This window comes from Felis catus, chromosome A1, assembly GCF_018350175.1.
Source record: "Felis catus isolate Fca126 chromosome A1, F.catus_Fca126_mat1.0, whole genome shotgun sequence".
Lineage (NCBI taxonomy): Eukaryota > Metazoa > Chordata > Mammalia > Carnivora > Felidae > Felis > Felis catus.
The window spans coordinates 41,698,552-42,846,868 of record NC_058368.1 but is presented as its reverse complement, the minus strand read 5'-3'; the positions used below and the strand labels follow the sequence as shown (position 1 = coordinate 42,846,868).

The window sequence follows — 1,148,317 nt, the reverse complement described above, 5'->3', positions numbered from 1 at the left end:
AGGTTTGATATTTGTTTTTAGTCTGGTACTTTTCTAATGACCATATTGCATTAAACTGCTACATTTAATTTATTACCTAGTCCTAGATCTAAACAGAGTAGTAGAATATTAGATTTGGGGAAGACCATGTAGATGATCTAGGACTATTTCCAATGCAAGTAAGATATTATTATAATGGATAATGTGACATGACATGATATGATATGATATGATACACTATGATAATATTCCTGAAGAAGATCTACCCTCTACTTGGGAAATCCAAGTCATAAATGTAAGTATTTGAAAGAGTAGACAATGACTTTCTGAAAGTTATAATTATTTGAGAGTGATTTTACCTATTGAACTTATAACATTTCTTTATGGCATTCCAGCCTTGGTTCTCTAATCTCTCTAGAAGTGATTTTTTAACTATTTCAATACAGGGTTCACTCATATACCTTCACACTCTGTACATTTTCCTCTGTTTCTGGGATTCTCTTGAGCCCCTATTTGATAAAGTCCTTCAACTCATTCTTCAAATTCCAGTGGGTTCAAATATGTAGTCTTCTGCCCAGAACCCCTTCCCCACTCCTGCTAGGAGGAATTAATCCCACGGTCTACTGTGCCTCCATGGTAATTTTCTCCAAGGTTCCTATAATTTCTGTGTCATCCGTTTATCCTTTCTGATTCAGAAGTAACAATAAAACAATGGTAATCTGTAACTGCTAAAATGGATCACAATCTAAGCTAATATTTTGTATTTTGTGGGAACATTTATTTCCTGATTCTTTCCAGGTTCTTTCAGGAGGTAGGGGTATTAGCAAATGGTCTCATAGATAGGTGTTTATTGCAAAGTTAATCAAAAGTTTTAGGAGAATAGAAAGCCATCTCTACCTTTTCTCTGGTAGTTAGGCTTCATGGATATCAAGGGATACCTTAAGGAAATTCAGAAATTTTAAGAATTTATGGCATTTTATCATACCTTCAGAAGTAGGCATTCTTTGCTTCCTTCTCAAATTCCTCATACTATTCATTTCTATTTATTTTCTTCCTGTTTTCTATTCCTTCCTAACTCTCTGTATCTGTTGTTTTTTAAAAAAAAGAATATGATTGGTTTAGTTAATTACTATTGATCTATTCAATATACAATTAATTCACTGTCAGGCAGAGTTCTCATATCAGGCTACTGAAGAAACCATAGCTACCAATTTCCAGAATATATATGGCAGCTTTTGGAAGGATCCTAATTCCTGTTTGGGCAACTAGAAGTGAATCATGTGACACAAAGCATGAAAATATGTGTGCAAAGATGTTGGCCTCTTTCTTCTGGAGAGTGATGCAGGGGTGGCATGGAACACCAGGTTTCATGTGCTAACAAAACATATTTATAGCTTTTCTAGTTCACATCTGTTATAGACTAAATTAAATAATTATTCACCAATTTAAAATTTCCCAGCCATCATAGTGGTTCACCTTAATTAAACCTTTTAAAAGTGGCCATAATTAGTGTAATGGGAGTTTAATATTTAAAACAAAACACAAATAGCTACAATTGCTCAACTCCCCAATTCTCCAACCCACATTCAGAATAAAAGGCTCCTTGGTTTTAGTATGCCTACCTTGGATAGATTTGACTATTTAAGACACAATAGCAATGTTTTGTTGTTGTTGTTGTTGTTATTGTTTTGTTTTTTGATATTTGGTTCATCATAAGGTTGTCCATTCTTCCCCATTGTTACTAGGCTGGGGAGAAGGAGAGTAGAGTTGCATCTCCGAACTTCAATATGATGGTATGGATTTCATGTCAAACACAGTAGCACCAGTCAGTCTATGTATAAGGTTCAGACCATCTAAGTGCTTTCTCGTTTTTTTTTTTCTGTAAGAGCATAGCAATATTAATACCCACTTCTCTTCCTCAAGGACCAGAAATCGAGTTCCTATATGTATTGGCTTCCCCCCCACCCCCACCCCTCATAGTACTAACAACAGAACAGGGGATTAACTAATGTCAGTCGAACAAATTTATCTTACTTGGGGACACAATTTTTAAAAAGTGAAAACTTCATTCCATATAGGTACTGCTGCTGAAGTAATCTGATCTTTTGATGTATGATTGTGAGACCAAACTATGTAAGGGGAGAAAAAACATCAATAGTGAAAACTTGGCTGCACTTCCTTCATTTTTTCATTTCAGATGTCAAAATTATTAATCTCACATGGAATTGTAAGGGATATATACAACACTCCATTCCTTGATTATGTGCTTTCTCTTGTTAATATTGACATGAGGAAGATAGATTTTTATAGTGGGTATTGATTTAGTCCTAGGTACCTCTCGATCATGGCTAGTAGGCCTTCCAGTTGGCCATGTAAATCTGTAGTTAATCTCTTCTTTAATTATTTTGCAATTTTTTTTGATTCTAGCTTTTTTTTTATTTTGCTCTTAATGTTTAATTTATAAAAGAAAGCAAAAGGACAAAATGATGGACATAAACACAGTGTATAATGCAAGCAGGTGAAGTTTACTTTCTGAAGAAACCCTGTTTACACTTAGCTATATCCTCTATTACTTCTTGCTGGAAATGTAATCTTTTAGTAGGAGGAGAATGACAGACAACTCAAATTCCAATTCCTCACTCAGGTAATGTGGGAGAATCAAGTACAAATTACTACTACGGAAATGTATAATATATCAAAATGACTCACAGAGAATGGCTGGAACAATGTAGGTTATTTCTTGATTGCCAGGGAAATATTATTAAATCGTGAGGAATAAAAATTGACTAAAAGGTATTACTCATCACCATCATCTTCATCGTCATTATCATCATGATAATAAAATTTCCTCCCTCTCCCAGGACAGTTTACACAGTAATAAATTATATCCAACTGATATTGTGTAATCACCATGGTTGGTAAATGGTAAAGGGGGGGAAATGGCACTAGACAATCGAACAATTAAAGAGAATTTAGAAAATTGATGGGAGGGGGGTATCAAGAAAAGGTAGTTCTCTGATAATCTCTGCCTAATACCTAGACTTTATGCTAAAGAATTAAGTTTGAAAGTCATCAACATTTATTTTGTATATAAAATGCCAAAACTTGTTTGACTGACTTTGTTGACTTGTTTGTTGTTTGTTTGGCTTAACTGACAGATTGTGCCATATTTTTTTTTCTGTCAGTTTAATACATTTGTAAAATGGCTCTAAATTGGAGAGTGCTTGCCTTGTTGAATTTTTGCTCACTCCTACAAAATGACACAATAGTGACAGTCTGGCCATAAATATACTGTTGAATAAATCTAAGAATATGCATGTTCAATATGAACTCAACTTTAAATAATAGACTGTGAGCACTTAAACTCCAACCAGTCCTTATATTAACATTCCTATCAGAGCCCTTTGACTAAATAAAATCTAAAATTTACTTCCACACAATCCCTGAAAGTTATTGGTTGATATGCCACAGTCTCTTTACAATAGGCCATGATCTGAATATGAAAATTATTTACTAAAATAAATGAAAACCTCAAAGTACTGTAACTTATTAGGCATTCCTCAAAGGTTATTTGCAATTACTCTCTAATAGCCCTAAGTGTATGGCAGAAAATATCTGAGAACCAGCAAATAGAATCATAAGCAGGAGCTGACACTGTAGTTAAAATTTTAGAAAAGTATTTATTAAACTAAAACTTGCTGTCATGGTACTTGCTTCTGTAATATGTAAAGACAAGTGATATACACTCATGCACATACAATGCAAAAAAAATCCTCTGATTTAATACCCAGGAACTTTGCTCAGTCAGGTTTTAATTACTATGTACTATTTTATAAATTAAAGTGATTACTTCAAAAAATGTTGGACAAAAGTTCCTTTGACTTTGAAAAATTGTATCTTTAACAATACACATGAATGTAATGGTTGTAGTTTTAAATACAGAGATCCTAAGTCTAAGGATAAAATTAATTTAGTTTGTTATAAAGTGAAAATGTAAAATTCAAGTCTCCAAAGAATTTTCTTCAGGTTCTCTCAAACCACCCACAGATGTTAGAGAGCTCTGTGCATACAAAATCATGTTAATACATCTTATTTTTAAAGGGTTAAATACCTTCCTGGAGTAATAAGTTTTCTCTAAATAAACAGACATTCATTCAAGGCATGTGGTGATCTCTTGAAAGGGGAAGAAATGCTCTCTGGACCATAAGACACTAAAGTTGGTGTCACACACTGCCCTGATGACTCAAAAAGAGAGTGTGTTTCAGTTTAAAGACTTTTTGGGACTGTGTGTGGACAGATGTCTCGAGTTCTGGTTGCATCTCCTTCTCCCTAGAACTCAGGTCTAAGCCCACAAAAGCTGAGCCTTTTTTCAGTTTCTCCAACAATCTTGTCACTGTCACCCCAAAATACACCGCACCCCCAATAACTGTCAGTGGGGTCCCTCACCAAATGCTTGTCTTTTTTTTTTCAGTTGCTCATTATATGCCCTGAGTTTCCTAATCAGCTAATCTGTGTATATTTTGCATTTTTCTAGACTTCAATACTGTTGTTTGTACCTATGCATTCTAAGTTTTTCCTATCTTTAGAAAACATGTCTGAAGAAGATATTGGATAATTATTTGTTTATTCATTGAAGCAAGTGATAGTCTAGCTTTGTGTTTTGTTTGGGTGCTGATATAAAAAGGGTAAAAGCACATATAGTCTTTTACTATAACACCTTGAGCAACTCCACAACCTCTCATTCTTTCTTATGTAGTTTCTGCTGCTGTTATAGTTTCTGCTTTGTTAATGAATTCCATGGTTCCCTTGTCTTATGCCTTTCTGTTATTTACTCTTATATATAAATTGCAATAAATTCTTCAATATTTTCTTGTAGCATTTATCCTTTATCTTTAAGAATACACATACATTAGATCCTAAGCTTAATGATAAAATTGATTTTATCATCTTATTTTATTATATTTATCATATTTGTTTATAAATAAAACTACATTTTATATCATTAAACTGAGATTAGTGCTCAATGATCTATGTTTATGGGATTGGTTGCCAAAATTCTGTTTAAATCAATATTCATACTTACTATCAAGAATTTAATGGTGTACATAAAAGTGGAAGCTAAATTTTTCAGTTATGTGTGTGAGAACACAGGTGTTTCCATTTAAAATTTTGAGAAATTTTAATTTACTTGTCTTACTTGAAATAAGACTATCTGATTATTTGTAAATCCACAATATTCCATTGTGCAGTTAATTGATTTCAGCATGGGAGGAATACACTTTAATATTACTTTTTAATATAGTCACTTTTTATTGCATCTTTGAATGTCAAGAGTATGTGTATGTGAGAGGTGAATCGGTGCCCGATATGTATGTTAAATTTAAGAGACAGAAACCAGACAGGTAGTTTTAATTAACATATAGGCTCTTTGGTGGTGGGCTATAAATGTAATAATAAATGTAATAACTCTGGAAATGTTTGCACATGAAACTCCAGAAGGACCTTTAGAAGCAAACCTCAGATAATCTCAGAACCTCTGGATTTGAGCAGCTCTGGACTCAGGAGACGCAATCATAGAGCCATGCACTCCCCTGCCAAGTGAACTGTGTTGGGGAGGAGAATGCAGAATCAGTCATATTGTTGGAAAACAACAAGACTTGAGAAATTTTAAACAACAGTTGACCTGAATGATAATCTTCATGATTTTTTAAATCTCACAACAGCAACTCCTAAGTTTATTTTTCTTTCTTCTTTTTTTAAACATTCTCCTCTATGGAATAGATTGACTTTGACAACTGAAATATTTTCAGCTGTATAAACATAAGCACTTTATATAAACTGTCTTCTGGTGAATAGTATGCCTAGATCTCTAGCAAGGTGAGGAGAGAAAAATGTATCTGAAAATTGCTATCCTCCTTTATCTCTTGAAACCATATTCTTTATCTGACATAGTATGAAGTCTAAGTCAGATATGACAGCAAAACCCAATAAATTGAAGAGAATAAGGAGAGTTGGGATAACTTGTTATAGTATTAGCTCTGGCAGTGTTACCATTGCCTTCCAATTTTAACATCTGCACAAAGAGGAAAATCAGAAAATCATAAAAAATGATGGTGAGACTATTGCGTCCGAAGATCGTACAGTATCTATGCCAATCCTATAAACAAGAATTGTTTCAGTGGAGTGTCATAACCTACAAAATACACTTTTTTTGTTAATAAATAATCCAATTTCCTATGAAGAAATAAGAGACAGTTATTGCCATAGATCTGAGCTTGTAATCATCACAATAACTACATGTTAGTGAGTTCATTCGAATCTGATAAAAAGCAAGGACACTTGGAAATTTAATTGTTATGTGCAGCTTTATCACAGCACAAGAAAAAAATCCAATTGACATTTTCCATACTGAATTTTACTTGACAGTCTTCCATTTGTACTTTTCCCATCTACATTGAGGATGGAGGCCAGAAATTAGGAATTTGGAAACCACCTTCACAGGTAATTACCATTACACATAGGGTTTATTTTTAAGAAATCACTTTTATTCCTTTTTCACAACCAAGTAATCAAGCTAGAAAAAAAATATTTAAATCATTTTAATGATCAAAACTATTTTATCACCATACACTAATATATTTTAATGGGGTGATAAGGGTAACATTTTTGACTTCCAGTGTCAAATTTTGGCCAAAGATAAAATATGTAATTTGCATATCTCTGGAGGTAATTTTAAAAATATAAATAGAATATTAGTGCATCTTTATGCATTCTAAAATTAAATTTATATTTGATGCATGCCTATCCTAAGTCAAGATTTTTTTTGCTCTACTATAACATTTTAATTTTCATGTTGTGCTAAATATGTGAAAAAGTCTATTCTTTGGAAATACAAAGTCTCTAAATATTTCCTTAAATACAAACTATAAAATATAGGGTGCATTTTTTCAATTTTAAATGCTGTTCCTGTCTTATTTATTGTGGAAACCTATATTTCAGCTTATGTTACAGAAATTGCACATATATAATTTCATAAATACTTATTGCTGATCCTCTAAAACATGTTGTAGGTAAAATAGTTAACTTGTGATAACTACCAGTTAATTTCATAATGGTACCCACACCTAAGTCATTTGTATGACCTAAGTCATTTGTAATTTAATGGTTTATATCACTGAATCATTCCTATCTTACCTAAAATTAAAATATAACTATTTACATATTAATATCACATTTCTAGCATCAGAACAGAGTTAATATTATCATTTTACTAACTTTGAAAACATTTACAAAGATATGAGATACCAATATTTTTATTTTTTCATTAATTTGTGAAATATTTACCAAAAATTAATTAAGCACTACTATAATGAAGTAGCATGGATTTAAAGATTGGTAATGACAAGCAGATTGCAGTGCAAAGGATTCATGAATAAGTATGTAAAAAGAGTGGACACTACTCATTTATGTCTCCTTCATTTCTGCTCGAAGCCTGCCAAGACATCCTTCTTTAATAAATCTCATGGAGAGTGAGGTATCCACAGGGCACGGTGGCCAGAAAACTACGGATTCTCTTCCTTTTATACCAGGTGTCAGCAAACTATAGTCCACAGGTGAAATCTAGCCCTCTACCTGTTTTTGTAAATAAAGTTTTATTGGAACACAGCCATGCCTGCTCATTTACATATTGTCAGCGGCTGCTTTCACTTTACAATGGCACAGTCTAGTAGTTGCACTAGAAAATATTATGGTCCATAAAGCTAAAGTATTTATTATCTAGTTATCTAAATAAAAAGATTGATGACACCTATTTTATATTATTAAATTGAGGAAAGGACTATATTAATGCTAAATGGTCTACATAATACCATCCAAGGCAAGCACTTACTGTGTTAGAGTTGCATTATTCTATTTCTATTTCATTCCCTGTGGTCAGATCCAGAGCATGTTGGGTAATGGCCCACTAAACTCCATTCCTTTGGTTGGGACATGGGTATCCATCCCTTATTCCTCACCAGTTTCTAACTCTCACTGATACATACAGATGTCACCTTTTTAACATAGCAACAGCATATCCCCCTCCAAAAAAAAAACAACTACAAAATGAAAACAGGAAATATTAATTATTATGGCAACATTGTTTAGAAAAACCAACAAGCCCAACTGAGTTTTGCAGCTCTAGAAGGAGTTGAAGGGCTTAATTGCTCACTACTTAATTTTAAGGCTAGAACTATGCCTGACATAGTGCCTGTGCCTGACAGGCATTTCTCTCACTTTTAATTAAAAATTTCTTTTTTTAAATGAAACAACATTAAGGATGATTTGTCTGGGTATTCACCCATTGAAAAGGGGATAGTGAGTATCAAGACAATGATAGTCTATGTATGATAAAGAACATCATCCTCAGGAAGCAGGCTCAGTGCCAGATTGACCAGAAGAATATATTTACAACTTTGATTTCCACCTGGCTATTTGTGATAGCCCTGTGCCCAGCTTCACTAGGAAACAGACAAGAGTAGCAAGCAGAGCTCGACAACAAGATATGATAAACAGGGGCTCAGCTATCTCAGTATTGAGGGTCTGGGCTATTCCACCAGATAAGTCATATGGACCAGCAAATGTGCTCATGACTGGTGAGAGGAATATAGAATGGTGGTACAGGAGAGGGGTGGTGCGTATCACCTGTGCCCTTGAGATCAATTGCACATCAGGGCTGTGTCTTTCTAAACCTTTCCTTGTAAGTTTCCCAAGATACAATACAAGACCAACAAGATTCCTGGAAAATCTGTTTCTAGATGGGACAAATTTATGTTAAGAAGCTGGTAAGTTTTAGCTACATTTACTGTATTAGATAATATGGTCCTGGCTCATATCCTCTCTTTAGGGACAATTAACCCAACCCTTATTTGCTGAGGGTAACAGTAGCTGGTTGCTCACAGCTTTACCCTTCATTTGGAAAGTGCCCTTGATTGCAAGGCACTACATCATACTTCATGGTTATGCCCTCCTGAGGGATACAGTCGGGGACAATAGAAGAGGTACATGCCAACTCCAAAGTGTCCCATAGATTTGATTAAGGTGTGATTTGCAATATTATAGCATTTCCCTCTACCAAATTGTGCCTCCATCACTTCCTTGTAGCTGTATATCCCATGAACACATCCCAGTATTCTTCCTGCATATAATTCTGCATCTCTGAGTTGGTTTACAGGGAGCTACTCTAGTAGTTCTTGATAAATTTATTCTTGATAAATCATAAGACCATTATTTCTAACCCTGCTACATCCCCACAGACTTTAAAGGTCTTTCCCAAGAATGATGACTTAAATTTGGCTGAAGTTCATTTTTTAAGTTATTGTTGTTTGTTTTTTAATGTAAGAATACAAGTAAGTGCATGGCTCTCTGATGTTTCCTGGATATCCTATGGAAACTTACCTTAAAAAACATGAAAATTTTGTAATTCATACAGGAACACCATGAAGCCAGGAAGATTTTTTTTTTAATTTATTCTAAACCAGAGGCACCTAGGTGGCTCAGTAGGCTAAGCATCTGACTCTTGATTTCATGATCTCACATTTTGTGGGATCCAGCTGTACTGTCAGTGCAGAGCCTACTAGGGATTCTCTCTCTCCCTTGCTCTCTGTCCCTCCCCAGCTTGTGCACTTATTCTACCTCCCACCCCACTCTCTCAAAATAAATAAATAAACTTAAAAAAATTCATTCTAAATCAATGTGTTAACATTTTGAGTGGTAAGAATGAATCCAGGAAGACATAGTCTAGGTAGGTGGTAGTAGTTTAAACAAACAAACAAACAAACAAAAAAAACAGTAGTGTTAGTTAATAGAAGTGAATGGACTCAAAGTATATTTAAAGGTAAAAAAGAAAGTAATTGGTGATCTATTAGGTGGAGAAGATGTAGCATGTTTCCATGATGACTCCTTTGGTCCTGGCACATACTACCAAATAAATGGTCCTATTCACTATAATAAAGTATATGGAAGAGTATACATGTTAGAACTGTTGATTTTGATTAAACTAAAAAAATTTTTTTAGTTTAATTGAGACAGAGCAAGCATGAGCGGGGAGGTGCAGAAAGAGAGGGAGAGAGAGAATCCCAAGCAGGCTCCACACTGACAGTGCAAAGCCTGATGCAGGGCTCAAACACACAAACCATGAGATCCTGACCTGAGCCAAAAACCAAGAGTTGGATGCTTACCTGACTGAGCCACCCAGGCACCATATAAATATCATTTTCAAGCAATTAGTTGCATAAACTGATCTATAACTCAGAGGCAACATATGGCTAGAGATATGCATGTGGGGCTCAGAAGTATTTAACTGGTAAATAAATACATTTGTGAATGAGATTACCTATGGAGATAAGATGGAGTGAGAAGAGAATATGTCTGGGATTCAATTTTATGGCATTGTATCATTTAATGAGCAATAAAGCAGAATGTGTCTGTATGGGTATGATAGAGACCAGAGAAGGAGTTGGGAGGCAAGGATGCTATTATTATGATTAATCAATTTAAAATATAGAAAGTGTGTAAAACAGCATCTAGCACCTAATAAGCCCTACATACATGTAAGCTATGATTGTTATTGGATGGAGGAGAGGATGGTATAAACAATTCATGAGCTTCATGGAAGTGATTCTTTTTACAAGAGGTTAGGGAAATGACAGTCTTAAAGCAGCAAAGGTGAGTAAGAAGAATACTAACCCATTTTCCTACAATGAGATATATGATGTTTGAGAAAATCAACATTTCCCACTTTAAAGGCCCTGGGTGAGGAAATGTGTTCTGGGGGGAGTCTCTGAGAAGGTGATGTGACTATAGAGGTGTCTGATGATAAAGAAGAAAGGCTAGTCGAATGTTGGAAAGGAGAGGGAGTGGAGAACTGGGAAGTATAGACTATCATCAAGATGGTCATGTGGATATGAATTAGGAGCCTGGAGACATATACTTTGGAAATGGAATTGGAAGTAAGATTAAAAATAGGCATGATGGGTTTAATCCAAACTGCTTTTCTGAGGAGAGATGCCATGGACCTCACGGAGTAGAGCTCTTTGACATGCACATGTGTCTGAGGAGTAGTAGCACCTCACCTTTGGCTCATTAGGACCAGGATGAGGTGACGTGGCAAGTGGTTGCTATGTCTGCTTCCTGATGGCTTCTGGGATTGTCGGCTCCAGTGACTATAGACTCTGTACTAAAGGGGAAAATATGTATCTAGCATTTAATGTATTCATTCCCAGTCATTCAAACAGGGCATAAAACTTAGGTTAAGGACAAGGAAAAGGTCTTTTGAGACAATGAGAATGTGGATTTTATCTGCCTGTTGTAGGTCTCTTTTGCTTCTTTTATTTTAATCTTTTTTTTTTTAAGTTTAACTGTTTATTTTGAGATAGAGAGCATGAGAAGGGGAGGGGCAGAGAAAGACAGAGAGAGAGAGAAAATCCCAACCAAGCTCTGTACTGTCAGTGCAGAGTCAGATGTGGGGCTCAATCTCATGAATGTGAGATCATGACCAGAGCCAGAATCAAGAGTTGACCATTTAACTGACTGAGCCACTGACTGTGCCCCTCTTTTACTTCTTTTGTCTCCACAATCTTTGTCTCCTAGGATTACATAACCTTTTCTCTCAATGTAAGCAGAGTAAGAAGAAAGATTTCCCTAACTAAATGGCAAATGAGAAGGTAGACACTCATCTTCTTTTACATTTCCTAATTTATCAAACTCATAAAATAACAGTACTTTAAAAACTGTGTACCAGTGGTTTTGCAGAAATGATCTATTCACTTTTAATTGTTATATCACCATGAGTGATAATGATTAGATCTTTTAAATTTTTTAATACACAAGAAAACTGAGACTAAAACACACAGTACAACATGTCTTGGATAACAATGGTTGTTTTTTTTTTTCTCCATTTGGTTTCCCCTCTTATAAGTCCTACGTGACACATCAGTAATGTTCTCTCGAAAGCCCCATCAATATTATCACTTGAGTCCCCTTAACCATTGCTATACTATTACCTAGCACTAGTATCTGGATTGTCCTGCTACTATATATCCCACTGCCCATTTTTATCCTTCAAAAATTCAAAACCTATTTGATCCAGCCTCTAATAGTCATCTTATTATATCTGAGTGCTTTGTGATGATAAACGGCAATTCTTTGGACATATCCATTGTCATGTTTCACTTCCAACAGCCTCATAGGCATAAATCCATTTGACTCTTAATAAATCACATCTTCCAAATCTGATTTTATCTAATGTTTAAATACAAATGGGATGACAATTCCTGCTTTTCCATTTCATTTCCAGTCCGATAATAATTGACTCCTTTACTAGCCTGAAGTCTATTGTCAACCAATTTATTCTTGGTCCACATGGCATTTAGGAATATAACTTCTAAATCCAAATGATCTATACTTGAATTCAAAATTATGTAGCAACTTTGTTCCTGAGTTCTCTTATCTAAAAGTGGAGAGAGCTACTGCATAAACTGTGTTAAATGTAAATGGAGATGAGTGTCAAGCATCTTAGACAGCCCAGTACATATGAGTCCCCTTCAAGTCCCAAGGACTAAATGAGATAATTCTTACGAAGTATTTAATCAGTACCACACAGTCAGCATTCAACAAATGCTATATTCTAAAATCAAGAACACTAATAATAGTAATAATAATCTGTCTATGAACCCAATAACATTTACCTTACAAGATGTTCTCAAGGTTGGTGATAAGTTCTATGAAACAGCCACCACAGTGCTTGGTTCATGGTGGATGTCCAATAATTAGCAACCATTATTAGCACCCTAGTCTCTCTTGCCTCTATTTTTTTCATCAATATTGTCCCTTTATGAAAAAAAAAAACCAAGAAACAAAAAACCCACAAACCCCCAAACCAAAAACATAAACATAACAAAACAAAACACATCTTAAGTTTTATTTGGAAATTATAAAAGTGAAAAAAAAAATGAAACCCACTGCAAAATCATGTTGTCATAACTTTAATTGGGACTTTATCTTTGTTTTAGAATTATTTTATTAAGCCCTGAGACTGATTCTTTATAATGTTTTTTTTCAGTATTTTTACCAGAAATTGTTGCAATATTTTTTGATTTTTATTATTTTTTTAGCATTTCTTTTATTTTTTTATTATTTTTATAATTTATTTTTTAAATTTATATTCAAGTTAGTTAGCATATAGTGCAACGATGATTTCAGGAGTAGATTCCTTAATGTCCCTTCCCTTGTAGCCCATCCCCACTCCTACAATCCCTCCAGCAACTCTCTGTTCTCTATATGTAAGAGTCTTATATTTTGTCCCGCTTCCTGATTTTACATTATTTTTGCTTCACTTCCCTTATGTTCATCTATTTTGTATCTTAAAGTCCTCATATGAGTAAAGTCATATGATTTTTGTCTTTCTCTGACTGACTAATTTTGCTTAGCATAATACCCTCTAGTTCCATCCATGTAGTTGCAAATGGCAAGATTACATTCTTTCTGATTACCGAGTACTTCTCCATTGCATATATATACCACATCTTCTTTATCCATTCATCCATCGACGGACATTTGGGCTCTTTCCATACTTTGGCTATTGTTGATAGTGCTGCTATAAACATTGGGGTGCATGGGCCCCTTCAAAACAGCACACTTGTATCCCTTGGATAAATCCCTAGTAGTGCAACTATTGGGTCATAGGTAGGTAGTTCTATTTTTAATTTCTTGAGGAACCTCCATACTGTTTTCTGGAGTGACTGCACCAGTTTGCATTCCCACCAGCAGTGCAAAAGAGATCTTTCTCTGCAATCCTCACTAATATCTCCTGTTGCCTGAGTTGTTAATGTTAGCCATTCTGATAGGTGTGAGTAGTATCTCGTTGTGGTTTTGATTTGCATTTCCTTGATGATGAGTGATGTTGAGCATTTTTTCATGTGTTGGGTGGCCATCTGGATGTCTTCCTTGGAGAAATGTCTATTCATGCCTTTTGCCCATGTCTACACTGGATTATTTGTTCTTTGGGTGTTGAGTTTGATAAGTTCTTTATAGATTTTGGGTGCTAACCCTTTATCTGATATGTCATTTGCAAATATCTTCTCCCATTGCATCAGTTGCCATTTTGCTGATTGTTTCCTTCACTGTGCAGAAGCTTTTTATTTTGATGATGTCCCAATAGTTCATTTTTGCTTTTGTTTCCCTTGCCTCCAGAGACATGTCGAGTAAGAAGTTGCTGTGGCCAAGGTCAAAGAAGTTTTAGCCTGCTTTCTCCTCGAGGATTTTGATGGCTTCCTGTCTTACATTTAGGCCTTTCATCCATTTTGAGTTTATTTTTGTGTATGGTGTAAGAAAGTGGCCAGGTTCATTTTCCTGTATGTCGCTGTCCAGTTTTCCCAACACCATTTGCTCAAGAGACTGTCTTTACTCCATTTGATATTCTTTCCTGCTTTACTACAGATTAGTTGGCCTTACATTTGTGGATCCATTTCTGGGTTCTGTAGTCTGTTCCATTGATCTGAGTGTGTTTTTGTGCCAGTACCATACTGTCTTGATGATTACAGCTTTGTAACGCAGCTTGAAGTCTGGGATTGTGATGCCTCCAGTGCTGGTTTTCTTTTTCAAGATTGCTTTGGCTCTTCGGGGTCTTTTCTGGTTCCATACAAATTTTAGGGTTATTTGTTCTAGCTCTGTGAAGAATGTTGGTGTTATTTTGATAGGGATTGCTGATTCCTTATAATGTTGATGATAGGTGCTCAAAAAGTTTTTTTCCATGCTTTAATTCATCCCATTAATTTTAAGGAGATGACATTTTTTAATAGACTAATTTTAGAGCAGTTTTAGGTTCACAGCAAAAATGAGAGGAAGGTACAAAGAATTTTTATATACTCATGCCTTGTATATACATAACGTTTTTTTTACATTGCTAAAATATCAAGTTTAACTGGCATGACTTCACCAATATACATCTGCATCATCCAAAATACTTCGGTCTTTACAACAGTCTTTTTTCGTTTTTTTTATGTTCTCAGAGGCATTGATATACCACTGTCTGTTAAGTTTCTTTAATTCTATTTTCTTCTTCATCCTCTGGGGACCTGCTCCTTCAATTATCCCTGAACAGTGTAAAATATCTAATCCGTACTCAACTGGTCTCTAAACTTTCACTCTCCAATGTCTAAATCTTTGAAATATCTTCATATGATACTTTGGTTTCCTTCTTCCCTTTTCAATCTCACTTCCAATTTTTTTAAACAATTGGTGTGTACTGACTGTCTTTATTTTGTAAACTTTTTTTAATGTTTATTTATTTTTGAGAGAGAGAGAGAGAAAGAGTGAGCAGGGCAGGGGCAGAGAGAGAGGGAGACAGAATCTGAAGTAGGCTCCAGGCTCTGAGCTGTCAACACAGAGCCCTACATGGGGCTTGAACCCACCAACCATGAGATCATGACCTGAGCCAAAGTCAGATGTAACTGACTGAGCCACTCAGGTGCACCTTGACTGCGCTTATTTAATCACCAACTCTCAACTTCTTAAGAAACATTTAACATATTTTGGCTTCTAAGGAACCTCCTCTTTCAAAAGTTACTCATTACCTCTTCATTCCAAAACTCGGTGTTCTCTCAACCTTTCCTCTCCCTAGAACTCTCTTTAGCATTTGACCACTTAAAACACTCAGAAAAATGGCATAAGGAAAGGCATAAAAACAGGGAAGCATGCATGTGCTCTAGGAACATACCCAAATTTTGTCCCTAAATTTATAAGAACCAGGAACAGGAGAAATCAGTTAGAGTTAGAAAAAAAAAAAGCTTCTACCATGAGATGTCACTGTCTAAACACTTATTGTGTACAAGGCTAGGGATCAAGCTTGCATTTAACCTGGTTGTGTGTGTATATGTGAAATTGGCATAATTAGCTCAAATCAACAAAAAGTCGACAGTCATTACTGAGCTGGCTGGTTTTCCTTTCTGTGACTTCAATATTATTGATTAAAATAACAAATTAAAATGAATGTGAAGAGACCTGTGAAAGACACTCAGCACAGCTGGAAATATGACAGCAGTGAGTCATCAGAAGGACAAAACTTTTAAACACTGTTCTTGGAAATATGACTGCATCAAATTATCCTTGGCAGTAATTGATTACTAGCAACTGACAATTGTTCATACCATATAAAATCATCTACCTTAGTGCTCGATATGGAAAGTCTGTGTCACATTTATATAGAACTAGAATAGTAGATGTAAGGGTGGATTTCAGTAAAATAAGCAGAAATTTCTGAGCAAAAATAAGCTCCTTACATCAAAAATCAATCTTCATGTGCTAAACACAAATGCCGTCTTATCCTGAGACAGGAGAACATGGAAAAAATGTGCTCCATAAGTTCATACAGAGCAACAGCTATACGAAAGTCTTTTGTAAACACAGGATGTTGAGTCTGTGTAATGTAAGCTAAATGAAGGTATTTTATACCGTTTGAGAGATAACACTTCAGAAAAATAAGCATTAGTTGTATCACAGTGTACTTCTTTTCCTTTTGACTGGAAATTTATTCCAAGCAGCATTTAAAGGACACAAAATAGTTTAATATCTAGGAATATTAAGCCATTGGTAAAAGGATTTTGTGCACTTGAATCAATGACTATAATGAATGATGATTTGTACTGTTTAAGAAAAGAGTGAAATTTGAAATGAAATTTAAAAAAATAACACAGTGATTTGGAAACTGACTAATGGAATTGTTAATAATTGAATGATTGTTTTTGCATCATCTTAAAATTTTTGTTTAATTTCTTCTAACTAAAGTTTACTAATACCACCTGAGATTTGTAGAATACACCTGGAATGCATTTCCACCTATTTTAAGATAAAGCTAAAATTCACATGAAGTTATGGTTTTGATATATACTTGTACTTTTCCTAATATATATTGAAGAAACATATAACTGTGAGTTTTTAAAAGTACATGCCACCTAAAATCATCTTGTATAGAAACTAGTTGTGAGGGGAGAGGGAAATAATTCTTTAGAAACTGACTGTCGTAGTCAGGTTGGGCTGCTATAACAAAATAACCATAGATTGGGTGGTTGAACAACAGACATCTATTTCTCATAATTCTGGAGGCTAGAAAGTCCCAGATCAAGTTGCTGGCACGATTCGGTTTTTGGTAAGAACCCTCTTTCTGGCTTGTAGATGTCTAACTTCTCACCGTGTGCTCATATGGTTGAAAGACACAGTGCTGGTCTCTCTTCCTCTTTTTAGAAGAACACTAATCCCAGCATATGCTCACCCTCATGACCTCATCTGCATCTAATTATCTTCCAAACCTTCACATACAAATACCATCACATTAGGGGTTAGAGCTTTAACATATGAATTCTGTGGGGGACACAAACATTGAGTCCATAACTCTGCTTTCCATATATTTGAAGAAATACTCAGTTAACTGTTTAATTGCAATGCAAACAAGAATTTTTCTCATTATAGCATCAAAGATGATATTATAACTTTAAAATTTATGTCCAATTCTACCCTATTATTTTTGTGCCAAGTGGAGTTTGATGTATTATGCAATTTTCGTATTATTTGTGCACCACATTTGTTCATTTTTCTTAAGTAGTCTTCATGCCCAGTGAGGACCCCAAGAGGGTGCTTGAATTCACAACCCTGAGTTTAAGACCTGAGCTGAGATCAAGAGTCAGCTGCTTAACTGACTAAGCCACCCCAGCACCCTGCATCACCTTTCCTTTTAAACTAGGTTTAACATTCTAATCTCTGTCATCATTCCACAACATAATACTATCGAACTTAACAAATGAGTCTTAATATCTAGTAACAGAGTAAAGTCCAAACGTTCTCCCAGTTTTATTTGATTATCCCAGTAATGTTATCAACTGAAAAGTGGCTCAACTTGTCAATAACGAGTGGTGGTGGAGGGAATGAATCTGGAAAAGTGAGTAATATTATACCATGGAAGTGACTGAGGACAAATGATGAACATGAAACTGTTAAAACACAACCACAAGTTTTTCATAATATGAGATTTTATTTTTAAGTCACCTTATTGTGATGTAATTTGCATATAGTAAAATTGTCCCATTTTAAGTGGAAGTTTGATAAGTTTGGACAAATGTATACACCAATGTAACTGCAACTCCAATCAAGAAGTATAACTTTTCACATCCCAAAATTGTTCCTTCAAGCCTTTTACTCACACTATAAATAATTTTTACCAATCTGAGAATTTCATATGAATGGAATGATATAGTACATTTTTCTGTCTATTTCTTATTTTCAGCATAATGTTTTTGGACTTCATCCACAGTGCTTTTATATCAGTTGTTCATTTCTTAATTGATAATTAGTATTCCCTTTTATAAACACAGCACAATTTGTTTAAGAATGAACTTTTTGATAGACATTTTGGACTGTTCCAATTCTGAGTTATTATGAATAAATCTATTCTGAAGCATCATCCTCAAGTTTTGGTGAGAAGGTAAGTTTTGCTTTGCTTGGGTAAATACCCAGAGTGGGATTGCTGGATCATATGATGGTTATGTTAAATTTGTAAGAAACTGTCTAACCCTTTTCCAAAGTGTTTGTGCCATCATGTGCATCAACAACGGATCATACAAGGGTCCAGTTATATCACAACCTCACTAAACTTGAATTCTTGGTCTTTTTAAAATTTTAAGCTATTGCAGTAATCATGTGGTAGTATCTCACTGGAGTATTAATTTACATGTCTTTGATGCCTAATAGTGTTAAACAGCTTTTGAAGAGTTTCTTTCATGATGTTTCTTTAATGTCCTTTGCATATTTTTTTATTATCTTCTTATTGGATTCTAAGAGTTTTTATATATTCTGGATGCAAGTCTTTTTTCAAAGATATGAATGCAGATATTTTCTGCCTATCTGTGTTTTGCATTGTCATTTTGTTAATGAAGTGTCAAATTTTGAAGAGCAAAATATTTTTTTTTATTTTGACAAAGTTTACTTAGCAATCATTTCTTTCAAATTTGGTGCTTTTTGTGTACTATTTAAGCCACTTTTGCCTACCCAAAACATTTTCTTCTATGTTTTCTTTTAGAAGTTTTATCATTGTTGCTTTGACATCTGGGGTTACCACTCATTTTGAGTTAAATTTTACATATTGCACTATGTAGAGATTGAGATATATATGTACTACTAAAACCATACCACATTGTTTCAAAGTTATTCTTGAAATAACTATTTCCCTATTTAATCACCTTGACATCTTTCTGAAAATCACTTCATCATGTATGTGTGGCTGTATTTCTCTAATCTCTACGTTTATGCCCATCCTATTGGCAACACCATAATTTCTTGTTTAATTTGACTTCATGGTAAGTTTTAAAATTGAGATATTTAACTTCTCTAACATTGCCCTTTGCATTTACAATTCTGTTTGCTGTAATATTTCATTTTCAAATACTTATAGATTCTAGAAGAAGCTTATAAATTTCTACCAAAAAGAAAAAAAAGCCTGCAGGGATTTCTCTTGGGATTGTACTGAATCTATAGATCAATTTGGGAATAATGATCACGTTTACAATACTGAGTTTCTCAATTTATGAACATGGTATATGTCTTACTGTGATGGTTAGATATATGTGTCAACTTGGCTGGGCTACAATACCCAGTTGTGTAGTTAAACTTCAATCTGAACGTGACGATATTTTCAAAATGTTATTCGGTTGTAATCAGTAGACTTCTGAGTAAAGCAAATTATGAGTGTACCTCATCCAATTGAAAGCTTTAAGAAAAGCACCATAGGTTCCCCAAAGAGGGAGCATTCAAGACTGCCTTCAGATTCAAGACTGCAATATTAACTCTGGCCAGAATTTCCAGCATGTTGGCCTGTCCTGCAAATTTTGGATCCACCAGCCCCAACAAATGAGTGAGCCAATTCCTTAAAATAAATGTCTTTCTTTATTTACATACATCCTATTGGTTCTGTTTTTCCCGAGGACCCTGTCTGATAAATTCTTTTTTCTTCCCTTTTTTTAGGATTTAATTTCCTTCAGAAAATATTTTTAAATATTCACCGTAAAAAATGTTACACACAGTATTTAAAATTTATCCCAAAGCATTATATGTTTTGATGCTATTGCTAACTATATTTTTAATTTTATTTGTTTGTTGCTAGTATAAAGAAATTCAACTGATTTGTGTTATTTTCAAGTTGCATTATTCAACTTTTCTAAATCCACTTGTTTGTTTAGTTATTGTTATTAGATGCTCTAGGATTATTTCTGTGTATGAATATTCTTTTCTACAAAAGAAGACAATTTACTTTTTTATTCTGAATTGTATACGTTTTATTGCTTTTTCTCGTTAATCCAGAAAGGCTTCTAATCCAAGCCTTAGAAAAAAATTATCAGTTCTTTATTGTGCTATGAGAAATGATTCATAGGAATGAAAATAAGATTGATACTGAGAAGAGAAAGGAAAATATTAAAGAAAAATTTATGGCCATATTTGATTCTACAAACAACTCAGACTTTTTCATATATCTTTACATACCTAAAATAAAATAGACAAATTCAATACAATATTTCTACAATAATTTTAAACCACTTGATTATATTTTTGCATCTCTTTAAAGATGTATTTTTGTCCATATCAGAAATCAAATATTTACCAAATATAGACAAGCATTCAAAAAGAATGCATGCTCTTTTAACTTCTGAGAATTTTCTAAAAATAATGTAGCAGTGTGATAAAAGGCAGAAAGAAAGCAAATTTTTCAGGTGTGATTTATTTTCAAAGTTGATCAGTAATCATCATCATGCAAAAAAAGGCAGAATACTGTGACACAAGTGGGTCAAGATAAAAAAAAGAAAGAAATAGCAACTGTTTGTACAGCATAGTCTCTTTTGATCCAGGCCGTGGGTGTCAGCAATGGGCACTATAGCCTAAGAGTTACAATCACGAACCAGGAGTCACATCACCTGGTTCACACTCTGTCTCTCTTACTCCTTGATCACTCTTGATTCCTGTGCTTCAGGTTTCTTCATATGTAAAATTCAGATAATTATTGTGTCAACCTCATAGGGTTATTATGAGAATTAAATGTGTTGTTATTTGTAAATGACTTAGCAGAGTGCCAGAGACATATTGAACTCTGTGTGCATGTTTGTTTTAAATATAATTTTAACTGCATTCCACTTTGTGGAGAAGGTATATTATTATATGCCTTAAGGCAAAAGGATAAAAGTTGTCTCAAGAATTGTTTCCATGAGTAGTTCAAGAAGTGATATATTTAATTATAGAAAAATTACAGATTTTACTATACAGAAAAACTTTTTAGTCCATTTTACAGGGTAGTATCACAAAAGAAAAACATGTTACTAATATTTTTCATCATTAGGAAAGAGCTAAGGGGCACCTGGGTGGCTCAGTAGGTTAAGTGTCCAACTTCAGCTCAAGTCATGGTCTCATGGTCGGTGAGTTTGAGCCCCGCATCAGGCTCTGTGCTGACAGCTCAGAGCCTGGAGCCTGCTTAGGATTCTGTATCTCCCTCTCTCTCTTCCCCTCCCCTGCTTGTGCTCTCTCTCTCTCTCTTTCTCTCTGTCTCAGAAATAAACATTAAAAGAAAATTAGAAAAAAAAAAGAAACAGCTAAGATTCTCCATCAGCACTCTGTGTTCTTTCTTCCTCTCACCATTCATTACAACACAATCTCCTGGTCCTCAAATGACAGCTTAAATGTGTTTTTCTCAAGGAAGTCTCTGATACATGTTTTGTGAAGTCTACACTCTTGCCTTTATCGCCTTCATCACAACTGTAGTGAAATAATTGCTCCTGTAGTTATTCCTTTTACGTCTTTTTCACAACAAAATTGTAAACTGCTCAAATACAGGAATCGTTCTTGTTTGCAACTACGTCTCCTGTTTCATCCGTGTCTGACATGAAGGATCTGTAAGTTCCCTGAGAGAATTGATCTAGCCTAATCTTTTTATCTCTAGCTGTTGAACATATTAGAGGATGCAATAAATATTTGTTGTATGAATGAATAAAAAACTTAACATATAACAAAAATGATAAATTATTATTTTTTGATAAATCAAAGATATTCTGAAAAGTTACAATATAGATTTTTGGTGCTGCACTTTGAAAACATTGCCTTAAGTCACTGTCCAGCAATATAGTCCTAGTCAAGTTCTCTGGCATTTACTTGATGTCGTGAAAATGTGTTTGTATTAAGGACTAAGTGAAAGGCAGAATTTTGTGATAGTCCTCAATAGTTTGGCCTCTACCAAACCTCAATAGTTTGGCCTGTACCAAAAGTACATATATGTCCTTCTAGTAATTCAATAAAACACTAATGTTAAGTGCTGCTATGAAGATACTCTGCAGATGGAATTAAGATTCCAGATCAGCTGACCTTACAACAGGAAGATTATATTTTGGAAGGGTTTGTAACCCTTCAAATCTAGAGGTTGGATTCTGGAGGTTGGGGAAGTGATCAGAGATGTTTGAAGTATAAGGAATTCCATGCAGGAAAGATCCTGTGTTGCTGGCTTTGAAGATAAGAGACCAGTGGAAAGGAATGTAGCAGCCTCTAGTAGCTTAGAGTGAACTTCAACCAACAGCCAGCAAGGAAACAGGAACCTCAGTCCTTTAGGTGCAAGGAACTGAATAAGCTTGGAAAAAATTTCTTTGCCAGATGCAAAGAATATAGGTTAACCAACATCTTGAATTTTAGCCATTGAGATCCTAAGAAGAAAACCCAACCACATTGTCCCCACGCTTCTCACCCACAGATTTGTGAGCTAATAAGTGGGTGCTCTCCTGGGACACCTGGGTGGTTCAGTTGGTTAAACGTCCAACTTTGGATCAGGTCATGATCTCATGGTTCCTCAGTTCAAGCCCCATATTGGGCAATCTGCTGTCAGCGCAGATTCTCTGTCCCTTCTCTCTTAACCTCTCTCTCTCTCAAAAATAAAAAAAAAACATTAGGGTGCCTGGGTCACTTAGTTAAGTGTCTGACTTCGGCTCAGGTCATGATCTCATGGTTGGTGAGTTTGAGCCCTGCGTGGGGCTCTGACTGACAGATCAGAACCTGGAGTCTGCTTCAGATTCTGTGTCTCCTTCTCTTTCTCTGCCTCTCCCCTGCTCGCCTCTGTATCTCTCTGTCTCTCAAAAATAAATAAACATTAAAATTTTTTTTAATATTTTTTAACGTTTATTTATTTTTGAGAAGAGAGAGACAGAGCATGAGCGGGGGAGGAGAGACGAAGAGGGAAACACAGAATCTGAAACAGGCTCCAGGCTCTGAGCTGTCAGCACAGAGCCTGATGAGGGGCTCGAACTCACTGACCGCGAGACCATGACCTGAGCTGAAGTTGGACGCTTAACCGACTGAGCCATCCAGGCACCCCACATTAAAAAATTTTTTTTAATAAATAAATAAATAAAACATTAAAACATTTTTAAAAAAATTTTAAAAAATAAATGGGTGCTCTACTAAGTCATTAAGTTTATAGTACTGTACTTTATTATGCATCAGTAGAAAAAGTTTATATCTCTATAGAAACAAGTAGATTTGGTACAAATGCAAAGAAAAGTTGTACAGGACTCAGATGAATTAAATTTGCCTGACCATAATTTTCTAAGACTCAATTTTAACTGTATAATAAAAAAAATTATTTTAATAAATGAATAAAATTAAACAGTTACAGTTGAGTCTCAAAAAATGAAAAAGAGCAGTTTATTAAATTACTTTGTTATAAACATCCTATAAATTGGCTAACTGTGACAATGTTAATGGAAACGAAGGTTTTGAAACAATATTTTTAAAAGAAACATTAAATATTTGGCAGGTGTTTTGCTATTTATGCATTGGTACAAAGCACATGCTGATTTCTTTTATATGCCAGAGAGATAATCCAGATTTACAGATCTCGAAAGTTTGTTTCCTTCAACATCCCTTGACCTTCCTCTCTTCTGTTTCTTGAGCTTGTTTGAACCCAGCCATTCCATGTGGAAATCACAAAGGAGAGAGAACAATTACAACCCCCGTTGTGTTTAAAGATCAGATCGGCGACATTTTTCTGTGTCCTCTTACAGAAAAGGTGAATCTGCAACCTCTACACCATGATGACAATAATTCCTCTGTGTCACTGAAACAATCTGTATATTCTGAGTCAGGGAAACTGCAGGTGGAAGAATCAAGAAGAAGGGCGAGGTGAAGAGGGACTTGGATTTTCTTCAGCCGTGCGACAGCTGCTACACTAAGTACAATTCCCAGCACTTCTTACTTCTTCTTCATAATGTTTTTGGAGCAATACTGAGCATGTCTTGTACACCCGAGTCCTTAGCATTGTCTCATGTTGCTTTATTACCATAATAAGCTTGTGAATCACAGTAACTAACTCAGTAGGGCTCCTATGGCGAATTCATTTTCATAACCTGTTTTGTTGTCACAAATGTGATCCAAAAGGGTGCCAAGTCAGCAGTTCCTTGCTGCTTATTAATATAGCACATTGCAGAGATTCATTTAAAACTTCAACAGATGTAATATAATGAAACACTTTACTTATAATTACAATTATGCTAACACTTAATAATAATTGGGCCTCTGTGCCTATATTTCATTTTGCTCCAAAGACAATTGGATCTTTTCAAAAGTAGCTAACCCCTCAGCAGGTGTTCTGTTTAAAAAGCTGGCATAATTAAGTGAGAAAGAGAAAGTGGATATGGCATAAGCAACAAGTGCGCAACAGAAAGGTAGAAATTAAAGCAATTGGGGATCTAAGTTGTTCTTAAAGAGAGAAAGCGAGGTTGCAAAATGAAAATCAGGAGGCTTAATGACAGTATATAAACACATGGAAGTATGAAGTAGCAAAAATGTGTCTTCTGATTAGCACAGATTGTTACCATTAAATTAATAATTCGGGTTATATGTCAAATGTAAACAAGCTCTACATAAACAGCTCATCCTAACTCTGTTCTTGAAGGCTTAGTAATGGCAGAGATTCTAAGTAGCCATTCTACTGGTTAACATAATACCTATTTTTCTTTAGTTTTTTTTGTAACTTTTTTTTTTTTTGAGAGAGAGACAGAACGTGAGCAGGGCAGGGGCAGAGAGGTTGGGAAACAGAATCTGAAGCAGGCTCCAGGCTCTAAGCTGCCAGCACAGAGCTGAATGTGGGGTTTGAACTCATGAACCGTGAGATCTTGACCTGAGCTGAAGTCAGAACTTTAACTGGAGACACCCAGGAGCCTCAACCTATTTTTCAATCAGACCACATTTACCTCTGTTATAACATCTATATCCTGTCACAAATATAGCTGCAATATAAATTTATACATCCAATATGCATAAAATTGCATACAAATAATTCAACTTTCTTCTCCAAATGTAAAATATATATTTCATATTTTTAATAACTCAACAATTCTTTATAATGTGATCTCACTGTGGGCTCACAATTAAACATGTAGTTTTATTTTTTTTAAATATTTATTTATTTATTTATTTATTTTGAGAGACAGAGAGAGCGAGAACAATCAGGAGAGGGGCAGAAAGAGAGGGAGAGAGAGAATCCCAAGTAGCTTCCTTCCTAACAGCATAGATCTCACAAACCGTGAGATCAAGGGTCAGATGTTTAACTAACTGAGCCACCCAGGCTCCTGAAACATGTAGTTTTAAATGGAATTCACTAAATGATGCTATCAATTCCACATGCTTAATTTTAATTTTAAGTAAATAATTGAGTAAGTATCACAGAGTTTTAAATTGGTGGTGAAACACAGTGAAAAATAATAAGTAGATTTATATATATATATGTATGTGTATATATATGCATATATATATGCATATATATATACATACATATATATATATATGTTTTAGGAAAATATATTTGTAAGTACCCACAATTATTCTTTAATGATCTAAGCTAAGTGATGGTCTACTAGCTGCTGGATATCAGACAGCCTTCCTTCCTTTGGGGGAATTTATCCTCTAGAAAAAAGCATATGATAAATATATAATGATTAATTGTGACAACTGCTGTGATTACAATAAAAATAATATTATGTAAGAGAATAGCCCCAGGGATCGAGTTTAGAACAGATGATCTGGAATGGGAGTTTTCACAACGAGCCACTGTAACTGAGCTGAGGTTCTTAGAGGATATTTGGGGATGAAATGAATGGGAGGAGATAATTCCAGGCTGAAAATATGCATCTAAAAGTTCTAAGAAGCAGATCAAGGTAGACATAGCAGAGTGTGCACAATCTAGGATAAACTTGGAAATATCGGGTGAGTTCAAGTGATCAAGAATCTCTTAGGGCAGGTTAAGGAATTTGGGATTTTATTTGAACTACATTGCAAGGTCACGAAAATATTTTAAGTATATGGAAGATGGCAACTATGTAATCTTTTGCAGCATCATTTTGGATGCTCTGTGGAGAGGGTACTATGAGATCAATTCAAAAGCTACTGCAATAATCTGGGTGAGTAATGCTGGCTTAGATTAAACATTAGACATTAGGTCTTTGGGAACTTTAACAGACATGAGCCTTTAAAGTTTGACAAGACACAGGAAAAATTATTCTGTTAGTGATACAAGATTATTTATTTCTGTACTTACAAGTTTTTATGCCTTGTCTTGTTGTATAAGGTTCTAATGTGTAGTTGTATTAAAGATACTGTTGACTAAAAATAAAAGCAAAATCATGGTGAACACTGCGCAAAAAGACAAAAGGTAGGGGCTTTTGTCTGGCTCAGTCAGTTAAACATCTGACGTCTGAGTTTTGATTTTGGCTCAGGTCATCATCTCATGGTTTGTGAGTTCGAGCCCTAGGTCAGGCTTTGTGCTGACAGTGCTGAGCCTGCTTGGGATTCTCTCTCTCCCTCTCTCTGCCCCTCCCCAGCTAGCACACGCTCTCTCTTTCTCTTTCTCTCTAGCTCAAGATAAATAAATAAACATTAAAAAAAAAACTAAAGGTAAAGACCAAAAATGAGAAAAATTCATTAGGTTGTAAGCTATACTATTTTGTATATTAACTCAAAGGGAGACACGATTTGTTTACAAAATTTCTAGAAATTAATAAAATACAGAAACATGATTCTGTTTACAAAGTAAACCATTTTGAAAATCCTAAAAGAAATTAAAGAGTTTCTCTGTTGAAAAAAAGAATTCCTGACACTGATATTCAGTGTGAAATCCCTCATATGAAATTCTCAAATAAAAATCCTACATCCAGAAAAAAAATGACCACCACAATACCATGGTACTTGCATCGAGTGTACTATGACCAGGCTTATTATTTCTTCTCCAGAATTAATTTTGGGCTTGTCTTAGCTGCTATTTCAAATAAATGGTCTCTAAATCTCAGCACAGACTTAAGTCTGGCTCTGCACAGACCATTACAAATTCAAGTGAATGGGCCAATACTGAGGAAAGGCCAGAAAAAGCAAAAACAGAATCCTTATTCCTCATAGGGTCCTCCACATTGTGCTGAAGAATGTAACTATTATCTGTAAGGGAAACACTCGGTCCAAACCCGGACCTAAATATTGGTCAAGAAGAACACAGTGGCGATGGCAGCTGGACATGGTAGAGAGAGCAAGAATTGTGCTCTCAGAGGGCCTGGCTTTGCATACTGGGTTTACATTCAGCAGTGTTTTAAGCTCTCTGAGCTTCACTTACCTGGTTTTAAAATGCTGATAAGACTGGCTGAACATAGCCGTCATGAGGATTAGAAATGACGCATGCAGACTATCATTAGAGTGTCTGATGCATGATAAGCACTTAACACATCATGACTATTTTTCTTTACTTACTTTAAACAGAAAATAAAGCTTATTTAATGTTGCTTCCAAAAGCTTAATGCTTGCAAAAATAATGCCAGTAAAATTGCTGATCTAATGAAGTTGGCAAGTCACAGCACATTTTGTTTTACTGTAAGATACCAGGGACTAGGAAGGTATTTTATGCAGTAAATTATCCTAGTATATAAATACACACTGATCATCCCACCAATTTCTGAAAAGTCACTCTCGGGACAGGAACAATCACCAGATGTTGTTACCACTAAGGGAAAATTAAGCAGAGTTATGGGGGGGGGAGGGGGGGGTGGGGTGGGTGGGGAGGACTAATGCAGTAAGGAAGTGGTAAGGAGGGAACACACATATAAAATATAATAGCAATACATTACCTGCTTTACTATAAAGCACACCATTCATTTCAGATCAAATTATGTGCTGATCTTTGAGTCTGAGAACAAGGAGTATATTACAAATTCATGTTTTGCCTTTTTTAATTTCTCTGTGATATTTTAACATTGGTTTATTAATTTTAGAAATCAAGAAATTCATATATGTATGGAATTATATATTAACCATATAAAATAAATGTACAAGAAAATAAACGTATATACCATAGTATCTTTTGTGCACAGTTTCAATGATCTTGGATCACATATATTTAGCTCTGAATTTAGCAGACTCAACTGTTTCTGTCCCAGGCGCTGAACATCAACTGTGTCTGTGTGTCTACCAAAATCTAGAATACCTGACTGCAGATTCTGCAAGTTGGTTTCACTCTTCAGCTACTCTTCAGGCTTTGTTTACAAATATAAAAACATTAAGGATAATGTAGTATGGAATTCTTAAACTTCCTTTCAACATGCTTTCCTGAAATAACACTAATTTGGAAAATACATAAGCTGGTAGGTGTAGGTGCATTTGGGTGCAATGCTCTGCCACTTTTTATCATTCTCTTATTCATTATGAATACTTAAATATACGTTGTATAACGTTCAGAGGTAAATGTAGGTTCAGTTCTTTGGAGTTATTTTTCCAATCACAGTGCATCAGCAAGATATCAAAGATAACAATAGAAGACTAGAAAAGTATAAATTGTAATGTTTGGGTTTATGTTAATCTTGTAAGAGAAGAGTAGGAGCGAGTTTCTCTAAGTAGATACTTTGATAATAAATAGAGTCTTGCTAGCAATTATTGCTGCAATATTTTTCAATTTTCTACTAACTACTCACGGAAAGCCAAAAATAAGAAATAGTTTGAGTGCAGAACAGTAGAGCTGACAGTCGACAGGTTTTCACGATCTGGGACAAATTTTCAGAAAATATAAGACCTATGGACCTGGATTAAATAATGCAATTAGGGTAAATTGTTCAGATAATATTTTGCCCCTCCTCTTCACCTATTCCCTGGTTAAGAAGTACAAAGTAAAAACTAGCCAAGAAATTAGGCATTTGACCACAGGGCTGCGCTTTGAGGCAACCATGATGCTATTGTGAGCTCAAATCCCACTCCAAAATTGCCATTGTCATATACAATCGGCCAGGACACTTTGGAGGCAAGGAAATGAGAGAGGTACCTTGAATTTGAGAGTTTTCTTTGTCAAAAGTAATTTGTTTTTGGCAGTCAGAGTAAGAGCCTTGCTCAATCTATACTGGGATCAAAGGGGCAAGGAAAATTGACAGATGGAAAGAATCACCATTTATCAGAGTATTATGGAAAAAGCTCTCAGATGAAAATTAAGCCATATGCTGATGCACATTGACCTACAGTCCAAGTCTGGTTCAGAGAAAAGGCTTCAAGAGACTGAGATGTGAGCCAACTGAACACCAAACATCCATTTGGTAAGAAGCAGATTCTGACAGGTGACTCTCCACTCAAGGATCAGTAAATCAAGGATAATTTAGGATTGAAAAACGACTCCCCTTCTTTGTCTGCGGCGTTTCAAGGTATCCTGCTGAAAGTAGTCAATATCTTTGCTCTATTGTCACATTCTCACAGTGCCCTCTACTGCCTTTTTGGCAGGCTTGGGGACAACAGTTGGTTGACAGCTAAAGGATGTGCTTTCAGATATGACAGACCAATAAAAGTAATGAGTAGATTTCCTTTTAAATTGTTCTTGATTACTAGAATATATTTTAAAGCCACCCTAGTGCTTGTAAGCAGTATTTCTCTTTCAGTCCTAGGGCAAAGATCCTTCATGAATACCTCTCAGAATATTCTATCCAAGTAAATTTAAAAAGAAAAATTACCCTTCCATTGGATGACTATTTATTTAAAAAAGTACCTTTTAACAAGTTAAAATAGTCTTTTAATTGATGAGTTAATTGATAGGTAAATATCTTATAGTTAACCTTATATAACTCAATTCATAGGTTAATCTTAGCTACTTAAAAATAAAATGTGCATACTGCAGATTATGAACCCAAAAAAAGCAGTATTCCCTTCCACTAATTGTTGGAAATTATCATTTTGCAAATCAATAAGTGATGCTAGAATGCTTTCACTGAGAAAGTCTAATTTGATGTAAGAAGAATTATCTTTTTAAAATACAAATGTTTAGAAAGAGAAGAAATTGAGTAAAATAAAATTTTCAGAAAATTGCAAACACAAATGAAACAGACGAGAAAGGATTTAAAACAAATCTCATGAGGTGGTGGCAGAACTTTTTTCTTATTACCACAGTTACATCTTTAAAACTCAACTGTTGGGTCTCAGGGGAATCTGTAGTGACTTAGCAAAAACCGTACAAAATAAAGAAGTTATTCTGCACAAATTAAAAGTGTATGCTTTTAAGTGCATTTCCTTTAAAGAAATCCTGTAGTAAGTTAACATGAAATGGAGTTTAAAAGATACCATAGAATTGCGTATATATAAGATTGTATCCACAATCACATTCAGTATCACAAGCCAGTTTCATAACACACAAACACAACAGCAGATAGTTTTACTCTAAAGTTTGTTTCTTGTCAAATCACATCTTGGTATTTCTTTTTATACAGAGTAAATGCAAGAACACATGTCAAAGTGAAAAATAATGTATTTTATACCTGGTTTGGGTTAAAAGTACAAACTTATCAATGAATATTGAAACTAAAAGTAGAAAAAACACTACAATTTGTTCTTTTTCCAAAGCAGAGACAGTAAATCACACAAACACATAATTTGTTCTGTTATATATTGTAAAGGTTATGTTTATACTACGAACTGTGAATGAGATTAATGAGTTTTCTCAGCACAGTAAACCTCCTCCACAGAAACAGAAGCTAAATTGTAATAAATCATGGGTTTATGTTCACGTATTTATGGGATGGGAAAGATTTAGAGTTCCTCTGTACAGAAAGCCATCCCAAAGTAAAAGAGAAAATTATGGCGTCTGTAACATAAAGGTAGACAAACTGGGGCAAGCTGAACGTTGTGCATTCATGCACTTTAATAATGTCAGTAATTTATTAAAAGTAATTATAATGGCACAGTTTCATGGTTATACTTCACCAGAAGTGACAAAATGCTAGTTCAATATGTTAGTTACCTTCACATGATTATGTATCAACACAAATTAAATTAGAGCTGTCATTTTACTACATTTCCCTTCAAACTAAATACTAGTTTTTTTTTCCAAGAATGTGTCAGCAGTATTACAGGTGACATGGTGTAATTCATCCACTATAAAATATCTCATTATTATTTATGCCAGTAACTGAGTCTCATATCCCTCTCTAATGATAAGGTTTTGTTCTTTGGTTACAAACAAAGGAAAAAACTGTAGTTGTATTTGACTATCTGGTAAGAATGCACTCAATGAAATTTATTTATAAATAAAGAGGTTTAGGGGATGAATTTTGTGGACAAACATCTTGAAGAAAATCTAGTACCATTTTGAAGTGAGTAGTATATCTGCAATTTATGAGATCGTCCTGGAAAAATTAACTGAAGCCAAATGCTGAAATACAATTATAGCAGTACTAACCTAGATGCCAAGATCTTTGTAAATTTTACTTTTTTCATACCTCTAAAAGATTCAGTATTGGAAACAATAGAGTGACCTTTCTACTCAATATTTTGAAAAGAAACAAAAACAATAGAATCTGATATATTCTGCTTCTGGGAATGTCATTCAATCTGGTTCTAATATGATGTAATGCTAAGAAAAGAGGAAATCATGTTTCAAAATACATCAAGATCATTTCAAGTGAAGGATTGATAAATAAAACAACTCTTATGAGAAGATCAAGAAAATAACTTCAGTCCTGACAATTAATGATGTGGTAATCAAGTTCAATAAAATATCATAAGGCCTGGAATGTCATATTTTAGACATTTCAAATGGGCTGCTTTTCTCATCTGTCTTCAGAAAGAGATCAGACAAAGCACAGAACTAAAATTACAACCTTCTGTTTTCACAAGTGAGTAAGCAGTCTTTGTTAAAATATACAGCCTTAATTAACTAATCATGGAGTAGGGACTTTCTGATGAAGCTGGAAGTTACTCAGATTGAAGGCAATATAATTCTTCTAATATAGATCATATTAGGTCTTTTGAGAAATTTGTGTCCATTAATGGATGAATAGACACTCATATTACTAAAATATTTTAGTTTTATTTAGTATATAATATTTATTAAATATTAATATTATTTTAATATTAATTAATATTAATTAATTTAATATTAATTAATATTAATATTAATATTAAATATTTAGTTTTATTTAGTATATAATATTTATTAAATATTACTAAAATATTTAATCCATCAAGTTTAAATATTTCCAAATAATATATTGAATGAGCACTACCTCAGAGAGAGCCAAAGTACAAAAATTAATAATGCACAATGCTGTCTCTAAAGTAGTGAAAAGTCCAAAAGTGAAGATAAGATTAATCTAATATGAAAGATTTTGATATCTGCTGAAATGAAAACATTTGTCTTTAAATAATATGCAATCTCAAAAAAAGAAACCATACTCTATATTGATTTCTAAGCTACAATAAATAAGCAATTGACAAAAGGTAAACTATTCTGATTTGGCACCCTTTCTGACACCATATTATTGACAAACATCTCAGCCTATATAGTATATAAAGTGTTATATGTCACATTTTCACATACTTCCTACTTTTACGTATTTTTTTATTCTCCCAGTGCTGGCAGACTATTTCCTACCAATAATTGATAAGTAAGTAAGTGATCATTTTTATTTTATTACAGAAACCTTCAAAAGTATCCACCTTATTTCCAGTGAAATTGTTCCCTTTCTACCTGAACACAGAAAAACAATGAAATTAGTGTTAGTTGCATACTTCAGTAGTTTGTTCACACTTGCTCAGCATTTTTATATTGGTTTGTTAGGAATCATATTATTAGGAAATTATAAAATACCAGACTCAAAAAAGTAAGCCAATCAGTCCACTTACTCTTGCCTTATAAAGTCATACTATATGAGATGAGGTCAGAAGTAAGAGTATTTTGGCTTTAGCTTTCTTAAAACTTAACTCATTTACTGTCAGTTGTATTTAGAAACAGTCTACATCTCATTTCTAAGAACATTATCGTGTTAGATAAAAGAAACATAAATTTATTTAATAAATTTAATAAACAAAATTTTATTAAAAAAAAGAATAATGCTATGACCACAGCAAAAGAACATCAAATCATTTCCCCATTTACAGATGACATAGTTATGCTTTATTAGGAATTAATTCCAAAACACAAAAGCTAAGGAAAATTAAAATGTTGTTAATGAAGATTTGGAGTTTAGTAAAAGAGTGTTTCACAGTTTCAAGGTGAGTTCAAATCTGTACAACATTCAAGGTAAGTAGCCGGAACAAGCTTAGAATAAAATAAACAGATAGGCCAAACAGATAATGCCAATTCGATGGCAGAGGCATTTATTTTCATTCATTTCAAATGAATTCAAATCTTCACACAACAAAAACTTTAAGCACAAATAACTTTACTAATGAAATCTACAAAGAAGAAATAAAACAAAATTTATTCAAATCCTTTTAGAATATAGAGAAAGTGGGAATATGTCCTAACTCATTTTCTGATGCCTTAATACCTTAATACTACAACCTTAACACCAAAACATAATAAAAGATTATCAAAAAGTATATATATAACCATCATAAATATAGATGAGAAAATCCTTGAAAATGTCAGAAAATAAAATTCACCAATACGGTAAAATGTAATACAACATGCCCAAGTTATGTTTACCCCAAAAAGGCAGAAATGGTTAACTCATAAAAAGTAATCAATCGTTACATTAACAGAAAAATGAGCACAATTACATGGTCATCTCAGAAGATTTTTAAAAATTGCATGACAAAATTGAAAACTTTTAGGCTTTTCAAAAACCCAGCAAATTAGAAATGAATAAAAAGCATCTTTAGGGGCGCCTGGGTGGCGCAGTCGGTTAAGCGTCCGACTTTAGCCAGGTCACGATCTCGCGGTCCGTGAGTTCGAGCCCCGCGTCAGGCTCTGGGCTGATGGCTCAGAGCCTGGAGCCCGTTTCCGATTCTGTGTCTCCCTCTCTCTCTGCCCCTCCCCCGTTCATGCTCTGTCTCTCTCTGTCCCAAAAATAAATAAACGTTGAAAAAGATTTTTTTTTTTTAAAAAAAAGCATCTTTAAAAAATCTCTAACATAGTTAATCCTAAAGGATTTAGTGCTTTTCTCACAAATACCTTCAATGAGGCAAGGAATTATTTTCTCCACACTTCTGTTTACAATTTTACAAGTAATGGGGCACCTGAGTGGCTCAGTCGGTTAATAGTTCAACTCTTGATTTCGGCTCAGGTCATGATCTCATGGTTCGTGGGTCAAGCCCCACATTGGGCTCTGTGCTGACAGTGAGAAGCCTGGCTGGGATTCTCTCTCACCCTCTCCCTCTGCCCCTCCCCTGCTTCTGCACACTCACTCTCTCTGTCTCTCTCAAAAACAGATAAACATTAAAATTTTACAAGTGACCACAACAAAAAGCAAGAAAAAAATATTTTTTAATAGAGTAAAGATAAAAGTGAAAGAAATATAACTGCCCCTATTCACAGATAGGATTATTTATATAGAACCCTAATGCATAAAATCCTCAGGGATCTACAAAACAACTAAACTATAAACAAATCCTGAAAGTTCATGGGATACAAATTCAATATGTAAGAATCAATTTAACTTCTATAATTTAGAGCAAAGTAGAAGAATACAGCTTAAAATAGTTTTAAAAGTGTTAAAATATAAACATGTTAGAAAAATTAGGCTGTAGATGGACAAGTTGTCTGTATAAAAGTCTACAAAATGTTGTTAAGAGGAATTTAAAGAGACCTTAAAACATGGAGAGATATATCAGATTCATGGATTACAGGACTCGAAATGTTTAAAAAAATATCAGTAAGATTTGATGAATCCTAAAATTCATATGAAAACATTGAGGTGAGTACCTAGTATACATAGAGAAATCCTGAAGAACAAATTTGGAGAACTTGAAATTAAGATTCAATACAAAACTAAAATAAAACCAAATAAGGAGAACCAAATAAATAAAAGAAAGAAACAGAACATAGGGCCCAAACAGAAATAGTCTCAACATTGTCTTTCCACTATGGCACTCAAGAAATCCAGTAAGTAAAGACAAATATTTTTTAACAAATGGTACTAGAAAAACTGAATGTACATATGGGGAAAAAAATTCAGACTCCTATATCATTCTACACACAAAATTATTTTAATAACATTGCAACCTTGGGTTAAGCAAAGTATTCATAGACTAGACATAGAAAAAATAAGAAAAGAATAAAATTAATCAAACTTCACTGAAATTAAATACTTCTCTACAAAATACGTTTAGGAAAATAGACACACTATAAACTGTGAGTAACACGGAAAGATGGGAAAAGTCTTAGCAGTTTGTTACAAAAGTATGTATAGGCAGTTTGAGAACAGGTAAAACAAATATATTGTGGAAAAAATAATGATTATTGACACTGGAAGGTAGAGGGACATGGTTTATTGGGAAAAGCTTCTGGAGTGAGGGACTTGTTTTTTATCTTGACATGGACATAAAATACAACACTCTATGCATAGCCTGGACCTAATCATCGGGAAATATCTATTATCCCAACTGAGGTACACTTTACAAAATCACAGGCAGGCCCATAGTCCAAAAATGTCAACATCAAGAAAGGCAAATAAAGATAGCATGTGTTCCAGATTTAAAGAGCTTAAGAAAACAAGGCAACGAAATGCATCATCTTGGATTGGTTTTTGGAGCAGGATAAATAGTTATAAAATATCATTAGAGCAACTGATAAAATTTGAGTATGAACCAGGATATTGTAATAATGACAACTTTCCAGATTTTGATAATGAACTGTGGTTATGTCAGAGAATTTCTGAGGAAGTATATATTGAAATATTTAATTGAAATATTTAAGAGTTCATAACTTTTAAATAGACAAGAAAAATGTATGTGTATATAAGAGAATAATAAAGGAAGTGGATATTTTCTGAATTGTGTAAAAGATAGACTGTAATTTCTTGTACTATTTTCACCAATTTTCTCTAAATTTAATGTATCAGAATAAAAATCACATACACACCAATCTAGGAGCAATAGGAAATAGGGAACAAAAAGGAGTGCATTGGGGTGATAGAAGGCTGAGAGGTAATACAGCAGAAGCTTACAGTCTTCAGCGCTGAGAACACAAGATTCCTTTTGTTTTAAAAGATGCAATTGTTATCCAGATGAAGATAGTGGAGGAAAGCCTTGGAGAATATAGTGAGGAAAAAAATAACTCGCCATCTGGAGGATGACTGTACTTAGAAGAAGGTGCATTTGCTTTTGAATTTTATTTAACAGAATGATGTCTACTACAAAAACAAAAAGTACAGAGAATCTCTAAGTTTCAACTAGAAAGGATTTTCTTTAATGCTATATGACTAGCTCAATATACACTGACCAAGATAGGTCAGTCTTAGTCCAGATCTGCTACTTAGTACTTGATATATATCTAAATTTTATGTGTATGAATTTTCTTATTTATAAGTAAAGCAAGAAGGATATCGGATTCCTGGAATTTTTATGAAAATGTAATGACAATTCATATAAAACATTTTAAACATTAAACACATTAATTACTCAAATCATTAATGATTAACTAATCAACAACTAAGTATTATATGAGATGTCATCATGCACCTTTATAAATATAAAAATTATAGCATCTCCTGATATTGATAGATACAGATAGATAATATATATCATTAGATTCCATGTTACATGGCATAAACACTTGCAAAAAGTAAACACAAATTGCTAAAGCAAATTTTTATTTAAAGCTTTTGACATAAGGTGAGATCTTTAAACATAACATATAATCATGAAGACATACTATCTTAATTTTCTTAAATTTCCTTCTGTCTATTGTGTTTTGAATATTTTGTTCTGTGTTCCATTGGCAAACAATTTTGCAAAATGCAGGCAGCTTTGCAGATGTTTTTCAGGTAGAGAATATATTTGAGCTGCTGTCTTGGGAACTAGGCCATTTTTATACAATGAGTTGCTGCATATACTTTAAACGTCAAGACATGCTCTCAAAACTGTATAGGTTTTTCATGAAGTCTAACTTAAAACATTGTCACATTTTTAATTCTACACACACTGATTTATGAACAATAACAGTAGATTTTCTTGACACTATTTTCTGACTTTTAAAACTTGATCTAACATTTCTGGTTAAGTACATTTTCTATTGTCTTCCATGGGATGTCAATAGTTCTAAAACTTTATTTTAAAAACCTCAGCCATTATATATATTTGCAAAATCATATAATGTAAAAATATTAAAATTCAGTCCTGACATTGAATATGATAAGCACATCTGTGTATGTATATATCTACGTGCATATATAATGAAATCCACAAATGTCATAAAATTTCAGCGGGTTAAGAAACTCACACTGAATGCTTCATAAATCAGTGATAATAATATATATAGTTAGTTACAGTATGAAAAGAATCTTTGGAATAAATCAAATACATATGTAAACTATGAAAATACCTTTTAAAATAAATGTAATATTCTTTATAATTGTGAAAAATAGTGAGCTACAATTTCTGGTTTTAAGTAACATTTTATAAATTAAGGATTTAGGATTTGATCCTGTATCAGTCTTTTATAATGTATACCACTATCTTTCATTGTTTTCTGCTTAGAGCCACAGTGTTTATTTATTTTGGTAGTGAAGATGACTATATAACACAAAAATCTATTAAGGTTTATTGAAATTTAAGTGACACATGGAACATAAATTGATATAATGCCTAGGAATTTGTACATCTATCTAATTTTAATGATTAATTAGGTTATTAATCATCCAACAATGACTTTCTCTTCCACTTATTCAAATTAAAGAAACCCAAACAGAGGATTAAAATCTGATTCCAAAGCTGTACACTGTATATTATATAGCTATGCATGATACATTGTAAAATGTTTGGATATAAGTGAGAAAGGTAAGACAAAGAGAAAAGAAGGAACTTAAGAATCAGTGATACATACATTGCACATAATGGGCTGCATGGGATTCCTTACACTTTTACTTGGGGTCCAGGAAGCAACACAGTTATCAGTAACGTGATGTATAATCATCCATCAAATAAATGCAAACTAATTACTTGGCAGATATTTGACTTTTCTTAGGATTTAAACCAGATAAATTGATTTTTTTCTGAAGACATTGTAAAAAGAACGTTGTGATTCCCAAAAGAGGTCAAACTGCTAGTCTGTGAAAGCCCTTCAAAAAGGGACTGTTTGCTCTCTTGCTCCTGGACTATTCTCTTCCTACCTCTTGAGAGAGCTTTTAAAATGTAAATCAAAGGGGCGCCTGGGTGGCGCAGTCGGTTAAGCGTCCGACTTCAGCCAGGTCACGATCTCGCGGTCCGTGAGTTCGAGCCCCGTGTCGGGCTCTGGGCTGATGGCTCGGAGCCTGGAGCCTGTTTCCGATTCTGTGTCTCCCTCTCTCTCTGCCCCTCGCCCGTTCATGCTCTGTCTCTCTCTGTCCCAAAAATAAATAAACGTTGAAAAAAATTTAAAAAAAATAAAATGTAAATCAAATCCTTTCTTTCCCAAATCCTCCAATGATATCTTATTGCATGTGGAATAAAGTTTGACCTCCTGACTTCTACAAGGTCCTATATGAACTGGTCCTTGCCTGAGTCTTACATACCATCTTTGAGCTGGCGTCTTTTCTGCTTCTCCCACTCAGCCTCCGAAATGCTCTCCTTCTTTCTGATCTTCTAATAATTCCAACTCAATAGAGAGTAGTGTTGTTCATTTGCGCTACTCTTTTCACAGAAGGCTTTCCACCCAGATCTTCACATGCATGACTAATTCACTTAATTCTGGCCACTGTCCAAACGTTACCTCCCCTGAGAGAACTTCCTCACTGACCCTGTCTGACGTGATCCCTTTCTGCAACCCATACTCTTTGGTATAACACCCTGTTTTTATCACCTTCGCAGAATTTACAATGTGATAATGAATATGTGTGACAATGATTAGTACACTTATTTTTTACTTTTTACTTATTTGTGATTTATCTCCTCTCCTCTCAAATATAGTAAAGCATGGCCCAAGAAGCTGTTATGTCATTGCTATTCCCCCACACTAAGGACAATGTCTGGTTCAGAGCAGGCATTTAATAATGATTTTTGAGTGATTCAAAGAATGGGAAACTAGGGGCACCTGGGTGGTTCAGTGAGTGAAATGTCTGACTTTGGCTCAAGTCATGATCTCACTGTTCATGAGTTAGAGCCCCATGTCAGGCTCTGTGCTGACAGCTCAGAGCCTTGAGCCTGCTTCATATTCTGTGTCTCCCTTTCTCTCTGTCCCAACCTCACTCATGTTCTGTTCTGTCTCTCTCTCTCTCTCTCAAAAATAAATAAACATTTAAAAAAATAATAAAAAAACAAAGTTGATAAAAAGAATGGGAAACTAATACAATATGAGTTGAGTACACAGTTCTCTGACTTCCTTGATAATATAAGAATAGAAATAAAATTATCCAAAGGAGTAGTTTTCGATCCTCAAAATCAGAGGATTCTGCATTATGGACTAAAAGAGTTGATGAATAACTGTGTGGTTATGATGGTCCTTACATCCTTCAAACTGAGTAAATTCTTTGAAGTCTCTTTCATCTCTTGGTTTTCTCTGTAAGATTTCCTTGGAGAATAATGCCTTTGCCTCTTGAAACAACAAAAATGACAACACCACAGCAGTGTTTAAAAACCAATGATCTGGGGCGCCTGGGTGGTGCAGTCGGTTAAGCGTCCGACTTCAGCCAGGTCACGATCTCGTGGTCCGTGAGTTCGAGCCCCGCGTCAGGCTCTGGGCTGATGGCTCAGAGCCTGGAGCCTGTTTCCGATTCTGTGTCTCCCTCTCTCTCTGCCCCTCCCCCGTTCATGCTCTGTCTCTCTCTGTCCCAAAAATAAATAAACGTTGAAAAAAGAAAAATTTTAAAAAAAATAAAAATAAAAACCAATGATCTCTACTAGTGGGTGCAGCGTACATAACCTTATGGCAAGCCTCCCTCAATGTTTTTTCTTTTCAACTAAAATATAATAACTGTTGAGCAATATTGAGCTAAAGATTGCCTCCCTGACAAATCCTTTTAAGGAAACTATTCTATGTAACTGTTCAAGTATAGAGAACAAACTACTAACTTTTTTATAAAAATTGTAGATCCATACTAGAACACTTGACTGAATATAAGATCATCACATGTTTGTTGGAAAGAGAGCCAAGGAAGTCCACGCTAGTAGAGGTAGTTTCTGCTTACATAGATAAATTAAAATTGAAGGCCCATTTCTCCAACACAAGATGATATTAGTTAATAGTTTTGTTTTCAGGCCATCAAGCAATGGATAAGCTTTGAGAAATGTCATTTCATTTAGTCCTCACAACAATCCTCTGGAGATAGTATTATTATTTCCATTTTACAAAAAATTCATGTAATTTGAATCCAGAGACATTGCTTCTGACCACACTGCTATCATGTAATGTAAATTTCTTTCTTTTTTTTTTAACAGACTTTATTTTAATTATTTTTTATTTAACTCCAACATAGTTAACATATAGTGTAATAATGGTTTCAGGAGTAGAACCCAGTGATTCATCACTTCCATATAGCACCCAGTGCTCATTCCAACAAGTGCCCTCCTTAATATCCATCACACATTTAGCCCATCCCCCCCCACCACCCCTCCAGCAACCCTCACTTTGTTTTCTGTATTTAAGAATCTCTGATGACTTGCCTCCCTCTCTTTTTCTTATTTTATTTTTCCTTCCCTTCCTCTATGTTCATCTGTTTTGTTTCTTAAATTCCACATATAAGTGAAACTGTATGATATTTGTCTTCCACTGCCTGACTTATTTCACTTAGCATAATACACTTATTGTTGCAAATGGCAGGATTTCATCTTTTTTGACTGCCAAATAATATTCCATTGCATATTCCATATATATATATACCACCTGTTCTTTATCCATTCATCAGTCAATAGACATAGACATTTGGGCTCTTTCCATAATTTACTGTTGTCAATAGTGCTGTTGTAAACTTTGGGGGTGCATGTGTCCTTTCAAATCAGCATTTTTGTATCCTTTGGATATAGTCTAAATTTCTTAAAAACAATTTTAAGCAAGAAAAATGGAGGAAAATTGATTAGTAATTATTAAATACAAACCTATTAAAAGTTGGGAGAGTAGTTTCTCCAAAAAGTATCTTTGACTCACATAGATAACTTAGATCTTATACATGATATTTATTAATAAGAATATTCACTTAATCCAACTTCTATAATTAAAGGGGTTATAATATTTATACACGTACACAGGCAAACACGTACACACACACACACACACACACACTATACTGTTTTTCAGGAAGGCCTGTATAAACATGTTTCTCAGGCAGTCTATTATTTCAAATCACCAAGAAACACATTAAAAAGGATCATCAGACTCATAAGTATTTATGGAAAAATTCATCAAGAAAGAACCCTAAAGAACCTCCTTCTCATGGCAGCAAAGGAGGACATGATTCCAAAAAGAATCATTAACTGGAGATCTGTATTGCATGTATAGCTATTGAGAAGTGTTTTTATGAATATGTTTGTGAAAGCATGCTGAATAAAGGTCAATCTAAAACGTACTCATGACCATCCCTCCTGTTAAATACTAGTGTAAGTAAATTAGGCTTTCCTTAAGACCCTAAAGACATTTTGGTTAAGATTATAATAAACTAACAGATGCATAATTTTGAATGAGTAATATACATTAATACCAGGACTCCTCCAAATTCTACTTACTCCAGGATGCTTCCTTACCAGGGTCAAAGTGGTAGATAAGTGGGAGTCCCAGCCAGATGCCAGAAGGGTTTTCTATGACAGCAAGAGCTAAAGTGAGGCCAAGAAAGACTGGATCATAAATTATAGCTACTGAAGTTTTCAGTTGCAATTGCCAACAGATAGTTGTAGCAAGTAAGTACCCAACAGATAGTCCTGCAGAGTAAGGGAACTGGACTGCTCCCACCTCGCCAAGTATCGCTTTCTCCTCCCACCATAGAGTTCATAAGGCAAAGTTTTTCTCCAAAATACTCAGATATTATAGTGGACTATAACTATGGAGGAAGGGTAAATGAGTAAGAAATCTGAGAGATGATGATTTTTATTGTCTTATCATAGAAAATTATTTAAATGATCAATTTGCTACATTTTAAAAAGATGGGACCAAAACTTAAACCCTTTTTTTTCTTGTAATAGATATCTGCCAGCTTAAAAAAAAAGACAGGATTGGTTCAAGACAAAAACAAAGAAGTCAGTTTACTTTTGTAAATAAATTTTGCAATCTATCTCAATATTTTTATATTAAAATTTTTATAAATCCTCATTTTGCATAGTTTTATCCTGTGAGTTCAACCTCAAACAAGCTTAATTCTAAAATTAATTCTAAAATATCCACTTTGAGTTTGACCTTTTGTCAAACATTAATGGAATTTCCAATTCATTGCTGGGCCAGGGCCACAATAATAAAAACCCCAAGTTAGCCTATACAGAGAGCTTTCCAATGAGTTCACGTTTTTTCATAATAGGTATTTGATAAGATCTTCAAGACATCTTTCTAATCTGATGGCTTTTATTTATCCTCCAATTTCCAACACAAAATTTACCTGATATAACATTCATGCCATTTTTAATATAACCAACATTTACTAACTTTATATTATGTATAAAACACTCTGCAGATAGGAAATACAAAGATAAATATAATACAGTACTATATATCTATTACATATATCAAAGTGGCATATGTTACTGAATGTATGGCCACAAAAATATGCAAGAATAATGTTGGCGCACCTGTGTAACTCAGTCAATTTTCATCGACTTTTGATTTTGGCCCAGGTCACGATCTCATGGTCTGTGGGACTTAGCCCCGCATCAGACTGTGTGTTGACAGCATGGAGCCTGCTTGAGTTCTCTCTCCCTCTCTCTCTATCCTTCCTCAACTTGCATGCATGGTCTATCTCTCTCTCTCAAAATAAATCAATATAAAATAATAATAATATAATACATAAGGGCTGTTATAAAGTTTAAAATACTTTGGGAGCAGAGTGGGATGAGCAACAATATTGCTTTGGATGCTCAAAGGTACTTCAAAATGTAGGTGACTCTGAGCTGTATCTTAGACATAGATTAGATTTTAATAGTCAAGTAATGGGAGAAATGTTTTTTCAGACAATAAGAATAGCTTGTGCAAAGTCACAGTACCATGAAGAAAATGTGTATTTATAGAATACCAAAAATTTCACTATGACCAATGCATAGGAAACATGACAGTGAGTGACATTAGATACAATTGGAAAAAACCTGTGGATAAGACACATCCAATCATCAAATGATATTAGATGAAGGACTGCAAATTATTTTAAGACTAAACAAGCAAGTAACATTCCCCTATTGATCGAGCTGCCTGCATTCTGACCTTTCTCCCAAGCACCTTTAGTCTTTCACCCATGTGAGCTTCCTAAAATATAAAGCTATTAATAATAGGCACATTTACTTTGTAAAAGATGTAAACAATCCTAAAAACTCCCCATCACCTAAGAGACTACTAGTTAAGGCACCTTTAAGTACCACTGACATTTCACAAACTGGCTAAATCAACTTCTCCCACTAAACTGTCACTTTTCTCTTTGCCACTCTAGCCTGAGGGCGCTTTGCCATTCTTGTACATGTTTCAATTCAGTCTAATTATCACTTCCTCTTTCCAACTCTTCCCTGGTGCCTTTTGGTGGTCAGTCATACCTCTCTGTCTGCTCCCATGAAAGAAGGTCGTTGGCTGCTAGTCAAACATCTTATGGAGCTTATTACAGTACTGAGACAGATGCTTGATTAAATAACCACAAAGGTCATTTCCAACTTTTTATCACTTTTCTACAAGCTATTATGTATGCATAAACATTAGCCACATCAATCAACAAACCCAAATACAACTATGTTTCACTTAATTTCACTTTTATCTTAGAACTTTTTGTGTCTTTCAGAATGGTGGCACTATGTTTTATATTAGAGAGGTAGGTGTGTATTACTATAGATATATTAGTATATTAGGTATGTCATCTATATCATGTAGTATAGTGTATTAGTTTGCTAAAGCCATTGTAACAAAGTACCTCAAGTGGGGTGGCTAAAACAACAGAAATATATTTTTTTCACAGTTCTGGAGGCTCACAGTCCAAGATCAAAATGTCAGCAGGGTTGGTTTCCTCCCAGGGCTGTGAGAGAAAACTTGTTCAGTGCTTCTTGTGGTTTGTTGAAACTCTTTGCAATTACTTGGCTTGCAGAAGCATCACCAATCTCTGTCTTCATATCCACGGGCATTCTTCTTGTGTGCATATTTGAACGTTAATTTCCTTTTTTCCTAAAGGCACCAGTCATGTTAGATTATCCTACTTCAGTATACCTCCTCTTAACTGATTACATCTGCAATGACCCTATTTCCATATGAGGTCACATCTAAGATTTAGAATTTCAACATGATGAATTTTAGGGGGGCACAATTCAACCCATAACCCATAATTAAATATATTATTAACAATACAATACTATCTAGACCATTAGCCAAATATGTTATTAACAGTACAATGTTATCTAGACTAATTGGTATATTACTAATTCTATATTAGATAATAGCACCTACACTATTATGAGATATATATATATATATATATATATGTCACATAATATGTGTCTATACTACTAGCATATTAGAAAATATACTAGCAAATTTTATAGTACATAAATAGATGATAGATAGATGCTAGGTAGATGATCGATGAGAAGTATATTTAATCAGCCTATTGGCCTACTCTGGACAAAATCTATAAGCTGGCTTATTTGTGGGGGTACCCTGAAAAACCTATCCAAAACAATTTTTCCTGCAACTCTCTTAATATACTAACTCTTTACAGGAGAAAACACAAAATATTAAGAATTGTAAAATATTAATAGCATCTTACTCAATGTGTTTCAACATTAATATAAAAGTTTTTCTTGGTAAAATTTCAATTGTATATGTGTTTTAAAGCTACAACTTTCAAAGTTGCAATTCTATGACTAACACTGAAGAAATGGTAGAGAACCTCCATTCTTTCCTCTTGTCCTATTTCTCTTGTCCTATTCTTTCCTTAAAGTCATGCACAAATTAGGGCCTGGGAGGCTCAGTCAGTTGAGCATCTGACTCTTAGTTTGAGCTCAGGTCATGATCTCAGAGTTCCTGAGTTCAAGCCCTGCATCGGCTCCACGCTGTCAGCTGTTTGGGATTCTCTCTCCCTCTCTTTCTGCCTCTCTCTCCACCCCTCCTCTGCTCACTGCTCTCTCTCTCTCAAATAAATAAATAAATAAATATTTTTAAAAAAAGACACGTACAAATTGGAAATATTTGCCAATACATATTTAGACTCTGTTCTCTCCTTTTATACTGGTGAAGTGATTAATCTTATAATGGTAGTTTAGAATACAGGCAACATGAAGTATGAGGTCCTGTACATAAATGTGTGTGTGTGTGTGTGTGTGTGTGTGTGTTCGCCGTTTGCTAAAACCTATTTTAATTAGAAGTCCAAAAATATTTAGTGAAGTAAATAGCATTATATAAATCCAATCAAGTGTTGCACAGTGACAGTGTTTCTGTGAAAACATTCTGTTGCTTTCTTTTTTTCATTCATAGCCTGGCCCCTCTCCCCTACTACCAATCTAAATTGTCCCTGGGATCCCGTCAGAGTTTACAGAAGTATTTAAGTGTAGAATCTATGTTGTTTTTAGAATTACTGCTTTCATACAGAAACAAAGCTTTAGGTAGGGGTGTTTATTAGAGGCATCAATAAGTAGGCATGAATAGGTCAGTAGCCATTGGTGACTAATACAACCTCCATGGTAGTGGGGGCAGGACTGAACTTTCCAATACGTTAGTCACATGACCAATTGCCCTGGCAATCATCCCCTACCATCTTTAGGGGCTTTCCAAAAGTCACATCGTTAACATAAACTCAGGGGTGGTTGAAAGATGCTTTTTATAAATGACAAAAGATCATCCTTTTATCACTCCAGAGCTGTTTTGAGAACTAAGGACAAAAACCAAATATTATAACAAAACAAATACTATGGCTCTTAATAAGAAACTACAAGGGTTTTAGCGGTCAGGCCAGGACCAGAGAAAAAAGACTAAAATAGATATTTATTATTATATCACAAAATCACGCACACATATGCATATGCATATAATGTATATGTGTATGTATGCATGTATGTATGTATGTATGTGATCATATACTCCTGGTAAGGTGGCTCTAATTGCAAAAAACCTGCAGTCACTTCTACATTCCAATGTAGGTTCTAGTGGGGAGCCCTACTATATCTGATTGAATTGTTTCTATTCCTGCTTCTGTTTATTAACCTTCCTATGCCTATTATAATAGGGATAATAATATGATTGTATGTATTAAATAATAGCTATAAAGTGGGAAAATAATCTTTGGTGTAGTAAGAACTCAATAAGTCAGTTATCGTCATCATCATCATCACCATTATCACCATTTTTTTAAATAATACAAACCAAAATATTTGTAAGGCTTATCTTTATACATTAGAATTAAAACTTATTATTTTATATATTTTTAAATCTTCTCTTTTCCAGGTCTTTACAAGGATTATTAATTATATTAGCAGTACATAAAATAGTGTTTTGAAGTGAAATGAAAAGAATCCAACAGTACTAATCCAAAATATTAATAAGCTATAAAATATGTATTAAACAAAATAATATAACATTAACTCTATTTCAAACCAAACTGTATAAAGTAATTATTGAATCCATTGAATATATTTATTGACAACTGACAAATTTGAAAGTGACACAAACATTACTTTTCACTCATTGTCTTCCATTTGTTGATAGTGGCTCTAAGAGCCATATAATGGTTTCCAATTGGTATTTTTCTATGGCTTTTATTTTTGAACAATTTACTCTTCTTGAGAAAATACTTAGAAAGGACTCTCTTCCCCCCTTTTAACACTATTTACTTTGCCTTCTCATTTATCTGAGGTTAACTTTGCTGCACCAGGATTTACGGGATAGCACTTACTTGTGTATATCTTTATAACCCTTTTATAGTCAACTTTTCTGTGTCTTCTGATTTAGGATTTCTCTAAAAGGAGCATATATCTGAATTTCAGCTTTTACCCAATGAAAGACTTTTTTATCATCTAATATGGAGTTAAGCCTTTTTACATTTGTTGCAAATGCTGACAATTTGGACTGTTTTGCACCATTGTCTTCTGACAATTTGCTTCACTTTGCTTTTACTGTCTTTTGACTATTGTTAGATTAGTTAGTTTTGTACTTCCCTTAATTTTCATCTTCAGAGTTGCATATTGTATATTTCTTCCTAGTTTTTCCTTCAGTTGTTAACATTTAGTTTTACTTTTTTTTAAGTCTATTTATTTATTTTGAGGAGAGAGGAAGAGAATATGTGCATGAGTTGAGGAGGGGCAGAGAGAGAGGGAAAGAGAGAGAATCCCAAGCAGGCTCCATACTGTCAGCCCAGGAGACTGATGCAGGGCTTGAACTGAGGAACTGTGAGATCATGATCTAAGACAAAACCAAGAGTCAGTTGGGCACTTAACCAACTGAGTCACCCAGGAAACCCTGTTAACATTCATATTTAAATCTACATTTTTTCCCTAATAAATGCTAATATTAATCAATGCCTTGCTCTTGATCCAGAACAAGGAAGGTTGAATGGCCTATACTTTAGTTTCTTATGAAATTGTCCTCTGCAGAATCTCATGCATCTTTTGCACATTTAATTCTAATTTTTATTACCCATAAAACTATATTAAACTTATTCTATTTTCTTTGTATTTTACTTCTTATTTTTTATTGTTAGTACTTAGTAAGTATATTACTACATTTTGCCAATATGTGTTCTCATTGACTTTTTGTCTTTTTTTTTTTTTCTTCAGCATTCACTTTTTCTTCATTTGCAGAAATGCATCTTACAGAGTTCTTTTACCAACAGTCTCTGGGATTAACCTTTCTAAGTAATCACATAATTTTCTTTTCTCAGCGATTGTATCTGAAGAACAGTTTGCTGTCCTGATACCTTTCTTCTGTAGAGAATCTGAAATTGTCCTCTCTGGTGGACTCCAGGATTTTCAGTCTGTCCTGATGTTCTGTGAATTTACTATAATGTGTTTATTCCATACATGGGCTTCTCAACCTAATCGTTCATACATTTGTTCACTCTGGAATAATTGAAGATTTTATTGTTTCTAATATTTCTTCTCTACCATTCACTTTATTTTTCCTGCTTATTCTTCTTTTAGAAGTATGTTACAGAATGTCATAATAATCTCCTTCTCTCCTTATTCCTGTTTCCTGTCTGCCATCTTTTTATCCCTCCATACAGGTTTTTGGGACATTCTCTTGCTCTGTCTTTAAATTCACTAAGTATCTGTACAAAGATTTCAAGCTCAATGTTTCCCAGCTTCCATCTCATCATGGAACTTATAGAAAATACTAATACTTGTAGGGCACACTTGAGTAAAAGACAAGCCTGCTCATTCTACTAATTTGCTTTAAATATTGAACATAGCAACTGAGGTCTTTCAATAATGTCTCCAAGATGTATAGCTAGTATTATTTAACCAGCCACAGTGACTAATATCTTTAGGTACTCAAAATTGTAGTAATAAGGTTTTTTGACTTAATAATAAGATTTTGTGGTTTATCTATACCAACTGACATGTGATGACATGTATTCATCGTGTTTTTTAGAAACCAGACCTTTATATTTCTCTTGTTGTAGTAATACCAAATGTTGACAATTGCCATGCAGGCTAATTAAGAGAATTGTTCTGCAATGTGTGTGCTATTTGGACTTCAGCTATTAACTGCAAGACATTACAACTAGTGCTCAAATGAATACTCTTGTGATGTCCTCATAAAAGAAGTTTAAAAAGTTTAAATCTCTGTCTATAAAGGATAGTTTTGTGATCATTTGCTAGTATAATTATATAAGGCTTGGCACTATTGCTGGTATAACTACATCATTGCTTTATTTGATAAATTTCTGATAAACTGTTTAGCTTGAAAATTAATTGTTGAGTCACACTAAGATACCTTTGTGTAGCTTAATTTTTGTTACTTCTTACCTCCTTCCTTCTTTCTTCTCTCTTTTTCTGCCTCTTCCTATTCCCCCCACTCCTTCCCTTCTCTTTCTCATTTCTTTGTGTCTTTTCCTTGATTACTACATTTATTTGTGACTTTGATTATTGAAATCAAAATGTTCATTATGCTTAGACTATAAAAATATGCACAAATTAAATTATTTTATATATAAAAAACTTAAGTAGAAACATTTCTGGCTTCAGAAATCAGTTTTTTAAAAGATAATGTTTTAAAAAATTGTAATGAAGATATTGAAAAATCTAGCATGGTTTAACAAAATTAAAAAATATTGAAGTAGTAATTTTGTTTAATTCAATAAATAATTTTATAAAACCACAAAAAAGTAATGGTATATTTGTATATGATAAGGGACTTAAGAAGCTCATTTTATCAACATAGCTAGTTTTTAGAAATAAACAATGTTTCCATTCTAAAAAATAGTTTATTATGAAATTCTGCCAAATATCAAACTGTGGCTAATTTTTAGTTTCAAAAATTAGTAATGATAAAAGAGAGAAGGATCAATAGAAAAACTGGGAAATGAATGTACTCAAGCATGTTCTATTTCAGAAGGCTTAAGTTCAGATGTTGAGAATAATAATTGCTAGAACAATTCAACAAAAATTCTAAATTACAAAAAAAAAAGTGCAGGATTAAAGAATAAAGTATATAAAATATAATACAAAACAAGGAATGTCTGTAACAACAAAAAGTACAAGTAATTATCAAACTAAGTGATATATTTAAGGGAAAGATGGGAAATGGGGCCATGCAGCACAGCCAACATAGAACATTCTATAGTGTCAGGGACTAGGCACAGAGTCACATGGACAGAAATATAAATTATGCATTCAGGAATTTTATAGAGGAAGACATGAACATGTTCTAACATAATTTCAATGGTTGTGAAAGTATTTTAAAATTAAAATTTATGATCATTTATATCTCATAGTAAATTATGATTTACTAAAAGAACCACAGTGGTGGGAAACTCTGAGCTTATTTATTCTTTAACTATATATTGATTTTTTCTAACTAAAATAATTTTATTTTTTTAATAACTGTATTTCTCATTTCCAGATTTTTACAATGTTTTATGCATGTTTTGTGGGAGCTATCTCATCCCAAAACTCTCTGAATATTACAAATCACTGCCACTACCATCAACTTAAAAGCTTAGATTCACCCAAAACCTCTGAGCATAGGGCCTGTGCATCTCTTACTCTCAAACATTCTGCCCAAGATTAGGGTTGAAAACCACAATTCCTAATATAGACTTTTCAGGCCCTTTAATCTTGTTCTGCTTTCTTTAAACTCTGCTGCAAATTTTCCTAGGTTAAGTCTGTGGACTTTTCATACAGTAGTACTTCACATATATTCTATAGTTTTTGTTTGTGAGCTCATCTTCAGCAGTAATCATCTTTCACTGTGTCTTTGTAGGATGTTTCTACTATTACTTTTTTCCTTGTAAGTTCCATAGCACTGCTGACAATTGTTGATTTACTAGAGGTTTAAATATCATTATGAGTTCAGTTGCTACCAATTTTAAATTTTATTTCTATTTTGTTCTTTGTAAAACTGACAGCAAGTGAGAGTTATGTTTTTACTCCTTAGTGGTTGATTCCCCCATATTTCAGCCTAGATTGAGATTTGTCTTCAGGTGAGGCCCTAAGATAGAAGATAGACATTGTTCTAGTCCTTAATTATAGGGAGTGTAGCACCATTCTGGCTTCTGGATTTATTCAAACCAGTTTTAACTGTGGGCCCCACGTGTGTTTTAAATCTTATGCTTAATATCCATATTTACTTCTTGTCCCTCTGTGGGCTATGTGAATTTAACTCTTATTCGCATTCTGGATACCCATTTTCTTTCTAGTCATCTGGGGATTTTCTTTTCTTATTTTTGAACATGGCTATCTAGTAAAATTAAATGAAAGAATATTCTAACATGTCATGAATCAATTATCTTGGCTGGAAATCTTGAACACTGACTTTTTAAATATAATGACACACTATGATCTAAAACAATTTTCTCAGATTAGAAAAAAGAACTTTGCTTGTTTTATTCTTGAAAGTCATGGTTTCTCTGAACATATAAACTAAAGACCCAATGTTATCCTAAAATTGACAGACAAAATTTTTAAAGAACTTGGAAATAAATTATTTTAACACATTAGGCTATTTATGTACTCAGAAGTATGTGTAAATATATTGCTGGAAAATTTAAAACACTACAATATCTTCCAGAAATGTGATCTGATTTTTACCTAAAATCCAAAATATGAAGTCGGGTACCATTCACATTTTAAGTGCAACTTTTTAGTGGTTTAATAAAGCAATCAAGAATTTATTAAGCTCTCAGGAGGCTTCTATGTTTAAATATTGAGGTTTATTTTTATAGTACAAACCAGATCCTGAGGTTGCTATAGTAATGGTCAAACAACAACTATAGATAATGATATTTTTGAGGTAGGATAACAAAAGAGACTTAATTTGCTCATGATGATTATATTTTCCTCTCTGTCCTGGTTAGAAATAAAATCCTAATTACCTTATTTTTTAGTAAAATATTAGAATATCCTTCATAATTCTAATTTATGTATTACTTAAAGTTTGCAAAAAACTTTTCTGTTGGAAATTTTGTATCAATCTGAAATTTAATTCCCATCTTCTTATGTGAAATAATTCTATGTGGTTTAAACATTTGAATTTTTTTAAATGTAGAACAGTTTAATAATGAATCTGTTATGTGACTGCTTGTGTTTTATATGCATTCCCGAAAAAGGTTTTTATAATAGCCTTTCACTCAGAAAGAACTATTCTTGGCTAATATGATTGTCTTTAATTCACAAATCTTTTTTCACATTGCCTGGCCTGGCTTCTTTGCCTTCTATATGTGAATTCCTTACAAATTTAATATTTTTCTCTTAACACTACACTCCACTTCTGCCTTCAGTACTTCTGATTCCCAATTATGGAAAGCAGACTTTGTCAGCAACAAAGCACTAAGAATTTTTAAAAGCAAGGGTAATGTTTCAATAGCCAAGTCTTAGCTTGAGGAGTTAAAATTTGGAAGGCATGCTTTATAAATTCTGATATTCTATCAAATTTTAATAGTTTTAATTGCCTAATTATCTGCTCCAGTGCAATAATAAAGGCTTTTAATATTTCATTTTCTAGTACAGGAAAAGGTATTCCAATCTGTGCAAGAGAACCTTCTAACCCTCTGTTGAACGTTAAGTTGAAGTTCTTTCATATAATCTTGCACTTTTGTAAGCTGGCTCCATCTGTCATCTTACTTTTTTGTCCCCTCCATTTCCCTCCTTACCCAAATGTTACTTGTTTATTCAAGGAACACCCTCGTTTTCTTTCCTTTATCTTTTTGTCATTGGCAGCTCTGCTTTTTATATCCATTTTTATACTCTTCAATAAATTCCTCTCTCTATCTGTGTGTGTGTGTGTGTGTGTGTGTTCTTTAATGCAGGCAATAACTTCGTTTCTAAATCGTATATGCCTCCTCATGCCTCTGAAAATTTTGTTCTCTACTCCTGATCTTGCCATAGCAAGATCCTTAATCTGCCTGTCTGTGCTGTACTGAATAGTTAGGAGAGAATCAATGCTTTTTTTCTGGCACTGACAGCAAGAACTGCCTTGGGCACACTCAGCAGAACAAGGGACCATGAGGTCAACAACAATAAGAGGATTTAAAGACAACTTCTAGGCTCAGAATTTCTATTTAGGAAATTCTGTGATCCATTTTGGGTCTTCTGTATTGAATTGATCGATCTATGAGAAGTATAAAATAATAGGAAAAATTATCTTATTTATTTACAACTTCAGGAATTTATTCTTCAAACCACGAGTGCACAAGAAATTCCAGGGTTTCATGCACAGAAGTACTGTCATGAATGTTCAAAATATTACTATTTTTGTACCCAAGATCAGTACTCTCAGTTTGTTTCCCACACTAGGATCAGCCCATCAAGTTTATTCAGCCTCATTCTTTATTTAGGTCCGATCTGCTAACTCTAAAATTTTTGACACTTCACAAATGAAAATGAAAATGTTTACTTTCAGTTTCATTATAAGGTAGCAAAAGAACTAATCAACAGTAATTAAGGCTTTAAATATTCTTTAGTGATGATGTTCCCATTATACTCAGCTTGGGAAACTATGTAAAATCATTTCTTCCTGCGAAAAAGGTAATAATGTTCAATCGAGAAAATTTGTGAGAAACCAAAGAAGCCACATTTTTGAAAATCATTTATCTGTACCATAATATTTTTCTGTAGAAAAAATTAATGTGTTTCAATTCACAGGAAAATATTAAAACTGAGTGACAGAATTTCACGAGTAATACTACTATCGTTAATGCATTTCAATAACACATCTCAATAATTATTAACTACATTACTATCTCAATCAAAATTATTTTATGACTTAAGGCTAATGAAAATGACAGGGTAAGACTTACAACTTAAATCCACAACTGGTCTCAAAATTTGATTTAGTTTTATTTATACTAGGAATAAAAAAAATAGAGGCTATATGTCTCTTGAAATAATACATTTTACAAATAAGCATCTAAAGAAGAAAGTTTCATAAGAAAGAATCTTTATATGTTAAAAATATGCTACACCAAGCTTAAGTGTTTTTGCACCATACCCGGATCATTATTTACATGTATGTTGAAAACAGAGAAAAATAGGTTTCATTTGTTTTTGAAAAAACCTTTAGTGGTAAAGTTTTGTGACAGGCACAAGTTGAAAATTATAGCATAAATGATCTAGAATAAAACACCAATCAAAGGAATTTGAAGTAGAGCATCTGACAGGAAATGATGTCTATTATGGTTTTAATGATCACAACTCTTGTTAGTAATACAGATGGAACTCGTGCTCTGACAAAACGAAGCATTCACACTATAAAAGAAAATATATTTTAGGAGATGACAACTTATAAAATATTTTATATTTTCTTTGAAAATGTTTTAAGTTGGTAACATTACCATAAACTAAATGTATATCCTTTATTCATTTTCAAGCCATCTCTCTTCAAAAAAAACTCTAAAATATGCATTTACTTAACATGTGCATCAATTTGTTCAAAAATCATCTTATATGTGTCACCTTTCTTAAGCTGAACTCCTTTAAATCAGTGAAGATGAATTAAAAAAAAAAGTAAACAAGCGATCACTTCTAGAATTAGGCATAGTTGGCTACATTAGAAATAAAATTTATAAGAAAGAAAATAGAGCTGATATCTTAAAGGAGCTTAGTCTTACCAAAGAAGTGATTTTTGCAGTTTTGTTATTTTATGACATGTATTTGTATATTTGCTTGTATTCCTGTAAGTGTTGCAATAGTTAACTTTACACCTAACCCACAGTGTGAGCTGCAGGGTGTAGTGGTCGCTAAGCAACCCAACCAGAAGAACATTAAGTACCAGACTCTCCTCATTTAAATCTGTGTGAAAGCTAGAGAAGTGAGAGATTTTTATGGGCAGAACTTTTCAAGTTGATTTGGCTAAACTAAGCAGCCTGCAATTTGTATGCCTGATATCTTGTCAGGTTGGCAAAAGCCAAAACAGAAATTGCTTTAGAAGATACTATTACTTCTGTGAGGAAAGGTTTTCTTTAAGGGGTAGACTAAATTTTATTCCTAAGTAAAAAGATACATTTTTCAAATACTATAGAAAGTTCATATTTGGTATATGAATAAAAATTCCTGTATCACTTGACATTCTGAAAATAATCATTTTTAAGGCCATTTATTATGCAGTTAATATTAACCCAATCTTATATGTAAGTAGAAAATCTTTACTCTTCTTTATAGACTTCCATACAGAAAATTTCTATTCCTACTAAGTTCCCGAAATTAATAACTCAAGTTAAAGAAGTGGATATAGTTTTAGTTAAAAAACTTACAAAATATTTTTATTTTTTCATCCCTATTGTGACTTTTAAAAAACAATTACTTCCTTGTTTGAATGTATGATTTCATTAACTATGTTATGCATCTTTCCTAGTTTATAATTGCCTGTTTTAGATTTTATATGAATATAATCGCATTACGTATTCTTTTATCAATTAATAACTTTTCCTTAAATAATAAGTTTGTGAAAAATATTTGGATTTTTACATGAACTGTAATTTACAAATTTTATTACTATGTATGACCTCATTATACAAATGCAACTCTGATATAATTATTTGGGTCACATTAATAGATAACATGGATAAAAATATTAATAATTTGTCTATCTTGGAATGCAAATTTAAGGTGTTTCCAATGTGATGGTATTAAAAACAAAACTGCTATGATTCTTGTATATATCTTCTCTCATACCTGTGAACGTGTCCTTCCAGGTATGTTTCAAAGAGTAGAAGACTAGGTCATAAGTGTGCAAAAACTTTAATTTTACTAGACTTTAACTTTACTAGGTAATGACAACTCTCTTTCCAAAGTGTTTCTACAAATATATACTCCCACTGCAGTAGTTGAGCACCTATTAGTTGTTCCAAGGTTACCCTCAGATTAAAAAAAAAAAATGCCAACCTGGCAAATCAATGTATCTCATTGTGGTTTTAATTAACATCTTCATGATTGATCATGGGAATGAGTGTCATTTAATATATTTCTCATCTGTGACCTGCCCTTTGGGAGACTATATGAACATTTAAATCTTCTCCATTCTTTTTTTTTTTATTTTTTTAAAATTTTTTTTATTTTTTTTATTTTTGGGACAGAGAGAGACAGAGCATGAACGGGGGAGGGGCAGAGAGAGAGGGAGACACAGAATCGGAAACAGGCTCCAGGCTCCGAGCCATCAGCCCAGAGCCTGATGCGGGGCTCGAACTCACGGACCGCAAGATCGTGACCTGGCTGAAGTCGGACGCTTAACCGACTGCGCCACCCAGGCGCCCCAAAATCTTCTCCATTCTTACCTAGCTGCACCTCCTAGGGCTGTTCCTCCCAGTATCAGGATTATACTCTGTCCTACTGAATGAAGGGTGGACACAGTGTGGGTGTAAACTGTGTGTCATTTCTTTGCACAGTATTTTAAAGCCCACTTGTGATTTTCATAATTCTATCTATCCTCTGTCCTGAGACCAGTATTTCAGATGGGTGCTCCAATAGCCAGGGTTCCTAAGTAAGACCATAGAGTAGGGTTAAAGCCCACCTGCGGTAGACATGCAGTGTGAGAAATTAAGGTTTGCTGTTTTAATCCACTAACGACTCTTAGGAGCTTAAAAAAAATATTCTGGACACTAGTCCTTGTTGAATTAAACCTTTGAAAATATTATATCTCATGTTATTTGTTTTTCATTCTTTTTGTGGTGTCTTTTGATGGAAAAAAAAATTCTTAAGTAGAAATTGAACGAATTTGTCAATCTTTGCCCTTCTGAATAGTCCAGTTTAAAAATCCTTCCTTTTCCTGAGATCATTATATTCTAAAAGCATTGATGTTTGCCTTTCACATTTCAGTAGAAATTCACTGTAAATATATCAAGCCTAGCAATTTGTCTGCTTGTTTGGTTTTGTTTTGAGAAATGTTTGACTACTACTTTTTAAGTGACTATAAAATTGTTATAATTTCTCTTTTTCCTTAAGTTTTAATGTTATTTTCTAGGAATTTATTAACTTCATATACACATTTAAATTTATTTTTTTTAATTTTTTTAATGTTTATTTATTTTGAGAGAGAGACAGTGTGAACAGGGAAAGGACAGAGAGAAAGACACAGAATCTGAAGCAGGCTCCAGCTCCAAGCTGTCAGCACAGAGCCTGACGAGGGGCTCGAACTCACAAACCACAAGATCATGACTTGAGCCGGTCACATGCTTAACTGACTGAGCCACCCAGGCGCCCTTACACCTTTAAATTTATAAGCATAAAGTTTTTCATAGTATCATTCAATATTTACATAAAATACCTATAATATAATGTATTTTTGCCTTCTTTATTTTATATGAATTTAAGTATAAGCTTATCATCTTATTAGACTTTTGTATAACCAACTGTGCCTTGGTTAATCTTTTCTTTTGAATGCTTGCTTACTTTTTAATGAATTTCTGTATTTATATTATTATGTCCTCAACTTTAAATTTTGTTTCAATTGGTATTTTTTCTAATAGCTTGAAATGGATGCTAACATCAATTTTTCATTTTTATTCTTTATTTCAGTAATTAGGTCTCAATCACAAGTTTTATGTATAACATTTCATTATCATTAAGTTCAAAATAAGTTTTATTTTCAATTTTCACTTCTTTGTTTAATTCCTGGGCTATTTAGAGGTGGGGTTTAATTTCTAGCATTTTTTCTTTTAGATATTATTTTCTAACTTAACTACATTTGGTCACAAAATTTTAGTTCTTTGAAATGTGTCAAGACATTTGCATGGACAAGTATATGATCAAATTTCATAAACATTCAAGGTATGCTTAAGTAAATATTTATTTCACATTTGTGTGCAGGGATAATGTAGAAGGGTAAGTAGATAGATATATTTTTATTAGGAAAATTTTTGTGAATTTTAATATTTAAATTACATCTATACTTTCTAATATTTTTACATGTTTTATCAATTTATCAATTACTGATAGTGGAACCATAGTGGTATATTAAAATTTCTAACTATGATTTATTATTTCTTCTTATATTTCTCTCAATTTTACTTTCATTTATTTCAAAGCTGTATTATTGGTTGCATAGAATGATAAAATATTTTATCTTATTAGTTACTTGAACTATCTCTCACTTAATGTTCTGCCTTAAATAAAATTTTGTCAAATATTACAGTCCTAATGACTTATAAAAGAATGAAAAGGAACGTAGCACCAGACTTCCCAACAATAATGAAATAACATTTCCAAAGTACAAAAGAGTAAAACTATCAGGCTAGAATTAAAAGAAATGGCAAAACTCTTAAGAGTGAATGTCAACCCAAAGCTATGAAAATTTACCATCAAGAGACGTTCACTAAAGGAAGTACTACAGTTTTAATTCAACAGTCAGGAAAATAGTCTGACAAATTAGATATTGGGTGAAAAAATTGAGCAGATAAAACTACATAGCAAATGCATAGGCAAACTTTAAATTCATCTTGGGGCACCTGGGTGGCTCAGTAGGTTAAGCATCTGACTTCAGCTCAGGTCATGATCTCACTGTCTGTGAGTTCGAGCCCCATGTCGGGTTCTGTGCTGTCATCTCAGAGCCTGGAGCCTGCTTCAGATTCTGTCTCCCTCTCTCTGCCCCTCGCCCACTCATGCTGTGTCTCTCTCCCTCTCTCAAAAATGAATAAACATTAAAAAATTGTTTTAATCTCTAATTCATAATGTTAAATCACAATATTTTTAAGTTTATTTATTTATTTTGAGAGAGATAGAGGGGGGAGGGGAAGAGAGAGAGGGAGAGAGAGAATCCCAAGTAGGCTCCCTGCAGTCTGCATGGATCCTGAGCTGCTTGAACTCAGGAACGGTGAGATCATGACCTGAGCCACAATTGAATAAGATGTTTAACTGATTCACCCAGGCGCCCCCTAACCACAATAGTTTTTGTTTAAGTTCCAATTGTTATACATATTCTGTTATCTTTATATCTCCTACTAACTCACATATAGTAGGAGATCAAAGACTATTGCCTAAATTTATTCAGTAAGCAGGCAGCAATGTCATTTTTTTTCAGTACAAATTTGCTTATAATATAATACTTGGTAAATCTTGTGAGCTCTTGAGAAAAATACATGTTTATTTTTACTTTTTGCATTCACTATGGCTAGACTTTGCCTAGCACAGAGCATTTTCAATGGCTGCTATTTGAATAACTGAGTGGTTTAATAAATGAATTTTATAATCCCATTAATCTTTCAACATCGGACTATAAACTATTGGATTTTGTTCTGCTTTCTAATGGTATTACTCATGAAGAGCTACTGTGTGCATTTTTGGCCTCAAATTTGTAGTACATTCTCTCCAAAATGCCCTTGTTTATAATACGTTTGGTATAATAACCACTCAGGCAGCATGAAACAAGGCTAGGACAGAGTAGTGAGGCTGACAACCAGGGAATTCAGATCATTCAAGCAGAGAGAAGCTGAAGGCATAGGATTACACAAATAGTGAGTGAGGTGATGTCTTATAATAACTAATGGGATCCTTTGGTGAATGACATCAAAGCCACTTGGCAAAAATTTTTATTTTTGATAAAAATCCCATAGTTAAGGTGATCTTTGGATAAAAACAGAAGCAGAGTATGAAAATAGTCCTAAACAGTAGGGCATAACCATTCCAATACAGAATCACCTTGAGCAAAATAACAGAAAAGTAACAGAAAATCAGTGGTAGTGTTTGGAAAACTCAAGAGGAAGAAAAACCAAACCTAGCCAGAGAAGAACATTCTAAAATTCTAACATTCTGGTATAAAATTTTCCCAGTTTCTAATGAAATGTTATAAGAAACTCATATCAAAAACCTGTATTATTTAGAGGTAGTTCCTTAAATTAACTCTGGAGAAGAGTTTTTACTTACCCATTTATTTATGCATTGGTAAAACTATATTTTCTGAACACTTACTAAATGCTAGGCAGTAAGAGCATGACAAGTTTCTTCTAAATCTTTCACTGTGTGAGCTTTATCACCTGTTAAATAGGGTTAGTATGCTCTCCTCACTGACTTGCCTTAAGGATTAAATGAGTTGCTCCATCTCAGTTGCTTAGGACAGGTCTTCGTACATAGTAAGCACCCAGTAAATGCCAGCCAACACTAAAGATACATTCTGCCAAATAAGTGAAGGAATAGCACTGAACAATTTTCTGTGTGAAGCTCTTTTTTGTCTTTCCAAGTCAAAGGAAAGTTGAGAAATGAAAAACAATGATAATTATTATAATAATAATTATGAACAAAAAGACTAGGTAAAAAAAAGAAGTATTTCAGAATGTTCTTTAATTCCACCTATTCAAATGTTTTTCATTCTCCCTCCTTGAGACAGAGTCTCAGTGACTGAAGAGAACGTTTTAGTCTTCTGTGAAGATATCAGCTAAGAACCTCTCTGTACTCAAAATATTTTCTGTGGAAATTGTGCCCCAGCTCCCTATGTTTAATTTCATTGAGCATGGAGAATGACAGAAGAGGCTTGAAGAAGATCAGAAATAAGAATTCCAAGAGGACAAGTAAATGCTTCACAACTGAGAGGCACTAAGTATGGGATCCCGGTCAGCAGGTATTATGTACACCCCCACGACGGGCTTCAAAACATAAGAAGAACAAAAATCATGAACTTTATGAATGGTCATAGCTTCGAACTCCCGTCTTTCACAGTTTTGAATTGTGTTTTGTTTTGTTTTATTTTTATCAGATAGTAAGTGCCTGGGAAGGAAAAAAGAAAGCTGAAACAACATGGGTTTTCTTTTACCAGGTGAAAGTTATTGATAATAATAGCATTAGAATCAAATGTCCCCACTCCCAGAAAAAAAAAAAAAAAGATCCATAACCAGAAAATACTGAGATAGATGGTAATAGTATTTGTGAGTAATTTGTGTAATTATTGTCAAGATTAGTGATAAATTGAGTTGCAGTAAAGGGATTTTCAGCACCGAAGATCTCATTATTATGATATTTTTACAGGAATCTATGTTAGATTATTGTTTAGAACATATATTTTTCTAAAGCCTATAAAGAGAGTTAGAAGGCCATGTCTATTCTATTCTGTTTGTTCTATTCTGTTTGTTCTGGGATGTATCCTCCACTTATCAATTAAAGGATTTTTTTTTTTGCCTAGGTGCAACAAGTGTTTGATCTTGTCCCAGAGAAAATAAACAACTTCAATCTTCTTGGCTGACAGTTGTTTTAACTGACCTTTCAGATCCTAGCCTGGAACAAGGTCACATTGTTGCATTTAGTTCCAACATATGTTTATAAAAAGTGAAGAAAATCTATAATCTTTCCTGAGTAAATACATCCATAAGCAGGAATTTACTAGTTACATCCACTTGCACTGTCACCTGAATCTATAATTGTTTAAGAGTCACCTTGTCATGATGCTGGCCAGGAAGAACTCGTTATCTGCCAGACTTAAAGTTACCCAACAAATGAAGAGTCAAGGCCAACCTGTAGATGTACACCATACAAAGAGCATAGTGCCCAACCTTCAAGGTACAATGTGAAATAACTAAGAATTGGAAGGAGGCTGAGACTAGAGTTTGGGGAAAGAAACCAGTTACAAAGCAAGAGGTAATAAAATCCTGAATGTAATTAGTGGTGGCTCTTGCCGTGAAGATAAGGAAAGGGGTTAGATCCCGCAGAATCTGAGGATTTCAAAAATTGATCTAAGAAGAGTGGAGAGAAAAATGCAAAGATATCCACATTTCAAGTCTAAAGTTCTAAGAAGGAAGAAAACAGAGCATGAAGAAAAAAAATAGTAGGAAGACCGTTAGCTGAAACTGGGGATGAACATTCTTATTGTTGGCAAAAATTTATATTGTATGGACTTGGTATTTTAAAAAGGTCAAAATCCCTTCAATTGAATATGAATATGGAAAGGAATGAAACTGGAATAAAACCCCTTTTGGTTACAAAAAAATGTGTGGCTATCTGGTAATAAAAAGTAGTCTTTTATTAAAAAAAGTATTTATTTTAATTCCAGTTAGTTAACATACAGTGTTATATTAGTTTCAGGTGTACATATAGTGATTCAACAATTCCATACATTAGTCAGTGCTCATCATGACCCCCATCACCTATTTAACCCATCCCTCTACCCCCTCCCCTCTGGTAACCATCAGTTGTTCTCTATAATTAAGAGTCTGTTTCTTGATTTGTCTTTCTCTCTCTTTTTTTTCCCTTTGCTTATTTGTTTTGTAACTTAAATTCTACATGTGAGTGAAATCATATGGTATTTGTCTTACTCTAATTTCGCTTAGCACTATACTCTCTAGCTCTATCCATGTCATTGCAAATGGCAAGATTTTATTCTTTTTAATGGCTGAATACTATTCCATTATATATATGTACATATACATGTATATCACATATATATATCATATACATATACATATATGATATATATATTACTTCTTCTTTATCCATTCATCTATCAATGGACACTTGGGCCACTTCCATAATTTGCCTATTGTAAATAATGCTGCTATAAACATAAGAGTGCACATATGCCTTCGAATTACTGTTTTTGTATTCTTTGGGTAAATACCCAGTTGTGTGATTGCTGGTTCATAGAGTAATTCTATTTTAAATTTCTTTCCACACAGTTTTCCAGAGTGGCTGCACCAGTTTGCATTCCCACCAACAGTGCACAAGTGTTCATTTTCTCCACATCCTTGCCAACATCTGTTGTTTCTTGTGTTGTTGATTTTAGCCATTCTGACAGGTATGTGGTATTATCTTATTGTAGTTTGATTTGTATTTCCCTGATGGTAAATGGTGATAAAAAATTTTTCCATGCGTCTGTTGATAAAAGTGGTCATTTTGTAAAACTTTCACAATAACTTAGAATATTAATAAGAATTATTCCATAAAAGTTTTAAACATTGATAATGTTACTGAAGTGAAAACCTTCCAAAATTACTACTTTGAAGAATTATCATTTGGATACAGAAGTTCTAGTGTATACATTTAGAAAAATAAATTCTTTGATTTTTTTTTTGCCAGTCTTCATGTTCTATACATGTGTGTATATTTTTAAAAAATGGATATTCTAAGAGCATTGTCAAACTTTGATGGTTATTTTTTTTTAACCACAGCAGATACTACTAAAAATAATGGCACTATACTAATAAAATTCATAGGAACTCAGTGAAGAGGGAGTAACAGGTAAAGAAATACACTTAGTTAAATATACTCAATGCTCAAAATTCTCTTCTCAGACACTACTCCTACCAGTATACAAATTCCTAGTAAATCTGGGTGTAAAAAGTTGCATTTGGAAAAATATATGAAGAAAACAATAGTGTTTACATCTGGAGAGCAAACAATGTAATCTAGAAGAAAAGAGAGTTAGAAGAAAGGCATGACTTATCAATGGGTTGTGAAAAGAGGGTTAACCAAACTAGATAAATAAATAAAAGTAACATCAGCTTCAAATTCTAAAATAATATTCATCATGAGACAGAAACAGTACACAGCATGGAAAGACCTCCTAGGTTGATGGATACAGTGAAAACATAAAAGTTTTTCAAAAACAATTACAGTAATTTCATGCTCACAAAGTGGATGAGGGGAAAAAACAAAACTTAAGCTCCGCACGATGGCTGCATGGGGAAGAGCCCGTTACCCTGCCACCCATGCTTGCGGGGTTTACTCTATTACTGCCTGATGTATTCGAGCATACCAAATAGGTATAAAATGATGGTAGATGACCTCCTGTGGGATTCTGTGCACAGAAATTGGAGGATGAATCAGCCTGAATTGAATTGTGTTTCTGTCTCCCACAGATAAATATTGCATACTAAATCAGTTTCAGTGTACTCACATTGCCTTCCATTTAGCTTAATACATGCAGTGTCAAGTTATTTCAAACAGTACGGTTTGACTCTATGTACATAGTTTGTCTAAGGTAAAAAAAAATGAAACCTTTAAAACAAACTATAATGACATTGTTTTCCCAGTCCCATCGTTTTTCAGGGAATAGTGAGAAAAACCTGAGAGCTGGAGCACCAACTTAATTGGTACTTCTAATATCACTTAGAGGCATGAGAAGCCCAAATCCTTCAAATTCTAAGAGAACCTACTAAATCATTTCATTCAAAGAATTCTGCGAACTAAGATACTCTTTGGTTACTGTCTCAGTCAATTGGAATAAATCAAGTTAGGTCATATTTTCCAACAAGAAGTTTCACTAGGCTATTATAGTCCTGAAAACGTTGTCACCTATACATCTCACATCAGAGACACATGTTTTTTATGTGTGTGCAGAACTGTTTCCCTATCTCTGAAGACGTATAGTAATAAAACAGTGTATGTACACGTGTATATATGTGTGTGCATGTAATAGATGCACAGTGTAGTTTATCAGCAGGGTAACGAATGCTGGATATAAAGATCTTGAATAAACTTATAGTAAACATGTAATACTACCTGCTCTGCTCTCTTTCGTCCTTCAGATGTTTTAGTGAACACCTAGAGAAAAGGTGAGGGACAGGTAGAAGGGAAACTGGTGATAACTGATGCAAGAACTACAGTGAATTCAACTCACTTACATTGGTCAGGGAATTGGTTACACTGCACTAACAGAGACGTAGAATAACAGGGGTTCAAGAAAATTGGAGTTTCTTTCTTTTCAATGTAGATTCAGGTTGATATGGAGACTGTGACACATGAATTTATCTATGGTTGAGGTGCTTTCTCTTTTCTTATATAACATCCCTCTCTGGGTGACCTGACTTTACAATTTAAAATGACTCAACACCAAGTGTGCAATCTACATATTGGGATAGGGGAAAGGAAAAGGTCATGTATGATGTGGCCAAACTTTAAGGGCAAAACCCTGCAGAAAAAAAAAATTTACTTATATAACATTGGCCAGAAATTAGTCACATGCCACATCTGGGTTTGAGGATTCTGGGAAAGATAGTCTTCATTCCAGGCAACCTTGTACCAGGCTAAAAATTGAGTGTTCTATAACTATAAGGTACATTGAATGCTAAGACTCATAGTAATCAATCCTATTATTCTAATAAAAAATTCTTATGTAATAATTTCTTATTGTCCTCATTCTACTAAGATTTATAGATCTTATGAGAAGTGGTATGATACAACTTTTTAGAAAATCAATCAACGTGATACATCACATTAAAAAAAAAAAGAGAAGAACCATATGATCCTGTCAATCGATGCAGAAAAGGCCTTTGACAAAATCCAGCACCCTTTCTTAATAAAAACCCTTGAGAAAGTCGGGATAGAAGGAACATACTTAAAGATCATAAAAGCCATTTATGAAAAGCCCACAGCTAACATCATCCTCAACAGGGAAAAACTGAGAGCTTTTTCCCTGAGATCAGGAACACGACAGGGATGCCCACTCTCACCGCTGCTGTTTAACATAGTGCTGGAAGTTCTAGCATCAGCAATCAGACAACAAAAGGAAATCAAAGGCATCAAAATTGGCAAAGATGAAGTCAAACTTTCGCTTTTTGCAGATGACATGATATTATACATGGAAAATCAGATAGACTCCACCAAAAGTCTGCTAGAACTGATACAGGAATTCAGCAAAGTTGCAGGATACAAAATCAATGTACAGAAATCAGTTGCATTCTTATACACTAACAATGAAGCAACAGAAAGACAAATAAAGAAACTGATCCCATTCACAATTGCACCAAGAAGCATAAAATACCTAGGAATAAATCTAACCAAAGATGTAAAGGATCTGTATGCTGAAAACTATAGAAAGCTTATGAAGGTAATTGAAGAAGATTTAAAGAAATGGAAAAACATTCCCTGCTCATGGATTGGAAGAATAAATATTGTCAAAATGTCAATACTACCCAAAGCTATCTACACATTCAATGCAATCCCAATCAAAATTGCACCAGCATTCTTCTCGAAACTAGAACAAGCAATCCTAAAATTCATATGGAACCACAAAAGGCCCCGAATAGCCAAAGTAATTTTGAAGAAGAAGACCAAAGCAGGAGGCATCACAATCCCAGACTTTAGCCTCTACTACAAAGCTGTCATCATCAAGACAGCATGGTATTGGCACAAAAACAGACACATAGACCAATGGAATAGAATAGAAACTCCAGAACTAGACCCACAAACGTATGGCCAACTCATCTTTGACAAAGCAGGAAAGAACATCCAATGGAAAAAAGACAGCCTCTTTAACAAATGGTGCTGGGAGAACTGGACAGCAACATGCAGAAAGTTGAAACTAGACCACTTTCTCACACCATTCACAAAAATAAACTCAAAATGGATAAAGGACCTAAATGTGAGACAGGAAACCATCAAAACCTTAGAGGAGAAAGCAGGAAAAGACCTCTCTGACCTCAGCCGTAGCAATCTCTTACTCGACACATCCCCAAAGGCAAGGGAATTAAAAGCAAAAGTGAATTACTGGGACCTTATGAAGATAAAAAGCTTCTGCACAGCAAAGGAAACAACCAACAAAACTAAAAGGCAACCAACGGAATGGGAAAAGATATTCGCAAATGACATATTGGACAAAGGGCTAGTATCCAAAATCTATAAAGAGCTCACCAAACTCCACACCCGAAAAACAAATAACCCAGTGAAGAAATGGGCAGAAAACATGAATAGGCACTTCTCTAAAGAAAACATCCGGATGGCCAACAGGCACATGAAAAGATGTTCAGCGTCGCTCCTTATCAGGGAAATACAAATCAGAACCACACTCAGGTATCACCTCATGCCAGTCAGAGTGGCCAAAATGAACAAATCAGGAGACTATAGATGCTGGAGAGGATGTGGAGAAACGGGAACCCTCTTGCACTGTTGGTGGGAATGCAAATTGGTGCAGCCGCTCTGGAAAGCAGTGTGGAGGATCCTCAGAAAATTAAAAATAGACCTACCCTATGACCCAGCAATAGCATTGCTAGGAATTTATCCAAGGGATACAGGAGTACTGATGCATAGGGGCACTTGTACCCCAATGTTCATAGCAGCACTCTCAACAATAGCCAAATTGTGGAAAGAGCCTAAATGTCCATCAACTGATGAATGGATAAAGAAATTGTGGTTTATATACACAATGGAATACTACGTGGCAATGAGAAAAAATGAAATATGGCCATTTGTAGCAACGTGGATGGAACTGGAGAGTGTGATGCTAAGTGAAATAAGCCATACAGAGAAAGACAGATACCATATGGTTTCACTCTTATGTGGATCCTGAGAAACTTAACAGGAACCCATGGGGGAGGGGAAGGAAAAAAAAAAAGAGGTTAGAGTGGGAGATATCCAAAGCATAAGAGACTCTTAAAAACTAAGAACAAACTGAGGGTTGATGGGGGGTGGGAGGGAGGGGAGGGTGGGTGATGGGTACTGAGGAGGGCACCTTTTGGGTTGAGCACTGGGTGTTGTATGGAAACCAATTTGTCAATAAATTTCATATTAAAAAAAAAAAAGAAAATCATCTCTGAATACATGTACACATCTGTTGATTGAATCCTGGTTCTGCTACTTTCTTGCTGAATCATTTCTTTGTACCTTAATTTCCTCATTGGTAAAAAAAAAATGGAAATAAATTTCATTAAGTTCCTATAAATATTAAATATGTTTTTCGATTCAGACACTTGGGAAGCTCAGTCGGTTAAGTGTAGGACTCTTGATTTCAACTCAGGTCATGATCTCACGGTTTGTGAGGCTAAGCCCCATGTCATGCTCTGTGCTGACAACATGGAGTCTGCTTGGGATTCTCTCTCTCCCTCTCTCTCAAAGCACCTCCCTGCTTGTTCACTCTCTCTGTCTCCTGTCTTTCTCAAAATAAATAAATATTTCCTTTAAAAAACTTTAAATATGTTTCTAGATGTTCATGCTTAATACTGGACACATAAGAATGCAATAAATTTAGCATGTAGAATTATGTATCTGCTTTTCTCTAGAATCTTTTTTGAAAATAAAATCCTTCTTGGTCTTTTATAATTTTTCATTTTTAATGCCTGTTTATAGATTTCTATTTTACTTTCTTAAACCTCATACTGTTTAATAATGCCAAATATACAATTAAATCAAGACCGTATAATTTTTTTTCTTAAATTGAAGTTTATATTAACAATTTCTAACAAAGGTGTTTTTTAAAACTTTTACATCCAAATCCATAAATGATGTCTTCATTAACTGGCTAAATAGGTTTATCAAGTAGCTTATTCTTATTTTTAAATGTTAACTTTAAAAAACTCTGATTATGTTTAAAAAACAAAAACAGACTGCTTTAGACAACAAGAAACTAATAACTCTTTAATCTTTCATTCCAAACATATGGCAATAATAAAGATTTGTGAGTATTTACCAGAGCACAACACAGCTTGAGGAATACAGCTCAGAATGCTGAAGCCATCCTGCTGAAAGAGAGTCAGATAAAATTTAAGAAATTATGTGGAGTATAAATTATAAGCAAGCATTAAACACCACAAACCCGTGGCAAGTAGCTGATGTTCTGCAAAAGCACAGGGCTAGGCAGTAGTAATAGAGTGTGCAGTTCGTGCTTGAGCATGTGGATGTATTAATATCAAAGGGAAAAAGCATTATTGCCCCACGATGGATCAACAGTGAATGGATTTTATGTCCCAAGACAGAAGAATCAGAGAAAAGACACACACTGGGAGAGCAAAGAGAAGGAAAAGAAAGGCAAAGAGTAAAATAGTATAGGTGACGAATCAAGTTTGATATAAAAATTTTGGAGATGAAAGGGGAAAACAGAAATAGAGATAGGAAATGAGAGAGAGAGAGAGAGAGAGAGAGAGAGAGAGAGATGGGAGAGGACAGACACACGGAGAGAGAGACAGAGAGACAGAGAAGCAGGGGAAAGATGTCACAAGAAAAAGCAAAATGGGAGATCTCTTTCTGAAAATGCAGGCCTGAAAACAGAAACTAAAACGCGAGACAGATCTCACTCACAAAAGACTTACTCTCCCGGGCTCCTGCCTCTACCGACATTCTAATAGTGAATAGGCCTTTTTGAAGTTTCTTCTCATCTGTCTCTCACAATGTGAGTCCTATGCCATCCCTCAGTCTTGACGTCTTTCCTCCCTGTTCATATACACATCAGTACTTGGATGACCGCTGCTGCTGGGGAAATCATAGCACCTTGGACACATATGTCTGTCCATGGCAGGCAGATCTAAATTGAAGCAATGGATACAAGTACTTCAAAAACATTGACATCTATAGTCTAGAACTGCACTGTCATTTACAATCTAGAGCTGTGCTGTCGACATGTCAACCTCTGGTCACATTTGTCTAGAAGCACTAGTCCAAATTGAGATGTGTTGTAAGTACAAAACACATACTAGATTTTGAAGACTTAGTACCAAAAATATGTAAAGTATTTCATTAATGTTTTATATCTATTGCATGTTAAATAATATATTTTGTTAATACTTAGATCAAAATATATTATTACAATTCATTTGTTTCTTCTTTTTTATAAGTATCGATACTAGAAAATGTTAAATTACATATGTAGTTAAAATTATTATATTTCTATTGGATTGTACTGGTCTAGAACTTTACCCACCACAAGGCAAAGTTATTTGCCTTTCTATAAATTAAAAAAGAGGGGCTTTGTCCTAAATAGTCGTAAAATCCTTACAAGTGCCTAGACTAGCACATGGTCCAAAGTGCAATGGTACATGGTTGCACTGGCCAATTAGCACCCAAGCCTCCCCTTTATCTAAGGAATTAGGATGTATGCAGCCCAATTTTGCTAAGCCAATTATATCAATCACTACTTCTTATACTCTTCAGTCACATTTTATATATTCTTCCTTACCCATAATAAATAACATAACAGGAAAAATGAAAATTATAATTTATGCTATATATAATAGCATATATGATATATACCATATAATATATATTATATATAACATATATGAAATGAAAATTATAAATATATATATATACTATATAGATAGTATATATAGTTATGCTATATATACTCAGAGACAGAGTAAAGAAATTTTTTAAATATTCATTGAAAAATTTAGGTAGTTGACATGAATTGAAATGAGGCATAGAAACTCATGTATCCTAGTCAACATGAAATATCTGGGAAGGCAGTATTTGATGGCCATGTCAGTCAGTAGCAGGAAAGTCCTATGGTAGATAAAGTATTGCATTTCATTCATTATAACTTACTTTTTTTCATACTTTAACACGTTTGAAATCAAGATGCATCTTATGATTGATGGCATTCTATAATTTTTGTCAGGCAGACGGCGTTCACAACAAACTCATCACTATCCGTGCATGCACACACATCATTGTTACTTGCGGCATGATAATACAACTGAAATGTCGACATTTTCATCTCAAACTATTTAAGAACCATCTGGGGAAGGAATATGAGTTCTGTTTATATTTTGAAAACCTTCCACAGACACATTCTAGTATGATAAAGCAGCAGCAACAAGTCTTGTAGAATTGGCATCCATATCATAGAAGAAAATTCTGGAGACAATGCAGAGCAGCCTGAAAAAATTATCTATCATCAACTATCTTAATGGTCCAGGAGACAAATATTATGGGAGACAAAAATAGGGACATTAATAAAACAGATGAACAGTAGTTCTGACTCCTCATGTAAAGAACTTTAAAAAATACCTTATCCAATTTATTTCACTTCTATTTCCCATTCATTTATTCACCAAGGTGATTTGAGATAAAAAAAACTCTATGTAAGTCTGACAGACCTCTTTTAAAAAGTATAAAATTATGGTTTCAAATTATAGTAATTTACTGAATGATAGTTTAATTTACAACTTTTTTCTTAAGGTTTTAAACTAATGATACTTTCGATTGGTATCATTAAAACTTTAATGAAGTAGAATGCTTAAATTGTAAGATTGAAAGGAGGCCATTCATTGTCAGTGATAAAATACCTAGAGTCTCTTTGAGATCGCCAACTTTAATTACTATGCTTTGGGATCATTTTGTGGTTCTCAAGAAAATATCAAAATATAATGTTTGTACCTCATCTTATTTCATTGCCTTAGACAGGGTTTATTGGTTCCCCAACACAAGGAAGGAAAATATTAGAGAATTTGTTTATCTTTTAAAAATTTTCTTTGCTATCGCCTCCCAATTTTTGTTACTGTTCATTAGTACCCTTTACCTGGGTACACATTCATAAAACCAATTCTTACTCTATTAATTATAGATAGGATTTATTGAAATTTGATATCTGACTCATCTCTCCTACTGTCTCCTCTCAATTACTGTTCATTGTGTTGTTTTTTACACTATGTATGTTTACAATATTTACATTCCCAAACTACAAGTCAGTCTGCTGCCTTTTTTCTATATGTTGATTAAACAAATTAAAAAGCCATATACAAAATCATAATAGCATGCTTAAGTAACTGCTTTCTTCTTCAGGATCAAGTACTATGACTGAACCCATTAACAAAAACAACAACATAAAAGTATATCAGTTAAATTTCTGTCAATTGCTTTAAAATCATACTGCATTTTTTGGCATAGATAGATAAGGCTTTTTTAAAATAGATTTTTCTTTTTGTTAGAATTATAGATTAACTTTCATCCTGCTTATAGGGGGAAAATGTCCTCACAAAATTTTAACTTTCCTTGAATTGCAGTGTAACACCTTTTTGGAGATGTTTTATAGATTTCTCTTGTTTCTTGCTACCTCTTTAAAATTCAGCACTTGAAAAAAATTTTACTCCTGGGTTTAGTGCACTGTTTCTTTAATTTAATGGCTTCCTGCTTTGTGTGTGCACGCCCGCACACACACACACACACACATACATATTTAAACTTTCATTAGTATATGTGTTTATCATCAAGTAATTTTTTTCAACAAGAAGAGTCTATGAAGGGTAGATTTTATGAGTTTCTTTGTGCTAAACATTTTTAATTTCCTGTCCTTAAACCTAATTTGTTTGGTGTTCCAGAGAGTGTAATTGGCTTACTTAACACCCTTTCCCAGCTCCAGGCTCCCTTGTTGGCTCCTAATATAAGGCCTGAGAGAATAAAAATCAGCACTCAATTCTCAGCTTCCTGGCAGCTATGGATGGCCAAAAAATGCAGTTACATTTGGTGGACCTAAGTGAAATCTGGCTAGCAGAGGGACGTATCTAAAAAAACCTTTGTTCTCTAACGAAATACAAATAAAAAGATCCAGCTGGTATGGCATCTCTACCCTTTCCTTCCCACTTGCTTGCACATTATTAGCAAGAATGGTCAAGAAGATTGGCCAGCAACTAATCTTTGACAAAGCAGGAAAGACTATCCAATGGAATAAAGACAGTCTCTTCAGCAAGTGGTGCTGGGAAAACTAGACAGCAACATGCAGAAAAATGAACCTGGACCACTTTCTTACACCATACACAAAAATAAACTCAAAATGGATGAAAGACCGAAACGTAAGACAGGAAGTCATCAAAATCCTCGAGGAGAAAGGAGGCAAAAATCTCTTTGATCTTGGCCGCAGCAACTTCTTATTCAATACGTCTCCAGAGGCAAGAGAAACAAAAGCAAAAATGTACTATTGGGACCTCATCAAAATAAAAAGCTTCTGCTCAGCAAAGGAAACAATCAGCAAAATTAAAAAGCAACCAACAGAATGGGGGAAGATATTTGCAAATGACATATCAGATAAAGGGTTAGTATCCAAAATATATAAAGAACTTAACAAGCTCAACACCCAAAAACCAAATAATCCAGTGAAGAAATGGACAAAAGACATGAATAGACGCTTCTCCAAAGAAGACATCCAGATGGCCAACTGACACATGAAAAAATGCTCAACATCACTCGTCATCAGGGAAATACAAATCAAAACCACAATGAGATACCACCTCACACCTGTCAGAATGACTAACATTAACAACTCAGGCAACAACAGATGTTGGTGAGGATGCAGAGGAAGAGGATCTCTTTTGCACTGCTGGTGGGACTGAACACTGGTGCAGCCACTCTGGAAAATAGTATGGAGGTTCTTCAAAAAATTAAAATAGAACTACCCTACGACCCAGCAATTGCACTACTAGGTATTTATCCAAGGGATACAGATGTGCTATTTCAAAGGGGCACATGCACCCCCATGTTTCTAGCAGCACTATCAACAATAGCCAAAATATGGAAAGATCCCAAATGTCCATTGATGGATGAACAGATAAAGAAGATATATATATATATATATATATATATATATATATATATATTCAATGGAGTATTGCTCAGCAAAAAAAAATGAATGAAATCGTGCCATTTGCAACTACATGGATGGAACTAGAGGGTGTTATGCTAAGCGAAATTAGTCAGAGAAAGACAAATATCATATGACTTCACTCATATGAGGACTTTAAGATACAAAACAGATGAACATAAGGGAAGGGAAGCAAAAATAATATAAAAACAGAGAGGGGAACAAAACATAAGTGACTCTTAAATATGGAGAACAAACAGAGGATTGCTGGAGGCATTGTCGGAGGAGGGACAGGCTAAATGGGTAAGGGGCACTAAGGAATCCACTCCTGAAATCATTGTAGCACTATATGCTAACTAACTTGGATGTAAATAAATAAATAAATAAATAAATAAAAGGTGGCCAACATCTAACCAAATACCCATCGTTGATCTGAAATTGCAATGGAAGTAGATGCTCTGTTCATTGCTTTGTTTGCTAAATCTGGCAACTCAAGGGCATCCTAAGATTAAATACAAACTCACACACATTTGGAAGAGATCTAGAGAGAAAAAGAGTACCCATTGTATGCCCTCTGGCATTGGCAGCCAAAATTTTTAAGTAGTATAAAATTAGATGGAATGGACTAAGTATTCTGAATGTTCATTTCTAAGGTGAGTCAGCTCCCAGAAACTTTTAAATGCTTGAACTTTAGGAGAAGCTGAAGGAGACAGGAGTTTGAGTGAAGAAGAATGGAGAGGACAAACTTATCCATTTTTCAGTCTTCTAGTTCAGCAGTGGGTGGTTCAGAAAAAAGGTGTACATTCTCCTAAGTAGAAGGTTCTTGTATGAGAAATATATAATATATCTGAAAGAATATACTCCCTGTTCCTACATATTTTTTTCAGTGCCCTCAATATAAAGGGGAAGACATTAAAGTGGTTTTGATGTATATTTTATAAAATAAGGAACATAGGGAATAGTAGAAATCAGTGATGTTGCACACAATGAATGAGAAGGGGTTCCTGGGTGGCTTAGTCAGTTAAGCACCTGAATCATGATCTCAGCTCAGGTCTTGATCTCAAAGTGGTGAGTTCAAGCCCTGTGTTGGGCTCTGTGCTGTAAGTAAAAGAAAACATTTGTTTTTCAGAAAAGTAAAACAAGAACATTAACCCACACAATATTTCTTGGACATGGAGAGAGGCAACATCGGTTTCATAAGTGGCCAATCCATTTTTACTGAGTTTATAGGGTTCAATGTGAGAAAACAGAACCCTGTTAAAATAGCCTTTCACTACAACCAAGTTTAGTGTTTTGTGTATGTGTGTATGAGTGTGTGTGTGTGTGTGTGAGTATGCATTTACTCAAGCACATGGATGTTTCAGATGGGATGAACATTAATTCTATATGGAACTGTAAACTATATCTGTATATATCCACTGCATATGGCCAAACTGTAGATACTTTGTGTTAGGGTTTTTAAAGAAAGAAAATTTCATATAAAAGTATATTAAGCTACAGAATCTTTTCTGCTTCTAAACAACATTTAAAAACCAGGATATATGAAACATCTTCAGAGGAATGACCCTTTGTTTTGCAGTGAAAGAAAATCTTCTGGGTTATCACCCTTGCTGCAAAATATCACAGAGTCTGTGAAATAAGAAAGTCAATATGTATTAGACAAAGAGAAGAAACAAGTGTATAGAGAGTGAACAGGAAACCAGCGATGAGGAAAACAGCAGGGGGTTGCTTGTTGAGCCCAGTGACCTTTTTCTATTCTTAATACATTGAAGATTGTGTTGATCAAAAAAAAAAAGATTTCTTTAATTCTTTAGTTTTAGGTATGCAGATAAGGATTTTTCTCTCCTCTATTTTCTATTTAACTTCAGTAATTTTCCCCATTGAGGTTATTATGCTTGTAAATTCAACTCAGTGTAAGCTAAATAGGAGAAAATAATAAGTATCTTGAAGTTTTACCCACTACTATTTATAAAACTCTCCAAGAACTGAAAGTATTCTTCCCCTAACAAGTAATACTATATTCACCAAGGGAAATGAAACAAAGCTTAGAGTGAGTCTTTCAGCCTATTAAACATTTAATAAGTAATAAGAACCTATCAAAGTGTGGACTATTTTTTGCATTATGACTGCAGACAGTCACTTCCCAATTTGATCTGCAGAAGCAAGGAAGAAAGCTATTGTGACAGAAGAATCAAATATAAAGTGACCAAGAATAGCTGATTTATTGTGTTTGACATTTGTTAATATGAACTTTCAAGGACTGGTCGTGAATGCAGACAGTTTTGTACCATTGTCTATATATGTGTCTCTAGCTCAATATCTCAAAATACTGAGTTTCTATTTCATTTCCAATGTCTTAATAACCACTTTGATACATTCATTAATCAGATCTCTGGATTGAAATTTGTCTTGTCTTGGGATATCAGAGACTAAGACCGATACAGGAGACATAAAACATAATTTGATAATTCAGAATGCCTCTCATATTCTGCTTGTCAAGACTGGCTAAATTCACAGAATCAAACTAGAACATTTCAGTGATAGCAAGCTTATAGTCCACTTCTACCAGGGGCCTATCACTTGCTTCTTCATTCCACCTTCCAAATCTAGCCTATCTTTATAACCTTCTGAGAGTAAGGCACATTTGTTAGCATCCTGTACTGTTCAAATCAAATTATCCTCACATGTGATAGGTAGGCATAATTCAAAGTTGACCCCTAGATTCCTGCTCCCAGCTGTCATGTCTTGTATAATTCCTTCTCCTTGAGTGTGGGTGGGACCTACGAATATGATGAACTATCACTGACATAATTATGTGATATTTATGTGAGATTTCATGATGAGATAAAAGGACTTGGTCTAGGTAGGTCTGTCCTAATGAAAGATGTAGTCTAGACTTTAAATGTAGTTTAGACTTCTCCACATCTCAAGCATTCTCTTCATGGCTCTGAAGAAGTAAGCTGCCGTGTTGTGAGTGGGCTTCATCTTCAGGCATTGAGGTGGCCTCTGGTTCCAGAAAGGGATCCTCAGCTGACAGCCAGCAAGCACAGAGGGAACTCAGAAATACAACCACAAAAACCAAATTCTGCCAACAACCTGAATGAGCTGGGAAATGGATTCTTCCCTGGTCAAGCTTTCAGATGAGAACACAGCCTGCCACATCTTCGTTTCAGCCTTGTTAGCAGAGGACCCAGGGAAGCCATGCCCCAACTTCTGACCTACAGAAGCTATGAATTAATAAAAGGGTATTGTTTTAAACTGCTAAGTCTGCATTTGTTATGCAGCAATAGCAGACTAATATAGTACATGGCTTTTAAGCTAGGGGCATCATAATATAAACTCTGGTTGGCTGATACTGTTTTAAGGGCTCTGAAAGACTTTGAATGCTGGATGAGGTTAATATAAGGTCCTAATGTAGGGCTGAACATGTAGTACATGCTGAATAAAAGTTGTATATGTGATTAATTAAGTGCTTAACTTATAATAAATACTTTACACTGCAGATTAGAAAGCACTTTGAGATACATTGATTTTCAAATGATAAAATATTGATAGGAGTGTTACTATTAAACACACATTTTAGAAGTGAGAAAAGTAGTTCACAAGAGGTAAGTGACTTGACTAAAATTACAGCATTGGTAAGTGACAAAATTTTCCACCATAATCTCTTTACCTCTACTAAACAGAGGTATTGAGAAAATTAGGTGATGGAAAGACATTTGAAAATAAATAGGATTCTGATTAATTCACGAAAGCAAGTAGAAATAACATCAAGAAAATCATTATTGGGGCATGTTATCTAAGATCTTTGAGTTTCAATTCCTTCATCTATAAAATGAATTAAAATAGTATCAAACTCATAGAGGGAAGAGCATTCCCATAATTGTATCTCTTGTAGACTGATAAAAAGAAAATGAAAAATATAGGGTTTTGACACTTTACAGGTTTTCTAACCTTGAAACATGCCGTCTGTATAGATATCTTCAAAAAAAATAAAAAAAAATAATAAAGAAAACTAAATCTCTTGTGAATGTAACTTTTAAAATAAATTTTACACACTTAAAAGAAAGCAGTGTTAGAAGCCATGGGTTAAAGTTTTCTTTTGTTTTTAAAACACTTTACTTGAATGTTCAGTAGGGGGTTGTGTTGTTTACAAAAGTGTTTATTAGCTCTAAACTTTTCTATCTATTGCCCCCAAAATAACATAAAGTGTGGGGTTTATTTAAAATGACAATAAAAACATAACATAGTTCTGATTTAACTATCATCTTTAAAATTTCTAAAGCAATCAAAATCACTCTATAATATAGGAAAGGACTGGGTGATTTCTCAAAAGATCTTTAATTTTCTGAAAGGAGGTCAGGATGTATCTCTTCATTAAATATTGGAAATAAAGCCATTTAGCAAATAGCTTCTTTAGACACTCTCACTGAAATAAGTTTCTCCTTAAGAATGCAAGACAGAACATCCCCATATTTGTACCACTTAAAGAAAAATATTAAAATACCTTCACAAAAATTTTTCTACCTTTAAATGGCTTGAGAACTGACAATATATTTCCAAAATTTACTTTCTATTTTCCAAGTTGCATATACATTTTTAAAGCCTAGTAATTACTTTTGATAATTCCAAAACAATTCACTTCAGTTGTTTGCCCAGAATAACTCCCTTGGACCTTGAATAGGACTTCCTGACAGATACACTTAGATATGAAACATCTTGCAACATGATTGACAGATTCTCATATATACACTAGAGCTACAAAAAGTAGATGTCATTTTCTGGGGCTGCAAAAAAATGGAGTTTAAAATATCTAGTATTAAATTTAACTAGCTATATTCTTTACTGTCACATAAAATTAATACATTGATATGTTGATTCATACATGACAACTAACATTACATTCTATTCAGAGGAAAAAATAAAATTAAACTATTGATGTATGTTTATTTTTTCATCACCATGTGCTGGGAGTATTTATGAAAAATTCTCACTTTTTAAAGCATTTGGGTTTGTCTCTTTTCAGTAACTATGTTCAAAAGATAAAATATTTGGAGAGAACCCAAAAAATTAAATTTTTGTTCATTTACTGTAGTTTTATGATTTATGCTCTTATATGAGAATGTAAAAAAATGAGTTATCCACCATCACAGATACTAAACTCACACAAGATGCCTTTACATAAGTTTTCACACAAAGCCATAGTTGTTCTTCCTATGATGATGGTATCTTTAAACACAAGAAAACTCTTATCTCCATCTACCTTCACCAAATAACAAAGAAATTGTGATTTTTATCTGTCTACATTTTTCTATTTAGTAACATAAGCATAAAATTAATTATACCAACTATCTGAGGGAGGGAAATAAAGGCATGTATGCAAGGAGGAAAGCTTTAATTTTCAGAGATTTGGAAGGAGACTGAAAATGATTAAGAAGAAGATACAGGCCTTCTGTGCCTCCAGGCAAAAAGCAAAGCTACGTGTATTCAGAGTGCCTTGAACTTAGTGTATGTTGACTGTGTGTCTTGACTGATAGCATAGAATTGCAACATTGTCATAAATTACATGAGCAAGTGTAAGTGATCAATTGTGCTTATATATACACACACATACATCAATAATTAGGCAGACAGCAATAAAACAACACCTTTAGTATTTTGTTGGGTGGTTTTTAAATGTTCCAATAACTGCAACACACGGATGAAGATTTCTCATAAATAAAGTTCTAGAAACTAAAAAGAATACATTTTCATTCTCACACATATATCCTAAAAAATCTATGATAGGTATCGTTGAGAAGGTTAAGCACCAGGAAGAAACCGAGACTTCTATATAACACTAAGATCTATTATTTTAAAAACTGAGCAATTTCCTACAACAATTAGCAGATCATTTTACTGACAAATTGTTACTTTTAAAAAATCTCTTTATCTCCAGGAGAAATTCAATTAGGTGCTTTCAAGTCCCCATTGCCTGAACAGCAGTCTCATACACCTTGTCCCTGTCACAGTGCTTGATATTATCTAGAGGTGAGTGACAGAAAGTCCAGGACTAACAAAGGCTCTCTCTGTTCCTGTCAGCAAGCTCTGGTATATCTTTCTTATTGGAAGTACCCAGGAGCTTTCTCTGCACAAGTAGAGTCCTAGAATAGGTAATAGCTGTCTCTGTTTTTAACCATTTGTATTCCTGGATGGAAGCACATCTCTCCCGTTATCATGGAAATGCCTGCCCCCTTTTGGCGAAAAACCAGCAATTTAATTTACATTGAGAAAACAAAACCATAACATCCTGTCTTCCCTCTACATGCTTCTGTCTTAAATAATAGCATGAGCAGTTCTCAAAATGAAGAAAAAACAAATTATTATGATGCAGAATTTGAGTTCCAAGTAGACTCCTAACTTCTGCTGTTCTGCCGAAGTAGGAGTTTGGAAGGACCACATGATTTTAGTTTCAGTTTCTGGATGAAAGAGAAAAAAAGGCCTGCATTCAAAGAAGCTCAAGTTTAAATCTGCATGTCTACAAGCATATATTTAATACTTTTCCCTGGACTCAGATAATTATAAGAATAACAGGAATAGTTGGAAACACAGGTGTAAGAGGTTTATAAATTAAATGTCCAACCTAAAAATGTGTGCTCATTTAAAAACTAATTTTATGTATTCCATAACTCTTAAAGGCATCATAAATTAATACTGCCTAAAATAAAAAGAAAAATAGTAAGTCTGTATCAGTTGTTAATTGATTGCTTGATTCAAATACTGTGTTCAAGGAATACTGTTTCATGAAAAATATAGACTAGAATGTGAAGAACAAGAAATACCCAAGCACAAAAATAGCTGATTCAGTCATGAATGTGAATAATCAAGGAAGTAAAAAGAGCTGATGTTTTGGGAGAAAAATAGAACAATTTAAAGTGAGTGTCAGGTTGGTCAAACGCTAACCTTTGATTCTGTGATTAACAATGAGAATTAGGTTGCAGTTCCTATTATACAGAGAGAAAAAAAGAACAACTAACACTTCTTGCTTTTGTACTGAAAAGGTGATTGTTTAATCAAGAATGACTTTGGATTTACTTGCCTCTTTGTGGTATACTCAGTACCTATGTTGAGATTGGATGGCATAGCATTTCTTTTAGAGACAAACTGAAAAAGAAATGGTAGGTTTTTTTATTTTAAAAAGCTTGTTGGAAAAACCTCTGCCTCTTGACAAAGCCAAGATACTTTATCTGTTTAATCTAATCTAGTAAATATACAACAATACTTTCTGAAATCTTTCTGGATCTCAAGAACTTATCATTTCAATAACTCCTTGTTTTAATTTGCTATTTTTTATTAACATTCAGAATCGTATTTATGTGGTAGTAATATCCATTATCCCGAATCTCTCTCTCTCTTTTTTTGTCTCTCTTTCTGTCTCTGTCTCTGTCTCTGTCTCTCTCTCTCTCTCTCTCACACACACACACACACACACACACACACACACACATCATTATACTCAGAAATAGTCTATTTTGTAGGAACATAAACCTGATTCTGTCTCCCACATTTTACCTTGAAGGAGTAATGCTGTTATAAGCTAATCAAGATAAAAGATGGCCTTCAGGTTTTCCTCAGTTTGACTAGTCTTAAGACAGGCTTATTCTTGACTCTAGGCCCTAGCTCCCTTTTCTTAGAACATCTGTTCTAAGAACATGTTCTTAGAACATGTTCTTAGAACCTTAGAAAACTTGTAATTGTAAATTCTTTATCTTCTTCTTTGAGATATAAATCTTTTTTAAAGCCTCTTGCAAATTTTACAACCCAGGAATATTTTTCTCGAGGACCATACTTTTCAAATATACTCATCAAGGAAGATGGCACCCCAATCTCTGTTTCTGTAGGCGAGGAGGAGCCTAACTTCAGCAGGTAGCCTTGTTCCAGATTGTAAACCTACTTCTTGGCATGAAGGTAAGAAAGCTTAGTTTTCCTTTTGATAAGGCCAGTTAACAAATATGGGTGGCCTAGGATTCCCCCTCAGCTCTTAAGACTTCAGCTCTTAAACACTTTCCTAACCTTCCTTTCCGTGGAGTTTTCTATCTGTTTGCTCTATTACAATGGTCAGAATAAAGTCTTCCTCACTTGTTTAACTTCTACCATTTCAATGTTTGCTTTGACAAAGCCAAAATCATGGTGTTAGGAAACAATGTCTCTTAGTGTGATGTGGGATGATACTGTAATCTTTGTTCAAATTCTCTGTTGACAACCTCTTTCTGAAACCTTCTTTCCATTTGTACCTAGAGATTTTTCTTAATCCTTATCCCTCTGGGGATTTATTCTCTCATGTGTCTCACATTCTAAGATACAGCTGGAATGCCTCTTATTTTGAAGGTGTGTAAATTTTCAGAGACTCTTAGGTATAGGTTGCTAAGACCCAAGAAGTAATTAGATAACATACTTCTTTTCACTTGTTAATCTTTTCTTAGAGTGATCTTTCCTAGTCTTTGATCCTTGGTAACAGCAGGGCCATGAGGACCAAGATTAGAATATATGGATAGGGTATTGAAACTTCTTTGTCTCATAAACCTTTTTGACAGTTTGGTGAAGCCTATGAACCTCTTAGAATATTCCCATTTAAATCCATTAAAATAAAATACTTACAAATTAAAATTAAAGCCAATTATTTTAAAGTACAGTTACCAAAATGTTTAAAAAAATTGTTGTATACTAAAAAATTGTTGTATACTAATACATTTGCCTTTTTAACACTGTAAATAATAAAATATAATATAAAACAAAATATATATAAAATATAATAAAATATAATTAAGCATAACCTCAAAGTGGTGACAAGTGATATTTCAAGATAACCACAGCAACTAGGCAACCAGAAAAAGAGATTTAACTTCATTGGTATATATCACTGGTATATATCAACAGTTTAGCTGATTCTACAGTGTTTGTTGCTGTTGTTGTTATTGTTGTGTATTCATAATTGAAGGAAGTGTTAAATTCCAGTTGGTGGTTAGTGGGGAAAAGAAAGATGTTTTATGTTTTGTTTTTGTTTTTGTTTTTTTCCTATTCAACTATATGGATAGCCTGGCCTAGAGTACATGGACCAGAAGGATGTTCTGATTCTAAATCAGGACTTCAAATGAAAACTTACAGCCATACAAGCCCATTGTGGCTTTTCCCCATTAGTGACTATATGTAGGAGTTTGTGACTGAATCCCTATAGAACTAAACAACAAATCCCTTCCATAGCTTCCTTATAACACAGAAGCAGTGCTAGAAAGAAAATTCAAAAGTTCGGAATTCCAGCACAATTTAATCACATCTTATTTTTATTAATCTCTGACTGCGTGCGCATAAAATGTCCTCACTCATCAGACTATGCTAAATTCCAATGCCTTAGGGACAAGCTATTCACTTTCAGTGGATATTTTTTTTAGTGGGAGATAGGAAAAGGCCCCCTGAGAAGGATTTTTTGCGTAATGGCAGAGATAGGGATCATTTACTTAAAGTGTTCTCTAACCTTTTAAACACATCGAGTTTTAGAAAAACTTCCATAACAGCTGTATAAAAGTGAGTTTGTTTATATATTGGAATGGCATTATGCATTTCTCCTAAATGCTGGTTTCTTTGCAGTTCCCATATTGAATAGATTTTTGCAATCATAATTTTGAATAGACTTTGAAAAAAAAGATAAACAGAAATACAGCAAATGAACCCTGTAAGAAAGAAGTATTATATACTTTTAACCTTTGCTATTATCAACTTATGTTTCATTCTGATACCAAGAACTATCAACCTTATTAAAAGCAAGAGGACTAGGAATTTTTTTAAGGGAAGAATTCTCAAACCAATACAGGGTAGAAATAGTAATTCTTGAATAGAGGCTTCAACAATACCAAAGGTAGGGGGGAAGTGGTAATTAAAAGTAAACCTAATGCATTTAATCTTATGTGACATAAACTCTGCCAAAATTTACTATCATGAGCCTGAATTATATTTTTCTCTGCAGTGTTTAATGCTTCCGTGCTAATTCTTTTGTGTTTTATAAAATGCCAAAGTTTTAACATTTTTCCCTTTGAAAATTACTAAGGAGATGTATAGAAACAGAAATAACTCAATCAGCAATTGTGTTTATCAGAGAAATCAGGAAAACCCACACCACTCATTCCCATCAGATAATACCTAGATTGTTTCTTGAAAATAGAGTCATCTGAAAAACAGACTCTCAAGTTCGGACATAGGATTATTTCTCTGCGTCAGGCGAACCAACAATAAAAGGATTTGGCCAGCAGACTACCAGTTTACCACCTCTTGTTGATTTGCATAAAGCACACCAGAGTTAGAAAGAAAGGAAAATTGAGGGGGCATTTTTGGTCCTGCAGCCAGCTCATTGACATAGAACACTTCAGTCTCTGATGCGGAGAGAGAAAGGACCACTGTGTGCATTTTGATTTGAGAGCCTCTCAGATTATCCCTTGACCTAACTCCACTCAATCAAATGCCAGGAATCGAGGGAAACGGAGGTTATTATAAAGAACAAGGCAAATCAAAGCTGCATCACTGTGCTTTCTGTAGACATGAGGCAGTTCCACCTTGTGACTTTAGTACAACAATAAGAGCTTAATAAAAGGGAAATATTTGAGAAGTGACAACAAGACAGATGCACTTTGCAGTATTTTTTTGGTGGAATCATTCACCTGGGTGCAGCGCTGGTCAGATGCTGTCAGCTTCTAATACACCTGGAGACATCAATCAGAAGCAAATATATTGGCAATATACGAGCCAGGAAGCCATGTAAAAATGGGAACAAAGATGGAATTGTGAAACCTCCCAGGATTTATCCAATTGTGCAAGTGAAAAAAAAAAAAAAAGTAAGCGTATGCCATTACAGCAATCTAGCTCCTGAGTAGAATCACTGGTGGTAGCCCACAAATTCCTGGTTTATTTTTATTTTTATTTTTTTTTTGATGTTGTTTGTCCCTTGATCTATTATTACCCTCAGTCCACTGGCTTAGGTGAGACCAATTACAACTATGATAAGAGGTGTCTAAACACTTCTAGTTAAGTGTTCAGACTCAACAATTTACTTTGACCTAAATAATATATCTTCTGCATGTACAATTGTTTATTCAGATGCCAGAATTCATTTTTTGCTTAAGATATCAGTGTGGCTCATCAGTGCATCGACGAAGCAATTTTTGAGTTAATGGTCTATGCAGTATCCACAAGTAGAATTATGAATTTTTGAAATGTAGTAAAAGAGTATCTTCCTTCTGAGACATTTAACTTCTGGATATCATAATTATAACTCCAATGATTTAGAGAGAAAATTAAAACTAAATATCTATACTCTTGATCTGAGAGTCCACGACTTAGTAACAAATAAAGGAAATCAAAGGAAATAAATAAACCTACCATTCAGGGTTAGAAATCTCCTTATTCATGTTACCCTCAGAAGAAGATGCATGCTTTTCTGCCTATCAGCCTCTTACACAGTTCCTGGCCCACAATTTGTCATCATTAATACAATAACAAACGGGAAAAGTCAATTCATAACAGATTTTTTTATCAGAGATAGAAGAAGCAAACTATAACAAGCATATATGGGATACGTAAATATCACCAAGGAAATTAACTTCATACCCCATAATAGTTTCCTAAATGAAATGTTTACAAACCTTCCTTAATGTAAGCTAACAGTTCCTATATGGATCTATTAAAATTTTGCATCAGACATTGTACCATTTTTCACTCTGAGAAGGAGTTTACTTATCTTTGGCCTGTTTTTGTGGTAATGACATTTGTTCAATTCATTGAATCCTACTTAGTTAAGAAGTGTACTCTAATGTAAAATAAGTAGACTTTTGCATACTAAGAAACAAGGCAAATGTGATTGAAATTATTTGCTGTTAACAAACAGAAAAAAAAGGAAAAAAAAGAGAAGTAAAAAAAGCTTTTCATCCAAGTGTATTTGTTTAGTTCAATGAGACTATTAAAACATTAAAATTCTTGGGGCGCCTGGGTGGCGCAGTCGGTTAAGCGTCCGACTTCAGCCAGGTCACGATCTCGCTGTCTGTGAGTTCGAGCCCCGCGTCAGGCTCTGGGCTGATGGCTCAGAGCCTGGAGCCTGTTTCCGATTCTGTGTCTCCCTCTCTCTCTGCCCCTCCCCCATTCGTGCTCTGTCTCTCTCTGTCCCAAAAATAAATAAACGTTGAAAAAAAAATTAAAAAAAACATAAAATTCTTTAGTATCATTTTTTAGTTATTCTCTGTGTTAATTGTTTGCACTTATATACCAACATAATATTGTTTTCATATTCTTGCACCTTTTTTTTCTAAATAAAGCATATGTCACACAAAGAGGCAAATATATTTTATTTTAAATACAGCATCCTTCTTACACATGGTATCTAGTTAATAATTATCAGTTTAAATGTGTGCCAAGTCTTTTATGCCATTGCCTGAAATATCTGTCTCCTCCAATCCCAATCCAACTGGAAACCCATCTGGATACACTTCTTTTATGTTTCAGTGTTAAATTTGTATAAAAACACCATAAAGATACCCTTTTTTCGTCCACTGCAATCCAAAGACTCTTCTTTTCTTTTGAAAATTTTTTTAGATCTGAACCTATCTTAGTGCCTGGTGGAAGTTGAGACTTTCTAGAGAGTCTGCAACTCCCATATCACCAGAAGTGGGGCTTTTTCCAAGAGATGTTTAGGGCCTTGGGAACTCACTAATTCTTTAGTTCCCTAGTCAAGTTTCGATTTCATTATCTACTGCTGCTTTTTCAAACATTAGTAATCTCTTGAACATGGCCACACACCTTCCATTTCACAGACAAAATAAAGAGAAGATATCAAAGAGAACTCTCACCAACCTCAGCCTTTCTTTTTGCAAGTCTTCCCATGGATCTGCCAGGTCACATCTTTCAAAGACCTTTCTCAATGTATCTTCAGTTTCTTTCCAACCCCCAGGACATTGAAGATCCTTTTATTTGTTACTAAGTCATGGACTAACCCTCAGTACCTACCTTCTTCCAACGTTTGACAATGATTCTATATTTAATGCTCTCTTCCTTTTGCTGTCTTTTTTCTCCCATGTCTGATTGTTCCCTTTCAGTTTCTTTCTATTCCTTCTATTTCATAAATATTGGTTTTCTTCAATCAAAAGAAAAATGATGAGCTGTAAAAATATGTGCAACATATTTTTCTTCTAATTAGTAATAATGCTTATAACCGATGACAAGTTCCCAAAAATGTTGAATTCTGAAATTCTGTACTTTATTTCATATGTACTCCCAAAGTTCTCCATCACCATCATTATCAGAATTATTAGCCCAAACTGTCATTATCTTACTTGGAATATTAAGAACTTCCTTCCTGTTTTCCCTATAAATGCTGTGGGCACCTGTGATCTATTTTATACACAGAACCCGGGTTAATATTGGTAAAATACAACCCCAAACATGCCCTCCACACACACACACACACACACACACACACACACACCCCATCACTTCAAACTCTTTTTTTCTAAGAAGAAAGCCCACCGTTCTTAACCTGACCTGCAAAGTGCTATATGGTTTCTTTTGCTTTCTGCAACTGCCTCACTTCACACAAGTTCCCTGTGCTCTCCGGACTCTTGTTGTAACTAGTCTGCTTTCATTTCCTGTAACATGCCCTAGTTCTTTACAGTCACTGCAAGATTTGGCAATTAATGTTCTACTTCTATCTAAGTGTCCTCCTCCCCTTTGACCTACTTAACTCATTTGCATTCCAATTTTGCTGACGCATCACTTCTTCAAGGCAGCTCTCCTACCCTGACTTCTGACCAAGTTAGATTCCTTTACTTACATTGTTTTAGCACCGTCTATCTTTCCTTTGTTGCATCGTTGTAGTTTGTAACCATGGATTAATTTTATGGCATCATTTATGTATTTACTCAAGCCAGAAATTAAACATCCAACAAGCTATTCCTATCTCTTCTGCTCCCTTAATTTCTCTCAAATCTTGCCAACTCTTTCCATGCTTACCATGAAATTTTACCCCGATTACCTCTACAAATTAGCAAATATTTCCCCTGTTTCCAGTCATGGATTATTTAATCTAATCTCTGTTCCTTAATCAAAAATAACCCTTCAAAAACAAATCTGATCTCGTTCTTCTCTTGTTTAAATCAGTGCAAAGAAGCACCATCGTCCCCAGAAATAAAGTGCAAATGTTTTAATTTGGTTTACAAAACTCACTGTAGGAGAAGTTCTTCTCATCTGTATTTATTCCCCACCTATCACTTGATATCAAATGTCAAGGGCTCCCATGCTTCCCTGCCACTGATTCCATTCATTCTGTTTCCTTACCTGCCTATCATTTAGGCATCTCTGTGGGGTTGTCCTCCTTGTTTGCAGTAGTTTAGCTGCTCTTTCTCACGTCAGATTTTTCAAGGTAGCTGCGTTTTGTTGCTTTTAGTCTGATTCCATAGAATACCTGGATTTTTTATAGCTTATCTATCTATCTATCTATCTCGGTATCTATCAATAATATATCTAAACACACATATATGTATATATATATGTATACATATATGCGTATATATGTGCATATGCATGCATGTGTATGTATGCATGTATACTTTAAAAAATTAATTTATATAGTTCTCCTTTGTCCTACAAGGCAGTAAACTCCTAGGGGGCAGGGTATACTTTATTCACTTTTGTTTCCCCAAGGCATAGAATATGTACTTCTTAGACATTCATTAATATCTAAGTTTTTTTTAAGATAATAAAATTTTTTTAATAAAACAAATCGAAGGGGTCTGAACACCCAATTCCAACATTTGGGGGGAAGTTTCCCCTACACCACGAAGCAATTTTCAGATACCAGATAGATAACCTATAGTACAATTCAGTTCCTACACTATCTCCCCAGACATAGCCATAGCGTTGCATCCCACAGGTTAAGGGCTCAGTGCTCACTTCTTCAAGACTGCCTGCCCTCTGCTTTAGATGCCAAGCACAAGTCCAGGTTGTACTTCTGTATGACTCGCTACGGAATGGAGGTTCCCTCAAACTCTTCTTTGGGTTTGGTTAATTTGCTAGAATGGCTCACAGAAATCAGAGAAACATTTTGCTTACTAGGTCACCAGTTTATTATAAAAAGATATAACTGAGGAAGAGCTAGAATGAAATGATAGATGGAGAAGGTATGGGGAAGGGGTTCAGTGCTCCCACACCTTCTCTGAGTGTGCTACTCTTCTGAGTGTGCATGTCTTCAGCAGCCTGGAAGCTCTCCAAACCCTATCCTTTTGGATTTTTTAGAGGCTTCAATACATAGACATAACTGATGAAATCACTGGCCATCAGAGATTGATTTAACCTCTAACCTCTCTCCCTTCTCCTGCGATCAGGGGTTAGGACTTCAAGTTCTGCCTGTGTCGTCACATGGTTGGTTCTCCTGGCAGCCGGCCCCCAAGTTTAGGTGTGGTCCAAAAGTTGGATCATTAACATAACAAGAGACAGCTTTATCTTTCTCAAAGTTTAGGAAATTCCAAAAGTTTTAGAGGCTCTTTGTTGGGGGGCACCTGGGTGGCTCAGTCAGTTAAGCATCCTACTTTTGATTTTGGCTCAGGTCATGATCTCAGGGTTTATGGAATGGAGCCCCGTGTTGGGCTCTGTGCTGACAGTATGCAGAGCCGGCTTGGGAATCTCTCTCCTCTTTCTCTGCCCCTCCCCTGTGCATGCTCTGTCTCTCTCTCTCAAAATAAATAAAAAAAAACATAAAGAAAAAAAGAAGCCCTGTGCTACAAAAGGAGATGAAGAACAAATACATATTTCTTATTTTAAATCACAATATCACAAAATCCATGCCCTATCAATGAACTTTTATTGTGATAATGTATATACTCATCTAATGCATTATGAACTTTTTGAAAACTATAATATTAATATTTGTAAAACGTTATCAAATGCAAGATAACTTCACTTGCAGTATCTCATTTGATTTTCAGAACAAATAAGATTGATGAAGCAGTCATATTCATAGCAAACCAATATTGCTATCCTCATTTTTAGAAATGTATAACTGAGACTCAAAGCGGTAAAATAATTTTTTCAAGTCCATATTCTATTACATATTAAATTCAAAACCCATTTTTTGAGTTTCAAATTACATACTTGTTACTCTATTTGACTCACATGTTCCAACTATTTTGCAAATTTAAAAGCACTTGGCTGGGTGAATTGCATACAATTTTTTGAATTAATTAATTAATTATCTAAATGAAAACATCACTTTTGTGTTAATATTTTATGATTATTAGAGGAAAATAAAATATGGTGGACTTAGTTTTCTGGGAGCTGGAACTGTACAAGGAAAAGTTTAAAGTATTGTAAAATGAATGACATATAAAATGGTATTTAACTTTTTTTTTGGAAAAGATCAAGAATATGAAGAAAATAGGAAGTGTAATGCAGGATGCAGAACTTTGTTTCGTGTTAGAAATTTAAAAATTGTTTTAAAAGGTTATATATCAGATTTAACTTTCCTTAATACAGTTTTCCAAAACAAGTCACAATTAATCTTTCAGACAGATCTATTTCCATTGTAAAGTGAGTTTATATTTAAAATCATAGTGGGGCACCTGGATGGCTCAGTCGATGAAGGGTCTGACTTCAGGTCAGGTCATGATCTTGAAGTTCATGAGTTCGAGCCCTGCATTGGGCTCTGCGCTGACAGCTTAGAGCCTAGAGCCTGTTTCAGATTCTGTCTCCCTCACTCTGCCCCTCCCAACTCACGCTCTGTCTCTCTGTCTCTGTCTCTGTCTCTCTCAAAAATAAATACACGTTAAAAAAATTTTTTAATAAAACAAAATCACTGTGATTTTATGGGATACCTGGGTAGCTCATTCAGTTAAGTGTCCTACTCTTGATTTTGGCTCAGGCTATGATCTCATGGCTCATGAGTTCGAGCCTTGCATCAGGTTCTGTGCTCATGAGACAGAGCCTGCTTGGGATTCTCTCTCTCCCTCTCTCTTTCTGCTCTCTTCCCTTGCTCTCTCTCTCTCTCTCTCTCTCTCTCTCTCTCTCTGTGTGTGTGTGTGTCTCAAAATAAATTAACTAATTTAAATAAAATATATATATATACACATATATACACATATATACACATATATATGTGTGTGTATATATGTGTGTATATATATATATATATTTAAAAGCTTAGTCATTTTGTACCCTGAAAACTATAGAATGCTTATGAAAGAAATTGAAGAGGACACAAAGAAATGGAAGAACATTCCATGCTCATGGATTAGAAGAAAAAATATTGTTAAAATGTCTATGCTACCCAAAGCAATCTACACATTTAATGCAATCCTTATCAAAATGACACCAGCATTATTCACAGAGCTAAAACAAACAATTCTAAAATTTGTACGGAACCAGAAAAGATGCTGAATAGCCAAAGCAGTCTTGAAAAAGAAAATCAAAGCTGGAGGCATCACAATCCCAGACTTCAAGCTGTATTACACATCTGCACTCATCAAGACAGTATGGTACTGGCACAAGAACAGACACATGGATCAATGGAACAGACTAGAGAACCCAGAAATGGACCCACAAATGTATGTCCAACTAATCTTTGACAAACAGGAAAGAATTTCCAATGGAAAAAAGACAATCTCCTCAGCAAATGGTGTTGGGAAAACTGGGCACCAACATGCAAAGTGAACATGTATCACCCTCTTACACCATAACACAAAGTTAAACTCAAAATCGATGAAAGACCTAAATGTAAGACAGGAAACCATCAAAATCCTAGAGGAGAACACAAGTGGCAACCTCTAATCTCAGCCTCAGCAGCTTCTTACTAGACATGTCTCTGGAGGCAAGGTACACAAAAGTAAAACTGAACTACTGGGACCTCATCAAAATAAAAAACTTCTGCCCAGCAAAAGAAACAATCAATAAAACTAGAAGGTAACTGACAGAATGGGAGGTGATATTAATAAATGACATATTGGATAAAGGGTTAGTATCCAATATCTATAAAGAATTTATCAAATTCAACACCCAAAAACAAATAATCCAGTGAAGAAATGGGCAGAAGACATGAATAGACACTTTTCCAAGAAAGACATCAAGATGGCCAATAGACACATGTAAAGATGCTTAACATCACCCGTCATCAGGGAAATATAAATCAAAACACCATGAGATGCCACCTCACACCTGTCAGAAAGGCTAGGATTAACAACTCAGGAAACAACAGAGGTTGGCAAGGATGTGGTGAAAGAGGAATCCTTTTGCACTGTTGGTGGGAATGCAAACTGGTGCAGCCATTCTGGAAAACAGTATGGAGTTTCCTCAAGAAATTAAAAATAGAACTACCCTACGACCCAGCAATTTCACTACTATATATTTATCCAAAAGATACAGGAGTGCAATTTTGAAGTGGCACATGCACCCCAATGTTTATAACAGTGCCATCAACAATAGCCAAGTTATGGAAAGAGCCTAATTGGTCATCAACTGAAGAATGGATAAAGAGGTGAGATATATGTATGTATATATATTAATATTACTCAGTGATCAAAAAATAATGAAATCTTGCCGTTTGCAACAACATTTATGGAACTAGAGTGTGTTATGCTAAGCAAAATAAGCAGTTAGAGAAAGACAAGTATCATGATTTCACTCATATGTGGAATTTAAGAAACACTACAGATGAACATAGGGGAAGGGAAGGAAAAAATAAAATAGGATAAAAACAGAGAAGGAGGCAAACCATAAGAGACTCTTAAATATAGAGAGCAAACTGGGGGTTGATGGAGGGAGGTAGGTGAGGGGATGGGCTAAATGGGTGATGGGCATTAAGGAGGGCACTTGTTGGGATGAGCACTGGGTGTTATATGTAAGTGATGAATCACTAAATTCTACTCATGAAACCAATACTACACTATATGTTAACTAACTTGAATCTAAATTTTAAAAAATCATAGTGATATAAGACTTCATAAGCCTGTAAAGCAGTATGAGCTGCACCTGCATTTATGTATCTCTGTTCATGTAAGTATAAATGCAAATTGTAAGAATAAGAAAATTATACTTAACCTTGAACAGTGCGAGGGTTAGGGACACTGACCCTCTCGTGTAGCTGAAAGTCTGTGGATGACTTTTGACTCCCAGAAAACTTAACTACTAATAGATTACTGTTGACCAGAAGTCTTACCCATAACATAAACAGTGGAATATACATATTCTGTATTTGTATTATATACTCTATTCTTAAGCTAGAGAAGAGAAAGTGTTATAAGAAAATCATAAGGGAGAGAGAAAATACATTTAGAGTACAATACTGTATTTATCAAAAATTCCACGTATAAGCACAGTTCAAACTCAGGTTGTTCAAGGTTCAGCTGGGTATGCAATTCACATTTGTTGTAGCCTTGTTTTTGTAACAGTGGGAGATGACCATAATCTCTCATCCTGGTGAACACACAGAGCATCATAAAGGGCCACTCCCACAAAGAGTTTTCTTCAAACATAATGAGAGAATAAAATGGACAATACGATCAACTTTAAATTACCTTCAAAAACATGGCAAGAATTGTTCACTTTAAAAATGAAACCACCGTCATTAACTCTTATAAGTGTCTGCATAACCCTCATTATTGCTGGAATAAAAAGAAGTGGAAGAAGAAGAAGGAGAAGGCGAAAGAGAAGAAGGGAAAGGAGGAGGAGGAGAGAAGGGAAAATTGAAGTCTTTCTTGTCTTTAAATTATACCCGAAGGTAGACTAACTGTAGTCACATTTTTAAAAAAGTAAATGTTTTTGACTCAAAAGAAAGGAAGGAAGAATAAAAGCAACAAAAAGAACATGAATTGCTATGTATCATTAGTTTACAAATATGTCTTAATCTTTTATTTTAAGATTTAATGGGACGGGACAATGTTACTTTAAATATTTTACCCAACAGGCTACATACCTTGGAAAAGCAAAATACTTCTGATTGTCAGGCATAAAAGTTCTTTTTTCTGCTCTATTATACAAATGCCTTACAGGATTTATAATAATTACTTAATATTATATTATTTAATATATTTGAGTCTACTTCTCAAGAAGCAAGTATGCATTTTATTAAACTGTGTACAACTGTGTTCACACAAGCAGTTTGAGAACAAATATATAGGATTAAATGGTTATACATACATAAGCATTTCAAAAGATAGTAACTCTTTTAAAAAGTTAGCAATAGCCCTTAAATATACTCTGGGGGCACCCGAGTGGCTCAGTTGGTTAAGCATCTGACTTCAGCTCAGGTTATGATCGCACGGTTCGTGAGTTCAAGCCCCGCATCAGGTTCTGCACTGACAACTCAGAGCCTGTAGCCTGCTTCAGATTCTATGCCTCCTTCTCTCTCTGCCCCTCCCCCACTCACAGTCTGTCTCAAAAATAAATAAACATTAAAAAAATAAAAAATATATATACTCTGAAGACTTGCATTTCATTGCAAAAACTGTAAATGAAAAGCTTTTGATTCTAAGGCTTAATGTCCATATCATGCAGAAAAGTTGCAACTTAGATACACAGTTGTAATGTGGTCAAATATACAGTTAGCGAGTTTATGAACAGTCAAAGGACTCTGGAAACAGCATACACATGCTGCTAAATAATGCAATTTCTATTTCTTGCTTAGATCACCCAAGAGGTCACTGAACAGAATTTTTCTTTGTTGCCTATTTTCTGTAGTAAACAAGACCACACTGAGGAAGAATGTAAACATTCCCCAAAGTTCTCAATTAATATGTTTGGCATATTATTCCATTATTTCATATTAATAATGGGTAACCTCATATGCTATTCTAATTTACAACTTCAGGAAGACTACTTCTGCAACAGATCTAACAGGGATCCACCCACTCCCAGTGCTTAACTGGATCAATTTTATGCAGAGTTAAATTCTTTCTATTGACACCTGTCCCATATTATGTAATGCCTATGTGCTTGTGATTCTTTCTTTAACACCAAGCACAATTGGAAAAAAAAAAAGTCGATGATTTGAAAGTTTGCTATCCATAGGCTCCAGTTCTAAATCCATCCTGTAGGACTCAGGGCTTCTGCACACTCACCCTCCAACCTACATGAATCAATTCAGTCCCATTTTTAATCATTTCCTAGCACAACTCCAAGTTTACTATTTCTGCTTATACTTGCTTAAACCATACCTAGGATTCCAATTCATAATATTTACACATACAATATCTTTTTTCAGTCCTGCAAAGCCTGAATTGTTTGGGCAAGAATATAGTTAAGAATTAGCAGGCAGTAGCTATAGCTGAATAGCTAAAAAATCCTAGGAAGCAATACATATTCTAAGTCATGTGGACTTTGCTAGAGTAAATCCCAGTAGAACAAAAATAACTACTATTGACCCATAATTCCACTTGACCTATAGTGATTCATGAATACCACTCTGCGTCTTAGATGTGTAGTTATTCCCAAGTTTGCTCATTATTATCCAACTCACCCTGAATCGTCTCTCCCTTGACTTTCTTCACTACTTGCAAAACTATATGCAACTTTTGGTCAACAATTCAATCTTATTCTCTCCAATTTGTTTCTGGTTTGAAACTCCTGATGGACAAAAGTCATAAAACTCTGATGAATGGGTCACATATAATCTTTGCTATCAAACTATAACTGGTCCTTTATTTTTCCTCATTAAATGTTTTCATTATTTTGGGGCTCATTTGAGGCTTCTTTATAGCAGTTCTTTTCATGTTTTCAGAATTCCTCCTGTTTTCAGTATTATTCCTGCTTGACTCACTAAGTAGATAATTTTGCCTATTCTCTGGTAAGACTAAAATCATTGGAAATAATTTTCACAATGTCATTTTTATAGACAAACTCAACACCTATCAGCACATACTTATCTGTACCTTTATATATTACTCTTCTTAGGCCAGAGGTAACCCTTGACCCCAGACCTTCTTCCTATCTGTCTTAGCAAATAGACTGTCTCCATTCCTCTTTGTTCAACAATAAAAGTATTCTATGATCCCACATAGGAATTAAAATGCTACATCAAAGAGAGAGGTACAAAGAACTTACCAAGATCACTCTCTCTACTTTGTAACACCTAGTCTAGGATTTTTTCATCATTAAGAGGTCTACATAGGGGCGCCTGGGTGGCGCAGTCGGTTAAGCGTCCGACTTCAGCCAGGTCACGATCTCGCGGTCCGTGAGTTCGAGCCCCGCGTCAGGCTCTGGGCTGATGGCTCGGAGCCTGGAGCCTGTTTCCGATTCTGTGTCTCCCTCTCTCTCTGCCCCTCCCCCGTTCATGCTCTGTCTCTCTCTGTCCCAAAAATAAATAAACGTTGAAAAAAAAATTAAAAAAAAAAGAGGTCTACATATACTACCGAAAGTCCATTCTGGCATTTCCAAGGAGCTGCCAAACAAGAATACCTAGGAAAGTCTGTTACTGAGAATACAGGAACTAGAAAAAAATACTTCTTACAATTCAAATTTGGTTTCAAAGGCAACATGTTTGAAGTTCAATTTGCTACAAAATGTCTAATTAAAATATGAATCTTAATAAATGATGCTTAAGGAGTATTTATTATGCACTTTTAACTTTGGTAATGCTATCTCATTTAGAAAAGCAGTTATAAATACATTATTATCACTTGAAATTTCCAAGATTTCACATTGTGATCGGATGAAAAATTCAGATTTTTTTCCCCTCTCAGTATACACCAGCGTATAACATGGATATTACTCCCATGTTAACTCATAATGTCCTTTATTCTTTATCCCTATTCTGATATTAGTTCTTTCCTTCTCCCCAGCCACTATCACAAATTTCCAACATAATTCTAAAATAATTTTCTATTTTACACAACCCAATCCATAACATGTTCAAACCAACAGATATCACCCTCTGGGAATCTTTCATGCACATTTACTAATGGCCAGACCTGAGTAAATCTGTTATCTCCTTTATTTAATTCTAGCCTTGCTAGGAAAAGTATGGTAATTGTATTAATCGGTCTCTGTACATTTTCAATTTCACTTAATTCAACAAATACTTATTCATTGCCTCTATCACTCAGTTCTCATCACATGGTTGAGCACAGGGAAATAAAGGAAAAATGAGATAATTCTTCTTTTTGAGAAACATTCCTTGTGCTAGGTGTTAGAGACATGAGCGAAAATAGAAATCAATAACGTTGGACACATGCTAAGAAAGGAAGAAAAAACCTGTGCATGGCCTTATAGGCATGCAGATGAGGAACATCAGCCAGCCTGGGCTGAAGCTTGGGGAGTGTCATGAGAATAAAAGGGTTCCATTTAGAAAGATGAGTGCAACCAAGGGAAATAGTCCAGTGTGTTTAAGGAATTCTAAATCCCTTCAACCTAGGTAAGAGTTGAGGCTATGCAAGTAGAAAAAGATTGGTTCTAGAAGTATTTTTCCATATCAGTTTAAGAAAAGGAATAAAGTGTCAGCATTCTTGATCAAGAAAAGAGAAGAGACTGGATCTTGGACATGAGGACTTTGATTAGAAACTTCCAAAGTAAGGTGCACATCATGCAATAAAATACACAGTTTTAAAACATAGGATAGATATTTGGGTAGAAAACACATATCTGAGAAAATCTTTGTGTAAGTAATAAATGAATACGTGATTGTAAATGAGATCACTCATCTGAAAGAGGTGAAATAAGGATAGTTCAAAGATAGAACCCCAAGGAATTTCAGCAGAACGTTTAGGAACAGAATGAGGAGGAGAAATCTTGAAACAGCTTAGAAAAGCACTTGAGAATAAGAATAAAATCCAAAACTGATTATGCCGCAGAAGGCAAGAATGAGATTTCAAGAAGGCTGTGTAGAAGAGAACTTCATTAAAAAACATAGAACAAATGACACTGAATATCCATATTATCTCTATTTAGAAAGATGTTTTCTAAACATAAAAGAAAGTATGTAAATTTCAAAGAAAAAAATATAAATGTAACTACAAAGAGTAAAAAGAAACATGTACCTCAAAAGAATAAATACATTGAAGATACTTATCAAATCAGGAAAAACACTAAGAACAAATATAACATGTGGTTAAAATTATATTACTGTATAAAAATTCAACATAAGTGAGTAAGGGGGAAAATCTTTCCAATAGAAAAATAGGCAAAAAGCTCAAAGAGAAATTTAATAGAAGATCAAATACTAAAACTAAAAGTATATTAAAATGCTTCAAATTACCAGTAACCAAATAAATTCAATCTGAAGCAGGAATAAGGTAACATTTTGCTTATCAAATTAATTAGACTACTTCATTACTGGCTAGTGTGTGGTAAGATAAGACATCTCAAACATTGATAATTAAGACCAAACTGATTCAAAAACTTTTTAAAAAGCCATCTGGAAAAATCTATCAAGAGCCTTAAAAATGTTCATTTCCCCTTACTTAAATCCATATGTAGGGTCATATGCTTCTAAATGGTAATAAATACTTTGGAAAAAATACATTTATTTCTGGTTTGATAACCAAAATAAAAATTATAAATAATAGGAAATATAAATTAAATGAACCGAATGTCAGCATAAATTATGACACATTTAGATAAAAGAATTATTGTAAACATAAAAATTGTTTATGTCAAACTTTTGGTGATTGTGCACATAAATTTTAATTGGCTGTTCATTGAAACAGTACGAGAAATGTAGAGCATATTTTTAAACGGATATGGATTTTTTTCTGTGGTGGGGTGAGGAATGTTTGCAGCAGGAAGTCCCAGTTGAGCTCTCTCTCTTTATGGAGTGCAGATATATCTGGGAACTTGGAGACATTTGTAAGGTGGACCTATCAGAAGTCTGCTCAAAAATATTCCATTCTAAAACAAAAGGAATATTGGATACTGAAAACTTCTTTTTTTGAAAATGGTTTTCCAAATTCTGCTTCTAGAATGATGTTTGTCACTTAAATTTTTTAATTCCATGAAGTCACAAGTGTGCCCTAAAGTAATGCTATTATTCTAAATGAGTAGTGTAAGGCCTAAATAACAACAATTTGGGAAAAATCTAAATAAGTGTTATGCTTGAGAGCAAATAACATTCTCTCTAGGTCTGAGTGTAGCTTTGAGGACCTACAAGATGGTATCTAATAAATTAAGAAGATATTTAACAAGGGAGACACATTAGTGGACACCAGAAAGAGAGCAGCATATATAGCAGTAAAGGAAGATGGCAGAAGCACTTAGTCCCAAGGATTTGACCATAGTTTGTATGGACACGTTCAACTGATTCCCAGAAAAGACTGGAAGAAATGTTTTCAAAATCAAAATTTCTACAACTACCTAAGAAATATATTATACTAGTTTCTTACTGCTGTTATAACTATTCAGCATAAACTTAGTGGATTGAAACAACACATGTTTATTATCTTACAATTCTGGAGATCAAAATGGTTCTCACTGAGTGAGCTAACAGAAAGCTGTTGACAGGGCTGCTCTCCTTTGGGAAGCTCCAGGGGAGAATCTGCTTCCTTGCCTTTGTCAGCTTCTAGATGCTTCCTAATTGAGTGATATTAACTCAGGGTCCCATTCCATCATCAAAGCCAATAATCATCTGTCTAGTCTTTCTCATGATAACATCTCTCTGTTTCTGACTCTCCTGCCTACCTCTCTATCATGTAAAAACCTTTGTGATTACATGGAGCCTACCTGGGAAACCCAGGATTATCGGATTATTATTGCTATTTAGCAACTTTAATTCCTTTTTTGCCAAAACAGGTTCTGAGGATTAGGATTTTGACATCCCTGGGGGACAAGTATTCTACTTACCCCCACACAGTTTACATACTGTTTGACCTAAACTGTGTGTACTACAGTAAAATGAAAGTCTTCAGGGTTATTATGAAGAAGCAATTGTTGGTTGGACTTTGGCTAATAACAAGGTTTTCCTTTTTCTCAGTGATACCTAAATAGCTTTGTCTTGCTAAATGGCATAAGATTCTGGACAGTTTTAAAAAGGAAGTATTTGAGAGGCAAGTTGAATCCATGTCAATGGAGATGTTGAGCAGAAGATTTTGATTGTAAGATATGTGTATATCAGCTATTAGGGTGGAGAATTTGGTGAAAGTGCAAGATGTTAAAGAGATTGTTGAGTTATATATAATGTGATCCAAATTTTCATCTATGCAAAAACTTTAGCTGAATATCTTCAATACTCTGGGAGTCATATTTGTTTTCCATTGCACATGATCAAATGTTAACGTTTTATAATGGGAGAAAGAATGATGCCCAATGAAACCCCCATATATTTGGGTTGCAAATATAAATATTGCTTTCAGGCTTTTGATCCCAAGTGCTCCCCAAAATGTGGTTCACAACCAACTTTTTCTCTGTTTCCGGTTGTTCCGGTGTGTAGCACATGACTTATGTCTGCAGCCCCTGAGAACACTTTTCGGTGATAATCCTATTGACAACCATACAGAAATTTCTACATAGCCTATTATGTGTAAAAATCCAATAGCTTATCCTCTTTGTGTTTATTATGCATTGACTAGTTCTCTAAGATTTTTGTTGTCTTTCAGAAATAACTATTTTAGAAACTCTCTAAAATTTTTAACTTTTAGAAACATCAATCTTTTAATACCTCTCAGGATATTGTTATTTATGACTATTCCTGACGAATCTCCACTAAAAGAGTTAAAAGTTTGATCCCTGGTGTGCAGGCTAGTAGTACTTGCTAAATAAAAGTACCATAACAATACTTATGTATATCAGGATATGATACATTTTCATTATGTGTATCTCTATGCCTTGAGCACATGCTCAGATACGTAGTGTTTCTAAAAACGTATAGATTAAAATATTAGCAGACCACAGTAATACATTTTTATTTAACCCAGCAGCTGATTCGAGTTAATGAAAAATATAAATATTTCCCTGGATTAATATAATATCTCTCCTCATCCAGATGGAAGCCATATTATGAAGTACCTCCTTGAAGAGACTTATACACATTAGGACTACAAACTTGTCTATAATACAGATATGTAATAGAATTATGATTAGTCTTATTTTCAGTATTGTAATAGATAGATGGAGTAGTATACTATATTTGATTATAATTTCATATTTGATTTATCTAATTATTTCAATTGAATAATGTTAATGGGTTAGTAAGTCTTTTAAAAAATCCTATCTGTAGTCAGAAATATTTTTATCAAAATCCTAAAAATACAAATAATAGAGCACAAGATGTAATTATTTAACAATATCTTCACACACACCATTTGAATATGCCTTTTTTCCTTATGTTCCAAAGAAGCTCAAGTGAGATTTTCATCTATTTGCATCATGGATAAGAGATACAGCTTAAACAGAAAAAAATGTGTAAACTGTTTGGAAAAGGAAGATGCTTGTGGCAGAAAGGGTAGCATGCATGCTGGGCAGGTGAATAGGTTTGCATATTTAAATATTTATACAGTTATTAAAGCCCGTAGAGTTATAAAAATAAGTTCTACTTAATTGGCTATGTATCTCTAAAAGAAATACTCAAGCATGTTATAATGCCTTCTGCTTTATATAAAAAGTTAATCAATATCTTTAGAGAGAATTGGTTAAATTACTCCCCTGCCAGAAGACCTTTGTATTTTATCTAACATAGCACTTAAATTAACAATTGTAAAATCAACAGGAGAATGCACCAAGATTATTGCGCTGTACCGTCATGTGCTAGGGTACTTTGTGTGATATTTCACTGCGAAATCAGCAAATCAACTCAATGCTATTCAGTAAAAATGAATGGATGAAGATCAAAAGGATCTCTTCAATCCAGTGTTCTGGAAATGCGTGATTTTTGCATTTGCAACAACGCATTGTGATGTTAATTCCTTAAAAGAAAAGGACAAATAAAAGCACTGCATCATTTTAATTCTTATAAAATTCTCCTCTTCAAGTTCCTGGTTGTTTCATTGTTATTTATTTATTCATTTATAACACTCAAATACTCAAATTAACACAAATCCTTGCCAAGATTAACTTAATTATTTATATCCCAATTTCTTTGATGGGAAAATATGGATGATCATTATTCACATCCAGAAATATTAGAGCTAAGGAGTCGTAATTATAAAATCACGGTGTGTATCACTTATGCCACTGGCTTATCCGCTCAGTACCCCTTTCTCACACCTTCCAACTAAGGTTTGCATTTTAATAATTGATTTTAGAACAGCAGAAGTTGAAAGGAATGAAGTTAACCAAAAATCCAATGGCAGAAAGCAGTAGAATAATACGATTCTTGTGTTTTTTAGCATTCAGTGTGTCTGCAAGATTCCCCTTCCTCTGTGTGTAAAACGGGTTTTCTACAATACAAGCTCTATGTATCCTTTCTGAATAGACTCTGAAAAGGAGGTTCAGATAAACATTGAACAGTGCCACAGTCAAGACGCAAGTGTCGTGCATTAACATTGGTGTTATTTCATCCTAGTTACATAATTATGCCAAGAGAAATTGCAACTGTTTTTCATTTGGCAATTATAGTTACCTAGGATTTTTTAGAACCAAGTGATAAAGGGAGATAGAGAAGGAAGAATAAATCATTGTGAATCCAATCAGCACAGAAAAATTGTAAATTAGAATTAAATTTGGACCACATGCCTGAAAAGATGGTTTTCCACCTAATGTAAAAGTGCTATTTGGCTATCTATTTTCCATGGAAGTCCACAGTAGCAGAATTGTTAAAGATTCACACAGTGGTCTACTACGTGGTGCTAGGCATGTACCCAATGGCGGTTCAATAAATAGTAATTATTGCTGCTATTTCAGTACGCTAAAGCAGCCTCAGAACATTGCATAATCAATGGAAAGAGAGTACAAATTACATTAGTGGATTTTAAAATTATTATCTAGGGGCAAGAATGGCAAGGAGTAAATAGAGCAGATACCTACCGACGCAGCATTGCTAAGGGGTACTTTCAGGACAGCATGAACAAAATGTCTACCGTAAGTTCTAGATATTGCAATCCTTCCCTGCCCACCTTTGTTGGAAATAATATTGACCTCTCTGCGGAGGGCATAGGCAAATTCGAGCTCTTATTTTATTCTCTGTGATAATAGAATAATTAAAAATAAAACAAAAATAAAAGAAAGAAATATGGAATGTTAATTTAAGAGAAAGGAATAGATAGGTGGATTAAAAGAAAGAAGAGGAAGAAACTGGGGAAAGAGAAAAAATGGTAGAAATATCCTTTGGAATCCCAGTGTCTTTTGGAGAGAGGTACTCTACTGGCTGTGGGTGAGAGGCAATGACTCTTCCTCGTGGAGAGATAGTTCACATCCTTTGATCCCCATGTAAAAGATAGTGACACCTTCAATCACTATGAAAAACAAAACTATATATAAACATTTCCAAATATAACCAGGTTATATTGGGGGGGCTTAGGAACCCCCCCGGCCTAGGAACCCCCCGGTTTAGGAACCCCCCCCCCGGGCTTAGGAACCACTGCAGAACTTTGTAACTCATGAAGCTCCTGTTAAAGTAAAAATACACCAGAGACCCATGGCACATGACACCACTGGTTCCCAACCTTGGTTGCACAGTAGAATCATTCAGAGAGTTTTTCAAATTCACAAAGCCAAGGCCACAATCCTGGTCAATTATATCAGAGTCGGTGGAGGAAGAACCCATATATCAATATTTTTTAAACATTCTCTTCTCCAGGCCAGTAATTTCAATGTTTTAAACCACTTCAGTGACCCACCCTTCTGCCTAAAACTTTAAAATTGATGAGTTGGCTTATAACCAAGTCAAAACCGTAGTACCCCTTCCACCTGTAAGTCTGGGACTAATATTTTAATGAGTGTAACAAAAGACATTAACCATTTATTGATAGCCCATTATGTATCAGAATCCTGCTAACTTATATAAAATATACATATATGTACATATGTGTGTGTATTATATATATATATACATATATATGTGTGCATATATATGTATATATATACACACACACATATATATGTGTGAATATATATATATATATATATATATATATATGTCAGTTCTCAAAACCAATCTGCAAAGCACAAATTACCATTCTGTTTGTTTTTTTTTTTTTAATGAGGAAACAAGTTGTAATAATTGACTCATCGAATATGTGAGTAAAAGATTCCAGTTACAAACCAGTTACAAAAGAAACCAGTTACAAAAGATTCCAGTTACAGAAGGCTATTCACTTCTTTCTGTTTCAGAACATGAAGTAACGCTAGGAGAGAGCAATTCCATGGGAGAGATGCCAGCAGGGGCCACAACCAGAATGTGGGGAGACGGTGCCCCTGAAAAAAGAGGAGGAGGAGAGGAAGTGGCAGGCTATGCTGGCTTCTGTCGTTGGATCAACAGCTCCTATAATTAAACTTGGTTTACATAGTCAGGTTTCAGCAGTCAAGACCTAACAGGAGGTGAAACATAAAAATAGTGAAGCATGAACATGAATTCTATAGAGTTCATGAAAGGCAGAGATTGGGAGTAGGGGTGGAGGAAAGACAGTATGATCAAAGAGGTGCATTTTTAATTTTTAGCACTTTCTGTTTAGAGTCAGGGTTTATAATATACAAAACATAACTCAAACCTGTAGAGAATTTTCCTAAATAAATAAAGAATCCTAAGATTTCTAATTTTCTTATCCCAAAATGAAAGAGACACTAATAGTATGTAAATGTAATGGGTACAAGGGTCAAAAAGAAGATGAGTTGTTAAGGAAATAACATCACCACAGAAATAAAGTCCCTGGGGAGAGTAATTCTAAATACTATAAATATGTTTCATTTTCAACCATTTTATTGAAGCAAAAGAGGAAATGGTATACAGAGAGGAGAAATAAAGGCTTATAACATTCACCTGCATTAAAAGAAAGGAAAAATCTGCAGAAAACATTTCATTATGACGCCTCACAAAAGGTAACATGTTCTGCTTCTTTTCATTATAATAGAAAATTAATGCCATATTTTGTTTTTAAATTATATGTGTTCTGGATTTAAAGGTTGTTTTATTTTTTCCAAACTATATATAATAATTATGGTATACCCCCACAAGTGCCGCATATTCATACCAATCTGTTTTGAATTCATACATTTTAAGAATATGATTAAAAATTAAAGTTATTCATATTTTCTAAAGCATAAATCAGAAAAATTATATTTCACCATTTAGCTCCTTTACTCCTTGTTTTGGTTTCTTTCCTAAAAACTATTTTAGAATGTTATAAAGTATAAAGAGGAATTATGGGTTTTAAGTTTATTTTTGTAAATAGCATTTGTTTAGTGTTTTCTTTTTATTGTATTATGTTAAGTGATTAGGAGTTTAAATTTTTAGTTACAAGCATATTTTGCTTAAATTAAAATATTTTCAAACATTTTGAGCAATATATTATAAGTATCTACAAAAAAAGGATTTGGGAAAATAAATGACCCACAAGAATCAGCTACAGGCTTGGTAATCAAATCCGTAATATCGTGCCTTGAAAAGGAATCATGGGCTGCATACTAAATATCTGACATTATTTTTCCTACTCCCAAAGAGAATATGACTTTCCCCTGCAAAACATTCAAATTGTAGTTTGTATCCAATGCTCTCAGACTCTCAAATTGTTTAAGACTTTAAAATTTAATCAAGGGATTCCTTAATGGAAGCTAGGAAGAGCAACATCAGAAATACATTTGACAAAAGGGTAACAAATTTCTACTTAATTATTTACAATGGCCATATACGGCTACAGAGAGACAGAAAAGTAGTCAGACTCTTGTGCATCAAACTCAGCTGTCTGAGAGAACAAGGGCATCAATTCGTCCTCACACCATGCAAACAGTTTTCAAGATTGCATCTTGTTGATCTTGATGAAATTACAGGACTAGGATCTGAAGCTTCATGCTGGTAATTTATGGCCACAGGTCACTCAGAATTGAATGTTTTCAGGGTACAGAGAGCTAGCTTGTCATTTGCATGCATCTCATTTTACCACCTAAAACATGTTTTTCATCATTGCTACAAGCCACTACTTTTTCATTTTTTTCCTTCTCTTTAGTTCTCTCCCTTTTTCTCTTTCTGCCCGTCTCTATCTCTTGCTCTCTCTATCTTTCTAGAATAAACTAGATAGGTTTTCCACTGAGTCCAACATTATAATGAACATCCACAAGAAATGATAGATTAAAGCAATTTAACTTACTTAGTTTAAGCCAGAGATTTTCTTTTGTTGCCATAGACTGAACTAGAATTATGGTATGAATCAAATATTTCAGTTGTTTTATTGACAGGGAAACATCTTAGCTTGCATACTTTGGATTATGCATTCATTAACTTTCTCTTACAAGTAATTGCCCAGGTTTTCTGTTACTAAGACACAGAGGTGCATTTTCAGACCGATGTTTCCTATCTTTGAAATTTTAGTATATAATGCATTTGTTAGCCTTAATATTATTAACTTTGAGTTATAATATATATGAGATTTTTTAAAACCTAAATAAAAAAAAATGAGGTCAGAGGTTTCTTCAAGAAATGTCATTATAAAAAAATCCATAGGCCTCTGAAAAACTGTTTCTTGAAGAGAAGGAATCAACTTAGTTTTTACAATTAAAGGACACAAAGATTGGGTAAATATATATGCATTTCTGGGTTGTAGGCTTTATTTGCATGAGTTAAGCTTTCTGAACACACGAGTGTTGAGGAATTTTTATAAACCCAAATGTATATAATACCTGAAATGTCCCAGTATACCTTAAAACTTGCTTTCTTTTTAGCTTATGTAAGGGATGAAACTGGAGACCCTTGTGGCACATTAAATACAAGATGATTCCATGAGTAGGATTAATGTAGTGATGTGTAAACTATAAACTTGCAATTAGATTGTTAGGAAAAATATATAATTAGAAATACTTGTGGGGATTTTTAAAATTCCTAAAAGTTGTGAAATCATTGAGTCTTAGAGTTGCATGTGCCATCTATGGGAAATCCCTTTCACAACATCCTGCATGAGCATGCAGTCACGTTGAGAAACTAAATAGAAAATATAATTCACATCCATAATTAAACCTCTTTTATTGTACATTATGTAGCTTGGATTATTTATAATATTTAAGAACTTTTTATGTGCCTCTTACCAAAGCAAAAGTAAAAAGCAAAAAGGTTTCCTTGGAATCTCCTTATTTCTTGTTTAAGGTACACAGGAATATGAACTAGAAATCTCGCATTTCCCGCAGTTAAACTCGATACATTTTAGGATTTATGTTTGCCCGCTTAAAATTTTTATAGTAGATTCAACATCCTGTGTACAAGATGTTAACAGTAACTTTCTTGGTTTCAGTTAATGCTAAGTGGTCAGAGCCAGGTTGCAATTCTCTTCACCATGGCAGCCATCTCAGAAAATTCTACTCTTTGGTTTTGAAGATTCACTACCACAGCAAATTTGAAAGAAACTGGTATAAGATAACTGAGAAACATTCACACTTGGGATAACTTTTTCTCTAGTTCTGCAAGAATTCTAAGCCATTCTGTCATTGGGGGAAACATTAGGAAGTTCAGTTAGAATGAGCAGTAGTGGTAGCTACAAAAGTGTGCAAGAAATGATAGTGAAAGAAGCATTTTTTTATATATTTCAAGGACTGTGCAAAGTCTGAGGTATTACCCTTTTTGCAAACTAACATAGTATTAGTCTATCACACTTTCATAGATGCTGTCAGAAGATGTGAGACTCCTGCGTCTGAAACAAAGGACATTATTATTTTATTCCACACTACACAGGAGACAGTGTATCAGTTCCCCTCGCCCCAGCTCCCTCCCCCATCCCCCACCCTAGATTCCACCGAGTTGAATTGAAGCAGAGTTGGGTTTAGGTGGATGTTATATCATTTTTTTAGTGTCACAGCTAAAGAACTCTGAGCTTAGGAACCCCCAGTCTTTTAAAAGGAGCCACTAGCAAACTTGTCCACACTTTTCCTGAAGGGAGACATTCTCTTTTAAACTGGTCTTCAAAAAAACCTGTCTACAACATTGAAGGGAAACACTATTTGAATTTTCCAAGGTTGTTTGCTATACAAAACATCCTTTGAGTTGAGTTCGGGACAAAAGCTGATACATGTGCAGAAATGTCATGGAGAATTGTCTTCCAACATTGATATGTGAGTCTCTCTAAAACACACTGAATATCACTTCATTTTGATTGTGGGATTTTGAAACTAGTACAAGCAGCTAAAATTGACAAAGCTGTTACCATAATCCAGAGAAACCTAAATATTTCATATGTATTTGTCACCAAGGGTTGTGAAACCCTTCCGTTGAATTTATCTGAATTTTGTAATTATAATTTGCAATCATTTTTCCTGCTCTAATACTCTCGGGACAATAACAGGACCAGCATAACTGATAGATAAATATTCTAATTGAAACATTCATCCATTTTGCATGAAATATAGCCTTGTTATAATTAAATTTTCCTGACAGTTCTAGAAATCGGTAGATAGTTTTAGTCTTGAAATGTCTCCTTTTTCTCTTTCTCATACTCTTTTTGACTGTAATAATTTATACAATATTAATATAATATAGTGTAATATACTCTAAATAATTCAAGTTTTCCCCCTTCTGCTGCATATCAGGAATCGATATTTTAAACTGAAGTTTAGATCTTTGTGTCCATCCCCATAATCTATGGTGCTCAAGTGACCAGCACAAAGTGAGGACAATGTCTTTCATATTCACTCCAGTTAAATTGTTCAATAATCTGACTTGTGCTGCTTTGAACTGTCAAAGTCCTCAGGAATTTTAAGAACAAGAATTTTCATTTAGTCATTGTGGTCTCTGTCATCATGGTTTATTATATACTGGTTTTTTTGCATTTTATTTTATTTACTTTTCTAAGTAGGCTCTCTACCCAATGTGGGGCTTGAACTCATGACCACAAGATCAAGAGTTTCATGCTCTACCAACTGAGCCAGTCAGGCACCCCTTTTGGGACTTATTTTAAAAGTAAGTGTGGGGCATCTGGGTGGCTCAGTCAGTTAAGTGTTGGACTTTGGCTCAGGTCATGATCTCAGGGCATGAGTTTTAGCCCCGCGTCCCACTCTGTGTTGACAGTTCACAGTATGGAGCCTGCTTCAGATTCTGTGTCTCCCTCTTTCTCTGCCCTACCCCACTCAAGCTCTGTCTCTCTTTCTCTCTCAAAAATAAATAAACATTAAAAAGTTAAAAAAAAAAAGTAAGGTGGGCACCATGATAATAACCCACGCATTGGGAGAATATATTTGCTTCATATCTAATCAACAAGAATGAGTTGACAGGAAAAAGATACCAAAAACTAATAAGAAAAATACAACCTAATGGAGAAATGGGTAAGAGTTATAAACAAATATATCATAACACAAACGGTCAATAAATATGTAAAAATATGCTCAGCCTTAGATAACACAAAATTCATAATTGACACTACAATGAAAGAATATTCTGTACCATTAATTTAGCAAGAATTCAAATCTGTAAGAATATGAAATGCTTGCACACTTCTGCTCACTCTCATACACTGCTTGTGAGTCAAAACCATTATAATCGGTCGAGAAAATACTTTAATGACCTCATGTAAACAAGTAAACCTTGTACCTTTGTCCCAAGAAACATGAAAAAGAACACCATGGAAGTGTAGTTTTTAATGTCATACAACTGGAAACATTGTATTATACCAATGGACATCAAAATTGTAAAAATAAAAATGTATATATGAAAACATACTGTAAGGCAAAGCAAAAACTGCAAATGTTTTAAAATATGGTATATACATAAATAATAAATATATTACAAAAACAAAGAGCATGATAAAACAAACTAATTTGGAAATTTGTGTGTGTGTTTTCTCTTTTTCTGAAATAAAAGCAAAAAGATAGAATGGTAAAAACCTACAAAAATATTGGAAATGTTCCCCTTCTTTAAATGGAGAGTGAGTTCATAGATCTTTAATTATTTATTTTTTTAATTTTTTTAACGTTTATTTATTTTTGAGACAGAGAGAGACAGAGCATGAACGGGGGAGGGTCAGAGAGAGAGGGAGACACAGAATCCAAATCAGACTCCAGACTCTGAGCTGTCAGCACAGAGCCCGATGTGGGGCTCGAGCTCACGGACCATGAGATCATGACCTGAGCCGAAGTCGGACGCTCAACCGACTGAGCCACCCAGGCGCCCCTAATTATTTATTTTTTTACTTTATAATTTACACATTTATCTAACACTTTTTATTTACAACTATTTCATAATAAAAAATGGGGTAAAAGTCAACCTGAACATGTAAAAGTGGTAAAGGAATGGTAGATAACTGATGTCCCCTCCCCCACCATACACACACATGAGACACAGAGGCAGAGACAGGGACAGATGGGGTAGGGAGGGGGGGGGGAAAGGAAAGAGATTTGATTTGGTTTGGTTTGGCTAATAAAGCAGGTACATTCCCTCTGCCAGTGTCATAAAATGTTTTGGCACATCTTCCATATTTAACCTAATCTTTATTGCAAAAACTTATGAGGTTTTTTAGACTGTCCTTGACTTTTGAGCCTTAATTCTCTCCAGATGCATTTCCTTCTTCATCCTTATGAAATTAAAAATTAAGAGGAGTGTTGAGTAAGAAGTTGCTGAGGGCAAGATCAAAGAGGTTTTTGCCTGCTTTCTCCTCGAGGATTTGGATGGGTTCCTGTCTTACATTTAGGTCTTTCATCCATTTTGAGTTTATTTTTGTGTATGGTGTAAGAAAGTGGTCCAGGTTCATTTTTCTGCATGTTGCTGTCCAGTTTTCCCAGCAACATTTGCTGAAGAGACTGTCTTTTTTCCAGTGGGTATTCTTTCCTGCTTTGTCAAAGATTAGTTGGACATACACTGATGGGTCCATTTCTGGGTTCTCTAGTCTGTTCCATTGATCTGAGTGTCTGTTTTTGTGCCAGTACCATACTGTTTTGATGATTACAGCTTTGTAATACATCTTGAAGTCCGGAGTTGTGATGCCTCCAACTTTAGTTTTCTTTTTCAAGACTGCTTTGGCTATTTGGCATCTTTTCTGGTTCCATACAAATTTTAAGATTGTTTGTTCTAGCTCTGTGAAGAATGCTGGTGTTATTTTGATAGGTATTGCATTATATGTGTAGATTGCTTTGGGTAGTATTGACATTTTAACAATATTTGTTCTTCCTATCCAGGAGCATGGAATACTTTTCCTTTTTTTGTGTCATCTTCAATCTCTTTCATAATTTTTCTATAGTTTTCAGTGTATACATTTTTTACCTCTTCGGTTAGATTTATTCCTAGGTATTTTATGGTTTTTGGTGCAATTGTAAATGGGATTGATTCCTTGATTTCTCTTTCTGTTGCTTCATTATTGGTGTATAGGAATGCAACCAATTTCTGTGCATTGATTTTATATCCTGTGACTTTGCTGAATTCATGGATCAGTCCTAGCAGTTTTGTGGTGGAAACTTTCGGGTTTTCCATATAGAGTATCATGTCATCTGCGAAGAGTGAGCAAAATCTATAGAGAATTTACCAAACTCAACACCCAAAAAAACAAATAATCCAGGGAAGAAATGGACAAGACAGTAATAGACACTTCTCCAAAGAAGACATTCAGATAGACACATGAAAAAATGTTTGTCACTCATCATCCAGGAAATACAAATCAAAACCACATTGAGATACCACCTCACACCTGTCAGAATGGCTAATATTAACAACTCAGGCAACAGATATTGGTGAAGATGCAGAGAAAGAGGATCTCTTTTGCACAACTGGTGGGAATGCAAATTGGTTCAGCCACTCTGGAAAATAGTATAGAGCCTCCTCAAAAAAATTAAAAATGGAAATATCATAAGACTCAGCAATTGCACTACTAGGTATTTATCCAAGGGAGACAGGTATGCCATTTCTAAGGGACTCATGCACCCCAATGTTTCTAGCAACACTATCAACAATAGCCAAAGTATGGAAAGAGTCCAATTGCACATTGATGGATGAATGGATAAAGGAGGTGTGGTATATATATACAATGGAGGATTACTCAGCAATCAAAAAGAAAGAAATCTTGCCATTTGCAACTACATGGTTGGAACTAGAGGGTATTATGCTAAGTGAAATTAGTCAGACAAAGACAAATATCATATGACTTCATTCATATGAGGACTTAACGATACAAAACAGATGAACATAAGGGAAGGGAGGGGACAAATATGAATCATATTTCATAATATGAAAACAGGGAGGGGACAAAACATAAGAGACTCTTAAATATAGAGAACAAACAGAGGGTTGCTGGAGGGGCTGTGGAAGGGAGGATGGGCTAAATGGGTAAGGGGCTTAAGGAATCTACTCCTGAAATCATTGTTGTACCATGTGCTAACTAACTTGGATGTAAATTATAAAAAATAAATAAATTATAGAAAAAAAAACAAAGAAAAAAATTAAAATTAAAAAATTTAAATTAAAAAATTAAAAAAAATTAAGGGGCGCCTGGGTGGCTCAGAGCATCCAACTCTTGATTTCTGCTCAGGTCATGATCCCATGGTTTTCGGAACGAGCCCCGCGTTGGGCTTCATGCTGAGTGTGGAGCTTGATTGGGATTCTCTCTCTCTCCTTCTACCCCTCTCCTGTGCTCTCGCTCTCTCTCTCTAAAAAAAGAAAAAAAATTAATACTATTAATGCTTTTAGGTTTGTCTGAATTCTAGGGAGGAAAAAAACATAAAATTAATGTTAGCTGTGGATTTGAAGATAACTTTTTGGATATTGATTAGAGTGACCATAGAACTACCTTTGAAGCAACTGGCAAGCTAGAAAGTTTGCTGATTCCCTTTCTCATGTATTTTATTTGCCTCGTTGTATGTTTACTAGTTAAAAATGATTTATTGTTTAGAGTTTATCACATATTTTCTTTAAATTTGGAGTATATTCTTGTAATATTGATTTTTCTCTAAAATGTCTCGATGCTGCTTTAGGTTTTACTAAGGAACAGGAGAATGAGTAGAGAGCACTTAGGTTTCAGAATGCTGTGGATAAAAAAAGGAGTACTTTAATTGTTCTTCCCTTTTTATTAAAAAAAGTGGGAAGTTAGGTCAAATTTAATTTTTCAAGTAAATTTGATATAGTGTTGATGTTGTACAATACATCTGTTTTATAGACTAATCAATTATTAATCACTGAATTTTAAAATGACTTGCAAAACTACATTAATATTTCATAAAACTGCTGAATTTTGTGGTATCTAAATACATATGTTAGACTTTCTGTGGGTTCCATTGATGACTGTTTTTTAAAAGAACTCCATATGCCAATGTTTATATGTATATTAATATTGGATATCACTACATTAGATAATTTGGGGCTCAAGCCTTCATGTTACTGACAATTTTCTAACTTGTAGAATTCAATACACCATTATTACAGACTTTCTTAAAACCACAGAAAATATGTAAATCTTCATGTCTGTGAAAATGACATTCTCAACATCATCATAAATAATATAAACTACATAGAATTTTCATTCTGATCTACTCTTTTATCTCCAGATTTTAAAATAGAGAGGAAAACTAGATTGGTTTTGGTGAGAATAGATTTTACATTTAACACTATTTTATTTTTTATTTTTTATTAAAAAAAATTTTTTTTAATGTTTATTTTTGAGACAGAGAGAGCATGAACGGGGGAGGGTCAGAGAGAGACGGAGACACAGAATCTGAAACAGGCTCCAGGCTCTGAGCTGTCAGCACAGAGCCCGATGCGGGGCTCGAACTCACAGACTGTGAGATCATGACCTGAGCCAAAGTCGGTCGCCCAACTGACTGAGCCACCCAGGCGCCCCAATTTAACACTATTTTATACCAGTTATTTGTGACTATACCTTTAATTTTAAGTCAAAATTATACTTTAAATGCCATTGTACAGGGTAAATATGCATGTATTTGCCAAAATTATATTTAAAGAACATTATAATGAAAATATAACCATTTTTCTGATAATAAAATGTGTAACACTTATAGCTGCCAGGTAAAATACATACATGTGTGTTTAACTACTTATTAAGTAGTAAAATTGTATTTATTCTTTTTTGCTTTTTTTCCAGAATTAGAAGAAAACAAGGGGTAGATTTGAATATATATATATATATATATATATATATATATATATATATTTATACATATATATGTAGAGTTGTTTGAATATATGTATATATACATATACATATGTATATATGTAGTTGTTTATTTGATTTGCTTTTGCCCAACACACTAGATAGTACTTGTGGTACAAAGAAAATATGAACTATGGATTTTACACTCAATATGTGTATGTAAATATCTGCATATTTCATATGTATAGACATATATAAATGTATGCATATATACCTATATGTGTATATGTTTACGTATGTGAATAGATAGTAGCATGTATGTCAATGTTTGCATATGATGAACATAATCTAAAGCAGAGATTCCTGAAATAAATTATTGTTGCATAAAACATGAACATTCTTATAATGAGTTAAGCTCAAATCACTTATTTTTTAATCTCTGCAAGAATTCTGTAAAAACTACTATCAATGTGAAAATGAACTGTCTTCCCATAATCCTTTGAAGAGACAAATACAGAAAAGAAAATGTAAAAATTCTGGCTTTACTGTTATGTTTTTTGTAAGGTCAAACACTATTACCAACTCAAACTTCACTCTTTTTCAGTTATAGGAAATCCTTTTTAATGTATATGAATCGCTATTTGTATCCCTGCCACAGGACAGAACCCCTCAATATTAGGCTCAAAGCTTTTCAGTGAACATACTATGGTCCCTAGTCACGAATCCTGTGGTCCACAAGTACAACTAGCTCTCCTTTGGTTTGGACAAGATGATTCTAAGCTTTACTATAGCTGTACATTTCTATGGGCTTCTGGTATAGTCAAATCAGTGTGCTTTCTATCAAGTTCTTATATTACCTATATCTTTCATGCATGATAACTTATTTTCATTCTGAAGACCTATGTGTTTTTTCAAATTCATTGGGGCTGCTTTTATATAACAACTAAGTTCATTGTATTATAGAATTGTAAAATCGTGAAAAGATTTCTCTTTTCACCCCCATGATTACTGCAATCCTTCAATCCCCCACTTTTTGTTTTCTGAAGTATTAAATGGTCTCTGCCTCCAATTTCATCATACTGTCACTTAATTGATTTTTTTTCTAAAACACAAGTCTGATCATATTAGTCTTCTTAAAATCCTGCAATGGCTCCATTGCCTACAAGCTAATATCCACATATTTCAACATGATTTAAAGGTACTTCATTGATCAGGTACAAACCTCCCTGCACCTTCCTTTCCAATTATTTCCCAATTACACTTTCCACTTCTGAAGTACATTATGCCTCTCTACATTTGTTCATGCTGTTCCCTCTGAATAGAACACCTAACCCAATTTGTTCCTCTTATTTTTCTTTCAAGCTTCAGCTCAAGCATTACTTCTAGAAAATAGCTCTTTTATCCATCTGAGAGGTGGAAGAGACATAGCCCTTCTTGTTTTTCTCTAAAACCTCAAATTTACAATATTCATTCAGCTACCACTATGCTATGTTTATTTTTCCATTTGCCAAACTTCAATATCAGTATTTGTTAAATTATGTGCCTTTTTTATTAGATTCAAAATACCTTTAGGGAAAAGTCTTCATCTTTGTATTACCAGTCTTAGAACAGGGATGAAACATAGTAGGCTCTCAATTGATGCCTATTGAAAACACAGAATGAAGCGTCCACACTAGAATATAAGCAACATAAGATGCATAAAAATATGTATTATACAAATGATTTTATGCGTTTATATTAATTTGCCTATTATACATTTATATGAAAACCAGAGACAGTATAGTTAATAACTTTATAATTTTCTAAAGTTCTTATTATAAATACAGATTTCTGAGTCCTAAGAACCAAAATTTGTATTTCTTAGGTCTGTGGAACACAGAAATCTGTATTTTGGCTAACTCCCAAGTTAAAATAAATCCTTATAAAATACTGCAAGAAAAAGTGGGTAATTTTTTTTAATAGGCTGGTTGACATGAAGCAAAGTCTCATCTTTGTTTTCATAATGAGCCGAGTTGAATTATGGAATTCTAAATCCCTGACTCTTGGTTTCCTCACATGCCAACTTAGCTGTCTCCCAATATTTTAAGATGGCACGTGTAATACTTTTTCTTCTAAAAACAGAGTTGCTTAATACTTTTAGCAGTCATAGTTGCTTGATGATCTAAGCATTAAATATGCTCAAATGAAATGCCCCTTCTTGAATTAAATCTGTTAGCAGAATTTGCTGAAGGACAATCAAAAGTTTGCATAATACATGAATTTCTCTATCATATATGCTATATACTTAATTTTATTAATAGGTTTCAGTAATCAGAAGATAAGTTATGGAGCTAAAGTCTCTATGAAACTGATAATATATGAAATATATGGCATATTTCTTCAGACATATTTACTAAAATATTTATATCTGATCCGTCTTCCTAAATCCAGTTATCATACAATTAGTGGAGTGAGATAATATAAGCAAGAATTGTATACATATATATATATACATTGTATAATTGTATACATATATATACATTGTACAATTGTATACATGTATATATAAAAAGATGTGTGTGTATATACATATATACACACACATCTTTTTTTTTTTTTTACTATGTAGCCTTCTCTTCTCAGGGGCATATATGACTTGCAAAGAAGTTTGTATTTCTGTATGGACACTCACACACACACACAAATAGTCACATACAACTTCTTGTCTTAAGTGCCATATGGTCTCTTTTTAAATCTTTTGTCTCCCAGATTGTATAGACTTTTACTATTGATTTGGCTTATCTAACTCATTTTCAGAAATGAAATGAGTTTTCTGATTAACTTGACTCATTCTTAAATGTATAGATTAAATGCCCCTTAATGTGTCTGCTCACATCTGGTATTCCAGATGTTTGCTATAATAATCATATAAAAATCGACACAGCATTTCCAGGGCCATGAAAAACACTGAAGAATGAATAAAGGCAGAATTGTATCTCTTCCGGCATATGATTCCCTAGAAATTGGGTATTCTGTACTGCACACCCAAATCAATTCAAAACCCCAAAACCTAAACAGTTCTAACCCAGACTTCAACAAACTAGAGTCCTAAATAGCATGAGGTAAATTTCCCATTCAAAGATTCTTATCAGTACAGAAATCTTAACATAATAATACCCTTAAAGGAAGCATCTTTAAATATTTTCTTTATAATGATGATTTTTTAAAAATCCAGAACTGGTGCTTGACAGGGTATGGTGTCATCTGGGCCAGACAGACATGACCAGGAGGTTAGACATCCACATAGAACTGGATTTTAAGAGAAGATTCAAGTTACATGTATTAAGAGAGAGGGTGATGACACATAGGTGTCACCTCAGCAGTGGTTGCTCTCCGACAATAGATTGCTACACTGATGCATTGGGCAACACGAATGTTTCTGGGTAAGTAGCAGTTAGATGTTTTAGGATGTGAAAGTGGCACAAGGATTTATAGTGCATCCTTGTATTTCAGGAAATTTCTGAGGCACAGAAATTTATCTTCAACTTACCTGAATTAAGAACTGAGATTCCCAACATGAATGCTAGCAAGAATTTCTGAGTTCATGGCTCTACACTGTGCAACTTCAATAAGAGCTACTAGGTATTTTTATATATTTACTCTTCATTCAGTAATGGTCCTTTGTACAAAGCCAAACTAAAGAGTATACAGGTAAGTTGAAAATTTTTAATATAAGTACACTCTGACATACTGAAATGATGGGTATAAATAATCAAGACAAAATTAATAATAATGCAGATTTCAATTGTAATTAAAACAAATTCGGGGGAAGTACAGAATGGTAAGGCAAAATCTAACAAAAAATATCTGGAAATATTTTCATGTCTATATGAGCATAATATCATTTGATGTCTCAAATTCTAATACAATGAATAATAACCAATTAAAAGAACTATGGCTTTTAGATCAAGTGAAGCAATATTCCACTATGTTTTACATACCTAGTGTTTAATTCTGGACATCTTTGTTACAAAGAACATTGGCAATTATTATATGTTGAAGAGAGCAATCAGTTTAATTCAGTTTATCACACATCAGCATGTTGATAATTTGCAAAACACTTTGCTAGATGTTATAGAGGGTCTAGAAAGCATTATAGGAAATTCAACCTGTAAAAGTGCGACTATACTTACCCAGAAAAAAGAAGATTTTGTATGAAGTGGAGTCAGGTTTGAAGGAATATATTACATTTCCTTTGAATGTATAAAGGACCTAGTGCCCAGGGCAATGACACTCATTAAAAGTAACTTCATAAAAAAGAAACTGAATGGAGTATCTTATGAGGTAGTAATTTTCCTATTAATCTACATGTTCAAATAGAAGACTGGTGATAATATTTAGGTACCTTAAAGCAAAGATGGGCTGCATGTTATGTTTGGTGGAAAACTGAAATTCAAAATTTTGTTTCTTCCCAGCTCTTATGGCATGTGCAGAAACAGAACCTAGGTATTCTGTCTTTTATTCTTTCAATATACTCTGACTTATCTGGGTGATACTTACCAGCCTGCCTCATCTACTTCAGCAAGTAGATAATGCATGAGAGCCACTTCATATCAAAAAAAAAAAATGTATATAGGCTGTGAAATGTTGCTCTAAGTATAATGTTTCTTGGAGAATAGCAATACAATGGTTTACCTTTTCCAGAAGGATGGAAAATGATATATCTAATGTGAAGGACCATAAGGAATTTGGAAAAGAGGATGTTATTTGAAACCTAACTAAAACAAACATTATTTTATTTACCATTGTGAAAACAATGGTTATGGCGATACTGTTTCTGATGTCTTTAGACATCATAATTAGATTGTACCTATATTTTCTTCTTTTACTTATATTGTACTATAAACATTATTTCTTTTTTTGTTCCTACTGTGCTGGGAGGACAATTTGGGATGAGAATTTAATAAAATGTGTCCTATTTGCTTCTCTATCGGCTTTGAGAACAATGTAGGATATAAAAACATGAGCAACTTATGATATACTTGTTTCATTTTGAATAATATGAAGGCTTAATAGGTGCTTGATAAGATTCTGAATATATCATATAAATTTTCTCATTTAAGGAAGTTTCAATTACATAATAGGATAGCACTTTAATCAATATTGAAAGAAAAGCTCATTTTCACCTAATGAACATACCAAGCTCATTGGCCATCATTTACACTCCTAGCAATGTGCAAGGTAATATAGTGTCTCAAAATAAATTTAAGAATGTTCTTGACACAAGTAATTTAATATTTTCCCAAGAGATGGAGGTTATATCCACAAAAATCATGTTAGCCTTAAGGTATCCTTGAAAGTGACCAAGGTAAAGCAATCTTTCACTAACTTTCATATAATTACAAAAGACAGGTTTTTTAAAACAAATATCTGGATGATAAAAATCATTTTGAATGTGAAGCATTTCAACTGTGCTTGACCACTGCATATTCCTCATATACTAGTTTCTCTACATTAGTAGATGTTTTATATGACAGTTTAGCTGACCTATGATGTCTTTGCCAAGGAAAGATGCCCTGGTAACTATTTTGTTATAGTACAGAGATGTCAAAATGGCTGCAAAAGAATTCCAAGCAGTTCAGACCTAAGGATATTGGTAACAAAACACTGAAAACATGCTCATGTAGCAGAAGCAGTTTGAAAGTTCTTTGTCCTTGCCCATTATCCAGCACTTAGAGTATAATCAGTTTTATAAATGGAAATGATGTACTATAGGTGGCATACTGCTATTTGAGAGAGTTCTCAAGGAGTTTTTCTTTACTTCTAAACTAATTCCACATAAGTCAAGGGCTTGAGTCACTGATTATAAAGTGGAAAACTATAGAAATCCTAGCTTAAAGAAAATAAAGATGATCAATTTGCAGTTACTGTAAGTCTTTGTATATGTAATATTTAAAATCATCCTCAAAAAGTATTTTAGAAAATGAAGACTAAAGTTGGCTAATCTATTTTGCTCTAGAATTCATTCTAAAATGGGTAAAAAACATGAAAAAAGAAATAAACTGTTGGGAATCAGCTAAATTGTATCTCAGTGAAGACAGTTTTCATTAGCAATTTTGAATGCTGACCACATATGTATTTTGGGAAATAATTCACACTGAGTAAACATATGTCCTCAAGTCGCATTGTGTATTTTTTCATTCTTTCTATGAGTGGTTAGTTACACATAAAAAATTGACATACACAAACATTATTAGTAAGATAATTATAGCATTTTGTCCAACAACATGACTTAAGTGAAGCAGGTCAGAAAAGAAAACAGAAATCTACTAATGATTTACATGTAGTAGAAAGAATGCTCAATCTTGGTCAAATTTTTAACTATTCAAGTAGGTTAAATATTTTGGATATTATTACCTTTGTCTGTAAAGTATAGAAAATAATATGTGCACTACATAACTCAATGTCATTGCATGTTAAAAAAATGATTATAAAATGAAGTTGTTAGAAACTGTAGGAAATATAACTAAGTGATTAATCAATGAACAGAGAGAGGTTGAAAAGGTTAGTCTACTTGAAGTTTGTAAATGTGCAGGTATCTTAGTTCTATTTGAAGAGTATGTGCTTCTTACAGGAGTCAGGTTCTAAAGGTGCAAGATCCCACTCTCAGCAGCCTTGGATAGTGAAGGGTGAGCAAGCGATCTCAGTTTATTGACTCATAATCTCTTTCTTGAGACTTTGAATCTAGAACAAGAGGCCCCTGGAAAAGTATAGATTGCAATTTGTTTTCCCAGCCTCTGTGTCTGGCAGTGGTGGTGGAAACATTGAATGTTGCAGGAAAAGAGGCAGGGATGGGAGAGTGAGGGCAGATACGTCAGAGATGCAGGTTCTCTGTGATGTTCTTGGGGTGTGGGCCTATCTCTGGTTCCCACAACCTGGTGTCCCCTGGCTTTAGCTCATCTTCTGATCAAGTTCTCCAATCTCCTGGTGGTTTCCAAGACCTAACATTCTTCCAAAATGCATTATTTACTGCATGAGAGAGTCAGAGATGATTTTTGCTGCTTGCAATAAAAAACCCGATTACCATGCAGTGAATTCATCAAAAGTGTGTGTTGATACATAGCATGGCTGTAGTAATTTGATTGGTGCTCTCTTTTGAGGATTTAAAATACGATTATTGATTTCATGAGTTCTTCTTCATTCCTAGAAAATACTCCTTTCTTTTTTTTGAAGTTTTTATTTAAATTCCAATTAGCTAAAATAATAATAATAAATTCCAGTGAGTTAACATACAGTGTAATCTTAGTTTCAGGTATACAATATAGTGATTTGACACTTCCATACAATACCCTGTGCTCATCACAAGTGCACTTCTTAATCCCCATCATCTATTTACCCCACCCCCACTTCTCCCCCCCCCATCAATTTGGTCTCTATAGTTGAGTCTGTTTCTTGGTTTGTTTGTTTTATTTCTTAAATTCCACATATGGAAAATACTCTTTTCTTTCTAGCTCTCTGATCTTATATTTATTTATTTTTAAAGTTTATTTATTTTTTTAAATGTTTATCTATGTTTGAGAGAGAGGACAAGCAGGGGAGGGGCAGAGAAAGACGGGGAAAGAGGATCTGAAGTGGGTTGTGTGCCGACAGCAAGACAGCTGGGTGTGGGTCTCGAACTCACAAACCTTGAGATCATGACTTGAGCCGAAGTCAGATGCTCAACCACTGACCCACCCAGGCACTCCTAAAGTTTATTTATTTACTTTGAGAGAGGGAGTATATTCACGAGTGGGACAGAGGCAGAAAGAGAGGAATAGAGAGAATCCCAAGCAGGCTCCACTCAGTGTGGAGCCCAACACGAGGCTCGACCTCACAACAGTGAGATCGTGACCTCAGCCGATATCAAGTGTTGGATGCTTAACTGACTGAGCCACCAGGCATCCCACTCTGATCTTTTAGATATCCTAATATGATAATACTGTACTGTGGTGGTCTGAGATCTCTTCTATGATGTCTTACCTAAAATTGCCATATTCAAGACATTCCATATTTCCTTTTATAGCCCAAATCACTATCAGAATTTATATTATGGTAATTACTATCCTAAAAAGAGCTAGCTAGAAGTGGTATACACCAAAATAAGAGGGTTGATGTATTAGTAGTAATGTGTATTTTAGTGTCTACAGTTGTTCTACTTTTCACTGCAATACAGTGCTTCTACCCTTCACTTGTGTAATGGAATTGATGGTATATTTCTGAGGACTGATTTATTTGGCCCAGTTTATATGAATTGATTCATTTTGGAACATTTTACAGAATGGTTGGTATCAAAATAATGCTGTATACAGAGCACATAAACACATTATTGAATGAAGAATGAACTGAAAGATCATAAGTTCTCAAAGATGATGCTCACAGCAAGAGGATTAAATTGCATAAAAATCAAGTCACTACTCTGAAATACATGGTGTAATAAAAGCTTGAAAGAAAAATGTGAGATGAACTCAATTTCTCAGCCATTGCCATGAGTGTAGATGCGCATCCTGCTGTTATGTGAACAATTACAATGCCTGGAGGGAACTGAATGAATGCTGGCACCTATTGGTAGACAGAATAAAAACCCAAGCTTGTTCTCCTATCACGAGGCTCAAATGCCATATGCTACAAGCTAATACATTAAGTTGGCATAATGAGGAAGATAACATTTTGCCATTGCTTGCTTACACTGCTAAAACTGGAACACCATTACATAAGTTGCCTGTAATTCACTGCATTTCCTTTGTCATGCAATTCTTAGAAATTTGGAGGAACACAAGTCATGTAGAAAATATACCAGTCGATTCACTTGGTTAAGAATGTAAGGTACTGGGGGGCCTGGGTGGCGCAGTCGGTTAAGCGTCCGACTTCAGCCAGGTCACGATCTCGCAGTCCGTGAGTTCGAGCCCCGCGTCGGGCTCTGGGCTGATGGCTCGGACCCTGGAGCCTGTTTCCGATTCTGTGTCTCCCTCTGTCTCCCCCTCCCCCGTTCATGCTCTGTCTCTCTCTGCCCCAAAAATAAATAAACGTTGAAAAAAAAATTAAAAAAAAAAAGAATGTAAGGTAATTTGAACTTTGGCCTACATATTATTCTTGCCATTTTCTTGGAATCTTCCAAGCTACATGCTGTACATTGACCACTGATATATATATTGATATATATATTCCCTATGTATCTTTTTTTATATAAAGCAGAAGAATGCATAGAAAATGTGCAGAAATGATACGGAGAATCTTATTTTCACTTAGTGGATTATTCTTATAAATATAAGTTAATCATATAATTTCAACATCAATGTTAACTTTATGGCTATATTCTCAGTATAAGGGTGTAAAATGTCTGGGGGTAGTTTAAGTTTTGAAGCAAGGGGTCAGTGAATGCTTGACTACTGACTGACAATTGATATATAAAATGCTTGAAACTTAGAAGTTTGTGTAACCAAATATCATTATTTCTGACAAATCAAAATGAGGATATATGGAGGGAAAATGAACATTTACCTCAAATAAAGAGGAAACAAATTTAGTCCTTCTTTCCAATTATTTCTGACAGAAACTACATGGATATCTCTGAACAAATAAACAAAAAGGGTAGGGTGGGATGAAGCTACCAAGAGTGAAAAAGAATAATGTGCATGTGATTATTATATCCCTAGAGCTCTCATCAAATAAGCCAGTCAACAAAGTGTTTTGCGTTTGACCATGCACTGTGGGATATTCAAGAAAGTATAAGACACATTTTTTTCTTCGTAAGAAGTTTAAATTTCAAATAGGGTGCCAACACATACAGAGTTAAAATAGTAAAAATAAAACCTTAATAGAGAAAAATGATATGTAACATAAACGGAATACACCAAACTAGTGTGAAATTTCCAAAAAGTTGGAAGGCTTAGTGCCGAAGATTGGAGTTTATTGTCTCATGAAGGGTGTGGAGGATATGGATAGGTAAGAAAAGGTGTTAGAGAATGCCATGGAAAGGCAGGCCAGAATGAGCAAACCCATTCCAGTATCAAGGAGCATGCTTTGTCTTCAAGAGAAAGGAGTTGTACTGCTCAATGAAATGTCACAGGATAATTTGATATATATTTGGTTAGGAAGGAGCAGATAGCTCATGGAAAATAATGAAAAAGAGCAGATATTTGGACTTGATCTGCTGGATAATAAGGAAATACTGAAGAAAACACAATTTCATTCAAAACCAATACATATTAATGTAATTCCCAGCTACTCCCCGGCCAATGTTCAGGATGTTATCTAGCTAAAATAATTTCCCCTGCATAAAGCAGTTTCAGAGGAAGGAGAGGACTCCAGGAGTTCTATCATCTAGGATAGCCTAACTATTATTAATGTTGTTTAATGGTTAGGTATTCTAGGTGCATCAGCTAGTATCAGTGTGTGGTTTCTTCATCTTTAAAATGTTTTCTGCCTTGCTTAAAAGGTTATTTTTAGACATCAAAAAAGTGAAAAATAAAATATGGTATTTCTGGGTAAGATGAAGCTGTACATTGACACTTTTAAACTTTGATTTCTTTGATACCCTACCTCCTACACCAAAATGTGTAGCAACAGTAGAAAAATCCATGAAGAGAGACTTTTAAAAGCCCAACAAAATAAGCTTTCCCAAGTATCAGATACAGAATATAAATGTAAAGCAATGAGTAGAAGTAAAGTCACATACTTCTTGGGTTTGGGATATCAGTGTAAGCTGGGAAAGCCTAAATTTCAGTCTAAGTAATAAAAATGGAAACTGCACCATATAAGATGGGGCGAAGGGAGGTGCAGAGATAGGCTCACCTCTTAAAACCAGAGCTGAGGAGGATGTCTACTGATAGTGAAAGGAGCTAAAATAAGTTAATGCCAAATAGGGCCTACAATTTTGCTTTATCAGAAATGATGAATCTCACAAGTAGATGGACAAAAACCCAACTTAAGACCAGAAACTAAAACAGTCCACCTCTGGAATGGCATTTGAATTTACTATATCCCCAGGGTCATTATAGGATAGGAGCTCCAAGCTGACATTTTAAGAATGGGCTCAGTGACAGCTCAGAGCCTGGAGCATGCTTCAGATTCTGTCTCCCTCTCTCTCTGTCCCTCCCCTGCTCGCATTCTGTCTCTCTCTCTCTCAAAAATAAAATTAAAACACTTTAAAAATTTTTTCAAATTAAGAATGGGCTCAGGATTATGGGCCTTATAGGTTAATTGGAGGCATTTAAATACAGTATTCAAGATGGCTTATTCTAAAGAGATAAAGATAGGGAAAGAATTACTGCTGTAATCACTGTCACATACATACCACACAAGATGAACCTGAAAAATCAAAATGTTAACAAACACGAAAAATGAAAAGCTAGCAAATTAAATGAATTTACACTACATTAAATAAAAATAATACGATAATATGTAAAAACTTTTACATTCTCATATTTAGTATCATTCAAGAGCTAAATGAGAGAATAAGATTCAATAATTTATTTCTGCAAAAACAGTGCAGAAATGAGATAATATCAGACAACTGTAAAAAAGCCCATTGGGAATATTTGAAAAAAATATGAATATTGTAAACAAAAACTCAGGATAAATTCCAGAATGCCTAGAGTTGTGGTCCACTATGCTAATTGGACCTGAAGGTTGAGACAAGTATTTTGAATGCTTTGGAAGGATGCAGATATGCCAAGAGATGAGAGATTAAGCCTTCAAAAATGTGGAGGTTGCCATATCAGTGAAGGGTTTCAGTAATCATTGGTCTGCCAGTGATATCCTTGCAAGGATATCCTTGTAAGTCAGTGGTTCATAAACTTGATTGTTCATTAATATCATCCTCAAAATTTCTGATTAGTTGGTCTGAGTTGGAGCTCAAGAATTTATATTTCCAAAGACATCCCTGGTAATGCAAAGTCATGTCATCTGCAGCCGGAAGCAAAACACTATTTAAGAAGCAGACTTTGTAATCTATTGGGCACCAGCTGAGGTTAGGTGCCTGACCATGTGACATCAATGAATGTTTATTATCACACACAGAGACTCATAATGTCAGGTGCGTACAGAAGCAATTCATCACTTGGTGGAAATGATATACTTAGGATAGAGTCCTTGAAGTTCCAGAGGACATAAGTAAGGCACATAAATAGGAAGCCCAAACTCTCATGTTCTCTACCTCTGTCTCGCTGCTACCTCTCCTTCAATTTTACACCTATAGTCTCCTAGAGGGATCCCTAAGGGTCACTGACAAAGGTGGATACTAATTCAGCTGTAATTTACAGATAAGAGGAAAATTGACTACTTCCAAGCCACAGTCCCATTTCAGGGCTGGCCCTGAAGATAGTGAGCAGGAAGAAATATTCTCCCAGTGGGAAGAACGGTACACTGTGCACACTGGACATTTTGGGGGGAAATGGCCTTCAGTACCAATGTACGCTAACTCCCAGGCAGGCATGGATGGCCTACCGTTTTGCTCAAGATAATTGAAGGACAAAGTTGGGAAAATTAGAGTCAAGGGAAAGTGACAATGAGTTGGACAGGATATTTCTAATCTCTGTCTACCAGTCTCTCTCTTCATAACCTCCTATGCTTGCACAGTGGGTCTAAGAAGAGATTGCACATGGTAGCAGGGTTATAAACTATATACGGGTTCAAGGACATATGTTCATTATCACCACCTATAAACCTGCCAGCAGAAGAAAACAACTCTGAGCCCTTTATCTTAGCACCATTCCTCAAAGAGACTTCTGGTGCCAGGTTGAATATATTGGACTCTTTCTACCCTGGAATGTGCAGCAATTCATTCTTACTGGAATTGACACCTACCTCAGATAGAAGTTTGTCTTCCTTGTCTGCTGCAGGGCCTCTGAGAACATTATCATCTTAGGACTAAGAGAAACTCTGACTTATTGGCATGGGATCCTGCACTGCATTGCCTTATACCAAGATGTCAATTTCATGGCACAAGAGGTTGAACAATGAGCTCCTAGTCATAGAACCCACTGCTTCCACAACATGTTATGTCACAAAGACATAACTTGACTAATAGAATAATGGAATGGACATTAAAGTCACCACTATGAAATAGCTCACATTAATATATCTTATGAATCTGAGTTGCAATTTCCCGGTATTTTCTTTGAACCACCAGCTTACATATGGTGATAGGTCCTCAGAAGCTTGAATGCTTGGGTCTAGGAACAATGAGTGGGAGTAGGATTGGCCCCTCTAAACATTACTCCAAAAGAACTACTTGAGAAACAAAAGGGCAAGAATAATGAAGATTTTTGAAGATTTTGAAGAACAAATTTGGGAAGACTCACTCTACCACGTATCAAGGCAGTGTATCATCAGTATAGATTGACAAAATAGAATGGCATTTTGGCAACATGGGAAATGACAGATTTGACTTTACAAAGCAGTAAAGAATAAACTTTCTACATAGTAGAACTAGGATGATTGGTCGTTCACATGGAATATATAAATTTGGATTCTTCCCTCCTATCATATGACAAAAATCCCCACTCCAAGCAGACTGAAATTTAAGTCAGAAAAGCAAAATGTTCAAATTTTAAAAGAAAATATAACTTTTTTCAGATTTCATACACAAGCAATATAATACAGTATTAGTCTTTCTCTGTCTGACTTACTTCATTAGAAATTAACTTATTCGGGGGTGCCTGGGTGGCGCAGTCGGTTAAGCGTCCGACTTCAGCCACGTCACGATCTCGCGGTCCGTGAGTTCGAGCCCCGCGTCAGGCTCTGGGCTGATGGCTCAGAGCCTGGAGCCTGTTTCCGATTCTGTGTCTCCCTCTCTCTCTGCCCCTCGCCCGTTCATGCTCTGTCTCTCTCTGTCCCAAAAATAAATAAACGTTGAAAAAAATTTTTTTTAAATGAAAAAAAGAAATTAACTTATTCATTCATAAGTTTTTAAAGAGAAGATATGACCACAGGATAGGGAAAGGTATCTTAAAGAAGAAACAAAAAGCACAAAATGCACAGGAAAATAATTATAAATGTGACCACAATTAATTTACTCTTCGTCTAGATAGAGATATCAAAAACAAAGTGACAAGAAAAGCTGTAATCTGAAAGAAATACTTATAAGCATATATAAAAAAATTGCTTGTTGTTAGGAACAATTCACACAGAAGGAAATCTGAATGAGCAGTGAACACAAACAAATCTAACACCACTAGTGTCCACAGAAATGAAAATTAAAACACAATTAGATGTCATCCTCACTATTATTATATGGGAAAGAACTTCCAAATACTTGACAATGCCAAGAAATATCAAACATGTGGAAAAATAAAATTAGGCATTGTCTCATACTCCTAATGGAAGTGTAAAATAGCAGCATTTGAAAGTAATTTGGCAATATCTAGAAAAGCTTAAGAGGCACTGTATCATTTAGCATGATGTTCACATATAAGTAACTGTAAACCAGATTACAGTGGTTTGATCAAGCAAAAGGTTTGTCTCAGACATTAAAATAAAAATTATCTGGACAGACATCCAGGGCTGGAGCAGAGGCTAACAATGCCCTCAAGGAACCAGACCTATTTTGTCACTCTGCTTTCCTTAATGTGTGGCTGCTGCAGCTCCAGAATCGCCACAGTCCCAGGCAAGAGAAAGGTTAGAGATGACTCAATTGAGTCATCACTGCTAATTTATGCTTATATTGCAATGGCCAGAACTATCTCATAACTTAGCTACCTCTAGCTGCAAAAGACAGGGGATCCAGAATACTTTGTTTTTCAAACTCTAAAGTAAATTTTTCAAACTCTAAAGTAAAGGTAGCCAAATGTAATACACACACACACACACACACACACACACACACAATGTAGGATACAGGAGATATACATTTAGAGAGAGGATATCCTAGTGTGTTGCTACTCAATGTGTTCTGTTCTGTTCTCCATGAACAAGCAGCAGAGACATCACTTAGGCATTTGTTAGAAACTTATCATCTCAGGCCCCATCCCAGATCTATTGAATCAGTATGTGCATTTTAACAGGAGTCCCAGGTGGATCCACATGCAAATTAACACTTGAGAAGCACCACTCTAGAGAAAGCCCTGGACGTGTAACTGTATACTGCGTCTTCCAGGGGAAAGTGGAAATAAGTTAAATGGACATCCATAACAGAACATTGGACATATTAGGAATTCAGAAGATTGCAACAAATATCGAACATAAATGTATTTATTCAATAGATCATTTACAGGGCAGTTGAAATGAATAACTAGATGGACTGGTATTAATCCGGACAAATACCAAAAGTATAATATTGACTTTAAAAGACAGGATACAAAACTAAATCAATGGCATGATACAATTTGTGTATCTTTTTAAAGTGCAAAACAATATTTCATATGGATGCATACATACTTATTGAAAATATTTTAAAATGCATGGATGAAATTTGCTTTGCAACTTCACTTCTTACACTTTGCAAGAAAATGTGATTGAAAAAGGGTACAAAGTGGGTTCAATTGAGTCTGTTGTATTTTATTTCTTAAAAAACCTGAAGCAACTCTGGCAAAAATGTTAAGAAACGTATGTATATGTTTGCACTGGTGTCTGCAGAATTATTCTCTAAACTTTTTTATATATTTAAAATATTTCATAAAGTGTTTTTAAGGATAAAATGAATCCAGATAATTTTTTGAAAGGATAGTAATGGTGTAACTCTTTTCACACTGGCAATTTGTTCTGAAATGATTTAGCAATAGCTGGGTAAAATGAATACATTATTTATGAAGATTAAGTAAGTAAGCATTAGACCAACATTTGTAACTGATTTTTATGATAGTGAGTCCAGAATATTTCAATGAATTTGCAGCTCTCTCCCGGTAATAACACAGTTAGGGAACTCAAGAATATATCTAAATACATGCACACATATTTATAACAAGCATGCTTCGAAACTGCTAAAGATGAATAGAAAAAAATGTAGTGAAGCTGAATATTATGCCTGTTTTTGAAAGGAATCTGAATACTCTTAGAACCTATATGCCATTCTTCCAGCCTCTTGTAGTCTCCTCTCCACCCAGTGCTTTGACTTTGACAGTGATGTTTATTATATGCTTGCTCCTGTTCAAAACAGTATGTCTGTTTTGTATATTGAAAAATTTACATCCTGGTTCTTGTCATTAGGTTTCCTTCATTTTTAGTACACAACTTTCTCTGTGTTTTTAGTGTTTAACGTTAACACTAGAAATAGCATATTGTTCCACACTGTAGAAAACAATTGCTTAGCATATAACACTCCCAGATAGAAATAAGCCTTGTTAGTAAAAGGATTGTTCACCTAGTTTCTGCCATATACACCACTTTCACGTTTGTTAGCCATAAGACAAGTAAAATAACAGGAACAACATTTAGTGACATGCCATGAAGACATGAAGACACATGATTGAAAGTGGCACAAGCAGAGTTTGAAGTAATCCCATGCGATTTCCACGCTCTTCTCTTTGAACCTTTCTCTATCTGCACAATATACTGAAATTAAAGCTCAGAGACTTGTAGCTTCCTATTAAAATATGAGATTTTCAGTTTACTCTCACATTGGCCTCATGTACTTACCATTCCTTGTCTTCTCCCCATAATAGATGTCAAGATAGTTTATCAGAAGAAGCTGATCCGTGGCTCCTTGGTCATCTTCACCTGCATACACAAGTGCCTGAAGCTGGAGCATCCAGAGAGTAATTAGACAGAGAAATCTGGCAAACTTTTACACTGGTGAACCAAGAAGGAAAAAGCTAAATTGTCATTAGTTGCACATAATATATTTCTGTTCCTGGTAAATGCAAAAGGACCACTTAAAAACTAATAAGCCTAATGAGTATTCAGTAAAATAGTCAGATACAAGGAAACATACCAAAATAATATCTTTCTCAAATGCCAGCAATAATCAGTTAGGAACTCAAGCGCTCACACACACACACACACACACACCACATACACACAATTTAAAGGAGAAAAAAACTCCTACTGGGTACTTAGGAATGAACTTCAGAAATTAGAGAAAGGTGCAACTGAACAAAATAACAAATAGTAAAGAAGTATTAATTTTAAAGTCTTAATAAAAGGTACCGTATTCCTGGAATAGAAGAATCAATAATACAAATATATCAGTTATCCCAAAATAAACATGATATTTCAATGTAATCTCCTTCCAAACTGTAATAAGAAGTATATATACGCGTGCTGACATGGAAATACACTCCATGCATATTATTAGTTGAGAAAAAGCAAGATGTAGAATAATATCTGATCCTGCATCAGTCAACTGAAGTTGTATATACATAGAATACATAGAATCTGCATGCATTTTTCTTCCTTTCTCTGTGTGTGCATTTACACAGGAATGGAATAATCCACACCAAACTCTTAATATTGGTGATTGCTGAGAAACAGGAGTCAGAAAACTTTTTATATATTATGTTCTTCTGTTTTTCGTGAAATTTGTATGATGATCACACTATATTTGAAAAAAGAGAATAAATCAACAAAGAAGCCCAAAGAAAATAAGTCATATTGGGGGGCACAAAATAATCATTTCTAGGAACCTCTGGTTACTTACAAATCTGTTTCAAGAAAGGCAGTAAGGTATGCTGAAATGACTCCCTCAATGATGTCATCATCTGGGTCCCTGAAACCTGTGAATAGATTACCTGATATAGTAAAAGGGACATGCAAGTGTGATTAATTTTAGGATTTGGAGACGGGGGGGGGGGGTATTCTTAATTATCCAGATGGGCCCAGTGTAATCACAAGGGTCCATACAAGAAGGAGGCAGAGGAAGATTTGGCTACAGAGAGAAGGGGACGTGGAGACAGAAGCAGACATTAGGTGAGGCAGCCACGAGCCAGAGAATGTCAGCAACCTCTAAAAACTGGCAGAACCAAGGACGGGATTTCTCCTTAAGGCGCCAGCAGGAATAAGCACTGTCAATATCTTGATTTTAGCCCTATGAGAATGATTTTGAACTTCTAGCCTCAAGAACTGAAAGGGAATATATTTGTATTGTTTTAAGCCACTAAGCATGTGGTAATTTGCTACAGCAGCGATAAGAAAAGGATGGGAGAGAAAAAATGCACAGTCAAATCTGGTCCATAGTTATAGTAACCAGGTAAACTGCATAGCCAAAAACCTATAAGTTGATGAAACTATAAGTTGATGAAACTGATGAAACTTGCTTGCAGTGCCAAGCAAGAAAGAAAAGAGAATGAGAGTGAGAATCACCATGGTATGGGTAGAGCCAGTGTTTAAATCACAAGTAGAAAATTTAAATAAAAGTCTAGGATAAGACTGAGTCAAAAGTGAAAGACCAAGATGGTTATCAGGTCAGTCAGTCAGTGGATTAACAAACAGGTATTGAGTGTGTCTTATGCAAAGCTTCAGATGGAAATGTAGTGAGAAATGTACTGTGTCTTTCAGAGTTTGCAGTTAGGGAAAGACAAACCACTGACTGATTTTAGACTGTTGTGTGATCTGATCACTCGCTTTGTAGTATGATTACTCTCGCACCATTGAGGGAGATGGGATTGAAAAGACAACAGTAACCGCAGAAGAACAGAAGCTTATGCCCCATGTGGAAGCTACAAGAAAAGCCTAGATCAGAAGTGGGAAAAGTTAGTGTCAGAGCAGCCATAGGAGTTAAAGGTCAAAGGAACGAGCTGTACCCTCACAGCGTCTCGGGACCTCAGAGGCCTCTCTCGATATGACTTGAGGTTTGTGCTGGAAGAGGGGGCCTGGAGTTGCAGGTGTCCCCAAAAGAATGACACTTCTTTTCTGCTAAATAGAGCATTATACCGTATGAGAAAGAAAAACAAAACCAAAATATCACATTGAACACATCAATGTCAAACTAAAATTCTCTGCCAAGCTAATGCCAGTTTGCTGCTGATCATTCCTGTAACAGTGTCATTGATCAACTATGACCCTCAAAATGGAAGCATGAAGAAAAATGTACACACACGTGCACACACAAATATGCATGTTTGTTTTGTGCACTATTAGGTATTCTATTAAGGTTTTATAAAAAATAATCTACTTATTCAATGTCCACATTTGTTTTCATCCCGTAGTATTGGTTTTAACATATAAACTTTTGTGATGAGGGTGCTGTGGTCTTGTTAATCTGTTCCAAAGCCATTTTCAGTGTCAGGCACACATTATACACTAATTGGATTCCTGATGCATCTTTAAAAACTAATTTCAAAACACTAAGTAATCAGAGGCTTTGTCTTCAATACAAGACATTGCATCAGCAAAAAGTGTTTATTACTCAGCCACCTGTGTTCCTCACAAAGCAATTTAAGCAGACACAGTCCCTGCCCTGAGGAACTGTTTAATGCCAATGCCATTTTAACATTCAAAGACATCAGACAACTACGAGATACAAACGTTATTAAAATATAAAAGAACCCACTTCATAATGTTATTTGAATCAAAGAATGAGCTAGTATTTTATTTGGGGGAAATGACATGAGAACTTGCTAAATACTCAATAAATATTTGTTGAATTAAATAGTGCATACAACAATCTTATTTAGAGTCAAGTGATGGAAAAAAATTAAAATGCAAATATGGTTTCTTGAAGAGACTATGTTATAAATGGCACACTCCATATGAAGTGGTCTTTAGATAGTTTATTTATCTGAAAACCAGGTTCTTATATACCTTTATACAAATTCCATTAGTTGAAGACCAGATTAAGACAAAACTTGAAGACAAGATCAAGAAATATTACCGTCTAGGGGCACCTGGGTGGCTCAGTAGGTTAAGCATCTGACTTTGGCTCAGGTCATGATCCTATGGTCTGTCAGTTTGAGCCCTGCGTCAGGCTCTGTGCTGACAGCTCAGAGCCTGGAGCCTGCTTCAGATTTTGTGTCTCCTTCTCTCTCTGCCCCTCCCCCGCTCATGCTCAGTCTCTCTCTCTCTCTCAAAAATAAATAAATAAACATTTAAAAAAAAGAAAACAGAAATACTACCATCTGTGTATCAGTTTTCACCATAGAATCTGGCATATAATATAAACTTTACAGAAATGTTAAGGATTACTAAATGAAGAACATACAATAATATTGAAACCAGTTTTCTACAAGCGGAAAAGTTCCTGTTTATTCCTTCTTACTAGGCCTGCTATCTGATATTTGTGGAGGATTATTAATATCCTTCAATAGAAAGAATTGTTAGATCACTCTGGCTTTCCTAATAACACTTTTCCATAATACGGATTATCCCTCTTGACTTCATATATGCCACTACAAGTGTTTCTTCAGTAGCAAAAAAAGGGATTAAATGAATTTCCAGCTGAGTCCATTTTATGAGACTCATAAAATGGTACATCATATATGGATGTACCACACAACTCTAGGGGAGCACCATTTACATAGAGAAAGGAATATAATTGTAAATTATACCCCTGGAGTTGTGTATTGTGGTAGCCCTGAGTGAGCTAAAGTGTATACATGATTTTCAGTATAAACAATGACTTTTCTCACAAACTGATGTGTGGAGCCATCATACCCTGTCAAAGCAATCTATACACTGGAACTCTCAGTCTATCTTCCACCATCCAAGTGTTCTTTCAAAATACAACTATTTCTCAGGGAGCTTGGGTGGCTCAGTCAGTTAACTGTCCAACTTCCACTCAGGTCATGATCTCACAGTTTGTAAGTTTGAGCCCTGCATCAGGCTCTGTGCTGACAGCTCAGAGCCTGGAGCCTGCTTCGGATTCTGTGCCTCCCTCTCTCTCTGCCCCTCCTCTGCTCACACTCTGTCTCTCTTTCCCTCTTTCAAAAAAAAAATTTTTTTTTAATTCTAAACACAACTTTTTCCTCCTTCCCAGTGGAGAAACAGATTAACAAATAAACAACAACATTAAAATATTATGGCATCCGGGCGCCTGGGTGGCTCAGTCGGTTAAGCGTCGGACTTCAGCTCAGGTCATGATCTCACGGTCCGTGAGTTCGAACCCTGCGTCAGCTGTGCTGACGGCTCAGAGGCTGGAGCCTGCTTCAGATTCTGTGTCTCCCTCTCTCTCTGACTCTCCCCTGTTCATGCTCTGTCTCTCTCTGTCTCAAAAATAAGTAAAACATTAAAAAAATTTTTTTAAGTATTATGGCATCCTCATACGTCTGTTCTAGGGAAAAATAATTACTTCCATCAAGCCATGGGATCAGTTTATTCAATAAAGTTCTGAAATCAGAACTCATTGAATTAAATTCACTTGTTCTAATCAATTTTAAAATATTGATGATCTATAATCAGATTTGTTCTGTGATATGTACGAGGTTTAGAAAAATATCCTAAACATAGTTTCTGCCTTTAAAGAGATTTCTGGGAAAATAAGAATTAGCAAAGTACATAGAATGAGTTTCATTGCCAGATCTTTCACTATCAAGACACTTGGGGAAACTCTCGTAGGACATACAAGAGAGAATTTTATATAATCAAATATATTATCTTAAATTTATATCATATGTTTTTCAAAGTATATTAGAAATATATGACAGATGATAGATACATGCATAGATAGATAGATGACTGACACCAACACCTGGCAGAATGAGAAGGAAACAGAATCAACACAAATAACTACAAACAAGGGTGCCTGTGTGGCTCAGTCAGTTAAAAGTCCAACTTCAGTTCAGGTCATGAGCTTGTGGTCCATGAATTACAGCCCCACATCAGGCTCTGTGCTGACAGCTCAGAGCCTGGAGCCTGCTCTGGATTCTGTGTCTCCCTCTCTCTCTGTCCCTCCCCCCACTCTCTCCCTCTCTCCCTTTCTGTATCTCCAAAATAAATAAACATTTAAAAATTAAAAAAAAAAATAACTACAAATAAATAAATCAGATTCGATTAAAGTTTCATTTCACAGCTACCATGGTAGGCTGAATAATGGTCCCCAAATTTATAAAGTCATAATCCTTGGAACCTGTAAATGTTACCTTATTTGGAAAAAGCATCCTTGCAGATGTGATTAAATTAAGGAACTTGAAGTAGGGAGATTATCCTGGATTATTAGGATGGGATCTAAATGTAATCACATGCATTCTCATAAGAAAGAGGCAGAGGGAGAGAGGAATGAGAGGAAAATGAGATGTGAAGACAAAACAGATGCTGGAAGATGCTATGTTGTTTAACTGAAAGATGGTGAAAGATGCATGAGTCAAGGAATACAGTCCTAGAAGCTGGAAAATGCAAGAAAATATTTTCTCCCCTAAAATCTCTAGAGGATGAACAGCCCTGGTGAGACCTAGGTTTCTACACTGTGAAACATACTTCGGACTTCTGACCAAAAAGACAGGAGATAACAAGTGTTGGCTAGGATGTAGAACACAGGGAACCCTAGGGTATTGTTGGTGAGAATAGGCAGCCACTATTGAAAATAATATGAAAATTCCTGAAAAAATTAAAACTAGAACTACTGTATGATCCAGCAACCTCACTTCTGGGTATATATCCAAAGTAAAGGGAACCAGGATCATCTAATAGATGTCATTGCAGCATTATTCACAATAGCCAAGCAAAGGAAACAAACTAAGTGGCCGTCAGTGGATGAATGGATAAAAAGATGTGGTATATATGGTGTGTGTGTGTGTGTGTGTGTGTGTGTGTGTGTGTGTGTGTATGCGATGTATGTGGTGTATATATATAATATGTATATACACACATGTATACATATATAATATACATATACATACATGCATATGTTACATGTTATACACATAATATGGATTCATATATATATATATATATATATATATATACATATATACATATATATCATGGAATATTGTTTAGCAATCGGAAAGGAGATCCTTCCATTTATGACATGGGATGGATCTTAAGGACATCATGTAAAGTGAAATAAGCCAGGCAGAGAAAGTCAGATACCATATGATTTCACTTATATATGGAATCTAAAAGAGCTGAATTCATAGAAACAGAGAGTAGAATGGTGGTTGCCAGGGACTGTGGGATTGGGAAATAGGGAGACATGGGTCAAAGGGTATAAACTTCTAGTTAAAAGATGAATGAATAAATTCTGGGGATCTAATGTGCAGCATGATGATTATAGTTAACAATAATATATTATATACTTGAAAGTTGCCAAGACAGTAGATCTTAAATGTGCCTAACAGACACAAAAAATGTTTATTAAATGAAGTAATGGAGATATTAACCAACTCTACTGTGGTAATTATTTCACAATATATAACTGTATCATATCATTACATCGTACTCCTTAAACTCTCACAACATTATATGTCGAGTACATCTCCATAAGGCTGGAAAAAACAAAAAAGATTCTAGACAGGTTTGGGTGTACTTTCAGGTGGGAAGATAAAGATGGTCCCAGTCTCATGAAGACAAAGCTGAAGCAATGAAGAGAAGTAGTATGTTTTAAGATAAAGGTGAGTTAACTTAAAACTTGTGGGCCATTAATGGCAGTTCTACCTGGACTTTTAGAGGCCTCCCTGCTGCTCAGACTTACTCACTATAACACCCCTCAAAACCTCCAGCCACACACAAAAAGTTTCGTATCTTGGACATGCAAATGAATCTTCAAGATCAGTACCTCTTCCAAAATAGATTGGCCCTTTAAACAATTCCTATATTGATTTTCTTGAATTGCCAGTGAAGTTATATTACCTGGTAGCACAACACTATCTACATTAATTTTCTCTCCTTGCATCCAAACATCGCTATTGAAACCATTGCCACCACCCCCCTACATTCTAAACTACAATTTGTGGCATTTGTATGTGACTTATAATTGAGAAATGAGCAGGATGATAGATCCAGAGGTTGAGATTTACCACAGTTTAATGATCTGCCCAGGTGCAAACCTAGCAATAGATTTTATCTGTTCATTTTTTTTTATCAACTTAGTTGTTTGTTTGTCTGTACAACTCAGCAGAGGTTTGACTTTTAACTTAAATTTAGATCCCTAAACATCCCTGAAAATGTCTTTAAAATGATAGCACTACAATCGGGCATTGAAAAAAAAAATCATACACAGAAAATTGCCTGTCACACACCAAGCAATGTAATCAAAGTTGGTAGAAATTGTCAAATTTCTCAGTATGGGATAAACCTTTTCAAAATCTGGATTTTGTGCAGAACAGATTCATACATGATGAAGAACTATGACACAAATACCAACAACTATCAAAAAAGAAAGTATTTTGGCAGATTGAGACAAGAGCTATTTAATTTTCAATAATATTTAAATTAATTGTAGTTAAAAAAAAGAATTTAGCCAAATAGGAACTACAGACAGAATCATGCTATTGTTCAATAGTATTGGGAATCATATATTGAGGATTAAGGATACTTACATAATGACGCTTACAGATATTACATAGTAGAAGTGTATCATATTGCTATAATGATTGCAAATTGTCTGAAGTGATTCACAAAAATCTTTGTACCCTGAAAGTGAACTAGGTATAAGATCAAATTCTAATTGTGACATTTAAGAGGAAAAATAGTTAGGAATTGAAAAGGTAGTATTATTTATTCTTGATTCATTAGAAGTTTGGTCTTTAACAGAGTACATTATTCAAAAATGGATTGTGCATCCTATAACTAGGTGACATATTGGCTTCAAGAAAACATATATGACAGTAAAATCATGATTAAATGCTCTAGCTAGATTTCACCAGTGTTTCAAGAATTTAGAAGCCACAACTCATTGGGGTCAGTCTAGTGTTGTTAGGAAAATTAGTGAAAGTTTGTCAAGAGATTAAGGGTCTCATGAAAAGGGTCAGGAGTATGAGGTTCAACCATCACTCTTCCCATTGGCAATTTTTAGGAATTAAGTTTTAATTTAGTAAAGAATAATAAATTCCCATTAGAGTTATCAATTGATAAGTGGTCTTATGATTTTGAATGCTACCCTCATATCTTGTAGAATACTGAATTTGAGAATTCCTAGTTTAACTCTTTCAATACCATACTTGAAGATACTCTGTTGGAAAATGGAGTACTTCTGCTAGAAGATGCCTATTCTGGGTAGTTTTCAGGAAAAGGTACACTAACATGGTTTTTCCCACTCTAGGCATTGGTAAATTAAGCATTGTCCTTAGACTGTATCCATTCTATTTGGTTATTCATGGATCTGAAAAGGAGTACTTTTAAACTTTGGACCTTATAAACATATAAAATACTTAGTTGTGAAAGAAAGAATCCACATTTTGGAATGATATTTTGGACCCATAGAAAACAACTTCAAATAATCAGCGATAGAGATATTATATTAGTGACCATTAACTCTTAAAAAATTGTTATAAATTCTAGGCAAGTGTGACTAAGAAAAAAATGGTTCCGTTGGTCTTTCATCATCAAAAAACTGCATCACCCTTTGTTTGGCTCCTTTGTGTCCCAAGCTGTTTTATAAGATTGTTTCTTTGCAAGTGAGTAAAACCTTGGTTTGCGGGCATAATTCATTCTGGAAACATGCTTGCAATCCAAAGTACTTGCATATCAAAGAGAATTTCCCTAGAAGAAATAATGGAAACTCAGATGACTCATGCCACATCCCCCAAATATTCATATAAAAGCAATTACAATACAGTAATATAATACAAAATAATAAAAAATATATAAAATATAAAGAAAGTAAATTAATCTGCACTTATATTTGAAAACCTTTGTGGCTGGTGTAAGGGAGACAAGAGAGAGGAAGGTTATTGTGTAAGATGATTTTCACTATCATTAGCAGATGCTAATTACAGTACAGTATTAATAAACTCCTGTCGCATACTGTATTTAATGTAACTGGCAATAAGACAGCAGAGGAAAGGGTCTATATCTGCAGGCAGCCTGACCTAGAATGAAGCAAAGCATTCCTAAACTTATTATGGTATGGAAAAGCAAAGGACTGTCCATAGGTGCTTTGACGTGACAAAAAAACACACTAGTGCCAGTTGTGGGCACTATCCAACCTTCTGAAAAATCACTGATTTCTGCTAAACACCACAGCCTGAGACCGAGCATCTAAGCATGGGAGACAATCACCCACAATCTGGCAGTAAGAGAAAGAGAAAAACTATTGGCTCAGTTGTGATCATGTGACATTTGCTGTCACATACTACTTATATTGCAAGACATTGCTCGTTTAAGTTAAAATGCATTAGAAATCTTTGCTCATCTTGTGAAAAACTCACAGAACAAGTTACTCGCAATCCAAGGTTTTACTGTACTTACTACTATTGTTGCCCAATTTCCCATTGTCACCAAAAACCCAGGCATGAGGCAACTGAGATAAGTCTCAGCATTCACAATATACATTCCCAGTCTGTAACCCAAAGTTCAAGTGAAGCAAAGTATATGGACAGGTCCACCAGCCATTCTTTGCTATGTTGCACTAACACTGATCAGATGTCTAGTGTTCTAGTCCAAGTTAATATTTCTTCTCCATGAGAACCTTGTCATCTCTGCTGGCTCCTCCTCCCCACACTTTCTCTAATAATTTCCATAATCTGTATTTTCCTAAATAGCTTGAAAAATATAATCTTCAGTAATCTTATAATCCTGTTTTTATACACTAAGAAGCTGTGGAAGCCTCTCGCTTTTTTAATACTTTATTTATTTTTGAGAGAGAGAGAGAGAGAGAGAGACAGAGTACAAGTGGAGGAGGGACAGAAAGAGGGAGACACAGAATCTGAAGCAATCTCCAGGCTCCAAGCTATGAGCAAAGAGCCTGATTCAGAGCTCGAACTCAGGAGCAGTGAGATCATGACCTGAGCCGAAGTTGGATGCTTAACTGACTGAGTCACCCAGGCACCCCAGGAAGCCTCTTGCTTTCCCTGGCAGATTGAATCTTCTAAAAAAGATCACCCTGCACAGCCCTTGTCTTTTCTTCTTTTTTTCCTTTCCCTGTTAAAATGTTTTCTTTTTAACAGAGTAGTAAATATCCATAGACTTAATAACAGAGATCTAGAAAACTGGTTATAAAAAATAGATCTGTGGTTCACATTCCTTATATATCATGCCTCTTCCTCAGAAGTAGCATATTTCATATTTATCTTTTGTTCTATATTTTATCCACATTTCTTCTTTTTTTTTAGTCTTAGAAACTATTTTCCTAATTTCTTGATTTAAAAAAAATTTAAATATGATTATCTATTAAATTCCATCTACAGGTGGTTGGAGGTTTCTCTCTCTTAAATCTAAACATCCACCATAAATCTCATCCCCTGAATGTAACCATGACAAAAATTTTGGTTATATTGTTTTCTATGATGGCCACTAGCATTATCCTTTAATTGTTGACTATTATTTACAGCTGAGCTATGTCATTTATTAGTATCATATTTCCTTTCTTATATAATTTCTTTTGTTTTACTCATAATTAATAGTATAGTTATTTTTCATTGGTGAGGATTTTTTATGCTTTTCCATAATTCATCCCCAAACTCTCCCACAGAAATAAATATCTCCTTTAATACAGTCAAACACATCAAAGTTTCTATTCATTTCTTTTCTTTTTTTCTTGGACAAGGTTTCACAGGAATCCTCTGGTTCCAATGAGTCATTTCCTTTATATATCTGCTGCATGACTGTCATTCTGGGTGTTTCATTTGTGCTGGTCTCCATTTCTCAAATTAACAGTTCTCCACAAATATTTCACATTCCTTGGCTCTCAGTTCCTGTTTAAGAATGAAGCACAAATAATCCCATGCATTGGGGTTCATTAACAGGTAGGTGATCATTATCCTATAACGATCAGCAGGGATCCAACAGCCTAGTTGGGTATGTGTAGAGCTTTCCTCCTGAGTATCTAGGTTTTCATTTCTCAGAGAGAAATTTTCCAGTCTCACACTGACTGCCCCCAATATGGAAGCAAGTTCAAGAAAGACGCTAGGAGTACCCTGTTAGGTATGTAGACTTTCACTTAGTCCTGTTGTTCCTGTATGTAGTCCTCTGTTTCAACATCTCCGGAGACAAAATTCACAGAGTTCTTTCTTACTTTGCAGGATGGATGAGAGAATCTTTGATAACACCAATAAGACAGCGTTTCAAACAATCTTCTGGATTTTGGCCACAGCTGAGCACCTTTGTTATAATCGCCCCCCCCCCCCCCATACCTGAGCTTTTTCATGTTGAGCCACATCTTGACTATCTTCTTGAAAGCTTAGGTGGCAGTTTTCTTGGTTCTGCTGAACTTTTTCCACATTCCAAGTTCAAAACGTTTATTGATAGATACCTTCTATTATCTTTTACTATCTTCTTAACTCTCTTTTTTTTTTTTGGTCCATATGTGTGCATGACTTTTAAAAGTCTCTAATTGTTATATTGCTGGAGTTTCCAGAGAACATGGAGATAAAAGCATGTGCTCAACCCACCTGTTTAACTGGCTCTCTGCTGCTTTTGAAATCAATTTCTCATTAGTGAAAATTTCCCTCTAACTGTTGTCCTCAGTACACTGCAGTGCTCTTCATTTCTTGCTTATTATAAAGCCGTGAAGGTTTCATCTCCTAGGAGATGGGCAGTACCTGGATGCAGTTTTGCCATCTTCAGTACCAATCACCTACCTGACTTTAAGGTAATCTGAGATTAACAGTGTTTCTGCCTCCAGCCATCAAAACAGGAACTTTTAAGTAATGCAGAAATCATCCTTATATGTGCACCAACTGAAAAGAATTCTTTCTCTGAGTCTGTAATGGCTTAAAGTTGAGTCTTTAAATGTACAGAATTCATAGATGACTTTTTATGGAACTTTTGCTTTCCTAAAACATGTTCTGCTGAGTCTCTTTTGGCACTTATTTTCTTTCAATAGGCACAAATTTGCGCCTCTCTTTTCCTCTCTGAGAATCTCAAGTGTTGATGCTTTTAGGAATAAGAAGATACTCATAATACTGTAAAGAGCTACACAAATGTATTAACTGAAAACAGGGCGTCAGAATCCCTCCTAGAAAAGTAATGATCATTGCTGAGCAAATTACACTGCTGAATCTATATGGAGAAGTAGGAATTTCAAGCTTGGGTTGTGGGGAAAAAACAACAGTATTAGCTAAACTGCTCTGCGTTAGTCAAAAAGAGGAATTTCTTTTGCACCTGACTAATGAAGGAATTGGAATGATAGGAGATGGGAAGAACTTGGGAAAAGAGCCAACAACGTTGTGGTTATCTTGTATTCATTTGAACATAAACAAGGTCATAACCTCTATCCCTGCATTCTTAGGAAGGGAAAGAAAAATGGAATCAGGGAAAGGTAAAAACAGGACACAAATTCTATCTTTAGTGTTTTACTTCTTTAAAAAAATCTGAATTAAATATGGCAAAATGGTAGGCCATATTAGATTACATGATAGGCATATAAGTAATCATGAGTGTCTTTCTGTGACTTTATGTATGCTTTAAATACCTCAAATTTAAGAAAAGGCAACATTGAAAGAATATGGCTAGGCCTTCTAAATTGGAAAATCATATCCATTTCACAATTAAGGAACCAGGCCTATGATTGAAAGTTTATAAACATCAGCCTGATCAGAATGTTCACAGATCATGAGACCTAGGTCTAGGACTTATTCCAACATCTGTCCAAAGTTGGCCTTCTTCCTCAGAGTCAAATGAAGGGAAAAACAGAAATTAAGAAAGTAGAAAAGAAGTATCAATTATATTCCATTACAAAAAGGAAAAAAAAGTAGAATTATCAAAGGTGAAATAGTAGAGAATTTCCAAAAAATGAGATATTCTTTCCTTTGTACCATGTTACTCTATGCAGGCAGATTCCCAGACTCTGCTACATTTGCCCCATCCCCTACCTGTGCATCTACTTTTTGTTATTTTGTTTTCTATGTCATGTCTTATTTCCTCATCTATTTATTCACATGTCTTATTTCCTCACTAAGACTCTTAATTATCATTTATTATCATTTCTGTTTTGTCTTTGTTAACACAGAATTTTCTAAACTTAATTGGGGATTCAAGGATTTATTATTATTATTTTTTTAAACCTGGGATCCTTCTCATTATCCCACAGTTCTAGTATCTCATGGAATACACCTTAAAGATGATGGATTAGATAATTCCCTAAGGCACATTCAAGGGCTAATATTAGATGATTCCATCATTTCCTTGAAATATTGCCCCTTCCTGTGCTGGTGGTGGATATTCTGCTGTAGCTTATTAAACAGCAGATGCTTAGGTATCCTGCTGTCATCCAGGGAGCAGGTTTATTTTGTAGCAAGTGACACTTCCAGATGGTGAACTGGATGCAATCTAGCAAGCTGTTGATGAAAAGGCTCAGGAAGTAGTGTAAGGCATTTGTGGGTAGTCCAAATTTCATTCAAAATTAGATATTAACATCATGTTTTACACATTCAAATGGTTTGGAGCTTAATGCCAGGGTCCAGCTTTGTCCGTTAAGTTCATAAAGGTCACGCTTCATCATTAAACTCAATACATTTCCTCCAGTAACATGTTATCTTAGTAGCGGATTTTGTAAATAACTGTCATTTCTGTCTTACAAATTAAAAAAATGCCATACTCCGATATTAATAGACATATGACCTTCTCTTTTAGCTTATCAACATGCAGCATTTTATCTACTCTGCAAAGCAAGTTGGATTTTTTTTGTATTTCTTTATTTTTACTTTTGTATATTTTCAAATAAAATAAATTATTAACCTTTTTCTCAGCTGATTTTTCCTTCTAAAATGATCATTCGAAAATGATAATATATGAAGGGTATATCAAATTATATAGTTTAAGTGTCAGTGTTGTTGTCAGCCTAGAACAATAGAGAGCAGAAAGCATAAAAACTAAATTGAAGGAAACATTAAGTAAACAAGATCATTACATCATAAATGAAAGCACCAAGGACCCGTTTTAGAAACTGAGTTATTCTGAAACAAATTCTATGGCATTAGCATAGTTTTTGTTCTTGTTTTTGTTTTTGTTTTTCTACTTTTCTCCTTTTTGCTTCACAGAAATAGTACTCTCAGGGAGCCTAGTGACTCAAACATGCAACATCCACTCAGGTCATGATCTTGCGGATTCATGAGTTCAAGCTCTGTGTAGGGCTGTCTGCTGTCAGCAGGGAGCGTGCTTAGGATCCTCTATCCCCTTCTCTCTCTCTGCCCCTTACCTGCTTGCGTATGCTCTCTCTCTCTCTCTAAAATATAAATAAAAATTAAAAAAAAAAGAAAGAGTTTCTAGTTGTCTCATAGCAATCCCTTTTCTAAATAATTTATATTGGGTTATGCCCAACTATATTGTTCTAGTTTTCATAAATCCAACAGGGTTCAGATTAAAGAAAGTAGCTCATTAGATCTGAAGATGTGGCTTAAGAATTTACCTTTGTAAATGTCATGATCCAGGTATATAGTATCATCCACATGCAAAGTCGTTTATTTCCAGATAAATAAACCATGAAAAAAATGCGCTCTGGGTCTACACAGAAGAGAAAACATATAAAACTTACTAGAACATCGTGTAACAATTTACTTCAAATATAGCAATTTAAAGCAGCAAATATTTTGTTATCTCACAATTTCCGCTCATCAAGATTCTGGCCATGGTCTAGCGTGATCTTCTGACTTAGAGTCTTACTAGGTTAAAGCCAAAGCGTTAGGATGGCTGCAGCCTCCTCTTAAGGCTCACGTGGTTGTTGTCAGAGCTTGTTTTCTCTTCCAGTTGCCTCGAAACAAGACGGTTGGCTTCTCCTAGTGTTAGTGATCCAAGAGAGAGCAAGAAAGAGTACCCAATAGAAAAGCCAGAGGCTTTTTACAACCTCATCTTGGAAGTGACCTCTCATCATGTCAGCCATGTTCTGTTCCTTGGAAGAGTCTTTAAGTCCTGATCACACTCAAGAAGAATGGATTACATATGAGCATGGATAGCAAAAAGCCATGGTCATTGAGGGTCACCTTACTGGGTAACTACAATAATATGTTTTGTATCTTAAATGACTGAAATAAATACTATTTTGAGTGACCTTAAGTATTTTTAATACATAAGATCATTAGGAAGTAATTGAGGCATACAGGTTTTAAGAAAAGGAATTAATATCCAAGAAAGTGTAAAAAACCAATAGTCTCTTGAGGTAATTTTCCATTCTTTATGTAAACAGACCTAACTGTAATACTAATAGAGATTTGGCTTCATATAATTCTACACTGGGAAAAGTAAATTTTTCCATCTGTGAGATTTACCTGACTCCAAAGGGAAACATTTATGCATGCAGACATTATATATGGACATATATCTTACGGTAAGTTGTAAAAATTCTATTTGATAAAGTACCTTTGTAATTATCCACTACTTTTAATGCACAGAGCCAAAACAATCTTACTTATTATAACAGTGTAAGAGGTTAAAGGCTTTTTGAACAGATGTTTTATATTTCATTATGAAATGTGTTGTTCCTAACAATTTAAAGATTTATGTCGGTATTGTCTTATTATATTTAATAATTTTATTTATGGTAGAAGAAAACATATTTGTTCCTTTGAACAAGGAGAAATGATAAGAGATTTTAAACTATCTCTGATACATAAAATATCAACAATGAGCTGACAGCTAGAAAGATGCCTCTCTTTTTCTCCCTTCGATCATATTTTCTCTATTAGGTTTAAGAGTTCCCCTGAAACTATAATTTACATTTTATACCATTGAAAGGGATTAATATAAAGCTATTTACATGCAAGAGAAATTTCAGGTCATTTATTAATTATTATATTTTCAGTTAATAAAATCTATGCTATGAAAGAATTCAAAATATGAACTCATAAGAAATGTGTAGAAAATAAAAGTTGCTTTACAAAGTCATTTTCCAAAATCAATACAGCCTCCCACATTACAGATTGACGCTCATCCTTTTTCAAATAATCCTAATTACCATCTCATATCTAAACATTGAAAAAGTAACCTATTTCAGATCAATACTTCATGATAGATACTTTTAATGATAGCTATCCATACCACACAGCTTTTGTTTGTTAAGCTGACACAGAAAATTAGCTCTGCTTTTTCTTGCTTATGATTTGCACTTGCACATGAACCAGATGGCAGTAAGAATCAGATAAAAGAATAATAAACTTAAGCTAGAGAAATTGAGATGGTTAGAAACAACATATCATTTCAAAGATATAAAAACCCTGATGGTTAAATCCTCTTCCTTTTGCTCCTTGCACGAGCTGTCTAATGCATTTATTTCCATCTACCTTTATTGGAGAATCTGTCCATTAAATTAAACCACGGAAATGCAGGGCAGATGAGTCTTCGTTCGGGGAACTAATAAGCCCACTAAGTCATGAACAGGACATCAGATGAGCTGTAGTTTTTCACCTTTCTTACACACCTGGGAGGCATTATACAATTTTTCCTGTGAAGGGGACTTTTTTCCTTGTCCAGAGGAAGTACTTTTCTTACACAGGCTCTAAATAATGAGCCACTTTAAGGTAACTCTGCGTGGAGGGACTTACGTAGCAGAAGTACATCACAGGATGTGTGCTGTATGAAACCCAAGCTTATTACTTTGATGTACCAAATGATGCCACAACTCAAAAAGTCCTAAAGCTCTATCTGTTTGGCATGCAATGAGGTAAGTGACAAATAAGTTCTAATATAGTCTTGCTGTCTCCACGTCAAGGCCTGCATGAAGCAGAAACCTCCTTCTCATAAAAACATCTTGTGAGACACTGGCATGAGTGTGGATCCTTGTGAGATTATAAATATGTCCTCACTGCATGAGAGGTTAGCTTTAATAGCACCTTAAATATAGTTAATAAGAAAGCTGTTCTGCCAATGGATAAAAAGAACCTAAGAGGTTGAACTAGTGAATAAAGAAGAGCAAGAGAAGAAAATTTAAGATGTCAGTTATTCTAAATTCAGTAAGTAGAGATACTGAAATATGTGTGATATAACCTATATATTTGAATTAATCAAATACTGATACAATAAAAATGAAAGAATTATATGGAAATATTCTATTTTTTTATTGTTTCCAAATTGTTCAAATGTACATTTTGATAAATTAGCTATATTTCAAATTTAAAAAAGCCATCCCACATTTCTGGCAGTCTGAGGAAATGTGTGTGTGTGTGTTAAAAAAAAAACACAAACCATTTTCAGGTAAGAACTAAGAAATTAGAATTACTAAGATGCCATTTTCTAATAAAACCTGATTTTTGTGATATATTTAAACTGCTTCACGTAATTACTGGCTCCACATAATTATGTGAAACAATTCTAATCTGTTTCATTAAATTGAAATAAATAAATAAAGTAAGTTGAAATAACTAACGGGGTGTGATAAATTATGCACGAGTATTTCATTAGCTATTGTTAGTGTTTTTTGTGTAAATTGTAGGTTAAGTTCCGACAAGCTGGAGAAAGAACGCCAATAGGAAGTCAAACACATGCACCTTCTGTCTGTATATTTTCAACTTCAGATAACATTTCTTATATAATAATTGACTTCTACTTCTACTTTTAATAATAATCATTTTAAAGCACCTATACAAAGGTAATAATGATGAACATCATCCTGAGCTGAGAGAAAAGGATTGAACTGAGTCAACATACACTTCACAGAATTAAAGATCTATATTTTTCCAAAAGTAACTGGCTTAAAACCAAATTGCAAAATTCTGTCAATAAAAATAGATTAAAAATTGAAATTTGTTCAACAAAAACAGATTGAATTCAATAGTCCTTAGCATCTTGAATTTAGTGAGAAATAAGTAAAAATATAAACCTCTGTTAAGGGCACCTGGGTGGCTCAGTTGGTTAAGTGGCCAACTTTAGCTCAGGTTATAATCTCAAGGTTTATGGGTTTGAACCCCACGTCAGGCTCTGTGCTGACAGCTCAGAGCCTGGAGCCTGCTTCAGATTCTGTCTGCCTCTGTCTCTGCCCCTCCCCCACTTGCACTTTCTCTCTCTCTCTCTCTCTCAAAAATAAATAAATGTTAAAAAATAACCTCTGTTATTCATTTTTAATATTTTAAAGACACAACTTTAATAATGAAAATCTTGAATGTGTCATTATACCTACCAGTTTATAAAACAAAATTGAACACTGTTTGGATTATGTTAATAGTTGGTCCAGTCTCACATAATACTCCATTCACCTCCTGCACGTTCTAAATTTTGGTCAATGTAACATATAGGTGCAATGCCCTTGAGAAAAATAGCACCGGAATGGGGAAAAAGGAATTACCTGAATAGCAGCCCAGGTCTTCCAGTAAATTACCACATGTAGAGAAATAGACTGTAGTATGGAAGTTATCACTGGCTGCTGGAAAAGTGAGTAATATGTTTACTTATTCACCAGTGCCACTCGCAAAGAACATTTGGAGTATGTTTTGGTGAGTGTATCACCTGTCATTGTGCTTCAGAGAATAGATAAACTGGTGGAGAGTTTTTCAATTGAAAGCACAACAGAGAACCAATCTGATGTTCTCTTTTCTTTTGATAATGTTTGCATATGTTAACTATGTCTAACATATTTCATTGAAAATTGTAATATGACTTTGCATTTTTTTGCCACATTGAAAGAAAACAAATCTCTGAACAAATCTCTCTTGTTATTTTGTAATAATAAAAATCAAGACAAATTATGCCCAATATAAAGCCTCATAATATCTTAAAAAATGAAAGGTAAATAATAACATTTGTATAAAAATTAAACTGCTAACATATTAATTACAGTATAGGCTCAGCTATTGTAAAAAATTAAATGGCAAAATTCAAAATATAGTGATATAAAGGAAGAGAGTATATATATTTTCTCTCTCATCACACTCCAGAGATCAGTGGCAGGTTCAGATGATTCTACTCCAGGAAGTAAACAGGGTTCCAGTTTCATTTCACATTAAAAAAAAAAAAAATTTATTGTTTTATTTATTCTTTTTTTTTTCAATTTTTTTTAACGTTTTTATTTATTTTTGGGACAGAGAGAGACAGAGCATGAACGGGGGAGGGGCAGAGAGAGAGGGACACACAGAATCCGAAACAGCCTCCAGGCTCTGAGCCATCAGCCCAGAGCCTGATGCGGGGCTCAAACTCACGGACTGCGAGATCGTGACCTGGCTGAAGTCGGACGCTCAACCGACTGCGCCACCCAGGCGCCCCTATTTATTCTTGATTGAGAGAGAGGCACAGAGCACAAGCAGGGGAGGGGCAGAGAGAGAGAAGGAGACACAGAATCCGAAGCAGCCTCCAGGCTCTGAGCTGTCAGCACAGAGCCCGACGCGGGGCTGGAACTCACCAACCGTGAGATCATGACCTGAGATGAAGTCGGACGCTTAACCGACTGAGCCACCCAGGCACCCCTCATTTCACATTTTTGCTTTGCCATTGCCAACGTGCTATTCTCTTCTGCATTGTCGAATGTGACTCAGTGCTTTTCCACACTATAGCCTGTGGAGAGAGAAAAGGCAATACAAATAAATTTCATTTAACAAGTGAGCTGGATGTTCATTCATTCCCATATTATACTGAAGGAAAAATGTCATAACTAACTGCAAGGGAGGTTGAAAAATGTCTCGACAGTCATGTGCCCAGCAAAAATCTACTGTAATGGAAGAATGGGTTTGGACCAGCAGTGAATAAATAGACCCAAATACATGGGTCCTTCCTTATTCCCACATGCAGATTCATTCCACAATTAATTGCATCTGGCTCAGTTTAGGATCTCTTAGTGAAGTCTGGTTGTCTCCCTCAAGCCTATAAATGACTCTTTGCAACCTGATAATGTATAAACTAACAGACAATTTATATGACTACCTCTCACCCAAAATGTAATAGCATGATACATCAGTCCACCATATGCAAATAACTGGCTTTGGTAATCAGAACATTTGGTCTGGTTTCATTAGCAGTAAATTTCTCTCAGAAAACGCGAGATTTTCATCTTATTTTATTCCAGTCTTTTTTGTTGTTGTTGTTCAAGTATCCATTCCCAAAGATTTCTTCTAGATATATACCTCAAGTCTATCAATTCTTCTACTTCCTGGTTCTGGCCTAGACTCATCCACTCTCCAATGATGTGAAGGTATCTAAATGAAATATATCTTGAAACAATACAGTTGGATGATAAGGCAACACCTTCATCAGAGCTTTACCACAGACTAGCTCCCTTTTCTGTCTAAAAAGTTTAATTTGGAGGCTGTGGAGATAGGTTGCAAGTGACAATCTCATCTTCTGCTATTTAGGATAAAAAGGCAGTTGGTATTTTAATACTTTTAGGGCCCAGAATAATGCTTGCTCAGTCAATATGATTGCTGATTGTAGGCAGAGATTAGCAGTGCTATATTTTCTTCTATATAGAATTGCAGAACTTTTCATTTCTTGCCTGATCTCAGCTCTCTTTACCAGTAATTTTGCTAAAACAACGAACAGCAGCCAAACACATCATTCGTCTGAATTTTTTAAACAAATTCCAGTAAAGCTACAGACGTGTAAGCATATGGTCTGTCACTGAGATTATCACAGGTGATAGCTTTACAAGTGTCCCACTTGTAAGTTAGCTGTGTCCCAATGTAAGTTATCATCTTTCCAGTCAGGACACTCATGCACCCCTTTGCACTTTCTTATAGCAATGCCTTGCCACATGATTTGGTTTTTGTTTAGTAGCATCTCACTTCCAGTTATGCTTTATTGTACTTTTAAGGACAAAGTTGACTACAAATAAACCACAAAATACACTAGTTTAAAAAGGAGTTATTTCTCTCACACATGCAGTTTGGGAGTGGTTCAGACTGAAAAGCATCATGCCTCTGTGACGTCCCTTCTATGAGGAAACCCAGGTTCTTTCCATTCATTGTCCTTTCTTCCCCTACGTAATTGATTTAATCTTTATGTTATTTGCAAAAGAAGTTATTTGCAAGACATGCCTTAGCCTATGGAAATAAAAACATCTCATTGAGGCAAGCAACCTCCTTTTGAGCAAGACAATCAAATGTTACACAAATTACATCTACTATCCATACTCCATTAGAGAGAACTTGGTCCCGTGGCCACACTTACCTGCAGAGAACCCTCCAGACAGATTCCTCTTCACTGAGGGACTTGGAAAGGGGAATTTCTGGAGTGTTGTCAGCAGATGTATTCCAGCTGTCATGTTTTTGTTTATTTTTTTCAAATATTGCCTCTGTTGCAAAGAGTTATTTTGTCTAAGACAAGCCCCATCCAGGACAACCTGTATGCAATGACTAGTACATGTAGGGATATAGCGTCTGGCTCCCTCACAAAAACTGAGGACCACTCTGAAAGCCCATTCAATTTTCAAAGCCACAATGGGCTCAGGCAAAGCTGGGTTGAAGCATGGCTTCTCTGACTGCTCTTATTTCCTTCTCTGCTTCCACAGGCATTGATCCCAAGGACCTTCCTCAACAAACATCCTGCACACTAAACTCCAACTCAAAGCCAGCTTCCTGAGGAACCCAATAATCAACAATGATAAAGTATTTCATTTAATTAATGCATATATAAATTTATCTTTCTATAATTTAGCTAGCCACATCAAAGCAAATATAATAGATATCCCTAGACATGCCTTCCACCTCATTCAAACTTTCCATCAATATAGAAATTTTTCCCAAATAAGGAAGTTATCCCCTATCCTTGTCTTTGTGACTATAGTATCAAATTGAATAAAGAGAAGGAGGAAACTACATAGCTTTAAATATTTTAGTGTATATTCTCATGGGTCCTTAACAACCTATTTATTATGTCTGTATTCAAAAGCTACTACCTGATAGGAGTAACCAGCCTGCCTCTCATCACTTCATTCCAAATTCGTGTCAATTTAGTAGGCAATGGTAATACTCTGACCCTCTCTGCTTCTATTTGTAAGTACTAGTTTTCGTTTAAATGGTTCATGCCAAAGCCAATACATCACGTATCACTAGAGAATAAGGAAGTCTTTCGTCAGCCTCGTAAGCGATGCTTGTAAAAGAAAGAAATGCGCACAGAGGAAAGAACATGAGGTCTATGAGGGCTCACAAGACAAGGAGGATTTAGCTTGCTCCTTCCCATTGTTGAGGACAAATGAATAGGGGAGAATGAGAGAGGTTGCTAGTGGGCACAGGGGTGACTTTCCTTCTGGCCAGGGGAAAGATGTTCCCAGAACAGGGGGAAAAACAAAAGTGAATTCACTCCTGCTAGTTGGAAGATAAGACTTCATTCTGAATAGCCTGTGTCATATTTATCCTCCCATTACATTTTTTGAGGCAAATGAAGGCCAAAAATTTAATACATTCTACATTACATAAATTACCGCAGTGTGTTTTGCTGTTTTGACCTTTTCAACATTCCTTCTATAATTTGATTGGGCAGCTATCATACTTGCTTTCTGTTTACAACATTTAACCTGAAAGGAAGAGAGATATTGAGCCAAACAAGGAAAATACTAAAATAACACAGAGACTTAATTAGAGGTATAATGTGCTGCAAGTCAGGGGACCAAAATGCCAGCAAGTCTGGAACTGCCTTGTGAATTTCTTGACTGACAGAAGCAGCAAGAGAAGTGAAAGTGATAAGTAAAATGAGGACAACCAAAACCAATTATTGGTATTATTTAAAGGTCATTTACATTAGAAGTTTCTCTAGTATATTAGATGCAATAATAAAAGTGTTTCAAAAATAAATTCACAACTGAGGAATGTAAAATGTACTGAATTTGCAATAAAATAGCTTTAAATAAGATTTGGCAGAATGGATCCAATCCATCAGGTGGCATTTCTTGAGCATCTAGAATGTATAACATGTTGGGCTGGGAACTGAGCACAAATAAATATATTACATATTTCAAACAGCTTACAATCTCCAGCTGAAGTTGCAGACAATGAATGTGTACTGACACAAATCCATACAAGTGAGTGATTTTCCCCACGGGCTTTCAGCAACCTGAATGAAGAAGTAGCAGCAATAGACAGTTGGATTGATTGAGGGTTGAACTTTGCCAGTCCGTGTAACAGAAAGATTAAGGAAAAAGGAAGTTGGGGTTGCTTGTAAGATGGTGGTTTTAGTGAGTTCTAGGAGTATGATGAATGGAATATACTATGTGAGGTAGGGGAGGAAAGACACAGTGGACAGTTAAGAGAATATACGGTGTTGTAAAGGAGGAAGCAGAGATTAATTTGGAAACAAGTGTGGTAGAAATGCCGTGAAACTAGTGCCTACATTTCTGATGTTGAACAAGAAAGACAGGAATTTGAGGCACCATAGCAGTAGCTGATTTTACCTTTGTGAATTCTCTCTCAGAGAAAGAATTATGAGAAAGGTAACTACATCAGAGTATGTGAATCTTAATTTTTGAAAGATAATTTAAACATAAACTAATAAGAAAACTGTCTTTAACCCATCCAAAAGCCCTAATTACATTCTATGTTTTAATTAGATAGCTTATATCTTTAATTTATTATAATCCACTAGATGTGCAATGCCTGCTGTTGTGAAATAGGACTCTAAAAAGTATAAAAATGAGTATAAAATTAGTTCTGCCCAATATACCAACACCCTGACATTCAAATTAGTACTACTTTTCAAAGTACCCTAAGTCTAGAACCCAAAATGGTACATAGTTGAATGATTTTAAATTTCCTTGGTTGATGATATTTCTAAATCATTGATTTATGATTCTTATGTAAACCAAAACAGGTGCATGCTTTAAAAAATAAGACATACATTAAAAAAAAGAATCAATATTTTCTAGATTTGCCGGCCAGGAATTTCAATGTTCCAAACTTCTGAAAATAATACAAATTATATTCTAGTATTTTATAATATTGCATGGTAGTAGTGTAAGTACTCTGAAGGTCTTTCTACCAACAAAAAAAAACCCACCCACCCCCCCAAAAAAAAACAAAAAAAAACAAAAAAACACAAACCCCAAATTCCTAGTTAAAACTGACAATATTGTGTGCTAGCAGGCTTTCAAGAGGTAAAGGCAATCTCTATAAATCCTATTCTCAAAAGATGGGAGTTAAGATTCCTTTTCTCAGAAGATGGAGTAGATATACTTTCCCTTATTTTACCCTCTAATTATATCTAAAGTCTTGGACATTACAGATAACAAAAACATAAGGATTATCTGAAAATGTAGAGAGAAAAAACTAGCTAGAGACCAGGGGACCCAAGGAACAACAGGTGGTATGTTCCTAGGGTTTCCTTTTTGCCTCATATATCCATGATTTCGAGGTGAAGAAGTCAACAACCCAGAATACCAATTGGTGCAGATAAATTTAAGAAAGCCTGTTCTAGCTAAAAGAGCAAGAAAAGTGCAAGATGGCAAGACAGTACTGTTAAACATTAACTGCTCTACACCAACAAAATACCACAGGAAGCAAAGAAAAACTGTGGTCCCATCTGTAAGAGTGAAGGCTTAGTCAGGACCTTGACTTTCACTCTTGCCAGGAACTGACAAGACAGAAACTTCTTGCCAGTGTGGTGTCAGAGAAAACTAAGTAGTAAGCTAGAACTTTGTCCCTGCTAGTGCTAACATTCACCCCCCACCCCCACCACCCCACTTCACCCCCACCGCCTAGCAATAGCAAGGTCCTACTCCTCTTCACTGCTAGGAAGAATCAAATGGGAATTTTAGAGCTAAAATATACAACATGCAAGATAAAAAAAACTCAGTGGATGGACTCAACAGCAGAGTGGAGAGTATAGAGGAAAAATCAGTGAATTTGAAGATAGTACAGTAGAAATTATCCAATCTGAGAAAACAGAGAAAATAAGGGGGAAAAAAAGAAGAGAGTATCAGTGACCTGTGTGACTATAAAAATTTAATATTTATGTCATCAGAATTCCAAAAAGTGAGGAGGAAGAGGCTGAAAAGAAACCTGAAGAAATAATGTCTGAAAACTTCTCAAATTTGACAAAAGACCTAGACTTACAGATACAAGAAACTGAGGGAAACACACACACATACACACATGCACATACACACCAAGACACATGATGATCCAACTCTGAAAATTCATGATAAAGAAAAGTCTTGAAAACAGCAAGAGTGAAATAACACCTTACCTACAGATGTAAAGCAACTAGAATATCAGGTTTTTCATTGGAAATCACGTAGGTCAAGAGGCGGTGGGATGACATTTTTCAAGTGCTGATAGAAGGGAAATGTTGGGCATCTGGGTGTCTCAGTCAGCTAAGTGTCCAACTTCAGCTCAGGTCATGATCTTGCAGTTCATGAGTTCGAGTCGCCCCATGTTGGGCCCTGTGCTGACAGCTCAGAGCCTGGAGCCTGCTTCTAATTCTGTGTCTCCCTCTCTCTCTGCCCCACCCCCGCTCACAGTCTGTCTCTCTCAAAAATAAATAAACGTTAAAAAAATACAAAGAAAAAAAAAGAAAGGAAATGTCAACACAGAATTCTATATCCAGAGAAAATTTTCTTTAAGAATGAAGGGGGTATTGGGGCGCCTGGGTGGCTCAGTTTGTTAGGCTTCTGACTTCAGCTCAGGTCATGATCTCGCAGTTTGTGGGTTTGAGCCCTGCGTCGGGCTCTGTGCTGACAGCTCGGAGCCTGGAGCCTGCTTCGGATTCTGTGTCTCCTTCTCTCTCTGCTCCTCCACTACTCATGCTTTCTCTCTCTGTCTCTCAAAAATAAAATAAAAAACATTAAAAAATAAATTAAAAAAAGAATGAAGGGGGTATTAAGACATTTTCATATGAAGAAAATTCAGGAGAATTTATCACCACCCCAAAGATTGGCTAAAGGAGGTTGTCTTTTTTTTTTTTAACTTTATTTGTTTATCGAGAGAGAGAGAGAGAAAGAGAGAGAGAGAGAAAGTGCAAGCAGGAGAGGGACAGCAAGAGAAAGGGGAGAGAGTGAGAATCCCTAGCAGGCTCCACACTGATAACACAGAGCCTGACACGGGGCTGAATTCCAATAACCCTGAGATCATGACCTGACTACAGTCAGACACTCAACTGACTGAGCCACCCAGGTACCCCTAAAGGAGGTTGTCTTAAGAGAAAAGAAGTGATACAAGAACTCTTAGAACATTTGGAAGAAAGAAATAGCAGAAAGAATAAAATAGAGGCAAACACGATACTTTTTTCTTCTCTTCAGGGTTACAAATTTTGTTTGATGGTTGAAGCAAAAATTTAACACTGTTTTGGTTATAAGTGTACATAGGAAAGAATTTTAAGGCAATTGTATTATGAACAAGTGGGGCAAAAGAGCAGAATGATAGGTTTCTACATTTCACTCTAGCTGGCAAAATGTCAGAATGAATCTACAGTGATAGGCTCTGTACGTGTTATGGAATACTATAAAGATACACTCAAAACAATCTCACCAACAATATATGAGAATTCTAGTTGTTCCACATTCTTTTTGTCTATTAGCATATGCCAATCTCTTTAATTTTAGCCAGTCTAGTGGGTGTGAAATTGTTCTCTTGATTTCAATTTATATTTTTCTAGTAACTAATAAGTTTATGCCTTGTCTTTTGTTTTCTATACCATATATCACGATAAGCAGTGATATTTAATTTGGATGAAACACAATTTATCATTTTACCATTTTATGCCATCTTGCCTTCTGAGTTCTCATAAGAAATCATTGCCTAATCCAAGATAATGAAGGTATTTTCCTATGTTTTATTCTACAAACTTTGTAGTTTCAAGTTTTTACATCTATATCTAGAATCATACTCGAATTAGTTGTTATGTGTTGTATGAAGTAGAGAGCAAGATTCATTTTTAATAGATTTTTCAAATTCTTCCAGTAACATTTGTTAAAAAGTCTTCTCTAGTCTCCATTGAATTGCTTTTGGTTCCTCTGTTCAACCCCAATTAAGTCTATTAATCAACTTTCTATTCTGTTCCATTTAACTATTTTCTTTCCTGTAACAATACTCAATGGTTCTGAACACTTAATTTTTACAGTAAATATTGAAATAAGGTAGCATGAGTCTCTCAGCTTTCTTTTCAGTCAACATTGTTTACTTTTCTAGGCCCTTTACATTTTCTTAAATATTTCAACAACTGTTTGTCAATTTTTCCCAACAACTCTGTTGGGGTTTTGATTGAAAATGTGTTCATTTAGGGGCACCTGGGTGGCTCAGTTGGTTAAGTGTCTGACTTCAGCTCAGGTCATGATCTAATGGTTCATGAGTTTGAGCCTCGCATCCAGTTCTGTGTTGACAGCTCAGGGCCTGGAGCCTGCTTCAGATTCTGTGTCTCCCTCCCTTCCCTGCTCATGTTTTTTCTCTCTCTCTCTTTCTTTCAAAAATAAAAAATAAACACTAAAAAAAAGAAAAAAATTTGTTTGTTTGGTTGGTTGGGCATCTGATTTGGCAGGTCATGTTCTCACAGTTAGTGGTTTGAGCCTCACATCAGGCTCTGTGCTGACAGCTCAGAGCCTGGAGCCTGCTTCAGATTCTGTGTCTCCCTCTTTCTCTGCCCATCTGCTGTTAGCACTCTGTCTTTCTCTCAAAAATAAATAAACATTTAGATATCCTTAATTTCTCAGCATTTTTTGTTTAGCGATTTTGTTTTTTAGTTTTTGTTATGGTGGTCCTCACATTTTTTGTTAATTTTTCCTAATATTTTAAGGTTTATGATGCTATTGTGTCTTAATCAATTATTAAAATAATAACAACATCAACTCAAGAGCAACAGCAATAATAAAATACTAACAGACCTTGAGTTAGGCATTTGCTATAGAAAAATTTTTTAAGCTTATTTATTGATTTTGAAAGAGAGAGAGAGAGAGTGAGTACAAGCAGAGGAGGGACAGAGAGGGGGAGAGAGAGAGAGAGAGACAGAGAGAATCCCAAATAAGCTCCTCACTGCCAGCACAGAGCCAGAGGTGGGGCTTGAACTCACAAACCCTGAGATCATGACCTGAGCCAAAATACAGAGTTGGAAGCTTAACCAACTGAGCCACCCAGGTGCCCCTAGAAATTTTTTTGATAATGGGTTATCTTATTTCTTTACCCTCCTTGAGGATGGACTATATGAAAAAAAATGAGAATAAAACATTTCATTTGCAAATAATGCAATTGAATAAACCAAGACAGTTATTTCTAGAAGAAAGTTGCTTTAGGAAAGCAAAAAAATAAAAAAATAAAATTTATAGCAACAGACAAAATTGTATTATGAAAAGGCACTGGTTTATTTAATGGTCAAAAGACTAGTATTCTGGCCTATGCTGTTGCACTAATTAGCTATATGACCTTGGGCAAATTATGTAATCTCTTTTGTCTCTTGACTTCAATTTTCCACATCTGAAAAATAAAAAGGATAAGTTAAATGATCCTTTGGTTCCTCGCAGTTTTAAAGGCACTCTATTTTCAAAGATCACTAAACCACAAAGTGAATATTGCTATTTAGAAGTTCAGGGAAATTATTGTATATTTTCCTTCTGTAGAGGTGGAGTGGCATCGTGGAAATATTTATGCTTTGAAGACCTGGTTTATGGCTTGAATTGTGCTCACCCATAAAAGATATACTGACGTCCTAGCTCCCAGTACCTTAGAATATGACCTTATTTGGAAATAGATTCACTGTAGGTGCAATTAGTTTGGTGAAGATGAAGTAATACTGGTGTAGGGTGGGCCCCTGATCCAATATGACTGGTATCCTTATAAGAAGACAGTCATGTACCTACAGAGACCCACAAGGAGAATGTCAAGTGAACAGAGAGGCAGAGATTGGAATTATGTAGTTGCAAGCGAAGGAACACGAAGATTATCAGCAAACCACCAAAATCTAGGAAGAGGCAAGGAAGAATTCCACTACAGATCTCAAAGGAAGCATAGCCCAACTGACACACTAATTTTCTACTTCCAGCCTCCAGAACTCTTAGTTTTCAGAACTCTTGAGAAAATCAAGCTAACCAGTTTGTGTTAGTTACAGCAGCCCTAGCAAACTAATCTTTATGGAATACAGATTTTTATATTAATTCTGTGGTTTCCAATATATATGACTGTGGTACTTAACCTGTATGAGTTTTAGTCTCTTCCGATGCAAATTTTGGAGAGTGAAATCTACTTCATAGTTTTGTCTTGTGAATCAAATTAGAGAATCTATAAAAGTGACTCAAATACTCTCACACCATAGCAAGCATTCAACAATTTCATTCCTTATAATTTATATCACTGCTGTTTGAACTGTGGGAGAAATGTCGTTAAATGTGGATCCCTGAGCCCCACCCCAATTTTACCAGCTAAAATTTCTGGGAGTATGTTTTATGAATTTTTATTTTTAACTTGTTCCTAAGGTGATCTTTGTCTACTTCAGCCAGTCTACTTCTAGTTCTATTTTGGGGTGCCACTTATTTCAATAAGAATGGTTTCATTATTGATCTAAAAACTCCTTATATCTGTAATATGGAGTTATTGCTTTCAAATTTAAAGCACTCTTAACAACTAAAATTGTTTTCTTGACTTTATTATCCCTTTTAAAGAAAATCTATCTTCCCCCTGGACAGTAGTTTGTGTACATTATTTCGTAAACTGGGGTTTTCAACCAAAATTCTGAAGTTTGCATATCAAATAAAAATCTTAAAAAACAGTGTTTCAAAGTTTCTAATGGTCCATCAAAAGAACCAAGAACAGTTTGTTTAAAAAGACTATGTGGGGCGCCTGGGTGGCTCAGTCAGTTGAGCGTCCGACTTCGGCTCAGGTCATGATCTCACAGTCCGTGAGTTTGAGCCCCACATCGGGCTCTGTGCTGACAGCTCAGAGCCTGGAGCCTGCTTCAGATTCTGTGTCTCCCTCTCTCTCTGATCCTCCCCTGTTCATGCTCTGTCTCTCTCTGTCTCAAAAATAAATAAAACATTAAAAAATTTTAAAAAAATAAAAAAATTTAAAAAAATAAAAAGACTATGAAGTGGGTGCCTGGATGGCTCAGTCGGTTAAGCCTCTGACTCTTGGTTTCAGCTCACGTCAGGATCTCAAGGTTCCTGAGTTTAAATCCTGCGTGGCCACATCTCACGTTCTGCACTGGCAATATGAAACCTTTTTGGGATCCTCTCTCTCCCTCTCTCTCTGCCCCTCCCCTGCTCTCTCTCTCTCTCTCTCTCTCTCTCTCTCTCAATATAAATAAATAAACTTAAAGAAAAAAAAGAAGACTATGAGGGGCACATGGGTGGCTCCATTGGTTGAATGTCCAACTCTTGATTTCAGCACAGGTCATTATCTTTCAGTTTGTGAGACTGAGCTCCTGGGTCATCGACTCTGCACTGACAGTACAGAGCCTGCTTGGTGTTCTCTCTCTCCCTCCCTCTTTGCTGGTCCCTCACTCCCTCTCTCTTTCTCAGAATAAATAAATAAAATTTTTAAAAATAAATAAAAGTCAAAGAGACTATGAAATAAATTTGGTTACATGCATTTTCCAGATTTGAATTTGTAGCTTCATTGATATTTTCTTGGAAATTTTTGTACTGTCACAATAATCTTTATATTCTTAAAGGTTTTTATTAAAGTTTCTAAATTTTGTGGGTGTGTGTCTTATTTAACTTTACCAGCTTAATAACTGATTCTATCTGAGGTGATGATGGGGGGTCAGTTCATTGTGCCTGTTATAAATTATATTTTTAGAATTTGTATTTTTATTGAATTATGGAAAAGCATATAAATGGAATAGACCCAAAAGCAATTTTTGAAAAGATGAAAGTTAGTGATAAAAACAGTCATATAAATATTACAGTCAAGACTTGTCATAAATAAGTAGTGAGATAGATGCCAATACTGATGTAGATTATGTGTCTGTGTGAGCTGGAGAAAATAAAACTGAATATGATAATTTTATACAAATAGACTAAAATGATTGAAAAGTCATAGGATTGGAAAGTGGATTATATTACACTAGAAATTCATTAACTCAACTTTCAATATGTTATAATTTATGAAAATTTATAATTTTCAAAGCAATTTTAATTTTGGTAGACTAATCACATTTTTTTCTAGAACAAATACTCAATATTAATTCCACTGTATTTTGACAAATTTATCATGGTTTAGGTACCAAAATTAAGGACATATCAAAATGCCCATAACAAACAAACAAAATATAAAGAGGAACTCATAAAATATTAGAAAAACACACAATCATATTAGAACACACTATTTCAATGCATTTATAATAAACATTACCCTTGGAGAGAACACAGAATGGAGAACTAGCAAAATTCCTTTATCAATGAAAATGTAAATGGTAGCAGATACCACATTTTACATTTTAATTAGACCACTGATGTGCGGAATATGAATCAGCTCTTGGCATATATGATTATTAGGTAGAAGCGTTCAACGATTTATAGTCAATTCTCATTATTCCCAGATTCTATATTTGTGAATTAATCTACTTCTTAAAAGTTATTTGTGACCTCAAAATTAATACTTTTGGTTCTTTCTCGGTCATTTGTGAACATGCTCACAGCAGCAAAAAAGTTGGGTCACCTGGCATCCACATTCTCAGCTGAGCTGATAGGAGTAGCAGCCCCACCTTCTTGTTTCTGCTGTCACACAGAGATGGCTGGGAAATGGTAACAGTAGCTGGTAGTGAAGGAAAGTGCAAGAGGCTCCCACTCAGGGATGAGGACTGAATTCTAACGTTGGCACCTGTTCGTGGAGAGGTCTTAAGTCACTTAACATTCCCGAACCCCATTTTCTCTTTTACACGAGAAAAAAACGAGGGAGAGAATCAACCAGGAGGAGTTGTTTTTAGGATTTAAGATTATGATCTATGTGAGTTATGTATATATCTATATGTTACATACTTCCCCTGGGACAATGGTCTCGTGTTTGTGAATTCAGTGTTTGGCAACTTTCTAGAAGATAACTACTGTGCATAACAAGAATTAACTGTACACATCTCCCAGTGAAAAGCTGTAAGAAGGGAGAAAACACTTACACATACACTATTTTGTGATCAACTATATAGATTGCAAAGATGTGTTGTATGGAGCAAGTATCTTCCAATTTAATATGGAAGGTTTGGACACATGAGTTTTTAACTTGTTCCCCAAACCCACTAAAATAATAGTTAAGAGATAAAAATGTAGATACACGGAAGGAGGAGAGAATAGACAAGATAGGTGCATAAATTTTGGGCGATTGAAGGTATATGATTTAAAGTAATGGATTAGAGAAAAGAAGGCTGAAAGTATCAGAGCAATAAAGGCAAATCATCTTCCTTTCAGTAAGAGGTCCCCTCTCTAATCAACAAGATAGAAGGAACCTGAGTCCCTGGACAGTCTCTAGGAGTAAAGCTACTATTCATGTTGGACAGTCTTCTAGTCTGCTGGCTGTCTATGGAGAGGGGAAGAGCTGGCTGAAAGGGATAGTACCTCCAGGTCCCTTTCCCCATTCCAGCAGGAGACGGGAAGTTGATTCTCTTGAGAGACTGAATCAAAAATACTCTGAATAAGAGGAATTAGGACTTAGCTGAGGGCAGGGGTAAAGCACCACACTCAAATAGCAGATATTGACTAAAACTTTTAAACTTAAAACTGTACAATTCTAGTCTTTCTCTAGGTCTATATATCAGGCTTCTCATATAAAAAATTAGAAGACTCCTCTCTGAGGAAATGATAAACCAAAGAGTAAAATCGACAAAGGTTGATAGGTAGGTGTCTCTTAAGAAAATGGTAAAGTCTACGATTTGATAAGAACCCTGTGAACACTAAGCTTTTAGTTAACTTTTTAACATTTACTTCTAAATTTAATGTGGCAGCCAAGGAAAAAAAATACCACAAACAGAGGATAACAAAGCAAACAAACAAAATAGAAAGAGGAACTCATAAAATATTAGAAAAACACACAAAAAAGCAATGTTTTTGATCTGAAATTAATATTACCCATATTAGTTATCTAGTGATGATTGGTAGATTATCTTAAAGTTTAGTGGCTTAAAACAACAATAAGCCACCACACTAATAACAACAATGATAAATGGGTGATGGGAGTCAAGAGGTACAAACTTCTAGCTATAAAAATAAGCAGATCATTGGGATATAATGTACATCATGGCAGCTATAATTAATAATACTGTATTGCATGTTTGAAAGTAAGAGAGTAAGTCTTTAAAGTTTTTACAAGAAAAAAAATTCCATAATTACATATGGTGATAATGTTAACTAAACTTATTGTGATGATCATTTCCCAATATATATAATTTGAATCATCATGTTGTACACCTGAAACTAATATAATAGCGTGTGTCACTTATATCTCAATTAAAAAATGAATGAAGCTTCCAGCTGATTTCTAGTTCAAAATGGCAAAGAGGTCGCACACCTGTCTCCTCCTTTTCTCCATAAATTCTAATGAAATAACACTCAAAAACTCAAAGAGTGCAGTGCTGAGAGTAGTAAGAGGGAATTCTTCGGTATAACAGAGAATCTGGAAAAAAATAAACATTGGCTATCTTCCACAGTTTCTTTGGGTTAGGAGTTTGGGAACAGTTTAGCAATGTGGTTCTGGTGCAGGATTTCTCATGGTGTAACAGTTAAGATGTCTGAAACTTCAATCTTCTAAAAGCTTGAATGAGGCTACAAGACTGCTTCACTTGGTTGGCAGGTTGGTGTTAACTTTTGACAAGAAGCCTCAGTTTCCCCCCCTGTAGTTTCTCTCCCTAGGGCTCCTTGAATGTCCTTATGACACTGGTGGCTGGTGTCCCCCAGAGCAAGTAGTCCAAGAGAAGCCAACACAGAAATTACAAGGTCTTTTAAGGCATAGCCTCAAAAGTCATAAAGTCACTTCCTCACAGTATTGTATTTGTCATACTGGCTAATCATTATTCATTGTAGAGAGGTCTACATAAGGGTATGGATACCAGAAGACAAGGATCATCAGAGTCCATTTTGGAGAATGTCTACTGTATCATCTGTAAGAGAAAAAAGTAAATATCAAGTTAAAGAAAAAAGAACAGCATACTCCAAAAAGGAACTCTCTAAAAATAAATTATTAGAAATTAAAATTTAATGCAAATACTAAGGGTCCAATGGAAATTTTAAAATAAATTTCAGGAATTAAAATTTTAAAACATTTCCCGATGTTAGAACTAAAAGGAAAATAATTGGAAAGTTTGAAATACATGAGTATTGCGACAAATCGTCTAGAAAGCTGCCTAACAAGAATTCCTCCCATCTCTGTATATTCGTGAAACTCCTTTTGTCATGTTATGGAGTCCACTTCCACTCACTTTGAATATAGGCTGGCTCTGAGATTTGCTTTGATCAACAGAATTTGGGAGCAGGAAGATCAAGAATAGGAAGGTGGGGGAAAAATCGATTTCCAAGCTGGCTATTGATTTTCAATTAATAAAACATTCAGTTGCTTGTTTATGTAAGACATTCTGAAGAGGGTATGAAACTACCCATATGCCCACAGGCATATGAAAATGTCACATGATGTGCAATATTAGGAGAAGTAAGAGCAAGTATTTATCTGCTATCTCCTCCTCACATACTATCTTTTAGGGCTTGAAGTTCACCTCATGAAGTATGAACTTTCCTACAATCCTAGGTTGTTATTGATGCCACTGGACAGTAGTTACTAGGGAAGTCAGAGCCCACCACCAGCCCTGCTACCCAGCAAGGAGGTTCTTTATTTGACCCTGGAAATAGTGAGCTATGAGAATATCTAGGCATTCAATAGGGCAAGACTCGACTGCTGCAGATGATTTGCTGTCTCCACAGCAGGTGCAGTGGAGGCCAGGCTATCACTTCTAGGACCCCTGAGACAGCTAGTGGTGTTAGGAGATTAGGGGGACAATAGTGGCAGCTAAGTATCTCCATTTTGTAAGATCTCAGTTCGAGAGGCAAATGGGACTTAGCAAATTTGTTGGGAGTTCACATAAATTAGGTTTCATCCCTTGTACCACTCAGATTTGCTCACATTCTCCATTAACAATATGAAAGTAAGATTGCCATGCTACTTCACCAAGAATGGAGATACAAATCCAGTCACTCAGCTGGTTGATTCTAAAAAGTATGTCAGAGGGTTAGCAAACTATGCTATAGTTGCTATTGCTGCAGCTGCTCCCAAGCTTTCATTGATATTCCTCTTCCAAATTCTAGATTCATCACCCCATTCTGTTTTGACCAGTATTTCACCTTGCCTAGTGAAGTAATGAAGTGACTGAGATGTTCATATGTGAAGGTTCTGAGTGTGGCTTTCTTGCTTGTGTCTGGCTGAATTTGCTGCATATACACAACAAGTAATGTCACTTTGAAATTCATCCATTCCATACATCTTCCTTCCTGCACCTATTGTGCAGAAGTACCTCCAGCTTCTCTTGGTACTCAGGGTTAACAATACTAGGCAATCGAGTAATTCTTTCTTTGCCTGTTAATCCCTTGGAATAAGAAACCCTCTTATAGTTTCCTCTGGTGGAAATCACTCCCATACTAAACAGAACCTCTGTTTCAGCAACTATATATGTATTTTAGAGAAAGCCTGTACAAATTCTATAAGTTGATTACTGGAAGCTATGACAAGGGAATCAATTCTATTTCTTATTCTTGTTGCCCAAAACTTTCAAGGATACAGCTCCACATATCAGCTCATGTACCATCTCCAAGAGGACAGTGCATTCAAATTCATATTTTCCAAAATGGCCACAATACTATCTTCCCTTCACCAATGTTCTTCTAAAATGTAACCTTGCCAGTCCCACCTCAGAAGGTGGGGTGCCCACCTCCTTCAATTTTATGGAGTGTTGAAGTTCCCACATGTGTCTTTTAGAACACCTGGTGTGAGAATGCTCCCTTCTCAAACCTAGACACCAAGCCCAAGCTATGAACCTCAGCTGAGCTCCTGACATCAGCAGTTAGTCATGTGAGTGAGCTATCAGTCCCATCAAGCCTTCTATACCCCAACTACAAGTCAGCCCCAATATGTGACTTAAGCTCTCTACAAACCTCCAATGAGGACATTCCAGGTGAGCTTAGTCAACCAATAGAAGAGGAATAATTTATTTAAAACACTTAGTTTAAGGGCAGTTATAGCAACAGCTGGCCAGAATAGTGCCCCAAACTCTTCAAGGTGGTAACACCAAGTTGATAACTGAGTTGAGACTTCAATAGGCCATTTCATCATTCTATGGGAACAATCATTTTGAATAACAGAAAACATTGCAAGATAAAAAAATCTCATGGTAATACACCCATTGTCATAAGTCATTCCCATTATATACGCCCCCTTAGAGACATTGCTGGGTAGAATATTATGTTATTGGATCAGGGATTCTAAAGGTCATGGCCATCAAATGGTGAAGTTGGCAGTAGTAGGGAAGGCAAACCTCTATCCACAATGTGTATCAATTTCAGTGGACGGAATCTCTGTTCCCTCCAACATAGAAGGTACACAATATAATCTACCCAAACTAGCTGATTTCCCTGATAACAATGCCATATTGAAAAGCTAGCACTGTTCTTTACTTTAGGGGTTGGATATTCTGCCGTAGCTAATTTAACCTCAGTAACAGGCAACCTACAATTTTTGACAAATACATAGCTTCCAGCCGTGCCACCACCATAGCTACTCTATTCATAGGGCCATTTTGTGGGTGTTGGGGTGGCTGAGGAAAGCTAACATGCACAGTATAGGTCATATGTTACCTAGTTTTTGAAAGCCTGTTCTTCAGTAAAAACACACTGGTAGGCATGTATCAGACAAAAATCCTCATGCTTTATGCTCTCTCCCATAAGTCCATCCCATATAACTCTTCTCTAGACATCCTTCTCCTGAGTCTTCCATTCTTATTCCCTTCCAGTCATTATCCACTACACAGCATTTTATGTATAGCCATATATTAGATGACACTTCCATATGAAATGGATGACTGAGTACTTTGCTCACAACTTTGTCCCCTGGCATGATTAATTTTACTAGTATCTTTCAGGGCCACCTATAAATGGGGGTATAACATGGCAGCAGCTTTTCTCCTGATAATTCCAACACAGTGTGGTGGTGTTTCAGTGAGCCAGGCCTAAATCTTTTCTTCCTTCATCAATTGGTCAAAAGTTACCCTCCATAAGGACATAGTTGTGAGTAGAAGGATAAACATCAGATAAACAAAAGTAAGTGACAAGGGAGTCTGGGCCATCTGTTCATTTAATTTACTTGTGCTTTCTGAAATCTGCTTCAGCCTACTCTTAAATGTGTCACTTCTATTAAATATTTGATTGCTATAGCACCTGCCTAACCTTAGGACTAGCTGAATTCAAAATAAGTTACTTCATGGTGGAAAGTTCTGGTTATATAATCTCTTGGTGTTCTTTGGTCACGTCTGCAGACAAAAGCAATTGCTTAGATAAAAGCAGTTTTTGGCATGTGCAGACAAACTATACTTTTCAAACAGAGGATAATTCTGTCATGGCGTGTGTGGCTTTGCTCCAGGACCCTTTGTGATTATTCCATATCCAGAGATCCAACACAGCATTCATATCACAGATTCCTCTAGCATACATCGGTCAATGGATGAAATGGCTACAACAGCAGGGCAGTCTGCACTGAAGACCGGATCTTTGAACTTCATTCAATACTGACAGCATTCAGAAACTTCTGATCAATGGTTTGGAGCTATATTCTCAAATGCTGTGTGTGTTGTATCAATAATGCAAAGAGATTTATCAAGTACGATGGCTCTTTGTTAGTGACATATAGTTCTGTGAGCAGCAACAACTTTTCTTTAATTTAATGCAGGATATCCTGAATGCCCCAGATCTCTAAACCCCTAAAAATGCCCCTAACAGGTCTCTGGTTCATATGGGTTTATTATTTCACTGTCATTATTTCACTGTCATGACTCTCACTTGGCTATACGACACCTGTTGAGGCTATAAAAACAAAACCAAAAAACAAATAGAGCTCCAAAAACTTTCTGGCAATTCTACCAATCCTATAATCAGATCTTTGGTCTGATTTTCAATAGAATCTGCCTAGTGACTGCAGAGGATAAAAGTCTTTTTCAAATCTACCACAGAAGCTCTTTGGCTTTGACAGGCTACCTTAAGTTGACAATTTACTTTTAACAAAGTCTGCAAGGCATTAAAAAGGTCATATTACATGATTAAATGTTCAGCATTGGCCTTGTACTGATCAACTGCACTTGCCATACACTTGCACCTTATGTGAAATGTGACTGATGTCATTGAGTGCAAAGCGTTATCAATAACCCACTTATCACAAGAAGCACGGTCCTATTTTATTCAAATAGTGTTAAGTCTACAGCCTCAAGAACCATCCTGCAGATTGACTTTTTTGGGGCCAGAGACAGTCAATTGTTTCAGCCCAAGTTCCTCTGAAATTGTAGCTTTAACTGAGGCTTGCATATCAATGCATTGTTGGTGGGTGAAACCCCAGCTGGTGAGAGTGAGGTGAAAATGAATGTGGAACAAGGTTGGAGAGAAAGCAAACGCAATGTTTGTCATGAACCTGGTCTAGTCTCACAAGGTATCATATGCGGGTGGACTTGGACTTTGGAGCTACTGCAACTCTTACTGCAGTGGAATAATGGAGACCGCCTCGTCCTGAACCCAGGACAGAGAGATGGGGCAGTGAGCAATGGTAGAGATTTAGTGATAAGACAACATCCTGGATTGGCTAAACCACAGAGAAGGCACTATGGGAAACTAGTGAATTGGTCCCAATGACATAAATTATAAAGCATAAATTCTGAACACTGCTCTTGAAATTATATTTTGTTTTTTAGATTATTCACGCTCATTAATGTTAGTAATTAGTATCATTTTCTTCAGGTATTCTGTATACCAGACATTTGCAAGAATTTTCTTTAATCTTTACTGTAAGTATCATATAAAATCTCCACTTTAGAGATGCCATAACTGAAAGTAAGAGACATGAAATAATGCCCCATTATCAGATAATTAGAGTTTGTGATTCCAACCTAGTTCTGAGTCTGAATCCCATGTTTGCTTTTACTATACTGTGACAACTCGGTAAAATCAAATTGCTGTTTGTCCATTGCTTTACAGTATAAAAAGTCATGAATTTTGTCCCCTTTAAAACTTACAGAATGATATAGATCATTACTCTTATTATACAATCAAGAAATCTGAAGCTCAGAGAAGGTAAACATTGTACCTAAGTTCACATTCCTGGAGGGCATAAAGTTAAGGAAATATTTGCATCATCAATATGAAAATTCAGTGAACCATCACAAGAACTCCAAGAAACACAGAAATACTTTAAAAATGTGGCTCAACTTTACATTATGTATCACATTTGTCAATGTTCACTCCACTGCACATCTGCCTGCTAATTTGATTACTTTTCCCCCTTGAAAAAGGAAGACAAAATTCTATGAAGAAGGGCCATAATGTGGACTCCACTTAGAAAACATTTCTACTAATGGAAAAACAGAAAAATACAGTAACTCATAATGTTTAAGAATTTCTGTAAATCTTTTCCAGTAATTGATCAGTTTGCTTTTCCTGAATTGATAGAACATTCTAGCAGTCCTAGGATAGTCTGTGCCATTATACAGGTGCTTTTAGGGTTCATAGTGAGGCTCTCAAGTATGAATATGTGCAGCAGAGGAAGACAGACCTGGGATCTAAAACTTCATACAGGCTTTTATAACTGTGAGACCTAGGTGAAGTCAGGGAATCTTTCCCACATCAGTTTTCTAATATGCAAAATGGAGATTTCTAACTGATGTGTAAAATACATGATTTTCAGTGAGCTCAGTAGATGCCTAGTTCCAGATTCCTTAATATCTGGCAGTCCTATGGCTTAATTTCAATACCTTAAATTCCTATTTTATTATGTATATATTTCAGGAAAGGTAGGGTATTTATTCATTTTACTATCCCTCTTGTATAGTCCTATAAAGTTGGACACTAATAAGGTTAATTTTCAGTTGCTAATTAATCTGAAAATGCTAAATACCCACGTGAATTAAATCCTTGTTTTCATCATGAGTCACTCACTAAAAATGAAGAGCTATTTAAGGTGGTGTAAAACACTGATTAATTATCTATCAAAAATAAGAGTTCAGGCATATTCAAATTCTTTGCATTGCAAAAGCAGACGGTGTTTAACTTCTATCACTAAGTCATTTTAGGATTGAGGATGCGGAAAAATGAGCTCCTAACTGTGAGAAAGGGGTAACGTGACACAAGAGAATGACCCTCTCCCCCATTTTTGTGACAGCATGCAAAGTGTGTTGCTGTGAAGTGAACAAACAAAATCACATATGGGGAGAGGCAACAGCTGTCTCCATAAAGTCTTTGGCCTCCCGCTGCCCTCCATCCTAGAGGCAGACGAGGTGGTTGATGCCTGCCCACCATGCTATACTTTATTGCTTCATTGACTGTGTTGCAAATGCTGACGACAGTTTACCAGCCGCAAAGAAATTATTTGATTTACTCAAGTTCTTTTGCTACCATTCCAGAGTCTTGCATGTCCTTGGTTAAATGGTGCCCTTGTAAAATTGCAAGGCAAAAAATAAACTGTTTTCCCCTTAACCAAATAGATATAGTGCTGTGATGTGAAATTACTGAAAAAAAAATGTGATTTGGGGAAATTACAGTTCCTTGTTTAGTATGTATTTTGCATGCCCTACAGCCTTCCCTAACCAGTAGCTCCCAATTTCATTTAAATTGTAATGATTTCCTTTAAGGACAATTAAGTTGCCTAAGAGCAGTGCATGCATACTAATGCGGCAGAGGCAAGACTCAGTGTAGAAGAGAGTAATAACTGTTTATTAATATGATAATTAAGTGTTAATGCTTAGCAACCTAATGATATCTGTTAAATAACTTACATTTTGGAACCAAATCCTGGCAAATGGAATTCTATTAAAAAATAACAAAATGCAGTGAATATAAAAATAAATGATGCTAATCTGCCATTAAATCACATATATTTTCTGATTTGCATCTCATATGAGAGAAGTCCTCTATTCTCTCTTTTCTACCAAATGTGTGAAACCAACGTAATTATCCATGCCCATTTTAGAGTTTTTTTGGCTTGTGGATGTTTAGATATATTCAAAAGGAAGAAGTAATAAAAAGTGGAGATGAAGATAAATACCATTTTAGAATATTCTTTTCAAACCTATCCTTTCAAAAGTATACATTTCTTAGGTTTTTACCAGATTCTAAAATAAGAAAATAAAACACCCAAAATGTGACATTCAAAATTTTAATACTTTCTATGGGTCCTCATTCTCTAGTTTCAAATCATCTTTCATTTTTGCATAGACTATTCCATAAATAATGAATATTTCCAATATCCCCGGTATTATCTGAATTATTTTCTCTTTTTAAACCTTACTTTAAAATTGTTAAACACATATCTTTAATTCTTCATTATCAGTACACTTTTAGTGACATACACACTTGAGAGTGTAGCCATCCATTCTTAAATTAACAGTTTTAATCAATGTTAAATACTGGGAAAACAAGTAGAAATTGTCATTGTTCTTGCAAAATGGGTAACAAGGAAAATTTGTTCTACAACTGTAGGTCACTCTTCTATATAAATAAAATGAACAAACCTCTTAGGAGTTGCTTCCTTTTGGAGTTGTCAAACTACTTCTTAGGTAATAATGAGACACACCATTAACTTATCTATCTATCTATTTATTTATTTTCTTTTCAAATTTTTATTTATATTCTAGTTAGTTAACATACAGTGCAATATTGGTTTCAGGAGTAGGATTCAATGATTCATCATTTACATGCCACACCCAGAAACAACACTATCTTATCCATTGAGTGTTTTTTGGTCTTTGATCTAAAATCTGAACCCAAGAATCAAAGAAAGAAAATATCCCATCCAAAGCCAGAGTCCTGAAATTCCATTCTTTCTTGCTCTCTCTCAGATTGCACTCTCTGCTTTCACTGCTGGTCAGTGGTAAAGCGTATACAAACTAACTGTAAAATCCTTTGAAAGAGGATAAAAGCCAGGTGAACTTTCCTGAGAGTGACATGTATGGATGTTGACAGAAGTAAGGAGAAGTCAAATGCTTTTAGCTGATCAAATAAAAATGAGAACTAGGAACACTCATTGGATTTAATCACAAAAAACTCCTTGATGGCCTTTAAAGGGCAATATTTCTAAAGTATTAGGAGCTAGGTCAAGACTACAATGGTTTGGGGCTTCTTGGTGGCTCAGTCGGTTAAGCATCCATCTCTTGACTCTTCATTTCAACTCAGGTCATGATCTCAAGGTTCATGGGATCAAGCCTCACATTGGGCTCTGCACTGACAATGCGAAACCTGCTTGGGATTCTCTCTCTCCCCCTCTCTCTCTGCCCCTGTCCTGCTCTCTCTCTCAACATAAATAAATAAATATATATTTTTAAAAAGCTCACAATGGTCTGAAGTGTGAACTGCATTAAAGTACCATAAAATCAAAACAAAAAATAATTTTCAGATGGCACTTACAGATGGCAGCTACACTTGCTGAGAGTAGCATAATGTATAGAATTGTCAAATCACCATGTTGTATACCTGAAACTAATGTGACATTGCGTGTCAACTATACTTCAATTAAAAAAGTATAATTTTCACAAAGCTTGGCTATAAAGGGAGGAAGAGATAGAATGTGTTAGTTAAAGAAAGAATATAAAATTCAGGACTGTTTTAAATGTATAGTATATGTTTACTTAAATATGTTTAGATGTTAAAGAAATAGAGATTGCAAATTAACAGGAAAGGAGTAAAAAATAACTTCACAAGTTCTCTGAAAAAGTTAGAGGAGATGATACTGAGAGCACACCTATAGATATTGGCCTTGAATCCTAACCAAGAGTACTTATGAAGTGGTTGTATTTATATTTTGTGAAGGCAGGAATCTCTTACCAAATCACCTGTAATTTCTCAGTGAAATAAATTAAAATAAAAAGCACTGCTATTTAATCTTTTCTTTACTACAAGTAGTTTTATAGTTGGTGTATTTCTCTTCACAACATTAGATAGTGGAGTTTTCAAAATATAGCCTTTCATGGCACACGTGTTATTATTCTCCTTTAGTGTGCAGACCTCTCAACCTCGAAGGTTGTAGCTGATCTAGTTAGTCTTTCCTGTCTCCAACTTCTGGCTCAAGTTATTGTCTTGTGTCTCTCTTTGAATCTCTAGGGTAGTGAGGAATTCTTTCCTATTTGGCCCCAGTTTCATCCCTTTGGCTTCTGGTCAAAATTAGACTGGTATACTGCCCGAACTTGGCTGATATCCATAACAGTAAGAGGAGAAGGCCTCTGTCTCTTGGCTAACTCTCCTATTCAGACAGTGGCATAGGTTCTGCTCTTTCCATTAAAGTATGCTAGATACTCTGTTTTTCTACTTTTTCTGCCTGACTTTTGCTATTCCTGTGTCTTATCTTTTGTAAAGTGTAATCAAGAAAAAAATGCAGACAGAATAAGAAGATCTTTTTTGTTGCAAGTGCTAGTAGCTCTTTATGTTGAAGAGTTTGGACTTTCATTAACATTCCAAGATCTTGGAAGGTTCTTGTTACCTAATACAAGTCTCCTGAGCAACAAGTAAGGGAATAGGATCCACAGCTCTAGAAGAAGAGATTAATAGTTTGTTTAATTTGGAGTCAAAATGATCTCTTATTTGATTTTATGACTGAATAGAGTAGAATTTGTATATAAGGGCTAGTCATGTGATAGTAGTAAAAATAACACATTCCAAACATGTTTCTAAGCAAAGTTCTGCAGGGCGTCAAACTCAAGTCAGGAAAAGCTAGAACATTTAGAGGTCTGAATGGAAATACAGCACATTACCAAATTTTCCTTGTTAACCTAATGAACAAACACGTGTCATGGTTGGGGGTTGGGTAAATTGGTATCCAACAGTGAGTTTACTAAGAGATTCTAAGTGTGCACAAGAAATTTCTTCCTCAATGCCAGATGTTTATATTTATTGTATTTTGCTTAACCAGATTTCCTAATATAACTGCATCAGAGTGCTTATAAGAGCACTTACATTTTGAAAATTATTTGGCAGTAGAATCTTGCCTAAAATTCAGGCTTAAAATGCCACTATCACCCTTAAATGAAAGAAAATTTCTAAAATGCTCAATAATATGTAAATTTAAAAAAAATCTAAATTTTAGATGAGAGAAGCTGGGCACTAGAGGGAGTAGATTAGGCAAAATCCTGAGGCAAAATGATAGAAATGAAATAAAGAAATAGTGGATGTTGAAGAAATTTGCCCACACCAAGCTGACGGTGGCTCAGCTGTGAGCTATTAGTTAGGCCAAGCAGGCAGGTGCTCCTTGTAAGTTTCCCCACACAGGATAGTGTTTGGTAAATCCCACCTCAGGGCCTCCATCCCAGGTGAAGTGAATGGAATCTAGGGGCGGGGCACTCCTTACAACTAGGCTCCAATCAGGAACTGAGAAAGGGAAAGGAAGCGGAAGTGGGTGGGTGGGATTGCAGGCACTGGAGAGCTATATCTTGACTTTGAAAAGGGAGACTTCAGTCTTTGGAATGCTTGAATCCCAGATCTTCAGGACCCTCTGTTATTGTTGCTTCCTTCATAAGGTGAGTAGGCTTTGTTTTTGCCTTCTGTCTTTTGCCTCCTTTTATAGTATTTCTCTAATTTTGAAAGCAAACTCTCTGCAAGGAAAGCACTGATTAGTGTGATGGCAGAGGGCTTGCCATGTTTTTCTCTAACCCTTAGTATTACTTGAAAAGGAGACGCTAATTCCCAAGACACAGTGCTGTGGTTAATATTTACTAAAATAGCAATATAGACATAGCTGGCATAGTGCACTATGCATAATGGAAACTCACTAAAGGAGAACTATTAATGCTTGTGAATTTGTAGCTGCTAATGACATATTTTAGTCATTTTCATGACTTTTCTCTATGAATATGAATTGCATTGTCTTTTCCCTGAAAATATTTAAGAATGTGATTATCATAGCTGCTACAGCTGTTTTTCCGACTATTACAATTTTTCAGTCAGTTGTCAATGTGACTAAATTTTATAGAACGAAATGCTTAAGATGGTGCACAACCATAATTAAGAAATCTTTCTTTGATCAATAGGGAAAACTGTAAGGTATGGTTGACAAAACCTAGAATGTCCAAAAAGCACCTGGAAAATTTGGTAAAGAACACCAGTCCCTCTCTGAGTTTCTGATTTGGGCCTTGGAGTAATTTGCACAGAACCCACAGTTCCCCAATTCTATACTTGGGAAATCAATCCTTGCCCATGAATTGTCGAGAAATTAAAATATCTTCGTCTGTCTGAGTCAGCTATTTCTGGTTGAGCCATTTATTACATCTTAAACTATTAATAGAGTTTAATATCCCCATCTTTACTCTTATTTTAATTCAAAAGGAAGAGAGTTCTGCTGTAGGGAAGTCAATTAAACTACTCATTACTATAAATATGATGAAGGTAGAAAAATTTTATATTACCATAATCCTGTAAGGTACTTGCAGGCAGATTTAAGAGAAAGCTTAGCAGACTATTTATGGTGTGTTCAACTTCACAGGTGTAAACTGTGAGTAAATCTGTGGTAGGGTGTATTTGATTAGTGCTTCTGCTCTGGCTGTGATGGCTCAATACACAAATATGGGCTGGAATAAATTGAGGTGAGAAAAGGGTTGAAGGCAGTCAAATGGCCATTTCAGGTTCTTGTTTGGGGCTCTCTAAAAGCAAAGTTACTTACTTTAACTTTCAGTTGGTGGTTTTCCTATCCAGAAACCATTAGTTCATTTACTTATTCAATAAATAACTACTATAAGTGCCTACCACATACCAAGGAATATGAAATTAGTTTCTTATTCTTACAGGTCTTTAATGAATATTTACAGAGCTCAATATTATCCAGACCTGAAAGAATAACATTGTTATCAAAAGGCAAAACTCAGTACAGACTACTTCCTTTTGAAACCTATTTCAAATTCTCTTTGCAACTCTCTCCCCAGGGGAAGCAGGTGAGTGAAACTGGTTCTAGAACTTTGCATTTATGAACCTCAGCCAGTTACATTTAAATCACCTATGCAGCAGCACATAGAGCCACACAGATGATTTCATTCAAATCTATAGTTTGATTTGCTTATGAAATGCCACCCCATTTTAAAGCCTGAGTATTTTTTTTAGTTCTCCACAGGTCATTTTTTGGAGGGCTCCATGATGAAATAAGTCTCCTCAAACATGTCCATTATTATCACTTGCCAAAAGAAAAAAGCATTTCAGAACATTTTGACCTAAGAAATATTTATTTCCTCTTTATTTTTCCAAAATATGTCTGGAATTACGAAGACAAGATTTAACATTGGTAAAAATATGATAAGTCAATAATAAGTAATACATTAAGTAAAATTACATATGATTGGTAAGCTTATTCCACTAACACCTTTAAAAAGATTTAGTATTCTGATCTTTAAAAAGTATTCATACTGGATTAAATATAAAATATATGGGCATCTTCTTAAAAGAATTCAAAGTTATGCCTCTGTCAGAAATATTTTCCCATTATTTGTGTAGGAAAATCAGGTTTGATTTATATCATTTTTACTTAAACTACCTTTTATGGGTCCATAACACACCTTATGTGTCAAGATTCTTCTTGCCTGTTCTTTTTTTTCTTACCTCTTTTGGTACAGAAAACTCAGGTTGACTTTTTTTCAAGAATATCAACATTACAAGAACTGTATCTACAGAAAACAAAGGAAACTTGAAAATGACCTCAAAATATTACAATAGCTGTCTGAATGCAGTGAAGTAGAAGTAATAAACCTGGTGGAAGGAAATAAAACTGATGGGATATATAGATAGTAATCTGTTAATGAAAAAATAAGCTCAAGGAAGATCTAGGAGAGATAATGGGAAATAGAGCGAATAAGTCTTTCTAGACAGAAAACCATTTTGATGACAAGTTGATTCTAGTAATTAGAAATTTTGATACTGAAAAAAGCAATCAGATATAAGCAAGAAATGATGGTGGCTTGAGGGTTAGGACTTGTGGAGTAAATACTGTGGCCCCTAAAAGATCATCTTCTTGATTATAGAATAACTACTCTATTTCAGTGAATGTAGGATTAAAAACATGAGTATGCTTATGAAAAGAATATAAAGAAAATAGAAATTTTATAGATAACCAAATGAGTAAGAACTATTCCAAGAAAAATTCTCTAAACCAAAATAGATAATGGAAGTGTGAAGGGTATAATGAAAATCCTGTAGTATGAGTAGCAACTTAGAAAGTTATATGTACATTATTCAGTCTTTTCCATATGATCCCCACTGCCACCAAACGAGAGATGAAGATAATAATCTCAAATGAAAAGACTTCCACTCAGGCTAAATTTTCTAGGATGTCTTCTGTATTTTTCTCTGATGTACCCATAACTTCTAGCATCTCTCGTTCCTATGATTTTGTTTTCGTTTTTTGCTAGAAAACAATAAGTGTTATGATCTTATCCTCTGGGATTCTTCTGCCTTTTTTTCAGCAGAGGAAAACTGAATGGTATTATCAAGTTTTCTGTTTTCTACTGATACACGCTGGTGCAGAGGGCTAAACCAGAGTTATGTGCCATGTCTTTGTCTCTGAGCTGCTTGCTATCTGTACTCGAGTCCCTTCTGGATTTTGAGGTGAAGATTTTTTTCCCCCATTTACATATCTGTTGGCAGTTAAGACTGTTAATAAATTACTCCCTCTCCTTCCTACTTCTTAACTAATGGAGAGACTGGAAATGGTGTTGTTCAAAGTGAACAAGTTGTCATGAATGAAAGTTCTGGAGAAAGCAGTTGAGGGTGAGCCTAAATCACCTGAACTACGGTCTTGACACAGCCCTCTTGATAGAGTTGGTAGAGCAGAAATGTTAATATAATCCACTGTCTGTCTTGAACCCTTGATGCAGAAAGAAGGAAAGCAGACCTTTCTACTTTGGAATTTTTAGAAAGCCAGACTCCTAGAGACAGACGAGCATGGTGATTATCAGGGATAGGGGAAAGGGGACGATAGTGGGCAAAAAAGGACAAACTTCCAGTAGAAGATGAATAAGTCCTGGGAATCTAATGTACAACAAGTTGATTATAGTTAATACTATATCTTATATACTTGTAAGGTGCTAAAAGAATAGATTTTTAAATATTCACACACCAAAAAATGGTAATGATGTGGATATTATTGTGGTAAAAAATCGAGGTACTGTTTTTTTTTCCTTCCCCTACTGCCTAGTCAAAGAATTTAGATTTCTGTTCCTGTCTCTTTTCCCTGGATTCCAGGAGTGGGAAGGTGACTCAGAACGGGTAAGTTGGGGAGGAGTTCCATTTCTCCTAGTTGTAGGGATGGCCATGGAACACAAAATCAATAGAATCCATTCAGAACTATTTAGAAAGCAGTTACATGTCAGGGCCACAACCAAATCCTACTGGACCTACAGTCAGGACAACCTTGAGGCTGAGACTTTTTTGTTAAACAAATTACCTTTTTTTCTTTTTGATAAAGCCAGTTTGAGTTGATTTTTTTTTTTTTTTTAAATAACTTGTTCCTTAAAGTCTAGACAGTGTGGAGGTCAGACTGTTGGAGTCTTATTTCTTTTACTGTAATTGAGCACAAGCATTTGATATGAATGTGTTTGCAATCTTAGGGTGGCTGTAATGATTCTGGTCTCTTAGTAGTCAGTCTGGTATAATCCCCTCCTTTAAGTGTGGGCTTACCCAGCAATAATCTTGTAATGACCAGAAGGCAAAGGGATGGATTATCCCTTCCAAGATGAACTTTTGAGGAGTTGTGGCTTTTGTCTTGTGTGCCCTTCCATCGTCTCTACCTCCGGTCACTTGCTCTGAGACAAACCAGTGACACTGTTTGAGCTGCTCAGTGGGGAGGTCCTAGTGGGGAAAAACCTGATGTCTCCAACCAATAGGCACGAAGGACCTGAAATGACAATCATATGAAAGAGCTTGGAAAGGGTTCCTTCTTGAGTTCAACCTCTAGAGGATTGTAGCCCCAGCTTGTACCTTGATCTCAGACTTGAGACACAGTGAGCCCAGGGACCCAGATAAACAGCCCTGAGCTTCTAAACCTATGGAACTGTCAAGGAACTATGATAAAACAATTTTTTTAAGCTGCTAAATTTGGGGATAATATGTCATGTAGCAGTAGCTAATTAATGGGAGTTAACCCCCAAATGGATTAACACCATATTTGTCCTTTTTAAAAAAACCTGCTTAATTGGAATGATGTAATACATCATTCCAATAGTGTTGACAACACTAATTTATTAGTGAAATTTAAATTATTAAATCTATGTATCTTTTCTGGTATAATATAAATACCTGGAACAAATTTTTTAAAAAAGGAGACTGGATAGTGGAGATAACCAGCAATTTCTACTACCTTAACCAGCAACTTCTTGCACACTAGCACACTGCTGGTGTTGTAAAGTAACATTCACCTATTCATACCATTTCTTTCTCTGGCTAATAAATTTCCAACTATCTTAGGAGTTTTTACCCCTATTTTGATTAATGCTGTTGTATTTTTTTTTTTTTTTTGCTGCTTTTCTTTCTTGTCCCTTTACTTGTTTGTTTTATTAGGTATGGAGGATGGGAATGTTATGACCCTGTTTATTCTGCCATTTTTTCTGTCAGCTTTATTTGATACATGCTATTGGGTTTACTCAGGATACTTTCTAAACTTTGAGGCATGTGATTTCTTCTTTCACCCTATAATTTTTTTTTAAGTTTATTTTGAGAGAGTAGGGCAGAGAAAGAAGGAGAGAGAGAATCCCTAGCAGGCCCTGTGTGGTCAGAGTGGAGCCCAATGTGGGGCTTGAACCCACAAATCATGAGATCATGACCTGAGCTGAAATCAAGGGTCAGATACTCAATCAACTGAGCCATCTGGGTGCCTGTCTCACCCTATAATTTTAAGGAAAGGACACATGTAATAGATCTATGTAAATAATATATGCACATATATACATATGTGTATACATATATACATACATATATAATTCCAGCTATGGTAGAAATTATGAAAAAATATCTAGGTTATGATCAGTGGATTGTCCATTAACTTTTAAAATTCGTGTATCTTTTCTCTTACTGGATTAAAAGCTTCTTGGGGGCAGAGAACCCTCAAATGTACACAGTTATATAAAGGCAAGAAATCAAGATGAATTCAAGAAGAGATGGGAAAGTGGGTTCAGGTGAAAAGGAAGGGGAAGGAAATATGGGTGAATAATTTATGCTAAACTTTATGAAATAGAAATATTTGGTATATACCAACAGGCTTGACTACCATGGGAATTAATTGAAGAAAAATGGACACTCAATTTTTTTTTAATTTTTTTCTTTAACATTTATTTATTATTGAGAGAGAGACAGAGCGTGAGCAGTATAGAGGTAGAGAGGGAGACACAGTATCCAAAGTAGGCTCCAGGCTCTGAGCTGTCTGCACAGAGCCCGACACGGGGCTCGAACTCACAAACTGTGAGACCATGACGTGAGCTGAAGTCGGTCACTTAGCCAAATGAGCCACCCAGGTGCCCTGACACTCAATTTAAAGTATCTATCTACATTACACATCAATTCAACATTCAAATATATAAACATGACTAAACATGTAAATTATGGTCAAAAGAGACAGGAAAACAAGTAACACATTTTATTAACTTTCAGTGATGCATAAGATAATTGAATAATCGCCCTTGTAGGTAATTTTTTTTCTTTAAATAACTCAACTCTCATCCTTTCATGAAAAGAACAAACCAAATGCTAATGAAAATATTATACCTTAATACCTACAGCCAAACTTCTGGCCAGTGTTATTAGTTGATACCCATTATTTGTGACCAGTGCAGTTTAACTACCTGAGCCTCTGAAGCTCAATGATCAATGTTGTGTGGTTTATTTTACCAAACTGAACATACCTCAAATGACAAACATAGATTAATCAAAACATATTTTATTAATGCTGTCATGACTTTCTTGAGACTGCTTTTTCTGCATAAAACTAAAGATACTATGTTAAAAAAAAAAAAAAGTGTCCTTGTCCTTTAATGGTGGGTAAGCCAGGCAAGGTTTCAGGAAGGTAAAAAACTTGTCCTTGCACCTAACTGAATTATTCAGTAGGGTCCTAGTCGACTTATGAAATAAGATAGAGAATGTTAAATAATAATTCTTGTGGAAAGGGATATCAGGCAAATGAGTTTTACTCGAACTGCTTTGTCCATGCTCTTATTCTAAACTAATGAATTTCTACTTTCTCTTCACATGAATATAATTCCCCATATGTGCTAGGTACCTATATTACTAGCATGTTTAAGTGCTCCTTGAGAAAGGATAACTTAGATGCCATCCTTGTTCTCTATGGTCTTTGCTACTAGAAAGGAATACTGTAGTCTATAAGGGCATAGTAAACTTATCACTGTTAAACCTTACAAAGTTAATATATATGCAAGTGTGTGCATATACACATACAAATACACTCTGTACACCAAATAGAAGGCTATATAGTGTTGCACTTATACTCATTTTTCAATACCCCTTACCATACCTAGCATGGAGTTTCCAGAGTCCATGAAGTAGGCTGCAGTATCTGGGTACATTTTTAATTCTACTTAGGTAAGGTTAGACTTCTTTGTGCTCAAGATTAGGGGAGCTTTCTCAGAATTAGAGTGCTAGGGAAGATGCAGGCGGTGTGATTGTCAGACTAGTAGAAGATGCATGGTATAGTCCTTGGCATCTTATTAGAAGTTCAGGCTTATGGCTCAATTATCCACTTGGAGGCAAAACTTTGTATAAAACCTATTATCTGGTCATAAGATACATTGAGAACTGCTATCTGTAAAGACTGGTTCCAGAGGTGTATCAAGGCAGACTGGAAACAGGCCAAATAATTTGGCAAGACCCATGTGATCTCAGACAATTGTAAGTAGGCATACCTGTCATAGGCAAGTACCCACAGTTCAGATAGATTTGTAGGATTGAGGGGTAGGGAGGAGATTCAACCAGGCAACACACTTCATAACTGATTGTATCTTGGAATGAAACTAGAATTCTAAGACTCGAGGCACCTGGGTGGCTCAGTCATCAAACATCTGACTTCGATCAGGTCATGATCTCACAGTTCATGGGTTTGGTCCCCATGTCAGGCTCCATGCGAAGAGTGGGCTCTGTGCTGACAGCTCCAGCTCGAGCCTGGAGCCTGCTTCAGATTCTGTGTCTCCCTCTCTATCTACCCCTCCCTGGTTTGCTGTATCTCAAAGATTGATGTAAAAAAAACACAACAAAACAAAACAAAACAAAAAACTCTCTAAGACACAATCCAGTTACATTTAAAAAGCCATCACCACAAAGGAAGTAAAAAAACAAAACAAAACAAAACAAAAAAAACTGACTTGGGAGCTAATGGACTCCAAACTCTTCACCCATAGGGTTCTAACCTAGCTCTATGGTTAGCCAAGAAGACTAAAGGATGGGAGAGTTATGCTGCCAGTCAAGAGTGCAGAGGCAGAGTATCAGTCCCAGATGAGGGAGTTTTAGGAAGCTGTGGCCAGATGAAGTAAGGTTAAAAAGCTGAAAAGTGGGAGATGGATTAATACTCATCATTTACTTCTGCATAGAATAAGGGTAGGCAACATAAAGAGCTGAAAACAAAAGAAATGGAAGTGGTTTCCAGATTTAATAAAAATGTTAAAGGAAAATCTGTAGAACAACTATTTTAAACAACTTTTAAATCAATTCTATGAAATGTCATATATTTAAACCAAGTATAAATTTAAAATGGCATAGGTAAAAATCATGCTGTACTTTGTAGTTATTACAGACTTGGAGAGAATATGCAAATTGTGACTTAGGGGCAGGAGCTTGTGAGGTACCAGAGGAGATCCTGTGACCTGGCAACGTCAGCAAATTTAGGGCTGTCTCCAACATTTAAGTTGCAGTTAGAAGAAAGACTGCTGTAGATTTAATATAGAGACCGAGGATTTTTTTAAGCAGTAGCTGGCCTAGGACTATTTAGCAACTGTAGGTTTTATTTTAATTTTCATTACAAATTAGCCATCTACGTATCTTTTTTTCTACCCCAATAAGAAGGCTAATCTTCAGTATTTGTCACTAACACCAGCCTTGCTCATCTTCAGCTATATTCACTTTCTTAAGGAAATCTCAGCTTTGTAGTCATTAGTGATCATTATCCTTAAATGAAAATGTACTGGAAATAACTTTTATATCATTCTTATTGGGTAATTTAAGGGAGAAAATGGGAATATTAATGTTGAAAATGTACAGTATTATAGCTAAAAAGCCTGTTGAAGAGAATAACAAGGATTACCAAGAAAGAAGCATCCTTGTCTGGGTGCTTCACATAAAGTCTCCATTATTTCATTCCCATTACCAGAAAAAACTCCTCCTTGCCTTCCACATCAAAGAGAAAGAATGCCAGCCAATACAACCTAACACCAAACTGGTGCTCTGAGCTCTTACTACTTGAAGTACCAGCTTTCTTTTATTGCCAGAATTATTCACTAAAACCCGAATTCATGCTTGAATTCTCCATCTTAAAAGATCTGATAATATAACTTTTACTCTCAATCTGGACCAAGCATTCATAAGCATGAAGCCTTACTTGCCAGATGCTGCCTTTACTCTTCAGTGAAAACAAAGTACCCAAAGGTACTCTCACTCTGTAGTAACCTGTGCTCAACAGCAGATGGGACACCGCAAGTCTAGGCTCAAACAATAGTGGAAAAACACTGACCAGCCCTGCAGACAGGAAGCAGGACAAGGCACTCAGTGCTCTTTTCCACTTAGATTTGGGTTACACAGAACCTGTTGAGATTGTACCAAATGCTAGTCGAAGCTACGCCCAGCTGGGCTCACCAGCAACCTGCCTGTAGTAGACACTGACGTTTCCCCTCCCCCCCCCCCCCCATATCTTTCTGTTGCTGCAGTTCCTGAGGCTATCTTACCCTTGGACTTACCCGTTTTTCTCATCCGCTTTTTCATATTCCGCTTTCCACTCTTGTTGCAAAATCCAACTTCACTGCATTTCAAAAGTTCTCTGTAATTAGTCTCTTTATAAGTCTTCCATTTGCTTCCCATCTTAACCTGAAACCTGGATTTCCACTAGAAACTTCTGCTCTTTCTGCAGCCTCCATGCATGGAAATTGGTCCATTTATCTCCCCTCATGTTATTGACCATGAAGCCAGGAGGCAAAGTCCCCATTCTTCTAACCATGCTTTTCAAAGCATTCTTATTCTTTCACCCTCTCTCCATAGAATACCATCCTTCAAATTCCTACCCTCTTGCCCTCCTTTTCATTAATCTACTTTGAGGAGTCCCTTGTTTACATTCATTCATGGCTTAAACTGAACTAAAGGCACTTTCCTTTTCTCCAATTGCCCCAAGAGTGAGAAGTACACGTGTCTATTTGGATATTCATCAGACAACCAAATCTGTTTATTTTCTTCATTCAGTGACCTCTGTTACCCGTCCCTTTCTGCAGCTGACTCCCAAGAGTACACTTTAAACTTCTGAAACCTTGGTTCTTACTCTAATTTTTCACTACAACTTTCTATTCCTTTTATAACATCATTTCTTAAGAATAGAATACATGATATGTAGGTCACTTAAAATATTTGATTTTGCAATGGGGGAAAGATGAGAAACATCTTAAACTTTGAGGAAGATATCAATGTCAGTGATTTTTTTAAAGTTGTAGAGAACAAAAACAATTTAAAAAAATTTAAAGATTCAATAGAGAAAAAAGAAATGCCAAAAATTATTTGTAAAGTTGAATAAAGTAGAAATAACATGAGTTTAAAGAAAAACACAGAAGGCACAATTAAAAGATCGAATCCTTAAACTTTTTTTAAATAAAGGAGAATGTCCTAAATACCAATAAATCAGAGTCTTAGATAAATGACCAATTTATTGAAGAGTTTATAGAAATGGATTCAGGAAGTCAAGAATTTGAAAAGCCTATAACGATGGAAATTGAATTTATAGCTGGCTTTATGTCATGCACACAAATACACTAGGCCCAGATACTTATGTTCTGCTTTACCCTATTGCTGATTTTCAAACTTTTAAACAATATTTTCTGAAAAAAAAAAAAGGATATATTTCCCCTGAATACACTTTTATTTTTCAATGAAATATGCTTCTGGAAAGGTGAAATCCCCACATTTCACAAATGAAGAAACTGAAAACTAGGAAGATGAGCTTTACGTGGTTAAGGGGTTGTATTCCCCATAATTGTTCCAGTTACAACAACTGCAGAAACAAACAACAACCAAAACAAAACAAAACAAACCCTGCTAGTCCATAACTTGTGACATTTTTTTTTTTTTTAAACAACCTTAATTTGGTCTGTGAATCTGCTACCTGGGGGGAAATGTCAAAGAATTTGCAGACCTGTTTTAAAGCCCTCCCACTAACCCAAAAAGCAGTGTTTTTTTGTTTTTTTTTTTAATTTTTTTTTTCAACGTTTATTTTTTTTTTTTTTTTTTATTTTTGGGACAGAGAGAGACAGAGCATGAACGGGGGAGGGGCAGAGAGAGAGGGAGACACAGAATCAGAAACAGGCTCCAGGCTCTGAGCCATCAGCCCAGAGCCTGACGCGGGGCTCGAACTCACGGACCGTGAGATCGTGACCTGGCTGAAGTCGGACGTTTAACCGACTGCGCCACCCAGGCGCCCCAAAAGCAGTGTTTTTAAAGATGTGAATGAAAGAAGTAAGATAGACACTTAGAACTGAGACTGTCTGGACAATGATCCAAAGAGACTCAGAACATAGGATTTTCACCCTCAATGAAACAGTGCATTCATATGATAGGAAAAAGCGGATAAATAGGCAGAGGGAAAGATTTGGACCTGAGGTCCCTGGGGCGGAGGACACACATTTTGGAACAGTTGTGGACCACAGCAAATCCTCTCAGGTATAAAGTTCCTCTTAAGACTGTAGCATAGTAACATCATAGCCCAGCTGCTCCCCCTCATTTTGTGTCCACCTCTTCATTCTTTTTTTTTTAATTAAAAAAATTTTTTTGAACGTTTATTCATTTTTGAGAGACAGAGTGGGGGAGGGGCAGAGAGCAAGGGAGACACAGAATCCAAGCAGGCTCCAGGCTCTGAGCTGTCAGCCCAGAGCCTGATGAGGGGTTCGAACTCACAGAGAGACAATGACCTGAGCCTAAGTCGGACACTCAACCGACTGAGCTACTCAGGGTGCCCCACCTGTTCATTCTTCAAAGCGTGAGACAAGGAATCTTGGGTATTGAGGTAAAAAAAAAAAAAAAAAAAATCCTGCAGCCTTAGGAAAGACCAAACCACTAGCAGGACAAAAACATGTCTGTCTTAGCCAGGATTCTAGAGCAAGAAAGTCACATTTCCCCCTCCCCCCCCCCCTTCAGGATTCTTATTACTGATGCAGGCCTTGGTTCTTGATGAACCATAATGCATCTCATTATGAGATCATAATGCAACATTGCTAACATACATTGAAAAATATCTTAAATATCTTGAAAGCAAGAATTGCCCCCAAATTTTCAAGAGAATGGTAGAAACAATATACCCACCTCATTTATGAGCTTAATATTTTCAAAAAAATGTTTTATTTATTTTTGAGAGAAAGAGAGAATAAAGTACGAGCAGGGGAGGGGCAGAGAGAGAGGGAGACAGAATCCTCAAAGCAGGCTTCAGGCTCTGAGCTGTCAGCACAGAGCGCGACATGGGGCTCCAACTCACCAGCAGTGAGATCTTGACCTGAGCCAAGGTCTGAAGCTTAACCAACTGAGCCACCAGGTGCCCCATGAGCTTACTATTGAAATGATAAAGTGACAGCTTTCTGTCCCCCTTCCTATTGTCAAAAACTGACGTCTGTGCTTCTGAGCAAAATACGCATAGACAGAGTTTGGGATAAAGAGGAAGGATAACTTTGTTGCTTTGCCTGGCAAAGGAAAGCTACAGCAGGTTATGGCCTTCAAAATACTGCACACTTGACCCAAGGAAGGGGCGGGGGGGGGGGGCGATTACAGTGAAATACAACATCTTGCTTGTTTTGACAGGAATTGTGTATTTGCTGCCAACCTCCTTTATCAGGTCTTTAGGGTGGTGCTGAGTTCCTGAACAAAAAGCTAAGAAGGGAGGAGGGGAGGTTTGCAGAAGAAAAAAAAGTTACTTTAAACTTATCCAGCCTCACTGAGGCCACTTGGGTTTTTCTATTACTGGTAGAAACTCCATTACTGGAGTGGCACTGTACCAAGGTAAAGCTGTCTATTCCCCAGGCTCCTTGTTAGAAGAGGGGTAGACCTGTGACTATTTTGGTCCAAGTACAGGTTACTGAATCAAGATTCTGAGAAGACCATTTTTTTTTAATTTTTTTTTTTTAACTTTCATTCAGTTTTGAGAGAGAGTGTGTGTGTGCAGGAGAGGGGCAGAGAGAGAGAGGGAAACACAGAATCTGAAACAGGCTCCAGGCTCTAATGAGCTGTCAACACAGAGTCCAACCTGGGGCTCAACCCACAAACCCAGGAACCATGAGATCATGACCTGAGCTAAAGTCGGATACTTAAACTGACTGAGCCACCCAGGCACCCCTAGAAGACCTTTTAAAAGAGGCGTGACTCAACTTCACATGCCCTTTTATTCTTTTTTTGTCTCTTACCTGAACTGCGTGTGTCTTGACTCTTGAAGTCATTTCTTGAGCATGATGATAAGGTTCACAATTACTGCCTGGTTTAAAATCTTTTGTGTCCTCTTTTCAAACCACATGAATTTATTGCCCTCCCCAACTCCCTTCTCTGTGTTTAAAAGTATATAGGAAACATTGCAAAAGTGATTTATTTTCCTCCTCTAACAAGAATCCATAACTAGGGCAATGGCCCTACAATGTCATCAATGCTTTGGGCACCATCTACCTATGGGGCCTGCAGGTTTGAAAAGTGACTTTTATCCTCGGTTGCAACAGGGCTTCTGCACTCCCATGCATCACAAAGACATTCCAGAAGATAAAAGGAGAGGTGGAAACTAAAAGTAAAATGGGAATGACAGCTAAATCTGTTTCATTTAATCCAAGAATAAAGCACCCTCCTGGGGTTCTGCCCAGTATTATTCCATTTACATTTTACTGGCCAGAAGCATATCACTTGGGCCACACCTAGGTGGGCAGCAGCCTGGAAAATCATGTACTTAGCTGGAAACATTATTAAACCAAATAGAATTGGGTTTCTGTTCCTTTAAAAAAAAAAAAAAAGGGCAGAGGAGGGGATGGAGTGGACAGTCAGTACTGTCTAGTTATGACCTCTTTTGCTTCAACATCTGATCTTGTTTGATTATATGTAGCAAACCAAAGTCATTTGGATATTTAATATTTAGTCCAAATTAGACATATGGGCATTTTTCAAGATAGGAAAAAAGTCCTAGAATTTCAGTAATGATTTTAACTATTAATGCATACAGACCATTTGTCCAGTCTTCTAAAGAGATTGCATTAGTGTATGTGATACATTCAGATTATTATATTTATATTGGCAGTTAGCCCCGATTTATTAAAAAATCTAGGATAACTTTGTCTAACTTCCCAGTGAAAGGTTTTGGATATTATATTCTTAACCCAAATGTCCTTATTATATTTTCCTCAGGCGTTTAGCCATTTTGTTACATCTTACAGCGGCAATAATTCTCTATTCCATAAAAAATGGAATTTTACAAGCAGGACAAACGGTTCCATAAATTAGGAGGAATACCTGCCTGTGCTGGAGAAACGCATTTCTTTCTTATTCACACTTTTGTGATGTATTTGTCTTGGAATCACACTCTCATTTTTCTTAAATTTACAACTCCTTTTTATGGGTTGAAAATCCGGTGAAAAATTGGTTGACACCTAGAATATCAAGAAGCAAGGAATTTATAAGTAAAATGCATATTTCCTATATGAATGTTTTCTCAAAACCTAGCTCTTCCTAAAATGTTCCTCAGTGTATTTAGTAAGGTTTTCCCCCAGCCCACTTTCAGTAGTTGAGGTGTGTGTAAATACATAGGTACATGGATGTAGTTACCCGTGTCATTGAGAATTTTTTGTTTTTCTGAGACAAAATCTCATTGGTATTTTTTTCTTGAAGATGTACTAGTTTTGATGCAAATCTATAGATGACAATTGCTAAAGGAAAATAATCCTGTAAAAACAATAGTAGAACAACAAGAATTCACATTTTGCATTTCAATTAATATTGCATCTGATCATTTTCTCACATGTTACCAGTGTGGCAACTTTATCAGAATGGGTAAGCACTTTTCATATTTTCACATTTGAATCGTGTAGTTATAGGTCAAGTCAGGACTCTAGAACCCAAGCGTTTTGTGCAAGACAGACAAACCCATGCAAACACTGAAAATAACATTTGTAGAAGTATGAATTCTAACACTGTTGCCAAGTATTTTAAAATGTCCATTGGAATCTATGCTAGGTGTTTAAAGCTAATGCAGATGCGAGAATGAACAAGACACATGCTGTGACCCTCCAACACTTAAAATCCTGCCCAGTATATATTAAGTACCTACTAAATTCTAAGAAAAAAGTGTAAAAATTAAAAAATTACTAAATTTTTTTTCAAAATGTACGTGGCTTAAGAATTTCAACTTAAATATTCGGAAATATTTTTCTTCTGATATTCTTAGGACAACTCTTCATAAGAGTCAATACTAATTTATTTTTTTTATAAATGTACAATATCTCTGAACTTTTATAGATTTTCTGCAAATGGATCAGACTTCACTCATAAATATGTATTAAGCAACTACTGTATCCCAAGTCCCATGCTTTGGAAAGTTTGTTGATCCATAAACTTTAGTTAAAGAAAAAGTTCAGGTTTGCAGGGGCAAAAAGTTAAAGCTAAATTTAATTATGCATTCATACTTCATATGACTTTTTAAAAATAAAATTCTTAATGTTTTATTTCTATGCCAGTTTCAGATTAAATAGATCGAGGATTAACTTTTAGCAAGCCATTTCTGCATTGGTGAATCATGACTCCTCTCCAAATATTTTAAAATGTCCACTGGAGTCTATGCTAGGTGTTTAAAGCTAATGCAGATATGAGAATGAACAAGACACATGCAGTGACCCTCCAACACTTAAAATCTAGCAGACAAAAAAAGAAATACTAGTACAAGGCAAAATGAAATGTGGAATGTTTGTTACAGGTGTTTGGGAGAGAAAAAGAAAGTGAGAGGGAATGAACGTTCTCTTTGTGACTTCAGAAAAGTGCTTTATGTATTATCCTGAAAGGTAGGCATTCCCATTTTATTGATGAGAAACTGTAAAAAGACAATTGTACTGCAGGGTCTGTATCAATCTATCTCTGAGAGACTTGGTAGAACAAAGCACTCCCTCCGCCCACCTACCCCACCCTGCCACACAAACATTGTCATTGTTAGCAAGAAATAAACTTTTCTTGGGTTGTATTCCTTAGCTTTGGTTGTATTCCGGACCCTCAGTCAGAGGCATTCTGGGTAGAGGAAACAGTAAATATAAATGTTTCAAAGAGTACATCAAGAGTATGAAATAGCAACAAATGTTTTATGGCAAGAGTAAGTCACCTGTATAAGGTAATAATGTGGGAGGAAATTATAAAGACCAGTTAGGTCTGTGGTTTGGAAGTCCTTAACTGCTGGAAGGAAAGCAACAGTCCTCAATTCAGTAGGTGTAATTCAGTGCTTAGGCAGCAGGCTCAATATATCCCATGAAGATTGCATTAACATGCAATGCATAGGCTAAAAGTGCTTTCTAAACTAATGAATCTATTATTCTAGATTTTGAATCTGTTCTCTGTATTAAGTAGATATAAACAATCCTCCTCTCAGATGGTTTTTGTAAAATCTATAAGCTGGAAATAGTTTTGGAATGATGTTATTTAAAATAAACATGTTTGCTGTATTAGACAACTAAGGATGATAATATTAGGAATATAAATATACTAATGATGAGGATTTGGGGTGATGGGTGGGTGCAGAACCAACAGCCAAGAAAGAATTCTTGAAGATGTTTTTGGTGCAAAGAGGTGATTTTATTAAAGCTTGGAACAGGACCCATGGGCAGAAAGAGCTGCACTGGGGTTGTGAAGAATGACTGGTTTTATACTACAAGTTGGGGAGGTAAAGTCCAAACTGGGAGGCCTCCAGAAGGACTTTGATATGCTAAAGAGGATTCCTAAGATATCGGAGGCCTTGCTATTGTCATGCTAAAGTTGTTTTTCCCTCTAGTGAGGCATTGACATTAGGAAGGTAGGAGGTTCCTGGAGGTTTCTGAGGCAAGAAATACTCGCCTCAAGTATTTGTCAAAGGGCTGCAGGTTATAAGGAAATTTAATTTTACCTGCCATTTCCTTCTTGTCTTTGTTCCCCACATCACTATGGAAGGAAGGGTGATATTAGAGGCTCCGGAAAAGTCTATTGGTTTCTGGAGATGAGGCTATTGATAAGATTGCCCTTTTGTAATTCCCTGAGACATTTGTAAACTGATGGAGACTCATGTCCTGTATGACTGTGATCTCTATCAACTAACCATTTGTCCTCTTTCCTTTGTTCTCTTGCAGCCAGGAGTGCTTGAGGAATATCACATGTATCCCACCTGGGGGCCGGGGTGTGCCAGCTTTTGCTGCTTGCCCTATGGTCCCTCATCACTAAGATATAATAACTGTTCAAGTAACTGGTAACTTGAAGAAATACCAAAAGCTATTTTGGTAAAGATTTGGTTGTCTGCCCTTAAATCATTGCTAGGATTGTTGATATACAAAAAGGGCCTTCCCATAGCTTGGATTCAACAGCAATGGCTGGTTACCATCTATAGTGTAATATATATTAAATATTGGTCTTCTTTCCAACTGGAGCCACACGTGGGGTAGATACTGGGCTAGGAGAAACTTCCATTACTGCAAATCACAACTGAAGGTCTAGAGCCTGAAAGTAAAAGCAAAGATGGTACTCAGTGGACTGGAGCAAAGATCTGGGCAGATAAGCAAATATTGAAACAACAGTAGCAAATAGGTAGTAGGGCATTTTGAAACTCATGTAGGGTCTTAGAGCACACCCAGGAAGAAAGGTAGCAATCCCTGCCACCACTCTAGCTCCTCCCCTTTGCAGATGAGCTATGCAGTCCCTCTGCAGATTTAAAGTTCTAGATATGCTGTGGCACCTGGATGGCTCAGTCAGTTAAGGGTCTGACTTTGGCTCAGGTCATGATCTCACTGTTCATGAGTTCCAGCCCCAAGTCATGTTTTGTGCTGACAGCTCAGAGCCTGGAGCCTGCTTTGGATTCTGTGTCTCCCTCCCTCTCTCTCTCTCTCTGCCCCTCCCCAGCTCATGCACTCTCTTATGTGCTCGCGTGTGCTCTCTCTCTCAAAAATAAACATTAAAAAAAATAAAGTTCTAGATATGCTATAGAGTATTCCAAGACCTCTGTAATAAAGAAGCATCACTGAAACAGTCTAAATGATAAGAGATGCATATTTTTAGTATGTTTGATTTTGTTAGAAATTAGGAAGATAAAGCTGATTTTTAGCTGATTTTTTTTAAATTTTTTTTCAACGTTTTTATTTTTTTTGGGACAGAGACAGAGCATGAAAGGAGGAGGGGCAGAGAGAGAGGGAGACACAGAATCGGAAACAGGCTCCAGGCTCTGAGCCATCAGCCCAGAGCCTGATGCGGGTCTCGAACTCATGGACCGCGAGATCGTGACCTGGCTGAAGTCGGACGCTTAACCGACTGCGCCACCCAGGCGCCCCTAGCTGATTTTTAAAAAGTGTACTAATTTGCACATTTTTCAAAATTCAGTCTTAAAAAATCTTCAGCTCAAAAGATATTAATTTTCTAAGAACAGATCTTTGTTCAAATGCTCTTTAGAATTACTATAGAATTAACTTTTCTCCAAATTAAGATGTCAGAGTTCCCAAGATGTCCCATACTGAAGAAACCTCTTTTAACTTTGAGTTAAAGAAGCCTATTTCCACAGAAGTTTTTTGTTTGTTTCTATGAAAACAAACCTAGTAATACCCTTTTAGTCCTAGACTAGAATGCTTAAACCACGGTTTCTCAACCTTGGCACTACTAAGATGTTAAACCTCTATTTGTTTTCTATTGGTGTAACATAATAAAGAACAAATTAGTCAACTCAAAGACCACACCCATTTATTAATATCCAATTCTGTAGGTCAGAAACCCAATACAGACTAGATGGGTTGTTTCTCTACTCCGGCTTGGGCTGAATTCTCATCTACAGGCTTCATATCCTTTTCCAAGCTCATTCCTATTATGGGAAGAATTCAATTCCTTGTGGTTTCGAGATCAAATACCCTGTTCTTTTGCTGGAAGAATTTCTCTCGGTTCTGAGAGGCTGCTCACAGATCCTTGAACACAGGCCCCTGAATCTTAGCAACAGAGAACTTCCCTTATATGTTTTCTTCTTCTGTGACCATCAGGAGAAAACGCTCTGCTTTTAAAGGGCTCATATGATACCTACTTGATTATCTTTCTATCTTAAAGTTGGCCAGAGCATATAACTGAATTACAGGCATGAAATCTCATCTATTCACAGTTCCATTGTGAACTGGATGGGATGGGATGTTCTGTCTTAAGGGACATCTTAGAACTTTGCCTACCACAGGGCAGAGTAAGTCTTGGTTGTGGGTTCTCTTCTATGCAATGGGGAATGTTTAGCAGGATCTGTGGCCTCTATCCACTAGATAACAGTTACATGCTCTACCCAGTTGTCATAATCAAAAATGTCTCCAGACCTTGACAAATATATGCTAGGAGGCAAAATTGCCCCTGCTTACAAACCACTGGTGAAAAAACCCTACTATGTAGCTCCACACAAAAATATGCAGTTATATTTTTTTATAGTCCTGTAAAATACAGATTTTATTAATATAATTTATTAACTTGGTGCTGATCTTTAAGTGTGTTTCCTAGCCACCATCTGTATAATAAGCATCTGCCTCATGGAACCACAGCCTTTGTTTAACTTTGGTAGCTAACCACTGTGATAACCCAGTCTTTAAAACTTAGGCAGATAGAAGGCGGAGTAGTGGAAACCTCAAATATTGAGGGAATTCATTAGTACAAGTCAGAGCTTGGAGTGTATTGACTTTCAAGTTCTAGTTTCCCTTCAGTCTGGTATGAATGTGCTACCTATGGAAATTTTTCTACCCTCTTCAGGTTTATTTATATCTTTAACATGCAGCATTTTCAGGGTTTTAAGTTTCACAGTTTTACAACTAACTCTGTAAAATGGAAGTATCTTTTATTACTTCTAAAAAGTATCTTTTGTGAGTTTCTGGGGACAGCCTCTTCAAATGTTCTCAGATTGCTAAAAACTTTCATGTCCATTCTCTCATAATATTTTTGAATTTATGGATTTTATAATATTCCTTCTTGACTTTTATTTCTCCAGGTTGAAGGATTCCAATTTTTAAAACTCTTTACTTATATAGTAGCATTTTTTGGTTCCATAATTCATGAGGCCTCAAGCTTCTGTGAGGAGAGGATAGGTTGCCTTTTTTTTTTTTTTTTTTTTTTTTTTTTTGTGAAGCCTTGATATCAGCGGTATGGAGAGAAGGGCTATGGACTGACACTACCAAAGCAGATTACTAACTGGTTATGTGACTTTAGACTACTTAAATTTCAGTCCTTACTGTCCATATACTAATCTAGGTATTATTTATCTCTAAGATTGTTTAAAAAAAAAAAAAGCTGTAGGGGCACCTGGGTGGCTCAGTTGGTTAAGTGTCCCACTTCGGCTCAGCTCATGATCTCACAGTTGGTGGGTTCAAGTCCCACATCGGGCTCTGTGCTGACAGCTCAGAGCCTGGAGCTTGCTTCAGATTCTGTGTCTCCCTCTGTCTCTGTCCCTCCCCTGCTCATGCTCTGTCAAAATAAACATTAAAAAAATTTTTTTTTAAAAAGCTGTAATTTATGCAAAGGCCTAATAGTGCTACTTAGTACTTAGCTTATAGAAGTCTCTAGTAAATGTATTCATTTGTTTAAGAAATAATGTGTTGGAAACTTGTTTATGGTAATGCTGAAGAGAAGTTGATAATACGTGCGTGCACACACACACAGTAGGCTGACCCTGGTCTTCATTGGTTTAGTAATTTTTACACACACTCATATGAAGATAAGGGAAAGGAAGACAAAGACTTTAATTGATGTCCCTGCCCCACTGGTACGAAAACTGAAATTTTGGAAGCCATCACACAGGACTAGACACAAATGATAATTTCCAATTCTATCTTTTCAAAATTTAACAAGAACTAGTAAACAATTGATGAGTAGTTTATATCCTATAATCATCTTCTGTGGGAGACTTTACAAAATACAGGTATCTAGGCCACACCGGCAAGATAATCTGATTCATTAAGTTTCTAGTGGGGACTACTACCTGAATGTTCAGAAAGGGCCGCAGATGAGTTTGAGGCATAATTCAAGTCCAGAAGGTGTGGCTATGTATCACATCATTCATTGACCAACTGGGGATCACTGCCCTAAATTTTTTACATTGTATGGGCTTTTCTCAATGTGTTAATTTCTTGCCTGAGGTGGTTTCCAGAAATGCATGTAATATTTCATGTCTGGATGTATCATTTTACAGAAGAGTAGAATATTATTCTATTTTGTGTTTAACATTGCTTAAGGATTCTCAACTTCCCAGCATATTGTGATATCTTCAAGGCAAAGCTCACAGTAATTAATCCTGGAATATGGCTGATTACTAGAGAAGTTAAAAATGAAGTAATTTTTTTATATCTAATATAGTTATATACTCTGTACTGTGAAATTCTTGTGTTTCATGTGTTTCTCCTCCATCCATGTATTTAACTTCTGATTACCTTTAGATTTTATTACTCAAGTGCCATTTCATTCTGCACAAACTTAGTGACATCTATAAATGTAGCAGGTTTACTAATCACTTTAGATATCCTATTAAACTAGTAAATTATTATGGTCTCAAGCAATTTTTAGAAACCCTTCCATTCACAGCTTTCCATCTATTTTTAATCTACGTTCATTGGCTTTATGGACAAATAACAGAAAAATGATTTCTTCCTTTTGCCTAATCCTTTAACTTTTCAACACTTTGTTTAACGTTTTCAAAAAATTTTGACTGTTATTGGTCTTTTCCAATTGTAAAAATAAGCCAAAATATCCTTCAATTAACCAAAATGATCTTTTCTTATAGATCATTTTGCTATCTCTTTCTTAATACATGCAATTCAATAAACATCTCTTAATCCTACCTTTTATTGCATCCTAATTGGAAGTAAGTATGTAAATGAGACTAATTGGGCTATAATTCATAGTTATCCCAGGAACCCCTCTCAGGAATGAAGTCAACTGGTATTCTTGAAGGAACTACTTAATTACATGGTACCATACTTTCATAATTTTACCCTGACATTTTTTTTCTCCAAATTCTTGGTAATTGCTTATTTAGTAGTTCATCTCTGTTTCCTTAAAATGCTGGGTTTTAAGCATTTACCACAGCTGTAAGATCACTGTCTGTGAGATATGTTTTCCATGGTGACCAAAGAATATCCAGCACAATTGTTGATGACCAGAGGCATCTTCCCAGCCCAGCCTACGTACTTCCCTCCAATTTTCTTGGATAATAGTAGCCCCAGATTGAGTAGAGAGGCATGTATGTCATTGAGTTTTATGCTGACCTTTGCAATGGACATCCAGAACTTGATGGACAACCAGGATTTGATTTGCTTATAAAAGTGGATAAATGTCACAGCTCTTCCCTTTCCAAAGTCCCAGGGCCCTTAATACCCATTGCAAATGCAATCCTTATTGTTTCTTTGCGGCCGTGTAGTCTTGTTTCATACAGGTTCTGAAATTCACCATTTTCTCTGGAGACTAGAGATCAAGCTCTATAAGTGAATAGAAACTGGTTGCGATTTGAGCTTTTGTAGTCGTCTTCTAGAAGAGATGTATGTGATGCCCTCATTATAATGATGGACAGAGTCCTAGAAAGTTAAGAATTCTCAGGTTGGTAAACTTTGCATTTTTTTAAGAAGAGAAGTAAGGCTGTTTGCCTGTGACTATTTGCCAAAGGCACTAAAAATCATTTATTTTTACAAAGGTTTTCAAGGCAAGAATAGTTTAGAACTTTCTCTTTTAAATATACAAAGTATCTGCTGTATTTTTAGGATGATGATGAGTTGTTTCTGAAAATATATACATTTGAACTGAAATGTATCCCACTTGAAAAAAGCCTAAAGGCAAATAAAGTTTAGATATTTGAAATTACCAAGTTTTGTGTACTAACATATCATCAGCTGATATATATGTTATGTTAAAAATGTAAATATTAGTAAAATATTCTTACTTTCTCACACAGGGATTCTTTCAACTTCTAGGAATATTATATTTACTTTGACAGTTAAAATCAGGACTCCTAAAATTAAGTTGACTAGCACAGCAGATAAGACTGATAAAATTAATTTGTAGAGATGAGAGTCACAGAAATAAGGTGGAAATGTCACTGTCCAAATATTAAATATTTGAATTCTGTCATTAAGCAAAATATAGGAAAGACTTCAATGCCCTTTTAATCTACTTATGCTATTTCATCACAGGATACCATATTTGAATAGCAGATAGGATGAAAATGCATTGAGAAAGAACAAAGGGGTCATTAAAATACATGTAAAAATGGGAAGTAGGCTACAAAAATTAATTTAAATATTTGGATTCAGAACTGGGAGCTTCTTTTTTATGTAGCTGTTTTTGGACCAACTTTTTCAGTTCACAAATGTGCATATCTTAGGTATAGTGCGGATAGTTGTTTTTTTTTTTTTTTTTAAATGGGATACTATAGGAAATAAAAAATTTAGTGAATGAACTTGTAAACAAATATAATATATTGAGGTGATTGCTATGGGTTTGGAAGGAAGTCTGTCTTAAAAGAAATAGCCTGAGCTTTTCAGTGAGAATGAAATAATTTCGAATCCCTGTTCTGCCACCAACTGCTGGTATGAACTTGTCATGGCACTTAACAGTGTTTTGAGAGGTTTATCTGCAAAATGAAGATAAAAGTTCCCAGAAGGGCGCTTACACAGGAGATGGCATTTGTAAAGTACTTAGTGGAATACCTGGCACATAGTAGGCATTCAACAAATGATTGCTGTGTTCACTAGCAAAATGATTTTTCTCAACATGAATGTGTGGGAAGGAATGTTAGACTTATCATTATAATCATTATGATGATAATGTTATATAATAACATACTGTTGGAACTTAACCTCAGAGGATGGATTTTATATGCTGTCTGTCATCAATAACATTAATTTGCTCTAAAGTTGTATTTGTCCCTGGCCCTATAACAAAAAAGCATACAGCATAAAGAAAATGTGCCATCATGTTCATTTAAAAATGTTAGACTAAGCATTGAAGGATGAGAAAATGGATGAATAAGCAGGAAGATATGGACCAAGACTTCCAGCTAGAAGAGCAGTAAACACAGTATGTTTGGGGGCCAGTAAAGAGTCAAGATGACTATACTTGTCTATACACATTCTTTCTTGAGGCAGCTGAAGAATGGAGTGGCTGGTGGGTAGATGGGAGAGAGAACTTCCTATCACATAATCTTTTGTACCTTTTGAATTCTGACCCTTATGACTATTATTACACATTAAAAATACACATTTTTAAAAAGGAAAAAAAAATTAGGTAATGGACATCACAATAGAGTAACAAGAGCAGCTTATTCAAAAGACAAAGAGTGACATTGAATTAACTACTTTTTAACATATCTGAGTCCTATCAACCTTGAACCACAAATACTTTAAAATAAACCAATACCGGCTTGATAAATTTCTAGAGGTCAGGACAGCTTCAACTATGCTTTAACAGCTTTCCTGAAATTATCCCTTGATATATCCAATAAGTTGCCAGGAAGTAATTAACAGAGGTTGAAGATAGAAAAATATAGTTAATTTCCAGGTTGAAAATAGGGCAATTAAGTGACTTCAGCCCTGCCACTTTGCATACCTCCAGTCCTATCAACCCTCTTTTCTGCTGGGACCTGGTTTCATCTATTTCCATAGAGGCATAGAGAGAAACATTTGGAATAAAGGCTGTGGTTAGCATTGCGGTTTTTGAGTAAAGTTTAGAAATGGGTGAAACTGTGAAGGGCTGAGGTCACAAACGTAAGGGTCGTTCTTGACCCTTAGTTCCACTTTCTAATGTAGGTTTGCTGTGAGAGTCATTTGTCAAATACATGATTACTAAGTGTCTATTGAGATTCCCAAGAGTAAGACAGGAGACACAGAGCATCCAGAAAAATGCAGAATGCTCTCTTCACCTTTGGTCAGTTAGTGTACTGGGCCAAAGGAAATGTATATTGGTAAGTAGGAATAGAGGGCATTCAGGGAGCTAGAAGACCTAGAATGAGAAGAGCACATAACTAAGACACTGGTGGGGGTGCTTGTTGTACAAGGGGAAAAGGGCTGTTACTCTGGGAAGGCTGAAGTCTTTCTGGAAGAGGAGCTACCTTAGTTCCCTTGCCAGGTGGAAGAGAGAGAGCTCTGATAGAGAGTTGAACTTTGAACTAAGTAAATATTTAAAATGTACATTCGTAAATAAGAAAAGACAGATATTCAATTAGCAAACTATCTGTCACTATTCAGTATAGAACAATGGGTGTTAGAAGACAAAGTTTGGGTGAAACATAATTTATTCAACTGAAAGTACTAAGCAAATTTGTGCCAGAGACACATCAAATGCAAATGTCGGACTCCTTTACCTTTCCGACCCCTCTGTCCCTCCAGGTAGACAGAGTGGTTTTTGAATGTTCTACATTTTGAAATGGGAAGGTTGTCCACCTGGCATAGTTTAGACGAGCTGAGCAAAGATTTCAGACTCAGAGGCATCAGCTCCACTGAACTTTCAGGCGGAGATAGGCTAATACCAAAGAAAAGTCCCTGCAGGACAGAAATGAGAAGTACAAGTAGTTTCTTGGCCACGTGGTTGTGGGGAGAATTCATTCACACAGTGAAGACTGGTAATTCATTGGGCTTCCGTGCAGCTGTCTGGCACTGACCAGCGAAGGTGCTTGATCTTCTGAAGCTGGCACAGACTGTTAAATCACTGCACGGGAATTCGTATCTAAGATGCCATGGACTTGGGGGGCTTAGCCCTCAAATCCAAGCTTTTGGAACTCATTATTTTTCTCTCAAATTCATGCCTTTGAGATGAATATTAAGTGTATTTTGAAATTCAACAGATAGGCATTGTGTTTCTAGTCTGAACTTTTCCCTTCCCAGAGGCAGGCAAGGTGAAAAACCAGAACTTCCCAGACTAGAAGATTATCAGGTTAAGGTATGTGCATATATAAACAAACACATTTTATTTAAGCATCTAGACACAAATAGCAAATACGTTTAGTTTATGTATCATAGATACATTTTGTCTATTGTTTCCTGACACACCATTTGCAATTGCTCCTTTGTAAGTAAGTGTTCAAACAGTTTAGAAACACATTGTTTCTTTTAGTAAGTGATAACATTCCATATGGTAATATATTTTATGTAGAGCCCTAAAATATGTTTAAGTAGAACATTCCAAAAATATTTGACCATAGGACCCATTTCTCTTTAGATCTGTTTTATTTTCTCATGAATGCTGAGGAACACCTTATAGGAAATGTTGTTGGATGGCATAGAAATCAGCTTTTTAAGTGAGCTTTTTCTTCTTGCGTTTTCTACCTCCACCTGTTCTCTGAGAGGGCAGAACCACTATTATTTATCCTGTATTCTCGACATTTGACATGTTATAAATTATAGTTGGGCTTAAACCTTTTTCGTTCAAAATTTCCTCATAAACTGGGTGTTTTTCCTGTTAAATGCATCAATATTCATTCCTTGCTAAACTATTGTACAAGTTTGAAATTTGGCTTTTATTGTTATTGCCATGTTAGTACAGTGTTAAAGATGGAGGGTAATAAGTAAAACATGTTTTAAAGTCTGTAACTGCTTAATTTAGTGACTTTTTTTATGATCTTGGGATGGGTTAGATTCTTGTAGCTATGATGTGAAACTCAAAACTGGAAAGGGACACATAACAGATTTGATGACATTTAGTCTTAAATTTTCTATTAAAAGATCATAAAGTTGAAAAGCAAACAAGATAAAAATAATTTGAGAATATTTTCAAAATGAATGGGCTTCTGTATTTCAATAAGAAATAGATAATTTGTTAGAAAACAAAATGGCATGAACAGGCAACTACTAAAAGAAATACAGGGGCGCCTGGGTGGCGCAGTCGGTTAAGCGTCCGACTTCAGCCAGGTCACGATCTCGCGTTCCGTGAGTTCGAGCCCCGCGTCAGACTCTGGGCTGATGGCTCGGAGCCTGGAGCCTGTTTCTGATTCTGTGTCTCCCTCTCTCTCTGCCCCTCCCCCGTTCACGCTCTGTCTCTCTCTGTCCCCAAAAATAAATAAACGTTGAAAAAAATTATAAAAGAAATAAAGTGTGTGTGTATATATATACCTATATATATACATATATATATACACACATATATATACACATATATATATATATACACATACATACACACACATGTAATTTTAAAATATCAAGTTAATGATCAAATAAATGAAAAGTTAAATCGTTTTTGCCTGTTGGATAATGATCGATTTTGTTCATTTTTATCAATGTTAGAAAGGATTGAAAATATACTATTGGTACATCTTTAAGTTGATTTCTGTCCGGAAAGCAATTTGGAAATATTTAACATATGCATTTCCTCCTACCCAGCAATCTCAGTTCTAGATATTTATAGGAGGACAAAAGAAACAAGGATATATGTGTTGTGATGACCAACATAGAAATGAGTTTTAGAGAAAAAGTATATGGAAATGGTTAAATATCAAGAATGTTCTCCCCAGTACTGATAAAGTTGATCTGTGTATTTCCATACAAAAACTAAATAACGAATTCATATTTGTGTGCATGAGTATGGTGTGGGGGTGAGGGAAGAGCCAGGCAGTCTAGAGTTATTGCACGCTAATCTGTTGGTAATGCAGAACAGACAATGTGAGAGGAGACATTCACACTCCATATTACACTATTCTTAAAAAATTTCCCTTTCTCTAACGAGTTTGTATAGCTTTGTAACTCAAGGAGCTATTTCAACTGAAACATTTTTATATATAAATGCCACATTTTGGTGGAAGGAGAATATTAAAAGTAAGATTAAATTAAACATGGAATTTAATCACTAATGTGAATAGGTAACCATTCTTTCTGTATCATACTAAATTAAGTAATCCTGTTACTAACCTGAACTTGTTAAAATGTTTATAACACTTGCTTCAGTTATATGTATATATACACTATTTCTCAGCTGTTATGAAAGCATTGTGTGAGAGATTCGAAGATTAATTGTATAAATTTAAGATACTAAGTGACAAAGACAGTGCAGTTAACACTATCAGAATTACAAACAGCAAGTATAATTCATACTGACATTTAGGGGTGTCTGGGTGGCTCCGTCGTTTAAGCGTCAGACTTCAGCCCAGGTCATGATCTCATGGTTCGTGGGTTCGAGCCCTGCGTCTGGGCTGACAGCTCAGAGCCTAGAGCCTGCTTCAGATTCCATGTCTCCCTCTCTCTCTGCCCCTCCCCTGCTCACGCTCTGTTTGTCTGTCTCTCTCAAAAACATTTAAAAATAATGATTCAGGGGCGCCTGGGTGGCTCAGTCAGTTAGGCGGCCGACTTCGGCTCAGGTCATGATCTCGCGGTCTGTGAGTTCGAGCCCCGCGTCGGGCTCTGTGCTGACGGCTCAGAGCCTGGAGCCTGTTTCGAATTCTGTGTCTCCCTCTCTCTGACCCTCCCCTGTTCATGCTCTGTCTCTCCTTGTCTCAAAAATAAATAAAACGTTAAAATAAATAAAATAAAATAAAAATGATTCATACTGACATTTAAAATATAAAATACCGCTGAAATAAAATCAATAAAATAGTTAAATTGGAAAACAGCAAAATCCATGCAATTGCTGTATGTATGTGTCTTTTTTAAAAAATAAATGAGAGACTTGACAATATGTCCACAAATCTCAAAGTCTCAGTAATAAAGCCATTTTAAAAAATATTATGTATTTTTTCAATTATATGTAATTTTCTGGATTCTTTTTCAAGTCTTTAAAAAGATATCAGGGCGCCTAGGTGGTTCAGTGGGTTAAGTATGCAACTCTCGATTTCAGCTCCGGTCCTGATCTTGGGTCATGAGAGCGAGTCCCAGAACGGACTCTGAACTGACAGCACAGAGCCTGCTTGGGATTCTCTCTCTCCCCTTCTCCCTCTCTTTCTCAGCTTCCCCCACCCCTCAAAAATAAACTTATGGGGCACCCGGGTGTCTCAGTTGGTCAAGTGTCTGGCTTTGGCTTCAGTCATGATCTCGCAGTTCATGAGTTCAAGCCCCATGTCAGGCTTGCTGCTATCAGTGGAGAGCCCACTTCAGGTACTCTTCCCCACCCCCACCCCTCCCCTACTTGCACTTTCTCTGAAAAATAAACATTTAAAATCATTAAACAAAAAATTTAAAGATATTCGGAGAAAAATAAACCATTTCCACGTTGCATGATTTAGACCTCCTAAATCATGAAAGAGATATGTATGTGGTATATAGACCTGGCTACTGTATGGCAATATCATATATGTCTTAACTTGGAGTTCAACCCTGAAACCTCAGGAAAATAATCAACAGACATCACAGTAGGTGGATACCAGTTCTTGAAATTGTGAGTAAGCACTCTACAATGCACTGTGGTCTTTTATATTTGTTTAGAGTACAGATGATTATCTTTTTTTTTTTTTTTTTGTAAGTAAAGAAGTTACAGAAAAAACAAAAACAAAACCCTTGACTTAGAGTAAACACTTTAAGGAAGTATTCATGCAATAAGTTTAGAAGCCAGGTGGGAATGCCCTCAAATCCATTTGAAAACCACTACCACCCCATTGGAAGACCTTTCAGGATTTGTAAGGGAGAGAAGAGGAACGGGGGAAGAATGGAGGGTGTTTAGGCAAGCAGCTGGGCCAGAAGACAGCAGGGAAGAAGCTGATCCTTTCTTGAGGTTTAATTTGGTTGTTGGAATGCTCCCCGGAAGTGCAGATGGGGGATGAGGGTGGAGAAGGTAAGCATTACAAATGTTAACATCCAAGACAAATTGATCAGTGAGTCTAAAACACAGGACACCTATTCTAGCAGGTCCATATTTGGTGACTGGTCTGTACCACAATGAGGTTCAGAGTCTGGCCAATGACAATATTTGGCTCCTCTGTTGCTCTATGAATTAAGGCCTCCTGCAAACAAAGAGGTATAGCAACACCTGTCAGGAGGAAGGAGTTCAAGATGCCTGCAGGCCAGGACTCTGCACAGGCCTCAAACCCCATAGGGAACTGAGGGGAGAGCCAGGAAGACAGAGCAGGTAGAAGTTAGAAATCTTAGGGAAGGCTGGGGCTCCAGAGAATTCATGCTTTGTCCTGACGCTGTCATTGAGGATTCCTGGTGAATTCTCCAGGAGGACGGTGGATTGGTCTCCCATTCTACTTCAGGTAATGCCATTCTGAGCAGTGTTTATAGCTTTTTCAAGATGGTATGAAAGCCCCAGCAACTAAAATGGCAGAACAGAGATTCTTTAAGTTTCTTCCTCAAATGGTTTAGCAAATGTAGAAACGTACTTAGCCACGAATTCATTTTATTCAATTGCCAGTGATGTTCTTTTAATATCTGCTGAATGGTAAGGCAAGGAAAACCGCCTTATACTTGGATACTGTGACTGAGGACTGTTTTTTCTACCAAGCAGCAAGCTGGATATCCTTCATACTAGGAAAATGGCATCAGTGATTGGTAGGAAGCATGAGTAAGGAGCCATGACAAAGCCATGAGAAGTGACATTTTTAAGTGTTTTCTCATAATTACATTCTATGTGCAAAATGACAAAAAATTAGATGTTGAATTTATCTTCTAAAGGCAGAAATCATCAGATGACTGGAGGCTGGCTTTTCTAAGTGCAACCAGCATAGGTGAAGTTGTACTCACATTAATGTGAATTGACTCATTTCTGAGATTTCTGAATCTAATATGGCATATATTTATTTATATAAAAATATATCTCTAATGTAAATATAAATACATAATTAGTATATAAATATACATAGGGTTTTTTTCTTGATAAGGGAATGATTGCATGTTTAACTCTTCCAAAAAAAAAAAACAAAAACAAAACCTTCACAATGCCAGTAAAGAAATAAGATGAGGCAAATGCCACAAGGTTGAGGAACACACAAAGTTGTAAGCAGATGTTGAAGTTTCAATACATTTATGAAAGATCAAAAAACAAGGAAAGCACATGTTCAAAGCAAAGAAACTTATAGTTTAGGACACAGGAAGTTTAGACCTGAATTTAGAAAGATCCAGGCTTACAAGAAGTTTAGGATTAAGAAAGACTGCCTATGTGATTTTAGGTTATCCTAGGTGAACTGTGAGAGAACCCTGAAATCTTAGTCTTCTATTTCATGTTCATTCCTCCATGGATACTACTGATCAGGGTTTGGGTCTCCAAGGTCTGAGTCCTGGGTCTTCACAATGTTCATTTGGGGCCTCGGACACCTTCACAATGTGCATTCAAAATTAAGCCAAACCCAGGACTATCGACTACACAAAACAATTTGAGGAAAAACTTGCATTCAAGAGGTAAGAACAGGATACTATGAAAAAGGATCTTCTATAGAATGTGAAGAAGCATTGGAATTTGAAAATCTGATTGGGAATTTTTTTTTAAACGATAGTAAAAGAAAATGAGGAAGGACAGCTTTGTGAAAAATGACATCTAGGTGTCAGCTGTGCTGACAGCTCAGAACCTGGAGCCTGCTTCAGATTCTGTGTATCCTCCTCTCTGCCCCTCCTCTTTCTCCTGGCGTTCTCTCTCTCTCTCTCTCTCTCTCTCTCTCTCTCTCTCTCTGTCTCTCTCTCTCCCTCTCTCTCAAATAAATGAACATTAAAAACATTTTTTTAAAAAGACATCTAATAAAAGAAGAAAAGATAACAGCATTAGAAAATCTGTTTTGTAATGTGTAATTACTGATTCAGGTCAAAAATCATCAGGGCATGTCAGGAGCATTTGTTGCCAGTTTGGCTCTCTTTGAATATTTCGTTATTTGACAGTGTGTCATCCTATAGATCATTTACTAATTGAAAAGTGGAAAAATCCCTCTACAGTAGAACAGATTACAGTCCTTTCCTATATAAAATAACTGTACTTGGCATCATGAATAGTGAAACAGTTTGAAATTGAGTTTCCTGGTGTAAGTGAATGTGAAGAACACAGCCTCACCTAAGACTCTGGTTCTAATCCTGTACTACCCAGTATGGTAGCCCCTAGACCTATGTGGCTACTGAAGACATGAATTGTGCTCTTAGAGTATATGCCAGATTTTGTAGATCTGGTACTCCAATAATTAATATATTTAAAAATTATATTGATTAATGCTGAAATGTATTTTTGATATATTGGGTTGAATAAAGCATATTATTAAAAATAATTTTATGGTGCACCTGGGTGCCTCAGTCAGTCAAGCACCTGACTTTGGCTTAGGTCATGATCTCACAGTTCATGGGTTTAAGCTGCGTGTTGGGCTCTGTGCTGATAGCTCAGAGCCTGGAGCCTACTTTGGATTCTGTGTCTCCCTCTCTCTGTTTCTCCTCCACTCACACTCTCTCTCAAAATAAATCAATTTCAAAAAATATTAAAAAAATAATTGTACCTCTTTTTTTCTTAAGAGTGGCTATTAGAATATTTAAAATTATATATGCAGCCCAAATTATATTTTTATTGGACAGCACTGCTTAGATCTCACTCCCAGTTTACAAAAAATTCAGATCACAGAGAATCAGGTTAGTAACCCAATAGGAAGCAATTAAGTAAATCCAGATTATGGAATAGTCTATCCTACAACTGTCTTAAACTGGCCAAAAAAAAAAAAAAAATTGAGAGCGCTTTAAGACTAAAGAACTATAACAAAGGCATTGTGAATGTAGCTTGGATTGGATTGGATTCAGAACGTGGATTGGATTGGATTGGATTGGATTGGATTGGCTATAAACTTCCTGGAAATGAGAAGAAAATTTTGAATATAAAGTAAATATTAGATATTTTGGAATTATTATTACTAAAGCATGATGATATTGTGGTTATGTGGAAGATTGTTGTGAGCTGCATTCTGAATGATTTTGTAGTGACAGGTCTATATCTATGGAATAACTGAGCAAATATATGATGAAGAGATGGAAGATATTGGATAAAATGTTAAAAACTGCTGAATCTAGTGAAAAATTATATTTTTTGTGCATGTAAGTTTTCTTATTAAGAGGCAAGGGTCCACAGTTTTAAGTGGGAAAGAATGGCCCCAAATTTTATGTTTCTATTTCTCTGTGGCATGCTGTTTCCTTCCATGTGTATTTCTTACATTGATAAAAAAAATACAATACATAACTGTGTAATATCAAATAATATGAAAATATTAGCACTCTACTATAAAAATAATTTTCTATGTACATTGATATAGATTTAGTTCCTTCCTTTCTCATCAGTGATCATTTACAATTGAAACACCAGATGCAAAATGGTGATGATTATACCAGTCAGAATTCCACCATATCATTAACCCTGTAATTTTTACTCACGTAAATGTAAAATAATAATTGAATAAAATTGGTCTCTACCATGGATATTCATTGTGATTAAACCATCAAATTATGAAAAGAAAAATTACTTGTATAATAACTTGTCATAGATTTCTCCTTCAGCGAGGCATCTGAACAGCTTTATAGCAACTTTGCAGAACCACATTTTAATGCTATGTATCTGTCTTGTTTGACTTAATTTGAAATTTACACTCTTCCATTGTCTTCCTACTAACAGAATAATCTCTAGCAGTTTAAGTGTGGATCTAACAAGAAGAAGATACTATAATAGAACCCAGCCATCTAAAAAATTACAAATACACATAACATTAGTTATCTTTTTTTAACATTTACTTTTGAGAGAGTGCGCGTGCGCGCGCGCGCGCGCGCGCGCGCGCGCGCGCGCGCGCACACACACACACACACACACACGTGGGGGAGGGGCAGAGAGAGAGGAAGATACAGAATCTGAAGCAGGCTCCAAGCTCCCAGCTCTGAGCTGTCAGCACAGAGCATGATGTGGGGCTTGAACCTAGAAACCATGAGGTCATGACCTGAGCTGAAGTCATACCCTCAACCCTCTGAGCCACATAGGCGCCCCCACATGACATTAGTTATAAGTGATAAAGTAGACTTAACAAATCTCATTAATAATCTGGAATTCAAGGAGCATATAAAAAATTTCAGTAACACTTGTATAATTTTTCACAAAATGCTTACATTTAATAGCCATTTAAATTTAAAATAGATGCCATTGCTATTTGGAAAAAATGTCATAGAAAATACATTTTTTTTGTTTTTACTGTTCACTGATTTTTGATGATGGAAACTTCACAAGTGTTGAGGTGTTGGTATTTCTATTTAAATAGGCAACACAGCAAGGTACCTCTTTTTACACCTTTTTAGGTCCTGAGTATCCTGCAGAGACTCAGCCACCATTGATTAATGGGTAAGGCCTCAAAAAGCAGACCTTAGAAATCAGCACATTGTCAGTTACTGAAACAGCAGTGAAAAATGTTCAAGTTAAAACTAACACAAAAGAGTAAAGAAAGAACTAACAAGAATAGCACACGTAATTTTGTTGTTTTTTCAAAAGAAACATTAGTTTTAAAGTATATACATTCGTTTGTTAAAATCACTGTATTGTGCCTTTTTCTAGCTCTTGATTCTGTTTCTTTCGCAAGAATCTGACTATAATTCTGTTACAATTAGCTTATAATTAAATATCAATTTTACTATGTGACAAATGTGAGTAAACAAAATATCACGGTTAAAATTTCAAAGAACTTCCTTGATACTTGAAATCATAGAAAAAATATTTAATAGTTTAATGTTGCCATTGAGTTAACTTCATAAGCTAGGAATTTTGTTAGATTTGTGAAACTTCTAAAAATTATGGCATGAATCCATACATTTAATCCATTTGGGTATTTTAGTTTTGATATGTATTACCAAAAAAGTCCTCTAGATGGCAGTGTTTACCACAGTTAGGAAATATTTTAACTTAAAATTATTCTCAAATGAGCCAAATTGTATATAGTAAAAACTTCAGTTTTCTAGTACTGTTTCTCCAGAATTTTTATTTTGCCCTGAGTGAATGTTTAACCTAATGCAGCAAGATTTTTCTCATTTATTAAGTCACGATTGCAATTTAATTTGTAAATTTCCAGGAACTGTTAAATTGACCTCAAAACTTTAGAATAAACATATATGTGATTTATATCCTTTGGAAGAATGAAAATAAGTTCTTGAGACTATGATAACCAGGATTAAAGAAATTTTAGCAACTAATTGGATTTCGTTTTTTGGCTTGTATATAGAGTTATAGATGCTTTGAACACAGCTATAGATGCCTTACTGGGAATTATAATCTTATAACAAAGGGAGGTTTTCATCTTCTGTTTGGAATGATTGTAGTTTAAATTTTTGCCCTGATGAACAACCCAAATGTGTCAGATATATAACAAAATCTAGGGCAGTCGTGTTTTGTGAGAGTACTTGTGGGTGGGGTAAATTTTTTAAAACTGTGAAATAATAGAAATAATAAGGGCATATACACTTAACTTACACTAGATAAAATTAACTGACACACTAGCATAAAACTAGTAAAAATACCTCACATATACATGAACCTTTAATTTTCTGAAAACAAGAATGGACAGAAATGGCCAAGTTTAGGCCCAACTGAGTTGGAAGAGATTTCTTCCTATTTCAACTAGTATTTCAGAGATGTAATTTGTAACCTATTTTGTCCATTGTCCTATTGGGTATCAAATGAACTCCAGTGGTATTTTAACATTTGCTCTGGTGACTTAGATATTATAAATAGAAGTCACATCATAATATAAAACATACAAATGCTATTCATCTAAGGTAGTGTTCCTCAACTTTGACACCACTGCCACTTTGGGCCATTTAATTCTTTGGGGTATGTGTGTGGGGGGGAGGGCAGAGGTTAGGGAAGGTGTTCTGTACATTATAGAATATTTAGCCTCATCCCTTGGCCTCCACCTACTAGATACCAGTAGCAAACAGTAGCAGCTCCTCCCATGAACTCTTTCCTCTCCCACAAACCCCTCTTCATGCTCCAGTTGTGGTAATCAAAAGGTCTCCAGGCACACCCCGAGTTAAAAACCACTGATATGTTTGATTTTTATTTTCATGTATTCTCTCTTGCAATTATAAAATGCCAGTCATGTTAGTGTAGTTCATTAGTCCTTCAGTGGGCAAGTTAGGAATGGGGTCAAGTAAAATTACCAAGTTGCTGTGCTGAGCTCTTACATTAGGGCTCACTGTTGCAAGTAATAGCTGTTATAAAGGCTACTATAAAGTGTAGCTCTGACATAGTGGCAGGGATATGATTGGATACTGACAATAAACTGGAGCCAGGTAATTCACTACCATAGGGGTCCTCATCTCTGGTTCTTTCCATGCATCATCTCCTTTCTGCTCTCTCTCAAACTTCCTTTGGTTTTCTGGCCTATGTAATGAAAAACGGATTCTAATTACTCCTGAGTACATAGTTCAGAGTAATTAGATCTTGGTATATCTTTGTTACAGACCTAGGTTCTTTAGTGTGGGGTTTGCTGGTCAATCTTGAATTTAATATCTTCCTAAATGTAATCAAGTGTTGGCAGAGTGGGATGGATCCATCAACTTCTGGCAGGCTGGGAGGAGTCCACACCATGTGAACATGGATGTTTTGCTGCCCATGTGGATGGAACATGGAGAAAAACATTTCCAAAAAAGGAAGTCTTGTGAGCTGTGGAGATGTCCACACAAGGTGTCCACACAAGTATTTTATCATCTCCTTGTTGATACTTTCCATACTCATCAATGGCTTGGTACCTTCACATTGCTCAGAAAGTGTCTGAGCCCTCCTTTTCTGTCTCGAAAGTGTGCTAGGTTCTCCAAATAGGCTTTCTCACTCCCAGTCCATAGTAAAAGCAAAATATAGCTGCAGATACCCAATCTCTGAGGAGGAAAACTAAGTCGAGGTAGTATGTGTAATGTGTAAATTCCTTGAGCCTCTGAGCAGTACTGCCGTTAGAAGAATGCTTGTTAACAGAATTAATCCCTGTGGTAAAATGGTAGGTATAAAAATGATAGGTATAATCCTTTCTCCAGTGTTTTTTTGTCTTTATTATTATTTTTTTCCTGTGTGTCAGGATACTTTTTAAAATTCCTCTTAGGTCTTTGCTACTTAAGGTGTGGTCCACACCTACATCAGGATCCCCTGGGAACTTCAGCTCCCACTACGAAACTAATGTATCAGAACCTGCATTTTAATTTAACAAGATATATGGAGAGTTAGTATTCATATTAAGGTTTGAGAAACACAGAATCAGGTTAATTCTTATTTAAATCACAAAGTCAATTTTACTATAATAACCTTAAAATAATAAACTCAGTAGACCTTCTGGACTAATGTGAAGATTAAAAACAACTAGATTGCTGGCATATTTATGAATATTATCAAAAACTTGCTACTGAGCATTTAAACTATTAAGAATAATGTCACAAGCAAAATTTTTTAAATCTAAAATATGAAGAAGAGATATTGTCATGGGTATTAGCAAAGTAGAAAGGACTCACAGGCTAGTATGCTCACTGTAAAAAAGAAAATAGTAAGAGGCCTCAGCTGAATTATGTTTGAGACATTTGAATATTTCTATGTTGAGCATATAGGAGGTTTTTAAAAGTAGAGTAGATTTTTTTTTTATGTAGTGTGAGTTTTAAATAGATTTTTGAATGAACTCATGAATAGATTAATGACACTAAATTTGTCCCATAGGAGTTTAATAATTTCATGTAATCCTCACTTTATACTCTTAATTGCGATATTTACATGAAGTGTCACTTGGTCATTAGGATCTTCTCTGTTGCAATATACCAAAAAGTCAGCCTAATTCCATGGTGAGAGACAAATATTACTGAAAAATAATCCCATTACACTCCATTATAGCTGTTAAAGACACGTCTATTGGTATAGTTGTTATTCCCAGAAATGAACGAAAAAATTTGCAATTAGGTCATAGATACACTGATGTTGCTCTCAAACATGGTGCTATTTACTCTCCAAAATCAATACATTGCATGAATATTTTTGTGACATAAATTTTTATGATCTTTTTGAAATTATTGTAAGAGGTACTTACTGCTTTTTCTTATATTTTACAAGTGATATTTTTCCCAGGAAAATTTTCATACTTAGGCTTTCTTATGAGCTCCATGTAATGTGTCTCGTAACATACTATTTTTAAAAATAAATCACTTATGTGTCCTGGTTTGCTTTAAAGCAGATCAACCCCATTCTATAAAGCCAAGAAGTTTCTTTGATGCTCTTTTAATCCTTTCTGAAAATTCACCAATCTTATAGCTGGAGCACAGTAAATTCATAGGCATAGGATTGAAAAGATGATGTGCATTTTAGAACCTTTTAAGGAGTGTATTAGTATACACTGCAGAATCAGTTTTTCATTTAAGAAAAAATTAAAGAATTGTATGTATACACACAACTTTTGTCAGCAGAGTGGTATTGACTTAAGTCCCAGTCAAAGCATACCAGTATCTTTTAAAGGCTGAGCAATCCTTATATCCATCACTTGGGTCTTATCAGTGATATGGAGTTAAGCCAGAGCTACAGGAGTCAATGGAATATGCATCGTCTCCCTGACTCATCCTAATTGAATTAGAGGGGACTGTGGGTTGAATTTGGTTCCTGAGAGGAGATTATAAGAGAAAAATGAGGCTTATCCATCCTGCCCTATATTAAGTCTATTTATGTGCACATTATGTAACAAATTGGGCTCCTAGAAGAATATCATGTGAGTTTGTCTTAAAACACACACACACACACAAACAGGAAAGATTTATAAGGAGGAAGTTGTGTGTGTGTCGGGGGCGGGGAGGATATAGAATGAGTTACCAGAATGATGTTTCAAGAAACAGGAAGTTTTGTTTTCAACAACATACTCTTACTGATAAAGTACTGAAATAATAAAAAACTTGTTCTATATTTTAAGTTGAGAAAGTCCTAATATCTAAGAAAATCATTTTCCCAATTATCCTTGGGCAAATACTGTTGTGTTTGAACCAGGTTTTTGTCTCGAACATTTTCCTATCTCTATTTTTCAGTGTAAATACAGGTGCTTCCAAACGTGCATGCTATTTTTGCATCTTTGGACATTTATATAAATATGAATTGTGAATAGATCATACCTGATATTCTAATCTAACAGTTTTTGCCCATAAAAACTGGAAAATAGAAATATACACAGGAAATAAAGTTTTGTATATTTTACTTGAAATTCCATGACTTAAAGTGATCAAATTAAAAAACATGTATTCTCTTTACTAGCTTAAAACCACTTTTTCATGTTTTCCTGAGTGATTACCTGAGCCCCACCTATGAGAGGGGAAAGGCTTTGTTATGAAAGCTATGTCTTGATATGACCTTATGTCTTAAAAAACCAATAACGAAACTTGAAAATTCAATATTTTCTTTATATAGTAGTCATGATAACATAGAGGCACTGGAAAATGTCAGTTAATATTGTAATAACTGTTAGAGCTACAAACCTGACATCTATAATCGTTGTCAGTCATAAAAATATAGCAAATTGGGATAAATTTAGTTCAGTCATTCAAACAGAATGAAGCTTCTTGTCACCTGCTTTCCTTTGTGATTTGATTACCTTGAACTAGGTTTTCGTTAAAGAAAAAAAAAGTATTCAAAGAAAAAGCTAATAGTGAAGCAAAAGAATTATTCAAGAAGCTTACTACACTTAACCAGTTTGCACAGGCTTAAAAGGTGTTAATTTTCTTTTTGTGGTGTTAGAATTCTGCATTGTCATTTTCTAAACAGTGATAATACAAATAACCCTTAGTATTCTTCACACAATTCTCCCCCAGAAGTAGGGTACAATAGTCTAGCATCTTTTGTGAAATGGGGACAATAATACCTGCTGTGAGGTAAGAGCCCCTGTGATTGATTGATTAATGTGTGTCAGACACAATAAGACATCTAGATTAAAGGAACTTTAGAAATATAGGGCATGGAAATATTTTTTAATTTTTAACTTTGATTACAATATAGAACTAGTATATTAGAGTCGAAAATTTTAGTTCTGAAATCCTTGAGTTCATTTGATCATTCCAAGTACCACAGTCTGTTTCTTGTATAAATTGTTTCTTAAAGAAGCCTTTACAATTGAAATGTAATTTTAAAATGCTGAGTGATAACTAGAAAATCAAATGAAAATCCAATTAAACTTCATAATTTAAGTTATTAAGTGCCATTACATGGAAACTATTGTTTAATATATATAAACAGAGCAACATTAAAATTTCAGAATATAATAATTTCAACCTGACATCTTTTTCAACATAAGTCTGTAATAGCATTTTAGTTTTCAGTTAGCTGGCTGAAGGTGACTTAGCTTTGTAAGTGTCCCATGACTTACATAATGCAGAGAGAACACTAAGGCAATTTTAATATAGCCCAGATGACATAATTCCTAAAGTACTAATCAGGTACAACACAGGTGAGAATATCGTGATTCCCGGCTCTACAACACATGCACTAACAAAGATGAATAATGGTTAAAAGAGATCTAATTGGAAGTCTAGAATACATCTTGGAAGATCTGTATTGGAAGTCATAATTGGAAATCTAATATTTTATTCAATTCACTAAGGAAAAACAATTAAAATGCAGTAAAAAAAAACAATATATTCCCCTACGAAAACTAAAATTACTATTTCCCAAGTTCATAATTCTGTTGACACAACTTTCAAAAAGTAGAGGTGAATTGTGAGCAGCTCTCATTATGCACGTTTTACATAGTGTTTTGGTCAGAAGCCTCAAGTTATTTTTTCCCAGGAATATTCATGAGATCTCTAACCGTAGTTCTCATTCTATAGTTTATAAGTTGGAATATAATAGGGTAACAATAAGCTTCAACTGTTCTGGCTTTAAGAGCTAAAACTATTATGGTTAAAGAATCTCAGTGATTTAGATATGCTAAATAAACACAAAATAGAATGCACTGAAGTCAGCTTTATTTCTGTGTTCAATTTCCTTTGCAAAGAATCTAAATGTATTTCTTTTTGGGGGCTTTGACCTGTGGTTTCCATTAATTGAAGTCTCATGGTTGTAAATTTAATCATGTGATAATTTTTTTTTTCTCTTCCTAACCTTCATCTGTGTTCTAAGATTTCGTCTATTGAGTATAAGATAATAATGGGTTCTGACTACAAGTCAAGCTATTCTTTAGCAAACAGAAACAATTACGCTTGGTAATAAGGTTAAATAATTATTGCTAAGCTATGTGTTGCGATTACAACAGAACTTTGAAATGACTACAGTATGATTAGAATAAGAAGGTGAGATAGCACGATGCTTATGAAATGAACTGGAAAGTGCCTGTGCTGCTGTGTTTATTGTAAATGTATCAGGATGATGGTTCATTTATTTTAAACTAGTTCAGAGCATAAAATAGGTGACAGTTGGAACAATGCACTAGCTTTAACTGTAGATTTTGTGAATGGCAAAATAATCATCAGTAGTAAAATAAAAGAATTCCTGTAATTCACATTGTATCAGGTAATTTTTTTTTTTACTTTTGTATACTTAAGCAGACCTTTTCATTCCGTATATTCTAATCCTACAAAATACTATTGTAAGAGTCATTAGGCTATTTAAAAACAATATCCACCTATTGCTTGCAAGAAACTGTTTTTCTATTTTATGTATAAGGGATCAATGTATTTTACAGTGGGCTTTTAGGTACTGCACTTTTATTGTGAATATTCGCCAGAGGAAAAGTTTGAATAAAAAGGAGCTTATATTTTCACAGATGAGGGGAAATTGTAATGCCAAATGAGTTGGTTAAATAATGGAATTATTTATACAATATCTAAGATTGGTAGGCTTAAGATTTCCTTTTTTACTTTTAAGTATCTAAAAATAAGTTGTTCTTATTGGAAAAAAACAACAACAACCAAAACATTGTACTGAAACAAAAGGAACATGCCATCATAGTGCTTAACTGTAGAGTCTTTAGTGCTTCTGCAGCCCAGTACAGAATGAGGAACACGGAGGTTTAAGACAAATACTCTTTATCCTCTAAGTTAGAACAAGTTATTCAATCACGCATTAAGACTTTCTCAGACAACTTTTACAGGTCATTCAAAAACATTTTTTGTGTGTGTTGCTCCAAGTGAACTGTTATTAATGCCTCAAACTTAAGTATCTGGCGTTGTGGGTAGAGTCCCACAGAAATCTTCGTGGTTTGCTAGTTTTAAAAGATCAATCGAAAACAGTGCTTCGGGGGCTAATATTTAGGGAATAAGGCTGATCCTTTCCGGAGTCATTCCGTTTAGCTCTTGTATGAAAAGGAGAAACCTGTGAGGATTTGTTACAGAACTGGAGTCAGAAATGCACAGGGAGAGACAAGTACTACATGTAAAGTTGCAATCAGAAGTGCAAAAGGAAAGGAAATGCTCTACAGCTTGGGGAACAGCTGGACGGGACTCCTTCCAGCCTCTCACAAGCAAAGTTTGCAGTTAGGTGAGCTGGATGCAGGTTTTGCTGCAGCCGCGCGACCTGACGAGCTCGGGTTCCTTGGTTTCTGGACACCGCGGGAGTCGAAGTGCAAGGGCAGCTAAGATAGGTCGCCGTGGCCCACGCTGTTCTCCGAGACGAGACTTTGCACCGCACGCCAGACAGGCCTGGGGCTGATCAAGGGCGTCCCAGAAGCTGCCACTTTCCCTTTCCCCGGGCATCTTCCATCACCCTGCTTCTAGAAAGTGCGCAAATTAATTTTCTTTCCGGTCCTGGTTGAGATTCAAATATCCTGTCCCGACCTTTCGCTATCCGCCCTCTCTGCCCTTCTTGCCAATGTTCCTGCCAGCAAAAGCCTCTAGTTGCAGCACCGGGCATGTTGTCTGTTTAACGCTCTCCGGAGATCCGTTGGCCCGTGCTTCCTCCTGAGGGGTGACAGCGCATATCGTGTCTCATACCCTGGTTTGACTATTCCCTCCCTTCGCATTCTGGCCCCTCCATTTAGTAAAGACAAGTGCGAAATGTGCTCTCGGAGATGAGCCGTCTCTGCACCCCCCACCCCCCACCATCCGCCCAACGCGGTGTGGGAGGCTCCCCGGATCCTTGCCTGCACTGCCCGCCTGCCTCCCGCGCCGCCCCGGCTCGTCCCACCACCGGTGCACCGCGGTTCTCTGCCCCTCGCCGCACAGAGCAAACCAAAGGGCGGCTCACGCTGCGAGAGCTGCCTCCGCGCCGGCCTGGGGAGCAGCGGCACTTCCCTCCGGGCCGAACCCTGCTGGGCATGCTCAGTGCGCCTCCTGGAGCCCGGCTCTCCCGGGGCCAGGATCAGTTCTCCGGGTTTTCGCGGCTGCCGAGGGGGCGCTGAGGAGGGGAGGCTGGGAGACAGTCAGCGCCTTGTTCCTCGCCCCCTCCCTCGTGCCTGGCTGCAGCCGCCCGCACCGCAAGATGCGGGCCAATCAGGGGCCGGAGGCGGGGCTCTGGCAGTCACGCCCTCCCTCTGGGCTTATTGAGAGTTATATCAAGAAATTCAGTTCAGAGAGGAGAGAGGAGAGGGAGAAGGAGAGAGGGGCAGAGGAGAAGGGAGAGAGGGAGAGCATGCAAGACAGGAAGGAGCGCCTTAGAGTCTCTGAAGCACGAAAGAGATAACCGATTAGGAATTTTTCGGGCAACTGTCATCCCGGAGAGCAGCCAGAGAATCACCATCACCCCAACTCTGACGTTTCCTACCAGAAGTTAGACTTAAGCAGTATTGACATCGGAGGGAAATGGTATGCCTGATGCTGTGGAAAATACCCCTGAGCTGAAGAAGTGCAACTGGATGTTGTGTGTGTGTTAAATACCAGAAGAGCCCAGACCCCGTGGTAATAGAGACGAAAATGTGAAGAGAATGACTAACGACAAATCTGTGAATTTGTTCTCTGGAGTTGCTAATTTGCCAGCCCGAAGCAACACAATTCACAAGGAGGAAACGTTTTGCTGCTTCTGATTTCTCCCCAAACTGGTGCTACCAGATGCATGGCTTTCTATGTGTTGGAACAAATCATTCCTAACTGCAGCATACCGGGAAAGGGGAAAGGTTGAGGCAACTAACGTAAGTGTAAAGTTTCGCATGCACAATTGTAAATTTTGTGTTTAGATATGTCCTCAGTGTGGACGAGGGATGTTTGTAATTGGGTAGACGGTTGGGGCAGAGCTCACCTACTAGGCTGTATCTGCATCCCTACCTGCATCACTCTGCTGGAACTAATCGCGGGCATCAGCTACCGTACAGCCTAATGCAGATAAGATTAGAGCCTGGGAACTGACCAGTTCTACTCAAGTAGGTAGCTGCCTGGAGCCTTGAACCCATTTAAATTGCAGTTAGGGGAGCATCTAAACAGAAGCCTTTTTACCTGCGTTACTGGGTTGCAGTATTTATGTGTGGCAGATGTTACTCATATTATAACCAGGGATCAGGGTTAAGAAACTGCATTTTTTCCTCTTTTATGTTCAGTAGAAAATATTGTGCTGTTACATGGAAATGTTAGCTGCGTTTTACTTCCATCTCCACACTCTCTTCCACATCTAGGATGAGGAATCTTGTATTATATACATTTTTAAAAGTTTTAGTGTGTTTCTTAATCCAAATGGGGATAATTTGGCAATATGGAGAAATGAGAGCAAGGTCTGGGTAGGAAATTTGAAGTGTTGGTATCGTGCTTTTAAGCAATGAGGCTATGTAGTGGCCGGTGACTATTGCTTCTGATGCTGCAGCAGCATGTCCGGGTGCTTGTTTCCCAGTAAGATTGTATTAGAAGGCAGTTGAGGAACTGGGAGGAAAGAAGAGATAGTCTTTTTAGAGGAAAGAGGTGACTCAGTGTAGCAGAGAAGAAAACATCACATTTGACATGTGACAAAGCAATTAGCAGGAACCATAGCTAAATACTTGGTGTTTTTCACTTGCACCTAAAAAAACTAAGGGAGGTGGGTTAGAAGCCAGGAGGCGGGTAAGACAGGGGGAGGGGAAGAGGAGAACAAGAATGCATGTTTTGAATTAAACAGTGTCCTGAAAAACAGTGTGGGTGAATTCAGGTAAAAATAGCAGCTGTCCTTAATTCAAAAGTAGATTAATTTCATTTTCTCCTGGCAAATGCAACAAGCAGTGGATATTTAGTGTTTTCATCCACAGAGTTAACTTGCAAACAGTGGCAGAGCAAACTGCCATGTTTACTAATGTGCAGTGGAAAATGTGTTGTGATATTTCATGACTGTGTGTTTTTGTTTACTGAAGAATAATATTGTCTATACGATTGTGTTGACAGTGGCTGTCTCCAAATAAGCGATGAGATGTAATGCATCCTCCAGTCCATGCACGCTTCCTCTTGCAATTCGTGCATCATTCCTCAGTGGAAACCTTTAAACCCTAAAATCCAGGAAAAGAAAATAAATACATTATCATGGACCTGAGGGATTTTTACCTGTTGGCTGCTCTGATTGCCTGTTTAAGGCTGGATTCCGCAATAGCTCAAGAACTTATTTACACTATTAGAGAGGAATTGCCTGAAAATGTGCCCATAGGAAACATACCAAAGGATCTGAACATTTCTCACATCAATGCTGCCACAGGGACCAGTGCCAGCCTTGTCTACAGACTGGTTTCTAAAGCTGGGGATGCCCCTTTGGTGAAAGTATCCAGTAGCACTGGGGAAATTTTCACAACCTCCAATAGAATAGACAGAGAAAAACTCTGTGCTGGAGCCTCTTATGCTGAGGAGAATGAGTGTTTCTTTGAACTTGAGGTAGTGATCCTCCCCAATGATTTTTTCAGGCTGATCAAAATAAAAATAATTGTCAAGGATACCAATGATAATGCCCCCATGTTTCCATCCCCTGTCATCAATATTTCCATTCCAGAAAACACTTTGATCAACAGCCGCTTTCCAATTCCATCAGCAACAGATCCTGACACAGGCTTCAATGGTGTACAGCATTATGAATTGTTAAATGGGCAGAGTGTTTTTGGACTGGATATCGTGGAAACTCCGGAGGGAGAGAAGTGGCCGCAATTGATTGTTCAGCAAAACTTGGACAGAGAACAGAAAGATACCTATGTGATGAAAATCAAAGTAGAGGATGGAGGCACTCCACAGAAATCCAGCACGGCCATACTGCAGGTCACAGTAAGTGATGTAAATGACAACAGGCCAGTGTTTAAAGAGGGTCAAGTGGAGGTGCATATTCCAGAGAATGCTCCTGTGGGCACCTCTGTAATTCAGCTCCATGCCACTGATGCAGATATAGGCAGTAATGCTGAAATCCGGTACATTTTTGGTGCCCAGGTCGCCCCTGCAACCAAAAGGCTCTTTGCTTTAAATAATACTACTGGGCTGATTACAGTTCAGAGGTCCCTAGATCGAGAGGAGACAGCCATTCACAAAGTGACAGTGCTGGCTAGTGATGGCAGCTCCACTCCTGCTCGAGCAACGGTTACCATCAATGTCACTGATGTAAATGATAACCCTCCTAACATAGACCTCAGGTACATTATAAGTCCCATCAATGGCACAGTGTATTTATCTGAGAAAGATCCTGTCAATACAAAGATTGCCCTAATTACAGTTTCAGATAAGGACACAGATGTGAATGGCAAAGTGATCTGTTTTATTGAAAGAGAGGTCCCATTTCATTTGAAGGCAGTATACGATAACCAATATTTGTTAGAGACCTCCTCTTTGTTGGACTATGAGGGCACCAAAGAATTCAGCTTTAAAATTGTTGCCTCTGATTCTGGGAAACCCAGTTTAAATCAGACTGCCCTGGTAAGGGTTAAGCTTGAGGACGAAAATGACAACCCACCAATTTTCAACCAGCCTGTAATTGAGCTGTCAGTTTCTGAAAACAACCGACGTGGGTTATACTTAACAACTATTAGTGCCACAGATGAAGACAGTGGGAAAAATGCGGACATTGTTTATCAGCTTGGACCGAATGCCTCCTTCTTTGATTTGGACCGAAAGACAGGAGTTTTGACAGCCTCCAGAGTCTTTGACAGAGAAGAACAGGAGCGGTTCATTTTTACAGTAACTGCCAGGGACAATGGAACCCCTCCCCTCCAAAGCCAAGCGGCCGTGATAGTTACTGTTCTGGATGAGAATGACAATAGCCCCAAGTTTACTCATAATCATTTTCAATTTTTTGTGTCTGAGAATCTGCCAAAGTATAGTACTGTGGGGGTAATCACAGTGACAGATGCAGATGCTGGAGAGAATAAAGCTGTGACTCTCTCCATTCTAAATGACAATGATAATTTTGTGCTGGATCCCTATTCTGGAGTCATAAAGTCAAATGTCTCATTTGATAGAGAGCAGCAGAGTTCCTACACTTTTGATGTCAAAGCCACTGATGGAGGACAACCACCTCGTTCCTCCACTGCAAAAGTAACTATCAATGTCATGGATGTCAATGACAATAGCCCAGTTGTCATTTCTCCACCTTCCAACACTTCTTTTAAGTTGGTACCCCTCTCAGCCATTCCTGGCTCTGTGGTAGCAGAAGTTTTTGCGGTGGATATCGACACTGGGATGAACGCCGAACTGAAGTATACAATTGTGAGTGGGAACAACAAAGGCTTGTTTCGGATCGATCCAGTAACAGGTAACATCACTCTGGAAGAGAAGCCAGCACCTACTGATGTGGGCTTGCACCGTTTGGTGGTCAATATAAGTGACCTGGGATACCCTAAGTCTTTGCACACACTCGTGCTTGTTTTTCTTTACGTTAATGACACCGCTGGGAATGCCTCCTATATCTATGACTTGATTCGCAGGACTATGGAGACCCCACTGGATAGGAACATAGGGGACAGTAGCCAACCCTATCAAAATGAGGACTATCTCACCATCATGATTGCCATCGTCGCAGGGGCCATGGTGGTCATAGTGGTGATCTTCGTCACCGTCCTGGTGCGATGTCGCCATGCATCGAGGTTCAAAGCAGCTCAGAGGAGCAAGCAAGGTGCTGAGTGGATGTCCCCAAACCAGGAGAACAAACAAAACAAGAAAAAGAAAAGGAAGAAAAGAAAGTCTCCCAAGAGCTCTCTTTTGAACTTTGTTACAATTGAAGAGTCCAAACCTGACGATGCAGTTCACGAACCTATCAATGGGACAATAAGCCTGCCCGCTGAGCTGGAGGAGCAAAGTATAGGAAGATTTGACTGGGGCCCAGCCCCTCCAACAACCTTCAAGCCTAACAGCCCTGACCTGGCCAAGCACTACAAATCTGCTTCTCCACAGCCTGCTTTTCATCTTAAACCAGACACTCCGGTTTCCGTGAAAAAGCATCATGTGATTCAGGAACTCCCTTTGGACAACACCTTTGTCGGGGGTTGTGACACCCTCTCCAAACGCTCTTCCACTAGTTCAGATCACTTCAGTGCCTCAGAGTGCAGTTCCCAAGGAGGCTTCAAGACAAAGGGCCCCTTACACACCAGACAGGTAAACGAGCACTTTTACTGGTCTATAAGTACTGCATACAAGTGCCCAGTCAACCAGTATTAACGTGCCAGTGTGTCTCTTGTTTTGGTCTAACTTTAGCTTAGTTATAAAGAGGGAAAAAAAAACTTGACCCCTTTTTTTATTCCTCTGGGGCTCAGTCAAGAATTTTTAGAACAGCTTTGAAATTTCTGAGTTCTGAGAATTATTTAACTTCCCAGTTTCCTTCAAATGACAAAAGATGAAAAGAGGAAATAATTCCAAAATGTCCCAAGATAATGTTTGCTGAAGAAGAAAACCTGTCCTGTTATGCCAAATTCTGCTCCTGGGGTTTCCAAATTGACTGCTTCAAGATTTTCACGTTACCTTTTGATCTAAAAAGTCACCTTCAAATCCCAAGTTTTAAATGACGTTTGAAGGTGTCGCTATAATTATTTTGGAGCTGTGGTTGCTAAAGGGGTTAATTTTTTTTTAGTCTCTAAACAAGATAGTAGTTTATTAAATGTACATCAGCCGTGAAGCACATGATTGTTGATAGATTGCAACGAAGCCATATAGGAAGCCTTCTCTTTGATTTCAGATGATTTCATTGTAATATAGTACATTGGGTATTGAATAGAAGGTTGGCAAATTGTCCATAATGGCCAAAGTACTCTTTCAAGAAAAAAAAAAAATAGAAGGAATGCTTTCTCCCTGATATAACCAATTTATACAGAAAAGAATGAATCCATTGTAAATATTCTCCCATCTTAGTAATGCATAAGTGATCTGTCATAACTCATTTTAAACTGTGAAATATGCCATATGAAGAGGGATTAAGAGGCTGAGAAACTCATATTTCAACCAAATCCAGAATTAGTTTTTCTTAGGTCTAATAATTCCTTGTTAATAAAGATTTAAATGCAGTGCTGTCTAATTTATTTCACCGGTGCTTGTCTATTGCCATGAAATTTGAGTGTCAGTAATAGCCTGTAGATGGCACTAGGGTATCATGTCGCTTGTGCTGGCCAGGCGCCCATCCCGCAGTAGCAAGGAAAGGGGGGAGGGAAGGATCAAGCTGGTACTACAGCCAAAGATACCTTTTATTTAATGATAGTTGCTCTGGAGCAACTAGCATTTCAATTCATTTGGTTGCTCTTTTGTGATTAGCTCTCACCACACCAACTTTCTAGGATTTCGTAATCTGAGTTCCACCCTTGTTGGTACTGAGTCCCCCTATGGTGATGGCCCATCTGAATTTGTTCAAAATAAGGAACAAATAGATTTCAGAAAATCAAGGAAAGCAAAAATAAATTTGCAGGACAGTATTGACAATTGTTGATCAGTGTTTGAAAACTCAAGAGTTTTTCCTTTTTTTATGTGGGACGTGGGGTGAGAGAGAATGTTTTATTGAAACTCTATTTCCCTCTTACCATCTAGTGTTTGTTGCTCTGGAATGACTTTAAGGTTTTGTGGTAATAAGATATTCATAAAAGTAATTTTGACAGTGAATCGCATAGATATTCCCAGAACAGTAAGCATAATGTCTATCTGTGATTATTCAACTAAAATCTCTACTTCTTAATGTAAAAGATTAGATATCTAGAGCATTTTAAAAGTACATATACTTAAAGCTTGAAGGCACAGAATGAGAGGAATTAAAATAAGTCCGTGTCAGAATTCCAGAGGAGCATATGAAGTTATCTGATAGAAGTTGAAGTTGGAAAGACATATTTTTATGTTAACTTCATCAGCTTTTTAAGAGAGGTTGTTTTAAAATGTAGAAGATTTCTGAGCTTAGTAAAGGTTTGTGAAAGAAAGTTGGTAAATAAGATAGTTAATCATGCTAAGTAATTTTTGAAACTAATGGACTTAATGGATTTAATGGACTTAAATATGAAGGTACTATTAATGAAAAGAAAGAAAACGGCTTTTTTATTTACTTTTTAGGTGAAGGTCACTCACAATATGCTGATATTTTATGATTTGCATACTGTCTTGAAAAAAGCAAACATGATTTGAACTTTTCATACAAAATCTGAAATTTGTTTTCCAAAGAAACATTCTGATATTCTTCCAACATCATCTTTCTTTTCATGTAAATGTGGTGTGGATTAGCATTGACGCACGGGCCCACTTTTTCTGACTTCTCCACAAAACTTGAAACTCTATGTAGTACAGTGACATAAATGTTAAGTGCATTTCAGCAAATTATGGAAAAGATATTTTGTTTAGGCTTAGTCATAAGAACATTTGTATGATGTAATCTTTAAAATAGGATGCTGACTAATTCTCTAACTGGAACTAAAGTGCATTTTAGACATTCCTTGAGACCATGTGTTACTGTGCAGTTCTCATTGTAGTCATTTGGATGTTCAGACATAGCTGTAATTCACTATTATGCTGAAGAGCTATTGAAATGGCTTTGCTTATACCTTTTAGAAATTTTCACGCCGAGAAAGAAAAATTGCAGTGTTGGAGAAAAGGAATATTGGAAGTAAGGAGAAGTGTTGGTGATAGCAATATGTACAATTTTAGTGTAAGAGGCATATTTTCTATGAATGAAGAACATAAATTATATACGATCCTTTTAGGTTTTTTTTTTTTTTAACTGAACTACATGAGTGTTATCTGAAGATGTTCTAGTTAAGCTAAAATAAAAATTCTATTTTTAGCTCCTTCTCTTCAACTAGTTGCTTTTATACAGAATATGCTCCTGAAGCTACACAATTTTGAAAAAAGTAGGGTTTATCACAACAAAAGCTTTCAAAGGAATTTATAAACATATAACGTGTGAAGATTTTTAGTTGAGTGGGCACAGAGTGCTGTGAACAGGAATACCTTTTTCACTTAATGGTGCTAGTTGATGTGTGAGTAAAATGCAAGATTCTTGAGTAAAGGGCTACCAAATTTAAATATCATTCATCTGTGTTGTGGATACAATGAAAACATAATGTCTGACTCTTCTGCCATCAGGGCATTAGTTCCTATTTTGTCTTTCATTCCCCTGCTGTTTTGCCTTGTGTGACCCTGCAAAGAATGTTGGAAACCATATTCCTCATCCACTCGATTTCACTGAGCTTTCATTTTCCTTGAACATAACAAATCTGTCACTGGATTTTCCACAAATTATTTTGCATGAATTTTCAGAAGTACCCTTATCCTTCCCAGATTGGGTGGAATTTCCCGTTTTTAAGAAAAGCAAGAGCATGTCTTGATATTTATTTATAAATAAGCAAAGTTCACTGTTATGGGTTTAAGAGGATGGCAAGATAATCAATTCCAGTAGGGCTTTAAGTGATAAAGCTCATTGGTGTATTTTTCTAAAAGGAAAATATATTCTTAGTGGATGTGATTTTTAAAATGTGATATTACGTTCTCAAACTTTAAGGTGTCTCAGAATGACCCGGAGGGTTTCTTAAAACATGGACCCCACTCCCAGATGTTCTGATTCAGTACCATTGGGGTCAAGCCTGAAAGTTTCCATTGCTGACAAGATCCTAGGCATGTTGATGCTGTTAGTCCAGAGACCATACTTTGAGAACCACTGCCTCAGCATATTGGAATAAGAAACGTCAGGTCTTTTCCCTTTCAGATTATCATTTCCAGAGTACCTGTTTGTACACAGCCCAGCTCTCACTCAGCTCACTTATTGACAGCCTTTTTATTGTAGCTGGAGGGGCTTTACAGTAAGCTGTTTATTGCTATTTCCCAACCTGGTTGACAGCACTTGGGGAATTAATTTTCTTGGCCCCAGTGTGCTTTTTGTGGGGGTATAAATGAAAATGTAAAAAAAAAAAAAAGTGACCTATTTACATTTGACAACTTCTTCCAGTAATAAAACAATCTGTGAGAGTTGCATTACAGTCTGGTTGTGGGTAAACAGTCATGTTTCATTTTCTAAATGAAATGCTTATTTTAGAGTTTAAGTATCCTGACTTCAACTGTTCACAATCGAGAGTATTTGCTCATATGTATATCTGTGTATGTATCGAAGAAATTAAACATTGAAAATGTGTGTGCATGCTATACTCAAGTGTATACATGTACTTTTACTACAGAAAGGGAATTGCTTCTATTCCCAGTCGTTTAGAGATACCATACTACATTTGTGATTATTTTTCATTTTTGAAGAATCCCACTACAACCACTGAAGTGCTGTGTCACGTAAAATGCAGAAGACAGTCATAGAATTGCTATTTAGAACAGTGGGGAAATGCAATTGAAAGAAGTGAAGGCAGCAAATCTGAACTAATGTGAGGCTACTAAAAAAAATGTGACAATACTTGAAACTACTAAATGTTGCAGTATATCGTGACAGTTGAACACAGGTGGTATGTGGAGAAAAATTGCTCCCCAAGATGCAAAGTATATTTAAAATGTTATCCGTTGCGATTTTTATTTCCACTCCTTCCCTTTGGCCAAGTGCCCTATGATCAAGAAGTCAGTTGTGAGGTAAAGGAAACCCAGACCCCTTGGATTGATTTAGGAATTTGAAATGAGGATGGGCCATCTATACAAACTGGCTACCTTTCCTCTTGGATTTGTGATACAAATACTTGATTTTTTTTTCAACTTGATACAGCTAAGCTATAAAATTCAAGGTACATTTTAGTATTCATTGCTAATAACCTTGAGGAGAGTAAAAATAAAAGTTGCCACTGTATTAAGCATAGATGTGTCTTCTGATTACTGAATACGTGTTAACGTAGAGAAAACAATTTCAGTAGTTAAAAGACTATCTCCTAAATTTTACAATTATTTCTATATATAGAAACACTCTGAACTGATGTTCCCTTAGTTTCAAGTGAGTCATCCTTACGGTGTTACAGAAGAGGCTTTAACATCACTAAAATTACCTTGCAAGTATTGTACTGCTAAGAATACGTGATATTCTTTGGGTATATGTATAGTCTTATTAAATATTTCAAGCTATAATGTATCTTCTCATAATAGCTCAAATTAAAATATACATGAAATAGTAAAATACAATTTAGATTTAATGAAAAACCTCAAATCTAAAACCACATTTCCTCATAACCAATTGTGAATTAGTCTGACTCTTGAACTTTCATTTTTTATGTTGACTGACATATGTGAGATGTGCATAAACTATACCCAAAATATTAGAAATGGTCTCTTAATGAATTATTTTTCATATCGCATTATTTTCTGTGACAGTACTGAGGTATGAAAGTGAGACCTGTAAATTATTTTCTCAGAAGCATTGTTTCCACAATTTTATTTTATTGTTCAGATTGTTTTGGTTTCTAATTTTGGGGGGGGTGGTAGGTGGGAATGCAGAAATGGTCCAAATGCTAACTAACCCCCACAGACGCCATTCTGGTCTAGCGGTACCAGACTGAGTGTTTATGGGATCGAGGGCCATGTCAACTTTACTGCTCCTTTTTTTAGCACTTTCTCAGTTTGACTTTGTCAGAGTTGAACTCTTAGCTTGCATATTATTTCAGACAAAAAAGAAAGTGAGTTTAGTGAATTGTTTACCACTTTCACTTAAAATCCCTGCAGTAAGCATTCTCTGAATTTAGTGTGATGTTTTCTTGAAGGAGACCCTTTATTCAAACGAGTCTCTTGCTAATATTAACAAGTTAGTTAATATCTTATATAGTCAAGGTAGTTGGAAACTAAGAATTATTTAAAAATACACGGGTTTTTAAATTTTGGCTTTCTTGACAGCTGATTTTATGTTTAATAGATTTTCCAGAATTCTACATACCAGGGCCCTAAAATTTGTCATTTAAAAAAAAATATGACTCTAATCACAGGTCAGATATTAGTGAGAATTTGGGAATGCAAGGCAGCAGGGGGCTTGCTCTAAAGTTTTCAATATCTGGAAGCATAGGAGTTCAATAACTAATAATGCTAATGTGGTACACCCTTTGTATTAGTTAGGACCCCCTGAATCTGCATCAGATCAGGGAAAAAAATCCAAATGTAGAAATAAGATTTCTCATGTACATTAGGAGATAGGCTGTGCTGTTTAGGATTTCATCAGTTATTTCAGATAGCTGTTAAATCTGTCAAACATTTCATTTGGAAAGGAACACATGCTTTTTACCTTTGTTTGATACAAACCTATTGGGCTGTCAGTCATCAGAAACATAGAACAAGAAAGACATATTGCTATGATTGACATTTTGGTTTTGATTTATATTCTTTTTTCCCTAAGTCAAGATTCATTGAAATGGAAGTTCATTAAGTAAGTTAAACAACTACCCTTCCTTAATGGTAAAGGGTGATGGCAGGAATAAAGTGGGAAAACAATCCATATTTACTCTCTCACTCACATTTTGTCCTCTAGACAGTTTGTATCCTATAGATAAGAATAGTACTGGAATTAGTAGAAATTTCTGAGCCATGATATGATTTTAAGGCATTCAGAACTTGAAGTCATTGATTAGGGATAGGTTTTTCCATACTTCTCTGTTATTTACATTACTTAAATATTTCCCCAATTTTAACAGTCCAATCGATTACTGGTCCATCAGCACATATCACATTTAAAATGATGGACTTGGGACCATTTGTACAGTTGGGGGTGGTGAAGATATAAGCACAATTTGAGGGGCATATTTGATTAATTCTTTCTAGTCATGTTATACTCATTATTCCAGAATTTGTTAACAAGTGAACTTATCTTTTCTTAAAAGGATTCTATTACAGCCTCAGCATTCATTCATTTATATAGATTTTTAATTATGTGGGCTGCAAGGAGGTGGAAATTGGGTTGATTTTACCATGTTTGTATAATATATTTTAACATTCTTCCACAATTTGTCTTTCTATCTGGCCATCTCTGCATTTTAGTATTACCCTGCTTTGTTAATATCCACTCTCTGGCCTTTTTCAGTCTGTTAGCAGTTGATTAAGAAATACTCTAATCCCTTCCAGGATATTGAGAAACTAATGGATTGCAGAGTATTTGGGTCTTTAAGCTTCAATTGTAAATGGTATGAAGAATTGTCATTGAGCTGATATTTGCATATATCTCTCCCAGTGCTAGTTACTTTGCCTCCTTTTTGTCCTCGTAATCTTCAGCTTTCATTCTAAGGATATTTATTTTGGTCGGAAATAAGCACGCCAGTGATAAAAATTTGGGATTCACCTCCAAATGAATGCCATCACAGACAGGGAAATTCTGGCACATTTTGCATAGATCTGTATGAACACAGTGAACCCTTCATAAGCTCTTAGATTGCAGGAAATCGGTACTGAAAATTAAGTGGGGTTTTAAAGATTTGCAAAGTAGAGAGCTTTGTATAATGCTGGTATTGCAGGTGCCTATTAAATATGAAGTAAAGGCTTTGTAATACAACCAGCTAACACATTTCCCTCCGCATTAGAGTGATTTATAGCCTAGAGAATTAGTCTTGCCTATTTTTTCCAAAAGCAGAAACATTGGATGTGTCTGAAAGAATAAAAATCTCAAACACATGCCTTGGAATAGACAGATTTACTTTTTGATGAATCTAGTTATTCCAAGTGGACAGTGCAGGCCTGCTCACACTTACCTTTGGTACCTCCGATGCCCGTGATCTGGCTTTCAACTCTTCCTGAGAAGAAACTCTCAGTTGTGTGTGTCGACTCTCCTCCAAAAGTAAATCAGATGAAAACCCTAGGTATCCATAAAACCATAGCATTACCATAATGAAGAGGGCTGGCTACTAAGTGAGTGCTTTGATCCTCATAGGAATTGATATTGAATCATTTCTCAAGCTGTATTTTTAGAATTCATCCTTGCTCCATTTGTAAATAGTGTGTGTGTGTGTGTGTGTAGCACGGCATCTCATTCCAGACATACGTGTATTTCAATATATTTACCTCATGACAGTGTTCAGTAAAATGCCTCGCAGTTCTTCAATACTTCACATGTTTGGCCCTGTTAGATATAAATCAGTGGAAAGAGCCACGTATATTTTTAAATGATTTTACAAATCCTATATTTTTGCCTACTAGAAAGAGCATATAATCCACATGCAGTACACAGTAGGTATGGTGGAGTTGCTGAGAATCTTCATAGATGATTGATTTTTAAAACAAAACTGTTTTTGTGCAAGACAATAGCAACCACAATTCAGGGAATGAGGTTTTTTAAATTTTTTTCCTCTTTAAACAAACCTCAATATGGAGAAGAATGGAGACACAGAAGGATATATAAAATGAAACCCTTTCTTTTATAGGAAGAAAATGTCTTCTGCTGACAGTAGTTCCATAGTAGATCTTTTCTTTGAGGAAAAAAAAAACAGTGCTTTTTTGGATTCGGAGGATACAACCAATCTGTGCCTCTGTGTGATAGCAGCTGCACGCTGAGGACTTTCAAATACACGGCTACACAGGATTCTGCAGGAAACTTTTTGTAGAAGGTGCAAGTGACAAATGGAGACAAAATGGAGTGAGTTCTGAGTTGTGAGTTGATGCCCTCCTGTGTCATATATTCATGTCATTGAACCAATTTTCACATTGGAAACCTAGAATCACAATAGCCTTACCTCTGTTTGTCAGCTGTAAACACACCTGCACTGGCAACTTTTCTTTCCTTCATTTCTTATCATTCACTAGGTGGATTATATTCATTTATGTTACTTAATATACATCTGCTTTCTTAAATTTCTTGATAGATTTTAAAATACACAGATAAGTTTCTTGATATATATACATATATATATGGATGGATGCATATATATATACATCCATCCATATATATGTATATATATATATACATCCATCCATATATATATATGTATATATATATACACATCCATATATATGTATGTATATACACATATATATATATATATATATATATATATATTGCTCAAGAACATCCCTAAGGTATCACAATACCCACAGTGTGTCCTTTCTTCCTAGAAATAGAAGATATCTATATTTTTTCCTTTGCAATTTTTAAAATTGAGGTTTTCTCACTGATACCATTTTCAAGGTGAAGATATAATGCTAAATTTAACTGTATGGATTAATGTTGCCATTCCTAATCTTCAAATTTTCAACATAAAAAAAGATGTCAAAATTTTATAAAAATAAATTCTTTTTGCTGCAGAATTGAAATGAGTATCAAAATTACATTAAGTTGTAGTAAAAACAGACAGTCGTTAGGATATTTTAGTTTGACATGAGCTCATTCTTGGTCTTGACAGCAAAATCTTCTGCCAAGCAGTGATGGCAAAATATGTTGAATTCATTGATTGATTTTTAAACATGGTAATAATTAAGCAAAATCATTTTGACACCTAAAGTCTCTGTTTTAGACAATTAAATTCTGCTTTAGCTAAGGTTATTGACTTCTGGATGGTACTGAAAGCAACACTCCTCAGGGTTTAAACTATTCCTGTAGGACCATCTGTTATTGGCAAGGCTGTGCATCCTCTCCAGCCAAAGCAGTATCAACCCCAGTCGTATATTCAGGATTGTTCAAAACATGGCCCTGGTTCCTCATGATCCTTCAGTCTCAATTGGTAATTCAGTTAAATCAAATACTGGTATATCATAATTTAAAACTTAATAATTAAGGAAACTGTAAGAAAGTTCTTTAGAGTAAGAGACTGAACCTTTCTTACCTTTGTATTTGCAAGACCAAATCTACAATGCCTAAGAGTGAACTTAGTAGGCATTCAGCAAATATTGACTTAGCCTGAGAGATAAGCTGATAATGGAATCATACTTTATGTATGTATAACAGTTCCATTGATTTCATTCCTATAACCATATAAAGAAGACAATCCATTCTTTATGTAGAAACTGAGATTCAGAAAATGTTGCTTGTTTGTTTGTTTTTTTTCCCAAGTAACATGGCTAAAGCCAATGGCTTTTATTTCCAATCCAGAGCCCTGCCTTTACACTGGTATTTCTTCCTTATGTGTGGCCTACTTTTACTTGTAAAACACTATTTTTAGGCTATATAGGCTATATATTAGTTTGAAACATTTTCTTCAGTAGGGATATAATTTCACTGGAAAGGATTGCAACCCATTTATATATTAAAAAAATAAATATATTACAGGGCAACTCAGTGTACCCAAAATTGTTCTTTACAGGTTACCTCTGAGTAAACCAACTCTAGATTACATTGAAATGTGGTAAGCATATGACACCCAAAGCACATCTGTATCCATTGCGGCTGTGACAGAGGGCAAAGGAATAAAGTATATGTGGAGAGTGAATGTTTGGTTTCAGCTGCTGTCCATATTTTCCTCTGTAACATCTTCGGCCTGATGACGAAAGCTCTAATTAGTTTGAAGAATTTTTTGTGGCTGAGGAGTCCTCGTGCTCTCCAATCTAAGAAATTATGATCTCCCTGACACCCTCCATTCATATTTCTGGAGGTCTAACTTACAGATGAGGAAGTATAGGCCTTGTTAGACTCTGCATTTTACCATTTTGATTTTTTAACAGTGAAGTACAATTAACACCTTTATATCATATATCAGCGTCTTGACTCAATGATTTCAGCATGTAGGACAGAGAGAAGCAGAAAATTAGAAAGCTGCTGATTCTGAGGTACATAAATACTCTTCTGTCACAAACAGATATCTCTGGTTTCCATTTTCTCCCTTATTCCACACCACTATGTTTGCCCATGATAACATTTTTTTTTCTTAAATTGGGATATAATGGGAAAAGAAAGGGTAAACTAAATAAACAGGGTCAGATTCCTTTGCCTCCTTATCAAAAATTTGTACTTATACCTTTCAATACTTAGATTGAGTCATTACCTCTAAACATAATGATCAATAGATTTACTTTGTTATCTGCTTGATAGGGACAGGTGTTTTAGAGGGAAAAAAGTTGTCACGTGAATGTTCCCTTAATAGATTTTTGAGTCATCTAGACATCACCCTAGAATCACGTATGAATTCTATAAAAAGAAGCAAAATAATAATTGAATAGTGACTAGAGCAGTGTCTAGCTACTATATTAATTTTGGAAAGATAAATTTGGTGTCTAAAAGAACTCACAGGATAGTTTCTCAAGACTCAAATGGGCCTTTGAGACTATTTGGCCTATTTAATTCTTTTTCTAGATGAAAAAAACTGAGACCCAAGAAGTAATTTGATATTTGGCGTAGGAAAAATAACTCCATGAAATGCTACTTAGAAACTGTGATATTGGGCACATCATTTAAATGTACCAGTTCTTTCTTTCCTTGTCTGTAAAATGAGTGTAATCATGCCTAATCCATAAGATTATCATGAGATTAAGTGAACGGGTACATGGATCCCTGTCAACGTCTGTTCCATGGTAGGCAGATACTTCAAAAAACCCCAAAAAACAAAACTACCTGCTTTTCTCTCTTTTGTCTTCAAGGATACCAGTTTGCCATTGACAGAGGTGAAGATTGCACTTAATGTGTGTCCTCTTAGTTTTGTTCTTGGTGCTTTTTTGGAATATGAGTTTTATGTCTTTTTAATAAGCATGTCAGCTGTTAATCTGCTTTTGGTTAATTTTTTTTTTTTTTTGGATATTTAGGATTTCTGAAAAGTTGGTCTTGTAACAGCATCTGAATAGTACAGACAGGATCCTATGTTTTCTTTTGAACTTAGTCCCTATTGTGCCACATTTATTAATTGCTTTATCTTTCATTTTGAGTATTTCGCCATTTTCATTCACATGTTGTATTTAAAATTATTCTGCTTTTAGCGTTTGTTATTAATTCACTTCCCTGTTGATTACCCATAGGAACTCCACCCGTCTGGGGATTTTCACCTTATACATCACTTCTATTACAAAACAACATATAAGAGAGAGAATCTGTTTCACAGTCAGTACTTAACACAGCTGGAACCATTTGAAACCTGCTGGGTTTTGCTTCCAATTATTCCATAGACTAGAAAGCATCTCCGTTGAAGTAGTGACATCCATGGTGTAATCAAACTAGTTAAAATGCCTTGGAGTATATGGATCATATTTCTGGGATTCATCAAATGTAAGCCAGAAGCATAATAACCAATAGTTTTTTTTCTTTCTTATTTTAAAATACCATATTCACTTATAAATGAGTTTTTAATGTTTGAATATGCAAGTTTATAACATTTGAGTATATGGGTGACATAATAACATAAATGAGACCCAACAAATAAAAATATAACACAATATGATAGTATCTGAAAAAATACCTTTTCTTAATATACCAGAGGTCAAAATCATTGCCTTATGGTAGCTTAGCTGAAATCATCAAGACAAAGTTATTGATTTGGATTTGGAGCAGAATGTAGTGGGGATTTGTTACTAATTCAATTAACTTGATCAACTAAATAAGTAGATATAGCCAATTTTTAGTAGGCCTCAATGTAACTAGGATTGTAGAAATTAAATTTTTCACTTCTTGACTGACCTTTACTACTTTCTCAGTGTGATAAAGTTATTTTTGTATTGGCCTTTTAGTTTAGTTCTAATTTTATATATAGACAGTGGCTAAGTAAGAAAAAAGGACTTTAGAACAAGAACAATATGAAAACTTATTCCTTGTGCTTGGAAAAATTGAATCAAACAGATATAACATGACACACTAGTGTGATTTCCTTTAGACTACTGCTTGTTTTATACTAAGATGTAATATACTAAGATAGTGAACAGAGCGGGGATATAGTATGAATATTACCTTGAGTATCAAACGTCATGGAGTTGTAAGGATTATAGCATGGCATTACAGATGTTCAGTAAATTTTACTTAATGTCACCATAAGGACAAACATGGAGATAATCAGGTAAAATGAAGGTAAATGGCAAGAATCAGGCTTCAAGGATTTAGATTCATTGCTTTTGTTAAAAAAAAAATTTAGTTTTCTCATGGCATCAAGCACATATAAATGTATACTAAACATGGCTAAATGTAAGTTAAGATGGCCACCATTATGTGTTGTCCATCTCATTGATAAACCTTTATTAACTCTTAGAATAGAGAGGTGATTGTACACCCCTGGAAGTATATATGAGTTTCAGTTCAGATAATGACCAAACACTTATTCTATGAAGAAAATTATATTTCTTGTACTGCAATTCTCACATCTCTCCTTATGTAAACAGGGTCCACTTGATTTTCTTATCTAGCAATGTGAAGGATTTTTTCTGCCTGGAACCCCTACTTGGGTATAAGCCTGACAACCAGACAATATCCAGCCTTATCACTGGACTATTAAACCATATTATATTTTCCTTAAGGGATACTAAAATGTATTCCAGAATTAATATCCTATAGTTTTAAATGTATGCTTTTTTAAGAATATTTTTTATCTTAAAAATACATAACTATGATTTTTCTTGCCAAAGACATCTACTGATATATACAAAAATTAATCTATATTTTTTTGTTAATTCTTTTATTCAACAGACATCTATTGTGTAACTTCAGTGGTCCTGAAACAGTGTTTGACAGTGGGAAGTTTTAAGAAAATAAGATATTTTATTTGCCTTAAAAGATTCCAGTGGGTTTTAAACACAATACTTTTTTTCTTGGAATTCCCTTACTTAAAATATGAGTTCTCTCTGTTTTAAATTGATGTCATCATTTCCCTGAAATATATTTTTTAAAGCCTTTTTTTTTTAAACTAGTGCTGGAGACTTGATCTTTCAGTAGGGTAATAAAATTCTAAGATCTATTACTTCAATTATAAGAATGCCACATTTAAATTTATCCTTTGGTTAATTTAGAGGGAAATACACTTTTTCATCCTTAAAATCACACTTCTTCCACAGGCAAAGGTGTTAATAAAATATAGTCGCAAGAAAACTTCATTTCTGTAACTCTGAGATTAGCATATTTGCCATATTAAAAATCACTTTAAAAACATGGCATACATTGATAATGTTGAGTAATAACCTTAGTTGAAGAAGACAGTGTTCTCTACAGATGGAGATCCACTTACACAGGGATCCATTTAGAAAAGGGTATTTTGAATCATGATATTCTGCAAAGCAGTGTTTCAACCTTCACCCTTTGAAAAGACATAAGCATAAGTGGAACAGAGATGTTAAACTCTGGCCAGAATAAATGTTTGGTTTAATTGGTTTTTACCTCCAGATGGTTATGATTTGGGCAAGTCCATTTTCTTTATGAATATTTATCACAATATTTCAAGGAATCGATGCAATAAAATACTAAAAACTAGAGACCTTTATTATATATATATACATACATACATATATATACATATATACATATATATATGTATATATATACACATATATATGTATATATATACACATATATATACACATATACATATATACATATATATACATATATATATGTATATATATACACATATATATACACATATATATGTATATATATATACACATATATATGTGTATATATATATACATATATATGTGTATATATATATATATATATATTATTTCTTAAATTGAGAAACATTCATATCCTAAAAATTTGGTTTCCTTTAATCACAGAGGAAAATGTCATAATTGAGCTTTACATTTCAGGCAAGACAGACTATGTTATTTTTAACTGTAATCATTTCTCAAACTAATTTGCATATGGATGATGTTTATATGAGCAGGTCATTTTGAAATTTTAACATAGCATTTAAATGCTATGGTGGTTTTTTTTGAAAAATAATGCACTTAATGCCTCACCTGCACTTTTTTGTGCAGACATTTTTTAAGATAAATTTTTACTTCCAGCAAATGTACTATTTTAATTGCAGTTAGGCTTCAGTGATAACCATCAAGCTGGTGCCTAACTCCAGAAAGATCTTTCCAACTGTTCTGTGGATACTTAGGCAACTATCTCTAAGTAATTATGATAATGTAAATGAGCTACAAAATTGAAACCTGGTAAAATATGATATACCTTAGAAATAAAATGTGTAATGGCACTTAAATATACTGATTAAAATATAAGCAATTTGGGGGGAAATAATAAATGTATTGCTATGACCCACCATATAACTAATGTAATCCATTTTCAGTGTGAAAATATGGACAGTTAGGTAAGCTAATTTCAAACCAAGAAACAGGATAGATTAAGCTTAGGATAACAGATACATTTAAACAAAGGTTGGTGTGGAAATCACATGAGTGTTACTCTGTTGGCAGTAAGTAATTTCCATACACAATTAGAAATGTGTCAATCTCATCATTACAGTGATTGTTGACTTGGTGTTTTTACCCAGTTTTAATTTCTTATTATGATTTTTGGAAGTGACTATGCATTGCTTTACCAAAGAAAATGAACCAGTAGGGGTTATTAAAATAAACAGATTTTCCAATTTTCAAAACTTTGGTATTTCTTACTAATTTTTGGCAATAGTCCTATCTATCCAAAACCACTTATACTTGGCTGAAGTTTCACTTAACATCTTAAGAATTAGATTTTCTCATCTGAAAATTAGATCATTGGATTCAGCCTTTTTTTTTCATTTTTATTAAAAATTGAACTATGTCTTTAATTAATAACTTAGTCATCCTTTTTGGCAGACTTACTCATACTACCCAACATCTGTCTGGCCTATTTCTTTTTATCATTTGATACATGTTCAAACAGTGCAAATCAATGTTGACATTGACTCATGAAAAACAATTACAAAATAAACCCTGTGGTTCAGTCTCTCCTGACAATGAACAATTTGCAATATCCCCATTGTATGATCTGTTGTCACTCTCTTGCCTTAGTGTTGATAACAGAGCACTGCCTTTATCTTCTTTGTCTCTGCCTGATTAATTTTTCCCTTCTGAACTAGAAAATTAACTTTTTCCTCCTAAATAAAAAAATCACAAAACAGAAGGACTCTAAAATCTGAAGCAGATTATTGGTGTTTATAATTTGATTAGGAAATTATCCACTTGAAATAGTACGTAGCTACCCTATTTTTGTCAGTAATATTACTCTGTTTTTTTTTTCTGTAGTAAAGCATGAAGATGAATTTAGTACTTTAACTATTGTGAATATTGGAGACACATAGTTTTGGGATAATGTGTAAATATAATTTTTGAAAAGTCAAACTGGTCATTTGGATTGCTGGTGTTTATTATCAGGATGTGTCTTAGAAAAGCTAATTAATGCTTGTTGTTTTCATTGGCAGCCTGTTCATTCAAAGACAAAATAGAGTTAAACTGAAGAAATAATGTAAATAATCAGAACTGTCAATCTGCTGAAGGAAAATCAAGTTTGGGATTAAAAGGACTGAATTGCAAATTAGCTGAAATAGCCCCCAAATATGCCACCTGAATGTCAAACAGCAAGTGCTATTTGCTTACAGGTACATAAATTGGAGCTATGTTTTGCCACAACAGAGCAGCCTACCATATTCTCTCCAGAACAATGCAGAAACAGGGCCTTTCAGGATGGTTCTGAAACCTGGACAGTAGCCCAGGAGTGCTTATTTTTATATCTACTACCTCAGTGATTTCTGAACCATTTGCTTACATTTATCATGACTTACTGCACTGTGCTCTGTCAAATTATGAAAACTTCAGGAAAGAGCAATTCTATCAGGATTTTGGTGGAGGTACTACCAAAAACAAACAAACAATTTTACACTGTAGGTGGATGGGTTTAGGAGTTGACAAAGATGGAGGAAGTACAGTTCTAGGAATGCCACATAGTGGCCACAAGACACGTTTGTTTTTGTTTTTCGTATTAGGCAACCTTATCCCACTGCTCACATCTTGAATGTGCAGCAAGAGAGATGCCTTTCTTAACCATATGGCTATATGGACCTGATATTTTAAAAATATTCCTTCCATGGATATAAGGTCCATGGATATAAGGAAGTTATTTAAAATAAAACCCCCAAACTACTTAATGTTACTAATGCAGGCAGCAACAAATTATGAAGAATCTAAAAGTAATATAAAACAAAACAAAAAACTACATAGATTAGTGTCAAATGAGTACTCTATGATTTTTGCCTAAGAGGCGTCTTAGCTATTTTGAGCAGTAATTGATGGAATGAGATGTAAACAGTCACTGGCAAGGTGAGAAGCTGGACAGGCTAAGTCTTAAAATCCTGTGAGTTTAGGGAGCGTTGTCAGTGTGAGCCATTCTGTGGACAATACAGTGAATCACAGCTATATGATTAATCAGATCAGTCCTCTATTCTAAAGTACAAAGAGAATGGTGTGTTGGCATCTGATTTGGAATTGAATGCTTGTATATTAATGAATTTGTGTAGACTGTGCCCTCCAATGTTTTGCCTGGAAAAGAAATTCATTAGGAATTTGGACAAAAGCAACATGAGATAACCATAATAGAGCTGGAGCAACCTGTATCGAGGAAAAGCTAACATTAAGAAGAAGAATGAACTCCTTAATCCTAATAGTATGTTATTGAGGTTGAAACTAATTATTGAGTACTTTAACATGACTAGTTATTGCTTTATTACTAAAAAAATATAAACATGCTTTAAGCGTATATGAAAGTAACTGGTCAAAATAAACCACAGTAATTTCAGTGAAATAGCAAGCAGTTTCACAGGAGAAATGGGGGGCATTTGGGGCTCTGAAAGAGATCACAATATTCACTTTGGCACCATTATCCCTTTGTTTCTAAAACGTAGTTTACAGTGCTTTGAAACTAGATTTCCAACACCAAACAATGATAATAGCCAACATTTACTTGAGAATTCACTGTGTGCCTGGCATTCTTCTCAACACTTTACATGTATTAACTACTTAAATAGGAACAGTGACCTTGTGAGTCAGGTACTATTATTAATATCTCTTTTATAGCTGAGATGAAGTTAAATGATTTGCTTAAGGTCACAGTTCCTGTAAGTGAAGAGTAGTCCAGGACTTGAACCCTCCCAGTGTTCTACCAGAGGCTTTGCTCGTAGTTGCTAGGCAATACTGCCTCTTGATTGCACTTTAAGTTAAAAAGATGAAATTGTGGTGCATCACCAAGAGTCAGTTGTGCCAAAAATAAATTCTTTGTATGAAGGCAAAAAAGGATAAAGTCTACTGTGTTTTGTTTTTAATTCCTTTCACATACGCATTTTGCCGTTGAGCACATGGCACGGTGATGCAACTGTACCTGGGGCTTGTGCACTTCTTTCCAGGTTGCAGTGAACCTTCACAGGCAGTAGGTAGGAAGAGTAGGAAGAGCATTTGTATCTTTTAGGCAGTAGGATTCTGAATGCTTTTCACAAACAGTGGATTTTAGCAATGAATTTAAAACATTCTGCTAAGCTCAAAATAGAACAAGAGTTTTTTGATTATCCTCTTTTTAAACTACTCATATCTGATAAGAAGGCATGGAGAAGAGGGGGAGGTCAAACCATAATGATAACAAAAAGATCTTTCTTCTCCCCATAGATTAGAATGATGCTTTCTGACTTAAACAAAAAATTTTATTCCAGCCCCTGTTTCTGCATGGGTCAGAAATATCAACCACCGTCCACCTCTGCACAAAGGAGCCAGCTAACATCAGCACGGGCCTTCTCCCAACCTATTTCTAATGTACTGAGGGAACACATCCTCGAGTCTATTTAGAAACATGCATATAAGTTATTGTTTATTCAATTTTAACCATTTTCTTGCTTAGGTTTTTCAGATTTATCACCCACAACCCCCAAAATTATCCATTAATTTTATATAGTTTGATAAATACACCATATTTCATTACTGGCTTAATACCTCCTTGCTTACAACTCTAACAATAGATGGTAAACACTTGTCAACCTCCTATTGGACTTTTAAGATCCCTCTGAAGTCTGAGAACTGGGGAGAATGATTTCAGCCCTATAGTCAAATAGAATTTCTTTATCATTGATTCTTATAAAGGATGCATTATGATAAAACTTCTAAGGAAGTTGCAGTTCTGAGGTACATTTGAAGGTTAAAATGAAATACTGAGGTGTTAGGCATACACAGCTTCCCTTATTCCATTTGGCAAAGGAAATCGATTCTGGGTACAACCTGCTAAACTTTCTGTCCATTGTGTCCAGTGCATGTGGATCATTGAGTAGCTTTCATGAATGCTATTTTTATTTAGAACATAAATACTGTCACATTCCCAAAGAATACAAAAATTAGCTCTTTGAAAAAGTTTGATATGAGACAAGCAGATTGACTTATCCTTTTAAAACCCTATAGTTTTGAAACTTGCATCACTTACATTATGATTTTGTGGCCTCAGTTATTATTTAAGGTTTAGTATGATTTGGGGGCAGCAGGTTTTTCTTGATGACCCTTACTAATAAGCTTTAACTGGCAGAAAATTTTCAATTACTCTAATTAAAGAGCAGAATTGAACATGTTGACCGAAGATTCCATGTTGCTAATTAGAAAACAAGAAGCTGGTAGGGGCATACTTTTAGATCAACCATTGGTGTAAGAAACTTAAGTTTATCTGTTAATATTTCAGTGAACTAGAGTGGCAAGATTTCTTTAAATTATTAAGGTGAGATATTGGAAAAACATAATTCTCAGATGTGAACTCAAAGGCATACAGGCAGGTTACTTTGAACTCAATAACATGTAAGGATAGAAATCAATTTGTGGTAGGGCTGTGAGGAATGATTTTTGTATGTCTGTTTAAAGAGTCACTTTTAGAGAAGTAATCTTTTTTTTTTTAAATTACAGTTTTTTGATGTAACTCATGTTCAATGAGACCAAACATAAAAGCAAACACTTTTAGTCATCTCTATTTATCAGGTTTTGGTAGAAGACTGCCAGACTGTTTTGGTTTTACAATAGGTTACAGTCTTATGATAAAGTTCCAAGATGGGGTTTGGAAACTATAATCCTGGCGTGCAGACATGAATATAGTGGTTTAACATAATGTGTTGCGTTAGCTTTCTAGAAGACTTAAAATATGGCTGGAGTTCTTCTGTATTTAGAAACTAAACAGACAAGGCCTTGTGAGAAACTAAATTAATTTTGCATTGACATTCTCGGTGTTGGTGATAATTTGTAGTAACATTATGCCTATTGGTTATGATTGTGAATCAGAAGCTCCATCCAAATGGACATTACAAGAGCCAAATTTAATAGTCTTACTATCGGAAATTTCTGCCTTAAGGAGAGCAGAGGCTCTCCAGCATGTACTTTGTTTTCTGCCTCCATAATTATGTATTAATATACATCAACTCTTGGAAGTTGAGGAAGGACATGAGAGGAATAATGGAACTGGACAACATTATAGTAGTGGGATAAAAGTTCTGTAGTGGTTTTTCTGCAGGGAGGTAGTAGAAAAGGCACATGGACACCAACTCCTAGCCTTTGCACATTCAGAATTTCAAGAAAACGAATAAAAAGAAAAGTAGAAAACAGTTATGTAACTTAAGCTGATGCGTTTTTGCTCATCAAATAATTTTTCACAAGTATCAAGAATTGATTCAACAAAGAGGCCTGATAGTCTATGTATTGTATGCTTTTGTCCTTTTAATTACAACCACTTTTATCTCTTAAAAATATTCACTGGAAAGGTATGCTTAGCCTGACCGTAATAAGAAAACTAGATACAATGATTATATGCATCTATATACCCATATACATATTGCTGTATAAATTGTCTGAAGTGAAGAGATTTTTCCATACCTTACCAAAAGTTTTAATAAAAATATTTTGACTATAATCTATTGAAGGCTTCCTTCAGCTCTTTTTTCAGCTACAAACTTATCTATGATAGTGGTAGAATTATGGCAATATACTGTTGACCCTTGAACAACATGGGTTTGAACTGGCTCAGATCCACTTACATGTGGATTTTTTTTTTTACCAGATACAGTACAGTAAACTTCTTTCCTCTTATTATTTTCTTAACACTTTCTTTTCTGTAGCCCGTATTGTAATAATATGGTATATAATACATAGACAACATACGTGTTAATCAACTGTTTACATTTTCAGTAGGGCTTCCAGGAAACAGTAGGCTATTAAGATTTGGGGGAGTCAAAAGTTATGCACAGATTTTTGACCGTGTCCCTAACCACCGTGTTGTTCAAGCATTAAATGCCTTCTGCTAAGGCTGTGTGTTTTTTCAAGTTATCTGAGAACTTTTCAGTTGTTTTTATTGCAAATCGATTGTGTGTCTTAATAAAATTACTGTTTTGATTTGGCAAGCTCTTGAATATATTTTTACATAGATTTCTGATGGGAGTGCTAATCTGTAGATTTTTGAGTGTGATTCTTTGGAGAGGATTAATGGAACTGGACAACATTACAGTAGTAGAGTAAAAGTTCTGTAGTGGTTTTTCTTCAGTGATGTGGTAGAAAAAGCAAATGGACACCAATTCCTAATTGGAGATATCTTCTCAGTAGATATCTCTATTGCATGCATTTGATTTTTTTAAACCACAAAATGTATATGAATGCTGTGCATGGATTGACAGAAGTGAACTATAGCAACATGAAAATAACTTATTTGGTACCACTTATAGATCAGGCAATGGACTCTAGCAATTCACAGTATTTTTTTAAAGCTTTTAAAAATTAAGTCTTATAATGATAATTATTAAAGCCAGAAGGATCAGAAATATGCTGAATATAAGATCATTTATAAAAAATAAGTCCCAAATTTGATAATCATATGACATTTGAGGTGATTATGGGTGAGTTTTTGATATACAGGGTGGCATTAAAGTAGAAATATAGTCTATGGACCATAGTAATGGAGTTCCAGATATAGATAAATGAGATGACTGTCTTTAAACTTTCAATAAATTTGTTACCTAATTTAGGGATATTTGGAGCCTATGAGCCCTTATTTATGTTTATTTAACTTCAAAAAATTAAGAAAGAATTAAGGAATTATTTAGTTTCTAACATTCTGAGAGAGTGGCCAAGAGACTGGAAATGTCTTCTCTTAGTGTGAATGTAGTTAAACAAATCATTGCTATGCTACCGTCCAGCTCTTAAAGTGCAAAGTGTTGAGAAGACATAGCAATTTGCTTAATTAACCCCTGTTCTTTTTACAGGGCAAGAAATAAAATTACTCTTTGGCAATCACATGTTACTTGAATTATATTTAATCTTGTGTTAACCTGAAAACATACCAGCACACTCACACACACAACCCCTAATGCAAATATGGACAGAAGGAATCCCCCCATCATAAACCAGTATATTTCTTTCTAACATACAAACAATGTTAATAGCTCTGATGGAAAAAAATAAGGTGCCATAGTTAGTAAGGCAGAGCTCATGTTTTAGAGGTTTATGGCCTAAAAGTAGATAAATCTGCATTTGTGTGTTTCCTCTACCCGGCTCCCTAATATCAACTGACTTCTTGCAGAAAATGTATATGCTTTTCATTCTGACCAATAAAAGGCAACTTGGTGAGTTATAGAGATTGACTGGGTGCTTGACATGTGGTGCTGCTCCAATAAAACAGTAGGCAATTGGTACTGGGGAGGTTTAGAAGAATTTAACTTGTCTTGCTTGTTTTTAGATATGTTGATATCCTAATATTCTAAAAATATAATAATGCAAGTTTAGTTCACATACAATAGGTTTCCTTATATTGCTTTTGTAGTTCAAGTGTAAAAAAAGAAAAAAACTGATAATGTGCTCCTAGTCATTCTATAATTGTGTTCTGATATTACCAGGCAGTTTTTGTAGACATAGTCAGATAAGCACATTGTTCATTATGTAAATGCAAAATGCATCTTTTCAATCATTATTGCCTAAGTAATTTTTAGAGAATGACCATTGAGTTGTCCATCTTCCCACTTCACCACTCTAAGGCAGGTGGATATGTTTGATTCCTTTTCCATTCTTTTATTATTAAAAGAACCTTAGGGAAAATAAAACATTTGTTTCCAATTAAAAAAAACCCTGGTAATTATGTTGTTTTACTTCTGCAAAATAGCCACATTTTTATATACTCCAAATAAATTGTCACGTGTAACTATATGCTACAAATAATGAAATATGGCTGAAAATAATTTCCCTTATTGTACTACAATGTATGAATAATTATAGATGTAAACACTTAAAATGACATTTTCCTATAATACCAATATTCTATAGGTACCATTCACAATACAGTATATTCTATTGCTACTTTGTGAAATGAGTTCTTGAGATTCATAGTAAGGCACTACACAAAGCATTATTATTAAAGAATTATAGGGAAAATTTTCCCAACTGAAAACTGGTAACTGAAGGTATTATTTAAAAGAAATATATTACAGAGTAGATAAGTTCAATGTAGCAATATCTTTCTATTTTGGTTTCAAATTAAGTTTCTATATACACAAAAACAATTTGCCTCAAGTATTAGGTAATATATTTTAGAAGACTTAAAATAACCAAAATAATGTCGCAGTGTGTTACATTAGTAATTTATCAATAAAAATTATTACTATTAATAATTGGTAGAATTTTTTTTCCTCCCTGTGCTAGTGATTTCAGTTGATGGGGCTTTAGTAACATGTATAGGGATGCATCTTAATATCTATATTTGCTGAACAGTGTTAAAACACAAAACTGTCCTCATTAAAATGGACTTTTGTACACTATAATTTGAATTAAGTAATGAATATATAACGTATTTTAAAAAGTTGTATATCAAATGTGTAACATTCCATTTTTGGCTATATTTTGTAAAACATTTTTGGTGTAATCAGTATGACTCTCACATATGTCAAATCAAGTATTTTACTATTTATTTAAACAGATATATACCTAATGTATTTGGAAGCTTATTGCACTCATATAATTGTATATATTGTGACTTCAAAAGTCTGTACTTATCCTTGCTTTAAAAAAGTAGTATGTGCATTTCTTTCCAATTTATTTTAATTAATTATATTAAGGAAAACATACTTTACTAAATGTATCTTAAAATTCACAATAAAGTTTCAGAAATTGTTTTGTACAATGTTGGGATTTTGTGTTGAATTTGTTTGTGAACATTTTTTGAAATTGTTCTCTGGTTTTCTAATAAGGGTTCCCTGAACTTAACCTTATTGACCAAACGATGAGTTACAACATTGGTGTGGTGAATAGTTAGCCCCTGTTTAATCGGGAGGCTGTTCTCCTAAGTGGTGAATTGCTAACACCTGTGGAACCTTGGCTAAAAGACACCAAATGTGCTTCCCCCTCAAATTTCTAGTAACTCGTTACGTCCAGTTTGCAGCATTGGGATGTCAAAGAGTTTGGACTTTGAGTGCTCTAGAATGAGGAGAAGCAGTTACATGGAGGTAATGTGGAGAAAATATATGAGATCTGTTAATCAAACTTGTTAATGCTCTAGTGACAGAAGTTAAGTAGAGATTTGAGAGTGAAAGTTTGGCGAGTTACCTTTGACATCCCACTAAAAAGATAAGGCTAGACTCCCAAGTACAGTAAATGTAAATGTCCATATTTGGTTTGGGTTAGCTCACTGAGGGATAGACTCACTTATTTTGCTAAGAAAATTCAGGTTTCTTATGTGAGTTTGCCACGGTAGTTCAAATCACCCTTGAAGCCTGCTGGGGCACAACCAGTTGGCCATTTCCACATGAAACACATGTACCCCTACACGCTGGATGAGGATAAATGTGTGTTTCATGTTTAGATTTCCTACAATAAGAAGCGGGGAGTTGAGTTAAATTTTCATAACCACTTTCCCAGCTGCATATTGATTATTTTATCCATATACTTGTTAAAGAGAAACAAAAAAACCATGGATGTCCTTTAAAAGTTCCCGGCATTTTTCATGTGAAAGGATTCCATTTGAAATAGCAGAGATGAAAACTTACTAATCATAAATATGGAATGCATATTATAAGATTGCTGTTGCCCTTGAATTTATATGTTAGCCCAGAGAGATTTAGCCCATCTGCCCTATTTGCTGATTTTGTTTTTGCAGATTTTTCCCCTTAAAAAGAGTAAATTGGTCAAATCCAATCATCAAATGTTGTTGAATGAAAATATTTTCGCCTGCGCTGACATTCTGATGCTACACATAAAACAGAAGACTTCTTTACCTTCCATTCATATGACGAAAAATATTTTGAATACTGACGTAGTTAGATGTGAGGACAAATAGGAGCTGGGCAAGCGGCTTGTTGGTATCTTAAATATTACACAGCCAGGGATAACAGGGTGCTTTTTCTATTGGAGAAGTGGAGCGATCCCAAATATGCATTCCCCCGTTGGATTAGTTCTGTTTTTTGCTTTTGTTTTTTGTTTTTGTTTTTTTGAGAGACAGAAAGAGAGAGAGAGCATGTGCATGAGAGCAGATAAGGAACAGATAGAGGGAGAGAGAGAGAATCCCAAACAGGCTCTCCACTGTCAGCACAGAGCCCTATGCAGCTCAAACTCATGAACCGTGAGATCATGACCTGGGCTGAAACATATTAAAACACAAGAATATAGCACATTATCCAAACCACTTTCACCACTTAATTGCACCTGAAACATGCATTCTGACATTAACCTGGAGGGTTAAATAAAAAATATTAGTCATATTTTATAAGATGCAAGTGATTTTTAAACAAGAATCAGTAGTGGAAAAGGATGAATATTATGCCTGACACCAATATGTTCTGATAGACAACACCAGCTAATGTAGTCTATATTTTTAAGTATTTGATGACTAGAAATAAAGTGCTTAATCTTAGAGATGTATATGGGTATATGTTCATATATTTTTATATAGATAATTTGTGTGTATATATATAAGAATATATGTATTTTTAGGTAGATTGAGAATGATTGGGACATTAATTCTTTTATATTGTAAAACCTAATTATTGTTATTTATTAAATGTAATGAGCTACCTATCTACTATACAATCAAATTTTAATACATATTTTAATGCCAGCAATTGCTTTTGATATTCTTTGAAATAACATATCAGCTTTCAGTTTTAAATTTTTGAATAGAACCTTTGAAATTATTATTAATATTTTTATTAGCCTAAGCATCATAGGCTGAGGTCATTATTTTTATATAGTTGCTTTTGATATTTAAATATATTTCCTCTAGTAAAGCTTTAGTAAAGCACCTACTGAATCTTTGAAAGTGTACAAGTAACCATTTACTCGTATGAATATATTAAAAAATTCAGAATTCTCCAGTGTAAATGAATTGTTCTTTTAACTTTCTTTTTTTGGTTACTTTAAAATATATGTCAGAAGAAAAAGGGTGATTCTATAGTTTATCGACTAAATATCTACTGATCGCCTTTATTATGGCGTGTATTTTTGCCAAGCGTCTTCTTTACGCATAATTTGATGTGTTTTGCATGCTGTACTTACAGCCTTCATTTCTAAGGTGACTAGGTTTTTTTTTTGGGGGGGTGGGTGGGTGAAGGGGGTAAAGCAGAGTTTTGTATGCCAAATGGGATTTAATAATATGCTGCAAATTCAAAAGAATTCTGGCAGAATTCCTGGTTTATAGTAGGAACTCAAATACTTTATGGCAAAATGAATTACGGAAGACACCTGATGACAGAGTTGTTGTTTTTATTAATGCATATTAGCAATTATAATTTACATATATTTTTTCAAATAAAATTTCAGTTAATCTTGTTAGATAGCAAGATGTATGCTAAGGTGACTTTATTTTCATTACTTTTTCCTCACTATACTTGGAAGATAGAAAAAGGTATGTTTCCTATACAATGGGGAAAATAACTACTTTTTGTTTTGTTATACACAGAGCATACTTGATATTTAAAATACATATTTTTTTTACAGTCCAGAAAAGTCATCATCCACCTATTTGCCAGTTTGAGTATAAGTCTATATTTAATAAAATGGTATTCTACTTTTAAAGCATTGAAAGCAAATCCTGGTAAACCTTGGTTTTGATAAGCATGTGTTATTTTCTTTGCATCGTTACTTCATGTCTTACATATAAGAGTAAGAATGCTGAAATTAATCCATTTATGAATAGTAACTATTAATTGGCACAGTTAAGGGACTATTCCTAAATATATGGATTAAATGCATGCATGTTATTTTGTGCCTTTTAGCAATTACTTATTTTAGTCATTTCGGAAATGTACAATAGCCTCGAGCATATAAATGGTTATTAATATAACAAATATATTTGTTACTTTAAGTATTTCATTTTATAACCAGTAGTGCTTAAATGTTTTGTGTTCTGACTCCTTTGATTATCACTTAAAAGCTGTAGGCTCACTCTCCAGAAAAAATCATATACCCACATATATTTTTTTTTAATTGCAAATCATTCAAAGTTTCCACAGATCCTGTGAAGCCCATCTATGAAATCTGCCAGGGACCTATGGCCCTGGGTAATAAACCAAATACATATAAATTATTGGTCTCTCTATGCAAATCCTACTAAAAATTCTTTGAAAATAGTTAAAGTATTTCAAATAAAAGAAATTTAATATTCTTAGCACAGTTTTTTAGAAAATGAACTTTTGGGGGGATAATTTCTCTTATGATAATGGAGAGAACCTAGAAATATTTGTCCTTCCTTATCTTGTACATACAATAGGAAAAATAAGATAGCACATTAAAAACATACATTTTGCCATAGGAATGAATACTTTGATCACATTAATAAAATGTTCTTCATCACATATATAATTGATGCTGTGAGCAGACGTGCAAATAAGCAGCTAGACAGCCAGCCGAATGAAATAGGCAGCTTTAAATTTAAACTCTCTTTGATGTATGCAGTCCTCACTATTTGTTAAATTTGATTTCTTTTTTATATTTTGTCCATTATCCTTTTGCTGCTATAAGGTGCACAGACAGTCCCCATGGAGTGACATAACACAGGTGTAATTTCCTGTTCACCCTCACATTTCCAACCTAGATTTTGCCTGACATTTTCTTTCTTCTTACAAAGAAAATAATAACAACAATGTTTTTCTTTATTGCCCGTAGCCACATAAACTTATAAAGTAATTTCACATCAAATAGTGTGTTTGGACCCCACAAAAAGTGTACGAATTTGGTTTCTATCCTCGTTTCTGAGAAAATTAAAGCTCAGTGTCTGAGCCTTTTTCAAGGCCACACAGCTCCTGTGTGACTCAGCTAGGATTTTTTTTTTTTTAAATCTTCCAACACTCATTCCAGGAGTCAGGATTGATTTGAAAAAGAGACAAAAGTATGTTAATGATAATGATATGAAACATTGTATAAGCATACGTCAAAAATGTATTTGCCAAGAATTCATCTTTGAAAATATGTTCAAAACTTTAAGGTGTTTATTATAATATTTTAATAGTATTTGTCATATATATATGCAGAGAGACTTTTCACTGTACATTTTCACTATCTATAGTTTTCTCTAATTCCTGATCAGAGACATTTCAAAGTAGGTGAAATAGTTGTCTGTCTTTCTGTCTGTGTGTCTATTTCTCTGTCCCTTGTCCTTCCTCCCTCCCTCCCTCCCTTTCTTCCTTCTTTTCAAGTGTGTGAGTCTTCTGCCAGAATTGAAAGATAAATGTAGTTTCTCTCATCTTTCAGGGGTAAGATGTCCTGAATGAGAATTCTAACCAACACAAACTTACTTCCACGTCCTGAGTATGATTCTTTACCAGTCCGTTTCTTGAGGATGCATTTCTGTCTTTATTCCCCTCCAGTTAAGATTCCTCTTCAGCTTGGGTGAACTGATGTTCTTACCAGAACTGCTATATGTAGTAATTATTATGCATTAAATGCATTCCACACATTCTTTTATTCATGGATTTTTTTAACCCACAAAACAGCCCTATGAAGTAAATGTTACTCTTATCCTCATTTCACTGATGAGGAAACTTAAGCATCAAAGACACTAAGTAATGTGTGACACCATTTATAGTGAACAATTGCACAACTTTTAGTGAATTTAGCAAGTTGTGCACACTATAACTCACTTTTAGAACATCTTTATCAGTTCAATGAGATCCTGTGTCTATTTACTGTTGATCTCTTCCCCCCAACCTTCAGCCCCAAACCTTGGCCCTAGGCAATCACTAATTTACTACCTATCTTTATAGATTTAGTACTGTGAAAATATAATAACATCTTCCTACATTCCCATGACCATGAATCATCCCCCACCCCCACAGCTTATCGAATTGGCCTCAATCCTTGTTATTAATTTACTGGGTGGGGCTGTACTTACTGCATCTTTATAAGCATTTTTTTGGCAGCGATTTGGATGTGGCTCTGATGACCTCCTGTTAGGAGATTCACACACAGAATTCACCTTCATTTAAACTGGCAACTCTTCCTTGACCTATATCACACCCTTGTAATTACTACTGGCTCTTGGTAGATATTCCCTCCTTTATATCAATCGTGTCTCTTCATTATGTTTTGGAGACATGTTAGTTTTTTTACTCTATTTCTACGTGTATTCTAACGGGCAGAGTGGTTCCAACAGTGCGCTTTTGTCAGAAAAGTTACAGAACCATAAAAAACTATCAGTTCTCCCTCAGGAAGTTACATGAGCAGAAACAAACTACCAACAATTTCCTTGCAATTATTTACAGAGGTAATTAGAACAAAAAACTTCAAGTTTAAAGGATAATCAATCTAATAAAATAATAAATAGGAATATTAATATATTGGAGAAACAATGATAATATGCATTACAAAACAGCAGACTATCCAATTATATCTGTTTTTATCTTAAGGTATCATTCCTGGGTTTTGGTAGTAAATTTAATTCCTCAATTGTAACTTTTGAGCCAATATTTCAATGATTTTATTCTCTGGGCAAATAGTAAGCAGGTGGTAATATGAGGAGATGACCAGACACAGTCCGTAACAGGCCAATAGTTCACTGAAGATGCATCATCCCTATGAAGAATGAAGTACATAAAAATAATGGAGAGGAAAGTGAAGTTACAAAGCTTATTTCCATCTTCCGTGGTCAATATTGAATTTTTTGTCTTTGTCCCCTCTTTTCATTTGGAGCCAGTGAGTTTGCAAGTGTCTCAATGTTTGTGAAACAGAGAAATATTAAATGTATCAACATTTGTATCATGCTTATATGAGTGCAATAATCAAAAAATTAATATGATTTGAAAGGGCTTATAATAGTACATGGGACATGGTGAACATCATAAAGTGATAAATAATATTGCTAAACAAAACAAAGTTTTCCTCTCAGTTTAACAACTTTTTTTTTGTTTTAACAGTATTCTGTCCAGTCAGTTTTTTAAAAAAGATTCATCTTGGCTTGTATGAAAGAAAAAAATCAAAATAATCTAAATGTATAAAATTTGGAAGTCACATTGTTTTTTATTCCTGTATGTGTATGTGTAGCTTAAATATCACTGACACTGTTAATGATAGCCCTGTTTGTAGAATCAGATCTGATGTAACAGAAATATTTAAAACTAACTTCACTTCTATAGAAATATGGACAGAACTAGTAAAAGGATGTTGCCATGGGGATTATAAGAGACTTTCAAATTTAAAAAATTAAAAGAGCCTTTTTTTTGAAACTCCTATAAACATAACTGTAGGCTTTTTTTTTTTCATCATTACTTGTAATTAGAGTTTTTCTTTTCTCACTTATAAGGAAGTGAACTAAGAATATATATCCGAGGTGACCTACAGTAATACAGATTTGCATGAGAGGTTCCTTATTTTTACGACTGATTTCTTTTGAAAACACTCATGTTTTGGACTTTAACAGATAAGTAATATAGTTGGGATTCAGATTCTCTTCTTAAGTCCATTCAACATCGGATCAGATTTGAGATACTGTGCTTTTATGCATTTACTTATATCAGATGTAATGAAACTTAAATAGAGAAAAAATAGATAAATGACTACACAAAAGGAATTGTGTGAATGGAAGGGATAAAGTTATCAGGGAAGTGTGACAGAGGCTTTCTTTTTTCTTTGTGTGTGTGTGTGTGTGTGTGTGTGTGTGTTCAACATCCTGTGGCACACAGCATGATTCCTTATATATAACTGACCAAGAACTAAAGCTTCAAGGAAAAGGAAGATCTGATGACAGTAACCATTCTGGTGTGGGATTAATTTATCACATATCTTTATTTCACCAGGCTGAAGAATTTATCCTAGACATAGCTTGAATTTGGCATGACACTGGATGTATGTTTGATTATAACTAAATGAGAATTTCATTGGGTGTATGTGGGCACGGTAGTAATTTATTGTGCTATAATTAGGTTTCACGTGCAAATTTTCAGTTTATCTCCCCTAGTTTTTACAAAATTAAATTGAGTGTAAATGGACTGAGAAAGGAGCAATAGGAGGAAGAAACCCACAACAGAATTGGGGAGAAAAAAAAAGAATTGGGTAGAAAAGATGGTTCCTACTAAACAGTTTTCCCTTCTAGCTACTTGATGAAAGATACTAGAATTTTGCATACACACTTCTTATAACACATGGAAGTCATATATGCTTCTGGCAGTAACTAGTTCAATGACCAAAGTGTTTAAATTGAATGGTTGCAAATGTTGCAGCTTTGTACACAAAAGTAAGGAAAGGACTATCCCTCACATAGGATATCTATATTATTTTAAATGACATCTCCCAGGGAATCTGCTTTACTCACAATTAATTCTACTTTTCTGAGTTTAGCCACCAATGCTTATTCAGCTGTCCTTCCATTTTGTGAGAAAGTCCAGGACCCCTCTGATACATTTCTAACTCCACCCCTCTAGCTTTTAATTTATTGTCATTAAGTCACACTGGGTATGTGTGGAACCCAAGGATCCTAAAAGCGTTTTATAAAAGCACTTATAAATCTATGGATTTTATATAATAAGATTAGACAATATATATGCAAGCCAAAAGGTTCTGCAACCAACAGGTTCTGTAATTATGAGTGGGATGGTCAGGAAAACTTTACAGAAGAGATTGAAACTTAAGAAAGTGTCTCAAAGCTTAGGCTGGCAATCACATATTTGTTTGGTTTTTAGTCTTTTCATATCACTTTAATATTTATTCTCTCCATTACACACAACAAATGGGTTTGGAAAGTCAGATATTTTTTCCCCACGTCTTACCATTGGTAAAATTAAGATTGAATGATGGACTGCATAGTGGAAGAAAAATATATATTATATTCTTAATAGATAATAAGAACTATATTAATTTCTTTTAAGTCTTCCAACAGTACTTCTAATTATAATTTGGTTTGCCCCAATTTTTACAAGTTAGAAATCCAAGAAGTGACTTTGGGTCACATGGAAACAGATAGTTCAATTCTAGTAAGAAGGCTTTGTTTCTGATTTGATTCAATTTTCTTTCTTTCATAAAGTTTCTTGAAGGACAATTAGTAGAGGAAAAAATAAAAAGGAGAATGCTCTGGGAGATGCCTGAGGCAGGGCCAGTAGAGGAGAAATAATAGCGTGCAGAAGTATATTAACAGTCTAGGTGGGGGTGCTGCTGGTTTGACCAGGCAGAGCCTTGTGTAGACAAGTGGTTAGAGGTGTGCCTGAAGTAGCATCTGGGGTTAAATTACAGGGAGCAACAATAATTCGCCAGGTGTTTCCATTGTTTCCAGTGTTTTCAACCTGAAGGGTGGGGAAATGTTCCTAACATGTAAATTATATGTTGTTTTCTTTTACAATATTGGAAACAGTTCTGGCCAGCAGAACAATCCAAGATTGTGAGCAGGAGAGGACATGAACAAAGTGGTAGGTTGTGGAGATGAACTCTTCAAAGTCATTCAAATACTTATCAAGTATTTATTTAGAACCTGCTATGTGCTAGAATCTGAGACAATAAAATAAGCAAGACATTCTCCCTGTTGTCAAGGAATTTCCATTTTTCAAGGCACATATATTTTCTGAGGAATTTACATTCTAGTCAGAGAAATAATGGTGGTTATATAATGTATGTACTAGGTATATTTAGGTATATATTTGTTTTGCTTCTGGAATTAGGACTTAGCAATAAAGATTAAAACCTCAGAGTGAATTATTTTCCAAAAAAAGGAGTATTTTCATAACATCCACCAAGTATTAGTGGTTGTTAAAACATCAAAAATATATTTCATTGCTTTGAGAGACTCAGTCTTAAGAGATCATACGTGAGTAGAATAGAGGTCAAGGCCTTGAGAACTTCTTGTACAATCATTTCGCAGTATTTTTCAGTAGGATAGAAAATAGAAATTACCAGTGTGACATTGTTACCCCCATTTTCTACTTATCTATAAGAAGGTCAAATGAAAAATTAGCTTTCATTTGACATTTTTATTTTTATTTATTTTACTTTTTTCATTTAACATTTTTAAATATTACCAAGAAGAATCAAGAACTTAAGGGACATGGAACACTAAAAAAGCAATGTGTATTCTAAGAGAAAAATTAAGTTTACTGCTATGTTTAAAATATATCATTCAAAATTACAGAAATTTTCAAATTATAAATAGTAAGACTAATGATATTTAAAAATTTTTGTTGAGGGGTGCCTGGGTGGCTCAGTCAGTTAAGCATCCGACTTCGGCTCAGGTCATGTTCTCTTGGTCTGTGGGTTCAAGCTCCACATTGGGCTCTGTGCTAACAGCTCGGAGCCTGGAGCCTGCTTCGGGTTCTGTGTCTCCCTCTCTGCCCCTACCCCACTGATGCTCTGTCTCTCTCTCTCTCTCAAGAATAAAACATTAAAAAAATTTTAAATTGTTGACAAATCTATATTATTTAATGCATTTGAGCACTTCTCCTATCTATAATTGCTAATTTTGCATGGACAGCTTTTTACTTGATTCTGACCACCCAGTGTGCTGGATTCAGCATTTTCAAAGTAGAAATCCAAAGTTCCATCATGGAAACTACATTATTCAATTTGCTAGTTCATCTTTCTCCAAAGGATACATTAATTACTCAATTTTCTCTAGATACTAAATTAATTATGGACACAACAAAATAAAACATTTCTTCCTAATTTAAGGTATTAAAGTCTTACTGACCTTAACATGAAGAAATCTGGGAGTTTCAAATTTGGGAAAAGTAAAAATTAGTTCTACTACCATTCATCATTAGCTCATTAACTTAACAAACATTGATATTTTGTTCACAAGTAGTGTCTTACTTTCTGTCTTACTTTCTGCTTATCTAATGTTTGCTGTATTAAAAATACCAGGCTTAGCACCATCATGCAGTAAAGCAGAGGACTGGATGTCAAAGGGCCTGGTGAGAGGAATTATGTAATATCTGTATACCTCAAGGTCTTTATCTACTGTACAATCAGAAATTTTGAGTAGAATTTCCAAGATTCTTTGGAAATTAAGATTCAGTGAGGACCTCTCCAAAACATTTTGAAGAGTGTAGGCCTTACAAAGCAATACTGACAAATAAGCTTTTAATTGATAAAGGTAAATATCAAAAATGGCATAAATATTTGACGTGCCTTTGTGGCAGTATTTAAAGTTGTATTAGCTGTGATCATTTTATTTTAGGAGTATTTGTCTCAGTGGATTAGTTTATATCTACTAATTGCATTTATAGAGATAAGTTAAAATATCATGATTTTCTTTTGAAGCTAAGTTACTTTTTCCTTGAAGTATTAGCTTAGTAACCTCTAAGATAAGTTGCTTATCTCCACCTGGAACATTTTCCCCCCAAGATTCTCATGTGGCTTTCTCTCTCACTTGATTCACATCTCTGTTCAATACTCCTCCAGTGCTGTTATTATTATCTTTGGTAATATTGCACATTTATTTTTTATCTGTATGTATTTTTGTGACTAATGAGAAATAAGCTTTATGAGCCTTTTTCATAGCAAAGCTGTATCCCTATTGCTTAGATTTGCTTTGCTAGCCAGTAAAGTAGACCCTAGCTATAGGTGACAATTTAGTTAAAAATGACAACATAAGAAAAGTATTTCCTTAGTCACGGTAGTCACATATCTGCTCTCAATAGTCAGATGTGGCTAGTGGCTACTATATTGGACAGTGCAGACATATTTCCATCATCCCACAAAGTATTGTGGTCAGCACTACAGTGATTGACATACAAAAGATACAAAATAAATGAGTGGTCAAAATGCAAATCCGAAAATCTAATGTTTGGAGATAAAACCTATCATTTTCCGCTTTCTTTAGGCCATGAAAGACATTATAAAAATGAAAAGGTGAAGCCTGTCTCCCAGACCCTTGTTTACCTGAAGAGTCAAAGATTTCCAAGGCAAATCACTAGTTTTTTCTTCTTTTGAAGTGTAATTCCAAGTATTTCATTTAAAGAGAAGATATATTTCTTTATAGATAAATAACTTACTGAGATTAGCAGAAAATTAATTTGTTAGGAAAATAGAATTAGTATTACCGGACATGATCACGTGAGGAATTATACCTCCCTTGTGAATTATAACAGCATTATCCCCAAATAAGTAAAAAATAAAAATCCCCAAACCTTTATCTTTATTTATTTATTTATTTATTTATTTATTTATTTATTTATTTTTTTAGAGATGTTTTCAACGTTTTTTATTTATTTTTGGGACAGAGAGAGACAGAGCATGAACGGGGGAGGGGCAGAGAGAGAGGGAGACACAGAATCGGAAACAGGCTCCAGGCTCTGAGCCATCAGCCCAGAGCCCGACGCGGGGCTCGAACCCACGGACCGCGAGATCGTGACCTGGCTGAAGTCGGACGCTTAACCGACTGCGCCACCCAGGCGCCCCCCAAACCTTTATCTTTAAAAACTACACTTGTTTCACATTAGTAGGTTTAATAAAAATTTAGATAGGAATGGGAGGGTGAGTATTTATGACAGCAAATAATCTCTTTTATAATAATACTAGTATAGGGTTGCTATGTAACAAAGTAATGACTAAAGCCAGTAAATTATTATCAACAAAACTGTTATCACTAAAATAGTAATCTCACATAGATGCATAGAAATTGGTGGGGTAAGAATAATGCAGATTCTTTCCATTTCTGTTTAAAATTCAACTTTATTAGTAAATTATAACATATAAACTGGTTTGTTTTAATACTGAAAATTTCTTATAAAATATTTATGGTTAGATTTTACTCTTGAAATGGACTTGCTCATCTGAAGAACATGGGCTTTGAAATTGCTGTATTGTGGATACAGCTGCATTTTCTCTTAGCCTGTATCAATAAAATAAAAATAGATGTGATTTCTAAATTTTATTACCATTTATAGGCATAGACATGTGACAACATTTATGATTATACCTATTTATATATGACATCATATAAAATCTATAATGTAGCTTCAGAATATGTTTTGATCAGTTGTCCATTATATAAACAGAATTTATAGATATACCACTTAAAGGTGTTATAAGGTCTTCTGCTGGAAATAGAAACTATATCTAAGAAAACCCATTATCTAATCTTCACAGGTTATAGCAGACCATACTGTGTAAATCAAATCCATCTGTGGACACTTTGGTGCACATTTCTATACGCTGCCTTTCCTCTATCCCCAGAGATTCAACAAGACTCAGGGAAAGACAGTTATGATTGTTTTCAGTTACTGAAGAAAGCGGCTTTTATATTTACGGGGAGGATCATAGAGGCATCGTGCAACCTGGAGAGCTCCCTTGGCTCCAGGTTGTAAGTCGTTGGGGTGTGTTTGTTCTTTTGTTTGTCTTTCAGGGCTGCATGGAACAGCATGACCATCATGTTCAGCTTTGATGCCTGTGGGAGAGATAGGTTAGATATAAAACACAGTACAGAGGAAGACAGATGCTTGCTGCATTTGTATTGAAAAGTTTAGAGGAAAACGTTAAAAGCATTTGGGTTCACCTAAGTTGAAAGAAACAAACAAACAAACAAACAAACAAATGAACAAACGAAAATACTTATAAATTGCTGGTCAAATTATCAGTGGTTCCTCTCTTTTAATTATAGCATAGGCCATAAAAAATGGCCTTAGTATTTCAGTTTTTGCTTTGCAATACCATTTTATGTGCAGGCTTATCAGCCCAAGAATTTACCGTGTCCGAATTTGATGTTTTTATTCATTTTGGGGTTATACTGAACCCATATGGTAAGAAACAAACATTACTATATCTAACTATTGCTATGCATCAATTAAAGTTATTCTCCATTTGATCTTTGATCAGATCTTTCACTTTCCCTTTCCTCTCTTCTTCCTAATCTCTTCTCTTTGTGGTAAATCATTACAACTTAACTAATTCTATTTAAGGTCTTGCTACTAAAAATGCAGTCCACCCATGAACCAGAAACATCTGCATTACCTTAGAGCTTGTTTGAAATGCAGAATCCCCATTCCTACTGAACCAGAGTCTGCATTTCAGCAGGATTTCCAAGTGATCTGAATGAATATTAAAGTTTGCAAAGTAATATTTTAGTGTATACATTATATTACAGTGGATATTTCCCAATCCTGTGTAAATTTTTGATGCCTGAAATCAAATTATACTTATCTATTATATAAAACCATCAAGACATGAATTTTTAACTTCACTGTTCCTCGACATACTCAAAGGTTCAGTCCACATAAATTATTTTAACATTATACTTATCCATCAGGATCCATATTGTTGGGTATATGCTCTTAGGATTCAAGCGTGTGAAGTATAATTCATTCCAACAACAGATCATTTCATGTTTATTGGTACCTTATGTGTTTATACACCAGAACAAGTTTTAGCTTTTGAAAACTCTTAAGTGCTTATTAAAAATATTTCCAACTAGTTGAAGAGTATCAGTGGTAGAGTGTCCCCATGATACTAAGGAGTTTTTTTCAGAAGGTTTGAGATCTATGGTCTCAGTGTCAGGTCTTTGAAAGCCTTAATAGCAGATTAAATATGTGAGCAAATTAAATATTTCAAGTGACTGATTTTGCTTTATTAACTGCAGCTTGTTAAGCTCATATGTAAAGATTTCTATGATGAAGTACAGTGTTTTAATGTATACTTATTTCATATATTGCAATTACTTGTACACATGTTACATATTTATATATTAGTATATTTCACACAGACAACTATAATCCTGATTCATCATCACATCTGTCCCCTCATGCCAAACATGTGAACTTTTAACCTGTATTTATCCTCTTCTCTTGGTTCTAATTTTAGCCATCTTATGTAATTTAATTGAGTAATACTTTGTTCTGCCATTTTATCTAATTTTTTTTTTTAGTTTGGTCATCTATACGTTCAACTACTTTTCATCTCTGAAAACAATTTGGGAAAGAATACCATTTTAAATTGTTTATCAAAGGCCTTATCATTAATTATAAAGTATAATGCATTTAATAAACATTTCTTTTTAATTTAACCAGTTTACTTCTTCCTGGGCCATATATCTTCAACTAGAAATCAGAGATACATTGGATTCTCAGAATACAATATACAATTGCACAGACATTTTCAGAATGTCATGAAATTCTTAAAAAATCTATTATATATATTACATAAAGTAATACACAGTTTTATATTTTGAGAAGCTTAATTATAAGTAGCTACTAATTATAACACTAGCTAAATATTAATGTATTTTATTTAATTCTGTGCAAAGTAGACAATTTAACTTTTAAGTTATTTTATGTTACTAATATAGGGTTGGAGATAGATTTTCACTATTCACCACTAAATAAATAGAATACCCAAAATTAGGCAATGAGAATAGAAATATATATTGTAGAAATATTTTTTTAATGTTTATTTTTGAGAGAGAGCACGAGCAGGAGTGGGTCAGAGATACAGGGAGACACAGAATCTGAAGCAAGCTCCAGGCTCTGAACTGTCAGCACAGAGCCTGATGAGGGGCTCAAACTCAGGAGTGGTGAAATCATGACCCGAGCTGAAGTCAGCCGCCCAACTGACTGAGCTACCTAGGCGCCCCAATATTGTACAAATATTGTTAAAGAAAATGCTGCATAAATTGTCCTTGGTGGTGGCAATGTTTCCTTTCCGTGTGTGTGTGTGTGTGTGTGTGTGTGTGTGTAGTTATGGTAAGAACACTTAACATGAGATCTATTTTCTTATTGTGCATTTTTAAGTGCCTGATACTTGTTGCATTCTTTGTAAAAAATGAATTTTAACTGACATTCTTTCTAATGGATCAAGAAATTAGTATAGCATTAACTCACTGCCTTCGAGTACATTGGTAGGTATAAGAGGGAAGATGATTGGGCAAGTAATTATAGTAGAAGGTTGTATATGACAGTGCCATGAGGGAAATCTTGATTATGTCATATGGACATTCTGTGCAAGAGTTATTGCAGTCAACTGAGAAGACCAAAAAGAAATTCATTAGCATGAGGTTTGAAAGGTGAATCACCTTTTGAGGGGTCTGGAAAGGTCACTCTAAATGAATGGAAAATGGTGAAAAACTATTTCTAGAATTCGTGGTTTTATTTGCCAAGATAATAAAATTACTTTCTCTGATAACGCAATACATGAATTATATAGGGAAGAGTTGTCATTTAAAACTTATGATCATCCCTCACCCTCCCCATACCTTAGTTTTAAAATCCTGTACCTCCAGAAATTCAGAGGCATAATGGCGATCAAATTAGATTATCACATGGACAAAAGGCATAATTTGTTTAGAATTAGCATAGAATCCATTGCATGAAAAGGACCTTTTTTCATTATAACTTTCATCTTCATATTTTTTGTTCTTAAAGAAGCTGTGTGACTTTTATTTCCAGCTTGTTCCCTGTGTCATTTAATAGCATGTTCAGACACCAAGCACCTGAAGGAAACTTTATCATGCATTTCTACTGATCAGGTTGTTGTGAAGTACTAACTAAAGAAAGAGACACTGTTGTATTTTTACCTGATCATGAGACATAGAAAATTTAGTGACACATACAAATTACTAGCTATTTTAGGAGAAGACAAATACACCACTGGGGCACTTACTAACACCATGTATTTAAGTAAGAAAATTATCAATACGTCATAGAATGATTTGAAAATATACATGAAAAGATGCTGCAAATCTGTATATTAGATCTTAATTTTAATCACTTAAACAGTGTTGTTATTTTATATCTGTACTCAAATTATTATTTCAAAATGTAATAACCTTTTGTTATAAAGGTTAAAACCAGTCAAACTGCTTAAACCATTTTTCTTTTATCTCAAACATCAGTCAGGATTTTTTTTTCCTTTTTTTCTTTCTGGCTTTTGGAAAATAAAATACATAATGTATGGGACATTTTGTAACTAAAAATGATTGTCTTTATCCTCTGAAGCGCTTTGTTTTAACAATATCCCAAAGACTTAAGAGAAACATAATAAAAATAGAAACTAAGATAATTCGGAGTGATGTTTGGATTCTAAAAAGAAGAAGGAGGAAGAGGAGGAGAAAACAGGCTGTGGATACAGGAACTTGTAAGGAATCTAGTTCATAGCAAGCTTTTTCAAAAATGTATTTACCTACACTGCCCCAAATTCCACCTGACATGCTAACTTTGTATTTTTTTCTTAGTAATTAGGAATCCAGGCTTAAGAGTCAATAGAACTGAACTGAATTTCATTCCTGGCAATTGCTTGCTTTCTGGTTTTAAGCAAAATTTTAGCCCCTCTGATACTTTCTGAAATGCATTGCGGTAAGGTTCAAATGGATTTAATGAGTTAGCACTAAATACATAGTAATTATTATTTTTATTATCAATGATATCGGCTATAGTAGTAGTAACAGTAGTTGTAGTGATCATTCTAATCTGTAGATAAATTCATTAAATCCAATTAACTCATCTCAACATCTAGCTAAGAAAGCTGCACTGAGGAAATAGAGGCATTATTTTTGTTCATTTTCCTTTTTCAAGATATTTAAAAGGAGAGTAATTTTAGAATTTAGATCTTGCCATGGCACCTACCAAACATGCTGCTAATATGACATAGTAACAGATTAAATATAGAGGTTGAAAGAAAAAGATGATTTGTGTCTAACCTCTTGATTCCTTGGTTTTGGGCCTGAATGAAGGATCCTAGGGCTGGAGTAGATTTAGGATGGAAACTAAGAGTCCTGTTTTAGTTAGAAGAAGTTTAAGATGCCTATTTGACATCTAAGTAGAATCATCAGGGAGGTAGTGTAATTAACGAGTCCTGAGAGGGAGGGAGGTTGTATCTGGAGATGTATGTTGAGAATCATCGTTGTATAGTTTGATGCCCTGAAATCTAGGTAGCATGTGGGAGAACGGTCCATTCTGTCTTTTAATGCGTTCATTCACCCTTAGCAGAATTTTACCACTTAATCACCCCCTTTTCAAGACACACTGTCTTTACTTGGTTTCTAGGACACCACTGTCCTCAATTTGCCCCTCATCTTACTCTCTGTTTACTTTGGTGGCTCCCCTCGTCCTGCATGTGAGTATGTCTCAGGGCACTGTCCTTGAACCAAGTAAAGAGAGTGTGTCTGGAAAGGGGGGTGATTAACTGGTAAAATTCTGCTAAGGGTGCATAAATGCAGTAAAAGATAGAATGGACCATTGGAAGAGAGGTGGTGCCCTTGAGATGAATGGTTCCAGAACCTGTCTTGTTGTAGTTTTCTCATGTCCTGTATTTTCATTCACTTCCCTTTGATGACTTTAAAAGCAACAGCTAAACTTCAGTGTCCCTCCATGTCTCCAAGATTAACCCACATTATTCTGATTTTACACCTGGCATACATGGTTATTCCCACCATTTTTAGGATTTTCATATGGAATGTTTATACCACCACAGTTACACTATTACCTATGAAGATTCAAATGCTGTCCCATCTTAACAAATTAAAAAAAATTGTCTTAACCTCCAATGCTTTCCAGTTGTTTTCACATTCATTTTATAAACTGACTTTGAAAAGGGTCTGTATCCTTTTTCTCCCATTTCCTATTCTCTCTCAAACCTCTTGCAATATGAATTTCCTCTACAACTCTCCTGAAATTGCTCTGCTTAATGACACCAGTGGTTTCTTAAACACTGAAACCAGTGGCTTTTTATGATTATTCTCTCTATGCAGCTACTTTAAGTAGGAAGTTGAAAAAAAAATTATTTGTACTATTTGTAAGTTTGATTTACCATGACTTAAATTTCAATAATAAATCCCCAGGAACTCCTCTTTGACTTAAGCTTTTCATAGACCCTAGTTTGAAAGCCACTGATCTAGAAAACAAGCATTATGCTAATGTCTTTTACAGAGGACAACACCTAAGGTAAAGGCCAAGCTGATTGTCTCTGGGTTCCTACACATCTCCCACGGTTAAATTTCACATTAATTTGAAATTGATTTTTAGTAATTAAAATCACAGTTATATTAGCCTCTTGACACAAATTTAAAATGAAGAGCTTTAACTTTATAAACGATAATGCTTATTGCAGTTGATGGTACTAAAAGGTAACAATACAACTCTGTAAACACATTTGGAGTTGCTATCCCTGAACATGAGCCAGCATCATAATCTGCTTATCAGTGAGAAATGTTCAGGGAGTGTGAAATTCAACAAGACAAGCCAAAGAAAATTAATTCAGACTTGCCTTAGAAATGCCAATTGACCTAATCTTCTCAATCTATTAATTCTGAAGGTAGAAGGAGGAATAGATAGAAAAGCCTAGGGGGTGATCATAATGACACAAGACCTCGGAGCAGCTCACTGAGTCGGCCCTGCTCCTGAAGACCAACGAGGGAATTCTGAATAGTTATTTTAAATGTGCATAGGCCATTCAGAGTCTTATAGGTCAAAAGCAAAATCCAAAAATCAATAACAAAAAGTGAATTAGGAAACTTGAAGACATAAATAATGTGATGGGTTGATTTAATACAAGTTACTCTTGGAGTTGAAGGCATCCTGTAATAATAGCAGCAAGCCATGCGGAATCCAACAGTGAGCTCCATAGTGAGCTTCACTGGCAGATTTGGAGGTAATAAAAGCTTTGAATCATAATACTTATAAAATGGCATAACTGTAAAAAAAATTCCTGAAAAGTAGTATACAGATTGTAGTTGTGACTTAAAATTTGGAAGCTTCACACTCCACAGCCTGTCCATTCTTCCATTTTCCATGATGAATAATAAAGCAGAAAGCATCTGTAGGTAAGAGATGAAACTGATCTTCTAGGAAATATTATAGATTGTTAAAAAGCATCTCAATATATCATACTTAAATCAAATATTCATTAGCTATTTCATCTAACCTTCCAAGCAGTCAAGTTTTGTAGAAAGAATTTCAAAGAAATAGTAGCAACTGGTAGTTTGGAAATGTAAAAGAAATTCTATTCTAGGTGTCTAACTGACCATAAACACATGCACCGATACCTACATTTTAGTTTGGAGTTTTCTTGGGGTGACTGAAATATAGACCATGGATTTCTTAGCAAGCCATAGTTTTAAGTCTGTATTGCAATCAATATTTGCTTTCCTGTTCTATTTCTCTTTTCCCTTCCCCTTAACCTTGACTTTGAAATAGGTTTTAAAAAAGATGATAGAAACAGATTCCCAAGAGAAGTAATGAGAGCACATCTAAGAAACCGAGAAGAAATGTAGCTTAGCTTAATTTTTATCATTTTTCTCCAAAATAACAACTCTTGGTTAAAGAAGATCTATGAAATATTTGCTTCATAAATGATGACCTCAAAATGACTTCTGGTATTTTTAGCTTTAATTCTAATAGAGTATGACAAGCATAAAAACTAGATTTAATACCAGTAATTATTATAATTATTATAAATTAAATAAACAGCATTTAACACTAGAAATCTGTTTTTGCTTAACCTGGTTTGTTAGGATGTAGTCCCTGTAGTTTTGATGTGACCTATAGTTATGTTAACAACCCACTTCATGGTTCAGCTGTGTCCTGAACAGGCTTTGTTGGGCGGCCTCTGAATAGATTGCCATGAATCTATCACAGACACTGCATTAAGCCCCAGTGATCCCCTTAAAAGGACTACTAATGAAGATTTTTAAATAAAGAAAAAAAATTTCTACCTGGACTTTTGTGTCTGAAAATCTAGGTGAGTGCTGGCCTTGACAGTTACTATGGGCATAATAAGTAGGTGTTCTCTGAACCTCTGTTTTCTTTTCTGTAGAATAGGGATTTTACTACCTCACTCATAGTAAAGAACGCAAACTCAATACAATACCTGGGATGTAGTAATGCATTCCCTTATGTCTTCAGAGCTCAACAATGTTTATTGTGCATTACTGTATACCACAACTGTGTTTAACTGGGGATATGGGCATAACTGTACAACCTTATATTTAAAGTCTCTGTTCTCATGGACTTCATAGTAGAACTGGAAAGAAAATTAAGTAAGACTTTGCATTGTGCTGTTTGTGGTCAGTATAGAGTACCAAAGCGTTTTATAGCCAGTGTAATCGATTTTTACTCTTTCGGAGCTCAGGAAAGTCTTTCTCCATCATGGGACTATTTTGAGGAATTTAAAAAATGAAATTATTTATATATATCTTTAGTATCTAGCATAAAATAAGCATGCAGCAAATGTTACCTATTATTAACATGTTTAAGATGACATTTTAAAGATCTAACTCTAGTAGGACTTAACTGGCAAAGGCAGAGGGGCGGATGATTCAGAAAAATACAACTGCATGTGAAGAGACCCAGACTGAATGAGACTGGCACTTAGAGGAGCTGGAAAAAAAAGGCGACTGCATACAGTAACAATTTCAGACTGAAAGTTCAGGGTAGAGTATTCAAGGCTAGAGTTATGAAAAGTCCAATTATAAACTAAGTTAGAAAATGTAGATATTAAATTATAGAGGAAACGCATCAAAAGTGTTTAATATGAAGATTGGCATAATCAAATGTAGACAAAACAATGATAAGGAACAGTTACTGAATATTAGAATAAACAGTTATTGTATGCCACGTATATCATTTAATCCTCCCCATATAAGATTTACTGTCCTCATTTTACATCTGAAGAGATTAAGACATAAAGAAAGAAGCCATTTTCCCAAGAGTGTACAAAATCTATCGTAGAAGTTAAAGGCAAGGCTAAAATGGAATCCATTTTAGCCTTGCCTTTAACTTCTACGATAGATTTTGCCCCTATCTGGGTGATCGTAACAAGATCTCCTTCAGTGTACAGAGAGGTAATATGGGAATTGGCAGCAGTAAGAATTGAGGAAATAATATCGCATGGATTAAGAGAGTAGCAGCGAAATAAAAAGAAAAAGAAGGCTTGAGAGATATTTAGAGTTGACAGCATTTGATACCTGATTTATATTGTGTTTGAGAAAGATGATGGGAGGATGAGTTCCAGGCGTGGCTTTGGCATTGGGTGAGTATTGCTTCCATTGAGTGAACTACGGAAAACATGAAGAAGACTGGTTTTAGGAGTGGAGGTTAAATATCATGGGTTCAGTTTTAGACATCTTGGGGTTGAGACATCTGAGACATATCCAAGTTGAGAGGCCTGGTGTAGTAACATATGTTTTCCTGTCTGAGGGCTGAGGTTTGAAGACCATCAGTGGTAAATGGTAACAAACAGTAGTTGAAATCTTGCTCTACAAGAAGTTATAAGAGAGAAGAGGACAAAGGGAGGAAACATCAACATAGGGGATAACACCCAATATTTAAGGTTATACACAGAAACGAGATTGTGGAGTTATATTTTCAAAGTTGGACAGAGGTATGGGGCGGGAGGAGGAAGGGCCCAAGATCAATGAGAGAGGGTCAAGGTGTCAAATGCTGTCAATATACTAAATAAGGTAAAGACTGGGAAATCAACTGGATTTGGTGAAAGGACTGCTGTGAGAAATTTCAGCAAGGTGTAGAATCCAGATGGCAGTCAGGCAATTGAGCAGCAAGTGGTGGTGACAAAACTGGATTGAATGGAGATATTTCTTTCTTTAAAAAGTTAGAGTCTAAGTGGTGGAGAAAATATAGAAGTTCGGAGAGGTGACAGGTGGCAGAAGATTTTATTTAAAGACAGAAAGGCACCTGGGTGGCTCAGTCGGTTAAGAATCTGACTCTTGATATTGGCTCAAGTCGTGATTTCAGGCACAGTTTGTGAGATTGAGCCCAGGTTGTGATTTCATTCATGGTTTGTGAGACTGAGCCCTGCATGGGACTCTGCACTCCCAGCCTGAAGCCTCTTTAGGATTCCCTCTCTCTCTCTCTCCCTCTCTCTGCCCCTCCCCTGATCATGTAAGCCCTCACTCATGCACTCTTTCTGAGAATAAATAAACCTAAAAAAAATAGAAAGTGTTAATTGTTTAGTAACAAAACACAGTAGATACTCAGAATTTTCATTTAAAAAAGCAAGTCTAAATTTTGCAAGTAGTTTCAATACCTGAAACTTTTATGACTTACGAGTGATAAGTCATAACAATTCAAAGCAATCATAAAATAATACATCAATGATAAAGGTACTTAACCGAATGCTTACTATGGACTGGACACAATATTCCATATTAACAATAAGATACTTTAATTCCAATACCGACCTATTATGAATGTTTGACTCTTGCTCCCATTTTTAGAAATGGAGATATTATGGCTGTGAGAAATTACAGTTAGTACCAAAGATAGCTCAATAATTGCACTCTCTTTCCAATAGCAAATTGGTGTAGCATATTTTTCTTTAAATTTTTTTGGTAATAAGATCACAGGAATAAGATCTTACGAGGGTAGAAAAAAAATATTCCTCACACGCTCTTAAAAAAGGGAATGCCTGTCAGTGCAAAAAAAGAGAAGTCCCACAAATGAACCAGGTTTGCAGTGGAATAGACAAAGCCAGATAAAGAGTAAAAATAATCTCTTTTTTCTTAATGTTGTCTTATAGGTATATATTCATTTTTGCTTAGTCTAAAAATATTAGTGGTGCAGGAATAAGTGAAGCCAGGTAGCACTGTCAGTTGAAACATCTCTAAATACGTTTTCAGTCCTAATAGAGACTTCTATTTTTGCGTTTTGTTTTTATTTCTGGGAACCATTCAAGAGACACTTTAACAATTGTGCTTTGATAGTAGAATGATTTTAGTCAAAAACTTTAACGTTGAACGGAAAGTGCCTTTTCATTGAAGAGGAAATAAATGACGAGAGTGGGGCAAGATGTATGTGCAAAGATCTAGGCAGATCATCTGGTTAAACATGGGGGATTGAACCTGAAAAGATTTACGGGACCCTGAGCAATTTGCTGGAGGCTGGTAATAATTGCAACACTGCTTATTCCCTACTTCCCTTATTAACTTTCTCTGCATCGCCGCTCTTTTTGAGTTCATCCATCTTAATGAAATATCCATCTTCTGTCTTTCTTTCCTGCTTTACATTTTAGACCTTATAGGGGAGTGAAAGTAGTTTTCTCAGCTGGACTCACTCACTAGCCAGAGGCCAACTTTGCTTCCAAGCAAGACTTCATGCAATTTCCCCCATTAGGCATTTGTTTCATTGTCTACATGAGAGCAATAAAACTTACCAGCTAACTCAATCAAACACATCAGCTGGAAATGTCTTCTTGCTGTGAATGAACCAATCAGTTTAAAAAATAAAAAAAAAAAAAATGGTTTCCCTGGATTTTGTTGTTAGAACACCATGGATCTGTTGTTTGAATATTAGACATGGTTTCTATGTGTATATATTTGTGCATTTCTAAAATCTAGTGCTGGCATTTTAAAGTAAGTATTATCATATTTCTCTTTATAATTAGTTAAAATGTGGGACTGGAGGAATAACTTTTAAGTCAGTTTTGAGTGTTATAGAAGTAAGTACTTTATTCTATCTGGAATGAATTTGAACAAATAACCCCTCTGCAGCAACAATTAAGTTTCCATTCACTCTTATGATAAGGGAAATTATATTTATGAGATCTTTTTCACATATCTAGGATGCTCCCTGAGCTTTGAATGGGAGGGTCATTGGCATGGGTGGTATCACGAACAAGTGTGAAGTGAAGGCTTAGGGGAAATAGTTGTGGAAACAGGAAGCTGGGCTTCACCAGAAGCAACCATCAGTGTGTGTGTGTGTGTGTGTGTGTGTGTGTGTGTGTGTGTGTAAAAGATATTTAATTTTCTTACAAATACGTATTCTTGCTTTTTTAATTCATGTTTTATCATGCAGATCATATAGTCTATAGGATATCATATGTGGTGTGTGTGTGTGTGTGTTTCATTTTATAGCCTGTTTGTTCCAGGCCCTGCAAAAGGTATTCTCATGGATAGTTAGGATCATTTATATAGTAAAGTTCAGATCAGAGAGCTTACCATATCAAGGTGATTTATTTGTAATGAATCTTGTGTTCTGGTAGGTAGAAACCAACCAAGCCCCCTTTATTTCTGGGGTTGTGAAAATTACTTTTCTATAATAGTAACAATTATTTTTCATCATTAAAAAGCAAGTTTCTTTGAAGCATACCACAAATGTCTCAGGCATAAGCACCATACTGTCCAAGTTCAGAGGATCACTAAAGACATACTAAATCAAATAACAAAGAATGTTTGTTTCTGCCCATATCTGGATATATCATGCAAAAGTGTTTCAAAAGCAAACTTCTCAACGTTTCAGTCATCGGAAATGCCTCTTTATAAAATAGCATTTAGCTTTATTTAGATCAAAATCAATGAATAAGTATTTTTCTGACATGAAAGATGCTTAATTTGTTTTCAAATTGATAGAAACTTACTACACACCAATTTGACATTAACACAAGACAAATTCAAGAACAGTTGAAGATGGAAATAAGAAATCTAGGATGGACACATTAGCCTTGTATTTAATGCTGTGGGATTACAGCATTACACACACAGATCCAGCTCACCTGACCTTCTCTTACCTGAAGAATGTAGCTTTAGCTATTAGTTCAATGAACAAATAAGTTTATTTTGAACAATGTTTATAATCCATAATAAAAGGGACATTCATAGCTGGACTTTCTGTACATAGGGCCACTGTAATAAATAATAAATTTCTTTCCTCCCTCCATACCGTCCATATATGTATGTATGTAGGCACGTATATATGTATCATCTACTATCTGCAATCAGTGTTATTTTAAAATTAATATTTTATATACAAGTACATAAGAACAAGTTGGATGTATATTTGGAGTGTGTGCATGTGTATGTGTGAAAGAGATATTTAATTTTCCCACAAATAAATAATCCTGTTAATCAATGTTTTTCATGTAGACCATATGGTCTATGGGATATTAAAGATGCTTTTAATTTTTTTCTTCCACCATAAAATCTAAAATAATATGAATAAATTAATTATAAAATTTAATATCTATACATTATATGGACTGTTAACCTTTAGTCCCCTTTAATGGATAGTTTCATGTGACAAGGAATACCTGTCATCTAAGTTGTTGAAAAGTTAGCTTTTGGTTCTGTACAAAATGATTTTTTTTAAAGGCACAAATAATTCATGCATGCAACTCTACAGATCGAGCCTCTTTGGAGGAAGTTTATGGTTTGATAAGAGGGTGGTGGGGTTCTGTTTTATTTTTGTCTTATAGCTGGAGGCATAAAACAGCATTTTCTGCCTATAAAGGGTACTTAGAATTCGAAATTCAAAACATACCGAGACATATACTTCCTGCTGCCTTGCTAACCTATTTTCCAGGGTCATTTTCTTTCAAGTGCAGTTAAATTTTTTCTCTGTCGAACTGAAGTATGTACCAGAAGCTCTTGGGATTTGAGTTCACCATTCCAGACTTTTATCCAGAGCAGGTAGCCTAAGTGAATTTTCCATCTTGTGAAACTCCTGCAGCGAAGCCTCAGAGGGGAAAATGGAGCTAAGTACTGACAGATGCACCATGAGTCCCCATATTGTGAATCAGGCTTGCGGCTGGAAAAAATATATATAATTTGCTGATCTTATAGGATGTATGTTTCAAGGGACTAAGATATTCACCCCTACATTTTCCACTTTAATGTTTTTCACTGGAAGGTCTATTCAATGCCTATACTTCTCAGGTGGCATCATTCTCCAGTCTCCACTCCCTCTCCTGGTTGTTTTTATATAGCAAATTGCAAATTCTATTTATTCGAGAACAGTTATATGGGAGGGGTGCAAAAAAAAAAAACTTTAATGTGGGTAACTGTTAGTACTCCCAAACCCTGCTCCAGTTTTTTGGTCTGTTTGTACAAGGTAACCACAGTGATCTAAATTTCTCTCTCTTTGATTTGTCCTTAAAGAGTTATTATTGTTGTTGTTATTGTTATTGTCATTATTTTCAATTTTCTGAGTTGCAAGGGACGTACTTTCAGAGAATTGGGTGACTCTTTGATTTTTAGATTTTAGCAGCTATGGGTACAAAGGCATGAGTTTCTGCCTGAGGTCTAAATGCAGCCCATAGATTTATTTGGTATTGTAAGTGTTTCAAATTTGAATTAGCTGCCAGTATTTAAGAATTAAGAAATGTTAGCTTTCCTTGAATGCTTGGATGAACCAGTAACTCCACTCCACTCTTTTTTAAAGTTTATTTATTTATTTTGGAGAGAGAGTGGAAGTGGGAAAGCGGCAGAGAGAGAGGGAGAAAGAGAATCCCAAGCAAGCTCCACACTGTCAGCACAGAGCCCAACGTGGGGCTTGATCCCAAACACCAGAGATCATGACCTGAGCTGAAATCAAGAGTCAGACACTGAACCACCTTGAGCCATCCAGGTGCCCCAACACCACTCTACTCTCGAATGGCCACAAGACCCCTCTAAAGCTGCCACTTTAGAAAGCACAGCCTCCCTCAGATTTGTTGGTCCTGTACCGCCTATCATTCCCTTCACTTGAGGCCATGTCTCCATTGCCATTTTTCATCTTTCCACCCATTTTAGCTTCACTTATTTACTTAACTGCCGGTTCATTGAAGTCATTTGAGTTTTCTGTTCATTCTGTAGGAAGAACAGAGATGTTACAAATTTTCTAGCAACTCTTATAAGTTAGTATGTGCTGCCTGGAGAGAGGCAATAAGAATAATGCTGGGGTTGTGGCCTAAGCAGCAAAGTAACCCTTTAAGAGTTACAGTATTTGCCAGGGGAAGCAAGCAATCACATCAGACATAGTGGACACGCACTTGAGATGAAGGCAAGTTTGCCTGAAATAGTTCCATTACGGCAATTGGAAGAGAGGCTGGTACTTACTGCACATTTTATTCGGGCGGATTAACACACATTCTGAGATTTGGGCTCCATAATAATCTTGTTAGGTCCAATTTACAGATAAGAAGCTAAAGTCTAAGGTCTCATCTGATGTGATAAAATCAGTAAGTGGTAGTCTTAAGTTTTGAAGGTGCATTTCTGTTTATTATATTGTACTCCCTTAGTGTTATGAAAACTTTAACATTTTTTACAGCACCCAATGAAATCCAGATATCTGTAAGCAGAGAATTAGATGCTAAGAGTAAGGCTTTTCAAAGAAATCAATTCCACTGCTCTCATTTTTTGAGGGCTTATCACGCATTCATCATGCCACTAGGTACTTTATAAAGGTTATCTCATTTACCTTTACAATTTCTCAGTTTGTAGGAAAGTATAATCATTACTCTATAGAAGAGGAAACTTAGGTTCATGGCCCCAGGCAATATATCTAAGATCACAAAACTAATAAGTCACTGAGGCAGGATTTATATCCTGAGGATAATTTCTTCAATGCCTACTTTCTATGCGCTATACCATTAAAGCTCTTTGTTGAAATATATAACAAAATGAGGATATAACCATATGAGCAAAGATATATCACTACCATCACAATTTTGCCTGTGTCTAGTTCTTGAGATTTGGGATGAGATCATAAGTAAGTCAGTGTCTTGGTTCAAGGCTTTTAGTTTCACTTCTGACATATAGGGAAGAAATATGTCAACTTGACACAATATCGAGAATAAATTTAAGAGTTTTAATGATAGATGACAATCTAGTACCACAAAGTTTTCTGCTATTAATGGGAATAGAACCCTGAGATATACCCTGAGCTAGAAAAGTCAACTGTTAACCTCATTTTAACATTTTATCCCAATTTGTAACTATTTATGCTTGCCTTGGCTTAATGTGGATGCCCTATCTTCACCTTTGTCTTTTAAATACTTTTTTGGGTTGGATTGCATACAGTTAATTAAAAAATAATTCCTTGTAGAAAAACTTACTTGGAAAAATTAAACTGACAAAAATCATTCATTAAGCATAAGGAACCAGTTCATGGTAAAGGGACCTGAATATGCTTTATTTAATGTAAGAGAAATAAGTTGCTTGGGCCAGGAGTTGTTAAACTTTATGACATCACTGCTTGATAGTTCCAGGGATATGGTGGCCATATTTCTCCCTTATTTGTGATTATATGGCTTTCAAATTACCTCCCTGGTTCTCGGGTCTTATTTCTGGTTAGGTATATATTGGAATATGCATCCCCATTGTTATTATATTACAACATTCTAATGTTATGTTTAAAAAGTGTGATTCTTAAGGGAGGACCCTATTATAGGGTTTCCTTCGCTATCTTAAGTCAAAATTGTATTTCTCACTTTAGACTTCTTGTTGTCTTGTTAGAAGACAACTCTCCATATCCAGTATAGAAATAATTCTTCTTCCATAGATTTCACTCAGCTTTCAAGTAGATTTAGGGATGTTTTTTGAAACCTTATGTGAAATGCAGTCTTCTGTGTTAGGAAAATAAGTGTGATTTCCCTTCATAAGCAAACAGCTATTGTCTACAGCAATATTGTACGTGTTACCATTTCTTTCCAGTGGATATGGGGATACAGGACTATGTAAGTTTTAAACTTTCTTAATGAAGCATTGAATTCAAATAGGAATGCCAAAAAGAACTTTGCAAAAGAACGTTAAATAAAAGTAACCTGATATTTTATAATGCTAGAGTACCCATACCTCTGAATAACATAAAACAATTCTTGTCCTCAAAGAATGTAGCATCTAGAATGAAAGACCAGCCTGTAAATAGGCTGATACTTATTATGTGATAAATGATACAAAAGAGGAACAGTATGATAACAGGATGCTCTACAAGCACACGGGGGTACACCTAACCTAATCCTGAGATCTGGGGAGTTGGGCGTATTGTCAGCATTACAATTTGACACAGTGAGATACAACAGAACAAGAAACTGAGACCCATGTGAAACTTTCAGAAATGAGCTGGCTGGACAAAAAGATATAGAGAGGAAAATAAATACTAAAAAGATTAATTTTCTTGTTCAAGAGCACTTACATGGTTAAGAGAAGAAGCTTTTACTTCTTTTTTTACTAATCATAAAAAGTGTAATTTTCAATATCTTGTTAGGAAAATACATAGATACTTTGTTGTTGTTGTTGTTGTTGTTGTCTTTGTTGTTTCAACAAAGGGTCCCTGTGATTCTGTAAGTTAACATTAACATGACAGTTTCAACAGCTACACAGGAAGTTTAAAGTATTGTTTAACTTACAAAATAATCTTAGTCCATTTGAGCTCTTTGGTGACAGTAATTAAAAAATGAACACAATCTGCTATAAGATTCTATTTAAAAGAAGTGAAAAGAAGGAAACAGCAATAATGTTATGAGTAAAATCTGTCAGGATTTTCCCTGACAACAACAGAAAAACAAAATGGAAGAACTTTTCTATAGTAGAGCACTGAAACATATCCATGTATAAGTTTTAAATTTTCTTAATGAAGCATTAAATTTATATACAAACCACAATGAACATTGCAAAATATATGTAAATAATTTGAACTGATGAACTTAGAATCGTATACCTTTGATTTCCTTAAAGTGTGAATTTTCAGTAGTTGTATAGTTCTGGCCTCATATTTGCATTCTTAGTTTTTATGTCAAATACAGTAATCTGTGTGAAAAATATAACTGTGGTGTCCATTCATAAACAACCATTGATTTTCTACAATGATTCTGATGACTGTCAGTGCCAACAGTGTAAATAGAATAACATCTCTACACTTGAGTTTGCAGTGTCTTGTGAATGTGTGAGGAATAGAGAAGAATGGATAAAACATGTATTAATAACTACTAGTTCAACAAACATTTATTAAACATTTATTGGAACTATTGCTCATCCTTAGAAATAATAAAGCAATCCGGACTTACTCATGAAAGTTTCCCTAATAGTCATCCTAAAAAGTATTGTGGAGGGGCACCGAGATGGTTCAGTCTGACTCTTGATCTCGGCTCAGGGCATGATTCCACAGTTCATGAGATCGAGCCCTGAGCTGGGCTCTGTGCTGTCCCTGTGGAGCCTGCTTGGGATTCTCCCTCTCCCTCTCTCTCTGCCGCTCCCCTGCTCATGCACTCTCTCTCTCTCTTTCTCAAAATAAATACATAAACTTAAAAAAAAAAAAAGGTTCTCTGGAGACTCAGAGGAAGTTGTGCTCATTCAAGTTAGAGATAACAATAATTTAAAGATTGAGATAGCATTTTACATGAATCTTGAATAAAGTTTGACAATTGGTAGTCTTTTTTTGTATTTTTATTCTATATTATTAATATTCATTTTTATAGTCATTGAAGACCTTTTTAGTATTCTTGGTATAGGTCTGTGTCTCTCCTCATATTTCCTCCTCTTCCCTGTTTATTTCCCCGTGGTTATGAACATTCTGTATCAGCCTTTAGAATCAATGTTCTTGAACTACAGCAATATAAGATGGTGATATGATGCCAAGGCTTAGCAGTGAGATTATATATTGAAATCATTTCCAAATCAGATATTTTACATTAGAGGAAGGCTGCAAGAATAAAGGTTTTGTCACAACTTGTCATAAACGTGAATACGGATTGCCACCTGCTTTGGATAACAAGTGATTTTCCAGAGAAGTTGTCTACAACATGGTTGCCTTTATCAGTATGTTTTCTTCTCTGCTGGCATTGTATTTGTCATTTTTAATATGGGCTTTTGTTATCTATTGCTGTAAAGCAAACAATTTGTTTCTGCATGAAATAGTAAGGATGTGACCTCAAGTTCCCGAAGACAGCTCTGCCTCCTTTTATTTTTCCTTGGGTGTATTAGGGGAAGGTTTATTTTTGACTATTTTATGTAGATCTACATTCCTCTATACATGAATTTTAATACATTTGCTAATCAATTGGATTATGAATATAACTCCAGACAGCTGATCTCTTCTAAGTTTCATCCTAGCACAATAACTACTATTATGGCACAGTCCTAAAGAAAAGGAAGAAAAGAAATGTTCCAATATTTATTTTTTTTCTCTCAAAAATTGTTTTTCAGGTTTATGTATTTTTTGAAGTAATCTCTACACCCAAGATGGGGCTCAAATCAAGACCCGTGGGTCAAGAGTTTCACACTCTTCTGACTGAGTCAGCCAGGCACCCAAAAATGTTCCAATATTTAGATGGAAAACGGGGCTTAAAAATATTTAAAAGGCTTTTGAAAACAAATTGGAAATGGATAGGTGCCAAAGCTGGGCCTGAGTCCGTTATTTAAAGTGAGTGACTCAAAATGTTGATTTTCCTGCCACAGGGGAATGTCAACACTTGTAAAGAAAAGGATATTGACTTAAAGCAAATGAGTTAGAAGGCTACATCAAAAGCTTTTCTATGGTTAAGTGAAAGCTTGATGAAGAGTGGCTTTTCTCCTTATGAAACAGTAAATTTGACTTTATGTACTAGTGAATTATATGATATAGACCTTACCAAAGTCAGGTGCTGCCCTTATTGTTTTTATATTAACATCTTAAATCTTCACAGTCACACTAGGAAGTAAATATAGTTATTATCCTTATCATTTTAAAATATGGGAAATAGAGCCCCAAAGGGTTTAAGCAATTTGCTGAGAGCCATGCAGTTATTAAGTAGTAGAAGCAGATTAAAACTTACATAGTCTGGTCCCAGATTCTCTCTGCTCTTAACCATTTCATTATGCTGTCTCATGATACACATAGGCCCTTTTTAAAGTCAAATAACACAACCTAAATATTTTACACTTACATTGGACAAAGGCTTAAAGAGTCATAATAAATTCTTACAGATTCAGTAAAAGAGAAAAGGGAAGGGTCTTGTTCTAAGGCAAGAAGCTTGAATTAAGTAATTACTAATGACAGTGTTAACAATCCTTATTTTTCAGTGACCATTTGATAAGCTATGTCACTCTCAATGTTATGCAAAGATCTTTTCTAGTTTGTCTACCAAAGAATTTTTTCAGATAATAGAAATAAGTGTAAGTTGTGGTCCTTTGGGCGGAAATGCAGACAGAGATAAGCATGGACTTGGATCACTCACTGTAGGCCATTTTTTCCAACACGAGACTTTTTTCTTATGCTGCTAAAGAACCTTATTTCTCCTATTACCATTATAATAAGATAGCACAGAGTAAAAAAGCACAACAAGACATTCAAAGCAAACTGAAAACCCTCAAAAATTCTTACTGATCATGCTTTATATGTGAGTCTTATAAATAAGTAGACAAGCCCATGTGACAAAAAATATCAATTATGCTGTGTTACCAAACTTTAGTTGGTTTTAACAATGTATTAAGCAAATCATTTATATAAACTTTTTCCACTCAGAGTTTAGGTACATACTTAAATATCTACATTTGGTATAATATAAAATTGAATTTTCAAAGGGGTTAAGGGACTTGTTCAAGGGTATGTAGTCTAGTGGTAAGGATGTGATGAATGCCATGAATCAGTCCATTCTCTCAGACGTTTGCTCTAGGTGGTCATCTTTTGGATGCCTGATCCATAGGTATCAGACGTTGGGGGTATAGCACGAACGCAACTGACACCCCACACTCATGGCATTTATCTGTATCTGATAGAAGAGAAAAACAAATAACTTATTATATGTCAGATGCTCATAAAGATATCAACAGTGAATTAAAGAAGAATACAGAGCCACAGAGTTATGGCAAATGTGAAAATTATTGTATATGGAGTGGCCAGCAGAGGCTCTGCTGATAGGAGAATCCAGAGGAAGCCATTTCTGAGCCCCCAGTCTTAATTTTCAGGTAAACTGACTTCACCCTACAGCATTTTCCACCCAAGAAGAAACAGATTCAGAAAGCCTAATTAATAATAGTAGTTTAAGTGTAGGTAAGCCGTTAGTTGTAATACATATATTAAGTCTGTAAAATGGGTAGAATTATGTAACTAACAGAGCATAATAAACTGTTAAGAAGCAACATAAATCAACAAATCAGGCCTTTAAGTATGATTCATTACACTAATGAAAAAATGCAAACGCCAAAACATCTTGGAAAATTATTTAAATTTACTAAGAAAAAAATTATATTAAAAAGATAATAATGCCTATCCACCTGTCAAAAATAAAAAATGAAGTATCTAAAATTGACTTACATTTCAAAAAACAGACATTCTCTTAAAGAGCTGATGGCAATAAAATTAGAATAACTTTCTTTTTCCTGGAAAGGATAGATAGATGGATAGATAGATGGATGGATGGATAGATAGATAGAATAAAATGTTCCCTTTGTCCAGGTTTCAATCTCAATTCTGCCATTAAATCCTAAGGCAGTTTTGACAATTCATTAAACAGAACAGTATCAGACTTACTGAGAACATAAATGAGGTAATTAACATAAGATTTTTAACCCAGACCATAGTACAATAAGCACCCACAAAATATTAGCTATTACTGTTGTAAAATACATAATGGTATATTCTGTAGCCATAAAATTCAGCTTTAGAATTTAATAGCATGCCGAAATTTTTATTAATGTATTATGTATAAATAAAAACTGTAGGTTACAACACAATATTTATAGTATAATTTTACTTTGTAAAAATAATATTTATTTTATCATGTATAACCACATTTATGTTTCACTGTTTAAGTAGTTCAAACTCTTTTATTCATTATAATAGTTCCCTAATGAAACAAATGAAAGAAGAGAAATAAATAATACCAAAAGAATTAACAGAGTTTATTTCTTTTTTTTAAGTTTATTTATTTATTTTGAAAGAGAGAGACCAAGAGAGGGAGTGGGAGAGGGGCAGAGAGAGAGGTAGAGAATCTCAAGCAGGCCCAGTGCTGTCAGTGCAGAGTCAGATGCTGGGTTCCAGCCAGGGCAGCATGAGATCATGACCTGAACTGAAACCAAGAGTTGGATGCTTAACCGACTGAACCACCTAGGCACCCCTAACAGAGTTTATTTCTGAGTGGTAGGATTGCATGTGATTTTAAATTTTTTTTCATTTACTCCTTCATATATTGTTTTTCAACTCACATTATCAAGTGCCTACATTTTGCTAGGGCCCTGTTTCAGATGCTAGGATGGTCAAGGTCTCTGCCTGATGGGGCTTTCACTGAGGTGTATAGTTGACAGGTAAAGAAATTCATTTATAAGGTAATTTTCACAGTGTTATTGTTATAGGGACTTGAAACAGAGTAAGGAGGTAGAAAGTGACTGGGTAGAGAGAGGGAGGCAGAAGTTGCTACATATATATATATATGTGTGTGTGTGTGTGTATATATATATATATATATATATATATATAGTGGTCAGAGATCTGAGGAGTTAAGAAATGAACTGAGACCAGTATAGGGAGAGGAAGACAGACATGTGAAGAGCAATCTGGTCAAAGGCCTGAAGGGGAAGATTAAGCTCCGCCCATGTGACAATGGGAAAATGACCACCAGAGGGCGCATCTTGGAGGACAGGGGAAAGTTGCCAGCTGGAGTCAAATGTTCCTTCTTCTTCACACTCCTGTTGATTTTAGTGTTTTTCTATATAGACATGTTACATATTTCCAGATATTTTAACTGATAATATGTATAGATCCGTGCTATTCAAAAATACAGAAATAAGTATAAAATGTTTATAGACAAAGTGAGAAAAGCAGAAAATTAACTTGGAGATGTATTATAACTGCATTATGTGCAAATGCACATGCATTTGGGCAATGACTAGAAGATATCACAGCACATAATTATGTTCTAGGATTAATGACTTTTAAAAATCGAAATCCTTTAAACTTCCAGCTAATTAATTTTTTACGGTAAGGTAAGGGAAAAATCATGTCATTTATTCCCTTCATAAACTTCAGGAACAACTTTTATCTTTTACTTCAAACTTCCTGTAGCCTGTCATGCTTCTCTTTATTATAATGGCCTGGTTTCAGATTACTAATAAACAAATCTGGATATATTTCTGGACTGTGTATAGGAAAAAATGAAGAATGTAAGCCACTGATTATTAAAGAATTGTACAGTTTGGCCACCTCAATATAAGTGATGATATATCTTTGCAAAATATTATGCAGTGTTTAAATTCAGTTACTGGACACAGCATGTTTGGGGAAAAATCAACTTTTTTGGGTCTGCTTTAACATATTAATAACTAATATTATAACAGAAATTATAATTACTGCCTGAATATCGTCCTACATGATAAAATGAAATGTTACATGATTTGAAGTTATGGAGTTTAATGTTTTTGATGTGACCTTGTTACAGAAAACCCGCACTGGAATTTTAAATGGTTGGAACATAATGACAGAGAAGCAAATTTAAGATAGAAAAGTTAGAGCACACATAGAGGATAATTGCAATAACTGTTTGACAAAGGAGATTAAAGTACCCGATCTATCTTCTGAAAACACCATTCAAGATCCTATATATTACATATTTTTAAAATATGGATTTTAGATATTTTTACTACATATTATACTTGAGAGTAGCTTGATTCTTATCTGCTGAAGACTGATAAATTTATGAACAATTGTTGTATGGCAGATTTCTACAACTTTGTGTCGATGGATAGCAATACTGTATTGTCCCCTTAAAAAATCTGTCAAGAGAGTAGAAAAATCTGTCAAGAGAGATGTTAAGGGTTCCTGCCACAATACAATTTTTAAAAAGGAATATAGATAGATTTTTATTATATCATGATACTAAAATAAGATAGATTGGTTCAAAAAAATTATGAACAATTAGTGAGATTTTAATTGAGAGCTGTGGTTCTTCCACATTTTTATTTATCAGGGCTAAGATCTGGGTGCACTTCTTTATATTTGATTCCTTTTGATTCTCATTCATGCACATAGAGTTGCTACAGTAACGAAACATTTGAAAGCCCAGGGTTGGTTACTTCCCTGATTTTATATTCAGGAACTTAAAAGTGTTGCTATTTATATATAGTAACTAATTAATTGTCCTGGCTACTGTGCATGATGATCTGAATGTGGAAGAAATGGATAGCAATAAAAGACTGCGAAAATACATACAGGAGCTTGCCCATATTTGCTCGTTAACTTCTACCTTTCACTACTAAATTTAATGGCACGCTTAAGAAAGATTTTCTCTTTTAGCGGCCTCAAACCAAAATGCTGTTTTCTCAGTTTAGAATAGTGCAGGCAGTTGTACATTGGACAGTTATCTTTTTTTCTGTACATTGGACAGCATGCATTATGACTTAAACAGCCATGTCTGGGGGGCGGGGGGGGGGGCTCGATGAGTTTTCCCTTCTCTCTGACATGAAAAAAGATGTGAAAGACTCTGAAGCACCTTATCTTCTCCCCTCACTTGGGAGTTTTAGAAGAGGGCATTGAAGTATGGCCGATTTTATTTTCTGTTGCAGAGTCCTGCAGGCCAGGAACTAGGTCAAAAACTGCTGACCTTCTGTGAACAATTTCTTCTGGTGATCAGATAGGAAAGGCTTTTGATGCTTGTTCTGTGAGTTCGGAGTCCAGCAAGTGGAAGCCAACACTGCTTGTGGTCTTTGGCGTGTGAACTTTAATAAAAATATTTCACACAGAAATTCCCGAGAGAATATATCTAGTCCACTTTAATCAACCCAAAATTTGAAACTAAAGTTATAGAGAGAAGCTTTCAGACAGTCAGATGCTTTCAAAGTTAACATGTGTTTTGAAAATTTTGTATTTGAAGAGAAATTCGAACTATAATTCAATTTGAGAAAGACACTGGCTTATCTTTCTATTTGATCGAAAGTTACCATTTACAAATATTAGTTTTGTGCAAATGTACATTATTTAGGGTAGCTCATAAGTATTAATACATGGAAGGAATGAAGCCAAGGAAAATTTAGCCTGAACATGAAAAATTAATAACACGAAAAGATATTGGCTTTATAATTGTTTCCCAGAAGATGTGGCAATGTCTCTACTCCTGGGGTCACTTGAGGAGGCTGATTTGAACAAAAGGCTTAGACTGTGGGTTGGCCCCGCTGATTAGGTTTCAACCCTCTCCAATTTCCAAACACTGTTGACCGTACATCGAGTATCGCAGTTATGACTTTTGTACGTCCAGGGAAGGGCAAAGCTCTTTATAATCCTTGGAGGAATTGTGGTATTGCTGTTATGACCATGCCTTCTCCAGTCGTGAAACGAATGAAAGAGGCACAAGTTACAGACATTTGGCGAGGGGAATAGTTTCCTTTTCTATCAGTCTCCCTTATTAACTACCAATTCCCTCTCCCTGCTCACATTAACCCTTAGAAATTGACAGTCCTTAGAAATTGACAGTCCTTAGAAACTGAAGTGTTTATTAGGTCCCAGTCTTCTATACACTGTCCGCGGTACTTTCTACAGTCAACAGTTCCCCACCATAAATAACAGCTCTGCGTGTGGGACTGTGACCTGCAGAAAGTGACTTACGCCTCTTGGAGTTCAGTGGCTCTCTTTGGAGCTTACCCTCAGATAAGCTGCGAGAGCCTTGGGCTCCGTGGATAAATTACGTTTAGAACAAGAAGGAAGAAAGGGATGTAGCTATTTGAAGGAGACTGGCGTCAACGAGTGCTAAGCCAGGTGTTTCTGTCATTGAAGAGCTCTAAGCGTGGAAGTGGCAGCAAGACTTCCTGAATAATTCATCACTGCCCGACGCTCTTTCGAGGCTGTACTCTTATTTACGAACATAGATTATACTGTTATTGATTGCAATCCTCATGGAGGCATTTCATTAACTAGGAGGTTTGTCTGTTTGCATATGCTTTGTTTCCCTGAGAGTTTCCTTGTATTTGAACATAAATTTATAGCTGAAGTAAAATTAAAGAGAATCCTCTAACAATTCTGTCTCATTCTGCAATCAGGAAGGGGATTGGAAATGGTTTCCTCTAGATACCCAGGGTGTTAAATCGTTTTATCCCATTAATTGTGCTGTGATCTGAAAGCGTGATGAAAAACACCCCCAAAAAAGTACTCTTCCCCACGATCTCTCTGCCTACATCATTTACTACTGTTATTCCAGGTAGATTAACTGAAATTTCAAATAAATTTTCCCACGGTACTTGGATTTCAGAGATGTTTAAAATATCTAAGTGACTAGGAAAATTGCTTCAATGTTCCACAAACCAGCTCCTAACCACATTACCTCAAGGTTGTGAGCATTCAGTTGTACTCAAAACTGCATGAATGTTCAGAGGGTATCCAGAATCTGACTCAGTAGGACAAATTGTTCTCTTAGATGCCTATGAACAGAAGCATTCTTTCCTAAGAGGGACCCTGAACGACGCTTGTGGCACATGATGCTGTGGTAGCTGATTACAGAGAAATGCTAATTAATATCTCATAAAAGCATGATGGTGTAAAGGGTGCCACAGCCTGCATTTTGTCTTGGATCATGATATTTAAACCAGAAACCCTAAGATAAGAACAGCATTAGACTATGTATGATTGAATCAAAACAGAAATATGAAGACAGTTTTCTATTGCAGGAAAGGAAACTCGTGAAACTTTTGGAGTATTTGTTTTTGCTGCATTTTGTTGCTGTTGTGGGTGATAATTTATTTGTTTGAAACCTATAAAGCTGAAAAGAAATGAATCTCCAAAACTCGGAGGGGTCAGGATTTCACAGATGGCGGTGATGTTCGTAGGAAGAGGCTCTTCAGAATGATTCTGAGCTGCAGTACTTCGACAATGGAAGAAATAAGAAAGACGTTCTTATCTGGATTTAATCCACTTGCACAGTAACAAAGAGACCCATAGAGTTCTAGCAACTCTGCTAAAAACAAACAAAAATAAGCAGGCCAATGCTTCTTGCCTACAGAAAGAAGATACTTTGGTTGCATACTTATTTATTACCATTATTGGGTTTATTTGCACTAAGTGATACTTTTTTTCAATGTGAGGTTTATTTTTTTCCTGAACGAACTTGTTTTCAAGAGTCAATTACTGAACGAATTAATTCTCTAAGAAGATATATTGCCAGTTGTTAGGCAAAAAATTATTCACCACCTGTCCCTTCAGTCATTTCTCCAGTTATCTTAAGGGTTTTAGTTTTTAAAATTTTCATTCAAAAATGTTCATTTATTTATTTTGAGAGAGACAGAGTGGGGACAGGGAGAGAGGGAGAGAGAGAATCCCAAGCAGGCTCCATGTTCTTAGCGCAGAGCCCAACACAGGGCTAGATGTCACGAACTGTGACAAAATCGAGAGTCAGATGCTTAACCAACTGAGCCACCCAGGCGCCCCTGGCTTAAAGGCTTTGAATGCAAATGTGCGAATACATCACAAATCTAAAAATATATATATTTTATTTTCCAAAAACATTTTACCTTCACCTTCTGGGGTGCAGTCTTGTTTCTCTGACCTCCATTATTTTCTACTTGAGGTTCAAGAACTCATCCGATTGCTTTTCTTTTTGTAAATTCCATTTGATTTCAACAAGTGCTATGGAGGGCCAGTGTGCCAATAGTGTGCCAGATGTGACAGACCACACTGGCCTCGAGTCAAGTTGTGTTATTCCTGTGGAAAACTCTTCAGTGGCAAACCTTTTCTTTTAGAATAAATTCTAAACTCCTTGCGGTAGATTTTATGTCTCTGCATAGGTTGCCCTCCTCTCATCCTTTAACCATGCCTGTCCCAGGTTAGCCAAAAATCCCAGGTCTCCATCAGTGAAGACAGTTGATCACTCTACATGGCGACCTAATTCTCTCTAACATCCTCCCATTCAAATCTCTTCCTTCCTTCCTTTCAACAATTTCCAGTTGTATGATCTTGAAGAAATCATCTTATTTTGCTGATCTTCAATTGCTTCATCCATAAGAGAGGAAGTAATAATATTTCCTTTCATGGTTTTTTTGAACATTAAAGATAGTGTCACTGGACTGGTGTCTATCTTATTATCCATAAATAGAGTGATACGTTTTTTCAGCCTGATGTTATTTTGGACTACAGGGAGATGGTTATTTCCTCTTGTTGTTAGGAACTAAACTAGTGTAATTTCAACATGGCAGTTTGTGTATCTTTTGCGTATATCATCCATTCAGTGCTCTTAAGGTTAGATAGGTCTAGTAAAAACCATAGAAGGCAAGTCCCACTTACCATGTCTCATAAGGGTAAAAGCTGTAACAAAAACTTTTTTTTTTTTTTTTTTTTGGTATCCATGCTTTGGGGCCTTTCATCCTTTCATTAAAAAAGAAGTCAGTGCTTCTCATTCCTGTTCTCTGTTTGTTACATAAACACTTGAGCCCAGGATATATGGAAATGAATAGATATTTTGTTTTATTAGCTTATATAGTAGTCGCCTCTTATCCATGGTGGATATGTTGTAAGAACCTGGTGGGTGCCTGAAACCGCAGATATTACCGAACTTTCTCTGTATGTTTTTTTCCTATATGTATCTACTTATGATAAGGTTTAATTTATAAATTAAGCACAGTGAGAGATGAAAGCATAATAATAAAATAGAACAATTGTAGCAACATACTGTGATAAAAGCTGTATGAATGTGGTCTTGTGATGATGTGAGATGATGAGATGAAGGGAGGTGAATAACACAGACATTGTGATGTAGTGTTAGACTACCATTGACCTGAGGATATGTCAGGAAGAGGATCATCTGCTTCTGGACGACAGTTGACTGCAGGTAACAGAAACCTCAGGGAGTGAAACTGCGGGTAAGGGGGCACTGCTGAACTGTGTGAAACAAAATGAAGAAGCAGATGTATTTACTTTCTTGGGGCCTAAAATAAGCACTGAGACCCTTGTCCTTGTAACTCGTCCCATAGAAACATTAAAAGGTCTAGTGATACCAATTACGTCAATTATAGGAGCGTGTATTCGATGTACTACAGAAAGACATGGTAATTATCGTTGTTTCAGAGAAAAGCATAAGATTCTGACATTCAGTTACCTTTGTAAGAAGTTTACTTTTAAAATCGCTTCATCTCATTTGGCATCTAAACTCACCACAGATGCTTTATGATTTTATGTTTTTAATTAATGTCAACCCCCAGGTTGCAGTGAGAGTTGTTTGATTTCTCTGCCAGAGCCCAGACTGAGAGAATTATGCTGGCAATGAAGAAATGATGATGCCCATTAAGGTTTCAAACTCAAGTTTGAAACTTTAACAAAAATCTGTGTTTATGTGCTACTCTTAAGTTGTCTTCTGCTAAGTGCCCTTCTGATCACCAGAGAAATATCTTTAATATGTATTATCACTGAAAAACAGACCACATTCATAATTATACTACTATTTCATTATCTCACATGGTGTGTTTTATTTCCTATCCAATTTCTATTCAATAAAAGAAATTGTTTGGAATTATAAACACTTTTGCATGATCTTGCATGGGCTTGGGGGTCAGTAGAGTTTTCTCACAGTGCAGGCCAGTGCTATAATCATATAGATGCCATCTCAGAGACTTTAGAAAATTGAACATTTTTTAAGCTTCTGGGTAAAGAAGAAATAATCGTTCTTAAACTTGCCGTTAATGTAATTTACATTCATTCGTTTAAAAAATATTACTTGAGGGGCACGTGGGTGGCTCAGTCAGTTAAATGTCGGACTTTGGCTCAGGTCATGATCTCGCGGTTCATGAATTTGAGCCCTGCATCGGGCTCTGTGCTGACAGATCAGAGCCTGGAGCCTGCTTCAGATTGTGTGTCTCCTTCTCTCTCTGCCCCTTCCCTGGCCATGCTCTGTCTGTCTGTCTGTGTCTCTCTCAAAAATGAATAAACATTAAAAAAATTAAAAAAATATATTACTTGAGCACTTTGTGTATCTAGGTCTGTGAAACATGCATATTTCAAAAACAAATAAAAGAAAACCCAGCTGTCAAGAAGTTCATAGTTTAGTAGAGGAGATTTTTAAATTGCATAAATCCAGAGACTGATGTGGTCCAGGTGATATATAAATATAAATATAAATATAAATGTAAATATAAACATGTACACACACACATACATAATACACACACAGTGTCAGGGCAGGAATAAATACAAACAGGTACGGTGCAATTAAGATCTATTAATACCCATAAAGGTGGGTGTTTCCTCGGTCAATTAATATTCTATATATGTCAGGCATTGATGTAGGCACCAAGGGTACAGGGGATAAAATGAAAGATTAGGAACTTCTTTTATAAAGCAAAGAAGGAAATAAATAAAAAGTAATATCAGGTAATGTTAAATAATCTGAGGAAATGTGTTACAGATTGAGAGGAATGATATATTATATGGGCTCGTCTCCTTAATGATATGGTATTTGAGCTGAGGCTTGAAGGATGAAATTGGCCAGCCAGAAGAAAATCAGGGAAGTAGATGCTCTAAGCAGTCAGAACAAGCTGAAAAGCTCTGAAACAGTCATACGTTGCCATTCATATTAGTATTTGACTTGGATTCTTAGTTATTGATAGAATTCAGAAACCTAAAGGCAGATGAGTTTGATCTTGCCTTTTTTTATTCCCACTAAACAGCTTCTTTTGTTGGTTATTTCAGAGTGAGTCCAATGTTTTACTCCTCTTCGTACAGTTCTTAGTATTCTGGATATTACCTTTAGGGTATCTAGCTTCTGTCAACAGTGAGTAATTCCTCAGCAAATACAGAAGGAAAAAGGAGACTGCCTCTGGGAGTTGAGAGAAGATGGCTTAAAAATAAAATCACCTAATGGAAGACATCATGCATCTAGGGTATGCTCCATTGTTATAAAAAATACAAGAATATTTGCTTTCCATACATTTGGTAATTATGACGAAGGTTATAATCCAATTTCCATGTAAATAAAATTTGTTTTCTACACCTCTCTCTTTCCCACTTGGAAATCTTCCCACGCTTAATGTAACGCTCTAGCCTCTGATACAATAATATCCAGCAATCACTTAACCAAAACCTTATAACAGGTTTTAAAAGAATTAGACAAGCCGGAAGCATTGAACTATCTCTGAAAACGTTTTGAGAGATTTAGAAGTGATGCTGGAATTACTTGAGCCTGCTGGCCTATTGCATTCAGTTCCAGACAGTTTTAGTTTGCTTCTGAAAAATAACCGATACAAGTTTTAAGAGGCAAGTTAGTGAGACACTGTGAAATATCTGATACACCGAGATAGGATGCCAAAATACAAAACTGAAAATCATGTGTATGGAAAGTAAAACCCCTTTGACAGAAGACACACATTAAGAGAATGCGATGAAAATTAGGTAAAAAGAAATCATTATGGGATAACATTTCTTAATACAGCATGAGTTACCAAAACAAGGTAGTATCCCTTGCGTATTCTAAACTGGCAGTGGATTATTTTATACATTTACTTTTTACATCTTACAAGAGGAGAACTTTCTGTCATTGTAAGTTTGTTTATTTTTATTCTCTCCTTCCTTACGTTTGTTTCAATTCAATGCACCAGTTCTTTTGAAATTAGTTGCATGAAACAATATATGCCTTGAGCGAGATGCCCAAGTATATGTGTGTGTTTATTGTGTGTCTTTAATTCTAAGGTCACAAGGCCAAATGAGACTGCTATTGCTTTTGTCATTCATACAAAATGATTTCCCTTGGCGATTTAGTTATTTCAGGGTGAACTAAATTTTTCATCAGTGCCTATTATACTGTAAGTGTATTCTTTCAGCAAATGGTAAATCTCCAGTAACTATAGATAAGAAACCAGAGGGAAAGCAAAAGGATAGACATTAAAGTTTTGTTTGTTGTTGTTGTTGTTGTTTTCATCAACATCTGTGGAATACCGTAAATATGTAAGGCATGTCAAAGTATGCAAGGATGAAAATGACAGCTTTCTTAGGTGAGAAGCTCATACAGCGCACAATTTTACAAATAGAGAGTACATTTAAACAAGTTAAGTATGTTGTGAGAAGTGCTGTAAGTTTAAAAAATATATTGTGGGAAGGACAAGTCACTCTGTTAGACAAGATTAGAAAGAGGAGCTTGACCTGGGTCATAGGGCCATGAAGGTACCCCTGGACACACAAGATAAGAGGAGAGGATGGCATGGCCATAAAGCCTAGAGGTGAGAAAGAGGCACAGGGAAGGTCAAGGTGGCACTGATTAGGGTTAGTTGGGGAAGTATCTGGAATGCCACATGGAGATGTGGGGGCCCGGGGCAGTAGCTAACCTCTTCCAATTCAGTAAGAAGAGAAGTAATCATATATGCATTTTGACAGAAGGCGCTGCTTCATTGAGATCTGAGCCTCAGTCCTCCAATTAGCATCCTAGATTTATTCTTTCTAGGTATTTAAAATGTAACACTCTCTCATCTTCCTCATTCTTATTTCTGGAGTATAATTTTGAAGGAGGTTTCCCCAAAGAAAGTGAGTTTTAAAGTAGCATTAATGATATTTCTTTTTCTCATTGATTGATAGAAGGTTTTATTTTTCATCTTGCTTGGGGAAAAAAGAAAAAAAGGTGCTGTTTTTGTTTTAAGAGTAAAAAGACAAGACAACATGCCATTGAACAAAGCCAATATTCCTTCCTTTCCAAAAGGGCATCCATCATTTTGTGGCAGCAGACATTTTCTTGAGATGCTTAAGCCTATCATGTCTAAGGGGACTTAATCAGAGATTTAGAAATATTCTGTTATCATCTACCCAAAGAGATGCTGATTTCAACTGATTTACCGTTGTTGTTGCAAAATTGAAGAAATGCTTAGAGATTTAAGTTAGAAAACATATGTTGTTCATAATTCTTTCTTCATCAATAAGGTAAAACCAGAAGTCTAGAAATGTCATGCTTTTTACTCTGAAAGGTACAGAGAGACCTTAGGCACAAGTGGATTTCCGGAAGCAGTAGATTTCATAAATTTGAACTAAATTGTGTCAGGCATGGAGTGCTGCCAAATTCTAATTCATTAGTTCACGGTTTGGCAGAGTTCTGCCTCCTATCAACAGTAAAGCATACAGGTTTCTTGTGGGGTATGGAATGGTCTCACTTCAAAAGGCAGTTTGTGCTTTTATTTAATGTAAAACATAATTCCTGAAGCAAGTACAACACAGAAAGGTCTTATAAGTTCTTTACTTATGAGAAGGTGAAATTTGAGGGAACTTGTGAAACATTGCAATTTCTCTTCTATAATTTGGATGAGTGTTTTAAGAAGTGAATATATATATATATATTAATATTTATTTTGAGAGAGAGAGAGAGAGAGAGACAGAGACAGATAATGAGTGATGGAGGGGCAGAGAGAGACACACACAGAATCGAAGCAGGCTCCAGGCTCTGAGCTGCCAGCACAGCGCCTCATGCGGGGCTCAAACTCATGAACCGTGAGATCACGACCTGAGCCGAAGTCAGATGCTTAACCGACTGCACCACCCAAGTGCCCCAAGAGGTAAAAAAATATTTTTAAGAATCGTTTAATTCATTTGCATCATCTTGCAACAGAAGAATTAGTTCTTTAGGGGTTCCTGAGTGGCTCAGTTGGTTGAGTGTCTGACTCTTGATTTCAGCTCAAGTCATAATCCCAGGGTGGTGGGATCAGGCCCCACATCAGGCTGTGCACTGAGTGTGGAGTCTGCTTAAGATTCTCTCTCTCCAACCTGTCTCTCTCCTTAACTAGCATGCATTCTCTCTCCCTAAAATTAAATTAATTAATTAATTAATTAATTATCTCTTTAGGCACAATGATGATATGGGAACCCTGGGTGTACCTGAGCCATGATGCCTTAAAAAACAGTGTGGTCCAGAATTGAGTGGAGATATTCCTTCAGCTCTACTGGCTGTTACTTTCTGAGGTCTTTACAAGGCCCTAAATGCCTAAAGTCCCTGAGCTTAATGACATTTTTCTCCTGATTATGATTTGCCTCAGTTCGATCGATTGATAAGGGTTTTTTTCTTCCACTAGTGATCATTTTTTGTTCTTCCTCTAAGTATTGAGCAAAAAGCTTTCCCAGCTTCTAAAAGGGAAGAATTCCCCATTGTTAGTTGCCGTATGAAATGAGGTCCTTGGATCAGATGAGGTCTTCCAGTTCTAACATTATAGGATTTTAGAATGCAGTGCTTTCTCTTAGATTTCCTACTCAAGTCGGAATCGTGCCCATTTCTTTCAAACCAGTCATCAAAGAAGTTACAGCTATTGATTTACCAGGAAAAACTGACCCCATTCCCCATGCATTGCTCAGACACATACACCCACATCCAGCAACCCATAAGGAGAAATGGCAAGGGAGTTAGGAAATACGCTCATGTTCCCTCACTACATTAAATATTAATATCCCTAAAGAAGAAGAAATGTTATTTTTTCTTCAATATTTTTTTGGTCACCTGCTGTATGCACAGTGTTGTATTAAGCTGCAGTGGGGGAATATAAACGTGAAAAAAGATTCTGTCTTACTTACCAGAAGTTTGTCTCTAGTAACAGAACACACAATAATAAATGGACCTATTTCAAGATAGTACAGAGCTAAAACCCACAAATGTGATAGAAACCAGGAGACTTTGATACTCGTGGATGGGATAATTTTGAGTAGAAAGGCCAAAGAGAAGAAGCCTCAAGAAGAGGATGAGCATTTCACTGGATTTTTAAAAAATGGAGAACTTTTCTGGGTTAAAATAGGTAAAAGAAGAAGACAAGGCCGTGTACAGCATAAGTCCTATATGGGGAATGTCGAATTCAGTTTTTTCCATAGATAAAGTTTTATTTATGCAGTGGACAGTGGAGAGTAACTGGAAGGTCTTGGGAAGAGGAGAGTCACAAGTAAAATTGGTGAGATAAGGCTAAGCTAGTGTAGCAGGTAGGTTGGATTAAAAGGGATTAGTTACTAACTCTTGTTGCAAATAGTTGTGCCATGGAAAGATACAGTCTTCCTAGAGTTATTGTCGGGCGTGTGAATGCCTGTGGTTGCAAAGGGCGAGTTCTAGTTTCTCTGATTTTCCAGTGTTTTTTTTTTTTTTTTTGGTAAGTTAACAAGTATGCATTAACTGTAAATGGTTTTCTACTTATTTACAAATCGTTATTCTCACTCCCTGATATAATTACAGGCACTTATTTTGGTGTATTGTGGTTAAGAATCACATGAGTTAAATAAATTATACTTATTGATTTAGCAGAACCAAGGGTGGGGGAGTAACGTGGGGCCATTGAAAGAAATAAGAAACCAGTGATTATATTTCTTGGTAACATTTGTTCAAGTTATCTTCATTACACGTTCATTTTACTTGTCAATGCAGTCAATATATGGCTTAATAAGTGTAACAATCTCTATTAGTTATAATTTTTTGGACTTATTATGGAAAGCAATGATTTAGAATTTTTGTTTTGATTAAAACTAAAATTATGTTTTATCATTAAAATAAGGACTGAAAATATTCCTCCCTACATATGACCCTTATAAGCATTTATTTTCAGAATTTTGTCATTAAAGGTGAATGTCAGATATTCCTACCAGTAAGAAGTTCTGCAACCTTGAGTCTTAGGTTCTTTATCCATAAAATGGGGATAAAAATACATCCCAGTGTTTGTAAGGATTAACTACAATAATTTGTGTGAAATTCTCTAGCTAAAAGCAGAGTTTTTAAAACTCTATACAAATGTAATTTTACTACTGCCATTGTGTAGTTTTAAAGTTAATAATCTTAGATTATTTTCAAGTTAATATTAGAAAATAGACTGTTAATTAGTTAACTATTAAGTAATAAGATTTTAAAGTAGTTTTTGTTCATGGAAATGGAAATTGCAATCCTTGGGGCGCCTGGGTGGCGCAGTCGGTTAAGCGTCCGACTTCAGCCAGGTCACGATCTCGCGGTCTGTGAGTTCGAGCCCCGCGTCGGGCTCTGGGCTGATGGCTCAGAGCCTGGAGCCTGTTTCCGATTCTGTGTCTCCCTCTCTCTGCCCTTCCCCCGTTCATGCTCTGTCTCTCTCTGTCCCAAAAATAAATAAATGTTGAAAAAAAAATTCTTAAAAAAAAAAAAAAAGAAATTGCAATTTCTTTGTGAGTTTAGGTTAATAAGTAATCCCAAAAAATCAAATAAAAACTCATAGCTATTAATATTTATAGTTTGATTTTCCCTGTAATGTTACTTTGTTGTTTATGAAAGTGGATGTTTGTTCAGGTTTGTTCCTTTACTTTCTTGTAAAAGTGATGATGACCACAAGAGCATGGGCACCATGCTTGAAAGATTATCTCATTGAATTATCATCACATCTGTAAAGCTGGCACTATTGTACACCTTTCACAAATAAAACGAAAATGAGACTTAGAAACATTAAAAATAGCATGTTTGATACAACAGAACTAGGGGGAAGAAGCAGAACCCCCGCTGAGGAACAAGCCGTGGGCGCACGTGTCCTTGTTCCACTATGCTTGCTGTCTTCATACCGATAGTATGAAGGTAGCCTTTGAAGGATCACAAGTTCTAGGAGGAAAGATCTCTATCTTAGCACTTTCCCACATAATTACTCCGTTAATATTACTTCTAAAGATCTAGTAACACTCTTGGCACCTGATTGCTTCATAAATAGAGTCACAGGGTTATTGGGGTTGGAGTAGATTAGGGCAGAGACTTGGGTGTTCAGGTTTGAGTACCACCCTGGGAGCGGGGGGTGTGGGGGGAACCATGGCACCTCCCTTGCTTCATCCTAGTTGTAGTCCTGTAGTAGATGCTCAGTAAAAGTTTGTTTCATTGGATGATTCCATGCTTGATTAGAACTGACAAGATCATGGGATAGTTTTCTATCCTAGGAATGAAAAACTTCACATAATACATTTTTGAAGATCAAAGGAACTTGTCTATTTATTACATTCATCCCTGGATAGTTTTCAGTAGCTGTATATTTGCAATTTAACACGTAAACTCAAGCCTTTAAGAACATGAAACCTCCGGGCCTTGATCAATCTTTCTTGGGCTTTTAATGGTAAATAAAAATGTCTTTATGACAAGTAAAGAATGTAGAGAAGGACTTCAAAGGACCTGTAAGAAAAATATGACTGAAGCACAAAATGCCAGGTTTTAAATGCAAATGAATATGTTGATTGATTCAGAAAAGTGGTAATTTTAAAGAGAATGTTGGTTTCTTTTGCCTTAATCTTTTCACTTAAAATTAAAACTCATACAAGCATCCTAACCAAACGCTGGTTATTGCACGTAACAAGGAACGACATAATTACTTTTTCCTTTTTTTTTTTTTCTTTCCTGTGTCTCATTGCACAAGTGCATGCTGCTGTTACCTGGGAGAGGAAGGAGTGTACATCAGCTGTAAAAATCCAAAGAATAGAGGAAACTCCTATAATTGGTCCCTAACTGTCTGGGGAGAGCTGCTTCACACATAGAAATGGTCTTGAACAAATTTTATTCTGTAGTATGTTTCCTTCAAATCACAAAGGGGAAGAAAAAATACAAATTCCAATTAATGTAATTTTGCAGGAGGAAAAAAAAAAAGACATGGAAGGTATTCTTAACATCCTAGATATGCTTATAAATTCTCAAAGCCACTGAGACTTAGTGACTTCTGAGGACTTAAAGTATGTTAAAAAGATAGACCCGCATTTAAATGCTGATCTCAACTTTTCACTGGGGACCACTAAAAAGCCTTTCAGAAGAAAAGACCAGGATCAGCAAAACATGAAATCATTATAGCAGCAGACTTTCTAGGTCTGCTTTATATCATACTTTTGAAAAGGACATTTGTTTAAGGAGATGATAGTTTTATCCTGCATGTACATCATGCCCCTTTACTGGGGAGGATGGAGCCTGTTGGAGAAGAATGGAATACTACGACAGTGAGTTTACAGACCAAAAATGCAAGAGAACTGGCCCAGACCCCAGCTATTTCTTAGCAATTCATCTGTGAAGGCATTTTCTAATACCTAATGGGTGAAAAAAAAATGAACAGTAGTCTTTGCTTGTAAATGTGTCCCTGAAATAGAAGGAAACGATTTGGCTATTTGAAAAGGTTGCTGTTGTGGAGCAGTCCCCAAATGTCCTTGCCTTCTTTGAAAATCACTCCATCTCAGTTGTTATTCCTTTGGGTTAAAAACAACAACAGGGGCGCCTGGGTGGCTCAGTCGGTTAAGTGTCCAGCTCTTGGTTTTGGCTCCAGTCATGATCTCACAGTTCCTGAGTTTGAGCCCTGTATCCGGCTCTGTGCTGACAATGCAAACTGCTTGGGATTCTCTCTCTCTCTCTGCCTCTCCACCACTCATTCTTTCTTTCTCTCTGTCTGAAAATAAATAAACTTACCAACAACAACAACAACAAAAGTGAATATGGTACCCTCTTTAAGCTCATTAACACACCTGTGAACATTAGCCAAAGAGGTCACTTTAAAGTGAGACAGGTATATTCTCCCTCCAGCAACAGTTCAGTGTGTGGTTAGATGTGACCAAACAGCACGTTATTTTGCTTTCCTAGTGAATACACATCGTGGCCTTCTATGTGTGATGCAGACTACTTCTCACTCTTTCCTCCTATCCCACTCCCACCTGTACTGTTAAAAAAAATACCATAAGTAGATTTAAATAATTGCAAAGGTAAAACCACTTTGCCTTTCCAAAAATGATCATTTCTCATTCAAAAGATGAAGGTCTGATGAGAAAGTTTAAGCATCCAATTTTCAGCTGTTGAAAATAAGAAATTGAAAACAAAAAGAATGCTAAGTCTAAAAACAATGGTAAAAGATGTCTTTTCAGATGAACTGTAATACTTGCAGAACAGATAAAATGCTGTAGGCTAGATGAGGGGAGCAGAGAAACGGTCCATTAGAGCATCTTTCCTACATTGCTTATCTACTTTGTATGTATAAAAATGCTTCTACTTGCCTCTGGGCACCTATATAAGAAAATTCAGAACCTTGAAAGAATAACTAAACTTAAAAAAGAAAGCCCAAATCACAGTTGTTCCTCGCCAAACAAAAATCTCACTTCCTAACAGAAAAAAAAAAAAAAAAAGACAGGAGAAGAGAAAAAGCTGCTTCACTATTTACTTTATGAAAATGTTTAGAAAAAAATACTGCTCTTAAGTGGAAGTTTGTTTTGACTGAAGAAGGCTTTTCTGGCAGAGTACTTTTAATAAAAGAGAAAGAAGTTGCCAGTTATCCACAAGCATTGAAAGCATTTCAGAATTGGAACCCTTTCATAAGTCCTTAATGTAACCACTGCCGCTTCTAAATGTGAACAGTCTCAAAGATTCCTGGAAGGATCTATTTTGGAAAGGGTCATTTGCCGGTTTCCGATGTTCCATGCATATTTTTTGTGCACTTTACAAAATTTACTGAGCAGATGATTTTTCAAGATTTCCATTGACATAAATAATGGCAGAAAGCCTGAATCAAGATGTCCATCAGAGCAAACCAAGGACAATCATTCTGGTTAGTTTGTTTGTTTTATCTTGGTTTGGTTTCTTTTTAGGAATCTGGCTTCGAAATTACACTGGAAATTTCATTTGGAGGAAAGAACATATGGCATGTGTGATATCCTCCATTGTATAAATCATCACATGTCCACACATTAATTTATATGCATTTTATGCCTGCTTAGTTTTGCAACATCTTAATGAGTAAAGTAAGTTATCACGAGCACGTGGCTTCATTACATACAATCATAGGAAAGGCTTTGTTAGATACAGGGATTTCTGCTGTTACTCAGTATCAAATATAACAGAGACTGTTTAGCATGAATTTCCTGGAAACATTTGAAGACATTTCAATGTCATTTTATGTTGACTGAAAGGGAACGTGGACTATTTCCTCAATTACCTGCCTAAAACATTCAGCGAAAAGAGACCTATTAAATCTGAAGATTAAAGGCAAGCCAGCTTTATAGCAGACAAAATTAATTCTTAAACTTATTGCCTTGCAAGTTAAGAGCAAAAGACTTTCTGATTATAGATATTAAGATCCTATAATGTCATCCTTCAAAAGCACGTGTTAATCTAAAACCCTTATAAAATATGATTTTGGTGTCATTTTATTGACAGATATATCTTCTCTTCTGAAGTTGAGAAATGTCATTGAAGTGACTTTCTAAACACTTTAGGGAGACTTTTCATTCATTAAAATAGTATAATTTTTTATATCCTATAAAAAATAGTACAGTAACCATCATGTAGTAATTTGACTTTGAACTGGACTACTTTGCATTAATGCTTCTCTTAGTCTTTATCCATAAAAGATTCCTGTTACTTATTTCTGGATTTGAAAAGTTATGACATGCACATCTGAATATATGACTGAAACTTCAAAAGGTTTTCTTTGTGTAGTCTACAATTTTATACCATAAAACCTATGGTATAAACTATACTATAGTGGATGATAATTTAATAGGATAAGGTATCCTTTCCTATCAGGCATGAAGGGTCTCTACTTGTTATTGAGAAATCATTATTTTGTCTTCATTAAGACTGTTGAACTTCTCTGGTACTAAATGAGGTACCTAAAAATCCCTCAATATTCCTATCATGTATGCAAAAGGAAGAACAAAAAAATTTGACAAGGTAAAAATAATTAATTCAGAACACTTGGAAGCAGCCTAAGAATCTTAATAGAGAGATACTTCATTTATAAGTATCTTGTTCAGACCAAACCATGAGTTCTTGAAGAATTCTATTTCTTTGGTGTTTGCTGCTAATATTTAGACAGTCCTCCAAAGAATGCTTTGGGCAGTCATCAATACATGTTGGAGTGGATATTTTTTTTTCAGTATCTTCATTTCATTGTGCAATGGCACATAATAGATTTTCCCTTTAAAGGCAGTTAGGGAGACTAATGAATGTCTGATTTAACAGAACTTTCATTTCTTTGTTGTTTTTATGTCAAACACCAAAGATGCAGAATCTGAAAATCTGTGAACACACCCACCTCACAATTAAATCTATGGACATCCTGGGGTGGCTGGGTGGTTCAGTCAGTAAAGCGTCTGACTCTTGATTTTGGCTCAGTGCTGACAGCATGGAGCCTGCTTGGGATTCTCTTTCTCCCTCTGTCTCTGCCTTTCTCCTGCTTGTGCACCCGTGCCTGCTCTCTCTCTCCAAAGTAAATAAATAAACTTAAGAAAATAAATCTATGGATATACTTGTAAAGTAGTCATTTAGTGTCTAGAGGAACTTTTTTTTTAGGAATTCAAGGGGTCAAGGGATAGGTGGGATTTAAATAATTGACAAACATGAGAGGTTTTAATTTGAAAGAATGTGACCACTGAGATAGTATTTCCTATGTCATCTCATTTTTGTGTAAGGCAAGTACAAAGCGAGTTGCAGAACATTTGCATGTCCTCTGCATGTTTTCTCCCTGATGCATCCCATACTCACCTTCTATCAACAGCTTTAAAATGTAAGTGGAATGAATCACAAGGAACATTGGATCTGATATACAAAGGTATTCTCTGGACACTCTATTAGCATTCTTTTACAGTGAATGATAAAAGTCGTTCACATAGGGATTTGGGATCCTTGACATTTTTACTCCTTCAGTGTCAGTTTGCTACATAGCAAGTGCCTAATGTTTTACACATTTAATATGTGTGCGTGTTCCCAGAACTATAGATATTTCTTAGTATGAATACTTTATAAATTGTATGAATGCTTCACTAATTAACCTAGGTGGTTCAAGATGAAAAGACACTGGTTCATTATCCAGACTGTGTTTTCTTTAGTAACAACAACACCAACAGTAAGATATATATGGCAAGGCCCTTCTTCTCCCATGAACATTGTTAATGAGGATGAAAAACAAAGATCATTGTTCCTAAGAAAGTGTTACAAATTTTACAATGTTGTAGCACTCTGTCTTTCATTTTAAAACATTTTCTTCTTGTTTCCTGACAGAATAAGCTCATTATCTTTAAAGCAAATTAAAACATCTCTTTTGGAAATTGTGTGCTAAAATGAAGATTGAGAAATGTCACTCTAAAGAGTTCTATTTGCATTTCCTCTTTACACATTTTTTGTTGGAAAGCTCCTAAAATGCGCCCTTTTTGCCTTTCTTAGGCCAAAGGGAGTTCTTCCATGATAGTTACTACTGCCTTTTAGGGGGATATAGGACCCGTTTTCTCGGGAGAAGAAATAGGAAGCGTGTTCCCTGACAGGGTTCATTCTCCCAAAATATACACGTACATAATGCTGATGAGGCACTAAACATCAGGGTGCATTTTCTCTTCAGTTCCCCCCGCTCACAGTCTGCCTGAGCATGTAACAGCCATGATAGTTTTAGAGGAGTTTGAATTGAACAGGACTTCAGTTGGAAGCTTGCATCACTGGGGAGGCTACATGTATGTGACGGTATACCTTTCCCCTTGACTCACTCCCCTAGAGTTCGGCCTGCTATTCTGTCTAGCCAGCAGAACTTTTGTGATTTTTCTAAACCTGTAAGGAACAGCTTCTCAGAGACCTCTTCTACTTATTTGGTTCCGATGCTACAGCTGTCTTTTTTTTGTGCTAGAGCATTTATTTATGTTAGTTGTATTTATATTTTATGCTAAGTGTATTTATATTCGATGTATTTATATTTTATAAACATCTGCATTATGAGGTCAGTGTGATGAAAATCACTTTTACAATAACTAGCAGAAAGGAGCATTGTACAAAACCCCAAACCCGGAGCAGAACAAACTTTAAGCATGAGACTTCCTAATTCTAAACCTTAGGGTCCTTAACATTAAATCCTACGTCTACCTCATCGGATGGTTGGTAAAGTTCAACTGAAGATATTTTTGAGAAAATATAAAAGAGTAAAATTGAGTAAAAATGAGTTCTTAACAATTATAATCTAGTCTGTTGCTATATGTGATACTAATGATGTATTTGATGAGATAATTTGTTTTGATATATATATTTATGGAAAATAAGCCTAAATCTTCAATGCCTGTTTTCTCATTTTATTTACTTTCATAAAATCTAAATGTTATTTCTAAATTTTGCAAGGATTTCAATGTCAGAAACCCAATTCAAATATGCTAGTACTCATTGTACTTATTTATTCTCTTAATGTTTTCATTTTCCCTTTCCTTAATATCACTTTGTGCTCTCAAAGCTAATCTTTGTGCGTTCTGTAACATTTTCTTGAGCACATGTTATATGCCAAACACTCTTAATTGCTAGGTAGAAAGTAGTGAACTAGGTTACCATCCTTATTTCCATTTGAAATTAAAACATCAGATATAAATGAAGCCCTTGAAACTGTTGCTGATTTAAAAGCCACAAAATCAAAATGAATTATAAGCCATAATTGTTAAAACAACAGCCTTTTATTAGAATCAATTTGAGCCATTTTTCTAGGGCTTTGATGCGGAGCTATTTTATTTCCATGTTGAATCAATGTAAGATCTTAACTGAGACAATTAATGTTGATAAATGGAACTATATAAAAGTTTATTAAAACTTATATAAGGATACCTTGGAGGTATTGCAGGTTTAGTTCTAGATCATTACAATAAAGCAAATACTTCGGTAAAGTGAGTCAAATAAATTTTTTGGTTTCCCAGTGCATATAAAAGTTGTGCTTACATTATACCGCAGTCTATTAGGTTTAGCATTATATCTGAAAAAATGTACATTCCTGAATTTAAAAATATACTATCACTATCACTAAAAAATGCTGACCATCATTTGAGCTTTTAGCAAATCACAATCTTTTTGTGGTTTAGCAAATCACAATCTTACCTCAGTGTTGATGGCTTCTAACTTGTCAGGGTGGTGGTTGCTGAAGGTTGAGGTGACTGTGTCAATTTCTTCAAGTAAGACAATGAAGTTTGCTGCAGCAATTAACTCTCCCTTTTGTGAACACTTTCTCTGTAGCATGCAATACTGTTTGATAGGGTTTTACTTACAGTAGACCTTCTTTCAAAATTGGAGCAGGGGCACCTGGGTGTCTCAGTCAGTTAAACATCTTGACTTCAGCTCAGGTCATGATCTCACAGTTGGTGGGCTTGGGACCTGGGCTCTGTGCTGACAGCTCAGAGCCTGGAGCTTGCTTTAGATTTTGTGTCTCCTTCTCTCTCTGCCCCTCCCCCACTCAATCTCTCTCTCTCTCTCTCAAAAATAAATATTTAATAAAATTTTTTTAAGTTAAAATTGTAGTCAGGCCTCTCAAATGGTGCCAATGATTTATCAACTAAGTTTTTGTAATATTCTAAATCCTTTCTTGTAATTTCAACAATCTTCACAGCCTCTTCACCAGAAGTAGATTCCATCTCAAGAAGCCATTTCTTTCCTCACCCATAAAAAGCAATTCCTTATGCATTACAATTTTATCATGAGACTGCAGAAATTCAGTCACATCTTCAGGCTCTACTTCTGGTTCTCTTGCTATTTCTACCACATCTGCAGGTACTTCCTCTACTGAAATATTAACACTGTCTAAGTCACCCATGAGGGTTGGAATCAACTTCTGCCAAACTCCTGTTAATGTTGATATGTTGACCTTTTCCCATGAATCACAAATGTTCCTAATGGCATCTAGAATGGTAAATCCTTTCCAGAAGATTTTCAATTTACTCTGCTCAGATTCATCAGAGGAATCACTGTCTATGGCAGCAATAGCCTTATAAGATATATTTCTTAAATAATAAGACTTGGAGATTACTACTTGATTCATGGGCTGCAGAATGCATTGCTGTGTTAGCAGGCATAAAAATATTAATCTCATTGTATATCTCCATCAGAGCTGTCACATGACCAGGTGCATTGTCAATTAGGAGTAATATTTTGAAAAGAATACGTTTTTCTGAAGGGTAGGTTTCAACAGTGGGCTTAAAATATTCAGGAAACCATGCTGTAAACAGATTGGCTACCATCTAGGCTTTATTCCATTTATAGAGCACAGGCAGAGTAGATTTAGCATAATTCTTCAAGACCCTAGGACTTCTGAAATGGTCAATGAGCATTGGCTTCAACTTCAAGTCACCAGCTGCATTTGCCCCCAACGAGAGAGTCAGACTGTCCTTCATTTGAGCTTTTGATGCCAAGCACTGACTTCTCTCTAGTTATGAAAGTCCTATATAGCATCTTTTTCCAATAGAAGGCTGTTTCACCTACACCGAAAATCTGTTGTTTAGCATAGCTACCCTCATTAATTATCTTAGATCTTCTGGATAACTTGCTGCATCTTCTACCTCAACATTTGCTGCTTTTCCTTGCACTTTTGTGTTATGGAGATGGCTTCTTTCCTTATATCTCATGAACCAACCTCCGTTAACTTCAAACTCTCTTCTGCAGCTTCCTCATCTGTCTCAGCCTTCACAGAATTGAAAAGAGTTTGGGTTTTGCTCGGGGTTAGGCTTTGGCTTAAGGGAATGTTGTGGTTGGCTTTATCTTCTGCCCAGACCACTCAAACTTTCTTATCAGCAATAAGGCTTTTTGTTCTCTTATCATTCATGTGTTCACTAGAGTAGCACTTTCGCATTTCCTTCTAGAACTTTTCCTTTGCATTCACAGCTTGGCTAACTGGCACAAGAGGCCTATCTTTCAAGCTGTCTCAGCTTTCAAGGTACCTTCCTCATTATAAGCTTAATCATTTCTAGCTTTTGATTTAAAGTGGAGTCATGTGACTCTCACTTTCACTCGAACACTTGGAGGCCAGTGTAGGGTTATTAACTGGCTTAATTTCAATATTGTTGCATCTCAGGGAATAGGAGAGAAGAGGGAGACAGACAGAAGGACAGCTGGTTGGTGGATTACTCAGAACACACAACATTTCTGATTAAGTTTGTTGTCTTAAATGGGCACAGTTCATCATGGCCCCAAAATAACTATAATATTAACATCAAAGATCACTGATCACTGATAATGAATATGTGATAATTATTTAAAAGTCTAAAATATCGCTAGAATTACCAAAATGTGACAGGGACACAAAGTGAGAAATTGCTGTTGGAAAAATGGTGCCAATAAACTTGCTCAACACAAGGTTGCCACAAATCTTTAATTTGTAAAAAAAAACCCCAATTCCTGCAAAGCACAATAAAACAAAGTAAATTTACCACACCATACAAAAGTCTAATTCTGCTCAGTTTCCTTAAAACATACAATACCAAAACAATGGGATGAAATAGGATTAATTGTCCACGTTCTGGATTCAAATGAACACATTCTAATATTTACATGTATCTTCCCGGACTTTCATATCAGAATTGTTGTTTTACTGATGGTAACATAAAATAGCAGTCACCAATACCACCACAATATTTTCTTACCCAAAGTGTACTTAGGAGGTCATCTAAAATTGTTTGATATAAAAATGTAAGCCCCATATTTATAAATGGTGAGAGGCAAGTCTTTCAGCCACCGAAAGCACTGGCATTTTGCAAATCAAGAATTACTGATGCAGGATGGACTTCATATGACGTTGCCAGAAAAAGAGGAATTCTAGAGTTGGTACAATCATTTGGTGAGACTCAGGATCAGGGTTATTCCATGTAATCAAACACCGGCCATCATTTTGCTTCCCTTCCTCTCTTCCCACCACTCAACTTCCATGCCTTCTGCTTTCCAATTCTTGTTTCTCCTTTTCCCACCCACTCATAGCACTTAGCCCGCTGTTCCTAGTGCATATGTGCTCTTGTTTCTCTTTTTATTTTTGTCCATATTAAAGGGTTTGCAGAATTCCAAGTAATAGATAGAGAACCATTCTAAAGTCTACTTAGGACTCTCACTGCTTTTAAGCACATGTTTGTGTTATATTTTATCCATAGTTAGGGAACTAGTTCCTTACCTTTTGTGATGTCCCAAGTTATTCCTCAAAGGTGGCTTCCAACAAAACACAAAACAGCAAAATAACATTTATTACAAACCAGTGAGGGAAAAAAATGCCAAAGAAAGAAAGTGTAGTGCCTTAAAACTGAATCTGAAGAGAATGTATGTTCTGGAGGACCATACAGTCACCGCACACTTCACACCAAGCATTCCGGTAGCCAAGACAACAAGAGAAATGTATTGCACATGGTCCTCAGTGTCCAGAGCATGCATTTCTCAAAATAAGAATGAACTGTTTCTGATCCTAAGAGAAGAGAAACATTTCTCCTGATGGTGCAAATAGATATTGTTGGGAAGACATATTGGAATTAACTGGGGGCTTTTAAGAAACACCAGTTCTGGGCCCTGCCCCAGATCAATTAAATCAGAAACTTTGTGGGGAGGGGGAATCAATAATTCTTATTTTTAAAAAGCACTGAAGGTAATTATAATGTGCCCTCAGGGTTGACAACACCTAACATAGAGTGGGAGAGGACTGGTTCTTAGACTTGAAGCAGCTACATACCAGATATATGTGCTTGTCAGGATTATTCCCCTAGGTTTTCTGATTTCCAAATCAAAGAGGTTGAATTAGCTACTTTAAAGCGCCTTTCAAGTTTGCAATATTTTTCTCCTTATTCTTTCACCACTGGACTTTTACCCCTAATAGTTCTCATGTTGCACATTTTCCAGAAAAAGCTAAGATATACATGGATGGCCACCTGCGGTCATCATAATTAATGGTCAATTCTGGCAATGTGAGTCAGACACTTTGTATGACTAAGTTCTGGACCCAGGAGGTACATTTAGTCTTTCAGACAATAATTGACCAAAAGTACTCATCATAAATCAGTAACCATTGATGCTAGCAAGCATGTTCCTTTATGATTTAACCCTTTTTTAAACCCCAGGAATATTGTTGTTTTGAAAAATAAGGCAATGGGGAGTGAGTAGAAAAAAGCATTTCCAGTAGCAAAAGAGAAATCAACTGATGGAATGACATTATGAGGAGTGTACTTCTGGTAAAGAAAAACACCCAATCTTGTTACCAAAGTAACCCCCAAACACCAGAAAAGACCACTTGAAAATAATCCAGACGACTTACTTATTAACTGTTTGTCATTTGCGACCAAATATCAGCTGATGGGAATTGTTCTGAAGTTAATGAAAGCATAATTACTCCATTTCAAGGGTTCCTATCCAGAGTCAGATTGTGTACTGTAGAGCAGATGTCGTGCTATGGTGCAACCTGAACCTATTACAACGATTGCCTCTCGACTGGATTGGGTAACCAGATGTACAAGTCATATACTTTGAAAAGCAAAACTGCTGATTGTTGGGATGCTTTTAATTTTCAAGTAATGGTAACATTTTAGATATAGTTAAATCCTTGGTGATACTGGATATTAATAGCCACTGCAAATTTAAGAAATAACAGCTTACAAGTAAGTCTGTATGATAGTTTCATTTTTATTCACAGTGAAGTGGAAGAAAAGGAGATGAAGTTAGAGAATTTTGTATTATCACTCTCTTAGTTTCATTGGTAGCTTCTGTGCTGGAATCAAATGGGGAATTTGCTCTGATTGCAATATCCTACTGTGCTGAATCTCTGAGCGATTAAGACTTGTTAATAGCAGTGAAGAGTCGATAAGACTGCTCATAGGTTCTAATGGCAACGTTGAACAGTCGGAACAAAAACTAAATTATTTTAATAAGCAAACTTGATTTGCGCATAGTGTGACAGCTTATGTCAGAAGAGTCTTCTGTTAATGTTTCAGATGGTTATATTATTACTTGGGTGATTTGACAGGAATCCACCATGGCTTATGCAAAGTAGGACATGGCAGATGTCAGGACAGCAGAAGATACACATGTGATGGCATGGACTAGAGTTTTGTCTCTGAGAACTGGGGGGAGGGGGTGCATCATTTCCTGCCTGATACAGGTATTATCTTAATGCTTTGGATTCTCACAGTAGAAGATCCATTTCCTGGATCACATGGAGACACACACTGTTAATATCCTTTCACATTATTTTCCTTTAAACCAGAACTGTTCCATTTTGTTTCCATGGAGAATTTTTTTTTTGTGATTTGATCAAAGTATTTAGTCACTCTGATTTGTATAGGCTATTTCAATGATACATTAACAGATTACCATGAATTCAATACTTTAGATCAATAGAAGAAACAGACTGTCTGTAAATAAAGCATGAACACACAACCCATTATAATCATATCTTAAACATATCATGAAACTTACATAACTTGCATAAATAATGGACACTACGTATTGGGTACCTATGAGGTGCCAGAAAATGCGCTAAACATTCTGAAGAGTCCAGATCATTAGGTCCTCACAACAACTCAATAAAAAGGGAATGTTATTTTTAACTTTTTTATAGGAAAGGATACTAAGTCTCAATAAGACAGAATACTCTTCTCAGAATCTTTAAAATAAATAGTAAAGATGGGATTTAAAGCTACTTCATATGATAAGTTCATACATTTTCCACTGAGCTACAATGTAAATAATGTTATAACGAACATACAGTATGTATATTTTTTTGAATTAGTGTTTTTTTCTTCTTTGGATAAATACCTAGAAGTGAAATTGCTAGATGGTATGATATTTCAATTCTCAATTTTTTGAGGCGTTTCCGTGTTGTTTTCCATAGTGGCTGCACCAATTTACATTCCCAACAACAGTCCATTGCTAAATGGCTAAAATGGACATCTTCCCAGTCTCCCTCTCTGTCTCTCTCACTCTCTCTCTTGTATAGAAAATCTCCTTTTTCCTTACTGTATAATTTATGCATAGCTACTGAAATTAAGACTGGAATCATAGTGGTTATGAGCATTCCTTTCAGCTTTCAAATTTTTAAGATACTTTTGATGTGGAATTGAACAGATTTTCTCTCCCTTTTGGACATTTTTAAAGTTTTGATTTTTAGTAAAAGCCATGTATAGATTATGGACAAAGAAAAACAAATAAATCTTGTGGTTGATGACATTTTTGGGCCGAGCAGCCTTTCGAATAGCTGGAAGAGACCACCAGTGAAGAAAGAACTCCTTTTTGTTCTTGTATATTAATAGCACATAAGTGGCTTTAGCAGAATCTGTAACAATAGCACTACCTCTCACTATTGCAGACATAGCTGAATAAATGTGGATAGGTTAAATGTTCTAAAATGTATTATAAAATTACATGTCACAGCAGCTGAAAGCCAATTTCCATTACCACATAGCTTCACTGTGCAGAAGTTGAGTCATCTCTATTTTGGTAACTGTTCTTTATCACTAAAGATAATTCATGCTATATTTTCACCCTCAGATGGAGGCAAGAAGATCACCCCAAAGTTTTGACCTATAAAATTGCACTTGATAAAGCAGACTGAGGAAATAGTGATAGATACTCTCATGCTTTCATTGAGCTTATGGTTGTAGATTTCAATAGACAAGATTTGCTTTAAATAGATTATCAGCTAGTCTTCATCCTTACATTATTACCTGAAGATGACTTGGCTTACGTGTATCAGTTTCTGGTCTTGTACAGGCAGTGATAAAATGTTTACTGAGTAAAATGAATGAGTGAGAAGTTCTTCTCAATGGTTTCTTGTGTTGCAACACAATAACATTCCAGTGCACATAAATATAGATAATTTCCATAAGTCATTTGACAGAGCCTTCTACTGACACATTGCATAAAATTTGGGAAAAAAGAAAATGGAGCCACAGATACTTTACTGTTCTTTTCTGTTATTATTACCTACTTTGTAAATTGTCAAATTAAAGTCCAAGTGATTGATTCAGATGGCAACTTTAGTCTCCGTTTCAAGAGATTAGATAGTGCTATTCATCTGAAACTATAGCATTATATAGACAGTTTAGTTACCCCTCATTTCTAGTGAGTGCAATTAAATATAACATATCAAATTCCCAAAGCATATACTTAATATACCTCCCAATCTGCTTTACTTTCGCACTAGATGATGTAGCAAGCTCAGAAGACCAACTATAGCTCTTGGCTGTGATGCCATCTTGAATACAGGTACTCTTAAGAAGACCAGCTGCTGCAGTGAAGGATTGATTCATTCTCTACCTCATCGCTTATAGTTCAGGTTTAAGGATATTCAGCATGGGTGGAGAGGAAGGAATAGCAATTGAGGAGCACTGTAGCAGACACATCAGAGATGCCCTTTCTTGTTTTTTAGGAACAGAAAATCTTATTGTATATGAGAATGGTGTAGTTCACTACAGTCAACACTACCAGATCTCCTATTTTCCCACTGTCCAAGAAGAGAAAAAAATGTATGGTGGGAAAATAGGCCAATACCTCTCCCCACTTTGCAAATGTACTATAATTTCTCCCACTTGTGTTTTCTGCAACTGTTTTTTTTTCCCATTGACTCCTAACAAGTTTACTGCATGCATTTTCAAATCCCCCTTGTCTGCTCTCATTGTACAACCTCCCCTCAGAGCTCTCTTTGTAAACCACTGATTGTTTGTATCTCCTAAGCACTGCCCCCCCCCCCCGTGTTCTTATTGTGATATTGCCTTGGCTAGGGAAGTACTGGTATTTGGTTAGATGTTCTACCTCATAATTTTACAAAACCTTAAGCTTTATGTGAATTAAAGTGAGACAGATTGGAAAAAGGGGGGAGGAAAGAAAGGAAATATTCCTTATAAAATGAGATCTGTGGCAAGGAACATGGAAGGAGACATAGAAACTATAAATTGGATACGCGCAGCTGGAGATTAGATTATTTTTCCCAAGCTGGGCTCTGAAGCCAGATGTCCAGTTTGAGCTACCTGTGATACCTCCACATGCCTCTGCCCTACCCTAACGTATGGCATTGTAAACCTCCAAACAAAATAAAAACGAAGAAATATTAACATTTTAACGATTCACAACAGACATTGTGATATTTCTGAGATTTTGCTGCATCTTGTAATCTTGCTATCATAAAACTAGTTGATAACATTTTTTTTTTAGTTGATAACATTTTTAATGGCAAATGGAATTATAATACATTGTATAATTGTTGGCATCTTAGAGTCAATGAAATGCATTATTATTAGCAATAATAGTTAACAGTGATCTTTCCTACCTAGGAATGATTTTTGTAAACCTATGCATATTACACAGGGGCCTGGAGATTTCTTATTCCTCACATGACATTGCTACCTCATAACTATAGCCTCTCTCCAGTTTCTGCAGCATAATAACCAACAATCACAACATGATTTTTTCCTCTTTTTAAATTTTTTTTAATTTGTTATTTATTTTTAAGAGAGAGAGAGAGAGAGAGCATGAGAGAGGAGGGGCAGAGAGATAGGGAGACACAGAATCCGAAGCAGGCTCCAGGCTCTGAGCTGTCAGCACACAGCCCAACGCGGGGCTTGAACCCACAAACTGCAAGATCACGACCTGAGCCGAAGTCAGATGCTTAACCAACTGAGCCACCCAGGCGCCCCTTTTTTCCTCTTTACATGATCAGTTGTTTGAAGAAGTTTTAAACACAAATTTGAGTGAAGAGTTGAGAAGTTTAAATTGCCGTCTCACCCAGATGCCACTTTCACATTGTTTTAGAAATTCCTGGAGCGTATTTAGAGATGGCTTGTTTATCTCATGCATGTTACTAAGTTTATACACGCTGCTTTCTGGAAGTATTTTCAGATGAACTGTAGTAGCAAACGACCCTGTAGTTTGGCCCTGTATTCCAGAAGAATGCACTTTTGAAAAACAAAACAAAAATAAAGAAAGGGGGGAAAAACAAGCTTTAAATAAAGAAGCACATATACGTTAGAGGCAAATGCAGCAAGAGAGAATTGGCAGTGGGAGCAAAATTCCAGTGACTCTGATTCTCCAGGGTCATCTTACTGCTGCCTAAGCACCAGGGCTAGTGATTCCGGGTCCCCTTGGGGTGGTCACGTATATGAACCATGGTGAATCAGAGTGCTGAAAAGAACGGCTTATTCAGGATTATTAAAACAGCTAATTCTGTGATAAAGGGTGATTTATATCACTTATTATAAGTTTGTGTTTTTATCTAAATGAAATGACCTATATCGAAGAACCTCAGGGAGTGTTTTGAATTTTAAATTCTCCTGAATCCTGATCTTTCTTATTGGAAAATGGGAAAAGAAGAAGATACAACTATTAGGGTTTTTGTTTCTTAGATTGCATATTTTTGTCAACATTGGGTTTCATAGTGACTTTGAAAATACTTGGAAACTGTCTTAGGTTTTATGAAGAAAAATCATTTTTATTAGAAGTTAAATTGCTCAACATGAAAATATAACTATTGGACATAAATATTTTAAAATCATCAAAATGCTATTGATGCAAATTTTTAAGCATGGGAGTCTCCCTGACTTTCTTTAATAAATTTTCATTGCTATTATCTTTTAAGACACCTCTCTGACTGTGACCATTCCCTGGTATCATAAGGTCGAAGTCTTTCTCATACTACCCACACTGTGGACTTTTTAAAAGAGCACGAGATTTCCATGTATTCCTAAACTAATCTATGAAACAGTCACTGTTTCTAGCATTGGTTTTGATTAATTTACTGCATGGAGAATCTAACCTTGACTATTGAGATATTTTCTTAGTGATGTCTTTTTATAACCTTTCATTTGTGGGTGAGCAACACAAGAAGAGGTAATGCAGCCATTTAGATAAAGCTCAAACTGCCTGCCAGGGAACCTGGGTTTGTTCCAGTTTTCCTCTTAGGCAAATCCTTTATCTCCCTTTGATGTAGACAAGGGTTCTATAGAGCACTAAACTAATGAAAAAGGATTGTCTTTTTCTCTAATGTTATGACATAGAGTTTTGATATGATATTATAAAGTTGTGGAATTGAAGAAGACCTTATAGGCATGTAATCTAACTTTCCAAGCAATGTAAGAATTCCAATTCAGAATTCCTTGCAGGTCATTCCTCTATGCAAGTGTATCCAGATATATATAACTTATCATTTTTATAGGTAGCTTATTTCACTATGGGGCTTCAGTTACGTCAAGCTAAAATCCACTTCTCAGCATTATCAACAATAGCCAAATTACAGAAATGGTCCAAATGTCCGCTGACTGATGAGTAGTAAAGAAGATGTGGTACATATATACAATAGAATACTACTTGGTGATCAAAAAGAATGAAATCTTTCCATTTGCAACAACATGGATGGAACTAGAGTGTATTATGTTAAGTGAAATAAGTCAGTAAGAGAAAGACAAATATCATATGATTTCACTCATATGAGGAATTTGAGAAATGAAACAGGTGGAAAGGAAGCAAAAATAAGATAAAAACAGAGAAGGAGGCAAACCATAAGAGACTCTTAAATACAGAGAACAAACTGAGGGTTGCTGAAGGGATGTTGGACAGGGGTATGGGCTAAATGAGTGATGGGCATTAAGGAGGGCACTTGTTGGGATGAGCACTGGGTATTATATTTAAGTGATGAATCACTAAATTCTACTACTGAAACAATTATTACACTATATGTTAACTGACCTGGATTAAAATAAAATAAAATAAAATAAAATAAAATAAAATAAAATAAAATAAAATAGTAAAAATGAAATGAAATGAAATACAATTACATGGAAAGGTGAAGGAATAAAAAAATCATTAAAAATATGGGTTCATCCTGAAAAAAAAATTTAAAAATAAAATAAAATCCACTTCTCTGCTACTTTTATCTGTTGTTCCTCTTTCTATCCACTGAAAAAAATGGGTAGATGAACTTTTCTCCAACTTAAGACCCATCAAAATTTTGAAGCAATTTATCACGGTCCTCTTCTACTGTAGATAGATCATGATGTCACATGCCAAATTAAGTTTATTTTTTAATTTTTGAGATCTTGCATTTCTTGCTTGAAAATCTGATATGCAGATTTTATATGAGCACAGAATTGGCCGTGTATGGTCTGACTGTGGCAGAGTACTTTTGAAGTGTTATTGTTCATTACATAGGTACCCAATCCATGAATGCATCTTTTGAAAAGCATTACTAAAATATCTTACAAGAAGATGGCATCTTAAGCTCTGGTACACCAAATGATTATTGTAGACATTCAGAAAACACATAAAGAACTCAGGATAGATTTCCTGGATATAATTGCATCTGAGTACAGCCTTAAGGAATGCAGAGTTTTAAGTAGAAAAAAAGGATCAGGAGTATTTTCCATCTAACAAAACATTTTGTATTGAATTCTTGAATTTTATTGACCCCGTCTAATACATTAAGAACCTCAGTCTTTCTCACATATACTTTGTCAACCATATCTGTAGTCATATGTTTAAACTCACTTTTTTTAATGCTATGTTCTGCCCTTGGCATGAATTACTACTAAGTTCTCTGTTGTTGATTTTGACCCACTAGTATAGCCTTTAAAAATTATTTTGAATTTTTGCTGTACCTGTCATTGTTGTGATCTATGTGATACTTTCTATTTGACACACATGCCTTCTATATCTTAATTAAGTTATTGATTTAAACATGGTGAAAATGGAAGGTCTTTGAACTAAAGTTTCAGTTTACATAGGTATCAGAAAGTAAGCTCAATCGTGAATCCCTAAGATATTTCTACCTGGAGAAATCAGGAACAATTTCTTTTTTTTTTTTTAAGTTTATTTATTTTGAGAGAGAGAGTGAGTGCACATGGGCGTGAGGGGGGGGGTGGGCAGAGAGAGAGGGAGAGAGGGAGAGTCCCAAGCAGTCTCTGCACTGTCAGCACAGATCCTGATGCAGGGTTTGATCTCACAAACTGTAAGATCATGACCTGAACTGAAGTCAAAAATTGGACACTTAACCCACTGAGCCACCCAGGCTCAGCCATCAGGTGCCCCAGGAACAATTTCTTAAAAGGTATAGCCTTTTAACTGTGGACTAGAAGATGAAAGGAGAGGAGAATGAGGAGTTTGCTCCAAGTAATTCAAATATATTCCTGGAGGTGAGAAGGCACAGTAACATGGTTAAATGGAAGCATCGGTTGCTAATAGGGAAGAAACAAAAACTGAGGCTGAAGTAATATCCATAATTTCGTTTCCCCTGATCAGAAAATCAACTTTAATTTTCTAACTTTCTGATCCCTTATACTATCATATAACTTACCAGTTGAAATGTAAGCAATAGCTATAGGTACATAAAGCAATTTTATGGATAATTAAACTGAACTAGACACTTGTGTTTATAATCCCTGTGAGAAGAGGACACCTCCTTCCCGATAATAGCAGCAGGTATTCCAGGTAGGCATTTGACTGGTTTGGGGTAGATCACAGAATCAAATGTGTGGCCAGGTGAATGGGCAGCAGTGAGTTCTCAATGAAAGGTGGTCTTCCATTATCAGAACAAGGGTGGAGGTCTGCAGGCCATTACAGAGTCTATTTTAAGTGCAATCATGTTTCTCATACCTATGATTCCTGTCTCATAGGAGCTTGCTCTAGCAAGACTGTACTGTGTGGTTGAAGGTGATCACTGAGGTAGAAACCACAAGTTGTGTGAAAATAAGGCATGTACTTTGTTTCATTGGATTTTATTTATCTTCCAAATTGTCTCTGAACTTCCCCAAATTTTTCTGCAACATTACCCCATAATTGTTATTAATGCTTTCTCATAAGCAATATTGGAAAAAAATCACATCACCGAGATCTTGTGAATGTAATATTTTCTATCCTAGTTTAACCTTAGAAGGTGCAAATTGTAGGGTTAGTAACCATGGTGCCAACAAGTTCAGTAATGCACACAAAAAATTAGAAGAATTTGCAATGTTAAATCATACATGTTAACCCTTTTAGTTTAGGAGCAATGTGTGTGAAGTGTGCCTTCTTTTCCTTTCAAATAAATTCCATTTTCCAGGAGCAATAAACCAGTCACAGAGAGGCAAAGTATCTCTGATGATCAGTGGAGATGAATTTATTTAGCATCCATCTCCAAAGAGGTAGGTCTCCTGTGCTATGGACACTTCCTAGACCCTTTCTACAATTCCTGTTTTGGGATATATAATCCATTGGAGACCAGAGGTCTAAATGATAGTTTAAAATATAAGTCGAAACTCCATATTTAATTACAAAATATATCATCTGGCCCAAACTACAAGTAATGTAAGTAAGCCCCAATTTGAATTAAACATTTAAGTGTCTGATCTTTCTTTTCATTGTTCTCAATTGATATTTCTACATTTTAACCTGGCAAAATTTTATTTTTTTAACAAATATGTCAGTTTTCTCACTGCAAAATACATCGTAGAACATGAAAACTGATGTTATATCCTGTAAGCAACCTACCATTTTAGAGTATTGGATCTATGAATTTTAAGATAATTCATACATTAAAAAAAAACTAATGAATTACTTCACTACATTTAAAATTGAGGCTTAATATTATATATGATGGTCGTCTTCTAGTTCTGCTTTTTGTTGTTGTTTTGATTTTAAACATTTATTCATTTTGATGTGTTTTGTTTCTAATAGCAAGATGGTATCAGAGATACACTGAAATAATCCTTTCCTGCAGAGCTAAGTGACTACATCTGTCTCCTGTTTCTTTCTTTGTGTGTGCAGAAAGTGAAAATGCCCATTCATAATAAGAAAATGTAAGTCTGGTAGGCACCAAGGTTTTAATATTTAATTTTCCACATTATAAAGCAGACTCTTCTCTGCCTTCCCATAAATGCAGAAATGGATAAGATTAATTAAACATTAAACCATTATTCTTCATAAAAGAAAAGTCCATTGCTAGTCATGTTTGATATACTTTCTTTCCAAGGTGATCTTTCCCAAGTCTTAGCTCTCATCCTTCTTAAAATTTTTAAAATAATAACAAGGAATGTAGTCATTTTAATGTCATTTTCCTCTTTTTTTTTCTTGCATTATTGTGACAGACTTTCATATGAATTGTGGATTGATTCCGGAATGGAGAATTCCTTTGATGTTATCTGACCTAGACTTATTTTGTGGTAGAATTGTCTGACAGGATAGAAAAACAAATTTCTTTTCTAGATCTTGTAGCTATAGAAAATAAATATATATTATATATTTTCATAATATATATTCATTACATATTACATATATAAGTAAATATATGACATTTATTCTGTTATAGATTTACATATACATATATATATTTGATTCAAGGGAAGAGCAGATATGTGAGCACTTAGCAGCCAATCATGTTGAAGTTTGTGATTATACTATTTTAATCAGGGACTTATTTCTAATAGATTCATAAGGTAAAAAAAAAAACAAAGAAATATCGGACCCAAATGTACAGTTGAAATAAGGCTGGAATATTGGATTGAAAAACACACACACATGCTCATGCCCACATTTCTCATGTGTATAATTTCTTTTTTTTATGCATATAATTTATATCATGCATTGTTACCTTCTACATCTATAAACATAACTCATAATTGCTTGCACTTTTTAAACCATGGGCATAATTACCATGAACATAATTATAGCATTTTCCAGATTCTGTTCGTCATAGAGAGATTTCCTTTCCCTTTCTCCCCTTCTTTTGTTAGGAAAGGTTATTAGCTAATTTCACTGTCAGATGATGATCAACTTTCTGCATTTTACAATGATATTGAAGAGAACCCATGGAAACATTCAGCATAAAATGTGAATATAACAGAACTGCTGATAACCATTATTCATGATTGTTACAACTGTTCTCAGAGGATTGCCTTCTGTCCTGAGGTGGCATCCAGTTGAAAAAACAAAACAAAACAAAACAAAAAATGGTTGCCTATATTCAAGTGGTTACACTAGGCAGGAGAATATAACCGTGATTGGGAAGAGACAAAATGGATAGATAGACCGAGATCAAACTTAACCTCTGCTGTCCCCTCTTTAATGCTTTCTGAGAGTAAGTAGGGTTTCACTAAATCATCAAACTCATCAAACTCAAATTCTCCTAGTGGAGAATTTTTTGAACAGGATTGTTTGCTAGCTGTTCAATCACCCTTTCCTAGGTGGCACCTCATGTGGGAACATACTTGTGGAGGCTTAGTATCTCCTAGGGGAATTCAAGAAATGGAAGGAGGTGTAACAGCAGTGTTTATCCACAGAATCCTCACTAGTAATGACACTACATCCTCTTTTCTAAACAGCAACTGAAGCAAAAGTTTACAACCAACAATACAAACTGAGGGTTAAATGATAGAGGGAGAGCAGAGGGTGATAATAAACCCACTGAGTGTATGAATTCAATTAAATAAATAAATAAACTTAGGAAAGACCTTTGTGGTACCCAACTGCCATCACTTTGATTAACCTCACTGTGTTTCAGCACTGGGTCATGCAAGCCTTTGACACAGTTTCTTTGAGATGTCAGTCACATTTCAATAACTTTTCAGCATGGGCTTGTAAGTCCTGTCTCTTCATTGACTTTGAATGAGGCAGGTTGCTTATGAATGCAGCTTGAAGTGTCACTCAGAGATACTTGCATTGTGTTATCTTTGATTGGCATGTCTGGGAGTTGTGGAAAAATTTCCAGCATATCCAAATGTGCTTCTCTAAATACTGAACATATTTACACAAGTGTTTTCTCCAGGAGAATCAGCTCATACCCTTATGATGATAATCTGTTATTGCAGTGTTCCCTCTTACTATGGATGAGGTATATCCTAAAGGGGTAAATTTATAGGACTTGGGAACTCAGACTGTGTTTGCAATTCTGATCCTACAAGCCTTTGGGGCTACAATTTAACTAATGTATCACATTAACTGCCACATGCACAGCCTATCTAACAACCTAATTACTTTGATGAGAATACCTGTGTAATATCCTTCTACTTGGCAAAAACAAGTGGTGCTAAAAAGATCCCAAAGCATCTACTTCATGTAGAAAAAAATAATAAAAAGCATTCCCTCCATTAACAAAATGCCAGACATATAAACAATTGATTTGCAAATGATCCTTATGGACAAAGAAGTGCTTTAGACCCCAGTACTGACTCCCTTGCAACAAATGACATGAGCTGTTGGTATCCACACTAGTGCAATTAGGGAAACTATAGCTTGGTATGTTATACATACATACATATAACAAAAGCAAAAGACCTTGAAATGCATAGGGGAACTGACCCCTAGACGGCTGAAGCAAGGATATGCTCAAATGCCCTTCCCCACAGCATGAACCATTGTTCTGTTGTAGTGCAAGGAGGGCACACACGCACACACACAGTCTCTCTCTCTCTCTCTCTCTCTCTCTCTCTCTCTCTCTCTCACACACACACACACACACACACACACACACACACACCATGCGTATTGGGTTATCAGGGAAAGGGTCACTACCAAGGTCCCCTCCAAACTCTTATCATCCCACAGAGCAGATGGCCAAGCCTGGGCATGGCTAGACCAATCACAACAGGGAAAATGCTCTAGGAGGGGTAATCCACCCCAACAATGCCTTACATATTAGAGACCAAAGGACAGAAACATCTGGACAACTATGTACAGCTAGAATTCTAGAATTTCCAGGCAACAAAGTGGCCTTGGAAGGTGACACCTTCAGAGAACACCCCATCAGTCATCTCTTTCATTAAACTCATTGGGTCTTCTGGGCAAGCTTTTTATGAAACTACGAAAAACAGGGGGGAAAAATCTGCTTCTAGGGCCATCTGGATTGTCTCTCCTCATTTAGAGACCAAAATGAATTAATTCACTCTTAATGTTGGTAAGGACTATCTTTTTATAATATAAATATTTCTGGGTCCATTATGGGATGATTGTCATTTATATATTATTATTCAGCTAAAGTCTGCACTCCCCACCAACACATTGCAAAGATCAATTGGTTTAATGAAATAAAAATCTTGATTGCCATGGAAATGAAATATGATGGGGTAAAATAGCTTGAGGACACTAGGGATATTTGGGAAGTAGCAAAATTAGATTTCACTTATTTAAAATTTTTGCCTACAGTCAGCCCTACTCCTTTTTTAGGAAGGGAAGAAACTTCTCTCTACTGTTCTTGGTCATACCTCTCTCCTTGCTGCCAGGAAATAGGAACTTTAATGCTTTAATTAATGATTAGTTTATTAATAATAAACAGGGCTTTATAACTATCCGTGATATCTAATCACTATTTGTAATATTGTTTCCCTATGTAAATAACTGATCTCTATATCTTGAAAAAACAATCCATTTATACTAATATCTTAGGTACATTGATCTAATGAGAACTTATTTAATGGAGGAAAATTTCACACTATGAGTATACTAGAGTGTACTAGAGAACAATGTTATTGGTCGATTAAGATGGTGAAATAGCTTCAATATGTTAATTAACCTACTACAGCGTATCAGCTAAAAGCCCGGGCTGAGGAACCACATAGTCTACATTTGAGTCTTGATCACTACCTACTAAATATATTACATATCTAATTTTTTTAACCTTTTTGTACCTCAGTCTTCTGATCTGGAAAATAAGGATATTAATAGACCACCAGGACTATTAAATTAATAGAAGTAATACACTGAAAACATTGACTGGCACATGAGAAGTGCTCAATAAATATCAGCTATATAATATTAAATATTAGTGGATTACTTAGATTATTTTGAAGAATGTTAATCAAAAAGTAAATATCATATATTAATATATTAATAATACTAAATTAATCATGGAAACTAGGTATATAAACATAACACCTATTTTGTAAATTTTTAATATCATATTTCTCAAAACTCAACTCTTTGTATGTTAATACATGAAGGAAAATGTAAAAAGAGATGCTTTGAAATTCCTAAAATACAAGGAATGTTGCAGGAATAGGAGATTAGGATACTTCACATGTTAAATCATGTTCTCATTTTTCTCAACTCAGTTATTTTTTTTTAATGTTTATTTATTTTTGAGAGTGAGCAAGAGAGAGAGAGACAGAGGGCAAGCAGGGAAGGGTCAGAGAGAGACAGACTCAGAATCTGAAGCAGGATCTAGGCTCTAGGCTCTGAGCTGTCAGCACTGAGCCCGATGTGGGGCTCGAACCCATAACCTGTGGGATCATGACCTGAGCCAAAGTCGGACGCTTAACAGACTGAGCCACTCAAGTGCCCCTCAACTCAGTATTATATAAAATTATACATAAAACATATAAACTTTAAGAAGAGACTTTAATTTTTAAATGTTTTGTTTCTTTATTTCTTTATTTTTATTTGTTTGTTTTATTTTTTTTTTCAACATTTATTTATTTTTGGGACAGAGAAAGACAGAGCATGAACGGGGGGAGGGGCAGAGAGAGAGGGAGACACAGAATCGGAAACAGGCTCCAGGCTCTGAGCCATCAGCCCAGAGCCCGACGCGGGGCTCGAACTCACGGACCGTGAGATCGTGACCTGGCTGAAGTCGGATGCTTAACCGACTGCGCCACCCAGGCGCCCCTGTTTGTTTTATTTTTGAGAGAGTGTGTGCATGTGTGCTGCGAGCAGGGGAGGAGCAGAGAGAGAGAGGGAGAGAGAGAATCTCAAGCAGGTTCTACGCCCAGCATGGAGCCGGACACGGGACTCAATCTCATGACTGTGAAATCATGACCTGAGCTGAAATCAGGAGTCCACACTTAACCAACTGAGCCATCCAGGAACCCTAAGAAGAAACTTTCTTTAATTGAAATATATTTGACATATAACATTGTGTAAGTTTAAGGTATATAACATGTTGATTTGCTACATTTATATATTGTAATGATTGACATTATAGCATTAGAAGAATCTTTTTAAATGGACACTATAAATGTCAAAAATGTCAGATCAATCTAAGACAAATCAAGCAAAAATAAGTGATAATTTAAGAGAGACAAGTCCATTGGAATATATGAGTGGTGTTTATAGATCACTTACTCTTCACTTTATTGAGTTTAGAACTAAGAATATATAAATTTCAAATGCATCATAGACTGGATGATGGTGATACTGATAATGAAAGAGGTAAGTGAAACATGGTTTCAAAAATTTCCAGAACTTACTTACTTCTCCTCCTTCATGTATTACCATGTCCATACTCATGCTGTAATTTTTCTGCAGCTTAATATTTCTGCACAGGGGAGAGGAGAGATTCTTCTCCCCCCGCCCCTTCCCCCCCCCCTCCCCGCTCATATTTTTGTTCTCTCCTACCTCTGACCAGGTAAGGTCAAAGAGCTTTTATTTCAAGCCATGGCCTCTACACAACACTTACACAGGTATGGGCAAAGGGAACAAGGATTAAGAATAAAGGATAAGAATTAATTTTTCCCTAACCCAGTTGATTCTTCGTGCATCAGCAACACTAACGCACATGCACTGTGTTTATGCACTAAGGCACAGGCTGCAGAGTCACAGAGGAGCTTCCAGATATGATGACATCATAGGTCTAAATCCATGTCTGTGGGAGGCCCAGTGGCATACCATGGAGAGTACTGATCTAGGAACTAAGAAGAAAAAGGGGTGAACATCTTATGCATGTCTACTCTGTCAGACACAGACACTTTATATCAATTATTCCACTAAATTTTCACACGTTTCTGCAAATTTCCAATTTTGCAGACAGGAAAACTGAGGCTCAAAACTTGCCCCAAATCAGAAGTTTCATGAGATGCAGAACTAGGATTTGCGCTCTGCTCTGATTCCAAGCCCAGGATCCTTTTGCTTCCACATGACCTGATTTCTAGTTTTAGGCCTGCCATTGGCTATGTTGACATAAACAAGTCACTTCCCTAATGTGTTAATTTATGTAGTTGTACCAGGTCCCATCTGGTATAGATCTTGGGAATCTGTAAAAAAGTAAAACCTAAAGGGGTGAAACTGAATACACTCATGCCATTGACAGGAATGCATCACACAGAAGGCACACAGAAATCTCTTCTCAACACCAGTGAAAGGTTTTAGTCCCACAAGAATAAGGCATCCTGAACAATAATATTACTCTGCCAGGTCAGCTGGAATCTAATGTAGACAAGCAATGACCACAGTGGGGAAAGATGAAAAATCAAAGAGAATCCAAAATCTGCCTTCTATTCCCATTTCTTCTAATTCACTGTGTATTTCAAAAGAAGGTTCCTTTTGTTTCCTCCTCCTCCTCCACTTCCTCCTCCAAAAAATTAATCAAAACAAGAGAGAATTACTTCAGGTGAGGTCAGTGATCTACATCAACAAATAATACCGCAAGAAAGGTAGGGGTGATACTCTAGTAGATGTTAGGTTATTAAATTTAATAAAGAATAATGTAGCTTGAAAAGTGCTTTGGGTTTGTCATAAATTAATACTGGGCAGCCAACAATATGTTTATTGTTTTACAGCTAAGAACTGATTACAAAGCCTCATAGGACCTTCTACCTTGTTACAGAATTAATTTTTAACATCCTTTTCTACTTCACACGATTGAAAAATGCTTGAGGAAAGAGAATAGGTTGTTTATATATCCTTATTTTTCATTATACCTATAATATTCCTATATACATGTTGGATATTTAGTAAGTATATATTAAAGTCTTCAAATGAATATATATGCCTACAACATCTGAGACCCTCTCTAATCATTTATCTAGTTGAGTTTAGGGTTTTCATTTACTGTATTTATTTGTCATGAATAACAAAGACCTAAGCATACTTAAAACTCAGTTTGATCTTCCTTGTCTCTAGTGGATAGCAGTATGGCATACTACAAATGCCATTGTTTTAACAATACTTAGCAGTTATGGAATGCATGCATTTTACTCTTTTGAGACTGTGGATTCATTATTATTTAGTATTTGAAAATAAAGAAAACAAAGTTATGATTCATAACAATTGTATAAATTACAATAAAAGTGAAGACATATTCAGTCATGGCTAGGCATGATAGCAAGAATTTTTGTTTTTGTTTTTGTTTAACTCTTTACATGAAGCACATTTTGAGAATTAAGAGTGGGGTGATTCTTTTTTTTTAAGTTTATTTATTTATTTTGAGAGAGAGAGAGAGAGTGCACATGCAAGCGGGGGGGGGGGTAGAGAGAGAGGGAGAGAAACAATCCCAAGCAGGCTCTATACTGTCAGCACAAAACCCAAAGCGGGGCTCAATCCCATGAACCACGTGATCATGACCTGAGCCAAAAGTAAGAGTCAGATGCTCAACTGATTGAGCCACCCAGGTGCCCCTAGGTTATTCCTTAGTACTGATTGTTTAATTAATCTGAACTAATTTTGAGCAATAGTATATAACATACATATAAATAACAGATGTTTTATAATTTACTGTGGTTGTTTTATGAAGGAAAAGTACAGAAACTTGTTTTTTTAAATAACTTTTTGGAAAATTTTAATTTCCTCTTAATATACAGAATAAGTTGGTTCTCTAATACCTTATATTGTCTTTAGATGAAACAAGAATAAGATGACAATATTGAGTTTAAGTGTAAGCACAGACTCTCTCCTAACCATGCTTTCATAATTTAATAATTATAGTAACCAATGATGGGTGTCATAAAACTGCTTTAGAAAGACACATATCTGAGTAAAAGAAAATGAAAGTAGGTCTTCAGCTTATGCTAAAAACAAAAAGGAAACATAAGTAATGACAGTTTTTCTCCTCAACCAAGTGTGTTTATAAAGGATGGAGAGCATTCTTCTTTGCCTTGAACATGTGAATAAAGATGCTATGTTGGAACACAGCCACGTCTTGATTTGCTCGAACTGGAGATCAGCTAGGAGAGGAAAGAGGAGTTCTGGGTGGTTACATCTCTCAGCATTTCTTACAGGAAATATGCTGCCATATGTCCATTTAAAAGTAGCAAACCATGGCAGTCTCGATTTATTTGCTTTTTGCTTCTAGGAACCTATCTTTTGTGAATCAGGTAAGTGTATAAAGATGGGTAGAAGGAGGTCCTTTACGACAACATGTCCATACAAGTGAATAGATTTTTGTCTTTCCAAGTTTAAAGGGCAGAACCAAACTAATTTAAAAGCAGTGATATTAATACCTGATTGAACGAATGAATGAATGAGAAAGCCTACGGCAAAAGTAGGGAATTTGCATACTAATTTTGATTAGCTCTCCTGAGTAACTATTTTCAACATTTGTGTTACTAACAAAATAGCAACAAATAATTTTTCAGAAAGAATAAAATTAATTTCATGGGTTAACTAATCTATACTTTAAAAGCAATATTATTTGCTTCATCTCCTTGGAGGATTTCTGGAATGGGAAAGTTACATTCAGCTGAGTAGAATGCTTGCTTCTTAACTGTTAACTTCACACTGAGCCTCAACTTTTTCATCTATAAATGACAAAAACATATTCTTCATGCGGTTCTTGTTAGGAGTAACCTAGAAAAAAAAAATATATATATAATGTAGTAAAGAGGTAAGACATTTCAGAGATATTGATCCCTCTATGCAGGTATCTGCAGTCTGTGAGAAAATGCTTGGTGGTTACAGTGCCATATTGTATTTATATAGAAATTAATTTCCTTTATTGCAGTTGGAAGTGTCCCATCTGTAATTCAGTTATTCATAAATAAGAACAAAAAAACAACATAAGTACACAATCAGGAATCTAGACCAATTAATGGACATTGGGAGAGGCCTTGTCAATAAATCCAACTTGGTCATCTTAAGATAGATTCAAGTTCTTTTTCTTTTTTTTTTAACGTTTATGTATTTTGTGAGAGAGAGAGTGACAGAGTGCAAGCAGGGGAGGGTCAGAGAGAGAGGGAGACACAGAATCCAAAGCAGGCTCCAGGCTCTGTGCTGCCAGCACACAAACATGAGGCTCAAACTCACAAGCCGTGAGATGATGACCTGAGCCGAAGTTGGACACTCAACCGACTAAGCTGCCCCGGAGCTCCTCAAGTTCTTCTTAAAATAATGTGTTTTGAGTATATTCATTATGATCAATTAGACCATCAAAAAAAAAAAACACAAAAAAACAAAAAGGAACGAAGCAAGCAATCTAGAGCTAGTGAGAACACTGAAGCCCCTGGCAACTACACGAGTTCTTTAAGATTACACACATTTATTTAATGGCAGATCCCAAGTCGTGCCAAATCTCTTGCACTCTCAATTTCAGACAACTTTCCACTATATAACAAAAGATTTTTTTCTTACAGAGAGCAACATCCATATGATCATGCATCTAGAGGATTCTATTCATTGCTATTATACAAGGACTTTTTCTAACTCAAAATTCTGAAAGGGGTATACTCTTAAGTGGCATTCTCTTGAGATTGCTGATAGTATGTAACAAAGATTAGAGCGCACAATACAAAGTAATGTGGAAAAGGGCAGAGAAGAATAACTATTCTGTATGAGGGGGAAAAAAAAGTTTAAGATACCACAACAAAGACATTAAAAGTTAACATTGCTCTAGGCAGCAATATGTTGTAATTCTCTGGAAGAACACAGAGCGGATTTCCTCAGTCCCAATACAGTAACTCATGGGGCCTGCAGGTTCAACACATTTTAAAATAATAACTCATGCTCATTGTTTGCTTGTGAGACAAATAGTTGGAGCTTCTAGGAGAAGGAAGAATAAAAATCTATATGTCTCTGACTACACATAAGGCCAAAATTAATTATATTTCCAAATCTTATAATGTCCATTTATTCTGACATTTTACAATTCCCACATTTTCAAAATAATTATTATTATGCAGGAGTACCCTGAAACATATGAAGGTTATTTTATTATTTTAATATTTATTTATTTATTTATTTATTTATTTATTTATTTATTTATTTTTGAGAGAGAGACAGCACAAGCAGGATGGGGCAGAGAGAGAGGGAGACACAGAATCTGAAGCAGCCTCCAGGCTCTGAGCTGTCAGCACAGAACCTGATGCAGGGCCCGAACCCATGAACTGTGAGATCCTGACCTGAGCCGAAGTTGGATCCTTAACAGACTGAGCCACCCAGGAGCCCCCAGATAAAGATTATTTTATGATAGCTTTGTATATATGTCTGTCTCACTGCTCAATTCTGAGTTGTTTTGAGGTACTGACTTTGTCATTATTTGGTGTCTTCAGAATCTTGCAGAGTATATGGTAGGAAGTCAGTAGTTGTTAAATAGATTAATTAATAAGTAGGTAGAGTTTGTTAACAGTGGAATGTTCCTTCTCAATAGAATAGTGCCTCTAGGCCAATTTCCTCTGCAGTGGTCTGAGTAATTTCCTCAAAACAGATGTTTTTAAGCTACTTAAACATATGCTGACTCCTTATTACAAAATCTATATTCTTCTGTGTTTTAATATATGAGAAAGTAAATTGAAAACTACCAAATGTTACATAAAAAGAAGAAACACCAATTTATTTTAGCAAGGTTTTAAAGAGGGCTTATTATATGACACTGAGGACTCAAATATTAATGAAACCTAATATTTGTCATATTGGGTCAAGTATTCCCGTGACTAAATACTGATACAATGTAATTGAACTATGGTAAAGTACTATGTAAGCAATAATGAAAAAGCAACTTTGTTTGTTGTGCCAGGGAAGAGTTAGAGATAATTAGAGAAATTCATACTTTAAACTGAATCTCCAAGATTGAGTAGTACAAAGATTAAAGGAGAAAAGGGAGAAGCAAAAGGAAAGGGTTCCAGTAGGAAACGCCACATTGTTGAGTGGCAGAGAAAGGAATTCAACACTCATTTCTAACCCCACATTCTAGGTGTTAGCCATGAGTGAGGGCTAGTAAAGATTCGTATTCATAACAGGCAGTATCAGCGTCCACAGAGGTGGCCTGTATACAAAGAAAAAATCTATATTGCACATTTCATCATGTGATTGCATATAGTCCCAGAGTAAGAACAATGACATAAGTATTAATGTGTTTTCTGGAAATGCCATCAGCTTTCTCCAGGGCCTTTATGAAGATACTCTCTCTTAATGCACAGGCATGATATGTAGTACAGTCTAGAAGACTTGTTTTTTAATTTACATGCTACCTACATATACAGGCTTGGGAAAAAATAGAAAGTCTTCTTAAATTCCTCATATATTTAAAAATATTTTCTGTTCTTATGGATGGCATGAGATTATTAAAGAAGCGGCATACGAAGTTATAAAGTTAGAGTAAGATGAATGCATAATCATTGTTGTTTTCTGCATGTAGTTACATAGTTTCTAAAAAAAATTGACAATGAAAGATCTGTATACAACGAAAGCCATTAATGTGCTTAAGACACAATGTTCTAAACCCAACCCACTCATGAATATCTAGCTCAGTATGTTCCTAACTAACTTGCACCATTCTTTGAGGTCGTGAGGTTATTCATCTGGCTCGCTCCTGCATACCCTATCTTAGTGGTTTAAGAGCCATTACAAATCATTGCTTATACATTTCTAAAACGTGTCCGTTTCCACATCTCAAGGCAGATTACATCATTTGGCCAATTAGTGCGTGAGTTTAAGTTCTGCTGCATCTCGAGAGAACAAATGAGTTGGTGTCATTTCCCTATGTAAGTCACCACAATTCCAGATCATATGTTTTGTTTTGTCTACTTGACTGTATTTTGTTCCATGTTCTTTTTTCTCTGCTAGTGTATTGCTGAGTGGTACATTGTGCATTTACCCATCTTATACTAGACAGCATAGGCTAAGAATATGTTTGAAAGATATTTTAATAGTCACTTAATTTTTTAAAAGAAGAAAGATTGATGTGGAAATGAATGAAATCTTTCCTTATTTACTGTTGCAATGGTAGTGTTCAGAAGGAAGTAGTTGGTGTTGTGTTGATCCTGTTATAACAATTAAGCTCTCATAGATGATTACTTTTAGATAATGTAAGGGTGCATTATGTATTTTATTCCAGTTTAAGATCCAAAACCCAGTTGATTAAATGACGAGGATCATAACAACAACAATAACAACAACAAAATCAACAAACCCAAAAAGGAAAAAGAAGCAAACTTGTAAACCTCTTAAGGCTTTAGGCCTACAATGGATTTTCATTTAAGCTTTTGTTTTTCCATTCACTACAGCCTTGCTGAAAGGACATTCTATTTCTTACTTGATATATTCTAAACGTGATCTTAACTGTCTATGCTTTAATTCACTGTTATAAGCCACCTGCTACTGCAAAGATGTTTTAAATCCCAAGCACAACTACATTAATAATCATATGATGCATGCCAGGTCATCCAGCTTTTTTTCTGACCAAATAAACTAATTTAAATAAGTTACTTGTTCTACATTTAGATGCTGACCCTGGTAAATTGTGGTGACATCCAGAAAATTACTTGTTAGGAAAAGGTATTTAGGATAAATGGGTTACAGTGTGAAGGTGCTGCAATGCCATAGATATAAATATTTGGGAGCTTGATTAAATTTTGATCTTTAGTTCAGGCCAATCTCCCATTGAATACTATCATGTTCTATGGCTTCATACTTTTCAGAAAGCTGTGGCCACTTGGAAAGTTAATTTAATGTGTACACATACATTTCACCTGGCTTGGCTTACAAGAAGTCACTTTTATAATAGATCTTTCACAAACAAAGAAGAAATGCTGGGAGCTCACTTTAATGAAGCACAGATAAACAAACAAAATCCATTGTGCCATATGGCAATTATGCCATATGATTGAATTTATTACCGAATAAAACTGTTGGCTTATGCATTTCACAGTTTTTACTATACGTATCCAGTATTTCTTAGAGGTTTTCTGTAGGGTTATTTGCCCAGAATTCAACAACAACAAAAAATAACAATGTGTCTTTGTTGTGGGAAGTCTAGGAAAATGAAATCCCAGCTAGAACAGTGAACAAAATTACAGACTAGTTCCTGCCCAGTTCTATTGCAAGTGCCAAGAGCTATGAAGACATTTAACCTAATGAATATAACATCTTGTTTGGTTATGGAGAGGTGTATCCTTCTATCCAGTATCCACAGCAAAAGCTTCTGCAGCATACAATCTTTGCTCCTAAAGAGAAAGTAGGTATTTCCTTACTGTAAAATTGTTTAACATTGTCCATACAAAGCCTTAACTGCCAGTTAGGCTGCTAAATTGTATTGAGTTCAGACAAACTCAGTGTTGGAAATTTAATGTCATTTCTCATTTATATAGTGATGTTACACTGTTCTTAATATTTCATATATTCTAGTCCTGATCATTGAGTCAACATACCTGAATTCCATAAGGAATACTAGAACGTCCTTTTCTTGGGTAGTAACTGAATAGTTCTTGCATTTTATGTGGGTTATCTTCAAATCCTCAAGTAAGTTATACTTTGAGATCTGACATTTTTATGGCTCAAAATCTTTTTTAATTTACACCCTTAATTAGGTCACATTAAGAAAAGTGCTTTTTTTTTAATCCAATGTATCCATTCATCTGTGAAAGTGGACATTTATATTATTACTTCAGATAAGATTGCTCTCTGTGGTTCAGAGGCTCTGATGCATTTAACAAGTGTAATTTCATAGCATACGTACATAGACGACATTATAAATAGCATTCAGTGTAACTTTTATTCAGGCTATAAATTTATAGTTTATTCTGTTTTCTTTCTCACTCTTCTGTGTTTCTCATTTTTCATTAAGCCACTTTAAAGTAAATTTAAAATGTGATATTCAGTGATGCTTATGTTTAGAACCCATCACACTTCCCTCTCCTAAGAACAAAGCTGGTGGTGAGCCCCCCTTACTTCCACTTGGATATGCAGTTTGACTTTCTCAATGAAGTTGGCAGTGATCCTTAAGGCTGAAAGGGAATCCTTCAAGGAGGACAATAGTGCTTTTCTTTGGCAGTAGGAAAAGAAGCAAGAGAACACAATTAATTCCCTACTCTTGCCTTCAATGGCTCAATTCAGCTGGGCCCGTTCACCGGCATTTTCCGTGATTGGCGTGGAAAGGAATACAGAAAAGTGGAGCTACAGAATTGCTCCTCAACTAAGACAACTCACTTATCTATAACCTATCAAATTTGCCACCAATTAGTGTCAGTATCATAAATTCTTTACAAATATGTCAAGACACTTTCTTTTCCTTTTTCTTTTCTTTTTTTAAAGATGCGTTCTGTTATCATACCTTAAAGTTCATCCTCCTTCATTATATAAATTTCTTCCCTTTTTAAATGGATAATGTCAGATACGATAAAGTTGTGAATAATATTTGGCCCAACTCACGTGGAAATGGAAATTCCCTGAGAGGCAACATTAATAATGGGTTGGCACAATAAGTTTGCTAGAATGAATCTGAGACCTTGATTGCATTTCTGAGGTGTATTTGTTGTTGCTTTGGGGAAAGTATGTATATTGGGTTCAATAGAGCATAGCACTTTAAGTTAACCTCTTATTTTCTCCTCTTGAACATAATGATTTTAGTAGTATTTTCTTGCCTACTTAGATGTGTGGAACAAAGGAGAAATGTGTTTGCTTTTATCAATAGCTCTAGCCTGATTACAGTCAGTTCTGCTTAGAGTGAAAAAATATCAGTGACTGCTCATCCATGTGTTTTGTAGGTCACTTGACTAAGCCTCACTCCCAAGACGATATTTTTTTTATCAGGTTGATTTCAATAGTAGTTTACTCTAGTCAGATGCTAAGAGTGGGAATGATTAGTACTTTATTTTTCAACTGGCCTACCTAATCTTTTCTCCCCACCCCCCACCTCCAACTGGATAAACTTTTGAAGACTCTGGGAAAATCACTAGTTGATTTTTGAAAGTTATCAAACCTTGTCAGGATCTACTTTTGAGGTAAATAACAATTTTTTTAACTGAGAGGGGTAATTAAAAGTAATTTATAAGGACGAATGCAATACTTCCATCTAATTTCCTCTGATTCTGTGTGGCTATGTTTCCAGCATTCTCTGACTGATAAAGTGATCTGCATCCAAATATCTAGGTTTGAGGGTTTCCATCTAGGTTTGGGGGGTTTTCAAATACCAAAAGAAATATGACAATCTTTGAATAAATCTAAGAGAAAGAGGCTGAAAAAAAGAATGTATGTGTTTAACAGATTAGGAAAGAAGAAAACCAACATTTTGTCAGTCACAAAGGAAAAAGAAAAAAGGAAATGATAGCAATTCAAATACCACTACTACTCCCATTTCTACTCCAAGTAGTTTCTAATATTTAGCTCCAGCAGTTTGGCTGTCTACATTCATTGCATGCATTTTCTCATTTACTCAATTTAAAATCCCATGAGAGAGGAGCTGATGGTGTTCCCAATTCATTGATAGGAAACAAAGGCCCATTGATTTTTTTTTAAATATATAAGGAATTTATATTATGCAAACCCTTTGTCTATTGCTGAAATGGATACTTGGAGGATTTAAGTAACTTTGCCAAAATCACAAAGCTGGCAACATTTGGATTCTAACCGAAAAAGTCTAACTAGTGTCTTTGTTCCTAAAACTATGCTGTGCTGCCACTCCTTATTTGAGTTGATAAAAGATAAAATGTAAACAGGATAAAAGTATTACTCTCATCCAGATATAAAATTAAAACATGACAAAGATTTTATTTAATTCATTAATTAATGAGGGAGTCAATAAGTTATTACATTTGATTCAAAGGGGAACCCCAAATTCCACACATTAAAGTCAGATAAAGAATGCTGCAATAAATTTATAAAGGGATGCAAACTGGGATGCCTGGGTGGCTCAGTCGGTTAAGCATCAGACTTCAGCTCAGGTCATGATCTCGCGGTTCCTGAGTTCAAGCCCCATGTTGGGCTCTGTGCTGACAGCTCAGAGCCTGGATACTGCTTCAGATTCTGTGTCTCCCTCTCTCTGCCCCTCCACTGCTTGTGCTCTCTCTCTCTCTCTCTCTCTCTCAAAGAATAAACATTAAAAATAATAATAATAAATAAAGGGATGCAAACTGGCAAAACAGGCCAGTCACCAGAGGGGCCTCATGAATTGCATTCCACTAGACAATTTATACTTTTATGGATGAGAATTATTTGTATTGCTATCTATATTAATTACACATTCAGAATCCCCTTAATTTTCCCACTGCTAAAAGGACCCTCAAGAGTCATTGGTTCTTATGGGACACCTTGATTACAGGCAAAAGATTTAAAACAGCAGCAGCAGGAGTATCTGCAATGAAAAGAGTCCAGAGCTGTTAGGCAAAGGCTCTGTTGTACTCACACTCCTGGGTGGGTTGCACAGGACTTAAACCATCACCAGGGTATATGCAAAGCACCTCTGTGCCAGGTGTCCCAAAGTCTGCTCATTGTGGGAGGCATGCTGTTCACATAGGCCTATCCTAGCTAGATGACCAGCATTAACCTTTAAATCCCCACTCGCCAAAACTAGATGCAAATCATAAATCCAATTACTATTTAACAGTGCTAATAGCTTGATACACCATACTCCAAAACATGTAGATTCATGGTTACTGAATAGCATTCATCATTAGTTAATAGATTTTATAGCATTGGGTCAGTAGCCATGGGGATTAGTGTGTGGTCAATCTAAAGCAGTTGAAATTAAGTCATGCATTTTTTGATAGTTTAAATTCTATCTCTACAGAGCCATTTAAAAAATACACAAAGACAATTAGATAACAATGAAGTAGAGATGTAGCACAGATTAGTGATAGGACAAATTTTAGTCTTTCATAATTTTTTCATATAAAGTATACTCAAAAGTAAGACAATTGCTATATAATACCAGTCTAACCAGATAAAAAGTAAAAAAACCCAGGCAATCTTCTCCTTGTGTTTCTATCTACAACCAAAATTTCTGATACATGGATATATTTATTGCTGACTTTCTCCTTTGTTCCTCTTCCCCTGCATATCCTCACCCTCCCCATTGAGAGTATAGTTTACAAAATTAGAATTCACAAAAAGGGGCTGTTGCATAGTTCTGGAGTTAATTTAAAACTCTTTCTTTGTAAATATAGTTGAAATTGTACATTCAGAAATAACTCATCTCATGAAGTAACTGCAGTATATTGCTTTAAAGATGGTTAAAAAAAGAGTTTCTCTGCTTCTCTTCATTTGTCTCACTTCTTTCATTCAAAATTCTTTCTACAAAAAAAAATCTGAGAGTGGGTTAAACTATGTGACTGGCAAATAAATGCTTCATTGAAATGAAATAAAAATATATTTTCCATAATTTAAAACTTTGGGCTTTGTCTACTCATACCTTCTCAATGGGAGATATGGCTCCCAAAGGGGCTAAAATTGGTTCCTGGAGGGAGGGTGGTGAAAGAAATCTTACTCTTTGTATGTACAAAGCACAGATATACATACATTACAGAAACATTTATACCCTTTATCTGTAGCATTAAAATTTCATCGAGTTAACAATTAAGAAAAAAAAAACTCTAAAAGGCTACCTAGGGGAAAAATGAAAAAAAGGTTGACAGACACAACCTCTGTGTAGTTCATGGAACAGTGAATTACAATATAGTCAAGAGATGATTTTTGTCTACCTTTTTTTTAAACCTTGAACTGATCAATTGTTTTGACTTTAAGTAGATTGAACTCAGACTTTTCTGATAATTTAAAATTATGCTATGTTATGTTCTCTAATTTGATTCAAAAAAGTAAATAAATAAAACTTGGGCTACACTGTATAAAGCATTACTCTCTGTGATGTACCAAATTGAACACCTTGACTTTTAATTAGCTCTATCCAGCAAAACAGGAACATTTTATTGCCTACCTCAGTGATTGCATTTCTCAGTGTGATCCAGGTGTTTGATGGGCAAAGTTTTGGCAGTTACTGTATCAGAAGGAAACGTGACTTGGCAATGCACAATCTAATGTAAAGTGTTCTTTCTGTTACCATATGGAACAAAAGTAATTACTAATGATGGAAGGTAGAGCAATTTTATCACTTGCAGTTTGTTGAGAAATATTCCTCATAGATGACAGTGTTGATGTTGAAGTTATAAGACATGGAACACTGTAAGTCACCTGTGTTAGCAATGTAAAGAATATTTTCCTTTGCCTTTTTCTAGGGACAAAGGCAGAAGAAATATAGTCACAGATATTTTGTGTGGTTTTTGTTTGGATAGAGTTGTATTTATCTAATTAAGATGAAAGGTTGATTTGATCTACTTCATTACATCTGGGTGCTGTACTTTTACTAAGTATTACATTGTGGATTCAAAATTAATTCTAATAAAGTTTTAGCCTGAAGGCAAAGTATTAATAAGGAATAGGGTCTAAGAGTAGGAAGTAAGATCATGCTGAGGTCAGTAATATGATTCTAACTGGAAAATTAAATAGTGAAATTTAATTTGTAGTGAAATTTGGCTAACATCACAAGGCAAAGGAGGCCCAAACAGATACACAACATTATCTTGTGGAGGCCTTACACATTTTTGCATTTTAGTCAAATGACATGAAAATGTTACTCATTTTTGTTAAGTTTTATTTATTTTTAGAGAGAGAAGTGCGTGCTAGCGAGGGAGGGACAGAGAAAGATGCGGAGAAAGAGAGAATCCCAAGCAGGCTCCACACTGCTGAGCATGGAGCCCATATGGGGCTCGAACTCACAAACTGTGGGATTGTGACTTGAGCCAAAACCAAGAGTTGCATGCTTAACCGACTGAGCCACCCAGGTGCCCCCAAAATGTTACTAGCTTTTTAAAAAACTGGAAAATTTGTAGCTTCATTTATTCTTTTAATTGTTTGATAAATACTTGCTTAGTATATATATACTCTATTAGGAACGACAGATCAGGGCAAATGAGAATCCCTTTTCTGGAAGAGTTGTGTTGCTGAGGGCAAGGAAGCAGTATGCATGGAGAGTTAAAGCAGAATGTGTCTTCTGTGGATGTGTTCTGTCTCAGAATGCAGTAACACTGTGAGTCTAAATGTGGACCTTCCACATGTTGCCTATGGGTCCTTGGAGAGATGTGTTACCTCACCTATTGAGTGATAACCATGATGATTGTATCATGAAGCTATTTTGAAGGTAAATACATATAATTTGACAAAACACCCTGCCTAGCACAGTGTGTTGAAAGAAAGTCTAATATTAGGGACAAAGGAAATGACATTAATAATAATTGTATACCCAGTCTTGGAAGGAGCCCTGAGCAGGGGTGCATATGGACGTTGGGGCCAGATGCTCTTCCAAGTTGGTTATGACTTAAATGCAGAAAATAACTCAGAAATAACCTAACTGGCCTTATCCTGAAGTCAAATGGCACTGTTAAAAATATGTATGAAACTAATGTGCTTGCTAATATGGCAAGAGGAATACCAGCATATCTAATGATTGAATTAGACTAAATATGGTTGAATTTCCTGAAATTTAGCTCTAGGTTAAGACAGTAACACAATTAGTTACATAAAATTAATAACTTATTTATAAATGAATGACAATAGCAGAATGAGAGGCTTAATTAGCATAAAGAGGTGAAAGTTACATATAATCGACATTTTGGCAGCTATTATATTTACATAAATTATATATGTTTATATAGAATATATAAAAACATATGTTTATATAGAATATATAAAAACATATGTTTATATATAATATATATTATATATGCTTATATATGTTTATATATATAATATATTAATAGTTATTTTATAGCTATTATATTCTGTTCCATCAATCTTTTCAATGCCACTCAAAATAAGATTTGACGTACTAATTTCCAGTGACTGAACCCATCTCCTTTTAAATAAATAAGAAAATATACCTTTAGAAGAATGAACGGCAAAAAAAAAGTTCCAATGGATAATTAATCAGTAAGGTGACAGTGAATTTCAAATTTCTCCCATCTTCCTTAAGAGGAAAAAAGAAAACTATTTGGTAGCATTGACAGGAATTTGCCATTTTCACAATATTTCACTCCTTGGCTGGTATTTATTACTTATCCCTTGCAATAGGCCATGCGTACATAGCATAATCTAAGACTTGGTCTTTTGGCCTGGTGCTCACCTCTCCTGAAGATGAGTATGTTTGTTTATTTTATGTAAAGCTCTAGCTTATGGGACCATTTGCCTAAAGGGATAATATGGAAATATGGTATACTAATATCTCGGAATGATAATAACTATATCTAAATCCCACATGTTACTAGATTCATTATTTCTCTTGCTATCCCAGGTTTATTTATTTACCTGTTATGCTTACTTTATGAAAAGGAACTTGAAAATATGATTTTAGAGACAGAATTGGAATTTTGACTCACTTTGGTTAAACAAATAAATGTTGCTACAGGAAGCCACCTGAAAGCCACCTGAAAGAATGGCAAACCAGATAATGAAAGGGGGATGAGATTCAGTAAGTTCAAACTGTTTATTTATTTAGACAATGTCAATTAATATGCACTGAATAATCACTATGTTCTAAATGCTAGGAACACAGAAAGTATTGACTTCATGGAAGAAAGAATATAAAGCAGGGTAATAGGTAAAAATGGATTGGGTGGGAGTGCTTTACTGGGGAATAATATAAAAACAAGCACAGGCCTAGAGTCAGAGAGGTAAACAGAGATATATATATATCAGTCAAGGCTCAGCCATTTGCTGAGTATGTATGTTATTCAGGGTCAGTGAACTTCTGTTTCCTTTCAGGATAAGGAGGATCGCACCAACCTTGCAGAATTATGTGAGGTTACAAATATTATGTGTATAATTTTTGGTGCATAGAAGGTCTTCAATAATTGTAATCATTAAAAGCCACATAATAAAAGCCATGAAGATCTCTCAAGTGGTTGTATCTTGTCTATAATGTCTCTTTCTTTTAGAATTGCCTTTTTGTTTGTTTGTTTTTGAATGAGAGAGGGGTGGGGGGAGATAGCAGTGGACAGAAGATCTGAAGGGGGCTCACTGCTGATAGCACAGAGTCTGATGTGGGGCTCAAACTCACGAACCATAAGACCATGACCTGAGCTGAAGTCAGATGCTCAACCAACTGAGCCACCCAGGCACCACTAGAATTGCTTTTTCAAAGGCCTCATAAACTAAATAAATAGATATTTGTATTTAACTTTTAATTCGTATATAAATGGCATAATTCTTCCTTGGTCGGGAGTTTTTACTCCTCTAAAAGGATGAAGAGATGGTGGTGACATGCTCATTTGGTATTTTAGGAAATTATTGATCTCGGTGAAACCGGTCCAAATGCATTACTACCAGTTTGCATTTCTGGGGCCACCTGGCTTATTGTCCAAACAACAACAGGCTGTGTGACTTTAAAATAATCCTTTCTATACTTTAATTTTCTGTAAATGTCCATTTTTGCATAGTAGTTTTCCATATGAGGAGCTTAAACCTAGAGTGCAAGGGCTCTTAAAATGTGCACTTTGCTTAGATGTCGCTTTGTCAGTCTATTTATTATTAAATTCTTTCGTGTGTGTATAAAGCCTCCTCCACTAAATTGTCAAGCCTTTGAGATCAAGGACTCATCTACTTCTTTAAAATATTATGAAAATGTAGTACGCAAAGTAAGTGTTATGTACATAGTAAGGGTCACTTGTTATGGTTAAATGTAATTATGTTATATGATGCATTTCAAAAAGCATGTTGTCATTACACTGGGGATTCATCACAAAAGCTTTGATTTTTCATTTTATAAATAAGAAATCAAAGCTTCAAGATGCAAAATAGCCTGTCCTAAAACTAAATAGAGAAATTTGAAACAGCTTTTTTTCATGATCTCAAAGAACCATTTTGATCTAAAATAAAATATTTCACTATTTCTAGATAGTATGAAAATCAATTTATCCTTACTGGAGGATGAGATTTGAAACAGTTCTTATGTCATTATGATACCAAATATCAGGATTTTCTAGAGACTTTTATTCAAATGGGTGGTATAAATATTGATTGTGGGTTAGAAAGTATCAGGCACAAATTTTAAAGAAACCTTTTAAAAAATCAGTAATGAAGGTTTATGTGTGCTTATGAATAGGGAAGATGTCCAGACTATAAGCATACCAATTAAAGACAGATGCATTTGAAAAATGAAATACGCCAAACGACGTGAGTAGGCTACATTATTGGCTTACTTAGGAAAATGAATTTGATCATTTTCATAACACACAATTACCTAAGTCCCATTGGCAAAATAGAACTTCAAAATAAATCAAGATCATAGCCAGTAAAATGTTAGTTATGAATCTAGGGAGAAGATGAGGAAGTGTAGAGAAAAGAGAAAAAGTGGCAAAATCAGAACACCCTCTTTCAGTACATCAGAGATCACCTTTTATTTTTTCTTTTGAGACATGATTAATCTCCATTATCTCTTTAAAATTTCACATGTGTGAATTTGTAGTGGGTTAGGTATTATTGTAAGAAAATTTTACAAAATGTGTATATTTTTGAATCTGCATAGATGTTTTCTAGACATAGAACTGGGGCCACTTACCTCAATTCCAATAGGTCACATGATTTTGACTAAAATTGACTAAATATGACATGGCAATGATATTGAACCAAACTGCTAAGTTTATGCTAAAAATTTTGGTGGCCTGATTAATAGTTTTGTGTGTCCATACTGCAGTGTTATTCTTTATGAATTATTAAAATAGAAAATGTTGCATATTTCCTCAAATATGCATTCACTGGTGTAAAATTGATATTTATTCAAATCTATTAAAATATTCACTTTGGGGCGCCTGGATGGCTCAGTTGGTTGAGTGTCCAACTCTTGATTTTGGCTCAAGTCATGATCCCAGGGTCATGGGATCAAGCCCTGTGTTGGGCTTCATGCTGAGCGCAGAGCCTGCTTAAGGTTCTCTCTCCTTCAGCCCCTCTGCCTTCCCTCCCAGCTTGCACTCTCTCTCTCTCTAAAGAAACAAACAAAAAAGGTTCACCTTGTTTCTACCTAGCTATTTAATATAATGCCCAGTTTAATTAAAGTTGTGTATTTATTTGACAAAGAAATAGTGATTTTCATGTTTATATTTGTGAGGTTAATCAGTCCCTGCTGTATCCTTATATATTATCTATTCCTGTAATAAATGTTATATCAGGCTATATGCTATATGGTAGAAATGGTACAAATAGGGATGAGCTCTTCCTCTGAAATAGGAATTTTTTGTTGTCCTGAAGAGGGATTTTTTCTATGCTGAAATTGACAAAACAACTTATTTATTGCTTTGTCATGGGTGTCCTTTCTGGCACATCTGCCTCATTCTCACTGTCACAATTTAAAACATTATACATTGCTTATTATGAATAATCTTCAGTTTCGTATAATTATGCTATCAGCTTACTAGTAAGTAATTTAATTATTTTGAAAGATAATATCCTGAATCAGAACTGCATTACCCTTAATTTACCATATTAAAATTAGAATTATAATATGGCCAAGTTAACTTTAATCATAAAATATGAAATAATCACAACTGATGATGAACCTGCTGCTTTTCACTTAAAAATGATATAAACCTTTGTTATGTTAAATACAGAGCAAGTCCAGGAATATAGTTAATGTTTAAGATAACCTTGATGATCTTACATTTATATTTTACATAAAACACTCTTTTAAAGTAAAGCACTTCAAATATCTAGCACACAGTAAGTACTTAACATATATGTGTTGGATGAATGAGTAAATGGATACAAAGCAATTGCATATAAAGCAGGGCCCCAAAAGTTTTAACAAATTGTCCAATTTAATCCTCATAGTGACTTTGACACAAACAAGGGTATTTTATTGACTGTCTTCCACATGTGAGGCTCCTTATAGACTTAATATTCCTTAATTTTAATAGCATTATCTTCAATTTACTCATGAAGAAAGAGATTTGAAAAATTGGGTGATTTGGTCAATGACATCATTATCTTAGTGGTCAAGTGAGTATCGATGAAAGTTCTAGCTGACTCAGAAGTCCACCAAAATTTCTTTCCTTATACCATAAACTACTATATATATTGAGATTGTGTATATGTACACACACACACACACACACACACACACACATATATAAAAAGATATGTATATATACATATACATATATATAAAGATATGTATATATGCATATATATATATATATATATATATAGAGAGAGAGAGAGAGAGAGAGAGAGAGAGAGAGGGAGAGATTGGATAGAATTACATGTTATGTATTTGATGTAATAACTATGCTTATCTTGGGGCTATTAGTATATTTTACATTTAAGCAAATGTCAAAATACAAGCTTTAGAATTTTATAAATATTACTCACTTATGGATGAATTTAATGGCATAAAATAAAATCAATAACTGCTCATTAAAAAAAAGAAAGGAAACAAAAGACGAAAAAATGGATTTGTCCCTTAGTTTTAAAAGATGCTGTATCATTGCTCTTGTCACGCATTTTCTAAGGAGGCTGCTCTTACTCTGTAAAATTAGATCTTTTTTTCTTTTTTTTTAATTTTGAGATAGAGCGTGTGTGAGAGTGGGGGAGGGGCAAAGAAGGAGAGAGAAAGAATTCCAAGCAGGCTCCACACTGTTAGTGCAGAGCCCCATGCAGGGTTCAAACTCATGAACCCTGAGATCATGACCTGAGCCCAAACCAAGAATCAGATGGATACTTAGCCAACTGAGCCACCCAGGTGCCCCAAGTTAGATCATTTCTGAATGCACATCATAAAAATCATAATGTCTTTCAATTTTTAATTAAAAAGTACCCATGTATTTCACAAATACCTAAGTTTTATTATAGTTAATTCGTGTGCTCACTTCATCTCTGGGTACACAGAGAATTTGCAGCTAGAATTATTTATTTTAGGACTTTCCTGTCAATGACCCATTCTTTTCCAGTAATCTAGAATGCAATTCTCAAAACCTGTAGCCAAAGAATATAGTGTTTTATGGTCTAAAATAAAGTGCCCTGTTTCTTGTGTTTTTGTTTTAAAAGTTTAGTGTTCTTTACCCAATAGTATTTTAATTTACAAAATTATTGACAGGTGAAGGAAGACTTGCCTTTTATCTAACTTTTTTTCTTGTAATAAAAAATAGTACAGTCCTCCATATTTTCAGTCTTTTGCCAAAAAAGTGTATGCAATTTCCCATGATCTTCTTTCCAAATCAGTTGGTGATCTAACTATAGAAAAGAGACATAAAATACTGAGTGAATGGAACAGCAACTCAAAGGCCAGGAGGTTTCAATTTTAATAGAGTGTGAGTGGCAAGATAAGTGACTGTAGGGGCGCCTGGGTGGCTCAGTAGGTTAAGCGGCCGACTTCGGCTCAGGTCATGATCTCACGGTCCGTGGGTTCGAGCCCCGCGTCGGGCTCTGTGCTGAGAGCTCAGAGCCTGGAGCCTGTTTCAGATTCTGTGTCTCCCTCTCTCTCTGGCCCTCCCCCCATTCATGCTCTGTCTCTCTCTGTCTCAAAAATAAATAAACATTAAAAAAAATTAAAAAAAAAAGATCTGTGACTGTAGATGTAGCAGTGAGTGATGGGACAGGACTTGAGTTCAAGAGTGAGGTAATTTTGTGAAGCAAAAGTTTCAAAAGAACATTCTAGGGAAGAGGCAATGGTTTTCACTTCAGTGAAGTTGAACTGATTTAAAAAGTGAGATTAAAAATTATGTGATAAATCCAGTCTAAAATTTTTCTTATAGAAAGGAGAGATCCTAAAGGTTAAAACCATTTCACTGTATAAGCAGATATGATTTATACGTTTAGTAATCCAAAGGGATCATTTGTAAAGTGTCTTGCTGAGCAAATTTGCAATCAGTTAAAAATCTATATTGTAACTGGGAAGCATCATGACCCCAAAGGGAGGTGGGGGGAATGTCAAACAGCCCCTATAGTTGACATAACTAATCTGACAATGTTCTAAATATCTAAGTACCCTTTAAATTTTCCCTGTGAGTTTATTATTTTTGCCAGAGAATCCTGAAATATTTGAGTTTCCAGCAGTTCAATGCATAAACAGACTCCTTAGAAGTAATAAAGATATGCATTTCCGTAATCCTCACAGTAAAACCTAACCTAAACTCAACATGATATATTTAAACTCTAGGACCCAGATTTTAGATGAGGGGCTGCCGGTTGCTTCTTTACATGAATCATATGAACTTCACACCATTCTTTTCAAGGGATAATCTATCTAGAGGGAAACACTAAGCTTAAAACGTTCCTGCATTTCATGACGGTTGACAGCAAGGTCTAACTTTGAATATCTCATATAAAAACTATGTATCAGTCAAGTGTATTTGATTATCTTGTAATGTCTCATGCAATAGTCTTAAGATCACTAAACTCTAACCATACCGTCACGACTGTAATTTGATCTCAATTGGCCTCTTTGCAACTAGATTCAAAGTATTTCACTTAGCCCTGCACATAACCATCAAATTGACTGTGTGAATTCCCTGCTCAAAGGACATCAATGGCTCCCCACTGCCTACTCAATGACAGAAATTCCTTAGTCAGGCATTCAAGTCCCTATGCAATCCACCAGTCTCCTGCGTTTTCTATGAGTGCAAGCTAAATTATCTTCTGTGAGTGCAAGCTGAATTATCCTGTTTCTTGTCCATCATGCATCACTTCTGTTTCAACATAATTTAAAATACTTTCCTTGACTGTATAAGTAATACAAGTTTATTGTAGAAGGTTAGGAAATTACAGAAAAGGAAAAAAAAAAACACTTGTTCTGCTGCTTGAAGAAAGTCAATATTAATTGCTAGTACTGTTAGCAAGCTTGAAATTATATTGAATTTAGAGGTTTGTAATGCTTCTCTTAAGTCGTCTCCTTTTCCTAATATTTTACAATATACAGTTTACATGTTTGTGGGCATCTCTAATATACTTGCAAATACGTGAAAGTGGAATTACTGAATTACAAGGTAAAAGAATTTTAAAACCTTTTCAATTTTTATCAACACCTTTGTCCACCAAGAAGTCACAGTGATTCACCTTCCAAAAGGCAAGCGTGCTGTGTTTGTTTCCCCTCCCCTCTTCATGTATGTGTTGGTATTTAATGTTTTAAATTTATGAATATTTTTTCATGGGTTTCATTATTTTCCCAGTATTAGGACTGTGTTTTTATTGATTTTAAAGATCCCAATAAATGTTTTATTTTAAAGATCCCAATAAATGTTACCACTTTGTCACATATCATGACATTTCCCCCAGGTTTTTACTTAAATTTTGCTACATTTTAGAAACATTTAAAAGTATTTGCATAGTGAAGCTTTTTTTTTTTTTTTTCATTTATGGTTGTTTCCTTTGCTATAATGCTTAGAAAATATTTTAGGCAAATCCTTACCTATATTTTTACATATATATTAGTAAGTATTAAACTGTTATTCCCCTACTCTATAGGGACCTTGTTTTGGTATGGGATGAGAGGTAGAAATATAACATTGTCTCTTAAACAAATTTATCAATCGCCCAGGTACTATGTATTTAATAAACCAATGGTTTTCATGTCAATTTAATTATGAACTAAATTCATGTATACACTAATCTGTTTCTCTTATTTTTGTTTTTCACTTTCATCTGGCAATTATCCTTCCAATAATACAGTGGGTTTATAATATGCTTTATATCCTGTAGTTCAAGTCTAATCATTCTTTCTTTGTACTTCTCCCCTCTGGATAGTAAAGAAAAGCTTGAATGTGTTTTTCATTTACTGTGAAAGGTATGAAGGCAAATAAAGATGATAATTTGGACATGAAGTAGTTTTTGTTTTGTTTTTTTAATAGTGTTTCCTTTTTTTGGATCGTTTGACTTTTATTGTTTTATATTTTAGGGCACACTGTTGGCAACACTAATATTTTAAATGCCAGTGATTCGTATTTGTGTATCATTCCATGTTCAGAATATGTTGAGTTGCAGGTGTCCTTTGACTACAGATGACATCACTGAGGCTCAGAAAGATCTCAAGATTACAAAATCTGAAGAAACTCATGAAGGAGTCTTTGTTTTGCCTGTGTGCAAAGTCTATCATTGCTCTGATTTGCAACAGCTAAGAATCATGGGACTTGAAGTTCTAGCAGTTTCACTATGGCACTGTGCAGAGTCCCTCATGTCCTTCACATCTGATGCATTTAAATCAAAGCCCTGGAAGACTTACAGTTGTTTGATCTTTCAATGTAGGAGGATGACTTTTGAAAAGGACCTCTCTGCCCTTTGATGATAGAGAAGCCTTATTAAAATGGACATAAATATTATTGCTACCACAGAAAGAAACTTTCTCAGAAAGAGTCAGTTTTGGGACTGAGAAATTGTTGAGATTTAGAAATTTTTAATTATTTAGCAGCATTGGTATTCCATTGAAGTGTCACCTATTCCATCCCATAACAAGCATTGGTATTCCTTGTAACATCCTAGGTTATCCATTGTTTGCTTTTATTCTTTTCATTACTCTTTTTTCCTTCATTGTCACTCACTGATGTTTACCCTGAAAGAAAATATGTGTCATAGCTGAAAATAGTGTAACATAAACCTAGACTTAAAAATCAATAGGTGATTCTCTCTGGGGTTAAAATGCTCATTGAGTAATACATATAAAAATATTATTTTCAATGTATACGTCAATATAGAAAACAAAGTTCCTTACTATATTTTGGAGTTACATTGTTTTACATGGGTCTACATTTTCAATTTTGTGGATACACTTAGTAGGTATGTGTGTGTGTATACACACACATATATGCATGAATGCACGTATGAATAAACACATGTATTTAGAGGATGCTAAATGGGTGAGGCAAATTTATATGCTAATTTATTGGCAACCTACTTTTTAATTTCTTAAAGAAATCCTATTTTTTTTTCTTTTTTAAAAATGTATTCTCAAGTTAGTTAACATACAGTGTAGTCTTGGCTTCAGGAGTAGAACCCAGTGATTTATCACTTACATATAACACCCAGTGCTCATCCCAACCAGTGTCCTCCTTAATGCCCATCACCCATTTTCCCCACCCCCACCCCGATCAACTCTCAGTTTGTTCTCTGTATTTATGAGTCTCTTATGGTTTGCCTCCTTCTCTGTTTTTATCTTATTTTTAAAGAAATTGCTATTACATTGGATTTTAGAAGAAAAGCTTAAATATGAAATACCTGCATATTTTCTATTAACACATAAAATATACTCGCTCTACTTCTTTTTCCCAGCCATACAGAGCTGATTCAGTGAGTGATGATTAAATGGTAGTATACATCATAATTAGAGTTTTGGGGTAACATGTTCTTGCTTCTAACCACATTGCATTTAAAGGGTTTTCTGAAAGCATGGATGAAAAGGTAGGAGTTAGTGTTTGGTATTGTGTTTACATGACAAATAATCCGTTGGTGGCTGGCAGTGGCATGGGATCAGGGTAAGGAATAGCATCGCTGTGGGGAGCTGACAAGACACTTGGTATCAATGGTTCTGTCTTCTGCAGCTAGGCAGTACTTTTCCAGTCTGATGGACATAGTTAAGCACTTGCTGACACCCTTCAAGGGTAAATCAGAGATTCTGTTCACGAGGCACTTTACACTCTAGAGAAATGTACCTATTTTTTGAGTGATTACATTACTTTTGTGGCGTTTTCTCTCTTAGCTCTCTTTCTGTACTTTTTGTTGTGTTACTTCTTTAGGAGACGTTTTCTATAGATATGCCACAATAAGCCTAAAATATGGATATTCAAGCTCAACTAAAAAGGTTGCGAGGGAATAAATCGTTTAGATCACTTTGTAAGCAAGCAGGCAAAGAAGGAAATTCTCCAAGTATTTCCTGATATTAGAAGACAGTAAGGAAGAGAGTGAGAAAAGACAGTGCCAAGTATCTCTGAGAAAGAAAGGAGCAACTACAAGGTCTTTCTGAAAGAAGTTTTGATAAAGCTATCCTAAGATAGAAACCGCAGTGATTACTTTTTTGGAACTTATTTCTTCAGTTTCTTAGTATTAATTCTTCCATTAAATTAATAGCATTCCTTAAATGCAGTGATGTGATTCAAGATACAAATATTTCCTCCATTTCAGCAGACTTTACTTTGATAAACTCAGTATGATTCAAGACAGAAATATTTCTCTGGGTTGTGCTTTATGTATACATTTAGGGGTAAGTTATTTTGTGCTCTTCAAGTATTTTTGCATTTCAATTAAACTAAATGATGCATATAAAACAGTCCCTGGTACATACCGAGCACTCAGTAAATTACCTCATTATTATTCTTATTATTACTAAGTGTATATTATTTCTTGATTGTATAATGAGGATCAAAAGAAGCCAGTAAGGTTATAATTTAATTAATTAGTATGTTACAGGTTAGCTGACCTAAAATGCATTAATGACTTAAGCAATGTCATGTTCTTTAGGGACTGTGAAGAGGGAGCATTAATGAAGATGTCAGCCACTTCAGAGGCAAGGGCAAAAAGCCACAGACTTAGTGACATATCTACTCTAATGTTTTCTTTTATTTTCTTTTAAATGTAGTTCAATGATTTAAAATCACTAGGAAGAGTGTGTTTGAACTTCTAGAGATGTGTAATAGATGTTATACAGTGCCATGGAGCACAGGGACCCATTATTATATTTCATTGTCTCTTTTATTACCTGAGGGTAAGTGCAGGCAATAGAACAAGGTGTCAAGCTTACTTTTAACCTTTGCTAGAGGAAGAAGTTAGATGAAGGGTTGAAAGGTATTTCTAAGTTATTATCCTTAGAGACACCTCAGTCGCTGTCCCTTTGCAGCTACTGAGCATGAATGTTATCCAGTCTGTAGTGTCAGCCCCTCATATCAAGTTCTACTTAGTCCTGTTGTGTTCTCCACGGGGCCATTCACCTGAGTGCCTCTGCTTTATCTAATGCATTGTAGATGAGTTAGCTTTTCCCACTGTGCAGTCTAGTTGGATGAATTGTGCTTAACAACACAATAAATTCCCTTTCTGAATATTTAGAAAAAGTTATTTCTTTCCATCATTCCATTTAGGACATTCTGGATCAAATGTCAGATTTATTGACTATAGTACATTCCCTTAAGTTAGACATATATATCTCTACATATATGATGAGATAATAAAAAAGTTACTATTGGAAGTCATTGATATTTACCTCAGTTATTTTAAGTTTTACATTAAAATTTTTACATTTAAATTTTTAATTTAATGACAGATACCTAAAAGTCCATTGACTTTTGGGGTGCCTGGGTGGCTCTGTCAGTTAAGCATCCAACTCTTGATTTTGGCTCAGGTCATGATCCCAGGATTATGGGATCGAGCCCCACATCGGTCTCTGATGTGCATGGGGCCTGCTTAAGATTCTTTCTCTCCCTCTGTCCTTCCCCCATGCTCCCCCCCAAAAAAAAAGTCCACTGACTTTTGACTTAAATGGATGGCTTCATGTGGGCCACATTAGTTTTTTGACACGTAGTATACATAAAAGAATGTAGAGAATATGGGCATTAGGATATGTCAAGCCAGACTATTCAGTGAGCTCTTTGATAATCGTTCCTCTGACCCAAAAAAAGGAACACTAGAGCATCAGGCTAAAATTCTAAAAAGTCTGATAAATGGCATCTACTGTATTCACAGCATTTCTAGGTTTATGTAAGTTAATTCTAAACTTTGCTGACCTTGTTGTTGTTTAGTTGACTTCAGGATTAGAGTCAGAGAATAATGACCACATGAATCCACAGATTTTAGTGTAAAATCCTAGATTTCTGAATCTAGCCTAACTTCAGATCATTGTATGCAAAGGATTAACTGACATGACAGTTATTTAGGGCAAATGTTTCATGATTTATTCAGTATATACCACACTTATAAAAATAAGTGAACAACTAGTCTACTCAACATCACATACTTTCTAGTTAGGAATCAGTTCTCCTGTTGTCTCATTGCTATTTTATTTTTGGCATTTTAACTTTATCATTGGTTTTATGGATATAAACCATATTGTTTTTATGGATATATTGGTTTATGGATATTTTAACCAACCTTTCCTATCACCCAGCAATAAAAAATGTAGTTCATCAAGTAAGATCAGGTTGTAGGAATACAAATTTTCTCTATCTCATTGTCACTTTTGTTGGTATTATTCTTTTTAAATTCATTTTTCCTAATACTTTCGGCATAAAGTAGCCACGCAAACTATAAAGTTTGAAGAAAATTTAGTCCAAAGAAATTTAATCAGAAACAGGGTACAGATAAAGAATTTTAAAATAATTGTGCACAATAAAATTCATTATTTATAATCAGAAGATGTAAGAAAAAAAGATATTACATTTAGGAGACTTTGAAAAAGCCCACCTTTAATAAAATAATACCTAGATTTTTTTTATTTCACTTAATAGGCATTTTTACTAAGCATTTAAACATTCTTTAAAATTATATTATTAATTCCTAGATATATAGAATTACAGAGCTGGGCAATGCTTCAAAGATCACTTAGTCTCATTACTTAACAGATGTGAATGCTTACAGAATGTCATGGTCCAGAGATGATATAAATATTTTGACATTCTGCAAGTTAATTTATGTATTGCACATTATTCTATAGCTCTATTTAATTTGTTCTTTTTAAAAGTTATTTCTTCCTCCTATGTCCCTTGTTCTTGTTGCTGTTACTATCCACGTTGTTTTTAATCTTGCCAATAATACTATTTTTACTTTTTCAGTGATATCTTTCATGACCAGAAATTGTTGTGTGAGTGTTTTGTATGTATGTGATTGTGTGTATGTGTGTTGTGTGTGTTTAACCAAATTTGCAAGAGTGGGTTTTGAATTACTTTATCTTCTGCAATAGTTTTTTTTAATAGTTTTTATTCATAAAAGTGGATAACACTTAATTTCACAAGGATGTTGTCTGGAGTAGCTAATTAAAAACTACTTAGCACATTTATAACAAGTCCTCTAAAGTCCTTATCTGATAATGTTTCCTCACAACAGTAAACTGTTTAGCTCTCAATTGGTTGTGTTCCTTGTTTTTATCAGTTCTAGTTGTGTAGTTTTTCTTTATATCAAGAATGCATATAAATGCTTTTTACCCTAGAAATTTGCTTTAGGGAGGGTTCCAGGATGTTAAAATAAAAATAAAAATAAAATTACTTTTTTTCCTTTACTGGAAAGAGTAACTATAGACCAAATGATTATGAGAGCAGAAAGTTCACTTAATGGCAGATTGTAACAACTTTTTACAAAACTCCTGTCCTTAAAAGCCCAGTTACTATTTTAGCTAACATAGTCCCTTTTTTTTCTAATAATAAACAGCATAGCAGTTAAAGTATTTTTTATAAAATAAATATCCTATTGCTATGCTTCATGTTATATTTGATAGACTTATTTTCAAATTGTTTGACTCCTAAGAATATAGATCATTTATTTTTTAATGCAGGTAAAATTCTTAAATGAAAAGAGAAATTAATAAGATAGCTTGTAGTCAAACCTGCAATTATATTTGGAAAGTATTTCAATTAAAATTTTCTTTTTTTAAAATTTTAGAGAGAGAAAGTGTGTGAGCTAAACAGAGGGGCAGAGGGGGAGAGAGAGAGAAATTGAGAGAGCGGATCTCAAGCAAGCTCCATGCTGTCAGCACAGAGCCCAATGCAGGGCTTGATCCCAAGGCCCTGGGATCATGACCTGAGCTGAAATCAAGAGTCAGATGCTCAACTGACTGCCACCCAGGCAGCCCCAACTGAACATTTTTTAAAGTCTTTAAAACTGTGCCAGTCACACATTTGATAATGAAAGCAAGGTACAGGAAAATTATCGTTTTAATTTTACATAGTTTTTGAAAATAGACTTCAATTTTTAGAGCAGTTTTTTAGGTTCACAGCAAAATTGAGCAGAAAGTAGAGTTCCCATATAACCCCCATTTCCACACATGCATTGCCCCGCTATTGCTATCCCACACCAGTTTCACATACTTTTTGCACTTACTATTAACAGAGAAAGATAACAGATGCATAAACAATGTGGCAACACAAAATCCACAGTACTACTATGTCAGATATCATTGTTCTATTATATACTATGGTTGTCCTTAGCCAGTGGTGTAAAAGAGAACCTCTGATGAGAACAGTTAAAGAGATGTGAACAGCATCTAAAAAGTGGTCTTTTAGCCAACCTGATGTAATTAGAATCCTGTTCCTTGAGTTACTGAGGAGTCTTGTGGTGTTGCTGAGAACTATATCCATCTAGGGAAAAACTATCTACAGAAAAATAAATTCAGTTTTTATACCTCTTAGTTGATACAATGGGTATATGTTCTACGGAGACAAGATTTAAATAAAATGAATACTTTTTGAAAATTCTGAAACTCTTCTGAGTCTAGGAAACAGAATGTTTTTCAAATATTTGGTTGAAATTTATGGGTTATGGCTTTGTTGTGTTGCTATATGATAATCTAGTTAAAATAGTGACAGCAGTACTGGAAACTGATAAGGAAAATAGAATATAGGAAACATTTCCCCTACATTTCACACACACACACACACACACACACACACACACACACACACACACACACAATCTATCATTTATTGCTTCCTTTTTAATGGTTCTCCTATGTAGATGTTAAGTAAATGTTTTCCCCAAATAGATTAAAATCTGTTATAGTTTCTTAAGAAAAAAAATTATTATCTGTAAAATATTAACTATGTTTCAGCAAAAAGAAAACATTGACTATTATGTGCTTGCTTATTTTTACCAAGATAAAGTGCATAATTCTAAAACTTAGCATTCTTTTCCTTACTGGCTTGACTACAGCTTCATCTTTGGTGTAAGAGAATCAGCTTTGCCTTTTAGTAAACAGTATTTAGTTTCTATTTAATTGTGGCTTTTTTGTGAGTATAAAGATTCCAACTGCAGTTATTTGGACCAGGTGTTGTTATATAACAAGCCCAGCGGTTCATGATAAATAAGGTATTGTCTGAGACCTTGTTTTAGATTCACTCAGCCAAGGAAAGGAACTAATCATTTCTTTGGTAACAAAGACTTGGTAGGTGACAAGTACTATGTATGATAGGTACTTTTATACATTATTTAATCTTTACAACGAGGAGCCCATTAAAGTGAACTGAAGAGCAGAAAGCTAATAATGCTTCTAAAGTCATGTAACTATGAAATAAGAAAGGTAGAATTTAGTAAAATGTACTGCCCTGATGACTTATCTGATGTTTCATTCTAGTCAAATATGCACCCTCTTCTGTTTTAATAGAGAGGTCACCATGCTGAGCTGTGCTTTCTGACTGGCCTTGAGGAACACAAATATATTACCTTTAAAAACTTTTTTAAATGTTTATTTATTTATGTGAGCGGAGAGGGGCAGAGAGAGAGGGAGACACAGAATCTGAAGCAGGTTCCAGGCTTTGAGCTCTTAGTGCAGAGCCCGATGCGGGGCTTGAACTCACAGACCATGAGATCAAGACCTGAGCCGAAGTCGGATGCCCAACCAACTGAGCCACCCAGGCGCCCCCTAAATATATTACCTTTTTGAAACAGCACATTTAAAATCTTTTCTGAATTTGGTAATAATTTAAAAAAAACATGACTTTGAAGTAATAACCAAGAAACACCTTGGGTCCAATTCAAACTGTAATACTTCATATGCAATTCAAGTGAATTCTATACCATCTTATATAGAGTTTTTAAAGGAACTCTGAAATACTTCTTGGACACAGCTGTATTCCATGCTGCCTGAGTAATTGGAATGCAAGTAACACTCGATTGAATCACACACAAGCCAAAGACTAATGCCTACTTCTGTGCTATTCATGCTTCAGTGAAGGTGGTAAAAAATGAACAAAACAATTTGAGAGAATATTTGTCTTTTGGAAAAAAAAACTCTTAAGATTTTAAATAAAAATATATGTCATAAAGAGGGCCGAATGTTTAGTTTTCCCATCAGCTGAGGGAGACAACTAGATTTTTAACTAAGCGTTGTTTTTTGGTTCTTAAAATATTATTTACTGATTTTAGTCTGAGATTTTAGCCAAATTCTGGGCTGAGAAGACAAATCAGTAAGACACCTGAAGGGAATGGACTACTTTTAGTTGGAAGGCAGCAATGGTAAATGGTTGGATTTCCCCAAGAATGAAATTCAGAAAATTCATAAGATTTGGGAATTGGATAGAAGGGAATCATGAATCAAAATACTGGCTTGGCAGTATTTAAAAAAACACAGAAATTTATGACTGTCTTATTAAGTGTGTTTATACAGACAAAAACGAAGAAGATGTCAGGTCTTTTTTATTAATACTTTTTTCATATTTATTTATCTGGGGGGGTGGTAAGGGAGAGAGATAGAATCCCAAGCAGAACCCAACATGGGGCTTGACCTCACGAATCTTGAGATGATAACCTGAGCCAAAATCAAGAGTCAGAAGCTTAACTGAGCCAAGTGGGTGCACCTGAGTCTTTTTGATAGACAACACAGCAATGCCAGACATGACTTTGTATCTTGGTATTCTTATTGTACCTTGTCACTTTGGGCAAGTTTGCATGAACTTATTTCCATCATCTACAAAGTAAAGAAACTAGGGTTTCTTAGAATAGGAATCAGGGTTAAATGCTACAAAATATCTATAGTATAAAACACATCAAATGCCTTCCATAAATGTCAGTTTCATTCTTTCCCCCCTTGTATTAAACCTTGACCATTAGGCTGAGAGTGGAAATTATGTCACCAACAAGAAGGTTTTGTGATAAAATTTGCTAAGTTACAGGATTGGGAAACTGAAAAATGAGAAGGAGATAGTACAATGATTGAAATACTTTTTCACCAAGAGTTCTTACTAGTCCATGATTTGAAATCATGCCCATCACTGCTATAGATATTACTTAGGAAAGTCCTGTTCTGCTCCTGAATATCCAGAAGTTCTAACTGCTTGAGGGAGTGTATTTCCTATGACTTAAAATCACAGCCAAAGACTAGAGGAGTATAAAGACTTTCAATTATATAAACCAAAGTAATGTTGTAGTCAATAGGACTCCTTGGAGTAGAAGAGTAATAAATTCTTGTTCCATTTTCTCTTTCCTACCAAATCTACACATTCCATATCTGGTACCTTTTCTACCACCTCATCTTCCAACTTCCCTCAGACTAGAAAGTAAATTTACTGAGATAAATTGCATAAATAATGTTGGAAATAGATAGTAATGTCATTGAATGGCCAACAGCCCTATTCAGAAGGTCCCAGTGTCTGTAACTGTGTAGCCATCCTACAGACCAGTATTGATTGCAGGGGCTGGAATCCCTACAAATCTGTTGTATTTAAATAAATGTATTAGTCTCCTAATGAGGAAAGAGAAGCAAGATATCATTTTGTTGAGAGAAGTGATTAGCATAGCTTTATCTGAAGTATTATTCTGAGGTATTTTTGTTTGCTTCAGAGTCCTGAGATTATAGTTGACACTTTTGCTCTTTTAAAGACAAATTAATCACATCTTATTTTTTTATGTATAAACTAAACTTCCCTAATAGCTACTTCTTTTGGGTTTCAGATGGTATCAAGTAACAGTTCTCTTTTGGGGGTCAAAACATCCTTAGCTCAAATCTTATTAGTGTGTTACTGAATTGTGTGATTACTTAATTTTGAAGTTGCTATAGCCCCCCCCCCCCCCCCCCCCCGCTTTACCTATTGGCCTGGTAATCTACATCACTAAATGGCTGGAATTCTAGTCAATAAGTGAATCTAATAGCTGGTTGGGCCTCAGAAATGCTGAAGCCAATATGAGAAACTCATTCACATTGCCCACATTATTATTTTTCTGTAAGAAACTTAATGATGTTATAAAACTGAACATTACAGTTGGAGAGTAAAAGCTCTGGCTCCTAGGATATTTCTCATTGTGCTTTTTATGGGAAATAAAATGAAATAACATAGGGGAGAAATCATGTGGTTTAGTGCTGTGGAGATGACAACTTTAGCAAACAAGGTATGCTAGCATCAAGGAAGGCTGGAGAGGCATTAGGCATTAGAACTGTCTCCTCAGTTGGGGGAATAAACTGTGTGGAAAGAGTTATGGCAGTGGCAGTAGTCCAAATCTCTATGGGCCCTTAAATATAAGGCTTTTGCTTTTCTCCCTTAGGTTTTGCCTGGATTCTAATAGCTATACATACATTCAGGTACATTGTTATTGAGTCATTTTCTTTACTATTCGGTACAGGTTTAATGAAGAGATTAATAATAGGCCAGTTATTGAAGTGTTGACTCTGCTACAGATTGAGTACTATTCATCCATAGAGTCAAAACCAAAATACCTCAAATAAAAATTTTCCAGTGATAAAAGACTGGGATCACTTTCCATGTATGTTTTATAAGTTAGAAATAGAATAGATCCTGGATGTGAATATTAAGAAATTTTTAAATCCCATAAAATCAGAACCACCCAAGTAAGTGGACAAAGTGCTGTTACCTTAAAAGTAAGTTTATTTAAAACTGATAATTTCAGTGTAGACCAGCAAATCCTATTGGTGTAGAAACTCTGGAACTGTTTTTGACCTATGTCCAAAATCTTAAATCTTGTCTCTATATTTTATTTTTTTAATTTTTTTAATGCTTATTTTTAAGAGAGAAACAGAATGTGAGTGGGGGAGGGAGAGAGAGAGAGGGAGACACAGAATCTGAAGCAGGCTCCATGCTCCGAGCTGTCAGCATAGAGACTGTTATGGGACTCAAACTCATGAACCTCAAGATCATGACCTGAGCCAAAGTCAGACGCTTAACCGACTGAGCTACCCAGACACCCCTCTATATTTTAGATATAAGTAAAACATACTCCATTTAAAGGATTACATTGAGCCTCAGAAAATAATTATAAAACAATTTGAAAAAGCATAAGACTCAATATGAAATAAATAATCGATAAAGCCATTTTATTGGGAATGAAAGCACATGATCATTTTTATTTCTCATGAGTCACTAGATAGTTGATTTTCTTTTTTAATTTTTTTTTCTTCGTTTTTCTTTACTTATTTTTGGGACAGAGAGAGACCGAGCATGAACGGGGGAGGGGCAGAGAGAGAGGGAGACACAGAATCAGAAACAGGCTCCAGGCTCCGAGCCATCAGCCCAGAGCCTGACGTGGGGCTCGAACTCACGGACCGCGAGATTGTGACCTGGCTGAAGTCGGACGCTTAACCGACTGCGCCACCCAGGCGCCCCCAGATAGTTGATTTTCTAAATGATATCAGGAAAAAAAAAAGATAAGGTGCCTCTGACATACCTGAGGTAATATTAATGGCAAAGGTCTATCACAATTTGAACCACGCCAACGTTTTAAATAGTCTACTGATTTTCACATATGATTTGGAAGTTTAATGTTTATATGAGTGTTAGTATTTTCATTATGCAAATGAAGCAACCAGCAAAGGGTAGAGCAGGATCAGCTGTGTGTGATGTCAAAGGCAATGATCTCACAGCCCTTGTAGGAGATTCTGAAGTCACAATTGTATTGGTTATAAAAGTAAAGAAAGGATGTTTGAGTGCCTGTTTGTATTTGTTATAAATAGGAGTTTTAATACGTAGAAAAGATAACCATGGTATAATAAATAGCAGTAGGATTTTGATTCACAACCCCTGAATTCAGAGTATTTCCCTTTAGGCTAGTGAGCCTCAGTTTTCTCATCTGTGAAGAGAAGTATTAGTATCACCTCTGGTTTATATGCAATAGTCATATGATATGTGTGTTTTGTCAATTACAGAGCACATACAGCTGTTGGTTTTTTACTATCATAATTATTAACTACCTTAGCAAGGCAAAAGTCAGGAAGCAGTTTTAAATTTTTAAAATTTTTTTTAAGTATTTATTTTTGAGAGAGAAAGAGAGAGCGAGGGGCAGAGAGAGGGGGGGGAGACACAGAATCAGAAACAGGCTCCAGGCTCTGAGCTATCAGCACAGAGCCTGATGTGGGTTCGAACCATGAACCATGAGATCATGACTTAAGCCAAAGTCGATGCCTAACAGAGTGAGCCACCCAGGCACCCCCAGGAGCAGTTTTCCAAAGCACTCCGATCCTGCTGTCTAAACTTGAGCCTATAGTCATTCTATTTATGAAACTGTTTATTAGGATGATTGAAATGGAGGACATTTGTCTCTGATAATTTGATTAATGTTGGAAGATTAAAAATATGACAAACTAAAGTGAATATGAACAAATTCTAAGGTTTTGGCTGCCATCACAGATTCTTGGGCATGTACGCTAAAATCTGTACATAACAGTAAGAGAACAACATTGGCAGCAAATCCTACAAGTCATGGCAATCTTCATATTCAACAAAACGTGATAATATTTGTAGTTGCAATTTTATAAACTTTAGCTTTTGTAATTTTGAACAGTGTAGATTTAAATTTGCAGAGCCTACACCATATTAGCTTCATCTCTTGCATTTTTCATGAGGGTTTTTGTGTAGATAAAACATAGATTTTGTTTTGAATTTCAGTTTTATGTACTTTTATAATATTTAAGTCATTTAAATAAAGAACATATGTGATTTTAAATTTCATTGCACCAAAGGGATGTAGAATTTATTTAAATTAATACTTGAGTTCAAACATGTTATGAATTTACAAATTCATTGGAGGAGGAACAAAGTGAAATATTTTAGGAAGGATTCAAAGGAGAAAGAAGTTAAAACTGAGTCATTTCATAACCACTGCCACATATAACATCAAGAGTTGAGAAAAAGTACAATCAAGTTCTAGAAATGATAACACACTGTTAGATCTACAGTCTCTTTAATGGCCAAGAAAAATAATTTCAGAGAAGATTATAGAATTACTTGATGTGAATACTGGTTCTACCAGTTCCTAGCTGTGTGATCTAAACCAAGTGATATAACCTTCCTGTATTTCCATTTTTCACCTACAAAATAGTACGTTTCTCAGGTTATTCGTAAGAATTAACAAGTACGAGCATCTAAAATGTGATTGTTTCAGGCCTTTTGTAATTGTAAGAGATCCTCAATGTAATAGCATATGTTCTTTTTCTATCAAGCTTGACAATTTTCTTCATTTTCCTTCTTCAGCATTTCAAAACGTCACTGTAATTTTACACAAACTTTGCTTTTATAGCTAATAATGGTTAATGCAGTTACAACTATTTTTTCTCTTTAAGTTGTACAACATTCTTTATTCACCCTCCAGTGGATTTATGAATTCCTAACTTATAAAATGCCTGCCATGTGGTAAGCACATGGTAAATACCAAATAAGAAACAAATGTCATCATTATTTTTAAGTGTAATGCAAGATCATTCATTCTAATGGCTGTTTAATCCAAGTGTTTATGGCTAAGAAGCATGTACTCAATATTGACATTTTACAGTAGCACCCCAAATTCTTCCAATTCAAAGTGTTGATGGAGACCACAATATTAGCATTACCTGAAAGCATGTTTGAAATGCAGACTACCAGCTCCCACCCCAGCAGTAATGAATCACAGTCTGTATTTTCACAAGTTCCCCCAAATAATTCCTTTGAGAAGGACTGCCCTAAATCATTTTGTCTACCTGGAGTCTTCATTAGTCATCATTTAATTCATCCTTTCAGATACTTAGTAAGTGCCTATTTTGGTTTCTTGAAATTTTTCCATTCTAATTGTTTGAGGTTATGGTCAATACTAAGGGGGACAAAGTTGATTTGGAATGACCATGTTAAGACTTCATCAGACTAATTAGCATCTTATCTTGAGCTAGGGGAGAGGTCCCAGAAGCAATTAAGAAAAATAAGGACAATCCTGTGAATTTGGGATGCTAGTAAATTACAGGTGTGACTGACTGTACTTACAGGTATACTAAAAGCTCTAGGAACAAATTGTGTAAAGAAGTGATACCAAATATGATCTTAGTAGTTTTTGCCCTGAGACCTCCAAGAACACTTGAAAAGGGACAGAAAAATAATGTTAAAATGCAGATAAATGTAGGGGAGAATATTTATGTTTTAGGGGATTCATTATTTGACCAAAGAGATTCTTTATAAGAATAGCTTCTCTTGTGTATTTAGAATAATTTTATTTATAACATGTGTCTAATTCTATTTCAGGAGATGGCTATTTGTTACAATATAACTTTTTATAAACAGAAATTACAAAATTTCACAAAACCCTATATTGCATAAAGACAGAATGCAAATTTTCTTATCCTTCGTGTATTCATGGCCTAGTGCATTACATGGATACGCTATATGCTCAGAAAAAATTTTTCAATAAAAATTTATTGAATGGAACTTGATTTGGATTCATTCACAAGAGACATAAAGTTCTTCAGATGAATTACTGCTATCTCATCACTGAGGAAAGGACCACTGAGGTCATATATTTTGGGTTTTGTAAATAAATAGCAAACTTAGAAAAAGCCAAATTAAAATGCAATTTATATAACTAAGCAATTATATTTCTGTACTTGTATACAATTAAAGTGAAAAAGAAGACAAGTGATATTTGAATCTCTAATTATACATCCTCCACACACATTGTTCCTTCTTGTTGTTATAATATTCTGCCTCTGAGAGTGGAATTGGATATTAGGAAATAAAGCACACAGTATTAATGATTTTTACTCTTCCTTCTTTTGGCAATATAGTCTGAAGCAAATTTAAAACTCTTCTAGGTAAAAAAAAAATTGAATGAAGGCAATGAATACACAAAAGAAACATTAAAAAGTCAGAGGGTGTCTATGTATATGCGTTTATAGAGAGTAAATTCTGTCATCTCTCTACTTACATTGTCTAATTTTATAGCTACTATTCTCCCATGCCACAAATTAAATATGATTCTGAGGCATCTGTCTGGCTCAGTTGGTGGAGCATGACTTTGATCTTGGGGTTTAAGTTCAAGCCCCATGTTGGGTTACTTAAAAATTACTTAAAATTAAAATCTTTAAAAAATTTAAAAATGATTCTATTGTTAAGATTAGAAAGACTTGAAATATTAATTCAGGTGTAAGAGACTTACATGACAATCACTGACTTCCTTGTAGTGTTCTTTTCATTGAAATACAGCTAGAATTGTGTCTTTAAGCCATTTAGTAATATTTTTTAAACATATATTTAATAATGCAACCATTCTCACAGAATTCAGAATGCCTAGTTCTCGACTGAAGCACTCTGAAACCTAATACTGTATATACTTCAAATTATAAAACACTTTGTTTTCTGCTGGATGAAGTGAAAATTATACTCTCTACCAAACTCTTCTTTTTTTTTTTTAATTTAAATTCTAATTAGTTAATATGCAGTATAGTCTTGGCTTCAGGAATAGAACCCAGTGATTCATCTCTTACATATGACACCCAGTGCTCATCCCAATACGTGCCCTCCTTAATCTCCATCACCCACTTAGCCCATCCCCTCACCCACCTCCCATCCAGCAACCCTTAGTTTGTTCTCTGTATTTAAGTCTCTTATGGTTTGTCTCCCTGTCTCTTTTTATCTTATTTTTCCTTTCCTTCTCTTATGTTTATCTGTTGAGTTTCTCAAATTCCACATATGAATGAAATCATGTGATGTCTGTCTTTCTCTGACTGATTTATGTCACTTAGCACAATACCTTCTAGTTCCATCCACGTTGTCGCAAATTCTGCCCAAGTCTTAAGACCTCCTAGGAAATAGGGATAAGTGTCCCTTTTTAGAGGAGAACAAGTGGCCAGTCTGTCAAAAGTTTAAACATTATTAGCTGAAAATAAAGACATGAATAAACATTATTAGCTCAGATACTTAGCTCATCATTAGGGTTTCCTTATGACTTTTGCCAAAATTGTACGTTATTTTATATCAGCCTTATAAGGAAAAATCGGGAAGAAGATATAAAAGAAAAAGAAAAAACCTGTTTTGTCACTACTGAATTGTCCATGCAAGTTAAATCACTGGCACATAGTAGATGCTTGATAAAATTTGGTGAATGAATGGATGGCCCACAGGCTAATCTTCGTATAGGATATCATCTCAATGTGTTTGCATACCCACTTCTAAAAGTGAACCGCAGTCTAAAATGATTTGAGATCCAAGAGACATGGGTTAATATAGTACATTAAACAACACTATGACCTCATCTACACTACTAGAGTTAAATGTCACATCAAGCCATTCAAGCAGAAATTCTTATTCTTTTAGGCAGTAACTCTAGGAGGGAAAAAAAAATGATGAAATAGACCAAATCCCCGATCTTTCACATTGCAGAGTAACTGCAATTCCTAATAGTGAGGCTCAGCAGCTTTTGGGCTGATCAGGCTATTTTGGTGCTATATCAAGAGAAAATTTTGACAGTCTTGGCTCACAATTTAACCTCATTCAGAACTGTTACAATCTGGTGGGGGAATATCCACGGAATACTAACCATCTATCTTGTTTTAAAACCAGCCATTCTCTCATAAATAATAGCTGTATTTCATGCATGATCCTCTTTTTGTTCTGTTGCTGCAGAAGCAGCCAACTAAGCAACAGAGGAAGCAAAAGTAAACTAACATATTCCCAGTTCTCTTGGCATCACTGATGAAAATGTCTATGATGCTTACGATGATCCAAAAGACATCAGAAGAAAAACCGTGTTGGCTTGTGTTGTATAAGTAAAGTGTGTGTAACAGGAGGATGGAGCATGGACAGCCGATGTTTGCCAATTGAGAAGAACAAAGCTTGGAGGGAGAATGTGTTACAGTTCCGCAGCATGCTGCAGTTCATGGAGACTAAGAGATGAGCACTGAAAACATTTTTAACGCTTATAACTTGCATTTACCATTTATATTTTAGTAATGGTTGAATTACTTACTATATTAAAATTTATTTCTTAAGGAAGATTAGAAAGTATAAACCTTTCTCTCTGTAGATTAGAATAAAATGGGGTTTTCGACATATTTGTAAAATTGGTACTAAGAAGATTTATTCCTATATCCTTTAATCTTTGCTCTCGTGGAGCATATCAAATACTTTTTTAAGGCCTCCAACTAAGAACCCTAGTGGAGGATTTTAGCATAGGGACTAGTAAAGCCTCTTCGTTGAAATACAGGCAGTCCTGGTGTTACTCACTAGGGAAGGACCTTAAAAATGACTGCTAGCTGAAGTTTCGCAAAGAGATCTTAATAATTGATGGGAAAAATACAACTGTTCTGTCACTTTTTTTCCCCAAACATTGAAAACTCTCTTCCTAATGGCTATACAGGTATAGAGAAGTGAACAAATAGTAAAACCTATATTTATTTAGTACACTATAATTAAAAACGTCAGAAACATTGAGGATTAAGTTGTTTTTTCTATGCCAAAAAAAAAAAAACAAAAAAACTTATCAAGAGGAGTTTAAACAGTGCTTGCCTTTTTCATCTCATATAACTTAGAGTACAGAAAAAGCATCTTTTCTATGTCTTGGTGAAATGTCATATTCCTTTCTAAGTTTGGATCAGCTAGCAACATTTTATCATTTGCAGTTTCAATGTTTTGAATAGCCTCTGAGAGTTCCATTATTTTGCCAAGGTCATTTCTTCTGGGACATCGTCATCCTTTCTATCACAGCCTCTTTGTTCATTTACATCAATAGTTTTGCCTTCACTAAGTTCCTCTAGCTGTAGATCTAGAGTCTTGTGAACAGTACCAGGATCAATATTCCTACACTCAGTTATTTCTTCTAAAACTCATTTATATTCTATCCAAATTTTACTTGTGATATTATCACTTTTTGTTTGTTTCCTGCATTTTCACCTTTGTTGGCCAATTGCCTCTTTCAGTCGCCCATTTATGTACAATGTCATGTGGGTTTATCACTGGGAGACAGAAGGCAACAGAACTATATGCTTCGATCTCTGTGCATTTTGAAAGAAGTGCCAACATTGGTCACTGATAAATACATAGTGATTTGTGGACTGAACAGCTAGCAGCAAATGTTTTGCTGTGTAACTTTACAAACTGCCTATCAGCCACTGTGGGAACTGAAATTTGAGCCATGTTGTCGGGAGACTGGTGTGTTTTAAATTAAGGTAACTAAAATTCATACATATAAAAGATACATAAATGAGCCTGCCTGTATAGATAATTTGTTAACAGGTTACACGATTTAAGATGTTTTATAACCAAAGAATAAATTATTTTATAAAATAAAAACACTGAACAATCTATAGGGAATATGTGGTTTTTCACCCACAGTAATACCTACACAGAATTTGTCTGAGTAGAGTGTTACTATTTCCCATAATTATAAAGATGATTAGAAAGAAAACTGTAGAGGTGCCTGGGTGGCTCAGTTGTTTGAGCATCCGATTCTTTCTTTAAAAATTTTTTTAAGTTTATTTATTTTTTTAGAGAGACAGAGACAGTATGAGAAGGGAGGAACAGAGAGAGAGAGAGAGAGAGAGAGAGAGAGAGAGAGAGAGAGAGAATCCCAAGCAGGCTCTATACCACCAGCACAGAACCCGATGAGGGGCTCAAACTCACGAAACTGTGAGATCATGACCTGAGCTGAAACCAAGAGTCTCATGCTTAACCGACTGAGCCACCCAGGTACCCCTTAAAACCTTTTTAAGTTTTTCAAATTTATTTTGAAAGAGAGAGAGAGACAGCGTGTACACATGCATGCAAGTTGGGGAGGGTCAGATAGAGAGAAGGAGAGAGAATCCCAAGCAGGCTCCACACTGTCAGTTCAGAGCCCATGTGGGGCTTGAAACCATGAGACATGAGATCATGACCTGAGCTGAAATCAAGAGTCTGACACTTAACCTACTGAGCCACCCAGGTGCCCCACACACCTGACTCTTGATTTTGACTTGGGTCTTGGGATTGAGCCCTGCATCCAGTTTCATGCTGAGTGTGGAGCCTGCATAAGATTCTCTCTCTCTCTCTCTCTCTCTGTCTCTCTCTCTGTCTCTTTTTCTCTTGCTAAAATAAGACAGAGAGAGAGAGAGAGTGAGAGACAGAGAGAGAGAGAGAGAGAGAGAGAGAGAGAGAGAGAGAGAGAGAAAGGAAGGGAGGGAGGGAGGAAGGGAGGGAGGGAGGAAGGAAGAAAACTGTAGATTACATCTAGCTTGGTCTCACAGGATTAGCTAGTGGGGTCCTTTGAGGTCAAAGAGGGTTTTGTTTTGTTTTGTTTTAAAACCTTACAGATTGTGAAACTTCACTTTAACAAATGGTCTGTATAAGTGATGAGGTTCTGGGGTATTCATTCTTGTTAACTAGGCTAACAAAATACTAATTTCTATCAGGAGATTTGTCTACCCCCAACAGGTCATTTGCACTTGTCAGTTCCTTTCTACAAGCTCATTCAGTCAAGAGGTGAAATCATTTATTGGAACATTGCTTATTAGCTACAGAAATAAAATATATTATGAGCTAAATCTCAAAGTATTTTTTTCAATCAAATAAGCACCTTCAATATTTCGTCTCTCCCTATTTGAGAAATATTTATCTTTTTAAAAAAATTCTTTTTAATGTTGATTTATTTTTGAGACAGAGACAGAGTGTGAACAGGGGAGGGGCAGAGAGAGAGGGAGACACAGAATCTGAAACAGGCTCCAGGCTCTGAGCTGTCAGCACAGAGCCTGATGCGGGGTTTGAGCCCATGAACCGTGAGATCATGACCTGAGCCGAAGTCGGACGCTTAACCAACTGAGCCACCCAGGTGCCCCTAGAAATATTTATCTTTATATCATGGGTACCTCCTAATAGAATAAGCACTTTACATCCTTGTTAGTGTGAAATGAATACTGACAAACTTTAAGACTCCAACACTTGTTTGTCAATGTTGATTATTAGAGAGCAAAATTAATTCATTTTTAACTCTTCCCTTTATAGTTCATATAGCAATATTCTACATATATTTGAAAATTGCCAGCACATTGTATGTGTATATTGTTTATCTTTTCTTTCTTTAGTTATTTTTATTGTTGTTGATAATCTTTCCTTAAGGACATACAATATTGCTCCTTGTAGAGAATAGAAACCTCCATAGGATTCTCAAGGGCAATATTTATAGAACACTACCTTGATTATTTTTGTATGGGAAATATTCCCATCAGGAAGCCATTTTAAATTGTTGGTGTAAGTCTTCACTCATAGAATGATTTTTTCCTCTGAAAGGAAAACACAGAGAGTAAAATTTTATAATTTTGACCCTCCCCCACAGTGAGGGTATGTGTTAATAAAACTTATAACTTCCAATCAGTAAATATACTCCCAATTATGAGATTGAATGACAACATCTACCAGGAACTATTGGGGCATGAACTTTAAATAGAGGTCCTACATTTAGATGGAGTTTGTATGAGTTAGGAAATTAAAACAGACTAAAATTACCGTTTAAACTAGATTGTCAACCTGTTTCAAAATGAGTGTTCCCAAGGCACGGTAATAAATTGAGTTATGCCACGTTTATATTTGGAATCTCATAAGGGCAGGTTTCAAAAGAGCCTTCTTTGGTGTTGCGTGGATCCAACCCTCAGCGTGTCTTGAACTAACATGATGTATATATACTCTGACATGTTCACTTAGGGAGATCTTTGTGCTCATTTTTCTGCTGACCACTTCCTTGTCAACTTTTTTTCTTATTACTGGATGAACAACACTCTTGATTTAAAAAGACAAAAAAACTATATTGGGCTCATGATGTCTCATAATGATACTTAATAATGAGAAGCCACTGATTACTTTCCTGATATTCTCTGTATATACATTATTTTAAACAGTCACAATTTCCTTTTCCCAGATGTAGGTTGATATTTTAAATTAATATATAGACCCTCTTTTCTTAATAACGCTAGTGACACATTTTTTGTTGCTCTCTCTAATTAGTTATTTAAGGCTGATATAAGAATGCTTCCCACTAGACATCACTAAATGTGCCTAACCCAGTTATGTTTCCAGACTGACTTCTGTTATTGTAACATGATTAAAATACCACATTAATTATGCAAAACTTTATAAAATGGAATTCAACAGAGGTAATACATGCATATTAATAAAACATAAATTATTAATCTGTATATTCTGTTGTATGAGATGCAGAATATATTTTCAATTCATAGAGATTAACTGTACTTTTTATACAGTTATTATCTTTAATCTTATCCAGCTAAAAAAAGAAAACCTTTCTCCTGGTTAACCAGGATTCAAGATCATTGTCATTAATTTTATTTTAGCTTTATAATCTAATTTGAATAATTACTTGGTACATTGGAAAGCTCCAGAGACATTGTAGTATTTTTTTAGACTTGAGTTTTCATTTAACAAAAGAACAAGTAGAAATCAAGTCTGAAAATGTAGAATTTCAGAAGTTTTCTGGGAAATCTTATCTAAACATAGCACTGTAAAATTATTTGGTTTGTATATTTAGGAATTTGCAAATGGGTATAGCTCTGAGAATATATAGTTGTGATTGTTTCGAAGAAGCAACACAGACATGAGAATGATAAAATGTACCATTTGTAAATATGGACTTCTAACTAGATAATTTTTCCCCAAATTCTGAGAAAAAAATGGGAAGTCTAAATTAAGGGATAGTAGAGCCTAAAAAGATGAAATTATTGGTGAAGTTTTATTTAAAAATTAAGCCACAACTCAGAGAAGTGTTAAGCAAAATTAAGCAAAATTCGTGAGTGTACATGACCTAAATTATAGGCCAAACAGGATCACTGATTAAAAGAAAAGTTAAGAGAAATGTGATAAAGTAAAATAGATAAACTTCTAGTTCCAGTCAGCCTCCAGGAAACTATTAAGTAGAGTAGAAATATTACATTTCAGATATGAATAATAACTTTAATACTAAAGGTATGACAGGATTTTGCCATTTTAAAAACAGAAGATTCGCAGTGCAGGGAAGTGAATACAGATTACATTTGTAGAGTTTCAACATACCCCAAAATTAATCATATAAAACAACATCCTGTTCTATGAGACTGTCATTAACCACAGATGGTACTTGCTTAAATGCACAACAAAACAACACAAACAAAAATCATCACATTGCTTAAAGTATTATCACCACAAATAACCATTTATTACACATGATTCATTCTTGAATTACTGATGTTCTCTATATCCTTGTCATTTTGTGTCAGTGCTGCTATTCCCAGCATAATAAACTGAACAAGGTTTAAACTATAGGACAATTAGGTATGGGTATTTTTTTTCCAAAATGAAATCAGAGATTTCTTTTACCATCACTACTACCTTAATATAAGAACACTGCACATTAAGTTAGATTGATTGACAATGTTTTAATGGTTTGCTAATCAAAAAGTTACTGTACTTTTTGCAAACTAATGAAATTTATTCCACTAGATTTTATAATAAGATCACACACAAATAATTTCATGTGTTTATTATGTAGTGATACATGTATCATACCTAATATAAATAAATATTCTCCACAAATGGGCTTTAATTCACAGGTTATGCTTTTGTGGAAACTTCTGTTATCCACTCAGCACTGAGTATAGCCTAATAGGCTGTTAACATTGGGCAGTGGATTTCAAAGCTGTTTGCCTAAATATTAATAATTTGCTTTTATTTTCTAATTCCTTCTGAAATCCTGAATTGTTTTATTGATTTTGATTTGCTAATTCTTCTTAATGCAGAAAGTGGTCACAGTTACATGACAACGGCATGAGACTGAAAACTAACACTTCATAGAAATATAGTTTAATAAATGGCCAGAGTAGTGCACAAATAGGGACCTTTAAACATTGACTACTAGGCAAAAAAAATTGCTAATGTAGCCATATGTCCATTAGAATTGATCTTGAAAGTTTTGATTTCAAATAGCTTTTTTACACACTTTCCACTAAAATCCCAAAGTTGGTGTTCTGAAGTCTATGTGAAATATATGAACAGGAATAAAATATTTATTACAGTTTATTGGGTACTTAGTTAAAATTTTGAGGGCTTTGACAATGATTTAGGAATGATAAAATCATATTTTAAATTAGTGTAATTTTTTTTTACCAAGACAGTGTTTCTTTTCCTATTTAAGATAACACATTTAGAAACTATTTTATGTTTCATACATTTCATCATATTTTAAGTGATAAACAGGATTAGATTTCTGAATATTATCCATTTTTTAGTATTATAATTTTTTACTACACCTTTTATTTCCTACGTGATAAATGTATCTTAATTACTTTGCCTTTTGTACTCTTCCAAAATCCTTAATTCCAGGTCCCCTTACGCTGATCCTTAATGTTTATCTAACATATTTTAGGAGATGGTAATTATACTACTTACACATAGACTTTGTTAACCACTCATGAGCCTTGGACTTTGTCCACTATTGTAAAGTGATATTTTCTTAGTTTCTTATTTGTGGACCATATCCAGATTGGCTACTGCTGAACTGTAATAGAGAATTGCTTTCTGATTTATTGGAATGTTATGAAAGATTTAGATGTAAATGTGAAGAGGGGCTCTAGATCATAAATAGTACTTTATTTTGATATACTAGCCTCTCTCCCTTCTAATAAAGAACCTTCGGCAATCGAATTCATCAAATACATATTGAATTTCTAGAACTTCCAAGGTGCTGTGTTTACATTATATGAAGATAAATAAGACATGGTTCCTGCCATCAAGAGGCTTGAAATTCAATGGGAGGATAAGATATTGTACAGGAAAAGCTTCAATAAAAGATTTTTTTGAAGAAGTTCACAATTGGAAAGATTACAGAGCAGGGGGGGTATATATGAGGCACAGTTATAGCCCTTGAGTTTGCCATCTTATGGACAAGTTAAGATTTAGACCAGTAGAAAGAGAAGGAAGGCATTGTAGGAAGAGCAAAGACTGGCTGAAAAACATTACCATTTTTGATCATCAGTGAATCACATCCTAATTTTCCAAGAGAAGCCGGCAACAGGATCAGAAAAGATCTACAAGAGATTTATTGAAGGATAAAGAAGAGGGGGCTGGAGAAGACAAAACCTATAGACCAATTCATGTTCTCAAATCTGTGAAAGGTGAGTAGGTAAGGGAGGTTGGGTAGGAGAGACTCAGAACTCCGTGCAGGTCTGAGAAAAATGTGGCCGGGCTGATGGGGCAGCTGGGAGCCTCGGCACTGGCACTAGTCCCTCTGCCATGTGAGCCTTTGGTAGGAAGCAGCCCTAGGAACCATGGCTTCCGTGTCAATGGGCAGCTACTAAAGGTTATGCCCAACTGTGGCTCCTATAAAAGTGTGAAGGAGATCTGGGTGCTGATGTCCATTGATATCACAGCCACTTGGAGGAAAGTCAAGTAGTTTTGTTATCAGGAACATAGAGAATATAACAGGTAAGGAGCTACATCATTAGGGGCCTGAAATGTCATGCTTTGGAATGTGTATTTTATCTAATGGAAAGACAGTGGAAAGTTTTAGGCATTTCTATAGAACTATCATTTAGAAAGAATTAGCATTTGGAACTATATCTAAATTAATATACACATAGTGCATTTTTAAAGGTGGGTAGGTTGACTGCACAAACATGTTCAGTATGTATTATAGTAATTCCACTGGGAAAACAATGATGCCCTAAATATTAATATTAAAAGTTAATAGCTGTGAGTGAAATGCAATATCAAAGAAACTTGTTGACAAAAGATTCAAAAACTTAAGGAGAGATAACGAGTAGGAAAAATGGGGGGAAGAAAAGTGATTCTGAATTTAAATCTAAATCTGTCAAAGAATGTCAGTGTCATCCATTTACTCATTCAAAAATATTTACTGAGTATCTACTATGTTCCAAATACTATAATAGACACCAGAGATCTGGCAGAGAACAAACAAAAATCCCTTTACAAATGGTTTATATCCGCGAGGGATGAGACCGAAAATAAAAGTAAGATTTTTATCAAGTGGTCATAAGTGCTAGGAGAAAAATCAAGCAGAGAGTGCTGAAGAATAAGAAGTACCAGAGAGGTGAGATTAGTTGTTCTTTAAAAATAGTGATCAGGGACACCTCATTAAAATGACAGTTGAAAAACAAACACAGAAATAACTGAGGATGCAGGCAAATGGGTATCTGAAGCAAAGGGAGGGGTAGAAGAAAAGTAACAAGGGCAAAGGCCTTGAGGTAAGAGCATTTCTATCACACTGAATAAATAGCAAGGAGCCAGAGAGATTGGAGAAAAGAGAGTGACGGAAAGTAGTAGGAAACAATGGCAGAGACTGATGAGTGATGATGATTATGGGGTGGGAGCAGGTATCTTTTAGGGCATGACATAAAATTAAAGGTTGTTGATATTTTTGAGCAGAGCAGTGACACGATCTCACTTTGGTCTTTATTCTGCTTATTCTTTTGAGAACAGACCACAGGAGAGCGATTTCAGGAATAGGACAATCTCATTGAAGGCTCTTCTATTACTGGGCAAGAAATGTTTAGCAATGAAGGTGGTGGGAAGAATTCAGATTCTGGATATATTAATCAGACATAATCAGTCATTAAACACAGCAACCCTGTCATTTTTGTGCACGTTTACTTCTCAGAGGTTGAAGCAATGGTAATAAACACATCTTATGTTACTTTGAATAGGAAAATTAAACTCTATAATGTACATACATTGAGTGTAGCTGGTGATCGGTCTTGAATAAGATGTAGTATCATTTCTCTTTAGTTTTTGGAAAAGCAGCTTTGTTTCATGAAGTTTTATGATCAGTTCTATTAATAGTTTTCATGGAAACTAAAGAAGACTTTGGAGATGTGGATTCATTTGTCAAGAACACTATTTCCCTCCCTCATAGTTTTGCTCTTGGTTTAAAAAGCACTTCAGCTGAGAAATCTTTCCTGACTGAAAGGGTATACCACCGGTTCCTGTGTTACCACTCTGTGCTCCCACAGCCTCGCTAGTTTGCCTGTTAATGGCATCTATGCTTTGTAGTGCTTGCTGATTTAAACTTCTGTCTTCCCCTTAGCTCACTAGTCCTTCCCATTGAATGAGATTTCTTCTACTACCTCATTACACAGCTCTTTGATTTACCAAAGAAGGATGAGTGTTTCCAGTTATCCACATACCAAAAAGGCATAGCTTCTCACAAGTGTACAGAACATTATCTATTTCCACAAAGCAAATGCTCTACTATGCTAAATCTCCATCTATGGACTCTCTTTCAAATAAGAGATTTGCTTTTATTCTTTTCTATAAGAGATCTGTAGCTAAAATAATGCAGGTAAAGTACTTAGAGCAGTATTTGGCATATAGAATGTGCTCAACATGTTTTTCTTCCCTCATTATAATAACTATACTCATCATTTCTTTTTTGACATGGTTGGAGAATAGATGTTATAAGTGGAATGCATTGGACAATCAACATATTTGCATATCTTAACTATTCTTTTTTCTTTACACTTTTAATTTAGGTTAAAGCTTTTTGTTTGTGAAAATTATATTAATATTACATTCCTATCACTGCTTTGCCAATATTTTTTGTCAATTCCTTCTAAATTCTAAATTCTAAATTTCTCCAATCTGGCCCCAATATAATGGGGCTGGCCAGTATTCCACACAGTAGAGTAGGATTTTCTTACACTTTTGGCATATCATGATGTATTGGCATTTTTATTTATTAATAGTAGTGGTCACAGTATCATCATTCACTTAATCATTATTTTCTTAATAAATAAAAAAATTTGAAAGATTATAAAATATTCAGATGGAGTGTTTTATTTGCTAGTAAGTAAAACAATGTACAGTGTTGAGAAAATTTTAAAATTTAAATCAGAGTTGGGGCACCTGGGTGGCTCACTCGGTTAAGCATCCTCTATCAGCTCAGGTCATGATCTCACAGTTTGTGGGTTCAAGCCCCTCATGGGGCTCTGTACTGACAGCTCAGAGCGTAGAGCCTCGTTCAGATTCTGTGTCTCCCTCTCTCTGCCCCTTCCCTGCTTGTTTTCTGTCTCTCAAAAACAAATAAACGATAAAAAAATTAAAAAAAAATCTAAATCAGAGAGTGTATCAGGTTGTGTGTGAAAATACGGAAGAAAGCACATAAATAAATAAATAGATATGATGAGTTATAGCACAGTAAGGTGTGATGGAATTTTAACCAGAGGGGGAAAAATGGAGAGATTTTAGGAAACTTTCTGAAATGTGCATGTCATAAGTACAAAAGAAAACATTAGTGTTTTCTCAGTCCCTCAAGGAACAATGGATTGTTACAATAGAGAAGCTAGAGCTAGAGATGGCAAAGCAACTTTGAAAAAGCTTCCTAGGTTCTCTGCTCCCCTTCCTTAGGAGAACCAGATTTTTAAAATCACATTTTTCCTTCAAACAATTAATTGAATTAACTCAAATGTTATACTATATAAGAAAGTAGGGATTTAAAAGGAAATGAGGGGCCCCTGGGTGGCTCGATCAGGTGAGCAATTGACTCTTGATTTTGGCTTGGGTCATGATCCCAAGGTTGTGGGATCAAGCCCCATGTCAGGCTCCACACTGAGCAGGGAGCCTGCTTGGGATTCTCTTTCTCTCTCTCTGCCCCTTTCCCCCTCTTGCAGCATGTTCTCTCTCTCTAAAATAAAAAAATAATAATTCTAAAAAATAAAAATAAATAAATGAATAAAAGGAAAATAGTATAGAAGGGAAGGCCCTAGAATCCTTTTGTACCTTACCCAGTCAACATTAATAAAGCTACATCTGTCAGGGTTTTTTTTATCTCCATTTTATGTTTATGGAAAATCAAAACATTCCAGTTCATTTCCTCTTCTTTCATTCTTTCATAACTGAATTCAATAACCTTCCTCTTTGTGCACCCACAAGAACAATAACCTTGTTCCCCCAAGAGAAACAAATGTACTAAATTGAGAAGTTTTGAGCAATACAAACTGCTTCAAAAGGAAAGAACTAAAAATTTGAAAATGATACACATAGGTGGATTATACTCCTTGGTGTCATTTGGCTATCTTTTTCTGAGCACTTAATTTTAAACAAAAAGTTACATTTTTTTTCTTGTCTATCACACTAATAAACTAAGGGAAGGCAAATAGGAGTATACAGGACAACTGATCCATTCCTCATTGGAACAATGCAAGGCACTGAAAAAATGTCTACATTTAGGACAACCAAATTCTGGCTGCAGCTCAGTTTAACAATGTCTGATCAGGTTCTAGGGGATTCTCCTGTTCTCAGATGTTAGAATCAACTAATATATATTAAGAATCATAGTTTCCATAAAAGCATTTCTTTCTTCTTTTTTTCAGTTGAAATAATCTTTTACATATCAATACTAAAATTTTATACTCTTAATTCCTTTTTATTCAGAGATTATAAATCACATATTAAAGACATACTAGGTTGCAATACATCTTTCCAAGTTTTTCTCAATTTTGCTTGACTTTTATATTTTTTACAGTTGAGTAGAATAATTCTATAGTACTTGTCATGAGTTTTCTTCCCCTGGATAACCTTATAAATGAAACTACCTGTAGGTGTTTCAGGATATAAATATCCTCTTGGGTGATTTTCAAGATATAACTCTCTTATATTGAATTTTACTCCATAATATTCACTACTATAGGGAGATAGCTAGTTAGCTAATAGATACATTTTTCTATTATTTACTATTACATAGCAGAACACATGCTTCTTTTTAGAAATTTTGGAATATTTACATAATACCACAACTATTTTTTGGAAGTATATTATGTAAGAAATTCCCTTCCTGCCCCTTGGTTCTAGCCTGCAGAACCCCACCTCCACTGTCAACAATATGGGGTTGATATCATGAGGTCAGCAATGGCTCCTAATCTGCTCAAAGGAACATCTCTCAATTGTCTGAAATAAGCCTTCTGCAAAACTCTATAGCTTTCAGCAGGAACTCAATTACATTACCATATTGTAACTTCCTTCGGTAATTTAACCAAGATAGTGGGTCATTGAATCATATGGTTTTTAAGCATTCTCTTAATATTGAATAGTTTGTTTTAATTTTTCTTGATACACTTCTAATAAGTGTGTTTTATTTTTCTAGGAAAAATTATTAAAAGTAAGGTTGCTGGATAAAACGTTATGATGAATTTAGCTTTGATTGATACTACCATATTAGTCTTGCCATCGATTTTGCCAATACTAGAACTAAGTTTTAATATTTAAAATTTTGTCATTCTAAGAATTGAACATTATATAACACAATAATATCCATTGGCTTTTTATAGTATTTGGTGAGTTTTGCTTTTTATATTTCATCTTTTGTGATTTGGAGGGTGGTGGTCATTCATTTTTTTAAAAGAAAATGACTGCAGTGGTCAAGGCATGAAACAGAAATGGGATCACTAATCTATTAAAACAGATCATGCTATTGTTATTTAATAATTTGGTTCTTTTTGTTTTCTCTATTATGCCCAGGGAATAGAGGGCTGGGCAGGGAAGTTGATTTTCCTTAAAGAGAAAAATCTCTGAAGAGAAAATGCCTTTTGCTTGGGAAATTAACAGGAATGAATATGTAAATTTGACTCTTAAGATTATTGCTTCAATTTGCTAGAATGACATTTCGTCAAATATATGCCAGACTACCTAGAGCTTGACAAAAATGCAGATTACTGCTCCAGACCTTTTGAATTAGAATCTCTGGAAAGTGGGGTTAAGGAATCTGCATTTTAACATTGCCCAAACAATAATTTGAGCGTCAACGCTGTGGCCAGAAGGGGGTGCGGGTGGGGAGGGGTGGTGGGGGAGGAACCAATTTATATGTGATTATTAAATTTTGCATTCAAGAGCTAAAGTGAATACTTAGAAATACCTTCTACAGACCACAATGTTTTTTTCTAAAAAGGAGAGCTATTAAGATGCATAATTTAAAGAGGAAATATACATTAAGACTGAATCTAATGATTCTCCACGTCCTCTGCATAATTTAATCAGTGGCAATTGCAGTGCTTAGGTGAAGTAGGAAAAGCTCAATATAAAACAGTTGTTTTGCTTGTTCTATGTAATCATTAAAAACAAGCACAGCAGGTAGATTCCTGAAACAATTGTGAACCTAAAGAGGAAAAGTTTAAAAATAGTAAAGGCAACTTTCATGCAAACTGTAAAATGCTAATACTTTTCACACTTAACAGTGAAAGGCTGGCCACTTCTGTTTACATTCAATGTTACTGATTTCACAAACCTCATAATATCTGTTGGCAGATTTATTTATTTATTAAATTTTTTAATAATTTTTTTTTATTTTTGAAGGAGAGAGAAAGAGAGAGAGAGAGAGAGAGAGAGAGAGAGAGAGAGAGAGAGAGAGAGAGAGAGGCAAAGCCTGGACAGGGGAGGGGCAGAGAGAGAGGGAGACAGAGAATCTGAAGCAAGCTCCAGGCTCTGAGCTGTTAGCACAGAGCCTGACTTGGGGTTTGAACTCATGAGTCATGAGATCATGACCTAAGCCAAAGTCAGACACTTAACCAACTAAGCCACCCAGGTGCCCCTGTTGGCAGATTTAAATGAACTTTTTTTTTTTTTGAAACTGTGAAGGTAAAATGGACCTCTTTTTTTCTTCACAATAGTTATGCTTGGCATTACCTAATATCAGGTGGAAGTCTTGTTACTGGTGCCTTTAAACATTTTTTTTAATATGCACAGAATCAAGGGGTAAATACTCCTTAATTTGACCCATAATAAAACAAAGTACTAATATGTAGCCATTAAAAACCTCTACATGGAAAGCAATCATATTTTATCTAAAAGATACATTTTTGTATTTACAATGTATTATATCTTGTTTAATCTTTGTATAGTAAGTGGCAGGTTTGATAAAAGTCAAGAATCTGCCAATTACTCAGAATGCTCTTGAAGCATTCTGGATCACAGAATGACAAGAGATGGAAGAAAGCTTAATGGTCTCTGTCAAAAGAGGTTCTTAGTCTTTTACTTGATGTAACATGAACGATGGATGATATTCACATGCCCAACATATTCCTATGAATATACCCTGCTTTTGACAATCCTAGGACTTTTCAGAGAAGCAGAGCAATTAGCACCACCGGCTTTTTTTTTTTTTTAAATCAATTAATCTGCCTAAGTCTGTTCCCATTAGTACTGTTTATTCTTAGCCTCCATAAGGGTAAAAAAAAAAATAGAAGAAGAAGAATTTAATTAGAGGAAATTTCCTCACAGTAAATACATGTAATGATTTCTTTACCATAAAGAAGTTTTGTGGTCTGCAAAAAGCAAATTCGGAAAGAAAGGAGCTTGTCTATTACAGAGTGTGAAAAGCACTAGTCAGAGAGCAAGTTGCTCATTTTCAGTGTGGACTGGGAAGTAAGGGCAAGTTAAGCAGATTTGAAACTGGCTTGATCCTTCTTTTTTTTTTGTTTTTAATTTACATTCAAGTTAGTTATCATGGAGTGCAACAATGATTTCAGGAGTAGATTCTTTAATCCCCTTACCCATTTAGCCCATTCCCCCTCCCACAACCCCTCCTGTAATCCTCTATTTGTTCTCAAAATTTAAGAGTCTCTTATGTTTTGTCCCTCTGCCTGTTTTTGTATTATTTTTGCTTCCCTTCTCTTATGTTCATCTGTTTTGTATCTTAAAGTCCTCATATGAGTGAAGTCATATGATGTTTGTCTTTCTCTAATTTTGCTTAGCGTAATACCCTCTAGTTCTATCCACATAGTTGCAAATGGTAAGATTTCATTCTTTTTGATTGCCAAGTAATACTCCATTGTGTGTGTGTGTGTGTGTGTGTGTGTGTGTGTGTGTGTAGATATAGATAGATATAGATATAGATATAGATATAGATATAGATATAGATACAGATATAGATATAGATAGATATATATCACATCTTCTTTCCCATGCATCCATCGATGGACATTTGGGCTCTTTCCATACTTTGGCTATTGTGCTGCTATAAACTTTGGGGTGCATGTGCCCCTTCGAAATAGCATACCTTGGATAAATACCTAGTAGTGCAATTGCTGGGTCATAGGGTAGTTCTATTTTTAATTTTTTGAGGAACCTCCATACTGTTTTCCAGAGTGGGTGCACCAGTTTTCATTCCCACCAGCAGTGCAAAAGGGTTCCTCTTTCTCTGTATCCTCACCAACATCTGTTGTTGCCTGAGTTGTTAATGTTAGCCATTCTGACAGGTGTGAGGTGGTATCTCGTTGTGTTTTTTTTTTTAACATTTACTTATTTTTGAGAGACAGAGAGAGACAGAGAACGAGCAGGGGAGGGAGAGAGAGAGAGGGAAACACAGAATCTGAAGCAGGCTCCTGGCTCTAAACTGTCAGCACAGAGCCCGACATGGGGCTCAAACCCATGAACTGTGAGATTATGACCTGAGCCAGAGTCAGTTGCTTAACTGACTGAACCAACCAGGCACCCCTCATTGTGGTTTTGATTTGTATTTCCCTGATGATGAATGATGTTGAGCATGTTTGCATGTTATCAGTTCACCATCTGGATGTCTTCTTTGGAAAAGTGTCTATTCATGTATCTTGCCCATGTCTTCACTGGATTATTTGTTTTTTGGGTGTTGAGTTTGATAAGTTCTTTATAGATTTTGGATACTAACCCTTTATCTGATATGTCATTTGCAAATATTTTCTCCCATTCTGTCTGTTGCCTTTTAGTTTTGCTGATTGTTTCCTTTGTTGTGCAGAAGCTTTTTATTTTGCTGAGGTCCCAATAACTCATTTTTGCTTTTGTTTCCCTTGCCTCTGGAGATGTGTTGAGTAAGAAGTTGCTGCAGCCAAGATCAAAGAGGTTTTTGCCTGCTTTCTCCTCGAGGATTTTGATGGCTTCCTGTCTTACATTTCGGTCTTTCATCCATTTTTAGTTTATTTTTGTGTATGGTGTAAGAAAGTGGTCCAGGTTCATTCTTCTGCATGTCGCTGTCCAGTTTTCCCAGCACCGCTTGCTGAAGAGACTGTCTCTATTCTATGGATATTCTTTCCTGCTTTGTCAAAGATTAGTTGGCCATACATTTGTGGGTCCATTTCTGGGTTTTCTATTCCGTTCCATTGATCTGAGTGTCTGTTTTTGTGCCAGTGGCCTGATCTTTCTCAGGCAGGTTGTAATCCTATTAACCTATGATTTTGATTGGATTTTTATAATTTGTAGGTCATTAATTACAAAATATTTGATAATTTTTAAAACAATTGCAAACTGAATAGTGCTTCAAATTTTTTCTTCTGTTAAGTTGTTATTTTCTCCACCACTGAACACCAACGCAGAAAATAAGGGTTACCCTTGCCTCAACTCACTTCTGTTTATTTGCAGTTTTGGAGGAATTAGGGGGATGGAGAAAGATACTACTATCATATATGATGTTCTCTTCATTAATATCTTTTGTGAAAGAAAGGATATTTGCAGTCATTGAAAAAATTCATTAGAATATTACTAATATAACTAATATAGCAATTATAATGAGTAATACTAGTTTTATGAAATTATAAATTAAACGCATTTTATTATATGCCTAAAAAGTGAACATTAAATGTGAATCAAGTGGTTTTATTTAGCTCTAGTTTTTATAAAACATTGCTGTAGTAACATCCCCAACTTTAAAATGTTAAGAAAGTTTAAGAATTTAAGGAAGGAAGCTTTGTGTTGTTAAAAGATAAACTGGGTACATCGTTTCATTTGAACTAGTGGAAAAGGCTGTAAGTCCTACTGATGCAGTTTTGGAATGATAGGGGTGGGTGTCCAGAGGTGACTGCCATGAAAAATTCTTGAGACCTCTTTGGTGCACAAAAAGGTGATTTTTATTAAAACACGGGACAGGACCTGTGGGCAGAAAGAGCTGTGCTGGGGTTGTGACAGGTGACTTAATCAGAGAAGGCCTAAGTCTCCAAGGAATTTTGGAAGCAAGGTTTCCAGAACTTTGGGGGGGGGGGGCGGGTTGCTACTGTTAGGAAAAGGACTTTTATTACTGTCTAGTAAAACCTCAGTCATGAGACCCTTCATATGTATATCAGGGGGCCATAAGCTTGGAGTATGATTTCCAACCTGTATCTTGGCCGGGGCGTGGTGGGGGGGGGGGAGTTATATAGATAAAGGAAGTTTCCAAAGGATTTTTTATATATTAAAGTAGACTTACAGGATCCTGGAGGGTTGGGCTAAGATTGCCTTCTGTCGTTAACAAAGTGTCATCATCAAGGCAGCTAAGTTCCTAGTGGAAGGTCACTCTGCCTATTTCAAGGACATGTCAATGGGCTGTAGACAGTATGAAATTAAATGTTTCATTTGCCTTTGTTTCCCAGATCACTATTAGACTCTGACTATCCGCTGCCAAGTTGGCCAGCTTCTGGTTACTGAAAACCTTTCAAATATCTTGTCAGGTTTCAGCTGGGATAAACAGTAAACATTCCTGGCCATATTGAACAACCTCTTGGAAGCAGGAGGTTGTCTCCAAAAGACAGTGCAAAGGATGTTACTCTCTCAAGATCCACAACCACTCCCAAAGATAACCAAAAGAAAGAAAGCCTTAGACAATTCCCAAGAGTAGGCAATAGTCGGTAGGACCCTAGCTGCAAGTGGACTAAAATTCCCATTTCTGTCCAGCCATACCATGCTGCAAATGGGGTGCAACTCACATTGCTGTTCGGCTATATTTTGGGGGTCCCCAACCTGATTGGGGGGAATTGGTTGCCAATTCAAGTTATTCGGATATAAAAAGGAGCAAGAGGGCAACAGATGTTCCTGGGAATGAAAGGATCAACAAGTCACAATTCAAAGATCTAATTCATACAAATGTCTTTTGCCTGCCAATCTGAATTTGGAAAGGAAGGGACAACATGAAATTTTACCTTTTTTTTCCTTGACCAGGCACCACAGTAGAGATATGGGAGAGCTGACTTTGGTAAGAATTCTCACCTTTTGCTGGCTTCTGCTAGTTTTCCCAGGATCCTGTCTGCAGATTCCAAAGTGACAGGGCTGTCCCAGTGGGTTTCATCCTGGTCACTAGAAACTGTAAAGGGGGAAAAATAATGTTCTTTCTATCCTTAATGGTGAGTATTTGGCTGAGACCCCTTTTTTCTCTAGGGCACCTCAGTAAATGTTTGTTTATTGAAGATGGTTAAAAGTTCTCCCCTGTGGCCACTGTAATTTAGGACTATCTTTGGTAAGGTTAACCTGATTGTTCAACCTTAAAACAAAGTTTTACTTAGGTACCTGCGGCTTCACCCTGGACCTAGTCCAGTTTCAGTAACACGCAGTTCAACCTTGGACCTAGCTTGGTTTCTGTCAGAACCAGTCTGTCCCTGGACCTAGCCTGGTTTCTGAGTTAGACCTAGTCCCACCCTCCCTCCAGCCTAGTTTCTAAGTCGGAACCAGTCTGATTCTGAACCCGTTCAGGTTTCTAAGTTGGACCCTGTCTCACCCTGGACCCAGCCCGGTTTCTAAGTCGGACCTGGTCTGCACCTGGACCCAGTTGACACTGGACCCAGCCCGGTTTCTAAGCCGGGCACAGTCCGACCCCGGAGCCAGCCCGCTTTCTAATCGGAACCAGTGTGACCGCGGAACCAATCTGACCCTGGACCAAGCCCAGTTTCTAAGTCGGACTCAGTTCGACCCCGGACCCAACCCACTTTCTAAGTCCGAGCCTGTCCTGTTCTTAAGTCAGACCCGGTGAGAACAAGAATTGCTCAAGTAAAGCCTGAAAGCTCGAAATGCAAAAGCTGCTGAGCTGGGCTCCAAGCGGGACTTTCCCATCACCTCCAGGCACCGCAAGAAAGCAGCCAGTTCCGGAGCGCAACAGGTACAGCTCAGGGCGCCAGTGTTTGCTCCTTGCTCCTGGGGTCTCGGCGCGGGGGGGGGGGGGAGGGGGGGGCTCCCTGGTTCTCTCTCCTCTGACATCAGAACTGTTAAAAGACGAACTGAGGCATATTAAAACTTTGAAGAGTTTATCTGAGCAAGAACTGATTCTAATCAGGCATATCCATTGTAGCAGCAAGTTGCTAAGGGGAGTTTGCAAAATAAGACTTATAGGCTGGAGGGAGCAGGAACAAGGAAGTTATACTGGGTAAAAGAGTGGGTTGGTTATTGCAAATTTACTTTCCTTTAGGGGATGGCAGGGGTCTGTCAGGCAGATTACCTCACTAGTGCTGATCAGGTGATTGCTGATTGGTTTAAGGTTCCATTACTGGGAGAGCTGAAACTGTAATTAAGTCTTGGTTGGGAGACATGGGACTTAGTGTAAGCAAGCATTTGGGGTCTCTTGTCTTGCTTTTAGCGTTGTGCAACTCAACTTAGTTTAGAGACCTTTCTAAATGGATAGGATGCAAGTTTTAAATTCAAAGAGATGACAAGAAAGTAAGGCATAAACATATTCTGATAGGATTAGTCCTTCATATTCTAACATGTTGAGATGATTTAAAATATATTTGATGTTCTTACATGTATAGCTGTTGATGAATTAAATGCACAAGTTTGGCAAATATTTGGAAGACTGTTTTTCCTTTTTTTTTTTTCTGCTTCAATTTTTTGCCAAATGACTCTAAAGTAAGTAACATACCATTCATAAATGAGTTTGAGGTTTGGGATCAAACATACCTATTCTAATGCAGTCTTTGCCACTTACCTGTAGAAATAGGTACAGGCTGTTTAATATTGCTGAATTTCAGTTTCTTCGTGTGTAAAATGACCACCTTTTAAGGCATTGTAATTAAATTTAATAAATATGTAGCTCCTGGGGTGTCAGGGTGGCTCAGGCAGATGCTTATGTAGCTCCTAATTTTCTAAACACAACAAATATTCTCTTTTCTGTACATTAATAGAGGTCACATATCAGGCATCCTTGTATATAAGGTATAGCCTTAGTATAATGCATATACCATGTGGGATGCAAAGCTAATTTATGTTGATAACTGCTTTTTGAAAAAAAAAACAAACCTTTTAATGAATACACCTTACGTAAAAAATCATATTCTAGAATATCCTCTTATCTAATACTTGAAGTCATTTTTAAAGAAAATTTAAATGAGGTATTATTTATTAAATATATGTTGATTTTATCAATAGTATTGTTTGTGATGAAGCTATGTAAAATTGGAAAATAATTAGCCTTATTTTGTATTTAGTATGCTTGTCTTACATTGCTGTCTTGGGTTATTCTATTGTAAACAAGTATGTCCTGCTTATTGAGGTATTTGCCTAGGAGCTAAGAGCTATCAAAACTGAATGCTGTGTCACCACTACTGGTTCTACCAAAATAGAGTAGTAAAGAACTTTGGGCTCTGAGTGACCTAAGGAGGACAAACCTTTATTGGAAGTAACTGAAAACTTTTCTGCCTGGGTATCATTGCCATTAAATCCTGACAAGACTTAACACATGCGATTCAATCCATGGAGCTAGCTTTCCATCTTTAGTTAGCATAAATTGAGCAAAATCCCACCTTCTCTGTTCTATATAGGCCCAGCCCTCAAACCCTGGACTTCTTTCCCTAAATCAGTGACCTACATGGCCCACTTCTCCATTGCCAGGCATTCCCTAGCCTGAGAAGTTAATACATTTAGATTTTTGTTTTATTGTTTTTTTTTTTAACTCTGGTGGCTTTGTTTTATTCTTTAAAATTCTTCCCCCTTCCCCCTCACCCCCAGAAAAATTAAAAGAGACAAAATCGCATGGCTACAGAGTGGCTGCCGTGGGAAGAGAAATTGTCTTTTACATCAGTAAAGTCTGTGTATCCAATAGGGTACTTATGAACCATATGTGGCAACTGAGTGCTTGAAACGTGGCTAGTTCAAACTGAGATGTGCTGTGAGTGTAAAAATGCACAGTCATTCCAAAGATAGTGCACATACACATGAAAATTGTAGGGATCTCATTAATATTTTAAATGGATTTCATGTTTAACAGATGGTATTTTGTATACATTGGGTAAAATAAAGTGCATTATTAAATTAATTTCACCTATTTCTTTTAACTTTTAAAATATGACTGTTGTAGATACTTAAAATTACGTATGTGATTTACCTCTTCTGGACAGTCCTGGTTTAGAACTTAACTTGAGAATTATGTTTCTCTGCTCGTTAACAGACGTGTCCCACAATTAAATTGAGGGACAATGTAAAGTAGAATTGTTAGATATATGACTGAAAAGATTTTGTCTGGAATTCTTGGCTAAAAAAGGAAAAGGAAAAGAAAGACAGCAAATAACCCTGGAAGGCATGATAGCCCTAAGTGTTTTTTAAGCCTTAGCCATTTATCATTTTGAGAGGCAGAGTTCAACACCACTAATAGGCAACGATGCTACTGAGGATATAGATTCATTTACTTAATATGGATATGCTGTGTCTGTTCTGAGTATAATGGTGATAGGTGTAGGAGAGGAAGTTGTTTTCCTCCACCCACCCTCTTAAGGTCCCTAGGTGGATCTGAAAATTAAACTGGCAAAGACAGAGTAACAGGACAAAAGCACATGTATTTATTTAATATAAGTTTTATGTGACATGGGAGACTTCATAAGAAAATGAAGACCCAGAGAAACAGGCCTGAGTATTTTTCTGCTAGGTCTCATGAAAAGTGGACAGTAGTGGAGAGATATCAAAGAGTATGAGTGGTGAAGAGAGATCAACTAGTGTAAAGTAAGTATAGTAAACCAGGGGAAACTTAGCAAGTCCTATTTGTTCTGATTCTTCCCAGCATTCCTTTGTTCTCAGAGATAAGGATCCTTTGTTCTTCCAGGTATAGAGGGGGAACCTCTCAGGGGAGAGTTTTATGACCTATTTCAGAGAAGGGTGGAGTAAGGTTAGACTGAACTTCCTGTTTTCAGCTGTTTTCTCAAACTTCTTCAGCTTAAAATATTCAATATGCAAAGGTGTCATATTTTGGGGGGTAGCATGTCCTGAACCCCATCAAGGGACATTATAAATGCATATCCTTATTATCTAATTAGGGAAATGCTGTATGACCTCAAACAAATTGCAGAAAAATCAGGCATATTGCAATTGGTCATACGGGTATAACATTACTAGGTCTATATTAATGTGGAAAACTAAGAAGTAGCATCTTTTTATGTTAACCATATCCATTATTCTTTCAGCAAGACACTGATAAAATCCCTAGAATGTCAAAGTATAATAAATGTCAAAACATAATAAGTGTAGAAAATATTTTTCTGCATGAAAAGCTTCACTTAAATTTTTAAAATATTTATTCTACTTATTAAATCACCTTAAAAAATAAGAAAAAGAAGTCTCCTGCATATGTGGTTGGAGTTAAAGCATACTTTCTCTTTGGGTTTGAAAACCAAGTGACCCAAATTTATAATGACTGCTTTCTAATGACTCCTAAATATTCCACTGAATTGATAGGCTAAAAATGTGCACATATATAATTTCTATTTAAGTATGAGAAACAACTCTTAACCCTCACATCATCATAGAGTACACATCTTATTTTTTTAAATAGTTTTTTTAAGGGAGAGGTGCATAGTGAAAAGAAACATATATAACATGATTTTTGTTTTTAAAGTTTATTTATTTTGAGAGAGAGAGAGAGAGAGAGAGAGAGAGAGAGAGAACACAGGAAGGGCAGAGAGAGGGGGAGAGAGAGGGAATCTCAAGCAGGTTCTCCACTGCCAGCACAGAGCCCAGTGTGGGGCTCGAACCTGCAAACTAACCATGAGAGCATGACTTGATCCAAAATCAAGAGTCGGATGCTCAACGGACTGAACCACCCAGGTGACCCTGCAACATGATTTTTAGAGCCATAGTTTGTGTCAGTTTGTACTTTCACATGCAACATAGGTGACTCTTTTTTCTAAGTATGACTTCTCTAAATTTTAACCTTTCAAAATGTATACTGATTTTCATTTCCCAACTTGATGTCTAAGTATTCAAATTAATATATGCTTTATTTTATAGCCTTAATTTTTTTAAGTAATCTCTGTGCCTAACACGGGGCTCAAACTCATGATCAATAAATCAAGAGCACATATTCTTCTGACTGAGCCAGCCAGGCGCCCCTTAATTTTTTTTTAATTATAAAATTAAAGTACAACAAAAGGAGTGACAAGAGCAAAATTCATTTCGTATCAAATGAAAGAATATTGAACTTGTGTGGTAAAACCTGTTCTGTCCCCAACAACCATATGGCTTTATGATTTTCATATCAAATATGAGTTATAGTTTCCTCATTTCCAAAGCAGCAGTGGTGGTAGATAATATTTATGAGTGGAATTTTGAAGTTCAAAACTAAAATTTTGTTTTTAAGTTATATCATCAACCTTACCATTGTGGTGTTTTTAGTAGAATTTTTAGCTCTTAGATTCCTAGCATGTATATGACATGATTAGGAAGCTTCCAAACTCAATTCTGTCTCACTTCTGTTATATTGGAGTTGAAGTTCAGTAATTATCTGAAACCAGAATATAATTTTAAATAACTGAATAGCATCTCTGAAAGAATAATCATATCTTTAAGTGAAATTTTCCTTGTTTTCAGGTATTATTTTAAAATTAGATGAATAAAAACTTTTATTCTTTTTTTCTAATTATTTATTTATGAGAAAGAGTGAGTATGAGAGAGAACCAGGGAGAGGCAGAGAGAGAGAGAGGGAGAGAGAGAATCACCAGCAGGCTCCACATTGTCAGTGTAGAGCCCAACGTGGGGCTTGATCTCACAAACCATGAGATCATGATCTGAGCCAAAATCAAGAGTGAGATGCCTAACCAACTGAGCCACTCAGGCGCCCAAAACTTTTTTCCCCCTAAATGAACACATCTAAACTCCTGTTATTTTAAAAAGCTCAGATGTGAAGGGGTGGGGTGGGTGGAACACTTGCATGTTTTTCTTTTCATTTTATAGTGGACTTGCAACAAAAGAATGATTAAATGCATGATTAACATCATGTAAGCATGGTTCATTCCAGTTTCCTGACAAGATACCAAATCCTCTGAGTTTTATGTGAGAAGTAATCCCAAGATCCATTGTCAGAGTAATTCCCCCAAGACAGCTTAAATATTTATCATTCTTTCTTAAATCAAGTAATCCCTTAGGTTTGTTTGGATTCCATTTCTGCAGATATACATATCAGTATTCATCTATCAAACACCTATCTCTTTACACAGGCACATACACACATATATAGATACACATACATATATTTTTCCCCCTTGGAATGCCCTAAAGGGTTGTTGAATGCCTGCTGTTTGTTTCTGTTCATAGTACTCTAATGAAATACATTTTAAGAAGTGTGCATGGTTGACAAATTATATCTTTTGGGAAAGTCTAAACTGGGAAAAAACATGAGGGGGGAGAGACGTTTATTATGATTACTAGACTGGAATCTCAGTAGGCTAGGATTATTGTAAGTAAAATTGATTTTGTCCATGATTTGATTTTAATCTAGTTTCACAGAATCATATTCTACAAGGAACAGATATTTAATTTAGTACATTATGATGAAAAGGCTTCAATTCAAAGAAGTTTAATGCATTTGATGCAATAAAAGCGCTGATTATTAGGTTTTTAAAAATAGTTAGTCCTTATTATTTTATTACCATTCACGTAATTTTTGTGCTTATAATATTTATATTAAATGTAGAAAATATTTTAGGCTCTTGTGCTGGTACTCAGGCTGATTGCCTCTATAAAATGCAGCACTTTAGGAAGGAATAAATAGGATTTTAAATTTGCTGCACGGTTTGTTTTGTTTTGTTTTGTTTTGTTTGATCTGGAGATTTTCAGAGAAACCACTTGCCATAGAATGAGTTGGAGCTGTCTACTTACCAGCTACAGTTGTAAACAAGACTCTATGGAAACCAATCTCCTGTAATTTTCCAGTCTACTGTTTTCCAATATCAAGGAGTTAGAACACTTGGCAATTTTGAAGTTGCTGCTCAACAGAGGTCTCTAGCCCTTTAACAGTTGGGACCAGATGGGACTATTTTCTGAAGTTAAAACCAAGGCCAAGAGAACTATCCAAGCAAAGGAAAGAGACAAAAGGAGAAATTTAGGGAGTGGCATATCATATTTTTTAATTGAATAATTTGTGCCAAAATGTTCTTGCGCTCTCTTCATTCTCCTATAGGTCTTGATGCATATAAAAATCGTGTCGATTCATCACATTACCTGTAGCTCTGCAACTTATTTGTGGTACCGTAGTCCCCCTTTATCCATGGTTTCACTTTCTGTGGTCAACCGCAGCCTGGAAGTAGACGATCCTCTTTCTGACTTCATGTCAGAAGGTCAGTAGTAGCCTAATGCTACATCACAATGCCTATGTCAGTCACCTCACTTCATCTCATCAGGTGGATATTTTATGATCTCACATCACCACAAGAAGGGTGAATGCAGTACAGTAAGATATTTTAAGAGAGAGACACATTCATATAACTTTTATTATAGTATATTGTTACAATTGTTCTAGTATATTATTAGTTATTGTCATTAATATCTTGCTGTGCATAATTTGTAAATTAAACTTTACCATAGGTAAGTATGTATAGGAACAAAACATAGTATATATAGGGTTTAGTAGTATCCACAGTTTGAGGCATACACTGAGGGTCTTGGAACATATCCAGAGACTGCTATATATTTTTGAGTTGCAATGAATACAAAGAGTATTAACATTTTTAAAGTTGTGTTTTCCTTTTTTTGTAAAAAAATGATTAAAATCATCTTTTAGCTCTATATCATTAACATCCTTTACAAACATTTTGTTATATTAAATCACACAGTCACATCAAAATGGCCATATGCATGCAGCATGCATTTTATTGTTGCTTTTAAGGTGAAGAGTTAAATAATACCTGAGACCTAATGGGAGAAACAGCAGTGTGGTATGGAGAAAGGAGGGTGACCATTGTCAGATAGTAATAGCTTTTTTGCTTTGGAAAGCTTAAGTTCTATAAGCCTCAGTTTCATTTAGTAAGCCAAATGGAACCTTAATAATACCTACCTACAAGAGTTACTGTATGTGTTAAAATTATGCAAAGTAGTTAAAGCACCTCCCCAAACTGAGCGCTTAGTTGGCCCTTAATAAATGGTGGCTGCTTCTTCTGATATTTATGCTTCCTGATTCCCTTGTGGTTAGATGGTCTCTTGTGAATAGTACACAGTGAATTGTGGGCAGAAGTGAGGTTTATTCCTGCTGGGCTGGAGCATGTAATTGCTCATGTAAGATTGTCCAGACTCTCTATTTCTCTCTACCATGGCAACCAGCAATGTTACAGGTAGTAGTTGTTCCATCAACTAAGATCGGAAAGTGAGTAGGACACAAAGCAGAGCCTCTAGCTGATCTGTGATGATCATGTAATATGTGTGAGGAATAAACCTTTTTTATTTGCTTTAAACTACTAACCTTTGTGGGTTATTTACTGCAGCATACCTACCCCATTTTGATTTACATAACCTTTAGATAGATATAGAGTAAAATACCAACATTATTCTAGTTCTTTGAAGCTATTTACCACTAAGCACATTCTGTCCTGGATTAGGAAACTTTAATGCATGTGCTTTAGATTGCTTCTCTTCTTTTTTAAAAGAAAAGTGATGAATATATGCTGTTGTTCTCAAACACATTAGAAAAGACCGAATTTACATCAGTTTAATTAAGCTGACACATGTTTAAGTAATTTCTCCAAAATTGTTTTAGGACACCAATTCACTCCCAATACTTCTGATTTCACAATAATTTTGCAATTCACTAGATTGCTGAATGAAATATATCTGTATACAGTTTTGACAGTTTTAAAAAAATGGAATAGTTTAAGGCCAGTACTCCAGATGTTGTAAGGAACACACAATTGTTCATAGTTCCTGATGATGATCTTTTTCTTCCTTTTCAACATATATCTGCCTCTGCAAATGTGAGCTAACAGTATACAATGTGCAATATGCAGTCATACAGTAAAATGGCAGGAGATGTGCTTGCCTTTTATATTATCTAAGATGGTTAACATTGTGAAAAAAATCTCGCATCCTCTGCAAATTTCTCCCTCACCAGTCTTGGGAACTGCAAAGAAGGCTTTTCTTTTGTCAGATGGCTGTAGCATGTTTGCACCAATTCTGATAAACACTGGAATTTTTCCTGCAATATGTTGAGGAATTGGGGCACAGGTCATAAGCTTGAATGTGTGTTGTGTTTTTCTGTTTTTTTGTTTTTGTGTTTTAATCTATCTATCTAATCTCTCCAATTTCTTGTCTATGTTTCACTATCTGTTTGGGGCAAATAAGATTGATAGTGGTACCTTGGATTCCTGTCACTTGTGGCCTGCTGAAATAGCGCAAGACACATCACCCACGCTGAAGCAGGGGAGCATGCCTTCGGCCTGTCTTATCAGTAATCTTTGACTTCCACCAGCTGGAACTGCTGGAGTGCCTCACTCAGCCTCCTCCTCCCTCCTGGAGATTCAGGAGTGATGAGAATTCCTGCGTTCCTCCCTGCAAGTCCTGCACTGAGATTACATCAGTTCATTTAGCTGGAGCTTTTCAGACACTCGTTGGCAGGAATTGATTTCCTTATTTTGGTCCCTTTGCTTTTGGATTCTGCTCAAAAGACAGATTCAAGGAAGTGGATTCTACCTTTACAAGGTCTGTTTCAGATAATTACCTGAAAATGTTAGAAAATGTAAGCCAGTAGGGAGGTTGTTTTTCTTTATCTGTAAACCCACTAAGAACGTGTGTATAATGCACTTTTCTTCTTAGGAGTTTGTTGAGAGGCAAGAGGTAGGAAGGGAAATGAAAAAGTTAATTGATTTGCCTTTCAAACTATTTCATTAGAAAGTTTCTAAAAGATCAAAGGTTCTGAAATAACAATAAAAAGTAAATTGAAAGAAATATAGCATGTGTTTTTAAACCAATCTTTTCTTCATCAGCCATCATGTCATTTCAAATACATTTCCTGCCAGTTTTCAAACCATATCCCCTTTGCATACGAATATAGCAATTATTTTATACCCATGCTAGGTATATATAAAAATTATCATTAATGCATTGTTCCTGATCTCAACGACCTTGCAGTTCAATGGGTATTAGTTTTCCTGCTCATTTGACTACCCCATAACTGATCTGCAAAGGTCTTTGTGGAAGTAGTCAAAGGAGCAGAAAAACTAGTATCTGTTGCTAACTGTTGTACCTCTGGGCTGCTTAACCTAGGAGAATGGAAACAATGTAGATACTAGGGGGACAAAGTCACTGTTTGAAGGGGAAGCTTTTACCTTTAGTTTCTGTTTTTACTGCTACTAGACAATACTAGGCAATATTTTTTTCGTATTTCACCTGACATAATCCAACTTCACATGAGTACAAAAACTAATTAAATTAAAAAAAATCATTTGACCTCTCAGCTATGCAAGATGTAGCTTTATTTGGTTCTATAATGATGATAATGATGATGATGATAGTAATAATAATAAAATAATAGTATAAGCCAGATCTTATTGCCAAATGGGTTGCTCTTCCTTCCTCCCCAAAGATTTCATACGGGAGCATTCGAGTATAAATGATCATAAATTTTTTTTAATGTTTATTTATTTTTGAGCGAGAGAGAGAACACAAGCGGGGAGGGGCAGAGAGAGAGGGAGACACAGAATCTGAAGCAGGCTCTATCCAGGCTCTGAGCTGGAAGCACAGAGCCCAACTTGGGGCTCCAACTCATGAACCATGAGATCATGACCTGAGCCAAAGTCGGATGCTTAACCAACTAGGCCACCCAGGCACCCCATAGTGTAAATGATCTTAGAGGAAGCCTTTATAGAATAGACACTAGAGAAGGTTCATATACTCTAATCCATGAGGAATCGTGGAAGGAAAATCCAATCCACATCATCCGGGAAATGATTCAAGAATGGACAGAATTGGCTTAAATTATTTTTGATGTTCTACTTGGATTTGAGTCCATGAATGTTGCTCTCAGAGTGATTTAGAGAAAGCAATTTGGGGATAGAGGAGGAAATGGGAAACAAAAAGGCTGATTTGAATATCATCATATTCCCATTATATGGTGATAATTGTCAGGATTGTGGTGCTGGTGGTAAGAATGGAGATGAAGAGATGTATGAAAGAGCCATTTCAAAACAAAACACAAGTAATATCCAGGCCTTAGAGAGTGATTAGATATGACAGGTGAGCAAAAAGAATCTAAAGCATTTATTATTTGTGAAGTGACTTAGCAGACAAAAAACAAATGAAAACCAAAAAACAAAACAGGTATTTGTGGTTGTAAAGATCCTAGGTTTGAAGTTTAGCTTTCCACTTCTGTGAGAGCTTGGAGAAATTACCTAACTTTTCAGGACTTTGATTTCCTCTTGGGGAAACTGGGCTGTTGTAAAAATCACGCGGAATAAAGCGTGGGAAAAATCCACTACCTGTGGTCTCCTTTGTTCCTCTGGAGTGCCAAGCAGTGCTCAGGCATTTTGTGTACATGACCTCTTGAAATCCTTCCAGAAAAAATGCTGAGGAAGTTTGCCTTTCATTATGACTTATTAAGCGTGAGGGTCAAATGATGTGAACAGCCTGCTCTGTCTTAGTTTATTCAGGCTGCTATGATAAAATACCACAGATTGGGTGGTTTACACACAGAAGAAATTTATTGCTCACAGTTCTGGAGGCTGGAAGTCCAAGATCGGGGTGGCAGCATGGTTGGGTGAGTGCCCTCTTCTGATCATAGTTTTCCTTGTATCCTCACATTGGATAAAGGAGGCTAGGGGGTTCTTTTGGGTGTCATCTGTCAGAGCACTAATCCCTTTCATGAGGACTCTGTCCTGTCCTGATCTCCTCCCAAAGGTCACCTAATGCCATTGTCTTTAGAGATTAGGATTTCAACAGATAACATTTGGGGAGGGATACAAACATTCAGGCTGTAGCATCACATGGATAAAGAGTAGCACCATTAGAATTTCTATGTAGGTCTCTCTGAATTCAGCGCCATATTCCTGTTACACAGCAGGCACTCAGTAATGGGATTTGTCCTCTTTGCAAAGTTTTTGTTATACTTTTTAAAAAAAAAGTTTTAAAGAGGTGTATTTATTTTTGAGAAAGAGAGACAGAGCACAAGTGGGGGAGGGGAAGGAAGAGAAGAAGACACAGAATCTGAAGAAGGCTCCAGGCTCTGAGCTGTCAGTACAGAGCCTGACCCGGGGGTGGGGGTGGGGGGCTCAGACCCACAAACCGTGAAATCATGACTTGAGCCGATGTAGGACACTTAACCGACTGAGCCACCCAGGCGCCCATCGTTTGTTATACTTTTTGAACATACAATAAAAGCAGTGGGCCTTCACCCCAGCAGGAAAAATGAACGTACATAAGCAGGAAATGTTGGTGTTATGGATGCTCTTAAAGCACTAGAAACCTCTGAGAAACTGATAGTTTCGAAGTTAATTTATAAAATTGAAAAGTATGTTAGTTAGAAAAGAGGAGCAACGCTAGAAATACATTTCCTCCTTCCAAACGGTTTCTTCTGTTAAGCCTCTGTTTGATTAGGCAAATGTTGAGTAGCTTCGGTATTGTCTTTAAAGGACAGACAGTTAGACCCACAAGTACCTGGATTCTCTTCCCAAGACTACACTCATTCCTCTCATTCAGGCCTCCGCTCAACTGTCAGAGGCCCTCTTTGACCAACTGGATTATCTACTGTCACCCCACAACTTTTTGCCTTTTTTTTCTTTATAACATTTGAAATTACTTGACAGTATGCTCCAGTTTTATTTAAAATTTTTTTTCCCATCTTCCCACTGGAATATAAGATTCGTGAGGTCTCAGACTTTGTTTTGCTCACTCCTTGTCTTCAGCACCTAGGACAATGGTGGCAAATAGGTAATAAATGTCTACTGTGTACGTGAATGGAGGAGTTTCTAGGTAGTAGACAGTTATAGGTGAACAACAGTAAAATTGTGCTTGCTGTTTGCAAATAATAGAGGAGGACAGAATAGGAAGGAGAGGACAGAGTTGTTCTGGAACTTTTGGTTCAGGGTACTTGAGTGACCCTGTGAGAGCTCAGACTCACCCGGGGAATAGCTGTATAAGGAGAGGAAGAAGATAACAGCGTGCTGTTGGGTGCACTTGGAATATCCTCACTTATGTTGTGCTAATCTACTAACATTTCCTTTACACACCTTTTACTCAATACATGTTGAAAGACCCTTTAAAAAATTACACCTAAAAACAAGTAGTATACATGTGTTTACAATTATTAGAAAGCTGTCATATATTTGCAGGTTATCTGTATCCAGTTAGTTTCAGGATGTGGGCTTCCCTGTACCAGATGATGTCTTCATCTCTAGATAAAAGCCTTTCTAAATGTGTGTTAATGTATAGAAAACTATTAATACAATTACTTGTTATTCTTTGAGGGTCAGAGGTGAGCCACTTAGTGTTGCTATTTAACATTGATCATAGGCATGCTGTTATTGCTATTTAAGATTCTCCACGCGCTTCAAAGTATAAAAGTCTGTTTGCTTTCATTTATAGTAATACTTCTGTGGTAGTACGAAAAGTATGTATAGTTATAAGTTCAGTTACAGCTCCTGGTGTATCGGTAGCAGTGTCCTAGACAGGACCATGGCCCTGACGAGGGCAATGCAGTGAAAAATGAGGATCATGCTGAGTACAATGGAAACTTAAAATGAGATTGGGTTTAAATTCACTGCTGGGACTTGCACACTTGGCACAGAAGAACATGGGGTCACTATTGTTAAGATAAGATGCATTCAATCATAGCCTTCAGGGAAGCTAAGATACTGGTTTTATGGCTGTTGTTTAAATGCCTAAAACTTTCTCTTGGATATGTGGATATACATATATATATATATATATATATATATATATATGTACATATATATATATATATATATGTACATATATATATATATACACACACACACATACACACATATATACTTTGACACACAAACACATAGATATATGTGTATTTTGAATATATAAGCTTTATTTGTATAATTGGCATTATTCATTTTCCAATAACATTATTTTCGACAATGTTTGATTAAAAAAGAAAATATCAGATAATGTAAAATGTAAGGATTTAGAAATAATGATTCCTTATGATTTTAAAAGCGATTGTTAAGGCATGTTACTATTTCAAAGTAAGAAAGAGAAACAAAAAAGAACACTGCATTTTATTCATGGACTTATTATGTGCCATGTGTATTGTTTGGCCATTTTTTTCTTTTTTTGATGGCAATACTGTTTAAGCTCAGAGCTAATATAAAAGCTAAGTGTCATCTCTATTTTTAGAGGAAAGGACACAAATGTAAGACATTCAATAATGTGGCTATTATTAAATTGGTAGTCATTGGTAGAGCCATAACAGATTTTTCTGACTTCAAATATATCTTTATTATTGCTGGGCTTATCCAATTTTTTCCCCTCTTTCCACAAAAATATTGTTAACGGGTTTTGTTTTTTATTGTCTGTTTTTCTTAACATGTAATTTAGGAAAAGGCATTATAGAAAAAGCCTAATTCAATTCTGGGAATACATGAAAATCTCTCAAACACAGCAAATACATGGTTAAAAGGTCTGGATTAAATACATTTCTACTTTTGATGGCCAACTATTGTGCTGATGATCTATTACCTTATTGTAAGATGCACACTTGATTATTTCCAAGCGTTCTCATGCTGAGAATTTCATATCCTCTCAGTTATTTCCCTAGATCAGTTGTCAATGGATAAAAAATTGGTTTGAGTCTTAGAAGGAATGGTTAATTAAAAAACTACTGTGCTTACTTTGGATTTCTGTCATTTATTTATTCAACAGATACGTGATGGATAGTTACCTGTGTAGATACTGTGCCAGAACTTGTCCTGATCTTTATAGAGCCTAAGGGCTTCTATAAGAGTTAAGAACACAAAAATCTGACAGATAATATAAAGAAGAGAAGTAGGTGTATGGGGTCCACCTGTAATAACCCAAAAGACACTTGCCCCATGTTAAAGAGTATATAGATGCTACTCAACCCTTGCCAGTTGTTGCCATGTAATGACATAGATCGGCATTGCCTATAGTGTAATTTTTTTTAGGAGAACAACAAATTCCCAGATTTTTGTATGAAACCATTCATTTTTAAATATTGACTGTTTTTGTTGTTTTTGGTGTTGTATAATTATGTTCAGAACAAGTACATTCAGCCTATAGCCAGCACTTTGAAATGTATTATTTATAGAGATTGTAAATCTCTATGAAAGATTTTTTACCAATAGATAGTGAGTTCCTAGAGGACTGAAGTTATCTTTGCATTTGTAGAGTTTAGGAGACAATATAAGTTAATAGTTGCTTTATAAGAAGAGAAATATTAATTTAGGAAGCAATTGGTGATACCTAGTAAGTGGGAATTAAGCCTGTGACCAAGATGGAAAGAAAATATGTATGAATACCTATTATTATAGGTATCTTGAGTTGGTAATGCCATTTAGTGATCCAAATCAATGTTGTTAGAATTATCTATTTTATAAATGAAGAAGATAACATAATTAAATAAGGTGAATGGGGTTTCATCCTGCAAAAATGTATGTTTAAAATGATTGGAATCTTGAGTCAAATATACCTGACTTCAAATTCTGGTGATTTCGAATTACAGTCTTGTAATGCATTGTGTAAGATATTTACTTTTTTTATTTTTATTTAATTATTTAATTATTTAATTTACATCCTAGTTAGCATATAGTGCAATAATGATTTCAGCAACAGATTCCAGTGATTTATTCCCTATATATAACACCCAGTGCTCCTCCCAACAAGTATCTTCCTTAATGCCCTTATCCATTTAGCCCACCCCCCACCCACAACTCCTACAGCAAACCTCAGTTTTTCTCTATATGTAAGAGTCTCTTATGTTTTGCCCCCCTCCCTGTTTTTATATTTGTTTCCTTCCCTTTTGTTCATCTGTTTTGTATCTCAAATTCCACATATGAGTGAAGTCAAATGATATGTGTCTTTTTCTTACTAATTTCACTTAGCATAATACCCTCTAGTTCCATCCACATTGCTGCAAATGACAAGATTTCATTCTTTTTGATTGCCAAGCAATAACTCCATTGCATATATATATATACATATGTATATATATATATATATATACCACATTGTCTTTATCCACTCATCTGTCGATGGACCTTTGGGTTCTTTCTATACTTTGGCTATTGTTGAAAGTGCTGCTATAAACACTTTGGGGTTCATAGGGTGCATTGTGATGCCTGTGCCCCTTTGAAACAGAACATCTGTGTCCTTTGGATAAATACCTAGTAGTGCAAATGCAGGGTTGTAGAGTAGGTCTATTTTTAACTTTTTGAGGAACCTCTATACTGTTTTCCAGAGTGGCTGCCCCAGTTTGCATTCCCAACAGCAATGCAAAAGAGATCCTTTTTCTCTGTAATCCTCACTAAAGCCTGTTGTTGCCTGAGTTGTTAATTTTAATCATTCTGACTGGTGTAAGGTGGTATCTCATTGTGGTTTTGATTTGTATGTCCCTAATGAAGAGTGATGTTGAGCATCTTTTCATGTGTCTATTTGCCATCTGGATGTCTTCTTTGGAGAAGTGTCTATTCATGTCTTTTGCCCATTTCTTCACTGGATTATTTGTTTTTTGGGTGTTGAGTTTAATAATTTCTTCATAGACTTTTGGATACTAGCCCTTTATCTGATATGTCATTTGCAAATATCTTCTCCCAATCTGTTGGTTGCCTTTTGGTTTTGCTGAATGCTTCTTTCACTGTGCAGAAGCTTTTTATTTTGATCAGGTCCCAATAGTTCATTTTTGCTTTTATTTCCCTTGCCTCCAGAGACATGTTGAGTAAGAAGTTTCCGCAACTGAGGTCAAAGGGGTTTTTGTCTGCTTTCTCCTCTAAGATTTTGATGGCTTCATCTTACATTTAGGTCTTTCATACATTTTGAGTTTATTTTTGTGTAAGAAAGTGGTCCACGTTCATTTTTATGCATGTTGCTGTCCAGTTTTCCCAACATCATTTGTTGAAGAGACTGTCTTTATTCCATTTGATATTCTTTCTTGTATTGTCAAAGATTATTGGCCATATGTTTGTGGGTTGGTCCATTTCTGGGTTCTCTATTCTGTTCCATCGATCTAAGTGTCTGTTTTTGTGCTAGTACCATACTGTCTTGATGATTACAACTTGGTAATACATCTTGAAGCCCAGGATTGTGATGTCTCCTGCTTTGGTTTTCTTTTTCAGGATGGCTTTGCTTATTTGGGGTCTTTTCTTGTTCCATACATTTTAAGATTGTTTTGGCTCTGTGGAGAATATTGGTGTTATTTTGATAGGGATTGCATTAAATATGTAGATTGCTTTGGATAGTATTGACATTTTTGTTCTTCCAATCCATGAACATGGAATATTTTTCCATTTTTTTTGTGTCTTCTTCAATTTATTTCATAAACTTTCTATAGTTCTCAGTGTATCGATTTTTCACCTCTTTGGTTAGGTTTATTTCTAGGGATTTTATGGTTTTTGATGCGATTGTAATGGGATTTATTTCTTCATTTCTCTTTCTGTTGCTTCAGAAAGTGTATAGAAATGCAACCAATTTCTGTGCATTGATTTTTTTTATTAACTTGTTTTATTTTTTATTTTTTAAAATTTACATCCAAATTAGTTAGCATATAGTGCAACAATGATTTCAGGAGGAGATACCTTAGTGGCCCTTACCCATTTAGCCCATCCCCCCTACCATAACCCCTCCCATAACCCCCTCAGTTTGTTCTCCATATTTATGAGTCTCTTCTGTTTTGTCCCCCTCCCTGTTTTTATATTATTTTTGTTTCCTTTCCCTTATGTTCATCTGTTTTGTCTCTTAAAGTCCTCATATGAGTGAAGTCATATGATTTTTGTCTTTCTCTGACTAATTTCACTTAGCATAATACCCTCCAGTTCCATCCACATAGTTGCAAATGGCAAGATTTCATTCTTTTTGATTGCTGAGTAATACTCCATTGTGTATGTGTGTGTGTGTGTGTGTGTGTGTGTGTGTGTGTATACACACACACCACATCTTTATCCATTCATCTATCGAGGGACATTTGGGCTCTTTCAATACTTTGGCTATTTTTGATAGTGCTGGTATAAACATGGGGGTGCATGTGTCCCTTCGAAACAGCACACCTGTATCCCGTGGATAAATGCCTAGTAGTGCGATTGCTGGGTTGTAGGGTAGTTCTATTTTTAGTTTTTTGAAAAACCTCCATACTGTTTTCCAGAGTGGGTGCACCAGTTTGCATTCCCACCAACAATGCAAAAGAGATCCTTTTGCTCTGCATCCTCGCCAACATCTCTTATTGCCTGAGTTGTTACTGTTAGCCATTCTGACAAGTGTAAGGTGGTATCTCATTGTGGTTTTGATTTGTATTTCTCTGATGATGAGTGATGTGGAGCATATTTTCATGTGTCAATTGGCCATCTGGATGCCTTCTTTGAAGAAGTTTCTATTCATGTCTTTTGCCCATTTCTTCACTGGATTATTTGTTTTTTGGGTGTTGAGTTTGATAAGTTCTCTATGGATTTTGGATACTAACCCTTTATCTGATATATCATTTGCAAATATCTTCTCCCATTCTCTAAGTAGCCTTTTAGTTTTGCTGATTGTTTCCTTCACTGTGCAGAGCTTTTTATTTTGATGAGGTCTCAGTAGTTTGTTTTTGCTTTTGTTTCCCTTGCCTCCAGAGACATGGTGAGTAAGAAGTTGCTGCGGGCAAGATCAAAGAGGTTTTTGCCTGCTTTCTCTTGAGGATTTTGATGGCTTCCTGTCTTACATTGAGGTCTTTCATCCATTTTGAGTTTATTTTTGTGTATGGTGTAAGAAAGTGGTCTAGGTTTATTCTTCTGCATGTTGCTGTCCAGTTTTCCCAGCACCACTTGCTGAAGAAACTGTCTTTATTCCATTGGATATTCTTTCCTGTTTGTGAAAGATTAGATGGCCATACTTTTGTGGGTCCATTTCTGGGGTCTCTGTTCTGTTCCATTGATCAGAGTGTCTGCTCTTGTGCCAGTACCATACTGCCTTGATTGTTACAGCTTTGTAGTATAGCTTGAAGTCTGGAATTGTGATGCCTCCTGCTTTGGTTTTCTTTTTCAAGATTGCTTTTGCTCTTCGTGGTCTTTTCTGGTTCCATACAAATTTTAGGATTATGTGTTCTAGCTCTGTGAAGAATGCTGGTGTTACTTTGATCGGGATTACATTGAATATGTAGATTGCTTTGGGTGGTATTGACATTTTAACAACATTTGTTCTTCCTATGCAAGAGCATGGAAGCTTTTTCCATTTTTTTGGTGTCTTCTTCAATATCTTTCATGAGCTTTCTATAGTTTTCAGCGTATATAGGTTTTTCACCTCTTTGGTTAGATTTATTCCTAGATATTTTATGTTTTTTTGTGAAACTGTTAATGGGATTGATTCCTTGATTTCTCTTTCTGTCGCTTCATTGTTGGTGTATAGGAATGCAACCAATTTCTGTGCATTGATTTCATATACTGCAACTTTGCTGAATTTGTGAATCAGTTCTAGCAGTTTTTTTGGTGGAATCTTTTGGGTTTTCCATATAGAGTATCATGTCATCTGTGAAGAGTGAAAGTTTGACCTCCTCCTGGCCGATTTGGATGACTTTTATTTCTTTGTGTTGTCTGATTGCTGAGGCTAAGACTTCCAATACTGTGTTGAAAAACAGTGGTGAGAGTGGACATCTCTGTCTTGTTCCTGATCTTAGGGGGAAAGCTCTCAGTTTTTCCCCACTGAGGATGATATTAGTGTTGGGTCGTTCATATATGGCTTTCATGATCTCGAGGTATGCTCCTTCTATCTCTACTTTCTTGAGAGTTTTTATCAAGAAACGTTGCTGTATTTTGTTAGATGCTTTCTCTGCATCTGAGAGAATCATATGGTTCTTGTCCTTTCTTTTATTGTTGTGATGAATCACATTAATTGTTTTGCGGATATTGAACCAGCCCTGCATCCCAGGTATAAATCTCACTTGGTCATGGTGAATAAATTTTTTTTAATGTATTGTTGGATCCGGTTGGCTGATATCTTGTTGAGGATTTTTGCATCCATGTTCATCAGGGAAATTGGTCTATAGTTCTCCTTTTTAGTGGGGTCTCTGTCTGTTTTTGGAATCAAGGTAATGCTGGTTTCATAGAAAGAGTTTGGAAGTTTTCCTTCCATTTCTATTTTTTGGAACAGCTTCAAGACAATAGGTGTTAACTCTTCCTTAAATATTTGGTAGAATTCCCCAGGAAAGCCATCAGGCCCTGGACTCTTGGTTTTTGGCAGATTTTTCATTACTAATTCGATTTCCTTACTGGTTATGGGTCTGTTCAAATTTTCTATTTCTTCCTGTTTCAGTTTTCGTAGTGTATATGTTTCTAGGAATTTTTCCATTTCTTCCAGATTACCCATTTTATTGGCATATAATTGCTCATAATATTCTCTTATTATTGTTTATATTTTTGCAGTGTTGGTTGTGATCTCTCCTCTTTCATTCTTGATTTTATGTATTTGGGTCCTTTCCTTTTTCTTCCTGACCAAACTGGCTAGTGGTTTATCAATTTTGTTAATTCTTTCAAAGAACCAGCTTCTGGTTTCATTGATCTGTTCTACTGTTTTCTTGGTTTCAATAACATTAATTTCTGCTCTAATCTTTATTATTTCCTGTCTTCTGCTGGTTTTGGGTTTTATTTGCTGTTCTTTTCCCTTCTCCTTAAGGTGTAAGGTTAGGTTGTGTAACTGAGATCTTTCTTCCTTCTTTAAGAAGGCCTGGATTGGGGCGCCTGGGTGGCGCAGTCGGTTAAGCGTCCGACTTCAGCCAGGTCACGATCTCGCGGTCCGTGAGTTAGAGCCCCGCGTCAGGCTCTGGGCTGATGGCTCAGAGCCTGGAGCCTGTTTCTGATTCTGTATCTCCCTCTCTCTCTGCCCCTCCCCCGTTCATGCTCTGTCTCTCTCTGTCCCAAAAATAAATAAACGTTGAAAAAAAAATTAAAAAAAAAGAAGGCCTGGATTGCTATATACTTTCCTCTTATGACCGCCTTTGCTGCGTTCCAGAGGTTTTGGGTTGTGGTGTTATCATTTTCATTGACTTCCGTATACTTTTTAATTTCTTCTTCAACTTCTTGGTTAGCCCATTTATTCTTAAATAGCATGACTTTAGTCTTCAAGTATTTATTACCTTTCCAAACTTTTTCTTGTGGTTGATTTCGAATTTCATAGCATTGTGGTCTGAAAATATGCATGGTAAGGTTTTGATATTTTTGTACTTACTTAGGGCTGACTTGTGTCCCAGTATGTGGTCTATTCTGGAGAACGTTCCATGTGCACTGGAGAAGAATGTAGATTCTGCTGCTTTAGGATGAATTGTTCTGAATATATCTGTTGAGTCCATCTGGTCCAATGTGTCATTCAAAGCCATTGTTTCCTTGTTGATTTTTTGATTAGGTGATCTGTCCATTGCTGTAAGTGGGATGTTGAAGTCTCCTACTATTATGGTATTACTATCGATGAGTTTCTTTATGTTTGTGATTAATTGATTTATATATTTGGGTGCTCTCACATTTGGCACATAAATGTTTACAATTGTTAGGTCTTCTTGGTGGATAGACCCCTTGATTATGATATAATGCCCTTCTGCATCTCTTGATACAGTCTTTATTTTAAAGTCTAGATTGTCTGATATAAGTATGGCTACTCTGGCTTTCTTTTGTTGACCATTAGCATGATAGATGGTTCTCCATCACCTTATTTTCAATCTGAAGGTGTCTTTAGGTCTAAAGTGGGTCTCTTGTAAACAGCATATATATGGGTCTTGTTTTCTTATCCATTCTGTTACCCTGTATCTTTTGATTGGAGCATTGAGTCCATTGACGTTTAGAGTGAGTACTGAAAGATATGAGTTTATTGCCATTATGATGCTTGTAGAGTTAGAATTTCTGTTGGCGTTCTCTGGTCCTTTCTAATATTTTGTTGCTTTTGGTGTGTGTGTGTGTGTGTGTGTATATATATATATATATATATCTTCTCCCCTCAGAGAGTCCCCCTTATACTTTCTTGCAGTGCTGGTTTAGTGGTCACAAACTCTTTTAATTTTTGTTTGTCTGGAAAACTTTTTATCTCTCCTTCTATTTTGAATGGCAGCCTTGCTGGATAAAGAATTCTTGGCTGCATATTTTTCTCATTAAGCACATTGAATTTATCTTGCCACTCTTTCTGGTGTGCCAAGTTTCTATGGATAGGTCTGCTGCAGACCTGATCTGTCTTCCCTTGTAGGTTAGGGACTTTTTTCCCTTGCTGCTTTCATGATTCTCTCCTTGCCTGAGAATTTTGTGAATTTGAGTATGATATGCCTTGTTGATGGTCGGTTTTTGTTGAATCTAATGGGGGTCCTCTGTGCTTCCTGGATTTTGATGTCTGTGTCTTTCCCCCAGTTAGGAAAGTTTTCCGCTACGATGTGCTCACATAACCTTTCTACTCCTATTTCTCTCTCTTCCTTTCCTGGGACCCCTATGATTCTGATGTTCCTTTTTAATGAGTCACTGATTTCTCTAATTCTTAAATCATGCTCTTTTGCCTTCATCTCCCTGTTTTTTTCTGCTTCATTATTCTCTATGTTTGTCCTCTATAGCACTGATTCTTTGTTCTGCCTCATCCATCCTTGCTGCTGCTGCATGCATCCATGATTGCAGCTCACTTATAGCATTTTTAATTTCATTCTGACTAGTTTCTACTTCTTTTATCTCTGCAGAAAAGGATTCTAATCTATTTTTGACTCCAGCTAGTATTCTTATTATCGTGATTCTAAATTCTGGTTCAGACATCTTGATTGTATTTGTGTTGATTAAATTCCTGGCTGTCATTTCTTTGTGCTCTTTCTTTTAGGGTGAATTCCTTCATTTTGACATTTTGAAGGGAGAAAAGGAATTAATGATATAGAAAAATTAAAATTAAAAAAATTAAAATTAAAAAAAATATTAAATTAAGAAATTAAAAACACAGACACAAAAATCGAATAAATGATGCTAGATCCTAGGTGTGTTTCAGTCTGGGTGTTGAAAGTGGTTTAACATTAGAGAAAAAAATGGGGGAGGGAAGGAAATCGTTTGAGAATTTGAAAAAAAATGAATACACTGAAGTAGACTAAAATTAGATGATGGGAGTAAAATAGAATTTGAAAAAACTTACACAAAAGTAAAGAATATAGTAGGAAAAAACTAAAGAAAAATATTTTTAATAAAAATTAAAAATAATGAATTTTTTCTCTTTCTGTATTCAAGAAAGAGAAAAGAAACAAAAAGAAAATGAAGAACTCGTTTGAAAATTTTGAAAAGTGAATACACTGCAATAGACTAAAATAAAATGATGGAAGTAAAATATAATTTGAAAAAATTGACATAAAAGCAAAAAAAATTGTAAAAAAATTAAAGAAAAATATTTTTAATAGAAATTGAAAGTAAAAATGAAGTTTTTCACTTCCTGAATTCAAGAAAAGAAAAGAAACATAAAAAAGAAAGAAGAAAAATAAATAAAACAAGGAAATTGTTTGAAAATTTGAAAAGGTGAATACACTGAAGTAGACTAAAATAGAATGATGGAAGTAAGATAGAATTTGAAAAAAATTACACAAAAGTAAAAAATATAGTAAAAAAATTAAAAGTATTTTTAATAAAAATTGAAAATAAAAATGATTTTTTCTCTTTCTATATTCAAGAAAAAGAATAGTATAAAAGAGAAAAATAAGAAAAAAAATTGAATAGATGGACCTGCTAACAGATTGAAATAGGACTGAAATTATTTCGTTTTCCCCTAGAAGTCAGACTATGTAGCGCTTTATAGTCTATAAACTAAGTAGGCGATGAGACTTGTGTTCTTGAAGAGCGAGGTTGGCCCAGTTGGGGGGGGGGGGCTTAGTGTAACGGCTCCATTCTCCACTAGATGGCGCTGCTAGCTTACTGGGGTGGTATGTTGCAGCCCTCGTAGGTGCGTATGCGCCTATGCGGGAGTGGTGAAATTGCCATCACCCAGCTACCCCAGTCTCTAGTATGGGAGCTCTGTTCTCTCTGATCAGTAATCACTGATTATTGACGCACCTGTCCTCTGTCTTCAGCTTTCATCCACTCCCCACTTCTTCACTGTCTGTGACCAAGCCCCAGGCAGTACCTCTCTCCAGAGTTCTGTCTCAGATGAGGCTATTTTCCCCCACCCCTTACTTCTGAAGGACTGTGGCTTTGACTCGTTCTACTCCTCTGTGGGAGGGTCTCACCCAGCAATGGCTGAATGAGCAATGGCTGAATGTCGGCTGCACCCAGGAACGCTTGCTGGACCCTGCTAATGCCGGTGCCCCGAGACTGTAGCCAGGTGCCTGCCTGTCCCAGAAAAAGTTCACGAGATAATGTAGCAGCAGCGTTTCAGGGATTATGGAAAATCACAACACAAATCTGGCACCAGGCTTCACACGACATTCTTCCAACACCAGCAAATGTAGCCATTTTCTGGGGTCTGCTGGGACCAGGTGGCTTCAACAGCCTCTACCAAATGTCCTTCCAGCAGTGGAACCGCTTTTCCCCATGTGCTCCGAAAACCTCCTGGACCCCACTCTATTCCTGGGGAGTCGCCCTTCTCACCAAAGCACCACCAGGTATCGAGCTGCAGAATTCCAGACTTTGTGCTCCACTTGTTTACAGTCTTAATGGAATTTAAACCCTCTCCTTTCTCCTTTCTCCCTTTTTAGTTTAGTCCCTGCGGCTGTTTCCAATTTCCCACTTTCTCTCCAGCTGCTTTTGGGGAGGGGTACTTTTCCCGTATTCTCCCCACCCTCAGTCTCCATCCTTTCTCTACCTGCAAAGCGGCTCCCTGCCTACCGCTGGCTTCTCTCTCCCCAAGTTCACCTCTCCGCCCCACATACCTGCTGAATTCTGTGGTTCAGGTTGTGCATATTGTTGTGTTAATCCTCCAGTCAGTTTTCTAGGTGTGTAGGATGGTTTAGTGTTGGTCTGGCTGTATTTCATGGATGCAAGACACACAAAAAACTTCCATGCTGTTCCGCCATCTTGGTTCCTCCCCTGCCCATTGATTTTATATCTTGCAATTTTGCTGAATTAATGGATCAGTTCTAACAATTTTTTGGTGGAATCTTTTGGGTTTTCCATATAGAGTATCATGTTGTCTGCAAAGAGTGAAACTTTGACTTCCTCCTTGCTGATTTGGATGCCTTTTATTCCTTTGTGTTGTCTGATTGCTGAGGCTAGTACTTCTAATACTATGTTGAATGACAGTGGTGAGAGTGGACATCCCTGTCTTGTTCCCGACCTTAGGGGTAAGCTCTCAGTTTTTCCCCATTGGGGTTGATATTAATGGTGAGTCTTTCAGATATGACTTTTATGATCTTGAGGTATGCTCCTTCTAGCCCTACTTTCTTGAGGGTTTTTATCAAGAAAGGACCCTGTATTTTGTCAAATGCTTTCTCTGCATCTTTTGAGAGGATCACGTGGTTGTTGTCCTTTCTTTTATTGATGTGATGTATCACATTGATTGCTTTGTGGATATTGATCCAGCCCTGCATTCCAGGTATAAATCCTACTTGGTCGTGGTGAATAATTTTTTAATGTTTTGTTGGATCTGGTTGGCTCTTGTTGAGGATTTTTGAGTCCATGTTTATGAGGGAAATTGGTCTATAGTTCTCCTTTTTGTTCTCTTTTAGTTCTCTTCTCTGTCTTGTTTTGGAATCAAGGTAGTGCTGGCCTTATAGAAAGAGTTTGGAAGTTTTCCTTCCATTTCTATTTTTTTGGAAAAGCTTCAAGAGAATAGGTGTTAACTGTTCCGTAAATGTTTGGTAGAATTCCACCAGAAAGCCATCCAGCCCTAGACTCTTGTTTTTTGGCAGATTTTTGATTACTAATTCAATTTCTTTGCTGGTTATGGGTCTGTTCAAATTTTCTATTTCTTCCTGTTTTGGTTTTGATAGTTTATATATTTCTAGGAATTTGTCCATTTTTTCCAAATTGCCCATTTTATTGGCATATAATTGCTCATAATATTCTCTTATTGTTTGTATTTCTGCAGTGTTGGTTGTGATCTCTTTCTTTCTTGATTGTATTTATTTGGGTCCTTTTCCTTTTTTTGATCAAACTGGCTAGGGGTTTATTGGTTTTGTTAATTCTTTCAAAGAATCAGTTCCTGCTTTCATTGATCTGTTCTACTGTTTTGTTTTGTTTTGGTTTTGTTTGTTTGTTTTTCGTTTTGATGGCATTGATTTCTACTCTAATCTTTATTATTTCCCACCTTCTGCTGGTTTTGGGTTTTATTTTCTGTTCTTTTTCCAGCTTTTTAAGTGTAAGGTTAGGTTGTGTATCTGAGACCTTTCTTCCGTCTTTAGGAAGGCCTGGATTGCTATATACTTTCCTTTTGTGACCGCCTTTGCTTCATCCCAGAGGTTTTGGACTGTTGTGTTATCATTTTCGTTGGCTTCCATGTTCTTTTTAATTTCCTCTTTAAATTCTTGGTTAGCACATTCATTCTTTACTAGGATGTTCTTTACTTTCCAAGTATTTGTTGTCTTTCCATTTTTTTTTCTTGCGGTTGATTTCAAGTTTAATAGCATTGTGGTCTGAAAATATGCACAGTATGATCTTGATCTTTTAGTACTTGTTGAGAGCTGATTTGTGTCCCAGTATATAATCTGTTCTGGAGAATGTTTAATGTGCACTTGAGAAGAATGTATATTTTACTGCTTTAAGATGAAATGTTCTGAATACGTGTGTTAAGTCCATTGATCCAGTGTGTCATTCAAAGCCATTGTTTCCTTGTTGATTTTCTGCTTAAATTATCTGTGCATTTCTCTAAGTGGGATGTTGAAGTCCCCTACTATTGTGGAATTGTGAATGAGTTTCTTTATGTTTGTGATTAATGGATTTATGTAATTGTTTGCTCCTCATTGGGGGCATAACTGTTTACAATGATTAGGTCATCTTGGTGGATAGACCCCTTAATTATGATATAATGCCCTTCTTCATCTCTTGTTAGTCTTCATTTTAAAGTCTAGATTGTCTTATATAAGTATGGCTACTCTGGCTTTCTTTTGGTGACCACTATCATGATAAATCGTTTTCCATTACCTCACTTTCAATCTGATGGTGTCTAGAGGTCTAAAATGGGTGTCTTGTAAACAGTATGTAGATGGGTATTTTTTATCCATTCTGTTACCCTATGTCTTTTGACTGGAGCATTTACTCCATTGACATTTAGAGCGAGTACCAAAAGATATGAATTTATTGCCATTGTGTTGCCTGTAGAGTTGAAATTTCTGTTGGTGTTCTCTGCTCCGTCCTAGTCTTTCTTTTGGTCCTTTGTTGTGTTTTGTCTTTTCTCCCTTCAGAGAGTCCCCCTTAAATTTCTTGTGTGGCTGGTTTAGTGTTCATGAACTCCTTTAGTGTTTGTTTGACTTTATCTCTCCTTCTATTTTGAATGATAGTCTTGCTGGATAAAGAATTCTTGGCTGCATATTTTTCCAATTCAGCACATTGAATATATCCTGCCACTCCTTTCTGGCCTGCCATGTTTCTGTGGATAAGTTGGCTGTGAACCTGATCTTGTAGGTTAAGGGCTTATTTTTCCTTGCTGCTTTCATGACTCTTCCCTTGTCTGTGTATTTTGTGAATTTGACTGTGATATGCCTTGTTGATGGCCAGGTTTTGTTGACTCTAATGGGAGTTCTCTTTGCTTCCATTGATTTTAGTGTCTGTCTTTCCTCTTTCCCCAGGTTAGCAAGGTTTTCTGCTATGATTTTCTCACATAATCCTTCAAACTCTTTTTTTGTTTCTTCATTTTCTGGGGCCCCTATGATTCAGATGTTATTCCTTTTTAACGAGTCATTGAATTCTCTAATTCTTATATTGTGCTCTTTTGCCTTAGTTCCCCTCTTTTTTTCCTGCCTCATTATTCTCCATAATTTGTCTTGTATATCTCTGATTTGCTGCTCTGCTTCATTCATCCTTGCCGCGGTGGCATCCATTCGAGATTGCATATCAGTTATAGCATTTTTAATTTTGTCCTGGCTAGATTTTACTTCTTTTATCTCCACAGAAAGGGATTCTATGCTTTTTTCAACCCCTGCTAGTATTCTTATTATCGTGATTCTAAATTCTGGTTCAGCTATATTTCTTGTATGTGTATAGATTAAGCCCCTGACTGTCATTTCTTCCTGTTCTTTCTTGTGGGATGAATTCCTTTGTTTCATCATTTTGGAAGAAAAAAAGAATTAACAAAATAAAAAATTACAATTAAAAAATTTAGGACAACACACAAAAAATCAACTAAAGGGTGCTAGATCCTAGATGTGTTTTGGTCTGGTTGTTGAAATAAGCTTGATAGAATAGAGAAAAAAGGGAAAGAAAAAAAAAAAGGGAAAAAAGTAGGAAAACATCTGAAAATTAAAAAAAAATAATATAATAAAATAGAATAAAATGAACGTACAAAAGTAAAATAGAATTTAAAAATTTAGAAAATAATGTAGTGGAAAATTACAGAAAAATATTTTTTATAAAAACGGAAAATAAAAATAATTTTTTCTCTTTCTGTATTCAAAAATAAAAGAAAAAGAAAAAAACATTTGAATAGATGGTCCATGAACAGAATGAAATATGATTGAAATTACATCCAGTTTCCCCTAGAAGTTAAATATGCAGCACTTTATAGTCTGTAAACTAAGTAGGAGGAGAGACTTGTGGTGTTCCTCTAGAGCGGGGTTGGTATAGTTGGACATTGTGACTACATTCTCCACTAGATAGCAATGCTTAGTTCACTGGGGTGGATCTCTGTGGCCTGTGTACATGTGTATGTGCATGCACAGGAGAGGTGAAAATGGCGTCACCCAGCTACTCAGTCTCTAGCATCAGAACTCTGCTCTTGCAAACTGACAATCAAGCACCCCTCCTTTGTCTCCAGTTTCTGTTCAACACTCCCACTTCTGTGCCATCCACGACCAAGCTGTCAGGCTGCCAGGCAGCACCTTCCTCCCAAATTTTATTTCAGATGGGGTTGTGTTTCCAAACCCCTGACTTCTGAGGGCCCTGTGGTTTGATCCACTCCAACCCTCTGGGGGAGGGTTTCGTCAAACTATGGCCAGGTGCCAGCCTGCACCCAGGAACGTTTGCATGACCATGTTGTTACAGATGCCCAGAGACTGTGGCTGGGTGCCAGCATGCCCCAGAAAAATTTCATATGATCATGTAGCACCAGTGTTTCAGGGATGATGGTAAATCACAACATACATCTGGCACCAGACTTCTCTGCCCGCTAATGTCCTTGTTCTAACACCAGCAAACATGACTGTTTGCCTGTGGGACCTTTGCCTGTGGGGAGGCTCCACAACCTTTACCAAATGTCCTCTCAGCAGGGGAACCACCTCTCCCTGTGTGGCCTGAGGCCCCCTTGGCCCTCACTGTCTGCTCCTAGGGATTCGCCCTTCCCACCAGAGCACCTCCAGGTATAGAGCTGCGGAGTTTCAGACTCTGTGCTCCCTGTTTATAGAGTCCTAGTGGTATTTTAACCCTCTCCTTTCTCCTTTCTTCTTTCTCCTTTCTCTCTCAGTCCCTTATGGGTATTTCCACTCTTTCTCTTTCTCTCTAGCTACTTTCAGCAGGAGTGCTTTCCTTGTACTCTCCCCGTCTCCATCCTCTCTCCACAAGCAAAAACATCTCCATACCCTCTGCAGCTTCTCTCTGCCCCCCTGTTCACCTCTCTGTGCTGTGTACCTGCCGAGTTATGTGGCTCAGGTTATGAAGATTGTTGTGTTAATCCTCAGATCAATTTTCTAGGTGTGCAAGATGGTTTGGTGTTGATCTGGCTGCATTTCAGGGGTGAGAGAAGCAGAAAATTTCCATACTGCTCTGCCATCTTGGGTCTCCAGCACTGTGTAAAATATTTAATGTCACTGATCCTCAATTTTCTGATATATACAGAGAACATAATAAAAACTCTATAAAGCTTCTGTGATATTATTTGAGATAATATATATGATATTCTTTGAAGGGTGTGTGATATCTAGTTGGTTTTTAATGAATGGTAGATAACATTATAGCTGTTGTTTTGTTCTTAAAATCTGTTCTCTGTCTGCTATACTCTGAGGGCAAAGGTTCCCAAACAGTATATCAATGGTATTGACTTTTAGGAAAGCAGAGACAGTGGCTTGTTAACTTTCTACACATTTGGTTATTTCTAAGTCACTATGCCAGTGGTCCCAAAGGCTACCAAGACTATACCCATTCATCTCTGTGGATACAGAATCAACTTTAGGATACAGAATCAACTTTAGCATCTCTCTCAAAAGCTCCAGTCATCCAGATTTAGGCTGGCCAGTTAATATCATTCAGCAACGAAGTAGCCATTCTTCTAAGGAAAATATACACTGAATCATGGATTTCAACCTGGAGAACACGTTCAGATTTCTTGATGTAGCTTTTTCAAGTCCCTGGTATTCCTCCCTGGTATGCCAGGGAGACACATCAAGTAGCTTCACCCTTAATTGAGAGCCACTGGTTTTCAAAGAAGCTGATAATCAACTAGAAATGTTAAAAAGATAAGAATACCCATTTCATGGTGATGATTTATATATTTTTAATTAAATATCTATATTGTCATGAATCTGAGAATATATGATGAATAGTATAGTAATATAGTTACAGAATAAATAGTCGTTCATCTTTGTATCTTACATTCTTTGCATAGTATATATAAAATGGTGCCTACATCATAGTGCTGGCTTAAAAGCTTGGATTGAATCTGCTCTTCCTGTCTTTGTGATAGTGTGGATGATGATGATGATAATGATGATGATGATGACGATAATGATGATAAAGCATCCACTCACACTCATGGAGTACCAGGCCCTATATAAAGTGCTTTACATGTAGTATCCCATATAATCCTGTTATCCATATAATTACTAAGGTGCAATTTTCACCTGCATTTAACAGAGAATTAAATGAATGGAGAGATTAATTGGTCAAGGTTTATACACTATTATAGAGCCATGATGTAAGCCCAGGCATTCTGACTCTAGAACATGGGCTCATGGTTTTATGCTTTGTTGTCCCTCATGGAGAACAAGGAACTGAAAGGGTAGGGGTCTTCCTTAAATAATTCCCCTGAGATACATTTCTACCAAGAAAGCTTGTTTATCATCTGTAATGTTGGACCTCTGTCCCTTCCTTTAGTGAATATAATTATTAGTGAATAACTGACTGTGCATCTTACTGGGAATTCAAACACAGAGATATAAAAATAGACAGACATACTCAGTATCTGGTCACCTCTCTGACTAGAATAGATGTAGCAATCAGATCCAGAAATAATCACATTTTTGTTAATTAGACTCTTAGTGCTGTTTTTTTAAGTGCCATCCATTCTTCTAAACAAATAAGTACTTGTCTCTTAAATAAGTAAATTGCAGCCCTGGCCTCATTTACTACATTAACGCCTATGAGAATTGACAAGACCTCTTTTAAATATCCTAATATCTTGTGGTTCTTCTTTTAAAATAATAGCACTCAGTTTTGTAGATTCCACTTTAGTAAGGCCGTGCATTTTGCATTTCCTAAAATATGCTATTTATGTATTCTGTAACTGCTTGCACTGTTTCTGTGTAGATTTTTTTTTCATAAAATATGACCCCTCTTACCCCCCCCCCCCCCGCCCATGTCTAGAATTCATAATTCCCTTTGAATATGACAAAAATCCTAGGGGAAGTACTGTGCTTTTAAAGACAGTGAATATAGATTGGATGACTACTGATTCTGCCCACACAACCTGTTGAGATATACATGTATTTATTTTAAAATCTCAGCAAATATATCAGAATTTTCAGAAAAATAATTTGATATTTGTAAACTGTTTGGAACTTCTTAGAGTTTATTTTGACCAATGTTTCCTATAGCAACTATTATTCTTATATTTAGTGTTTCAGCAAACGTACTGTAATAACATGAAAAATGTCAAAGCAAATAATATTTCTTAGTAAGTGCAATATTTTCCTAAAATAGAAAAAAATCAGGTAGGATCAATGTAGTTCAATGACTTTTAAGTAGAAACAACAAATTATAATCCACTAAAGGGAAATTGAGTTTCATAACAGGATCAACATAAGGTTGAGAACTTTAAGCAAGAATTTAGCACCTCAGGATACATTTAACATCATACAGTTCTTTGATGGTCTTAACAAATAGAATGTGCTTATCCTATTATTGTCCATGCAAGCACGTTCATGCATTTATCCATGTAGAAATGCATATTTTTTTGAGTATCTACTGAATACAAGTCCCAGTGCCAGATAATATGACAGATGCTGGGAAGTAAACATTCCTGACATTAAGGATTGTGATTTTTCTCAGGGTGAATTTAGTCCTGTTATTTCTACTTTTAACCCTTCAAGCTGTTTTGATTATAACAAGTTTCTTAACATTCAAGCATTGCAGTTTTATTTTTTTATTCTGAAGTGTTGAAAATGTTAACATAATAACTGTCAAAAACTTACATTTACCCATCATATGTGAATTAGTAAAAGATAGCTAGAAAAACTCTGACGTTTTACTACTTCTAATTTATCTAACCTCAAAGGCTGCCACTTAGGTCTTTTACAGATCTTAGATGATTTTTTTTTCAGACAAAATTAGAACATACAACACAATCAACAGTAACTAATCCAACATCTTTTGAACTACTATGTACAAAAGCTCACATATTCCCAGAAAAAATAAGCAAAGATCTTTGCCTGTTTGTGTGTGTGTATGTGTGTGTGTGTGTATGTATGTGTATGTGCATATGCATATATATATATATATATATATATATATATATATGAATATACTTACGCTTTCATTTACAGATTAAAATATATGGAAATAGCAATGATAATCTCAAAATAGAATTTTATTTCCCAGCGTATTACTTTGTTAACTAAGTTATGTATCTTCAATTAAAGTGAACTATTATTGATATTTGAAGAGATTTGAGAAGTGATACTAAATATATGGTCAGAAAGAATAGGAAGAAAACTTTAATGGTTTATCCCTCCACTTCTTTTTTTCCCTTTATTTTTGTCAGTCTATCTGTTGCCCCTGATTTGCTGTTTTTCCCCCAAAGTGGGTAAGTGGGTGAATGAGGGGAATCAACAGTTTGTATCTTCCATTGATGACAATTCAACGATTCTATAATTGTAGAGCATTTTAGGATATTTTCCTCCACTGAAAGGAGTATAATGACCTCTAGCTCACTGGATTTTTATGAGGGTTCAATGAATTAGTAGCTATAAATTGTTTAGAACAATACCTGGAATATTGTTAGTAGTCATTAAATGTTATTCAAGTAATCACAAAACTAGTTTCAAACATGAGTATTGATAAATATTGTAATAATAAACTTCAGTGTGTCATCTGTATCATTAACATACTTAAATGTCAACTTTGCCTAAAAGACAAATCGTGTGTGTGTGTGTGTGTGTGTGTGTGTGTGTGTGTGTGTGTGTGTGTATTTACCAATACATCACAAGGGTATTTTGCATTATTGACTTTGTTTTGATGCACAAATATGGAGAACATGAATTCAGTGTAAATTACTGTTTTGAGATAGCTTATGGACTGGAGACCCTATTTGGAAAGAGGGGATGAGAGCAAGAGAGACCAAGTCCTAATGTTTTTATGTGTGTCTCTGCCCCCCTCCCCCCACCCCTTTTAATATCTTTTATCATGTTTTATGTGGTTAACTGAAATTTCCCACCCCAGAACACCACACTTTGTTCGTTCATTATGAACACTGCTATTTCTTGTCCTGTGTCCTGTTTCTTCTGTGCTATTTGTGGCTTCCATATCCTTCTGCTCCACTCTTTCATTCTGAGGTTCCTGATGATAGTGAGGTTCTGGATATATGTATGGCACTCATCTTTGGACAAAGCTCTGGCACAAATTCCTCTCCCACCCCATTTTTAATAAAATGGATTGGACAATCTAGATGGAAATTGAATTTCCCGTTTTATTTCACTTTCAGAGATAATTATGCCATAATGTAAGTTTTACTCAGATGACCTTTCTTTCCTCTACCTTAGGATCTCTCCTGCTCCCTCTGGCTTCTCTGAAACAAGGCACTCTGTTGTGCTTGACCTCTCTACCCTTTCTCAGACTATGAGCTGCATCTCTAGATGACTGCTTCCTTTCAAACTGATAGAACTGCACTTGTCATGTCCATATGGGCAACACCATACGGATATCTGCTGTGCATCAAACTCACCCTTGTCTACAATGGTTCTATCTATGCTCTGCCTTTGTAGCTTGTTTTAGTGAACAGCATGCCACTTCGTCCAACCAGAAACCTTCAGTACTCCTTTGTTCCCTACCCTCTACCTGCACAAGTAAATCACAAAGTCAGCTCTTTCTGCCTAATACGTATCTCATGAATTTATATATTTATATATGCGTTTATATGCAATTTATATAAATAGCTCACTTCCTCCCATCGCACATTCACCCACCACTTGTACCAGCCTTTCATCTCAGTGGCGGCACCTCCCTCCCACCTGGTCTTCTTTCATCCCCTCTTAAGCCCTCTGTGTGTATGCTTTTTTTTTTTTTAATGTTTTAAGGTGCTAGCAGGATTACAGGTATGATTCTGCAACTAGAGCTTCCCCTGGATTTTTAGTTATCCTTCAAATAACCACCCACATCTTTAACAGGGCTTACAGGGTGATCTGCATACTGACCCTTTAACTTCACATCTTTTAGTTCCTAGAGCCCTTCAGCCTCCTTTCCCTCCTGACCTGAGGATGTGCTTTTCCTCTGCCAGAAATCATCTTCCTTTTCTCCTCTCCTCTGCTCCTTAAAGGGGTAACTTCTACTCTCACTTCAAGTGACATTTCTCAGGGGATCTCCTTGGCCCTCTCCTACTGGCCCCGCTGTTGTATATGTGCCTCATTCTATTTGTTTACACTCATCCTGCTACTGTTTGTTGATATTCCCCAGTATATATTTATTTGGGAAATTGAATTTGGATTCAGAAACATGAGAACCCAATTCCAAGCACATCCTTTGTAGCTGAGTGACTTTGTGTATGCCACTTAATTTCTTTAGGTTTTATTTCCCCCATCTATAAAATATGGACTGTAATATCAGTCTTGCATGGCTGAGTTAAGTTTTAAAAATATCATATAGTACTAACACAGTACCTGGAACACTTAAGACACATCATAAATGGCAGCTATTATCTGGATATTTCCCAATATAAGTTATTCCAATGAGTTTACTTTTGTATAATCTCTTCATCCTGCCTACTAAGATGCGACCTAACAAATACGAAGGCATCTTAACATATATTAGGAGACAGAGAGAAAAGTTGAGAGGTGGATGGTTTTTCTTGCCAAAGTTGTAAAAAATGACCAGTTTCCCTTAAGTCTTTTCCTCTTGGCCCCTCACTATTTGAGAATGGATTTTCATATTGTTTTACCTTTTTCATTGTGCTGCTGGCTTTTTAACCTTCATTAAGAACCATGGATCCTTACTCCAGATTATGCAGACCCATCTCCCAGAAAGATGGAGACAGGAGAGGATGGTTAGCACATCAGTGCTAATTTCAAACTAGCTAATGTTTTCTTCCCCTTTATTAATGTTTTTGCATTTTATAAGCACTTTCGGAGATAAAATGGTTTAACCTAAAGGCTGTAAGAGTAGGTATTTTCATTGCCAAGATCAGTCTGGTAGGTAATTATTTTGGAGCAAGTTCTATTCAAGGAATCTTAAAACATTCTCTACTTTATCTATGCTCTGAGTAGAGTCTGATTCCTAGAGCTACTGCATCTTCATTTATAGCCATTGATACAATTCAAAAACCAAGTGAAGGAATAACATTTCTAATCCCCCAAAGATCTATATATATTGCTTGTTGAGCTTTTAGTTGTATTTTTTATTACTGACTCTGGACATGTTTGCGTATGCTGAAGATTTCAATTAAAATAGACAGCAGGGTGATATGGAATCAATACTTGTTGTTTTGTATCTAGGGAAAAAGAAGCAATATGAAATATGGAAATCTGAGAGAATGTAACTGCTCTAGGATCTGCTATGAGACATAACCTCCTGCTTGTCAGATAGACATGATTTTTAGAGCAGAGAATTTGTTGGCTTAACGACGACAACTTGCCAGTTTCATTAGTTTCATATCTTAGTCTAGACAGAGTCACTGTTCCAGTCATTGAAGTACCAATCCTAAGCTTCCGTTAAGTTTGAGCCAAATGATAGCATATTTTAGAAGTGCTTTGTAACATAACAATATGCAGCTAAATACTGCTTATAGATGAGTAAGCTTGTGATAACTTCACTATAAACTGGGTTCTGCTCTCTTTTTCATTCTTGCTTAGGTTTAATTTTCATGAGCTTGCTAAGAACATCATTATTAGTGCTTCTTATAAATACCCAGTGAATATCACATTGAAAGAGTCATTCTGAGAAAAGTGGAAGAGTTATAAATATAAACTAACTACCAATATGGTAGGAACTGAGTGGGTATATCACCGATTGATTTTCATTATGGTAAAGTTGTGTGTGTGTGTGTGTGTGTGTGTGTGTGTGTGTGTGTGTGTGTGTTTTCCCCTACCTACTCAGGGGTGTGTGGAGAGCTCAAACAGATTAGATCCAAAGAACAGTGAATTTATTAAACATATTTAAGGAACTCTTCAGAATAAATATCAGATCATGGGATATCTCTTACGACCAAAATTTGGAGGGGAAATCCATCTGCAAAGAGCAAATCTCTAGTGAAGAAAATAATATGTTTTCATTTTTAAAACCAAAGTATTTCATTATTGTGTGCCATACTGTGCACCCCACATAGGATCAGCCTGGGATTCAGAAGCACCTGCGGGAAATCTTGTGACAAACATTTAAGGTCAACTAGATAACATCTTCATTCTTTGTGATTCCTTCTGAATTTGCTATTGTTCCATCTGAATTCATTGTTCTCTGAAGGCAAGAAGCAGAACAAACACTAACTGTTGGATATCTTGTCTTGCTGTCTATCTGCAGAATTTTTTGGCTACATGCAGTTCTTCAGAATATGATGGAAAATAGTATTTATGATTATATATTTTGTGTTTTTCCTGAATGTATCATTTTCCTACAGATGCTTTAAACTTCTTAAACTGCTAATGTACTTTCTTAAATTAGAAGTTATTTCATAGACTGGCAAGGTAGATATTTCTTTTGTTTGCAAAGTTAACCCTGAAGAGAAGATGAGGATACTCAGCCAGCTACCAGTAAATATTTGGCACCTTGTTAATAGCACGTGGCTTCTTTATAGTTATCCACAGGCAAAGATTCCTACAAAAGTTGTTAATAAGTTCTTAATATATATACATATGCCTTTTGGGCTTCTCCACCAACAGTGAGGTGAGAACTGTAATAATCTGCCCCTTGAGAAAGCTCTGTGCATTGTAGGGAAGAACAACCTGATTGCTTTTTTCATAATGCTTGGAATGTGTTTCATCCCTATTGTTATAGATGTCCAAGTATAAGACAGTATAGGCAATATAGGAAATTTTCCATGATTTGCAGATATCTACTATTAGTAACATCAACTCTTAATATGTGCCTGTAAAATAGTTCATCAGGACCATATAATAATATGCTCAAGATTCTTTTTAAAGGAATGTGCTAGGTACATGAAATAATTCTATATCACTCAAATATAATTTTTTACATTTATTCATGTTTTAATAAACGCAGCCTAGTATTCAAGAAAGCCAATTTCCATTAAGATTACAAAAATATTGATTAAGGAAAGCTAAAGCTTAAAGAGAGATGATCATTTTAAATTTTAGACTATTAGAAATATCTGATTACAATGCAGTCACATCTAAAAAGTAATTTACCTTTCAAGGGTGACTACAATTTTAGGTCTCCTAAGGCTTTAAGCACATGTCACCACTACAAAGCCTGCAGGTATTTTAGTATTATAGTGTCTTCCAGTGGTTTTGCTTTTAATTCAAACTGTAACAGGCCCCCATGTTTGCCTGTCGGTATAACAGAACTAACCCAGCAGCAGATTCAATTCTACAGACATGATATGAACACCTGCTGTGTATAAAAACTCTGTGAGCCACTGAGCAGGGCATACCTGTGAATAAGGCAGAGGCCCTGCCTATAAACTGCCCACAATCTAGGGGGAGAGGGATAGGCTTTATCGAGCTTTTAATTAAAGCCAAATAGCTTCAGAGTTAGCAGGCCTAGGGAAACTCCATTCAGTACACATTTGTTCTATCCCCCTCCCACCCATTTACTGTTATCTTTGTTTTCCCATGCAGTCTAATTTCTTTCTTTTGGCCTCCTTCCTCTGAGGCTGAGAATATACATCTGTGTGGGAGTAAATGCCCTGAGTCACTGCACAAGCGCATGAAAACAAACAGAAGGGACAGGCAGCATGTTATGCTTTTAGAAGCATGGCCTTATTCCCCCTCACTCCTGACAATGTCACTTCAGGCCCTGAGCATATGGGCAAGGGCTTGTCTTTAGAGCCACTTATGGCACATATATAAAATTTACTGTACCTTTTAGGAAAAATGCAGTGTTTGTGAACCACTTGGGAGAGAGAGAGATTTATACAAGGGGAAAAATACACCCAGTCAAGCTATTAAACACTGGTTTCCATGCCATTTTTAGCCAATAGATATGAATGAAGAGGTCTCATGTTAGACTATAAGATGAGCAAGTATTTGGATCCTTTTTGAAATGAATAACTTGTTGATATCTCTTTTGGGGATCAATTTCACTGTATCTTTGGAATCTTAGGTTTTGAGGTTGATAATCAAGGATTACGGAAAAATTAAGGATAGTTTTTCTATTACAGAAAAAAACAGTGCAGTCTCAGAAACAACCATTTTCTCAAGTAATTAATCCCTCTGAATTGATTTTTCAAAGAAATCTGGTTCATAGAGTGTACCATAGTTTTGCCATACCATAGAGAAAGTGGTCCTATGCTGTACATTGTTTGGGGTGAATAATCTTAAAGTAGTAATCCAGGGGCACCTGGGTGGCTCAGTCGGTTAAGCGTCCAACTTCAGCTCAGGTCACAATCTTGCGGTCCATGAGTTCAAGCCCCGTGTCTGGCTCTGGGCTGATGGCTCAGAGCCTGGAGCCTGCTTCCGATTCTGTGTCTCCCTCTCTCTCTGCCCCTCCCCTGTTCATGCTGTCTCTCTCTGTCTCAAAAATAAACGTTAAAAAAAATTTAAAGTGGTGATCCATGTAAGTCCTTACATCAGCCTTTCAATTTGACATTAGTTTTCCCATCTCACTACACATAATATTTTTAACATCAGGAGAGTTGGCTTTCAGTATAAGTAGGCATATATTAGAACACAAGATTTTTGTGGCGTGCTGTTAAGGACCTGTTTTACTCGGAATTGTACATTGTACATTTTCACTAATATGTTTTGTTTTACTTAAGGTCATTACACTTATTCTTTCCTGCATCTATTTGTGAAGTTGTATGAAGAACTTCTCATGGTGAAATGATCCCAAATCGATAGGCAGCAAGGGTGGGAAAGAAATAGAACACTGGTAGAGAATACCTTCTGGATGTCAATTTCCAATGAACAGAAGGAGGGAGAGTCCCTTGTATATAACTATATGTTTTGCATAACTTAACCTTTGAAATGCTGGGAGACTTATTTATATATATGAAATCAAAAAGAAAATGCCATTCTTTTCTATCGCAGATGTCATTTTGGTTACGGCTATAATTAGAAATACATAACTTGAATATTTAGAAAGTGTTTTGTTTTTTCTCGCGTTGGGGTTGAGGAGGAAAGAATGGCAAGTGTACTTCAGCAGGTGCTGCTTATTATTCAATTGAAGATTTCATCCCAGTAGAGCCTGTGAGCACCATGGCCTTTTGGAAAAGGCATTAGAGTGGGTGTTAAGAAACCTGGATTCTAGCTGGTTTTGCCACTAGTTATATAACCAAGAAAACATCACTAGTCTTGTCTCAGTGCATCTCATTCATTCCTCAATTAGCAATTTATGTTATGTGCATATTATCTATATATGTATATATTATATTATGTGCTTACTATGCAGGCATGATGATAAATCCATTACATGCATTGCTTTACTTGAAATGTCTTATCAGAATATTTACTAGATTATATTGAAGTTATCTTTGCATGTCTCTAATTCCTCTGTGTGACAGAGACTATGATTTATTGACATATTGGATAGTTAGTAAGGTTTGTTAAGATGAACTGATCTTTTATGTCCCTTATTTCTCAATTGTTTGGGCTTTTATTTTGTCAAATAAAAATAAGATCATATTTTCTTCTCATCAGGGTGAGGAGGGTTTTCTTAGTGTTTTCCCTATTGCTGTTAGGTTATGGTTTAGCCTTTTTTGGGGTATACATTTCCTGTGTTATCATAGATCATTGCTGTTTTAATTTTATGTTTATAGCTCAAATGACTCACCCAGACACAGTGAAACATTCCCTCAATAGATTGCTCTGAGTGATAAAATAAGCAAAAACATCATAGATTCTCAGTTTCATGAGACACTAAAAACGTATAGTGAAGCAACAGGGTTTGCAAAATCTTTGATCTTTGTGTTGATCATTGTGAAGGTGACCATAGGTCTTTTAAAAAAGCCATGCCTTTTTGTTTTTGTATTTGTTTTTGTGATCCAACTACTAATATGTTTATTAAGCTGTATCAGTTTTATCAAACAGAAAAAAAGTTTGTTTGATTGACCAAGATTTGTTATTCTGTCCCTGTTAATCTGAAAACATCTTTCAAGTGTTATTTTCCAAAATAGTCTTAGGGTCTATGTCTTAAAGCTGAGTGTAAAATCCATTAGCAGCCCACACTGAGGGCTAATTGCTAGAGTGTAATCTTGGCAACAGTTTTATAACTGCTAGTGAAGCCCACATAGCTAAGTGAGTACATTATCTTATAATAATTATATTCTCGGGGGATTTTGTTCTTAACATATTATAATAGTGTGAATAATAGCATGGGCCACTGGCCAAGGATGGAATTCTGATCTGTTGAGATGAAGATCTCCTACTAATATAAACTATGTTTGAGGTGTTTTGAGTTTATATTTGAGGTGGATGAGAAAAGTTACACTTAGTTAAACATTCTTCCTTTTTCCCTTTCTCTTTGACCATTAAAATATCCCAGTACCATTCAGAAGGAGGAGCGGGAATAAAGAGAAAAATAAGAATTAAAAAAAAGAGAGAGAGAAAATGAAAACAAAAACAAAATGAGTACCAAAAGTAATCAGGAGACAACAGTCACCAAAGTATCATGGAAAGTTTCTTCCCATGCTGTTCTGGACAGCCAAAATGAGGCCAAGTATTTATTCCTTTTGGAAGGGAATACTGAAGCATCTCCTCATACTCAGTTAAATTTTAGTAGGCATGATAAGAACATTAAACACATTCATAGGATTTATGTAAAGAGTGGTAAAGTATAAAATAGAAAAGGGGAGTTTGAGTCATGTTGTAGAACAACTCAAACTCAACTGAGAACATTTACCACATGAGGCACTAAAGTTGTTTATTAGGCACCAAAACGATAAGGATGCTAGACTAAGGGGCTCTGTTTTTAAATATTATTTTATCCAGATCTTTGCTGAGGCTCCCCCTGCCTCTTGGAGATCTGAGTAAACTTGCTCTGCCTCCCTCATTCGTTATATCCTGTGAATGTCTCAGTCTTTCCCCACAATTTGTAAATTCCCAAAGGCTGGCATCTCTGATGTCTGCTTCATTTTTGCCCTCTCTGTGTGTGCACAGTCTCCACTTCACCATGTATCTTCTAGATATCTGATGGGATATCAGATCAGGCATCCTCATTTTTCCATAAAAAAATCCACTTACAGCAAGAATCTCACATTTTTAGTAGTTTTGCTGAAGATTTGAGAGGCCATACCCCTAAGCTGCTTCCTCTTTACCCTCTCCCTTCCATTTCACTGGGAATAATTTCTCCCCCTTCTCTGGAGCCCTGATACAAACTGACATCCATGCCCTTAAGGGGCTCCCCCACCACCTCTATGAATTTGCTCATTTTCTTGAATTATTAATGTTCAGTAAGATTTAGTCACAGCCTTTTCCTATCTCTGAAACCATAGTGTAAAGTCAGCAGCCTTTGTAAGATCCCAGGATATACTTTAACATCTGCCATTTCACTTACGATACTCCACTGAAAGCATTAGACTTGTTTTAAAAGGGATGGCCTGGAGCAAGCTCAGGGCATAACTCTCTTGGGGCTAAAGAAATGAGTGAGTTACTGCACTTTGTATGTATGTGTGCATATATCGTGCACAAACACACACTTTCATACATGAAAATAACACTGTGAATAATTTTGAGAAGTACTAAGAATTCCATGTGGAATTGGCATTTTGGGTATCATTTTGATATCCATACAAAATGTGACCTGAATTGTAATCTTTCCAGCCACTCTAATAATAGAATTTTGTTACAAGATTATATTTCTTACTATTTTTGGATGCAATGGGTAGTTTAAACTTTTCAAAATGATGTTGCTTTTTTCCATTTTTCCCCCTTTGAATGCAGCTTCAGGATAAAGGAGTTTTAGGAATTGGCCCAATTTCTTCCTTGAGCTTTATGGGCATTTTTGGTTGTCTGCCTCGTATCTGTGACTCCACTCCTCATTCCCAATAGACCCCTGATTGTGTTTGGGTTTATTCCTCAGTTCCAACCCTCATTCCAGGGCTGGAACTTTGTTCAAATGAGCTAATTTTATTAATACCATTCTTCTTTCCCTAGGTTAGGGATGGATTAGTCTAAACCAATTTAAAGTAATTTGATGAGAGACTTGCAGTGGCCTGTTTGATTTGCAGTGGCCTCTAGGATAGGGGCACCTGGGTGGTTCAGTTGGTTAAGCATCTGGCTCTTGATCTCAGTTCAGGTCATGATCTCATGGTTCATGGGTTTAAGCCCATATTGGACTCTGCGCTGACTGTGCAGAACCTGTTTGGGATTCTCTCTCCCCCATCTCTCTGCCCCTATCCTGCTCATACTCTCTTTGTCTTGAAATAAATAAACTTAAAACAAAAACAAAAACAGAGTAGAAAGCCCACACAGCTCTCCTACAGGACATCAACAAAATCACACTAACAAAATCATGATTATTGTTCTTGGGGGGGGGGGCATCCCATCGCCATCAGAAATAGCAAACTTGTGATGAAACAACTATAGACCACAGATATATAAAGGAACTAAAAATTGATGGTAGTATTAAACTGCTAGATCAACTAATGTTGATATAGGCTCTAACTTTGGATTCTTATTAGAGGAGCCAATACTTTTCCATCTACTCTGAGGCATTTCTTTCCTCTTATTAAACCAGCCCATTTTCCTATCATTTGAATCTATATTTCCAGTGATTGCATATTTTTATCTCAGTTTTCCATAGGCCCTGCAATTTTATCACATGGTTTCCTTTGTACTATTTCCTATATGTCTTATCCCAATATTTGATATTAGCACTCACTTTGTCACAGAAATCTTAGATTTTTCCTTTCCTCCTCCCTCTCACTTCTCACATCCAACTGATTACCAAGTCCTATTGACTCAAATTTCTGTATATCTCTTAAATTCATACATTTCTCCTGTGCCTGCTTCAACTAGCATGCTTCAATCCTTAATCACTCTTTATATGGATTGCTGCAATAGATGCCAATCACTTCCTTGGCCTTCCATCTCTTACCCCAACAATCCAATCTCCAAAATTACTTCCAGGAAGAGCATTCTAAAATACAAATTTGGCATGTCATTTTCTTGCATAAAATTTGTAAGCAATTTCCTATCCCTTGAGGATAAAGACACAAGTCTTTTTCATGATATTTAAGTCATGCTATTTTTACTTTTCCTTTTTGTACATTATCCTAGTTTATTGCTGTATGAATCCCATGTTCCAACTAAACTGAATTTTCTAAAATTCCCTAAATATGACTTTTTTTTCTCTCACAACTTGATGGTTTTTCAAATCACCTCCTTCCATGTACTCCCTCTAATTTATAATATTTCTGTCTGGCAAACTCTTTTTTAAGCTCAGATTGTCAGGTATTATGTTTATGTAATTGCTACCCTAACACTCCTTATGAAGCATTAGGTCTTTCTCTACAGGGCTCCTGCCATGTCATTGCATACCTCTATTAGAGCATAACAAGGCAAATTCTAATTGTTTATTTTCTTTTCTGTTTCTGTACTAAACCCTGAACTCTTGGAGCTAGGCACCATTTGTCATTGTATTTCTGATATTCTCATTGTGCCTGGCACATAGTAGACAAGCAATGTTTGTTTTCTAATGAATAGTGAGAAAGAGAATTGCTAATGTGAAGACTAAAAGCTGTCTGTATATGATGTCAGCCAAGCTTGTTAAAAAGGAAAATTTCAGAGAGTTAATTGTTTTTTTTTAACTATCCTTGTAATAACACATGACCAGTTTTATATTTGTCTTGGTCATTTATTTTGTTTTTCACTTAGATACCTCAAATTATTTTGTAGTTTTTGTGTTGTTTTTCTGCTCTAGAATGTGTTTAGTAAAAGGAGATGAGGTGGATTTGTCTTATATAAGACTCTAAGTCACTGATCAGGAAAACAAAATGGAAATCATATTTTAAACCAAAAGTATTTGTTAATTACTTGATGTTAAATGAATGTATATTCTGTTCAACTTAAGGGTAGACTGTAGAGCTTACAGTGAACTCAGGAGATAATCTTCTATAGTTTATTGTGAGTGAAGATATTATAACTATCAATATAGGCTAGGTCATGTTGTAGTAAAACTAAACAAAACAACCCACACCCCTCCCCAAACCCCAAGATCTCAGAGGCTCAATGCCACAAAACCTTACTTCTCACTTGTACTACAAGCCTCATGCATGACAAATTACCCCCATTCCACACAGTCACTCAGGGACCCAGGCTGACAAAATATGCCCATCCTGAAGATGCACCCTCAGGAATATGGGGCCTCCCTGAGGAGGGAGTCCAAGAGCAACAGGGAAACCACACCTCACTTGGGGAACAAAACAGACAAGGATTGTGCAAGGGTTTTTGTCTTTTTTGTTTTTTTGGGTTTTTTCCTGCCAAAACTTGGAAGTGACACACTTCATTTTGATCACAACTCTATGCCAAGAACTAGTCATATGGTTTTGTCTAATGCTAGAGGGCTGAAAACATAAGGGAGCAAATGTGACTGTTAACAATTCTTTCTACCACATTCTTATGATACCTCTTTCATACGTGGGGGTATAGTAATGCAGTTTTGGAAAAGTTAGTGAAATTTGTGATAAGGCAGGGAGAGAAAGGAAAGATCTTTTATTTCTTTTTTTCCAGTGAGCAATACTGCTTTTCATTTGAGAGTCCAGTTCTCTCTCTATATATATATATATATGTATTTATTCATTTTTGCATTAAATTGCATGTGGAGCATTAAATAAAATATAAGTAAAGTTTCAAAAGTAATGCATCATCCTTCTGTTTTCATCAGGACTTCTCATTCTAAGGTATTGGACCCAACTGTGTGTGTGGTTTTTTTTTTAAGTTTATTTATATTTATTTTGAGAGAGAGAGAGAGAGAGAGAGAGCGAGAGAGAGTGCGCGCAAGCAGGAGAGGGGCGGAGAGAGAGGGAGACAGAATCCCAAGCAGGCTTAGTGCCATCATAACAGAGCCTGATGCGGGGCTCAAACTCACGAACCGTGAGATCATGATCTGAGCCGAAACCAAGAATCAGATACTTGACTGACTGAGCCACCAAGGTGCCCCCAACTGTGTTTTTAAACATGAAGGGGAACATGTTGGCTGATAGTATTGAAAAGTTCAGGCGTAGCCTGCACTTACTTCAGGCTCAGCTGTGCCCTGTTGCTCTAATGATGTGAGGACCTGCATTCTTTTTTCATTTTCCATCTTTAGATCAACTGTCCTTCATTTGGGACTTATTTCTGGGTAGGCTCTTGTCACTTAGTTTTCGACATCCCCTCACCCTACTTTATCAGTAAATGTGGGATTGTTATTAGGAGGATGACATTAGTTGCTGTAGGTAGTATCTAGAAGAGGGCCTGGTACTTGATAGACTTCCACGTGTGTTAGTTATATATTTGCCCACTGTTCCAGGAAAAGTCCTGCAAGAAGATTTTATTACCCTGACTCATATGAGATGTTCAGATCTTAATTAATTAGTGTGATTAGTAGATCAAATATTGTGACTGGCCAGTGTATTATTTGCACAACTTTGGAACAGGGAGAGATGTGTTGGTCAGCTGAACCTGACCTTCTTGAACTGATTGTTGGGGAGGAGGATTGTTGGAGAAGGAAAGGATCCTGGGAAGGCAAAACAAACAAATAAACAAACAAAATGCCTACTGTGTTTATTATCCAAATAAACATTAGCATGTTCATTTGGAGTTGTCCATATGCATATATGTGGTGTACTGATGAAGTCTCATTTTCTCTGAAAATACAGTATTTATCAATGTTTTCATAAATTACTCAAAATTATCAATTATAATGGAAGGAAATATTTCAGAGTAAATATAGTATATGTAAATTTTTAAGTCCTGGAGAAGTAGAAATTTTCCTTATGAAATAAAAATAAGTATTTTATGACTTTAGGAGTTAATTATTTAGTGTAACTATAACTTGTCTTATTTGTACAGATGAATTTTTATTGTTTCTTCAAAATACTAAGCTTTACCAGCAAAATGTCTTCAGTATTTCTTACCTCCAGCACTGTTCTGTGCCCTTGTTGTGTACTGCAATTTTTAACCTAAATTACAAATTTGAAAAGCTATTGGTTATTGAAAAACATACTTCTTAGTTTTCAATATAATCTTAATATTTATTTTTATTTTTATTTTTATTTTTTTTAATTTTTTTTTTAATTTTTTTTCAACGTTTATTTATTTTTGGGACAGAGAGAGGCAGAGCATGAACAGGGGAGGGGCAGAGAGAGAGGGAGACACAGAATCGGAAACAGGCTCCAGGCTCTGAGCCATCAGCCCAGAGCCCGACGCGGGGCTCGAACTCACAGACCACGAGATCGTGACCTGGCTGAAGTCGGACGCTTAACCGACTGCGCCACCCAGGCGCCCCTTAATATTTATTTTTATAACAAGTTATATTAATGAGATTATTATTGCTTAAGTGCTTTACTTTCATGAAGAGGTATAGATTACTTGACTAGATGTTTTAAGTATTAGATTTATAATTTCTTCAGGAAATTGGATACAAAAGTTTCGTTCAAATCTAATTCAGTTTTGGGGCATGTGTGTGTTTTTTAAGGCAACCTGCTATATTATTTCTTTATCATCAATTACATTAAAAAATTGACACTTTATTTCTTTCTAAAACAATTTTTATTCTTACCAAATTAATATATGTACATAGTTAAAAAATGATGTAAAATTGCCCATAACACTCTCAACTGAATCCAGAAAAATTCAATTGTGTGATATAATATGGGGTTGTAGCATTGTTAACAAAATAATTAGGGTGAGTCTAGTACAGATCATAGGAACCAATCACCAATTCATTCAATCACACTGGAATTCATGTTATTGTGGGCTATGTCAGCAAGGGGTTTTTCCATAGTTCCAAAATTCATAGCTAAAAGCAGCAGTTTTTCCCTAACCCTTTTATACTCCTAGTTCCAGTCCTCAGACATAAACTCCTTCAACATTTTGAGTGGTTCCTGCTAGTTTTGACAAAAAATTAACATTTTAAACATCATACCAGATTGCATTTTCCTAAATTCCTAAACATATACATGTACATTTAAATTACTGTAGTTATTTACAGTGATGATGTATATAATTATATAAACATAATATATATTATATTTATAATGATTGTAAACATCATCACTATATTCTTATTCTCTCAGGTCTGTGGTAGTCTTAAAGTATCTCAGATAAATGTTTGAAATATGTGGCTTTTCTTAATACAATCAATATTATAGTATTTTTACTTTAAAAACAATCATATTAAATTAAAATTTAATTTGTTTTATAATCTAAATCCCCAAACAATTTCTTAAACTGGCAGCCAATATCAAAGCCTATTTCCTTGGATTCTAGGTGAGTTCTTGATTTCAAGTGGAATTTCGTGCTACTTATTTTAAAGTGTTTGTGATTTCTGTTTCTGGTTTAACAGCTGTTTTCATCATTTCCATATGAGCTGTTATTTATATCTTAATGTTAAGCTTCTAGGAATTTCTTTTTACTGGACTGTCTCACGACATATTCTAAAATTTGGTATCTTCTTCTCAGCCCTCTCATTACCACCATCTTTCCATTTCTATTGAAATGATCTTTTCACTATTTTTATTACCAAAAAAAAAATTGTTGTATATGCCAATATTCCAATAGTCTTACTGCTCAGAAAGACATTTCTCCATTGGCCAAGAATTTAGGCTTATGGATTAATTAAACTACTTCATATTATCAAGTTTATCTTCTTTATCAGAAATTTCCATTAATTGCATCTTGCTGAGATTCTAAAGTATAGCAGTAAACTACTTTCATTTATGAATAGAACATTCCTGAACCATGACCCATCTGAGTGTTTCAATCTCTCATTCTTGTGATCTATGACAGTCAGGTTGGTACCAGAGAGGAACTTTCAGAATAATTCTGTTTTCTGAAAGCTACAATATAGTTCTCACAGGAAGAATTCTCCTAGTATTAGATTTATACAACATAACAAGAATAGCATTGTGTACTCAACATAAACCTGAAAATTTCTTTAAGATGATACATGTATAGATCCAGAATCAAGACCTCATAATTTTGTATGTATACTTTGGATCATAAGAGGTCACAAAGATGGCCATAGTCATGTTAACAGCAATAAGAAAATAACCCTTAAAAATAACGCTTTTAGAATTGATGTATAGTGAAATTTTATGTCTGTTCATAGGATCTGTACAGTAAAACTGAAGAAAGTATAAGTATCGCCAGACTCGGGGCTGAGAGTATGTATATAAGTGAAGAAGCTAAGTCTAAAAACCGCTTCTGTGCAAACCAAGCAAGTAACATACATCATGATTTAACATTGTTAAAGTAAACATCCCGCCCCCCCCCCCCACAGTTTCAACACCACTTAATCTGGAATTGGAAAGAAGTTAAACAAAAATCCACAACTTCTCTTGAATTGATTTAGACTTTTCCTCCCTATGAAACAGCAATCAGAAAAAAAGTGTAGGATTTTGTGGAAAGTTGAAGGGGATGTAATCAGGGATTGAGGGGTACTCTAAAGCTGCTTTCAACTAAGTCTGTGGGGTAATCTGAAAACTAGATCCTCTAGCCTAGTGTCGGGCATATGCTAAACCCCAGTTTTAATTTACAACCCACAATACAGTTTCCTTGGCAGTGATTCACAAATCCCCGTTTCAGCCGACCACTGCTGAGCGATAACGTTGCTTTCTCTGGAGCATCTTCTATCTCCACTAAACCTGTTTCTCAGGCCACGAAGGCTTCCGCTTAGCAAACACCACCCAATGGCAGTCTTCACAAATGCATAGCCTTATTGAAAATGTGCTGGTGCCTCATATTGTTATGCCGGTCCGTGGTCATTAAAATTTTATCATATAAACCCTGCTGTCTGCACAGAAGAGGTATTGAAAACGTTGGCAAGAGATGACCACATATTTTATCAGAATCTCCTAAAAGGGAAAACCAACATGTTTAGAGCAGGAAGGAACCAAAAAAAAAATCATCTTTAATTTAAATATAACAAAATGTCAAAAACCCTGAAATTGACATTTATCTACTTCAGTTCATTTTCACATTTTCCTTGAATGTTTCAGTTTCTCAAAGTTGCGTGACCGTTATCCAGTTGTACATGATATGATTTTCATATGTTTCTCCTGGGGAGCTGATATTAATCAAAGGATGCCACTGAGACCCAAAGGCAGCATGCTCTTGATTACAGTGTTGACTTATCAAAGGGCTGAGAGATTAGTGGCTTTAGTGCTTTATGTAGGAAGAGAGATTTCAATGGCTGGAAACCTGATTTGGGGAATGTACTTTAGCTTATGAACGCAGATAAAATATACAACAGTGGGGAAAAAAACAATCTCACAGTATCCACAACATTTTTGTTAAATACCCATGCATTCCCCCCACCCCTGCCCCTTATGCCTCCTTACATTTGTCTGAATACATTTTGTTTAATGTGAGATGTGACATTTTATGTTTCTCATTTTTAGATTTAGAACAGACTGTAACTCAACTAAAATGCTCATGTGCCGTTCCAATTTCCATCAATGGCATGAGTAATCATTATGAAAAGAGAAAATCTATCAGAGCTTTGAAAATATATAGGAGTTATTCTTTCTTGTCATATTTTAACATTTTATTGTTTGTAATAGTTTTTTTTAAGTTTATTTATTTATTTTGAAAGAGAAAGCACAAGCAGGGAAAGGGCAGAAAGAGAAGGAGAGAGAGAGAATCCCAAGCAGGCTTCTCATTGTCAGCCCAGAGCCCAATGCAGGCCTTCATCCCATGAACTGGATGATCATGACCTGAGCAGAAATCAAGAGTCAGAAGCTCAACTGACTGAGCCACCCAGGCACCCATATTGTCTGAATAGTGCGTGTTCAGATAACTGAATAGAGTACGTTCAGATAACTTTTTAGCAGATGAGAAAATCAACCAAGGACAAATATTATATTATATGCTAAACTGTTAAATATTTGTATTATTTTGTGTATTAGAGAAGACAAGAGTTCCTATCATTGGTAAGCAAGGTCTGATAGTGTTCTAGAAGCAATGATAGATTTGCTCTGATTTATGATGTTCTCTTCAACGTTTTTTAAAAAATATAATGTTTTATTTATTATTTTGAGAGAGAGAGAGAGACAGAGAGAGACCAAGCATGAGTGGGGGATGGGCAGAGAGAGACAGAGACACAGAATCCGAGGCAGGCTCCAGGCTCTGAACTGTCAGCACAGAGCCCAATGCAGAGCTGGAGCCCATGAACCATGAGATTGTGACCTGACCTGAAGCTGGATGCTTAACCGACTGAGCCACCCAGCCACCCTCTCTTCAACCTTTTGAGATTGTTGTGGAATTTGGTGGGGAGATTTCTTGATCCCCAGCAAAGTTAATTAATCTATGTTGAAATTTACCTTAGGTGCCTATCATAATTACCACCCATTTTTTTCTCTAGCAAGTCAAAATTTAATAGTTTATTAAATTTTAATAACATAATTTTAAAATATAGTTTAGATTAATATATAATTATGTATTATATATTTATTTATTTGAAGCATTCTTCACTTCTATTGAAGCCCAATTTCTGAGTTTATTTTTAAAAGGTTTAAAAGGTAAGAGAAGATAAAGTTGTGATGAATAATTATGTTTGCTTAAGAAATAGAAAACTGTGTATTAGTTATATGAACATAATTCTGCCATCATGGAAATTCTCAGTAAATACAGTAGAAAAATTGAAGTGGCGATTATATCTATTGTGTATAATGTATTTGCATATATATGTTATGTTTAGCACATTCATATAAGAATAAAGCTTGATAAGACATTTTGGTAAGGGATGCATGCTTTCTATGTGACTTGCATACAATGGATAGTACATATATGTCTGCCTGCTATGGTATCCTGTGATATACTGTCAGTCTGAAACCAATCTGAAATCTTATAGGTACATACGACCAAGAGACCACAAAATTTCATGACCATTATATTCATGATGTAACCATAGAGTTCTTTTCTGTGGGAATGTAATATTATTCTAGGATTGACTAGAATAGTTGAACAAATCGACTAAACTTAGCAATGAGATATTCCTGAACTTATGTTTATTAAATTATACTCCAAACAGTTTAAATGCCTTAAATAGGTTAGAATTTTGAACCGACTAAATTTTAAGAAATGGAAGAATATGCTAACATAAAAATATAGACCTAAACAATTCCATGGTATATTTTGCAAAAGACCACAATTGTTTATCATATTTGTTCCCCCAGTATTGGTTCTGTCGTATAGTTCCTTGTGCCCAGGGTGGCATAGGTAGAACATAAGTCTTTATTTTACAGTATACATTGGTTTATATTTTTGCTTCTTTTTCTTTAACTGAATATGCTAAAATATCATCAGTAAAATCCCACTTCTTTCATAATGAAGACTTTGGTATGAATGTCATAGGCACGATCAATATATTGAAAATGGAAAAATATTGGCTTAGGAGACACCTGGGTGGTTCAGTTGGTTGAGTGTCTGACTCTTGTTTTTTTGGCTGAGGTCATGATCTCGTGGTTCATAAGTTCGAGCCCCATGTCAGGCTCTGTGCTGAAGGTGCAAAGCCTGGGCAGAATTCTGTCTCTCCCTCTCCCTCTGCCCCTCCCCTGCTCTCATACTGTCACTTTCTCAAAATAAACACACAAACATTAAAATTAATAAAAAGAAAAATTGGCTTTAGATCATTATATTCATCTTCTATTTATATTTCAAATAATATATGACATGTTTAAGATTATATCACTGTCCATTTTATTTGTAATAATTAAAACACCACCCTTTTGAAGTTTGTAGGTTTATTTCCTATCAAATGATTTCACAGTCTGAATTTCTTCTAATCCTTAACTGTCCTCAAAGAATAGATGTTTGCTTATCATTACTGAAATGAAATGGGCATTAAGTGTTCAAAGGATATTAAATGCCTTGCTTCATGGGATTGTCTCAGAATGATTTCCAGTATAAGATGAGTATAAGAATACTCAGCCAACTCTTCTTAAGCAACAACAACATGTAATAATATAATAATCTTATAGAAAGTGGAGAGGTTGGCAGTTCTGGAGTTCAGTGGCTCAGTGATATAAGGGTAGCTTTTGTGAAGAGTAGAATTTTGAAAATGCTCTTGGCTTTCCCTCAAGGTCACAAGATGCCTGCCACAGTACTGATTATGATGCCCTCATGCCATTGTTTCAGGGAGAAGAACACTCTAAAGCAACTTATCCTCATTAGCAAAACCTTTATGAACAACTCCAGCATCTACTTTCTCGAAGATTGAATAACAAAGTTTTCTCCTATCAGTCTTTCATTTTTATTTTCCCTTCAGTCTTTTAGTATCACATCTGTGACACATAAGCTCAGCCTCTAACTTTGCAAAAACACTTCCTAATCAGAGGGTTAGTTCTTTTCCCCTATCCCCTGTACTATACCTTTTCCTTGTTTGATGGCATTATTTATATGAACATTGACTTTTCCTTGCAGTCATCCAAAGCTTTAACTATGGAAAATATTTCTTTATCTTGCCTCAACATTTAGTAACAAAGAGATGCACTATTTGATAACACAGGACCACAGTAAGAAAAGAAATCCTAATTCTCACTGGCATGAGGGTGACTATTATAGCCTCCTTACTTGTAAATGTATGTAGAAGGAATGGTGGGAAAGGTAGACAGAAAATCAAGAAAGTGAGTCCAGCTTGTTTTCTTTTTTTTAATATTTAAACATTTTTAATGTTGATTTATTTTTGAGAGAGGGAGGGAGAGACAACAAGCGGGGGAGGGTCAGAGCGAGAGGGATACACAGAATCCAAAGCAGGCTCCAGGCTCTGAGCTGTCAGCACAGAGCCCCACGCAGGGCTCAAATTCACCAACCATGAGATCATGACCCGAGCCAAAGTCGGTCGCTTAACCGACTCAGCCACCCAGGCGCCCCAGTCCAGCTTGTTTTCTAAAGATTTCCTCAGACCTTCTAATTTGTTTACTTTTCACCACTCATCACAGCAGTCAAGAACTAACATTTAGAAGGAAACTTAACAGTGGTGCCCAGGTGGCTCAGTTAGTTAAGTGTCAGACTCCTGGTCTGGCTCAGGTCAAGATCTCACAGTTTCATGAGTTTGAGTCCTGTGTTGGGCTTTGTGCTGGTGGTGCGAAGCCTGCTTGGGATTCTCTCTCCCCCTTGCTCTCTGCCCCTCCCCCACTTGCGCTATCTCTGTCTTTCTCTAAATAAATAAATAAATAAATAAATAAATAAATAAATAAAATAAATTTAAAATAAAATAAAACTTAACAAGCAGACTAAAAACATGGACCAATATTAAAATCAGTGACTCAGATTTTGGAAACTGTGTAAACCATTCTGGTAGATCTACAAATAATAGCTGATTCTAAATGTTTCAACACAAAGCACTTGTGCTTGGGAGGCAAGCTCTTCCAATTGTTACTCAGTAACTTGTATGGAACAGCATCAACCCTGTTACATGTTAAGAACTATCTTTTTTTTAAGTTTATTTTTTATTATTATTTTGAGAGAGAGAGAGAGAGAGAGAGAGAGAGAGAGAGAGAGAGAGAGAGAACGAACCCATGAGTGGGGAAGGGACAGAGAGAGTGAGAGAGGGAGAATCCCAAGCAGGGATCCCAATGAACTGTGAAATCTTGACCTGAGCCGGAATCTAGTGTGACATTTAACCGACTGAGCCATCCAGGCACCCCAGAACTATCTTCCTAAGTTTGGTGCCCTTTATATAATACAGCTAATGATACATAAAGCTTCTCAGCTTTCATTCAAACTAAAAAATAACATGGATATTTGTCTGAATAGTTTTATAATAAGTCTCATTCAAATTGTGCTAATAACATGTAAAAACTTGCTGCTTTTACATTTAATACTTAGGACAAGAGAGAATTTTTTTTAATGATCAGAAGAATTTTTACATAAACACAAGCAATTATTCACTTTTCCAAGTTAGAAATAGTGGCTTCTTAAAACTGAAGGTTTTTTTTTTTTTTTGATTTGTTTGTTTTGTTTTAACTGAAGTTTTAATTCCAAAAGCCATTTAATGATTGCCTTCACACCTACAATCCATGACTGCTGGCTTTTCTAACAACTTCCACTGGAAGCTCAATGGCTAATTGCAAAATTCTTGTTGGTACATGTGTACCTGTTCTCTCTATAGAATTGCCCCTCTTATGAAATCTTCTTAGAACTTTTGTTTTGAAATTATTTTTTCCCTATATTTATCAATGGGAACTTTCTGCAAAAATCATATGAAGCCCAATTAAAAGACCAGAAGGGCTATGTCTCCTTGATAGGCGTTGTTCTCAAAATTGGTTTCTCTTGTGTAGTAAGTCAGAAACAATATAAAACATTTTAAATTCAAAAGGTGTACTAGCAAAGCAAGTGTTTCAGACATAAATAATGGAAAAAGCTATCAAAATACCCAAACAATGAAAAATCCAGTGTTTTAAGAATTATATCTTACACATAGACTATTGGATGTTTTGGAGGTATGCAAACATTATTTGAATTGGATTTTACATGTAGGAAAAAAGAGTTAAGAATTCTGGATGAAATTATTACTATGAATTGTAGAAAATAGAATTAATCCTTAACTTCATCGTATATATACATATTTTAATTTTCTGAAATAACTTTTTTATCTGCTTGCTCATTACAAAAATTATAGATGCTCTCAACTTTAGATTACTCTGTGGTTTCGTTATTGGTTCTTTCCTTAACACATGCTTTCAAAGTACTTTATGGCTGGAAAAAATGAGGCAACATTATAGCTCTCTCAAAGCTTTCCATAAATGGTTCCATTTTTTTTCACTCACTTATGCTTTGAATACGAAGTTAGTTTGAAGCAGTAATTTTTTTCTTTATTTTACTCTCAAAATGTCACTCGTGAAACCATAGTGTATAATTAAAGGGTTAATTATTCTCAGTTTCCAGTATCAGTGTTACTAGGACTTTGAATGGATTATTGTGAATGACTAGTTTAAAATACTAATAAGCAAGCTTACTTTAGGAGTTGTGGATTTTTAGGTCTTCTTATACCTGCTACTTTTTACTTTATTGCCCAAAACTTTAAATTTTGCCTTCTAAGTGGTAAGGTAATACCTTTAATCAACAATGAAAGAAGAGTGAAGGTAAACTTTAATATATGGAGCAACAGACCCTTAGCCTTTGGAATGAAAACTCTAAGGAGGTGTAAGGAACATACTGTTCTTTTCATGAAGAATAGGGTCAGTGGAAAGCACCTGAATTTTGGCAGAAGTATCCTCAACCTCAGGTGAAGGAACGAGTGTTAGGTCTAGAGACTCTTGTGAGCATTCTGAATACTAGAACAATTATCATCTTCCACCTTTGCCCATTTGCACCTATGGAGAATGTTTTCTTGTTGGTCTAAAGCTATAGCTCCAGAGCAGGATATGCCTGGGACATTCTTCTTTTACTCATGCATGATAAAATGTAATCTGTTTCTGATAAGGGGATCACTGACTGTTTCTAAACCTGCAAAGTTGTGGGTGTCCCAAGGCCTCTGCTAATTTTTACCATGCTTTTGACAAGAAGATAAAAGGTTCTGACTTTTTTTCCCAAACATTATTTGTTAAATTGAGGAATTTACCTGGAAAGAATGCAAAGATAATAATAAAAAAAGTAAAATGCTTAGAGTTTGGGAGTTGAAAAATGGAGAGTAATGAGAGGTTGCAAGAGGTTAGTATTATTATTTATGTTTAAATGTTCTTGGCAGAATTTTGATGCATTTTCCTGGTTGGAAGAAATGATGAATAAGCATAGTACCGTAATGCATATTGATCATTCAAAAGCACATTGCAAACTAAAAGGCAAACAACTCAGTCAGGGCTCTTAAAACATGCAGGGAATTATGCCAATAAAGGAAGCTGCTTTCTAGGGAACACAGGGATGTATTAGCTTTCGAATGAAAAGGTTAACCACTAAGGAGCTATTTTAGAAGTGATGGGAAAACAGCAAATATTGAAAAAAGATAGATAATTCTCCATGATTGGGGAGAGACTTCCATGTAAGTCTACGTGGGATATTTTTAAGAACTAGATAATTAGAGGGGAAAGTGGCAAAAGATTACATTAACGTTCTTTTTCAGAAACCATTATATTTTTCTCAAGCTTCCTTGCACAACTTTTTACACATAAATCCCATCTAAGGACAAATTTGAGGATGATATCATCCCCCTTTCTTTCTGCTCTTCCTTTCTGATAAAAAAAGATTCCAACAGCTTTTTAAGTATTTTATCAAAATTATTATTCCATCTGTCTTGCCTTGATATTATGGGTTCCATGACAGCAGATCATTTTTTTTCTGATTCATTTTTTGCATAATCAATGTTTAAGTCAAAATACTTATTGAATAAATTAAGAAATTGATAGGAATATATTAAGATTTATTTAAAATTACAGAGTTCATATAAGCCATTTTTAGAATTTAATTTGATTTTAAGCCAACATGATTTGGCCAGAATTATCTTTCTGATATGATTCAACTCTAGTAGTCTAGCTTAAGTTAAGAAAGAATAAAGTTCTTTGAAGATGCCAAGATATCTCTAGTCCTCATTTAAATTTGTAAGTAATCCATTAAAATTAAGGTGTCATTTATCCTAAGGAGTCACTGTGTATGCAGTGAAGGAGATATTTAAATAACGTATTTTCCATGTAGAGAAGTAACACATATTAATAAAATATTTAGAAGAAAAACATTTGGAATGCAAGTACAGGAGAGGAAGTTTTAAAAATTGCAGTCTCATAAGCCTCCGGTTACCTTTTAATAGTTAAATATCTTTATTTTTTTCTCCAAGTTGCACATTTTAAAAATGAATTTATTCCACATATATAGTGTTTTACTTGCTTAAAAATATAGAATAATTTGCATGTTGGTTACTTTTTGAAAAGAATATATCATAAAATATAGAAAAAGTAGGCACAAAATCAGGTACACAGTGATAACCCTAATACCATATAGTATAATACTATGTATTCTGTAGTGTTATATAGTGTTATATAGTATTAAATTTTATGATATAGGTTATATAGTATATATACATACATATATATGTATATATAATTATACAAGTTATAGTTATATATATACATATAAATTTACATACATTTATATAAATTTATATACATATAAATTGGCAGAATTTATGCCAATAAAAAAGGTAAAAAAATTTATATACATATAAATTTATATATAAATATAAATATATATACATATATAAATATATATTTATATATAAATATATATAAATTTATATACATATAAATATATATATAACTTTATATACATATAAATTTATATGTATACATATAAATATGTATATATATATAAATATGTATATATAAATATGTATACATATAAATATGTATACATATATATTTATATGCATATAGTTATATATATTTTTATATTTGTATATATTTATATAGTTTTATATATAGTTAAAGTATTCTTTCTTTATAAACTTTCAAATGGGTTTATTGAGATAAATTTGCAGGGAATAAAATGTACATATTTAAAATGCAACTTGATAGGTTTTGACATGTGGATATACCTGTGAAATCATCACTGCCATCCAAGTAGCAGACATCTCCAAACACCCCACCCACAAAAGATCCTTCAAGCCTTTGTAAACACCCCCCCCACCTTCTCTTAGTAACTCTTATCTACTGTTTCAGAAATGGAATTGCTTTCAACTTAACGTATAGTGGACATTCAACAAATGGAAATTAGGTAAATCAATATTAAGTTCATGCTTCAAAGCATTTCTTTCAGAGAGAATAATTTAGTTAATTTTGAGACCAATGGCAAAATCATTATTATATATTTCTGCATGTGCCCCTATAGTCTGGGGAGAAAAACGTAAAATAAAGGGGCTTCCCCCAAAGCATAAGAGACTGTTAAAAACTGAGAACAAACTGAGGGTTGATGGGGGGGTGGGAGGGAGGGGAGGGTGGGTGATGGGTATTGAGGAGGGCACCTTTTGGGATGAGCACTGGGTGTTGTATGGAAACCAATTTGACAATAAATTTCATATATTGAAAAAAAAATAAAAATAAATAAATAAATAAATAAATAAATAAATAAATAAATAAAGGGGCTTCCCCTCAATAGCAATGGAGAGTTTTGAATACTTAAGGAAGAATAAGGAAACATTCACTTTAATTTTTTTGGATACTCCATTAATTATATTTGAAATGATTTGATTTTGCTGTTTTATTACATTTGTCTAGTATCAGATAAGGACCTATAACAGATGGCCTAGCTTTTCATAGGAGAGTTAAGATAAAACATACTAAGCCATTTTCTCTCATCCATTTAGAAGAAAAATATTAGAATACAGCACCACAAGCAATAGATTCTTCTTCTCTAGCATGTGTATGCATACATAGTTTCACACTGACACGCATATGTTAATTGTACATTTTACTGATATAAAGAATGTGTAGCTCACAATTTATAAATAATAACATACTCATGATAAATTCCATATAACCAATTGATTCTTACAGAATATTTTCATTAATTGGTGGTAAATGACAAATGAGTATTATTTTGACATGCATGTTGGTTGATATTTTCATTTACATTCATAAATAAAGCAGAAGTAAAACAGAAGTAAGACATATTTCAGAACTTCACCCATTCATCAAAAATGTAAGAACTTATTTGTGTAATCTGATAATAGGTTTTAAACAGTGGAAGAATATTTCATCAGTATTTTTATCTTGTTTTCAATGTGACTGCTATAGTTTATTCTGTATTATTAACATTTTTCCATCACTCTCTTGAGTCTAATCAACAAAGCAATAAATCAAGCCCTCATATGTGGTGTTTGCCAATTTCTATGGTGTAAGTCTTTCCACCACAGTCCATTTCAAGGTACCAACATGATATTACAGAACATAGAGTTGAGTTGAAAAGGATTGCACATAGCACACCATTATAGACTGTTTCCACCATGAAGTTACAATAGAAGGAAAAACCTCAAGAGCATAGTTGATAGTGAAAGTAAAACAGCTATTTATTTATTATAATTTTTTAAATGTTATTTTTGAGAAAAAGAGAGAGAGAGCGAGCACAAGTCGGTGAGGGGCAGAGACAGAGGGAGACACAGAATCCTAAGCAGGCTCCAGGCTCTGAGCTGTCAGCACAGAGCCCAATGTGGGGCTTGAACCCACAAACCACGAGTTCATGACCTAAGCCAAAGTCAGACCTTCAACCGACTGAGCCACTCAGGTGCCCCAAAACAACAATTTGAATATAATTTATTAAATTATAAGTTCATATGCATTAATTTTTACTAATGATTGTTTATTAACTGGCTTAAACAATTCCTGAAAATTTTAACAAGTTTTAACAGCTCCATGCACCATTGCCAATAGAATGCTCTACTCCTGGATACAGAAACTATGACCAATGGCCATTGAGTATTATGGTAGTTTGCACTATTATGATTCAAATTTTTGCTCTTTAGTGATTAATCACTAGTCAATCACTGGTCAATCTTTGCTAAAGTCAACTTAAGTTTGTATGAGATTGTAAAGTTCTATATCTCTTGGTCTAATATGGTCAGTAATTTCTTATCCCTTTACATTAAAATACACCCATTTAAAGGTAAAATAAGAAAAATAAGTTTCTGTTGGTTTTCTAATGACAGAATTTAGCCTAATACATGGGCTAACAGTTGCATGCAGGTCTTGCTTTTCTGAGGTGCCTGGGCATAGAAAATAATTATGGCAGCCAGAGTTACTACCATTCTCTTCCTTTTCATCTTTCTCTTGCTTTTTCTTTTCACCTCCAGATAGAATATCTTATAACATGGGACGTCCTTGAAATACAGTGTGGTTTTGTATAGATATAATTTATTTTCTTGGTTTATATCCTTTCTGACAGACTCTGTATTTGCCTAAAAATTACATTTAAATATGCATTCTTTCCAGTCCAACTTGTTTTTCTTTTAAGTGTTTCCCAACTGCCTTTTTCTTAAATTAGTTTTTTTTTGTTGTTGTTTTTTTTCCTGTTGGTTGCTTGTAGCCTTGACAACAACCTATGGTTAGCCACTGTGAGCTTCTCCATCCAGGAGCTTTGCAAAGGCTGGCCAAATGCCAGGGTTATGTGTTGATTCAGAACTTTGAAAGAGTCCATTTAGTTGTCCACTCCTTGATCCAAATTGAGAGTTCTTTGTTCTGTTTGCTTCCCTTTAGCCAAACTATCTTTCATTTACTTGGTTCAAATTCTTGACTTAGCTATTAGGTGTCACTTCAAGTAACTCTTAAAACAAAAAGATTCACTTCAAATATGTCTTTATTTGCTTTCCTATTTCCTGGAAGTTGATTGTGTTGGAATATAGAAGATGCAGTTTTACTGTAGAATTTCGGGTATGTCTCTGAAGTTTTGAAATTGTGTTACAAAGGATGCTAATGTGATTGCTTTTTTATGGGTGAAGGAAGGCAAATGACAGTTGGTGGGGAAGAGAAAAAGGAGGGTAGGTCTGGGGTACTAATTTGAAACAGATGTTGATCATTTTTGCCTAGATTAAATAGTGTGACTATAAACAAATTGTTTTCTAAAATAAAGGCTAGTAAGGCTTTCCAGGAGAGCTTCGCCAAGCCTCTTCCTGACACAGAAATGTTACTGTAAAACAAGTTTCAAAATGGTTAAGAGTGGTTGGTTGGAAATAAGAGCTGAAAGAGAAAACTGCATCGCAGTGATTGGTTTGATTTGGTGAATAAATTGCTATTTTCAGATTCAATTTGTATCAATAGGTAAAGCTCTGTACACCTGCAGACCCTGTCACAGTCAGTATCAGGGCACTGAAGCAGCCAATCTTAAACAGTCGGCTTCCCTTTCGACGATAATTGCACCCCCATTCTTGAAGCCACAACCTAGGAGAGGAGCCTAGCCTCAACCTAGGAGAGGAGAGGAGCCGATGTCTGATCGGCAAGCAATACTCTTTTCTATTTCTAATGGATAGAACACCAGGGTTTAAAATTTAGAGAATATCTCAGAAAATTCTGCCTCCTTGTTGTTAAAAGAGCTAAGGGCGTTGAACTGCTAGAAAGATTCATCTGTATTAAATGTGACTGAACACTGGAATGTAAGATACTGTTTCGTGAAAGAAAGTAAAGAAATCACATTTTGGGTAGGTACAGTGCTCAGTGTAGCAGATTGAGCTAAACAGGTATTAGTGGAAGCTGTGCATAGTTCCTGGCTGAGAAGAAAAGCAGCAAAGTAATTTCACACACTTTTCACCATTGAGGGGTAGAGATTAGGGTGAATACCTCAGTCTCCCTAGGCTCTGAATCAGGCTCATAATTAAAGACCATCTCCTTGTTATTTTAGCACTTAGAAGATGGAGCATTTTTATGAAAGGAAAAAAATAAACTTTCCAATTTGAGGCCCTAATGCATACAAACTAATTAATTCATAAATACTTTCTTTTCTTTCTACCTGGTGAATATTAACAAAAATTCAACATATATGTATAGAGAAAGAACAAAATATCTTACATTTGAAAATCAGTATAAAATCTGTATAAAGTCCTAATCAGTATAAAAAATGCCACTCTTCATCCCTTGGTATATTCATAGTAACATATAAACTTTTAAACCCAGAGGTGTAAGAGGAAAAATATGCAATTTATTTCAATGATACTTTTCTAGTGTCAAAAACTTTTATAAGGCACTTGAATAAAATAAAGCTATACTACTTGTCATGTGTAAGTATGCACTGAAGTATTTAATGATTCCGTTTTTCCTGTTACATTCATTTATTAAATATTTATTGAGTGTCTGGTACTAAGGCACTATTTTAGGTGAGAGACATTACAGCTGTGAATGGTTCTTGCAGAATTCCACTTAATCTGGGAAAGAGAGCTTTTTATATAGCAAAATAGTCTTGCTTGTCTGCTAGTAGTTGTAAAGTGTAACAATATAACATAAGCATTTGTCACTTTGTTTCTCTAGTTTGAAGCTCGGCTAGGTCTGTATGGGGTAGCATAGCAATGAATTGTACCCTGAATGACAAGAAATATAAAAGGAGACTGAAATTTTGAAAAAGGAGTATGTTTCTTTTACTTCACATAGACAAAGAAAAAATGAGGATAGAAATGCCAAGTTATAATATGTAGATATTTGTATAATGAAGGCATTCACATTTAATATGTGCTTAGTTTCAACTGTCTTAGGTCTTACCTGAGTTTTCTCATGCTTATTTTCACTGGTGTTTTAACAGCTGATAGAAATGTTATATATTCAAATTCAAACATTCATACACCAGATAAATTTTTTCCATAGTCTCCTATGATTTAGATTAATAGATGACAGATACATAATCCATTCAAAACCAAACACATTGTTAGTGGTGTCATTATGATGATTCTATTCCCACAATTCTGCATATGACATAACAGCCTGGATTGATTTATTTGACCTCTTCTCAGATATTTGTTTATTGACTGAAATCTACATAGCATTTTTCCCTGTGGGGATTTGGCTAGTATGTAAGAACAATATGCCAACTACATATTTTACTGTTTTGATTTTTCCAGCTGCTTTCTTGATGGACAGTCTGTTCTTTATTTTTCTTTTTGCTTTGCAAACAGTTTGGGGAGAAGGGAATGTCTGCATTTCATCTCCTCATGTGGGGGTATTTTTTTCAAGGGTTCAACCCTCCTGACCCGTGCTTTGTCTTCTTAGTAATCCAGACAGATATGGACATTGCTTGGGTTGCTATGGATTCAACAAAGCTTTACTTGAACAGTGAGTCCAAAAATAATTTTGTCTGTCAATGTACTTCAGCTTCTATTTAACTGCAGCTTGTCAATGGCTGATGGGGAGAAGCCAGGTGGTTGGATGCATCGGCATTAGTCACACATGATACAGCATAGTCAAACTGGGATAAGTGAATATCACACAAACAAAAGCTTGTTGTTGTTGTTTTTTCTGTTTTTTTTTTTCACAGATTGATGCTACTGGTAAGCAGTACTTGACTTTTATATATATAAAAAAATACACTACACACATAGACTAAAAAGAAAATTATAATTTGATACATGTACACTTTGAAATATAAAATATAAAAGGCTTGTTTGCAGAAAATTTATAAAAAACATTAAGTTGCTCAACTACAGAAGATTTGTTTATAGCTCAAGGACTCTTTGTAAATGACTGAGAGAGTATGTCTAATACAGCAAATTATTAGGTAAAAGTTACCTTATCCACTTTACCGTCCTATCCAGGCACTCTTCTCTCTCAGTTAACTGTCATATGGGCAAAATAGTTTGTTCATTGCCTCTGGAGTGTGTTTAGAATTCCCTTCTCCTACCCCTGAAGTTTTGCTCTGTCCCCTCCAGGCATCTCTTGTAGCTCCCTTTCTGCCTTCCACATCATCCCTATATAATCTCTTTTCTAACGTTTCCCAGTCTGCCCTCACTTGAGGTTATTCTTCTCCTTAAGCATTTACTGAAGACTTTATAGCCAGGGTAATGTTCAGGCCCTGGGAACAGTGAAAGAATACAGTGCCTTCCCTCAAGAGCTTATAGTCTTGTGGGAGACCCGTAAAAGGCAAACATCACAATGGAAATGCATAGATAGTAAAAATAAAAGAGCTACTGCCTGAAGATGTTGGGAAGGCCTCAGAGACAACTATTTGAACTGACATTTTCAAAAGGAGGAGAAAAGTCTCATGTGAACTTTGTGAGGGAAGGCATTTCAAGAAGAGGGAAAAAAAAGTATGAGAAAACAATGATGTGAATAATGGGGCTGTTCGAGGAGCTGTAATTAGCTTAGCGTTACTTAAGGGAAAAGTGAGGAACAAGAAGGGCATGTGATGATGGTTGTTCTGAGACTAGGTATTTATGAAGTCATGAGATCAGGAATGTTCTTATTTGGCCAGATAAATTAAGTTCGTACTTTATAATGATTTTGATTTAGGGGAGGGGGTGACGTTGTCATATTTAAATGTCAGAAAATTTAATTATCAAGGTTCATTATTGAGTTTAACGGCAGAGAGACTAGAATGGGAGCATTGCAATACCTAAGTGACGGATGTGAGAGAATTGAGGTGTTAAGGAGAGACTAGTGCAAGGAGTGGAGAATCAGAAAAACCAAGGGGTCTAGGAGAAGGATGGCAAATACAGCTGTGAGTGCCCTCCCTCCCACTCTTGTACCCATGGGCACAGTACTAACCAATCAGGGTACTCATTGTAGCTAAAAATGAATATGGCTCAAGAACACAGCAGTTCTGAAACCCACCCCCAATCAATCCAAGGGGCCAAGTGAGAGGACATATACTTGCCATTACTGAGATAAGATGACTCTTAGTTTATTGGTTCTTTTTGGGAATCTCATGGAAAAATGTGTTTTATTTAGTAACTCATTATTTGGCCATTCCATTTGCTATTATGTGTCAAATATATTATTTATGTTTCTTTTGAAATGCAAAGTGAATCTATCATTTTTATTTTACCCATTTATGACTCTCTTTCTAACTGAATTGCAAGTTCATTTAGACTCTTGATGATGTTATTTGCCTGACGTAACTTTTCTTATTCCAAACATAATTTGCACATAATTAGTAATTAGTCCATATTTGCTAAGTTAACTTGTGAGCCATAGTCTATCACAGGCAATATCCAAAGAATTGTACACATTCTTGTCTGGACACAGATAAGAACACATTGCATGTTAGTGATAGGTGAATTTGTAAAATAAAAGAATAGATAAATAAGCAGAATAACAGCAAAGAGTTGGATTGTTCCCAAAGAAGAAGAGATATAAATGTATCTATGTCCAAATACTTGTATTTGAGTCCAGCCAAGCCATATATGTGTGGATGTTCAAAGTAGTTCTTTTCCTGCATCTACACCATTACTTCTAGATTAGTATGTACTTTCTGGAGTGTCAATCTGAGATTACTGGATTTGTAATTGTTATCTGTGCACAGCAAAAGCTTTTAACATTTTTTCCCCTACTTATCACTATACACAAATTCATGTGCACTATAGTTTTAATTGCTCATAGCCTGTTCATGGCAATAATTTTAGTAAATTCCTGAAAATTTTGCAATTCTTGTTAAAAACAGTCATTAGTTTACATTTGGGATATACTTAAGTTCTAAAAATACAAAAATAGTAAAAATGTCTTAACTATGATTTATCCTGTTCTCCTTCATAACTGAAACAAAAATGTAAAAATAGAGCTATATCCTCAGTAAACCTGGGATCATGGGCACATACACAGTAACAGGTGGGCACCCCTCCTTTTCCCCTCATGGTGCCCATCTGCTGGTGCCCATCTGCCTTATCTTTGTAAACAGGGATGTTTTAAACTGTAAGGGGTATCAATGTCTGTAAATTGCTTAGAGAGCAAGATTTATTTAGATTCCCAAAACTGACAGTATAATTCACTTAAAGTGAAACTTCATTTATAGTAAAACCGAATGAATGTTCAGGTATCTAAATGTATTGTGTTGTTTAAATTGCATTTTTGGTTTATACAGAGCCACTTTCTTGGAGCAGAGTTTACTTATGAAATCAAATTGAATTCTACTCTATTTCTGTTCAACAGATCATGATTCTGCCCTAAATGAAATAATTCTGTTTTCTAAACAGTGGAAGACAGGACATGGCTAGCTTTGTCTGGCCTGCATACGATTCACATTTGCCCATGAATGCAAGCTTCTTCATACTCTATGGCTAGTTCAAAAGCATTCACATTGTTAAATTCAGAACTATTGGAGGTTGCATTGATTGTATTGCCCTTCTGAGAGTGCTAGAAATGCCCTCGGAGGACAAAAAAAATGTCTTGTAGAAAATATCATTGAGCACTTAACTGCTGCCCTTGGGTCCTATGAAGTAGGTGTTATTATTGAAAAAGACTGCAGTGCAAGAAGTACACTTTTGAAGGCTTATGTGAATTCTTATGTAGAACCCCCACATAAATGTAATAATATGAAAGAGAAAATGCTTTTATATAAAACCAATATTGTTATTTGAGACTATTGCTATAACATTAGCCATGAAACGAGTCAAATGCACTTGTATTCTGATTTTGATGAGTAGTAGCTTTGGTGATGTAATAGGTCAGTGAACTATTTGAGAGAATATGGGAAAAGTACAAATAAAATTTACTGAATTGAGACCAAAACTCATTTTCAAGAAGTTCATTTGCTGAGCTTTATAAAAGACTTGTATGATTGTAAAGCGTGAGGTAAATTGGCAAGATGATTGGGAAAATGACACAGTAACTTCCTCTCTGTAGAGGCTTTGAGCCAATCCACTTATTTGTGAATCCAATTTATCAAATTCATCTCTTAAATTATATAGCCTGCTTTTCCTGAGTAGCTCAAATTGTTTTACAGACATTATCTCATTTGTCCTCATAAAGAGATGGGAAGTTACTATTGAATGAATGCTTCACAGAGTGAATATGTTAATGAATGGAAATTCAAAGTAAGTGTTTTTAATCCCTACTGTATCACCCACTGGCTTTGTGACAATGATAAGTAACTTAACCTCCATTAGTCTTATTTTCTTTATCTATACCATGGAGAAATATTCTTACTCTAATCTTAATATCATGGGGAGATTTGTAGGAAGTCATGCCTATGCTGGAGAAAATTCTTGGAATTCTTCTGAAGATAAGACATGCAATAAATTTTAATAAACTTTAAGCTCTGCTAAATAAAGTATGTTTTGTATTGAATTAACCTCATCTAAAGACCTATAAAATCAGAGTGATTTTAATTACTGAAATTAATTAAAATTTTTTTTAATGTTTATTTACTTTTGAGAGACAGAGAGAGACAGCATGAACAGGGGAGGGTCAGAAAGAGAGGGAGACACAGAATCCAAAGTTGGCTCCAGGCTCTGAGCTGTCAGCACAGAACCCGACACAGGGCTCAAACTCACCAACTGTGAGATCATGATCTGAGCTGAGGTCGGATGCTTAACCGAATGAGCCACCCAGGTGCCCCTGAAATTAATTTTTAAAGCATTTATCGAGCTGGAAATATTTACCAGAAATTGTGCTGGTATAGGTTACAGAGATGAATAATATGGTTGCTACCTTTCAGGAACTTCTAATCTAACTGGAAGGACAAACATGCTAAGAATTTAATAAAACAGAAGCAGTTGAGAGCTGTAACTGCCCCCATGAACGATGAGCCATGGGAGCATAGATTCAATATAGATTCATTCTCCTGGTGTAGAATGAAGAGAACAATTATGTAGGAACAGAGATTAGAAAAGGAGATTGGGGACGAAAGTAAAGGACTTGAATAATATATGTAGATTGAGTCTTGTTAACAGAAACATCACAGGTTTTAAACCTCCTGCATCTTATCAGTGTATTTATTCTATGTGTTTGAAAGGCAATTGTGATGGTAGTGAGAAAAGTAGATTAGAAAGGGGTTGTGGAAAGGAACAGCAACAGAGAAGGATAAATCAAATAGGATTTGCTGACTTCTAAAATGAGTTGACTAGGTGGACAGTGATATCATTAACCAAATATCAGAAGTAAAGGGGAAGCAAATCTAAATGGAGGGAAGGGATAACAAAGTATGATCTTTGTAAATTAAGTTTGATATTCCTCTATATTCCACATTCCAATCTTGACTTAAAAATCAAACTATATTTTTTTAATTTCCACTCAAATATATACACCTTTGATATTTACCTGTGTTTAGATAACAGTAGAGCCATGGAGGCCAATGTGCCCATCCAAGGAAAATAGAGAAAGAATACAAGAGAGTGAGACCAAACCTAATAACATTTAAGAGGTTATTTACAAAGAAAGTGCTCATGTAGGTAGCAGAAAAAAAGTTGTGAGGAGACAAGTGAATAATGCCATGAAAGCTCTAGAAGAAAATCTCAACAAATGAATATCCTATTGTTAAGTGCTTTAGAGATGTCAAGGACACTTCATTGAGACAAAAATTCATCTTGTAAGACCAAGAATTGATCTTTGGAATGAACAATTACAAATTCACTGTGGGGTGGAATGCAATGGTTATAGTAAAAGAAGATAAAACTAGACAATTCATTCAAAAAGTTTGGTAACTAAGGAAAGGAAAGATAAGACTGCCTCTTGAAGAGGAACTAGGCTCAGAAGAGATCTTTGACTATGGAGAATATTTTAACACATCTACAAGCAAGAAAAAAAAGGTAGAGGGAGGCAATGGAAATTCAGGAGGGAGAACATAGCATTCTTAAAGCGGCAAGAAGTAGGGGAAGAATAAGATCAAAACACAGTTCAAAATTAATTGAGCCACTTATTCCCAAGGACTGTAAAGAAGCCAGTAGTGGTGGTGCAGAAATAGGTCACCTGCTGAAGGGTTTGGTGTATGTGTTTGGTGGTGGGAGGGATGAGTATTTTGGATAGGGTAGTTGTAACTCAGAACCTTGTTAAAGGAAATGGGAAAGGAAGCCATGTAGATGTGATTAAGTGTGCCTGGTAGCACTGAGATAAAAGCAGTCATATTATCAAAGGAAATCTGGACTTCAGGTAAACAGAGCAAGAGAGATAAGGTTGTGAGAGAAAAGGTTGAGGGCATGTATTTTCTCTTAGCAAGTGGATAAAAGTTCTAGAGGACACAGCCAACCTAGAAGGGATATTTTGCAAGGCAAGAGACATCGAAGTGTCCCATATGGGCCTGTGCCTGTGCTGCCACGACAGCCCTACTTCTACAAACAGCCAGTAGTTTGTTTACACAAAGGACATCAACGTAAGACAATCTCACTTATTAGTCGGGACCAGAACAGCTGTCTGCGGATAATACTCCGGCAAGATGTGTATGTTATGAGTTATAGAAAGCAATCCTTCTTTTAGTGGGGATGAATGAATTGCCTAGATTTAAGGAAGGCAAAAGTAGTTGTGTGGTCCTGACTGGTTTCAAATTTGAACAGGGGAACATATATTTTAATCTGTGTTTTAATGCCTTAAGTATGCAGAATGTAGAAATGGTTCTGAAGAACCAGTAAGTAGTTCAAAATGGGCTGATGGCCAGAGCAGTGGGGTACATCCTAAGAACGGGAACAAGAACATGGGACTCAGCACTTGTGCTTCGGCAGGTCTCTTGCGGCATCTGTCTTCTACCCTCAAGGCCTTTCCTCTCTTGGCCGCCTTAGCTTTCTTCATAGTTAAAGTCAGTAGTCTTATGCTAAACCTGTTTCTTCAATCCAAAATTGCTTTCATGCTGAACATTTTATTTATCCTATTTAACCTCAGTTTTTTTTTCTTATTCATCAACTTGGGTGGAACTCCTTTGAGGATAACCAGTCAGGGATGAGTGAGTCCAACATCTGAGCAATGACAAGTGACCAGGCCCAGTCTGTGCACAAATCATAGGTTATGTAGTCAACACATGGATTTCAATGATGTATTTTTTAAAAACATTTTGTCATGAAGCATATAAAAATCAAAACCTGATCTACTTCCTGGAGTTTATATCAATGAAAAAAAATCAGACATATGGAGAAAGAATTATGTTTAGAGTTTATCAGAGATAGATAAATGGTTAAATGTATATGGTCTATCCATAGATGGCAATTGTAATGTTTTTGCTTAACATGTAATGATATTGGAAAAAAATACTTCTTATAAAGTTAACTAAAAAAAATAGGATACAAAAGAATGACCCATATTTTAGGAGGGAGGTGTGTGTGTGTGTGTATGTGTGTGTGTGTGTGTGTGTGTATTACAAGCATATGTTTAGAAAAAAAATCCTGGAAAAATACAATATGATTCTTGCATTGGTTGTTCCTGAGTAGTAGTTTCATAGGTGACTTATGCTTTTCTCATACAGTTCCCTAGATAAGCTGATTTTTTTACAGTGACCATGTATCACTTTTCTAATCATAGAAATGTTACTAATAAAAGGAATACTTATGTGATCACAGCTATAATTTTGTTATGCCATGTTTTTTATGGTACACACAAGTACACACACCCATGTACACACTTTGACACAGTGTCTGGATCTTAAATGAATGCAGTGGCTTCACCTAGTAATTGGGCCTAATTATCTCCTGCAGGTCTGGGAAGTGTGTTCTTTTTGCCACGATGTCTAATGCCAGCCAATTTACACTTAGGTCCTTTACAATTGATCTTCTGGGCCTTTCATGATATAATAACACTTTAGAATTTTCTCAACAGCATAACTGTTTAATCTTTTCACATAAAAAAGGAAATATTTGTCTGTTATCAAGTGTCTCAGTGTTAATCATTTGATTTAGTTGGAGGAAAGGGGTGTCAAAACCATCACAGTTACGGGGGTAGGAGCTGGATGAATCAGGCCTTCTCTGCTGTTCATGAGGTGGGAAACAATGTGATTCACTAACCATTAAATGTATTTGTACTCTTCCTGTTCATTAGTGCCTGAATAGTATAAACTGTGTGAAACAATGATTCATAATATTCTTATCAGTGTTCATTCGGCAGGAGAAATCTTGAGGTCCCATGGTTTGTTTTGCTTTCTTTCCTTCCTTCTTGCATCAATGATAAACTACAAAAAAGTAATTAAATACTGTTGGTAATAATTTGCTTGTCGTACCTTGAAAGAGAATGTAACTCATTATAGAAGACCTGCTGGCCAGGTTTATTCTCATTCTTTCTCTCTTTGCTGCATACACATGTGCACACAAAACATGCTACCAGATATTTAAACATTGTTTTGCTGACGCGACTACAGCCTAAATCCCACTAACTCTCATGGTCATCAATAATGCAACTATTATTAAAAATACTGTCAGAGAAGAGCTGTTGAGCTCTGAATATGGGCCAGGTGCTGTTTAACATGCTATGCATGACTCATTCCTCATTGATGGCTTTAATATTCATTTGCTAATATTTAAAGGGTTAAATTTATTTAATTTCTCATAGCTTAACAATTAACAATAGAATCACTATTCTAAAATTTTGCTGAATCAATTGCAAAATGCAAGTCAAATACTTCCACATTTGACTTTACCCACTATTTTCTACCTCCTGCCAAAGGTGACTGATCTGAGCTTGAATTACTTGCCTTTAAATTGGTAAAGTCCAGTGGAAATGTTAATATGCCCTGAGGTGTAGTATCTCTATCACTGGGGCAAGGGACCTCTGCACGAGTTAAGAGTTGTTACAAATTGAGCAATATATACACAAGTAAGGAAAAGAATATTGCAAATAGATCAGGATAATCTATTAAGATGGAATTCTAAGTCTGATAGAACATTCATCAAAATAATAGCAACTACCACAATCTGTTAACAATATTTTATCATTCCGGAAGCTGTATCGTTCCTGATATTCTTCAGTGCTATTCTGGCTTCCACGTGTATCTGTTCTGTTTGGAGTCAGTGTCGTGCTGTTATCCATGGTGCTGTTGTGCTTTTAACTAACTGAAGTTAACATCTCCTGCTTTGCAGGCTTTTGTACGTAATAGAAGAAAAGATGTTTGAAAGAACCTCCCCACATCTACTGCACCTAAATATAATAGGTTACGGTTTCTAGTTCAGGTGATTAAAAGTTAAGGTTTAGGAATTCTATAGTTTGGAGTTTGAATAGGTACTCTATATTAGCTGAGAGACTTTGAGGAAGTTATTTAACCTTTCTATGCCTCAGTTTTATTTTAACAACAGCAATTGTTGCAACAATAATGGTACTTATTTTAGGGAAAATGTGAGGTTAGAATGAAATAACGTGTAAAGTCCTAGCACAGTGCCTGCCACTTAGTAAGTCTTTAATAAATACCAGCTGCTATGTTACAGTTATTTTAATCAACATGATTAACTTATTCTTCACACTTCTCTACCATTAATTTGTTAGCTGATAGATATGTAGCTTGGCAAAGTAACATCCAGAAGGATTTTTACACTTATTCTTTTTAGAAAAAAAACACATAAAGAGCTGGTAGCAACACAAAGCAGTTGACAGTTGATTAAGAAAAAAACTAGATTAGTAAATAAAGAAATGGTTTTGGTAGTAAAAAATGGGTGAAATTTGTTGTGGGAGAAAAGGAAATGCAGAGTGAGTGCTGAAGGACTTACTAAACAAAGGGAACAGATCAGACAGGGTACATAAATGAAAAGAAGTTTAACATGTTCATAAATCAGTGCAAAACTCTAGATGGTTAGCAGCAGAGGGGGACCCCGTCTTTGTGTGACTTAAAGCATATATTTTTAGAGCTCTCTTTAAAGAAAAGAATACACATTAACCATAACACCTTCGAAGAGGCCTGTGCAAATGAAGGACTGATATATTAACTTCACTATAAATCCATATGTATCTAAGAGAAGTATTAAGTGAAATGAAATGTGTAGGGTGGCCTCAGATTGTGGAGAGCTTTGAAATCCCAGAAGAGGAGTTTAGAACTGTGTGTTAGAACAGTGGTTCTCAAAGTATAGTTCCAGGACCAGCAGCAGCAGCCTCATTTACGTACTTGTTAGAAAGGCATATTCCAGGGCCTAATCCCAAGCCTTATGACCCAGAAATTTGGAGGCCAGCAGACTGTTTTAACAAGCTCTCCGGGTAATTATGATGCACACTCAAGTTTGAGAGTCACCGCATTGGATGATGGGCTCTGGGCTGTCTGTAATGAAGATGAGTTAGGGACTAGCATGCTCTGAATGAGACAGGTTTAGGCACATTGCAAGTACTCAGCATTGGCTAGATTAGGTTAGCTATATAAGAAGGTATATAAGAAGAGGGGTATTGAATAGATTTGATTGCTGCCTGTCAAGTATGAAAGAGATTCAGTTCAGGTTGAGTCTGGGTATGCAGGTTGCTTTGGACAGCAACAGTGCAAGGAAGGAGAGGTTGTTTGCTGGAAAGAGAAGATGGGATTGACGGATGATTGAAATAATAGAAAATTCTGTTTTCAGTGTTAGAGACCCAGACTAAGACATGTTAAGTGCACATTATAAATTCTTTTTTTCTTTTTCCGTCCTGGAGGTGTCCCCTGAAATCTCAAGTTGACAACAAAACTCATTCAGGGCTGACATCCTCCCAAATCACTGTCCCAAGGAGGGGAGTGGGGAGGTTTTCAGGGCTTCAGGGCTGCAGCAGGTGATGTGAAGATGTGAGTGAGGCTTTATGGATGCAGGGGCTTAGTGTAGTCTCTTCAGATTCCTTGCATCTTCTCCACCTCAAACTGGAAATGAGTTTATACCAGAATTGGCTATCTGAATAAACTGGGGAGGGGGAGGCAAATCTGAAGATGAGCAAACCGTAGAACCACTCAGAGGCATCAGAAAATGAAGTCTGAGATTCTACAAGAGTACACATTTATTTTTCTTGTTCCCCTTCATCATTTATAAGTAACATATAGAACAAAAGAAGGGGAAGAAGGGTTACACTACCTAGAGTTGCATAGCATCTTCTATTTTTTCCCAACTTTTATTTTGAAAAAATATTTTTTTATTTTATTCTTTCATCAATCCTGTGATGTAAATAAGGCCAATATTAATATCCTTATTTTTATTTTTGAGATGAGCATGGGGAGGCCCAGAAAGAGGAATTGACCTCCTTCAGTTAAAAAAAAAAAAGAGTCTGTTTGAATAAGCAGACTCTGGGATATCAGTGAGTCATATCAACTAAAAAAAGTGTCTAGTACCCAATGGGGTGAAAGGGACTGAAGTTCATTGCAAAGGGACTGGAAGTATAGAGTTAGCGTATTTTCTGAATAGCAATACAATGCAAAACAATATATAATAACATACCCCCCCAACCTCGCAAAAAAATAAACTAACAATTTTATGGATTGTGCACTAGCTGATTTCTCCTTGCTTGAATTGTTTACATAGAAAAGAAATGTGATATAGTTCTTTTCCCAGTGGGTAGCTGTACCTAAAAAAAAAAAAAAAATTCCACTATTGGTTTTAGAGCTTTTTTACTTTCCAGTAACTTTGAATAGGCTCTCGCTATTTTAACTGCTAGGAAGACTGCAAACAGAAACAAAGGGTTTGTTGAGAGCTTTTCATTATTTTGTTCCATATGATTATGGTTTGTTTCATTCTTTTATTCCAAAACGTACATATTACATCCAATGCTGATTGGGAATTATTCTAACTTTAATAAAATCTGCCTGTTTTATTTGTACCTTTGCACTACGTACATAATAAATGTATTTGCATTTCATGATGTATGCTGATATGAATGGTGAAGTAAGCTCTGATTAGACGCCTTCTTTTGTGTACAGTCACACAAGACCAGGAGCATTTTCCAGATACGAGTTGTTTCCAAAGCAGTGATACAACTGCATTTTATGTCTTGAATTGTGTGGAATTGTTATACTCACGACTGTCCCCACCGCTCTCAGATTAGCTGTTGTACATGTTAGGAAAGACACCTGAATAAAAATATTAGCCATAGTCACAAGGACTCAAAGGTTTATAGGTCCTGAGGTTTGGTCACACAAATTGCTGAGCAGCACTAGCCAGAATGAGGAGCATGGAAACAACGGTGGACATCACTCGCAGGCACACATGGAGATTCTTATCTAAACTCCACTGCATGGCCTGAACGTAGTATATGGTTAGTAACTTCTTGCTGAATGAACGAATGGAAGTAATGTATTCCCCCTTCTCTTTACTCTGTGCTCCCAACTGCTCAAGAAAGTTAGGAGAGAACAGTGTTTCCACTTATGCCACAAATGACAATGTGCTGGACAGATTTCTAAGCCAAATTAATACAGCGTTTCTCCCTATACAGGAAATTTTAATTAAAAAATCATTTTATTAACACATTTTCTAAGTTGATAAATATAATTAATATTTTAAAATTTAAATAAATATTTCTGAATCCCTCATAATCCCACTATTTTATCATGATTAATGTTTTAACTCTTCCTTTGTTCTTTGTGCTCTGATGCAAATTTTACAAATATATCTACAGATTTATTATCTTAATGTTTGTTGTTTTTTACTCAAAATTATATCTTAAATATTTTAAATGTCTTTACTATTTTACTATTATTATTTTGATGGCTGCACAATATTTAATGTAATAACATTGGATTGATATTCTAAAATATATTTAGTCATTCACCTCTTGTCATAGATATTACTGCTATAAAAGAGAATAGCTGGAGAATAGATCTTTCTACTTTTATAAACTTAGGAAGATTTTTCCAGAGAAAAAATTCCAGAATAAATTTTCATGCTCTCTGAAATATTTCATTATAACGTCTTCATACATTGGCAGTACTGTTCAAGCTTGAGTGTGTATACACACACGCACACACACACACACACACACACACGCACACACACACATATGGTCTTGACATTGAAGGCCAAATTAGGCTTAGATGGGTTACTTCCTTTAAAAAATATTTATCCTGGGGCACCCAGGTAGCTCATTCCATTAAGCATCTGACTTTGGCTCAGGTCATGATCTCACAGTTCGTGAGTTCAAGTCCCATGTCAGGCTCTGTGTGTACAGCTCAGAGCTTGGAGCCTACTTCAGATTCTGTGTGTGTGTCTCTCTCTGCCCCTACCCTGCATGCACTCTCTCTCTCAAAAATAAATAACATTAAAAAAAATAAAAGGTATTTCTCTCTAGGAAATTTTATCTTTCCTTTGAAATTGAATTATATTTAAAATTTTGAGAAAATATGTGAAATTATTTCCCTTTAAAGTTATAAATATAATTACTTATACCTTATTAAGGCCTAGTTATTATATATAATAAATACAATATTATATATAGAGTAATATATGCTACATAATAGGAGCTAAATAAATGAAAATTACATTCAAATTAATGGTCCCAAAGAGATGCTTTTAGAATAAATGACCTTAATGAAACTTGTAAAGCTAAAAAAAAAAATCTGCTTTTAAATATATCCCTTCACTGATCTTTCCTCTTCTTTTAGGTTATTGGGTTCCAAATGGTGGTCCAAGGACCAGTGTGGAAGGGACTGTATTAAATCACCAGGGATATGGCTGAAAATATTATTTCCAGATCTCATCAACCAAATCTTTAGGGGTTGAGACTTGGGAATCAGTATTTTTAATAAGTTCCCCAGGTAGTTCTGATAATTTCAGGCAGGATTCAGAACCAATGACCTAGATTACCAGAATGCCCACTGCATTTCTATTCCTGTTTTGTATTTCTTACGTCCCTCTCCAGTTCCTTCTTCATGTTTTAAATAGACCCCGTTCTCTAAGGGCTTGGACTTAGGTGTTATATTTTCCCTGTCAGATCCAATTTTAATCCCATTATTTAATGACGCCTGCTACTTTTTTATTTTTATTTATTTTTGTAAAGTTTATTTATTCTGAGGGGTGGGGAGGGGCAGAGAGAGAATTCCAAGCAGGCTCTGCACTGTCAGCACAGAGCCCTACCCAGGCTCAAAGTCAGGAACCGTGAGATCATGACCTGAGCCGAAATCAAGTCAGATACTCAACTGACTGAGCCACCCAGGAGTCACTACTTCTTCTTTAGATTTATCATCTAATCCTTATTTAAAGCCATTCTGTACATAGGGCAGGACAAAATACCTGTGAAATAAGTAGAAATATATTATTTAAAGGACATTGAAATACCTTCTTCATTCTTCACTTTTACTGAGGGAATGCAATCATCACCTAATATATAGCTAAATTCTAGTGTTTGAAAATTAGAGTGTGTATTTTTTTTTAAGTTGGCTCTACACCCAGCATGGAGCTTAGCATGGAGCCCAGCATGGAGCTTGAACTCATGACCTTCAGAATAAGACCTTAGCTGAGATCAAGAGTTGGACACTTAACTAACTGAGCTACCCAAGCACCCTTAGAATGTGTGTATTATCTCTGGAAGACATTTTTAACATCTACATATTGACATTATTATGGTATAAATTAACATGATCGTCACTATAGGAAGCACAAAGGCCTGAAGAGGAGTTTGGTGACAGGGAAACTGAATGACCCACTGGATACGGGGTGCCACCCACAGGGAACACACATGGAATGTTTTGAGGGAAATGGAAGGTGCACTTAGAGTTTTAAAGTGGGATTGTGGAGGAGGGGGTGGAGCAGGAGTTCTGAAGACAAAGGGATTAATAGTACAGACATAGCTCTACAGAAAAGCCCATCTAGCCCTGTTTTTTGCCAAGGTTAACTGACAGCCAAGCACACTTACCCAAACCCTAAAACAAAAACAAAAACAAAACCCAATGACTTAAACTGAGCCCAAATAATAAAAGAAAGTCCCCTTACTTCACCAACCAGTTTCCCCTCCTGACTCTTCTTTCTCTCAAGTTTTTCATAAAGATACAGCTGAGAGGTCTGTGATTCTACTTGCCTTAATTTTCAAATCTCCTCCATCTTCCATGTGACATTTTTAAACAGGAAACACTTGCTGCATAATCTCTTCCTTCTGTGTCCACGTCTTTCCAAAGGAGACCTTCTTTAAGTTAATGTCTGTTAAATTACAGAGAGGAGAAAAAAGATGCCACAAATAATTTGGAAAAAATATTGTTATACGGACCGCGTCAAAGTACACCTTTTACTGATTGATTAATTGATTGATTGGATGTTGACATTCACAGTTAGAGTAACTATGGGTTGAAGGACCCTAATGCTAGTCATCATCATCAACAACAGTAACAATAATTAAACCATTTAATTATCTGGCATTGTTTGTCAGGAAAAACAAGAGCCTTAAGTAAGATAGCTCATTTAATCATTCCTCAAATCCCATGAATCTAATTTTTCCCTCCCCACTTTAAAGAAAATTAAAGCCCAAATAATTCAAGACACATCTCCAAAATCACACATTTACCAAATGGGAGAAGCTGGATTCCAACCTAGACTCCACAGAAGCCTACAGTCTACTGCTTACTGCCCAAAATTTTAAAAACATATTTGTATTTGTTTTAAAATATGTTCTATGTAATGAAATTCTCATAAAAAGTACAAGGTATAAATTCCTTTTTCAATTTAAGAAACTGATATTTTATGTGACTATTTAAAAGAATCTGATTATACTATTGTGAGAAGTTTCTAAATCCATAATGTGGCTTTTAACTGTATGTTTGCACTAAGCAAATAAATATATCAAAGGAAAACAAAAGTTAATATTTTCCTCCGTGACCTAATCCTTTGTATGGAATAAATCGGGACCCTAGTAACACCACACTGCAGAATAGGAGCATTTTTCAAAGGCATTTTTCTCTCCTCAGTTTTTCAAAGAACTTCATCAAAACTAATGGGACTATAGAGAAGATTTATCAGAAGCGCGGTCAGGTCTGTTAGATCTCCCCTGCACGTGGGAACAGGCACATCCATCTGCCTTCCCTAGAGACTAGTAGGGAAGAGAACTCATGACAGATATTATGCCTTTTAAAGAGACTATTTTTTTTAAATAAAAGCTCTTTCTTCTTATGATATTCTCCAATAATAAGTACCAATCATTAAAATAGTTCCTGGAAAATGTTATTTAATTTTGTAGTTATAATGGATAGACTAAAGAGTGAAAAATCTTAAGAGTATATTATGACTGAGTTTACAATTGGGACAAACACTTTGGCAGTGAATGAAGTAATGAAAATTCCTGCTTCATACTATATTGGTTTCATTTTAATCTTTATTTAAATAATTGGAAGTGATGTTTGTAAGTATATTCCAAGTAAGTATATTAGATATATCTAATAATATGTGCATCCAACAGGGTGCTACTTTTGCTGGAGAAAAACATCTTGTGTAGGTATCCTCAGAAAGAATAAAAGATTAAATTGTGAAAGTCAACTTCCGTCATTGTAGTTTCTTAAAGTAATACAGTGATAATATATGTTAATAAACACACTATAGAATGAGGAGACAAATTGGTTGAATCTATTTCTCCCCATTTTTGAAATTTAAACTGTTGTTCAAAGTCCAGTACAAGGGTCTAGAATATGAAAGTGTTTGGAATAAGTAACTTTTTAGAATCAGGTATTATATATATATAAAATAATATAGTATCTTTGTTGCAAGGAAGTTATTTGTAAAGCTGCTTTTAAAATATAACAGGAACACCTGGGTGGCTCAGTTGAGCGTCTGAATCTTGATTTTGGCTCAGATCACGATCTAATGGTTGTGAGACTGAGCCCTGTGTCTGGCTGTGCCCTGGGTGTGGAGCCTGCTTGAGATGCTTGCTCGCTCTTTCTCTCTCTCTCCCTCTCTCTCCCTCTCTCTCCCACTACCCTTCTTCCCTACTCACATTCTCTTTCTCTCTAAAAATAAAAATAATAATAATAATAAAATACAACAGTATTCCAGAAGTATGTTTGCTACATAAAGTGGTTTTCTAAATCATGTGCACTTACCATATATGTATATGTGTGTACACTTATAATTGGGAGAAAGCTCCATAAATGAACCAGGTCAATTCCGTTTGATTGGGAGATCATGGAAAACAAGTCTGGTAAAGCCAAACATGATGTAGTAGGGAGTTTTATAAACTGATGTGTGATTCTTTTAAAAACAACCCTGTCTCTTGGGGCGCCTGGGTGGCACAGTCGGTTAAGTGTCCGACTTCAGCCAGGTCACGATGTCGCGGTCCGTGAGTTCGAGCCCCGCGTCGGGCTCTGGGCTGATGGCTCAGAGCCTGGAGCCTGTTTCCGATTCTGTTTCTCCCTCTCTCTCTCTGCCCCTCCCCCGTTCATGCTCTGTCTCTCTCTGTCCCCAAAATAAATAAACGTTGAAAAAAAAATAAAAAAAAATAAAAACAACCCTGTCTCAGTACAATTGTTATATTTAACATTAAAACAACAATCAAGAAACAAAACCAAACAAATGACAATCCAAAACAGAGTCTGTGTTCATGCAATAACTACACAAAGGCCTGAGGTAGATGGCTGAAAATGTGAGCACTAGATAGACTAATAATTAATGGACTGGTCAATATGTCCTTTAATAACACCATTCATAATGTTTTCCATTAGAGACAAAAATAGCATAATAAACCTGGTAGTAAAAATATAGTCAGATGAAAGACCAAAGTTCATAGAAGATTAAACTCTCTGTTAGAAAAAGCCAACTTTGTTTCAGTGAAAGTTAAGTTGTAGCTAATTAGATTTAGTGCATCATTAATCCTGTTTGGAAAACAGACAGAGATAATCATTGATCTCTAAAAATTGGTAGTTGTCTTCTTAAAAGAGGAAAAAATAAGAAATGAAAAAATTGGATATCTTAGAGTCCTGGTTAATTGTTAAATTCATTTCAAAAACAGAGTAGTGACCTCTGAGACTGGCTCCATAAATTAAAACATTCAGTCTTGAACATATTTATTACCATTCTAACTCAGTATAAAGTATGGTTATGCAACTAGATGGTATGCATTTTGATATAAATTTTGAGAAATTTATTGTATCTTTTTATTTCAGTTAAGTTAGGATTTTGAAGAGTTTATATATTATTATAGGCAACTTAAAAATCCTTAGTAAAGTCTTTTAGCGTGAGTTTATTGACATAGTAAATTAGGTTTTAGTAATAAACATTTTTCTTCATGATTGCTATGTTGTCCATATTTCAGTGATTGATAGATTGATGGTTTTACATAAAACTAAATGTTTTGAATTTTTTACAAATATTAACCCCAAGAAATTCTTTTTTTTAAAATATGAAATGTATTGTCAAATTGGTTTCCATACAATGCCCAGTGCTCATCCCAACAGGTGCCCTCCTCAATGCCCACCACCCTCCCACCCCCCATCAGCGCTCAGTTTGTTGTCAGTTTTTAAGAGTCTCTTCTGGTTTGGCTCCCTCCCTTTCTAACTTTTTTTTTCCCCTTCCCCTCCTCTGTGGTCTTCTGGTAAGTTTCTCAGGATCCACATAAGAGTGAAAACATATGGTATCTGTCTTTCTCTGTATGACTTATTTCACTTAGCATCACACTCTCCAGTTCCATCCATGTTGCTACAAAAGGCCATATTTCATTCTTTCTCATTGCCATGTAGTATTCCATTGTGTATATAAACTACAATTTCTTTATCCATTCGTCAGTTGATGGACATTTAGGCTCTTTCCATAATTTGGCTATTGTTGTAAGTACTGCTATAAACATTGGGGTACAGGTGCCCCTATGCATCAGCACTCCTGTATCCCTTGTACCCCAAGGAATTCTGAAGATAAAGACCTTCTATGGAAAAATTTAACTTGCTCATTTATTGTATTAAAGTAGTTTGGTTGTAACCATTTCTGGGGACTCTGGGAACAATTGCTTAGCATTATTTCAAATAATAAAGATTTATTTTAAAAATGATACAAGAGAAACCTATATTCATTTTGTATGGAAGCTTTGAGGCATAGTAACTAAGCTGAAAAGTCTTCCTGACAATAACAGATTTCTTACAAAATTCCTACCGAGTATTCATCTGTACTGATAGAAACTAAAGCTAAGAGAATAAGAAATAAAAACTAGAAATGCTTAATATATCAAATGCATTCATGTTTTTGGCATGACTATTACTTGTCTCTGGAAGATTCTCTTCTTGAGCAGGGTTTCTGGGATTCAGTATTATTACCATGGGGGACTCTCCTGTCCCCTCTGTCCCACTAGGAGTATACGACTCCGTCTGTTCCTCCTACTTCTTAGATCCCATGTTGCTCTCTCTCTGTCTTTCAGTCACAGCCAAACAACTCCAGTTTTAATTAAACCAAGGGGATTGACATTCTCTCCTAGGTACTTAGAATGCTATACCAAGAGCATTCTCAGACCATGCCAGGCAGGGAACAAGCCACGGCTTTTCCCATTTTGGGATTTCTCTACCCTTGTTTTGTTAGCTGTAAGAAACAAACTAAAACTTGGATTCCCGGCAGCACAGCATAGCTCCTACTCTTGTTCCTTTGTCTCTGGTGAAATAATTTTCAGGGACATAATTCTTAAAGTTTTATGGCATAATTTTTCATTGTTTTACATAGTTTTGAAATTATTTTGTTGTTTAACCAATGTGGTTAATAGAAGTATGATAACTGTACATTTGAATCCCAGTTCACATATCAAATCTCCCACTTTTACTTGAGTATAGTGATTATACGAACTAGCTTAACTCTGTAGTTGGAAAGTAAGCTTCAGTTTAACACAAACTTAGTTGTGTGTTGAATTTATTAGTTATGTGACTTCAGGAAGATATTTTGCCTTTCTAAGTCTTAGTTAATCTTTGTAAAATGTGGGTAATTACAGTAAAAGCTAGTCTTCATCTATAGTTTTGTAAATGGGTAGAGGATGTTAAGTACTTAGAAAATGATAGGGTCGTATAAGTACTCAATAAATGCATATCAGTAATACCAATAAATATACTATTTTATGTAAGTATGTTTATATATTATATATATATATTACATATATATATATATATAGTATATTATATATAAATAAATTTACCACTTTAAAATATCACCAGAAATTAGTATTTTCAGCATTAGGAAAGTTTTGATGTTTGTTTCCTAGCTTACGACTATTTAAATATACTATGAATGCTGTGAATTGGTCACGATTAAGTCTAAAACTCACTTTTTTAGCATGGATAAAAATTAAGAATGTTTGGAGCCTGGGTGGTGCAGTTGGTTAAGCATCCAACTCTTGATTTTGGTTCAGGTCGTGATCTCACGGTTTGTGAGTTTGATCTCATGGTTTGTGGGTTGGACAGTGTGGAGCCTGCTTGGGGTTCTCTCTCTTCCTTTCTCTCTGCCCCTCCCCTGCTTGTGCTCTATTTATCTCTCTCAAAATAAATAAATAGACATTAAAAAAGTTAAGAATGTTATTATTTCCTAATGTACAAAAAGAATCTGATTCTATTCCTTGTGAATTTTATTTTCTCAGAAATGATTGAAGAATGGAAATGATGTTGAGTTACTTTTTCCTTTAGCAGTTAATGTATTTAGTTTAAAAGTCAAAGAATACAGAAGAAACATGTAATGATAGCAAGTCCTTTAGAAATATAAATGGGTTTTTGCTCATCTCCCTTTGCGTCTTTTTTTTTAATGTTTTTCCTTTGCTACTTTCATCCATTATCAACATTCCTACTACTTGCTGCTGACTCTGAAACTTGTATCTCAAACTTGCTTGACATTTTAGGCCAAACTAATTGATTTAGAGATTAAATGACATATGAACTAGGCCTTGAAGGATAAATAGGAGTCTCTCAGGCTGGGTACAAAATGATAAATGCTATATAGCCTGGGCACAGAGGTGGGAACTAACCAGGTTTGTTTGTTTGTTTGGAGAGCACAGTGTTGTAAAGGGTGGTTGGTTGGGGAAATGGTTACAAAGGAAGAAAAGGAGCCTGGTATAGATGGCAAAGGACTCTGAGTCTTTCTGAGGTATTGATGGTTTATCTTAGTTTGTGTTGTAGTCAATAATGATTGATTGAAGTATTCACTTTTTATTTTATATTTGTTTTTGAGTTTTCATAATATGACTTTTTTTTTAAGCTCTCAATGAATAAGTGGGTAAGTTTCTTTTGGATATGGCCCAACATTCAAGTTGCAATATCATAATCCAAGGTGAAGTCTGTGTTACCTCTTTCAAGGAATATTTAAGAGCCTATTAATCACCTCTCTTACCTCCAGTTTGATACCTCCACGTCTAATCTAATTCAGCCATCCCTTTATAGTGCAGCTCTGTGTTACCACTCGTTTCTTCTCTTTTCCTCTCCACCTTGGCTCTAGTTTAAAACTTCACTAGTTTTCAATTCTATATTGAATTCCCTATAAAATCCTTTATCTTTGAATTTAAAACAAAACTCTATCCTAACTTTTTCACTTTTTTAATTTCAAAATTTTATTTAAAGTTTAGTTAACACATATGGTAAAATTGATTTCACGTGTAGAATTCAGTGATTCATCACTTACATACAACACCCAGTGCTCATCCCAGCAAGTGTGCTCCTTTCAGCCCATCACCCATTTAGCCCCGCACCCCCACTTCTCTCCATCAACCCTCAGTTCTCTATAGTTAAGAGTCTCTTAAGGTTTGCTTCTCTGTCTCTGTCTCTTTCTTTTTTTAAAGCTTTTTCTACCATGATTCTGCTACAAATACCACACTTCTCAACTAAATGGGACTATTTAAGTTTGGACAAGTGCACTAGGTGATATTATTAAGGTTGCTCATGCATTTATTCATTCACTATATTTTTGTGTGCCTGTTCTGTGTCAGTTTAGTACTAGGCTCTTAGGATAAACATAAAAATGGATTATAATTTTGATGCTGTTTCCTTCCTTAAAAGTCTTTCCCATAAGCAAATGCTTATTAAAATTCTTCAAAGTTCTTGTTCAAATGTCACTTTCCCAATGAAGCCTATCTCATCCATGCTATTTAAAATTGTAATCACTCATATGCAGCGTAAGCACTCTGAATCCATGACTAACCTCACTTTTCCTTTTTTCTTAGCATTAGTGTTCTAACATGCAATATAACTTACTTTTATTATGCCTATTGTAAATAATTTGCCTCTACTCACTAGAATGTTAGCTTTGCAAGGGCAGGGATCTGTGACGGTTCACCATTGTATCCTAACTGCATGGAACATAGTAACAGTCAATAAAATGTCCAGCTCAAAAGACACTGTTAATGAAATTTCCTCTGAGGACTCAAGCTACAATTTATTTAGTACTTTTCTTGTGCCTTTCTGATAAGACTTAATGTTCTTCCTTGCTGTATCTTCTTATTAAAAAGCTCTGTGAGGCTAGACAGTGTCGTTTACATATTTTTATCTTCCATAGTATTTAGCCCTATTAGCCCAGTGAATGGCAAATAACTGTTTACTGGAAAAAAAAAGACTGAGAATTATAAACTGAAGTAATATACTGTGAACATCTTCTTTATCTTTTTTCAAATATCATAGCTCAATAATACTGGGATGATCTGTTCTCTCTGACCTGGTTGAGTATGTTTGATATAAACTGTTTTCTAATCATTTTATACAATGAGATTGAGCTCTGCCTGGAAGGAGAAGAGTTCAAAATGCTGCAGTATTTGCTACAGGAACACACAATATAACAGCTGTTCTTTTCTTTAGAGTCACAGTAAACCATCTTCACTTTGCAAAATTAAAGGGTAGATCTGACACAGATATTGAACAATTCTCCTGACTTCTTAACCCAACACTAAAACTTAGAGTTGGAAAATTGGTTACAGCTGTTCTTTCTGTTTCTTAGGGTTTCTTTCTTCTCTCCCCCCCCCCCTTTTTTTCCAAACCTTAGTGGTGGACACATTTATGCACCAGCACTAAAGCAGAGCGTGTGCAGGTGCATTTACCATTTGGGGAGTGTGCTGCCCTTGTTTTGTTAACCTCAGCATCTTCAAAAACCTCACTTCGCCTGTGGTGCTTGTGAATATATCACTGTCCACTTCTTTTGCCTTTTGTATTTACCGTTGTCTTACGCTTCAGCGTTTCTGATGCCCTTGAGAAGCCTTAACCATGCTTTACATTTGAAAGAGTGCCAGCTCATTTAATCAGGAGGAGTTTGAGAGGCATGGATGAATTTATTCTATCTAACATTTAATAAAAAATAAATTAAAAATGTGACTTACTCCATGACATGCTTAGCATTACCCTTCTAGGTTTAAATTTGAGAGTTGTCAGCACCCTCCCTGGTCTGGAAACTGACATGTTATCAATCTAGTGCGTGGGTGACAAGGCCACTGATGTCTTCCCAAGGTTCTTGTTTAATAATTAATTTTTCATTGCAGGCATGTTCAATAAATGGATTACAAAACTTAAGCCCATTTAAAAGGTTTTAGAAATTCATTATTAGTTTTAAAAGATGAATGCACAAATTAACTATCCCATGATAGATGGGGCATACCAAATATAGCTAGGTCCTGTGTGGTTTTAGCCTATATTTATATTTGGTATAGAATAAGATATAAAGTCAGTACAGTTTTGTAGACAATGCCACTGAATCATTGAGGAAATGATTATTTTCAGAGGAGACTCAAAAAAGGAGCTCAGATGACAAAATCATACTTTGAACGTTTTCATCTTTTCTCTTGCTCACAGAAGTCTTCAGCCACCTAGCCTGTGGACATGCTCAGTGCTATTTCTGGAGTCAGTACCTTAGTTCAAGTTCTTCCACAGAATGATATTATGATTCAAAATGAAAGGAACCTTATCAGTTGTCACATCTTAATTTCCTTGATTAAATTTCAGTGTTGGTAATAAAGCTGTTATCTTCCAGCTCCAGACCCACCAGCTTTGTGATTTCAGGGCAGGGGCTCTTTGAACTGCCTTTCCCCTTGGTCTTCTGGCTTCCTCTTAGGATCTGCCAACAACAGGGAGCCCTAGAAGGAGGCTGACCGGCCTGGGGGCGGGGGGGGCGGAAGGAGGGGAAGGGGAGCTATGGCTTCTTTCTTTGCTAGTTTGCCTTTCATTGTCCCCCAAAAATAGCATTTCACCTTGGCAGCAGCCCTTTCTTTTATGCAGTGCTTTTTCCCCTCTTTTTCTTCATTCATTCCTAGAGTCTGTCTTATTACACCCCTGTGGCATCACCAGATGTAGCCAGGCATTGCTCCTCTTCAGAACTCTAAGTTCCAATTCTATGGGGCCCACTGACAGGCATCTAGTTTCTAACAACCCCAGGCTCTTCCCTTTATGTCCTGAGCTGTATAAGTGTTTGATCTTCTCCATGGTTATTTATAACTCTGTCACCTCAGCATCTTTTTTCATTCCCTTTCTTTCTTCCTCCTTCCCTCAACTTCCTTTTCTCATTTCTTAATTTGCACCTTTAACCCTCCAACATCTGATTAACAATTCCTTATGTTAAATTCCCTCTGTCAAAACAACTAATACACTTTGTGTTTTCCCAACTGGTCCTTGGCTGGCACAAGTGCCACAGAATATTAAAAAAAAAACCCAAAAAACAAAAAAACAAAAAAAAACAATTTGTCTCTAGCTTCTAAGGGATTCCATGTCATTGGATGATTGGACAGTTTTGATCTCTTTCATTCTTAGACCTCTGAAAATGTCTTGATTGTGTGTATTTATTTATTTACTTATTATAAAATCAGAGTTCTTAGCAAGTTACCTCACAGCTTATTTACCTACTGATTCCTTCCTTCCCACCCTTCCTAGCCTTTCGGTATGTCTTTCTGTATTTCAGGCCAAGGTGTGACGAAGGAGGACAGTATGATATGACATGGCTACAACTCTGAAATCTCTTCCTTATTAACTGTTGGCACTAGTGAGGAGGTCTCCTATTCAGTCTCCCTGCTCCCTGCCCCCTCAGAGTAAATGAGAACCTTCTGATAAAAAGCAGAGAAGCCACCTTCCTTTCCTTAATGTCTTTCATCAGTATATGAACAATGTTGCTTTCCGAAATAGCTTGTCTTGCTTCATAGCCATGCCTCAGATTATACTGAACAAAGGCTCTGTTAGGAATTAGTCTAACTTCAATCTTTCCCCAAATGGAATTAAAGACCCTAGCTGCTAGTGTTTATTTATAGAGAGTTAGAATTATTGATGTTGTCCTATTTTTCCATATTACGTGTACACATAAATATCAGCTAAGTCAGGAAAATAGAGAAAACCATCTCCTTGGTTAATCATTTTTCCATTTATTATATATTCATTCATTCATTTTTTTTCCTAATAGGTAATTCACAAATGGTTCCTAGGTCTTATGCAACATATTGAACACTAAACATTTTTTTTTCAATGTTTATTTATTTTTGGGACAAAGAGAGACAGAGCATGAACAGGGGAGGGGCAGAGAGAGAGGGAGACACAGAATCGGAAACAGGCTCCAGCCTCTGAGCCATCAGCCCAGAGCCTGACGCGGGGCTCGAACTCACTGACCATGAGATCGTGACCTGGTTGAAGTCGGACGCTTAACCGACTGCACCACCCAGGCGCCCCTGAACACTAAACATTTTTAATGGCAACTTCTTTGTGGAATCACTCTTGACTAAGTGATAGCTAGTGTAAGCATTCAGAGAACATTGTTTCATAAAGACTAGAGTCCATTTTATAGAAAATCTAAATTTTAGTGTCTAAACTTTGATGTAAAATATTTTTTCCTCAGGTAATGGCAGACATGTTTTCTCTTTGCTGCTCTTTTACCTTTCAGCTGTAGTCCATTCTGGACTTTGTGTTTTTTGTTGTTGTTGTTTTTGTTTTTGTTTTTGTTATGTTAGTCCAGGCTTTAACTGATCAGAGATTTTTACTATGTAGTTCTGATTTACATCTTCATAAAGATAATTAATAGGGAAAATTAATGATACTCCTTGGTCCTAGGAGATCCTCGATGATGAAATTCATTGGCCTATTTTCTCTGCTGTTCTGTCTTTTGTCTTTTGGAGCATGCATTTTTATCAGTTCCATTTGTTGTGAGTTGTCCAGGGTTTTATGTCTGGATTAAGCTATTAATTAGTCAATGTTTTTGTACTACTTACTGTTTTTAGCTAAGAGTATCTGGGGTTTATGAAGAGAGAACAGATACTGGCTCTAAAATTAAAAGAGCTTATCTCTTAAAAGAAGTGTGTTGATATATATATATATATATATATATATATATATATATATATATATAATATGATATATATTTTGATAAATTTGATATATATCATATGATATATATATATTTAATTTTTTTAACATTTATTCATTTTTGAGAGACAGAGAGAGACAGAGCATGAGTGGGGGAGGAGCAGAGAGAGAGGGAGACATGGAATCCAAAGCAGGCTCCAGGCTCTGAGCTGTCAGTACAGAGCCTAATGTGGGGCTTGAACTCACTGACTGTGAGATCGAACCTGACCTGAAGTCAGCACCCAACTGACTGAACCACCCAGGTGCCCCGAAGTGTGATGATATATTAAAGAATAAATGAATTAATATCACAAAGGAGGTACAAGAATCAAAGAAAGGAGCATTACTTAGATGTAGTTAATCTGGTGCGCTGGTGAGGAAAGCAAGCAGCTCCTCTGATGGCTTGCTGTGCATTTCAATTTGCCTCATTTAACTGGAGGGAATGGTTTCCCCAATATCAAGTTAGATCCCTTGCCTGTTCTTGAGGCAGCAACAGTATCTTTCCTCCACTGTACTTCATCTGCTAGCTTAACATGTAAAACACAGTAGGTGCTCAGAAAGTACTTAATGAGTGAGTGTATCAGTAGATGACTGAAGCCTTTGTTTTCCTGTGGGGACATTAGTCTCCTTTCTTCTCCTGAATCTCAGGTTATAATCTGCTCATTGATAGATCAAGAGACATAGAAGATTTATTGGAAGTCATTGTTCACCATTTTAATATGCTTCTCTAAAAACCAAGAGTTTGTGGCACTGTTTTTTATTGTAACGTTAGGCAAAAACAAATCTTATTCTTGAGACTTAAAACTTCGATCAAATTGGAAGGAAGTAATACTAAATAAAAAATATACTCAAACATGATCATCTATCATTTCCTACCTTCTGAAGGTATGAGACTTCTCCTTATAATTGAGGAGTATGCCCCAATGATTTTTTACATTGCCTCTTTCTCTTATTTCCGTTTATATTTGTGCTAGTGAAACTTATTACTATCCTTCATGAAAACACTATTATTTTTCCCCTGAGGAAAATATTTTATTTCCTTCATGAAAATATGCTTTACTTCTGAAATAAAGACCACATTTGGTTTTGTTAGTTTTTTAGTTTTTTTTTTTGTTTTTTTTTTTTTGCTTGTTTTCAAGTCAACCTCAAAATTATTTCTAGGTTTGAGTTTTGATTTTAGGTGAAAATTTTAATGGAATTGAAAAGCAGTTAGTCAAGTGAAATTACAATGAATAAATTAAATTTGAGTTAAATTAAAATTATAGCAGATGGTAAGTTTATTAAAGAAGAGTAAATCAAAATTATGCTTTAAAAAAAGTGTATAGTTGGAGAAGGTAATTTTATTCTGAAGTCTCCCGTGATTCTTAGAAAAAAATATATTTTTTTCTTCCTAGAGAGTACTCTTTGGTAACATATACAGGAGATAGTTAATTTTAGTAAGACAGCATGAATCATCCTTGTTCACTGCGATGGGAAAAAATGTGCCTCATCTGTTCTTCTCTATTAATAGTTTTTAGATATGAATGAGTTGGTCTTACAAAATTGAGTTTACACCTGCTGATGTCTTGGACCTTCATCTTGATTCTGTGTCATAGACCCAGATAAGTTGTGGACCATGGACAAGTTAAAAGCACTCGCTCACAGAAAAAAAAAAAAAAAAAGAAAAAAAATAAAGAAAATATATTATGAACTCTGGTCTTGGCAAACTACAATCAAGGACATACTAAAAAAATACTAATATTGAAAATCTTTTCAGATGGGTCTTCTGGAAAGGAAAATTATCATTAAACAATGATAAGAAAACCAAACTTTATGAAGAGAGAAATGCCAGAACCTATTTTTTGGGGGTGGGGGGAGAGATTTGCTGTAGTGAACTTTTTCTTTTCTTTCCCATTTTATGATTGTAACTTTTTGTGTTTGGTAAAATACTCAAAACATGAAATTAACCATTTTAACCACTTTAAAGTATACAGTTCAGTGGCATTTAGTACATTTACAGTGTTATGCAACCATCACCCAAATGTAGTTTCTGAACATTTTCGTCACCCCAAAAGGAAACTCCTTGTCCATTAAGAAGTCACTTCCCATTCTCTCCACCTCCTCATCTCTGCCAACCACTAATCTGTTTACTGTCTTTATGAATAAGCTTAATTTGGATATTTCATATAAATGGAATCATAAAACATGTGGCCTTTTTGTGACTTTTGTGGCTTTCTCTTAGCATAATGTTTTCAAGTTTTATGCATGTTGTAGCAGCTATCACCATACATCATTTCTTTTGATGGCTGGGTAATGTTCCTCTACATGGCTATACCACATTTTGTTTATTTTTCAGTTGGTAGACATTTGGGTGGTGTCCACATTTTGGCTGCTGGAATAGTGCCGCTGTAAATATTTGTGTACAGGTTTTGTTTGAACACCTATTTCAGTTCTTTTGAGCATATTCCTAGGAGTGGAATTTCTGGGTCATATAGTAATTCTCTGTTTAAATAATTGAGGAAATGCCATACTGTTTTCCATAGTCACTTTATCATTTAATACTCCCATCAGGGATGTTCCAATATCTTTATAACCTCATCAAAACTTATCTTTCATTCTGTGTTAGCCAAATCTATTGTGTCTGAAATGATACCTCATTGTGGTTTTGATTTGCATTTCTTTCATGACTAATGATGTTGAGCATCTTTTCATGTGTCTATTGGCCATTTGTATACATTTTAAAAGTTTATGTATTGTAACTTATTCCTTAGTTTTAACTTTGATACCTAATTGCTATGAACATCTCTCCAGAAAAATTGTCTGCATATGTAGTTATTTCTGTAGGATAGTTTCCCTAAATCGGGTTTGCAGAGACAAAGCGAATATTTCTAGCATGTTGATATGAATGAACTTATTCTCGATTAGAAAAAGTGCTTCTCTATTAAGAAAAAAATATGGAAACTTTTTTTAATGTTTTTTTCAACGTTTATTTATTTTTGGGACAGAGAGAGACAGAGCATGAACAGGGGAGGGTCAGAGAGAGGGAGACACAGAATCTGAAACTGGCTCCAGGCTCTGAGCCATCAGCCCAGAGCCTGACGCGGGGCTCGAACTCACGGACCGCGAGATCGTGACCTGGCTGAAGTCGGACACTTAACTGACTGCGCCACCCAGGCGCCCCTGGAAACTTTTAATCAAAATTAGGCTGACCACGAGTTGTAAAGTAGAAATTATATAAGTTATCCAATGGATAATGAAATAATAAACATAAATAAGCATAAAGCTTAGTATTTTATTAGAAATCAAATGTGGAAACATCTACCCTCTTCAGAAATGTAAATTCCCTTTGAACGTAAATGAGAAGTTGTTATCAATTTTGTTTGCTACTAAATTTGTTTTTGATATTGATTTGGTTCTGATATTTGCTTAACTGTGTTACAAATGCTCTATACTTCTGAGGAAAAGGAAAAGGATAAGGAGATGATGGACTGCCACCTGAGTCTTCACCAGCCCAGACATTGCTAGTGTTTGGAGTTTATTGCTTATCATTGTTTAAAATAGGCTGGATTTTAAAACTTTATCCTATTTTACTCCTCAAGAGAGAAGGATATACTTGATTATTATTTTAAATCTCATTTAGTTTAGTCTTTAAGTTAATGGCCCCATTCACTGGACTATTACCAAATTTGTCAAGAAATTAGAAAACTGTGAAAAATGACAAAAACTGTAGAAAACGAAGCCAAATGAAAACAAAACACAACCTTTCTTCCATTGAAAAGAATTACTATCTTCTTTTAGATAAAAAAAGTTGCTGATAAGATTTATTAACTGCTATGACCTGAAAACTTATTATTTTTCAATCAGTCTTTGAAATGTGCTATTACAGAGTGCCTTGTTTCTTCTAAGAAAATAGTCTAGGCATCTAGCAAGATGGTAATTTCGAATTGTGCAGGTGAAAATGCTGCCAATCTGAAGAAGTATTCCTCTCCTTGTTCAATTTTTTTATTTCCCCATTGTGCTAATGGCTCACCCTGTTCTTTCATATTCTGTGAGGTTCTTAGGAAGTGGTTGCTATATCAAGTGCATAGCCAATTAGACACACTGTCACATGAAGTGAGAATGTAAATTTTAACAATAATTTAGATATCTAAAATAATTCACAAGTACACAGGATTGTTAGTTCATTATTCATGAATAAAGTGATTTAGAGCTGAAGCTGAGATGAAAGTCTTTCAGGTAAAGAGGTTAAGTAAAAAAAAAAAAAACAACAAAAAACAAAAGACTTAGGAGCAAAGAGTAATTTCATAAAGTGCTATTTCTACAATCACCATGTGGCATTTATTACTTGATAAAATTAGTGGAGGAATAAATTTTTGTCTGTTTCTCAAATAATTGTAAGATCGTAGGACACAAACCATTGGAAAGATGAAATTAAACTGTAGCCTATTTAATGGCTACAGTCTCTATATTAAGGAACCTGCCTGTTCCTACTAGCAATGTGACTGTCTTACTTCATAAGGTCATTTGGGATATTGGTGGGTCAGTTAAGGAAAATATTTTTAGCTAATTTAACAAGTAATATTCATAAACTAATTAGAATGTAATGTTTCAATATTACACATACTAGTTTCTCCATATTAGTTCAATTGGAATCACAATTAGTTCAAGATTTGTAACACATCGCATATTTATACTAATATTTATTCATCGTGATTGGGAAGCAAGTGTAGATCTTTAATTTTTGCTTCTCAAAAATTCTTTCAATAAAACTCACCTATCTTCTTAGTAGTTTCTGTTGCTTAGTGCTTATGTTGTGCTCCAACAAAGTTTGCTGTATGTGAGACTCTCTTTCATATGTCAGCAAATTTGTACACCATTTATTTACCCTGAATGATTCCATAGTTTTCTCTGCAACTGCAAACAGCAACAAAGCCCTAGATAGGTAGTTACAAGATCTCTTTGGTTTAGGTCACCATTGTACCCCCTGAAGCTGTGAATAAATCATCTAATGATTATGGGATTCCATTTCCTCATATGAGGAAATAGGAATGGGTAGTTACACTCTATTGCATCTAGTTCTAACATTCTATACCCCCCAATTCTTTCCCCATTCTTTCATTTGTGTCCTTACCTAGTTCCTTCATTTACATTCCATATGGGAAATATTATATGAGTTCTACTTTCTAAATCATTTTTAAAAAATGTTTTCTTAACGTTTATTTATTTTGAGAGACAGAGACAGAGTGCGAGCATGAGAGGGGCAGAGAGAGAGGGAGACACAGGATCCAAAACACCCTCCAGGCTCTGAGCTGTCAGCACAGAGCCCGACAGGGGCTCGAACCTATGAACCGTGAGATCATGGCTTGAGCCGAAGTCAGATGCTTACTACATAGCCACCCAGGCACAACATTTTTAAGTACTCAGAGCACTATACAGAACAAAACTCTCCAATAATGAAAATTCAATAAATATCCCAAAATCTGTGTCATCCTTTCTGTTATGGGATGTAATACCTTATTTTATGCTTCTTTACAACACAAAACTCCCAAACTTGCTATTTGGTGTCTAGTGAGGGAGAAATTATGTAAGCACTCTTTAAAAACAACAACAACAACAACAACAACAACAACAACAACAACAACTTTTCTTGGCATTTGGAGGGTGCACTGGAAATGGAGAAATTGGCAAAAGTGCTCTGAGTGCGATTTTATTGTATAAACATCAGACCACATGTTAAAAAGTTGCCTTTAATATAGATGATTTTCTTTTCATCTTGCATCATAACCACATTTCTATGGCCTAATTAACTTGTGCATTTTCCAATAAGCCTTCATTTCTAGGGAAGCATAGGACTGTATTCAGGTTTTACAAACAACAATTCTATTAACAAAATACTTTTGAATAGATATTTATAGTATCATAAAGCACATTCTTAATTTATTTGATATTTTTAATTATAATCTCTATTTAAAGTTTAAGTTTTAGAGTCACTTCCCTTGCTTCAAACCATGAGTATATTGCCTGGCCCACTCATCTGGTAATTATTATTTAAAAGAAAATTACATTTTAAAAAATGTGGAGCATCTTTTCTAATCATGAGGCTGTAGCATCACAGTTTTGCGATTATGCAGTTCTTTGCAATATAAATTCTGCCTACCAATGATTTAGTTGATTAAAAAAATAATGAGGTGCATATCATATGACTCTCTTTTCATTTTGTAAATTTATTGGTATAATACACATTATGTAGGTTGTTGAATGTGGTGATTCACTAGAAAAGTGCAAAACAAGGTCAAATTGGAATGCAGATGAGGTCATAAACTTTTAAAATAGTCAATAAAGCAATTAATGTATCAACAGCATGTGCTATTAAGCAGCAATGTAATGATGCCAGTGATCACACCAGGGTCCTCTGAGTGTTTATAAACAGGCGAGGAAGCTGGGCTCTATAGATATTTCACATGCATGCTGCAGAAAAATACCAACATGTAGCCTTGGAATCATTAAAAAGAACTTGATTTCAAATGTTTCCAAGAAGCTTAGCAATATACATATTACAAAGCATTACTTTGAAGGAATGAAATAGAAGCATACAAAATATAAATTACAGGCCCCTTTTTAGTTTGGCTTTCTTTTTAATTGCAAAGCAATACACGTTCGTTGTAATCCATTCAAGTAAAATGGAAGTGTAGAAACTAAAAATCAAAATCTCTGCCCTCTTCAGTGCCATTTGTGGAGGTCGGCTTTGTTCATAGTTTAGTTTGAATTATTTTTTTAATTTTCCTGCTTGTGAAATCTGTCTATTAAATTATGTAGATAGGGGCGCCAGGGTGGCTCAGTCGGTTGAGCATCCGACTTCAGCTCAGGTCATGATCTCACAGTTCGTGGGTTCGAGCCCTGCATCAGGCTGTGCTGACCACTTGCTCAGAGCCTGGAGCCTGCTTCAGATTCTGTGTCTCCTTCTCTCTCTGCCCCTCCCCCGCTCACGCTTTGTCTCACTCTGTTTCTCAAAAATAAATAAATGTAAAAAAAAAATTAAATGATGTAGATACAGATATACGTATAAATATTACCATATGTAGATACATACAGTAGATATGTATCTATTATATATGCAATGGTAGTATAATAATGGCATCATGCTTTATGTATTGTTTTGCATATTTACTTTTCTCTATTTCACCCTATTATGTGATTATTTTATGTTTATTTTGAATACTTAAAACATTGAGAATGAAGTAAATCTCATGGAACAGTATATAGCTTAATATTCTGTGTAGTTGATGATATCTTGCTATATATTTTTAGGCATCTCAAGCTATCATGGCTTTAGTACCCCTAAAAATCTATTGGAAAATCACTCTGAAGATTCACCATAGAAATTGTAATAAGATGTTAATGAATTTAAATTCCAAGATAAAAGAAGCAACTAAAGGTCATACCTCTCCCATCAACTGTCTAGGTAGATTATCTAGTATTTGGACTTTTTTTCCAATCTACATATTAAAGATAGTATCAGGTTATCCTGAATTTTTTGCCCTGAATGAAAAACAGATTCTTCAGTTGCATTTGTTTTGTTGTGATCATTTATTCATATTAAGGAAAATACAGGAAATGCTCATGTTCCCATTTTGGTGGATGTGATGAAGAGACCTACCAGTGAAAATTAGACAACCTGTGCATTTATGAACTCGTACGTCATATTCATGGCTAAGCGAATATAATGGCTATTGACTCACTGAGGGTTTAGGGTAAGATTGACCATTTTTCTACACATTTTTTCCCTCCCAGATTGTACAAAGAATGCACAGCACTGCTCCGAAATACAAGAGCATAATGTACCCAACTCTAACATACAAACACACACATATGTAATTAAACATCTAGTTTACTAATTTACCTGCTTTTGCAGTAGAAAGATGATAAACCATTGTCAATCATTCACCCTGTAGTTATTAGACAGAACTTGAACAGTGCAGCAGCTGAACATCATTCAGTGAATAACTAAATTTTATAATCAGTCATGCAAATAAGCTATGTTGATGCTTGGTTGAGATCAAAAGAGAACTATAGCCTGTGAACTTTGCTACAGTTCATGCTTGAAAAAGAAAACAACTCTGGTCTTGTTAACACCTGAAATTTTAAATAAGCTTTAAGAGAAAAAACCATAATATTAGATTTAATTATATATACAATGCATTTTATTAGGTATAGCTACTTGTTGATAGGCCAAATAATGAAAACAGCTTAAATATGTAACATGATCATAATTTATTAACTGTGAATGAACTGACTTTATATTATGTTAATAATCATTTAGCTTTTTATATATTATAAATCCTCAAATGCGCTTTTATATTCCTTTAATCATGGTAGTTTTTATTGCCAGGGACTGACAAGTCCTTTGCCAAGGCGAAGAAAATATGTATTCTTCATATATATAAGTATATGAATGTGTATTCTTGTAAGGGCAAAGGAGAAAAACAAGCAAATACACAAGCAGAATGATTTCATCTTGAAGCTCCCTGGAGAAGATAAATCTGAGAGGTAACAGTAGTAGAGACTGCAGTACAATGGGCAGTAATAGCTAGACAAATCAGGGACTCTTCTCTGAGATTATGAAGGTTGAACTGAGATCTTAATGGTCTAGGCAAGCAAAAATTTGGAGAAGTGCTTCAGGCAGAAATTAGACATGCAAATAACCCGAGGCTAAGACTCTCTAGGCAAGTTGGAAGAGCCTCCAGAGCAGGAACAGGAAGAATGAGGTGGAGGGTCTGCTGATATAGAAGACCTTCTCAAATCAACCTTTGGCAACATTATGGAAAATTACTAAAAACCTACTTATCATTAAAAATAGCGAGGAAATTGGGGCACCTGGAAGGCTCAATCAGTCAAGCAGCCGCCTCTTGATTTTGGCTCAGGTCATGATCTCATGAACTGTGAGACTGAGCTGCTCTGCACTGTCAACCCAAGCCTTGCTTGGAACTCTCTCTTCCTCTCTTTCTGCCCCTCTCCCATGTGCACTTTCCCTCTCTGTCTCTCTCAAAAATAAACACTTAAAAAAATAGTGAAGAAATATACAAGTGTGATATTTTGTAAAATAACATGTCGATTATTTTATAAAAAGGAAAAAGATAATCAAAAAATTGGGTAGAAATTATTTTGGTAATAAATAGCAATCATAGTTAAATTAGTTTTCATATTCATTATATGGAGCTGGATTTTATTTCTATAATTTACTTTCCTGAGTCTAACCAATGTATGGTTCCATGAGTGTTGAAAAATATTAGCTGTTATAAGATCTAAATATATCCTTGCTTTCCTTTTACAAATGAGGAAATCCAATGCCAGATGGTTTCAGTGATTTTTCCTAGGTCAATCAAGCGGTGCTAGGAGAGCCTCTGGAAGTAACTTAATCTAAGCACTCAGGGCAGTGTGTGTTTTCCTGCTGCACCACATGTGAGTCTTTCTTATGGAAATACTGAAGAGGTGGGAAAAATGATGTTGGTTTCAAAGTGTAGATTATAGGTACCTTAAAAGCATATGCCAATTTCCATGAACACTTAAATGTCTTACCTCAGTAATTCTAAAAGCAACCTTAGAAGATGGCAAATATTATTCTAGCCATTAAAGAAATTGTGAATGATTCCCTTGTTCTCAGTTTTACAATAAATGGAATCTTGAGCTGGTAAAGAGGTTTTCTCAATCCTAACCTAACATTTGATAAAATTACCATTTATTTATATCTGTCTTTGTGAAATTTTGAATTTTGTAAAACTTAGTATGAGTATTTGCATGGTAAAAATGCATATAGAGTGTAGTAAGTTACCTATGGTTATAAGCATTTGTCTCATGTTATTTAGTTGGTATTAGAATATGATGTTCAAGATGAAACTTTTGCCAAAAAATTCCTTTTCAATAGAATGCAATTCTTATTTACATTGGATTACATCAGCGAAAACAAGAGTGAATGTATAAAGTAAAAGTTTATGATTTCTGTTGCCAGATCACACAGTAAACTCATGTTTTAATTTGAGAATATTTTTAAAGCCATCTGCTGCATCTCTAGTAATTCTGAGAACGCAATCAGTTCCCAATTACCTTCTCAAAAGAAGGATAAAGTAAAGCAGTGAATAATCCAAAAACTATTTATATTTGGCTAATTACCTTTCTAACTTCTCTTTCTATTTTTTTCACTCACAAATTTTCTTACACATATGCTTAACCTCTTACACATTCACTTTTTCACAAATTGGAAATGAACCTTTATTTATTAATTATTTTTTTAAGTGGCACCACTCTGCTGGATAGTAAAGGGGAAAAAAGTATTCCATCATAGTGAATCATCTGCGAATTTTATTCTACAAAGTGACATTTTAAAATGTCATAATTTTTTTTTCCCTTAAAGATAGTGACAACTCTGAGCAGAATCCTTACCACCTAAGAATAATTCATAGGAATCGGAAAACATTCCATTAAGACAATGGGGTATCATTTTTTTCCTTCCATTACTTAACACATGATTTTAATGTAAGTGTGTTTGTATAAACACAGATGTGCTACTTTAGATATATCTCTGTTCTGTCACAGGACGGCACTATTAACTCTGGCAGGAATCCCACTGAAGTTAGTCTATAGTTCTGCAGCTACTTCTTAATTTACATATTTTGAAAACACTCAGGAGGTCATAGTAATATGATAGATATTATAGTAATTCTTGGCTGTCAGCAGCAAAACAAAAACAACAACAAAAAGACCAAAACAACTCAAACTGTCTTAGACAAACAGTATGTTGGCTCTATTCTCTGAAAGGCCAGGATGTATAAGCTTCATGTATGATTTGATCAGGAATTTTGCTCTACATTTCTGCCACTTTCTTGGTTCGTCTTTGCTTTGTCATAAGACATATTCCCTTGCTGGTTTCTCTCAGGGTAGCAAAATGCTGTAATAGTTCTTGACCTTACATAGAATGTGCTACCTGCAACATCAAACCGAAGTTCTAGGCTTCCCTCAGATTAGAGCAATTTGTTTCATTGGGTCATCCTGAAGCAGTCAGTGGTGTCTATGGATGCCATACATGGGTTGGCTTACTCTTGGGTTGTGTACCTGTCCTTAAATCAACCACCATGTAAGGAGTTTTATTATGTGGATTAGCAAAGCAGTCAGAGGCCACCCTCAAGGCCAGAACTGGAGTCATCCTTCCAAAGCTCTGATAATATGTAATGTAAAAAAAAACCAAATGCTATAATTTATCTCTTGGAAGGAATGAGAAACAAACAGAAGTGCTTTTATAATGAGAATGAATGTACAGAATTATTTTTGGTTGTTTTTGAGTAGAACATATAATTTACATATATAATTCACATATGTATGTATATATACATATACACACGTACATACATACATACATACATACACACATGTATGCATTACACATTTTAAAGTGCTTCAATTACTATTAATGCTATGTTATAATAATTTTATCATGAAATAGTTATGTTTAATTTTCTTATTACTCAACAGTATTTTTTGTATTATTATTTTTTAATTTTTTATTTAAAAATTTTATTTTTAAGTAATCTATACTCAACATGGGGCTTAAACTTACAACCCTGAGATCAGCAGTCACATGCTGTACCAACTGAGCAAGCCAGGTGCACCTTCAACAGTATTTTTAAATTGAATTTTAATGATTAGAATTTTCACATTTTGCATGAATATTAATATTCACAGAATGTTTAATATTAATACTGTGCTATTTAAAATATAATATTTTTATATTATATTTATATAGCCTCTCTTATGTTAATAATCAATCATATTAGTATTATAAAATGTTCAGTATTCACAGTATGGAATATTTAATACAAGACTTAGAACTGTGCATTTTCATGGAAGTTCTGGCATATGGTATCTAGATCATACTTAAAATGAGAGAGTAAGATACAATTATTCAAAAAAAACTAATAAAATATTTTCCATCTGCGCTGTCCTAAACATATGCTCTAATGAAATTATTGGACTATGTTACTTAAACCAACTAGTATAGTCTATGATCTAACTCATCTGAGAACATATATTCCTTGTATCAGAGGTAGGAGGAGGAAAACACCATGATGTTCATGCCTGCCCAGCCCCTGCTTTAATCAATATACAATAAGTAATTTTTGACTCATTTCAGTGTTGGATTAATCCCAGACATGTAATTAATGGTAGGTGGGTTTGGAGATAGATAATCTCCCCCACCATTTTGTAAATATACATGCATGTATTTTGTGTGAATAATTGTGTATATGATATGTTGTATACATAATGTGTGTATAGTGTAGCAACAGGTTAAATGGTGATTCTCCTCTTCTCCAAAATCCCTTACTGAATATAAAATTGCTTTTTTTTTTTTTAAATAAGGGAAATTTTTGACAGGAGTTTTTTAAACTAAAGTTGAAGGAGATATGATCCTACTTTGAAAAATTCTATTTAAGGTCTTCAAAACTGGATGTTTGTGTCCAGATAACCTATTAGGTAATTGAGATGTTAGTGATGACTAAAACATTTAATCTCTCCAAATGACTTTCTTGGGTCATTTTCTTCCCTTCCACTGAATGTCACTAGCAGAAGTTGGGATCGTTCTTCTTCTTCTTTTTTTTTTTTTAGAGAGAAATTGTAAATATTGACAATAAAACTAACGTTTAATTTACATATAATATATGTATATTTTACTTATTATACACACACACACACAACCATAGCAGTCTATATCTATACAGTGTAATTGATTACATAGTATAAAGTTGCAAGTACCCACTGGATAAAAATATGTCTGAAAACACGTCTTTTGAGGAATCACTCTTTAATATCAATAAAGAGACTGATATGTAGGGGCGCCTGGGTGGCTCAGTCAGTTGGGTGTCTGACTTCTGCTCAGGTCATGATCTCACGGTTCTGGCACGTGGGTTCAAGCCCTGCATTGGGTACTGTGCGGACCGCTCAGAGCCTGGAGCCTGCTTTGGATTGTGTCTCCCTCTCTCTCTCTCTCCTTCTCCCCCCTCCCCCCCCGCTCTCTATCTCTCTCTCTCTCAAAAATAAATAAACATTAAAAAAATTAAAAAAAAGAAACTGAAATATAGTAGATGTTGTGAACATATGTACATTTTTCTACATAAGTAAGCATTCAATTTAGCCATGTCAAAAACTGAAATTAAGGGAGAGAAATAGTATAATGAGTACTGTATAGTAAACACTGAAAAAATGAGCCATTAATTTTTTGGTGCTTCTGAAATCTCGTGCAAACCTTTCAACAATCTGTGACGCATGTGTTCCATTTTAAAAATGAGGAAACTGTTTAGCTTGCCCAAAGGATTTTGAACCCAAACCTATTTGACCTCAAAGTTATGATCTTCATACTGCCTAATTTGAAAGCAGTTATGTGTAAAAGGGAAGTAGATCTTTTAGGACAACTAATGAGAGGTACAGAGCTCCTGTCTGATTTGCTAAAAACAAGAAAGAGAAAGGATTGTATTTATCCTAGTTTATTCGTCATATGGAAGGAAAACAGTAATGAACCCAAAGATGCTGAGAAACAATGGGAGAAAGAACAAAATTATTTATTTCCAGCCATAAGCTTCTACTTTGAGTGGGACTCCCTTATCAGCGGACTGCTCCTTTCTCAGAACTTTTATAGAAATCTTTATTGATAAGCATAAATAAACTTAGTTTTTTTCCTAGAGAAGCTACCTTTTGTTAACTGATAACTTTTTCAACTTTAAAGTTTCAATGAAAATTTCACTCTTGAAAAAAACGGAACATACAATAGAACATACAATAAATTTAAATGTACATCAAAACCAGGAGTTCACATTTGTTAAAAAAATATTGCTTGGGAGATTGAAGAATCCAAGTGTTTTCTCTTTTCCTAAATTTTCTGCATAAAGCATACATTCTCACCATTTCTTTTATAAGGCAGTATTTGGAGGAGGTGCTCTGAGCAGGCCAGTTTTGATACACGTGGTAGAAATGATCTAAGACATTTTGAGGAGGTAGATAGGGGGAGCAGGTGACACTGTCTTCCTTTCAGGAAAGCCTGGGTGTTGGTAGGGCTGGAAGACAGCATTCAGATACTTAACAAATTCAGCCAAAGCGGAAAAGGGTACTTCCAATCTTCCTTTTATAACTGTTGAATTATACTGTACTTTCAACATCCTAGTTTTTACTCATGTTTACTTCTATGTATGTCTTGTAATTTTGGCTTTTTGGTAGATTTTGGAACACCTTCTATAGGAAAATGTGTATTTTATAGGAGTTGATATAAGGGATTTGTTATTTATTGTTACTGGCAAATAAATCTTACCCCTGTCATAAATTTTAGGCCAATTTTCCATGTTAATTTTCAACTTTCACCATTTCAGTTTATTTTTAGCTATTTAATAATGTTTGCAATGAGCATTACGACAAATCAAGAAAGTGGATGTAAATATATTGCGTTCAGTAAGTACAGAGTTTTAATTTATAGAATAGCAGGAATTCCATTAATAAGTTAATCAACCAAGGAAGGTTTTTTTTTTTCAGTAGAAATTGTATAATTAACAGGATCTTTAATAAAATACAAGAATTCAGTATGTTTAAATTGAGTCAAGTTTTAGATAAGTAGTTATATTAGTAATAAAGAAAAATTAAATCTTTTTCAAGTATATTTTTTGAGTATAACTTACTTGTTATATTTTTTTAATGTCTTAGCCTTATTTTACCTTATTCTTGAAATTTCCTTAAGGTTAGTACTTTATATATTCTGTTAATAGATATAACACCTAACATATAGCACATGTTTAAAATAGACTGTTAATAGCAAAACACATGGAGCTTACTTTAATAAGCATTGTACAAAGGCTGGGTATGATGGAACAAATATAGCTTATAAAACAGCTTGGAACCAGCATGTGTGTTTTTATGCATTTTTTGTTTATTTTGTTTTAGATTTATACTGAATTTTACCTTAATGCTCTTTACTACTGAAAGGGTTTTGCTACAGTATTTGTTTCTTTGGAAAATATTTATTAAATGCCTACTGATTCTCAAGTGTAAAGCAAGGGGTTGCATATAAAGTAGTAAAGAAATCATATACAAACACAATTTTTATGATTCTTTAAAATTAGTGATTAGTTTTAAATAAGTAAGCATGCAAAGGACTATATGATTACAAATTGTAATAAGGATTGTACTGGAAAAATAGAGGGTATAAGAAAGGAAAAAGGGACTTTCTTTAGATCAAATAAGGAAAATTGTCTTATAGGAAGTAATAATTCAACATGAGAACTGAAGGATGGATAGAAGATTCTAGAACACTGGAGAGTGATTGAAGTGGTTAGAAATCATAAGAATATGCTAGCCAAGATAATAAATCTTTATCTTACTTTTAAATTAACAATCATTTTAGATAGGAGAATACATGATCCCATTATACTTTTATAAGATTATCCTGGCCATCCTGTATGAAGTGAGCTTGCACTTGGACTATGGAGATGGAGAGAGATTGTGTGTGTGTGTGTGTGTGTGTGTGTGTGTGTGTGTGTGTGTGGTATGATCAAGATTACCTCTTGATGGGGCTGATGAGGGGGATGGAGATTTTAACAATGCCACTCAGGTTGGGAACATGAGCAACTGAATAATCAACACTGCCATTTCTTGAAATGGAGAAACGAGATAAAAACAAGTTGTTGGAAGGATCAGAAGTTAAGATAGAAAGATAGATGATAAATATAAGTATATGTATGTGTATGTATGTATATAGTTTATATATTTACTTAATGTGGATATCATTTCTAAATAGATGATATTAAAAGCAAATGGGAATAGAAGATATTACCTTGTAGGGAAAAAAAAATCACTCCAAGCTGAGCTCTTAAGAGTTTTAGTAGTTAGTAGTTAAATAGAAGAGAATGAAATGGGAAAGAAAATCAAAGACAGACAGGCAGTGGGATGGGAGAAAATAACTACCAGGTGGTATGTGAGCAAAGCCAAAGAGAGAGAGAGGGAAAGGAGAGGGATGGAAGAAGAAGGAAGAAGGAGGGTAGAGGAGGACAGTCATATATAATGTGGTCAGTTGTGTGAAAGGAACACTAAAAAGTATCCATATGATTTAATTTGACAGATGTGGAGGTAATTGGTGGTCCTAGGATTGTAGCTTTTTTTTTTTGAGTTATAATGGAGAAAACCTAATTAGAACAAGCAACTCTTTTAAGAACTTTGAACATAATTGAGAGAAGAGAAAATAGATGATATTTTAAAGGAAGTGCAGAGTAAAATGCAATTGGTTGTTTTGTTTTAAAATGAGAGTGATAGAATGTTTGTATGTGGTTAGGATGATCCATTAGAAAGGAATGCTGAAGATTCAGGGGAAGGATGTCTTTGAGAAGGCATGGTCCGTGGGGGTTGACTCCAAGACAGATGGTTATATCAATACTTAATAGGAAGAAAGATATTTCCAGTATTGTTAATTAGCAAGATGATGGAAAACATAGATTTAGGACTATGTGGATTTATAGACATTTTGGAAAAAAATATGAAGTTTCTGCTAAATGTCTTTATTTTCTCAATGAAATGTGATACAGGGTCTTTGTTTTTTTCATTGGAATACACATAAGACATTCTTTTACAAAAGTAAGGAAAGGATATAATTTTAAGAAAGTTTGCCTAGGATCCATTTTTGCTCAGATTGCAGGTGAAACCACTCAGAACGAGTGAGATTCCAAGTTTGTAGTTTTATTTTTTGTGTGCGCTTTAATCTCTTTGCTCTGATAAGGACATTCCATATCAAGTCAATACTAACAACATGTAGTTAAAAAAAAATCAAGTCATTCTTTGCTAACCAATTATGGATATTGACTGTAAGAGTTAAGGGTAATTATATTTAATTCTTCATAAGTACAAATATGTTTGTTCTTTATAAATACAAATAGGTATGGTATTTTGGCTTTGATAATTTAAGTGGCTTAATTATATATATATATATATATAATATGTATATGTATATGTGTATGTACGTATGCATATGTATGTATATGTATATATATGTATGTGTGTATGTAATATGTATATGTATGTATATGTGTGTATATATATGATGTATATATGTATGTATATGTGTGTATATATTCTCATAGAAGTTAATATAGCTTTGATAATTTAAGTGGTTAATAATATATATATATATATATACATACACACACACACATATATATATATTCTCATAGAATTAATAGCTTAAAATAAGGAAAAAGCAATATATGTATGGGTTTCTGATCTATGATTAACTTCTATAGATGAAGACTAGATAGATATGTTTTGTAGATGATGTGGAAAGATTAAAATAGGAATACATGTTATTGTCTGATAATATATTTCACTTTATGAACAAATACATATGTATAACAGGTACCTTTCAAAAAAATTTTTTAATGTTTATTTATCTTTGAGAGAGAGAGAGACAGAGTGCTAGTAGAGGAGGTACAGAGAGAGAGAGGGAGACACAGAACTCAAGGCAGGCTCCAGGCTCTGAGCTGTCAGCACAGAGCCCGACATGGGGCTTGAACTCACAGACTAACGGACCGTAAGATCATGACCTGAGCCAAAGTCAGCCACCCAACCGACTGAGCCACCCAGGCACCCCTAACAGGTACCTTTCAGAAATTGTAATAAAGCATGCTATGTAATATTAACCGTTTTTTTGTTATCATGCAGAAATTATAGTAGCTTTTATTTTGCAGATGGATAATACTGCATAAGAAGAAAATCTGTGTTGTTGTTTTCTTTCTCCATATTTGGTTTGCAGAGCAACTTTACCCTAAATATCTTACAAGCTCTAGCTGAAAATTATCATTTAAATGTATTCTTAAATTTCACCTTCTGAAAATAAGTCTCCTGTTCTTTTATGGGTAATGACAGCAACAATAATAGCGATAATAACATAACCTAAAGATTAATAGAGATAATAATGTAAGATAAAAAATAAATATCAAATACCTGAATGTATTTATCTAAATCATTGTTTTTATCTTTGGTAACCTAATCTTTTTATGTTATTTTAATGGGAATGTTGGATAGTTTTAGTGTTTTCTTTCCATTTGTGTTGTGAAAAGGTTTTAGAGTACATTAAGGGATCAACAGGTATGAATAAACATTAACTTAACATATTTTCACTTATCAGTGTTGACATATATGTGGGTTATGTGTTTCATTCAACTATTGTAATTTTGCCTTTAAAATCAGGGTTCTTTTCATTGCTCTATAGCTATTTTCTGTAGGAAATCTGGTGGCATGGACCATTTCCACTGAGGAGATCAGATTTCACCAGAAGCACTATTTCCCAGCACTCCTTTCTGGTAGAAGCTGGGTTCCTAGTGGAAATGATGCTGCTATTAGGATGATCTGAAGTACGCTGGAGAGAGACCTTCTGCTCAGTTACCATTCAAGCTGGAGCCTGCTATGACAGTTGTCAACAGTGCCCTTTCTGATGTCTCCCAGTTGTGTTCCATTTAGAATAAGTACTTAAAGAGACACCTGCTAGGAAAGCCAGAATAGAGAAGCTGCATGATTCTGGCAAACATATGTAGACAATAATATCCCTTTCCTACCTTGGGCAATAACTTAATAAAGCCTTTAAGACAACAGAATCTTAAGTAGTCATCCTTTTTGTTGTTGATGAGAAGGAGGAATATGGATAACAGCATCAAAATTTCCTTTGTGTGCCTACAGCTGTGATCTGGGCACTGCCACACTTTCCTGCTGCTATGACTCTCTAGCCATATGCTGCCGCTTAGAGCACAGTCTATGATTCAGGCTGCAGTGCTTGTGAAGTTGGCATATAGGCTGTCATCACTGTATTCTAAATACCCTGCAAGCAAGATTTGTCTTCTTCCTATGAAATTAGACAAGATCCTCTGAGTGGCAAACATATAGATGTATATATTCTACAGGTAGAGAGAGGTATACTGTTCAAGAAGAGTGAAATATTATTTATGAATTATTTCCTAGGGGGAAGTATAAAGAGCTCAGACATACATTAGCAGAATGAGAACAAAATGACACACCCCAAACCCATTACAGGTTTCCAGTGAGTAAAGGGATAAGACACTCCCAACAAGTCATTTAAATGTGACAGATCAGGTGTTTGGATCCCTGGGGTTGGGAGCCACGGTCCACTTTTGAGAATCTGGAAAAAGTTCAAATGGAAAAGAAAAATGAAAAATTAGGTTCAAATTTCCAAAATAGATGTCTCATTTTGTTTTCGTCTTCATTCTCAAGAACTATAAAATTAAAAAAAAAAAAAGATAGTGCAGATGGATCTATAGATAGAAAAAAGGGTAAACTCTCTTCACTCCCCAAGACCTGATATTTGTTCTTTTACTGTTAATTGATAATAGATAACAGATACAATGTAATATGCTGGACAGGATGTAGGACATATAAATGACAAATGGCAGTTTGTATTCGGTTTTCCCACCTTCCCTGACTTCAGCTTAAAGGACATTCCCCCAAACTTGGCATTGCCTATGTTGCCTAAATATTGACTTCTGTTGTCCATATTGGTTCTCAGCTTTGTCAGGTTTACTTAATTGCTACTCCTGGTAAAATACAATATGCTTGGGAATAAGGTGTATTTCTTGCCCAAGGGGATCTACAGTTTATTCATGAAACCAAAAATCATTTGAAACTAAAGAAATTATTTTACCAGTAAAATTTCAGGCACTGAGAGATGCCATAGAGGAAATGAGTTTTAGCCAAAGGGCCTGTATAGTCCTCCTCAAATTATGTTCATGTAAGAGCTACCTAGTAGAACTTTAAATACATCTCTTGTTTATGTGTTCCTTAGATGGACTGCTTTATAAGTAAGTACTGTATCTTCTACATTTTTCTGTTAATTTTTTAAGATGAATAATCATTTCTTTCTCCAATATTTAAAACTGGAAAAAAACTGGAAAATTAATTGCTCGTAACTGAAATGCAGTTTGCTAGTGAGGAGATTTTAGGATTGAAGGATATTCATTAGATTGATTGAAGTAGACAGTAGGCAATAGCTACTTTGCATATTTTTCCTCAAAGGACAAAGGGAATACCTCCTGTCTCACTTTGTACATGTCCTATCTTTCAAAATAAGTATTTTTTTCAATGCCTCCTTTCTCTCTCCCAATCTCAGTTTCTCATTCTTTAAAAAAAATGTAGCAAAAACTCACCTCTTACCGACTTTCATGTGATTAACTAAATCACACTGATTATTGAATTGCTCTTCCACATAATTTTACTTAGAAATATATTACTTTTCACTCATTGTAAAGTTGCTTTTGGAAGGGGATGATATCATAGCACTTGGTTTATAAATATATTGCCTCTTACCATATCTTATGGCAATTATTTCTATTTCCTTTACTATACTGAGATCTCCCCAAGGTCAAGTACATTATTTTTGTATTCCTGGCACCTAGTTATCTAGTTCCTGGCACATAGGGTGCACTTGATAAAGGTTTGCTGAATGAGAACATTAATGAATATAGAAATACCTATTGAGTGATTCTTTAATTTCTTTGTCCCCTGTTCCACCTACCTCCTGTATCACTGCTCTAAGTAAAATGTTCAATATCGAATGAATTGTCTTGGACTTCTCAGAAATAGCCTTCAACTTCCTAAACAGTAGTTATTTTGTATCAGCAAAGTGGTTAAAAGCACATGCCCTTGGGTAAGATACTTATACCTTTGCTTTTGTTTCCCTGTTGATTAAATGGAAATAATAATACCAATCTACCTTATGAGATGGGTTTTGGATTAAGTAACTCCATGCATATAAAGCATGTAGGGCGGTGTCTAACACATAAGTGTTGGTCAGGGTAGTAATTATTATTAATTCTTATATTAGTAAAAAATCCATTGAGATAACTTGACATTAGAATGGATTGGTGTTCCTCCCCCAAATAATTTATAGTTTATTCATATCTCTTCTACTGAGAAAACTTTATGGTTGTAGAAATAATTATGATTGCTATAATTCAATAATTTGAGGTTATTTATATTTTTTTGTTCAGTAGCATGGCCTATCTGTGTCTCTTCTGTTCATTATAAACTCTAATAAGATGGAGATACTTTATAGGCATTTATCATCCTAGTTCATGGCAGAGATACGGACTTTTAAATGGAAATTTTAAACCCACAATTTTCTTTTATTAGTTTAGTACAGTGGTTAATATTCTCAAAATAAACAAAGGAGTAAAAGCCTGAGCATCTCTAACATCAGACAGGCTTTTATTAGTGTCATATGAAAAGTCATTTAACTACTATGTGGTTACAACTGTCTTATTTAAACCAGGTTATGTCATAACACTGTTGCAGATAAGGTGAACAGTTCACACTGTACTGCATGTTCAGTCGCTCATAATTAAACTTCCCAATAGAAAATTTCGCTTTAGAGCTGCTTTAGACTCTCAGTTGGCATAAGACCTGGAAATCTCTACATTTGTAATTTGTCATTTATGAATGGATTTTGTTTCCAAAATATGTGGTTAAGGTCAATTGTTTGAAATTAGAAAGATGTTTTGTTATAGAAACAATATGTTTTAAGAAGAGGTTAGGTAAACAGACTAGCTCACAAATAATTTGCCCATAAATTACCTCCAGAAAAAGCTCTGTAGAATGTCTGCTGATACATGATTGCTATGTGGAAAATGCTTTCAGAAGTTCAAAATGGGTTATGAAGATTGTCTTCCCCTCAGCTATGGACTTTAATTTCCCTACTTCTTATATAATCCAATTTCTACACAAATGGAGTCAAGTATCCTTCCTCTCAAGCTGGTAGCTTACAGCAGGAAGTTGACTAAGGTAGGCATCAAAAGGCTCTAGAAAAGGATTGTAAATAGAGAAGGAGGAAGAGAATGGGGTTGGCTTAGGGAAAACAGAATGGGATTTTCTTTTCTATAGCAGTCCCTTACAGAGACTCCTTTATAACAGTAACCTCTAAAGTGGGGGCTTTATCATTTCCCAGGAGAGATTGATACGATGCATTGTAGTGTAAGGAAACATATTAGAAATTCATTTTTTTCTTAAAATAAATAATGTTTAACCTTCTAATATTTAATATATAAATTAAGACTTAGCTCCATCACCAAGGTTATTGTGGTCATATACACCTTTAATAGGTATTTTGAGGGAAGGGTAGCAGAACGATAGCATGGAAAGATAAAGAGTGGCATCATTAGTCATGCATTTGCTTTCACTATGATGTGAAATGTTTACTCCTTTTATCTGAAACAGCGCTTATATTATTCCATTATAACTAAACTAATCCTCAGCAAGTGGACATGTGTTCGTGTTCAAATGGACAAAGCACATAACTGATAATTGAACATACTGAAAGTAAGTGCAAACAAACATTAAGAAAATAACTTGTCTGCTCCTAGAATAAGCATTTTTTTCAAAATGTTTATTTATTTTGAGAGGGAGAGAGAGAGAGAGCATGAGCAGGGGAGGGGAGCAGAGAGAAAGGGAGAGAGAGAATCCCAAGCAGGCTCCACTCTGCCAATGCTGCCGACACAGGGCTCGAACTCATGAACTGTGAGATCATGACCTGAGCCGAAACCAAGAGACCGATGCTTAACCGACTGAGATACCCAGGGACCCCTAGAATAAGCTTTACATCAGATATGCTGTATTTTTGAAACTGATGATTTGTCTGATCTGATAAGAAGTCATAAAAATGAAAAATGTAAAAGATATTTGAAATCAGGTGTTACATTATCTGTTATTAATGATGAATTTTACCCAAGGTTTATTATGTCTTGATAAATTAGCTAACAATGTAAATACATGGATATAATTGAAAATGGATACTTACATATAGTCAGTCCATGTTTCTATCTTATTTTTAAAATTGGTTGAATTATGTGATCAAAATAGATTGAACCATTGGTCTAGGACACCATCCTGTCGCTTCTTCCTTTTTCTTTGAGGACTTCTGGTGTCAGTCTGTCCTCTTCCTCTTTCACTACTATACCTTACGGCTCATACATACCGTTTCTTTCCTTTAACAGCTTACTGTGCAACACAACCCAATCTCCTGTGCATTTCTTTTAATAAAATAGCTGTGGTGTACTGTCTCGTTATTTGGGAGTTTGCTCTTGTTCTTGATTGTAACAACTTACATCTTGATAAGGGGTAAAAAGGATAAAGATGAGCCTTTAGAATTCCAGAGGACCAAAGCAATATTTCAGAAGATCCTATAGCATTTACTACATGAGTGATGGGAATTAGGAAAGGAGGAGAGTACTAAGGAGTTGGATGCAAGGACTATGACTGGGGAAGCCAGAATGAAGAACAGAACACAGAGCTACTCAGAGGGGTAATTCCCCCCAATGATAACTACAATTCATTGAATACCAAAGAACTAAAGTAGCAGTTTTAGGGGATAGATACAACCAGTAATACTAGATAGAGTTTGATTGGAAAGGGGATGGGCATACTACATGAAAAAAAAAAAAAGGCCAAGAAAGGAATTGCCTGAGGCTTATTATCTATTTACTAATACCAGATGAATTTTTATATACAAAGCATGGACAAAGAAAAGACAGTGACCAATCTTCTAACTTAGCTTTATTTCCTTGTCTTATCTTACTATTAAGGAAGGATGGTAGCATAAGTGTAAATCATAAAGCTTAAGTTTCTGTTAGAACTACCAGTGACTCAAGTTGATCTTGAAACTTGTTTGGCAAAGCCAGGTTTGGAATTTCTGTATCAGTGTAATGGAGATTAGAACTGTGTGAAACCATTCTTGTGAAAAATAAATGAGACCGTGAACCAGGATTTCAGATGGATGTTTTTGGAAACAGCCATTGATCTCAACAACAAAGCCACAAATTAATGATTTCAGGACTATTGTAAACTGTGCTCTAGTATTTTGAGAAAAACTGTAGTATTGCAAATATGCTTGGGGAATAGAGTAGCAGAAGCCTTTTCTTAAGCAGAAATGACTGCAAACATACAGTTTTCATCATGTAAGTCATTATCCCTTTCAGGATTCAACACTAGTTTATATTGCAAGGTTAGGAAAAGCCATAAAAATAAAAAGCATAGCATGTGAAAAATATACTTTTGAAAGCAAATTATTTTTTTCTTTTGTTTAACGGCAATTGTCTCTCATTCTCCTTCTACCACTACTTGTGTCTGCATTTGGTAGGAAGACATGATTAGTCTGTTAAACATGGAAGAGAATCCAGGTTTGGAGATCTTTTAGCAATTCTATTTCTAAGAACTAGAGCAGTTACCGTGTATAAGTAATTTGATTTCTTGCATTGTGGAGTGTGTGTGTGTGTGTGTGTGTGTGTGTGTGTGAGCAATTCTTTCAGGTGGAGTTCTCCATAATCAGTGTGAAATAGCATAAGCTTGGGAGATAAATAATCATAATAACCTAACATGGTTTTCCTCCTTGGTATTAAGAACATTTGCCCTCAATGGAGATTATATACCTAAAACAAAATTTATATTACATCAATTGTATTAAGATCATACGTAATGACCTAATGTTATCTTTTAGTGTAATACACTATTGTTTAAGGGTAGCCTGAAGTCTTAACAATAATGTAATTAGAATGGTTCCTTATAAAATGCAAAAAAAGCAAGAAGCTATTTAGTTTTTACTCCTTTCATCTAAAATATCTTTTGGGCTTCTAAGATCTCTTGGATGTATTGTTTGAAAGGGCTTTCTCCCATTTTTATTACTCTTGTTTTGTTTCTGCTCTTCATCAGGACAAACACATGTTCAAGGACACATCTGAAGGATGGAATTTATGGGCTGCCTGTTCCAGTGTGCATTAGATTTGCAGTCATTGAATAGATTAGTTTAAGCAATTAAAAGAGACACCATATAAACCTTACACAAGCATATAATGATGCCAGGAGGCAGTAATGGCCTTGGGAGAATATAAATCAAATAATCAGAATAAGATTATATTGTAGTTCCTTTTCAAAAATGCAAGAGAGAAAGCATAAACTTTTCCATGCATTCATCCTTGATCTTATTTAATGTTTTTGAGAAGATAGGAAAAATGTGGTTTTAAGGCAGGGATTTTTTAAGGACACATCAGTAAACATTATTCTGGAGGTTTGTGTTTGGTTTTGTTTATGTTCATTTGCATATTATGGACTGCTGTTTGCATAATAAGACTACTGTTATTTCTAGTCAGTCTATGGGTGATTACACATATGAATAACACAATCGTGTATCCTTTGTGATATACATTATTGTAATCTATAGAAGTATCCTGACAGTTCTCTGCACTGAAGGCCTGTGAATCATGCTAGTTTTAGATGACAATTCCACCCTATTGTACTGCTACTTAAAAGGAGAAAGATTCTAAAAACACATAAAATTCATCCAAACACACTTCAGATCTGCAGTTCTGTGATTAGAAAGCTTGATCTCATGCTTAGCGGAAGATCTGGACAACTTGGCCCCCTTTGATCAATATCTGTGACTGACATTATTGCGCAGTGATCTGCATAGATAAGACGGCCAAACAATTAGACTGAGTAGCCGGCAATTCTGACACTGATCATTATAGGCTAGACAGAAGAATTCGATACAGGCCAACTTTTTTTTTTTTAAAGATGTCCTCAGAGACTTGTAACCATAATGGAGGAGGGGATGATGTGGGGAATAATGTAAACCTCACTGCCTGGAACACTCCTGTAATCTCTGAAAATGTTAAGATCAGTTTCATTAGCCAGAGGGGACCCAGACTGAGAACTCAAGAGTAGTCAGCTGGGCAAGTGTGAGAAATGGGGCTGGTAAGCCTTTTTTTAACTTAATATTTTTCGTTTGGGCTGCGAAAGAAATGCCTCATCGCTTGTTATTCTCAGTATGCATGTAACTCCACATAATGCTACACATTTCAACAAATTAGTTTTTACGTTCTTCTGCAGTGAAAATTATGTGACAGTAATAATCATCACACTATCTCTATTTGTTATCCATTCAGATTTTCTGAAATTCTAATCAGTTTCAAGAAGCGTCGACCTGGAACAACTTTCATAGGTGTGAGATAATCTAGTTTTCCTTTGCAAGAATATGTAAGGCAGATTCGCTTCTCTATTTTCTATTTCAGAGAGTATATGTTTATAATTGTAGAAAAGAGTAAAAGGAGAACTGGGTATAGAATGATGTCTTAATAGCATACATATATGCAAATACTTTGGACATATAACCAGGAGCTAAAATGTCATTGTTATCAATATGATTATTTTAAAACCTATGATTTTTCCAGGAAGCACTTTTGCAATTAACTTCTGCTCTCAAAAAGGTAAAGGGAAGCTAATTATGCCTCAAGAGTATGTATACGCTCCATCTCAGTATTATATAAGAAGAAATATCTAATAGCTGGTACTCAGAAGAATAGATTTAGCTTCTATAGTTGATTCTGTGTATATCTATGAACATAGAATATAACGAAAATACCATTTTAGATGCCTTAGGTCAAAGCACAGTTATTCTGAGGTTTTTGGTAGTAATTATTAGAAAGTGAATCAGTCAGTGCTTGTTATTGAAAAATTATTTGAAACAGAGGGTATTTAATTGATGTGCATGGTCTTATTTTACATAGAAAGTGCTGGGCAAAAGAGTCAAATTTTGATTTCTCAATCAGAATATTGAAATTGAAGAGGACAGTATTACTTTATCTGACTTTACCTTATGCTATGAACATAAGTGTATGCACTAGACTGTACTGATTTCAATTTATTATTACTTTATATGCTTCTGGACATAACAATGAGCAATAAAATATTGAAATAGAAAGTGTCTACATATATAATTTGCATTTGGGGAGGTCTGAAATAAAAAAAAAGTTTAATGATTAAAAAAAATAGATTAATGAACTTAACTCCTTTATACCAAAGTATGAGACAGAAAATTAGATGTGTTGCAAACATTTAGGAAAAGAAATGGAATCACTGAGAAGTATCTACAGTAACAAAAATGCCAAACAAAGTTCATTTTTAACTTTGAAGAAATAGATTGACAGCTTACTGGAATGCTAAAGAAATGAATTAGCAATGTCAACATGGCTTTTGACAGTCTTTATTATATTTCAGGGAACGAAATAGATAAATAGATTCTAGGTCTAAGAGGATCCAACTTTACTTAAAGGGAGTCTTTGTGTGATGTGGTAACAGGCAGGCTTTGGAGTGAGAAGGTATCAGTTGTAATTCCAGCTTTGGCAGTGCCTGGTTAAGAGCTCTTGATGAAATCATTCTCATTTTCCATTTATTTCTCTGTCAATCAGGGATAGTATATTAAAAGGTTGCTTTAAAAGTTAAAGATCATATATGTGTGGTTCCTAAAATATCATAAGTGATAAAAAAGTAATGTGTGAGTACTGTCTTAGAGAGAGGTTTCCAGTGTTGTGTATGGGCATTTATTTACCCTGGGTCTATTTTTATCAATGACTTTGATGTAGACATATAGGTTATGCTTATCAAATTTGCACTCAACACAAAGCTGAAGATAGAGAATATATTAGATGATTGACACAATCAAGGGTTTAGAAAATTTTGACTGATGGAAACAACATTGCCCATGCTATCAGCATGGAATAAAGCCCTCCACTCAAATACAAGAAACCGACTAAAAGAACCAAGGACAAAGGAGTCATGATTTGACAACATCTCATCTTAAAGAGTTAGGAACTCAGTTGATTGTAAGTGGACTATGAGTCATCCTGTGATGAGAATGCCAAGAAAAGCTAATGGAATCTTGGGCATCATTAATAGAAGTATACTATACAGAGCCATGGAGGTAATTCCCACAGTTCTCTGCACTGATCAGACCAATTGGTAGATAATGTAATGTTCTGGACATTGCACTTGGAGAGATGTGAAATTAGAAGAGGAAAAAGAAGCGTCTGGAAATGATGCCTTATAAGGCAAGTTGGTAGGTTAAGTGTATAGTCACCTGCAAGTTTTCAAAAGCTTTTATATGGAAAAAGAAACAAATTTCTTCTTTTAAACTTCATCTGCTAAAATGTAGGATTAATGTAAGTTACATAACAGGTAAATTTGGAGTTTTTGTAATTAAGAAACTTCTTTCTAACTGAACTGTTAAAAATGGAATGCTTTTCCTTATGAGGTGGCAAATCCCTTGCCAATGTAAGTGTTGAAGCAGATGCTGAATGATTTCCTGTTAGAACTGGATGAGAGTCTCCCTCATTCCACAAACAAGTACTGTGTGCGTGCTAGGTACTAGGGTTACAAAGATGGTAAAGACAGACTAGTAAATGGCACAAGTTTTAAAGTACAGTATGTGCCATGAAGGAGCACCTAATACCCCCCCCCCGTCATGATTTGTAATTATCCTGTAAATGTGAAATCCTATAATAAAGTTTAATAGATAAAAATAAAAACATAAAAAATGATAAAAATAGAAAATGAACAAATTAAACCCTTGATGGTAAAATAATTAGTTTGATTTAACTTCTGACTTTAGATAGCATTTATTCTGAAAAGAAAACCTGTTGCATTTTCCTTATATTTGTATTCTTTATTTTTCTGTTGTAATTAGTATTATTATAGTTACATGTTGGGCTTATCTGTGATTTCAGACAGCCGTGTCCCTTATGAAATATTCATTTGAATATGTGAGAAAACTGTATTACCTTAAAGCAGTACTGTTCAAAGAACTTTCTGCAGAGGTAGAAATGTTCTGTATGTGTGTTAACCAATACAATAGATGGATGTGGTTCTTGAGCACTTTAAATGTGACTAGTGTAATTGAGGAACTAATTGTTGAATTTTATTTAACTTTTCTCAGCTTAAATTTAAATAGCCACATGTGGCTAGTAGCAACTATATTGGACCAATGCTGCTTTAAACAACTGGATTATTTTGATATTAGTAAAAACAATAGCACCTGTCAATTAATAAGCACACATACATAGAACTGAAGGGGTTATTTATTTTCTTTAGAGTAATGAGGATTTAAACTCATGTTACTATTTGAGGTGATCCTTTTCCTCTAACATAACTTAGAATTGGTCTCATCTTTGAGAAAGTATAGTATATTTGAATCCTTAAACCTTCCTTTTCAAATAGATCAAGAGCTACCTTGGGATAGTCCTCTGGCCTTGTTCCTTTTCTTTCACATTTTTCCATAGGTTAGACATTGGAGTTTGTATTTGATATGTTTATTTATTCATATATTTGGGGGTCAGGCTATGTGTCACTTTTAGTTTATCCATTGGGCTTCATACCATTGCATCTTGTTTGCTGATGCTTCCCAATTCTGAGTCACTAACAAATCTATACCGAATATGTTTCCAGTTTTCTTCTATTTTTCACATCCTGGTTTTCATTTTATTACCATGGAGTTCATTTCTGAACATCCCATTGAATGTACCACTGCATCTGTGAATACTGGCTTGCCCTCACGACTCTGCAGCGAAAGGTGTGGAGCACTAAAATTATTGTAAATAGTTTTTACCTTACTATGAAGGCAGCTTAAAAAAACCCATCATCTAAAAATCATAGAATCGTAGACATTTAGAGCAAGCCTGAATTTAAGGGATATTTGAATTTCTCTACTGCTTTCAGATGAAATTGGGTTTATTCTCACTTATATTTTAAGAAAGATATTGTGTTATTTCCTAATGAATGATTATATTTTCCTAAGAAAACCATTATTATTAACAGTCCTGAGTATATATTATTGTAACCACCATAGTAACATGCTTAACATGTAACATGTATGTATATATGTATATATATGTATATAAATGAACTATATATAGCTATATATATAATATTTAAGAATATATATATATGGAATTTCTGCTGTGTTGTATCACTTGTTTCTTATTCAGGTGAATGCTTTGAATTAAAAATAATTAGAGCAGTTTTAAGTTAACATTGAGGGGAAGATACAGAAATTTCCTATATACCCCTGTCCCCACACATGCATAGCCACCCCCATAATCAACATCCCTCACCAGAGTGGTACATTTAGTATAGTTGATGAATAGACATCGACACATCATAGTCACCTAAAGTCCATCTTTTACATTAGGGTTACTCTTGGTTTTGTAAGTTCTATAGCTTTAGAGAAATGTGTAATGACATGTACCCACTATTATAGTATCATACAGAGTTTTTTCACTGGTCTAAAAATCCTCTGTGCTCTTCCTTTTCATCCCTCCCAACACTCAACCCCTGGCAACTGCTGCCCTTTTTAATGTATCCATAATTTTGCCTTTTCCAAAATATCAGGTAGTTGGAATCATTCAGTATGTAGCCTTTTTAGATGGGTTTCTTTCACATATTAATATGCATTTAAGTTTCCTCCATGTCTTTTCATGGCTTGATAGCTCATTTCTTTTTTGCACTGAATAATAATTTGGGTTCTGGAAGTACCACAGTTTATCTCTTCTCTTACTGAAGGATGTTTTGGTGGATTCCAAGTTTTGGCAACTTTAAGTATAGCTGCCATAAACATCTGTGTGCAGGGTTTTGGGTGGATGTAAGTTTTCAAGTCCCTTAGGCAAATACCAAGGAGCATTATTACTGGATTGCATGGTAAGAGCATGATCAGCTTTGTATAAGAAACTGCCAAACTGTCTTCCAAAATGGCTGTACCATTTTGCATTCTCATCAATAATGAATTTGAGTTCCTCTTGCTCCAAATCCTCACCAACATTTGGTGTTGTCAGTGTTCCAGCTTTTGGCCATTCTAATAGGTGTTTTGTAGTATTTTGTTTTCATTTCATTTTTATATAAATGTTTTTATGTTATCTCATTTGATACTTCAAACAACTTAAATAGCAAGTGGAATAGACAGGTAATCATTACTGTCCCTGTTTGCTAAATGAGAGAACCAAAACTTACAATAAGGGAGTTGCCCAAGACTTTGTATGTGTTGAGTTGCAGAGATGGGAGAAGAATTAGATTTTTTCTTCCTTAATTTCCCTGATCCTTATGTCAAGAAATAAGTACCATGTGCCTATATAATAATATTTTTAAAATATCATATACAGTTTAGCTATTTCATTGTTAATGGCATAAATTAGTAATGAGAACATTTTCAAAAGGATTTAGGTGACCTGAATTTAATTCTTAAAAGTATAAAGTACTCTTTGACCTTGCATTTCTGGCTTCCCCTCCTTAATTTATAATTTGACACTGATTTGTATGTTTTGAAGAAATATATCTTAATTTTTATGTAAGAATATATATGTTTTCACATATTTTATCTCCTCTTTACTATAGAAAATACAGCTGACATTAAAAATAACCAGAGATTATTCTGTTAATACGGTAATAGTGTTATCACCTTCACCATGTTATTAGGGTATAATGAGTTGCTGTGATTACAAATAATCATTCATTCATAAGCATTACAATAAATAAGTTATGAAACCTTCTGTAATCGATTAATAATAAATTTCTGATCTAAGGTATGATGGCCCTGAACAGAAAAAAGAAGTAGAACAATCCAATATAAATAGGAGAAATTGAGATTTGTAAAAGGTCACGATTGGAATGTTTGAGCAGGTTGCTTTTTGGGGATATATGGAGGAGGCTGCAATAGCTTGATGCATGTAATCTGGAAGGCTTCCTAAGCATATGGAGTGGTGAGAAAAAGTGGCACAGAAATGCTGGTGAGGAGAGATGGAAATTGGATAAATCAAGGGAAAGGCTGGGGGAAGGGAAATGTCTGAGGGAAGATGAGAGCAGATGTAGAGATGGTCAATTTATTTTTTGACTTCACAAGATTATTTTGAATATGCTTTTTAAAAGAGTAAGCTACTATAGTAATTCAATAAGAGGCTGTATTGGTTAGAATGATTAAAGAAGGTTTTATATGATACCAGTTTCTAGTTTCAGCACATTGATTAAAGGAGAATTTAAAATTAAGAATATCTAGTAAGGGGTAAGCTGGAGTTTTTCATGTTATGCTTTGCATGGCATCATACTGAATTTATTTTATTGTGTATATTTTATTTCCCTTCTGTATATAAGGACATTTACAATGTCTGAAGAATTTTAAATACTTTATTTTTCTTTTATTTCTAAAAAGAGACATTATAATTACAAAATGTGCAGAAATTTGCTTGTTTTAATTTAGTGCATTATTTCTAATAAATGAAAAATCTGCATATTTAATAGTTTTAGATTTTTATTTGATGATATTTAGGCAGATGCAAGGTGTATAGTTCTGTAATGCCCTTGATTTTACAAGTGCCCCAGATTTCTCACTCAAAAAAATTATGAGGTTAATTAACCTTGAGCATACACTTTTAAGTCAAAAGAATGTTTATATATAGATGTTATTCCAGATAATTGAAGGAATATTTTTAGAATACACATTTTGTCTGTCATTCTGAAACTGGAAAGAAACTTTGCCAAGAAAGGACTTAAGATTAAAAGGAAAGATTTCTTAATTGAAGATCTGTTAGAATCCTGAAGAAACTTTTAAAATATTTTTCCCAGGAAAGCATCCCATCCCAACAGATTGAGCCATAAAGACACACAGTAGGTCTACATTGCCTTAGAGCAATCATTTTAGGTCATAGAGTTGACAGAGTATCTGACAATGACCTCCTAAGCCAAAGCTAGGGATTACACTTGGTCCAGGTCAAATGGATACAATTTATTTGTCTCTCAATGATAAGTGTGCAATCATCACAGTCCAATTACCTTCTGGTTTTGGTGTTTACTAATATCATTAGATTCTTTCTGTCTTTATCTTGTATGCCTAATCTTGTCTCAGAAGAAGCCAAATATATAACCACACTGAGAAGTATTCCATTTAAGCCTAAATTTTAAATGCATCCGGTAGTATTGTGTTCCCCAGGAAGTGCTACAGAATTAGATTTCACTACATGTTTGTTTAGAACTTACTTACCCTATTGCCAATAGAGACATCCATGTTACCATTGGTTTTCTGAATATAAGTAGCAACTGAGTTTATGCTATGCATTCATTTCATGAAGTCAAAACTCACAAATTATCAACCAAAGAGATAACATATTATTGTTTTCATTATTATATCTGTAAACTATTTATAGTATGTCTAGTAGTTTCAATATTTATATCACTAGAATTTTAATGTGTTACTTAATAGACAGCATGAACACACACTTTCTCTAAAATAATATTTAGCCTGTTATAACTGTTAGCAAAAAAAAAAAGTTGCCTTATTCAAAATTATTACTGTGCACAAGATCAGGAACATACAGGATCCTCTGCTTTTAGATTGATAAAATGAATCCATATGTCCATTGTGTATTGACTGATTACATTGTACTTTTTACTGACTCCCCAGAAGAATAATAATGGACATTTAGAGTTTTCACATGGAGATGCTGCCCTCATCTATGTCACCTTTGACCAACAATTGTGTTTGTAAGATTATTTGAATATTTTTACCCCATCATCTCCACATTATTAGGGGAAAAAAGAGGACAAACAAAAAAAGGGCAGATGCCAGTCATAAATTGATAAAGTTTTATCAATTTAATTCACTTACCATGGATTTTTACACCTTACTTGGATACTCCCTGGATAAACCCATCTACTAAATATTCAATTATGAAAATACATTAAACCAAATAGTGTAAAATACTGGAGATACAAGATTGTGTTTAAAAACCAAGGTGAAACCCCCAAGTATATGGTCAGTTAATCTTCGACAAAGCAGGAAAGAATATCCAATGGGAAAAAGAATATCTCTTCAACAAATGGTGTTGGGAAAATTGGATAGCAACATGCAAAAGAATGAATCTGAACCACTTTCTTACACCCTACACAATATTAAAAAATTCAATATGGATTAAAGACCTAAATAGATCTGAAACTATAAAAATCCTAGCAGTTAACACAGGTAGTAACCTCCTTGACATCGGGCATAGCAACTTCTTTCTAGATATGTCTCCTGAGGCAAGGGAAAGAAAAGCAAAAATAAATTATTGGACTATAAAAAAAAAAAAAAAAAAACTTCTACAGAGTGAAGGAAACAATGAACAAAACTAAAAGGCAACATATAAAATGGGAGAAGATATTTGCAAATAACATATCTTATAAAGGATTAGTATCCAAATATATAAAGAACTTATAAAACTCAACACCTATAACCCAAATAATTTAAACATGGCGGAAGTCATGAAGAGACATTTTTCCAAACAAGACATCCAGATGGCCAACAGACACATGAAAAGATGCCCACCATCACTGATCAGCAGGGAAATGCAAATCAAAACTGCAATGATATATCACTCACATCTGTCAGAATGTCTAAAATCAACAACACAAAAGACAACAGGCATCGGCAAGGATGTGGAGAAAGGGGAACCCTCTTCACTCTTGGTGGGAATGCAAACTGGTGCAGCCACTTTGGAAAACAGATTGGAGGTTCCTCACAAAGTTGAAAATAGAACTACCCTATGGTCCAGCAATTGCACTACTAGGTATTTACCCAAAGGATAAAAAAATACTGATTCAAAGGGATACATGCATCCTGATGTTTATAGCAGCATTTCTATAATAGCCAGATTATGGAAGCAGCCCAACCAACTGATAAGTGGATAAAGAAGATGTGGTTTGTGTGGTTGTTTGTGTGTGTGTGTGTGTATGTATACATACCACCCATACAATGGAATATTACTCAGCCATACAAAAGAATGAAATCTTGTGAATTGCAATGACATGGATGGAGCTAGAGAGTATTATGCTGAGCAAAATAAGTTAGTTAGATAAAGAAAAATACTGTATGATTTCATTGGTACATGGAATTTAAGAAACAAAACAAAGGAGCAAAGGGGGAAAAAAAGAGAGAGAGGCAAACCAAGAAATAGGATCTTACCTATAGAGAACAAACTGATGGTTACCAGAGGGAGGGTGCTGGGGGGATGGGTGAAATGGGTGGTAGGGATTAAGGAGTGCACTTGTGATGAGTACTGGGTGTTGTGTAGAATTGTTGAATCATTATATTGTACACCTGAAACTTAATAGTATGCTCTGTTAACTAACCGAAATTTAAGTAAAAACTTAAAAAAAAAACACACACAACCAAAGTGAAAGGTAGGAATTCATATGGCATTTTAGTGTTCTTTAAATTGAGTCTTTTCATACATAGCACAAAAATCCAATGTTTGATTTTTGCCATAAATTTCCATTGATATGTATAAAAGAAGATATCTACTTATAGCTGGTGAGATTTTCTTTGGTGGTATCTATAGCATTTGAGAAACTTCTGATTCATATCCAGTTTTGCAGATTTTCTCTAATACTTAAAGACAAGTACTTATGACCCCACTGTACTTTAATGTGAATCCAGGAGAGTGATACATGTCTTCAGAATACTAGAACTCTAGGTGAGTCCATTACCAAACTCAATAATGGAAGATCTTTCTCATTGCCCTTTCTCCAATTGAATCAATTTTATCTAATTTATTATTAAGTAATTACTTGACTTACAATTTTTATAAATCAAAGATGTCTATAATTTATAATCAAAGTTTTTAGTCATCATAAAAAAATCTAATACTGCTTTTCTTAGTTGATTCACTTCTACCTATTCAAACAAAAATATTTGATGTTTTAAGCTGTGTGGACTTACATTGGATAAACATTTTTCTTTTAATTTTTTTTAACGTTTATTTATTTTTGAGACAGAGAGAGACAGAGCATGAACGGGGAGGGACAGAGAGAGGGAGACACAGAATCTGAAATAGGCTTCAGGCTCTGAGCTGTCAGCACAGAGCCTGACGCGGGGCTCAAACTCACGGACCGCGAGATCATGACCTGAGCTGAAGTCTGCTGCTTAACCGACTGAGCCACCCAAGCGCCCCTAAACATTTAAATTATATTAATTTAATTTAAATATTTCTTAAAATTTACAAAGAACATAAACTTTGGTTACTCCCTTTGAGAACTCTCTTAGCATTTCCATTTATTTTGTCAGTTCACCTATTAACTATTTAGCATCAGGCAATGTGTCTGTTGGGAACTATGTTGAGGTTAAAGTGACTTGTTTTTTGCCATCATTGTGCTCAAAGTCTAGTGGACCTTATTTCAGGGATACAATCCCCATGTTACATTAATAAACAATGAACTCTTTGCTTGCTTTTATAAAATCCTTTAAATGGTACACCAACCAGAATATTTGAACCCATGCTTTAAAATGTATCACAGTGTTTCTTTTTTAGTTCTATTTTAAATTTGTATGGTGTTTAAAGAAAAATAGAAATGGTAAAGTTTTTGTACTACAGTCATGTTAATGTTGGTGCAAATCAATTAAAGAAATACCAACTAGAAGATATACAGAAGTTTTAAATACATATACCTACATATATATGTGTGTGTGTGTGTATGAATAGATATTCTACAGCTGCAACTTTTTAGACATAACCAACAGATTGTGTAATGTTTTGCTTATTTTACCAATTAATAGTCTAGTTTAACCTTCCACAGAAACCAAGCCAGCCATGGATAAACATGTATGGTTTTCTAATAATTTAAAAAAATAATCAGAATTATTTATTTAAAAAATTTTAAACTTATTTTTTGAGAGAGTGTGTGTGCAAGTAGGGGAGGGACAGAGGGAGAGGAAGGGAAAGAATCTCAAGCAGGCTTAAAGCAGGGCTCAATCTCAAGACCATGAGATCATGACCTAAGCCGAAATCAAGAGTTAGAGGCTTAATGGACTGGGCCACCCAGGCAACCCAATCCACATTACTTTCAGAATTTTATCACTTAATTGAACATTATTATTAAGAGTTGAATTAGTGATACTGTTTTCTTCGGAAAAAAATTTTTTTTCATTATCTATGTTGCATTAAAATTGTAATGAATGTTGTTTTGTTTTCTTAACTGCCCAATTATAAGTTCTGTTAAAGTAATAATTGTAATATCAATAGCTAGAATATTATAGCTTCTGATCTAATCATGTAAAAGTCATGTAAAATCCAAGGAAGTAAATAATAATGTGAGAATGACCTTCATTATTTCTTGGGCAAATATTAATTAACGATAGATCATCTCCTTCCATGAACTCACTGTGGCCCTTTGCAATTCTTTGTTGTGATTGAATCCCTATTATAAATTCTTTATAACACTTTCACAATTACTGGAGGAAAGTAAGTAGATAAGATAAATCTAGATGTATAACTTTGATGATAGCCAACAAAGAACTCTGATTCATGCAGGGTCCCATGATGTGGTATTGCTTAGAAATATTTAATTATAAGTCATTTTTTAAAATTAAAACCATTCTTTTGTTATTATTTTCTTTTAAATTGCTTCTGTAAGATGTTTATAGAACATTGACACCTAATATTAGCTGATGACCAAAAGTTCAGTTTTCAATTAAATATTTTTTTTAAGTGAACATGAGATCATCAGAGGTGTTTTGATTTCAGTTCAGTTACAAAAGTGTAAGGACTGATCTTTATTGACTTTAAGTCAATTCACACACACACACACACACACACACACACACACAAACTGTTAGGTAGTTTTCTAGGACTTTTTGCTTTGTGCTTTTTGGTGTCAAAATCATTCCCTAAGAAGTATTCTGATATTTTAGATGTTGTTTCAGAATACTGAGTCACTCAGGGAAGGATATAAACATTCTCCATGAATTAAATGGGTTCAGAAGCCATGGAAAACTTTTGACATAAAGTCTTAAGCACTTCAGAAAGTCTGTTGATTTCTATTTATATTGACTGGGATGCAAAAGTCTTAGGCCAAAAGAATATTTTCTCTTATTTAATTTCTTAATTGCTGTTTTTGTATGGATAGCTTACAGTTGGCCGAATATATGAGAATTTCTTTCTTCTTAAAATAATGCCTTTGTTTTAGTTTATAATTATTAAATACCCTTATAGAACAGAGTGATGTAGGATGTGATTTTTAGTTTTTAAAATTTTAAAATCATATGTATTTCAAGGCACCTTCCCCAGTATTCATTTAAGACTTTGAGAAGCTCTATGTGCCAGCTGTTATGTGTGCCCCGTGTTATATGAAGAATACTATATTCAAACAGATTTTTTTATCATTTCTTTTAAAAAATATCATTTGAATATTTCCTGAATTTTTATTTAAGGATGTGAATCTGTTATTTAAAACTATATTAACCCACACACACTCTTACTTTAAAGTATGTACTGGGGCACCTGGGTAGCTCAGTCAGTTGAGTGTCTGACTTCAGCTCAGGTCATGAGCTCCTGGTTAGTGAGTTGAAACCCCACATGGTGCTTGCTGCTGTCAGGGCAGAGCCTGCTTCAGATCCTCTGTCCTTTTCTCTCTGCCCCTACCCTGCTTGTGCTCTCTTTCAAAACAAACAAACAAACATTATAGCATGTACTAACTTGCCACAAATTGGAGTACAGTAAAACCTTGGATTGAGTAAATTGTTCTACAAGTGTCCCACAAGAGGAGCAAATATTTCTAATAAATTTTAATTTGATAAATGAGTGATGTCTTGCAATACAAGTATTATGTAATGCCGAAATGTCACATGATCACAACTGAGCCAATGGTTCTTGAAATTTGCTTTGATACACAAGTGCTTTGGATTACAAGCACGTTTCCAGAATGAATTCTGCTTGCAAACCAACGTTTTACTGTATTGGTAAGTGATCATTTAACTCAGGTCCTAAAAGTGGAGGAAAAGGTGAATGTTGAGTTTAGGATAGAAAGAACAGCAAGTTTTCAGAGGAAAAGTAGTCAGAAAATAGGATGGGATATTTAAATGTTTTCATTCCTGAGAAAAATGTCTAAGTATAAAACACAGCATGACAAATCTCTGTGGAGGGAACCACCTACTCACTATCGTTTGAGTACTCCTCTGAGTGACACTTCAGTGGAAATGGGGAGAGCTCCTATTTATGTTTAACTTAGCTTAAAAACAGCAGTAAAGCTCTGTGCCTAATATAGAAAGGCTCTCAGAAGATCTGGTTCATTTTACAAAAAAATAAAAGGACAAAAACTAAAAAAAAATGCATCAATGAATAGCATATCCTAGTTGCACTTGTAAGGGGAAAAACGGAGAGGTGGTTTGTTTGTTTGGTAATGTACTATATGGGAACACAAATATGGGTCCTTAAATATTAACTACTGTATAGTTCATGTTTATAAAATTAAAGTCATGTAAATCGGCATTACTGCCTGACCATCCTTCTCTGTCTCCAGTCTTCTACAATTTAAAGCATGCCATGAAAAAATGGAAAATTAACCCTTCTGCTATATCAGTGCTACTCCCTGACTGTACTTTCAACTTCCTTTGATCTTATTTGCAAGCAGTGAAATTAGTCATAGAATTCCTTGTCTTTATCCAAACTACCTCATAAATCCATCATTCTAAACAGTCCAGCTTGATACTCCAGCTCCAGGATTTTCTTTGCATTGTTAGCTTTCATTTCAACCAGTTGCTCTTACAACTATATCATCCTTTTCGTCATTTTCAGTTTCAGTGTTTTCATGGATTTCATATCTTCTGCCTTCAAATGGGAGATCTCTTAAATGTGAATACCTTCATGTAGAAGTCTTCCTTTTCTAAACATCGGTCATATTTCTTTTTGTTTTTGGAAACAAAATTCTCTTTGCATGATATATAACAAATGTGCCCGTATCTTATTTTTACAAATCTTATATTAATCCACCATCAAAAGTGTAATAACTCCTCTCAAGCTTCCAAGTAGCTCTCTTTCATTTTTCTTTGTATTAGTCAGCTCAGACTACCATAAGTAATCCCAAAGACTGGGTGGCTTAAACAACAAAAATTAATTTTCTCATTTCCAAGGGATGAAAGTCTAAGATCAGAGTACTAGCATGGTGTGGTTCTGGTAAGAGCTCTCTTCTGTCTTGCAGATTGTTTCCATGTTGCTGTGTCCTCACATGGCAGGAAGAGAAGACCTGAAGTTCTCTGATGTCTCTTCCTTTATATAAGGCACTAATCCCATCATGAGGGCCTCACCCTCCTGACCTCATGGAAACCTAGTTATCTTCCAAAGGCCCCATCTCCAAATACCATCACACTGGGGGCCAGGGGCTTCAACATACAAATTTTGGGGAGTCACAATTCAGTCCATAGCAACGTACCTGAAGTATTTAATATCTCTGACTGATCTTTCTTGAGGAGAGGATCTGTTTTTAACTTCATGACATGCCACCAATGCATCTTCATTTGTTTTCTCTGTCAAAAACTGCAGCAAGGTCATGGATACCTAATAGACATCACATTTGCAGATTATGTGAAACTTGGGGGTGTAGTACTCTGTTAGAAGGCTATCACCCTTACAAAAGTAAGGGTGAAAATAGAGTTCAGTGTAGCTATAGCACCAGTATAGTTGGAAGATTATGAGGCTTATCAGCACATGTCAGAAAGATGTTGGGATTTTAGTTGCTGGAAGTCTGAATATTAGTCAATAGTGTGATGTGACTGCCAAAGTGCAAATGCAATTTTAAGCTACTTTAATCAGCATACAGCTTCCAAAATAAGGGAGATAAAAACCTTGTTCTATGCTCTAACTACAAAGCACGGTTCCATTAAAATCTGGGTGCCGCATGCTCAATCATTTATTAGGGCAAATCAAAACTATGCTTTACGAATATGAGTATCCCCTGTGGAAACAGAAGATCAGTCTGAAAAGACACCAACTTGGAAGCCAAGTCTTCAAATTCCTTATAAACTGGAACACTTATAATGCTACCTCAAAAATAATCCTATTTCCCTGGTAAACAAACAATGACCTATCTGAATATATAAACATGTAAGGATATAAGAGATCATCAAATTTCTACTCGTAACATTTCAATTGCAGCCATTATAACATATCATCCATTGTCAAGTTATTGTCAAGAGATGGTACTTTTTTAAGGTTGATATTCTCACAAGAGATTTTTATTTCAAACCATAATTAACCATATATCCGTTCATTCCTTCTGTCAGCAGAAATGCGTTGTGAGCCCATCCTCGCCTTCAGGCACTGTTGTAGGTAATAGGGATGACTCAGTGAGCAAGAGTAACAGAGCCTAGCCCTATGTTCTTATATTTGCATAATAAGAGAACAATCAGTTGTCATTCATCATTTTGGTATATGTACCTCATTGCCAGAGCAGCTTCATTTTGTCCATTGAATTTTTGAAGTGGTTTTTAAAATGTGTCATTATACATTTCTGGTTCATTCCTAGACTAATTATTGAGCACTATTAAAATACTTTGCCATTTCTTTTTAACTTTTGGCCTCTGTAAGCATCCAAAATGGAAACTGATTCATGTTCTCAAAGCTGATGTGTCTTCCTCAGACAGGGCTCATAACATGAAAAAATCCTAACAATGCCCAACATAATGTAGCTTCTCTTGTTCTGAAGGATAGTTTTTGGGAAAAAAAAAATCACCTTACATTCAAGCATGCATGGTACTTGATGAACCTTAAGGGGTGCCTGGGTGGCTCAGTTGGTTGAGCCTCTGCCTCTTGTTTTCGGCTCAGGTTGAGACCTCACAGTTTGTGAGATTGAGCCCCACATCAGGCTCTGTGCTGGCAGTGCAGAACCTCCTTGGGATTCTTTCTCTCCCTCTCTCTCTGCCCCTCCCCTGCTCTTGCTCTCTCTCTCTGTCTCTCAAAATAAATGAACATTTAAAAAAAAAAGGAGGTACACTGAAATCTTTCTGGTTCCAAAGGACCAATGTTTGGGTGGCAGATTTCAGTTGATTTTATTTATTTGAATAATATAATAACTATTCTTAAATTTCCTAAAAGTTTGAGATAATTTTTTTAGGAGAGCATGTTTATTAGCACTGGCAATCATAACAGAGCTGGATGATCAGTTTTCTTCCTTCCTTCCTCTCTCTCTCTCTCTCTCTCTCTCTCTCTCTCTCTCTCTCTCTCAAAGTTCTCCTAGTGAATCCTCAGTTCCCTCTGAATTCTAATTTGCTATGTGATTTTTAACCTTATAAGAGGCTTTGAAATAATCAGATCATTGCTAGTTGATGACATGTTCTTGAGCAGGAAGGATAGGTAGCGATCTGAGTTGTGATGGAAGATATTTGATCTGAAGAAGATACAGTTTAGGAGAGATCTACTCTAATTGTGTCCTTGGTCTTTGAGAGAGAGGATGCTGTTGAGATGTTACATTTTGTGCCGGAGCATAGGCTGGGTCCATGAGCTGAGACCTGTGGTGGGTGTTCTACATCTCAGAATTTTCTGCAAGGAGGCAGTGGAGAGGAGCCCAAGGTCCCTGGGCCGATATACTCTAGCACCCTTGAAGCTTCACAGTGATATGCAAGTTCATGTTGCTCTTGCAACAACCCAGAAACTGCTCTTTCTGTCAGCTTCAGCCTATTCAGTATTTAGATTAAAACTTTGTATGAGACAATGCATCAAGTACAAGGTAGTGAGTGCAGAGTCTTGGGCCTAGATTTGAACTGTGTTTCTCCTATTGCTCACAGGGTGGCCTTGTACAAAGGACTTAATCTCTGTGAACACTAGTTTTATGAAGAGTAGAGAAATAGTTTTTATCTTGCAAGTGTGGTAAGATTTTATATGTAGACTATGCACATGCATAATTATGTACACATATAATTATATACATATAAACACAACATATGTACATATATAGAGAAAGAGACTCTCAAGTGTCATAGTGTCATAAGGTGTGGGTTCGTAGCATTTTTGAAAAGTAGATAATTGTGTTATTTCAAAGTTGCAGCAGCTCGTGGTGCTTGGCATAGGCTACTGCCCAACCCCATTCTTCTGAACTGTTGGCGCAGAGGGTTCTTCACTTGATATTGTGCCCTGACCAAATTATGATCGCAAGTGTGAGGCATCCCGATTGTCATGTATCCCTGAAGTTTCAGCTGGCTTGCCGAACTACAGAACTACTAAATTCCACTAGCAAAGGGGAAAGGTAAAGTGAAAATCACTGTTATGCCTTCCAGTAACTCTTCAGGAAATAGAGTGTGTTTTTCTTGATTTTCTATGATTCGATTCCCTCGTCCTCTATTTAGTGTCGCTCACCCAGTAGAATTCTGAACCTAAGGAGAAAATATATATACTAGATATACTAGGTAAAATTGCTGTGAAGAAAGCTATTTCAAACATATACTGCACACTGGGTTTGTTGGCAAGAGGAATGGAAGTAATAAATGAGGAGTCATGAGGACGTAACACTAATACCAGCCCCCCCCCCATTATTATTAGTGGTTGCAGGGTAGAGGACTGACATGTGACAAGAAAAGAACAGACCAAAAGCAAGGACAGAGGCACTGATGCAGTTAGAAATATTTTGTGTAATATTTTTGCAACAATAAGTCTGTACTCTAGAATCTTTGCCAAGAAATTTTGGGGATAGGTTTATGAGTGTATGTATACAACATATATATTAAATATTGCAGTGACTAACCTTGTAGTTAAGAGATATAATAGAATGTTCAGTCATTGATTCAGTGATTATTCTTGAGCATGTACTATGTTCCAGACATTGTAAGCACTGGGGATGCAAGAATGAACAAATTCTACCAGGCCCATGATATGAGAGAGCATAGGGTAAATAATTACAATATTGTGGCAGATGGTTTCAATGTTAGCATTTTTAAATAATTAAAAAAAATCATATTTCACATATTGGTAATTACTAGCAGAACTTTGTAAGGTCTAGTGCCTATAGTACATGTTTATATGTATATATTTGTGCATACACACTCTGGTTTTAACTTTTTTTTTTCTTAAAAATCATATCTCTAAGGGGTGCCTTGGTGCCTCAGTTGGTTGGGTATCTGACTTTGGCTCAGGTCATGATCTCATGGTTTATGAGTTTGAGCCCCGTATCAGGCTCTCAGCTGTCAGCACAGAGTCTGCTTCAAATCCTCTGTCCCCACCGACCTCTATCTCTAAAACCTAAATGAACATTAAAAAAAATCATTAATCTGATAATCTGTTTTGGTACTCCCTGCTTTCATACTGGGGAACAGCATGAGTAGCCAAGATATAATATAGGTTATGGCATTTAATTAGTACACCTTAAATATGTGACCTTACATTTAATACTTCACATTTCTTTGGCTTCACATTACTACTTACCCTCTCGGGAGACTATTTCCCTCTGCTATGAAAAGGATTTTATTTTGGATGAGTTGAATGAGAAAAAATAGGATATAAAAAAAAGAAACGCATTTCTTGAGCACCTGTGATATTCTAGATACTTTCATGTACTTGGAACCAACAATTAACTTACACTGATTTTTTAAACACGTCTGTGAGGCAGTAAAGAAACACGGTAGTGAGAAATGTCAGCTTGAATAATTAGGACAATGTTGTTGTAGATGCAGGAGGTTGAACATCACTCAATAAATACAGGGAAGCGGGATTTGTATCAATTACTGCCCAAGGTGCCTTCCACAATCCATTGTGCTTTTGCTGGAGAAGCATTTGTACCCTAGAGTGTGCTGTCAGCATGCTGCTATTGCATGAAGGAGAAACTAGCCTGCGCATAACCATGTGAGGTGTTCATCTATAGGAGTTTAAGGTTAGAAGATACAACAAAATTGAGAGAAATGACTTGCAGGGTTACCAGGCCAGTAAAGCCAGCTTGCTTACCTTAGCACAGATGCTTCCCCCTACTTTAGTTAAAATCATCTCTAGTAACAGATGAAAGAAATAATTACAACACACCCCATGTTTATTTTATAGGGAGAGGATTAACATACAAATTCACCTTCTCCTTTGAAATTTTCTTTGAAATAGATAGATCCCTGCAGACACTTAGAAGATGGAAACTGTATCTACATTTAAAAGGGGAATTAGGAAATTAAGGTTTTATCGGGGAAGCGTAACCCCCGAACTCCCCTCTTTCTAAACAAATGCTATAGGATGTTCCATGAGGAAAAGCTAGATAGCACCATCTATTCTGTCTGTTTTTGTTGGGAGACCTAGCTTGGTGTTGTGACATCTGAATCATTATGGATGCTGACTCTGTTAGGAAGTGGCAATACTGGGAAACTATTTTGCTCAGACACACTCATCTTTGCTTTCTTCTTTCTAGTTCACAACTCCAGCATTTAAAAAAATGATCCACCAGGTTGCTTATGTGAAAACATGATCTTTGACGGCAATTTCATTTGTGACTGCTGCTTATTTCTCATTTGAAGTTATGAGTCCAATTATGTCAGCATTCACTCTTTCTGATATAAAAGAAAACTCCCTGTGGCTGAGAGAAATATATTCCATTTTGTTGATCTTCCCCAGACACCTTTCAACCCAGGCTGCTTTGGGAGACTTTCACTTGGATGTGTCCCTATGTATCTTCACTTCATTCGTAATACCATTTGCTGTCACCATGAGCAAATGGTATATATTCCTGCTGCACTGAAAAGTCGAAAAGAGAGAGAGAGAGAGGAATGAATTAATACTTAAGCCCAAATCCTTCATCATTATGAAGTATTTATTAATAATCTATTTGTATGTGGCGCTGAACTAGAGGCTTTGCAGAGGAGCTAAGTGCTCATAGCAGTGTGCTCTAGGTTTTCACTGATACAAAGACACAGGGCAGAATGGAAGACATTTTACCCAGTAAACGTTGAGAAAAATAAACTAAATTATACAATTCAATATTTTCTTGTTTACAAGCCAAGGGTTAAGTGTATCTGATAGAAAATTCACATTCAACCAGCTGTCCTTAGTAATGAGAAAAAAATAAATACACAGTGGGAAAACCTGTCCCATACCATATGATGGATGGATAGATAGCTTGTGGAGGAGGAGCTCTTTGTTGTTAAGGAGACAATTTTAAGCTCTTCACATGGTTTTAATCACTTAAAAAAGCCCACATGATCACCTGTCTTGAACATATATTTTCCATATTAAGGTGCTGGCAGTGCTGAGTAGATAGTTTCTAGTAAAGTATTTTCTGTGTATATATGTCTGTGGTCATCTGTTTTACATTTTTAAATTCTACCACTTAGGATTATAAAACGTGAAGACAACAATATTTTTTAATCAAATATATACAGTGACCTAATATACAAGAGAAAACAATATTTTCCCAGAATAGACTGAAATTTTCCTTCAAGTAATAATCCTAAGAGTAAAAAAATATCACAAATATCCTTTATTGTGAAAGTGCTTATGTTTCCCAACCATAGATACTATACATCAAGTATCTCAAATTTGTTTTAAAGAATCCTACATGACATAGCATAATGATAGTGATTATACAGATGCAGAAATTAACATTTATAAAAGTTGAATAAAGTGCTAAAAATCTCACAGCTATTAAGTGACAAAACCTGGATTTGAACCTTTATTGTAATTATACTCCACTGCTCCATGATGTCCCAGACTCAGGAGAGAAAATACCAACTTCTCAGGGAATTCTGTGGATTAAATTGGAACATACACAACGATTTGAGTTACAGACAAAACTGATTTTCTTTTGTTGTCTTTTAATTTTTTTGTTTATTTATTTTTTAATGTTTATTCATTTTTTGAAACAGAGAGAGAAAGAGAGAGAGAGAGAGAGAGAGAGAGAGAGAGAGAGAGAGAGAGAGAATGAGTTGGGGAGGGGCAGAGAGAAAGACGCAGAATCTGAAGCGGGCTCCACGCTCTGAGCTGTCAACACAGAGACCCATGCCAGGCTGGAACCCACTGACCAGACTGTGAGATCATGACTTGAGCTGAAGTCAGACCCTTAACCAATTGAGCCACCCAGGCACCCCATGAGATTACTTTCTCTTTAACAATTGTTTCTTTAGGCATATTGAAGGTTTTGATGCCATAGCCTATTTAGTTGAAATATACTGGTATATTTTCATTTGAATTCTCTTTTTTAATGTTCATTTATTTTTGAGAGAGAGAGAGAGAGAGAGAGAGAGAGAGAGAGAGAGAGAGAGGCAGAGAGAAAGGGCGACACAGAATCTGATCTGAACCGGGCTCCAGGCTCTGAGCTGTCAGTGCAGAGCTCATCTCAGGGCTCAAATCCACGAATGGCAAGATCACGACCTGAGCCACCCAGGCTCCCTGATTTTCTTTATATATGGTTATTTTGTGTCACTATATATATCATCTAATTTAATATTTACAAGAATTCTATGGTAAGCATTATTATTTTCTATTTAGTATGATAATCTTGTTTACCAAGATTAACTAAGTTTCCATAGTCATTTAAAAAGTAAATAGAGCCTAGACCTAGATAGCAAGGTCTAAAGACATTTTTCAAACCACTAGATTCTTTTCTTGTTGAAAGTTATTTGAGTAGCATCTAAATCTGAATCTAAAAGCCTTTCTGTGTCGTTTTTCTTTCTTTCATACACAGGTATCCAGTTTAGTCAGAACTGGTGCCAGGCTAAATTGCGAACTATAGAAGTTTCTATTTCAGGGTCTTCTCACTCCTGCCCGTATCCCTTTTTTCCTTTATCTTGTTTCTCTACTCATTTTTCCAAAGCTCTATTTTATTTCTTGTTTCATTCCAACTAGTCCACTAAGATGATAGTTGATAAAAGATTAAGGCTCTGCATCTCCCAGGAGTATTTACATTTTAATGGGGGTCTCATGCCTATCAAAAAGGCTCCAAGATGCAGAGGAGTAAATTCTAAAGGTAACAGGCAGGAGAGATATTTTTAGATAGGAGCATCTGGCTTGCCCCTCTAATCACATCCCATAAGCTGCCTACTCCATTTATTTGTAAGACCTTGGCTTTGCTGTTTACGGTGAGAAGGTTCTCTGTAATTGCACATGCTTTTTCAAAGGTTTGAATCCTGTCTCGGAGATGGTGTGATATTGGTACCTCAGTGTTTATTCTCTCCTCGTTCCGCATTTTTGATGACTGGAACAAATTCTAAAAGGCTTTTTAACGATGATGTAAGGCCTTGAACAAAATGAAAATCTGTTGTTTTAGCATATTTGGAAGAGAATAATTCAGCTGTCACAGGATGAAAGACTTGTCTGGAAATGCCATCTTTCTTTCGATGTGTTACGATGCACACCTAAAAGGGAAGTACCATTTTGTTAGAGTCCTCTTAGATATAAAGAAATGAATGCATAATAAAGCACCCAGCAAGCTTTTGTCACTTCACCTGCAGAAATCTCTCTTTAAAGCATATTTAGCCAAACTAGTACGCCTACTTGTTTTATTAACTGAAAGAACTTGAAAGATTAAGAGAGAGTTTTTTTTAAGCATTGATTTAGCATATATGTTAGATTAAATTGGGTGTTCTCACGTAGTAATTTTCTGTGCAAAAATAGACACCCTACTGGGTAGTTTCAAACCCAAAATGCTGAATAATTTTCAAAAAGGCTTAGTAATTAAGTGTGATGATAACGCATTAAAAATGGAAAACAATTAAAGGAGGCTTTCAAACACATTCTTGAAATGAAGAAAGTTGGGGAAACATCCTGAAAAACTTGGCTTTCATTTGGTCAATTAGTTAACATCCTAGTTTTTAACTGCCAAGTAGAGCATTTTTTTTTCTTGACAAAATGTTAAAATTTGCCACTCATTTTAATATTTGTATAAAAATCTCTAGGCATTTACCTACTTCCTGCTTTATGTTATTTATTTTTCCGAACACTCTGAGGATGCTTTTGTAACATAGAGCTTATAATTAAAGATAAGCTATTCGGTGTCATACCTTTTTTTTTCCTGCATCGCTATACATACTCAAGAAAGAAGCAAAAAGAAAGAGGCGTATAAATCTGAACCCTACATACAAAACCAGCTTTTCAGCTTCCTTCCCAAGAGCAGGATGAATAAGTCTGAGAAAGGCAAAACATCACTATAATATCTTAAGTAGCAACTGATTTTTTTTTTCAGAGTCCCTAACTATTACTTTGATTTACCGGTCAGTCATTAATCACCAGTAATTCCTTAAATTTCTGTGGTATGCCAGGAGCTGTACCCGTATGAACTGCGTCTACTTCCTTCTGAATAAATATCAACATTTATGCAGTTTGAGGTCTCCAGATAACCTGTTAGTATGTCCTAATGCATGTGGTAAACCAACCATTTCTGCAGAATTCCCAGATTATGTCAATGTCACCACTATTCTCTGAATCATACTTCAGTTTATGAAAGTATCTTTAAAAAGTCCATTAGACTCCATGCTCCCACATTCGTTAATAAGTCTTGTCACTTCTACATCTGTACTATTTCTCACAGCAATTTTCCCCATTAAAAACAATTCCCCACCATATTTTATTTCCCTCTAGGTTAGGTGGTTTCAGTAGCTACTTGACTTTCTTCTTAATCCAGTGCTTTTTATTCAATCCAGACAACTCCCTAAAGACAGATTTACCTTGTTAAAGAGTACCTTTAATTACGTCAGCCCTCTAACTCTGCTGTTCCAAAAAAGCATGAACACATTTGCCTAGCTGCGCATGGGCCTTTAAAATTTCACCGACCTATCTTTCTAAATTTGTCTCCAATAGTTCTCCTAAACATAACCTAATTTCAAGCTAAAATGAATTATTTATTCTTCTCTAAAAAAGATCCCAGACGTTTCTACCTCTAGATGTGTACTGCTGATTCTGTCCTTCTGTTACAATTCTTTTTCATTTAACTCTGTCTCCCTGAAGTCTTTTCTCACCAACACCCCTATCTACCATTAACAAAAAGAAAAAAAAAATCAGTATGTTATTTCTTTAGCTTCTTAGGGCTTTATCTTCATTTTTCCTGTAGCAATTATATTTTGCTTTGTACTTCAGTAATCTGTGTACTTGTCCTAATACTCATACTGGGAAGTATTTTTTGGAGGGAGAAGGTGTTTACCAGTTTATTTTTACAGTGAAGTTCATTTTTTTTATAGTTAAGTTTATGCTAACAGCTATTATCTCTGCCTCTTGGTTTTGTCACCTTTAAAATGGAGATAATAATGTTTTATTGGCAGGCCTGTTTTGACAGATGAATAAGGTAACACTGTGTGGAAATAAGTTAGCATTGGTGTGCTTATTTTGCCCCTCATTACAGGGTGTCAGAGATGGATACATACAGTATGAAAATTTCAGATGAGTTGTCTAACCTGGAACATTCTGATTATTGTACACTGCCCTGCTGCTGGGCCAACCTGCTCCCCAGCAAAGAGGTGCGTCATGGCGGGCAAGCTCTCCCTTCAGCACAATTGAATTAAATGCCCTAAAAATCAACCTAGTCAATATTACTTAGTTAGCATTTTACATCCTTATGCTAAAATGTGACTTTGAAGCTATTTCTCTTTCTTTTAAAGTTAAGGAGAGTATGTGCATTAAGGATGAAAAATTCATGACAAAAACAGCACATTTATTGAACATATATTTTGTGCAAGGCATATGGTGGCTTCTTTTTACATAAAAGTGTCATGTTTTTGGAGCGGTTCTTGAAAAATCCATATTGACTACATATTATCTCCTTCAGGCTACTAAAATTCCAATAAGAATTATTTCTAAAGGATATACTCTTTGTGGTAAGGTCAGAGATGGAAGAAGAGATATTTTTGCCATAAAATCCATGAAGACTTTATCATTTTGAGAAAGCCAGTGACCCCTAGATTCTCTAGTTTTCACAAGGTGTTACAATTTAGGATTATATACTTATGGCCTTTGCTATGACTTTATTTAATTTAATTTAATTTAATTTTTACCATTGTTGCTATTAAAAACTCAGTGCCATAATTGGGGTACTTTTTTCACAGGTGTTATATATGACCTTGGAGAAATATTTTTAAGGCAGCAAATGAAATACAGTATGTCTCCATAAATGTACTAGCGTAATATTCTCTGTATTTTCTTATGCCTTCAATGTGATTTTAATTGTGCCACTGTTTAATGAGTATCTGTTTTGTACTCAGCAGTTCATCACTCTAATCATGACCCTTTGGTCCCCTTGGTTAGCATTTATGCTAAAGTGTGATTTCTAAGTTTTTCTTAAGTTTTAAAATTAAAGAGACAGTCCTATTAAAGGAAGAAAGATTTATGAGAAGAAGAGCATTTATTGATAGGTATTTTGTGTAATATATATTATATATATAATATATAATATAATATTATAATATATATAATACATATTATATGTAATATAATATATATTACAATATTATATATATATATATATATATATATATATATATATATATATATATAGTGACTCAGTCATTGAAAACTATTGTGGGTTTGAGCAAGTTTTGAATTAATTATAATGACTGCTATTTGAATATTGCTTAATAATTTTCTCAGTCATTTAATAGTCATTGTTTTATTAGATTCTCACAAAAGCCCTAAGATACAGACACAGAATCATTATAATTATTAAAATCTGCTATTGAGAAGAATGAATTGCTGAATTTTTAAGAGATAGTCCCAAGGTCCTGCAGTTTATATTTAGGAAAGCAAAGACTCAAAGTCTATTCATGAGTCTGTACAACTCACAATTTTACATGGTCTCAAACATTTTCTGGCCCACATTGATGCCATTCACAGCAAGAAGGTCTTATAGTCTCCTTTCCGTCTTCCCACTGGCTGCATACTGTAATTGCTTAAGGACTTCTATTCCTATACTGAAATAAAAATTATGCCAAGAGTCGCTCTTCTTTGAATACAAAGCATGATGATAGATATGGATAAGTACAAGGTCCTTTGAGTATAGAGATCTATATTAATCTCTAGAAGTCTCCAGAGAAAGCTATAACATGACAAGTCTGTAGTTAATTTCAAAAAAGTTTCCAAAACCTTATAGTAATTGTGTTTGAATCTAATGGAAGTAATTTTCATGTGAGTTCAAATTTTCCAACTTAAGTAAACAAAATTTCAAGGAACAAGAATTGTCACTAGAGAAATTATTGGCAGTAGTGGAGTAAAGCAATGTCAGTTCTCTGATTTCCACAATCATTGATTATCTATTTAGGCAATTTAAGGTAGAACATTAAAATAATCTTTGTTAATATTCTTCAGTTGTCCCATTTTGAGTAGATTACTGTGCCTATGACAAAAATAGGATCTGCAATTAATTAAATGAGGGCACAGTGGGGCCTGGGGAGCAGGTCAAGGGAGGAGTTCTTGATGACAGAAGGAGCAAAAATATACTATTATAAAATTATACACAAGTTGTAATGTAAAGGTAATGACTTACCATGATTTATTTGGTTTATGAATGCAATAAAGAGGAATGTTATGATAACTACCTTTAATATGAATCAGTACTAGAAAATGATGTATGAACAAGGCTTAATATAAGAGAGTCATGATAATGCTTCTCAAACTAGCAAGTAGGGTTAATTAAAACCTCTTAGTTTTTTTTTTTTTTTCTTCTACTTGTGAATTTGATGTAATAATGGGAGAGATATATCAAATACCCTTAAGGGAAGGATGTGAGGTTACAAGTAACTCCGTTCTTCAAAACTTGCTCTCCAGCCATTCTTTTTATTATTATTTTTCAATGTTTGTTTATTTGTTTATTTATTTAGAGAGAAAGACAGAGCAAGCGGGGGAGGGGCAGAGAGAGAGGGAGAGAGAGAATCCCAAGCAGACTCCGTTCTGTTAGCATGGAGCCCTGTGTGGGGCTTGATTCCACAAACCGTGAGATCATGACCTGAGCCAAAATCAAAAGTCAGATGCTTAACTGACTGAGCCACCCGGATACCTCACTCTCCAGCCATTCTTAACCCATTACCTTAGTGGTTAGTTTCTCTAGGGATATTCGTATTCTTGGCTCAGATCAATGTTAAACCAGAAAATCAGTTCCATCATTTAAATTAAGAAATTCAGATTCCATTTTAGGTCTTTACTAGCTTGCTTTCAACTCAGAAATTGTGCAATCCTGGTTGATTAAACATGCCTATTGAAATAATAAGAATGATTTTAGAGAAGCTTGAGAACGGTATGTTTTGTTTGCTAAGGAAGAAAAGGCAGCTAAGGCTCCAGAACATGTTCCTGATCTCGGGGGATTATTGGTTGAAGCGGAGTCTTTATTCCATTTCTTCATCCTCCTCATAAAGCCTTCAAATGTGTATGTGATTGCATAAAGCAGATAGGGAGAGCATATAGTTTTCATTTAAAATATGGCTTAGCTAGCAAGGTCACTCAGAATAGTTCCAAAAAGAACGGTACAATACTTCATTATTCCAGAATGATGAAGAAATGGTCAGATGAAAATTTCCAAAACAGAATTAGATAATATAACTATATGCAGTGAATTGCATCCTCACCCAACCTCAACCCTTTTGTTCATTTTTTGGTGGAGGGGATTGAAAGGTGTAGGTTTATTGAGTAAAAATCAGAGGCAGTAGTCATTTGAAGTACATCACAGATGCATATGCAGGGATTGACAGAAATGTTGCACTAATGTCCCATTTTATATATATATATATATATATATATATATATATATATATATATATATATAATATAATATAAATATATGTATAAAATAAAAATAAAAATAAAATATATGTATACATATATATCCTATTATATATATATATAAAATATATGTATACATATATATATCCTATTTATTATAATTTGTCCAATTCATTGAATTATGCATTGCTAATGAGGACAAAACATCATGATGTAATGCCATCGGATATATCATGTGTTGTAGCATAATATTACTAATCCATATATTGTACATATACACCCATGTTTCCGATAATTGTTTTATATATTGAAATGCCAGAATTTCTTTGCAAAATCTATCAATACAGAAAATTCCTTTTATCAGAACGTATCTTGAAAATGATTTTTTTAAGAGAGAGAGAGAGAAAGCATGTGAGGGGAAAGGGGACAGAGAGAGAGAGAGAGAGAGAGAGAGAGGATCTGAAGCAGGCTCTGTGCAGACAGCAGAGAGCCTGATGTGGGGCTTGAACTCATGAAATGTGAGATCATGACCTGGGCTAAAGCCAGACGCTTAAATGACTGAACCACCCAGGTGCCCCCCAAATGATTTTTTAAGTCAAGCTCTTGTAAAGATATGTTTTCCTGAAAGAGGAATGTTATTGAGATTGTGTTCTTGACCAAAAAGTTGGAATAAAAAAATAAGCAAAAGCTTGGTTTGCGAGCATATTTTGTTCTGGAAACATGCTTGTAATCCAAAGCACTTGTATATCAAAGCAAATTTCAATAACCATTGGCTCAGTTGTGGCTTAATGTTCAGCATCATACTACTCATATTGCAAGACATTGCTCATTTATCAAGTTAAAATTTATCAGAAATGTTTTCTTGTCTTATGGAACACTCGCAGACCAAGTTATTCACAACCCAAGGTTTTACTTGTATCAGGTTATGACAAACAATTATCACAAGACAGAGATATAATGTTTATAAACTTTATTATAATTTGGAGTAGAAAAATTTTGTTCCAAAGCATCAGCATGGTTTAAGGATGCCTAAATATTTCTTCCTCCTCTCCCCAAATCCATATTATTATATGAATGGACTCAAGACTAATGTGCATTGAAACTTTGTAAAGAATTTAGAATTTATTTAGATATAAATAGTCTGTATCTGTGCACAATAATATGTTTGTAATTTCAATAGTATAGTTTTGCTTTGCAGATAATACCATTTATACTTTCTTTTTTACGTTTAGACTCATTTTCTGCCAATCTTAATTTTCCTATTATTGAAATGCAGATTGCAGATTAAATTTTCATTAATGATATGTACCTTGATTTTATGAAATGATCTCTCCTTCCTGCCAATCTTCACTCTTTATTGCTAAATCTTTTATTATATATCATCTGGTTTATATTTGAGTTATCTATGTATTCTATGATTTAACTTATGATCTCAGTTATCTATGATTATTACTTGTTTTGAAAACAGAATCCATACAAAACGGAAGAGACCTGGGTTGTATTTTTAAGCATAACTTCATTAATTACTAACTTTTGGAGTCTGTGATTTGTTTTATTATAATATGGCATGATTTTATGGAGATTCTGATAACCAAGATTCCTTAAACTATACAACTACATTAATTAAAATTAAATTCTAATTAAATTAGTCTTCTTGGTATTCTAAGTGATTTCTTGATAAATAAAATTCTTCTTTATGAGTCAGATATTTTAAATGTATTTGTTTTGCATAATAAAAGTAGCCAAACATTTACAAAATTTTCTTCAGAGGAATTCCTGAGAGCTCTATTGCAAAATCAGTCCATTGGTTTACTAAACTTTCTTTGAAAAGATGGCACCCTTTAAAAAAAAAAAAACTGTATGTTTTCTCCTCTTTTGCTCTAAGTAGAACACCAGTGAGTTGTTAATTAGATGAAATACAGCCATAATGGTAACCGCCTCTCTAATCTATTGATTTTTTTTTTTTAATTTTGAGCATGATATTACCTTAAATAACTCCATATTGATTCAGGGACATATGTTACTAACAAGAAGGAAAAAATGTGTTAATATCATTCTGAATGACTCCACGGATGGGGTACGATATATCCTATACAAATGACAATGTCTGTCTATTTAAACTCAAAAAGAAGAAATTAACTGGAATATTATTGACAGAATAATATTTATTGAATGTCCAATGTCAGTAAATGTTTTAAGTAGTTTAAATATGTTCACTTATTAAATATAACTTTTATAAGGTGATGTAAGTATATCATTAGCCATTTGAATGACTCAAAGTTAAATACAGAACAGCTTGAATAAAAACCGTAGTACCCAAATGCAAGCAAAGACCATTATCTCATGGTAACTAACTCATTACATTTTAGTTGAATATGTAAAACTGCCCCCTTTTTTTACAAATGTTCTGGTATTGTATCTCAATATTAAGAAATAACTGATAGATATATCCTCAATTAAATTGAATACTATATAAATAAATGCATTTTAAAATAATTCTATTGGAACTTTTTGCTTGTCATATGTTTGCACATACAATTCAAATTAAAGTGATTGCATGTGTGAAATTTGCATAGATAGATGCATAAATAGACTCATAATATAATACATCTTACTCAAAGTATAAGTGATTACATTAATCTAACAAGAATAATTTCCTGGATTTTACCATTCTTCCAGTGTTGTTATGGTGATGAATTTAAAGTGAAAGAGAAAGATAAAGAAGAACAAAAAGGAAATAGTTACTTTTCTTTTATTTAAAAGGATGATATGAATGATAGTGGTTTCTGGATGAAGTTAGGAATTGTTGAAGAGAACATTGGAACCATAAACAACCATCACATGGAAAGATTGCATTTTGATTTGTAGCTGCTGCAGGGTTTTTTAAGGTTTATTCATTTTAGAGAGAGAGTGGCACTGAGTGAGGGGCAGAGAGAGAGAGAGAGAGAGAGAGAGAGAGATTCCCACAAGGGGCATAAAGAGGGAGAGAGAGGGGGAGAGAAGGAGAATCCCATGCAGTCTCCATCTGTGGAGCTCTGAAGCAGGGCTTGAGCTCACTGGAAGCAGAGCTCCAACTCAGACCCTGAGACCATGGCCTGAACCAAAGTCAGATGCTTAACCAGCTGAGCCACCTGGCACCCCATGGCTGCTGAAGTTTTTACAGGGTTTCCATAGTTTCTTTCAAGATCCTAAATTCAGTCAAGATTCTCCATTCAAAAAGAGCCATGACTCCTAGTTTCATAGAAGTTCACATCCAAATTGCTACAACTAAATTAATTGATTAGTGCAGCTTGCAAGCTTCACTATATTCTAATTCTATGGCATCAGTTTTTAATCAATACTTAAACATCAGTGCCTACTTATTCTGGCCTATCACGTAAAGGAAATTATTTCATTTAAATTTCAGCTTTGTAACTATGATCATCTTAAATAAGCCCTACTGATACTTTCCTCTTTTATTTTTTCTAATGGTAACTAATTATACCTTGGGTAATTGAGGACTTCTTGTCAAACTGCTAATTATCTCTCAGAATTAAGGCTAGGAGCACTCTAGTTTGGAAGACTGAAATGTCTACTACTTATAGAGAAGTTGGTAAATTTTATTTTGAGTCATGTGAATGAGCCATACTTTTAGAGTGTTGAATGATGAACCACACATAGTTTTACTCCATCTGAAAGATTATTTATTTACATGTATATTCAATAAATACTGAGTTACTACATATACAAGGGTTATACCAAATGTGAGACATAAAGCAATGAACAGATGATATATTTTCTGCCCTCATGGATCTTAGGAGCAAGTTGAGGAGGCAGGCATTAACAAGAATAAAGAAGTAAGTATTTAACTTCAGGTATTTTTACAATTGTCCCTTGAATAATAAGGGTTTGACCTACATGGTCCACTTATAAGTGGATTTTTTGATAAATTCAGTATAGTACTATAAATGTATTTTCTCTTCCTTATGATTTTCTTAAAATTTTCTTTTCTCTAGCTAACTTTATCATAAATATATAGTATATAACATTATAGTTTAGGAAGATTAAGGAACTTGGCTGAGAGTTCGCTGTAATTACTGGTAAAACATTGCAATTCAAACGAACATGTCTTTGAATCCAAAGATATTGTTGCTTCTATTATGATATTATTGATATATCTTTCTCACCTGTTTATTTAGCAGACAGACAGATAATGAAAAAGCCAGGTATAATGTAGGGTTTCCTTTACTGTCTGTGTGAAGAGATTTCTCCTCCAAGAACTATTTTACTTTACATTAGTTTCAACCTATAATTTCTACTTGTTTAGATTTCTTCAGATTTTTAATTTTGTCACTCAACATGATGACATAACTGTATTTAATTTACGTTTCCACAAATCTGGTTAAATATGCCATTAAAAATGAAAGCTCTTTAAAAATAGTCCTTTTATTCTCTACCTGCACCTAGTTTTTGGACCCACATTATTAACTGGAAAACAAAATGAAACAACAAAAAAACTGAAGCTCAGAAACATACTATAAGTTATATTGTCAAATCATAAAATGGTTAAGAATAGAGTGTATAGATCCCCGATGCAAAGCTGTGACTATGCATGCTTTCTAAACAAAAATATTCCAAATGAGATTCAGCCTTCTAATACCTCGAAAAATAACGTATATAAGATATTTAGGAAAAACCAGGTATCATTTTAGACCCCAAAGAAATGCCTATCCTTTATTACTTTTACAAAGTAGATTTCATTATATTCCAAAGGATATTCTATAACTAACATTGACAGCATTAGGATTTTTGTTTTTAAATTTTTAACGTTCATTTGTTTATTTTGAGAGAGAGGGAGAAAAAGAGCATGAGAGGTGGCGAGTCAGAGAAAGAGGTGAGAAAAATCCAGGCAGGCTCTGCCCCCTCGGTGCAGAGCCCCATGCGAGGCTCCGACTCAGGAACTGCAAGATCATGACCTGAGCTGAAATCAAGAGTCGTTGGCTTAACTAACTGAGCCAACAAGGCACCCCAAGGATTTTTAAAATCATAACATTTATTTTTGTGTTCTTTATTTCTAGTTAAATACTCTTATTTTTCTGCTGTTTCTCTACTAAGGTCTACTTTGTAATCAAAACAATGCACCTCCAGGTGAACAACTGTTATGTAGTAATTATCTACAATAAAGATTTTACTTTTCATTATTTCATTGGAGTTAATTGTAACTATTCACCTTGACAGAGTTTGTTCCTTCATTTTGTTTGTACCATCTGTCACTATATTTCTATTTGTATAATATACATCTAGTTTATTACACTATACCCAGTGAAGCAGGCACTACTGAGTTCAACTCAGTATAAACTTAACTTGATAAACCTTAAGTGCTCAATTAGAAAAAAAACAATAACTAAATGAATTAGTGAAATGTAAAAATGCAAACATATTAAAATGGAGAACAAATATCAAAAGGAAATGTTATCATCATGAAGTACTCATTACAAACTCCACAGCATGTAACTGATCTGCTTTTTGTTGTATCTGCTTTTTTTTCTCTTATGGCTCACAAGCTTTTACGTTTTTCCCAGATAGCATAGGTTAGTTAGTGATGACAACTGTGGTGCAACTTAGAGACGTAGCTGCAAAGCTATAGTCTCAAGTCTTTCTGCTGAGTCAGTGTTGAAATGAATTCTGGGACAACAGTAACAAGGGCAGTGGGCAGGCTGGCTTTAGGTACTTTGGGTATATTTGTTTATCAACCATGATTTGTATTTATATAATTTTTACATTTGAAAATTGATAACTTTTGGTTGGGATCATTACATCGTAAGTGGATCTTCGTCTTCCTTTCTTAGTTCAATTGAAACCCAGTGTCTCTTCTGCCCCAAGATTTTCTGTCCAGTTTGTATTTTTTTATAGAATTACTACATTCTAAATGTTTCGTATAAAAACATATGTCATGTTTTGAGCTGCTTAAGTAGAGCTGAGGCAAATTAATACAAATTTCCTAATTAATATTTACAGAATCCAAGACACTTCACAGGATTCTAAGATTGATTGGTAACTTTTTTTTTCCTTGTCTGCCTGACATTCAAATGGCTGAAATCTAAACAGGAGAACCCAATGTTTTGTCTTGGCAGGAAAACAACAACTGCAAATATCTCTTACCTTGGATTGAGTAAAGTACGCTTATGAATCTAATCTGTGAACCACTGGGCATTCTTATTCCCAATTCAGTTACTGGAGTCTAATAAATCAACTTTACTATTACAGTAGTACCAGATCTTGAAACCGTTTACCTCAGTGGTTGCCAAATTTGGCTGTATTATTTGAATAGGAAAGAACACCACCTACAACACGATGATATTATATGCTGTTCACAAGGCATCTTAAGTCTTTCCTGTTTTTATAAGACAGTGACTTACCTTATTTGGCCGAGTTGTTGAGAAACTTATTTTCTCTAAGCCAGTTCTTTAATATTCTCCTGATTAACAATGTTGAAAATATAGTGATGTCAAAAATAAAAGGCACTTTATTTCACAGATTATTAAGAAAATTCCTTTATAGAAAGGGGACATTTGCTTTCAGACAAAGAAAGAGTTTTATACAATAAGAAATCACACATATCTCAGGACATGGGTAGAATGTAGAAAGGCAAAAATATTGTGTTAGTTTATTGTGAAAATGAATAGTATTGTGGTTCTCTGGGTAACAATAAAAAGAATATGCAGTATTTCTAAAAATTTTGTTATATTTAAATATACCTCTTATATGGCTTAGAGAATAATGTTCCCATTAACCTAATAAATTTTATTATTTTAACTATTTCTATACCAGTGTATTACATAATATATAATGTATTTTATATCAATACAAAAACTATACTATTTCTAAATAACTGGCTGTTTTCTAAACCTTTGACATATTAGATAGTCTAGAAATGGTTTTATGGACATATGTTTTCCCTCAGTTATACTACTATAAATATACTATATTTTGAATTTGAAATACATAATTTAAAAGCCTCATAAGTCTATTCTAAAAAAAAAAAAAACTAGAGTATTTACACATTGGAGTGAGGACAAAAATGGAAGTTGTTTTTTTTTTTTTCCTCCTTACTTTCCAAAGTGAATGATGTAGCTTTTCTTCTTATGAATGGAGTAAATAGAATATTTAATTAGAATATACTACTGTATCTAGAGAAGTCATTTTTTCTTTCTTTTTTTGGGGGGGCAGATGTTTTTGTTTTGCTGATATATGTTTTGAATATTCATCTGAGTTTACAGTCACAGCAGAAATATTTTAGAAATCACTTCGGAATCAAAGAACAATGAAGGGTTTCAAAAGTTAATTTCTTTAAAATGATTTAGTTTTGAAAGACAGTTGAAGGAATGTTTTTAGCTAACTTGATATTATATGGAGGAAGAAACTGAGACACTCAAAAGCTAAGTGAATTTACTTTAATATTAAACACCTTGCAGTGGCAGAGCCAAGATTTTTACTCAAGGCTTCTATATCCTGTGAATCAAAAGTGCTCTGATAACTCTTTCAAGAAAGAGAGATCATGAATTATTCTTTGAGGTCTCCCAAAAGAGAGACTCTACAATTTCCTTCCTGTTATGATAGTGCGTACTAATATTTATATTCAGTTGACTAGTGGCTTCCCCTCACAAATCTTCCATGTACTTCATTCCTAGTAATGTTAACAGTTTCATTCAAACAAGAGGAAGCAGCTATATACACTTCCCATTCCTCCCCATATAGATAGATAGATAGATAGATAGATAGATAGATAGATAGATAGATAGATAGACAGACCTTATATAAGTTCATACTCATCTGTTCTTAGTCATTTCAAATATAAATTCTCTCAGCTAGCTACTCCATAGTACCTTGCTGTGTAGTCAAACATTTGTGAGGAGAGGGATGTTGGTAATCAAATTCTGTCACTTTTACAAAATCTTTATGAGAATTAAAATAATTAATAGCATTAAATCAGGGTATAATTACTTGGGTGGAATCAATGGCTGATGATATCAGGTGTTAAGGACTTGAGAAAGGAAACTTCTCTCTTCTAGGAATATACCGATGGAGCAGAGAATTCATGCCAGCTGTTTGATGCTTTCTACTTTTGAAAGCACTGGGAATACAATGCATTAGAAATCCAATGGGTAAGGGCACCTGAGTGGCTCAGTTGGTTAAGCATCTGACTTCGGCTCAGGTCATGATCTCACGGCTTGTGAGTTTGAGCCCCGTGTCAGGCTCTGTGCTGACAGCTCAGAGCCTGGAGCCAGCTTTGGATTCTGTCTCCCTCTCTATCTGCTTCTCCCCTGCTCGTGTTGTCTCTCTCAAAACTAAATAAACATTAAGAAAAATTAAAAAAAAAAAGAAATCCAATGAGTAACAGCATTTTTCTTTTTCATTTCCATGTTGTGTATGTGTGCTTGTCCTCTTTCTTCTAAAACATCGTTAGCTTCAAAATAAAATTAAATAGATTAAATTTTTCTTTAATATCAAACATATCTATTTATACTTTCCTGAGGATACAGAAGAATCCCTCTGATTGACCGTGGGAATTTTTTTCCTCAAGATTCCTCAGAAATATATTTATAAGCCACGGAGTGGGTGAGATGCTTAAAGGCTGGATTCTCATTATTTCTTGTTCTTAATATCTTGTTTGTTATGTAGACCCCATCCATTCTGAGAACATTTTTACATCTCATTTTTTACTACAATGTGGTTAGGTCATCTCTGAATATTAAAGAAACAAAGAAGAAAAAGACAAAGTAGCATTTATTGTTGGAATTAAGCTTACAAAGAAAATTTAAATACAAAACACTCTATTCATGACTAATACAATTTTTACAAAGCTCTAAGCTGAACCTTTTTTTGACATAAGTAAGGTGCAGTGGGAGTTCAGTGAGCTGTAGTCAACAAAACAGAGCTGGAAAACATTAGTTGATGCGGGCAGAAAAGATAGGTTTCCCTTTTGAAAATTTTAAAACCCTGAGCACATTCAGTGTGTGCTGCCACTTAATGCATTGTCCAAGTATTTCCTGCACATCCAATTTTTATGAGAACCTTAAAAGGTTTCTAGTAGACAGGTTAATCACATTTCCTCTCACCACTTGTATGTGTGCTTCTTATATGGAGGTCATTGTCATAAAAAGGAAACTTGTTTGGTTTCTCAGTTTGCCTTTTCATTTTCTTTTTCTTTATCTTTTTTTTTTCTTTTTTTTTTTTTTTGCAGGGGCAGGGGTGGTTGGGGAGAGGGTGGGGAAGCAGGTAACATTTACAAATACATGCCATTGCTTGATTTTGTCAAATGAGCTATCATTAATATGTGCAAAACACATATTTGTATGTCTCTAGACTTGGCTCCGCCTCCTTCCCTATCCTCCAAAGGAATTAATGACTGTGAACCTTAATAGATAAGCGACAGCAGAACAATTGTTCATAATCCCTATGATATATGTGTAGTCAGATGAAGTAATCTTTTAAAACTGGCTTCATGGGGCGCCTGGGTGGCGCAGTCGGTTAAGCGTCCGACTTCAGCCAGGTCATGATCTCCCGGTCCATGAGTTCGAGCCCCGCGTCAGGCTCTGGGCTGATGGCTCAGAGCCTGGAGCCTGTTTCTGATTCTGTGTCTCCCTCTCTCTTTGCCCCTCCCCCGTTCATGCTCTGTCTCTCTCTGTCCCAAAAATAAATAAATGTTGGAAAAAAAATTAAAAAAAAAAAGATAAAACTGGCTTCATAAGATTTCATGCTCATACTTCTCCAATGGCTTTTACACCAGATATCCTAAATTTACAGATCAAAGGTTATAAGGAACGAAAACAGAGCTCTGAAATGGAAAACCAAGCATTGTCCTCCCCAGGTCTCATTTTCCACCTGTAAATATTCTTTAGTTGAAGTTTTAGCTGCTGCTGTCACTGACAGGGCGTAGGAAAGTACTAAATCAAAATTACTCTTCTTGAGAGAGATTTTATAACAGGAACAATGGAAGAAATAAATTTTGGTCATTTTATGAAAACTACTCAAAATGATTTTTAAGGTCGCAAATGGTGTTACAGATTTGAATGACTGTATCCTTGGAATGAGAGCAGAATGCTAAATAGTGAAACTTTTAGGTAAAATAAAAGTGCATATTCTGTTGGTTTGCTGTAGTACTTTCAAAGTCTGTACAGGGCTAGAGCATACCATAGGAAAACAATGTAGATAAAAAGACCATGTCTACATTTCCTAAGGTGAGTACTGGTTTCTTATTAATATAGGTCATCAGAAAGCAGCAACAAAATTCTCAATTTAACCAGATAACTGCCAATTCATATTGTGAGGATATATACTTTGTCACAGGACTATATTCTACATCGCTTAGGAACGTAGTAGAACACAGTACTTCTTTTGGGTTTCTATTTATTTAATTACAGGAATTATGAAGATTTTTGTATGATATATTTAATGTGAAAATCTCCTATTTCATTATATATCTTAGTATATCTCAGTATTTTTCTCATGTGAAGACTAAATAATATAGAAAATATACAATATGCTAATTGATATATTCCAAAAGGTATACCACTATATTTTATTATATAGATGTGTACAAATCATTATGGTATAGAACAAAGTTTAAATTATCAAAAATATACAGTTTCTAAAGTTTTACATTTTCATATAAAAGGTCAAAATAAAAGGTCAAATTAATATGAATTATTCAATTTAATACTAAAGATAAGATTTAATAAGTTATAAATTATAAGGCTCAAAGACATGAAAACATCAATATAATATAAAGTATCAGGTAAACATAGTTTTTAAAAATATCAACATTTATTCTTTCAGGTTTCATCAAAATATTTTGATAGCATGAGTTTTTAAATTTTTTATGTGTAGTATTTAAGACAAAACCAAAAAACAGCATTGTTATTTGGTTAAAAAATAATCTGCTTAGGGGTGCCTGGGTGGCCCAGTTGGTTGAGCGTTCAACTCTTGATTTTGGCTTAGGTCATGATCCCAGAGGCATGGGATTGAGCCCTGCATCGTGCTCCACACTGACCATGGGGCCTTCTTGAGTTTCTCTCTCTGTCCCTCACTCCTGCTTGTGCACTCTCTCTCTCTCTACAAAAAAAAAAGCAATCTGCTTAAAGATAAATACATTTAAAATAGAATTATGTCCAGAATTTATATATTCAATACAGAAGTTATTCTCTGTCCAAAAAATATTATTAAGCATAGAAGATGGAGTCAAGAGACTTTTGTTTTAACTGTACATGACTGTGAAACTGTAGGCATGCTTCAGCCTGCTATGGGAAGGTGATAAACTGTGGAACACAGTGCCCAACTCTTTCCTGGTTATATGGCTTTAGAAGATTTCTTTAGTATTCTGAGCTTTCATTTCCTTATCAGAAAAGTGAAAAACTAATGTTCACCTTGTGTTTTGTGAGAACATGAAATTCTATACACAAATTGCCAGGGTAGGATGTCTGAACTTTGTACTAAATACAAGCTACCAGTTATTACCATCTCCATTGTCATCATCCCACACCATGTTAAAATAGATGCCATTGAAATCTCCTTTAACTAGGAGAAATTTCCAGTTTTATACTTAAAAAATGAGATAATTGATCTTAAAAGCTGAGACCACACAGTAAATGCATAGCAAACTAAGAAGGAACCCATAGCTCGTGACTTGTGGTCTGGTATTCTTCCCATATGATTGTAAGTAAGAATAAATATGATACACTTTTCTTTTCTAACATTCTTCCACCCCTACTCCTGTTTGACAAGTGTGAAGTTTAGGGTGATATGAATTCAAATAGGACTTCAAAATTGAAGAATTTGATTGATGGGGGTTACTTGGCTATTTATTTCATTTTCTACCCCAAAAATGTGCATTTACTAGATGTTATGTACTGAATTGTATTCCCCCAAAATAAATATGTTAAAGTCCTCACCTCTAATATTTCAGAATATGACTGTATTTGGAAATATGTCTTTAAAGAGTTAATTAAGTTAAAATGAGGTCGTGAGGGTGTGCCTTAATCTAATATTGATGGTGTCCTTATAAAAAGAGGAGATTAGGACATTGGTACACACAGATGGAAGACAATGTGAAGACAAAATATGATGTCTATCTATAAGTCAAGCAACAAGACCTCAAAAGAAACCAACCCTTTGGCACTTTCTTTCTTTCTTCCTTTTCCTTCCTTCCTTCCTTCCTTCCTTCCTTCCTTCCTTCCTTCCTTCCTTCCTTCCTTCCTTCCTTCCTTCCTTCCTTCCTTTCTTTCTTTCTTTCTTTCTTTCTTTCTTTCTTTCTTTCTTTCTTTCTTTCTTTCATGTTTTATTTATTTTTTGAGAGAGCAGGAGCAGGAGAGGGGCAGAGAGAGAAGAGGACAGGACCCAAAGCGGGCCTCGTGCTGACAGACTGACAGCACAGTGCTTGATGTGGGGCTGGAACCCATGAACCACGAGATCATGACCTAAGCTGAAGTTGGATGCTCAACCGAATGAGCTCTAATGGATGGCACTTTAATTTTGAACTGCTAGCCTCCAGAATTGTGAGAAAATGAATTGCTGTTGTTTAAGCCAGTTTGCGGTACTTTATTTTTTTATTTTTTTAAGGGTTTATTTTTTTTTGAGAGAGAGAGAGAGAGAGAGAGAGAGAGAGAGAGAGAGAGAGAGAGAGAGAACGAGCAGGGGAGGGGCAAAGAGGGAGGAAGACACAGAATCTGAAGCAGGCTCCAGTCTCTGAGCTGTTAGTACAGAGCCCAATACAGGGCTCGAACTCACAAACCAAGAAATCATGACCTGAGCCAAAGTCGGACACTTAAATGCCTGAGGACACCCTGGTGCCCTAGTTTGTGGTACTTTGTTATAGCAGGCCTAGTAAACACTACGCACTAGGCACTCTTCTGAAAACTTGGTGTACATTATGTCATTCAGAGCTAAGATTCAAAATTAGTTATTGCAACTCTTGTGGTAATGTTAAGGTCATTTATCCAACTGAAGACTTTATTCTTTCTTGAAAAAAAAAATTATGATCTGAGTGAGAGTCAATGGAGAAGAGTGGTACCGAGAAATCTCTCATTAGAAAGCCATCCTAATGTTCCTTGAACATACTTTCCTAGTCCAGTCCTGTGAATCTACTTTAGTACCTTTGTGTGAACTTCTTCTAGGCAATTCTTTATATTGTGTTTTACTGATTTTTATGTGTCTTTCACTCCTAAGAGAATGTTTGCTAGCTCATATAAAATAAAGACTCTATCCCCAAGCACTTAGCACAGAAAAATGTAGTGTGGGGCACACGTAGGTACTTGATAAATGCTCATGGAATTATACTGAAACCACTTCATAATGCTGATCTGAATACCTATGCTATGTAACTGTTTGCCTTGGTGGTGAAACAGTCTTATAACATGATCTTTAAATACCTCAATAATTAAATTTACATGGATGATCTCCAGGAAACACCAGCTCATGCCAATGTTATTACAGCAACATTCCAGAATGGTGATTCTGGTTCTTGGTTGTAGAGATCATCCTTGGTACCTAGAGCTAATTAACATAACAATACAAATATTAATCCATGCAGCTTACAAATGGAAAGCCCAATTAGAGTGATGTGATATTAATTAGAAGAGAATAAGAAGTTTGGATTGAGAGGGTGGTGACATAGTATTGGTTACCAATAGGGGCATGTGTGAGAGGGAGGGAATGAAGGAGATTGTATCAACACAAAGCATGAGAGCTTCAATTACTTGAAATATTGAGTGTTATTTTTAGGGTATTTCAAATGTCTTTTAACTTACCTAAAGAAGAAAGATATAACATAAAAAAAATAATGAATTTTTTTTTCATAGGTAGTACATAGTAGTCAAGAAAGGGAACAGGATATTGTGTTCAGGAATTATCAGTAAGGAGCACCTGCCTCCAAGTGCTCAGACAAGATGGGAGCCACATGCAATGATAAAGCCATATAAGGGTACTGTTTTTTGGGGAAATTCAGTATGTTAGTTAATGGTGCTTCTCTAGGAAAATAAGGGTTTGAAAAGTAAAATAATATTTGGAAATATAATAATGCAATTCAGGTATTGCTATTGCCATGGAAGTTTTATTCAGATCATTATATATAGATAATAAATAAATTAAGCCCTGCAAAATAATTAATTATAATTAAGTTACCATATCCAGAGACAAAGCTTTATTTTAAGGATTACCACAGAAATTGTTAGGAAAAATTTTTTATTCTGTTATCTATTTATTTTACTATATATTATTATATTATAATGCATTTGTATGATAGAAAGTATTTGATAAAGGGAATATAAATAATTTTAAAAGCATCCAAATATGTCATTAACAAAAGAGGCATTGAAGATGTAATAAGAATAAGGAGAGAACATACAATCGACTTAACAAGTTAAATAGAACAACAGATAACAACTGATGACTCTGTCATCGTGTCAAACTCAAACTCAAAATAAACAGGGAATTGAAGTTAAAGATTGTGTTCAGGGAAAAACAAACTTTTAGATTCCAGTGTGATTTAGTTAAATTAAATCTGTGCATTGTGGCCCCTCTACATAGGACCCCAAAAGGAACACATACAGAGTTATCAAAATATTAAATGATGATATATTAGGCAAAACATTTTATGAGGTGCATATTAGAGATTTGGCATAGAGACACAAATGTAAATTGAAGGCTTTTAGGACTGTGAACATGGGAAAGTGAATTATTTTCACCATTGTAAGACATTTTTGATTTTGAAATAAAATCAAATAAAAGAATATTTGGAAATCATATTTTAAAATTTTTGAATAGTCATTTATCATAACAGTATTCTTAGCTCATTTTAAACTATTTGAGAATATAATATTGATAGTTGAATCAAATTGACAAAGAATAAGTTTAAAGTTTATTTGTAGGTCATTTATCCCTTTAGTTTTATGATTTATATTCTTCCTATTTCCTGTTTGACAAATTCATATCATTTGCTGAGATCTTTCGTGTCTCTTACAAAAATTTATGTTTATATTTGTGCCATTCATTCATGTACTCATCTCACCTTGTGAGTTTTAAAAAGAGGGGTGCCTGGATGGCTCAGCTGGTTAAATGTCCAACTCTTAGTTTCAGATCAGGTCATGATCCCACAGTTTCATGAGTTGGGGGTCCCACGTTGGGCTCTGTGCTGACACTGAGGAATCTGCTTGGGATTTTCTCTCTCTCCCTCTCTCTCTGCCCATCCCTCACTCAAGCTGTCTCTGAGTCTCTCAAAATAAATAAATAAACTTAAAAAATGTTAAAAAAAATCAAGGATTTATATGCTGTATCACAGCATGCCAGTTTGCCTTGTGGCATTCTACTGATCCCAACCCCTATAGATTTATATAGTTATTTAACTACAGAAGCCAACCTGAGATTCTAAACACTCTGAGCAGTGAAATTCTCTAATATTTATCATACCTGTAGGTATTTAAAAACATTTTTCATATGTGTATACTTTATGTATGCTCATGTATGTGTACTTTTCTATTCATTTGTATTAATAATATAATTTTCAAAATATTTAAGAGACTGGTTATACACATTTCCAGATTGTATTTTTATTTGTTTGCTTTAATTAGTACATGATGAAATTACTTATGGATTTTCTTTAAATGAAGAGCTTCCCTAGTACATTTGAATACTGGTAGAATCTCATTTTAACGAGCATTACTAAGATCATCAAAATTCTTACCCTGTGTTTAGACCTAATTATAAAGTAGTTGATTAAGAATATGTACAGAGTACACATACTATATGTTTTACATTTTTCTCTCCACACAAAGCATGTGGTTACCTGTATAATATATTTAAAAACAGTAACATGGTGGGGAGAACACATTGCAATGGGGATCTTATTATGTTCAAAGAAGTACTACCTGAAGGGTAATTGTTTTTTAATCCATTCTGCTCGGTCTGGATTTGAGGACTGCCTGAGATAAGGTGTGAATATATTTTAAATGTAACATTATTTGATTTGATGAGAGCTAAGAAGAGTGATTTATAAATTACATGAGTTTTTAAATGATGCACTTCCTGTGAGGGGGCAGGTGGCTACTTGTTCATGGATTGGTGACCACACTGAGTTCTCACCCAAAGAAATTTTCAGAAAGTTTTATGTAATACAAGTTGAAAAACAAAATTGAAAGGGAGTAAATAAGTGTTTTTCAAATATGTTAAGGATAAAATAAAATTTAAGAATAGCTGTCTTTTAGGTTACAGGACTTAAGAGTAGGTGGTCTCTTTATTTCTCTTATGTTACTTTTCTTGGCCCTCTTCCTTCCTGCTTTAATTCTGTGCCAACATGACTTCATGCTTTTAGAACCTCAGGCTGAAAGCTCATTGCAGGGAGTAGATGAAACAGGAGGATCCTATTTCTTTAAACCTTTTTAAAGCATAAAATTATGAAATTGCATTGATAGGTTAAGTATTGTATTAAAGCACCAGACAACAGTTTCATGAAATAGGCCATAGCTAGTAAAATGGAAAGAACTATGGAGGTGTATTAATAACTTTTTGTTGATTCCTAGAATCTACTTCACCCGCATTAAAAATGCTGTGGCAGAAGAGTGCAGTTGTCAACATTAGGACCCTATCACTATGGCAGAGAACTCACAAGTGGGCTTTCTAACCAATTAGCTTTGTGACACTGAGAAAATTACTTATTTACTCTATGCCTAGGTTTCATTACCTAATAAAATGAGGATGGAGAGTGCATACATTCTGTTGGGTAGTTATGAAGATTAAAAAAGGATGATACATTTGAATTACTTGGAACTATATTTGGCACATAGTAATGTTGCCTATAATTATAAGCTTTTGATTTTAACTTGGATATTAAAATAACCCCAATCATATAGAACTATACATGTTGATTATCTTGATTAAAATGGAATCTTTATTCAATTTATAAAGTTAAAACATTTGAATACAAAATTTTCAGAAATAACTCTGTTATGAAACAAAGTTTACATATAATTATGTACATGCCTAAAAGACGTGCTCTTTTTCGCATCTCACTTATTCTTCATAGGAAAGATTTGGTAACATGTAATTAGTTATCAAATGTGCCAATTATATAACTGCATATGTGTGTTAGCCAGGTGTAGCATACCTTAAATATTAGTTCTGTGAATCTGGAAAAATTGTATGAATGATGCCATTTTCTGCTCTTCAGGTAATGGACATACAATAATACACCTATTCACTAGTGATTTCATCTTTTCAGATTTGTGTGTATTTTTTTTAGTTGTCTGAATCATGGTACATTGCCATATCATAGTCTCAGGTTCTCATTGCGCATAAAGCATCTCCTCTTTTCATACTCTAGTGATGCCAAGAGAATATTAGATAAGATATACCTAAAAGCTAATAAACATACACTCCTAGTTCTGTTTATTTATAAACATTTACTAATGTAATAAGATTTTTAATAAGATGAAAAACTAAATGAGTTAGAAAAATATGACCATTGCAATAATAGTCTTGGTAGCACTATCCTTTCCCTAATGAGAATCGAAGGGAGATGTATTTTGAGTGGCTGTATCACCTAAAGAAAGGCTAAACTGTAAAACTGAGCAGGACTGTCAAGCCCTTCATACCTAATACAAAGAGAGGCAAATTAGAGTTATCTGCAGCACTAGCATTGGGAACAGATTGCATTATAAATCATCATATCATTGACAGACAATTACATTCAGAACTTTCCAAGCATGAGGCAGTGGTAATGTTTGTCCACCAACGAAGTTATTCAAGCCAAAAGCTCAGTGAGGATGTGAACATAAGGAAGTTACTTCTGGGTGAGTTGCTGGAATTAATTTCTCCTATTACCTTCCTCCCACACATCTCTGAAGGAATAATGAAAATTAAAGATAGAAAATGCCTATTAGTGCCCATTGAGTCTGCTCTCCTGCCCATTCAGAAGCAATTTGAATGTACTGTCTTTCTCTCTTAGGTCAGGGGAAAGAATGGTCTTTGTAAAAAGAAGGCAGAGAGGTAGTTCTCCTGGAATTGAAGAAGAAATAACGGATCTTTTTATTTCCCTAGAAATGTGTCACTTGATATTTATAATTAGATATATCTTTTATATATTCTAAAACATTTGTATAATATGAAATCAACAATTTGTGATGAATTATACATTTGCATCCCATTTAATTTCTGCACAATCATTTTATCTGGGCATAGTCAATCACATGATTGAGTATAATAAATGGAAAAGATGGCATGGTCTCTCTATATGAAAGGAAGACAAATATTGATATCACTTAAACATGAAACAAGTTAACCCAGCTAGTGAGTCATATCATGGCATAGTTGACAGAGTTTGCCTAATTTTTGTAATCCTCTCCATAGTGCTGTTCATGTAACAATATTTTTAAGTTAACAGTCTTAACTGTTCTAAAATGGTTAATTTATTAAAACTACTACCAATATCATTGAATCCATTTTAGAATAGTTTAAATGACTGTTAGAATTGTTACTATTAGGATAGTTTTGAATATTTCCCCAGAAGTTTTGCTCATCACCCAACTCAACTCCAGTATACTCATTTAGGAAGCATTCAAATAACAGTCCACCTCATTTGAAATGATTTTTTTTTTGTACTGCGGTCTTCCTTTGAGGTCCAAGATTCTGAAGGAGAGGTGCTATGTTTCAGTCTTTCCAACTTATCCAGTAGGTCTGAATATGTGCTTTTTCTCTTGATTTATGCAAAGCATATATTCACGTAATATGTGTGTGTTCATGTGGTACACTTTAGGTCTTCCACTGAAGTTGATTTTCCCTTTATATAACTTTGGTAAAATAAAGATTACTTACCTGATATGAGAGGACCATATGCAATAAATATAGCCCTTCACCTTAGTTTTATCAACTGGATTAGCCAGTAGAACCTGTTCAAGTTGATTTAGTTGTCTGCCTGATAAAGAGAACTAGTCTGAATGTAATACTGGTTGTTAGTATTAAAAAAATCCTACTTACTGAGAACTGAGAACAAACTGAGGGTTGATGGGGGGTGGGAGGGAGGGGAGGGTCAATGATGGGTATTGAGGAGGGCACCTGTTGGATGAGCACTGGATGTTGTATGGAAACCAATTTGACAATAAATTTCATATTTAAAAAAAATCCTATTTCTTACATAAATACAATCTCTGCTTCCATAGTTACAATATTAAATGTAGTTAAGAATATTGAATTTTAAAATGCTTATCCAATATTCCTCATTTTTTCACTTTGGAAATCTAATCACCTGAAGCTTTTTAACTAATGTTTCCTGGTTTACCAGAGAATTCTCTGACATAACTCTATTATCTGCTCTAGATTGTGTTTTTCAGGTAGAGATCTTTGCAAGCTGAACTAAGAACTTATGTCAGTTTGTTGAGTATATACTTTATGGTCTTTATGCATAATGAAATTCAGTACAAACATTCATCAATCTTGCTCAAAGAGGAAGCCTCCATTACTAAACTCTGAGATTCACTCTTAGATAGTTTCATGTAAATGGTAGTCTTGCAGATTCCAAGAATAACCCTATAATCTGGCTTCACCATAATTGTTGAAGCATTCATATGAAGAGGCATTTTTTAAATACTGATTGAAAATATGCAAACATTCAGGAGGTTATTGTTTTAGGATGCCTTTGATTTTGGAAAGGGGTTATTTTTTTTTCTCTGAAAATTATGGCTCACTGGAAACAAGAATTCACTCAATAGAATTGATTTGGAACACAAAATGCTACATAATTTTCAATATATCTATGTTACATAAGTGCAGAAGGCTGCATAATTTTGCATTACATGGGTTGAGGATTGGGGATATGTGTTTTGTTTCTGCTTCAACAATTGCCTATAAAAAAGATGATGAATTGCGAGGTGGTTACAGGCTTTAATTTTTTGATTGAATGAAGGGATTGTATTTATAGAAGGTCATTCAGCTCCTGAGGGGAAGGTTATTAATATAAGAAATTATGTGCTGAGGTAAACCACCTCAGTCAGACAGTGAAATTCATCATTCAAGACCTGTTTAGGGACATGCAAAATACACTGTAAATTGAGTGTCTCCCTTTCAAGGAGATTAATGCTGCAGCTCAGGAATTTTCAGGAAGTTGTGATCAAAGTCCTGAGAATTAGTGACAACCAACATACAGTTAATTTTGATATTGACATCACTTAAACTGAGTTTATCTTAGTTTATCAGGAAACTGAATTCATTTTGGAATATTTCCTTAAATTCTTATTCTGCATACCTTGCTTGAAAATATAGGGGGGAAACTTTATTCCTATTATTCTTGAGTAAAAGTTAAAAGCACACATAGTAAAATATGTGGGTTCATTAAGTCAAGTCTCTTACAAGGCCAAGAGTATATAAGTAAATGCAGTATTTAGATACAAAGCACATGTCCTTCTGAACAATAGTGTGCCAATGTTTATTTTTGGGACAGTGTTGTCAGGGTCATAGACAGCATATTATTTATATGATTCTAGGGAGCAGAAATATTATCAGTTATATGAATATACTTAAAAAGGAAAAGAATGTTAAAACATTGCCCTAATCTGTTGTTTTGAAAAATGAACATCATGCTAGCTTTAAAACTGAACAAGGAATAGATGGAACATGTTGTATATAATTTTAAATGTTAATATTAATTAACAGAACCTGATTTTTATAGCCCCTCATAGTTTTCAAATTCTTTCACAATCTAATTGACTTATTTAAGCCTCTTAGCCACCTTCCTTGACAGTCAGGAAAGGGGTCATTATCCCCATAAGGACATAACCATTTGCTCATGGTGTTACAGTGAATACAAAGCTTTTTCCACGAGAACACTCTGAAGACTTTGCCTGCATGTAACCAACCTGTCTGAATGAAACAATCCCAAATATTCAATACTTCCAATTAGCTGTAGCAGATCTATGGAGTTCTGTGAATGCCAATGTATGTTGTGGTTCCAAAGTAGAATTTGAAATTGAAAATACTGAATATTTTAATTCAAAAACAGTTTTAAGAATATACAACCTGCTAGACACTATGCACAGCACTGGAACATCAAGGGGAAAATAGGCACAAAAACAGCTGATTATTATTCAGAGCAAGGAATGTTCAGAAAGTTATATTTGCTCTGGATGCACAAGGAAAAAGAGTAAGGAGGGTGTAAGCCAATAAGTGGGACTTTGGGTGAGTTGGTTTTAAGATGAGGTTTTAAGATACTCTTAGATGGAGTATTTAAGCAAACATTTAAAAATGCACAATGAAGCATAGGAAAATACTTGGTTCTGAAGCAGTGAATTTGGGTATCATCACTTAAAGGTGTATATGACATTATTAAAGATATGGAATTACATGAAGTTTCCCAGAGAGATAAGGACTAATGAGAAAATAAGCTAACAAAAAATGTGGACTTGACCAACACCAATATAGAAGATGCTTCCAGTAAGAAAGGAACAGTCAAGGATACTGAAATGAAGAGAATTATTGAGGAAAAGAGAGATTAACATTATAAGAAAAGGGAAAGAAAGAAGAGTGGAGGCTTTCCAAGTAGTTTTTGTCAAATGTTAAGGAAGGTGATGCATAATTGAGGAATGAGGTAGTTGACAATAGAAGGTGCAGAATACTCTTTCCAAAGTGCCGAACAAGAGAAATATGTGGAAAAGAGAGTGTTGAAAGTACTCTGAGACTTAGATTAATTATAAGTAAATTAACTGGCAAAGTTATATCATTATTTAGATTTAAACCCATTTGGCATGTCAGGAATACTTAGTGGTCTTATCATGATAACCTAGAAATAGTGGGGCATCCATCTGATACCTGGGCATATTCTTCTGTACTTATTTTTTTTCAAGAGGGGAAAATTAGTGAAAATTTTAACTATAACAATTATAAAAAACTGTTAAATGATAAATTAAGACACATTCTATTTTCTTTTTGAAAATGTTTCCCTTTCCTTGTCTTAGCCTTAACTGCAAAAGAAGAGTAATAAAGTGACATAAAGTAAGGTTTAAAAAAAGTCTTGGGGCACCTGGGTGGCTCAGTCAGTTAAGCGTCCAACTCTCGATTTCTGCTCATGTCACGATCCCATGGTTCATGAGATCAAGCCCTGTGTTGGGGCTCCGCACTGTCAGCCCATGCCCTGCTTAGGGCTCCCTCTCTCCCTGCCCCTCACTTTCCCTCTGTCTCTCTCTCAAAAAGAAAAATAAAATGGTTCCAATCATGTCAATTTAAAGAAAAAAAGTCTTAATAAAGTTTAATATATACAATTAAGAAAGTTGATGATGAAGACACTTGTGGTTATAAGAAAGAGAAATTCATTTACAGCAGCTAGATTAAAAATAGATAACCTGGAATCCAACGAAAGAGAATGAAGAACACTCAGATTCTTATCTAAAGTGGAACAGAGAATGATAAATGAAGTACTTTCTCCATGTATTTTTATGTGTCTCACTCACTGTCTGCGTCCCTCTCTCCTTTTACACTTGGTGCCTGTGCATTTCTGGAAACGTCTGCTTACTTTCTCTGTATGGTTTTGTCAAACTTATACATGACTGCTGCTGGGACCTTGTATACTCCAACCCTTCAATTTCAACTTCAGTCACCAACTGAGACTTTCTTTTCTTTATCTTGACATCCATTTCCATGAAAGCATTGGGGAAAAAGAACTCATTTTTTTTTTTTTTTTGAAAATAGCATATACAGCAGTTTCAGCACAAGACATGGTCATCTTAGATTTTGCTTGTCTGGGTGCCTGAGGCACTTTCCTAATGTGCAAGGTTGTATGGGAGAAGGAACGGGAGAGAGGTGAATGTGTCTTGCATGTTGGGGTGTCTCTTCAGAGTGTTTGGGTATAGTAGAGGGAGATGTCTTAAGTACTTTGTTATATACATAATTTAAAGTGAAAACATGGCACTTTACATTTACAGAATTGTTCATATAAATAAAGACAATTATTACTCTGGAAACATTTTAATAAGAGGATATTTGTGTATTTATTTAACTTAGTAATGAAATTAAAAGGGGTCTTCTGGTAGATTCTCTCTTATGTACTTTCTGTCTGTGTTGGATTCTCACACCAAGTATTTGTCACTTTTCCATAAGCTTATTTTACACTGAATCACAATGAATAACCATCATAAAAACAAATAGCATGTCAACACATTTATTGGGCCAGAACCCTCTTGAGATAATGTCTGAATTTTCATCAAGACTGTAGTGATTAGTGTTTTTGATTATGATAATCAAATAACTCATTTGTTGTTATGTTTCAAAAAGGATTTAAAATGCAAAATGTGTCTAGAATATTGTGAGTCATTTGACTCAGGCTGTTGAAGGATGAGGAAAGCTGGAAAACATTTTTGGTCCTTAATATGTACTTAATATCATGTATGAAGCAGGGGTGCCCCACTTTTATATGTGACACCTTCCCAAAGGCCTGATTTTATGGCAGTTGATGTTAACGTGTACTCTGTTTGTTTATGAAGAATAAATTGAGCAAAAGTTGTTGTCTTGTCGAACTTGAAATCAACATAAACCATCCAATGATTGGATAAAGTTTTCAACAAGTGAAGTGTATATTTTATTACTTGATGCTCAATATATGAAATAGGCAACTGAAATAGGGGAAAGTAGGTTGTTACTTTAATTTTCAAAGAAAACTTCATTTGCAAGTTTCAGTTTAATGAGCAACAGAAAATAAGGTTTTGTTTTCTTTCATGTGTACTTTCTATAGCTTATTTAAAAGTTTGTAAATATTTGCTGAATGTGTCCTTTACTGGATGTTTGTGTGTGAATGAGTTTTCCCTCCTTATGCAAAGCTTCCTTGTTGTGTTTAGCTATTTATTTTAATAAGACTGGGGCCAAATTTCTATACTTCTCCATGCTTTAGAAAGCTCACTAAGGAATAAGATCAGAAAGAATATTCTGTGTTTTGAGAAGATGTGTACAATGTCAATTAGCTTAAAAGCACAAAATACAAGTTGGGAAAATTCAGCTAAGTCTCGCTCACGATCAACCATTAACGCAAAAGGGTCTAAACTGTATGGATAAATTACACATACAGTTACAATACACAGACCTATAATTTTGGCCATATTCATTTCATAGTATTTGGTTTTTAAATTCATGAGACTCTCTTTTTTAGCTGATTTTTCAGAATATCTGATTGGCCCTTTTAACTCCCCAATTCTGAGCATGGGATATTTTGAGTTGAACTGAGAAAGATGTGTTTTATGAATACATTTGAATATTGAGTTAAGCAGATGGTTTCTTGAGATTTGGTTATAAGTCCCTTCTAGGGGGATTTTTTTTCCTATTAAATTGAATGGCCATCTGGATTGAATGAACTAGATGGTCTAAATTCAGTCTATTGATGGGTCTTTGTTATTAGTCTTTTTCGTGGGAGTGACCTAGGCAATTTGTAAGAATAGTAATGAACTAGGTTAAAAGGTCCCTTTAAACTCTGTAAGCCTATAATTTAAAATATGGTATTGAGAATATGACTGAATTTCTTTCTGCTTCAATTATATTAAAAGGAATTAAGATAATTTCTACCCTATGTCAAACGTCATCCAAAACAAAATATGTCATCTATTGGCCTCTGAATATTTGATGTTGGGTCAGTCAATCTCTGTGCCTTAATTTCTTCATTGATAATAGAGTTTAAGAAAAGAATCTTTAAAATTCCTTTCAGCTCTAACATTCAATAAGCCTATCAGATGTTGAAGTCACCCAAAGGAAGCGAATTGCTACAAATCCTTACTTGCAAGCACAGTTTTCAAGCCCAGATTCCAAGCTCTTAAAAGAGTTTCAGTGCCACTGAGGGGAATAAAAAAGAGACCTAATAGAACTTCAAAAGAGCAGAGGCTAAAAGAAAGGCAAAGAGGGATTCAGAACTACTGAGCTCAGTGTCAGGAGTATGAATCATATTTACTCTGATTTCTTATTTCTTTTCATGTTGAGTCTCAAAAGAAGCCAACTACCTTATCTGGTTGCTTCCTTCTGCTTCTCTATGGACACACAGACATGCAAACACACACACACACACACACACACACACACACACACACACACACACACACACACACACATATACAAGCTCCTACCTCTTAGAAGCTGGACAAAAGTTGTATTTTGTTTTTTAAAGTGTCCCATAACTGTTTGGATTATTGTGTAACATTACGAATTGCAAGATTAATTTAAACAACATCTTGCTACAGTGAGATAAGAAAATCAACACAATTTAGTGTTGGTGGTCTCATTCTCTATTTTAGGTTTCTTGGTAATCAAAATGATAAGAAAAATATTGTGTAAATAGTCTAGCAGAATCGTCTCTGTTATTTCACTGAAGGGGAATGAAAAAGTCTACTCATTCTTGTCAGACCCCTATCATCTAAAGTTGAATCAAAAAATCTTTATAAAAGAGCTTAAAATTGTAAAAGAGTGCTAATACAAGACCACAGGGTGCCATGCTTCAATGGTATTGAATTTACGTTAATATGCAATAATTAGGGTACGGATACATTTTTTCTCTTTTCCTAAAAGGGAACTTTTTTTTTAATCATACCTTTTCTTGGTTTGGAAGTGTATTCCTGTTATCAATGTTATTAATAGCAAGAAATATGTTTTATAACACCCAGAGGCGCCTGGGTGCCTCAGTCAGTAAATTATCTCGCTCTTGATTTTGGCTCGGGTCATGATCTCACAGTTCCTGGAATCAAGCCCCCTATCAGGCTTTGCACTGACAGCCTGATTGGGAGACTGCTTGGGATTTTCTCTTCCTCTCTCTGCCCCTCCCCCGCCACATGCTCGCTCTCTCTCTCTCTCACTTTCTCTCTTAAAATAAATAAGCATTAAAAAATAAAATGTTGTCTATATATTGTTTAGTCACCTTTAAATATTGCCCCTCCTCCAGTACATAAAAACTATCATGAACTTAAACATTAATCTTTATTTAGTTGGAGTACAATATTTTATTTTATTATTTATTAAAAAAATTTTTTAAAGTTTATTCCTGAGAGAGAGAGAGGATGAGCAGGGGAGGAGCAGAGAGAGGGAGACACAGAATCCAAAGCAGGCTCTAGGCTCTGAGCTGTCAGCACAGAGCCCGATGTGGGGCTCGAACTCATGAACTGCAAGATTATAACCTGATCCGAAGCCAAATGCTTAACCGACTGAGCCACCCAGGTGCCCCTGGAGTACAATATTTTAATTTTTTTTAACATTTATTTATTTTTGAGAGACAGAGTGAGACAGAGCTTGAGTCAAGGAGGGGCCGAGAGAGGTGGGTACACAGAATCCAAAGCAGGCTCTAGGCTCTGAGCTGTCAGCACAGAGCCCGATGTGGGGCTCGAACTCATGAACTGCAAGATTATAACCTGATCCGAAGCTGAATGCTTAACCGACTGAGCCACCCAGGTGCCCCTGGAGTACAATATTTTAATTTTTTTTAACATTTATTTATTTTTGAGAGACAGAGTGAGACAGAGCTTGAGTCAAGGAGGGGCCGAGAGAGGTGGGTACACAGAATCCAAAGCAGGCTCCAGGCTCTGAGCTGTCAGCACAGAGCCCGATACGGGGCTCAAACCCATGAACCACGAGATCATGACCTGAGCTGAAGTCGGATGCTCAACTAACTGAGCCACCCAGGCACCCCTAGTTGGAGTACAATATTTATTGTAATACCATTATAGGACAAAAGTGTGGTATTGTTTAACAAAAAGCCATCTTTCTGTATTCTTCTAAAAAAACGCTGTATGAGGGAAGAAACTATAAAAATGCCACCATCTATTCCCTTCTCTTCAAGTTTTATTCTCTTTTACCTTCTTTTTGGAGATATGTATATATATATGAACACATTTGGGAATATAGAGGGTTCACAAAAATGACCATATTGAAAATACCGTCAATTCTTTGAGGACAAGGATTATTTCTTAAGTATTCTTTTAACAAAATCATTAAAAAGTTTTTGGCACATGGAGGTTCTTAAGAAATGTTGGTTGATTAAATGGATGTGTTTATTTGGGAGAATTTATAAAATCATAAAATTTACTGCATTTAATGTGTTTCTTGAAGACAGTATTGAATTATATGTTTTATCGTTTTCCTATTCTGAAAATAAATGTTTCCCAGTTATGCTTCACATTTATTAATATAAATTTTCAAAATGGATTTTTATATGTATATGTAATCTATTTCTGGTTCATTTTTATACCTCCCTTCACCAGAGGAACAACTTAATAAGGATAAATCAAAGAAGTGATAGTGTTTTAGAGAGTCATCTAAGTGTTACAGTTCTATGACCTGAGGATTAAAGTCAAACAGTAAAGTGGTTTTGCCAATGTTATTTTAGTTTGGAGCTTGGAGGTAAAGTAATTCAAAAGGCGTATTCTATTAGCAGTGACTACATCTAAAGATATTTCCTTATTTGTGAAAATACATTCCTTCGGGGATTCTCAGCCCAAACCTATAAGAAGAACCAGTTTTAAGACCTTGAAAGTGAGCATGTTTCTCATGTGACTTGGTTTTGTTCCTTAAAATACATAGAACTTTAATTTTAAAAATAGATTTTAAAAATGCTCTAGCCTTTTAAACATTCACAGCTAGAGAGATTCCAGACTTGCTGAAGAGTTTCCATCCAACATCACTGTGATTAATTTTTTTAATTTGGCCCTAAATACTCTAAATTATTTCAAAAGCTACCCAAAGCACCAATTCTTTTTCTACACAGAAAGTAGAAGTATAGTCAATAAACATCAGGCTTTGATAGTAGTTTTTTTTCCTCTTCATGAATAAAAAGATGTATATGGGGTATGAGAATTAAAAGTTTTCCTTTTGTTTTAATACAGCCACACACATTTTCAAAGCTATCAACAAGATGAGAGCAAATGAATCAGTGGTGAATTATAACAGAATCAGTGGCAAAGTTTCTAATTTCTTGCAGTTTATTTTATCAAGTAAATTATTTACACCATTTTATGAAGATCTAAGTTTAGAGATCAGTATTTGGGGAAAAAAACTACCAAGTTTTGGGTAACGTATATAATAACATCTCACATGTATACTGCATATTTACTTGGAGAGGTGGAGAAGATCTAACCTCTAAACTTCTCATTTTACAGATAAAAACACTGAGGCAAAGACATGCTGTCAGATGGTGGTGGGGCTGAGAGTCAAATCTAAGTCCCCCAAAGACCAAGTGGCACTTTCCAGGGTATTCTAGAACATCTTTTTTACTGTAAATCATTAAAGAGATATGTTTTCAGTCAAATTAAGATACTGTACAATTTGCATAAATGAATTAAAATCAAAACCCAAAACACTCAGATTATAAAAACACATCTTAAAATTATGTATTCAAGGGATAGCATTTGTTATTAGTGTACTATAAAAAAATCAGTGTGCTTGCTCTCTCTCTTTTTCTCTCTGTATATGTTATTAATACTATAGGTTCCAGCTTCGGGTCTGTTTCAGAAAACTTTCCAGGAAGGGGCACCTGGTGGCTCATTTGAGCATCCGACTTTGGCTCAGGTCATGATCTCACAACCTGTGAGTTCAAGCCCCATGTTGGGTTCTGTGCTGACAGCTCAGAGCCTGGAGCCTGCTTCAGATTCTGTGTCTCCCTCTTTCTCTGCCCCTCCCCCACTCATACTCAGTCTCTCTCAAAAATAAATAAACACTAAAAAAAAAAAAAAAGAAAAAGTAAACTTTCCAGGAAGAGAAGTATAATAAACCACTGAACTTATTTAAGCATTTGCCTAGAAAAACTAATATTGAAATACCTGGCATAGCCTTGAATTTTGAATTCACTTTAAAGCACTCTAGATTTGAATCTCCAAATTTATTATCTGAATTCTTTGACTAAAGGTTGACTTGAAGTCTGTTGTTAAAGACTGGCATGCAGATAGTGAAAGCTAATGTTATGGTAAATATTTACTTTTGGAAAGTATTTTTCATGATAAATAGACATAGTCCTACTATTGGAAATTACATTCAATCCAGGTTTTAAAAAATTTTTCTCTCTCTACCACAGAAGTTTCAAAATATAATTCTTGATAGGATTATTTTTCAGAAATATTTTACCCCTAAACTCTAAGATGCATTTGTGTTAGACATTATATATTAGCTTAGTATAGTAAAAATATGTGGCTTATTTATAGCACACTTAAAATTTTATAAACACACACACACATATATGTATATATTTTATATATTTAAAGGCAAAATCTTTTAGAAAAATATACTACCTGTAATATTAATGAAAGTAATTCTGTGTAATAAAGAAATACTCCTTCATATACAAATATATGTAATCATCTCTATGAAAAAGTATATGAATCACCCACATGGAATATGTATTTACAACCATGGTGTGTGTGCACACATGTACATGCAATTCACAAATGGGCCATCTCTGCAGGGATGGAAAGCCCGTCATTGTATCCCTGGGCTCTGCTACATCATAGGCTCATATGAGGCGTCATAGGCTTCTCTGTGCATTTTGATGCCTTTTAATGGAACATGTTATAAATTAATACTTTTTTTTTTAATAAATTGGTTTTAGCACTATGTATTTGGTACTGTTTCAGAACTGCTGTCTCAGGGATTTTATTACAACATATAATGAAATAAACTTAAATGAACTACACAAAACGCCAAAACAGTTTCTTGAATAAAAATATAGCATGAATGATCAAGATCAACCCTGATATTGAAAATGTCTGTTATTGTATTACTTGAAATAGGAGTTGCAAAAGCCTGTGTTACCTGCATCATTTATTTAAAAGCACAATGAAACTACAATGTGCAGTGTCAACTGGCATTAATAGGTCTTCGCCTCAGTCACAGAACATGGAATCCTTTTGTAATTTGAAACCTTTCAATGTATTATTGCTCTTGTAAAATGGGCTTTAGAGCAAGGCACAGGAGGGGACCAATGGAGAAATTTTAAAGTAGAGAACACTAGTGTTTGAAGTTAAAATTGTGAGGAATCTTATTTCCTATGCCTACCCATGTCAACTGGTTCAAAAAAGGTACATAAAATTCTAATAACATAATATCCAGGAAGCATTTAAAGAAAAGTGTTGTAATGTGCACAGAGCCGCTATGATTTGTGGTCCTCATAAAGGTGGTTTTGCATTGCTCCTCCTTCATGAGTAATGACTTGAAATTGTATCCGGTTTATCTATATTAAGTTAGAGAGCTTGGTAGTAATTGCTCATGAAGAATTTACAGCCAGATGTGAGAAAATGTATGGGCTTATTTATGTATTTTATTTACTTAGCAAAATTTTGTCATCCCATGTACCCAGCACCGCGGCACCTTGAAAAAGCTTTGGCACACTGAATGTTCAGTTCTCAGAGCTCTGCTCTTCTATTGCATATTTAGAGGGAACTGGCTAAGGAGTTTTGCCATAGGGTGTTACTGTTTGACTCTTCATTGAATTATCAAAAATTCTACGAGACTTATAAATTATTTTCCCCTTTCTTCTCACTCTCATTATATATTTTATTGACAAAAGAAGACAGAATTCAGCCTGATGCAGCATATAAAAAAAACCTGAATGATTATTTTTGGAATATATCTCTATCCATCTATCTTTCTCTCTTTTTCTGGATTTGTGTATAGCCCCTTAAGAAAAGCCTTGAAAGTTCTAGCACAGAAGGAAAATCAACTGAAAAAGCATTGTCAAGAAATGGACAATAGACAGAGTTGCTAAAACTCCATAGTAACCGAAGTTATTTATGACGATAGATTGCTCTGAAATATTACTTAAGCAATAATACATTGAAAGAAACTATTCCTCGGTTATGGTACTTGGCACCTATACATTTTATTAAATTGTTAGAATTATTTGAAAAATATCAGCCAGCTGGTGATAGAGACCATTAAATTTTGGAATAGTGTAGGAGAGAGATTTCTAAACGAAGAAAAAAATAAGATGTTTCATCTGGTGCTTGAGCTGTATACCTCTTACTGAATTTCCTCAGACTTTAATTTCACATTATTAACATTTTTTCCATTCTTTTTTAAACTTAGATTTGTTAAGATTTTTTTCTGGTTATAAAGTATTCCTTGTGTGTTGACTGGGAACAAATGGGTTTCATTTAGTGTATCATAAAGTAGTAAATTGAGGGAAAGTTTCTACAAATGCTTTAAACGTGATCTACTTGCAACAACAAAATGCACAATAAGAAATATGTTTTTAATTGTTAATTTCACTTGTTCACAAGGAACCATAATTGAATGTATTTGGCCTGTGACAAAAGACTATATGGAATCATCTTTTCTTTTCTCATAAATCCTACATGGAATGGTCAACTTTTGGCTGTTTGTTGAGCAGTAGTGACCACCTCTATCTGGCTAGTCTCTCTGCATACCTGGATTAAAAGTCAAAAGGCTTGTTGGGATAGGGAGCAAAAGAAGTACTATTGAGAAAGAGAAGAGAAGAGGTAATTTTGAGACAACAAGAAGAAAGGAGAATAGTGTCTCTGGACTGAAAGGCCATCTGGAATGGGGATTGTGAGAGGGGTGGGGGAAATTTACTCAAAGTGATAAGGGTTATCAGTCAGTTCAGGGAGTTCTGAAGCAGATCCTAGTCAACTTGCTTGCTGGGTGGTCTACTGCCCTGGAAGAACCAAAGTTGGACTTGGGAAAGTCTCCTGGGTAGGGAAATGCTGCAGGCCCCGGCAGTTGAAGAGAAGCTATTTGTTCATGTGTATAATAGGTGACTTCAAACGTATTCACTTAGGTAAGAGAGTACTGTGAGGAAGTGGCTTCCTGCCATGAGTTGCTGAGGGTCCAGTTGGAGAAACAAACCATGAAGACTAAAGCCACTGCTTTGTTTAATGTTTCTACCACAGGTACTCTCAATCTGTGCTACTAGTGCACCTTATTTTTTGATAGCATCTGTGAGACAAAATACTAATTTTGGGATGCTAATTGCAATGAATGTGTCTGTTGGGAACAAAAAAACAAAAACCAAACCAACCAAACAAAAAAAGAGAACAGCTACAAAGAAATGATCACCTGGAGAGTTAGAAGCCAAAATAATCTAGGTGAATATAAGTCACTGTAAAGACTTTCATTTATTCTTTTACTTCACTTAAAATTTTCACTTAAAATACCTATAAAACATCTAGCGCTGCTGCAGGCATTATGTTACATACTCCTGATAAATTGTCAACAGGATAATCATGTTCCCTCGTCAAGTGAAAAAAGGAAAACTATATTTAAAGAAAGTAGAGAAAGACCTTTATGCTGCAGAACTAGAGAAGAAAAAATTGCCATGTTTCTCACCTGGCTTTAGAGAAACATTCTCTACTGACAAGGGGAGAACTGACCCTGAGCCAAATCAGAAGACACCTAACACCTACATGCTCTTTACTTCTGAAGATGCACAATTTCAAGATTTTATGGTTTTTAAAACTGTTTTACAACCATTGTCAAAAATCTTGTTGAAATTTTTAACAAAGCCATGCTTTCTATGTGCTTATTCACATTCAGGTATTTGAAAAATTTAGAAAAAGTAAAGAGAAATAAGGAAAATACCTAGGTCCCTGGTACTCCGAATTAACATATGACAATTAACATGTAACAATATTAACATTTTGTAATATTTCTGTCTCCAATTTTTAAAGAAAAAATACTCTTTTCAAAAAGAGATTGGTAAAACAAACAATTTTTTAAGTTTATTTTTTTTATTTGGAGAGAGAGAGAGAGCCAGAGGGAGCATGCACAAGCCAATGTAGGAAGGGCAGAGAGAGACAGGGAGAGAGGGAGGGAGGCAGGGAGGGAGGGAGGGAGGGAGAGAGAGAGAGAGAGAGAGAGAGAGAGAATGAGAATGAGAATACCAATCAGGCTTTGCACTGTCAGCGCAGAGCCCGATGCAGGGTTTGAACACATGAACTGTGAGATTATGACCTGAGCTGAAAGCAAGAGTTGGACGCTTAACCAACTAAGCCACCAGGTGTCCCAAAACAAACAATTAAAAAAAAAATAAACAGATTTCCTGTATACTACAATTGATATTCCTTTTGAATCCTTTGATGGTTTATCTTTGTTTCTCATCTTACTTAAGTAATCTCTACCTTGAAATTGATATATATTCTGGCCATCTGTATTTCTGTGATTTGAATAGCTATATGGCATTTGGTTTTAAATTTTATTATACTGCATTTTTATTTTATTCTGTTTTATTTATTTATTTTTAATTTTATTTATTCATTTTGAGAGAGAGGGAGCAGGGGAGGGGCAGAGAGGGAGAGAGAGCATCCCTAGCAGGCTCTGTGCTGTCAGCACAGAACCCCACATGGGGCATGATCTGACAAACCATGAGATCATGACCTAAGCCAAAATCAAGAGTCAGATACTTAACCAAATGAGCCATCCAGGTGCCCCAATTTTAAATCAAAATACCTATTACCCAAGATGAATACCTTTGTGTTCACCACAGTTTGACGAACATTTTAGTTTTGTTTTCTAATTATATTTAATGATGACAAGAAAATAAACCATTGGAGAAAGATATATAGAAGACAGTAGAAGGCTGTCGATAGCCAGGCTCAAGGCTTCCTAATTTGAAACATGGTAGGCTTCAGGACAGTAAGCGATTCGACCACATTTTCAGAAATGGTAAGAATCTACCCTACAGATCTCTTAAACTATAAATTTTCATCAACTTCTGGAAATGCTCATAAAATATCTTCTTTCAAGTAAGCATGTTTAGGAATATTCTAAGAGTCCTTCCCTTGTTGGCTTGTAAATAAGAAATTGTTCATGTGTCTATCTGAGAAAGTATTTTAAGAACCCATGGAGAACACCATCAGAGAGGATACTTTCTGAGAAAGTACTCAGACCTCATTTTCTCTATGCTTTGCAATTTGTTTTTTACATCAACAATAACAACATGAACAGTTAAATGATTGCAGAGAGAGAGCACAAGAGGTAAAAAGAAAACCATGAGTGTGTGGTGTCCTGGAAGGCTGGAGACATAAATATGTTCGGAAGAAAGGAGTTATCAGTTGTGTCAATGAGATGAGACCTGAGAATCACTCTTTGCGTTACTAATGTGGAAATGATTGGTGGTTATGACAGAGCAGTTTCAGTGGGATGGGTGCAGTGAAACCGGACACATATGGGTCCTCGAAAGGAATGTACAGATGGTGAAGACACCAAGTACAGACAGTTCTTTCAATTCTTTTCTGTAAATGTGAATATCTTACTAACCTCAGAGCTCTTTTTAATCAAAAGTTTTAAGACTGTTTTATAATTCTTCACCAAAATAATTTCTTAAAATGGGTAGGAATAAGATTTTCAGTGGGAGTTTTTAACAAATGGAATTTTTATTTAATGAAACCTATAGCACAGAATTACAAGCTACTGCCTCTATAATGATTGCATGAAATTTATAACAGTGGCATTGAATTTTAGCAAACTACCTTGATTTTATAAGAAGGTAGGAGGAGGAGTAGAATAAAAGGACTTATTGTTGCTACTATAGACTTGGGTAGAAAATGTAAAAAAAAAACACAAAAAACAAAAAAAAAAACCCACAACAACCCTTTTTTGCAAAGAAAACAGCTGTGCCTTACTTACGTGATTTTTCATTAAACTTTTGTTGCTTTTGCTACTGTTGATATTCTTTTGATATCATGGCTCTGAAGTCCCTTTTCAGAAATTTGTCAAAAATGAAAAAGCTAATATTCCTGATTATGAGGCAAGTTTGAATAGGTATTCCCTTTCTTGTTTCTCTTCTCATCTCTTCTTCTTTTCTTTTTCTTAAAAAAAATTTTTTTAATGTTTATTCATTTTTGAGAGACAGAGAGAGAGCATGAGTGGGGGAGAGGCAGAGAGAGAGAGGGAGACACAGAATCCGAAGCAGGCTCCAGGCTCCAAGCTGTCAGCACAGAGCCTGACGCGGGGCTTGAACCCACGAACCGGGAGATCATGACCTGAACCGAAGTCGGTTGCTTAACCGACTGAGCCACCCAGGGGCCCCTCCCCCCACTTTTTTTTGAGTAGGTATTTCTGTAGGTAGTAAATGACAATTTCCCAAGAACTACAATGGGTGTTTTGGAGAAGCAAACTTTATGCACATATTAAATTGAGACTATTAACTGTAGGTAATGGTAAACATCAAATGGATTCTAAAGTATAAAACAAATGTATTTACAGTGATTTCCATATACTATGATTGTTGTTATCAAGCTCTAGACCTCTCAAGTGATTTGTCTGCAGTATCAAATCTGATTTAGCAAATTCATCTTAACCAAAATTCATTATATAGTTATTCATATCAAATTTGGCAAAAAGTTTTTAGTGGGTGAAATCTTGAGACACTTATAATAAATCTTCTTTCCATTTCAGGCTACAGCTCTTCCTGAAATAGCAACTTGTTAGAAAGGATTCCTGGTGATTAAATTGTTCTTCACTTAAGAACTTGTTTTCTTAAAGTTTTGGCTATTTATAGTATTTGATCTCAAAATATTGTTTAGAGTGTTATTTTAAAATTTCTTTTTTTTCTCTAGCTCATAGACTTATAATCCCCAGAGGCTATTTGCATCATAACACTCAAAAATCTTAAAAAATGAGGCAGGAAAAGTGAGTTAAACTTTTCCTTTGATACCATTTGCTGCTCTACAAACAGGCTGCTCCAGAATTAGACACAGAGGCTTAGGGTTGAGTGAGATCTTGTTGGGATGGAGAGACTTGCTCAGGCATCACGGTCCTATTGCAAACACACTCAGTTTGTTTATATTTCTTTATTGGATTTGGGAGAGAGAGGATGGTGACTAAAGTTCATCCGTGACACCACCACCATGAGGCACCTATCCCATTATTTGGTAGTCTTTCCTAATGTTAAGCCTGATTCTGTAACTTCTCATCATTGGATCCACTGTTAAGTAAGATGTTCTAATAACTTCTGTCCCTATCCCCAAATGAGTTCTCACAGGGTCCGTGGTTAATGCACCATCAAAATCCTTGCAGTTTACAGAGTCACAAGAATTCATGTCTTCTAGCCTTTGCATATGCTGTTTGTTCTTTTGTGACTATGTGCTAACCATGATTCCTTCATTGGCCCATCTTTCCAGATTCTTCCCATGTATCAAACCCAGGAGTCTAGTCATTCTATCTGTTTTGTCCCTTAGCAACTTGTGCATACATTTTCATGTGGCAATTTCACATATCATTATGGTTATTTCTATGTGTGGTTTCACTGCCAGAGTGAGAGTACAGTATGCACTCAGCAAATGAACAAACACACCAAATAGAGTATGTGCATCAGTGAGCAAATCAACGAATTATGTAAGGGAGATATGGCAGAGGAGAAATAACCCAACTCTTGTTACTTAGGAATTCTCTCACTTGGCAAATCTTCACATGAAGGGCATTGAATATATCTGAACCTCTGTCTTTCTCATCTGTTAAAGAAGGTTTATGTTTCTACCTTTCTGCAAAGGTTTCTGGTAGATAATACATAAAAGCTCATATGTAAAGGTATAAAGTATTATACAAATATGAGATATTTTTCAGGTTCAAGGCATTATGATATAGTCTGTGGGGAAAAAAAAACCCTAATTATATGACTGATTATATCAGGAAAAGGGAAAACAAATACTAAAGAGCAAGAGATTAGATCAAAAGAGGAGCGAGGCCAAAATTTACTGTATTGTCATGAGCACCAGACAAAGAAATGTTAACCCAGGGATTCTAAACTCTGGGTGCACATTAGAATTACCTAAGTATTTAAAAAATGTTTTTAACTGAGCTCTAATTTATCTGGTGTGAGGTAGGACTCAGTTTTTGGTATTTTTTAAAACTTCCCAGGTCATTCCCATATATAGCAAGGGTAAGGGCCACTGCCAGGCCACAAGAATTGAAATGATTCTAGGGAGAAAAACTGCATAGCACAAACATGAGACGTTTTAAAAAAGATTAAACAGCATGAAAAGTTAGAAGGACTAGGGAAAGGAATTGAATGATTAAAATGTTTAGGAACATCACAAATGAAAATAACTGTTTTAAGGTCTAAGCTTTTTTCTTTAGAAAGCTAAGGGAGCCACTGTGGAGAGATATGAGAAACAGTCAGTACTTCATAATTAACAGGGAAGTTGTTCAGACAAACTTAGGCACAGGCCAGGAATTAACACTGGCAGGGCAGCATTTTACAGAGTACACCTTAAAGTTACTTAGGTTAAAAGCAGAGTTTAAAATGGCTATTGCTACCTGTTTACTTACTCATGAAAAGTTCCTAGAGGAGGTAAGTTTTGAACAGGGTTGAAATGATACTGTTTATACAGAAGACAGGAACACAATAGTGTTTTTCATGCGAAAAAGTTTGGGTTTGGGTTTGAGAGTCATGTCTTCCTAGTCTGTCATATTGCTATTTCCCTTAAACCAACCAACAATGAGGTAATTAACTGATATATTTGAAATTGTAATGAAGGGAATCCTGGAAGTGTTTTTTGGTGTTTATTCCCCACCTTTTCCGTGTTTAAAATTATTTCAAAATAAGAAGTCTTAAGGAATGTAATGTGTTTAAAAATATATTTAAATATATAAAATGGTGGTCTTGAGGTAAAAACATACTGAACTTACACTAAATTCTAAAATTAACTTGCTTTTAAAATGTATTTAAAAGTCATTTTCTAATAGATTATTCTTTGGCATGGGAAAAGTAAAATTTCATTAGTTAATTGAAATGTGGCATACTAGTGTGAAAAAATAGTATCTTCCCTACTTATGTCATACAAATCTGTGCATATGTTGTAGTCATATAGGAGAGGAAAGGTTATATACCAATGGTGAACCTTTTTTGGAGGCATTACGGTATCTTTTATTAATGTAGAAACCTTAGAAATCCCAATGTTATGTTTAATAAGTGGCCAAACAGCAATACTTATAAATATTCCTTGCCTTGAATCTAATAAGAGATTTAGGAAAGAAGGAAGCAAGGATAACAGGAAGTGAATAATATCTTATTTTCATATAAAAATTATGTAAGGAATATGGAAAACAACCATTTTAATATTTTCATGGAGAAAGCCCAAGCCATAATTCAATATTTTACTTTCCACAATTCACATCCTTTTCCAAGTGAATTATTTTCGTTAACTTGTTTCAAAGAATCTTGATATTTGGTACAGAAGAAAAGTGACGTAATATTTTAGGACCTTAAACTTTTAGTTTTTCAATTTTGTCTGTTTCAAATGTATCATTTATAAAGGCCATGCATGTAGTAGAGAAGGTATGGGGCTTGGTCCTAGAAAGCTGGGTAACAACCCAACCTTGAGAAGTGTATTTTGTACGCCTAATCTTCCTCATCTGTAAGTGAGAAAAATAATAATAACTCTGTTACCATGTGTATTGTATATATCAAGCACTTGAATAATATGTCACACAAGGAGTAGCACCATGTAAGATTTAGTTACCCAAATCATAAGAACATATTGCTTAAAAAAAGAAAGGGTAAAAATAAAATAACTACATTTGAGATTTCTTTAGCTTCGCTTAAAAATTTTGACGATTTGTGTATCCTGGGGATTTTTTTTTCTTTTTTTGGTAAAGGCTGCATATTAATGCATGTACCTATGAGTATAGATGCTTGCTAGTTCAAATGGTACTCCTTTGATTAGACTCTTAGCAAACAGCCATGTCTCTCAATAGACACCCTGAATGTGGAGTAGTTTGTCACAATTATTTGGTAATCTCTTTCAGTGTAACTCACACAGCAAAAGTGACAATATTCCTGTCACTCCTCAGAAATGTCCCAGCTCTGCGGGTTTCCACATTCAGGAGAATGAAGAAAGCCATTACGAGGTATGCCATATCTCTATAGAGACCATGTTAGTAGTGAGCAATTTGCATTTTCCTAGTGATTGTATATAGTCTGAGTTAACTATTATAAACATTTTCTTTGCCATCCTCTTTTATGTTCATATTTTTATGCTAGTACTTTTTTAAACAACTTAAATAAAGAATTTTAGAACAAAAAGCAAACAATAATATCTTTCCTCTTTGGTAATAGTGCAGCTATTAAATTCAATATTCTTGCCATTGAATGCAAAGTGTTGATTATTACCTATTTTTGGAGAAAGTAATGAGCAACTTTCTTTTGGAGTTAAAGATTCTTAGTTGATTCATTTTTATTAGTTGAGCTAAAAGATGTGAACATGTATTTGTTGAAAGATTTATTTGCTTCATATCCTACAGTTAGGGAAGATAGAGAAGACCATGTTGCTTAATATGAACAGGGTAACTGGAATTTTTATTAATCTTTTCTCTTTCTTCTACCTTTTCTCAGCTTGATTCTTTACTTCCTCATTTTTTGAACTGAAAATAAAAATTACCTTCCTTTTTGCTTAACGAGTCCATCCACTGTAAAATGTAGAAGATCCACATTTTGTTGTTTTTTTCTTTTATCTTTTCTTTTTTTATGTCGTGAGGGCTATTCTAGTACCAATCGTTCTAACAGGACTGGTTGCAAAAATCTATTATATTTATTTTAATTTATTAAAATTGTGGTATAAAACACATAATATTTACCATTTTAATCATTTTAGAGTTACAGTTAGTAGTGTTGAGTATGTTCACATTATATAATAGATCAATTTTTTAAGATCAATGTTTTTAAGGAATTGTGTTTCAATAGTTAACTCTAATATTAACACACACATATTTGTTTCATGTATTTCTGCAGTCATAACATATGGATTGCAGAGAGATGATGAATAGATAGATAATATGTATATGTATATGTGGTTAATAGCATGTATTCTATTTTCTCATTGAAGCTAGTTTTTTCCCCAATTTCCTTAAAGTTATTGAAAACATTTTTATTATTAGTAGTAGTACAGAGTTGCTTTTTAAAAGGTATTTATTTATCGTGAGTGAGAGAGAGGGTGGGGGAGGGGCAGAGAGAGAGAAAGAGGAGAGAGAGAGGGAGGGAGGGAGAGAGAGAATCCCAAGCAGGCTCCGTGCTTAGTGTGGAGCCTGATGCAGGGCTCAATCTCATGACTGTGAGATCATGACCTGGGCTGAAATCAAGAGTCAGACACTTAAATGACCAAGCTACCCAGGTGCCCCAGTACAGGTTTTTCGCACTAGTTTTTGCCAAGTAAAGGCATCTGTCATTCTCAAAACTCCCAGTAGTAATGTAGGTCAGAGAAACTATTTTGATTAATAGAAATTTTACTGAGTAAGCAACTTCTTTCTAACAAACCATTAATTGAGATGGAAAAATGTTAAAGTGATATTTTGGACCGTTTTATCTCCTAATACTTCCTTCACATATTTTATTTTTCTTTGTGTGGATCTAAGTATTCAGAAGCATCCTTCTTACCTAGAACATATATTCTTCTTCCTATTTTGCTTTTATTTCCTCTCTCTTTCTCCAAAATCTCAATCACTTGGCAGTTGAGAGAAGAATGATAATTTAACCTCTTGATTTATCATCATTAGTGTGTATATTTCAAGTGTGTAGAACATGGAAATTTCTCCCATGAATCACCCTTATTGCATCCAATAATAACACAAGAACAGTTATTTTATGGCATAAATAAATAAGTTTTATTCATAAATAAAAACTCATGTAAATATTTACAAAGCCCATGCACAACATTCTGAAAGCCACTGAAATCCCAAAGATTTCCTTATTTTTTGTAGAGAATTTAAATAAGCCAAAATTAAAATAGTTTTCTGTGAATGGTATTTTTATTCTTCCCTGGATATTTTATAAGGCCCAATGCACAAGAGCACAGTTTGTACAGGGTTTATTTGTCTAGAGAAGATAGGTAAGAAAGAAAAAATGATACTCCAAGTTATCATGTTGACTTATGATTCCAATTATCAAAGAACGGTGAAAGTAAATCTGTGTTATACTTATAAACAAAAGAAAGTAAACAAATTATTTTTTAAAAATCCCCAAATTCTCATTTAACCATCATATTCCAGGCCCATTGTAGTCTGAATGGTTTCAGATTAGGTCATCTCTAAGGTCCTCTCTCTTTCTAGTGGTCTATGATACTAAATAAAGATAATGACATTGACAGCTGATATTTTTGTGGCACTGATACTCAGTGCTGGGGTCTGTTTCAAGCTCTTTATGAGTATGTTTGGCCATCATTTACATTTTGTCCTTTAAATAGTTTTTCATTTTGTTATTTGTTAAATGGATTTTCATCATAATATACCTAATTTACTGAGTGTACTTTTTTTTTTTTTTAACACAGAGAGAAAATCTCTGCTGACGTTTCTTAGAAAATAAAACTTGGAGACAGAAGTAATGCCTGTTTTGCAGTGTTATAAAGCATTCTGTAAGGGACACCTGGGTGGCTCAGTTGGTTAAGTGTTCAACTCAGGTCATGATCTCAATGTTCATGAGATTGAGCCCTGCATCAGGCTCCATACTTACAGCACAGAGCCTGCTTGGGATTCTCTCCCTCCCTTTCTCTGCCCCTCCTCCACTTGTGTCTGTCTCTTTTTGTCTTTCTCTGTCAAAATAAGTAAGCTTACAAAAAAAGCATTCTGCAACACAGGGTTTCTGTATAATGTTTAATGTCTATAGAACAATAACAAAGGGGGTAGTTTCAGTAACCGGTTCCTTAAAAGTTCTTGATCTAATATTAATCATTTTTGAAAATTAATAATGGAAAGTGATCATAACCTACAAAGTTGGTTCCTGTGCTATGCTGTTATTATTTTTGCTTTACATCGAATAATGTGGTAAGCCTGGTAAATATATTACTAATTTTTTATTTTCTCACAATTTATACTTTCCCACTTTAATCACTTTACTAAAGCAAAAAAAAAACATGTTAGGTCTTTTTATCATAAAAATATTTAATTGAGGGGCGCCTGGGTGGCTCAGTCGGTTAAGCGTCCGACTTCAGCTCAGGTCACGATCTCACGGTCTGTGAGTTTGAGCCCCGCGTCGGGCTCTGGGCTGATGGCTCAGAGCCTGGAGCCTGCTTCCAATTCTGTGTCTCCCTCTCTCTCTGCCCCTCCCCCGTTCATGCTCTGTCTCTCTCTGTCTCAAAAATAAACATTAAAAAAATATATTTAATTGAATAAAGCCATACTGTTCAAGTAGAAAGTCATATTTTTGTCAACTAATATGATTAATCTGAATGAAGCTATTAAGTTTGTATTACAACTTTAGATACAACACAAAACCAAGGCTGTATGACTAGCAAAGTTTTAATCATTCTTAAATTATCGGACTTTGCCCATCATGCTTAACTTAGATATAACAATTACTGCTCACTCATAGAGGAATGCTAGTATCAGCTAATGGGTAATCTTTTAGCAGACATTATTCCAGACTCTTCATATATATTACCAAATTTTGTCTAATCTATGATGTTAAGATGTTAATGTATAACAGCTTAGCATAACCCATGCTATAATTTCATTTACCATTGAGAAGAATTGCTGTTGATTAAACTCTGGTAAGTGCTTATATATGATTTCCTTAATATGTATCCCACTTTAAGTTATGTTAAAGTATAAGAAAGCTTACATATTAGAATCATTAAAATGTAGCTCATTTTAATTCTGACAGCAACCCCATTATTCCCATTTTACAGATAGGGAAACTGAGGCACACGGAAGTTACGTAAGTTGCTTGCATTCACACAGGTAGTAACTAATGGAGCTGGAATATAACCACAGGAACTACAAGGTTAATTACCCTAAGATAGTATTGAAGTCAAAACAAATTCGCAAGCTATTTAGTCATCAGAGACCATGGAGATTATATATTCATATTACTGAGGCATAAGTTGAAAACAAGAAAGATGGAGGAGCTTGCCCTAGGTCACAGAGCTAGCTAGTGATAGCACTAGGATTAGATCCAGGGTTTCTGATCCTCGAGTGATCTAATGACTACTTCTAAGCTACGTAAAAAATTTCTATGCAAATGTTAGAGAAAATAGTTCACATTTGAAAATTTTTCTTAAACTAGATTATAAATAAGGTCTGGAATTTAAACGAATTGTCATATTTAAGTTTTCCCGACAGAGCTCTGTCACTGGATACACAAAGCCTTCATAGTTAAAATACAAGCATAGAAATGAATAAGTGCACATTGTTTTCATGCCATAAATGCATATTACCTTTACTAAGCCTCTTTGATCCATAAATTTTATTGTCATTTCCCTTCTATTATGTTCAGTTCCCTTTACCCATGAAATAGCATAGGATGCAAGTGGATAGAGCTTTCAGTGTCTATATTCTGCAATCTGTAGGAAAATGTCTCATAGTTATTGGAATTCACACAAGACTGCATCTCAGTATGAGTAGCTGTTCCCTGTCACTGTTTTTGATGCTTGAGCTAAAGTATTTTTACAAAATGGTCTAGTGTTCAGTGTATGAATTTTTGAGATAAGACTTTTCCCTTGTAGCAATGAAATCCGAAAATCAATGTCAGATGAAAATCTTAGCTCTAAGAGTTAGGGAGATTGGTGGAAGACTTTTAAAATAAGTATGAATTTTAGCCGCCAGACTTGGAAATGTGGCAGTTATCACAAGTGTGAAATTCATGGGTACAGATGGTTGATCAAGATATCCCAGGATGGACCACTACTATAAATCTCCAGACCAAAACTGGGAAAACAGTTTTGATAAGGAAAATGTTTTTAACCTTTTACATAAATTTGTGACACAGGGTTTGCTGGTCAGAGATACATAGAAGTTAAATTATCATTGGCTTCACAAACATTCCAATGGTGTCATTTGATGGAAATATTTAACAGAATAAAAATATGTCAAATGGAGAGTGAGAAGAGCATGTGGGAAGAGAATAGAATTAAAATGTATTAGATTATTACTATTATTTTGTGTGTTGCATTTCACATTCATAACCTCATTTAGGACAATAAGTCTTCCAGGTAAGTATACTTTTCCCACCATTAAAGATGGAGTTACAGGTATACCTTGAGCTTGGGTTCACCGAAACAAAGGCACACTGAGAGCTAGGAGAACAGTGGTTCTCCATGTTTGTAACCATAGCATAGAACACTCTAATTTAAATTAATAATATCAAATGGAGTAATAGCAAAATGATAACGTTATCTGTTACGTTCAAATAAAAAGGGAAAGATATAAAGCCAAAAGGCTTTTACTTTTGTCTCACTTGATCTTGGTCTTTTCTTTTTTCTCTTCTCTTTCCTTTCCTCTTTTCTGTATTTATTACAGATTAACTTTGACTTAATTAACTAACAGTCCGGATCTAAATAAACAGAATCTAGTATATGAAATATTATACTACATACTTACATTTTCCTGTTTTTGGTGTTTTATATAGTTGTGTGACCCAAGCACATTTAATTTTCAAAGAATAAATGTGTTCTGTCCTTAGAATAGAGATTACAGTTGATATCAGCTTTTAAGTTAAAGTAATTAATACTCACATCATTTAGCAATAATTACATGTTATAATATTTGGGAGTAATTTTATCTAATAATGCCAAATTAATTCACAAGCCAGTTTGTTTTCATTTTTTTTCTTTATAAGAACAACCTTTTCTAAAATCCCAAAGGTAAAAACATTTAAGATATACACACACACATACACGCACACACACTCTTATTATATACATTGATATACATATATATTTTGGGAATAATTCTCAGTATATCAAAATATTTAAATTCTCAGTAACATCTAAGATTACCCACCAAAATGATAAAAGCTGTGTTACACTTCAGTCACTTATGGTGAAACTTTGCATATATTACAGTCAGTAGAGAAAGGATGCTACATGACAGACCAGCTCACTCACGAGATAAGGATTTATTCCTGTTTTCATTCTTTTATCATTAAGGACCCAAATCTGCACTTTAGCAAAATAACAAAAAATACGTATCATGGTTTGCAGCTTGTTAGGGTTAAGTTCTCACATGCCCAACTGGGAAAAGTCAAAGATCTTACTTGCATGCCATTTTATGTAAGATTAGCCTTGTGGACAGTTTCTAACAAATCCAGGGACAATTGCTGACTACCATTTTAAACCATACTTAATGACTGATTGAAAAGTCTCCTTGATGTGTATTTGTCATGTGTGGTTTATATTATATGGAGATAAATTTCTCCTATATCTTTGCATTTTTGTTAATTACCACTTATTTGCTACCAAGTCAGTATAAATTTGAAACAAATTACTAAGAAGTCAAAGAATTTATAGTACAATAGTACACAGATACTACATACATTCATGTCTAATGCCTATGTATGATGTTTTCTACAAACACATTAATATTGTTATTTCACAGTATAAACTTATGTTTGAAAATCATAGGAGGTATTAGCAGTATGGAGTAATATAAAAATATACATATTTCACCAAATCTCTCCTACTTATCTCTGCCTTCTGAATGTGGTTTGATTTAATGTTTTAAATGGAGCCATAAATACATCCCCTAAGCCAGATAAACAGAGATTGGGTGCTAGACATTCTTTCCTTTGTTCTCACCCATAAACATGATGTTGAGACTGTTCTGTGGAGTGGAAGCAAATTACCCATCTTCCCCTTGTTGACCTTTTCCATAATTGTACTGAAGCCAGTCTGTAAATCCTACATTAATAATCCCTGTCTGCCTGCCTGCCACAAATATTCATCCAACAAATATACCAAAGATTCTGTTACATGATATGCTAAGTACATCATGCTGAGCAGGCAGGCACACGTACTTCTTTTTGTCTCAGGTATTACAGGGGACACATTTTTATATTCAGCAAGTTGCCATAAAGTGCAAGCAGTGGTACAGTAAGATATGTTCAAGAATCAAGAACACATGGCAGGAGCAAATTTAACCTAGGAGAGGAAAACATAATAATGTTACTGTAAGGCTTGAACGAGTCTACCAGGTAAATGATCAAGAGTGGTGTGATTTCTGTGGTTGTGGACAAATGAGAATGTTTCTCAGAAAGATTGCCTGTGTGAAGCCTAGGTGTTGGGAAGAGGCATCACAGGTTTGAGGAAATTTCCATTGGGTTATTTCTCTTCTCAATTCAGATGTCTTTCGGCTCTATTATCAAGACATCATCCTGGCTCATAATACAGAATGGCAATAGCTATCAAACTTGTAATGCAATATCCACATATACTTTAAAAAAATTAAGTTTATCTTGAGACAGAGAGAGCAAGCGAGCATGAGCTGGGTAGGGGCAGAGAGAGAGGTAGAGAGAGAATCCACAGCAGAGAACTGATGTAGTGCTTGAACTCAAGAACCATGAGATCAAGAACCTGAGCCACAATCCAGAGTCAGATGCTTAACCGACTGAGTCACCCCTGTGCCCCTCTACATATACTTTTGATTATTAAGAACAGTGACTATATAATGTTTCTCAATGCGTGTTCAATATTGTTGTTTTAAAAACTTTTGAACAATTGTGAAATCAGATATGCATATTAATAGATGCATTCCTACAGATTTGGATTTTTAAGTGAATTTTATATATAATAATTGTATATGCTGTATATGAATATATGTAATAGATATTACTTAAGGTTGCATCTGTATGTGGATGTGCAAATCTGATTTTATATGTAATAATTGATAACCCCCTATTATTTATTTATTTTGATTTTATTTATTTTTTATTAAAATTTTTTCGAATGTTTATTTATTTTTGAGAGAGACAGAGTGCGAGTAGCAGAGGGAAGGGAGTGGGAGACACAGAATTCAAAGCAGGCTCGAGGCTCTGAGCCGTCAGTACAGAGCCTAATGCGGGCTTGAACCCACGAACTGCGAGATCATGACCTGAGCTGCAGTCAGATGCTTAACCCACTGAGCCACCCAGGCACCCCAATAGCTCCCTACTATTAAGAAAGTGCACATTAATGTTTTCCAGAAGCTAAATAAATATACTTGATCCATTGGGGATTGTTCCATTGGAAATTCATGGAGAAGATTTCAGTTTGATTCCCTGTATTCCAGCAACAGCTATAAATCAGTGATCAAATTTTCCTCTAACTTAAGTTTTTTTTTTTTTTCATTACTTAACCCTGTGTAAAGGTGGCCATCACCCTCTTTTACTTTTTATTATACATGTTCTGCCAATTTCTTCTTCACCACAGAGCAAGTGGCCTTGGGTTTATTCACAAGAAGAACCACATTTGACAGATTTGCTGATGGTGTCAGCCATGGTTGCATGCTTGATGGACAGCACCAAACCTTGCTGTGGCCCAGCTCCTGCTAATTAGTCGTTTGAAGCCACTTTGTGTGCCACAGGCACATAGGCTTATCAGCCAAAGACATCTTTGCCATTCAGAATGACAAGTGTGATGCAGCTGTTTGTGGAGAGAATAGAGTGTACAAAGAGAGAGAAGGGCCTTTCAAACAAGTGACAACCATAGTACCTTTCACTGAAGGATCCTGAAATTATAACAAAACAACCAAAAGGTAGAATACAAAAAGGTGTAAATCAATATCTGTTACATCGGCATGGAACCCACACATGAAATGACAATAAATAATATCAAACTGTGAGAATGAGAGAAAAATATCCCTGCCTGACAGTACTTTTTAAATCAACTGAGGTTGCATGTTGTGATTAATACAGGCCGGGCATTTGCATATAGAATTAACATAGATGTGTGGAGTTTTCAGAAGGTTCTGCATATATCTGTGGATACTAATAGAGAAGCCTGACGGAAAGCTTTGTATTTAAAGTCCTATAGAGTACATGGTCATAAATAATTTATTGGGACACTAAATATCTCAGGACATTGAAGACCCATTGGGAAGAGTGAAGGTAATACAAATACATGTGAGAAGAGGATAGAAATAGAAAAGATAGAAAACTAGGAAATGTTAACATTTTTTTAGAAAATTAAAATATTGAAATAATAATGAGTGAAATTTTCTTCTCTGTGATGATTCTGAACTGTGAGATTTCTTTCTAGTTACCATTGAAAGGATTTGGAAATCAAATGGAAAGTCAAAAGATCTATTGTTAGAAGTGCACATTGACAAATTAAATAGATATTTTTCACAAAAGCTTTCATGTTATAAAATCCTCATTCTAATTTCCAAATATCTACCAAGAATAATGTTTGATAGATGATAGATGATATTTAGTATTTTATAAAACAATTTTAATTGTATGTATGCATATAGGATATAGAAATTCTTATAATAAGATACTTAAAACTTGAAATGGGTTTTTGGATGTTTACACTAGTTATATATATTTCTATAACATAGATATTATTATTATACTCTATAAATATATATAGTGATTACTGCAGAGGGCATATGAGATGTCATTTGTTGTGTCACCAAATCTTAGTAAGTATGGACATAGAATTATAGCTAGTCTTTTTATCTGTTCTATAGTCCATAAAATTTTGGATATAGATATAAAAATGTCTTAACCTATTTAAAAAGCTTGAGACACACTTATGTATGCCAGTTAAATAGACAATGATACATATCATATAAACTACATAAACCCAGCTTTGTCTTGATGTTAGCTTTTATTTTAGCTTTATAATAAATAATTTTGAGTTTAAAAATGCTAAAGCTTATTTATAAATAGAAGTGGCATAGAATCACTCTAATTATTGAGGAGTGGTTACCTAGATTTACTTTTTCTCCTTTAGATGATTCAAACAAACAGTGGAGTATGTTAGAATTTATGTGTATATGTTGCATATGTTAAATACAGATGAAATCTTCAAAAAGAATAGACTAAGTACATACTTTCTCTTTAAATGTCATTTATTTCTTCAATTTTGGAATTACTGGAAACCTCGATTATTCAGTATCTACAGCATATTATGCATGAGAAAGAATTTTGGAACCAAGACCACCAGGAGATCCATGTTAAGCAGGTCAGGAATGGAGTCAGAATATGATCTTTCTGAAAATTTTCAAATTTTATGAAGTATCTAATAAGTTTAATGTGAAAGGTGGACAGGAGGACTGAGGCAGAGTTTCATTAATGATCAGTATATAGGTTATGTAGATAAATGAGCAAGTGTTTCAGTCTGAGGTTTAGCATCAGCTTTTTCTTAATGGAATAGAAAAGAACAGAGTAGAATAAACTGTATAGAATTTAATAAATAGGTTAGAACAGAATGGAATGAGGAAAGAAGAGGATAAGGGAAATAAACAGAAGATACATATGAAGTATATGTTATATACAATTGTTAAATATTATTTTACTTTACTTCACATGTATACATTTGTTTATATTTGAGTGCGTATACCATGTTTCTATGTAAAATGAGTTGCTCAGTGTGGGACAAGTTAAAAAATTTGAAAGTCACTGATAAAAAATAGCCCAGACTTACATACCACTTACCATTGGTCAATAGCTCTTCAAAATCACTTTGATTATATTAACTTGATGAATTAACTTCTCAGTGGGGTAAACTCTTCTATGACTCTGGTTATAGTTGAATAAAGGAAGGTATAGGAGACAAGTGACTTGTATAGTCACACAGCAGATAAGGGGCTGTGGCAGGATTCAAATCCAGAAAATCTAGATCTGTGGGTTGTGCTCTTGGCCACTGCTCTAATGCTTCCACCAAAGATGGCAGCAGATCCAGGGTTTGAGACCAGCCTCCTGACTCACAGTGTAATACAACTCTCTTTCACTTCGGCAGTGACCTCTCCTGTCAGCCTAAATCCCAATCCGAGGGCAGAGTTTACAGATGTAAACTCTCAGCCTTGTAAAGAGGGTGTATAAGCTCAATGAGTCTAAGAAGTTCTCCCCTCAGTGACTTCTCTTGGTGATTTACAGTAGGGTTAGCATACAAATGCACTTAAGTAATTTAATTGTAAATGCCTCTATTTACATTTATTTTTACCTACTCCGTGGTAAACTAATTTGACTCAAATTGAAAGAACACCTATTAATACTATTTTCCATATAACTCACTTTGACAAATAGCCTAGGCCATGAATGATACTATATGCTAAAATTTATTTAATGATGTTAAAATGAAGAACCTTGAAATTTAAGTAAAACCTCCATTTATTAAGATGCACGTCAGAAAATAAAACAAAAAGGAAACAAAAAAAATGGTGTCAAAGGTGTATGCATGTATGCATGTATTATCCACACACTTGTTACCAAAGAAGTAAAAGTATTTTTTAAGTTTCTGATTCTTCCTTGCTTTTCAGACAAAATTTTAAATGATATATGTGTAACATATTTTTTTTTTAATTTTTTTTTCCAACGTTTATTTATTTTTGGGACAGACAGAGACAGAGCATGAATGGGGGAGGGGCAGAGAGAGAGGGAGACACAGAATGGGAAACAGGCTCCAGGCTCTGAGCCATCAGCCCAGAGCCTGACGCGGGGCTCGAACTCACGGACCCTGAGATCGTGACCTGGCTGAAGTCGGACGCTTAACCGACTGCGCCACCCAGGCGCCCCAATGTAACATATTTTTCAAATAAGTATTCATTCAAAAAAGCAGCAGCCCAAAGTCTTTTTTATTGAGGCCAAATTCTCGCTGTTTTGGACATTGTTACCCATTCGAATGTGTGTGTTTTTTGTTTTGTTTTGGTTTGGTTTTTAAGATTTCTATGTCTTATCACAAATATGGTATCTTCTTTTTTTTCCAATTTTGCAAAGAATGTTTCAGAAATAAGATCAATATGAAATTATTTTTTTTAGTTTTTATCTACTTTATAAAATATAAATCCCAAACACAATGATAGGTTGTAATTATTGCACAAACACTGTTACACGGTGAAAAATGACAAAAATAGAGCTACATTTTGGGCGGCAGCCAACTCCAGCTTCTTTGTCAGGTAATGTAAGTTTATGAATTTTGCATGCAATTCAGAGAGTTTCTGAATTTGGACACATTAAAAGAATGGCTAAAATTTAATTTGGTCAAGTACTGCTCACATATATGAAATGTAAGTAGTTTCAGATTGACCACTAATATTAGAAAACTAGCCAGTTAGATGTATATGGTATTATGAAAATAGAGGGAAAAGTCATTCATTACTTGATACTTTCTTAACATATTTTAATTTTTCTTTATGTCACCCACATGTTTGCATCTTAAAATAGGGATGGATGTGAGGAGATTGCCACTACATTCAAACATTATAAGAATCTGTTCTCTACCTACAGAAGATGGAAGTTCCTTGAAACCCAGGAGTCAGAATCTCCCAAATAATTCCATTCAGGGTCAGTTAAAGTAGAAAAAGTAACTAAACAAACTAACCAACGAACTAGCCAACTAAATCCCGTAACACATGTAAGTTTGATAACGAATTCTGAAATAATGAACTCCATACATTTAAAATAGGTAACTATGTGAGTTTAGTCTGCATCTAACAACAGGAATTTTCTTTAAAAACATACTTTTAGGGGCGCCTGGGTGGTTCAGTAGGTTAGGCGTCCAACTTCACTCAGGTCATGATCTCATGGTTTGTGGGTTCGAGTCCCGCATCGGGCTCTGTGCTGACAGCTCAGAGCCTGGAGCCTGCTTTGGGTTCTATGTCTCCCTCTCTCTCTGCCCCTCCCCACCTCTCACCTTGTCTCACTGTGTCTCTCAAAAATAAATAAATGTAATAAAAAAATTACAAAAATAAAAACATACCTTTAGGGAAGAGGTTTATACTTCTTTTCAAATTGGTTCTTGTAGCCTTGTACTTTCCAACACTCCTGGTCTATCGGTAGATAGTTATTCCCATGTTTTTGGCCAGGAAGCCAAGCAGCTTTAAAATGTACTTTCTGGGGGTGCCTGGGTGAATCATTTGGTTAAACATCTGACTCTTGATTTTGGTTCAGGTCATGATCTCATGGTTCATGAGTTTGAGCCCCGTATCTTTGGGCTTTGCGTTCAAAGTGTGGAGCCTGCTTGGGATTCTCTGTCTCCCCCTCTCTGCTCCTCCCCGCTTCTCTCAAAATAAATAAATAAACTTAAACTTTTTTTTAAATGTACTTTCTGTCTGAATTATCTCAATTTTGACTGGAATGGATATTTAGGACATGGTACCTATTTAGAACAAATGAATAGTATAAAATGTCAGCAAATTTTATATTGATATTTAATTTTAAGCATTTTGTAGATATGCATTTTACTGAAATTTTATAGATTTGATATTGTTTTTTAAAGAGGCGGCTAGATTGTTTATTCACTTATTGGCATAGTTATTACATGAGATATTTTCCATTTGAAACCATGGAAAACTTCCACTCAACACAAAAAGGGAAAGCAAGAACCTTTTGGGTGAATCTAATCTTAATTCAGAATGTATCTAGAAAACACAATACTTAGTATCTTAAATAAGGCAAATATTGATAAATAAAACCAAATTTAAATTCAAATTATGGATTGAAAACATAGACAAATTGTGGTAGTATACAATGTAATACTATGCAACAGTGAAGCGAAGAAACCACTGATACATGCTACAACATGGATGAATATTATGCTAAGTGAAAGAAAAAACAGAAAAGGTTACATATTGTATAATTTAATTTATATGACATGTTGGAAAAGGTAAAGCTATAGAGACAGAACTTAGATCAGTGGTTACCAAGAGCTGGGACTTGAGGGGCTCAGAGGAAGTTCTTGGAGTGATGAAGATGTTCTATAATTTGATTGTAGTTGTATGTATATCAAAAAAATTGCATTTGATGGAGTTAAATAGGCAAAGGAGACCTTATTCAAGACTATAGTTAGGAGAGAGATGAATTCATCCTTTTTGAAACAAATGCAGGAAACCTTTTAAGCATTGGGGTGAGCTCGTGGGAAAAGATTGGAGCATGTTAGGAAGGAAGCTAGTCAATGTGATTAGACTGGCTGTGCTTACTGACTGGCACTTAGCAAACTTAGGCTCCTCCCTTCCCACAGAGACCAGGAGATGTGGAGGCCATTTTTCTTGATGAAAAATTACATTTCAAAGGGATAACCACTAGGTCTTTGAGAAAGACATTCCTGAGTCATGAAACTGGCAAGAGCTGAGAAACCAAGTTATGTCTTGAGAGCACAGAGACAGAATTTACAAGTTTTGTTTTTGTTTTTGTTTTAAAGGAAATGTTCTAAGACAAGGGAGGTCAAGGGCTTAGCGTAAGGAAGGAGCCTGTCTCAAGTTGAAGCAAGCTAAGGGGAGCATTAAGAGCGTCTTAGGTTCCATGATTGTGTGTGTATCAGAACTCATAGAACTTTATTCCTGAATGGGTGACTCTCACTGTATGCAAATGATTTCACAGTATGCAAAAAAAAAAAAAAAATGCAGCTAGGGAAAATATCATCATGGGTGTAGACTGAAAGCAGTAGAATCATGATGCCCCAGAGAAAGGAAAAAAGTGAGATTATAACTCCATAGGAAATGAGTCTTTTACTCTTCCATATATGGACCATCTAACATCTTTCATTAGTGACATGATAATTCATAAAACCCGATATATGCACCAGGTCTCTGCCGAGAAATATAAAACAGAGACCCTGGATGCTATAGATAAATTGTTTGCTGGCTCATCTTTCTGTTTACTGGATTGTTAAGCAAGAAGTCTTTGTTACCCAGAGGAGCATATTTGATTAAAATCAATACACATATATCCACATGCTACACCACAGTCACTATTCCACCTTCATGGAATTGAAACATCTGTACTATTCTTACCACCACCACTGTGGTACATAGTTATAGTGAAAAGCATCTCAGCAGGAGTGAACTTTGCTTTTTGTCATGTGCCTCTTTCTCAGAATTCCAACAGTCTAGTGGCCGAAAAAGAAAAGAGAGTCTCTGTAGGTTGACTCCTAAAATGCTGAATGCTTTATTTTAATTCCAGAACCACAGCGTCTAGTCTCCCTGTAGCAGCAATGGGAGAGCAAAGTTCTTGTTTTCACCAGGGAATAGGTGACAAAGAACCAGGGGCATGGGGAGCCAGGATCTCCAGGGAACAGCTGGTTAAGGGGATCCACCAGCGCCTCTGTCCCCACCCTTTAGTCACTTTGCTGAAAATACAAAAGGCTTATTTAGCAGCACCCTTAGGCATATGCATCACAGAACCACTCAACACAAGCATTTCCTCTCTGAGGCTTCCCCCACTCCCCCCTCCTGACCTTGAGAAGTGTTGACAAAGGACATGAAAGATGGAACAGACAGAAATTTCACGATGAACTAAAAAATTATGTTCTGCTGCATGATGAAGAGAAATAAAAGGGAGAAAGCTAGATATATGTTTGGTTTAAATAAGGCTCCACAAATTCTGTAACGCTTTGTGCAAACTTGGCCCCAGATCAGAGGTACTCAGCCTGCACGGTAATCAGGACTTTCTCAATAAACCTCAGCCTGTTACGGTTCTTACCACATTTACTTTCTCAATATGATAGTACTTTACAGCTATCTACTCGATTATGGCCAGAGTTCCTAGCAGTTATTGATAACCATACCATCGACTTTATATCTCAGCCAGCACAGGCAGGGGGAAGGCAATCAGCACAGTGAATTTCCTAACCTGGATATATCTTCCTGAAACGCGAAGATGATGACTCAGTTCTACAATTGAGCTTGTGATTCTCAGTGTGGCGAAACTTCTTATGTCATTTTTATTTTTAGCTCTTTGGCACAATTATAGAAAATTCTTGTAGGAAAATCACAGCTTCCATAAGGAGGAGCCCTGACTGCTTTTCAGAGGTTCAAAATGTTGGGAAAATTCATAAACCCTGTGCAATGCATTCCTTGGTGGGGAAATGCAGATAAATTTTTGTTTACTGAAAGAATGAAGCAAGATTGCAAGACAGTTTCAGTTTATCTTTTCTGTTCTGTACCCTCTCTTTCTGAACTCTGCCTTGTATTTCCTTTGCCGGAGCTACTATCAAAAATCCACACTCTTCTAAGGCCCACCTTTCTTCAAAAATCACATCTCTGAGATTCAAGGGTCCATTTCCTGCGTGTGCAGCATAACTAAGTTGTGTGAACATGTAGTTGATGAGAATGACAATTTTGAGTAACTACTCTTCCACCTTCCCCTCATTGAGATGTGAGTGAGTAAAATGAGTTAGTTTCACATAAAGCCAGAGGTATTTGCAAGCTGAATTCAGTAAGACCATGTCATAGTGGTTTGATACATCAGAGTGACTTCAATCGCACAATATATGGGGCCAAAATTTTGGATCACCACCTATATAACCTTATGTATGGTTATTACCCACATTATGTATGTAATCACTCCTTTATTAAAAGTGGTGTTATGACTTTTAGTTCTGGAAAAATATAATTTTAGATATTCTTATTATGTAGGAAAATGACATTTAGATTTTACAATTTGGGTTTTTAGTAATTTTAGCAATATAGGTGTGCTTTTACTTCTAAGTCAGTGTCTAGTATGCTTCAAATACCAGAGATGATGTGAAATAATGATATGAATGCAAGATCTAGGTAATATTTTACAGCAAAGCTGTTACTTAATGGTCTTTTCTGATATCTTGTTAGTAATTAGCATATTAGTATTACTGTTACCAGTTCTAAAGTATAGCAGTAGCTGGTACCGACTACTCTTTTTTTTTTTTAAAGTTGATTTATTTTGAGAGAGAGTGCAAGCAGGGGAGGGAGGGAGGGAGGGAGGGAGGGAGAGAGAGAGAGAGAGAGAGAGATAGGGAGAGAATCCTAAGCAGGCTCCACGCTGTCAGCACACAGTCCGATGCAGGGGTTGAACTCATGAACCATGAGACCATGACCTGAGCTGAAATCAAGAGTTGGACACTTAACTGACTGTGTCACCGAGGCACCCCCCAAGAGTACTCTTAATGATTTTATATTGTTATGAAGGCATGCCATTTATGAGGGCACCGTATAGTTACAAATCAGTACATTCCTTATTTGAAAGTTTCAAATGTTTTTATTAACATCTCCCTTTTATACAAATATTCTCATGCTTCCTTTTCTACATTATGTTTGCTAAAAAGTGTCTGTTGTAGAAAATAGAATGGGGCATTTTTTCCCCATGGCAGAATGCACATCTCCGTTTTTAATGCATGAGCAGGAGGTTTGGTTCATTAAGCTCAGTGGCACCGATAGTAAACTAAAGAGGAATGAAAGGAAGAGGAACTGAAATACCATCATCCCACTAATGATACTGAAACTGCGCAGCTTTATTGGGAGACTGCCCAGACAGCCACTAATGGAAGGCATGGTCCAGGATGTGAACTTGGTGTTGGAGTGCCAAAACTACAGATCTAGAAAAAAAAAAGCATTGCCTAGAAGAATGCCTGGAATAATTTAAGCAATTGTCCAGAATTATGGTGTGTGTGTGTGTGTGTGTGTGTGTGTGTGTGTGTGTGTGTGTGTGTTACTATATTTGTTGGTGGGTTAGAGAGATAGAGAGCATGCATACACAACAGGATGGAAGAAAAAATGAAAGTGGGGAATATTCAATTACTTTAAGACTGTATTGAACAAGGAAAGCAGTTGTATCACATATATGTATCTCAGGATGCATGAATTGGAGAATATCCAGAGAGCTCAGTGTCACTTTCTGACTTAAAGAATGTGGCTTCAGAATGTTAAATAATTTCTGAGAAATGTCCACTTTCCTAAGAAGGGACTAGAATACATGGCTCTTCATATCCCCATACACTTCCACATCACAATGCTATTTAGGTATTTACTAACACTCAGTTATAATAATTAACACTATTATTTCTCTTATAAATGAATATTATTGTTCCTAGTTCACCCCTGCACATGAGGAAGTATTCAGAAATGTGCCCTTTGAAATGAGGGAAGAAAACAGATTCTCTGTTCAAATTGGGCCTGTGCCCAGTTTGAACAGAGAATCACTCAGCTGGGGATGGCAGCTTTCGTGGCCTCTGGCTGACACAACCCCCTCAGTGGCTTTTCACAGCCACTTAGAATCAAGTCCCAGCAGGCTCCAAGCGGAAGCCGCAGCTGCGGACACTGGGGAACACCTATGTGGCCCTCGGCACATGTCACAGGTCCCTTTCCAATTTCAGTTCGGCTCATGCTTTGTGTGGAAGGTTGGAGGGCAGGTAGAGAAGGGACATTCCTCTCACCCGATTACCCCCTCCTCTTTGATACGCACTCAGAGAGAGGGAAAACTTTTGGAAATTGCCCAGGTGTGCTCTGAAAAACACAAGTCAGAGTTTGGGTTCAGTGACACCTTTGCCCTTCAAAAAACTACAGAACGAAACACAGAAGTCCCCCTTTTAATGTTCCAACAAAGGCAAATAAATTCAGTAAGAAGGCCAGGTTTGATAATCGTACCTGAGTTCATGCTGAACATTTAAACGTGGTAGGGGAATCCGTCTGTGGTTAAAGCTTTTCCTGCTGGAGGACTTCACTGAGAAGAAAATGGTATGTTTTACCATACCAAGAGGGATAAGACATGGAACATATGGAAGAAATGGAAAAAGTCCAGCAGGAGATCCTTAAATAGAAATGAGTTTTTAGATAAAGAAAAGACTTCCATGAGAAAGAAATATAAGCTATTTCTGAGACCCAGGTGTTCATAACCCAGCATAAATCTCCATTTACTATTGCAGACTCTAGCAAATTACCTTATTACAATTCCTACAATTTGTTTCAACTTTATTCCTATATCCTTCAAGGTAACAAAATAAATTAGGTATTCTAACTGACTAGGGGAATAAAAGGCCTTGATAAAATTAAAAACATCTTAGAGTTTAGAAACATCAACTGGTGAATTAGAATATTGGCTGGTTTGGCACTATAGAAGCACAATCGTGAATTTTACTCCAACCCCCCCCCCCCTTCTCCCAGTTTATCTTCCATTAAATGTTGAGCCCAGGAACTTCATATTTTTTAAAAGATATCCACTAAAATAAACATCTTGGAACTTAATGAAAGCAAATTCTTTGAGATATCATAGATTATTGTTCTATAACATCATGGCTCAAAAGTGAGTGAAGGCGTTCAATTCAACACAGCCTAGTTAATTAAGTACATTTTTTTAATACTTAGTTTAACATGCATATGTTAGTATATTGCTTATCCACAATACTTAGATACTTTCCTAGGCACTTCAGGGATAAATATTTTAGCCAGTTCTTAACTTCTATGTCCAAATCTTCTAGAGCTTGGGACAGATTCTACGTACATGTTAATAGTGCAACCCTTGTTACTGTATGCTGTGATGGGGCACACCAGGTGGAAGAAAGTTGGACAGTGACATAGATTCAGGCTGACATATCAAAGAATGCCTCATGGAAGAAGTGGGATTTGAGTCAAGCATCAGAGAATAGTTGGAGAGTCATCAGAAGGTTAGAGAGGTAATTGGGAAAGAAAACTGTGACAGAGTAGTGCACTTTAGACAAGGTAGCAAAGTGAGGGGCAGAGGATAGGAAGTTTTAGGGTACATCTTGGTATAGGGCGTGCACTATCAGGAGGGGTTCATTTTGACCCTTGATCCTAGCTGAGAGGTCAAGAAGTGGTAGAAGAGATACACTTTAATCAAATTTATTGCTGATATGAATTTGTAAACCAGAAATTATATTATGGCACTAAAGACTTAGTGAGACAGGCAGGAATAGAGCTCAAGTTTACAAATGTTTTTAAAAATGTTTTGAGAGGGGCGCCTGGGTGGCTAAGTCAGCTAAGTGTCCGACTTCAGCTCAGGTCATGATCTCACAGCTTGTGAATTTGAGCCCCATGTCGTTGGGCTCTGTGCTCACAGCTCAGTGCCTGGAGCCTGCTTCGGATTCTGTGTCTCCCTCTCTCTCTGTCCATCCCCTTCTCTCTCTCTCTCTCTCTCTCTCTCAAATATAAAATAAAAAATAAAAAACGTTTTTGAGAAAAACAGCACGTAACGTGCCATTTTTTTTTTTTTAATTCTTGAAGCTTCTACTAAAGGAATTTTTTCCTTTCAGGCAGTAATGTTCGGGAGGTGGGAGAGATGGGAAAACAGAGAGGGAAAAAAAACCCCATTTTTATTAATAACATTGATGTGGCATATACCCTTTATTTTCTTCTCCTCTTCAAAGGCATACGTTCTATTTGACCTTGTGAACCTCATCAGTTTACAAAAGCATTTATTTTATAGGTAGTCTGGTCAGCTGTCATTATGATGGTACCTAATAAAAATATTATAACGAGGCAAAAACCAGTTTAGCTTTGGGATTCTTTACTTATGCTGTCCTTCCTTTTACCTCCCTCCTCCCGCCCCCTCCTTTGAGCATAACCACCACAATCCACTCTCCCAATACACATCCACAGAAAATCAGCCTAATTCCCAAGATCCTTTCAGTATTGCAACATTTTAGATTGGTGAGTGCAGGACATTACACTCACATAAATTAAGAGTGAGAGGCAAGCATAAAATAAATGTGATTTCTACTACATTGTAGGTGCTGTGAGAACACAAAGAAAGAAGCAGTTTGATTCTGATAGAGGCCGAGTGAAAGATCCAGTAGAGTATGATATTTAAGATCTATCCTGAGTGGTGATTAGAAATTCAGTGGGTGAGCCATCAGGAGCAAAAGCCCTTCGGTGGAGGCATCAGATGGAAGAGGGGAGAGGATGAAGACGTAGGCACATAGTGATGTTACTGGAAGAGCTGCTCATCTGCAGAGGCCGGACCAGTACTTCCCAAACGGTGTCCCATGAGATAGGGCAAAGCAAGCAAACAAAACAACATGGCATAAAAACGGCAAATATTTAAACCTCTTTAATAAGCCTATATGTTTCATTACTCCCTTAAGGCACTTTTATTATTTCAGGAGGCATCTAATGTAACTAATGTTTTATGGAACATAACTTGGGAAAGGCTGACTCAGTAAGTAAAATGTGCCTATTTTGTTAGAAGAAGGAAAACGAAGGTATTTAAGATTCATTGGATGCTTGAAACTGGGACAAATTCTTTCAAACAAACAAATACACACACACACACATTAGTACTGATTATACATCTGGCAGTATGTCTATGGCTTCGTAAGCATAAGAAAAACATGAGTAAAACACAGTGTAAGTCTCTAAGTAGCTGAGAGTGTGTTCAAGTTTTACAAAGGAGTGAACATTATTTCCAACTGTTGGGATAGTGAACACTTTTGAAGAAGGTGACATTGATCAGTGTCTCACAGCAAATAGAGATGTACATGAAGGGCTTTCTGGGCAGAGGGAGCAGCAGGAACCAAAGTTCTGTTTTGAGCTCAGGGAATAGTGAGGTGCCCTGGCTCAACTAAATGTGTGCAGCATGTTTTGAAAAGGGAGATGAGAAAAATGAGGAAAAAGAGTTTAATGTTATCTAGATACTAAAGGACACTGAATGTCATGAGAAAGAGTTTGAAAGTCAATCTCTAGATAGTGTGAAGTTGTACATTTGTGAACTGTGACATCATCATAAGAAAGAAGAAACTGAGAACTTCATGAGATCAGCATTATTTATCTTTAATTAAGATAGTGTGGGCAGATAGAACTTAGGCACTCTGATATCTTTTTGAAGACAGTTTTGTTTTATGGGATTTATACATTTTTAAATGATGTCCCCAAACTGGACAGCTTTCCCATTAATTATTGTCATGGTCAAAGTTTAGTTGCCATTACCTTATATTTAAACCAGTGAGCAAATTGCCATCGAGTAACTGATTTTTGGATATGTTTTGAGGGCATACAAAATTGAACAAATATTTATCAAGTGCTTTTCTGATTGAGGGGAGCCATATCTGCATATATGACACTTTTTGAGGGCAATTATATTCTATGTAATATGGAATTAAAATGTAAATACAGGGAGCCTGGCTCAGTCAGTTCGGTGTCTGACTCTTGGTTTCGGCTCAGGTCATGACCTCAAGGCTTCATGGGTTCCAGCCCCATGTCATGTTCCTCATGGACGATACAGAGCTTGTTGGGATTCTCTCTCTCTCCCTCTCTCTGCCCCTCCCCCCTTACACCGTCTCTGTCCCTCTCAAAATACATAAGTAAAGAACTTAAAAAAATAAAAACTTTAAAAAAAGTAATAAAAATGTAAATACAATAATTGAGAACACAGAAAGAGGAACGTAGGATGCTTGTCCTTAGTAAAGAAAATGAAAACAGGGCCCATCGATGATGAATGAGGAAGATTTGGAAAGGTAGAGAGGAAGCACTAAGTTCACGTGGTAAGAGAAAACATGAGCAAAATTGCACCATCAAGTCTCATTGCCTCATTTGCCTGGGATTCAAGAGGATTAGGCAGGATTCTGACATGATGAATAAATATTGTTTGTGGAGTGGAAGCACACTAAGGAAATAGAAGGCAAATTATGACAACCAAGAGTTTCAATTTAGAGAAGAGTAGATTACTTTTAGATTTCTAAAAATGTTAACCAGAGTTTCTCTGTGGCACATGAGATAAATGTTAGTTTTAGAAATATATTGCCACCAAGATAATTTCTTAGAAACCAGTGTTCCCTGGAAACAGAAAACTACTTGTTTTGGAATTTGGTGACTTTGCTTTCTAGGCCCACTAGGCAATATAGCAGGAAGTTATGTTTTAGATAAGAGTAAATTTGCTTTTTTAAAAGTGGATTGTACTGCATATAGATTTAACAGATTATACATAAAATATAACAACAACTAAATTAAACAGGCCATGTATTTTTAAAGCATTGCTTAAGGTCACCTTAGATAGATGTACAAAGCTATCCTGCTTTACCCAGTTCTAACACTGGTAAACTTTCCTTTCCCATATTTCACACATGCAACGATTTCTCTACATTTGCCTTATTTCTGCAGTTATGAATTCAAAAATATTTAGAATTTCAGCATTTAGAGAAGGCATTGGAAATAACCCTACAGTTTTAGGACTAGAATGGTTAAAAACTGATATTATTTTTATATGCCTGTACAATAACCCATTTTTAGATGTCTGTTTCTTTTATAAAATATTTAAAGTATTTTCAAATAATGTGCTTTGCAGTTACATACTGTATATCTCCTACCATTGTAAAATGCTTTCCTGATCACAAATCAAAATTGCAAATTACAGTTAACTTCTAATGGTTTAGTTAGTTGCAAATAGATATTCATAGATGACCTAACTACTATAGTTGAAAAGTATTCTTGTTTAACGTGTCTGACGTACATTACATGAATTATTTTATTCAAAACTCAAAAATATTTCTGTCTTCCATTTTTTAGAGGAGACTACTGAGGTGTGAAAAGGTTTAGCAGTTGGTCCGAGGTCATACATTCAGGGTTAGTGTTGGAATCTGATTTGGTGCTCCAGAATCTAGTTTCTGCCACAATATGAAACTCAGTATCATCAGTTTATAAGCAGTAAACAATTCTTTGTATTAGTATATTGAATTATTACCATACATTAAGGAAAACAACCAAATATATGACCCCAATGTCTATTACCTGCTTTATATATGTCATGTCAAATAAATACCAAATATATAAATGTAAAAAAAAAAAAACAGGCAGATATTCAGATAGTCTTCAGACAATTAAGATTATACCAGGACTATGAAATATTAAGTACAATAGAATTAGGGAACGATTATCTTAATAAACATATATTTTTGCTTTAAATTTTATATTATTTTCTTGCCCAGTAATATAATTATTTACTTTCCTACTATTTTTTTGTTGTTGTTGCTACCGATGAGGTTTTAAAGTCTTTCTGTTCATGATTGCCAGCTTTCATTACTGAGAGTAGACCATCCCATTTGAAAGGCACGTGTCTCATCCCTCATCAATTTTCCTTTAGTTTGGAGTTGTTGCTGTCACAAGTGATGATGTCTGATGTTTGAACTTCATAGGATGATTGTACCCAGAGGCTTTTTAGGCAGCTGTGTTTGGTGTCTCGTGGACATTAAAAGGAATGCTCTCACCATGGCTTCCTAACAAAGTACTAGTCATATAGTAAGTACTATGAATCCAACCAGTGTTTTATCATTATTCTACTTAGTTTGATTTACTCTTTAGTACATCAACGGCACAATATAGCCAATCTCTTGTTTGTTCTATTCACTGCCACTGTGCATCGAGCTGAGTGCTTTGTAGCTATTTTTTCCTTAAATAATAACATCTCCTTTTTCATCCTGTATCCTGAAGCATTTTTTGGATTTGTCCTTTGGCTTCAGGATTTGTTTGCATTCATTTGTACTAAACTACATTAAAAAAAAATTGTCTTCAAGCCAAGCCACTTAAATTATCTAAATGTGTTAGTAAGTTTTAAAGGATGTCTTATTTCATTTCCTATTCTGCCTTTTAATTTTACAGTACTCGTAATTGTGCAACCTATTGTAAATCTAATTTGAATAATCTTTTATTCAATTAGATGCTTGATGTGTTGTCTCACAAATGCATTTTTGAGATTTCCTTTCATGTTTCTTTCCTATCTCTAGGTTTAGGTAAAATGAGTGGAGCTGTCTTTTGTCAAAGATACATTTTAGTTGAGGGTATTTGAGCAAGGTGGGAAAATGGGCTTCTTACAAATTCACGTTATTTACACACAGTTAATCCTAAATTGCCTTTTGATATAGGTAAGTACATTAGTTTATTTTACAAAGCTACCATGCCATCTATAAGGTTATGTGTCTGTGTATATCTCCCAAGGGGGGAAAAAAAGAATGATAATTGATAGCCAATCACTGGGACTAACCATGTTGGGCTCCCTCATTTTTAGCCATCTCTTTTCCATATAAGAATGCATTTTAGAGTAAAGGCTGGCCTATGACTGTTGCCAAAGCAATTTGTAGCCAGCTGTAAAATTAGCTTAAGATTTGTACTTGTTTGCTTTTCCACGACTCTAGAGAATGCCTCCACTAGTGGTTTTGATAGTGGAAATTCCTACTATTCACATGATAAAATTCAAAATAGGAGAAACATAATTATTAATTGTGCATTAGGTATTTCTTCATTTGACTTGAGAAGTCACTGTTCTCTACTCTTTTAAAATTAGCTCACAGCAAATCTGCTAAGTGTCTGTTTTCTAAAGTGACTCTCTTCTCCATGGGAGAGGCATAGCTTTTCGCAAACAACAGCTTTACTGTTTCTATAGTGATGCTGCCTCCTTACTACACTGAATGACAGTATACCAGAGTCTTAGGTTATTCACACTTATACATGTATTCCATGGTTTAATTGTCTTCTAAATATATGATGCTCCTGTCCAATTTGGAAGCGGACATTCATTAGAAGAGAAAGTAGAAAAACACTGAAGCTATTCTGGTGTTCTTACTTGTCCTCTACTTTGTTCTTCACTTTCTGCTCTCTGGTTTATTATACTTTAAAACCACCAAGATTTCTTCTTAATCTCAAATTCCCAATGATTCTCCTTCTCTGTAAATTTCTTTGTTTACAAATAGATTTTCTTTTTTATACATTATTTATTTTGTTTTCAGTTGTAAAATGTGTAACATGCCAACTATTCCTCACTTCACTTTCAGGATCACGGATACTAAAACCTAGTTGTTTATTTTGCCTCTCCAGCCTCGTACCCAACATCACACTCCACAGAGATGAAAATAGGCTTTCAGGGTCCATATGTGAAAAAGGTTCTCTTTTTATTTGGCTTCTTTTCTGTTTAAATCAGAAACCCTGCTCTTACATTTAGCCCCTTTGTGAGTTTCATTGCCCTTATTAATCTCCCTTTTATTCATCTCTGCGTCTTCTGTGTTCTCCTTTATGATACAGTCTTCATTTTTGTATCTGTCATTATCTGTGAAGCTATTTCTGAAGGTATTTAAAACTCCCTTGGATTGAAGACTTGTGTCAAATGCTAAGGAAGTAAAAAGGATTATTGGATTAAAAGTTTGTCTGTGATCAGCAAGCTAAACATTAACTATCCATTTAGGTGAAAGGGCTTGTGGGAGTCAGTGAAATAAGGAAGTGTTCCCTGTTTCCACTGAGCTTAGGAGAATACAGTTCCAGGTAAGGTATATTTAAATCCACAAGAGCCACCCACTAGAACAAAGAAAAATGTAGGTTCTAAGGAGTTGAAGAATAATCTTTTTTTCCTCTATGAACATCAAACATTGTTTACTTGGTAGGTGCATTCCAATGAAGGTGTTATTTTCCTGAATAAGGTGTTGGTTTAAACATAAAACTAACTGCATGATGCCTAGAGGAAGAAACTGGAGTAAAAATTATCTAAATGCTTTCACAAATATCTGAAGCCTAGGATGGGCAGAATGCAGATACATTTTCCCAGAGAAAACCCCTAAAAACCTGTTAACTGAGCTGATGACTCCATGGCTTCTAAGTTCCTATTCTCTAGTTCTTTGACCACTTCTGATTTGGGATTCTCCTTAAACTTAAAACCACTTTAGGAGCATTGCAGAGGTTTACCTGCAAAGCAAAAACTGCCAGGAGAGAAAGTAATCCAGTGATACTCAGATTTACATTTCTTTGAATCTTGCTTCCTGTTAATTCTAATACTATTATGCATTTATAAAAATATAGTACTGTTTTAAACAGAAATCTACTTTTTATTGTCAAAAGGACATATATGACTTTCTTGCCTTTCAACTAGTACATTTCTTTTTTGTTTCAAGTTTTTAGTTAATTTCTAGTTAGTTAACATATAGTGTAATATTAGTTTCAGGAGTAAAATGATTCATCACTTACATGTAATACCCAGCGCTCATCACAAGTGCCCTTCTTAATACCCATCAACCATTTAGCAATTATTTTCAATTTCCTTTTTTTTTTTAATTTCTTAATGTTACTGATTTTTGAGAGAGAGACAGAGCATGAGTGGGGGAGAACAGAGAGAGGGAGACAGAGAATCTGAAAAGTAGGCTCCAGGCTCTGAGCTGTCAGAACAGAGCCTGACGCAGGGCTCGAACTCACGAACCATGAGATCATGACCTGAGCCGAAGCTGGACACTTAATGACTGAGCCACCCAGGCACCCCTATTTTCAGATTTAAATGTGGCCAAGATTCATTGAATATCAAACATTGCTAGGAGCTTTCATATACATATTTAATCTTCTCAATGAAATCTATGAGGGAGATGTTTTTATTTTAATATTTAGATTATAAACCTATTCCAGTATCAAAGAAGAATCCAATACCAAGAGGTAAAAGCAATCTGAATTTCAGGACAGTATTCCAAAGAAATATAACTTTAAGAAATCAGAAAATATCATCATATTAGGTAAAAATAGAATATGTGAAACTATCAAATTTTTCTTTTTCTTTAAAGTCATTTCTTGCCTGGTGACATTTAAAACATTTTGATCTTTGGAAGTCTCTTTTCTCTACTTATTTCAAAAGTAATTTCTTTGACATAGTTCGTAATAACCTCTTTTTATTATTCATCTCATTTTGACTGCTAATTAGGCTATACACACCATGACTAGAGATCATCATCGTTGATTCCCTTGTCTATAAAACAAAAACAAAAATCAAGTAATATCAAACACTAGAGAAACTGAATTTCTCCTAATTCACTCCTTTAAAAATTAAGTTCATTAGTTTCTTTGTTGACATGCTGAAGAGCAGAGACATGCACTTGAATTTAGAGAAGGAGTCAGATTTGAATTAACAATACAAAACTTGATGTTTTGTAATTTTCTTTTTTTATATACTTCACTCTTGCTAAGGCTAAGTTATTTGTTACACTGAGCTTTCTTTCTTAATCAGCAGCAACTCAATATCTAATCTGTTGTCATGCTTTCATTTTTTTACTGAGAAAGACAGATGCACAGTAATTGAGTAATATATTTTTTTATTTCCCCAGTCTCTGATTCTTGATGCATAGTATCCACTTTAATTCACAGTACAAAGTCTAATCAGTTCTGGTCATTGGTTTAAGTAAGTCCTGGCAATATTTTAGTAAATAACTTTATCAACTACTAAACACTGTGAGAATTCATACTTTAAATTTACAGCTATGTTTACAAATTCTAAAGGGCCAATGAGCCCTTTCATATCTGTTTATACTGGAACTCATGCATTATTAGAGTTAGTGATATAATGTGAGGAGGCCCGGAATATATACTTTCATTCTTCCTGAATACTGTAAACACATGTTACATATTAGGCAGCATGTCAGATCCTGAAGTCATACCTTTCTCTTGAAGGACAACCAATTCTAATATATGTCTATTTGTTAGAAAAGTTGACTTTGGATTATAAATATAGATATTGCTGACTACCAAGACAATTCATCAAGGCATTAAATATTGTCATTGTAAATTCTGCTTTCCTGTCTTCTCATCATATGAATGATAATGAATTGATTAATGTCTACTAAACTATAGCAGTAAACTATAAATAAATTGGGGGCAGATTACTTTTTGGACCGTAGATAACAAACATACAGGATTATATAGAAAAGACCTGGTGAAATGTGATTTTTATGGTATGTGGAAACTTTTCTCTGGTTGACATTTAAAAATACATAGTGCAGTTCTTTTCACTGAAATAGACACTGGAATGGAAACTGCCCACACTCCCTCCTGTAGAAAAGTAGGAAAATGTTTCCAGCAGCCTCTCACCCTTGCTTTGTATGCTCTGAGTATCTGGCATCATGTGCACTCAGTGAGAATCCAAATGTGTTGATGTTTACTAAACAGCATGGTGCACAATTTCCTACCATAGCGCATACGAAGAAAAGCAGAACATATGCTTGAATATTCCAAATAACTTGTTAGAAAATGCATGTGGATCTATATCTAATATGAAATTAATTTTTCACACACACACAGAGCCCTGTAACCAGATTTTTACACAGTGGGTTGTGATATTGTAATCCCTCATTCATGAACTATGTGTTTGAATTACACTACTTGAATTATCAAAGTCATCTTGCTGTTTGAATGCCGCTGGCATGGTATTTGAAAGAATTTTATAATCAAGTCTAGCTCCTTTAGGGGAGATGTTGATACTGCCCCTGTAGGTGGTACAATAGATGTTAGTTAGTGGCTTGAAGCTAATTTTTCTATTTCATGTACTTATGAAACATTGTTTTTCCAAAAGATACCAGAATTCTGATAGACTCTTCCTTTCCTCTCTCTCACACACAAACACGTGTGCACACTTTTGCATGTGGAATCTCTTAATTTCCTCATCTATAAAATACTGTTAAAAAGATAATTTAATGAACTTTTAAAAGTTTGAAAAATTTCAACAATTTATAGAGGATTGGATACTTAGGGAAGTCTTCAAACCTCCAGATGCCCAGTTAAATGAGTGTTATTCAGTGAAATGAATCTTGTTTAGTGTTTTGGCCTCAAAAGGATCATACCAAGTATATTTTACCAAACACCTATTCTAAGCCAAATATTTCCCTAGGAATTCTCATTTATCTTTCTTAGTTGTGACAGCTCCATTATATTATAATTATTTCCATGTGATGGCTGTGTAAAGCTGAAAGAGTTCCACATATTGTTATGCAACACGGTACTGCTTCTGATCCTAGTTTAGTCTAGCCTTACATTATTACTGACTTTGACTAAGATCCAGAAAGTATGTTTATCATATCTGCATGTTGTATGAAGTAAAATATAAAAGGTAGATGACAGAATCAGGATGAAGAAAATTTCAAAGTGACTGGAATAACGAAGAAAAAATTAACTGTTTTATGTGTGATATTCTACATGTGCATTAGAGCTGAAGAGGAATATAATTAGAAAATGCATTTGATCTAGCTTTGCAATGGGTCAAGTGATAAGATTCGGAATGTTAAATTCATCATATCACAATTCATTGTAATCTAGTAGGTTTACATTGTTTCTGAAAGATGGTGATATTTTCTTGGACCAGATTAAGAAATATTCTGGGCCTGTGCAATGAATGTAATGATTTGACCTTGTATTGGGGTAGTCAAATCCTGTTTAGAGTTTTACCTTCAACTCTGGGCACCAAACTTTCAAAGATGCATTGCTAGAGCAGAAAGTATATGCAAAGGAGGTAAACTTGGACAGTTGTGGTCTGGACTCCATTTCCTGTTTCAACCAGGGATGATATATCATCCAGAAGACTTGGGAATCTGGGGGAGAGGGTGGGAGAAGGAACTGTGTATGTTCTATATATCTCCAAATATTAAAAAAGATTATCCTGGGAAAATAAAATGAACCAAATCTATGGCATTCATGGACCAGTGCCTGGAGATTAGGAAAAAAGCCTACCACATTAGAAGGAAAATTATAGCCAGGAAAAATGTCCTACAACAGAATAGCTTGTAATGAGCTTCCTTTCTTTGGAAATGCATCTCTCATGTTAAAAGGTAAATTGGACTGTTTGGCATTCACTATTCCTTCCATTTTAAATGCTTAAGACTCTATACTTAAAATGTAGAATGAAGTAATGAGAGAAAATAGCTTATGCATATTTTAAATATGAAAATGGCATTCCTCCTACTTTAAAAAAAATTTTATGGGTATTATGGTGACATTTCATAGCAGGCCATAATAACATAAAATAAGTAGAGTGACTCATGAATGTTGTTTACAAAAAGAGAATCCTGTTCTGATATAGATTAAGTTGACTTTTTTTCTTATCAAGGTGATGTTTCTTTTTTTCAGAATAAATAGAAAAAAGGAAATGCTTTATATAATTATATATTTTTAATGGTAACCTTAAAATGTATCTATATACACATAAATATGGTAGATGTTAGAACTCAAGTTAAAAAACATTTTTTTAATGTTTGTTTATTTTTGAAGGAAAGAGAGACAGAGCATGAGTGGGGGAGGAACAGAGAGAGGGAGACACAGAATCTGAACCGGGGTCCAGGCTCTGAGCTATCAGCGCAGAGCCTGATGAGGGGCTTGAACTCACAAATCGTGAGATCATGACCTGAGCTGAAGTAGGTCTCTTAACCGGCCAAGCTACCCAGGCGCTCCAGAACTCAAGTTTTTAGACTTCTAAATTTAGAAATTGGAAAGTACCTCCTTCCTACAATCATCCATAGAAAATGGCACCATAAATCTCTATATTTATTAAGTCTGTTATCATCATCCTTTCAACCACTCTATATCAAGGTTTACAGATATTATTGTGAAAAACATTTTTGACTTCATAAAGTACATTCTTAAAGTAGATTGTAACTAGACAAAGGAGTAGAAAAAAATATATTGGCCAATATATTTGAACATATTTATTTAATTTTAACGACTTTCAAGTTGAATCCCACTTCAACTTGAAGTTTTATGAATTTGATTCATAACCATCCTTAGAAATTATATTGGCTTTCATACATACTTTTCACTTGGCCTCACTGAAGAATTTGATATGAAGAAAATAAGAAATAATATCTTTAGAAGTGTTAATATAGATAAAATATTTGATTAAAAACTTATTTTCTTTTATTTAACTCATCTTTGTACTGTTTGTGGGGTTTTTAATTTGCCACACCCATCTTTTTTCTAGGACTATGTGATTTTATAAGGAATTACCAGATGCTTAACGCTCTTCCAAACAATATAGCCTTGTTAGATATATTCTGGGGACATGGGTATGGCCAGATATGCTAAAATTATTTCAGTTTTATTCATCACAACTACAATCAAAAAGGGTGGGCCAACATTGGAGATAAAAATGAACAAACAAAATCTTTATGTTTCCATATGAATATGGAAATTTCCATATGAATCATCACTAAAGAGATGAATATAATTTATTTTACTTGGCTAGGTCTGATAGTAAAATAGTTGTGACACATAGTGAAAGGTATATTTCAACCCCTTGAAATCAAAGATTTATAATAGCAACATCATTAATTTTGATACTTTCCTTAGATTTGGTTCATACCGCTGTTTTTACCATATGTCTTTTATTGAGAATCTTCAACATCTGGCACTTTAAGATAATTTTATAAGAATTCAAAGTCTGGTAGTAGATAGACATGTTAAAATAATCAAAACACTGTTTTACAAATATGCTAGAGGTATGTGTAGAAAGAATTGTCACTCATTCTGATTAGGAGACTTGAAGAAGTCATTTAAGGGAGATAAAGTTTGACTTGTGTCTGGAAGGGTCTGGCAGTGTCTGGAAGGTAAGGTAGACTATTTCAGACAAAAAGAATAACAAATGTAGAAAAAAAAGAGATAAAATAGCATTAACAAAAAAAGTTTGATTTTATAAAAATGACAGGAATTAAGTCTTGAAAGACCTAAATTGTACTAGGGCAGATCAATATATAACCAATATCAATAATCAATGTAGATAACATGGTAAATATAAATAATAAGAAATTTAAGCTGATAGTGACTTGGGCATACAGGTATGGCAGAAGACCACTCTGAACACAGTATGGACAGAGGAATTAGAGTATATCTAATCCTGATTCAGAAAGATGAATGACCAAGACTATCACAAAAATCCAGTTTTGAAGCAATAAGAAACAAATTCACAACCAGCAGTAAACCATGATGATCAGTTTATTTTTCTTATCCTCTGTGCTCACAGAGGAATTAAAGAGAATTGTGTTTTAACTGGAGTTCAGTTCCCCTCTATAGACCCAACCCTCCCTTCTCTACTTTTCCTCCTTTCCATCCAGAAATTTGAGGCCATAATCTATCTTCAGTCTTCTAGTTACCAGAGAAACAATGGTGAATAAAGTAAGGAAAGTGTGACAGGAATGTGTCTAAGTGTGTGTGTGTGTGTGTGTGTGTGTGTGTGTGCACGCGTGTGCATGTGTGTAGGGTGGGGAGGCTGACAAGGTTTTGTAAATTCAAGTGGAATGAACAAATACTTGACCAACAGCAAAATGTCAATATAACATGTCTTATATAAAAACTAAATATGTAGGTATGCAGAATAAATCCTCAGTTTCCTGTAACAGTATTATCATTGTTCAAAATATTTCTACTAGAGCACAACATATGAGCAAGATAGATGGGAAGGTAAACAGGATGGAAATGGGAAATTCCAGCCTTTACAGTCCAAGAAATCTGTGTTCAAATCCCATGTCTATTGCGTGCTAGAAGTAAAACTTTAAACAATGTATTTGACCACTCTAAGCTTCAATTTTTTCCCCCTTGAAAGTCTGCACAAATACAACAAATAATGTATTCAGCATCTGGCTCATTGTAGACCTTCAGTAAATGTTACTTTATGGACACTGATAATGATTGGGACTCTGTTAGGACGAGGATGCTCTTAAAACTTCTCTTTGTTGTTACTGCTGCTAACTGTTAAACTCAGTATTAATTTTGTCATCTGAGAATCCCCTCTTAAATGTTCAATCTTCAGTAAGAGAGCAGAAATTGTGATGAAGGACATCTTATGGTGGGCAGCTTTTCATCATGACTGTCAATTGTAGACCTAGAAAAGGTGCACGGTCTATGGTTACTTTCATCAAATAACTCATAAATGAAAATTTTGTGTGGCTTGATTGAATCTTAAATTTAGTGTGTAGTCAGTTGACTTAGAGCTCTGTAATCACACAGTTTATACATTTTTTAAAAGAGCCAGTTTTTTTTCTCATGTTTTAAAACTCTGCACTTCTTAACATGGTGCCTGGTACATGGTAGACATGTAATAAATACCTGTTCACTAAATCAGGTGGAAACTGTATTTTTCCAGCTTCTCCTTGAAGTGAACAGAAGTTATCACCTGGAGCCAGTCAACTTCTGCCATATACCCTTATACCATATGTCTTCAAATCATTGTCTGTAACAGCAAGTTTATTTCGCATGCACACTGCAGTCGCCCAGTATCTATCTTTGGCCCTTATTCAGTCTGAATCACAGGATTCATGTCTGTAATGTTTGTAACTCATAACGTGACAGAAAACTAGTATAAATACCATCTACAGAACACTCAACACATTTTTGTTCCTATAGTTCTGAATTATTTTTTTTCTTGCACAAGGTTGGTATTCCTCAAACATTTGTTAAAAATATGTGAAAGGAAGGTATGTTGGTATATTTGGGTAAATGCCTCTGTTAAGAGAATATGAAAACCTCAACCAATAATTTAAATGATTGTAGTATTTCATATAATTGTATATTATCTACTATAAAAATTTTGACGATGAATTGAAAACCAGTTAGTGTTATTGAAATTTGCCATGTAAATAAATGTAATTATAAAACTAATTATAGTATTTTGTCATGGTAAAATTACCTAATTTGCCCCGTTGTACTGTTATCTTCATAGACTAATATTGAATCTAGCCATGCTAAATTTGTACTGCATATTACATTTTAGCAGCAGTTTCAGGAACCCATTATTAACTGTCAAATGTCATAGTATATCAGTGAAATTTGAATCACTCATTATGTTTGGGCATTTATGTTATGACAGTAAACCAGTCTAGGAGACCTATTTAGAGAGTGACTTTAACTTTAGCTAATTTATTATTTAAATAATGTACATTTTAACTATCAATTATATATATGTGACTGGCTACATACTATAAACTTTTAATTAATCAGAATCAAATTAATTGAAATCCACATTTATTCAGCAACTCACAAAAATAACTACAGACTTTTAATAACTGATTTTATTTATTTTTTATTTTTTAAAGTTTATTTATTTATTTTGAGAGAAAGGGAAAGAACACGTGTGCACACACTCAGTGGGGGAGGGGCAGAGAGACAGAGAGAATCCCACGCAGGCTCCATGCTGCCAGTGCAGAGCCTAACTCAAAGCTTGAACCCACAAACCGTGAGATCATCACCTGAGTCTAAATCAAGAGTCAGACACCTAACCACCCAGGTGCCCTTAATATGATTTCAAAAGGAAAAATGAAAGAATAAATACTAATATTTGGATAGTTTCAAAAGGTTGATTATACTTTGTAGAGGCAGAAAATGTTCATGTCAATGTGCTTTACTTGACTCCTACGGATTTACATTACCAATGATTTTGAAAGACTTACTTTTCAACAATAGCAAAATTCAAGTCAACAAAGATAGATGATAGCTTGATATACATCTATGATCACACATTATGGATTTTTTTTAATAGCATGCTTAACAATTACTTTTCTCCTAACTTTCAGTTATTCAGCAACTTTCAATTATTCAGCACATTTCATGTTTCTAAACTTTTTGAAATTGTAACTCTTCTCATCACACATCCATGCTTCTGCTTTGTCTTTTACATTTTATGATTCATACAAAAATATTAAATCATATACTATTCAGTTACTCAACATTGTACTCTACAGGCTCCCTAAAGGGAGAAAATATTACTTAAAGATAGCAATGAGGTATTTTAAATATTTAGATACCTAAAGATCATTCTACAGTCTTAGTTTTTCTTATTGAGACAAATTATTCCCTGGTTCCGCATTCATAAACATCACCAGAAAGAACATTAATAATCATTAGGTATGTGCCTCAATAGAAATTGGGAAATAGTTTAATGGGATTTTAACTTAAATGAAGACCAACCATGAGTAACACTTTCTTTATGATGAATCCTCAGGGTCTGGGAGATAACCACTAACAAGAAAATGATCACTTATCTTTTGGTTTGCTCTTTCTTCTTGTGTGAGTTTCAGAATAAAAGGCCTAAAAAATAAAACCAGGATAACAATTCAGTCTTATTAAGTGGTGAATACAAAAAATGCAGCACAAGAAACTGATTTGATCATTACCATAAACAGTTTGAGAACCATACAGATCTAGCTTTTGGATTTCTAATATTAACATCCATTGTCTTAGAATGACTGTGTTTTGCTTGCTGGGTTTAGAAATGTCAGAAATTTAGTATACCTCCCTACTGCAGAGTGGTGGTGTTAATATAAATGTTAGCAAGTTTTTTCCCGAAGATTATATATTTGCCCCACATAGTGATACCTATAGAAATGATGAAATAGAAACAGATTCTCATAAAACAAATATTCCAAATGTATCTCATGTAACATTTATTCCTGCCTTTTCTTCTTTCAGTGTTCTGGTTTCTCTTTCTTCTCATCATAACAAAGCAATCTACTCCACACCTTCTATCTTCTATATTTTTATACTTAGTAATGGAAATAATTAATAAGGCCCACCTTTTTATACTTTTATATTTTTAATATTCACTATTTTTTTGAGAGACAGAGAAAGACAGAGTGTGAGCAGGGGAGATGCAGAGAGAGAGGGAGAGAATCTGAAGGAGGCTCCAAGCTCTGAGCTGTCAGCACAGAGCCTGATGAGGGGCTTGAACTCATGAACCACAAGATCATGACCTGAACTGAAATTGAACACTCAACCGACTCAGCCACCCAGGCACCCCTATTTATTGATTAATTTTTTTAACTTTTATTTATTTTTGAGAGAAACAGAGCATGATCAGGGGAGGGGCAGAGAGAGAGGGAGACACAGAATACAAAGCAGGCTCCAGGCTCTGAGCTGTCAGCACAGAGCCTGATGTGGGGATCCAACCCACGAACTATGAGATCATGACCTGAGCTGAAGTCAGGCATATAATGGATTGAGCTACCCAGGCGCCCCAGTAAAGGCCCACTTTTAACTGAAAATTTGTACTAAATGAATGAATTTGATACCGTACAACTTAGCGATAATCTTTAATTCTTCATTAGACCATATAAATTTCTGGTTCAAATGATTGTTTGACAACAGATAAGGTATACATTTTAAAAAAATATATCTTTTTAAAAACTCAACCAGTTGACATTGCTACATGTGTGTTCCAGATACAGTTGCTGTATTTCAAGAGTTTAGAAGCAACTTGGAAGAAACATAATATGAAAATAATGTCTACCACACTGGAGAGCCTTTATAATAATAGTATTTTGAAAAAGAAATGGACGCTCCTAACTCATCCTATGTTATGTTCATCAGGCATCCCTAAGTGATAGGGAAAATACTTTGTGGCTTGTCTTAGCAGAGACCCACTGAAAATGATCTACTCTATATTGACTGATGCTTCTGACCTATGAAAAAGTCAAAGAATTAAAGCTGCCCCTGTAAAAAAAAAGCTAATAAAGACCAAAAGACATCATTTTTTCCCAATAGGTTCTAATCACTCAAAACCATTGAGTCCTTTTGGTAATAGAAATCATAGCAATTTGTAACAGCACATAAGGAAATGGTTAAAATTGTAAAGAAAAAAAATTGACTACATACATAAATAAAGACTACATCATTCTGGGATTGAATGCTCTATTAATATGTTATTAGTATTCTTTTGTGAGGCAAATACACCCATCCACCTGAAGTAATCATTAATGAGGATAATAAGCACAAGGATCATAATGTGCCTGTAACTTGCTTAAGGATAAATTATTTTAATTACACTTAAAAATTGACCCTAAAATCCTTTACCATGATCTGAAACTATTTAGACAATATATTTTTAGGAAAAGAATAAAAGTAAAGGGATAAAAAAATGTGTTAAAGTTCTGTTTTAGTGATACATACATTCAATTTTTAACATATTTGCAAAACTCAATCTGAAGGAAAGATTTGCTTTTAAAATCTTGTATTTGTTCCTGTTCGGCACCTCTTGTCCTTTTTCCAACTTTCCACCATGACAAAGTGATTGAGAACATGTGTTGGGTTTCTTCCTTAGCACTTTTGTTCAGTAACTGTTCTTTTTTGGTACTTTCCAAGCAATTGGGCCGCTTTCAAGTGTATTTGCATTTTTAAAACAACACGCAAAATAAAACACTCTCAGATCTGATTAATGCTCACAGTTTAACTTCTGAAACACAAACAAACAAGCAGTGCAGGCCAGCCACCTGCAAAATACGAAAGGGGGCCTACTGATTATTGGGAGAGAGAGCATCGCATGAGAAATTTTGTAGGCAGGAAAGAATATGCAGGGTTGGCTCTAGAGTAAAACAGTTTGCTCACCAATTTTGGGTAGAGTTAAATATAAATTAAAGAAATATCTTAAGTGTGCATTGGTAGTGATATGATGAGATATTGATAGTAAATAATTTATAATCACTTTTTTAATGAAGTGGCTTCAACTATGACAAAAAAAAAGAAAACTACATAGAATTCAGACCTAAGTTGATCTTGTTTCAAAGCACCTAATATCTGCTTTTCTTTCTAGTCCTGCTTTCTGAGGGAGGAAGGTGCACTGAGTTAGGCTGGAAAATTGGTGGCTCAATGACCAAAGAATGTTGGAAATGTTTCCACTGTTACCATGAAAATGAGAAATAAAAATGCAGAATGTCTGCACTATAATTTCCTATAATACTGCAAAGCACTTTTTGTATTATAATTTTCTATAATATCCTATAGTGTTTAGGCTCCCTGGAAATTGTCTATGTCACATAGTTCATACAGTGGCTTTATTGTTGTTATTATTATTATTAGATATTATCCCAATAAGTCAGTTTCAGAATGTGCTTAGTCATATGTTTTGTTTTGGAAAACCAAAATTCAGAAAATTGATTTCCTAGGATTTGTCCCAATGATCATTTATTATTTGCTAGTCAGTATGCTAAGTGTTTTTTCCCTTCATTATCTCAATTAATGCTCAAAGCCAAATTCTCACATGGTTATTATTTTGCCACTATCTTACAGATGAGCAAACTGAAGCCTAGAAAAGTTAAGTAATTTTTCTTTAATTTTTTTTCAATGCTTATTTATTTTTGAGAGAGAAACAAAGTGCAAGTGGGGAGGGACACAGAGAGAGAAGGAGACACAGAATTCAAAGCAGGCCCCAGGCTTCAATCTGTCAGCATAGAGGCCAATGTGGGGCTCAGACCCACGAACTGTGCGATCAGGACCTAAGCTGAAGTCAGACGCTTAACCAACTGAGCCACCCAGGCACAAGTAACTTTTCTAAGGATTATATGACCAGAGAGGACAGAGGCAGAATTGGAATCTAAGCAGTATGTTTTCAGACCTTGTTTTTTGCTTTGCTTTTTGTTTTTTTTTTAAACCTTATTCCAGCCCTATGAGACAACTAAATTAACCTCTGAGTAGGAATATTTACATGTTTGAGTGATATCAACTACTTTTAAAGCAATAGGATGTTATGACTTTGAAAATGTGACTTTCAACTTTCCCCTGTTACAGATAAACTATTGCAGAGGTAAGGATTTTTTTATTTGTGGTGAGCTGCTAAAAACTGTCAGTTTTAGAAAGTTACACCTTTCCAAATGTCTAAAAGTAGACCATTAATTTTCTGATTGTTTAGCTTTTATTTCATAATTCGTTCTCAAAACGTTCTTGCTTGCCACCATTTTCTTACTAGGGTGTGCTGGAGGATGACAAAATAGTGAGTTGCAAATACATTTAGTTGAAAACCTTGGACACAGCAATGATGCAAGTCACAGGGGATTCTTTCTTGAGGGAAACGTGCTCATTTCATGAATCTAGATTGCTCATGTCATATGATATAGTAATAATTTTTGTGGGCAAATGATTCCATCTCTTTATGTTAAAAATTACTGGCTTTAAGGGACTTACAGAGTAGTTTGGAAGAAGTATGGGTAGATCATTATAATGGAGACTGACAAATGCAATGAAGGCTATATAGGCAGGGAGGATATCCTGCATGCAAATGAATCCACACAATCTGGAGTATTATTTTAAGAGATATTTTGAGGGACGCCTGCGTGGCTCAGTCAATTGAGTGTCCGACTTCAGCTCCAGTCATGGTCTCGTGGTTTGTGGGTTCGAGTCCTGCATCAGGCTCTGTGCTGACAGTTCAGAGCCTGGAGCTTGCTTTGGATTCTGTGTCTCCCTCTCTCACTACTCCTCCCCCACTTGCACCCTGTCTCTCTCTCTCTCTCTCTCTCTCTCTCTCTCTCTCTCTGTCTCTGTCTCTCTCTCTCTCTCTGAAAAATAAACATTGGGGCGCCTGGGTGGCTCAGTCGGTTAAACGTCTGACTTCAGCTCAGGTCAGGATCTCGCAGTCCGTGAGTTCGAGCCCCGCGTCGGGCTCTGGGTTGATGGCTCAGAGCCTGGAGCCTGCTTCCAATTCTGTGTCTCCCTCTCTCTCTGCCCCTCCCCCGTTCATGCTCTGTCTCTCTCTGTCTCAAAAATAAATAAAACGTTAAAAAAAATTTTAAAAATAAATAAATAAACATTAATGATTTTTTAATCCCATTAAGAGATACTTTGAGAAGGAAAACCCTCAACTAAAACTTCATGAACTAGGGAAACAAAAGTGGGCTTCATTTCCTTAACAATTTACATGTCAGATAGTTTAAAACAGATAATGAAAAGAGTAAACAACTAATTTCCTTCACAGTGCAAAATAAACACTAGCAATAGCTAAAGACACCTGTCAAAATTAACTCTGAGTCAAAGATCTGCACTTAGCAGCCATTTGGGTGCAGGCTGTCTGTACAGCAGAAGGATATGGGAGTACCAGAACAGAGGATGATATAGGGGATTTAAGTCCTTTGTTTCTCTGGAACAGAAAAAGTTAACAGCAAAGGATTTTTATTCTCAAAATCACTAGACTTAGTACAACTTACAACCCTCCACCTACTCTCCAGAAACACATATCACTGAATAGGTTTTATCCTGGCTTAAAATCAAAGTTTTTTCCAAGTGATTCTTTTTTGCATTCACTCCCTTTTAAGTTAATATAACACCTATAAGATATGGAAAAAAAATGCCTAGACATGCACTGTCCCTTTCTCTAAAGATTGCTAGGTATTAGTAATTGAGGTTTGAGAACATATTATTTAAATGGCTACAAAGCTAATATAAAGGCAATAGAGCAATACTGCTAATACCACTTAGAGTAATATTACTATGACTAATGGTGGTATATTGCTGTAAAGTTGAATGCAAAACAAATAATAGATGAAAATGTTAGAGTGTATGGCTGGTTATGGAATCTTTTGTTTTCACTTTTACAGCCCTCCTTTTATAAAATGGGAAGTTGCAATTGTTAAAAAAATCAATGATACTTGTTAAAGATGTTAAGGCAGACTTTTATTCAGGAGCATCGCAATAGGTATAGGGACCAGTGCAATGGCATTTATAATGGGAGAGAGAGATTGGACTCAACTTTGAATATGGCTTGGGCAGGTGGGAATTTATAACCAAGGAGTAGGGTGGGAGGGTCAGTGGTTGGAAGACTACTAGGAGAAAACATCAGAGGTTAATTGGGGTTCTGGCTAAAGCAACCTAACAGGGTTATTACTGAAGATAGGCCAGGGTGATCAGATGTCACCTAGGGATGGTGGAGGATGAGGAAACTGATCAGATATTCAGAGTGATCGGATAACTTGGAATTTGCAATAAAGTGCACAGACGAACCTAGAGGAAGGTTCAAGAGCCTGACTTAAGTTTAGCCAAGCAAAGAATCTTTGTTGCAAGAAAGGAAAGGTTATAAAAGTTTACAAGGATTGCTTCTCCACAAGTGCTGTAAATTCTTCAAATCCCATATAGATTTCAGTTTCTTTCCTTGCTCTGTGATTTTGTTAATGATAATGTATAATATCAGCACTATTTCATTTATATAAAAGCAATGCCATTTTATTTATTTATAGATAAGTAAAGCTCTGGAAATATTAAAATATTTTTTAAGAGCTGAGAATAATGGGTGAATTGTATGTAATGGAAACAACATGGCTCACTGGAGGCATTTAGTGTCCAGAATGGAATAGCCTTTGACTGATTAAGTGGGCAGACTTTATTGACTACATTATTAAATATGAAATCTATTAAACTTAAGTACAACCTTTCCCCCCTTCAAATGTTAACATCAGTGCCAATGGGAGAGTGAAACTCGTGACATTTAGAAAGGAGAAAGAATCAGATGAGATTTACCAGAAAGAGGATATATAAATAATTGAATAGGAATGTCTGTAACAATGCAGATCTTTTAGATAACGTGTGACAAAATATTTCTCTATTCTCTAATAGGGAAAAGTTTCTAATAGAGGCCTCAATCAGTTGTTCCTAGGGCACTGCAATCAGGGTAATTTTGGAAGCTTCCTTCCAAGTTCTGATTTATCACCCCAGTCTCCCAAGGGCCCTCCATGTGATTGCCTTGGCACTGATATTTATGCTGGATGAACACAAAGTGCCACACTTAACTCGATATTACCCTTTAGGTCATGAGAGTGCTATCTTTCAAGTATGTTTGGGTGATTTTCACACCGCCCCATATCTCACCAACACTAGAGGTATCTCTTCTTTGAAACTTAGAAGGAGTCCGCTAGATCTGTAAATAAAATTCAGCAAGTCTCAGTAAATATTTCTTTTCCCAGCTGGGATGCCAGTTCACAGAAGAGGAAAGTCGATGCACTGAAGTGGGATAAATTAGTGCATTGGCTCCTAGTACCAGCTTTGCAGCTGTGTCATGATTTCCTTTAGGGGTCTAGGAAAATGTAGCTTTTCATGCCTGATATTCTTTCTATTATTGTTATCTATATCCTCTTCAGAGGTGTAAAGAGATGACCTTTCCCCTGGAAATGCCAAACTCATTCTTTCAGAGAGACTGCCGTTGCTTCTAAAGCGACAGGCCTCTGTTTTACTCTTTTGAAGAATCTGCCATTGCAATCACAGGGAAAGTACTTCGTAGGAAGAAGACAGTGCCAGGAGTCTCCAAGGTAGGCTTATTCTCACAACGGGGTGTGGGGTTTGCCACTGCCTCACCACGTTCAAGCTGCCAGAGGGCTTCTCGCATGCTTATATCTTTAGATAGCAAGACCTTCACCGTCCTTGTTTACATTCTTAAAGTGAGGCTTTCTTTCTGCTCAAAGTTTGCAAGCCGACAGCTTTGGAATGTGAATTTTTCTGTGTCTTTTCAGATCAAGTAGCACTGACAGGATCTTCCCACACTGCCTCATGTTGGTTTTCTGCCAAACTCGAGTAGAGGCTGGTGTCAGCTCTGCTTGCCTGCTAGCTGGACCCTGGGCCAAAGGCAGCAAGCCTTCCCTAGCCCAACAAGGTGCTGAAGTGGCATTGCTCCGCAGGTTGCTGCTAATGCTCATATAACATTTGATATATTGATGTCTTACAAACACTGGCTTCTTTCGTGTAAGTCAGGAGTGAAAAGATTCTCCTTTTTGATCCTATGCCCAAAACAGATGCCACTGTTGGGGGGAATGCAAACCGGTGCAGTCACTCTGGAAAACAGTATGGAGTTTCCTCAAAAAATTAAAAATAGAACTACTCTATGACCCAGCAATTGCACTGCTAGGTATTTATCTAAAGAATAGAAAAATGCTGATTCAAAGGGGGCACATGTACCCCTAATGTTTATAGCAGCATTATCTACAGTAGCCAAATTATGGAAAGAGCCCAAATGTCCATTGACTAATGAATGGGTAAAGAAGATGTGGTATGTACCTACAATGCAATATTACTTGGCAATCAAAAAGATGAAATCTTGCCATTTGCGACAACATGGGTGAAACTAGAGTGTATTGTGACAAGTGAAATAAGTCAGTCAGAGAAAGACAGATATATGATTTCACTCACGTGTGGAATTTAAGAAATAAAAAAGATGGACATAGGGGAAGGGAAGGACAAATAAGATAAAAACAGAAAAGGAGGCAAACCATAAGAGACTCTTAATTACAGAGAACAAACTGAGGGTTGCTGTAGGAGAGGTGAGGGGGTGATGGCTTAAATGGGTGAGGGACATTAAGGAGGGCACTTGTTGGGATGAGTGCTGGGTATAATATGTAAGTGATGAATCACTAAATTCTACTCCTAAAACCAATACTACACTATATGTTAACTAACTTGAATTTAAATTTAAAAAGAAACGAAAATAAATTGTTGAACAGAGAAAAAGAATAGATGCCACTTAGGACATATATTGTTAGAATGGTCTAGACATTGACTCTGTTAGGAACTGGAAATTCTTTACTCTGAGAAACCTTGATTTGTCATTTGTATAGCATTAACTGATTGGCCAACTCTTGATTGCCATATATACTTCTTTGCAATCCAACCCATCCTGCACTGAAATAGACTGAGGACCTAAAATAAATCAGGCCATAATAAAACTATGCTGTAGATGTTTGTAAATTTTTTAAATTTAAGAATTCACTACATTCATATGACCTTGTACACCTTTAAGTTATAACAAAGCGGCATGTTTTATTAGTAGAATTGCATTTCCATAAAGTCAAAGGTTTACAAAGCAATCAGCAATTGTTTGGCAGTTACACCAGAGTGTATTGCTCCACATAGTTTTTTCTAAGACTATATAGTTATCCTTATGCTGTATTTTCTTAAAATAATTTTAAAATTTCTGTTTTAGAAATGTCTTCACAATCAGGTTAGTAATTAACACAAGAAGAAATTACTTTATTTGATTTCTTTATATTATTTCACCAGCAGCAGTATTACATATCAGTTTAATCACCAAATTTCTTCTGTAAAACTGCACTCAAATGATTTTTGTGCCTGGAAACATTCAGACTTTCTGTTCTTGAGAGCATTTAAAGACTGACTATAAAACTTAAAGATGGTTTTTATGAGATATTTCATAAAGCTAATCTACTTCATCTAAACTTTATCCTTTAACTGCAATTTAAGCTGACGTGTTGGTTAAATGTTGGCCCTACAAAGGATCTTTTCATTCAAATGCAGATACTAACAGAAATTAATATGAAGAAATGCCAACAAAAGAACAATGAATCAGAGTTCCTATTTACACGAAAAAGGAAATGTTAATATTGGTGAAATAGAGCTCTGAGTTAGGGAACTCAGAGAACAAATAGAAAGTTAGGCAACAAATAGAAAGTTTTCTGAAAAATGAAATGTATTTGAAGTACAGATATCTATTTAGTAATTTGGATAAAGAAAAGTTTTATTTGTAATTTCTCCTTTTAAATGCATAAGCTAGCCAAATAGCCATTGGTTGTTCTTTCTAAAAATCATGATTTAATATGGTCACGTATTCAGGAAGGTGATATGGATAAAGCCATACACAAATGCTTTTGTTTTGAAAAGATCTTTCCAAATATCTGATATTCAGAGCACTGACTAGTAGACTCCCCGAAGCTTGCTTTCACCATTAATTGCTATAAAATATTAAATAAAACTGTGCAATGAATATGTAGACATAGTACAATTGATATCAGAGGAAGTAGGAGAGAGAGAATGGGAGGGGCCTTATGAGGCATCAAGTCTCTAGTGTCTAGTCTGAGCCAGACATTCTCCTAAACACTGTGAAGGAAGAATCGATGGAGGTGTGAGGAGTTGTTACCTAATCAAGGAGGCAGACACATAAACAAACCATTAGAGCATATGAGAATTATTAAAATGGAAGACAACAGAGAGCTGTGAGAACATCCAGAAAAACATGCAAACTCTGTCCTGTGGAGATTGTTAATCCTTAAGGGCAGAGAAAACTTCAAAAGTGTGTTGAAATTTGAACTGATTCTTAAAATATAGGAGTTAGGCCAAAAAAAAAAAAAAAAGAAGAAGAAGAAGAAGAAGAAGGAAGCGAATTCCAGATGGAGGGAAAAGTATACATTAGCAGCTGCGGACTTAATCTGAATCTGAATAAATCAGTATGGCAGGACTATTGTGTGTGGACATGGTGAAAGACGGATTTGGAAAGTCAAGAACATAAGCCATATGCCACTTTCATGTCATACTAAAAAATGCACACCTTTTACCTGCAACAAAGGAATACAATGAAATATTTTAAGCATATTTTATTAGGATCAAACTTGATTTCTAGAAAAAAAATCACTCTAGCAAGTGTTTGAAAGTAACTGTTGTATCATTTGTTCAGGTTAATGGAGCTGATCAATTAACAGACTACCCTCTCAAATAGAATCTCCTCTAAGAACCAAAAGAGAAAATAAATCAAGTGAAAAATGAATAAATTTACCATATTTAAACTTTACAGTAAGTCAGGGTGGCTTTAATAATTTAATTGTACTATTTTCCTAGTCAAGATATTATTTTAAAGAATTAATTAACTGAACTGAAAAAAAGATCCCACACATTTTAGTCATTCCAGGACTTTGATAGAGTGAAGCCTCTTGGGTTATTAGGCACAAAATAAAGGAGAAGCGCATTTTCTGCTGAGGGCCTGTTTTTCCCTTGTACAAGCAGTTTGAGGTTCTAAGACTATTGCTATGGTCAAGACAGATATTATCCATAGGTGTATGAGTTTGGAGGGGTACTTGCTCTGCCTTCAGTATGTGGGTATTTCCAAAGATATAACCACAAGAGAAAATGATCTATCAAGCTTTAATATTTGCTATATTTATTCTCCATATCAAATAATAATATATAATATGAAATCACTTATCTAGTTGGAATTGGTTGGGTGTAAGTAAATGTAGAAGGAGGAATAGAAGGAGAAGCAAAAGGAGAAATGAACATACAGACCAAAATGAAGAAAAAAAATGTGTTTAAACTTCTGATGCAATATTAGGGTATAAGCAAAGCAATATGAATAAAGGTCTGTATTTATTCCTTAGTTACCTCCAGCATTGCTGCTTTGAACAGTACAGTTTTATATAGTGTACAGGTAGATCAGGTGCTCTTTCACAGACTGCTTTCTGGTCACTTAGCATCCTTTTCCCTCATCTCTTCTATTCCCACCTCCTTAAACATCTATTGCTAATCAATCAAACTAACAAACAAACAAACACATCTTGACTGCTCATTTATTTTCTAAAGGATTTCAGTAAGCCAAATGTACCAATGGAATAATGCTCATTTGCCCCAAAGCAAAAAAAGGCATTTGAACTTCAAAAGTCAAACATAGATTGAATTCATGGTAAAGCACAAGACTCCTAATACCCTCTGACCTCTTCAAAGACTTTGCTATAAAATATTGTTAACACTCTGAGAGCTCAGAATTTAAGACAGATGTGGAGGGGCGCCTGGGTGGCGCAGTCGGTTAAGCGTCCGACTTCAGCCAGGTCACGATCTCACACTCCGTGAGTTCGAGCCCCGCGTCAGGCTCTGGGCTGATGGCTCGGAGCCTGGAGCCTGTTTCCGATTCTGTGTCTCCCTCTCTCTCTGCCCCTCCCCCGTTCATGCTCTGTCTCTCTCTGTCCCAAAAATAAATAAACGTTGAAAAAAAATTAAAAAAAAAAAAGACAGATGTGGAGAATTTAGCATCTCTGCTAGATGAAATTAATTGGCATGATTAAATTCTTGAAAAATAGTAAAGTTAAAAAATTAAAGACTAAATACTATGGAATTATGTTAAAAGGAAAAGATAGAAAATTTAAGAGATTGAATGTTATGTATGGATATATGTATGTATGTATGTATGAATATTATGTAGGGACTGCTATAAATTCTTTATATTCGATTATATGAACTTTTTAAAAGGAAAGGCCTTATTAGATTTTTTATGAAACAGCAATAAATCTTCAAAGGTACATGCCCCTCCACTCCAAGGTAAATCCCTCCCTCACCAAGGTAAGAGTGAATGCATTTGGTTTTTAGGGAAAATTGTGATTGTAGAGTTACCTTTTTGGAGGGAATACAGAAGTATAGAGAGCAGGTGATGAGTATCACACTTTTGGCATGAACATTACTGATATGTATGTTAGGATGTTTACTGAATATCCATATTTATAGTGGACATTCTATTCCCATAATCTCATCTCCGACTTTCATCACTTACTAATTTGGGTTCCTGTGGTAGTTGTCCTGAATCAAAGGGATGGGATTGAGAGACCTGTAATGAAAATTTTAAGGGGGATTCATGATGTTCTGGAGGAAGTACAATGAGACAGTCTGCATAATATCATGAAAAACAAGACAAACCGAAACAAACAAACAAACAAAAAACCACAAATATGCGCGCACACACACACACACACACACACACAGGGAAAAAATTATCTTTCTACCATTGTTGCTACAGGTTTCAGAAAATACTTTCCAGGCATAAAACTATTATTTTAAAAAGAAGTTATTTATTGTGGTTGATAACCTATTTTCAGGTGATCAGAGAAACTAATTACTAGTCTTTCACATTTATGGTCTAACACTAGATGTCTTAAATGCAGTTGAGCTCTCATAAGTTAAAAAGAGATTATCTCCGACTTTCTCCCATTTCTCTTGATGTGCAGTGTATTTTACTATTCTTTTATAATCTCTAAAATGGTGATAAACATTTAGTTTAAGCTAATCTATCATTTGTCAAACCTGCTACAGTGTGCTAGAAAGTAGCAGAATAGTATCACATTTTATGTTTCTATACATGTTACTGAAGTTAGTAAATTCTTTCTTATTGTGGAAAGGACTAAAATAAGAAAATCCTTTATTCTTGTATTTGAAAGTAAAACAACATTTATGAAGCCAAAAACCCATATCTATCATGCATTCAAATGATCCACCTTTTCTCATTTATCTCTCTGTAGAAAGAAACTGTGAACCATTATTATCACTGTTTTGAGATTTATGATTTCATCTCTTTATTTTATTTTTAGAGTATCTTACAGAATTCTTAATGTTTCACACTTTCAATAGATCTTATCCATGATAATATATGTCTCACTTTTGCTCAAGTAGATAAGTGCATATATATTTATGTTCATACATATATAAGTACACATAAAATTGCATTTTCAGTGAAGAGAACAGAAGGAACAGTAGACAAATACATTAAGGGTTTGAATTACTGCTTAACCATTCACTCACTTGCCTTGCACAAGTTCCTTAACTTTTTCTAGGTTTTGTTTTTTGTTTTTGTTTGGTTTAGTTTTGTCAGTAAGCTGGCACAGTAACAGTAATAATACCTAATTCATAGAGTTGCCATGAAAAAAATGTATATATCCTGTTTGACATAGTTTCTGGTGTAATAGCTCAATAAATAGTAGCTATTAGTTTAGTCCTTGGACAGTTGAAAAGTTGTTTATATTTTTTTGAGAAAAAAGTCTAGCAAAATCAGGAAATGAATAAATGCCCCCAAAGCATAATCATTTTCTAATAACAGTGGGTCCCATCTCAGAAGATTAGGACATTTGTACTTTGTCAGCACTTAGCACATATTAAGGAAACAATCAATCAAGACATTGTTACAACATGGCAATCCTGATCCATTATTCATTTATTTTTTAATGTTTATTTATTTATTTTGAGAGAAAGAGAGAGGGTGAGCACGCGTGCATGCGAGCACAGAGGGGACGGGGGTGGAGGGGGGGGAGAAAGAATCCCAAGCAGGCTCCATGTGAAGCACGGAGCCGGATGCAGTGCTCAGTCTCATGACTGTGAGATCATGACCTGAGCCAAAATCATGAGTCGGACTCTTAACAGACTGAGCCACCCGGGCGCCCCTATTCATTTCTGAAATACTAGTTTAAAGGCAAAGGTCTGTATGTTAGAGCTGATTGCCCACCTTATCACGTTATCTCTATCTTTTTTTTTTTTTTTTTGGTAAATGAGAGAAGTGGCTTTTCTCTCATGGACTAAGTCCACACTACTGCTATGAAAAAATAATAAAATGAGAAAGACATCAGCCCAGGACACAGACTAGTCATATTTTCATGAGCATTAGTAGCATAACACCAAATCCACTCTTACTTCTTTTGTAATTAACTCATACTTTGTCACCTGTTAAGTAGAAGAAAGGAATTTAGTGGTGAGTAAATGTTCAAACTCCATATTTATACTTCCATTTAGAAAGAAATACATCTGGGTTCTTATTATTCGCAGTACTTATATAGTCTATAAAGTTGCCTCAAACACTGAATTTGTGAATACCGAACCATTACTCCTGGGGCAAACACAGGGCTAGATAGCCTCTACGAGGTTCTGGTCACAACATTTTAATATATTATCAGTACATAACTGTGTCGTATATGTGCTCCTATTTAAAGACATCTTATGCAATACGTATTTTTGATTCATTAATATTGAACTTGTGACCAACAACACTGTAACTCATGCTTGAACAAAGCTTATCTAACACACATATTTTCTCTGGAAGGCACATCACAGCCCTTTTGTGCTTAGGAACACTAGGCAGCACTTTATCACTATACTTGGAGTCCATTTTAAACAGCAAAATCAACAACAGAAAGCACAGATACGCAAAAAAACATGGCTCTAAATAGACTGCAGGGGAAAAAAAATGCTTGTTTACAAAATGAGAGCTGAAACAGGAAGGCAGAGTGCTTACACTTTGACTTCAGCTGGGAATGTGTTGGGCAACTCACATTTTTTTTTTAATTTTTTTTTTCAGCATTTATTTATTTTTGGGACAGAGAGAGACAGAGCATGAACGGGGGAGGGGCAGAGAGAGAGGGAGACACAGAATCGGAAGCAGGCTCCAGGCTCTGAGCCATCGGTCCAGAGCCCGACGCGGGGCTCGAACTCATGGACCGCGAGATCGTGACCTGGCTGAAGTCGGACGCTTAACCGACTGCGCCACCCAGGCGCCCCAGGCAACTCACATTTTTTAATCTCTGGGCATGTCCAAAGTGACCACAAAAGTACTGTGATTAGACTTTGAGATAGCAAATAAGTTTCAGCAAGTAGGAAAATTCATAAATATGAAATATCTGAATCAATGAATAATGAGGATTGACTATACCTAAATAATCTGTATGTTTAAAAAGTTTTTTTTCATTACACTAGGATAACAATGGTCCAGAAATGATTTATAATAATAATAAACATTCATTGAGTAAATGTCAGCTCAGGTTCTGAATTAAGCACTTTATTTTTTATTTAACCACCTTGCCTTTACTACTCTTATACAGGTAGGAAAGTAAAGGCTTAAAGAAATAATGCCACAATGTCACAGCTAGACCTCAACTAGTCAGGATTTGAACCAGTCTGCTTGAGTCTAGAGACTACAAACTCTTAACCACTATGTCGTCCTTCTCATTATAAGGATGCAATATTCAATTGTTCACAACAGAGCAACATTCGTGACTAAAAGAAAAGCATGTTTCATTTTAGTGCTCCTTTGATCTTTGAATCTCATGTTCAAGGCTTTATTTGTTACTTTTGAACGTGCTATTCCAGTGTAAAATAATATTTCCCTCTTTGTATACATTATGCATCCATATTCTTATTCATATTTTTGGATATATAAATAATTTCATGTTTTTCTCTATATTTCCATTAAAAATTATTCATGGATGAGTCGTGTTTTTTTAACGTTCATTTGTGAGTCATTCAGAGGTTTCATTATTTAAACATAGTGGGTAATGTCCTGGACCAACCTCTCCGAGCCCATTTATCTCATAGTGAAACTTCACTAGCAAAAAAATAGCAATAGGACTTTTGGAATCACCTTTTATAACAATATTTCCTTGGGACAAGGGTTTCTGGGTAGAATGACAAAAATATATGTCCCCAGTTCAGTTGGTTAGCTACTCATAGTCACTTGATGCCTGGAGGGTATGGAGACTCCCCCGCCTCAAAGGCATTGCTGGAAGCCTGAGAAAGGAACTGGAGGGAACTTTAGAAAGTTTGGATCTGGTGAGAGGGTGAGGAGAAAAAACAACAGATGGTGATCAGAAGTTTGGGAAGAAAGAAGTAGTTGAGAATAAGGAATGAGGGGACCAGAAAGATTCCTAGTCCTTCTAAACAGCCTTTCTACCAGGGGAGCCTCTGAGGGCTAGGACATCTTCCTACCTAAATAGTAACTCTTTTTACTGCTACTCCCTCCGATTTTGATGGGTAAGCTACCTTTTTTACATCTGTATTTGTTACTTCTGATCAATTTTTTCCTATCTCCCTATTACCCTGAAGAAGATAATTCTATAGACTTTCACATATATTCTTGTCCCTAAAGTTCAAAATTCACAAATAATTGAGATGTTCTTAAAATATTTAGTGTTAAAAATAAAAAGATAAGCTTTTTTAAGAATTCTCTTCTTCTCCCTTCCTCTCTTTCTCCCTCTGCAATTGTTTTGTCTTTCAGATTTTAGCATAAATCAAGATTATCTAAGGGCCGTGTATTTTAAAACATATAGATCCATGGATTTCACCTACAGATACTCTGATCAAATAGGTCTGAAGTCGAGTTAAAAAATCTGCATTTTTAAAATGTGTCCCGGGTGGTTCTGATAGAGGTGATAAGGGACCACCTTGATTCCTATGACTTAGTGTTTAAAAAGAAATGAAGTTCATACAGGGGGTTACCAAAGGATCTTTTCATACCAATATGGAAAAGTAAATGGAATCAGCATTTCAGAGATCCCAGAGAAAAGCTCTACACAACGTTTGAGTACACAGTCAGGAGCAAGAGGTTGGTAACAATGGTGCCATCTTTTGGGAAGAAGTGTTGAGAATTTGGTCTGGGAGAACTTAACTGTTCTCAGCCACAATGGGCAAGAGAAGAAAATGAAGAATAATGCAAAGAAATCTTTCCTGTTCATACCTTTTCCTTGTCTCTCATTACTGATAATTTGGCCATTACATGCATTACCTTGATTGGGTTTAAGCAGACAATTCAGAGAGAAATTAATATTAGAGGAATGTGACTTGCAGTACTTATGTCAAAAGATAGAGAAAAAAATGAAGATCAATTACTTTTGGTCTACCTGGTCCTATATACGGTGGCACTTTCTGGAAGGTTGTTCCTGTATTAGTAGATAAGCAACATTATCATAATCATTATTATTATAAGAGGCATCATCATACATTGCTACTGTTTATTCATAATTAAGGACTGAATGCCATGGACTGAATTTTACCCCCCCCCAAAAAAATTCATATATTTACCCTAAACCTCCAATGTGATTGCATTTGGAGATAGGACCTATATAGAAGTTTAATTAAGGTTAAGTGAGGTTATAAGGATAGAGCCTCAATCCAATAGGATTAGTGTTTTTTTTAAGAAGAGAGGTACATAGGTATCTCTCTCCCCCCCCCCCTCTCTCTCTCTCTCTCTCCCCCTCCCTCCCTCCCTCCCCTGCCCCCGTCTCCCTCTCTCCCTGTCTTCCTCTCTCCCTATCTCCCTCTCTCTCCCTTCATGGGCCTTGAAAAGGCCAGGTAACAGATATCGAGAGATGATGGCCATCTGCAAGCCAGGAGGAGAGCTTTCACCATAACCTGCATCAGCCAGCACCCTGATCTTGGATTTCCCAGTCTGCAGGACTATGAGAAATAAATTTCTGTTTTTAAGCTACTCAGTTCATGGTATTTTCTTGTGGCTGAAAATAAGCAAACTGAGACAAGAACCTTAATATATTCTCATTTTGTGGTCTTAGGAATTTGAAAAGAATTAGTGTGATCAATTTTAGTTGAAGATTCCCAAGTCTAGAGAAGTGAGGTAACTTGTTCAAAGTCACACAACTAGTGAAAATTGTGTGTGTTTGGGCTATTAGGTGTAATTCAGTCTAACACCAGAACCTAAAATACTAGTGATAATCTGATAGATACATGTAATTTGACTTTTTAATTTTTTATTATGGGCTTATCACTTGAATATTATATTTTTCTTTTAAAATAACTTTTCATCATAAGTAATTTATTTGATAAGAAATGTACCAATCCATCATTGTATAAACTTACTGTTACATGTTGAATAGAATCGTTGTCAATAAATTTATTATTATTTCTGTTTTAAAGGATTTGTGATTCTGTATGACATAGTCAGAAATTTTACAATCTATTCAGAGGAGATTTTTTTTTCCCTAATAGGTGGAAATATTTCTAGACACTAGAGCTTTTGTCGCAGACTTCAAAGGACAGTTGTCTAGGGGCAGCATGTGTTTTTAGAAGAGTTTCTCAAATGCTTTCCTGTTCTTTGTTACACTTTGTATTTTTAAGTTCTTTGAAAGTAGGTACAGTGCCTCATATTCAAAAGATGTTAGAAGAACCCAAACTAGATTTCTATTGGTTTAATTCGACATTTCTTTGAAAACATGCAAGTTGGCAGAGACAGAAGTTCCTCAAGGAGGTCCCGAATTTCAGTTCAGAAAAGACTGGTTGTCCACAGACACACTGTTTCAAAGCATTTAACACTGTGATGTAACTTGAGAAGAACACAGAGCCCACATAAGATATCTGAAAGATCAGCTGGGTGTATTTTCAAACAGAAGAATTTTCTATTAAGGTTGGCTCCCTTGTTTGAACTAAAAGTTTCTAATGTTTCAACTCAATGTACAATCAAAAGAATTTGCAATCATTGTAAATGGAAAAACCAACAAATATGTTGGCTAACCATTGGTATATAATTTCACTTAAAGAGAAGGAATCATAGGTGTTATCTTTAAGTTAAGCCTGAATAGATTTTAAAGAAATTTTTAATTTATTTAAAATAACTTCCTTGACAAAAGAAATAACTATATCTTGCTGTTTATGTCTTCTTCCTTTACTTTGTTATTTTAACTTGCATTCTAATAGTAACAAAAAATAGTCACAAAAAAAATCTAAGTTTCTGTAGTGGTGTCACTCTAACATTCTGAGCACTCAGTCCCATTTTCTGCACTTCCATTTCTACTACTGTGTTTTAGTGGCACTAAACTAAATTTAGTTTAGTTTTTTCCTTGGTGGGTGGTAAAATGGAAAGAATAGCTATCTCTGGGAAGGAGGGACCCTGAGATATTAAATGGCCATGAGGGACTGGCCCTCTCTTCCCTGAAGAGTGACTCAGTACTGCAGGAGAACAGGTGCTGTCAGGCATTACCTAGCCTGGTCCGACCTTCTGTTTATGCGAATGTGGCAGCACCATGGTCAGCAGCAGTTCTCTGCAGTTTCTGTTCCCCCTTGTCTCCCTAGCTCTTGAAGACTTGGAGATGCTAAAAGCAGCATCACCTGGTGGCTCCTTATGTTCCCAGATTTCTTCCTACCTCATTTCTTGCTGGCAGTGAGTCCTAGTCATAATTACATAGCTCTTTGCCTCCTCCGAAGGGTTCAATCACATGCTTTCCCCTAAAGATAGATATACCTTCCGTGACTCTCAGAATCTGTTACCTTAAAGTACCACAGCTCCCCCAATTTGCTCATGCCTAAAGGGCATTGACAGATAAGACTTGCTATCTCTGTCATCTCTCTCTATCATCATCTATCTGTCTATATATTATATAATCCCTAAATATTGTATAGGTCCTCTCGGAAAGTTACATAGATACTAACCAAGTGCAAAACCATTTATCAAATCCAGTGTGCCTTAAAGAAGGCTGTCTTCAAGCTCTATTTTAACAAAACCACTGTCACTGGCATACATGGCCAATATTAAGTATACTGTCATACTGAATTGAACAAATGAATGTCATTGTATTCTTCTATCTTATTTAGTGGTAGTGGTGGTAGTAATATTGATCAAATCATAATATATAAACAAAATATTATCATGGGAGAAAATGAGTAATATTAAATCCTTAGATATCCAATTATTGTTACTTAGTTGATGAAAGTGGTTACAAATGTATAATATCCCCAAAATGCTAATGTGTTAGAACTTCCAACTTAAAGGGATCACAAGTAGAAGAATATTTGGTAATGAAGTTACTGTAAGCTCTTTATAACAAATGAAAGAAAATTAATTTTCTCTCCCCTTATATATTCTAGAAATTATGTCCCCAAAGTATGTAGAGTTATCTAAACTGCATACTTATGAAAAGATTGAGCTATAGAGTACTGTTCATCTTAAGCAGTTACTGACAGAGCATGAACATTTATTAATACTCCCACATTAAGCTAATTTAAATTATACATCCCAAGATCTGCTGTTATTGCTTTTTGGGGGTGAAGGTTTGATTAATGATTTTCTAGCAAGTAAATTACAATGGCATTATTTTTTCCTTTGGTCATGTAAGACAGTAATAAAATGTGATTGGCCACTTACAGATCTCTTGCCAGGTTTCAGCATAAGCAAAGCTGAAAAATTAAATTACAGAATTTTAGAAGTATGTTAGCTGTTTTAAATTTACACGTGTTCCATTATTCTAAATATGGCTTATTTTTAGTAAGCTTAGTGATTTTAATATCAATTTAAAATACATCCAAAAAGGGGGATAACAGTTTCTTTCTTTCTTTCTTTCTTTCTTTCTTTCTTTCTTTCTTTCTTTCTTTCTTTCTTTCTTTCTTTCTTTCTTTCTTTCTGAAACAAATTCTTTATGGTAAAACTCATATATCTTTTTATTCAAATATGACTTGCTTTTTAGACCCTAAATTTTGTTGATATGCCAAAATACTTATAAGATATTCGAGTACCTGGAAAACCACTGGTGGTAAGGCATCAGAGATGCTGGAGCAATCAAACAAAACACACAAGCATAGTCACAAACTCACAAATACATACACACACAGAATAATCAAGTTAAATACTTACAAGTAGAAATATACTTTATATAAATATGTAGACATGATATAGTAGATTACTTTAGAAAGGCCTATAATAAGAGTGGAAAGAGAAAACAATGTATTATGAAATCAATTCTATTATAGAAAAAAAACTTGAGTGCTTTAAAGGAATATTTAGGTATACGAAAATAATTTTACATAAACCTTGTTTGGAGACGTCAATACAAATCTTTTCTGAAGGCAAGAACTACTTAATAGCTTTAATGGATCAAATTTAGAAAAATGTATCATTTAGACTTTTTAAAATTTTTGTATGTGTAGTTTCTAACATTTATTTCTTTATCTGTTCAAGACAAATGGGAGAAATGATTCACTGGAATTTTGAAATCTACTCTTAAAAATTTGTCTTGTTTATCAGGAAACAGCAATGTGTGTGTGTGTGTGTGTGTGTGTGTGTGTGTGTGTGTGTGTGTGTACGTGTATAAGGGATAGAGGTAGAGATGGCTGGAATGTCTATAGAAAGATCCCATTCTTTTTCACAGCATCTCTTACTATTATAGTATTCACACAGAAAGTCAAGGAGAAGGAAAATCTACTTTAAATATTTTTGGTGGGGCATCTCGGTGACTCTTGGTTAAGCGTCTGACCCTTGATTTCAGCTCAGGTCAAGATCTCACAGTCATGAGATGGAGCCCTGCTTTGGGTTCTGCACTGGGCATATATCCTGCTTAAGATTCTTTCTCTTCCTCTGCCCCTCCCCTGATCTCTCTCTCCCTCTCTCTCTCTAAAAAAAAAAAAAGTGATAATTTTACTCACTGCTTAAAAATTCTGCTTTATTGTCAGTAATATTCATATATTTTTCATAGATGGAAATTCATTTGATATAAGGGGACTCTGGCCAAGCATAGTGCTCAATAATTTGATTTGTGAACAGGAAAAGAAAAGAAATATAATAGAAAAGAAGACAAAAAAGAAAAGAAATGTAACTCTCATGGGACTATCAATATGAATCATCTTTCTACAAAGAAAGTATAAGAAAACACATAACTTTAGGTGATAGAATTATTTTCTATTTCTAGTATTTTCGGTGGGTAATAAAACAAGTTTAATACTTAGTGGAAAAAAAGGCATAAATATATTCTCTCACTCAGCAAGATTGGAATCTGCTTAATTATTTAGCAGAGTATATTAATCAACAGTAACCCACACTGGAGATTTCCTTTTATATTCAGAGGACACAAAATTAAGTTTTTCTATTGAAAAGGTATTTACATATTTAGCGATACTCTCCCCAAGTTCTTTGCAAATCATTTTCTAAATATATACCCAGTGTCCTGTATTTCACTCCCAGGAAGCGTTTATACACTGCTTGTATACAAGCTGATTTTTGCTTCCCTTCTCTCAGCCCCCGCATTATCTATATGTGTTTACACGTTCACTATAATGGCCCCAGAGGAAATATTATGGTCCATCTCGTCGATAATCCATGTTTTAAATTCTCTAAATACATGGATGGCATTATCAGCTATCATTGTACTGATCTTCATTTTAAGAAGTATCTAAATACATATTTATCAGCTTAATCTGTATCTTGAAAGGTCCCTAAGTGTGTATTTATATGATAAAGTATACTGACACAATGCAAACTGGCCTTTTATACATTGTTATAGCTGTTTTTTTTTAATTATTAAAATAAAACACAAAGCTATAGGGTACATTTAAAGTACACGTTTAGTTGCACAACTTAAGTTTTTTTTTTCTTTTTGGAAAATTGTTTCATAAATCTATGACAAAAGTGTATCCATGGCTTTTGGTCTCCTAACTTTTATAAGTTTCCTGGAATCAAAAATTTTGAATTACATAAGAGCCAATAAAAATATAAGGAATGCTTAGGGTATTTTCTTTTTCTTTCTTTTTTTTGGATTAAATTTATTATTCAAAAGCATGGATATATGTGGCAGGATAAAATATCTGTTTCCAATAACAAACATTCATTGATATAAAATATGACTTTTAGGTATGCTCCATTACCCAAAGAATTCCTACAGAATGGATACTCTTGATTTGCATGTTAGTAGGGTTATGTGATCTTTGAGGGACTTTTGTTCCATTTAGAGTATTTGGAGTACATTCTTTATTCTTATTTGTTTCATACTTTATCTACTGATTCAAACTAGATGGGGCACCTGGGTGGCTCAGTCGGTTAAATGTCTGACTTGGCTCAGTTCATAATCTCATGGTTCATGGGTTCAAGCCCCGCATCGGGATCTGTGCTGATAGCTCAGAGCCTGGAGCCTGCTTGGGATTCTGTGTCTCCCTCTCTGTCTGCCCCTCCCCTGCTCATTCTCTCTCTCTCTCTCTCTCTCTCTCTCTCTCTCTGTCTCTGTCTCTTAAAAATAAATAAATATTTTAAAAAACTAGACACAAAACTTGTGTATAATGTTAGATATGAAGAATTTGGAAACCATACTTAAATACAGAATTAAATAGTAATAGGTATATTTATGTGGATTTTTCCCCTAAATTAACTAGACTGAGGTCTCTCATAAGGCAGTCCCAGATCTTCACTCCCCCCATTACTCACCTTGTCAGTTGTGTCTCAGAAATCTGTTCTTGAAAACGTGCATTGGAAAGTCGACTACCACTGAGTGTTAGAGTCAGGTTTGTTAGTTGCACAATACATTGTGTATAACTGATGTAAATGTGGATTTTGAAGCCACAAATGCACATATATGCAAGGTACTTTCACAAAAGAGCATTTATAAGGGGACTTACTGACTTGTACCTTGATTGTACCTTCATTGAAAATCCAAGCAATGGCACTAGTTTGCATCTGACAGTCCCTTTCCTCTGAGCCTCTCCACTGACAGCTCCTCTCTGTGGCCCCAGCAACAGGGCTGGCTCATGGATCAGCACACAGGCTTGTCCAGGTGTTTCTACATTAGATTTAGTATTCTCTCTATGTCACCTAGGAAAATTGGCCCACACTTCTGTCCCTGAACAAGTGTCTGTGTCTGGGATAGAGGTGCTATTTGAAATGGTTCTTGCCCCTGCCCTCAGACTCAGGGATTGAAAGTGAAAGTGAAGAAAACGTCTCCCTATATCAAGTTTGGGATACCATTACCAAAAGAAAAGGAAGTAGGTTCTGGTCTGAAAACACTGACAAATATCCACTACATGTGTCTCTAAAATTTTGATAGGTCTAGACTCTAGTGTGTTCATAGAGAATATTGAAGTGTGTGTGTGTGTGCGTGTGTGTGTGTGTGTGCGCGTGCATGTATATTTGTGTATGCTTCTCTAATAGACCTGGTATTCTAGAAATTCAACTAGATCAGGCAGGTATTTTTGTTAGTGATGTTCGGTGGTTTATAATATTTGGGTTTTTTCCATCTGTCTCTGTCTACATTTAAAACACAACCACTTAAAATCTCAAAGCAGTGAGATTTTAAGCAGCACTTCTACTTAATGAAGGCTTAGTCAGAATTATCTTTGCTGAGGGCACACACCTGCGTGTAGCTGGCATCTCAAACCCGGGTCTACCTGAAGTTCACTGCCGATAATAATTGATTTTCTTCCTTCAGTCAACTTAACATAGATCAAGAGTGAAGTGGCACTTGGCTACATACACAATCTCAGCAGCTGCAATTTTGCTGTTGACTGTCAAACAGAGTCCTTCTTTTACGGTTTCCATAGAGGCTGGGCATGTTACTGAATTTAATTTTGAAGCACTGACTGATTCCTTCCTGTGCATCTGAGTTTGGGAGACATCCCACACCGCCAGATCTGAAAAGAAAACCGTCTCCTTTGCCATCATTGAATTTATACCTTTCCCCTTTATTAAATACTTATAATAGTATTATAATATTTCATTCTCATTACCTAAACATCGGCAGATGATATTTTATTCTTAGGTCTCAAACATCAGGATTAACAAAATGGGTAATACCAAAAACATGTACATAAAAACCTGGTCCTATGTTGTTTTATGCTCAGATTGGAAGTAGCTTTATGCCATCCTCAGTTTAGAAAAGAGATTAAGTTTCCCTATTTCTATAATTTGAGGAAAATAAGGTATAGATAGTCTTGGGGGCTACAGTAGGTCAAAGCTCCAGTGAGACGCTTACTGTTCCTTTTGAAGGCATCATTCATTCAAAGCCTGAACGCAGTAATGGAGAAAAGAGCAGGGAGAGGGGAAGAGACCATGAATTGCTCTTCCCTCTTCAATGCATGTGGCTTTAAAGAACTGGGATTTGAATCACATTAGAATTAATTTGCTATGCATACATTGAGAAAAGGAGTAAAGGAAATAAATTTTCTTTTTCCAAGATAATGTTTAAAATAAGACCCAGGTCATTGCTGAATTATTTTATAGCTGACACTGCTTTCATACATAATGGTAACTCTATGAGGATTTACTGGTTTTCAAAAACCTTATGTATAATTCTGTATAGAAACAAATTAATATAAAAGATAATTTTCAACTCTGAAGTTAAATGAAGCTACATTTGATGTTAGTAAAGTATGGCATTGTGTGCCTGGAGAAATCCATGGCAGTATTCCCATCTTATTTTTTTTTTCAACGTTTTTTTATTTATTTTTGGGACAGAGAGAGACAGAGCATGAACGGGGGAGGGGCAGAGAGAGAGGGAGACACAGAATCGGAAACAGGCTCCAGGCTCTGAGCCATCGGCCCAGAGCCCGACGCGGGGCTCGAACTCACGGACCGCGAGATCGTGACCTGGCTGAAGTCGGACGCTTAACCGACTGCGCCACCCAGGCGCCCCCCATCTTATTTTTCTACAGTGTTCTCCACTCTTAGTTTCCTAAGCCAGGAATCCCAGTTATCCTACTCTCTCCATTTCCTAACCTTCACCTAAATTGTTCTCTAATACCTAATTCCTATCTTTAGAATGTCATGTTTTTCCCACACTGTCCTAAATGAGCCCCTAATCATATTTTATCTGAATTAATATAATGATTTTATATCTTCCCATGTAAATTTCTAGTGAGAAAAATAAAACAATAAAGAGATTTACTTCAGGAGGACTCCAGGTAAAACTTCAGATCCGTGTTCACTCCTCCAACGTTGATAGCAGGGATGTGTGAGCTACAGGGTAGATCTTGGAGAGTCTCCATTAATATTTATTAAAATAATAATAATTGTTATTATTGTTATTTTCCTAAATCCATATATGTGAATTTCCTAAGAAAGTGTACTGGGTGGGTTATAGATTGGGCAATTCAAATATGGCATAGTTATAAAGTTAGTTTTATTGTTTTCTTTCACTATTGTTATGAAATATGTTAATTATGAAAAGTACAGAAAAAATGTGCTGTTCTATAGAGCTCTAACATTTTATAACCTATGGCTAATTCTTAACTGTATTACTAGATCCTAACTATGTTAGAAAAAAAAATACTGAATTTATTTTCAATAGCATATTATGCTGTTTTAATTTGCACTGCTTATAGTTCATTTAATTAAACATAAGAAAAACAGGCTTAGAGGGGGCAAATCACATAATTTTCATGCAGTATACATAGTGGAAGGACTCCTGATTTTTTCCTAAGACTAAGATGTTTGTCGGGAAGACTTTTATGTGTGCCTATATTTATGCATTGCTTATTTAGGGACCTGCAGGCTATTGTAAAACTCATTATCATAATTTTCTTCATTTTTTTCACTTTGCTACCCTTAAAGATAGATACCCTGTCTTTTAAACATATTTGGATCTAATCTAAATGCCTACATTTAATCACATTGAATTTTTAAAAATAAGTTGCCTTTTAAAAAAGTAAGATATTTTTATATTAGAGTTTGCTTTTAAGCTGCTCATGAGGCAACAATTACATGAGAATTCAGACTGAGACAAGCCACTGAGGTGCTGTTTTCAGTACCCAAATGGTCTCCACCTAACAGAACATCGAGGGGTATATTTTCTTTTAACTTGACTTCATTTCTCTCTAATTAGTAGTGTGCAATGTACCATTGTGATGCCTGCTTCACCCCCTTGGTTCTTGCACCTCCCCTTGGGGATTTCCCAGCTGTTTTGCTCTCCTGTTGTAATTGAAATCGTACTTGTTCCAGCCTGTAACTGATAGTGAACCCAACCATTTTATGTTTGTCATGCAACAGATGTACAACAGAAACACTCAAAGTGGCAGATGGAAAAACTGCCCTACTAGAGTGAAATCAGATCCACTCTTATATCACAGTCCCATTCTCTCAACATTCTGTGATTTTTCCTCCTTGCAAGTGCTTTGTTGCTGCAAACAAGTCGTAATATCTGTTGGCTATGTGGTGATTCTTCTTTAGTCTTATTACATGATTCTATATCTAGAATAAGGGCTTCACAGAATAATGTAGACAATTTAACAAATATAACAGGGCTTTCTATAGACTTTTGTCAAGTCTGGTCACCACTATTAAAATAATTAAGCTTATAGGAAAATGTCTTGTTCACGAATAAATCGAGATATTTGAATTAGCTAACTATATTTCTTAAAAAAATACTTGCAAATGCAAAATGAATCTCCAAATCAATTAATTCCAAGTATAATTACATCTGTAATTCAAGAGTAATTCAAGTGATTCAAGAACCCTTTGCATAAAAAGAAATATTATCTTTCCAATATAATATAAAGGACTTTGAGTAATTGATTCCATATTATAGGATATAGTATATATTAAAAAATAGTGCTGGGTGCCTTGTAGATTGTTTGATAGGCTTTTGTGAGGATATATTAGGTCCAGAGTAGCTTAACTAGTATAGAAAGAGACAGAACCTGGACTGAGCAGGACAGAGTCTAGGGTAATTGGCTATTTCTTAGGATGGAAAATCCTCTACAGGTGGAATGGGACATCCAATTAAAATGTCCATTAAATTAAGACTTTTTAGGTAAATATGTAATGAATCTAGTAAGTATCTAATGAAGTTAGATCCAGAAGGAAAAATATGGAAGTAAAATATTTGGGTAGTGGCAAATCAGGAAATAGAATGAATAACAACTTCATATCGCAAATATTCTTTTTAATTTTTAGCAGAAACTCAGCCAATCTCTGAGAATTTGAGGACTAGGCTGAGAGGGAAAAATAATTGACAAGTACTTAGGATTGTGCTAGGGTACCAATCAAGGATCTTAGAATCCAACTCAGACCTCTGAGCCCCAGTGAGACTGCAAGGGCTCATTAGCTAACTGAGGCAGAAAGCTGAATGAATAACTGATATTATCAGAGAGGTATTTTTGAAAAAATGATTGATGATATTATAGCCAGTGGGTTTAAGGATAGAGAAGTAAAGGCAGGAAGATGAGTTAAAGGGTTGCTTAAATAACCACATAAGATACCAGAATTGAACAGAAGACCTGGGGAGTACCCATGACATTGTAGACATTTCAGATGTGTAATTGGCATAAGAGTCCATGAAGTGTGAAGCAAAGAAAATGTGGCAAATGGCCCAGATATCTGTAGCCTGACTGAATGGACACTGTTTTAATATTGGTAGAAGGTGGTGAGTGTGTTTGGGGAGGAGGGATGGATATTGGAGAAAAAGAGATTTGGGAGATAAAGTGAAGAAATTAGGCACCTAATATCTTGAAAATTCTGTTGCTATATCTAGATTCAGTGCAAAATAATTATTTAGAGATAGGAATCTGGAGAAAAGTCAGATTAGATATACATTAAAAAGTAATGATTGCATACTAACCAGTTACACAATATTTTACATATGTTTCAGAATCTTCTATAAGAGGCCATTTTTGAACATAACTATATTGATAAATTAATAATATATTATTTTAAATGATTTTAATACCACCCTTCCCTTGAAATAACTTATGTTTATACAAAATGTATTAGAAAGGAAAATGGTTAAAATCTCATTATTATATTTTGCAGTTTATGAAAGCACAGATTGGATTATCATTAGAAGAGCTAGTTTTCTTGCACCAATTCAAAATTTATTTGCAGTTCCTTTCTTTTTGTTCTGAATTATTCAAATAGCTGACGTTATTTTTAAAGTGATCACTTCTCCCTTTTGAATAAAAGTCTGTTACTAGAGATTAGTGCCTCATACATTATAAACAGAACAGACAAATGAGCTGCTCTAAATAATTGTAGTATATCATGTTTTCCTTTTAAGTGAAAAAAAGAGTAGAAACATGGCACTTATATTTAGCTATGTTTGTAATAAGACATGGCTATAAACTCATAGATTTTATTTCAATTGTAATATTAAAATGCAAACATTCACATGGGTTTTTATGTACTATAGTTTTTCATGCTAGCAAGAAAAATTGTGTTAATATTGGTTCAATTTTAATGAAGCAGAACAAAAGGTTGTAAAATCTATCAAATACATTTTAGCTATTAATATCAGAGCAAGGTTTCTCTATTGAAAGCCTGGCTAAATTTTACATTATTCTTAAGTTATCTGTGAACATGTAATAATTTATTTTATTTACAATAAATTCAGAATTTACTTTTTTCCAAATCATCAACACATCAAAAATGTGCTCTTTTAAAAATGTGAATATTTTTGAAGATTAAATTAAATAAAATACTTTTATAAACATAAAATTTAAAAGTCCATGGTACTGCTGAGTTTATTTTACTAGTCTACATATCTCAAATGGCTGAAGTGTACCTAGAGAAGATCTTTAAAGGAGAAAATGTAAACGGCTTTCTGGTTGGACTCTAGTGAGGTTGTCGAGATTCACAGAAGACTGAAAGATGAGAAAAGATAATGTGGAATGAAATATATGTTCTGTAACATGAATATATATTTAGAAACCTGGAAGTAATGGTAATGAGTACAAAACTGGAAAATTTGGCACAGTGGATTAATCTCATTTTTAATTTTTTATGCTTTAATTTTAATTTTTGATGTTTAATTTTTTCTTTTATGTTCAGTGAAAATCAAGTATTCAGTTTCATTCACACCATCTTCCAATTGCTATGCACTTTCTGGCACTGATTAAAATGGGAGAGGAAGAAGCTCTTGGTGTTAATTCCCATGGGTGTGTGTTTGGCAGTCTTGTGGTATAACTCTCATCTATTTCCTGGGGATTGCCTTTATTTTCTTAAAGTTTATTTGATGAAAATATTGCCAAACCTCATAGCTACACAAAGATGGCTTAGAAGGTTGCTATTTCTAGACAAAGTCATTGAATCATAAAAATTTGAGACATGTAATACTTGGGACATATTTTTCGTAGGCTTTGGAGCAGGGCAAAAATTGAAGAAAGGTTTCTGTCCACTACATAGTTTGTTTTCCTCCTTCCCTTACCAACTAGTTGATTTGGAAAAAGGAAGCAGAACAGAATCAGAACAAAAAATAAAGGGAAGGGAGGCAGAAGAGGCTTAAAAATGGCAGGGTGTTCAAAAGGAGTTCAGCTAGGTGAGGGACAGAGGAATGCAGTGATTCTTCTAAGCATGGTCTTTGGAGCCACTTATTTTTGCCTCATTTTGTTCAGATCAGTTGAGTTCTCTATCCGTCACTTTCCTCCTCTATAAAATGAAGCCACTAACAACAGCATGTTAGTTCGTGAGAATTAGGTGACCTTACTATGTATGAAACATTTGGGAAAAGACCTGACATACTGAAATTGCTGGGTGAGCATTTGTTAAATACAAAGTAAAGGGAAACTCAAAAGGCTATTTGCTTTTGAGAGATTTTGGAATTAAGGCAGATAAAAAATTAAAACATGTACCCTAAACAGTACTTCAAAAGTATTAGCTAGGCAGTTGACCTTCATAATTTTGGTATCTCTTGTGGCCTAGCAACTCCATCCATGGGTACACATGCCAAGGAAATCCTCACGGTTTCGATACAGGTGGCTCCATGCATTAATGAGAATGCTAATCGTTAGTGCTTGCTTGGGTACTTAGTATGTGCCGGTCTTTTGTGAGCAGTTTTTGTACATTAATGCATTTACCCCTCGGGCCAACTGTTATGAGTAGACTGTTTTATAGGGGAAGTATTGAGGCCCAGAAAAATGACTTGTTGAAGGTCACACACCTAGTCCATCAGGGATGCGAAATTCAAGCCAAGACAATCTGACCTGGAGTCTGGTTTTTACCTATCAGTCATAGAAAATGGAATGTCAGACACAGGGAAAGCCACTGACGGATTCATTCAGAAACGTTTACTCCACAAAGGGCCAGAAAATAGATATGCCAATGAAGCAAAAATGGGGGGTTGGAGAGGACGGTATTCCCAATCTCAAAAAGCTCAGCTTTTCTTGGATGAGACAGACATATAAGCAAGAATTACCATTTAGTGAAGTAAGTGCTGAAGGTGCACAGAAAATAGAGTTCCTTTCGTGTGTGGGGTTCAGGTAAAGACATAGTAGAGAAAGGAGACTGTGAATGGAATCACTAAGAAGGTCAAGAAGTTTGATAGGTACCAGGATGGCTTTCCAAACAAAAGAACATCTTTTAAAAAATCATATGAAAATGATATTTAAGTGTGAAAGGAGTGAGATAAAAGAAAGGACAATCTGTAAAATTTGCATAACATAAAAAAGTTGTCAAATTTAAGTAGGCTATTGATAAGAAGATCCCACATCAGATTTTCATTCTCTTTTATTCCTAAGAAATGTAGAGCCAAAAATAGGGGCCAAAGGTATAAGAGAAGCAGCTCTGCATTTTCAACTTCAGGGTTCCTTACTGTTCCCACTGTTCCTTCAGTGGACAATATCAAATTCAAACAAATACAGTTTCTTTCAACTCTGTTTCTCCAGGTGACTAAATGTACTGTCACTTTTGTTTCTATCTATTCTGTACCCAGCTGCTGTTTTCTTTGTTTCTGATGTTTCAACTCACTTAACATTACTTTTTTGCTCAAACCTCAGTATTTCTTACACCTGGAAAAAGAAATGCTGGTTCTTGTATTTTTCAAATTCATAGTGCTTTTGATTTTCCACTTTTATCCCCAATTAGATGTCTAAGGTCATATTTAAGCTTTGTCCTCCTTGCTTTTTATAATTTGAGTAAATTGCTTTTTTGTCCTTAAAAATCTGTTAATAAGTATATGAACTGGGGGGAGGATAATCCCTTTCAAATTTAAAATATAAGCTTGTTACCTAATATTTCTGTATAAAAGAAATAGTGCCCACTGATTTTAAAATCATTATTTAAATGTACATAGGCTAGGGTTCTAATGCAAAAAATATCTGCTGTGATGGTTAGGAGGAAAACAAGTTTTGTAGCATGATAACAAACCCTCAGAGTAACGTTAACTCAGCATCTCACGCAGATTCGGTGGGAAGAATGGAACTGCAGATCATCCATCACTTTTGTATCATGACCTCTGCTGAATCCACTAGCAAAGTCTGTGTTATTGAATCACAATGACAGACCCAAATACAAATGTCACGACTTTGCTGTGTTCCCTGGGTCTTGCCACATCACCATCACCATTTTATATTCCCTTCCTGGGGACGCTTGGGAAGATTTAGAGGCTTTCAACCTAATCTGACTGGCTCCACGCAAACACCTGGAGCTTTGCCAAGAGCCGAGCCCGATTATGTCAACAAGACGTCTCAGTCCACAGGGGACCTCCAGACGGGTATGCAGGAGCTCTGGGAACTGCCATGAATTAGCTTTATATGCTCCAAGAGGCAATTTCCTATAAAAACAAACTTCAAAAGCTGCCAGAGGAAATCGTTTCCCATTGGAACTGGGCCTAGCTGGCGATTGTCTTTAGCAACTGTGTCCTAAATACACTTGGTAGTCAGTCCTCAGGACATACCATGCTTAGCACTTGGACTTCAGTTTCAAGACAGAACCAAAGCCCAATTAACACGGCGCAGGTCAAAACACTCCTGTAAGAAATGTGGAGCGCTGTTCAGCACCTGATTATTTAAGTTATTGTTTTGAAGTTTAAAAGTAAGCTTGCTAAACAGATATTTTCTGATCTCGACTTGAAGAGGGTTGCTCCTATAACTTGAAAGAGGTCATTCTATTAAACATTCTATTAAACATAGCATCCAGATTAAGCAAAGCACCAAGTACTCCTCAGTTCATTAGTCTTTTGCTAAAGTGTTAAATGGAACAGTGGGAAGCTTCACTTACAGGTATGTTTAAATATTAGTGGCATTTACCTTAAGACTTATGCATTTTGACTCTTTGTTCTATTCTTTCCGAAGAGTGTTCTAACTGAAAGACCACCAGGAAGCTTAACTCTTAGATTCCCCAACGTGCTATGAATTTGTCATCTTAACAGCAGTTGGTTGGTGTTCAATAGCTAATTATACAAGCAGCACAATATACTGACTTTTTGAATGACCTATAAAGCAAACACCTAGAGTTTGCAATGATTCTAGTGTTCTTCTGGGCTTTTACAAAATTTAGAAATACCCGTAAATTATAATTTTGGGTATGGTTTTATATATGCATCCAAAAGTGCATAAACATTTAGATTATTAGGCATATAGAAATTATATTCAGGATAGTGAATTGGCAAATGTGTGTTAAGGGGATACCAGAACATAAAGACTACGTGGAAATAAAGAATTCCATATTAATGCAAAGGAATGGATTTGCAAAAGCTGAGTTTTTTTTCACTTTACCACAAGGTAGAATAGGTATTCTTTTCTTCCATAGAAAAATATATTTTGGTAGTGGTTTTACTGAACTTAGTATGTTAGCTAATTTTCAGCTATTTAAACAGGACAAGGTGGAGACACCTGGGTGACTCAGTGGGCTAAACGTCTGACTTAGGCTCACATCATGATCTTGCAGTTTGTGACTTTGAGCCCCAAGTCAGGCTCTGTGCTGACAGTTCAGAGCCTGGAACCTGCTTCAGATTCTGTGTCTCCCTCTCTCTCTGCCCCCTCCCCCACTCATACTCAGTCTTTCTCTCTCTATGTCTCTCTCACAAATAAATAAACATTAAAAATTTAAAAAAAATAAACAATACAAGGTGAAACTAATCATGGTTAGGTCATTTCTGTTACTAATCACCTAGTCTATTTTCATACACAACCAAGGAAGAATTTGTTCAAATTTCAAGTTTACAAAAATGGTTCTCTGTAAAAGGCCTACTCTGCAAACATTATCAGATACTAGTTCCCTTACACAATTGTGACCTCTTTTCTATATGAAATTGCTAACTTAAACTAAAAACTATATGTAGAAATAGGGAGGAATGTTAAAATCATTTATTCATTCATCTATTAAAAATCATCAAACATGTGCCCCAGTTAAAATAATGTTCCCGGCTGTTTGAGGAATACAAAGATAAGAAACAGTGCCTACCTTCAATGTGGTCATATTTCCCTAATAGGAAGGACAGGTACACAGTAGGTAAAGAAGGAAAAGAAAAGAAAAGAAAAGAAAAGAAAAGAAAAGAAAAGAAAAGAAAAGAAAAGAAAAGAAAAGAAAAGAAAAGACAAGAAAAGACAAGACAAGACAACAAAAAACAGAATTTGATGCTGGCCACAAGAAGGAAAATAATGTGAGAGGAAGATGAGAGTATGATTCCCGTGGCCTTGAGATGGAGAGAGGATCAGCCAGGATGTTATGGGGGAGTTGGCATTTCCAATGATGCCCACAAGCAGAAGTTATACTTCTAGAAATATGAGTAAAGGAAGGAGAAAAGTCAACAGGATTAGTATGGTCAAGATAAGACCTGGGCTCCAGGGAGGAGTTTCACTTTAGTTTTGTTAGAAAGAAGAAAGAAAGAAACAAGATGGGCGCATTCTCTGTTACTGTGAGGAATCAGTAAGGAGCATCACAGCTCTCTTTGGGGTAGTTTACCAAGTATTAAGGTGTAGGATTGTTGGGAAAGGAAAGATCGATAAGCTGGGACACTGCTTGGTGAAGTGTTTGATTTAGAATAAGGGCACTGTGAATGAAAAGAAAGAAACACTTTGAGATGCAAAAAGACTTGATAACTGATTCTTTTATGGTGTGAAGAGGCAGGGCATTCAGATCTTGAGCAGAGGGACTTAGAGCTTATTGGTTCCATCAACTAGCTTAAGGACAAGAGGAAGGATACTGATGGCCTTAGAAATAAACTCAGTGCTATGCATGATTAGTGTAGTGCTGATATATCATCCAGTAGCTTAAAGACCTTGGGAAAGGGGCCAGGACCAGAGAAACATTGGGTAGTCATCTGATTTGAGCTAATGTTTAACATCTCTGAGTTGATAATAACAGCTGTTTTATAAGATAACAATGATGAGAAAAAAATACATTTTTAATTTTATTTGATTAAACATTTGGGAAAAGGATTTAGGTATTATAACCTAAATTTAACCAAATGAGATCATCCTATATTGAGACTGAGAAATGAATAACCATTACTCGTATCTATATATACTCATTCATGTATGGCACATACTAAATATAAACATATATCAGTATATGTGAAAACTATTTCTATAGATTTGATTTTGCATAAATGTCTATGAAACATTAGTAATTAGAACTTATCATTTAAGGTAAAGCTTAGGGGAAAACATATGGTATTATAGTGAGTTTAGATTGTTGCAAGATGTTTTAAATACTATTGAATCCAATCATTCTAATTCTGTTTTAGTTGTTAGTCACCTTTAAATACACTAAATTGTATATAAAATTGTATATGCTCTAAGTTTATTATATGTTTTACTTTTTGAATATGATCAGACATGAACAATTTTTATTTATAATCTTTAAAGAATGATTTGTGTCTTGGGTTAGATTGTGTTCTTCTCAGCCAGCTTTGCTCCTATACCCTTTGTGTACCGTTATTGTAGCAAACAGAATTTTTTTTTTGAGGTCGTTGATCAGTTACTGTCATCCTTTAACTCTGTGAAAATTGAGGGGTCTCCTGTGGTTTGGTTTGAATCCAGTAACACATTTAAGCAACTGTGTGAAGAGAAAATAAATGTATTTGAAATATTTCCCCATAATTTTATATATATATATATATATATATATATATATATATATATATATATATAAAGATGACATACAAGGAATTATGTAGTCTTTTTAAGCTTTTGTTTTTTTCCACTGATGTTTTCATTATATCGCTCAACTGATAGAGATCTGTTAGCAATGTTGTCCCAGAAGATGAGAGCCGTGTGCTTAAGAGGGTAAAATCTATGTTTAAATTCCCCCAACCCCCGGACTGTAACCCCAGTATACTAATAGTGACATACAAATCTGAGGCTGAAAACCAGCCACTCATCACGACAATTAATTTGGATGCATCTTAATATACAGGCCCATTTCTCAGTCTCAGATTTAATTTGGTGCTTCAGATGAAATCCTATTTGTGAAAATCAAATGGAAGTCAACTGAAGATTAGGCTTTTCTGCTGTTTAAATGTCCTCAGCTTTGATATGACACCAGTGTGCCATCTAGGTTTTATTTCCGTATCCCTATCCCTACCTCTCCGTCTCAGAGATCATTTCTTCCTGCCAGTTAACAAACACAAGTGGTGCACAAGAATTAGTATGCTCGTCACAGCTGCTATCATTTTGGAATTCTCTTGTAACAACTTAGAACGTAAAAGGCGAGGAAAACATCGCCTGCTTAGTGCAGCTTAATCTCTCGGAAGATTGGTGTCCAGAAGCCACACCTCATACTTTATACTGTCAATTTTAAAAAGGCTTTTAGCTTGAAACAAAAAGAGGTCGAAGGAGGTTTTTTTTGTTTTTTTGTTTTTTTTTTTGTTTTGTTTTTTTAATGTAGAATGCTGCATAACAATCAGTAGAAATGATCATTCACATTTTGGATCAACAACCTAGCATGCACCAAAGATCTGTGTGACAGAAAGAGATACCACTGCACCGAAAGAACTCCTCATCTGCAGCGTGCACCTGTCTATCGAGAGCCTGACTCTACTTAACTCATATTCCTCTTCCATCTAGTTTCTGTTTGTAACAAACCATGCTATAAATTCATATCTTTGCTTTAACCTACCCAAGGGACCTCACTTTTGTAATAGCTGCAGCTGTTTCCATTTAATGTGTTTTCTATTAATGTTTTTACTTTGATGTTTGTGCCCCAGGCACAAAGTTTGTGAAAGGTATAATTTGAAAAGTTGAAGTTAATAAAAAATATTCTCTAGCTTTAATATATATATGTGCTAATCATCTTGAACTCATTCTCTTTTTCCTAGAAAAAAAAGTTTTTTTCAAAGTTATTTATGTAATTGTGAAAACCTGTCAAGTCTTTATTTAAGATATCTTCAGTCATTTATTGGCCGTGGATCAATTAAAGTTTCTAAAATTTAGACATTTTGAATTTCAGAGAAGTGATCGACTAATTTTACTGTGTTGACAGCTACCACTAGGGTATAGGACCTTGATTTAAATACCCATGTCTTATAACTCAGAACTTAATCTCTTGAACCTTTTTCATAATATAATTATAAATAATACCTTTGATTATATGTTATATATTTATGAGTATACATATATTAATATTTTATCTTCCATTCATATTATATTTAATTAGAATATATTTATGACTTAGCTTTAAGAGCCTGGAGATGATGTTTATTTATGGAAATATATTTAATGTGACCTGCTCGTTTTTGGAGAAGTCAATAGTGAATATGTGTTAATGACCACTGACAAACCAGCCAAATTGCCTCAGGTAAGTAGCCGTTAGCCTTTTAAAAAATCAAGTGGAATTTGAGCCATCATGAAATCACTAGTTTAACCAGACAGTATTTGTTTCCCTTCATATCCGTGGTCCTTCACTGCTAGTCACTGAGAAGCAAAGCACATACTGCATATTTTGTCTCTCGCTCCAAGGATTTGCTCTGGCTTTATTTACATTAAGGTTTCAATGACGGTTGTGTAATATTTATAACCCTGCTTGGCCAGTTCATGCTGTTTTGTTTTCCTCTCAACAAACTCAAAACCAAAGTAATAAAAAGTTGGAACAATTTCCTTTTCTTTTATATAATTTTTATATGTTGTAGCCTTAGGGTTGAATGTAAATGAGTTATTTTTTAATATAAACTTTAGATTTAAAAAAAATTTACGTTTATTTATTTTTGAGAGAGAGAGAAACAGAGTATGAACAGGGTAGGGGCAGAGAGAGAGGGAGACACAGAATCTGAAACAGGCTCCAGTCTCTGAGCTGTCAGCCCAGAGCCCGACGCGGGGCTCGAACTCACAGACCTTGAGATCATGACCTGAGCCGAAGTCGGACGCTTAACCGACTGAGCCACCCAGGGGCCCCTAAACTTTAGATTTTTGAATAAAGATTTGCTAAGTTAAAAATGGGCTGTAAACTTGAGATTTTGGAATAAATTCTAGAACTTAGAATTCTAGGACGAATGTATAGTTTTTTAACATTTCAAAGGGATATCTTTTTCTCTCACTTTTTTAAGTTAACTTTACGGAGTCATTAATTTTATACAGTGGAACCACCCTTTTCAGTGTACAGTTGCTGTATGTTCAACAAATGGATGCAGTTCTACAGTTACACGATCAGAATACGGAGCATGTCCATCATCCCCAATAATTCCCTCTGCCCCTTTATTGTTGACCCCACCCCCAATCCCATCCCTTGGTAACCTCTAATCTGTTTTCTGTCCCAATATTTTTGCCTTTTCTAGAATGTCACATAAATAGAATCTTACATTGTGTAACCTTTTGATTCTGGCTTTTTACTTGTCTTTCATTTTTAATAATGTCATTACTAGTTTCTTTTTATGGCTGTTGACAACATCTAATGGAGACAGACATCCTTATCAAATGTGGCTGTGGTAGGAGGTATATTTTTTAACTCAACTCACCTAAGTGATAAAGAAACGTGTTTGTTCTCCTCAAATTATTACCAGTATTTTGATATATGGCTTACAATAATTTTTTTCTTTTTAAATTTATTGTGTTATTAAAATACAGGTTAGTTAACATATAGTGGAATAAGGATTTCAGGAATAGAATTTAATGATTCATCACTTACATATAACACCCAGTGCTCATCCCAAGTGCCCTCCTTAATTAATGCCTATCACCCATTTAGTCCATCCTCTCCCCCAACACCCTGCCAGCAACCCTCAGTTTGTTCTCTGTATTTAACAGTTTTTATCTTTAAAAACCACCCTCCCTCTCTGTTTTTATCTTAGTTTTCTTTCCCTTCCCCTATGTTCATCAGCTTTGTTTCTTAAATTCCACAGATGAGTGAAATCATATGATATTTATCTTTCTCTAAGTGACTTATTTAGCTTAGCATAATACACTCTAGTTCCATCCACATTGTTGCAAATGGCAAGATTTCATTCTTTTTGATTGCTGAGTAATATTCCATTATATATATATATATATATATACACACCACATCTTCTTTATCCATTCATCAGTTGATGAACATTTGGGCTCTTTCCATACTTTGGCTATTGTTGATAGTGCTGCTATAAACATTGGAGTGCATGTTTCGAATCAACACTCCTGTATCCTTTGGATAAATACCTAGTAGTGCAATTGCTGGATCATATGGTAGCTCTATTTTTAATTTTTTGCAGAAACTACATACTGTTTTACAGAGTGGCTGCACAAGTTTGCATTCCCACAAGCAGAGCAGAAGAGTTCCTCTTTCTCCACATCCTCGTCAACATCTATTGTTGCCTGAGTTAATTTTAGCCATACTGACAGGTGTAAGGTGATATCTCATTGTGGTTTTGATTTGTATTTCCCTGATGATAAGTGATGTTGAGCATCTTTTCATGTTTCTGTTAACCATCTGGATGTCTTCTTTGGAAAAGTGTGTATTCATGTCTTTTACCCATTTCTTCCCTGGATTATTTGTTTTTTGGGGTGTTGAGTTTGATAGGTTCTTTATAGATTTTGGATACTAATCCTTATCTGATATGTTGTTTGCAAATATCTTCTCCCATTCTGTTGGTTGCCTTTTAGTTTTACTGATTGTTTCCTTCACTGTGCAGAAACTTTTTATCTTGATGAGGTCTCAATAGTTCATTTAAATTTTTTTTTACATTTATTCATTTTTGAGAGACAGAGAGAGATAAGAGCATGAGTGGGGGAGGGGCAGAGAGAGAGGGATACACAGAATCAGTAGCAGACTCCAGGCTCTGAACTGTCAGCACAGAGCCTGACATGAGACCATGACCTGAGCTGAAGTCAGACACTTAACTGACTGAGTCACTCAGGTGCCCTCCCCCATACTTCATTTTTGCTTTTGTTTCCCTTGCATCCAGAGACATGTCAAGTAAAAATCTGTTGCAGCCAAGGTCAAAGAAGTTGTTGCCTGTTTTCTCCTCTAGGACTTCGTTGGCTTCCTGTCTTGCTTATGTTTAGGTCTTTTATCCATTTTGTGTTTATTTTTGTATATGGTGTAAGAAAGTGGTCCAGGTTCATTTTTCTGCATGTCATTGTCCAGTTTTCCCAATACTATTTGCTGAAGAGACTGTCTTTTTCCATTGGATATTCTTTCTTGCTTTGTCAAAGATTAGGTGGCCTTATCTCTGTGGGTCCATTTCGGGGTTCTCTATTCTGTTTCATTGATCTATATATCTGTTTTTGTGCCAGTATCATACTATATGTTTTGATGATTACAGCTTTGTAATACAGCTTAAAGTCCATAATTGTGATGCCTCCATCTTTGTTTTTCTTTTTCAACCTGACTTTGGCTATCTGGGGTCTTTTCTGGTTCCATAAAAATTTTAGGATTGTTTGTTCTAGCTCAGTGAGGAATGCTCATGTTATTTTGATAGGGATTGCATTGAATATGTAAGATTGCTTTAGGTACTATCGACATTTTAACAATATTTATTCTTTCAATCCATGAGCATGGAGTGTTTTTCCATTTCTTTGTGTCTTCTTCAATTTACTTCATAAGCTTTCTATAGTTTTCAGTGTATAGATCTTTTACCTCTTTGGTTAGATTTATTCCTAGGTATTTTATAGATTTTTAGTACAAAAAAATTTGCCTATTTGTATGCCCTTTATTTCTTTTTGTTGTCTGATTGCTGAGGCTAGTACTTCCAATACTATGTTGAATAACAGTGGTGAAAGTGGACATTCCTGTCTGTGTTCCTGACCTTAGGGAGAAAGCTCTCAGTTATTCACCATTGAGGACAATATTACCTGTTGGGTTTTTTTATTGTTTTTTGTTTTTTTGTTTTTTTTGTTTTTTTTGTTTTTTGTTTTGTATATGGCCTTCATGAACATTTAAGGAACAATCACTGTGGATCTTCAGGGTACATTTAATAATTTATTCAAATTCCTTTAAAAAAGTTTTTTATTTGATGCCTTCTCTCTGATTCCCTGCACTCTTTGTCACTTTTCCTTAGTATACTATGTTAGTGTTGACTAAGACAGATGAGTGATTTATGGACATCTTAATTATTTTAGCTTTTTCCTACTGTTCTAAAACATCATGTACTGATAGACTTAAAAAACAATGATTTTCTTAGATGATTAATGGTATGTAGTATTGTTTATAGATGCTGCTGGTTTTACCTCAAAATGTTGATTAAATAGCATAATTAAAAGACTCATATGTGTTGGAGAAGAAGTATATACTTTTATAACTAGGGGCAGACTTAGTATTTAGTCCTGTTTTCAGTAATGTTGTCATTAGTTTAATTTTGGAGTGCTGTATTTATATTTATCTCCTAAAGTGGTTATATCACAGGAATTTTGGAATTATTTTGTGTTTAGGATAAAACTGACTACCACATAGGACTTTGAAGTCCCAAATTGTGCCTTGATTTACCTCTATATACTACAGGTGTACTGATTTTCATTTATGCTTTCATTTATCCCTACATCAGCCCTATAAATTAGTTATTAGTACTTTCATGTTTTAAACTTAGTATTCTATGTTATTTCTTCTGTGTGCCAGTATCTTCCTCAGATGTTGTTAAGATACTGGCTTGAATTTAATTAGTAAGTGAATATGTTTGCAATTTTACTTCTAAGAAACTGGATAGAGAGAAGAGATCTATTTTTATATTCAGTAAATTTTTTTTAAATAATGGTTGGTTTTATTGTTTAATTACTAATTATTGATAATGTGATCTCTGGGGAAGTCATTTTTTTGTTTTTGTTTTTGTCTTTTATTTGTTTAATTTTTAAAGGTTTATTTATTTATTTTGAAAGAGAGACAGAGAGAGCGAGTGGGGGAAGGGCAGAGAGGGAGGGAGAGAGAGAATCCCAAGCAGGCTCCGTGGTAACAATGTGGAGCCTGATGCGGGGCTTGAACTCACGAACCATGAGATCATGACCTGAGCTGAATCAAGAGTTGGATGCTTAACTGAGCCACCCAGGCACCCCTTTTTCTGTCTTTTAATAATGTCCTCTAACTGTCCCGTGGGGGCAAAAGGGACTATCATCCTTACTGTCCCTGTTCATTATTTTTAGCTGAATCTCTTTGTTACCCATTCATTAATTAACGTTTAAAACAACTCCATTGCTTAAAATAGAACATGGAGAAGATATGAACTCTTGATTCGCTTTCCACCATTTCCTACCATCTTTGTTTAGGCTTAGCCATCTCTTGTAAATGGTGCACAATCACCCAGTTTCTCCATGGTTTTGGATGTGTTCACTCCACAAATCCTAACTATCAGCAAGTCCTGTCTACACCACCTTCAAAATATAACCCACACCTCAGCATTTTCTCTACCTCAGTCACCACCACTCCCCAGGTATAATTTACCATCATCTGGTGCTCAGAGTATCCTTTTCTATTCTTGCTGTCCAAATTACCATAAACTTAGAGGCTTAAAATAACACAAAGTTACCTATGAAATTTCAAAATCAGTTTCGCTGACCTATAGTCAAGATGTCAGTGGATTGTTCCTTTTGGAAATGCTGGGGGAGAATCTATTTGCTTGTTTTTCTTACTTCCTGCATCCCTAACTGGTGACCCATTCTTTGCACCACTCCAGTCTCTGGCTTCACATCTCCTACCACCCTCTGAGTCAATTCTCCTTTTGCCTCCGTTTTACAAAAAACACATGTAATTACTGGTAATCCAGGGTCATTATCCCACCTCAAGAATCTTCATCACATCTGCAAAGTCCCTTTTGTCCTATCAGGTAGCATTCACAGTTTGCAGGGATGAGGACTTACATATCTTTGGGAGTCATTACTCAACTTACCACAGCCCTGAATTGCTTTGCAGAAACCAAAACTTAAACTTTTTATATGCTTTGAGTTTTTTGCTTCTTCTTTCTGTCCAGAATATGGCCTCTTTTTATCATTTAGGTCTCTGCTCAAAAGCCATTTCTTCAGAGAGATCTTTCCTGATTCCATATTTTAAAAGTCTCCCCCTCTTCCCTTTTCGCTCTTTAGTTCTGCATTATTTTCTTCACAGCCCATATAACTCTGATATTATTTTATTTGGCTTTATATGTAATTGACTCCACCACCATAAGACAGGGTTTTTATTTTGTTCATTGATGCATTCCCTGGATTAACTATATTGGCAAGAACATAGTAATCTCTTTAATACATATTGAGTAAACAGTATATTATTCCAATTACAAAGGAGTGAAAACTGAGACTCACAGGTGTTAATTGTTTGAGATCACAGATCTAGTAGTGTAGAAATGAGATTTCATCTCAGATTTTTCTAACTTGAAAATCCACATTCTTTATATTGCCTCTTTCTTTTTAATGGAATTTAATCATGACCTTTATTAGTATGCATCTACATTAGCCACAACAAGAAGAACCAAACCCAGAACAGACATCATTTGCATTTTTTCAGGGAATCCTGGAGAGTAATATGCTAATAAGTGCTATTGTCAGTGCTTTCCTGACATTGTGCCATTTTGGAATCCATTCCATGACCATGTGGTGAATTCAAGCTCAGGGAATGATTTATGTAAGTCCTTGAATATGTTATACAATATGGTCTTTAACATGCAAGTTATCTTTCTATCATCCTAAAAATGATTCTGGAATGTTAAATGCACTCATTCTTTGGGTAGTTTTATTGAAATCTTTAAGGAGTCTCTAGGTTTTAATTTGATACTAGAAATGTAATTTTATACAGGTAATGCATTTTACTAAATTTACTGTTTCTTTAAGGATAAATATTAATGCCTTACCAAGTCAATGATTATGATCAATATGCAAACACTTAGTATAATATTTTAAATAAATGAGAATAGCTTCCTTCTATAGTGTCATGTATTTTGTGATTTCTTTTGGCACCATTTATTTTATCAAGCTGGTTGTCTATCAGCCAAATTCTTGAATAGATGCGTTCATGTGGAGTAGTTGCTTGGGTGTGTGAGAAAACAGGAATTTCATCATGTTGATTTTGTTGAGACAGTCGACTTTTATCACTACTTTGGCAATTTTGATTTAGCTAAACAGATAACCTAACAAACTTGCATTAAACTTTGTTAGAGCTTTTGAAATACCCTGCTTCATGATACTGAGAATTTATACAAGTAAAGTTTAGTACTGGTCCTCAATGCTCCTCAAATATGCTATGAAAAAAATACAATGTATCCTAAAGTAGCAAGTGCATTTGCATTTGTTCCATGTGTCCTTTAGTGACAGGCCATATGGAATGAAAGCATTCTAGAACCATGTTTCTCTTTCAGATGATTAGAAAATGCTAGCAAATTAAAATTAAAGAATGCCATGTTGTAGATTATAACAGAATAAACATAAGTATCTTAAACTTAATGGGGCTATTTTATTCCTGAAGAGTTTAGCTTCTATTCTTAATTTGTTGACTATGCTGATAATAGAAGTCTCCTGTGGCTTGAAATCTTTAGTGTTGGGACACAAAGAAAGCTACAAAAACCCATCCTTTTATGTGGGTATAATCTTTTGGATGGACTTCAGACCTTGGGATATTTCTGGAATATGTTCCATTCTCTCACCTTGCTCATTTTTTTTGAATTAGAAAATCAAGTTTAATAATCCTATGTCCAATTGGACTTAACATTTTTTGAACGTTTAGCTATATACATATTATTTCAAGCAAAGGAAAGTGGAATTAAAAATTTAGTCCAAGCTACCTTTGACAAGTCAAAGAATAAATTTTGTTGAAAATATCTTAGTATGTTAAGACAAGTTGTTAAAAAATAGATTTGAAGTAGTTAAATCGATTCAATAGATTGCAATTTTGTATTAATAAGTAAAATGTTTTTAATGGCTTAAGTTGAATTGATTAATTTTGACTATTTAATAAATAATGAAAGGAATTTTTGGATACAAACAACTAAGGCTCTAACAAAGTTGCTTAGGTACCATTCATTTTAGAAGTCCACATGGTGCCTTCCTAAGAAGAATGTTTCATAAATATTACATGTTTTATAAATTTTGGTTGACTGGGTGAACACATAAGATGAGATAACTGCATAGAAAAGGAAATCAGAAAACCTGACATTTTTGATGACTGATGTAATATAGTGTCAGAGAAATGAGTTTTGTTCACTAAAACAAGTTCTTTGTGGTCTGAAACTAAAATATACTGCAAATATCCTGGACAATTTTATGAGCTCTGTCTAAAATTACTTAGAATGTTTAATACTTAATATTAGGGCACAGTGGCTGAGATGAACCAAAATATGCTTTGAGAATAGGGCGAGATTTTAAGCATTGTCAATAACTAATCTGTGTTCCTGAAAGATCAATGCATTATCACATGCAGTTAACATTATATTAAGATGTCTTATGAAAATTTGTTATCAAAGGAAATCCTTGGCTAACCCTTTGATATAAAGAAGCAACTTGCAAAATTGTTACTTTCACTCTATATTATAAAATCTCTATTTTTAATTATTTAATCTATGTTTTTTCCCTATATATTCATGGCTTATTTATTAAAATCTGCCTATACTTAATTAAATATTTTGAAGGGATTGTCTTTATAAATGATACTTTATACTTCTTTTTTAATTTTTTTTTAACGTTTATTTATTTTTGAGACAGAGAGAGACAGAGCATGAATGGGGGAGGGTCAGAGAGAAGGAGACACAGAATCTGAAACAGGCTCCAGGCTCTGAGCTGTCAGCACAGAGCCCGACGCGGGGCTCAAACTCACAGACCGCGAGATCATGACCTGAGCCGAAGTTGGCTGCTTAACCGACTGAGCCACCCAGGCGCCCCAATACTTTATACTTTTTGCATTAAATTGGAAACATGTATATAATGCCCCATTTTTATTTATTTTTTCAAAAAATTTTAATGTTTATTTATTTTTGAGAGAGAGAGAGCGAGCACAAGTGGGGAGGGCAGAGAGGGAGACACAGAATCTGAGGCAGGCTGCAGGCTCTGGACTGTCAGCTCAGAGCCCAATGTGGGGCTTAAATTCATGAGCCAGGAGATCATGACCTGAGTCGAAATCAGATGCTTAACTGACTGAGCCACCCAGGAGCCACTATAATGCCCCATTTTTAAATGGGGCATGATTCAGTATGCTGTCTTTGTTAGATATGTGAAAATACTGTAATCATAAAAATGACTTAATTTTTATATTTTAAAAATTATGGAAAACTAAAAACGTAAACATATTAAAAGTAGAGTCACTTTTTCTGTTTAGCATGTAAATATAGTCTCAAATTCGTTTACATATATAATTTTTAGTATTGTTAAATTTATAATCTAATATGAGATAGAATACATTTCTATTTCTCAATAATTTTACATGTCTTTAATATTTTACATTGCATTTTTAAATGTATAGATGAGTGTATACTACAGGCTCTAAAAACTCAAAACTATTTGAAATATATGTTAAAGTCTCACAATACAGTTCTTATATACAAATATATGAATAATACCCATATGGTACATAAGTAGTAGCTTATATCCATCCAGAATTCAGAGAAGTCAATTGTCTTTATTTAAAACATATCTTTTAAAAGTAATAATGAAAATCAATAATAGGTTAATGATTTAAAAACTCTAAGGTATCACAAATTCAGACTAATTTCTTGTTCAACATAGCTGTAGCACTGCATAGTAAAAACTTCTATTCATAATTATGACTGAAACATGTCAGTAATTGAAAGTAGGATTTGCTTGATATGATACAAGTTCTAAATCTTTGAATATTGGTCATCCATTAAGCATATACATTTTAACTTTTTAACCAATTTCATCAGAGATATTCATTCCCTAGTAATTATGGATAAATTTGAAATTACTGAGCCTGCTGTATACTCAAGATCTGCATGCAGAGACAAAAGTAAATACATGAAGTAAATAAATCCTATACATATGTTTATGTGTGTAAATAAAAAATTCTAATACCTAAGTATACAGTATATGTGTGTGCTTATGTATTAAATGAAACATATTAACACTTGATCCTTGAACAACACAAGGTTGAACTGAATGGGTCCACTTACACGTGGATTTTTTTTAAGCTTTATTCATTTATTTTTGGAGAGTCAGAGAGCACATGTGCAAGTGGGGGAGTGGTGGTGAAAGAGGGAGAGAGAATATCCCAAATAATTCAAAGCCTGACCCTGGGCCTGATCTCACAAACCGTGAGATCATGGCCTGAGGCTAAATCAAGAGTTGGATGTTTAACCAATTGAGCCACCACAGTGCCCGGATTTTTTTTTTTTTTTTTATAAATGCAGTATAGTACTGTAAATGTATTTTCTCTCCCTTATAGTATTCTTATTAACATTTTCTTTTCTCTAGTTTATGTCATTATAAGTATATAGTATGTAATACATATAACATACAAAATATGTGTTGATCAACTGTCTATGTTATCAGTAAGGTTTCCAGTCAACAATATACTATTTGTAGTTAAGTTTTGGGGGAGTTAAAAGTTATATGCAGATTTTCCACTGCAAGGGGGGAGAGGATGGTGTCCCATACCCTCCCCACCACCACCCATGAGAGTCAAATGTATGCTGTTAGTATCTGGAGGGCATTATGCCTAGCAAAATAAAAAAGAAAGTATGTTATCACCTACATGTGGAATAAAAAAAAAAGGCCAATTTCACATAAGCAGAATAGAATGGTGGTTACCAGGGGCTGAGGAGAAAGGGAAACAGTGAGATACATCAAAGGGTACACATTTTCAGTTGTAAGAAACATAAGTTCTAAGGGTCTAATGAACAGCATGGACTATGGTATTGTATACTTGAAAGCTGCTGATAGTGGATCTTAAGCATTCTCACAACACACAGACAAAAGTTACCTATATTAACTAATGCAAAGTGATGATTGTGTTCATTATCTTGGTCTTGGTGATCATTCTATAATGTATATGTATATCAAATTATCACATTGTACACTTTAAATATACATAATTTTATGTCAGTTATTCCTCAATGAAGTTAAAAGAAAAAGAATGAAAAGCTAAGGGACTAGTGAGCTGACTCATGCTGCTTTATACTGACATGTTCAAATTATTGATATAGATTGAGGCATAAAATTCAATAATAAAGAAAACAACTCTCAACATTTTATAAAAGCAGTGTTCATATAGTATGCAATTTTGAGTAGTCAGTTGACATAAAATCATATAGACAAACTCAGTAAGAAATCTGTGAAAATAAATGTGCAAGATAAAAGAACTATCTCCAGGCCAAATTAACATGTTTCTTAGCTAAATCTTCTAGACATGTTGCTAATTATTTCCAGTTATGATATTACGGCACATTGGGAATTGAGTGTACCACAAAAATCCTCACATAAGGATAACAATTTCATACAGGAACAATTAACAGATGTTTTTATTTTTAAGTTGGGGATTCTGGTCACAGAGTTTGTAGAACTGCTATGAAATTAGGATGACTTAATAAAAAAAAGTTCCTGCATCATTTACCACTCCAAATTTATTTCCTCCAGAAAATAAATGGTCTGGCTTACTCTCTTAAGGATGCCATTTAAAATACTGCCTTTTTCTATGAAAACTGAGTAAGTACTTGGTAGAAGATATGTTGTGCCATTGCTAGTGAAGTATGACTCTTATGAGTTTGGCTTCCAGAAAGTCTCAGAGGGATATAAAATGGTCCGTTTAGCTTATGTTTATATAAACCCTATTACTCTGTAAGGTTCAAAAAGGAATAGCTACTATATTTCTGTGATTCAATTTTCCTCTTGTTGCCTATTTCTTTTTGATCCTCTGAAGTATCTTCATTTTTTCCTAATCCAGAGGTCTAAGAGAGATCTGAGTAGGAAAACATGATTGTACTTATTTATCTAGTGTAAAATACTGCTTTCAGCTGAACATAAAAATGGAGAGAAACATTTCCACCTTTAACGTACAATTGTACAACAAAGAATTCATGGTCACCAGAGATACAAAAGTTTTACAAAATAGAAATAACTGAAGACATAGAGTTCAATCTGAATTTACATTATAATCAGAACCCAGTAACCCTAGTTTATAAATAATTTTATCGGAGAAGGAATCCTTTTAATCTCAATGAGTTGAATAGAGACTAGAAAGTTAGAAGTATCAATAAAAGAAAACAAACCTAAAAGAAAACAAACCTAGAAGTAGAACAGATAAGAAATTAACAATGGTTAGAGAGGACAATTTAGGTGATACAAAACAAACTTAATTTAACACTTTATGAAACAAATAGTCTTATTTTGGAGAACTGCAAAATGGGACAGAGGGCAGAAAGGTTTTATAGGATAAGGAATAAAGAGGAAAATAGAAAAATATCTTATTGACTAGGGCCACAGAGTCCCCCTTGTTTGGGGTGAAAAGGAATAAGGAATAAGTGTAGAGACCATAGTTGGCTTGATGTTTGGAGATCAGCTGCCTAGACGTACTGTGTTCTGGTCAAGCAGAACATTTACAGGAGCTTATCTTGGACTTAGAAACTTATTTCAACAGTCCCCCCTTTTGATCATCCTCTTGACCATTTAAGAGGTTTGATCAAAAATATCAATCTTAGTGTGACTCTTAGTTACCATTGTCTTTTCAGGTCTCAGTGTAGTATACACAAGAAACCATGTCAGAGTATACTCTTACACATAGTTACAACGTTTTGTTCTTCTGTCATTCCAGTCAGAGACCATGTGTCAGCTGGTCAATAGCTGCCCATGTGCATTTAAAACTTTTGAGAGAACATGTCATATTAGAAAATAGTAATTATTAGCAACAAAACAATGTCCATGGTTTTGAGAATACTCCTGAGCCAGGGTCCCCATGACCCAAATCAGCCAGAATCAAATAAGTCAAGAAATCCCAAATTGAGGAATACTTCTATAAGTCAGTTGGCCTATTTATATATTTTTAAATAACTGTGTCTACTTCCCCCAAGTGTTTATTCAATGAAGCTGTTTGAGAGAAACTGAGACATTGGAATTCAGGGTCAGTTTTGATTATGGACCCCTAGCAGAGTGCACAGGGGAGTCCGAAGTGTTTTACATCTCTAGTCTTTAAGCTGTTGCAATTGTAAGCCCACTAGCTCGATGGACTTTCGTTTATAGGCTTGTGATCTCTTCAGAGTGGAAAAGCAATTCAGAAAGAGGGTAAGTAGACTGTGAGTACTCAGATAAAGGAGGATAGAGGAAAGTAGTAGAAGTTATTTCAGTCCTATATGTTTTTGTTTAAAGTACATGTGTCTTTAATTTTTCATTGGCCTTTACAGTGAATCATCCGGTGAAGCTATTTTGGAATTTTGAAGCCTTTTGACAGCTTCTGCATGATAATTAAAATAGGCATTTCATTCTGTTTGATTTGGGAACGATTTCTTTCAAGCACTCTTGTTGATGTAAATGGTCTTATCTAACTGGTATGCTCCTCATAATGGTCATTGTAATTCTTGGTTGTCTTAGTAAGATTTTACCATTTTTGTCAGTATCTACAGCTTCCAGGATCACAGTTCTTAGACATAGAATAAGCAGATGTGCCAAAAGGATGGTATGCTCAATTCTTTGAAACTTGAGGATCCCATTTCTGTAACTAAACTTTGGGTTTCTCAAAGCCACTTTAATACCTAAGAAGGGTACATTGTGTATTGCTGGGTTGGGGAGTTTGTGGTATTTTACATTGTACCTCACTGTGCATAAATTTTCTTGAGATTAGCAGGTTGGTTTAGTGTCAATCTAACCAATTCCCTGACCAATGTATTCCAGCACAGGAGTCTTAGAGTTAGGTTGTGAGCTTTTTAACAGCTTTATAGTGCTCCACCCCACGTCTACCAATGTTGTGGCTTTGGCTTCCGAGATTGCCATTTGCAGTTGGTCTATTATTCCTTTCAAGAGAAGATTTCTTTACAATGGTGGATACCCTAATATCTTTTAATAGTCCCATTTGCACCTGCTTAGATTTTTATTTTGATGAATTTCTTATTTTGAGTTCTTTTCCCATGTCCCCTATCAGTTTATGCTGTGGATTTACCTTAAGGCTTTTTCCTAAGAGCTACCACCCACAGTGGACTCCCAATGTAGTTATCCCAGAATTTTTCTGGAGACCCAGAATCTTTCTGGTAATTTTAATAAATCCTGAATCTTTTCAGGACCTCAGAACCTTTCTGAAATCAATTTCTCTCTCTCTCTCTCTCTCTCTCTCTCTCTCTCTCTCTCTCTCTCTCTCTGTCTATCAGAGCTGCACACAAAGGAGCAGAGCTTAAATCCAAGTGGCTTACTCACAGTTCTCATTACTATGACAGAAACAGTGAACTCAAAGGGTTCAGTGGCAACCTGGCCTGTGAATCTCATTGTCCTGCAGGCTGTTAGCAGCCTCATTCCTTATCACCAAAAATTGTTTAAAAATGATTGAAGAAAAACAATTCAGGTGACACAGACATTTACTTAATGCTTCATGAAGTGGGCAGCTTCCTTTTAGATAACTGCAGAATGGGTCAGAAGGAAGAAAACTTTCAAAGGATAAAGAATAGAGAATGAGAAAAAAATAGAAAAAAATATCTGATTGGCTGGGGCAATGTAATCTACCTTGTTTGGGGTGAGAAGACTGCGAGTTGGATTGGCATTTGGGGATTGGCTGCCTAGAAATACTCTTGTGTCTTATCAAGTGGAGAATTTACAGGGACACAGAAGTTGTTAAAGTTTTGGTTTGCTGATGTGGTACATGGGCAGGAGAGGCTCCATTTTAGGCCTAGAAATTTATTTCACCAAACATAAATCCTCTTTTTATCTTATAATAGTATCTAATACCATGAATAGCACATAAGGTAGATTATGTTTTGGTTTTTATTTTAATGACTAAATTTATTGTCATTGGAAAGCAGATAAGCATTTTAATTTAATCTAAATGTTTATAAAATACTTTATTAGAATAAGATAAATATTCAAGTTTTCTGATTATTCATAATATTAATAATATTAATACCCTAAAAATTACTTACTTTGAATTACTCTGAATAAAGAGAAAGAAGTAAGCATTATTTTTTTTTATCTTAATGTACCATAGTTCTCTTTTCTGTTAAACCTTATGTTTGTCCCTTAGAATGAATTAGAATGAAGAGAAATTGCAAAGCATATTTTAAAAAAATACAACAGTTACTCTCTCCAATGTGCTCATATTTAGGGATTTCATGAAAGCCTAACTAGAGGTGTTGACTTTTAAAATCAAATAGGTTCCAACCATAAAAGAATCTACATATTTTTTGTCATAGTGAATATTAATTTGAACCACTCTGGACTGCAGAGTGGGTAAAAAAGAGAGTCTAGTCTTTCCCTACAGTCCTTTCAAGATTGTTCATTTTAATAAAGAGTCAAGCAAAATCCCTGTTGAAGGATTTGTTTTTCCTTCTCATCAACTGCTGTGGGAGAAAGCAAATGGAAAGTTTTATGATGGGAAAAATAAATATATAAATCAATGCTTGAGTAAACAGCTCTGTTAAGATTGGAAAATCCAAGTTTGGCAAAACAGTGGTTCGGGTAGGCTTCTTTTTATTTGTTAAAATATGGACTCCACAGCCAAGCGCTTTATCTTTCTTATGCTCAGTTGAAGGAAGTGATGACATAGAACACATTTTTTTGGTTTTGGCTGCCCTAACAGACCCCTTCTTTGTAGGGTACTTGTTGTAATCACGCACACTGACACCCATTTTAAGCTTTACTTTAAACAACTTTGGCTTTTCATTTGAAATAAATTATCATACCTTTTGACAGAGAACACGAATTCTTTTTCTTTCTGTGTATGTTTCTGACCTTGTCAGCATTTGTAACACGGAAGGGAAGAATACTATGAGTTATTAATTTGTCTATTGATTTGATATATTTTCAGTTTAGTTTTTTTTTTAATTTTCTTTTCTGCTGATACTGTGTCACAATATAAGAGTTAAGACACTGTCATTTTCTGTGCTTATTCAGGATAAATGAATTTTTATTTAAAAAATTAGATGCTCATTGAACTTGGAGTTGAAATAAATCCTCTTCTCCTGAGAAACATGATCAAATTTTTTTTTAATTATAACAGTAAGAAACAACAGAACTTAAACACCAATTAAGGATAGCAATATAACTAACTATAAAAGAGAATTTAAGACTTCTTTTTTTGGACACATTTTAATTAAAATGTGTGTTTTGTCGTTTGCTCAGCAAGTGAATCTGCACGTGGCTAGGAGAAAAAGGGCAAAGTCATACACCTGAATTTATAAAGGCTGCTCCTTACCACAGCAGTGTTCTGAAACCAGTCAAGATTTCAAATCGTGATAATAGATATATATTCTCAAAATGTTATCAATGAAGAAACTAGATGAGATTCTGTTCTTTAAGAAGGAAATGTCTGTATATTTTGTATTCAGCAGCAGTGATTTATTTGGATATTTTTATTTTGGTCCCTAGTAAAATAGTTCTCTAGAGTGATAAAAAAAAATCTTGGGATCAACTATTTATCTCCATAAATTGGAAAATCTAATTAAATGCATAATTTTATTGGCATGAAATTTCTTAATTAATTTTACTCAAAAATATCAAAATATCATTACAATATTATTAGGATATTTTGTTAAAATTGGAACTAAAGTAGAAAATCCTAAGGTATTTAATGTACTCATTTAGCTTCTATGTATTAGGTAGTTTTTTTAAAACACAAAGCAGATTATTGCAAATGGTTCAGTAAGTGGACTGTAGTTATCAATTGATATGTATCAGTCACATAGATGTGAAAGAGACATATAGATGTGTATCTGTGTGTGTGTCTTGTGTGTGTGTGTGTGTGCATGCGCGTGTGAAAGAGAAACATTTTATATAAATTAAAATTCCTAAACAAAATGGTATCCTTTGAAGTTTTAGTCTTTTGCAGACTCCGTTTCCTGGCCCTAATTTAGGAAAAGGGAACAGGTATATACAACATTCATCATTAAAGGAATTAATAAACTTCCAAAACTTTGATCCCAATGTGTTAGCCATGCAAATAGTAATTATTATACAGTCAACTGAGTTCATACTCTATACAATATTGCCAAGACACCAAGATTTACAAAACTATGGCTTGTTTCACACACAAAAATGTTTCTTTAATAACCCATCAAGATAGAAAATATTTATGAAAGTACACATGACCTTTTGAAATACCTACAGAGAAATTTCCCCTCCTACTCTCTCTAGGCTATCCACAAACCTAGAAAGGAAAATTAATGGTAACTTAGGTAAAGTCAAGGAAATCCAGTTTAAAAATATTTTGAGAGTATGTGGTGTGTGTGTGTGTGTGTGTGTGTGTGTGTGTGTGTGTGTGTGTTGGGGGAATTGATTGTGCACATGCCCCGTACACTTGGGTTCTGACTATTGGCATACTGGCACTTGATCACAATCTTACTGATCTAGAACTGGTTTAGTTTGTTGGTTTTATAGACACCTTTATCTAGGGCTAGATCAAAGTGTCCTGGAAAGGGTATCCAGTCTGTCCTCAGGTGTACATGCTAAATTCTGTACGGCTAACATTTTAGTAAATTTAATGTAGTTACTTGATTTCTTCACATCTTAATTTTCTAGTTTGTGAGAAGGAATTAAATCTACAACTTAAAGATTTGATCTGGGAAACATATATGATATATGTAAAGCACCTGTCCTAATGAATAGCAGTACTCAATAAACTTTTCTCTAAACTTTGAAATATCATGAAAAATAAATGCATTTGTATTAGAATCGTGTTATGTAATGAGGATGACCAGCCCAACATAATATTTGATTTTAATTTAAAAGTCAATTAATAGGGGCGCCTGGGTGGCGCAGTCGGTTAAGCGTCCGACTTCAGCCAGGTCACGATCTCGCGGTCCGTGAGTTCCAGCCCCGCGTCGGGCTCTGGGCTGATGGCTCAGAGCCTGGAGCCTGTTTCCGATTCTGTGTCTCCCTCTCTCTCTGCCCCTCCCCCGTTCATGCTCGGTCTCTCTCTGTCCCAAAAATAAATAAACGTTGAAAAAAAAATTAAAAAAATAAATAAATAAAAGTCAATTAATAGAACTAGTGCATTCAAAGCTGACTATTTCATTGGGAGCCCAATAATGAATATTTGGATATTTGTACCCAGATAAGTAAATGTATATATTTTTTCTGTGCATCAAGCCAGGCTTGCTCCAGGCATTGGTGACTAACAGACTTATACTATTACCTAATATGATAAGTATTTATTTTTATGCAAATATATCACTTTAATAGCATAAACACTCAAATTGCATTTATATGAATATCTAAGCAGACTTTGGAATTAGTTAGAAATTGTGCATCTTGTCTCATAACCATCATTGATTAATAACAGCTTAATAAATTTATGCTAGAGAAAATTGTAAGTGAGAAAGAAGAAATAATTAAGCTACAAAGAAGTTACACTAGTTGGGGCTTAAATTTCCATGGCGATTATTTATAATTAGTCTGCAATAAGTTATTAAAAACGTTCTGAACAAACCTGTTTATTTGGAAGGCATAGCTTTCTTAATGTTACATCTTTTATCTTCATAACTAAAAGGAGTCTTATTTTCTTGTATTTTCGCTGATACTGTGCCACAATTTTGGTATAGCCACATTAAATACTATGTGTTGACATTTTAAAAGGTAAGAGGCCTGTTGTCCATTGTTCCCTGTGACCAGTGGGTAAACTAAACACTAGTGGCATTTACATGTTTTACTTCAGAAATACATTTGCACATTAATGTGACTATGTTTTACTAATTAGTACTAAACTTCTGGTAGCTTGTCTCTGACTCCACTCTGTCCTGCTTGTATTTTAAAAGCATGGGTTTTGGTAGTAACATTCATTATTTTTCAGATATCCCCCCTTGGTTGTTTAAAGAGGCTAGGCTCTTTTTGAACCTGAATTTCACTATGTCATGTATAACAGAACACTTGTCCTTGTTCTCTTTTTAAGAACACCCGAAGGATAGGGACCCCTGGGTTGCTCAGTTGGTTAAGCATCTGACTTCGGCTCAGGTCATAATCTTGTGCACGGTTTGTGAATTCGAGTCCTGCGTCAGTCTCCGTGCTGACAGCTCGGAGCCTGGAGCCTGCTTCGGATTCTGTGTCTCCCTCTCTCTTTTACCCTCCCCTGCTCACACTCTGTCTCCCTCTCTTTCTCAAAAATGAATAAACATTAAGAAAACAATTTTTAAAAAAGAACAATGGAAGAATAATTTGCCAAGTTGGATAGTATGGTTAACAACAAAGAATAAAAGCTGCTATAGTTAATGAAGAACAGAATAATAGGCAAATTATATTCAATACTATCTGAAAAACCACCATGAAATCAATACAATTTCCAAAGATATCTTTGTTTTTATCTTTCAGATTTTTGTTTACATATGCTAGGTAAATAATACTCATCTTTATTTTGATATCTGTTTTTTCCTTCAGTCCTTCCTCCCTTCTCTCCTTCCTTTTCCATTCATTTACACATTTCAACAAATATTTATTGAGTATCAACTATGCACCAGGAGTTATTTGGCAAAAATCTCTGTTTTCTTTTATATTCTGCTTAAAGAATACAATACATCTACTTTATTTTAATGCTTGCCTTCTTTGCTTACATTCAAATTAGATAGTGTTTTTACTGCTTTAGGAATTGCTTTAGGAATTCTGAGAGTCAGAATGCCTTGAGGCGGTCATCTCTATTCTATTAATTCCAGGAGCATCAGCCCATGGTAGCGATCTTCTCATTTTTTGACAAGTGAAAAGAGTTGGTGCTTATGAAAAATCAATTTCCACAACCATCACTGACTCCATTCATCATGCTCCTGCCAGAAAAGGGGAAAGTGAACAGTTCCATGTGAACAATTTGCATTTATGCGTGTGAGGAATTACGCTGATTGTCTATTGATTGCCTATCCCCATTTAGGCTGCTCCAGTGTTACTAGCAAGCGTGAACACATATAACCACAGGATCGGGATAATGCTGGAACAAACTGGTGTCTGTGATGGTTGCCACTGGAACTATAAATACTGAGAGTGGTGTTACTACCTGACCTTTTTAGGAAATAATGTTTAAGCCAAAAGAAAAATAACTGATAAACCTGTTCTTAATTATTTTCTCAAATGTTATTTTTAATCTTGTAACAACTAAACTGTGGTCACCCAGTCATAAGATTAGTGTTTGTGTGTGTGTGTTACTGCTTATGGAAGTAACAGTCCATAGTCAGATGTTGTACTCGGCGCTATTCTATTTTATGGCACTCAAATGCTCTCTTTCTTCCACACACTACTTTAAATCCCCCCAGGCTGCGTCAGTGCCTTAGGCTGTGAAATCGGAATAGAAAAAAAGTTGCTTCTAGACAAATCAGATACATTTTATATGCAAATGATTTCTTTCTCGGTATCATCAGAGTGTAATAATTTCAGTGTTTGACATAGTGATTTTTCAGTGTCTATAATATGTCTTTTAAATATTGGAGTCCTCCTGACCCAACACTGTTTGATTAGAGTGGAAGCTAAACCCTCCGAGTTTTTCTTTTCCTTTGCTCTGCTTTCTTTTCTTTTCTTTTTTCTTTTTTGATGCCTAGTTTAGAATTACCTGATTCTCAAAGATTTGGTATACAGTGATATTAGGGATTTTATATTTTATCACCTTATATATATATAATATACCTCCTTCCTCTAAACTACATTTTTAATCCTTATAGGTGTGATGTGTATCTTGAAAGTTCTACCCATAAGACAATATTGAAAGAGGAGTCTCAATTCAGAAGTAATTTTATGAAATCTTTATGTTTCATGATTTTCTACAGGCTTGTGAAAATATTTTGGGCTGCAAACTTTGCAACCAAGAAGAAGAAGGAATGAGAGAGAGAGAGAGAGGGAGAGGGAGAGGGAGAGGGAGAGGGAGAGGGAGAGGGAGAGGGGGAGAGAGAGAGAGAGAGAGAGATGGGTCTGAAGAATATTGGAATTAACTGCCAGTAAGCAAAAATATTTCAAGTATGAGCTATTAATTTGATGAATTATTTTAAGCATAGAAAAATAGCATTGTTATGGAAGCTGAATGGGAGCATTCCTTAAAATATCTTTATTAGTTATTCCCCTCATGATTACAAAATCTTTGACAATCACACACCTGGTACACTGGAAGATGCTTAATGCAGGACCATAGGGGCCTCATTAGCAGATTCTTCAGTACAACTGTTTTGCCCCCTTTGTCAATTAGAATTTCTTTGTAAAATGGCAAGAATACCTCTTTCCACTTGTTTTCCCCCTGGTGGACAAAAGATTTATGAGGCTATAAACTAATAATTGAAATCAGCAGTCACAGTGTTTTGATATTCACTGTTCTAATAAGTTTTTGTTTCCTTACTGAACTAAAATACAATTTTATTTATAAACAAATATGAGGCAGAATTTGTGGTAGGCATGACTTCTTATTGACACAAAAATGCCTATGCTAAAATAATATTCAATGAAATTGCAATCAAGTCTCAAAAAGTGCTATTAGAAGTTCCACTTCATCATCAGTGTTAAGATGATCACAAATGGTAAGTGTGACAAAATAAAAAATATATTTGTATTAGCTAAAATTGAATTATATGGGTGTTGTTTCTTCATGTATAAGAGAAGATAGCAAAGAAAAAAAAGTTAGCAATATGTATCTTGTAGTGTTATTGACAATACCATAGAAAAACTCCCAACCAGCTTCCATAATGATGTTCATTTTTCCTAAGCTTGGAATATTTCACCAAAGTAATATTTGCTACTTGAAAATGTTTTGCTCTCTGGCACTTGGTTATAAGATTCTTCAAATTTCTTTTGGTGTCTTTTAGATACATATTTAGAGGTTAATATAGCTCTCTTAATAGAAACAAAGTGTATTAGTGTTAGAAGTGTAATTTAAGCTTGTGTCATCATATACTTCAGTGCTCCTTCTTGCTTATATAAAGTGGAATAAACAATATAGTTACTACTAACTGAGTACCTACCTGCCCTGGTATTTTACATTCATTATATTCCTGGTAACGTTAAAAACTATACATTTTTTTAATCTACTTTTTAACAGATGAGGTAATTAGGAGCCTGAGAAGTTAAATAAATTATCCATTGTCATACAACTAGTAAGTAAATGACAACACTAACCTTAAATTTGAGTGGATTCATTGGACTGTAAAATCCTACATTTTTCATACTGATTCATTTTGATTTACAAGGTATTAAAAATATGATGTAGACAGAAGGTAACTTAGAGAAAAAAAATCTGTATTTATACTAATCCTTTCCTTCCAAAAGAGAATTTTAAGTCCATAAGAAATTATTCCAAACCTATGGTCAAAACCTTTTTGTAAAGTTAACAACATACTCAGTGAATTGTGTCTGCATGCTTTTATGATAGTAAATGACAGTAATAAAAACATAATTCTATAGCATATAGTCCTTTTTGGTTAGCACTTTCCACACATATTCTCTTTTATGACTTATTGTCTTTCACTTGATATTCTATGCCTCTTTTTTTATTATTATGCCTTGTGTATGCTTCAATAATAGATTTATTTTTATTTATGATAATTATTATTTTGATAACATTGCTTTATCTAGTAACAATGGCCCAGGCCAAAATATGGAATATTCTTATAAAATTTATGAAAGCTTCTGATCATATTGACTTTGTTGAATATATTTTCAGTGGTATTCAATAAATATTCATTAAGCATCCATTGTTTTTGCCAAGGACTAAGGTAGATAACTAGAGTACAAAAGCTAATAAAACATGATCCCTACTTTCATGAGCCTGTAAGTACTTACAAGACAGAAGTAGAAACAAAGAGATACACTGAAATTAGAAGGCGCTGAACTGGAAGTATATACAGATTGGTGCTAAATTGTTATGATCATGAACCCTTGCAGGAAACACACAAAAAAGTGTCATTTCAATAATGATATTGACCCTGAGAGACAGACCTGCTACTGTATTTAGTGCCTTTGTAGAATTTACTGATTTCTTTTCCTACTTTGGCCACACATTTGGTAATAATTTAAACATTCTTGTTTACTATAGAATAATTACTAAAACAAGTAGATTCTAGGGAGATCTTGTCATCTTTATCATTTTGCCTGTTTTCCATTATAAGAAAGCTGAATAAAGTTTTCTATAAATCTTAAGATGTATTCTACTTAGTCCTCAGACTCCAGGTGTTCTTCCTTTCTTTTCTGTTAAAAAAATGATTGTTTTTGTCTTTAAATCATAGGAATACCTTTAGTGTGGTTTCTCAAAATGTAGTGTGCATGCAATTCCCTTGGAGAACTTGTTAAAAGGCAGATATGCATTCAGTAATCCTGTGGTAGGGCCTGAGATTCTGTATTTCTACTAAGCTTTTAGGTGTTGATGATGCAGCTGGTTTAGGGTCTGCACCTGAAGAAGCAGGAGCAAAAGTAGTCATGACTAATCTGCATTTTGTAAGGCTGATAGCATATTTAACTTCTGTGGTCAATTAGCCTAGTAGTGCTTTATGGGGAAGCAGGAATGGAAATATATTCAATGAACTTGAATTTAATCAGATTGAATTTGAAAGACTTATCAGGCAAGTATCAGGAATTGGGTCACATTACCTGCTCTTAAGTCTGTTAACAGTTAAAATCTCTTTTTTTACTTTAACAGTAGAATAATTTGAGGTTAAATTATTCCATGACTATATAATTGTTTAAAAAATGCTTTTATAAATATAAAAATCACGTATCATATATTTGCTATAAATAGTAATGACATATTGCCTATGTTGACTTTTATCTAGTCTGTGTTGTTCATGGCATGTTGATGATATATCATTGCACTATAGAAATTTGATTAAAATCAAATTTCATATGCCCTGCCTTGCTTCAGTATCAGAGAGAAAGAAATTGAGATTCCCAAATATAATTCATATCCTTACATTTGCCAAGATTTGCTTTGTTCATTAGGATAGACTTGTGGGCTATAAATGTTCTACATATTTTTTTTCTTTTAAATTTATTTATTTTGACAGAGAGAAAGAGAGAGAGAGAGCAGGAGAGGGGTGGAGAGAGAGGGAGAGAGAGAATCCCAAGCAGGCTCCATGCTATGGGTGCAGAGCCCCATGCTGGGCTTGATCCCATGAACCTTGAGATCATGACTTGAGCTGAAATCAAGAGTTGGAAGCTTAACCGACTGAGCCACTTAGGTGCCCTTGCTGTATATATTTTTATTATTTGATAGTAATGTCCAGCTTTTTCCTGCAGGTCTGGTCATTTGCATTACTTTGGTTGCAAATTTGAGAGGAAACTACCCAGAATACTCTTAAAATGAGAAAGCTTGTCCTTTGATCTGCTTTTCTAGCTGGTTCTTGAATGTTCCTCCATTCACCCCTACCACACCCACCACTATTCCTTCACAGCTAGCCTTCCCAGGATACATCTGGAAAATGGAAACCAACTGGATGGCTATCCATCTGCCTCCCTTTATCTTTTACCATTAAAGAGTTCAGAAAGTTTATAGATTGTTATAATTATGAATACCTCTGAAGAATAAAGAACTATTAAGAAATTTAATATTTATTAAGACTTGTGTATTGCTTTGAATAATACAAAGGATTAAAAATTCTCAGGACCTAAAAATAATATATTTCATCATCTACTACTTATAACTCTCAAATTATTTAAAATTATGTTAATAGTAATCACAAATATCTCATGTTTTTATGCTATGCACTGTGTGCAGTTCTTCATGTACGTGATCTCATTACAGCTCATTAAAATGTTGGTTATTATTCCCATTTCAGAGAAGGAAATTGATGCCTGGGAAGTTAACTAACTCACACACCTGTTGAAGGACAGAAGTAGTTAGAAAGTTTTCAGATCCTAGCCAAAGTTCTTTTATACCACCCTACAAAATTGTTTGTATTTAAATGATAAGATATATTAGACTATAATGCTTTTGTAATTTTTCAGTTTGAAGCATTTGAAAAATAGTGTGTTTAACAGTGTTGTCTAAATCCATATATATCTATTTGATAGTCATTTAAACTTTTAAGCAATGCAGTGTTTTTTCTTAGATTTTGAATGCTATAGGCTAGAACAAAGTGTGTTTTTGATGAAGAAAGGGAATTATAGGGGAATCATAAAACTATAACTTTTAAACTATAATCTAAAATAATCCTGAAAATTACTGTATATTTGCATTTATATTTCTCATTAGAGAAGAAAAATGGTTGTAAATGGTCTAATTTCATACTGATAAAAATATTCTGTAAATATGAGACTTAATTACGGACCAAACTTCAGGTTTGAGTATGTTAATGGAGTTTTTGTTTATATTGCTAAGGGAAAAATAAAAGTAAAGTGCCAGCTAGGATACTTTCCTAACTTAATTTGTAGGTATCTGGGGTAGAAAAGTAGCTGTGATGAAATATAGAATTAAGATTAGATTTTTAAAAGTATAAATGGACACAAATGACCCTGTTTTCCTTTTGCAAAATGCATAATAATTGCTACCATTATGCATGTGCTAGTTGCCAATATTTGAAAATTAAATAGATTGATTGATGGATGCTTGCATGGAAGACACTGTGCTAAGCACTGTACTAATTTGTCTCACTAAATACAGCAAAATAGGGTATATTATCCCAAGTTTATATTATTATTATACCAAATTTATAAACAGACTTAGATTGAGTGCTTTACTGTAGGTTCCATCGGAAAGAATTATAAACAGCAGAGACTACAAAATCCAGGAACTGTCCTAATCTATATAGTAGTTATTTAATTATGCTAATGAGTAGATGTGGGTTGGAGAACTGTTTGTAGAATAGATGACTAGCTGTTTGCTTCCATAACAACGACAAAGGTAATCGTACACAGCCAAGATTACACTGGGCAAAAAGTGTTCAGCAGATGGGCCTGTTCTAATATAGTAACTAATAGTCTGATTCATGTTGGATACTGGCTTGGACACAAGTTTCCAGCAAGAAGTGGTTATCTATTCTTCCAACATCTTCTAAACTGTGAGTTAGTCAACATTAGATCATACCACCTGGGGCTACTCTGAACTACCAGAGCTCTGAACAGCTGCTAGTCTGGTAACACTGAACTGTTCATGATACCAAGCCTCAGAAAGGAAAAATTAAATTGAATTGTATTTGAGATTTAAAATAAAATTTAATGTAAATATTTGTAGTGGGAATGTTTATACATAGATGAACACACATCTATGTGTGGGTATGTATAGATAGATCTACATCTATTTACACCTACCTACACAAGAGTCTAAAATTTGACATTTTTCCCCTGGATTTGAACTATTAAAAATATATTTTGCATTCATAAAAGACATGCTGTCAGCAGCTAGAGCTACATTGGCAACCCATTGAAGAAGTCATTTTTTTTTTTCAAGAATTGATTGATGGTTTACTTCGGAAAAGAACATTGGGCTTTGGGAAAAAATGTCATAAAACAGAAAATAAATATGAACTACTGTGGTATTTGGCAACCTTTTATCAACTCTGCTAAGCCAAAAGGGCAATCTGCCAAATATTGTATTGTATCCAGAGTGGATAAAAATACTGTAGCAAAATAAATAAGGAAAAAGTCACAGTATCATCTTAATCTGAAGAAAATATGAGGGGATTGGAATAGTGACTACTTTTTATGTCAACAAACCTATTAATATTTTTCTTTCATAAAATATATAATGGAGGGAAGGTTATAATCCCAGTAGGCAAGTGGCAGGTTGAGTAACTCATGCCTATTTTTTAACTTCAGTGATCTTGATGTCTGCCTGTGTAACATAAAGGGATTAAAATACATCACTACTCATTTCCTTCTAGCAATAAAAATCCATGTTTCTAATTTTACACACTAATATAAGATTTTATTTTTATTTATTTTGGTTTAAAGTTTGCATCTTTCTTGAAATTCCCTGTGGATACAGACTTGTCATCCTTGGATTCTCCTAAAATGTCTTCAAGGCTTAAATTATTGTCTTTGGACCATTGCTATTGAGTATGCTGAATAAGTTTGACTGTAGAATTAATTCCCTTGTTCGGCAATTAGAACATAAAAAATATTCTCGAGAGATCTGCTATACATCCTGTAGGATTTCTGTAGTACGTGTACTTTAGGAAACACTGCAAAACTGGATTTTTAAAACTTAGAACTATTTACTTATTGTAAACTGAATAAAAATGGTGCTATATAGTACCATCAAATCAAGCATTTAAGCACCCAAAGGAGCATAAATAAATAATGGCTTACAAAATCTTTATTAGGTGTCTGTAAGACAAGGAAGATAATAGAATAGGATACATTCTGGCCAAGGTACCCCATCCATGGAACCTTTCTATGTAAGCTTAGGCAATGCCCTTAGAACCTCCAAAAACATTGCTTAGAGGTAGGTTGACCATATATCCCAGTTTGTCTAGGACCCTGCTGGTAATCTTCATGCAATTATTAACAGCAACCTCTTTTACACTCAAAAGTGTGTGAAATTGGGTAATTAAATAATTTATCATTCTATGAAGGAAGTATAACAAATCCCTTGAGGCTCTTAGGTGGCTCAGTAGGTTAAGCTTCTGACTCTTGGTTTCCACTCAGGTCATGATCCCAAAGTTTTGTGGTTTCAAGCCCCGGGTAAGGCTCTGTGCTGGCAGTGCAGAGCTTGCTAGGGGATTCTGTCTCTCTGCCCCTCCCATACTCACACTGTGTCTTTTAAAAGAATAAATAAACTTTAAAAAAAAAGGAAAGAAAGAAATCCCTACCAACTTTCTAGATTTGAACTTGAACTTCAGGTCTTCATAACCCTTTCTCCTACATTCCTGGACAAACTTGGGAGGTATCAATTATATTTCCAACTTTCTAGAAAAAAGCAATAATAATTTTCATTTAGGAGAAGTATATGAGCTATGGCTATGAACTAACTTGACTGTTATGAGAATAATTCTAATTAGTTAGCAGATCTTCTAAGCAGTAATAGGGCAAGGAGGCTTTCTATGTATGTATGTATGTATGTATGTATGTGTGTATTTTTATTTTTCTTTAATTTTATTTTAGAGTGAAAGAGAGCACAAGCCGGGGAGAGGGGCAGAGGGAGAGAGAGAGAAACCTAAGCTGGTTCCATGCTTAGCACAGAGCCCTACGCAGAACTCAGTCCCAAGACCCTGGGATCATGACCTGAGCCAAAATCAAGAGTCTGAAGCTGAAAATCAAGAGTCTGAGCCACCCAGGCACCTCTCTATGTATTTATTTTAGGTATTAATTTGTTTGTTAATACTTCTTCCCTTGCACCTCTAATGGGAAGATGTAAAAGACAGCTGACAATCGTGCTGCAGTGCTTGTGAAGACATGTCCCCTTTACAATCTTCATCTTCTCCCCAACCAGGACCCTTTACTAAAATAATTTAAATTTTACCTTAAAAGTTCAGCAATTTAGGAATCATGCAAAATATCATAAAATATATCTATGCATTTAGTTATGCCAAGTACCAGTCTCCTCTGTTCTTTACATGTATGGTGATTGTGGGAATACATTCTCATGATCAAAATATTTACTAATCTTTAGGGAAAAAAATTACTGACAAGGTTCTTAACCCAGAGATCAGTTTTACAGCTGACTTAATTGAGTGGTTGGTCCAAAATGAAATGTAGAAAAGTGTGACATCTTACTGGAGAGGGGAGGAAGGGAGAATTAGATGCATATAGAAAATAAGATAGGCAGGCTCTTGATTGATAACAGTGGAGTCACATGGCCGAATGCTGCTATTACAGCAGGATTTCGTTGATATTAACCAGGAAAATGGCTGCCTGTATCAAAATCATGTTGTGGTCACTCAGCAGTCTCTGTCAGGCTCAGGGCTGAGCTGTTCGAGTTATCCCTGGCACCCAGTGAGCCAGAGACAACTGGTTATTACACTGAACTAATCACACAGATCACTTAACAGCATGTCTGTCTCAGCAAGTTGGAAAGCACCTTCATATTTTGTAGATTATTCTGCAAGCCAATACAGTTGCCACACATGTTTCCAGATACTGTTTAAAATATTTTACTAAGCAAAAGAATATAGCTGGCAGTTCCTTCTCATGGGTCAAGTTAACTGTAACGTTATCAACCCGTTTTTACAAAAAGCAGTCTCTAAACCTGTCTGCCATAGGTATATGAAAGGAGTCATTATTGTAATGAAATTCCAAACACCCTAGAGTAATGAAGAGGGAAGGGAAAATGAAATAAAAAACCTCCTGGCCTCATATTGAAGACTTCCAGAGAAAAGGGATTGCTTCAGTGAACATGTGGTTTGTGATTTCAGAGAGTGGCTGCAGGAGTTCTGCTGTAGCCTGTGGTTGGGGGCAGGTGGTCCCTACTGGATACTCAGTAGTAGGCATCAAATGTGTAGGGAGATTCGCTGAGGCTTTGCTATCGTGAATATTATGAAATGGTAGCATTTGAAAATAGGGGTGGTTGAGAGTGGACACTTGTTTCATTGAGCTCTTAAATGTCACCTTTCGATGTAGTTACTACTGCATAGGTTTCCTCAATAGCAATGCATTCTTCATGCTTGCTTTGGACAGCTTTTCATTCCAGTCATTTATTGCATCAGGGATTGCATGTTTATAGAAAGCAAAGAAGAGAAAAAGAGTGCTTGTTTTATGGCATAGGGCTGAGAACAGCTCATATGAGTTGTGTACCTCAAGGGACAGGATACCCACTCTAGAGAGGCTGACATCATAATTAATTACACCCATTTGTTTCATAGGAATTCCGTCTTGACTCCACCATGTACAGAGTTGATCCCATTTGTAAAACTGTATAGCACACTTTAATAACTTGAACTCTAGAAATAGATCTTTAAAGTAGTAATGTCTTCCATACTTTATGACTTGACTGCTAGGTTAAAGATGGTTCAACACCTGGTTGAATTTGGGAGAGAGAAGGTCCCCTATAATAATCTGTTAGTACTGTTCGAGTACTAGTGACTCCACTGTCACTCTTGTTTAATTAGCAAATCACCTCTTAGTTGGAAATAATTGAAAAATAATGAAATGAAAGGACAGAGTGAGAAATTGATACATTTTAAGATTGTCCCAGTCGCTTTGCAATACTACAGAAGTAAATTACTTTGCAAACCATATATTAATAGTTTTTTTTTATTATTTGGATGGATTTTTTTTATAGTTTAATGACTCTCATGAGAGAAAAATTAAGTACTTTTAAGCTTTATAACAACTCATGGTACCGGACATACTTTATAAGAGATTAAATAACATGAAATGGACAGTACCTGCAGTAGTTTTCATTTGAATGAGGTTCTCCATTTTCTTTAAGAAGTAGGCCATACAAAATATGTTATCATAATGACAGTTATTACATCTCTGATTTCAAAATATTCCTAAGGTAAAACATGTGAATAATGTCAATTTTTTCCTTATTGAGAAAAACTGTGCCTAATAGTTATTAATTCACATTTTCATTGTTTTAAATATTCTATATGAATAAGTAGCCTTGTGTGTGCCAGACTCTTCACAGGATTTTATATTGGAGGGGCAGTATGTTCAAAAGGAACTCACCCTTTTGAGAAGTTTTGTCTTGACAAAGATTCCTGACTTAACCAAACTTTAGTCAGGCTCCTGAGCCTTGTCTAAGGCTCATCAGTGCCCTTCTTTAAAAAATACAATTTTAGCAGGATGATGCTACTTAGTTGAACTATAACCTCCACCCTTGATATCCGATCACCCTCAATATCTGTCCCAGTTCCTCATCCTCCACCATTTTCCAGGTGATGTCACATTACCCCAGCCTGTCCCATTAGATTGGTTTAGCCAGAATCCCCATTACTCCTGATGTTTTTCCTCTTAGTAATTTTCCATCCACTGACCCCCATCCTGCTCCTTGGCTAAAAATTCCTGCAAGCTGGATTTGGAGTTGAGCCTACTCTGTCGCCCATGTTGTAAAATCCCATTGCAGTGGGCCCTGTGCCTATCACAATGGTCCTGAATAAAGTTTGCCTTAGCATTCTTAAGAAGCTCACTGAGGGGGCACCTGGGTGGCTCAGTCAGTTAAGCATTCCACTCTTGATCTGAGCTCAGCTCTTGTCTTGATCTCAGGGTCATGAGTCCACCCCGCATTGGGCTTCATGCTGGGTGTGGAGCCTAAAAGAAAAGAAAAGAAAAGAAAAAAAGGCGTTGCTGAGTATTTTTCTCTTTAACAGTATCTGGGATCACTTAAGACTAAATCAGTTATTAGAACTGTATTTTGGCAACTTTGATATATACTGACTAAAATTAATTTTTAAAAGCAGATGAAAGCAAATAATAAATAGCTCTAAGGGAAAAAGAAAACTGATTAATGAATTCTGTGCATAGTTGACTGGTTTAGAGGTGTTATTACCATTTTGTTATATTTCCTTTGGAAACTTTTATAAAAAAATTCTCTTAGTCCACACATTATAAAAATTAAGAATTCAATATATCATATATATGATATATGTTTTAAAATCCCAATTTGGGGGTCTGATAAATTATTTGGAACTAAGCTATTTAAAATCATTTTCTGAAGTTAATATAGTCAGTTTAAACAATTTGTAGAGAAATAGGCTGTATAGATTTTATTTTTTAAAAAATGTTCAAAAGAATTTTAAAATGCAGAGGCCAGTCTCCATTTGCATTAATATAGCTTAACTTTTCTGAAATTTGAACTACATATGCATTGAATTCATATATATAATATAAAATATAAAATAACCAAAAACTGACATAGTAATTTTGAACATTCAAGAATTATATAGCATTTTCTTGCTTGACCTTACATAGTAATCTGTAGAGATAGCTGCTTGATGTTTAAAAGCATTTTTTCCCTAAATCCTCAACCAAATAAAATGATAAATTCTGACACTCTTGTAATTTGCATAACAATTGGCCACAAAGAGTAATTCATTAATATTCAATGAAGTTCTAATTTGCACAATGCCTGCAGCAATACGTAAACTTCATTTAGCTTTAAGATGGAAATTTGTTACAGTGAAAATATCGGTAAGTATAATTTTATTAATCAGCCCCCATGAGCATTTGATTCTGTGACCTTGGCAATGTCTATACTTTTGTCCTAGAACACACACAAAAATGGAAATTTAAGGTCACTATGTTTTCCTCTGGTTACTACTTATTTATACATAGTTCTAGATAAACACACTGTGCAAAAAGCCCTCATTATTCAAAAGAAAACTAATGTTATTGGTTAACCTTCTTACCCCTGAAAAATCAGGTTTATTTTTAATCATGTTCATTAATTTAGTCAAATAGAATTTGTTAATATCTATTTTTTTCCAGGCAACTTATGAGATGCTGGGGATAGATTTTGACTTGCTTTGGCCTCCTAGGGCTTTCAGACTACACATTTTGAATTAGGAAGGATACATTTGCTGTGAAATAGGAATCACATCATTTTGGTTTGAACTGAAGTAAATAGTAATAGTAATAATAAGAGTCAACATTTATTGAGTGCTTATAAAGTACCAGATACCATTCTAAGTGCTTGACATATATTAGCTCATTTAATTTTCACAACAACTGTGGAAAGTACATATCATTATTATCACCATTTTAAATATGGGAAATGGAGAATAGAGAGGTTGTTAAATATGTTTGCATAAAGAGCAATTTGATGTGCCTTGTGATTTAAAATCAAAGTTTAATTTCTTTTTGTAAGTTTTAAAAGAAATTTTATTTATTTTTGAGAGAGAGAGAGAGAGAGCATGTGCAAGCACATGGGGGAGGAGCAGAGGGAGAGACAGACAGACAGAGAGAAAATCCCAAGCAGCCTCCACAGTATCAGAGAAGAGCCTGAAGCAGGGCTCAAACTCATGAACTGCGATATCATGACCTGAGCCAAAGTCACCTGAGTCCCCTGAGTTACCTGAGTCCCCTGAGTCAGGTGCTCAACCGACTGAGCCATCTAGACACCCCTCAGAGTTTAATTTCTACCAAGATTTTCTGGTTAGATTAAAATATACCAAGAAAGTTAATCAAAATTAATATGCAAGTGATGCATTTTACTGACTGAAACCTTGCCTCAACGTTTTTAGATTAGCAAAGTACTTTTCATTTATTCATTTGAAATGCATCTCCAAGCTGTCCTATTTAGGTACTGAAGATTTGTTGTTCAGTAAAACAAACAAACTTTGTGCTCTGGGTGCTTGTATGAAGATGTTGGAGATACATGATAAACAAATAAATAAACAAATATATGCATAATATACTCTCAGGAAATGGTAAGAAAAACAAAGTAGTACAAGGTGATTGACAGTGGGGGTTGATAACGTTAAGTTGTAGTTTGAGTAGTTAGGAATTGCTTAGTTGAACAAAGATTTCAATGAATGAAGTGAGGATGAATTCAACAATATGAAGGAAAGTACTTCAAGAAGAAGGAATGGACCCTAGGGGGAGAAAAGAGATTGGTTTTATGGAGGAAGAGATCAAAGGGTTGAAGTGAGTGTACTATAAATTCTCAGACTGCAACTGCTAGACTGCAACTGTAACTCAGTGGCCATGGAAAACACTTGGGATTTAATTCTAAATATGATAAGAAACCAATGGAGATTTTTAAGGAAGGAAATCAAGTGCTATGGATTATGATTTTATTTTTTATTGTTATTTTTGTTGTTTGTTATAGAGAGAGAAAGAAAGAGAGAGTGGGAGAGAGGGGCAGAGGAAGAGAGAGAGAGAGAGAGAGAGAGAGAGAGAGAGAGAGAGAGAGAGCGAGAATCTTAAGCAGGCTCCACACTCACCTTAACATGGAGCCCAACACAGGGTTCCATCCCATGACCCTGGGATCATGACCTGAGCTGAAAGCAAGAGTTGGGTGCTCAATCGACTGAGCCACCTGGGTGCCTCTGGATTATTATTTTAAATAATGACTCTGGTTTCTGTATAGGAAACATTATAAGACAGCAAGTTGGGAAGCAACCAGGTAAGTCAAAAGTTTCTGTACCAATCCAGATGACTAGGGCCTAGATGGTATAGAAGTGGTGGGACATGGTCAGATTCAGGAAAGATTTAAATGGCTGAGCCAACAAAACTTTCTGATGGGTGGGAGTTTTAAAGCTGTCACCCAGACTGCTAAATGTCCAAATTTCAGGCAGACTCTTAAAATACTCCATTTTTTGACCTAGTTTCTGATATTGTGAATTGACATTTAAAAGAAGGTAGGCTTTGGGGGGCTAGGGTGGCTCAGTCGGTTTAAGTGTCTGACTCTTGACCTCAGCTCAGGTGATGATCTCACGATTTGTGGGTTTGAGCCCCTCATCGAGCTCTGCACTGACAGAACGAGTCTGCTTGGGATTCTCTGTCTCTACCTCTCTCTCCTTCCCCTGCTTGTGTGCTTTCTCTCAATATAAGTAAATAATAAACTTAAAAAAAAAGAGAAGATATGGTTTTATTTATTTTATTTTTTAATGTTTATTTTTGAGAGAGAGAGAGAGAGAGAGAGAGACAGAGCATGAGCGGAGGAGGGGCAGAGAGAGAGGGAGACACAGAATCTGAAGCAGTCTCCAGGTTCTGAGCTATCAGCACAGAGCCTGACATGGGTCTTGAACCTACAACAGTGAGATCATGATCTGAGCCAAAGTCGGATGCTTAATTGACTGAGCCACCCAGGTGCCCCAAAAAGGTAGGGTTTTAATGAAAGTTATGAGGAAAGATAATTTAAAATCACTGATTATTCCTTATAAATCAGTGGTTGTATTAAAGGGAATATAGGAGCAGACAATATGTAGTAATTCTTTATTCCCTAATAATAAATTATAAATGAAATAAGTACTGGTTTTTATATTTCTTAATTTATAATTACTGAATATTGCTATACATTAAGGAAAATAATTTTATTACATATTGACCACGTTGCTAGTAAAGTCAATCATTTGTTCATAGGTGACTCATCAGGGTTATAAGTTAATGGTGATAATATTCCAAAGCAATAGATTGTTTCCCTGCCAGTGTTATTGAGGTATAACAGAAAAATAGAGTTATAATATATTTAAAGTGTATACTGTAATGATATACATTCATATATATATTTTCCCCACCTTCTAGCCCCTGGCAACCACCAATCTACTCTGTTTCTATGATTTTGAATGTTTTAGATTCCACATATAAGTAAGATCATAAAGTATTTGGCTTTCTGTGTCTGACTTATGTCACTTAACATAATGTCCTCCAGGTTCATTCATCTTGTTGCAACTGGACAAGATTTCCTTTTCTTTTTAAGGCTGAGTTTTATCTATAAATATAATATATTACATTATAATCATATATTATTTTATTTATATACTATATATTTATATATAATATATATTACATATTCTATAATCCAGATATATTACTTCTATATAAATATATATAATTTATATATCTAAATTATATTATTCTATCTCCCTGTATAAATAATCACATTTTCTTTATTCACTCCTTCATTGACAGGTTGTTTCCATGTGTTGGTTATCATAAATAATGTTACAATGAATATGGTGGTGCAGGTAGCTCTTTGAGATCCTGATTTGAACTTCTTTAGGTTGCCGTGATCGTATAGTGGTTAGTACTCTGCTATATGAACTTCTTTGGGTATATCCCGAGGAGATTGCTAGATAATAGAGTAGTTCTATTTTTCAATTTTTGAGGGATTTCCATACTGTTTTCCATAGTGACCACACCAATTTACATTCCTACCAACAGTGTATAAGTGTTCCCTTTCCTCCACATCCTCACCAGCATTTGTTACCACATATCTTTTTGATAATAGCTATTCTAACAGATATGAGGTGATATCTCATTGTAGTTTTGCTTTGAAATGCAGGAAGATTTCTAAAGTGATTTTTATAGTGCAGTGTCTCCACTTTGCAAACCACATAGCCTTGGCATGATGTGTGTGATGGGAGGCTCTTCACAGTAAGCTGACTACCTGTGTTTATTTAGTCATGGTGCCTACTTTTGACCATTTGATTATATAAACCAACTCCTATGCTATCCAGCTTAGAAAAGGGCAAAATGTGGATGTAAATCCAGCGGTTAAAGATAAGAAGGAGTCTAAAGTATGTGGTAAAATTTGGTTGTGAAATGTATAAGATATATCATGGTAAAATATTCTCTTCAAAAAAAAGGAGTGGAATAAAGATCAAATAGCAAAATAATTCAAATAATTTGGAGCCTCTTTTGCATCTTTACACCGCACCAGTGATTTCTGATTGAAAGCACCTTCTTTGGGAAGAAAATATTATGGGTCTAAGATTGTGTTTCCTCTTAGGAAGTTGATTGAATGAATGAATAAATGAATGAAGCAGCCCTGAAGTCTGAGTGTCCTGTTGAGCATCTGACCAACAGGTTTCCATTAGGCAAAACTCCCCTTCAGAAAGACTGCCTCTATTGCCAAAAGATCATTTCAAATATGTCTACCTTTATCAAATGCAGAGGGAACCAACGTTTTCCTTTCTAATTTTGATGGGGTAACTGGAGTCTTTTCTCTGTGACATTTCTCTTTTGTCTACATTCAATGTCAGTGGACACTTATGCCTGCTAATAGAAATGCTTATAACTCCAAAGGAGAAAGGAAGATAAAGGGCAGAGAAGATATGTAGAGACTCTCCTAAAGGAGCACTTGGTTCTAGAGATTCACTGACCAGGAAAAGGTGATAGTTTTAATTACTAAACGAAATCCTTTAGGATATTTAGTATTCAAAAGTCAATAGGATATTATGATAAGTCATATTTAGAACACATTTTGAGGAGACAGTCATACATTTTGCAGAATGGTATTTGTGTTAATAAAGAATTTAGTGAATATCTAATTTAATATTAGCATGTGGAAAAATAAGAAAAAAAAAGACTGATTCCCAAGAATGACTTCCTTCTTTCTCCTAATTTTCCTCTTTCTCCTTATTCTTTCTTTCCTCCTTTCTCTTTTCCTCTTTCCTTTTATTGCATACACAAAATGAAAGAAAATAAAACATTGAATGCTCTCTGTCTGTATGGGCTGAGAACACCACATTGTAACCAGACACATGATTGATAGATTAGTCTAAAGAGAAAGATTCCAGATAAACTGGAAAAGGATTAATGACTACTGAGAGTTATAATCTCCTGTTCTTGTATGTATATGATGATACCCCTTATTAAAAAAAAAAACATTTTATATTTATTTTAATGTGTATACTCTTTAAATACAATCATTTATGTGGGGGAATTATATACAAAAGAAAGACATGTCATATGGAGAAGGTTCAATGTTAAGTTACTTTGTAAGAAATAATCATATGTGTTTTATGCACTGTAACATATGTACTGACTTGGTGATGTCTTCATTTACCATTTGTGCACAATTATTTTTGAAAGTTAGGATTTATATGGAATATTCCATATACTAGATTAATATTTTATATTCTGCAGTAACTTTATTCTTCAATAAACTTTAAGCAGCCAGAGATTAACTCTTACAATTCAGAGAGCCATGTCAGTATGGCAAAGTGGTAAATTCTACTTAGAAACCTACGCACATTTGGATTACGGGTTAAATAATTTTAAATAAAACATATCATTGTCATCTTGAATTTTTAATGATTCCTTACCTCACTTTCCCCAAGAAATCCAAATATGGGTAGGTTGGATGTCTTTAAACCAATACAAGACAATGCCCTAAAGCACTAGAAAAATTAAAGCAGTGCTTATTTTGAGAGTAAACTCCCAATCGACAGATCCCTGTAACCCGTGCCTTAATAGAGTCTTAATTACTTTACATAGCATAGAACAACACCTTCGATTGTTTCTTTGTTTACATCCCTCGGTTGTTCTGTCTCAATGTATGAATTAGTCGTATCAAATTTCTTGAAATTTACTTTACTGAGCCATATTATTTCTTTGCTTTATGTCTTTGCACCTTTTATTTTCTTTGCACAGAAATTTCTTCCCCACTACCCATATTTTAAAGTCAAAAATGAAACTTTTCCTTTTCTTTATGACTTTGTCTAACATTCTCCTACTTCTCCTACTCTGCTATTATCTTCGTGAACATTAATGCACTTTGATTGGCACTTACTATATCAATAATGCAAATATAGTATGATTATCTACATGTCTATCTCCATAGACATTGTCTTTCTTGAAGGCAGGAGCTATTTTATTCATCATTTTTTATAAACAATGTGTGGAAGAAGCTCAATAAATATTTGTTGAGTGAATTAATTCTCTAGAACAAAACTATATTCTGAATAATGCTATTTTTTTCATTTGTTCAGTTTATTATGTATATATACTTCCTATTGGGATCACTGAGTTATATTTGCCTTATATCAATATCATCCAGAACTTAAAAACAGTTGTACTTAATTTCTTTTTCAAACTAGAGAAGCAGAATTGTTTGAGGAAGTTGCCACTATCTGTAGTAGACTTGGGTTCCTCTTAAGTGATTGTTACTAATTGAAGAACTTAGTTACAAGCGATACCACTGCAATAATGAGAACGTTACATTGACATTATCACGTTGTTCCTTGGTAGGCTCACATGTTTTGCATACAAGGGGCTGCAACATTATTGTTCTTCAGCTTCTGTGCACATTACAGAAATACCATCATTCTATTGTAAGTGTGAACTGGCTAAAGAAATGAGCTTCCTTCACACATATTTAAATGGATCAGGTGTAGTCATGACACAACTTAAGATGAAAGCCACCAGTTCCCCATAAGCCAATGGCTAGTGATAACTGGTCTCCAAAAATGCTCCCAAAGATCACACTGATTGTCATAGGAATATAGTGCAGTGAAACCCTAAACTATTTGTTTCATAGAGTAAGTCACTGATTAACCTGCTAATATTGCCTGTATAAAATGGGGGAGTGAGTTTGCAGACAGCCATCCTAGAACATTACTGGGCAACAGTTACTGCTTCCCAGAGGAGAGAGGAGCTGAATCCTTCTAAAAGCAGTGAGCACACACATAAACAAATTGGTGGGGAGAGCAAGAGGATATAGCAGACTTCACTGTTTGTAGTAACAAAGGGATGCTGTTTTATAGCCACAGTAAAAGTTCAGTTGTAGAACAAAATGAGCACAAACGTTCCTCCTCGTAATGAACTGCTTTAAATTGACAGCATTATCATGTTTTACCATCTTTGCAAAACATTTTTATTAGCTTGATCGGTAATGAATAAACAGAGCCCACTTCCTTTTCCCTATCATTTGAATGTGGAAGAGTACCTTTTATAAAAATAATGACAGCCATTAAAATACAGGGGGCATAAAAAAAAACACTTCTAATGTGGAAACATTTCATTTCACCAGTAAAGAAGGAGAGTAAATTAAGAATGGGAAAATATCACATTGCAATATTTTCCTCCAGTTATATATTGACTAGAATTGTTTGGTTAAAGATATATATAAATTGTCAGGTGCTACCTTTTATGAAAGTGTAGGCTGTAAGTATTTGTTAATCATGTTATAATTTATATTTATACACAATGTTATTTATTTTAGACTACAAAGGAAAAATAATTGATGTCATATTAAATAAGTCCTTCAGAACTTGGTTATCATGTGTTGGTTAGCTTTCAACACAATACCATCCTTTTTTCTTATTTCAGTCTGTGTGTGTGTGTGTGTGTGTGTGTGTGTGTGTGTGTGTTTAATTCCATTTATGAAACTATCTGATTAGTGACCCTAGAACTGAAATTTCATTAGGGTTCATTCACTTTAAATATATTTATTAAAATACTATAGATCTAGCCTTGAGTGTTTTGATAAAGTAAAAGCAGAAAAAAAGACCAAAAATGCTAATAACAGTGCAAAGGCTTTTATATGCTTTCATTGCTTAATCAAGAACTTCACAGTACAATATACATACAGGATGAAAACGCAAGTTAGCAGGCTGCAATACAGTATTGACAGCAATAGAGTTAAGGTCAAGCAAAGTTGAATGGCAACATTACTGCTAACCATTCTTCCTTGTAGATCTGAACTTTAATCCACAGAGATTGTTAAAGCCTCAGGTGGAGGCTGGGTGATAATGGTGGCTGTTATCCTAAGGAACAGATGGTAGAGTGAGTGACACCTATAAATGTGCAGGCTGTGTTGCTTCAGTGACAAGATGCTAAACCCTTCTGGCACTGAAGTAAAAAGACAGGTGTCTTGACACAAAAAGAAGTATTGAAACTATGCCTCTAGCCATGTATAACAGTGGAGCCAATTCTTCAAGCCTAAGTAACTGCAAATCTAAATTGGGGTGTATTAGTATGGGAAGATTGCTCTTGGATGTTCTCCAGTAACCTTCCTTCCTTCCTTCTTTCCTTCCTTCCTTCCCTCCTCCTTCCCTCCCTTCCCAATGAGTCTCATTACCTTTCATCCAATAGTAAGTTAGCAAGTAATTGTTGCAGTCTAAATTTCTGATTATAATGGGTTCGTGCATTTATGTGAATAACCTCTATTTCTTATTTGTAAGACAAATAAAATAGCAAACACAGTTTTTCTTTTTTAGAATTATATATGACAGTAGAGTTCTTCAATTACCTCTATGTCTGCTTTAAGTGTAGGGTGAAGTTAATCATGTATACATATACCGTTTATTATAATTGTAATTAGCAGTGTCAGGTTTAGAGATTCATGTGGCCAACAGGGAAACCACAATAGTGTAAAAACCAATTTAATGAATGTACTTACTTTAAATTCCATTATCACTTCAACAGATTACTTGTTTTAAAAGGTATTAAAGCTAATAACATTTAATCTACTTGCTTGAATGTAGCAGCATTTTTTGGGGAAGCCAATGAAAATAAAGCTTCAATAATCAAGTACAACAGATGTTGTGTTTTCAACACAATTCTTTCTGAAAGAAATTAGGTTCTAATAGCCAAGTCCTTATACCCTCTTTTTCTTCCCTTGGATTTTAAACGAGATGATCATATATTTTTCTACAAAGAGAGATAAATTTGACAGAACAATAACTCATTTCATAATACTCCAATTAAGTGTTTTGGCACTACTAATAAATAAATAAGAACATTACAAATGTTGAAAGACAACATGAGGGTTGTTTAGATATATTTCAGTGCAGTGATAACATGAGTGTATGGTATCACTAGATTCAATGTAGTAGTGATATTTAAAATTAATTACATCTTGGGTCCTCCTTTTCCTCACCTTCGAAATCAATGATTCATCTAGGGTAGCATTAAATTATTTTCTAGCTATATTATTCTTATCTTAATTCACTACACCCACTCTTGCAGTAAATCTAATATTTGATGAAAGATTATAGGTAAATATATATCACTGTAGGCTTGAAGCGTGAATACAATCATGGTTAATTAACAGTAAATCAGTAGAGTCCAAGTTCTCTGAAGATGAGAACTGGTATATGATAGATGTTCACAGATTAAATGTAGAGCCAGATTTCAGGTTTTCTGACTGTCATATGACGATGCATTTTAAGCTACTGTGTTGTCTATTTTTTATATATTACATATGCAATATTGTGAGATTGTTAATTTGGTAGCAAATGGCAATTTTAATCTTTTTGTATTTGTTTTGTTTTACAAAGGATCCCTCCATAATAATGGAATCCAACCAACCAAGGGGAAAATATTACTCATTCTTTGATTCACTGTTGAAATTATTTTTAAATTATTTCAGTGATTCTATTTAATATTTTAGATACCAATATACCCTATGTAACTACTCTGAATATTCTTGTTTAGTGTTTGATTTGCTTTGTCATTCTACCCTTAAGTGCAAAATCCACAAATATATTATTGAAAAAAATTCTAATCACAAAATTAAGTCTATACATATTATGAATGTTGTATGTAGCAAATATCTTATACATAATATATGCAACATATCTATGACATGTATACGACACATGTGTGACCTATGTATGCACTCATAGGCATATATACATGACATATATGTATGTGTGTGTGGGTATATATATATATTTATATATATATGCACATAGAGTCAATTTAGCGATCAGACATTTTCAAAGGTAACATATAGTAATGCAACAAATTATCACAGGCTTTGGTTTTATAATAAGCCACATGTATATACTCTATTTTCTCCTAACTGTATAGAATTAATATGTATGCATGTGTTAATATTTAATAAAAGCTCATGTTCACATAATTTTAACTGGCACATCCTTGTAATAGTTTATCCCCAGCTGTATATATTAATATAGTCAGTTTCCTACTACTTTGGAATTCTTCATGACCCTGGAATAAATCCTGAAGGTGATAAACTGACCAAGAAGAAAAATATTTTCAATGGCTGTATTACATAAAACCACATGAATATGCCTTTTATAGACCATTGGAGTTTTGTGAAGTGAAATTTGCAAAGTGCTCTGGTGTAGCAAAGTAAGCATTCTAAATAGGAAATTATTGATTTCCATTGTAAAATTCATAACCCAGGTCTTTAAGAGTCTTAGAATAAGTATGTATTGACTTTGGGTCAACAAAGATTTTTGGGGACATAATTCGATATATTTGGGTGGTAATTGATACACTATAATACTTATATTGTAGGAAAGTTCACATGATAGAACAAGATTAAAGATAGTGTGGTTTATATATGTTTAGAAAGCTGTTACAACAAAATGTTATCGTATGCATTACATGTAAATCTCAAAATCTTTACAGTCCTGCAGAGTTAGTCATTTGAACAGTGCCAAGAGCCTAAATTTATTTCACTGAAGCGTTTTCCAGCATAGCCTTGTAAAGAGCTCTCTTTTAAACATACACTTAATTATTTTTATAAAACACTGCCCAAGTTATACTATACTGACTACTTCACAAATTCAAAACATAAAATAATTGTCAAACATTAAATTCTCTGTGTGCTCTGACTCACCAACCTTGATTTTGCTGTATTTATTTAAAATGTATTAATTCCCTGATGTGTTAATGTGCAAAGCCTTGCTCTCGCAGTATTGCAGATTAACAGAGCTACAAGAGAAAGTGAAGTCACTCCACCTACTCTGGCAATAAATCCACTGCGTGGTGAAAGATGATAGCTAACCTTACACAATAGGGTCTGCCTTGCTACAGGCTCAGAGCTAGAAAATTTGCATAGTGATAGTAAATTGCCTGTTTAGAAATTGTCTCACATTTGAGCATTAACTTTCCTACATTGTGTTTGATTGATTATTTATTGAAATGTAACTCCCACAGAGAACTTACATTGACTGGTGTAGATAAAATACAATTTTAAAAACAGCTTAGGTGGTTAGATTCCTGTATGACATGAGATTTCTTCTTGAATCCTGTATAAAGTTTCACAGATTAAAAACAGGGTGACGGGTTTCTGGCCAAATGGAGGAATATTGTTTAAAACTATATATGAGATGGGGCAGTCAAAAAGGAAATAGTGATATTTGATATATAAGAGAGGTGGCATTGCATATCATTGGGTTAAGGATAGAATTTTCAATAGATATTGATGGGAGAGTTGGTTATTCATTTGAAGAAAAACATTAAATAGCCTCCTGTCTCACACCATACCCAAAAATCAACCCCAGATGCATTGAAGAACAAAGTATGTAAGGAAAAACTAGGTAACTTGTAGAAGTCAATATAGAAATATATCTCTGCAGTACCAGAGCCTCTTTTAAAATATACAAAAAATTATATACTGTGAAGAAAAAGTCTAATATGTTCAAACACAATTAATAAGAAACTTTATGTGAAGTTACCAGACGTGAAAGAAAAGTTAAACCATTAACTGGAACATATTTTCCACTTATTTAGTCTGAAATCTATGAACGATTACTGTGCAAAGTATATAATGAACTCTTATGAATCAATAAGAACAAAAACAATAATCCATTGGGAAATAATTGGCAAAGTAATTTTACAGGAAAGAAAGAATTACAGTTGTATGAAATGATGTCTCATCTTGTTAATTATGAGGGAAATGCTAGTAAAATTATAGTGAAATACCATTTCACACCTCTCAGGTTGAAAAAAAAATTGAAGTCTTACAATACCAAGTGGTCTGCATGCGGCTTCTGTGAAATCCTTATTCATCTTGGAAACAAAAATTGGAAGATCCACTTTAACTATAGGTTAGCATTACCTAGTAAATGCCCCATAATCCAGCTATTCTACTACAAAATAGGTTTTCTGGAAATAATCTTGCTTGATAAAGTATTGCAGACTTTAGCATTACTCAAAATTAACAGAATCCTCTACCAAAGAATAGACATATCTATTGTTCACTTTTTAAACATTAATTTAGCAAATATTTGCTAAACATATATTATATGTTAGATATTATTCTAAACATGGAGGATATAGCAGCAAACAACACTGACAAAAATTCTGTCTTCATGGAGCTTGCATTTTATGAAGGAGGGCCAGATAATAAACAAAAGAAGCAGACAAATTATGGGGTATATTGTAACATGGTAACTGTTAGCAAGACCAATAAAACAGGAAAGAGGGAAACAGGGCCAGCGGAAGTTGCAGTCTTAAATTTTGCTTTACTAATAGAGGATATTGAGCCAGGAAGACATATGTAATCCATTTTGGAGTCTGGAAGTAGCTTCAGTTGCTCTGTCAGTCAACACTAGGTTCACAATTAAAAACTTCCTAACCGAAAAAAAAGAAATCACTGTGGATAAATGAATGCCTTACTATATGGAGACTATTTTGATAAGTTAAAGGTGAAAATTTAAGTTTACCCAGTTGCCAAGGAAAGAAACATTTCATTATGCCTAGAACAGCAGGCACTGGTTGAAATAGAAATTCTTCCAATGCTAATGGCCTGGCTAATAGGAGCTGTAAGCCACCTACAAGATTGCCTCGAGATGGAAGAGTGCCGGTTAAGAGTCTGGACTACAGAGTCAGATAGACATTTACACACATCTCAGCTTTGCCAGATGCCACCCAACTGAATTTGAGCAAGTTCCTCAGGGTCTGAATTACCCATAATCCAAAGGGACTTTATAAGAACCAAATTGGACAGCATCTATAAATGTCTCACTTCAGACCCTTGACACATGGAAAGCACTCATAAATGGTGATGTTTGTTGTAACTGTTGCTTGAGTGTCACAATTGCTGAGTCTTCTTGGGGAAGACCAGGAGAGGAAGAAGAGCAGACCAATTTTTTTAATGTTTATATTTTTGAGAGAGAGAGAGAGAGGGCAAGGGAGAGAGAGAGAGAGAGAGGAAGAGAAGGAGCAGGGGAGGGGCAGAGACAGAAGGAGACACAGAATCTGAGGCAGGCTCCAGGCTCTGAGCTGTCAGCACAGAGCCTGAAGCAGAGCTCGAACCCACCAACAGCAAGATCATGACCTAAGCTGAAGTCTGACTCCACCCACTGAGCCACCCAGGCACCCCAAAGAGGGGAGCAATTTTTAAAGCCCAGTGGATTTGTAAAGAACCAAGGAAATTCTGGATGTGCTAGTCAGAGTGGAACTTTTATCTCGACAAAACTCTGTATCTTCTGTTGCCAGGAAAGAAGGAAGATTAACAGGGAGGACATAGTAGGATGAGTTTAATTTGCTGGGATGTTTATTGCTTTATTTTGTTTTGATTTTTCCTTAGAGCCTTTAAGATATTGACCTGAAGCCTAGGGAGAAACAAATACTGTTTCTCTGTGTACCCTGGGAGATAATAGACTGAAATTTCACCCTGAAATTCAGAGTGGGGAAGTCTGTGGGCCAGCAAGCAATTCCAACACTTAATATTAGAACAACAGAGGGATGCTAAATGTGCCAGGCATTATTAAATGCCTTTACAAATGCCATTCAACGTAACAGTCACATTCCTATGACATATATATTTTATTATTATTATTATTATTATTATTATTATTATTACTGTAATTACAGATGATGAAGGCAACAGTCAAAGCATATAATTTACTCAAGGTTGTCAAACAGTAACATGGTAAACAGGGATTTAAACCAAGTCCTGGGGTCTTGTGCCCATGCCATCTCCCTGACTGCTTTGAACATGAGATGAAATGATAAAAACAAAACCAAAAAAGATGCAAAAACAAGATTTTTCATTTACAAGGTCTATATCTTTAAATTTTGAAGAATTCCTCTTTTTAAAAAGTGAGTTAATTTCCTCAACATACTTTCCTATCAAAGACTTTAATATGGTCCATTGGTAATATAGAAGGTGTATATTCTCCTTGACAGTAAGGACTTCATAGCACCGGGTCTTTAATTGGTTGGGGAAAAAATTCTCACCAGAGGATTCTAAAGGCTAGCTACGTTTGAAAATCACTGGGTTACAATTCAAAAGCATTATTTAAAATAATTAAAGTATGGGGTGCCTAGGTGGCTCAGTCGGTTGGGCAGCCGACTTCGGCTCAGGTCAAGATCTCACGGTCCGTGAGTTCGAGCCCCGCGTCGGGCTCTGTGCTGACAGCTCGGAGCCTGGAGCCTGTTTCAGATTCTGTGTCTCTCTCTCTCTGACCCTCCCCCGTTCATGCTCTGTCTCTCTCTGTCTCAAAAATAAATAAACGTTAATTTTTTTTTAAATAACTAAAGTGGGGGCACCTGGGTGACTCAGTCAGCTAAGTGTGTGACTCTTGATTTCAGCTCACGTCATGATCTCACAGTTTGTGAGAGTGAGCCCCATGCCTGCTTGGGATTCTCTCTTTCCCTCTGTTGGCTTCTCCCTTCCTCTCTCTCTCTCTCTCTCTCTCTCTCTCTCTCACAAAAGTAAATAAATAAATATTAAAAAAATAAAAATAACTAAAATAAAGCAGCAATTACAAATTTAACATTTTCTTAACTTTCACATTTTAACAGTCCTCACTTTGGAAAAACATTAATAATACAGTATCATATAGAAAGCATTCTGTGTTTTTTACTGAGTGTGTTCTTTTCCAACCTTGTATGTCAGAGATACTAGTTTAAGAGAGGAGAGTTACACCAAACAACATTGAAGGTATTTGATTCATGCAACTTACTATAAACACATACACTCACACAAACACAAGTAGCAAACCTGATTACTTCGGTGGCAGACTATCATAGACTAGAAATCCATTATGAATTCTACTTCCCACCTACATTTTCCAATCAGGATTAATTTTTAACTAAGTCTTAGTGGTTTGGGAGCATTCGTTTAGGAAGTCAGATTAATATTTTGATTTGCTTTTGAGAATCTATTGCTATCCTCTCTGTTGTCTTCTTTGGCCTTTTTTAATATGCTGCTTAGACATCTCCTGTAACACACCATTGGTTGTGATTTTTTTCGCTCTCCTTATTCTACAAGCCAAAGACTTTTTCTTATGTTTCATTTTTTAAAAATTTAATCAAGGTTAAATTTTCTCCACTGAACAACTTTGTCTTAATTGACAGGGTTTCCAGTTTGAATCATTAAACTATTTGCTACCCTTAAATCCTATGTCTACCCAAATGGCATTTTCCCTAGCCCTACTTTCTGGAAGGATAGGACAGTTGAAGGAAGATGGTTGATGCTCTGGTAGGCCAAAGGAATAAATTGGATGATTTGAGCTACAACTAATCGAAAACCTGATTCAAACTGTTTTTTTAAAAAATAAGAAAATGTGTATTTCACTTAATTATCTTGACACAATCAGATCAATGACTCAACAATGTGGAGAAATCCAGAACTTTCTTCTATATTCTGTCTAGCATCAGATTTATTCCTGTTCTCATGTTTACAAGATAGATGTGAGTGACAATTTGGACAGTTTCCTTTACATGCAGGAGTCCATAAAAGCAGACCTCTTCCCCAAACATGAAACTTTCTCCTTTGATCCTGTTGGACCAGCTTATATAATGGTTCTAATCCTTGAACAGGAGCAGTCACCAGGGCAATACCACATGGCTGATCCTCATGAGGATTTACTTTCTGGAGCTTGGCATGTGCCCTGCTGTTCTTGGTGCATGTGGCTGTATGTGGCAGAAGTAGACACCTCAAATGACACCAAGGGTCTATAATGAAGTGGATAGGAAGAAATGGATATTGAGCCTTCAACCAACTTACCACTGGGGCTAATTAGCTCTGTGACCAGGAAAACATTGATAAAGCTCTCAGAGCAATATAAATGTAGAGATTAAAACTTTACTTCATAAAGAACTAAGAAATTAAGTGAGGTAACATGGCATGAAGTAATAATATAATACTGAGCAATGATCTATTGTCAAAATTGTTACATAGTTGTATTATAACAGTATTATGTTCATATCACTATTATTTTTTTTTAAATGTGAAAATTTATCATTGCTGTCTCCTCCAGTCTCTATGAACTAGATAAATGACATTCTTAAGTAGTTAAATTTTTTTTGGTAGGAACCATGAAACCTCAACACTAATCAGTGAGCAAAAGTCAGGATGTCCCACATATGCCGTGTTCAGTGATGCTCTTCAAGTGAGGAAAATGGTGAAATAGTATATGAATCATTACATTCTGCTAGCCGCTTTCTATTGGATGACAAAATAAGAGGATGTAGATCAGAGTGATAGACTTGCAGATATGTCACTTTGATGTTGCTGATGGTCTGTCACTTATCAATAGAATGTAAGTTTCTGAAGCAGACTAAAACCAATGACACCATCCCTGCCTTGACAGATATATGCTTTCTGAGGTAAGTGTTTCTAGGAAAAGTCTACCTCTCTCATATTAAAAATCAAGAGAAATATATTAATCAAATGAATGCAAATTGAACAAAAGTATTGTCCATAAAATAAAAAAAAATGATCAATCTAGTCTCAGTGAAGGAGACTAAAATAATACACTTTTCAAAGAGAATAATTTGAAAATATTCATCAAAAATATTAAAAATACTCATACTTTTGGACTCAAAATTACACTCACCAATTTTCCAAAGGCATAATTGATGCAGACATGGATTTATTAACTTGTTACCATGCTGTATTTTGGTAAAGCATTAAACAAACTTAATAATATCTAATGATATTTAATGTCATGGCTAATAAAGCTGTTGTCATGTTAAGTGAATAAAACAAATTCAAAAATTGCAGTTAGAGTCGTCCCATGTGTCACCTCCTTAAAGGTAAATATACAACAATTATTAGTATTTTTAATGCATTTTAGATTTATTAGTTTCAATAACAGTGGAGTTACTAAAGCAGAATTTCAACAATGAGAGAAAAAGGAAAGATAATTTTCAGCAGATCCCTTTAAAGTTTAGAAAAATTATTAAGATATATATTTATTACTTAGAGATTACATATAGTTTATGGAAGTATAGGCATCATAATTATGATTTTCCTTTTGGAAATAATATCAAGATGTATTGACATCAGGAATATGTTTTAACTGACCTTTTTATATAAAGATGCTATTGGCAGTCTAAATATTTTGTATTATGAAGTATATGCTTGACCTTTTTTTAAAATAACCCTTTTGTAAAGACACCAATAGAAGTTTTACACTTACGATTTTGGGAAAAAATGCCCATGTGAGTTAAAATAAGAACATGACTTTAATGTTAGTAATAATCTATCAGTAAGGATTAGATTCAGTTGCGTGTAATAGAAAAACACAAAATAACAATCACTTAAAAGATACCGAGGTTTATTTATCTGCATATAAATTAGGTCTGGAGGTGGGTGGTCTTAAGTTTCTGGATTGCTTCCCTGTGTGCTCAGAGACCTGCTGCAACATCCTGGTATATGGCTTCATTCTCAAGTTCACCACAGATCCTAGAAGGTTATTTGAACTCTAGACTGGATTCCTTCATTCCAGGTAACTGGAAGCAGAAAGGAAGGACAATGGGTGAATCTCTTTTACAGAAGACTTCCCACATGTCTCACACATTTCTGCTGATATCTCATTGGCTCAAACTGAGGCCATCTGGTAGTACCTAGATGCAAGGGGCACTGGCAGATCTTTTTTTTTTTTTTTTTTTTTTTAATGTGTGGTGGCATGTGCTAGCTAAAAAGCTAAATATTACAGTACTATTACTAAGGTGGAAGAGAAGAATAGTTGTTGGGGGACACAATCAACAGCTTTTTCTGCATAATTAAATTTCTACTATTCATGCTTGTGATACCACTGTCCTTTCCTTAATGAAATTTCTGTTTAAACTGTTTATGAAATTCTTCTCAATTATATAATTCTTCTCAATTATATAATCCCATTTTACCATCTTGAAATTGGAGATTTATTCTGTTATATGTCAGCCCTTAGATAAAATTAAATCATATTCAATGATAGAGCAATCATTAAAAATGAATTTAAAAAGAATAACTATGCCATCTTGAATGCAGTTTTATAATGCTCAAGATATTTCAGTTCTGCTGTGTTGTACCTAAAGTAAGTCAGAAAATGTATAGGGATGAAAGGAGTGATAATTTTTAGGGGAAAGAATATGGAATGTCTAATGAATATATTATACATTACTAAGAAATACAGCAGTATGATTATCTCCTTCATTTTGTTTCTTCATTCAGTAATGTGTGTGGGATTTTTTTCATATTTGTTTTCTATATATTTTTAAATCCACTAAAATGAATTAAAATAGTGATTATTAAAAAACTATGCATGTTTTTGATAAACATAGGAGTTTCTATTTTTGTACTGGGCATTGTTCATTAGTTTCAATTAGGTTTATTTCATTTCTTTCACTGTGTATGACATCACTCATGATATATTTGGCTTAGAATGGCACTTTTGAAAGAAACTGCCCTGCTCATACCCTGGGCAAAGGTATGATCTGAGTGTCTCTTTGATTTTTTTTGCCAAACAACCTTGTCCCTGATTGTTATAGCATCCAGAGGTTAGCCAGTCACCTTTGAGCTACAGCAGGGAATGAGAAGATAAACAAGGAGAACCAGATTCCCTTTGCAGGGAGTGTGAATTTTAAAATAAAGCGGGATCGACTGAGAACACAGGGATCAAAAGCAAAAAAAAAAAAATCACAATTAGAGAGAGGCTGGAGGACAGCCCTTGGGAATCGTGTAAGGGCCAAATCTGAGGGGGGCAAGGAATAAAGCAGGACAGGAAGTCAAGAAAACATGGGCTAGAGAGAATTCCAGAGTCTGCATACAGAGACAAGTAGAAACCTATGGGGCAATAAAGACCATGTATGTGTCTTTCAGAGAGTTGAAATGGCCTTTGGAGTTGCTTTGATTCTAGTCTAGACCAGCCCTGCTGCTTTAGAAAAAGTTTCTGTTCTTACAATGGGAAGAACAAAGCTAAAACACATAAATGTGGAATTGTTTAGATTAATTTATGTTAAATGAGCCATACTGTATAGTGGGTCATTAATTTAGAAATATTAATAATATCCATTATGATTTGACAGAAAAGAAAGCTTATTTATCTGACTAAAGTTATGTGTAATTACCTCTTACAGGACATACTCCCCTATTTAAGATAGTCTCTCTAAATGAATTCTAGAGAACTGCTGTCTAATAGAAATACAATGTAAGCCACAAATGCAAGCCACATTTGTAATTTAAAATTTTCTAGTAGCTGTATTGGCACACGTAAAAAGAATTGGGGGGAAATTAATTTTAATCCATTAACTAAATAATTAATATTAATGATATGATTCATTTAATCCCATATATCTAAAACATTATCACTTCAACATGAAATCAGTGTGAAAATATTAATGCAATATTTTATATTTCTTTTGAAATATAATGTATACTTTACATTTCAAGCACATCTCAGGTGGAACTAATCACATTTCATGTGGTGATTGGCTACCATATTGGGCAGCCTGGTTCTAGAGATTATCATGACTGATATCATTAGCCTCTGGTCCCCTTTAAAATAAATAAGTCAGCTAGCTGACAGCCATCTCTTCTAAACTCTTCTTGCTTTTTTAATTCTTTCATTAGACTATGAAATAATTTATATTGTGTGTTCACAGAGATGCAGTTCTTTCTAGTTTCTAATTAGTAGGAGATAGGAATTTCCATTTCATAAATAGAAGGGACATATTCTCATAGAAACATTTGCAGTGTGTTGAGGGGGTGAATAGGAGCAAGAGAGAGGAGGAACACCCAAAGCAAGATGTAAGGTTAAGAATGTGAGATGTAGTGATGAGACTGTGAGATGCAGTGCAATGCAAGATATTAATGCTTAGAAAATGGCAAAAAATTAAAATGCCAAATTCTGAATACAGTGAGTTTAATATATTGAGATTTACTTGAACAGAAGAATGAAAATATCGCATCTATTTACTAGGTCTTTTCCATGAAGAAAATAAGCTGATAATAAGGAACTACAGGTGTTTGGGGGCAAATTATCATGTTGTATGTGGATACCGTTCATTGCTTGAACCCTAGGTACAGCCATTTTATCCTAAAACTCATTATTATATGACTTATTTTATTGAAACAGTTTAATATATCACTAAAGTAAGTTATGTACTAATTGCATGATTGAAGTATTGCTTTTATAATTATATTTCAGATAAGATATAATTTTAAAAATCCATACCCTGAAACATTTTTTAAAATACATGAATTCATATGTTCTACCAGCTTGGCATGTTACTGAAGTTACTAAGTCCTTACTTGGCCAAAAAACTATTTCCTATGAAACCAGAGAATATGTAAGCCTAATGTTTACTTTTACATTTTTCTTCTCAAATATGTTTTCTTTTCCTGCCAAGGACAAAATATAAGTGCTGAACTAACACGATCTTCAGAGATCAAGCCCCTACTAATTATAATTTCCTATGCTGATTTTTAATTCCTTTGTAATATCAGTAACAGTTTTAACACCTTGTCAGGCCTTCAGGAACTTCCATCTGTGCAGTGTAGTGTATTCATGAAATAAACCCATCTGTACAGCTGATTAAAAGTTGGATTAAATCCATGTTTTGACTTTGCCCTGAAAGAGGTGAAACCTAGTGCAGTTGTTGCTGTTAAGGGCAGAATGTGCAGTGACTGACATATACAGAGGTAACTGAACCAAAAATCATTTTTCTGTTTGATTGTTAGATAATTTTAATAATCTACATATAAAGAAAATCAAATAATACTTAAAGTAAGTGTGATATTCAACCCTATTAAAAATAAAAAGATCTCTTGCATTATTCTTTGTCATCAAAAACATATCTATAGCAAATTCCACCCAGTTTTATGCTACTTAATATTGGCCACATCATAAAGTAATTTGTGGGGAAATTATAATTACAAATTATAGTATCTTATTAATATTGTATTGCTATTGTATAATATCATAATAACATGGCCTGAAATTCCTCAATTACGGCTTCCTGCCATTACCTCACTTAATTTTTTTATTGGCCTTTTCAAGTGCATGTGTTATGGTAAAAAGTAAAATAGAGTTTTAATTTACTCACTTAGTCAAAAAATATTTATTGAGTACCTACTGTATTGTAGGTACTGTTTTAGGTACTGGGAATGAAGCACTGAGCTAAACCAAAAGTCATTTGTTTTTCTAGGACTTACATTCTATTGTAAGGAGACCTAAGATATCTATATGTATATATCTATATCTATATCTATATCTATATCTATATCTATATCTATCTATATATCTATCTATATATATAAGATATATGTATATATCTTCTATGTGTGTGTGTGTGTGTGTGTGTGTATACATATACACACACACACATTTTTATATGTATACACAGTTTTAAATAGAATGGTCTTAATATCATTGAAAAAATATCTCTTCAGTGAGGATCCCAAGAAAGGGAGCAAGCTGGCCATAGGGAGCCATGTTTCTAGTCAGAGGAGACATACCCAGCTCCTAAGTCAGGAGAGCACCTGGTGTGCTTGGGGAACAGCAGAAGGCATGCAGTCAGGATCTGAGCCTGGGGGTTGGCAACCAAAGTGTACTCTCTTCCATACTCAGCATGGCCTCACGTGGTCATGTTTAAAGTAGAAAGACACAGATGCTGTTCCTACTGAAATATAAACCGTATCCTTAGGAAATAAAATTTAAAAAATAAAATTTAAAACAAAGGAGATATTTGCTTTTACACACAACCTTTCTAAATTGAAATACTGCTCAAGGAGAAGGGAAATGTAAAAATGACATAATAATACTGTAAAATTATAAATAAACCCAAAATCAAGGTGACTGCATAGGGAGATCTCTGACAAATTAATACTTTATAATTGTGAAATATATTTTAAGCTATGAAATATTGATAGGATAAACTGGAAGTGAACCAAAGATAAATACAAAATGATAGCTTAATTTGTGAAAAAAAATGATGTTCTTAAAGCTCAAATCCGGAGCACTACAATATGTAGAAATGTCAAAGAATTTGAAGGTGATGTACTTAACCTATGTTGTAAATAAGATAAACAAGGTGAAGTTTACCACTTAAGGTTAATATTAACAGAAGAGAGTAGGCAGTGATCCATAGAGTGTCGCTGGTTGTGTTATTGCATTAAAACCCCCCACAAAATACTGACAGGCCTGAGTTTCAATCCCAGCTTGGTCAATTAGTAGTTACATGACTCAAGACATAATATTTAAGTTTTTGAATCTCACTCAGCTTCATCATTGCCGTGTTAGGTATGTGCAGTTTAGAATTATGTGAAACAATATTTTAGAGTATTTATCACAGTGGTGGGTACATAGACAACAACTGGGGCTAGTAATATAACTGTAGTATAATTCCTGTGTAATTACCTCTTCAGTAATCTGTTTAATCAACTCAGTAAACACTGTGTGGAAGTACACTGTGACAGGCATCATGGCAAGGCAAAAAAGGGAAAGGCACCATTCCTGCCATCTTGGGGGCATGATTTGTAGGTAATTATCTGCAATATGAAGAAACACACTTGAAAATAAGAGGTAAAATATACAGTCTAAACATGGAAGCCAAAGTAAATACTTTCACAGGTGTTCCTGGAAAGTGGTACTGGAGAGAAAATAATATGCCTTTATCTGGGCTGCTGTAGCAAAACTACTGTGGACTGGGTGGCTTATAAACACCAAACTTTTATTTTTCATAGTTCTAGAGGCTGCAAAGCCCAAGATCAAGGTACCAGCCAATTCAGTGTCTGGTGAGAGCCCATGTCCTGGTCCACAGACAGTAGTCTTTTTGCTGTGTCCTCACACAGTAGAAGGAACAAGGGAGGTCTCTGGGGTCTCTTTTAGAAGGGCACTAACACTATTCATGAGGTCTCCACCTCCAAATAGCATCATATTGAGGCTTAGTTTTCAACACATGAATTTTGGGGAGACATAAGCATTCAGCCTATAAGCAAATACTTGTGGAAAGAATTTTGAAGTGGAATTTGGTAACGATATTTCAGAGAATAAGATAAACAGCAAGATCTTCAAGAATGTGAGTGTGCGAAAAGACGACATAAAAACAGAAACATTAATGGGGCCTTCAATACGGTAGACTAATAAACTGCCTTGTAACAAAAGGGAACTCAGGCTTGACTTCAGAGAAGGCTTGGTTTTACTATGTACCCAAGGATTCATCTCCCTTGAAGGAGAATTCCTGTGAAATATCCAAGCATCCTTAAATCCAGGGTCACTATGTCCTAGTTTACCCCAGTTACAGCTGCTAGCTTAATTATTTACATAGCCTGATTTCACTCTCAAAAGTGTCCCATTCTGGCATGATAAATTATGTGGACACTGTACCCAAGTCTGAAAGCAACATTAGGCATATTGAAAAGGTAAAGTGATTTAATTTTACCACATATATGCCCTGCTTCCTGAGACACTGATAAATCTCTTTACTCCACTTTTTAGTCTTTAAAATGATCCTTTTTAAAAGGCAAACAAATGTTATGTCATTTTTGAAATAGACACTGTATTAGTTCATAATCCATAAATCAAAGCTGCTCAGGTAAAAGGCTCTTCGTTTTATAAAGCATTAGCAGTAATCAGCATAAAAATAGTAATGTAATTATCATACATATAGAATCTGATAATTATAAAAGATTTCAATGTCATATACTTAGAAAATAATACCAAAATTCAATCAATTGTGGAAAAGTAACAAGCTAGTCAGTGGTAAAATGGAAAATTTTCCCAGGGAGACAAGTACCCAAACTTGAGTAGATAAAACAAAGCTGTCTGTTTGAAGGTGAGTGTGTATGAACAGTGGCTAAAAGTTAGAAGGACATGGGTAATTGTAATTATACACAATAGAATTATTACCCACAGAGTACTGATTTTGCTTGAATGTAGGCCACTTTAATGCTTGGGCGATAATAACAATACGTCATTTAGAGTATTGTGAATCACCTCAAGGGATCGATATGAAAACTCTAGGGGTGAACAATACCCAAGTGTTGGTACCGTGATGAAGCACAATAAATACATAGGCTTCTTTTATAGAACAAGTAGTACTAAAATACAAGCATTGTGCATTATGTTTAGCATGACATCCTCAATCTGTCCATTTTATGTGCTTTGGAAATATATTAAATACCTTTTAAAATTTGGTGATGAGTTGCCCCCAGAGTGAAAATGCCATGGATGAGGAGGAAAAAAAAAAATGACTCCATCACTTTCCCCGTCTTTCGGCACAGTGATAAACCATCTGTTTGGGAGCTGCCTTCTTCCTCTCATCGCAGAAGCAGACGGTGATTCACGCAGGGACAGTGCAAGCACGTTAGGTTTGCAAGGTGGCTTTTTATTCCCCTAGGTAAAGATGGGGTGAGTCAGACATTGCCTCTCATAATAGCAAGTCTGTCTCTTGTGATCTTCAGTCCCTTATGAATATAAGTAAGGAGACTCAGGAAGAGTCCTATTCTGCAACTTCAAACAGATTATAATTAATATGTTTGGACATATTTGTCTTGTTTCTTGATGCCAATGTTATTTTTAAAACTTGTAGAAATAGATATAGGGACAGTTATTCAGATAATCTTTTGCTGTCCAATATTGTAGCCCCTAGCTATATGTGGCTGTTTGGATTTAAGTTAATTACACTTCAGTAAAATAAAAAATTCAGGCCTTTAGTAAACAGTAGGCACGTTTCAAGTGATCAATAGCCCACATGAGGCTTGAAGGTACCATATTATACAGCTCAGATATAGAACATTTCCATCCCTGAAGAAAGTTCTGATGGAAAGCACTGACCAAGCGCATATAAGTTTCTCTTTCTTTTGTATTTGATGTCATGGGAACAGTCTTAAATGGATGACATACCATGGGAACAGTCTTAAATGGCTCACTTAGAATCAGTTATGTGGTTGAATGGATACTTCATATTACCAGAAGAAGTGAAATTCTACAACTTATACATTTAGTTTAATTTATGCCGTTCTTGTCTAATGAACTAAACTTAAGAGAGTTGCTGGCATCCTTTGTAATCAACTAAATTTAAATGACTAAAACTATTTTTGTGAGAGCTTTTTTATTCCTGGCTTACTTTCTACCAAATGTGAATCTATGCATAGACAGTAGAGAAATAATAATGGCTAACGTGCTAGGCATAAATGTTGATAGTCCTATGACATTGATATGCATTGTAATGTGTAAATCATTATATAATTTGATATTTGAGAATGAACAATCAAAAAATTGTGTTTTCAACTTATAAGGTAAACTTCAAAGTTTTCATGTTTTGTTTTTTGTTATTCTTATTAAAATGTTCTTTTTTTAAATTAACTTATTTTCAAGTTAGTTAACATAGAGTATAATCTTGGCTTCAGGAGTAGAACTCAGTGATTCATTCATCTCTTACATATGACACCCAGTGCTCATCCTGAAAAGTGTCCTCCTTAATGCCCATTACCATTTAACCCATCCCTCCACCCCCACCTCTGCAACCCTCTGTTCTCTGTAATTAAGAGTCTCTTCTGGTTTGCCTCCCTGCCTGTTTTTATCTTATTTTTCCTCCCCTTCCCCTATGTTCATCTATTGAGTTTCTCAAATTCCACATATGAGTGAAATCATATGATATCTTTCTCTGACTGACTTATTTCACTTAGCATAATACCCTCCAGTTCCATCCATGTTGTTGCAAATGGCAAGATTTTATTCTTTGTCATCTCTGAGTAGTACTGCTGAATGGATAAAAAAGATATAGTATACTAAAATGTTCTTTTATACCTATGCTGACCCCCACTCTGTGACATTTATAAATATTATGTAAACCAAGAGGAACAGAATGTTATAAGCTTATTTATATCAAGTTTACATGGTATGGAATAAAGAAAATTAAAAGACAGTAGTGTTCCTGTTTGGCATAATTTTCTCAGGGACAATTCAAACAAATGCTTCAATAACAGAGTCTATAATATAAAAGAATTAAACATAGCTTTTATTTGCTTACAGTTTGTCAAATATAAAAAACTTCCAAAGTAGGTTTATAAAAGAGGCAAGAATCAGCTAAAAATTGAATATTTGCATGTAAGCAAGGCCCACCCCTGATAAAGAGGTATGACTTAACTTTGGATTGCAAATGAACACTCAGCAGAGGCCACAAAGGATGGGAGTTTTAAGAATGTATAGAAACATGATTTTTTCTCCTACTGCAGGTGTCTTGAGGCACACAGGATGATTGCTAGAGCAAATCTGATCAGATTTATGCATGAAACATACTGTATTAATAAAGCTGTTTTATTGCATTTGCCAGGTGGCTTCTTGTACATAAAGCTATATTTCTGAAGCTCATATAATGTGAGTTTTTTTCAAATTCCTTATGCCACAATGTTGGCTACCTTATGCTTTGTGTTTAAAATTCAATTTTTTCGTGTTTTTGTAAAGTTTTAATTATGCTTAATTTAAATTGTGATAGCCTTCTAAAAATAGAAAAGATATAGACTATTTTTGATTATGTTGATTCCTTTTTTTTTACACATTTGTATACATAGACCAAAATATCTTTGCTTTTCTAGGATTACTACCTAAATGCTACCTCTACATGTCTATCAGATTCTCTTCTCAATGATTTATGTAACTTTTTTTCATTTGATGTTTACACTAATTCCATAGGGATGATTTTATAAATCCTTTTTATAATTAGGAAACTGAGAATTAGGGAGATAAATCAATTTGCCTACTGTCCACAGGTAAGGAAAGCCAGAGTCCAAAATTTGAATCCAATTAAAACTGACAGCCCACCAATGTTCTTTATCAAAACTCTATACTGTGTCCTTGCCTTATGGCAGGTCTGTTATCTGCCAGTTTCTGTTGGTTCTGATGTTAATGCAGTAAACATGGTATACGACCTTGAATGTTGTCCTTCTAGTTTTTGTCATGATTATAATTAAATGATTAGTATTTCAATTAATGTTTTAAGATCTGCCTTCCCTGTCAAAATGTAATATCCAGGACAGCAGGAACCATGGTGAGCACTTGCTAAATATTTATGAAAAGAACAAACTGAAAGAAAGACTGAATGATGAAGACTAAAGACATGAGTGAAGGAAAGAAGTGGGGAAAGGGAGAGAAGAAGAGAGAGAGGTGGGAGGAGGGAAGAAAGAAAATGGTCCATATTCTCCTGCAAGTCAAAAGCTAATTAAACAAATTATTCACTTTTAGATGATTGCTGTGAGGAAGTACTGGACACAATAGGGATATGAACCTGGATAGAATGTGACATTTAGGTTGAGTCCTGAAGAATAAGTAGGAGGTAATTCAGGTGAAACTGGGCTGTTAGGGAGCAGCCGGGACCTACTGTGTTTTAGAACTTAGGTTAACAATTTAGGATTTATCAATGACCGTATTTATATTTTTGAAAAGTTCCTTTGACCTCACTGTTTGAAACAGACTTAAGGGGGCTACATGTTTTGTTTTGTTTCTTTTTTTTCCTTTTTTTTTTCCTTTTTGCCTGAAGGGCCAAAAAGGAGAGAATATTCCAGGACGAGGGAGAAGGCTATTATTACAGCAGAAGCTCTTTGGCAGAAACTGACTTTTCTTGGAGGGACACAGTGACTGACTATAAGAACAGCCCTTTCATAAGGGATCCCAGGGAATAATTACCCAGACTTGTTTCTCTGTCCACCATCAGATCCCCTACTGATGTCATCTTGCCTGAACCCAATAAGAAGACAAAGGGTAGGAGGTTCTTTTGAGACTGTCTATAGGGGTCAGCTTTCTGAGCTCAAAACAGGTAAAGAAGGCAAAATATCCAGCACAGTTATAAATTAGTCTTCTTGAAAGAGATAGTCCTCTTGACTGAGTTGATCTAACACTTTTGGGCATACTATGACCAAACTAATGTGAGTTCATTCCTTGTTGAGTCCTAGCTAGAAACTATACCAGATGGGGTGCCTGGGTGGCTCAGGCATCCAATTTCACTTCAGATCATGATCTCACCAGTTTGTGAGTTCGAGCCCTGCATTGGGCTCTGTGCTGATAGCTCAGAGCCTGGAGTCTGCTTCAGATTCTGTGTCTCCCTCTCACTCTGCCCCAACCCCATTCTGTCTCTCTGTCAAAAATAAATAAACATTAAAAAAAAGACAGAAAGGAACTATACTAGATGGAGTTGTTACACAAAGTAAACTTTATTTGCCTCAAATAAGATCACAGAAATAACTTTGAAAGTCATGACTCCTTGAACAAGAGTGAATGTTTTTTTGTTTGTTGGTTCATTTGTTTTTTGGGTTGGGATGAATGTTTAGATAAAGGAGCCTTGCCATCACATGTAGAGGCAGGCATAAGGTCACACATGCACTTTAATATGCATGCATTGTATATTATGTAAAAAACTACGCATACATTGTGTGTTGTGCTCCCCCTTGAGCAAATATTTTAGTATTACAATGAGATAAAGGTAACTGTCGGTCACTGTGAGTCACTCCATAGTCCATTTGTGCCAATGTGAGTCAGAGGTTAAGCTCAAACTGGTCTGCGTGGTCTGGGCTGGCTGGAACTCTTTGTCTGGGCAGTTGTCTTTGCTTGAGGGGTCGTTTCAGTTTCCATCATGGGATGCTTTGCCCCTCCAGTCTTTTGCCTGAATTAGTAGATAAGCTGGAAAGAGCTTAAGGAAAAATATGGGACAAAGGTCAGTGGGTACAAGCAGGTGAGCAGTAAGTTTAGGCCTTGGGGTCTAGCTGGTGACAGTGTACCACTATAAAACCTGCAGATGCTAGATCCTACTGAACGTATTATTCAAGGTGACCCATTTGCGTATGTAGGTATTCTCCTCTTTCTGTTGATAGTAAGAATTGAGTATTGTTTCTGCCTCTTTACGTAACACACTTTTCATTATTAAATGGTACGAGCAACCCCATTTCCCAGTGCAAATAGTGATTCTCTGTTTGCCACCTCTATGTTTCTCTTTGTAGAGAGTTGTTTTTAAAATATTATAGAATCACAAGGTTTTGAGATATATGCAAATGACTACTTATTTCTCAGTGATTTATTTTCTAAAGAAAATACCCTGCCTTGACCAAAAGAGCTCCCACACCTCCTAGCCCCCAATAAAGACCTAGACTTGTTCTAGAACAATCATTTATTTTCATGCAGTCCCTTCAACTGTAAAAATAGGACGTTTGACCAAATAAACGATCAATGAGGTTCCCCGAGGCTCTACAATTTTGTGGTTCTGTTTCCTGGAAGATCATCTAATTGAAAGCCAGTGTTTGTTGCAGTGAACATTTAAGGACATCATCTTCAAAAAAGCAGCCTATTTTAACTTCAATCACAGAGTGATGTGATCTTGTTGAATATCTAATTGCAAAGCAGCTACATGTGGTCTGTAGGTCAGCTTTTAATAGCATAAGTATATTTTGGTTGATAGAATTGTAACCACACTGTTACAAAGTGGCTCCAAGAAACCTAGAGAATTGCATCTTTGAAAAAAAGAATGTAGCTATTAATGATGCCAGAGAACTTCAGGAGATTGCCTTCCCAAATATTAATTTTTCTATATTATTCCTACTTTTATTATAGTGCTACACCCAATTAAAGCATCAAGCACTTAACCTATACTTGTGAAAAAAGCAGTTTATGATGGGTGTAATCATATTCCCATAGGTCCAATTATCTCAGCTGGTTCCCAATTAATCCATGGAGTTGTTAGGGACTCCTTTTAATTAGATCTCTTCCTCTCAAAGAACAATCTTTTTTTTTTTCATATTTTATTTTATTATTTCCTCTACTGGAACCCTGCAGTGTGGGGATACTACTTTGAAATGCAGTTGTTTGTTTGATGGCTAGTTGAGATTTAATAAAGATGATAGTTTTAACCAGAGTCTTTTGAGTAGAGATATAAATGCAAGTCCTTCTCTATGAAAATTAAAGGCAAATATGTACAAAGTGAGATGAGGCATCTCTTGTATATTTTAAGTTTAACATTTTTCTTATTAAATCCCATTGATCTTTTGCATTATCTCCCTGAATGTGAAAATTGGCATAGAATTAACTGCTTCTTTTTTTATACTATCTGATTTACCTGTTAACTTTATTACCTTTAAGGACATTAATTTATGTTTTAAATTAAGATATAATAAAGTGAGCTCTAGAAGGAAGACATTTGATCCACAGTGACATTTTGCCTGTTAAATCTCCTCTAGGCCATAGATAAAGTACGAAGGATAAAAGGTTGCTTTGTCAGCAAGGGGTTTCTTTTATATTTTCTTTCTGGTAGCTCGTATACTCTTGCTTTCTTTTTAGAGTTCATCAGGAAAACTCTTTGAAATTGTAGATTAAAATCTAAAATTGTGTCATTCTTGTCCAACTTTCTAAGCTGTTAATAATATTGTTTTATGTATGAGTAAAACCTCATTAAATTCAGAATTGATACAACTTTATAGGAGTACAAGTGCCTTTGTCACATCCTGTATATCCTGTTCACTGGCATAGAGTGCATTTCCCTGAAGGGAAGGAAAGTAAACCATTTCATCTTTCAATTTATTGACATTACAGGAATTTAGGAAGTTAGCCTTCATGAGGACTGAATTACTTCAAAAACTTTGTTGTATATACTCAGCCTAATATAAATAAGTACGAAGTTAAGCTTTTGTTTGGAAAATCTGGCTAACCACATGAGATATAAATTCAGTCTAGTTTCTTTTATTATTTATGCCTTAGATTGTGTCTACTATTGCTATGCGGGAAAAACTTACTTAATGGGGAGCCATATTTCTGTAGGATGTCAGCGAACAATAAAAGTCATAAATGTATCAAAAGCACCTATAGATAGAATATTTGCAGTAAAATAGATCTTTCCTGACTGGGAACCTTTATAATGATAAACTAAGACCTTGACTGTAGCATTTTCTCAATTCTAGTCTTTTCCACTGATGAGTTGATTTCTCAACCCATATAGCAACTATCACACTTTGTTGCTATTATTACTTTTCAAGTCTTCCGCTCTGCTAGACTGGGTAAGTGTAGCACTAAGCCTTAGGAATCTCTGCAGGCGCAGCTCTTTCTGTATTGCTTGGAGTATTTAGAAGACTTTCAATAAATGTTTATGGAAGGAAGGGAGAAGAGAAAGAAGGATCACTTTTAATATCTATGTCGTGGGATTGTTCTAGAGACAAAATTAACCACTACAGACATTCTTTCAGTACTTACAGAATAAACATCTATAAGGTCTTGAGGCCTTTCAACAGAGTTCACTTCATCCTGCATTCCACTCTTTGCTGCCAACAAAGTTTCTAGCTCTTTGCTGTCAATGCTGGTCAATATCATTAACTCTTTTCCTGAAAGTTACCTGCTATGTACTGTTAGTAGAAGTTCAAAAGCATCAATGGATATATCGCAGTTACGGTGGGGGTCAATTTTAGTCTCCATCTGGTATGAACTAACAAAAATGTACGTAAACCAGACTCTCCAGTTATTAAATGAAAATGAAGAATACCTGAACAAACATTAAATCAGGAATAATTCAGATTATCTTGACTCCTAGTTTTTCTCAAATTGAAAATTGGAAGGGAAGTAAATTGCTAGCATATTGTTTATTGATCTAGGAATTCCAACAGTGGGATCTGTTTAAAGGAATTAGGCTAAGATATTGCCTTAACATTAATGCATCTGCACTTTTTAGACAAAACCTCCCCTTTTGGTCTTACGAGAGATCTTCTCCCCAACACAGTCCCTGAAAGTTACTGCTAATGTGTGTTTCAGTGACTCCTTTTCCTTGCTGCTTTGTCAACCGTACCCACTTCAGATGGGCACAATTTTTCTTTATGTGTGACTTTACTGCAGTTATGTTTTTAGACTCTAGATCAGACCTGGGACTCAGTTTACGTAATGAGATTGTAAGCATCTCCACTCAAACCATTAGTTGTTGATTGCATGTTTTAACTAGTTTGAAATCAGTGTTACTTCACTGTTTTGGTATACAGAGCCCTACCTGTGGCTTCAAGTGACAACTACATTAGATGTTCAGAAAGCTTATTGAATGAAACCACTGTGTGGTACTCTAATACCACGTTACAATATCCGTTATCAGTTGTGAGATATATTTATTGAGGAAACTAAAATCTCAACTTGTATTTGGGTCTTGCTGTTTTATGTAGTGATCTTCAGTCATCCAGCACCATCGATCACTGACTCATCCCAATAATTAAATTTCCCAAATACATGGGATTTAGAATGTTAGAATATCTAATGCTGTCAAGACTGACAAAAAGTAATTTTAGTATTCTCCCTCTCTTCCTTGCTTTTCTCCCCTTCCCTCTTCTCCTTTCCCTCCCCAACTCTTTTCCCCCACTTCTCCTCCTTTTTCCCCTCCTTCTCTTCTTCCTCCTCTTTCTTATTCCTACCCTTTCTTTTCTTCTTATTCTTTTCCTCTCTGAAATATAAAATACTATTCTAACTCAGATCTGTAGATTGCTGCTGTGTTATTCCTCATTAGAACTATCTGCACAAACCCAAAAATGTTGGTAAGGATTGTGTTTTGGTAGATCTTGGATTATGTTCCCTTTCCCTTTAATGTTCAGTTATGTTTGGAAATGATTGTGTCCTATATTTGTGCATCAAGTCTTTGAGAGAGCTTTTTGCCACCTCCTTTCCTAAGCAATAGCCTCTTCTACCTTGGCAAGGCTGTGGGATGGTGGATTTCTCTTTCTTACTGGTTCTCAACAGCTACCACAGTGACCGCAGCTATTTGACCCAGTCAACCTCCAGCATTCATTCTAGAGTTGCCGCCACGTGAAAATCCCTGTACTTTTTTCTTTTCTTTTCTTTTCAAGTTTATTTATTCTGAGAGTAAGAGAGAGAGAGAGAGCATGAGCTGGGAGGGGCAGAGGGAGAGGCAGAGAGAGAATCCCACATAGGTTCTGTGCTGTCAGTGCAGAGTCCAATGCGGGACTCAATCCCACGCGAACCATGAGATCATGACCTGAGCCGAAATCAAGTGTCTGATGCTCAACCAACTGAGCCACCCAGACACCTCCCACCTCATACTTTTCTTAACTCAAATTTTCTTCTCATGTTTTTTCTTTTTGCTCACTTCCTTCTCTCTGTGATGGTCAGTTATGTCTCTTGTCCCACCACAACCTGAAAAGTATCACTAGCGTAGGTCAAGCAAATAAAATTACAGTTGTTTTATATTGTGAATAAACTAGGCAATTACAGTTACATGTGGTATGCTCCTTAGGGTCTTAATTCAGTTTTGCTAATCAGGGGCTGGGCTTTTCTGTATTTAACACCAAAGGATCCTGGCAGACTGGTCTCCAAGTAATAGAAAATAAATTGTAATTGTTATTATATAAGTTATACTACTGTCACTACCTAATATTTGTGGGTAGAATACTCTGTACCAATCCTTGTTCTAAGCAATTCACAGCCATGATTTTATGGTTTCTCAACAAGCCTAAAAAATAAATGCAGATCTTAATCTCCATTATGTAGATGAAGATGTAGAAGTTTCAAAATTTTAAAAAACCTTGAAATCTCTGAGCAATTAAATGAAATTACACTTTAAAAGAATGTAAATAATCATGTTCACAGAAGATATTTGCTATCTTCAGGTAGAGAAACTGAAGTACCAATATTGAGAGTTTGTTTCTTGGCTAGAACCTAAGGATTCTGACTGAAAATTTCATTCTTTCCCTTACTCTATTAGCGCCGATATATGACTTCAGTACTTTCTCATTTTGAGTATATTATCCATTTAATCATTTCTTTAGGATAATTTAAAATAATTTTAAATGATAAAATTTGCCTGTATTAATAGACTAGTATTAATGTATTTAAAAGTGTTCCTAGTATTACTTTATTTGAAAAGTTTAAATAACAATATGGTATTTGCAAATTAACAAAGTTATTGAGAAGGTAACAAATATATGTGTTACTGCAAGAAATGCTCTTCTTTTGGGGCACCTTGGTGGCTCAATTAGTTAAGTGTCCGGTTCTTGATTTCAGCTCAGGTCATAATCTCATGGTTCAGGAGATCAAGCCCTATATTGGGCTCTGTGCTGGAGCCTGCTTGGGATTCTCTCTCTCCCTCTCTCTCTGCCCCTCCCCTGTGCACACACACACACTCTCTCTCACTCTCGTTCTCTCTCTCTCTCTCTCTCAAAGTAAATAAATAAATAAACATTTAAAATGTATAAATGTTCTTTTTTCTTTTGTTGTATGGTCACATGTAGACCCCTAGCCTTCGTCCATTTTTCCCACTGGGATACATCCAAATGGATGCACTCAAACTGGGTACAATTTTTTTGTGAGACAGCTCTAAATCCACCTATTTTTCTCCCCTTCAGGAAAACGTATCTGAGTGAAAGTTAAGACTGATCTCTGTGCTGAAGTACCTGTGAATCTATTCCAATATACTTTTAAAATAAATCATTCTGAATCTTTATTACTTGTAAAAAATCATTTTCACACATTTGGCAATTATTAATGTCATTTTGTAACCCAGACTCTGAATCCTGGCTTAGAGCTGATCACAACGAATACCTATGAAGAACATTACATGCGAATTAAAAACCTCAACCATTTAGCTAATACCAGGTGCATCTATTCACAAGAACCAACTTTTGTCATGAAGCAATTTCATTTTGCAGCCCATTCCAAGAATATTAGCAGGCATAAATAAGATCTTATATATGAAGAATACCCCAAGGACAAGATTGTAGCAAATATTTACATTTGGGGGCCCACAGGGAAAAAAAATCCCAATTTTTCCTAAATTATAAAGAGATAATTATTTTGAATACATTTTTTTCTCTCTGTGTATTAATTACTCATTGAATTGGTACATTTTGTATAGCACCTAGGAAAAAATATATTTTTATTTCGTCTTGTATTTTTTATGCTATTTCAAGGTTCAAGTAACATATTTTATATATTTATGTGTATATAAATAGAAAACATCAAGAAATCAGGGTTTTCTTAATCAATGTACACATCCACTAACATACAAAAAAGATGTAATAGCATTTTTGTCACTGTCAATCATTTCTTTGCTTGCTCATAAATCACTGAATTTGTGCTGTACTAGGAAAGTGGAAGTGATCAACTGTAGCCTTCTTTGCTATTGAACTTGCACTGCACGTGACTTTGAACTTCATTCCCTAGCTCTGCTTTAGAAGATGTAGAATAATTGTGTTGCTCCTTCCTTTCATTTTTTTCCTCTCTTTTTCATTTTGGAAAACAGGCATTTTAAAGCTAAATTATAAAATGATACTATGTTATGAGAATTCTTGTCACTTCCTTCACACTATTTAACCTTTAGCTTAACAGAGGTGTAACTTAATGATCTATGGTTGTTTCAAAGTCTGGAATTGGAACATCTCATATAATCTGTATAGAAAGTTTTACATACAAACGTTAAGGGCTGTATCCCGAAGGAATTGAAGTAAGTTAACTCCTTTCTAAGTCACAGGCTCCTTGTTGCCTGGGTCATATCTTTTAATTGACCTTGACTTTGTTTAAGTAAAATCTTCTCTAAAATAAAGACAGGATGAGATCGAAGGGTTTTTGTTAGTTTTGGTTCACGTGTGTGTGTGTGTGTGTGTGTGTGTGTGTGTGTGTGCGCGCGCGCGTGTGTGTGCATGATTGAATATTGTGTTTTTATTTCTACTATTTAGACCTTCTCCATATTCCACCTCTTGAGAAATATAAGAAGGCCCTACATACAATTGCCTAGTTTTAACTATCAAAGAGAGTAAATTCCTCAGGCGTACCATTAAATAAATGAGATCTAAGACAGACAAACTTGGCACAGGACTCCTTAGAAACATAGACTGAGTCTCCTGGTTGTCTTGTGTGTGGGATCCCTATAGTCAGCCTTGACACTATCTCACCTCTTCTACAAAATGCTTCACTTGTAATAAGGATGATTTTTTACCCCTTCCTACTTAGTGTGATAACGTAATTTCTTCCACTCTTTTGGAAGTTTCTTGGGCATCTCTAGGAAAATGGGATGGGAATAGGTCACAGGTATAAAGTATTTGGCTTTAGCTCTGTTTTAAATCTGGAATTAAAATTCTGTTATCCTTAGTGGAATCATCTTTATCTTAATCCATCTTCACTGTCCTCTCCCTTATGCTTTACAGACTAACTGTACTTGCCACTAAATACTGTCTTTTATTTGACTCTGGTTTTATCTTTCAGTACAACTGCTATTTAGTTAAATATGGCTTGTTTTTGTTTGCCTGTTGCCCTGTCTGAATTCTGCTTATTTTCTAATTTTATTTGTATTTATGTTTTCCTTTACTCATGTATATAGATTATAGAGAAAATATATAAGCTATTTTATAAAATTTATAAATACATATGCAAAAAAACTAAGTACTCTTGTAATTCTGGAAAATAATTTACTTTTACTTTAAATGCTGAACTCTGAATTTAAATGTGAACTGATTCGTAGAGTTCATCAAATTTCTTTTTCAGTTCTCAAGAGTTCTGTGCTAATAAATTTGGATACTCATATGGTATGGACTAACCCAGTGATTTACCATAACTTATGTTTCAAAACATCAAATAAATTTTAAGATATGCACCTTAGAAACCATCTGTTTACTTTTTATTCCTTATCTTTAGTATCATGCCAATAACATGTAATAATGTTGGCTGTACTTAAGAAATAATTGACATTTTAAATTTCAAATCCATTTAAGAATACATTAAGGAATTTTGACTAGACATTTGATCTATTTTGGTTCCTTAATAATAGAAAATTGGAATATCTTTCTGTCTTATTCATGTGATTAGAGTTTGGCAAAGTCTTATTTTCTGTACTTCTTTACTCTTTCATCTACACAAAAACATTTTAGTTTAATTTGTACTGAGGAGCTTGACACTAACTGGTGCATATGAGAATTTGAATAATTACTATTGGATGTTTTCTTTCCACAGTAGTTAGATATTTTCCCTATTTTGGGGGAAGGTAATGTAATACCTTCCCTCATGTGCTATGTAAGTTTGACTCTGTAATTTACATGTCATGGTTGAGTTGTACTCTTATATCCTGAAAGGTAAACTCTAGTCTGTTTTCCAACATGTCCACATTCTAGGAATTTTTCATTTTTTTTAAATGAGGGCATATAGAAATGAACTGAATAAATAAATGAATAAAACAATCATATGATGATAATGTAAGTGAACCTGGGCTTGAACTTTCAGAACTATATTACTTTAGTAGTTAATTTAACTAACCCTTTGTCAAGGGACCTACAATGATTCAGTTACTTAAAGAATACAGAAAAAAAAAAAGAATAAAGTAAAACAAATAAGTTTATTTTAATGGTCCAAATGAGCTATTCCAGGTCAGTGAATGGTTGTACTCCATGACATCATCCGGGGTAGCTCTGTCATCTTCAACCAGTGCTCTCCAATGTCATTCTAGAAAAGGTGCAGGAAGAAAAACTTAGCATCTAACATGCAAGTTGGCCCAGAAAGCAACACATCACTATGCCTAGTTACAGGGAGTACTGGAAAATATGGTCCCTAGGTGGTCACTAACTCTCACTTAAACTCTATTATTATAAAATAAGCAGAGAACAGATTTTGGTATACAATTACCAATAGCCACCATAATCCCCTTGACACATAAAAAAATATATTTTTAAAAAAAGTATAAGGCTCGGAAGTAAATCTCACAAACATGGGAATTATAATTGTCATTCCAATAATGTGCGGCCCTAGATTCATACTGGTGTTGCATCAGAGTTTATCCCATGAAAGACATTGTTGACCTCCCTGATAACAGCATCAGAGGTTATTGATCTTTTTGCCAGTATCTCCTTGTTATCTTTAATAATGTACAATGGTATATCATCCAAAAGAAGTCTTAAAACTATTTACATATTCAGACTATAGCCTCATATGGTAATCAATTTAATGAGTTAACTCATGGTTTATAAAATATCTGTTAATCTTATTCAAGTTTCTTTGACTTTTCATTGTTCTGATATGCTAGGATTCAGTATATATATTCATATTCATCTTATATTTCTCATAATTTTAAAAATATATTTATTGTGAATGTATAGCTGTTTGTTTCTTAAGCACTAAATACACTGATTTACCCATGAAAGCCATTTAATTATGAGTTTGTAGATCTAAATCTAATTTTAGACTATTTTAAAGAGCATCCATATCTTCGCACCCTTGAGTAGTGTGCTGTTTGCTCTGCCTCTTCTGGAAGTCCATGATATCAAGATATGACCATACTTACTAGGCATTTGTTATTTTGTTTGTTTGTTTTTGTTTTTGAGAGAGAGAGGCAGAGGGAGAGGGAGAGGAAGAGAGAAAATGTTAAGTGGGCTCCTTGCCTAGAGCAGAGCCTGGCATGGGGTCCAGGCACTCGTTATTAATAAGGCACCTTGTTGAGAGCTGTAAGGGATCCAAATGATTCTGACGTGCACATAAAGCCACTTAAATGCAGAGGCCTCCTGGTACATAGTCATCAGGACACATGACCTAGGATTCAAAATCTGGAGAAATTCTCTATACTTGTCAATTTCTTAATCATTGGAATTTTCTCTTGGTGCTCCTCTACTGTTTTGTTCATCCTTGTTTTCTTGGACATTTCAAAATCCACGGCATAGATTTCTTATTTCCTCCACTGGCAGATTTTATGTGATTCATCTGTCTCCATCCCCCAACACTTTCGATTCCCAATTTCAGTTAGTTTTATGTTTTTATTTTTTATTTTTTGTAATATAGTATGTATTTCAGAAAACCAAAATTTCTTTTTCACAATAAAGAAGGTTAAGCAGGAGGTATTTGCAATGTACTGGACACCTGTATTTTGTGACAAAAAGAAATTATTTATTCAGCAGAATGTTATATAACACTGTGGAAAAATGATGAGTTTTAGTGCTAAAAAAATACTTACTTTTATTCCCAGCTCCAATATTTTATTTCAATTGAACAGACATGTACTGCATTCCTAAGATATGTCAGTTACTCTCCTAACTATACACTATAGGTTCAGAAAAGAATAAGACAGTCATAGTTCTCAAAAGTATTTACAGTTCCAGCTGTGTGATATAGACAATGTAGTTCATATTTATAAGGACAAGTTTCCTTTTCTGTAGAAAGGGGATAAGATCTGCCTCATAAGAATATTATGAGAAATCAAATGATGTTATTTGATTCCCATAATTATGATACATACGAACTTTTATGTTTTTACTCTGGGGTCAGCAAAATTTCCTTCTGTGGATTAATTTCAAAATTTTAACACTGCAGTTTTAGGGGTTGTTTGAATATTGTCTTTACATAGAGGAAGCAAAAAGTAAATATCCTTAAAGTACATTACAAGCTGGTGATAAACAATTTATCACAAATTCTTTTCACATTGTTAAAATTCATATATTTTATTTTTCACTGGTGGTTTCCTCACATAAAAATAAATCCTAGAGATATATTCATTTCACATGAACTTCAACCTGCCTTAATGTATTAATATTACATATATATATGTGTGTGTATTTATGAATACATATATGTAATTTCTTCCTTAGTTAATACTTCTCACAAATAAGAGGAATCAGTGAATTACCAGTATGATTTATAATCTTGATCTAGGAAGGGCCAAACGCTTCATTTTAGTTTGTAATATAAATACTTGATTTATTTCCACTTATATAATTTTCATTTGGTTAATGTATTTATTACATAATTATGAAAATAGTCAACTAGCAATTATGCTTCTTTATAGAATTCTCAAGGAATCAGAATTCCTAAAGCCTATAGATTAAGTATAGCATGATATATTTTAAAAAATCTTTCATGCAATATTTCTTGACAATTCTGGACTACAAGATTTGCTTCATAAGTGAGTTTACCCCTTCCCTACCCCAGCATCTCTCTCTCTCTCTCCCTCCCTTCTCTTTCAAACACACACACACACACACACACACACACACACACACACACACACACACCCCACAGCTCTTTTAACAAAGAGAATGAAGAAAAAGTTAAGAAGCCATTTAGTTAAAATAAATAGGTTCAGGAAGAAAAGGATGACAGCACTACCAGAAACTAGAGGGGAAAAAAATTGATTAGAGAAGCCTGGGTGGCTCAGTCAGTTAAGTGACTGACTTCAGCTCAGGTTATGATCTCCTGGTTCATGGGTTTGAGCACCGCATTGGGCTCTCTGCTGTCAACACAAAGCCTGCTTTGGATCCTCTCTCCCCTTCTCTCTCTTCCCTTTTCCCATGCTCACTCTCACTCTCTCTCTCTCAAATAAAATGTTAAAAACGTAATGATTAGGGGCACCTGGGTGGCTCAGTCAGTTAAGCGTCTGATTTCTACTCATGTCATGATCTCACAGTTCACGAGTTTGAGCCCTTCATCGGGCTCTGTGCTGACAGCCTGCTTCATTCAGATTTTGTGTCTCCCTCTCTCTCTCTCTCTCTCTGCCTCTCCCTCACTTGCATTTTCTCTCTCTCTCAAAAAAAAATAAACGTTAAAAAAATTAAAAAAAAACCCATAGTGATTAAATTTACTTATTGATAATCAATGAATTTCTAAAACTAACAGAAAAATATTAAGATTCAAAATTGACGTGATTACAAGAAACTTGATGTTTGTAACATTTATTTGTCCCTATATGTGTTTTGACAGTTTTGATTGGATGCCATATGTTTAAACAAATTATGGCATATTTTATGCCTTTTTGCCATACTGCTTAGAGCTAGAGTATAGTATAATTAATCTAGAATGATTAAATGGTATTGAGCTTGGGGTCAATGCACTGAAACTTTTTATAGGTAGAGCTGATGTGAGAGTGGGAGTGTAGTCACGAGGGAAATAGTGATAGAATAGACAGCCCACTCTGCTCACCTTTTCCCCCCAGTCAGGATCCACTGATCCAGTTTTGTTGATCAGGTGACATTTCCCCATTAATATTTAAGTGGAAAATTACTTTAACAAAACTTGTATTAACAATCTACTAATAAGTTTTTTGGGAATACAGGTATGAATGTGTGTCACACTTTTCTTCTTTATCAGCTCCCATTGGAATCTTCTTTATTTATTCCTTTCTTTGTTCACTGTCACCAGAACTAACCCATAAATTCTAGGACTGGTTTCACTTTTCACTGTGCACCTGCCTAGTATATTGGAACTGTGGTGTCCAATATGGTAGCCAATAGACACATGTAGCTTTTTAAATTTAAATTGTAATTAATTAAAAATTAAATAAAATTAAAAGTTTAATTCATCGATTGTACCTGCCACATTTCAATTGTTAAATAGGCACGTGAGGCTAGTGGCTATCAGATTAGACAGTGTAGAGAATATATCCATGACTGCATTAAAAAAAGAATAGTGCTGCTTTAGAATGAGTAACAGGTTAGTTGCTTGCTTCTGAGAGATTGCTATATTATTCTGCTAAGAATTGTTAACATACCACAGAATTGTAAAAATCATACATTACTGGCACATGGACTTACTGAAATTTTATCTTTTATAATAAGGCAAAGATATTTTTAATAGTGGGGGATTTTTAAACTTGTTTTTGTTTTTGTTGGCCTTTTTTTACTAGTTTTTAACTAATGTGAATCATTGTTACTTTATGTCCTAACATTAAAAAACTTCAGTTTATACATTACAAACCTTGCTCACTTCTTTCACAGAAAACTTTTCTTTGAAGTCATTGGGAGATCCAAACAGGAATAGTAGATAGAAGAATTATGCCAGGGGGCAAAATGCTGTTCCTTTTCATGTATCTGTAAAATGAAATAAAATATGTTTGATGAATTGCCAGTCTATTTGCTCTACTTCAAAACTTGCAAGGCACCTATGTTATTATGAAATATAGATGCCAAGGAAAACTGGAGTCTCTGAAGAGGGAATGGAAATGTTAGAAGATAGAGTACAGAACTTAGTAAAAATACAAAGTAGAAGAATTAGAATGCCTGGGTGACTGGGTCTATTGTCAGCTGTTTGTTCTGAGCTTGTGTGTGTGTGTGTGTGTGTGTGTGTGTGTGTGTGTGTGTGTGTTTTAATGTTTATTTTTGAGAGAGGGAGGGAGAGATGGAGTGTGAGTGGGGGAGGGGTAGAGACAGAGACACAGAATCCGAAGCAAGCCCCAGGCTCTGGCTGTTAGCACAGAGCCCAACACGGGGCTTAAACCCACAAACTGTGAGATCCTGACCTGAGCTGAAGTTGGACACTCAACCGACTGAGCCACCCAGGTGCCCCTGTGAGCTAATGTTTTATACAGCATGGCAGTGCCCTCTGTGTTTCTGGTGTTTCATGACTTAGGAATCCGTCTCCATGAATGTGTCTCATTGAGTCTTAAACAAATGCTATTCATTATATTTATAAGTAAAACACATCATCTGGCCTCAGAAGGTTTAAATATTAACTTGATATTAATATAGCTCTACCTGCTTCCCTTTTGCTAATGTTTTACAACTGTGGCTGTGCTTGTTTCATTTTTTTATTTGTTATGAAATTTTATTTTTAAGGCTCCTTATGTCTATTTTAGGCAAAACATATTTAGATGAAAAAAAATTCCACCAAAGATATAGGTTTCATTTTAATGGATCAATTTGGCTGATTATATTTGTCATATTTAGCTTTAGTAGTTAAATTTTTATGTGACATTCTAATTTATGCTTTTGTGACTTATCTTTTTGGGTTTTTGTTTTTGTACAATAGTGGATGGGGGGTGTGGCATTGTATTGTCACAAAAACAAAGGCAGCTTCAGTGACCTGAGGGCTTAGAGAGAAGCAGAAATTGCACTTCATAGCTGAGGCCTCTTTTACACAAGGAGATGCCTTCTCTACCCCTCCACACCTTGAATTAGCAGTAACAGGCCAGTTGCCATTCTCTGTTCCTCTAATCCCAGCTTGGGAATTGTATTGCATGTCAGAAATTGTCACTTAACTGCAGGAACGTAGGTCCTAAGTCCGAATCCCCTCTGCTCCATCTGCCCACACCCACATAAATATACAAGTGTGCCCTGTATTTCAAAAGCGCTCTCTGTCTCTCTGTCTCTCTCTCTCTCTTGTTTCTCTCTCATGCGCGCTCTCTCTCTCTTTCTCTCTGTAAGAGGACAGTGGGGCCTCACTTGATTGAAAAAGGAATGTCTTTTGGACTGAGAAAAAGAAATATGCAGTGTTGTGTCTCAAAGCCTGGCTGGTAAATGACACACTTAAGTGCACGGTGAGGAAGTCTCCCCACTCTCTTGCGTAACCGCTGTTAGGCAGATGTCAACCCCAGTCATGGGACCCAATAGGCCACAGTGAGGACGATTATAAATGAGGAGCAGGGGTGCAAGCGCACCTGGCTTCAGGGGTCCCAAACAGACCAGGCTCTGCCCACTTACCACTGACCAAATCCAAAGGCAGAGAGAGTAGTGGTGGTAACACTAGAAAGGAATTTATTTCAGTGAGGCCCACACTGGGAAGACAGTTGGCTAGTGTCCCAAAGGCTGTCTCCAAAGTGCTGAAAATACATCCAGGTTATATAAGGAAAATATTGTACAAAGGTGAGTGGGTCCATGCAGGTGAGCAGTAAGGGTCAGATCGATCATTGTCTTGGGGTCAATCGTGTGAGGTCTTTATTGCTTGAGGTCGTAGTTTCGGTTCCCATCGCAGGATGCTTTGCCTGCTGGGTCTTTTGCCCGAGTTGAAACATAAGCTGGAAAGGAGAACTTAATCAGTTAGAAAGTACAGACAGGTCAGAATGGAGGTAGTTAAAATTCTCTTTCATGATTGCTTTCACCCTGGCTCCAAGAGGCTGGGAGTTGGGTCCAACTCACAGGCAGTACTATGCTTTTGGCAGTGTTGTGAGGAATAAAACCTTAGCTCCACCAGAACACAGAAGGTATGGGGGAATGCAGGGAAGCATAAGGCAGGACTGGACAGGACAGTGACATCCTTTCACTTTCTTGTACGCACACACATGCACACACACACACAGGAGACACACACGTGCATGTACATATACACACAGGAGTTCTGTTGCTAAGGCACTAAGGGATCTGGGTGATGTCGTGGGGCTCTACTGCTGTTTCAGAGTGCCAAGACCTGAGTGGGTGTGTCTATCCCCACCCTGGGAGTAAGAGACAAAGTTTGCTAGGAAAGGCAGAAGAGCCACAGATGGAAGAATCCCAAAGGAGGACAGAAGAGGAGGCCATGTAAGAGATTCGCTCTTGTTTATCCTTTTTCTAACACGGATTTTTAAAAATATATTGGTTGAGTAATATCTCTGACTTATTTTCTTTTGCTTCCCTGATCAGTGTTCTAGGATATTGGTGAATTAGTTTCAGGACTGGCTCTGTGGACATTGGCGCACAGAAGGGTCCTGTGCTTGTTTAATGTTCTGCTGTTGCCATCTTGGAATTCTTAATACTTTTGAACAAGAGACTCTACATTTTGCACTGGGCTTCACCAATGAAGAGCCAATCCTGATTAATCTTACCTGTAACAACATTTGCCAGAGTTAGAGGAATCTCTTATTTCTCTCTCAATTTCACATTTCATCAATCATCAAACCTTATCTATTTACATCTTTTTTTTAACCTTTTAAATCCTCTTTTCTCCAATCCTGCTGCCACCTCCTTATTTCAGGATAAGGTCGTCTCTCACCTGGACCATTGTAGTCTCACAATCTTTTTGTCGTCCCTTTCTAATTCAGCCTTCACACATCTACAAGAGTTATTTTGAGTCAAATACATCATCTAGATTGCCACTTATTTAGGAGATTGCTATTACTCATGACAAACCACTTTTTGTAAAATTATTTTTATATTCTACATATATTATTTTTCTTTTCTACATAAAATTATTTTTCTATTCCTGAGTATATTTTGTACCTAGTAATAATTTAGTGATTTGATAATTTGATTTCTTCTGTTAAAGAATTTCCATCATTTTCTTCTTATTTAATAGTAATGATGTTTGTCCTCTGTGTCTGAGATTAGATGATACCCATTTTTAAAGAGTCACTCAGTAACTTCTGGGGTGTGTGTGTGTGTGTGTGTGTGTCTGTCTGTCTGTGTGTGTGTCTGTGTGTGTTAGAGAGGAAGGGATATTGACTAAAACTTTCTCATTGCACCTACACTGTTTTTATGCTTATTCTTGATTTTTCCTTCGTGCTGGGATTTTCTGTTGTAGAATAGAGTCAGTATAAAAGAGATGGTCAGTGTCAAGTCTCTGATTATGAAGTAGATTTTGTCTTCTAGTTCATTCTATTCCTCAAGCAAAGCTTAAGCCAGAGGGTTATGTTGGAACCTAGAGGTACATAGCTAATAAGGGGTAAGTGTCCAACTTCTACTAGAGAAATTTACCCTGGCTTTAGGAATTGTGCATTTTTACTTTGAAATATTTTGGACTCTTTCTAAAATCTAGTGTTAAGCTACTGGCAGGAATGGGAAAGCCAACATTCTATTGTGGTTAAGATAACTGATTTTGGAATTAAATTGAATTCCAATCATACTGACCTTTCTTTTTTTTCCATTTTTTTAATGTTCATTTATTCTTGAGAGAGAGAAAGAGGCAGAGCATGAACGGGGGAGGGGCAGAGCAAGAGAGGGAGACACAGAATCTGAAGCAGGCTCCAGGCTCTGAGCTATCAGCACAAAGCCCGATGCGGGTCTCGAACTCATGAGCTATGAGATGATGACCTGAGCTGAAGTCTGACGCTTAACCAATTGAGCCACCCAGGTGCCCCCCATGCATTCTTAATATGATTATATCTTTGATTCCTAAAGTATATTTTTTTGTGTGAAAAATCAAATTGTAATGCTTATGTCATAGCATTGTTCTGAGTGAGGATAAAAAAGAGATAATTGCTTGACACATGGTAAGTACCTCAAAAATGACTGCTGATTGTCATATATTATTTGTTGTTATTGTTTCTAGGGTGGGTGCAGGAAGGTACAGATGGATTTTGATCATCCTATCAGCACATTTCTTGATACTGGCAGAGTTTAAAGTGGGTACAGTCACTGTTACATATTACAGATATTGCTGAAATGCTTTCTATGCCCACATCATCTTATTGGTGGAAATGACATTTGAGACAAAAAAATTCTGGGGCACCTGGGTGGCTTAGTTGGGTAAGCATCCAAATCTTGATTTCAGCTCAGGTAATCTCACAACTGTGGACATGGAGCCTGCTTAAGATTCTCTCTCTGCCCTTCCCTGTTTTGCACTCACATGCACTTTCTCTCTCTCTCTCTCTCTCTGAAAAAATAAAAAATAAAAAATAAAAAATAAAAAATAAAAAATAAAAAATAAATAAAAAAAGAAGATAAAATTCTTTGTGCTGCTAAAGAGTTAATAATCTAGCTGAGTGATACATATATATGTATTTGCATGTGTATCCTTCAGTAATATTATATTTTGATAATGGTGACTGTATTTGGGAGAGTCTCACAAATCATTGTATAATCATTACTATTGGTTTCTTTCTGAGTCACCGTGAGCGACTTTGAGATGAGTTGCATCTGGAGTGTGCGCTGCTGATGCACTATACCTATGTGGTCAAGAAGAAACAGTGGCCATGTTTTTAAAGATACAGCTATGGAGCATAATAAAGATCAGAGCAAATGAACATCATCTTTTGAAAATACATGGCCACTTCCAGAGAATTATCTTAGTGGTACTTGAATGGTCTGGAGAGTTTCAGAATGGGAGAAATGCCTGAACCTCCATTTGTGATGTATTATGGTTTAACTGTTGTGCATTCATCTACTTTAGGAATGAATTTGACTTTTGACAGCTGTATAAATCAGCCTAAATTATATTTGTCTAAACAATATACAACATAATTCTAAGAGAATCCACTTTATATTTCTCCATTGCTATTGGTTTAGGTCTCTATATTCCTAACAGCTATTTAAATCCTTATGATAGCCTTGTCAATGTATAATTAGTACTCTAAGGCTATCCTACCTCTCAGATTTACAATATGCTTTGGGATATATCAGCAATTCAAGTTTTTCTGCTTGAATGTGCATGTTCAGTAGCACTGAACCCAAAATATGAAGGTCTAATGAATTGGCTTTAATGGTTTCCTTGCCTCCTTAAATGTTTTTGTTTTAATTGGTTATGCCACACTATATACTGAACTACATTGAAAAGTTCACAGCATTGATGCTAATGCTCTCTTTCTAATTACTGCATAATGAACAAGGTCTGACAGTGCAGTTTTAGAGGTTAGATACCACGCTTAGTGATTATCTTCATATTTTTATGAAGTAGAAATCTTAAACCTTCCATTATAATGTAGATATTATATATGTACACATGTGCTTTAGGGTATACGTGTGTGTATACGTGTCTGTTTTAGATAAATCCCTGGCAAAATGTAGATTTAGGATAACTTATTTTTAGGTTATATATAGCAGTATATGTATATATGTTGTATATGTAAATATTCATACATACATTGGAGAAAAAACCTACATAATAATCAGATTCTCAATTTATTTGTCAAAAGCTTTATTTCCAGTTTAATATATTCTTCTATAAATGTATCTAGTACTTATGAATCATGAATCTTCTCTCTCTCTCACTCTCTCTCTCTCTCTCTCTCTGGCTTGGAGTTTGAACAAAATATTCATATTGTTTACAGTTAAAATACTCTAATGAAAAGTGTTAGGATCATGCCATATATTTAACTGATTTAGGCATCTTGTTTTCATTATAAATACATGTCTTTGCAGAAGAGCTTTATAAATTGTACACTTTGATATGTAGGTGGAAATAATAACAAGAAATCTAACAAATTATGAAAGTTGGGAGGGAGGTACAACCGCATTAGGAATCCAACACCCTTGTTACACAAAAAGTACCAAACATTGTTATACATACCCCTTCTAGTATTGGTTCTCCAAAGTATTGTGTTTTTTTGTTTTTATTTTGTTTTGTTTTGTTTTGTTTTGTTTTACAAAGGTGGTGAGAAAAATTTAATCTGGTTTTGGCTATGCACATTTTAGTTTAATTTGCCTTTCCAGAGTTAAAATACAGCTATTTAATTTGAAAGAAGTTTGATGCCAAATTACCTATCAATAGATAGGTAGAGCAATAGAGCAATAGATGATATATTGACTTTATTTTAGAAAAAAGACCCCTAAATATATTTTATGCAAACTAAACTGTACTTACTATATTAATTTTATGAGTTTGTATTACATGCTTTTATTTTTTTTCTTGTTCTTTATTATTTTTATAATTTAAATTTTAGTTAACAGTTCAATATTGGTTTCAAGAGTAGAATTCAGTGATTCATCATTGACATACAACACCCAATGCTCATCACAACAAGTTCCCTCCTTAGTACCCAATTCATCTAGCCCATCTTCCACCCACCTCCCTCCATCAACCCATAGTTTTGTTCTCTGTCATTAAGAGTCTCTTGTGGTTTGTTTCCTTCTCTTCTCTACCCTACCCTCCTTCCGATATGTTCATCTGTTTTGTTTCTTAAATTCCACATATGAGTGAAATCATATTTGTTTTTCTCTGATTGACTTATTTTGCTTAGCATAATACACTCTACCTCCATCTATGTCATTGCAAATGATAAGATTTCATTCTTTTTGAAGGCAAGTAATACTCCATCTTCTTTATCCATTCATCAGTTGATGGACATTTGGACTCTCTCCATACTTTGGCTATTGTTGATAATGTTGTTATTAACATTGGGGTGCCTATGTCCCTTCAAATCAGATATGTCGTTTGCAAATATCTTCTCCCATTCCATTGACTGCCTTTTAGTTTTGTTGATTTTTTCCTTTGCTGTGAAGAAACTTTTTATCTTGATGAAGTCCCAGTAATTCATGTTTACTTTTGTTTCCCTTGCCTTCAGTAACATGTCTAGTAAGAAGTTGCTCCAGCTGAGGTCAAAGACATTGCTATGTGTGTTCACCTCTAGGATTTTGATGGTTTCTTGTCTCACTTTTAGGTTTTTCATCCATTTTTAAAAATGTTTATTTTAGAGAGAGAGAGAAACAGAGCATGAGCAGGGGAGGGTCAGAGAGAGAGGGAGACACAGAATCCGAAGGAGGCTCCAGGCTCTGAGCTGTCAGCGCAGAGCCTGATGCAGGCCTCAAACTCATGAACCGTGACATCATGGCCTGAGCTGAAGTTGGACACTTAACCGACTGAGCCATCCAGGCATCCAAGTCTCTCGTCCATTTTGAATTTATTTTTGTGTATGGTGTAAGAAAGTGGTATAGTTTCATTCTTCTGCATGTTGCTGTTCAGTTTTCTCAGAACCATTTGTTTAAGAGATTGTCTTTTTTCCGTTAGATATTCTTTCCTGCCTTGTCTAAGATTAGTTGATGATGTAGCTATGGGTCCATTTCTGGGTATTCTAAGCTATGTGTCAGCTTTTGTGTCAGTACCATACTGTCTTGATAACTACAACTTTGTAGTACAGCTCGAAATCCAGAATTATGATGCCTCCAGTTTTGCTTTTCTTTTTCACGATTGCTTTGGCTATTCAGGGTCTTTTGGGGTTACATACAAATTTTAGGATTGTTTGTCCTAGCTCTGTGAAGAATGTTGGTGGTATTTTGATAGGGATTGCATTAAATGTGTAGATTGCTTTGGGTGGTATAGATATTTTAACAATATTTGTTCCTCCAATCCATGAGCATGGAATGCTTTTCAATTTCTTTGCGTCCTCCTCAGTTTTTTTCATGAGTGTTTTATAGCTTTCAGAGTATAGATCTTTTACCTCTTAGGTTTATTCCTAGGTATCTTATTGCTTTGCGTGCAACTGCAGATGGGATAGATACTTTGATTTCTTTTTCCGCTGCTTCACTATTGGTGTATAGAAATGCAACAGATTTCTGCATGTTGATTTTATATCCTGTGACTTTGCTGAATTCATATATTACTTCTAGCAATTTTTTGGTGGAATCTTTTGGGTTTTGTACATAGAGTATCATGTCATCTGCACATAGTGAATGTTTGACTTCTTCCTTGCTGATTTGTGATTTGGATGTCTTTTATTTCTGTTTGTTGTCTGGTTGCTGAGGCTAAGACTTCCAGTACTGTGTTAAATAGTAATGGTGAAGGCAGACATCCTTGTCTTCTTCGTGGCCATAGGGAAAAGGCTGTCAGATTTTCCCCATTGAGGATGATATTAGCTGTGGGTCTTTTGTATATGGCCTTTCTGATGTTGAAGTTTTCTGAAGGTTTTTTATCAAGAATGGAGGCTGTATTTTGCCAAATGCTTCTTCTGCATCTATCGACAGGATCATATGGTTCTTATCCTTTCTTTTAATAATGTGATGTATCTCATTGGTTAATTTGCAAATATTGAATCAGCCCTATATCCCAGAAATAAATCCCACTTGATCATGGTAAATAATTATGTTAAGGTACTGTTGAATTTGATTTGCTGGGATCTTGTTGAGAATTTTTGCATTCATATTCATCAGGAATATTGGTCTGTAATTCTCCTATTTTAGTGGGGTCCTTGTATGGTTTTGCAATCAAGGTAATGCTGGCCTCGTAGAATGAGTTTGGAAGTTTACCTTCTATTTTTATTTTTTGGAACAATTTGAGAAGAATAGGTGTTAACTCTTCTTTAAATGTCTGATAGAATTTCCCTAGGAAGCCATCTGGCCCAGCACTCTTGTTTGTTGGGAAATTTTTGATTACTGATTTCAGTTTCTTTGCAGGTTATGGGTCTGTTCAAATTTTCTATTTCTTCCTGTTTCAGTTTGGTAGTTTGTATGTTGCTAGGAATTTGTCCATTTCTTCCAGATTTCCCAGTTTGTTGCTGTATAGTTTTCCATAGTATTCTCTTGTAATTATTTGTATTTCTGTGGTGTTGGTTGTGATCTCTCCTCTTACATTTGTGATTTAATCTATTTGGGTCCTTTCTCTTTTTGATAAGTCTGGATGGGAGTTTATCAATTTCATTAATTTTTTCAAAGAATTAACTCTTAGTTTAATTGCTCTGTTATACTGTGGGGGGGGTTTTTGTTCCTATATCACTTATTTCTTCTCTAATCTTTATTATTTCCCTTCTTCTGCTGGCTTTGGGCTTTATTTGCTGTTCCTTTTCTAGCTCCTTTAGGTGTAAGGTTAGGTTGTGTATTTGGGATCTTTCTTGATTCTTGAGATAGACATGAATTGCAATATACTTCACTCTTAGGACTGCCTTTGCTGCATCCCAAAGGTTTCAGACTGTTGGGTTTTCATCTCCATTTGCTTCCATGTATTTTATTTCTTCTTTAATTTCATGGCTAACCCATTCATTCTTTAGTGGGATATTCTTTAACCTACATGTATTTGACGGCTTCCCAAAATTTTCATGTGGTTGATGTGTTTCATAGCATTGTGATCTGAAAATATGCATGGTATGACTCCATCTTTTGGTACTTGTTGAGGGCTGATTTGTGACACAGTATGTGATCTATTCTGGATAATGTTCCATGTGCACTTGAAAAGAATGTGTATTCTTTTGCTTTAGGATGAAATGTTCTGAATATATCTGTTACGTCTATCTGGTCCAGTGTGTTTTTCAAAGCCATTGTTTTCTTGTTGATTTTTTGCTTAGGTGATCTGTTGGTTGCTGTAAGTGGAATGTTAAAGTCCCCTACTATTATGGTATTATTATCAATGAGTTTCTTTATGTTTGTGATTAATTGATTTATATATATGGGTGCTCCTAAGTTGAAGGTGTAAATATTTACAATTGTTATACCTTCTTGATGGATAGACCCCTTAATTATGATGTAATGCTCTTCTCTGTTGTTGGTCTTTGCTTTAAAATCTAGTTTAGCATGGCTACTCCAGCTTTCTTTTGATGTCCATTCACATAATAAATTGTCCATCCCCTCACTTTCAATCTGCAGGTGTCTTAGGTCTAAAATGAGTCTATTGTAGGCAGCATGTAGACAGATCTTGTTTTTTTTTTTTTAATCCATTCTGATACCCTACGTCTTTTGATTGGAGCATTTAGTTCATTTACATGCAGAATGATTATTGAAAGTTATGAATTTATTGCCATTGCGTTACCTATAGAGTTGGTATCTCTGGTGATGTTCTCTGGTCCTTTCTAGTCTTTGTTGCTTTTTTTTTTCCTCTCTGCTCAAAGAGCCCCCCTTAAAATTTCTTGTAGGATTCGGTTTAGTGGTAACAAACTCCTTTAGTTTTTTTGTTTGTTTTGGTTTGGTTTTTGGTTTTTGTCTTGGAAACTCTTTATCTCTCCTATTTTGAATGACAGCCTTGCTACATAGAGTATTCTTGGCTGCATATTTGTCCTATTCAGCACATTGAATGTATCTTGCTAATCCCTTCTGGCCTGCCAAGTTTTTGTGGACAGATCTGCTGCGAACCTGATCTGTCTTCCCTTGTAAGTTAAGCACTTTTTTTTCCCTTGCTGCTCTCAGGATTCTTTCCCTGTCTATGCATTTTGTGAATTTGACTACAATATGTCTTGGTGATGGCTGACTTTTGTTAACTTTAATGGGGGTTCTCTGTGCTTTTTGGATTTTGATGTCTGTGTCCTTCCCCAGATGAGGGAAGTTTTCAGGTATAATTTGCTCACATAAACTTTCTGTCCCATTTTCTTTCTCTTCATCTTCTCGGACTCCTATGATTCAAATGTATTACATCTTAATGTATCACTGAGTCCCCAAAGTCTGCCTTCATGATCCCTCACCTTTGTTTCCCTTTTCTTTTCTGCTTCATTATTTTCTATATCTTCTGTATCACTAATTCACTCATCTGACTTGTCCATCTTCATTTTTATGGACTCCATTTGGTTTTGCATCTTGGTTATAGCAGTTTTAATTTTGGCCTGACTAGATTTTAATTCATGTATTTGTGCAGAAAGGGATTCTGTGGTGTCTTCTATGCTTTTTACATGCTCAGCTTGTGTCCTTAACCTTATAATCATTGTTTTAAATTCTAGTTCTGACATATTACCTGTATCTAGATTGATTATGTCTCTGGCCGTCATTTCTTCCTGGTTTTTTCTTTTGAGGTGAATTCTTCCATCTTGTCATTTTGGAGGAAGAAAAAACAATAATAATAATAGAATGAAATAAATATTAAAAAAATTTAAACATTAAAACAAAGGAAGCTAGATCCTAGGTGTGTTTTGGTCTGCTTGTTAAGAGAAGCTTGATAGAAAAAAAGAGAAAAGAAGAGAAAAAAAATATAAGAAAACATTTAAAAATTAAAGAAATAATAAAATTTAAAAAATTAAAAGTAAAATTAAAAAAAATTTATCTGTATCCATGAAACAGAAAAAACAAATAACAACAAAAACAAAAACAGAAGCAACAACAAAAAAACCGAACAAGTGATCAAACCAAAGAACCCAAATGAAGCTATGTCCACTTTCCGCTGGAGCTGAAACTTTGCAGCACTCCCTGTACTATAGACTGAGCTGGTGTAAGGAATTTGTCTCCGTCTTCTGGGTTAGAGGCCTGTTGCTCTGATTCTCAGGCCTACTTGCCTTAGTGAAGATGTGCTGGAAGGCTTAGAGGGGCGGGGCTTTCTCCCCTTGGTGGGACTGTTTAGCTCACTTGGGTAGATCAGTGCTGGTGGGCTAATGATGAAAATGGTTTCACCTCACTCTCTATTCTCCAGAGTGGGAAGTTCACACCCTCAAAAAAGTACGATCAATACGTGTCTTGTGTCCCCCACTTCAGTCAGCTCCCCACCTTCTCCCCTACCAGGAGGTACTTCCTTCCAGAGTTTTATCTAGGGCACAGCTGTGTCTCAAAACTCCACGTTTCAGAGACCCCCTTGGTTTGGACCTGCTGTGATCTGGGGGAGGGTCTTGCTGAGCTGTGGCCAGGGCAGGCTTGTTCCAAGGAATGGTCATACCACCACACAGCAGCAGTGGCTCAGATTTTATGGTAAATCACAACACACAACCGACACCAGGTTTTCTGCCCTCAACCAGTGTATTTGTTCCTATACCTATAGTGTGGTGGCTTGAGGGTGCCTTCTGGGTCTTTTGCCCATAGATAGCCTGTATCACCTCTACAAAATGTACTCCAAGCAGGGGAACTGCTTCTCCCTGTGCATCCTAGGCAATCCTTAGATGGAGCTGCCTGCTCCTGGGGCTCCATCCTGCTTCCTTGCCAGAGCACCACCAGGGGGTGACCTCTGAAACTTCAGGCTCTATGCTCCACTGGTGGGATCGCAACCCTCTTTTTCCCCCATCAGTGGTTTCGGGGAACAGTTTTCTTGTGCAGTTCCCTGTGCACATTTTCACTCTTTCTCTCTAGCTGCTTTCAGGGGGTGTGCTTTCTTGTGCACACCTGATGTACTGCTCTCTCTCCCCTTCTGTCTTTCTCCCCCCACAAAATGGCTCTCCTCTCTGTGGCACCATGGCTCTTCTCTCCTCCAATTCGCCTCTCCTTACTATGTACCTGCCATGTTCTCTCCCTCAAATTGTGCGGATTGTTCTGTTAATGCTCAGAACAGTTTCTTAGGTGTTGAAAATGGTTTGATGTTGATCTAGCTGTGTTCAACGGACCAGACAAGCCCAGGGGCCCCTTACTACTCTGCCATCTTAACTCCTACCCCCTCCATTTTTGTGAATTCTTAAAAGAATTTCAACTGAATTTTTGTGCTTACTTGTTTTGGAGATTTTTATTAGTAATGGCTGTCAAAATCCTCTTTTGATTCATATACCATTATTCCTTTCTTTATTCTATTTAATATAATTTATTCTATTTATTATTATTCTTTAAATGAAACTTAAAGTGTACTTTCATATCTGAAAATTCTATTTATTCCTCCTGTTAGCACTGCAATAATTTTTCTTTAGTACAGTAAAGGGAAACATTCCCATTATATTGTTTGCAATCTGAAGTTAAAATAGTAGACAAATTTAAGGTATGTGACAACATACAGATAAGACCAGATGAATGGAGAGAGAATGAAACAAGAAAAAATGATTTGAGCGAATATATCAGTGTGTTGGGTAAAATGAGCAGAAATGAATCAGTTAGTAGCGTTTCTGAGAGGAGAAAATCTCAATACGGATGTAGAAGAAACATTTAAATTTTAAACAGGAGGCCATCGGGAGCCAGGGAAAGGATCTAAGGGGGTAATAATGTGCTTGAGCAAAGTAAAAATGTTCTCCATGTTGGCAAATCTTAATCATTTCTTGCTGTGATAATTAATCAGACAGCTAAGTACTAGCCACTCACCTGCTTCAAAACATAAATTTTGCTTTATGTGCACAACAAATTACCCTTTCATGCACACATAAAAAGTATACAAATTCTCCATGGGATGGAGGAGATGTTCGATATCTGCCTTTGGTGGAAATAATTATTATTAATTTAAGATTAGCATACTCTAGACAGACTGTTAGCATTCCTGTTTTATCTAAACACAGCCATGTGAGGGGCACAAGGCTGTCAGTGTATTGGTGAAAGCCCTCCCACTGTTCCCAACAGCTGCTGAAATCACAAACATTTCAATCCTATTAATTCAACATGAAAAAATCATTAGCATTGTACTGAGGTGTTGGAACCAGCTCACGCCTGCTTGGTTGATCTCTCAAGTCAAATTAGGAAACCTCCTGCTCAGGAGCAATTTACTTTTTGTTGAATCAAGCCTATTATTCTGGTCACATTTTAAGATGGTGTTCCTTTTGCTTGTCGTACAAGCAGTGATGAATTTAACTCAAGAAGGAAATTGAGTATTAGGAGTTTGAAAGGAATGGCTTTCTGTATCTTATGAACCTCTTCAGGTAGAATACTTGGGAAAAAAATCCATAAAATTGGTACATGAATAAGAGACCATCATCATCATCATCACCGTCATTAGCAACAATCAGAGTTAACAGTTACTTCATCTTCATTAAATGTGGAGCGTTATTCTAATTGCTGAGGGTTAACTCTTGATCTTCACATCATCTTTAGGAGTCAGATACTGTTACTGTCATTCTCTGAGGAAACTGAGATACAGAAAAACTGAGATACGGAAAGAAAAAATAAATTATTTACAGTTTTATAACTAAGAAGTCATGGAGCCGGAATTTGGATCTAGACACTCTGACTCTGGAGTATATGCTCATTGTATACAATTGAATGTAGGGAAAACATGAATAAAACAAAAGAGAACGTGCAAAGAAACAAGAAACTTTTCTAAGATATTTACAGACGATCTCTTTATTTCTATAGGTGAGGAAGTAGCTAGTAAATGCCAGAACTGATAAATTTGAGATATCAGATTATGAAAGTCAATAGATTGGTGGTCTGATTGGGACTAAGAGCTATATTTTCTTTCAGTCTAAAACTGTTACCTTGGAAGAATAACATTGAACTGAACGTGATTCTTTATATCTGGATTTTTTTCTTTTTTTGTGTGTGGGGTATGGTACGGAGTATGGAGGGAACAACATAATAAAGATTCATTTTATTATATAGCATTTGTTTACTACAGAAAGTAAAGCAATGACACACTTGACTTTATGTGTAATTAACCAAGTTTGGGGAGTGTATTTTCTCGTATGGACATGTATTGGGGGTGATGGATGTTGAAAGACTAACACAATCATAATGTTTAATTTGGACAGTGGTTGTATGCTTTTCATTTAGTTTTGGGCTTCTCTAAAAATGGTAATTCACTGATATTCCTGATTAACTTTTACTTCAAAGTCATGCTTTGGATACCATCTTCATAGTTTTGAGCATTTGATCTAAATATATAAATTGCTTAGTTATTTCATAAATACAATAAGAATTTTTGTTCTTTCAGGCCCATTTAGTCTTCATAGAGGCATAAAGTATCTTTCAGGGACTATAAATGGATTATTATGAAAATAATAATTATGACTCCTAAGAATTGATAACTGTTTAAAAAATGTTTTATAGTCGGGCTCTGTGCTGATAGTACGGAGCCTGCTTTGGATCCTCTGTCTCCCTCTGTGTCTGTCCTGCTCACACACTCTCCCTCTCAAAAATAAACAAATATTAAAAAAAATGTTTTACAGCTTAGGAATTTCAGGCACAAGCATCAGAATTCCACTACCCAGAGTTAACTCTCTACTTCTAGTCACAGTGCCGAGAGAGGGTTTCAAATGAACAGGGGTAAAGCAGTAATCTTGTTTGACACCTTTGGGCTGGCTGTCTGTGAACATAGCACTTCATCTTTCCTTTCTCTTTTGCATCTTTGTGTTCCATTTTATTGTGGACGTGTCTATTTTCCTAAGTGGACTTTAAGCTACTTCAAAAGCAGGCACATGTCTTACACATGTTTAAGTTGTATCTTGTGACTTCACTTGTTTTTGTTTCCTTACAAAAGATTTGTTTTACGAAATAATTCAATAAAAGTACAATAAAATAACCTGTCTGGTTAAAACAATGAAATGGAACATGATAAAATGATATCTATTGAATTACTTAATTGCAATAGATGTCCTGTTATGACTTTGGCAAATTTCATGGTGCTCTTCCAAGTTATTTGTGCACCACCATGAAGGTTTCAAGATCCTTCATTTACCATGAAGGATCACTGCATAGATCCTTCTTAAGCAGTGAGTATACTCCTCACTTAAGCAGTGAGTATACTTTCATTAAATGAAAACTTGACCATTTTCACATATCGCTTTCCTACAAAAACCTAGTGATCTCCATGATAATAGCCTATTAATCACTCTAAGTGTGTTTAAGATGGTGATCATAGACATGAATTTTGAGGAATCTGTGAACTTCTGACACTGATTGCAGAGAAGTGTGTGTGTGTGTGTGTGTGTGTGTGTGTGTGAGTTTGAAGTGAGAAAATCTATAGCTTTTGATGAGATTCTGAATGAGATATCTGACAAAGCTTCAAGAACCACTAAATGTATCCATCTTGAATCACTATGGTAATGACATTAAAGGAAACCAGACAAAACCAACATGTTTTAATGTTTATTTTATTTTTGAGAGAGAGAGAGAGAGAGAGAGAGCGAGAATATGTACGAGCAGGGGAGGGGCAGAGAGAGAGACACACACAGAATCTGAAGCAGGCTCCAGGCTCTCAGCTGTCAGCACACAGCCTGATGTGGGGCTCAAACCCAAGAATCGTGAGATCATGAGCTGAACTGAAGTCAGACGCTTAACTGACTAAACCACCAAAGTGCCCCAAATGTGTGTTTTTATATGACAAAAAGAAATAAGAATATTTCTTATTATTATCTAATATCTAATCTTATTATATAATATTTTTAATTGGTTACTGCAACCTGTATAAAACAGCTATCATTTGATGAATGAATGCAAAATAAAAATATTGTATAATAATTGTCACCTGTTAATATTTTATTAAAATTATCCATTAATTCAACATCATTTTCATGCTTATTTTATGGAATGCATTCTCCTGGCGCTTGTGTAAAATACCCAAACTATAGGCTCCCATGCTTTTTTCTCTCAGGAAATTACATTTTATATTGCTTTATAAGTAAGGCAAATGATTCTGAAAGGTTACCAGATAAAAAAGGTAAGGGTCAATTCCGGGGAAGGATCTCTGGGGGCTTGAATCATTGGTTACATCTTTATGGAGTGAGCTGGTTTCTGCGTGACAGATTAGATTCAGGTAGATGTATTGGAAGTGTAAGTTTCAGAAATGGGAGCTCTGTGAGCACAGCTAGAAGTGAGACTCATAAGCATCTTCAAGTTAAAGAGAATAGAGCTACTTACTCGCATGCTGTGATTCATGCGTTGAAAACTATTGTAGTAGTGACCAGTTTTCAATGTCTGAACAAGCATTTGTACTGCCAATTAAATGTTAATCTGAAACTGTTTTTTTTTTTTTAATTAGAAGACAATATTAGTTTGCTAGGGCTGCCAAAACAAAATACCACCATAACAAAATACAAAACAAGACTAGATGTCTTAAACAAGAGAAATTTATTTTTTCACGGTTCTGGATGTTGGAAGTTCAAGATCAAGGTATTGGCAGGTTTGGTTTCTTCTGAAGCCTCTTTCCTTGGCTTGCAAATTGTTGCCTTATGGTGTCTTCACATGGTCTTTTCTCTGTGAGTGCACATCCCTGTCTCTCTGTGTGTCCAAATTTCCTTTTCTTATAAGACACCAGTCAAACTGGATTGGAGCCCACCCTGTCAGCTTCATTTTACTGTAATTACATCTTAAAGACCCTCTTTTCAGATACAGCCACATTCTGAAATCCTGTGTATTTGGGCTCGAGAGTATGAATTTTAGGGGAATATATAATTCATGCCATAACAAACTCCAAAGTTCTGACTGTAAGAAAATAAATATTATAAATATATTAAACTCTAATAGCACATATAATTAATATAATATATGAATCAAAAGCTTAATATCCTCAACTAAGTTTTATTGAACAACTATAATGTTTCAACATGTATAAGGAACATTTTCAAACACATTATGTTTCATTAAATTCTTACAATTACTGCGTGAGGAGATGAGCAAAATCATATAGAGACAAACTTCAGATTAAAATTCATGAAATTCTGACTTCAGATTTATTGGTTTTTCTATCAGTTTCCGTCATGCCTATATAATTCCTATATGTGCCTGGACAAGAATATTTGTGGTTCTCTTCAGTTAGGTTTGCCTACGTCCCACGTTTCTATACATATACAGTTATGTGCATATCTAAATGTTTGTAAATGTATGTGATACCAGATGACCTTGGGTTTGTGCACAAAGTGTACCCAGTCTTTGGTTTATGAGACATTTTCTGATATCTCACAAATCTCTCCCTATTTTAATAGTTAGAAACCTCCCTAGTCCTAATACAATGAGCTTTAGTTACATAAGATTTTGCAAGTGTTTGATAGTTAAACTTCACATTATATTTGGGAGCATCTTGGCAGCATGTTGTGTCAAATGAAAGTAGTAAAATCAGCCTGAGATTTCACAGCTGCCCTAATTAGCTGATACTCTTGAAACTTTGAGAAGTCAGTAGCACAATCTGTTGTAGATATAATTTTGCAATGAACAACTGTATATTTTGGGTTCACCAAAAGTGTCCAGCACTATATTTATGTGTCTTCACCAGCTATTCCTTGTATTTTAGCTAATCATGTTAATCAAAATTGCATACGCTTTTAGCCTTAAGATATTTCAGACTTAATCAACTCAGCCTCAAAATAGGTTTGGGAGCTGTGTTAACAAGGAAAGGCTGCATTTGATAGTCATTCAGAATGTGGGATTTGAAATTGAGCTGGTTTTGAATTCTGGCTTTGCCACACAGTAGGTGTTGAGTCTTAGACAAGCTATTCATTTCTCTTCCTCTCTGGAAACAGACATAACAATATCTGTTTCACAGACCGATAAGATAAAGCGGTTTTTAATACATGTACAGAGCCTACCGTATAGTTAGCACTCGATACGTAAAACTACTATTTATTTTACCAGTTACATATTTTAAATATTTTTCAAAAATTTGCAACTAAGCAGGGGTAGAGATATCAACTAAAACTGATGTCTAGTATACACTAGTAGTATGGTAGAGGATTGAAAACTGCCAAACAGAAAAGGCAGTCCCCGAGACTGCCTTCAATTCTGACGCCACTTGCAATTTTGGGGTTTCGTAAAACCGCTCTCAGGTACAATAATTCACTGGAGAATTTACAGAACTCAATGGAAGCTATTATCCTCATGGTTACAGTTGTTTTTTGTTTGTTTGTTTGTTTGTTTGTTTTTAAGATTTTATTTGTATGTAATCTCCACATCCAACGTGGGGCTCAAACTTACAATCTCAAGATCAAGTTGCCTACTTTACCGACTGAGCCAGCCAGGTGCCCCTCATGGTTCAGTTTATTATAGGGAAACGATGAATGTTAAACCAGCCTGAGAAGGAGAGTCAAAGGGCCAAGTCTGGGAAGGTACCAAATGCAAAGCTTCCAATGTGGTTGGAATGTGTTATCTTCCTGTCATTGATGTAGGCCAAAATTCAGGGAGTACTGCCGACCTGAAGAGCTCACCTTAAAGCTCTGATGTACAGAGTTTTTACTGATGTCTCATTACATACGTCTCATTGATTGATTCACTGATTGCCCATGTGGTTGACTTAGTCACCATGTTAACTGATACCATGTGGCTCACCCTAAATCACATGGTTGGTGTTTTGTGGCCCGGCCAACCCACTCCCTACGGTGTTTGGGGTATGACTAGCATCACCACAATACCTGATGTAGTCAGCCTCTGCCCTAAACAAAGTCAATCATATCAGGTATGACATAGATTACCTTCCAGAAACCAAGGGAAAAGGTCAGACTTCTCATTGGGTAAGGCTAAATTGTTGACTACACAGTTATATTGCCGGAATTGTACAAGTAAGCTGATTTGTTATTTGTTTGTCGCACTGTGATTTTATAATAGCCCGGTTAGGTGATTACTGAGATAATATAAAATATGAATAAAAATAAAAAATGTTGCTATCATGAAAATTTTCAAAGTATAATCTCCAATAGTCATTATTATAATGATGTTCTTAATACTATAAGCATACCTACAAGTTGGCTTGACAGCTGTGAGGCCTTCAGAATGTTAATGCTATTTAAAAAAGGCCACTTTGATACCTTTTTCTCTCTATAAAAGTATCCTTAATCTTAATATACACTGAGAAAGATTGGAATACAATACACCTATAAATATTTGCCACAGAAATTTGTTGAGCTCTGAATAGAGAATTGAACTTATCTGCCTTGATTGTTAATTTGTGGTATTTGAGCACATATTCAATAGCTTATACCTGCTAATTTGGGGAATGAATTCTTGGCATCAGTTTTGTAGATTGTATGTTTTTAATTACAAGACTAATAAATATATTCATCAAAATTGATTAGTGTGGAGGAAGGTGATCTAAACAATTAACTAAAGGTGATTGAGTAGCACTTTTTTTTTTTTCCAACGTTTATTTATTTTTGGGACAGAGAGAGACAGAGCATGAACAGGGGAGGGGCAGAGAGAGAGGGAGCCACAGAATCGGAAACAGGCTCCAGGCTCTGAGCCATCAGCCCAGAGCCCAACGCGGGGCTCGAACTCACGGACCGCGAGATCGTGACCTGGCTGAAGTCGGACGCTTAACTGACTGCGCCACCCAGGCGCCCCGAGTAGCACTTTTTAAATTTAAAAACATGAAAGAAATAATCTGTGGCCACACCTGATAGAACTGTAAGGAAGAGTTCTAAGTTTCTGTCCTATTGATGTCAGAGTTAAAGGGACATTGTGAGAGGTGGAAATATCCTCAATAGGACAATTATGTGAATGAAAACACTCCCTGATGACTAAGTTTATAAAATTATATGCAGAGGATTTTCAAGGTTAGATTTTCAAAGCCATAGAACCAGGTCTCAAATCTGTAATAGTACTTGGTCTACATCATGACCTATAAGGCTTTATTTGTGTTCTTGATGGTGTAACCAACACTTGTTTCTGTTAAAATATTTAATTTTAGTAAAATATATACATATATGCTTAAATTGTAAATTTCCATTTTAGTATCAGAGATTGTAAATATCACACATATCCATACTGAGGTGAGATGAGCTAAATAAAGTGAGGTGATGTGAGCTTCAAGAACTGAGTAGGTAAAATATCAACAATTAATACGTATCATAAAGTTTCTCTCGTAAACTGCATCTCTTGGAAGATTTTGAAGTTTGTGGATCAATTAAAACTCTTGGGCTAATTTTCATATACTTATCCTTATACAAATAAAAATGCTATTTGTCAAATAAGCCTGTCTAAATTCAAGAACTCGATTAGTTTTATGTTAACAAAATTTGGAAACATGGCAATTTGGCAGAAATAAACTATCAATCCTTATTTAGGTCTAAAATGGAAAGAAAACAATGAAGGTATTTGTTAGATATTTAGGATTTAGAAATTTGACTTTAATGACTTTGAAAAATAAATTTTTTTAATGCTCCATTAGTTTTGCCTTAGGGTGGTGAAATTTTTCTCTCTTACCTCAAATAGAAGCTAATAATTGAATAACTTTAAATTATTTCCCAAATTTGGCCTATATGCAAACATCTAGATATTATTTAAGCCAGATCAGTGTAGACATTAAATTTTATATTACATCACAGATGATAATAGCAGGTTGAATTTTAAAAATATTGCCTAAAAGTTGAAGATTGCATTTTATTTTCAAATCAAAAAGAATCTTAGATGTAAGAAAGAAAATAAATGAGAAAAAAATTTTTCCAAAAATATTTTGACTTTTCAAGAGAAGTACACTAGTGCTTATAGCCATCCACATATGGTGACATTTTTATGGTTCGCAAAAGATAATAAAGCAACATCAAATGCTTTAAGAAATATAGCAGAGTCTATATTTAATGATATAAAATATACACTTTTATTGAATATTGATATGAGATATTTCAAACTGTGTTTTCCAGAAAGGTGTGGAAGAGAAATCTATTGATAAATAGGACATATAATTTAATATTATGATAATACTAGTTTGGATTTGGGCTATGGCACTTATAATATATTTCCTTTGACTTACTTTGGGTTTTACTGCTTGTGAATTATTGAAACTTGATTCACTTATGAGATATGTTTATCTCAATGCAGTTCAAAGTGAATTTCCTTTTCCTTTCCATGCAAGAACTCATATTGAATGTTCAGTGGGACTATAATCCATCATGTTGTGTCTTAGAAAACACATTTATAAACTTAATATTGTACAGATAATTTACATTTCTCTTGTATAGGAAACACAAGGTTTTATTTTATTAGGCTAATGAAACAATATGGAGTATTATCTGGGCATACTATTCAAGAATTTCATGATCATAAATAAAATAAGGTGGATTCAAAATGTAAAAGGCTAAAAATAACCCTAAAAAGCTATCTTCTCTGTTTTCACTAGAACCATATTCAGACACAAATTGGATACAAACTGTCTGACTTCAATAGCAATCCTATATATAGCTGTCATGCTTGTACAGAAGAAATTCCGTAAACTTCCTTAGCAGGTTATTTTAGTTTCTAAAGCTTTTTATTGGAAATAAATTAAAACCTCTAATGAAGGTTTATTCTTTGATTACTACCATTTCCTCCTGCATAGACTTGGAAAAAAAACTGGCTATTCTCTTGGAAAGATCCTTTTCTAAGCCTAAGGATTTTTATTGAATCACAATTAAACTCCCTCTTTGGAGTTATTGAATCACAATTCCCTCTTTGGAATTATATTTATCCATTCTTTGACTATATATATATAAAGATATAAGATATTGTCATTAGAATTAAATAGTTAAATAATTAGAAGTTTCAGAATATACTAAAAACCATAAATCTGTAGAAAATGCATAATGTCCAACAGTGGCAACAGGTCCACTGTAGTTGGTGAAATGTATTTAAAAATGAAATGAACACAAAGCAATGGCTTGACAGTCATTCAGAAAACTTTTCTTAAACATAGGTATTCTGTAGTCTTTGAAGTTATAGGGACTAAGATGGAATAAGATGCTGTGTTTTGGGCTCTTAAATAATCCAGTCTGCTTGGCAAGTCAGACAAGCAGAAAGTCTGACTCACTGTTTAGCACATTGTGATAAGTTCTAAAATTTTGGTTAGCACAAAGGACAGTCAGTGCATAAAATGTCAAGAAATCTCAAGAAAGTCTTCATGGACTGAGAAAAGAATAGGAGTTAACCAAGCAACATTGACCTAGTAGGTATTTGAAAGAGTTTTCCCAAGCAGAAGGAGCAACGATAGCAATGTAAGTTGGTAACTAGGATAAATAGCAATTTGTTCAGTGACAGGAAGAAAAGAGTGCAGAGGTTGGAAATAAAGGCAGCTGAAAATAAAGACTGAAACAGTCCCTAGAAGCATGTCATATATTCTAAAAAGTTTGGACTGTCTACTGAAGCTAAAAGGAAGTTTTGAAGATTGTTAAACAGAGAAGTAACAAATTGATTTTCATTTTATGGAAATGTTACTGGAAGCAGAATAATGGTGAACTTTTTAAAAAAAATGCATGCTTAGTAGCATACACACACACACACACGAATAAAAGTAAGGAGTGCCCTTGATTGTCTATTGTACTAACACTGGAATGTAATGATGACAGCCTGATCCAAGGGGAATTTGTGATAAGTTTTGAGCCAAAAAGAAATGGAGGACTAAAGATATCCAGCAGAGATCCAATTTGGGTATCACATGACTGGGAAGAGTATGATACTATCTTAATTCACTCATCAAAGGAACACAAGAAGAACAACAGGTTTGAGAATAAGATGTTGAGCCTACTTATAGATATGTTGGCTATTAGAGATTTCTAAGACATTCAAGTAAATATGGCATAGATACTCAATGCTATAAAAAGCCAAATTTCTAGGTTCAAGGTTCAGAGGAGATATCTACACTGAAGATACAACACAAATCATCAACAAATAAGTGGTAATTGATGATGATGTCATCCGTGAACAAAGACAGTTTTACTTCGTCCTTTCCAATGGGTATACCCTTATTATCTTTTCTTGCCTTGTTGCGTTAGGAAGGACTTCCAGTATGACCTGGCAAAGGAGTAGTGAGAGGGACATCCTTGCCTTGTACCTGATCATAGCGAGAAATCTTTGAGTTTCTCACCATTGAGTATGATGTTAACTTTAGGGATTTTTTTTGTAGATAGTCTTTATCAAGTTTAAGAAGTTCCCCTCCAATGATACTTATTTACTTAGTCTAAAGATTGATGATTTATATATTGAAGGAAGAATCAAAAGAAATCTTAACAAGACAAATGTAAAAGTACCAAATTAAAGAATCAGTTGCACAAATTAGGAAGGGGCGAGATCTAGTTTGGAGAGTATTGAACCTGGAGAATTAAATTAACTATTATCTCCTAAGGAATAGCAATATAGCATGATGAAAGAGACAAAGAGACAGAGACAGAAGAGAAAATATGAAAATTAAAAGCAAACAAAATATCCTTAATGAAGCTTCTAGGTTTTATTAATTGGCATATCTACATAATTCACAGGCCCCAGAAAGATGAGAATATGGTTTAAGAACAAACAGTTATTTGGCAACTCCAGTGTACAGAGGAATTTAGCAGTATAGCATTGTTGCCCTAAAATAAAAGTAATTGTAAAAAATTAGAGTTATTGAACAATATAATTAAAATAGTGAATTGTATGTATATCATATAATGTTGAAGGATAGTTACCCAGACTGAGATGCTTTAGGAAGAGTATAACAATTCTTTTACATTTAAGGATTTATCATGTGAAAAAGGGAATTAGGTTTATTTTTGTATTATTCTGAATGATCAAGTAGGAATTACAGAGAAACATAGTTTTTTTTTTTTAATGTTTATTTATTTTGGAGAGAGAGAGAGAGGGAAAGAGAGAGAGAGTGAGCATGGGGGGAGGGGCAAAGAGCGAGGAGGAGAGAGGATCTGAAGTGGGCCCTGCACTGACAGCAGAGTCTGATGTGGGGCTTGAACTCATGAGCTGTGAGATCATCACCTCAGTCGAAGTCAGATACTTAACCGACTAAGCCACCAGGTGCTCCACAGAGAGGAATATTTTTGAATTAATGTACAAAAATAAATTTACTCATAGTCATCAGTACATAAAATGTCTGCCTCAAAATAATGAGTTCTTTGACACTGAGACTCTTCTAGGAGTGTTTTAAAGACCAACTACTAGTGATTTTATAGTCTCCTAGATGATATAAGGCCTTAAAATTCTTTAAGTTATAAAGTGATGTTTCCAATATTGTTACCTTATTGGAAAAATGAACCATGGGGATGCTTTTCCTTTTGTACTCAGTTAAAATTAATTTTCTACATTAATCACATTTTTAGAAGAAAAAGAAAAAAGGTAAGATGAGGGAGAGGAGAGAGAGGAAGGGAATAATTTGGCTCTACCTGTCATATATAAATTCTTATTTGTATTTTTTTAAGGGTTTTGTTCTTTGGGTTTTTTTGTTTGTTTTGTTTTGTTTTGTTTTGTTTTTGAGAGAGAGAGAGAGAGAGAGAGAGAGAGAGAGAGAGAGCGTGAGGGAGGAGCAGAGAGAAAGGGAGAGAGAATTCCAAGCAGGCTCCATGCTGTCAGCACAGAGCCTGATGCAGGGCTCGATCTCATGAACCATGAGATCATGACTGAGCCAAAATCAAGAGTCAGACACTTAACCAACTGAACCACTAAGGCACCCCCATTTTTCTTTCTATATCTATATCCTTAACATACACAGAGTAGAATATTACCTATAAAAGTGTAATCTATTTTTATTAGGCTTTTGTTTTTTCATGGTTAAAACTCAAAATTTTGTAGTATATTCTACTGATTTTTTCCCTCTGTTAGGAATTTCAACAAATCTCTTCATAGTTTTATTTTTTGAGAAATAGAGCATAGAGTAAAAGGTAGACAATGAGCAACAAAGGCTTAAATTTCATTATTAGGCAGATGACTAAAGGAAAACACTGAACTACCTACCCTCTTTTACTATATTTGAAAGAGAAAGAGATTGTAAATTTAATGTGTAAATAATTATGTTATTGAAACTCTTGGGTTAAAAAAGTCAGTATACCTAAAGATCTGTGAGAAAAGAGGTGAACAAGTGGGGCTGATATGTGAGAAGCTTCTTGCTCTTAGTGAATATACTTGAGATGCACAAGGAGTCGAAAAGACGGGTTGGCTGACTTCAAGAAATTTGACTACATTTGTTCAAGACACTTTCGTTGTCTAAGCATTTATGTAACTCATACTACACCCAAGAATTGTTGTAGAAATCAAATACTAACATGAATAGTGCTATATTTGGGGTCTTTGCTATGTAGGAGGGGGAAAAAGACTAATTCAAGCTACCTCAAATATTGCAAGGTTATTTTGAGATAATTTTGGGAGTAAGTGGAACAGGAATCCCACCAAAGCCTTTGAAACAGCTGGCATTCACAGGGATGGGAGTATATTCTCATAACCATGAGAGACATAGTGACTTAAATGTACCTGTAGGGACTAGAGTAGTAAGAACTCTTGAATCTTCATCCTAATGTTGTGCTTTAAAGAGATTCCTATACTTCTCCATTTTTCTTACTCTCTGTATATGTATGCTTTTTTTTAATGTTCATTTATTTTTGAAAGAGAGAGAGTGTGCATGCGTGTGCACACAAGTGGGGGAAGAGAAGAGAGAGAGGGAAACAGAATCCGAAGTAGGCTCCAGGCTCTGAGCTGTCAACACAGAGCCGGACCTGGGGCTCAAACCCACGACTGTGAGATCACAACCTAAAAATTTTTTATCAAGCCTTCTTTAGCCCAACTCTACTTCCTTATTACAGCTCAAAATCCATTTCCTGAATTCTCACAATACATCTTATCATCTTCAGGTCTGGTTTTGACTTGTGTGATCTTTCCATGTTGCCTCTTTCAAATTTTAAAGAAAGTTGAGTTCTCTTCACATGATGCACAGAAACACATTCTTCCCCTCCCTTTCTCTCTTCTCCCCTTCCCTCCCTTGCCCCTTCCTCCTCTCTCCCTTCCTCCCCTCTTCCTCCCAGTTTCTTCCTTTTGCTAGGAAAAGTTTTGAAACATTTTTAAACAAAAGAACGAAAAAGAAAAAAAAAGAAAACACTAGGAAATGTTCTAACTCACTCATGTGATTATTTCCTGTTTCTGCCTTTCATTGTGTTGGACTATTTTAATACTGCAGAGGTTGGAGAAAAGTGATAATAATGGAAATGATCCTTACACATAGAAAACTAATTGCTCCTTTGGCTAATTCTGATCTGCATCTATTTGTAAATTCATTTCAGAATCCCTTAGTCTCTGTATATGTCTCTGCTTATTTTTGGATCTCCTTGGAACAAGTTGTAACATCTTACTGGTTCCCTCATTAATTAAAAAGATAAATAAATTATTTGACACCATTTATGTTATACTTGTGTGAGAATTATGGTTTTATTCTTTTTAAAATTTATCCTTTAACACTTGTTTTTCTTTTTTCAAACAAGACTTCTATCAAAGGTCATTGCCCAGCCTTTGGAGAGGTAACTAGCACACTCCATACAGCTGTAGCTGGGAGTTAACTGAGGGAGAGAAGGTGATAACTAGATTATGTAAGACCTTGTAGAGAATTTTAAAACGTTGACAATTATTCCGAATGAGAAAGGGAACAGAGAAGTGCCAAATTGATTGACACTTTAAAAGAACCACTGTGGATGTGGTTTTGACAGGAAATAGGAGGTCAAGGGTAGAAGCAGGGAAATCAATTAAAAGGCTATTACAGTTATTTGGAAGAAAGGTGATGATACCGTGGACAAACAACTAAGTAGGTAATGGTAAAACAGTACAATTTAATCATATTCTGGATATCTTTTGGGTGATTGGAATTTACCATTGAATCGATGCAAAGCATGTGAAATGAGAGAAATCATGAGCTTTGTCAAAATATTGGACTTAGGACACTGGAATGGTGGAGCATTTAGGAAATGTGTGGGGTATGGGTATTTTTGCACTTGTTAACTTTAACAAAGTCACTCAATTTCCATGTATTGATGTTGTGAAGGAAGTCAGGCATTCAGGGGAAGTCTGGGCTAGAAGTATAATACTGGGAGTCATGAGCATTGATATGATATTTTTAACCCAGGCATTTGTAGCAATATACAAGACCACCCAAATGAGAACAAAGAGAGGTCAGTAATTCAGAGCTTATTACATCAAGGGACTCAGCCATCACTTGTGTTCGGCATCTTTCAAGACAGGCTGGGGAGTAAGGGGGAAAAAAAAGGAAGACTTCAGATATGCTCTAATTGGAGGTTGTTGGCATGGGGAAGCTGGAGGTGAGCTCATTAAAAGTGGGGCCTCAGATTTGTTCCAGAAGGTGATTTGGCTTACTGTTTGGTCTCACTTGAGTTGTAAAGGGAAAGGGGTGGTAGCAAAATAGCAAGCATTTGTTGACAAAGTACTAACTGTTCTGGAATAGTTGCTGCAGAGATTGTGGCTTGGCTTAATGGACTTTTTATGTGGGTCAGAGTTCTGTTGTCATATTTGTCTGGTCATTGCCTGCATATTCAGTCTTTCACCCTAAATAAGATGACCATGGAAGTAAATTAGGTAAAAAAGACAAGGGTAGAAATATGAAGATTTACATCCATATCAACGTGTCTAGAATTTTGTTGCTACATTGGATGAATCATGACTCCTGGTGGCAACTTTAAGCTCTAAGCTCTTGTAGTATTCCACGTAATGCTTCTGACCTAAGTTTAACTCATCTCTGCAAGGACACAGCTAACTGAAATATGATTGTTGCCTTATTCAAATAACACCTGTAGTAAAAAAATAGTCCAATGAATTGTGTGGAAATCCCAAGTATTAGATTGATATGTGGGGATAGCTTAACTATGAGTTGAAGTAATTTGGAAAGAAGCAGAAGGTTTTCTAAAGGGAGGAAAAAAACATTCTGAGCACGGTCAACATCTCAACATCCTAATTGATTAGCACTGCTGTTATTGTAATGTTGCCCACTTTTGTCTTTCACCTCTTTTCTTCTTTCATTGCGTTCTGTTGTCAGGTTTTTCTTCCCTAAACCTGTGGCCTTCTTTTAAAGAATGACTTTCAATTCAGCAAAGCGATGTACTTTAAATTTTAAAGGACTCTCTGTGGGGTGAGGCTCACTACAAGCCCCCTGGCACAATGCTACATTTAAAAAACTGTCCTACTGTTGTGTGGCCTTTTACTGTTGCTCCTTAGCTCTATGCTCTCCACTGCTGCAGCTTTTCATTAGAATTCTGGGCATGTTACATCATGTTGGCATCCCTATCCTTCCTTTTATTACTGTGCCCTTCCTTTTACCCCCTTCTCTTTTGCTTCTGCTTGGATCTTTTGTTATCTGGCTTCTTTTACCCTCCTTGCCTTGCTTCCTCATCCTTTGTCTTCTTCTGTTATGATTTATGATTATGCCCTGCTCCTTCCTTCTTCAGGCCATCTGCTTCCAAGTGAACTCCCTACCTTAAACCACAGTCAATACTTCGTATAACTACTTGACTTTATTTGCAACTGTATTTTTAAGTAGAGCACTGAGATAACTTTCATTTATAGTTATTTTAAACACATACAGATCCTTTGGTGTGATTTTCTTACAGCATTTCCCTGAATTTGTAAAACCTAATTCTGTTCGCTTTTTCAACACTTTATTCTAAAAATTTCAATTAGGAATGATTGTTCATTTTATCAAGGATGATTCCGTTTCTATAGTGTTACATGTAGAGCTCTGTTTTATAGATATCCAGAAAGGAAGGGCATAACTTCTTTTTTCTCTTTCTTTCTTTCTTTTTTCTTTCTTTCTTTCTTTCTTTCTTTCTTTCTTTCTTTCTTTCTTTCTTTCTTTCTTTCTTTTCCTTCCTTCCTTCCTTCCTTCCTTCCTTCCTTCCTTCCTTCCTTCCTTCCTAACTTAAGAGAGACAGGAGAAGGAAACTTAAAGGAAAAGCCACATAATAAGGCAAAGAATCAGGCAGACTTAGAATATTAGCAAGAAACTATTTGGTGGCATATAATATAAAGCAATGCCAAATTACTTATGTTGGAAATATAATTGTGTGGTGATTTAATATGAAAATTTATGGGTATACCTTGTAACATAAGAGCAGAAATTAGAAATTTGCAGAAGAAATAAGAGTCCTTCATTTTTTTTTTATCACATTTGCTTTATTCTTCTCTCTTCCACTTGTCTTTCTCCACAAGGAGGAAAATGGCTGCCCCACAAATCACACATTCAAAAGATTAGCTGACACTGAGACAGGAATGTCTCCCACAGGAGAATTTCAGACTGAAGGTACTCAGCTTGGCCTATCTAAAACAACCAAGTCCAATTAATAGTTGTTGGAGTAGAAGAAGGGTAGCATAGTACAATTAATCATGGCTTCCAGGGAAGTCTATCTCCCACACTTCCTAATTGTTTAAGTTGGAAAAATGTGCTCAATCTCTTTGAGATTTAGTGTGCTCATTTGTAGAATGGGGATAACAGTGCCTACCACTAAATAAGATCACCAATAAATGCTAGCTGTTGTTATTGCCAAAATCAAAACATTAAGTGCATCATATTCTAACTATGTAATTATCGTGGGGCACATTCTAATTTGGTATATTCACGTACCTGATATATAGCTTTAGTTTTAAGAAAACGCAAGCAGCACTTACCTTTTAATATTATGAGGCCATTTGCACATGGATGACAGTTCTGGCAAATGTCCATGATTATCTAGGTCACCCTAAGTACTGCAGAAAGTAAGGAGGGTATTAAAGTCTTCCTTTGAGCAAGTGTATTTAGACAATGGCTAAAGATAAATGACACCCAGTAGAAGGAACCAGAGAGCAGGATATCCCTTTTGGGTCTGTGTTCATAAATTTATCCCCTCAGAAAATGAGTAGAAACCGTAGTAAGGTTATAAACTGGAGGTTCATTTTGTTGGAAGTTTGGGGCGATAAGAGGAATTTCTAGTACTTGAGATAGATTGAGAGCAGCACTGTAAAAGAAGACTGTGGCAGGCCAAAAGGAAAGATACAGACTTCAGTGGTTTTAGAAAAATATTGGAGGTTTACATACTGACTAGGTGCTAATGATATTGGCTCTCAGAGATCTAGCTGTGACATGAGGATTCCTGATTTCGTATTTGGGGTAGCTGCTAATGCTTCAGGAGAATATTGCCAGATGAAATGCACTGTATTTTAAAAATATAAATTGCTCTGTAAGTTCTAGGTGTTTTTTTCTGAACCAGGATATGGCTGTAGGGGAATATGAGTTCTGTCATGTTTTTTATGAGAAAAATCAAGAAAAATAAAAAATGTCCAAGATCTAATATAAATATATTCAAAGAACTTTCATAATTATAGTTTAGATCAGCATTTCACAACGCATATTATACATTCTTGAAATGTTATAGGTGATAACAAAACACACTAAATTAAACAAAGATAAATAAGTATCTGTACTGCAGGACTTCACAGAGACTTCAGTATGCCAATGTGTTTTATACATCCAAGACAGGAATATGTAATATGCTGAATTTCCAAGATATATTTGAGCTCGGTGCACTCTTGGTATTCTAAGGACCCAGCTTGAGGAAACATAACTTGGTTACATTGTTTCTTCATATTGCATTATATTGTCCCCAAATTAGTAAAATGCAATCAGCACAGCCTATATAACAGCAGGATGGTTTTATACATACTTCATTAAAAGCACTTGCATGGTCTGTGTATAAACACATTTGTATTAAATTAATACTAGTGGTTACAAACCCATAACATTTAGAAACTTTTGCATAAATGGATTTTTTTATGTGTATGACAGTCACTCTTACACTGTGATATAGTCATATTCAGTGTAGGTGCACAGATATTATGGACTCACTTAATGCTATTTATCTTTATTCTACTGTATAAAATTTTTTAATGTGTATACTGACAATTCTGTCTGGATTTTTGGGCCCAGAATATACAGTCATCAAGTTACTATTATACTCTCTAATTATCTCATTATTATAACCTTCTCTTTTGTACTTTATTATGTGTCAGAATTTATTGGTATCTTAGTTTTACTTAATGTGTTGAGGGGTTTTTTCCCTTGGTTTTGTTTCATGATTGACATCTAAATATTAAAAATCATTCCATAGAATGTATTTAATATTTTTGGTTTCCTGAAAGATACAGCTCCTAAACTTTCTTAACTTTGCATTTTGTAGCAGAATTGTATGTGGTATATATATATACACCACATACATATATTATATATGTATATAATATATATAAATTTGTATATAAATATATATAAATAGTATTTATATATATACATAAATATATATATGTTATATATATATGTTATATATATTATGTATATATGTGTGTGTGTATATATACATATATATATATATGTATATATATATATATATATATATATATATATATATAAAGAATTGTGTGTGGCCTATATGGCACTTAGTAGAGTTCTAGTGGTTCTTAGAAGAAAAAGAATGTTTGGATATTCCCCATTTTTTTAAAATAACTACTGGTGTTATATCTCTATGTAAATGCTTTTTCCCTTTGTTTTTATATCATCTAATATAAATATTTTAAATGAAATCTAGTTGCTGGTCCTAAATTAAAGATATTTAACAACATTTAATATTGATTCTGCCCATTTCTCCCTTTGGTTACCTAAGAGGTCAGACGTAGTGGCTTGCCCATGAGGAATTAATTTGCACCTTGGAGCCAACCAAGGAGGTGGAGAATTCAATTATAGCTTTAGGGCCACAGATGCTTCCTTCTTCTACTGAACTGCCATTCTTGTTGTTACTTAAACCTCTGGTGCTGTCAACAATATGTCCCCTCATTTGTTATTATGTCCTAGATGAATAACTTCATCAGAGTTGCTTAGAAAAGAGATCTGAAATCATTTTCAAGTTACTATATTGTTTGAATTCTGATGCTAATCAACTATACTATGGTTGTTTAGTAACAGATCTAAAATCTTCTTCACATTATTCACTTAAACAAAAGTAATACAAATGTTTAGCTACCTTCATCATTTCTATCATCACTTTATACTGAGCACTAACTCATGTTTCATGTTCATATTTGATCCATAATATCAGCACATTCATGAAAATGAGAGAGATTATTTTTAAGTAAACAAGACATTAAAGACTTCTCTAAGACCATTTAGCTACAGAGTAGCAAAGATGGGATCGAAGCCTCCAAGACCAAATTCAGCCTATTAAACCACCCTTTCTTCTGTAATATCTGAAAAATTTACTATTCACATTTACATTAGGCAATGGGTTCCTGTTTGAATATAAGAAATAAAAAGTTAAGCCATATTAACTAAGGTTTGTAAATTTAGATTAAAAACTAAATCTGCAGGCAGGAAATACTTTCACTAGCTTCTTTATCACCGACTCATAGGCTTGGAGTCTGCTCAGCTATAGGCTGGCCCCTGGAACAGTCCTGCACCCATGATTCCAGGACACCTCCCCCATGCTTCCAGCCACGTAACACCAAGGCTTTGGGAAGATAAAAATAAATTTACTCAAGGAAATATTAGGACTCTTCTCTTACAGGCCACGCTTAAACTCAGAACTATCCTAAGACATGCTTGAGTCTGGTGTTTATTTGGGAGGCAGTACTTTTTTGGGTGCTTCCGTCTCATTGGAAAGTTTGAATCATCAAAACATTTGTTCCTGTTCCCTCTACAATTGCTTATAATTCTTATGACAACTTAATAATTAGCTTTCTAGAAATTATTATCTGTGATGACTTTTATGCCTTTTTTTTTTGCCTGTTAGCACTTAGCAATTTTAAGACAAAGAATATTTTACAACCTTCTGATTCTATCATTCATAGTTTTAAGATATACACATAAACAGGAGTCATTTTTCTACTACTATGGTGTAGTGGATTATCAAATTAGATTCAACAACATCTGGAGTCCCACTTCAGTGGGTTATAGGAGTATTTTTAAATGTCATTTAACCTCTTGGAATGTCAGTTTGCATACCTACAAAAAATTTGACACAAAGACACAAAAAAATGGTTGTGAAGCATAAATAACAGAACATATATGAAAACACTTTATAAAGTGATATGTGTGTGTGTTTGTGTATAGAGAACCTTACCTCTTAGTGTGTGTGTGTGTGTGTGTGTGTGTGTGTGTGTGTGTGTGTGTTTATGTATGTGTGGATATATATATCACCTTCCCTCTTTGTATAAATAGATATTATGGTGAGTAAGTTAAATATAAATTCTAGCCCTCATACTTATCTTTTAATTTTACTAAGTATATGAACCCCAATTTGCTCATCTGCAAAACGCAATTAAAATAATTGTTTCCAGGGTATTTTGACCATGAGCATATTTTAAATAAGTACAATGGTTAAAAGATAATTTTTTTTCATCCCATCACTGTCTCATCATCCAAATCCACTTGATGTGCCCTTCATCAGTTGGTGGTTTTCTTTTTCAGTATGAAAGAAAACATATAGTTACCGAAAGTGTTAAGCTATGAAAAGACAATGGTTTGTGTTACAATGATCTTGATTATTTTGATCATTATTTGGAATACCAAAATAATCCCTATCTTTCTCTATTTGAGAAGCATGGGACTATATAAATAAATAAATAGATTACTTATAAACTTTGCAGGACATATCAATAAGCACATATGAGACATTTAGGAAGTTTATTCTGAGAATCAGATCTAGGAAGATTAAACATTAACATTAGTACCTACTTAGAAAATACCACACTAAAGAATATTTAAGAATTTGGAGATAGAAGAATGACACAAAGACCCACTGCAGTCTGATTATAAAACTATGTGGGATATGTATAAAATAGTCTGCAAATATTAGGGCTATTTACACAGCACACAGTAAATAAATTGAGATTCATAAACTCTTAAGTGAAGTTGTCCTCATCTATCAGACATATCCTATACTACTTAAATTTTGGTTTCATTTTATTTTTAAGGTGCTTTGTGGTGTAAGTAAGTGGAAAACACCTAGAAGAGTCTCTACAAAGTTAAAAAGAAAGAAGATAATTTTATGAAACTTACACTTTAAGATTAGAATATACACATGAAAAATCACCATGGTATGACAAAAATGGCTCCTAGACTAGGACTACTGTATTTAACCATAACCAGAAATAAATTCGGGTTTTGTGGATACCAAAGTTTATATTGGAAGAAATTTCAATAACAAATACCTTATTTTTCAAATGTTATAAAAATATATTACCATGTGAACATTTTTCTCTGGCTTCTCTCAGACCTTGGAAGAGACCTGATCAAGTGAGGGGGTAAAGCTTCTTGAGCTTCAGGCTTAGTCTCCCACTAAGTAGAGCTGATTAATGGGTGAGCTTATGTGAAAGAATAACATGTCAATAAGAAAAAAGTGGGTCAGCCAGGAAATGGTATAACCAGGAGAATCCCTGAGACCAATATTAACATTGTCCACCTAAGCAATGCCAAGGAGTAGAATCAAAGATAATAGATTTGAGATTTTGAGTTTTGTCAGCAAAAGTGCCAGTATTGTGAGATGGATCCATCTGGTCATTTTGGAAGCCTACCAGCATCTGATTCCTTATTTATAAAGCCAAGGTTGGATTAATCCCAACCTAAACCTTATCACTGCTCTTCTTCCTCCATTCCAATATCCCCAGTCCTCTGTTTATAGAATGAAAAGGCAAAATGATCCTGCCTCTCTTGTCTCTTCTGTACTTCTCATTGTGAATTAATAAACAGACTTACTGATTATACACATACATTTATCCAAGCCTAAACACTACTTAATTATCTCTCTGAAGGTATTTGACAGACAGCCCACATGTTGACTCAGTAACTCAGATTTCTGCTTTCATGAAGTAAACATAGCTATTTTCCTTTAGCACTCTTTATATTAGCAGAGATTTTACTAGTCTTCTAGACAAAAACAAATTCTAGGAAAAAACAAAATAAATTAAGAGCTGATCATTTGAAATTTGAAAAGCAGCAATTACAAATCAGATATAAACCTATTCTCGATGCTTTACAGCTCCCCTCTTGATTCTCCCTGATAAGATCAAGCATGAAATTTATTAATCCTATTTTGTACAAAAAACAGTGTCTCTATTCTTAGAGCAGTTTCTATAACTCTTACAGATAGGAATAATCCATTATTTCTATTTTTCTTTACGAAATGTTTTGAAGGTTCCAGGTGCTCCTGTACACTAGTATCCTAAGTATGTCCTTTAGTATATCTAGGAAAGCAGAAGATGTTCAAAGAAGGAAGAAGGCAAGGCATGCATGTGAAATAGAGCTTTTCTTTCAGTTAAACCAAGTCTGAGATGCAGACACTAATGCACATTCATATTGATCTATTGGTTCTTAGTATCTGTTTATTGTTGCATTTATTTGTCTCTGCATTATTTATTGACACCTTATACCTAGAGGAATTGGATAAAGACTAGACTTTTTATTATGGGGAAGTAGAGTGTTGTAGAAACAGATAGCACATTACATGCACAATGATGAATTAGATATGTATATCATCTGTACTATAACATCTTACAAGGCCATGTAAATAATTGACTTAATTTATTGAGTTGAAACCCAATTATAAGTTATATATGGCTCAAGCATACTATAAATACAACATGTTGATGGCTAAATTATGGATCCTCTTATTTTCAGGTAAACAAATGTCTCATTATTAAATATTCTTCTTATTAATCACCTCATATTTAAATCATATCTTTGAAACCCAAGTAAACCCATAGTTAGCATTAAGGAAATACCAACAAAACCTATAACCTTGAGAAGGAAAATATTGATCACTTTGGTGAGATAATTTAACACTTCATATTTGAAAAAGTATGGTCAAGATAGCAGAAAATATAAATAGCAGATGCAGTGTGATATGAAGTAATTTAGAATTTTGGCCATATACATATTGCAAAAGCTGACCCCATACATATGATAAGAAATACCAAATACCATATTCTAGAGAATCTCTGTCAGCTTAGTGAAGCAAAAACACACCTAAATAATGATTTAGGGCTGAAGTTAGAAGTGGCTTGCTATGACAGCTGTCATAGCTGTTGCTATGTGCTTGTTGTTTTCTGCTCCAAAGATACTAACTTTTATGTTCTTACGTCCATGTAATTCTACAAGACCACAAATATTTATCATTCTTGCTCTCTCCAATAGGGGCAATATGACCACTGCTTTTGGAAAAATTCACAATCAGTTGCTGATACCTGACTTAATTCCTCAGCTATACATTATCGTGCTGGGGTTGGGGAGAGGTAGTAACAATGAGTTAATAGAATTTAAATAATTAAAAATATTTGAATTTCTGATGTTTCCTTGCTTCTCAAGAAAAGGTCATGCTATTTTAGTTTGCAAGGAAAACTTACTAGAAAGAAAATGGGAGTCTTTTATCTTAATTCAAGCCACAAAAAATGGCAAAATTATACTTTTATTATAACATTCAGTAAATAGCAATTAATATAATCTCAGTTTAAGTGGTGGTGTGATAGAAATGGAACCAGTTTGCATGAATACCTAAGTAAACCAGATTAGATAGATACATAGATAGATACATAGATAGATACATAGATAGATGGATAGAAATGTAGTCGAGACACAGAATCTGAAGCAGGCTCCAGGCTCTGAGCTGCCAACACAGAACCTGACACAGAGCTTGAACTCACGAGCTGTAAGATTGTGACCCTAGCCATGGTTGGACGCCCAACCGACTGAGCCATGCTGGTGCCCCTGATTGTATTAATATTTTCATTTCCATTACTTATTGCATTGTTGGACTCTGAAATTGTTCCCCGTGTTTATAAAATAACATGCCATGTTTTCTTTAGCACATCATTGATAAGCAACACCCTTTTGTTCATATGAAACATCTATATCCTAGTATAAAGTTATGTTTTTATTTATATTATATAGCATTAACATTTTTGTAGCTATCTAGTAGCCTAGGAATCTGATATAACCTTCAAAAATCTATTAATTTTATCACCTTTGGAGTAAACTATACAATAAGGAAACAATGATCAAACTAACGGATCAATCTTTCACAAACAATAGTTAGAGGTCAAATGATTTCAGGAACAAAAATAATATTTAGCAGGATTCGCTCTCTATGCCCTTGCATTGCAGGAGATGTTGAGGGCTATGAGAGCTTCAACAAGTTCCACGAACATCTTACCTCACAGAGATTTAACGTACTCCATTGCAATTTGACTGACACTATTAATTGGTATGGGCATCAAATGTGCACAGCAATGAAAGGAAAAAGCTAAGGATAAAAAAGTAGAACTCAATTTTATTTTGAATTCACACAGGATCATTTATGTAACTTTAAATCCACCCATTCATAGAAGCTCATGGTTGTAGCATCCATTTGTTCACCAGGTCTCAACAATATATTAAGCAGTGGAGATACTAAGAGAGCATGCACTATTTCCTTGCTTCTTCTCATTTATAAAAAGTTATATTTGTGTATTTATTTGATAATATGTTTAATTTCTGTCCTCTTTCCTAGGCAATAACTAGAGCAAGATAATTTTTTAGAACAAGGTAATATGGGAACCAGAACAAAATATCAGGAGAGGGAGAGAGTCCCTGTTAGGGATGGGAGTTTGAACATAGATTTGGAGACTGAATAGTCAGTGGGTAAAAGAGAGAGGTGTAGGGGCACCTGGGTGGCTCAGTCAGTTAAGTGTCCAACTTTGGCTCAGGTCATGATCTCACAGTTTGTAAGTTCAAGCCCCGTGTTAAGCTCTTTCCTGACAGCTCAGAGCCTGGAGCCTGCTTCGGATTCTGTGTTTCCTACTCTCTCTGCCCCTCCCTAACTTGTGTTCTATTTCTCTATGTCTCTTAAAAAATAAATAAATGTAAACAATTTTTGTTTTAAAAAGGAGAGATGTATATCCTTTTCCATGTGTTATTACTGAAGAGGAGAAAGCCTATGGTCTTAAAAAATGTGTGTGGAAGGCTCTACTCACTTATAGTTATGATTTAGCTATATCATTAAACATATATATGTCAGAAATATTATGAAACATAATACCTACATATGTCAGAAATATTTAAAAGTAATGAGCCATTGCAGAGATAATATGAAAGAATAATTAATCCAAATACTCCAATACTGGAATTTACATGTGGTTTATAATGTTAGCCCCTCATCATTACATTTATGAGCTAATTTAGACAATTATTTTAAATGTTTTGCAGAGGTGTTAAACAATGATGACATCATGAGCTATAAAAAGGGGTGTAGAAAAATTTATTAAAGAACAGTAAACATAATAAAACTAAATTTGATATGAACCTTTTCCTGATAATACTACAAAAATAATATTATCTATTCTCAGGTTATTAAGCATCAATTCTACAAATTTGGATATTATCCTATTATCTTTGGTTGCACAGCCAATAAGGGGATAAAAGACAAGAGATCATTGTCAACTCTTATTTTTGCAGAAAACATCCATTTCATTTCCTTTAGAATATTTAATTTTGGTCTTCATACATGTCCTTAGAGTTGTAGTAGTTATAAAAGATACATAAAATAATTAATAGAAAATGCGATGGTTTATCTTAAAATCAAACATTTTACACATTATGAGGTATCGCTACACTCTTGCTATAGCTTCTTTAGGGTAATGTATTGAATTGTATTTGGCAGTTACAAATGATCTTGTTTAGCTACTCTGCTTTTGAATATTTTAAGGCCAACTGGAACTTGGAATAGCCAGCAAGTGGTATTAGCAAAACTTTCAGTTTAATTAGAAAATATAGTTTGATTCTAGTATATTTCAGCTTGTGTTCATTTGTAAGTCAGTTGTTTAGAACCACAAATAAATTTTCTTGTAGAGAAAATGTGATGAATGGTTGCTAGCTTCCAAGTCCAGATGGTGAAACTCATTCATTCATTTGCTTTTTTATTCATTTGAGTTTTTATTACATTTTACCTCAGTGAGACCTTCCCTTGGCACTCAGTCCAAAATTTCAAACTCTGCACCAAATATTTCATATTTCTCTTTTTTTGCTTTGTTTTACCTTGCACTTATCACTGTGTTATCCTTACTCATTTATTATGTCTATTGTCTCTCTTCCCCAGTGAAGATAAGATTCACTTGTGCCAGCTTTTATTTTTTCTTTTAACTACTCTTTTTCTATGGTTAGAATAAGACACATAAATGATGCTCAATAAATAAATGATAAAGGTGATTCTTTGTGTTCTTTAAGAACTGAAATGAAGTACAACTATACAGTAGAACTCCCAGACTTACCACAGTTCTGAGCATTTTATCTTTTTTTTATTCAATTAAAAATTTTTTTAATGTTTATTTATTTTTGAAAGAGAGAGCATAAGCAGGAAAGGGGCAGAGAGAGGGAGACACGTAATCTGAAGCAAGCTCCAGGCTCCAAGCTGTCAGCCCAGAGCCCTATGCAGGGCTTGAACCCACAAACCACGAGATCATGACCTGAGCTGAAGTCCTACACTTAACCAACTGAGCTACCCAGGCACCCCACATTTTATCTTTTATACTGAGACAGAACCCATTGGTTAGAGCATGGAAACATAACTACCATCATTAAAATGGGCACATTAAATATGCAACTAATACATTCCATCTCTCACCTCCGTTACAGCTCTGCCTAATGATAAGGAAACAGAAGCTCAGAGGCTTTAAGTAAAGAACTTGCATTCACACAGCTACAGGGAAAGAATGACAGTTGGGTCACTTTTTTTTTTTTTTTTTTTTTGCTCCAGATCTCATGTTTGTACTCACGAAATAAAACAAAAACCTTTTTTTTTTTAATTCTTCTTTATTCCTGCTGTTCTTCTTTCCCGGTGGTGCTAATGCTTTACCTTGCTAATGCAAGGTAATGTACATTATTGGGAGAGAGACAGAGAGGTTTAAATGGAGCAGGGAATGGAAAGGACAAAGGGAAGGAAATGCCAAGAGGGAGCACTGGTAAGATTTCTGTCTCTGGCTGCTTGTGTACATCTGACTTTTCTCTCTCTCTCTCCATCTATTTATTTTGTATATTCATATATATGCATATATATATATTTCATATATACACCTTTATATATTTCATATATGAATATATACATATATTTCTACGTGTATATATGTGTGTGTATGTGTGTATATATATATGTGTGTGTGTATATATATATATATATATACACACATCTGTGTGTATGTGTATATATCTCCTATTGGAAACACAAATGCCCCTCATTCATTTATTTTTGATCTTTAGCATTTCTTTCTGAAATTTGAATGGTCCAAGTGTGTCTAGATTATTCATGCTAAAGAAGCATATAATGTTTAGGGCAGCATAAAACAAATCATCTGAGCTTTTTTTTTTTCTAGTGGTAACCCACTGAAATTAAATCCAGTTTTTAAAAGTTAATTTTTACTGCTCCTGACTATAAAACATTTCTCGTGATGCAAAATGTTAGTCTAAGTTGTAATTTGCCTCACCATGCATAAGTAGGGTTTTATATTTGAAGCTCTTCATGGTAATACTTTTATTAACATCTTGCCTCACTTTTTTCTCACTCACTAGAAACATTCCAAAAAAAGGCTAAGATATATAATTTTAATATGTTATTTAATTTATGTCTATTTAGTTAAATTTTCATGTAGCACATTGTTTCTGTTCTATTTGATTAGACAGTGTAGACTGTGATGAAATCTTCAAAATTCCAGAGAGGAACTCATATTCTCCCATAAAATTTAATATAATTTTATTGTTTGATGAATGAGGTATAGTCTACTTAGGTTAGCAGAACACCTTTATATTTGCAATGGGAATAATTTCTAGAGGTAAATATCCCAGAAAATATATTTTGGGTGAATATATTGTCAAAATAACTTCTTGGAAAAGTGGCCTATGGGTTGTCTTTTTCACTCAGGAATGTCACTTGCCTTCCTACATTAGAGAAAAGGTAAAAGAACCAAATAGAGGTTTCAATTCCCAGGAAGTCCCTGCTCATTGAAAAACAAAAAGTATTACACTGAAATATGACCCCTGAGATTATGTAATAAGATTTTGTTAAACAGCTAGAATGATATCCACTATTTGTGAATAGTTTATATATTTTCCTTTACAAGCCAGACTCTATTATTTTGTACATTATTATGAGTGTGCTCAAAACACTATAAATCAAGTAGCAGTATCTGTTTTTCACTGACACACACACCTGCCTACACACACACATAGAAACACACATACATGAATACACTTCATGTCTTAGATCTTTCAATTAGTTTTGACTTGAAATGTTTTCGCAGAAGAATTTTTCTTCTCAAAAATAAATATGACTCAAGTTTTTTATACATCTGACTTTCTGTGTATTTGATTTATTTAAAGCCAGTTCCTTTATTTTAAAGAATGATTTTATAGAAAAAGAATATCTTGGGAAAATGATAATCAGATTTAGTAAACACTAGAATTAAAGGAGGCATAATGCTTATAGTATTAAAATGGCCAGAAAATTTCCAAAGAAAGTTGGATAAAGTTTAATGACTTACAGTTTAGTTTTTATTTCTTTTTTTTTAATCTAAGAGAGCCACCATTTTTATTCAAAGCAATATGGCAATGACATGAAGCACACAACACAAACATTTATTGTAAAATATATAATTTAAAAATAGGCAAGGACATTTTTTTCTAGTGTCTTTTTGTTTTTGTTGTTGCTTGCTTCTATCTTGTTTTTGTTTTTGCTTTGTTTTGTTTTTTTTGAGAATATCTTGGTAAGGTCACCTTATTTCAAGACCAAGCTTCCTTTTTGAACCCAAAAAACTCTACTGTCAGGTTTTTCAAGAGTAAACAGTTCGTCCCCCACCTACCTCCAAAACAAACAGATAAACAAAAAAACCCAACACTAGCTCATTCTGTCTAAAATTCCGATGTGCAATTTGGAAACATACTGATGTTGGACTACTAACACATTCACTGACAACAAGCAGCCAAGAGCTCAGCAAACAAAATCGGAGCTCAAGGTTTGGGTAATCTGATATTTTAATTGGCCTCTTACTTTTGCAAGTACTTTCTCAACTAAACTGGATTTAAGTATTTAGAATTTGACATTGAAGCCTGAATTTGACCATTTGCTCTTTGCATATATATATGTGTGTGTGTGTGTGTGTGTGTGTGTGTGTGTGTATATATATATTTTTTTTTTTAAACATTTATTCATTTTTTTTGAGAGACAGAGAGCAAGTGGGGGAGGGGCAGAGAGAGAATCTCACACACACACACACACACACACACACACACACACACACACACACAGAATCCGAAGCAGGCTCCAGGCTCTGAGCTGTCAGTCGGCACAGAGCCTGATGCCGGGCTTGAACTCAGGAACTGTGAGATAATGACCTGAGCTGCAGTCAGCCGCTGAACTGACTGAGCCACCCAGGCATCTCTCATAGATTTAATATAATACGTGCCTTTCTAGCTTATGTAGAAAAAGCCAATCCAAAGGCTTCAATTTTGTTACAATGTACTAGAAAATATGTGATCTCTATGCAACATCAATAGTTCCACAATTCTATCTTCAAAACTAATAGCAATAGGAAAAAAAATTGGAGTCATCTGAAGATAAGATTGCTAGTATAGAACTGACAAGATTATCTAAATGATTTGTCTTCAAAGTGTGGCAGTGTCCATATTCCTCCTAAAAGGAAATCTTATTTTAAAATTTTAATAGGAAATTCTTCTGTATTCGTTTTTCATTTCCTTGTGTCCATTATAATATTTATTTTCACATTAAATAAATGAAAATCATCATATTTGTGTGAAGGCTATTTTAAGGAAAATCAGAACTCTAATTTCAGACTTGTATTTTAACAAGCATTAACATGACCCTATCTATCATATTTAAGCTGAGTGCAAAATGAAAAATGCTGATTTTTTTGTTTTGTTATGTTTTGTTTCATTCCATTTCTCTTGACTATCATTTTTATGGAATAAAAACCTTATATTGTTTTCATTCACTGCGATCTAACAAATGCATTCTATGATAATTTTAACTACTTAATGCCTCTGATAAAGTCAAAAGACAAATAGTCCTGGAGATAATAAAATATGAAAATGACCTTGATTTAGTTTTAGCGATTTAGTTTAAACCTTGATTTAGTTTTAAATTAGTTCAGAATTTCAACAAATGCAAATGAAATGTCCCCTTTCAGTTTTCCAAATATCTATTTATATAACTATTAAAAATTCAGATTAACTACTAAGTTGTACTCTTGCTCTATAACCCATGAAGGAGGAACATAATGAAAGAGAGAGGGGGGAAAAAAAAACAAACTTCATGAGCTGGAAAGGGATCATGCAATGTCATAAACCTGGGAATTGGGAAGCAGAGACATAAAATAGAAGTGAAGTTGCTGTTTGTGAGTTTGAATAAAATCTCAGCAGTATGCTTGCTGTCCAGAGCAGAAGCCAACAAGGGCTAAAAAATCAAGTGAAACTATTGCAGCAGATGTTCCTTGAAACACTGAGCATAGAGCAGGCTCCAAAAAGCTCAAGGCTAAGAGTATAAATGATTCCAATAATGTGACCGTGGGTTTTAAGAGGGATAAGTAATTGGTGGTAAGGAATGAACATATTTCAAATGTAATTTTAACTCCAGTTTTCATTATTTCCAAAATTACTGACATAACCCAGTGTCTACCAGTCTTGGGGTTTATAATCTTTCATGTGTAAGACACGAACGTTAAATAACACTTCTTTTAAAGTAACATACTACTGAATTTGTTCTTTATTTTTGGGACTCCACAATGCTCAAAAATAGGGCCTGAAAAATAGAATACTCTGAACATCACAGTCTCCATATGACCTTTAATAAAATAAGTTATAATATGCTGGTTGCTGCAATTCAGTTTACCTTATTTTACAATTTTCTTCTTCCTCAATACATATAAATTCGTTCCTATAAGAAGTCAATATATAGACTTGGATCTGAACATAGTGGAGCTGAACCCACAAATTCAATTGTGTTAACAAACATACTGGAGAACACTTTGCTTTTTGTATTTAACATTTTTAATATTGTTATCATATTCTCTTCCACTATATGTGTGGCTATCTTTTTCTTTGTAACAGGTGTGTAATGTTGCATTGCATGTGTGTATCGGAATTTTCTTAGTTAACTCTATGTTAACTAGTTAATTCTATGTAGTTTTCAATTTAATGTGAATTTAAATAATATTTTATATTTTTATTTGTACAGGAGGCAAACAATGCTCCCTTCCCCCAAAACTCCATATCCTAATCCCCAGAATCTGTGACCGTGTCACCTTACATGGCAAAATGAACTTTGACATGTGAATAAATTAAATAATTTGAGATAAGGAGATTATTTTAGATTACCAGGGTATTCCCATTGCAATCAGTAGGTCTCTAAAAGTGGAAAAGAGAAGAATAGGAGAGTTGGAGGAAGATGTGACCAGGGAAGAATGGTCAGAGACATGTAACATTGCTGGCTTTGAAGATGGAGAGTCATGAGCCAAGAAATTCAAGCAGGCTTTAGAAAATGGAAAAGGCAAGGAAACATAGCCTGAAGAGGAATGTAGCCCTGAATTGCCTTGATATTAGCCCAATAAGAACTGAATCAGACTCCCAACCTATAGAAGTAAGATAATAAACCTGGCTTGTTTTAAGCCACTAGATTTGTGGTAATTTGTTACAGCAGCAAGAGACAACTAATACATTCATGCTTGTATTAACATTTCTGTAGATAGCCACTTCCTGAAATAGAGCTACTAAAATACAGATAATAGCAAGCTTTAAGTGTTTCAAAAGAGGTATAAAGGCTGCCAAGTCAAAAAAACATACATCTTTTACAGTAAAAGCAAATGTTATACAAAGCAAAGGGCATTGCTGTCTTGTCATCATATATGCTTTTCTCTTTAAAAAGTGGATGGTTAGGTATTATTGTTTATGGTACCAGAATAATACAGTGCATTCTGTTTTCTCCTAGAGCTAGAAGTGAAATCAAATTCAGTCAATTGCTGCACCAGAGCAATAAATAATAGAAGATATAAAACATTCTCATATCATGTGCAAAGAAAGTTATGTATTAATTTTCAGTAAGAAAAAAAAAGTATTCTAGTTCCAGTTATATGTTGAATAGTACAGACTTAATGTCACAAATCTCATCCCAGACTGTATAATAAATTCATATAATGCCCAATCAATTGATGATTGCATTTATTAAACATGTCTTAATGGCCGACCATTGGGTAATTTTAACCCACAGATTTTAAAAACACAGGGAAATCCATTAATGTTTTTAAATCACTGTGGTAAATTTTATTTACTTTACATAAGAAGATACTTTCTTTTCTGACAGTATTTAAATGATTTGATATTTCATTTTCTGACAGTATTTAAATATTTCACTTATTTATATATACAGGTATGCACACGTGTATTGAATGATTAATTGTCTCAGCCCAAATCGTTGGTCAGAATTAGCCTTAGAAAATATAACAAAGACACTAATATTTTTCTTTGACATCCTGTTACCTTGACTACTACATCCTTCTTCTAAAATACATATGTCTCCTTAGATGAGGGGAGATCTCAAATTTGCCTCTGCCGTGACTCTGTCAATAATATATTCCCTCTTGTACATCTTCTATCATCCCATCAAAACATGCATGTTCTGTATCACAGCACTGGGGCTTTTTGCTAGAATACAAATTGAATTAGTCATTGGCAGTTACTTTTAACATATTATTCTCATGTTGCAAACATATTCATTTTAACATCAACATTCAAAGGCCAATGTCTTGACTCAAAACAATGTATTTGACAGTGAAATTTCCAGGCACCAGAGAAGGAATTGATGTTTGCTTCTTTGTTTTGTTTTGTTTTGTTTTGCTCATAAAGCCACCTATGGGTAGATTACTAATCAAGCTCTGTTCTCTGCTATCTGTTAGCTCATGTGCTTACTTAGAGAAGGGGACTTGAAATTTGGCTTTAGAAAAAAATCACAAGATACCATGTATCCTGTCCTAGGTAAACTGAAACTGGAAACAGAAGTGTTTCTGAATGATAAGATAAGTGTTTCTGAATGCTAAATACTTCTTTTCTTTGATAGAGTTGCATTTAATTATTGTGGAGACTAGGAAACATATTTTAAAATAGTATAAAATATACTCATGAATATAGTTTATTTTTAGAGTAAGATAATCAGTTTAAATGTGTAGTCACTTGCTGTCCTTCACAGTGCCATGATTCCCTAAGTCTGTAAATGTTAATAACAGCGGTATAGAAAATATTATGTTATTTTTCCAGTGGATTGGAAAAACCTCCTTCCAGGAAGTTGTGCAGTAAATCAGTTGTCAAGTCGTGTTTTCTACCAGCACATCTCACTATATCCTACAAATGAAAAAGCCTGAAGACTATCTTATGGCTAAAGCTTTCAATCTCAATTCTGATCTTGTCCCTGAACCAAGGGCTTACTTAGAAATGGTATGTTTCCCAAAGATATATCAGAGCACACCATAACTACTATGACACTTTTGGGTGGTATAATCATCTCCCTAAAACCAAACCTCTGAAAATTTGGTTGGGGGCAGAATGAGTGATCTCTATCGAAACAGCAGCAGAATGTCATGGATTTTGCTCTTGGGTGTTATTTTTGAAGCCAAGGATTGTTTTATCAACACTCTACTTTTGAGCTACAGGGTCTTGGGTTTAATTGCAAATTTGATTCTCCTATCGCTGAAAGCAGTGTCCATTATTTGGGTCACAAACTTATACTGAGGAAGGCATGTATTTTCAATAGATCTGTATCTTTTTGAGGTGGAAAATGATTCTGTGATAGTGTATGTTCACGGTCCTTTCTTATATGGCAAACTGGAATATCGATTTCACTTGTCATTAAGAGACATGTGAGTATCAGCCTATAGTTTTCCATGGCTGTTAATTTTTCTAAAACCAATATATTATGCCTGAGGAAATAGTGTCTTATGGAACACCACCCAGAAGTACAGTTGTTGCCTAGCTGTTTCAAACCAGACCAGACAAAAAGAAAAAAATATATTGAACTGAATCACCACATACACTTCTAAGTTTAAAAGAAGAATTAAAAATAAAGGGGTTTCCCTGTGTTTAATTTGAACATTTCCTTGAAAATCAAGAAGGAAACACAGAATCAAAAGATAAGAAAATTCTGTCAATTGGTGTGAAGATTGGCATCAAGAAATTGGTATAACAACAAGAAGTTAATAAATAAGCAGAGTAATTTTCCAGGAAGAACAAGAAAGAGGTGCTTATCATGGCATATCAAGGAAAGCGTATTAAATCATATAAATATTTTAACTAGTAAATCATTATTACATTGCTTGGCAATTCAATACAGAGTGATATATTCATGAAGCATTCAATAAATGTTAATTGATGGTGATTAGATAAAATCCTGCCAAACACCCCCTTGCATTCAATCAAATGAGTGACCTGAGCAAAGAGAGGAACATGTTTCTTTTCCATTGTTACTAATTTGTCATCCTTAAAATCTTGATAATCTCTGTGGGTTATTTTCATTGATGAGTTAATTAATTAATGTTTATTATCTGAGTTTAGTAAGAGGGCCTATGTAATCTCATTTATCCCTATGCTGATCGGTCCTAGCAAATAAATGTGATGAGCATTCCCTTTAAGTGTAGAGAGAATTAAGTGCTGCCTAAGCTAAGGCAAGTTCATTTTAAATTGCCAGGACGTGAGGGTTACTGTAGCTTCCCAAGTGGCTTTATATGCTGCTTTTGGGATCTAACCCTTATTTTTCCTAAATGCCTCATCATCATTGTATCTCCTCATTCTGCACTGTGAAATAAGTCAACAGCACAAATATTTAGAGTAAGAAACCAAGTCAAAGATGTTCTGTATGTTGGAAATGGCAAAAAGAAGTTGAAATTATCAACCTGAGCCTTTCTTAAATGGCTACTACTTAGCTTCTGAGACTCTGTTATAGCTATATGCTTTGGTTGAGGACCAAGTATGATCATGCTAAGTTCACCTCTTTCACATCAATGGTATATTCCATACCTCTTAGGGTAATGGGGAGGGTTACTAAAATTAAAATATTTGCTGGGGGAAAAACTTTAAAGGAACCTTAGCACACACTAGTTTGCAAGATTACTTAGTCAGATTTGAGCTTACCTTTGGCTCAAAGCTTTGACCATAGCCGTAGGTCTTACATCTGTTTTCTTAGAGTCTTAGAATGCTGAGCCCAACATCTGTGGACTGATGCCCACCTAACACCAAAATATGAGAGACTTTATGACTGAGCTAGATGTCAACCAACAACCCATTGTCTTGGCTTGATGGGCAGCACCTGTGAGCCATTTGATAACTGACTATGTTTAGTCCTGGCCCTGACAACTAAATTCCTTGCTTCTTAACTGTCTCAATTCTGGTTTCCAGAGGTTTAACAGGATAAAGAAAAAAAGTAATGGCTGGCCTCTTATCTTTCATAGCCTTCCAGCCTTAGCTTATCAGTCACAACCTCTGATATTTCTACTGTCTAACACATCGTTTGGCACTTGGCATTTGCATTATGTCTTGGATATATAGATATGTTTTTGTTATTAACTCATAAATATTACTGACACTACCCCTCCAGCAGTTACCAGTGTTTTCATGTTTGTCAAGCATGTAATATTTACCACATATGTCAGGAATCACTTTACACATCTCAGTTGATACAATCCTAACTAAAAACAAAACAAAACAAACGAAACACAAAAACATGGGATCAAAGTGTTTCTTTACTCTGTATTATTAAAGAAATAGTTTATTTTTCTAGAAAAAGAAAGAGGTTAAGAGGTTAATGAATTTGTCCAAATTTGTGCACCTAGTAAGTGATAAGAGTATGAATTTGGACCAACATTAGACTGAGTCATAAGAACTTTGAAGAAAGAGTCTTTGAATCTAACTCAGTATCTTTGTATCTCTGTCACCAAACATAACCCAAAACACCTGAGGGTGTTCTTGAAGTTGGCAATGATGATGCCAGAGTTTCATGGTCTTGCTTTAACTCCCAGGTTTCTAAGCATTTCTAAGTTAAATTATTTCTTCTAAAGAGTATTTTCTCCCGTTCAAATACACACTCTACTCTTCATGTTTTGGCTCAACTATAATTAATAACTCTTCATTTACATAATGTTAGCTGTCTTTTGGCCCCAAGTGTGCTTTTTATTCTTCCCTAATCAAAGTATTTCATTACAGACACTTGGGTTGTGATCAATAGCTGATGAATAACTTCAAAGGAAATTGTCTAAAGTCAGATGCCTACAGGGCCAAGAAAAAGTAGCCATGAGATGAAGGACTTTTAAATAATGAACAATTGAATATATTTATTATGAGTAGAATCAAGTTTTTTATAGCCCCCTTATGTTTATGATTATTTATATGGTTTATGGAATTAAATCCTCGGTTAAGTTTTAAATTGTCATCCTATCTTATGATATATTATTTTCTCCTTTGTTAGTATATGTGCTTCTCATGTAATTCTGTATTTCTGTCTTTGGGTAGAGAAGAGTGAAACTGCATATTAGTTTTTATTTCTTTCTATAATATATTTTCACATACAAAAGAGGCTTGTTTGCCAAGTTTTAATATATATGGGATATGAATTTATTGATGAAAAATGCCATACATGACACCAATTCACAGGCACTTTCAAGCTTCTCCTTCTAAGATAGATGAGGTGAACTTTATTTAGGTGTGATGGGGGACTGGGCGATTTGTTGTTTTCCTCTAGCTAACTGTATAATTTAGGAGGAAGTCAACATAAGCAACAAACATGTTGAATCAACATATAGTTAAGCTTGGAGAAATGTGCTAGCATACAAATTTGATTAATGCCAGCATGGAGAACAATCTTTCCCATGTCTCCTATAAACATTATTACAATAGCAGCAGATTTTATGCCACATATTTTGCCTTTGTTCTTCATTTTAGAAAATGATGTCCTTGTATGCACATGTGTTATGTATAATATTCCTAGGATGTAAAATCATCCCAAGAAACCTTATATATTTTCATGAATAGAAAGAACTGAGTTATCTATTTCATAAAATATCATATAAAAGATCACTATAAATTTAACCCTTTGTAAGCATTTCTGGAATAACTGTTTTTTGATTAGAGAAAAGGTGTATATTTTATAGTTTCAGGTTGAAAGGGATATTAAAAGTTATAAAATAAAATTTACAAATTTAACTAAATTTTAATATGTTAGCATTCATGAACACAAATTGCTATAAACTATAAAATAATGGTAAAGTGGGGCGCCTGGGTGGCGCAGTCGGTTAAGTGTCCGACTTCAGCCAGGTCACGATCTCATGGTCCGTGAGTTCGAGCCCCGCGTCGTCTCTGGGCTGATGGCTCAGAGCCTGGAGCCTGTTTCCGATTCTGTGTCTCCCTCTCTCTCTGCCCCTCCCCCATTCATGCTCTCTCTCTGTCCCAAAAAATAAATAAACATTGAAAAAAAAAATTTTAAAATAATGGTAAAGTGTCAAGTATTGGCAATAGGCTTCAGTGCACTAATATTTCAATACCAATATAATATATACCCAAATGAAAAGAATATTTTAAGACCCTCTAGGGGCGCCTGGGTGGCTCAGTTGGTTGAGCGTCTGGCTTCAGCTCAGGTCATGATCTCATGGTTTGTGGGTTCAAGCCCCTCATCGGGCTCGGTGCTGACAGCTCAGAACCTGGGGCTTGCCCCTCCGCCGCTTGTGCTCTGTCTCTATCCCTCTTTCAAAAGAAACATTAAAAAATAATAAAAAAAAAAGACACTCTAAATAGAACAAAAATGAGCAGATTAGGTGCTTCATGTCACTTGCATTTTCTTTCTTTTTTTAAACCACTCTATTGAGGCATGATTGACATACAAAAAGCTGCATATATTTTATGTATGCAACTTGATGAGCTTAAAGATAAGTATGCACCCGTGAAACCATCACCGTAACCTATACCATAAACATATCCGTCATCAGCAAATGCTGCATGATAGCACCTAGAGGAGGAATCTAAAATAATCCAACTCATAGCACCAGAGAATAGAATGGTAGTTTCCAGGGACTGGGAAAAAGGGGGAATGGGCTAATATTAGTTAAAGGGTACAAAGTTTTAGTCACAGAAGATGCATAGGTCCTAGAGGTCTGCTATACAGCAGGGAGCCACTGCATTTTCTAAATTAGTATACAGAGAACTGTTTCTCTAGAATATGTTTCAATACAGTATCTATTATAATGGAAATGTGAGTTTATTTTCCTATGCTAAAAGTTACACTTCCCAGTGTCCTGTTCTTTCTTGACATCATTCCCATTGTCATCATTCTTCCTGGTTCTATTATAATAATTTACTATAATTTATAAATAAATTGGAAATCTTCTTCTCCCCTCTTCCCAATTGCCTTTTGCATTTGCTTTAGTTTTCTTAAGTGCCAGAAGCTTACCTTCTTTTCACTTTTACATTTTACATTAAGGAAAGAATAAATCCAACTAAATTTGCTTTTATTTAGACTCTTAATAAAACATGAATTATCTATGTAAGGCAGAAATGTTACAGAAAGAAAACAGCCCTAAGAAATGTCTAGTCTTGTGGCTTATATCAGCTTAGCCTCAGGCAACTAAACTGCCTGTCACATGTAAAATATCAGTTTATGCTTTAACTATAGTGAAGGCATGTTACAAAATTGAAGCTATCATTTTTTCCTGAATGTATAGCAATTTTATTTCATCCATAAATGAAGATTTCAAATTTCATTTCATAAACAAGCTTACTTTAATCAGAACTAAGCATCTATTCAAAGTTTTCCTTCTGTATGGCTTACATTCCTGAGTATGCAAAAATATTCAGAAAAAAATGATTTTTAAACTGTGCACCATGAGTGTAATGAAGTGTAGTGAAGCATTTTTAGTATTGTTAAAAGAAAAAATAATAGGGCAGATATGTTTTGTTACTTTCTATTCTTTATGGACTGAATCAACATCAATGAATGAGAATGTATGGCTGTAAATATTTTACCTAATGGAAAAATCTTTCTTAATTTATTGTAATGTATTTGTCTATCAAATGTATATAGACCGTCTTGAGAAAACAAATGATTTCTTAATTCCGTCAACTCTTCTGGATCCAAAGGTGATCAACGCCAAGAGAGTTGACAATGACTGTTTCAGGTCTTTATCACAAAGCTTGATCTATCTTAGCATATAACTGTTATTCGTGAGGGCAATTATTAAATTGCTAACACTTTGTTCAATTAATTGTAGAAACGAAGAAATATAATCCATTATATAAATTCAGAGTCAAAGCCAGTGAGTTATTTGTGGTATTGTTTGTATGAGCAGGAGGGGGAAAGGCAATCCCTAGAAGGAAGTAATTGGGTCAGTTGTAAGCCTTGAATAGAATTACGTGCACTTAACAAAAATATAATGATAATACAATGCATTGCATGATAGTAGTAAACTGAAATATTAAAATTCTGGGCAACCTATACTGGTATTTATTTTAGGACATTTTTCCTAGAAATAACAACTTCATTGTACTAATTTGTATTCAATGTATAATTTCATTGTTTGTTCTAAATTTATCTTGAAAAAAATACACTCACAATATGTACATGTATTTATACATCTATGCATACATAAGTATATATACATATGTAATATACATATATACATTTATACATATGTATATTTTGGCATTTTATTTTTCAAAATTGATTTGTTTTCCATCACTGGGAGTCTCATTCCATTATGATAGTGGTGATACAGGGGCACCTCGGTGGCTCAGTCATTTGAGCATCTGACTTCAGCTCAGGTCACAGTCTCAAAGGGTTCGTGACTTCCAGTGCCACATTGGTCTTGCTGCTGTCAGCTCAGAGCCTGCTTCAGATCCTCTGTCCCCCTTTCTTTCTGCCCCTCCCCTTCTCATGCTCTCTTTCTCAAAAATGAATAAACATTTTTTTAAAAAATGATAGTGGTGATATTGGAATTTGAAACATTCAAATAGAATTCATATGACATAGATTCCAAATTTATGTTTTTCCTTGGAAAACTGGAAGCTTTGTCATTATCCATTTGAATGTTTTTTTAAGTTTATTTATTTTTTAAAGTTTATTTATATATTTAGAGAGAGTGTGTGTATGTGAACAGGGAGGGAGAATGAGCATCCCAAGCAGACTCTGCACAGCCGAAATGGAGACTTGGATGCTTAACCGACTGAGCCTCCGAGGTGCCCCTCCATTTGAATGTTTTGATTCCTATTTCCTTTATTATCAGGGTGTTAGTATACCTATTTTCCAAAATTTAAAATCTGTGTTCTGAAAAGCTTATTTTTAATTTCCTCTTAGATACCTTTAGTGATAGAAGTGTTAGTGCTAAAATATAATTGAAGTATATTTAGTGCTTCATAATTTTCCAACGTTCTCTCATGCAAAGTTTTTTTTTTTTAATACGAGTTCATTTTTTAAAGGAAGTATGTATTCAAGCAAATCAGGAAATTTTAACTTCATATCATGGAACTCTGTATGCGTCAGCATTGCTTATGTTGCCATTCGAAATGAAACATGATATATGTAAAAGAAGAGTAGAAATGGGGCACCTGGGTGGCCTAGTCGGTTAAGCGTCCGACTTCAGCCCGGGTCATGATCTCGCGGTCCGTGAGTTCGAGCCCCGCGTCGGGCTCTGGGCTGATGGCTCAGAGCCTGGAGCCTGTTTCCGATTCTGTGTTTCCCTCTCTCTCTGCCCCTCCCCCGTTCATGCTCTGTCTCTCTCTGTCTCAAAAATAAATAAACGTTAAAAAAAAATTTAAAAAAAAAAAGAGTAGAAATAAATGAGCTCTCCTGCGGCAGCAGGACTTCCCAGGTGAGAACATGTATTTCAGAAACAGACCCCGTACCTGTGCCTTTCCTAGATTCCTGGCTTTAAGCAAGTTACTCTTTTGTTAGACTCTCATTTCTTCATATGAAAACAAGCAAATAACAATAGCTGTATCACGGGAATGGACATGATCAGGATTAAAGTAGAACATGCATGGTGTGGGCACAGTTAACCAGCATTAAATGAAAACTTTTGCCATTTTTTTAACTATATTTTTAATTATTATTATGCCTTAACACAGAATATGAGATAAATTAAATTCAGCGTACAAAAGCCTAAAAAGTTATCTTGTTACTGATAAAATAAATAAATAAACAAAACCAACCAAACAATAATAGAGGCAACGATCAAGAGTAAACTCGGTTGTTGAAGGCTTCTGAAGCTGCCCTTTAAAAAAACGCAGTTTCGGGGCACCTGGATGGCTCATTTGGCTAAGTGTCTGACTTCGGCTCAGGTCATGATCCCATGGTTTGAGAGCTCGAGCTTTCATGAGTTCAAGGCTGCATTGGGCTCTTTGCTATCAGGACAGACCCCGCTTTGGATCCTCTGTCCCCCTCTCTCTCTGCCCCTCCACCGCTCTATCTATCTCAAAAATATTTTAAAAATATAGTTTCATTCTGCACATAAGTAAATATCAGGTCAAGCCAAAAGATAATCATGATAATTAGGAATTTTATGGTTCCTTAACTTCTGTTGGATTAATCTCAAGCATTCGGTAGCCTGAGCCTCAACAAAATGTAGAAACATACAAGCACATGTATATGTATGTATATATGTATTACATGCATGCACAAATATATATATAATATTTACATATATATATAATTATATATAGAGAGAAAGACACACACACACACGCACACAGATTAGCATCCAGTATTTTTGTTCACAGCAGCCATGTTCCAAAAATCTGATCAGAGAGAAAGCATGCAGCATCATTCTATCCAGAAAAGTCTCATTGACTGAGTGACTGAGTCTGATGGTATTCTTCAAGATATCCAAAGTCTTCACATAAATGTCAGTCTGATGCAAGTTACGGAATGCAAATATGTGTAATTTTTTACTTCTAGTTAGGGTGTATGTTTGTTTATTCCAGACAAAAACTACCGGAAAATAGAATTCAATGAAAAATTTTAAATATCCAAGTAGAGGAAAAGAGGAGTCTAATTTAATTCTTTGTGCCTATGAAAAGGAAAAGAAACATGTACACAGTAGAATTTCTAGAAAGAGGATTTGGAAGCATGGAAAAGTTACAAAATAATTTGTCCATATGTAAAAATTATTTCCACTGACATATATTTTTAAAAGACTGCATGTGAATCTTGCTGGATATAAGAGACAGCTTATTGTTGGAGTAGGTCGGCACATTTTGCCAATTCAGCACATGTTTGACAGAACAAATAAGTTTGCTTTTGAAAGTCTTGTCCTGATTTATAAAGAGCACTTAATTTGTTTCCTTTTGTTGAACTTCAGATTAATCAACCCGCTATTTTCAAGCTGGCCTTTGGATGTTCTTCCCTGTTTTTCCCTCAACTATAATTACTTGCTGGGAATTCTTGTGTTCTTTTGAGAGTTTGCAGCGAGACAACCCAGAAGTTGTGACTAATGGGTTCAGACTAGTGCTGCATTCCAGCTCATCCTTTTCAGAACCATTTGGTAAGCTTAGAATCCCTTGTTTTATCAACAGCTTGTATTAGTTTTAATCTCAGTTATGTCCTGAGAAACCTTTGTAGAATTAAATACGGAAGGGAAAGAAATGACACCAGTTTTTTTTTTTTCTGCGGGACCTCTTGTAGGCTTCTGTCTCATTATGTTAACAATCTGCCAAGAGAATGGAGTCAGATCTCAAGAGCAGACTAGATTGATTTACTTTACAGGCCTTTCCACCCAGCCTAATTATTGCATTACAAATAGGGATTCTTTCACCCCATGAAGGAGCACTTTGATTAGTGCTTGCGATACAGGTGCCGGGGTCTGCTATTGTACCTGCATGTTAACGAGCTTCCTGTATCCCAGTCAAACGGCCCTAACAGCACAGAACAGAGGCAGACACCTTCCTTTACATATTTCTGAGGTCTCTAAATGAACATGTTTAGGACGGTTACAGACAATGCTATATGATGCTTTTAGTGTTGGGTAAAAACTCTATAGCAGCATCCCTTAAAAGGCAAAAAGTATGGCCTCACGTGGTCTCTCCTATCAACATTATGCTTGAGATAAGGTTAAATATGTGAAATCTTGTTATAGAGAACAGTGAGTGTGGTGTTTTGAATTACAACTTGTAATTGCCTTTTGTATCAGTCTTCTGTGACTGCTGTAAAAAATTACCAAAAGTTGGGTGCCTTAAATTTATTCTCTCCCAATTCTGAGGTTAGAAGCCTAATATCAAGGTGTTCACAAGGCCACATGCTCTCAGGAGGCTCTGGATAGTCATCCCTTCCATGCCTTTCTTCTAGTTTCTGGTGGTTGCAGCAACCCTTGGTTGGCATTCCATGGATTGTGGTGGCATCCATTCCAATCTCTGCCTCTGTCATCACATTGACTTCTCCTTTCTGTGTCTCCTCTATGTGTCCCTTATAAAGACACTTGTTATTGTGCTTAGGGCCCACCTAGACAATCCAAGATGATCTCATCTAAAGATCTTTACCTGAGTTTTACATGCAAAGACCCCTTTTTCTAAATAAATTCACGTTTACAGGTGCCAGGATCAGGACATTGGCATATAGTTTTGGGTACCATCATTCAACCCACTACATATCAGACATGCCAGGGTGCTTAGTGATTTGTCACGTATTTGTTGGTCTTTGAAAGTTATTTTCTGTTGTACCAATTAAAGACTCACTTGAAAATGGAGACTGTTTCTAGTTAAAAATGGGCTTGGGAGAAAAGTAGTATTGATCAGTTAAACAAGGAGAAAATGGGGTGCCTGGGTGGCTCAGTCAGTTAAGTGTCCAACTTTGGCTCAGGTCATGATATCACAGTTCTTGGGTTCAAGCCCCGTGCCGGGCTCTGTGCTGACAGCTCAGAGCCTGGAGCCTGCTTCTGATTCTGTGTCTCCCTCTCTCTCTGCTCTTCCATGGGTCACGCTGTGTCTCTGTCTCTCAAAAATGAATAAACATTATTTTTTTAAAGAAAAAAAAATATTTTCCCTGTAAGAAAGTCATTTGAAATGTGAAAGAAATAGCAGTACATTATGGGAAATAAAGGTATTGCTTAAAAATTAAAGAAATGTAAATACAAATTATGTTGTAGAACAGTGGTACCCAATCATGGGTGATTTTGTCCCTTTTTCCCAGTCTCTAGGGAATATTTAGTAATGTCTAGAGACATTTCTTTTCATTGTGGCAAAATATACTTCACGTACATTTTTTTTTAAGTATACAGTTCAGTGACACTAAGTATCCGCATATCACCACCGTCACCATCATTCATCTCCAGCACTTTTTCGTCTCCTGAGCTGAAACTCTGTACCCATGGAATAATAATTCCCCATTCCTCCCTCCCACAAGCCCTGAAAAACACCATTCTATTTTCTGTTTCTATGACTTTGACTACTCTAGGTACCTCATATCAGTGAAATCACAGTATTTGTCCTTCGGCACCTGTCTATTTTACTTAGCATAATGTTCTCAAGGCTCATCCATGCCTTAGGATGCATCAGAATTTCATTCCTTTTTGAGACTGAATAATATTCTATTGCATGTATATACCACATCTGGACATTTCTGTTGCTTACACCTTTTGACTGTTGTGAATAATATACTATATGCATCGATATATAAATAGCTACTTGAGTCTCTGCTTTTGGTTATTTTGGGTATGCACACTAGAAGTGGAATTATTGGGTCATATGATAATTCTGTTTAGTTTTTTTGTGGGTTTTTTTGTTGGTTTGTGTGTGTGTGTGTGTTGTTTTCGGGTTTTTTTTGTTTTTTTGTTTTGTTTTGTTTTTGTTTGTTTGTTTTCCTTGAGAAACCATCATATTATAGAAATGTTTCTTACTGTCAGGACCAGAGGTGGTAGTGCTACTTGCATCTGGTGGATAGAAACCAGGGATGCTGCTAAGCAGCCAATCATACACAAGATAGCACCTTTCCCTATAAACAAAGCATTAACTGGTCCAGAATCTCAATAGTGCCCCTGTTGAGAAACTCTGTTTTAAAGAAATCTTAAATTAAGAATGATCTTGATTCTATTACTTTAATTCTTCCAAATATTGTCAGAGAGATACCGGATATCGCATTGTATACTTCTATAAATAACGCTCCAACCATGGATCATTGTACAATACAATTTCTCTTTCCCTGTGTGAGGGCCCATCACCTCTTTCCTCTTCCATTGCTCTGCTCTCTAATATTGGTTTACATGGTGTGCAGTGAAGAGGATTGATGTTTAACGGCCTTTCACTCAGTTGGGGGCTTTTGGGGGGCAACTTTAAGAAAATAATTTATGAAATCATAATTTATGTTCCAAGAACATAGCTTAAAAGCTTATAATTTTCCCTTGTTCATATTTTTAAAAGGTAAATACATTAGGGCCCTTTAAAACCTTGCAGGAAGAATTTGACAAACAATAATTAGAAGAGAAACTACTTTATAGAAAAGAATTTAAAATGTGTAGTGGTCATACAATTTCAAGCTAGAAGAAATTTTCAGGTTGTAAAGGGCCTACTGTAAATGGAACTGTGTAACTATGACTGCACTGAATCCACAATACCTATTTCATTGATAAAGAAACTGACATTCTAGGAGATTAAATAGATTCCTCAAAACCACCCAGCTAATGAGTGGTAGTCCAAAGGTAAATCTTTTCTCTGCTGGTCCTCATGCTGCCATTTCAAATCCCTTGAGTCAATCCGTTTCACAAGTGAAGAACCTGTAACCCAAAGAGTTTTGACTTGGCCAAAGTTGCCAAACAAAGACCAAACCTAGCTTTCAAACTTGTGTGTTGTCTTACTATAGCTTTTATTCAGTCTTTAGTCTCTGCCATCCACGGCTAGATCCTAGCTAACTGGCAGCTGTTAGCCCAGCATCTGCATGGACAACTAGTAAAGCGTCTCCTTCAAAGTCAGAGCTGGAGGATTGGTCATTTGGTTCCCATGTTAGATGTAAAAAAAATGTGACTACAAACATTTGACTGCACAAAATTAAAGTTACATAGTATACTATTAATCAAAACTTCTTCCCCCATCAATCCAATTTTGCTGTCAGTGAGTCAATTACATAGCTCAACAAGGGTGATGGTTTGTGTAGAAATCAACTAAGATATATATTGTAGAACACCCAATAAATGAATGAGGAATACTCCTTTTTACAGGAAAGGTAGAGAAGAGTTATTTTGTTTGGTGAGGCTGTGAATATGGAAGCTATTGTAAGAGGGGTTATCTTATGTCTTTTCTAAAATAGGTCAATGCACAAAGTAAAAGGAAAGATTAATATTTCAGTTATCTTTTCTACAAGAAAGATTAAAATTATCAGAAAACCACATCAATAATTACTGAAATATTGAATTATAACATAAATGAAGTTTTAGTGATCATTAATTTAATACAACTGAAAATTATTTCTCCTTTTTTTCAGTGTTATAGAGTCACAGATAAATGATTTAAAATCTACCAGATTCACTTATCACCTGTAGAATAGTTCTAACTACCAGTGGTTTTTAATCAGTGCACAATGTTCTGTTTTTTAATCACTATACAAAATAATTCATGAGGTTGTATACTTTTCAATATAACAAATATATATATATATATTTTTTAATTTTTTTTAACGTTTATTTATTTTTGAGACAGGGAGAGACAGAGCATGAACGGGGGAGGGGCAGAGAGAGAGGGAGACACAGAATCGGAAACAGGCTCCAGGCTCTGAGCTGTCAGCACAGAGCCTGACGCGGGGCTCGAACTCACGGACCGCGAGATCATGACCTGAGCCGAAGTCGGACGCTTAACCGACTGAGCCACCAGGCGCCCCTATATTTTTTAATCCAGGATAGATAACTAGCTAAATCTATTGTGTTTACTCATCATGTTCCTATTTCCTGAGTCATGATAAATGCAAAAATAATGCATGATAATGCAAAGAAAATCATGTTCTAATTGCTTCTTTTAAACATTTCTTTTTTTAATGTTTACGTATTTTTGAGAGCGAGAGAGAGGGGCAGAGCATGAGCAGGGGAGGGGCAGAGAGAGAGGGAGACACAGAATGTGAAGCAGGCTCCAGGCTCTGAGCTGCCAGCACAGAGCCTCTCATGGGGCTCAAACCCATGGACTGCAAGATCATGACCTGAACCAAAGTCAGATGCTTAATTGACTGAGCCACCCATATGCCCCATGTTCTTATTGCTTTTTTTTTTTAAAGGGGGCCCCTGGGTGGCTCAGTTGGTTAAGTGTCCGACTTTGGCTCAGTTCATGATGTCATGGTCTCTGAGTTCGAGCCCCGTGTCGGGCTGTGTGTTGTCAGTTCAGAACCTGGAGCCTTCTTTGGATTCTGTTTCCCTCTCTCTCTGCCCCTCCTCCACTCACTCTCTGTCTCTCAAAATATGAACAGACGTTAAAAAACTTTTTTAAAAATAAAAAAAATATTTATTTGAGAGAGTGAGAGAATGGGGGAGGGACAGAGAGAGAGAGGGAGACAGAGCATCCCAAGAAGACTTGGCTGCCAGTACAGAGCCCATGGCAGGCTTAAGCCCACAAACCATGAGACCATGACCTGAGCCAAAACCAAGAGTTGGATGCTTAATGGACTGAGCCACTCATACCCCCCAATTGCTTTTTAACATATAGTCACAAATGTAAATTTTAATATTGATTATTTAGCCACTTATTGAAAATGTTGAGATGGGCCAAGAATATAATAAAATACAATTGCCTCATAATTAAACTAATATGTAAACTACAGTTAATCTCACATTCAAGCTCAGAGACATCAAAATGGACACGCATATTTTTGTGTTTACAATGCAATCAATTGATTAATAAAATAATTTTATGGGACTAAAATTTTTTTAAAAAGTACTCGTGTCAGCCAGGATGAAGTTAGGAAAACAGAAACCCTGGTAGTTATTTCAATAGAGAGGGGTTTTTTTTGTTTTTTTAAAAAAACTATTTATTTTGAAAGGGTGAAGGTGGGGAGGGGAAGCAGAGATAGAGGAGAAAGAGACTCCCAAGCAGGCTTTTCATTGTCAATGCAGAGTCCAGTGCGGGGCTGGGACTCATGAACCATGAGATCATGACCTAAGCTGAAATCAAGAGTCAGGTGCTTAACTGATTGAGCCACCCAGGTGTCTCCCAATAGAGAGTTTTTATTATAGGCAAAAGATTAAAGAAATATTGGAAGACAAAAACAACAAAGTGAGAACACTGAAAGGGACATTGAAGTAGTAACTGCTGGAAACAGTTACTATCCTTAGGACCCCAGATTAAAGGGAAGAGGGTGTTTGGAATCTAGGAACTTGGAGGAGGTGCCCTATCATACTGGGATTACTGAGCAGAGGGGCCCATGTGCCTAGTGCAGATCTCTCATGAGCTTGCAGGTCAAGTTACACAGAGATAGAGTCCCAACCCCAGTAGCTCAGGTGATGGACCTGTGGAATTTGAATTCTGAAGAGGTGCCACCAGGGGTATATCTTGTGAGTCATGACGGGTCTGGAAGTGTGGAAAGAAGCTAGGCTCTAAAATGAATTTCAGTTGGAACCAGTGCCACAACCTGGATAATGTGCCTTTGCTTCGGTGGTGCTGTTAGGAATGGACAGAATCTCTCTCCTACAAGGTGTGGGTTACATCTTCCATGGGCCCCTCTTGTATGCACCAGCCTGGCAGCAGGAGCGACTCCTTCCTTCAACTCAGCTGAGTGCCCCATTCGGGCAGCAACTACCAGGGAGCCAGCTCTCAAAAAAGGAACTCCGTTTGCAGAGTTCAGCTTCTGTCCCATAAAGTAGAGACTAGGAGAACAGATTGGGATTGACAGACAATCGTTTAATAACAAGCACAGTGTCCAAAGCTGGTTTCAAAGCCTCTCTGAGAGTATAATAGCTGTTACATTTATTTCTAGCATAGGAAATTACCATCAACTCACTAGAACTTACTAGTGTACTGAAAATAATTACTGGAGGAGAAAGCACGATCATGTTATATGTGCTCAAGATAGTTATCTCATGTGAGTCACGGTTATTGAGATTTATTTTTAAATATCCCGTCTTGGGAGTATGGTAGTTTGACATTAGACTCAGATTTCATTGAATCAATTGCTGGAAGAATCCACATTAAAAATAGATTATATTATAGGACTTAAGTCTCAGATTTAGTGACAGAAACTAGAACCTGCATATTTTGATTCTCAGTTTTAAACTGGTGTCAATATAACACAATTAGTGATTAAAATATTTACATAAATGATGAATGTGTATTTTTAAAGAAATGCTCATATATTTAATTCAGCAAGTGTTTATTGATCACCTGCAGTGTGCCTGATACTGTCTAAATTGCTAGATATGCAAAGATTAATGAAAAAAGGCCTTTAAAATTGTGAAGTTTCTAAAATCTATGACATAATATATATTATATCTGGCTATTTACTTTGACTCTAATATATTCTATAAAATGTGTTTAAAATAGCCAGTTAACATACAACAACCACAGATTTTTGGAATGATGTTTTTCCCTAGACGGGCCATATTTTTTAACCTACTGGTGCATTTGTGTGAGAGTAACCACAAATTAATGCCTGATATCACCTGAGGGTATCCCTGATGCAATCAATATAAACCAAAATACTCCTGAGGAGTAAATGTACCTTCAGCTGTGTGATAATGTCTGGAAAGACATTAACTGACCTTATATTAACTTGCGTGAAACCCACACAGTTGTTTTCTGATATTTTGGTTTATGTTGATCATCTGACAACCCCTTAGGCCAGTGCTGTGCACAGCCACTATTAGCAAGGTGTTTATGCTTTGGTAATGCATTTCTTGAAATCACATTATATACAAGCCTTTATTACAGACATCCGTTATAGAAATTCAGATAAGATCCTTCCAGCTTTGAGTTACAGTGTCACCCATAGATGACTTTTTACATTTATAGAATATTGTCAAATGGTAGTATAAAAACATTTTTAAAACAACAAAACATTAACTAGATTTCTCAGCTGGGATGTCCCTTTAGGAGTGTCCTATACTCCAACCCCACAGAAGGCCACCTGCAAATTCCACCTTCATTTCCTTTTTATTTCTTGTGTATTTCACAATATTTGTGAGATAATGTGTAGCTGGAGATATGTCATTGTGTTTTACTCTCTCTAACAAAACTGTTAACTGAACCACTGCTGTTTGCCATGCAAAAATATCTCACAGATGGAACTGACTATCTTATCTACCACTCTACCTCATGCTACTAATATTAGGATTAATTAACTAGATCCACCTAATGACATATTGGTCATTTATCATGTGGATATATTACATATTTCTGTTTAGGAGGAGACAGTTTGACCAATCTGTATACAGTTTGGAGAAATATAAAGCCTGCCAAAACAATTTTGTTATTGGGAAAACAGCTGACAAATTCAAGGGCTTTGGATACGTAAACAATTGGCAGATTGTCCATAAAAAGTAATCTCAGGAAACATACTGATGTTTCTATTTTAAAAAACAAATAATGGATTTAATAAAATCATGAATTATAAATAAATAATAGATTTTTCACCAAGTATTTATTTGTGGTTACTATGCTCAGGTCATAGTGATATATGGCTCCTTATAAATCCCTTTTATTTTCTATTCTTGTCTGTGGGTTCTGTAGGAATCTTAAACCAAACTATTCTTTTCTCAGTGTAATAATTTAAAAAGCCTAGTGAAAAAGATAGCAGAAATAAGAAATCATTTATAATCAGTATGTATTTGAGACTTGACAATTTTCAAGCTATATAAAGTGTATGAAAATAGGTATGATGCCATAATTCAGTGATACAAGCAAAAAATGTTATTCCAATTACACCTAAGGATATTAATGTTCACAAAGAGTAAAACATTTTGACAAGATGACATGGTTAATAGTAGAACCTGGATTAGAATTTATGTCTTCTACATGCACTTGATAATACACTACCCTAAGTTTTCCCTAAACCTTAAATAATTCCACCACAGAGAGCTTGGTATCTTTGATTTCTCATAATAGTTGTTAATGTCCACTCATTATATTCAGTGTTTTATATTTAGTTCCTTGTATTATAGGCATATTTTACAGTTCTCCTGAAATAATTGATCCCTTATTTGTTTCACCTACTGTGCCCAGTACAATACCATGGTGATAACTGTCTAGTGATAGAGTAGTATACGATGGTACTCTTCTTGATTAAAAATTGTACATAATTGTTTCATCAGTATATCTCTAATGCAATGATTGGATAATTTGCAACAAAAACTAAAAGTAATTATAAATGTAATTGAAATGTTCGTGATGTCTAAGTTATGTTGTTATGCCATAACTAAGGGTATTTGTGTAAGATACTATATGACATCTTACACTGAATCAAAACATAATGTGTAAATGGTTGGTTATGGATTAGTATGGGTTTGTGTGGATGCTCTCAAATACATTGGCTGCGTCGGGATTGGAAATATCTTAGAAAAGAGAAATAAAATCTAAGAATATTATTTTCCTTAATGCTTGGCAGATGAACTTTAATCAATACCTGTAGAGTAAACATAATTACTGTTACACCTCAACACTTCTTTCTCAATGTCTTACTGGAGACTCAGAAGATTGAATTATGTAAAGGTCTTCAAAGCCAAATATGATTCTTTCAATCCTCCAAAATTAGAATTTTTTCCTTTATTTTTTAATAATTTATATACTATGATCAAGGAAATATTTTGTTTCTGAGGTTCTAACATGTTATACATTGATGATAAGGCTATAGTTTTAAGTTTCTTTCAAGAAATTGAAATGGTTTCTCATTCAGTTGTATAATTTAGAAGGTGGATTGAAGATTCCATAGCATAGGCATCATGTAATCTGTTAAATTTGTACACTGACAGTAAGATTTTAAATAGAAATTCAGAAGCTCAATGCTCTATGGCTTAGAATGGCCTAGCCAGAGCTTTGGATACATGATGGTAGATTTTTAAAAATTTATTTTCCATGCGCATTAAACATTGCCCAGTTTTAATCAGGTGGTACAGAATCCTTCCTTCCCTGCTTTTGCCAGTGAAAACTCTTACTTTTATTTAAAAATGTGTCATGTTTTCAATGAAACTAAATATAACACAAACATCTATTTGGAGATCAGAAGTAAAGATACTGACCATTGTTTCAAATATTATGACTTTAATATGAAATTTAAAAAGATACCATTATCATATTTTTAGCATTTTATGGCATTGAACACATTTTTTACGAACATAATGTGTTATATTTTTCTTATTCTTGTTCTTTTCTAAAGAACTCTAATTTCAATGAGTATAGAATATGTGGGTTTATTTTCCCAATGGTGATTATAGTGATTAAGTTTATTTTTCCTCTGAGATATCAAGACAGATATTATAGTAATTTTCAGATGCAAAAGCATCTATGTTTAAGTAAGTTTATATTGCTTATCACATAAAAAGTTAAAATAATCGGGAAGTATCAGAATCAGTTTTTTTGGATTTTTTTAATCCTACAGCAACAAAACACAAGAGGACAGGTGTTTTGACAATACAGTGGACCAGATGTTATTTCTTAGCACACTTTAAGCATTCTATCATGACGTGAATTCAGTATTCTGTCGTTCTAGTGAACTCAGTAGAAGTACACAGCAGTTGAAAAGTGTTTAAATTTGGGTAAAAGATATTGCTTAAACTTTAGAAAAGTTTTAATAATTTTAAAAACAGTGCAGTATGGCTCAGGACTAAATCCATGAGATTCCTGATACAGTTCATGAGGTTCATAGTTGAGAACTAATGTTTTGATTGCATTCTAGCATCTCTTATTTGACTGTCATTCCTAGGACTCTTTAATTCCATTCTGAGCAGATGCTAATATATACTTCACCTAGAAACGTGTTTGTTGTTGAGAGAATTCAGGAAAGGAAACAGGGAAAGCTCGTTTCTGACCCTGATTTTGACACCTATCAGCCGTGATGTTTTGCCAAGTCAGTTTCTACTTCTGGAAAATAATGAAATTTTCCTAGGTGACCTTAAAACTTCAGCTTAACTGACTTTTTAAAATTGCCTTTCTGACATAACACAGTACTTATGGTTACAGTTTCCTCCTCCATTTCCACAGAACTTTACACTGTCCCAAAGCTTTTGATGTGTCTATTATGTACGTTAACTGTAAAATTCTTGAAAGCAGGAGATGGTTTAGGTAATTCTTTAATCCTAAAACTAACCAAATGTAACCATTCACATGAGTTACATTTGTATTTGTTGAAAGAATGAATGAACGATTCCTAGTTCTCTTCTAACTCTAAAAATCTACACATTTTGTCTGGATTATCACCAAAGTTCCTTCAAACTTTTTTAAAATTAGTTCTATATTCATCTATTCCATACTTAGATTTTTTTAAGTAACCATGTCGCCTACCTGCTATATTGTGATGGTGGGATATTTGATGAAAAAAATGTATTCCATCGCAGAAAGTATTTTGAATATTAAATGTTAGATAATTTATTGTGCCATGTTCTAAGTTTCCATTAAGGAAGGGAGTGATACAGAGTCTATTTCTGCACTATAATTTCTTTTTTTTTTTTAATTTTTTAACGTTTATTTATTACTGAGAGACAGAGCGTGAGTAGGGGAGGGACAGAGAGAAAAGGAGACACAGAATCTGAAGCAGGCTCCAGGCTCTGAGCTGTCAGCACAGAGCCCGACGTGGGGCTCGAACTCACAAACCACAAAATCATGACCTGAGCCGAAGTGGGATGCTTAACCGACTGAGACACCCAGGTGCCCCCCCTTTTTAAAAAAAATTTTTGGGGCGCCTGGGTGGCGCAGTCGGTTAAGCGTCCGACTTCAGCTCAGGTCACGATCTTGCTGTCCGTGAGTTCGAGCCCCGCGTCAGGCTCTGGGCTGATGGCTCGGAGCCTGGAGCCTGCTTCCAATTCTGTGTCTCCTTCGCTCTCTGCCCCTCCCCCCTTCATGCTCTGTGTCTCTCTGTCTCAAAAATAAATAAACGTTAAAAAAAAATAATAAAAAAAATAAAAAATAATTTTTTTTTTCTGCACGATCATTTCTTATATTACATTGCCTCTCTATGTGCTTGAATCACTTTTCACTGACATGTATCTCTATTTTTATTTATGTAGGTTTTATGTGTTCCAAATCTGTGAACTAAGATAGATAATGCACATCAAATTTTGAAGCTGTTTTTAATTTTCAAAGGATAGATTTATTTTAATTGAATACAATAATACTTAGGATATGTCTTGAGGCATAATCCTTAAAACAAAACAAAACAAAACAAAACGGAAAGAAACATTCAGTAAAACTCTGGGCCCTGCTTTTTCTCAAGTGGATAGTACTGTTTTGTCAATAGCTCCATCTGCAGACCAGGGACAGCTTGTGAATCTTGCTTAGCGATCACGTTTTAAAGAAGGAGCTCTCAGCTCACTGTTGTCTATTAAAATTTGATTTGAAAGGCAACACCCGAAGACACCTTTTTGAGGTTAATTTTTTAGCAGTGTCAGGTTTTATATGATTTCTGAGAGGATAGCTGTAGGGTCTGTCAATGGGAATTCATTGGGAGAGAGGGAAAGAAGGAAAAGGAAGCAATAACTATTGCTGAAGGCCTGCAATCAAGCATAATAAACTCTTCAGTCAGCTGTTTAAATAAGTACACAGCAAATTAATTTTTCCCCTTTTTTTCTGCAGAAAATTGATTTATCTGAACATTTTCCCCCATGAAGGCAGTTTCTAAGCTGTCATGTACTCAGCGCTCTTTCCCTAGTGATGTGAGAACAGTTCAGTTCCCACTGCCAACGCTATAATTTCAGTAGTTTAAATAATATGTGCTTCTAGCAGTGGTATTGTCAGCAGTGATTCTGCATTAAAGGAGGTGGGTGAGGGGATGAGTTTTGCCATGCTTGAATGTATTTTCTACTGGGGGTCTCTAGCTTTGGAACACTAGAGGGCTGTATAAGTCTTTTTTTTTAGTAACCTGTAATGGTACTGGAATCCCTGAGAAGATGGGGTTCACATTATATATTAAAATTAACTCTCAATCTTTGAAAATGCAAAAATAGCAGCAGAATTCAAAAGTATCGTGTATGCTAGTGGCTAGATACACACATGCGTGCTTCCTTTTATCCAGTATATTTCAAAGCATAATTACCAAAGCTGAGAACACCTGTTTATTGAATGTATCAGTCTTCAATGCAGCCATACCTGAATTTTTAAGTGACCATAGATTTTTTTCCCATACAGCCATCAGAGGCAATATATTTTCTTACCTAATTAATATGTTTGTAATGGAGCACATTAATGTAGGCTGCAAAAAAAAAAAAGCGTGTAGTTACAATGAATTTGTTCCTATGTGTGCCATATTCATAACAGCAGGTGGTTAGGGGGCTGATATGAGGTAATAGCTGAGAAAATGCTTTGAAAATATGCAAGTGCTGTAAAAATATAAGGTGGCTGTATTTATCGCTATTAATCAGTAAGTTTCCATGGTGTAATGGTTTTCAGAACATGGCTTCTAGAACATAACAGACTGGATTAGATTAGAAAAACTTTCATTGTTGGGGAAGCAATTTTTTCAAAACCACACCACAAACAAAGATAATTCTTGTTGTTTTTGGCTTTCAAGCTCATGTATATGAACTTTTAGTTTCAATCTAATATGCTCTTTCCACTTCTACTTTCATGCTGAATAGATATCAACACTTTGTGAGCATCTGTTCTTAAATACTCTTTGAAAAGTGGAAAAGAACTTTTATATAAGACACCTACACACATAGTCTCTATTTATCAGTTAAAAACTGAGAAAGAGGGGTGCCTGGGTAGCTCAGTCAGTTGAGAGTCCAACTTCGGCTCAGGTCATGATCTTGCAGTTCCTGAGTTCAAGCCCTGCGTCCGGCTCTGTGCTAACAGCTTGGAGCCTGCTTTGGATTCTGTGTCTCCCTCTCTCTACCTCTTCCCCGCTCATGCTCTGTCTTTTTCTGTCTCTCAGAGATGAATAAATATTTAAAAAAAACTGAGAAAGAGTGGGAGACAGATCAATCTACATGAACAATAATAGATGGAGTTCATGATCTAATTTTAATTATTTTTGGTAATTTTAATTATTTTGGTGTTACTGAGGTAACACAATGGATGTATGAAGTGTAACAAAGGTATAAGGATAAAGGGAGTGCACTTCAGGCATTTGTGACAGAAAAAATAAGGCAAATGTATTGAGTCAGATGTATAATGTAGGTACATAAATAGCTATAGAAAAAGGCAGACTATGATAAATGTCTCAAAATAGGGAAACATTAAGAGAAGAGAATAGTATATGTAGATATAAGTGTAGAAAATGCTTCATAAACAAGGCAGCCTTTGAAACACAAGTTGGGGTTTTGGTAACATTCTGAAAAGTACAAATGAATAAAAGATTATTAAGGAGAAAGAACAGCATGGGCAAAGTTTCCCAGGCACAAAAGAGCAAGACTTAATTCCATTACTTAAACTATAATTCAAACTAAAGGATTTTAAACTTTACCCTCTAGGACTTATTGTATAGGCATTGGGGGCAGGAAAATATCAAGATCTCTTGGAGAGAATAATCTTATAGCACAAAATGAAAGCTATGAAAAGGGAACAGTTGAAGGCACTTTGCTACTTCATTTCACAATGAAGTTTTGAAATAGATGAGATCAGTAGATATGGGTGGGAATAGAGTGAGGAAAATTAAGGAATAAGAGGCAATAAAGGTGCATGGCTTTGTATATCAATTCATTCAAAATAAGTGCTAGACACTAAAGTTCTAGAAGCCAATAGAATATATAGTTGTAGGTATTCAAGCGTAACAAAAAATTCAAGTACAGAACTTGAAAAAGAACTCAACACTAAGTGTGTGGAATTTGGAAAAATCTACATAGAGTGATAATCGAACTTAGGTTAGACACAAAGTCTGAACATAGTAAAGACAGAGGGAAGAAGTCCCCAGGAAGTGGGCTTTTGAGGATCTAGAAGAAAAAAATTGCTATGACTCAAAGTAAAACAAAGGAGTAAGTGCAACAAAGTGGAAACATATGAAAAAAATAGACATCAGTAAGGCCGAACTTAAAGAATGGCTACTTAGCATTTTCAAATTCTGGAGAATGGAAATGCTTATCTCAGAAAAAGAGACTAACTCATGGATTTACTATCTCTTCCTTTCCTATATTTCTGAGTTTGAATCAAGTGTACTCTTCACTTTGGTCATAGAAAAACTTTTCAGCTGATTGGAGTTGGTGCTTGCCTCACAAAAGTAACTCCTACTTCTCCCATTATCACCCTTTGTCTCACGGGTCACCTGCAGTTTACCCTGCAGATCCCCAAACTCTATCTGATCCTGCGTTATGTGAGAAATCTGTCTTTCTTTGGGCATGAATAAGACCCAGGACTTTTGTTCTGAACAGTCTTTTTTTAAAAGTTTCACTTCTCTATGTTCCATCTCCTCAGATTTGAGTTTGTAAGTCGTAATTAAATTTTTGACAATCTATACTTCTGAGAATTTTTCTGAACCGAGTAATGCTCTTTTTTGCCAGTCCTATATTCTGCCTCAGAATGTCACTTCTGAAGGAGAGGATGAGGCCTTTATTCAAACCCTGGGTCTGCTACTTACTAGCAAACTACTCACTTAGCAAATTACTCACTCTTTAATAAGTGTTATAAAGTGGTATCAGGTAAGAAGTAGTTATACTACCACCTACAACTGTATTTCCGATACATTTTCTAGAGAATAAATAATACTTATTTTGCCCTATGATTTTTTGCAGCATATTGAAAAATTGGGATTAATTTGTTCTTTTAAATGCAAACATTTTATTGAGCCTATGTGTTGACTATGTTGGTTGATCCCTCCAAGAGACTTGAGATAGCACTGCATTGATGGTGTGCTCTTAAGTTATTCAATAATTTTGGTATTGATTTAGAAGATTCTAACAAATTTCCAAGAAGTAAATGCGAGTTGAATTTTAAAAAGAAATAAAATAAATTTCTGTTAATAAACAAAGTATACTTCAAACTCTCCTAATGATTACTATCACAACTCATATTTTATTTCTTAGATATGAAATGCAAGACAATGGCTTTCTTCATAATACATGTAATCAATGATGCAATTTTCAAAGGGACTATATTCAAATAGAGTTGAAACTATATATAATAGAGCATGAGGAAAATTCTTTTCTCTTCCTTTTATATTGCTTTTTAGTAAGGATCATTCTGATTCAAGCCAAGACTTGAATCACAAAATATAATATCCATTTTATAAGCAAAGCAGGAGTTCATAGGCAAAGCTTATAACTCAATTCCTGTTTTAAATTTGTATAGAGAAGTCGTAAACTTCCAACTTCAAGAATTTCCATTTGTAATAGCTTAATTATAATAGTTTCCTCAAAATACCAATCAATGACAAGAGTAGATAATTAAAAAAAATGTTTATCACCAGGTTACACTGACTAATGACTGAATATTTTAGATGAATAATTCGTAGTGTTACGTTTTATTTCTTTACCATAATTTATCAAAACTACTTGAAAAAAGTGGCAATGTGTAGTGATGATGATCATAATTGCAGTAATATTTCCTATAACAATGATTAGGGACATAAACACTTAAGTGATTTATGTGTAGGATATGTTTTAACTAATTTACAAATGAGAAAGTAAGAGTTGGGAAAATCAAATTATTTGTCAAGGGTTACAACCACTTAGATGCAACCATATCTTCTAACTTCAACTTGTGTGTTTTCCTGTCTAATTTGGATTCTAGGTTGCCATAAAAGCTTTTTATTACTATTAGACAGCCACTATTATTTCTTCCTAAATAGTCATGATTTTCATGCCATTTCTCTTGATCAAAATGTCACTGGTGTCTTGATCTGCTTGCTCTCTCTCTCTCTCTCCAGCTCTGTCTCTCTATATATTATATACATATAATAATCATTTGTGTATGTATATACACCTTTTTTTTTTTCTATTTGGAAAACAAGAAAGAAACCAATAAGCAAAATTCTGGGGATAAATGAAGTAATAATTTTGTGTACTTGGGAGCTAAGACCACTTCATTTACTAGGTCAATAACTATTTGTTTGCTGCTGGAGACTCTTCTGCTGCTTTTCATATTTGTGTGTCTGCCCTTCAGATTTGACTTAAAATAATTAGGAGCTTTCCAAGAGATTCTTTAATTTGTGCAAAGAATTTCAAGTGTTTATTCTTACATTGATAAGTAAGAGTATAGCAATAGGTAGGCTAAATCAGACAAGTGACCAATTACACCGAGTAACCAAGGGGCACAATTTTAATTAAAATACATGACTCTTAATTGAGTATTCTGTAGGAGTCAAGTAAAAGACTAGAAAAGCTGAGTATATGATAGCTCTAGACATTTCCCAGCTGTTGCTAAATCAAAGGAATTTTTTTAAGATGCATAGATAGATAGATAGATACATAGATACATAGATAGATAGATTTAGAGCATGTGTGGGGGAGAGGCAGAGAGAGGGAGAGAAAGTATCCCAAGCAGGGCTCGAATCCACAAGCTGTGAAATCATGACTTAAGTCTAAATCAAGAGTCGGATGCTTAACTAACTGAACCACACGGGTGCCCCAGGATTTTATTTTTTAACAATTGCCTACTATGTACAAAGCATTGTGCTACTTGTTATAAAACACACTAGGAGTATCAGAAATAGTTCCTTCCTCTAAAACCTTCTAATCTGTTTAGAAGTGATCTACTTATGGCATAAATTTGAAAAGTTAAACAATAATACATAAAATGATAAAATGGTTAAGATTTGGAGACGTGGGTTGAAGGGGAAACACAATTGGCTTTGTTTTATAATATTGAGCAAGGTGATGCAGGTCAGCATAAAGAGTAAGCCCATGGGTTCTATACGCACGCACTCATGCTTTGATTCTGTTCTTTAGATCCATTTTTAGATCTATTCTTTCCTGGCTGTTTCCTCATTTGTAAAAACAGAACGGTAATAACTCCTACATATGGTTGGTGTGAGGATAAATGACATGAAACACTTCAACACACCGTCTTCCAACAGAGTGGGTGCCAGCTGTTATTATCAAGGTCTGGGCTACGGGTGCATCCCTGGGACTGGACGAGAGGGTTTGTGACAGTAGCAAAATTAGATATTATGATCCCTCTGGTTAGTGTGGGGTAGGGGATTTGAGAACATGTGGAAACTTCTCTAAATTTTGCTGTAACTAATGCCTGTTTGGTTCTGAAGCCAATGTGGTATTGGATGATTCCACTGAGGCCAGCAACTAATGACTTGTGACAAGCATGACTTGGCAGTTAAACCATGCAAATTGACAGTGTATCTGGACTAACCTGGTGTTAGGCAGATAGTTTGTGAGTGCCTGCTGGGCAAAAGGGAAAAAAAAAAAGACAAATAAAAAGTGTCTTTCAGATTTGGCATCATCATTGAAGCTTCCTTGATTGTGGGCTTTTACCTGACACCCACCTTCTGTGTCATAACAGGTGTACCACTGTATTTAAATGACAACCACCACTGTAAGTAGATTTAACAAGGTGGTGGTCCCTGGAGGCATTGCAAAATGTTCCCAGCAAACCCCTGCCATTTGTTTCTAACCACTCTGTGGACTAATAAAAGCCAGAAAGAGTAAGAAATAGGGCTGCAATCGCATTCTCTCTGCAGCTGCTCATGTAAGACCACAGTTTTCCCTGCACCTGAGATGTTTGCCCGTAGAAAGTTATTTTTCAAGCTGCCTGTGGAAACTGAACAGATCCTAATGCCACCAATAGCTTTTAAAGCTTCAACTCTGATACAGCTTTGAAAGTAATTAGATAAAGAAAATTAATTCCAGTTGGGAACACATAAAACATTTCATTTGGAAACTGACATGAATAAAATTATAACTATGGTAAATACAAAATATGAAAATCTAAAATTACAATACATTCTGACTTTAATATTTCCATACAAATTAATGTTTTGTTAACACTCAATAAAGTACATAGTAGCCAGGAGACCAACACAACAATCAGAGAGGACGCTCTTTTTGTGCAAAGCGCTCTGGGCCAAACTCTGAGACTAAACTGGAACCAGGAAAAGATTCTGCAAAGAGCGGCTGAAGCAATACATCAAAGAGTGATCAATTGGGCACTTTCTCTCTTCTTTTCCCGACTGCCTCCCTCCTTTTCTCTCTAGATAAAAAACATGATAGAAATAGATAGACAGAAAGACATAGAAATAAAGATAGATGATACATTCTCAACAGGGGCAATATTGCCCCAAGGGGTGAAAATTCACTTTGAAGAATAAAAAAATCTTAGATGTTATAGACCCTCCAAAGGGTCACAGTACGTAAAGAGCTATACACTTGTGTGTGTGTGCGTGCATGAGCATGGCATTACAACTTCACTGGGCACAGGCAATTAGAGGAAAAGGTGTCTAATAATAGCAGTGAGACAATGCAAAAATGCTGAGAAACACTGATATAGATATATGGACTTTGGGTCATAGGTAACTTCAATCAGGCCCTCTAATTATAGAGAGAGGGCTCACAGGACAGCAGCATCATGGAAACCAAAACCAAAACCAAACAAAACTCCCAAACGGTTATGTGAATATATCCATGCTGATATCAGATGAACATACATTTAACTTCAACTGAGCTTCACAATTATTTATGAAGTGCCTGCTATATGCTAGGCATTGTACCTCCTCTGGAACGGAGATGTGCTCGTATGGGGAATATAAGCTAGATTAAATCAGAGGTCAAACTATTACTAGCAGGGAGGATGCTAGAAGGAAGGAAGAAGTACAGTGTTTTTAGAGCATGTAGCAGAGAAGCCCTTGGAAGGTGACTTTTAATGAGAGACTTGAGTGATGAATAGAAGGCAGCCAGGCAATGTTCACGGAAGAAAGCGTTACAAGCAAAGGTACCAGCATGGCAAAACTCCAGAAGGCAGAGGCAGTGTGATGTGTTCAAGCAAACAAATGGGATCCAGAAGGCTGAGATTTGGAGGCAAGAAAGAGGCCAGTTGAGGACATTGAGGCTGAAGAAGGAACTCAGAGGTAGATGGGGGCCACATATGTCATGGTAAGCATTTTGGAATACATCCCAAAAGGATAGGGAAACTGTTATAGAATTTTAAGAAGGAGAGTGATTCCTCAGGATTGTGTGACTAAAAACCTGGATTAGGTCAAGTTAAATTTCCAGTGTAAAATAAATATCTAACAACAGATTTCCTTCCAAGTACTAGTAAATACTCTTGCAACAACCTTAAGCTCTTGTTTAAAATAAAAATTCTGAAAGCTGGAATCCTTGCTCGGCAATATGCTATCTGGAAATTGGAGTGAAGAATGCGATGGCTTGTTTTGTCAAATACAGTAGTTCCCCCTTACCCACAGTTTTGTTTTGTGTGACTTCAGTTCTCCAAGGTCATCCCTGGTCTGGAAGCAAATGATCTTCCTTCTGACCTACCTCAGAAGGCGAATAGTAGCCTAATGCTAGGTCACAATACCTACGTCATCCCCCTTGCTTCATCTTCTTAGGTAGGCATTTTATCATCTCAGTCATCACAAGAAAAGGGTGAGGAGCATGTGACTCTTGATTGTGGCATCGTGAGTTCAAGCCCCATGTTGGGTGTAGAGATTACTTAAATAAATAAAAACTTAAAAAAAAAAAAACAAGGATGAGGGCAGTACAGTAAGATACTTTGGAGGAGAGAGAGCGCACATTCACATAACTTTTATTACTGTGTACTGTTATAATTGTTCTGTTTCATTATTAGTTATCATTGTTTATCTTTTACTATGCCTGATGTATAAATTAACTTTTAACACAAGTATGTATTTTTAGGGAAAAAATATAGTATAAAAAGAGTTTGGTACTATACATGGTTTCAGGCATCCTGAACATATTTGGGGTCTTGGAATGTATCCCCCATGGATAAGTAGGGGACTACCGTATACAGGTAGTGTACTTGTAGGGGGTAAAACTATCATGACAAGTTTTTATAGGGCAGGGGGACAGTTTGAAATAAGATGCCTGTAACAATTGTCATACATTTCTGCAGCTAATGGGGCAGTCCCTGTTGGGGAATGCCTCAACATAGAGTTTGAATAAAAGTAGGAGTATAATTAAGCTGGTTTTCTTGACCTATATGATTTCTATTTGCAACATTGGGATCATTATATATAATCTCTATGGATTTGTTGGGACCAGTCTATCGATGGGAAGCTGCAGTTCCTCTGTGAGCTGTAGTCAAGATACCTTTTGGAACACCTGTTATGTTTTTGTAAAGTAAAATTGAAAAGGAGTAGAAGATTTTAAGCCAATTCCTTAACAAGGATTTGCAATCCATTAAATTATTCCACCACCCTATCGATGCTCTTTATTTGTTCACAAATGGAGTGAATATAAACCAAAACCTTACCTCAAAATATTTTCTATAAAGCAGGTGACAAACTGTGAGAATTTAACAATCAAAGCTTTTGTAGGATGTAAATAGTTTACATATGAACATAAAAATACACTGCAGTGAAGGCATAAAAATATAAAAGTCTATTGTCTGTTTTATTTTGTATCAGTGCATAGTTATTATGCACATATGTATAATTTGTATTTTTGGTATGTTAATTTTGTTGCTATTTTCTCCTTTTTGAATTATATTTGGCTGCAAGAGTATTTACAAAACATATTTAAATTCATATTTCCTTGAAGTGGGTGACTTTTGTTATTTTATTTTGAGTTTGTGTTCAGGGGAGTTTATTTTGGTACTGTGTATTGTGTACAAGTTCTCATTGGTAGTAGCCCCTGAGTTCATTTAGAAGGCTACAGGGCTTTTGAAATACCATTAATCAAATTGGGAAATTATAAATGACAATGCATTTTATTTTATGGCAGTAACGTGTGGATGAAAGTAAGACCTGAAAAAACCCTAGGCTGTTCAAACACACTTTGTGAAAAAGTGACTCCAAGAAGGCAGATAGTTACAGAGTAAAGGGATATGAATACCGTCTTTAAATTTAAAATACTCAAAAAAATATGAAAGAACTAACCCAAATAAAACTACCCAGGTTATCTAGAGAATAATCTGTGTATTAAGTATAGTGGACTGTAAAATTAGTTGATTGATTGTTTGGCTGTGTTCTAAACTGGCAATATCCCACTAATCTCTGCCTCTTCTCAGTGAAAAGAAACTTTCTATATTGTCTACAAATAAGATGGTCATTAATTCAAAGTGAGGAAGCACGAAATCAGTGTCTAACTCTATGTGTATTATTTCTGTGCTGCCTGACGTGGATCACTTTTATGGAAGTCCAAGATGATGCAGCATAAAACTGGGGACAATATATATATATTCCATGCTGATGTCAGTTTCTAACGTGCCTTGGACATAGGCGATCTTCCATAACTATTTGCCAGAGAAATCTGAGAGTTGAAATTGTGAACCTAAACTCTTAAACACATGCTAATTCTTACTAGAATAAATAACAAGAATGAAAAAGATATGAAAATCCTCGCTAGATTATCAAAATTCTTTATAGTATTATGGATTTTTAAAAAGCAGTTTAATGTGATGGTTTATCCCATGAATCATCTGCCTCTTTTTAAATAGAATTTTCAAAAGATCATCTAATTGAAGATGCATTCAGGACCTTGCCATGTATCATGTGAGCTAATTTTCAAAGGCATTTGCATATAAAAATTATATAAATTGTTCTTTTCAGCATTAGAAATCTATGCATATTATATCACTGAAAGCAATTATGTCTCTATATTCTTAGATAACATATTTAAATAATCTATTGGGGATTTGCTTTTCAAATTAAATTACTGTAACATTAACATTGCTATCTTCATACAAAAATGAAGGTTTCAGATACATTAATTCCAATTTAAACCTTTTCTTCTCTTCATCTTTTGGAGCATTGCAATAATAATTTGGAACAAAAAAAAATTAAACACACATGAGAAGGTAATGTTGAGTCGGGATCTTTAGCCTAAAAGCTTCAAAAGGCCCATTATTGGATAAAGGGCTTTTTCCTGTGTGGGTACATGCTGGTGAATGCAGGTGTAACTACGGTGTGTAAAATGCAACTGAGCTCAATTTTTTCAAGGTTTCAATTCCACCAGGCTGTCATTATAATTATGTTGATTTTTGTATCATGGCACAATGAGCATTATTTTATGAATTTTTACAATTGATAAGGTTATTAAGAGACTATACTCCCCCAATTTTTTAAACATGCAATTGCTTTTTCAGAATTCCAGTTGTGTATACAAAGGGTTCGAGAGCTTAACAATTAATGCATTTAAATTTTTTGATAAAAAATACTGGAAAAGGACAATTAATTAAAGTTTCATTTGAACACATATATTATGTATTTATTTATATGATGTAATTGTGCGTCCAAAATGATCATGGTTAATGGGTTACATATAATTAATATATACCTTGAAATACTTATTTTGCCTCAGAACGTGTAATGTACAGGCCATGGCCCTTCTTTGAATGATTACTGGAGCTCTGTCCCTGCTTTCTTAAAAAATAAGCAAAAAAAAAAAATGCATTAACTATGAATCCTAGGTTTGGGTTCAAGAGTCAGAGTGAGAATCAATAGAGATTTTTTGACTTTCTACTTTTTCTGCAATTGCTCTTATCAATCTAAACAGAACTTTTTAACCAATGCATCAAAGTTTATGTAAGTACTCAACTCAGTCTCCATAGAAACAATATTTCTTTTCTTGTGCTCATACTTCACTGTAAGTTCATATTATTTCGTAACATCTAATTAGTTTATATAGTACCAATAAAAGTATTAGTGAAGTAAACAAATTGGAACAAAAATAACTTAATGTTGTAAACACCCCATGCCACCCATGGGTGTTTATGTGCCCAGGCAAGCGGACTGTAGAGTATCCTGTTGACCTCAAAATTTTTTGATTGATATTCTGACCTCCTTGCAAAATTCACGAAGATTCACATAATATGCAGCTCCTAGAGAAACTTCTCTCTCCCTCTTCCACTCTCTCTCTTCTCTTTTTCTCTCTTTTCCCCTCTTTCTCTTTCTCTCCCCGCCACATATGTATATATTTACATGTATGTTTATTATTTATACGTTTAAATATCAGATTAGTGACTAGCCCAAAGATCTCTGAAGCTTAGTGGTAAATATAGTTAAAGGGCCCACGTTTTCTGTTTTGTAATCCAGTTATTTTTCCTATTCTCTTCTAAGAAAATTCTTTCTCTTATTAAATGTTCCTCACATATAAAGGAATAATCACCATGGTTGATAATATGCAGAACATATGCTTTGTATTGACAACACCTGTTTCCAGTCTTGGCTTTTTTAATAACTATCTCTGGCTTTGTACATGAATAAATTATATACATATATATATATATATATATATATATATATATATATATATGAATGATAAGCTTAGAATAGTGCCTAGCTGGTAGTAAGTGTTATGTATTTTAACTAGGTTATTCAATCACTCTGAGGCTTGGTTTCTAAACCTTTAAAATGGGTATTTCATGGGGCGCCTGGGTGGCGCAGTCCGTTAAGCGTCCGACTTCAGCCAGGTCACGATCTCGCGGTCCGTGAGTTCGAGCCCCGCGACGGGCTCTGGGCTGATGGCTCAGAGCGTGGAGCCTGTTTCCCATTCTGTGTCTCCCTCTCTCTCTGCCCCTCCCCCGTTCATGCTCTGTCTCTCTCTCTCCCAAAAATAAATGTTGAAAAAAAATAATAAAAATAAAATGGGTATTTCATAAAATAATGTATATCAAGAACCTCAGTGACTGATTTCTATAATAAGTAGGCAGGTTTATGTTCAATTTTGGTTCCTTCATTTTTAATTAGCTACTAAATTTTAAGGAGTTTTCCATTATAGTAGAGTAATGGAGATAATATCTAAATGCTATACTGCTATGTATTCATTTCTTTTTTAAAAAATGTTTATTTATTTTTGAAAGAGAGAGCATGTATATGAGTGGGGGAGGGGCTCAGCTAGAGGGAGACAGAGAATCCCAAGCAGGCTCTGTGTTGTCAACACAGAGCCCAGAGGGGGCTTGATCTCACAAACCATAAGATTATGACCTGAGCCGAAATCAAGAGCCGTATGCTTAACCAACTGAACCACCCAGGCGTCCCTTCATTTATTTAATTACATTAATTTATATTCACATTTAAAAGCACATGATTTACCATGGAAACAATTGACTGTAATATTTATTATACTTATTAATGAATATCAGAATTAAACCAATAGTGAAAAATAAAGGATAATGGGATAAAAAATAAAGAATAAAGCAAGGTAAGGCCAATGTTTATCCACTAACACCAGGAGTAGGTAGGTAGGAAAATGAGAACCATAACAAACTTTATAAAATAATCATAAATTTTCATAATTTACACAATAACTTACAATAATATGGTAAATGTCTTTTTAAAATATTCTGTTCATGATTGTTTAATTATAGTTAAAAAAGAAATTACTATTTCTAATCTTTAAGTAAAAGTGAAATTCTTCTTTGAGCAAATATTCAAATACAAAGCAAGTATTTTAAAAGGAAACCAAACTGTCACCAAAGCAGAGTATTTTTAGCTAATACATATTTTTAAGAAATCTTGTCAATACTATATGTGCTACTTATTTAAAAAAGCTTTGTACATTTTTATATATATCTTAAACCAGCTTATTTAGTATTGTAGAGCTTAAAATAATAGAATTAATATTTATACAACTTAAAAAAATAATAAAAACATTGAGAAGTGGCTTTTTCTAAGTTCAAGGTACTTAAAATGAAGTTTCACATTGATTAGGTAGCATTTTTTAAAAATTCTATTATCTTAAAACTGCTGTCTGGGCATTGTGTTTATGGTTTTCTAAATTGCTTTATAAAGAAGTTAAGAGGACAGGTACCCTGATGGCTATACACCCTTTAATGATTTTCTAACTATGGCCAATCCATTAACCTTTAAGACATTCATGTATCACTATCTATATCTTCTTGAGTTTGAGCCTAAAAGAAGTTTTAATCCACATACATACTATGAATAGTTGGGAAATGAATCAATATTGACATGTAAATAGATTTGCATGTTTTAACAGTATAAGGGAAAACAAATATATGAATTATGTTAGGATTGCTAAGTGCAATGAATATTTTACAGAAAATGATGCTTTTGTACACCCAAAGGTCTACAGTTTTATGATTTTAACAGGAGTGCCTGATCTGCACTCTAAAACACGCATGCCGATCAGTTATAGAACGAGAGTCACCTGTGCACGTTTAAATACAGAATTGCTTTCTTTTCCTTAGCTAGATTTTAGATTCACCAAGAGATAGATGATAGTTACACATCATGAATCCTTAATTTCAGTAACAATGTCATTTTTTACGAGAATGACGTAATTAATGAAGAGAGCCTTGATGTTGGGAGGAACAGACCTAGATGAAGATCTTAGCTTCACCAATAACTTGTCACACGAGCTTCAGGAAATTGATAACCTATCCACAACTTTCCAAGTTTTAAGTGTATATTTTAAGTCACCTGAGGATATGGGCAGAAGTATTTAATTTTACCTCTTATACCTTTGGACGTTTCAGAAAATTGTTTATACTGATTTAAAATAATTAATATTTAAGCTTGATCTGATGGAATAGAATCCGATTACGAATATTATGTCTCCATTGGATGTGTGTCTATTGGACTGCAATGATTACATTGATTTCTTTTGTATGAGTAATTCAGTGAATCATATTGAAATATGAAGCAAAGAGTTTCTCACTGTTTTTTTTTAAACTAACAGTGCTGAGGTAAGAGTTTTACTTGGGATGCCAAGCTAACTGAAATGAAATGAAATTCCTGAAATTATGGTTCTTCATGCTGTGAGGATTGAGATAAAATATATGAAAAAAAATAGCACATAAACGGACGAATGATAGATGTCCTTAACAAGGTCTGGACCTACCAAAAAAAAACAAAAAACAAAAAACAAAAAAAAAACCTGTTTGTGAATGTTAAAATTGTCTAGATGCAGTACTAAGTTGTTAAACAAGGTGTAGGGGAATTGAGCAATCTCCCTGTTTCAAATTACTTTGTGTGATGCTTGAAAATAGACCAGAATAATAACAGTAGAGATGAAAAGATCTAAGAAAGAAAAGGAAAAGATCTAAGAAGTTAAACCCCTCTTTCTACAAACAAGAATACTTAGAGTGCTTAACTGACTTGCTCGGGAACCAGACCTTTTTGGTGAGGGCCCTACAAAAGCCAACAATCCTGGCACCTGCACTAACTATTCTGAGGAAAGATGAAGGAAGGGTCAGGAAAGGAAGTAATATTTGCTAGGTGACAGTTGGAGATTCTGTACTATGTACTTTAATGCTGTGTAGTTAATCATCCCACAGTGTAGACATCATTATGATCACTTTAGGGAGGACACCTGAAACTCAATTTCATTAAGTGACTTGTTCTTTCACAAGTGAATAACTCCAAATAATGGATGAAAGGCTCAATCTCCTCTCCTTCTAAGTACTGAATATAGATCCTGATCGAAAGTGAACATTTTTGACTACTTTGAAGGAGATAGTAGCATTCATAACCAGAAACATTCACAAAACAATTACCAGCATAATTCTCTGCTAAATCTATCAAAAGTTTGAAGCTTTGAAAGCCAGATATATTTGCATTTCTTTTGCTCATTTAAAAATATCATTCAAGATTGCATGAAAGTGATATTTATGATTTTAAAAAAGAGCACTTGGATAAAAATCAAACCATAGGAAAGACACAAGCAACAAGCTTCTGAAAGGAACACACAGGTCTTTGTCATTTGTGTTTATTGAATTTTATTCTTTACTTCAGAACTGAAACTCCACAAAAAAAGTCTACAAAATGCAAATGTAGGATTTTATCTGAAAATCTTCAGTGTATTTGTACAGATATGGAATGGCAGGCAACAGGAGTTTAAATTTCCTATTTCTGCAAAATTCCTGTTTAGTTTTCCAGTGACACTAAACAAACCCCTCAAAAATTAAGACCGCAGTAGTAAGTGGAAATACAAATCATGACAAGAGTTAAATTCAAATATTATCAGGACAGATTTAGAATTAAATACATGCCGGTATATTTTTAGAATAATAATTTAATGGTAGTTCCCTTACTTCAGTGGAAGCATCAGGTAACCTCACTTTTATGTATAACTAAACTCAATGTAGGTTTTCATGTCTATAATAAGAAAATTTGTTTGTTGAGGTTTTTTTTCTGTAATATTACAGCATCTTAGAGAAGCGAAGTAAATATTAATTAAATTAAGTGAATTACATTAAAGGCAAACATTTATTTTACGGATGGTTGATTCAAACTCACATATCCACAACTATGGTGCAGTTTTTAAATAAAAGCAAAAGAAAAGTAGTTATTATTTTAACCTAATCCTTCTTGTTTATTGTATGCCTTTGATAACCCTGATGTTTAGTGAAAAACTCCTATGTTCAAGTTTACAGTATGAAAAAGAAAACTAAAAATGGCAGCTTCTTTGTAGGTTATACAATTCCAAATTACAACACAAATTAGCATAATGATTTGCCCACAGATCCCATTTTTTTAAAAAGTTTACTTATTTATTTTGAGAGAGAGAGAGCATGAGTGGGGAAATGGCAGAAAGATAAGGAGAGAGACAGACAGAGAGAGAGAGAGAGAGAGAGAGAGAGAGAGAGAGAGAATTCCAAGCAGGCTTTGTGCTGTCAGCACGGAGCCCAGTGGAGGGCTCGAACTCACCAATCGTGAGACCATGACCTGAGCCAAAACCAGAAGTCAGATGCTCAACTGACTGAGCCACCAAGGTGGCCCTGCCCACAGAGCTCATTTATACTAATATTAAACTATACTACTGGTTATCCATCTGCATTCAATCATGTTTAAATCAATAAGATATAAAACAGAAAGCCTTTCTACATACATAAGGGTTGCTATTATATTGTTGATAGATAGTTCTTTTTAGTTTATACTATAGAGAGTCAAGTAGAATGTGAATTTTTAGGGTTGAAACAAATAACTGATCATTCCTTTGATAATTCTATCAGATAATGTTTATTTTTGAATATTCATTTAATATGGATATAAATAAAGATTTTTAAATCACTCTCATAAAATTATCACCATAGATTTTAAAATGTTATATCATTCCTATTCCTAATATTAAACATCTTGCTGGATGGTGAGAAAATCTCTTGTCTGATATTTGAAGAGGACACAAAAATTATAAATTAACTTCCCATAATTTAATGTGCAAATTGTATTAATATTTAAGTTTATACACTCTACAAATAAAATTCAAAATAATTACTCTAATTTTAGCCTTTATAATTCCCTAAATGTACTGATGGCAATAGAATGAAACCACAAATGAATTTTATAGCAAGAGAATAACACAAGAAAGATAAATTAATTGAAACTCTGTAATTATTTAAGTAAATTATTAAATTAAATGTTATTAAATAATGTAAATTATTTAAATGAATGCCATAGAACTTAATAAATTAATTGAGCCTGTGTCCAGATATCTAGGCATCGAACCTGTGTAGTGACGTGCACCACTAACGTCAAAAATGGATTGTGTGTTAGTTTGCTAAGGCTGCTATAACAAAGTACCAAAACTGGGTGTCTTGAACAAAAGAAATTTATTGTCTCATAGTCCTAGAAGGTAGAAGTCTGAAATCAGGGTGTTCTCAGATTTGGTTTCTTGTAAAAGCCAATCAATGAGAATCTGCTTCAAGCCCCTCTCCTAGCGTCAGGATTTCCTTGGCTTATAGATGGCATTCCTTTGTTCCTGTTTCACATCATCCTTCCTCTGTGCACATCTCCATATGCTTGTCTCTGTTCAAATTTCTCCTTTTGATAATGGCACAGTCCTATTCAGTTAGGGCCCACCCTAATGGCCTTATTGTAACTTGATCATCTGCAAAGACTCTATTTCCAAATAAGGTCACAATCACAGGTACTACAGATTACGATTTCAGTTTTGGGGGGACATAATACAATCCATAACATATGGACAAAGATTGATTATATGACCAGTATTTTCCAGAAATAGTGATTGTTACATGTGAATGTAAGGGAATATATTTCTGTTTCAGTTAGTGTCGCACAATTTGTATCTTTCCTTATACATTCCTCACTCTTTACACTTAATTGAGTACCTATTGTCTTCTGGGAGATAAGGGAAAATATATTCATGCCATCAAGTCGGTTCAGTATTTTTACAAGTACTGTTCTAAATTTTTGGATCCCAACCCAGAACCAAGATAATGATGTTTGTTTAGGCTTTATCTCAAATCTCCATTTTTCTTTCCACATGCATTTATTGAATACCTACTATGTGCTGCACTTTTTGTTAGGTATATCTCACTATGTATTATTTCAATCAAATGGACAGATTACTTAATTGCTTATTTATTTTGAAACTCAATTTCTTTTATCTTTCAACATATATTTTTGATACCTATCATAGTCTAACATCCTATTAGGTACTGGTGAAACAGGATGAATCAAGCCACTCCCTTATGGAACTTAAACATTCTCATACTATGACAGAGAATTTAAAAATGCTAAATGAACAATTTCAGATAGGAGTGAGTTATAGAGGGGCTCCTGAGTGGCTCAGTTGGCTAAGCATCTCTGACTCTTGATCTTGGCTCTGGTCATGATCTTACGGGTTGTGAGTCCAAGCCCCGTATTGGGCTCTCTTTTAACAACGTGGAGCCTTCTTGGGATTCTGTCTCTTCTTCTCTCTGCCCCTTCCTGGCTTTCACTTTCTCTCTCTCTCTCAAAATAAATAAAACTTTTGAACAAATATGATTACCTATGTTTAGTGTTCTTATTTACAAATTACATGTATAAAGTAAAAACTTTGTGAGAGAGCTGTTTTTCAGTGTGTAGTCAAGAAGAGTGATCCTTGTAACAAGCCTGATGGTTCAAAGTCCCTTCACTATCTTGGTTCATTTCGTGTAGGTGTGTCAGCTCAAATAGCGACTAGTTAACTCCAAGTAAATATTTTCTTATGCCTATGTTGTCTTCTTGCTTTTCTCCTTACTTCCACTTTCTTATCCTCCATTTCTGTTTGGTTTTCTGAGATGTTAGAGAGAGGCTTGTGCTGCTTGTTAGGAAATACGGCTGTAACACCTCTGAGAACATTGGCTCCATTTCTGTCAACCTGGCACAATTCACACATCTTCAATTCGCTTCATTATTTATTGTTTTGTAGAACAGTGACAGGATACTTGGCTGGGGAAAAAAAGATGGAAGGCCACTCTCTGCCCCAAGGACATGCAATTTAAGTTAGACAATTCAGACATAAAACACAATGGCTGAGAAACTGTTTTGTTTCCGGAGTGAAAACAACCTGAGTTTCCATTCTTGTTTGTGGAGGTAGCAAATTTACTGTAGGATATACTTTCTTAAAGAACAAATAGATATGAAGAGATGAAAACAGAGGGATAGACAGTGCAATGTTCACATTTTATTCTTTATGTTTCAAACCAATTGCTAGCTAAATCTCATCCCTATAGTGAAACAATTCCCTGATGTACACTTAGATCCATAAGCATGCGTGTAGATATTCCATCAGCTTATTGTAGGACAAAAAACAAATGAAACAGATTCAATGAGGTAAAATCAAATTCAAAATCAAATGTAAAATGAATCAATTATTACCAAAAATGGTAGGTGAAATATTTCCCCAAAGAGTTTGAAAATGCTTTGTCTATCAAATCAGTAATCAGAAAGCAGGGGGACAGAAATTACTGAACACAAATACAAAATAATAATGCTACAATGAAAGAGTACAATCTGTTAAATACACTAGATTTAAAAAATCCAAGCAAACAATGTAAAATCTCCCTTCATTAACAATGAGCTAACTTATACATAGTGGATGTCAAATAAATGTCCTTGGAAGGAAGAGAGCAATAAAAATTCTTCAGAAAAAGAGTGATTTTCAATAACAAGTTGCTTTTACAATTTTGGTCGGTGAAAGCCAGTTCTTCTGCAAATTGTTATAGGGCTCTCTGTATCATCACTCCATATTTACCATCGACATTTTACCAAGAAATGTATGTCTTATTTTGAATTGCTTAAATTGAACAAATGGGATACCTAGATAGTATATTTTTAAGAGAATGAATAAAGTTTGGATGGCAGTAGTCAAATACTAGTATTTCTGAGTTCAGGGCCTTTCAGTATGGGGCAGTTGTGGGTAGGATCCCACTATGTATGTGAGATTGATATGCAAATGGAAAAGATGTAAGATTTGGGATCCTGGAGGATAAGAGAGATGAGTGGAAAGAGAGACAGACAAACTCTTACAAAAACAAATTATTGTGTACCAGTTGGGTTGAAGGCCAAGAAAAACCATGTATGACACCAAGAAAAAAAAAATCTTTAGTTATATCTTTAGTTATAAAACAAGGGTTGCCAGTGTTTTGTTTATATTTTTATCACTCATATTTTCAAATTGTTCCTAAAGAAGAGGCAGAGAAAAATAATCACCCTAATCTGCCTTACTGAATATAGGCTGCTAGGAATTATAACTATAGAATCTACAGAGACAGGGAAACAAATAAGTAATTTAATTCCCAACCTCCTGAAGCTCATATCTTTTCAAATCATTCAGTGGATTTTATTCATTGTGGTTATTCCACTGTAAAATTAGATGTACAAAGAAATACATAATCCTTTTATTTGCTATTGGTTATAAATCTTTAGAACAAGCTTAGGCTACAGTTATTTAAAACTATGTATCATGACCACATTTGCAGGGTTTTTCCAATACTTAGTTAATACTACGTAGACAGATACTTATTAAGATTCATTTAGTTGTGAAGCTAAATGTAGCTTGCCTTCAAATTATATTGGTGAGATATAATCGTATATAATACAACACTGTGTGTAGTACGAGATATGTACACTATCAGGAATAAATTCAGTAGTTAAGGGAATATAATGTTGATTCTCTATGGCAACCAGAGTGAATTCAAACGTGCCCATTTGTAGGTGTAGACAGACCCTAGATTTTCATAATTCAGAAGGACTTATTAGGCTAACAAGTAATAACATATTACAAATTTGTAGTTCTTAACCTATGACTCATGAACTTCACTAGATCCATGGACCTAGGTTCAATACTCAGGGTTCCTGTAAACCCCAGCATGTGCGGGGTTTGCATTTTGCTGGAGCGATTTCATTAGATTTTCGACGAAACCTAGATAAAACAAAGAAATAAACAAAATTTAAATTTAGAGTAAGGAATTATTTTGTAAAATTTTATTCCAGTATATTTATGTTTCCATAGCTGCAGATGTTTTATGAAACATCCAAATGTTTGGGAACGACAAGCCTCATAAGTAATAAACCATCACATCTGTGAGCACTTTATAGTTTGCAAAGACCTTTCACATGGGTATGCACTCCCAAGTTCCTCAGTCCCTCCCTGTCCTTCCTCCTTCCCCCTTCCCTTCTTCCTTACCCAGTCTTCAAGCCAGGTACTGTGTTAGGCATGGGTACCTTGTGTCCACTGTTAGATCCATTTTGACAGAATTTGTTCCTCTCCCTTCCTTTTCTCAGCTTAGTCTGCTCACTTTTTAAGATAAAATGTGCTTACAGCCACCCTGCTAGCTCTAAAGCTTGGTGTCCTAAATAAATGATTTATATTTTGAACCTAAGGCTGGCATTATAGCTTCCTTCTATATATCATGGTTCCTCTTCTTATTTGGTTCACAAGTATATCGAAATGTCACTTTCCTTAGCTATGAAGGAGGAGGAGAGTAGTAATAGCCCACTTTGTAGGTTTGTGTAAAAAATAAAACTGAGTATAAATTTCATATATTCAAATATTTTTGCTAATACCTGGAATATAACAAGTCAAAGCAAGAATCAATAATTGCCAGCCGTTACCAGGAAGTAAAGGATGCAGTGTGAAAATCTCTTGACTCTCACAGTATAGTCTGTTTTGAATAGGAAATTATTATCATGATTATTAATAGCGATAAATAAATAGGTGTTTTCCTGTGGAGAATCTGGCTCATTGTAGAACAATTCTTCCGGAAGCTCATTCTGGAATCTGCCTGGCTAGCATGGTGAGAATTCTTGAACTGTTTCATTAGAGTACAGAAAGATATATTGTATCTATCTTTCTAGGTAGTTATAAAGAAAAACCTATCCTTTAATTTACTCCTGGCATTTTCTATAAATGGGGTCACCTTCGAGAGCTTCTGGCAAAACAGCTTTACCAGGTTTCTTCGAGAGCAACCAAAAGATAGAAAACCATAGAACATCAGAAGCCAGTTGGAAGAATCTGAGCATGAGGAGCAAATGGGACCCTGAGCCAGCTGGAGCTGAGACCAGACATCCAGCAGAATTCCATCTGGGCTTGCACAGAAACTACCCTTGCAGCCTGAGTGGCACAAAGCATTCCCTGGCTTTGACCTAGTTTGGTTCTCTGGCTGTCACCTCTCTGCCCTGACCAACAGCCTGTTCCACATTCGACCTGCTCTGTTTTTCAGCTCTGACTTCTGGAGGTGCCCCTGTTGCCATGACTACCAGTCCTTGGTTTTGACTCAGCCTGGCTTCTGGTCACAGCTTCTGCACTCACACACAAACGGCTGCTCTCTTTCTAGCTTTGGATGAATGTGCAACCTTATTTGTACACTTGCTTCAGGCCTCTAATTCGACAAGAACCTCTTTGGTTTCACTCATTGGATTGAAGTCCAGACCCAAGGTCTCAAAAATGGGCCCGAAGGAGAAAACTTCAGTTTGATTATTTGATGCTATTTGGGTCCTGTCCATGTCCCTCTTTTGTGGATGGCTTTGAAACAGCACTTCATTACTCACCCTTAGTGGGGAATACTTCCTTACAGTAATCTAATCTCTTGAAGCCATAAGTAAATCAATCCTGCCGACATGTGTTTACTCTTCTATGCATGATCCAAGTGTTAACTTACATAAATCTATATCAGTAATTCAATTTAAAATTATATTGAGCATATACAAGGGGAAAGCATGTATAGAGGACAATACTGGACATAGAATAACCATATAAATAATAATCAGGCAATGCCAAGTACCTCACAGGTACATTAAATAACAACAAGATAAACAGAGCAAAGGGAGTACATTTACAGCTGGCAGAAATGGTGTATATTGGTGACACCACGGAAATCTTCCTTGTAGAGGTAAAATTTGATTTAGATCTTAATGAACTAGAAGGATTTGGGCAGCAAGTGGGCAATACATGTGGAACTAACAGGATGAGAAAACAGTTAAGGGAGAAAATGGGGAATCGGTAAAATATGGAACACAATCAGTAAAGTAACTAGCTTTCTACTTTGGCAAAAGAATAATGTTGGTTCAAGAGAATAATCCAAGAACAACATTGATGAGTTGGCTGGAATTTTCCAGAGAGCTTCAAAGCTTGTGTGAGAAGTGTATCTTGTGTTATGTAGTACTGGTAAGGCATAGCATATCTTACTTACACCTTAGGAAGATCATTTTTTATGTTATATGGGAGAAAGACTGGGAGTGGGATGGCAGGGATAGGGAGAGGCCTAGAAATATTCCAGGTGAAAGAGTGTAAGTGCTGAAACAAAGATAGTAAAAGAGAAGTGATAAGAAAGAGTGGATGGGAGATATGTCACATAGAGTAGACATCAGAAGGCTACAATGTTTATAACTATATCTGCACTTCTAAGCATATTATTATCCGTGGGGAATACAGATCATAGTTTAAAGGAGAAAGGAGTCACTTTTCTCTTTTTAGAAAGAAAACTTTAAAAATGAATTCTGTCTTGAATATCATAGAAGTTTTTAGGAGCCACAATACCGTCTAGTGCAATGGTCCCTAAACTTGATGGTGTATCTGAATCACTTGAATAACTTGTTAATTTTTAAAAAGTTAGTAGATGTTAGGTAAGATGTTTGAGTCTTTATTTTGAAAAAAGCAAGTAGCACTCTGGGAAGAGATCTGAAAATTGCTGATGGCAGGACAAGAGTATCTATGCGCAACCTCCAGCTTTCCCTGAAGTCATAACAAACTGCCACTAATGCTCTTTTGACCTGCTGGCCTTGCTGTAAGTTATTTTAATGGTAACTCAATAAAATGAATTTCTTATTTGTCCTTATCCACGATAGACAAAATTCTACAGACTGTAAATGGCATAATTATGTATGCATGCAGACAAATTATTCAGAAGAGAATTTCAATAAAATAAATCTTGAAGCTGTTTAGAAACAGTTTTCTCATTTTTAAATGGGAACAACTATTGGCTGATTCGACAAGATTGTATTTTTTATGTAGCTAGGGGGCTAGTGAACTTATCCCTCACTGGTCTGGTTGGATGGATTCAGTGTGCCCTGCTAGCAGAATTACAGTTGAAAGTATGTGGTTCTTTTTTTTTTTTTTTTTTTTTTTTTTTTTTAATCTTGCTCCAAGCTCCATGGTGCTCAGCCAAGCAAGAAGCTCCTATTGCCTTCAAAGATGGTTCTTCACTCGAATGAGCACTGTGGGGTGCAGAGCAGGAAGAGAGTCTGGCCTTGTGTAAGAAGCTTTAACATATGCCTCATTTTAGATCAGACTCTACCTAACAAGGACTTTATGGAAACTTCAAGGCCTGTGCACGTCTGTAATTCACAATAGGAAATTATGAATTACAGAATAAACCAGATTAAACTGTATATTTGAAAGAAATTTAGGATATTAGGATAAAGACTGTACAAAATTAGCAAATTTTCATGTCTGGATTCTTTCTATGCACCTAGTTCATGTGTAGGGAGTTATAGTAATAATTTAAAGCTCAGTGGTACAGGTAAGATGCATGCAGAAAGATGTGTATGTATATCCTTTTATTCCATGAAAAAAAATGTATGCTTTAGGTTATAGGCCACTTTTCTACGTTAGCGAAGATATTGACTTAAGTCATGAAAACCTTCATCTTTATTTATCCAACCTCTTTTTGACACTGACTACCAAAGATGATAATATATGGTCTATTCCCCAAGGCCTTTCCAGACAGTGCTAATTCAGCAGCATTTTTCTCTCATGCTGTCAGGTTCTGCCCAGATTTTTTTCTTGACATTTGTAAGGATCCTGCTGCCTTCAGAGGTCCCTAAACCTGAAATGATAGTAATGATTATAGAGAATTCCAAGTTGTGTGTTTGTGTGTTTGCTTTGGATGAATATACACCTTAAATATCCCAGGACAATAATCTCCTAGGTAATGTAAATGAGCAATCTGCCAAAATATTTATGAAATATCATATGCCCAAAATACCAATAGTTGCTACGACCTAACCAGGAACAGGACAAATTTACTGTGTTATCTGCTTACTTCCCTTCACATCATTTAAGCTATCATTGCTAAGATTCTCCTTTTGAGACCAATTTTTCAAAAAGATGCAGAAAAAAGAAGGTACTGAATTGTGTCATTTAGCATTAAATAATGCAACATTGTTACTTATTTTTAAAATTGTAAGAGAACTCCTGATAATCTATGGTTACTGGAAATAAGGACAGCTGAAATCTAAGCTAGAAATGTTTCAATTCAAAATTAGCTATAAGTCTTAGCCACTAATTCTCTCTCTCATAGTTTTCCTTACTTATTTTCATGTACCCTACCATGTTATGAAACAGAATTATTTAGGTCTTACTTTCTTTGTCTTCTCCTATTTGCCCTTGACTGATTGAGCTGAAGAAGAACAAGCCACAGTCCCATCCCACCTCTTTCCTTCACCCATTGATGCTTCATCTGCCAATCCATCCTTTCCTGTTACCTTTTCACTCATGTCTGAAGGTTTGCTACATGCTGGTCCCTTGCGGGACACTGAATATGAAATATCTTATACAATCCATTTAATTAGAAGACTTGTTTAGTTTTTGACATTCAAGTTCTGTTTTCTACATTGCCTTTGAATCATTCATTTTACTAGTCCTTCTGGGTCTCATCTTTTATATACCTAAGAGTTTTCTTCTCAAAGCTATTAGCTGCACTGAAGGGATTAAAATTTCTGGAAGCCTTCCTATTCTTACTCCCAACACACACACACACACACACACACACACACACACACACACACACACACACACATGCTTACAAAGCACGTGACACTAATGATAATTTTCCAGCATGTCATTGCATTGATCTAATGTGGGAATGTCAGCCTGAGCTATTTTATTGGTTGGCTTTGAGTGATTATATCCTAAAAAGTATGTGTTGGTTAACCCCAAAGGACTATGCTGTTTGCACTCCAGAACTATATGGTTAGAAGTGTAAATCAGCCAGAAAATGTAGTTTGTTCAAAGTCCACCCTTCCCCCTTGCATATTTGGAAGTTAGTCAGCTCCACTGGTCCACAGATAGGGTTTAGCTTCTCATATCAGTTTGTATATCTGCACATGAACTTATTTGGTTTATGATGAACTTAGGTATTTGCGTGTGGATAAAAATGAGAGCCAGGGCACCTGGGTGGCTCAGTCAGTTAAGTGTCCAACTTCAGCTCAGGTCATGATCTCGCAGTTCATGGGCTCAAGCGCCACAAGGGGCTCTGTGCTGACAGCTCAGATCCTGGAACCTGCTTCAGATTCTGTGTCTCCCTCTCTCTCTCCCCTCCCTCACCTTCACTCTGTCTCTGTCTCTCTCAAAAACAAATAAAACATTTAAAATTTTATCAATTTTATCAATTTAGTTTCAACTTTTTTCATTTGAACTATGAAACAAATTATGGTCCCAGGGTTGATTCGACCATGAAATCATGGTCTAACTCAGATAAATAAGGGTAAACCTCAGGGGACCTCTCCGTGGTAAAGCGATTTTAATTAGTAAAAGATCCCGCAACTGCACAAACAAACGATCTTGTTCAGCAGAAGATCTTGGTGCCATTAGTCAGAGTTCTCATTCACCTCCTGTGAAAGACAGGGAGCTTTGGGGAAGAGCTGGTGAGGGGTAATGAAAGTGTCACTTAAAGTGACTTCCTGGAAGTGAAGATCAAAGTGAAGGACACTCATCCTCCTAGCACTAGAATTCATATCAAAGTGTCAGGCTTTGGAGTTCTCTCAATTCTGCAGTTACAGCCAGGAGAGGGAAATGCTTGGTTAGCTTTCTGTAAGAAATAAGGTTCTTCATCTTGAAATTCTTAGTTCTTAATTTTGATTTCCTTATTAAAGGAAATAAGAAGTGGCAGCTATAGCTAAGCCAACATATCACCAAATTGAAATCCTCACCTCAGGAAAAAAAAGGGGGGGGGGAAGATTCATACATGGACTTGGTTTTTCACTTTTTTGTTTATAAATGCAAAATTGTTAAATTTTGACTTTTTATTGATATTCCTCCCTTGTATTTTCAAGAATTATTTTCTTTTAATACTCTATATGAATTGTTTTAGATCTGTTATTCATGCTAAATGGCTGATAACATATTGTGAATATTGCTAGATGTATTTCTAAAAAACATCACTAAAATAATTTGCATTTTGTAACCTTAAAACTACCACTGCAGTTAGAAATATAATATTTCTTTTAATTTTTTAATGTTTATTTTTTTTAGAGAGAGAGACAGAGCACGAACAGGGGAGGGGCAGAGAGAGAGGGAGACACAGAATCTGAAGCAAGCTCCAGGCTCCAGCTGTCAGCCCAGAGCCTGACATGGGGCTTGTCTCATGACCTGTGAGATCATGACCTGATCTGAAGTAGGATGCTTAGCTGACTGAGTCACACAGGCACCCCTAGAAATTAAATATTAAAGAAAAACTTCAACCCCCCTCCCAAATTTGTTTGTTTTGCTTCAAAAAAGTTTTACATGTAAATTTATTGGACACTGAAATCAGATATTTGAGTACATAGGTCATTATAATAATAATCAGTGATCAATATTGGAACACACTTCTTTCATAATCTCAGGCCACCTTGTCTCAACATAGCCTGTTGCTCAGACAATCAAATGATGAATTAGTAAGAATAATGAAAACAAAAAAAAAGCAAACCCAATGTAGACAAGCGTGGAAAAATAAAGACCTCAACTCTGTAGTGCAAGTAACTAGTATTGCTCTTGTTTCTCTGGGTGAACGAAGCTATTGCTAAACGCATTTAAAATAAGATAAATAATCCCATTTTTCCAAGGAACACTTACCAGGCTGGAAAATTTCTGTTCCTCCAGCATTCTTCCATATCCCTAGCCCCAACAAGCTATGATTTGCTCAAGTGTACAATGGTGTGTTAGCATTTTCAACTCACAGAAAAAGGTGGAGAGAAAGAGAGAAGGAAAGAATGAGATTTAGGCACTTCTATGTCTCTGAATATTGGAAAGATTTAAATATTTATCCCTTCTCAGGCAGTGAGGCCACATTTTTAATAATTCCATGAGTGGAGTTGAGAACAAGAGAAGAATAGATACAGAAGATACCTGAGCAGGGAAGGGAGGGTGTAGAGGGAGCAGGGGAAAGAAACAAATTGCAGGGGCGCCTGGGTGGCGCAGTCGGTTAAGCGTCCGACTTCAGCCAGGTCACGATCTCACTGTCCGTGAGTTCGAGCCCCGCATCAGGCTCTGGGCTGATGGCTCAGAGCCTGGAGCCTGTTTCAGATTCCGTGTCTCCCTCTCTCTCTGCCCCTCCCCCGTTCATGCTCTGTCTCTCTCTGTCCCAAAAATAAATAAATGTTGAAAAAAAATTATAAAAAAAAAGAAACAAATTGCAAATAAATGTTTAAAAAGTCACTCCAGGAAAATGCAGCAGGATGTATGTGATTTCAAATTGGAGAAGAAAATTAAAACCTGCTAAAGAATAGGCATTCTTTTCTTTGCTTCTGTCAAACACACAAAACATGTACCCTAAATGGAGGGATAAACCACATTAAACTGCATCTGGTTTCAAATGTTTCAACATCTGCTTTAGCATATTTATTTTTCCATAAATCATTCTGGAATTACTTGGAACATGGGTCCTCCCAAGGATGAGAGACTTATAATGGAGTCTGATGACTCTGATGGTGTTAGACCTCCTTTTGGATAAATGGTGAATGCACAAAATCAGCCTTCACTGGAGACTGAAATTCTGTGACTCAGTCAATACACACTGAGCACAGCTTGTAAGATTGGGATATATTTGACAGTAAAACAAACATGACCCTGTCTTCATGGTACTTATAAACTAGTGGAAAATTAGTCAATTTATCATTGCATTGGTTATTTTCTATTTTTATCACTTTAAATATTTTAGTTACTTGTCCTGTCATTGGAGATAATTTAGGTTTTCCCTTTGTTTTTGTTATGTTTGTTTTGTTTATGCAATGGAGACAGTACATGCAAATAACAGGCAAGGGATTTGACCCTGATAACTGCACTTAAAAATACGACCTGGGGCAAGTTATTACTGGACCTCTTTAAGTCTATTTCTTGCTCTGCAAAAAGAGGATACTAGTTTATAAGTCAGTTTGTTGAATATAATCATTAGTATAAAGTACCTAGTTTAGTAACCAGAAAGTAATAAATGTTAAAAAATGTCAGTTCCATTTTTTTTTTCTTCTCTTGGCTATTAAGATAGTATTTCATCAGTTCTGAGAAGGCATAGATTGCGAAGTACAGAGTATCATTGTTTTATGTACCATTAAGAAAATAATGCTGACAAATTACAGTATGATACCTTCTTAGCACATTGATTATATGACACATCTTGAATCTAGAATGCATGTATGCATTTTAAGAAATGGGTGTTTAAATTGTGCTCATGAGACGTAATGGTGGTGGTGTTTTAAACTTTAAGATAACTCTTATTAATGGATATAGAGAAAAGATAAAATTGATAACTATACGTGTATACATTCGTGTGTATTGAGGAAAGGACATGGAAATAAAAAGTAAATTAACCAGTAAAGGATCATGACTAAACATTACCCTTAAGAATTGCTTATTTGGTAGTTTAAGCAATGGACTGGAACAAATGAATAAGCAATCTTTAAAAACTATAGGTATCTCATAAGCTAAAATAAATTTATCTTATTTCTACTTGGGAAATTAGAATAGATATAAGAAATACTCAAAAATTAAATACAACTTAACATAATAGTGTTTCTTATTGTATTATTTTTTAAGCAGAAAAATTAAATATAATTAATGATATTGACATCATTCAACCAACTCATCCAATAATGTTTTTCCGAAAATAAATTTGATTGTTATAAACAACTTGAGAAAACTCAAACCACTCAACACAAAATATCAAAGTCTAGCAAAGACAAATTCTTCCTGATAGATATCTTTTTAATTTTTTTTTAATATTTACTTATTTTTGAGAGAGAGTGAGACTGTAAGTGCAGGAGAAGCAGAGAGAGAGGGAGATACAGAATCCAAAGTAGGCTCCAGGCTCCGAGCTGTCAGCACAGAGCCCGATGTGGGGCTTGAACTCATGAACTGTGAGATCATGACCTGAGCTGAAGTCAGATGCTTAACCGACCAAGCCACCCAGGCGCCCCTGATAGATTTCTTTGATGTGGAGACACTTGAAGACTAACATTAGGCTTATAACAGACAACTTGATGGACAGCTAATCCATGTAAGTGATGGCACTTGGCACTCAGAAATGAGCCCCGGTCTTTGGGATGCCTTTCCTTGCTCCACTGTCAGGAGGAGTATTGTGGGAATATCTTTCCATGAATTATTGGAATGAAATACACCCCCCATTCAGATCTACTGGATTCCAAAAGATTGCTTCAATACAGGATATCCAATTGCTATAAAATTCTGCACAGAGAATGACAATTTTGTTTAAAGTCACATTTGGAATTAGAAAGTGCATAGTTGTTAATCTCACAAAAACCATTTTTGTGACATCTGAGCTATCCTTGTCCACTAGTCTCTTTATTCTCCTCCTACTTCCTGAACTGCTAGGGTTGATACCCATGTGAGGGTCCCATATGATTAAGGAGCTTTATGTGCAGATGGATTGGTGCCAGATGACTTTCTTTCATTTGTATTAGCCCTTCACCTAGAAACAGCAGATGCTGTGGTGACCCATTGAGAACTGTTTACAGAAGAAGAGAATAAGGAAGAGCTCTTGGGAAGTTAAGTGATGCACACAAATGGGCGGAGTCTTCCATAAGTTAAGTGGAGCTAGAGTGGAAACTCATATAAATGGTTATCGTGTTTTAGATCCATTTATCTCTACATACTGAGACATCCTAACAGATTCTAATGTAGATTGCCTGGTGGCCCAGGCACACACACGTAGTTAAAATGCACACAGGATGTTGCTTTCAGAAGCTCCTTTCTGCTGTTTTCTTTTTCTTATTCTCTCTACTCTGATTTGCTCTTCTGGGGCAAATGTTCAAATGCTCTTGCTTTCTTCTGGGGACTCAAGAAAGCAGTGGCAACCTTCTGAGAATTCACCAGGTAAATGGCCAAACCTGTCATTTGTTTTCCTCTGTCTGTGTAAAGGGAGATCTACAGCGTACCTAAACATTCTAAGAAATTTCTAACTTGGAATTTTATAAATATTTGTCTACTTCTTGTCAGATTATTCTCCTATTAGTGGAAAGCACAGGAGCATTAACTCTTGGAAGTTCCCTTTTCAAGGGACTGTGGAGGAGGAGGGCATTTTTGAAATGTCCCCTACCCTGCAGTGTTCTTAAGAAATGCATGCACCTTTAAATGTGTGCCACATGCCTAGAAGGAGTCAGTTTCACAGTTGGAGAGTGACACTTATTAAAAAAGAAAAAGAAAAATGTCATTAGCTTTTGGAGGAAATTGTAGATTTTTTTTGTCTTTTAAGAGAGAACAAAGTACCTAACCAAATTTGTTTTTCAAAGAGTAGCCTGGATGCAAAGAAGAGGGAACTTTTTCTAATTAGAATGTAATTCCAGAAACCTCTGATGGTGTCTCAACTCTACTGAATATGGAAATTTCAAGCCTTCTCTGTTAATTAACTGAATTCACTAATATTGGGATGGACAGGGCTCCTCATTGCTAAGCGTTAGTATTACACTTTGATAGCAGTAGGCCAATGGGGCTTCCACCAACATGCCTGTGTGCACAACTGGCTTTATTCAGTAACAGTCTGAGCCAAGTAAATGGCCTGCTGACAAGCATTTTTCTTTGGTTTTGCATTTTTTTCCTTTTCCTTTTAAAATCTTTCATTTGTTTTGCCAACATGCCTGCTTTTCTGGCACACCTGCTTTCCTCCTTAGATAGTGTTAGTTCTCTCAGAATCAATTGCGAGCAGCTTGCAACCAAATGCCTGATTAAAAAGTTAGCAGACCTTGAGTGCAATTACTTCAGCTCTATAGCACTCAGGCATTAAACCCGGTGTTAATTGTTTCCCATTTTTGTAACGATCCTTATAATAGGATAAAAACAGAAGAGATCATTTCTTGTAGTTAAAGCAGCAGAAAATAAAGTCATTCACTCTGATTAATCATCGTAATATGAAATTAAACTCTATTGGGAGTAAATATATTCTAGGATATTTGTTGACTCCAGCGAAGGTCATTAGTCTTTCTGCATCAAAATGTATCTACCAATTGCCATTGCAACAAATTATTTACCTAAGTAAAAGATTTGTGTAATAAATAAATTTTAGTGTTTTTTGTAAGGATTTTATATTGTTTCTGAGCATTATTTAATTATGTTTATCATAAATACGTATTTCCTTCATAAATCATTATATGGTCAGAGTGGCTTATATTTTCTTGCATTGGAATTTTTAAAACACAAACTGAATATTTTTAATGGATTGACTACATAAAGAGAATACACATTAAGAAGATTGCATGAAAAAAATTCTAGCCAACGTTGTCTTATTACAAATTTCTCAGCATTGAATGTATTCTTTAAGATTTAGAATTTTATTAAACAGACCTAATATTTTAAATGTTTTCTGTTTGTGAGAATAAGGAGATGCTTGAAGGCCTCTTTTTTTTTATAAAGTTTATTCATTTTGAGAGAGAGAGGGAGAGCTAGCGGGACAGGCAGAGAGAGAGAGAGAGAGAGAGAGAGAGAGAGAGAGAGAGAGAGAGAGATAGAGAGAGAGAGAGAGAGAGAGAGAAAGAGAATCCCAAGCAGGCTCTATCTATTAGTGCAGAGCCTGATGTAGGGCTCGAACTCATGAACCACAAGATCATGACCTGAGCCAAAGTCAGATGCTTAACTGACTGAGCCACCCAGATGTCCCTTGAAGGCCTCTTTTCTATTACTTACTCTGTACAGCTGTTTTGTACCACCTTTTCTTCTTCTTCTTCTTCTTCTTCTTCTTCTTCTTCTTCTTAACATATGATCAAGAAACTGAGCATCATTTGTCAGGGGGTTACTCATTGGGTCATCGGTTTTGACCCAATGGTTTTATTGTTGCAATTCAGGCTGTGATTCTGTATTTTCTCTCATGACCCAAGGGGTCATCCATGGCAGAGTCCCTTGTAGTTACCAGAGAAGAAGACATTGTAGGAAGGAATACAACTTTTTGGATGGCTTTCAGAATTAAAATGGTGGAAAAATCCATTGAGGCAATGAGCACTTATATAGAGTCCATTTCACTCACATTCATATATGCTTTTTTAGTTATTAAAAGAAATGCAGAGCTTATCTCCTTCTCTTTCTTTCCATCTGTCAACTCATAAATTTTTAGTATTTTTTCAACAGATAAGTACTTTTGTTCATATTTAAAGGAAAACCCAGTCAAGACAGTTATTTTGTCTTGAGATTGTTGTTAAAGAAAAGAAATCTTCCTGGGCGCCTGGGTGGCGCAGTCGGTTAAGCGTCCGACTTCAGCCAGGTCGCTATCTCGCAGTCCGGGAGTTCGAGCCCCGCGTCGGGCTCTGGGCTGATGGCTCAGAGCCTGGAGCCTGTTTCCGATTCTGTGTCTCCCTCTCTCTCTGCCCCTCCCCCGTTCATGCTCTGTCTCTCTCTGTCCCAAAAATAAATAAACGTTGAAAAAAAAATTTTAAGAAAAGAAATCTTCGTGATTATGTAGACTATTATATATTTTCATTCAATACATATTTTGAGTGCCTTTCAGGTGTTAAAGGCTATACGAGGCACTAGATATGTCAAATCAAAGAAGATATGGTTCCTCCCTTTCAGGAATTTCCACTGTAGTTCTGATTGGCCATAATTTCCTCATGTATAATTTTGACCATAATTTCAGATAATAAGCTAAAAATTTATTTCAGTCATCTAAATAAATCCTGAGAGAAACAATGGAAGCTATATCAGAGTACCATTATATATTTAGAATACATTTAACACATGTTGCTAAAATAACTTTAAATCTCAAGTTGTGAATTTTTAATTCCTTCTTTCACCAGAAACGTGATAATTGTACTTTTTGGTCTAATAATGTTACCTACAGACCTTAGGAGAGATTACATGTGTATGGTAAGTCAAGTGATCATGCCCTTGCACTGAAAGAACTTTTTTCCAACTGAGTTTCCCAGGAGCTAAAATTGGTTAGCTGCCATGTTTAATCAGTTATCACCCAAACTGCAGGTCTGATAAAAATCTGCTAGATTTTCATATCTATGAAAAGTTAGTGATCAAACAGGATCTCTGAGTTGCATTCTGTATGTATTTTGTCAGTCTGTGAAACCTAAGATAAAATTCCTTCTATAGACTCTAAGCTCTATGATCTATTCCAGGATAGGTAATTCCTTAATTCCCCAAATACCATCATCTATCTTCTTTCATCTGTCACGCAGGGACATGGACTAGATCAGAATTATTTTCTGATATGAGGAACATTTCATTTCATCTTCATGAAGTTAGCTCTGAAATACGTTCTTAGAAGTGTCAAGATTGGTTTATATCATTGTAAAATATGAATTAAAATGTCTTTTTAATGGAGTACCTTTAAAAGTGTATACTATTTCAAATATTTTTAAAGGAACAAAGGATAGTTTTAGACAACAATAAAACTTATGTGCGTATAGAAATATTTTTTAAATGCATATAATTATGTGAGTTATAATCCTCTCTTATGACTTAAAAACACCGAACAGGGCTAAATATAATGATACATGAGTATTTGGATCTCCAACACACACATGTGCGTGCACCCACCCACCCACCCACACACACACACACACAAATTAATATTCAACATAATATAGAATAGTGATATTATTTAAATTCCTTGAAAATGACCTGACATCTCCTTAACTTTCACTATGTAAGTCCTTGCCTACCCCTCTCCCTGTCTAATTCTTTTTTTTCCCTTAAATTGACCATTTTTAGGGCAGGTTTAGGTTTATCAAAATACTGTACACAAAGAATACAGACTTCCCACATATACTTTCTTCCTGAACAGTTTCTTCTATTAACATCCTGCATTAATGTGGTACACCTGTTCCAGCTGATGGACAATATTAATGTGTTATTATTAACTAAAGTCCATAATTTATGTGTTGCCTCTTTGTATTCTAATCTTTTTAAATATATCCTAGAAAAGAAAATTTTCTTTCAAATATTTGATTGTACTACCCCCATTTAAACACACATATAAATAATTGCTGACTACAATATTCCTTTGAAAACAATATTCTAGACTAGCAATTTATTTATCATTTATAACATTTTGTAAATAGGCTAATATATTCCTAAATTTCAAAGTCCTAAGTATAAGCTTTAGGAGATTTAATATTTTTCTTTTCAAATTTCAGGCTGCCTCACTGTTCTTAAATTTTTAGTGCACAGGCTAAATTGTACTATATAGTAAGTTACCCCGATGGGAAAATTTTGTAAAGTTTCATTCCCAAACTGTCTTTTCCTCTCTGCCCCAGAAAAAACTTAGAAGGCATTTCTGTACACACGTGTTGGATCTTAGGGTCAAGTGGACTTACAGGTGTTTACTTTCTTCTCTTCAAAAAAATAATGTTCAGGTTTTTGGATCTTTACCTTCTGGATTGGTGTATTCACATTTGGAACATATTTGAGAGTTTTGTCTCTTCAAAAGTAACCACCTTTTTCTGAGTACAGCACATTATTTTATAGATGCTACCTAAATCTACAGAAGCTTTTGACATACAGAAGTTCTTGACATATGTTTGAATTTTATATTTGTATTCAGGGAAAACAAATTATCCCCAGTGCACAAATAACTGAGATTGGTGACTCGGTAATGTTTTCAAAAGAAAGACTAAGAGCCACAGGGCAAGTGCGATTATCACTGAGATGTAGGAGTGATTTTTGTTTCAGATATCAGGCTCAAAATGACAGTGACTGTCTGCAATAATAAATGGATATGTTTTTTAAATACAGTCCAGCCAATTTGACTTCAGAACAAAGACCTCTCTACCCAGGAGAAAAGTGATACAAAGTCTTACTTATGTTTATTCCAACTGGGTTAGTTTCTCTGTTTTCTTAAGATCATTATAAGGCTCTGATTCTTGCAGAGTAGAGGAGGTAGACATTTTTCAAAGCAATAGAAGCTTAAAACATTTTCCTCCAGCTTATCAGGACATCACTGTTTTACACGCTACAGAATAATGCTTATTAATTCTCTCAAAAATATTTTGACATGATTTCCGTATCTAAATGTTACTGCTCTGTACATAGGTAACAAACTCGTTTTGAAGACTTATTCTGTAATTCAAAACCCCTATGAATGCCATCACATTCATCTCATTCTTTCATACCATACCTCCTTCACTATACTTTATAAATTTATGATCCAAAGAGAACATTCCTGTACATTAGCTGAGAATAAAGTTAAGACTGATCTTTATCTCAGGGAACAGAAATTATGCACTTAGATGAGTACTGTCCTTCAAATTTGCCCTATTTTGTGCCTACACTTAAAATTGTAATTTCTCAAAATATTTTGACACTCCTCTTTCATGATGGTCCTCGAAGAGTTTTGAAGCCGTTGAAGAAAATATGCCATATCATTTTGCAATCACTCCTTCTTAAAATGCTATTGTTCACCAATACAGATGGCTTTTAGTTGTTTCAGAGAGTAAAATCAGATCACAAAATTCAGAGCTGGCACCTTGAGACTGTACAATATAATGTCATGCTCTCATAACAACTCAAAACCACAAACTCCAAATATTTACATTATTGTGGTATCATTGCAGTATTTAGATGATTAAGTACCTCTTCTTTTCAATAATTAAATAGATGCTTTATACATTTTTTGTTTATTAAAAAATGTTTTTCCTCATCTAATAATCACAATCTTCTATGATGACTTCTACCCTAAATGAAATATCATTGCTAAACAAGTAATTTTTGTCACCAGGCAAGACTATATATTATATGGCACTAAATATAATCACAAAGAGACTTTCTAGAATGGAATTTATGGTATCAGAATTTGTCTGGATGGATTCAGTTAACAAATTAGATTCAATTAACAAAGTTTGGATTTCATTTTTAAAATTAATAAAGTACAGATCTCAGGTATAATTAACAATTTCCTTGTCTAAGAATAGGAAAAGTGTATGTTCTAAGACATCTGTCTGTAGTGGCGTTTGTGCATAACTTTTGTAACATATATGCATGTATAAATATACACACAGAAATCTATATCTATGTTTTATCTATATTTTTTAAGTTTATTTATTTATTTTGAGGGGGTGGAGGGGAGAGAGAAGGAGAGAAAGAGAATGTACAGGCAGGGGAGGGACAGAGAGTGAGAGAGAATCCCAAGCAGGCTCTACACTGTCATCTCAGAGCCAGATGGGGGGCTAGAACTCACAAACCATGAGATCATGACCTGAGCCAAAATCAAGAGTTGGATGCTTAACTGACTGAACCACCCTGGTGCCCCTGTTGTATCTCTATGCTTAAAAGTACCCTCATTTTCTTCCTAACTTACTCTGAAAAAGATATGACTTGGATATCACACATTCCGAATCAAAATTTTCAACAGTAAGCAGTATTTTCATTGGCTTCCTTTGAGAGAACTAAAAAAAGGCAAAGTTAAAAAATGCTTGTCTTTCACAATGGAGTGTTTTTCAGAATACAATTACAAAGAATAAATGAGGTTCTTAGCAATTTTTAAAAATTTGATAGTTAATGCAGTTAATTCATCAGAGGTTGATATATCTATCAGTATGTCACCTGTTAGATGATTTACCAATGATTCCAAGATTTCAGTCGAAAATCCAAGGATGCTTGTTTGTGTGTGTGTGTGATCTATATTGCCAAAGACAACCTCTTCCTTATCTGCACTGCTTTTGCCTTCCCCACTCTGGAGAAACTTTTCTCATTTTAGAAAAGTCATGTCATGTTTATAGGAAAGCCTAGAAGAGCAAATTCAGTAGTTGGTTAATAGCATCATCGTCATGTTCTGTGCCCCTATACACATTTTCATATTAGTGTAACTTGGATATTTACCTAAGTTTTGTGGACTGTGTCCCACTATCCATCTTCTCCATGCAACTCAGCCCCCTGCCATTAACTTTTCTATGGGGATCATTTTCTTTGTCATGACTGACTGTTGGGGTGGCTCCTATACTGATTATTATAAGACCATCTCCATATTTGAATCATGTAAATCATAGACAATAAAGAGGACGCTCTTCTTGGAGTATTATTCCCATTGCCATTTCCCTTTCTTTTTTTTTGCTGAGGGAGATATGATTGATGGCTGAGAATTAATTATAAGCCAGGGGCTGCCAATGATAGATATCCATTACATGTGTTAGGACTACTTCAAATAACTTTTTACTCCTTCACTGCTTCTAAAGAGTTTTAACATTCCTCCTTATACTTCAAAAATAGGACCAAAAAGTTAAATAAACAAAATCAAACTGTGATATAAAGGTAATTTCTTCCACCCCTCTATTTGTGTTTCATTCTCTAACATAGAATAACATGATCTGTCCTCTAAAGCCATAAATTACTAGTTTTTATTCCTCCTAGGTAATTATGATTTTGTGCCTGTTCAGCAATATATAAGGGAAGTTTAAAGTGTGTATGTACGTGTTTGTATGTGTTTGTGTGGGGGGGACAAGTGTATGGGTGTGGGTGCATGCTTAAACCCTTCTGAGTTAAATGCCCATGGTCTGAGGTTAATTATAAAATTGGGGCTACCTCCTAAAAGATACTACTGACTTAAAGAAAATAGGGCCTACTTTGGTTTTACAAGTCCTGTTTTGTGTTGAGAGTTATTAAGAGATATGCTAGAGAGATGCCCATTATCTCTCTTGTCAATTCTGCTAAAATGACCTGAGATGAATTCTTGAATTCCAGACACTGAGCCAAACTCTATTTCTGATATCAGTACTTATATATTTGACACATTATTTTTTAGTGATTTCTTGTTATTCAAAGGAAGACTCACGTTTTGTAAAAGACCAACACTATGTCAATGGGTTTTATATTTTTACTTAATAACAGTGATGACTTTGTGTAATTTCTAATTAAATTGCTATAACTATTATGTATGCTGATTTTGTAAATATGATGAGGGTAACTTACTTTGTCACATGGATTTGTTTGTACTAGAAGACTAAATTGGAAAGGACTCTTGCTGAGTCGTTTCTTCCCTATTTCTGTACGTATAATTTATAGATGCAGAAATTCTGCTTGCAGATTCAGGAGCAGCTCCTCCTGTTTAATGTAGTCATTTTATATTTTGTATGCTCAGATAAAGTGCTGCATTCCTACTGGGCAACATTTAACTGTGAGAAATAGGTTGAGGTTGTTTCTGATAGCAGGAACTAAATAAGAATATAAGAAGCAAACTAACCAACAACATTCACAATGCTGAATCCTCTCTGCTTGCCTGAGACCCCAGAGGAAACTTAAGGGTGGGGTCATGTCACCAATCCAAAGGGGAAAGTTGATTCAAACCCTTTTGAGGCAGGGAGGAGACTCCTGCTTTGTGTTTGTTTGTTTTTTCTAATATTTAAATTCAAGCACCAAGGTTACTCCCCAAAAGAGTACAAAGAATTTACTTTTATTCTTAAAGCTATCAATTGTTTTTGCACATGAAGAGAAATGCGACCTAACTTTCTCACAAATCATACTGAGATCAAAAGGAAATAAAAACAAAATTATATTAAAAATTTCGCCACACGTTATTAACATGAGTCTTTCAGCCATAGGTGCTAAGAGGTATACAATGCACTTCATGTACAAAGCACAAGAATACATAGGTCCTTACTTTGAGGGCCGTTTCACAGTAAGCCTACAAACTAAGTCAGCAGGCTAAGTTTAAGTTAATGTGTGTTTCCCACACATGTTGACACAAGTTCCCCAAACTAAACATACAGTTGAGTAGTGAAGTTCAAAAATAAGTTGACAGATCTATCCTAAAATGCAGCAGTCCTTAGCTGCAGATAGCCAATGGGTATGGATGAACATTCTTCAAATCCGTGGAAAATGCTACTCAGCTTTATGTGGCCAGTTATCTTCCACACCCTAGTCCTTTTTTGTATAACACAGACAGCACTAAGAATCAAAACAAAAAATCATTTTAAAGTTGCTGGCACCTTTACATCCATCACCTATGGTCAGTGAAGTTGTTACACAGCTTTCTCAAACATAAACTGAACCTTCCCATTTGTCTCCAAATATTCTAAGATGTAAACAATGAAAGAGGAAAAAGGAAAGACTGAAGGTTACTTTAGTTATCATGTTTCATTTTGTTACTTTTTTAAATAAAGGGTTGTGTTTTTTTTAAGTTTATATTTATTTATTTTGAGAGAGAGAGAGAGAGAGAGAGAGAGAGAGAGAGAGAGAGAGAGAGGCGGGGAGAGAGGGAGAGAGAGAACCCAAGCAGGCTCTGCACTGTCCCTGCAGAGCCGAATGCAGGGCTCGAACTCATGAACTGCAAGGTCATGACCTGAGCCAAAATCAAGAGTTGGATGTTTAAACTGACTAAGCGCCCCTCATTTTGTTACTTTTAAAATAAGGCAGAACTTACTGTAAATTTCTTGCTGGAAAGACAGAGAACTTTTCTCATGGGAAATCACTTTTGGAAGATGGACAATAATGCTTCATTGCTACTACATCCTCTTTGGATTTCCTGGTTCAATTCTGGGTAAATCATTTTCATCTAGTAAATATTCATTATAAGCTCATAAAATGTGAAGTGTATATGTTCCTCAGAAAAACTTGATGGATTTGATTTCATCAATTCTTATTTGAGGTTGTTAACATTTCTGTATCTACCTGGAGATGAAAAAAAAATGTTCAAGGATGTGCAAAGTTAAAATGATTCTACATTTGAGTCAAGAATAGTGTGCTCTAACAGTCTTATTACTCTTTTAGTCCTTTTATTTTTTGCTTTCACAAATTGGCAATGAATTCCAATCCAAGGATGGTAACAGACTAGGGATTGTTTTGGCATAAACTCATAATGCACTCCCCTTCCTTCTTTTTTCTCTCTAGGTTATTGTTAATTAGTGAAGGTCTCTCATTTGTGCACTGACCTTGCCTAGGTCTGCAGAGTTTGCAAGAATTAGAAGGAAATGACATTTTAAAAGCTGCTGGCCAAACACATCCTCAGAACTGGTAGACACTAGCTTAATGAAATTGACTTTTTAAGAAGTTGTGGGATATAGTTTTATATAGTTTTTGTATTGTCCACCATTTTATTCTTAGCAGCTAGAATGGTGTTTAGCATATAGTATGTGCTCAACAATATTTATTAAATAGCTAGATGAATGAATGAGTAGTGCTTCATGTTGAAATCAGAAAATGAGGGTCTGATTTTCATTGTAACTTACACAGACAGTCACTTTATTTCCTCATCTGAAAAAAAAAAAATGTAACGTTAAAATAGAAAATCCCTAAGTAATTTCCAGCTAAAATAAGTAAATAAAGTATACCTTAGCCAAACCATTTTAACATATGTATTCCCAATAAATAGGAGAGGAGAATGACTCAATTTGTCAGTTTCAAATAATAAAATGACTCATTATAAAATAATTCTGTACTCCAAACATTTCACTTATCACCAGTCAAAAAAGTTCCTTATGATTTTGTCCTTCAAAACTATTCCTTGTTTTTGATAATGGGCTCACTTTACTCACAATTACTAATAATTTTCATAAGCTATGAATCCAGAAATCTTTTTTTTAATTTAAATTTTATTTAACTAATATCAGAAATCTTTTCTTGTTCTACCACTTTGGACCTCATGTTTCAAACATGAATGAAGAAAAACATGTGTGTATTAATAATGGTTTTCCTTAGTTGAGCCTGCAAGTATTGAGTAGTAGCAAATTAAATTTATAACCACAGATTGCTTTTTGGGTCCCATTTACCTTACTTTCTAATTTACCATGAGTTTTGCTCAATTCTGGATTTTATTAAGAGGATGCAGGTGCATTGATTTTTAGATGGCAAGAAGCTATTGAGGAATTTGCTGTTGAATTGAATCAGTAGTTTCAGCTGAAAATGTGCTCTTCTGTCATTGTGCAGCCGCACCCTAGTGGACTCTAAGCCCAGGGTGGGTGATGGTCTGGCAAAGCTGAGGAAAAGACTCAAAGATTGCAATTAAGATGTAGGTTCATTGGGGGAACTTACACACAGGGAGTCCAGGAGCAGGAGACTGTACAAAGCATCCCCTGCTAAAATCTACATGCAGCAAGCTTTTATAATGTAGCAACTAGCCTAACAATTATCTGTAGCTGCTCCTTCCTTGCATGGCCAGTGTTCCAAAGAGATTGAAACCTGCCATCCAGACATTCTTTGTTACAAAGGAGACACTCCAGGTTGGTGACCCCAGGCCCCTGACCTTGAATGTTGAATTGTTTCTCTACACGTTCTGCTTGATGGAAATATAAAGGGGGGACTGGATCGGTACATTCTCAAGATAGTGATTAACAGGGCATTCAGGGTGTGTTTGTACAAATCAGCCATCCAGCACTGACCATATAGTCATTTAAATATTCCTTTTCTCAGAGCTTGCAACCTAAGACTACACTCATGACTGTTCTTTTTTAGATCTCAATTAAAATATGTTCTCTTAAGGGGCTCCTGGATGCTTAGTTGGTTAAGTGTCTGACATTGGTTCAAGTCATGATCGCACTTTATGAGTTTGAGCCCTGCATCAGGCTCTGTGCTGATAGCTCAGATTCTGTGTCTCCCTCTCTCTCTGACCCTCCCCTGCTCTCTCTCTCTGTCTTTCTCTGTCTCTCTTAAAAATAAATAAACATTAATTTTTTTTAAAAAAATATGTTCTCTTAAGAATAAGGAAGGTCAAAATGTGTCCAATTAATATTATTAGAAGTATTTGTATTAAACTACAGTTTCTAGTCTCTTATTTTCTTTTAATCCTCTTTGGGGTGATTTCCTTTGCTACCTTAAGAGGGGACATATAGGAAAATACTATTTCAAATCAATAAAAAGCATATGTTCATTGGATTTAATGCTGAGGTAAAACAAATACAAGTTCACATATTGAACTTTAATACTATTTTTTGTTTTTTACTTCATCGTAAGTAATTTCTGGCAGGTTGTGTGTATATGTATACTATTTAGAGATTAGATAGATGAATGATGCATTTGTATTTCTTGAATGTGGCTAAAAGAACTAAATCAGAGTTAGGAATATTTCCTTAAAAGATATTTAAGGAATTCTGCACAAATGAAACCATATTTAAACAATTCTAAAGTGCATTTTTCCCTACTTCCAACAATATTAGTGTGTAATTTTACAGAGAATAATTATTTTAAGTGTCAGTTATTAACTGGTAAAATTGTTTATTTGTCTTGTAATAATTGGCTTAGTGTGCCAACTTCTTGTTGTTATTTTGTGATTTGAGAAGGCAAGCATTTTTAATTGCAGTGATTTAGAATGTTAGGTAAAGAAAGTAAAGAAGTTAGAATAGCAGGGCAAGGATAATCAGACTGTTTAGCATTCCTTAGCTCAAGAGAAAGCCCACCTACTATCTACTAGACTTTTCCTTTTCTTTTTTTCCTAATTGCTATAAATGATGAAGAAGAATACTTAAATATTAGAATATGTTGTAATATTACCAAGATCATCCATGCAAATTTTAGTGTGGCCAAAATATTGAAATTTTAAAATACCGTATTCCATGACCAGACAATACCACTTTAAATACTTAGTATACGCATAGTCAGATCTTAGCTTATGCATATGCACACACAAAAACATATTAACAAAGTGTAATTCAACCAAGTAAAATCTTTACTAACTTCCTTTTCACACTTAACAATAGATTGCAAATATTTTCAGTATCAGTAAATATTAATATAATGTTAAGTATTGGGATATTTTCAATTGTATGATACATAATTTATTAATTAAATACCTATTAGGCATGCCGCTCATTTCTACCTTTTTGCTATTTTATGCAAAGACACAATGAACTTGACCACCAAATCTTTGCACCTAGGAATCCCTGTAGGTTAAAGGGACTGGGATTGTAGACTTGAATGTGAGTCATTCATTGGTGAATAGAATAATATTCTGTACCAGTAAGAAATGCACAAGAGAAGCATTCAAGCAATGGTTGAGATTTCATAGATGACTCATTCTTTTAGCAACTCTTGAAGAACAGTGCCCAATATAGGAACATGTGTATCTTACCTGAGCATCTTGAATTTTCCCTCCCTTTCCTCTCTACTAATCTACACGAAAAAATATAGTGAAAGTGTTTGGTGATGTTTCTTAAATTAAACCAGTGTGGCCTCTTCTGACTTGCAGCATCCTGAACCTTTATTTGTATGCATGGCCCTTTATGCTTGTGTAGAGTACAGAATTTCTGATGAAAGTTTCACATGGTTAGAATTCATATCAGCAGCCCTGAGATAAAATAACATGAAGCAGCTTTAGTAGTTACTCGTTCCCATCTTATTCTTTCTCAGGGCAGCCAGGGACCTAGAGCTAACTTGTTAGTGATACATCAGATAAACAAATGTGACATTCAAACCGTTAACAAGACATAGCCAATAATAATAATAATGTTTACCATGGGAGAAAACGGAATGGATAGGAACTAGATTTTAGGAAAACAAGAGTGCGAAGCCTTTGGAAAATCTGAAGTAGTCTCATGATAACATATGTTGTCCCAATTCAGTCAGGCAGCACTTCACTGTATTTATAACGCAAATTGGGTATATTTCCATGGGGATAACCCAGAAGCAGAATTCCCAGAGGCAGTAAGTAATAGCTTATCCTCTTCCTCTTTTTTGAATGTGCAAACAATTATAGGTTTTTTGAAAGGATAATGGGGAAAACCTTCACTTTTTTAAAGGAGAAACCATGTATTCTAAACTGTTGGTCTTTGGGGCGCCTGGGTGGCTCAGTCGGTTGAGCGTCCGACTTTGGCTGGGGTCATGATGTCATGATCTCATGATCTCATGGTTCGTGGGTTTAAGCCCTGCATAGGGCTCTGTGCTGGCAGCTCAGAGCCTGGAGCCTGCTTCGGATTCTGTGTCTCCCTCTATCTCTGCCCCCCTCTGCTCATGCTCTGTCTCTCTCTCAAAGATAAATAAACATTAAAAAAAAATTAACTGTTGGTCTTCATCTATGGCTTCCATGAAAACAGCTTCCCCTCAGAAAGGCTCTGAGCTGCCATGATGTACAATTTAGGAGGCATGCCAAGGTTATGGGGTGCAGGCAGTTCCCCTACAAAAGGACAATACTTTTTTTTCCCCCCAGTGGTGAAGGAATCACATCTTTAAAACAGCTTGGCCCTAGGCATTAAAAGAGAATATGCAGCTCTAAATTTCAAGATTGATAACTACTTTTTATTGAGTACCTACTATGTGTCAAGTTTTATAAACCAGCAAGGCTTCTTGGCACTATTTTGTCCGTTTTACAAAGCCAGGAACTCATTCAAAGAGGTAAAGTCACTTGCCTTGGGCCATTCTCTGCAGAGCAAGGACTCCTGGCCAAGAGGTCTGGTTCTGGCTTCTTCACCTGGTCCTGTTGTGCAACAGCTGAGCAAGTATTGTTGAGTCCTTGATGACACCTACAACTCCTAATTCTTAACACTTCATGAATCCTTGTTTTCCTTCATTTCAGTCTATTCAGATCCTTTCCTTATATCTACCTTGAAATTTCAGACATTGTTGTACCTGCATCAATCATTATGATGATAAATTAAAGATAGATTTGCTTGATCAATTTGCTTCATACCATAATATCTGTGTTCCAGTTCTTAGTCCGCATGCATTACCACCCCCACTTCCCATTAGACTGATAAATTGTGCACACTTTTGCCAATTAAGACTTAAACATCTTTGAGTCAAATTAATTAGGAAATATTTCCATAAGCCACAGTAGTTTAAGCATTATATCACTGTAATTTACACTGTCATTACAAATAAATTATGCTAGATTTCTAACTTTGCTTATTCTCACTTATAAAGTGGTAAAGAAATATAATATAATATATGTGAGGTATATTTGAAATAATTTTCTTCTAATTCTCAGTGAAATTATAGTACTGTAAGAACTGCTGGGTTCAGGTATTACTGGTGTTGCCGATTTGGACATTTCTTAGGAGAAAAAAATATAGTAATTAAAGCAGTATTATTATGCTTAGAAGATCATAGATGGAAAATTTCCATTTTTCTTCTATGAAACATATACTTTATAATGGCTTATAAGGCCTGGAAATGCCTTATAAAGACTGAAGAATGTGTCCCATTGTCTTTCTCTGATATTTGACTTGTTTTACATTTAGCTGAGTTATAAGTAAGAAGTATTCCTCCAGAGATAGTACCAAAGATAGTTTAATCACTGAAACTACAGACATTTTAGTAGGCCACTTTATTTATTTATTTATTTATTTATTTATTTATTTATTTTTATTATTATTATTTTTTGGTGGTTTGTACTTGTTAGGCCAATCACTTTAAAAAGATATGTTTGAGAGTCATGTATAATGGGCAGCCTGGTCATTGTCCTTAATACTGTGTTTATCACAAAAGGATATTGATCAGTTAAGGGCATATTGAAACAGAAACAGAAAATCCTTGTATTGGTTTTCTCTAAGGGTTAATTTCGCACGAGAGAGGAACAGTATAATAAAAAAAATTAAAAATAGCCACATCTTTCTTTCTGTACAAGAAGAAATACATCTCAGATATTAATATTCAAGTTTGACTGGTATTTTCATGTAGCATTCACCTAGGCACATTTCAAAATCTATTGGGGGGGGTTTGATGGTACCGAGATAGTTGTGCATGAAGGTGAATGTGCTACAATAGACTCAATTAGTACCATTTATGAGTATAGTTTATGTGATGTCGGCATCAGTTCATTAAAAATGTACTGAACTATCAAATCATTTCACACAGGTCATTGAACAGCAATAAAGGGGTATCAGCTCTTCTCCATTATGACTCTGAGCTGGATTTGAACCAGTGACTCATAGGAAATAGACTATGTTCTATTGTTGTCTATAAAAATGCATTTATAGAGTAGCAGTATATCTATAGCATTTTGTGTCTAATTGCATTCTTTTTTCTTTGAAACGGATACAATCTATAAATCATCTTCTGGAAAAACACTCAAGTTTTAGGTATTATAAAGTGATTATACATTATACATTTATATTTTATATACTTTATTATTTATATAATCATAGTTTTATTAAATATGAGTAAGAGTGGTCACATGTGACATGATATTGAAAGGTCTTTTGGCTGTTAGAGCAGAATGAAAATTAAGTGCACTCAGACATACAGCACAAATTTACTACTCTCATATAATTCCAAAAGTCATAAATCTCCACCCCACACTGCTGTAAGTATTCCCATATCTTGTGGATTACATCAGCTGAAAGAATATTTACCAAGAGTACTAAGCAACAATCTGTGCTGAAATGCACACTTTTATTTTATTAAAACATTAAAATTTATTGAAGTAGCCATCTACATATTTTAGGTCACTTCTGACAGTGACATGTACAAACAGATGCCAAAATAATATTCCAAACATCTTTCTGCTGGAATGTTCTATAGCCAATGACTGGTAGTAATATCTGAGCCAGTGGCAATAATGACTTCATTGCAAAAACTACCTTAAAATCATTAGGTAAACAAAATGCCTGTTCACTCAAAAGAAATGGAATGTCACATTATGTATGTATTTTATTCAGATCTATGGAACAAATATTTTCATATTTCTGCTTATTTCAAGTTTTTTTTTGTTTTTGTTTTTGTTTTATAATGGGTGGCCTGGTCATTGTCCTTAATACTGCGTTTATCACAAAAGGATACTGATTAGTTATGGGCATATTGAAACAGAAAATCCTTGTATTATTGGTTTTCTCTAAAGGGTTAAATTCACATGAGAGTATAATATATAAAAAAGTAAAATTAAAAATAGCAGCTTTTTTCTTTCTGTATTAGAACTACATTTCAGATATTAGTATATTAATATTTTACATATTAATATATATATATATATACATATATATGTCTTTCTTGCTATCATTTTGACAATTTGCCCTTAGTTTTTTTGTTCTTAAATTAAACAAGACCGAAATTCCTTCTTGTGTTTTGCAAGTTGGACATTACGTAGCAAATAGCAAATGATAAAGTTTGTTCCTAGCTTTGTTCCCAGTTTTATGTTTTCGTTTACATTGTGTCATCTGTTGAAAGTTGTTTTGCTGTTGTGTTCCGCTGCACCCATTTTACCTGAGAGGAGTGTTAATTGGCGTGTCCTGTGGTCTTCTTTGTAGTCGCAGCGCCGCGTTACGTTTCACCTCCCCGACGGCTCCCAGGAAAGCTGCAGTGACAGTGGTCTAGGCGACCACGAGCCGGTGGGTAGTGGAACCCTGATCTCACACCCTCTTCCTCTGGTTCAGCCACAGGACGAGTTCTACGACCAGGCCTCTCCGGACAAGAGGACCGAAGCAGATGGCAACTCCGACCCCAACTCTGGTGAGTCCCCTTGTCAATTCTGACTGCTTGGAGTTCTGGCTTGCTGTTGTGTGCGCTCGAGTTTTAACAGTGATTGGGGGAAGGAAGTACACGGACATTCGGTTGTTTTCTGCTGGCTTTATTGTTGTTGTATTCAAAATATTTAAAGTCTACTGCGCTTCTTGTTCTGTGGAATGCTGTTTTCCAAAGGCTTTTTTTTTTTTAAAAGATACAATGGTGATTGATTAAAACAAGTGTGAAGAGGGTGATAATGATTTTGGGGTTTTACTTTTTTTGTGTGTTTCAATTGTTGGGTATGTTTTTAAACAATGCATTGAACAAGTAGAAAGAGTGGGATGGAATTGGCAAATGGCTTTATTCTCCACAGATTCATACCCCACCTCAGAAATCACTGCCCCTTCAAAATAAGCCCCTTGAAGTTCCTTCTTTCTTTGTCTTTGGAGGAAATTTTGGCAAGTGCTGTACCATTTTGGTGATGCTATTTACTGTTATTAGAAAACATCACTGACTAGCTCACTTCTATTAAAAAGTTAAAAGTCTGATTTAATAATTATGTCCAGTCCAGAGAAATGACCATGATTTCTATTCAATTTAAGTTAAAACTGTTTTCAAACTCATCTTGAACCTGCATCAAACTGGTCGCCTATGGTGAGAGATGGGGTTGGGGTGAGTTTTCCCTAATTTGCTAGCTACTTCTCTTCTCCAGCTGTAGACATTAATGTGCCTCTGGCAGTTCTATGGTTGAAGTGGAATACCGAGGAGAGGCCAAAAAGCACAAAAAGGCCTTCATAACTAGTCCTGGTGTTGGTGGTCTCTGACTTCTAGGATTTTAAACGGACTCTGTTTCCAGGGTGGTGGTGGGGATCTTTTGTACGTATTACCTGCCCCCTCCCAAGCTGTGCATCCATTTCTCCATGTCTCTCTGATGTCTTTCTTCTCTTTGGCCTGTGTAGTTACCTTCGCATCTTCTTTCTGCTACAGTTTCTCCCTACTCCCACTTAGGAAGACCTAAGTGAATTACACACCAGCTCTGGTTTTTAATCTTTCATATTATATATGTTCACCTATAAGTAAAACATAAGTGCATCTTTTTACTTCACATACCCAGAGGGGCAGGCCATATGCAAAGAGGCAACTTCTCATTATACAGCATTTGGTAGACTGGCCCACTGTCCGCCTTAGATTTCTTGGTTTTGATTAGTCTCTAAAGTACCACTGAATCGAAGTGGTTGCACTGAATTATCCTTTCCTGGACTTGTATGAAATGGTGACATAGGTAGGATAGCTCTTTCTAAGCTGATTTCCTGGTTTCCAACTTCCCTCTTCCCAGTTTTGAAACATTTCTTATTGGCATTAAGCTAAGAGTACCAAAACTGGTTCTTGGCTTCCTCTTCTGGATATGGGAATGGTTGGATTCTCTTATCTTCAGGCCTTAGCTAAAGCTAAGACTCCATTTAGAGCAGATACTTTTAAGCCTTGTCTATACAATTCACCAAAGATTTTTCATTTGTTTGTTTCTTTTGTTTGTTTTTACAGAAGTAAAGGGGGGAAAAAGGCATACAGAAATATGGTTAACCTAAGGTACCTTAGGCCAGAACTTTATCCAAAATGTGTAGCTACTCACCCAATGACTCCTTAGACCAGGGCAATAGCACTAAATGAGCTGCCAAATGGGAGAAGGCAGAAGAGATTCTAAAGCACCCCCCCTCCAAATAAGTCCCTTTTAAGCTTGAAGAGGCCCCCAGAGTTTTTACCAATCCAGTCACATGGAAAAAGAAAGCCAAGGGATGATGCACCCTTGCACACTGCAACATTCAACTCAACAAAGTGACTCCACCCGCGAGAATCATAGTCAATAAAATGTGTTAAACTGAACAGTGCTCCTTGGTGGAGACAGCATCCTTATTTATCTTTAGAAAAGAAGAAAATAGGCGGATAGGGAAAGGAGGAGCCCTGAGGGCCCCTGGAGGCCAACTATGCTTTTGATATTTAATGGGACTTAAAATATTAACTTCCTTTGTAAATGTCTAGAACAGAATTAATTAGAATAGCCTAGAAATATTAAGAGATTCATAACTAAATGGTAATTCATATTAGGATAGTATTATGATATATTATCTGAAAATTCTGTAGTCGCATTTTGTAATTAACTTTGAGGAATTTGTGAAGTGAGGTATAGAATAATTGAAGCACTAATCTTCAATAGTAATAATCTTGCTATTTAGATCTAAACTGTATTTTTTGTCTTCAGTGGGATTTTCGGTCTGTGGTGTGATAATTCTTGAAGAGCTAAGATTTTGTAGTAACCATGCTATCTTCATATAAATCATGAATGTAGGTATTATCTGTAGAGTTATTAAGTATCAAATCTGTATGGATACCTTTTTTTCCCAAATATTAAGCTTCTCAATAAAAATAAATCTTTAAAGATTAGTAGTAAAAAGTAACTTTTTTTCATTATATATTTTAAAAGAAATTAATGAAAATGGTATCTTATGGGGGAGATTTTTGGAAACATTGGGCTTTAATATAGAGTCTTGCTTCTAAACACACACACGATGTACAATATTTTTTCCTTCCAATTTTATACTTTGGGTTTGTTGGCATCATAAATTTTATATTATATGAAGCTCATGAATTTTGAAAAAGGTGAAGAAAGTATGAAGGTCTTTACATACAGTGCCAAAAATAAGGTTTGCAAATTACGCTATAGTTTATGGTTTTTGTAAATAATATTGTGTAAAATCTACAGTAATCTTTATTTATCAGATATGACTCATGCCAATAATTTAGATGTGCTGGACATACAACTTTCTTTTTTTCTCACATTGAAAAAAAAATTCAAGCCCACATTTCACTAGTGTGGCAGAGACTTTACTTTTCTTTCCCCCTCAATTTCACAGGCTCTACATCATGCTGAAAAAAGCTGAAATATTCTGGTCCCTGGGACATCCACCCACTTACATGTCTACTGAGATGCCCATTGTCTTATGTGTCCACATGGGTCTCAAATGATACTGCCTTCGCCCCAGTCCTCCTGGCTCCTTCAGGATTACTGCCATTTTCTTCATGCCACTGATGGGCAAAGAGTTTGCACGTGGCTATCTCTGGCCCATAGTGCCTAGATGTGTGGTATGTTTATCACCCTCTAGGATCTTCCTGCCTCCCTGGACTCTGACTCAGGTCTGTCTAATCCTAATCCTTTAGGTTTTTCAGAGTTCTGCCCAACAAGCACATGTAAAGTCTCTCCCTCTATTACTATTTCTTTTCGTCCCTTTCCTTCCTAGCCAGGCTAAGTTAATGTTTTTAATGTCTGGAGTTGGAGATCCCCACTATATTTCTTGATAGTTTTCCACAAAGACACAATCCCCCCAATCTCTCTCCTTTTTTTTTTTTTTTTTTTTTTTTTTTGCTTAGTAGCTATTGAAAAAAATAACCACCATGGTAGGTTTAGGATTTTGCAAAATAACTGATGCTTTTACTATTCTCTACCCTGTTTCATCTTCATCTATGCAATGCATACCAAAACCTGTATGAATAGGCTGGGGTAGGTAAAGGGATATGTACAAGAAGAAAAAAATATATGTATACTTCAAAATTATTTTCATAAATAATTGTGTAAGATGATATTTGTGTTTATTGCTAAAACAATTTGAGAGCATGCTTTTAAATTTTATAGTAGGTGGATATAAAAGTGATAAGTAAAATCAATTATTCCCTTTTAATGAAGTGGTTTTAAAAAAACGTATGGTGAATAACTCCAACCCCATTAATCATTGATTACCACATGAAATTCAGTTCTCACAGGAAATCTAAGATATATACTTGATTAGTTTATTAATTTATAAAGTGAATTGGTGCCCTAGAAGCCTCCAGTGGTGACCAGTGAGTTTGTTTCTTTTTTCAGTGTCATAAAAGAATTTTTATGACAATTGCAGATTTATGAGTATGTGTTGGGTTTTAAATGATATCAAGAATTATTTATTTTGTTAGATGTGATAATGGAATTGTAGTTTTATTAAAAGAAAATCCTTATTGGTAGTGATAGATTGTGAATTTAATGGAGAAACAGTTTGATGTTTAGAATTTGTTTTAATAATACTCCAACAAAATACTAATAATGATGATAATGATGAGAGTGATGACAGGAATTAAACAATGAAATGTTAGTGGTTGTTGAGGTTGGATAATGGCTGTAGGGAGCTTTATTATACTGTTGTCTCTAATTTTTGAAAAGTTTTAAAATTCCTCAAATACAGAGTTTAAGTATACAGTGAGAGAGTGATATAAAGGTCAGAGTCAATATGTGAAATATACATGTTCTTCCTTTTTCTATTAATTGTTTTGATCCAAAGATATAGTGTATTTTACAAAACTATAGCCAGATGGTTTTGTATATAGCAAGCATATTTTATACATCGAAGTACATTTCAAATGGTGAAATAGCAATTAGACAGAGATTTTCAGTAATTACATTTGTATTTAGAAAACCAGAATGTAAATTGGTATATGCCTCCATTAAAGTCCTTTTGAGTAATATAAAGTCTTTGAAAAGTTCTCTTTAGAATATAGCAATAAAATCATTAGGCAGTAACTTCAGCCCTGCTCTGTTTGTATGACACCCAGGGGGAATTTAAGGACAGGGCATGACAAGCGTCCTACGGCAACCAAATAGATGGTATCTCTGTGTTCTAGGCACATCTGAGTCCTAAAGCATACTTGGTCAACTATGCCACAAATAATACACTCACATGCCGAATTTCTTGCACAGAATTTTGTCACCTTTTCTGCGTATAGAAATTTATACTATTCTCAAATAGCAGAGTAAATAATATTTCCTTAAGAAGTTAACTCATTAATGTTATCATACACTCCAAGTATAATTTGATAAAATCACTACTTCTAAGAAAATAGTTAAGGGGATTTTCAGTTGAAGGTTGCTATTTAAACAACTGTAACTAGACTGATGAAACAATCTCACTAATTTAAAAACAAACAAAAACAATTATGTGATCAGATCAGGAAGAGCTTATTACTACTAATTCAGAATAAAGGCTTAATCTTGTCCCATTGAGAATCATGAATAGAGTCATTTTCATATCTGGCATTTCTTTTAAATGTCACTTTAAAGGATTTTCTGCTGTTTAATCATGTGCAAAATTGCAGATTGTATTTACTTTATTAAAGCCCTATCTGTTCATATGCTCCTGATTCTACCTGGACTGTATGTGAATCAGTTGGTGAACTTTTCACTAAGGATAATTTTGATACTTGAGGATATTTATGCGATGGGTAATATTTATTCGGTCTACTTATGAGTCAGGAATGCCAGTAAATGTTTTAATATATTGCTTATGATCCCACACCAATAATACAAGTTAGATAGTATTATAAGTCAACTGAATAAATTCAGAAACTTAAAGTTATTTGTCTAAAGCTACTTAGCAAGTAGCTGAAGCAGAATGTGAACTTTAGGAGTGCCTGACTCAACAGCTTATGCTCTTACTATTCAGAGAAACTACCTTCAGTTACACATATTTTATGGCAGTGTCATCACTGACATTGAGCTTTAAATTCTAGGACACTAATATTATATATACGTGTGTGTGTGTGTGTGTGTGTGTGTGTGTGTGTACACACACACATATGTATATGTATATTTAAATTTTTATATTTTAATTTGTATTAAACATATATTTTTAATTTTTATATTTTAATGTAAATATATATTTTTTATTTTTTACTTTTTACTTTTTTTATTTCTTTCTGGCTGCCTCAAGCCTCATGTACTCACTAGACCCTGTAAAAATGTTCCTTCTCAGGCTGTTGGAGAAAACTTTCCATGCTTCTGGGTGGACTTTAGGGATCTGGTTGATGTGAAGTTGGACTCACCTTTCTGCTCTCATGTTGGAGCTCTTGTCAACACTAATCTTATTTTTAAGAGAAAATTTGAGAAATTGAATCTTAAGAAGATAAGTTTATTGAATGGTCTGATAGAGAACAACTTGTGAAAGATCTCCTCTGGTAGTTTTTCGTTTGTAGGGTTGTTGGTTTTTTTGACATTGGGCTAATGACAATTTAGTGCTTCATAAAACCCTGCATATCATACCGTATAAAATATTTTCATAAAAGAGTCATGAAAAGGGAAGGCTTTGCCTATAGTTACACAGCTTGTGAGTGAACTCATATATGCCAACTCTTGTTTACTGTTTTTTTCGATGGAAAAATTTTTCCTTTTCAAGACCCTTATACTCTCTCCTCAGAGCAAACCTGTATGATTATTTGATTAACAACCGTCTCTCCCTTTAATCAGTAAGGACAATTTGCTTACCTTTATATTCTCTTTGCATAACAGAACCTGGCCTAGAGTAGGCCAGCCATGTATATTTGTTGACTGAATGAATAAATCAATATTTCAGAAACATAATCAGACAAATTGAAAGTGTTTATCAAGATAAAAATGAATAAACAAACAAAAACTAGAGAGAATTACACCATGTTAACTGTGATTATCTTTAGCTTGGAGCACTGATTTCTTCTTTTTAATTGTCTATATTTTTCACAATTTTCATAATGTATTCAAAATTATATTTTCATTTGGTGATGAGGTGACATAAATGGAAGGCACCTGATATAGAGCTGAGAAAAAATTCATTCTTAATGCATACATATTTGTTGTATCTAGTAAAATTTTACATTAAAATATTTTCCCCATCAGTTTATATGCTAAGAAATATTTAAAATTTAAAATATTTGGGCACAAGACACAGACTGTCATTTTGGGGAGAAAAGAAAAACTAGTAAAGTAAAAAAAGACTTTAAAAAACTCAGAAAAAAATATAATTAAATCCAAATTCCAATCCTAAGAATTTGTGCTACTACTAACCTGCAGGGGGGAAAAAATCACTAACAATAATATGCTTTGAGAATTAAATTAAGCATGAATTTGACATTTTTGGTATAGTATTGTATTAAATAGTTTTATGAACTGTATTTATATGTTTTTGTAAGTAGCCTGGGTTGAGCTAATTATATAAACTCAAAGAAAATTGTTCAGAAGTTTTATATTGTTACCTGTTGTGTTCATTTCCCCATGGGATTTTTATAATCCATTCATGGTGATCCTGGCATAGGGAGCCCTAAGTTAATGAATGTAGAGATCCTTAGGGAATGTTATAAATAAAAGGTAATCAGTCCTACTATGATTTGAGTTTAAGGGGGAGGAGGTTGCCAAAAACTCAGGAACTTAAAAAAATAATTTTATTGCCCTTTTAATCCTATGACACTTTAAAATTTTGCTTTATTAAATATATTTTTCTAAACCTAACCTCAAAACTTATCTATTGTTATCTATTTTCACCTCAAAATCAGAGAGGGCAGAAAGCTTTCTAGAGTAGAATCATCGAGATTATAAACCAAATATATATCTACTCATCTCCATATCTATCTATCTATCTATCTATCTATCTATCTATCTATCATCTGTGTTCTTTTGCTGATTACAACACTTAGTGCCTTATAACAACACACATTCATAATGTCATAGTATCTTTACGTCAAGAGTCTGAGCATAGCTTGGCTGAGTTCTTTGTTTAGGGTCTCAAAAGCCTACAGCCAAGGTATCAGGGAGGTTACATTCTTATTTGCATGCAAACCATGGAAGAATTTACTAAGATTTTTCAGACTGTCAACAAAATTTATTTCCTTGCATTTGTAGGACTAAGAACCCCAGCATCTTTCTGGTTTTTAACTGGAGACTGCTTTCAGCTCCTAGAGGCCACCCGCAGCTGCCTTCCAACATGCCTACTTACTTCTTTAAAGCCCATCGGGGAGACAGAGTCTCTATAGTGAGTTTGTAGCAGCATTAAGTCCTACAGACTTAATCACAGGAGTGATATTCCACCACCATTTCCATATTCTATTGGTTAGAAGCAAGTCTCAGGCCCTGCCCAGACTCAAGCAAATGGTATACACATAGTTGTGAACACCCGGAGGTAGGGGCTATGAGGGGCCACCCTAGAGTAGTTCTACCATAATCTATATAAGACTTAGTTATCCTGATATATCTTAGTATTTAAAGTTTTTGCTTCAGATCCTTTATTCGCTTGGCTTTTCCATGATTTACTTATTTATTTATTAATTTGTCTGTTCGTTCTGTAAATACTCATGTAGAGGCTACTGTATACCAGGTACTAAGACAGTTTCTAGAATAGACATTAAAACTGAGACTTAGAAAACCTTACAAAAACTCACTGTTACTATAAACTAGGAGAGCAAAAGTTCTTACTCTGAGTTCCTTAGTTGGCAAAGCCTACGAGAAGGTTTTTGGGAAATGTGTGAAGTTCCTGAAATTGTTTTGCATTTTTTTTCTATGATGGTATGATATGAGCATTTTATAGACTGTTAAGAAAACAAAAAACAACAACAAAAAAAATAATTAGAAGAAAAACGAAAATAAGCACTGATTTCGTTAGAAGATACTGGATGCTAATACGTTAGTGAACTATAATATGCTAATGGTTAAGTGTATAAAAAAGTGGGTTTTAGCATACAATAAGTCTTGAATAAGTAATCAGTAAAGATTCTTTTGATAAAGTGATGCTTTAAAGAAGTGGCATTGAATGAATAGAAATTGTCTAAGTAAATAAAATGTTTGTGCATATGCATGTGTGCACGTGTGCAAGCACTCTTGCCAGTGTAGGCTTCTTGGTGCTATTAAAGGTCATGGACAGTTGGGCAAGCAGTGAATAGTTCAATAACTTTGAAGCACATGAAAATATGATTAGGTCTGCTTCTTGGGCTGAGATTCCTAACCTCCAAAATGGGACTATTAATAATCTATACAAATATTATTATAAAAATTACAGTTATTTGATACAGATATTAACCTAGCACAGAACCTGAAACATAGTAGATACTCCGTGAATGGTTGATATTAAATTGTTTGAGTGTGTGACAATAAATGAAACTGGATTCAGAAATAGGTTGGGACCAGATTTTAAATGATGGTAAGGATAGGATATAGCAGAGAGGGAAAAGAAAGACTTGAGGGTCTTTTCAAGGTTTCAGTTTGTGAGACATTGGAAAATTATGAAATGAAATAAATGAGGGAATATAAGAGAAAAACTCAGGTTAGGAATTAACAATTTTTCCTTTAATGTTGAAGTTTGAACTGCTGGACAAGATTAGCTAGGAAGTGGGAATATGATTCTGGGTTGGAAACTGGAAACTAATGAAACAACGTGAATGAAATTCTTTGAGCAAATATCATAATTATGAGGAGAGACAAGGAACCCAAGAAAGAAATCATAACAAACCTTAACATTTAAGGCAGGCAAAGGTGAAGGTGGAGTGGAGTAAAGATATTTGAAAACTCTGGGGAGATTTAAGTCCTGTATATAGTTAATGACTTTTTTTGAGAGCAGTGTGGAATTGTTATTAAGAACAAAGACTATGGAATCAAAATAACCTATGACCTAACACACTGAAGGTTGGGGCCAGCGGGCCACTGGCATATAACATGCTCAGTTTACAGGTATCATTATATTTTAATACTAGTATTATCACTAGATAGTGAAAAAGTATAGAACAAGCAAAATATGTATCTGATTATTTAACAATATAGGCTCCAGTCAGGTTTTAAAAATTACCATAGTGCATTTTAATATGTAAAATTGTTGGGGCGCCTGGGTGGCTCAGTAGGTTAAGCATCCAACTTCGGCTCAGGTCATAATCTCTCGGTCAGTGAGTTTGAACCCCAGGTCGGGCTCTGTGCTGACAGCTCAGAGCCTGGAGCCTGCTTCAGATTCTGTGTCTCCTTCCTCTCTCTCTTCCCCTCCCCCATTCATGCCCTGTCTGTTTCTCTCTCTCAAAAATAAATAAACATTAAAAAAAATAAAATGAAATGAAAAATTGTTATACATTTGAAGAAATTAAATTCCAAAAAAATGTTAGCTTCAAACTCTAAAAAACTTTATGCTTTAAATTCTTTTCATGTGACTTTTTTTTTCATATTTATCGTATCTGATGAGCATCACTATTTTATTTTTGCTAAATAAAGACTGGTAAAAATTATGTACTAAAGCATATTTATGTTCCAGCATTTGCATTGTTTTACTTTAAAATACTTATGTTCACTTTAATATTTTAAAGTATTTGTTATTAATTATACACAATATATTTTCTGTTTACTATCATTTTATTTTTTTTAAAGATACAATTAGATGACTTTATAAAATATTACTTAAAGTAGTTAAAAGATGGCTGTAAAGCAGGCAGGGACACAAGCTTTCCTGCTGGAAAGTTTTAGATCTCATCAATTTAAAGTATGACTTAATTCCCAAAAATAATTAGCTTTGAGTACTCATTTATTATAAATACTTAAAACATTTTAATAAATACTCTCTTGCATTTAAGCTTATTAAACGGGTCACAAAGTCTTTAGTATTATAGTAGAAAAATCTATAGTAACAATATGCCTCCTAGTGTAAAGTAAGGGTAATGTCAACTTTCATTGGTGTGCTGGAGGAATTGAATTTCCTTAGCTATATGCTGTCATGTGATGCATTCTTCTAAGGATCCATAAAGAGAAATGATGTTACTTAACCCTGAGTGTGTGGTATGCCCTAGTGGTGAAAAACTGTTTGTATGTCTCTGTTTATATTTTGAGATTGGTAAAAGTGATAGGTAAATCAGTAGTGATATCTAAAAAGAGCTTACTGATTTCAGTAACTCTTAGAAGCATAAAACTAAGTTGTTCTTTTTTTAAACCTCAAAATAAAGCCATCTCACAGAAAAGCGTGGAAATAATTACTAATTACAAAGGACATATACTCAAAAAATCAAACTAATGTCTCACCTTTTTTTAATCTTTATTTATTTATTTTGAAAGGGGGGTAGGACAGAAAGAGAGAGTGTGAGTGTGAGTAGGACAGGGTCAGAGAGAGGGAGAGAGAGAGAATCCCAAGCAGGTTCCACGCTGTCAGCACAGAGCCACTGCGGGGATGGATCTCACCAATTGTGAGATCATGACCTGAGCTGAGATGAAGAGTTGGACACTAAATTGTGGGAGCCACCACATACCCCATATTATTTTATCTTAATATATAAAAATAAATAAATAAAATGTCTATAGAGTTTTAAAACAATTTGAAAGTTTTGAAGAAATACAGCTGTTTGTGTAAAATGTCCCAAATTTACCTTAATGCTAGTTGACATACATTTCTGCCAGGAGATATATTCAGATTTATGTGACTAACAAATATATGACTACCCAAATTTTAATGACCCTAAAGTAAGTTTGCCAGATAAAGCACAGGATGACCAGTTAAATTTAAATTTCATATAAATAGTGAATTTCATATAAACAATTCAGGAGGGAGATCTATGTATATCCCAAATATAGCAATATTGCAATATACCTTGTAATATTTAAGAGTTACTTAACTAAAATACATTTATTGTTTACCTGAAATTTAAATTTATTTATTTTTTCTAAATCTGGTAGCTTTACCCTAATGATACACTGAATGAATTAAATCATATAATTCAAATATTATGAGGAAATCTATCCTGGGCATATATTTAATTGTAAATAATATTCAGAGCAGTGATTTGTTGACATTATATTACAATTTGTCATGCAACACTGCCTCATGTAAAAACATTATTTATATATCATTAATATATAATAATAATTTATATATCATTAATATAATATAATATTATATAATATATATTATACATATATTAATTCCTGTGTACAGAAAATAATCATATTTCAACATTGGAAATTCAGTTTGTGCTTATATATAACACTGTAAATGTACTGTTCCAATGCTGAATGATGATATCTATGTTGGTCTTTTACTGTTGTTTCAAACAGAAATTCTGGTTAAAGTTTTTGATTCATGATTATCTATTTATTTATTTATTTATTGCTTTGATGGTTCTTGCAATACATCATATTTTAGGATTCTTTATGTTTTCATTGACTTTTATGTCCTCTCTTTACTGTCAGGATCTAATCTATACTTTTTAGGATCTTACCACTTCCAAGAGAACCTTTGTCAACATGGAAGGAGAGTGAGGTGGAGAGAAAGGGAGAGAGAAAGGAAGAGACAGTGTATAAATTTGTTCCTGAAATTTTAAGGCTTTGGTTACATTTCCTAGAAAATATATCCGTATAAAACACACAAAATACGTTTTAAAGACCTCAAACAAAAGACACTCATTAATTGCCATGGAGCTAGATAGACTGAGCACAAACCAGGCCTCTTCCATTTTCTGGCTGAGAGAGTTGGGGCCAGTTACTCTGCCAGTGACATCATCTGCCATGTGGGATGAGCACCAGACTATATACCTATAGACTTATTGTACAGATTGCAACGGGTCAACACCTGTGACTCACTTAGAATAGTTCTAGATTCATAGTAAGTTTTCAATTATGTTAGCTGTAAGTATAAGAATTAAAGTCAAACAATTATCTAAGCAAACTCTTTGGCTTCAACTCTGTCCTCACACTAATATACATGGAAAGAAACAGGGGACCCATCTTCCCTAAATTCCAATTTCTTGCTGACCAGTTAAGGAAAGATAGATACTGTTTTTTGTTTGTTTTTTTAGTGTATTTTGAATTATCACTATGTCTTAACTCTGCATTCCACTTTACTTTCATATATAGAAAATTTTGTTTGAAAAAAATGTGTGATTTAATACCAATTTGAAGAGAGAGAGAGTGTGTGTGTGCTTTTTGAATAATAACATGGAGGGAATTTGGCAATTCTATAAGATCAACTCAAGCATCTACAAATAGTATTAACTGGTAAGCACTTAGTTATATAAGAGGAATATTAATGAAAATCTTAGGACATTCTAGAATCCTAATCTTCACTTGAATTTTGGACCTTTACAGATTTATTCCTAATTGTCCAGAAAACTCTTTATTTCTTTGCAATTAGTAATAACCTAACTCATTGTCAGATCTGCAAACAGGCAATATACTGTACTTTGAGCAAATTTGCCATTTAATCTCTGCAAATAAACAGTGCAGTGAAAAATAACATAATGACAATTACAATTTAAATGCTCATTGGAAGGAAAGAATTAAACCTAATCTTCCTAAAGTGCAGGCACTGGTTTCATTGATTTTTTTTTCATGTTTTTGTGTTTTGATATGAAAAAGTATTTTATCATTCCTCAGTATTCAAATAATAAACCCTTCACATTGGCATAAAATAAGAAAATTTAAACTGTTTTTTGTTTTGTTTTTTAATTTTAGAGAGAGAGTGAGTGGGCAAGAGGGGCAAAGGGAAAGAGGGGGAGAGAGAGGAAGAGGGAGAGAAAGAAAATCTCAAGCAGGCTCCATGCTGAGTGTGGAGCCCAACTCCAGGCTTGATCCCAAGAACCCTAGGATCGTACCTAAGCTGAAATCAAGAGTCAGACATTTCAATTGACCGAGCCATCCAGGCACCCCTTAGGCTATGTTTTTAAATTTCCATGGGGGTACGTGGGTGACTCAGTTAGTTAAGTGTCTGACTCTTGATTTTGGCTCAGGTCATGATCTCTTGGCTTGTGAGATCGAGCCCTGCATTGGGCTCTGCGCTGACAGCGTGGACCCTGCTTGGGATTCTCTCTCCCTCTCTCTCTACCCCTCTCTTGCTCTCTCTTTCTCTCAAAATAAATATATAAACATTTTAAAAATTAAAATAAAGTATTCCATGGAAGAAAAAAGAAATTGCTTTAGTTAAGGAAGGGTGTACATTATTTTGTATGTTTTTTGAAGATGCAGTCTTCAACTAAGCACAATATGACAATTGTGAAACTATATCTAGAGACCAAAATAGATGCAGGGGCCCCACAAAACAGCACACTGAGTCTTAGCAAAGGTACCATCCTATCATAAGAAGAGTGGTGTCTCAGTGGAATATTTTCTCAAGACCTCTTTTTAATAGGGAAATATATTTTTTTTTAAAGACGTAAAAGAGTGTTCTTCATTTGGAAGACAATGTTGAGTTCTGATTGAAGCTCCTTGAGAAATAGCTATAGGGGCACCTGGGTGGCTCAGTCGGTTAAGCGTCCGACTTGGCTCAGGTCATGATCTCACGGTTGGTGAGTTCAAGCCCCGCGTCGGTCTCTGTGCTGACAGTTCAGAGCCTGGAGCCTGCTTCCGATTCTGTGTCTCCCTCTCTCTCTCTCTGCCCCTCCCCGCTCACACTCTGTCGCTCTCTCTCACACAAATAAATAGAACACATTAAAAAAAAATGATAGTAACTATAGAATATCTAACAGTAACTCTTTAGTAGTCCCTCCTAAGTCAAAACTATTGTGCAGTAGGTTATGTTTTAAAATAAGAAGTCCAGGTATTTTGAGCCAGAAACACCAATACTCCACATGCAGTAAAGTTTTGACATTAGCAACAAACAGCATAAGAGAGAAGGGAAATTGGTCTGTAGTCTATCAATTTTACATGATGCTAGCACAGTTGGAAGGCTTTTTAGTGCTTTGGTTTGTTTGTTGTTTAAAAAAGTATGGAATAGGCAGGTATTTTACTATCTGCAGGGACCTAGGAACATGTTCTCCAAAATAAGGAAAATTGAGGTTGACACTGGCCTTGCACTTTCTAGTGATGTTAAGTCTCAGTCTCTCTCTCTCAGTGTGTCCTCCTTTCTCTGTTTCTCAATCTTGTTCTCTTTCCTCTGTCTCTCTTGTTTTTTTCAGTCTTGCTCACTCACTGTCCCTTTAAGATAATAAGGTAACTATTGGAGTATTAGAAATAATATAAGCAAAATGTCCAAAATAAGGTCTGACAGATAATAAGAGCTCAAAAATGTCAGTATCATTGTTATTAAGTGAGAAATGCTTTTTCTCCTCACACCTAGTCCTATCGTTATGATGTCTCTAATGAAATTTGAGTTAATAAACTAAAACGATAATGTAAGTTAACAAATGAGGAGACACCTGTGGGGTATTTCCATGAATCATGTGCCAGAATTTGTTTATGAATACAGGGAACTGTATTTTGACTGTTCAGACAACATTTGTATCTACTTCATAGCTTTCAAAAAGAATTGTTTTTTTTCAAATAATTTTAAAATGTTTTTTAAAATATAAAATCGGAGGAAAGGCAATATGCATAATTTTGATAGTTTAGGTGGTTACTGAATAGTTTTAAAATTCTCACGTGGTCAACTCGTCAAAATAATCTGCCAAATATATATGGAAAGTACAAATTTTCATAGTTTTTAAAGTTGAAGACCCACTCCATCTTCTATTATGTTTATCTTCACATGATAAAAATTCATGTATTATAGATTTATGTTATACTGATAGATATTTGAATTAGTAATAGTAACCTGTAATGAGATAAAATTGCTGTTGGAAAGATAAGGACAAAATACAACATCTGCTTTTATTTTATATATATGTATATATGTGTGTGTGTGTATATATATATATATATATATATATATATATATATATTTATGTGTGTGTATGTTAACAAAAATGATATATTTGTAATAATTTATTACATTCAAAATTCTATTGATACGGAAATCAAATTTTTCTATTTCATTTGGAGTATGTTTCCATTTTTTTTTTATATATGTGAATTGCTTATTTATTTGGGCCCTAATGAATTGGGGGCAGATATTCCTGATTCATTGTTAGAAAGCCTGATACATGGCATTGACTTTCTCATTTTCAATGAATTGCATGAGTGCCTGAATGGAGTGTTTCCTTTCTCCATGGCTAAGCGTCCCCTTCCTCTTTGACATTAGCTGCCATGTGATCACACACTTGCAACATTACTGACACCCAAAGACCTCACTTAGTACACACCAAGTTGGCGATTTCCATGGAGTGAAAAGGCAGAGAAGTAAAGGAGACCATGAGAGGTCCATAAGTAAATTCCTTTGCTACAATTCAAGATTATATTCTGTAGAGATCATCCGCTTTCAGTTTTCCTTACTGTTATATTTTCCCTCCTCTCACAATTCAAGATGCTAATTTTGACCTAAAACATTTTTAATCTATTTTCCCACTATTTTAGGAACTATGACTTCCTTTCTTACCCTGTGGTGGTGTGGAGGTCAAATGGAGCAGCACGCCTAAGGAGTCCCTTGGTTTGATTCTGAGCCTGACTGTAGCTTAGGGTATCTCCTGCTTGGAGGAGTTTGACAGAACTTTCTTCTATTAGCCTTTAGGGTGAGGTTCAAACTCTGTCTATTCCCTTCGCCTCTTTTCTAGCACTATTAGTTTGGGGAATTGGAGGTTTGAGTGAACAATGCGACTTGTCCTCTTATTGGAAGCAGCTGGAACAAAACGTTAACTATAATGCTGCCTCTTTGCACTAGTAAAGCAAAATGAAGGGACTTTTTAAATATTAAAATTGTTTTTTCCCTCCAATGTGTATTCAAAAGAAATGTGTGAGATCGTAAATATGTGGGACTTCGTAATTATTAAAAACAAATCGGTATGGTGTCCTTGAAATTTGAGACCTTAGCATGTTTTCTCCAGGCAATAAGAGCAGCTTATGGAAATTACACAATAAATTAAAAGTTTAATCTTAAACTTAATGATACTCTGTAAACTCTATAATCAGTTATCATAGACATCTAATGGATAGTTTTACTGAAAAGTTTTATTGGCTTTTATCTGTTTATGTTTTGAAGGATAAATATACCACAAAATACACAGTGATGAAATTCCCTCTGATCCACATTGTTCCCAAAGAAGCAAATTTCTTCTCTCTACACCTTATTCATTGCTTCATTCTTTCATTCAAACATTTTAACTTATTTCAAAAAGCATTTCATGTATTACAAAAATTTCATTTTTTATTTATTCACACACTTGGCCAATTTTTACTGACTTCTAACTTATGTTGCAGGCTATCTGAAGAAGCATTTAAAAAACATGCTATTGTTAATTTACTTTTGTCTACTTAGGCAATGCCCATTTTATTCATACTTTATATGAAAAAGAGGATTATGTATAAAATATGTAGTCACATAATAATAATTAAATTATGAAATAGTCTCAAAAATGTTCAACTCCTTAACTGGAAGATTTCCTCAGTCATTTTAATTATGACTTAGATGAATATCTATTGGAAAATTTTACAGCTACTTACCGTAGCCAACAATGTGCATAGTATTCCACTTAGCAGATGTTTAGATTTTGGACATACTTTCCTATAGCCAATCCAATCAAGTAAATTTTGAGGCCGATTCATTGGTACTATAAAAACACGTACAAACATGTATGTCACATATGTATTTATGTATAAGATGTTAATCTGGTGTCTTTATGTGACATACTTAATTAGAAATTAGGATTAACTTTGGTAGAATACATTGTTTTATGCCTGAGGAGGCTTTAGTTTGCTTTTATTTTTTTTAATTTTTTTTTAATGTTTATATTTATTTTTGACAGAGAGAGACAGACAGACAGACATGAGCAGGGGAGGGGCAGAGAGAGAGGGAGACACAGAATCCCAAGCAGGCTCCAGGCTCTGAGCTGTCTGTGGGCTCGAACCCACAGACTGTGAGATCATGTCCTGAGACAAAGTTGGACACTCAACTGACTGAGCCACCCAGGTGCCCCAAGTTTGCTTTTAATAGGAGTTCAGTTTGTAGGGAGCCCCCATAATTTTTCTACCTCGTACAACTGTGATTACAGCCGAGTTTAATGAAAGAAAAGTGGAAGACACTACATAATTTGTTATACAGTTTGGACTTTAATAATAAGATCTATCATTTATTGAGCACTTACAATGTGCAAAGCACTGTGATACATTATGTTCCTGGCTGAAATCATTTCATCCTCATTACAACCTTATGAATTAAGTATTATTTTCCCATACAAGGAAAAAACCCCTGAAGTTTAAAATCACTAATAAATTGCTAATAAATTCCTCATGGCCTCAGTGCTAATGAGTGGAGATTAGTGGCTTGAATTCAGCTTTCAGCTACTAAAGTAAATGGCTCCTTAAGACACTCCTTAACTAAGGTTCTGTTGTTAATCTTCATATTTTTATATTTAGCAAATCATTTTTCAATGAGGGATATTTAGCATTTTACCAGACCCATTGAAAACCATTGAATTTTGGCCTCCTGAATTTGAGTGAGATGAGTCATCTCAGATTAGCCATCAACTAAGCTTTGCTTTTCACATCACAAAAGGACAGCCAGGATCATAGTGTAACATGACTTCAGTGTAAATATGTGGGTTATAAGAAACATTAATACCATAGCTCTGACCTCCTTTTAACTTTTATTTAAGCAGGGCGCCTGGGTGGCTCAGTTGTTTCAGTACCTGACGTCGGCTCAGGTTATGATCTCGTGGTTTGTGGGTTTGAGCCCCACATCAGGTTCTCTGCTGACACCTCAGAGCCTGGAACCTGCTTCTGATTCTGTGTCTTCCTCTCTCTCTGCCCCTCCCCCACTCATGCTCTGTCTCTCTACCTTAAAAATAAATAAAAATTAATAAAAATCAACTTTTATTTAAGCAGTGCTTAGATGATTATGATCCTAATTTGGAAGCTTCAGATAAAAGAGAAAGGCTGCTACTTATGCTATAACAGCCTACCTGAAGAAAAACAAAGTACCACTTGGTTAAATTGCCCATTTTAGCAAATAAAATACAGGACACCCAGTAAAATTTGAATTTCAGATGAATCATTTTTTTAATACACCGTGATTAATCAGGGGCATACTTATACTGAAGCAATACTTATGTTTATCTGAAACTCATATTTAACTGAGTATCTGATATTTTATCTGGCACACGTACACCTGCTGGAAAATATCGATTATGCTTTACTATTAGTAATTTTATTGATAGTAGTTGCACACAGACCTGGATCACCATTACAATGAAAACAGAAAAAGACCAGTTAAATCATCCTCCTTCCCAGTGAAGCAAGCAGATTTTCCTCCAGAATATCTTCCAGTGCTATTCCCTTTGGTGTATTTTGCCGAGTACTCGTTGCCATCTAACATATTTATGAGTTTCTATAGAATGGAAGCTCCAGGAGAAGGTTTGCTTGGTGCTGTGTCCCCAGTGCCTAGAATGATGCCTACCACACAGGGGACACTTAATAAATGTGTTTTAAAAAAGCAATGAATGAATATGAAAAGTGCTCACTACAGTTGTATTGGCTATTCAACATTTATTAAGGCGGGAAATGTGTACATTTTTCTTACCACTGATAGAAGCAGAAAAAATGTTGCAGTGACCCTCTGTGCCAGAGGCAGTGAACCAGCCATTTGTTCTCACTGCTTGTCCTCCTAATTCTGATTTTGTGTGGGAAAAATAAGTGAGTGGGTGAGCCTTGTTTCTCTGTAAACTCTAATCCCAAGGCCCGTTGATAGATGAAAGGGCTGCCTGCAGCTTAAAGAGCTGCATGAATGCTGAAGGCAGCCTTTTGATTTCCATTTCACTCCACCAAACTGCATTTTAGATCCTGCAAATCTTGGCAGACCCTCAAGGAGGTGGACGCCCCTGTTATCCAGAATAATGAATTGTACTTGAAAACGTGAACTCAGCCAATGTTGCTATTGGGGAAAAAAAAATGACCTAGCACATGATAAATGAATGTTTCTATCTAACACTGAGAATTCTAGAAGAAAAACTGCAATCGTTTGAGACACACACATGACATTGTATAATATTGTCTTTGCATCATCAAGTCTATTAAGATAATGTATGGAAAACATGTTTATTCATCTGGCAAAACTGATAAATAAATAAAACTGTTAAATAAGTAATCAGAGTGCCAGTTCTGCTGAATAGTCTGTCATGTGGACACTTCATTTACTGTTTAGCTGAGGGCTGAACAGGACAGACCAGGAGCCAAGTAGACAATAACTTTTAAATATAGATGAGGCTTTATTATTAAGCCCTACAGTTCAATATTTGTAAGAGCTGCTTGTAAAAGTCATGTATCGTCCTTTGGTATTTTCTCCTTTGTTCTTTTGTGTCTTTTCTTTTAGAAATTTAATTCTTAACCTTTGTATTCAACAATGTAAAATATCATAGGAAGCATGTACAAGGAGTCCTGCATACCACAGAGAGTAACACATATAATACTTGTTGATTCTCATTCCTACCAAATGCAGTTTCTGCATAAATCCAGTGGTTTTGTCTTCAGATAGCATAACGGGTCCATTCTAGTACAGACGTTATTTTGGTCAAGTATTTGGTCCAATATGTAGAAAATACAGATGAATCTACAACTCCAGGTTATATATGTGTGTGTATGACAGTTGTGGTAAGTTTAGATGGAAGGTATATTTGTTATGTCATAAATATTCCAGCAATTAATATAATTGCACTAATATAGGAAAGTTCAGTTTAGCATAATAGTATGCTAAATACAAATCTCAAGGATTCTTTTTTTAATGTTTTTATTTATTTTTGAGAGAGAGAGAGACGGCACCCAGAAACCTAGTAAATGTCACAGTTTGATCAATATGTGACTACATCTAGTTGGAAATTTTCAGCCTTGCTTAGGAAACTGATACATTTGTTGCTCCACCAGCGGAGATATGTTTGGAAAAATTGTGCATAGAAAAGACTTGGAAAACATATTGCTAATGGATGGTTTCCATTGAGTGATAAGGTTGAGAAGGAATTTAGCATTTCTGTTTTTCTGTGTATTTTAATTTTATATTTCAAGCCTATGTTCATTTCTCATTAAGGAAAATAAATCTTGTTAATAATTTTTAAAATTATTTTATACACTGAGCTAACAGTTTTTGGTAATCATGTTAGAATAAATCAGTTACCCATCTGGTCATTAACACTTCTTGAAATTCATGTTAATTAAGAGAGATATGCTAATTTTTGAATGCATAAATGTATAATTAGTAATATACAATAACTTACCCAAAATAATAGAGATCCTTTTTTTATATTTAGGTCAGCAGAAAAAAAAGTGTTAGGTTGAATAAAAACAATTACCTGTCCCATTATCATAACGAATTGATGGAAGTAAAGTGTACATATATAACTTTTCTCTAACTATGTACACATTTAAATTTGTTTTAGAATATTCCACGCTGCAAAGAAAGATTATAGTGTGAAAAATCATATGTTGAGTCAGGTGCATTGGGATAACATTGATTTCAACCTGAAAAAGAATCTCTTTCTTTGAAGCAAGCAGAAGAACTCTGAGCTGCTGAGAGAGTTGCTGACAGAGTGGAAGAAAGCATAAAGTAACAAAGTGCCAGAGAGACAGGGAGTCAGAGAGTGAGGAAGAACCAGGCCAAGGTTGCGTGCTCACTTTCAGGAACTATATTGTAGAATATAAATCTCACAACCTAAAACACAAATTATAAAAAGTAGTATTTATATTTATAAAGAGGAGTCAAAATATCTATCATGAATGAAAACCAAGTGCAGAGTTACAGCATGTTTAATTAAAAAGAATTTTACTAGAGAAAATCAGTAGAATGAGAAACTACATGAAAGTTTAATGGAACAGGTGTCTATTATGCTTTTGTTTTCATACTGGTGATTTGTTTGGTAATGTCACGTATTTTTCGACTGGTTTGGAACTGCATAATTAGATAAAGTTTTAAAACAATGGGAGGATTTCTACAGGCAACTAAAATATAAAACTTTAAAACATAGCTGAGACAGCAGAAATATGCCATGCTTTTTTTTAACTGTTACACTTCCATGAATACGTGTCACAACCTAAGATGGAATATAAAAGTGGTAAAAAGGAGCTGTTTATAATAAAGAAAACACATTGAACAAAGCTCAACTATTTCTTAATGCTCACTGTATGAATTCAGTATAAATGTACAGTCATATGTTTCTATAAAATTTCTTGGATACATATGAAATACATTGAACAATTTCTCAATGACTAAAGTGTCACTACTCTTTGTACATGGAAGAAATCTCTTTGATAGTATGTACAAGAATATTTAGAATTTTAGAAGACTTATGCTGAATACATGCAAGAAACTATATTTTCAAATGAATTTTAAATAAAAAAGACATTTTTGTGTTTATCACTGCCACATTCTCCAAGTGGGAAGGCAACCAATCTCTCTCTAAATGATCTAAACTCTATTGGATTTCTACATGTTTAATAGTTAATTTCGTCATAGTCATCGATAGCATTGAGATAAGTAGTGTTCTTAAGAAAACTTTTTAACTCTGCTTACCTTTCTGAACTTATATAATTTATTTTTTAAATATGCTATAGAATATTTCTGTCTGGTAATACAGCCCTTTGATAAAATGCCAATACAAATAATATGTTTTATATATTAAGATATTTGATTTGATTTAATTATTATACTAATGAGGACAATTTTGAGAGAGGATGTACTATCACAGTTAAGTCAATTACAGTTTTAATAGTTTGGTATCCTGATTATTTAACTCCTCCTATACACTCACCAAATAAAATGAAGCCAATTTCAGTTACCCAGTGAAACTAATATCTCTTTTTAATATCTGCATTAGTCAATTAACTAACAAATTAATTGCATTTGTACTACCTGTAAGTGGTCAATATCATTCTCTAGCAAAAATTCTTCTGAATGGTGTGTGTGTGTGTTTATGTGCATGTATGTGTGTGTTTCTGTGTTTTAAATACAACAAAATACATTTTAAGAAGATCTGTACACGGCATTTAGAAAAGTTAAATACCTACTTTTTAAAGGCAGACAAAAGGCACCAATACCTTTTGCAAAGGATACCTCTCAAAACTCCATCAGCTGGAAATAAAATCTGGAAGTTGTAAGACCCAGCCCGGAGCTATCATCTAAAGAGTATGATTCTCTATGTGACATATATGTTTTATGAACAAAATAGCATAACCTGAGTTAAAAAGACCCTTCAAATATAAAGCAGTATTTTCTTATAATATGAGTACACAGAAGTGTATAAATGAATCCCATGTATGTTCCTGGGAAAGATTTGTTCAATTTATTTGTGAAAAGTACTAGAAATGGAATTATATTCTGCCCCGCCCCCCCCTGCCCTGCACTCTATCCTTGGAATTTTACAGTAATTAAGAAAAGAAACATGAAAAAAAATTACTGTTTTCAAGTAAATTAGAGTGCTCCCTGGGACTTGTGTGCAATTTCAGTCTTAATGCATAAGTCTAGAGAGAGGAAATAAATCAGTTATAATATGGCATAAAATTAGCTCTTTTAAAAAAACACACATACTTTTAATTTGTCTAAAATGTTATACATGTGTTTTCTTGGACAGATAAGGAGTTCAGACATAAACTCCAATGCTTACGTCTATACCAATATCCATAATTAGTGTGCATAAAATGTAAAGCACAAAACAGATATGACAATATAATATCCTACTTGTGCAGAACATGTAACAGGACCAACTGCTAATTGCTAGTATAGGGCAATTAAGTATTCTATCATGCACTTATACAATATGTTACAAGAAAAATGTGTAATTACAGAACTACTTGAAGTGCTTCTGGTTTGTATTTATCTTTTGTCAGCTTATTAGAAACACAAGAAAACAAGTCGAGAAATAATATCAGCAGATCAAAATACGATTTTTTGTTTTCTAGAAAAAGACATAATTGAAAATCAATAATATCAGCTGCTAGACAGTTCCTCAGGAGACTGTAGTACTAAAATGTTTGTCTTTGGATTGTCTCAAATGAATTCTAAAGCCATGGTTCTGATCATGAATTTTTACATTTGATGTACACATTCTGGAATTCAAATCACTCTGGAAACCAGCACAGTATATTTAACACTTCTTTCTTGGTCTATTGGTCTAATAAACTCATTGAAAGTACTTGGAGAGGATCTAGTTTAATTCCACTTCTGAATGCATATTCCATTCATTTATTCGTGCTTTTCTTGATTTAAAATTTACTGGGGGTTTATATATAACTGAGGAAAGAAATATAAATGAGATATGGTCTCCATTTGAAAACTGCTATAATTGAGGTAATGGGGCATTTGTAAGCATCACATCATATTAACCAGGAACCTTATCATTGTTAAATATTAAAATTGAAACCCAATTCTGAAATCCCTCTTTAATAAAATAGTAATAAAATTATATTAGGAACAAAATTTATCACAGAAAATATTGAAGTACTAAAGTTAGTTTCTGGCATTTTTTTTCTCCTTAATATGTATATAGAGCATTCACATAATTAAATTGATTGCATTAAAATAATTAAAATGATTGTGCATGGTTTGAAAATTGTTAATGATGTATAGTATAATTAAATATTTTTCAAGAAGTATAAGCACTTGCAAGCATAAACAAAATATTAACATTTAATTTAGTAACTTGTAGTTGGAAAACACTAGAAAAGTAACCCACTGAGTGATATACTAAGACCTTAGGTGTTTTAAATATTTCTGAATAGGAATTTTAAATATTTTTTTAATTAAAAAATCTGCTCAATCAAAACAAATACATATTGAATTCCAAGAAGAAAAAATAAGTTTTGTTTGAAGGGAGGTTTATATGAGTATATTTCATAAATCTATCAAGTAGTAAAATATAGAACCCAATTTATATTATGGACAATTAATGGAAATATTGCTAAACAAAAAAGTTAAAAATAGAACTACCCTGCTATCCAGCAATTGCACTACTAGGTATTTACCCAAAGAATACAAAAATACTATGGGGCACCTGGGTGGCTCAGTCAGTTAGGCATGCGACTTTGGCTCAGGTCATGATCTTGCGGTTTGTAAGTTCGAGCCCCACATTGGGCTCTGTGCTGATGGCTTGGAGCCTGGAGCCTGCTTCTGATTCTGTGTCTCCCTCTCTCTGCCCCTCCCCTGCTCATGCTCTGTCTCTCTCTGTCTCAAAAATAAATAAAAACATTAAAAGAAAGAATACAAAATACTAATTTAAAGGGATATATCCACCCCAGTGTTTATAGCAGCGTTACTTACAATAGCCAAATACAGAAACGGCCCAAGTGTCCATCAACCAATGAGTGCATATATATATATATATATATATATATATATATATATATATATATGGTATATATGGTATATATGTGCATATATATATATATATATATATGGTATATATGTACAATGGAATATTACTCAGGCATAAAAAAGAATGAAACCTTGCCATTTGCAATAATGTGGATGGAACGAGAGAGTATTATGCTAAGCTAAATCAGTCAGTTGAAAGGCAAATATCACATGATTTCACCTATATGTGGAATTAAGAAAAGAACAAATGAGTAAAGCGGGGGCGGGGGGGGGGGAGGAGAGAGAGAGAGGCAAACCAAGAAACTGACTCCTAACTATAGAGAACAATCTGATGGTTAGAGGAGAGATGGGTGGGAGGATGAGTTAATCAGATGATGGGGATTAAGGAGTGCTCTTGTTGTGATGAACACCAGGTGTTGTGTGAAAGTGTTGAATCACTATATTGTACACTATATTGTACACTATATTGTACATCACACTGTATGTAAATAAGTGGAATTTAAATAAAAATTTCAAAAAAACTTGGGGCACCTGGGTGGCTCAGTGAGTTAAGCATCGACTCCAGATTTCAGCTCAGGTCATGATCTCACAGTCACGATCCCATGTCTGACTCTGTGCTGAGTGTGAAGACGGCTTGAGATTCTCTCTCTCCCTCTCTCTCTGTCCCTCCCCCACTCACTCTCTGTCTCTGTCAAAATTAAAAAATAAATATTAAAAAAGTAACAGCAATAAAATAAATGAGCAGAGAAAAAAAAAGTTAACTGTGAGTTCCCTAATTGTCTTTTCATCTATTTTATTCTTATCATTACTTCTTCTGAGTAAACTTGTTCTACCTCTTACAGTAATAGATATATATATCACTCATATTAAAACAGCTTAAAATTAAAATGTTTTTAAATGTTCAAAATAATGGTTTTGTGAAAGAAACCATTCTAAGATTCTAGATGCAACGAGAAAAATAAATTGCATGATTTTAAATTGTTCATTTGAAGTAATTGTTACAACAGGGAAGCTCTAAAGAAAGCTAGTATTCTAATTATATTCTACTTTGATTATCACTGTCTTTTCTTTAGAGCAGTTTTATAGATACACTGTACTAATCAAAGCCATTTCAGTTTAGCAATATAAGGTAAATAATTACAAGGCCAAATATATGAACTCATTTCCTCAAGTTCCTGATACAGTTCTTATGAGGCATTTATGTAAGATCTGGTAATTGTCCCTTTCCCCCTAAAACACTTTTAAAATTTATGAATACACCCTTAGTTTTTAATCTCCATTAATGTGTCATGTGCTAAACAAATTTAAGCAAGCACAAAATTTTGCATGTTTAGATTAATTAAATCATTAAGCCAGTAGTTGCTATGCTGCAAATATCCATTTGGCCCTGTTGAATTTATTATCTAATATCTGTGGGCACTGATTAGCAGTTTTGCTCATTATTAAACTGAACTTGTTGCATAAATCAAGGCCCTAAAACATTTACTTAGCATGGTTGTTCCCTGAGCCATTTTTAACCTTTCTGGCTCAAATACTTCATTAGTTTAAAAAAGATAAATATGTATTAATTTCTTGAGCATAATTTTGAATATAAATCATTACAGTATTTGAAAATTTTTCTCTCAACTTGTATATTGTTTCTATATATCCTCTCTGTTTAATTTTTCATTTAAGGTAAAGAAAAATAAAGGAATGTAATGTACACAAAATTAGTTTCTTTTGCATAGCCATGTTTTTGCTCCAGGGCAAATCTACCCTCTCCCTTTTTTTTGAACTTTATAAAAGTGGTTACTTGGCAAAAACATGAATCAAAGCAAAATGTTTTGTTTTTTTTTTCTGGTAGAATAATGAACTATTGCATAGTACATATGGGAGTTCTATCATATAGATTTCAAATATTTGTGTTGAGTGTTTAATCATTTGACGTATTATAGTTAAGGAAAACAATGATCCAGTGATGGAGAACATTATTTCTAAATTCTTATAAAGTCTTTGACTCATCCACTTATTTAACATGTCATGTGTAAAATTCATAAAAGGAAAATTGCAAATAGCAAATACCTGTATGTGTTACATATAGAAGAAATGAAAATATCTATAAGTCTATATGTTTGTGTGAGTATGCATATATAAATAGATGTATATACATAAATATGTACCTAAAATCATCTTAATCTTTGCATTTTATTTTTTAAATTAAGGAACTTTTTGAGAAAAAATGGACAATGTTCAATTTGTTAATGTATGCATTGAAGAATCATTTGTTAGGAAATAAGATATAGTAGATATTTAATGAAGACATAATATAACAATTTTTCCCCTGCCAGGGTAAGGGTTATGTGTGTGTAATAAAAGGAAACTCTACACACTGTGGAGTTAAAGTTTGCATTTCTTGGATACCTTTAATACTGCATCAAAACAATGTGACCTTCATTTGATTCATGGGAATACAATAAATATTTGTTTAGTTTGTAATACATCATTGCATATCATTGTTATATGATCTTATTGATTAAAAATAATTATTTTTTAGTGTTTGTTAACACAGCATATGACCTTGTGTATTTAATATTCTATCCAGTCCAATGCATTTTTAAAATCCTATTCTGCTAAAAGATTATGCCAAATTTTACTTTCACTTTGTAAGGTCAGGGTTTTTTGCTTGCTTAATTAACGATGGTGTTCATGGGCTAAGAGGAGTCTGACACTCTTTAACGAGTTTTTTTTTTTAATTTTTACTGAAAAAAGGAATAATTCCTAGCTGTTAGTACACTGTATTTAGGAAATGTGCTTATCAATAACTGTGCATAAATTTATTCTAACTTATGTCACTAATACTAAAATGTTGACATGTATTTTCTCTCTGGTGCACATATCCTGAATTCTTTGTTTCTGACTGATTTTGGCCATTGTTGAGAAATTATCATTAAAAACAAAATTTTCTATCAACCCAGAAATCCTTTCTACAAGTGTAGAAGAGAAAGAAAGCACTTTCCTAATTGAATATGCATTGGACCAGAATCTGAGGAGCATCATAGGCAAGCAATTCTGAGAGATGGCAAAGACAGAAAGGAATCTCCCCCCGCGCCCCCCCCCCCCACCCCACTCTATCTACAAGCAGATACAACCCACTACAGATATGTTTTCAAGATAGACAATAATCAGTCCTCAAGGAACAGAACTTCATAGCATCAGTATTCACATATAGTGCAACTAACTTTACAGTTATAGGGGTGACTACCTGTATTGGCTCATTCATGTCTCATATCTTTACGACAAGAGAGAAATTTGCAACCTGTAGCAAGGTGCCCACTGAATTTAGGCTCCTATCCTTCCACAGAAACTGGGAGACAGGGGTGCTATCTACCTTGATGTGTACAGTTCAAAGGGGTGGCTCCCAGGTTCTTGAGAAGTATTCCTGGATTATAAAGATGACAAAGGCCTCTCTAGTTTTCAAAAGATTTACATATATTTCAAACAGGTGAGAAAGTACTTACAATTTTAAGTTTTATAAAGTAAATGCTTTAAGAAAAAAAGAAAGGATGGTAATCTACTTTATTATTGATGGAGAGAATTAAATCTTTTACTCATAACTGTCTTTTGTACTTACGCCATTAAAACTAATTGTTTAAACTAACCTGATGCTACCTTAATTTTGGCTACCTTCACCAGTTATATGGTCTATGTTCAACAATGTTGTTCTCTCCAGGAATTTTATTTCTTTTCTTTTTTTTTAAGTTTTATTTACTTATTTTGAGAGAAAGAGAGAGAGAGAGAACATGCACACATGCAAACAGAGAGGGGTAGAGAGAGAGGGAGAGAGAGAATCCCAAGCAGGCTCCACACTGTCAGCACAGAGCCCAATGAGGGGCTCCATCCCATGACTGGTGAGATCATGACCTGAGCTGAAACTAAGAGACGCTTAACTGACTGAGCCACCCAGGTGCCCTTTATCTGTTTTCCTTAAAATAAGGCATGGATGTGGTAGATGCACACTGCTTTCATATAAATTTTCTCCTAGATATTTTCTCAGAGAACCAGGGTTGGAGGTATTTTGTTCCTAGTCTTTGTTTCCGAAGATTATACTCAGATGTTGCAACATGTTAAGTAGGATATTGTTCATGAGAATGTAATGGACATATTATTTCTCTCTTCCCTCATATCACACATTTCTTAGTCCTATTGTTCTGACTTCAGAAAATATTTTACCTTGATTCATTACTTCTAAATTAACTTAAATTTAGCAAAGCCTTGTTTCCAAGTGGGTGTTTCGTGTGGTTCTACAGTATGCTATATTAATAAAACATAATTGCTTCAGTTATGTCATACCATCTGTTGCCCCAGGCACCAATATCCTTCAAAAAAAATTCATTCTTAAACACTCTATAAAAATACTTTATTTATAATAATATTAATTCCACCATGTTCCAAACCCTGATGAGCAGTATACTGATGTATAGAAGAAATTGATATCATTTAAAATAAAATTACTTAAAGAGTATAGGGGAGGAAAAATAATTTTTCCTCTACCTTTCTGAGTTCTTGGCTGAGATGTCTGTAATAAAAGACTGATTATCATGAAAAAATCACCACCCAGGTTTACTAGCATTTTATATTTCATATATATGCGTGAGATACCCAGAGAAAAATGAATAACTCCCCAAGGTGCTACCCTTCAAGAGTACAACGAATTACAAATCTATTTCCTTCTTGAAAGGACTATTTTTTCCCTTTGTTTTCAAATTTGAACTTAGAATTAAAAAAATCCCTCTCTGCCTTAAAAATAATTCTAGCCATGGTTATTTATAATCAGACTATTGACTAATGCTTTTAGGGTGTTAGAAAAACAATTTTTCTGGCTCTATAACCATTACCAAGTAAAAAAAAAACATGTATTTTAATGTTTTCTGTGTTATAAATGATTTTTTATATATACAGAATAAAGCAAATTTGTTCATAAAGCCATATCCTTTACAAATATAGTACCACCCTTACTCACTGGATCTACATCAGAACCACCTTCTAGGGGAGGAATGTATTTCTTAAGAATTCGATCCCATATTCTCGTCTTGAATTTGTTTTTACAACTTCATACGTTAACTTACTGCATTCCAAATCTTCCAGGGGTATCATTAAAATTCCTTTCTACTTCATCACATGAAAATATAGCTCTGGTTAATACAACATCATTAAAATTAGCTTTTACAATCACAAGAAAAAATGCTCTAAGTAGATGGTCTTTAATGCAGTGTCTGCTTATACGCAGTGAGTCCGTATAAGCACTGTATCTAATAAGACAACAAAAATGTTCCATGGAGTTTTAACAGTTCTTGATAAATACTTCCAAATTTAGAAAAGATTCCAGAACTAGTTTTGAAGATTTATGGTCCATTGTATTCTTGAATTATTTTCTTTCCTTGGGCCTTTGTTATTATTGCCATAACCTTTAATCTTAAGGTACAGTGGGAAATAAATGTCCAAGTAATGCTTATTTTTTAAATAAGATAATAGGAAATTGACTGCATTGAAACATTATCTTTCTCTATTTTCATTTTTATTTTACCTCTTTCTTACATTATATATATGTGTTACTTTCTAAACAAACATGTTTATATAAAATAGTTTTAACTAATAAACTATTTTTATAATTTATTTTATTCTTGTCATTATCCCCTTGTTACATTTCTTTTGAAAATTTTCTTAGTCATGTCCCTAAAATGATATTACAGAAAATTAAGCTATATTTGCCTCACCAAAGACAAAATAAAGTTTAAACAAGCCATTTACAGTAAAAATAGGTATAACTGGAATAAAGCAATATGAAATCTTCAATTCACTGGAACTTTTTTGTCTACATATGACTTTAGAAGAAAGACAAAAATCACAGAAAACAAAAGGAAATTATAGTGTTTTTGAAAAGCACTATCTTTCCCTGGTATCAGTATAGATTTAGTTAATTTCTTTTGCTTTTAATATCTTGTGCCAATGATATACCATATTTCAATAGCACTACATTCTGAAAAGTCCTGAAGCATAAATTAACTATAGGGACACCTGGGTGGCTCAGTCGGTTGAGTGTCCAGCTTTGGCTCAGGTCATGATCTCGCGGTCTGTGGGTTCAAGCCCTGTGTTGGGCTCTGTGCTGACAGCTCAGAGCCTGGAGCCTGCTTCAGATTTGTGTCTCCCTCTCTCTGTGCCCCTCCCCCACTCATGCTCTGTCTCTCTCTCTCTCTCTGTCAAAAATAAATAAACATTAAAATTAATTAACTAATTAATTAACTGTTAAATATTGACGCAGGAAACCATTAAATAGACTATTTAAAATCTTCCTTCCATCCTTCCATCTATCCTTCCTTTTTCCCTCTCTGCCTCTCTCTCTTTCTCTCTCTTTCTCTCTGTCTCACATACACACATACCCCTTTCTTTCTTATTAAAAGCTTAATACTGATCTCTGAGTCAAGAACATTAGATGCATCAAAATGATTCATGCCCATCATTCTAGTAAACTAAGGTTGTATTCTACTGTTTGTGTTTTGTGGAACATATATATTTTGTTGATCCAGTCTTGCTGTTTCTTAAAGATGAGTTTAGTCCAATCACATGCAGGATCTAAATAAAGCCTCTCCATTATTGTACTTATTTGTACTGTATGTTCTGAGAGTTACCACTGCAAAGAGGCTCACACCAAATTAATACTCTTTGAAACTCTCTCTGGATAATGTATAATTCATTAAATAGTTGACCTTCTCACAAGCTGCAGATGTTTTCAATTTTCTCTTTTTATTGCCATATTTTCGTTACATACTTTTCAGTCAAGATTGTCATGAAAACACATTTCATTTATTTGTAATGTTACTATTTAATGTTTAAAATAGTAAAGATATTTCTTCAATATTTAAAATTGTTTTATTGTTTTGTTTTCCTTCCAGTACCTCTCCCCACATTACTTTGCATTGAGATAACTAAATCATAAAACTTTTATGCTATTTCAATATTATCAAGCCTATAACCATTGCAGATCTTTTTTTCCAGCTTACTCAAAATTCATTGTTGTTAGATAATTACAAATTAAAATGTGTTCTAATCTTCTTGTAATTCTGTCTGAGTCAACTCTTCTTCCCTTGAAGCTTAAATCATAGCTGATCATTACTTGTTACATGCTAATTGATTTCTGTTTAATTTGGCTTCTTTCTTTATTGCAGTAGATCAAACTACTTGACAAGATTCCAAAAGTAGGATTTTGCTTTTAGTTTTTTCTTTTAAGATAGTTACCATCTGTGGGAAAAAGTTTGGCTCATACTGGCTTAGTTTTCATACTACTATTTCTCTTAATGTGATTCATCTTAAGGTAAATGCAATATTAGCAAAATCTAGATTTAAATGAGAAAAACATTTTAGGCCAAATATATTATTTGCAAAATGTTGACATAAAAGAGCTGCATAAAGCATATGATATTCTAGAAAAACCAATATATCACAGTTGCTTTATTTTAGGTACAAAAAAACAAACTAAATGAATAATAAAATAAAGAAGAAACAGAAATGGATGATGGATTGATGTCAGTGCCCTCTGTGGGACATTAACATACAATTCCTATGGAATTTTTACATGAAGTAAATATAGAAAACAAATTTTTGCTTATCATAGATTAACATTAACCTGTAACATTAAATAATAAAGTGCAACTGAGGTACATATTACTTTTTAACATCAAATAAAGATTACTCACAGTTTAAATGTAATTTTGCATTTTTAAAAATTATGGTTTGACAGAACCCAATACATGTTTGGGGGCTACTTCAGATGCCTATATTTTTAAAAATGCCCTTATGTTAAATTGCATATGTTATTGTTTTTAGGTTATATATTAAAGGAAGAGAGACAGTAAAACAACATAAGGAAAAAAATCAAGATATAGAATGATATATAAAGAAAATATAACATTTTAATCTAGAGAGTTAAAGAAATAGACTTCAACTTTTAGATTTCGTTTGGGATTTCTGAGTATGAGTGGGAAGCATAAATTTTAAGAAAGCTAAACTACAGCTTTGCAACAAAACCCAAAAGCAAACACTGAGAACAGCTTTCACTGAGTACCTGTATATTTCGACTGACAACTTCTAATCTTCTTCTGAAAATGGTAGATGCAGATTAGATTTGGACTTCATTAAAGAGATTCTAATTCCCTGAGAAATGGTGTGTGCTTTATTATTTCATACTCTGAATCTAGGTTTCACTTAGTGTAATTGTCTACAGACTTATGATTTAACATAAAGTTAGATAATTTTTAGAAAGACTTTGTCTCATATTTATTATACTAACTTTTAAAAAAGTAGGTTCAAGAAAAATTTGTTTGTTTTCTCTTGCTGGCTACATAGATTTTTCAACTGTTCTGAAGGCTGAATTACTGGTATTTATCAAGACTCTAATGTCCAGAACAAGGATAAAAGACTTATAACATCTGTAGAATTATTGTTAATTTTTATATTTAGAAACTTTAGGGTTTAAAAAATTCATGCTTAGGAGTTTTGGAATCAAGAGGTCTTCAGGAATCCTAAATACTTTTTCATTAATGTTTTCTTAGGATTTTTTTTTCAACGTTTTTATTTTTTATTTTTGGGACAGAGAGAGACAGAGCATGAACGGGGGAGGGGCAGAGAGAGAGGGAGACAAAGAATCGGAAACAGGCTCCAAGCCATCAGCCCACAGCCTGACGCGGGGCTCGAACTCCCGGACCGCGAGATCGTGACCTGGCTGAAGTCGGACGCTCAACCGACTGCGCCACCCAGGCGCCCCTCATTAATGTTTTCTTAATATATCTTTAGAATATTAGTTGGAGACAATAATCATGTTAATAACTTTTTAAAGATTCCAGAATTTCTTAGCTAAGCCTCAAATTTAAAAGTTAACACGTTAGTTAAATAATCACTGTGGAATACAAATGTAATCAATTTTGTTAGTTGATTTGAGAATAGAAACTTAACATATGTGTGTAAAAAATAGGAGGCCTTAAGCAACGCAAAACAAACTTACATGACATCTATAGAAATTGATCATTTATTTTTCTTTTAGAGTTCTTCCTATTTTTCTATTTGATTAGGCATTTCTATATGTACAAAGTCAATGAATCTCTGCTTTTAACTGACTTGGAAAGCATGCCAGTCTTTTCTTGAGATGACATAGTATATTTGCTTCTGATTTCTTAAAGAGCTCTGTGAAATTACTGCAGTCACATAATCTCCCCAGCTGTAGGTTATTAAATTGACTATAATAGGTATTCTCAGACTTTTTAATTTCAACTAGAAAACTTCTTAATCACATGCATTATTATTTGTAGTATCAAATGGCTGCTACGATAAAAGACGACAAACAACACAGAGCTCAGCCTGTTGCCTTCCCAAGAACCACCCCAGCTTCCACAATGGAGACCACCTCCCAAGAGACCCTCAGGCACCTTTGAGCTCCTAGGGACCCATGGAGCACTACTCTGAAATCTTGCCATCCTACATGACTATCCCGTAGAGTTACTTTAAAACTAACTTTTTAATATGTTCATGATCCCGCTCTACAGTTTTGATATAATTGACAGAATTTATCAGGGTTTATTACTTCATTTCAAGTACACTGGCTGTACCTAATCTGGACATATCCGTAAGATTGAAGACAGTGAGGCACCGACTAACCGTATTTATAAAATCATGCGGTAATTATTCAATTAACAGGATTTAACGCATAGAACATATTCAAACATTTTTAGGAACTGGATAAACAATAGCCAACCACTAACGCAGCACCTTTTGGTTGAGGTGAAAGCAGTCGTTTAATGTAAACATCCATATTAAAGGAAAACAAAAGCAAAAAAAATGCTTGGGAAACCTTTCAGAAGTATTGATCATTAGGTAATTTAAAAGTCAACCTTTGTTCTTCATTTTTGAAACAATGGAAAGGTTTTAAAAAATAGTTTTATAATAATGTGTAATTTCCCTGGAAAACTAGGGTGTTTTTTTTCTTTGTTATTTTTCCATTTCAAGGTACCGTCTGCATTAGAACACCAAACCATAAAATTATATAAAATGTTTTATGCTGTCAGCTTACTGAGTTTCCATGAATTATATTCAGGGAAATAACTTGTTTAATCAGCTTTCAATATAATCCTTAGAAATTTTATCCTGTATATCTTTCTCCTGTGGACATAGAAATGAAGGACAAAGTATGACAGATATTAGGGCCAGAAGTTTATTTAGAAGTTTTCGTGTTCATAGACTTTAATTTTCTTTAAATTTTCAGCAGTTTAATAAATACGAAACACGTGAATATATGTGTGCGCACGTATGTATATACACACAAACACACACATAAATGCACACACATGTAATAAAGGTTCTCTCCTTTGAGTGAAAAATAAAATAAAAAGTAATAACAGTAAAAAGCCGATGGGCAAAAATTGATTCATAAATGAGATGGTGGCATTCATCTCAACGCTCTTATTGGAAACCTAAATCTCAGTAAATTTGTAGCCTAAGGATACAATGGGCTTAAAGGATTTCTGTCTCTGAAGAAAAATTAGAAGGCCTTTGAGGTAAGGTAAATGGAAAAGGTTGTTTGGGCAAATGTGGAGCTCTAGCACTATTAAATGTTAAGCACCATCAGGGGGTATCTCAGTCATTAACAAGAGTGGCATGTGGGAAATTGTTTCAAGCAGGAGAAAAATTATAGATGGCTATGTGAAGGTGGCCCAATGCCATAGGGAAATTCTGTCAAGCAAGAGATGATTTTTTTTACAAAGTTATTGTAAAGAAAAAATGAAGAGGTTGTGACCACTTCTTCCCACATTTTGCCCATCTCCCAGAATATGGAAGAACAAGATAGTTGTAAGACAAGAGAGAGATTTTGGAGGTGAGTGGATCACTCAGTGGCATTCAACCGAAAACGGGAGGGCAAGTAAAGATGTAAAATTCAAGAATCATTACACTCCAGCTGTATAGCATTCTTGATTGTTTGGCGGTGTTTTAATTTGGTTTGAAAGTTTTATGGATGTTCAGAAATCTCCAAGACTTTTTTTTTCTTTTTTTCTTTTTTATTGCAAGTTAACTTCTGCATATTGCTGCAACATGCTTTCACTTGAGATGCTGCTTCAAGAATTAATTCGGGAATTTTCTCTCTGACCGTATTAGAAACCTAAGTACCACATACACACACAGAGGACTGTATTTTCAGGCAGCTACTGTCACACAGCCCTCAGCAGTCCAGCTGCCAACAATGAGAAATACCCTCAGATTCAGAGCTCTGGGAGAAGACATCGATATACTCCCAGCCGGAAACCTGTAGTGATGACAGAGATTACATAAATTTTGCCAATACTGAGGTGGGTTTACCTTTAGAGTGCTAACTCAGTATTACTCTTAGATTTTCCTTATAGGCCAAACGTTGGTAGCCAGTGAAGATGATATTTCCAATTATTTTTTAAATTTGACATAATGTTCATTTGGTTTGCATGCTTGTATTTTTTATTTGTAGTTTTGTAACTTATGTTGACTTATACTGTATTCTAAGCCATAATACTTTAATTTTACTTTTAATTTTTCTTTAAATATGTTATATTTATCTGAGCAGGGAATTAATAATAACATAGTTCAATCAATACTATCAGTTTACCTTAAAAATGAAAAAAAAACGTTGGTGCTATGAGGAGATAGTTTTTGGTTTTTTGTTTTTGCTTTTTGTTTTTTTTCAATCCATTTTTGTAAATAGATTATGCTAGCCAAAAACTCTGAATTTATTTTAAGATTTGTTACTTAAATGCTCTAGCCCTGAGTGTATTGTATTAATTTTATGGTAGATTTCTTTTAAAGAGCCATGCTATTTTGCAACTCTTCCCATAAAAAGGCGGGAAAGTGTAGGCTTGTTGGAATTTGCTCTGTTTTACTGCTGGGAACTCTGAGACTTCCATGCAGCCTCCCAGCTGAGCCCAGACCCCAGTCTGTCTGCCAAAAGACTTGCAGCAAAGGCTAATAGCTACACATGTAGATGTGCTCACCTCAGAAATGCACACAGTGTCGTGGTGATTATTTTCCTCTAAAAGGCATTGCTTGAGCTGAAAATTACAGTCGGTTGAAACAAATCTGAAATTTAATCTCTGAACTATACCTAACATGTTTCCCTTTTGTGGCTGAAACATATTCTTATTTGGGCTCTCTTGATAGTGTTCACTTTTTTAAAAATGTGCCGGCATCGATCTGTCTAAAGTCTAACGCGTCATTCTGCTAGTGCTTTAACTACTTTTAGTTCATTTATGTTTATTTCTCCTTGAATCTAGTGGAGAGTCTAAATAGTCAGGGCATTATCTCCAGTATACTTACCAAGTGTATGAGCTGACACTCAGATGTGAATGCTTTCTCTGGCTCCTTCCTATCCCGTAGATAGACTTTTATAATAAGAGGTCCGTGTTTGATGTGGTTTGAAATGGACCAACCTTGTATCACGAAGTTGGATAGAGTGTACTAACCCAATAGAGTTGACCCAAGATAAATCCCTCATTTAACAGTTTCAGCTTGAAACAAAGTGTTGGCCGCAAAAGACACGGAAGACCTCTTTTAGTTTCTTTGTCTTAGGTCAGAATTGAAACTGAATTTGTTGGTCATAAATTCATGTTATATGATCATTGGTTCACCTCTGCACACTGCAGTACAGTTCAAAGTAATTGTCCGTCTTTTCCAAAAGGAAAAGAAAGGGCCAATGGCAGCACCACAAGCCACTTTGGAGGTCCTCTGATAGAGAGGGTGAGGTCTTCAAGTTCCCTGCCTACTGCCAGTAGCATTCGCGTTTTATTTTTATGATGCATGCCAGTAATTTGTAAGAGAAAATAATGAATAATAGGGGGGATTTTAAAGGATTTGATTTCTAAAATACCTTTTTCACTTCTTAAAAGAGTGGATAAAATACTCTTTAAAGTGACTTATTTTGTTTTTTAAAAAAAACGATAAGATAAAAAGCAGCCTTGCACAGTCTCACTCAGGAAGTTTTGTCAGGAACGCAGAGATAAGAATCTATTAAATATATAGAAAGGAGATACACATTTAAATTAATTTTAATTGGTTGCACTTGATATTTATGTAAGGGTTATTAAAATTACTAGTTATACTAGAAAACTACCTAATTAGTTTCAACTTCTCACTGATAATCAAAACTTTAAACAGCACAGAGGCAATTTATTTGTGTGTGTGTTTTATATTGTACACTTTCCCAACATGCACCCCCATATTCGTCTCCCCAAGCTACTAATTCATGTGCTTTCCTACTTATATGCCTTTGTGTAAACTATTTCCCCTAACTGGAATGATCTTACCACTTCTTATTGCATAGCAGAGTTTCATTTATCTTTAATTTAAATACTACCTTCTCTTTGAAATGCCCTTGGCTTATTTCTGGTTGGAGTTAAACAGTTTCCCCTCACTTTCTTGAGATACGTGTTACAACTTTTTGCATTTACGAAACTGCCTCATACTTCAATTATGAGCCTCTAGAAGTCAAGGACAATATTTCATTTCTTCCTTTATCAACTGCCATGCCTCATACATATTTTGAGTCGAATGCTGTTTGAACTGAATTTAATGATATTTTCTTGGCAGCATTTGAAATAATGAAGATAATTATGAAAAATGTTCAAGATTTTTTTTTGGAGGTAGTGATGATATAGAGATCAATGAAGTATAAAGGTTAAAACGAATATTATATTGGTATCACTTGAACCATTGGAACCTGAAGTAACTGAAACTTTTGTCACTCATTTAAGAATTGCATGGTGATAGTAGCTAATGGTTCTCCACTTTGGTCAATGATTTGGTAACTTGAACCTCGCAGTAATCAAATGGAAATGCCTAAGTTGTTTGGAGCAGTAATATTTGGTTACAATCTAAGATTCGTGGCTTTCATTCAAGTCTAGAAATCACATTAATTCTCTGCTCAAACACAACCTTGTTGAGTATACAGTTGACCCATTAGCAATGTGGGGGTTAGACCACCAATCCCCATACAACAAAAAAATCTGCGTGTTAACTTTGGACTCCTCAAAAATGTAACTACCAATTACCTATTGTTGACCTTAGGCCTTACCAATAACATAAACAATAGATTGCCACATATCTTGTATACAATATGTATTATATGCTGTATTCTTACCATAAAATAAGCTAGAGAAAAGAAGATGTTACTAATAAAATCATAAGGAAAACACATTTATAGTACTGCACTGTAAAAAATTTACCTGTAAGTAAAACCATACAATTAAAATCAGTGTTGTTCAGGGATCAAGTGTATATTTTATTAGGATTTCTTTGAGAAACAGCTTTCTAAGGCTTTTCCATGAAGTATTTTCCATGACATAGTTTCTTTCTTGACATACGAAGTGATTAAACAGAGCATGGGACATTAAATTATTTTGAAAAGTTTCAATTCTAGGGGCACCCGCGTGCCTCAATAGGTTAAGAGACCAACTCTTGATTTTGGCTCAGGTCACAATCTCGTGGTTCATGAGCTTGAGCACCACATCTGGCTCCATGCTGACCGCGTGAAGCCTGCTTGGGATTCTCTCTCTCTCTCTCTCTCTCTCTCTCTCTCTCTCTCTCTCTGTCTCTCCATCTCTCTGTCCCTTCCCCCTCTCACTCTCTTTCTCTCAAAAGAAAGCTTTAATTCTAAATATTGAATAGGTAATCAGATGGTAATATAGTAGTCTCAAATAAAATAACAATTATCAAGATGTCATAGCCAGGTGCATGTATGCAAATATTTTTCTGAAGAGGATATCCATTTCATTAATCAGATCACCAATGTGATTCGTGACACCAAAATGAACCACTAAAAGAAAAATGCATATTCATGTATACTCAATTTTGCATATAATTTCAGGATCAGTCTTAAGCCCATGTATGGATCTTGTCTAGGGGAGGATAAAAATGAGACTAAAGGAGAGAGAGACAAATGTAAAAAAGCAGTCTAACATAATGAAAATGAGGGCTTATGGAACACTAAACTTGGTGTTGGCACCCAGATAAAAGGAGGCATAAAAACCAGATGAAAGGTTATTACAGGCGTTTTGGTAGAGAGTAGATGGAGAATTTGTGTTTGGAGCACAAAGAGAGCTTGAGAGATGTAAAGAAATATTAACAGGAATTGATGGTGGATCCCTGTCCTCAGAAGACTATTAAGATGGAACCAAGACCTTGCTTCAGATTCTGTAAATTCCTTGTGCTTACTGAGAAATAGATTTTATAATAGATTCTGCTAGTGTTAAACTAAGCTTAGAGAGGACAATTTATGATTTCCATTCTGGTTGTCTACTTATGCCTCTGTACCTCTTAGGTAGTTTTGACCACAGAGTAGTAGTTTTGCAGGTTTTTGGACTTAATAGTGTTGTCAGCATTCAGAATTTTTATGAAATAAAGATCACTTTTAAGTAATTGTACTAAATATGAGAGATTATAAAAGGTATGTCTGTTAGTCTGCATTAAGAAATGTTAAAAGAACAAGGCTCTCTAGAAGTAGCAATTATCAGTCAACTAGTTAATATTTTATCCTTAATATGAGATAGTTTCCTGAGATGAGTGAACTATGAGGATGATTATTGAAATGGCTTAATGACATTTTAATTTATCCAGATTGTTCTTAGAATAGGTGCCATCTAGATAAAGAAATCTTACTTTCTGATATGGAATATAGCAGTGTGAAATTGCAAAGGTAAGCCAATTTTTTTGAAGAGACCAGAACCCAGTATTATGTACTACTGTTAAAAAATAAGAGTACTTTTCTCTATCTCAATAGGTTAGGTGTGTAATGATATATACTTTGGTCTCAACATATTACCCAGAATGACCTGATGGAGCATGAGATTCTCACTGGCTTTCCAGAGAAAGATTTAAGTTTGAGAGTGACTGATGGAGGGGGCCTGAAGAGAAATGGATTAGTGGATCATTTGTTGCACATCCATATGAATAGTTACAATGCTGGCTAGATGAGGTACGTTTTTTCAAGATCTAAATAGGATAACTGGTGGACAGTGTAAATTTCTATCATTATGTAGATCTCTGAGGCAGAGCCTCAAGCCATAGGCATTTGAAACCACAAAGAGACTGAAGCAAAAACAGGGGCCTGCCATTGAGTGTCTGGTTTTCACAGCACCCGGCACCCTTCACTTCTTGGGCACACTTGGACTATAATTCAATTTCTGGGGATGAAATCTAAATCTTTGGAGGAAATGTGAGAGTAATTAAATGATTCTGCTTCACGAAGAGAACTTTTTTGTTTGTTTGTTTTTAAGTTTTGAAGTGGTGTATTTCCTTTTGATAGTCTTATTTGCATGTTTCTTCCAACGTAAGTTTGTTGTCATGAGGAATAGGAATAAATGGTATAATTAAAAGCATCTCTGATAACATTGTACTTCAGGGAATTCAGTTTTGCTGTGCATCTTCTTTGAGACAGAAGACCCACGACAGATGGTGTATTTAATGTTAGTCTCCTTATTATCCGCCACCCAGTATTGCAGGAAACCTTCACAACGCAAATTATCGCCTGGCTTAATAATCATGCTATCTTGAAGCTTATTTTATCCCATCCGTGGCATGACACTGACTTGCCAGTGGCAATAAAGTCTCAAGACTTTGATTTGCGTTTTGAAATTTGTTCTAGAAAGCGAAACCATTTTCCAAACATAATCTATTTACACATTTTCACTGTCTGGAATTCAAAACTTAACGACTTCATGGTTCCTATTTGCGGCAAGTGTGAGGCATCACATATTTTATGGTAAACCTTAGTAGCTCTCATAGCCTTTTTAAAAATGGGAATAAAGGGATTTAATGTAAGAATCAGGGCTTCATAAATGTAGGAATATCTGTGGAACTGAAGATTGGGAAGGCTGAAGCCAAGAGCTCACGCTCGCTGAACACCTCTGCGTGGGTCAGAAATCAGGCCATGTTCACTACTAATTGAGCAAACTCCCACTTCCTGTAATCCTCTTGCATTTCCATGTATGTCCCATCCTGTTCTGATCCCTCTCCATGATTTTCAACATCAGCTTGAGAATGTAGAAGAAAAAATGTCAAAATTGACATGGCAATAATTGAGCTTCTTGTATTTTAACAACTTTATTGAGATACCATTTGCATATTCTAAAATGCACTCGTTTAAAGTGTACATTTCTGTGATTTTTAGTATATTCACAGAGTTGTGTAATCATCAACTCTCAATTATAGGATACTTTCATCACCCCAAGAAGAAACCTGTATCCGTTAGCAATCACTTCCTGCCACCACCACCCTGCGTGCCTTATTCGTATTTGACAATATTTAGCACTTCGTGCAAGACTTAATGACCTTTTCCACACATGCATTATGGTGATATCAGAGATATGCTTGTTTAAAAAGCATTTTATGGAGTATCTCCCAAGTGTCAGACAGCACGATGAGTAGGATGGAAGGATGAATATAACACCGGATTCAGGCCTCAAACAGTCTTGTAAGTAAGTAATCTAGTAAGGAATAAAATCATATATGCCATACTTCTAGAAAAATGAGAGAGATATTTCAACAAAGATGTTTTAAATTGATATGTAATCTCAAAGGAAGGTTTGGTTACAATTTATCTGGAATGGGGAAATGGTTTATACATATATACTGTATGGAATTATTTATTGCTTTTTTATTAAAACGTTCATTTCTCATGATCCTGTCTGACGTAGTTTATGTCAGGCCTGAATCTATAGTCTTTCAAGATATATCGATCCTTTGGATACTAGAAACTTGAAAGTTCAAAGATACATTTTAAAGAAAGATATTTGAACACCTTCACAAAATTTTGGGAGGGATTTAGATCTAATTTTGACTCTGGAGATAGTATCTGGATGTTTAATTGTGTCCACAATTGACTCATTTAACGGGTTCCAATGAAGGTTCTTTGAAGATTACTTTTTTTCTAGGTTTATAGTTAAGAACACCAGCTTTGTGAGTTCTAACATAAATTCTACCTTTGTCACTGTTGTTTTTTTTTTCTTTTTCTTCCTAACTTCTTCTTCACTTCAAATATTTGAGATATTTCAATATTATGCGCCAGGCACTATTTTGCTTTAATGTTTGACAGTCAAGCTACTTCAAACCATTTTTTGGAATAAGGTGGGCAAAAACAAATAAGTCCAGTCTAGCTGATCGATACGCCCATTTTTCACCATATTTTTTATTGTAAAAACATCGTTGCTTGATAACTTTCTCTTTCCCCATCACACCAACACATTAAATGTCCAGGTTCACAGAAAAATTTTCTGCAAAGAGAATCTGTTTTTCCACCCTTGGTCCATATCTCTCATAACAGTCATTTTCTCATTCATGTTTTTGACCTTCAGTAAATGAATGTAGCAATATTTTGTTTGCTGGTGATTTAACATTGCTTGTCCCTGTCGCAATATTTTTCTGGTTCGAAGTTTAGCATTTTGGCTGCTGATATACTTCAGTATATTTATATGAAGCCATTTTATGTAGTAGATTTTATGATCTCCATTATGGAACACTTATTATGATTTATATATTTATATTTTAGTTGTGGTTAATGGCTACTGCAGAATGAAACTAATAGGAGCATCAATTTCGGAAGATAGAGTTTCCTATTTATTATGTATGCCAAAACTACAGACAAAGCAATTAAGAGACCATGTACCTGTAGAATGGAGGGGCTTCTATTAAATATGTAGTATCCATGGTTATGAAAAATGGGAGGATGTTTATTCTAGGGGCCCAGCCCTACTGGTTGATCACTAAGTGTTGACCTATACAGGCAAGAAGAGAAAGACCCACATTGAGTGTCTCCAGTGGGGATCAATGATAGAATTATAAGTAGCCTTGCCTTGCAGAGATAGTTAAGCAGCCCTCATATCTGCAAAGATTAAAGAAGCTTAAGTTAACTGGAAATTCAAGGGAGGGGAGGGTTTGTGGCTAGGTGGCAGGGAACAAAATGAACTCCACTGGTTTTCTCAATGTTTACTGAATTTATTGTATTACCTCATATTAAGGGTTATTACCATTGTTATGTTATTATCCTATTATGTTATTATCATTGTTGTTATTTTTAGTATTGTTTTTACAGAATAAGTGCAGGCAATCGTTTTCAGTGGATCATTTGAAACTCAACTTTCCCTGTCTTCTCCTTAATTCATGGACTATTGGAGATTTCAGTATAGTTTCTAGTTCTGGACATTTGTTTCTTTCTTGTGAAATACGTTTGTCTAAGATTGAAACATTTGAGATCAGTGTTTTAGAAGTTGCTATTGTGAGCAAGCTTCCTAGTGGTTCTGTCCCGATAAGGCAAACCTATGACAGACTGAGCACATATCCAGGCCCTATAGCAGACCAGCTCCAAGCCATTTGTGCCTCATCACCCTGGAGAGTGAGTAGTTCTTATCCTCACTCTAAAGATAAAAAAATCTGTAGCTCATTAAACTAATGTAATTTGTTCAAAGTCAGACAAAAACATTCAATTCAAAGTCAACTTTCTTGGTTGAAAAAAACCTTCCTGCAGATACCCCTCCCTGAACAGAGAGGCACCACACTCAGACAAGACAAGACAATATGAGCCCAGACAGTAGGATGTTTTCTTTGAAGCTGAAAAATATTTTGACAAATTATCTGAAAGAGTACATGTTTCTAGTTTGCATGGATTTTACTAATGTTTGTTTTTATACTTGCTTCTGGGGTCTTCATGGAACATATTAATATGTTAGGGAAATATTTAAAATATCAAACCTTGTTAGATAATGTATATAATCTTCTAGATAGATATACAGTATACGTGTTACACAAAGACAAATATTAACTTTGATCTCAGGCTAATTGCTAGTTGTGATAAGAGGAAAGGGCCAGAAATGTGTTTGTTATCATAGCTTTCCCACCTTTACCTCTGTATCAGCACTTTAGAGAACTAGTAAATTGGTGATGGGAGTTTATCAGCTGAGTTTACAGTTGTGTGTCCTATTTTTCAACTTTGCATACATCTATCATCTTCTGGATTTTAGCCAGGTTTGCTGAGCCTCAGAATCCTCAGTCAACAATGTGCTAAGATCCAGAGCTTTGAAAACCCTCTTTTAACCAATAACTAATGCTCTTCAACTCAAGTGGAACTGCAAAACTTAAGAAAATCGGAACGCAATCCCCTGCCAGTGAAAGAGGCTGCTTCTATTTCAGTTTCTTTGGGGATACAAAAGTAATAAAAATACAGATATGAATGAAACACCCAATGCACTGTATTTCAGGACTACCAACTAGGGAAAAGGACAAAACTCTGAAAAAGGTGTCAGACCATACATGGTTTCCTGGCAGTGTAAGTACTTTGTGCTCCAAATGTAGAATTTGTATAATATTGATAATATACATGTTAGTCCGAAATGTCACTAGTGAAACAAAATTTAAATAAAAAAATACTGTTATCCATTTTTGTTTCTGTTATTTACCTGGTAATTCCTATTCCTGAAATCCAGGGTAGTTTGTTTACTGCAAATGATAATTCCACCCCTAGAATGAATCAATTCTGAAAAGAATTTTTTTTTAATTTAAGGATCCATCTTAATTTGTATACTATTGGCAAAGGGTATGCATGATATTATTTCTAATTTTAATTGACCATATATTTATTTGTTAGTAGACTGGTTCATGGAAGAAATCAATACCAATGATTTTGATCTTTTATAACAGTTGTAAAGACTTTTGAAATTAATTTATGTTATATAAAATTATTTCTCAGGGAGATAGCTTGTCAATTACTTGTTCTGTAAAATGATATGCTATTTTTTATTCAGGCAGCTGTAAAGTCTTTTATATAATATATATAATTGCATAATATATATTATTTCTCTTTAATGTAATTTTACATGGAAAAAATACAATGCACTGATAGAAATGTCTGCCCCTGAATAAATTCACTGATGAGTTATAACCTGTTTTTATTTTAATTACTCATAGAAGCTATTTCTCAATCCCAAGGCAAAGTACTGCATCCAGTTTTTCTATAGCTTCTTTTCTCATAGGATTTCATTCTACACAAGAATGGAAAATTGAAAAGGAGTGAGATTGTGGCAAAATAATTGATGTCCCTTTAGGTTTTCCCCATGAGAACGCTCCCATAATAGCTTAAATTCCCCTGATTTAGGTCTCACAGTTTAACTTGTCAATATGTAATTATGATTCCCAGACAAAACAGATTACTTTGCAGTTATGGTGTGGATGATGCTGTCATGCTGAATAAAAAAGAAGCATTGGCTAGAAGAAGGGCATGTCTCATTAGTAGTTTCTTATTTAATGATCTACCAAGGTTAAGACTAACTGTGAATGCTATCTTTAACAATCTTAAGCAGGATTCCTTTATAGGCTCTGCAGTAGCTGTAAAGGTTTGAGGCTACAACCTTAAATTTGACTGTTACGATTATGGCCATTATAAAGAGAAATAGATGTACACACAGCAATATGTATGTATCTGTGTGTGCAAGGAAACTTAGGTGTTAACATATGACAGTTCATCACATAGAAGTATACACTTCATTTATAAGGAACATTTTTGGATTATATATTAATTCGAAATTCTAAAGGAATTAAACTATCAAAGTAATAAAATGTTTATATTTAAATAGTTGATTGGTTCTAACCTCATGTTGATTAAAAAGTAAAGACTACCTGTTTTGGACTGTTGAAGAATTTTCGTTTATTTTCTGTTGTGATATTTTATGGAAATTGCTTTTCTTATTTAGGTTGAAAATAATCCAAGGTGTTCAGCTTACATATTCCTGTCTGATTATATTTTTTTCTATACCCATTGTTAATTTTAAGAACAAAAAGGTATAATTAATGTATTTATTGAGCAGCTGCTATCTGCAAGACCATGCTAAGGATCAGGTATAATGGGTGTATATATAATACCTGTATTATTACCTATGATATATCTCTATATCTATATATATGATTTTTTCTCTCATTAGACTTGTCTAGTGAGGGAATAACATATAATTCATTACTTTGTAAAAACTACATAAATTGAGAAAAATTACAGGGTGTTTTGAGACTTAATTAAAGAGAAACTTGGTATAATTGGATGGAAATGGGTAAGGAATGTCTCTGAAGAAACGACATCTCAGCTAAGACCTAAAGAATGGAAAGGTGTGGATGGATGAAGAAGATACCACATAATGAGAACAAGAGGTGCTTATGGCTTGGAAGGAAATAAGAACAAGGCATATATCTTTAAAGAATGAAATGAAGGCACTGGCTTAGAGCATACTAATCACTGTAAAAGAGAGTAGTAGACAGAGGGAGATCATGTAAGGGCTTGTGAATCATGTAAAGCTTTTCAACATGATTCTAAAAGCAGTGGAGAACCCTTGTCAGATTCTCAGTAAATGCTGCTGGGACTGGATGTGGGGAGAAGTCAAAGGAAGTATCAGTAAAGACACTCAGGTTTCCGACTTAAGAAACCTGCTGGATTATGGTGCTATGTCCTGAAGTAGGAACCAAACCACTGGATGAATCATAGATGCTTGTGAGAAATACAACTGGATATTTCTGTTAGGAACCAGGAAAGATCTGGGGCTGAACATGTGAACAGAGGTATTTTCAAACATAAATATCTGTGTTGTTGCTAGACCACTCCTTCTTTCTCCTTCTAAGGCATTTAGAGTAAGGCCACCTTCTTTGAAACAGTCAAGGGCAGAGGCCACACTGGAGTTAGTTGAGTTGGAAACTGTAAAGGATGTGACTTTTTCAGGAACCTTTGGTGGAAAGTAAGAAACTTAAGGTCATAGCTAGACGCTGACTTGAGGAAATTATTTCTGAAGATGAACATGTTTTAAACTATTTGAAAGACCCATAAGAGAGTAGGAGTTTGAAGATACAAAAGAGATTGATTTAACAGCAGTCAGGTATGGAGAAGCCTAGAAGGATTGGAATATAAAACCCAGAAATAAAAATTAAATAACAGACACTGCTTTTATTTTATAATATTTTATTATTTTATTTATTTTTGAGGGAGGGAGGGAGAGAGAGACAGAGAAAGAGAGAGAGGGAGAGAAAGAACAGGAGAGGGGCAGAGAGAAGGGGTCCAGAAGATGTGAAGCAAGCTCCAGGCTGACAGAAGAGAGCCCAAGAGCCCAACGTGGGGCTCGAGCTCACAAATTGTGAGATCATGACCTGAGCCAAAGCTGAATGTTTAACCAACTGAGCCACCCAGACACCCCCAGACACTACATTTTAAAAGAAGCACGTGAAAACTGGCTGGCAAAAGTGGTTGTGGAGAGGGTACTACAGACTGACCAGAGAACCAATACAGTTGTTGCAAAGCAATGGTCAGCTTTCACTAAAAGCTAGTGATCGCAAATATGTCACTAAGCCATCCTGGTTATGTGATGTGGTTTTTCTCCAGCAATGATTAACAACTTGGGTGTAGACATGGAGGGAAGCAGAAACTAATTTATTGGGAAATGGTGTTTTTCTTGGTGGTTTTGCCCAGAGTGACAAAGGCAGGTAGGCTATTGAGTAGAGGGATTTTATGAACAGACTATAGAATTTTTCATTTTATTTTTTTTTCTATTTGCCTCAGTTTGGAGAACAGATTTTTACAATGAAAAGCAGGGAAGAAAAATAAATCTCGAGTAGAGTAATTGAGAGAAAGAAAGCAAGGAGAAAATTCACTGGAAAGTAGCTATAAGGTAAAAGGACCTGTAGTGGAATTCTTCAGGATGCCTGTGTCATTATGCAGGTAATGTTGACTAATTAGTTGTATTGCATTTCCGTTGGTTTTGTACTGCCCCGCAAAAAAAAAAACAAAAAACAAAAAACAAAAAACAAAAAAACCTCACTCAACTCAATACCCTTAATTGTGTGACTACCATTAATAGCCATAAATATAAAGATGTAAGCCTAAATCATTTTTCAGTTTATAAAGCACCAAACATACACTATCTCAACCTGCTATCTCAAGGTTGTATCTAGCCAGATAGTGTGCTAAAATCCAGTGACACAAGGTGAACAAGCTGTGATCCTTACCTTCAAGAAACTCACATAAGGCAATGGGGAATTCTATTTAGGAGAGTCATACAAAATTACAGAAAGAAGGTGATAGTTAAATTGGATCCTAGTTGAGAACAGGGAAATTCAGAGGCTTTAAAAGATTTACCCAAAATTAAGTGATCAAAAAGTCAGAAGTTGAAGTAGAATCCAACTCTTCTGAATCTAAATCCTATTACTTTGTTTTCCCCACTTGCACATACTGTCTGCAAAATTCCATGTATTTAAAGTTAATGTCATCACCAATTTGCCACAAGAGCAATTAGAGGGACTTGCAGATTTTAACATGTAATCAGACATTCATATTAATTCAGGAATATGCAATGACATATTTGCTTCCAAGACCCAGCCAAGATAGCCAGCAACAAAAGTGCCAGATTAAGAGACTGGAAAAAGGGGAAAAAAAACTTGTACGGGAACATTTGACTATTTTATGACCTCAGCAGAATTATTTGCCCATTCACTATTGAGGTTTCTCATTTGTAATTGCATATGCAATAGACTTATCAGTCTATCTCATAAGCTTTTTATGAAAAATGGCTAATAAGAATAATTACATAAAAACAGCAATCCTTTAGCAGTTGAACTGTCAAGTGATAATGAGGGTGTTTGCTGGGAGTACATCTGGTATGTAGGGCAGAAGAGGACAATTATTTCTCATGGCAACAAGGTAAAAAAGAACATCAATGCCATTTAATTGCTATTTTTAACCTAAATAGAGCTTGCTAAGACTTTGATAATGCCCTTCTATTTATCCATAACATTCAATCTCTGGCTATTATAATTTCTCAGATATAGTTAGGTGAGTAAATCATTCCGATAGGTCTACAAATAACAAGTGAAGGGTCAATGTTTTAAATTACATGTATTTATTGCTTATAAAGAGGCTTCCAAATGTATTAGAATATTATTTGAGATAAGAACAATTCATAGTGAATGCCTAGGAGGACCAGCCTTAGAGCACAGTATCTGATATTATATGTGAGTGTGCTATTTAGGTAGGATAACTTACCATATCATATTGAACATATTCTCATCTGAAACATACTTCAAATTTTATTAGGCTTCATCTAATATATTTTGATAAAGCAAAAGCTCTTGAAAAGTTACCTTGAACCTGTGGTAAAATTGTGATTCTTTTGTGCCTGATAATAAAATATTATTTATAATATAAAGAATTATATGTTTCCATTATTGAAGAGTTTACTGATATAGATGTTAATACAGTCTGGTCAATTTTACCTTTTTTTTTGATACACAATGTTCAATCATATAAGTGCTGAAATTATAAAATATGCATTCTAGACTAATTTTCTTCTATTTTCAAGAGCCATTTATTTAAATGTGTCCTCTAATTCATATATGAAGTAAAATCTTATTTTATGTCTTATAACTGTTATATATGGATTCTGTAATCTTCAACCTTTAGAATTCTGTATTCAAAATACATTGCCGAACTCTAATCACTTTGTGAAGCTAACTACTTACATTTCCTTTTCTAAACTCTCATTTGTCTTTACTTTTTTCCACTATAAATCTTCTTCTCCAATTAATTTTTTAATGTTTATTGACCTAATTAAAGATTTACTTGTAGTTTTAAGAAATAATGCAGAGAAGTCCCACTCAACTTTGCCCAGTGTATCAGATGGTAACATTTTTGCAAAACTATAGTACAAAATCACAGTCAGGGTATTGACATTTGTACAATTTACTCATCTTATCCAAATTTCACCAGTTTTACTGGTACTCGTGTGTATGTGTGTGTGTGTGTGTGTGTGTGTATTTAGTTCTGTACAATTTTATCTCCTGGGTAGGTTTATGTATCCATGATAACGGTCAAGATACTAAATAGTTCCACACTACAAGTATCTCTCCTATTGCTCTTTTATAACCCTAGGTATCTTCTTTCCATCATCCTGTCCTCTTCCCAGACCATCCCTAACCCCTGGTGACCACTAACCTATCCTCCATTTCTTAAGTTTTGTCACTTTACCAATATTAATGAGATCATACAGTATGTAGCCTTTTGGTATCAGCAGGGTTTTTCAGCATTATTTCCTGGAGATTTGTCCAAGTGGTTGCATGTATCAGCACTTAAATCCTTTTTATTGCTGAGTAGTATTCCATGATAAAATCAGTTTGGTGAATCGTTCACTTGTTCAAGGATATCTGGGATATCCAGATTTGTATAGGATTCCAGATTTGCTTACTAAGAATATAGCTGCTGCTGAAGAAGATATGTATACAGGTTTTCATGTAAATATAAATTTCTGTTCTTATGTGATAAGTGACCAAGAGCACATCATATAGTAATTGCAGCTTTAGTTTTATAAGATTTGGTAAGTCTGAGCTTCCAGAGAGACTGTACCATTTTATATTTTCACAGCAATGTATCCAGTTGTGAATCTAATGTGATCTACTGTCTCCACATCCTCACCAACATTTGGTGTTGTCTTCAATTAAGTTTTGATCACTCTATCTTCTGCCAAATAAACCTTAAAATTCTCTGAATATTCTTCATAAATACAATAACTTCCCAACAAATAAACAAATAAAAAGCCCATAAGTGGTGATATGATGGCACAAAGTTTTGAGTATGGAGTGGACTTCGTGGTAACCTTAAAAATAATGTATTTACAGGGGCACCTGGATGGCTTACTCAGTAGACTATGTGACTCTTGATCTCAGGGTTTTGAGTTTGGGCCCCATGTTGGGTTTAAAGATTATATAAAAATAAAATCTTTTAAAAAATATATAACTATAGTATATAATGACATTGAAAAAATGGATAATATATCTTTAAGTGGAAAAGGCTCACATGATTGTATGTATTGTACATTATATAGAAAGAAAAATCAAAATGTTTATTATATTTAGAGTAATAGCATTGTATGTGACTTTATAATGTATTTTTATTCATTAGCAACTTCTTTTTTTAATGGCAATTTATAAGGAAAAGAAACAGTTAATAAAGAATCCCAACATACCAACATTTCATAATACATTTTACTTAGTATTTGCACATCAAAACCCATCTCTCTTACATCCAAGTGGTTTGAAGAAACCTTCTCCTTTCCAGAACTTCCATTAATTTTCACCTTCTATTTATAAGCTTACATCCCTCTTTTCCTTTAGAATGTTCCTATGGATGTACCTGTGCAATTTTGTGAATGAATTTTGCTGTTGCCCTCTTTACTTCCATTAAGTGGTAAAGAGACATTTGAATTTCACTTGTCACTTCTCCCTAATGTTCTTTACATGTTTCTTACCAGTTGGGGTGTGTGTGTGTGTGTGTGTGTGTGTGTGTGTGTGTGTGTACATGGGTGTAGACATGTGTATAAATATCCCCAGGTCTTAATTGTGCAGTGTCTTAGTCTGCTTCAGCAGGCATCACAAATTAACACAGACTGCGTAGCTTAAGTAACAAAAGTTCATTTTCTCATAGTTCTGGAGGCTGAGAAGTCCAAGATCAGGGTGCCAGCCAATTCAGTTCCTGGTGAGAGCTGTCTTCCTGTCTTGTGGATGGTCACTTTCTCACTGTATCTCACCTGGTGGAAGAGACATAAAGCTCCTGTGTCTTTGCCTCTTCTTATAAAGGCACCAGACCTTTTCTTTGAGGGCTTCACCCTGATGATCTCATCTAATCTTTATCTCTTCCTCATTAGGCCCTGTCTCCAAATACAGTCACACTCAGGGTTAGAGCTTCAATTATATGAATTTGGGGACGGGTAGGGGAAGCACGTTCAATGCATAGCACACAGAATAAAACATAATGGGCTTGCTTATTAAGCAATCCATTAGGCTTTTGCCACAAACCAAAGAAAAATGTATTTTGCAACCAATACATAGTTCTAAACTAGGTAAGCATGGATGTCGTTCTATGTGGCTTATATAATAATTAAAATTTCAATTTAGAGCAGAAACTCTAAAAACACGATAGTCTTTCTGGGTTCATAAGGATAATTTCTTGATGATTACATAATATGATAGTGAAAAGTCACTGACTGTAGTGTCAATTGAATTTGCTTTTGCATTTTAAAATGGTACTTTTGACAGTTTTAAAGAAAACTTTCTGTTGAGTTGTTGGTACTGGTGGTAAGTTGTGTTTCAGTAAATATTTGCTCCAAACATGTCCTCTTGACCTTTAATGCAAAAGAAAGAAGTGTAAGGGGTTAGTAGGTTTAGGCATTTCTTTGTTGGGATCATGCATTTGCATTGTAATATCATTTGTTGAGGTCAAGACTGTAGATTTATTAGCTGAAGGATGGATTTACAGTGTTGTAAAAATGAAAGAAATCGAAATAGTAATTGAAGGTCAGTCAGTGATTGGCATTTTGATGTAATGGATGGGAAAGGGAGAAAGAAGACAAGTATCAGGGAAAAAGAGAGCTTATTAAAAAAAAAATGTAAAACAGCCCTGAAAACTACATAACCCATACCATGCACTTTTTATTCTAATCTAGTTTGGTAATGTTATCCATGTAAACATTTCCTAAGTAACTAGAGAGTGAACTCCTGGAGAAAGAAAGAGAGATGTAGATTCCGTCATATCCTCGGTATCACCAGCACAGTGCTCTTCCCAGAGAAAACTGAATGCATTTTCTGAATGGAATTAACTTAAACTGAGCAACACTGAATTGATCAGTTTTCCCCTTAGGAATGGCTAAAGGTCCAGGAAACAATTGGATCTTATTTTTTTTTAATCACAAAAATGGAGAATTTTCCCCTCACTATTTTCTTCCAATCAGGTATCATTTTTATTTTACCTATGTTTTCCACATAATCCCAGTGGATTTGCTGAGATCCTATCATCCCCTTCCTCGGTTTACTAATTGCAGCTTGCTTGTGTAACTGTGTGAGATGTCAAAATAGTCTCTGCTAACATTTAAAACACTATGCTTTACTCTTGGTATATTATTAAATGAATGCATCAAAAGTCTGCATATGATTTTTTGTAAGATGCTGTCTAACAAAATTATAACTAGATGTTACAATTATGACCCAATTGACCATCAAAACCACCCATTAATTTGGTTTCCAAGATATTTTAAAGATAGCTCTACTTCAGAACAACTAATAGCAGGCCCAATCACCTTGATATATCAATTATTAAATCCCTGACAAGCAGTAATACTGTTAGTAAAATAAATGCATGCAAAAGAGAGCACTTTGGGGATAGTCATTCTATTTGCTTTGAATTTTTTGTTATATACTCTCTCACCTTTTCTCTGAGTAGTTGTTTGGTGTGAAGAAAGGGATAGGCAATCTATTCAGACCTTGTTGCTATTCCTTTATTAGATAAGGCACATATATATAGAAAACAGAAATCATCTAAAGGCACATTGCTTCTTGATATCAAGATAAAAATGGATCATTGGTGGCCCTGGTTACCTTGTGGAAACCCAAAACGCTCTATTTTATGGATATCTAAAGTGGGCTTGCATTCCTACAGCTGGTTTACCTCCAGAAGTTTTCTTCTTTCTCTGCATTCTACTTCCCCAAAGGTGAAGCGTTATTATTATTATTTTTTAATACACACTCCTGGAAAGTAATTTTCAATGTGTAGTGAGCCATTTTTTTCTTAATATTCCAGGATGAAGGAACATCTGATGAGTTACCTCAAAGGCCAAATAACTTCAAACTTAACATTAAGCTTTTATGTTTTTAAAAATCCTTTCAGGGACTCTGTCACTTTGAATTTCTCCCAAAACTAGCCCTACTCTGAAGCCAGATTCTCCTATTCCTTTCTTGTCTCTTCTCCAAATCCCCTCCTCTACTGTTCTCGTTCCTCCTGCCCTCCTGGGGCAAAACAAATAACATACAAACCACAAATTTATTTTTCCAAGGGATTTTCCATGTTGGCTTGCCATCATTTTCTGAATTCTTAGAGTCTCTCCCCAGCAGAGGAAGTATGGGGGCCAGATGTTAAATTGACAATGAATAGATTACCACTTTGTATTTATATTCTCATAGACCAGTGTTCTGGAAGGAATGCACTTAAATATACACGAATGTATGTGAATGTCTATATATTTTCTTAAGGAACGTAGGTCTGGCCATAGGTTTTATCAAGATGTGTGTGTTTTCATAAAATCACATTTTTAGCACAAAAATAAATCTGAGTATGAAAATGTCCAATGACAGAAAGTCCTAAAGATGAGACCACTAAGCATATGAGAGGTGTACTGCAGAGCACGAAATCTAAGATGGAGAGAAGTTGAAGATCTCTCTGTACTAGCATTAACAGCTGTTCTGTCAAAATCCGTCACTCTCCCTAGTTTCTATGAACCCAGGACTGGGAAAGTTCATTTCAGGAATTTGTTTCACTGCACTTTCTAGGCTTCTCACCCAGCTTTTCTTCATCGTACCCTGTGAATCTTGAGGGCACATCCATTCATGGAAATGAAAGAAGGATCCTTATCACAAAACTAGATAATTATTTTTTGGCACTTCAGTTGTTATCACTGTTTACTTATTCGCATGCTGCTATGTTCTCCATACAAGACTGAAAACTTTGTATATCAGCATTAGGATCAATTTGAGGTTACAATTTCAAGACATAGCAATTTACCAACAAAAATGATTTACATAGCCTTTTGGCACCGATCAACATAAATGAGTATATGGTATTCAAAATGTACATTTATTGATTTCAAACAGTTAAAAGAATATGTACAAATTTTATGATACTGTATTATACTTGTATAGCTTCCTAAGGGAAGAATATTCTCCACATGATGTCTATCAGAGAGAAAAGAGGTTACATCTGTGTGGATGAGTATAACCCTTCCATTGATTTATGAAGAATAACAACAAATCCTTAGGGTATCAAAATTAAAAAAAATAAAATAAAAACCTACATTATATGCATATGTATCTGAGTGAGTTTAATTTTTATTTGCATTTCTGAGATGGATGAAAGGTGTAGAAAAAAATTACTTGTGAGAGACAACTCCCTATTGACTGTGCATCAGGAAAAAAGTAAAATGGATTGGTATTTCAGCAACTAGATGGAATATTTTTATGACCAATATACTAACTTCCGAGAGGATAATTCAAATAACTGGAAGAAGAAACAACAACAACAACAAGAACACATAGTTCTCCCTGCTTTAAAATGGTCTTGCATTTTCAGAAGATATTACTTGTCATTTCAGTGACATCATATGTGGTGATCCTGCCACTACTCCTTCATTAATCTTGCTTGCCATATTTAAAAACCATTTTGGGGGCGCCTGGGTGGCTCGGTCGGTTGAGCCTCTGACTTCGTCTCAGGTCATGATCTCACGGTCTGTGAGTTCGAGCCCTGCATCGGGCTCTGTGCTGACAGCTCAGAGCCTGGAGCCTGCTTCCGATTCTGTATCTCCCTCTCTTTCTGACCCTCCCCTGTTCATGCTCTGTCTCTGTCTCAAAAATAAATAAACATTAAAAATTTTTTTAAACCATTTTTAAAATCCCTGCCAAGCCGTTAGTAAGAGAATATCAAAGTTTCTCATACATATATTGAAACAGGATGTCAATGTCAGTGTTCCTTCTGGGTCTGCCAGCTTTTTAAGATTGCATCCTTCTGGTCTATTGTCAGCAACAAAGCCCTTTCATTCCTGTCCCACAATTGTTTCTTAAGCATGGATTGCATGATAGGTACATTTTAGCCCCTGAGAATATAGTGGGCAAGGGCAGTCAATACCTTTACCAAGGGCTGTAGTGAGGGAGGTTAGAACTAATAAACAAAAAACAAAAGCAAAAAACCCAAAACTCTGTTATTTTGGTTGCAAAAAGTGCTTTGATGAAAATAAAAGTGGATAATGTGATTCAAAAAGGGGGGTAGGTGGGCAGTTAGGCTGCTAATCTAACATGGCTAGATAAGGACTCCCTATCTCAGAGGTACCATTTAAACTCAAACATGAAAACCGAGAGATGTCAAGGGTAGGACAATGGTTTTGGCGAAAAGCCTTTCAAAATAGGGCCATGTAAAGGTATTGAGGATTGAATGGGCTTTTCTCCTGAAGAACAAAATAAAGACCACTGAAAGTGGAGCTGAGTAAGTGAGGTTGGGTGTGGTGGGAGATGAGAACAGCCAGCAACAGTCAGACCACACAACACCTTATTCTGAAAATGAGTTCAGGTTTTGTTTCAAGCACAAGGAGAAGACAGCGTGGTGTTTAAGGCAGAATGGCAAGCTGTCATGTAGAGTTTTGATGGATTTCTCTGGCTTGAGTCTAGAGGTGGATTTTCAGGAGCACGCTGTAGAGGCACGGAGAATCGTTTGGAGCATACAGCAGGCACTGTGATGGTGGTTTGAGCTAAAGTAGTAGGAGTCAAGAGATAAGAGGTCAAGTGCACGCGCAAGATCTATTTTGAAGGCACAGTTAGCAGGACTTGCTAATAGACTGGATTTATCTGTGGCTCCTGGGTTTTCCACCTCACAACTGGGTAGATAGTGATGCTGGCATGAGAACTGGGATGTGGGAGTGGGGCAGAAACGGGTTTATACAAGGAAGAATCAACAAGAATTCTACTTAGAATAAGTAAAGATAGAGAAACACAGAAGACAGCAAAGTTGAGACATCAGTCCGTGATATCTAATTCCCCAGGCCTGAGTGATGTCCTGCCAACTCCATGAATGTTAAATAAACTCCACAAAAGTCAGTGAGTTCAACCAGAGAAGAAAGCTGTTAAAGGATGTGTTCAACTGAATGTTGTTTAAAGTATTACTATACAAGCATACGTGTAGGCAGCATATATATACTTCAGACACACCAGTATGCATACACACATGCCTGCAGTTTCAATACAAATGAGGGGCGGGACCCTGATCTGCCAGTCATGCTTGACTCTGTCTCATCTGGGTGGCTCTGGGAGTCTTGTAACTCGGTTTCATAACTCTCCATTGACTTACTCAGGGGAGACGGCTTTGCTCTGACCACTCATGCATTTCTTATATCTGCTTTACCGAGATCTATTTGTGTCCAAAACGAGGAGCTTTTTAAAGGTTTAATGATGTGTAAAGCACAGCAGCCTACATGCTGGGCACAGAAAAAAAAATGTATCAGGATGATGATGTCATCAGTGATAATAGATCTACATTTCATTGTGTTTGAATACTTTCTCTTTTTTTTTCCCTTGAGATACATTTTTATGCAGAAGTAGTGCCTCGCATAGTTCAAGAAATTCTAGAATTGCAGTCCCTGGCTGCTGGACTGAGATCCGATCACATTTCCATAAGTAAATGGAGAGGTGACTGGGCAGTCAGAACTGTGGCAGAGGCTGTGGGAGTATTCAACCAAAGTAGAAGTTAGATAAGGTAGCCTTAAATCAAAAAGAGGTTTTAAGTTATGGCCCGGAGACAAAGATGTCTTGAGTCAAATCTTCCCTTTCAACTCTGCAATTCAAAAGTAGCTTGCAGCCAATTTTATTAATTGACCATTTATTTGAATTCACATAATTACCTACTAAGACATCCAGAGCTGAGTGTTTTCACCATTCACTGGGAGGCCAGGCTGTGCAGTCAAGATTAAAAGGCAGATAAGTGCCACCCAGGGAAGAGACCAGATTATGATTCAGTGTTGCTAAGAACAGAAAACACGCACACCAGGCTCAAGCAGTGCAGCCTTTACTTACGGCGAGAAGGGGGAGAGTACACAAGACCCAGCGCCTGCAATGGCTGGGTCCCTCGCGGCCAGCTGACCCACCCTGTAGCTGGGTGGGCGATGGAGGTACACACCCCCACCTGGTGTTGCAGTGGAAGGGCCCCACCCCCTCGCCACGGGGTCTGAGTGCAGAAATCTGAGGGTGTGCCTGAGGTCCATGGACTCATGTGCTTAAGCAGAGTAAAGGAGTGCACATCAAGCCTAGAACAGAGAAGGATATTCCCAAGCCAGGCAGGCATAGACTGTGAGGGCCCGTAGCCTCTAGTCCTGTTCTCATGTGGTCCAGTGAGAGCTGAAAGACTTTGCATGAAACTACCTCTCCCAGAACTGAGAAGCAGTTGAGAGAGAATACGCTTCGTGTTTCTAATTTTTCATTTCTGTTGCTCTGCATACAGAAAGATATGTTGCTCCTTAGCTGTGCATATTAAAGTAACTGAAGACAGAGCTGGTGATGTGAGAAAGAAGAATGAGCTTTGCCTCAGGTTCACCTCCATTTGAATCCTCATCCACCCTTTCAGTGAGCTGATATCAAATAGGTACTTAACTTCTAGGAAGTCCACTTTCACATTAAAGTAGAGATACTGTCTGCCTTGAGATGAAATGAAGCAACATATAATAAAATACTGTTCATATATAGTAAGCACGTAGTGTCTTCTGATGAAATGTCAAAGGGCAAATTTTCCTACTCTGTGGGCATAGAAGAGGTTTAAGAAATATGTGTGCTTAGTAGCTTATTTGTTTACACAAATATGTTCTAGATCACCAAGATTGCCAGACACTAGGAAAGTCAACATATTCATAGCTTTAAGTAGTCAAAAGGTTAGATGTTTTATTCTTTGCTCTCCTGACAGTCCCCTTCTGGTTGTGACCAAAGGTAAATTTTGCTAACAGAAACAACAGGTTTTAAATTCGGTGCACAAAACAAACTAAGCGCAAAGTTTCCACTCCTAGCCTTGTAATGATTCCTTCTGACCCCGCTTCTCAAGTTTCAAAACTCTGTGTTTGTCAGCTTTGTCATTGAAGCACAAATTAAGAACTTTCAACTACCACCAGGTAATTATGTCTCACTTCATTGACAAAGTCTTCCATTTAGCTTACAGAAATTCACTTCCCTTAATTACAACTAAAAACAATCCTAGGAACAACTTATAGAATAAGCCATTTGAACCTTTGCCCTGAGGAGTCTTGAGAACCAAATTTCAGCTTCTGGCTGACTGCATCCAGAGTGGTCTGAAGGGAATCCAGCATTTTCCAGACTAAGCCCATACTTTGCATCACTGCCTTCTTTTACTGTTAGCGCCTGCCCTCTCTGCTTGAGGCGCTGACTCCGGCAATTGCTCCAGAGGAACTCACTGTGTACCAGGGCACTTTCTTAAAGTTTCAGGGAGGGAAGAAAGGTTTTTTTTTTTTTTTTTATTTCTGTCTGTGCCAAAGAGGGCTTTGGGGTATTTTCTTCCTCAGCAACTCTTTAACTCTCCCCTTGTGAAACATCTTTCTGTGTACTTTGCAGAGAATGGAATCTCACCAGAGGCCCTCTGAAATGAGTTCAGAAAAGCGTAGCTAGGAGTCTAGTGCAGTTCAGTATAGCCTCCCCTGACCCCCTCCCAGGGCGGCTGCAGGACAGAACTTTCGACCTCTCTTTTGACTATGCTAAAATTGTCATGTCTTAAAAGGTTTTTCTTAAAGGCCAAATCTGTGTAGTACTATGTAAAACGATTTCCAAAAGCTGAATCTTTTCACTTAAAACAGACTTTCATGTGATAACAACGCTATTTAGTAATAAAAGAAATAGGGGCATGGCCAGCTTATTATCGTTCGCTTCTGTTCTTTGTCAATAGTTTGGTCATACTTTTGATTATGACCTTTGTATAAAAGTCTACATATCATAGTCCAGATGTGCACTCTTAATATATCTTTATGCACATACACATGACAGTACTTTGCATCTTTTCTCTATCATCTATTGATCATACTCTTAGAATAGAACAGTATTCTATAAACTTATGAACATTTATCACATTATAACAGACTAGATTTTTTTTGCATTAGCTTTACCCTCTGTTTTTAAAATTGCTTATCAAACTTATTACAGAATTCTATTATAATTAGTACAGAGGGAAATAATGGTTCCTGCCGGGAATGGCCAGCAAACCGTGAACAGAGGGATGAAATATTACTCCACACTTTGTTGAGAAAAAGAGGAGAAGGCATGGGGTCAATGTTCACAGTGGAAGACCTAACAACATTCCCTGCACTCTTATTCTCATTTATTGCAGCATCAGGCCAATCACAAATCTCAGTTGGCTTGAGGTGTACAGAGGGCGTATAACATTTCAGGCATGCAAAAACAAAGAGTGCATGACTTAAAGGTGAACAATTACAGGACAGACTAATCAAATCAGAGCTATGTAGCAAGGGTCTACTTGTCCTGTTGTTTTGCTAAACTTTGTATAGTGTTTAGAATGGAGCTCCCCAAGGACTGCGGAAACACCTGGGAGGGCTGGCCCCCTGACCATTCCAAAATCAGGGCGGTTAAGCAGGCCTCCAGCATTCCAAAAGACCCACCCAAGTCCTTCCCAAGCTTAACCAGAAATCTCCCTGTTACATTTTAGCTGGCTAAGCATTGTGTATAATCTCTCCATCCTCAGTAATAACTCCAATGGGTTCCTATACAGTAAAGGGAAAGCAGTATGAATCATTAGTCATGTACATGGCAATACCTACATTTATTAGCAGGTGAGAGCCTGTTTTTCTGAAGTTGTCTAATTTTCTGTGAAATAAAATAGTTCTATAATATACATTTGTAAGATAGATTGCACTTTGTATTATATATTCAAAATCTCAATGAATATATTGTTTTGTAGTGATACTTTTGTGTATTTTAAAAAATTTGTGTTCACATTTTTGGATTAACCAAGGAAATTCTTCTAAACTAACCAAATTTTTATGATAAATAATTATCAGCTTTTTTTTTTACACTGTAATTATGTCAGTACTATTTTTACATGGTTTACACACTGACCAAAAAAATGCATTCCTTTTACATACCAGCTGGCAATTTTTTTCCCCTTTATGTTTTTCTTTAATCCATTTGAACTTGAAATGGTGGACTACTTCCTCAGCAGTATTTGGGTGTCCCTCGTCCATAATCTTATTGATGGTCTCCTTTGTAATTTGTAAAGCAAAATTAAAATCGACCTGTAATCTGTTAAAACAGTGCTAAGCATTCACATCAACCATTAGCTCTGATAACTCCTTTATCTTTGTGAAGAAGGAAAGGTTCTTAAGTATTGATTTTAAATAACAAAACATAGCTGCTGATCTAGTTTTGCCTGTCAAACATAGGTTCTCCGGTTTCGTTCTTTCTACCTAATGGTTGTTTCCCTTTTCGTTATGAAATAATATGCTCTTCTATTTCAGAGAAGCACTGTAGACTTTTTTTTTCCTAACAACAACTGCAGTTTGAGTGTTTGCCACGAATGGTCCTAAGTAAAACAATGTAAAACTGTAATTCAGGATTTTTTCCTTAGTTTTACAACGAAATATTCACGATTGAACTATGTGCTTCAGAAAAGCATTATAAACATAATTTACCGTACAATTTGATCAGCATATTACAGTTCCATTTACAACACATAGACTTGCGATGCAAAGAGTAACCTTCTCCCAAAATATTCCATCTGCTTCCCGGTCCTTCCCAACTGCTTTGCAGCCAGGCAGATCCATCTCCCTCATGAAGGCCAATTGAATGGAGTGTTTCATTTCCAGGCTAATGAAGAACCCAGTTCTGGAGACTCTTTTTCAGCTGAGGTGACCTAAAAGGCTGCATGTTCCAGAGGAGAATGGAGTGTTGGTTAGTCTGGCCTCTGAGTGACTCTGTAAGGAAACACCTGCAAAGGTGAAGTGAAATTAGCAAGAAATAAATTTTTGTTTAATGATAGCACATTTTCAGTTATTTTGTTCTTACATTGTAATGTAGCCTATCCTGGATAATATAATTTTAGACTAATTCACGAGTAGAAATGATCAGGTCACCACCTACACTGATATGTCTGTCTCATGAAAATCCACTGCAGAACTTTCAGAAAAATCTTATTATAATAATATTCTCTATATTAAATTGGGGAGTTTCTTATTATTCCATTCATCCACTTCCATGCCAAGGATAAGAGTGAATGAAAAACCAGAAAAGAGTGAAATTGTTCGTTAACAGAAAGAATTGTGCTTGCTATAATTCATCTTACCAGCGAAGATTCAAGGGCAGAACATCTCTAGAGATTTTGAAGATATTATATGCCGGTTCCTCCAAGAAGACATTTTTTAACTTACTTAAAAATCCTCCTAGATTATTTTGATGTTACTTTCTCAGGTTCAGTTGTCAAATATCTTCAGAAAATGTTCAAAATGTGATTTGTTTCCACTGAATTATATGTAATTTGCATCGAATTATCTCAGGCTCAAATTTTATATTAAAAACCACTTTGGAATCTACTAAGGACTGTTTATAATTTACTGTGTTTTAATAGAAATTTGTATACAATGTGATAAAGCTTTTGATCTTTTCACATTGATTTATCTAAAAATCTAATTCTGCTTTTAAAGTTCTGAAGTGTTTAACTACCTGTGAAGAAAAAGATTGAGTTCCTTCTATTTTTTGAATGTTAGGACATATTCTATATGTGGAAACAGAAATTACCTATATTTGTTTCTTTGAAGAAAATCCATCCAAAAGTAAATACCTTTTTACATACAGAGAAATAGAGTTTATGCCTTAATACTTGAGTGTCCAATTATTTATTTTTTAAATAATTTTTTAAAGTAATTTTTATTTTTATTTTATTTTGAGAGAGAGAGAGAGAGCAAGGAGGGAAGGACAGAGAGAGAGGGAGACGAATCCCAAGGCTTCGCACTGCCAGCACAAAGCCGGATGTGGGGCTCTGACTCACAAACTGCAAGATCTTGACATGAGCCAAAGTCAAGAGTCATATGCTTAACTGACTGAGCTACCCAGGTGCCCCACAAACTATTTATATTATAGTAGCTAGTTTTTCCCAGTACCCACACCTTGTATTCAGGCTCTAGCAGAAAAAAACAAAAAAAATATATATATACAATTTATATCATATTATATACATAATATACATAATACTATATTGTATACATACATAAAGTTGAAGTCTTCATTACCTGCAAAATTTTTTAAAATTTAATGATATGTTTAAGACTCTATCTCTTGTTAATTAAACTACTACAGGACTCTAAACGAATTTAGAATGGGTTTTATATTGCATTCAAAGCTTAGTATTGATGGTGTATGCTCAGAAACTAATTTCATTCCACTCCTGTACTATCTTAGATGATAGAGGTTAAAGAAATGAGTATGTCAGGGACCTTTACCCTCTAGATTTACCAGTGTAAGGGAGAACATCGATGTGTAAACGGAAAACTTCAAAGCTGATTATTATAACTGTTAGATTAATACAACTAATTGAGTACTTTAATATGCAAAAAGAACTTTAGATTGTTTCAGGAGGGAAGATTAAAAGAAATAATGCAAATGTGAAATAGGCAGTAACAATGATACGAAAAAATGAAATGTTTGCAGATAATTTTTTTCTGAATTTGACCAGCGTTTGGATGATAAAAGGAACAAAGAAGTTTAAAATTGCTATCTAGTTTCTAGTATAAATGACACAGTAATTCCACTAATTATATTAGAGAATCTATAAAAAAACAAGTAAGAACATTAGAGAGAAAGTGCCTTTTTATTTCTGTGAAATAACTCTTGTATCTCCAACGTGAGCATGTTGGAATCAAAGGAGCACTTTTTAAAATGGACACACAGAACTACTTTAAGTTGTACATTATACTTTTCAGTAGATGTGCCTCTGGGCCATACTCAATTTTAACCATTAATATGCTAGCATGTCATTTGTTTTTCCTGCAAATATCTTGTTAATCTTTAGTAACTGCTCTGGATTTTTGTAATATTTTCTATTACCTTGCTAATGATGATGTCCTACACTTATTCAATAAAATCTGACACCTAGGCAGTTTTTCTGTAAACCAACAAAAAAATGCCCAACTGCGTATTTATTTATCAGCCTTTACTTTTTGGATATAAACTACATGGATTTTAACTATTAGTTTATTTGAGTTCAGAAGAAATATTTCATAGTATGTTTATATTTCTAGCTATCCATTTAATGTCTCTGTGTCGTTATTCAATAAAATTTTGAGGCTGATTGAAGTATTTACTGCCTTAATCTTTCAAAAAACTACAACTTTTACAACTACCATCTTGGAAAAGATCTTATTTCACTTTCAGTTGCTGTAAGTGGTCCTCCTATAAAGTTGCAACAGAATACATTATAAATATCAAAACTGAAGTTATAGCTACATATTTAATGTTTAGAAAATAAGTGTGGTATATAGCATTCTAAAAACTTACTTCTAGGGGTTAAAGAGTACTTTTTAGGTGGTTAGAAAAAAAGTAATTACTATTGATTAGCAATTGGCTCAGATTCTCTAGAAGGGTTATTAAGGTTTTAAAATACAGAACAGAATGTTATAAACAATATTGTGTTCTCCCTAGTCTGGCTTGGACTAACCATTTCTTTGTCTGAAATGTCCTTTTGACATAGCTTATGCATCTCAGGAGCTTTGATATAAGGAGCACTTTACCACTAAAGACTATTCCGGCATTTAAAAGAGAGAATGCTTGGAAACCCCCACTGAAGCCCTATAAACTGAGTGAATTGAATGGAATGATTATAGTACCTATCAATAATTACTCAATGTTTATAATTACTTTGTGAAACTAAGATTAAATAATTCTTCTGGATTTATATGATTGTAATGGAAATACAAGAGGCTCCAAAATGTGTAAAAATGGGTATATTACCAAATGGCAGAGGAAATAAAATATCCACTATATATATATATATATATATATATATATATATATATATATATATATATATATATGTTTTGGAGAAACTTTATATTATGAAGAGGTTTCTCTTGAGACCTTTATTAATTTTCAAATGATAGAATTGCTTGTGTAGGCCCCTGGCATTCACCCAAATCACATTCCTGTTGAAGGTCAGGTCTTTTTTCCTGTGAATAACTTCTTAACACAAGTCACCAAGTTAACTCTTCAATCTTCCACAGAAGTGTTCTCTGTCTTTTGGGGCAGTTTTTGTCCTGATGGAAGTAATGTATAAAGCCACTTTACAAATCAACTTTATGTGTTACAATTTAGTACTTGTGGTATATATATTTGAGTTACAGATCTGTGTCAGTGAGAAGTTCACATGAAACTATTTAATTTATATGACAGCTTCTGCTGTAAGAATAATCAATCCATTCAAAATGTATTTAGTGCATTTCTACAATGTACTGAGCTATATTTTAGGCATTGGGGATACAAGAACACACAAGGGACATTCTGCTCTATGTTGGTTCTTTCTTTAATCTTTTTTCCGAATTAGTTGAGTGATTTTATTTTAGAACTAGACTTCCTTTTGACCAGTGCAGATGTCAATCTTTCTTCTTTTAGCTATTTCATACTGTTAAATCTCTGGACCAAGCATCAACATAGTGAACACCTTATGTTGATTTTCAGATGTATGACTTTCCCTGAAGATACAATCAGTGCCTTATTAATTTTCATATATCCGGTGCCTGGAACTCTGTAGGTTTGCAACATTGTTTGTAGAACTGAATTGATCATAAGACTATCTCAAGAACACAAAGGGATTTGGGATAGGCATCAGACTGTGTCACTGGACTCAGTAAGTGCATCAGAAGTTATCGGGATTATGCCCAGCTGATACCTGACAGAGAATAACACCATCCAAATTTTGGTTTTCTCTTACACACATCTGTACTAAAAGTCCAAGGTGGAACATAATGATGCCAAAAGAAAGAGATGGCCTAGCATTAGAGAATAGAGGAAGGAAGTAAACATTCAGAGAGGCAAATAAATGTTGAACCTAGGGGACCACAGAAAAATAGCTCAGAGGCTCTCCACAGAACTCTTCACAGAACTAGACACCAAGGTAGTATAGGCTGAGATGGAGGAATAATCTAGAATCTACGAATCAATATCAGGAAATTTCAACTAAGACCAGATTTTTGGGGTGATATGGATAATAATCCGCCTTGAACCAGACTGGTGTGGTAAGTGGGTAGGGCCAACTGGCATAGTAAACAAGGCACCTGTGGGCTCATCTTTGATGGTCTGGAGAGACAACTTGTTGGGGACTGACAGCTATAAGACAATGTACATTACTATTCTTTGTATTTGGTCTGTCCATAAATGGGTTCATTTTACATTTAAAATTCAGCAATAGGCCATAGAAAAATCAGGTACTTCCCTCATTAGGGTAAAATCCCCACATAAAATAGATCTATTTTTTATTCATGCAACTGAATAAAGGAAATGTAGGTTATTTGGGTCCTGAAATTTCATCTTATATTTTAGGATGCTCCACAGTTTTTTGCTCCACTGTTTTTGAGGTAGAGAATTATTCTACATTATTTGCAATGCAAAAAGTTAGAAATTGACAGTCAAAAAATGCACATCAATAGCTAATCGTAGCCTTGGAGTTTAAATTAACCAAACTTTGTTCTGCTTAACACCAAGCTCTACTAAAGAACTTCATTCTTCTATATCATTAGGGCATCCGTGTTTGTTTATACTGTCAGGTAGGTAACAGAGTACATGGAGAATTTTAAAAATTGGTTAGCTGTCACTATGCATTTGCCTTAAATTTGACATGAGTTCTAGAACTGTTCCATTTCCTGTTACCTCCTCCCTCCCTGTTTTCTTCTGTGTTGCCACCTTCTTTGTAATTCTTTCTGATATAATTCTTTCTAATGGAGAAAAATCCAATGAACAGCAGAAGGGCATGTGATTCCAGGTGCTTTTCCCAAAGTTGGTGAGCTATGAATGCTATGAATCATATGGCTGCTATGAATCATATTCTCTATCTTTTCTGCAGCAAGATGCATTGTGCTTCAAGTCTGTTGCTGTAAAAAATAACCAGTGAGGCTCCTTTTGGCAGAAAGGGCTTAAATTGGATATGGTCCTTTGGGATCCTAGTTCCAAGGTCATTTTAAGGAGGTGTCACATCAAGTCAAGGAATAGACACTCTTGGCCAACATAAAGGGAAGGATTTGTCCCTAGAAAAGCTCTACATTTCTCAGAAAATTAGAAATTAAAAAAAAGAAAAATTAACTACTGAGTCACCCTGAGCTTCAAACCCCAGCTGACAAGCTTGTGAAAGTAGATTAGCCAAATTTCTGAAAATGTCATAAATTACTTTTCTTTCCCTCAATTGAGTAGAGTGTCAAGGGGCTAATCAAACAAGTTGTAGTAGAGAAATCAAGGATATTAGTCTAGAGTATCATTTGTAATGTCGTAAACATGCAGTATGTAATGTCTCTCTTGTGTGTTCGTGAATCACTTAAAAGGTAAAGAATGACTGTTCTTTGATAAAAATGCCAGGCTACTTAGTCAACATCATCCCTCTTCCCTCCAACAATCCTGTATTAGTTAAGATGAAGTTTAGCTGCAAGTGACACAAAACCCAAAATAGCATGTAACATTAGCAAAATAATAATTTAGTTTTTGCTTGTATACAAGTTTAAGGCTTTGTGCTATCAGGGATACAGCTTCTTTGTACTTGTTACTTCACCATGTATTGCCTCTAACTTAAGACAGCAGCTTTGAAACCCAGGCAGGGGAATGGTGGAGGGGATGAAGAAGAGGCCAGAAACATCTGAGAGGTACCCCTGTTTATAATCCATTGCCCAGTACTTAGCCTCCAGGCAGGCTGAAAAATATATTATGGTAGCCACATGCCCAACCCAAATGTCTATTTCCATGGAACAAGAGAGGGATAGATGTAGAAGGAAAACTAGAAGTCTCTGCACCTCTTTTGTTTCAGAGAAGTCTTACAAAATATTAATATTCTTGTACTATAATTTTTTGTAGAAACACCAAAGGAATTTCAGAGTCCATGACTTACTAAGGATTTTGTAAACTTTGCATGATATTCTCTTACTTGAATTTATCCATTAAGCTTAAGTCATTCAACAATTACAAAATACAAATGCAAAACACCAGTAAACAGATGAGGATATGGATTATATGTATCAATAATTCGAAAGTCATCTCTTTGCCTTATACTCAAAAGTGTTTTGAAATTATAGACTTTCTTTTTATTCAATTATGGTTGTCTTTTGCTAATACAGAGGGCAAATTTTGAAATGAAAATTTTTTTTTCTTTCAGTTTGTGTTATTACAATTTGTTTTCTACTAAAAAAAATAGTATTATTATATCCATGAATCCGAAGTGGCATTTCTCATAGACTTACCTATTATTCCCTTTAATGAGAACCATCTAACAAAGAAAATTAGCTTTACAGTTACCCCAAGATATACTTAAATTTTAGAACATATCTTTGACCATCAAACTTACAAAACTAATTTGACTTGTCAACCATCTTTAAAATCTTTCAACCATCTTTAAAATTTTTCATGATAGAGGTGCCTGGGTGGCTCAGTTGGTTAAGTGTCTGACTTCGGATCAGGTCATAATTTCACAGTTCATGGGTTCAAACCCTGCATCGGGCTCAGTGCTGACAGCTCAGAGCCTGGAGCCTGGTTCAGATTCCGTCTCCCTCTATCTCTGCCCTTCTCCTACTCATGCTCTGTCCGTCTCTCAAAAATAAATAAACACTAAACAAATTAAAAAATCTTTCATGATAAAGTAGCCTTTGGACCAATGTTTCCAATATAATATGTTCCTTTTAAAACTAGTTTAGTATACACATTTGTACACTCACCCACGCAAAGTTACCTGTATGTTTGTATTGATTTTTCACTGGTTTATAAAAATGTATTTAATTCCATAATCACATATTTGGGCAAGTTTAAAAATACTAGGTTTAACAAAATTCAGCAGAATTCTATGATGGAACATTTTGAAGATCTTCTAATACATTACTCTTCACTGAACCTTTTCCAGAGAGAATTGTGATATATAAACATATTTGACTACCTGTCCTCTATTCTAAAATCAATTAATCAGTTCTCATAGAACCAGTATTCTGTGTAAAACATTTTAGGAAATGATGAGAATTATTACTGATGTATAAATGGTTAGTTTGTGTATTTATTAAAATCAATTATAAAGAATCTCTAATTTTGCTGAGCTAATATTTTTTAAATCCAACTGTATTATGAATAATAATCCTATAGCGTCAGAGCACCCGGATGGCTTAGTCAGTTAAGTGTCCGACTTCAGCTCAGGTCATGATCTCACAGCTCCTGATTTCAAGCTTCCAATTATGGAGGAAAGTATGGGAGTGAAAGGCACAGTGTAGGGAATATAGTCAATGATATTGTGATACTGATGGTATAGTGATAGATACAGTTGTGGTGAAAAGAGCATAATGTATAGAGAAGTTGAATCACTATGTTGTATACCTGAAACTAATGTAATATTGTGTGTCAACTACACTGAAATGAAAAATATATCCTACAAAATAAAGTGGATATCACTATAGTTATTATGATCACAACAATAAATTATAGGAAGTTACTAAAATTTTAAAAAGAATAAAACTAGCATTTATAATTTTCTATTTAAAGAATAGATCTTAAAAAAATAGAATAATGTTTTGAATTATAAAGTTCTAATATTGAGAAGTTAAAATATCTATTTAAAAGGCATTACTGTTATGTTTTAGTATACCACATCTCATTACACAATAAAAAAGGTATTGTTATTTTCTTCAACATTAAGACAGTGGAAAAACAGGCACTAAAACACACACACACACACACACACACACACACACACACACACACACACACACCATAAAGCTTTTTACAAGTTATAGTGTCTGTAAGGTCATTATTTTTTTAATGAAATATTATTTAAATAGTTACATGAATTAATTTATATATTAACATATCCCTTTGACTCTTTAGATTATTTAAAAATGTACATTCTGTGTTGCATTCTTAAGTATATCTTGCTCTATTTGGAAGAGAAAACAGGAATGTCACTTTTTAAAATAACACCCCTAGGAAAATTTCCTTCCACAGGTTGCTAAAGATAAACAACAATAGGGTAGTTCTTTGTTATCCTTCTGTAAAATTAGGGGGAAAATGTGCAAGGGCACCTTTATCTTTAAGAGGATTAGGGAAAAGATCACAACCCAAACAAATATAGGTGGGATGTGGGAAGGTTTTCACCAATACTGGAAGTAATGCAGAATGCAATCACCCTAATGCCGGTAAGAAAATCTACTTTATGGTTCAGCGGAAGACAGTGGCAGTGGTTACTAGGAAGTTAATCTAATTAACCTACGCTCCCAAACAATAGCCTTGTGTACTCTGTTGATTTGAACATTCACTTATCAAATGAGGAATGTAAAAATATTTTTTTTTCTTTTTCAGTAATAATGTCCCCATATTAAGAATAAATGCCCCTATGACACTCTTGGCTCTGCAAAGTCCCACAAAGAGTATACAGGCCACAGCTTGACTTAAGTGGTCGATAAAATAAAATATTTTTGAGCAATTGCTGCTTACATGGCAAATGGTACCAGATTAATTTAACAGTTATCAATTGCATTTCATTTCTATGAAGTCGGTGCTGTGAGTAACTGGGTTGAAGGCTGAAGTAGTTATAGGATAATGGACCTATGTAATTTGTCAAGTTACAAAAGTCCAATTTTATCAAATACAGAAGTATTCCATCATCGAATTAAAACAAGTTTGATTTTTATTACATCTCTTGAAATCTTTTATTAACTAATTTGGTATGTTTTATCTTATGTCTGTTTAACCCAGAGAATGAAAACCTAGGGATAGGTTAATCAATATCAGAATGTTCTGTTCTGGTTCACCAAGGGAAAAACAAATCTTGAGGTTTTTCAATGAAAATGACTACTGTTCTCTTTGTTGTGATTCTAAGTGACAATAAAACATCATAATTAGGATAAACATACAAATCAAGTAAAGGAAATTAAATATACTTTATGTTTTTCTTGTTTAATGTATTTATATAATCTCAGGATAACAAATGGTGTGTCCCAATTCTGTCTCATTCCTTATGTAGCACGTAGAGGGTAGTTTGGGTCTAGACGATTTCTGATTAAAGACAAAATTCTTATAGCAGGGCACCAATGTGTTACATTTCTATATTTTATTTGTATTATTTGTTTGTATAACACATGCTGTTTAAAAGAAAAAAATAGAACTGTCTTTTTTAAATGTGTAATTCAATTGACTTTTCTCTTTTTTCCTTAACTACTTTACAGTGCACTTAATGGGTTTGTGAGACAAATATTCATTTCTCAAACTGAGAGGAATTACACTACCTGACCAGATTACATATACATGTTTGAGGTGTAAATCAGATATACTGCTGATTATTTTTATTCTACTTTCTAGTGATAGGAAAGAATAATGTGTCAGGGATTTTCACAGTTTAATGTGCAATTGATTTAAATTATTTAATTCTCTTCCTCAAGAACACCATTGTGTTAATGAGTATGTAAAGAGAATAAAAAGGAAAAAATAAGTTATTAAAAAGTAAAGATATTCTGGTCAACACTCAATTACAATAATCCTTATATATGTTTCTTCTACGTTGAAGGTACATTTTATGACAATATAACTTTCTACACACATATATTAATTTGAAAATTATAAATATTGTGAATTTCTCTATAATGATGACTTGTGTAACTCACCATTTTTATTAGTAAGAGTTCTCCAGAGAAACAACCAATATGATAAATATATAAAATTTTAAATGTAAAATACATACATACAAAAGAGATCTATTTTTAAGAAATTAGCTCCCATGTTTGTGCAGGCTGGCAAGTCCAAAATTCATAGGGAAGGATGACAGGCTGGAAACAGGCAGGAGTCAATGTTGTAGCCTTGAAGCAGAATTTTTTCTTGCCCAGGAAATGCCAATTTTTTTTCTCTTAAGGCCCTCAACTAGTTGAACGAAGCTCATTCATATTATCTAGAGTAACCTTCCTATATTCGGTTGATTATAGATGTTAACCACATCTATAAAACACCTTCACAACAACACCAAGATTATAATTTGATTGTATAACTGTGTCCTATAGCTTAGCCTCGTTGATACATAAAACTAACCCTATACCTTTCACTGGTAAAATCTGATGGTCAAATTTAATTTAGTTTTATAGCCTGGTATCATTAATGGAAATAGTCTGTTTGATACTTCACATAGACCTTAATAAAGCAGGTATAAATGATATAGTGTATGGTGATGATTACTAGTCTAAACCTACCCAAAACTTTCACATCACTTCATTTAAAGCCTTCTCATCTACTACTACCTATAGAAGATCTCTCAGTACTTCTCCTAAGTTCACTTTACCTATATGTGCAAGCCTTTAAAATGTAAACAAACACTGCAGAACTAAAAACTGTAAGGGTATATATAATTCAAGTCCGTTAACTGACACATAAGGAAAATGGCAGTGAATGTCTTGATTCTATGGTTCAAGTAGATGCATGAGCACATTTTTCTAGTTCTTTCTGTGTTTTGCCTATAATTGAGTGTAATGTGACCATATTTAGAAATAGTTTCTTTGCTGATGTAATTGGTTAAGATGAAGTCATACTGGATTAAGGTCCTAAATCCAATGATTAGTGTACCTATAAAAAAAAAGAGAAAGAGAGAGAGAGAAAGAGAAAGGAAAAGAAGGAAGGAAAAGAAAAGAAAAGAAAAGAAAAGAAAAGAAAAGAAAAAAGAAAAGAAAAGAAAAGAAAAAAAGAGAAGAAAAAAAGGCAGGGGGAGAGGGTGCGAAACAGGAGAATATCATGCGAAGATAACAGAAACAATCAGGGAAGATGGCCCAATAAAGATGGAAGCAGAAATTGGAGTTAGATTTCCAGAAGCCAAGGAACACCAGAAACCACCAGAAATTGAAGGAGGCAAGGAAAAATTTTCCTCAGTGCCTTCAGGAGGAGCATACCTCTGCGGACACTTTGATTTGGGACTGTAGCTTCAACTGTGAGAAAAAAAAAATTCTGCTGTTATAAGCCACCTAATTTGTGGTAATTTAGTATGACAGGTCTAAGACGTGAATACACTCTCATTGCAATTAACCATTGGATCTTTCTCCATCTTCCTTACATTACTTTAGGAAGGAATGATGAATCTTAAATCTAGCTTGACTTGTGTTAAATCTAAGACACTCTTGGTACTTTGTAGAGGGAATGCCCCATTTTGGCACTTTTCTTCAGAGTCTTGCATGGTAGAAGTAATGGAATGAATTAGACTGTCATTTACTCTGCCAAGGAAGGGATTCTTCTTGCATGAAAATGTCTAACATACCATTTGGTTGCATTGAACTGAGTTGAACTGAATTGAATTGAATTCTGTTAAATTTAGTCAAAATGCTTTTCCCATCCAATTTGTTCTTGCCCAGAGAATTAACTGACCTAATCTGTGGTGTGTTGAGTACAATAGGTTACTTCCATGAGCATAAGAAAGAGCGGCCAAAGCTGTCAAAAACATGGTCTTTTGAAGTGTATTGCTCAGTTTAGAGCCACGTGGTAACCAAAGATTCATTAAACTCGTTTAATTAAATAACAAGAATAACCCAAATAATTAAGGACAAAGTCATGACCTTTAATGATCTCTTAGCTTATCACTATTACAAAATAAATTTTAATTACCATCAATGGTCTATGTATATCTAAGGTATGACACAGCAGTTATAATCTACCCAAAGGGAGTCCTCAGTTCCTTTTGTACATGAGGTACCCGTTTGGAAATGGGTATTAATTACTCATACACAGATATAAATGTGTGTTACATTCTCAAGACATTTTCTGACAACTGTCATAAAATTTTAATTGTATCCTGGGTAGCTTCTAATATAAAATTATCCTTGAGAGCTTTAGGAGAACTTTGAACTTTAGTTGCCATGCAAAGACAGCTTAATAGCTAATTTTCTGATTAATGTTCAGGCAGCATAGGTTACATTTAGTTTACATGAATAGAACTGACAGTTTGATATGTGGTTCAGGTCAAATTTAATTTCCTATTAAAATTACTAAATTTACAAAACCAGCACCACAATGGACTGTGTTTATATGAACCTACAATTTGTTTTTCAATAGTTTATTCATAAATATGTGTGTATAAATAGCTCCCCCCCCCCAATTCAGTGTATTGTTCGCTTTTATTTAGAAGGCTATTCAGTAGTCAGTTGTTCATATTCTAAATTGTAAGTCTCCTTTTGGGAATCTCTTAGAAATGAATTTTGGAGAGGCAGCAAGACAAAAAAAGTAGTAAATGTTAAACTTTTAGTGTTTATAGGAAATAACCTAAGGGTGTATATTGATTATATATTACTGTGTAAAATCAAACGAAAACTAACAAAGAAAGCCCTGAAACTGCATGATTTGATGTAATGGCCAGTTGTTTAGCTTAAATTCTCTGGGTCAGCAGCTGGAGCTGGGCTCAGCTAGGTGTTTTTGTTTGTTTGTTTGTTTGTTTTTGTTTTGTTTTGTTTTTAATATATGGCTGGATTCTGTGAATGTATTTCAGCTGCCAGTCATATGGTGGATTGGGTAGGAGATGCATGGTCTAAGATGGCCTCACTCACATCTCTGGTTGTTAGTTTTATGTCAGCTGAGGTGAAAGGACAATTAGGCCACCTGTTTCCCATCATCCCACAGGCTAACATAAGGTTGTTCTCATGGGCAGCTTTGCAGTGTCTTAGTGGTGAAAGTAAGTGGCAGTGGGAAAATCCTCCCGAGTCCTAAGCTTAGAACTGGCACAGTTCCATTTATCCCATACTGTGTTACTCAAAGCAAGTCACAAAACCCATCAAGATATAAGACATACATAAATAGACTCAATATATCAATGGGAGAAGCTGCCAACTCACAATGCAAAAAAAAAAAAAAAGTGTACGGTAAGATAGAGAATTGTGATCCCTTTTGTAGCCTATCACAAGATGCTTGTCAAATATAAATGGTTCCACACAAAGATACTAATATGGTTGGTCTAGAAACTACTTCAGTAATACTTATAGAACAGAAACAGCCCATAGTGACAGTCAAAGTACCTTTGTTCTCATAAAGTTGGGGTCAGTCATAATTTTGTTAAGTATTAATTTCTCCACCAATGAAATAACAAGTTAGAGTTGATAATTCTAATGTCCCTTCAGTTCTGTAAGTCTTACCATTTAACTTTAGTCATCTAAGAAAGCATTTCACATTTGTCTTACTACAGATTTTAAAAATAATATCCTTCTTTACATAGAGTAATTTATATTATTTTTAAATATCTTATTCAGTCCAGTCCATTATTTTATACTTATAAATTAATGGATCAATTTACTTTCTATATTTTTTAAATTTATTTTTGAGAGAGAGAGACAGAGAGACAGAGTGTGAGTGGGGGAGGGGCAGAGAGAGAGGGAGACACAGAATCCGAAGCAGGCTCCAGACTCTGAGCTGTCCGTACAGAGCCTGACTGGGGAGGGGGGCTCGAACTCACAAACTGTGAGATCATGACCTGAGCCGAAGTCAGTTGCTTAACCTACTGAGCCACCCAGGTGCCCCAATAGATCAATTTAAAAACTGATGTCCTTGTCCATCAAGTTTCAAAACAATAGGTCTTTTTCCCATTGGATATTCTTTCTTGCTTTGTCAAACACTAGTTGACCATATAGTTGTGGGTCCATTTCTGAGTTTTCTATTCTGTTCCATTGATCTATGTGTCTGTTTTTGTACTAGTACCGTACTATCTTGATTACTACAGCTTTGTAATATAACTTGAAGTCTGGAATTGTGATGCCCCTAGCTTTGCTTTTCTTTTTCAAGGTTGCTTTGGCTACTTAGAATCTTTTGTGGTTCCATACAAATTTTAGGATTATTTGTTCTAGTTCTGTGAAAAATGCTAGTGGTATTTTGATAGAGATTGCATTAAATGTGTAGATTACTTTGGGTAGTATAGACATTTTAACAATATTTGTTCTTCTAATACATGAGCAAGGAATTTTTTTTAATTTCTTTGTGTCCTCCTCAATTTCTTTCTTAAGTGTTTTATAGTTTTCAGAATACAGATCTTTTACCTCTTTGGTTAGGTTTATTCCTAGGTATCTTATGGTTTTTGATGCAATTGTAAATGGGATCAATTTCTTGATTTATTTTTCTGCTTCTTCATTATTGGTGTATAGAATGCCACCAATCTGTACATTGAGAAAACTGGACAACAACATGCAAAAGAATGAAACTGGACCACTTTCTTATAGCATACACAAAAATAAATTCAAAATGGATGAAAGGCCTAAATGTGAAAGAAGAAACTATCAAAATCCTGGAGAACACAGGCAACAACCTCTTTGACATTGGCCATAGCAACTTCTTACTAGATATATTTCTGGAGTCAAGGCAAACAAAAGCATCATCAAGATAAAAGGCTTCTGCACAGGAAAGGAAACAATCAACAAAACTATAAGGCAACCTTCAGAATAGAAGAAGATATTTGTAAATGACATATCTGATAGAGAGTTACTATCCAAAATCTATAAAGAACTCCTCAATCTGAACACCCAAAAAACATATAATCCAATTTAAAAATGGGCAGAAGACATGAATAGACATTTTTCCAAAGAAGACTTCTAGGTGGCTAACGGATATGTGAATAGATGCTCAACATCACTCATAATCAGGGAAATGCAAATCAAAACTACAATGAGATATCACCTCATGCCTGTCAGAATGGCTAAAATTAACAACACAGGAAACAAGTGTTGACGAGGATGCAGAGACAGGGGAACCCTCTTACACTATTGGTGGGAATGCAAACTGGTGAAGCCACTCTGGAAAACAGTATGGAGGTTCCTCAAAAAGTTAAAAATAGAACTACCCTATGACCCAGCAATTGCATTACTGGGTATTTATGCAAAGGATACAAAAATACTGATTTGAAGGAGTACATGCACCCCAACATTTGTAGCAGCATTATCAACAATAGCCAAATTATGGAAAGAGCCCAAATATCCATCAAATGATGAGTGAATAAGGAAAAGGTGGTTTGCATATACAATAGACTATTACTTGGCAATCAAAAAGAATGAAATCATGCCATTTCCAATAACATGGGGGATCTAGAGTGTATGATGCTAAGCAAAGTAAGTCAGAGAAAGACAAATGCCATATGATTTCACTTATATGTGCATTTTAAGAAATGAAACAGGTAAACATGGGAAAAAAGAGGAGGCAAACCATAGAACAGACTCTTAACTATTGAGAATGAACTGAAGGTTGCTGGAGGGGAGGAAAGGGGGAATGAGTTGAATGGGCAGTGGGTATTAAGGAGGGCACTTGCTGTGATGAGCCCTGCATGTTGTATATAGATGATGAATCACCAAATTCTACTACTGAAACTAATATTATACTCTATGTTCAATAACTGGAATTTACATTAAAACTTAAGAAAGAAAAACAATGGGATGGTATAGGCTTATAATGGGATCAGTTATATACATATATATGTGCGTCTAAAAATTAGGTTACAAATGCTATGTATGTAAAGTATAATAGTTTCACTTTTTTTAAAGAGAAACTACCAAGCATTGCAACATTAAAAAAAAATAGGTCTTTCTATTATAAGGCTTTTAGGTTGTCTGGATTATAAACTATTTAAATTTAGAGAACATCTTTCTTTATGCTTCTCGGTTTTAAAATGGTGCTTATTTCAATGTCATATACTTCATATGGAGTGTCTTACAATACAAAAAAGAGTACAAGTTTGTGGTTGAGATATGTCAGAATTTTTATTTCTTTATTTCATTCAACAAGCAGCAGAGACATAAAATATCTGAGAGTGTGGTTCTTAGGAAGAATTTCTAGGAGGTTCTATTTGAACTAAATCTGACTAGTGAGGACAAGATGTCAGACCAGTCTTTAGGGAGTGTGAAGCAAGTAGTAAGACAGAAAAAAAGGGAAATATCCCAGTTTGCACAAAGATATCACGTGGTGTTCAAAGTGCAGTGCAAAGCAGAAGAGTGGTAAAGCTGAGTCTGCGCCACGGGGTCTGGGACATCACGTAAAGAGGTTGGGTATTACCCTATATTATCTGGGGGGGGGTGTCGGAAGGTAAAAAGTAAATTTTCCCAAATTAATAGAAATTTCACATCATTCCAAGTGAATGATACTGACTTGGAGTTTTTGGGGAGGGAGAAGAGAATCTGCAAAATCCTGCGATGATCAGAAAATAGAGATCCCATAAAGGAGATAAAGAAGATCATGGACTTTCGGAAGTTAATGTTGAGTGTCGAGAAGAAAGAGCCTATACAGTCAATGAACTGAAAAATACCCATTAGCCTTACAGAGGTCAATGATTGCTTTAGTGAAAGGGGTTCCAGTAAACTGTAGTAAGGTGTTGAGTGATGTTAAAGACATGGAGGTGGTGGATGCTCTGAGTGGTTTGCAAGAAAAGGAAGAAAGACTTAAAAAAAACCTTACTCTGGGGGCACCTGGGTGGCTCAGTCAGTTAAGTGTATGACTTCGGCTCGGGTCATGATCCCACAGTTTGTGGGTTCAAGCCCTGCGTCGAGCTCTGTGCTGACAGCTCAGAGCCTGGAGCCTGCTTCCGATTCTGTGTCTCCCTCCCTCTCTGCCCCTCCCCCACTCACACTCTGTCTCTCTCTCAAAAATAAATAACCACTTAAAATAAAAAAAAATTTACTATGAACATATCAGACACAAAAATATTTTAGTATGCCTTTATATATAGTAAACAATACATATATAGTTTACTTGAAAGTTTTGCTTCCATTTTAATGGCTTTAGAATCATGTTGAAAATTATACTTCTCCCTGAAGTATAATCTTTTGTCAAATATTTTGCTGAGGTGAACCTTTCACACTCCCTAGAGAGAATCTTACTCCACTCCAAACCTGTAATGGACTTTATCCCATATATGATGGTTAATTTTATATGTCAAGTTATCTACATCACAGTACTCAGATATTTGATCAAACATTATTCTAGATATTATTGTGAAGATATTTTTACATGAGATTAATATTTAAGCCAGCAGACTTTGAGTAAAGCAGATTATTCACTGTAATTGTGGTGAGCCTTGTCTAATCACTTAAAGGCCTTTATAGAAAAAAGGTGGTCTGGGGCACTTGCGTTGCTCAATCAGTTAAGCATCGGATTTTTTATCTCAGCTCAGGTCTTGATCTCAGGGTCTTGAAGTCAAGCCTCAGGTTGGACTCTGTGCTGTGTGTGAAGCTTACTTAAAAAAAAATTACATTAAAAAAAAAGTGGCCTTCCCAGTGAAGAGGGAATTCTGTCAGCAGAGTTCCCTTAGACTCAGACTTGAACTCTTCCCTGGGTCTCCAGCCCACCAACAACATACTCTGCAGATCTTGCACTTGACAGATTCTACAGTTATATAAACCAATTCCTTATACTAAATCTCATTCTCTCTCTCTCTCTCTCTCTCTCTCTCTCTCTCTCTCTCTCTCTCTCTCATACACACACACACACACACAGACCCTATTAGTTATGTTTCTCTAGAGAACCCTAATGCCCTATAAGAGGTGAATATTGAAGGTCTAGGAAATATAATTTGGTAAAAGGTTCCATTCTGGCAAGAATAATTTCTCTGAACTTTCTAATTGTGGACAGTGTTTTCTGAGCATTTGTATAAATGAAAGTATTAAATTATTACCTTCCGGTGATATATGCTTTTTGTAGATGTTTCCCCCACTCCTAATTGCTTTCCATATTCATATTTTAATTGTTACCCTATTACCTTTCATTCTGTCTCTGTGAATAATATGCAGAAACAAAGAGCACAAAGCCCTAATTAATGAAAATATAAGTGAAACATTTGTATTGTCTGAACATCATTAGCACGGAAGACTTTTTAAGAGTATTCTTGTCACTGAATTAGACAACCAAGGTAGCTCTAATGAGACGTATAAAAAAATATTTTACCTTCTTTTATTCCTGTGTTGCATTTTTGGTTTACTAGTGGTCTTGTCAAATAGAAAAGCACACTAGTTTTTCCACAGGGAGAATTCACAATGATTTACTTGGAGGGTCTTTTTAGTATTTAATGAAAATTTTACTGGGTAGCTTTTAATAGGAAGTTGTGAAAAAAACGTTCCCCTCACTTTGGTCACTGAATACCCAAAGCCTAGAGGACTTCCTGTTCAGTGACTAAGTTATTCAGTGACCAAATGTGCCCTGGATAAAAGATTTATTTTAATTAGAATAACTGTTTGAATGACTTCTGTGTTAATCTTTACAGAGTAAACACTAAAGACTTTTCAATAGTCTGCAAGGCTCTACATAATCTGGCCGCTGGCTCTCTCCTTGACCTCATCTCCCCACACATCTCCCTTATTTCTCTCAACGTCAGCACGACAGGCTTCCGTTTATTCTGCAGACCTGCAAGGCTAATTCTGCCTGGAATGTTCTTCACCCAGGTATCTTCAAACTCCTTCGCTTCTCTGAGGTTACCTGTTTAAATGTCACATGCTCAGTGGATCTTTTATGCTACATGAAATGTCAACCGATCCTATCCATCTTACTTCTTTATTATGTATATCGAAAAACTGTCTGCTAATTATATAATTAATTAATTAAATAGTTAATATGAACACCGTAGATAGGTTTTGGGTTCATTCCAGTCCAGATCCTGTATCTCCAAGAGCGATGGAAGTGCTCAGCCCTCGCGGAACATAATGCATCATTAGCTGACTAATGAGCCATGAAGACTCAAGGGTGCTCATAACCAGGGTGCTCACGATCACTGTGTGCAATGCAACTGGTGGTTCTCATCTAGGCAGATAATTAGAAATACCTGAGCGCACTCCCAAGACTCCCACGAAACACATGCCAGATAGCTATATATTATTTCCATCCTTCATCTCCATCGTTTCTAAAGTTGAGGACTGTTCCTCAGAACAATAGTGTGGAGAGCTAAAGAAGCTAATTCCTTTAGAGCTGCAATTTTAATAAGCTTATGTTGCACCCCCAAAATACTCCAAAAAGATGTGTCAGAGTTTTTAGCTACTAACATTCAGCAGCAGAAGCCACGTAGATAATAGGAAGATGAGGCTTCCTTTTGAGTCTTATCTTTCCATCACGGACAGGTGAGGATTGAGTGTGATAACACATGGGAAGAATTTAGAAGGCCATAAAACAAGAGCACAACAAATTTTTTCTAAAAACCAGACAAATAAGTTTATTTTTATGTTGAACGAGATGGTGCTAAATGATTAAACTTGTTCCTAATATTAATTGATATGTTGCTTCAGGGGTCACCTGGGTGGCTCAGTCGGTTAAGCGTCTGACTCCGGCTCAGGTCATGATCTCGCAGTTCGTGAGTTCAAGCCCTGATTTGGGCTCTGTGCTGACAGCTCCCGAGCCTGGAGCCTGCCTCAGGTCTGTGTCTCCCTCTCTTTCTCTGCCCTTCCCCGCCCCCACACACACTCTAGCTCTCAAAAATAAATAAACATTAAAATATATACATATTGGTTTAGGTACATCCTTCCTTGCACAAAAGGAAGAAAGGCACTGGGAAAGGCAAGGCAAGGCACAGAAGAAAGGATTGTAGATGAGGAGACAGAAGACCTTTGTTGGAGCCTCAGCTACCCCAATCCCTAAGCTTTATGACCTTGAATAAGTCACCTGATAAAATCAAATTGCTTACTATCTATAAGATGCCAATAAGACCTTTCCTAAAACTGTATGGGATAGTGAAGATAATCAAATGAAATAATACTTGAAAAATTACTTTCTAAACTTAATGGGCCATACAGATGTCTGAGTGGTCTGTGCAGGTACATACCCTTGGTTGTTAAGATAACATTTGATAACTGATTACCTCATTTCACTGATATTATTACAAATGTAGTTAGGATTCTTTGCAAAAGCACTTTACAGTGGCCATTTTGGAGTTATACTTTGAAATTTCTTCTGGGAACTAGCATCATATTCCTGGAAGGAATTGTTCCTTCATACTACTGTTCCAACACTGTGATTATGATGAGGCTGCCAATGATGGTGTCACTGACTCTTGGAAAGTTGGAGGGAAGGTACGCAAGCAGTGTCAATCAGAGCCCTTCCTAAACACGGTGTTTAAATTAGAAGAGAATTATCTGGAATCCACTGGTAACCATAAAATCTGCTTTGCAGAGCTTTTCACCTCTTACGTTCTGAATCAATCCAGTTTGGTATGAAATTCTGGCAGATCATAAGTTAAAATGATACTTTAGAAACAAAGTGGCATAAAATTGTATTTGGGATTATTCCAGCTGTTGTTCTTCTCATGTCTGGTTCATTTAGTGGAGGGCTGGGCAGAAAAAGTTGTATGTATAGCTAGGAGCTTGTTATTCTAAGAGTTTCCACAAGAACATCTGTGATAATAGTATCGTGTTTTGGACTTAAAGGGCTTGCAAAAATATTCAGTGTGTATGTCTGTGTGTGTGTGTGTGTGTGTGTGTGTGTGTGTGTGTGTGTGTGTTTGCTTAAAGGGACCATCTTATTCTATGTGTAACTCAGGGGCTAGTGGTGAGATGCTGCACAAGAAACCAGGTATATGAAGAAAATGTGTCCCTCTTGCTAACAATTTTTAATGTCCCCTCTATACAGTTTATCATTTCTACTGTTACTAAATATCAAAGTAGCCATATTCTGGTTTTTCAATATTGCATGTTCTGAAAAATATCATTTAAATATTATTCTGTTATGATCTTTCACTAATCAGAATGCCAAAAAAAAATTAGTGGATCTCTGGTTTGGTGTCCATTTATACCATGTATACATAAACAAAGAGTTTTGGATCAGAGGACCCAATAGTATTTCTTTATTACAGAGACATTTTATCCTTTGGGGGCCAGGTGTTTTTTATATAATAAATTGAGAAAAACAAAAAGGTGAGCCACTGTCTTATACTAAAATATGCCTGCCAGGTATTAATAACTATAGCTTTTGTCACACTTCACAAGAGCTATTTTTGAATTTGTTACGAATTTCAGAATCTCTGACAACAAGATTATGCTGCCAATATTCATAAAGGTACTAGAAAGACTGTCAGCCTTGATGTATGCTGCATTCATTAGACAGTTGCGGTGAGTCCAGAGACACAGGTAGAATAACTCTTGTAGGAATGGGTGCAGCTAAGGCCAATGTAAAGAGAAAGTGTGTATAAGAGACAAAGGAAAGGAAACGTAATAAAATTTTAATGAAGACATCCTTTAAAAGTATCTATTCATCTTTATAAAACTAGAGTTTTCATATTTTCCGGACTTTTCTCCAAAAATTACCCCAACTCTTCTGAATTATATAGTTGTATCTAAATGACATCCTAGAGTTGGGACCAGCTGAATTTCCAATTTTGAATTCATCTGGTTCATTCTTTGAGGTTGAAATATCAACATGCATCAATGAAAATAGCATTTCTTACAGCAAGAGGAAGGAAAACAAGTGAATCCCAACAACATGTATATTCTGTCATGGTAACCATTCCATGGTGTTATTTCTGGTTATACTTCAAATTGGCTAATTGGACGGATTTCCATCCTCCATAAATGTGTGGCCCATACAGAGCTCCAGAAGTCAACCAATTGCACTAAAATTGGGTTTGATTAAATAAAATCAAATTTTGGTAGTTTTTGCTTTTTTTTTTTGGTTTTTCTTTTTGCAACTTTATATTTGGTTTCATTTTAACCAAAATATGTTGTTAGATTATATAATCAAATTAATAAAGTTGTTGGACAGCCATGCAAAATACTTGTTGACTTCTCTCTAGGCTATGCCTCTTAAAGCTAACAGCACAATATTGTGGTTAAATAAGTGCATCGTGCAATGAATAAGTAATGACATTTCGTCTATTTGAATTTAGTGACATGAAGAAAAAGTGCTTAAAAGCAGATGTTTTCATCAGTGAGTGTAAGAATGGGAGACTGGGATATAATGCTTTTAAAGTGAAGTAGATTTTAGAAGTATTTTGATTGTTAAATTTGCAAGAGACTGAAAGATAAATGCTTAAACTTTCAATAATTTACTCCTGTTTCTTAATTGTAATACATCGATACTTGCTCTACATGGGAAAATATGTGAAACAGGTTTAGAAGAGTTTTCAGAAAAATTCTTCCTTTTTGGTGTAACTTCAATATGGTATAGTTTACTTGGCTTTATGACCATGTATTAGTTTTCTCTTCAATTTTATTTTAGAGAGAGAGAGAGAAGCGAGTGGGGGAGAGGGGCAGCGAGAGAGAGAGAATCTTAAGCAGGCTCCATGCTCACTGTGGAGCCTAATGCAGGGCTGGATCTCACAACCCTGGGATCATGACCTTAGCCAAAGCCAAGAGTGGGACACTCAACTGACCAAGCACCCAGGCACCACTTTATGACGATGTATTTTTTAAGTTAATGATTTTATTTCTTTTTTAATTTTTTAATGTTTACTTTTGAGAGAGACAGAGAGAGAGTGGGGGAGGGGTAGAGAGAGAGGGAGACACAGATCAGAAGCAGGCTTCAGGCTCTGAACTGTCAGCACAGAGCCCAGCGTGGGGCTCGAAATCATGAACTGTGAGATTATGAGCTGAAGTTGGATGCTTAACCAACTGAGCCTCCCGGGCATCCCCAAAATCAATGATTTTAAAATAAGACTTTCTACTTCAGTTTTGCTTCTAAGTGAGACATATGGGGCCCATGACATTAACAGTTAAAACTGGTAAACAAAATGTTATAATCACTGGGGACATTAGAACTATTTTTTTTAAATCACATGGATCCTTTCAATATAATGTATTCTTCTCAATTTCTTAACCATCTTATAGGATATTGATCAAAAATAGTGTTTACTCATCAAAAGTGAAAGATACATACTTACAGCCTCTTCTAAAAGATAAAATTTTTCCTATTTTTAGCAAATGAAATCCAGAATTACTAAATGGTTATGTACTTTATAAACTTAATCTATATATTCAGTACTATTTTTTTAAGTTTATTTATTTATTTTTGAGAGAAAGAAAAAGAGAGAGTACAAGCGGGGGAGGGGTAGAGAGAGAGAGAGACACAGAATCCAAAGCATGCTCAAAGCTGTCAGCACAGAGCTCAACGTGAGGCTCGAACTCACAAACTACAAGATCATGACCTGAGCCAAACTGGGACACTCATCCAGCTGAGCCACCCAGGCTCCCCTGTGTATTCAGTACTTTTACTGTTATTATAACATTTCTTCCAGGAAATAAGCCTAGGTACTTTTCATTACTTTCTTTTTTATATTTGCTTGTGCCTTTCATTTCTTTTTCAGTTATTTAACTACTAGAACCTTTCTATAGAACTTAAAACTTAGAGGTCTATATGGAACTTATAGACTTTTATATAAAACCATTTTAAAAGTATAATATATTTTATTACAGCTCAGAAAATAGTTTATAACTTAATTCAACTTAGTGGCTACCTTATCTTTCATGTTCAATGAAATCATAAAATCATTATGGATATTCCTTTTATTTTCATAGTCTTCACATACTCTTTAAAATATTTTTATTATAAAAATCATAGTTCTTTGAAAAAAAAAGAAAAAGTTAAATGGTACAGAGATGTAAAAAAATATAGATAGTTAAAATTTCCATAGCTTCCTCTCTCAGGCTTTAGTCTCGTATATATCTTCAAGATGTATAAATAGATGTAGGTATAAAGGTAAAAGAAATCAAGCTTGCCATGTTGTTGGGAAATCTTTTTTTTTCCTTTGAACAACATGTTTCAGAAAACTTTCACATTCTATTTGTGCTGCTGACTTCAACCACTAAGTTGACTACGTAACACTAGAAACAACTAACATTTTAGGATCTAGCTAAAACAGGATCTTAGGATCCAAAGAACAATGCTATTCATTTAAAAAAAAAAAAACCTCTTTCTCAAGGTAATTATTATACTCAAAGGCAAAGGGAATTTGATTATTAATTTATGAGTATCTAAGTAGTTTTGTACTTTCTATTTACTTTTATATATTCTCAATATTTGACCTTAAAAAAAGTATAACCTGTGAGATGTAGAAAGGGGATCAGTAGTCATTATGAGAAAATAGAAAAGTGAGTTAAAATTTAAAAAAAAGGAATAGATTGATAGTCTGGAGCATATCCACAATTATCTGGAAACAGCTGGTGCCCTTTCACCATTGCTTCAAGTGGAGGCTCCGGTTTTATGCCTCTCTGCCAGAAATAACATCAGTCCAGAATCCTCGAATGCCAGCAGCACAGAACTGCCAGGGTGTTGGGTGCATGAGGGTACAAGTGGCCTCCTCAGCCTGTATGAAGATGTGTCACTAAGACCATGGTACCCTTTTAACTTTTCCATAGACACTTTGAGGTATGCATATCTTTAAGCTACTACATCTTATCTGTAGTTAAACCATTTTCTAAAAATTAAAATTAGTTCTCATGCTGTCACAGTGTATTACACTCTTAAAAAAAGCTTTGATAGCCAAACACTAATAACAGGTAGAAAGAAAAGTGAAAGCCATGGTGAATGGCTACTATGATATGGGGGTGATCAATCAAAGATGAAATGAATCAAATATTTATATATTTGGAACAGAAGAGAACATTACAATTAACTGCTAAGAATGTTGAAAAACATTTAAATTTGTTTCTTCATTTACGACTCATTTTCAGTGTCTTAAATGTTAAAACTCATGAGTCTAATTGTGAAGCTTTTCTAATCCTTATTTGGACAACTGATATGCTGACATATAGGACATGTTTAACCATGGAGATCTCCAACTTATGAAGTAAACACAAATAAAATACCTTAGGTTGGGTAAAACAGAGCAATTAGAGATGTATAGACATTCTCCTCATTTTACAGAGAAAGAAATTGTAACCCAGAGAATTTAAGTTAATGGGAGTCTGTAGCCTAAGTCTCTAAGTTCCTTTTTTGTTATTATTAATTTATAATTACATGATGGAAATCTAACTTAACATTCCACAGACATGTTGTTTTAATGCTTCACTAATTAGAATGTATAAACAGCATTTAAAATTTTTTTAACGTTTGTTCATTTTTTTTTGAGAGACCCGAGAGCGAGCTGGGGAGGGGCAGAAGGAGAAGGAGACACAGAATCTGAAGCAGGCTCCAGGCTCCACACTGTCAGCACAGAGCCCAAATCCAGGCTTGAACTCACAAACCATGAGCTCATGACCTGAGGCGAAATCAGCAGCTCAACCCACTGAGCTGCCCAGACACCTCTAAACATCATTTTTAAATGAATACTATTTAAAACCTCAAATGAAAATTTGTTCTCCTGTTCGTTTGTCCAGGAGCCTTCTTATATTTTACAGGTGTAAGGAGTGGACCACCAACCCAAATGAATCTCAAAACATGATCTATATTTCTTAGAAAAGCCTCTGAAATTTAGAGGAGGCTTTTCGTCTTTTACTACACATTCTTGGAGTAAAGAATTTCAAGTGAAGGAAAAAGACTCATACCATAACAAGAAGATTGCTTCTTGAGATGTTCATAATATACAATCCTTTTATTTTAACCTTATGTCTTGTTGGTAACAGTGCTTTCCACCGCCAGGTTGAAAACAATGATTGTTAATCAGCTCCCCATATATAACTTTTAATGAGTACATCACAGCAATACACTGAGATTAAAGGGGGATAAAGACTGTTGTTTTCTTGTACTTGATAGGTATAGAGGGCAGCATCCTCCCAGTCTGAAAATAAATGCAAAAGGGGAGCTATCTGTTATCAGCAAGTTCTCATTTGTCTTTTGTTCTTTAGACCAGAGTTCTTATCACCACCTGAGTCTGATAGAACCAATATTACCAAGAAAGCAGGGGACAAAAGGGATCAAAGACAGGGAACAAAGGAAGCAAAGACAAAAAAAAAAAAAGGTTTCAAAAACAAAACAGGGATTTTGTTTTTACCTCCAACACTTTATCATTTAAAGTTATTTTTAAAGTCCTTTTTCTTAAAGCACTCCAGTACTATCACGATAATAAGTATGGGGAAAACAATGGAGGATTAAAAACCACAGAGTTTTTAACATCAAGCATCTAACAACCAGGCCTGAAGAAATAGGAGAAAATATTGGTAGAAGTCAGTGAGTTGCACTTAAAGGTAGATAAACACTTCAAAAGAGAAAGAGATTAGTAAAGTATTTCAGAAGGCAGTGTTCTCCCCAGAGTGAGTTCTCAGAATGATAATGATAATGCAACCAACATCAGCAAAGGATTTAGTTGTGCTATAATTGCATAAAATCTCTGATTTGCTCACTATCAGTTTATTTGCTGGTAAGAAGAGAGGGAAAACTGTGTTGGTGATATTAACCAGAATTTTACGGTTTCATTCATCAGCAGGCATATGGAAGTACCAATTGTATTTGGAGGATTCTGGTAATTTCTAAATAGCATTTATTTTAGCATGTATGGGATACTAGATTGAGGAAAAATAAAGACTTTTTTTTCTTTTTCTTGTTAATGTGACAGTTTACTTTTAAAAAAAAAGATACCACAAAGACAATAGATGGCACAAAGAATCCCCCAAATAGAGATATGACTATGGAACCAATCTACCTCAATTAATAGATATCCAATACTCAAAGCTCTGCGGTAAGAGAGAAGTAAAATGTTACTAAGTCAGCATTAAGTTTTCATCTCATTTGAGGTGGTTTCAGGAGATAAGCCACACACTGTCTAAAAGTAATGAAGTCTGAAAGGTAGGCCATTGGGAATCCTTGTCACAAACACATATCTTCTCATGCTCTGACAGTATTAATAATTTCTTTCCATAGACAAAAGACCTTCAAAACCCTGGGCCATATCAGGAGGAAGTGGGAGAAGCTTAAAAAGAATTTAAAGTTAAAACCTGTACTTGAATTTGAAATTGTAAGCAGAGAAGTTATTGCTTATTAAATTCCGCTAATAGTGATTGACAATAACAAATTATCAGTATAACTTAATTACATTTGTAGGGAGATAAGAGTGTGTGTGTGTGTGTGTGTGTGTGTGTGTGTGTGTGTGTGTGTTCAGGGTATACTTTGTGAATGCATTGTGTGTATATTTATGACTCTCATCATAAAAGTTTTGTTTGGATCATTGAATTCCTGCAAAAGAGAATTTTTTTTTTCTGAAACAAGTAGAGTCCTTTTCCTCCTCCCCCTGCCCATAGTATGGTAATATAAGTTCTTTGTAGTATGCAGCACTATCTTGTGCTTATGTGGTATTGATCTGTATGAGGAGCCTTTTCCTTTATATCTTTGTTCTGTAATGGTGGTATATATCATATTTTTATGACACAGATATATACTACCTACTCTATAAGACAGATATAAGAAGAAAATGCAAATGAATCGGTTTGATCTATCAGATACTTTTGCAGACAGAAAAAATTTTTTTAAAAAATTTCTTATAATAAAAATAGATTGCATAATATTCAGTTCCAATACAATTTTATTGAGTATTCGAGAGACAATCAGATTTCATTACATCTCAACCAACAGTGTAGTTGTTAGCTTTAGGAACAAATTTGACTCTACCGACGTGCAAACAAAAAGAAAGAGATACAAACCTTTTTGTTGCTCAGAAAACTTCATACAAATGGTAATAAAAGGTAGTTACTTTTTCTCTGAAATAGTTCACTTTAGTGCGATAGGTTCTATTTTCTCAGCTGTCAGTACTATTATTGGCGTAAAGACTGGGTGTATAGCTAGAATTTTACAATTCCCTTAAGTGGGGATTCTGTGTCTGAAGAAATGGTGCATTTCAAGTCCTTTTCAACCTGTCAGTATTTGAGAGTTATTAACTTCAACTTCCTTTCTGCCTTTTGAAATCTGACACTGATTTGTCCCATATTTCCCAGAGGCCTCTATGTGCAATTAGCCATTGGATTCACTGAGTAATTACTTCATTTTTCATGTAAAATGCTCTTGATTTATTATATACTTGGGAGGCAATGGCAGAGATAGGTCAACAGCAGTTAGAGGAGATTAAAGTAGATATTCTATTTAACTGTGGAAGCCATCAATCCCCATAAGTCCGCTAGCGAAGAGCAAGAAGGGTGCCACTCAAAGTTGAACAGTGGTTTTCTAGGTGAATTTGCCACTGCTTTGAAAATCCACTGAGTAATGGGAGGACATTTTTAAAACTCCTACCTTACAAACTTATCTAAGTGAGTAGTGCAATGATACATCACTTAGGATAAATTCAAGAAAAAAATGTTTTAAATTCGCAGCAAGAGTTTTACAGCTCTTCTAAACTGTAAATCAGTGCAGTTTTACTGTTTAAAAGGAAAAAAAGGAGGCCATTGTTATACTCTTCCTGCCATCCTCTTAGGAGAATTTTGCTAGTGGTTGCTGTGCTAATGTAATACTTTTCTAAATGGATTTTCCCTGTCTATGGATAGGTTACTCTGACTTAAATAAATGATACTTTACAGGGTAATACAAAAGGTATGGCTGGCTTAGAATGAAGAAAGGTTGTTTCCTTTTGACTAGGTACTCACGTTTTGTGTGTAGTTTTGTAGTTGATACTGTACAGCTGAAAATTACACTTCACTTGCTTGGGAAAACACATTTTAGCAAGATGCCAGTACTTTGTTTCTGTGTGTACAATTGCACTATCACTAGGAGCTTCCTCAGTAGAGTAGTTTCCTTCTGTGGGGCTGGCATCTGAAGAGAGGATAATTGAGTGACCTTGTATGGCTGGGGAGGAATGCCGGGTCGGAAATGGAAGATTCCCCTGTGAAGGGAACTGCTGAGAGTTTTCACTGCACAAGATAACAAAGCAGGGGTGGATCTTTCAAAAATTATAAAGCTAGCTCCAAAGGCACTGGACTGCCTCTTCCTCTGCCATTTCTGTTTTTATAGTTCTAATTCTAGTCATTGAGAGAAGGTGAAATTGCTGGAAGGAAAAAAAAAAAAGCTATTCCTTCAGGGTTGTCACCATTTACTTTAACAACGTATTAGTTATTATTGCTGTCATTTAGGGTTTTTTCCTGTAATCACATCTTCACCCCTCTTACTTTAGAGACTACCTCATAATAACTCACCAATGGAACTACTGTAACTTGATTCTTTTTAGCATTTATTTAGGGACGCATATGGGTATCTTTGAACAATTGATACGTGTATGCATCATTACTGCATTTGATAAGTTATCTCTAATAAATGATCCATTCTTGTCTACTTTCTTTTATCTTCACTTTTCTTTATTAAAATAAATGTTTTTAATGTTTATTTATGAGAGAGAGACAAAGTGTGAGTGAGGGAGGGGCAGAAAGAGAGGGAGACACAGAATCCAAAGCAGGCTTCAGGCTCTGAGCTGTCAGCACAGAACTCGACGCAGAGCTCAAAGTCATGAACTGCGAGATCATGACCTGAGCCAAAGTCGGACACTTAACCAACTGAGCCACCCAGGTGCCCCATATCTTCAACTTTCTTATACATTTTGGGCCATCATGTCAAGGTATGTTTAAAAAGGTAATAGGGCAAGCAGGTTTCCTTATGTAGGTTTTACCATATGGAACCTCATCAGTCCAAAGGGAACTGAGTCTATGAAATAAGAAGTCCAGAACCCTGGACTTTCTACTGTGGAGTATCAGCACCATGTCCCCACACGTTCCTTAATACGGTCGCCTATTTTACATAAATTGAAAGAGAGGGGTCAGAGATGAGTGCAGAGAAAGAGAAACCAATCATCTACTGTAGGTCAAAGTAGTGGGAAAGATTTATATGTAACATACTAAACGATGAGTTCAGAGAGAGAATTCTATCTTTAATTAAAAGAAATGACAGGACAATATTTGCCAGTCTGGAATTCTCTTTTTAGTAGCTTGAATAAAACAAGGTGGCCGGCTGTGTTCCACCCTGACACTTAGGGTAATTTGGGAATGATTACACACGGAAAAATGGACAAAACTAACAACATACGTCTTACATAGTCAGATAGTTTCCCCAAGGAGTGTCCAGTGAGAGTGATAATGTTTTCTGAAAAGCTCCTGTGGAGGATTAGTGCTCCTTGTTTTAGCATCCCAAAACAAAGCCGGCCAAGGACTGAGGAAATCCCAGGAACATTCATAGTCAAATTCCAGAGCCACTGCAAGGCCCACCTGCTCAAATGTAGCTCAGGCAAGCAGGGAATGGCTCACAGTCCTTTGATGCACCTTTGCTTGCACCAAAAGCAATCATGTAAGTTTATCATTTATAAGCAATCCAAAAGACAGACAAGTTCCCTTATTCACACAGATTTTGTTAAAAAAATTATTCTAACTTTTAAAAAATATGTGACTTTGAGATACTCTTGCTGGGGATGTGTTAAGTGTGTTTTGAGCTTCCATTCATGTGAAATTTGACATTGTTGTTTCAAATATTCACTTCAGGTATTTGTTCCAGATATTAGGTTTCCGACATTCAGAGAAAAACCAGAGTATCAAAAGCATCTTGGATGTTAACTCCCAATGCGATGAGAACTGATCTCTTTCAAAATACTCATAAAATAAGAGGACAAATTATGCCAAAATAAAGAATATTAGTGATTCAGGAGAGGAAGGAGGAGAGAGAGGGAGAGAGATTTCAAAGCATTGCATACATTTAAAAATACACGGAATTTAAGACTATCACGATTTTTAGGCAGTCTAGCTTGGCAACATTTCTGAACTTTGAGCCATACAGATATTCCTCTTCTGGGGAATCTTCATTCTGACAAAATTGTTAATCAAAATATTTGTGCAAGACACAGGACTCTTATTTTTATCTTTTATTAGCACCACAGGATCACAGTCACTTTACATAACATTTGTAACTCAGACCTCAGGTGTTCTTTCTTTATGCTTGTTCAGTTCATAATTAAAATAAATAGCATTATCTCTTCTCTAAGGCACTTACAATAGGGAAGCTCCAGTTAGTGGAAGCTTTCTGCCCTTCTTGATAGGAATTGAGAGGCGGCTTTCCGCTTGCGGCTATTATTTATTTTTATTGAGCACCAATTATGTCCAAGCCTGGTGCTCAGTCCTAGGAATAATAAGGAATAATACTGTCATAGCCCCTTCTACTGGGGGAATCAGACCGATACTCAATTAAGTAGTGAACATAAGAGCTTTGAAAGGGAAGAGCTGTGCAGTGGAGGTGTAAATAAATGGAGGGATTTAAGTACCTTTTAGGAGCTAACCTCCAACAGTTAAATTGGGTGGAGTGAGGGACTGGGTTGTGAAAGCAGACAGACCAGTGTTAGCTTTCAACACACCGAAGCAGAAAAGAGAAGTGAGCAATACAGGAGGATTGTAAAGAGGTGGCAAATTAGGGGATTTGCCTACTGATGGTGTCCATTTCCAAAAATAGGAATGGCCGTTTTAGAGAAGACAGGAGATTGGTGTAGATGAGGGGTTACAGAGAGCAAGGGAGATTTAAAATGCTGCTGTAAAGAAGGAGAATGAGAAGGAAAGAGAGAACTAGCAGGCACTGACTGAACACTAAGGAGATAGGGCTGAGGTTAGAAACACGGAGTCATTGGGACACTAACGTGCAATTCTGGGATTTTTCTCCTGAGGCATACAAGGGCACGTGCATCTACATGTGTGTATACGCACACACCCACAAGCACACACACACACACACACACACACACACACACACACACACACACACTTCAGATTTTTAGTAGAGATTGCCAGCTATGCTAAAACAGGAGCAAAAGATGGAATTTTTTCAATATACTGGGGGTATCTACATATTTTGTGTTAAAAATCATATTCTCTATTTTAAGAATGAATATTCTCTACTTTTTTTTATTGCTCAGTTTATATCACGATAAACAGCCACATGTGGGCTTCTATTGGCTTTACCGGAAAGCTCACGTAACCACTTTAGCCCTTTTTGCATTTCTCAACAAAGTCTGAGTTAACATTTGGAAGGATAGGGTGGGATAATCAAACATTCTCACTTCTGTTCCTCTCCTTTTGGATTGCCCTTTTGATAGCTTTGCATTTCCAGATTTCTCCAAGTCATTTTGCAAATCCAAATTGTGTTACCGTTAACACTCCCCTTTTGCTGAAGAGAGTTTTTAACTGGTCTTGAAATTTGTCAGATTTGCCTGTACCCTCTTTAGATATTCTTGAACAGAAAGGGTGCTGCTTATTTGTTCTGGAATTATATATAAAAGCTCAAGCCATACAAGATTCCCAAATTAAAATGCCAGGCTTCCATGGCAGAATAAAGATCGACACAAAGGAAAAAGTCATAAGAAAAAACAGTCTGATACTTCTGATACAAATGGGATGCATATTCCAAAGGAAATTAATAACCATTTATGATTATAAAACTATGAAGATTTATCATACATAAGATGCTTTCAAAGTATTTTTATTACTTTCAATTTGTTTGATTTTAACAGAATTAATTATTACAATTAGATTGTAATAAAAGATTCGGAGTTTATCTCAGCAAATCCATGAACTCATTAAAACCCTTCCCACTACCTATGTAGTTTTTCCCCTCAGTTCTCCACCTGAGTTCTGAATGAGTAAGCACATTAATCATTATTTAGCATCACTTCATAATGGGCTATACTGACCTTGATTATCAGCATGGATTATCAGCAATGGAGGTTTCATTGCTGTACACTGAACCTCAAGTATATAACCCAATTCAAAACTTTTTGATTGTTCTTCTAGGTAAATCATTTTCTATTTAAGTATCTTTCAAAAGTTGAAACTTCTAAGAACCATTTCTAAGATGTCCCCCCACCCCACCATGATACATGTTTTTTTTTTTTGTTTGTTTTTTTTTTTTACTTCTGTGCCAGCTGAGAAAGCCAGGTGATGAGAGTGAGTCTACAGGTGCCATCACTTGATCCAGTCATGTTCATAGTGATAATGATGATGATAATAAAAAGCATCATTAACTTAATTTCTTCTCACTCCTGACTTTACCTCTTTTCCTGAATCCAACTCCCCCACACTCTTGTGGACTGCTGGGCATGTGCATCCTTCTCTCCAGTCACTGTGCTTACCATATTATTCTTAGATACAAGTTAAGTTCATCTGAACTTACTGGGGGAAGGAACTGTGCTCTTCGAAGGCGCATATCATCTGTTACTTGAGCAAATGAATTATTGTCATTATCTGCCACAGTGTTACCACTTGGCAGTTTCTTTTTCTCATGTCAATTCTTTTTCTTTACTTCACTTTTGGGCAGTTACTCAGCTCTGTTTTTTAGTTCCTCATCTATAAAATCTTGCATAGAGCAAGTGCTATGTAATTGTAAGTAATGACAATGATGACACTGGGGATGATGATGATGGACATTTCACAGAAAGGCAATGGTGCAGGAAAGGCGTATGAGAGAGTGAGTTAACTTTCAAGAATGCTGATGGTTTTTCCCTGGACACGTTGCTATGACTTCACCTAAAATCATCCTTGCTTTTAGGTTATTTTGAAGAAACACTCTACAAGTAAGAGGAACACAGCACACTCTCTCCCAAGATTATAATTTCAATCCAGAAACTAAATGAGGTTATTACTGTCCTCATAGTTAAAATAAGAATAAGATGTTTTAGGAGTTTCTTGTAGCTGCTGTAACAAATTACCACAGACTTGGTTACTTGAAAACCAGAAATTTCTCCTCCCTATTTTTAGAGGCCAGAAGTTAGAAATCAAGGTGCTGGAGTTACTGCACTCTAGAAGTTTTAGGAGAGATCTTATTCCTTGGATCTTCAGTTTCTATGGGAAGGCACATGTTCTGTGGCTTGTGCCTGCCTTACTCTAGTCTCTACCTTCATGGTCACATTGCTTCCTCTTCTTATTTCTATGTGTCTCTCCTCTCTGCGAGTCCATTCTAAGGACACCTGTCACTGGATATAGGTCCCAACTGAAGAATCCAGGATGATCTCATGCCTAGATCCTTAAATTCATTTACAGGGATCCTTTTCCCAAATGAAATCACACTCACAATTCCAGAGATTTGGATGTGAACATACCTTTTTGGAGCCATGATTCAACCTCCTGCAGATATACTTATGTTATGAGGCTATATTTCTAAATAACTGTGAAATTACCCTTCTTAATCCATATTGAAGTTACTTAATCTCTTTCCTTAATTCTAAAAGCTACCCAATCCTCAGCTAATGTCTTAGTCAGATCTCTTCCAGAAGATCTTCTCTGGTCACTCAAATTTATATCAGGCTCCCATTTTCCATGTTAATAGCATATATTGTCTGTTCTGCTTATGTGTTATTTTAAGGTTTGAGGCGTTAGAAGAAATTCCATGCTGTGATCCTATTCCTTGATATTTTGATTTTATTCATCTTCAGAAAGGTTTCTGTTATTGACATTTAAAAACATTCCCTAGGTAATTTTTGAAGTACAGACAAGGTATAGGAGACACTGTCTTATGCAATAATTCTTAAAAGTTTGGTATCAACTTTTTCTTTCAAAATCTAATGCTAGCTATTGGATCATCCCCAGAAACGTGTGTATATATATGTATACACACAAATAAAATAATGTATTAAAAATGCCGAATGTATGTGTGCTCACATATGTCCATTCAAGCCCTTTCACACAGTCACAAACTTAGACCTGTATTAAAAAAAAAATCCCTGAATAATGAGTGGTTTTTGTGAATTGTTTCCTATATCAAATTTTTCTAGAGCAAGTCCCACCAATTAAGGTAATTCTTTTTGGACCAGTTTTGCATTTTGAGGATTCAGTCACACTGTGGCTTAAACCAAGTCTCTCTGTTAATACAAATGTCTCACGATGGCATACCACAAGTGTCCAGAGGCCTGAGTGATATAGCGGGCTCTTCCCTGTTTTCACTCATGATAACAATATCAGTGCTCCTACTGAAAGGTAGTTTCTTTTGACAGTTTTTATAAAATTGAAATTCTATGTTAGCCGCCTGTGATAGGATCTATGATGTTCATAAAAGCAGTTTTCTTATTCCATCTTCAAAGAAGTGACTGTGTTTTGAGTGACTGACAGAGAGCAAGATTCTACATCATGTGGCAGAAACTACTGACCTCATCATGGCCCATTTCCTTTCAAATTGTGCAGGAAAATAAATGATGAAAAAATGTGAAGGAAATGTTTCCGAAACAATCTTTCATGTTTCTAACCACTTTACACAACACATGGAAAGGCTAATACTGTATTTTATCTCAGTTAGTGAAATACATAGTCATGCTTTCCACTGAGGAAAAAAAAAGATTTAAATACAGGTCTTGGTTTAATTTAGAACTGATTGCTCATTAATCTTTGGAATAGGTATGCAAGCTGTCTTCCAAATGAAGGGGATGCTGTTGGCCAAGTACCCTAAACCCTACTGTGCTGTTTTCAATTTGTTTTTCCATATGATATTTAGTCTTTCATTCAGTGTTTAATACTAAACATTAATGGGGAAAATATTGCTTAATGAGCTGTTGTGTTGGGCAGAATGCAGTGAAACACGCCTCCTTTGCACGAGCTCGCCAGCTTGTGCCAGTATTTAGATAGTGTCATTAATCATGAAGCATTTCATTCTCCTCTATCCTGGAAGACAAGGGTTTCCTGATGTCATGGAAACAGGCCCTTTTAAAACTGGTTTTGAATCAAGACATAGGATACCTAAGTACAAGACATCATATGGTTCAATTACTGTGAGGCAAATGCCCCATTTAGGGTTCAGAGGTGCTTCTGTTGTGGATTTTATTAGTTCTAAACAGTACAGGTCCAGAGTTAAGAACTCATCAGGCCAATTCACAGGACCTAAAAATTCTGCCATTAAAAAAGACTGTCTAAATAATCAGATACCTGATAGATGAATTCTTAGGGCAATGAGCATTAAAATAAGCTTGTGGTCCCAGGGAGACGACTTTGCCTCATAGGTTTTCATGTGGCTTCCGGACTGCAAGGTGACCTGAAGGACAATTGCAAGACTAGCACTGGAGCACACGATACCTGGCAATTTCTGACCTGATATTATCTCCCACACACAGTAATGAAAAAAAAATTAAATGTATTTAGTTCATGTTCAGATTACTGATTTCTTTTATTAACAGAAAAGAAGGCCTAAGGAATTTCAGGACAATTATAAATTCCAAATTAAATGGGAGAGAGAGAGAGAGAGAGAAAAGTCATTATATACACATTTAATACAAATTCAGGGAAGTCTGCATTTTACTAACTAGTATTTATCAGTTTAAGAAGTTAAAGGGGAAAGATGCTAAAATAAATAATAGTATTAAGGATGAAGAAAGGACATAGAGAGGTGAAGTCACAAACACCCCTATAGCCTCTGACTGCTGGGAGACACGTTGCTCCCTCTCGTCATCGCTAATAGTCAGGAGAGGACAAGGCCTCCTCACTTTTTTGTCGTGAACCTCTTTGGGTTGCTGCTTTGGCAGCAAAGGACAATCTGAGTAATAGGAAATATGTGTCAGTCAAAAAAGTTTTATTTAGTGTAATCCCTTGTCAGTAAAATGTGAAAGTGTAGATTCTGTTTTAATAGACTGCCACTGTTCACTCAAAAAGAGAAGCTCCAAACCTTTGAATCCCGGCCATCTTGGTTTATGCAAGGTTTTGCAATGGCCTAAAGCCACTTCAGTCTGCAAAATTAGAAAAATTCTTAACAAAGTTTATATAATTGATAATGTTATTGTGTCGTGCAAATGTGGATTAAAAGGCTCTTTAGTCATAGCAGGATTGGAACCTCTGGTAGGGAAGCAAACTAGCCTGTGTTTTGTCTGTTTCTTTCATAATGCCTAGTGAAGGTCTGAAGAGGATTCATAGACTAATAAAATCTTAGGGCCAAAAGGACCTTTGGGATTCTCTAGACTAACTCGTTTTTTATCTTTCAGATATGGAAATTAAGTCTCAGAGCTGTAAGTGGTTTACTCAAGGACATACTGCTAATTAGAAACAAGCCTGAGATTATAAAAAGTGTCCTTCTGACTCCTCATTGATGGTCAGTTTGATCATCGCAAAGCTTTTGCCCATTTTTCTGTCACCAGTTACATATGTAACCCAATTAATGGTGAATTCAGCCAATCAGTTGTACTGATTGGCTACAATAATACACATTCACTCATGTAGGAGTTATTAGCTAACTGATTTTTTTAAAGGGTTTACATATATGAACTTATTTAATCCTTACAGAACCCCAAGGGGAATACACTATTGTCATCACCTTCTTTCCAAATAGGATATCAAAGCACTGGCAGCAGAAGTAACCCATCTAAGTTCATGGAGTTCAAATGCTCACTCAGCTTTCCCAAAGCACAATGTTACTCCCAAGTGGCTGGGTCCACTGAGGTTCCCAGCCTCAAACACAGACTATGCCTAGAAACAGGCATTTCCTCATGAACTCTGACAGAAGTTTTTGTTATGTCTGGGTCTCCAGACAAAATTTCCTTTATTTCAAGTAGTTTTACTTCAGAGATCTTTTTGCCCTGATTGCCTCTAGGCCTCTGTTGGGACCACTGGGTTCTTTAATTTCTTCTAGTAAAGACACTTGCCCTGATTTCAAATAATGGGTTAGGGTTCTGGTCCCTCTTACCTTAAATGTTTTAAAATTCTTTGTAAAAATGGATTGACCTCTCCTTGAATTCTCTTGCTCTTCTTCCCCTGGGCCTCCCACCAACTCAACAACACCATAGAACAAGGCTTTTAGAGTACGGCGAGTCAAAACTTTCATTCAAATAAATTCATATTCCTCCTAAATTTACAACCTTCAGGTGTTTCCTCATGAACCAATTATCTGCTTTGAGGTGACTAACTTCTCACCCTTGATGTAAGTAAACTAACATAAATTTTGAATACCTCAAAGTGTACCATTTAATGTCTGCTTAACAGCCCCAGTCTTGTACATACAGGGGTCTATCTCCGTAATATTAATTAATATTTAATATATAAGGAAACATTTTAGACAGATTAGATAATATCAGATTAGATTAATACTTAAATCTAGTTTTTATTTGGGAGAAGATTTTTCCTAACTTAGAGTCAGAAATCAGCTATTGTTTCTAGATTTTACTACTGAAATTTTTAAAGGTATTATTCTATTGTGACTTTGTTTTGATGATATAGGAAATTAGGATTGGATAGAATTTGCCAGTTTATCTCATTGGGAATAATGAATGCCATAATCTGGAATGTATTTATCCACTCCTTTATTCACCTAATTATTCATGAATTCATTCATAATTTTTTGTCATGTCTACTTCCAATATGATTTTATTGTACATAATTTTTTAAGTATAAAATATTAAAAAGAAGAAAAACAGGAATTATGTATCAGAAGAGTGGAGTGCAAAAGTGTGGAGAGCATGACAGGAAGGAAAATGTAAAAGTAGCTACTAAATTGAGCTTTAATATTAGCTCTGGGTTTGCAGAAGGCCAATTTTAAAAGGGAAGGACAGTGGATTGGGTAGCAGTCATTGTTTAATAAAGGGAAGCATAGCAGTTCATTAGGAAACACATACTTTTCTTTAATGTTGAATTCTGGGAAGTATTTCAACATGAGCTTTTAAAAGAAGCTTTGAAGAACATAGTGGATGTTGTCCTTGTTGCCTATTATTATTATTATTATTATTATTATTATTATTATTATTATTTTAAATTACAGAGACTTCCAAGGATGCCTGTTTCATTGGAAAAGCTAAAAGCATAATTATTGTCAAAGGTCCTCAAAGCTATCTTTAATCCTACAGTTACGCAGCCCAGTTATGTAGTACTCTGGTGATCTCACTAGATAAAGGGATCAAGCTTAGAGGAAATGTGGTTTATGCCATAATTGGATTTCTTGCTCTACAATGATTTAATAAATCAATTAGGTATCAAGTGTCCAATATGTCCCCTGAGCTGCATGAGGTACTTTGAGGTCACACTCAAAATACAAGTTTTAAAAAATTATTCTTGGGGCGCCTGGGTGGCGCAGTCGGTTAAGCGTCCGATTCAGCCAGGTCACGATCTCGCGGTCCGTGAGTTCGAGCCCCGCGTCAGGCTCTGGGCTGATGGCTCGGAGCCTGGAGCCTGTTTCCGATTCTGTGTCTCCCTCTCTCTCTGCCCCTCCCCTGTTCACGCTCTGTCTCTCTCTGTCCCAAAAATAAATAAATGTTGAAAAAAAAAAAATTAAAAAAAAAATTATTCTTAATCTCAAGTATATTACATTTTTGTTAGACAAATATACTTACTGAAATTAAAGAATGTTGGAAAAATACAGTTACATATTTTTTATGTTCTATTCTATATTAAACATAGTTTACCAGGAGTTAGCAAACTTTCAGTAAAGGCCGGATGGCAAATGTTTTAGGCTTTCCTGGTCATAAAAGGCTTCATTGGCAGCTACTCAGTCCTACCACTGTAGAAGGAAAGACACCATAGACAATACTAAACAAATGGCATGGCTGGATTTGGACTGTGGTACTAGTTTGCAAACCCCTGTTACAGAAAATAGCATTGAACTTAGTTCCAAACCATGGGACACTGACTACGGATGTGTTTTGAATTTAAGGGAATAGAGATCCTTAAGTAAGCAGATAGCTGCCAAAGGCTTTAATAAGGAAGGTGAATTAGAACATGTCCTGAGTATGCGGCATCTGGGTGGCTGCATTTATTTTGACTCTTGATTTTGGCTTAGGTCATGATCTCATGGTTTGTGGGATCCAGCCCCATGTCAGGCTCTGCCCTGACAGCGCAGGGCCTGATTGAGATTCTCTCTCTCTCTCTCTCTCTCTCTCTCTCTGCCCCTACCCACTTGTTCTCTCTCCCGCCCTCCCCCTCTCTTTCTCTCTTTCAAACTAAATAAACATAAAAAAAAAAAAAAGACTGTGTCCTGAATAGATAAAATGGCAGGCACATGCACACAGTGTGTGTATGTGTATGTTGAGAATAAATAGTTTTAGGAGGGTGGTATCTTGTCACCTTGAGGTATGCGGTCAAATAAAGTATCAAATAGCCTCTGACAATAACGGGATCCGTTAATTAAAGTACTGAATTGCTGACAAAGTATATATGGAAATATGTTAAGCCATGTTGGAATGTCTTCCTACTCCACCTTCATAAATACTTTTTTTTTTAGAATTTTTCCAGTTTGGAACATATGTTAAGGTATGTTTTTATTTATTTTAATTTATTATTTATTTATTTTTAAAAAATGTTTATTTATGTATTTTTGAGAGAGAGAGAGAGAGAAAGCAAGCAAGGGGCAGAGAAAGAGAATCCCAAGCAGGCTCCACATTGTCAGCACAGAGCCTGACACAGGGCTCCAGCTCACAAACTCTGACATCATGACCTGAGCCTAAATCAAGAGTAGGATGCTTAACCGACTGAGCCACCCAGGTGCCCCTGTTAGGGTATGTTTTTAAAATGTTATTAATAAATACTTGCGAGCAAATATGAAAGGCTTAGGATACCATGTTGGCCTTTTCGCCTTTACAGAGAATTATAGAAAAACAAAAGAAGCACACCTTATAGGATTATGATTACCTTCTAGGATATTGCAGATATTCGGTAGTTCTCTTGAAGGTCTTTATATCATCTTAAGCTACTATATTCATAACTCTGAATATTTTTGCAAATTGTATCCATTGAATATTGTGTATATTTTGCAGACTTTTGCTTTATAAAGTTAATATATGTTTTATCTATTGAATTGTACTGAGGAAAATAAAATTACCTTGGGCTATTATACTAGTTTCTACTACTTTCACGTTGATGAGAGTTAACAAAGAAAGCAACGTTATGTGGGCCAATATTTTCTTCTAAAACTGATGTATTTCAAATGATATTCAGAAAAATTCTTTAAAAAATATTTCATGTTCAAAAAGAACAAAACCAAAAACCAGTGGTCATGGGAGGAAAATGTTACACTGTAAACTTAGAAATTAACGTTAGAGTCATCCTCCTTTGTATGAAAACAGAAAAACAACGTAGATTCCTCAAAAGTGTAACTGATTTTAAGGCTAAATCAAGAATAGTACGACACAGTCAGTAGGTTTAATTTATATGAGGTCATTCCTATACATAGAGAAAAGCAATCTCTTTTTGTACCCTAATTTTGTGTTCTCAAAGAAACTTTTATTGCTTACAAATTTGAAATTCGTTATAGGAGGGATTATAAATTTGTTTTACCAAGAATTGGAGAAAATAACAGCAATAAATTCGCTTTTGTGCAAAACTTGTATAGAACGCCTCTACATTATCCATTATCTTCCATCAATTTTACTACTCATTTGTGTTTAAGCTAAAGGATATTTTTAATTTTTCCTTTTTTGATTATGAAAGATTTCCAATATAGGGAAAAATGAAATGCTTATGTACTCACTACCTGGACTTAACAGATATTAACATTTTACTATCCTTGCTTCTGTTTGCTTAATTTTTTATGAAAGAAATAAAACCTTATGGAAAGAACATTCTCTCTCTTTCTTTCTACCCAGGAATGTCTTTCCATATATGTGTGGTTTTATGATTTTTCTAAATAAGTAGGTATTCCCCAAGCAATATATGATATTTTTTCTTATTTTAAAATTTACCTAGATGATATCATGCATTTATCCTTTTATAACTTTTATTTTAGAAACGAGATTACCTTAAGAACACTTTAATGACAAGAAATTTGATTAGCTGAAGTTACTAAAATACAGTTACTGAACGTATTAATAACTCTCTCTCTCTCTCTAATTTGTTGAATAATTATAAACTTGAATTTGTTTAGCCATCAATCATATTTTGATTTCTTACTCAAATATAATATATTGTGCTCATGTGAGCAGAACAAGGTTAATATGAGTACCTTGGTAATACAAATAAATACATTTATTTATACAAAGCTGGAAATCATGCATTATCTAGAGGGAAACTCTCCATAAATCCTTTCTGAATCTTCAGCCCTTTTCTTCAGTAACTGTGTTACTCATTTTCGAGTGGGGATACTAAAGAACTGGGAATGAGATTGGTAGCTCTCTCACAGAACTTGCAGAATTCCAGGTATAATCAGGAAGCTAATATAGTTTTATGATGATGAAAACACTGTACTTATAAAACAGAATGGAAATAAGTAGATATTTGGGCCCTGAATTTAAACTGAGACAAATGTCTCTGTGTGAAATGGACTATTACAGGTTTATCTTCAATTCATTTCAGAAATACACTACAGTAGACCAGTGGACCAGATAATCACATATAGTTGAAAGTGTGAACAATGCAGTGTAGCCATTCATTGCTTTTACATTATGTAGCAGGCAGAAAATTGGTAAGAATTCAAAATGCCTGTAAATAGCAACCTCTTCTGAATAGAGATTTCCAGAATGCTTACTAAATAAGACAATGGAAACTTGCTAAATCAACTGGTTTTCTTATGTCAGCCACATAAGCACACCTGGAGAAGAAATTTTCTGCATTGAATTTCTGAATTCTATATAATATACTTGAGAAAACCTTAATGTAATCTGTTGCCTAAGGCATCTCCTTCTGATACTCAGAAACCAGTTTTGCATGTCTGTCTTCATTGTTTCTACCTCATTTTCCCATTCATTAATTTTTACACTCACACAATTAATTTTTTAGGCACGCTGCCATTCTCTGTCTACATATGAAGAAATACCCTGCACCATGTCTCAGTCCCACTACTAAATGCATTTTATATTGTACAAACCGGGTCTAGATCTTTGAACAAGGTGAATGTCCCAGTAAATGTGGCTAATTCAAGTCCAAAAACATAGATTTTATTGAATCACATTTAGGAACTTGGGATATGCCAGGCAGCAATGTCTTAGCAAGATCAATTTGAGAACTTTGATTAAGTATACAGTACTGTGTATGCCGAATCAAACTTTATTTTACTCAGACCTATTTAACCAGGTTTGCAAATACAGAGTCCGTATTTTTAAAGAGATAAATCTCCGCTCAGTCCGAATCCACCTAGTGATTACCAGCTGCTTATTTTACTTCCTAATATGTGGATGTGGGCTTGGGGTCATAGAAAGGAATTTACCCAAGAGTTGTTGATTCAGCTAAAACAAAAATGCCATGTCAAACCTCCTTCTGCTGTTAGTGCTAGTTATTGCCAGGAAATAGCTTTCTGAAAAGGAGTTCTTAAATTTAATCTCCACTTGATTGAATTAAACACACATATCTGAAAAGAGAGTAAGAAGAGGGAAAAAAAAAAAAGTTATCTCATTGCCAAACTGTTAAAGAATGGATGGACCTTTTGAGGGAAAAATATCTGACTACAACTTATTTCAAGGGCACAGTCAGGGCGTTTTTTTTTTTTTTTTTTTTTTCAAGTTAAGAAAGGTTACACACTTGTATTCTGTCAGCCATTCTATTGTTTTCATTAAAGACTGAAGAATGAGAGACCATGAGAATATTCAGCTGCACCTGATAAGATTTTTTTTTCTTTAAAGATGACCCCAACCTGTAGAAGATGATTTATGAAATCATGGTTTTCATTATTGGACTTGGTGCTGACTGTGTTGTTTTTGATTGATGGGCCTGTAGTTTTTGTCTTCTTTTGTCTTCAGTAGAGAACAAGGGCATAAGAACACTGCTAGCAGATGGATGAAATTATGTAAAAGGTAGCACTATTTAGGGATGGGTCATTTTAAGGAAATGGAGGGGAAAGTATTCTAACACCTTAGATACATAATAAAACATGAGGCTTTATTTTATGTTTTTAAAGTAGATTATTATTTTTAAAGAATATACATAAACCATGGCAGACAATTTGTAAGAGTTTTCATTTGCTGTTGATGAGAATAATACTAAAATGCAAAAAAAGGGAATTGAATTCCCAGATATAAAATCTGTTTATAGACAAACAGAAAATAAATTCGTCTGTTTTTATAGTAGTATATGGGGGAGTGTGTGTGTGTGTGTGTGTCTGTGTGTGTGTGTTTGTGAGTGTGGGTGTGTGTGTTTGCTAGAGTTAATATTCCTACAGCTTAAATTTCAGGGGACTTTTCATCACATAAACAACATCCAATATGAAATAATATTTTTTCTTATTTTTTTGTAAAAGTAAAGACTGTGTGTATGTGCATGTGTGTATATGTGTATGTGTTCTTTAAAACTTCTCAAATAATACAGGCAAGCCTATAAATTCATGGGGATAGATTTTCACAGCATCAATGGAAATTGTAGAGATCCAGCTAGGACCACAGACAGTGTGAAATATCTTCATTCCCCTCCTTTGAAATACTGTCTGGTAACTCTCAGAGCCTATTCTCACTTGATATTTTGTGCATTCTGATTTCTCAAAGAGAACGTGAAATAAAGTTGTTTAAATGCCACATAGATGTTATCAAGTACAAGTCTTTATACACGATTGATAAAATCCATTTGGCAATGAGTAATGCCTCTTTTCTATGAATCATTCTCATTGTATGCATCTAATTCTTTTTCCTTTAATTTTTTTAACATTTATTTATTTTTGAGAGAGACAGAGAGACAGAGAGAGAAAACGAGCCGGGGAGGGGGCAGAGAAGGGGGGAGACACAGAAATCCAAAACAGCCTTCATGAGCTGTCAGCGCACGGCCCAATGCAGGGCTGGAACTCACAAACCGTGAGATCATAACCTGAACCGAAGTCAGACGCTTTACTGACTGAGCCACCCACGCGCCCCTAATTCTTTTTTTTTAAATTAATTTATTTACTTTGAGAGAGAGAGTGGGGGACGGGAAGAAAGGGAGAGAGAGAATCCCAAGCAGGAGCTGTCCTGATCGCATGGAGCCTGATTCAGGGCTGGAACCCACAAACCATGAGATTATGACTTGAATCCAAATCAAGAGTAGGATGATTAACCGACTCAGCCACCCACGTACTCTTATATACATCTAGTTCTTAATGTATCTATATATAGATTTTTGTTGGATAAATTACACTGTTTTCTGTTTCACTAAAAGCTCAGTCAAAAAGTAGGCAGCCATGGATCCAGCCCTAAATACCATAAAAGTCGTGGGACCCTTTTTAAAGATAGTATCTAAAATTATAAATGTGGATATTTGTAAGTGTGAATTAGAAAGAGACCTATACAAGGGAGAATCCCTAAAAGTTAAGCTTCGTGAACTTCATGGCAAACTTGCCCCTGCATTTCTTTTCAAAATGGAGTGGAGCTAAAAAGTTATCAAACGTAGGTAAGACCCATCAGTTATGATAACTTGACCAGTCTATACCACGGCCACCTCTACCGTCATCCACGGAGCAGTGACAAAGCAGTTACAACTGTGGCAGAAGCTGTACAAGTACTTGGCGTTCATGATCTCATTTAATTCTCCTAAGAAGGCTATGAGCATGTGTGATCTTCTTATCTGCATTTTAGAGATGAGGCAGTTAATACCCGAGGAGGTTAAATCATATGCCCCAGAGCATGCAGCTAGTAAATGGAGGAATAAAAATTCCAATTCAAGTTTATAGGGATTTAGAGTCAATGAAATTCAATAGGACACTATCCTATATTGTATATATACAATGAAAAACAACAACAATGCAAATAATGTAAGCATTTTCATATTTATTCAGAACAGTACTCCAATTTACAGTGATTGTATGTTACATAAATACTTCAGGAATTGCGACGCGACAGATTTAATATCAGAATCTTTCTGGATATTAATCCTGAGAGGAGCATTGGAACGTTCAAAGCTCATCACAATTTCAGGCCTCATTGACACCATTTATCCTGCATGTTTATTGGAAAGAGTGGTTTTCTTTAGTAAGTAAAGGAAGCATTGCCACAACAAATTTCTTGGCTTCCAAATTTCACCTAGTTGTTTATAGCTAACAAAAATTTAACAGCACTCTGATGAGAAATTTCAGGGGTCATCTGAAAGGTCTACTTTTGCATACATTTCATCCTCTTAAAAATTCAAACACAGCTAGTCTGTAAGTAGAGGATGTAATGTAAAGATGTTAAAAATATGCCTTTCAAATCAAAGTACGCAATTCAGGACTTGGCTGCTTTATAAGTGGAAAACAAAAACAAAATTATTAAATCCCTGAACAGCATGGCAATGCATGTATTTTTTTTAAACGAGGCCCATTAAAATGCAAAACACTCAATAGTTTTGTTAAGAAAAATGCTTTCATTGAAGATATAGAAATAATGATGCATATTAATAACTCGTAGTTCAGTGTAGCTGTTGGGTCCTGGCTCCACCACTTATAATCCTGAGAGATACCTTGAGACAGAACTTTTCAAAATTGTCTGCTGTACTTTTGTGAGGGGAGAAGAGTGAACAGAAAACAAGGGGAACCTGCAAGTCCAGACCAAATTGATCAGTCTTCATTTGGAAATGCAGTGAAATTTCTTTACCTCATAAGTACATATGAAAATTGAATTCTCCATAACATGCACATGTTGGTTTTCATAGAACAATGTCTTAAGTGTCCAGGTAAGCTGCTTTTTTTTCTTCCCGATCTTCGTGTGAATTTGTGAGTTCCAGGAAGATGTCACCGGGCTCCGCGCGAACTGTCAAAGCAGACATTGCACCAGCTAAAATTAAACAGGCAAGGAAGACTTTGTTCAAGATTACTGCAGCACAGGGGAGAGACTGACTGAGGAAACAAAAGTTGAGGGGAGTTTGAAGCCCTGGGTGCGCCATAGGCAAGCACTGGAGGCCACTGTAGGAGAGGTGGATCAGTGGGCGCTGTTAAATTACTTTAGGTACTCCTGAGTCTGCGGGTGACTTTTTTGTTGTTTTCCTCTGACTGAGGCAACTGTGTTTGCTAATTGCCACCCATCTAAGAAGTTGGGCTCCTAGGCTCCCACAGAGAGTGGGATATAGGGATGCTCCCTCCTCCAAAGTTTACATTTAAAAGACATGGTTCCCAGGTCCTTGAGAAAGGCATTTCCTGGGTTGTAAAACTGATAAGAGCCTGGGAGAAGATTTGCAAATATTTCAGAGAAATAGAGAATGAACTCACAATTTCAAGCTTTCTAAAGTAAATGCTCTAAGAGCAGGGAGTTCAGGGGTCTAGAGTCAGGAAGAAACACATCGGAAATTTAGTCAGGCTGAGGGGCCCTTGGTCAGAACTCAGTTACACTATAGAGTCGGATTTGAGAATCTGCTGGCTTTTTTTTTTTTTTTAATTTTTTTTTCAACATTTATTTATTTTGGGGACAGAGAGAGACAGAGCATGAATGGGGGAGGGGCAGAGAGAGAGGGAGACACAGAATCAGAAACAAGCTCCAGGCTCTGAGCCATCAGCCCAGAGCCTGACGCGGGGCTTGAACTCACGGACCGCGAGATCGTGACCTGGCTGAAGTCGGACGCTTAACCGACTGCGCCACCCAGGCGCCCCTGCTGGCTTCTTTTTGACTGCTACCTCCACAGACCTCCACCTCTTTTACACCTAATATTCTATAATAATCTTTTACAATAGGCACATTTATAAATACGTACAATATGCCAAGCAGAATTCAAAGCCATTATGTTTATGATCTCAAGTCCTCACAACATCCTGAGAAGTTTTTTTTTTTTTTTTTCATTGTCACAATTTACCTATGAGGGAGGAAGCTTGGGAGGTCCGTAAGTGACGGGGTTGGGATTTGAATCAAGCTCTGTCTGACACCAAATAGCAGTTTCACAGTATTACCTCCCCAAGAGTTTTTCAAAAGAAAGTAGCTACCCGTTTCTTCATTACAAACATAAACGTGTTTTCATAAAGTAGATTGGATGGCACGACGTCTGTTACTCAGTCTTGCCATACGGTGCAAGACAGTAGGAGTGAGTAAGACGACTGGCTAATATGATGGATGGTATTGAGTAACATTATTTGATGTGGGCTTTTTGTGAATATCTCTGGGGTGTCAAGATTCCCTGTCTAATGAAGTTCAGTGCTTGTGAAAAATTGATTAATTGAGTACAAAGTTCTTGTGTACTTACTTGATATCTGCATTTCAAAGTACCTGTTGATACTTCTATATTATGATTAGTAGTGAGCAACACAAAAATTAAGAATTCAACGTCTGTTATCTGATTAGCACACGTTTCAATGAACTGTTGCATTAGAGAAAAGCACATGGAAAAGAGAAAACACAAACATGTTTTGAGAAGCATGTAAATCAGTACTTTGGAAATGTGGCATCCAGGCCCACAGCCTGAAGGTGGTACACAAAGCGATATATTTCTCCTCTCAGCATGTGGCTGAGAGACCAGGATGGTATGGGGAAGTCATTCGGTTCCCTGGGAGTGAGTGCTGAGATACAATGCTCTAAAAAGGTCTTTACTACTCTGTGATGTAAAACCTTTATTTTGAGGGGTGCCTAGGTGGCTCAGTCAGTTAACCGTCCAACTCTTGATTTCAGCTCAGATCATGATCTCACAGTTGGTGGTATTGAGCCCCATGCCCGGCTCTGCACTGTCAGATTCTCTCTTGGGAGATTCTCTCCCCACCCCCGCCCTCTGTCCCTACCCAGCACCCCATGTGTGCATGCTGTCTCTCAAAATAAATGACTACACTTGAAAATAAACAAATAAATAAATAACCCCCCCTTTTTTTCTAGAATAATAGCCTTAGTTTTCAGAAAGAAGGGTAAAGAAGCTACTTCCACATATGCCTTTGCTCAGATGGCAATAGAATGTTGCTCGGTACCAAAGATTCATGACTCTGTTTTAAAATTACCTGAGGACCTTTTAAGGATACATTTACGTAGGTGCCCCTCTAGAAATTCTTGTTCATTTGGACTGGGTGGAGTTTGGGCTTCAGTAATCCTTGAAATCTTCCCAGGTGATTCTAATATTAGAATTGAGATCCATTGCTCTGTATCCTCATAGTTGATGGTAAAACGAATAAACACACGCAAACATTAACCCATCTGTCTCAGGTCAGGAGTATAAGGATATAGCTAACAATTTGTCATTTCTGTGTGAAAGCTCATAGTCTTAGACATTCCAAGTATTTTGTCAAAACAAGCCATCTCTTCAATATTGCATCCCTTCCTACAAGCAGAGAATAATTTGAGCAATATTTACTCCTTCTGGAAAGCAGCATGGTATAATGGAAAAGAGCATTTGACTAGGTGTTTGATGATGGGGATTCTTATTCTGAATCTACCACAAAATAGCCCCTTGTATCAGCCAATTAACAAACTGAGCCTTATTTTCTTCCCCTAAATATGTTCTTCCCTTTTAGATCTAGATTTTATAGATGACTAAATTACAGTAAAAAATCATCTTGACCATTTGCCCAAGTTCATACCTTTAAGAAACAGAAATAAGAATTCTATCCAAGTCCATTTGGCTTTGATGCTGAATAGGTTAAGGTTCATTTGCAAACAAAACCCCTTTAACTTATTTAAATAGAAAGGTGGCTTACAGAATCAGTGAATGAACTGTAGGGGCAGGCTCTAGGCTCAGCTTCCAATAATGATTACCAGGCCCTCTGAGACACTAACCCTGTCCTGGATTGGGAAAACTCCTGCTGACTTTGTAAGGAGCCATTGAATTACAAAGCTGCTAACAAAAAGAGAGACGCTGTTAGAATCCACACCAGCAGAATTGATTCTTGGCACTTCGCCTGTCCTTCACTTAACTCAGTTCTGAATATAAATGTAAGTTCATCTGATTGGTGAAAACCTAAATTTAATGGAGACCATGGTTGCAAAGACATTTGGGAAATGTAGTTTTACCTTTCCACCTTCTGTAGTACAGGAAGGTACAGAGAAGGGGGTAGAATGGATCTTAAACAGCCAATGTACAACATCCACCACAAATTTGTATGTAAGTTTTACTGTTTGTGACTATTTTATGTGCTTGTTCTGATCATGAAAGAGATAATGTGTGAGAAGTCCCTAAAATGTCAGGTCTTTTTCTTTTTCTTTTTAATATGAAATTTATTGTCAAATTGGTTTCCATACAACACCCAGTGCTCATCCCCAAGAGGTGCCCTCCTCAATACCCATCACCCAACCACCCCCTCCCTCCCACCCCCATCAACCCTCAGTTTATTTTCAGTTTTTAAGAGTCTCTTATGGTTTGCCTCCCTCCCTTTCTTTTTTTTTTCTCTTCCCCTCCCCCATGGTCTTCTGTTAAGTTTCTCAGGATCCGCATAAGAGTGAAAACATATGGTATCTGTCTTTCTCTGTATGACTTATTTCACTTAGCATAACACTCTTCAGTTCTATCCACGTTGCTGCAAAAGGCCATATTTCATTCTTTCTCATTGCCAAGTAGTATTCTATCATATATATAAACCACAATTTCTTTATCCATTCATCAGTTGATGGACATTTAGGCTCTTTCCATAATTTGGCTGTTGTTGAATGTGCTGCTATAAACATTGGGGTACAAGTGCCCCTATTCATTAGCGCTCCTATATCCCTTGGGTAACTTCCTAGCAGTGCTATTGCTGGGTCATAAGGTAGATCTATTTTTAATTTTTTGAGGAACCTCCACACTGTTTTCCAGAGTGGATGTACCAGGTTGCATTCTCACCAACAGTGCAAGAGGGTTCCCGTTTCTCCATATCCTCGCCAGCATCTATAATCTCCTGATTTGTTCATTTTAGCCATCTGACTGGCATGAGGTGGGAATTTGTATTTCCCTGATGAGGAGTGACGTTGAGCATCTTTTCATGTGCCTGTTGGCCATCTGGATGTCTTCTTTAGAGAAGTGTCTATTCATGTCTTCTGCCCATTTCTTCACTGGATTATTTGTTTTTTGGGTGTGGAGTTTGGTGAGTTCTTTATAGATTTTGGATACTAGCCCTTTGTCATGATATGTCATTTGCAAATATCTTTTCCCATTCCATTGGTTGCCTTTTAGTTTTGTTGATTGTTTCCTTTGCTGTGCAGAAGCTTTTTATCTTCATGAGGTCCCAATAGTTCCTTTTTGCTTTTAATTCTCTTGTGTCAGGTCTTTTTCAAATGCAAATGGTTACCATCACGAAGTGTCCAAATAATAGGTAACACTCCTTTAGAGCAACATTTATTCAGAAAGTACCATGTCCCAAGCACTATTTTCAATGGTTTATATCAAATAACTTATTTTATCTGTACAGCAGCCTTGTAGACAAGTCAAATCATAGTGGTTAAACAGCTGTCATAGGTAACAGGAAATAGAGCCAGGTTTGTACCCATTTGGTCTGCACACTTAGGACCAGGTAATCCAATGTCCCTGTGGCAGGCATAGACCCAGCTATGCTTTCATTGAATCCTTAGATGCTTTACAACTTGATTAATGCTAGAACATGACACATACAAAAAAAAAAAATCAAACAATAAACAACACCCACAAATACATGCAGTTTTTCTGACAAAGGAGATAGATGGCTTAGGCCAGAAACAGTAAAGAGGTTGCATAAGGAAGAAAGAAAGCCTGACCCTCTCCCCATGTAAAGTTCAAAATAAATTATTATTTTGCAATTTGTCCACCCATGATACCCATTCTGAATTTTTGCTGCATAAAAATGAAGAAAAAATGTGTTTCAACTTAAATACATTTTGCCTTAAGGAGCTTCAGACAGTTTGAACTTGAAATGCAGCCTGTGAATGAATATTTAATTTCACTTTCCTTATAAGTGAAGTTGAATCACTTTTGCAAGTCTGAGGGTGACAGTTTCAAATTTCAGCTCAGGCAGGCAATCAACAGAGAATAATATTACAGCAGGGTAAAAAGTTGGTGATTCAGTAATGACATTTTAATGTTACAGAACAGAGTATTGGTATAGAAATTTGCAATCCCTTGTGATAGCTTTCTGTTGACTTAACAATCAATACCATCATAACAATAAAAATATGCAAGTCCCTAGCTATAGGCAATGCCTAAGAATGAGAACTTGTCCATCATTTGTTACAGCCTTGCAGCTTTTCCGACACAACAAAGAATTTTCCATGTATTTAATCTAGTGTTATAAAGCGAGGCATAGACATTTAAAGATATTGAAAAAGTATTTCTTCCTTTTGGCTATTATTTACCAAAGCATAGGTGCTTTCATAGAACACTTTTTCAAGTTAGCTTCTAAAACTAATTTGCATTTTTGTTTTAAAATCAAATCGCTTTGAATGCAATAGACGGTATCTTATCCTCATTAAGCATTTATTAAGCTTCCTTGTTGCTTGGCGCCATAACTAGGATTTAAAACAGACATGGTCTCTGTCCATTAGAAGAGAGCGGCCTATAACCTACTATAACCACAGAATGGACTTAAGCCCACTCACTGTCTTTACTTACTGAGTTAAAGAATAATGACTGTAACAGCCTGGTCTTTTCTAGTAATGATGTTTATAAATTGGTCTTCTTTCTTATTATGATCCACAAGCATTTTCTCATTTCTGACATGTTTTTCTGTTTCCAGGGAACCTTGAAATAGACTCTTATTATGTCCATCTTCCAGGGTGGGAGGAAAGAGTGAGAAATAGCAGGAATCTACAGCTTTTTAAGTTTTGAGTTAGGGAAATATGATCATAGAAATTTTCCAGTCTTGTTTTGTGGGACTATTCAACTCCATCTATAAACAAAATATGTGTAAGCTTACAGGCTCGTAAAATTCACAGCATGAATATTGGATTGCTGTCCCTCACCAAATACTTCTAAGCCTTATTTGTTCACCTCACAACTGTTTGTAGTGAATATCTATCTGCCAAAGATAGGGAAGACAATAGGTAAGATGTCTACCCTCAAGGAATATGTAATCTTAAAAGAGAGAAAATAAGAAGTTTTTAAAGCTTACTAAAAGAAATATACTCTACGTATGTCACGAACTATGCGGAGTACAGATTACTCTCCTGCCTTAGTAAATGCATCTCATGAGACATGAAACTAAAAATAGGCTTTGAAAGCTCTGTAGAGTTAGCCCATACTCAGAAAAGTAGAAAGGGCATTCTAAGAGAGGTTCATCATCCTCAAAGTTGGAAGTGTGTCTGGAAATGGGACATAATCTGATATGGAAAGAGTGTAGGATGTGTAAAGATGGAATTTCTGAAGATAACTATGGAACAGAATACAAGTGCCAGCTTTTGAAGGATCATGTTTACTCTGCTGAGGAGTTTGCATTTATCCTGATGAAATTAGAAGCCATTGGAGGGAAGTGATTTGTTAAGACTATTTAAGGAAAGATAACCAAGGGAATAAATGTTTACTTGGAAAGTGTTTTACCTCGTAAGCATTACTTATCCTGTTTCAGATCATGTGTGAAGTGCCCCTGATACCTTTCCTAGAAGTCAAAATTTATTAGTCCACTTTTTTATCTGGCCACCTCTCTCCACATGTATTTGTTAAACATTATTCTAGCCATAGCTCTTGGCTCTGTGAACACAGAAATAGCCAATGTTGACAATCTCTGTGCTCAAAGTTTAATTTCTTGAGGGTATATATATTAATTACCTATAAACAAACCATTCAAACCATAGCCATTTTTCTTTCTCAAAATTCTGTGGGTTCACTCTGAAATATTCTACTGGTCTAATCTGGGTTTACACTTGGGGCTGCATTCAATGGCAATTAGCTGGACTTGGTGATCTATACTAGTCTTACATGGCTGGCCCAGATTAAAGCATAGATAAATAGACTCCATCCTTTGAAGGGAGAAGCTGAAAAGAAGTTTGGGTATCTGACCATAGGAGGAGTTAGAAAAGAAAGAAAGAAAGAAAGAAAGAAAGAAAGAAAGAAAGAAAGAAAGAAAGAAAGAAAGAAGGAAGGAAGGAAGGAAGGAAGGAAGGAAGGAAGGAAGGAAGGAAGGAAGGAAGGAAGGAAGGAAAGAAAGAAAGAAAGAAAGAAAGAAAGAAAGAAAGAAAGAAAGAAAGAAAGAAAGAAAGAAAGAAAGAAAAGAAAGAAAAAGAAAATGACAAATATCAAAAAATACTTTGAAGGCAATAGATGTTGTCATGAGAAGGACATAAATCGAGCAGATCACCTTAGAAAAAAGAATCAGCCAAGACCTTTTTAGGAAGATTGTATTAATTTGCAACCTGAAAAACAAAATGAGTCAACAAGTACAATGGCTCATCTTGCAGATGCAGGAAAGAAAGGGTATTTGAGAAGCAGAGAAGAGGTCAGTGTGTCTGAGGAACAGTGAGCTCTAAGGGCCAAGTGGCTTGAAATGAAGTTGGATTTGTAGTTGGGAACCATCCATTCTGCTTCATGGATTTGTGCATGATGGTAAGAAGTTTTAAACTTTTGTTTTGGCGTGTCTCACACATTATTTGTCTCTTTTCTTGACTTTACAGATTTATAGGGATATGATGATATCTTATATTCCTTCATTTAACAAGGCCCTACCTAATTTTTGCACATAAAGGGTGGTCAATAGATGTAATCTGAGTGAAAGAGGTAGGGGAATAGATAACAACAATAACTTGGAAATACTAAGATTTAAATCAGTCATTGAAAGATGTACATCGCTTTATGATCTTTTGGATCTTAAAATAAGATGGGATCGATACAATTATTATCGCTTTTGTAAAGATAAGAAAAATGAAGCTTGAATAAATCAAATTGCTTGCTCACATTCCCTCAGAAATTATCAGTGGATCTAATTACCCTTATCCAATACACTATCTGACCTTTCATGCCTCTTTTTCTTCAAAGAATAAAACAAGGAGATTATATCAGTAAAGGAGAAAAAAATTACACACTAGTATTTTCTTACAACAATTCTAAATTATTGTTTAGGTTAATCATGAAAGAGAATCATCTCTTTATATGTTGATTCTAACTAAATCAAACAGTTCCCGTGGAGACTCTGGAAATACAGATTTTTAACCTCTCTCCAGAAACACTGATATTACCTACACTATATTTTGGAAAACAATGTCTTCATGTTTCTTCACAGGATAAAGACGTATATTCTGAAAACTTTTGGGAAATGAGTTATTCCATTGCTTAATAATTATGGCATAAAACAAGAATTATGTGATATTAGCAATTAAGTACACATTTATGAAGATAAGTTAGCAGTAAGATTTAGTGCAATTCCAAGTTGTAGATAACAAGCATTTTTGTGGAAGGAATTGACTGGTTCTTAAAGGAAGATTTTACAGTGGGATTTTTACTCTATCAATATTTCTACAAACTGCCTTGAGTGTTTACTTCTATTTTATTAAAAGTTTTATCTTCATTCAGTTAACTTCTATTTATATATCTAGACATTCCTCACATGCATATACTTCCATATTCTTATCCTTTTGCAATACAAGGGGAACATTGTTTTAAAATTTTGGCAATTAAAATTGCTAGCCTTGGGAGATTGTTATGTTACTTAAATGTGTTTTTATATAGTTTCAGTTTTTATATAGTTTCAGTTTTTATCAAGAATAAATCACATTTGTATTTAAAAATCTAATAAACTTTAAGAAAAAATATTTTGATCATATTAAAGACCATAATTTTTAAGTAGCCTATTAATAGAGCAGCCCTGTAGAATAGACGTATGTGAGCCAAATATGAAATTCTAAACTTTCTAGTAGCTGTGTTAAGATAAAGGTAAGGAGTGTATGTGTACTACAATAACACCTTATGCAATGTGACAGCTAATGTGAAATGAAGTTTTCCTAGAACAATAGTCTGTTTAACAGAAAAATATTTTACTTCAGTTTGTGGAGTAAAAATTTAATTAATTAAATTTAGCCTCTAGGCACCTTTCCAGTGCTCAATAGCCACATGTGTGTCATAGGCACCTTATTGGATAGCGAGCGCAGAGAAAGACTATCAAAGCTAGCCATCGGCAAAATTGCAAAATACTGCTGTTTCTCACCTATATATTAATTAAACCTTTATATCACCTTCTGGATGCCTAACACACAACTTTAGAACAGAAAGCACTGAAGGGTTCTCAGACTGTATGAATTATTTTATAACTCTACCTCCTGTTAGATGACAGTGCTGTGTCAGAAGTCACTTTGACTCTATTTGCTTTATCCTTTCTGGAGAGCTTAATGCCTTTAAGTAAAATGCACGTAGCTTATTTAAAGGTCCTTGAAAGTGAGTGTGCTACTGACTGGTGGAGGGGAGATTTTGGGGGGTCAGTTTGATTTTTCAGTTCTTTACGATGCATATTACTACGATGGTGAATACTTCTTGGGATTCTCATTTATTTTAATTGTTCAATATTTGAACCTGTTAGAATTCACTAGTATGATGATTGTTGCTGACTATTGAAAAAGTGACTTTTTAAGTCTAGGTACATTTTTCTTAAATATATAAATGGACAATTGGGGTAGAAGCATTTGGATGAGGAAGAGATGATTTATAGTTGGCAGGAGAACAGAGGATGGAAAAGGAATAATAAGGCTCATAATGAATGAATACAGAGGAGGAAAATTTCCTAAAATCACTCTGTTCTTTTTTTCTGTGTTGTTTAATGAAATTCTTTATGACACAAGAGATTATGTTTGACATTTGAGAGTCAGCAAAATGTTTAATAATGATTCACCACGTGGTGAAATACCTTAGAGTCGAAGACTGCTTTATCCCTGATGGAAAAATGGTATGTAAAATACTCAGGTTCCTGAATCTCTCAGGAAGGAGATGGCTCTCATAGGGAAACTGGGCACAAACCTTACAAGGAACACATGGAATACTGTTAAGAATGCGCATTTTCAGTTTTAAATTAAACAAGATCTCCTTGTTAGCAATCTTTCTTTCTTTCTTTCTTTCTTTCTTTCTTTCTTTCTTTCTTTCTTTCTTTCTTTCTTTCTTTTTCTTCCTTCCTTCCTTCCTTCCTTCCTTCCTTCCTTCCTTCCTTCCTTCCTTCCTTCCTTCCTTCCTTCCTCCCCCTCTTTCTTCCTTCCTTTCTTCCTTCCTTTCTTCCTTTCTTTCTTTTCTTTTCTTCCTTCCTTCCTTCCTTCCTTCCTTCCTTCCTTCCTTCCTTCCTTCCTTCCTTCCTTCCTTCCTTCCTTCCTTCCTTCCTTCCTTCCTTCCTTTCTTTCTTTCTTTCTTTCTTTCTTTCTTTCTTTCTTTCTTTCTTTCTTTCTTTCTTTCTTTCTTTTCCCTATGCACCAAGAAGCCAAATATTGCCAGAACCTGTAGCCTTTATTGGAATGATTGGGGTGATGTGGATTAGGAGACACCTGAGAGGCCGGGGACCCCATCAACAGCAGGACTAAATGGAGACTGATTATGGCCACCTTTGCAGCCCTAGTTTCAGATTGTATTGTGCGGGTCCCCTTTTACTCAGAACAGTATCCCAGGGATTTAGATGGACGTGTCCCCACAGACCTAGAGAACCCTGGAATCCCACCACCTGTTGCACTACATTCCTGACTCAGAGTGTCAGGAACCAGTCCCCTGTCGGCCATGTGCTAGCAAGAGACACTTGGTGTGAGTCAGCTCTACCAGCTGTCTCTCAGCACATTCCCTGGTGACATAGGGGTTAAGAGGCAAAAGAGTTCCCTTGAGATCTGTGAGATAGATATAGTTACATATGGTAGGTCTATTTTTCATTGTTTAGAGAATCTTCATACTGTTTTCCATAGTAGCTGTACCAATTTATGTTTTTACCACTATGTATAAGAGATTTCTTATGTTTTGCATTAAATTTGAAAGTTTCTGTTATTCTTCTATGAAATATTCCCTAAGAAAATAACAGCTAATCAGTTAACTCAGCTATTAGAAACATAATTAAACCTGGGGTGCCTGGATGGCTCAGTAGGTAGAGTGTCTAACTCTTGATTTTGGCTCAGGTCATGGTCTCAGGGTGGTGGGATCGAGTTCCATTAGGGCTCAGTGCCGAGTGTGGAGCCTTCTTAAGATTCTCTCTCTCTCTCTCTCTCTCTCTCTCTCTCTCTCTCTCTCTCTCAAATAAAAAAAATTAGAAATATAATTAAACCTAATAAAGTTTTGGAAAGGTGAATTATTATATTTCAGGTATTAGCTATTTCTAGTATTTTTTATTATTAATTTCAACCAAATAGAAAATGCTATGTGGAAAGAAGAAAAAAAGGAACAAGTAATTTTCGTGTTGTACAAGGAGTAGATTTCATAATAGAAATGGTGATATTAGAATATTAGTTTAGAAATTAACGAAATATAGTCTACAGAAACAAAGTAGAAAATAAGAGTAGGAAACATATAGGAAAGCCTGAACACCAAGAGTATAATGTAGTCTTTCAAGTGAATTAACAGTTTTTTTTTGAAACTTACCAGTTTTATCAGCAATAAAGTATGTTAAAGTTGTAATTTTCATGATATAAAAACCTTGGCATTTCAGACTTTGGATAGTACCGATGAAAATAACAATAACCATCTCTTTCTGAGAGTCAATTACCCTGATAAATGGTTTATACGCACTATCTCATTAGAAATTTACCCTGGTAGGAAATTTTATTTTTCCTGTCTTATATATTTTTTTAAAAAAAGAAACGAAAAAGAAATCCCTGAAACATACACAGGACTTACAAGCTGGAATTAGAATTATTTTAACAATGTAATTACTCTCTTTTATGTCATACATTTAATAATTTATTAATTCTACAAAATAGAATGAGAGAAGATTATCTTAGTAGGTTGCCCACCTTTTATGTGTCATTATGGTATTCACACAGTTAGCATATTTCTATCAGTGCTTTTGCACTCAGTACATTTCAGAGGAAATGATTAATGACTCTTCTGACTCACCATCCACCCCCATGGGCTATGTGGTTTGAACTGGATTCTGAAATCCACCATCAACACTGCCTCCATCACCACCAACTAGAGAATTATGACTTCTAGCTGAGTCACAGAGATGTTCAGATCATATAGCTGGTTAACTGGAACTATAGTGTTCTTTACATCCTGACATACTGCTTTGGACACGTTTTAAAAATGAGTTACTGTGTATTATATTCTTCCATCATTATTCAAATATATAATCATGGAAATTGATTTTTTTCACAAATGAGCATTTTTGAAATAAAAATATCTGTTTCAAAGATTTGGTATGAAGAAAAGAATAAATAAGATAAATCTCTTCCACATCAATCTTTCCTCTTTTCACTCAAATATTTCCTTCCTTGTTGTAGAAGTATTATATTTTAAACATAATACTGGGATAAAATATATATGGCATAAAGATTCTTCTAGCCCCAATTCTGTAAGCTTTTACTTTGTCTCTCTCTCTTCTACATTTGCCTTTGGGTGTTCAGGTCTAACATATCCATCAGAATATAAATAAGCAATGATGAAAAGTAAAATATTTCTTTAACACTTCGTTCTGTTTGCTGTTCTTTAAATGAACTATGGCCATGTGGCATTTGAGAATGGCATTCTATGTTTTTAAATCTAAAAATTGCTCTTTATTTTGATTCTGCTGATGGAAATCAACTTTTGGTGTAGCTGCCAACCGACCTAAGAGCCAAACTCAAGGCTCAACTGTAAGAACGAATTTATCCAAAGGCAAGATGAAAACTACTTCTCTGCTCCTTTAGTTCTTCTCTTTCCCCACATCATATGGAATAAGATATCAGCATTTTATTGTTAGAACATCCATTTAAATTGTAACAATATTTCTTGAATTTAAACTATAGCATGTTCTACTTGAAAATTTGAATATTTGTAGGGGTTGGGAAGGAGATGTGACATTACATTATTATGTATAGGGAACAAGTTCCAAAAGTTGTTTCTTTTCCGACCACAGGCATGTTTAGGAAGTGAGTCGGTTAGTAGTGTAGCTTAGTAGTTAATGCAAGAGTATTCCCTAATGACACGTCTGGTCTATGTTCTTCCAACTTGAGAGAGGGGACATTGGACTAGGAGGTTGCAATTTAGGGAGATGAGAGTGTCAAAAACAAAGAGAGTGACTATAGCAGTTTTTCTTTGCACACTTTCTTAGCTTTTGGTCCCTTATGGGGATGAAATTGGTGCTGTGTAAGGAACACCTGCTTCTAAGTCTGGGAACGTGGATTATCAATGGCTTTTACTACTGCCTAGCAATGCCAAAAATGTTTCTAAACTTTTTTGGTCTCAAATTTCTAACTGTTAGTATGTGGCATTTGAAATGTGATCTCTAACATCCCTCTCAGTTATAAACACAACTGGAGAAAGAAGGGAAGAGAGATGGCTGGGTTTTTTTTTTTCTTTCAGCATAAACTCAGATTTATATTGACTACTGGACTTTAAGATAAGTGAGGAATTCAGTTAAAATTCTGGTAAGTAAAACAAAGCCTTGCTTGTTAAATACAGATGATTTGTGAGTATTGCTCTTCTTGATATGATTCTCAAATTATTGAGAAGCAGAAACTTTAAAAAATTCTTTGCAAATGTAAAAGTGTTGAAAAAAAGGCTTGTGGTTGTCAGGTGTCAAGAGAAGAAGAATCAAAGATAATACATGAATTATGTGAAAGCAGGTAACTAATTACAGCCAGTTACACACTGGATATAAGAGCCTTAATAGAATATAGATAAATAATCCCACACTGCCTTGGGATTTAAATTTTTTTTAATGTTAAGAAAAACATTTATTTTGCTTGCATTTGGTCTTGCCACTAATTGACTATTAAGAACTTAATTGCTTGTGATATGAGGCCATGTTCACTATTAAATAAGTTACAAGTAGTTAATTGTTGGTACAAGTATGATATTGTATCACACTGTGGAATTATTGATACTGGGGTTCCATTTTTCCAAATTACCAACTTGTTTAAACCTGTATAGGTCATCTTATGACAGATATTCACGATATCTGATTGATAGAACATTTATTCTGTCAACCAATATTCACAGTATCTAATTGACATAGAGAACGTATTCAACCAATGTAATAGTTTGTACTGGGGGCTCAATGTTAGCAATGAGGGAAGGAAATCAATGTACCAGTGTGAGGTGTAAGAAATACTTAAAGAATGGAAGAATGGAACATTAGGACAATTGTTATCTAGAAGAGAATGAACTTCGGGATTTGGAGAGCATAAAAAGAAAAAAAAAAAAAAAAGACCTGAGATACATAATATAGAAGACAGGAAGATAGTTTGACTATGGTGAACAAAGATAAAAATTGGTTAGGGGGGTTAATGTATTCACTTAATTTACTGGACAGATGTTAAGTTTTCAAAAATGTGATCTAGTTTAAGTAGAAGAGTACTGTTTTGAATATGGGCCAGCTAACATGTACCCACCAAGTTAACATTTTTCCTGGTCAGGGAAGAATGAATGAAGACAGTATTAAAGATAGATTTTTGAGTGTTAATGCCCTGAGGAATAATAACAATAGTAAGTATCAAAGTTTTATTATTGGGGGTCAGACACAATCTTAAGCACTTTAAACATATAAACCATATAATCCCCTTAGCAAGGCAGTGTATCACTATTACATCTATTTTACAGAGAGGAAACTGCGTCCCAGAGAAGAAGAGTAAAGCAATCTGTTCAAGAATACTAAATCAATGGTAGCCAGGATTTGAAACCAGGTAGTCTGATTACAGAGTGTAAGCTCTTAATTTCTAGGTACTATTAGTGTCTAGTGGATCCTACAGAGGTCAAGGTCTGCATTGAGTGGCTTACTACACATTCTCTGTTTAGGAAGTAGAAATGCAGCCAATAGAGGAGGAAAAAGAGTCATGATTATGATCACTAGCTAGTCCTAACTTCAACAATTCTGTCCTTTTATAATGTTCTATTTTAAGAAGGAAGGCTTTAGGGGTGACTGGGTGGCTGAGTCGGTAAGAGTCCGACTTAGGCTCAGGTCATGATCTCATGACTTGTGGGTTTGAGCCCTGAGTCAGGCTTAGGCTGACACCTCAGAGTCTGAAGCCTGCTTCGGATTCTGTGTCTTGCTCTCTCTCTCTCTGTCCCTCCCCCATTCTCTCTCTCTCTCTCTTTCTCTCTCTCTCTCTGTCTCAAAGATGAATAAATATTTTTAAAAATTTAAATAATAAAAATGAAAAAAGAAGCAAGGTTTTAGACTGATCACTTGTGAACTCAGAGTTTTTCTCAGCAGGCAGGCAGTCATTCATTGAGTGCCAGCTGTTTCCAAAACACTATGTTAAATCTGTAGCATCACCTTCATGCTTAGCAGGGAAGAACTGGACCACGGTTAACTTCCTCCCAATCCATACCTGGCCATGAAGGGGTGCCAGGTGCCATGAAAAGTATTTGGTGTGTTTTTAAAATACAGGTTTCTGGCCCAAACAAGAATTAGAAATCAAATCCTGACAGCGAATATATAAGAATCTCTAGTTGTTGGCCAGAAACTTTTTCTTTGCTTCTTTTAGTGATGAAAAATCATAGTCATAGGTTTAATGAACCTCTATCAACCCATCTACTAAGCTCAACAGGTATAAAAATTGAAGTTTTACCATCTTTTTTCATTCTTCTCTTTCTACCTCTCTTTCTTCCTTGTTATCTTTCACTGAAGTACTTTAAAGCAAATCCGAGACATCATGTCATTTCTTATTACATACTCTAATGTGCATAGTTAAAAATGTGGTTATTTTCTTATATAACTCAATGACATTATCACATCTAATAAAATTTACAATGCCTCATTACTATAATTTATATTGAAACATTCACACTTGTTTGAAGAAGAGTGTTTGTGCATTTTTTTAACGAAGGATCAAACAAAATTTAGACATTGCTTTTGGTTGTTATGTATAACAAGTATAATATGTAATAAGTCCTTTTAAATTTAAAGCAATCCCCCCACCCATTTTAAATGATTTTTTCATGTAATGAATATGTTGAAGAAACCAAGCCAATTCTCCTATGAAATCTCCCACAATCTGGTTATGGTTCCCTGCTCTTAATGAAAAAAAAATTATATAAATATCTTTAATGTGTATATATCTTAAAGGCTGATAACCCCAGACTTTTTGTTTTCTGCTTTAATTGTTGGAAGAAGTAGAGGATGATGGAGAGTAATGGTCAATAGATAGAGGATAGATGGATGGATAAATAGATAGGTAGACAGACACACATATATACTTAAATAATTCTTATGTATGGTCAGGATATATTCATCTCCTCAAACTCATGGCAAATTTGAGAGCTGTTTTGATTATCTAATTGTTTATTTACAAAATCAAAAACCACCTCCACTAGATTTGCCACTTCATTGTTTGTCGGGCTTGGTGGATTATTGTCCATGTCAGGATCATCTAGACCTAATATTTCATGCTATGATGAAATGTCTCAGTATCTTGACTGTTATCAGTTAGTACAATTTCATGCCCTGAAAGCTGAGAGCTTGCTGTTTACTGAATGTCTGCCAACCTAAAAGCATGTGTAAGTCTCTGAATAGAAAATTCATTGGGTAAGTAGCTCTGTTGACCTTGTTCCTTAGCCAATCAGATTCATATTCTAGTAATGTTTCACATCTCTGCATTCTCATCCACAGAAAGTTTACATTCCATTTCCTTTCACTTGCTACAATTTCTTTTCTCCTCTATAAATTAACAAAATGATTTTTAACTCATAGGTCTTACAAATTAAATTCAACCAATTACTCAGTGATCCTGGACATTACTGCCATTGTTATTTATTAGTGACATATTATATCATCATAAATATTTACTGTTATAGTGAAAAATGTTATTAAACCTTTTAAGCATTGCAATTATCATTAATAATTATGTTCCATCATGTGGTATACCATAATGTGAATACATAAAAAGGCAAATGTATTGACAAAATGAGCTGTTTTTATAAATTAGCCAATCTGTCAAATTCCTTCATCAGTGGCTACTACAGAGTAGGACGTTAATAAATATTTGTTGAATGAGTGAGTGCATAGTTTTGATAATACAACAGTGTTTTCAATATAAGTTATGGCATTTTCCTTGGTGTGGCAATTCCTTGATAACTGTGCATACTTAGACATTAAAGTTATTTGCATTTGAGAAACCTGGAATTAAGTTGTTTTTTTTGTTTTGTTTTGTTTTGTTTTTTTACCACTCACACTTAGGAGTGTAAAATACTTTTTATGCTAATCAATTAAATTACCAAGGTTGTATGAAACATAAGTGGACAATTTTGCTTGTATAAGAATGAAATTATTGTGATTTGCTCAAGTATGCCAAGTAATAAATATATATGTGTGTGCTAAATTTACTAACACAACTGTTGTAACAGAAGACTTGATTATTAGAAGGGGGGCAAAGAGAACAGTTTGCAGTAGCTTTAGAAGTTGAAGTTAGGGACATAATTTGTTGCTCTGTCTCATAAAGGAAGACTTGCTAGCTAGTATTCAAATTTCACAGGAATATATTTGCCAAACTGATGTAAAGTACAATTGAACTTTTCCTCTAAATACCAAATGTGAGATTTACTACAAATCTGCAAAAGGATGTAAATGTGAGCATTTATATACATTATTTTCCTCTGAACATTTCACTTGTGTGTGTGGAATATGCTCTAAGAAATTTACAGTCACTTAGGAAACATATCTAGTATTTTATTTATTTATTGTATAGTATTCTAGTCAAGATTGGAGTTTAGGGTTACCCCATAGGTGGTGAGAACTCAGGATATTTTTAATGAGGCAGGATTTTCACTTCATTAATAAAACATTCAGTAGCACTGAGTTCCAGGATCACACTTAGCTCTAGCCTGCTCACCTTTTCTTTGAAATAATGTCTCTAATTTGTTGTATTAATTTGTATATATTTCATGTATTCACCAGAGAAATTCATTTAATTTGATCATGACCTTATTATTCAAAGCTTAAATGTGAAACATAACCTTTTCTCCTCAAGTGGTGTCACAAAAGGTTGCATCTTAGTCGAGCTGCAGATCAATGACTGTCATGCAGAATGAGGCTTCCATCTGCTCTGAGTGGCACCTGGTGGTTATTTATAGCATGACCAGCAAAGCCATCTATCTTCTCTGACAGTTTGCAGTGTTACTTTCCTAGCATCATGCTTTCTGCTACTTGCAAAGCATCCACCCATCTATTCATCACCCATTTGTTCAACCTAGCTTTAAAGAAATAGATATTGAACATCTATTTAATGCTAAGGATAGAATGATCAACAAGATATCTCCTTACCTTCAGGAAGCTTTAGTTTTCTCTTTACTGCTTTGAGAAAATTTGATGGTATGGAGATATATGCATATACAAGACAAGCCTCCTAAGCTGAAGGACCTTAGTGTCTTATAAGGGAGTATAGCCATGAAAGCAAATAACTGCAAATCAAGGAATCTAAGAATAAATACCATGAGAGAGTGATACTACAATAGAGAAGACAGAAAGTGTCTCTTCTATGTTTCTCTCCAGGATATTTCTTTTAAGGGAACTTCTTTCTCAGAAGTCCTGAGATGAGTCTTCTCTCTCATTTTATTGATCCAGGTTGGGTTTTGTATGCCCATTTGAAAACCAGACTAATGACTAGAAGAATGGCATGCATGTGTGGCTGTATCAATCCCTTTAACCCAAGTTATATAGAATAAGGAATGGGACATATCAATATACATTCCCTTGATGTGAAATCAGCCTAAATCAAAGCACACGAACTACAGAAGGAAGACATGGATAATAAAACATGTTTTTCAAAAGGGGGAAAGGGAATATAATTAACAATTATAAAAAAAATTACTGTAATGAACATTTATCTTGCCTTATGAGAAAAAATGCCATATAAAAGCAAACAGATACATTATGTTGCAATTATCTGAGCAAATGATATTGTGATAAAATAATTATATTTATATGATACAGTATACGAGTTAAGTCCTCAAGTGTCTACACATTATGTGGAATAATTCAAAAACAATGCCAATTCCTTAAGAGGAACCAGATTGTTTTTGGTATCTTACTTTATTGAAAGGGTAGCTACTAAAGAAGAAACAAAAAACTTCTCAGACATTGAAGTTGGAAACCGACACATTATTTCATTCACTAGTGTGGTGTATTTGGGAGTCCTTAATTGGTACTAGATAAAAAAATGTTTGTATTCTCTATTGGATCATAGTTGGTCCTCACTAAATATTTTCTGACTGAACCCCCCCCCCCACACACACCCCATTTTTTTGTCTCAAACCTATTTAGTTCTAGGCAGCAAAATTTACCTGAAAATTTCAATAAAAGCTAGCTTCTCATTAAATTTCCCTATTTGCATGTTAGGCCAAATGATCCTTAACCATTGTCTACAAAAAAGAACTATGGACTAATTAAACTCAATCCAGATACCTGGGTCCTATCCAAGAGTGTATTTATTAAAACAAAGAAACCAAAAGGCAAAGGAAGTGTCCGTTTTGTTAGGAGCCCTGGAAGCGTTTAGTGAGGTTTAGTTTCAGTGTAAAATAGATGTTGAGGAGAAGCTGAGAAGGCTGTAAAGCTAATACCCCAAAGTGGGAGGATATCTCATTTCTATAAACTGAGGGCTTAATTAGCTGAAAGAAGTAGGCTGGCTTCCAGACCAGCTGTGATTCTCTACAGGGTAGCCTGAAGCAGGGACGGGCATGCTGCGTAGAGAAAAGCCACAGAAAGTTCTGACCAAAGAAATAAATTTTATACATATTCAACTTTTATCTGTAAGAGAAAAGCTTATTTGGATCAGGTGCAGGAAGATAATGGCCCTAGCTTTGCTCAGAGTTCTTTGTGTCAGGAAATTGTTTTGTGTTTTATGTCCTCTAATTTGTCTATCACGAAATAGTTAAGCAAGTTATAGATTCACACAGTCGACAATTTTCTTGCTTGAAACACTCTTTTGGGCCAACACCTCATCCATTAAAAATAGTTTAACATCACAAGCTGACCAAAAACAATCCCTCCCAAATAAAAACAAAACCGTAAGTCACAGAAATACATGTAATAGATCTAAAACAAACAAACACATCTAAAACCTGTGCTAAATCTCATGAGCTACACCCACAAAAGATGTGTCCATATTCTTACCAGCTCAGTTATCTGGTTTTAAAGTGCACAATGATCAAAGAAGCAACTTAGGAGAAATGGTTAGCTGCAGCTGATACACTGAGAACAGGACCAGTAAGGCCGCTAGCGTGACAGGGTGACAGGACCCAGCTCATCTACAGAGAAAGCTTGAAAGTACCATTTAGGACTTTTGGTAAAAAGGTAAAAAAAAACTGAAAAACTCATGAGGCCTTAATGGCATCGATGTCCTTCAGCAGAGGACAAGCATTTCTATTGCTAATGTAACACTGGGCATTATTTTCAACATAGTCTCCTTAAGAATCAGGAAAGCGGATGCAAGCTTTAGAAAGATTTCAACCCAGTGCTTGAGTTTTTGTGTTTCGACAGGAACCAGGAAATCACTAGCTTACTCGGTTGCTGACAGTTTGTAATGAAAATGATTTTCCTGTTTGAGGACAATAAAAACCGAAAATTTTTCGACTGTAGCTTTCCGAGTTATGGTCATGACAGAAACTGGTTATCCTTTAAGCTAGTGATAATGTGTGTAATTGGTGAGTATCCTTCACTGATTTTCTCTCTATGTATGTGTTCACTGGGATCAACAAAATTACACAAAGCACTGGGCCTACAAAATGGAATTTTCCTGAAGGGATTTGCAGTGGAGTGCATGGATATATACATAGTGGATATGTAATTGTATACTAATAAAAAATATGCTAAGGGAATTTTAGAATAAGAAAAAGGAGCAAAAAGCCCAGTTTGGGATGGACTCCTTTGGGAGTAGGCATTAAAATGGTTTTTCAGTGCAGTCACACAGGAATATTCAATATATGGCATCAGCTGTTAGTCATGCCACAATTAAGAAGTATCATGACTAACTCAAAAGGACAAAATATAAAATTAAAACCATCTATACTTAGTTTGAAAAGCATCTACCTGCATGATTTTGTGGATTAAAAGCTTTACAAGTTGTTAAAATTTTAAAACCACTAATAAATACAAATAATTTACAATGCAACTAACATGCAGCTATGTCAGTGTCCATACACAAACATTTTATTTTTATATATTTTACATTTTGTATATTCTGGTACACTCACCTGTGGGAACTAATTACTAAACTAATTAATAAACTGCTTTTATTGCTTAGTTTTATTTCAGTGTCTAATTCATCTGAGAAACATTTTTATGTAACACAATATAGGGATTCAATTTTATTTTCCTCAAGATGGATTACCAGCACTTTTTATGCCAGCAACTTTTATTAAATAATTGATCCTACTCACACAGAATTGAACTATTACCAGTATCATACATTCAATTCTCACAGGTATATAAATTCTCATATGTATGTGTATGTATATGTACATATATTCTATTTTATTTCTATAAATTATTCAACCAATACAACGTTACTTTTATTACAGTGAGTCTGCGGAATCTTGTGGTATCTGTTAAAGCAACTTCATTCTTTTCTCTTCCTACTCTTGACTCTTTGGGGTGTTTAGTTTTCCATATAAACTTCTGGGTTTTTATATTTGTGCTACACAATTACTCCTTAAAGTCTTCTATCCTTTCATTATAATTTACCACTTGTTAAGAGTATTTATTTTTTAATCTCTGCTTCATGACATCTCTTGCATGTGTTCTCCAGGCACTCATTTGGTCCGCCCTGGTGACCATCACTTTATCAGTTCACACACTCAACCGTTAATTGGGAAATCAGATTTATTAGGTCCAGAATTCTCCTTGATGTTATATTTGAATCTCTGTAGGCCACCTCTCCCCCTGTGTAATTCTGGCTCACTGCGTCTGTCTGTGTCTCTCTGGACTGATCCACCTCCAGATATGACATTACTACATTAGCATGAGTTTTACTGCTCAATGGTGGCTCCTAGATCAGAAGCGGTGGTTGGACTTCCTCAGCGTCAGCAGTTTGGCTGCAGTATAAATCATCCTCAGTGGTTTTTTTTAAAGATTTTTTTTTTCCAATGTTTATTTATTTTGGGGACAGAGAGAGACAGAGCATGAACAGGGGAGGGGCAGAGAGAGAGGGAGACACAGAATCGGAAACAGGCTCCAGGCTCCGAGCCATCAGCCCAGAGCCTGACGCGGGGCTCGAACTCACGGAGCGCGAGATCGTGACCTGGCTGAAGTCGGACGCTTAACCGACTGCGCCACCCAGGCGCCCCTCATCCTCAGTGGTTTTAAAACAAGTGCCACGGGCACCTGGGTGGCTTAGTTGGTTAAACATACAACTCTTGGTTTCAGCTCAGGTCATGACCTCACTCATGAGTTCGAGCCCCGCATGGGGCCCTGCGCTGACAGTGCAGAGCCTGCTTGGGATTCTCTCTCTGCCCTTTCCCCGTGCTCACATGTGTACTCTCTCTCTCTCAAAATAAATAAATAAACTTAAAAATAAAATAAAATTGGGGCGCCTGGGTGGCTCAGTCGGTTAAGTGTCTGACTTCAGCTCAAGTCATGAACTCACTGTCCATGAGTTTGAGCCCCGTGTCGGGCTCTGTGCTGTCAGTGCAGAGCCTGGAGCCTGCTTCAGATTCTGTGTCTCCCTCTCTCTCTGCCCCTTCCCCACTCACGCTCTGTCTCTCTCTTTCAAAAAATGAATAAACATTAAAAAAAATAAAAAATAAAATAAGATAAAATAAAAACAACAGCAAAACAGAACAAAACAAATGTCCGTCCTCGGTCATGAAACCTGTTGGATGCTGTGGTTCTGCTGCAGGGCTGCTGTGGCTCTATGTCGCAAGCCTCCTACATTGGAGTCCTCAGCTCCCACTCAGCTCGGCGCTGAAACTTCTGCCACACCGATTTCTGCCGGTCACTATCTTCTCAAGAAGTGGCACTTTTTGGTAGTCACCAGTGGCTCTCCTGATCCTGGCCTAAAAGCTTCTCTAATCAACTTCCCTGCATAGATCTTTGGTCCTCATTGCATCCAGCTGGCCTAGCTATCAGGTTGACTCCAGAGAGGCAAAATTAGAGTTGGTCTTGGAGGAGAAATGAGACTTTTTCAGGTGTGTTCTTAGAATTCACCCAATAAAACTATCCTTGGTACAGATTTTGAAATAGCTCATTTCTCATAGAGAGAGAATATTTTCGATTATTCATACAACAAGCCATTTCACTGTCTTTATATACATCCCTAAACAGTTTATGTTATGAATATTGACAAGGTAAGTTTGGCAAATGATGGAAAAAACATGTTATCATATCTATACTATAAATATGCAGGCTCTATTGACTTTACAGGCACAATTTCTTTAAAAATGAAAACATCCGTAGGAGGAAATTTAGTGAGAGACACATACGTATTTTTTGTAACTTGATAACTATAAACTAAGCCTTTTGACATAAAATGGAAATTATCCTTTTTTTTTTCTAGGTCATACAAAACTAAATGTGTGCCAAATTAGACAATGCTTTGAGGGATTATTAAATGTCACAAACACATCTCATCTTTGTACATTGTAGTTTATACAGTTAGCTTGTTCATATACTTAGAGTATATATTGAGAGCCTAAAATTATTCTCTAAACATTCACAGTCCAACTTGATTCACAAAGGAAATTCCTGGCACCACATCCTGGCAAGACAAATGAATAATTGTCAAAATCTTTGCAAATGTGTATATTTAGTGCTAACATGATATATTACTATTAAGAATGTGGTAATATGTTCAATGTTCTGTTTAAAAATACACATATCACGGGTGCCTGGCTGGCTCAGTCAGTAGAACATGCGACTCTTGATCTTGGGTTGTTAAGTTCAAGCCCCATGTTGGGTGTAGAGATTACTTAAAAAATAAAATCTTTAAAAGAAAAAATACATCTATCAGACAAATAAAGTTTAATTAATTTCTAAATTAGTCTTGTGAAAAGTTTTTATATATATGCACACCATTAATGATTCCAAAGAATGTTTTTAATAATGTGCGGTTACTGGCATATACGTGCTTTCTAGGTCATTTACGACATTTCACTACTAGCTAAAAATCCAGTGGGTTATTATGAGCCACACACATGTTGCCAGTGCCAACCTTATTTGATTGGCTGGCAATCCAATCACTAGAGGTTGTCAGGTTGATAAACACACACACACACACACACACACACACACACACACACACACTCACGCACATGCACATGCACATACATACACACGCAAACATATATAACATATACATATATTCATATGCATGTATATCATATACACTCATATGTACATACATCTCTCCTTTCCCTATTTGTCTTTTGAATATAGGAGCTCTTGAATGCAAAGACCAAGTCTTATTTAATATTGTTAAATTTGAACTCAGAACTGATTGGCTAATATATGCACATGGTAGATATCCAGTAAATGTTTCCCAAATGAAGAAATTTACTTCAAACCATCTAGCATATTATTTTGTAAATCTAATGGTTCATAATCTCAAAATAAGTCATCAGGTGCATGAAAATAATTCTGCACCTCAAGAATAAGCTTTTAAAAATGAATTTCAGAGTGACTAGTACATAAAGAAATTAGGCAGAGAATTAGTCTTGACGAGGTTATTCCATGAGTTTTAGACATGTTTCCATGGCACAGCTTTTTACTTTTTTAAAGAAATAGAAAACAAAAGTAGTTTCAAATTTTCCCCAAGCTATACTTCAGGTTTTCAAGAATACTATTTAACTGTCAGAGCTGAACACCTTAGAATTTATCATCCACCCTTCTACTTCACTTTCTTGCAGAATGGGAAAAAAAAGTGACAGATATCAGTGTTTTAAAATTGATTTTGTGAACACATAAATAATCCAAATTGCAGGTACATTTTATTTTTTAATACTAGAGCAAAACTTTAAAGGGTACCTGTGTATGTCTATACATCCTTTATTCAAACATTACAAATATTTTATACCTCCTCTTATCTTAAAAAGCACTAGTATATGTTTTATTCTACTTGAGTTTTACAACAAGTGAATGAAATATTCACATAATTGTTGTTGTTTTATAGTTAAAGAAAAAAGTCTCAGAGGAGTTAAGTGATACTCCCAAGGGCAGAATTTGAATCCAAAGCCATATCTGGATTCGGATCACACTCTTCCCATACTATGACCCTAGTGCTCTGTCACTGTACATGCATATTAGCATGGTGTAAAATTTTCCAGGCAGTATATAACTATCCTACATAGGTGTCTACATGAGAGTTTCTCAATATCATTGGCAAGACAGCTGGGGAATAATTGTAATTTAATAAAAAAATTACTTAGATTGCATGTATGTTGCTAAAAACTACCCAGAAATATACTTTTCTGGAATTTTCTTTTTCTCTTCTAATTTGGGTTACTTTATAGGAGAATACTGGTTAAGAATAATGCACTGTATTGCCCTTTCCTGTTAGAAATGTAGATACCAAAGTACTTTTAGAAGAGGAATTTTTTCCCATCTAATATTGACATATGACCTTGGGAAAGTTTAAAGTATACACGATCTCGCGGTCCGTGAGTTCGAGCCCCGCGTCAGGCTCTGGGCTGATGGCTCAGAGCCTGGAGCCTGTTTCCGATTCTGTGTCTCCCTCTCTCTCTGCCCATCCCCCGTTCATGCTCTGTCTCTCTCTGTCTCAAAAATAAATAAACATTGAAAAAAAATTAAAAAAAAAATAAAGTGTATAACCTGGCCATTATATATATATATATATATATATATATATATATATATATATATATATATAATATATATATAATGTGCATGTATGTGCATGTATATTATATATATTATATATATATATGTATATAATGATTACTACAATAAAGTTACCACTGTGTGTGTGTGTGTGTGTGTGTGTGATGAGAAGATTAAGATCTATCCTCTTAGCAGCTTTCAAATTTACCATACATTATTGTTGATTATAATCACCATGCTGTACATTAGATCCCCAGAACTTATTCATCTTATAACTGGAAGTTTGTATGCTTTGACCAACATCTGCTCATTTCCTTTACTGCCTAGCTCCTGACCACCAATCTACTTTCTGTCTTGAGTTTGACTTTTTTAGATTCCACATATAAGTGAGATAATGCATAATTTATCTTTTTGTGACATCTTTCACTTAGCATAATGCCCTCAAGGTTCATACATTTTGTCACCAATAGCTGGATTTCCTTATTATATACTGCTGAATAATATTCCATTTTGTATATATAGTCAAGGCATGGAAACAACCTGTCTATTGACAGCTGCAGATTTATCACCTTCTCTTTATCCATTCATCTTTCATTAGACACTTAGGATGTTACCATAACTTGGCCCTTGTGAATAATGCTGGAATGAACCTGAGAGTACAGATATCTCTTCAAGATAGTGATGGCATTTCCTTCAGATATATACCCAGAAGTGGAATTGCTGGACCATATGGCTGTTCAGTTTTTAAATGTATTTTTTTAATAAAATGACTTTTTCCTTGCTTTTATATATATGCAATGAACATATGTATATGTGTGCTGGTGATGAGAGTTTTCTTATGTTGGAGGTGGTGTCAGATAGGTTTTTCTTTTTTATATAATGTTGTGTTCTTGGAATAACCCAGTTAGGTCATGATGTAACCTTATGTATTTCTGGGTGAGAGTTGCTAATATTTTGATTAAGATCAAGGTATCTATGTTCATGAATGAGATGGCCTCTAAAATTTCCTTTACTGACACTAGAGGCTTAGATCATGTTAAGTTAGCCTTGTAACAAATTATGTATGCTAGCTCTCTTACTATTCTCTAAAATCTTGTGTAAAAATTTATTCCTTCATTAAATGAATTTCCTAATGAGAGAAAAATAGAACTTTCTTCACTTTTCAGGAGATTGCTATGGTGACACAGTTATGGTAATGATAAACTTGACTTTTGACCTGCCTACATTAGTTGTCCTTTTAAATAAAAATATTGACACAACTATCTCCTTCTCTACCCATAGTATGTTTGATCTGTAATTCCTGTGGGGTATACAATTGTTTCCATGAGACAAAAGTTTAATAAAAGAAAGTGACAGTGCAGTGTAGTTTTGAGTATATTCTCTAATCAGAGGCTCATAATTACTTTCAAGCAATCATTAAAAATGTTTGAAGGCAAACATTCAGATGTAACTGTACATCTCTCTTCTGTGCATTTCAGACAAATTAACAATTTCCAAATCGATTGTAGACTCTTTAGAACATGAATCACAAAGAACAATTTTTCTATATTCAGTCATCTGGTTGATATTCTTCTTTATAGCAAAAACTCTCTGTAGTGTCCACAGGTTTAAGAGAAACACAGTGGGGCTTAGTATGTGTGGGAGGATACCAACAGCCAGGAGAAGTGAGACAGCCAGAAGGCCCTTACAATATTATCCAGAACCATTTATTCTGTAAGCATCATAAAATTGTATTTCAAGATTATTTCATATTGTTTGCCTCAACGATGCAGGTTGGATGTTTCACTTGACTTTGTCCTAGTAAGAATAATTTTTTTGCCCAAGAGTGTTGGCAAATTCTCAGAATTAACTGAGTATTTGGAGAGATCTAACTAGAAGAAAAGTAAGAGGAAAATAAATCATGCCATTGTAATACAAATGCTGCTGCTGCCGCTGCTGCTGCTGCTGTTGAAATAACTGTTTGTTGTAGATGCTTGGATTTGCACAACCAATATCCATCTCATAGGTACCTTTCTTCCTTGCTTGCAGAGCATGACTCAATTTGTGGTGGCAGTATACCCGGAATTATGTGATAAATCATGATTTGTATAAGATTATCATGAAAATTTGATTTCATTTTGTCAGGCACTTAATTTCTCAGCCTCACTGTAGCTAGGGATGGTAGAGTGACCCACTTCAGATCAGTAAGGAATGAAGAGAAGTCTACTGGAAATGGACAGCAGTGGCTGAGACTGCTTTTAGATGCTATTCCTGGAGCTGAAGTAGCTGTATTGGGAGACTAAAATGACAAACATCAGGTCAAAAGACCAACTGCCAAAAATGGCAGAGAGAAAAGTAGAAAGAGACTGGCCCTTGCAGACATTGTTGAGCTGTAGCTCCATCATTTGTCTTCTCACCAGCCATCTTGCTCTGTGGGATATTGATGCCTTCATTGCTCAGGTCACAGTTAGAAACTGTGTTGCTATTGCTTGAAGCTGAGAACATTCCAAACTAATAATCTCCCCCTTACTATCTGCAAGTAGAAGAAAAGATTACGTCAGTTGGGTTTACAGATTTTGGTTTATATACTGAATTGAGTCACTTATCAACTTTGTATTTGTGCTTTATTTTGCATTAGTGTGTGTGTGTGTGTGTGTGTGTGTGTGTGTGTGTGTGTGTGTGTGTTACTTTTAATGACTTGTGATTTTTTTTCAATATTTCCTGAAATGTCTTTGTTAATGGATTTTGCTTTGGATATCTTTTTCTTTCTTTCTTTCTTTCTTTCTTTCTTTCTTTCTTTCTTTCTTTCTTTCTTTTTTTTTGAGAGTCAGTAAGGATTTATTTCCGATATGATCAGCAAATTCAATTTGGCTTCAATAAACATGAAACTGAGATGGAGAAAAAAGGCTTTGGTCCTACTGCAAGTTTTGAAGTCTTCATTTATAGAAGTACTATTCAAAGTAGCTTTGTAGATGGACCTGAATATTGGTAACCAATTGCTTTAGATATCTTTCAATTCTCTTAAAGAAGTGGAGATTTTACATTTTGCTTAATTTAAGGCATAGGGTAAAAGAAGATAGATTACAATTGTTGATTACTTTTTCAGAGACAAACATTTGTAATTGGATCTACAATTAACTTTGAGTAATTCAGCATTGTGTTGTGCTGTTTGAAACTGATTTCACAAAACAGATGTTTTAACTGACAACATAGTTTCTCATAATAATCCGTTCATAGTTTCATGGTCATATAAGGTCATGCTAAAAAGAATTATAAGTTTATGTAAAATAAGCCCCATTTTTATATTTTAAGTGGATGGATGGAGCATGATTTTTCTTGTTATTTTGTCATATATATATATATATATATATATATATATATATATATATATATATATTATATATCTGGAGGAAAATGATTCAGTATGGTTTGCTGGAAAACTTATATGCCAGGTGCTATAATTAATGTTTTACATGGTAATTCTTTTTTTTTTTAAATAACAGTAGATCTTTAATGCTACTGCAGGGAGTACATTTTTTTTAATGTTTTTATTTATTTTGAGACAGAGAGAGAGCATGAGCAGGGGAGGGGCAGAGAGAGAGGGAGACACAGAATCCAAAGCAGGCTCCAGGCTCCGAGCTGTCAGCACAGAGCCCGACGCGGGGCTTGAACTCACAGACTGTGAGATCATGACCTGAGCTGAAGTTGGATGCCCGACTGACTGAGCCACCCAGGCGCCCCTACATGGTAATTCTTTTAATCTTCACAAACAGCCCCAGATAGGTACTATTGTTATCCCTGCTTTTCAAATGAGGGACCAAAGCACAGAAAAATAAAGCAGTTTACCAAACGTCATATAGCCAGTTACAGTAGAGATCATCCAAGCCTGGGATATTTGCTGGCTAGCTCTTCTTTCATATCTGTAACTGGCCTATAATCCATCTCCAATCTCATATAATTTATGTAAGCATCAAATCTCATTTAATTTAGGTAAGCACAAATTCCCATAAATCAGATCATAATCATAACTAGTCACAACATTAGCAGATATGAAATGCACACTGTAAAGTTCTTGAGTGTTATGAACCCATTTAATCCGCACACTAATCCTCTTAATCAGGTATTGTTATTACTTAGTTTTATAGATGGGAAAACAGGTTCAGAGAGTAAGGTGTCTAAGTCACATAGCTTATAAATAGGTGACATCCAGAGCTTTTAGGTGTGTCTGACTAGAGTATCTGCTTCTAACCAAATCTTTCCTAATAAAATGTATGGCCTTATGATATTGTTTTATTTCACACACACACACACACACACACACACACACACACACACACACTTACACACACTGAAGACCCTCTCTGTTCATGTCAAAATTCATACTTTGCTTTCTTCCTAATGACTGACATAAATGAAATAGAGTTAATTATTTCAGTAAAATGACTACTGAATTATTTGCTCTATAATCCATATCATTGAATAATAACTCTTAAGAAAGCTAACAAAACTGAGTTACCCATATTCTACCTGCTTATTTAAATGGATATGGTCTAAGGATCTTTGCATCCAAGAAGTGGTGTTTTACACAGAGATATTTATCTGACAAATGGAGGGTTGAAGTAATATCGACCGGTATCATCAAATTAATGTTGTACCTTCTTTCCTGACAATATTTTCAGGTATTAGTCTCCAAAAGACACTTGTAGTTTCCTAATTTATGATAATAAAATAAGTCCATCATTACTGAGTCAAACTAATCTTTTTGGATTTGCTGACAGATTTAGTTAGGAAGGACATTGAAGTTAATGAATAAAATCATGTTTTACATTAAAAATATAATGTCAACCCCTAAAAAAATACTTTTCTTAGGTGATATGAGAAAGAAGCAAGCATCCCATTTACTGGGTTTCATAGCACTAACATCTAAGAGGTATACATTAAATCCACTTTGCAGCAGAGATGTTGTTATTAAAATCTTTTAAATTTTTGAAATATAACTCATCTCCAATATTAAAAATATATACTTATTTTATTTAAAAAGTATTTATGATAACATTTTGCTTAATCTGATAATATTTTAATATAGTTATAATTAATTAGGATTGTCAAATATAATAACAAGACTGGGGTGCCTGGTTGGCTCATTCTGTTAAGCGTCTGACTTCAACTCAGGTAATGACCTTGCGGTTCGTGAGATCCCCCCATGTGGGGCTCTGTGCTGACAGCTAGGAGTCTGGAACCTGGAGCCTGCTTCAGATTCTGTGTCTCCCTCTTTCTCTCTGCCCCTCCCCCATTTGTATTCTGTCTCTCTCTCTCAAAAATAAACATTAAAAAAATTTGTTTAAAAAAACAAGATTGGAACATCTCACTGAATGCATATAATAGTAATTCTATTGACAATTCTTTTTATAACAAAATTATGTTTTATCTGTCTTTATGTAACCTAGCCTAATAACTTGGGTAATGTTAATGGTATATAATATTTTAGTGATTTAAAAAATACAACTCTCCTGTTGGGGGGGGGGGGAGAAGATTTTGGGTAAATAGTGATAGTATTTTGAATTTGTACCTGAGAGTGGACAGATGCAGAACAAACTCCTGGGCTGCATCAAGAATATTTGAGCAAAGAACTAATTTTTTGACTTCATAAAGCTATGTGTGTGTTTTAAGTGAGGTCACGGTAAAGTTGTAGGGCATTTGTCTTTGGAACAAATTTTGAGAAGGTTTTTAAAAACCGAAAGAGAACCCAGTTCTCAGCAAGTGAGGGGCTCATTGAAGAAGGCTGCGGACCGAAAGGGAAAAAAAAAACGACATAAAACCTAAAAGGGCAGAACACTTGAAGAGTTAACTCAAAGACAGTAAAATATAAAGGAAAAGGGAAGAGTCAGGAGACAGGGCTCAGTTGTGGAAGAGACTTGGAGGTGAACTGAGGCACTTGAAATCAGAGAGAGAGAAAGAGAAAGACCATCTGGTGCTAATGCTTTATCGTAGTATTTAAGTTGAACTAATGTTCACAGTTCATTGTGACTAAGTAAGCATTAAACCTCCCTTTCTGTGCATGCGGCTGTTAGGACTTCAGTGGTGAGCTGAGGATTTTCTATCCTGACAGGAGGCCATTTTGAGGGCACCTTACTAAGTAGAGCTCATATCAAATATATGTTTATTGCATTCTCTTTCATCTACCTTGTGTGAATGTAGGTAGAATAAAGATAAGAAAGTGTAGTGAAAGGGAAGATGGGAGAAAAGGAATATATTCATGCAGAAAAAATTGGAAAGTTGCAAAAACTAGTATGCTAGTTCCAAATGGCTCATCTCAGAATGGATGAATTTAGACATCTATGAGAATATAGAAGTTTTAAAACTTATTGTTTATGAATTGAATAGCATGTCGTAAAATATCATGATAAAAAAACCCTTATAAAGAAACATGTTTTTTGCAAACCTATTTTCAAGTCACAGTGACAGCAGGGGTGTAAGAAGGTGATTAACATATTCTGCGCATCTACTATGTGCCAACAAGTGTGCTTTATACATATGGTCTCTTTTAGCAAAACTGGCAGATATTTGCTAATCTTGTATCTAGATAGTCTCCACAACCAACAACAAATGCGTTTCTTTATGCCATAAGCATATAACACTTGTATAATGAAAAAAGCATCTTGTTATACTCAGCAGTCTCCTTTCCTTCGAAATTTTATAGAATTCATCTTCTTTAGCAGTCTGAGAGTCTTCACACATCATCTAACTTGGTAGGTTATATTTTCTACCTATCTGTTGTGATATAGTGTTTCAGGATGATATTTACCCATAGGAAAAAATTGTAGATGTAGGCAAGTTTCAATTATTCTTTGGGATGGCAATGAAACTCTTTCAAGGAGACTCTAGGTAATGTCTTCCATTCCACCTCAGAATTCATTAGTACTAAGAACATAAACCATAGGGACAAACATTTCAGAACTCTGAAATTTCAACTCTGGATAAAAAAGATAGAGGGTTAAGTGTGATAACTACTAGTCTAAGAATCGCGTGTTGATTCTGGGATACACGGTGATGAGCCAAGAAATATCAATCCCATTTACCTTTCAACTCCAGTCATTTAAATAATTTATTGAAGTAAAATTTCTGCATATTAAACCTAAATTTATGTTGCATTTTAATCCTACTCAATAACTATTATTGATATGCTTGTATTTTGGTGTATTTTATTCCATAATTTTTATGATTTTTACTTTACTTAATGTTTTCTTCTATGAATAGTAAAGACCCTTATGGCCAAATATTGACTACATAGACCTTTCAAATTTTCAATTCAGCAAATACGTACTGGTGCTTAATATAACTTATGTTATCATTTACAGTTCAGTCTACTATATATAGTTTCAGATTAGTACGTACGTCAGATGTTAGAAGTGAATCTCTATGTTTTTCTGTGGTTTTCTCATTTTATCTGTTTAAATCATGTCTTCATAACATCTAACATCTGTATGAACTCAGAGAAATAAGGGCCATCTTATTCCCTGGGGACTGTCTTTATGTACTATGCACCATGGAGCTGTGTTTCCTGAGTCATACAATGTTTGCCCATGCAGATGGATAAGCCAAAATGATAAATGGATGCAAACTTGTGGTTTTGCATGATAATATTTGGTCATGATAATAAAAATTTGGTCATGATAATAAAAATATCCAGAGATTATCTATGCCTAGGTTTGGTCATGATAATAAATTTGGTCATGATAATAAAAATATCCACAGATTATCTATGCCTAGGTTTATAGTAATATGCTGAATATGTTGATTGTCATATCCAATTTCCTTAAATGTTGATGTTAAATAAAAGCTAAATAAATGGAAATTTTATTTTGATCTTTTAAGATTGGATGGTCATTAAAAGTTGTGATTGGTATGTGCACATCGAGATGAAAGAGTTAAGGATTTTGTATCTTTTATTAAGACACTTATTTATGGCAGTGCTAAATGGAAAACCTATGCAAACATATAGTCTACATATTCATAGGAGATAAAGAGCCAGATCTGTTTCTTTTATGGATACTATATGAATGAAACTTTGCTCTTCTCTTTGCAACATTATGGGAGAAGCTTTACTAGTCCCCAAGGAAAAGTCAAAATCTGCATTTAAATAAAGATATTAATAAGTTGAACTGGGCTCTCTTTAGAAAGCTAAGTGGTTGGAGATATTTTGTATAGGTAAGAATGTGAAGTGAATTGCTAATGACACATACGGAATGATTTTGAAGGGCTCATCTTTTGTCATTTATCACATTGTGTGCAGTAAATTAATAGTTACATTGCAACATGAATTCTAATAAATGTATTATGCAGGACTTATTGATAGAATTTTAATAGAGATATACAAGTATAGTTTCAGTATGCATTTATTAGTAGTATTCATTGTAATAATTCTAACTTATGTTTCTAAGTGGATTATCTGTATATATGCCAGTAGAAATTTTAAAAGAACATATAATACCTTCATTATTATTAATTTATCATTCATATTTATATTAGACAGATTATTAAAAGTAAAACTGGCAAATGTTAATACTTCAGTTCTTTTTGCCTGCTAATTTTTTTCAATTTTATGCTATATACCTGCTTTATATTTTTGTTAAAATCTCTACCAACATAACCTTAAAAGTTTTCCATATAGATAATAATCATAAGCTATATGATTTTTTCTATAAGACTTAGCATCTCTGTGAAATCCAAAGGAAGCTTAAATAAGCTGCTGTGGTTTAATATCTTAGACTATACAATTGTCAGCTTAAGTTCCTCAAGGGCTACTGTAAATAAATCAAACAAAAAACCAAAAAAGTATAAAATATACTGAAAAAAAATTTGTAAGTTCATGATCACATACTTGTATGTAAATGGACTAAATACAACTAGGAATCATAGTTTCGAATATAATAGCTAACAATAATGCACTGATGTTTTAAACTTTTGGAAACTATTTAGGGTTATCAACCCTCACAGGATTTATAAAAAATATATGGAGTGCATAAATACGTAGCTCTCAAATTCTTTCCTCCCATCTAGTGCTTTCTGAGTTTGAGACAATTCTAATAATAAAACAGGCTTGGACACTTCAGCTGTAAAACTCAGTTAGAAGGTTTTTAACTAGAAAAAAAGGTTTTCAAAGATGAGAGTTCTGGAATTATTTTCAGTATTGAGACAGGTGTCCATAGTCCATAACTTCAAGTAGGAAAATCAACAAAGCAAAATTGTAGCATAGATTCATTTTTCTTTCTGACAAAGATGAACTATGTTTCTATTTTAAATCAGTAAAAATGTTATATTAAGAAATATAATTTTAAAAAAAGAAATGTAATTTTGGGGAACCATAAAATAATCCAGATCTTGAACCAACACACATTCTCTTTTTTATTGCTTTATACATTCTTCTGACAGTAGCAGGATGGTTGTTATGAGGGTACAAGATGGAACTAGATACCAGTATTCAGATTCTAATTACATCACTTAGTTGCTATGTAAATTTGGGCAAGCTAATTAAACTCTGTTGTCTCACCTGTGAAATGGGACAATAACAGGATTTTCTTCATAGAATTGTTATGAAGATTAAACATGTTCATCATAAGTAAATTGCTTTAAATAGTGTCTGGCAAATCGAATATGGCATATGTGTTAGCTACTACAATGCTAAACTCAAAGTGTGTCCGTGTTTCAGTCATATCGAATCATTACGTATATACAAGCTGATCAAATTGAGATCCATTATGATGGTTTAAAATTATTGCCAACTTTTATTTCTGCACATTTCTTTAGTAAATGTGCAGCAGTAATGTTTTTTAAACAATCTCTCTATAAGATCAATTAAATGAAATGGACTGTTTTTAGCTAAACTTGTAGGAGTTATGTGACTACTAAGAATGTCTCTTTGCTTATTTCACAATTGGTTCTCTTTGTTGTCAAGGTAACAATTTAACAGTCACCTTTTCTCACTGCCTCCCTCCTCTGAAAAAAGGCATGTACTAACTGATCAGTCCTTTTAAAACTGTAGCTAAAAATATGAAGTAGAAAACACAGATAAATTTTATGTGCAAGTAGCAATTTTTTTAAGTGCTAGGTAAGGTTCTATGGTGGTCTGGTTTACTGGATTAAGGAATCATTTCCCCTAGGTTCTCAATAGAAGTATTTTCTTCATACTAGATATTAACAGTTGAACAACATTAATAAAGGCTGCCTTTTATTGAGTACTTACTGTTTACTATCCAATGTACTTTGTGTACTTCACATGTATTTATTTTAAAAAGTTAATTCTTCTAAGTTACCTAAGGGCCACATATTGTGTCTCCATTTTATATCTGTGGAAGTTTATATTTAGAGAGATAAGACACTTGTCCAGGTTGTACAGAGAGAAGCAGAATTGGTAGGATTTGAACCCAGTCATGTGTCTATACAATCTTTAATGTTAATTCCTACATGAGTTTCCAAAAGTATTTTTGGATTTCAAGGCTCATATCTGTACAAAGCCACATGATCCACCCCCCTTGGCTTTTTCCTCTAGGTATTTAAGATTTCACATTTTTAGTATTTTGTACCTCATAATAGAAAATAGCGATGTGTTTGTGTATGTTATTGAGTGTGGCCCTGCTGAGGTGAGCTTTTCTTCACAGTTAAACTGACCCAGATTCTGGTAAGTCACCAAATACTCTTCAGGAATATTGCACTTTTCAAAGATGCATTAACACTTTCAGATTTCCAGTTATTTTTGTGACTAGTGGTAATGTACTTAGGGAATTGAGTTAATGCATCTTATATAAGTGCCTGAATTTTAGGGAGTAGGCACTGGATAAATATGGCAAGCCATGTGTTGGGTGTGCACATGTACTAAAATTCAACAGAAGGATGTGTGTGTGTATATATATATATATATATATATATATATATATATTTCTAAGTATAAAAGCATCTTAAGTCATACTGTTTCTTTTTGGAGTTTATTTTCTTGTTATTTTCTCATTCTCATCTATATGTATATATACATACCTACAGATGCCACAACTCAAACTAGCAAGGAAGGGTCTGTCATATTCTTTTAATTCTGGAAGCAATTATACTAATATAGAAGTGGCATTAATCAGTACTTGCCTAATCACTTAGAAAGAATAGAAACATTCCTGTGAAACACAAACACAGGAAACAGAGAGAAAGATAGAACTTCACCAGAGAAAGGGCTTCACCAGAGACCACCGCAGAAAATGGGCAAAGTCTAGAAAGACAGGCAGGCAGTGTAATTCACAGGATCACCCCTTTGCCATTAGCTTTGAAGGATGATTAAAGTGCCCCTGTCCATGAAATGCTGTGGCTTTATCAGTTACAGACATGACAGATACAATGTCCGTGATAGAAGGGGAAAAGAGAGAAGGGTGAAGCTAAAAGGAGAGAGAGAGAGAGAGAGAGAGAGAGAGAGAGAGAGAGAGAGAGAGAGAGAGAGAGAAAGCAAACTATCAGGGAATGAGAAGCCTGCAGAAAGCCATAATGGGAAAAGTAGCACAGCTCTGTGTACAAATAGGAGGCCCTCTGAGATACTACATTTTTCACATTTTCAGTGTACCATCACCACAACTTAAGGACTATTTAATAATATGAAAAGTGAAGTATAATAAAAATGCTCAGTGGTATAGAAGGAATTATATCAATATCTTCTTAGTTATAAAAAGCCTGGAAAATAGGAGAGAAAATGGATTCAGTTTGAAGTGTTTGGTTACACTATGAGCAGTTATTTTCATCTTTCTTTCCTTCCTTTCATCCATCCTTCCTTCCTCCTTCCCTCCTCCCCTTCCCTTTTTCCCTCCTTCCTCTCCTCTTCCTTCCTTTCTCCCTAGCTTTCTATAATTAATGCCTTTTTGTAAGTCAATAGTAATATACTATATATATTTAAGTAGGTATCTGAGAAGACAACATAATGTGGTTTTGTCATAGCAAAATGTTTTTTTTGTGTGTAAACAGGTATGGTACTGTCCTCATTAAAACAAATTAAACTGTCAACTGAACTGCATATCTAATTATTAAATTTACAAGCAGCTTTGGAGCAATATGAAAAGAAATAATAACTAGAACTTAAAAAATGGAAGCAATGCAGTCTCAAATTGAGAAAAGACCTAAGGAGGACATTTATTAGTCATTAATTAGGCAATAGGGATATTTTTGACCCAATTTCCTTTTAGGTCCTATAAACATACACAAACACATATACTCCACAGCACCCACACACACGCATGTGTGTGCACACACACAGCACACTGAAAGGCATGCATAAATGAGTCCTTTAGAGAGCTTCCCTACCTACATTATGTTTTCAGAGTAATGCTGTTACATATTTTGCCCAACTTTATTCCTTAATCCTGTTTCCTTGAGTGCAGAATTACCATATCAGGGTGAGCAAGCTTGTATCTTTAGGTATTTAAACCTCTTTGGGAAGTATACAGAAGAATGCTTAGAAACTTTCTCTATGGAGAGGGTCTACTCACAGCTTTATTCAACTCATGACCAATGTGAGGTACTTGTAGATTTGGAAACAAGGTATGTAACCTAATTGTTAATACAAAACAAGTTAGGTGCACAAGACATTGAACAAAGAATTATTTTATCCATGGTTTATTCATGAATAAAGTAGGGCACTAGTCAAAAATATATGTAACTGGTAATATGCCTTGTATTTGAGAGACATTTAACAGAGAATATTTACATTATCCCTGTACTGCAAGCAGACTATGTATTGTCATGAAGTGTAAGTGTGATTCATGAAGATGAATTTTCTTTTCAAGAAATTCGAGCATGTGGGGCACTTGGGTGGCTCAGTTGGTTAAGTGTCCAACTTCGGTTCAGGTCATGATCTCACAGTTAGTGAGTTCAAGCCCCGCATTGGGCTCTGTGCTGACGGCTCAGAGCCTGGAGCCTGCTTCAGATTTTGTGTCTCCCTCTCTCTCTGCCCCTCCCTCCTCACCCTCTGTCTGTCTCTCTCAAAAGTAAATAAAACATGTTCAGTCATCATCCCCTTGAATACAAAAGTTTGAAAATTATATTTTTGCTTCATAGGAAGTCATTAAAGGAAAAGTAAAGGTGATCAGATATCATTTTAGAAAGATTACCCTTGAAGTCCCAGAGAGAATAAACTCACTCTGTAGGAGTGGGCTTTCAGAAGCTACACTCACTGCTTGTCTTAGTAAGGAGTCTTGAACCAAGGCAATAGGAATAGAAAGCACAAATAAGATCTGAGACATACTTAAGAGGTGTTAGACCCTCTAGTACATGGCGACTCAACAGATGTTTGATGGGTGAGGGAATGGAAGGCTTGAAAGAATCTCAATTACTGGCTTTGAGGGAATGCTGATCCCATAAATGAAGATCGGGGTTCATGATAAAAAGCAGAGTTTTTGGTGAGATGGGGCAGGTGGGAGGTGGGGAGAGCATTAAAATTCAGAAATGGATTTGTTACACTGTAAGTAGTACATCAGTGGATAGAACAAGATAATATTTCTAATATGAACATTTCTTCTTCCTCTCCTCTGCATGGTTGGGGAATGGGTGGAGCGGAGGAATCAGAGTGGGAAGGATGGAGGGAGGAAAGTGAATTTTCTAGTTTTGTACTGAATTAAAAATTCTGTGAAGAACTATAGTTTCATTTCTGTGAGAAAAATAAATTCACCAGTATTTGGGAAAAAAAGTAATTCTAGTGAAAATTCAGAGTCTATATTTTTTTATTGTGAGAGTTCTTTATTTCTCTTGGTGAACTTGGTGCTTCTTGAAGAACGTAAGACATTAACATTTGATTTAAGGCAGCCTTTCTTAACTTACCAAAAGGCTTGTACTGTTCCTTTTTTCTTTAGCTTAGCTTGAATTTACCATATCTATACATTTTAATAAAATATTATATTGGCTAACACAGAGGAGCTTTTACTTAAAAACTTATGCATTTATTAAAATAAACATAGGCATTTAATTTCCATGGGATTATTTAGACGATAAAAATAAATTTATACTTATATAATAATTTAACAAATGAACAAACTGAAGCACAATGATACGACACAGCATTTTGAGTCTTAGAGCAAGGCAAGAGCCCTTGAGTGTTCATTCTAATATCATGCTCTGGTTAGTTTAAGCTCACCAAAGCATGAGAAAGAGTTTTGATGTGAATAAAACTAGACGGTGTCCTGCCTACCTTAATAGTATAATTATTTTGAAGTATATAAATCATACTAATTGAACTGTCACATATACTTACATTTTACTAAAATTCATTTTATATGTGTTTAACTGGCAATTTAGTTATAATCCAAAGCTAAACTACTTAGTCTGAGTCATTATAAATACTGTTAGGTTCGGGTTATGACAAGATTTAAATGAGTTTGAAAGCATTTTAGGGTCCATCAAAATTTCTATATTTAATTTTCTGGATTTGTTCAAACGTACTTTGGTCTGCTATAAAATGTTTTTTGTTTTTTGTTTTTTGTTTTTATCATTTGAATCCTGGTAACATCAAGATTGTGTTAAGATCATCCAAGGTCGTGATCCTGATACTTTTGGTTTTCACAGGGTGAAAACTGCACTGTAAATCAGTGCTCCTTCTTGCTATTAAATCACTCAAGTCACATTTCCCCCCAAGATCGTACAGATGTATAAATTGCTACTGCTGAAACTTCACTTTCCACCAGATGTTCAAGAAAGGCTAATATGCTTTCACCCTAAATACGGCTTAGTTGTTGCCTTTCTATAGAAAAATATGTGTTAGAAAGAGTAAGATGGCATCCTTAATGAAGGTGAAATTTGGTGTGGCCAAGTAGAAGAGGATGGGAAAAAAACTGCAATAAATTAAATATATTTCTTGTAAGTGTTTCATATCACATAGAACCTTTGAACACAAGAATCAAATTTCCAGGAGACACACTAACATGAAGATACTTTCACTTGTCCCTTTCTAAATCCTCTTTTTCCTAAGAATGCCACCCAAATTTAGGAAGATGTGCCCAAGCACTCTCTTACAAATAGTCCACTATCAGTCCCCTCTCCGGACTAAAGGGGAGAGTAAGAGATTTGTTCCTTTAAGTATGTCCACCCTTTGATTACTTCTATTAGTGCACAGTCCCTATATCTGGCTATTAAATTGTGCAATTTTCCATCATCATAGAGTTGGGCTGCTTCAGTTTGAGCATACTGTACTCTGTCTTCTAATTCCAGTAAAGTCAATTATGTAAAATCTTTTGCTTTTACAAAATGCTCTTTAGCACACTGGCTCCCTCGTAGCAGGCAGAGCCAAGCAAAAGAGAATTGTGGAACCTTTTCAGGTATAACTGTGTTCTGCTCAGCAGGTACATTTATTACTAATGGGTAAAATAGTCTCCCTTTTTAGCTACATAATGCTTTTGAAGCCTTCCGTTTTCTGGTTTTGATAGACATTCCGGTTACATTGAGAGAGGAAGGTGAATACCATTGATCACACTATGAAGCTGCCACAGGAGCACTTTTTTTTTTTTTTTTTTTTTTAATCATTTGCTTTGCTTCATATGTCAGTGACTGCACTTGTCTTAATGGGCTAATTTTCATTGTGTACCGGAGTCCGCCCTGGCTTAAACAGTTGAATCTACTTAGTGGTCTGTGCAAATACTTATAAGGAGAGGAGACTTCAATATTTTGGTTTCATATTTACAAAATAAATGAGCAGAAAGGATGCCATCGATCACTTTGGTGCATATAGTGTAAAACAGATACGCTCTGTAATTCTGGCATCAGTTAAATTTGAATTCTTAATGCTGATGGATTGTTTTGCCTTTTCCCCCCTAGACATCTACTTACACATGAATAAATAATACAGAATCATATGTAGATTCATGGCCAACTTAAGCCAATACTTGAAAAAACATTCTTTGCTAACAATGACTAATTGTACCTTTGAGGAAATGTGGTGATTTTGGAGGAAGGTTGCGGGGAAGATAGTCCCATGTACTATGTATTATGATATTCTTCATCTGAGCCCAGTATTTCCATGAACGCTTTAGGCTGTAAAGGGGGTGAATCCAATGGATCCAACAAACTTTTTATTCTGGGCGTTTACCATCTTGCTATTCAAAGGGAGGTGCATGTATGGGGCGCCTGGGTGGCGCAGTCGGTTAAGCGTCCGACTTCAGCCAGGTCACGATCTCGCGGTTCGTGAGTTCGAGCCCCGCATCAGGCTCTGGGCTGATGGCTCGGAGCCTGGAGCCTGCTTCCGATTCTGTGTCTCCCTCTCTCTCTGCCCCTCCCCCATTCATACTCTGTCTCTCTCTGTCCCAAAAAAAAAAAAAAAAAAAAAAAAAAAAACGTTCAAAGTGAGGTGCATGTACCAATAGACTTTAACGGCAAGAACTTCCCCTGGGAACATAGTAAAAACGGAAAATCTCAGGTCCAAAACTACTCAATCTGTGTTTTAAATGCATATTAAGTGCTGGAAATCCTTGCCTCCCAGACCTGTTTCCGCCCTCTCTCTGACTTGTTGTTTGTTGTACTCTCTTGAATTCAAAGCGTAGAATCAAGCTGATTATTTAAAATCTTGAATTCTCTCTGTGGGGAGAGCCCTATGGAGGTAATTCTCTTCTTTACAAAGTGTCACTTAGGAGTGATTGAGCTACTTCTTCCACCACAATTTCAAAAATGTTTATGGAATTATATTTGGTGAGTTAGACATGCGTTATGCCAGGTATGAGACATTTTATTTTGGATAGCTGTGTGCAAGTGTGACATCACATTTCAGTTTCTAGCAAGAACAACTAACTTTTTCCTCACGATTCCCTGACTACCAACTGTTAAAGTGTGGGGGTAGTGGAAAGCCACTGAATTCATTTAACTCAACTCCTCTTATGTGGTAGAAAATAGGAGTGCTTTTTTACCTTAGCTCTGAGTAATGGCAGTAACTAGCATGCTTTGAGGGACGGATCTGAAAGGCTCTAAAGCTTGTGATGTCTCCATTTTTCTCTGTGTTTCAGGAACTTAAGGCATTAAAAGACTTTTAAATGTTTGAATCATAGACCAGAGTTTCTCAAACATGTCTGCACATTAGAATCACTTGGCATCTTCAAAATATTCCAAAGCTCAGACCACATTCCAGACCAATTAAGCCACAGTCTCTGGGGGTGGTATGCAGACATCAACTTTTTCTTGATGTTCTTAGCTAATTTTAATGTTTAGACAATTTGGGGAACTATTGTCATGCATAAAAATGTTATCGTGGATGATTTCAACTCCCGTATTTAGTTCCCCTGATCTTTCCATTGAATTTCATCCTGAGGCAAACAGCTCGGGTCCCAACAAAACTTCCCAAATGAATGTCCTTCCCGAATTCTGTGTTTCTGATAATGGCACTTTCATTCTCCAAATCATAAAGATTTAAGCTGCCAAAAATTAGCTTTGACTTTTTCTCTTTTAAGTGTTATGCCTCATCTCTCTAATTTGGTCTCTTCAAATAAGTATGTTAAGAATTGGGGCTGGGGTTTAGTTATTAATTTTTACCCTGTAGCACTCCTGCACAGATGTTTCTGAATAATTTATAGTGGTGTATTAGTAAAGGAGCTAGGGAGAGACATAATTTATAGTATTTGCCAATTTCCGTAGTGTAAATTCTCCCGTGATGGCAATGATGGCTTGTGAGAGTCAGAACACTTACCAGTCAGCTCTTGCAAGCTGCCGTGAGCTGGCTCCAGAGCACCCCTGAATCAGGTGCTCAGAAAATACAGGTGTTGAATAGGATCACTGAGTGAGGAATAGGAAAACTAGGGCAAGGGCTCTGATTACACGTGGATTTTGACATTAACATCTGTTCACTTGTATGTTAAATTGTTTAACTTTATATTCCAATATGCTCATTTATTTAATAACTAAAGAAAAATTAGCATTTGGTACTCTCATATTGTTTCTTCACAGTTTACCTCAAAATTGCATATAGCTTAATGCAATTGACGTTGGACCTAAAGTAGCTATTGATTAATTCTCTAGGCGCTGTATGACATTTCTTGGAAACAAAAAGGACTATACATACACATAAAACAATAAACTAAAATTGTAGGCCTCACATTTTGTGCATATTGCATTAATGTCATGATGTCTCCTGCAAGGAAAACAAAATCACAATCCATGTTAAGCATATTAATTTTTTTGGCATAGCTGATTTTATGGACATTCAGGTTTTAACATGGATTAGAAGGGGTATGCATTTGCAGTGTTAGTCATTTAAACTAAAACCATTATTTTGCTGACCCATTATTTCAAGATCAATATTACTTCTCAACATTTTCTTTTCCATTCAACACAAAACACTAATTTGAATTCAGTGAAGTCTGAGAATAGAAACCTACAGTATCCCAGAGGAACTTGAAGATTAAAAAGTATTTTTGGCTAAAGATGATTTATTTCATTTTGATATAACTGAAACTATGCAACGGGAATTTTCTAAAATGCAACAAATGTGATTTGTAGTCTTCAATTCCACATGAATGAATAATCAAAGAAGTATGTGAATCAGGCATAATCTTTTAAGAAGGCTTAATGTGGTAGTGATGTCTTAGAAACTGACTCCCGATTAATTTATTTTAGCATTTTGAAGACAGTCTCTTGAGGCATTCCTTAGTGGTGGGCAGGCAGACAAGGTGCATTCAAAATTGTTGACCAGCATTAACCTTCCTTGTTTTCACATCTAATAATTTGTCTGAACGGATATGAAAAACCTTTGACCACTTTCTCTTGTGGTGTTCGCCCCATAAATGTTAGTAATCTAAACAGTATTATTTTTAAACATGAAGTAACAACCAGAGTGGAGGTAGAAGCTTCCAGTGTTGTCATCTCTGCTGAGATTCTATAATGATTAGGATGGTGTCACCAGTGAAGGGCTTACATGCTGGAGTAGTTTAGGCAATTTTGCAGGTGTTGAGCGAGAGAAGAGTCTACAGCTCCTGCTGTCTCTGTCACTCAGCAGCTATACCTGTCTCTCCCACTGACTCATCTATGTGACCTTGGAAAAAGTCACTTAAAACCCCAGGTTTCTTTATTCTGATATCTTTAAAACAGGAAATAGGTTTATATTTAACCATCTCATAGTAACCTTGGTACAACATCCATCCAACACTTTGCAGTCCCCATAAGAAAAGGCCAAGCCTTTTTATAATTTTTTGTTATCTGTGAGTTATGTTCTTACTTTTGAAATTTGAATTTCCCCTCACTTGGAAGTGCTCCTGAATACCCACCATTTCTCTCCACAATTATTGACATCCTACTGTCACCTTAGATAGAGAAAATTCTTATTAAGTAAGCCATATTGGGCTGGCTTAGAGTTCATGTTTTCCTATTTCTTGTTCAAGTAGCTCCAGGCTGATAAAGCTCTTAAATTAGGAGAGGTAACAGTCCTACATTTAGATATTTATATTATATTCCTAAATTATAAACTGCTTTCCTATTTTTCTTATCTCTCCTATTATTTAGGTCTATACCTCAGTGTATTTTACTTGATAGTGTCATTGATTTTCTGTCATACTAATTTCAGTTGTATATTTCAAGCAACACAAACAATATGTTTTATAAGTCTAGACGTAAGTCATTGCCTAGCCCCAAACCTGAAAACAATTAAATAGTATATGATAAAGATATTAAACTAGCGCTATTGATTTGACACATGAGACCGTTCAAATGTCATGTTAGTTTTCTTACTGGTGTTGTTCCTCACTTCTTTAAACTGGAATACAGATCCTCTTTAAATAAACAAAACAAACTGCAGCTACAAAGTGGAGGTGGGGTTTAGATAATGTCACTCTGCATAAGCAAAACAGTTGTCCACCTCCTCACCATATTTTCGTGTGCTGTGTATGATTTACATAATTTGTATAAATGTTAAATGTTAAAGGATTCGAAAGCAATCCCAGCACAAACTTTGAATCTAGAATGCAATTTGATATGCAGATATTTATTAGATGCTATAACGTTAAACATTAGTGTATAGCTTTAAGCACGATAATACATTTTGTCTTCAAATTCATTAGGAATGTGAGGTAAACGGTTAGATACCGAAGTGGAAATCTTCTGCCTTTCTCACACTCCTCTAAAAACAAACTATTTTTTTTCTGTTATTATTTTTTTGTGGGTTGTCATCTATTTTATGGTTTTATATTTTTAAGCCCTCCAGAAATTTACATCAGTGAATAGACTTTCAATTTATTAACCCGAACTTAAAAGCTATTAAACTCCAAGAGTTGTTTTTCTTCAATTCAAAAATAAAACTTCATGTCATTTCGATCAATAGCATCCACATGGAAGGCAGAAATAAACATCTTTCTATTTTTCATTCAGAGATGATACCAATGTCATAAATGCTGTCAATTCTCTATTTCTCTGCACTATTGAACTAGGTGACAGTCGTGGTTAGGAACTGGACCCTCTAACACTGTAAACAACCCTGAAGCAGAGCCCCATAAGTGCACATGCTTCTGTGACTCAGCTGGTTGGATTCTTTTCCTCTGGGTCAACCTCTCCGCGGGCAACAACTTACCACAGGCTTAATATCTTCCACCTGGAACATCAGGCCCCTGAAAGTAGTATTTCCTGCAGTTTCAACTGAAAACAGACAACCCTGAATTATAAGTTGTTATTTTCAAAAGTCAGAAGCAGCATCTCTGGGTCCTTGTGGAGTTAAAGTACCCCTATCCCTATGCTCCAAAAAGCATATCACTTTGATTCCATGTAATGGCCCTGATATATTTGTCACTAGCTTCGGGCTTTCCTACCGCATAAACATTACTGCCTCCTGCAGAATGTCACCTTAGTCGAGAGCAGCAACGTACAACCGACATAATTTGAATTAGAGTATTTCATTTTTAAACTAAATGGCTAGGCCTAATGTATAATGATAGTCTTTTCTCATGGGAAAATTTGGGAATGTAGAAATTGTAATGCACAGTAAGTTTGTAGTCTTTGAATGTCACCATTTGCCCTTTCAGTAAATAATCCAAACTGCCTTAAATAAGATTTTGTATGGGGTCAGGGTGCTTTTCCAAATGTACTGATGATGCATGTAGCCTGAGTACCTTCCACCACACCATCAGTTCCATCAATTAACTTATCTACCCACATGTAGATAAGTTAAAGACTTTATATTACCTTTGGAAGTGATGGATAAAGCCGGAGAGAGATGGAGAAAGTAAGGAAAGCAGTAGAAATCAGCAAAATGTAGGACAACGGAAAAGGATGTGTTCTCCTTGTACCTTAGCATCAGCTGGAGGTGTCATGGCTTCCTGAGGTTAGGTTGAATTCAATACATAAGTTCCTTTGTACTGAAGATAATTCTCTGTTCAAAAGATGAAATATTTGGGGAGCATACATTGTTAGCTCTAAATACGCATGCTATCTGGTTTCTGTTTAATTTAGATGTGATTATATTTAAGTAAATATGAATAAAATTATGAACTGAAAGAAGTTAAGTAAAAAACTAAATTTAAGCTATTTATAACTGCATATAATAGGTAAAGTTGAATAAAAACAAAGTACAAAAAAACGGCTCAGGTATTATATATGATTGAGGAGAGTTGATACCAGATTTTAGAGTTATAATTTTTATTCTCTGCAAGATAATCATTATCAGAAAAAGCACAATTTGTTTATCTGCATGTACCAGTTTGTTAGGTACCGTACAGAGCTAATTCACTGACATGGTTTCCAAATTCTTAGGACCTTAGGGTATACAACTGGTAACAATAAAAACATATATAAAGGACTTACCAACAACAAAGAACAAAACTGAGAACAGGATGAGTTAAGTCACATTAAGGTATATCATTCAGGGACTAGAGAAGGTAGTTTTAGGGGTAACATGTATAAAGAAAATGAGCCAATAAAAATTTCTCAGGGAAAACCCTTCCTAGAGTAGAGGAAGGTTATGGGAGTTAGTCAGTGTGCTTGGGGCTATGAGGAAAATGTTGAAATCTCAATACTTAAAATAAAAAATGGCTCAGCATAACTCAGTGGTTGCCAACTTTGCTGTATTTTGCAATTACCTGGGGATCTTTTAAAAATACTAATGCCTGGCTTTCACTTCACAACATTCTGATTTGATTATTATGGGGTATGAGCTAGGCACTGGGATTTTCAAAAGCTTCCTAGCCTATTTTGAGGTACAGCGGTTTGGGGGGATTACTGGCATGAATGTGATACCCTCTAAAAAGAGAAATATATCAGAGAGGCTTTTTTCTTTTTTGAATAGGCAGTAACTTTGTATTTACAGCTTTCTTAATTGTATTTAAATGTAAATATACCTTGTATTTTAAAATTAGATATGCTTTCTAACTACTTGGATTCGAAAAGCAATACGGGTTATTTGGGTTGTCAACAGCTGGCAGATGCATTTAATGAAATTCTATATAGCATTCAAAATGAACATATTGAAGGCTTACATATTAATGAGGATTAATGAGGATAAGTATCAAAATAAACTTTTTAGAGAAGGAAAACTCAAGAAACATTGGCATAGTATGATAACATCCATATAATTATAAAACGATATAAAATAATTGTTCTTGTTTAAGAATATGTAATAAACATAAAACACATGGAAAGGCATAACATTCACTAAATTTAGAATAGTGATTACTTCTAGGAAATGTGGGAAGAAATAGAGTGATAAAGGGGTACTCAGTTGTTATCTTTAACTCCTTTAAATAATATCCCAATCAAATACAGCAAAATGATAAGATTTGGCAAGGCTGATGGTAATACATATGTGTCTGTTATATTATTCTTTATAGTTTTCCCTGTACTTAACATGTTCCATAACTTTAGTGATGTTGGGAAAACTGGACGACCACATGCAAAAGAATGAAATTGAACTTTATCTTACATTGTCTACAAAAATCAATCCAAAAGGATTAAAAGGCTTACACATAAGACCCAAAACCAATGAAACTCCTAGAAGAAACATAGGCAAAATATGTTTGGAAATGGCATTTAACGCATAGGCAACAAAAACAAAGTTAAATAAGCAGGACTACAGCAATCTAAAGCTTCTGCAGGCAAAGGATACAATTGACAAAATGAATAGGCAACCCTGAGGATGTTAGAAAATATTTACAAACCATCTGTTAAAGGGTTAATATCCAAAATGTATAAAGAACTCATAAAACTGAACTGCAGAAAAACCCCAAATAATCCAATTAAAAATGGGCAAAAGACCTAAACAGACATCTTTCCAAAGAAGATATACAGATGACCAATAGATATATAAAATGTGCCCAACATTGATGATCATCAAGGAAATGTGAATCAAAACCACAATGAGGTATCACACCTCACACCTGTAGAAATGGGTGTTATCAGAAAATCAGAAGATACCAGTTTTTGATATGATGGCAGATAAACAGGAACCCCTGGGCACTGTTGCTGGGGTACAGTACAGCTACTATAGAAAACAGTATGGGGCTTCCTCAAGAAATTAAAAATAGAACTATGATACAATCCAGCAATCCCATTTCTGGGTATATATCCACTATTCCTGAGAGATATTTCAACTCCCATATTCATTTATAGCATTTTTCACAATGGCCAAGATATGGAAACAGCCTAAGGATCCATCTACAGATGACTGCTGTATATCACATTTTCTTTATCCATTCACACATATATAATAGAATATTATTCAGCCTTAAAAAAGAGGGAAATCCTGCCATTCATGACAGCATGGATGAACTTGGAATATATTGTGCTAAATGAAACAAGTCAGATACACAAAGACAAATATCACATGATTTCACTTACATGTATAATTTTTAAAAAATAGCTCAAATTCCTAGTAAGAGAGAGTAGAATGATGGTTACTGGAGTTTGGGGCTAAAAAAGGAAGATATGATCAAATGTTACAAACTTTCAGAGATCTAATGTAAAGCATGGTGACTATCGTTAATAATAATGTATAGTTGAAATTTGATAAGATCTGAACTGTTCTCACCACAAATACACAAAAGATCACTCTGAGAAGTTATGGATATGTTGATTAGCTTATGGTAAATATTTCACAATGTAATCAAATCAACACATCACGGTGAATACCTTAAATATATACATTCTTGTCAAAAATAAATAAATTTGTAAAAATTCCATAGAAAAAGTGAAAGATTCCTTCCAATTTTACTGTTATTTAAACTATACAAGAAGAAATTAGGTTGTGATGGTTGGAAGAAAAAAATAAAATATTCTAAACTGAATCGGTTATAACATATTTTTAACAATTTAACAAGCTGGGAAAGAATTGGGATACTGCAGTCTTTTCATAGGGGAACTGAGACTCAGAGTCGGATTTTAATACAGTAAAACCAAACCAAGAAGAAACTCAATAGAGACAATTTATCCAATCTATATTTATCCAATTCTTTATTACTAGAATGTGGGTTTTCTTAATTTTTGGCTTGAATTTTCTGGATAACTTTATTAAATTTTTATTTTTTGTAAATATTCAACCATCAAATAGAAAACATTTTATTTTTTGTTTTTGGATTATTCAAATATATTACAATGTGTTCATTATAAACTTTTCATAATATTTTCTAACAGCAGTTCTAAACTCTCTTTGTTAAGAGATCTCTTTGAGATATTTGAAAATCAATGGACCCTCAACACAGAAAAATGCAATATTGTTCATACAATTTCATAGCTTGTGTAAACCACTCTGCAATTGCTACATGGGCTCCAAACTGAGTATCTTATCTTTAGACTAAAATAACCTTGAAAATTAAGGTGCCTGCTGGCTCAGTCAGTTAAGTGCCCTACTTTGACCCAGGTCATGATCTCATAGTTAGTGAGTTCGAGCCCTGCATTGGGCTTTGAGCTGACAGCTCAGAGCCTGGAGCCTGCTTCAGATGCTGTGTCTCCCCCTCTCTCTCTGCCACTCCCTTACTTGTGCTCTGTCTCTCTCTCTGTCTCCCCCTCTCAAAAATGAATAATAAACATTAAAGCAATTTATAAAATACCCTTGAAAATAGTCTTTGTTTTCTTTCCTGTTTTTTTTTTTAGCATTTGAAAATTTAACATAAGGCATCATAATGATTAGATATTTTCATTTAAGATTAATACTAATAATTAAAAAGGTAAAATATTACTTTCCAAGTTTGGGAACCAATGTAAGAAATTAAATATTATAAGTGAAGAGAAACTCCTTCAGCATCACATGCACACTGTTGCTCTAAAAATACATATCTGGTAAATATGAATGGTCACACTGAGCAATTTAAAATAGAAAAATTCCAAATTGGAAGAATTGCCCAACTGGAATTAACCAGAATTTATTCACTTTTTTTTTAATACTCTCAGTCTAAAAACATTTATTGGGAATCTAATAAGTAAGTGCCTTATATTGGGCCAAGATTAAAGCATACTAGTTTTCCTTTGCTATCTGGCACAGTATGGGAACAACAAGGAATATTCTTAATAGAATTTTGTGTGTTTATTATAAAAATACTAAAAACTATTGTGAAAATGTTATTAGTATAAAAAAGTGAACATTTTTATGTGAGGGGGAAGAAGAATTTATGCAAAAAACAATTCTATTTTATGTAACATTTTAGGTTTTAAAATATGGAAATATATGAGTGAGAAGGCAAGGAATTGTTGATCAGTGTCAACAAAAGAATAATACCTTAGACTGGGGTTAAGAGAATTTAAATGAGTAAATATAAACAGAAAAAAGTATAATAGTTTATTTTGCAATTAAATCATTAAACCCCTCATTGAATCGGGTAGGTAATGATCTTACCGTGACTTTTTTGTATAACTGCAGAAATATGTGAAAAGAAAATCAGCAAACATTTCTAAAAGACACAAACATATCAGAGAAAATTAACACAAATAATTGCTATACTAAAATATCTCATTGGAAAAAATAATTCTCATTGTTCCTCAACAGGACTTCCTCATATTAAGATAGAAACTTGGTAATTTTTACAATTACACATTCAAGAGGATCAACTAATAAGCTCAGAGGACAAACTCCTATCTCAGAATTAACTTTCCCTAGATTTTGCCAAAAAATGATATGCAAAGATCATGTTTTCCAGGAAGAGAGAAAACTTTACCAGCAATCCCCTGACCTTTATGTTTCACCCCTTCTTCTACAAGAGAAGACCTTGTCTGGGTCTCTTTTCTTCAAGTCCTCTGTGACTTCAGGCAATGCATCTTTAAGGGATAAGAAGATCACAGCCCCCCATATGTCTTTAGTATACATTCCCATTGAATGGGAAGGAAGGAATAGTTCCTGCATTGGTACTGCTTCCGTTTGTCCATCATACAGCATTGGGGAGGTCAAATGTTATTTATGTTTTGCATAGACAGAGAACAGAGATCCTTATGAGCTTTTTTATTACCGTTCTGTGATTTGTATATTTAGTGCATCTATGAATGTTCTTAAATATTATAGTGCTAATTAAAAATCTGATGGTGAGGAAATTCAAGTTTGCTATTTTTTTCTCCTACATTGTACCTCATTATATTTTATTTGCTCAGATATAAACTTTTATGTAGCTGTAAGAATAATGTTTTTTTGTTGTTAAACTATCCCATAAACTGCATATTATTTTTAGGAAGAAAACGCATTCTTTTAAAGAAACAAGTCTTTGTTTGGAGACTTTTTTCCCCCAGATTAGAGGATATATTTTATCTTTATTCTATAATTATGAAATATCCTTATTAGAAAAGCCAAAAAAAGAAGGTCTTGTAAAGTTTTTAGTTCCAGGACTATACATTTGTATGTAAAATAAAGTGATTGTGCTGTAAAAATATCATAGTTATTATTCCAGAGACAAATATCATAGTTTTCTCTAATTAAAAAACTGTCATGTGTGCTTTTGGGATTGATTATTGGTAATGAGATGAGTTGGGGTGAAAAGATTTATTTTGTTTATTTTTAATCCTGAATTATTACTAATGTGGTATATGTACAAATCAGTAATAATTCAAAAATATTATTATTCTTAATAATTCAGGAATTAAACCCAACTTTGACCAATGTAGAATCCATTGATGTCCTAATTTCAAATTCTCAAAAGAAATCTGATTCAGCCCAGCTTGGGCCTTGTACCACAGGAGAAACATGGCTACTGGTTGCCTCCAAAATGACATTTCCACAGATGTCCCAATGGGTGTCCGCAGTGGCTGCAGGATTACTGGGAAGAGGAGCTGATTTAATTAACTTCAAGAGTGTTTATGTTAGCACACTTAAAAGTAATTCATCATTATAATAGGCACTGGAGGAACAAAGAAGGAGAACCAGCCTGCCTTTGATGAAGCTAGTGATTTCCTGGGGATAGATTATAGTTCTGGGACTTGCAAAAAGGAAATATTAGAGAACAATATGACAGGATCTTACTATGTTGAAAGTGTGTTTGACAGCCAGTGAAAAGAGTAGCTTTCTAGGTCAGCTCACTTTGTTGAGGACAGCTTTATGTAGGAAGTTAGACTTGAGATTTTCATTGAAAATAGTGGAGTCAGATTTTTTTTTTTTTTTCAGGGCAGGATTTTATATGGGCAGACATAAGAAGAGAGAAGATTTTAAGATTTAGTTTAGGTTTCACCTTCTTTTCCTGATTCTTGCAAGCTGAGTTAAAAGTCCTTTCAAATTCTCTTCTAACACACCTTATTTGTAGTATATGCTGCCATGTAATTAAGTAATGTCTGTCTTCCAACTTGACTGGGGATATCCTGAGGACAGAACAGTGGTTTAGTCTGCATTTCTAGTGTTTAGCACGGTGTGGGGATCTCTTCCTAAAATGTGGACTGTTTGACTGGACGGACAGACAGATAGATGGGCAGATGGATGGGATGGGATGGATGGATGGATGGATGGATGGATGGATAGATGGTGGATGGATGGATGGATATATTTTACGTGAAAAAATTGACTTGGTCAAAGTCATGTAAGAAAGGATACCTAGCGAGTAGTTGTAAAAGGGCAATATCCTGTCTGAAACAGTATATATTTAGTTAAAGTTCTATATTTGGTTGTATAGGTAAAGTGAAATCTATGGCGCTTCTCAGAGGCCACAGATGTGAGTCTGCACCTGACCAAAGAAGCTTTGAAAAAGTCATTGAGAGCTCTTAGGAGAGTGGCATCATGAAAGTAGTAATTTGAGCAGACTGAAAGACTAGTGACTAGGAGCCTATTGTAGTAATCTGAGCATACAGCAATGAGGTCATAGACCAGAAAAGTAGCGGTGAGGACGTAGCAGTTCAGACAAGGCCTAGAACACTCTGAAGATAGGATCTCCAGGAAATATATATATATATATATATATATATATATATATATATATATATATATATATATTACAAATGTGGGTGATGAAGAGGGAACAGTAAGAAATCCATCCAAAATTTTGAGTTTGCCTGTTGGGAAAATGGTAAAATATTGGCAGAATGGAAAACTGCCAAATATAGTTTGCTTGAGGTAGGTGGCTAATAAGCTATGCTTTGGACCTATCAAACATAATATAGAATGCATTTTAAATAATATAATTTAATAGCAATAACAAAAACCAGTTATGGGCCACATTATTAGAATAATGAAAAAGCCCTTTCCCCCTCCTCAGAAAGCATCATTTTCTCCCTGTGCAACCTACATGCGGCAATTTTGCATTCTTCCTGTCAGCTACAATATCAAGATATTTTCTCTTGGATATTAGCAGATGGAGTTGTTATCCATTAAAGTGATATGTTCATGTCTTCCAGAGGATTATTGAAGACATAAGGGTCATCAAGCCTCAAAAGAATATTTGAGAATTAGAGGCCCCATGACAGGTGAGACCTTTGCTCAAGCTTAAAAACAAACAACCAAACAGAAACACTGAAGGAAATCTTGTCAACATTATCAAAATTATTGCAAAAGATAGTAATTGTCATTATTAACTTTGGACTCTAATAGTATGTAAATTTATTATAAGTTCCTAAATGGTCTAGTGAAAAGAGAATATCATACGATCTCCAATTTATAACTCTAGATGAATTTTTCACTTGTTGATAGTGTACTTTGGATTTTTGTGTATTCGTTTTTTTCTTTTTAAAACATTTTTTAACGTTTATTTATTTTTGAGAGACAGATTGCCAGCAGGGGAGGGGCAGAGAGAGAGGGAGACAGAGAATCTGAAACAGGTTCCAGGCTCTGAGCTGTCAGCACAGAGCCCAGTGTGGGGCTCAAACCCACCAACTGTGAGATCATGACCTGAGCTGAAGTCAGATGCTTAACTGACTGAGCCACCCAGGTGCTCCTATGCATTCATTTTTAATAGAGCACTTTCTAGATACCTAGTTACAAAAATGCTTGATTTTTAGTCTTGCATGTCTCACTTGCTAGCTTTGTGACTTCTGGGAATTGATGTGATCTTTCTAAACCTTAGATTCCTCATTTGTAAACAGTTTTCTGAATGTGCATGAATATTGAATACAAAATGCACTGAATACAAACAATTGCTAGCATTATTTTATATAAATATTACTTTAAAGTTTTGTTAAACTAATTAACAATAACTTTGCAAATATTAAGTAAATAATAGTTTAGTAGATAAAGGTATGTTGAAATTAATCAAAGTTATTTTTATTAAAAATTTTTAATGTTTATTTTTGAGAGAGAGAGAGAGATCGAGTGAGAGCAGGGGAGAGGCAGAGAGAGAGGGAGACACAGGATCTGAAACAGGTTCCAGGCTCTGAGCTGTCAGCACAGAGCCCGATGCGGGGCTTGAACTCACAAACTGTGTGATCGTGACCTGAGCTGGAATCAGATGCTCAACCGACTGAGCCACTCAGGTGCCCCAATCAAAGTTATTCTTATGCTCAGGTTTATATTAAAATGTCACCATAGCTCATGCTTGGGACATTATAACTTGAAAGAATAGATCCTATTTACTATTTTCCAAAGCCAGATTAAGTAAACTATATCAAAACACATCTGGCAAAATAGAGAGAATTCTGTGAAATATGAAGAATAGACAGTTGTGTAAATTAGGTTTATACATTTCCTAAATTTTATTCTGTAAAAGTATTTTCTTCCCTCATTTTGTGTAGAATAGACCTGGGTTTAGAAATACAGTTTTTTGAGTGAATTTTAATAGCCATTAATTTCCTAAACTATCAGAAATTTTGGCATAAAAATTACATAAAATATTGATTACAATTTGACATTAGTAATGTCACAACTCTGAATACACTCGGGCCAACAGCAGTGTTCAAGCATGCTCTTGTACGTCCAAAAGCATGCTTATTCTCCCTCTCTACCGCTCTCCAGTATCTTCCAATTGAAATGTGATGGATCTTCCTTCCTCCTTGTAAATGTTCAATCTTCTTTCAAAGCGTCTGCAGAGTCTTCCAGCCAACAGGAAAGTGCTTTCCCTTCTCTGACTCATCATTGCCTGTTAGTCAGAATTCTCTGGAAAATATCCTGTCATTCATTGTCGTTAGTTACTTGTGTTCTCATGTTTGTAGGAATGAAAGTTTCTTGGAGGCAGGGACTCCTTGGTAGTGATGTCTGAATCTTATAGCATATTGTATAAGAGCATATATATATATATATATATATATATATATATATATATATAATAGGTGTTCATTAACTATGTTTTGTTAAATTGTTGCAAAACAACAATTAGTTTATGGTGCTATTAACTACTTGCACACTATCTAGATTTTGTACAATTTGAAATATTATGAATAAAATCAACTGATGACTACTGACATTTTCTTGGATCAGATTCGGTTTTCTATATTTTTCATTGTTTCTTTATTCTTTGAAAATAATGAACTCCTTTGAAGGGAACGATTGGAAGTACTAAAGTCTAAACTTCTACTGCCTTCTTTATATTTTATGACGGCAATTTTCAAAACAATATTCCTGTCTATTGTGTAGAGAAGGTAAGACTCATCAAGGTGATGGAATATTCAACTGTTCCATGTTTTAGAAGTCACAAATAATTGCTTATGTACAATTAATATAATTAGTACATGTAGGAAAACTTTTTCTAACCCTTAAAAAGAATCATGTATGGAGTCAGGGTACTCATATTTGTTCAAGCAATATTATAATATGCCTACACTCAAGTGAAATTGGGGTAGAGAAGTCTGATAAAATTCTAGAAAGGTATTATTCATAAATTTAAATACATTTTGATTATTTCACTCATTTTGAAAACCTGCCAAACAGATATTGGTATTTTTTTTTATTAATTAAAGTTTTCTTTAACTTTACACTATATTTGTAAGATAGGATTTTCTTAACACTGATGTGAGGTGCTCAGGGCAGTATTAACGACACTATTATACCCATAATACAGTGGAAGATGATAAAGTTCAGGTGACAGGCCCTGTAGTCCCAAAGCAGAAAAAATACCAAGTCCAGATCATTGTTTTCTTTCAACAAAAAAAATCTGCATTCTAAACCGAATACAGTAGAAGAAATAGGAGGGAAGAAGGCAGACAGGAAGACATAATAGTGAGAAATAAAAGGAAGAATAAATAATCACTTTGAAGTTATACCTTGATGTTAGATGGCATATTTAAGCATGAAATAATATTAAATTTTACTCTTGTTAATTTTCCTGTTTGTCTGAAACATTCTGAAGGCCTTTCCCTGGTTACATGTTTAAATACTAGTGGCTAATTGGGTGTTTCTTATTAAAGTACCTTAAAATATTGATTTTTTTTTTCCTTTCTCAGTTCCAGTCAGTTTTTCATAGAAGACTGTATAAGCTCACTAGGAGGAGCAGATTATTTTATCCCTTTGTCTCTTGCTGAGCTGCATTAAGAGGACTGTCTGGACTATTAAATTTCTTTATATCAAAGGCTTATCACCTCTACTAGGGGCTGAAAGGTTGATTGAAACTAAGAATTGGACAGCTAAAAGGTCCAAAAGCACCAAAATGTGGCTGATAAATTTCCATGATAGATATTTTTTCAGCTAGAATTATTTCATGTTTCAAAGAAGGTCTTGCAGTATAACTTAATTAATTTCCTTGAAACAAATCTACTAACTTGGCTGAAAAAATTATTTGAAAGTCAAAAACAGTAAGCAGCAAATGTCTTAGTTCTTTGTGTTATAAAGCAATAGATGTTCCTTTCGGCTGTATTTCTAAGTATTTTCCTTTCGTTAATGTGGTACTTTTGACATATGGTCTAATTTACCTTTGTTAGCCCACAATTAAATCCTGTCCCAGTTTCTTTGATGTAGTATTATCAAAACTGCATGTGCTCTTATACATACCTCCAAGATAGGTCGGTACATGCAATTTGAAAGACTTTCTTTTCACACTAAGATTTTTAACCTGTCCTCATAACTCAGTCTCTTTAATCCTAGGATTAACCTAGCTACAATTCTGGGGAATCTTTTCTTTAAAGTGTTGCAATGTCTTTTTGCTCTGTAGTGAAAAGAACTAACACAGGACTCCAATTAGGGCCTGACCCTTACGATGTGAAATGCAGCTTTCACTCAGTTTATCTCACACCTACACGTGGACCGTGCATACACATTCACTACACACAATGTACGGCTCTGTCTCTGGGGATGTAATTGGAGTTCTGTGGGTCTGAACCATCAAAAATATACTTCTATGGCTGCTTTTCACAAAGCTATGTGAATTTCTGGCATTAGGTCATCCATAAATACTACACGACATAGATTTTCACATCTCAAATCCACCACTTTCTTGGACTTGAATTTGTGTCTATTTTGGTCTGAGAAATTCCTTTTTCAAGAGTCAATAACTAAATTTCTCACTAGCTTTTTATCTTTTTTACTGGCTAATGAGGAAAAAACAGGAACCAATTCAGCCAAACATCAGGACTTAATTACAGTGTGATAACTAAATGATTAAGGCATAGATGACTAAGGTGAAGTTCATATAATGAGAAAGAGGTAGAATGTTGTTGCTCTCTAACATAATAGAAACTACTCAGATACAATGTCACACTACGTGGTATTTTTTCAGTACTTGAAAATTGATTAGTGATTTGTAGAACATGAAAGATCAAGATCTAATCATGTTTTACTTTGTCCTTGCAACATTAAACTGAATTTGTTAGATACTCAGGTTTAAAAATTGTAAGACGACTTTTATTCACTTTATTTGTTACTATTTTTTCAAGCAATTCTAATAACAGATTATCTTTGTCCCAGATAACCATACTTTCTGTTTTGATTTTATTAAGTTCTGTAACCTTTAAGTACCTGGCATTTTTAAAGAACTACAATAAGTGACAAACTGATAAAAAGGAACTGAGTTCTGATTACCTCATAGAGATTTAATTGAGCACAGAATATTAAAACATTAAGTAGAAAGGAATGTGAAATGATTTTTTTTATAGAAAGAAAAAAGTCACAAGTAAATTTCTTGGGAAAAGCTGCATTAGTATGGGCAGATTCCTCTGACATAGACTCATAATATGTGGTAATTATTCCCAGTTATGTTTCTTAAGCATTAACAGTTTATTATGAACACAGTGCAATTTATAAGCCTAATATTAGACTCAAATCTCCCAGGCTATTAGCTATGTTAACTCTGACTACACATGTTCAAGCAGAGTTGTGTTGCAGATATCGCAAAATAAAGGCTTAATTGATAAAGGAAATCTATTTTGCAACTTAAAAACTGTATTTTAGCCTTTTCAACAATTTTTATAGAGCTAGAAAAGCAGCACCTCATAGATTTCATTAAATATTTATGATTGTAAATAGATGATGAATATAAAGTTTGTATTCCTATGTTTGTTGAAAAATTTTGCTATTAGAGTGAAGAAAAAAATGCTTACAGACAAATCTTATCAGCAAGCTAGAAAGAAAATGTTAACTTTGTAATTTTAGAGCCCAAATCCCTAGTTACATTTTAGGGAATCTTTTGTTTATCCCTACCTATTTATTTGCAGAATATGTCATTCATTTATAAATGCATTTTTATGTGTTTATTTATTTAAAAAATAATTGTATGCCAGAATGTCAGAATAAAAATATGGATTTGCATTTTTCAGAGCCCACAATTTCACTTTTCACTAGATGAAAAGGGTCCTACCTTTAGCAGATTCTATGATTTTAATATTTCTAAATATGATAGTCAACATAAACATCCTTTCATTTAGTACAAACATATTATTTCCTGATCTTTTAGTCATTGCCTAAGGGAATCAAAAGGAAATTTGCATTCACCTGCTTCATCTTAAGTATAAAAAGTGCTTTCTCCTATGGAACAGAAAATTAGCAACATTCTTTTCAGATGTAGCATGGATATGTTAATATTCCTTATAAGTCTTTATAAGAACTTTTGATAATTCTAGTTTCTTCTGGTAAACCTTATTTTGGGTTCTCTTTTTCCACCCATCCTTCAGAAATTCCAATAACACTATTTTTATCTGAGTAGGAAAACATTGGAATAAACTTACAAATCCATAGTGCTTTTTTGATATCATAATCTCTAGCTGTCTTCTTTTCCTTTTTTTAATTCCCAAGTGCTGATTTGCCTTTTCTTGACATTTTTATAAATACCTTTTATCTGTAAGTTTATGTCAGTAAGATTAATTCTTAGGAACAATATGGGTTAACACTATGAAAAGTTTGAAACAGTCCCTTGTAACAGTATACTCATCAGTAATATTTTTAACAATTTTTTTATTGAGGTGTAATTGACATATAACATTATGTCAGTTTCAGGTTTACAATATAGTGATTTAATATTTGTATACATTGTGAATTGATAATTACAAGAAGTCTAGTTTCTGTCATCACCATATAAAGTTAAATAATATGTAATATAATATTGACTATAGTCACCATACTATACATTATATTCCCATGACTTATTTATTTTAAAACTGAAAGTTTGTGCCTCTTAACCCCCTTCTTCCATTTCTCCCCACCCGTCTTGCCTCTGACAACCACCAATTTGTTCTCTGCAGTTATGAATTTTGTATTGTTGTGTGTTTTAGATTCCATATATAAGTGAAATCATATGGTTCTTTCTTTGTCTGAATTATCTCACTTAGCATAATACTCTCTACTTCCATTCACATTGCTGCAAATGGCAACATTTCATTATTTTTTATGCCTGAGTTGTAGTCTACATAAACTTTGTTTCTATACCTTGGCTAGGCTAATAATGCTGCAGTGAATTAGGGTTGCATATATCTTTTCAAATTAGTGTTGTTGTTTTCTTCAGATACTACTTAGAAGTGGAATTGCTATATCATATAGTATGCCTGTTTTTAGGTTTTTGAGGAATCTCTGTCTTCCATTGTGGCTGCACCCATTCATATTCCCACTAACAGTTCAGGAGGGTTCCCTTTTCTCCACATCATTGCCAAATCTGAAAAAGGTTGATAATAGCCATTCTGATAGGTGTAAAATGATATCTCCTTGTGGTTTTGATTTGTATTTCCCTAATGCTTAGGGACTTTGAGCATCTATGCATGTGCTTGTTGGCCATCTGTATGTCTTATCTGGCAAAACATCTATTCAAGTCCTCTGCCTATTTTTAATTGGATTTTTGTTGTGTTGTCTTTGTCTTTTATTACAGTCTTTGTTTTAAGGTCTATTTCATCTGATATAAGTATAGCTACCTAAGATTTCTTTTGGTTTCCCAAAGTTGTAACAATTCTTTATGTATTTTGTGTATTAACTTCTTGTTGGATACATGATTTGCAAATATCTTCTTTCATTCAGTATGTTGCCTTTTTATTTTGTTGATGTTTTCCTTCACTGTGCAGAAGGTTGATATAGTCCCATTTGTTTATTTTTGCTTTTATTGCCATTACCTTTGGGGTGGGATCCAAAAAGCTATCCCCAAGTTCAATGTCAAGTTTACCAGCTGTGCCCTCTTCTTGGAGGCTTAAGGTTTCTGGTCTTATATTCATCTTTAACCCATTTTGAGTTAATTTTATGATATAGGATAATAGTCCAGTTTCATTCTTTTGCATGTGGCTTCCCAGTTTTCCCAAACTACTTACTGAAGAGACTGCCCTTTCCCCATTGTATGTGCTTGGCTCTTTTGTCATAAATTGACCATATATTGCATGAGTCTATTTCCGGGCTCTCTATTCCATTACATTGCATTTGCTTTTATGCCCAAACCATACAATTTGCATTACTACACATTTGTAATACAGCTCAAAATCAGGGAGCTTGATACTTCTAGCTTTGTTCTTCTTTTTCAAAAATGCTTTGACCACTTAAGGTCTTTTGAGGTTCCATAGAATTTTAGGATTGATTGTACTATTTCTGTGAAAAATGCCTTTGGGATTTCCATAAGGATTGCATTTAATCTATAAATTACTTTGGATACTATGAACATTTTAAAAATATTAATTCTTCCAATCCGTAAGTACAGAATATATTTCCATTTCATTGTATCTTCAATTTCTTTCATCGGCTTTTTTGTAGATTTCAGTGTACAGGTCCTTCACCTCCTTGATTAAATTTATTCCTAGTGATCTTACTCTTTTTGAAAAAAATATAAGTGGGGTTGTTTTCTTAATTTTTCTTTCTTTTCAAAAAAAATTTTTAACGTTTATTTATTTTTGAGACAGAGAGAGACAGAGCACGAACGGGGGAGGGGCAGAGAGAGAGGGAGGCACAGAATCGGAAGCAGGCTCCAGGCTCTGAGCCCTCAGCCCAGAGCCCGACCCGGGGCTCGAACTCACAGACCGTGAGATCGTGACCTGAGCCGAAGTCAGACGCTTAACCGACTGAGCCACCCAGGCGCCCCTCTTAATTTTTCTTTCTGATAGTTTTTGTTAATGTATAAAAACACAACACAATTTTTTATGTTGATTTTGTGTCCTGCAAATTTGTTGAGTTTTTTTTATTAGATATAACATTTTTTTGGTGCAGTCTTTAGGGTTTTCTGTATATAAAATTATGGGAGCTTTTTTGCAAATAATGAGTTTTACTTTTTTCTTTCCAATTTGGATGTCTTTTATTTCTTTTTCCTGCCTAGTTTTGGGTAGACCTTCCAATATTACATTGAATAAAAATGATAGTGGTGGGCATCCTTGTCTTTTACGTGACCTTAGAGAAAAAGCTTTCAGATTTTCACCATTGAGTATGATATTAGCTGTAGGCTTGTCACATATGGCCTTTATTATGTTGAGGAATATTCCATCTATATCCACTTTGTTAGGTGTTTTTATTATAAATGGATGTCAAATTTTGTCAAATGCTTTCTCTGTATCTATTGAGATGGTCTTATGACTTTTATCCTTCATTTTGTTAAGGTGATGTTATCATGTTGATTGAATTGGAGATGTTGAAACTTCATGCATCACTGGAATAAATCCCACTTGATTGTGGTGTATGATCTTTTTAATGTATTGTTTAATTTGGTTTGCTAATATTTTATTGAGGATTTTTGCATCTATGTCCATCAGGGATATAGGCCCATAATTGTCTTTTTTGAGGTGTTTTTGTCTGGTTCTTGTGTTAGGGTAACACTAGTCTCATAAAATGAGTTTGGAAGCATTTGCTTCTCTTCAATTTTTTGGAAAAGTTTGAGAAGGATAGGTATTAAATTGTCTTTGCATGTTTGCTAGAATTTACCAGTAAAGCCATCTGGTCCTAGACTTTTGTTTGTTGGAAGGTTTTTGATTACTGATTCATTCTCCTTGCTAGTAATCAGTCTACTCATAGTTTCTACTTTTTCTTGATTAGGTCTTAGAAGAATCTGTGTTTGTAGGAATTTTTCCATTTCTTCTAGGTTTTCTAATTTGTTGGTGTATAATTAATTTCTTGATCTTTGGTATTTCTTTGGTATTATTTGAAACTTCCCCTCTTTCATTTCCAATTTTATTTGTTTAAGCCCTCTCACTATTGTTCTTAGTGAGTCTAGCTAAAAGTTTTTCATTTTTGTTTATTTTTTTGAAGAACTAGCTCTTAGTTTCATTGACCTTTTCTATTGTCTTTTGGAATTTTTTGAGCTTCCTGGATCTGGATGTCTGTTTCCATTTCTAGGTTAGGGAAATTTTCAGCCATTGTTTCTTCAAATAAGCTTTCTGTTTCCTTCTCTCTCTCTTCTCCTTCTGGGACTCCTATTTGTGAATGTTGTTCTGCTTGATGTTTTCTCATAAGTCTTTACTTTTTTAAATTTTTGCATTAAAGTATCTTTATTTTTTTTCTTTTTGCTGCTCTGTTTGGGTGAGTTCCACTGCCCTGTCTCCCAAGTCACTGATCTTTTCTTTTGCTTCATCTACTTTGCTGTTGAACCCCTCCAGTATATTTTTCAGTTCAGTTATTGAATTCTTCAACTCTGTGACTTCTGTTTGTTACTTGCTTATATTTAGCATCTCTCTATTGAAGTTCTCTCTGTGTTTATCCATTCTTCTCCTGAGATTGGTGAACAGCTTTATGGCCATTAGATTGAACCCTTCCTCAGGTAAACCATTTATGTATGTTTCATTATGGCTTTTTTTCTGATGTTTTATCTTATTTCATTTGGTACATATTCTTCTGTTTCTTCATTTTGCTTGGCTCTCTGTATTTGTTTCCCTGAATTAGGTGAGACTTCACAGGAAGACTGAGAGTGTGTTTTAGTCCACTATCTGTGAAGTGCCCTGGAAGTTATAGTCAGCTGATAATTGTCTCTTTGATTGTTTCAATCCTATAGGGCCCAGAAACATAACTGCCCCTAACCACTAGAGCCAGGCCTTCAAGAAGTGTCTTCTGTATGGAGTGTGTGCAGTGTGTGCACTTACTTGCTTTGGTGGGGCTGTGGGGGGGGGGGGGGGGGTGGGCACCGAGCTGGAGCAAGCCCACCTGCCAGGTTTAGTGGGGCAGGGCCATGGGGAACTGCTGATTTGAGCATAGTGAGGCTGAGGGGGAGCACCAGTCCAGGCAAGTCCACCTGCTAGGATTAGTTGGGCAAGGCTGCAGGAGAGCACAAAGTCATGACAAACAGAGCTCACAAGGTAGAATGAGAGCACAAAATGGTGTCTGCCAGCACCTCTATTGCCAGAGAGAATTCCTTGCCCTTGAGAAGAGGCTCTAAGGTTAGCCAATGAATCTCCTTCACCTAGGGTCTAGGCACTCTTAAACTTGATGCTTTTGTGCTGGGTCCCTAGGAAAGTGAGTCTTTATGTGGGCCCTTTAAGAACAATGTCTCAGGGGGTGCCTGAGTGGCTCAGTCAGTTAAGTGTCCAAATGGTGATTTCAGCTCAGGTCATGATTTCACAGTTGTGAAATTGAGCCCCATGTTGGCCTCCACCCTGAGTGTAGACTCTCTCTTGGTATTCTTTCACTCCCTCTCTTTCTGGCCCTTCTCTCTCTCTCTCTCTCTCTCTCTCTCTCTCTCTCTCTCTCTCTCTCCCTAAAAATAAAAAACATTTTAAAAATAAGAGTCTCAGTTTCCTACTGCCCTTTTGGTCTCCTACACACAAGTCCCTTTGGTTTTCAAAACCAAATATTTTGGGTACTCATCTTTTCAGTGCAAATCCCAAGAGCTAAGGGTGTCTGCTGTGGACTCAAACCCCTTGCTCCTCAGGGATATGCTCCCCAGCTCTGCCATCCCTCCTGCTTGAGGGTCATGACACAACGGGGGAGTGGGTTTTGACTAGACTCCATCTCTGCCTCTCCTACCCATCTCGATGTGGCCTTTTTACCCTTTGTTGTGGAGGGGCTGTTCAGCTAGTTTTCAGGTGTTTTTCAGAGAGATTTTTTCTATAAGTAGTTGTAAATTTGGTGGGCCTGTGAAAGAGGTGAGTCCTCCTACATTGCTGTCCTCAACTGTCCTCTTGATTTTGTCTTTAATAAGAATTAAGTATTGAACTAGCATGTTATCAAATGTTTGCTACTCTTTTTCTAGGGTTACCAGCTGGACACTGGAATAAAACTCTGTTGATGGACTTCCTGTTTCAAACATAAAAGGATGCAGATATTTTAACCTGCAACAAGCATAAAGAAACATATTTTTAGATATCTGTTTGTGGTATTGAAACTCTTTCTAGCATGTTAATATCTTCTAAAATATAAGCTCTCTAGTATTACAAATTATTTTTCTATTAGCACAACAAACTTTCAGTGAAATTCTCATTATATATATACAACTCTCAGCTCCATTTCTTATAAAAATTCTTTTCAAAGTATCTTCTTTCTAATGCATAATATTCTTGGCTGGAGAAAGAAAAAGTCTTATTAGGAAAAAGCAAAATAATATCTTTCCTTGTGGAAGCTTTCTAACACTTAAAACTCATAACTTCATTTCCTCTGCCTCTAAGCTACACTATGTAGAAGTCACTCCTAGTAAGTTATAATTAGACATGTAGGATAATTCTAATGATGTCTTACAACTGATGAAATCAGTTTCAGCCCTGTCTACCACCTGATTACCATGGAAACCATTGCTGGCTAACCAAGTAATTCTGATCAAAAGGAATTATTATTAATCCTCCTAGTATATGTTGGATAGGGATTTGCACAGCTTTTGTTAAAGTTTCTTGTGGAGGCTGAAAGGTCCAGTAAGGGTAAATATTAATTCTTAATGTGCTGGAGAGCAAGAATGGCTTAGTCTCTATGGGGCACAACTGGCTCTTGGTAAATCAGATATTAACAGATTATAGGATCAGCCTTGCACTACCCAGGGATTAGAGATAAACAGGTGAATTTGTAGAGGAGGAAAATAATTTCTAAAGCTGGCTTAACCAAGTCATTGCCTTGTCAAATTGGAATTTAAACAAGAAAGACAGAATGAACAACAATTAGAAATTTGTTAAATAAAAAGGATGCCTGGACGGCTCAGTTGGTTAAGAATTCTACTCTTGGTTTTGGCTCAGGTCTTGATCTCATGGTTCGTGAGTTTGAACCCCATGTAGGGTTCTTTGCTGACAGTGTGGAGCCTGCTTGGGATTCTCTCTGTCTCTCTACCTCTCATCAATCTCTCTCTCTCTCTCTCTCTCTCTCTCTCTCCCTCCCTCCCTCCCTCTCAAAATAAATAAATTAATTTTAAAAAAGAAATTTGTTAAATAATATTTATGTAAGTCCCAAGAAATTGAATGATAACGCTCAACAGTTTTCTCCTTCTTTGCCTAAGTAAATACATGAGATGGTGTGGAGGATGATGACTAATGTCTGATGAGAGGCATAGTGCTGCATAGGGATCTTTTTTACGTATCTACATCAAGATATTTATCATGCTATATTGTGCACTTAAAAATGGCTAAAAGAGTAGATCTCATGTTAGACATTCTTAACTCATTAAAAATGCAGACCCAAAATAAAATAAAATGTAAAAATTGTGAAATCAGACTTGACATAATAAATACTGCCAAGAACTGAAAACAAGCTCTTAATTAAAAGAATCATCACGCAAACTCATGTCATGTAAAGTTGTGACAAAACCATAAGTATTTCCCAAACTTTCAGTTTATATTCCAAGACCAAAAATAAAAATACATGAAAACCAGGACTATTAGTTATGTTAGCATTTTGTCACTATTAATCACGAACATTTTAAAACTCTTTTGTCTCGCTGGTTTGTTCGTATTACAATGAGTATATGGAAGCTCAAGATTAATAGCAATGTGAAACTAATTCATTCAGACCAACTGAAACTTGTAACCTTGAAAAAATGTCATAGTTTTTACGATTATGTCAGAATTAGAAAGATATACATTCTTTGACCAATTAAAATCCATTATCAATGACGACTAAAATTGTTTCAGCATGTTGGCCAAGGAATGAATGAGTTTGTTTTGAAATGCTCATTAAGTATGTGGTTTTGTCTTAAATCCATTGTTTGTGAATGATAAGATAAAACCAAGCCATTATTTTCTGAACTGTTTCTTGGCCATTCTTACCTTGAATGTTACTTTATATATTTCTTGTCTGTTTTAGTTTTCTGGTGTGTGTAGTTAGCCCCTTGTTTTGCTCTTGTGTTGGCATTCAGAAGGAGTCAGAGGGTTGAACTGGCACTTGGGCCATGCATTTTTGGCGTGCCCTGATTAAACATGTTAATTTCTGCAGCTGTGTAAACTGAAAAAGGAAATATCATGTGGATGTGCCTGGAATTAGGAGCTACCATTTACACCCTTTGCTAACTTAATAAAGTTAATCGTGAAGGTAAATTATGTCTATTTAATATGGATTTTTTGGTCAACAGTTAATTCTCAAAAATCTGAAAAGAAATAATGTTATGGTGAGCAGAGGTGCCACTATGGGAGTCCAAACAATTTCAAAATTGAATTAATCATTATCACTAAACTAATATTTTATACTAATAATACCTTTAAAGCTCATGACAAAATGATTTAGATCAGATAAAATTAATGAGCAACAATCTAAAGAATTTATTCTTTTAGGCAATTCCATTCGAGTAGTTCTCATTAGTCTGAAATCTAGAATTTACATATTTGAATAATTAAAGTATTTTATATATTTCATAAGCTATCCCATCCTTCAAGAGATCATCCATTTCTTTGTTACCCTAGATTTATTTCATTACATCCTTTTTCCATGAAAAGAATGCTGGTCCATGACCTAATGAACAAGGAGGAGAAATATTTTTGGACATTTCTCCAACTAATTAATTAAAGAGCTGATTTAACAGTAATCTTTGTCTAGAAACCTCTGTGGTTTTATGTAAGAGGAGGAACATATATCCTCTCTTTGAAAGACTAGAGTATGCTGTTTTATCCCCACTTTTCTCCCATTTTTCTTAAGAGTGCATCTATATACTTTGGGTATTGTCCAGGGACCTTGGTGGTGATCTCTAACATTTTAGGTATATACTTTCTCGGGCAGCCATTGCAAGGTACTCACAGGAGAGTCAAAGCCAATTGCTGTCCGTAACAGCCAGTTTTGATACAGTCATGCTTTGTCACTAGATAAGAAAGTTTCTAGAAGTAGGAAGTAGAATCCTGCCCCATACCTTTATGTGGTTGGAAAACATAACAGGTAAATTTATGGTATAGATACAATCAGATACATTTGTCTAGCATTAAGTTTAGATTAAGGACCCAACTAGTTTATTCTACTGGAGTAATGTTTTCAAATTTGCTATTTGCATACGTAACCTGGCAGCTAGGTGTAATCTAAGGATATATAAAGAAATGGTTTTAAGATTTATAATGTAAAAACCTAGAAACCTGTAGAGTAGAAAAGAAATGTAGTACTGAGAAGCCATAAAACATACACTGCTTCTACCCAGTTTTTTTTTTAAAGATACTTTTAGTGTTTTTCATTATTCACTAATGATTATTCTTTTCCTCTTTTAATTCATTAAAATAAAAACCCTAATGAGTTTAGTGAAAATATAAAGTAATAAAATATAAAAGAACTGGCTTAATGTGGTTTTTGTTCTGAAGATCATTTTTATAAAGATAGTTTATTGGCTTTGGAAACTCTGTCCTTGCATTTATGAATTTCAAAACAAACCCCTGAAGTTAAAACACTCTATGTCTGTATATATTTTTTGAAATATCTTTTAATAATTATTTAAGAGAAACCAATTCTGTTAGAGTGGAAGAATTTATTTAAAACGTATCTTGCTTTGCAAAGTACATGCTAAAATTAAACAATTTTTGCTTCAATGTATTTTTAGGTGGTTGTCCTAATAATTTACTGCCCCTCTTTACAACACAAAAATATTAAAATAGACAAAAAACTCACCCTAGTCTCTTAAATTTTCATTGCTTTGAGAATACAAAATTTGTCTTCAGCTCTGGTGGATACTTGTGAAAACATTGGCAATATTCAGACTTGTTAATGCAGCTTGTCTGCCCGTACCCATACAGGAAGTACTCCATTCGCCAGAGATCGTACAAATAACACACTTCACTTGCTGGTGAAGTCACATCCAAAGAGTGGTTTTAATGTTCTAGAGATGTAAATGGAGTGTATGGTAGAATGGCAATAAAAAAGCAATTTCATTTAGGAAAACTCATTTCTTAGTGTATATCCTGCAAAGGGATATTGTTTGATTAAAATAAAAGACATTAAAATTCAATAAAGACAGGATGATCATGGCTGAAGAAAGTTGAGTCATTTTAAAGTTAATTATGCTTGCAGTTGATCTTGTGGCTGTGTGGCTGATATATGTGATGTAAATCTGTATGTTTCCTTGAAATCATATCATATCTCTATGTTGGATGCATGGAGGAACATGCTGGCAAAGAAGAAAATTTTTTTAAAGGCACAGAAAATAAGAATAAGAACATGAGAGGTTCTTTACAAGAAGAGGTTTGAAAATAATGTTCTGTTAGATACATTTGTCACACATTTTCATTAATGAAAGAAGAAACGCAAAAGAGCTTATTACCAAGGATGTAGAAGACCTGGTCTATTTGAGTCCCACTCCATCCATTTGTTACCTATGTGCCTTCAGACTTGACTTTACGGCATTCTGAATTTATTTTCTCATCTATAAATTGGAGCTGATGGTGCTGTTCTACATATATCATACTGCAAAGAACATAAAAGCTTTATATACATTGTTAAATTAACCTATTTCAAAATATCTTTATTAGTCTATAGTATTTATAAATGTAATATTCGTTACAGAAATTGATTTAACTCTTGAAGTCTCCGCCAAAATCTAACAATTATTTCTAGACATCGAACACAAGTTGATAATAAATTAAGCAATGCCCTAATTTCTTTTAGCAGTGGTTTGGGCAGTTTCTCCTATAAATCAAAGTAGCAAGTGACATCAGCATTGGTATATATGCCTCTTGGGTCAAAAACCATAAATGCACAAGGGAAATTCTGAGACATTCTTTTATGACAAACATGCAAGATCTCCTGATACAATCATTACTGCATTGGCTGAAGTTGGCCTGCTTGTAGCACATGAAGGTATACATATATACCAACTGTTGGTGGAATAGCTCACATTATGTGGAGAGAAATTCATTCAGTGTAAAGAACTATTCATCAGTTATGCCATACGTTTAAGAATCCTTACTGCTTTTTTTCTTTTTTACCTCAATGTGACTAGGCATTTTATCTTGTGTGATATTTGTTTACCTCAAGGTAAACTTTAATTCACTCAACAAATGTATACTTGAGAAATTAAGGAGAAAATATAAACTTACGTATAGACTATAATGGGTTGTAGAGTTGGATTCAAAAATAAATTCTTCTAACCCTTTATTAACTCCCTTAACATAGTAGAGCTGTGATAGCTATTTGGTGGCACGAAACCAATTTGAACCTCATGAAAGCCATGGACGACTTCAAAGGATTTGGTGAGAAACTGAAAGGGATGTGTATACAAAATTTTGTATAATTTATAATAGGCCCTGAGCCCTTCCTCTATGAATAAAATCGTGTGGAACAATAAGCTCTTATTTTAAAGAATAAACCCTAACTAGAATCTCTCAATTTAAAAAACAACAACAACAAAAACAATAACAGCTGTGGCAGCCACTGTTTATTGACTGATGACTGCATGAGAAGCAGCATACCTTACATGTATTTATATTTTAATGAGCTAAACAAAGATACTATTATATTACTAACCACATTTCATAAATGAGATAAGTGATATCTATACACATTAAATTTCATCCCAAGTTCGCGCAGATAAGAAATAACTATTTCAGATAAAACTCAGGTAAACTATGGGAAATGAATTAAAGCAGTTCCTGTTTTGAAGACACGATGTTGGGCCAGGAATGAAAAATAGGGATGTTCCTAAGGAAAATGGCAACTCCACACTGAAAATCTAAGAAGGAATGAGTGTTTAATCTTATGCTGAGTCACAACGTTTGTGCAGAATTTTCTGTATAAATGTTTCTCCTTGATCTTGGGTTTCAAACAGACCCGCTTACTTTTGTTTAGGATCAGACTGTCCAGATTATAAACATGATGGGGTGTATTGAACCAAATGTTTCAGTATTGGGCAGAAATATCCTTCCTCATCCTCCTTGACTATTCTTAGCTACCTTTCTTACTGAATTGGTTTCATTGCTAGTATTTTAGGACATGCTTGCTGTTTTGATAACCCCAAATCTTAATGACTAAACACAATACCATTTATTTATTCTTATATCACTGTTCAGAGTGAGTCTGAGATGAGGTTTTTTTGTTGTTACACAATTGGCTAGGTCTTAGACTCCTCTCTCAATCCTTTAACTCTTTTAGACAAGTAGAGAGATATGGAAGAGGTTCATGTGGTATTTTATGGGCTGGGACTGCAGATGATGAATAACAATGCACACATTGCATTGGTCAGATCAGTCACATATCTGCTATCCACCAACAGTAAAGAATGGGAAAGTTTTCTTAATGAATGCCCGGAGGAAAAAAAATCGTTTTGTAAATAATTAACCAGACTTCCATTTTGTCCTAGAATGGTTTCCTGATTGAAATAAGCTATCAACAATTATTTAGCATGCCTTCCCTTACTAGTGCCTAAATAAATAGGATACATGGTGGGAATGCCCAGTTCAGATAAAATAATTTGCTTCTGATGTCAAAGAGTGGCCAGGATGCTCTTTTTTTTTTATAAATAAACTTTTTGTTGAAGTATAATATAGTTAAATAAAAATACATAGAAGTGTACTTGCACAAACTGAAAACAACCACATAAACAGTGCCCAGATCAAGAAACAGAACATAACCTCCATCCAGAATTTCTCTTAGGGGTCCCTTCCAATTCCCTTTTAGTACATGTCTTGTGGTGAACATACATGTGGAATTATTTTAGGTATATACATATGAATGGAATTACGGAGCATAAGACATGTTTTATTATTATTATTATTATTATTATTATTTGTTTGTTTGTTTTTCAGCTTTAGCACATACTGCCAAACCAAGCAGCATTCCAAAGTTGTTAATGCCAGTTTACATTCCCACCTACAGTGCATAAGACTTCTGGGTGTGCTACATGCTCTCCTCCTTGGTATTTTATGTCTTCTTCATTTGGGCCATTCTATTGGCATATAAACTATTTCACTGTTATTTTATTCATATGTCCTCAATGGCTAATGTTAGTAAGCATCTTTTTCAGTCACAAAGTGTTCTGATTTATGTGATGGGAATCCCACTCCTAAATGTTATTTGTTTCTGTTTAATTTCAAATTATGTCTTGAAAATTGAGAAGGTGCCATTGTGTTTTCTCTCCCTTGTTTTTAACAAGATCAGAATGCAGGAACTGTCCACAGGGTGAGATCTGCATCCCAGATTGTAGTTTTCTCATCATGAGGAAAGTGGTAACAGGGGACCTGGTATGTTTGATCATAATTCCTTTACTGCACACCAAAGAGAATCACCTATTGTCTATTCTCACCTGAACTTGGAAGGAAAATGTTTTATTATGACTGTTTTGCCATTCCTAAAATTTTTAGCTTCTGAAAACAATGTTCATTTGAAGAAATCAGTAAGAAAAATCTAACACACCATTGAATGGAAATTGCTTATAAGCTTTCTCTCTTATAATTTTTCTTTCACTTCAAAAGAGATTACAATCATATGTTATATATGAGTTTAAGCAATTTAAAGGTATGGAACTTAGGCCTGTACTATCTTTATATCAAGAATTATAACAGTTTAATTGAAATTAAGGCACAGTTTAGGTTTCCATACTCAACTCGATATGAAGGAATGACCTCAGAGGTGAAGTTAGTATACCATGCTGTGTTCAGGAACAGAGTTCAGGATGTAGATGTTGAATTGAACAATCCAGAAGCAAATCTGGGAGGCCTAGAATTATTTTTGGAACCAAAAATGGATAAAACCTCTAACGGTCTCCAACACTACAGAGATTATGATGACTATCCCCATATGTAATTTAAATTAAAATAACACTGAGCCATAAAATAAATATAAGAAATTTAGCAAAATGAGGTTTATTATTATGGTTACCAGGCAATGATTTTTTGTGTCCCAAATTACTTTGAAAAATAATACTGTTGCTTTTCTGACAGTCCTAATACTGTCAAATCTGTGAGCTATTAGAATGAAGAGTGAATCTCTGGTATCCAAGGGTCCCACGATAATACTAAAGAGAGCACTAGAGAAAACCATCTTCTGGCTTCAGACATTGGTTCCATTAGGATCTTCCAGTGTGCCTCTGCCTTCAATCATGGGCTCCTAATACAGGATTTCTCTTCTTAGCTATTCAGCTTTTTGTGAATATCTGTGAATGATTAAAACAGAAACATCTTGTAGTTCATCCATTATTCTCAGGCAATATATAATCTCTCTAGTCTCTGCTTTGTCTTAATGAATTCAATTTTAATGAATATTATGTGAAAGTACTTTGCTATATATAACATTAAAGCCTTAACGTGTGAGTGAACATGAAATGGGTTAATCTTCGTAAAGTTATTAATACATCTTAAAGTATTATCACCACTTTAACATATTAGTGATTTCCCTACTCTGACTTGGCTCATGTGATAAGAAAGCAATTAGAATACTACCAATACAAATATTATGATAAGAGTTTTATATTGAATTACCAGCTTTGATAAAACCCTGGTAGTTTCCATTTAATAACTGATTTATATGCTGTAGATAATGTACTAATATCCACTATGGACATGATATTTAGGTAATCATATATCCTGTTTTTCCTTTTCCAAATGTATCTCCACTTAAAAGGAACTGGTTATAGACAGAGCTCCTTTGTCAAAAGCACAATAATTTATAGTTTTACTTAATTCTCCACTCACAAATAATGATTAATTTTACCAGCTACTTTCCTAAACTTATTTGCTATTACCCCCCCAACACATCCTGCAATACAACTTATTTTTAAACAATGAGCAGTCTTCCCAGCCCATATAATGAATTCCTTTGCACTTTGTCATCTTCCCAGAATGACCTTCTTGACTTGTGATTTCCACATTCCTGATTTCTCCTTTCAGTCTTAAATCAAACCTCACTTTCAATGTAGCCTATACTGATTTCTAGGCAGTCAGACATTTCCTTCTTTGGACTCTCCTAGCACATTTTTTTTTCCATGCTCCATTGTAGCATGTTTGCATTACTATTGAATTATTTTTATAGGTCACTCTCCTTCTTATAGACTAAGAATATGATTCATAGACTCCTACTATTATGGCTGGCATATCATGGAAATATTCATAAATGTTTTTATGAATGAATGACTGTGTTACAGTTTAGCTTTAGAAAATAGCTTACAAATGAAGTTAAAATGTTTGAGGGGCACCTGGATTACTCAGTCAGTTGAGTGTGGGACTTTTGGTTTTGGCTCAGGTCGTGATCCCAGGGTCATTGGATTGAGCCCTGGGTCGGGTTTTATGCTGAGCACGGAGCCTGCTTGAGATTCTCATTCTCTCTCTCTCTCTCTCTCTCTCTCTCTCTCTCTCTCTCTCTTTCTCCCCCCAACCCCTCTTGCCTACTCACATTCTCTCTCTAAAATAAAATAAAATTTAAAATAAAACATTTGACCATTATTTTCATTTTATATCAGTGCCATTTTAAAACGTACATATATTCTAAATTCATGGAATTTTTAAAAAATGATGGCAGTTTTTACTACTATATTTCAATTTTCTTGGCTTTCTTCATACTTTTATCTAGTTGACAAGCATTGATCACCATTATGTGCTACACACTGAATTCTACTAATGATGCAACAGTGAACAAAACTGAGAAATTTTCCACTTTAATGTACCTTGCTTTAGAGTCAGGGAAAAAGGAACACAAAAAAATGAATATGTGACATATGATGTCAACCCAAGAAATGCACAGCTGCTTTGATTAAGTTTAAAGGACAATTCATTTGAACTTACCTTCTAAACACTGAAATTCGACTGAGAATACGAACAAAAATTATCTGATACATTGTGTTTTCTATGTAAAATCCAGAATGCTTATACCGGATAAAATGCCCTGGATATTTGTCAGTTTAAAGAGAATTGGGGAGATTCATGTGAAGATCTTGTCGGAAAAATGAATCAGAATCACATAAAGTTGCCTTCATTACAGATTTGATCCAATTCTTGAAATTTTCAACCATTTTCACAGACTATCTTGATAATTTTGTATTTTATATATTTCTATTGTCCATATACATTTTAAATTAGAGTAACATTGGATCTAACTCTATCAACACTACTGTATTTAGCCCTTAGGTCTAAAAAATTAATTGTTGCCTCTTGACCATAGATAATATCTATCTGATCATGCTGTTGGTTTCAAGCAAGATTATCTAAACAAGAGGTCAGTTAACATGATTGAAATAAAGATCCAATTGTGAAAGTCTAATCAACACTCTTTCTTCAGTTTTTACTAGGACAAATGCTTATTTGACTAGCTCTGCAACTTAATATTACATCTACAAAAGAGAGCCTTCTAATTTAAGAGTATATAAAAACAAGAAAATATATTTTACCTAACTTAAATGTGGGCAAATTTGAATGGAACCAAGGTTTGAATGATATTTTTAATACCTAGCATATTAATACATGAAGTGTGATATTTTGTATTGGATAATAAGCATTATAACATTACAACTGATTATAGCTCAGGTTCTCAACTCCTACAAACCAATTAAGAGATACACTTTAATATGAATACATACATGTGTTTAAGTGTATGTCAAGAAAAAATTTGTTTCCGTAGCATGTGAGTTGTTCATATTAGCACATAGGCATTATTCTCTGGTCTCTAGATCTGTTTATGAAATAGATAAATAGCTTGAAAAATAAGTTTCTCATTAATTTTCAATTACGTGTTAATTACGGTAATTTTTATGAGAGCATTTTTGTATGTTAAGTTAGATTTAAAAATCTGATGAAAGTGAGGGAAGATTAATTGCTTAGTAATCATAAATACAAAAATGTGAAAACTCCAAAGGCACTAAAATTAAACTAATAGTTAACGTTTATTCTTTTAATTAACATTTGGCAAACTTGCTATTGCAAGTTAGTGTGATATAATTTAGTTGATGAAAATTATAATTGACATTTAATAAGTGTGTTGATTAAAATATATGTTGTTTTGTCTTCCATTTCAAATGACAATTACCTGCTTAAGCATCCCTTTCATTTCACAGATTAATAAGAACAATAGAATTTTAATATTCTTCTGGCCCCAGGACTGTTATTTATATGATTTATACTGCACAGGATTTTCCCAGTACAGAATTTACTACCTTGTAGTAAATTAGACATCTTCCTAAGGGCATTGAGCCATATTTTCCTGGTGTGCACAATCTATGCCCTGGGAGTAATTGAGGCACATTGGGAGCTGTGTGAACTCGTACGGACCAGTGGGGTGCTATTTAGTAAATAACTACTTGGACTAGATGGTAGTCACCATTTCTTCCTCATTCTGAAGCTATCATTTTTATTTTCCAAGCACTAGCTACAGTTCTGCCTCCTTGCTTTCTCATGTCTTCCGTCCCACGTTCACCTGTGATAGGAACATGTATTGGGTCACAGAGCGCTAATACTGAGAGGGTCCTGACAACTGAGAAGGGCGGGACCCAGAGTAGGAATTTCTCTTCTATCTTTTCATCTCCTCCAACCATCTTTTCCTCTTCTTTGCTTTCTGTAAGGATTGATGAAAAATAAGTTTTCCCACCACATTCATTAGTCTTTTCCTTTGTAGCCTGCGTTTTTCTTCCTGCTGCATCCTAGTACTTAAAGAGGTCTCTGTCCAACTTACCTTTCAGGACAAGACATTAATTCATCTAATTTTACTAAATATTGCATATTTTAAAATTCTAAACAATAGCTTTCATGAAAAGGAATTTTATTTAAGAACATCAACCGTATTTTTATAGTTAGAGTAAAAACTGTGAAGAGTTGACTACTATTGCTTTGAAAGTTTTCATTCTCTACTTGCCTCAGGTAAATTAACTCCAATCTCAGGTATCATGTTGTCATAAATTCCCAGAGGCAGCTCTAAGCAACCTTCTCATCTCATTTTCTACCGGCCTGTTGGATTTTCATGATACATTGGGCATATTAGACCTGGCAATGCCATAATATTCCATTTGATTCAAAACTTCTGTGTAGCTAAGGTTTACCTAAATATAAACATTTGGCTAATAAATATTATCTCCTTTATTTTCTAATATTTTCTTGAACTCAAACTTTTCTTGAACTTACTTACTTAGAAGTAAGTAAAAAGAATTTGCTTAAATAAAACATGTTTCCCTATATATAAAAGAAATTTCACACAGAAGAAAACTATACCATTAATATCTTTGAAAATACAACCAACAGAAAAACGTCTTGCCATTTGAAGCATATTCCTCGAAACTATTTAGAATTACTAAATTGAATGTAACAAAGAAGTATTGTTAATCATCAAAACCAACATTTTTAGAAATCTGCCCATTGACCAAATTGGCTTATCATTTCACTGGTCTTGTTTCTGTAGTCTATGAAAGCGTAGAAAGGAGCATGATGAAGCACAAACCCTAATAAATCTCAGAAGTCATTACAATGCTATTGCCCATGTTTTTGCAAGGTTTTCTTTTTAAAGTCTCTCTGCATATCACCGGTGCTTTTTAAGCGATCACTTAATGTGTTTGTAGGTATCTTGGTTTCAAAATATAGCATATTGAAATGAAGTATGTTCTACTTATTTAGTAGAATTAGTTCTACTAATTAAAGTAGAATTTAGTTCTACTTTAATTTTGCTAAAGATTTTAGTCAGCATGTATTGTTAAACCATTGTATATTCATGTTATACAGGAGAAAACTAATATTTGATTAGTAACGTAGTAAGAGCCTTAAGAAGATCTATTAATATTAGATATGCTGCATGTCCTTTATGGACTTACAATTCTAACAAACTATATCATTGATAAATAGACATAAACACTGAACAGTTTGAATAGGACCAAACAGCATAGTGGAATAAAAACAGATTTCTTTGAGTTTTGGTCTCTTCTCTACCATTTGCTAGCTTTGTTATCTTGATCAATCTGTTTAGCCTGTTTGAATTTTAGTTGCCTTTTTATAAAATGTAAATATTAATACTTATAGCATTGATATGCTAATTAAATTAGCATATAGAGAGTACTTTGTATTGTTCCTTACACATAGAAGATGCTGAATACATTTTAAATCGTCTTGTTATGAGTCAAAAAAAAGCCTCAAATTTTTCTTCTTTGAATAAGGATGTGTAGTAATAGGAATTTATGCACAATTATAGATGCAGATTTGAGCTGAATAAAAAATTATTCTGGGGCATTTTGGTAGCTCAGTCGGTTGAGTGTCTGACTCTTGGTTTCAGCTCAGGTCATGATCTCGAGTTCCATGAGTTTGAGCCCTATGTCGGGCTCTGTGCTGGCAGTGTGGAGCCTGCTTGGGATTCTCTCTCTCCCCCTCTCTCTATACCCCTCCCCCACTCATGCTGTCTTGTTTCTCTCAAATGGATAAATAAACCTATAAAACTTATTCTTCCCCTTTCCTCAGACCGACATACATACACTATCACCACATTTCTTCAGAAGGCGTAATTGGTAAGATGTACAGATATTGCAGTTTTATTTAAGCAAAGTGTTCAAACTGACATTATTCAAGTATGCCTTATTGCTAAACTGTAGACTTGCAAATTTATTTGTGAATTTGTGAATTGCTGCATCCAGTCTCCTTATGACTTGGGAATTAACAGTTCAAATTTCTCCTGAACTTTGAGAGGAGGTTTTTTTTTTTTTTTTTTTATGCCTACACCCCAGAACTTTTGTGCCTGTGTCTCACTTTGAGTCGGTCTAAAACTGTAATACTTACCACATCATATTTTAAATGACTGTTTACACGTATAGCTCCCTCCAGTTCATTTAGCAACATTCCAAGACTCTGCTATGTGTCGGTGATAAAATGAATCAAAAATGTTTATTGTTATCCCAGAGGCAATAGCAGGGTAAGGAATCAGAGAGAAACCCTTGATGGCAGGACCCTGTCACCATGTTGTTGTTGCCTGGCTACTAACACAGGGCCAATGTCTTTTCCTGTACATGTACATGTTTGCTGAATGAATGAATGAATATACTGTTACTCCCTCACTGGAAGAATTTAACATCTTTAAAAATGCATACTCCACTGTCCCTTGAAGAGAACACTATGCAGAGCCAAGATTTGCAGCTGGGAGGAAAATAGAGGACTAGTTTCACTCTTTCTTACTCTACTTTTAGCTTAGCCTATTGTTATTCTGACCCAAATTTATTTTATTTATTGATGTCGAAATATGCCCTGATACTATGATCCCATTTTTTTAAAAAAAAAAGTACAAGTTTGTCTGTCGTTAATATAGGTGAATATAAACCAGAATACTTACAGTACCTGTCATTGTGTGGTTGAATTAAGAATAATCTTTATTTCTCTAAATGTTTGTAGTAAACATGTATTATTTTTAGAAGTAGGAAAAAATAAGCTATTTTTGAAGCAGAGAAGTAACTCGGACTAGAAACAGAATGTATAATGGCCAACGAGTCTGGATTTGTGCCCATCTACATACACAAGTACAGTTTCTAGGAATGTTATTTATCCTCTGAGGCACACTTACCTCATGGTGAGGAGGATGAGTTGATGAAGGTACATTTGATTTGCCTCACTGGTATTTGCATTCCTCTGAATAAGCCCTGTAATGCTAAGGATGATCTGGATTCTAACATGCTAACTTCACGATCTGTGCTAGTACCTTTAACAAAATGTCCTTGACTATCAACAGCAATCATTGCTGTGAGCTTGTCTGCTAGTGATTCAAACCAGTTGACCTCAGTCTTAAGAACTTTAAAAATAACCAGCAAAAGTTTTTTTTTCCCCTTCTCTTTAGCTACAGTCCATTGTTCTGTGTCCTTATATCTTTTGACATATGAATGATGTCCTTCCCTTAGTCACACGGTTACCTTGAAGATATTTATAGACCGAGTTCAGATCCCTCTGAGGGAGCTCTTCAGTTTGCACTCTTCAGGCTCCATGTTTTGTATCCTCCAAACCTCCTTTGTAACATATTTATTCTGGCAAAAATGTTCTGTATTAAAAAAAAATTTGGGGGGTCTATTTTTCTTACCTACTGTGGGTGCAAAACAAAAAAAAAACAAAAAAAAAGCGAAAAAGGAAATGAAAAATCAAAAATCAAGTCACACCAGGAGATTTTTGTGGTTCACATAGTCATCATTGCGTATTACATAATTTCTCCCACCCCCACTCCTATTTGTACTGCTGCTTCTTCAGGAAATGACATTGGCTTGTTTCTCCCCATGCACCGAATTCTTTTGTGTACATTCTTATTAATCCCTTTTGCTTTCCTCAGATGTGTCATTCTTTAAATGCTTTATTTATCTATGGTCTGAGTGTAATCTTATATTTTGCTAAATTGCAGTTGTATCAGAATAAATTTTACTGTATAAACATATTTTGCCACAAAGCAAATAGGACACAGTGTGCATTCTTTCTTATTTCAGGTCACCATTGTAAAACTGCGTGTGCTAGAACTAATTTAATCATATGCATGCTACAATAAAACTAAAGTTCTCTTCCCTCTCTTCTTTATTTTATATCCGATTGTACACAATGAAAATGTGGCTATGAATCCACCAAATGTTTAGTTATTTTTATGTATAGATATATTTTTCACAAATTTAACTTTCTTTAAATGTTGAGGCATATCTTAAAAAGATTGATATGTTAATTGCTGTCAGGTCTGAGCTAATACTCCATTTTTATTGACTTGAAGTGATTGGTAAGACAAGAGCTGAATTTAATAACACAATTGATGAAAAGGAAGAAAGACTATCTGGGAATGATATAAGCCCATTAACCCTAGATATCTCGTACATGCATTCAGTCACTCAGCATCTATCCAGTTGATATATATAAATATAAATTTCAATCTTTATCATAACTCTATAGTAGTAATTTTTTTTTTCTCTACTTGGCCGAGGAGGCAGCTGAGGATAAAAAGATTAACTTTCCTGAAATGTGTATTAGCACTCTACTGTCTTTTACATTTCACTACATTTGCAGACTAATGTTTGTCAATAAAAAGATGACACAGTTCCAAGGTCTGTCCTGAGGGAGTTCAGAGTGCTACAGTTTTACATCCATTCTGTATAGTCCCTTGCCAAGACCTTGATCTAGTTTCATGGGGCTATAAGTCAAGCTTACAGTAAAAAGTTTAACAATTTTTGTATAAAGGTTGTGCAAGGACATGTATTGTTCCTTATGACCTTTGTTAATATTTCTAATATGGTTATTATTAATTTAAGATAAAATTTTATGACATTTATAGATTCACTGATTGTGATTTTTCTGTATCTTTTATGCATTGGGTTATACAGAATGAAATCAGATATTTAAAAAAGATTGTAGACAAACATGATCCACCATCTAATATGGAGATTCATATACAAAACTTCCACTGAACTTTTTCAAAATATCAGCAAAAATGGGATAGCTAAAATGCTACTACTTATAGCCAAATAATGTTTTGAATACAAATATTTTTACAATAAAGAAGAGAGAAAATTATCAAGCTTTAGCTTTCAAGTTTACTTAATAATGTTTGATTACCTCAAAATATATAATGCTAGTTCTCCAGTTGTATTCTTTATATGTATTGCCATTTTTACTGAGCTTGGCTCATTTTCTGTCATCATCATCAAAAAAACACATTTACTGAGGGTGATCCCCCTTGGTGATGACTGAGCTTACCATGAAAAACACCTGTGAAGTAGAATACTCGATGCCAAAGTCTCCCAAACTTGGTTGATGGGCTTCTTTATAAGATTAGGTTCATTCAATCCTCAATGAACCACACTTAAAAAAAAAAAGTGGCTAGGAAAGGTATATTTTACATTCTCAAAATTTTTAATAGATAAAGGAAGCCATTCTGTGAGGATGCAACTCAAATGGAAATGGGGCAGTTACCCAGATTTTATTCCTGGGCTCCTGACTTCCAATTTACAACTATGACAAGAACAAACTTTCCTATCTGGAATTCATACAAAACATGAATCTATGTAAACCAGTGAGCTGCTAGTTTCCCATACATGAGATTAGATGGATTTGAAAAGACATTCATTTGTAGGCAAATAAAAGAGATATAATAGCAAACAAGTCAAGTAACTAAAAAAGCTTCATTTTGCCAATGAATGTGCAGGCAAGAGGTACTATAGATAATCAAGGATTATGCATTAGGACTTAACTGTTACGATAGTGATAAAGCTTTGTATTCAGAAGTATTTACCATCTATATTAAACAATTATTTTTCACAGATTCATGGCATACATTAGTAATTTAGAAAATTAGTACCTTTACAAGTGTTTTTTTTCTATTTACGTAAAAAAATATTTTGTTAATCTTTTCAAAGCAACAGTGTCCAATTTTCTGATGTTGGCATTGTCACTGAAACCTGTTCCCTTTTTCATTTTTCCATATGTCTGTATGCCATAAAAATGACAGCACATAGCTCACTGACTTCAAAGTAAATATATGATATCAGAATTTATACAATAGATAAACTAGACAGTAATCATGCTATGTAAGATTCTGTGATAAAATGCTCTAATTATAAATCATGTTAAAGAATTGTTTTTAATGTGGAACTCCACTGGTACATTTAGTTTCCACATATTTACTCTTAAAAATAACAATGATAATAATAGTAATAATAATAATAATAATAATGAATAGTGGTTTCAGTGAGTGAGTTTTCAACATTACATGGTGTAATTTTCCCCATGTTTACGAACAGTATCAATGTAAACCTAAATTTGTACTGTTCAAAGGTCAAGCGGTAATCTGGAAAATACAATATATTAAAATAGATGCTTGAATAAATTAAAGGACTATTTAAATAGTAACCACTTCAGTGGAGGTATTCTCTCTAGATGTGCTTTAAGTTCAGAGAATATACTTATGGCTCATATATTCTACTGAATCTATGGTTGAAAAAAGATAAATAGAACTATGCTGTTTACTATTCTCCTCAGACTGCATTAACATGCAGAACCCCAATTCTCTGCTTCTGGCAGGCAATATTTTTTTTCTTTTTCATTAATGCAATGAGTTGAATAGAAAGAAAGAATCACTGTCCTATTACCTACTAAACAGACTAGTGTCCACGCGGCCAATTTGATCACTTTCTTCCATAATCAGTATTTAGTATAAACCAAGAAACATTTTGCTCCTACCTCTCCATTTTCTATCATGGCTATCAGTACTGATCAGCTTCTGTCATTACAGCATTACATTATGATGGACATGTTTATAATTAATTAGACTATAACTTAGCTTTCATTAATTACATTTTGGATGGATGTCTTCATTTCTTGCTGCTGATGAGATTTGATAGGGATTAGAATTCTTAATGAACTTCAGAAGTCACCCCTGTCTGTTCAACCAAGAGTGTATTTACCAAACTTCTAGTAGGATAACTTTTTTTTTTCCTTTGGTATACCACCCACAGATGTCCAAATGCGTCTAATTTATAATAAACACTAGTTATTCTAACAGGAAGGATTTTGTATAAAACTATTTCCCCAAAAGTTTGGCCTGCACATATACATGTAAAATGCTATGCTAGATAATCCTAGTAACCTGAACATATACATTTCAGCTACCTCCTCAACTCCTAAGACATAATTTATGCCTTAGGAGAATTTTTTAAGAGCACTTTTGTGAAACAAAGGCACATTCATAGGCAAATCTTTTTCCCCCCATTTTCTGAAAATAGGTTAAGCTCTGAGGCCATTGGGATGGATTGTCTTCCCAAATAAATGGACAAAAGGTCTTTGATTAGATTGGAAAATTAAAAAAATAAACTTGTTATTTACTAGCTGTGGTTTGTTGGATTCTTGCTTTTATTAGTGACAAGCCATCGGAAACTAAGTTACACATTAGTGCGAAAGGAAGTCGCTGAGACTGCTGCACCATTAAATGTTATAACTTCAGAAGGCATTGGGAATAAAAAGTTCACTGTGACCAAAATCGTCCAGCTTTAATGGTCTTTATCTGTAATGTCTTTCACAAAGCTCTTTAGGCAGGAAGAGAGATGAAGTTTTATTGGTTTACTAGTGACATATATTCAAACAAGATATGTAGTGCAATATTCACTATTCTTTTGTGTCTAACAGCAAGTACCATAAAATGATGAACATAATAGAACTTTAGATTTTGAATTTTTCATTCAAATTATGCAAAAGAGTTGTTCTGCACTGATACTAGCATTCCATTTGTTATGGTTTGACCATCCTGTGCAAAGACATTATTTCTTTAGCAAATGAACTGAGATTGTATGTATTGCTTTTAGGTATAACTGCAGGTATCATTGATGAAGTTTCCAGGTATCTATTTCTTCACTTTTCAGTAGAGTAATTAAAAGTAAAGATTGACTAGTATAATTCTAAGCATTGCTAAGATCTTGTAGAAGTTTACATAGATTTAGCCCCATGCCTCTTACCCTGCAAATTCTGAACAACTTTAATGTTTGTTTATTTTTGGAGGAGAGAGAGAGAGAGAGAGAGAGAGAGAGAGAGAGAGAGAGAGAGAGAATGAGTAGGGGAGGGGCAGAGAGAGAGAGAGGGAGACACAGAATACAAAGCAGGCTCCAGGCTCTGAGCTGTCAGCACAGAGCCCAACATGGGGCTTGAACTCACAAACCGTGAGATCATGACCAGAGTTGAAGTCGGATGCTTAACCAACTGAGCCACCCACGTGCCCCCAGACAACTTTACTCAGAGGACAATCAAATAAAATGATGAGTCTAATAATATGACGACCTTTTCTTTCTCTTTTTTTCTTCTTATTTTTAAAAACATAGATGTGTATTTGTTTTGGTAGTATAAACTTTGGGCAGTGTACAAGGAATGTGTAATAGGACTTCAGAATTATCATGAACACTTGTGGGACAATTGGGAAATTAGCAATGTTGCCATCCAGTGGCACTTAATTCAGGTTAGGTTTCCATTTTCTGGTCTGTGGCCTTTATAAATGATAGAGTCTCAGTGTTGGAGGAGACCATCTGTCCAGGTCGCCTGAAGCTTAGATTCTTACTATATTACTCCCAAATGGCCTTTCACACAATGTTTGTATATCTCTGGGGAAAGGAACTCACACCTTCCTCTGAAGAAACTCAATTTTCTTAGGCTTGCTCAGATTATAAATTTTGTTTTTTTTCAAAAATGGAATAAAAATCCATTTTATCATTATCACATACTTATCCCACTTAGGATCATACAGAAAAAGTCTAATATCTCATCCACATTAGGGGCCCCCAGGTGGCTCATTAGTTTATGCATCTGACTCTTGGTTTCAGTTCAGGTTGTGATCTCACGGTTTGTGGGATCTAGCCCACATAGGACTCAGCACTGATAGCGTGGGGCCGGCTTGGGATCCTCTCTCCCTCTTCCTCTGCCCCTTTCCTGCCTGTGCTTGCTTTCTCTCTCTCTCTCTCTCAAAATAAATAAATAAAATTAAAAAAAAAAAATCTACTGCCCAATCAGTACACTTTTGGAGTCTTGGATATGATCTGAAGGAGAGTTTTTAGAAATTCTTATGATTTATTTTAATTTTTTCTTTGCTTTTTTAAAAATATTTTTGTCTTTGGGCTGGTAATGTACACTGTCTGGTGGGAGTCCATAAAGTGCCAACAGTACCCAAATGTTATCTCCTTTCAACTTTGACTCACACCATTGAAAAAGTAGATGGTTTCAGAATTCTCAGGTCACACTGCTTTCAGAGTGCCCAGAAAAACAACAGACAAAAAATATAGAAGGTTGTATTCCACATGCTATTGTCATTTATTAACAAAATTTTTTTTCATCCCTTCCACCCCAACAAAGTAGCAATATCTATTAAAACAGCTTGGAATTCACTGAAGCAACAACACTTAGAATTTAGTAATGAGGCATTCCTCTGGCTTCACATCTGTTAACATTTTTGCCGTAGACTAAATTTCGAAGGGAAACCAATAAAAATTCCTGACAGTAATCAGGAAATATTCTGAAGCAATTACACATTAGAAGTCCATTCTTATAATATGGTTTTTAAGGTGAAACAATATGTGATCTCATATGAATTAATTTACAGCCTCCTTGTATATAATACAATGATTCGTCTTTTATAATCAAAAGGTAAAAGGCATAAGACTGATGCTTCTGTCACTTCTCTCAGTTTTTCCTATTATCTTGTATCTCTTTTATTTTTCATGTGGCTCTTTTTTTCCCCCTTAGCATTCTTATCTATCTGTTTTTAAGATGATAATGTCTTTCATTCTTTGAAGTTGGATGAGGGTAGAAGGGAACTGGGAAGTGGTTCCAGAAGAAAGACAGAGCATGATAAGGGAATGCAAGATAGCAGCAGTCAGCACAGGGTGGAGCATCTGGTAGCAAAACGATGTGACAGTTGTTATACATTGGGTACTACCTAGCCAGTTACAGTAGAACTTATTTGTGGGTCGTGGAAAAAGATATGCCGTGGATTCTACCTGTGAAGAAATGACATTTATCACAATGTGGACAGATTTGAAAGTGTGACAATGTAGAGCAGGGGGTCAATGAATCTGAACTGTTTTCTGGAACAGATGCATTTGAGGGAGGCATTCTGGCAGAGAATGTTTCCATCATAAACACTCCCTTGACTTTCACTTCATAGCACAGCTATCTTCATTTAAATAAGAAGGGGTGAGAGGTAGATGGTCAAAATAATGTTGGAGGGAGAGCTAAGTTTTCCTTGACATTATGGATGTCTTTAATCACATTCTCTTTTAAAAATTAACTTACAAAATATCTTCAGCCTGTTTATTTTAAAAACTTAATCCCAGATACTACATTTGGGTCTACCCAGTCTCATCAATTTATCTCATTCACAATTTTAGCATCAAAAGTCTCATCTATTAATACCATAGTGATGGCTAAGAAGTTATGAGCATCTTCCTCTAAGCAATGCTAGTTCTTTTCAGTGTATTATTTTTATGCTTTCAGAAGTCATACTTGTCCCATTTTTATAAGTCTATCTCTTCACAAAGGAAAGCGGATATGCATGTAGTTTTGTTTGTGCGTCTGTAACATTTTTACCATTTCAAAATTCAAATCTGTTTTTTTTTCTGTGGGGGGGGGCAAAATAAAAAGTATGACATAATGGTTGTCATGTTGAAATATTACACATCCAGAGCTGACGGCAAATTACAGTGTGAAGAATTGTAGTAGTAATTTGATCACATGGGCAAGTCTGATCTCTCAGAAATAACATATGTTCCACATTTTCAGCAGTATTTGGTGGCATACTGTGAAAACTCTAAGCCTTTGAACTTGTTTAACTCCTGGACTTTATTAACCCCTGTCATAGACCATTCAGAGCTCAAGTGCACAAAGCAAATGTATTTATGTTTCCATAAAGTTAAAACAAGAAGATCTTCCTTGGGATCATAAAACAGTCCATACATGCCCCCCTCCCTCAACCCCCCCTACCCCCCCACCCCCCCCCCGGGAGCTTTTGTCATGCCAAATGTTCTCCATCCAGGAAGGGAAGAGTTGTGGGAACACTCTCCTTTCTATCAAGAAGGGGCTTTATTGCTGTAAGGAACCTGGGGCCAGCTCAAGAGTTTCATGTAAACTTTGCATAACCAAGGCCCTACTTTATTTTGTAAGAGCTGTACAATGTGACATATGCCAAAGTAAATAACTGTTGTAGCTAAGTCAGCATCTCCACAAGTTTGTAGAAAACCAAGCCCATTTGTTTATTTTCATTGCAGTTGAAAAACACTGACACATGAAAGCAAGTTGATCAAATCTGTTCCAAATTGCAGAGTGAAATTTAAAGTGTTAGGAAAGAGATGAAAATAAATGAACTGCACAAAATGCATGTCTAGTCTTTGATTTTTTTAATGTAGTCTTCTTTTTAATCTTTTAGGATAGAAATGTATTTTTTTCTTTCAATTTTCAAGTGTTTGAAGAAAGGGCCCCTTTCTACCTATTAATCTAAGTGAGAATTTCATATACAAAAGGAAAAAAGTACATTTTAACATTAGATACCCACGACACAAGTTTAATATCTGAAACTGAGTATGTGAAGCTACATTAAGAGACAACTTTGGTAATTTTTAGAGGGACATTTATTTTTTGCTCGTTTGCCTCATATCAGAGGTCAGTAATTAGTTTACAATCACAAATTACAGCTCAATCTTAACAAAGATTGTTTTTAAATAAAAAATAGTAAATAGTCTGAGAATTCTTGGAAAAGATAATTTATATATTAAATCTGTGTCATAATAGGTACATGGGTGTTCATAGAACATATCACTAAATAATTGTGAAGGTATTAAAATTGTAGTGGTTTCAGAATTTCTTTAAGGACAAATTTAGTATTTAAAAATCAAGAACTATACCCTTGCGACCATAAGTAAATGGCCATACAGGAAGATGGTAAGATATGAAAAGATAGGGAATGAATTATAGGCACTTGCATTTTTTCCGTGTAAGATCCCTTGTCTTGTGACAGTTTTACTCAAACGTGGAGGTGCCAACTTGCAGAACAATGTGCTTGGAATTAGGCACACGATGCTTGTTAACAGTAACAAGGCTTGTTAATCTAAATCTCTGCAGACTCCACTGAAAATATCCTTTCGTGCATAGGGGTAGCAAATAATGAACATATTCCCTGTGTGTGTTTGTTTAGCTCAAGCAGTGCCTTCAGCTTTCCCTATAAAACATTTTAGATATCTAGAGCAATTTACCATATCCAGCCTTCAGTTCGCTTAACGTCATGCCAGATTATTTTTACTCAATTAACAAAAGGACAAAAATTGGGCAGAGGCCAAAGGAAAGCAACTGAGATACAAAAAGTGAGTACAAGTTTGGACACCAGGATTGGTATGGAAAGGCTGTTAGCCTAAGGGAGGAAAAAGTTACTTTATAGCATTGTTCAGTTATCTGATTGTATCTTATATTCAGGATACCAATTATCTATCTCTGCTGAAGGGGAAAAATAATACTTAAAATTAAAGAGATTATTTAATTTATACATAAATAAAGAATAGCTGTAAGCATTCTATGATAAATGTAGTAATAATATAAATAAAATCTTCTTTCCAAAGAATGGTGCATTACAGAAAAATCCTTCTTCCTTGCCTGGTCTATATCTATGCCGATAAAGGAAGGTCCTATTAGTCATATCCCTCTGACTGGACTATAACTCTGAGTTTTGGATGTAATTTGAACAGGGTCCCAACCATTCATATCTGCTCTCAAACTGGTCTTGAGAGCTCTATATGTAAATTCTCCTAGGAAAAGTTCAACAGCAGAGAATTATTTGATATATGTTCTTATGGTCCCTATATAGATTATGGAATTGGTTTTTCTATTTTATTTATTTTTTATTTTTTAAAGTTTGGGGTGCCTGAGTGGCTCAGTCGGTTGAGTGTCTGACTTCGACTCAGGTCGTGATATTGCGGTTCATGGGTTTAAGCCCCGCATCGGGCTCTGTGCAGACAACTTTGAGCCTGGAGCCTGCTTCAGATTCTGTGTCTCCATCTCTCTCTGCCCCTCCCCTGCTCACAGTCTGTGTCTCTGTCTCTCAAAAGATGAATAAATGTCAAAAAATTTTTAATTTTAAAGTTATTTATTTTGAGAGAGAGAGAGAGAGAGAGAGAGAGAGAGAGAGAGAGAGAGAAAACCAGTGGGGGGGGGGGGCAGAGAGAGAGTAAGAGAGAATTCCAAACAGGCTCCCCACAGTTAGCGCAGAGCCCAACACAGGGATTGAACTCATAAACTGTGAGATTGTGACCTGAGTTGAGATCAAGAGTTGGATGCTTAACCACATAAGCCACCCAGGCTCCCCTCTTTGTTGTTTTTCAATGAGGAGAATTACTTGAAAATATCTGTAGGGTGATATTTCTATTTCTCTGGGAGCAGCTCTCTACTCTAGTGAATGATACTGAATTTCAGCATCTATAGCCACGTTGTAGGTATCTGTCTAGATCAATATTGAAATAAAACCATTTGGAAAAGGTTGACCTTACATGAATAAAGGTTGTACACATTTCAGAAGAGAATCTCTTTCTTATATACACACATAATGAATTTCTCTTCCTCGCTGCCTCTAAGGTATTTATTTTAGGATATCTGTGTATGTATGTATGTATGTATGTATGTATCTATCTCTCTATCTATCTATCGATCTATCTATCGATCTATCTTCACTGGTCAAAGTCAAGCATGCTAGCCAGGCTTTCAAAATTGTAAGAGTCAGCATTTCAAGAATTTTTCTGTAACATTTTAGGCAAAGATAAATGATATTTAACTTACTACACCAAGAAGTGATTATCCAATTTATCCAGTTTAAGGAAAGATTTCAACTGATATGAATGTCAGTCTTTATGTAGAACTCTCTTGTCATTAAGAAGGTCAAAATATTTCTTCCCAGTGACATGACTGAAAAATTCCAATCATTTAAGTGATAATATAAGTTTGGGACATTTAAGAAGCAAAATAAAAAGGGAAAATAAAACTACTGATGGATATTATTTCTTCTAACTTGTTACCAGTATGGGGGCTAACAGAGGCAAGTATTGAATTTGTTTGAAGAACTCTGTCAGCAGTTAGGAATTTCATTGTTTAGGGGGGAACTTGTGGGTTTTAGACCAACTTAGCATTCATACAGCCTATTTCTTTTTTTTTAAGTTTTTTTTTTAACGTTTATTTATTTTTGAGACAGAGACAGAGCATGAATGGGGGAGGGTCAGAGAGAGAGGGAGACACAGAATCTGAAACAGGCTCCAGGCTCTGAGCTGTCAGCACAGAGCCCAACGTGGGGCTCGAACTCACAGACTGTGAGATCATGACCTGAGCCAAAGTCGGATGCTTAACCGACTGAGCCACCCAGGCGCCCCATACAGCCTATTTCTTAGTCAAAAGTTTTTACAGATACCTGGCAACAGAGAAGCATGAAAAAAAATTAAATTACTAAAATCTTCTGTCTTGTTTAGGAAAAAAAAGTTAGCATTTTGTCTTCCATTAAGGTAGTTGATACAGAGCTTGTGGGCCAAAAAGAGCTGTATGATTCTAAGTCTAAGCCTTCTATTCAGAAGGCACTATTCAGTGAATGAGTGATACCCAGCTTCTCACTCACCTCCTTACCTCCCCATGCTCAGCAACATTTCTGTCCTCAGGAGCTAAACTTTTTACCAAGAAGTTCAGGTATGACTGCAGGGGCTGGTGAGTTTCCAACTTTCTGGCCTTCCACTTTTCTGGAACACCAGAAGTCATTCATTTTGAATAGTAACATCTGGCCCTGAAAGTGGCCATAATAACTAAGGAAAATAATCAGAGAGTGACATTGGCACAAGTTGTAGTTTCCAGTGGCCACTCAGGAACATTCAACATTACTTATGGGATTCCGTCTAATTTCCTATTCTACACTGTGCTCAAAGGTATGAACATGCCACAGTTTGGGCATTGCAAAACTATGTTAAAATGCTCACCCTTCCGTGGAGAACACATCCCTACATTGTAGTCTTCCTAAAAATGCCATTCTTTGACACCATTGAGCTTTTTTCTTTTTTTTTAAAGAATAAGTGATTTCAGAAATACAATTTTATTTCTCATATTTCCATTATTATCATTACAGATAAAAATAGATGCAGAGGCTACTTTTCTCATACTTGGCAGTTGTAGTTTATTACTTGATATCCAAGTTAAAAATCTAAAATTGATTTCCCATGTGAAGTGAGTTTTAGCCAACCATCTGCTTAGGAGAGGGGAAAGGCAGACAAAGCTCATTCTTTCCTGCTGCTGCTTCTCACTGCTGTTCGGTGGCTACTGGGAACCTTAAAATAGGATTGCCAGGTTTAACTTTTCGGAATATGGAGTAGGCATATGTGTCTACCAGGGATTTGGGGCAGGGTATGTTGTACTTAGACCAGTGGGACTAACTCACTTATTAGATCCTGACGTTGCTGAATGCCATAGATGGAAGCCCAGATGTCACAACCATGTCCTGCTTTCCATCTCATATTCATGATTCGGCAATAAAAATGGGATGATCTTGACTATACGGGCCACCTGGGAACCTAGGTCTAGACTTCAATGTTATTATAATACCTGGATTGCTTAATCTAGCGGATGGCAGTTTTCAGAATGCACACATTAAAGAAAACTAGCTTTGGTGCTGGCTACAAATTAAAAGGATATCTGTGAAAAAATAAACATTCTGGTACCAAAGAATTTGTGATGACGTTCAAATGTAGAAAATGTTGGAAACTTTACTGTTCTGGGTACACCCAATTGTGGAAGAGAATTTCTGGCATTATAGAGTTTGCCATTACAACATAGGCTTTAATAGGGAAAAAAAGGTGAAAATAATTAGTACAATACCTAACTAAATACTTAAATCTGATGTTTGAAGCTATATTTTGAAATGCAGCAAATACTTCATCATATTTTAAAAGACCATGGAATTCATAGGAAGGCAACATAATGTTAAAGGTGTTTTCTATCAAAATATATAAAAAATATTATAAACCCTGTATTTATTTTCTCATATTTATGGGTTTTTTCTTGGCTTCCTGGCTTCTTTTCTTCATTTATCAAAGTCTGTGTGGTATTCAAGCATTAAATCTCTCTGGTCCCACATGTACTCATCCTCATTTTAATCTCTTCCTCTCTCTCCCTTGCCTCCCATCCTATTCCTGTCTGTCTTTCTTCCATTGTGTTACCTAATCCTTACGTATAAAGAATTTCTATACTGTCTGCTTTACTTCACAGAATCCTTAAATATGTTTCTATAAATTTCGAAGTAGGGAGATTTTCTTCCTTACGTGTCAGTGCATATTTTTCCCCCCTAGAAAACCTCAAAGGCTAAAATTTATCAACTGAAACAGAAATAGTCATGTCGAAGCAGGAAAATGTTTGCTACTTAATGCCATTTAACCTGAACCTAATCAAGGATTTGGTGTGCATCACCTCTATAATTGCTATTTGAAAGACACAGAAAAGGAAGAAGAGAAGAAGGACAAAGAATGGGAGTAGGGTGAGGGGAGGGAAACAAGAAGAGGTAAATGTATGCATCTGTAATGGCTATTCAATACTCAGAGCAAGTAGACATTCACAAGGACTTATCCAGATAGTTAAATGAGGTTCTACTGTTTAGCTAAAGTAAAAGAAATTAAAACCAGGAGTCACAATTATGCTTTTCTCTTTCCAGAGTTTTGAAGAATATCAACTAGAACTGGATCCATGTGTTTTCCTGTTATTCTCATATTTATCCCAAGTCTGCTAATGTAGATCCAGAAAAAAATAGTTATTTTTGTTGTATTTATCAACATTTTAAATCATGTAGTCCCTGTCAGGAAAATTATAAATGTAGACAATTCTCAATTAGCCACACCCTGGTTCTTCTGATTCTCTGCCCTTCAAAAGTGACCCTTGCCAATAAAGGATCCATTTCAGTTCTGAGTATTTTCATTTTAACTTAGTTTAAGGTCTAAATTGTCTTTCTCAATTCTATAATTCATGTGGTATGGTGAACCTGACTTTATTTTATGTAACCATGTTCAAAATACTGAAATAGGATAGACCACAGAGATAAAATTTCATTAAGTAAGTACTGTACATCTAATTTAAAACATTAAAGGAGCCATCTAAGGGCCTTTTGTTTCAGTAGAAACAAATGCGTTGTGTTTTATTTTAAACACAGTGAATCTCAGGAATACCAAAACTGAGAGATTGCAGTTCTTCATGTTAAATGCTTACAACATAATAAGCTTTAATGTTAAAAATTAGTGTTGGCCATAGGTTGTATTTCTAATATTTTGGAGTGCGATAAAATGGAAACAATTTTCCCATGAATGTTGTAGGTGCTACAATGAAATATTTAAGATCTGATTTGTTGAAATGTTCTAACGTATGTTTTACATACACAGAAATCCACCTAAAGCAGCAGCAATTAAGAAAAAAATAAAAATTCCTGGGGAGTCTGGGTGGCTCAGTTGTTAAGCGTTCGACTCCAGCTCAGGTCACGATCTCATGGTTTGTGGATTCAAGCCCCGCGTCAGGCTCTATGCTGACAGCTCAGAGCCTGGAGCCTGCTTGGGATTCTGTATCTGCCTCTTTCTCTGCCCCTCCCCCGCTTGTGCTCTGTCTCTGTCTCTCTCCAAGATAAATAAACCTTAATTTTTTTTTAAACTTCTGCCCACGGTTGCAATTAGATAAATGCTGCCCAAGGGCAGGCAGCACAATTGGCTCCCCTCTGTACAGTGTCACAGAATACATTTGGAGTGATAAAGCACATCTTCCTATTAGTGAGTCCAAACCCGTGTCCTTTATTGAACACAGTGTTTAACATGCAACAGTGAGCATAGATTAGAAGAAAGAGATTTTTGTCAGGCAGAATTCCTAAGCTATTTCTTGCCTTGTTTTTCTCTCTCAGATATATTTACGCTTGAGCATATCTATTGCTACTTTTTTCATTGCTTTGTTAGTATTACTAGCACTTTAAACTTTGAGAAGTTCCCCATCTCTGAGGAGAAATGATAAAAGCCGTTTAATAGGAGGACTTTGCTCCGGTGGAAAGGTTTACCCTCTAATGCTTTTCAAGTGGGTCTTTTGGGCTGTAAGTGAGATCTGTGTCTTGCTTCTGAGAGAAACATATAAACTCTGGTTTGGTAAGGCATGGCTTTTCTTTAGTCGTCTCTTGGGTGCTTCTTTCTAAACCACTGTATATGAGTTTGCTGAATCATGGAAAATAGAAATTTCTCTGCAGCTAAAAGTCTCATATATATTTGAAATCAAAAATTGGTAATACTGGACGAAAAATATAAGAATCGACAACTTTGTGGCATTTATGGATATTATATCTATGTATTTTATATGGTTGTTTTTTGTTTGTTCTGTTTGGGTTTGGTTTTTATACTATACCAGACACTGATGATACAGTGGTGAAGAAAACCACACACAGTCTTCCTTAAAGGATGTAAATTCTAAGTAATTCAAAGATCAAGGATATAACTGAATTTAAACAGACTTAAACTGTGATCCTAACTTCACCAATTATTAGCCCTGTGTAGATGGATATGCATTGCAAATTCTCTGAGTCACAATATGTTCATGGGTAAAAAACAGTAATCACTTTCTTGGAGTTTATGTTGCATAATGAAAGCAAGGAGCCTAAGACACGACTTAACTTCCAGGAAGTGTATAATAAATATTAGTTACTAGTAGTATTTGACGTGTGCTTAGATGCTAATAATACACCAGCTTGTACATTGACTCTGTGGGTCTCAAATATCATCTGCAAACTTTGCAGCCATCCTGCAAGTGGTGTATAATCATTATGTTTTATGGCTGGAGGATCTGGGGCTTACGGCAAGAGTCTAAGTAAAACTCATCCGAGTCTCAGCTGCTTCTTTGAACAAAAACTTGAACCACATTCATCTGATGCCAAAGTCTGTGTGTTTTCTGCTGCATTACCTTAATCTGGGGTTTGCACTGCTTGGAGCAGCCATTCTTCTCTTTTTTCCTATTTGGGAGAAAAACTTTTCCCTTTCCCAAGCCTGTATTCTAAAAGCAGCAAGACAGCCAGCAAATCTCCTCATAAAAGCAGCCCTCTGGCTACATAACCTTGGAGCAGATTTTGGCCATCCACCGTTAAAATAATCTCTCTCTAGAATCACCTCTTTTCTGACTTACTCCACTCCAAATTTGTGCCTGCATACCTAGGTCTCCATATAATTTATCTCCCAAACTGGAACGTTTTGGGGAGTATTAAGGGGTACTAATGGTAATTATTCTGAGCTAACAGTTGTAAACCAGCTATATGCTGGAGAAACTAAGATGTAGGGTCATTCTATTTACAAGAGTCCAAGGTTTAGATTATGTGTTAGATTAGGAAAATACTGAGCATAAAAGGGAGAAATATTCGTTGTCCCGATAAGTGGACACATAAACATTCCCCCCTTAGGCCAGAGTAAAGTCACTACACTATTAACGCAGCTCAGCTGGTACTCAGCCACCTGCTATAGTTGTGTGATAGCAATTTCCACCTGTCTTGCTCCTTCAGACCAAGGGGAGATGAGTAACCAGCACCTTCTTATAACATTTAAATAATCTATTTTCTGTTCAGGGGATCTTTGGATAAAAATATTTTATTTTCTCCTGCAATCCTTTGGTCAGTGCCCAAACACACACCCGGCGTATCTGGGAGGAAATGTGCTGTGTAAAATGGTTTTTTGAATCATAGCTAAGTATCTCTTCAAAGGAAGAGGCATTTGTAAACTGTAATGCAAATTTCCTATCATGGCAACCACCAGTTATTTGAGGCAGTTTCTTATTGCAACCAACATCTTGGAAATTGACTGCTAGGTTAAATCTTTTCGAAAGGAATAATGAAGAGGAGTGAAGAGATAAGCAGAGTGTTCAGTAGGTGATTGAACCCAGGGGTGGGGGACAAAGAAAGGAAAGAAAATAGAGCAAATAGAAATGAGACACAATATAGCTATTATGATTTCCCTCAGATTCTACTGAGTTTCAGGATCTGTTTAGAATCAGTGAATTTGCTGAAATTGGTTGTCCATCTTTACCAGGTATCTGTGATACCTGTGATAGTTGATGTCTTTGAAAACAGTATTTGTTATAAATAGAGCATTTAAAGAGCAAGCAAGCTATAAATAAAAGGAAAGAGAGGGGACTATAAATCTGGTTTTACAGTATCATAGTTACAAGCAGGAGTGTTTTAATAATTTACCTTAAAACTCACATAAAACTCATAATTGACAGAAAATATATCTTAATCTGTAGACACTTATCTCAAAGTAGAATGTAGGGGAAAAGTCATTGAAGAGGGAGATGCAAGTAAAAACATTTAAAAATTCTTTAGCACCCCCCCCGCCAACAAAACCCTTATTAAAACAGCATAGGCTAATTATAAAGCATAGAATCACATTGTGAATTTCAGTAATGTATTTAAATTGCATGATTTTTGCTCTGATTCATAATTCCATTTATTCTTTTTCCTTCCCTCTATTCCTCTCTTCTTGCTTGCTTTATTCATTCATTTCATTTTATTTACTTACAGTCCTAAGATAATCAATTTCTTTCTGAACCTAATTTTCTTAGAAGACTCTTAGACCAACTTCTTTATTAGCTTTCTGTATAGTTATACTACTACATTTCCATTTTTAGGATCCCCCCTTCTTATCAGTATTATTTTTCAGAAATTCTGCCAATAAAATCCTGTTTCTTTTCATAGAAATGTTGGACTCAGCTCATCTAAAACTGCTGCTTGACTATAGGTTCTTTTCTTTATTATTTAAAATATGAACAGTTCATGTCTTCTGAGGATTCCTACCACTTACACATAAACAAGCACCAGTTTTTCCTTATTTATCCGAATTAAGCCAGGAGGAAGCAGTGCCTCTATTTATTTCTACTTTCAGTGAGATAAAATTGACTTCAAGGCAAGTCTTAAATTTTATCAGATATTCTACTTTTAGATAGCAGAGTCGTCTAGCAGTTTTCATGGTGGTTAATGTACCCATAAGCACTGCCAGCTACAAACTGAATTAGAAAAAGCATTTTGCAGGCTTTTCGGGAGAGTATCTACGTTTTATCTTTGTTCCTTCAATCAATTGTTCTTTTTGAATACTTGCCTGAACAACAATGTACCTCCCAGCAGCTTTGGTCTATTCATTTTGCTCCAACTTTTCCTTCCATTACTGTAAGCCAGTGGTTATCAAAAGTAAGGGCTGGGGACTCCCAGGTTTCCGAAAGATCACGACTGTTTTGTCAATAATACTAAGACACCACCATCATTCTCTCACAGGTAGAAGAGGTGGCCAAAGACATCACGTGTGATGGCTTTATTGCTCTGATCACTAATAGGGTGTGTGCTTGGTATTCCTGTGTTTTAAATTTTTCTGTTTAATTTCTAATATGGTAAATGTTGACAGAAATGCCTCACATTAACAAAAGCTTCTTAGAGTCCTCAGTACCTTTTAAGAGCTTACAGAGCTCCCGAGACCAAATATTTGAGAACTGTTGCTCCAGTCCAGTCGGGGGTAGTGATGTACCAAGTCACAATGATAACTATAAAATATATATAATGTGTGTAAAGTTGCAAGTGTATTTTGCTTATTTCTCATACTTGGTGAAATTGTAGTTGTACACCTGAAGCTGAAGTGGTTTTACCAGCCTTTTCTATGATAGTTTCTCTTAAGACTTACCAGTAGTTCTCCAGCATTTTTCTTCATTCTTAGTACACTTTCTGTATCTCTAAAAACCTTTTAGCCTGAGGACAGTGGGCTTTATTTGTTAACCGGTATTTAAAGAAAGAGACATTCGTATTTATTTCATTAAGGAGTGTTAGTAGTGATATGATTTTAGTCAACTGCCATCACCTTTTGATAAAAATAAATAACTGGCATTTGGAAAGATGATTTAAAACACATAATGGCATAATGTAGATTAGCTTTTGCTTAATATCTCTGTCATTATTGTATCCATGGGATAAATAGCTTTTATTTTTCGTTGTTTACTACTATGTTGAGTATGTTTTACATGACTAAGAGTCAACATTATTTCAGTTTAAAATGCTGAGAAACAGAGGTTTTCAGCAGAGGTAAATTTAACATATTACACATTTAAATGGCATGTCAGCATTAATAAGAATTTGAATTTATAACAAAATTAATACTGACATCCCTGCTGCATCCATTAAGATGATTTAATAAATCAAAGAACCAGGTCAATCAACAATCAGATTGTGATCATTATAGTTTCAAAGCCTTAAATTAGGAGGATGGATATAAATCTTTAAACCATATTGGCATTTACTTTATGTGGCCACTAATAATATAATAATAATAACATAGATATTGGGTATGTTAATGAATAAGTTTTTATGTAAGTTTTTAGATTCAGTGTTTCTCTTATTAAAGAAACATATTCAAATAAATCAGGTTTCTTTGAACCATAAAGACATTTCTTGTTTACTTAATAAGACCTCTGGTTCTACTCAGTTTCAGAATTGGTTTAATGGTATTTTAATGATGTCATCAAGGGCTGAGTGTTTTCTATTCTTCTACTGTGTCACCTTTTTTTTCCCTTTCATTGGTTTCAATATGTCTGCACTGAATTGAAATTGCACATATTAATTCTGTCTTCTAAGGCAGAAAGCAGTCCCTGAGCAAGAGATGACTTATTTATTAATTTTTTAAAACAAGGATAGAGCTTCTCAGAAGCCCTCCAAGAGACCTGTTTATTTTTTAATGTTTATTTTGAGAGAGACAGAGAGAGAGAGAGAGAGACAGAGAGAAAGAGAGAGCGCAAGTGGGGGGAGGGGCAGAGAGTGAGGACAAGAGAATCCCAAGCAGTCTCCTTTCTGTCAATGCAGAGCCCGACATGGAGCTCGATCCCATGAACCATGAGATCATGACCTGGGCCAAAACCAAGAGCGGGACACTTAACTGAATGAGTCACCCAGGCACCTTCAAGAGACTTCTCCTAATGTGTTACTGTCCTGGAGTGTCATATAGCCATCCCTTAGTGCAAGCAAATCTTGGAAAGTCAGCATCATGTGGAAACTCAGATTCGAATAGCTAGTTTATACTTCTCAGTCACTTTCTAGGCCGGGCACACTGACATTCTGAAAAACATACTAGTTCTATTAGGAATGGAGGGGGTCAGTCCTGTTGAATGGGAAACTGACAGCTTTTGCCACAACTGATACGTGATAAAAACAAGGACGTGCACAGGATGCTCAGAAACCAAGAGGGTCAGGAAGCCCTGTCTCAGTAGCTGGGGGAGGCACACTGGAAGGGTGGATAAGTGATCCGAATCTAGAAGACATGGGAAGAATTAGCCAGGTGAAGAAAGTCATGTGGAAAGGCAAATGGAAAGATACTATCTAAGGCATTAGGCGGCATGAACAATCTGAACTGATTTCAATAAGGAAGGCCAACTTTTCATACTACAAATTGTACTTGTTTGAAGGCAGTTGCTATACATTTCTCCTCATCTTTGCATGGGTATGTTTCAACATACACGCAGTGCTAAGATTAAACCAGTAGGATGCATGTTGACATAGTCATAGCATTGCGCTAGCTCAATGAAGTACTTGTGCACATTTAAAGTGGAGTGAGGAAGGCATGTCTTTTTTTTTTTTTCCTCTGTTAGTCCTCCAAGGAGACTGGAATTCCTTATTGCCATCTGTTAGATTACATTGTCAGTTCCTAGTGAGGTCTTCTTAACCTCTAGAACACAAAGGAATTGGGGGCATCTGGGTGGCTCAGTTGGTTAAGCATCTGACTTCAGCTCAAGTCATGATCACAGTTCATGGGTTTGAGCCCTGTGTCGGGCTCTGTGCTGATGGCTCTGTGCTGATGGCTCGGAGCATAGAGCCTGCTTCAGAGTCTGCGTCTCCCTCTCTCTCTGCCCATCCCATGCTCGTGCTCACACACACTCTCTCTCAAAAATAAGTAAACATTAAAAAAATTTTTAAGCAAAAAAGAATTGAAATCACTGAGAAAAGAGGCTTGGGACCCACTAATGCACTTTTGTTTTTTCTCCAAAACTGTGCTTTCAAGTTGAACGGTTGAAATCAGACACCTTGTTTTTTTTTTTTTTTTTTTTTTAATTTTTTTTTCAACGTTTATTTATTTTTGGGACAGAGAGAGACAGAGCATGAATGGGGGAGGGGCAGAGAGAGAGGGAGACACAATCGGAAACAGGCTCCAGGCTCTGAGCCATCAGCCCAGAGCCTGACGCGGGGCTCGAACTCACGGACCGCGAGATCGTGACCTGGCTGAAGTTGGACGCTTAACCGACTGTGCCACCTAGGCACCTCTGGACAGACACCTTGTTTTTATGGAATATGCTATATAATGATTATTAAGACTGCTTTTTCCACACAAATTTACTTGAGATTCAGTCAATTAATTGCCAAATCCTGCAGCAACCTTATAATCCAATCTGATTAGCCCACTGCAGTTTGCCTGGAGGATAGATATTCCATGAGTTTGTTTCCAGGGAAGGTGGAAACCCAGCAACAGTGACTGTGCTGCTTCTGTCACTCTTGCTATTCATTACTGTAAGTGCAACTTTATAAACTTATCTGGATATAGTAAGACTCTTTTCAATAAGGAAAGACATAATTGGAGAGCAACTACTAACTATGGATAAGTGATGATCATACATTTTTGCCCTTAGTAATTTATTGTGTATATATGATCTATTATTCATGCATTGCCTTTGATTAAGAAGTACTTGTAAGGGGGCACCTGGGTGGCTCAATCGGTTAAGTGCCCGACTTCAGCTCAGGTCAGGATCTCACAATTTGTGAGTTCTAGCCCCACGTTGGGCTGTGTGCTGACAACTCAGGCCCTGGAACCTGCTTCAGATTCTGTGTCTCCCTCTCTCTGTGCCCATCCCTCACTAGTTCTCTGTCTCTCTCTCTCTCAAAAATAAATAAAAACATTTTTTTAAAAAGTTTAAAAAAAAAGAAGTACTTGTAAAGATTTTTTTTAAATACATTTTTTACTCTTTGACGAACAGTGCCTCCTTGCTTAGGACTCGTACTCATAGTATGTATCAAGAAGTTTCATCCTGGTATTGATAAGCAAAGCTATACCTTGAGAGACATGTATTTGTAGCTGATTGTTACAAATAAAGTGGACAGGCTTTATGCTAAAACATGAATATAAAATAATACTTTCCCTAAATCCGATTTTTGTTTAGATGACCTATGACAGTGGGTCAGGATGCACTGACCTAAAGTGATTACAGAGTGTGAGTGAGTGTGGAAACCCCTGAGCTGTTACAGGATTACCGGTGATGTTGTGGACCGCACTGGGAATAATTTTGCTTGATGAACCCAGCTTTTTTATCTGAATTGAACTGGAATGTCAAAAAAAATGTAAGACAATAAATGGTAACCTAGGATCTCATGCTCACTTTTTTCATTTAACTAAAAAATGAAAAATATTTGTGTATGATAATCAAATATGTTCTCGTGTTTCCTTACTCTAACCTTCCCATCCTAATTCCAAAGAAGTATCGGTAACATCACCACATCTAATTTCCCAGCTTTCTAATTTAAGCACTACCAGAAGAAAAGGCAGGAAATCTTTGCTCCTGCATAAACCACTTGAACGTCAAAAATAAGCTGCTGTCGAGAGAGAAAGATGCCGGCCTTACCCCAGGTGTAGTACACGCCTTTCAGAAGTTTCTTTCTAGCACAGAAAATGCATAGTCTTACCTTGTGTGAGCTGATGGATATGCCCAGCTCAGGTCAGTGAAGACCATAGGCAGAGACCCAGGCTGGTTATTCAGGAGGGAAAAATAATTGAACATGTGTGATGTCAGGCTCTAGTCTAGGAACCTTCAAGTGCATGTTCATTTACACTCTTCGGTAGCTCTACAGGATAGGAATGATGATTCCCAAAATTTATAATGAAAAAAGTGAGACTCTGAATAGCCTAATAACTTGTCCAGGGTCCCCTATTTGCATGTGGTAGTACCAGGATTCAGTTACAGGTGTGCCTAACTCCAAGTTTTTCCCACTCAGTAAAAAGCTACTGTCTTAATGAGTGGTGAGATGAACACTGCCTTATCCCTTGCAACATAATCAACAAATCTCACAGCATGCAATTAAAAATTATTTTGTCCAGGTGCATACTATTGTTATATGTTTTTTTCTTTCTTTTTTTTTTGTAAGTTTGTTGTGTTTAGTGGATGAAAATCACACTTTTCACTTGTAATAAAAACTACTCTCCAAGATTTCAGTCAATATTAGCCTGGTGATTAGTCTGGTGATTGACAGAGATAATGCATTGGTCATAGTTTTTAAACTTTCATAGCAGGTACTAAAATGCTATTTTCTTATATATTTAAATTTTTATGTGACTCCAGAATTCGATTTAAAATTCCCTTAAATGTGACCTATAAACTTTTTCTGTCTTTTTTCTTTCACCTTTAATGAGGATATCTCAATTTTCCATATTTGTAAGAGTCAACACAAGGGAAAGGAAAATCTAAGGCAGATATAGATTTTTTTAAATAGACAAATCAAGTCCTAAATAAATTAAAATACCTTTAAGCCTCCAAGGTCTTTTGCACTCTTCACTCGTATAAACCTAAACCCAAGAATCTATTATTTATAAAATGAAGTCATAATCATTCCAACAGTAGAATTTCCAAGTACATTTAATGAATGCAGTTATAATAATTCAAGAAATATCAACCAAAAACATCCTGTACTTTCTACTGAGCACTTCAGAAGTTACTTGCTTATTGCTATCATCCTCATTCCTGACTTTGGTTTAAAGCATGAGATGTGGTATGTGGTGGCCTCATTTCTTCCAGTTCTAACTCTGCCTATCATGTACTATATGATGTTGGACAAATCATGTAACCTTTTGGAATCTCAGTGTTCTGTTTCATAACATGAAGCTAAGAGTATTTTCTAATTTTGAATAACTAGGATTGATTGAATTACATATATGTTGCTATTTTTAATTCTATAATTTAAGTAGATCTAATTTTTCTTTTCTAAAAAAACCTGATTATTTCACAAAGGCAATAATAATTTTAAAGTTTACTGTAAGCAATAATAGTCACTTCACACCAATAAATTTTATTATCAGGCATTCATATTGAGAAGCTTGGTGTCATTACCTTCCTCTTACATGGAGAATAAAAGAACATGCTTAGAAGATGAAAATTAGGGCACCTGAGTGGATCGGTGGGTTAAGTGTTCAACTCTTGATTTCAACTCAGGTCATGATATCACGGTTCGTGAGTTCGAGCCCCACATCAGGCTCTGTGCTGGCAGTGCAGAGCCTGCTTGGGATTTTCTCTTTCTCCTTCTCTCTCTGCCCCTCCTATGTCCTCATTCTCTATCCCAAAATAAATAAATGAATTTAATTAAAAAGCAGAAAAGGAAAATTAGGGATGCCTGGGTGACTCAGTGGGTTAAACATCTGACTCTTGATTCTGGCTCAGGTCATAATCTTGCAGTTTCGTGGGTTTGAGCCCCAGATCAGGCTCTTTGCATTGACTGCAGGGAGCCTGTTTCAGATTCTCCCCCTCTCCCTCTTTCTCTGCTTCTCCCCCAATCATGCTCTGTCTCTCTCATAAATTAAAAAACTTTAAAAAAAAAAGGAAAATTAGTTCAGTAATTAGTACAGAACTGTTTAGCCAGTCAGTGATATCAAAGAAGCATGTAGAACACAATTTCACAAAGATATTTTTAAAAAATTAATTGCAATCCATTTATGCTTTACCATTACTGTAGTTAGAAACAGGACTGAATACTCCTTTAATACATTTCAATCATTGATTACATGATATCGACCTGTGATATCTTCTTAGAGTCAACACATTTCCTAAATTCAAAGAATGTTTATGATTCAAGAGGTGTGGGCATATATTTGGCTGATATGCTGAAGTCATTGATCCAGTAAATGATTTTGATTTTATTATCAGGCAAATAGAAGATCTGTATTTACGTGCCTCCCTGCTATCAGTAACATTTTCTTAAGCAGAAATGTTAATGCTTCTCATAGAATTATACTAAAATATATTCTCCATGACTCACCCATCTCCTTTTTCCGATTCCATTGTATTAATATTTCTTTCTCATTTATTTTTCTCATGCTTGGCCTATATCACTTATGTCCCTTTGATGCCTTCCAAATTCAGGATCTACAATCATTGGGGCACCGGGTGACTCAGTTGGTTAAGTATCGGACTTCGGCTCAGGTCATGATCTCGTGGTTCAAGAGATCAAGCCCCACATCAAGCTCTGTGCTGACAGCTCAGAGCCTGGAGGCTGCTTTGGCTTCTGTGTCTCCCTCTCTCTCTCTGCCCCTCCCCCACTCTTGCTCTGTCTCTGTCTCTGTCTCTCTCTTTCTCTCAAAAATAAATAAACATTAAAAAAAAAGAATCTACAATCATCTACTCAGCTGAAAGCTAATATGTGCCAAGCCCCATGAAGAATTTTTTTATACACATTATTTTATTTATTGCTTACAGCAGTTATATGAATAAAGATGCCACTGTCCATATCTATGAATTTAGTATGTGACAAGGCCAAGAGTTGAACTGAGATTCTTTTACTCCAAATCTAGTGTCCTTTCCACTGCAACAGAGCTGCCTCCAGACCCACAGACCTTTGCTCGTTTCTTTGTTCATTTGTTCATTCACTCGTTCATTCGTTCATTTCTGATCATGGATAGGAAGCAAACATTATAGGTTGTAATGACCGGTGCTGAGAGTAATTGTGACATTTGGGGTCATTGTTAGAGTCACAGTGAATGGTAATTAACAGTCTGTGTAGAGTTAGCCTTAACTCAGGTCTTCAGCATGGGCTCATCACATATTCCATCAGGCCAGTTCATCACATATCCTAAAGAAGCAACTATGCCTTTGGGAGGTGTTAGGCTCTTGGAATAAAAATGTGCATAAGACAAAGTTCTTGCCTTTGAAGAACTTTCATTTTTGTAAAATGGTGATCTGTGAAGGAGGAGTTGAGAGGAGTTCTATGATGATCAGAATTATCACCCATATCCCCTGGATGGCTCCTCTGATATTGTGATATTCCATGAGAGACCAAAAGTGCTTTACCCAAGTTCTCAGGGTAATTCTGATACTTAATATTTCTGTCCTTATCCCCTCCTCTCCATTATTACTAAACATTACTAAACACTAAAACATGTTAGATGCATATTATACACAAACTCAGCCCTCCTACTCATACTTTCTCCGGATATTTATATATGGCTTCCTCAATAGATTTAAATCTTCTTTGACAAAATAAATTGTAGTTATTTTTTATGTTCATTCCATAATCTATGCATGGGTCAGGCTATGCTAGAAGAATGATTTTCACTTGGTAGGAAATTTTGAAATGTTTGATAGTTAAATAGCTGATAGTGTAATGAGACTTTAGAGTTTATGTAAATACACCATGGAAGAGACAACATAAGGGCATTTTTTTAGTGTATAAATTTTTACCTCATATTTTACCCCATAATTTCCAAGTGCCTAATGACCTTTTGGTTTAAGAAGGAGAGTATTTTTCTGATACAGAATATTTTTCTCATTATATAAGTATGTTCTCTGGGTACTGTATAAGTTCAGTCCTATGTATTTCAAACTTCCTATAGATATTTATTTTTTAGTGGTGTCATTCAGTAGGGGTACCTCAGATTCTTGAATAAACCATTAGTGCACAAAAATAGCCATCAATCGTGTACTGATGAAGTATCTTTTACTTTTCCCCATCCTTTAAGCTCTAACACTAAAATTTCGAGTTTTGTTGAATGTTGCATTAACATTTGAAGTTTTTCTCATATATGAAGGGTAATATCATGTTTCTCTTTTTTAAGATTCAAAGATATACAAACAAACAAATGCACAAAAAGAACATTTTACATGACCAACATTGTTTGGCAAGGATATTCCCTTGAGCTCTGCCATTTTTGGAATTCCCCTCTTATCAAGAGACCATCAGAATTACTTAAATATATATGCCCATGCTCTGATCATTGGCATACATTACAATAATTCAACTTTATTCAGTATATTTTATCCAGTGTAGAATAGTATCCTTTCATATTCTGGTTATCTGACAGCTACATTTATTTAAAATTAACTGTGTTGTGTCCTCTACTATATGAAATTGTCCCTTGTATTCATTTAAAAAGTAGACCGTGTTCATTAAAGAAACATAATCTATTACACCTCTTTTTCTGGTCCATTTCTCAAACTTCTGTATTAATTAGAACATTTTGTATTAAAATCAAACATCAAATTAGAAATAGGGCAGTTGGCATTGTAAAGATGATGGCTTCTTAATGTATTACAAATGAGACGGAAGTTTGAAAATTCTCACTTTTTTTCCAAGTTTGCAAAGATGTGAATGCAAATATATCTAGGCCACATATTAATAAGCCTATTTGGTTCTGCTGTGGGCAAATGATTATGTTGTTGTAGGTTTTTGTGTAACTGATTATGGCTGGCCATTAAGGAAAAGACCACAAAACATGAAAATATTTATTAGTCCCAATCTTCTTCCCATCCCCAAGTAAATCGGTAGATCTATAAGTAAGCACCATACAAACAAACACTAACTTCTTTCTGTAAACAGTAGAAGGTATACATTTAAATGGAAGGAAATCTGGGTGCTGGTATTTCTTATAGTAAGGTAACTTCCTTTATATTTTACCAAAAAAGATCTGTTTCACTGCAGTGTTGTAGAAGGTAAACTTTACAGTTTATCGTTGAGGCTGATCACCCATGAAAATCTAGAAGAGTCCTCCACTGCCATTGGTTTTCAGATCTTCCTCATCCTATCTGGATAATCACAGGAGTTTTCTAACTAGACTCCCTTTCGCCTCATTCCAGCTCACTGAGTCACCTTCCACCCTTCTACCAGATGAAAACCCATTTATTTCTCCTGTCAGCCACAGTATAGTAACAAATGCCTTAGCATTGTACCAGTTATGCCTAACAAATTCTATAGATTTGTTTCTTGCCCCACCTTCTCTCTTTCTTATTCCATTAATATTTCCTAACTACCCAGTAGACACAGGGATAAAGGAACCTCAGTGCTGCTTCAATAACTTACAGTGTATTCTTCATTGAAAAGATAACTCAAGAGTCACCTCTGGAAACACATCTTACCTTCAGTTAACCTGGAACCTTCTCCATTACACCTACCCACAGTTTTGTGATTCTACAACATTTCAGGTATACTTGTTTCATTTATTTAGTCATGCAATTTATGCATGATATGCCTTTAAAGCCATTCACTATTTAATAAATATTTATTCAGCATTAATTATGTGTTAATGACTGGTCATTGCTAAAAGCTACATTGGATTCCTGCTGGCCTTCCCAATGGCATGAATCTCTTTTGCCTGTCAATGTGTCCATACTTTGCACTATTTTCAATGTTGCTGAGTTTCTGTTCCCCAGCCAGACATCAGCTCCCTCTTCCACTGACAGCTTTTCTCCCTGCAGAGCTTTAGAGACAGTGTGCCAACTCAGCTCTTTGCATAAAAGGAGTTAGCAGTGGTTCTGTGCCCATGGTTGTGTTTACAAGTCTTCTTTTCTCCCCCTATTCTTATAACATAAATCATTACTTGTCTTGTCTGAATGGGCATGTGGCTATTTGCTGACATGAAGTGCCATCTACATTTTGGCTTTTCTATTATCAGTGTGCAGAAATTTTTTAAAAGGAAAAGAATTTAGATACAGGATTTTAAACATCAACAAATAAGAATTATATCATTTTAAGACTAGAAGGAAATTTACATTTGGAACAATTGAGCCCAAACTGTCCAAAATCTCAGCTCAAGGTCATGCAACAAGTCAGATGAAATATACAGAAAACAACAAAAGTGAAAGTATAGAGAAGTGTTTTAATTTGCATCTAAAAAACATCCAAGATTGAAAGAACTATCAGTGTAATAAATGTTGTTTATGCAATGAACAAATCAATTAAGTCCTCTTCAAGTGGATTTTTAAAAGTCCTATTTTAGGAAAGAAGCAATGCCCATATTTTCCTGCTACTCTCCTCATTTGAAAAGGAGAGCAATAATTTGCTTGTAGAGTTAGAGAGGCTTCTTCTAGCTCTGCCGTGGTGGGGCAATTCAGAAACAGAGATGTGACCTTCATAGCACTTTTTACACAGCTTACCCTGAAATAGTATTGGCCAGTTTTCTCTCCATAAGATATGAAAGTATTCAGTTCAAACCCAGTAGTGTAGACTGCCAAGGAAAATATGTTTAACCCACTGACCCATCTCTGCTTCACTTTGTGCTCTGCAGACTTTAAAGTTACCAATTCCAAAGGCAAACAACACTGTTTTATTTTTTATTTTTTTGATGTTTATTTATTTTTGAGAGAGAGAGAGAGAGAGAGAGAGAGAGAGAGAGAGAGACATAGTGTGAGTGGGGAGGGACAGGGAGAGAAGGAGACACAGACTCCAAAGCAGGCTCCAGGCGCTGAGCTGTCAATGCAAGGCCCAATGTGAGGCTCAAAATCAACTATGAGATAATGACCTGAGCCAGTCGGACACTTAGCTGACTGAGCCACCCAGGCGCCCCAACTCTGTTTTACATGCAAAGAACAACAGAAAATTGCACTGCACACAGACTGAGAGGAACAACTTAAGGAACGAAAAAATGTGTTGTGAGAGAATAAAATGTGTTTTGGATTTATTATAAAATATTTAACCTGAATTATATATCTGACCATAAATTTTTTAAATGGTAGAGATACCTAAGTATTTTTGAAAATGTCGTGAATTATAATCCTTTTGCATTGTATTTCATCTATCAGTAAAATATATATATTTAATACTCCTATCTAAGATTTATGTCTTAATTGGCTTCGTAAGTTATTTCCTCAAATTATTGGCTGAAATAATTTTGTTAACCTTGGAAAAACATACATGTTTTTTCCATTGAGTTCCTGATTTTAGTATTTCAATTCAGTTTCATTTGACAAATTTATTTATTTATTTATTTATTTATTTATTTATTTATTTATTTATTCATTCATTCATTCATTCATTTTCATTTGTCAAATTTATATTTGATACACACTGTATGTCATGTAGTACTGAGATTATACAAACTAGCAAGGCATATTTCCCTGTTTCCGATGATTCAAAACTTGTCTCTAATTCCTAGCTTCATATAGCAGTAGATTTTAAGAAGTTTGCAAGTGTGTCACTTAATATATTGTTTTCTCTTAACAAAAATTACCGTGTAAATTAAAAAGAAAAGCTTACATACACACATCTATGTGAGAGTGTATGTGTTTGTGTATATATACTATATGTATATATGAAGAGGTTGAGGTGTATTTTTACTATAAATTATCTATAAGATTTATTTTGGGTGACTTGATTCCATATCAGGATAGATTGGACATAGATTGTTTTCATGGCTGTCATAAACTGAACCCTTTAAACTGAATACATGATAAATTCCTTCTCTAAGACTCCTACAGTCTGAGCTACCTTTGAGTTGTTCATTCATTTATGAAGGTTTAGGTTTGGTTCTCTGAATTGGGGGAAAAATTGCAATTCATGATACCAAGAAATGAGCATAGACTTCTTGCCATGCAACATTGGATTTGTGAATCTAACCTGAATATATAATGTGAGTTTCCTAAATTCGTTGGCAAGTTCCTCTTTTATGAAATCACTGAAGCTCAAGGCTCTATTAGATACACTTGTTGACACTTGGGTGCCTTAAAAATGTACCTGTTCACTGAAGAAAATGATAAAACAGAGAATTTGTAGAGTTTAACAGTATTTGGAACCTCCTAGTTACATTGTACAATTTTCATTAGGAACTTTCAAGACATTGACATGAAGAATACATTTATAATTGCATAGCTTGTCAGCAGACAGTACATATGCAGGACCTAAAATCTTAAATAGGTTCTGATCACTTACTGTAGAACAATTCTCGTTCAAAAAATTGTTGGTTGTTATTGGATATTATTTTTTTTGACATTTTACTGATGACAGTTTATTTTCTATTACAACATTCTACTGAAACAAGATAAAAAATAATGCATGAATTATGGATTAGTGTTAAAGTAAGGAATGATGCTGATAATCTAACATATTATACACTGCTTTACAATGACTATGTTAGTAAAACATAAAGATGCCATTTGAGTTTATTTTCTCGAAGAACTGCAAACTAAAAACTGTTGTTGTTTCCACATTTGATTTTTTCGTGATAATAGCATGCTGGATTGGGATAGAGGGCACAGACTTAGGAAAAATACCTTGGTGCTCCTCACTCTCCACTTAATAGAGACAAATACTGATTTAAGTAAGAATATGGGAAGCTTTGAAAAGAAAAACAATGAAAAGACAGCCCTCGGTATAAGATAAATGGAAGTGTGAAAGGTTGATGACCTTGGAAGCTAGTTCCATTCCTCCATGATAACAATTTCTATGCTCATCATGTAGATTCCATCCATTTCCTGGCATGGGACAGTGGGTGCTATACGATAAAAATCATAGTATAGGAAGCAGTGTTGTGGGTGGGATGATCTTGTCCAAAGTTTTAGGCAACTACCAGGTATCCCATTTGTTTCTGGCTGCTCTCTCCCCAGGAATTATTGTTTATTCAGGGAATCTACTAGAGGATGTGATCTAATCATAAGTCACAGGGTGACTTCTATTTTTGGGTCAGAGTAAAAACGAGATGGAGGAGTGTAAGCTAGATCAGTGGCCCTGATTGATTCTCATATCAAAAATCACAGAGACTTGGGGCGCCTGGGTGGCTCAGTCGGTTAAGCGTCCAACTTCGGCTCAGGTCATGATCTCGCGGTCCGTGAGTTCGAGCCCCGCGTTGGGCTCTGTGCTGACAGCTCAGAGCCTGGAGCCTGTTTCAGATTCTGTGTCTCCCTCTCTCTCTGACCCTCCCCCGTTCATGCTCTGTCTCTCTCTGTCTCAAAAATAAATAAAAACGTTAAAAAAAAAATCACAGAGACTTGGCCTACCATGCTTGCCATTTGTCCACAGTTTAAGGGAAGTAGGGATTAACTCATATCATTGGGGAAATGCATTCTTTCTGGAATCAGCATTTTGTAACATAGATGTGTGTATTTTAGACATTGTTTATCAATGAAGATTTTTTTCAATGGAAAATTGTCTAACAATCATTTTTAGTTGTAGTCATATGCCTAAATGTTGTCTCTCTATATCTTTGTCCCTGTTTCTTTCTCTCTCTCTCTTTCTCTCCCTCTTTCTCGTTATGAAAAATATGTGACTACGAAAACAAAGCGTGTGTGTGTGTGTGTGTGTGTGTGCACGTGTGTGTGTGGCAGCATTTTCTTACAGCAAAGACAACAGAAAGGTGATAGCATTTTCATTAAAATAGACACATATATCTGTATAAAATGCTATGCAAGCCTTATAAAATGTTTTTTAGTTGAGGTAAAGATCACTATCTGGAAAGAACTTTCATGGATAAAGTCATTGACTACATTTTTGAGTCTGCATGAAACTGGAAGATTAGCTTCTAGGAAGCAAAAACAAATCAATATGGCTCTGCTTATCTGACATTACATTTAGTCCCCTCTAACTAGTCAAGGGAATTGAAATCTCTTTTCCAGCTAACTTTGAACCACCTGAGAGCATAAACATCAAGTTTTTAAGCCTCTTTTGGACCCTGTTTTAATATACAGGGGAGATGCTGTTGAAATGAATTTATATACCATCAGAATTTTTGTTTAAGTCTCAAAGCCATTTGGTTCAAATTCTTTGAAGGTCCTAGAAAATTTAACAGTTTTTGAGAATTGTTATCATTTCAAATGGTCATCCTCAACCCTTGACTCAGAACTTGACTTATGTATAATGGCAGAACATATTTGTTCATGTGTTTTTAGAAATCAGTTTTCATGAACCAATTCCTGTGTGCATACAAGAAAGAAAAAGGTCATATTTCTTTAGTGACCTTCCACACTGGTTTCAACCATTTTGAAAAAGAGTTTGAGAAACAGGAAGAAGCTAAATGTTGGGGAATAGAAGTTGGTAACGGGGCCCTGGGATGATACTTTAAACACATTATCTAGATAAAGATTAGATGGTAAAATTTGAAGTGGCTAACTTCTTAATCCAATGACTTTATTCATAAAATAAGGAGAGTTTCCTTCTTGCATGATTTTATGTTACTACAATGATTTTACAAATGCATGTTCTGAGAGTGTGAAGAAACATGAAAACACATGGACAGACAAAATGAGATTGAGCACACAATTTAAAGGAAAATTGAGGACTGTTATCTATTTTAGAATAATATAAGACATGATAAAATAAGTCATATTCAGAATAATTATATTGGTTGTTACTAATTTCGTTTCTTGGAAATGTGATCTGAATGTATATGTAGACTTTACTCTGAGAAGCTACATCATTACATATTTATGAAGATGGGCTGTTTTTCCAAGAGACTTGCATGATCACATGTTTGTGAAAATATATGTTGGTTAGCAGGATTTTGAAACAAGTGTTTGTGATATTCAACAGCATGAACAACAGTAGCATATAAAATGGAAGTGTCTGCCCTCAGATTACAATTAACATTTAAAATTACTTTTAACTAATTTTTGTGAATATTAAATCACAACACTTGGATAAAAGGCATGAAAATTTTCTTTTAATTCTTAAAAAAAAAAACTTGCTAACAGTAAACAATCTCACAGTCCAAAGTAAAGCCTTCAGGGGCACCTGGGTGCCTCAGTCGGCTAAGCGTCTGACTTCAGCTCAGGTCATGATCTCGTGGTCAGTGATTTTGAGCCCCACCATCGGGCTCTGTGGTGACAGCTCAGAGCCTGGAGCCTGCTTCAGACTCTGTGTCTCCTCTCTCTCTGCCCCTCCCCTGCTCATGCTCTGTCTCTCCCTGTCTCTCAAAAACAAATAAATGTTTAAAAAAAAATTAAAAAAGAAGTCAAACCCTCAAATCTTCAAAACCTCCACATAGAACCGGTTAAATATTACTGAAAAACCCTACAAAGTGGTTGTAGTAGGAAGTAGAAGGAAAAAAACTTGATAAAATCATAAATACCACACTGACTACCTTTGAACCTTGGTAACAGTCACTGTGAAATCTATATTAATCTATTAATGAAAAAGCTAAAATCAGTTCTCTGAAGGTGAAATCATTACCCAGTATAGACTAATTCCATTTCCAGTGAGTAGGGAGTATAATTCTTATGAGTATAAATATAGTCATACATCTCAGAGTTTCATAAATATAAATGATATATCTACCATTCCTTTTAGTCTAGAAGAGTTCATTCTGTTAGCAAGCACAATTATTTAAAAGAAATATATCTTTACATTGAGTGGTCGTGGATAAAAATTGAGGCAACTATAAATTAATGATAGTCTCTGATAGGAGGCTTTTTGAAAATATGTTTACAATCATCACCCTCTCCTTAGATACATATTCCAGGGGATTTGATTGGCATCCAGATAATAGCAAACTGACTTTTAAAAACTGACCAATATCAGCTTCAGGGAAAGAACCCTATTTATATATATTTAATGCCTTTAATTATTTATTCATCAAATAATTGGTACAGCCATGCACCATGCACATAGTAGGCTCTGGAGACAGACACAAATGGAGAAGGCTGCATGTTAGAACCTTCTGGTGAAAATCAGAGTAATAATTGCAGAAAAAGAGTTTTTGTCAGTAAACCTGCCCAGGGAGATCAGAAGAGGAAGCAGCAAGCTCTTTGTAATTTCATGGGAAATTTCACACTAGAAATAACTTTTGAGATCCATTTGAAAGATAAGTAGAAATCAATCAAAAGGTGGGGACTTTTGTTGCTTAATTGGTTGGCTGGAGAAGAAAGTTTTGTAATTGCTAAGTGTATGGTCAGGAGGGAAAAAATAAGGTAAAATAATGCTTTGTATCTGAGGGTTTTTTTGCTTGTTTATCTTTTTTAATTTTAATTTTTAAAAAATATTTATTCATTTATTTTTGAGAGATGGAGAGAGAAAGAGCAGGAAGGGGCAGAGAGAGAGAGAGTACCAAGCAGGCTCTGCACTGTTGGTGCAAAGCTCTATGCAGGGCTCAAATCCACAAACCCTGAGATCATGGCCTGAGCCGAAATCAAGAGTTGGGCGCTTAAGCAATTGAGCCACCTAGGCGCCCGTTGTTTGTTTGTTTGTCTGTTTGTTTGTTTTTTAAAGAAGTATATCCCTGAAGAACTTTTCTCCAAAACAGTGTCTTATCTTTAGAGTACAGAATGATAAGTGGTTATTTCAATACTGAGTATTAATTACAGAATTGAGTTTTGTGTCTCAGGGTACCATTAAATTGACAAGTTATGATTTTCTTGTGGAAAGTAAAACATTCAAGAATTATTAAAAATGAAAATGTAACTATCTTGACATTGCGGCATGAGGTGAGAGACAGAGAAACTGACATCATGTGGCAAAGCTGATGTTCAGTGATATAGCTTAATACCTTGGTCTATTTGACAGATCTCTGTTTGGTGTTTTGTTTCCAATAAATTAATGTTAATATTGATAGATAGTGTTGCCATGTAACACGTGCATGCTGGTGCTGGAGGCTACTCAATTTTGTCTTGAAGTTAGAATTAACTAGTCCTCCACTTCTACCAATCACTGCTAGCATATTTCTATGTCACCATAACTTTTGGAACCCATTTGCAAAGTGGGGGCCATATTATAATTATTTATAATGGATTAATCTGACTGAAAAATAAAAATAGTTTTACTACTATGAGTAAGACTATACTGCGTGAGTACAATGAAATAAATCATTATGTTTTCAAGTTACATTTGGTAAGCACTTCCTTTGTTCTCTGGTGGTATTAAGACATTTATCCAACTAAAATTTCATCATTTCACCCCTCCTCCCCAAATAAAAACCTAAAGCATATTCATTATATGTCCGTCAGGGACTTCATGGGGTGGAGTGGAACGGGAACAAAGAAGGTAGAGACAATATTTGACTTTCAAAAAATAAAACAAAAAATCAACCTGTAGTAATGGAGAAGGGAATACATTTCACCAGATTTTCTATTGAGAGGGAAGAATTAATGTCAGTTTCATTAAATGATAATAAGTAATAATGTTAAGAGGAAAATGTATACTGGCCTAGTATTATTCCTGAACAGTACAGACACTGTGCTGTTTTAGACTAATGGATAATGTACAACATTGTTGCAAAATATATATAATTTGTATATATATATATATATATATATATATATATATATATATATATATGAGAAGAATCTTATGAGCCATTAAACTGATTTATTACCAACATCTTTGACTCTAGTTAAAGATACCTTTTCTTTCCTTTCTTTGTCAGACATGTTTCTTAGAACAAAATAGAAAATACAGTTGTAACCGTCTTTCATTTGCTACATTAAACACATTTAAGTGCCTGTCCACCAAAGACTTTCACATTCCAGGCTTTTTCCCAAGATTGACATATTATTCCCCAGAGTTCTAAAACTTGATTTTTTTTCTGTTAAACCCTAGCAGACAGGTAATATTTGAAACCATTGTTAGAATTTAAATGTAACTGAACCCATTTTACTCTTATTATAATGACTACCCTCTTATAATCTTACTGTTAAGAATCCTCTAAAAATCCATAACCTTTTACCCTAAGCTATACATTTCAATTATAAGGAAGGGTAATGAAAAAGAAGACAAAAGCTCTGAGAAGGTGGTGATCATATCATCGTAAGCCTGATTAATCACTTCCATGACATCATCAATACCTCATTTAGATAGTCTGAAACACTTCTGGTTAATTTGTGGGACTGGAATGGGAGACAAGGAGTGATTCTATGCTGAGTCAACAGTTGGACTAGTGTTTTTTTGAAGCACCGTTCTATTGGGTGGGGAGATGGGAGGGGATGGGCAGGGTGGCGGTAGGCATGAGAAAAAATTACACAGTATATTTCATTTCATTTATATTTTATTTATTTTTTATCTTTTCTGAAAACCGGTGTAAATATTCTTCATGTTTTCTTACCTAAACATGTCTCAACTCTCTTTCTTTGTAGAATCAACAGATACACACAAATAACATTAGATTTTTTTGAACTTTTAAGATAGGATGCTTAACTAGTAATCAAAGCAAGGGTATAAATACATTAAACATCAAATATTAAAATATCCATAGCTCGAGTGTACACATAAAAAATGTTCATTTATATGTGATATATACTGTTATTTATACTCTGATCTGAGGTATTTTTACTTGAAAATAGTGACTTAGTTTAGATTCTGTGCTTGAAATCCAATTTCTGAAACACAAGGATATTTAAAGAAAAAGGAGCAAGCATATTTAATAATGTCCACTAACCACCTGTAAGCAATTAATATAAATAAACAATATACCAGTAGAAACATTGTATCTTTCTACTGTTATTACCCCTCTGTTAGAAGGTCATCTTGCTAAACAAATTTTGTTTTAATTATTTTTAGTTAGAAACCTTTAGCAGTGTTTGTATTTATTGATCTCCACATAATGATGCATATGCGGAAAATGAGAATTTGGAAAATTAGTGGTTGTTAGAAATTCCTAGAGAGTGAAAAGACTGATATCAGGTCATAAATGGATCACTAGCGCAAACAAGATGTATATATTAGTCTCTTTATATTGAAAATCATGGTGACACTGTATTATTGTTATTTTTGCTGAAATCTGGGTATCAAATGATCAGCCTCGCTTCCCTTAGAATGGCTGCTGGAATAACTAGGTAGCAATCATAGTTCTTGGAAAACAACTAAAACCAATTAGCAAATTGACTTTGATGTGTGCCATCCTTGAAAATGGCATTGCACTTCCCCCGAGGAAATAAGATATTTCTGAGCATTTCAAATGAAACATGAGCACCAGGAGCTCACATTTCTTTAGAAAAAAGGCAATGGGATATGGTGTGTTTATTTGTTTTGTTTTGTTTTTAAGTTCATTATGGAACAGAATTTTATCACCTGGCAAAGTCAGTTTAATCTGTTTAACATTTATTTATTTATTTATTTGTTTATTTATTTATTTATTTTGAGAGAGAGAGAGAGAGAGAGAGAGAGAGGCAGAGAGAGAGAGAGAGAGAGAGAGAGAGAGAGAGAGAGAGAGAATCCCAAGCAGGCTTCGTGCTGTCAGCACAGAGCCCAATGTGGAGCCCAAGCTCCCAAACCATGAGATCATGACCTGAGCGGAAATCAAGAGTGGACACTTAACAGTCACTCAGGCGCCCTGGGATGACAGTACTTTTAAACCAACCTTATGGATGTGGGAAACGCAATGAACTAAGAGTCAGAAGATCCTTCTGCTTATATATTGGTGAAGCACTGATACAGACCCATGCCATTTTTTTGTGTTCTTTGTATCTGGTTTGCCTCATCAGATAAAGGCTCATATTGTAATCTTCCTTCTTCTGTGACAGTCTCCTTGATCAGACAAAGTAATGCCTACTAACATTTAATGTGAACTATATTATGCTTTGTAAAGGTAAGGTACATTTTCCCTCAAATCGGAAATAATTAAAGATATTTTATTATCCTTGTATCACAGTTGGAGAGTGTCTTTTAGTGATAAAAAAAAAAATCACAAATCCTCACCCTTGGACAGCAGCTTCTCATAAGTGTTCAGTTCTTCTCCGGAAAGTTTTGTTCCTGAAACGAAGAGTGGTTTATTAAATGACCAAGTAAATAAATTCACAAAAAAAATCATTGAAACACTGTCATAATTGAAACTGCAGCAATGTCATATGTATATACTGATATTTTAAGTTCTTTAGGAGTTGGGGAAAGAGCAATTGGTAATTCCCTTCTTGTCTCAAAGAGTGAGGTTTTCTGTTTTTTATTTTTATTTTTTTTCATTCCACCTAGCAACCGTATTGTGTCATTAGCCGCCAATTCTGCCATCCTTGACATTAATAGCATCCCCATTTCTAGCTCTCATCAGATGGCTTTGCTTACCCGTGGGCTAGGTGGCCTGTTCTTGCTAATTAGAGTCACTTCAAAGAATTTGACCTACCGGTATACCTTGGATTTGAATTAGGGTCATTTTCAAGAAGTACATTTGTTTTCACAGTGTATTTAGAAGATGAAAAGTTTAACAATTAGTAGATTTCCTGGCTAAGAGTTCATTTTTAAGCACAGCTTTAAAGGAAAGGTTGTAATATGTTTCCTCTATTCACCTACCCTTTTTGATCTTCATATAATAATTTCTTTTTAGGAGAAATTATTGGCGTGCCTAACCCATACTCCTTCCACAGGCATCTATACCAAGTCACAGCTCTTCTTTCTTTTTTCCTCTTTTCCTTTTAACAATCCAACTCGTACGCACCCCTTATCACATTGAGTTTGCCCTTGGTATAGATGGCAAAGCTCTAAGTGAGGGTTTAATTATAGCCATTTAGAGACAACTTACAAACTCCTGTCTAATTTACGGCAGTTCTAAAGTACAGTCTGGATGAGAGTTTCAAAGTTTTAAAACTACTAATAGATAAGATGCTTACAGGGAGGTTTGTACAGTTTAAATTTTTTTTTCAAGGGGAAAGGAAAGAAGCAAGAGATTTTTTCATATTCAAGTCGCATGACAAGATCTAGCTTAAAATTTTAGCTTCTTGGGGCGCCTGGGTGGCGCAGTCGGTTAAGCGTCCGACTTCAGCCAGGTCACGATCTCGCGGTCCGGGAGTTCGAGCCCCGCGTCAGCCTCTGGGCTGATGGCTCGGAGCCTGGAGCCTGTTTCCGATTCTGTGTCTCCCTCTCTCTCTGCCCCTCCCCCGTTCATGTTCTGTCTCTCTCTGTCCCAAAAATAAATAAACGTTGGAAAAAAAAATTAAAAAAAAAAATTTTAGCTTCTTTACTTGCACCCTAGAATGTAATGGCCTCATTGACTCGCTTTATGTTTCTCTTCCCTAAGAACCTTTTGCTATACTTCTGATTTAGGACTTTTTTTCATGTGTTTTGTTTTTTCAGAGGAAACTGCCTTAAGTCATAAGAAAACTTGGCATTGTTTTGCGTCGGTACCAAGACTTACAGTCTGACAAGAAGAAATCATCCTGAGTTATTTTTAATTTTGTAGAAGTTATTTCAGATATATATATATATATATATATATATATATATATATATATATATATATGATAGTTTTCGTATACCTGGGTTTTCTCTTATTATTTGAGGGCACATATTTTCATCAAATATTTTATGTCACTGTAAAACAAAGAAATAGGTGCTCCAGATATTTATCCTGTATGTTCTCTTTACTATTGAATGCTAAAAAAGCTCTTCCCATGAGTTTCCCAAATGGATTCTAATCCTTTATAAATTATAAGATGTAAGTTTCTCTTTTGAAGAATAGAAACTTAAAGACCTGATTGAGTTAAGGAATGAAAATACTATCCCTAAGAGAGAGGCTATTGCCAGGGCAATCGTCATCAGAAGGAGAAATATCATAACTGCTATTTAAAAAAATATAATTTCAATATCAATTCCTCAAAGCAATAAAATGGGTTTTATTTTTTACACCTATAGAGATGAGGGAACTATATGTTGTCACAAGCACTGTATACACTGATAGAAACACAACTTTATATTTCTCTTACTGAGGGTTGACATGAATATTTTTTTCTCAACTTGAATCAGGGTTACATTTTTGGGTCACAAAAAGGAAAACAGATAATATCATATTTTATGGACCATGGTGGAAAATGTGATTTTCTCCCTTAAAACAACCACAATCCCTTCTCCATCCTTTTTCTCCCAGCAATCTGTGCCATCTACTGTCCTTATTACAATGTCAGTTCGCTATGGAGGTTTGTATTGCTTATGTCTTATCGTTTCCCAAGTCTCTCAGCTTGCTTACAGTGGTTTCAGTGTATAGTTTAATGAAATCACTGAAATAGGAAAATAATATGAAATATCCTCAGAGGATATTGGAATGAACAAAAGTTTTGAAGTTTCTGCCTTGAACTTCCAAAGATAGAGCTATCATTTTGTCTAGTGTGATTCTTATTATCTCAGTATTAGAAAGCTGCTTAATATATATAATTCATGAAACCCAATGTATTCCTCAGGATTAAAATCTTTATGGCTTCTTCTAAATTGTTTATGACTAAAGAGCCAGTTTAGAAAGAAGTTACGTACTTTTTCTATATGCTACATATAAATAAATCCCTGATCTCAACTGTGCATTTGGATGACTTTTAATTTCACTAGGTGCATATATATTCTTTTTTTTAAAAAAATTTTATTTATTTTTGAGAGATAGAGACAGAACATGAGCAGGGAAAGGGGAGAAAGAGAGGGAGGGAGACACAGAACTCGAAGCAGGCTCCAGGCTCTGAGCTGTCAGCACAGAGCCTGACGTGGGGCTCGAACTCACAAACCATGAGATCGTGACCTGAGCCGAAGTTGGTTGCTTAACCAACTGAGCCAGTCAAGCACCCCCTGGGTCCATATATATTCTAAGTGTAACCCTTTTTGACTGATCTTTTTCTCTACCTTGGAAACAACAATCTAATCTTTGTGTTTTGCTCATTCTTTGTTTTTAGGGCAGAGGCCATTTTCCCAACTATTCTGAACCCCTTATGAAACAGCCAAGAGTAGTTTCTCCTTTTAAAGACATAACTCTGGAAGGCTAATTGCCTTCATCAGCTTTATATATCCATGCACAAACATAATGCACGAATTTGATTTTAAACTCCCTGTGTTCCATTTCTCCAAGCAGATTTTCCTCTCCTCCTTTTCCTTTTCTTCCCCCTCCCTTTTTATTCTCCTCCTTTGCCCCTTCCCCTCTCCCTCCTCCTCTTCCTCCTCTTCCTCAGCGAGGTTACTAAGGAACACAGCAAGGTTAGGTTGTGCTCTGCACTTACACACAGCCCTCTCATCCCCAGGGATGAATCCCAGTTGCACCAAGACCTATGGCAGCCCCCCTACTCAAACCTATCACCCAAATCCTGCCTCTGAAGGCCACCTCCTGTACATCAACGAAATGACTCTGTCCTTGTAATCATTCACCAAAGACTCATTCATCCAGTTATGTGTGCCAGGAGAAGAATTTTTCTTTTCCTACATTTGAGCTTTGGAAGTAAAGATTAGTTAATATAACACCTGAACTGTGTTAAAATATTATGCCAAGTTCTGGCCTGATGTCAACACTAATAATCAGGGTAACCCTGCGGGATAGATACCATACTTCTTTGTCTCAGAACTTTGTCAGCATGAAATTGGCCCGTGACACCCTACAGCAAGCCCCCGCCAGCCTTCGTTTCACCCATAGGGGTGTCCTAGACAAGAAGCCACCCTGTGGAATTCCTATGTCACAGATTAATTCTGCACCCTCTCTGCCACTCAAGAGTGACAGCAGAATGCGGTGTGGACAGAAAAGGATAACGTGACACTAATTTATTTTTTTTTAATTTTTATTAGAGTTTATTTATTTATTTTGAGAGAGAGAGAGAGAGAAGGAGAGGCAGAGAGAGAGACAGAGAGACAGAGGTCCAAGCAGGATCCTGGCTGACAGTGCAGATCCCACATGAGATCATGGCTCGATCGCAAACCAAGAGTCAGATGTTCAACAACCAACTGAACCACCCAGGTGCCCCTTAAAAAAATTTATCTATCTATCTATCTATCTATCTATCTATCTATCTATCTAATACTTAAAGCCTTGGGGTCCTTTAAGCAACAGTGGCAGCACATTCCTTGAAATACCAATAAAAACTCTTCTACTCCGGTGTCATTCTGGTGTCATCCTGCTGTTGAAAGCCATCATTTGCCACTCTGGAAAACTTATTTGTGACTTTGGCTCAGCTGTCCACTCTCTTCACATCCTCTTGTGATGTGCGGCACACGTGGTGGAACAGATGGCCAGAGAGAGGTGTGCTATCTGTGCTCATGCAGCAGTTTCTCTTTGTGTCTTTACCATGAGCATATGACTCTTCTGCCCTTATTTTCTTCCTATGATAGTGTTAAGTGAGGTAGTCACATCTGCTGTACAGATTGTTGGGATTCTTGCTGTGAAACAATTAGGTAGGGATTGCCTATACAGTGGAAAACTTCTAAGTGTCTCTTTGTGAACGGTTTCCCTGGAGAGGCAAAGGCCATATATTGACGGCTTGAAGGTGATGTGCCTGGTGAACTTTTGTCATCTTCCTAATTCAGCAGCAAACTGCAGGTTCACAGAACTGAATGACCTAAAAATCTTTTCTCCATTTCCAGACCTCTAAAATGCCTAACCTTGCATACTAGTATTGACTATGAATGACAGCATAAAACCTGAGACTAGTCCTCTTATGTGTAAATATTCAACTGGTTAATAAACAGGAAGTTATAGCAAGTTCTAAGAGCTACCAAAATTGTAGTATTCTTAGATTTTTCTCCTTTGATAGTCGATAAATACATATTTTGGAACAATGAATAAAATAAATATATAAAAATACATTTCCTAACCTCAAGAGGTCTCAAGTCGAGCTGAAGAAATGAAAACGCATAGCTTCCTTGAAGTATATTCCATGCTTGGGGGTGAGATGGGTGGGAGTAGATATGTTTGGACTTATCTGTGAAATACAGAAGTATAATATTACACTTGTAAAATATGGTGCTTTAGGGTAATTCTGTGTATTTTGATATTTTTGTCTTTTGGATAGCATGGCATTCAAAATGAATTAGGTTTTAATTTCATCCTGTAATTTCATTCAGTGATCACATTAGAAATACATGGCATTTACTTAATATTCTACTGAAAACTCATTTTTAGTTTATGCTGTTTTTTACTTAATAAAAGTAATATCAAAATTTAGTTTTTTACTGTATCTAGTTTATAAGCCTAAAGCTGTGACCGTTTTCATTTCCTTTCTGTGTGTACATAGAAGTAATGTTCATATGCCCATTTTGTTCCTGGAGCACATAAAAACAGTTTTTTTTAATAAAAAGCACACATCCCTTATATAGAAAAAGGTAAGTTAAATTCTAGAATCAGAGTTCTTTTTTTTTTTTTATTTTTTTTCAACTTTTTTAAATTTATTTTTGGGACAGAGAGAGACAGAGCATGAACAGGGGAGGGGCAGAGAGAGAGGGAGACACAGAATCGGAAACAGGCTCCAAGCCATCAGCCCAGAGCCTGACGCAGGGCTCGAACTCACGGACCGCGAGATCGTGACCTGGCTGAAGTCGGACGCTTAACCGACTGCGCCACCCAGGCACCCCTAGAATCAGAGTTCTTTAACGCAGCACCTAAAATCAGAGCCTCATATTGTTTTCAGGTTTCTCATTTAGCTTCGAAAAAATGTCTTCCCTCCTCCCCCACCACATCCCATGACTTAATGACACTTTCTTCTGGAGTCAGTGTGAAAATGTATCGTTTTAAACCACACACACACACACACACACACACACACACACACACACACACAAAAGGTACTTATTGTCCCAATCTCAAAGTACTGTTTTACAGAGAGCATAACTTCAGATACAAGGCAAGCACTTACCATCCACAGTTAAGGAGCTAACAACTGTAAAATGAACTCAGGATGGATTACTTCTCACAAAAACCAGGGCTCAGGCAAGATGGTGTGAAAAAATTATTACGTCTTTGAAATGTTGAACGAAAATAATTCCAGCACAGTTCATGTGATTAAATCTATTTTCATTTAACCACACAGTTTGCACTGCTCTTCATCCTCAGGGCTTTTTAGCAGACTTATTTGTATAATCAATCCTCTAAAGAGGAGAAGAAAACGTAACCTAGAGTCTCAGAGTAAATTTTTCCTTTCTCTCCACAATTTAAATTTCTTCGAAAAACGTTTTCCAAACAGATTTTAATCTATTATACTAATGAACAGAATTGTACCTTTAGGATCAATTTGTGACCCAGTTGGAGCTATTACTGAAATACAGACTTTAAAAACCTCATTTGTTGGGGCGCCTGGGTGGTTCAGTTGGTTGAGCATCTGACTTCGGTTCAGGTCATGATCTCACGGCTTGTAGGTTCGAGCCCCGTGTTGGGCTCTGTGCTGACAGCTCGGGGCCTGCAGACTGTTTCAGATTCTGTGTCTCCCTTTCTCTCTGCCTCTCCCCTCCTCATGCTCTGTCTCTCATAAATAAACATTTAAAAAATTTTTAAAAACCCACCTCACTTATGGTAGTGACTATATCTGAAACTACAGACAGAAAGAAAGAAAGGAAGAGAAAACAAGAATGTCAGGCAGAAAAGGTAAGGAGAAGGAAAGATAGGGATACAGATATGAGAAGATAGATAGTAAAAATCTTTTCAGTTCTCTCTAATTTGCATAGTCAAATTTTAAGAAAGGGGACATACACTTTTATCAGCCTGCTTTCAAAATATTTCCTAGCACATGCTGAGGCACATTTGTCTGTTCCTACAATTATTCAATTACCTTGCTTTATTCTTGGGAAAGAAGATTTTCTGGCTATTTCCTTTAAAATCCTTTGTATCATGAACTCTAGCCAACTCTGGGATGCATCAGTGAACAACCAATTGGTTAACTTATATGTTAAATTATGTGTATGGCTTGCTTTTTGCATGTGATTTCAGCTTGTGTGAGTTTTTTTTTTTTTAGATTGCAAAATGTTCTTTTAAGTTTTTATTGTGATCCCCGTTAGTTAACAGAGTTATATTAGTTTCAGGTGTACAATAAGTGACGCAACCCTTCCATACATCATCCTGTGTGAATCAGGACAAGTGCTGCAAAGTTTTCCAGAGCGAAAGTGTTTTTGTTTGTTTTTTAACAATCTAAAATAGTTTCTAAAATAGTTCCTTTTTTTGGTCCCTAAAATGTGGTCTCTGGACCAGTGGGAAGAGTGTCACAGGGGAACTCCTTTGAAATGCAATCCTGGAGCTCCATCCCAGACCTCTGGAATCAGAAACTCCAGGGGTGGGGCTTGGCAGCCTGGGGTGTAAGGAGCCCTGCAGGTGATTTTGATCCTTCTAACTTGAGAACTGGTGCCCTGGAGCATGCGTTGCACGGTGAGCTGAGCAGACCAAGTGTCCACTAAAAATAATATGACTGTCGGTCTCACTTCAGTCCATGTGTGTAGAAGACTGACGATTCAGGCTCAATTATATTTTGCTCATAGCCACCATGATTGCTTGCAGATGACAAGATAACCATAGCAAAGCACAACATCCTTCAAACATATTGCATTCTGGGAAGGAACCTTAATTAAATTGGTGGCTAGTGTTGGTTTCAGCACCGTTTTTCTTTGTATTTTTCTACTATTGTGATTACATATATATGATACTGATGCTATTTGCCTAGATAGGTTGTTGATTATTTAAATGAGTTGACGAAAGTGGGAATAACAAAAACATCTTAGTTAAAACATATAAATGTATAACTATTTGCCAATTATTTTGACGTAATGCCAGGGCTATTTTTTCATTAGTCTCCTTAAGGAACTTGTATGTTTTTTGTGATTAATCCATACTATAATTCATCCATTTTTGTAATATTTAAGTGAAAGATTCTCTAGAATTTTTAAAATACAAGAAAAGATAGAGAACAAATTGAGGGTTGATCGCAGATGGCAGGAGGGGGGACAGGGGAGAGAGAAAAATGGGTAATGGGCATTGAGGAGGACACTTGGGATGGGCACTGGGTGTTGCATGTAAGCAATGAAACATGGGAATCTACTTCTGGAGCCAAGGGCACACTGTATACACTGTATGTTAGCTAACTTGATAATAAATTATATTAAATAAATAAATAAATAAATAATAAAATACAAGTAAAGACTTTTTTTTAACTTTTGAAAACTTTTATTTATTTTTGAGATAGAGAGAGACAGAGCAGGTACAGGGGAGGAAGACATAGGAGAGAGGCAGACACAGGGTTCCAAACAGGCTCCAGGCTCTGAGCTGTCAGCACAGAGCCTGACGCAGGGCTCGAACCCATGAACCATGAGATAATGACCTGAGGAGAAGTCAGATGCTTAACTGACTGAGCCACCCAGGCACCCCAAGAAAGACGTTTTGATACAGAACATTTTTGCATTTTTATGATATTTCTCTCCCAACTTTCACACATTTTACCCACATATAATTCAGAAGTGCTTTTTTGGTTTGTTTTTGTCTAGATAACTTATTTTTTTCATTTTGCCTTTCAAGAGAGATCACCATAGTTTTCATGATGAAAAGTACTATTTAATGCTTAAATTTTAATGGAATGTATCGTATTTAACTATGTATTTATAAGAAGGATTATAGAAAATATCTCATGTTAATTAAATTAGATTATTAAAAACAATTAAAATATTAAGATAAAATTTGAGAACAATCCACAGCAACTCTTGGAAAGCAGGCCAGTGAACTAGAGCAATCTGTTCAGCATCGGGTGGATGAGGGAGCTCCTATCTTTAGGTTTTAAAAACAGAGGTCCTTTTAACAGGTAAGTTGGTTAAGGTCTGATGGTAAGTGACCTTCTACTATATTAGAATATGGGTTATTGTGCTAAGTTCTCTGATTCAACATTGTTTTATTTTTTCTATTTTAAGTGATGGTAAATTGAGGGGCATTGACTTTCTTTTTTTTCTGTGCATTTGTGCATGTGTGAGTCAAAACTTTAGGAAATTTGGAGTGGTCTAACTCTATAGGAAGTCAGTTATGAAGATGTTCTGACTTTGTTTTTTGGTAGTGTATAAATTGAACATCTGTTTCTCATTAGATGCACAGCACTCACAAAGGAGAACTGAAGCATCATTGCTTTTTCTTTTCTTTTCTTTTTCCTTTCCTTTCCCTTCCTTTCCTTTCAGTGCCTCATGCATGACTTTGACCCTAAACGAGGCTCAATTTATTCTTTTTTTTTTCAACGTTTTTTATTTATTTATTTTTTGGGACAGAGAGAGACAGAGCATGAATGGGGGAGGGGCAGAGAGAGGGAGACACAGAATCGGAAACAGGCTCCAGGCTCCGAGCCATCAGCCCAGAGCCTGACGCGGGGCTCGAACTCCCGGACCACGAGATCGTGACCTGGCTGAAGTCGGACGCTTAACCTACTGCGCCACCCAGGCGCCCCATGGCTCAATTTATTCTATGGGATGATGACGTGGTAGTGGTAGTGGTCGTGGGGTGTGTTCTTGGCTCTGAAAGAATGATTTTACTTACTTACTTACTTAACTACGTACTTACTTAATTACTTATTATAGAAGAACAGCTTCTCTTTTTTTTTTTTTCCAAAGTTTATTTATTTATTTTTGGGGAAGGAGAGAGAGAGAGAAAGAACGAGTCAGGGAAGGGCAAAGAGAGAGGGAGGGACAGAATCCCAAACAGGCTCTGCACCATGAGCGCAGAGCCCGATGTGGGGCTTGAACCCATGAACCGTGAGATCATCACTTGAGCTGAGATCAAGGGTCAGACGCCTGACCAGTTGAGCCACCCAGGTGCCCCTGATATAATGATTTTAAAGGCTGAATTACTACATTTATTCAAATCATATTTCATCTTAAATAGTAATTAACTCCATTATTATAAGCTGTTCTCAATTTGTTACCTGCGTTTTCTTAATATTACATTGCAGCTTGATGAGTGTTTTCCAGCATGGCTACATTCCCTTTACAAATCTCGACGGATTAATACAGGATGAATTTTCAAGTCCTGTAAGTCACACCAAGTATTGAGGAAGCACAGTTCTATTACTTGTCCTGATGTTTCTTATTCAAATATACAAGTGTTAACTATAATGAAAGAGAATGAAAGGGGAAACATACTGCCTAATTTTTTTTTCCTGTCATGTCGATCAAAATAAAGCAACAGCATAGTATTAGGGATTAATACAAAGGATGAAATTAGTAAGGAGGAATTGTATCAGGAAAACAAATGATTCACTGAAAGGATGGGAACTAAAGAGTGCCAGCTTTGCTGCCACTTTTTTACTACATTTTACTGATTACGGCTAATACTACTGAGTAACTTCCAAGAATTTTGGTGATAGCATTAAGAAAAAACATCACTTAGTAGTAGGCACTTGGGTCATAATATGTAATTATAAAAGAAGTAGCATAACTCCATCTGGCAAATACTGACGGCTTTTGATAAAGTAACTATGCCATTGGCAATGAAATTTCTTTTTGCTTTTAGTGACAAGTTCAGTGTTTTTAATGGAGTTAATCACATATTAGACAATACTCTATTAATCCCTGAATGGCTTTAGAATATTGATAAGGAATACTTAGCCACTTAAATCTGTTTACCTGAAATTGGCAGTGTTTTATGAAGCGGCCGCATAATATACTGGAAGGGTATCAACTGGTTGAGCCTGTTTGAAGAAATTCTTTCCTTTCTCTGGGTCTCTTGTCCTCAATGAGAACATTAGCTGTGGTGATCTCTGGGCATCCTATCAGCTCCAAACTACTCTGACCTGTCTGTCCTCATGGAAAAAGTATATTTTGCTGTTCGCCAAAGGAATATATTCTGTTTTATAGATAAATGCCCTCCAGTTAGAGACAGTTCGTATATTTACAACATAAAATGCCATGGAGGCTGTGATCTTTCTGGTAAACCACCTGAGTGCATTTTGAGAAGTTGAAGTTTGGTCAGACGGTATTCTAGAAAATGCCTGGGCACAGGTGCTAAAGAGAATTGTCTAGAAACACACCCACCATTTACTACTTGTGTGCTTTGCATCAAAGAATTTACAGTGTCCCCCTCTGAAAAATGAGGATAAAAGTCTATTTTCTAGAATTGTTGTGAAAATTGAATATAATAAAATGTGTAAAGTGCTGAGCTCAGTGGTGGAAACTGCTCCTTCTCTCCCCAGCTTCCTGTCTGTTGCAATCTAAATGAATGAGAATTCCCTAATCACATTTCTAAAAGTAGTATTATTCCATCACTTTTAGTTCCTCCTCAATGCTCATTTTTCTCTTGCCTTTTCATATTCTGTCATATTCACATAGGTCCCCCATTCCCTTTCCATCCCTTCCTCTCTGTTGCAATGAAGAGAATTTACCTGAAAGATCTACACTTATTAGCAAAGTATAGCAAGGAGTAAAGAAGTTCTGGATTTGTCTACATAAATCATATTAATGCAAATATAAATACCTGGTAAATGAGTCCAACATTTTGAGTCTAAATGATCTAGTTTGGGGGCGCTGGGTGGCTCAGTCAGTTAGACGTCCAACTTCAGCTCAGGTCATGATCTCGCAGTGTGTGGGTTCAAGCCCCATGTCAGGCTCTGTGCTGACAGCTCAGAGCCTGGAGCCCGCTTTGGGTTCTGTGTCTCCCTCTCTCTCTGCCCCTTCCCCGTTCGCACTCCCTCTCTCTCTTTCTCAAAAATAAGTAAACATTAAAAAAAAAAAAATAAATGATCTAGTTTGTTGTCAGCACTGACCTGAATGCCCTGTGTGACGTTCATAGCTAGTAATGGTCTCGGCCTGCCCTTGACAGCCTGATGATATTCTCTGCAGCAATTAACCTAGAAATTGCTACCATTGTTTACACAAAACCCATGAAGGAGGTCAGCAGATAATAATAATATTTGCCTTTCTTTTATACCAACCACTAATAAATGCATTATTTGAATCTCATAATTATCCCATGAAATAAGCAGGTATTATTATTTATGAATTGTTTGTTTTAATTGAGTCATTAAGTAACTTTTCCAAGGTGTTATAAATAGAAAGTGTCAGAAGCCAGGACTGGAAGTTAGACCTCCTGTTATATTATCCTCATACATACACAGCGGGGCCTCTTTGAAAATCTTTCTTTGACAGGTTCCAGTAATTAATTTCATACATCTGTTGCAATAAATAGTATCACCTACCCTTAAATAGACCGGCTGTACCTGCCTTGTTCCTGTTGCTCTTAAATGGATACTGGTAAATTAATTTTTTTTAATGTTTACTTATTTTTGAGAGAGACAGAGAGTGCAAACAGGGTGGGGGGGGGTGCAGAGAGAGAGGGAGACACAGAACCCAAAGCAGGCTCCAGGCTCTGAGCTGTCAGCACAGAGCCTGACACGGGGCTTGAACTCACAGACTGCAAGATCATGACCTGAGCTGAAGCGGGACGCCCAACCAAATGAGCCACCCAGGCACCGACGATACTGGCAAATTTACAAGGCCATTTCTGTTTACATTCTGTCTTCACTATGCAGTGTATTGAGGAAATAATTTTGGGGAGGAATGTGTATATGTGTATATGTGTATACACATATGTGTATATTATGTGTATATGGCTATGTGTTTCTTTTCCTTTTTTTTTTTTTTGTTTCTTTGTTTTTTTGTTTTTGGTCCTTTTCTCTCTTTTTTTTTCTTCTTTTTCTCTCTCTAATATTTTTTTTTAAATTTTTGCTTAAGATAAAATGCATATGATATAAAATTTACCATCATAATAACGATTCTTATTTGAGGGGTGCTTAGGTGGCTCAGTCAGTTGAGCATCCGACTCTTGATGTCAGCTCAGGTCACAATCTCTCAGTTTGTGAGTTCAAGCCCCTCATCAGGCTCTGAGCTCACAGCATAGCCTGCTTGGGATTCTCTCCTCCCTCTCTCTGTCCCTCCCCCACTCTCTCTCTCTCTCTCTCTCTCTCTCTCTCTCTCTGAAAAATAAACATTGAAAAAAGAGTTTACTTGTACCATTCAGTAATGTTAAGTATATTCACATTGTTGAACAATCCATCTGCAGAACTTTCTCATCCTGTGAAACTAAAACTGGATACCCATTAAACAATTCCCCATCTCTCTTTCCCCCAAGAATGCGGAAACTACTATTCTCCTTTCTGTTTGACCACTCTTAGTACTTCATCTAAGTGAAATCAGATAGTATTTGTCTTTTTGTAACTGGCTTATTTCACTTAATATACTGCCCTTAAGGTTTATCCACATTGTACCATGTGTCAGAATTTCCTTCATTTTTTTGACTGAATAATTTTCTATTGTACATATATGCCACATTTTGTTTCTATTCATCTGTCAAAGGGTATTTGGGTTACATCTACCTTTTGGCTTTTGAAATAATATTGCTATGAATGTGAGTGCACAACTATCTGTGGACCATACTTTCAATTTGTTTGGGTATATACTTAGAAGTAATGTTGCTAGATTATATGGTAATTTTTTTTTAAGAACCACCATACTGTTTTCCATAGCCATTGTGCTGGGCATTAATAGTACAAGACCTCTTAGGAACCAGGCTGAATTCGAATCATCTAAGACTTTCTGTCTACTCTATGCCTTATTCTTCACATCCAATCACTGATCATGTGTTACAGATTCTATTTCTTCAGCATATCCTGATGCTTCCATGTTTACATACCAAATTACCTCATACCCAGATAATTAAAATTAGGTGCTTAGGGACTTGTTTTGCCAATGGTCATTTTCTCCCTCCAACATGTTTTTAAACTCCTGCCAAATATTTTTTTTTTACATTATTGCTCTAATATTGTCCTTCCTTTGCTTGATATTTAAATGCCTCCACATTCATTGGCTACCATATAAAATCAAAACCGCTTAGTCTGGTGATCAAGATTTGCTATAATTTCAACCTCTTTTCCAAACTAGGTTTCACTATTTCTCTTTACCAAGCCTGGGTTCTAGCCAGGTTGAATTACTTACAGACATATTTTCTACACTTTTTACTTTCTGATCTTCTTGCCTGTTTGTATGCTGTTCACCATCTGGAATGTTTTAGACATACTTACTCTGCTTCTCACCCAAATCCTTCATGTTTTTAAGCCCCAGCTAAAATTCTGAAGCCATTCCAGATTTCATGGTTTTATATAACCTCTCCAAACCCAGGATCCTAATAACACTTTATTGATTGTTATTCTGTTCTCATTTATCACTTCCTATCTTGTACAATAGTTATTTATGTATCTTAAATTTCCTACAAGATTTAGCTTCCAACATGCAGTTTGAGGGCAGATACTCTGTGTGTGTGTTTGTGTTTTCATCTTTTTATCTTCTTCAGTACATAATAAAGTATTTCACACACAATTAGCAATCAATACGTATGTTTTGAGGGAATGAGTCAACAAGTAAAATAAGTATATGGACTGGACAGACACAGTTTCTTCAGATACTTAAAATTGGTGAAAACTTTATATTTGCTGAAAGGAAGCAAGGAGAGACATATTCAAACAGGGCTGGCATTTGAGCCTATAACCACAGATCCTTTAAGGTAAACTACTTCTGTCTTTTCTGAGTATTAGGGAGGTATTTGAGGAAACCAACTAAAAAGTTTAGCTTCTGAAATATGTGTTTCAGGAAAAATTGTAAGTAGTGGCAGTAGGATTTTGCTAATCAATAAGTAGTCGTATTTTATTTGGTAGAATCCTGTTTTGTATAAATTATTTTATTATTTTTAATATATTCGCCTGAACACTAAAACTAGCTCAATTTAAAATTAATTTGAGTCACTTTAATATGTTAGGTATTTCATCTTCTATCTCTATCTTATTTCAGGAATAGTAAAACACTGAAGGAAAAAATATTTTAAAGAGTTTTATTGTAGCCAAATAGCTACAAAAGGACACATCATTTTGAACACACTTAAATTTTGCCTTAGAAACATTACAAAATACATGTTGGTACTCATCCCTCCTATAAAGAGCAACACTGTATGTAAGAAATGAAAATATTTCTTTTGAAATATAGACAAACTCTTCCACACAGGCAGAATACATAGAAATTCAAGTGCTACTCTGGTAAATTGTACATACAGGTGTTTGAATAATAAGAATGTATGATCCCCAAGTATCCAATAAAATCTCAATATCGTGTCAATGGCAAATTAACTGAAAAGTTACTGAACTAATTTCCTCATGTTCTTCAGGTTGATTATTTCTGGGATACGCTTCTTTATAATTAATAACTGACCAAAAAAAATTGGAAAAATATGATTCATGAAAGACTTGGCAAATATAGAGAACAATTTGATCAACTTTGTAACATTTTTGTACTCATAATATTACTTCAAGAATCATCTTATAATGGGGTACCTGGGTGGCTCACTCAGTTGAGTGTCAGATTCTTGATTTTGGCTCAGGTCATGATCCCAGAGTTGTGGGATGAGGCCCCACTTGGGCTCAATGCTGAACATGGAGCCTGCTTAAGATTCTCTGTCTCTGTCTCTGTCTCTCTCCTTCTCCCAGACTCATGCTCTCTCTGTCTCTTAAAAAAAATCATCGTATATCATCAAGACCGATGGTCTTAAAATTAAAAGAGAACATTTATAATTTTCTCCAACCCTCATTAAGCTATAATCAACTAAATCTGTGCCATTATCATTTCTATATGTTTCTTATAAATTCAGCAAAATATTATTTTATGAATTTACCCACGTCCAGAAGTTTCAAAGGTATGATTGAGTAATATGGCTCAAATTCATAAGTCCAAAGAAATAATGATGGCAGTAAAAGAAAAATTGTACCAGATACTTGTTAAAGATTGCAAGGGAGATTTTATTCAAGACTATTGCAATAGGAGTCAAGATTGCTGCAATTAGGGGAGAAAGTTGAACTCAGTTTGCTGAAACCAAAGAGTGGTGAGCTAATGGAAAATTACTTTAAGGAAGAGGTTGGTCTAAATGATTAAGTCATTTGTATTTCTTAATTTTCCCTTATCCAGGTTCATCTCCTACCTGCCTACAGGGACTGGGAAGCAGGGGTCCTATTTTTGCTTGATGATTACATTTCAAAGGGATGGCTTCCAGGTCTTAGAGAAAGACATATCTGGATTGTAGAAGATTTCTATCTCAAAGGGGTAGAGAAAGAATTTACCATTGCAAGTTCTCTGTAGTAAATGCTTCAAGAAAAAGAGGTCAGGGTACTAGAGTCAGGAAGAAACATTTCTGAAGTTTGGGTCAAACTGAGGAAATGTTCTGGCCTTCTTGGTCACAGTAGATATTTGCTTTTTAGGAATGTTATCTACATAGGAGAAATTTTGAATTTGTCCTATACTACACTTTGCATTGGAGTTGATTCTGACCCAATGTGTGACAGAAATTCTTCCCAAAGGAAGTATTTCATTGCTTTCTGGGGGAAGTTAATTTTCAGTACGTTTGACAAATAAAATGTCATACACAGAGGAGTAGAAATAGACAATTTTTAGGCTTTTCTGTCAACAATTTCCAAATACCTGCCTTTTTATCAAAAATCTTTCTTACTGGATCATTCTCAATCCACCCTCACTTCACACCATGCTTCCTTACTTAGTAATTCAGAAAGAGCTGTTATTTCTAAGTGCCTAAGTTCATATTCTGTGACTAAAAAGTTTCCCTGTATTCTTTCATCCATGCTAGAATTATTTATATGATGAGAAAAGTAAAATAAAATAACTTCCTTTTTCAAAAATAAGTGGCATTGTACTTTCATACATAGCATGTGATTTTAAAGCCAAAGTGATTTTAAAGCTAAAGAGTGTAAGAAAGAAGGGGACTCTATTCTCCACCTAAGAAACTAGCACTTTACTAAAGAAAAGAGAAACGGAAGAGATCTTAAGTTTTCTTCTCAGCCACGCAAAATCTCAATTAAAGAAATGATCTGATTCTAATTTTATCTTGTAAACTAATTATAGAAAACATAACAGTGTTAAGTATAAAGTGGTATGTCAAAGTTGTACACATAAACCTTTAAATATTCCTGATTTACACTAAATAAAGTGAATTAGCAAGTGACTACAGGGTACAAATTTAACCACATATTCTTCTCAGATAACCATCAAAGTATCTACATAGTTGCAGAAAAGGGCACAGATGTTCACCCTAAAAAAAACCTGTAATTAAGACACATTTATGCTCTGCAGATGCAGCCATTTCTAAGGACTACCAAGCACTCTGTAAGCACACCCAAACCAAAGAAAAATCTTTTTTGAACTTCCTTAGTTTTATTTTCACTGGAAAATCAAAACAGGAATCCCAATGATACAAATGTGGTAGTGTAATTAATCTACATTTGCTCTCCAGCCATATATATTTTACAGGGTGTGTAGAACCTAAGTTCGTAACATTTAATGTTTTTACCCCAGACACTGTTTCTGAAACTTACCAGGGAGATTTATGTAATATGTCATGAGTAATTTAAAATTAGAAGTGTCTCTGATTTAGGTAAACCCATATAAATCGGTATTTGGATGCTGTAAGGAACTAACAAACGCCTATGGAAGGAAAGAGACTATCTTAAAATTTTACTCTGACACTATATTAAATAATTTGGGCACATATTTTTATTTAATCTTGAAAATACTAGAACATATATGGCGCACATGCTTCAGTGAAAGGAAGACAAACCTGTATGCTTTCAAATTAATTTTCGCAGTCAAATTTTAACTCACGTAGTGGTGTTAACAAAGAGACCAATAAAGGGTTCACTGTCTGTTCTGGAAATGTCAAATTTAATTGTTCTTACAATAGAGTCCATTGTTTTTTCTTTCCTTTTTAAACTAAATTTTGTATACCTAGTTTATTTTTAAATATTTAATTTTGTCACTTAAAATTCTTAATGTAAACATTCTACTTGTGTTTCCAAAAATATATTTACATCTTGACATCTTGATGAGACTTTAAGAGATGTAGAGATTTAACATAACTTGTAAGCATTGCATTGACGCTGTACAAAAATAGATTTTGGTCTTGGATGTTCTGCTGGCTTTTTTTCCACCTTTTCGAGGCATTACGGAGTTCTAGAGTTACCATTTTAAATCAAATTTTATTACATGTCATCAAAAATATTTTAATGATTTCTCCTCATCATAATAAAGTTCAAACACCTGTAAAAGCCCTTCATGGATAGCCCTTTGTTTCACTGTCTCAGTAAATTCCTGTCACGCTCCATCATCTGGGACTCTGCTGGTCAGTTCCCTAGGCACACTATTTTCTTTCTTACTACAAGGTCACATGAAGCTTCTTCCTTTCACTGGTCACCTTTGAACCCATAATTTTCCAATCTTGATGTTAAATTGCAATTAACCTGTCAAGAATGCTTTTTTAAAAGGGTTTCCTTGGAAAGTGACATTTGAGTTTTAAGATTCACCCTATAATGGCAATGCCAACACAATATTTAGAATTGAAGCCATGTTTTAGTTGACAAGGAGAGGTTGTTAAATGTGTATTTATTTTAAACAATTGTTTCATTTTTAAAAAAATAATAAGTGTCTTTTATTTTACCTTCAAAAACTTTTTTATTTTGAAGCAATTATAGGCTCAAAGAAGTTGCAAGAATAGTACAGAATGTCCTCTGTATCCTTCCCTGAACTTCCCCCAATGGTGACATCTAATATAACTACAATATCAAGACCAGAAAACTGACATTGACACATTACTATAACTAGACTATAAATCTGACTTCGTTTTCACTATTTTCTAGCATGCATCCATCTGTGTTTGTATACTGTAACCTCTATTCTGTACTAGTGTAGACATAGGTTGTATATCAGTCCCCACTCCAAATGTTTGGGTTTTTTTTTCTTTGCGTATAATTTTTCTTAGAATGAGTCTATCAGTTATTTATGATTTTTTTCAAATGAATGAATACACAACAGAAAAACATTCTTATCAGTGGAAGCAAAATAAAATGGATATTTGACCTCCATAATATCTGTTTAATGTTGGTTTGGTTGGGGTAGACATATATATGATCCTGAAAAAATAAAAGTTGCTAATCAGCAGCACAAAAGAATGTGACGGTAAGTTCTGTTATACATCATGTGTGACATCAAAAGTAAAATTATGATTAGTGTTGAACCTTGTTAAACATAACCACAGTTTGTGAGAATTGCTGCGCTTTAATGTGCATGTAATAGTTGAGGTAGATTTTTGGTAGACAGTTGTGAGTCAGACTGCTTTTACCACATACTTTTAAAAGAATTTAGGATGAGCCAGGTCAATTTAATTATAATTATATACACTATCCAGGTACATTGGATTATAATGAAATCAATTATGTATTGGGCTTCTGCTATTTTAATCAGCTGATATTTTTCAGATACTATATATCTAGGAATGTATACACATTGATCTAAGAACTGTGCAATCTTCTATGAGAAATTAAAAGTATGATGCATTCACTTCCCTCTAGGAACATGCAATTTCATTAGGTAAATAGTATACTTACACATAAAAGTTTAAAAAATAGTCAAGACATTAATAGAAATATGATAACTCATGACTAATTTAAAAAATAGTAAATTTTATTAAGGATATTTTAAAAGAGAGAGAAATCCATTTCAGTATCATTTCACAAAAAGACGGAGTCTGGGTTAGGGTGACCTGTAAGATACTGTAATGGAAGAAAAAAATACCAGTTTTTTAAAATGTTTATTTAGTTTTGAGAGAGAGACAGATCACGAGTGGGAGAGGGGCAGAGAGAGAGGGAGACACAGAATCTGAAGCAGGCTCCAGGCTTTGAGCTGTCTGACACTGGGCTTGAACCCACAAACCTTGAGATCATGACCTGAGCCAAAGTCAGACACTTAACCAAATGAGCCTCCCAGACACCCCCCAAAAGTTGTTAGGAAAAGATTATTTTAGTCAATAAATTCAGGTAACATGTTTATTTCATGGATATAATCTCTTGGCATTAGGTGATACATACATAGAATTAAAGAATGATTATAATCAGGAAACAAACTTTCTAATTCTGTAGAGGTCAATTTTGTGATAATAAAAGTAGTAACTTGGGTAGGAAAAATATTTTTTAACATGAACTTATGGAATTTGCAAGAATTTTGTAAATCACCCAAGTTGAATCTGAAGTCCAAGGAAGAAATCATAGATTCTCTTTGCTGTTATTTGTCTCCTCATTTTGATTTGATGAATTCTAATATGAGTATACCTTGATAAATAAATTTACTACATGTACATTTTAAAGTATTTTAAATTTTTTTAATGTTTATTTATTTTTGAGACAGAGAGAGACAGAGCATGAACAGGGGAGGGTCAGAGAGAGAGGAAGACACAGAATCGGAAGCAGGCTCCAGGCTCTGAGCCATCAGCCCAGACCCCGACGCGGGGCTTGAACTCATGGACGGCAAGATCGTGACCCTGAGCTGAAGTCGGACGCTTAACCAACTGAGCCACCCAGGCGCCCCTAAAGTATTTTAAAAGTATTATAATAAATCACAAAGTGATACTTTTAAAATTTGCAAAACTATTTTATAGTAACCTTCTACTACTCCTATATGATTATATGAAATCTATATACGGATTATATAATTTTTTACAACAAATAATTATAGCACTCATTCAATAAACATTTATTGGGCCCTGGTAATATATCAGGAATTGTACTAGGCACTGGCTATTCAAAGGTAAACAAAATTTGTTACTGCAAAGAGAAAAATCACAGGCCAGTTGAGATGGAATCTAAGTGATATGTACATGCCATCCACATACCAAACAACAACAAAAAAATTCCATTTTATCATTTTTCTCTATGTTTTAATTTAATAAGCACCATTCTTTTCTTCATCTCTGCCATGGTGCAAGAAAGACAAAGGAAATGAAAACATAAACCTGGGGGTGCCTGGGTGGCTCAGTTGTTTGAGCGTCTGACTCTTGGTTTCAACTCAAGTCATGAACCTAGGGTCGTGGCTTTGAGCCCCTCTTTGGGCTCCATGCTGGGCGTGGAGCCTGCTTATGTCTCTCTCTCTCGCTCTCGCTCTCGCTCTCGCTCTCGCTCTCGCTCTCTCTCTCTCCCTCTCTCCCTCCTCTGCTCATGCAAGCTCTTTCTTGCTCTCTCTCTCAAAAAAAAAAAAAAATCCAACTGATTATCTATTAACACAATAGTCACACATTTAAAGGAATAAAAATAATACCTACTCTGAAAAAGGTCTGTTTCTGTTTCTAGCACTCTAATTCTTACTTGAATTGGAAGTCACAGTTTTCACAGCTACTCAGATTTTCCTGATTTCATGTAGCTGGTGACAATGTGCCAGTTAAAACATCATCTGCACATGTTGACAAGTGTCTAAGGAAGAGAATCAAGTGTTTCAAATACACCAAGATGACTCAGAAATAACTGTCAGACAACTGTGTTCTCCAGAGGTGGCACATCACTTGGACTACAAGAGCCATTAGGTGACATCTCTCCAAGAGGGAACCTTGTCGTTCTGCTCCCTGCCTGCTATAGGGGCTTCACTCCAGCAACGTGCTGAGCCAGAAAATAGAGTAAAGGAAGGTAGCGAACAACGGTGTGTAGCATAAAATGAAAGAAATTAAGTCCTTCTGTGTTACTCCCTTTTATGACGAAAGAAGGGCCGATGCTTCCAAAAGGGCATTCATGATAAAAACTGTATCTGAGGATGCACCCATCCTTTCTGAAGTACAGAGCTACAGAATTAAAAGGTTGGAAGAGTTTGTTAGGAATACCTCCTGAGCCTTTCCCTGGTTTTAAATTTGTTAGCAGCAGAGCCTCTATTCGACTTGAGTCCTCAATTCACATTGGCAGTTGTACAATTATGTTCTCTCCTGTTTTCAGCATAATCTTTGCATCTACTTTGCAGAATGCAAGAAAATCAATCTTTGACTCACATATTTAAAGGATGTAGCAGTATCTAGCTATTTCCTCCCTCCAAGGTTTTCTTTCTCATATACAGATCATTTTTTCTTTCCTTAATCTGCATAGGGTTTCACTCTCTATTTCATTCTATTTTCTATGTCCTCTGGTAATGTATTTCTAGCTGTCAGAAAATTAGGCAATTTAATGCAGTGGGTAGAAAGAAGATATTCCTAATCATTTCCCCATATATCCTAAGTATATTAGTTCTGCAAAGCCGACTTTAAAAAAAATAAACTTACTGCTGGGTAAGATCATGCTTCAGACAGCTGTTGGAATGAAATCATCTTCTTTTCAGTATAAACATCTTAAATGTTTACCAATTACCATCAATATTATAGCTCCAATGATGGAGGACTTGCTGAAGATTTTGACAGACCAAATAGTCATCCATGATGGAAGACTTAGGGCCTCCACCGCCCTTCAGCTCCATGGCTAAAGGTATCCGTGTATTTGTAGACAATCAAGTCAACGATAGTTTACCAAACCTGCTCCACTGTATGAATATGTGTTTAAATAAAATAAACACAAAGTAAAAAGAAAATGAGAAAATTTTGTTTCTTTAGAAACTGCAAAAGTAGTAGGCCCAACATCATTATTCCAAACCTCAACGTGTGTTCATGGAAATATGTACACACTGACATGCGGAAGAGAATGCATAATGCATGAACAGAATATGCTCACATGTACCAATATAGTTGCTCATATTTAAGTACATTTTCTCATGGAAGTCAGTAAAAATTGAACTCTGCCATCTGGCTTTCACATATTTTAGTTATAGAATTTACTATGGAGTCTGTCTTGAATCTATAAAATAAGCAAGGAGGACTTGGAGTAATCTTCATAATTTTCTCTCAGATTTTAAGGGTATTTCTTTTGAAGTAAACCCCCAAAGATATTATTTCCATACCAAACTTCTATTTTATAATTTTCTATTCTAATTTCATGGTTTATCCTTTTATTTCCATTGAACCTGATATGTATAGTTCTCAATTGATTTCTGGGTAATGTTAAGTTGGATTATACCAGTAGACAATCTTAATCTTGATCCTTTTTTTTTTTTTTTTTTGGCCAAAGGACTTAAAGGAAACATGAAAATGTACTTTTAATTTTACCATTGGAGAAAATAAAAAGATCTGCTAAGGTGATGATAAATAAAACAAATCTAATGGCATTTGGATTGTTTGGTAACACTTAAGAATCACAAAATGTAAAGATCTTTACATAAATTTCTTTTTATAAGTGAAGGGAGAGGTAAACTAGATAAAATATTTAAGTTGTGTAAGATATTGCCCATAGTTAGCACAAGAGCTACAATTAGAATGTGTCCTTTTTTTACACTTTGTACCTCAATTGGTCAGTCTTGATATGTTGTAAGATTACACGCATCCACACGCATGTGCACACACACACTCACACACACACCTCTCAGTGTGTAACCAAATCCTTATAAAGAGAGACAGAGAAAGAGAAACAAAGAGAAAAGAGAGAGAAGAAGAGAAACATGCATTTGTATATTGGGCAGCTCTAGGAACTTGTAAGATTTTAATCATTCTATTTCATACAAAGAAAATGTAGGAAGGACATATTCATGGATGGAGTTTTCTCACAATGAATAGAGGCTTTCACCCATAGAATCCCAGTCGGATCCATAGAATGTTAGAATCATACTGTGATAAGACTTTGAGAATAGCTCCCTAATAGGAAGGCCCCAAATTTTGCTAATGCTTAAGTTAGATATTCCTGAAATGTAGCGCTCAACGATTTTGACTAAAAGATAGATTTCCATTATGTTTACATAACATTGGGAAATTATTTTCTTTAAATTGGTAGACTGAGTTTTAACTGCTCATGAAAGATTTTAGAGGCTCCTGGGTGGCTCAGTCAGTTAAGTGTCTGACTTCGGGTCAGATCATGATCTCAGGGTTCTTGGGTTTGAGCCCCACATTGGGCTGTCCAGAGCAGAGCCTGCTTCAGATCCTCTGTCTCCTCCCTCACAAATAAATACACATTAAAAAAAATTTTTAAACGAAAATTTTAAATCATTGTTTAAACACATAGGTACTCTATCCATTTTTAAATGTTGTAAATAACATTTTTAAAATGTTTATTAAAGTGCCTTCTAATGACAGTTACTACTCCATAGAAATTCTAATGGAAATCAGTTAAAATTTCCAAAATGATTAGAGGAAGAAGATGAATCTGATATCTCAACCAGGGATTTAAAATAATACTCTGCCTAATTTAATCAAAATATTATCAATTAAAAATCTGACATTACAAAATTAAGAGATTTTTTTTCTTTGAAATTTAAGTGTTAGCATAAGCCAATAAATGGTATCACATTAGGCAGCTAAATAAAGGATTTTGGAGGGCTGCTGGAACACTAATGGAGGCGGCCACTATCACTGCACATAAACCTACACATTTTTAATAAGCTTGTGCTATAGCATATGCCTTTTTAAAAATCCAGTGCTCTGAGCAATTTATAGGTGAAAAATTTATTTTACCTTAAAATGTATATTCTGGTGATCAGTATATAAAATAAATTGAATTTATGTGGTAGGCATTTGTTTTTTACTCCTTTCTTGAACTTGGCAAACATCTTGAAATATATGCTCTAAAATCATTCTAAGAACTCAATTTTGAAATCTCATTTTTATGATGATTTTACTGACACTGGAGATATCAAAGGAATGACATCTTTAAAAAGAGAATGCTATTTCGACAAGAAAAACTAATGCCATGAAAGACTATTGTATTTATTGCTTCCTAAATAGATCACATTTTCATCTATTTCTAACTCCATACGAATACTACTGTGTATTATTTTAGGTATATTTGCATTAAAATTCATTATTTGAGTTAGTAATGATTTACACATATCTAGTCCACATAATACACACACACACACACACACACACACACACACACACAAATAATCAGAGCAATGTATTTTAACTCATTTAATTAGAATTATACTTGGAATGCTACTTATTTTACTGCCAACAGACAAAATTTGAACTGAGTGGAGGAGTAAAGAGGTGTAATTATGGGATTAGTGCACAATTCTTCCTGTCAGATGAGTAAAGGCACTGTGGGTCTGTAGATCCAGTCCACTTCATAGATGCCAGGAGCACTTTTGTAGAGAGTCAATGCTCCATTGACTTAATAGAAACCCACTAGGGCCATGTTATTATGCAGATTACCTCATCAGCCATCCAACCCTGGGCTGTATGAGAGCGCTTGAGGAACACAGTGGCAGCCCCACTTCATTTGCTCTGAGTGACCTATTGTTCTCAATGGTGTTCCATCAAAAATTAGCTCAGCTGGGAAAAGGATAGGTTTAGGAGATTATCAGGTACTCACACAAATACTATATCTAGTGCTGGGTAATTGCTTGAGATTTGGTTACTGTTAGTTATACCTCAAACTCAGAAATTTTGATGTATTATAAAGGTATTGATGAGGTTAAAAAGAACCTTCATTTAACATTTATTTCAGTTCACCTTGAATTCCACTACTGCTTTAATGCAATCAATCATCTAGACTCTGGAACATGAATTATGGCAATTTTCAGTGATTTCCAGAGAACCTAATATTACTTTCAATTTTTAATGTACAATTGACTCAAGCCACATTCATTACTTACCAGTAGAAAATTTGAATAACAGCATAAAAGGAAAGCAACTTTCAAATATTGTCAAATAAAGACTTTAAATAGTTGCTCAAACTAGCCAATGTCTCTTTTAATTAACATTCATAAACACCTAAGAAAGAAAACCTCTGAGTTTTAAATTTAAATTAAAAGCCAAGCTGTTTTAGGAAAGGGTAGGCATATTGCACACCAAAACATCCTCTGAGAATCACAGTTAAGGTTTAATAAACACTCTCCCTATTTCTGCTGTGGTGTGAGTTTGATTTTGCATACGCTGACCTTGATTTAGGATATGGAAAGTCTGTTAATAAACTTACAACCTGCCATCAAGGTGGGCATCAGCTTTTGCAAAACAACCCCTATCCATATATTTCCCTTTTTAGCAGCATGTCTTTTCAGCTACCACACAAATATCCAGGGCATCAAACAAGGACATATGCAAAACAAGACTCTTAGTTCCTGTACAGATGAGTCTCTGTATACCAGGTTTGCTTTGCAGAGCTCCGTGGGGTCCTCCCCAACGTTTCCTACCAGCTGCCAACATTTACCACGTAGCTTAATGTCCTTTTACCCGAGAGACAAAAGCACCTTTATTTAGAGCTAGCCAAACAGACCTCAAACCTGTTTTTCCATCACACCTAAAGATATGTATACGAGATATAAATAACTGTCATCACCCTAACTCATATTCATGTCTTTCTTATGTTTTAAAAGTACACATACTTATACCGTTAACCCATGTAATTACATACTGGCCTTTATGAGCTCAGAGGTAATAACAGAGATTCTGAAAACCCAATAGCCCAAATAGCGGCCAGATGAATGAATTGAATGGTTAAAGAGAGCATTTCTAAAGATGGTCCTTTGCTACCATTTAATTCACCCAGCCCTGTTCAGACAACCTTCAACTTAAGACACTGAAGAAATAGTTGTGCTTTGTCCTCACTGTAGTAGATTTGCCACTATGTTACCAGACAGTCTCAATGTTTCTCCTAGAATGTAATTCATCTTCATTGTTTCTGTGCCGACAGGATGGAACCTGCTTACAAATTTTACAGCTAGCAATACTTTTTATTGTTGTTCTGAAAGGGCTCCTGAGGGCTTTCTATTTTATTTTTAGGAACATTCTGAATTTTTTCCCCTTTATGCTATACTTTTCACTATTATGAGTGATGACCCTGGAATACTGGGGAGGAAAAAACAACCAACACCCACCAAACTCTGAAACTGTCATAAGTTTTAATGCAATCTTCCAATACTTTGATTTATTGCAGGTGTTAGATTTTAACTATGTTATAGCTAATGAAGAATATCAACAGCCTTTGTGGCATGCTGACATTCCTTCAAACTAAAAAACCTTCCGAATGACTCAAATGCCTTTCAGACGAAAAATGATGCAATAAGAATGTAATGCTTTTCTTGTGCTTTTAGGTATTGAATTAAAACTTTAGGCATCTGAAATGTAGTCAATTTTATGATGAAACTATGAAATTATATCATTCAATGTCAACTGTGTTACTTTCAGTGTTTTATTTTATTTCTGTGATACCCATCAGGCTTGATTATACTTGAAAGTAGCCAAAAAGAGACCCAAGAAGCCAGTATAGTATGAAATCGCCATTAGCAATTGTCTTTTGCCTGAAATTAAAACTAATTTACGTGACTTCAGAGAAAAAAATTATTCACCAAACCATAGTGGGGAGAGAAAGAAGCTTTGTGAAAACAAAAACAAAAACAAAGTTTGTAACATTTAAAATGAAACTGAAAATAAATGTGGCACTTTGTATGTTAACATTTTACAGACCTCTATTTATAAATCACCTTGCAAGAGAGTCAGTTGTCCCCATGAAAAACAGCACAGGCAAACAAAGAGACATGCTGAAACTAATGGACTAATGCTTAGGTGGAAGATAGAGGTAGCCCATAATGTACCATACACTTATTTTGTTGCAGAAGAGATAGATTTGTTCTCTTATGCTCTTGCATAATCAGGTTTTATACTACTGTTGAAATCCAATTACCAATTAACTGTTTTGTAATAGTTTACAAAAAATAAATTCATTCCAAGTCAACGTTCGAAAAACAATGGGCATTCTAAAAAAAGCATTTTCCATATATGTTGGTTATTTTTTATAAAAATGAAAGTTTGTAATTGTTCAGCCTAGAAAAGTGAATTTATCTACTTTGAAAATAATTTTTAAATTTATGAAGGACCTTTTATAAACAACATACATATTAACAAGAATTTTGTCTTGTTTTTATATAACAATAGCTACACGAAATCTGGTAAATTCATTCTAACATTTTAAATACTTTTAGACAAAGACTAATAAAAACGTTGAAAATAATTAACCTCCTGCCAAAGGTGTCGTACCGACATAGAAATGACTATGTTGTTAACATTTGATAAAATCAATATTTTCCTTTAATCAGTAGTTTTGCTTAAGTTAATGTGAGTAATAATTTACTATATGCTGCAAAAGGGAGATTATAAAATTATATCAAAGTATTATCATTACATAATCATCAACGTAAACTTAATTTTGGTAAGCAATTTAATTATATTGCTTACACTGTATCAAATTTAACTTCAAATAGAATTATAAGTCATATTGCATTGCTCAGAGTATATCACTGATGAATATTTTCATGCTGGTTATGAAGCAATACATCTATTCCAATTACTATGACAATTAAATAAAAAATCTTCTGAGCTTTCTCCATTGATAAACTTATTGGAATAATATCAGGAAATAACCTAAAAGTATATGATATAGATTACACTTGAAAGGCATTTGTGCTAATAGTTAATGGTGTGTGTCTAGTGCAGAAATTGTTTTTAGTCACCTAAATTGTGTTTTCTCATCTGTAGGGAAATTGTTGTGAGAGCACACAAATGAGTTTTAATCAAGGTATACCTCAGTGATCAAATAAACATTGATTATGAGATAGTTTCTATTCTTTGTGGTCTTACAGTATAGGGAATAGACATCTGAGAGGAAGTGATCATGTGAAGTTGAATCTTTGCATGTTAACACCTTGTCAAATGTGTACCTATGTTTGTGATCTACCTTCTTCCCTGAAGAGTTGAAGTTGGCTGTAAAGGATTGAGAGCCTGCTGGTTTAAATTATTCAAAGAATTAATTGATAAATTGTTTCATTCATTTTGGCATCTGTGGCTAATCTTTGTTAGAGTAAACAATATACCCCCTACCTTCACCTGGAAAACATTCAGTTTTCCTAATAGCTTGCCCTTCAAGGTTTATCTCCCTAACATTGCCCTGAAGAAATCCTCTGATTCAGAAAATCTGATTTCATCAATGTCCTCATTCAAACTTTCTACTTTTGTTTGTCTGTTGTAATTCTCTCTACTCGTCTTGCTAGAAATGCTGTCTACATTTCTCTTTATCCATCTGAATCTTGCCTATTCACCAAAGCTCATCTTGATGCAACCTTCTTTACGACAGTTTGGGTGGGTACTCTGAATTTATTTTTTTGGCTTAATTTGTCTCAAATCTTGATCATATTTTTCCTTGTGATATTCTGTACTTCTTTTCTCTCTTCTGAGAAGCTGCAAGTTCCATCGTGAGTGGACATGCCTTTCTTATCCTTCTAATTCTTTTTTTTTTTTTTTTTTTCCTGATCAAGAGGACCACGTGGAAAGGTGGGGCCTTGGCTCTCATTGCCAGGCTTGTTTTCTCCTTCTGCCATGTACTGATTGTGACCTTGAGCAAATTACCTAAGCACTGTGTGTCAGTTTCCTCATAAGGTAGCCCTGTCATCAAAGGAGTGTTGTGAGAATTAAACAAGACACTGAATTCGTGCACAAACCCACATAGCAGGTACTGAACATATATTTGTTCAGTGGTAAGTGATTTGGCTACCACTCCAGGATTTCCTTTTACTTTTAAAAAATAGTCCTTAATTTAGTCTATCTGGACCCCACACGGTCACTGTTAATGGTATTGACACATCATCTTTGTTATTTTACTTTGTTTCAATTGCCTTTTGTAAACAAGTTACATTATTGTCTTTCATATGATGATGAATTTTCAATCTTTCTTTTTTTGAGCAAAAAGGACTGACCAAAAAAATATATTGGTGAGAAAAATAAATATAGGGTATTATAATTGTAGAACAAGAGCTATGAACCTGTTAAGGGGTTTGTAGAGGAGCTTTGAAGAAAACTGATTTTGGTTTATCAAAGACAGGAGTTGGAAGAGGAAACATATTGTAGAACTGAATGACCTTGTCAAATGCCTAAACTGTAAGATTCTTTCAAAAGAATGGTTTTCAAGCTAACCTTTAAAATGCAAAGCTTCTGTGAAGCTTCAACAATTCCATAAAAGCTTAACCTTTCATTTAATAAACTATTTTTTACTGCTTAAAAGAGTTTGGAAATATCTAGCTTGAGAGTCTGTTAGAGTGGACACCCAAAAAGGAATATTATAGTCAAGGGGGACATCAATTTGGAATATATGTTTCCATTGAAGTTTTTTCCTAGAATAGTACAAAAGGTAAAGTCAATTCTTGTTATTTTTAGTAGTAGTATTCTATAAAGTCACCATGAACACTAAATTAGCCAACACTGAATTGTTCTTTCGGGAAGTATAGGGTTATGTTCCACTGAACATCTGGTCACATTATTTTCATCAATCAATATATGAACTTGTTTTATGCATGTTTCTATTTGAAGACACTTCATTTAATATATATTGTTGATTCATTAACACTGAACTCATGGCCAACAGCACCATAACTCATGCCTGAACTTAGCTTATCTAACACATGTACTTTTTCTGTAAGGCACATCACAGCTTTCTTGATCTTAAGAACTCTGGACAGCACTTCTGCCTTATGCTTGGGGTCATTTTAAACAGTGAAATCACCAAAAAAAAAAAAAAAAGCACAAAAAAATGGAACATAATATGGCAGTAAATAGACCTCAAAAGGACACTTGTTTACACTGTAAGAATTGCAACAAGAAAGCAGAAAGTCACCTTATTTTAAACTTCAGCTGTGAACATGTACATCAGGTGACTCAAATTTTCCACTGCTCTGTACATGTCCATTACTGACTGCAAAGGCATGGTCATTGACTTTTGAGATTACAAATAAATTTGAGTAAGTAGTTATATTTCAAAATACAGAATTTGTGAGTAAGGAAGACTGACTGCTCTTGCTTCTTATTCCAGCTGGAGAGTTAAAATGTAGTATTCACTTGGTTTAAGTTGTTGTAAGGTGAGAAACCACTATGCACAATCAAGCAATGACTCGTCTATAAATGTGCCTCTAGACTGTATTGGAGAAACTTAACCTTCAGCTTATACTCTAGCCTTGTTACTCCAGTGTGCCCTTCTCTAACAGTGCGAAGCTTGCTTGGGATTCTCTCTCTCTTTCTCTGTCCCTCCCTGCTGGTGTGCTCTTAGACACTGTCTCTCTCTCTCTCTCAAAATAGATAAGCATTTCAAAGAAAAAAAGAAAAAGAAAATGCAGACTTTTAGGCCCCACCCCAGACTTACTAAGAAGAATATGCATCATAGCAATTTATATGCATATTAAAGTTTGACTAGTATGAGTCCTGGGATGGAATGAGGGAAGTATATATGAAAATTATAGGTAGCTGTTTTATGCTATAGAAACGTACTAGTGGAAGCAGTGGGTCCTAAATGGTGTTAGGAAGAGGGAGGGGCATTTTTTTTTTTAATTTGCTAAACCATCCTTGTCAAAATGAAAGCCTTTCCACATATGATCTTGTTCAATAAGTATGACATTCTTAAACTCCATTTTGTAAGCAACTGTTTCTCTTTTCCATTTTTTTCTTACTTTTATTTCTGTTCTAAAGTGTTTGTCGCTTTCTACACTTCTTTAATCACATGGGAAAGAAGTGTGTCAATTTTTTTCTAAGTAAAAGCTTTGCAACAGACAGGAAATTAGATTTTTAATATGCCACTCTCAAGATCTCTGCACATATAATTTTTCTCATTAGAAATAAAACAAAACATGGGGTGCCTGGGTGGCTCAGTTAAGTGTCTGACTCTCGGTTTCATCTCAGGTCATGATCTCGAGATTCCTGAGATAAAGCCGTGGGTTGTTTCCTTTGCTGACATCATGGAGTATGCTTGGGATTCTCTCTTTGCCCTCTTTGCCCCTCCCCAGCTCTGGCTCTCTCTCTCTCTCTCAAAATAAATAAGTAAACTTTAAAATAAATAAACAAAAACAAACAACTCATTTTCATCTTAAAAGCAAGAGAAAGCCACATTAGAGTTTAAGAATTGCTGTGCTATTAAATGCCTTCATATTGCATTTCAGCTTTTTTGAGTTGATTAAAGAATGTCTTTCTTTAAAATAAAAAATGTCAAAGAGACTTCCAACTACAGAATAAATCCGGAAAATAAGAGGGAACCTGATATTTAATCTTGTATTCTCTAGCTTCTCTTTGGGTGAAGTTTAAAAAAAAAAGAAAAGAAAACCCACTCCAACCAAGTTCAAAATTCATGTGGTTAAAAAGAAAGCACAAGAGAGGAGTAAACAGAGAAAGGGCTGTTGTTTCTGTTAAAACATTATCAAAGCTCCTAAAAGCAAATTTTTGTTTTCGAAACAGAACACCGTGTGCTGCTGTCCTCTAACAAGAGGATTTTCCTTCTTGCCAGTTGTTTCCATTCACAATATTCAGCCACCTAGTGACTGATTTGTGCCAGGTGGAATTTTTCCAAGCATGCAATATTTACAATTCTCTGTTTACTAGTTCCTGGAGACAGTTAGATAAAAATACAGCAGCAAACAGTTCTATCTCCAGACAGAGGAATGTACTTAAGTATCTGAGACTCCAATGCAGACAGAGCTCTGAAATGCATTTGTTCCACTTACAAAACACTATTTTATTACATTTTTAGGACGATGAAAACATCATCATATTGAGTAAGCTTAGAAGACGTGACTTTAGATTATGACATCGAAAAGGGTTATCGACTGCAAAAAGAGGTGTCAGTAGAACCAAAAGTGGCACAGAATAAAGCATAAAGTGTATACAAAATTTGCCTTATAAGTACCAAGAGCACTTTCAAGAAGTAATCTGAAATTGTGTCAAAAATCAGAGTTGAATGAAGAACACTTAAGCTCGTTATTAACGATACCCTTATGTTGTTTTATTTTCAACACTCACAGATACACTGGAGGGAGTTGTTTGTCTCAATTGATTTATAAACTACCTACCTCCCGCTAGCAATGGGCATCTCTTAAATTCTACTTCTTAAGTATGCTCTTGAAGTTTAGGCATTAATATTTTTATTTTTCAACCTTTTCATGCCTTCGAGGTTTTATAACACTATTGATTCCAATGCCAGTGAATCATTATGTTTGAGGACCACTCACTTTCTACCAATATGGAAGTGCAGCCACTGTAAAAATGTATTTTAAAGAAACCATACTTAGGTCACACACACACAAAAAAAAATCAAAACAGGGGAAGGTAAAGGAAGAGATTTCATTGAATCTTGAATCAATACTATTTGACCTTATCCAGTGTTTAATTGATTGGCTCTTCAAATCTGTAAAATGGAGGATTACCCTCCCTGGTTAGAGAGGCTGTTTTACAGCCACTGTGTCCATCTGTATTGATCACGACTGTGCATTAGGTCATGGTTATCATTTAATGGATGGATCCGAATGGAAGAATCCATTTAGTGCTCCACAGCAATGTGATCCATCTGTAGGTTGCCAGATGTTTGTGACAATCCATGTCAACTAGCAGTTTTATTTTGGAATTGTGACCTTCTGGAAACACGCCCAGCTATTGGTTATAAAACATGTATACAGGACCAGTGACAAAATGGATTCTTGTCATACCTGAATATTTTTGTCCCTCCAAAATTCTTATGTGAAGCCCTACCCTGGTGTAGCTGTGCTTGGAAATGGGGTCTGTAAAGAAATAATTAAAGTTAAATGTGGACATAAGCGTGAGGCACTGATTGGTAGGATTAGTGTCCTTAGAAGATGAGACACCAGAGAGCTCACGCATTTGCTCTCTCTTTCCATGAGAGCGCAAAGAAAGAGGTGTGGTGAGTGCACAGAGAGACAGTTGGCACCCATAAGCCAAAGGAGTCCTCAGAATGAAACCTACCTCGTTGGCACCTTGATTTTGGACTTCCCCATCTCCAGAACTAAGAAATAAATTTCTGTTGTCTCAGCAACCCAGCCTGTGGTACTTTGTTAATGCAGCCCAAGCAGACCCTACTATCATATAGGGCATAAAGAAGAATTATGACATGCCCAAGCATGGACAATTTCAGAGAAACCTCTTAATTAGGTGGCTTACAAACAAAGGCAAAATGGAAGTATCTTTAGTCGCTATTTATTTGTGATTAAAGTTAAGCAGCTCTCTTGAGAATGTTTCCATGTGTAGCATCAATTACAACTTTGAGGGAAAGGATGCGACATAGGAAAGGAACGTATAGTGTGAAGCCAGTTTGTTTTGTATTTATTTTGTTACAGTGAGGAATTAAACTAGGCCAAAATTAAGAAGATATAGCTTGGAATATATTTATTCAGTCAATCTGTGTCTTCTGGTCCTGAGCGTGTCAGCTAATCTCTTTCAAATGCAGTTTCTTCATGTGTAAAAGCAAGATAAACTTTGTGGTATTGTGCAGATTAAATGAGGTAATATGGGGGCGCTTGGGTGACTCAGTCGGTTGAGCTTCCGACTTCGGCTCAGGTCACGATCTCATGGTCTGTGAGGTCGAGCCCCGCGTCAGACTCTGTGGTGACAGCTCAGAGCCTGGAGCCTGCTTCCGATTCTGTGTCTCCCTTTCTCTCTGACCCTCCCCCGTTCATGCTCTGTCTCTCTCTGTCTCAAAAATAAATAAACATTAAAAAAATTTTTTTTTAAATAAATGAGGTAATATGGAGTAACTTAGCTCAGTGTGTGGTAATAGCACTCAAAAATATTTGAGAATTTGGAATACTGTTCCCATTTTCCATTATTTCACTGAATATTGACCTTGAATAAAGTAAATACAGTTGACCCTTGAACAACATGGGTTCGAACTGCATGGGCAGTTATGAATGGATTTTTTTTTCCAGTTATTACAGTACAGTCCTGTAAGTGTATTTTCTCTTTCTTATGAATTTTTTTAAGTTTTATTTACTTATTTTAAGAGAGAGAGAGAAAGAGAGCATGAGCAGGGGAGGGGCAGAGAGAGGGAGACATAGAGAATTCCATGCACTGACAGTGCAGAGCCTGATGTGGGGCTCGAACCCTCAAACCAGGAGATCATGACCCAAGCCGAAATCAGGAGTTGGATGCTCAACCGACTGAGCCACCCAGGCGCCCTTCTTATGATTTTCTTAATACCATTTTTGTTTCCTCTCGCTTACTTTCTGATAACAGTACAGCATATAATACGTATAACACACAAAATATGTGTTATCGACTGTGTGTTACTTGTAAGTCTTCCTGATCAGCAGTAAGCCATTAGCAGTTATGTTTTAGTGGAGTCAAAAGTGATACACAGCTTTTCAACTGCATAGGGTTCAGTGCCCCAACCCCTACATTGGTCAAGGGTCAACTGTAGTTGTGTTTTTCCCGTAGGATAACTATAAATCAAACATACACCTTTTTTTTTCTTTTACTACCTCCTTACTTTAAATATACAATATACAACCAATTTCTTAGAAAGAACAGAAGTAGCCTCATTACTGGTAGTTTTTGCTATTGTTAGCCGTAGGAGACTCCTGGCATGAAGGTATAATGTGGTTCAAATTACTCTTCCATTATTAGTTACTATCATAATACCATTATCTTCTAGTACTATTTAAATTAACTTACCCAAAATATAGCTGGCCAAGCCGGGCTCATCTGTCAAAACTTGGCTACTCTGCCAAAGAAGGATGATTTTAACAACTAAATTATGGAATTGTAGACAGGATTAAATGAGAGAATACATGTGAAGTGTTTAGTATTGTGTCTGGACTGAAGTAAGTTCTTTATGAATGATTATTGCTGATATAGCTCTTTTTAATTTCTATGATGATTAATATTATAATGCTTATCCTATGGGTCACACCACCCATATCCTTGGTCATGTATTCTTTGGAACAATGTAAATGAGAAAAGATTAGCCATGGAGTTTGTCAAGAAGGCAAGTAGCATTTTGGCCTATGATATTTCGAAAGCTATTAAGTAGCATAGACATTGTCAATGATCAATCTAGTGATTAAAGTGAAATGGAAGTTTTAGGAGAGTTGTAAAGAGAAAAATGACGCAATCTGACATAAAGACCAAGAGATTCGCTCTAATTGTGTTTGAAGAGTACATGTAGAAATAAGACGTAGGAAGACCAGTTAGGAGGTTATTGTAATATCAAGGCAGGAAATGATGGCAATTTGGACAAGGTGCTAGACATGGAGAGAAGTGGCAGACCCTGGATTACTTACAAAGACCCACAGAATGTGACTGTGCAATGAACATGGGGTGGAGTAAAAGATGGTTATGTGAAATAATTATAAGATTTTCATCCTGAGACACCAGGAGCATTGATTTTTCACTGACTAAGATACACAAGAGAAAACTGAGACTATATGAGATTCCATCTGCCATGAATACCGTTAGAGAAGAGAAGAGGTCTAAGGACTATGGACTGTGCCTTGTAATACTCCAGCACTTGGTAGCCCATCACCAAAAAGTTGGAGGAGGAGTGGGCAGTGATGTCAGGGAAGAACTCCAGCAGAGTGTTTGCTCGAAACCAAAGGAAGGGAATATACTGGGTCAAGAAAAGGAAATGATTAACTGTGTAGTGCCCTGGTGAAGAGGGATGGGATTACTTGAAGATTTCATGCCTATATAATTGGGAATATGATGTTGTTGTATGCACTACGGTCGGAAAGAAGAAGTTGCAATGCAATATGCATTGGGGGTCGGAAAGAAGAAGTATGGGGCATAAGCTAATGAATTGACTTTAGGATGAGTTGACTCAGTATACGTGAGACGTCAAGTCAGATATTTTTTACTGATCTAGGAATCTGGAGGTCAGAGCTGAGACAAGTTTGGAAGTTATAAGTTGAGTATCATATGAATAGAGATTATGTTGAATGTGGGATTAGATAATATCAGTGAGCATGTAGAGTGTGAAGTGACCAACAGAAGTACCTTGGGAATGCCTAAAATTTAAGGGTATGATAAAAATGATTTAAAAGAGTAGAGGGTCAGTGAGAGCAATATCAATAGAACCAGGACTGTGTAATATTTTTTTAAGTTTTTTTTTTAAATTTATTTTGAGATAGTGAGTGAGTGGGGGAGGGGCAGAGAGAGAGGGAGAGAGAGAGAGAGAGAGAGAGAGCGAGAGAGAGAGCATCCTAAGCAGGCCCCACACTATCAGCATGGAGCCTGACACAGGACTCGATCTCACGAACTGTGAGATCATGACCTGAGTCGAAGTTGGACGCTTAACTGGCTGCGCCACCCAGGTGCCCCTGACTCTGTAGTATTTTTAATGTCAAGGATTTCTTTTGACCATACACATCTATAGATAAAGAGGTAATCAAGCTGGTAATAAGAACCAATAGTTCCTGAGCATTAATCCTTCTGACCTTGCAAGACATGCAGCTTCCATGGGCTCCATTCCTGCAGCTTGTAACTGGTGTTTAACATTTCCCTTCTTTGGCCCTCTTCTGGTAATCCACTTGGCCAAATTTCCCCCACTGGCTAAGCCAGGTAAAAGTAGCACCACTGCTGTTGGGATTACTGCTGATAATACCATCTCTCCTGTTGCTCCAAAGCCCTGGTTCTCCCATCAGCTGCTGTGGAAGATGTTGGCACTTGGTGCCCCTGGCATGTCGGATGCTACAAGACCTGCCAGGGCTGTGGGCACTGCTGCTGTGCAAAGAGTTCTGAATGTGCCAAAGCTATGACACATTTTCCATCTCCTCCAAAGCACAGTGCCACACTCTGATCCAAAGAAGGAGGAAACCTTCTCTCACCTTCTCTATGTTGATCACAATAGTTTCTGCTCTGGGTCCTAAATATCAAATAGCAATAGCTTGTCATCCCTGAGACAATGAGAACTGGACAGAAAACAAAAAAAAGTGAAAAAACGCAGGATTATATGTTAAATCATGGCCTCTCCTTAATAGCCAAGGCAGTTACTCATAAATTTATTTCTTCAGCAAACCTTTACTGAGAGCCCAGCATGCCTCAGCATCCTTCTTCCAGCAAACACTGCCTACTGGTTATCATATGAGGAGGTGTTTTCCTCTTGTAGCTACCTCATCCCTGCAGGTCTCTGGATCCATGCTTGACAAACTGAGTACTTCAGAATCACACCACTGCAGTGTCTGAATCAGGAGGTCTGGTGTGAGCCCAGGAATCTATTTTCCAGATTGCTCTGATGCACGGATGTGTTTGGTCACCATTGCTTTTGGCATCCCGCTTCTATCTGAATGATACATGTGCACAAGGTTTGAATCCTAGGCTGAAACTCCTAATGCACAAGGAAGGAGGAAGCTTACAGGCGTGATAAGCTGTAGGAGTGCTGGAAGGAGGGAAAGGAACATGGCTGGCAGGAAATAAAACGCAATTGGCTGACGTGGAAGTCAAGTGTGACCTTGAAAAAATAATTTTAGTCGGGGGAGGGTGCTGATTGCAAGGACTTTGAAAGGTGATGTGGAAGTGGAATCTATTAGGCCTTAGGCTATTAATCATTAGAGAAACTTGGTAGCAAAAAGAAAGGTAAATTACAACCATGTGAGCACTTGAGAGAGAGAGAGCAGTAGGTTAGGGGAAAGTGTTTTTCCTTGTTGAATTTGGTTTCTTGTTTGGCGGGAGGGCAGTTACGTCTTCAGTGGAAGAAATCTGCAGACGGGGAAGTTGAACGGAACTGTGTCTTGTCTGGTCAGGGAGGGTGGGTGAAGATTTACAGATCAAGATCCAGTGGTGTGCTGGTAAACCAGCAAGATCCCAGGAATGTGACAGCAAAAGAGATAAAAGAAAACAGGTGAAAGATTAGGGGCAAAGAAGGGTAGAGGTTCTTTCTCTGAGAGACTAATGAAGAAAAGGAATGAGAGTAAAGGGAAAAGATAAAGAAAATTAAGGCTCCAATTCAAGGCTTCTCCGTTAAATAACAGATGGTGTCATTTGCCAAGAATGAAGCGTTTAGGCCCGAACTGAGGCCTGAAGAAAAGCTACCATGTTGAATTCTCCCGTGAGTCAATAAGCGATCATTACAGGAATTGTTGAACACCAGGGAGGGTCGAGTGGAGGTTGAACAGCACAGATTTGTAGAAGAGCCTGTCAACACCAGTTTCGGAGTTGCTCCAGCCCTAGCTGGCAGCTCGAGAGAGAAGCAAAGGAAGCAGACGGGTGAGGCTTTTGCAGGGTAAAGAATTAGCAAGGAGGCCAGAACTGCAGGTCAGCAGAGCGAGGCTTTATAAGGTCCTTGCAGGAGGACCCAAAATGCCTGCTCATGGGGGGAGGGGAGAAGCCAGGGCAAGAGGGCTGGTGCGGCCAGAAAGAAATTCATGAACGCGGGGGGCAGAAAGCGCCCAAAGTATCTTAGGTCTCAATTAGGGTGGAGGACACACTGAGTGAGCAGGAGAAAGGAGATGTGACGGATTTTGTTTGCAGATCATTTCAGGAGTCAAGTTTTCTGGGAGTGGGGCAATACGGAGTGGTAGAATCATTTTTGCCCATTTTGACATTTGTTTTGGTTTCTAATTTGCAGTCTCAACCATAGCCTAAGGCCTGAAACATTTATACATTTTAAGTACACTGAATGATAAGGGAATTGTAACTGTTAAAGATCTTTTTTTCCATCTAAACAGAGCGACTCACTAAAACTATTAAAATTCAAGATGTAAATGCGAAATACTATTGCATTCTATTTGTGTATTACATATGTTCAGAAACATGAATACATTAAAATACATTTGGTATGCAATTGAACGGGAGCTTTAATATATTTTTCTTTAGAGACATTCTTAAATTTCCTGTGCCAGGTACATTTTATATCCGTGTATAAAATTTATATAGCTAGCTATAACTTATAATTGTAATACATAGTGCAATTTTAGTTGTAAAGAGGTGTTGTCGTGACACAAAAGCCCTCAAGGCCTGAAAGAGTTAACGTACCCCCATAATCCTAAATTTAATATAATGAAATGACTGTGTTTGGGGGAAATGAGCATTTTTCTTTTGCCTATTGGTTGTTTGCTTTTGTTATGAGCCGTTCTGACTTTTATGCATTCATTTGGAATTAATAAAAACCCTTCTGTGGGTGTTTGTGATTCATAGATTCCTAGAGTTGGGAGGTGCCATTTGCATTTGTCTGGGTTAATTCTTCACTTGAAGGGTGTGTAAAGCCATACCTACACAGGTTAGCTGACACGTAGCCAGGTGGGGAAAGAGCTGGGGCTAGAAGCAAGGGCTCCTAACCAGTATTTTCTGGACTGTGTAGCTCATGAATTCTACCGCATTGAGGAAGGGATTTTAGAAATAAAACTCTCATTCCTGCATTTCCCTAAGTACCCAGGCTGCCCCACCAACTGCATGGACCCTATTGTGAGTCATTGCTATAATGGCCGCCTTGTGATGGATGGGTTTATATCCTAGTGTCAACCCCTGGTATTGATTCAGAGGGTTTCACCTCTCGCAAAATAAGCCTCTTTACCTTGCTTTCAAACTGAGAAGAAAAAATGCCAAATCTTTATCACAGAAGGTTGTTTCAAGAACCATATTGTCTAAGCCCTTGGAGCTCATACACTCAGTGCATACAGCAGACATGCTTCCGTATGCACCAAAATCCCTAGTCAAGAATGAATCTTTAAGTGGTCCTATGCTCATCGTGAAAGATAACCTAAGGTGAATGGTGACAAGAGGCTTAGAAGTCTTGCTGTTTGGGGGTGTTTGAGAGTAATCAAGAAATGCTTGCTGTTTTGTTCCCACTTTAAGAAAAGGAAAATACTCCACATTAATTGAATGCAATTGGCTTGGTAGTATACGTGTGACAAATAGAGATGTGCCAAACTGCCTGAAAATAATTTGGGTCATCTGCAAATCACTGCGCCTGCCAGTTTGCAGACAATTCTTAGTCCTTGTGGTCTGTCACATTCCTTTTCCATTAGCTATTTACCATCTGACGAGTGAGAGTACACTAATTTATTTGTTGAAAAAAAGATCTCCTGTTTTATTGATGTTCCTCCCTACCCCCACAAGCTTATTGTGTAGGGTAAACTCCAATACCTTTGCAAATATGCTCACTGGGATCTCACCCCCAAAATGGGGAGTGTTAAAGTCACAGAGATGGAAAAAAAAATTTAAGCCAGCCTGCTCTGCTTTATCTTAGGAGATGACAATTGTTTTCAGATTAGCTTATACTTGGGTATGCTTCCAGATGTTAAGGAGTATTTGTGACTGTGGACATTGCACATCTCTGTGGGCTGGACAGCAGGCATTGTTCTTGCTCTGTGACTAAGGTCCAAATCAGCCTTATGTTTCTGAGTTTACAGGAAATTCAGGGTAAACCTTTTATTTACAAACAGGGAATACTTGCCAAGATGGAATAAAAAAGCAACTGATTAATCAGCATGCAGCCTTCATCTTGAAGGGCCTCGCTGCCAGGCCCTTTTCAACGTTCAGAAGATTGGCCTTGTGTGAGAGGGATGTAGTGTGGAAATGCCTTTGATAGCTTGGTGATTGAGTCTATCATGCTTTGGAAAGGGACAGGACTGGGTTTAAACAACCCTGCCTGACAGAACACAGAGTGTGCATGGCTGGAAAAAAAATTACCTCATTATAGCTCAGTGCTGTTGCCCTTTGGAGTAAAATGAGAGAAAAGCTTGCTCTGGTACTTCTGCTGATAAAATTCACTTTCTGGAACACAACCAAATCCCAGCATATATCATCTGAGAGAAATAAAGCAGTCAAAAAATTGTATTCCTAAATAGGCCCGGAACATCTTGGCAACTGCTAAAGCAACACAAATAAGGAACGGTGCCCTACTAGCTCGACCCTTAAATTATGCAGCTGTTCATTACCCGAATTATACATCTCGGGCTGCCCTTTGGAAACAGGCATGGAGCACAGAGCTGGAACAATCCCTGAATTATAGCACAATAAGAAAGACCTCCTAAAGTGTCACATGCATGTAGTGGGAGATAAGAAAGGCCAGCTTAAGTTCTTGGCATTTTAAAGAAGGCAATCAAGAAAGCCTTTGAACTCCTCAGTTTTCTTTCTCTGAAATTCATTTGCATTTTTGTGTTAGTTAGACAAAGCATCCCATTCATGTGTCAGCAGTCCGGTGTCAGTCCTCTGCTCTGGAGATGTGCATGTGTGTTTTGGTCTAAGCTGCACGGTTTTTACAGAAGGGACGGTTAAAAACATTAATAACCACAGCGGCAAGCCTGGCATATTTAGAGAATTAGTAATGACAATATTTAGTATCTCAAACAATAAAGACATCATAAATAGAAAACTATCAGAGAGCTTAAGGGCAGAACTCCAAAATTTATTTTGCCCCCTCTAATGGTTTCTACATTTATGCAAATGTGAAACGTATCACACTTGTTCGCTTGAGACTTGAGTAGCGCAGTTGTTTTATGTTGTTGTGGTAAGATTCACATTTCTTCACCATGCTATGTCATCTCTACATCCACTTGATTGTGCTAAAAATATGTGGCATGAGGTCAAAACTGAAAAGATTTTATTTTTGCATCCAGTTTGTAATTTTTGGACAAAAGTTAATGAGGAAACTGACACTTTGTAGCATACTTTTGGCTTAAATTACAAGGGCAATTTTTTTTTATGAATTTCAACGATATTCATTTCAATGAATATTTGGTAAATAGTTGAAGACATTGTCTCGCATAAAGCAAATAATTAAAGATTATGTGTGAGAGGGGAGCATTATGTTAGACAAAATTAGGTGATCGCAAAATTTATTTTTGGTCCCCCAGTTAGGCTGTCTGGGCTCCCTTACCATCCTTCACTTCTTCCAAGCCTAGTGACACAGGCAGAATGCTTCCTCCCCCCAAATGTCCATGCCCTAACCCCTAGAACTTGTGAATATGTCACTTTACATGGCCAAAGGGACTTTGCAGATGTAACTTCAGTTATGGACCTTAATATGTAGAGATTTTCCTCTGTTACCTAGGTGACTCAATCTAATCACATAGAGCCTTAAAAGCTTGTAACTTTCCTTGGCCAGAGCCCAAAGACATAGGGCTGAGGAAGAAGTTGGAGGCATTTAAAGTAGAGGAAGGATTCAAATGTTGTTGCTGATTTAAAGATGGAAGGGGCAACGGAGGAAGGAATGTAGGAGACCTTAAGATGCCAACCATGGCCCCCAGCTGACAGTTATCAAGGAAACAGTGTTCTCCACCCAACAACCACAGGAAAGTGAAGTTGGCCAACAACCGGAGTAATCTTGGAAGTGGATTAATCCCCAGAGCCTCCAGAGGGGACTGTGGTGCTGCAGATACCTCTGTTTTGCAGAGGACCCGGCTTGGTCACTCTACCCAGACTCCTGACCTACAGAACTAGGACAGGATGAATGGATTTTGTTAAGCCATTAATTTGGGATAGGTTGTTACATTAGCAATATAAAGTTAATACACTTGTCCTCTGGTATTCTTTCAGAAACTTACCCTTCCTGGAACATATGCAGTTCAACTATTATTTTTACCTGTGTAATTAAGTACTAGTTACCATCTATACCAATTACAGATATTAGTAATTGTTCAGATATTACTAATTCAGTTGTGAGTTGTTTGTTTATTGCGTGTTTTCTTGCTTATTTGGAAATAATGAAGAGAACCTTCTGATCACCAAAAACACATCAGAATGGATGTGTGAAATTTGATTAAATGAGCTCTGGAGACAGACAAAAACAGTTTGAATCGTGACTCAATTTTACTAGCTTTATGACCTCAAGCAAGTTACTTGACCTCTCTGTGCCTCAGTTTTTTTATCTATAGAAGGAGAGTAATAATAGCACCCGTCCTGTTTATGCAGAGTAAATAAGTTAATACATGTAACATCTAGCATATACTAGGTGTTTTGTAAGTCTAAATTATTTGATGATTATTATAAGTGTCCATCTTTATAGCTGTAGAAGATGCATTTAGCTATTTCAGTAGTAACTCTGTTTAAATTAGGAATTGTTATGTTTTATTAATTTTCTAATGTGTGCAAATATAATAACAGCAGTCCTTGAGCTTAAAATTTTGCAACAGAATTGCCATTTCTTTTAAAATTGAAACACATTCTTAAATGGTATTTAGTCAACCTTGATGTGAGACTTGCTCTATAAAATGGAGATATAATAATCTGTATGTAAGATTAATTTTGGGGACGCCGGGTGGCTCAGTCAGTTGGATGTCCAACTTTGGCTCAGGTCATGATCTTGCGGTCCTAGAGTTCGAGCCCCGCATTGGGCTCTGTGCTGACAGCTCAGAGTCTGGAGCTTGCTTTGGATTCTCTCTCTCTCTCTCTCTCTCTCTCTCTCTCTCTCTCTCTCTCTCTTAAAAATAAATAAATCATTTTTAAAAAGATTAATTTTAATCCCAGTGAGATATGAGTTAACAGTTTTAATAACAGTTCTTTCCTTCGCAGAAATAATCATGTCAAGTTTCTTCCTTTGAATTTATGAAAACGTTAGTGATGAGCCTGCTGTCCCCATCCAGCCCAGACCAGAAGAAGCGAGAGTTTTCTTTTTTTCAGTTTTACCAAGACTTCGATCACTAAGGTGGGCACTTGTGGCCTGCGCAGCTGCTAGCAAAGAGTATGTAAACACACACTTCAAGTGTGCATATTTATGTCTCCCTCGAGTGCAGTGGGGGCCACAAGCGCTCCTCCATTCTGCCTCTGTTCTGCCCTGACCGTGCCCTCATTCTGGAGATTTACGACCATCGCTACACAAAAGTCCTGTGCCCGTTAGTGCAGGAGTCATTTTAGCAAACCAGCTCAGTGCAGGCGCACACCTTGTACCCCAGGACGCACATAGATATAAGATGTTTGTTTTCTCTTTGGGTCACTTGTACAACCCAAAATCAACAGAGTCATTAATTAAATCAGTGCCTTTCAAGCTCCACTGTGCATGGGAATCAGCCTTGGGTTTGTTAAAATGTAGATTCAGATTCAGGTGATCTGAAGCTGGGACTGAGTCAACCTTTCTAAAAGCCTCGGGGGGAGGCCACTGCTACTGCTCCTTGTACCACACTTGGCTCAGCAAAAACATTTAAACTTAGTAATTATGTTCTTTTGAAGCAAGTCATTGTCACCTGTGAATAAGTGACAGTATCTTTGAATGTGCACTTTAATTCTTAATCATCTCAAAGTACTTGCATTTTGCTATGAGAATACAGACTTGGTATCTGCTCTTACGTAAGGACAACGAAAATCATCACGATCCTGTGAAACTTTGATTTCCCTTCAGGTAATAGTAAAAACCCCACAGGGATTTGGCATTTGGACTTCAGTATTACTACATGCAGAAAACCTGGCATAAACAATCTCTAGTAGTTCAGACTTAGGAAAAGAATAAATGTCTGTTTACCTATGAGCTACTTGCGGCAAGTTCTACTCTAGAACAGGTCACCCAACATCTGCCTGTAATGGGGGGATAGAGTTGGACCTGTGGCTAGAGTTTTTCCGTAAGAATTAAATAGACTATGTAAATAACTTAGGAAAAATGCCTAGCTTAAAGGAATAAACCTTTTTCAAGTCATTCTGCAGACATGAAAAGGTACGTATTTGCAGATCCTTATTGAGGAACATCCTTAAAAGAAAGTTTCACTGTCACTGCAGAATTATCAATTCTATGGGAATAGCTAAAGTGTGAAAGGAGCTATTTGATTTGTCATTAAAACTAGATCTAGCCTTGCCAGTTTTCTATACCATTTACGTTCATTCTTTTTCTTTAATTTTTTTTTTAAATTTAATGTTTATTTTATTTTTGGCAGAGAGAGAGAGAACATGAGTAGGAGGGGGCAGAGAGAGAGAGGGAGACACAGAATCTGAAGCAGGCTCCAGACTCTGAGCTGTCAGCACAGAGCCCAATGCGGGGCTCAAACCCACAACCCATGAGATCATATGCTCTGAGCTGAAGTTGGACACTTAACCACCTAAGCCACCCAAGTGCCCCTCATTTACATTCATTCCAAGCCCATTGGCTTGGGGCAGAAAAAACAAGCCACATAGTGGAAAAGCATCACCATAAACTGTTCCCTGAAGAAAAAAATACAAGATCTTTCATTTTTCCCAATTCTGAATTTCTCCTGGCTGAGAAAATGTGCTAGGATCAAACTAGTTGGGGACAAAATAGAACAGATCCTCTGGACTTTTAAACAATTAGCTTATTCTTACCAAATTAATTTTGGTTTTATGTATAAGGAGTTCAGTTTGAAATATTTGAAAATAATATGACATTATCACAGTATTGATTTACTTGGTGACTGTATATTTGCATTGCTCTGGAGTTTTTAATTGAGGAAATCATTGAATCAGCTTTGGTTTAAATAAGTTTCTCTCTTCATCTTTTCCCTCAAGGAGAATTTCACAGGGACTGTAAAAGAGGAAGTTCATGTCAATAGGTTACTGAGCCTAAAGAACAATAGAATTTTAAGAGGTGGTGAGAGAGTCTGCTTCAAAGAGAGTGAAAATTATATGCCAAGAGAAACAAAAAATGAATAAAGAGCATTCTTGATATGATGGAAGGGTTGAAGAAAACCAGAGAAGCGAACCGGAAGAAGCCACTCGTTGCTATAATATTCCCCTTTTTAAAAAGTGCCTCCAAAGTGTGGCTAGAGCTGTCTTTTCTCGTCCTGCTATGCAAGTCAACCACAAGCAGTGTGTTCAAAAAAATTGAAAATAGGGGCGCCTGGGTGGCTCAGTCGGTTGAGCTTCGACTTTGGCTCGGATCATGATCTCACGCTCCTGAGTTTGAGCCCTGCGTTGGGCTCTGTGCTGACAGCTTGGAACCTGGAGCCTGTTTCGGATTGTGTCTCCCTTTCTCTGCCCCTCCCCTGCTTATGCGCGCACACGCACTCTCTCTCTCTCTCTCTCAAAAATAAATAAACATTCAAAAAATTTAAAAAAATAAAAATAGAGGAAAATTAATGCATATGTTTTGTTTACTCCCTAATGTTTGGAAATAAAGCAATGCATACACTTCACAGCAAAAAATAAAATCATGATATGGTACATTCGCTTAACATCTTTATTCTGAATGTCTTGTACTTTAGGTATATTATCTCAGTAATTTTTAATAAGCTATCTGTGATGTAAGAGGCAAGTAAAAACACTTCTTAAAACAACCTAACTATTAATGTAGCTGGAAAGCTGGAGACTGAGGTCATCTCAGAGACTGAGAATAAACAAAGAAATGTAGACAGAGTTCTCTTAGAATCATCCTTGTGCTTTTGTTGTTGTTTTTCTCATACTATATAGTATGGAAAATTGAAATGAACACCTTCTTGAGTCTGTTTCAGCTGTGGTCATAAAGGCTATCACTGTAGCTTTGCTAAGAGTTGAAGTTGTGTTTTCTCTCTTCTGGTCTAATTCACTTTTAGACTCTTGCCTATGCGTAAAGCTCAAGTCCCCTGAAACTAAGAGATGTGCATGTTTGTGGTGAAAGTTTTCATTAATAATTTCAAATCACACGCTGCCAAGGATCTGCTACTGTTTCAAGTTATGGCTATTTGGAGTTCTTGTGTTTTTCTGCCAATGTGAAAATTGGTTTTGCAGGATTGTTTATTGCTGCTTCTTTACTGCTTTTTTTTCTCCCTCCTTCCACCAAGAGAATACTTCTGTTCTGCAGAAACAATGGAAGCCTAAAAAGATAGAATGTTTTCACGTCAGAAAAATTAAAGTCATAAAGGAGATAGATTTCCAGAATTAAATTAGAATTGAACAAGTCAGTTATGTGTACATCCATCAGCCCAGTGGTCAGGATCTCATTTCCACTGAAGCAAACTTAGCTAGAGGGCAGATAGAATTTCTACACAGAGAACCACCCCCCCCCCCCCCCGCCACATCTTTCACAGCAAATTATGCTGAGAAGAGAAAGCACTCACCTACCAGTGGGTATAATGTCTGAAAAAAGGCATTCTCCTTTTTAAGAATAACTGTTAATTAAGTTCACAAAATATTCTAAATAAGTACCATATGAAAGAGTTTTCAGATAGATTTACTGACTCTCATACCCAGAATACAACATTAATGCTTAGGTGTCCATTTCTTATCATATTAAAGTGAGTAAAACCCCTCATTTTGATTATTAGCTTTTAGAGAATGTTAAATTAATATTCACTAGTGACACTAGGTGATGTTTATGCTAAATAATGTTTTTAATATGTTGGGTGTATATTCACATTTATATAATTCACTAGGGACTGTGATAGTTTTGTCCTTCAAAAATTTTGACACAAAAAGATAAATGTCAGGGAGGAAGAAAAGAAAGAGTGGAAGCATATTAATTGGACACCAGTATGTTCTGTGTATTAGATGACGTGATTTTATTTATGTGTTTTAACAAACTTCACAATGATTTTCAGAGGTAGGCATTACCATTCCAAACTTTACAGAATTGAAAACTGGAGTTCTGCCTGTCTAATTAATTTACCCAAAGTCGCGATGCTCACACACAGAACATACATTTTTCTGAAGCCAGTTCCATCTGAATCCAATGCAGAAAAGAAAAATTGTTCACTGATTGTGGGCATTTCCTCTATCCACCTTATCGTGTATTTTATATATGTATATGTATATGCATATATATGTATATACACATATATACATGCATAATTCTTATGTCATATTCATAATGCCATGTTGCTTTTTGAAAATCAGGAGCACAGATTACTCTCTCAAGGTCATTCTATAGATTTATTTAGTTAAATCACTTTTCATTTTAAATGAATGTTACTCAAATAGAGATCCATTACCCTTTTATTTACTTTGTATAATGATATATAATTTAGTGCCTCTATTATACATTATGTTATGCTCTATGCCTTTAATATATTGGCCTATAGTTAGGGTTTTTGAACCTTATGGAAGTTACAAAAGCTTTTGAGGTTGGTGACCTCAAAATTTAAAATGTCCCTAAGTGACTTGAGCAGTTTTTGACTTAGATTTGGAACTTCACATCATTAACAGACATTAGAGGGCCATTAGGCTGTATTTTTGTTTGTTTCTTCACAAGGATCCCCCAGGTGAGTTTACATCCAATGGGGGATGGTTGGAAATACTGAACTGTGGAATTACAATCCAATAGCATTGCCTTTAGGGTGAATCAGATTTTAAAAGGGATATAACCATTAAAAAGCCAGATATGCCAGCCTCATACCTCAGTCACCAAAAGCCTCTGGGCAGAAAATCCTTAACTTCAGGCAAATCAGTACTGGGGCCATTAATGAAACCCTCTTGTATTTTTAAGAGTAGTTATCTATTTCGTATTTGTGTTTCCCTCCAGAGACCAAATCAAGTATCAGGAAGTAATTTTCAAAACAACCCTAAATTTCAAAATCTATGCACATTGAGCTCAATTTTGACCTCATATCATTTACAGTGTTTTTTATAAAGTGCTTTAAATTGGATATTGAGAGACACCAAATATTACTTTATTATTACATTCTATGATTTTGTACATGTAGTCATTAAATCCTCTGTTTAGTATTTGATGTTGATTTATATTCATGTGTTTTTCAAGCTTTATTTTAGAGAAAATAATATTCCCTAAGGAAAAAAAACCTTGTAAGAAGAAAATTGTTTAATTAATTATTGCACTGTATCTTATAATCGCAGAGGAGAACTTTCATTATTTTCACTTATTTTATTTTATTTTTTAATTTTTAATTTTAGATAGTTTGCATATAATTGATTTAATCAAAACTGCCTATATTTAGTTGCTAAGAGATCTGGAGCATTTGGAATTAGGAAGAAACTGATTCTTATGAGACACAAGAGAAGTATTTTGGGCTGAGGTTGACAAAACAATTAAAAAATAGAATTTATACTGACTTACTCCATTAGGATAAAAAAAAACGATGTTAAAGACCCACAAATTACCAACATGCATTTTACCGTTTAGAACTTAGAAACTATATGCATTTTAAATTTAACTTCAGCCCACTGTGCCCAAATAACAAAGCTCATTTATTTTCTTTTATGTAAAGCTGCAAGAACATTAAACTATTTTTCTTCATTCAGTTCTCTTAAAAGGTTATTTGGCACTTTTAAAAGCATTTATAATTTTGTTTCTTTGTTAACATACTTGTCTATTTTTTGTTAACATACTTGTCACATTTTATTAATTTAAACTATTTTTATTCAGTGATGTCTATTATTGAAATAATTGAGATAACTTTGCTTTTTCCAGAGTGTTATATCATTCCTCTAACTTACCTGACCAGCTCTGAAGTGAGTAACACAGGCCCTATCGGGTCTAGGCTGTGATTTTGCATTTGCACAACAAATCTTACCCCATTGCTGGCAGTCCAAACGTGTGTTCTCTGCTGGTATAGTACTGTGGATTTTGTACTCAAACAAACACCTGCAACTTGAAGCCTTTGGGTGGGGTACTAGAATATGGGATAAATTGGGGCACCTGGGTGGCTCGGTCAGTTAAGCCTTTGAATCTTGATTTCATCTCAGATCATGATCTTAGGGTCGTGAGATCAAGTTCCAAGTTGGGCTCTGTGCTGGGTGTGGAGCCTGCTTAAAGTTCTCTCTCTCTCCGTCCGTCTCCCTCTGCCCCTACCCCATGCGCACTCTCCTTTTCTCTATCTAAAAATTAAAAAAAAATTAAATTAATACAGGATAAATTATTGGGGTGCCTGGGTGTCTCAGTCAGTTAAGTTTCCGACTTTGGCTCAGTTCATGATCTCACAGTTGGTGAGTTCGAGCCCTGTGTCGGGCTCTGTGCTGACAGCTCAGAGCCAGGAGCCTGCTTCAGATCTGCATCTTCCTCTCTCTTTGCCCTTTCCCTGCTCACACTCTGTGTTTCTCTCTCTCTCAAAAATAAGTAGACATTAAAAAAAATTTTTAAGTTGTTTCTGGGAATAGCTTTCTTCCTCGTATAGGCCCCCATCTAAATTATTTTAGGCAGTTCAGGGGGAGGTGAGAAGTTCATCCTAAGTTTCCAGGGCCCCAGCTGTCTTAGGTCGAAATAATCCACATGCCGAAGAGGCACATTCTGCGGTGGTGTAACCTGCTTGCCCTCGTGCCCATTACCACACATGATTGCTTATCTTTAGAAGGGGCTGCTGTGCAGAGAACGTTGGGGTCTCCAGTTGGACAGTCTGTTCTTCCAGGATTTTCCAGTGTGTGCTCTGTGAAAGACCAGTCATTGTCGCATGGCTCTTATGCAGTAAACCTTACTTGAAAGTGACAATACAGGCCTCAACAAGCTGTGCTTTCAAATTCAGCAGAAGCCCCTTGTACTTTTTATTAATGTTTTATTGACTAATAAAGAGAAGAGTCAGTTTTTCTTGTTTATTATTAAAAATCATGGAAAACTGTCAAGAAGAAAGGTTGCAGGGTTAAACCACTTTTCACAATAAAGGAATATTTTATCCTAACTACCACTGTGGCCAAAAGTATATCTTGTAATCAGACAACCCTTGGTTTAGATGCTGGTCTGGCCACTTTTGAGCTCAGCTATTTTGTGCAAATTAATGTCTCTGACTTTGTGTTTCTTCTTTGCTAAAATTTAAAAAAAAAAAGGCCCACTTCACAAGATTATTAAGAATTTTAAAAAATAATGCATATCAGATTCTTGGCATGGTGCCTGGTATTTAGTCCTGAAAAAAATGTTAACTTTTTTTTCTTTATTTAATTTGCTTTATGTTGATGTTGGTTATTACTGTTGTTAATGTTATTATCCAAGAAGCTAACAAGCTAGGAAATACATAAATATTAAGTGGATCACGCATGTACAAGAGGTCAGAGCAGGCCCTGTTTTAAGAAGAGATGAGTAAAAGATGGGAAAATTCTTAAGTACCAAATGAGGAGGAAGCAATTAAGATCCAGAAATTTAATACTTTGAAATAAGCAGAAGTGAGGTGTCCACCTCATGTTTTTGTTTGTATGTTCCTGCCGGACTAACATGTAAAGGCAACGCAGAGCAGATCATCAGGATTGCCATAATGCCTGTTTTGGACTTAGGCAATTGTGACGTGATGGAAAAAGCAAGGTGAATTTCAGTCCTAACTCTGCCACACATTGTTTTAGTCCTGAGATAAGTTTAGGACACCTGGATGTACTGCTGGATATGACTCTGGGTTCCAGTTCTTGGGTCTGGTACAGGAGACATGCTCAGAAAATGTCTTTCCCCCATCTTTTTATTCACTTATATTGTTAAGATTTGGGCAAGACTCATCCTCATTGATCATCTATTAGATAAATGTAAAAATACCTATACCTTAGGGTGTGTGTGTGTGTATATGAGAGAGAGAGAAAGAGAGAGAGAGAAAGAGAGAGAGAGAAAGACTTAATAGTATGAAATCAATGAATATAAATGTGCCATGAAACATTAAACTGTTATTTGGGGGAGTTGCTAGGATTATAGGGACATACTTAGAGTATATTACAGGTTCAAGTATGAAGGGCCATGCCACTATCTGTTCTTTATAAAATATGAATCAAAAGAGACATCTTTGTTATAAGAATGGGACTTTGTGCCCAGTCACAATAATTCCATTAAGTGAACATCAAAAGCAAGTTATAAAGAAAAATTAGTGTATAATCAGACAAGGAAACTTTTTTTTTTTTAAGTAGAGAAGAATTACTTGCTATGGGGGTTTGTATTTGTCAGAGTTCTCCAGAGAAATAGAACAATAGTGTGTGTGTGTGTGTGTGTGTGTGTGTGTGTGTGTGTCTGTGTGTGTAGAGGGAGAGAGACAGATTGACAGACAGTCAGAAAGACATAGGCAGAGAGGAAGACAGAGAGCGAAAGAGATGGAGAAGCTTATTTTCAGGTTTTGGCTCACATGATTGTGGAGGCTGATAAGTCTGAATTAAAAAAAAAAAAATTCTTAATGTTTATTTTTGAGAGAGAGAGAGAACGTGAGCAGGGAATGGGTAACAGAGAGGGAGACACAGAATCCCAAGCAGGCTCCAGGTTCTGAGCTGGCAGCATAGAGCCTGACACAGGGTTTGAACTCACAAACCACAAGATCATGACCTGAGTGGAAGTCAGATGCTTATCCAACTGAGCCACACAGGCACCCCTAGCCTGGTAAGTCTGAAATCTGCAGGGTAGGATGACAAACTAGAGACCCAGATGTGTAAGTCTGGAGGCTGAATGCCTTCTTCCTTGGGGGAAGTCTGCCTTTTTTCTCTTAATACATTCAACTGATTGGATGAGGCCCACCCGCATTAGGGAGATGATCTGCTTTACTCAAAGTCTACTGAGTTAAATGTTAATGTCATCTTTAAAAATTGTCACAGTGACATCTAGACTTGTGTTTGCCCAAATATCTGGATATCATGACCCAACCAAATTGACACATAAAATTAACTATCACAGGGTTGTATCCATTTTTTTAATGAATTTAAATTATTTTCTTATTAACTGATTTTTATATCACTAATAAATACTCCAAGCACCAGCAGCAGAAACACAACAAAATAATCCTTCAAAAGCTATTTCTGAAAGAAATATATTTTTATTTAAGCTTTTGCTTCTGTTTTTAAATCCAATTTTTTTATAACAACAATAACAACAACAAAAGAAAGAAAATCAGAATTGAAGATCTTTGTTTTCAGGTCATACCGTTTTAAAATTTCCATCCAAAGTAATTTCTCTCCTTCAGAGAAGTATCTGGCCCTCGGGGACCCCACTGTTTACTTCAAGCTGGAGGAGAAAGAGCATTGCGAGGGGACTAGCCGCTCATGGCTGTGTTGTGAAGGACACAGCACCCCTGCTGGTCTGGCCTTCATGGGGGGTGCCTAGCCCATCATTTTTACCTCAGTGCTATATTTGTGTACAAAGAACATTGCAGGTTTCTGATGTCTCCTGCAGTTAATGTCTGGGACCAGGTTAAAAATAAAATCTCCATCTTATCCTTTTGACAAATATTCTGAGACCATTACACTACTCTGGTTCCTGAAAATCTGTACGCACTGTATGCTTATTTCTCTTACCTGAGAAAATAGTTCCTGGGTCTTTTCTTTTTTAGGTTTACCTTGTAGTTGGTGTTTTAAATGGAAAAGTATGCTGGTAAGACAGTCTTCCTTGTAATGGGAATCCTGTATGTTTTCAATTCTATCATAATTAAGAGTCTTTGCAGTTGTAAATGCCACCTTTAGGTTAAATATAAACCAAGCATCTGTCAGCATCGATGTAAGAGAGCAAATAATGCCATAAATGCTCGGAGAGTAGAACTCTAACTGCATTGAAATGAGCTTGTCATCTCCATGAGCAGTGACAAACAAATCCCTGTTTAGTTCAGTCAAAGAGCAGAGTTAATAAGTACATATATTTTCACAGGTAGTGATTTATATTATATAAACCTTTCCTTCGCATTATGCTGAAGAACATGTGATTTTCCAGGGCGTGCTGCTCTGTCCCCTTTGACTCCAGCTCCTATTCCCCAAAATGCCCTTTCCAGGGAACTCATTGCAGGAGCCACCTCTCCCTGGAAGCATGCCCTGACCACTCCTCCCCTGAAAGTCCAGACCTCAGTACTCTATAGCACGTATATGTCATGGCATTTGCCACCTTGGACCTGCTGACTTGTGTGTCTCACCCATGAGACTATGAGTTCCTTGAAGTTCTTTATTTCCCTAGCACCTTGCACTGGGGGCTGCCCAATTAGTATTTGTTGAGTGAATGAATCAATACACAACTTGTGGTTTCTATTGATTTAAGAATAATGATAGAAAGCTATAGATTGTGTTAAGAAAAGGGCGTGGCAACATTCTTTTGACAAAACAGAGAAGGTCATGGGCAAGCCATGGCTGGTCAAGAGTTGAGTAATGAACCTCTTTCTAACATGTTGTACTCTATCTCTAATACAGCTTCTCACTCTTTGCTTCGAATTCCCTCCATCTCCCCTGAATGGGCACAGCAGTATCACTTCATAATGGAGAGTTACTTAGCACTCCTGAATGCCTCAGCAATTTGGAAGGCACTTCTCTCCTCGGTGAGCCAGGGAGGCGTGGAGAGTTCTTTGAATCCTCTCCTTAGTGGGACCACTGAGAGCAGCCTTCTCTTTGCTTTTTAGAAAACACCTGCTGGCAACTTTGATTCTCTATTATTCTCTCTCACTACACACCCTTCCCTTGCTTTGCAGCATTTATCACCATCTGTAATTATTTTTAAGTGTTTGGTTATTTCACCGCAGAGCCAAAGAGGCAATACAGAATCCAGCCTCTGCATCTCCTCTCCATTTTCATTTAACCATTCTCAAGCTTACCCTCCACGTAAAGCACAGGAATTAAATAAATACATTGTTTCTCAGGTGAGAAATACTTTGCTTGCTTGCCAAGGATCTTGCTGCTCCCGAGTTCTCATTTAGAGCAAGTCTGCCTTGTTTACTCATTTACTATACTGCTGTCATCGTGGGGATAAACTTTCTTGTTCTAGCTGTGTCCCCTGTCCCCAGCAGTATCTGAAACAACTAGGGGATCACTGAAGGTTTGCTGAATAGTTATCCTTCTGCCAACTCATTTGCTTTGATCACCAGTTTAAATAAGTTTGTCACTACGTCATAAAACATTTCATACCATCTTATGCTACTTTCAAAATTTACTTCATTGGGGCACCTGGGAGGCTCAGTCAGTTGTGTCCAACTTTGGCTCAGGTCATGATCTCACGGTTCATGCGTTTCAGGCCCCCTGTTGGACTGTGCTCTGACAGCTCAGAGCCTGGAGCCTGCTTTGGATTCTGTGTCTCCCTATCTCTCTGCCCCTCCCCTGCTCATGCTCTGTCTCTCTCTCTCTCATTCAAAATTAAACCTTAAAAAAATGTTTTTAAATAAAACATAAATAAAACTTGCTTCATCAAATTCTCCAAGAATTTTGGATCACTTACATGATTGTTCCTTAATTGACATGGAGATGCCTACTGATAAATTCCACCTAACATTAAACAGAAGAAAGAGATTTATTGCAACCACCACTTTTCTTCTGGCTCTCATGTAGTCTGGGGCCAGAGTGCTCCCATAATACTATTTCAGTATGCATCGGTCAAACATCATCTCTTTCATGAATGGAATTGCCAAGATTCAACTCTTCCCAGTGACCATCGGATATGACTGTACTTTAATTCAAAAGATCTCCCAAGTTGTCTGGCAATCATGAGGACTTGTTGACCCTATATTTTTCACACAGTATAAATGCTTATTTTAAATAACTGAGTATATGTTCCAAGGAACACATACACATATGCAGGCATGTGCAGACACACAAACTTCCTCTTCTGAGCAGAGTTAAAGTTTGTGTCTATCATTGGGCCTGAGTCCACTAATTTCTAATCAGTATCCTTCTAATTATACATTTTTGTTGTTGTTGTTTTTGCTGTTGTTGTTGTTGTTGTTGTTGTTGTTGTTTTAATGGAGAAGTGCATTTGGGAGACATTATCTCAGACATCAATAAAATATCCCACAACACACATTTATTTCCAAAAACCTGCCTAGCCTTCAGATGTGAGCCTTTTTTCCCCTAAACAATAACTTCTTTGCTTACAATGTAGTAGTCAGTTCAGGAACTATCTAATGCTAAGGCTGGATGTGATGAATATAGGCCATTTGTACTTAAGCATATAACATACCGAAGGCATTCATTTTATACAGAATTGTGTGCTTATATGCAGGAGTTTTATCCCTGCTCCCTGATGAAAAATAAGTCTTAAAAGTCTTTAAGATCCATACTCTATCTATACTATACCAGAAGAATCCAAAACACTCTTTTTCTGGAAGTTATTTTTGTCTCTGATCTTTTCTTTTAAGGAATAGTTTTATTTATCACATTTCCCTCCTCTTACCTTACAAGGGAATAGGGTTGGAAAAACAAACTGAGCACTGGCCACAAATCTGTCCAGTGGACTATAGTTGAAGCACAGTAGGTGTTGGCAGAAAGGGTGAGTGTGTGAAACACGGTGAATATGCAGCATGGACAAGTGCTTCTGGTGCTGAATTTTGCCGCAGGACATGCTGAGGCAGACACTTGTATAGACAACTGCTTCTAAATATGTCACTGTATCAGCAGGAAACAGAAGATCTCCCCACTTCTATTTTTCAATTCTGAAAATGGGTCCCTGTGAGTAATTATGTGGTGAATTAGCAAGCATCCTGAATAAGCAACCGGTGCCAAGCCGTTGGACAAGAGGATTTTAAAGAGCAAAGAAAAACAGGAAGAAACCATCAAAATAAGCATTGAACAGACTTCCATATGATTCATGCCATGTGCAAGTGGCGTGTAAGGGGAAGAAGTGACGGAGTGTAATGTTTCTCAAGCAGCCCTGCTATCAAGCACTTACAAAGTGTTTTTAATCCTCTAATTGGGTTAAATTCATTTAATTAGCACTGAAAAGATGCATTTTAAGTGTTTAATAAAACGTTTTATATTCAGAACCGCCACCAGATGTTTTTCATTGTAGATGTGAAGGTACGCATTTTTTTCTTCTAGAATTTCAGTACTTTCATAAAATAAGCAATACCTATTTTTCTTCTTCAATAGACGGTGGCTCAGAAGAGAAAATTCACCTTTACGGGGTTGTCTTTGTCATTTCAGAAGACCTTTGTTGTTCTCCTCTCCACTTAGCCTCCCTGTGTCCATCTGCATGGCACACACCCGCGCCCACTGCTCTGAAGAGCTGAGCGACAGCAAGGCTTCCTTTGGTTGACCAGGGCTTCCAAGGGATGCCTGGACATTGTATGAAAAGCCCATTCCATGTATTAGCCACAGGGAAAGACGGTAGAGAGCACCATGAATCATGGCGTCCTTCATCAGCTGAGACACTCCCCTTAGAATGTGACTTGTTCTCAAGCTGGAAAAACACCGAACAGAGATTCCTTTGGGCAGCAGTGCTGGGAGGTGGGGGTGGTGAGGGTAAGCGGGATAATATGTTAAAATTATATACTTGAATTGAATCTTCAATTCAGTGACTGAGCAGCTACCAGAATCAGTAGATGGTAACTTTTTTTTTTTTTCCAAACTGTTTAATACAGCTTTTCTACACTGCAGTACATATCAGAATAATTGTTAAGCATTCAGAATCTACCAGTCACACAGTCACATGGGCAACTATGCCTGAGGGCTTTAACTCCAAGTTACAGATATAAAAGTCCTGAAATTACAGAGAGTTAGTTTATAGAAAACCTGTCTTGATTAAATGATACGTGCTTTCCAACGTGACTTACTATTCTCCATCTTCTTCCATTATCACTTTTCAGTGTCCTAAATCCCTATAGTTAACATGAAGAAAAAATGATCTCTGAAGGGGAATTATTTGTAAGCTTACTTTCGTGAAAATGAAAAAAAGACGGGGCGCCTGGGTGGCGCAGTCGGTTAAGCGTCCGACTTCAGCCAGGTCACGATATCGCGGTCCGTGAGTTCGAGCCCCGAGTCGGGCTCTGGGCTGATGGCTCAGAGCCTGGAGCCTGTTTCCGATTCTGTGTCTCCCTCTCTCTCTGCCCCTCCCCCGTTCATGCTCTGTCTCTCTCTGTCCCAAAAATAAATAAACGTTGAAAAAAAAATTAAAAAAAAATTAAAAAAAAGAAAATGAAAAAAAGAAAATAGTAAGGGGAAGTATTGCTAGCGAATGACATCTTTGAATGATTAACTGAAAGCTCACAGATTAAAACATTAACTGATCTTTTAAAGTGAGGTTTAAGAATTCCTTAAGTTATGTTCTGGTTTAAAAAGAACATTCAACTTTTAGGGCAAGTCTCCAAGAAAATATGCTTTGATATTTCTTTGAAGTTCAATTCAATATCTTTGTCTAAGAGGAAAAAAAATCACATCTCGACTGTAGAAATCATACTGAAACACTAAAGTGCTTACTTGTGTTGCTGCTGTCAGTCATGCTAGTCACACTTGGTGACTGTCCTCAATCCAGGCAGAAAACCCATTCTCAGTTAACATGGATCAATTGGAAAGAATATAAACCACTCCACTGCCCTTAAGACATATAGACGTCAACTCTCACTCAGGTTATTTGAGGCTCAGTAGGAATGGTGAGCAGCCCAGGAGGGCTCGTGACACACAAGGAGGTTGGATTGTAGTACCACATTGTAAATTTGCTGTATTTGTATGAAAAATAAAACAGTCATTGAAAATAATAGATTCATGTCCTACCTTAACTGTTCTCTCGTTCCTATAAAAGACAATAGCACACTTCGAAGGTACTTCTTACTCTCGTAATGTTTTTCTTTGGATGCTGCCAGGGCACTCGCGAGCTCAAGTTGCGTGTGCCCACTGAATCGCAGACAGACCTGGGCCAATAATATTTCCATCTGAAAAATATCCTTAGGGGCGCCTGGGTGGCTCAGTCGGTTGAGCAGCCGACTTCGGCTCAGGTCATGATCTCGCGGTCCGTGGGTTCGAGCCCTGCGTCGGGCTCTGCGCTGACCGCTCAGAGCCTGGAGCCTGTTTCAGATTCTGTGTCTCCCTCTCTCTGACCCTCCCCTGTTCATGCTCTGTCTCTCCCTGTCTCAAAAATAAATAAAACACTAAAAAGATTTTTTTTAAAAATATCCTTAGTTTGGTTTCTGTAATTACAAAACCAGAGGATAAAAGTAACAAATGAGAGTAATTTGGTAAAGCATTTCATTCGACGCCTCAAAAATATGTTAAAGAGAACAAATATTTCTGGCTTTGATAAAAGTAAACCTAAGAAAATTAAACACTGGCTGATGAATTTCATGCAACAAGTAATTGTAAAGTAACCTACGTTCATTCTTGCTACCTAATGGGATCTTTGAAGGGTCAGTGATATTTTATTTATGTTTTCAACATTGATCTTTAATGAGTAACTAAAGGTTTATTAACTAGATGTTACATGATGCCAAATCAGCTCCAAGGATTGTGGAAAAATACAAATAGTTTCAGAAAGATTAAAAGACACCAGCAGGAAGAAACAAAATTAAGTCAATTCTAGGTTCCATAGCTGAGGAACATAGAGTACAAACACTTGGATTCGTTGCCCATGTATCTTTCATTTTGTTTTTATTGTGATTGTGCACCAATGTCACCTAACATATTTACCCAATTGATTTTGATGCTCACAGTAACCTCCTAATGAATCAGATAGTATAGTCTATAATTTTAGAGATGAATTTAAGGTACAGAGATGTTAGATAATGCCCCAACATCCACTACCGATGATGATATAGGTATTTGAAACTTGGAGCTCAAGAGGGAGTCCACAGCTCTTTTGCCCACACTATGCTGCCTCTCATGAGAATATGTTTTACATATTTACATGGTTTGTTTGTTTGTTTGTTTGTTTGTTTATTTATTTATTGGTTACTGCTGGGTTAGTATTTTTAAAGTGGCTAACGGTACATTTAGGAAAAAGGAAAGACTTGTGAAGAATATACTTCAGGACAAAATAATTTCTTTCATTTCTCAAAGCTCTGCTCTGTACCAAAGGGTCTCATATTCTCCTAAAGGTGAGCTTCCCAAACCAAAGTAAAGACAAGCAAACTTCAAGGGACTAGCGGTCTGTTACTTTCCTTTCCACCAAATATAAACTAAAATACTGTGGCTTTATGGTCACCTGGGACCATAATAGTTGAGGGATTAAGGTTTTCCAAAACAACAAAGGCATCCCTGATATCAGAAGCTTAACACGTATTGGTCTGTTGGGAAGGTTTTTAGGCAAATGAGTACATACTCCATTTTTAGAACTCTGACTTGATGTGACTATTTCAGAGGTGGTTAGGGGATTCTCAAGGCCATTCCTAAAGCTTTGTATACAGAAGAGTGTCTTAATCATTTGAAAGATAATTACGTTAAGAATGATGATTGCAACTTCCTTGGAGAGAAAAACTAAAAGAAAGAAATAATCTTTGTGGAAACAGGGAGCCCAGTCTAAGGTACTGTGTTTATCTAAGCGAGAAATGATAGGTTTTAACCTAAGGCACTGTGCTTACGTTGGGTGGGGGAGGGGAGGCATTGGTTTTTATAATTTTAGTAGTTTATTTTTACTTAAAGCCAATACATTTATTTTTATCTAGAAAGTTTAAAGTTGAATAAAATTGTGTGATGTCATTGTCATTAATTTCACCCTTAGGAATAGAATCACCATGAGTTAAAGCTACATACATAATGTAGCCATAGAATTGCTCTGATATCTATGGGTGTTTATAAAATAATGTAAAAGACATGGCTGTTAAGGCCGAAGGACTTATAATTGGGAAATACGAAAGAGAGAATATACAGCCAAGAGAGGACCTAAGGGGTTACAAACATGTAAGTTGGAAAGGATCGGCAATTATGTGTTTCAGTTCTTAATCCATCTATGCCCTGGTTAAAACCATATGAAGATGTAATCAAGGTCATACAAGAGGAATATAATTTTGTTGTCATGGTATTTAGAATCAACTAGCCAACGGTGTGAGAAGCAGGAGACTGGTAAGGACAAGGCTATTAGGGTTTTCAGGATGTGAGTCAACCAGCCACTGGCCAGAGGTCTGATAGAATAATGAGAGGAATAGTGTCGCTGAGACGTCTTACAAGGAAAATGTGAGCCACAGTGCCTGTCAGATTTCTGAATAAGAGGTGGGAATGATATGCCAATTTTGCTTCATTATGATTGTAATGAACCTCTGCTTCAAAGCTGTCTCATTCTGATTCAGTCCAACTCCATGGACACAAGATCACATAGTTAATCTAATTCCGTGACTTTTTTTTTCTCAGTATCTTCCGAAAATACTTGTATTCATTAGTCGTAACCAAAAGCATTAGCTTTAATGATTGTGAATAAAATAAGAGTGACTTCTCACAGATGTATTCTTGGATTAAATATCTGTAACAGGAACAGTGACCCTACAGAAAATATATACATTATGTAAATGCAGGTGCACAGTGATTATTCTTAAGTACCACTTTTCTAAGTAAATTCTGGAACAAGAAAAAGAGAGACATTCTTGTATTTGTCTGAATGCTGGCCTATTCAGTTTAAAAGAATATCAGAAATTTAAACTTGTCAGCTCTAATTGTACAATAAACTGACATAGTTTAACTTGACACAAATGTTATCTCTGTCCTTAACAATTTTCTGGTCTTCTGGAAACTCTTGTCCCCCCATTTCCTTGGTAAAAACAAATCATCACAAGTCCCAGAGACATCGTGGGTGCATTTAAACCTTAACCCTTGGAAGAGAAGTACTGTGTCACAAACCTGAAGATCAGTGCTTCCCCTTCTAGTCTTTATAGATTAGCTTTTTGAATAATGATTCTCTTTTAGCAAAAGCCACAAAATCCAACCCTGGAATAGAGCGGCTACTGTTTCTTATACAGAACTAAGAGTAGGGAGGGGACATGTTATAAAAATACCCGTGAAGTATGCACTGCAGATTTCCTACCTGTTTTCTCTTCCAGAATTTGAGTAATGTAGATTTCTCACGAAAGGTATTGTTTCTACTGCATCAGCAAATTATTTTTTTATGAGCTATACTAAGTCAAAGTATTGGTAATTTAGTCCAAGTGAAGAGGTTGATGTCTAGTTTCCCAGACTGGGAGTGAAAGATAATAGATGCTCTAAGTTTGTGTATGTGTACACATTTACTTATTTTCAGCACAAGGAAGTTTTCCAGGTTTTGAGGACCAACCCAGAAACAGTAGTGAACCTGTCACTTCTAAATGCTTACTTGGTGAATTGTATTAATCTAAGTGTTACAAATAATCCCAGTTTATAGGCAGTGTATTTCTGTGTTTAGGAAGTTACTTTGTTCTATTTGCTTACGAAATTCCACTTTTTATAATACTTTACCTTGCAGCCAATTTTTCTGTGCCATCCTTGCACTGGCTATTATTCTACTTTCTAAAGTGTTTTCATTCCACAGAATGGCTTATGGTTGCATCTGCACTTTAGACTATTCTAATTGACATATGGAGTTTATTTTATTTTATAATGCTTGTTTTAAATACCATTATTAATCTAAAATTTGATGTCCTCTGTCAATGACAGAGAAGCAGCAGCATGCGGCACTATTTTTGTTTGTTTGTTTGTTTGTTTGTTTGTTTGTTTGTTTTGAATTAGAAGCTCTAAATCATGGCCTGGTTCTAAAGAGCTGTGTGACTTTTGGCAGGTCACTTTCCCTCTCTCAACCCATCTCACCTAATGAAAATGATGGGGCCAAGGGAGATGCTCTGTACTATCTCTCTCCAACAATTCGAAAACATCTCCTCTTATCTACACTATCCACCAACGTATCTACCTTTTTCCATCTTGTGAAGGGAAGAACATGGCAGGAGAGTGGAGGGAGATGGTGCATGTCATATGGCCCCGGAGGTATTCTCTCAGGAACGCCTAGCCTCACATATTTCATGTGGTCTTTCATAGTTTGCTGTTCTTCTGGAGAGCACTCTGCTCTTCCTCCTTCACAGACCTTGGAAAAACCAAAAGAAAGGAGGGAGGAACTGGGAAAGAATTGCAACCAAAAAGTCACCACTGTTTCAGAGAACGAAGTTGCATCCTGTGTAGGCATGTGCATTTTAGCAATACAACTTCAGCTACACTTGCTGAGCCAAGATGGAGAAATAGCGAGGAGACAGATGTAGTTAAATGAGGGGTGCCTGGGTGGCTCAGCCGGTTAAGTGTCCGACTTCAGCTCAGGTCATGATCTCGCAGTTTGTGAGTTTGAGCCCCGCAGTGGGCTCTGTGGTGACAGCTCAGAGCCTGGAGCCTGCTCCGGATTCTGTGTCTCCCGCTCTCTCTGGCCCTTCCCCTCTCGAGCTCTGTCTCTGTCTCTCAAAAATAAATAAACATTAAAAAATAAAAAAAAAAAATAGTCCAGGTGATTCTACTAGTAATTCCTCCCTGAACAGTAACAAACGCTTGTTCCCCCGGGTCCCTCATGCTCCTTATAACTCAACCAACTTGACAGGCTGAGGGGGCTGCCAGGGTCCTTCTGACTACCCCTGAATTTTGCCTTAAGCACTCACTTCAACACCTACTTAGAATATGATGGCACTGCAGTTCCAAATACGCAAGTTCCTAAACAAAACAAAACAAAACCAATGAAAATATTTAAAATGCAAATCAGTTTATCAGAAAAGAATCTCCACACTGCCCATAAAATCTGTGCTTTAGAAGCAATGATTCAAATGACAAGAGAAAAGCCAAAGGAGCAAACTCTTTAATTCCCTAAAATGAAACCAAACACTTCTTTGTTTCTTCAGTGACACTATGATTTATTTTATTTTATTATATAAGTACTGTGATATTATTATTTTTGTTATTTGGGATCTCTCCTTGTGTGCGTGGGCACACACACTTAACAGCTATTGCCTCCAAACAGCTCACTGTGCTGGAATTGTTCCTTAATAATTGAGTGCAGTAGTGGAAGGGTAAGTAGCTGGTTAAAGTGCAACAGCAGACTCTCTCAATGAAAATTTTACAATTGTTCCAATTTTTGAGGTTAAGCCAGATGTTCTGGAAAGGGTGGGAGATGAAGAGCTCATTTAAAATGACTGTTAGAGATCCATTTCCTTATTTTCCTTCATAAGCCAGTCATCAAACCCGGCACAGGACCAGAGGATCAAAGACCAAGGATTTTAGGTGTCTTGACAGGTCATTCCTGTATATTATAATTAACATCTGCACTGCTATTCTTGTAAGAAAGGAAAACACTGAATATGTTAACACTTGGGAATGCTGTAATTCCTTTACTCCTGATCTCACTTAATGGTTCTGTTAAAACTATACTTTGCTTTAAAAAATGGAAACTCATGAAATATCATAATTCACAGTGGAGGAATTTTCCTGTTAAGTATGACTGGATGATTTTTAAAAGAGGAGAAGAAGAAAGAAAAATAGCCAGAGAGCTTTACCAGGCCATAGTGTTTGTAATCCATTTGGACATGAAATATGTAGAGATTTTTCATACATCTAGTTTTGTTAGCAAAGCTTAAGAATGAACATATGTGCATATGCAAATGAAACTGAAATGTACACCAAATACTAATTATGAAATCATTGGATCTACTTCAGAAAACTTAACCTTATTGGTTCCTGGAATGTATCATTTCCAACATCCATATAGCACACTTTCCTATCTGAAAACACGAGTTCTTGAATTAATAAGGATGGTATGCATGCAGTCACTAACAAGCATGCTGTTAAATAAACAGAGGAAATGTGGCCTATGCCTTGTTCTCTAATGATATGAAGGAAGCAGATGGCTCGAAAAAAAGATGTGTCAGTGCACGGTGTTAAATCATAAACAGGGATAGATTGCCAGCTTACCTCAAATCCAGCCTATTTTCCAGTCCCTACGTCGCACTAAGTGCTGCCACTCAAGTTGAACTTAACTGTGTCAGATTTTTGATTCATGCCTTTAAACACTTAGGCAGTATCTGTATGTCACAAACTGAGTTGTGGCCATTTTCACAATCAATACTGATCGGCTCAGCCAAAATGATCATAGGTTAATATACATCTGTCACTGAGATAACTAGAGAGAATGGAATGGCTTGGCTTCTATCCATTCATTTGGTACATTTTGTTAGGTTCTCAAATACTTGGATCCAGGAAAGTCTTCTTATGGAAAGGAATTAAAAAAAAATCCAGCATGGGAGCACCTGGGTGACTTCAGTCAGTAAAGCGTCCAACTCTTGATTTTGGCTCAGGTCATGATCTCAGGATCATGAGATAGAGCCCCACATCAGGCTCAGCACTGAGCGTGGAGTCTGCTTAAGATTCTGTGTCCCTCTCCCTCTACCCCTCCTGGGCACCTGCTCTCTCTGTTTCAAAATATAAATAAATAAGTAAAATAAAGTCTAAAAACTCCAGTGTGTCCTTCAGAAAAACAGCAAAAATAATGTGACTTCAATTTAGCAGCAATTCCAAATAACAAAAATAATCCCAAAATTGGTGCTTCCCAAAATATAAGAGCCTGTTAATGTAATCTGGGTCATTTGATCAGTCTCACTGATAATTTAGATTTAGTAATTGTTGGTGAGGCAGTAACACTACAGGCCTAGACATCTCTAGTCTACTGACACTGTAGCTGTGTACTGAAGATGCTGAGGTGTTCAGACAGGGAAGAAACAAAGAATCACAAGAAACAAAAGTGAACTACAGTGAGATAGCGTGCAGAGACTTTGAGCAGCCCAGGAGAGAACATTAAATAGTAATTTCAAGTCTTGCAGGAGTTCCGAAAACGCTCATAGAGACTGCTTATCTTGTCATGTAGCAATTAGAAAGAGTAAGTTTTTTTTAAAGCTCTATAAGTTTACAAACACAATCTGTTCATTTATAATGACTATTTTAATTAAACAAATGAAAGCAGCTTTGAATTTCTTGTATTGACCTGACCCTCGTAGGGGTTCAGAGGGCATTGGAATAGGCAGCCAGCCAAATAACACACTTTCAAACAGCTTTAGCTCCTAAAATAGTAGTGATGATCATTAACCAAGAATAATTAATATAAGTACAAATAAGTTCTCATTGTTGCCTTGACCTTCATCCCTACTCATTCACCTGGATACCAACTTTAAAAAAATTTTTTTTTTCAACGTTTATTTATTTTTGGGACAGAGAGAGACAGAGCATGAACGGGGGAGGGGCAGAGAGAGAGGGAGACACAATCGGAAACAGGCTCCAGGCTCTGAGCCATCATCCCAGAGCCTGACGCGGGGCTCGAACTCACGGACCGCGAGATCGTGACCTGGCTGAAGTCGGACGCTTAACCGACTGCGCCACCCAGGCGCCCCTGGATACCAACTTTAAAAATGAATCTTGGGGCACCTGCGGGGCTCAGTCGGTTGAGCATCTGACTTTGGCTCAGGTCGTGATCTCACAGCTCATGAGTTCGAGCCCCATGTCAGACTCTGTGCTGACAGCTCAGAGCCTGGAGTCTGCTTCAGATTCTGTGCCTCCTTCTCTCTCTGCCCCAACCCACTTGGATTCTGTCTCTGTCTCTCTCAAAATTAAATAAACATTAAAAAATTTAAAAAATGAATCTTTACATAAGGAAAATATAGTTGTCATTTCTAGCTCTTTGTAAAATGAATTAGATATCAACCTCTCATCCCCTGCAAACAAGCAAATTAAAAAAAAATCATTGAATCTTTATTTTACCACAAGAAAAAAAAATGTAATGGCAAATTAATACCCACATTTGAGGAAGATCTTTGATATATTTCCTGGTTCATGACTTTGGCTCTCTTCAACATTATGTCAAAGAATTTGAAGGACAGTTTGTAGTCACTGGTATATATTCATACTTTGCTTCAGGAACCCAATCAGGCATGATTGTGTAGAAACACAAAGTATACTTCTTTAGCTCTGCATAAGGTGTTTATTCACCTGAGAGGAAAATGCTTTTGATTCACTGAGAAACACTCTGAGAGAAAAAAAATTGGTTCAGTGGTATTGCTTGAAGGGAGGATGCTCAAGCAATATGTGATCTTAAGTAGTCTATTTAATCCACTAACACCTCTTAATCTTCTCTCATCTCTGTCATCAGGAAAATGAGGCTTGGAGAATGTAAATAAGACCTACACTATATAGTTATATTAGCAAAAATAATGCTATCTGTATATGCACACATATGTGCATTTATATATGTACCCACATATATGTCTACACATGTGTATATGTACATAAATGTATATATACATATATATGTAGGTCCCAAGGAGTAACTTCAAGTAATTTATTAGTTTTAACATGATTATGAAATATGCTTTTGTTTTTCTATTTACATTCCATGCTGACAGGGAGAACATTTTGGAGTATTTCAGCCAGATACAAAATACTCTTAGTGATTGATTTTGAACCAAAGCCACACCAGTTGTTCTAGATGACAACTTAACTTTATAAATCTTGCCAAAGGTTCACAGATCTCAGAACCTTTGACTGTCATCCAGATTAAAAAATAAAGGTTCATTGTGCAGGTCACTTCTATTAGAGAGAAACTAACTGACATCCTAAGCATTATTGATAATGTTTGGCAAGGGCCAGCTGTCTTGTGGTTTTATTGATGTGGTAGACTGAGGCACAGAGGCCAACTCAAGAACTTGAAACAAGAATCACATGTTTTAACCATACTTTACTGCATAAAGTCAAAAAGACATAGAAACTACAACTTATGAAATTTACCAATAATTTTTACTTTCGATGAAGATTTACTAGGTTATTTTTGTTATGATTCACATATACAAAGAATGAGATTTTTGGTGAGAATCTGAAGTGCAACATTTGAAGAATTTTTACTAAAATATTAAAAATATTAACTCTCTTTTTACCAACTCACACAGTTACTCTGAATTTTAATTAATTAATTAATTAATTAATTTATGATTTATTTATTTATTTATGTTTTATGTTTTATTTATTTTTTAAAGAGCACAAGCAGGGGAGGGGCAAAGAGAGAGAGGGACAGAGGACCCAGTTACTCTGAATTTTCATTTATTTATTTATTTATTTATTTATTTATTTATTTATTTATGATTTATTTATTTTTGAGAGAGCACAAGCAGGGGAGGGGCAGATAGAGGGACAGATGATCTGAAATGGGCTCTGCACTGTCAGCAACGAGCCTGATGTAGAGCTTGAACTCACGAACTGGGAGATCATGACCTGAGCTAAAATCAGACACAAACAACTGAGCCACCCAGGTGCCCCTGAATTTTTAAATAATATTTATTCTGAGTTATTATCCTTATTGTTGGCTCATATATTAGGCATAGTTAGTAGGAAGTAATGTTTCCAAACTGATCACACTTGGATTTACGGTGGATGACCGTAAAGGAATTTGAAAATGTGTCTAGACCAGTGAAGACTTTACAGTTGGATTTCAGTTGGAAGGATACTTATTAGCTTTGTATCTAGTGATTCACAAAAGAAACAGAAACAAAGACTTTCCCGTGTTTGTACTTATCTTTTATATTACCATTTATCTTGTCTATTCACTCTCTGGTTTCCTGAATACCTTCTTCCAGACCTTCCATAGTTCTTTCTAGATTCCAGGGCCATTCCGCCCTCCCTGTTGATTACCCCTTTAGATATAGGAGTGGTAATAACATCATACTTTTCCAGGTCCTTGCTTCCCTCTCTACTTTTTATTGGTTTTCTTTCCCCAGCCCATACTCCACAGAGTTCCTTCATTAAACTCTTTTGAGGGAATCCTTTTGAGTGCCATCTCTTCCATGCCAGGACATTGAAAGGTACCCAAGCTCTGCCAGCTCATGGAGAGGCATATTTTCACGTTACGATTTGACGGATGCCTCCAAGCCTTCTCTATTCATCTGCCATCATGTCTCAAGCCTTCCTATGTGCAGACTAAAGCATCTTTATCTGGCTCTTACTGACGTGTAGCTTTTCTTCCAAAGGATAACACTTAGCGTGTTAGTCGATGACATTATAAGATTAATGAGTTTGTCAGAATAGCCAACCACCAATTATGCCCAAGAGACAGGTCATTTTCGTGAGACATATTGGAAAAATAATAAAAAACATATTTAATTGCAAAGGGACAGGAGACCTAGATAGGAAGCAGATGTGATTGTGACCACTCCTCCAAAGAAATTATTGAAGTAACCCAGAGGAAGAAAAAAGATGACCCCTCAGAAGATAAGGTCAAATTTTGCTTACCAAGATTTTTTCTCTAGATACAGAATTAATGGCAGCCCCTCTCCCCTATTTTGTTTTCTTATATTCACTGTGAAACTTAATTCCAAGATTCTGCCTAAAATTTTGCATGTACACATCAGCTTAATCGTGAGAAATTTGTAAATATTTTTGATTAGATATTAAAGCACATTGATGTTACAACAAACTTTTTTCTATCTCCAAAAAATGATAATGACATATGTCTCATAACATAAAATCATCATGACAGTGATTTTTTATGATAAATATGTCAACATTATTATCTGTTGAATAGTTGGGACTTAGGGTCAACTACCTGTAACATCAAAATATTAAAGAGATGTTTTCTAGTGTCAGAAAACTATGGTCTCTGATTGGCAATAGGCAGAGCAGAAAATAATGCAGGAAATCTCAGCCAAATTTACATAGATGTTATAAAATTCACATGTAATTCTTATTATTTTAAGAGAGAAATTTATCTTTCAAAGACTGATATTAATGAAGTAATTTCTCTGGATTTGCAAGGTGCATCCAGAGATAAACAGACATTTTAGATTGGAATGGGTAATTCTATGCATCACCCTGAGAGGGCAAGATTTCTCTCCACAATAGTCTATTATACAGGCCATTTTCAATAATGAAGTAATCCTATTTTCAACAGTTCCCTTAGGAGATTCTTTCAAAATATAACATTAAACTTCTCATTTTTAGAGTAGGTTTTCTTTATGTACAACTGAATTTAAGCAATGAATTTTACCATGACATTCTATATGTAATCTAATGTGACATATTAGCTTCTTTTAAAATCACCTTATCCCCTAAAATTTGTGAACAATAATTTCATCTCTTATAATTGTAAGCCAATATATTTACAGAGGCTAAACTACATTTAAGTTTTCAATACATTCCCTAATCAACTTTTTTTTTTTCTAAATGGCATCCCATTTACCTGAGCATACCTGTATCAAAGAGCTAAATCCTACACAATTATCTGCATCTCATTAGGGCTCTGCTTTAGAATAATTGCTAATAATTACTTTGGTCTCTTCAGGCTTTAAAGAATTATTTTGTTATGTATTCTGTGAATCTGGACTTCTGAAGACATCTAAAGGGCTCTGATGGTTAAAGGAGTTACGAATTTGCTGGCATGATAAAGTAGTTTGATAGGATATAGGAAGCAACCTAATTATGTTTCACTTTGGAACATTTCACTTGCTTCAAGTCCAAAGTAGGATAGTGCATAAGTGCTTTTGAATGCAGCTTCTTTCATTTATTAATGCCATTTAGATGTTCCAAGTATTATCTTAGTGAAATTTTATGCTATGAACTCTTAGCAGTGTTTCTCATGTACAGGTAAAAACTATTGGATCACTATTTTTCTAAATGTAAATTACTTGTCACATAATGTTCTACATACAGTTTTTATGGTAGTTCGCTGATTCGAGGACTCAGAACAAGCTTCATTTATGTTTTGTTTAAAAAAAATGTATCCAGAAATTATCTATAATGTTCCAGGCCATAGTAACACATGTTGTGGATGCAGTTATCAAAAAGCAAATTACCTGGCATTGTGGCACTTAGATTCTACTCTTAGAGCTAGATCATTAACAAATAAATATATTATGACAGGTAGCAATGAGTGCTAAGAAGAACTCAGCTGGGTAAGGAAATGGAGAGTGACTGGGTAGGGGTATATATATATATATATATATATATATATATATATATATATATTTAATAAAGAGCTCAGGAAATGCCTCTATGAAGAATTTAATTTGAGGAAACATCTAAATTAAGTGAGTGAGTTTCTCCAGAGCCAATGAGAAGAAGATATCCCAAGCAGAAATCATAGCAAATCCGGAGACCCTGAGACCTCATGGATCTTGGTGTATTTGAGGCACAGCAAGAAAGTGAGTGTAGCAGAGTAAGATAGGGTACAGGAGAACAGGTGGGAGGGTTGGCAGATACGAGGTCAGAGAGTTGGGCAGGAGCCAGATCATGTGAGACTTTTTGAGCCATGGAAAGGACCCTGTCGTTTACTCTGATGTGATGCGAAGCAAAGGAGTGAGGTATTCTGCTCTAAATATCAAGTTAGTGAGGTATTCTGCTCTAAATATCGAGTTAGGCTGAATAGCCCCCAAATGTACCTAAATCGTAGTCCCCAGAACATGTGACAATGTTATCAAAGGGGCTTTGCAGATGTGACTAAATTTAGGATTTTGCAATGAGGAGATTATCCTGGATTATCCACCTAGGTATTATGTAATTACAATGGTCCTTGTAAGAGGAATTCAGGAAGAATTTGAGGAGGTGATGTGATAAAAGAAGCAGAGATTGGAGAGATGTGCTTTGAGAATGGGGGAAGGACCCAGAAGCTAAGAAACATGGAGGGCTCTAGAAGCTGAAAGAAGGAAAGGGGATGGATTCTCCCCACAGGGTTTCCAGGAGGAAGCATTGCAGTCGACATGCTGACTTCAGTCTAATGAAATTGATTTCAGACTTTTGACCTCCAGAACTGTAATTGAATGAACTTATGTTGCTTTAAGCCACTAAGTTTGTGGTAATTTGTTACAGCAGAAATAGGAGACTAATATAAGTATATTAGTTATATACTTACAACTCTGGCTGACCCTTGAACAACATGGGTTTGAACTGTGTGGGTCCACTTACACATGAATTTTTTTCAATAAACACAGTACAGTACTACAAATGTATTTTCTCTTCTTTATGATTTTCTTAACATTTTCTTTTTTCTAGCTTACTTTATTGTAAGAATACAGCATATAATACCTCAACATACAGATGTGTGTTAATCAACTATAACATAGTTATAATAACTGTATTATGTAAAGCTTATAGTTAACAGTAGGCTATTAATAGTTAAGTTTTGGTGGAGTCAAAAGTCATATGACTGCATGAGGGTCAATGCTTCTGACCTTCATGTTGTTCAAGGGCTATCTATATCTTTTTTTTTATTTTGTTTAATGTTTATTTATTTTTGAGGGAGAGAGAGAGAGAGAGAGAGAGAGAGACAGAGACAGAGACAGAGACAGAGTGTGAGTGAAGGAGATGCAGATAGAGAGGGAGAGACAGAATCCGAAGCAGGCTCCAGGCTCTGGGCTATTAGCACAGAGCCCGATGTGGGGCTCGAACTCACAAACTGCGAGATCATGACCTGAGCCGAAGTCGGACGCTTAACTGACTAAGCCACCCAGGTGCCTGAAGGGCTATCTATATCTATATATCTGTATCTGTCTATATCTATATCATCTATCTGTATCTATCTATCTATATCTATCACTTAATTAAAATATATAGATGACTCTAAAGATTAGAGAATAGAATTTCAAAGGAGTAGAAGAAGGCTCAGTCAGTAGAGCATGAGACTCTTAATCCTGTGGTTGTGAGTTCGAGGCCCACATTGGGGATTGAGCTTAAAGAAAAAGGGAGTCCTGTTAGGAATAATAGTGGTTTGAGCTGGTGGGTTTTCAGGGAAGTGGGTAGACTAAAGAACTTGCTGACTGACTGTGTGTCTTGAGTAAACGACAGATGTTCTATTAGTTTTCTATTGCTGAGTAACAAATTACCACAATTTAGCTGGTTACAGCAATACAAATGTATTATCTCTGCTTCTGTCCACTTATTATCTCATAAGTGCAAGTGGGCTCAGTATGCCTAGGGTTTCCCATGGCTGAAATCAAGGTATCAGCTGGACTGAACCCTTCTCTGGAGTCTCTGAGGAAGAATCCATTTTTTTAACTAACTCTGTTAGCTAAAACAACTCTGTTGTTGGCAGAATTCTGTTCCTTCTCATTGTAGGACTGAGATCCCTATTGTCCTACTGACTGCCCAGCTGGAGTTGCTGTCAGCCGTTAGAGGCAGCTCTCAGATCCTTTCTGTGTGGTCTTTTCTATTTTGAAAGCCACCAATGGCCCATTGAATCCTTCTTGTGCTTTGAGTATGAGCTCCCTTCTGCTACCTGCTGCTGAAAATCCCCTGCTTTTCAAGGCCTCACATGATGACATTAGGCCTACCTGATAATCTCTCTTTATTTAACTAAAAGCCAACTTTATTAGTTGATAAATGACTTTATTATGTCTGCATTGTCCCCTTGGCCATTGTCTTAGTCAATACTTATACTTATACTCCTGGCCTGGTTTTTAGATAAGCAGCTGAGAATGTTTTTAAGGAGATGGAAGATTACATAGGCCGCTTCCCTGTTTTACATTTGGATCTTGGCCTGAAATAAATCTGTAAAAAATTACTTCATTTCTCAGTACCTTAGATTGGCTCCTGAAAGTCTGTTGCACATTAAATAAGCCACACTACATTTTTTTGAGAAATAATGCAAATTCCAAGCAATGGAGAATAATTCAGGAAATATCAATATGAGAATGAGTATTTAAAATGAAAGATATGAAATATAATTTAAAATGTGGTAAACTATAGTAGAAACTAAATATGATCAGCGATAATATAAATATTTCACATCATGCAGTTTGGTCAAAATTTGGTAGTGAATAACCTTAGACCTTTTTATTCAACTGATTGCAACATCAAACATTAATAATAGTTAATAAATGACATTATCTCTGATAATTTTCTTTTCAGCAGTTAGCTTTTGCAGGTGAGAAAAAGGCAGCTGATATTTATGCCATGCAGAAGAAAGCTAAAGACTTATAAGGAAGTGCTCTCCATTCTTTGTGAGCTATAAAGTCTGTCCAAATAGCAATATCCTCTCCCTCAGAGAATCTGCTGCTTGGGCCGGCCGTGCGTTATTGTATTTGGACCGTCTCCATCTGCAAATGTTGACTTTTCATCTGTGACCAAGGAAAAAAATCTGTATGAGGAATGTGTAAAACATTTAATCCTTGTTTACTTGTTAACCAAAGGTTTTGTCAAATCCTGCTGGTGTGGGTTTTTTTTTTTTTTTTTTTTTTTTTTGCATTTGCTTCTCAAGGTGACTGTAGGTGCAGTCTCAATGTAGCGTTTAAATCTGAGCTATAAGCTAAACTCTGACTAAATCATTAGGGTTTTTTTTACTTAGATTTAGAAACATAAATACTTGTTCTAAATATAGTTTCACATTCAAAAAACTGAATGTGACCTAAATAATACAGTAATCTACAGGAAAAAATTGATTTATAATTTCTTTGCTCTGTCTGGGGCTTCTCATAACTAAAATGAAAACAACACTGAAAAGTTTGATTATCTATGGCAAACCACAGTGGTATTTGATGAGAGAATAAGAAAATGGTAGAGGTCATGCATGAAAATCTAGTCTCTTACTCTTAATTTATAGATGACAAACTAGGACTAGCTAAAATCTTTTAGGAATCTAAAATTACTTTCACAAAGTCTATATTCATTCATTGTTTGACTGTGACTTAAATCTATTTCTGTTTGACCTAGCTATCCGTGTGACCTGATGGTTCTGATTTTAGATATTCTATTTAGCAATCTCTTGAGCCTAACATGATCAAACAAAGCTTGTTGAGTGAATGAATGAAAAATATTTTTCCCATAAGTGTGTTCAAATTTGCCAGATCTATTTTTGGGTCTTAGACTGTCCACATAACTGTGCTGCACTATTTCGTATGCCAATGGAATGGCAACATTAATGGCAATGGAATTTATTATACTTTTTGATTGTTTTTCTATATAAAAGAGTAATAACTGATATTTATTCCCATGTGACATTGATTTAAAAATTTTGATTTGGCATTGTGTATTGTGATCTGAAGCAGAATGATGTCTCAAAAGGGAATGTGGGTAATGCTAAGCAAGTTCCTCTGTTTCTCATGCCAACTCTCATATTTGAAATTAATTTTGGCCATAGTTTAGATGGGAAGAAAATTAATTGATTTGATTTTTAACAGCAACTGTTCAATAAATATAGTAAGTGGTGATAGAATAGTAGAGAGGAGGGATGCCTAGCAAATGAATTTGACCCATTTTTCAGGTCCCTCCATATTTGCATAAGCATAAGCATTTAGCTTCAGCTTTTCATTCAAGGTAATCCACAGCGATGATAAGAAATCGTTACACTGTTACATCGTTCCAGAAAAAGAAAAAAAAAAGAAAAAGAAAGAAAGAAAGAAAGAAAGAAAGAAAGAAAGAAAGAAAGAAAGAAAGAAAAGAAGGGAAAAGAGAAAAATGAAAGACATAAGCTGAAAATGAGGGTGAGAATGAGCTAGCAAAGATACTGATGTTTTTGTATTGGTCTCTTAGAGATGCTAAAATTAACTTCAAATGTAGTGGGTGAAAGTATTTGTTTCCCTGAACTTTTATTATAGGAAAATTGATTAAGGCAAAGAGCAATCATGAAAAATAAGATTTTTCACAGTGTATTAATAACAGCAAGTGTAAAGCAAAATTATAGGATGAAAGTCTACGTAAAATGGAAATTTATTTAAAACAAGTGAAGAAATTTTATCATTTGCCTAGAGATCTGGGAAACTGCTGCAGCAAATCCAAATCTGGGGATGCCTCCTTCACTGTAAGGTGCTTAGTGATGCACAGCTCTGCGAACTTCCTACCTGCTACCATAAAATCTTGGGGAAATCAGCAAAATTGAACTTAAGAACAAATGTTTTGCATAAAAATACTGATATATGTTCTTACCACAAAAAAGGCCATTGTAACATGAGAATCAGATGTGTTCTGCATAGAAGATGTATTTTTCTATCATAAAAATCAAGTGAAATGAAAAATTGAGTGAAATGGGATGAGTTTGATCCCAAATGATATAAAAATGACTCCTCTCTTTTGCAATTCAATCCTGGTAGTCTGTTTAATCATATTTTACCCCACAGTAAAAATTCTAGAGAAAATTCATTCACATAAAAGGCCAAATATTCATATAGTATGAAACCTAACCAGGAATAGGAAAGGTATCATGATTTTTTTAAAAATATCAGTTCCAAGCTTTGGAATTAAAAGGTTTCAAGTCCTCAGGTTGAAAAGTAGGTGGACCACAAGCCAGAAGGTACTTGTTAATTACAGCAGTTGAGTTAATCAATGAAGTAACGGTTCTGCCTCTGGGTATAATAAAATGAGATCAAGACCCATTCAGCTATCCTACCACTTAGGTATAGCTGGAGATCCATTAACTTGGATCGTTTCACATTTTAAACTCACATCTTTAAAACTCAGCAATTCAAGCAGCTCTCTGACAGCTATTGATGCCTAACCATAGAAAAAGTATTTTGTTGGGTTTTGAGTGAGAAGGTGAGCTATGCAAAGGTGGAGAGGGAAATACATTGACACCTGATATAAATATTAACTGAGACAACTTTCAAGCTTTTGGTTATGTGCTTTTGTATTTGCTTTCAACATTTAAATGCAGAGACAGATGGCTTGTACAGTTTTATCAGCCCTCGTGTCTTTATACATTCAAAAACCTGGAACGATAACCAAACCCATAGATTGCAGATTGTGAAAGGGAACAAATAATTTAGTTTTTTTAAAAAAAATCAATAAATGTTTCAGTCTTAGAAAAATCATGATGGTGGATTTTAATTATTTTGAAGAGAAAGGAAATAATTTGGTGCAATGCTGAAATTGTAGAAAATAATGTATGTGCAGTTCGGAATCCTGACCTGGGTTCTAAACAGATATTGTATGAGGTAGCACAAGTAGGACATTAAAATGTGTAAAAAATTGGAGAAATGGGAAAAACACATGTGCACACAAACACATGTACACGCATAAAATCTTAAGGCATTTATTAAGAATCCAGCATAGTATCTGATATGTGTGGTACATGATAGATATTCAATATACACTTGTTGAGGGAACTTATGAATGGAAAATATTATTCATCACTTAAGATAATTACTTATTGTGATAATATTAAAAATAATTATAGTCAAAGATGAAGAGCAATATTTTAGTGCCTATATTTTTCATATTTTAGCAAAAATGTCCTGGTATTTTAAGTGCTATATATTTGATGGAGATTATAGGTTGATTGTTTTGAATCATATTTTGGGAAGTGACAGTATTCAATATCAGTGCGTTATAAAGAATGTGTTTCTCCTTTTAAAAAGTACAAAACAATTCAGTCATTGTATCTAAAAATGAAAGCAATGAATGGTAACTCTTCCATGGTTAGCATGCTTCCGATTATAAGCTTTTACTTTTTTTACAATTTTTTTAAAGTTTATTTATCTTGGGAGAAAGAGCATGCAAGTAAGGGAGGGGCAGAGAGAGAGGGAAAGAGAATGACAAACAGGCTCCATGCTGTCAGTGCAGAGCCTGACCTGGGGCTGGAACTCACGACTTCTAAGATCACGACCTGGGCCGAAATCAAGAGCCACTTAACCAACTGAGCCACCCAGGTGCCCCCTGATTGTAAACTTTTAAAGAACAGGGACTTTTAGGGAACCAGAGGTGTGACTGTTTTCCCTTTAATAATCCCTAATTTAAGAAAATGTGCATTTTTCCCCTTCTTACCAAGTCATGACAATTTGGAAGCATTGTTATTTTCCAAAATAAAACCCAGGAGTAGGGGGTGGTTTGTTGTTGTTTAACATCAAGGCAACTACTGGTGATTAAATATAGGCCGAAATAAAACAAGTAAAATTTTCCTTATTCAATGTCATGTCCCTAAATAAAACTTAACCAAAACATAAAGTGAAGTATATTTCAGAACCATGTGGTTCAAGCATATAAGAAAATTTGTGTCATACAATTTCATATACTTACGTTTTTTCTTTAATGCTGTGTTGAGTGAGTGCTGAGGTCCTGGCGAAAGTCTGGTCACTTCCCCTTGAATAATCCCACACGACACATTACTTCCCTTCTAGAGACCTTACACTCCTAGATTATTATGCACCCTCCTTAATTGCCCAGGGGTGACATACCAGACAACTTCAGACAGCCCCTGTCCCCTAGAATGTGAGAAATTATTCAAATTCATCAGTCCATAGACAGCCCAGGAAACCAGCTCACCCCACCCACCCTGTCTGCCAGGCATAAACGCCCCCCCCCCTGAAATTCCCCCTTTTTCACCTTTTCCTGGTGCAACCTTCTGTGCCGCCCTGCCCCGTGGCCTTTTCTCTTTTAGAGCCATAAGGAACACAGACTTCTGGCTTTCATTCAAGTGTTGTGTTGTGTTCCACCTTGCGGTGGATCTTTCAGTCTTATACAGGAATCAGCTACCTGAAAGACTTACCTAAGAATCTACAAATGTCTGGAAATATATATGCATTTTATCAAAAGCCTTCAAATTTACTTGTGCGAATAAATCTAAGTATAATTCACAAAGAGCGATTGATATTATTTAATGGAAAGAAGCTCATTTTTTTACCAGTCAGGATTTTGTATAGTACTCATAACTGTAGATGTCTTCAATTGTCAATTATCTGTAAGAGGAACTTTCAGAAAAAGGTGTAGAAAAAGGTGTACATCAGAAATGATGTAATAGGGAAAAAAGTCCATCTGTTACGTTGCAAAGAGACAAGCCTTCCTAAATCAGTTGACTGCTAATGACACCTGTTCCTTCTTAAGGATACCCTTTTCTTCCCTCTTTGTTCACTGCTTGTAAAATAAAAGTAGTGAGAATTTTAAAAATTCCCAGGGTAACCTGAAAACTCTATGAGGACAGTGTTGACATCTATTTTGACCACTGCTGTATTCCTGGTGCCTGTCACAGTGTCAGCATATAATATGTGCTCAGTAAATATTTATGGAATAAATAAATGTTACCAGTTCTGAAAAAAAATACAGTATTTGTTAAAATGTGTCACTCATTGCTGAAGACTTAGGGTCCACATATTCTGATACACACAGACACACAGACACACACACAGACACACACACACACACACACACACACACACACACACAAACTTTCTCAATCTCTGGGTAATCTTTCTTTTTTTAAATATTTTTAAAAGTTTATTTATTCTGAGAGAGAGAGAGTGAAAACATGTGTGTCAGCAGGGGAAGGGCAGAGAGAGAGAGAGAGAGAGAGAGAATCCCAAGCAGACTCTTGGGCTCCAAGCATGGAGCCTCATATGGTGCTTTATTTCACAAATTGTGAGATCATGACCTGAGCCTAAGTGAAAAGTCAGGTGCTTAACTGACTGAGCCACCCAAGTGCCCCCCTGAGTAATTTCTTAATTTAATATGAGGATAATGAATGTTGGATAAAGCTATTTTTAAAAATAATCTTGAGTGAAATCATATGATACTTATCTTTTCCTGACTTACTTCTTTTGCTTAGCATAATACCCTCTGGTCCCATCCATGTTGTTACAAAAGGCAAGATTTCATTCTTTTTGATTACCTCGTATGTGGAATTTAAGAAACAAAACAGATGGACATAGGGGAAGAGAAGGAAAAATAAGATTAAAACAGAAGGAGGTAAATCATAAGAGACTCTTAAATACAGAGAACAAACTGAGGGTTACTGGAGGGGTGTTGGGGTGTTGGGTGGGGGGATGGGCTAAATGGGTGATGGGCGTTAAGGAGGGCACTTGTTGGAATGAGAGCTGGGTGTTATATGTAAGTGATAAATCACTAAATTCTTCTCCTGAAGCTATATTACACTATATGTTAACTAACTTGGATTTGAATAAAATTAAAAATAAATAAAAATATTTATAAATAAAACAAAAATAATCTTGCATATTCTTTCCTTTTATGTACTCAATAAAAACCTGATTCTATTGATATTTCTGAGATAGCTAATTATTTGTTTTCCTTTGAGATATCAACAACAACAAAAAAAGAAAAACTTAATGGTTCTAGAAAAGTAAAAAACGAAGGTTGGTTTAGAGGCCTCAAGCTAGATTGCACATCAAATTGGTGATTACTTTATCTCCATTGATGTCTTGAAAGGAGTGAATATATTTAACAGCGAAGTTAAATAATTCATTTATTATCTGTCACAAAGTATTGTGGAGCAAAGAGATGTGCTGTTGAGGAAGCTTTTGGTGTGATGTTTGTGAAATCAGCATCTTCTATTAGAATTACTTAAGGTCTGCCTTTAAGCAGAGGATATTTTTAATTATTTCTCAGAACATTTTCAACCTCATAAAGTTTTAATTAACAATTAACATTGTTCATAGATCATCACTGTTGCTTAGCACGATAAGGAATCAAAAGACTGAGAGGTCGTTTTTTTTTTTCCATTAATGGATTTTAAATCTAGTTGGGATAAAACAAAAATAAAATGAAACTCACGAAAGTACAGAACCTCCCTCAAAAGACAAAGGTATCATTAAGGCAGGAGTTGAGGAAGCTCAATTAGGAAAATTGTCATTCATCACTAAGAGGAGATCTGTGGATATCTTCAAGGTACACACAAAATATGAATTGGTGTAGTTGTGGGAGTTAGCTTTGGTACTTGGGAAGCAAGCTGACCTTGAAAGAATAAGTAATTAAATGAAAATGGTCCAAAGCATGCAAAAAGCATCTTCTAAACCTGTGATCTCAATGTAAGGAGCATGAATTGGTTTGAGCAAAATGTGTTCGCTTTGTGGATACAGAATCACTGAGCACACTAAACTGAACCTAAAAGGGAGAAATTAGTTTGAACTTTTGAAGGATGGGCAGAATTCTGAGGACAAAGAAAGGCTCATAGAGAAGTTCAAATTAAATATACTAGGATGTAAGTAATCTTTGGAGGTTTGTGACAGAAATAGTGTTGAGTAATGAGCGTGTGTTTAAACGAAATAAATCTGTTTGCTTTTGGCGGGATGGAAATACAGGTCAGATGAGAAAGAATTTTAAAGTTGTTCTAAAGAGAAGGTTTTAGATTTTAAAAATGACTAAAATTTGAATTTGCAGGAAAGAGTAAATTTTAGCCACATTTTTTTCACATCTGGTGACCATTCTGATGTTGCTTGTGTTTTGTGGTCTCAGGTATTTGTATCAACTGTTACCTATTTCAGCAGGGATTTTTTTCATATGCAAGGAAAAACTGGAATATTAGTAAGACAAATAGATGTTAAAATTAAAAAGCACAGTTTGGGGCACTTAAAAATGTTAGTAGTGCTAACTTGGGCTTTAGCAAAAACATACATTCCAATCAATGGATTAAGTGTTTTAATTGTTGATGAGGCAAAGTTGCAGAAATGTTTTCTTCATTTTCTTCTACATTTTTATTCTGGTGACTATTTTGAAAATGCTTTTTGCCTCAGCCATTCTTGCCTCTCCACTTAACCTCCTTCGTAAAATCGATTCCTAATTTCCAGCCTATCACTTATCACTTGACTGTTTAATCAAGGGGAAAGAAAACAAAACAAAACAGTTTTTTCCTGAATCATTTGGCTGTTGTTTTTCAGTAAAGGGCTAATTTCCTCTTTATATAATCAGAAAAGAGTTTACTTTTGAAATGAAGGTTAAAATATATGTTCTAGATTGCCTGCTAGGAAAAACAAGCAAACCAATAGATAAATATCTACGACGATGACTTTTTCCCCCCTGAATATTAGACTCCATGTGATCCAATTTGCAACTTAGCTAGACTTTCATTCTAGTGAATTTATTTAATACACTTAGAAATATAGAAAATAGTTTAGGCTTGTCGGCACCTGAGTGGCTCGGTCGGTTAAGCGTCCGACTTCTACTCAGGTCATGATCTCGTGGTTCGTGGGTTCCAGCCCCATGTCAAGCTTTGTCCTGACAGCTCAGAATCCAGAGCCTGCTTCAGATTCTGTGTCTTCCTCTCTCTCTGCCCCTCCCCCCACTCACACTCTGTCTCTCTCTCTCAAAAGTAAATAAACATTAAAAAAATTTAAAAGAAAAGAAAATAGGTTAGGTTTGGAAACAACCAAATGCTGTCTTTGAATGCAAATGACTTCTTTATTTACTTGGATTTCAGAATGCTTGCAGCAGACCAGGTGTTCCTTTAGTAATACACACAGTTAAAATATGCTTTAATTTTTTTTAATTTAAAAATGTTGCACAATTACTTTTGTGTGGTTTTGTATAAAATAACATGTTTTTATGGAAAACTGATATTTTATATAATCATTTAGAGTATTTATTTTTTAATATTATATTTCAAGTATTTTATGTTTTTATGGAGTTGTACATTTACATATTTACATATTTTTCAACATCACACATAAAAATTTTCGACTCTTCATAATTTTTCATGAATAAGGGCTTTTTGTTGAGAATTAGATGGTAAATCAGTAACAATACATACTCCACAGAAACAGTTGATCAGAAATGGTGTCTTGTGGGTATATCTGTTTACTCATGTCTGTTTCTCGATATAAATGAAGGCTGAAGGAAAGAGATGATTCTTACTTCCACAACAAGGAATTCGATTCTTTCTGTTCCTCTTAAAAGACTGAATTCTTTGAATTGCGTAACTTATACTTTCATAAGAAAATGAAATCACCAATGCACTTCTTCTCAAAGGTGACAATTTTAAATTACAGTTCTAACCACTTTCTTTTCTTATTTTCTCTGTCTCTTGCCCTCTGTAGATGGGCCTTTGGGTCCCCGAGGATTAGCTGAAGCCACAGAGATGTGCACTCAAGAGTGCTTGGTTTTGGGTCACTCTGATAATTGCTGGATGCCTCCTGGCTTGGGCCCATATCAACACCCTAAATCTCCTCTCTCAACCTTTGCACCCCAGAAAGAATGGGTCAAGAAGGACAAGCTTGTGAATGGGCACACCCTTACCAGAGCCTGGAAAGAAGATAGCAACAGGAACCAGTTCAATGACCGTAAGCAGTATGGCTCCAATGAAGGCCATTTCAACAATGGCAGCCACATGACAGACATTCCTCTGGCAAATCTGAAGTCTTATAAGCAAGCAGGAGGTACTATTGAGAGTCCGAAGGAGCACCAACTCTAAAAAAAAAAAAAAAAAAGGCTATATGGGACCTAATAACTTTAATCTAAATAGACATGCTAATACTGTGTGTGTCAGAGCTTTATGTATTCAATAGATCTCTATAACTATGCCCCTTTATAGCAGGGATATCCATAACTTTGTGTTAGCACCATGGAGGATACAGTATTTTACAACATAAAAAAGAAGATAGTTCTACTAGCCATGTGATCTTGTTTACTAGAATTGATTAAACTCTCCAGAGATGATCACTCCATTGTGCAAATATCTTTTTTTCTTTTTTTTTCTTTTCTTTCTTTCTTTCTTTCTTTTTTTTTTTTTTTTTTTTTTTTTTGTTAATTGCATTTTACTTTTGACCCTGGACTGCTGCTATGAACAATAGAATATGCATTTGGAGAGTAAGAAAGTTCCATGGATTAGAGTGACTGACAAACATATCCAGTTAGAAAATTGTGCTCTTTTTGTCATTGATTTGTGCTGGGACTGCTATACTTGACATTATACTTCAAACGAAACTTAAAAAGATTAAGCATTAAACCTATTGTGCTGTTAACAACGTTAGTGGATACTTGTAAGTCAATCAGTGTTAAAGTATTTGTAAATAGAAGCAAGTTATTATTAACAACTTTTGTGTACTTACAACGTTCACCTAAAAAATGTTGTAGCATAATTCCGTGTTTTATGGTTGCTTCTTTCCTTTTTCTTAATTTGCCTCTTTGTCGTTATTTTTGTTGTTTCTTTCAGTGAGGTGTTTCTGCGTTAGTAGTCTGTCTTGACACACATTGTTCAAAGGATCTCAAACGCTTGTGTTTAAAAAAAGGTTCTGGAATCCTGCTTCTTTTGTGATTGCTTATGATGCTGGGATTCTATAAAAAATAAAGATAAAATGAAAACCTTATATAAGAACAGGACTTCTGCAAAAGCTTGGAAACTCAGAACCTATTTTCTTGACATCCTTGTTTTCAAAGTAGGCGAAAGCAAAATCACTTAATCAGTAGCATTAAGTGTGAGAGTAATGGGAAAGTGTTATCCTTCAGCAAGTAATACAATATCCTGTGCTTGTCACTCATACAAAACTAATGTATCAAAATTAGCATATATTGAAGAAAAATTACTATTCAAAAATAGTTTCAACCGGGCAAGTGTGTGTCTACAACTTTGTTGAAATGGCAGAGTTTGTGTTGATCCTCATATACAATAATGTTGTTGTAACACAAGTGTTAGACCATAGCCACAAAATATTTAATGTGTTGTGCCTTCATGATGTAACAGAACATTCTCCAGGTAGGCTAGTTGGGGGAAATAAAGGGATAAATCTCTAATTATTGCTGTTTAACTGTTTGTTATCATAGTCGGTCAATGCCTGGCAGGTACCAGCATCTTGTCACTTAGGTCCAACCAACAGAGTGACAACAAATGTTCATAAGATCTCAGTTGCACGTGCAAACAAATCCAAATTCGAACATTCTTAGGAGGTTTTTGTTAAGGCATGACAGATGATTTAAACAAATAAATAGCATGCAACAAAATGTCTTTATTGAAAGAAGTGAAAGTTATCTTAATGCCACGGTTCAACATCAGTTTAAAAGTAAAAAAAAAATAAAATAAAAAATAAAAAAAAAGGTTTGCTAATCTGATAGTTAATTTGTTCTTACCAAAAATAAAATTACTTTGTAAATAGCAATTCACGTTTTTCCACAGTATAATGGAAAATAATGGGTAGGGGTGCATTGCTTATTGAAGTACATTTTTGTCGGTTTGTGAGGGGTGTTTGATGACTTTGACAGAATCAATATCTAAACAATTATCCTTGTTACTGCTTTGCCAGTTCTACGTTATTTACAATTATTCAGCTCTTGCAATAAATGTTCTGAATTCCTGATTGTAGTGTGTTAATTCTTGGTCAACATCCAAAGTGATAATTTCTACTCTAATTGTTGGATAAATATATGTGGGTAAATCAGCTCTTAATTAGAAATCAAGGCGGACTTTTGAGGGGTTTAATACCTATGTTCTGAAAATACGATTTCAAAGAGTTAAACTTCTGGTCTATGAAATCATTTTCTAGAGAAATTCATGGAGAAGTTCCGTTCACTTTCTAGTCAAGATTCATGCAAGTTTTATCAAACTGAAATCCCAAGTCCAGAAAGCTGGCAGGTAGACTAGTAAGTAAGGTTATTTTGTTGTTGGCCAAGGCAGAAGAGAACTATTCTGGGATTAAGGCCTTGAAACAAGGGCTAACACGTCATCTGTATTTCTTTCAGATAGGAAAATAGGCACAGAAAGCTGTCAAGGATAATAAGACATACTCATACATATGCTGTGTGTTTATTTCTCCAGAGAACACCTGGATCGATTTTCATTCGTGTTAGGGTTTTAGGGGAGGTAAGGAAGCCTGACTCTCCCTCTAGAGCTTTTTGTAGCAATGGGAAATAAGATTCAGGAGTTAGAGACACAGAGATAAAGATACTTGCTTGGACTGTGGCTGGATGTGAAACTGTAACCCTTCACCTGTGAATAAGCCAGACTCACCCATGACTGTGAGGCACACCATAGAACCTCTGTGTTTTCTTCAGAGGGTGCGGCCTGCCCCAGGACACAGAGAATGAATGAATCCTGAAAACATGTCACTCTGGAAAAGATAAAGTCCATGCCTGTACAGTCTTTCTTCATTTTGTTATCAGATAAGTCATTCTCCTCTGCTTTTAAGAGTAAAGTGTGAGAGAAATTAAAACAATTTATTTTATAGTTCTCCTGCCCATAGAGTCGAACTATTCAAATAAAAAATAAAGACATAAAAATGGAACCAAAAAAAGTGCAATAGTTCTCCTCTCTATGAACAACCTTCACAAGCGTGGGAAAGAAACTCCTCATCCCCTCCATATTTCTATGAATAAATACAACAATATCTAGTCTTATCAAGACATTCAGTTATATGCTTTGTGAAATTTTAGGGTTGATAATATCACGAACCAAAATGAAGGGTTTATCAAGTAAATAAAAGAGTACATTCATAATGACTGTTGTTCAAGTATTGTCCACATTGTTTAATTGTGAAGGCATTGACTATTATGAGTCTTTATTTACCTGGAAATTAAAGCCATTTACATTTCCTAGAAAAGCACACCTATATGAAATCTATAAAGATAATGACTTCTAGAGTGATTATCAAATATTATGATGCTATATATTAATGTTTTTAAGGCAGGTATAGAGATAAACTTTAGAAAGCTGATTGTGACCTATGAGCATTTCTACACATACTCTAACATAAAATATATATTTAAATAATGGTCATTCATTAACAGACAACTGAGCACTCATTTTGTTGCACTGATGCTATTCAGCAGATCTCATTCAGCGTCAAGTGGTGTTCCCTCCCCCATCATTCCTTAGCTAAAGCTAGAAATGCAGCTGAGGCCCCAAAGCCCTTATAGTATTTATTAAACTCTCTTGGCTAGACGCCAGGGATGGCTAATTATTATTAGTGAGGAGTGTTGGCAGCCAGGGATGAAAGGGATGCCTTGTCGGTTTCAATTCTAATGTGGATGCCAGGGTGTTGCTTTGTAAGAGGGCAAACCAAACTATCAAAAGGAGGAGGGGTGTTGCCAGTTTAAAAATGCTTCATTGTTCTGCTTTGTTTTAAACAGAGCTGATCTTCTCTCCCTGAAGGAAGCTCCTTCATTGGTTCTTTTGGGAGAGAGTGCTTTCAGATTCTCCCAGTGTTCTTAAAGGCACAGTGATCACATAATGAACTCTCTATGTACTGTTCCTTCCTATTCACAACTACCGAAGTTTTAGTAGATATCAACTGGCCTTTTCACTGTTGAGAAAATATATAATTATTCTCTTAGTATTGAAAATCTTTGTAAGGTAAATACTACTGAAACATGACAATCATAATAATATTTCTTTCACATCCAGTTCACTCAAAGTATAAATTAATGGGTATCCCAAAAATATCAGTTGTGCGTTCTCTTGATCCTACCATCATCTGTTTTAAAACATTAAATAAGGGGGTGCCTGGGTGGCTCGGTCGGTTGAGCATCTGACTTCAGCCCAGGTCATGATCTCACAGTTCGTGAGTTTGAGCCCCACATTGGGCTCTGTGCTGACAGCTCAGAGCCTGGAGCCTGCTTCTGATTCTGGGTCTCCCTCCCTCTCTGCCCCATCCCCACTCATGCTCTGTCTCTGTCTTTCTTAAATAAAACATTAAAAAATTTACAAAAAAAAACATTAAATAAGGACTATATTTTCTATTTTTGTATATGCGTTTTATTTTCTTATGTCTTAAGATTCTTAAATAGCACCCCCACATACATGGAAATGAGTTCCGTCCATATTTTTGTTATCCTAATGTGTTACATTGTTCTTGAAGCTTTATAGTAAAAATGTCTTTAGAAATATTCTTTCATTTTTTATCCTTAGATTTTTCTTTAAAGTCTTCTGGTTGTATTCTTATTAGCATATATACAACACAATTATTATTGGGCTTATTCGATGCCAGATATTATAGAACTCATGTATTTTGAAAATAAGTTCAACTATAGTGATTTTTCAAATAGTATCACAGTACCATTTAAATTCAAACCCTGTCTTTTCTGGACCTTTGTTGTTCTTCTTAAACTTTTTTTTATGAGATACAATTGGTTTCAGGTATACAACATGATTCACTATTTGTATATATTGCAAAATGATCTCCACAACATCTAGTTAACAGCCATCACCACCCATAATTATAATTATTTTTCTTGTGACAACTTTTAATATTTTCTCTCTTAGCAGCTTTCAATTATACAATACAATATTATTAACTATAGTCACAATGCTGTGCATTATCTTTATGGTTCTTCTGTTCTAACAAGTGTTTATGTTTTCACTTCCAAATTCATCATTAGTTTTGGCATCATTGACATCATCCTGGACAATGATACTCAATTACAGTAATAAAAATCTTCACCTTGGAACTCTAATACAATTAAGGTGTGCCGTGATATAGTATCAGGTGATTCTAAGTGAAATTTCACTTTTTTTTTTTTTCAACGTTTTTTTTTTATTTTATTTTTGGGACAGAGAGAGACAGAGCATGAACGGGGGAGGGGCAGAGAGAGAGGGAGACACAGAATCGGAAACAGGCTCCAGGCTCTGAGCCATCAGCCCAGAGCCCGACGCGGGGCTCGAACTCACGGACCGCGAGATCGTGACCTGGCTGAAGTCGGACGCTTAACCCACTGCGCCACCCAGGCGCCCCTCACTTTTTTATATTTACGTCGTTACATCCATTTTGTTTTAACTGTTCACATCAGCCATTGTAGTCATTATTATTTTGTATATGAAGCATTTTTGCTTTCTGAAAAAAAATAAATCATGAAAAGATTTAGGGTACCGTTATATACATTCTCCATTAAATTCATAGACCCCAAACATACTTCGATGTCAGTATAACCAGCAACTTGGCCTCAGTGGCAGGGCATCAAACTGCTTAGTGATAGCAGTAAGCTATAATGGAATATATGAAACACTCCCTCCTCCTGAAAACATTTTCTTCTCCTGGCTTCCTGGATACCACAACCTCTTGACTTCCTCTTACTTCATTGGCCATGTCTTCTCAGATCTTCTTTTTCAACATATGTGTTTACAGCTCTAAGTTTCCCTCTGAGTACTGCCTTTGCTTCATCCCATCAGTTTTGATATGTTGCCTTTTCATTTTTTTCAACCATAAGTATTTTCTAGTTTCCCTGGTGATTTCTTCTGTGACACATTGGTTGTTTAAGAGTGTGTTGTTTAATGTCCACATATTTGTGAGTTTTCCCATTGTCCTATTATTGATTTCCAGCTTGATCCCACTGTAGTTAGAAAAGATCGTTTTAGAATTTCAAACTTAAAATTTACTGAGATCTGTTTTGTTGCTTAACATATCTAATCATCCTCTTTTAAAACTGAAATGTCTCCCTTAGGATTCCCAATCCTACTTACAACCTGCTCTACTTCTCCCACCCATAGCACTGACCACCTTCTGACATAACTATAATTTACTCATTTTCTAAAAAAATTTTTAATGTTTATTCATTTTTGAGAGACAGAGAGAGACAGGCATGAGCGGATAAAGGACAAAGAGAGGGAGACACAGAATCTGAGGCAGGCTCCAGGCTCTGAGCCATCAGCACAGAGCCCAACGCAGGGCTCGAACTCCCAAACTGCAAGACCATGACCTGAGCCGAAGTCGGTCACTCAACTGACTGAGCCACCCAGGCGCCCCATACTCATTTTTAATGCTTATTGTTCATTGTCTCACTTGAAGATAAACCACAGAAGGGCAAATAAAACAAATGATTTCCCTTTTACTTGGCAAGTTCTCTTCATAGATTCTATTTTCCCTTCTGTACTCCTTGAAGTCTGCACACTCTAATGACTGGTGAATGTGGTCACTGTTTTTTATAGGTTGTTCTTCCTTGCATTATGATTTGAAGTTCCAATACAAGCTTCCCTCACTCTCTAGGATACTCACTGTGCATTCCGCCCCCACCCCCAGTGCTGTCCACTCCCACGAAGGACATGTTGTGTGTGACCATCAGCCTATGGAAAAGATGGTAACAGCCATCATTTTAAAGCCACATGTTATTTCTGCCAGAAACAAGTTTTTAGATTGTTTTCTCCCCCCCCCCCCAAAATCCACACATCACAGGAAATAAAAATAACAAAAATTACAAAAACCAAAAGCAAAACAAAACAGAAAATTGAGTCAAAGAGAATGTGTGTGTCTATGTATTACATGTGTGTGTGTGTTCATAAATTCACATCACCAGTTCTCCATACCTTCCAGAAATGGGCCATATATTTGTCTCTGAAGTTAGTGAAAGCAAAAGCAAAACAGGAAGCAAAAGCATTCCGTTTACCGGTAAAATAAGTAAAATAGATTTTTAAATTTCAGTGGATCGTATTCTATCTTTGAGATTTTCTTCAAAGTCTGATAACAAATGGACCATTAAAAACAATATTTTTAAATAAACACATTTTCCCAAAGTTGAGTACATTTTTAGTAATAGTTTGTGTACAATGTGAACATGACTATATAATCTACATAAAATTCTGTATAAAATATATTTTTTACTTTGCTTATAATAGCATTTTTAAATATTCAATTATGCATCACCTATATAACCTTGCTCGCAAGTTCCACCCTTCGGAAAACATCATAATAATGGTAATTGTTTGTCCCCAGATCACTTATGTCACCAAGTCTCCTGTCACTAATTCTTCCCATGTATTATGGGAAGGACAGTTTCCCTCAGGAAAGTTTCAAAATGAGGAAATAATTTCCTTAGCCTCCATAGCCAGGAAGACCATAATCTTTGTAAAACATAACATGTCCAGCTTCGATAATTGTTCTCATTCCCCCACCTTTGGTTAAAGCATCTGTAATAAAATTGTGTTCAGGATCTAACTACAGGACCACTGTCCCCAGATATGGCAGAGGTTATAACAGACTTAAAATCTCTGCTCCCCAGTGCATGTGGGTTAGAGGCCTTTGGTTGTTTCACAGTATGACAACTGACGAACAGTCTTTTTTAAAATCAGGGTTTTATTTCCTTTTGGTTAGAATTGTCCCAGACAGCAGTGGTGGCTTTCATCAGGCTTTAATCACAGGCATTTATATAGCACTTACTCTGTGCTCAGCACAGGTCTAAGGATTCACATGTGTTAACATTAGTTTTCTCGTGTACTTTTTTTTTTAAGATGTGTGCTGTTTGTATCCCATTCTATAGATGAGGAAACTGAGATATGAGGAGTTTAAATGAATCAACCCTAGATGGTAGCAGGAGCACGCAAGCGATCAAGCAGGGTGCTGTTCTGCCGGTCTGACGGCAGAGTCCAGGTGCTTCACTACTATGCAATACTCCCTTCTTATGAAAAATGCAAGCATTCTTTGATTCTTGGACCGAGTGATAAATTGATTTTTCTTTTTTTTTTAAGTACCAGCAATCATATGATTTATTAATTTATTCTAGAATAAATATCCCCCTTCCACTTAGAGTTGGGTTTACCCAATGGATGACATATTCATATGTTGGTTTAAATATCTTAGTTATCAAATGTGTAACAATTGTGGTATTTAGCCTTGGGGTGAAACGATACAGTCTAAAATGGCACATGGGTTTAGAGTGAATACAACCTAAATCATGTTACTAGGAAATCTAGCTAAAGTCCCTGCTGCTAGATAAAAATGCTCACTTCCTTTTACATGCCCTGGGTATATCTGTTCACAGTTCACACCTTTTTAAACGTGGCCCTTGCCTTCTGTTCCCTACCTTGGAAAATCAGGTGAGGAACAAAGTGAGCCACGTATCAGGCTTCCATTGCCAATAAACAGGGCATTAAAATGAGACCCAAATCAGTCTGATAATTAACTTTAGCAAGACTATTTTCTTCCCGTCACGGAAACGCAGCTCGCATGGACATCGAGGGGAGCTACGTGCTCACGTGGAGAAGAGAATGGACTCCCCGAGTGTCATGGAGAAAGCTATACATATGTTAAGCTTCAAAGCATAAATGCCCTCTCTTACTGCATCACCAATTTTAATCAGCTGTTCTTACATCTACAGTTTGGCTTATTTTCCAAATGGAGACACAGCTCTTAGTTTGACAAACAAGAATCCCAGATTACAGATATGAAATAAATTAATTACAGTGCCAAGGTCATACCATGTAGCGGGACTTCATCTGTCTTTTCTTCTCCCAGGAAGGGCTGACCATAGATTTTAAATGTCAGCTCCCTGTAGTTCACAATCTTACACTGCACTCTTTTAAAATAAGGTATGATAACAAATGGCACAAGGAATTAAATATAAATATCCAATTAATAGTAGTTCAATAATATCATAGTATCACTCAATAAACCATTATTCCATTTAAGCCACTTGTATAGGATAACATTATTCCTCTTTTATATTTTGATCTTTAATTATTTGCCATGACATACTTGCTGATGTAAATAATTGAACATCGGGTGCATAAGAAGTATCTGTCTCTTTATGCGCACACAGTAACCAGCATCAGAAAACCAATATTAAACTTCTTGAGAAAAAAAACACACATGGGTGTTTCTTTTAAAAATGTCAACCTGGGAATCTTTGCATGTTTTATCATTGTATGTAGATAGATATAAAATATATAGTTAATATAGTTATATAGACTGTTGTATGTTATTTTTAGCATTTATTACTAGTAACTTGTATGGTTATTTTTGTGTTCGTTTAGTATTGCTTATACAATTCCAGAATTCTAGGCAAAGAAGTTCATCTAGTAAAATACCAATTTCCCAGTGGGCTGGCATTTAAACTACCTAGCGCAGATGAAAAATCACCAGAGAAGAGCTTGCTTTGGTTATGCATTCTAGGACTCATGAATTCATTTAAACTTACATGGTACAAAATGAAATACTTAACTATTTAGTTCACGGTTGATGCCTTTAGAGATATTTAACAGTAGTGAAGTTCTGTATAATATTTCAATATTTATTAAAATTAATAATGGAATGAGGATAAAGAGATTTAGCTTATAAATCCTACTTAGGTAGAAAAATTTAAAGGAGATAATGATCCTGAATCTTATCAACTTGAGAAATTTCCATTTTACAGCATAATATCTGGCATTTTGTATAATTGACACAATCATTTTTAATGAAGTAGAATTGGGGGAACAATATTCACATTGTAAGCTTATTATGAAGATTGAATGGGGTGATTAATTGTTAGAGCCTAGAATGGTGTCCAGAATACTATAAGTAATTCATAAATGCACTTTTATTTAATTATTTTTGATAGTCATAGTTTATTCAAAACCTTTTTTAATCACAAAACACTTAAAATATATCAAATCTTCAGAATATTATGAATGCATTTTCCTTTAGTTCTGTTCCTACACACTAAGTGTTGGACCAAGATTCTCACTAAGTTCTCTCTACTCTCAGAGAAGATTTTGCCTTTCATTCTAGGGAGCTGAGATGCTGTTAGTCAAGAATTCTTTCCACTTTTTACCAAAGCAGATAGAAACTTAGCTTTTTCTCCTTCCTTTTTTTCTTTCTTCAGTTTACTTGAAAATTTTCAGTATTTCTGAATCCACATCCTTTGGCTCTTTCAGGATTATTCTATAATTATTCTATTGTGACTCTATAGTTCAGTCTGAATAAATGCAAACACTTCCAGAGGCTTTGAAAAAGATAGACTCTAGGGGCGCCTGGGTGGCTCAGTCAGTTGGGCATCAGACTTCAGCTCAGGTCACGATCTCACGGTCCGTGAGTTCGAGACCCGCGTCGGGCTCTGGGCTGATGGCTCAGAGCCTGGAGTCTGCTTCAGATTCTGTGTCTCCCTCTCTCTCTGCCCCTCCCCCGTTCATGCTCTGTCTCTCTCTGTCTCAAAAATAAATAAACGTTAAAGAAATTAAAAAAAAAAAAAAGTTAGCAGACTCTGGCCACCACGGCCCTTTCCATACAGAATAGAGGGCTCTACTTGCCAAATCTTGCAGAATTTTCAAGGGAAGCCTAAATCCCCAATGTCATGGGAAATGTCTTTCTAGAATACATCATGAGTCTAATTTTATTTTTTTTTAATGTTTTTATTAATTTATTTTTGAGACAGAGAGAGACAGAGCATGAGCAGGGGAGGGACAGAGAGAGAGGGAGACACAGAATCTGAAGCAGGCTCCAGGCTCTGAGCTGACAGCACAGAGCCCGACGCGGGGCTTGAACTCACGGACCGCGAGATCGTGACCTGAGCCGAAGTCGGACGCTCAACCTACTAAGCCACCCAGGCGCCCCATACATTATGAGTTTAAAACAAACAAACAAATCTGGCCCAGGTCAGAAATTCTCTCTTCTATTTTCTGTAAATTCAACTATTTTTATTTTACTTGCTCATAAGCTTATGTCTTTTCATGAGCATTTTCAAATGCTCGGGTCTCTCTGATTTAAAACAAACAAGAGGGGCGCCTGGGTGGCTCAGTCAAGCGTCCGACTTCGGCTCAGGTCGTAACCTCACGGTCTGTGAGCTCGAGCCCCGTGTCGGGCTCTGTGCTGACAGCTCAGAGCCTGGAGCCTGCTTCAGATTCTGTGTCTCCCTCTCTCTCTGACCCTCCCCTGTTCATGCTCTGTCTCTCTGTCTCAAAAATAAACATTAAAAATAAAATATAAAATAAAACAAACAAGAAATAACACACAAGTAAGTGGAAAGCTTCATTTCACTCACTTATCTATTGTCAGACCTGTTTTTATCCATTTCATGATCTTGAAGAAAGATCCATCAACACACTACCCATCAACTGTTCCCACCTATAACCACTCCCAACAAGATATCTCTTGCTAAATTCTCAAAATTATCTTGCCCAAATTTATTCCTGAATCAAAAGATCACCTCTCGGGCTTTACTTCACTCAGTCTTTTAGTGGCATTGCACATGTTCTTAGAACATTCGGCTCCTTTAGTTTTGCAACAAGGAATTCTGACGGCTTTCCTTCTATATCCTCAGAGTACATCTTCTTAATATCCTATGCAAAATGCCTTCTTTTTCCAAGTGTTGACTGTTAGTTTTCCCTAAGGTTCTGTCTTTTCCCACACTGAATACTCTAAGTGCATCTTACGCATGCCAATGGTTCAATTGTGAGCTCTCCAAATGTACAACTATAGTCCAGCTTTTTCTCCTACATACCAGACCCATGAAAACAACTGGCCAATAAAATATCCCAGAAATGCCTCAAATGCAATTCTACTCAGTGTCTCCATGCAGCCTCTGGAGAAGTCAGATCTCATGCTTTCAGACCATGTCTGAATGTAGAAGTAAAGAAAGAACCAGAGCCTCTGTGTACCTGGGCACCAGAGTCACTGTGGACCCTGCAGTGGTGTGTGAGATGGTGGTGTGTGAGAACAACCCTCACAGGGGAAGGCCAAGAGAGCAGATTATGCTAGGGCATAAGGGGTAGTGTGATAGCCCCTTCTATTAAATCACTGAAAGCCATAATGCCACTAAACCACTAGAGCCACCAATCTGAATTGGTGCTGACCAAATTTGGGGCATTGTTTAAACTGGATCTGTGACAGACAGCATGGTGGTGTAGCAAGCTCTAACATCTACTTATCTGCTTCTTGACTTGACGTCCTGAAAATCTATTCTCCACAAGTAGACAGTGTATTTTGTCTAGAATGAAATCTGATCATATCACTCTGGGTCAAAACTATTCAGTGGTTTTCTATTATTCTCAGTCCAAAAGTCCATATGTCTTAAAATAGCCTGCAGACTCCAGCACCTTCTGTCCTCTGATCACTTGACCAGCCTCTTCACAATTTATGCTAAAACATGGATCACTTGGTGATCCAGCTAAATCGAACTCCCCAGAGTTACTTGAAAACACCATGCTCTTTTTCCCTTCTGGGTCTTTGTGAGTGTTCTTCACTCTATTGGTACATTCTTGCCTTCTGTTCTCTTCCCTGGAGTAGCTAACTCCTTCTTACTCTTTAGGTCAGAGCTTAAAAGACTTCCTTTAAAGGCTTTTCTGACTGCTTCCAAGGAACCAAGACTATTGCCCACTCACAGCACTTGCACGGTATTGTAACTGTTCATTTACTTGCCAGGATCCCTCCTTTGACTCTAAACTGAGAACAAATATGACGTCTCTCTTATTCACCATTGTGTTCACTGTTCGACATAGGAGGGGTTCAATAAATGTTTGTGGAATCAATAAATGTTTATGGAATCAATTCATGGGCTTTGCCTTCTTGCAAGTGCACATCGGTACTACTCAGAGAATTTGGAAGATGATCCGAGTGACTGTTATAGATATACAGATACATTGAGATATCTATAGATAATTGCCTGTATTACAGGTATTATAAAGATATTAAAGGTATTAAACCGATTTAGGACTGTTCTGATATACTATGTGTCGTAGGTTTTTCCTTTATTCCTCTTTTGCTTCTTTTTTTTTTTTCTGTCTGAGGAAAAAGTAGACCTTCTTTTAATAGGGGCTGATTCAGACTTTACTGGCTTTGCCAGGGTGTAGGTGACAGGAAAAAGCAGAAGCAATAGTGATTACGCCTTTAGTAGGCAAGTGCTGTAGAGAAAAAGATTGGTTTT

General features: G+C 35.3%; 1 protein-coding gene and 4 long non-coding RNA genes across 22 annotated transcripts; 3 read left to right on the top strand and 2 right to left on the bottom strand.

The window, feature by feature from the left end:
• The first annotated feature begins 81,267 nt into the window (after window positions 1–81,267).
• Window positions 81,268–131,229, top strand: LOC123384417. Of its 2 annotated transcripts, XR_006595472.1 has the most exons (5): window positions 81,268–81,400; window positions 103,703–103,909; window positions 104,297–104,407; window positions 117,082–117,210; window positions 130,206–131,229. It is a non-coding gene; the product is annotated as an uncharacterized LOC123384417 (long non-coding RNA). The 2 variants fall into 2 exon arrangements; XR_006595471.1 differs by lacking the exons at window positions 103,703–103,909; window positions 104,297–104,407 and having other exon boundaries at window positions 81,270–81,400; window positions 130,206–131,222.
• On the bottom strand, window positions 103,543–126,600 carry LOC109492584. 2 transcript variants are annotated; one of them, XR_006595478.1, is made up of 3 exons: window positions 126,412–126,599; window positions 115,156–115,261; window positions 103,543–103,786 (listed from the first exon to the last, which is right to left on the bottom strand). It is a non-coding gene; the product is annotated as an uncharacterized LOC109492584 (long non-coding RNA). The 2 variants fall into 2 exon arrangements; XR_006595474.1 differs by having other exon boundaries at window positions 103,774–103,899; window positions 126,412–126,600.
• Window positions 131,230–174,957: 43,728 nt separating the features above from the next.
• On the top strand, window positions 174,958–192,233 carry LOC123384416. Of its 4 annotated transcripts, XR_006595470.1 has the most exons (6): window positions 174,965–175,059; window positions 176,323–176,466; window positions 177,988–178,126; window positions 178,716–178,786; window positions 190,692–190,776; window positions 192,082–192,233. It is a non-coding gene; the product is annotated as an uncharacterized LOC123384416 (long non-coding RNA). The 4 variants fall into 4 exon arrangements; XR_006595467.1 differs by lacking the exon at window positions 178,716–178,786; XR_006595469.1 differs by lacking the exons at window positions 176,323–176,466; window positions 178,716–178,786 and having other exon boundaries at window positions 174,958–175,059.
• A 26,084-nt stretch (window positions 192,234–218,317) lies between these two features.
• PCDH9 (protocadherin 9) lies at window positions 218,318–1,137,075 on the top strand. Of its 12 annotated transcripts, none has more exons than XM_019827804.3 (5): window positions 218,318–218,891; window positions 220,694–223,272; window positions 560,721–560,822; window positions 823,641–823,842; window positions 1,134,823–1,137,075. In XM_019827804.3, the coding sequence occupies exons 2-5, from the start codon at window positions 220,894–220,896 to the stop codon at window positions 1,135,194–1,135,196; spliced, it is 3,057 nt and encodes a 1,018-aa protein (XP_019683363.1). In that variant the 5' UTR covers window positions 218,318–218,891; window positions 220,694–220,893; the 3' UTR covers window positions 1,135,197–1,137,075. The 12 variants fall into 12 exon arrangements, with proteins under 12 accessions (XP_019683363.1, XP_019683341.2, XP_019683328.2 ...); XM_019827782.3 differs by having other exon boundaries at window positions 218,319–218,891; window positions 220,102–223,272; window positions 560,766–560,822; window positions 823,767–823,842; XM_019827769.3 differs by having other exon boundaries at window positions 218,319–218,891; window positions 220,102–223,272; window positions 560,766–560,822.
• On the bottom strand, window positions 259,048–386,624 carry LOC109498345. Of its 2 annotated transcripts, XR_002741391.2 has the most exons (4): window positions 386,493–386,624; window positions 379,293–379,386; window positions 259,635–259,744; window positions 259,048–259,189 (listed from the first exon to the last, which is right to left on the bottom strand). It is a non-coding gene; the product is annotated as an uncharacterized LOC109498345 (long non-coding RNA). The 2 variants fall into 2 exon arrangements; XR_002155126.3 differs by lacking the exon at window positions 259,048–259,189 and having other exon boundaries at window positions 259,557–259,744.
• Window positions 1,137,076–1,148,317: the final 11,242 nt, after the last annotated feature.

What these genes read in the sequence shown, in the direction of transcription:
- PCDH9 (XM_011288853.4), top strand. Translation starts at nt 220,237, where the DNA reads ATGGACCTGAGGGATTTTTACCTGTTGGCTGCTCTGATTGCCTGTTTA. An exon ending in GCCCCTTACACACCAGACAG is followed by an intron (nt 223,273 to 560,720) that starts GTAAACGAGCAC and finishes AATCTCTTTCAG; the next exon opens with TGTAACTCACACAGCAAAAG. An exon ending in CAACTCCGACCCCAACTCTG is followed by an intron (nt 823,843 to 1,134,822) that starts GTGAGTCCCCTT and finishes TGCCCTCTGTAG; the next exon opens with ATGGGCCTTTGGGTCCCCGA.